Below are 1102735 nucleotides of genomic sequence, written 5' to 3'. Positions count from 1 at the left end.
AAGATGTTCCTCTCAGCATTCATCTTCAACATCTTACTGGAAGTCCTAGCTAATGCAAAAGATAAGAAAAGGAAATAAAAGGTGCTATGGAGTGAATATCTGTATCCCAACATATGTTGAAACCCTCATCTCCAAAGTGATGGTATTGGAAGATGAGACCTTTGGGAGATGATTAGGTCACAAGGGTGCAGCCCTCAGGATGATTAGTGCCCTTATGAGAACGGACATGGAACATGCATCCTCTCTCTGTGTCTCCATCATGTGAGGCTACAATGAGAAAAGGGGCCATCTGTAAACCAGGAGGAGGGCCCAACCAAGAACCTGACCATGCTAACACCCTGATCTTGGACTCCCAGCCTCCAGAACTGTGAGAAATAAATATACTTGTTTTTTAAGCCCCCCAGTGTATAGTATCTTGTGACTAAGGCAAAGGGCAATACAGATTAGGAAGGAAGAAACAAAACTGCCTTCATTTGCAGATGACATGATCATCTACATAGAAATCCAAAAAAATCAATGAAAAAGGGAATTAAAAAGTAACTATAGTAAGATTGCAGGATACAAGGTTAATATACAAAAGTCAACTGTTTTTCTAATACCAGCAACAAACAAGTGAAATTTGAAATCAAAACACAATGCCATTTACATTAGCACCATCAAAAATGAAATACTTAGATATGAATCTAACAAATGTGTACACGATCTATATGAGGAAAATTAGAAAACACCAATAAAATAAATTAAAGAAATAAATGGAGGGCTTCCCTGGTGGCACAGTGGTTAAGAATCCACCTGCCAATGCAGGGGACACAGGTTTGATCCCTGGTCTGGGAGGATCCCACATGCTGTGGAGCAACTAAGCCTGTGCGCCACAACTACTGAGCCTGTGCTCTAGACACTGTGAGCCACAACTACTGAGCCCACATGCCACAACTAAGGAAGCCCACGCGCCTGGAGCCCATGCACCGCAACAAAGAGTAGCCCCCACGCAGCAACAAAGACCCAATGCAGCCAAAAATAAACAAAAACTAAGTAAAATAAAATAATAAAATAAATAAATTAATTTTTTAATGAAATAAATGGAGGTATATTCCATGTTCATGGACAGGAAGACTCAATATTATCAAGATGTCAGTTCTTCAAGCTGATCTCTCCATTCAATGCATTTCTGATCAAAATTCCAGCAAGTTATTTTGTGGGTATTGACCATCTGATTCTAAAGTTTATATGGAGAGGCCAAAGACCCAGAGTTGCCAACTCAATATTGAAAGAGAAGAACAAAGTTGAAGGACTGGCAGTATCAGACTTCAAGACTTACTACAAAACTACAGTCATCAAGACAGTGTGGAATTGTACTACCTCACACTGGTCAGAATGGCCATCATTAAAAAGTCTATAAATAGGGGGCTTCTCTGGTGGCACAGTGGTTGAGGGTCTGCCTGCTAATGCAGGAGACACAGACTCAAGCCCTGGTCTGAGAAGATCCCACATGCCGCAGAGCAACTGGGCCCATGAGCCACAACTACTGAGCCTGCGCGTCTGGAGCCTGTGCTCTGCAACAAGAGAGGCTGCGATAGTGAGAGGCCCGTGCACCGCAGTGAAGAGTGGCCCCTGCTTGCCACAACTAGAGAAAGCCCTCGCACAGAAACGAAGACCCAACACAGCCAAAAATAGAAATAAATTTTTAAAGAAGTACAAATAACAAATGCTGGAGAGGGTGTGGAGAAAAGGGAACCCTCCTACACTGTTGGTGGGAATGTAAATTGGTGCAGCCACTATGGAAAACAGTATGGAGGTTCCTCAGAAAACTAAAAACAGAATTACCATATGATCCAGTAATCCCACTCCCGGGCATATATCCAGAGAAAACCATAATTCGAAAAGATACATGCACCCCAATGTTCACTGCAGCACTATTTGCAATATCCAAGACGTGGAAACAACCTAAGTGTCCGTCGATAGAGGAATGGACAAAGAAGATGTGGTACATATATACCATGGAATATTACTCAGCCATAAAAAAGACCGAAACAATGCCACTTGCAGCAACACGGATGGACCTAGAGATTGTCATACTGAGTCAAGTAAGTCAGACAGAGAAAGACAAATGTCATGTGATATTCCTTATATGTGGAATCTAAAAAAATGGTACAAATGAACTTATCTACATAACAGAAATAGAGTTACAGATGTAGAAAACAAAATTACGCTTACCAGAGGGTAAAGTGGGGTAGGGATAAAATGGGAGATTGGGACTGACATATACACACTGCTATATATAAAATAGATATCTAATAAGAACCTACTGTATAGCACAGAGAACTCTACTCAATACTCTGTAATGGCCTATTGGGAAAAGACTCTAAAAAAGAGTGGATATATATGTATGTATAACAGATTCACTTTGCTGTACACCTGAAACTAACACAACATTGTAAATCCACTATACTCCAATAACTTTAAAAAAATTAAACACAGACCTTACACCCTTCATAGAAATTAACTCAAAAGTGGATCATAGATCTAAATGTAAAATGCAAAACTTTAAAACCCCTAGAATACAACACAGGAGAAAATCTAGATGACCGTGAGTATGGCTATGATTTTTTAAATACAACATAGGCATGATTCATCAAAAATGGTTGATAAGCTGGACTTCGTTAAAATTAAAAATTTCTGCTCTGAGAAAGACACTGTCAAGAGAATGAGCCACAAGACAAGCCAGAGACTGGGAGAAAATATTCGCAAAAGACACATGTGATAAAGGACTATTATCCAAAATATACAAAGAACTCTTAAACTCAATAATAAGAAAACAACCTGTTTTTTTAGATGGGCAAAGACCCTGACCAGACAAACCACCAAAGAAGATACAGAGATGGCAAATATGCAAATGAAGAGATGTTCGACATACGTCATCAGGGAAATGCAAATTAAAACAGTGAGCTACCACTGCACGCCTGTTAGGATGGCCAAAATCCAAAACATTGACAGTGCCCAGTGCTGACAAGGATGTGGAGCAACAGGAACCCTCATGCCCTCATTGCTGATGGAATGCCAGTTTGCTGGTAGAAAAGCCACAAGCCATAGAACCACTTTGGAAGACAGTTTGGCAATTTCTTAAAAACTAAACATATTCTTACCATATGATCCAGCAATTGTGCTCCTTAGCATTTACCCAAATCAGCTGAAAAGCTATGCCCACACAGAAACCTGCACACAGATGTTTACAGCAGCTTTATTCATAGTCGCCAAATCTTGGAAGCAACCAAGATGTCCTTCAGTAGGTGATGGATAAATAAACTGTGGTCCATTCAGACAATGGAATATTACTCAGTGCTGGAAAGACATGAACTATCAAGCCATGAAAAGACACAGAGGAACCTTAAGTGCATATTATTATGTGAAAGAAGCCCATGTGAAAAGGCTACAAACTGTACGACTCCAACTATATAACATTCTGGAAATGGAAAAACTATGGAGACAGTGAAAAGGTCAGTGGTTGCCAAGGGCTGGGTGAGGAGGGAGGGATAAACAGGTGAGGCGCAGAGGAATTTAGGGCAGTAAAAATACGCTGTATGATACAATAATGCCAGATATACATTGGTCAAAGCCCATAGAAGGTACAACCCCAAGCATGAGCCCTCGTGTAAACTATGGACTCTGGGCGATCCCGTAGGTTCATCAGGTGTAACAAATGCACCACCTTAGTGGGGGAGTCTGTGGGGGTAAAGGGGAACTTGGTACTTTCCACTCAGTTTTGCTGTGAACCTAAAACTGATCTAAAAAGTACTGTCTATTAAAAAAAGGAGAAAGGGAGGGGCCTCCCTGGTGGCGCAGTGGTTGAGAGTCCGCCTGCCGATGCAGGGGATACGGGTTCGTGCCCCGGTCTGGGAGGATCCCATATGCCGCGGAGCGGCTGGGCCCGTGAGCCATGGCCGCTGGGCCTGCGCATCCGGAGCCTGTGCTCCGCAACGGGAGAGGCCACAACAGTGAGAGGCCCGCATACCGCAAAAAAAAAAAAAAAAAAAAAGGAGAAAGGGAGACTGGGCACAGGAGGTCCCTCAGCCACCTTTGCGCAGAGTCAGCCCTGGCGTCAGGTGCCTCCTGGACCCTCAGCCTTGCTGGCCTGCAGCCTGGTGGCCTTCCCTTTTACCCAGCGGGCAGAGGCTGGGACCCCCTCAATCCCAGACCTTGAACTTGGACGTGACCTAAGCACCTGTCTGATGTTTGGCCCAAGGTCAGGCTGCTGCTCCCAGCCTAGCGAAGCCTGGCCCAAGGCCTCAGGGCGACGGATCCTGAGAAGACCACGGACTTGCCTGGAGAAAGGCCTGGGTCTGTGACCGACAGAAGCCAGGGGTGGGGTTTCCTCCCACCTCCACCCTGACTGACGAGGATGCTGATTTGGGGCCGTGCCCACGGCCACGCAGCCCAGCCACCGAGCCGGGATTCAGGCCCCGGGCTGGCCGATCCAAGCCCACGCTCATGACCACTTAACCACCCTGTCATCATGATAAACAGGCAGGGCCTTCACTGGGCACCAAGGCCTGAGGTCACTGACAGGAAAGGGAGTCAAAGGGTACAGTTTCACAGAAAGGTGGGGCCCACCTTTGCTGAGCTGAAGACTTGGGTGATGTCTCCAGGGGAGAAATGTGGAGCCCAGGGAGCTGACATCATGGGAAACAGGGCTTCCTTCCGTCAGAAGCAGAAAAGTGCACAATTCCTGAGAAACTCTCACCAAAAACAGGGCCTGAAAATCAGTCACGACTTGGACCTGGAAGTTTCCCATCACTTGAGGCTCCCTGGAGCTCCATTAACCAATTATCCCTTCACAGGGCCTCTCAATAAAGCTGTAGAGTTTTCCTGACAGAGGTCTTGCAACGATTGATATTTGAATTTGAAAATTTCCTGTTAAAATGTCTACAAAGTCTCCTTTGAGATATAAAGCCAAATTCTCTTCCCTTTGAGTGTGAGCTAGACTTAGTGACTCACTTCTTTTTTTTTAAATTTATTTTATTTATTTTTGGCTGCATTAGGTCTTCGTTGCTGCGCATGGGCTTTCTCTAGTTGTGGCGAGTGGGGGCTACTCTTTGTTGCATTGCACGGGCTTCTCACTGTGGTGGCTTCTCTTGTTGCGGAGCATGGACTCCAGGCACGCGGGCTCCGTATTTCTGGCTCGCGGGCTCTAGAGCGCAGGCTCAGTAGTTGTGACGTACAAGCTTAGTTGCTCCGCGGCACGTGGGATCTTCCCGGACCAGGGCTCGAACCCGTGGCCCCTGCATTGGCAGGCGGATTCTTTACCACTGTGCCACCAGGGAAGTCCCGTGACTCACTTCTAACAGAGAACGGCGGAATTGCTGGGCTGCTCTCGGACACCAGGGCGTGAAAAGCCTGGGCAGCCTCCTCGCTCCCCATGTCAAGAGGGTACCCAGGTGCCCTGTGGAAAAGGCCATGTGACAGGACATCAGCGTCCTCTGTCAATAGCCAGCAAGGAACCAAGGCCTCCAGCCAACGGCCCAGCTCACATCTCAGAAGCGTGTCCTCCAGCTCAGGTCAGGTCTTTAGATGAGTGTAGCCCCAGCTGAGGTCCTGACTGCGGTATCCAGAACCAGATCTGCCCAGCTAAGCCACTCGCTAGGGCTTGACCCACAGGAACCGAGATCATAAATGAATGCATGTCACTGTTTTAAGCTGCTAGTTTGGGGAATGATGTGGTATGCAGCAGGAAGAGATAACAAATACATTTCCTAGTGAAAAACCACGCTTCCTCAGCACACAGGGTGATTTGGGAGCGTTCTGGCAGGTGTTCAGGTATATTAGTAGCCTCAGGAGTCCTGACAGTAATAACCAGCAGGTTAGAAGGAGGACCAACCCTGCTCCCTGCACCCCAGACACAGAGCCGGCTGAAGGAGCACTCAAGGCCACGGAGATCCTGGGGGAAGACGCAGGCCTGATGGATCCCCCTGCCACCAGCTGCAGACTGACGCAACACACCCTGGCCACGGGCATCCTGGGGGCCTGGGGGGCCAGGGGGGCAGGCAGCCAGGAGGCAGGGAGGTGACAGGAAGCGGAGACTGTGCAGCCGGGGCTCCAAGTGCCCGGTGCATGCGCCACTGTCCCGCTGGACTTCACTGACAGGACAACGCAAAGGTACAATGATTATGAATTTCAGGACAGTGGCCACAGAGCACCAAACCCCAAGCCCAGGGCCTTTCCGAGTGGGCCCTGGGCAGCTGCATGGGTGGCAGGGCCTGCAGCTGGCCCTGGGTGGGCAGAGGAGGGTAGGGGCAGGGGCGGGGCACGAACCCTGCAGTGTTTCTGGAAGAGGAGGAGAATGGGATATTTGTGAACAGCCTCCCCGTCCACCACTCTCTTTTTGCCTTTTTCTAGAAAGGCTTCTTTGGGGTTGTTCAAATGGTCTGCAACTCATTAAACGTGTTTTCTAGGAAATTCTAACTAATGTCCTCTCTCACCTTCTGGCAACAAAATCATTCTGTTGGCCTGGAATTGCCTCCCCCACTCCCCGACCCCGGCCCTGAAAACATCTTGTAGTTTCACACTCTCACCACCAGGCGGCGACGGCTCGGAGTGAAGGTGAGAGGGTCCAAACGCTCAAAGCAGGTTGGGGCGTGGTGGGGGAGGTTTTGACTCGCTTCAGTCCCCTCCTTGGGGATGTGCCATGTCCCTCCTGTGCTCCTACCGACTCTACGTAAATGACCTTAAGAAGGAAAGTGTGTGTTCTACGTTAGCGGAGACACCAAGCAGCCTTACCTGCGCTGCAGAGACGGAAGCGCGACGTAAGTTCACAGAAGATGCGGTGACGTTGTTCGCTTCCGACCAGGTGTGTCTGCTGAGCCTGAGGAGACCAGCGCGGGGAGGCCCGTGTCAGGGCTGCAGGCCGCGTCCCGACACGGAAGCCCTTCGACTCCGGGGGCAGAGCAGGGTCTTCAGGCCACCCCTGCGCCTGAGGAGGCCGGCTCCAAGCAGCCCTCGGTCAACGCCGGCCGCGCTCAAGCCTCACGCTTCATTCTCTCCACTTTACAGACGAGCAAACTGAGGCAGAGGGAGGCTGAGACTCTCCCAGACCACAGAGCTGGCGCGAAGCACACCGGGCTTGGGAGCCAGGCGTAGCCCCGCAGCCCAGCCCCACACAGCCCTGTTGATAGAGGCGCGTGTCTGCAAAGACGCAGTGAGTGACAGTCGCCAACGTGCGCTGAGACGCCAGGTTTGCAGCAGAGAGAGGGCTTATTCACGAGCCGCCAAGGGGGAAGACGGAAGAGCAAACGTCAAATCCCCCTCCCGGAAGGCGAGGCGCTGGGGTATCTATGGGATAAAGCTGAGGCTGCGGAGGAGGGAACGGTGATTGGACAGAAGAAAAAGGTGCGGTGCGATCCTTCCGCTCCAGGCTTCTTCATGGGACGCATGCTCAGAAAAAGGCCTCCTTAACATCTTCGGAGGGTGGAGTTTGGGGCCTCTGATGTCAAAGGTCAGGGAGCGGGCACTCGCGCAGGCCCTGTTGGAGGGTCGGTGGTCCTAACCAGTCTTAACCGGCTCGAGCTCAAACTCGGCAAAACAAGTCAGGGACACATCTTTTTTAGGCTCCAGGCGGCCTGGAGGAGGTGCAAGGCTTCCAGCGAGCCCGTGGGGGCAGGTTACAGGTGCGATGTGTCTAGGTGATGATCGCCCTCACACTCACCAGCAGGGTTTCTGCTTCTGCGAGAAGGAAGAATTGCTTCGGGGGGATAGTGAAGGGTCCTGGGCCCGCGGGATAAAGGTCTTCCTCAGCGTCCTCCCTTATAACACAGTAAATGGACTAAGGCTCCGCCTCCAGGGCAGGGCAGGGGAAAGGGGGCTCTGCCCCTTGTGTTTCTCGTTATTTCTTAGGCGTGTACCGCCTGAAACCGCCTAAGAGCCCTGCCCAACTTTCAGTCGCACCTGCTCTGTGAACAGCGCCCAGGACGCTTCCCGTGTGGCCACCACGGTCCCCCGGAGCTGTTGGGCTCGTGGGCAGACACACAGCAAACAGCAGCACCACTTACTCTACTGGGGGAGCGGTCCAGGAGAGCTTCCTGGAGGAGGTCGTGCCCTAGGTGGATCTGAAAGGATGGAGAGTGCCAGGTGGAGTTTGGAGGAGGGCTCCAGAAAGAGAACGGCCTGTGGTGGGGAGAGGGGACGAGGATGACCTGCTATGAAGCTTCCGGTTACAAGGCAATGACAGGGGAGGCTGGAGAGGAGGCCAGGGAGGACCCTGCTGAGGAGCTGATTTTAACCTGAGGACACTGAAGATGAGGTCAAACCTCTGTCACCAGAGGCGGAGCCCGGCACACAGGAAACAGCCGTCCTAGAGAGAAGCGGATTGGCTGGAACCAGAGGAGACACGGTCCACAAGGCTGACAGATGCTTGTTACACCTGCTCTGGGCCAGGCACTGGTGTGTCCTGAACAGCGGTTACCCTTCTGAAGTTCCCATCCAGTGGGAGGAGACATTTCATAAATGCACACAAAATGTAAACAGAAGATAATTTTAGGTCCTGCAAAATGCTGTGGAAGAGGCAGAGAAAGCAGAGGCATTTGGAGGAAGATGTGGACTTAGGGGGTGGGCTTTCCAGAAGCGCCGTGTTCTAGGCATCTGTAATCTGATGGGAAGGGTCCAGTGAAGAAGGAAGGGCGATGGGAGTGGGCTCGCGGCAGTAGCCATGACCTTGAACCGGTGAAGGGGGCAGAATTCAGAGCTCAAGAGCAGAGTCAGCCTTTGTGTTGATCTTCTCTTGCTGCTGTAACAAAGCCCTGCCAACGAAGAGGTGACCGCAGCAACGTCCCCTAGTGCTGCGTCCCTCGCTTCCTCTTCTGCACCAGCCGCAGAAGGCTGTCTGCATCTAAGGGCTCCCACGTTCAGCTCAGGCCTCCTGGAAAACCTCCCTCTTTCGGGGTCAGCCGTCCCATGAAACACAGCCCTGAGGCTGCACCAGATTCTCTGGGTCCAGGGATCAGGCTGTGGGATGGTGGGGGCCGTTCCTGGGGATTCCTACAGGAGCAGGAGCCCCTTGCGCTGGAGCAGGTGGGAAGGCAGGACGTGGAGGCCTGTGTGCACGCACACACACACACGCACATAGGATTTTTCCAGAATAAAGGAGGCCTGAGCACGTTTAAAGACAGAAGGAGCCAGAGAGAGGGGCCTCCACGGGTAGGGAGGGAGGGAGGGACCTAGCAAGGAGCCCGAGAGGCCGGAGCAGGAACGCCTCAGCCTCCCCCCGGGGGAACCGTGTGGTCAGCCAGGCCGGCCAGCTCAGGCAGCCCTGGAAGCGGGGGTCCTCTCCGGAAGCCCAGAGGCTGCCCCCCACCCCGTCCCCACAAACGCCTGTTGCGGGGAGATAAGGGGAGCAGGCAAGCTCTGCATGCCCAGGATCCCCACATAGAAGATGCACCCAGAGCGGAGCCACGTGAATGCTGGTGACCTGCGTCTGGACCCACAGGCGCGAAAGCAGGGTCCCCAAGGCCGTGGACCCTGCATGGCCCTGTTTGGGTAAGAAAACAATACTCACAGGACAGAAATAAAAGGTAGTCTTGCTGGATATCGGGGTTGAGGACAATTTTTATCATCTTCTTCCTGCTCAGCTGCAGAGTTCAGGTTTTCCACAATGAAAATGATTTCTTATTTGTGTCACTTTTCGTGGTTTTAAGTTGTACGTGTTGAAAATAAGAAGGAAACCTCAGAGGCCCCAGAGAAGGAGAGAGCGTGGGCCCGACCAGATGAGGTCGGGTCAGGAACAGCCTGGGAGTCGCAGGGCCAACACCCGCTGCCTGTCCTGAACGTGAGGAACATTCCTGGGGGTCTGGGGTGCCAGGGGTAAAGCGCCCTCAGCCCCCTGACTTTGATTTCTCCTGCCCAGCGCCGTGACCTCCAGTGCGACGACCCTGTTTTAAGAACAAGGAATCAGCTGGAGAGGGTGCGGGCTCCCTCCCTCCTGCTGGAGTGGTACCTGGCCCTGCTCAGGGTCCATTGTCCCCTCGGCTGGCAGCACGGCAGCTCTGGGCCTCAGTTTCGTGCTCCAGCCCAAACCCTCTGAGTTTTAGAGGGTTTACAACCGTCCGGACTGGGGGCCCGAGACTGACGTCCTTGGCTGACTCTGGCCACAGCCATGGGCGATGGCCAGGGGTCCCTCTCCTCAGCAGCCCCCCACTCTGGGCTCCTCTCCTGGGCCCCTCTGGTTGCTAGAACCCCTTCTCCCTGTTCCCAAAGCATTGCTATACCCCAGGGGTTCCCACACTTCAGTCCCCCCACCCCGCCACGGGTGCAACTTTTGCCATCTCTGCAAATCCCTTATTGACTAAGTTAATATTTCATATTGCTGACATTTTTATCACTTATAATAAAAAGCATAATGTTTTAATTTTCCGATATAATTCTTTGTAATATTTCACTGTTCAGCTTCATTTTAATTCATATTTTATAACGTTAAAATATAATTAAAGATACATTTACCTTTTATAGAGAACTTTATATCACTAACATAGATGGGAAGCTGATGTCACTCCCCAGAGTAGACTGTCGCTATAGAAATAAATACAATGCACATACGACTATGGTCTTGACTTCTAGCCTGAGACTGATGCAGCTCTTTGTTAAAAAGAAGGATCAGAAAGTGTTGAAAGGCGCTGAAGATGCTACTGCACCCTCCTCCTGGATGCCTTGCACACCTTCTGGGACCGGGACCCCCCTTGGTTCTCCCGCACGCCCTGGACTGAGAATCATGGGGCATTGGCGGTGCAGTGAGATGCACTGTACCCTTCCGTAAACTGGGCTTGAACTGCGGTTCTGTGCGCAAGTCCCTGGGACCCCGAGGGCCCCCACCTCTGGAGATAAGCTCTCTGGGGGCTGCACACAGGGATAAGCCAGGCTGCTTTCACCACTTCCTTCCTCCTGCTCGGGCAGGGGCTGCCATCGGCTGCCCCACACAGAGTGATCACTGTGGCCTCAGCCAGGACAGCTCAGGCCAGGAAAGGGGCGCCCCGCCAGCAGGCCTGAAAGGTAAGCGGCCCTCATCACCCCAGCACCACCTCCCGCTGTGTGGGCCCCTGGCAGGGGAGGCGGTGGGACCAGGCCGGGCAGGGAGAGAGGAGGCCAGCAGGCAAGTCCAGCTTCTGTCCCTCCTGGGGGGTGGGGGGCACGGGCAGGCGTTCGCCCTGAGACACCAGGTCCTTGGCTGAGTCAAGATTCATTGGTTTATTCAACAAACGTTCATTGGAAGCTTGTCTTTGCGAGGGGAAACGGCCCGCACCGAGTCCTGGAAGGGCAGTGAACCAGGCAGAAAGCAGAGGCTTGAGTGCCAATGTGGTCTCTGACGTGGAGCGCTGGGCAGCTCTGCACAAGTCACTCTCCCTCTCTGGGCCTCAATTTCCCAACTCCAAGCACGAGCCTCGATCAACAGCTTTCCAGGCTCAGCCCCTTCTGGGTCCCCTTCCCTATTCCCCCGTCAGCATCCTCAGCCAGCTGCCTTCCACACGAGAGACCACTTGTGAGAGTTCACTCCGCTGGGGCCAAGCTACTTGGAATCCGTGGGCCGAGGTGTGGTCTGTGGCGTGCACACCATCTGCCAGACCAAGGCTTGAGGGTGGGTGCTGGGAGCAGCCTGGGAGGCCCTCCCCGGCCTCGGGGCGGGGGCGGGCCAGGCCTGGGATCCTTTAGCAGGCATCTGCTTCCCCCACCGCCGAGTAGAGGCTGGGTCTCTGCCAGAGGACGGGAGGGTCTTTCCTCTTCCCAAAGAAGGACTAAGCCCGCTCCGTGCTCCCCCCGCAGTGGCCGTCACGGTCCTGCCTGCTGACCATCCGGGAAGGGTCAGCCGGCCTGGACCCCGCACGCTTCACTTCCTTGATCCCAGCACCCATTTCACAAAGGAGACAGCCCGGCCGGAGAGGGAGGTGAGTGGTCCCTTGTCCGGTCGGGTCCCACCAGCCCTTGGGTCGGGTGCAGGCCGCCAGGACCTCACGGCCACTGTCCCCGCAGCCCGTCCTGCCCGATGTCCATCTGGGCTGCCCTGCTCTTGCTCTGGGCGATCGCCGAGGCCTCCAAGGACTGCCCCGCCGCGTGCGCCTGCCGCGCCCTGGACACCATGGGGTTGCTGGTGGACTGCGGGGGCCGGGGACTCGCGGAGCTGCCCGCCCTCCCGGCCCACACGCGCCACCTCTTGCTGGCCAACAACAGCCTGCGCTCAGTGCCCCCGGGAGCCTTCGACCACCTGCCGCAGCTGCAGAGCCTCGACGTGGCGCACAACCCCTGGCGCTGCGACTGCGGCGTCACGTACCTGCGCCTCTGGCTGGAGGACCGCGCGCCCACGGAGCTGCTACGCGTGCGCTGTGCTGGCCCCGGCCCCGGCCCCGCCTCCGGCCGCGCGCTCGGGCAGCTCAGCGGCTCGGAGCTGGGCAGCTGCGGCTGGAGCCTGAGGGCGTCCTGGGCCGACCCGGGGCCCTGGTGGGACGCGGCGCTGGCCGTGGTGGCCGCGCTGGGCCTGGCTCTCCTGGCGGGCCTGCTGTGCACCGTCTCCGTGCCCCGAGCCTGAGCCGGGGCCCCCCAGGTCATCCCGGACCCGGCCCTGGGTATTCCAACCACGGGTAGCTCAAAATAAACCAGCGGCTTAGCCGTTATCCAGGCTCAGAGATGTTTCCCTCTTAGCACCCGAGTCTGTCTCATCCTGGAAACCTGCGACCATGTTTGTTTTGACAGATATTGACTGGGGCTTCCCTATCCACCAAGTTCCTAGCAAAATGGTTTATCCCACGTCCACACCTCCTCCAGCCACCCCCAATGCCACCATCTCTGGACACCCCAGGCACTTCCCCAGGTCCCGGGAGTCCCGTTCTCACACCCTCCTGGCTGCTGGCACCTCCTTCCCACATGGGCCGCCAGACAGCCCAGGCCACCCTCACATCAATGTTCTAAGTTCCACAAAAAACCTTGTCCTAACAACGCAGCAGCAAACAGACCCCAGGTGGGAGGAGAGGAGACATACCTGTGACAGACCTTGGAAGGCACATCACTGTTCCCAAAATGGGCTTTGGCCACCCTGACCTGGCCATGAGGCCACCTGGCCTCACCCCACCCCGTCCTTTGTCATCTTCTTCTCTCTCTCACTCTCTCTCCTTTTCCTCCTCTCTACGCCTCTTCTTCAGAAACCAAACAACAAATTCCCCCCTTTCTCATGGAAGCAACTCCCCTCCTGATGCTGGCATCAGACACCTGCAAACTCTGGGCTTCCACCTCTACCCTAAGCAATGGTCACCAAAGTCTTCAAACAAAATGCTTCTCTCCCTCAGTGGGTTTCTGGTGCCAGCAGTTACAATATTAAACTTTTTCCCACCATATGAGATAATAATTACAGATCCATTACTGGCCAACCCAAATCCAATATAATTATACCAAAGATCCACCCTGCAAGGAGGTCCAAATAGTGGGGATGTGGGTCAGAGGGTGCCACGAGGAAGGCCAAGTGGACACCAGGTGCCACTGGAGGGCAGTGACCCACAGAGGTGAGGCTGGACCAGGAGCCCCAAACTCGGGGCTGGTGGACAATAGGGAGTGGTGGGGACTGCGGTAAACCGGGGAGCCCACGCTCCATCCAGAGGCCCAGTGGAATGTTGCCACGTGGAAAGGTGGCCAGGTGCCCGTTCTTCCAGAGAGGTTGGAAGAAGTTTATGTTAAACTGAATTATTCAAGCATTGGCGACTAAATTTAAATTTTTAAAAAATATACATCAACGGGACAAATAAAACACATTAATCAGCATGAATAGTCCGGAGGCTGAGAGTTTGGTTTCTGCATTAGGAATCAGCTAGCATCCGCTCGCTGGGCACTTACTATGTGGGAGGCTCTGCATAAAGCACCCCCCACGGGCCTTTCTCCTGTACCCTGTGAGCCCTGTGAGGAGGTGCTGTCCTCCTGCACCACATGGAGGTGGACTCAGGCCCAGGCCTGTAGTCACTTCACAGGCACAGGCCAGACACGTGCCCCATCAGACCTGAGAAGCGCTCCCTTGGAAGCTTCCTGGCCCTGGGCCCCCAGAACTGAGCCCCTTCAGCCTCAAGTCCCCAAGCGGGTGCCCCCAAATTCTACCCTGCTCCTTCCTGGGGGGCCATCCTCCCGTGACCCCCGTGGCCCCCGCACCCACGGCTGCGGATCAGGGCTGAAGCGGCAGGGCCCGCGGCGCCGGCCTGTGGGGAGCACACAGAGGATGCCCGGGAGTTGGTCCAAACCCGCCATCCCGGCCGAGTCTTTCCCTCCCAGTGGGGAGAACCCACAGCAGAGGCCACAGCTCCGGGCAGAGTGGGGGGGCTCCCCACCCTCGGGAGGGGTCCTGGGCGTGTCCAGCGGGCCTCCCGAAGGAGACTGGGGGCAGCGGAGCAGTGCCAGCCTGAGCGAAGGGGTGACCGTCAGCGTGTGACCTGCCTTAGGATGTTCCCGAGCCAGGGTGGAGGGGGTCAGGCGGAGGCCGGGCAGGGTGGAGAGTGGCCGTGGGGAAGGTGACCTGGGGCTTCAGAGCTGTGAGGGGGAGGGGAGGGGAGGGCACAGGACTGGGCCGGGGGCTTCCCTTCCCTGGAGGCAGGGCTGGAGGGGCCCCTTGGCCGAGCCCCTGGGCGAGTGTGTGCCAGGAGCAGAGAGGGTCCGGGCTGGAGCGCTGGGAGCCCCGGGGGCCAGGCAGGGTCAGACTCAGCCCTGGGACCCACACCCAGCCCAGGGCTGGCCCCCGGCAGGGGCTCAGGAGCAACTCAGTGGGGACTTGGAGCAGGTCCCTCTGGACACCGGCCTCAGGTTCCCTGTCTTAAAGGCCAGGACTGGACCTGGTGTCCTCCGAGTTTCCCCCGGGTCTGGGCAGTCCCATGGGGTGGGCAGAGTTGGGGGTGGGGGGGCTTGGGACAGCCAGCCCCTGGGGAGCGTTTGGAGGGCCCAGCTCAGATGGCCCAGTTACAGGGTTTTCGTCCAAGGGTCACTCGGGTGGGGATCCTCGCTTTCAGTGAGAGCAGGCGGTTCAAACGACAGGTGTTTCTCGTCCCTGGAAAGATGGTTGGCAGGTGCGTGGGGCTCGGCCCACCTGGACAGTCCCTCTCCTTCCCACCCACCCACCGCACCCCCGGCTCCCCAAGCCTCACAGTGGCTTCGTGGGATGGGATGCAGGCAGTGCAGGAATCAGTGTCCCGAAGAAACCAGGCTCTAGTGGAGGAGTGCCTCGTCCAAGGTCACAAACCAGCCTGGGCAGACCTGGGGTTTGAGTGGAGGCTGGTGTGACCCCCAGCCTGTCAGCCTGTCTTGGGGGAGGCTGGGCAGGTGGGCACAGCACACCTGGTGCCCTGAGCGGCTGTGCCCTCCCGTCAGCAGGGGCCCCTCTGTGAGGGACCAGGGACGGACTCTGCTGATCTCGGGGGGCTATGGATTCATGGGGTCCCTGGGGTCAAGGCTCTGATCCAGGTGCTCAGCAGCTCTCTGAGCACCCACTGTGTGCATGGATCCGGGCACGGTGCTGGAGAACAGTGATGAGCAAGACCCATCCCGCCCTCCGGGACCTCGCAGACCCTGACTTGGAATAACAGCTGTACTTCCTCGTGGCTGCAGGACTCAGGCAAGGAACTCCCTACCCCGAGCATGTCAGCTCATCTGAATAAATCAGGGGTGGAGGGATGGTAACACGTGTGCCTCGCAGGGTTGCTGGGCTGGTGCCCCTGGCGCTCACCAAGTAGCACTTCCCAACCTGCCTCCCCAACACGAAACCAGATGAGGGATCCTGGGGCCCAGAGAGGTGCAGTGACTCGCCCAAGGTATCCCTGGCAGGGATGGGACCCAACCCCAGCTCCTCCCTGCCCCTGAGGCACTGTCTGCTCCTCTGTCCAGGGGTCCCAATGGTCTTAACAGAGCTCTGGGCAACAGACGGGCAGGGGGCAGTGTGTGGGCCTGGAGGCCAGTCGGGGGAGCCAGCCAGGCAGGTGGGACATCTGTGGATCCGTGGGCGCTGGAGCCAGCTCCGAGCTCCAAGCCAAGAGAACCAGTCTGGGCGCTGCCGGCTCGTTACAGAAACGTTTAATGGTTTAGGAATGCGTACACTCTGGCTCTGCTAAGTCTCCATAAAGGCAACTTTTCCATGTTTTAAAAAATAGATTCGCTATAAAGATTTATATATTCATAAATAGGCAATGTGAAAAATCCCCAAATTCAATGGCATCCTTGGGCTGAGGCCCTCCCCACCCCAGCCCAGGTGCAGGCTCAGAGGTCTCTGAGGGCCCAGCCTCGGCAGCCCTCCGGGGAGAAGTAACTGCATTCAATGTGAATTAGGAACTTCCTCCAGCTTCACGCCTGCTGGGGCCTGTGTCCTTGAGCTCCACCCCCAACACCCACCCCGCCCTCTGGACCGGGCCCACCTCTGTGGCTGAGGAGTCAGGATCTCCGTCCCTTGCCTGTCCCCCTCCCGGGAGTATAAAACACAAGCTTTCCTCTGGTTCTCCTTCAGCCCAGGCCACAGACAGCCCTCCTCCGCCCGATGGCTGGGACACTTCCTGGCCCTCCTGCCCGGCTTCCTCTCCGGGCCCCTGGCCCCTGACCTCACCTGCCCCTGTTCTTGGGCAACTTATAAACAAAGGAAGAGGCCCTGGGAGAGGGAAGAGGCGGGGCCGTGCTGTCTTACACACTTCCCCGTTGTCCCTTGGCCAAGTCCATCCGTCCGGGCCCATCTGACAGAGGACTTAGGCCCAGAGAGGTAGTGAGGCCCCTACCTGCCAGGGCACCCCAGAGCAGGCAGCCAGCAGCACGCCCAGGGAGGTCCTGAGCACTAGCATTTGGCTCTGAGACAGAGGACGGGAAGCCTCTGTAGGAAATGGCTTCAGCCCAGGACGGGAACCTCGCAGGCCAAGGGTGGGTAGGGAAGGAACGAATTCTTGCCAGGGGGTACGATGAGCAAGGGACCAGCTGGGGCCTGTCCTCAGAGGCATCCCGCTGGTCATCTGTGAGATTCTAAATGGCACGTATTCAAGGGCAGGGTCGGTAAGCGGGGGAGGGCAGGAAGGAGTCTGCCTGGACAGAAGCTGCTCCTGTGGGCAAGATGGTGCAGGGGAGAAGGAACGGAGCTGTGTGAGGCCTTGGACATCCGCGTGAGGATGGACTGCATCCCGAGGGCCCAGGGGCGACTGGAAGGTGTCAGGATGGGGGAGGGACCTTTCATAGCTGCCCCCCTCACAGCAGCAGGATGATGCTTGGGCTGGTGGAAGCCCAGGCCAAGGAGGTCAGGGAGGCATCCAGGGGAGGGGATGGGGCCCATCTGGGCAGAGGGGCCAGGGGCACGGTTATAGGGTGGGGGAGAAAGTGGGGAGCCCGAAATGACCCCTGAGTTCTAGGCTACAGCCCTGGAGCGAGGCTGCTCTGTGCGGAGGACGGGTGGCAGGAGACCCACTGGGCCCTGGGACTGTGAAAGGGGAGAGTGAAGTGCTGCTTCCTTGGTTCTGGGTGAGGAAGGGCCACCGTGAGGCCACCTCCCCTGTGCAGGGTTCCGGGCACAGGAGTAGGGGGATGGCTCACAGCCCAAGGTGGCAGGTGAGCCCCTGTCACCTGTTTCCTGTACCTGTGCACTCTGGATGCTCCTGGATGCGGGCTGCCGGATGCTCCCGGCAGCCTGGCAGGGCTCCTTCTGGAGGAGGTGAGCTGGGGGCCTCCCTCCTTCCCTAAGCCCTGTGAGGCAGCCCTGAGCCCAGGGTCAGTACCTGTGCTCACTGGAACTGGGGCGCAGTCCCGGCCGCTGCTCCTTGCATGCACCCCACCCCCCAGAGCAGCAGGTCTGTGCAAGGTGGTCTTCGTGAGACTTCTCTCCCAGCTGGGCCTGGACTGAACACCCAGCTCTGCCCAAACATCAGCCCCCTGCAGAGAGGTCATGGGGCTGGAGGACCTCTGCCCTTGGCCTGAAGGGGGCCCCTCTCTGGGGAACCCCTCAGTACAGGCACTTTCTACTGTGCAGGTGGAGGGGCTGGGCCCCATCCCATCAGCAGGGACGGGGGAGGGAAGCCAGGCAGCCTTCTTGCTCCCAGTTCCCACCCCACTCGGCCGACAGCGGGCTGACCCCTGCTCAGCAGCTCCTGGCCCGTCCAGGCCAGCGTCCTTCCCCTCCAGGACCAGGCTCAGTCTCCGCGGCTGGAAGGGCCAGCAGCCCTGCCCGACCCGCCTCCTGGGGCTGCCTGGCAAGGTCTGACTTCCTGCTCTGCGTCCAGGCCTGCCTGGGAGGGTTCAACTCAGACCAGGTGCTGGGATGGAAGGCAGGGAGCCCGATTGCAGCTGTGCGGCACCTCTGGGCTCCCAGGGGCCCTGGGCTGTGTCTCCCTGATGTGGCCTCGCCCATGGCTCTGAGAGCAGCTGATTTCCTGGGGCCCCACACTGGGGCGGGGGGCCTGCAGGGCTGAACTGGGCTGATGGGAGGGACTGGGATTGGCTTAGGAAGACCACCTGCTCCCCCAGTCCAGTCCCTGTGCTCCTCTGAGCTGCACCCAGAGAACGGTGCTGCTTCCAAGGGCCCCAGTGATCCTGGTCCCCCGCTGTCTAACCTCAGTGCCCAGCGTACACAGAGGCCATTAGAGTGGGTGGGCCCAGACCCAGGCCTGCCGGGGCCTCTCCTTTTCTGTGTGGGAAACTCTCTAAGCTGGACTGGGAGCGGCGGGGGAGCTGGCACTCTGAACGTGGCACGAAGGATCTCTGCAAGTGGGGTGGGACACGGTGGGCTCAGGGGCGTGAGCGTTTACTTTTCCCTTAAATGTCCACACTCCTATCTCATTCCCACTACCCCCCATCTTCTGAGAGCCAGAGCTAAAGGATTCACTGCTTTTGCAACCTGAGTGGCAAAACTTTGGGCCCCAAGCCAGCAGACGAGCGCTGTGGGCCATGACCCACCGTCGTCCCGGTGAAAACAAGAAGTTCCATGGAAATGGGAGAGGGAGGCCCCGCTGAGGCAGGAGCCGGCCCCGGGCACCCGGGAGCTGAGAGCTGTCCGTGAAGGAAGGAGGGGGGTAGGGACCCCCCGGGACGGAGCTCAGGACTGAGTCTGCTGGGCCATTGCTCCTGCACAGGAGGCCCTGGAATGCCCTGGGTGGACCCGGAGCTCCGGCCACATCCCTGGAAAGCAACACCCTGCTGCGGCCTCGGGTGTGAAACGGTCCCAACCAGGCAAGCACGTAGACCGGGAGGCCCACTCCCAGCCCCTGGGCCGAGGTCCACACCGCTGGGCTGGGGCCAGTCCTGGGACGTGCCGCGTGCGGCGGGGACAGCAGCTGGCTGGCAGGAAGGGCCCCACACCCTACCCTGTGCCAACAGGGCCTCCCCGGGAGGAATCCTGCTTCTTCCTTCCTGGAGAGCAGTGCTCCCATCAAGCATCCAGGCCACAGGCGGGGTAATTCCAGGCCTTTATCTGGCTTGCACCCTGGAGGCCAGCTCTGGAGGGCTGGGTGAGGAGGCCCCAGGGCGGGAGGAGGTGAGGCGGCCCCGCCTGCCTGCCCTGCACCCCGGTCAGCACCCGCAGCCCCAGCTCTCTCCGACGTCCTTGCTGTCCAGCTGGATGTGGTCAGTGCCCTTCTCGCTGAGCAGAGGGCCCCCGTGCCGCATGACCAGCTCCGTGGCCACCCTCACGAAGGCCTCCTCCACGTTGCTCGAGTCCTTGGCCGATGTCTCGATGGCGCACAGGATGTCGTGGTGCTCCGCCAGGCTCTGCGCCTCGGCCAGCGGCACCTCCCTCAGCTCCCTGAGGTCCGACTTGTTCCCTGCGGGGAGGTGGGGCAGTGGTGAGGCCCAGGTGGGCGCGGCTACAGCTAAAGGCATCGAGCCAGAGAGTCTATCTTTAATGCTCTTATCCCATCCTTTTGTCCCTCATCTCATCTCTTCCTATCTTTGCCAGGGGCTTGTGCATTTTATTGCTTTTTCCTAAAAAATAGAAGCAGGAAGGTCTGGTGAAAAGAACAGGGTGCTTAGAGCTGGAAGAAGACCTGGGTAGAGACGCCAGCTTCCTGTCACCCGCTGGGTGACGCTCGGGTAACACACTCCATCTCTGAGTCTCAGCCTCCCCATCTACGACACCACCTTCTGCAGAGCAGGGATTAAATGACACAGTGGACACGAGCTAGCACCTAGCGGGCACTCCACCAATGCTGAAGTTAAAGAAATCTGGCCTTGCTATTTTTTTTTGGCTAAAACTTTGTCATTTTTCTGATTATTTATGCTCTCCTATTTTCCTTTGGAATTTTTAAATTCTCTGTAAGATTGTGGGTTTTGATTATTTTGCTTTTGTGATAATGAGAGCACAGACTACAGCTGCCCCTGAGAACACACCTTTGCTTCTCCCATGAGGTATGAGGTGTTTCATTATGTTTTAAATAATCTGGTCAATTGCTCCTTGGTCCAATTTCTACAAGAATTTTTTTTAAGTCTCTAAGTGATTGACTTTTACAATGTGATTATAGGGACAAAAAAAAAATAGATAAGCATCTCTGAAGATCTAGGGACTTCCCTGGCGGTCTAGTGGTTATGGCTTGTTGCTTTCACTGCCAGGGCCCAGGTTCAATCCCTCGTCGGGGATCTAAGATCCCCGCAAGCCACGTGGAATGGCCCAAAAAAAAGAAAAAAAATTTTCTAAAATTTCTTTGGTAAACTTAAACAATGCAGCAACCAGTTTCAATGTTTGGAACTTATTTGGATCCTGATTTCAACACACTGGAAAGAAAAGCACGTGTGATATTTATGAGCAATTATAAATCTGACCACAGATCAGCTAACTTGATTGTATTAGGAGATGTCAGTAGGTTTTCAATGTGAAAAGCGTACTGTTATTATATAGTTTTATATCTTTTATAGATTCATGCTGGAACATTTGCAAATGAAATCATTTGGTGTTGGGATTTGCCTCAAAATAATATGAGGTCGGGGGAGGGGCTGAGGGCTGAAATGAACGTGCACAGGACTTGCCGGCTCTGCTGAATCTGGGGTTTGCTAACGCCATTCCTTTTATGTCCTTGTGTAGCGTGCTCTATGATAGAATGTTTTATTTTAAAAGTCCTGGATTGGGAATTCCCTGGCGGTCCAGTGGTTAGGACTTTGCACTTCCACTGCAGGGGGCCCCGGTTCGATCCCTGGTCAGGGAACTAAGATCCTGCAAGCCGAGCGGCGTGGCCAAAAAAAAAAAAAAAACTAAAAAAATTAAAATAAAAGTCCTGGATGAAAGGGGAGCATCAGGCCACGTAGGGAGAACTCCCTTCCTGCCCGGGGAGATCAATCCACCTAGAGCACCCACACCCCAGTCCAGGCCCATCTGCACGTGCTCACCTTAGAGGAATCAGCCTGACTGTTGGGACGAGCACCCCAGGGACCACACACATGGTCCAAAGCTTCTTGAATCCAGGCCCGAGAAGTTTATGCCGGAGGAAAAGGTAAAATGGAGGTCACGGCACCCCCTGCAGCACCGGTTCTCAAAGTGGGATCACTGTGTCACCTGGGGACTTGTTAGAAATGCACACGCATGGGTCCCCCCAGTGCTCCCGAATCAGAGGCTCTGCAGGTGGTGCCGGCGTCTGCCCTCCACCAAGACTTCAGAGTGGCTGGGGGGAGTGTGGACACCTGAGAAGCACCCCCTGCAGGGTGGCCGACAGAGCAGGCCACTGAATCACGATTGGCCACGTTTACATGCTCACAGGCTATGTGGACGCGATAAATGACTTCACTTTTCTGACCCTCGGCCCCGTCCCTGACACATGGGGAGCAGGCAGGGTTATGAGAACACACATGATGAAGACCGAACTAGCCTGGACCAAGGTGCGGCCACGTGGCGACCGCTTCCTGGCCTGCAGTCATCTCATTTCCACTTTGACTGTAACTTTACAAGTGATTAGCAGGATCCGAAGTTTCTTTTTTTTCTGGCTGCGCCTCGTGGCATGTGGGATCTTAGTCCCCTGACCAGAGATCGAACCCGTGCCCCCTGCAGTGGAAGCTCAGAGTCTTAACCACCGGACCAACAGGGAAGTCCCCAAATATTCTAGATCATGGTCCTGGCTCCACTCCGACCTGGCCAAGCTCAGCCCTCTCTGTGCTCTGTTTGCCCTTTGTTTAGAAAGGAGAGAGAGACTGAGACAGACAGACAGACGGGTGGAGCGCAGGGGCCCCCGCTCACCGATGAGCAGCTGCACGATGTTGGAGCCCGCGTACTTCCTCACGTCCTCGATCCAGTGAGGCACCGACAGGAAGGAGCTCCTCTTGGTGATGTCATAGGCCAGGATGGCCCCGTTGGCGCTGCGGTAGTAGCTCTGGGTGATGGTGCGGAAGCGCTCCTGGCCAGCCGTGTCCCAGATCTGCAGCTAAAGGAACAGGGGTCCCGTAAACCTGGGGGTGCAGCCGAGCGCAAGGGACGGGGAGGCCGAGCCCCCAGACCCACCCCCACCCCCAAAGCGCTGCTTCCGGGGGCAGGCCACCAGCCACACCTCGGCAGGCACCACGCAGGACGGGCCAGAAGGTGGACGGAGCGGAGAGGCCTTCTGAGCCCTTGGAAGGCAACTCAGCAGCCTGAGCAGGACGGGGGCAGCAAAGTGGAGGCGGGCAGCCCTGTTTCCACCTCCAGGGTCCCAGGACAAGGGGGTGGGTTCTGCAAGGTGGCGGGAAGCACACTGGACCCCGAATCCTCTCTGCCCTAGACACCAGGCTCACTGCTGGCACTGTGTCCAGTGCCTGCCCCTCTGGGCCGTGAGTGCCCGCCGCCCCCGCCGTCGGGAGGCCCCCAGCACTCAGGCTCTCTGTTCTGCCTCAGCGGCGCCGGGGAAGATGCTCACGCTGGGCAGCGACGGCCCGGGGAGGCTCCTCTCAGGCGGCCTCTGCCATCAGCTGGCGCAGCCTGCTAACCCTAACCCCGGTCCCAACCCTCCTCCCGCCCAGGTCCTCACTTCACCAGCACCCATCAGGGCCGCTGCCGGGCCTGCCTGGATGGGCGCCCAGGGGGGCGGGAGCATCCCTGGCTTCCAGCGGCAGCAGCAGGATGGCGGCAGAGACGCCAGGTAGGGCGGCGGAGGCTGGGCCAGGGGCCGACCTGGACGGTCACTGTGCCCGGGCCAGGAGGCTGCGCCACAGAGGGCACCAGAATGGGCAGGTCCAGGGCTCTCAGCGGCTCAGGGCCTGCCTTCTCTGCTGCACAGACCACAGGTCCTCGGGGCCCTGAAGATGACATCCTGAGCCGCAGGCCATCCACCCTCCTCCACTGGCACAAGCACTCTGGGTGCCTCTTTATCCCGTTCTCAAGGGGCGTCCGGGGTGGAGACAGGCCCAGAGGCCTCAGACAGTTCCTACGGGCAGGGCTTCTGGCCCTGGCACTGTGGAGGTGACCACCTCTTCCTGGGCCTCACAAGAGGGGTCCACCAGTTGACGTGTTCTGAGCCACGACTCGCCAAACCAAACCCCCGGCCTGAGATGTCCCATTTGCTCCGCAGGGTGAGAGGCTCCAGGAAGCAGGCCCCGGGGCACAGCTCACACAGGGGTGACGTGAAAGGCGGGACCTCGGCACCACACCAGCCTGGGATCCAGACGACCTAGGACTCCCCTGCACACCCCAGAGGGGAGCGTCAAACACAGAGGCCAAGCAGACACGGGAAAAGGCAACTTGGCAGAAATAGAAACTAGGCAGTTTCTCAAAATAATCTCCAAAATAATCATCAGTGTTTTCAGAGATAAGAAAAGGTCCATGATATGATCGAAGAACACTCTTATTTTAAGTAGAGGGAACATTCGGAAAGGAAAAACGAGCTCTTGGAAATTAAAAATATAACATAAATGAAAAATGCAACATAAGGGTTGGAAGATAAACTTGAAGAATTTCCAAGTAGGGAGAAAAAATGCAAAGAGATGGAAAAGAGAGAAAAGGAATTGGGGAACCAGCCTAGAAGGTGCACCATCAGGATAGTAAGAGTTTTGGAAAAAAAGAATAGTAAAATCAAAGAAATGCTTCAAGAAAATTCCCCAGAACTGAGTGAAAAGGCCCATTAAGTACACAATGGAGGAAAACAGACCCACACAAGACACTTGGCCGTGGGAACTCCAGAAGAGTGAGGAAGAAGAAAGGACCCTAAAAAGTTGCAGGGGAAGAAAAAGAGAGAAAGGAAGAACGGGTTTGAAGCCTTCACAGAAAAGATCCATATCGCATTAGACATTCAATGAAACGATGCCTAAAATTACAAGGGAGGGCTTCCCTGGTGGCGCAGTGGTTGAGAGTCCGCCTGCCGATGCAGGGGACACGGGTTCGTGCCCCGGTCCAGGAGGATCTCACATGCCGCGGAGCGGCTGGGCCCGTGAGCCATGGCCGCTGAGCCTGTGCGTCTGCAGCCTGTGCTCCGCAACCGGAGAGGCCACAACAGTGAGAGGCCCGCGTACCGCAAAAAAAAAAAAATTACAAGGGAAAATAATTTCCAGCCTAGAATTCTCCACCTAATCACTATGAGTCAAGTGCGATGGTTTAACAAAGGCATTTGCAGACATAGGGGCCTCAAAAAATTTACCTTCCTGCCACCCATTCTAAGGAAGCTGCTGAAATCAACCAACATGAAGAAAATGGGGGATCCAGAAAGAGAACTCAACTCAAAAGAGAGGCGAAGGGAAACCCTGGGGTGGTAGGGAGATCCCAAGACAGCAGCCAAGCCGCAAGCCAGGATGGGGGCCAGTCGGGAGCCTCCAGTTCTGGCAGAATATTTAGTGGCCGTCGAGACCTCCCTCCTTAAACAACCGGGAGACTGAGAAAAACATGGGAGGCTACTGTTTTCAGGATGTAAACAACACAGCACAAGACCCTAATCCTTGAAAGAAGCAAAACTCATGGAAGGCGCCTCATGATTGCCAGCAGTCTACAGGGGACGGTTTCCTGACCACAGGACAGGGGGCTAGATTCCAAGCAGGGCATGGAGCCTGGAGCAGCTGGTGTGACCGGGACGAGGAGCGATGTCGGGGAGTCCCTGGTGGGTCCTGGCCCGCAGGCTCCGCGCACAGGGTGGGGCTCCCAGGTTCTAACCAGAAAGCGGCTCCTCTGGGGGTGAGAACACACCAGAGGTGGAGGTTGAGCAGTGCTGGGGGATATTCCAACCCAGCCACGGGGAAGAGGCCTCCTTAGCACCTCGCGAAGGACCCAGATATTGAGCTGAGACATCAGGAAGGCTGTGCCCCACGAGTGAGGACCACGGCAAGAGGCAGGCCTCCCGACACCTGCCCAAGAAACCCTAAACCAAGCTCTCAGGTTTGGAGGCCGCGTTCTGTCAAGGTGAAAGGCTAGAGAAACACTGTCAGACTTGCATCTCTGCCCTAACAGAACATGAAGACAAGCCACACAGGTTCGAGGTGATCAGCCAGTCACTGAATTGACTACTAGAACATGAATCAGTGCCCTTCAAACACGTTCCAGAGTCACTACCCAGTATCAACCAGTATTTCCAGTATACAATTTAAAAATTGCTAAACATGCAAAAAAAAAAAAAAAAAAAAAAAGACAATTTAACCCCAAGAGAGAAAAGCAGTCAATAGAAAATGATGCCAAAATGGCCCAAATATTGGATTTAGTAGACAAAGACTTTAAAGCAGTTATTTTAAATATGATCAGAGAATTAAAGGAAAATATGTTTGAAGAACTGAAGCAAAATATCACTCTAAGTGGGCAAATAGGGGATTTCAGTTAGAGAGGTGGAAATTATTTCTAAAAACATATTTTAAAAGGGTCAAAATTCTAGAACTTAAAAGTACAGTAAGTGAAGTGGAAAATTCATTTGATGAGCTTAACAGCAGAATGGAGACAGAAAAAAAGAATCAGTGAACTTGAAGAAAAATCAATACCAAGTATTTAATCTTTGATTAAATAAGATCTTAAATCTTAAGATAAGCCTCAATAAATCTCAAAAGATTGTATTCTTACAGAATATTCCTCTAGCCACAGAAAATCTAAAACAGAAATTAAGAATGCTCTGGGAGAGACTTCTTCAAGAAGATGGAAGAGGGCTTCCCTGGTGGCGCAGTGGTTGGGAATCCGCCTGCCGATGCAAGGGACACGGGTTCGTGCCCCGGTCCAGGAAGATCCCACATGCCACGGACGGCTGGGCCCGTGAGCCATGGCCGCTGAGCCTGCACGTCCGGAGCCTGTGCTCCGCAACGGGAGAGGCCACAGCAGTGAGAGGACCGCGTACCGCAAAAAAAAAAAAAAAGAAGAAGAAGATGGAACTGAGAGGCAGCAAGATGTTGTGGGGACAATTACACAGTACGTGGGGTAGATGGAGAGGGTGAGTGTGCCAATTAGGGGAGGATTTGGAGCTGAGTTAATGGTAAATACATAGACCCCACGCAGAAACAATATAATCACTACCACCAGGAAAAACTAGGGAGCACGGGGAATGAAAGACAGTGCTACGTGGCTCAGCCGTGAACAGCTCTTACTAACCAACGTGTGTTCATTCAGCCATTTCAACAGCACTTACTGGACACCTGCTCTATGTTCTAGGTACCAGAGAAAGCAGAGGAAACAGATGCAAATTCCTGGGCTCAAGCTTACAGTCTAGTGCAGGAGACAGACGCTAAGTAAGATAATAATAAGTAATATGGATATATATTTGTTTATATGGAAATACAGAATATAAATAAAATATTTATCATAAAATAAGTAATACAGTAATCAGTATGCTAGATAGTGATAAGATGGAAAAAACAAGCAGAGGAAGAAGTGATCAAGTACGGTGAGGAATGACGTTTTAGATAGGAAGGCCTCATTGAGATAACAGTTGGGTAAAGATCTGAAGAAAGTTAGCTAGCTGTGCCGATGCCTGCGAGACAAGCATTCCAGGGAGAGAGAGAGCAAGTGCAAAGGCCCTGAGGCAGAGACATGACTGGTGCACGAAGATCAGTGTGTTGGGAGCAGAGTGAAAAGGGAGAGAGAAATGAGGGATGACCGAGGAATTGGGCCAGATCATGCAGTGGTGCCCTGGAGACCACAGCAAGAACTTTGTCCTTCACTGTGAGTGAACGGGAAGCCAGGGAGTTTCGAGCCAATCAAATTTACTTTTAAACAGGATCACTCTGACTACCGTATGGACAACAGATCAAAAGAGAGCAAGGACAGGGAATTCCCTGGTGATCCAGTAGTTAGGATTCCATGGGTTCACTGCTGAGGGCGCGGGTTCAATCCCTGGTCGGGGAGCTAGGATCCCGCAAGCCGTGCAGCCAAAACAAAAAAGAGGAGGGACAGAAACAGGGAGCCCAGTTAGACGGTTGTGGCCATAATCCAGGGAAAAGACCACAGTCGTAGCAGTGAAGTTAGGGAGAAGTGATCAAATTGGGGCTCTGTTTTGCGAATAGAACTGAAAGGAACTTAATGCTGATCTAATCAACATTACCACACACCTCTACTGGGAGGGTGCAAAGTGTGTGTGTGTGTGTGTGTGCACGTGCATGCGTGCATGTGTGTGATGGGGGCTAGGGTAGTGCTGAGAGAGTTAAACCCTCATCTTCCAAAGCAGGAAGTCAATAGATGATGCGTGTACCTGGGGAGGAGGGGTAGCAACACAAGCAAGAGAAGGAGAAACAGAAGAGGCGGAAGTGGTTGCCCCTAGAGCCTGGGGGCAGAGGGGAGTGTCCGGAGACCGTCCTGTAACAAGCCTTGTTGAACCATCATACACAAATGTAACCGATAACAATGAAAAATGAAAACCCAACACAATAGCTACAGATTACGGTATCTGGGTCAACCAACTCGTGAAATCTGGGCAGTAATGGAGGAAATATTTTTGGAAAGTAGGTCCTTCTCATGACCGGTAATACTCTAATCCTACTTCCCCACATCAGAGCCAGGGGAAGAGAAAGAGCAGGGTCAGTGCTCAGGCCCGGCAGCCTGAGATCCTGGACCAATCCCGTCACTTCCCACCTTGGTGTCTGCAGGCTAAAACCTAATTCAGTTTTCATCTGTCAAAAAAGGTGCCGTAAGGGTCAATGATAGACTCAGAGTGTGCTCAGAGCCGAGTGCAGAGAAGGGGCTGGATAAACGCGTCCACTTAACAGTGTTACTGAGCTGACATCACTTGGGGCTGGCGTTTGTAATACACGCCAAGGAGCTTTAATGCAAAGTCGAACATGTAAAGGGCTCAAAGAAAGGCACACCAGGCTGTGTGCACGACCACACATTTGTTCATTCAGTACGAACCGAGCGTCAGCCATGTCCTAGCCCCTGTTGGAAGGACTGGCCACGTTGCAGGGGGTGAAACAGGAACAGAGCTCCCTTTCTAGTAAAAAGGAGGCCGACGAGAAGAAGGCCAGTGGGATACTTGCAGAGAGGGGGGATGAGCACCCTGAAGAAAGCAAACGTAACGGGAGGGCCTCCCCGGATGGCACCTCCGAGGGTGGTCACAGAAGGTGGCCCCTGGGCTGAGGCTCCTGCCAGTCGTGGGAACAGTGTTCAGGCGCAGGGGACAAAGGCGCAGAGGCAGGACAGAGCCTGCCACGTTGGAAACACAGCAAGGGCAGTGTGGCCAGATGGCAGCAAAGCAGCACCCCGGAAGGCGAGGCCGTCGGCGGTGCCGGAGCCAGAGCCTGAGGGTGGGTGTTACTTCACTGTGGTGGGAGACGGCGACAGATCGTCCGAAGCAGGGGATGTATATCAGACGTCTCTCATTCCGCTTTGCATGTCTTAGCAGCACCCTGTGCTCCAGCCATTGCTGCAGCAACCACCCTCGCACAGAAACAGCCTTCGAGCCTCCCTGATCCTAGCCCGGGAGGCCCGCTGGAAACCACCAAACACTCGGGACTTGTGACCCAGATGAGAGGGACCCGCCAGCCTATGGACTGACACTCAGCCAGTGCAGGGCAGGGGATGCCGGGCCTGATCAAGCCCCACTTGCCCACAGAGGGACCCTACACAGCCTTTCCTCCCTTCTCTGTTCTAGAAACAGATGAGCTCCGCGCACGCTCTTGCCTACGGCTGTCCTCAGGGAACCCAGGCAAAGCCGGGACGTGCCCCGACTTATGTCTGTAAAGCTGCCGGCTGCTGGGTGGAGGACGGTCCTACAGAGGCGGCCCTATGGCTTGGCCCGAACGCCCCCTGTGTTCCAAGAGCTGGGTGAAGCCAGGCTGGGAGCGGCCCCGCTTTCCGGGCAGCCCAGCACAGCTCCGCCACCAGGCAGGGCCCTGGGGAGGCTGGTGAGAAAGTTAATGAGGCTGATCAGCCACCTGAGCTACCAGAGACCCAGGCGAGCAGAGCAGCATCGTCCTGAGCCATCTCCGGGGCAGCACAGGCCCGGGCTCTGCCTTAGAAACTAGAGCAGGGACTTCCCTGGTGGCGCAGCGTTTAGGAGTCCTCCTGCCATTGCGGGGGACACGGGTTCGATCCCTGGTCCGGGAAGATCCCACATGCCGTGGAGCAACTAGGCCCATGCGCCACAACTACTCAGCCAAAAACTTAAAAAAAAAAAACAAATAGAAACCAGCGCAGAAGCACCGCGTGGATGCTGTGGGGACCTGTGCAGGGGTAGTGTGGGGACCCGCGGGGGGTGCCGGCCTCGCTCGGGGTCTCACGGGGCTGTGGGCAGAGACCGTGAGTCCCACGTCACAGAGGAGAAAGCCGGCTCTGGAGATGCAGTGATTGGCCGAGGAAGGCATCTCGGCATCGTGCTGGGTCCGAGCCCATCTGCCTGCCTGCCTGCTCCCTGGCACAGACCTCGGCAGGGGACCGGCGCCCGGGAAATCATGGGTGTGGAGGCCCCTCTGCTCTGCGGTTCCCGCTCCTTCACACGCATCACCGCCAAGCCGGCGCCAGGCTCCCTGCGGACGGCCCCCACCTGCCCAGCACCCGGCCCACGCCCCGCACAGCAGCCACTGTGGAGCCGCCAGAACCCAGCTGAGATCCTGCAGCCCCTCCGATCTCCGGCCTCCACCCTCAAGTGCATCCCTCGAGCCCTCCGCATCGCCTGCAGGCCCCACAGGCCCCGACTTCCTGCAGTCGCCCACCCCACGTGTCCAGCTCCCGGGAGGCCACATCAAGGCCCGTGCCTGAAATGCTCTTGTCCCAGAGCCTCGCCATCCCAGCCCCGCACCCCAGGGCCCCGCCTCAGCCTCTCCACCGCCTGGCTGGACACAGGCGTGCACGCACACTTCTTAAATGTTTACTGTCCCTCCCTCACGTGGGACGCTTGAGGGCAGGGGCTGTGTCTGGCAGGCTTTCTGCATAAGCCCACCAGCCAGCACAGCACCTGGCAGGTAGAAGGTGCTCGATGAATACACGGTCCATCGGCTGGATGTGCACCTGCCTGCCAAATTGAAGCCACCACCCCCGCCCACCTCCTTCCCCACCTGGAAGTTCTCCACCTGCACTCACTGGACAGACAGACGGGGGCCTTGTTCATGGATCACACCTGAGCCCCCTCCCCAACGCCCGCCTGCCACCCACCTCCCACCAGGCACATCGCCAGTTTCTCCGACCTTCCCAGCCAGGCTCTCTCATCTGATAGTTGACTTTGGGGGAAGTTCTCTGGCCTGCTGATACCCAGAGTGAAGTCCGGGAGCATCTTCGGGGCACAGAGGGTAGGACTGAGGCCCGGCCAGGATGGAAAAGGGCTCCCAGAGCACGGATGCTCGGGAGAGGGGAGCTGCCCCCTCCAGCTCTGCAGGGGTCAGTCAGGTGAGTTTCAAACAGGTGGGGTGGGTATTTCAAGGGGAAGTATGGTATCAAGGTGAGGAATGAGGCTATTTTCCCTCCTAAGCTCCACACCTAACAACTCCCAGTTCACACTGTCCCTCTGGGTCCCCACACGCAGGAAGGGTGTTATCATTTTGTCATTATCTCCTTTTCTAGGATAGACTGCATTCCTCTTGACCTTTTGGTGAACTCCTACCTAACCGTCAGGGCCCCAGTTCAAGGTCACCTGGTCAGTGGAGCTTCGCCGACGCACAGGCCTGGGCCCCACACCAAGTGGACTCAGCTTTCTTTTCCTCGTGGTCCACAGCCCTTTACTCTTGCCTCTATGACAGCACACACCACAGAGGATGTCAACTGTCCCAAACTTGGGTGCCTCTGGGGGCCAGGCAGGGAACATAAAATGCAGCAAGCTGACAGAAAAGGATATCCTGCCTAAAGCAAATTCAATAAAAAACAAACCAGCAAATCACCACTGCGCAGGCCAAACGAAACGGCTCACGGTGGGAACTGGCCCAGAGCTGTATGTGCGGGGCTCCTGGTTTGTAACTCTGCCTCTCGCCATCAAGAACGGGCTCTGGGGACTTCCCTGGTGGCGCAGTGGTTAAGAACCCACCTGCCAATGCACGGGACACAGGTTCAATCCCTGGTCCGGGAAGATCCCACATGCCACGGAGCAACTAAGCCTGTGAGCCACAACTACTGAGCCTGTGCTCTAGAGCCCGTGTGCCACAACTACTGAAGCCCGCACGCCACAACTACTGAAGCCCATGCGCCACAACTACTGAAGCCTGCGCGCCACAACTACTGAAGCCCGCGCGCCTAGAGCCCGTGCTCCGCAAAAAGAGAAGCCACCGCAATGAGAACTCCACGCACCGCAACAAAGACTAGGCCCCGCTCACCGCAACCAGAGAAAGCCCCGCGGGCAGAAACGAAGACCCAACACAGCCAAAAGTTAAAAAACAAATAAAACAAAAAAACAAAAAATAGGCTCTGGTGGGGACAGACCCAATCTCATTCCTTTGCAACCTGGCGCAGAGCAGGCGCCTGACCAGGAGGGAAGCCCTCTGAGAGCAGGTCCTGCGGTCAGGCCAGTGGGAGTGAGATGAGGCTGGCGGGGCAAGGGCTGCTCTCCAGGGAGGGTTCCCGTGTGCCCCGGTGGGAAGTCAATTCTGCTTAGTAGGTTAAATAAACCTAATAAATAAAATCAACTGCACCGTTGGCGATTCAGGTCCCAGAACCTTTGTCCAGCACCATCCCTCCCGATGGGAACAGAAGAGGATTTTATCTGAACAGCCTTTCTCCCACAGGATGAGGCCGGCAGTGGGAAGTTCCTTGCTTCTTCACAGCAGAAAGGGACCTTGGAAAAATTAGTTCTCAAGACAAAACTCCAAAAACTGCTTGGAGAGACCCAAATACGAGGCCCCATGCTGCTGTTCATCGTGTCTCGGAATGTGGGGAGTCTGAACCAGGAGGTGGTCTGCAAGCTACTCCCCGGCCAGCCGCGGCCACTTCTGCCTCAGTCTCCAGGGAAGAGCTCAGCCCCGGGCTTGAAAATAAGCCTCGGCCGAGAGGCATGTGCACTGCTGGAAGCGACGGTAAGACCCTGCAAAACCTCCAATGTGTTAGCGGGTGAGACAGGCAGGAGGGGATGGAGGCTAAGCGAGGAGAACCGGGGCAGCGACACCGGCCGGGGGGCCGCGCGGACCTGACACAGACGCGCCCCCCAGCGGCTGACAAGGGCTGCGGACGGGTTCCGGGGCCCACGTTCCTCCCGCCCCCGAAACACGACTGCTCAGGATCCCAGCGCCAGAGGCAACCTTCTGTGTCCCTTGTCACCGTGCAGCTCTCCCTGTAGAGCCACCACCACTGGAAGAAGGCAGGCGGGACCCCTGGTTCCCGACCCTGCTCTGCCAGCCGGGGGACCAAGCGTGATCAGGTGGCTTCCTGGCATCTGCGTTTCACCTCCAGCATCTTGGCAACAGTGGTGGGAACCCGGGTGATGACGGTGACAGACGCGCTGTGAGCCCCGCCAGGCTGACTCTGCCGGAGCTCCCTGTCTCGGTGCATTCCATCCTCAGGTGCCCCGCAGGTGCACCTCAGTGCCTTTTACAAGATGGGTCCCAGGGCACAGGAGAGGAGAGCTCAGTCTGACTCCGAAACCTGTGCCCTTCGCTGTGGGCACGGCGCCTCCACAGACCATGTCCTGTGCTCTTTTCGTCAAACCCCCTCCTCCTGCAGGAAGCAGTCAGCCTGTCCTTAAGTCCTGGTGGGAAGAAAGGCCCAGCCTCCGCCCATGGGGGATGTGGGCAGCCTGAGCTCCCGGTGCAGCGAGGAGCTCTGGGGAGCCGGTGGCCCTGTGCTGGTGACCAAGGTGGGACTCACAGGTGGCCTCTTACCTGCTTGTAGCCCCTTCAGGCACAATGGGGTACATGGGGACGAAACCCAGGCAGGACGCCAGGCAGCAGTCTGTGCCCCCCAGGGAGGTCAAGAGCAGGGGCCGCAGCACCTGGACCAGGACTTGCGGCTGGGCCGCCACCCAGCACCAGACAAAGCCAACCCATTCGCTCCTTGGCCCAGAGCATACCTTCCAGCATGACCGGAAGGCGGATCCCACGGCCCACGGGGCCCCACTTCCCCTGACTGGATGAACACCAGGCCCTCTCCTGCTTCCGGGGCTGCACATGAACACGGCCCTGGAGCACAGCCCGTCTTTCCTCACTGGGAACTGTCCTCCTTCAACGCCCAGCTCCAAGCCCGGGAAGAGGACTGCGCATCGTCTGTGTCCTGGGCACCACGCAAGCAGCCCCGTGACAGCATGGCACCCGAGCAGGAACAGTCCGAATTTCTGATATCTCGTCCTGCTGTGGCCACAGTAAACACACGTATGCTTGTAAGGCCGCAAGATTCGGTTCCTGGTTTGGCAGTTCAGTCCCTGCAGCAGCAGTATGGACAGCACTCATGCTACTTAGGTGCTTGCACGTCTGTCCCCCAAGCCAGACATGAGCTCCGAGGCACAGGGACGCATCTCATGTGTCTTCCTTTTGTAGGTACTCAGAACAGCACCCGGGAGAGAGGAGGTACTCACCGAACAAACCCTGAACCCACTGACGAGCAGTTTCTGTCCTGGGTGTCACATGGAAGCTTCCAGCCAACAACCACAGTTAAGCTCGACAGAGCACCTTCTAACTTTCAGGTGTTTTTCCCTTTTCATCTCACTTAACTTGTCTGTTGCTCCAGACAGAAGAGGCCAGCTCAAGGCCCTGGCTCTTAAATTATAACCCAAGAAACAAAGGAAAATGGAGCAAAAGGAATCTTTAACAATAAATGTGAGTGGAGATCAAACTTGGCCTCCCCTCCAGCGGCGGACCTTCATCACGTCCCACCTGCCGTGGGGCAGTGTGGGTGCAGACATTACCCGTGGGTCATTCTCGCCAAAACTCTTCCACCCGAGTATCTCTGAACCTCTAAACTCAACCTCCAGTTTACAGAAAATACAAAGGAGAGAGGAACAAGGGAAAAGACACCAGGAGGGAAATGAGAGACAAATCCAGAAAGCGACTCTTAAAAAACATCAGTCATCAAAACAGAAGTGAGGCATCGTTCTGGACTAAACCCACACTGGACTCCAGCTCAAGGGGGAAAACTCTATACAAGACATTTTGGAGGAAGTTGGGGAAACTTAAAAATGGACTAAGTAGATGCTTATAGAAACAATGATTTGCTTAGGTATGATAACACACTGTGCTTACTTTTAAAAGCTGTATGTCAAGGTATCCAGGGGTGAAGTATCATGCTACCTGCAACTTACTTTCAAATAAAAAAATTTATATTACACATACAAAAACATATGACAAATTCAGCAAAACATGAGCAACTGTTAAATCTATGTAGAGCATATATGGGGCTCACTATGTTATTCTTCCAACTTTTCTATATTTTAACTTTTTCATAGTGAAAAATTGGGAAAAATAGAAGTATTAATAATATCCTGAGAATGAAAATATTACTGATAGGAGAAAGTACCAACTGGATATCTTGGAAATGAAAAACATAATTGTCAGAATACAGAAACTAAAAGATGAAATGAACATCGGGGGCTTCCCTGGTGGCGCAGTGGTTGAGAGTCCACCTGCTGATGCAGGGGACACGGGTTCGTGCCCCGGTCCGGGGAGATCCCACATGCCGCGGAGCAGCTGGGCCCGTGAGCCATGGCCGCTGGGCCTGCGCATCCGGAGCCTGTGCTCCGCAACGGGAGAGGCCACAGCAGTGAGAGGCCCGCGTACCACAAAAAAAAAAAAAAAAAAAAAAAAAAAAAAAAAGAACATCGGAATAGAGGCAGCTGAAAAGTAAATCAGGGATCTGGAAGGTGGGGCACGGGCTGCCAGAACACAGCACAGCAGAACACACTGTCACTACAGAGGCCAGACCCTAAGCCCAGCTCCCGCCCTGCGCAGCCTCCAGAGGAGAACAGGGAGAATGACAAGAAGGAATGAATCGAAGCAATACAAGCAAATCCCATAGAGCTTCAGGAACATGGGACTTTTCATATTGATTATACCTACTGAGCTCAGAGAGGATGCATGGGAATATCCCATCACCTGGAGAGAGTGCTTTACTCACCTGCCAGGACACACGGGGAAGGCACAGTGTCAGGTGCAGACGCACGGAACGACACGGTGACCGTGACTTGGGGGGTGGGTGGAGTGCTAGGAAGAAAAACCAAGCAGGGTGAGGAAGGGATGAAAAGTAGCTCAGACCTCAAAAACATGACCCAAGGACCCCGCGACAGTGTGTGGTTCCATGTACATGTGTGTCCAGAAGCAGCAGCTCCACAGAAATGGGCTGGGGGAGAGTGGAACAGGCATGACTGCTGAGAGCTACCAGGTTCCTGTCTGGGTGATGAAAATATCCTAAAGTTGACCCTGGTGAGTATTCAAAACAACAGGAAAAAACACTGAATTGCACACTTTAAATGGGGGAATTCACAGTATATGAATTTTATCTCAATAAAGATTTTTTTTAAAAGGAACTTGGTGGAGTACTACTTTGGACAGGATGGTCAGGTAAGGCTGACTTACGTAAAGCAAAACAATAATGTGTTGATGTACATACACACGTACACACACACAGAGCAAACTGCCCCAGGCATCCTAGCACACGGGGCCTTCCATCTCCCCGGCTCTTGCATGGACCACACTCTGCAAGCTGAGGTTCCAGACCCACCTCCGGCGCAGACATGCCCCTCCGCCTCCCCCCCCCACACCCCCCCGCCCTCTCCCTCACTCACTCCTTCATTCAGCCAATACTGGTCAAGGGCTTATTCTGGGGAAAATAACCTGATGCAAACCGCAGAGCTGGAGTTTACATTGAGGTATTTACCTTGTGATTTCAATATTAAGGTTAATTTTTCCCATGCATTTCATCTGTAATGCAAACATGGCAGATACTGACAATTCATAGCTGGCAAACTGAAGTTTATCCTGTGATCCATTTTTTCATCATGAAATCATCCACTGTTCGTGTCCCCACTACAGATTTAAAACCCGAGAGTAAAAAACAAGTCAAACCAAAAAATCAAAGTGTTTCACTGAAACATATAAACAGAATATTTTTAATTTTAAAAAAAATCTGATTTTTACACTTCTCAGACATAAAAAAAGGCAGAGGTGGGGACTACCTGGCTTGAAACTACAAGGAACTTTCCTCAAGGAAAATGGAATCCCTCAGTGATCGTGGTCCAGCCTCCTCATATGGCGCCCAAGGAAACTGACATGCGGAAGGGAAATGACCCGCCGACTGTCCGCTGTGAGGTGGAGGCCATCTCTGCAGGCCTCTGGGATCAGGATGAACTTTGTTGCCCACACTTGGCGACTGCGCTCAGGCAAGGCCCGGCCTGCCGCGAGCGTGGACTCTGCTTTCACAGTCAGACCTCACCTGGGACCAAAGGCCTCCTGACAGCGTGGCAGGCTCTGCTCCGGTGTCCTCTGACCCTTCTGAGTCATCAAACCCACCCTGTGATCCAACATCCGGAAATACTTGTGCAATTTCCCAAGGAGACCACTTTGAGAGGGACAGGTCCTAGCGAGACATCTAAGCTCCAGGTTGTTGCCTTTTAAACAACCTGTGTGGAAAGTCACGTACCTGGTCTAGGGCTACTCTGACCTCTTCCTGGGGTAGGAGAGGGAGGCCTGCAAGGCCAAGCAGGGCAGGTAAGAAGGGAGGGGATGCGTATGTAACCCACGGAGAAGGGCGCTGCTAGTCACTAACGGTCCTGACTCACTACATCCCCAGAGCAGGTTGCAGGCGCCTCTACCTACCAGCACTGGCTGTATGTTCAATAAAACAGCATTACGGGGCTTCCCTGGTGGCGCAGTGGTTAAGAATCCGCCTGCCAATGCAGGAGATACGGGTTCGAGCCCTGGTCCAGGAAGATCCCACATGCTGTGGAGCAACTAAGCCAGTGCGCCACAACTACTGAGCCTGTACTCCAGAGCCCACAAGCCACAACTACTGAAGCCCGTGCGCCTAGAGCCCGTGCTCCACACAAGAGAAGCCACCACAATGAGAAGCCCATGCACCGCAACCAAGAGTAGCCCCCGCTCGCCGCAAGTAGAGAAAGCCCGCACACAGCAACGGAGACCCAACACAGCCAGAAATAAATAAATAAATTTATTTTAAAAAAAAAACAACCCAGCATTACGTAGGCCATTCTAGAAGGCAGGTGCTTTCTTTTGTTCACACTGGCCATAAGCACCACTTCTGCTAATTAATCTGAATTAATAAGGATTTGTTTAACAAGCAGATGGCATTAATATGTTGATGTGACACCGCTAATCAAAATGTAAGAAAATGTAAAATGCAAGTGATAAACGACGGCCCAGATTTCACATTGGTCCCAAACCTTTCCGTGTGTGTGTTCATGCACGTGTGTCTGTGTGTGCGTGCGTGCACATGAGCTCACACATGTGCGTGTGGCAGCTGGTAGTGGTAGAGGGCGTGCACAGCAATGAGGAAAAGGCGCCACACGAGGAGCTGGCAGGCAAGGTTCTGGTTCAGACCTGCCACACATGGCCTTCATCTCCCTGTCTGTGAAATGGGGTCTCACCGGGTGGCTGCAAGGACCAGGCAGAACAGAGCACGAGAACAGTGGTGAAAACTCGGGAGATGATTATAAAGCAGAAACTAATTTAAAAAATAATGATAAAATAAAATATATTATAAAAAAAAACAAAACAAGACTCGGGAGATGGGGGACTCAGGGAGGGAGGGCTGCCCCCTTACTACTAAGCTTTACGATCCCTCACACCCAAAGCCTCTCTGCAAGGGCCACACAGGGCTGACGGAAGGAAGGAAAACGCAAACAGGCCGAAACACCAAAGGGATGGAAGCAAAAAAAGGAGGTAGGTGGAGGCCCTGAGCTGTGAGAAGGCCCGGTCTGGGCGATGCCGCCCCCTGTGACCGCAGTGGGCTCGCCTTTTCATACACAGCGGGCCCTCCATGGCACGGACATGGGGATTCTGCCTTCACTTCATCGCTGGGGAAGCAGATCAGTGCACAAGGGCAGCTGGGCAGCCAGGCTGAGAAGCTGAGCCTCCGGAGCCCCAGGCCACCAACTCTCTCAGGGGACCCACGCTCGTGTCAGCTCCCACCTGCTGCTGCTCTGCTGTGCGTCAGGTCCCTAAGCTCGGGGCTGACAGGTGAACAGATCAGGAGCGGTGATGCCACGTGCCCCAGGCGGCAAAGCCAAGATTGTGACCTGGGGCCCGAGGCTCTACCACTGGCCCCCTTTCCACCGTCTTCCCACAGCATGTGCTGCCTCGGAACTTGCAGAAACCTCAGGAGGCAGGTTCGTTTTGCCATGAGGATGATTGTCACCTGCATCAAGAACAGATTTCTTGGGCTTCCCTGGTGGCGCAGTGGTTGAGAGTCCACCTGCCAATGCAGGGGACACGGGTTCGTGCCCCGGTCCGGGAAGAGCCCACATGCCGCGGAGCGGCTGGGCCCATGAGCCATGGCCGCTGGGCCTGTGCATCTGGAGCCTGTGCTCCGCAACGGGAGAGGCCACAACAGTGAGAGGCCCGTGTACCGCAAAAAAAGAAAAAAAAAAAAGGAACAGATTTCTTCAGACAACCAGCGTGACCCAGAACTTATCTCTTATCTAGCGATCCTTTTGCTCTCTCTGATCAAAATCGGAAGAGTCAAACCAATTTTATCCAAATAGGAAAAGCACATGAGCAAGGCCACACCCCCAGCTGGAAAGGCTAAGGATGCAAACTTTAAAAAGAAGCACTTTCACACCAGGAGAGCGATGGAGCGCAAGGTCCCGGAACGTGGGGCCCGGGGCCCAGGGCAGAGACTGAGCTCTGTGTGGGAGGACCCTGGCTGCCTTCCCAGCATGGGGACAGTGACCCCGACAGAAGGCCGAATAAAGGGGCACAGCTGTCCAGGGCTGACCTGTGTGCGTGTCCCCTGTGAGGTGCACAGACCAGTTTACATAACAGGCCTTTGTGTCGTCCCAGATAAGGGTGCGTGAGCAGCACTCGGATGTGCTCAGGATTTAGAACCGGCTGAGATTTCCTGGGGGATGGTGAGGTGGGGAGGGGCAGGTTAAGAAATAATCCTAATAATAATCCCTGGGGAGGAAAATGCTAACAACAGCAACCATCAAATAATCCCTTATGTTTGTAACTCCTTGGTTTTATTCACAATAGCACTTTCAAGATAGACAAGAGGGGGGTAGCACTGTCTGCCTTTTCTTAGACGGTGTCAGAAATGGAAAGGACGGCTGTTGTTTTTTTTTTACGGTACGCCCTTTTATGTCTTTGAAATTTTGAAATTCTGAACCATGTGGATGAATTATCCAAAAACATACAAGGGGAATTTTTAACGATTTTGAGCGTGTCCATAGCCGTCCAACAACCCTGAGAAGTAGGCAGAGCAAAGATCGTTTGTTCCATTTCACAAAGGAGGAAGCCTGGGGCTCCAAGAGGGGACAAGGAACCGGCCAGGGCTAGGATGAGGCTGCACAGACCTTTGGACACCTAGTCCAGGGTTCTCCTGCAGAGACATCACCGCTGAGAGGCCAGCAGCTCCCAGAGTTGCCCCCAGCTTCAGCCTGCACAGCTAGAGTCCAGTGAACTCACACAGGGCCGCCCGGGGACCGGCGCCACGGCCAGAGCCTTGCCACCGGCAGGGCTGCTACGGGAGCTGCCCGGGGCTGCCTGATGCTCTGTTAGCAGACAGCACCCTGAAACTCCTTGGGGTTTCCACCCTCCTTCCTGAAAATCTAGAAAATGCCCAAGTCCATACGCTTCTCTCCAAGTGTGGTGACCACAGTTGTCTTTTCACCAGAGTCACTAACGTACAGAATCTCAGGGTCATCGGTACGAACTGAGTGGGACTCAGAAGGGTAGTCAAGTGTAAAAATAGGCGCTGCAACTCGGAGCCAGGGAGACCCTGGGTTCAAAGCCTGGTTTTGCCACTGACTTGTGTGGGGCCTTGGGAGTGTCGGTCACTTCCTTTATTGTGGCCTCAGCTTCCTCCCTATAAATAAAAATCAATGAACACAAAGGTAGTGAGCACCGTGTGTCTGACACTATTGTAGGTGCGGGGATTCACAGGTACGCAAGGCGGTGTCCACTTTCAAGGAGCGGACACTGTACAGGAGAGACCCACACACAAGGGAATGTCAAGTCCTGGTAAATGCTATGAACCTACCCTGTAATGGGACGGAGGGCCTAGGAGGCCAGGGAAGGCCTCTCTGAAGAGGTGGCCTGTGCAGTGACAGCCGAATGATGAAGCAGCTGTTACACGGGGATCTGGGGGTGGAATGTGGCAGGCAGGACAGCAGAGGCAAAGGGCCTGAGGCAGGCATGTTGGAAGGACAGAAAGGGCCGGCGAGGCTGGGGACTGCGTGTGGGGCAGAGGCAGGGAGATGAAGTGGCCGAGGCAGACAGGGGCCCAGCTCTCCAGGTCAGGTGTTGGGATGTCATTCTGGTCGCAAGAGGAAGTGACTATAGAAATAAAAGGATTTAATTCAATCTGTGATGTTCCCGACTTTTTATTTTTTTAGCAGCAGAACTCTTCAGTCAAAGACAAGCGGAACCTCAATATATAACTGGATAAAAGTAAGCTAGTTAAGGCCCTTCTGACCCTGCGGTCTCTCGGCCTCCCTCCTTCAGTCCGCAGCTCCCCAAGTACAGAGCAGCTGGAAAAGCGCTAGGTGATCTCTCTCTGAGCTTCCTCAAGAGCCAACAAGAGCCAGCAAGCACAGGAGAGGCGGCTTTGAGATCCTGCTGGATGCTTGCTGGACCCCAGACAGGCCTGGGAAGGTTTTAAACTAAATCCCTGATGTGGACATGCTTTCTGCAGAAACAACAACGATAAACTCTGGCTCCTCAAAGGTTCCAGTTAAAAACCACAGTGTTGAAACTATAGGGACAGAAAAGAGATCAGTGGTTGCCAGGGCCTGGGGTGAAGGGTGGATGCTGACACAAAGGGACACAGGAGAACTTTCCGGGTTGATGGAAGGAATCTATACTCTGAATGTGGTGGTGGTGACAGGACTGCATAGGTTTGTCAAGATTCACAGAACTCGACACCTGAAATGAGGCCCATTTACTGTGTGTAAGCTGAACTTCAATAAACTTGATTTTTTAAAAAATCACCTTGCTGGAAGACACCCCAGAGATAGTTTATGGGTGAGGAAAAATGACCTGCCCCCGCACTGAAGAGGCTGTGAATTGCAGTTGGGTGGGTGGGGTGAGAGGACAGCCTCCCTGGCCCCGGGTGCTGGGCCAGGGAGGCTGTCCTCTCACCCCACCCACCCAACTGCAATTCACAGCCTCTTCAGTGCCTGAGCCTCAGGATTCTCTGGCTGCAACATCAGGAAGCAAATGCTTGCACAGGCTTTCCCACTCCACGCCATCAGAAGCAGCAGTCTGGTGTAGGGAAAGACCCCAACGCCCTGGAGTCCGAAAAGCTGGAAGAAAACTTGCACGTCTGTCACTTCCCAGCTGTGTGCCTGGGGAAGCCTGCCCCGTGTGAGGCGGGGTTAATCACAAGAACACATCTGTAAGACAGCTGGCACACATCAGAGTCTTGAGAGGGCTGGCCGCTGTTAACTCTTAGGGGGGTTACCACGCCTACACTGCTCTCCTGGTCCCAGAACCACCCGGCTGCCTCCCAAGTAACTTGGAACAATCTGAAGGTGACCAACAGGAAAAGAAATCTCGAAGTGCCTGCCCTGCATTGCATAACCTGTGCTCGGTACACAGTGCACCCAGGGCTCCGCACAGGTTATCTCGCCAGGTAAACAGGAACACCCAGCCCCTCCTTGACCACCGTCAGCACCGGGAGAGGGGAGAGGGGAGGGCAGGGGGAGGGGAGGGGAGGAGACGGAGAAGGGGAGGGGAGGGGATGGGGGAGGGGAGGGGGAAGGGGAGGGGAGGAGGAAGGGGAGGGGAGGGGGAAGGGGAGGGGAGGAGGAAGGGGAGGGGAGGAGGAAGGGGAGGGGAGGAGGAAGGGGAGGGGAGGAGAGGGGAAGGGAGGGGAGCCGGAGCAGGCCGCCCGCTTGTTTACGCCTATCCTTCAACTCGCCACTTCCCCGTGGCTGCTGGCAGCGTCTCAGGGCACAGACTCATCCGCGGACCCCATCCCACAGCCTTCCCTCGCAACCTGCTCCAGAGGGTGGTCCCGAATAATGACTCAAAGCTGCCTGCCACACCTTGTTCTTTTTTCCTATCCTAAGGAGACTCAAAACACACAGAAACCCAAAAGACTGTTAAAAAAAGAAAAGAAAAAAAAAAAAGCAACCCTTCTGGCAGGGAGCTTCTGCTTCCCCTGTCACATCAACTCCAGAGGCACCGTGTGCATGGAAAGGCTTTTGGCTGACTTTTTCTCCATGCTGGGTCGGGAGGAAGAAATTATCCCAATTTTGCAGAAACAAAGAGCTAAGCATCCTGCCGAAAGCCAACCGGTAGCAGGCCCACAGCAGCCCAGGGAGGCCGGGCGCCACAGTATCGAGGCTCACGGGACTCAATCACCCGGCTCCACCTGAAAACGCGGAGATACCAGGAGATGCCTTGGCCTTGGGCTGCCCCGCCCAGGGCTCTTAGGAGCCATCCCGGAACCGGTGGGAACTCAAAACCACCAAAGAGGGGAAAGGATTTCCGTCCGGCTCAGTTCAGGCAAGTTCCCGAGTAAGAACAATGGTGTCTCGCTGCGTTCGGGAGGGCTGACACCCAGGTTAAGAAACTGATTCACTAATCACAAATGTTAGTTCTCAGACCACTGCCAGGACTCTGTGGCAGCCACATCCTGCCGGTCTAGTGCGGAGCCACTGCCAAAGCTCGGTCCTCTCCCCCACCTTCCGGGGCCCGTGAAGTTTTCAGTTCCTATCGGGCTGCAGCTGGGGGAGGGGACCCGGGCCGCCCCGGCCGAGTAAAGTTCCACCACCAGGTCCACAAAGAGACTGCAGGGAGGCGTGGCCAGGCCGGAAATTCTGACAAAAAGTTTTGGCCCTCCGGTCCTAGAAGAAACTACTTCCTGGTCCCTCCTAGTCGTGGGGGTGTCCCTTTCTGCCTGGGGTCCCCTCCCGAGGGCCGAGCTGGGGCCTTCGACCGCGGTGGAGCAGCGGTAGGCCGGCCAGGCGGCCCCCGTGCCCGCACCCGAGGCGCTCAGCCGCCGGGCACCGGAGACGCTATTCTAGAGCAAAGTCCCCCAGGGTGTAGCTCGGAGGGCAGGGCCTCTCCTCCGCACTCCCCCCGGCACGCGCACCCCAGCGCCCCGAGGCCCGCGCTCTGCGCCCAGAGGCCGGCCCCAACGCCCAGGCCCAGGCCTGCTCGGACAGGGGGCCAGAGGGGACCCCATCCCCCGCGGACCAGTCGGGTGCTCGCCGCGGCCCCCGACCCCGACCCCTCCGGGGAGACCCTCCAGGGCCCTGGCCGACCACTAGCGCCATGGGGCCCGGCTGCACGGCGACCCCGGGCCGGGCCTCCCACCTTGACCCGCTGGCCCTGGATCTCCAGCGTCTTCATGGTGAAGTCCACGCCGATGGTGCTGCCCTGGCGCTCGGAGAAGACGCCTGTCTTGAAGCGCTGCACCACGCACGTCTTGCCCACGCTCGCGTCGCCCACCAGCACCAGCTTGAACAGGAAATCGTACTGCTCGTCCGGGTCCCCCGGGCCCGGCCCCGCCATGGCCGCGGGAGCCCAAGGGCCGGCGCTCCGGACGCTGGGGCGGCCTGGGCTCGCGCAAGCCGCGGGCCGCCTGGCGACGTGGAAGCGCCGCAACACCTGGGGAAGGGGCGCCACCGCCCGCCGGCCGCCCCGCCCCGGCCGCCCGGCCCGCCCGGCCGGCCAGACACCGCGGCCGCGGCGCCGCCCCGTACTCGCCTGGCCCGGCCCTCCGCGCCGCGCCAGGCCAGTCCGGCCCTCAGGGCCGCGCTGGGCACCGCCCCGGGCCCGCCCCCGGCCGTACTCTTCCAGCGCTGTTCTCGGGCCCGCCCCCAGGCCTACTGGGCCCTCGGCACTGCCTCTGGCCCGCCTCCAATGAGACTCCGCCCTCAGACTTGACCCAATCAGAATCCACCTTCAGACCCGCCCCGGCCAGACTCCGCCCCCAGCGCTGCTCCCGACCCCGTCCCCATCCCGACTGCGCCCTCAGGGCTGCCCTCAGCCCGTTAACACTCCTCGGCTCCGCCCTTAAGCCCGCCCACAGCGACCGTACCCGCCACGCCCCCCACCGCCAATTTATCCTCTGCCTCCGCCTCCTCCCCCCTCCCCCCCGACCCCGCACCTCCCGCTCACCCAGGACTAGCCAGCTGCCTGGGCTCTTCTACCAACCTGGGTTCTCCTACCTGGTCTCTCCCAGACCTACAGAAAGGAGTGGGCTCGAGGGAAGGGTGGCCTGTTAACCCAGCTCTTGGGCCCAGAATGGCCTCCTTTAGAATGGATCTCTGGGGAAGGGAGACCACTGGGCCACCTCGGTGCACACACCAAAGGGGCTGCAGAATCCCTCTAACAGAGGATGGGAGAGGCGGTAGCATTTTTCCTGTACTGAAGAAGGGAAAGGCCTGGCGCACACTGCAAGGAGGAAAAGAGAAGGCTTCCATGAGGCCCGAAACTAAGCTGGCTACAGAACTGGGGAGGAGGCCAGAATCCTTGTGGGGCTGTGTGCTCAAGGTGGCCGCCCCAGGATTCTGGGAGAGTGGAATTAGGGAACCCCGTTTGGTGGGAGGCTAGGTTTGGGGGATTCCAAAGCCCAAAAGGCAGCCTAGCAGTGGTGGAAGCAGCTGCCCATCCTGTCTCAGGATGGGCTGGCTCAGTTGGAGATTTGGGTCCAGTTGGGGGAACTGACCCACCTGATAAGACTGACCTGAGCTGAGGAACAAGGACGGTTCACGGGGAGTTCTGTGTTAGGGCAGACCCGCTCCCCAGGTGGCCTGGTGAACCAGGGCTCCTCAGAGAAACGAGACCCAAATGTCTCTCAGGAGCTTAAAATAGATCAAATAGGACCGATTCCCCAAAGTCTCCCCAGTTACCCAGATGGAAGGGAATTGGGAACACCCCTGCCCTCTTCAGACAGTACCCTTACAAAGGGGCCGCAGAACTTCAATTCCGTGTAATTTTAAAATTCGATTAATGCCTGCTATGGGTCAGGTACTGTTCTAAGGCCTTGAAATCCATCAGTGAACAGCACAGAGAAAAATCCATATCCTCTCCAGTAGAAAAGGGAAGACGGCCTTCCTGTAGCTTAAGGAGACCACAGAAAGCAAGTTCACCAGGACTAGGAACCCCAAGGACCCTGACCAGCTTTACTGGCCAAGTGGGGAAGAGACTGGACCAGGAGGCAAACGCAGACCCACGGGGATGGGGGAAGAGTTACTGACCTCCACTCCCATGAGAATCACCCAACAGCACCAGACAGGAGCTCCCCAAGTGCCAGGGAAAGCAGGTGTGGGAGCCCAGCTTTGTTACATCACGTTGGAGCCAAGGACATAGCCTCCATCCAAGGCAGAAGTAGGCTGAAGGACATGGGATGGAAGGCTTCCCCCTGCTGGGCTGGCTCTGGGAAGCGGGGGCACGTCAAAGCCCAGGACCCCAGAAAACAACGTCTGTCCCAGTGGCTACCCACAGCACCAGGTGGAGAGGAGGAGGGGAAAGGTGGTTCCAGGAGGGGCCAAAGTCCCACCATCCACAGGGACGGGGAGAGGGAGGAGGCTTGGGCAGCTGTGAGGGTGCTGGGCAAGTGGCTGGCCAGCTGAACTAGCCTCTCCACTGGCCTTGCCTGGAACTGGTTTGCGGTGGGGAGTGTTGGCCTGGGTGTGGACTTTTCCAGAAAACACAACCACCATTTGCATGTGTGGGGTGATGGCATCGTTCTAAAACTGGACTGTCGTGAGGGCTGCATGACCTAGGAGATTTATTAAAATCATTAAGTTGTACACTCGCAGTAGGTTTTTATGGTATGTCAAGTATATCTCAGGAATGCTGTTAAAAAATATCTGCATTTCCTCTCTTTGGTGGTAAATTCTTGGATAGCACAGTGGCATTTTATCTGAAAATGAACTATGCGCCTTTGAAATGGAGTCATTAAAAAATGTTTATGATGTCTCACTTAATGCCCCCCAGTTCCCCCCCGCTTTGGTTGCACCACATGGTGTGCAGGATCCTAGTTCCCCGACCGACCAGGGATCAAATCTGCACCCCCTGCATTGGAAGAGCGGAGTCTTAACCACTGGACTGCCAGGGAAGTCCAAGGCCCCACATTTTAAATAACGCACCTCCCAAAATCTTTTAAATGTGTCAAGAATTTAACATTCTTAAAGCTAACGGTGGGTGAGCTGAACGAATTCTCAGTTTGTGCTATTGCCACACGGTGGCACCATCCTAGCTCACAGACGGAAGCACCTGCGGTGACCCCAGCGTTGCGTGGATCAGAACTCCTCCAAGTGGTGAGAGAGAGACTTTCTGCCCCTCCCTTCCTTCTTTTTTCATCTTTTCCTTTCCTTCTACAGTCACCATTATTAAAATATATAGCCTCTAACGATATCATCCGAGTTTTCTTTCTTTGGAAGAGCCCAGGCTAGGGATGAAAACGTGCCCCTGGTCAGAAACAAAGGTGGAAAACACCACGAAGACCAGACACCAGCCATGACGCCCTGGGTTCTTCATACAGAAGAGTGCTTGCTGCAAAATGTTAAAAAGCTGAAAGCAGCAAGAATGCAAAAATATGCCACAGCAGCTGTAGACTTAGGTGCTCTGGGCTGGTGCTGGCTGAGGGCTGGGAGGACTCCTCAGGGCAGCCGCCTGGTGGCCAGAGAATCGTCAGACGTCTGCTCTCCCCTCCAGTGCCCCCAAACCTCCTAACGGAGGCCAAAGGAGCCCTGCTTCATTCCAAGGTACCAGTCGCACACAGGAGGCTCTGACTGGAAACACAGGGTCACCGGGCTCAGCACCTCCGCCCCAACCTCCGCCAGCCCCGCGGTGCCCTCCCACGCCAGGCGCTGTGCCCGCCCTGGAGGGGTGCCCTGGCTTCCTCCCCTCACAGCTTCCCGCTGGCCCCCAGCCCCCCTGCCCACACCAAGTGGGCCTGCTAGACAGACGCCAGGGACAAGCCCCGGCCCCTCGGGAAGCCCCTCTCACCTCTCCCACTGCCTCTGGTCCCCTGCCCTGAGGCTCCTCCCCTAGTTCCCAGACCCTCATACTTGCTAGTTTTCACACAGTCCTACCCGGCCCCACCAGAGGGACCTGGGGCACAGCTCATCTCCCTGGGGCGAAACGCAGGCTCGGTGACACAGAAAAGCGCCAGGGGCAGCCCTACAGGAGACCCTTCCTCTACAGTCTGCCTTCTTCTGCGGGGGAGAGTGCGAGAGGGTGAGGCAGGAGGGGAGCAGATGTGAAAATCCGCCACCCCCACCGTGGACCTGTCTGCTCTTCAGTGGACCTGATGCCCGCCGGCTGGATTCTGCTGTCACGGCTTCCATTAGTACGAGCAGGGGCTTTGGGAGGAAGCAGTGAGATGCTGATGGTAGCAGAGGATGGGGTGGGCATGGGGCGGTCTGGGAGGAAACGAAATGGGCCCCCCCACCCTGAAAGGTTTGAATCTCGTCCAGGTTTACAAATTGCCTGAGCCAGAGCACGTGGGCTCGGGGCAGAGTGCACAGGGCTGGGGTGCAGGGAAGAAGGGCGCTGCGGGGCCCGGGTGGGGCTGGCGTAGGAGTCTTAAGGCGTGACAGGAGATGGGTGTTTCAGACTCACTAGCCAGGCCGGTGGGGCAGAGGGGAGAGGGAAAGGGAGCGAAGTCCAGGGACATGTGTATCTATGTTTGGGAAACTGTGGGCAGAGCCAAAGCTGGTATAAACCATGAAACAGACTTTATCAGAGTTTCCGTGGAGCTGGGCCATGGAGACCACACCCCCACCAGTGGCCACACTGCCCTGCTGTTCCAGGCCTTAGGGGAGCCCTGCAGAGACCTCCTCTCCAGCCCCGGGCAAGACAAATAACCGGAGCCTGCAGTACAGGAAGAAGCCTGGGGTTTGGCCCATCTCTGCCAGGAACACCTGTGCATCATCAGCAGAGCCCGAGTTTCCTCAGACGCCAGACACTGATTCCTGTGCTGCCCGCATCCCATCTGGGGAAGCCACCGCGAGACCCTGGGGGGCCGTCGGGAGGAGACTCGGGGGACTGTCCAGGTGGGCCGAGCCCCACGCACCTGCCAACCATCTTTCCAGGGACAAGAAACACCTGTCGTTTGAACCGCCTGCTCTCAATGAAAGCGAGGATCCCCACCCGAGTGGCCCTTGGACGTCAACCCTGTAACTGGACCATCTGAGCTGGGCCCTCCAAACGCTCCCCAGGGGCTGGCTGTCCCAAGGCCCCCACCTGCCTCTGCCCACCCCATGGGACTGCCCAGACCCGGGGGGGACTCAGAGGGCACCAGATCCAGTCCTGGCCTTTAAGACAGGGAACCTGAGGCCGGTCCTGCTCCAAGTGCCCTCTGAGTTTGCTCCTGAGCCCCTGCCAGGGGCCAGCCCCGGGCTGGGTGTGGGTCCCAGGGCTGAGTCTGACCCTGCCTGGCCCCCGGGGCTCCCAGCGCTCCAGCCCTGACCCTCTCTGCTCCCGGCACACACTCGCCCAGGGGCTCGGCCGAGGGGCCCCTCCAGCCCTGCCTCCAGGGAAGGGAAGCCCCCGGCCCAGTCCTGTGCCCTCCCCTCCCCTCCCCCTCACAGCTCTGAAGCCCCAGGTCACCTTCCCCACGGCCACTCCTCACCCTGCCCAGCCTCTGCCTGACCCCCTCCACCCTGGCTCGGGAACATCCTAAGGCAGGTCACACGCTGACGGTCACCCCCTCACTCAGGCTGGCACTGCTCCGCTGCCCCCAGTCTCCTTCGGGAGGCCCGCCGGGACCGCGGCAGCTACACGGTTCTGCTGACACGCTCAGGACCCCTCCTGAGGGTGGGGAGCCCCCCCACTCTGCCCAGAGCTGTGGCCTCTGCTGTGGGTTCTCCCCACTGGGAGGGAAAGACTTGGCCGGGATGGCGGGTTTGGACCGACTCCTGGGTATCCTCTGTGTGCTCCCCACAGGCCGGCGCCGCGGGCCCTGCCGCTTCAGCCCTGATCCGCAGCCGTGGGTGCGGGGGCCACGGGAGGACGGCCCCGCCACCTCCTCAGCTCCCAGATGGGCCGCCGCTGGTCGCAGCCCTCGCACACCAGGGCTGCGTGTTTAGGGACCCCGTCCCCTGCGGTGACTGTGAACCTCACTCAGGTCCCAGTGCAGACACGGCCTCAAGACAGGCAGCCCAGACCCAGAGGGTGCCTTTCACACAAAAATCTTTAATAAAAATAGCTCTCTGCAGAACCAGTCCTAGACAGCAGTGGCAAACTCAAACTCCTGCCACCTGGGCACGAAGGAGCAAGCCCAGCTGAGGGGTCTGAGCTGAGGGCAGGGCTGCCCCGAAGGCGGAGCTCTGCAGGCTGCGACGTGTGGGATGTGGGCTCGGGGCCCACACACCTTCTCATTCCTCCAGAGGAGTTACAAACACGGCTGCGTTTTTTAGGAGTGTCACTAACTGGTCGCCCTCCCCACCAAATGACAGGAGGAGGCTACGTGAGACACTCAAAGGCTGACAGGGAGCAGCGTGTCCTACACACTCAAGACAGAAGTAAGTGGGGTCACACGTCAGCAAAACACCGGGACGAGGTGACACTGGGGCATCCGGCAGGCGAACGGCCCTCGGTCAGCACACAGGCGAGAGCAGGGGAGGGAGGAGGAGAAGCGGCAGGCAGCCCGGGCTGCCCACCTCCCACGGCGCTGGGCGGCGGCCCCGGCTCGGCCTTAGTAGCCCAGGAGCCGCCTGGCCTCCTCGCTCTGGGCCTGCAGCGTCTCGCTGGTGTACTTCTGCAGGAGCTCCATCTTCTTCCTCCGCACGAGCGCCTCCTCGATCTGCGGGCGGGAGAGCGGAGGGCTCAAGCCACAGGCCCCGCAAGGCCAACACGCCGCCTGGGCCCGGCCGGGAGCCCAGCACCCCGCGTCTGAGGGCCCCGATCCCCGCCGGGGGAGCAGGGGAGCGACGGAGGGCTCAGGCCACAGGCCCCGCAAGGCCAACACGCCGCCTGGGCCCGGCCGGGAGCCCAGCACCCCGCGTCTGAGGGCCCCGATCTCCGCCGGGGGAGCAGGGGAGCGACGGAGGGCTCAGGCCACAGGCCCTGCAAGGCCAACACGCCGCCTGGGCCCGGCCGGGAGCCCAGCACCCCGCGTCTGAGGGCCCCGATCCCCGCCGGGGGAGCAGGGGAGTGACGGAGGGCTCAGGCCACAGGCCCCGCAAGGCCAACACGCCGCCTGGGCCCGGCCGGGAGCCCAGCACCCCGCGTCTGAGGGCCCCGATCCCCGCCGGGGGAGCAGGGGAGCGACGGAGGGCTCAGGCCACAGGCCCCGCAAGGCCAACACGCCGCCTGGGCCCGGCCGGGAGCCCAGCACCCCGCGTCTGAGGGCCCCGATCCCCGCCGGGGGAGCAGGGGAGCGACGGAGGGCTCGACTGCAGCCTCCAGGGCAGACGGAACGCTGCCTCGTCTGGACGCCTCGCCCTGACCTGAGCCCAGGGACCAACACTCTGTGGAGGGAGTGAGAGCCGCCCAAAGGGACAGGAAGGACCAAGAAAACCACGCAGCGCCCCGTGGGGCCCCTCGGAGGCCAGGCGGCCCGCAGCCTGTCCTACCTCTTGCTGCGACGGCACCGGGACGTGAGCGATGAACTTCTGCTGCCCGTCCTCCCCTCCTTTCTCCTGGCCGCCCTCCTCATCAGACTGCAAAAGAGTACAACCAGAGGCCGCGCAGAGGAGACCGTTAGTAAGTGCTGGCACCGCCATAATGTGCACCAGCCTGCAGCCATTTAAAAGGAAAAGCAGCGACGAGGAAGCTCTGTTCTCAGACAAAGAGACACCCAAGACACAGCGTTAAGTACAAGCAGCAACAGAACGCTGTGTATTGCGCGACCTCTTGTACGAGGAAGAAAAGAGAAGCCAGTGATGTCAGTGAGAGCCAGCGGACAGAGGACAGGGCTGCAAAAGACAAGCCGTGTTCAATCTCTGTATGCTTTTTGTGTTTTGGGTCTTGTGAATACATTATCTATTTTTTTAATTAAACTTGAAAAAAGCATATATAGAAGAAAGCATCACTCAGAGGCTGCCTGTGAGTCAGCAGAGATCACTCATAACCTAAGGAATGACGCAGCCCTGGAGGCGTGAGGAGAGAGGAGGCCTGTGTGGACACAGGTCCGCTGCCCGCAGGTCTCTGGGTGGGACCCTGACCCCATCCCCCGCCCCAGGTCACCAGCTGCCAGGAAAGCCGCGCCGCTGGTAGGAGAAACTGGTCCCAGGGCTCTGGGAAAGTCGGGCTGCATCCACCGAGGCAAGACCACGGGTGGAAGCTCCACTCCTCAGGGCAGACTCCAACAAGGAAGGCTGTCGTAGCCCCAGAGAATCCACACATGTGATGAAAGACACAGCACTGCCCACACGCGTCACACCACGTCAGGTCCCTCGGTGGACACTGCACTGTCACTGTGCAAGCCACTGGGGACACTGGGTGAAGAACCACACGGGACCCTCGGCAGCAGCTGTGCAACTTCCCGTAAATCTTAAGCATTTCAGGATAAACAATGTTTACCTCCTCTGATGGCTTTCCATCGCTCTCATGGTAAAGGAAGATGCTTCCCCAGGGGAGCCGGGGCCCTTGCTCGGCCCCCCTCCCCTCCCCCAGCCTCCACTCTGCCCTCCAGCCACTGGCCCGTCCTCTGTCCCCGCGCTCCCATGGGGTCGTCCGCTCACACTGTTCCCTGCTGCCTCTTCACTTGTGTCCAGATCTCAGCTGAACGGTCACGTCCCCAGCAAAGCCTTCACTGGCCCTGCCTTCACCATGTCGCTACCCAGAGCTCCTATCACAGCTGCCATTTCCCACGGTGTCTGCTGACCGGACTGTCCCTCCGGGCTTCAAGCTACAAGCGAAGCATGTTTGCTGTCCTGCCCCTCGAGTGGGCCTCACAGTAGCCACTCATTAAACAAACATCCCTTGAAAGAGCAAATGGATTATTTGCATCTAGAGAAAATCTTCCTAGGGCACGCTGCCACCCTGTTTCAAATGCCTGCCTGAGGGCACAAACCTCAGGTCTGCTAGATCCTGTGTGACGGTGACTAAGTCACTAAGCCTCTCTGAGCCTGCTTCCTTGCCGCTGACATCATGGCAAGCCATGTGACGTCACACAGGGCCTGACCCATAGTCCAGGCATGGGTGCTTCCCCTCCCCTTGCTCAGTCGAGCAAATCAGTTCCATCCTGGACCTGCCCAGGGAGCAAGGCCTGCAGGGGTGCTGGGAGCGAGGGGGCTTTGCCTGAGGGATCACAGTTCCATCGCCAACCGGGACCCCCTGAGGAAGTCTCTTCTGTGCTCTGGGCTGGTTTCCAGCTATAGCAGGCGGTGGTTAAGACTACAAAAGTTACTGACGCTGTCATCTAAGCAGAAACAATGAGGTCATGGGCTAAAACACACTGGCTTCAAATGTGTTTATAAATCTGATTCCAGCATGTTCAGGAGGGCCTATCTCTGAGATGCAAGGAAGTCATCCCTGGTGTAAAGCAGTTTAGCAAGTGCCCTCACAGCCGTTCCTCTCTGGAACCCTCCCTGTGAACCCGGAAGGTGACCTTCATCCCCACCGTCTAGGAGAGAAGGCCGAAGCCTCAGATGGCGGCAGGGGCGAGAGCCGGGCCTTGACCCTGACCCCTCGTCTGTGCTTCCTGCTACCGCTCCCCCATCCTCCGCGGCACAGAGAAGGCGGTGAGTGCAGGGGGTCCCTCGCCACCCCCCCAGTACCTCCTCGTCGGCGACGGCGTAGATGTCGGCCTCGGCCTCCTCCTCCTCCTCCTCCTCCTCCTCCTCCTCCCCTCTTGCCAGCCGGGCCTCTCTCTCTGCTTTCCACTTGTCCACTAACTCGGCTCTGACTGCAGACACGGGAGAGCGGGCATTACTCACTCTGGCCTCTGAGAAAGCGTCAAGCCCCACGCAGGGCGAGGCCAAGGCCTCCCTGCTGGAAAGGGTCACCTGCATCCTGCCCCAGTGGGCAGGAATCAGACAGGAATCAGACGGGCGGGCAGCTTTTAGGGGACACACCCAGATCCTCCCCAGTTCAGCACCCTGAGGTTCTCAAAAAACTAAAACTAGAACTAGCATGTGATCCAGCAATTCCATTCCCGGGTATATATCTGAAAACAACGAAAACACTAATACGAAAAGATACAGGCTCCCCAATGTTCACAGCAGTATTCTTTACAGTTGCCAAGATATGGGAGTAAACTAAGTGCCCAGCAACAGATGGATGGGCAAATAAGACGTGGTGTATACACACACACACAGACAGACACAGACACACACACACACACACACACACACACACAGACAGACACAGACACACACACACACACACACACACATGCATATACACAATGGGATCCTACTCAGCCATAAAAAAGAATGAAATAATGCCATTTGCAGCAACATGGATGGACCTACAGATTATCATACTAAGTGAAGTCAGTCAGAAGGAGAAAGACAAATACTGTATGATATCACTTATATGTGGAATCTAAAAAATACAGCAAAGTAGTGAATATAACAAAGAAGAAGGAGACTCACAGATACAGAGAACAAACTAGTGGTTACCAGTGGGGAGACGGAAGGGGGGAGAGGCAATTTAGCGGTAGGGGATTAAGAGGTACAAACTATTAAGATAAAATAAGCTGGGGCTTCCCTGGTGGCGCAGTGGTTGAGAATCTGCATGCCAATGCAGGGGACACGGGTTCGAGCCCTGGTCTGGGAAGATCCCACATGCCGCGGAGCAACTAGGCTCGTGAGCCACAACTACTGAGCCTGCGCGTCTGGAGCTTGTGCTCCGCAACAAGAGAGGCCACGATAGTGAGAGGCCCGCGCACCGCGATGAAGAGTGGCCCCGGCTCGCCGCAACTAGAGAAAGCCCTCGCACAGAAACTAAGACCCAACACAGCCATAAATAAATAAACAAACAAACAAATAAATAAAATTTTAAGTTGGATGAAAAAAGATAAAATAAGCTATACAAGGATGTATTATACAACATGGGGGATATAGCCAATATTTTATAATAACTGCTAATGGAATATACCTTTAAAAATTGTGAATCTCTATACTGTACACCTGTAACTTACGTAATATTATACATCAACTACTTCAATTTTTTTAAAAGCCCTAAAAAAACAATGTTCCTTATAAAAATAAAAATAAAACCCCATTTTCAAGGGAGAGAAAAGAAACCCAGATGCCAGCAGCAGTGAAATGAAATGCCCGCAGACCTACGTTTCTTTTCATATTCCTGTTCCAAAGGCACAATAACGCCATCGTCTTCATCTAGGTAACCGTAGTATTCAAAATCGATTGCCTTCATGAGCTCAGCGCGTGTCTTTCTTGGAGGAGGAAGAGCTAAAAGAAAGAATTCACCAGCTTAGCTGAATTCCCCATCATAATCTCATTCAAGCCTTCTCCTCATACAATGTTACACAGGCATATAGTAGGTGTGTTCATGAAAATATCATGAAATAGGCACTTCTCTACACTAGTAATGGGATTATATACGTGGTACCACCCTTTTTTTTGTGTGTGTGGTACGCGGGCCTCTCACTGTTGTGGCCTCTCCCATTGCGGAGCTCCGGACGCGCAGGCTCAGCGGCCATGGCTCACGGGCCCAGCCGCTCCGTGGCATGTAGGATCCTCCCAGACCAGGGCACGAACCCGCGTCCCCTGCATCCGCAGGCGGACTCTCAACCATTGCGCCACCAGGGAAGCCCAGTATCACCCTTTTGAAAACCAGTGTTGAGGGCTTCCCTGGTGGTGCAGTGGTTAAGGATCCACCTGCCAATGCAGGGGACACAGGTTCAAGCCCTGGTCCCGGAAGATCCCACATGCCGCGGATAGCAACTAAGCCCTTGTGCCACAGCTACTGAGCCACAACTACTGAGCACACGAGCCACAACTACCAAAAGCCCACACGCCTAGAGCCTGTGCTCCACAACAAGAGAAGCTACCGCAATGAGAAGCCTGTGCACCGCAACGAAGAGTAGCCCCTGCTCGCTGCAACTAGAGAAAGCCTGTGTGCAGCAACAGAGACCCAATGCAGCCAAAAATAAATAAATAAAATAAATTTAAAATAAATAAATAAATAAAATTAAATCAGTGTTGAAATCTTTGACCCAATTAGTCCATTTAGAAGGAATCTATCCTAATTTAAAAAACAGAAACAAAACCTGGCAAAGCTTTATGGACAGAGGTGTGCATCACAGCATTATTCATACAACAGTGAAAACTTGGACACCCAAGGACTATGATCTGCAAGTCAAGCATGGCGGAGGGGAGGGGATCCTGCAGCTCCAGTAATGCTACTTCACAGGGTGCTTTAACAACACAGGAAATGCCATAATATTCAATGAAAAAACCAAGAATACAGATAAAACAAAAGAAACTACAAACAAAAAAGACAAATGAGAAATTCCTGAAGAAAATACTTTCAGATTAAGACTTACTATTACTTACTACTTACTATTACTATTACTTACTTACTATATTTAGTAATACTTGAAAATCAAAAGGGAAATGACAACCCAACAGATTAGTCAAAGAATAAAAGCTGATAATTGAAGAAGAAAAAACTCTTATGTATGAAAATTTCATTTAGTAACTGAATTCGATTGTCAATTTCATTAGTAATGGGGGGGAAACAAAAAAATAAAAATAATACATTGTTTCAAGCACCAGATCAGCAAAAATGTTATAATTATAAACATCTAGAAATAACTAAGTACCAAAGGAGGGATGGTCACACCAAGTACGGTTAATCCCTGAGACTCTAATCCGTCACATCACTTGGCATTCTAAGGAGAACCATGAGAGGACATGGAAGGACTGCACACACAACCCTGTCCACCCCTCCACCACGTGGGCTTGCTGCATCCAGGACAGGGCTGAAACCTAGCAGGCTCAGAGCACTGCACGCATTCCGGCCACAGGATGGAGCTGTGATCCAACCAAAGCCAACCAGCCTCAATTCTGGGAATTCTGATTGAACTGTTAGGGGGAAAAAAATCTTTTGCTGAGAGAGAACAAAATTTAAGTCGATGACGGACAACCAGCCACCACAAGAGGAGAGTGAGACAGAGAAAAAAGCTCACAGGATGGAAGCCAAAACTGCAAAACGGAGCAATGTGACCTGGAACCGGCCATTCCCAAAGGCAAACTTGTCAGTTATATGAACCAATAAATTTATAGACTTTTCTGCCTAAAGTAATTGGGGTTGAGTCATCTGTCCCTTATGCTGATGTAATTTAGTTGATGAAATAAGCATGGAAGTGCATGGAAAAGGCTGGAAGGGAACATTCCAAACAGATAATAACAGTGACGGGTCATCTCTAGCAGGGCACTGGGATGGGGGTCAAGGGGACTGTGCTACTATTTTTATTTTTTTTTGCCGTGCGACATTCAGGATATTAGTTTCCCGACCAGGGTTTAAACCCGTGCCCCCTGTAGTGGAGGCACGGAGTCTTAACCACTGGACCACCAGGGAAGTCCCTGTGCTACTATTTCCATTTTATGCATTAAGACTAAGTTGTGCACTTTCTTGGTAAAAAAAAAACCAAAACACTCTATGACTGGAATAAATAAATAAATTTAGAAACAATGTAAAAGCAAAAAAAAAAAAAAGTAACATACACAGCACACCCTCATTTTAGGAGCCTTAAAAAACTGGAAGGGGATACACCCCAACATGTCAACAACCATCATCTATAAGTTGTGAAAATGTGGGTGTTTTTTCTGATTTTCTGTATTTTACAACTTGTCTATAATAAAATTATACTGCATTCATAATAAACAGCATGATATTTAAACTCTGAATTCTTTTAAGTGATGTCAATCACGCATGCAAAACCAGTGTGTGCATAATGAATTTAAGAATGAGCAGAACTGTATTTTTAAACAAACAGGAAAACCGACTGGAAGGAAACAGCAGAACGCCAGCAGTGGGAGGAATCCCAGTCTCATCCTTCTCTACTTTCCACACTGCTTTCTATAAAATGCTTGGACTGCTTTTTGAAAAGTCAAAATTAAGATACACAGAAATTCCAGACCAGCGGTTTCCAACAGCATTTTGGAGGCTCCCAGGGCTGTGGAGGGGAAGGCAGGAGCGGAGAGGGTACCCGGCTTGGATTCACTCTCCTCCACTTGTGCATCTCGGGGTTCGGCCCAAGGTGTCATGTGTCCTTCAGTTAAGAGTTTGTTTTTTTTTTTTTTTTTTTTGCGGTACGCGGGCCTCTCACTGTTGTGGCCTCTCCCGTTGTGGAGCACAGGCTCCGGACGCGCCGGCCCAGCGGCTGTGGCTCACGGGCCCAGCCGCTCCGCGGCATATGGGATCCTCCCAGACCGGGGCACGAACCCGTATCCCCTGCATCGGCAGGCGGACTCCCAACCACTGCGCCACCAGGGAGGCCCCAGTTAAGAGTTTTTTCAACTAAACACGTAACTGAAAACGAAGCTGACTGAACTGCAAACAGGGAGACTCCTCGCTCACACTCAGACAGGTGTGGGCAGAGCCTACAATGTGACACCTGTCAGTTCTGGGTTCCCGTTCTCACCCCAACTGTGTGCCCACCTGAGAACGATAATCCCCTGAGGACACGGGGCTGCTGTGCGGCTAAGAAATGGCACAGGAAGAGTGCCCTGCAGACGGCATGTCTACTGTTACAAGCAGGACCAAGAAGTCCAGGCTAACGCCCCGGTGAACACCAGTTACTTACGTTCTCTCTCAAACAGTTCTCTGACGCCAGGCAAGTCTTTCGCTGCTCCGAAGTACTTGTAACCTCGATTTCCTGGGACTTCTTTCCCTTCGTGATCCAGCATTTTAGGGCCAACTTTCTTATTGGGAAGGAAAAAGAGAAAATGGATCTGATCCTTAAGCCCAGTATTTCCATGTTTGCAAACAGATTTAAGATAATAATGCTAAAGGTAGAAAATATTAATGTACAACAGAAATATATTCAGGTACTTTTTTTAATCCCTTAAAAATCAACCTAAATACCTAACAGTAAGAGGATGATTTAAGTAAATTATAGCATATTCAGGATGGAATATATCCTATAGCTTAAAAATGATGGTTCATATGGAACTCTTTTATTGACTTAGAAAAACACAATATAATGTTAAGTGAAAAAAGCTTTAAGAAATTGCGAAAAACCTAAATGACAAGCAGTAGAAGACAAATGAAATATCCAGAAGATGGAATTCTCTCCACTAAAAATGATGATGTTGGCAACTGCATACAGTATGCGACCCTGGACAAGGCTCCGTACTATAAGAGGAAAGGCCATAAAGGATGAAAATCAATAAAACAGCCAGAGGATTGTATCAAAGTTAAATGTCTTAAACTCTACCATGGTTATATAAGGGAACATTCTTATTCTTAGGAAATACACACAAAAGTATTTCTTAGTCGGCAGGCGGACTCTCAACCACTGCGCCACCAGGGAAGCCCTCAGAAATGCTTTTTGAAACGATTATATAAATGATTATTTACTGACATGAACATATGCGTCTGATAAATTGTTAAGTGAACAAAGCATATAGTTAGAATAATGAACCATTATCTGTAAAAGTAAATATATATATGTATAGAAGAAATTCTAGAAAAATAAGTAGAAAATGTTAATAGCAGTCATTTCTGTGTGGTAGGAAACTATATAATGTAATCTGTATCACACATAGAATATATAAGTTATTTTTATATTTTAGAATTTTTATATTTTTTGTTATGTATTCTTTTTTTTTTGACATAAAAGTAGGTACTCTTTATACAATCAAAGTTACCATTTTGAAAAGAAGTATACAACCTAGAACCAAAACTGTACATACCTGAGTATGACCTCAGTTACAGGACTCATGGAAAAACAATGGACGGAAATATTCCAAAAGTTGCTCCTAGTTAAAAGCAGCCTGACTGCATGGTGCCCTGCTCTATACTTTTCGGAACTTAATAACAACGTATTACTTTTTCTCTTATTATTGTACTAAAATACAAGTAACAAAAAATTTGCCGTCTTAACCATTTTTAAGTGTCCAGGTCAGTGGTATTAGTACATTCATAGCGTCATGCAACCATCACCACCATCTTGTAAAACAAACTCTGAACGTGTCACTTTTTTTTTTCAGCTGCACTGGGCGGCTTGCAGGATCTTAGTTCCCCGACGAGGGACAGAACCTGGGCCACGGCAGTTAAAGTGCTGAGTCCTAACCACTGGACCACCAGGGAATGCCCTAAATGTTACTTTTGTACATAGAAAATGAAAATAAAATTCTTTAGCATTAAAAAGACGCTAGGGCTTCCCTGATGGCGCAGCGGTTAAGAATCCGCCTGCCAATGCAGGGGACACGGGTTCGAGCCCCGGTCCGGGAAGATCCCACATGCCACAGAACAACTAAGCCCATGCACCACAACTACTGAGCCTGTGTTCTAGAGCCTGCGAGACACAACTACTGAAGCCCACGTGCCTAGAGCCCATGCTCTGCAACAAGAGAAGCCACGGCAAGAAGAAGCCCATGCACCGCAATGAAGAGTAGCCCCCGCTCGCCGCAACTAGAGAAAGCCCACGCACAGCAATGAAGACCCACCGCAGCCAACAAATAAAAGAAATAAATTAAAAAAAAAAAGACTCTAGAAGGAAATACATAAAAACATTACCGGTGACTCTGGGTGGTGGAACTTAAGAATATTGTACATATTAATTTTGTAACCCTTCCAGGAAGGGTAATAAACCTCTGCACTAAAGCAGTCTGACAGGGAGCAAAATCACCATCACAGAACAACTGAAGATGCAGTGAGAACGTTCCTAGCACAGGTACCCCAGGAGTGGAAGTGCCTTTCCTTCTGCAACAAGAATAAATGCCTTATTTTTAGGCCAGGTACTAACATGAGAACTGTGGTTTTGCATTAAATACATAGAAAAACTGCACATATTCCTTACACAACGTACTACAGTCCACTGACTAGATACTGTTGGTTCAAATGACCTGGGTAAATGGGGCAGGGCCTGGGGCAGCATTTTTCAAAGTTGACACCCACTGGCGGGTCGTGAAATCCATTACATGGGTCATAATCATCCATTTTTTAAAAATCAAGATAGAACAGAATAGAAAATATCAGTGCAGCAACATATACCAAGTATTTTTTCAGTACTGTGTTGTGATATAGTGAGTGAGAGTGTGTGTGTGTGTGTGTGTGTGTGTGTGTGTGTTTATTTTAGAGTGGGTCATGGGCCTAAAAGCTTGAAAGTCACTGTTCTAGAATACTGCATTTAAAGAATCCAGAGAAAGGAAACACAGCCATGTCCCCAGGGTCCCCTTGAGTACAGAAGCCGACAATGGAATGGTTGTCCCAATTCTCAAGGAGTTCAGAGAAGACTGTGAGGGGCCAAGGTCATTTCAAACAAGAGGCCCAGGGAGCCCGAGTGGCTCACTCTGGAACACCTGGCCAGTACACGTACTGAGGCCTGCACTGTGGACCTTTAAGCACCACTGGCCCGTGCTTTCACGTTTCCTGTCCACACTCAACAGGCACTTCCAAGCCTCCTTTCATCTCTCCAGTGCCTACTCTGTGGCAGGGCTGCGGGGACAGCAGGAGCCACCCTGCAGGTAGACAGCACCCGAGCTCGGCCCCCAGGGCCACGGCTTGCTTACCCCATAGTCAGGACCACCCAGCTCCTTGATCCGGGCCTCCCAGTGTCCCTTCTCTCTTAGCAGCTTGTTAATTTCATCATTCAGGTCGCGAATTCGGAATTCACCCAGACCAGCTAGAAAACAAAAATGTCCTATCGTTTCTTGAAAATACCACTCGATGTCGTAGCCTTAAGAGTGAATGTCAACACCTAAAAAGGTGCATAACACAAAGATACTATTTCAATTTATAAGAAAACCCACCCACACCGAAATCATGGAAGGGCAACAATCATGCAGTTTCAGCAGCGCTGGGGAGAAAAAACGTCCTCCTCATTAGCAACCACAGAAATACACACTGAAGCAATCCTGCAGCTCCATTTATACCACCACTGAAACAGGAAACTCTTAGAGGTGGGGACACAGCGTCCAATCAGTGTCAGCCAAGATGCAGCGAGGCAGCGTCAGCATCAGGGCTGGCGGCAGCCTGTGTGAGTCTAGTTCTTTCAGGAAAGGACTTGTTCCCACCTTGCTAAGGGGGAACATCTCTGACAAAGACTAGGGCCTGAGAACTGAGCCTAAGGGACAGATTTATAGTCTTTATTTTTTACTTATTTATTTTTTGGCCGCACTGCGCAGCACACCGTATCTTACTTCCCCGACCAGGGATCGAACCCGTGCCCCCTGCAGTGGAAGCACGGGTTCTTAACCACTGGGCAGCCAGGGAAGTCCCTAAGGGATGGATTTAAAGAGATGACGACAGGGAGTTTGCTGAGGTGTTGTCATTGGCGGCTGGCAGTCGGGAGCAGTTGGGGTTATACCAAGGGAGAAGCCCTCCCTTTCTCCACTGAATTGCTTTTGTACCTTTGTCAAGTCAACTGACCACATACGTGTGCCCCTATTTCTGGACTTCTTACTCTGTTCAATTGGTCTGTGTGTCTATTTTTCACCAATATCCAATTGTCTTGAATACCTTTAGCTTTACATTAAATCATGAAATTAGGTGTCATGAATACTCCAACTTTTTTCTTTTTCAAAACTGTTTTGGCTATTCTAGTTCCTTTGCCTTTCCATTTAAATTTTAGAAACAGTTCGTCAACATAAACCAAAAACCACTGCTGGGATTTTGACTGTGATAGATTTTGAAAAGAAAAAGAATTGACACCTTTCCTATATTGAGTCTTCCCATCCACAAACACTGTCTATGTCTCCATTTGATTGGTTCTTTGACTCTTTCATCACTGTTTTATAGTTTTCAGCAAACAGATCATACATATATTTTGTTAGATTTATACCTAAATATTTCGTTTTGATGCTTCTGTAAATAACACTTTAATAAAAGTTCTAGTTCCAAATGTTCAATGCTAGTACATAGAAATAGAATTGATTTTTGTGTATTGACTTTCTATTCTGTGATCTTGCTAAACTCATTTATTCATTTAAGAAATCTTTCTGTAGATTCCTTGGGATTTTCTACATAGAAAATTATGTCATCTCAGAATAGAGCATTTTTCTTCCCTTCCAATCTTTGGGCCTTTTATTTCCTTTTCTTGCTTTACTGTACTGGAAAGGAATTCCAGTACAATACTGAATAGAAGCGGTGAGAAGGGATATCTCCACCTTGTTCCTGATCTTAGGAGGAAAGCATTCAACCTATAGCTGGCCATAGGTTTTCTGGTAGAAGTGACTTATCAGGAAAAAAAAAAAAAAGTTCCCTTCAATTCCCAGTTAGCTGAGGTTTTTTGGTTTTTTTTTTGGTTTTGGTTTTTAATTTTATTTATTTATTTATTTTTGCCTGCATTGGGTCTCTGTTGCTGCACGCAGGCTTTCGGTGCAGCGCGTTGCGGCACGTGTTGCGGCACGTGTGCTCTTCTTTGTGGTGTGCGGAGTTCTCTCTTGTTGCAGCGTGCGGCCTTTCTCTCTCTAGTTGTGGCATGCAGGCTCCAGGGAGCATGGGCTCTGTAGTTTGTGGCACACGGGCTTAGTTGCCCTGCAGCATGCGGGATTTTAGTTCCCCGACCAGGGATTGAACCTGTGTCCCCTGCACTGGAAGGCAGACTCTATACCGCTGGACCACCAGGGAAGTCCCATGTGTCTTCGTTTTTTCTTGATCAGTCTGACTGACTGGAAGTTTATCAATTTTACTCGTCTTTTTATTTTTATTTTTTAAATTTTATTTTATTTATTTTTGGCTGCGCTGGGTCTCCGTTGCTGCTGCGTGTGGCACGTGGGCCCCTGCATTGGCCGGCGGATTCTTAACCACTGCGCCACCAGGTAAGTTCTGATCTTTTTAAAGAACCCGCTTTTGTTCTATTTTCTCTATTCATCTTCTGTTTTCAATTTCATTGATTTCTTCTCTTTATTATTTCCTTCCTTCTGCTTACTTTGGAATTAATTTGCTCTTCCTTTTTAGTTTCTTAGGTTAGAAGCTTAGATCACTGACTTGAGACCTTTCTTATTTTCTTTTATTTTAATGCTATAAATTTTTTTGTCCCCTGAATTCTGACATTATGTTTTCATTCTCATTCAATTCAAAATATTTTCTAATCTCCTTGAGGTTTCCTCTTAGATATATGGGTTGTTTAGATGTTTAATTTCTAAATAGTTAGGAATTTTCCAGATATCTTTTTGTTATCGATTTCTAAGTTAACTGTGTTATAATCAGTGAACATACTTTTCAAAATTTTAATTATTTTAAGTTTGCTAACATTCATATTATAACCTAAAATATGCTTTATTTTGGCGAATATTCCATTTGTTCTTAAGAAAAGAAAATGTACTCTTTTCTGTGAGGTGGAGTGTTCCATAAAGGTCAACTAGGTCAAACTGATCGACAGTATTGTTCAATTCTTCTATGTTCTTACTCATTTTGTACCTACTTGTTCTACTGATTATTGAGAGAGGAGGCTGACGTCCCCAAGGCTAATTGTGGGTTTGAGAATCGACCACTTTAAACAGACAAGCTAGCTTACCATTCTGAATCTGAGCCACTTTTTTTGAGATCTCTCCAATGATCTGTGAAAAAAATAAAAGGCAATATATTTTTATGACTTTTGAGTAAGTCTGAAAGCAAAAGAAATATGTAATTCAAAATGAGTAATTAAAAATTCTTAGAATTCTGGTTGAAGAGTCATGTAGGTACAAAAGCCATCGGAGACCTGTTCTCCTGTAAGATCAGATTCACCCAGCACGTACCTGTCGTCTCCACTTCTCGGCTTTGGGTAGCTCAGTACACTCCGAGGCGAGGAAGGGTCTTCGCTCCTAAGGAAAAGCAAAACACATGCTGCCGCTGTACTGTATGAAATTACAAACTTCGTGCAACATTCGTGACTGACTCAGGCATGAAGCCTGGAATGTCTAACAGGCTAAAGACACCTGCAGCTTCAGGTCCAGGTGCTCTTCTTCAAGCCTTATGGCTCGCACTGCAGCCTCTCCTTAGAAAAGAACTACACGGGCAGAAACATTCACTGCGTTGTACCTGGTACAGGCAGCCACTGGAAACAACGTCAAAGTCCAGTACACTTGACCCTTGAGCAACATGGGGGTTAACCCAAGTATAACTTACAGTCGGGCTTCAGTATCCGTGTCTCCTCCGCACCCACAGATTCAACCGAGCACAAACCGTGTAGTTCTGTAGTATTTACCGTTGAAAAAATCCGTGTATAAGTGAACCAATGCAGTTCAAACCCGTGTTCTTCAGGGTCAGTCGTTACAGAGATGGCGAAGTACACGGGTTATACCCATTTCATGGCATATGTATGCTACCTTAGGAAATGACAGCTGTCAGCGTTTAGAACAAACATAAACATACATGCGTGTCTGTGTGTATACAGGTGTGTGTGCGGGGGTGTGTATAATTTTAAAAAACAAAACAAAAATATCCAAAACAGTACGTATCACCCCTAACCTGGCTGAGTCTCCATGAGCTAAGGTCGTTACTGGTTTCAGGTTAGAGCTGCTCCTCACAGCACACCCCACTTTGTACTATTCAGTATTAGACAGGGCTGGGATAACGTGGAAACCCAATCGTCATATTACAAGAAGCACAAGTAGTCAGAGCATCACACTGCCCCAGCTACCTGGGATTCAAGTGTACAGACTCGTAAGACACAGGAAAGCATGGACGAGAAAGAGGAAGATCTGGAGTCTGAAGTCTGTTCAGGAGGCAGTTTTACTGCACTTCTTCTCAATAATTTAAAAATTCATGAGGAAGATTTAAACCAACCTTTACTTTTCCCTCTTCCAGCTGAGCTTGGCGAAATCTTGCTAAGGCCGTCCTGCCGGGAACAGAGAAGACTCCGTTAGATCCTGCTCAGAGATCTCTTACCATCCAAGTTCCTGGATGGGTAAATCTGCTCATGACCATACTGAATGTCATCCATCACTCATAAACATATATACATACTGCAGTCAAGAAACCACAGAGAAGTTATGGGTTTCCATGTTCAAAAAAGTAGGGCTTATAAGGATTTGTGTTCCTTTCACCCATATGGCGTGTAAGGACTGGACTGTGGGAAACTCTACTCATCAGGCCACTGTGGTGAGCCACACATCCAGATGTTAAAAAGACTAATATTATGGGGCTGTCACTCTAACAGCCCCTGCACCACCCCAGGTGAGCGAATGTTCATCCAGAATAAGTTCTGGGAGCTGTCAGAAAACACTACGGGGGAAACAAATGTATGGGCAAATACTATATGAACACTATTTCAACACAGGTAGAGAAAGAAAGCTATATCAAAAGACCAAACAGAAATTTACAGACGAAATCGAGTTGATACGTACATGGCCTTTTCCGCATTTCGGGCCTAAAAGGAGAGAGAAGGGAAGAAAAATGTCGATGTTTAAAGAGCTTTTTCTTTTACTTTCTAGAGAAACGTTTCATTTACTTTGTAGAGAAAAGTTTCACAGGCACAAGCAGAATGCCTGAACTAGTACATGAATACGGTAACAATCGCAACATCAATCACAAGACGCCCACATCCGGGGCCTTACTTACGCCGCGCTCGCTACCTGAGGTCTTCACTCCTCCACTCCCCCACACCCCTTGCATCCGGCCACTCATCCTTCAGAATCTACCTGTGTTATCACCGTGCCAGACAAGTCTTCTGTGGCCCCTTCATCCCAGCCAGGCTGCCCGCCTTTGTCTGGGTTTATACCTACCACACAATTTCCACCCAGCACCACAATTGTCTGTTCCCTGCCAGTGAAATTTGAGGAAGGAAAGACTGGCTTTTACAAAGTGAGTTTTATCTAAATACTGTTGCACTAATGTCAAGTCAATTATCCCTGAAACACAGTGTCAGGCACGGAACACATTTTCTGGGTTGTAGTGTAAGTAGAAAGAGTATTGCTGAGTCAAGGACTTGAGTTTCACTCCCGGCTCTCCAACTTACCATCCCTGAGAAGTTGTCTCTCTAAGCCTCAGTTCCCCCACCTTTACAGCAGGGATCACACCTTTTATCTCATAAAGATGTCATGATGATTTAATGAGATAACTACATGAAGTCATCAGATGCTCAGCAAAAGCAAGCTCAATTTAAATCTTTTTGACTCTCCCTTTCAATGGACACAGAAACAAACTTGTCAAGTTTGTTTGGTAGATAAGTGAACACAATATCTACTAAGGAATAAAACAGAGGTTGTCCCAGGAGAAGCCATCATCTTGAGGGCTGAGGCTGTGTCCTACCTATTTCATTAAAGCCTACAGATTCTAAGTATTTAATTTAATGTTTCTCAATGCTTACTTCATGCTTGAAACACCACGCTGGGTACTAGGAATTTGGTCATGGTTCTTCCTTTTGAGGGAACTCATAGGAATTTCCCCCCCAAAAACCATGAATCTTGTGATTAGGGCATGTACCAGGGGTGACGGAAACCCACAAATATGAATGCGTGTTGGTGACAGTTTGCCAGAAACATCCAGGCCCAGGGATCCTTCTGTCCTGCTAGGGAACGGAGACCGGCAATTCCCTATGTTTGTCAGAGTTCAGAAACAAGAGGCAGAATCAAGAGGCTGAGCCGGCTAGTATGAAGCAGTAATACGGGGCATATCCTCCGAGGGCTGGAGAATAGAAAGGGCTGCTTTTTGTCCACCGGTTTCTCTCGTCCTCCGGATCTTGGGCTCATCAGTCTACAGTGGCATCCATTACACCTTCTACCATTTATTACGGCGTCGTGCGCTTCGCTTAATGAGACCATCATGGTAACCAACATGTAAGAGTATCTTCCTCGTGCCGGCACTCTGCGTGCTCCGTCGTGAGCGCTTCTAGAACAAATGAAGCAGCCGACCACCCGCGCCCGACCACATTGATCACACCCTCCTGCGGTCACACGACGCCGGCCACTCGTCCATCCCTGGACCCCGACAACGCGCCAGACACCGCGTCAGGCTTTAAGGAGGCAGAGGTGGGAAGACCCTGCCCTCGGGAAGCTCCCCGCTGGGGAGCCGGAGAGCAGACACAAGGCAAATAGCGCAGGAACCGCTGCTGGGCCCCCCACGGGACGCGGCGCCGGCCCTGCGCGTCCCAGAGCCTCGGCTTCCCGGTGGGGAACTACAGCGCGCCGTCCGGACTAAGCACGGCCGCGGACGGCGCGGCGGCGCCGAGGCTCAGCTTCCTCCAGCCTCTGGGCTCACGCGGCGCGAAGACCCCCGCGTCCCGCCGCGGATCCTGTAGCCCGCAGGGGTCCTCTGGGCGCCCCGGACCCGGCCCGCCGCTCGCCTCCCTCACTCCCCACCCCGCTCACCATGGTGCAAGGGAGGGCGCCGCCCTCAGGCCGCGCGGGCCCAGCCCGGGGAGCTTCGCCGCTCCAGGCGCGGCCGACCCGGACGGGAACTGAAGGTTCTAGGTGACCGCACCACCGGCTTCTGAGTCGGAAGGATAACTGGGAAGGACCAGAAGTGAGGGACCGGAAGCGAAATGGAGAATTGACCCGGGGAGGGGAAGAAAACGCAGGCGAGCTCCCGTAGGCTGCCCTCCCTCGGCGTCTGGACCTCGCACCGACACGCCCGTACGGAAAAGAGGGGCGCTGGCAGAACCGCGCTTGCGCAGTGGAACCGACGTGCCTCTAACTGGGCGCGGGGCGCTGGTTTTGCTCTCGCGATAACAACGGCGAGACGTCCCGCGGTAACTGTTGGTCCTGCACACGCGGTCCTGCAGTTGTGTGTGAGGCTACCCGAAGTGTGTGTGCAACTGTAGGTGCGCATCCCTCTTGCCCTGTCTGGTTCTGTGAGAGCAGACACGCCCTGTGGAAGTTACTCGTCCTCATCCCTCGGAGTGGACGGGGCCGCTGGACTGGGCCTTCCCCCCCCCCCCGCCTGCGTGCTCTCCAGGGGCAGGAGCTGGCCCCGCCTCGCCAACCCCCACTCGCCTCCCAGGCGTTTACTTGCGGCCTGTGCTTTTTCTGAGATTTTCTCTTCCTGGAATCGAGGGGTCTGTCGGAGCTGGACCTGGGCTTGAGGTCACCCTTTTAAAATAAGAAATGTAAGGTCCAGGGGAGAAAAGGCCACTTATGTAAGGAGAGTGGTGAGAGAGGGACAGTAAGTCGGTGTCTGCTGGGCACGTTGTGGGGATCAGAAGGGCCACAGAGCAGGACCAGGGAGGCAGGGGAGAGGCCACCGGTAGGGATGGTCCTGGTGGCTCCTCCCTCAGGGTGTCAGTGATGGAGCGAGCTGTGGTGTGACATTAAGGCGGGGGCCGGTGGCTACTTCAGGCATTTTCAGCGGCTCCCCCTTTGCAAGCATGGTGCTTCGCCGTGGCGACTTGCTCCGCCACGGGGCCTAACCGATGCCGGGAACGCCGGCTGCAGGCGGGAAGCACAGGCCAGTGGGAGAAGCAGCTGACGTGTGTGGTTCAGGATCAGTCAGGACAGACATGTACTTGGGATAGACACCAGGAGCTCGTGCCTGAACCATGACAAGTTTTCTCCTTAAAAGTTTAGGCCGTTCTGCTAGACTCCATCGTCCCACCTCCATGACGGCTAGGTGTGGGGTTGCCAGTAAATAATGGCCAATGGGAATTGAATGAATGTGTGCCACTTAGGCGGTGCCCTGAAAAGTATGGACGTGCCTTGCCCTTTCCCCCTCTCTGCTGACTGGTGACTATGGGAGCAGCCACCGTGAAGGAAGAAATGAAGTATTTTGAGAATTGGGGGGGTTCCCTTCCAGGCTGACAGCCACTTTCAGACTCCAAAGGCAGATAATCCTTAGTATTTGGTGACATCACTGAGTTGCTGAAAGAGTCTTTGCCTGGAGCCCACTACTCGATCTTCAGTTGTGTGAACCAATGAATTCCCTTCAGTGTTGCAGCCAATAGTCAGCCTTTCTGGTACTTGAAACTCAAGAGCATCCTGATCCACTTATCTTGCCACAGTCAGCTACGTGTCCTTCCTCTCTAGGCTCACACCGATCCTGTCTTTGTCCATGTCAGCTGTCCCTGCTGCCTGCAGAACCCTTCTCCTCCATCCAGCCACCTACTCCCCTGTTCATGCCTGCTTATCATTTAAGGCAGTTCAGACAGCCTGGATTCATAACCCGATTCCAATGCTTCTTAGCTCTGTGGCCTCAGATGACATACTCAACCTCTCTGTTTAATTTTTACTCTGCTGTGAAATTGGCCTAGGAGTATTTACCTTCCTGTTCTCATTTTACCTCATCCACGAAATTGGGACATTTGCCTTAAGGAGCTGTTTTTGTTTTTGTTTTTGTTTTGCGGTACACGGGCCTCTCACGGTTGTGGCCTCTCCCGTCACGGAGCACAGGCTCCGGACGCGCAGGCCCAGCGGCCAAGGCCCACTGGCCCAGCTGCTCCGCGGCACGCGGGATCTTCCCGGACCGGGGCACGAACCCGCGTCCCCTGCATCGGCAGGCAAACTCTCAACCATTACGCCACCAGGGAAGCCCAGGAGCTGTGGTTTTAAAGGAGACACTACACACAAAAACTGCTCAAAACAGATCTATGTAAAGTTCTGAACTATTTCAAAAACAAAAAACCCCAAGCACTGCAGTCAGATCTAGTGTGTGGGCTCACCTAACTCCCATGTACCGTCAGCTGGCCAGGCTCAGGGGCTTGCAGGGCTTTGTAAAAGCTCTCTTAGGGGATTCCCTGGTGGCGCAGTGGTTGAGAGTCCACCTGCCGATGCAGGGGGCACGGGTTCGTGCCCCGGTCCGGGAAGATCCCACATGCTGCAGAGCGGCTGGGCCCGTGAGCCATGTCCGCTGAGCCTGCACGTCCGGAGCCTGTGCTCCGCGACGGGAGAGGCCACAACGGTGAGAGGCCCTCGTACCACACAAACACACAAAAAAAGCTCTCTTAGCCTTTAAATCACTAGGTTTAAGATCGACAGGCCTGCCTTACTGTAATCCTCTCGTTTTCTGTGTCCACCTCCACACCCACCTCAGGCACAGGTCTGACATGGAAGATTTTATGGCTGAATAAAGGGCACGTACAACAAGGCTATGCTTGCTGCCTTCTGTTCGGGCCAACAGCCCCAGCTGATGCTGCTTCCTAGCGACCCTGTGTGCTGTAACAGCATTTTTGTAGTAAGCGTCTCTGTACTCATATCCTAGTATCAACCATCTACATGTCTATATATTTTATCTATATATCCGCAGTAAAACCGTAAAAACATGCTAAAATTAGGAGATTCACTATCAAGGGACGTGTGATCTGGAGGAAAAGCCAAGGGTGTGGGTTGCCTGCAGAACCCTTCTCAAAGGACAGATGCCTTTCGGAAGAAATTAGGTGTGTGACTCATGGGTCCCCTCAACCATTTCAGCAGAAGCCAGGAAGAGAGATGGGATTATCCAGAAATGATCCGTGGAGAAACCTCCTGTGTAAGAGTGAATTCCCATGACATACACAGGAGACTCCCTAGGCTGAACATTTTACACCAGCAGAACCGCTGCCACCTTGGCCTTCGAGGGACAGAGAGGGGACAAAGACGAAAGGCTGTTCAACTCCCGAAATTGTAGGGGCAGCAAAACAGACTGATGAAAGTAGGCAACCGTAAACAGGTGCCACCCTTCATGGGAAAGAATGGATGTCTCTGGGGGAGGCAGCTCAAGCAGAGGAAATGCTCAGGCCTTAAAACCTAATACTGTTTGCCCTGCTGGATTCTGTAACTGGTTGAGACCAGTGATGCCTTTTCCTTCCACTGTCTCCCACTGTCAAAGGTGGTGTCCTTCGTCCGATTGCTGGTGCCCTATTGATTTGGGGGAGCAGATAACTTTAAAACAAGTTATAAAACCGCAGACAGGAGTTTTGCCCTGGGATGGATCATACCCAGATCTCACCCATACCTGACTTAAGACAATGAGGTTGGGGACTGTGGAGCTGATGACGTTTAGATGAGACTTGAAGACTGTGGTGGGCTGACACGCTCAGTGACCTTAGGATGAGGTGGATGCACTGTGCATGTGAGACGGCTGTGAATCTTGAGGGAACACAGTGCAGCCTGAGGCAGAAGCACACCCTCCCCCTTTACGTACATGTCCTGATCCCCAAACCCTGTGAAACGCTACCTTATATTGCAAAGGACTTTGCAGATGGGAAAGTAATACAGTGGTTGATTCCTTGTGATCAGAATAGATGTTGGAGCATTCTGTTCTTAGGGGAAAATAAGGATGTGACAATATGAGAAAATAATAATAAAAAGTAATTCATAAAAGGCCATGAGTTTGTGATTTTGCTAAGAAAAGTCAAACGTTTACCAAAAAAGTTATGGATACTTCTGATTATACAGGTGTGTACCTATTTTGCCTGTGAAGAAGTGAACAGAAACATATCAGTCAAACAATCCAGAAAATTTATAAACTATACAAAGAACGAAAAGCATGCTCAACACCTGTGGCCTACTATAAAAACATATTTTAAGAACCCTTCGTTTCTTGAAAAAAGGGTTCCAACATCCAAAATGTCTGAAAGATAGCAATTATAAGAGACTCATCGTGTATTAATGTATTAAGAGGAACTGTTCTGAAAGAGGATTCAACCTCACTTCTAGAATCTCAGGTTTTAATCGACTTTGGGCTTCTGTGCCCCAACCTAGAGTTAACCAGCCAAAAATACCAGAAACTCCCATGCTCATGATGAGATGGCATTCTCTTGGGTCTCATAGGAGTATTAACATCCAAGAAAAGAATAAAAATGGAGTATGGTAAAATCCTTAGGAAGGGGTATGACTGGAGCATCCCAAAGTTGTAAGAAAAATTTTAGTTATTAACAAAACTTTAATCCATTATATTTATAGTGTTTGTTTCAAATTGTCAAAGCCAAATCGCGTTTCTAACCAAAGTCTAAATTGTGAACTAATTGGGAATCAAGATCTAAATGCCCAAGAAAGACTGACTTTCAAAATGTGGCTCAGGTTTAGCCAAGAATGCATTAAACACACTTTAGAACAGTAGACGGCTCCCCCCGCGCACCCCAGCCCTGGAGAGTGTCTCCGCAGCAGGGCAGAGCCAGGGAGCTGCTGTTGTCCCTGGTGGGACAGGGCGCTTCTCCAGTTCCCTGCAGCACCACCTCCTCCACTTCCCAGCACACCAGCTTCACCCACATCAGCTAGTGCCTTCCAGCCTCCGGAGTCAGCGGCTGCACACTAAGTGTCCCAGAGCTGGCTCAGCCAGTCCCATTTCAGACTTGCTCAATGCTGACAGGTATTCCTCTCAAGTGGCATGCAATCTGGTGGCACAGCAGGAAGAGTTTGAAAACAAAGCATAAGTACCACTGATTATTCTACCAAGTGCTAGGCCCTTTGCCAACAACGTCTCACGTCATCCATCATAGTGATTCTTCAGTATAGGTTTTTTTTTTCCACTTTACAGATGAGCTTAGAGCTACTGGCTGAGTTTCAAATACGACCGAACAACTGACCTAGAGCCGAGATTTCAATGTGGTCCGACACCACAGCCCATGCTGCCTGCACGATGCTACATAGCTTCAAACACGAGCAAGGCCCTGCTGCTAAAACCAGAAGGGTTTTGGAGGCCTGGGTACAGAGGCACCAATGACCCTTGTGGGAGGTGAGAGATTACTTAGCCCGGTTTTTAGAAGTCACACATAACTCCTGGGGTCTGTGACTGAAAACTCTGACCTCTGTCTTATCTGCTCAGGTTCACATTGTAGATTATTTCACCCAAAATATTAGTGGATAAGCAAATGGTCTCAGCTAGGAGACGAGTGTCACCTCATCTGTGGTAAACAGACCGTATCATTTGCAGTTTCACTTTCCCAAATTAAAAATACCACCTGGAGGCAATGAAAGCAATGCCCATCCCTCTACATCAGCCAGGAATCTTCTCCTGACCTTGAAACATGCATCCGGGTCTAATCAGCTCTTGGGTCGAAGGCTCCCCAAAGCTCCAGTGACCAAATAAGACAGCCTCATAAATGGCAGGCACATCACCTAAGCACCAAGTACTGAGAAAATGTGCCTCATGCATGAATCTCGGTGGCCTGACCAGGAAATATAAATGTAGGTCAAATGACACGAGTTCCCCATTCTCCTTTTGGGGAACTGCTTACCACTCCTCCCCACATGCATCCACCTTAAGTGGAGGCCCTGACTGCAATAACCTCGCTCCAATGACTATCATAACAGGGGGCACAAGAGGGCAAGCTAACTGCAACTAGTAACATCTAAACTGAACCCGACGGAAGTGGATGGTTACTGTGGGAAGGAAAAGGCACGAGGGAGGACGACGACAAGCGCAGGTAGCCGTGCTTATGAACGAAGTCCATCTCAGTGAACGGGGGAACTCCTACTGAGAAGTCACTGAATTCATTACCTCTGCCACCAAATTATCTTTGCCCAAGCTTGGTAACGTAGTAATGTCCTCTGGGGAGGACAAGAGTAGTCAGGTTCCAGGCCATGGTTCACACTTCACGTTGCAAAGTATCTTCCGTGGAAAATGCAATGATGAAAACGGGGAGCCCGGACGGGCGGAAGTGCATGCACACTACTCAGTGCAGCTGCCTCGTGGCCGCCTCAGGCCCACTTGGGAATTTTTTCAAGCGCAAGAGTAGAAATGGAAGTGTGAAAAATACGTTTATGATTTTGAAGACATTACTATGACCATCCTTGCCATCACATACGTATCAGCTAGCTCAGGAGACAGGTTTGACACCACAACTTGCTACCAAAACCTTTACTAAGAGATTACAAGTAGTTAAACTCCTTGCCAAGGTTTGTAGTGGAGGTGGAAATGGATAGATGGGAAGCAGTTATGTTTAATGAATGCTCTTTCAGTTCTATGGCAAGCAGAAAGGATAATTAGATGTACATAAACCACTGTAATTTACACCATAAGCTCTGGACTGAGCTGTTCTCAAATTCCAACCATGCTACTGAGGCTATGACCTTGCTTCCTTATCCTGGTAGCTGTCAATCCAGTGACACCGTAGAATCACCGGGAAGCTTATAAAATACTGCTCAGGACCCACTCTGAGAAATTCAAGCCAAATGCCAACATCTCGTAATTCTAGTAAAGAAGTTCCTTAACACCTACTCCATAAAACTGCTGTCAGGACTGACGCTTTTAAATGGCTTTAGCAGTTAGATGCTCTGCATGGCATGCACTTAAAGGTCAGAGATGTAGCCCTTAATACTTCAGGTCACATACAGCAAATGGAATGCCTAATGCTTATTATTACATATCAGAGTCCAATACAAAAACAATGTAGTCAAATTCTTTGGGAGAACTTACACTTTCTTCCAGTTTTAAAATTATGGAGTTAAGGGACTTCCCTGGTGGTGCAGTGATTAAGAATTCTCCTGCTAATGAAGGAGACACGGGTTCGAGCCCTAGTCTGCAAAGATCCCACATGCTGCGGAGTAACTAAGCCTGTGAGCTACAACTACTGAGCCTGTGCTCTAGAGCCCGCGAGCCACAACTACTGAAGCCCGCGCGCCTAGAGGCCGTGCTCCGCAACAAGAGAAGCCACTGCAATGAGAAGCCCGCGCACTGCAACAAAGAGTAGCCCTCGCTCACCACAGCTAGAGAAAGCCCACGTGCAGCAAAGACCCAATGCAACCATAAATAAATAAGTAAATAGAAAGATAAATAAATAAAAATTTTAAAAAATATATGAAGTTTAACTTAAGACTGTCGCAACCAGTACTAATTCATATTAAGGCAAACACATCCCAAAACAGGGAATAAGAGACAGATGATAAAAGACAAGTATGTGCTAAAAACTTCTTTGACCAAAATTCTCAAGATTTTGCTTCCAACGCTTAGAGTAGACAAGGTTACAAACGTACCTGTAAAAGACAGCATAACCTGAATGTTTTCTGGAAGAGTAAACCACCCCAAAGCCCTGTGCTACTAATCAAAGGTAAACGTGCAGTTTTTTGTTCTGCACTGGACTCCTGAAAACACAAAACACTGTGCACAGGGGCCTCGGATGTCACCAAGTCACTAAGTTCATTCCATCACTGTGGCCTTTCATTGCAATACAGCATACAGGTTCTGCGGGGAGGACTGGAATTCCTGACTTATCTACAGCACGGAAAGGCAAGAATCTTCTCAGTTGCTTTTAAAGTGTTAAAGCAAGAATGCACCAGTCAAATTAGCATTTCTAAAACTTGTTTTGCTAGATAAGAAGTAAGATGCAGGCTCTGTGGTTCTCACAGCTAAAAACTATTAACAGTGTGGCTTTCTTTGCTATGTGTATCTAAATTAGATGGAATAGAGAATTAAATGAGCTACCCACCTGCAGCTAGGTGGACTTGATCTCCCAGGAGACAATGTCTCACTGCCATTAGAAGCCAGGAACCTGACCTCCTGACCCTGGAACTGCTACATGCTAAGGACACACTATTCCATGAATAATTTAACATATAAAATAGTCAAAATAAATGAAGCTCAACAGCTACAATCTTCCCAGACAAAATCCTTCAAGGCACTCTTTTCCCTACAACTTCAACAGAAATTTGACTATTTCTATTAAGAAAATCAGCTTTTCCTTAATGGGTAATATTCAGTATTTACCGGGAACCTCAAAACCATGAAGGGCACTGTATCACTCAGTACAACCTGGTTTTGCTGAACCAGGGAGCAACATTCTCCATTTCTCCCAACTGCGTAACAAGTTTATGAACTCAAATCAATATCTGCACGGGGGACACTAAATGCTAAAATCATCAAGTGAATAGATAATGGAGACCAAGATATTCCTAACTCTTCAAGGGAAATGCACGTCACTACAAAGAAAAAAAAAAGAGGCTGCCTTAAATGATCAAGTTCTGTAGCAAGAGTAAAACTGATGTAATACAACATTACACACTTTGAAGACATTCTCGCCAGCACAAGTTCAAGCTGACCCTAATCATCAAGCCTGTAGACCAGGAAATAAAGGGGATATAAACCAGTGAAATGACACCAAAGAAAATCAATTAGTAAATATACGACACTCAAGAAAATCGTGCCAGTCTCAAAAAAAAAAAAAAAAAAAAAACAAGCTTATGAGGCGGGAAAAGTTGGTAACTGTTAGGAGAGACTGAGGAAACGTACCAACCAAATGCAACTTACAAACCCGGACTGGATCCTGGTTTGGGAAAACTGGCTATGCAAGGCTTTTTTGATACAACTGGGGCTATCTCAACAGTTGTATTAGGGATCAGATGGTACTAGGGAAATAATGTCAAATTCCTTAAGCATGACAGTGGTATCGTGATGCTGAGAGAGGACATCCTAGTTCCCACAAGATGCATGCCAAAACACTCACACCTACAACTTACTCACAAATGCCTCTGGACAACTGTTCGCTGTTAGATCTAGGGGTGGGGGCACGTAAGTGTTCACTGTACTGGTTATTCTAAATACCACTTACAAAACCCTTCAAAACAGGCTTGTAGGCAAGAGCTCCTCCTGGTCCACTCACTGAAGTCACTGATCAAGAAGCTTCAAGAAGCCGAGGAGAAACAGCTATTCTACAAGTATGCAAAAGGGAGGCAAACCCTAACAGGTGAAAGATGCTACCTCCAAACAAGCCTCACTTTTGACAAAACCATTCATGTATCAAGGCAATGTTACTATCTGAAAACTGTTTTTAAAAAGTAGCCTTAAGGACTTCCCTGGTTGCACAGTGGTTAAGAATCTGCCTGCCAATGCAGGGGACACGGGTTTGAGCCCTGGTCCGGGAAGATCCCACATGCCACAGAGCAACTAAGCCCACTCGCCACAACTACGGAAGCCTGTGCACTCTAGGGCCCGCTCGCCACAACTACGGAAGCCTGTGAACTCTAGGGCCCATGTGCCGCAACTACTGAACCTGTCTGCTGCAACTGCTGAAGCACACACGCCTAGCGCCCGTACTCCACAACAAGAGAAGCCACCGCAATGAGAACCACATGCACCGCGACAGAGTACGCCCCGCTCTCGCCAGAACTAGAGAAAAGCCCGCACGCAGCAACCAAGACCCAACATAGCCGAAAAATAAATAGAATTAAAAAGATATCTGAAGCAGCATTTAAAAAAACACAAAGTAGCCTTAAAACCAAGTTTGACAGCAAAGCATTATGCCTACACAAAGTGCTCACTGGCTCCTAGCAATTAGCTCAATATCCCTGTAAAACACATTTTCTCACTGGATTTGTTCAGTCATCAAGGTCAATGCAATGAAATGCTACCTTATGAAAACGCACTTTGTGGCCTGCTTCAAATAGGTCCTTAATTATGTGCATCAAAGGGTCTCGAACAGAAGGCAACTGCTAGGTACTACAAACGTAGCACGAAGGATGGTGCTACGCTGGAACAAAGCAGTTTTAAATATCTCGTTTGCTGTTTTATGTTTCCCACTTGAGGTTGGAAACCTTGGGGGAAAATAACCTCATGTGTACTGGCCCCCAACCCTGAATTTAACTGCATGTAACAGTGATGTCTTTGAAAACAGGGCTTCCCTTACACTGTCTCATGCTTGTGCTAGAAACTAAAAAAAAATCAAAAAGAAAGTAAGCTTGTACTCATCAGGAAATGAACCCATGTCATGATTTCATTTTCTTGCCTGCTCTGGACTATTAATCTGACCAAGCTGGAATTAGCACAGCACAGCTGAAACACCAAATCTTAACACTACAGCGATACACCAACACAAACGGACCAGACTTTACAAGGAGGGTGGAAAATGCACAAGACATCCAAGGCGAAATCACATGGCAGTGTGAAGGGGGAACAAAGGAACTAACCTGGGGAAGCAAGTGCCACTAACTGTACGTAGTTTGGGGTGGGGTGGGGGGACGACAACAAAGTATAGAGGGCATAGGGTAGGAAGCTTACTTTAAGTTCCCGGCTCTAGGCACCGTTCAAGCAAGTTAAGCTTCTAGTAACTCACCTATAAAGTGAGTTCATTAAACCAGATAACTTCTAAGGTCCATCTCAACTCTAGCTCAGACCCTAGGAAAAAAAGAAGGAATCCAACATTTCAGATCCCCGTGAAGCCCTGGAAAAATATGAAATGCTAAAGCAGCAACGGTGTCAGAACTGTTCAGAATGAACACAGAGCCAAAGGCCATCATTATCATGAATGGATTAGAACGAAGTAAATTTTCTATATCCCTGCAAAACAACTGACGCCAAAGTATACGAAGCCTGTGCTTCCTTGTAACAGCTATTTTTCATTACTGAAGACATGACTTAGTACAAAAAGAAAAGTCCAAACTGTGAGCTTTCAGTCCTCCACATTCCCCCGTTTAATATGGCATTTGGCACTATATACATTAATGAAAATCTGAAACAAACAGAAAGAACTGTAGTCAAACTCCCCTTCCTCCTCCAGCTTTATTGGATAGTTTAAAATTACATTTCTATTTTCTAGGACTTCAGTTGCTTTTTCCATCTGACTTTTAAAAACTGATTACAGCAAATGAAACACAGTTGTCTAAGTGATATAGTATACAAAAATAACATCTTGATTTCTGTGAAAATGCATTTCTCTGCAATTCCTGAATAGCTCCAAATTATGCTAGCTCTGAGCATAGATGTTTACTCTGGGTTTTAGATTTAGTCTTTGAAAAAATGTGTTCTACACCTTTGCCATCGCCATCTGTTTACCCAGCATCAACGCTGCGGGGAAGTCGTTCCTGTTCAGGCTTTTATCCCAAGTTTTCTCGCACAGCCGTTAACACGCATGTTTGGTTTTTATTTTGTTTACTCCCAGTCAACTGTATGTCCTATGTAGGGCCTGATACAGATGTTACTTGATGTTATTTAACAGCTACTGAGGTCAGACAATCCAAGGCAGTCATTATGCTAAAATTAAAGTTATTTATGGAAGCTCATGGACACTTCCAGGATTGGTTTTTACCTCCTACATGGGAACATATTCGAGAAACCCAGAATGGGCTTACCGGTCTGACTCAACTCTTCCCATTCATCAATCCCTATTCACCAGTGGCGCGGAAAGGGGGTTCTTTAACAAAGCATTATACATAACACCTCTACCAAACTAAACATAAACTTTTTTTTGTAGTTAAATGCAGGAAGTCGGTTTTTTTCCACCCCTTTCCTCCTTTTACACGGCAAGTAAAGCTCACTGGCCTGGGAGTAGCCTCTATCTGCCAACCTTTGGCCAGTGAAGAGGATTCAATCAGAAAAGGAGGGGCGACAGAGGACAGTAATTAAGCCGTGGCCTCGATCGTGCACTCCCGTGCAAGGTGCCCTGACTCGCCACAGCGGTAACAGTTGACTTCACTCGTCTTGCTGCAGTTGATGGCTACATGACCAGTCTCGCCACACCTAAAGAAAGGAAAGGAGAACAACTTCGTTAACAGCGCTCAGAATATGCCGAACTGGACTCAAGCAACAGTTACTGCAGAACACAACGCAACAAAACCCAGTACAATTTTGTTTTCCGGACAGTAAGTCTTATTATCCCCTAAACTAAGACCAAAAAGGAGGAATTTGATGGCGAAGCTACCCAATTGTGCAGCCTGAGGCATAAAACCAAAACCTTTGCCATAAGAGTCCAACCAACACCACAACCAAAACACTGGCCAATGTTATAGTTTCACACAGATTAACCCCTAAGGTTTCACAGGTATACACGTATCAAAACTTATATAAAATTTTACACTCTCACGTGTACATATTATTATATGAAACAGACAGTCAGAGCCCTCTGCTTTCGTAACAAAAGATTTGTGTGTATGAATTGCACGGTTTTCTACAAAGTATCTGAGAACCCCAAATTATTAGAACAGAACATTTTTGGGGGCGGTGGGGTGGGGTGGGGGGCGCCCACCCTGCACAGCAGGCGGAATCTTCGTTCCCTGACCAGGGACCAGACCCATGCCCCCTGAAGTGGAAGCACGCACCGAGTCCTGACCACTGGACCGTCAGGGAAGTCCCAACATTCTCACTGAGACCATTAAAAATTCCAAAGTTGCGCTGCATGCTGCCCAGCTGCTATAAACCACCAGGCATCACAGCAGGACACTGCCCAAGGCAGAGGAAGTTGGGCTATGCAGGCCGGAAGCCTCTCCTACAGTCGCAGCCACCTCAGGGAATGCACTATCCCCAAGGCCCTCGCACGTATGGTCACCTCACTGTCCAGGGGCCCCTGCAGTGAGCTCGCCGCCGGCGGCGGGCCAGCAACTCACCTATAGCACTTCACTTTGGTGCAGTCTTTCTGAATGTGCCCGAACTCGCCGCAAGAATAGCACTTCTGCTCGTCTGCGTGGTCACAGTCGCGGGCCAGGTGGCCGGGTTTGCCGCAGTTGTAACAGCACTGCTCCCGCTCCCGCTTGGGCTCCTTGCAGTCCTTGGCAATGTGACCTCCCCGGCCGCAGTTATAGCAGGCTTCAGCGGTAAGGGGAGAAGCAGACCGAGACTATAAAACCGTACAGACGCCGCCACGGTTCAAACCGTGCAGCGCACACCCTCACAGGTGGAGAATGTCTGTCAACGCGGCAGTGCGTGCTCGCACGGAGAGGAAGTGTTAAATGCTTACCATCCTCCTGAAGATCACAATCCTTGGCAAGGTGACCAGACTCACCACAGCGGTAACAGATGTCTGGAAGAGACGAGGAAACAAACTGGAAACCTATTCGGGGCACAGACAAAAAGAATGTGGCTAATTAGACCAGTCTTGATACTTACGAATACTGAAGCACTTCAAAGTTTTTTATTCGACAAAAATACCTCTATCCGAGGTAAAACCACCTCTGCCACGGCTTCTCATTCCACGACCACGGCCCCCACCAGTGGGGCATTCCCGGGCCCAGTGGCCAGATCGTCCACACTTGAAGCATTCATTACTGCTCATGGCTGCAGCCAGATCTTCAAAACATTAAAAATGACCACATTAAACCACGTGAAATTACTTTTAGCTTTTATTCCCCATTTAGTGTATTTCTGGATTAATTATTCTGGAGAAAAAAAGCCAACCAATATATTGGTTAGAAAAACAATCACATAATTATATATGTAGGCATTATATATCTATTATGAAATATATTAAAAGTGAAAAACACATTAAAAACATTATACGTTTTCATAAAACTTGTGATCTTTATAATCATTAAGATTATGCATACATGTTAATCCCATCATTAATGAGATGACAGGACTTACAGGGTTAGTATCCATGAATACCCATTATTAGAAATAATCAGTAATACCTCACTCCAGGTCCAACTTAATGGACATTTTCATGGTTACAAGCCAGTAAACTTTACTGTGGGCAACTGGAAGTCATTTACTGGTTATAAAATTGGAATAACCCAGTGGAGCTGTAGTATGGATTCTGAGAGAGGATGAAGAAACACTCTCCTCGGGCCTCCCTGGTGGCGCAGTGGTTGAGAGTCCGCCTGCCGATGCAGGGGATACGGGTTCGTGCCCCGGTCTGGGAGGATCCCATATGCCGCGGAGCGGCTGGGCCCGTGAGCCATGGCCGCTGGGCCTGCGCATCCGGAGCCTGTGCTCCGCAACGGGAGAGGCCACAACAGTGAGAGGCCCGCATACCGCAAAAAGAAAAAAAAAAAAGAAACACTCTCCTCTGCGCCCTTAGCACCTAACACAGTGCCTAATTAAACCGCAGCACTACGTACTGATTCAGTATTTAGAGCAGACACGTTAGAAAAAAGGCAGGCAATTTTGTCTCCTTAAAAATATTAGAAAAATGACAAAGAGGAACACCAAAGTAAAATACCAGTAGCACTGGGACCATTTTTTCCCTCTTCTATTCTCCCATTTCCAAATTTTTCTGTAATTTTACATTTAAAACAAGGTTACTTCGAATTTCATAGTAGACTCCTTTATTGGGTATTGTTTCAAAATAAAAGCAAAACTCCAACTAAAGCAAATGCATTTTATACTTCTTATGTAACAACCTAAAAATAAGCACGGGCTATTCCTAGAATAGAATAGAATGGAATGGAATAGAACAGAATGGAATGTTGCAGGACAAAGTCCCAGTGAAGTGGCCTTTAAAAAACAAACTAGTTAAAAACAATGTAACCTTTACATTTCCACACTTCCATAGCTAGACATTTTTACCCTTAATTCCAGTGTCAAACAATGGTAAACCAAGTTTTTAAAACACGTTGTAGAGAAATCTAGTGACTAAAAATTATGCTCAAGTTTCAAGTCTCCATCATCAAATATTGAAAAGAACTCATTACCTATCCCAACTCTCTGCAATCAGAGCCAGGATAAATCTTCAGAGGCATCTTTCTACCAACTCTTGCCACTCGCTGTATAAACTTATTACCAAAAGGGGGTAGGGGAAAGTGCCTGAATGCATAATGCACATTTCTAGTCAGATGAAACCAGTCAGCGAAGATTAAAAACATATTTTTGCAAAATTACATTTGCCTTCTTATACGGGTGCTGGCATTCTAAGTCATGGGGAGGGCTGGTTTCCACCAGAGAGAATACCCATGATTAAAAAACGAATGGCACATAAAATGATCACAGAGAAACACAGCTTATGGCATGTCGTCCTCCCCCAACCCCATTTTCATTTTGCATCTTCTGTTTACTCGGGACCAATCTGAGCACATTAACTCTTGGTCCCAAGGAGTTCTTTGCACAAACAATCACTTCCTTTCACAAGGTAATCCAGGCAATTTGACAAGTTCTGAGTATTTTATAATTTTTTTATTTCAATAAGATACTTATCTTTTAGAAAAATGACAACCCAATATTCAATATGCACTTTCAAAGCTAAAAAACTGATAGCTCCGGGCAACCCCCCTTTGAGACTCTGCTTTAAAAGGACCTCTTGTTTCATAATGGTAAAGTACAAAGGAAATACGTTACAATGGATCATCAGATGTTTATCAGTGTATTGAATAAAGTCAGCAGTTAAAACTGCAGGTTTACTTTTAGCCTACAAATATTAGCTTTAAAAAAGTAGCTACTCAAGAACTGATTGAGCTAAGTGTGGCTTTTGCATGAACTGTGTCTCCCTCTTTGGCCAAGCCGACCTCCGTCAGCTGGTCTACATTTTCACCGACTCCTCTGTGACAGGGCTCTTTAGTAACATTAACCCAGCTGATTCCCACTATGTTTTTAAGGCCTGCTACTGGTCCTGGTACTCATCTTACATACAAATGTATTTAGTTATAAGGTCTTTAGAGAATGGCATGCCATTATTCCTTAGGAAAACTAGAGGTGGTAAGACAAAGCTGCAAATCTATCATGGCTCCCTGACTCCCACTGCTCTTGGCTGCGAGTGTGAGGCACTGCCCCGCCCCCGCCTCTCCCGCCTGTCACAACCTTATGCAGCCTTCAAGGGCCAACTCTATAAAAGAACCTGACCACACCACCCAGCCTGGAGCTAGCCTTAATCCCTAGTAAGACCCAGGGCACTCTGCACTACCATTTTGCTTTTTATCATATTCCTTCAGAGCAGACACCAAGTAATTCACCTTTGAATCATAATACCCCATACAATTATCCTTTTGGTAGCAGTATAACTCAGTATTTTTAACCGCTCGGTGGTTGTTGTTTTTTTGGGGGGTGGGGGGGCACCAAGAGTCATATGCTGAATGAAACAAATTGTGTTTCTTGTACAGACCTGATCCAATCCAGTAAGTACTGACAATAAAACACCTGAATTCTTGCTATCAAAAGAGGTGCTGGGGCCTCCCTGGTGGCGCAGTGGTTGAGAGTCCGCCTGCCGATGCAGGGGACACGGGTTCGTGCCCCGGTCTGGGAGGATCCCACATGCCGCGGAGCGGCTGGGCCCGTGAGCCATGGCCGCTGAGCCTGCGCGTCCGGAGCCTGTGCTCCGCAACGGGAGAGGCCACAACAGTGAGAGGCCCGCATACCGCAAAAAAGAAAAAAAAAAAAAAAAAAAAAAAGAGGTGCTGCACCATTAACTTAAAGTAGCGATGCTGAGAATTCCCTGGCGGTCCAGTGGTTAGGACTCAGCGCTTTCACTGCTGGGGCCCGGGTTCGAACTAAGATCTCACAAGCCGCGTAGCACCGCCCCCCCCAAAAGCTAACGATGTATTTTCAACTACGTACTCAATAAGGATTGACTACAATCACTCTAAATTCAGTATGTATTTCAGATTGTCTAGTAAAATCCCCACGTGTAACTGAGAAATGTTCACTCCAGGTGACTAAAATCAGAAACTGAGCCAGGACCCCTAACTTGCCATCCAGACTCTCAGCAACATTTTATGGAATGCTACAAAACATATATACGAATTTAAAAAACAAATACCATATTTTCACTGTTGCCAGGCAATAGGAGAGCTTATTTTTCTTCCTTTTGCTGCTAAAAATCATTGTTGTATCTACACCCATGTATCCTCACACAGTATAAAAAGACTTGGGGACTATAGGGCTAACCACTTAACCCAGCTTAACCACCTGCTGCGTTACCTCAAGACACCTGACCCCTCTCCTGTCTTGAGGAAGATAAAACTGATCTGTAACCAGATTAGTACCAGGTGCCTTGTGCTTAATAGGTGCTCAATTTTAAAAAAGTATGGATTTATGTCCACTGCTTACACAGTTATTCCTGCCTTTCCACTCTTCTCCCAGTTAAGTTGGATTGTAGACAGATAGATGAGCATTCAGTCCAGGGAATTCCCTGGTGGCCCAGTGGTTCGGATTCTGGGCGTCCATCCCGCAAACCGCACAACACAGCCAAAACAAACAAACAAACAAACAAAACCAATCTACACAGCAGGCTTGAAGTGGGCCCAACTCTGCTTATACTCAAGCTTCCCATCTCATAAAATCTACTTCCTGAGTGGAATGGATTAGAGGTAAGACAAGAAAAAGGGTGAATTCCTAATGACTTCACATTTTCAACAACAGGAATCAGGATCTGTTTCCATTTCGACTGCTGTGTATTGAATTTTCATTGACATAAATCACATGTGAAGATGTGGTAGGAGCACAAGGCATGCCAGCAGCAGGAGGAGTAAGGCAGTCTAGATACGGTTTGCCAAGATCCACCGTGAGGGCCATGGGAGCTAAGCTATGAGGCCTCTTTTACAGACACCGCACTCGTCTAGGCTTTAAGGCTTAAATCCTGGAATTGGTACCAAAACGCAAATGGTAATACAAATGTCTTCGTGAATGTAATTCTACCGTATTTTTCATACTAAGAACAAAGCCAGTAAACTACTTAAGTCTTCACAGCACACGGTCAAGACTAACAACGCGTTCCAACGAATAAGAGACCATTAACTCTATAAATACATTTAAAATAAGTAGCAACAGGCAAGAGGGGAGTGGGGAACGTGACATAAGGCAGTTGATGAGGATCGGGTGAGACTGTTTTCCTAACACAGCCATATCGATTCACATTTGCTGCATCCCCAGTCACCTTCCCCAAACTCAGGGTTACCCCTGACTCATCCACGTTGACCTAAACTGCACTGAGGCCAAGGGGAGCTTCTGCCCCTTGACTGCACTCACCCATTTCTACGCCCTAAAAAGCTGGTTCAGAGTTCCAACTTGGTACTGAAACACTTCAAACTGTTGAAATAAAGATAAACTACAGATAGAATGGAAGGAAGCAAGTTATATTGTGTACCACCTGCGTTCTGGCCAGAATACTGTAGAACAGAGTCCAGTCCTGGGAGCAATGCTACTCACACCCATTTCTGCCTGCCCTGAAGGGTTTTAATCAGTAGCTGAGTACCTACTATAAGTCAAGGATTGATAAACGCATTATCTGTAATTCCTACAACCTTGCTAGTCATGTAATCTTGTCCCCATTTTACAATAAGGAAACTTACTGTATAGGATCTGAGATCAAACGACTTCCCAAAGCCACACAACTACTGGGTTGGCCACAAAGTTCACTCGGGTTTTCCCATAACATCTTATTTCTGACCTTTTTGGCTAACCCTACAGAAAGTTCTAGAGTCAGGATTTCAACAGTTGGCTCTCAGTCCTCTGCAGAGGCTTTTGTTAGGGTTAAGTGATACAGTACATGAAAATGCTATCAGAAAAGCACACCAATTTAGAGAAGTCAAAATACAACTAGAATTGGTACGTTTCTAAAAATCCACACCCATGAATGAATTTAACGCCACTTGAGATTTTAACCTTCTTTCTGAGGCAGAACTTAGGAGTGTCACCACAGACCAAAGACTGGCAAGCTGACTTCCCTAGTTAATACCCTCATCTGCAATTATGGAGCCACTCCAGGCGACCACCACGCTGCACTCTCAGTCCTGATTAACAGAGCCCATCCGCTCACAACGTGAATGTTGGTAGCCACAAGCTCTATTTCATTATTCCAGCAGTTTTTTACAACATGAAAATGGTGTACACTTTGCTGTGAATCTCTCCACAGCACGCCCTTACTGCGGCAGCATCTGACACTGCCAGGATAAGAGTTCTATTAAATGAGCCAGTACAGAAAGAGTGTTCTCCACACAGCAGGCCAGGATGCCTTGGCACCAGTCTTCTGCTCTCCACTGACTGTCAGAAGGCTAGGCAGAGGAAAGAAGCCAGCAATTCTTAAAAGAGACTCTCACTCCTGCAAGGGGAAGAAAAAAAAAAGCAAAATCTTTCTTGTGGTCAAGCGTTTAGACAACAGACCAATCGTTCCAATTAGTCAAACTGTGGTTCCACTGCCTTTAAGCACCCATTTTAAGCTTCCATTTAGGTACCACAGACTTCAATTAGATTTTAAGAAAGGTAAAAAGAATCCAATCACAAAACTGTATCACAAAACTCGCTTATAATACCTTAAAAAAGATAGCATTCGGCCTGTTCCAGATGTTCAAATGCAAGTGTAATAAATGCCCCTTAAGTTTTCCACTGATTTGGCTCAAAATATTTTAAAGAGACTGCACGTATGAAATACCCAGCTTGTATCAATATGAAAAGGAATGTGGACCTTTGGTTGCTGAGAAAAACTTACCCAATTTATCTGTGACATATTAGGTAAGTACACAAATATATACTGTTAGCTTTTTTCAAATACTGTTGCCAAGAGTTGCGATTTGGAAAAATTTTAAGTCCTTAATTCAGCCCTTGGGAACCTAATAAATTATTCCTTTTATATTCCAGTACAGAGAGCTCCTTGTAGACAAGAATCAGGCTCAACAAACTAAAAACAGCATGGAACTATGTACGCGGCACTTTGTAGGTGTTTGATTAAGCCTCCATCACAGTAATTTTTAAGAAGCATTTGAAAATAACTGCTTTGCAGAGGGGAAAACAAAAAGCCTAAGCGGTAGGAACTTCTTTTCATCCGTCTCTTTAGAACCTCAAAACCTTACACACAACTTACAGGGCTTGAGCAAAAGAATAACAAAGTTCTTAATTTAAATTAAGGCTGACTCACTGATGCAGAAATTAACTGGTTATGTTTCTCTCCCAAAACTGCGTCAAACAATAGGAAAAAGGGAAAAACCTGTTTTTAAAAACTTGTCATTTGGGGGTACAAGATGAGGACGTAAATTAATCCTCCTGAAAAGAAAAAAAACGAATCCCGACTCCTGGCTTCTTTACCCTACCCTTTCCGTGGATACTTCTGAATACTGCCTCAAACACACTATCTGAAGCCACAGATGAAAACTGAGCAATGTTTTCTTTTCCTAAGACCCCCAAAACCAGATGTAGTCACTTCCTTTGGAAGTGCCCTGTGGCTGCGGCCATGTGGCTAACATGTGGCAACAAGCACAAGCTTTACCCATAATAAAATCAACACCCAAACCCAAATGTGGGCCATTATGCCCTTCGAAAGTAGGTTTTCACGTTTGGAAACTCCAAATGGAGACTGGCTAATTAATTTCCTCGCCTCGCTTTTAGATTAAACTGTACTCGTCTCACCTATCCAAGAGATGATGCAGAGGTTACTGCTGCTGCCATGACTTTGGAAGTTTGACAAATTCATGCTTTTTTCTGATAACGGGCTTTTTAAAAAGCCTCCGTAACTTAGTTGACTCAAGAAAAGCGGGCCTTATCTGCCCCTTCCCGAACTGCACCGTAAAACAAGTAACTTAGCATGTCAATGACGATAAAAATTCAAGAAGCGAGAAGCTATCGGGAAGTAGGCAGAGCGAGTCCCTAAGCCTCACGGGCCTTCCGGCGGGGTGTCCCCCCACCCTAAACGGAGAGCTTCTCCAAGGCCCCACCTAAGCCCACAGAGCCCCTGGCACATGGCCCACGCCAGGCCCAGCCCCCGTGCCCCCCGCCGCTCCAGGGCCCTCCCCCACACACGGCCCCCTCCCCGCACGTTCCCGCCAAATCCACCCCCGCCCTACGTTCCGCGGCCCCGGAGCCCCCGCCTCGGCCCCAAGGACGCGCGGCCTCGTCCGCAGCGAGGCTGCGGCCTTGGCCCGGCGGCCCGATTGCGGCGGCCCCGCGTCCCGGGCTGCAGGGAGGGCGGCCGGCCGCGGGGCGCAGTCCGGGGCCGGGCGGCGGCGGCCCGTTTCCCGCCTGACGCAGCAGCGGCGCAGGCCGGAGCGCGGCCGCCATCGCCGCCTCCCTGCTCCCGACCCCTCGCCCGCGGCCCCCGCACTGCGGCCCTCGGCATGCTCGCGGCCTCACCTTCGGCGTCGGAGGGGCCCGCAGCGGCGGAGACTCGGACGCAGGCCGAGAAGGCGGCTCGCGAGGCAGCGGCTGTTTATTTTCAGGGTCCTCGCCTGCGCCACACGCGGGTCTGCACACGGCCCCACACACGCCGCTGCACACGGCTCTCCTCCGCCTCGCCCACGCGGCCAATCAGCGCGCGGGGCTCGGCCGTCCAATTAGGGCCGCCTGTGGGGAGGGCCGCCCCGCCCGACGCGGCGCGGCGCGGCGGGCGGGGCTCTTCCCGCCGTGCCCCGCGTGCGGCCTTCCCGCTCCGAGATCCGGCCTCTCAGGGTCGGGGATGTCGGGTTCCTGGCTCGGCGACCGTTCTGGCAGCAGCGCCGAGGGGCGCCGAGATGGGGTCTCAGAGAGGCGGCTGTGGTGCGCGTGGGGCCGGGAGGACTCCTCCCGGTGGCGGGCTCCGGAAAGCGTGTGCCCGCGGACCCTGAGCTGGCGCGGCCGGAGCCCGGCCCCACTTCCGGGGCCTCTCGGCTTGGGAAAGTCGGACTGCCCAGTCACGCAGGTGGCCGCGGCTGCGGCCCGCAGCCCTGAGATTCGTTTGGGTTTTTCTGGGGCCCAGGCAGAGCCCCGGAGGCCTCGCAGCTCCCACTTGCAGGACTGATAACACCCCCTTTGAAATAACAGTCCCTCCCTGGGGAGCGGGCGGGGGTGGAAGGACAGCCCGCGACCTCGGCCCCAACACCCTTGTCACCGGAGGAGCATGTGATGAGTGACGTTCCCTGCTACAGGAGGGCCACCCGGCCTGGGCTGTCACGGTCCCGAAAGGCCTTTAGATTTTCTCCAAAAGACATTGTATATATAGCATAGATACTCTGTGAAGGTGGAATAAAGTCAAACTGTTAAGTGGTAAACTAAGAAGTTACAGAATTTTGTGTCCCATTTGGGAATGGCCTTTATTAAAAACATGAAGAGAAAAAAAAGTAAGAGTCCCAGTCTCTTGAGCCCTAAAAGGCCCTAAAATCACTTCAGCCTCAACTAAACTTGGTGTGCTCTTGAGGTTAGTCTACGGCCCATGTTGGCTGATGCATGCCAGGAGTGTATTTTTCATTCTTTTAATGACTTACACTTGGAAAGTAAGCGCTCCTATCTTTTGTTATTAAGATGTTAAAACTGGGGAGATCAGTCCTTATTTGTAGCGTTAGTTCCACAGGTGGCTGTGTAGACTTGAGCTATTCATTTTCCCCCGATTTCACCTCATTTGAATCCTAGTCGCAAGGCTGTATGGCTTCTTAAATCATGTTGTGAGGAGGTAGTATAGCAGAGTGGTTAAGAGCTCAGATGCTGAGAGTCAGGGTTAAACCTGATTCAAATCACTTAATTATTGTAAAGCATTTAGCAGATTGTATTCAACGTAGTGCTCAAGAGAGCACTATCAGAGTGGATGGACTATTTTTTAAGTACCAATGATTTTTTTAAAAACTGTTGTTAAGGCAATTTAAAGTAAAAACATTTAAAATTAAGTACGAAAAGTCCCCATTTCCAATAAGATTGAATTGCCTGGCACTTTATGCATTAAGTTACAACACCAGAGTGACCAATAATAAGACGGTATTTTGTGCTTACATAGTTTTATTACCAAGAAGCTTATACAGCTTCATGGACTTCCCCTCCCTAACTGTTGAATCTTTATAATATCTTGAGGTAAGGCGTAGTGTGGTAATTGCAGACACAACTAGTGATTGCCTAAGCCCTAACAGTGAGTCAGTGCAACACAAGAGCCTATGTAGGAAGTCCAGCCTGGGTGCCTCCACGCCACACCAGGAGGATGAATTAAAATTGTTGTAGGAACCATAAATTAATACTTTCTGACTTGATTTTTGTTTACCATTCCAACCACAGTGCTACATAAAATATTTGCTATTCATTATAGACGCAGGGACTGAATGTTCCTAATATTTTTTAAAAAACTTAAAAAAAAGGGTGGGTGTGAAATAAAGATATTAGACAATGTTCTTCTATAGGTTTAAAAGACTTAAGTAGAGGAATGGAAACATAATGTGGTCTTTGCTGTTTGGCTCTGGGAGGAACAGCTAATGGCTCTTCTCTACCTGGCGTCCAGCTTTCCGCAATGACTACTCTCTACCTGGTGTCCAGCTTTCCGTAATGACTATTATTAATACAGCCAGTCTGGTCATGAGGCATTCTGACTGACCCAGAGAAGGTGTGGGATGGAGCTGAGCTACAGTGACTCGTGTTGCATGGATATGCGCCTCGGTACACCTGTTTCACTAGCGATGTTTGAAAATAAAGGGCAAAGGCCACCCCACTCAAAAGATAAGCTGCCAAGTGTATTTGAAGGAAGAGACTCCTATTATGTTTCCCTCCCCTGGAGATGTATTTTATCCCCTCCTGCCCTCCAATGTTCAGTCTAACCCAGGGTATTGTGCGCAGCATTGCAGGGGTTACAAAGGTGAGTTAAGACACAGACCATGCCCTTGAAGATCTTGCAGGATGACACGGCCCAAAAGAAAGTATTCAGTGTCCTCAAAGGACCAGCTAAAATGCTGTGATTCAGCATGATTCAGGATTCTTTCAAATGAGTGCCAGTTGAGCAGCAATATCTGCCAACTCCTAATTTCTGCCTAAAATGCCCGACTGTCCAGCACAGGCCTTAGATCCTGCTGTTAAATGGAGATGATACTGTGTATATCCTTCTAAACCCTTCCATGTCTTGTTTTCTCTGCCAACAGGGGAATAGTCTCTGACCTTGCTTGGAAAGTATGCAACTAAGGTTAAGGAGAATAAATTGTTTCCACCTCTCATGTCGGCTTCTAAAGCAGAAACATAGCTTACTAAGCTAGATCCTGAAAAAGGAAGCACTTATACAGTACTAATAATAGCTAATAGGTGGGCTTCCCTGGTGGCGCAGTGGTTGAGAATCTGCCTGCCAATGCAGGGGACACAGGCTCAAGCCCTGGTCTGGGAAGATCCCACAGGCCGCGGAGCAACTAGGCCCGTGAGCCACAGCTACTGAGCCTGCGCGTCTGGAGCCTGTGCTCCGCAACAAGAGAGGCCGCGATAGTGAGAGGCCCGTGTACCGCGATGAAGAGTGGGCCCCGCTCGCCACAACTAGAGAAAGCCCTCGCACAGAAACGAAGACCCAACACAGCCATAAATAAATAAATAATAAAAATAAAGGAATTCCCTTAAAAAAAAATAGCTAACAGGTAATATAGAGAGAGTTCTTAGTACAGTGCCTGGCATAAAGTAATTACTGTAAAGTATTATCCATCATTATTGTTATTATCTACTGAGTGTTTACTATACACCAGGCACTGTTTATAACCTCTTTGTAAGTTTTCACAAAACCCCTGTGAGATAAGTACTTTTATTATCCCTATGGGGAAATAGGTCCAGAGAATTTAAGTAATCTGCCCAAGGTCAGAGAGTAAATAAATGACTGGGCAGGCTTCAAACAAGGGCGGCCGAAGTGCTTCACACAAAGCTTCCAGCCTCCCAGTAGTTATTGAGACCGAATCCTGCAATTTCCCATTGGCTCCTTAAAGCGACAGAGTGGGGAAGGATAGCTGATGACAAGGAGAGTATGAAACACTGACTAATCATTTAGTGAGCTTTCCATTGGTTGGCTTCCTCCTCTGTGACCTTATGTTGAAACTATCTCTACTTCTGCAAACTAACTGGTAAAAGAAAAACTTTATCTGCAAATAGTTTAAACGTTTCAAAATAAAACCAGCCATCTTTTTTTTATTAATAGAAAAGTAGATGCATTCATTTTTAAAAAGTAATTTCGGGACTTCCCTGGTGGTCCAGTGGTTAAAACCCCGCGCTTCTAATGCAGGGGGCCCGGGTTTGATCCCTGGTCAGGGAATTAGATCCTACATGCCGCGACTAAAAGATCCCACGTGCCACAACTAACAGCCCGCATGCCGCAATGATGATCCCTCGTGTTGCAACTAAAACCCAGTGCAGCCAAATAAATAAATAAATAAATATTTTAACGTAATTTCATGTCAAGCATCTACATTATTTAAACTTTGAAATAGGTAGTGAATAGCAAGATAATGGTGTGTTTAAACTGTTTCCAGAGAGTATTTTACAAGATGTCTTCCGTTGTGTTTTGAGGAGCATTATACAGTGTAAACTTGGATCATGTAGTTCTCATAATCTATCAGCATCATGTAATTGATTTTTAAAGATTAAATTTAAAAAGAACTATTATATAATTGGGTGAATTAGGATCTAAAACCTAGAAGGACATCTAGCCTAATCTCATAGTATTTAGTCTAATCCTCTCATTTTAAATTTAAATGTAAAGAAGACCTATAGAGTTGCACAGAGTTCCTACAAGTGCTAAAAAGAACTGATGTTTCTTCGGCCATAAAAAAGAAAGAATGCCATTTGCAGCAACATGGATGGACCTAGAGATTATCATATATGTGAAGTAAGTCAGAAAGAGAAAGACAGATACCCTATGATATCACTTATATGTGGAATCTAAAATATGACACAAATGAACTTACGTACGAAACAGAAATAGACTCACATAGAGAACAGACTTGTGGTTGCCAAGGGGGAGGGGGTTGGGGGAGGGATGGATTGGGAGTTTGGGATTAGCAGCAAACTGGTATAGATAGAATGGATAAACAACAAGGTCCTCCTATACAGCACAGGAAACTATATTCAATATCCTGTGATAAACTATAATGGAAAAGAATGTGTATATATATACACACACACACACACACACATACACAACAGAATCACTTTTCTGTACAGTATAAATTAACACATTATAAATCAACTATACTTCAATAAAATACATTTTTTTAAATGTGAAAAAAAACTTTTTAATATGAAAACAGGTGCCATCCACATGTCATAAGGGCTGTTAACTGTGCTTGTGCCCTGATTAGTCCAGTTAACTGCAGTGGAGGTAAGAAAAGGAGGGCCCAAATCTAATACTATCCATTTCTTCATTGTGTCTCCAGCCCTTTTCTGTGGAAATTTACACAAACGCCCATTCTAGTTTATAAATTAGTAACTTATGAGTTTGGCAAGGATGAATCAATAATCAGTTTCTCAATCTTGAGAAATATACTCAGACTTCAATGTAAGAAACATAAACTTTAGACTCTACATTTTCATGAGGACTATGAAAATGTCCTCCAATTATGAATTATATCTACAAAAGAGAATGTTTGAATTTATACCTGGCTGAAGAATGGCTTTTAGGTAATTAAATATAACATACAGTTACAGCCAATGTTCCCTTTAACCATGCCCACTTCTTTCTCTTCCTCCCAATATCATGCAAACGGTATATATCCTTCTGGTCCATTTTTTATATTACATAAATAAATGTATGTATACATTAAATGTATAAACTTGGGCAGACTATTTAAATATAAAATTTTTATAAATATGTAAAATTTATAATATATTGTATTATATATTCTGTAATTTATATATTACCATATGTATAAATTATATAAAATTTACATATAATCTATAATATGAATAATTTAATTACATAAATATAGGTTATATATAATTTTTATATATGGTTTATATATATCAAACAACACATACATAGTATCATATCTATCTGCTTACTTGTTTGTGCTCCCTTACAAGAACCTAAGAGCTGCAAGGCAGGGACTTTGTCTTGCTTTGTCTGTTTTCTGCTGTACCTCCAGCTCCTAGAATGGCTCCCTATACATGAAAGGCACTCAAATAGTTGCTGAATGAATAAATATCAATCTTTATCTTGCTTTTTTAATTTGGTATTATGTTTCTGAGATCTGTCTATCCATATAAATGTATATACACACATATATCTGTATTCTTTTCATTATTCTTTTCATTATTTTTTACTGCTGTGTATTATAGACATACTATATTTTATTTATCCATTTCCATATCCATTTCCCTAATGGAGGATCCCCTCCATTATGTTATCTCCACTCTTTTGCTATTATACAATGTTGTAATAAACACCCTTGTGTACAGGTCTCCTGAGGCACATGTGTGAGAGTTTCTCTACGGTATACAAACCCAGAGGAGAGGTGCTGGCAGTGAACAGGCTGTATTTTACGTTTCACTGGTTGCCTGCCATGTGACTCTCAAAGTGGCCATACCAAATTATACTCCCAGCTGCAGTGGCTACGGGTGCCATGTTTCTCAAATCTTTGCCAACATTTTATACTGTGAGATGATTTAATTTTTGCCTATCTGATGGGTGAAACATGGGGTCTCTCTTGTTTGTTTGCTTCTATGGAGATAATTGTAGAGTCACGTGTAGTTGAAAGAAATAATACAGAGAGATCAGATGTACTCTTTACCCGATTTCCCCCAACAGTAAGTAACATCTTGCATAATACAATGTCACAATCAGGATATTGAAGTCGATACTGCCCACTGATTCTGTTCAGCTGTCCTCAATTTTACTTGTACTCTGTGTGTGTGTGTTGTTTAGTTCTATACAAGTATGTCTCATGCATAGGTCTGTGCATCCATCTCTGCGCTCAAGAGACTGAACGGCTGCAACGTTGAGTTCCTGCAGAACTCAAAGACATGTATGTTATGTATATCTCTTTAGGAGGAACTAGGACTCTATTTTATTGCTGAACTATTGTTTCTTGACTGCTTTTCCTTTATTCCTGCATTCCCTCACTTCCCTTAAGATCCTTAATTACTGAGACCTGTTCAAGGGCAAGCACTGTGGCCAGGCTTCGATCCCAACATGGCTTAGGCCCAAAATGGCTTCTCTTATGTCAAGAAAGCCATGCCTGGTTCTCTTTCTCCAGAGACCACCTGCCCTACCTGGTTACACAATCTTCAAGTATTACAAATAAAGCTGCTGTGAACATCTGTGTAAAGGTTTTTGTGTGCACATGTTTCCACCCGGTATTTTGTCTTTTTCCCACATCACAGTGAGGTTGAACATACTTCATACATTTGTAGGCCATTCAAGTTTCCTCTTGTGAGAAAGGCTGATTTGCTCATTTTTTCTATTTTGTTGTTTGCCATTTTCCTACTGACTTGAAAGAGTTCTTTATATGTTCTGGATACCAATCCTTTGTCAGTTACACGATGTTGTGTTATTGATGGTTTAGTGATCACTGTTTCTCAAAGTGATGTAAAGAGTCGGAATTGATAAAGAATTCCTGAAACTCGCATTTGGATGCAGGGACAGAGGGGTCCCATTCAGGCTGCCCACACTGTGTTTGCGGAGACGGCTGCCCTCTCCCCAACGCTCTGGAGCACCACCTTTGCCTCTGTTATATGCCAACTATATGTTTTAACGGTGGCATGCGGGATGCCAGCCAGACAGCATCAAAGCCTCTGCCTGCTGCAGGGCAAACACCAGGCATCCTTACGTTTGCTTTTTTTTTTTTTTTTTTTCCTTTGCGGTACGCGGGCCTCTCACTGTTGTGGCCTCTTCCGTTGCGGAGCACAGGCTCCGGACGCGCAGGCTCAGCGGCCATGGCTCACGGGCCCAGCCGCTCAGCGGCATGTGGGATCTTCCCGGACCGGGGCGCGAACCCGTGTCCCCTGCATCGGCAGGCGGACTCTCAACCACTGCACCACCAGGGAAGCCCCTTACATTTGCTTTTAACAAACCCTTTGCCTCATTCAGAGGAGGCATTCAGACGCGTTATTGCATCACACACCCACGCTTCTCAGCATTTCCACCCTCAGAAGCTGTTGACTTCATGATGTACTTTCTTCACGATGATGCCATTTTCCCCAGCGCTGCAGCCAGAATTTAGAATCCTGACTCACCCTCCAGCCAGCCACCGAGAATGCTGATTATTCTGGTATGGTCAGTGCTCTCAAAGTGACTTTGACGGGGGAAATAGCTTCTGGACAACCGAAGCCAGTGCAACCTCAGGTAACAGGGAGGTCTTTTCTTTCCTGACTCTCATGCTCAGCCTCTTGTTCTTTCTGCCTTGGCAGATGCAGAAGCCACGCTCCTGCAATCCTGGCCAGAAAGTTGCAGATTGTACGAGCTGGCAGAGCCTGCACTGTCCTTCTGAGCTCAGAGAGTTGTCTTTCCCATCAGCACTGAAGTCCCGGCTGGGGAGGGCAGCACCCACGGTGTAATGGCCTGTAGAACTGAGTTACAATTCCAAATTCAGTTTGCATTTCGATAGATTACCTTATAAAACAGTCACTCACCAAAATTATCTTGATTATCTTTTATGCACATTGCAGTTCCCCAACTTGCCAATGGAGAAACTGATACACAAAGTTTCTTATAATTTCCCCTCAACCCATAGCAAAAACATAAAGGCAGGTAATAGGATTTCGAGGAGCATGAAATTTATACATATAAAGTGTTATACCAAATAAATATTAAAGAAAAGAAGTTTTGGATATTCCGAGGTCTGTGGTGAAGGTCAAATAGTTATAATATATGAAAGTGCTTTGCAAATTCCACACTGTTTTACCAAGGTAAACTGGGATTAAGATCAATTTCTGTTAGCCTGACACATGTCATGAAATTCTTTTTCTAGGGCTTCCCCGGTGACGCAGTGGTTAAGAATCTGCCTGCCAATGCAGGGGACACGGGTTCGAGCCCTGGTCCCAGAAGATCCCACATGCCGCGAAGCAACCAAGCCCGTGCGCCACAACTACTGAGCCTGCACTCTAGAGCACGTGGGCCACAACTACTGAGCCCACGTGCTGCAACTACTGAAGCCTGCACGCCTGGAGCCTGTGCTCCGCAACAAGAGAAGCCACGACCATGAGAAGCCCGTGCACTGCAACGAAGAGTAGCCCCTGCTCACTGCAACTAGAGAAAGCATGCACACAGCAATGAAGACCCAACACAGTCAAAAATAGATTAATTAATTAATTAATTTTAAAAAAGAAATTTTTTTTTCTACACTGATTTATTACAAGTAAAGAAAATATTTTGGACACATGAATAAGCAATCATAGTATTTCTCTTGCATTTGAAGAATGATAGGACGTAATTTTTCCCTTTATTTAGGGGTTGGTTTCCTCATTTAATGCAATAAAAGTTCTCGGGGGACTACAGTTGACTCTAAAAGTTGCTGGTGCTGCAGATTTATCCAAAATGAAGTCTGCTTTGAGTGGCACAGAATTCAAAGACAGCTCTGGACCAAACTGAAGTGAGTGGTGAATTCGATCTTTTCTGTGCTTCCTCCTTTCTTCCTTTTGGACACTTCAAATCCACATCAAGTTTCCTAGGGATTTCCTGAGTTGACCAGGGCCACTTCCTTCTCTCTTCCAGGTTGACTAACCCCATTCCATCAGGGACTGTCATTTTATCAACCCACGTATGCTACGATAATAATCACCTCATTTACATAGCATTTCATAGTTTGCACATAAAAATTCAGTCAGAATTTATTGTGAGATTATTACGTGCCACACTCTGCTGGGCAGTTCCACCTTTGTTACATTATTTAGTCATTTGTCATCTTATTAGTTGAACCTACGAGGGTTTTTTAAAAAATAAATTTATTTATTTATTTATTTATTTTTGGCTGTGTTGGGTCTTCGTTGATGCACGGGGGCTTTCTCTAGTTGCGGTGAGCGGGGGCTGCTCTTCGTTGCAGTGAGCGGACTTCTCATTGCGGGGGCTTCTCTTGTTGCGGAGCATGGGCTCTAGGCACGTTGGCTTCAGTAGTTGTGGCGTGCAGGCTCAGCAGTCATGGCTCGCGGGCTCCAGAGAGCAGGCTCAGTAGTTGCGGCGCATGGGCTTAGTTGCTCCGCGGCATGTGGGATCTTTCCGGACCAGGGATTGAATCCGTGTCCCCTACATTAGCAGGCGGGTTCTTAATCACTGTGCCACCAGGGTAGTCCTGAACCTATGAGGTTTAGAAATCTCATGGATTCAAGCACGACCTGTCTAAGTGGAATCTAAATATTTAAGTAGGAGGCATTAGCACCCTAACCTACTGTTTTTCACAGGGAGAGATGCCTGGATGCTTTAGGTGGTATATGACAGGGCATCAAGTCAAATTGCGCCGTATGGTAATGAAGTGTCATCTCAAGGAGAAAGCCTCAGTTTGGTGCTTACCAGCCTTTAACTCCTCTGTGACACTTTACCTGCCCTGTGCTGAGTAGCCGTCTTGGATGTTATCATTGTACTGTGATAACACAATATACAAGTTCTGCTGTTTTCTCACTTGTGCAGTAGGGTCTCCTCTTTTTTTTTTTTTTTTTGGACATACACACATAGATGTTTTATTTTATGGCTGAACGATCTGAGAGAAAGTCGCAGATTTTGTACATTGTTTTTACAGAGATATAATTGACATATAACATTATATTAGTTTCAGGTATGCACCACAATGATTCCATATTTGTATATATTGCAAAATGATCACCACAAAAGTCTAGTTAGCATCCTTCACCACAGTTACTCCTTTTTTCCTTGTGATGAGAACTTTTAAGACCTATTCTCTCGGAGGGATAAATCAGGAGTTTGGGATGAACACATACTACTATATATACATTAGATAACCAACAAGGACCTACAGTACAGCACAGGGAACTCTACTCAATATTTTGTAATAACCTATAAGGGAAAGGAATCTGAAAAAATAGATATATATGTACGTATGACTGAATCACTTTGCTGTATACCTGAAACTAACACAACACTGTAAATCAATTTTATTTCAATAAAAAAAAAAACTTCAGGGCCTCCCTGGTGGCGCAGTGGTTGAGAGTCCGCCTGCCGATGCAGGGGATACGGGTTCGTGCCCCGGTCTGGGAGGATCCCATATGCCGCGGAGCGGCTGGGCCCGTGAGCCATGGCCGCTGGGCCTGCGCATCCGGAGCCTGTGCTCCGCAACGGGAGAGGCCACAACAGTGAGAGGCCCGCATACCGCAAAAAGAAAAAAAAAAACAAACAAACAAACAAAAAAAAAAACTTCATACCAAAAAGAAAGACCTGTTCTCTCAACAATTTTCGAAGACGCAATACAGTATCATCAACTGTATTCCTCATGCTGTATGCTCTATTCCTAGGACTTATTTATTTTATAACTGGAAGTTTGTACCTTTTGACCCCCTTCCCTGATTTTCACCTACCCAACCCCTCACAACCCAGCAACCACCAATCTGTCCTCTTTCTATGAGCTCAATTTTTTTTTAATTCCACATATAAGTGAGATCATATGGTATTAGCCTTTCTCTGGCTTATTTCACTTAGCATAATGCCCTCGAGGTCCTTCCATGTTGTTGTAAATGGCAAGATTTCCTCCTTTTTTACGGCTGAATAATATTCAGTTGTTTATATGTACCAAAATTTCTGTATCCATTCATCTGTCAAAAGACACTTAGGCTGCTTCCAAAAGTTTCCACTTAAAATAAGAATAAAATGTGAGTTAATCTAAAAATAAACATGAAGCAAATAAGAGCAGAGGAAGTACACAAATGTGAAGAGTCAAATGGATAGGTGGATGTGACAAAAGGGAGTCACGGCTGTGCCAGTGGAGCCAGTGTAGAAACCTAGTGAAATCCAAAGGACTGTCTATCGGTGGAGGAGGAGAAGAAAGTACCGAGGGCAGCATCTTCAGAGCCTGTCTCCTGGCCTGGGGTCTGCCTTTGGGCTCTGATGGGCCTTCAGGGTCCACTGTCAGAGTAATCGGTGTGATAATCAGGGTAGAAGAAAAGAGCCTCAAGAAATACACTATTGCCATTAAACGCAAAACCCAAGATTTTCTTGAATATGGCAAGAAAGCTGTTGAAGAATCAACACAATGGTCAACTATCCTGGAGGACTGACAGTGTTTTAAATTGAGGGGAAAATAAGAGGACAGAACCAAGTTCCTGCCACTTCCGTCTTCTGTGTGCAGAGTCTTCAGACAAGAAGCTGGAGCGGGGCTGGCGCTGGGGCACTCGAATGTCTGCAGACTCGCAGGTCCACCGGCTTTTCCTGCCGCCTCGCTCTTCAGGGGCAGCTGTCTGCAGGGCTGTTGGGTGGGGGTGGGGAGGGGGTGAAGTGTTAGCAGAAGGGACTTTGAAGAGGTCCAGCCCCTGCATGTCGTGTATGTCTAAAACTCCAGTGGAGGTGGTAGGTGGAAGGTCTTTTTAGCCACAGGCGGCATCTCAAGTGCAGAGCAACAGTCCCACTCTGTGTGTGTCTGTGTGCGTGTTCACACACACACGCCTGCATGCACCACCTTACACGCCCTTCGTGATTGGAAGACTGGAAGAATAACACAGATGGTAAAACCCCCTCTCAAGATAAACAACCCCAAGTGTGTTGACTGGGCCTCAGGGGGATCTAAGACCCCACTGGAGGTGAAAGTTGTCTTTGGTTTCTGGTTTTTACTTCCTTTTCACTCCCTTTCCCCTTCCTTACTTTTATCTTTCCAGTACTCTTAGGTAATGGCCCCAGCTGAATAGAGCCAATAAATCACTTTCCCCGGAGAGGTTAGGGGACATTAGCCAACAGTCTTAGATTTTCCAGGGTTTCATCCATGGCTCCTTCCTGGAGACCCCATTAAAGCCTTTGTGGTAGATTTCACGGAGAGGCTAGCAAATACAATCTCCTCAAGGCTGTTCACATCATAACCACAGACCCTTACCTACTTTCTTCTCTTACCATCTTTTAAGACCTTTACACATTCTTCTGTAAAGGACAGACTTTGGGTTATTATATAGGGACATAAACAATAAAACTGTAGTTTAAGATCTGCAATAGGGAAAAGAAGAGAATTCCGAAAAGTCAAATCATAGGAAGTTTTGGAAAACACACGGCTTAGTTTCATTACATGATTCTAAACTGTAGAGCCTCCAAGGTCACGGGCAGGCAAGATGTGCCGAAGGTTTACAGTAGCAGCTTCTAGCAGAGGCCTACGGGGGATCGTTACGGAGTGCACGAGGACTGTCCTTGTCCACATCACTCCTGAGATTGCCCAAACTGCTCATGATCCTCAGAGCCAGCATTTCTCAGATCTCACTAGAAAGTTGCTAAGACAAGGCATCTTCCACAGGCTTTTCCTGTTTCCTAAGTACCTTCCAACACCATTCCGGTGACAACGTCATTGGCATGGGTTTTATGCTGCCTTTGCGATGACACAGCAATGTGGAATCTCCAGAATCGATATTAATACAAATAGTTTTTAAATGGAACCACCACACAAAGGGAAGGCTGACACTTACCTCACCAGAGAGGGTTGTGAGTTTAGAATAATGTAGGTCAGAAGCATTTTTTACACTGTAAAGTGCTATCCATTTATTAGTTATTACTGGAATATCAGAAAACAACCCATGGGACCTTACAAAGAGTCATTATTCCAGGTCATTTTTACTCTCCGTAACAAAGCCCTGATTCTCCAACATTTGTGGTCAGTTAATCATTTTGGCAAAAATACCTCAAGACTTTTGCCATCTCGTTCACTCTTACCATCCAATTCAAGACTTTTATGAGAATAAGTGGGAAGAATAGAGCTATTTTTAATATCCAGATATGCTATAAAAGTCACCCTTTTAGGTCTTCCCTGGTGGTGCAGTGGTTAAGAATCTGCCTGCCAATGCAGGCGACACAGGTTCAATCCCTGGTCCGGGAAGATCCCACATGCCGCGGAGCAACTAAGCCCGTGTGCCACAACTACTGAGCCCGCACGCCTACAGCCCGTGCTCCGCAACAAGAGAAGCCCCACCGCAGTGAGAAGCCCGCGCACCTCAATGAAGAGTAGCCCCTGCTCGCCACAACTAGAGAAAGCCTGTGCGCAGCAATGAAGAGCCAATGCAGCCAAATATAAATAAATAAAATAAATCTAAAAAAAAAAGTCGCCCTTTTATAGTGTACAGTTCACTGGGTTTCAGGACTTTCACAAAGCCATGCAACCATTACCTAATTCCAGACTTTTTTTTTTAGGGCAGCTTTAGATTCAGAGCAAAACTGAGTGGAGAGTACAGAGCTCCTACATCCCTGCTCCGGAAACCCTGGCAGCCACCACTCATCTCACTATCTTCCTAGTTCTGCCTTTTCCAGCGTGTCCGAGAGTTGGAATCATACAGTTTGTAGCCTTTTCAGATGGGCTCCTTTCACTTAGTCATATGCATGTCCGTTTTCTCCACAGCTTTTCATGGCTTGATAGCTCCTTGCTTTTTACTGCCAAATAATATTCTGTTGTCTGAACGGACCACAGTTTATGTATCCATTCATTTACCGAAGGGTGTCTTGGTTGCTTCCAAGTTTTGGCAATTATAAATAAATCTGCTATAAATGCCTGTGTGCAGGTTTTTCTGTTGACATAAATTCTCACCTCCTTTGGGTAAATACCAAGGAGTATGATTGCTGGATCATACAGTAAGAGTATGTTTAGTTTTGAGTCTGCCAAACTGTCTTACAAAGTGACTGTACCATTTTGCCTTCCCACCAGCAACAAGTGAGAATTCATGCGGCTTCGTGTCCTCGCCAGTGTTGCCAGTCTTTGGTTTTTGGCCCTCTGACAGGCGTGTAGCGATATCTCGTCACTGTTTTCAATCTGCAGTTCCCTGATGACGTATGACACTAAGCATCTCTTCACATGTATATTTGCCATCTTTACATCTTCTTTGGTGAGATGCTTGTTCAGCTGTTTTGCTCATTTTTAAATTGAGTTGTTCTTTTTCTTATTGTTGAGTTTTAAGAGTTCTTTGTATATTCACAATATTTAAAAGTTTCTTTGAGATTTCTTCTTTAACCCACATGTTATTTAGAAGTGTGTTGTTTAATCTCCAAGTATCTGGGGGAGCTTTCCAGATCTCTCTCTGTTACTCATTCCTATTTTAATCCCACACGGTCTGGGAGTAGGCTGGCATCATGTGGCCACCCCGTGTTACAGGGCAGTCATGGCCCTGAGTACTGACATCACTGAATCTGCAGCATCTGAGCTGAGTCTGACTATAACTTTAATCTGGAAGGGTTAATCATCTAAAAAAAAAAAAGTCCAAATCTCCACCCCTCTATGTTTTAAACGGATTTATACAATTTAAAATAAAAGGTTCAGTGTTCAGTAAAGGAAAACTAAGCAGATTTCTGTTTAACAAACCATGGCCTAAATGTACCAAGCCACGCAGATTGGGGGTAGATTCTCCTTCTGAATTTTTTTATTGTGGTAAAATATACCTAACATACAATTTACCTTCTAAACCATTTTTAAGTGTACAGTTTGGTGGCATTGAGTACACTCACACTTGTGCATCCATGGCCACCATCCAGCTCCAGAACTTTCTCATCTTCCCAAACTGACACTCTGTCCCCACTGAACACTAACTCCCCCTCCCCCTCCCCCAGCCACATTCCCCCCCCCCACACACACACACCCCGCCCATCCTCCTCTCTGTCTCTATGGATTTGACTGCCCTAGGGACCTCATGCAAGTGAATCATACAGCATTTGTCTTTTTGTGACTGGCAGAATTTCCTTTCTTTTTAAGTCTCCATCTGAATTTTTATTTCTCCATTTTGTTTCAAATTAAAACTACAACAGTACAAATCAGTCCTGATTTAGCAAATGAACGTGCTGTGTGGAGGCGACCTAAAGACAGGGTAACCACCGTCTCCACAGGCTGCTGCCTTTGCAAGGATGGTCATTTGCACAAAGAGCTCAAACCTTTCTATTGACAGTGGCTGAGAAGCAGCAGAGCATTATTTAGTTTTCTTTGCCAAAAGAGAATCTAAATTGTGCTGAATCAGAGCAACTATAAACATTGCTTGCTTTTAGATATTTCACTTTATCAGGCAGGCTCTGAGATAATCAGCCTGTGTCCTGGAACTGTGCTTCTGAGAAACAGACACAAATGAGTTGGCAGAGTCCATAAGCAAAATATTTCAGGCCCTCCTAATCTAGGACAAGCCAACTAACATAAACTGTGGTTTGTATTACACAAATCTTTATAAAAGGTGAGCATTAATTGGTGCAAGGAAATTTCTAGTCTATAGAAAATGGCAACATTATAAAGCAGTTAATGATTTATTCTTGTACTTTAATATTTTACTGTATATACTTTTTCATATAATATTTTCTAAGTACTGTAATTTTATCACCTCTTCCTATTGTAAATTTATCAAACTGAAAAGTCAAAGCAATAACTGCTGGTGCATCTAGAAAAAAATCCAACTGCTTTCTTACATTGCATCACCATAAAAAATGTGGTTATAGTCTGTATGTATAAGTATATATACTGCATATTTATATTATTATGAAGAGTGTAAATATATATTTATGTATGTGTATATATGTAAAATTGCATGGTATTTACTGGTTTTGACCAAATTTAAAAGATGGCCTCCAGGTGTATTAATTGTGACAAATAAAAGCTGCCTTGATGATTTTATCAACATCCACCATAGGAGGAAAATTCAAGACAAGATAAATACTGTTATTTAAAAATGGATACAGCCAGGGTAGGGGAGGGAAGGAATGGGAGTTTGGGATTAGCAGAGGCAAACTATTATATACAGGATGGATAAACAACAAGGTAATACTGTATAGCACAGGGAACTATATTCAATATCCTGGAACAAACCATAATGGAAAGGATATGAAAAAGAATATATATATATACACATATACGTATAACTGTACACTTCGCTGTACAGAAGTTAACACAACATTGTAAATCAACTATACTTCAATAAAATTTTTCAAAAATAAAAATGAATACAAATAATTATAACAATATTTTAACTGTATGTGGAGTGTGAACTTGAATGATTCCATATGAACTGAAATTTTAAAAAAATGTTTAAATATAATTAGGAGCTCAGTTTTAAAAGCTCAACCTGAAACTTGAGAATATCAGAAATATTGTGAAAGTATACTATATAACCATGTTCTTTTATTCCAAGTAGCAAGACAGTCTTCTGAAAAAAATAACTCAGACTTCACACCTCCCAACATCCTCCACAAAGCAACAAGCCCAGAAAACTTCAGCAACTTGCTGATGGTCACAGAGCCAGGACACCAACCCTTTCCTGAAATCCAATATGCTCTAATAGGAAGGTTTTCAAGGACAGGAGAAAATATACAACAAAACAGAAATATTCTGGAATAAGGGAAATCTGTTTTGCTGACCATTTTTATACAGTGAGATGTATTAGGATTAAGGAGAGAGGTAATCACTACAGAGTTAAATACTGACACCAAAAAGAAAAGAAACCCTTAGGTGTGGCACTGAAATAGCCCAGAAATAAGCAGTTTATACAGGAGAAGTGATTTTCTAATCCCTGAAAAATGCTAAAGCAGGCTAGGAGGGAGGTGGCTTGGAGAAGGTTATTTTCTTCACAACACTGGAGTGGCCCTTGTACATTACTCCTGGGAATGTAAAATGGTGCAGCCACTGTGGAAAACAGTTTGATGGTTCCTCAAAAAGTTAAACATAGAACTATTGTATGACCCAGTAATTCCACTCTGATGTATATCCCCAAAGTAACTGAAAACAGGGACTCAAACAGATACTTGTAGGCTATGTTCACTGGAGCATTATTTGCAATAGTCAAAATGTGGAAACGACCCAAGTGACCAACAACAAATGATGAATAAATAAAAAGTGATATATACATTCAATGGAATATTACTCTGCCATAAAAAGGAATGAAAACAGAAGATAACAAGTGTTGACAAGGATGTAGAGGAATTGGAACCCTCTTGTATTGCTGGTGGGAAAGTGAAATGGTACAGTCACTGTGGAAAATACTTTGGTGGTTCCTCAAAACATTGAACATAGAATTACTGTATGATTCAGCAATTCCACTTCTAGGTATAAACCCCCAAAGAATTGAAAGCAGGGAGTTGAATAGACATTTGCACACCGGTGTCCACAGCAGCATTATTCACAGTAGCCAAGGGGTGGAAACAACCCAAATGTCCAACAATGGATGAATGGATAAACAGAATGAGTGGATAAACAGTGGATAAACAAATATTCTGCTTTAAAAGTGAAAGAAATTCTGGGGACTTCCCTGGCGGTCCAGTGGCTAAGACTTCCCCTTCCAATGCAGGGGCTGCGGGTTTGATCCTGGTTGGGGAACTATGGTCCCACATGCTGCATGGCACGGCAAAAAAAAAAAAAAAAAAAAAAGAATGAAATTCTGATACATGCTACAACATGTATAAACCTTGAAAGACATTATGCTCAGTGAAATAAGCTGTCATGGAAGGACGAATACTGTATGATTCCACTTAGATGAGGTCCCTAGAGGAGTCAGCTTTATAGAGACAGACAGTAGAATGGGGAGGTGGCAGGGCATGGAGCAGGGAGGGGGAAGTTAGTGTTTAATGGGGACAGAGTTTCAGTTTGGGAAGATGAAAAAATTCTGGAGATGGATGGTGATGGTTACACAGCAACATGAATGTACTTAATACCACTGAACTGTACACTTAGAAATGGTTAAATGGTAAATTTTATGTTCTGTATATTCTACCAAAATAAAAACAAAAGCATGATATATTCAGCACCAAAAAAGGGGGAGGGGGATGGGGGAATTGAGTTCTGACACATTCTATAACATGGGCAAATCTTTAAAACACTTCTAAGTGAAATAAGCTGGACGCAGAAGGACAAATACTATACGATTCCACTTATATGAAATACCTATCGTGAGAAAATTCATAGAGGCACAAAGTGGACGAGAGGTTACCAAGGGTTGGAAGCGAGGGGGAGTGGGGAGCTATTACTTCATGGGGACAGAGTTCCTGTTTGGGGTGATGGAAAAGTTTTGGAAATAGATAGTGGTGATGGCTGCACAACACTGTAATTAATGCCACTGAATGGAACACTTTAAAATGGTGGAAATGGCGAATTATATATATTTTCTCCCACCAAAACAAACAAATAAACAAAATCAAATGAACAAAAAACGCTTCAGTGGCCCCGCAGCTTTTTAGAACTCAAAGTGCGTGCATCCTGGCTGGTGGGCAGGGCCCTTCTCTGCCTTTTCAGGCTCCTTGGCTGGTCCTGGCTGACACCCAGTCCTTCTGGCCCAGCTCAACTGGGCCTTCTCCAATTCCCAGTCTGAGTGTCTCACCCAGTCCAGTGAGTAACTGGCCAATGCTGAACCACCTACTGCCCCACCCTGCCCCCTCCTAGGCCTCAACTCTGAGTCATCTGGGCTCGCACAGGGGCTGTCTGCTCAGTAATCTTAAGGACCCAGAGAGGAAGGAGAGAGAGCAGAGGTAGGGGCTGGCCAAGGTCATGGCTTAGGACACAGTGTGTGCTCCAGCAGAAAGGCCACAGGACTTGGCATCCGAAGACAGAGGTTCCAGGTCCCCTCTCCCACCAGCTAATAGGGTGATGGTGGACCACCCACTGCCCCTCTCTGGACCTGCTTTCTCTTCTGTTAAATGAGAGGGTTGGACTGGGATCTCCAAGAGTGCTTTCAGTTCCAGGCTTTGGGGAATAAACTTGGGCACAGAGTACAGCAAGATAAAAGCAACCCTTTTTCTTTTTTTAATTTGGCTGCGCCGGATCTCAGTTGTGGCATGTGGGCTCTAGTTCCCTGACCAGGGATTGAACCCAGGCCCGCTGCATTGGGAGCATGGAGTCTTAGCTGCTGGACCACCAGGGAAGTACCAGAAGCAACCTTCTTCAAAGGAGAAAGTTTTCCTGAAATTTTCAATTGATGATTTTATTCTCATCAGAGCACCTGGGGCAGCCTTGAAGGTTTCTTGAGAGAGAAATGAAAAAAATTTAATGTGTCCAAGTTAAGAGTTTTGAGGCTGTTACACAATAATTTCAGTTATGCAATAATTTCAGTCCATTACAATATTAGGATTTTTGTAAAAGAAAATTTCCAGAAGAAATAGCAATTATTCTTTCTACTCTTAGCCTACAAATGTAACCCTAAGATGTTGAGTAGAATCTGGATATTAGTAATGCGTCATTGAAGGTAGAAGCAACTAAGAGGAGGCAGTAAAACAGGTGTGGCAGTGGAATACTATACAGCGGTGATTCAGAACTCAGATGAGTCTCCCAATCATAGACGCTGTACCACTCCCCTCTGTGAAGCGTTCAGAAGTGGGTGAAATTAATTGACCGTGCTTTTCCTGATTCCACAGCATTGCAGCATGAGGTAACTTTGGTTTTAAATATAAAATATGTAACAACTGGAAAAATATTTAAGATAAGATTTTATTTAACTCAGCACTTTCACTTCGGGTATTTATCCCAATGAAATATTCAGTGATGTGCACAACTATTAGTTATAGGCATATTCACTGAAGGATTGTTGTTACAGACTGAATGTTTATGTCCCTGCAAAATTTGTATTGAAACTCTAATCCTCAGTGTGACAGCATTAGGAGGTGGGACCTTTGGAAGGTAATTAGCTCATAAGGGTGGATACCTCATGAGGGGGATTAGTGCCCTTCTAAGAAGAGGTCAGAGAGCAAGCATGCTCCTTTTCTGCCATGTGAGGATACAATGAGGGGACAGCTGTCTGCAAACCAGGAAGCAGACCCTCACTAGATACCAGCTCTGCCAACACCTTGATCTTAGACTTCCCAGCCTCCAGAACTGTGAGAAATAAATGTCTGCTGTTTAAGCCAGCCAGATAATTTGTTATAGCAGCCCAGATAAGACTAAGATAATTGTTTATAATACCGAAAAAGAAGAAACAACCTAAATGCCTTAAGGAATTGGATTTATATGTATAATACATATATGTATTGATATAATGGCACACATATAAGCATATGGCAGTATATACACATGCCATGATATCAATATATCAATTCATATGCCAGAGATATATCACATATACAAGTAAATATAAGATAAATTACATGTAAATATATTTGTAGTATATCGATATATATTTATTTAACAGATGTCAGTGTATCAATACAGTGGAATGCTATATAGCCATTTAAACTGTTGGAGAAGAATATTTAATCACTTAATAATAGTAACTAACATTTACTCCAATTAAGCATATATATTATCTCATTTAATCCTTACACTATAACTCACTGTGATAAAATACTTGTATTTATAGATGAGAAAACTAACGCATAGGGAGTGAAGTAACTTGCTCAAGACAACCTCGTTAAAAAGTGACAAGCCCAGAAACATATCCATTCATTTTTGCTTAAGTAAAAAATCAGGTATGTAACAATATGTGCAGTATTATCCCATTTTTATTGCTGTAGTTTTTGTTTTAATTTTTTCAAAATATGGGTCTGTGCACATATGTAAGACATAACAACATATACATACGTACACAACACATACATAACCTCTACAAAATGCAGTGGTGGGATTATGAGAAATTATGATTCTCCTCCTTTTGGTTGACGTGTGTTGAGTGGGTCTGTCTATGAAATATGGTGCAGGATCTTACCGATTACCAGCCCCTGGGGAATGCCCTACCCGAGGGTGAGTCAACATAACACAATACGCGGGGGTTGCTGTTTGCATGTTCCTAAGACCTACAGCAGGGCCAGAGGTGCACCTGTCATCCCTAGGACCAACGTGCCAGGGGTTGCTCATTTGCATGGGGCCTATCAGATCAGAGGGCCACGCCCCACTCTGGAGTTCAGGATCCCTGAGCATGGTGGCATCTGTACCCAGCGCAGCAGGGAGGCATGCTGTCCTCCACGCTCCAACTCTGGAAGTGGGGGGAGTCTCTGGCTGCAGGCTCTGGCCCTCCCTCCGGTGGGGGAGCCCTTGTCCTGGATCCAACCCACAGTGAGCAAAGGCCTAGACAGCTGCAAGGAGGGGCCACCCTAACATGATACCACCTAGAAGTTATGGTACCAGGCATGGCCTCTGACCCTACGTCACAGAAATCTGCCGGTGTGCTGCTGTTCAATAGGATGCTTGGGCAGCTTAGATACTTGTATCAATATACTGGACAATTTGGTTAGGTTGAGTAATTGTACAGTACATACACGTCATTTGAAAAGGCTGCCCGAGTTACCACATCACTCTATCAGAGCAAGTGGTACGACCACACTCAGTTCACTAAATAGCTTGACAACGCCTACTGTCTAAAGTTTCTTTAATGAAGCATGTGTTCACAAAAACATAATCTGGGGGGAGGAGCAACATAGGGATGGGGGAGTGGGAGGTACAAGCTATTGGGTGTAAGATAGGCTCAAGGACGTATTGTACAACATGTTGTAATAACTATAAATACAAAGTAACCTTTAAAATTGTATTAAAAATTTTAAAAATTTTCAATAAAAATATGGCAAGTATGTTTTAAACATTTTGGAAGCATTCATTCATTTAACAAATACTTGGGAGCTGGCCACAAGGAGAAGACACAAGATTCATAAGTTGTGTGTTTACGGTGTGCACATGGAAATCTCATTTTCCTCTACGCCCCCGACAAGGAAGCCCTTAGATTCTCTGCGTCTGCGTCTCTGGGGTGCAGGCGCCCTGCCCTCCCTCTGGCTCTTTTCTGACTCACTCTTATGGCTGCTTGAGGCCAACGGGAGCACTCCCCTCCCTGGGCTAACTTGCAATATTCTGATACCCATGATATTTTATACTTAATGGGTGCTCCGTGTATGTCAAGCACTTTGCCTTCCTCAGCTCTTACCCCTCCCAACAGCACAGCCGGATGCTCTTCTCACTTTAATGCTGAAAAGCACTCACACACAGAGAGGTCGGGTATCAGCCCAGGCAGACCGGCCCCAGAGCCTGCACACAGTCTCAAGCCCTTACCTTGATGCCATGTCCACCCCCAAAGCATGTATACAGCCCACCCTGGCTGGCCTGGAAAGTTCTCAAGGGAGAAATCCATCTAGGCGTTCCTGAATAGCAGCAGACACTACAGTAGCCAAGACTTATTGTTTCAAAATCCAGTTTTTCTCTTGCACTGTTGGTGGGAATGTAAATTGATACAACCACAATGGAGAACAGTAAGGAGGTTCCTTAAAAAACTAAAAATAGAACTACCATACGACCCAGCAATCCCACTACTGGGCTTATACCCTGAGAAAACCATAATTCAAAAAGAGTCATGTACCAAAATGTTCACTGCAGCTCTATTTACAATAGCCAGGACATGGAAGCAACCTAAGTGTCCATCAACAGATGAATGGATAAAGAAAATGTGGCACATATATACAATGGAATATTACTCAGCCATACAAAGAAACGAAATTGAGTTATTTGTAGTGAGGTGGATGGACCTAGAGTCTGTCCTACAGACTGAAGTAAGTCAGAAAGAGAAAAACAAATACCGTATGCTAACACATATATATGGAATCTAAGAGAAAAAAAAAGGTCACGAAGAACCTAGGGGCAAGACGGGAATAAAGATGCGGACCTACTAGAGAACGGACTTGAGGATGTGGGGAGGGGGAAGGGTAAGCTGTGACAAAGTGAGAGAGTGGCACGGACATATATACACTACCAAACGTAAAATAGCTAGTGGGAAGCGGCCGCATAGCACAGGGAGATCAGCTCGGTGCTTTGTGACCAACTGGAGGGGTGGGATAGGGAGGGTGGGAGGGAGGGAGACGCAAGAGGGAAGAGATATGGGAACATATGTATATGTATAACTGATTCACTTAATTATAAAGCAGATACTAACACACCATTGTAAAGCCATTATACTCCAATAAAGATGTTAAAAAAAAATCCAGTTTTTCTCTGCAATCCAGACCCTTCCTTTTCTTTCAGCCCAGCTGCCTCTGCTAGGCCCTCACTGTCGCCAGCCTGCACACATCCACCACTCACTCAAGTGCAGTCATATTTAAGCCCCTCCACCGGCTCCATACTGACCCGGGGACAGAGTCCAGCCTGTTGCATGGCAAGCAAGGCTCTCAGTGACCCAGACCCAGCCAGTCTTCCCAGCTCCATCGCCCACCTCCATCCTGCCACCAAGCTGATCTCACCATGCTGGACCCCTCCTGAGGCTCCACCTGCAAAGGCACTTCCTGCCCTCCTCCAGAGAGACCCACTGGGCCAGAGGAGCCGGGCGTAGTCAGGGGGACTGATGTAAAGGACAAACTAAAATACAGTGTAAATGGTGAGACCATCCCGAGAGAATGAGGGAAGACTGCTCGGAGGAGGAGGTATTTCCCGTGTCTTGAAGAATGAGAAGGCATTCACTGGGCTGAGAAAAGCAGGGAGGGAATCCCGTTGTTAAAGGCTGTGAAAGGGCCTTTGTAAACTGTAACGAGATCTGTGCTCTACAAACATTACTTAATTCACGGACACAGCCCGAGGACGAGGCTTTGGAGTCAGTTCAGAGCTGGGATCCAGTCCTGGCTCTACCGGCTCAGCTCGGAGCTTGTTTACGCAGCTGTAAAGAGGAGGTGGGAGCAGGGAGAGGGGAGAGACGGGACCCCTAAATGAGGTATGGGGATGCGTAGAGCAGATAACATCGTTTCTGGTTTTTTTTCTACCACAAACTAGATAGCAGAGGGTTCTAGGCACACATGGGGCTGCTGTGTCATGCCTTGATCCTCTAGGTCTATTATTAGCCCCGTTTTACACTCAAATATGAAATCATTAATGACGCTGTGCCGGTATTTCTCTAGATTACTGATATATTTTATAAAAGACATAATGGGGAATGCCTGGCAGTCCAGTGGTTAGGACTCTGCACTTCCCCTGCCGAGGGCCTGGGTTCAACCCCTGATTGGGGAACTAGGATCCTGCAAGCCGCAAGGCGCAACCAAAAAAAAAAAAAAAAAAAAAAAAAAAATCACATAATACATTCAAAACCTAGGGCGTTACTCTTGGGAATTTATTGAAAGTAATTAAATTAATAACTAGAAAAAGGCATGCGCACAAAGATGTTTCACTAAAAAGTGAAAAATCGAGTATCCAAGAGAAGAACAATTTTCATTAATTTATGGGCTATCTCTGGATGCTATCAATATTGTGCAGCCATTAACAATTATAATTTTGAGGGCTGTAATACATGAGAAATGCTTACATCTTAAATGAAGAAACAGAAAACGAAAGTACATAGACATTATGCTTATCAGGGAATCCAGAAGCTATAAAAGCAAAGATAGTCATATTTGACTACTTGAAATTTTAAGTTTTATGACAAAAAACACTTAAAAAGTTAGAAGAGGTCTTCCCTGGTGGCACAGTGGTTGAGAGTCCGCCTGCCGATGCAGGGGACACGGGTTCGTGCCCCGGTCAGGGAGGATCCCACATGCCGCGGAGCGGCTGGGCCCGTGAGCCATGGCTGCTGAGCCTGCGCGTCCGGAGCCTGTGCTCCGCAACGGGAGAGGCCACAACAGTGAGAAGCCCGCGTACCGCAAAAAAAAAAAAAAAAAAAAAAAGTTGGAAGACAAAGGATAGATCAGGGAAAAAAGGATAATATCTACAACAAAGGTTAACATCTTTAGTAAACAAAGAATTGCTAGAAATCAAAATCCAATAGAAAAATGGGTAAATGATCTGTACAGACAATTCATAAAAGAGGAAATCCAAGAAGCACAAACTCGGCAGTCGGCGAAATGCAAATTCAGGCAATAATGAGATACTCATTTTCATCTGTGGAATTAGCAAAAACTGAAAAGAATGAGAACACCCAGTGCTTGCAAAGATTCAGGGAAAAAGACATTCCTGTTCATTGCTGGGAAGAATGTGGCCAGCTATGACCTTTTTGGCAAGTAACTTGGCTCTCTCAAAATTACACTCGGCAGCAAAAAGGAAGAAACTTCCTAGATGAGCCACGAGGTGGATGAATGTCCAGGTCGTTGGGCCAAGTGGAAGAGCCAAACCCGGGCAGCTACACACTGAGTGATCCCAGGTACATGAAGTCCCAGGAAATGGGAAACTGCATGGGCAGTGGGGGAAAGGCTCTCCTGCGAAGGTGCAAGGAACTTGCGGGGTAGGAAGTTGTGTATCTGGGTTGTGTTGGTGGTGATACTGGTGAATACGCTTGTCAAAACTCACTGACTCATACACTGAAAAGGGAAGCATTTTATTGCATGAACATGGTATCTGCAAAAAGTTGATTAAAAATTTAAAAATACAAATAAATATGTTTTTTGACCTTGCGAATCCCATTTTGGAAAATCAGGCCCGCAGATATAGAAGTACCAGTATATCTTTTTTTTTTTAAAGTCTTTATTGAATTTGTTAAAATATTGTTTCTGTTTTATGTTTTGATTTTTTGGCCGCGAGGCATGTGGGATCTTAGCTCCCCAACCAGGGATTAAACCGGCACCCCTTGCACTGGGAGGTGACATCTTAACCACTTGACCACCAAGGAAGTCCCAAAGTACCAGTATAGAAGAATATATGTAGATGGACGTTTTATTGCAGTATTGTTTTTAGAGGCAAAAAAACTGGAACTGATAGGAATGTTTATCATCAGGAAAATATAATAAATTACAATAGATCCTTAATGTAAAATATTATAAACCCACTTCAAAGAATAAGTTAAATTAGTATCTATTGGCCTTGAGGAATATGCATGCTATGGTAAAACAAAAAGTGAGGTGCCAAGAAATGTGCATAGTATTCCATTTTTGTAAAAAAAAGTGTATATTTTTTGATATATCGTTTATATCTGAAAGATAGAGGAAAAAATATGGATTGAGCACTTCAGGCTGTTAATATTTATTTATTACTTCAGGGGATGGAATTAGAGTAGGGTGTGGGGTAGATATAATTTTTCTTTCACGAAATTTTGAATTATTTCAATTGTAAAAAATAAGCATGAATTACCTTTGTAATTCTTTCAAGTCTTAAAGAAAATTTAAGAAAAAATGATAACTAGTATAAGGAATCATTAAATGTTTTATAATATAAAATAGGATAAAAATATTACATTGAATTCATGTTTTAATTACAACTGGAAAAATGAAATATGCATGTGGATAAGGACTGGTAAGGAGAACTCAAAACAGGTTTTTAGAGTTTTGTAGAGTGTAGGAGTATGTATTCTTTTTTTTTTAAACCTGTGAATGCTTCCGGACAATAACCAGAATAGTTCTATTACGTAAAATATGCAAAATATGGACGCAGTGAACAAAGTATAGATAGAAAATGCAAAAACTGAAGTGGTTCAGTAAAGATGGAAGACTTATGAATAATTTTTTTCCATTTCCCCAAACTTTATGTAATATTACAGCATCTTAGAATAAAAAGTAACTCCTCCCCTCTGAGAAGCTAGGTACTCTTTTCTGGAATCAATGACATTAGGACAAAAGAAGAAATGTTATCAGCTTTGTCAACATAAACCCCTATATGGACAAGGACGAGAAAGAAGAAGGCTTAGATGGTTGAGGTTTCTAATTTCTATTTCCTTTACTGTATACTGCAAAAAATACACATCAAGAGTAGGGGGGAAGCCATTCGCAGCAACGTGGATGGACCTAGAGATGATCATACACTAAGTGAAGTAAGCAGACAGAGAAAGACAAATAGCATATGATATCACTTATTTGTGGAACCTATACAAAGGAACTTATATACAAAACAGAAATAGACCCACAGACATAGAAAACAAATTTTTGCTACCAAAGGGGAAAGCAGGGAGAGGGATAAATTAGGAGTTTGGGATTAACATATACACACTACTATATATAAAATAGATAACCAACAAAGACCTACAGTACAGCACAGTGAACTCTACTCAATATTTTGTAATAACCTATAACGGAGAAGAAGCTGAAAAAATAGATATATATGTATGTATAACTGAATCACTTTGCTGTATACCTGAAACTAACACGTAAATCAACTATACTTCAATAAAAATTAATTAATTAAAAAAAAGAGTAGAGGGAAAAACTTTTACTTTGTGTTTTCCCGGTTGCCAGAGGCTCTATGTTCTTTTTCCAATTATAAAAAGTCTCTGTTTTAAATTCTAGCTGATCGGGTCGTCCCTGAAACACATTACCTCAAGCTGCTGACCTTTGGAAAGCAAATGAGAGACCATGTGGAGATGTGATCCACCCCCAGTTACAGCCCCGCCCTGGGCAGGGGTGTTGCTGGGTCCGACACATGGAGGGGACACCGGAGCAGGTCTGAAGCTGATGTTCCAGGAAGGAGGCCTGGGACTTCCCTGGCAACCTCCGCCAAGCTCGCGGAGGATGTTTGTGCCATGTCTAAACATGGACTGCAGATTGAACATGACCCAAGCAGGTCACTTTCCCTGCAGTTTTAAAAACAAACTCAATCCAAGACTTAATATGGTTCAAATCAGCTGGATCAGGGGGCCTCTCGGCTTGAGAGAGGCTCCAGCCACTTCTAATTTGGTTTTAGAATATGAAGAAATATCAAATTGGTATTCAAAATCGTGATATATTTTAAATATTTAGATAACACTTTCAACACATTTGCATTTGTAATAGTGCTATCCTAAAGATGACTACAGAAATATATATACATATATATGGATGGAGATACATATATTTCCTTTTTGGAATGTATAGATATATTTTAAAGTCAGGATAAAGGATAAGTTTATTTTATTTTTTTGCTTTTTGTTTTTAGCTGTGCCACGCAGCTTGCTTTAAAGCAAGAGCTCCAATTGTTTATTTGAAAAAATACAGTAAATACACAGGGAAATTTTTACACATATTGTGTAATAGTCTCTATATATCTGCTCATGGTATACCACAGATGTACTGGTTTGATAAAGGAAGACACATTCAGGGTAATACGATAAGCATTTTTTTTTTTTTGATCCTTCTTTTCACCTCTGACTCACGGAGGCCCTTGTATGGAGATGGAGCTCTTGGAGAATGCACAACCTGGACACCTGCCCAGGGCAGGCCCTGCTAGGAGACAGCAAGAGCTGCAGGGGTGGAGCCTGTGACTCGGCATCAAAGGACTCAGGTTGGAATTGAAGCGCTGCTCTTTCTTGTGTGACTCTGAGCCTATATCCTCCACAGCGAGATGGAGATAGTCGTAGAGCCTGCACAGGTTTGTGGGGAAGGTAAACTGAGGCCATGCGCAGAATGGCTTAGCACAAGATTTAGCACAAAAGTTGCTCAAATGTTTACTTCCTTGGACCATCTCCCTCTGGCTGGACATGAGGATTACGTGGGATGATATATGTGAAAACAAATGTTGGTTATAATTAGAAATGGGCAACAGGGACCCGGAATCTGTGTCAAGACAGCATGTCTGTGTGTAAGATGGTGGTGGCAGGAGGTTTTTGCACTCTCAATTTCCAGCACAGGGATGCTAGCCCTCAAATGCTAGGATATTTTTTTTAGCTTCCTTCTGAGCTCCCCTGACCTTCTGGCAGTTCCCAGATCTAGCTAGCTTCTTAGAATGCTTCTGGAAATGCAGAGGAGCACAGGAAAGGGGCAGGCCTATGGGCAAGGAACTACAGGTCGCAGCTCCTGACACTCAAGCAATACTTCTGGGCTGCATCCAGAGGCTCAGCAAGGCCTGGCCTCTTCCCTCCGACCTTCCCTCCCTTTTTTTTTTTTTTCTGTACATGGGCCTCTCACTGTTGTGGCCTCTCCCGTTGCGGAGCACAGGCTCCGGACGCGCAGGCCCAGCGGCCATGGCTCACGGGCCCAGCCGCTCCGCGGCATGTGGGATCCTCCCGGACCGGGGCACGAACCTGCGTCCCCTGCATCGGCAGGCGGACTCTCAACCACTGCGCCACCAGGGAAGCCCCCTCCCTTCTTTTATGCTCCAGCCACCCTGGCCTTTCTTCTGTCCCTAAAACACGTCAAGCTGAGTCTTAGTCAAGGTGTATTCCTGCTCCTTCCTTTGCCCTTGGTTCCCTCCTCCTAGAACATTCTGACCCAGATCTCCACAAGGCTGGCTCCCCCTCCTCATCTAAGTCTCAGCTAAGCTACCTGCTGCAAGGAAGGCCTCTCCTAACCCCCATAGCTAAAGCATCCACCCCTCAACCCCTGCTCACTCTCTGTCCTATTGTGCTGTTTTATTTTCTTTACAGCACTTGTCATCATCTGAAATTGTCTTATCTGTGTATAGGTTATTTGATACCCTACAGAAGCAAGAGCTCGCCTAACGTGTCCAAACTGAACCCCCAGAGTCTGCACATTCAAGAAATACTTGTTAAATGAATGAATGAGTGAAATCCTTCATGGCATCTTCATAGCCGAATGGATAGCTTCCTCCTGGGTGATCCATGGCAGTTTATTTACTCCTGTATGCAGTACTCTTCCTGGCTGTGGTGGTCCGATACATCAGTGGTCTCCAATGAACATCAGCCCCTTTGTGGTCCCTCAAGTGTAAATTCCGGGATTGGCCATGTGACTTGCTTTGGCCAATGGTATGGTAGCAAGTGTGCTGGGCAGAGCCTTGGTAAGTACTTGAATGCTGGGGTCTGTCCTCTTGGGACACTGTCTCTTAAGGTCTTGAGTTACTCTGTAAAGAGGTCCAGCTACCATGATGAAGAGAAGAGACCACACAGAGGGACGAGTGAGCCCAGCCAGCCCCCTTTTCCAGCCATCCCAGCTGAAGCCCTAGAAATGTGAGAGAAGACGCTCTCTTACTCACCTTCCACCACAGGAGATACCAGGTAGGGTGGAAGAACCACCCAGCTGAGCCCAGGCCAGAGTGCAGAGCCAGGAGAAATATGAAATCACTTTAAAAATAAGCTTGACTTGCTTACTTCAGCAGTAAGTAGCTGAAACACCAGCTTACCTTCCATTATGAATGGTCGTGTGTGAGTCTATGACCCAGAGCCCAAGGCAAAGGGATGCAACATAGTTCCCTTTGTCTTCCGCACTTTGCCGGGCATCCCACACAAATTAAAGTCAACAGTTCCTTCAGAAGTTTATTGAACTCCTCTCCAAGCTAGTCTCTGTGCTACTTGTGTGTGTGATGGACAGGGTGCCAGTCATTTTCTCCGTGATCTTTAAGGCCATCCCAGAGGTGTCAGTAGGGCCGTTTCCCGGCTTGTCCTTGGTCACAGACTTGTGAAGGGCTGCAGCAGCTGGGCCAGCAGGGGTGAGCTTCGTGCAGACTCTGCAGCTGGGTCACTGCCCTCTGCCTGGGCCTTACGTCCTGCACTCTTTCCCTCAGCAACAACTGCTCTCTGGGAGAGAGAGAGAATGGGGTAGGTCTGCCTAAACTTGAAGTTCATTCATGTCTTAAAAAACAAGAAACAAACCCTACTCTATACTGCCCCAAACCTATGTTTAATTAGAAAGTCTTATTTCTTCATTTCTTTTTCCCTCTTGGACGAATTAAGTAAATCCAGAGTGATGACACAGTTTTTCTCAGGTAGATTAGAAGCTATGATTGGTGATTTGAAAGTTAAAAAATTAATTTTACAGTTAAAAATAAATACATTAAAAAAATTTAAGGGAGGAAGTGGGGGTTCTTTTACCCCCAAACTTTTTATTATTAAAAAAAGTCGAATATTCAGACTTAAAAGATGCAACAATTGTCATTAAATTGCCATATTCACTTTATATGTGAATGTGTGTGTGTGTGTGTGTGTGTTTTCCTCAAAGATTTGGAGGAAACTTCAATTCTCCAAACCACCACAGCATCATCACACCTAAAAAAAGTAACCTCATGAGACAGTCTTCGAACACAGGGCTTGGGGGAAAGAGATAACACCTTTGTCTTCGTTTCTTACCTGGGAGCACAGGCTAGTTGGCCAGGGTGCTGGGCCAAGTGTGGGAGAAGGGAACGAGAGGGCTTTCTGATCCTCAAAGGCCGGGCAAAGGCGTGGACTTGGCGCCCTTCAAAGTTGTGTTTAAAACCATTTATGGGAGCGCCCCAGCTCCTGGATTCTGAGCCCGCCTGAGTAACTGCCTTTGCGTTAGCAAGCTCCGGGCTAGCTCACCCATCAGCAGTGTGGAAATGGCATGAAAGATAGAACTGAGTGGGTCTCTGAGAGACGAAACAAACTGTAGCCACAAGTCAAGCACGTGCGGGAAACAGAAAAGATTCAGTGCAAACAATTTCTGCTGTGAATGAACCCAGGTCTTCCCAGGGGGGAGACCTGGGTGGGGACAGTTGGACTGAGGAAGGACATGAGGCTCAGGCAGGAGGAAATTCCTGGCTGTGTTAACTGAGTACGGAATGTGCTGGAGGGGCACCTCGCTCGTCCACCTCTGCTGGCTCGGCGGGGTGCCACAGGGGATGCTTCCTGGCCTGGAAGGTTTTTGCAGAAGCCCTCTGTGCCTCCTCTGCAGCCCTATCTCCGTTCCTCCACCCCTCTGGCTCCATCTCCCTCACAGACTGTTTTTCTTTATCTGAGTCCCTAAACGTCCTCATCCCTGTAATGCAGAGGCGATATCTGCTTGCAGGGCAGTTCTCGGGCAGGGCCACACGGGGTGGGGTGGGGTGGGTGACCATGGCTGGCACATTGTCAGGCACCTTAGAACAGGCCTTAAGTAAATGGTGTCTGAGTCATTTCCTGGGGAACCCCCGCCCTGCTCACTGCTGGGTCCAGCCAATGGGAGATGCCAGTGGGGACTGGGCAGGCAGGGGGAGGGAGAAACCAGGGTTCTTCTCCCCTTCTCCCTGGCAGGGGGTAGGGTGGGAGCTGACCCTCCTCTGTCGTCTGGCACCTGCCGACAGCTCTCCCTCTGTGCCCCAGTGCCCAGCAGGCAGCCCCACACCTGAGTCAGCCTCTGGGCTCAGGCAACACCACCCCTTGTCCTGCGGCAGCAGAGGTCTCCCCGTTGCTGCTGGTTCCTGGGTTCCCTGCCTCCTGCATGGCTTCCCAGCTCTTCAGTCACCTGGGAGACCAACTCCTTGTATTAAATTCTGTCAGTTCGAAATACCTACAGTGGTTTCAGTTTTCCTGGCTGGACCCTGGCTGGTACACATGGTAAGTGTTCAGATCAAGTATGCAGTAAAGGGTTAACTCAGCAGGCTTGGGTAGCCCAAACCCCGCACATTCCATGGAAAGCACTGCCCTTGACTGGCTCCTGGGAGTTAACCTATAGACTCTTGGTATATCCCGCCTGGTAAGAGTACCTTTGTGTACCTGGAGTCTGGGGCCATGCCAGACAGCTAATGCTAACAATGCGATTTATGGTGAATGCTTATTTTTATTTGCCTGGGGCCTTGGGCCACACTGTTTTAGTTCGACGTGGTTGGGGGGTGGTAGTGGAGACCAAATACCTGTGGTCAGTCATGGGGTTGCTCCCTGCCTACGAGACTGGCCCTCCAAAAAAACCCCAAACTCTGAGGCTCAGATGAGCTTCCCTGGTTGGTCACATTTTGTGCATATTGTCACACATGGTCGCTGGGAAAACTAAGTGCTGTCTGCAGGTCTCCTCTGGGTGAGGACACCCAGACGCTCTCACTTGGTCGCCCCTGGACCCCGCTCTGTACATTTTTTCCTTTGCTGATTTTATAATTTTATTTATTTATTTTTGGCTGCGTTGGGTCTTCGTCGCTGCACGTGGGCTTTCTCTACTTGCGGCAAGTCGGGGTTACTTTTCATTGCGGTGCACAGGCTTCTCGCTGCAGTGGCTTCTCTTGTTGCGGAGCACGGGCTCTAGGCGTGCTCCATACATCAATAGGCATCTATTGAACTCTTCGACTGAGTGACCACTTGCTAGCCAGGGAGTGACCAGAGTAGGTTCGTGTGGGTGAGGCCACTCTAGCTGCAGAGTGAGGGAGAACCAGGAGTAAAACAGGGCGGAGGCAACTGCAGAAGCCGAGAGAGACAGGCTGGCGTGTGGACCAGGGGGGCTCAGTAGCTGTGGTGCACGGGCTTAGATGCTCCAACGCACGTGAGATCTTCCTGGACCAGGGCTCGAACCCGTGTCTCCTGCATTGACAAGTGGATTCTTAACCACTGTACCGCCACTTCCAAAGTCCCTCCTTTGCTGATTTTAATCTCTATTCTTCTGCTATAATGAACTGTAACCACGAGTTTAACAGTTTTTCTGAGTTGTATGAGTCCTCCTAGCAAATCACTGAAGCTGAGGGTGGTCCTGGAGACCCCCAACACACTAATTAAACAGGAAACTTTGTTCTTCCCAGAGACAAAATGTCTAGGGTCCCCAGAACTTAAGTAACTTATCTGAACTGGATGCAGGTTCCACTTGACTTCAAAGGCCTGGCCCCCATCACCACACACCATGTACTGCCTCTGGTAAGGACGGAGCAGGGTGTGAGGACTGTGGAAGCAGGAAGACCACCTGACTGAGGAGCTCCAGTAGGGACGGCTGAGGCCCCTCCTGACTCCAACAACTCATAAATCCATAAGCCAATAGGCATCTATTGAACTCTTCGACTAAGCAACAATTTGCTAGCCAGGGAGTGACTGGAGAAGGTTCGTGTAGGTGAGGCCACTGGAGCTGCAGAGCGAGGAAGGACCAGGAGTGAAACAGGGCGGAGGTGACTGCAGAAGCTCAGACAGACAGGCTGGCGCGTGGACCGGGGGTGGCAGTGGGGAGAGAGAGGCAGGGTGGATTCAAGCCACCACGGGAAATGGCTGTTGGGCCTCTCCGCTGGGAATCCCCCGCTTCCCCAAACCGGTGGCATTCCCGGCTTCAGCACTGCGGTAGGTGATACAGGATAATTAGAGTGAGAAACACAGCATCCTCTGGTCCCTTCCTTCCCCTTGCTTCACTCACCCCAGCACATCATGTCATGTCTACTTCTGAAATAGATCTGCGAGGGCCCTCTTTTCTCTCTCTCCACCTCCACCACCAAAGTCCAGACCGGCACCCCCTTTGCCTCTGCACCACCCGCTCTGTCCCGGGATGCTTGCCTGGCTAGTTCCTTCTCATCCCTCTGGCTTCGTGCAAGATGTGGCTCCTCAGAGAAGCTTTCCCTGCCCACCAGGGAGAGGAGGCCACGCTGTCCTCTCCTACAGCCTCCCCTTTTGTTCTCATTTACAACTTTTCTCACTTTCTCCGACAATCACAGCTAGGACCTGTTGAGAATTTACTGTGTGCCAGACACTGCTCGAAGCATATTACTTCATGTTAGTTCACTTGGTCCTCATTCACCCAATTCCATTTTAAATTAACTTTACAACTAAGGAGACAAGTTTAAAACTACCGCCTCAACAAGCCTGTGGGCACGAGGAGGGCAGGGAGCCTGCCTGTCCAGGTTATCGCTGATCCAGCCTGGTCCATAAGCAGGAACTCTGGATGTATTTGCTGGAGAGACAGAGAAGCACGCGGATGGACTGGATGTGGGGACGGGGGAAGGGAGGTGTTGAGGATGGATCTCGGTCTCTGGGTGAGGCAACTGGGTGGTACCCTTGACAGAGGTGCGGAGGTCTGCCGGGTGAGCCGCTGTGCAAACCCCGTGCAAAGCCCTCTCTGAACGTGGGCTGGACCTGATTACTGGATTCTACCAAGTAGGACATGACAAAAGTGATGTGAGGTCACATCTGTAGTTAGATTACAAAAAATTCTGACTTCCATCTCACTAGGAGACTCGCTCTATTGCCCTCCTGGTTTGCACACTCTAAGGAAGTGAGCCGACATGTGGAGAGGACCGCATGGCAAGGGGCCGAGGGCAGCGTCTGGCCAAAGCCATTGAACGACAGAGGCCCTCGGGCCAGTGGCACACAAGGAACTGAATCCTGCCAACAGTCACGCAATTTTGGAAGACCTTTCCCCAGCCTTCAGATGAGACCCCAGCCCCTGTGCAGCCTCGTGAGAGAGCCTGAAGCACAGGACCCGGCTGAGCTGGGCCCAGATTCCTAGCCGCACAAACTGTGGGATAAGAAGTGGATGGTTTTTTATTTTTTATCGTGGTGAAAAGCACGTAGCATAAAATTTACCATCTTAGCCATTTGAAGTGTCCTGTTCCGTACTGTTAACTACATGCATGTCGCCCCAGGGCTGAACTTCCTGGGGGTTGCCAAGTCACAGGCCCTTTACAAGCTGCACCAGGGTCACCCTCCGGGGGAATGCCAGTACCAGGCCCCTGCACATGAAATGTGTCCCCGCCTTAGTCACACAGTGTGACTTGTGTACACTCCACGATACCATGCGTGTGTATTTTAGCTGTTCATGCAAAGGCAGACTTGCTCTGGGGCCTTTCTGACTACAAAATCCGCAGAACCACGTACAAGGTTGGTGGGCCTCGTGGGCTGGGTGTAGGGCTCTGAGAGCTCAGCACAGGCACCCCTGTTGGTTCACTGAGCTGTCACTATTCTGTCACTGTCCTCCAGTCTGCTGGCGGGTGGAGATGTGCTCAACCCTTTCTATTCACTGTCACCCGCTCCTGGTGAGTCAGTAATAAACAATCCAGCCCCGCTACCCCTCCTGGAGGGTGGGAGCCTGCAGAGGACTGCTTCTCCTCCTACTTGGCAGTGACAGGAAAACTGTCTCTGGGGAACCTTGAAGCTTTGCTGCAGGCCTATCAGGCTTACAGCCACACACCCAGAGAAGAGCAGGATGGGTGTTAATTCTGTTGCTTGGGAACTGAGAAGCCACAAGAAGCTGAGTTGCCTGACACGCCCAGTCCGGGGCTCTCTCACCACACAAAAAGAACACCCTGCATTTGCGTGCGGACACTGATTGGACTGCAGATGTTACGTTTTTCTTCTCAGTGAACCAGCAGTGATCAACGTGAAGGAATGTCTTATTGCAGAAAAGGAATCAACATGGGATCGCTCAGAGCAGGGCTGGAGTCTGGGCTCTGTCATTCATTCATCCCACTGCTATTTACTGACCACTTATTATGTGCCAGATGTCAGGAATATGCCAGACAAGGAGCTGCCTTAGCAGCTGAAGGTGGAGAGATGACAGTAAACAAGTGTGATGGTTAACTTTATGTGTCAACTTGACTGGGCCATGGGGCACCCAGATATCTGGTCAAACATTACCCTGGGTGTTTCTGTGAGGGTGTTTTTGGATGAGATTACATTTAAACCGCTAGACTGAGTAAAGCAAACTGCCCTCCCCAATGTGGGTGGGCCTCACCCAAACAGCTGAGGGCCTGAGTAAAACAAACAAACAAAAAAAACGGAATGAGAGGGAACTAAACCTGCCTAACGGCCTTTCAAACTAAGATATCAGCTTTTTTCCTGCCTTTGGACTCAAATTGAAACATCAGCTCTTCCTGAGTCTTGAGTCTGCCAGTCTTCAGATAGAAACCACTACTCAGCTCTCCTACTCCTCAGCCCTTTGGACTCGGACCAGAACTTAATCATTGGCTCTGCTGGGGCTCACAGTGCTGACTCACCCTGCAGGTCTCAGGACCTGCCCACTCCCATAACTGCATGAGGCAATTCCTTACAGTAAATCTCAACCTCTCTGTCTCTCTGCCTCTATATATACACACACACAAACATACACATCCTACTATTTCTGTCTTTTTGGAGAATCTTGACTAATACGACAGGCCAACAAATGATCAATTCGGACAGTGATAAATTGCCACGAAGAAAGTAAAACAAGATCGTGGAAAAGAGAGGCAGTGGTACTTTAGCCACAGAAGTCAGGAACGCCTCTCTGAGCAGGTGGCCTTTCAGCTGACCACAGCAGGAGAGCAACAGGCACATAAAAGCTGTGGGGGACTGGCTGGGCAGAGGCCTTGCCCATAGGGCAGGGTCATGGAGAGCTGGAGGAACAGGAAGAATCTCAGAGAGGCTGGAGGGGACCATGGCAGGAGAGTGAGGCAGGATGCAGGGTGTTAGGGCCTCACAGGCCACGGGGAGGAGTCTGGATTTTATTCCCAGTGTGAGGGGAATCCTCTGGAAGCTTTTCTACATTTTTTGGGGGGGTGGGGGGGACCGTACCTCACAGCATGCAGGATCTTAGTTCCCTGACCAGGGATTGAACCCGTGCCCCCCGCAGTGGAAGCACGGAGTCTTAACCATTGGACCACCAGGGAAGTCCTGGAAGTTTTTAAGAAGTTGTTAACCCTCTGGCTGCTTAGTGTCCCTAGCTTGCTATGCGATCTTGAGCAAATGAATGTACCTCTCTGAGCTTCAGTTTTTGCTGGTGTTGTTGTGACGATCAAATGAGATAGCGTGAGAGAATGAGTTAGCATCCCGTCTAGCGCAAAGAAGCGGCTGTGGAAATGTCAGTTTCTTTTGCTGGTTGTTCAACGGGGGCACTGATTGGTACATGCTGACACTAGAACTAGCTGGGGAAGTAAAACTGACATGAACTTTCTGGAAACAGGGGCAAAATGTATACCAGAGATGTTTATCACAATGTCGTTTACGTGTGGAGAAACTGGAAACAGCTAAATGCCTGAGAGGAAGAAGCTTTGGTGCATTAAAGCTAGAGGTGTGGGGACTTCCCTGGTGGTCCAGTGGTAAAGAATCCACCTTGCAATGCAGGAGACACAGGTTCAATCCCTGGTCAGGGAACTAAGATCCCACGTGCCGCAGGGCAACTAAGCCCATGCGCCACAGCTACTGAGCTCGGGTGCCTCAACGAGAGAGCCCACGTGCCACAAACTACAGAGCCCACGCGTTCTGGAACCCCCGCACCACAACTACAGAGCCCACGCGCCCTGAAGCCTGCACGCCACAACTAGAGAAGAGAAACCCGCATGCCACTACTAGAGAGAAGCCCACGCACCACAACTAAGACCCGACGCAGCCAAAAATAAATAAAATTTAAAAATAATAAATACATCTTTAAAAAAAAAAAAACTTGCAGTCAGACAGACTTGGGTTCAAACTTTGGCTCTTCCGCTGCCTCCCCCAGGCAACTTTTGTCAAATCATCAAATTCTGTCAGCTTCAGTGAACTTGGAAAATGGAGACCGTGAGAATTAAATTAGAGAGCTCGTGCAGCCCATAACACAGTACCTGGCACCTATCAGAGACAATGGGGGGAATGCAAGTACCAAGGTTACCTTTATTTTTTTTAATTAATTTATTTTTTACTTTATTTAATTTTGGCTGTGTTGGGTCTTCGTTGCTGTGCGCGGGCTTTCTCTAGTTGCAGTGAGCGGGGGCTACTCCTCGTTGCAGTGTGTGTGCTTATTGCAGTGGCTTCTCTTGCTGCGGAGCACAGGCTCTAGGTGCACAGGCTTCAGTAGTTGTGGCATGCGGGCTCAGTAGTTGTGGCTCGCGGGCTCAGTAGCTGTGGCGCATGGGCTTAGTTGCTCCGCAGCATGTGGGATCTTCCCAGACGAGGGCTCGAACCCGTGTCCCCTGCATTGGCAGGTGGATTCTTAACCACTGCGCCACCAGGGAAGCCTGATTTAATTCAATTCTAATTAAAATCCCATGGTTTGGGGCTTCCCTGGTGGCGCAGTGGTTGAGAGTCCGCCTGCCGATGCAGGGGACATGGGTTCGTGCCCCGGTCCAGGAAGATCCCACATGCCGCGGAGCGGCTGGGCCCGTGAGCCGTGGCCGCTGAGCCTGAGCATCCGGAGCCTGTGCTCCGCAATGGGAGAGGCCACAACAGTGAGAGGCCCACGTACCACAAAAAAAAAAAAAAAAATCCCATGGTTTGTCTATGGAACAAGCAGAGGCAAGACATGCTCTGAGAATAAGATGGAAGGACTCGCCTTCCTAGATACTAACATCAACGCTTATCCTGACTATGATGATTAACGCAGTACAGAATTGACACAGGGATAGACAGACTGACAATGATACAGAATAGGAAGCCCAGAAACAGACGCACAGAGATGGCCTTTGATGGATAACATACAAACAGAATATAAATGGAAGTTTGATATGGGGCAAAAATGGCATTGCAAATCAGTATGGAAAGAAAGGATTATTCAATAAAATGTTAGGCAATTGATTATCCAAATGGAAAAAAATGAAATTGACTCCTTACCTCACACCATACAAAAAAAAATTTATGACTTAAGTCAGAACTTAAATGTGAAAGGCAAATTTTAAATCTTTGGAAGATAACATAAAACTGTGCTGTCCGATACAGCTCAATATAAAAAAACCAAACAACTCAATCAAAATATGGGCAGAAGACCTAAATAGACATTTCTACAAAGAAGATACCCAGATGGCCAACAGGCACATGAAAAGATGCTCAACATTGCTAATCGTTAGAGAAATGCAAATCAAAACCACAGTGAGGTATCACCTCACACCAGTCAGAATGGCCATCATCAAAAAGTTTACAAATAATAAATTCTGGAGAGGATGTGGAGAAAAAGGAACTCTCCTACAGTGTGGGTAGGAATGTAAATTGGTGTAGCCACTATAGAGAACAGTATGCAGGTTCCTTAAAAAAAATAAAAAATAAAAATAGAACTACCATATGATCCAGCAATACCCCTCCTGAGCATATATCAGGAAAAGACGAAAACTCTAATTCAAAAAGATACTTGCGGGTCTTCCCTGGTGGCACAATGGTTAAGAATCCGCCTGCCAATGCAGGGGACACGGGTTCAAGCCCTGGTCCGGGAAGATCCCACATGCAGAGCAACTAAGCCCGTGCACCACAACCAGTGAGCCTGCGCTCTACAGCCCGAGAGCCACAACTACTGAGCCCACACACCACAACTACTGAAGCCCACGCTCCTAGAGCCCGTGCTCCGCAGCAAGAGAAGCCACTGCAATGAGAAGCCCACTAGAATGGCTATAATCAAAAAGTCAATAAATGTTACTGAGGATGTGGAGAAATTGGAAACTTCAATACACTGCTAGTGGGAAAATAAAGTGGGGCAGATGCTTTGGAAACCAGGCAGTTTTGCAAAAAGTTAAACAGAGTTATCATATGACCAGCATTTCTACTCTTATATGCTCAAGAGAAATGAAAACATGTGTCACACAAAAGCTTGTACACCAGTATTCACAGCAGCATTATTCACAAGAGTCAAAAAGTGGAAACAGCCCAAGTGTCCATTAACTGATGAATGTTAAATAAACAAAATGTGTGTGTGTGTATATATATATATATATATATATATATTCATAAATGCAATATAATTCAGCAATAAAAAAGAATGAAATACTGATTGATGCTGTGACATGAACCTTGAAAACACTATGCTAAGTGAAAGAAGCAGACACACAAAAGGCCACATTGTATGACTCTATTTACATGAAATACCCAGAACAGGCAAATGCACAGAGACAGAAAGTAGATCAATGGCTGGGGCGGGGAGTGAGGGATGGTGAATGACTAGTAATGGAGACAGATTTCTCCATTCAGGATTCTCCGTGAGAATGTTCTGGAAGTAGTGGTGATGCACGCTCAACTGTTTGTTTTTTTTTTTTGCGGCACGTGGGCCCCTCACCGCTGTGGCCCCTCCTATTGCGGAGCACAGGCTCTGGACGCGCAGGCCCAGGGGCCATGGCTCCGCGGCATGCGGGATCCTCCCGGACCGGGGCACGAACCTGCGTCCCCTGCATCGGCAGGTGGACTCTCAACCACTGCGCCACCAGGGAAGCCCTCAGCTGTTTGAATATACTAAGAACCACTGAAGTGTACACTTAAAAAGGGTGAATTTTAAGGTATGTGGATTATATCTCAATTTTTCAAAACGAGTAAATAAAAAAAAATACCACAAGCAGGATATTGATATTGGTACAACCTACTAATCTTATTCAGATTCCCTAATTTCTCCTGTACTTTCAGTATCCTGTGTTTCTACAAAGGACTCAGCAATTATCATGAAGAATGTATATTACAGGGACTTCCCTAGTGGTCCATTGGGTAAGACTCCGCACTCCCAGGGCAGGGGGCCCCGGGTCCAAAATAAATAAATAATAACTAAAAATTTTTTTAAAAAGGAATGAAGTACTGATACATGCTGTAATATGGATGAACCTTGCAAATATTTTTTTAAAAAAGAATGTATATTACAGTTAAAAAATAATAAAAACCCTACAATTACGTATTAGCTTATACAGAAAGCTGGACTCACAACCCACAATTCTCATTATAAAAATGAGGTATTATAAAAATTGCTCTTGGTATATAGTTCTATAGAATTAATATCATAATATAAAAGGATATTTATCTCAACACACTTTATCTGTACTTCACGGTCTTAACACAACAACGAAAAACTCTGGGGTCCTTTTCTGGCTTTTAACCATGAGGCATACTTATTTCACCTTAATTATGAACATTTTACACCCTGCTTTTCCCTTTTAACGTCTCATTTTGTTTAAGAAGTTTGGATACTGCCTCCCAAGTCCTCAGAAATATCCCTTTATAAGGTTGTGGAATATTTCATCCGATGGATGCACCACAATCCCCTTAATCATCCCCTTACTGCTGGGCATTTAGGGTGTTTCCAGTTATCTTGCTGCAAACTGCTGCAGTGAGCAACTTGATTCTCTTCCTTTGGATGATTTCCTCCGGATAAGGAAGGGGTGGGGTTACTGGTTAAAGATTTTGCACATCTTTCTGGCTCTTGACAATTTCACGTTGGCGCAAGACCCCCGCCCCCACGGCCCCGGGCCCCAGCTTCTGCAAAGCCGGACTGCAGAGGCGGGCCCCTGCGCATCGGGGTCCCAGCGCGTTGCGGTCCACGCCCCCCGCACCTTGGGCACCGTCCGCGCCCTGGCTTACCTGGACTCCTCCCCTCGGGCCAGGGGACTCCGTCTCGGTGTCGCGCAAGTCCTCACCTTGGCCTCGGGGTGTCTTCCCAGGTCCGTGGAGGTAACCCTGGGCGACGTCCTTCTCTCCTTCGCGTCCTTTCCCTCCCCCAGCGCCAGGCGGCGCATCCAGTAGGTGCTCGATAAATACCCACAGATTTAAAGAGCAAGTTGACGTTGCCGCGCCGACCTTTCACTCTAGTCATATCCCTGAAAGTTAACCAAGTACCAAGCAGTTCGCACCCGGAGCGGATGTGAGGGGGGTGGGCAGAGTTGAACTGTAGGAGCCCATTGATGCAACAATTGTATGAGCACCTACTGTATGTCAACATCATCCACCGCAGGGAATAAAAGACAGTCAAAGCGGTAAAGTAAGAATGTAGTTAGTGTGTCAGACGGCGATTCGAGGTAGGCAGAGAAATCCGGCAGGCGAGGGGCTGAAGTGAGGCGAGGCTGGCGGGCCTCCGGGAGGAGGTGACCAGAAGAGGTAGCACCTCGGAGGTGGGCGGCTGCTCGGGCCAGCGTGCTAGGGCCTCGCCTCCGAAAGCACGTTCAAACCCCCGCCACAGGCAGTGAGGCGGGAACGAATGTACCGAGAGGACGGCGTAAGGCGCCGAATTAAGCCCCGGCCCCTCCCGGCAGGGACGGGGTTAATGCCTGACGGGGCGCAGCGTCCCGGGTGTGCGCATGCGCGGAGCGTGGAGTGCGCCTGCGCACAGCGCCGGGCGACGTGGCCGACCGGAAGTGGCCCGTGCGGAACTTCCGGAGGACCACCGTCGTCAGTCGGTCAGTCCTGCGCTAGGTGCTGGTTCGCGCCCCCGCCGGCACCACCATGCTGAAGAAATTTGACAAGAAGGACGAGGAATCGGGTGAGGGGGGCGAGGCCTGGGGGAGGCCGGACCACTGCCCAGGCTCTCGGCGCCCTCCCCGGAGGCCTCTGTCCTGACCCGAGGCCCCGGGAGGGACGGGGGCTTGTGCGAGGGGCTGCCGCCGGTCAGTGGCAAGCTCTGGAGAGCCCGAGCAGGCTCCACTGCCCCTCACTCGTAAGCTCGGACCGCGATTCGCTGGGTGACCTTGGGCGGGCCGCACGCCTCTCTGTGCCTCAGTTTCCCCATCTGTCAGGGGAGGGGGCCGCGCGCGATGCTCTTGTGGGGATTCGCTGGGGCTGCGTCGGTGCTGACCAGACTGGGGAGCACAGTGTCCCGTGGCTGAGAACCCTGACTCTCATGCATTTACCCAGTAAATATATATTGAGCGCTTACTGCATGCCAGGCTGTACTGTGCCCTGACATTGCAGTAGAACAAGTGAGACGGTCAGTGCTCGAGCCGGGAATATTAGAGTGGTCGCGACGTAGTGGAAACAGACGTCAGTCAGATACTGAGGTGTGTAACTAATTACACGTGTGATATCTGCCAAGCACAGACCCTGGTCGCTGGAAGTGGTGGTCCCGCACCACCACTAGTAGGAACTAGTAGTAGGAACTCAGTAGTAGGAACTCAGTTAAGTACCAGCTGCATAAATGAATGCAAGACGTGACACTCTGAGAGGCACACAAGGACTGTACCAGGGCTACTGGGTGACTGTGAGTCAGTGGCTTGGGATGGAGGGAGCTCCCCTTGCAGGAGGATGGCTGGATCTACTGGCAGGTTGTAGAGCTTTGGTTGTCCTTCAGAGGAGTTGGAGCTTGACGAGGTCGCGCACTGGGACATGTTTCCCTTGGCTACGTCTGAGAGAGTTCCGAAATTCAGGGTCCCAGCCTGTGCTCAGTCTTGCCTGTTCTCTGACTGTAGGTGGAGGCTCCAACCCGTTCCAGCACCTTGAGAAGAGCGCGGTGCTCCAGGAGGCAAGTGTCGTTTGCTCCCGTCTCTTCCATCACGAGTGTTCCTGGTCGGCGTGCGGGCGCGTTCAGAGTGCTGGTTTAAAGGACAGCAGGGGAGAGACCTGCTCCTGGAAAGGCGGGGGCACTTTGTTCCCGGGGAGGGTTCATTAGACCTGTCTTTTTCTTCATCTTCGTTTCTCGTTCTAGTTAATTAATAAGCGTTGCCTGACTATCCGTTAATCACTAAGTCAGCACATCCTCAGCTAATATTCAGGGGAAATTTCAGGAGTTGTTAATAGGTGAAGTAAGAAAAAAGCAAAGCAAGACTCTTTCCTTATGAAAATAAGGTTGGGCAAGTGTATTTATTTACCCTGGGCCTTCTCAGACCTCGACGTGCTTGAGGGCAGTCAGGGAAGGGAAATAAACTCAGCCAGACGGTAATATCCTTGGTCGCTTCTTCCTAGGCCCGCGTGTTTAACGAAACTCCTATCAATCCTCGGAAATGTGCCCACATACTCACCAAGATCCTCTACCTCATAAACCAGGTAACAGGGTGAGGCTTGGGGGTGGGGAATATGGTACTGGGGTGTGTTGGGGGGAGGGGCACAGCCCCTGTGTAGTTGTAGCCAGAGGCCCAGCTCTGGGTCCCCTCAGCGTCCCACTCCGATGTGTCGCCCTTGATGGAGCCTCTGCAGGGTCCGAGGATCTGGCCTGGGCTGATCGGGCAGGAAGAGCATTCTGGCCCGTCTGTCCCAAGCTGAGACTTCTTTCTTGATTAAAACAGGGGGAGCACCTGGGGACCACAGAAGCAACCGAGGCCTTCTTTGCCATGACCAAACTCTTTCAGTCCAACGATGTAAGTGTCCCCACCCCAGCCCTCCTCCAGAGGGGGCAGCTCTGACAGGGTGGTGGGAGGGCCTCCTGTCAGCGAGGCTGCCTCATGCTGCGCCAGGGGTCAGAGGGCTTTTCGCATCTCTTGCCCAGCCCACCCTCCGTCGGATGTGCTACTTGACCATCAAGGAGATGTCCTGCATCGCAGAGGATGTCATCATCGTGACCAGCAGGCGAGTCTTGGTCTCTGAATGGTCCACCGACACAGAGCCCATCTTCTCACGAGCACCAGGCACTCAGACTTTGGCTTACGCGTTGCCTGTGCCCTTTTTTTTTTTTTAATTTTTAACTCAGTCCTTCCTTCCTTCCTTCCTTCCTTTTCTTTCTTTTCTTTCGTTTTTTGCTGTGTTGGGTCTTTGTTTCTGTGCGAGGGCTTTCTCTAGTTGCAGCAAGCGGGGGCCACTCTTCATCACGGTGCACAGACCTCTCACTATTGCGGCCTATCTTGTTGTGGAGCACAGGCTCCAGACGTGCAGGCTCAGTAGCTGTGGCTCACAGGCCTAGTTGCTCCCCGGCATGTGGGATCTTCCCAGACCAGGGCTCGACCCCGTGTCCCCTGCATAGGCAGGCAGATTCTCAACTACTGCGCCACCAGGGAAGCCCACCCGCGCCCTTTTCTCCTTTGCTCTCCTGTCTGCCTCGTCCTTCAGTTACCCTGCCCACCAGTGGCGGCCTCCAGGGTGGGCGGTTTCCCTTTTAATTCTCTGGCCTGAACTTAGGCACAGAGCCTTCCTTCCCTTGATTCCTCTCAGTCAACTGAGGCAGCCGGAAGTTTCACAAAGACTCTAGCGAGTACTAAGAGAAAGCCCAGGGAGGATTCACATAGGGGTATATGTACACGGGGAGCACACGCAGACTCGCTCACTAAGGACTGCTTTGCTCACTGAGTGTTAGGCTGAAGGATTCAGGGGCCAGAGTGGACGGAAATATAATCCCTGGGCTCAGTTCTCTTACTTCTTCTTGCCACAGTTTTGGGGGGGACGTTATACATTCGTGTGTAGGTTCGTTTAGACAATATTTATCGTCTGTCAGCCCCCGTGGAACTCTGGGAATAGAGCAGCAAACACGACAGGCGTGGCCGCTGCAGCCCCAGAATTTACCGAGAAGTAACCCAGCAGACAGGCGTTAGGGAAGCGTGACGGCTGTGAGCGCAGGTCAGGAGGACAGCGAACTTGAATGTGGGTCAGGAAAGGCCTCCTAGAACCGTCTGGAGTCCTGAGGGCTGAGTGAGAAGTAGCAGGACAGAGGTGGAGATGAGGGGGGCAGTGCGCCCGGCTGAGGGGACGCAGGTGCCAGGGCCTGGGGTGGAGAGCACGGCCTGTTTGGGGACATCTCTGAGGGGCTGATGGCGATGGCAGCAGGAAGCCTCTGGAAGATTTCAGCCAGAGCAGGGGAGTGACCCGGTCAGTTTTCTGTTTTATGAAAAACCCTCTGGCTCCTGTGTGGTGTGTGGCGGGGAAGGGTTAAGAGCACAGGGAGGACGCCCGTTAGGAGATGGGCGTGGTGACCCGGGGTGGGCAGGCCCGGCCCCTGCGTGAGGCCATCGCCTTGTCCCCGCAGCTTGACGAAGGACATGACTGGGAAGGAAGACAGCTACCGGGGCCCGGCCGTGCGCGCCCTGTGCCAGATCACTGATGTGAGTCCCCCTTGGCCAGCTTGGTCGCCACGGGGTCTCACCCGTCACATGCTCAGCTCGTCCCCCGGCTCCTGGGAGGGGTGCGGGGACACAGGACGTGAGCCTGCTTCCTCCCTCCTGGCCGTTCCTCCTCCACACCCTGTCTCCTGCACACCTGAGGGTGGCAGGGACTGACCGCCCACCCCTTGTCCCCACAGAGCACCATGCTACAGGCTATCGAGCGCTACATGAAGCAAGCCATCGTGGACAAGGTGCCCAGCGTCTCCAGCTCTGCTCTGGTGTCTTCCCTGGTGTGTAGCCTCAGCAGGGGCTGGCGGGGCTGGGGGCGGGGGCTGGATTGGGAGGCTGAAGAAACATCAAAGTCGCTTTCCAAAAGAAAAGAAAAGCTTTGTATCCCCAGATCTGAGAGTCGCACCCCCTTCTCAGTAAAGAGCTCCCGGGGAACTCTGGGTCAATTGAGGGGCCAGTTGGACAGCCTTGACCCATCCTTTGGGGTGACAGATTTTTGGAATTTGAGCCTGGCAGGAAGTCTGCTGGGGCAGGGAGAGTGAGGGTGGGAGCTGTCCCGAGTCGGTGCGCTTCTCAGAGGACCCGGACGACAGAGGGGCCCTGGGCTGTGTCTGAGGAAAGACCCAGAGCCAGCTGAACTGTGGCCAGGCCGGAGCATCCTGCCTGCCCACCCCTCAATGTGCCCTGTGCCCCACAGCACCTGCTCAAGTGCAGCTTCGACGTGGTCAAGCGCTGGGTGAATGAGGCCCAGGAGGCGGCATCCAGTGATAACATCATGGTCCAGGTGAGCAGAGCAGTGACATTGAAGGTACTTAGGCTGGTGGCACTGTCCTGGCCAGACAGCGTGGACTCTTACCACGGAGATCCTGGCGGCCCCTGGCTGGAACAGGCTTTAATCGTTTTGTCGTGTGGGGAGACTTGGGGGGTTTGGGGAAAGAATCCAGGGCACCACGTGCAGGGGGGAGTTGGGTTAGAGGCGTTACTAGCTGGTACCAAAATATCGAGTATTTTGATAACCAGAGCGTTGTTTTGGGGTATGCGACATGGCTGACCTGGCCCAGGCAGGCGGAGGGCCTTTGCCCAGCTGGCTTTGTTAGTGATGCATGGAAGCATCCTGGGGGAGCTTTCATGTGCTGATCTCTTCTTCAGTGACTTCAGCCAGGAACCCCTTTGTTTCCATGGGTCTCAGTTTCCTTGTCTGTAAAACAGGAATGAAAGTCCTTGCCTCACAAAGCTGTGAGGATAAAATGAGAGCCTCTGTGGCCTCTGCCCATCCGGCCCCTACCTGCAGCCTCCGTGTGTGGGCGTCTGTTCCCTCCCTCTGTGCCCTTTGTGCTGGGTCTCGTCTCCAGGACCAGCTGTGGCCCCTCAAACCCTTCCCAGGGTCACAGAAGCTTCCCACGTAGAAGGCCCTTGAGTGTCACCCTGGTAAGGAATAAGGGAAGAGTGGAGGGGACAGGAGGTAACTCCGTGTGCCTTCCCTCTGCAGACCTGGCCTTGCCGGCAGCAGCCACGAGTCCTGGGGCAGGGCAGTGGGGGCAGAAGTACCTGTCACGCGGTGTCACACGTAAGGTCTGACGCTGTGAGGCCTCACGTCTGCACAGCACCTTACGACACGAGTCCCCCTCGAGGCCTGGCTCCCGCTTTCTCTATCTGGTCCGAGACACCTGGTGTCCTCCTGTTCTTCCATCTGTGGCACCTGTTGTCCCCTCCACACCTGCACTCACGCTGCCTGTCGAGGCCCTTGCTGAAATTGGGGGCGGACGAGGACCGCAGACACCTAGGTGGCTGGTTGGGCACGGTGGCACCCGGGCTCTGGAGGAAGCGACCACGATGCCCATCCCAGAGACGAGGAGGCCGGAGCCCAGAGGGACTGTGACCTCCAGAGCCCCACGGCCAGGGGGCCCGGCCTCACCCGCCCGTGCTCTGCGGCCCTCTCCCGCCCTCTAGTACCACGCGCTGGGGCTCCTGTACCACGTGCGGAAGAACGACCGCCTGGCTGTCAGCAAGATGATCAGCAAGTTCACGCGGCACGGCCTCAAGTCCCCCTTCGCCTACTGCATGATGATCCGCGTGGCCAGCCGGCAGCTGGAGGAGGAGGACGGCAGGTAGTGGCGCCGTTTACCCCCCTTGTGCCACGCGAGGCCTTGCCCGTCTCCCGGGCGGGCCCCCCAGTGTCCCCTTGCTGTCTGTCGTCCCGCAGCCGCGACAGCCCGCTGTTCGACTTCATCGAGAGCTGCCTGCGCAACAAGCACGAGCTGGTGGTGTACGAGGCCGCCTCGGCCGTCGTCGGCCTGCCAGGCTGCAGCGCCAAGGAGCTGGCCCCGGCCGTGTCAGGTGACCGGGCGCCCCCCACCCCAGCCCCACTCGGCTGTGCCTGCCGGGAGCTAGGCCCTGGGCCAGGGGGCACGGGAAGGAAAGGAAATGCCCTCAGGCGGGCCGCAGGCTATGGTGAAGAGCAGGTATCAGCTCCCTGCCGGGCCAGGGCCTCTCACCTGGGCTCTGGTGGGGGGGCGGAGGCGAGGTTCAGAGGCACTCTGCCGCCTGCGGGTGGCTGCCGTGGCAGGAGGGCCCGGCGGAGGAAGCCCGCGTTTATGAAGCCATGGGCCCGGGCCGTCTCGGGGAGGAGAAAGAGGGCTTGGTCAGAGTCTGGACAGGAGCGTGGGTTGCAGTCCTGGTTCTGTGGCGGGGCAGCTGGGCGAGCCTGGGCGAGCCAGCTGTCCTGTCCACGGGAAGGATAGCAATCGTGCCGTTACACGGGCAGCGTGGTGCACGCAGCACCTGCACTCTGGGCGGTCGTGCAGCAGAATCCGCTGGGCTCCCGCTTCTGTGGGGCCAGCTGCTGAGAGATCAGTGCCTTGGTCGTGCGGGCCCCTGTGCTGAGCGTTGAGATCTCGCTACATGTCGGGGTAGCAGGCACGTGACAGTGGGCTAAGTGTTCGGTCCTGGAAGGCGGGTGCAGGAGAGAAGGGGCAAGCGTCCCAGAAGGAGAGACCTAGTAATGGAAGCCATGAGGTTCTGCCAGAGTTCCACCTGCAGAGGCTGAGGAATGGTTGGCCCTCCTGCTTTTCTCATGTTCTCCAGAATAAGGTTGCCGACCTGTCAGGCAGAGAGATGGGTTCACATTTGCAGAGAGAAGTCTCTCCTCCTCTTTGGCGACAGAAGCAAAAGAACTAATTCATTCCCTGGTTCAAATGTTTGTTCTTTCTTGTTATATTACTCATGTTCCAGAATAACGAAAGTCAAACAGAGAGCTTTTAAAATAAGGGTTGTATAAGAAAACGGTAAATAGGTGATGAAAAAGTATAAGAGAATGGAAGCCAAGTTATGAGGAGAGGAGCGTAGACACTGCAGGAAACAGCAGTCACGTTCACCGCTCCAGTGAGCGCACCCGGAGCCTGAGCTTCCTGAGGCCAAGGCGCGGGCTGGGGTGGCCGATGCTCTGTCGGGCCCCCGACTGGGGCAGCGGCTTGGGCCCCCGACTGGGGCAGCGGCTTGGGCCCCTGACTGGGGCAGCGGCTCGGGCCCCGGGGCAGGCAGCCCCGGCTGTCAGTCCTGGTTCTGCCGCTTCCTGGCTGCCGGCCTCGTTCCTTCAGTCGCTCTGCCCCTTTGTGCCTTGGCCTCTGTGTCTGTGAAATGGGGAGATACGGGAGCTGCTTTGCAGGGGTGTGGGGACTCGCGGGGACACGGCAGGCAGTGCTCAGCCCTGTGCCCGGCACCGTAGGCTCCCGCGTGTGAACCGCTGGTGGTTGCAAGCGTGCCCACGGGTCCGTGCGAGGCTCAGGTGCCCACGGGGAGGACGGCTGTCTCCTTGGTTGGGGTGGTGGCACCAGCAGGGAGACAGCTGGACACAGCCTCAGAGCCCTTGCACGTGTGCCCCGCCGCTGTGCCCGGTCCCTGCCCCTCGGGGCCCCTGGGCTTCCCGGCAGCACAGCAGCCGTATCTGTCCCCCCGCAGTGCTCCAGCTGTTCTGCAGCTCCCCCAAGGCCGCGCTCCGTTATGCCGCCGTCCGCACCCTCAACAAGGTGAGTTCGGGGTGGGCGGAGTGGGGCTGGGGGAGTCTCCTGGCCCCCGCCCTGCGGGAGGTGCAGCCCTGGTTCGCCTCTGCCCTCCGGCGGTGACCTGAGCTCACCAGAAGGACCAGCGGAACGGTGGGGGAACTGCTGTACTCCGTCCCTGTCCTCATCTCTTTCCTCCCGAATCAAAACAGGTGGCCATGAAGCATCCATCTGCGGTGACAGCTTGTAATCTGGACCTGGAGAACCTGGTTACAGACTCGAACCGCAGCATCGCCACGCTGGCCATCACCACCCTCCTCAAGACGGGCAGCGAGGGCAGCATCGACCGCCTCATGAAGCAGATCTCCTCCTTCATGTCAGAGATCTCGGACGAGTTCAAGGTCCACAGTCCCCGCCTGCCGTGTCCCCGTTCCGAGCCGGGGTGGAGGTTCTGGGGGGCTGGTGGGGCGGAGGGCTGGCAGAGGTGCGCGCGATGCTGCGTCCGGCTTTTGTCCAGTGAGGCCAGGAGCCTCCAGGACAGCTTGTTAAGTTCTTCAGTGTTTCTTGTGCGCTTGCCATGTGCTGGGCAGAGTTTGGAGAAAGGGGAACAGAGTAGTGGACAGACCAGTCCTGCTCTCCTGGAGCTTGCTTGCTGGGGAGGGGAGGGGGACAGTCAACGAGGCGGGGACACGGTAATTTCACACACGAGTGCAGGGAGGAAACCCCACAGGGTAGAGGTTCCCAGGAGGAGCCGCCCCAGGGAGGTACCTGGGCAGACACGGGAGAAAAGGCAGAAAAGCAAGCGTGTTGCGAACAAGAGGAAAGGGCTGAAGTGCTTCGCAGCCAGTGGAGGCCATGAGGTCGGGGCAGGTGGTGGCGAGACCGTGTGAGGCCCCGGGGCTCGTGATAAAGAGTTGTGGTTTTAGGGAAGCTGCTAAAGCGTTTTCTGTAGTGTTCTCTAAACTTTTATTTTCAAACAATTCACGGAAGGTTGTAAAGAAATATACTGAGAATTCCCGTGCCCCCTTCCCCCAGCTGCGTCATTCTCCAGCACCCGCAGGCCCACAGGACAGTGTCACAGCACAGGCACAGGCCGCAGTTTGCTCACCAGTTACACGTGTGTGTGTGTGTGAAACTGCGTAAGATACAGGATGCTCAACTGCCCCACGACCAGGAGACTCCCTGGTGTTCCCTGCATAGCCGCACCCATCCCCTCCTCCCCTCCCTACGCGCTGTTCTCAACTTCTGTAACTATGTTATTTTACAACAGTTACATAAACGTTAGTATATTGTTGGAGAGCTTTAATCAGGGCAGAAGGCAGACAGAGGGCAATGAGAATGACTGAGATAGAGCGTGGTGGGTCCTGTAGCAGGAATGACACAAAGTAGGCAGAATAAACTCTGCCTGTGGGTTATAGGAATACTTCGTAGACTGTGGAATGACACAGTGAGACCTGCACGTAGAGAGGTCCTTCCCAAGCTGCTGGAGGGTGAACTGGACTGAGGCTTGGTGGTGGGAGCTGGGCAGAGAGGCGAAGGCACCCGCAGCCCTGGGAAGCGGGAAGGGGGCTGGTCTCAGAGCCCCTGGGGAACAGAGCCAGGTGTCAGGGCGCCATGTGACAGCTGAGGGCGTGAACGTCCTCAGAGGTGAGTCCGTGTTCTAGTTGGGGTTCACGGTGCTGTGGATGCGTCTGGGGAAGGAGGGAGACGGTCAGGGCAGAGAGGAGGGAAGCGGTGGTAATGGTGGTGATTGCGGCCAAGTTTGGGGTGCCCGTGGGCGCCAGGTGCAGTTGTGTGGTAGACATTGGGAAGCACTGCTCTTGAACTCAGACCAGAGACGAAGGTTTGGGCGTTGGGGGCATAGAAGGGGTGGTTAAAACCACGGGAGGAGGTGAGATTGCCAAAGAGACTGAGAAGAGGAGAGGGCTGGGGCCAGAGCACCCCAAGGGGCAGCCTGAGCTGGAAGGCTCAGGGGTGGGGATGGTGGGGGAGGGGAGAAGCAGGACAGGCGAGATGGAGCGGCTGGCAGACTTTCCTTGAAGTCTGAGTAGAGGGGCCCAGAGTCTGGATCTGGGCCTCGGGACTGCTGTGCATGCCTCCCTGTCTGGGGGGCTCGGGGCTGCGGGCCCCCTGAGGGTGGAGGTGGGGCTCCCCTCGCATCTTGGCCTGTTGCTCCCAGGGCCCGGCCCTGCCTGAGGAAGGACTCCGCTGGCCCTGGGTGCGTGAAGTAACCACCGGGTGGCAGGGCCGCTGCTCACGCATGTCTGTTTGGCCCAGGTGGTGGTGGTCCAGGCCATCAGCGCACTGTGTCAGAAGTACCCTCGCAAGCACGCCGTGCTCATGAACTTCCTGTTCTCCATGCTGCGTGAGGAGGTAAGCACGGTGTGCTCGGGCGCCAGGTCTCCTGTGCGGGTGGTGGCCTGGCCGCTGGCTCCACACCCAACTAGTTCTCGGGTGTACCCAGTCCACCTGCTGCCGGCTGCTTTCCTGGTGCCCGCGGCCCTTGAAACTCCTCGTGGGCTGACAGTGTAAACATGCACCAATCACCGTGATCACGCTAATAACCCTAATGACACACTACCCGGGCTCTAAAGACCTAGCAGATGCCCCAAGGTGATGCTTGTGTAGAAGATAGGAAACTGAGTTCTGTCTGGTGTCATCTCGCGTAGAAATATTCCAGCGATTCCAGGAGCTCCAGGGTGCTTTCTTGGGAAACTGAGGCTAGTGATGTGACATTGGTTCTGTTTTTGTTTCTGTCGTGAACTAATGATTCATGTGGGCCACCTTTCTTGGTTGTCTCCACAAAACTGGTCCGTTCAGAGGAGCAGAAGCAGAGTGTTCATGCAGTAGATTTGGTCCCCGGATATTTGGTAGCCCTTTGCCCCAGCCCCAGATGGGCCCTTGGACCAAGGCAGTAGAGGAACCATTGCCTTGGGTGCCTTCGGGGTTCCCGAGAATATGAGAAGGGAACAGGGCTTTGGGTGCCTTCAGCTGACGGCCCAGCGCGGTGGAGACACCACACAGCGTATACGATCTTGTGATCCTCATAACAGGCCTTGTCGTAGACGTTACTTTCTCCCTTTAAAAATCAGGGATCTGAGACCACCTGCCTGTGGCCACCCGGTCAGTAAGTGTCTGGCTCCAGAGCCCGTTTTTTTCTCCCGGTCCTCCCTGCTTCCCAGGACAACATGTGGCTCCACGGAAGACGGCGTGAGAGCTTCACTCATTAGAACACAGCACTCAGACACCGAGACCCTGTCTGCTAGAAGAGGGTCTGTCCCTCAGCACAGGGCGTGTCAGCCATGAGCTGCTGCACGCGAAGCCCTGCAGTTACTCTGAGCCTGTCGGTGCCCAGTCGGCGGGCGGGCTGCAGAGCCGGTGTTATAACTAGGGCACCTGCTGACAGAACAGCCTTATTGAAATGTAAGGCGCGTGTGAGCGTATTTATTCTTCACAATAACCCATGAGGTCAGTACGCTAATGGTCCTTGTTATGAAGGTGCCTGAGGCTCAGACAAAGAGAGTGACTTATCACGGCCGTAAAACAAACTAATCTGAGAACAGGGGCCAGATTTGACCCACAGACAAGTCCTACTTGGCTTGTGCAGAGTTTACACATTTTGAATTAGTAGCCGTTATTTAGAAATCAGGAAAACGACCTCGATAGGTTTCCAGTTTCTCTTTAAAAACTTCTAAGACCTGGCAGCGCTAGGCTGCGTGGTGATTTCGCTCTTTAGGTGGGACGGGCACTACGCGGGCGCCACCATCCCATCCAGCGTGCTGCGCGCTGCCGGGTTACGGCCGGGCACCGAGGGGGTATCTCACTTGCCACTTCTGTTATTAAAGTCTGTAAGTGCCAGAGCATAGATTTGATCCCGGGATCTTTTGTCTCTCTACTGCCCTATTCTGCCTTTTTTCAAACTGTCATAAAATACCCACGACATAGAATTCTATCATCTTACCTGTCTTTAAGTGTAGAGTTCAGTGCTGTGAAGTGCATGCACACTGGCGTACAGTTAGCCTCCAGAGCGTTTTCATGCTGCAAAACTGAACTCTGTTCCCGTTAAACACTTAACACCCCACTCCTCCTCCAGTGTGCACATCACCCACCCTGCCTTTATCTCACACCTGGAAAGACAGTGAAGTCCCAAATATTTCTCTTAAACCATCTACTCTTAGAACGGGCAGGGCCCCAGCGAGCATTCAGCCCGAGCCTTTTGTTTTACACGAAAGGGAGGTAGAGGCTGGGAGAGCCGGGCCCTCGTCCCCAGGTTCAGTGCCTGGACCGCCGTGCCGGGTGCCCGTTAGGCTCTGGAGAGAGTGGCCTCGGTGCTCAGCTCGCCCCTTGCGCTGCAGGGCGGCTTTGAGTACAAGCGGGCCATCGTGGACTGCATCATCAGCATCATCGAGGAGAACTCGGAGAGCAAGGAGACGGGGCTGTCGCACCTGTGCGAGTTCATCGAGGACTGCGAGTTCACCGTGCTGGCCACGCGCATCCTGCACCTCCTGGGCCAGGAAGGGCCCAAGACCAACAACCCCTCCAAGTACATCCGCTTCATCTACAACCGAGTGGTCCTGGAGCATGAGGAGGTCCGGGCAGGTGGGTCAGCAGGGCTGCCCCTGGGCCCCGGGGTTGCCCTGCATAGACCCCCCGGCCAAGGGCCCTGAGCCCCCGGGGGGACATGGGCACCTGGTGGTGTTGCCTCACAAGCTCGGTGTTTTATAATCTTGTAGCAAGGACCTTAGATGTTTGGGCGTCATGTAGGTGAATGGTTCTTAACCTCTGATTCGCCTTAGTGATTTTTTTGTTTTTAAGTGTCACTATATGTTGTCGTTTAACTTTCTTTCTCTCTTTCTCGCTCCCTTTTTCCTTTCTTTCCTTTCTTTCTTCCTTGCTTTTTGGTGTTTAGTTTTTTATTTTTAATAATAGCTTTGTTGAGATATAATTCACATACGATAAAACTCACTGTTTTAAATGAGTGTGCAATTCAATGTGCAACCATCATCTTCTTAATTTTACTTTTAATTTATTGCTCTTTTTTTCTCTTGCCCTCTCTGGAAAGATGTTCCTCTTTCAGCAGTTGTTACTCCTTCAGTAGTAGTTTGTTCTCTTGTTTATGGTCGTGTACTGCTTCACTGTCAGCTGAGGCCGTTTGGATACAGAAGCTGAGGGCAGCTCTCATGGCCTCTTCTTAGTTAAAAAGGACTCCTGGGACCCAAGAACAGGGCTGCCTTCCCTGTGAGAGGCGAGGAGTTGAGGCCGGGTGGTGCCCACGTGACCGAGGCTCCTTGATTCATGGTGTCGGGTTGGGCCTGCTGGGTCTGGGCTGCTTGGCTCTGGATGGCCCGTCCCGAGCCCTGGCAGTAAATCGTATTTGCTTCATACACACAGGTGCTGTCAGTGCTCTGGCCAAGTTCGGAGCGCAGAATGAAGAGATGCTGCCCAGTATCTTGGTGCTGCTGAAGAGGTGAGTCCAGGCCACCGGCCTGGTGGACAACAGTGTTCCCTTGGGCCCAGGCGGCTGTCCTTTGTCTCTTTTTAATTGAAAAAGGGGAGAAAAGATACACAACTATTGATTATAGGAAAAAATGGAAACACAGAAAAGTATGGGACTTCCCTGGGGGGTCCAGTGGGTAAGACTCTGCCCTCCCAATGCAAGGGGCCCAGGTTCGATCCCAGGTCGGGGAACTACATCCTGCATGCTGCAACTAAGACCCTGCACAGCCTAAATTAATTAATTAAAAAAAAAAAAAAGAAAAGCATGAAAAATAATGTCATGCAAAAATCCCTCCACCTAGGCGTTAATTTGAGGTGTTTTCTATTTTAAAAAACAGCTTTATTGAGATATAATTCGAGACCCATACGATGTACCCATTTAAAATGTATAATACGATGGTTTTAGTACATTCAGAGTTGCATAACGATTGCCACAGTCTAAGTTGAAAACTTTTTTTTTTTTGGCCATGTCACGTGGCTTGTGGGATCTTAGTTCCCGACCAGGGATGGAACCTGTGCCCGCTGCAGTGGAAGTGCAGAGTCCTGACCACTGGACCACTGGGGAAGTCCCGACAGCATTTTTAGCACCCCCAAAAGAAACAGTGTACCGATGAATAGTCATCACAATTCCCCCCAGCCCCCCAGCCCTAGTCAGCCGCTCGCTTGCCTTCTGGCTCTGGATTTGCCCGTTCTGGGCGCCTCCTATAAACTCAGGCATACAGTGCGTCGCCTTTCATGTGTCTGGCTTCTTCCTGATGTTTTCAGGGCTCATCCGTGTTGTAGCATGTGCCAGTACTTCATTCCTTCTTATGGGCAAATAATATTCCATCGCACGAATAGACCACATTTTGTTTGTCCGTGCATCCGTTGATAGGCATCTGGGTTGTTTCCACTTCGTGGCTGTTGTGACTCGTGCTGCTGTAAACAGTTGTGTGCGACTTTTTATATGACATGTTTTCAGTTCTCTTGTGTGTAAACCCAGGAGTGGAATTGTTGGGTCACATTAAATTCTTTTGTGATGTATGCTGTGGATATAGGAGATTGCCTCCCCCACTGGGTGGGCTCTGGGGAGAGGGTCCAGGGAGTATGAATACGGCCACCTCCTAGTTAATTAGAGTCCCGCGGGCCCTTCTGTGCATTTGATGCCTGGGCCCACATCCGAGGACTGAGCTTTAAGAGACCAGCTTCCTCTCACTGACCTCTGCTGAAGCCCTGCAGCATGCCTCCTGCCACCCTGCGGGGCCCTGGTCAGGAGGACCTTGTGTTCTGGCCACAGGTGTGTGATGGACGATGACAACGAAGTAAGGGACCGAGCCACCTTCTATCTCAGTGTCCTGGAGCAGAAGCAGAAGGCCCTCAATGCAGGCTATATCCTAAACGGTGAGTCTTTCCTGCTGACCCTGACCCAGCCCCATAAGGGAGCTGCAGTCTCGCCAAGCAGGGGAATTCGGAGGCACGACGCTCTCGGCTGGGCTTTCATGGCAACTGCTGAGCATCACTGTGATCTCCAGAGACCCAGGGGCCTGCGTTCACAGCCCCGTGGGTGGAAACAGCCCAGTGAAATGAAACACTAGTTAGTCATAAGAGCCTCCACTTGCAGAGTGCTTTACCCTTTATAAGTCCCTCTCCTATGTCCGTTTTCTCCCCACATCAGTCCTGCGAAGGACGATGTCATGAGAAAGTGGGACCTCAGAGGCCTAAGTGGTTTTCTCAAGGTCCTACAACCTCGACCCCAGGACCTCAGTCTCCCACTGACCTCTAGGTCTGACCGTGTCCATCCCTGGTCTGGAGAGGGCTCTGCAGCAGTACACTCTAGAACCATCGGAAAAGCCTTTTGACCTCAAGTCTGTCCCCCTGGCCACCACACCCATGGCAGAGCAGAGAACAGGTAAGTTAACACCTGCACTCCTTTCATAGGCCCTCCGGTCCAGGCCTCCTCTGGAGGGTCTGCGTTGGCTGCAAAGTCACTAAACCTGCCCAGGATGGATGGGGCTGTGCTGGGCGGAGGGAGTTATCCCGTCTGCCTCTGGCCACAGGAAATGAAGACACGTAGGCCCAGACACCCGCTCTCTTCCTCACGTGCTCTGTGCTTCACACTCTCGGGGGTGGGAGTTATAATCCCTGAGTAACAGCACCGTGGTCAGCGCTACCCTGGCCCGTTCCTGGAGTTATGGGTCACCATGCATGTTTGTTCCTGCAGAAAGCACCCCCATCACAGCAGCCAAGCAGCCTGAGAAGGTGGCAGCCACCCGGCAGGAGATCTTCCAAGGTGAGTGGTGGTGCTTGGCGGGGCTTCCCGGGGCCGCGGCTAGGGTAGCGGTTCTTCTCCAGGGAATTAAAAGTAGGAGCTGTCATCGGTTGGGTCTCTCCTGAGTGCTGGGCTCTGAGAGTATTCAGACAGCATGTTGGAACCTCAGGTGGAGGTTATTGGGTCCATGTGGTATTGGAAGATGTGGACGTTCAGAGAGAGACAGTGATTTGCCTAAGTTTGCACAGCAAGGGGGGGCGGTGGGGGGTGGCGGTGGAATTAAGATCCAGCTCCAACTGGCTCACAGCTGCCTCGGCCTTGGTTCTGAGGCTCAGTTCCCTGAGGCCCAGGCCAGTTCCGGATGTCTGATGCCATATAGCTGACCCAAGGGACACGGTCCTTTGTCTCAGGTTCCAGATGTGTTCCGTCCACGTTGTCTTACAGGGTTTTCTTTTGGTTTTCATCTGTCCCTCTGCATTTTTAAGGGGAGAGGCTGCGCATCCAGTTGCCAGAGCACGTTATCCACTAGATTTGTACCTTTGAGGCCTAGCACGTGTCCCTCGCCCTTGGCGATGCCCTCCCTGGGCTCCTCTCTTCTCCTCCGCGGTCCTGTGCAGTTCCCCACATGCTGTCGTCTCTGTTCTGTGTCCCTGCACTTAGCGCCTTCCTTCCTCACAGTAGGCCTCCCGGTTACCACTGAATTAAATTAAATCCCACCTTTTCCATTCCCTTCCCGAACCCTGTCTTCCATCATCATACTGTCTCAGATTCAGCAAAACTAGGATCCTGAGCTGACTGGGATCACTCTAATCCGAAGCTTTCCCTTGCGTGTTAGTTCTCTCTTGCTTCTGTCGCAAGTTACCATGAAGTTAGTGGTTTAACGTAACACTAATTTATTACCTTGTTCTGAGGACAGAAATCCAAAATGGGTTCCACCGTGTTGGCGGGGCCGAGCCCCCTCTGGAGGCGCTTTCGCAAGGGGTTCGCCTTTCGCAGCCGCCTGCATTCGGTGCCTAGAGCCCCCGTCCTCTGTCTTCAAAGCCAGAAGCACAGCCACAGTCACACCTCTCTGCCTCTGACCCTCCTGCCTCCCTCTCACCAGGACCTTGTGGTCACTTTGGGCTCACCCAGAGAATTCAGGAGACGCTGCCCAGCTCAAGACCCAACGTAATCTCTGCGAAGTGAGGGAACATGCTCACAGGTTCTGGGCATTAGCTCGTGCACGTCTTGGGGGCCGCTGTTCTGCCACGCCCCCCAAGGAAGACTCCTTTGAAGCCTCTTCCAGGGACTCAAGCCCATTTGTAACCAACCTTCCGAATCCTAATGTTTATGGATCACGTGTTAAGTTCCAGGATCTTTGCTAGATCTTGACCTTTATTGCCTCTTTTATCTTCACAACAACCCTGTGGACAAGATTATTGTATCTGTTTGATTGATGAAGAGTGTGAAACTCAGAGGCGTTAGTTTATAGCTACTAGCAGAGTCCCCCAGGCAGTAAGGGGCAGCATGTCCGCAAACTTGATGCCCAATGAAATAAATTCCCATAGAAAAGCACTCTGGTGGCTGAGGCTCACAGGGGGCCTGAATGTGCCTCCTAATATGTAAGCTGGCTCTTTCTGGGCTTTTTATCGCCTGCACGTTCAGAGGGCTGAAGCAGGCACACAGGCTGCCTCTTTGTCGGGGGAGAAGGCCAAATAATAATAATGCCTTCTTTCTCTCCCTGTCCCTGAAATGTGAATCAAGTACCTGCTCAGGCAGAGTATCAAATCCCTGGCCTCAGGCACAGTACTTTTCCACATGGAGTTCAATTTAACTGGGAAGACAAGTTAAAAATCTTGTGTAGTGGTCTTCAAATATCAGTATACATCAGAGTCATCTGAGGAAACTTGTTAGAAATGCAGATTGGTGGATCCCAAACCCAGAAATTTTGATAGAGCCGATCTGGGATGGGTCCAGGAATCTGCGTTGTTCACAAGCCCTCACCCCCAGGTAATTCTGACACAGGTGATTCATGACCACTCTGGGGAATTGTGCCCCTGCCGTAGAACAGGGGCAGCTGCCAGACGCCTTGTTCACCTGGACTCACCAGGGCTGGAACCTGGCTCTGGGCCACAGGGAGAGGCCTTACCAAACGCCCACCGTCCACACTAAGTTGGGTTTTCTGCAACACTCTGAATCTGCAGCCTCTCCTTTTGGGCCACTGTTTCAACTGCCCCGTGTCTAAGACCAGTTTGTTCTTTCACCTGGTTCCGTGGCCATCACAGCATTCAGCTCCTCATAGCCTTTTCCCAGTCTCCCTCTTTTAAGAATCCTTGCTGAGCTTCTAAGGTTAAGGGAGTCTCCAAATGGATTAGGCCTGGGACGTTGGGCCTAATGTCCATTGGTTGCTCTGGCGTCTTGTGTGGGACAGCGGGGCGGAGTGTTTCATGTGGGTGGCACAAGCTGAGCAGAGTGAGGGAGATGAGGAAACGCTCGGGTTTGTTCGGGAGATCGGGAGTGCCTACTTCAGTGGGTGGGAGAGCTTGAGGACCAGGCCTGAGGATTTGGTTGGAGACATCACTGAGCAGCTGAGTGAGCGTGTGGCCTGGGGGTTTCAGAGCAGCTGGCGGCAGTGCCGGAGTTCCAGGGGCTGGGGCCCCTCTTCAAGTCCTCGCCTGAGCCCGTGGCCCTCACTGAGTCGGAGACAGAGTACGTGATCCGCTGCACCAAACACACCTTCCCTGAGCACATGGTCTTCCAGGTGAGCCGGAGGGAGGCCCTCCCGCAGGGCCCTGGCACCCCACACCGGTGCTTGGAGCCCAGCCCGATGCCACATCCACGACCAGCTGCTGTGTCCCTCGAGTCCTTAATGCAGGGCCCCTGTGGCTCCTGAGCATCCACGTGCAGACAGGGAGCCTGGGACGGGGGCCTGGGATGGGCGTCGATGTGGCCGTGGGGTGAGAGGCAGGACCTCCTGGCCGCTCCTGTGCAGCAGGCTTGGGTCCAGGGCAGTGTCTCAGCGCCCACCCCCGCTCCCTGGTCCAGTTTGACTGCACGAACACGCTCAACGACCAGACTCTGGAGAACGTCACAGTGCAGATGGAGCCCACGGAGGCCTACGAGGTGCTGTGTTACGTGCCCGCCCGGAGCCTGCCCTACAATCAGCCTGGCACCTGCTACACGCTGGTGGCCCTGCCCAAGGATGACCCCACGGCGGGTGAGCCCCTCTGCAGATGCCCTCCTGGCCTTGTGGGAGCCCCTGGTGGTGGGGTGGGTGGCTTGTGCACCAGCTGTTTGTTTCCTGTCAGAGCTTCAGCTCCTTGAGGTCAGTCCCGAGAAGAAGAGAAGGATGGCTAAGTCCTGGGGGCTTTTCACACATCCGCTCATTTCCTCCTCATAGACCCCTGGGGAGCAGGAAAGGAAGAGTCGGGTTAAATGGCTTGTCTGAGTTCACGTGGCTGGTAGGACGCAGAGCCCAGGTCTGCCTGGTCCTCAAACCAGGACTCTCTCATTGTACCAGGAGAGAGCACAGAGGAAGGCCCAGAGACAGGCACAAACATGGACCGTCCCAGGTCCACTCCAACCAAAGAAACCAGGTGCTTTTTCCAGTAGCCACCATGCAGCATCTCTGCATTCCTCTCTCTTCCTTCCCTGTGAGGGCAACTCCTGGGGGCTGCAACCTGGCTCTCCTGCCTTCTACAAGCCAGTGCCCTCTGTCCAGATTTGTGGGGCCGGGTGGCATGTGCCGCTAGTGCAGATGCAGCTGAGGCCTAAGAGGCAGGCTGTGGCCGCCCGCCCACAGAGGACCTCGCCCGACTGCCCGGCCTTCCCTCCCCGCAGCGGGCTGCACGTTCAGCTGCATGATGAAGTTCACTGTCAAGGACTGCGATCCCACCACCGGGGAGACCGACGACGAAGGCTATGAGGACGAGTATGTGGTAAGAAGCTGGGGCAAGGAGGCTTCAGGAGCTGACAGCCAGTCTTGAAGCATTTCCTTGCTGGTTTTGGTTTTGAAATAATTTTTTTTTTAGCTTAAAAAAAAATACATGTTCGTGTGTAAAAAGAAAACTTGGGAAATACAAAAACAAAGTATACACAAATAGGAAAACATTACCCATAGTCCTTGGGAATGACGGAGGGGGGAGGAGTTGTATCGTTGCGGTTATTCTGTACTTACAGATCTTGCTGTGCTCACTTAGAACCAGAGTGTATTTTCCTGCCATTACAAATACTTCATAAACACAATTTTTAATGACTTTAAGATACTCCCTTATCTTAATATATCCTAACTCACTTGACCTCGTATTCCTTAAACACTTGGCATTTGTGATTCCGAATTTTCACTTTAAAAAAAAATTTTTTTTTTTTTTTTTTGGCCGCACTGCACGGCTTGTGGGATCTTAGTACCCCAACCAGGCATTGAACCTGGGCCCTAAGCAGTGGAAGCGTGGAGTCCTAACCTCTGGACTGCCAGGGAATTCCCAAATTTTCACTTTTTAAATGCTACATTAACCATCCCTTTGGGTACAAATTTTTATCTGCATTTCAAGTTATCTTCTTAGGACAGATTCCTAGAAGTAGAATAATTAGGTCAAAGGCTAAGTCTGATTTTAAGACTTTTTTGAGGGACTTCCCTGGTGGCGCAGTGGTTAAGAATCCGCCTGCCAATGCAGGGGACGCGGGTTCAAGCCCTGGTCCGGGATGATCCCACATGCCGCGGAGGAACTAAGCCCGTGCGCCACAACTACTGAGCCTGCGCTCTAGACCCTGTGTGCCCTAGAGCCCATGCTCCGCAACAAGAGAAGCCACCGCAATGAGAAGCCCGTGCACCACAATGAAGAGTAGCCCCCGCTCGCCGCAACTAGAGAAACCTCGTGCACAGCAGTGAAGACCCAACACGGCGAAAAAAAAAAAAGGACTGATTCATACTGTCAAATTGCTTTCTAGAGAAACTGGATCCATTTGCATCTGCTGGGCAGTCCTTTCATGCGCTGAAACGGCCCTTCCAGTTCCAGCTCTCGGAGCTCGCATGGAACTGAGTGCAGGGTAGTTCTGGGGTTTGCTCAGGTCACAGTGACTCAGTGCCCTCTGAGTGCAGACCCTGATACTAAACCTGGGATGGAGATTTTCAGAGCCCTCATGTCCAGAGGGGCAGTCACCGAATACAGCTGATGGTCACTTGTGTCCTCCTAGGTCCATTGTTGAGGATGGGCCTTCCCTGAGCCAGCAATGACCTGAGGGCGGGAACTGCCCTAGGACAGGAGGGCTGGGTCTGAGGCATAGCTTCTACCGTAGGAGCTGAGTCCTACTTGTGAGCACCTTACACGTGCACAGGAGTAGGGGCTCAGTGAAGAGCTGTTGAGTGAATGAATGGGGAACGTTTATGTACAGTTAGCTCAAGGTGGGGGGCAGTACGACGTGTCGGCCCCAGGGAGGACACGGCTGGGTCAGAGGATGCAGGCCTCCCTCCCGTCCAGTCTGGCACTTACTCCAGGCTTCAGAGTGCTGCGTTCTCCTAGCTGCCACCCGAGGGGGAGGACAGCAGGCCCTCCATATCTGTTGATTCTGCCTCCATGTGTTCAACCAACAGATAGAAAATATTCAGAATTGCGGTGGGGGGTGTTCCAGAAAATTCCAAAAAGCAAAACTTGAGTTTGCCACACAAGGCAACTATTTCCATAGTGTTTGCATTGTACTTACAACTATTTACATAACATTTACATTGTATCAGGTATTATAATAAGTAACCTAGAGGTGATTCAAAGTATAAGGGAGGATGCGTGTAGGTTAAATGCAAATACTGCAGCATTTTATATAAAGGACTTGAGAATCTGCGATTTTGGTATCCGAGGGGGTCCTGGAACCAGTCCCCACAGATACTGAGGGACGGCTGTGAACAGGTGAGGCGTTTTCTGCTGAGGGCACACCACTTGGCTGTGAACACCCTGAGGACAGGGAGCCGGTCAGGTGGTGCCTGTCGCCTGACCACAGTGCCTAGCAAGCACCTGTGGCTGCGTGGTGGGAAGGGGCGGGTGGCCAGAGCGGAGCAGAGGCTTGGAGGTGTCTGTCCCCGAGCGCTGTGTGCCTAATGCGCCCCTGCATCTCCCCAGCTGGAAGATCTGGAAGTCACGATAGCTGATCACATCCAGAAGGTCATGAAGCTGAACTTTGAAGCAGCCTGGGATGAGGTAGGGGATGAGTTTGAGAAGGAGGAAACATTCACCTTGTCCACCATCAAGACGCTTGAAGGTAAGTCCTGGGGATGCCATTTCCGGCTTGCTTGCCTTACAAGATCCTTGGCTACTGTTGAAGAGGTCCCCCCGTCCCCCGCCCCCACATCCCCAAAGATCCAGGACCATGTCTGGAGCACGTACTTCAGATGCCACTTCATTAAAAACTGCAGAGGGGGGTCGGGATGGGGGAGTGGTGGTGGCACCGGGGGAGGTCGTGGGTTAATAACACTGGGATTTCTCCCCACAGAGGCTGTGGGCAATATTGTGAAGTTCTTGGGAATGCACCCTTGTGAGAGGTCAGACAAAGTGCCGGACAACAAGAACACACACACGCTGCTCCTGGCAGGTAAGCGGCATTTCTGGTGGGAAGGGCCTTGATGCCACCACATCCTGGGCTGGGGGCCCCCCATGGGAACCTGGGAATTCAGAATTCACAGTGTTGAATGTTCACAGGGCATAAAGAGACCTGTGGTGAAATGTCTCCCTCCCAACACTTGCTGCCAGGCATTCAGTTTCCCTTCTACCAGGCAACCAGTGTTATATTATAAAGGATGCTGTATATCCTTCCTGTGATCATAGGGATGTAAAAGCAAATGTGTACGCATTTCCCTTTTTAAACTCAAATGTTTATATACAGGTGGTGTATATGTTGTTCTGCACTTGGTTTTTCACTTGACGGTGCACCTTGGAGAACTTCCCTAGCGATACTCAGAGCTTCCTCTTTTTTTTTTTCTTTTTTTTAATGTAACATGAAATTTACCATTTTAACCATTTTTAGGTGTACAGTTCAGTGGCATTAAGTACATTCACATTGTTGGGCAACTATCACACCATCCAACTCCAGAACTTTCTCATCATCCCAGACTGTGTGCTCATTCTTTTTTGTAGTTGATTACTATTCCATTCTATGGATGGACCATATTTTGTAGAACCAGTTCATGTATTGATGAACATTTAGATTGTCCTAGTCTTTTTTTTTTTAAATAAATTTATTTATTTATTTTTGGCTGTATTGGGTCTTCACTGCTGCACGCAGTCTTTCTCTAGTTGCGGCAAGCGGGGGCTACTCTTTGTTGCAGTGCGTGGGCTTCTCATTGCGGTGGCTTCTCACTGGAGCACGGGCGCTAGGCACACGGGCTTCAGTAGTTGCGGCTCACGGGCTCTAGAGCACAGGCTCAGTAGTTGCGGCGCACGGGCTTAGTTGCTCCGCGTCATGTGGGATCTTCCCGGACCAGGGATTGAACCCGTGTCCCCTGCATTGGGAGGTGGATTCGCAACCACTGCGCCACCAGGGAAGCCCCTGTTCTAGTCTTTTGCTGTTACAGACTGTGCTGCAGGGAATAATCCCATACATACATGTATACATACACACTTTATTTTGCCTATGTGCACTGAGGGTATTTGTAGGGTAAGTTTCCCAAGGCTTTACCAGGTTAAAGTGCATTTTTCATTTTGGTAAATATTTCCAGTTGCCTTCCGTAGGAATTGTATTTCTTTTCTCCCACACTTTGGACAGCACAACACTTTATGGTCTTTGTCAGGTGTAAAGAATGGTGTCCCCATGTAGGTTTTTTTTTTTTTTTTTTTTGCGGTACGCGGGCCTCTCACTGTTGTGGCCTCTCCCATTGCGGAGCACAGGCTCTGGATGCGCAGCCTCAGCAGCCATGGCTCAAGTGCCCAGCCAATCAGCGGCATGTGGGATCTCCCCGGACCGGGGCACAAACCCGTGTGCCCTGCATCGGCAGGCAGACTCAACCACTGCGCCACCAGGGAAGCCCCTCCATGTAGCTTTTTTTGTTTTTGTTTTTTTAATTTATTTATTTTTGTCTGCATTGGGTCTTCATTGCTGCACGCAGGCTTTCTCTAGTTGCGGCGAGCAGGGGCTACTCTTTGTTGCAGAGCACGGGCTCTAGGCGCACAGGCTTCAGTAGTTGTGGCACACAGGCTCAGAAGTTGTGGCTCGTGGGCTCTAGAGCACAGGCTCAGTAGTTGTGGCGCACAGGCTTAGTTGCTCCGCGGCATGTGGGATCTTCCCAGACCAGGGCTCAAACCCATGTCCCCTAGCATTGTCAGGCGGATTCTTAACCACTGCGCCACCAGGGAAACCCTCCGTGTAGTTTTACTTTACATTTCTTGTATATTGAAGGAAGTTAAGTATCTTCTCAAATGCAAAGTGCCATTTGTATTTCCTTTTCTGTGAATTGTTTTCAGATCCTTTGTCTAATTTTCTATTGGGTTGGTTGGTCTTTTCTAATAGGAGTGGGATTTTAAGCACTTATGGGTGGTGCAGTGGTTGAGAGTCCGCCTGCCGATGCAGGGGACACGGGTTCGTGCCCCGGTCCGGGAAGATCCCACATGCCGTGGAGCGGCTGGGCCCGTGAGCCATGGCCGCTGAGGCTGCGCATCCGGAGCCTGTGCTCCGCAAAGGGAGAGGCCACAGCAGTGAGAGGCCCGCGTACCGCAAAAAAAAAAAAAAAAAAAAAAAAAAAGGTAATTTTCAAATTTACACAAAAATGGAACCCCCAAGTACTCATCCTCCAGCTGCAACAACAGATAGTGTCTCTACCTATACTCGTTCTCCACCCCCAGATTATTTTAGAGCAAAGTCCATATATAGACATTTCATATGTAAATATTTCTGATCTGTATGCTTCTCTAAAAGCTAATGACGCTTTGTTGAAAAGGGAGGCAGTACACTGATCACACCTAAAACAATGAACAAAAGGAAATTTCTTTTTTCTTAGTGTTTATAAACAGGGTTAGGAAGTAGTTCTGCTTCAGTGCCCTGCTCACAGCTGACAGCCCCCAAGCCCATCATTTCTGACCACAGTGAAGCAACCCAGTCCCCCGGGTTTTGCAGACACCTGTGCTGTGGTTTTGTCATGGCGGGGCTGTCCCTTTGTCTGTGCTCTTAGATTCCGTCAGCGTGTGGGAGCGCCCCTGCGATGTCAGACACAAGCCACATGTGTCCACTAATTCATTTTAGCCTGGCCGAAGCGTGAAATACAGCTAGTAGAGTGATCTCTACTGAGATCATTGATGATGCTGCAGCTCAAGAGGTAAAGTGACGTGCCCAGGGCCTCACGCAGGGATTTCAGCCAGTGCTCCTGGTTGCGGGCCCCTGCCATCTCAAGCCCCAGAGCTGCCTTCGCCAGTTGTTGCAGGTGCCCCTCTCAGCCCAGCTGTGAGCCCCCTTCTGCCTTACACACCTGTCCTTTTCTCTTCTCTTCCAGGCGTATTCCGGGGGGGCCATGACATCCTGGTGCGCTCCCGGCTGCTGCTTTTGGACACAGTAACAATGCAGGTGACAGCCAGAAGTTCGGAGGAGCTTCCAGTGGACATCATCTTGGCGTCTGTGGGCTAAGAGGCCAGCCTGCATAGGACCAAGTCCTACCCTTCCCCCCCCAACACTGTGCAGAAGTCAGGCCTTCCTTATGAACCCAGTGGAAACTCCTTTCCAAGCCAATTGTATTCAAAAACAATTAGGAATCAATGAGGTTTTTTGTTTTTTGTGTTTTTTTTAATTTAACCCCTGCCCCAAAACTCCCTGCTGAGGGTAACTTTTGAAAGAGGGGGATGATTTTAGCTTGTCCTAGAACTTGCTGCCTTGCCTGCCAGGGAAGGGACATCTCAAATGAATAAAGTGCTTGCACCACCTCTTGAATTGATCCCCTAAGGAACCATCTTATCCCTATAAATAAAACAGCATGTATTTATTGAATGACTGCTACTTCTGCAGACTCGTGCTTAGGAGTCCGGCTTCCCTACCCCCAAGAACACCTCTGCGTCCCGTTTGCACCTGCAGCCCTTTGCCACTGTACTTAGCATGAAGCAGGACCCTCTCACTGGCCCCCACCCGAGCCCCATGCCCAGGGGCAGGAGCGGTGCAGGTTTGCTGAGGGAATGAGAGCAGCTGGCAGGCGTTGAGTCTTTGCCCTTAAACCACCCTCCTTTTGTAGGAGATCAGTGAGGCCGGAGGGTCTGGGTGGATTACCCAAGCTGTTGCCTAGTGTCAGGTCTGAGGTGGCCGGTGCACTTCTGCGGGAGGAACAGCCCTTACAGAGCAGAAGTCCCTGGTTTCCTCTGCTGGGCTTTTAAACACAAGCCAGGTGTTTTGCCAATTTTGTGCCTGAAATAGACCTGTAAAGCCTATTTTTAAAAAACAGGCCTCAACCCTTAGAGATTCAGGTTTGGCGCGGGGGGGGGGGAAGGTGGGGCCTTGGAAAGTGTTCTGGTGCCCACCGAAGTTTCAGAGTGACTAGTGTGATCCATGGCAGTTTTCCTGATGGTTTTTCAATTTTTGCCCGAAACTATGGGCCGTTAGTAGAACTGCGAAGTAAAGAAAATTTCCCGATTTCACCCCTACGAGAACCTGGTGCCCTGGAGTCGTGGTTCCCGCTGTACGGAGAAGGGGCTGCGGGCCCCCGGGTCGCATCTAGGGCCTCTGCCAGCCTGCACCCTCGGGACCCTTCCCGGCCCATTCCCGACGTTCGCCCTGGGAGGGAGTTAACCCCGCAGGGGAACGGCCCACACGGAGGACGAGTCCCCGAGACAATCAGCGGCTCCTGCTTGGGCTTCAGGAGAGTCAGGTTCCGCAGTCCCAACCCTCTGCAAGATGCGGGAGGGGAAGAAGCCCCAGCGATAGGCGGAACCGCCGGCCGCTGGGGGGCGGGGCCGGCCTGTTGGGGGCGGGGCCTGGTGCGGGGATCGCGGGCGCGCGGAGAGCGACGCGGCCGCTGCGTCTGAGGTGGAGGTGAGGAGGGGACAGGCGGACGTCTTGGCGGGCCTGAGGGGGAGGCGAAGTGGGACGGACGGGGGCTGAGCGGGGGTGAGTGGGGCCGAGGCGGGATGGGAAGGCGGCGGGCCTGAGGGGGAAGTGAGACCGGACGGGCGGCGGGGGTGGGGGTGGGGCGCGGTCCTCGGGGTCAGCGGCCCCGGAGGGAGCGGGGTGGAGCTGGGGAGGCCGGGGCCGGCTAGGCAGGGGGAGCCCCCGGCTGAGAAGCTTCCTTTCCTCGCCCGGCCGGGCGTCGGGGCGGGAGGTGTCCCTGTGAGCCCGGCGCGCGGGCCTGGGGTGGGGGTAGGGCGGGGCGGGGCGGGGCGCGGAGGGAGACCCTGGGGGCCGAGGCCCGAGACCCGCGTCTGAGGCGCTCGAACCCCGTCCTCGCGTCCAGGGCCGCGGTGTTCGCAGCGCCGAGGATGTGCGGGCGGACGTCCTGCCACCTGTCCAAGGAGGTCCTCTCCCGGGCCTGCGCCTACCGGGACCGGCAGGGCCAGCGGCGGCTCCCAGAGTGGAGGGACCCGGACCGGTACTGCCCGTCGTACAACAAGAGCCCGCAGTCCAGCAGCCCGGTGCTCCTGTCCCGGCTGCACGTGGAGAAGGTGAGCGCTGACCTGACCTGCCCTGCGCCTGTGCTGACGCCTCCGGGACGGGTCGCTGTTCCTGGGACCCCAGCTGAGTGCTGCTCTGCACGAGGCGCGCCAGCCCTGGTGCCTGCCCGGTTCATATGCATTTGAAAACACTTCGGTAGCGTCTTTCAGACCTCACTGATCATCAGGGACTTTTCAATATCTTAAAAAAAAAAAAAGGGGATTTCCACGCCCCTTATGAGTCCAGCGAAGCCAGAATCTCTGGGTTTAGGGCAGGATTAAGACTAGCTAGTCTTAAAACACCTCTGACGTTTCTTGAACGTTTAAGTTTCTATTCTTTCTGCTTGCGTGTTCAGTGTGTTTATGTTTGTCTTACTGAAGCTAGGAACAGAGGTATTTGGCTTGGTATTCTGAAGTTTAATTGCATTCTTTATCTTTGTAGAATCTACTTCTCTAGTGTTGGAGTGGCCGATAATTTATAATCATGTTTTGGTTCTTGGCTTTGTCTCCTGAAAGAGGGAGTGTGTGTCTGTATGCATGTATACCTGCAGTGTAATAAAAATGCTTCATTCCAGAAATTAGTAATTTTTCCATGTCTTAAATATTTTAAATATCCTTGATATGTTATTTAAAATCCTGATGGTTTCCATCCTGGATTTTTATTCCGTCTGATCCATAATGCTTCAGTCACTTGATACAGTTGATTACACCCCTGCTGCATGCTCTTCAGAACTGTTGTGATAATGTGGTAGTCAAAAAAGATTCATTTTTCCGTTATGGGGATCAGATTATTTTGAGAAAAAAAAATACCAGGTGACTTTGATCTTTTTGGTTGAATGAAGCCATTTACATGAAATAGTTTATTCTCGAGCCATTTTTAGTGGATGCATACTTGTTGAAACTAAAAAAACTTTTTTTAATGAGAGGCAAATCAAAGTAAAATCAATATCATGGGGAACCTTGACTGGGAGAGGAAAAAATAAAACGTTTCAGAGGGAGGCATAATTTGAAGAGACAGAAGGATTAACTGTTTGAGGTTTCTTATTTTTTAGCCTCGGTTCTCTTTGTTCCACGTCATTAAAATTATAGAATGAATGTTAGCTGGAAGAAAACTTTAACAGATGTAAAGACAGAAGTGTAGAAAGATTGTGAGTGGTCCTGGGTTACCCAGTCAGTGAGGGAAGAGCTGGTACCGAGGTCCAGTCCACTGTTCCCACCGCAGTGGATACTTCCTGGAAGTAGGAACGGGGAAGGTAGAGCCCCTAAGCACAGCATAGCCCTCCTCTTCTGTCAGTGGTGTCAGTTTGCTGATGGAATGTTTTGACTCCACATCTCTAATAAATTTTATAACGATTGCTAGGGGTTTCCTAATTTTGATAAATATTTGAGGTTTCATTTATCTGAAAATGAAAATAGTAAATTGTAAAGCGAAAATAGAACTATTTCAGATCACTAATCCGTATCATCAATGTCAGCGCATGTGTATAGATGGTAACATTTGCATTTGAAGCCACTGACTTGCAAATTACTTCCTCTTTCATTTATCTACCCCCAGTGCTACCAGCTGTTCAGGTTACAAGTCCAAGAGGGTGGAGGAAAAGATGACTAATATTGAGCAATACTTTCAGTATTTTGGCTTAGAAGCTGCTTTCTAGTCATTGCTCCCAGTATGGGGCAGCCCTGTATTTGGGTTTGGTTTACAGTTGTCCGTTGAACACACTCAGGTTAAAGGTGATCAGTGGAATGTGTACAAGCATGATTTCTCAGCCTTGGCACTACTGACATTTTAAGTGGGATAATTGTTGTGGGAAGCTGACCTGTGCGTTGTAGAATGTTCAGCAACGTCACTGGCCTCTGCCCAGTAGATGCCAGTTTTCCCGAGGTCATCATAACCAAAACCGTGTCCTGACGTTGCCAAATACCCATTCGATACACCCACTCGATGCCAGTGGGCCAGCCCTCACCCCCGGGCTTGGTGAAGTGAAGGTCGGGGGGGCGGTGTCAGAATTGCCCCATGTCCAGAACCTCAGATTTAGAGTTTTGTCTTGTAAATTTCTGATGCGAGGTTGTTTAGTTGGCTGTGAGATAATGTTATCTCTTATTTTCATTTATGCTTTGTACAGGGGCCCTTCTGCTTGGAAGGCACATTTGACACATTTGATTCCGGAAGGGAAACAGGATTTACAAAAGCTCTGTGTTTTCACACATTCTTTCTCTTCCTTCCTTCTCTACCCTACCATTTCTTCCAGGGCCACCTTTTCCTTAGTTATCCTGCGAGCTCATTTATTGGTTTTAAAGGCTGCTTCTGTCTTTAAGGAGGAAGAAACACATATATGTATATATACATACAATTGATCCTCATTCTTCGTAGATTCTGTGTTGGTAAATTTGCCTACTTGCCTACTTTGTAACCCCCAAAATAATACTCATGATGCTTTTGTAGTCAGTCATTCGTGGACATACAGAGTGGTGAAATATTCAAGTTACCCAAATACGTATTCCTAACTGAGATCAAGTAAGATGAAGTTCTACTTTCTTGTTTCACTTTTTATACTATAAACAAGTGTCCTTTTTGAGATCTGTTTATTGCCATGTTTTTTGCATTTCTGTGCTTTTTGTTGGTGATCTTACTGTTTAAAATTGTCCCCAAGCATAGTGGTAACGTGCAGGCTAGAATTCCTAAATGCAGGAAGGGCATGATATGCCTTACAGAGAAAATACATGTGTTAGAGACGCTTCATTCATGCTTGAGTTACTGTGGCTGCTGGTCATGAATTCAACATTAATGAACCAACAATATATGTTAGATAAAGTGTAACATATAATAATAAATACGTTAAACAAAAACACACAGAAGACAAGGTTGTATATTGATCAGCTGATGAAAATGTTGTCACTATAGGTTCCTGGCAATGTAACGGTGTTTCCCCTAAGAGCCGCAGTTCAGTGTTCCCTACTTCAGTGTTCGTGGCAACTTTGTACAACCTACCTGCCATGTATAACAAGAATGGCTCTGTGTTTTGTGTGTGTGTGTGTGTGTGTGTGTGTGCGTATGGCAAGGGGATTAACTAATACAGGCAAGATTTTGAAAGAAGTGGGACAGGATCCTGTGAAGAGCACAGTGGAGGAATTAGCTTTAAACAAAAGGGAAGCCCGGAACTTTCCTGGTGGTCCAGTAGTTAAGACTCCGCGATCCCAGTGGTAGGGTCCCGGGTTCGATCCCTGGTCAGGGAACTAGATCCCGCATGCCGCAGCTAAAGATCCCACGTGCTGCAACTAAGACCTGGTGCAGCCAAATAAATTTAAGAGAAAAAAAAAAAGGGAAGCCCTTCTAAGACACTACTACTGACGATTCCCCTCTTGGAATTCCATCCTTTCAACTTTTTTCATCCTGCTTTTATCTCTCTAGGAACTTTTTGTTGGACTGCACTTTTTCCTCATTTCTCCTTTTTGTTTTTGTACCCCCAGGTTTGATCCCGGGATTGATTTGCTCTCTAGGAAACTTTATCCTAATGGCTTTACCAGTCATATTTGTATAGAAGATTTTGCTGTTTCTTTTTCATCGTAACCTCAAAAAATATTAAACTACAATTAGTGTGCCTATTCCATGCCACACATCTAACCTCATAAGTAGCGGAGAAGGGACTTTTGAACCAGGGTCTTCTTACAAAGGCCATATTCTTTCCTTTATACCAGAGGTTGGCAAACCATGGTCCTCAGACCAAATTTGGCTCACTGCCTGTTATTTATTTATTTATTTATTTATTTATTTTTACAACTTTATTGGAATATAATTGCTTCACAATGGTGTATTAGTTTCTGCTTTATAACAAAGTGAATCAGTTATACATATACATCTGTTCCCATATCCCTTCCCTCTTGCGTCTCCCTCCCTCCCTCACTGCCTGTTGGTTTTTTTTTTGAAGCAATCTGAGTCTACAGCACCTTTATTTTTGTTTAATTATCTTTCACTGCCTGTTTTTATAAATAAAGTTTTATTAGAATACAGCCATGCTCACTTGTTCTTTGGCTGCTTTCAAACTACCAACAGTGGCAGAGTTGAGTTGAGTTGCAGCAGAGACTGTGTGGACTCAGAAAGCCAAAAATATTTACTGTCTGGTCCATTACAGAAAAAGTTTGCTGACCCATTCTCTATACCATGCTGCCTCTCTCCTAAGCTTTAACTCCACATGCTTCTTGGACATAGTAAACCTCTGTCTGTGGATTTTATCCTAGAACTAACTCAGAGCAACCTTTATATTATGTTCACCAGTGAGGAATTAGGACAGGGCATTGCAGGTATGGTTTGTCTCTTCCCTGGAGTCTGGGGCCTCAGCTGAGAAGGCATTGGGGCTAGAATCATCTAGAGCAGGAGGCAGAAAACTAGGGCCCTCTGATCATTTTTGTAAATGAAATTTTATGGGACGGGGCGACATCCATTTATCTATTGTCTATGGCTGCTCTGTCCTTATAATAGCGTTTATAACAAAGACTGTGACGTCTACAGTACTTAATATTTAGCCTTTTAGAGAAAAGTGTACCAACATCTGATCTAGAGGCATCTTCACTCTCTTATCTGGCAGTTGATCGTTGGCTCTGAACTGGGGCTTTTGACCAAAGCCCCTACATGTGGCCTCTCCACAAAGCCTGGGCTTTTTCACCAAGGTAGCTGGATTTCTTATATGGCAGCGAAGGCAGTGTCTCAGCAAACAAGGAGGAAGCTGAAAAACCTTTTCTGACTTAGCCTTAGAAATCATGCAGTGTCACTCGTGCCACATTCTGTTGGATAGAAGCAGGTCACAGGGCCGTCCAGATTCAAGAAAAGGGCACATAGGTCCCCCACACAGCTCTTGATGGGAGAAGCGTCAGAGACTTCGGAACCATTTTTCTAAGCTGCCACAGACTTCCCGCTGTCATCTGAAATTCAACGTGTGATCTTTCCCCACCTCAAACCTCTTTTCGGATTTTTCTCTTTTGTTCAATAGCATCATCATTATTTCAGGCTTCTGGGCCTGCAAACTTAATCATCCCTGTTTTCTTTGTCCATTTGACAGCACAACTTCTTTATTTTTTTTTTTCCTATCTTTTGAATGTCTTTTATTCTCACGACTGTCACCAGACGTACTGTGCCACCCTAGTAGAAGCTAAAATACACTGTCTGCTCACTGGTGTCTTCCCACTCAGTGTAGTACACCTTGAGAATAGAGTGTGTGTGTGTGCGTGCATTTTTAATCTGTAGATTTCATCAAATTCTCAAGGGGCCAGTTACCTCAAAAGAGTTTAACCACCACATGTTGAGGGTGAGGCCCCAAGACTACCCCCACATTTGGCGATGCGTTGGAAGGACTCAGCATATGATGTGGCTAAGGTTTATTACAGTGAAAGCATACACAATAGAATCAGCAAGGGGAAAGAAACAAGGAGAAATCCGGAGAAATTTATGCACAGGCTTCCTTATAGTCTCTCCTTCCTGTGAGGGGACACACCAAGCATGTTTTCTCTCCAGCAGTGAAAAATGTGGTAACTTTGTGCGCTGTTTCTGCCAGGGAAACCCATTAGAAACTTAGGCCCAAGGGTTTTGTTGGGGGCTGGTCATGTAGGCACTCTCTGCCTAGCAAGTACCAAAATTCTAGACTCCTAGAAGGAAAGCAGGTGCTCAGGATAAACCTCATTTTTTGCACAAAGTAGGTATAGCGTACCATCCTTATCAGTTAGGGAGAGGTGGAAACACTCAAAATCCAAGTTCTCAGATCCTAACTGAGGGCCAATCCTGTAAGCAGGCCTTCCTAACAATAGCGTCCTCAGGCTGGCTATAACTTGGCTGCACAAAAGCACTTCCTGCACATTCTTGACACGGCCCCTAATTTCGTATCTGGTCTTTCCTCGCATCTGTTCTCTGTCTGATTCCTGTACCTCTTGTGGGAGCCAATCCAAGATCCACCTGACCCTATTCCCTCCGCTTCTGCCCCTCGCAAGGAGCTGATGATACTTCTCCACTCCATCTCTGCAGAGCATTCTCCACTGAACTTCTCCGACACTCCTTGTACCACTTACATGGCCCTTAGCCCATAGTATCCTGTTACTTCATGTTTTTAACGCCTGGCGGCCTCCCAAGTTGTAGTGCAAGCCCTTCGAGGTTCAGCACCTTCCATGTGCCCCCATACTACCCTATGTATCCCTCAATCATAGCATGTACCTTTTTGTATGATGGTTGCCTGTAACGTGTGCTTCTTGAGAGCTGGGGCCATGTGAAGTGCGGGGCCCAGGGCTACGTCTCTCCTGCAGTAGGCACTAATGGAAAGTTCACAGAAGTTAAACCTCTTTGTATCCCCCATCCTACCCAAGCAGAATGTCACACACTAATAAATGTGATGGCTAGAGAACTCAAATTACTCGCGTCATGATACCTCATGATAATTGTTTTCAAGTAGAATCTCTCCCCATTAATAATCCTCTTTGTAGTTTGATAGTAGTAGTAACGTAATGCATGGACTGAACTAGGTTTTCTAAATTTCACTATGATCTCCTCACTGGATCTTAACCTTTCTCGTGGCAGGGCGCAGACTCATGTGAGCGGGTCATTGCTCCCATGCGGTGGGGCCTGGTGCCATCTTGGTTTAAAGAAGCTGATCCTTCCAAGCTGCAGTTCAACACTAGCAACTGTCGTAGTGATACCATAATGGAGAAGCGGTCCTTTAAGGTAGGTAGCTGGTCTAGGGAAAAGGCACATATTCTGTTATTTATCTAACGGAACTATTAGCGCCTTATATACCTGAGAATAGTTCCAAAGTGTGTTCCCAGTTATTAATGTAGAGTGGTGTTCTGTTTATTACTGTGTGACAGAGCTTGCCAAGACAGCAGTTTATTATTTCTCATAATAAACCATGCGCTGCCCGGGCTCAACTAGACGGTGTTGACTCAACCACAGGTTCTCATGTAGTTCTAATCAGATGACAGCTGGATGTCCCAGGTGGCTTCTTAACCCATGTGTGACACCTCAGCTGGGATGAGTAGAACAACTGGAGGCCTTTCCGTGTGCCTGCTAGGGGGTGTCAGGGTGGTCAGGCATCTCACATGGCATCTGGCTTACCCAGACTTCACCATCCAAGACAGCAGGGCAGGAGCTGCAGGGCTCTGTGACCTTGCCTTGGAAGTCATAACAGCGTCACTTCTGCTGCGTTCTGTTGGTCATACAGAGCCAGCCTGACATCACTGAGGGAGGGGACCGCATAGCATGTGAATGTTGGTAGGCGTGGTTCTCTGTGAGGCCAGCTTTGGAGACTAGCTACCCCAGTGCCTGTTGCCTGCTATGTACATTATTTAATCTTTTCACCATCTGTGTAAGTGTGACTTTATACATAAGAAATGTGACATACAGAGGAATTAACTGCTCTGAGGTCACACATTGGCAGATCTGAGATTTTAAGTCTGTGAAACATGCTTCTGTCACTAAGACCATATCTTGCTCATGTTTTCCCTCAGGTGCCTCTGGGAAAGGGAAGGCGCTGTGTTGTTTTAGCAGATGGTTTCTATGAGTGGCAGCGATGTCAGAGAACAAACAAGACGCAGCCCTACTTCATCTACTTCCCCCAAATCAAAACAGAAAAGGTATCATCAGCAGTGTGTATCTGTGTCTGTGTCTTCGTGTGTTTGGAAGGTTCTCTGAGCTTCTTGGATTTTTGGTTTGATGTCTTTCCTATTTTTTTGAAAATTCTCAGCCATTATCTATTCAACTATTTCTTCTGCCCCATTTTCTCCTCTTTCTGGCATTCTAATTATATATGTGTTAGTTGGATATTGTCCCATAGTTTTTGGATGTTCTCTTCTGTATATTTCATTCTTTTTTCTCTGTTTCAGTTTGAGTGATTTTTATTGATCTGTTTTTAAGTTCATTCTTCCTTCTTATTTCACTGAAATTGCTTACCTGCCTGTTCATGCATGTTGTCTACCTTTTCTATAAGAGCTATAATATATATATATATATATATATATATATATATGTAACACATAGCTTATATATATATATATATATATATATATATATATATAGTAATTACACTTAAATTCCTGTCTGATAGTTTCAGCATTTGGGAAATGTAATCTCTTGAGTGTGGTCCTGTTGATTTGTATATATCTTGGCAGTTCATTGGTTATTTTTGGCTTTTTGTATGTCTTATAATTTTTTATTGATTGCCAGACATAGTAGATAGGACAGAGACTGAGATCAATAATATTTATGTCTGGAAATGGATATGTTTATTCTTTTTTTTTTTGGCTGTATTGAGCCTTTGTTGCTGCGGGCGGGCTTTCTCTAGTTGCGGCGAGCGGGGGCTACTCTTCGTTGCGGTGCACGGGCTTCTCATTGCGGTGGCTTCTCTTGTTGCAGAGCATGGGCTCTAGGCGCGTGGGCTTCAGTAGTTGTGGCTCGCAGACTCAGTAGTTGTGGTGCAAGGGCTTAGTTGCTCTGCTGTATGTGGGATCTTCCCAGACCAGGGATCGAACCCATGTTGCCTGCATTGGCAGGCGGATTCTTAAACCGCACCAGCAGGGAAGTCCCTGTTTATTCTTTTATTAGGCCATTAATGTCCGAGGTTGAGTTGATACTGTCCGGAGCTGAACTGGGTTTGGTTTTGTTGTGCACCCCAGGCTTTAAATATTCTCTGCTGTCACCTTGTGTTTAGGGCAAGGGTTGGTTTTCCAGAGGGTTTTTCTCAATAGCCCTGTTCCCTGCAGCTGTTGTTACTTCCCTTTGAGCCTGTGCCTTCGAGAGGATCTCTCCGTGCTCTTGCCCCTCCCCCGGAAGTAGACTGCTGTTGCTTGTCCTCTGGTGTACAGGGAGGTGGAAAGAGCTCTCCGCTGTCTTGGTTCAGTCTCAGGCTTAAGCAGAACTGTGTCCCCGGCTCTCAGGCTCAGGCTTTCTCAGTGATCCTGCTCCTTCTCCAGGGGCTAGAGGGTTTTTTCTTTTGCCCTTTTCCAGCCTCAGGGGGTCTTTACCTGTATCTTAGGAGCGATAGGATTTATCACTTTTCCCCTGGCCCCTTAAGCTTTTTGTTCCTTAGAGGAGAAGTGACCAGGTAAGGCTTCTCACCATCCCTGAGGCAAAAGAGCTCCCCGTGTCGAGCACGCTTTGGCAAGGAAGGAAGCTTTCTCCAGTCTCCTGCCCCCAGTCTCTCTCGTGAGCACCTGTGGAGGGTGGTCTGCAAGCTGAGGCAAACTTCCCTGATGTCTGCAGCCCGCAGGGGTTCTGTGCCCTCAGGCTAGCCCACACTCTGCCTCGAGCCATTTGTTGATAATTTTATCTGAATTCTTACCTGCTGTATGAAGGAGGCCGTGTTTTCCTTCTGTCACCACTGGGAAGCCAGTACTGATGTCTCTCCTCTTGGATGACCCTGTCTTTCCATAAAGCTCAGGCTAATTGGTTGCCCTGTGACCTCAGTTCTCCGATGAGTTTAAGTTACGGTTATTTAGATTCTCTACCTTTTTTTTTGTTAGGGTGGAGGTGACACTTTCCAGCTTTCTGTATTCTAGGCCTTGAATGAACGTTAAATGGCAAGTAGGAGTTGGCGTGATGAAAAAGGGAAGGAAAGACCTTTGGGGCAGAGGAAAGTTGCTTCTGCGAGATACAGGGGCATGAGATTGCACGAGGGCCCCATTTAGAAATAGCTGGGCTTAATTCAAGTTAACATTGTAATTGAGAGCCGGAATGATGATCCAGATCATGGAAGGCCTGAATATCCACTGAAGGTGTTAAACTGTATTGTGAAAGCATTAAGGAGCCATAAATCTATTGCTTCAGTGAGTATCTGCCACCAAGCCTCTTTCCTTCTGTGACAGTGGATCAAGAGGACCCATGCTAAAGGCATGGGCTGAATTACTTCTAAAACGATTGCCATGCTCTCAAGTCTGTAATAGTACCCAACCTGCAGGGGGGAAGGCGGCTGCTGAATATCTAATCTACCGTGGATTTTGCTTCCAGTCAGAGAGCATGGGTGCTGCAGATGGCCCTGAGGACTGGGAGAAAGTCTGGGACAACTGGAGGCCGCTGACAATGGCTGGGCTCTTTGACTGCTGGGAGCCCCCGGAGGGAGGAGACTGCCTGTATTCTTACACCATCATCACAGTGGATTCCTGCAAAGGCTTGAGTGACATCCACCACCGGCAAGTCACACTTCTCATGCCTGGGTCCAAAAGGATTCAGGGCAGGGTTTGTCCTCTTTGCTTTTAGATAGGCAGCTTCTGTACGCACAGATTTAGAGAGTAGGAAACTAAGACAGTTGCTTCACAAAACACAGTCAGTTTGGCTGTAACATGACATGCATTCCTAAAAATCACCACACTATGCAAAATTGCACTATGAAAACCATAGGACTTACGGGAAACGTGGGACTAAGGGGACAACACTTAAAAATTTTGTCAGTGACACAGTAAAACAAAAAGAAAATAGGAATCTAGTAAAAACAGTACTATCGTTCCATGCATTAAGTGGTTACGAGGTACGTAGATATTACAATAAATGTGGCAGTTTACCTTAGAAAGACCTGAAACTGACGTGTGGGAGTGAGTGTCGGAAGAGTGGCAGCTTGTGTTACTGTGCAGTGGCAGAAGGAAGATTCTGCAAAACTATCATCTTTTGCGGTCTTAAATCCTGGGCCATGTTCTTCTGCCTTTGAAACATTGTTCCTTCGAGGCGTGCCTTTATAATAGATACGTATTTAATCAAAACTGAACATTTTGGTCCAATGTCTGGCCTCCTCCAATTACCTTCAGTATCACTGGTGGAAATTCCTTAGCAGCATCTTCATCTGTGCTCATGTCTTCTCCCAACAGCTGAGAGCTCGGGAAATTGCAGCAGGGTTTGAGGCCACCAAAACAGCCATTGCTAGTGCTAAGAGGAGCCACCTCTGTGGTATCTTTGTGGTCTGTGTGTGCAGAGAGGGCATTCTCTTTGTGAGAAGGCTTCCAGTTTTTTAGTTTTTTTACTGCGGCTTTCAGTCCACATACTAAATCTTTCCATTGCTCTGTTCCTTCAGACCTGGCTGGTATTGACTTTATAATACTTCTTGCAATTGTTCCAGCCGTGGATGTTCCTTTTTTCCCAGCCCTGTTACTGTTGTGGATCCTTTATGTCTGTTGCTCAGGAGATATCACATGTTCTCTTCTTGCTTTCAAGACGCTTTATTATTATTTCAAGCTTCTCGTCAAGACTTACACGTTTTTTGTTTGCGTGCACTGCTTAGCATGTTTGAGCCAGGAAGCTTAGACATGTCTCAGGTGTTGAATGAATAGTTTTTTTAATATAGAGAAAAGTTTACAAATGCAAGGTAAGAGCAGAACACAACTTTGGAGGATAATATGCAGTGAGCCAAGGTAGCCATCAGTGTTTGAGACGTGTGCATTTTGTGTATTCTTACAAGGCTCAGTTCAGCGGGGTGCGGTTTTCTGTGTTCACTTTGTGTTTCTCACAGACAAAGCCGTATATAAGCAAAGGCAAAATTTGCATTATGTTCTAATAGATCAATCACATTGGAACAGATTTTCATTTTAAAAACAAGTGTTACGGGACCTCCCTGGTGGTCCAGTGGCTAAGACTCTGCGCTCCCAATGCAGGGGGCCCGGGTTCGATACCTGGTCAGGGAACTAGGTCCCACATGCATGCCGCAACTAAGAGTTCGCATGCTGCAGCAAAGGTCCCGCACAAGGCAGCAAAGATCCTGTGTGCTGCAACTAAGACCCAACGCAGCCAAATAAATAAGTAAATAGTTTAAAATATATTTAATAAAATAAAAAACGTTAGCAGATCTGGCTGTACTTGTGTAACACTTTCACAGTTTTTGCCGGATATGAGTGTCCTCAGAAGTAATTTTATGATCTTTTGCTGAAAAGAATGCAGTGCTGCGCATACTGGATGACCTGTTTTAGCCCTCTTGTCCTAAGCATTCTGTCTGAAATGATGCTTTCATGGGATATAATAGTTCTAGTTTTTGCTAATTCACCTTAAAATAAATTCCTCTTTCATCTAATCTAAGATTTTGTACCACTATTTTATACATTGTTAAGAAAAATAAAGAGCTGCCAATTATTGCCATTAAACTGTGATACAGTGCAGAGATGCCATTCATCATAAAATGCATCTGGATTTAAAAGATCTTAAAATACCCTTTTTAAAAAAATATTTATTGATTTATTTAAATTTATTTGGTTGCCCCAGGTCTTAGTTGTGGCATGCGAACTCTCAGTTGCGGCATGTGTGTGAGATCTAGTTCCCTGACCAGGGATCGAACCTGGGCCCCCTGCATTGGGAGCTTGGAGTCCCAACCACTGCACCACCAGGGAAGTCCCTTAAAATACTTTTTAAAAGTACATGTTTGGAGGAATTCCCTGGCGATCCAGTGGTTAGGACTCCGTGCTTCCACTGCTGAGGGCCCGGGTTTGATCTCTGGTCGGGGAACTAAGAATCCCATAAGCCATGCAGTGCAGCCAAAAAAATAAAATGTTTGACTTGTTGAAGTAATAATAATTATTAAAATGGATGTTAACGCATTTATCTCCTATCTGTACCACCCACCAATGAAGTGTGTACATCCTTTGCATTGGCCTAGAACATAAAATTGGGGGCTAAACAAGGGATCTTTTCCTAACATCTGCTGGGTACCAGGAGTCATCTGAGGCAGGTTCTTTGCTTTTCTGAGCCATAGTTTCCTTTTGTTCACAATTATGTAAATAGCTCTTTCTTAGATAAATCTGCCATGGGTGATAAGGCTGGAGAGTATTGTTGATAGACAAGTTTTCCAGGGTTTATTTTCCCTTTAAGTCTAGGCTGGAGTGTCGTAAAGGTCACCAGTTGGCTAGCATGTACACTGGAGTGGGTCCACTCATAGCACGGGGTACTGTCTTTGCCATCTGACTCTGTTAAGCTGGGTCTCCTGATGTTGAGTTTTGTGCCCATGGGTGGAGGGGTGGGGGGGACACCGGGCAGCAACTGGCACGTGAGGCGCGGAGGGAGGGAGGGTGAGCTGCTGCTTGGGGCAGTTTGCGCTTCAGCTGACCGGGCCTTCCCCCCCACACCCCCTCTCTCCACCCCACCCACCCCCACGGCTCCCAACCACTGTCTTCACCTCGCGGGCTAGGATGCCTGCCATATTAGATGGAGAGGAGGCAGTCTCTAAGTGGCTGGACTTTGGGGACGTCTCAGCTCAAGAAGCTCTGAAGTTAATTCACCCCACAGAGAACATCACCTTCCATCCAGTCTCTTCCGTGGTGAACAACTCCCGAAACAACACTCCTGAGTGTCTGCTTCCTGTCGACTCGCTGGTCAAAAAGGTAGGGGCCTGTGACTACGGTAGTCCCTTCTGAGCTTTCTGTCTTCTGTCAGTGTGACCTATTAATTTTATGCCATGACCTTTCACAATCAGAGATTGAATACAAACCACCCCAAATTCACCTTCCTCGTGCACGGCAAGGTGGACCAGAGCAGTGACACTCAAAGCTGGCTGTGACCCGGGAGTCCTCAGGAGACCTGCTTCAAAATGTAAATGCCAGCCTCTGTCTAGACCTAGTGCTTCAGTATTCAGGGCTGGGCTTGGGCTTCTGTATCTTTAAGAAGCTGCCTTGGTGGGTCTGATAATAACCCAAGTTTGAGGATTCCTAATCTAGAGGGTGATTGTGAGAAGGACAAAGGAGCCCTTGACCATAACTGTGTCTCTCACCAACCAGATGTGTGATTTATGTCTCTTTTCTGCACCTCTGTTTTCCCAACTACAAGATGGAGGAATTCCAATCCTCGCTCTCCTTCAGGGGATCTGAGAAGATTCCTGCCGTGAACTTTAACTTCTTAGAATTGGCAGGGATCCAGATGATGTATTTTGAAGGGAAGGTGAACAGGCAAGAGGCCTCAGTGAGAAGGAAGTTCCAGAGCAGAAGAAGCTGGCCCCTGCTGGTACCCGGGGTGAAGGTTTAGGAGTAGCAACTGTTTGTAGGTGGCATAGAGGGACCTGAAGTAAGACATGGGTCTGAGTGTTCCAAAGTAGGCATCTTAGGGTGCCTGAGAAGTGTGAAGGACAATGATGGCTAGAACAGCTGCCCCCTTCCCCACTTTTCTAAAAGTTTATTAAGTGTTCATACTCACTGTCAGTGTCATCTTTTTTCTCTCAGTCTGTCAAACTCCTGCACCCCTGACACTTTTTTCCATTACCCGTCTCTAAAAATGTCATTGTATGTATTCCTTTTGCACTAGACACGGCCCCATTTCTGCCATGGTCTTTCCTCCAGAAGAATTCACATTCTGGAGAGGTGGCATCGTGTGAACTCAGAAGCTTCAGTCCGGGGTTGGCAAAGGTGTAGAGGAAGCAGAGGGAGCGGGGCTGGTGGGGGGCTGTGCGGAGGGCAGTGCCGCGGGAGAGAGCTGCGCTCCGGCCCTGCGGCTCCCCGCCCCACCCCACACCGCCTGGTCCTGCTGAAGCACACGCTTTTCCCTGACACGGCTTCATTGTCTGCCCGTGTTTGGAGTGCCCAGCAGCCCTCTTCTCTGGCTGGTCCCACACACCTCTGGGAAGCCTCCTCTGAGAGCTGCTCCCTACTCCTTGCAGCCCTTGGAACACACTCTGCCCCTCTCGTCCCACTCCTGATAAGGGGCCCCATCTGGCCCTTGGTGACATCTTCCATGCCTAGGTCAATACCTAATGCCTCTTTCCCCTCTTTCTTCCCTTGGACTTGGCCTGTTTCCAAGAGCTTGAGCTGGTGGTTTGAGCTTTTCCTTCTTTCTCCTAGGAGCTCAAGACAAGTGGCAGCGGCCAGAAGATGTTGCAGTGGCTGGCCACAAAGTCACCCAAAAAGGAAGACACCGAAACACCCCAAAAGGCAGAGTCAGATGTGCCCCAGTGGTCCAGCCAGTTCTTGAAGAAGAGCCCGATCTCCCCCAGGAGAGGCGGCGCTGACCTCCTGGCGCGATGGCTGAAGCGGGAGAAGGAGGAGGAGCCTGTGGCCAAGCGGCCTCACACCCAGTAGCGCGGGACTTACAGAGGCCAAGGCCAAGGTGTGCTGCGCTGAATACCAAGGTGATGACAGGTTGGGGGGGGGTGTTGCTTGGAGGAGGTAGCACAGTGTTAACAGTTGTGGCTTCTTGGGGGAGTGGCTGTCCTGACTGTGACCGGGAACCCCTAGTGGGGTGGGTGGGCAGCCTGGGAAAAGGGAGAGGTACCACCATCAACTCATGATGGGGGGCAGGGGGACCTTGTGCCCACAGCTCTCTCCTGGTAGCCCGGGGACCTTCCCTCAGAGTCGGACCCTGCTGGCAGTTCTCAGCGTGACCTGGTACTGCTTAGCAGAGGCTGTTTTCTGTTTAGCCTTCGGGCTCTTTCAGTGCTTTGGAATTAAGTTCTTAAAACATTGTATAAGTTCTTAAAACATTGTATTTTTTTTTGAATAAAGTGTTTGATAAACTGTTTACACTTCAGAAAATGCTGCTGGTGGGAGGAACTCTGGATCTCACTGTTTTCTCCTGGCATAGTCCTAGGGAATGGTTTTGTCACAATGTGGGGCACTAGGGTTTTTGTGGACAAAACTGCCTTTCTGGAAACAACAAAAAGGCTTGGTGGGGCGCTCTTTATTGAGTCTCTGTTTACTCTTAATACTTGGAAGTTGCCCGAATCTTTTAGCTTAAAACCAGCCAGAGTACCTGCCAAACACGAGGGGTTGCAGAGGCCGAGACCCCTGCATGGGGAGCGCAGGATCTGGGTGCGAGCCTTGCCCAGATTCGCGTCCTCTGGGTGGAGCAGGGCACGGAGGGTGACACGGGTTTGGGGGCCATCCGCCCCAGCCTGGTCAGCGCCCCCGCGGTTTGTTCTGCAGGCTCGTCCCAGGCACCAGTCACTCTAATTAGATGTTTGGGTGGTTGTGACCGTACGCCTCCCCACCCAGATGACTGGGTCCGTGAAGGCACGGACCGCTTTCTGCCCACGTGAACAGGAGGCCTGCAAAGGCGCCTATAATGTAGCTGCGCACTAACTGCGCGCGCAGCCCTCCAGGCTTAACCGGATGCCACGCCTCGAGGGGCGAGGAGCGGGCCGCCCACGGTGGGGGCGCCGAGGCCGAGGGGCCTTCCCAGGGGTCCGGTGACAGCCTCCAGGAGGGCCGCGCCGGGCACGCCCCCTTCCCCCCCCCCCCCCCGCCTCCGGTCGTCCGGGAGACGGAACCAGCCAAACGCGGCCCTGGCGCCGGGATGCATGTGGCGCCTCCGCGCACAGGCTGCCACGCGCTCGCCGCCGCCGGGCCTATGCAAATCAGGGATCGCAACCTCACCAATCAGAGCGGGGCCCCGGCGCTGTTCCTGCCAATGGGGGCGAGCGGCGCTGTCGGGCGGGATCCCCGCCCCAGACCCTAGGCCTGCAAATTCTTCTTCCGGGGGCGGCGGCAGCGGTAGCGGAGTGGCGGGTGGGGTTTGTAGACCAACCCTAGGCGGAGGGGCGCGTGGCGCTTTTCCGGGGCCTGCAGTGTTCTCTGAGCTCTTTGGCTCGGGGTTGTAGTGAGAGATCGTACAGATACAGATATCTTACCACCGGAATGTTGACTGTTAGGACTTTTGTCGTATTTGCTTCAAGTTTAACGAGCGACAAAAGTAAAATTCCCTTTGTTTCTCCTCGCTGTTCCCCACTCTTTTTCAGGGTTGTCAGTTTGGTGGGGTCTTTTACCAGGAAGAATAGAGTATCCTCAGGAGCCTGTGTCCTTTTCATTCAGGTTTTTATACTTTAACATAAATGTGATGTTAAAAGCACATTCTTGTATCAAAACATTGTTTTGTGATATTCAGGTTTACATAAATGGTATCATCTTGGGCATTTCCTTCGGCAGTTTTTTCCCCCTAGCTGACTTACCAGCTTTACTAGGTATTGCCAAGTTGCTCTCCAAATTTTCACTAGCTTCAGGGGTATGTGATTACCATTTTCCCACCTTTTGCCAATACTTACTCCTGCTTGTTAGAGCAGCATAGCATATTGTCCTGCCCTTCTTTTTTCTTTTTAATTTATTCATTTTTTATTTTATTTTTATTTTTGGCTGCATTGGGTCTCCTTTCGTGGTGTGATCTCGTAGACCAGGACCCCAGCTGTTCTCAGGGCAGGAGGTACAGCTCTTGAATGAGGCTGTCTGGCCTCTCAGCTGGGCTCCCAGCTGGCAGGCCCTCCTCACCCCACCCTACCTGCACGATGACCAGGCTTGGCTCCAGGCCTTAGGGGACCCTTTCCTGCTCTGAAGTCTTCGAGCAGGCAGAGGATCCCCTAGTCTCTAGATTCTAGGAGACGGGTGTCTCCCCCGCTGCTGTCTGCGGTCCTTCTCGATCCATCTCTTCCTGCAAAGCTTGTGTACCTGAAGCACAGTCCTGCTTTGTATAGAAGCAAGCAGAACAGACGCAGGCAAGGGAGGGCCTTGGCCCACAGCACACAGCTTGGCATAGGTAAGTTGAGGGCAAATCTCAGGGGCTCCTGGCCTGGGAACGGTGTCTCAGTTTGGAGAGTTTGGACGAGACCCTGCTTGCTGCCAGGAGAGCCCAGAGGGTAGGTCGGTGGTGGGAGCCAGAGAGGGTAATGCGTGGATTCAGACTCTCTCCCTCTTCTCAACCAGAGTGAGGAGCGCTCCGTGATGGGAGGTGTGGAACCTCATTCCTTGAGGAAAGGAGCTTTGGCTCGGGCTGTATGGAAGGGTCCCTAGTACATACAAAACTGACCAAGTCCTTGGCCCTCTCTGAGTCTTGGTTTGCCCGTCTCTGAATCAGGAGAGTGGGTGCTCACAGTTGAACTCCCAGGATCCCACAGCCACAGGCGCTGGTTGTTGGAGACCGTGAACCTACCTCTTGTCATGGTGTCCCTCATGTGGTGATGGGTGAGGGTCCCCCTTGCGTCCCGGGGCTCCAGGGAAGAGAAGCATGCTGCAGGCTCCGCAGGCAACACTCCCAGTGGGCAGCGGAAGCTAAAGCACTGTTTGGAGGAGCTGGGGCTTCAGTGAAAGGGGTTGGATAATCACACTGAATAACACAAAAAGTTTTATAGGGCAGCCAGGCTGGGGCAGGGCCCCAGTGCCACAACTTTTTGCCCCTGATGGAGGCAGCCAGAAGAAAGCCAGGAGCTGGGAGAGGCAAGAGGAGGTGAGTGAGAATAGGGAAGCACATATGTGAAGGGTGCACTGTGCAAGGCTCTGGGGTCCCAGGAACAGCCCTGTGGGAGGAGGTGGTCACCCTGGTGCAGGCCCTCAGCAGGGGCAGCCTGGTCTCTGCTGTCACCACTGTGTGGCGTCCTTTGGCTCCGGCTCCATCAGGACACCACCATTCGAAGCTTCTTGTCTCGTGAAGCAGCCAGAACAGCCCACATAGAAGATCAAGCTGAGTGATCGCAAAGGTGGGGACCGAAGGCCACACTGAGTCACACGTGATTTTGCTTGGGCCATACAGTATTTATTTTTAGTTGTGGTAAAATACACAGGACGTAAGATTTACCATCTCAACCATTTTTAAGTGTACAGTTCAGTGGTATTAAATACAATATATTCACATTATTATGCAACCATCACCACCATCCATCCCCAGAACTCTTTTCATCTTGCAAAACTGAAATTCTGATCCCATTAAACACTAACTCTCCATCCCCCGCCAGCCCCTGGCACCCACCGTCCTACTTTCTGTCTCTGTGAAGTTGACTCCTCTAGGGACCTCATATAAGTGGGATCATACAGTACTTGTCCCTTTGTGACTGGCTTATTTCACTGAGCACGCTGTCTTCCAGGTTCATCTGTGTTGTCTCAAGTGCCAGAACTTTCTTTTAAGACTGAATAATGTTCCATTGTGTGTAGAGACCACACTTTGTTCATCCATCTTCCACTGATGGACACCTGGGTTGCTTCCACCTTTTGGCTGTTGTGAATAGTGTTGCTATGAACATGGGTGTGCGAATCTCTCTTTGAGTCACTGTTTTCAGTGCTTTTGGGTGTGTCCCCAGAAGTAAAATTGCTGGATCAATTCTACGTTTGACTGAGGAACCTCCATACCGTTTTCCAACAGCTGCAACATCTTACATTCCCACCAACAGGGCACAAAGTTCCAATTTCTCCACATCCTCACCAACACTTGTTATTTTTTTTTTTTTAATGGTAGCCATCCTAATGGTTGTGAGGTGGGGTATTTCTTTTTTTAAGCCCACATTTTAAAAGTGGGAGGTTTCACAAAAAAGTTATAGTTTCCACATAAAATATTCTCAGGAGGGACTTCCCTGGTGGCGCAGTGGTTAAGAATCCGCCTGCCAATGCAGGGGACACGGGTTCAAGCCCTGGTCCAGGAAGATCCCACATGCCGCGGAGCAACTAAGCCCGTGTGCCACAACTACTGAGCCTGCGCTCTAGAGCCCTTGAGCCACAACTGCTGAGCCTGTGTGCCACAACTACTGAAGCCTGCACGCCTAGAGCCCGTGCTCTGCAACAAGAGAAGCCACCACAATGAGAAGCCCGCGCACGGCAACAAGACCCAACGCAGCCAAAAGAAAGAAAGAATTAAAATAAATTCTGAGGAGATGGCTCTGATGACTGAGCCCCGTGTGGGACCACTGCCGACTGGGGCACCCTCCTGCCAGGCCTCCCTGGATGGCCCACGCCCCTCCATGCCTTGGGAGGGGAAATCAGAAACTTGCAGGAGGTGCTCCTATTAGGTCTGAGAAGGTGGGAAGCTCTGTCCACATTCTGCTGCATTGCTGCCTGGAGACCATCAGCAGGACTGGGTGGTCACTGCCCCTCTTCAGGGGGGGTCTGTGTCCTCCAGTTGGGCAGGCTGTCCTGCCCGGCCTGGGGCCTGTGCACCTCTGTGTCTGAGACCCTGGTGCAGTTCCCACGCACCCATTCTGTAGTGGGGAACCATGATGGCTTCGTACTGTGTCAGTTTGGCTGCACTGCACTACCTCTCCCAGAGCGCCCTCGCTTCTAGGTTTCCCGGTAGGGTGGGCCACAGGCAGATTCTTGCCAGATTTGGAAGGAAGCAACCATTTTGGTCGGTGAGCTGCTGATTTACCTCCTTGTTGGGAAGTGGCACCTGGGCCTGCAATTACTCTACTTTCCCTGGACTCTCCTTCAGTTTTTCTGACTACTGGGCCAGGTGTGGACATGTTGAGCTCTGGATGAAAGGTCTCAGCTTCTGCAGGATACCCTCATCGCCAAGGTCAGAGGCAACATAGACATGGGTTTCAGTCCTGTGCTCAGTGCCAGGCCCTGCCCTGGCAGAGGACAGCTTTAGCTGGGTTGGTCCCCAGCAGTTGAATGGGTGGAGACCCCATCCTTTGGGTCGCTCAGGCTGCTCGACCTGGAAAGGGGCCTTTGCAGTGTGTGCAGAGCTGTCCGGGGCCCAGGGAGAAGTAGGACCCAGGAGCGCAGAGGGTAGACCCGCGATCCTGAGGAGATTCAAGGGAGGCAGGGTCCCAGCCCTGTGAGAGGAAGGAGGTGGCTTCACAGGAGGAGAGGGCGCTACCCCAGGGGTGCGAGAGACCAAAACCTGAGACCCTGGCCAGGGGTAGTGTGTTCAGACCGCCCTGGTCAGCAGCTGAGTGAGTAAGAGGTCTTTTTTGGCTCTGTTTACAGGTGAGGGCACTGAGGCTTGGAGAAAACAGTCTTGCCCCAGAGAAAAGACCATGGTGGACCCAGGCTCAGAACCCTGACCTCATCCTCTGCAGGCCCCCCACCCAAGTCCCCTCCATCAGTGGGTGTGGGCGTGGGCTGTTGCTGTGCCCTATCTTACAGACAAGAAAACCACCTAGTCCTTTGTCTCCTTTGCTGCACAATGGATACCTCCTCCAGGGCCTCACAGTGTCACGTGCCTTCAGTGTTCACCTGGAATTGAGGCCCCTTGAAGCCAAATCCAAGAGACACAGTAAGTAAATGGGCTCCCCCGCTCTGTGCAGGAGCTGAGTGTGGTGTCAGGGCAGAAAATACACGTTCAGCACCAGTCAGGTGAGTGTTGGAACACCTCCCTCGCTGGGCTGTCTTGCGGCTGAGGTCTCTACCCTTCTTTAGAGTGCCTGGCACACGCCGAGTGTTCATTAAACTTCAGGATGTGGGACCCGCCTACAGAGATGCAGCTCGGCTGAAGGGTCTGAGTGAGCAAGATGGGAAGGTGGGGGACCTGTGGGTGGAGGACAGTAGGACCCTAGGAGAGTGGTTTTGAGGAAGACCAATTTGAATAGATGACAAGGTCCAGGATGTGGGCATGGGAGGATAAAGTGAGTTAAAGGAATGAGAGACCAGATTGCAAGTGACGTAAACCCAATTTCAACTAGGTTATGTGAAAAGCATCAGCTCACAGAATAGCCAGGTCTATGTAGCTTCAGACATGGCTGGATCCAGACGCTGCATTAATGTCCTTAGTTCTTGGCTCCACCTTTATGTCTTGGCTCTTTTTTCAGGTGGGTTTTCCCTATGTGTTGACAAAGATGGCCACTGGCAGCTCTGGCCCCAGTGTCCCTAACCTTAGTGATCCTGGGTGAGAGAGCACCTCTTTCTCACTAGTTCCAGGAAGTCTCAGGATTGACTCATTGAACTCACTGGGGTCAAGAACCAGTTTCTCCAATCACTGTGGCCAAGGAACAGACTAAACGCTCAACAGCCAGGTCTTTGGTCGCGTGACCATCCCTGGGACTGGAAGAGTCAGACCCTCCAGAGCCATGTGGCCTGAGAGTAGGGGAGCGGTTTGTCCCCAGAAGAAAATTAAAGTGCTTTTTATTATCAGAAGAATGAGAGATGCTACCTGGAGAAGATAGGCCTTGGCGTGGACAACAAGCCAGAGGCTAAGTCTTCAAAGAATGGAGGGGGGCGGTGGTGACAAGAGAAGGGTGTGGGCTGCAGCATCAGAGCCAGAGGCTGCTGGGAGAGCCAGGTGGTGTGAGCAGTGAAGGGCGGATTTCAGTGGGAAACCTGGAAGGACAGCGTGGAATAAGGCCGACCTGAAGGGCACTTCGGGGCCTTGGAGCTCACGGGATGTCTTCAAAGGATAGAGAGTCAGCAGGGGTGGAGCTTTGGGCAGGGAGGACTCTGGGAAGGTCAGGTGGCTCAGTGTGAAGGGTTGGGCAGGAAGGAGCAGCGTCCACGTGCCCAGGTCCCTGCAACCCTTCCCAACCCTCTCTGAACCCCAGGGCAACCTAGGAGAGGGTCAGAAACCCAAGCCCCAGGCCCCAGCCTCAGATGCTGACTTGGACAACTGGGGTGAGCCCAGGTGGCATCTGGGCTTGGGTTTCTGCTTTAGGGAAAGAGGGTGTGGGGTGGGAGGGCTCCCGTTTAGCTGGTCAGGAGCACCATCCCCCAGAACCCTGGGGAGGCTGCGGCCTCTCACTGCTGCTAGCTGCTGGTGGCCTATTGGTTGGCTCTGCAGGCAGCTTGGGACCGGCCAAGGCTGGCACGGTGGTGCTGCAGCAGGGCACTGGGCACACTGCCCCAAAATCAAAACTGCAAAGTAGATGAAGTTGTTACTGATCAGTAAGTGGCCAGGACGTGGGCTGGCAAGGTGGGTGGAGTTCCCAGGAATTGAAAACAGTCTTTGCCCTAATCCCAGCCAGATCAGGGCCCCATCTGGCTCCCAAGTGTCTCTCTCCGAGCTTCTGCCTTGAGGGCAATGATGTGGTACCCCTGTGACTTGTCTCCCTTCTCCCACACTGGAAGCTTGGGCAGGGCAGGCACCTGTGCTGGTTTGGCCCGCTGCTGTGTCCCCTGGGCCCAGGCCAGGGCAGGGCAATCACACACTGGCAGCTGGCCTTGCCGTTCCCTGCGGCAGGAAACAGTGGGGAGAGCCTGCAGCTGGGGGGAAAGAGACTTGAAGTGGGACTGGCTGGCCACTTGCCCAACGTGGGAAGGGTCTGCCCTGTTACCCAGCCTGTGTGCCAGAGGGTAGTGGCTGCCAGGCCATGGTCAGGGTCACTTGCTGGCCAGGGCCTCTTCTCCAGCGGAGATCCCCTGAAGCTCTCTCACCTACTTGCTCAGCCTGGTCTGTGCACATGCACTGTCCTAGAATGTTGTCTGGCTTTCCACTGCTCCAGGGCTCTCCCTGTTTTGCAGGGTTGTCCTTTCATACGAGCATCTGTCAGAATAGGCCTCAAGTCCAGTGCCCAACTACAAGCACAACTATTCCATATGATGGACACAAACTGTGTGGGAGGGTGTCCCAGGGTTGAGGGTCGTTCCTGCCAATTTGTCCGTAACCCTCTGGGTCCCGTGTGCACTCCAGATTAACTTACAAGCTCCGGGAGGGTCAGAGCCTTACTCAGACCCCACCTCAGTTAGTGGGGAGTGAACCAAAACCCGGCTCCACTGTCCCTGTCACAGTAACACGAAGCCTCACTGAATTCGGAGTCAGTAAGCTCTGTGAAGGCCCGGCGTGCGGTGACCTTGTGAGACCTGAGGGTCTCTAGCCCGCAGACCCCGCAAAGCCCCCGCTCCCCCACCCCCCAGAAGGTGGACCCAACTGCCCATCTACCAAGGTAAACTCCGCACCTCCTTCGGGGACCAACCGGCCCCCGCTCCTGCCGGGCTCCGGGCCTGCACCTCTAACGGATCCGGGGTGCTGGGGACCCGCCCCCCATCCAGCCCAAGCCCCGAGGCGGCTACGCCGCCCAACCCTCCTCCACTCGGAAGAAAACAAGAGCGGTTCAAAGGTTTAAACAATTTATTGTGCCCCAAAAAAGGCGACGAGAAAAAGGAGCGCCGCGCGGCCCCGCGCCCCGCGCGATTGCTCGGCGCGCGCCCGGAAACAGGGTGGGCGGGGGCGGGAAGGACTGAGCGGCCGTCGCGTCCTCGCGCGCAGGCGCGGCGCGGCCTTCGGGGCCCAGTAACCAAGGCGACACCCGTTGCCAAGGGCGAGAGCCAATAGGAGCATCGCCAGGGCCGTTTCAAAAATCTAAAGCAAACAAAAAAAAAAACGCTCCCACGCGGGGGATGGGCAGGCCGGCGCGGGCCCGGGTCCCCTGAAGTCGGAGCGCGCACGGCGGCCCGGGCCGGTGCCCCGCGCAAAACCTACGTGCAGTCGGGGTGGAAAAGGGGGCGCCGGGGCCCCGCGTTCACTTGCGGCCCTTGGGCACTTTGGGCACGCTGGGCTTGGCCGCCTTCTTCACCTTCTTGCCGCCCGCGGCTGCCGCCTTCTTGGCCTTGCTGCCTTTGTCCTTCTTGGAGGCGGCACCCTTCTTGTGCGAGCGCTTCTCGGGCTGCGGGCCCTTGGCGGGCTTCTTGTCCGCGCGCCGCGCAGGGGCCGCGCTCGGGGCCGCCTTCTTGGCCTTGTGCGCAGCAGGCGCCGGGGCGGAGGCGGGCGCCGGGGCTCCGCGCCGCTCCCCGCCGCCCTCCAGCTTCTTGCGGTTGAGCTTGAAGGAGCCGTTGGCGCCGGTGCCCTTCACCTGCAGCAGCGTATCGTTCTGCACCAGCGCCTTGATGGAGTACTTGAGGTAGGTGCGCCCGTTTTGCTGGTCGAACCATGCCACCTTCTTGGCCTCCGCGTAGATCTTGGCCAGCGACGAGCCGTTGCGCTCGCCCAGTCGGCGGATGGTCTCCACCACCAGTTGGCTGTATTTTCCTGGTTGGTTCTTCTTCTTGCTATTCTTCCTTTTTTTGGAAGGGGACAGCGAGGCCGAGCCGCCGGCCTTGGCCGCCTTCTTGGCCGCCCCCTCGGCGGTCGTCAGCGGCAGGGCCTCCTCCAGCTCCACAGACATGGTGGCGAGCGGATTGGTGGCGGGCGGGGCGCGGAAGCCCGGGGGCCGCGCCGGGAAGAGAAAGGCGAGGGGCCGCGGGGGCGCCGGGGGGCTGGGGGCGCGCGGCGGCTCCAGGCGGGAGCGGCCGCGGCCGTGCCTGGGGCCGGGCGGCAGGGCTGGGGTGGGGGCCGGGCCGGCCGGAGCGGTGGTCCCGAGCCGGGGCCGGCGCGGGGGCGGCCGGAGCGCAGGAGTCCGGCACGAGGTAGCCGGAGCGGGGACCGTCTCGGAGCGAATTTAGTCGGCCTCGCGAGCGTCGCCGCCTCCCCCAGAGCTCGCTGGGCGTGCGCGCTGGGCTCTGGCGAGGAGGGCGCCCCGCTCCGCTTTTATGGCTCTACGGCGGACCATGTTGAGAACAACAACAGCCTGGTCCGGGGCCAGCGCCAACTTGTGCTTCTTGGAGCCCCTTCCCCGGCCGCTGGCTTCCCAGACCGCGCCTCCCCGGCGCCGCCGCGCCCGCCGCCGTGCGCCCCGGACAGGGCCCGAGCCTGCGGCGCGGCAGAGAGGCGGCCCGCGCCCAGGGAGGGCTCGGCAGAGGGGAACGGAGGGGCGCACCCTAGGCTGCGGGAGCGCGAGAGGAGGGGGGCACCCCGTTTAGGGCCGAATAGCGCGGGCCCCCGGGGAGGCCCCGCGGCCCGGAGCTCGGCGGCAGTCAGCCAAGAGTGGTCCACAGGCCCCCAAGCCCAGACCGCGTCCGGGGGGGCCCGGGCCTGCCCGCTGGACGCGCTTTAATTTGTCCGAACTAACACAGGGCACGCCCTCACGCGGTCGGCTAGGGCAGTGTGGAGGGAGCCGGGACGGCTTCGAGGGGGGTCTCCGCCAGAGTGCAAGGGGAGAGCGGATGCTGGCGCCCTCCCCTGCGCGCCCGGTGTCTCCTTACGCCTCGGGGGCCTGGGCAGGACGCGGGAGGCGGCGGAGAAGAGCGCAGGTGTTTCTCTGGGGACATTTCCTAGCCGCCGTCCCCCCCCCCGCCCCCGCCCCCGCCCCCGCCGCAGATGCTACAAGTGCCCCATTTTATGGTGGGTGAAGCAGCCTCCACCATTCCCCCCAAAGCCAAATGGCGGCTCCGGCGGGAGAGAGGGGAAGGCCGCGGACCCCGGACAGTTTCCCGGAGAGGATGGGGGAGGGGAGTTGCTCCTCGTTCCGGGCCACACCCCTCCCCCTCCCGTGTGGGGAGCGCAGTTGAGAGCGGGGGCTCCCTCTCCGGGTACCACGCGGAGGCTTGTGCAAATCTGGTGGCCCTGCCGCTGGGTCCAGTATTGGAGGTGCGGAGGAGGCGCTGGACAATCTTTCTCGAAGCCGAAGGAGCCCCCACTTAAGGAGCTGAGGCCACGGGGAGACGCTCCGGGAGGAGGGCGGATCCCTTTGGGGTGAGTGATTTAGGCCCGGATCCTGCGGCCGTGGCCACGGCAGGATAAACAGTTCCCTGAGGCGCGAGCATGGAGGAGAGGGGGTGGGACGGGGGGGTTGGACTGGAGCTCCAGGGGTGAGGAGAGCTGCAGGCCGTGAAAGCCAAAAAAGCGGGGTGCGTTTCGAGCCTTCTGACCGAGCAGGCCGCCTGAGCGGTCTGTGCTTCCCCCTGTCACAGCGCTTGTCCGGCCCCCATTTGCTTTCCGACAAGCTGGGGAATAAGCCCCAGGAGAGAAGGAAATTGAGGCTGGTGGGGTGTTTGCGGGGGTCAGCGGCTTGAGCCACAGAAGGGGGCAGAGAGTACATCCCGTAGGAGAGGGAAGATGGATCTCAGCCCGGGCTCCTGCAGAGGCCAAGCCCCTCTCCCAGGGAGGAGGGCCGCTTAGCGAGCCCAGCCCAGGTGACGAAAGACCATCCGAAGTTCCTAACGGGGGTGAGGTGGGGGGACACACGGGTCTGTGAGAGCTGAGCCCTGAGAGGAATGGGGAACAGTGGCAAGGAGCTTGCAGATACTGATGGCTTGAGCAAAGACCTCGGGTTCCGAAGACGCAGGGTGTGTGCAGGGTGAGAAGCAGCGAGGTGTAGACCCCGTGCCCCCGAGGGGTCTGCCTGGGAGCAGAAGCCCCGGGAGTGAGCAGAGGGTGCGTGTGCTGGGGGTGGGCGTGGCGGCCCTCCCGGGAGGACCAGGACGCATTGAGGTGGAGTGGGGGCAGGGGCGCCCACGAGAGAGCTGGCCCAGGGCACCCGGGTGACTGGCACGAGGGGCTCCAGCTTGGGTCTCTGAAAGGTCAGAGGGAGAGCAGAGGGTGGTAGCCCCGAAGGACCCCCGACTGAAACCTGCCCAGCCGTCGCTGGAAATGTGAATCTGGAGCTGGTTGCAGCAGCAGGCGGGTTGAGGGCTGTCTCCCCGGGTCATCAGAGGGGAAGGAAGGACGTGGGGTGGCCGGAGAGGGAGGCTGCCCACTGGAGACAGAGGAAGAGCGGTCAGAGAGGAACGGAGGGCCCGGCGTGGCTGGTGTCCTGGAAGCCGAGGAGGAGAGAGTTTCCAGGAGGAAGGGCCGGTCTGTCCGGTGCAGCTCCCTCAGGAAGCTGCTTGACCCTCAGAGCCGGCTTCTGAGACCCGCTGCCTGGACCCTGCCTGTTTCGTCTGGTGTTTTACTAAGACCTAAATTAGTTCCAGGATTTAAAAATCAGGCGATTTCAGTAAAAATGCAGTCCAGATTTCAGACTTCCCTTTAAAAAATCTGAAGATTTGACCGGGGTGGGTTGGGGGGAGTGGGCATAGGGTGCAGGGCCTGAGTAACAGTTCAGTGAGGGGTGCTGGGAGGCCCTCTTGCCCTGGGGGAGGCCTGGCCTTACCGGGAGGAGAGAAGGAATCAAAGCAGGGAATGGGACACACGCAGGCAGGGCAGTCCACAGGGAGGACACAGCAGACACGGCCCTGGTGGGCTCCTTGGCCTGCCCAGAGGGGGTTGCTGCCTGGGGCCCAGGACTCAGGAAGACTAATTCTAGGCTTTGGGAGTGGGCAGGGAGGTGATTTCCTCCCAGTGACCTCATTATACAGGTGAGGACACTGAGGCCTGGGTGGCAGTGAGTAGCTTTATCCAGTTCTCCAGGACTCTAGGCCTTCAGGGATGCCTCTTGAACCGAACACTCCTGGGTAGCCCCTGCCATCCTTCTAAGGACGTCACAGGTGGGGAAGGCCTCACGTGGCCAATGGAAAATGCCAGAATACGGGAAAAGGAGCACCTGGAATTGGCCAGGGCCTGGCGGAGAGGGCCACCCCTCCCCCAGGGCCGGGGGTGCCTATTCTGGGCGGGTCCACTCTCCCTAGGCAGGCTTCTCCCGTCCTGGGGCTCCAAACACCATCCATACATTGGTGACGCCCATTTCTGTCTCTCTCCCGAGTAACAGACGGCCACGAACTGCCCGCCACTTCCCCTGGGATGTCTAAAAAGTGTCTCTTCTGTGTCATCGCTGAAACAAAAACTCCCCATTTTCTCTTGCAATCCTGCTCCTCCCCAAACTCGCAGAAAGCAGAGGCCCCTCCTCATCTCTTCTCCCCTCTCCCCCAACCCGTAGGTGCCCGTGTACACTCCTCCCCCAGCCGCCGCGCTTGCTGCCCTCCCTCTCCAGGCTTTTTGTTCCTCCCACACACCAGGGGCTCCCACCTTGGGGCCTTCGCACCTGCTGTGTGCCAGCTCCTTTCACCCAGAACCCATTCGGTGCAGCCTCTAGGCCAGCCGGGCCAAGACGCTTCTCTGGGATTCCTGTCTCGTTACCCTGCTTTATTTTCTTCATAGCACTTATGATCATCTGACCCTGTTTTGCCTATTTCTGGGGGGGCCCCGAGAGCGTAGCTGGGTCTCCCTTGCTCCTTGCCGGCCCCCAGCCCCGGGCACACCCTGCTTGGCGACGCAGCAGCAGGAAGGTAGACTCTGGGAGTCAGGAGCTCCCCTCCCCCAAACTCCCTGTGTGACCCACCTGCCTGGGCCCCGGGCGGGCTCAGTGTTGCCATCTGTATAAGGGGTACACGCACAAAAGGGCAAACAGAGGCACCTCCACCTCGGAGTGTTTCTGACAGCCTGGGCAGGGGCCCTGGGCGGCGAGGCCCAGAAGGCTGTGGGGTCGCCAGCCTGCTGTAGGAAAGGCCCAGTCGGCTCTGGCTGGGCTGCTGGGGTAACAGTTAAGAGGCCAAAGGGTCTGTCTCCCCAGAAGGTGTTTTAAACTGAGAGGTTGGCTCCAGCCTTAGCCTGGGCTGGACCCAGTTTGGGGTTTGAAATGTAAATAAGAGGCATTAAGTGCTTTTCAGTATTTAACGGGAGACAAAGGGGAATTCACTAGAAGAGACTGTGGGGAGGTTGCCTTTAAGATGCAAATGTGTATTGTGAAGCCCTGAATGGGGACGTGGTGAAGGCCTCTGGCCCCTCACCCCCAGGGCCGGCGTTGGGGCGGGAGCGGGACCGCCAGGCGGGAGGCTGAGATCAAAGGAGCGGACAAGTAGATGCTGACGCTTAGAGGAGGTGGAACGGGGGACTGAGCTGCCACCGCGTCCTGTCGTGTCCCCGGGGCCCCGGCTGCCCACCACCTCTGCTTCCCCGCAGGGTCCCCTGCTGCAGACGCCCCCAAGGTGCTGCTGTCCTTAACGTGCGGGTTGTCAAGAAGGGACTTAGGTGCTACTCAGTGTGGAAGGAGCCAGACCTCGGCGGGACCCGCCACCGCCTCGCGCTGTGTGTCAGGGTCAGAGCGAGGGAGGCCCCCCCTCTGGGGGACTGAGGACCGTGGGTGCCGAGTCAGGACCCCAACCTAGAGACGGGCCTGCAGTGGTGATCAGAGGCGCGGCGTGCAGACGAGCCCGTACCCTGGGACGTGAACAGTGGCTCGGCTCCAGGAGGGGTCCTTCCACCTCCCTCTTCCGCTTCTGCCCGAGCTGGGGACCTTCTCCAGGACTTTGACTTTTCTTTTCTTTCCTTTCTTTAAGTGCTGGGTAGTTTTTTCTTGGGGAAGTTGTGTGTGGTATAAAACCCAACGGGAGTAGAAGGATGTGAAGTGAAAACAAAGCCCCCGCCCTTGGCCCCAGCTCGCGAGCTGTGCGCGCACAGGGCTGCGTGTCGCTGACTCTGGACACCGGGTCTGCGTCCAGGTGGCCTGTCCTGAACGGCTGCAGCGCCAGCCGTCTGGTCGTGTCCTCCTGCGGGGCAGGCGGGGCTGTTACTAAGGTGTTTCCGTGACTGTCCTTTGTTCACGAGCCCAGAACTAGCCGCCAGATTCACTGTTATAAATCGAGTTAAGCCTTGCTGCCCCGCGACCGTGCAGCCCTCCGAGCGCCCCCTCCTCCCCGCACCCGCGTCCCCCAAGAACGCCCATCCCGGCTTCTGTGACTCCACCCAGCCTGGCCTGTGTGTGTCCCCACCTCCCCGCCCCATTTCAGGCACCGCCATCCCCCCGCCCCCATGACCTGGCCGCCTCCTCTGGGCTTCCCGACCCCCCATCTCTTCTGGGCCGCGGCCACCAGCCTTTGGGGGCGTGAAGGGACGTGGCATCCTGCCCCCCTCACAGCCTGGCTCTGCCCTGCCCACCTTCCCCTGCCCTCCCTCCTTTCGGCCTCGGCCCACCCAGCCCAGCCTCCCCAGGGGCCTCCCCTGCGGGGGTCTCTGCCTGGCTGGGTCAGGCCTGGGGGGAGCAGTGGAATTGGGTGGCGTTTGGGCCCTTGTTTCAAGGACAGGGGAGCCGGCGACTCTCCTGGCCCAGGAGACGTGGGCTCCCGGCCCCCCTGTCTGCGGGGCAGGGGTCTCCTGGGACCCAGGCTGCCCGCTCCAGTGCCCCCGGGGAGGGAGCCGGCCCAGTGGGCGAGGCCAGACTTGTCTTCCAGCCTTGGGCTGTGGTAGAGCTTGACATCTCTTCTCCAGAAGGCCCGGGGTTTGAGGCCCGAGGAGCCCGGGCGGGTTTGGAATGGAGAGACTATTTGGGGAGGGGCCCCGGCGACCAGGACAAAACTCGACAAAGAGAGAAACTATCTTCCAGCGTCGCCCTGCGGGGCAGAGGCGCCGACAAGGGAATCTTGGCTTTATCTCCTTTCTTACAAGCAGCCTCAGCTGTGGAGACGCTTCCGCGGGGGCCGGGGCGGGGGGACCCGCAAAGCCCTACAGGGGGCGAGAGCAGCCTGGGCCCAGGCACCGGGCATCCACTCATCCCGTGCGGCCAGGGCTGCGTTTCTGCCTGCGGTGGAAAACCGGGACCCAGGAGAGACTGGGTAAGGTCCCCGGTGACCCCTGGCCAGGAAGACATGGCAGAGCGTTTGCTGTTTACCTCATTTCAAGGCGCCCCCCCCCACTTTCTAGCACTTGGTCTTACACCACCTATTGCTTTCTCATGCCTGCCGCCCCCAGGAGAGCAGGGACCCTGTCAACCCATGCTGCACGAGGCCTGGCACGTAGTAGGTCCTCAACAGATATTCGTTGAATGAATGAGATGGGAGTCAAACCCTGGCGGGCTTCCCGTCGCAGTGCGAGTCTGCGCGGTTCCAGGGCCGAGCCGAGAGCCCGCGGGGCCTGCGAGGCTCACAGACGCTCATGTCAGTGTGACTGGCAATGCGGACACCCTCTCCTGGTCAAGAACAATTCACAGCTGCCCGGAGAGGCTGGGACTCTGCTTCCTAACTGCCGTTGTCCGGGGCGGCTGCCACCCACCAGCCCGGGCCCCCGACCTCCCCGCTCAGGACCCTCCAGGGCTCCCCGACCGTCCTGCAGCACTCGGGCCTGCTGACCTCTTCAGACTTTACGTCCTGGCGCCCCTGCCGTCCCCGCAGCCTCCCGCCCAGAGCCCACTTCCCACCCCTGGTTTGATTTCCGTCGGCTCCTTCAGTCCTGTCATCCTGATTCCTTTTCTCAGAAGTTTTCTGTAGCTAAAGTATCTTTTATTTTAGCATCTGTCCCCCACCCCCAAGACCTTGTCTGTCTTGTGTAGCATTGAATGATGAGAATCTAGAAAGGAATCTAACTCCAAACTCAGGAGTTAGGTCCGTCAGGACTCAGAATTATATTTGTGAAAGGGGGAAACAAAAGCCACCAAACCAACACCTAGTCTAGAGCTTGACATAAACGGCTCTCCAGAAATGAGGTCCCTTACTTTATTTCCCTCTAATCAGATCTTAATGCTTGAATGCTTCGGGACCGTCGATGGATCCAGTGGGAAGGACCCTCAGACCCTGTCTTGTCGTCCTGTCTGCCCTGTCCCCACCTTCCATGAAGAAGCTGAGGTCCAGAGAAGAGGCCGGGCTCACACGGTGCCATGGGATTGCGCTCCCAGCCTGACTCCCAGTGCAGTGCTCCTGCCCTTTCTGACCCTTCACCTGTCCAGTCAGCCAGGGGCGGGGAGGGACGGCAAGGCCAAGGCTAGGTTCCAGGCCGAGGACAGGTGTTCGCCAAGCTCCAGCCTTGTCTGGGTGCAGAAGTCTTTCCATCCGGGCCAGGCCCCGGAGCCAGGGCATGGCGGAAAGGCAGCCGGAGGAGGCCCAAGCGTTCTTCAGGCAGCTAAGCTCACTCTGGACCTGCCTTTTAGGCACCATCTGCCCCAGAAGACTGAGAAAGCCTCGGAGTGGATCTCCCTGTTGCCAGATCTTCACAGAGGCCCAGGTTTTCTCAAAGCCCCCATTGGACCCTGTCAGGTCCTGCCCACCCCTCAGACACGCGGGCGGCTTCCCGTCACTCTTAAAACACAACACGCCTGATGCGGTTTGCCTTCCTGCCCTGCCCTGGACAGCCGGCCAGCCCACGTGGTGTCTTTGCGCTGCTGTCCTGTCCTCCGTGGACTCTCAGGCCCTGTTCCCTCTTGCCAGTCAGGTGAATAACACTTCAGGGAAGCCTTCCCTAAACACCCCGTCTGAAGTTGGGCCACCCCCCCCCCAATCTTTCACCATCACTTTGACAAGTTTTTCTTTAAAGCACTTACCAGTACTAGAGCTTTTGCATTTATAGCCTAGTCTCTCCTCCCCACCTGGAGTCAGCTTGTCTGGTGTGTGGGTCACCGAATTCTCCGTACTTAGCATACAGTAGATGCTCAGTAAACATTTGTTTGAATAAGTGACAGAGAAAGGGCCCTCACAGGGAGTACAGAGATTCGGCCCGTTTGTTCTGCCCAAGGTATTAAACTGCGCGTCTGGAGAGCCTGGGGGTTAGGGCCAAGATAGCCCCTTCCCCTGCCCTCGGCCTTCGACGAGGGAGCAGTTGGCTCCAGTGGAGGAACTAAGCATTTCAAACGGCAGACAGGTTGGGGCCTTGGGGCAGCCTTCTGTGTGGGGAGCGGGGACAGTTCTTGGGAAGGACAGTCTTCACCCTTAGGGTGAGTAACGACCACTGCCGGGGTCAGTCGCTGTGGAGGGGACTGAACGGAAAGGGTCCCCGGGATGCACGGGAAGGATGCTTATCTCTGTGTCACGGGGAGCGGGGGCCGGCGCCCAGCCTTTGCGTCTTCGGCTGCCCGAGTCCCCTCCGGGCTTCAGGGGCGCACCGCGTGGTCTCACCCGCGTCCCCGGCCCTTCCGTGCCCGCCTCCCTCCCGCCCCGCCGGTGCGGCTAGACTGCCGGGCGGGTAACTCCGCTCGCCGGCGGCAGGCGTTCGGCGCGCGCCCCACCCCGTCTCCATGGAGACCACGCGCCCGCCTCCCAACAGCCCAACGGCTGCGCGGCTTCGGGGACCAGATGCGCGGATCTTAAAGCCCGGAGACGCATGTCAACACGCGGACCCCCAGACCCCCTTCTCGACAGGCCCAGGGAGGGGCGGGGGGGTGTCTCTCGTTTAACAAAGGGTCGATCCTGGGACAGGTTTGGGAAAAGGAATTGACCCAAAGCCTGGAGAGCTTGGACCCTTGGGTACTGTTGCTGGTCCAGGACCCGCACTGGAGCTTTCCTGCCACAGGCCCTCCTGAGGCCTTGCTAAGGTTTCCCTGGGGTGGCGCCGAGGCCAGACCCCAGGACTTCGTCCGCTGGGCACAGATCCCTCTGGTCACTCCCCACGGGGCTGCACTGGAGGAGGCTCTGAGATGAGGTTCTGTGAAGGACGCTACAAGGCTCCCCCCGACGCCGCCGGGCAGCCACCAGGGAAGGTGTCCTGCTGTGGGGACCGCTTGCCCCCGTAGATCCCAGCCAGGCTATGGCAGAAGCTCTGCAAAGCTGACCTTGGTCTTTGACCTCTGCCTGGTAAGCTCAGAGAATAGCCCAGGCCACATCTACGCCCACCAAGGAGACCAACTGCTGGTTTCCTCCCAAGACCACCACCCTGCACAGATATATATGTATGTATATATATATATATATATTCGAGTAGGTAGGTAGGTAGGTATGTATGTATGTATGTAGGTAGGTACGTGGGCCTCTCACTGTTGTGGTCTCTCCCCTTGCGGAGCACAGGCTCCGGACGCGTAGGCTCAGCGGCCATGGCTCACGGGCCCAGCCGCTCCACGGCATGTGGGATCTTCCCGGACCGGGGCACGAACCCGTGTCCCCTGCATCAGCAGGCGGACTCTCAACCACTGCGCCACCAGGGAAGCCCTGCACAGATTTTTAGATGTCCACAGCCCCAGTAGAGGACTGGCTAACCTGAAAGCTGACTTCTCCCGGGATATGGCGAAGTGACAGCTGGTGCACACCTGACCTGCCACTGCACTAATCACTAGAGCTGGCTTCCAGAGTGACCTTTTAACTTGTCCTCACTGGCCACTCCTGATGCTGCCTTCAAGGCCTGTACAGTCGGCACCTGCTGGCCTTTGTATGTCAGGAATCCACGCCACCAGCCCCTGTGGTGAGACCGAACACTGGGGACCAGAGCTTCGCAGATTTGCCTGATGGTAAACCACCAGAGATCCGTCCTCATATGGAACCACCACACTGCACAGCTCTGTGCCTTTCATGTCCACCTGTCCGGGATGCTTTTCTATTCAAATTTTGTCCCAGGAAACAAAAAAACAAAAGTCCAAACCAAAACAGAAGACAAAAGCATTAATTTTATCTGTCCCGGGGTTCACAGACTTACAGGCCTACCTGGCCAGGTAGAAAATATCAATGAATGAGATGGTTTGCGAGGGACTGGTGACCTGGGGGGCACGGTGGGCCCATAAGGGGGCAATGAGCCCAGCCCCCACTGCTATGCCAGGTAGAAGGCAGGCCCCGGGCTGCAGAATACTCTGAAGAGAAGTGGCAAAACGATATTTTTTAGTATATAATTTCTTGTTTTGTTCTTTAAACATTATTCAAAATTCAGATTAAAGGACTTCCCTGGTGGCACAGTGGTTAAGAATCCGCCTGCCAATGCAGGGGACACGGGTTCGAGCCCTGGCCCAGGAAGATCCCACATGCCGTGGAGCGGCTGGGCCCGTGAGCCATGGCCGCTGAGCCTGTGCATCTGAAGCCTGTGCTCCGCAACGGGAGAGGCCACAACAGTGAGAGGCCCACGTACTGCCAAAAAAAAAAGAAAAAAAATTTAGATTAAAGAAAAAATTGTAAGAAGTAAAACAAGGCACGTCTGCAGCTCAGGGTTGGCCTGCCTGGCTTGCTAGCCTGGACTTCAGTGCAGATTCAGCCCTGTCTGCCCGTGATCTTATGAAAACTCCACTTAAGCCTGCTGTGTGCAGACCCCCTGGACACTCTTCTTTGCATGTGCCTGAGCCCCAGAGATCCCTCTGTGTTACTGGTCGGCTGGGGGCTCCTCGGGGGGGGACCCTGCCTGGCCCAGCTACCTCACCTGCTTCTCCCTGAGGAGCAAGGGCTGCCCGAAGATTCTTTACCAAACTGATCCTGCAACCAGTCTAGAAGGAGATGGAGAGGGAGGTGGAGGTCTCTGGGCCTCTCAGCACCAGGTGCCATGCCAGCCACAGGGTGCACTCTTCCTGCTTTGAGTTTGGCCCCAGACTTGTGAGCCGACTTTCTCAAAAGCCCCTCCCACCCACTGAACCTAGAGGTCAGGGTGGAAAGAGCAGCACAACAGCTTGGCTTCCAAGGCGGCTTCTGGCAGCACCCGCCCAGTACTGAGATTCCCAAACTCAGCCCTGAAAATCTGCACCTCGTTCCTGGCCCCTTTCCGGATGGTTTATGTGCTAACCAGCAACATGCACTTGTGCATAAGCCAGCGCCCTGCTCTGGGGCCCCAGCGGTCAGCTCAGGAGCCCTGTTGCTCCGGGGAGCCCTGGGCTCCTCCAGGTCCAGGTGTGACTTCCCAGGGGGACGGTTCCTGCACACAGTGCGGGGCGTGTGACGGTAGTTCCTCGTGCTTCAGGCCTTGACTGAGAAGGGAAGGAGGTTTCTCTCTTCCCCTTTCCAGAAACGTACAAAACAGAAATAGAAACCAACTGCTCTGCCCTCTAATACTTGTCTGCTGCCAACCCGTCATCTTGCAGGACCACGGACACTGGAACACGATGACCACAGTGACGCCGGCTCCTTTCCTAGTTCCCTAAGGAGCCTTGGGCCACGGCCTCTGCTGACTGGTCACAATCCAGAAGAGTGTGGTTCTCAACCTGGCTGCACGCTCAGATGACCTGGTGAGCTTTAAAAACTACCAGCACCTTCTCCCAGGACAGTGAAATCCAAAGTGCCAAAGGTAGAGCCCAGGCATGAGGATTTTTTCTTCCAGTTTTATTGGGATATAATTGACGGGCACTAGGATTTCCGGGGGGATGGGGGGGTGTCTAGGGCATTACCAGAGAAAGAATGCCTGCTTTGGGGCAGTGGAAATGCTGCCCCGCTCCCAGTGGGAGGAGGTGAGCCCTGGGGCTCCCCGTGGTCCAGGGGCAGGCTTCCCAGCTTCCAGGATGTGGGTGGGTGAGAGCCACTCTAGGGGTGGGGGGCAATCTGAGTCTGGGGCCTTTCTCGGGGGAGGGAGGGGTGCCTGAGGGGGTGTTCTTTGGCCCCCTCCGCTTCCACCTCCTTCAGGTAGTGAGGCTGGCAGGCCTTGCCCACTGGCTCTTTTAGAGCTTGATGGCCAAAGAAATTAGCCCCACACCACTGCGCCCTCCCACACCTTGGAAGAAGGTTGTGTTCTCTACACACACCGGGGAGTGGCAGCAGAAGTCGAGCTGGCCGAGCTGGCCCATGTGCGGTGTGGCTTTGCCCACGCACGGGCGTTCCTGTTGAAAGGGCACCCCGCGCAGGGACATCACAGAGGATGGAGGATGTTTGCGGGCAGGGGCAGCGGCACCTGGGGGTCTGTGGGGCTGAGCCCTCTCTTCAGGTTTCGTGAGCTGCAGACACTAACTGCCTTTGACTTCTTTAGCTCGGCAGTTTCCTTTTTTCCCTTTTTTTAAAAACAAAAATGAAATGCACGTAACAAACTTTTTACCATTTTAACCATTTTTAAGTATACAGTTCAGTGTCATGACATCTATTCACAATGTTGTGCAACCATCACCACTGTTTATTTCCAGAACGTTTCCATCATTCCTAACAGAAACTCTGTTACCAACTAAAGAGTAACTCTCCATTCCCCCACTGCCCACAACATCTATTCTATTTTCGGTTGATAGGATTTTTCCTATTCTAGCTCCTTCATCTAAGTGAAGTCATGCAATATTTATTTTTCTATGTCAGGCTTATTTTACTTAGCAAAATGGCTTCAAGGTTCATCCATGTTGCAGCATTATTCAGAATTTGTTCCATTTTGTGGCTGAATAGTATTCCGTTATATATATATAAACCACATTTTGTTTACCCATTATCTGTTGATGGACACTTGGGTTGTTTCCACCTTATACCTATTGCAAATAATGCTCCTGTGAACTTGCTATACGACCATCTCTCTGAGTCCCAGCTTTCAATTCTTTTGGGTAAATACATTGGAGTGGAATTGCTGGCTCATATGGTAACTCTATGTTTAAATTTTTGAGGAATGACCAAACTATTTTCCACTCAGCCGCACCATTTTACATTACTTCCATGTGCACAAAGGTTCCAATTACTCCACATCCTTGGGAACACTTATTTTCTGTTTTTTGGGGGTTTGTTTCTTTGTTTTGTTTTGTTTTGGTTGCGTTGGGTCTTCGTTGCTGCGTGTGGGCTTTCTCTAGTTGTAGCGAGCGGAGGCTACTCTTCCTTGCGGTGCGCGGGCTTCTCATTGCAGTGGCGTCTCTTGTTGCAGAGCACGAGCTCTAGGCACGCGGGCTTCAGTAGTTGTGGCTCGCGGGCTCTAGAGCACAGGGTCAGTAGTTGTGGCGCACGGGCTTAGTTGCTCCAGGGCATGTGGGATCTTCCTGGACCAGGACTTGAACCCACGTCCCCTGCATTGGCCGGCCAATTCTTAACCACTGCACCACCAGGGAAGTCCCTTTTGTTTTGTTCTGAATAATAGCCGTACTACTGGGTGTAAAGTGGCTTTGATTTGCATCTCCCAAATGCCTAGTGACATTGAGCATCTTTTCATGTTCTTATTGGCCACCTGTGTATCTTCTTTGGACAGATATCCAAGTCTTTTGACCATTTTTAAATTGCACTGAGTTTTGTTACTGATTGTAGAAGTTCTTTATATATTCGGATATTAACTTTTGCTGCACAAAAGTTCTTAATTTTGATGAAGTCCAACTTACCTATTTATTTCCTTTGTTTCCTGTGCTTTTGCGGTCATATCGAAGAAGTCATTGTCAAATCCAGTGTCATGAAACTTTCCCCTGTGTTGTCTTCTAAGGGTTTTATAGTTTTAGCTATGACAGTTAGACCTTCGATCCATTTCCAGTTAATTTTTGTATATGTGTTAAGGTAAGGGTCCAGCTTCATTCTTTTGTGTGGCTATCCAGTTTCCCCATTGAATGGTCTTGGCACCCTCGCTGAAAATTAATAGACCATCTATATACCATTTCCAAGCGCTCTGTTCGATTCCATTGGTGTATATGTCTGTCCTTATGCCAGTGCATCACTGTCTCGATTACAGTGGTTTTGTATTAAGTTTTAAATCAACAAGTTATTTGTTATCTTAACAATTATTAAGCTTCCAATCCATGAACACAGTATCTTTCCACTTATTTAGGTTTTTTTTTTTTTTTTTTTTTTTTGCGGTACATGGGCCTCTCACTGTTGTGGCCTCTCCCGTTGTGGAGCACAGGCTCCGGACACGCAGGCTTAGCGGCCATGGCTCACGGGCCCAGCTGCTCCACGGCATGTGGGATCTTCCCGGAGCGGGGCACGAACCCGTGTCCCCTGCATCGGCAGGCGGACTCTCAACCATTGCGTCACCAGGGAAGCCCTGTTTTATTATGTTTGATGCTATCGTAAATGGAATTATTTTCTTAATTTTTTTGGATTGTTTATTGTTAGCATATAGAAATGCAGCTGATTTTTGTGTGTTCATATTTGAATTTTGTGATGTTGCTGAAGTAGTTTATCATCTCTAATTATATTGTGGACTCTTCAGGGTTTTCTACATATAAGACTGTGCCATCTGTGAACAAAGATACTTTTACGTCTTCCTTTCCAATTGGGAGGCCTTTTATTTCTTTTTCTTCCCTGATTGTTCTGGATACAACTGCCGGTGCTCTGTGGAATGTGGTGATGGAAGGGGGCACCCTTGTCTTGTTCCTGATCTTAGGGAAAAGGCTTTCAGTCTTTAACCGCCGAGTATGATGCTGACTGTAGGGTGTTCATATGTGGGTTTTATTATGTTGAGGCAGGTTCCTCTATTGCTAGTTACCTGGTGTTTGTATCACAAAAAGGGGTTGAAGTTTTAAACACGGAGATATGACTGACACATACCATGCTATTCGTTTCAGGCGTACCGCTATTTGTATGTGCTGTGAAATGGTCACCACGGTAAGTGTAGTCAAACCCGTCACCATACATCGTTACAAAATTGTTTTTTCTTCTGATGAGCACTTTTAAGGTCTAGTCTTAGTGAAACTGCAGGGACCGCTTAGTTAAATCCACTTCACCTGTAACCTGCCCTGACTCATCAAGGTGGTTGTAGTCGTTGCTACAAAAAGACCTGCGTGTCCTCCGCGCAGCCTGACAGTGTCCGGAAGCCCAGAGTCAGCTGCAGCCTGTTGGAGCTGAGCCGGTTGAAACCGGTTAGGGCTGCGCCGCTGTCCCCGGGGCGGCCTTTTGAGGCGGGTGGCCGAGTTCCGGCAGCTCACACCCTTCTTCCATCACTTTGCTCCACGCCCCCCACGCGCAGACCCCGCCCTGCTTCCTCCTTCCTTCTCCCGAGACCACCCGGGCCCCTTGCCTGCCGGCTCGGCTTGCCGACCTCGGCATCTCAGCTCGTGGCTTGCCGCGCGCCAGGTAAGACAGCTTGTTTCAGCAACTGTGAAATACGCGGTCGAGTGTGATTGCCACCCAGGACGTTACATTCCCAGGACCAACGTTGTAACCGGAAGCCTGGCCCTCTTGACCCATTTCACCCCCCCACCCCCCGCCAGCTCTGGCAACCTCCAGTCTGTTCTCTGTGTCCGTGAGTTCGGCTTATTTATTTATTTTTAGATTCCACATATCACGGAGATGATACAGTATTTGTCTTTCTCTGACTGTCTTCGCTTAGCCTGATGCCCTGAAGTCCATCCACGATGTCATAAATGTCGGGATTTCCTTCGTTTCTTATGGCTAAGAGTCCGTCGCGTCCGTGGACCACGTCTTCTTTATCCGTTTATCTGTTGATGGACACTCAGGTTGTTTCCATGTCTTGACTGTTGTGAATAAGTGCTGTGGTGAACGTGAGGGTGCAGCTGTCTTTCGAGTTGTGTTTTCACTTTCTTCAGATAAATACTGAGCAGTGGAATCGCTGGATGGGTTGATAGTTCTGTTTTTTTAATTTACTTGTTTGTTTTACCTTTTCACAAACCCCTGTGTCGAGGGCTGACTTTCAGTAGATCGGGGTGAGGGAGCCGCTCTGCTGCGTTTGAGGCCCGACCCAGAGGCAGCTCGTCTACAGACGGTTCAGCTCCAGGTTCCCCACAAACGTGCGGTGCATGATTCTGTTTTTAATTTCTTGAGGAACCTGCATACTCTCTTCCACTCCCACCAACAGTGCACAAGGGCTCCCTTTTCTCCACATCATCACCAACACTTGTTTTTTCTTGTCTTTGATAGCCATTCTGACAGGTGTGGGGTGTTATCTCATCGTGGTCTTGACTGCTTTCCCTGATGATTAGTGATGATGAACACCTTTTCATATACCCGTTGGCCATCCGTGTGTCTCCTCTGGAAAAATCTCTCTTCAGGTCCTTTGCCCGTTTTTCAATTGGATTGTTTGTTCTTTTGCTTTTGAGTTGAATGAGTTTTGTAATATATTTTGGATATTAAGCGCTTATCAGCTGTATGATTTGCAGATATTTTATCCCATTCAGCACGTAGTCTTTTCATTGTGTTCATGGCTTCCTTTGCAGAGACTTTCTAGTTGAATTTTTTCAAATGCTTTTTCTGCATCTGTTGAGATCATGTTTTTTGGTCTTCATCCTGTAAATGTCGTGTATCGATAGACTTTTGTATGTTGAATCATCCTTGAATTCTAGGAAGAAATTCCACTTGGACATAGTGTATAATCCTTTTAATATTCTTTAGCAGTTTCCTTTTTTACAGCAAGAATAGCCAGAGAATCAGTGACCTGACAGGATTCTGATGATCCCCAGGGTAACCTGAGTTGATCTCAGAGTTGGAGGATCCTATCCCAGGGCCAGAAATGGGGGATGGCAGGCAGTTTCCCTGTCCTTCCACAACCCCTGAACAAGACAGCCCCCAGACAATCCTTTCCAGGCATGGAGGGCTGACTGGAGAGACAGCCAGGGTCCTTTTTTTTTTTTTTTTTTTTTTTGATGTGAACCATTTTTTAAAAGTCTTTATTGAATCTGGTACAGTACTGCTTCTGTTTTATGTTTTGGTTTTTGGGCTGTGTGGCATGTGGGATCTTAGCTCCCCCAGGAGGGATCGAACCCACACCCCCTGCATTGGAAGAGGAAGTCTTAACCACTGGACTGCCAGGGAAGGCCCCAGCGTGCTTCTCTGAACGGACAGCCATGCTGGCTTCTCCAAGTAGAAGGAACAGATACACATGCAGACCCCACTTCAGCCAATTGGCCTTTCCTCCCCTAAAGCAAGGGGTTTATTACAGCCCTTACCCTTCCTCCCCTCTGGCCTAAAGTAGGGACTCAAGGTTCCCCCGTGAGCTAGACTAGACCCTAAGTGGTGATGTACTTCCAGCACTGGCTCCTTTCCCTGGAGCTCCGGCAAAATGGCGAGTGCCCAGTGACAGGGGCGGCTCTAGCCCTGCAGCACCAACTGAGGCAGGACTCGCGCCAGCGAGCTCGCTTCTCCCCAGACGTCAGGAAACTCGGGAGCCTGAGCCCGCCTGGCAGAGCAGCCCCGACAGCGCCTCGTTCTGCCACACGCCAGGGCTCCGGCAGCACCAGATGCCAGTCACACGCTTCTTGGCCAGCACGTGCAAGTGACACACACAGGGAGAAGGTAGGTGTGCAATGCGCTGGGTCCTCCGCAGCATGTGGGATCCTCCCAGACCAGGGCTCAAAGCCGTGTCCCCTGCATTGGCAGGCCACTTCTTAACCACTGCGCCACCAGGGGAGTCCCATCAGAGAATGTTTTGCCTACGATCTCTTCTAGGAGTTTTATGGTGTCATGTCTTATGTTTAAGTCTTTTAGCCATCTTGAGTTTATTTTTGTGTGTGGTGTGAGGGAGTGTTCTAACTTCATTGATTTACATGCAACTTTTTACATGCAACTGTCCAACTTTCCCAACACCACTTGCTGAAGAGACTGTCTTTTTTCCATTGTATATTTCTGCCTCCTTTGTCAGAGATTAATTGAGCATAGGTGTGTGGGTTTATTTCTGGCCTCTCTTTTCTGTTCCATTGATCCGTATGTCTGTTTTTGTACCAATACAACACTGTTTTTGCTTTTGTTTTTGTTTTTTTTGTGGTACACGGGCCTCTCACTGTTGTGGCCTCTCCCGTTGCGGAGCACAGGCTCCGGACGCGCAGGCTCAGCGGCCATGGCTCACGGGCCCAGCCGCTCTGCGTCATGTGGGATCTTCCCAGATCGGGGCATGAACCCGCGTCCCCTGCACCGGCAGGCGGACTCTCAACCACTGCGCCACCAGGGAAGCCCTTTTGGTTCTATTTTAAAAGTGACTTGTTTTTTACATTCCCTTTCTGATATTTCATTATTAGTGTAAAGAAATGCAACCAACTTCTGTTTTGTTTTGTTTTTTTTGGCCTCACCTCATGGCATGCATAACTTCCCCAATCAGGGATGGAACCCATGCCCCCTGCAGTCAAAGGGTGGAGTCTTAACCACTGGACCACCAGGAAAGTCCCTGCAACTGATTTTTGAATGTTAATCTTGTATCCTGCTACTTTGCTGAATTCATTTACTAGATCTAGTAATTTTTGTGTGGAGTCTTCAGGGTTTTCTGTATATAGTATCATAGCATCCGTATATAATGAGAGTTTTACCTCTTCCCTTCCAATTTGGATAACTTTTCTTTTCCTTGTCTGATTGCTGTGGCTAGGACTTCCAATACTATGTTGAATTGAAGTGGTGAGAGTGAGCATCCTTGTCTTGTTTCAGATTTTAGCGGGAAGCCTTTTAGGTTTTTACCATTATTATATTGGCTGCGGGTTTGTCATAAATGGCTTTTATTATGTTGAGATATGTTCCCTCTATTCTAATTTGGTAAGAGGTTTTATCATGAATGGATGCTGAATTTTGTCAAATGCTTTTTCTGCATCTATTGAGATGATCATTTGGTTTTTGACTTTTGTTAATGTGGTATATCACATTGATTTTGCAAATGTTGAACCATCCTTGTGAACTTGGGTTAAATCCCACTTGGATTCAAACTTGGGATCGTGGTGTATGATCTTTTTTTATGTGTTATTGGATTCGGTTTGCTAATATTTTGTTGAGAATTTTTGCATCTATATTCAAAGATACTGGCCTGTAATGTTCTTTTCTGGAGTGTTCTTTTTTATGGCTGAGTAGTATTCCAGTGTATTTATGTACCACATCTTCTTTATCTGTTTATCTGTCGATGGATATTTAGGTTGTTTCCATGTCTTGGCTATTGTAAACAGTGCTGCAGTGAACATACGGGTGCGTGTATCTTTTTGAATTAGAGTTTTCTCTGGACATACACCCATGAATGGGATTGCCAGCTCATATGGTAGTTCGATTTTTAGTTTTCTGAAGAACCTCCATACTGTTCTCCACAGTGGCTGCACCAACTTACATTCCCACAAACAGTGCAGGAGGGTCCCCTTTTCTCTGCACCCTCTCCAGCATTTGTTATCTGTAGACTTTTTTTTTTTTTTAAAAACAGCTCTCTTTTTAAATTTTTTAATTTTTTGCCCCCACACATGCAGGATCTTAGTTCCCCGACCAGGGATTGAACCCCCATTCCCCTTGCAGTTGAAGCATGGCGTCCTAACCATTGGACCACCAGGGAATTCCCGTGGACTTCTTAATGATGGCCGTTCTGACTGGTATGAGGTGGTACCTCATTGGTAGTTTTGATTTGCATTTCTCTAATAATTAGTGATGTTGAGCAGCTTTTCATGTGTTTCTTGGCCATCTGTATGTCTTCTTTGGAGAAATGTCTATTAAGGTCTTCTGCTCATTTTTCTACTGGGTTGTTTTTTTGTTGTTGAGTTGTACAGGGCCACTTTCAAATATGAGGTCAAGTTCTTGCTTATTTGAAATTCAAGGAGGGTTAAGGCCAGGTGATCTTCAGTGCACAGATTCAAGGTGAAGTTCCAGATCAAGCTGAAAAGAGGGAGGCACAGAACACTGGATCAAGGTCAGGTTCCAGGTTAATTTGAAAGCTTACCCAAGGGTGCTTCAAGGGGATTATGGTCAGGAACATCCCAGTATGAAGGACAAGGTTGGAGTTGAGAAGTTCAAGGATAAAATCAGTTTCTCAATGTGAGACATTGGCAGCATGATCTGGATCGGGGTGAGGGTCAATTTCAAGGTCAACTTCAAGATGATCAAATTCAAGGACCAGTTCAGCACTGACTTTGGTTAACGTGCAGCATCAGGAGGGTCATTCCAAGGTTTTAACATAAGGTGACACAGGGTCAGGTTCAGGAAAAGGTAAAAATTAGGGCAATTCACGAGGAACATATATCCATAGGGTGAGAGACTGGATCAGGGTCAGGCTCAAGGTCAGTTTCAAGGTAAACATCTGGTTTGAGGCGAAGTAGGAAGTCAACCTAAAATTAGGACATCATGTGGTCAGGTCATTTGGAAGGCAGAGAAGTGCCAACATCATTGTGAGGTCCAGGAAGATCTTTAGGGTCGTGACAAGGCAAGAGGTTCAACCTCAGTGTATCTGGCTGAGAATCAGGGTCTGGGTCAGGATTAATGAAACAAGATGAATATACTCAGCAATATACTTTCACCTTAACAGCAAGCTCTTGCTGAGAGCTTGAGCCAGTTAGGATGAGTCTAATTAGTGGTAATGGGGAGAATCCGCATTAGTGTAAGCAAGCTTAGTCTCAGCCATTGCAGGTCAGCGTAAACCGGGATGGACCTACGTTCAGCTCTAGGGCACGTTCATCTAACTAGTGCCCCTCGAAAGCACTATGTGCAGACAAGCTCAGCCTCAGGCGTTCTTCTCAGAGAGAAAACCTTATTGCTCGTTGTGTTAACTAACACGAAGGGACGCAGTGCGACACACCTTCATCTAAAGGCACCTTCCTGCTGAGACGCAGGAGAGATGAGGACCAATCTGAATAGAGGTTTTGCTAAGAATTCCCATCAGCGCAACATCAGTCCCAGACTCCTTACAGCTTGTTGGAGTGAACTGAAGGCGATGCCCATTCACGGGCGACAGGGGGTCTGGATCAAGCTGAGGAGTGCCACTGAGATGAATTTGTATCCGTGCAGCGAATCATTCCCATTCTTCTCAGAAGTACCTTCCTCTTGTTAGAACAAACTGAGATGGATGTAAACACAGCAGCACACATTCGTCTCAATTCACATTCTTAGCGGGAGGCACAGCAAATTCAAAGGAACGTAACCGTGTTACTGAAGAGAATTCGCATTAGTACAAACACTCCAAATCCCACTCTCCTCAAGCAAATCTTACTGCTCGTTGGAGCAGACTTGTTTCTCTCAAAAGCACGTGCTGATGCTGACTCTTAGTAGGAATATGGGAAAAGACGCTGTATTAGTGCAGAGTTCGGTCTCAGCCTTACTTCTTACTGTGGAGAAACCTAGGTAAGCGCAGCTGTATGTATAGAGTTTAGGTAAATAAGGTGAGATCAAGGTCAGCCAGACATTGGGCTGACGGGACATTACATGGATTAGTCTCAGGCTGGGGAGTAAGGTTGTCATGGGAGGTAGGGTTCAGTGTTAACTTCAAAGTTGGAGTATGACAGGGTCAGGAGGAGGGTCAGATTCAAGGTCATTTCAAGGGGGACCATGTTTAGGATGATTGTCAGTGACAAGACGAAGCTGAGGACAGAGTCAAGGTCGGTTGAAAGTCAAATTTTGAATCAGCTAGCTACGGTTCGGATCAGGGCCACGAGGTTATGTTCAAGCTCATTTGAGAATAAAGCAGGTCAGTGTAAGGATGATCATCAGTTTTAGGGCATGGTTGAGGTCAGAGGTCAAAGGCCATTTCCACGTCCTGCTCAGGGTTAGGGCCGGAGGGACCCGGTCTGAGAACGGCAGCCTGGTCCACACAGCAAGGCCCAGCACTGGGCCGCCAGCTGGGAAGGACGCGGCCCCTCTCGAGGCCAAACAGCATAGCCACCAAGCCCAGCCCGGGTGCAGGGCCACAGCAGGCTGAGCTCCACCGGCCACGGCGGCACTGTGGCTGTGAGCGCCTGAGGACGCTGCTGTCACACGTGCAGTACGAGCCTGGAGCAGCGGGGAAAGACACCGACTGAGGGGCTTGAGACGCGGACCCAAGTAGAGTCCAAAGGCTAAGTCTGCAAAACCTACACTGTCCTGCTGCGGGAACATGACTAGTTCATACGTTTGCTCTGAGCGGCATCTGCTCAGTCCCGGCCGTTGCTTATCTATGTTGGAATATGGGGCCGGTGTTGCTACATCTTCCTGTGAAAAATCAGAAATCCAGAGCCATGCGATGGCCGACCATCACAGCATTAGCCACCACGCCAGTTAAAAAACAAGACAGCACCGAGGCCGAGTCACACTCACAGGCTGTGCGTGGCCCGTGGGTCCCCAGCAGCTCGTGGTTGCTCCTCTAAAGGGACAATGCCCTCTCCATGCAGGGTACCCCCCCCCCACTACTGTGATTAAAAATGCAAAACACAAAAGCCAGGGGCAGGTACTGCAGGGCTGGAGAGGAGAAGGCCTTCCTGCCTCCGAGGCCTGCGGGCCCAGACAAAGCAGCGGCAGTGATTAGCTCACAGGGTCTCTCCTGAGCCCGAGTCTGGACGAGGGAGAAAAGACGGGGCGAAGACAGACGGTCTTTGTTCTTGTTACATTTTATTGGCATCACGTTCATCTCTTTACAGAAGAACTTGGCCCACACCCTAGAATGCAGGCCTCTGGAGAGAGGGAGGTGCTCTGAGAAGCAAGCTACAATGCAGGGCAGGTCCTGGGGCACAGCTGCCTGGCTCCACACCCAGGACACGGGGAAGGCGTGGCGCGCTGTACTGGGAAGAAGGAGAGAAGGTCTGCTCACCTAAGGATGCCACAGCCCCGAAAGGAGCACCTTCCAGAACAAAGGTAAAGTCACTAGGACAGGTCTGGTAGGATTTTCCTTTTCCTTTCCCTCTTGTACGTGGATGCTGATCTAATAGGAGAGTTTCAAAGTGTGGAGCAGAGAAAAAAAAAGAAAAATGAGAGTTTTATATTTCTGAAACAGCCGTTTCTCCATTGCACACACCATGGTATTATGCAAATCAACCTCTTGGAAAAATTTAGATACAGAAGGGAACTAGACAGTTTTCCCCCTGGAGGGATGAAAAGCTTTTTGGCTCCTAAGTCTTTGATTAAAAGGCGTACATGATTCTCGTGTCTGCTGTACAGAATACTGCCTCCAGCTGGATTTCTGGAATCTGAGTGGCAGAACAACACTCTGTGATCCAGACAGGCTTCACCCTCCATCTCTACGCCTGCATCACGGGACTTAAACACGTAATCCAAGAATTTCTTACACTAATTTATACATTTTTAATTGGTTGCATATATTAACATGTACTATAAGATTCTTTTCTAAGAAGCATTACATAATAAATGGATACTGTAAAAAGATCTGATTAGTTAAAAGTAACAAGCATTAACAGATACATACAAAACTCAGCCTGATCAGACTGGGTGTGAGCCTGTAATGAAGCGCAGGGCACCAGCCTTCCCAAGTGGTAGCCTTCGCGGGGGTGGGGTGGTGGGGGGGTAAAAAGACCACAAGACAGTTAAAAAAACCAGAACTAATTAGACACAGGTTGACTGTAAACAGTTCTCTCTCTCTCCAGTGGACAAAAAGAAGAAGCCTCCGAGGCCGACTCCAAACCGGAACGATTTCTACAGCCGGCCCATCCTGCTGCCGTCTGAGGGCTGACGCAGGGACCCCGATGGAGCCGTCACAGGCCTGGGCTGTGGAGTCTGTCTGTGTCGGGGGGGGGGGTGTGCAGGGGAGACTGTGTTTGGGGGTTCTTTTGGCAGCTGGATGTGAGAGATGACTGTTTGTGTGGAGAGGAGAGGGGCTCGTGGTGGAAGGCCTACGTGTGTTCCTGGTTCGCGAAGGACTCTGTGCTCTGCTTGCTCTCTGCCACTTCAGCAGCTGCAGCTTTCTGCCGAGGCCTTGGCCCGGTCGTTCTTGTCCAGTTTGATGGGCTCAGGGAATTCATTGTACAGCTCCACCTCCGTTTCCTGGGCAGGGAGAGAGAGAGAGGCTGGTTAGTCCAGTCGGGGAGACTCCCGAGCTCAGCCCGGGCAGGTGGGGGGGGGGTATGGGCACGGAGCAGGCCCAGCCCTGGCAGAAGGTGCTCGAAGCCAAGTGAGCGGAAGACGGGGCAAGGTGACTCTGAGCGAGCAGGCAGGACAGGGCCCACGCGCCCTCCGTGTGGCGTCAGCCTGGGGGCTCCGAGGCTTCTACCAATGGCTAGAAGGCAGATGCTCCCGTGGCCTGGATTTGGCCGCTCTGAGCCAGCATTTCCACAGGGTTCCTGGGCACTCCTCCAGCCCCCTATCTGCTCTCATCTTTCTGGACTCAGGGTCTAGCTTCCTTTTCTTAGCTCCAAATCTGCACAGGCAGAGCCCAGCCGAGGACGGATCCCTCTGTCTGTGGGGATCACAGGATACAGACTGGGGTCAGTTCAGTGGGACTTGCGCTGATTAGCATGTTTCTAGTGATCCAGCGAGGACGGATCCCTCTGTCTGTGGGGATCACAGGATACAGACTGGGGTCAGTTCAGTGGGACTTGCGCTGATTAGCATGTTTCCAGTGATCCAGCGAGGAGCAGCTTTCTACCTCCTGACGTAGAAAAGTAACTCGTCACTTAAACACTGAGCACCTGTGCAGCAGGAACTGTTCAAGGATTTGGGGAAGCAGGGAATCAGAAGTTCTCTAGGAAAAATCATTCCATTCACAAGTAACAACCTCTAGGACTACATATTTTAAAAAAAAGCTCTGCTGAATACAGCAGTGTGTGTGTGCCGTCTTGTTTAGTATATTCAACAGTTGCCAGCCGCCACCACGCCCTGATTCCAGGACACTTCCGTCATCTCCAAAAGAAAGTCTGCACCATCGGCAGCCACCCCGGACCCTATCTGATGCCCTCAGCCATTCACACACACTTAGCTACTTTCTGCCTTAACAGAGAGTCCTCACCAGAGATCGGATTTGCTGGCACCCTGATTATGGACTTCTGGCTCCAGAACTGAGAGAAAATAAAAGTCTGTTGCTTTAGCCACCCAGTCTGTGGTATTAAGGCACCCAGAGAGACTCATACAACGGTTGTAGTGCAATTCCAATCAGAATCTCAATAAGGTCTTATTTGGAAGGAGGGTGAGGAAAGAAAAAATTAATAAAATGAACCAAAAATAGCCAAGAAAAAAGATAAAAATAGTGAGGGGAGGCCTGCCTGGTCAGGGGCCAGATGCAGAGGCAGCAAAATCAAGATGGTCCAGGCAAGGAGCAGGCAGACGGCCAGGACAGACCCCAACGTATGTGAATACTGGATACTCAACTAAGAAATTCTCTATGGAAAAAGCCCCTGCAGTAACAGGTGAAGTGAGGCTGACTTCAAAAGCGCCCTTGAGCCCTGCGGGGTCCCGCGAGAGGGCTGTGTATGGGCTGTGCCACAGAGAGTGTCATCCAGGGCCGGCCCGCAGCGTGCTGGCGGGAACAGAAGGATTACCGCTGTCCCTGGGAAGGCCAGGGGGCACTTGCCCACAAAAGTACACACACCTTTCAATCTAACAATCTCACTCCCGAGATGCCAGCTCGTCACTGTAACGAGGCTCTAGGGACAGCAATATTCAGAGAGAAAAACTCCAACAGTGATGCTGGTGAAAAACGACTCCTGTACAGCCTGCAGACCAGGTGCCCCGACTGCCAAGAAGCACACCTTCTGTAAACCCACTCCCAGGAGCTACAGAACCACCCTGCCCTCTGCAGCTGCCACGGGCCCCTTGCCTCCGACCGCCCCCCTCACCTGCCCACTACAGACGACTGACAATGCTGGGACCCGCCTCAACGCACCGGCCCCAACAGAGCTGCTGAGTCAAAGAGTCTTCAACTGGCACTTGCCAACAAGAAGCCACTATTATTTCAGGGGAACAGGTGAATAAACAAAGAAAAAATGTAGGAAAACTTTATCCAAGGAATACAATTCCTAGAGCTTTGGGTTAACCTTTCCAGGGATCATTTAGGAGAATTCCAAGTCAGTGTATCTCATTTGATCTTCACAAGTGCCCCGAAAGCCCACAGTCTCTTACAGCTCAGATATGATTTCAAAAAACAAACGGGGCTTCCCTGGTGGCGCAGTGGTTAAAAATCCACCTGCCAATGCAGCAGAAACGGGTTCGAACCCTGGTCTGGGAAGATCCCACATACTGCGGAGCAACTAAGCCCATGCGCCACAACTACTGAGCCTGCGCTCTAGAGCCCACACTCCGCAACAGAAGCTACTGCAGTGAGGGGCCCACGCACCATGGCAAAGAGTGGCCCCCACTCGCTGCAATTAGACAGGGCCTGAGCGCAGCAGCAAAGACCCAACACAGCCATACATACATAAATATATTTTTTAAAAACCCCAGAAACAAAAAAACTAGATCCAACGATGGGCAGCAGAGCTGGGTTTCAAATTCAAGTTTATCCCCTCCCCAAAGAGTCAGTGAGGAAAGAAGATTAAAGACAAGGCAGCCAGGCCACACCCACCTGCTTCAGCGCGTTCCGGGCAATCGTCTGGAAGGCCTGCTCCACGTTGATGGCCTCCTTGGCACTGGTCTCGAAGTAGGGAATGTTGTTTTTGCTGTAGCACCAGGCCTGTGCCCGCTTTGTGGCCACCTGGAAGGAGGGGCAGGGCATGTGTGTGCAGGGAACAGCGGGAATCCCACCCGGCAAGGACCGTCCCCCCTGCCGCCCCGGTCACCCCGCTGGCTACACACAGCAGAGCCAGGAGCCAAAGCACCCCGCCTGCCACCCACGGCTTCGGACCCTCCGCTGCACTAAGAGTAGAAGCAGCTTCTGAAGGGAGTAAGACGCCGTCCCAGGAAGGAGTAACCGTCCCTCCTGGGACCACAGAGACCCTCAGGACAGGCCTGGCAGCTTCGTCTTAAGCTCCGCAGCCCCTTCTGTTACCACTCACGGCACCTCACCTGGCCGCACACCTAGGCACCAGAGCCCCGAGGCCCTCACCCTGCCTCCCATGTCCCGACCTCTCCCCACCCTAGCCCATTTTCAGGCAAGATAAGGACTAAGTCACTTAGGAAAGGGAGAAAAAGAGACGAGTGGTCAGAAATACACCTAGCTACAATTAAGAGTCTACATTCCCCAGAGAAATGCTGTTTGAAAGAGACCTAGAGCAATGTTGCTCAAAGCCCAAAGCATCTCCTGTACACACGGGGGTCAAGGGAGGCCCCTGAGGCGCTGAGAGAACCGTCACACTCGAGTCCCCTCCTTCCCAGTGCAGAAAGGAACGAGGCTCAGAGGCAAAGGTAATAATGACCCAAAGTCACAGCTGCAGGGGCAGCGTGGGGATGTGAACTGGCCTCCTGGGCCCTGGTCCCCAAAGGCAGCTGGCCAGGAGTCAGTCTGGGCTCAGCACAGAACCCTCTAAATTCACACAGTACCCCAGAAGCAGGGGGCTCTCACAGGAGAGGAAAATGCTAGAAAGCTCCTCCTGGGCACCGCAGCCCCAGACGCACTGTCATCTGGCATCTGAGTGTCCTCGTCAGATGAACACAGCGTCAGACTCAGGAAGCATCCCCGATCTAAGAGTGCATGAGCCAGACTAAGTGCAAGTCTGCCTTTGCGTCCGAAAGACCAAAATGTCACACGGCCTCAAGGCAAATGCCGTCACCTGGACCAGGAGGGCTGGCCAGTGCAGGCAGCCCCACACGGTGGGCTTCCTGCTTTGTTGCCGTAATTCCCAAGGGAATACCAACCGCTGCAGACTTTTGCTGCCCGTCTCTCCATGGGGAAGCCAGGATGGTAGGTCTTTACAGGGTGCAAGGCCCCATTCCAAGGGCTGGGCAGGTGGCTAGTTAGTTGTCTCCCACACCCACCCCCGCATGGGGTGCACGCAGCCAGACATGCGGTGTAGATCCCTGCGGCATGTAGTTTTCTATCAGTCAAGTCTAAAAACGGCACGTGTCAGCCAAACCTTAGCTGCCCTTTCCGAGAAGGCCCTTCCTGTGCCTCAGCAGCCCTACCCCAAGCGAGGGCAGGCTCACAGGTTCTCAAGCCCCACAGTGATGCTCCCCAGCGTCGCTGGCACTTACTTGTCTGTTTTCGAGGTCAATCTTGTTTCCCAGCACAACGAAGGGGAAGTTCTCAGGATCCCGGGGACTGGCCTGGATGAGGAACTCGTCTCTCCAGCTGTCGAGGGTTTTGAACGTGTTTGGGGCAGTCACGTCAAACACCAGGACGCAGCAGTCTGCGCCTCTGTAGAAGGCCACACCCAGAGACTGGAACCTCTCCTGTCCAGCCGTGTCCCAGATCTACGAGAGACAAAACGGTCGTTCCTTGGGGCGGAGTGCCAGGGGTGGGGTGTGTGGAGGACGCCAAGGCCCCCCCCAGAGACAAGCACTTCAGGATTCATCAGGGAACAGAAGTCAGCACCCGAGTGTCCAGAGCGCCCCGACAGACAGCAGTGTGAGTGGATGTGTCCCATGACTGGCGGATGCTAGAGAAATGTTTATCTTGATCCAGGTGGTGGTCACATGGGTAGATGTTTATGTAAAATCTGCACTGTAAACGTAAGATTTATGTACCCTGGGAACTTTCTGGGGGTGATGGAAATCTAGGGAGATGATTATTCATTGAATTGTACATTTATTTTTACTTTTGGCCGTGCCGTGCAGCTTGCGGGATCTCAGTTCCTCAACCAGGGACTGAACCCAGGCCACGGCAGTGTGAAAGCACCGAGTCCTAACCACTGCACCACCCAGGAACTCCCAAACTGTTCATTTAAATGTATGCATTTTACTGTATATAAAGTTGACCTAAAAAAACCTCAGTATGTTTTATTTATATTATACCTTAATTAAGAGACAAAGGAAACAAAGTACCAGAAAAGGGGGGTGGCAGGAAGGAGAGAGGGGGAGAGAAATAAAGGGACAAGCAACGCGAGAACACACCATGGAGGACAGATCGAAGTCGCTTCTGATCAAGACCACCAGGCGCTCAGCTCAAAGAACGTCCCACCATTCACGCCACACCAGGTCCAACAGCAAGGATGCATTTCCTCAACGCCCCAGATCCCAACAGGGCCCCCGGTCTGCCTGGAGAGGACTAGTGTTCTCCAGAATGGCCGCACACCCGCAGCGAGCCACGGTGCCGGGGTCCAAAGTGGTTTGCAGTTACTTCCAGCTGACAGGAGTCTTCACCTCTTGGCTCCACTGTCTGTTTGCAGGAAACCACTTAGCTTCAGAGCAACATGAGAATCTGGACCATCCTCGCAACCCAAATAAATTTCAACCTTATATCCAAAGCACCAGCCAATGAGCCGAAGGCCTGCGACTTAGACCAACGTGGAGTGTGGACTGAGCCACGACAGTTTCATCTCCAGAAGCAGCTTCTGCAGAAGGAGGGCTGAGCTCCTCCCCGAAGCTCCTCCCAGGCAGCCCACAGCACCCGGGGACACGCCAACTCTACCGCGGCCACAGACCGCTTTCAGTTCAGGTCGGAAGAGCCTCACTGCACAGAAAGCGGACAAGATGCTTGTGCACAGTGAGTGAATACACGTAAGGATAATCCAGCAGAACAGGACAGTATCGTGGGATTTGCATTTCTTTAGTACTACCAAGCTCAGGATGTTCTAAACCCCACAAAACCTCCCAGAATGTTCTCCAAAAGGAGCCCTGAAACGTAACATGCAAATGCTGAAGGTTGGTTTTCCCATGGGGACGGGCTCAAACAACATCATGGCAGACAGGAGCAGGGCCAGGACTTAAATATCGTCTGGAAATATCTAAAGCTGGGAACAGCAGCATTAGAACCCCTTAAAGAAGTTCCCATAAAGCAGTGCAACTACACAGGCTAAACTCTGGCTCACAGACGGGCCAAGGAAAGTGCATGTGGAAGGGGGCTGTTGTGGTCGCCCGTCAGTGCGGGTCACAGAGTGCCCACCCAAGCCCAGAGGTTACCCTCCAAGGAGGGCAGCTCTGCAAGGCCCACGCAGCCCTCTCTTCCGAGGTATGGGGCCCTCCACAACCAGCACACGACGCCACAGGTGACCAGACTCCAGGTCACAGCTCTGGCCGCACGGGGCCCGACCACGGCAGCCTACCCCCGCCCACCCCCCCGGGAACCTCCAGCCCACGTGTGCTCCAAACACTCTGGGAAGAACCCTCCTGAAAAGGACACGTCCTAGTGGCCACGGGGGCTCAGCGTGCCTGCAGGCGTGGCGTCAGGAGGCTGTGGTAATGTCCACGCAGGGCCTAGCAGGGCTCACACTACGTGGAAGGAAGCAGCCACTGGAACCAGAAGAAGCGATGATAAGGCTGAAGGGCAGTGAAAGAAGCAAAGCCGAAGAGCCGGCGGCTCTCAGCTCTCAGCGGGCTGGGAAGAGCACCGCCCGCCCCACGTGAGCAGCGGAGCACACGTGCGGACACACGGTCTCTGTGGACAGCGCGGCAGCAGCCGGACCCTGTGAGGGTCACCTCTGTGCTCGCCTGCTGTCCAACGTCCTACCCTGAATGCGTGTCCCTGGGTGGAGAAAAGAGCCTTTTCTCATAAAAGAAGACCAAGGTGGAGGGAGAATCAAGAACTCCGTCACAGCAGGTAAAAACTGACAACTACTTCTATAAAGAGAAACACAGGGGAAAAATATATATATATAGGCTTGGACAACAACAACAAAATTCCCATTAGAGAAATAACACTGTCACTATGTAAATATCTGGATAAGTAAAGCAAAAGCCAAAAAATGCCCCGAAACTCTTGGCGTCCTCCCACCCAGAGGTCTTCACGAGCACACGTCTTTCTGTAGGTGCCCGCGTGGCAGGGTCACTCACGCAGCTGGAATCCCAGTGCACAGGCCACTCCTCTCCACCCCACGAAACACGCAGCGCCCTCCCCGGCGAGAGCGCACATCCTTACCCTGCCTAACGGACTCAGCAAACCACTTCACTCGTTTTAAAAAAATATTGCTGCCAATTTTCCATAATTATAAGTAACTCAGTAACGAGCTTTAACACAGAGAGTCTTTCCTGTAGTTCAGATTGCTTCTTTAGGACAGGATCCCAAGAGCAGAATTACATAGGAACTTTATGACTCTTGGCAGAACCAAATGGGTATCTGGAACTCAGATACTGAGAAGGCAAAGTAAGGAATTGAAAAGAAAGGCTGGAAAATTGGGGGTTATTCTTAGCAAGTTTCCAAAATTAATTTAACACTTACAAAAGTCCAGTCTTCTGGCTATGATCTTTCAAAATTTGTAATATTTTAACTGAAATACTTTATTTTCTACCTTCAAAATACACCCAATCTATCTATCTACCCACAACTCCAAGGTGACAACTATTAACACTGCCGTTTTGACATCAGTTCTTCAGGAAGAGAGTCAGCCCTTCCTCTCAGCCTTCCTTCCGTTCCCTCCCCCCCCAGAAGTAAGCGGCTCCTGAGACCTGTATCACAGAGACAGTGTCTGTAACATAATTACATGTATTATGTACAAGATCCTCTGCATCTTTTTGCTGTTTTTTCCTCCAGATGTTAACAGCTGTACAGTATCCCGGTGCCTTGAAACAGCACCACTGACTCCCTGGATCCGCTACGTTATCCGTAGTTTTTCGTGACTGCACAGAGGCCGCAGTGAGCGTTCTTCCTCACTTCTCGTCGGGCCCCCAGTTTCCAGATGCAGAGTGGCTGCTTGTCAGGGATGTGTGTGTGTGACGCTGGAGAGCCCACAGAAGTCTCCATTCGAAAGGCTGCACAGATATATTCCCACCGTCAGTTTGAGGATATTCTACTTCTAGCCAAAACTCGATTTTGTCAGCCTTTTAAATTCGCAATTCCCTGACGTCAGGCCACACACAGGACGTGGTTTCTTCTGAGAGTTGCCTGTCATCCACTAGGTCACTCTGCCGAATGGATACTATTAGGCATTATTAACAGTTTCTCCCAGTCTGTAGTTTGTTACTTAGAATCTTGTTATTCAGATGTTTACTGTGGTCTACTATCAATCTGTAACCTTTTATGATTTGTGCTTTCTCTATTTTAAACGCCTAAAGTTAAAAAAAACCAAAACTGTATTTCCATTTTACAGGTTTTCATATTGTGCTTTTTCCATTCAGGTCTTGAACACTCTGGCTACTCACCAAATGGAAAGCCACCGGCCCAGGCCTGTTTACAGTATGACTTGTCCTCTGACTTGTCCTTTCCCCATTCTGCAAAGCCACCTGTACCTACCCAGTGTCCAGCTAGGAGTGCCCTGTTTCTGTGCCCTCCGTCCCCTTGATCTGTGGATCTCTGTGACAATATCATACTGTTTAAATTACTATGGCTTCATAAGTTACCTTTAGGTCTGATGTTTAATACCAATTGATTTCTAGCTTCTTTCTGAACAATGTAAGAAAATTTTAAAATGCACAACCGTCACTCATCTTTCCCCACACATGAAATTACACAGTTCCAATCTCGGTTTCCTTGTACTAGTTTGAAGCTACATACTCTTACTATTAGGGTCATAATTCTCAAAACAGATGCATGCGTACAATTAAGTTTATCTCACTTTATCTTATCTCAGACCTTTCCACTTCTGCCTGAAGTGTGTCTCTTAGGATTTCTGCCCCTGAGCCTCAGGAGGCACTCGCTCTCCTTCTTGGAGGCGGGCATGTCCAGGGGCTCAGAACACCCTGCTGACAGCCCCCGGCTCCCACTCCACAGCCTGCCAGTCCCACTGGCAGCCTCACTGCTGCTCCTCCAGGTCATTCTGTTTCCTCTGGCTGCCTTCAAGTTTGTCTTTAAAAAAAGAATTTTTTCCCCGTATGATTCTTCTAGACTTCTTTATTTCTCCTGACTCTGTGGATTTGGTGCCACATCAGTTCTGAAAAATCCTCAGCAAATACCTTTCACCTGTTCGCTCGTCTGAGACTAATTAAAATTAAGTCCGACCTACTCACTGAATCCTGTTTTTACCTCTTTTCCCCATTTCCCACCATTTTTCTTCCTTTCAGCCCTCTTGTGGTGTATCCTATCTGTTGCTAAAAACACTCTCTTTATTTCCAAATTGTGGTTATTGCATTTCATTTTTAGAAGTTCTACTGACCTACACCACCTGCTTAGTTTCTTCTCCACAGATACACAAGATTGCCTGATTTCTTTAAATACAAAGACCATTCTAAACGGCCAGGGGGGTTTCCACTGGTTCTTGCCTTGTTGTCTTAATTGGGATTATCTTTTTTTGCAAGCTGCTAACGGCCGTGAAAAATAGGTGAGGATTCCTCAAGATCTATAATGATGACGCCTTTGCCTGGAGATGATGGTTTTCATTTAATTCTAGTCTTTTAAACTGGCTGTAGGAGCACAAGGGCCAGCCTTTTGTTTCAACCTGAGGACCACGTTCTTTTTTTCCACCCTTTCCAGACTCTGCTTTGGTGCCCTGGGTTCTCCAGATGGGGTTGACTCCGGGAAACTCCAAGATCCGAGCTCAGGGTACCTGTGGGGCTCTATCAGAATGGCCCCTGAGCCAGGAGGGACTGGGCCTCGCTTCTCATCAGCCCACCTGGCTGTCAGAACCACAGCGTGGCTCTCCACCTGCTTCTCCTGCTACGGGACACGGGAAACCTTCAGGTGGCATTTGACCCCGGCACCCTGAATACATCCCATTTCCCTTCTGCTTTCTGTTGTAGCCGAGAACTTATCTAACTGCTGTTCCTTTATCTGGAACCTGTCTTCTCTCTCCAGCTGCTTTTAGGATTCTGATTTTTGGCACTCCGGTTTTGAGTTTACCCTTGAGGTAATTTGCTCAGCTTAATCTTGAAGTTTACTGTTTTCTTCAGCTATGTTTAATCTGAGGTTTAACTGTTCAGTTTATTTAGTGACTATTTTTTCACTTCTTGAAGTTCTGCTAAGCTTCCCGTATCCTCATTTTTCATAGCGCCCCTTTTCATTTATGGTTCCCATTCCAAGAAATCTCTAGTCATTGGGAGCATTTTCTGCAGGACATTATCTCCCCGTGAGCTCATCCTCTGTCCCTGTAGGGTGGTCTCATCTTTGTTTTTGCCAGGAGTGACAGAGTGTTATGTCAGATCCTCCAGACTAAACTCTCTGTGCCTGGCAGAGCTGAAACTGAGAATCCACACACGGGCACAGTGGGACTGGGAGTCTCCAACCAGGAAGCAAGCAGCAAAGCCCCAGCCTGCACCCCACATGCCAGCTTTGCCACTTCTGTGGGCTGAGGTTTTGGGTCCTGTTTTCACATCTTTCCAAGGTCCTAGATGAGTGTGTGTCTATGTGTGCAGGGGGTTCTGAGTTCTGGGCCCGCACCTTGTGCAGTTCACGCCTCTTGTCCTTGATGACAGAAATCAAGTCCCCACTATAAATTCACATATCACCATGGCAGGAGCCCCTGAGCTTATGATGGGCTTTCAGTCCTCTCTTCTTTCCTGTTATCTGGTAATTTCCTTTTCTCTCAAAAGCTTGGCTTATTCAAACTTTAGTTACACACACACACACTATTAAAGTATAACTGACGTACAATATTATATTAGTTTCAGGTGTACGACACTGATTTATATATATATATGTATATATATATATATTTTTTTTTTTGCGGTGCGCGGGCCTCTCACTGTTGTGGCCTCTCCTGTTGCGGAGCACAGGCTCCGGACGCGCAAGCTCAGCGGCCATGGCTCATGGGTCCAGCTGCTCCACGGCCTGTGGGATCTTCCCGGACCGGGGTACGAACCCACGTCCCCTGCATCGGCAGGCGGACTCTCAACCACTGCGCCACCAGGGAAGCCCTGATTTTAAATTTTTGTAAGTTACAAAAGGACCACCCCGATGTCTGGCTACCATCTGTCATCACACAGAGTTATTACAATATTGCCGACTATACATTACCTCCCCAGGACTTATTTATTGTATGACTGGATGTTTGTACCTCTTAATCCCCTTGACCTATTTTGCCCACCTCCAGCTGTGCACTGAACACCTCTGTGTGTACACTTGCGGTACGGGGGAGCCACAGTAGCCCCATCCTGGAGGTTTGAGTCCCCCTGGGAGCATGTGACAGCTGTCACATGTACAAACCATCTGCAACCTGTACCATCCAAACATTTCAGCGAGCCCGGTGCTCGCTAGGACCCCCATGTCTTAGTCTCCCCAGGACATCAGTTAGCAGAGAAAGTAAGGAACAACTGGTGTGGAGGTGGGAGCTTCCAAAGACAACATCTGGGCTGAAAGTTGGCGACTTCAGGATGGGTGCAGCTGTGACCAAAGGGCCGAGCAAGCAGAGACTCGTGCAGCTACAGCTTTGTAAGAGCAGCACATGATTTGGAAGGACTGGCAGGAGATGAAAAAGTGAAGAACAGTTTGCAGCCAGAATGTGAAGGCTTTTAAAGAGCCATGTGAAGAAATCTGTTTCTATCCTAACTGTTGAAAGGGAAGCCCTTGAAATCCGATTAAGCTGATAGGTGAAAAACCAGATTGGCTTAATAGAAACACAACTTTAAGGGCTACAGATAGGACAGATTATAAAAAGCCAGAAAAACAGGAAAACTAATTTAACAGCTGCTGTAAGAACCTAGGAGAGACACAAAGACTTTCTTGGCCTAAAGAACTAGACGAGGGTACTAGGAAAGAGACAAGTTACACATTTTGGAGACATAAGACAGGAACCTGTGGGTTGCCAAATTTACAGCAAAAAAACAATGAAAACCAGGAAGTCCAGTTAAATTTGAACTCTGGGAAAAAACGAAAAATTTTTCGTGTGTCTCACACAGTATTTGGGACATACTTGATGTCTTGCATTTTATCTGGCAATCCTACCTATAAGCCAATTATCCATGAATATAATAGTGAGATCTAAGGAACAGGGAGGGGGAAATGCCTGGGCATGAAAAGGGGTACAGACGGAACGACCAGGCTTGGCTGACAAAGGTGAGACATGCGCTTACCTGCATCGTAACCAGTCTGTCATCCACCATCACCTCCTTTGTCAGAAAGTCTGCTCCTATTGTGGCTTTGTACTGATTACTGAATTTCTTGTTCACATACTGGTTCATGAGTGATGTCTTACCGACTCTGAAATTGGAGAAAAACCACAAGTATAAGTCAACTAGGAAGGCGCTGAAAACAGACTCTGACACCTGCCGCTTGGAAGGAACCTGCCCGTCCTGCAGGAGAACAAGGCCCTGCCCACCCCCATCAGAGGAGGAGGACTTCCCAGTTCACTCGCCTGACGACATGCTTTCTCCTGGGACAACACAGGGTGCAGATGCGGCCAGACCCGGAAAGGCTGCTTCTAGGTTCTGGTATAGCTGGTGGAGCCTGGTATTATTTCTCTCCTTCCAGAAGCATGCCAACAAATACGCTCCTTCTAAAAGCAGCCCCAGCAATAAGATCGCTCCACTAGTCCAAAAATATCTCTGCCGCCTTGGGTGTGTCTCCATTTAGTGGTTGCTATTCAGTCCAAGCAAATAATAGCCAGAGGAAGCCACTGGCTCCGAGCAGACATTTACACCAGTTAACCAATCTGCTGCTTCAAAGTTTAAAATCTGAAGCAGAAAGAAGCACCAATATTCCACCAAACCAGAATCTACCTCAAAGTATGCTCCTCCAGAGGTATTTTCCAGTAAGAAAACTCAGCAAGAGACAGTGTGTGATTTTTTTTTTGGTGATGAGTTAGTTAGGACAGGCCGAAGACAACGCAAGCCTTCCTCACGGCCAGTAGTACCTTCCTTTTCACAAAGGAACATTCATTTCACATGCAGAGGGGACCTGGAAATACAAACAGCCCAAGGCACTGTTCTCCACCTGGTCCCGTGCACCAGAACTTCCAGGGGGAAAAGACAGGAAATCTGTAATCAAGCAAGTTTGGGTAACACAGGCTAAAAGCAGTACTTTCAATCCTGACAGCATACCAGAGGCACCAGGAGAATGTATGTGAGTGGAAGGGGGGACAGGGAGAGAGGAGGGGGGAGGCGGGGAGAGATGAGTGCGAGCGTATTTTAAGCACCGCCAACCAGGTCCCACCCACTGGGCTGAGCAAATCCTAATTGTTAAAAGGCCCCTTGGGTGATTAAAAAACCCAGCCACGGTAGAAAAATCACTGCCTTTTAAAAAGAACTTTGGAATAAGGACGTGCACCTGCATTTATTATCATATTGTTTTTAAAAATATGTAGCCTCCAGTCTAAGTTTTCATGGCTCACTTCAGATGCCAAGTCTGAAAAGCTCCCCCTGGAACCCCCTGAATCTTAACAGTGATGAAAGAACTAGTTAGTTACCCGGTTAGCGGCAGATCTAAGACCCGAACCCAGTTCTCCAGTCCCAGGCTCTACTGACGCAGGCACAGCAGGAGGAGGATGCAGGCATAGCCCGCTCTAACGCGCTCTGTGCAAACTGCACTTTTTACAGACTGAATGTCTGTGGCAGCCCTGTGTCAAGCGAGTCTATCGGTGCCACTTTTCCAATGGCATTTGCTCACTTCATGTCTGTGTCACATTTTGTTAGCTCTCGCAATAGTTCAAACTTCTTCATTAGTATATTTGTTACGACGATCAGTGATTTTGATGTTATTGCAAAAATATTATGACTCCCTGAAGGCTGAGACGATGGTTAGCATTTTCTAGCCATAAAAGCATTTAAATTGAGGTGTGTACACTGTTTTCAGACATAAGGCTATTGTACCCTTACGAGACTACAGTGTAGTGCAAACATAACTTTTATACGCCCTGGGAAACCAAAAAGTTGACGTGTCTCCCCTTCACTGCGATACCCACTTCGTCGCGGCGGTCCAGAACCAAGCCCACAGTGTCTCTGGGATCTGCGTGTGCTGCACAGTGCACCCCAAACCTCCATCTCGTGGACACGGCGCCAACAGCAACAAGCCTACATAAACAGCGCTCCCTAGTCTAACCAGCTTGGGAAAGGGATTCCATGGTTTTTGTTTTTTTTCAATATATTTTCTTTGTTTTTGGCTGTGTTGGGTCTTCGTTGTGGTGCACGGGCTTCTCATTGCGGTGGCTTCTCTTGTTGTGGAGCACAGGCTCTAGGTATGTGGGCTTCAGTAGTTGTGGCTCACGGGCTCTAGAGCGCAGGATCAGTAGTTGTGACACACGGGCTTAGGTGCTCCACGGCATGTGGGATCCTCCCAGACCAGGGATCGAACCCGTGTCCCATACATTGGCAAGCGGATCCTCTTTTTTTTTTTTAATGAATTTGTTTGTTTGCTTGTTTATTTATTTATTTATGGCCACGTTGGGCCTTCATTGCTGCGCGCGGGCTTTCTCTAGTTGTGGCGAGCGGGGGCTACTCTTCCTCACGGTGCACAGGCTTCTCATCGCAGTGGCTTCTCTTGTTGTGGAGCACGGGCTCTAGGCATGCAGGCTTCAGCAGCTGTGGCTCGTGGGCTTAGTTGCTCCGCGGCATGTGGGATCTTCCCGGAGCCACGGGGAGGGCTCCAACCCGTGTCCCCTACACTGGCAGGCAGGCTCTTAACCACTGCACCACCAGGGAAGTCAAGTCCCCCATGAAACTATCATTAATTGACTTCAAACAGCCACCCTTGTCCCTAAATCATGCCCCAAATTGGGGAACAAAGGACTACCTGACCAGGGGTCATTCAGATTTTTGCTGTGCTCCTAAGAGCACGGAAACGTAGGGCCCTAATGCCATGGCTATTAGAGATGGAAGCAGCAAATGTCAGCACAGAGGGCATGAGCTGCAAGCGCGTGAAATGTAAACCCAGGCCAGCGTGCTGGCTCAGGTTTAGGAGGGGCACTTACCCAGAATCCCCCAGGATGATAACCTTCAGCAGCACTTTCTTCCTCGAGGTCATCCTTGAAGCTGGAAGAGAGGAGAACGCATGTGAGCAGGATGGGAGCACCAGGGGGACCACCTCCCCGGGCACAGGACGTCTCAGCAGCCCCAAGAGCACTGAGCCTGGGCCCTCCTGCCGGCTGCTCCCCGCCGTCCAGGGCCTTCGACAGAACACAGCATCAGTACTGGAACTCTGGACCCAAGAGCTCGGCCACACAGCGTGCCAGGGCCATCCGCCCCTGGGAGGAGTCTGAAGGAAGGATTCTCCCACTTGGATGCGGGATCAGTGCTCCATTTACTCAACAGCTGGGTCCTGCTTCAGGCAGGTCCCTGCTCACACGTCACCCCTTGGAGGCGACCCCTCTACCTGAAGTAAAGCAGCCCACCCTGTCCCCGTCTGCTGTACCTGAAGTGAAGCGGCCCACCCTCTCCCCGTCTGCTGTCCATCCTTTACTCTGCCTTATTGTTTCTTCAGAGTACTCACCACTACTGCTGACTCTTGAACACCTCAAGGGTTAGGGGCGCTGACCCTCCACTCAGCTGAAAATCGCTTATAACTTAACAGTTGGCCCTCCGCATCCGCGGTGCCACATCCGCGGTCCCGCATCCACAGTATCAACCAAGCAGGGTCGCGTCATTCGTGCTGTTCAAGGGTCAACTGCACTTGATATTTTAATGTATTATATTCGTTTCTCTTCTCCCTTTCCTAATAATTTCTGTGAAAACAGTTTTATTCCCCACGGTTTTATTCTCCAGTACCAAGTAGAGAATTATCAAATATTGGGTTAGTGCACAAATTAATATTTGACTTCGCAGCTCTTGAGACCACCTTTCCCCAGAAAGCCTTTCAGGTAGCCTTCCACAGCCTCGACCAGACAATATGTCAGAGGCCTAATCTGCGCTCAACTCTCTGCCACCACGTGGCCGCGTGGTCAATTTACTTATCAAGACCGGCCTCCTCTCTTAATTGCCCCTCAGTCCTCAGGGCCTGACCCAGCCACTTTCAGAAGATGAACAACTTTCAAGAAAGCAGGAGTCCTAAATTCTGGACCCCAATGTCAGTGACTTAACTAAAAACTGCCAGAGCAGCACTACTCAGGCAGCTGATCCCCAGGAGAGAGCTGCAAGCTCCCCCAGAATCAGGAATTTATGATTGCATGTGAGCCTCAGAAATGACACCTATGCCTTCTGAGAACCTCTAGCCTTGGCCATTATCCTCAGGAGACACTGAAATAGCCAGGGCAGGAGACTACCACTAACAGTCACAGGGCAACAGCCGACTCCTACCTTCAGTGGAGCTGGGGGAAATTAAGTGTTTATACTTAAGCAAAGTAGGTAAGGATGTGGGTTAAATAAAGCCCGTTATTTTTCCATAGTTTGGGAAAACACGACAGTCAGGACTGGGTCTGAAAAAAGCTACCTTTAGTTTCACCTTTATCCACCTGGCGTCCTGAAGGTGAGGATGACCGCACTGCCTACCTACGGTGGGGGTGACTTAAGCATGCAAATCCCGATCCCATGCTCCTCTGGCGTTGCCACTTTCCAGCTGTGTGACCCGGGGCAAGTCATTTAACCTGTTGGCATGGGGAAAATAGTTCTTATGTCCCATGGGTGATGTGAGGCCTGGATGAGGAAAATGCTCAGGACACTGACTAGGATATAGTAAGTGGTTAGTAAATGTTGGTGCTATGATTTTAATGTGTGCCAAATACCGAGATGAATGAACAACAGAACAGAGTCCAGAAGGCAGTGAGAGAAGCGGTAAGTCACAGAGTCCAGGCAAGTAATTCAGCTACACGCCTCGGTCTCCAGATGCCTGGCCGTCAACTGTTCTCCTTCAGCTGGTGGTATCAAAAGGAAACTGAGAGAAAATATCAGAACCAGCTAGTGCGCCACAGGCCGGATTAGATGGCGAGCCCCACGCGCCTGAAAGCGGTGTCTTCCAGGCTTCAGCAGTGGGGTGGGAGCGGGAGTCAAAGCAGAGGTAGTCAGCAGGCACCACGACCCAGCCTGGGCAAGCTGTCTCAGAGCCCCGAGCCTCATGTCTGTGCGGTCTCTGCAGACACCAGCTTCTGTCTATGAAGTGCCCACCAGTGCCAGCTGGGGTGGCATAAGACAAGCCCGAGTTCTGCCTGTTTCCTGTACTCTTCCATCAGATCTAGGGTTGCTGTTGGTTTTTTCTCTCTGCAGTTAGAGGTACACACCCCCAATCACCCATATCACCCACGAGATCCACAGCCCTACCTTCCTCCCTAGGGACCACCTTGACCAAAGTTTAAGAGTCTCACCCCAAGGTCTGGTACCAAATTTTGGGCTAGAGATCACATTATGACAGCTGGGACACGTTTCAAATCCAAAGGGCAAATTAAGGAAAGGTATGAAAAGAGGGTGAGCTTTGCAAAGAAATTCTTAAAGAATGTTTAAGACACTGATTTTGAGAATGGGAAAAGGGATTTCCATGACCTGGTTTAGTAAGGCTCATGGTGCATCCAGTATTATTTCATAATATTAGAAGGAAATAAGAAACAAACTTCACCCATCCTGTTCCCACACGACAGACCTCACGTTTGTGTCCTCTCAGGTTTCTGCTCACAGCGGTGGCAGGTGGGCCCGTGCGGCCACCTTGACCCTCCTGGGCAGCAGAGCACGACACCTGAGCGTCTTTCCTCACCTGCACACCCAGTCACAGAACCCCCAGAACCCAGCGGAGGGCGCAGCCGGTAAGTCCCGAGTCCCCATCAGAGCTCGCCCAGCCCCGCACACAACCCGGTATTCTGTCTCTCCCATGTTACTATGCATCCTTGTTTTCCAGTACTTGCTTCCATGACAGTCTCAGTGTCTAATATTTCTCTGAGTGAATTATGCATTTTAATAGCCATTCCTACCTTTTGTTTAATATATCAAAAATCTGGGAAAAACAACGCCATAAGAAACAGCTCTGAACTCCCATTTGTGGGGTCATTTTCCTGGGCCGCAGCAATGCCCCTGGGGAGGTCTCTTAGGCTCAAACTCACGCGACTATCGCAGGCCATGCCAGCCCTGAGGAACACGGATCGCTGGCTGACCTCGCGACGGCCCACGCCGCAGACAGCTCAGGCACAGGGAGGAGGCCTGGACTCACCACCGTGGCTCTGAGCCCTCATTCCTGGGGGGCTCCCCACGAGGGACACGTCCAGCGCGAGAGCCACTGTGCTCCAGAGGGGCCTGGGGCCCATCAGGTACTCACAGCCCCTCCCCATCTGTCACATGCAATCACCAACCAGGAGACATTTTATCACAAACCACACTGCCTTTAGTGGGGTTCCAGGGAAACAGCTAGAAAGTTAAACAAAGGGCAAATTCTCACTCACGGGAAAGGGTTTTGTCCACCTTAACCTATGGGTATTGTTTAGGCACGGGGTAACTGGGTCAAAAGTATAAACATTTTCGTAACTTTTGCTAATTCACTTTCCTGAAGGGTTTTCCAAATTTACACCGCAACCACTGTTGCAGAGATTAACAGCATACAGCATCTAAATGAGAAAAGTGACAACTTTACTGAGACAAAGAAAACCTGAATAAATGAAGAGATACCTCCAATAGAAAGCCGTCATGTAAAGATATGAATTCTTCCCTATTTAAACAATTCCAAGGTTTTTTTGGAATCGGATGAAGTGATTATAACTTTACCCATAAAAATAAATGCACAAGAGCCCCTCCCACTCCTCTCAAAGAAAGAGTAATGACAGGGATTTGCCTGACAGTCTTGCAAAGTACGTTATGAAAATACACTATGAACACCATGGGCCGGAATAAACAGAAGGGACTCCAGAAAGGAACAATTTCGGCATGTCCAGTGTCACAAAATTCAGCAGCAAAAGGACAAACGGTTCACCACGTGGTGAGAGCCAGAATTAACGTGCTTAAACCTCATCTTCCACAACAGATTCCCACAGGAGTAAAGGTGTAAATGTAAGGACGGCTATGTACGAAGCTGAAAGGAATACATACAAGATTAAAAGGTTTTTCCTGGGTGGTGGGACTCCAAATGATTTCGTTTTCTTTATATTCATGTGAAGAGTGCGTTTCTTTTAAACTCAAAAAGCTACTTCCATTTTGGAGGAGTATGTTCACCTGTTGATTTTTCAGGTAAATTTTCTGCTTGCAAGAATATTCCTGTTCGCCATGAGGTGCACTTCAAGGCAGATTTTCCTCTTTGCTCGGTGCCTGTGAACAGTCGGGCTTTTGCAAACAGGGCGCCGGCCCAGAGGAAACCCCCAGCTGGCTTCACCAGGACGCCGACGGCTTCAAACTGGCAGAAGCTAAGAGCTATGTTTTTGTACTTAATGTTCTCCAGGACCAAGAATGGGGCACTTGTTTCTAGAAAAGAGCTAAGAAAAAAAAAACCAAACGAAACCTTGAACACAACTCTTGCCACAAGCAGCAGTGGCTTTAAAACCTCCACTGGCAGCTTCTGCTTTCTGTCACCCATTTCCATCACCACCTTCATGAATTTTCGAAGACAGAAATTACTTTTAAAAATCCTACCAAGTGAGAAATTTCTAAGTGGAAAACCATTCTTCAACGCACAGAGCACTTCCTTTTACACTTTTACAGGAGGAAGGGAAGCAGGCAGAGAGAAGGGAAGGAGCTGTATGAGGTCCCTCACCCGTTGCCTGGAAATGAACATTTTAGATAGCATCCATTAATCCAGGAAGCTCTCTAAAAGTCATTCTAGAATAAGATATATTCAGAACACACTTCCTTCCTTCTGCTGTCAAACCAAACTTGATCAGCGTGCTCTGGGGTGCGCTCTTCTAGAACACTAACTGTTCCACACGCTGAATCGATTGTTTCCCTCACGTACAGTGTTTCCCGTGGAATGAATCAAAAACCAGAACTTCCCCCCATCAGCTGGAGTTGCCGCTTTCCTCACTGCTGAAGCACAGCAGCCAGCTGGCCACAAAGGCAGACAAAACAAGGAAGCCCCAAGCAGGTAAAAACATCAGGAAAACACCGTTCCCAGCTCTGGGCTAGGCAGGGTCAGTGAGGACAGAAGGGGACTGACGGAGAGGGGTCAGCGGAGGGCGGTGAGGACACAGGGCTGGGGAGGGGAAGAGCAGGGCGCTGGGGGTCGGTGGGCCACCGCCAAGTCTGAGTTCCTGGAGGTAGATCGACTTGGCCTGGTGATCAGAAACACGCTGACTATGCTCAAGTGGAGGTGAGGCTCTATAGGGAGATGCAGGGCCAAGGAGGTGAGAGCAAAGTGTCTGCAAAGCCGTCAAGACAATGGTGTAAATCGCAGGGGATGAAACTGAACAAGGTGTCATCACGTCCAAGGTCACACAGCAATCAAGTGGCATAGCTGGAGTGAACAGGTGTGTAAGTCCAGACCCAACACCTGACGGCCCTGCCACTCAGCAGTACCAGCTTTCCCCTGGTTCGCCAGGAACCAGGCACTTAAAAAAGCTCCCTCTGGGGACTGAGGTGCACACACAAGGTTTGGAAAATCACTGACGTGAGGTCAAAAACTGCTGTTCTGGTTTACATGTGTGTCTGATACAAAACTAACGATGGCACGAAATATTTGAACAAGTGCTAAAGGTTCAACAAAGCTGGGACAGTTAAACCAATTGATTTTCTATAGTCCATTAACATCTTTACCTGGTCTGTGTTTCCAAGCTGCCTACCTTTAACAGCTACAGCCTAACCAGACACTTGACTTTTCTGCCCCCATTAAAGTACTGAATTGTACAACATTCAGAAAAGTACAAAAGAATGAAGCAAAGACAAAGGCCAAACACAGTTCCATCTCTTAGAAGCAAGCAATCACTATTAGCATCAGGGTATAAGTCTTTCCAGTTTTCCTTCAAACGGCTGAGATCATACTGTTCATAACTTCGCATCCCATTTTGCTCTACATTAAATATCTTCCCACATTATTAAGGCTGATAATACTTCAGCATATGGATAATCCCACTCCTTTGTTATTAAGTGGTTGCTTTTAGTTATAATGAGATGAACCCATGTATACAATCTGATCAGACTCACAAATGAGTTATTACTCAGCTAAATAGTGTAAGTATTTGAAAGGCCTTTGAAATACGTGGACAAATTAGTTTCCAGAATAACTTTATTTCCACCCGTGCCAGGAATGAACTAGTATTTCAATGTCACCGCCCCCAGCTATCATTAGCACAAATCACTGCTAATCAGACAGACAGCTACAAACGAGGGGCAACGGGTCCTATTTGTACTCCTTACATTAGTAGAGTCAAACACTTCCACCACCTGTTTCTCAGTTGTCTGATGGTCTCTGCCTACTTTACCTACTAGAATGTGATTTACTGCACACACGGTCTAAATTTAACATCGCGAAGGAAGCAACACTGAGACACAGACCTCACAAGCTGTAGGCTTCTGAGCAGAATAAAGGTACCATCCTCAGCTTTAACCAGCACCCACTGCCTTCCAAGAGTCTGCACTCTGCTCCTAACCATTAGAGAAACCAGCAGTCTTCCTGCTCCCCAAACGGAAGGACCTCAAGGCTCGAGAGAGGGAGGCAAGCGATGTCTGCTGATCAACGTTTGAAGAAGGTTACGTGGAGAGACGGGGAAGGCATCTGAACTCACATAATACTACCGTGTTGGTCGTCAAGCTCAACAGTACTGTCTGTTGTAGGCAGACTCTTTTTTTTTAACTTTCCAAACTGAGGAAGCAGACTAGGACCTAAAGAGTGGAAGGGCACAGCCCATGAAACAGCAAGAAGCAAATTCCAGCTAGTGAACTGCACCCCAGGCCTCCGTGAGGTCGTCTACTTAATCCTCAGGACAAGCCCATAGGGTTGAATTCCCAGTTAACAGATGAGGAAACGGAAGCTCCTAAGTGATCACTGCATTTCTAGAAGTATTCAGACATAAGACTGGAGCCCAGGACTGATTACAAAGGCCTTCATCTCAGCCACTACACTGGGTTGATCACCAAGATCATAAAGGCATTTCATGCTTCAAATAACCTACAGGGTGAGACCACATGCACAGCCAAAGACGGGGTGAGATGATAACTGAGGCTGAGTCACTGGTGGGAGGCAGGGAGGTTCATAACACTGGTCTCGTTACTTTTGTAGCACCTGAGATTTCCTGTAGTAAAAACTGTAAATGCAATTCACACTTTTTTTTTTTTTTCTTTTTGCGGTACGCGGGCCTCTCACTGCTGCGGCCTCTCCCGTTGCGGAGCACAGGCTCCGGACGCGCAGGCTCAGCGGCCATGGCTCACGGGCCCAGCCGCTCCGCGGCATGTGGGATCTTCCCGGGCCGGGGCACGAACCCGTGTCCCCTGCACCGGCAGGCGGACTCTCAACCACTGCGCCACCAGGGAAGCCCGCAATTCACACTTTTAACACACAAGGAATATCTGGAAGAGACATCAAGACTTTATACATTCGTTTTCATTAACAAACATATCTGACGAACTTTTCCGGCAGATGTATCCCCGATTAAGGCTTGGCAATCATCTCTGTGATAATCAGCCTCTGGTTGCGGCACAAGCAGGACTGTTAGTTTTGCCACCGCAGAAATCTGAGGTTAGAAATGTCTAGCAAGGGCTTCCCTGGTGGCGCAGTGGTTGAGAGTCCGCCTGCCGATGCAGGGGATACGGGTTCGTGCCCCGGTCCGGGAGGATCCCACATGCCGCTGAGCGGCTGGGCCCATGAGCCATGGCCGCTGAGCCTGCGCGTCCGGAGCCTGTGCTCCGCAACGGGAGAGGCCACAACAGTGAGAGGCCCGCGTACCGGAAAAAAAAAAAAAAAAAAAAAAATGTCTAGCAAAAAATTATGTTAGGATTTTGATAAGAACAGGTAACTTTTTTTTTTATTTCTATTTTTTGGGGGGTTTTTTTATTATTATTTTTTAACTTTTTAAAAAAAGATTTATTATTTATTTATTTTATTCATTTTTGGCTGCACTGGGTCTTACTGGTGGCACACAGGATCTTTTGCTGTGGCATGTGGGCTCTTGGTTGTGGTGTGCGGACTTCTCTCTAGTTGTGTCATGTGGGTTTTCTCTTCTCTAGTTGTGGCGCGCAGGTTTTCTCTTTTCTCGTTGTGGTGCGCGTGTTCTCTCTTCTCTCGTTGTGGCGCACGGGTTTTCTCTTCTCTTGTTGTGGCACGCGGGCTCTGTAGTTCGCAGCACGCGGGCTCTAGTTAGGCACAGGAGCTCAGTAGTTGTGGTGCACAGGCTTAGCTGCCCCGTGGCATGTGGGATCTTATTTCCCTGGCCAGGGATCAAACCTGCGTCCCCTGCATTGTAAGGCAGATTCTTTACCACTGGGCCACCAGGGAAGTCCCACAGGTAACTTCTTTTAATATCAGTTTGAGAAAGAAAAAGGTAACACAAATATGAATTTGGATTCCGATCCCAGAGGAGCTTAAGAAGAAAAGAGAAAAGTCAGAATGAGATCAGAATTTTCAGCCAATAATACCACCAAGAAAACTTCCACTGCAGTGGCTAAAAGGCACTGTGCAAGGGTTTTAAAGTATCAGGAAACAGCCATAAAATGTTGTAAGGTGAATAAAAAACGTCTCTCACCAGCACCTCCCAGCCAGCAGGTGGAAGGGAGGAAGGAAGTCATGCTGGTTGCAGAAGGGAGGTCTGCTTGACGGGCCTGGGGAACACAGGTCACAAATCCGTGCAGGAGGACTAGTTACCCAGAGGCCTGAGCTCAAACAAACCACTCTGATGTATGCAGTAAGCTCCCATCACCACCTGCTTCCCCTGCAAGCTCACTACTGACTGTCTCCAGGCTAATGAGCATTTTAACTGCTCATCTCACCTGGGGAAGCAGGAAGGTTGAGACAACTTAGTGTTGTTAAGGGTGGCCAGCGTGTCCTTGGGGATGAGAGTTGAAGCGTGGCCACTTTAACGACCCAAAGGTTAGCAAATCTAGGAAATATTCTACTACAAGAAAGAGGTAAAAGGACGGGGTGTGACAGACTGGTTTGGGTTAAAAATGAAAATGGCTTCCAAGTTCTAAGCCCAGGGGAGAGGCAAAAGAAAGCATCACTGAATAACATTTTAAAGGCTACAGAACTAAAACTGACGTCATAACTTCGAACAGTAGCAAAAATGTCCCACCAATAAAGGAAGATGGAAACTGGAGATGTTCTGAAACTCCACGATCAGGTGGTGCAGGGACCAAACGCAGGTGCAAGGAAGTGAAGGAGAGAAAAGTGTAGGAGGCCAAAAGCCACTTCTGTGGAATCATCCAGTCATTTCCAGGGCGCTCAGGACAGTGCTGGTGTTCTAGGAATGGAGACATGATTAGACTGGAACACAGAACTTAGCAACTGGTCACGACAATCACTACCTCTGAATGTACAACAGGCATTTAGGCAGTTAGGCGTCCTTTTTACTTGTGACTCGCCTTTGCCTTGTTTGCACCGTTCTCCTCTCCCCTAACTCATCAGCCTGTCCTAGCACACCTTCTGGGCCCTTCCACTGTCCAGTTCCCAATTTCCCTTCATTCAACACAACTGTTTCAGAATAACCTTAAACCCTTAAATCTTGGTTATAAACCCCCAGGGCACCAGGTTTTGTCTGTGGTGAGCTGTTCCTCACTCTCTTAAGGTCAAATGCCACCTTCACTGAGAAGCTTCCTCTGACCTCCCCAGAGCCCAAGAGAGACCCAAGCCTCCCTCCACTGTGTCCGCGACACTCTCCCGTGCTGCCAGGCGAGGATGGGGCTCTACAGGGCCCTCTGGGTGCAAGAGGTCAACCTTCAGGGCATGGCCCTCTGAACACGTGGAAGCCTGCGGGCAGTGCAGGACAGGACGACAGTCACCTGCAAGACCATCTTCACCTCTGCCGCCGTCCTCGAAAGGCTCTCCGCCCTGGACTGCGGTCCTCTAACCGAGCGCCGCTGCCATGCACGCAGGGGTGCCGTCTGTCCTGAGACACTGGGGTTATACAGCTTGAAATACGTGGTCTGCAGATAATGCATATCCTGTGTGCTCCAAGTAAGACTTCTACCATAATGATATTAGCGAACAGGCTGCTGGTCTGAGGTTCCATTTAGAACCACCACCTCCACGTGGGAAACTCAGCCAGAAGATGTTACTAGAAGCCTTCAAAAGGACACTGTGAGGGCCCAAGGGGTAGGGAGAGACACTCTTTCATTACATAGCGCATTAAGGAGGACCAACTACTTTAAAACACCACCGTGATTGAGACATATTGAATTAATTTTAAGGGTAATTAACTTAGCTGGGAAAGTCAGGGGAGGATTCCTCCAGGAAGATCTGACTGAATCTGGATCGGAAGCAGGAAAAGCATGCCAAAATTTCCCTGGCAGGAAAACTAGCGCATGCAGCATGCAAAGGCCTTGTGGCAGGGAGAAACAAACACCTGGGGGTTGACGGCCAGATCACAGGGGCCCCAGCAGGCCACGGCGGGGCCCTGAAGCACTGAGCAGCCCCCCCTCTACGATTCTGACACAGCAGTGTTCATGCTGTGGAGCCATCAGCTTGCCTGCTGCGGGGTGGGGTGGGGGGGTGGGCGGGCAGCGTTCAGCAGCGGGAGAGCCCACGGCGCATGGGAAGAGGCTGCGTAACCTCCGGGCAAGGGGGCTGCGCCAGAGCTGTGGTGAGACTGAGGGGAACGGAGGTGCTCCCGGGGCCAAGAAAAGAGGGTCAGCACCACGCGCTGAACTGGTCTCAGAAGGCAGGACACAAGGGGCGCGCCGCGAAGCGCCCGGGTTCACACGCAACGCAACCCAAAGCATCCTCGGACAGGGAACCCTGAAAAAGAGCCAGGCGTTCTTTGGAAGGGAATTATGTTTGATTTAGACACATGCTAAGTTTGAAGTGACCCTGACATAAAGAAGAGAAGGTCTTTACTCAATTAAGCATATGGTTTGCTTGGTTAATGCTCAAAACGTCTTTAAGTGGCAAATATATAACTGAGCGGAGGACAGACATGGATCAAAATACAGATGTGATAAAGAATCTGAATGACAGTTACCTTTCACTGTAGGAAAGCCCCACTAAAAGCAGAGATGCTGCCAGTATCTCTGACCAACCCGGAATGGAATCTGCCCGAAGAGGGTGCCCACACCAGGGTCGTAAATGGCTGGGGGCAGTGCGCAGGACATGTGGAATTTCCTGCCTTGCTGAATCAGTCTGTACTCTGCAAAGTTCAAGAGGCACTGCTTTAACTGACTCAAGGATCTGGTAAGGAACAGGTATTGTGAGATTCACATTCACCTACTTCCATGTTATAGTTTACAGGGATTTCTAAGACTCTGAAAAACATGAACTCATTTGAATTTTATCATATTCCCCTTTCCTCCAATACTAGAGGGCCTAGGATAATCTTGCAATCAAATCTATTTTTAAAAGATATAGTTGTACATCTTACATCTTAAGTTTCACTGTTAACTGTGCTGGATTTATGACTTCAGTCTACACCCCTGTGCTAACACGGGGACATCAGCGCTCCCTGGACAGGAGTGTGAAGAACAATGCTGGCGGGCCTTGCCTCCTAGAGGCTGCTGCCGGGTGCCAAGAAGACAAACGATACCCAGGGCAGGACAAACATGGACTTCAAGACGAGAGTGGTGTATAAGAGAGAACCCAGCCGCCAGAAATACCGAACATCTTCCAAAGCAGGACTAAACAGCCGCACACACGATGCCTCAGAAGGAGCATTCAGTCTGTCCAAACTGTCAGGATGCTTTACTGTCTTCAACTCCTCGTAAGCTTCAGAGACAGTCCCAGGAGGCCCAGGGGAAAGTGCTAGGGGACTGAGATGATAAAGAGCCGGACTGTGGAGCGTCAGGCCTGGGGCCAAGACGGGCGGGACCCAGGAGTACAACGTCACCAAGGTGGGAGGCCTGAGCTGCACACGAAGCCCAAGCACAGCCGCCTTGCTGCTCCAGGCAACCTTGCTCCAGGCAACCTTTCGAGGGAGCCGCCTCGTCTCCCCTGGCAACACTGCTCCCAACAGGCCTCATCTCCCCACCAAATGCTCCGTCTCAGGTGCGCCTGCCACTCCCCACGGGGCCCCGCACGTGAGGGCTTGGGGACAACTCGCACGGGGCCCCGCACGGGCCCGGAGAGCACAGCCTTCCCTGGTGGAGACACGGGTCCAGGGGCTGCCCCCGTGAGCGCCTTCTTCTAGGCTTGGCCCACACGGATGATGCTGAGCTTCCGAGCACAAGGCTAGCGCCCATTCACATGAAGACTTTAAGCCTCCTGCCCATCACTCAGCAGGAAAAGCCTGGCTGACCATTCTCACTGGGGCACATTCTCTGGATCCGCCACAGTATTAACTGTCGTCTGTGCTCTCGCTTAAAAGGTGGAGACATTACTTTCTTGTGTGCAGTGATCTGTGATCCTTTAGCAGTAAAGGTTTAAGGGAGTAGGCAAAAATCTAGACGGATTACACAAGACATAAAGAAATGCCTTGGCAGCTCCATTTCCTCCCCAGGTCTGGATCATTTTCTTTTTAAAAAATATTTATTTATGGCTACGCCGGGTCTTAGTTGCAGAACGCTCAATCTTCATTGTGGCATGCGGGATCTTTTTTTTTTTTTAGTTGCAGCATGCGGACTCTTAGTTGTGGCATGTGGGCTTCTTAGATGCGGCATACGGGATCTACCTCCACGACCAGGGATCGAACCTGGGTCCCCTGCACTGGGAGCGCAGAGTCTTACCTCCTGGACCACCAGGGAAGTCCCAGGCCTGGATCATTTTTGCGGCTAGCCCCGCCTCTCACTAAGGTCTGCCTGGGCCAAGAGGGGACTTGGTGGCCGCTCGCGCACAGCGCTGCTCCGTTAGAGGCCTCCGCAGCCCTCGGTGCTGCTCCTCAGCTCTAGCCCGGGTAGATTATGTCCAACCATCAGGCAGGTAAAAGGAGGCACACAGCAAGCGTCCCCACCCCTCAGGCACCAGCCTCTGCCACAGGGAAAACTGTCCTGGCATTTGCAATGCTTTTCCATTCCACTCGGGCTCAAATGGCAGCCTCTCCCTAGAACTCAAGATGTACACACACAGAAGAGTAAGGTAGCTTGTCCAAGGCCACACAGCTAGTCATCCGGGAAACAGGATTTTTTTTTTTTTGTATTTATTTATCTATGTATCTGGCTGCGTCGGGTCTTAGTTGTGGCACACGGGATCTTCGTTGCAGCGTGCGGCATCTTTCGTTGTGGTGCGCGGGTTCTAGAGCGCAAGAGCTCAGCAGTTGCGGCGCATGGGCTTAGTTGCTCCGTGGCATGCGGGATCTCAGTTCCCCGACCAGGGATCAAACCCACGTCCCCTGCATTGGAAGGTGGACTCTTAACCACTGGACCACTAGGGAAGTCCCTGGAGCCAGGATTTGAAATGAGGCAGTCTGGCTCCATCGTTCTTCCAACAGGAATCACGGGCTTCTCCAACATTCAAATTTCCACTGTCTAAGTGCAAGGCACCAGGCCAGGTTCTATTTTACAGTTCTGCTCTGACTGTCCCATTCCAATTTGCTTAAGGAACTTGCGATCACAGCCCCACTGAATGATAACCAGAAGCAGGCGCTCCCAAACTCTCAGGGAGACAGATAAATGGTTACACTGAACACCAGGGAGAGAAGGATGCTTAGAAATAGACCAAGCAAGGCAGTTTAAAGGCTACCCCTCCACAGGGGAGGTGCAACAGCCCTGGGAAGACTATGGGCTTTGGGTCACAACAATGGGATGAAATCCCATCTTGCACATCCAGCTGTGTGAACTTAAATGTGTTTTCATGTGAAAAATGAGCATCCCCTACAAATGAGATAATGCAGAGAAAGCTCTATCTGGCTCATTAAATCTACTCAGTAAGTGGCTATTATGACATGAGGGCTTTTCTCACAGTGAATAAAAACTTACATCTCGTCAATTAGTATTACTTCCCTTTCCAAATCTCACCACTACGGCCTCTCACACTACCTGTTTGACTTTTGCTATGTTCGCCTGTTAACCCACGTAACTGTGTCTGAGGTCCTAGTTACTCATCCAAGACAAATCGCACCTTCACTTACGTGCTTCCTAAAACCACACTGTATACCAGCACTGAGGCCCTGCACCGTACCTCAGCAAACACTGCAGTGGAGTCATGTCTGGCCTAAGACCTGTCACTGGAGGAAGATCCATGGCCAATGCCATGGAAGAAAGAGCAGAACTGAGCAGCGGGCACTGGGTCACTAGGTGCCTTACAGTTTGAATCCCTAACCCTGCTCCCACTGCTGTGCGTTCACTGCACAGGCACTGGCGCCCGAGGGGGGTGGCACACTGCTCCCAAGACCCTGACCCACGTCGCTCAGATGACCTCAGACTCAAACATCCCATGGCCTGCAGTCCCGCCTCCATGCTTCAGACTTAAACATGTCCAATCACGTATCCCCACTGTTTTCAGTAACAGTGGTCCCTAACCACGACCTAAGGGTAAGCACACCTAGTTCAGTTCAAACACCCGCTGAGGGTCCAGTCAGGGTCAGTTACTGGGTTGGAGGCTGGGGTTTACCTACAGAAAACTACAAACACTTCTTATTTCAGAAGGAGGCCATCGTAATTCTCTGTAAGCTGAACAAAGCATTCTGTTTTGTAGCTTTCAAGTGTTAAACGGGAAACTTCAGTGGCCAAATTCAGCTGGCTATTTCACAACTCCTTGCTGGACAAGGGGTTCTATGTGATTCTAAAAACAGTGAGGGGGCTTCCCTGGTGGCGCAGTGGTTAAGAATCCACCTGCCAACGCATGAGACACGGGTTCAAGCCCTGGTCCGGGAAGATCCCACATGCCGCAGAGCAACTGAGCCCGTGCGCCACAACTACTGAAGCCTGCATGCCTAGAGCCCGCAAGCCACAACTACGGAAGCCTGCGCCTAGAGCCCATGCTCCACAACAAGAGAAGCCACTGCAATGAGAAGCCCGTGCACTGCAATGAAGAGCAGCCCCTGCTCGCCGCAACTAGAGAAAGCCCGCACGCAGCAACGGAGACCCAGTGCAGCCATAAATAAATAAACAGATGGATAGGGAAAAAAAAAACAGTGAGGTCAAGTGTAGAACAAAGCCAAATCACCTTAAACTCAGCCATAATCGGTTCTTAGAAGTCATTTTATCCTGAGCTTTTGTTAGCAGAGACACTTCTTCCGTGGCACCGACACCTCGCCCAGTTCCTGCCTGCACACTCACAGTGACCATGAAGTACATCCTGTGCAGTGTTCCACTGTCAAAGGCTGCAGAGGGATTTAGAGACACTGGACACTCCATCACCAGTGCCAACATCTTTTCTCAACTCCTGTCCATGCAACGTGGCTTCCAGATCACTCAACTTCCCGGTTGCCCACCTCTGACTGGATCAGATTCAGTGTACTTCTTAAAATGCCTGCCTCTTTGTAAAAGTACCGTCCATTACTAACACACGGTGATGCCATAAGGATGTGGAGAATTTTACAAACCTCTAAAAACTCACTCAGCTGTGATGTTCTTAACTGCACTCACAGGTACCACCAGCCTCAGCAGTCATTCTAAGTGTTCAGGAAGTGCACTGCCGTTGGGCTAAGCTTCTCGATAATGCCAACCCTTGGTTAGTCCAGGCCACGCATTCCCAGCGGGGGTGTTATTAACAATGGTCTGTGGCCCTCTAGAAGCCGCAATATAAAAGCAAACAGACACAGTACATCCATGGTATTAAAACTTTACTGGGGTAGGGGAGACAATTAGGGGGAAAAATCTAAAAAGGCCTGTGGAGCAGAAGGGAGGTGCGATAATCAAACATGGTTGAGAAAGTCTGGTCTAGGCCTGTGCTGTCCTACACAGCAGGCACTAGCCATTTAAATGAAATCAAATACAGCTCCTCAGCCACACCAGCCCCACTTTAAGTGCTCACAAGCCACAGAGCCAGCACCCACCGCACTGGCCAGCGCAGACGGAGAACATTTCCATCCTCACAGTAAGTTTTATGGTATGGTGCTGGTCTAACAACCCTGGAGGATTTCACTAGCATTAGTAGATAGTCCTCAGACATCTCAAATCTCGATTTACGGCCATTAATTACTGATTATCTAGCCCACCTTCTTTCACTCTTGAAAACACAGTAACGATACTCGCTCCTCAAGAGCCAACTTTAGAAAGTATTAGTTAACACGCGAGCTTTTCGTTAGAACACTACAGCTACAGCAAGATCTTGGCTGCATCACAACCACTTCTAAATATTTGGAGCCACCGGTCCTAGCAGCCTACGAGTGTCCAAACACTACCCGAGGTCCTTGGTAACCCACTGAGACCGAGGTTCAGTTAACTGCTTGAAAGCGAACCATACTGTGAACAGCACAGGAGCATCAAGGACCAGACACAGGTCACACTGATCAACAGGAACAGTTTGCCTGCGTAAGGTAAAATTACGAAAGTGTCAACCACATCTTGAAATCCTCCTTTGACTAGGTGTGAAAGTCTTCTCCTGACAGTGTAGAGAGTTTCATCAGATCCTCTTAGCAGCTGGATGCGATTGCAGAAGGTGGTCACATGTATTTTGTTCTCAAGCACCCCTGGAAGAACCATGGTGACTGAGGTGTCTCACACAGCTAGACTTACACTTCAAAACAATTTCTTCCTGGCCACTTCCTAATCAAGAAGCCAAAAAAAAAAAAAAAAAATTCAGTCAGGTAAGCGATAATCTGTCTCCACACTGGGCAATTTTTAAAGCTCCAAAACAAATACAGCAAACAGTGCAGAATGTAATACTCCTGGTCTGGTTAGATGCCAACAAGTTAATGCCACCGCTCACGGGTCCATGTTCCAGAATCTCAGGCAAGGAAGCCCAGATCACGTGATACAACATGCCACCAAGACAGAGGGAAAGACGTCAGAGAGGCAGGCTGAGCTCTATCAGATTTAAAGCAAAGGTGTCCTTTACCCTCCTAGGAGAGGAAAGGTGGAAACCAACGGAAGACAGATCCAACCAGAGCCCACAGGAGGGCGAGGTGGAGAGCACCGTTAAGCCAGCAGCCTTCCTCCCCAAGTCAACACAGCGGTGGCCAAAGGCCAGGCTACCAACGTGAAGGTTGCATTCGTGCTACCTCTCCTCCCCAGTGCTCCGGCTAGTCTCCAGTCAACAGACCCCAAACAGGACTCTCCCTGCAGGGCAGCCCACCACTGCTCACATGTAACTGAAGACCTAAGAAGGACTCTCAATGGCCGCTGGCTGTCCAGGGTATGCAAGAGCCCTTTAGTTCCAAAGATTGGTTTGTTTCTTCCGAACAGTGAACTTCAATTTCAACTTTTGCACCGTTGCACCACCAAAATCCCTCCACCTCTCCAAAGAATAAGGTCAAAGGAATACAAAACTGTGGCTACACGGCATTTACCTCTCTGACACTGAAGCGCACAGGTGGAGTTACCCCCACGGGAAATGCTAGTTAGAGCAGCAAACTCTTGCCCAAAGTATAAGGGTCTACAGGCTCGAAACCTTGGGTATTGCTTCCAAGTCAGATACTAGGAATACAGGAGTACCAGGAGTCCCATACCTTGTCACAAGGGCCATCATTCTCAGAACAGATACTTGAAGAAGAAAATGTTCCCAAGTAAATCAGCTTTAAAATAAAGACCGTATTTCATATCATGTCATCAAAGTACATTAAACCTAATATGTAACCACTGGGGCTTCAATTCACAAAGCCTCCCCAGCAAAAACACTTTTTTTTTTTTTTTGCGGTACACGGGCCTCTCACTGTTGTGGCCTCTCCCATTGCGGAGCACAGGCTCCGGACGCACAGGCTCAGTGGCCATGGCTCACGGGCCCAGCCGCTCCGCAGCATGTGGGATCTTCCCGGACCGGGGCACGAACCCGCGTCCCCTGCATCGGCAGGCGGACTCTCAACCACTGCGCCACCAGGGAAGCCCAGCAAAAACATTTTTAAAACAAGTGTTCAAAAATTTTAACATGAAAGGAAAGAAGTAGAGAGAATAGCATTATCAACTCATATGCTGTAAGGAAACTTGCAATTAAAAAGAGTATGGGGGGGCTTCCCTGGTGGACCAGTGGTTAAGACTCTGCGCTCCCAATGCAGGGGGCCCGAGTTCAATCCCTGGTCAGGGAACTAGATCCCGCATGCCGCAACTAAAGATCCCGCGTGCTGCAACTAAGACCCAGCACAGCCAAAAAAAACAAAAACAAAAAAAGTATGGGATGCCTCCAATGGGAAATGATGCACTACTTAGACTCTTGATTCTAGATCACTTCCTTGGGCTATTTCACTCTGGGGTCTCACTGCCCTTGACCAACTGTAGGTTGTAGGAATGATGGGAGAACAAATGGCTCTTATCTACACAAACAAATTCTATCTGGACAAACTTCCACCATGGAAAAGCCAGTTTTGTGTCCATCTGCAGGTTCCCTGCAACATTACCAACTTCCATGTATGTCTGTTCTTTGTTCATTTCATATTTAAATGACAGTCATGATCTTACATTTTCTTGAAAATTATCTTTTAACGGTACCCATCACCTAGAGGCTTCCCTGGTGGTCCAGTGGTTAAGACTCCATGCTTCCACTGCAGCGGGCACAGGTTCGATCCCTGGTCGGGAAACTAATATCCTGCATTCCGCTCGCCCCCCAGCCCCCCAAAACCAAAAACAACAACAGAAGACCCATCACGTAGACTTAAACAGCCAGCATTTCCAAAAAAGTTTTAAGCGTTTTGGTTCATCTTCAGAGGCAAAAACACCATACTCTGAAGAGCACATGAAGAGCGACAAGATTCCTACTAGTCCACAGCGGGTCACACAGAGGCCAGTCAGCACGCTGTGGCTCCAGGGGCACATTCCCAACTCCTTCCCCCCAAAGGGCTCAGATCTGCTCCTCACTCACATGCAGGAGGAACTTGGGGGATGAGAGACCAACCAAGGGCTTGGGACCTGAAGCCTCTGCTTCAAAGCACGGCTCTGCAACTTACTAGCTGTGCAAGTCCAGGCAAGTCATTTGCTCTCCTGGGGCCTTACACTGAATTCCTAACCCTGTAACAGGCGCGTGTGTTCCTGAGAAGATACGAGAATGCAGAGGCAGACGAGCCAGAGACCAACGCGTCTCTACTTCTCAAAGTCCCGGAGCTACCGCTGGGTCCTGGTGAAAGTAATCCAGGACAACGTTCTCCAACTCAGCACGCTGCGGGGCTCCTTGTCCTGTGACGGCTCAATTACAGAACCTATTTTAGTCTCCACCCATCTTCCTGAGATGAGCCCCATGACTTAGGGAATCTTCCACCAAATACAAAACTTAAAAGTAAGATATATCCTTTCTTAACATTTAAAGACACAAGAAACAGCAGCAAGAGTCTAATCAAGAACTAAGCATCTGCAACAAACACACACAGCCCTCAGGGACACCAATAAGCCCCAGCTAGTCCACCTGTGCTGAAGTACAACTCCAAATCACACATCCAAACGTGCATCAACCAATGAACAGAGAACAAACTACAAGTAAGCAAAATGATCTGCGCCCCCAGGACTAAAAAGTCAAAAACGGAGAAGAGATGAGAAATCACGAGATGTCTCACCGTCACCATGCTGGGCGGGACATGGATTCCCCAGGTTCTCCTGGGAGGCTGCCAGGAACCCTCCACCCAGTCCACGGGAACCAGGAGCAGTGTAGTGATGGCCCTGACCGCACACCAGGCTCCTGCCTGCAGCTTCCCACTTCTCCAGATCCAGTCCCTTTCCAGCGCCCTCGACTCATCTACCTCGGACTCTGCCGTGACATGTTTTTAACTGGAATGACCTTCCTGCCCCTCCTCACCATCACTGCTTCTCATACCTACTCACCTATCCTGCCTAACCCAACCCAAATAACACCGGAACACCTTCTAACGTGAAGAAATCTCTAGGTTCTCAACTGGCCCCTCTACCTATACAGACAAACGCAAAACGTCACATGAACTCTGATGTGCTGCACTGAAAAAAGGCACTCAACCACTGGCAGCCTCAATACACAGTAAACGTGTGCCCAACTGCATTACCCCAGAGGACAGGATCCAGACCAGGGGTTTAACAAACGACTTTGGAATCAAGGAAACTGAATAACCACCAGTTGCTGAATAAAGTAGGATATACCAAGAAGCGCTGGGAAAACACTGTCATGGGAAGCAGAAGACAGGATACTCATCAGGACAGCAAGCGTAAGACTGAACTATATGTATCATATGATTCCTTTCTGCAGTCATGACTTTATAATCAGCTACCAAAAATGTTACAAAGTGTAAATTCTGATGAAAATTATTTCATATAATAATTCCTCACTCTGAAAGCCCATGATTAGAGAAAAACAATTAGTGTATCCTGCCTTTTTAATAGGAATTGTAGGACTTCCCTGGTGGCACAGTGGTTAAGAATCCGCCTGCCAATGCAGGGGACACGGGTTCAAGTCCTGGTCCGGGAAGATCCCACATGCTGTGGAGCTTAAACTAAGCCCATGTGTCACAACTACTGAGCCTGCACTCTAGCGCCTGACAGCCACAAATACTGAGCTCACGCACCTAGAGCCTGTGCTCCACAACGAGAAGCCTGTGCACCACAATGAAGAGCAGCCCCCGATCGCCGCCAACTAGAGACAGCCCGCGTACGGCAACGAAGACCCAACACAGCCAAAAATAAATAAATAAAATAAATAAATTTATGGGGGAAAAAAGGAATTGTACAACTGGAAAAAAGCTTGCCAGTTGACAAGTGGGAAAAAAATTTTAACACATGAATGCCAGTAGAAGGAATACATGATAAAAAAAAAAGGACCGGGCCTCCCTGGTGGCGCAGTGGTTGAGAGTCCGCCTGCCGATGCAGGGGATACGGGTTCGTGCCCCGGTCTGGGAGGATCCCATATGCCGCGGAGCGGCTGGGCCCGTGAGCCGTGGCCGCTGGGCCTGCGCGTCCGGAGCCTGTGCTCCGCAACGGGAGAGGCCACGACAGTGAGAGGCCCGCATACCGCAAAAAAAAAAAAAAGAAAAAAAAAAAGAAAAAAAAAAAAAAGGACCTATTGTATAGTACAGGGAACTATATTCAGTATCTTGTAATAACCTATAATGGAAAACAATCTGAAATAGAATAGACAGATATATATCTGTATCATTTTGCTGTACACATGAAACTAATACAACATTGTAAATTAACTACTTTAATTTTAAAAAGAGAGTAGGGCTTCCCTGGTGGCACAGTGGTTGGGAGTCCGCCTGCCGATGCAGGGGACGTGGGTTTGTGCCCTGGTCTGGGGGGATCCCGCATGCCGCAGAGCGGCTGGGTCCGTGGGCCATGGCCGCTGGGCCTGTGCGTCCGGAGCCTGTGCTCCGCAACAGGAGAGGCTGCGGCAGTGAGAGGCCAGCGTACCGCAAAATAAATAAGCAAGTAAGTAAATAAATAAATAAATAAATAATAAGAGAGTAGAAGGAATACAGAAGGAATGACTGAAATAGAATTTTAAAAAATCATTTTGGACCTTCCCTGGTGGTGCAGTGGTAAAGAATCCGCCTGCCAATGCAGGGGACACGCGTTTGAGCGCTGGTCCGGGAAGATCCCACATCTCGCAGAGCAACTAAGCCTGTGTGCCACAATTACTGAGCCCGTGTGCTGCAACTACTGAGCCTGCACTCTAGAGCCCATGCTCCATAACAAGAGAAGCCACCGCAATGAGAGGCCTGCGCACCGCAACGAAGACCCAATGCAGCCCCAAATAAATAATTTTTTTAAAAAATCATTTTGTAATCCTCAATGAAAACAAGAAAAGTCAGGTCAAGATCATCAGTGATGCTAATACCGTACAGGTGAAGGTAGGTGGAAAACTAAAGATCCACATGGTGCCAAAATATTACCTCGCGGATCACTTAGTAGTCACAAACGTTAGGGAGGAAGAGCAGTAATATGGCAGCAACCATTGTAATACAGTGAGTAAACTCATCTTCACTAACAGTGGGATGATCAGACACTATGAAGTATTCTTGTCAAAAATGTATAACCAGGGCTTTCCTGGTGGCGCAGTGGTTGAGAGTCCGCCTGCCGATGCAGGGGGCACAGGTTCGTGCCCCGGTCCGGGAAGATCTCACATGCCGCGGAGCAGCTGGGCCCGTGAGCTATGGCCGCTGAGCCTGCGCGTCCGGAGCCTGTGCTCCGCAACGGGAGAGGCCACAACAGTGAGAGGCCCGCGTACCGCACACACACACACACACAAAAATTGTATAACCAAATTCACTCAAGCTTTCCGATCTCACTTCCAGCTCACAAGAAGTACCAGGACTAGAGAAACACATTCAACATCAAAGGATGAAACCAGCCAAAACTAAAGTGTGGAACATTCTGTTAGGACACCTAGCTTGAGCTTGTCAAAGTTAAAGGTAACGATATAAAAGGGGGGGGAGGAAAGGAGACCACATTCTTGATGAAAAGACTCAAGCATTTATGGGTGAAGTGTCATGATGTCATATACTTTGTATTTGTTCAACCAAATATGCAGATAAAACAGATAAAATGTTAGCGGCTGAAATTTGGTAGGAGCGTGTGCGTTCATGTACTATATGAGTCTATTTACTTTTCATATATTTGGAACTTTTTCATAATCGAACATTTTAAAAACAGACAGCTACCCCACATGAGAGGGGTGGCTCCCTGACACAGAATTACCAGGGCACCATCTCTGGTCAGATCATCCTCTGCTTAAACGGCTTCTAACCCTTGCCCCCAGGACCTGTGAGACCCATCAGGGAAATGCCTCAAGCAGAACCTTCCAAAGAACTTTAGGTGTGCTGCACTAGGAAACACCCCTCCTCAAGCCAGAAAGGCCCTCACTACTAAATCAGATTTCAGTAATCCTTCAGGACACTATATAATTCCCTCCCGTTTCTGTTTCTTGTTTTTAGAGGAGTGTGTGTGGAACACTTCAGAAAGTTAAGAAAAAGTGTGGGAGAGGTCTGTAATAAAGAACAAACGACATGGTTTGCTTAGTTTACTGTGCTGGCGGGAGAAAGGCTTGAAAGGAAATGAACGTTGGTAAACGTTCCTTCTAATTCTTGGGGAAGAGTGAACAGAAACCCTTCAAGTGTCCATCTCCCCTCCCCTGTCCCTCCCCCTTAGCCCTCTTCACCTTTAATCTTCACACAGCAAAACGTACCTGCCGTCTAGAACAAACTGACCCATCACTTTCAGCTCCCAGGTTTTCGAATTTATTAGCATAAAGTTATAGAAAGCACTCTTACTTTATTATAATGTATGTGGTAAACTACACATAACATAAAATTTACCATTTTAACCGTTTTTAAGTGTATAGTCAATGGCATTAAGTACCATGAAGTTTATTTTCAACAAGAAATTTTTTTTTTCTTTTTATTAGTTTCTGCTTTATAACAAAGTGAATCAGTCATACATATACATCTGTTCCCACATCCCTTCCCTCATGCATCTCCCTCCCTCCCACCCTCCCCATCCCACCCCTCCAGGCGGTCACAAAGCACCGAGCTGATCTCCCTCAACAAGAAATTTTAAATCTTACCGAAGGTGACCGGCAAAACCTGGGCGTATACGGGCGGCCAAGCGCAGGGAGGGGGGGATACGGCAAGGCAAAGGCCCCGCAGCTGCCGCAAAGCAGGAACACAGTCAGTGTCTGCTCATGAGGACGACGCCACGGGTCGACAGGCATCAACCGAAATGAAATCTTAAATGCCTGACCACTTTTCAGGCAGTAATTCAGATTATTATTTCAATACACTGAGTTCTGTATACATAGACCCTACTCCTGAAGTTTACCTAAAACTCAAATTATTTTTTAAAACAGGACTGTTGTTTGACAGCTCTTGCTCTAGAGTAGATGTGCCCCATTCTTCCAGAAGAGGAATCTACTGTATAGAACCAAGTCTTGAAAATCTAAATGAAGGATTGCTGGCTCAGAGGTCATGTCAATTTGGACAGACAGGCCTTGGTGCAGAAGGCCTATTCAGAGTCTGGTGACCCTGGAACAGACTGACTTCCCAAGCGCCTGCACTGAGGGAAATGCTAGAGGTACAAAGATGACTGGGCTAGTCTCCATGTCTCGAGCTCGGTTTAACGAGACACTTGGTAAGCAAACAGGAAGGTATGTGCTAGGTCACAAGGATATAGTCAAGACTTCTTCCTAAGAGTAGGATATGAGGAGTGTACAGGACACTGACATCATATACATATATATAAAATTCGCCTCCTCTGGAGTTTTAAAATAGCAAGCATATATAATTTTTGTAATCAAAAGAAACTCTCAACACAGAATAAGGGGGTAGGGGTGATGATGAATTTTCATATCTGCACTTCAGTTTCCTTCCTCGTTGTAGGAGGACTTCCTGCCCGCCTCCTAGGGCTGCCGGGCTCATCCCATAGGCAAATCGGTAAAGGCACCTTATAAACGAGAAAGGCTTCACGGAGGTCTGCACCTCACCTGAAGTCACTGTGGGACAGGCAGTGGGGACGACGTGGTTCTGCCTTGTTCCTGCAACAAGGGCTAGACTGGGAACGGTCTCAGAGTTACCGCTAGTCCCATCTTCTCGCCCCCGTGTTGCCCACAGCTCTCACTGGCTTTTCACTTCTACCTCACACTTCTCTTCTGGTTCCAGGATGAACTTCCCCACTTGGACTCAAAGGACTTACCAATCAAAAAAGCCTGTTGGGGCTTCCCTGGTGGCGCAGTGGTTGAGAGTCCGCCTGACGATGCAGGGGACACGGGTTCGTGCCCCGGTCTGGGAGGATCCCAAATGCCGTGGAGCAGCTGGGCCCGTGAGCCATGGCCGCTGAGCCTGCGCGTCCGGAGGCTGTGCTCCGCAGCGGGAGAGGCCACAACAGTGTGAGGCCCGTGTACCGCAAAAAGAAAAAAAGCCTGTTGGCTTGGCGACTGCAATGAACTTTTTGCCAGTCAGAGTACATATGGCCATTCTCAAATCAGACTAGGTCCCTGAATTGTAAGAAGTACTTGTGAAGCAGAGGTATGGAAAAGATCAGCATAATGATGCTCTGGGGCCTGTCTCTAGGAAGAGTAACTCTATTAACGCCAGATGTACTAGTTAGGGTTCTCCAGAGAAACAGAAACATTAGGATGAAAGAACAGAGCCTAATGGTTCTGTTGACACCATATACAAGCCCACGTTTTACCAGTTACCTTTAAGTGATATTTAAAATCTGTTGTTAAAAATAAACTTCATTGGGCTTCCCTGGTGGCGCAGTGGTTGAGAATCTGCCTGCCGATACAGGGGACGCGGGTTCGTGCCCCGGTCCGGGAAGATCCCACATGCCGCGGAGCGGCTGGGCCCCTGAGCCATGGCCGCTGAGCCTGCGTGTCCGGAGCCTGTGCTCCGCAACGGGAGAGGCCACAACAGTGAGAGGCCCGCGTACCGGAAAATAATAATAATAATAAAAAAATAATAAACTTCATTAAGTCAGAAAGAGATAAACAAATACCGTATGCTAACACATATATGTGGAATCTTAAAAAAAAAAAAAAAGGTTCTGAAGAACCTAGGGGCAGGACGGGAATAAAGACAGAGACATAGAGAATGGACTTGAGGACACGGGGAGGGGGAAGGGTAAGCTGGGACGAAGTGAGAGAGTGGCTTGGACATATATACAAGTACCAAATGTAAAACAGATAGCTAGTGGGAAGCAGCTGCATAGCACAGGGAGATCAGCTCAGTGCTTTGTGACCGCCTGGAGGGGTGGGATAGGGAGGGTGGGAGGGAGACACAGGAGGGAGGGGATATGGGGATATATGTATATGTATAGCTGATTCACTTTGTTATACAGCAACAACTAACACAACACTGTAAAGCAATTATACTCCAAAAAAGATATTAAAAAAAAGAATGTATACATAAACGTATCACTGTCAGTTTGCTGTACAGCAGAAATTTACACAAAATTCAACTACAATAAAATTTTTTTGTTTGTAAAAAAAAAAACTTCATATATATGAGATTACGTTTATGTAACTCTGCATGAGATTATATAATACATACATGAGATTTAGTACTTAGATTTAGTAAGGAAGTTCTCACGTGATTATGGAGGCCGAGATGTCCCACGATCTGCAGTTTGAAGGCCTGAGAACCAGGCGAGCTGGCGGTGTCAGATCCAGTCTGAGATGGAAGACCAGAGAAAACCTGCAGACAAAGTGAATTCCCTTCCTCAGCCTCTCTTTCTAATTGGGCCTCCCAGGATTGGATGAGGGCAGTCTGCTTTGCTCAGTTCACACATTCAACTGTGAATCTCATCCAGAAACACGGCAAAGACACCCCGAGAATGATGCTTTAGGCAAATACCCGGGCATCCCTTGCCCGGTCAGGTTGACACACAAAATTAACCATCACACCAGGTAGATGTGAAAACCCAGCAGACTGCAGGGCTCAGGCAAAAGCCCAGCTCCTTAGGCTGAGGAGGAAGTGCTAAAGAACAGGATGTCAGAAGTTTCCAAACACTCTGCTTCCATTTCAAAGGTTACTATCCACAGGTTATTACTGAAGTATAGGTTTAAAGGGACTCAAACTGTGCTGGCAAGATTCTGGCAAAATAAAGATCCACATGTCTCAGAAGATCACCGATGCACAGCCTGCTTCGGATAACATTTAGGAATATCACTGTCAAACACTAACTCAAGGTGGAAACACACCAGTACCACGCTGAAAAGGCAAAGGGCCGGACAGTCTGTAAGTAGGTCAGGTTTGTGTGCTTTTGCACAGGTCCACGCAGTGCTGCCGGACACACTACGAGGTGGTGACGCGTGGTCGACTTAGGACAGCAGCTTTAGAATAGAGGTTCTCAGTTTCCCTACTGCTGTTTACCAACCTTGACGTAACTACAAAATCACATTTCAAGGTCAGAGATCTGTCAGTTAAGATGCTGTCTGGGTTTTATTTGGGAGAAGGAACTTGTTTGAAGAGAAGATACTGATGTTAATTTCTGCGTGTGTTAAGAACATCACCCTATGGTGCAACCATCACAACTACCTATTTCCAGAACTTTTTCATCAGGGCAAACAGACACTCTATGCAGATTAAGCAATAACTCCCCACTTCCTGCTTCCCCGGCCTGTGGTAACCTCTATTCTACCTTCCGTCTCTGAATTGGCCTTATCTAAATAGCTTTTGTAAGTGGGGTCATACAGTATTTGTCCTTTCCTGTCTAGCTTATCTCACTTGGCATGCTTTCATTTCAAGATTCATCCACACTGCAGCCCACACCAGAACTTCATTCCTTTATATGGTGAATAATACACCGCTGTATCTAGATACCATATTTGACTTATCCATTTACCACTTGATGAGCACACGGGCACTCTCTACCTGTTGACTGTTGTGAATAATTCTGCCGTGAACAATAGTGTACGAGTATCTGTTTGAGATCCTGATTTCAAATCTTGTGGGTATATACACCTAAGTGCCAGGACATACAGCACTTTTGTTTAATCTTCTAAGGAACCACCACACTGCTTTCCACAACTCCAGCACCATATTACATTCCTACCAGCAATACACGAGGGTCCCAATTTCTCTACATCCTCACCAACACAGTTTTTGCATTTTTAAAAATAAGAGCCATCATAATCCGTGTTTTGAATTTCCTAACGGCTAGTGATGCTGTGTATTTTTTGTGTGTGCATCAGCCATTTCTATATCTTCTTTGGAGAAATATCTATTTGGGTACTGAACACATTTTTTTTTTTTTTTTTTTTGGGTACATGGGCCTCTCACTGTTGTGGCCGTTCCCATTGTGGAGCACAGGCTCCGGACGCGCAGGCCCAGCGGCCATGGCTCACGGGCCCAGCCGCTCCGCAGCATGTGGGATCTTCCCGGACCGGGGCACGAACCCGTGTCCCCTGCATCGGCAGGCAGACTGTCAACCACTGCACCACCAGGGAAGCCCCTGAACCCATTTTTAATCAAACTGCTTGTTTGTTGTTGACTTGTAGGAGCTTTAAATATGTATTCTGAATATTAAACCTTATCAGATGTATGATTTATAAACATCTTCTCCCATTCTGTAGGCTAACTTTTTACTCTCCTAATGCTGTCCCTGGAAACACAAAAGTTTTTAATTGTGATAAAGTCTAATTTACCTTTTTTTTTTTTCTATTGTTGCCTGTGCCTTTGGTATCATATCCACAAAATCACTGCTGAATCCATCTCTTGAAATATCCCCATTTTCAACTCTTTTTTTTTTTTTTGGCCACACCACGTGGCGTGTAGGATCTTAGTTCCCCAACCAGGGATCAAACCCACACCCCATGCAGTGGAAGTATGGAGTCTTAACACCACTGGACCACCACAGAAGTCCCTCAAAGTTTTCTTTGATATTTAATTATAAGACGTGACACCATAAAACTTCTAAAAGAGAACATAGGCAAAACATTCTCTGATGTAAATCATACCAATGTTTTCTTAGGTCAGTCTCCCAAAGCAACAGAAATAAAACCAAAAATAAACAGATGGGACCTAATCAAACTTACAAGCTTTTGGACAACAAAGGAAACCATAAACAAAACGAAAAGACAACCTATGGGAGAAAATATTTGCAAACAAAGCAACTGACAAAGGCTTAATTGCCAAAATATACAAACAGCTCACACTACTCAATAACAAAAAAACAACCCAATCAAAAAATGTGCAAAAGACCTAAACAGACATTTCTCCAAAGAAATACAGGTGGCCAACGGGCACATAAAAAGAGGCTCAACATTGCTAATTATTAGAGAAATGGAAGTCAAAATTACAATGAGGAGGATTTCCCTGGTGGTCCAGTGGCTAAGACTGCACTCTCAATGCAGGAGGCCTGGGTCCGATCCCCGGTCAGGGAACTAGATCCCACATGCTGCAACTAAAGGATCCTGCATGCCGCAACTAAAGATCCCACATGCTGCAATTAAAGATCTCACATGCCACAACTAAGACCTGGTGCAGCCAAATTAAAAAATAAAATAAAATAAAATAAAATAAAATAAAATAAAATAAAATAAAATACAATGAGGTACCACCTCACACAGGTCAGAATGGCCATCATTAAAAAGTCTACAAGGTGGGGCTTCCCTGGTGGCGCAGTGGTTGAGAGTCTGCCTGCCGATGCAGGGGACACGGGTTCGTGCCCTGGTCCGGGAAGATCCCACATGACACGGAGTGGCTGGGCCCGTGAGCCATGGCCGCTGAGCCTGCGCATCCAGAGCCTGTGCTCCGCAACGGGAGAGGCCACAACAGTGAGAGGCCCGCGTACCGCAAAAAAAAAAAAAAAAAAAAAGTCTACAAGGGGGACTTCCCTGGTGGCACAGTGATTAAGAATCCACCTGCCAGGGCTTCCCTGGTGGCGCAGTGGTTGAGAGTCCGCCTGCCGATGCAGGGGACACGGGTTCGTTCCCCGGTCCGGGAAGATCCCACATGCCGCGGAGCAGCTAGGCCCATGTGCCATGGCCGCTGAGCCTGCGCGTCCGGAGCCTGTGCTCCGCAACGGGAGAGGCCACAACAGTGAGAGGCCCGCATACCGCAAAAAAAAAAAAAAAAAAAGAATCCACCTGCCAATGCAGGCGACACGGGTTTGATCCGTGGTCTGGGAAGATCCCACATGTCGCAGAGCAACTAAGCCCATGAGCCACAACTACTGAGCCTGTGCTCTAGAGCCCATGAGCCACAACTACTGAGCCCATGTGCCACAACTACTGAGCCCACGTGCCACAACTACTGAAGCCCGTGTGCTTACAGCCTGTGCTCTGCAACAAGAGAAGCCTGCACACCTCAACGAAGACCCAGTGCAGGCAAAAAAAAAAAAAGGCTACAAGGGACTCCCTGGTGATCCAGTGGCTAAGAATCCACCTTCCAATGCAGGGGACATAGGTTCAATCCCCGGTCGGGGAACTAAGATCCCACGTGCCGTGGGGCAACTAAGCCCACATGCCACAGCTAGAGGGCCCGCATGCCACAACTACTGAGCCTAAGCACTCTGGAGCACACATGCCACAACTAAGATCCTACATGCCGCAACTAAGACCCGACACATCCATATAATTTTTTAAAGTGTACAAATAATAAATATTGGACAGGGTGTGAAGAAAAGGGAACCCTCCTACACTGTTAGTGGGAATGTAAGTTGGTGCAACCATTATGGAAAACCGTATGGAGGTTCCTCAGAAAACTAAAAATAGAATTACCATATGATCCAGCAATCCCACTGCTGGGCACATACCCAGACAAAACTTTAATTCAAAAAGATACATTCCCCTATGTTCATCACAGCATTATTTACAATAGCCCAGATCTGGAAACAACCTAAATGTCCATCGACAGATGAATGGATAAAGAAGATGTGTGTGTGGGGGGGTGTATGTGTGTATATATACATGTATATGTGTGTACACACACACACACAGTGGAATATTACTCAGCCATAAAAAGGAATGAAATAATGCCATTTGCAGCAACACAGATGGATCTAGAGATTACCATACTAAGCAAAGTAAGTCAGAAAGACAAATACCATATGATATCACTTACATGTGGAATCTAAAATACAACATGAATGAACATATCTATGAAACAGAAACAGACTCACGCACATAGAGAACAGATGTGTGGTTGCCGGTGGGGGGGTAGGGATGGATTGGGAGTTTGGGATTAGTAGATGCAAACTAGTATATATAGAATGGATAAACAACAAGGTCTTACTGTATAGCTCAAAGAACTATATTCAATATTCTGTGATACGCCATAACTGAAAATAATATGAAAAAGAATATGCATAACGAAGTCACTTTGCTGTACAACAGAAATTAACACAACATGGTAAATCAACTATACTTCAATAAATTTTTTTTTTTTAAGATTTAGGTCTGGGCTTCCCTGGTGGTACAGTGGTTAAGAATCCGCCTGCCAATGCAGGGGACACAGGTTCGAGCCCTGGTCCAGGAAGATCCCACATGCCGCAGAGCAACTAAGCCCGTGCTCCACAACTACTGAGCCTGCACTCTAGAGCCCGTGTGCCAGAACTACTGGGCCCGCGCGCCCAGAGTCTGTGCTCTGCAACAAGAGAAGCCACAACGAGAAGCCCATGCACTGGGACGAAGAGCAGCCCCCGCTCGCCACAACTAGAGAAAGCCTGAGCACAGCAACGAAGACCCAAAGCAGCCAAAAATAAATAAATTAGTTAATTATAAAAGAAAAAGAAAAAGAAATGCAGCTGATTTTTGTGTGTTCACTTTGTATCCTGAAACTTTGTTGAACTAGTTTATAAGCTCTTAGCAGGTTTTAGTTTTTTAATTTTTTGGTATGAAATCTTTAAGGTACTCCACGTATTATACCATGTATCTCTTTGCTTTCCAATTGGATGTTTTATTTCTTTTTCTTGCCAAACTGCTCTGGCTAGAACTTCCAGTAGTGTTTGGAATAGAATGGGGTAAAAGTGGGCATCCTTGCCTTGTTCCTGATCTTAGAAGACAAAGTATTAGTCTTTCACCACTGAGTACAACATTCACTGTGGGTTTTTCATACATGGCTTTTATTATGTTGAAATAATTTCCTTCTATTCCCAGTGTTTCGTTTTCATTGTGAAATGGTGTTGAATTTTGTCAAGGGCTTTTTCTGCATCAACTGAGATGACATGGTTTTTTTCCCTTTCATTCTGTTACTGCAGTGTATTCATGCTTGCTGTTTGGTTGTAGAACCATCCTAGCATTCCAGGAATAAATCCCACTTGGTCATGGTATATAATCCTTTTAATATGCTGCTGAATTTGATTTGCTGGTATTTTGTTAAGAGCTTTTGCATCACTGTTCATAAGAGATACTACTCTGTGGTTTTCTCTTTTCTGTAATGTTTGTCTGGCTTTAGTATCAGAGCAATGCTGGCCTCATAGAATGAGTTAAGAAATCTTCCCCCCTCTTCAATTTTCGGGAAGAATTTGAGAAGAATTGGTGTTATCTTTAAATGTCTGTTAGAATTCACCAGTGAAGCCATCAGATCCAGGGCTTTTGTCAGGAGGTTTATGATAACTGATTCAATCTCCTAGCTTAACAAGTATGATTTTCTATTTTCTATTTAGTTCTGGCAGTTTGTGTGCTTCTAGGAAATTGTCAATTTCATCCAGGCTATCCAATTTGTTGGTGTACAAGTGTTCCTAAGACTCTCTTATAATCCTTTTTTTCATAGAATGGGTAGTAACATCCCCACTTTCATTTCTGATTTTAGTAATATGAGCCTTTTTAAAATTCTTAGTCAATCTAAAGGGTTTTCTGCACTAATCTTTGTTAGCATTTATAGTTATAAATTTCCCCCCTAGCACTTCTTTGCTGTGTGCCGTAAGTTTTATTTATTTTTATATTTTTATTTATTTATTTTGGCCACACCACACAGCACTCGGGATCTTAGTTCCCGGACCAGGGATCGAACCCATGCCCCCTGCATTGGGAGCACAGTGTGTTAACCACTAGATCGCCAGGGAAGTCCCATGGCCCATAAGCTCTAGTTTGTTGTTTTTATTTTATCTGTCCCTAAAAAACTTTTTTTTCCACATCGCATGTCTTGCGGGGTGTCTTTGTTCCCCAACCAGGGATTGAACCCGGGCTGTGGCAATGAAAGCACCAAGTCCTAACCACTGGACTGCCACTGAATTCCCTGTCCCTAAATATTTTTAAATTTCTCTTGTGATTTCTTCTTTGACCCATTAGTTCTTTAAGAATGTGTTATTTAACATCTACACATCTCTGGATTTTCTAGTTTTCCTCCTGTTACTGATTTCTAAACTTCATCTCTTTGTGGTCACAAAGGTACTTTGTATGACAAGCTACTTTTTAAAACCTACTGAGACTTAAATTATGGCCCAACATATATTCTATCATGGAGAATGACCCATGTCTACTTGAGAATAATGCGTGTTCTGTTGGTGGTGGATAGGGTCGTGCGTGTGTCTGCTGGATCAAATTGGTTTACTGTGTCATTCACGTCCTCCACTTTCCTCACTTATCTTCTGTCTGGGTCACTCAGTATTATTGTCAAACTACTTCTCCCTTCAGTTCCGTTAATTTTTGCTTCATATATTTTGATGGCCTGTCAAATGGTGTGTAAACGTTTTTCACTGTTTTATCTTCTTGCTGTACTTAATCTACTTTACCTCAGATTAGTATAGTCGCTCTCTCTTTTGGTTACTATTTGCATGGATCTTTTCCGCACTCTTTCACATTAAACATTTTTATCGGGCTTCCCTGGTGGCGCAGTGGTTGAGAGTCTGCCTGCCGATGCAGGGGACACGGGTTCGTGCCCCGGTCCGGGAAGATCCACATGCCACGGAGCAGCTGGGCCCATGAGCCATGGCCGCTGAGCCTGCGCATCTGGAGCCTGTGCTCCGCAACGGGAGAGGCCACAACAGCGAGAGGCCCGCGTAATGCAAAAACAAACAAACAAAAAAACCCCACAACATTTTTATGTCTTTGACTCTAAAGTGAGTCTCTTGTGGACAGCAAGTAGATAGATGTTTTCCTCTCCAATCTGCCAATCTGTCTTTTGACGGGAGAGTTTAATGCATTTACAGTTAAAGGAATTACTAATAACGAAGTACTTATTTCAGTCATTTTCCTGTTTGTGTTTCATATGCCTTATGGCTTTTTTCCCCTCATTTCCTGCATGGCTATCTTCTTTTGTCCTTAGCTGATTTTTTATAGTGAAACATTTTAATTCCCTTCTCATTTCCTTTTTTGCGTATATTCCATGGCTCTTCTTTTTTTCTGGTTATCATGTAATTACATTTGACATCCTAATAACAGTATAAGGCCAATTTATACCAGCTTAACTTCAAAAACATACAAGAGGGCTTCCCTGGTGGCGCAGTCGTTGGGAATCCGCCTGCCAATGCAGGGGACAGGGGTTCGAGCTCTGGTCCAGGAGGATCCCACATGCCACGGAGCAGCTAAGCCCGTGCTCCACAACTCCTGAAGCCTGCGCTTTAGAGCCCATGCTCCACAACAAGAGAGGCCACTGCAATGAGAAGCCCGCACACCACAGCGAAGAGTAGCCCCTGCTCGCTGCAGCTGGAGAAGGCCCGCGCGCAGCAACGAAGACCCAACGCAGCCGAAAATAATAAAATAAATTAATTAAAAAGAAACATAGAAGAACTGTTCCTAGACAACTCTGACCCACCTCCCTTTCACTTACTGATGTTACAAAATTACATCTTTATGTTGTGTGCCCCCCCACCAAGGATTAACAACTGGATTTTTAGGTACGTGACTCTCTTGACACCAGCTACAACAGCACCAGCTTTTGTAGGACGAGCCCCTCGCAGGCGGGTCCGGTGCTAAAGAACTCTCTCAGCTTTGGTTTATCTGGGAGGGTCTTAATTCCTCCCTCATTTCTGAAGGACAGTTTTACCAGATATAGGATTCTTGATTGACAGCCTTCCCCTTCAATACTTTGAATACATCAAAGCCATGCCATCTGGCCTCCAAGGTTTCTGATGAGAAATCTACCGATAATCTTTATTTGATCTTTAGCTCATTTTTTTCCTCGAAATAAAAAATTTTTATTTATTTAGTTAGTATCATTAGCATAGTTAGTCTTGTGAATATACTTAGCATTGTTACTGTAGTTGGTTAGCGCAGGTAGTATGCAGGCAGCTCAGACGTTGCAGGTTTGGTTCCACACCACTGCAACAAAGTGAATACAGCCACAGAGCAAGTCTTTACATGCACACAAACTTTTTGGCGCATATAAAAGTTATATTTACACTACACCGTAGCCTATTAACTGTGCAATAGTGTTACGTCTAAGAAAATGTACGTGGCCTTAATTTCAAAATACTTAATTATTAAAACTACCAAACATCCTCTGAGGCTTCAGGGAGTTGTAATCTTTTTGCAACAGTAACATCAAAGATCACTGGTCAAAGATCACTATAACAAATATAATAATAATGAAAAAGTCTGACGTATTTTGAGAATTTTCAAAATGTGACAGAGACCTGAACGGAGCAAATGCTGTTAGAGAAATGGCACTGACAGACTTGCTCGACACAGGGTTGCCACAAACCTTCACTTTGTAAAAAATGCGTATTTGCTGAGCTATTTGTAATGAGGTGGATGGACCTAGAGTCTGTCATACAGAGTGAAGTAAGTCAGAAAGAGAAAAATGAATACTACATACTAACGCACATATATGGAATCTAAAAAAACCCGGTACTGATGAGCCTAGTTAGTGGCAGGACGGGAATAAAGACGCAGACGTAGAGAATGGACTTGAGGACACGGTGGGGAAGGGGAAGCTGGGACGAAATGAGAGAGTGGCACTGACATATATACACGACCAAATGGAAAATAGATGGCTCGTGGGACGCTGCTGCGTAGCCCAGGGAGATCAGCCTGGTGCTCTGTGACCACCTAGAGGGGTGGGAGGGAGGCTCAAGAGGGAGGGGATATGGGGCTATATGTAGACATACAGCTGATTCACGTTGTTATACAGCAGAAACTAACACAACATTGGAAAGCAATTATACTCCAATAAAGATGTTAAAAAATGCATGTTTGGGGCTTCCCTGGTGGCGCAGTGGTTGAGAGTCCGCCTGCCGATGCAGGGGACGCGGGTTCGTGCCCCGGTCCGGGAAGATCCCACGTGCTGCGGAGCGACTGGGCCCGTGAGCCATGGCCACTGAGCCTGCGCGTCCGGAGGCTGTGCTCCGCAACGCGAGAGGCCACAACGGTGAGAGGCCCGCGTACAGCAAAAAAAAAAAAAAAAAAAATGCGTGTTTGCTAAGCGCAAGAAAGCAAACTGCAATAAAACGAGGTAGTTACCAACGTTAGCATAGGTAGCGTTGCTGGTTAATACCGTGAGTTAGTGTACTTAGCAGGTGACCATGATGCAGGGCCTCACTGAAGCCTCCCTGCTGACAAGGCGGCTCGTATGGACTGTTCAAAGCTCCTCAAAACCACTGGCCAAGGTAACTTCACTAAAGTGATGCTGCCCAGGGGGCCATCAAGGTCCTTAAAAAAAAAAATTAACAGAGCTCCTCCAGCCTCCAGGCACTTTTCCATGAAGTCCACAGCATGAAGGTTTATTTTAAACATTATTTTATTTCTTAAAGTACAGTTGATTTACAATGTTGTGTTAATTTCTGTTGCACAGTAAAATAACTCAGTTATATATATATATATATACCTTCTTTTTTTTTTTTTTTTTTTTTTTTTTTTGCGTTACGCGGGCCTCTCACTGTTGTGGCCTCTCCCGTTGCAGAGCACAGGCTCCGGATGCACAGGCTCAGCGGCCATGGCTCACGGGCCCAGCCGCTCCACGGCACGCGGGATCCTCCCAGACCGGGGCACGAACCCGTGTCCCCTGCATCGGCAGGCGGACCCCCAACCACTGCGCCACCAGGGAAGCCCTATACCTTCTTTTTTATATTCTTTTCCATTATGGTTTATCACAGGATATTGAATATATAGTTCCCTGTGCTATACAGAACTTTGTTATTTATATATTTTACATATAGTAGTTTGTACAATATATGTTAATCCCGAAGTCCTAATTTATCCCTCCCCCACTCCCTTTCCCCTTTGGTAACCATGTTTGTTTTCTATGTCTGTGAGTCTCTTTCTGTTTCATAGTTTCATTTGTGTCATATTTTAGATTCCACATGTAAGTGATATCATATGGTATTTTTCTTTCTCTTTCTGACTTCACTTAGTATGATAATCTCTAGTTCCATCCATGTTGCTGCAAATGGCATTATTTCATTCTTTTTTATGGCTGAGTAGTATTCCACTGTATATATGTACCACATCTTCTCTACCCATTCATCTGTCGATGGACATTTAGGTTGCTTCCATGTCCTGGTTATTGTAAATAGTGCTGCTATGAACACTTGGGGTGTACGTATCTTTTTCAATTAGAGTTTTGTCTGGATATATGCCCAGGAATGGGATTGCTAGATCATATGGCAATTCTATTTTTAGTTTTTTGAGGAACCTCCATACTGTTTTCCATAGTGGCTGCACCAATTTACATTCCCACAACAGTGTAGGAGGGTTCCCTTTTCTCCACACCCTCTCCAAAATTCGTTATTTGTAAACTTTCTGATGATGGCCAATCTGACATTATAGTTCTGATTTACATTTCTCTAATAATTAGCGATGAGCATCTTTTCACGTGCCTATTGGCCATCTGTACGTCTTCTTTGGAGAAGCATCTATTTAGGTCTTTTGTCCACATTTTGATTGGGTTGTTTTTTTGTTATTGAGTTGTGTGAGCTATTTATTCATTTTGGAAATTAAGCCATTGTCAGTCACACTGTTTGCAAATATTTTGTCCCAGTCCGTAACTGTCTTTTCATCTTGTTTATGGTTTCCTTTGCTGTGCAAAAGCTTGTAAGTTTGATTAGGTCCCATTTGTTTATTTTTGTTTTTATTTCTATTACCTTGAAAAAATGACCTAAGAAAACACTGGTATGCTTTATGTCAGAGGACGCAGCCTGTGTTCATTACAAGCAAGAGATTCTTTATAGGATAACAAAGCACCATGAACCAGCCTGTGGGAGGAGTCAGAGAAGTGATAGGGGGTGTGCCCCCCCAAAGAGGCTTGGGGTCACTTTCCTGTATAGTAGAGTTCCGTGACTATAATACGGGACTTGTATTCTACTGTGATTTATCCTTTTTGTAACAGTGGCATGGAGCAGCCCCTCGAAGAGGCTTGACCAAAGCATGGCCTGTTCAGCAGCTTGAGGTTCTAGGGGAGCTCCGCACGAGCCAGACATCCTGGGGGGTCCACAGGGAGGAGGCTTGATAACACACAGCAGCCCAGAGAGATGGAGGGGACGATGGAAAGGTGCCTTTTAGAAAGTAAGTTCCACATTCCCAGGAACCCGGTATTTCCATTTTAGGTGGTGAATCTGTGTGTCAGATGTCCATCTAGGAGCTCCCGTGGGCTCCTGGGAAGCCCAAGGAACGTTGCTCGGCCCCACAAGCGCTGTGTGTACAGCCTTTCAACGCTCAGTGACCCTGCCCGTGAGTCTGCATCTGACCATCAGAGAGGCTCCTGCTTCGTGCCACACCCTGAGAGCACAGCTGGGGAAGCAAGAGGAGGACTGGGACGGGCTGGGGATCTTGCTGCACCCCTTAATCTCCCCAGTTTTGGTTTTTTTACGCTAAGCAGCCCAATGCGCGGTCAACCAGCGCTGCTCTCCTTGAAATCCATCGCCAGCTTTCATCCCCTGCCCGGCGAGTCCCAGTTCCTTACTGGGCTTTTGGGACCCTGTGTGACTGGCCCCCTGCAAACCTTTCAGCACCGTCCACGCCTTGCACTTTACTCACTGAACTGCTCGGTTTCCCACAGACACTGTGCATGTGCGGTTTTCTCCCTGGGGTGCCCACAACCCAGGCCAAGCACCATTGGGCTCCCCAAGAGGAATCCGACACAGATCCTGCCTGAAGAGCTCCCAGTCCAGCTGGAGATGAGACAGGGACCCAACTCCAGTGCAGTCACCCGTTTACAGGGACCAAGGAGGACACACAGCACAGCCCACGCTCCCCTGCGGTGGGAGGGGTCAGGGCAGCTTCGTGAAGGAGGTGACGTCCAGCTGGGCCCCGAGGCGAGGGTCTGAGCACAGGAAACGGAGAGCAGGCATCCAGGTGGCGGGAAGCCGGGGTGTCAGACACACGCAGGACAGAAATGGGGAGCGAGGCTGGGAGGCAGGGGCTGGGCCGGCCCCCCTTGCCTCCAGGACCACCCCCACTGGTGCACCGTGCTCAGCGGCTCCAGCTCAGGGCCTGGAAGCAGGCGGCTGCAAGGATGGAGCGCTCAGCTCTCCGCTCCCTTGAGCCTGGGGCCCAGGCTGGGCCGTGGTTGCCTCTTCTTTCCCTCATTAGTGCAGGTTAGAACAGGAGAGTTCAATCCACTTACACTCAGGCCGCGTTCCTTTCTCTCCATTCTTCTCTTTCTGTCCCTCACACTGAGTAACTTCAGTTGTCTTAACGCGCAGCTTGCTGGTTCATTGTGCTCACATCACTCTTAAACCCTTCTAGTAAGTTTCTCCTTTCAGTTACTATACTTTTCTGTTCCAGAACTGTTTGGTCCCTTTTTATAATTACTCTTTCTTGACACCCTCATTTTGTTCAGACACTGTATTCCCAATTTCCTTTACTTCTTTGCCCATTGTTTCCTTTGGTTCCTTGAGCATATTTAAGACAGTTGATTTAATGTCTGACTAGTAATCCCAACATCTGTGCCTCCTCTGGGATGGTTTCTGTCAAATTCTTTTTTCTTTTTTTTCCCTGTGAAGGGGCCACACGTTCCTGTTTCTTTGTTATGTTCCGCAATATTTTTTGTTAAGAAATGGACACTCTGAGTATTTTATAGCGTGGAATTCTGGAAATCTGATTCTCCTACTCTCCAAGGATTGCTGACTGTTCAGGGCTAGAACTGTCCACTTGTGAGCCCACCACTCGCTCAGGAAAGACCAGCAGACCATCCCCTCAGGAAGGCTTCATCCAGTCAGGTCCCAGAGCTCCAAAACAGCTGATCCCAACCACTCTTTCCAGCTCAACGGCTGACCTGGTAGAGGAACCGGCCACTAAAGCTTCTGACTCTGTCATTTTGTGTGACATCACTGTGGTCTACAGTCTTTTAATTTAAACATCAGTGACTCAGTCCAATTTTTAGACCTTGACCAAACTCATTCAAGCCCTTGAATCACTGCTAGTTCTCTCAGCAGAAAATGCCAGGTACCTGCATATTCTTTAAATATAAGGTATGGTTTGTTTTCCAGTTTTGGAAAAGGATCAGGATGCGTCACTCTTCCTTGAATGTAACTCCTTCCTTAAGCCTCTTGTGACCACAGAAGAGCACAGCGAGAGAGACCGTGTGTGGCAACAGGCAAAGATCATCTCATCTCACAGCGCAGACCCCCGCATCAACCTAGCTGCTCCAGAGTTTAAGTACTGTTCAAAGCACTAGGGTGGAACGTAGTTATTAAGAGGCGGCTGACAAGGAGCATGACAAAGAATCTACTTCTAGAGTCTTTATTCCGGGGACAACTTCCGAGTGCCTGCGGCTGCAGCTGAAGTTAATACTTCCAACTCCGTGCCCTAACCCTAACCACATTAGGAGCCTGGACATGTGCTAGAACATTTACCTTCTTTTATCTTAGCAGAAACATCTTTCTGGAAGCATAGGTAAGAAAAAATACAAAGAATGCTCTGTGCAGGAGAACTACTTAGCTCTCACCCCAGGAACCTTCTCTAAAACATGCCTTTGGGCTTCCCTGGTGGCACAGTGGTTAAGAATCCGCCTGCCAATGCAGGGGACACGGGTTCAAGCCCTGGTCCAGAACATCCCACATGCCGCGGAGCAAGTAAGCCCGTGCGCCACAACTACTGAAGCCCGCGCACCTAGAGCCCGTGCTCCCCAACAAGAGAAGCCACCGCAGTGAGAAGCCCACACACCACAACGAAGACCCAAAACAGCCAAAAATAAATAAATAAAATAAAAATATTTTTAAAAATAAAAAATAAAACACACCATTTTTGAGGCAATTAATTTGTACCAGTGGGTAAGCCGGGGATACGACGTGAAAGACCGATGTGTTAACAGCCAGCAATTCCTACCAAACAAGTTCCTCCAACAGTAACAGGAAAACTGCACCAAGAGCTGGCCCTCGGGGGCCCTGAGCGTGACGTCATCACCGATTGGCAGCAAGGGGAAGCGGGGAACCTCTGCGCGTCACTGGAAGCTGGTACAGACCAGGGCAGTGCAGCACGGAGCACTGCCTGGGCATCTGTGGTCCCTCCTTTCTTCGGGAGCACTTTGCCCTGCTCCCTTCCGTCACCAACTCCACTGCGCGTGCCCCCCCCAGTCCCCAGCTACCCAACACCTGCCCAACAAGCTCTCCTGCTTTCACAGCCATAGCCATCGTCAGGCGCTTCACGCCCCAGCTATTTCGGCTGCAAATCCTTTCACCCAGAATGATCTCCTCTGCGCTTTCTTGTCCTTCCCCTTTCGACATGTAAGTATGGATAGGCTGCCATGACAAAATGTGATTAATGAAGAAATAAGAGAACCGCAAACCTGCTTTTAGCCCCATCACGTACCTGCTACCTGGGCTCTCGAATAACACGGCTGAAAAGCGCCAAGCCCACCGCCCCTGAAGTCACGTGTACAGTGCCGCACACGAGGCCCGCTCTCGCACTGCACGCGGTCCCGGTCCTCCCGCCTCGCGTTTGCAAGGCCTTACCACCACCTCAGTCCATCAGGCTCGGAATCTCACGGCCTGCTTCCAGGTTCTGCCGCGTCAACATGTTTGGAAGGTCACGGGTCCACTTCTCTCCTCCCCTCCATGCACATCTCTCGGCCAAAAAATGACCCAAGCAGGGAAACTACTCTGCCCCTACTTCAAAATACACACTCAGAACACATTAAATACATACCAGGCAGACTTACATGTATTATTAATGGACCTTCTAAAATGTAGTTAAGATTTTTTTAAAAAGGGGTACAGAACAAATTATGCTTCCATTGTGTTTATTAGGTTAAAGCCTACGAAATGTCAGTTTTGAAAGTCAAAACCAAGCAATTAAAGGGTTCATGGTCATCTCTAGGTAGGAGGCACTGAGAGGAGACACAGACTGCTTTCCAGGTTTCCTTCTGGACTGATCAAATGCATCATCGCCTGCTCACCTGTCCGGAAGCCTCCTATCAAATCGGTTTTCATATGACATCATCCCCTTTGTAGGTAGCTCGTCAAGTGTCACACAGCCAAAAGGAGGCCCCCCCCAGGACAGGAGCCGCCTCCCCATTGGGCACTTCCCTAGCGTGGCACCGGCCGGGCGCAGCCTTTGCAAGCTCAGGCGTCTACAGACCGCACTTCCACCCCCGCACCACGGGGACAGGAAGCCAAAAACCAACTTAGTTCTCAGATTCAGACACACAGCGTTTGATTCTGGCCTGTGAACAGCTACAGGTGAAGTTATTGGTTGACTGTGTGCCCAGAGAGGGGGTACGTGGCAGGACCGGCCCACATGAGCTCCTCCCTCTCCCGCCCTGACCTGCCCCCACCCCCAGGGCTCTTGATTACGCAGCCTCGCCTCTCCACTGGGCTAACAGGGGTCCTGGGCACCAGGCTTCACCCTCTTCCCCTCGCAGACCGTGGGTACCTGCAACACAGGACACCACGGACAGGACTTCATATCACAACATGCACAAATGACGAGCTACACCTTTAGAAGATAACAAGCAAGAGAAAAAAGAAAGAACTGGTTGACCCAGTGTACTTTTTCTGTCAAAAAGGTAATTGTTTTTCACAATTCAGATGGCTAACATTTCCTCAAAAGCCGTGAAAATAAAGACTGGCCCAATGGTCTACTCTTTATCTGTGAAAATTAATTAGTAAAAAGAAACATTTTAATGCATGCCAAGCCTGGCACATTTTTATGGAATCTGCTACGAACAACCCTCCACTAAGAAAGACAGAGAAATCTAACTTGTCAAAGTTAGACAAGAACAGTTAACAACAAAAACCCATCCAGGGGGCTGCCGGTCCCGTGGTTACAACTCCACACGTCCACTGCAGCGGGCACGGGTACTATCCCCGGTTGGGGAACTAAGATCCAGCACACCACGCGGTATGGCATGGCCAAAAAATAAATAACATTTAACAAAAAAATCCATCCAGAGTGCCGATTATGAAGTAACTGTGTATGCTCAAATACTGCAAGAAAAGACCAGAGATGGCAAAACATGACATGCTTAAAAGCATCATGAACACAGTTTAAAACCCAATACTTGCTTTCCAACCCATTCACAAGGCAACAGGGATACATACAAGGATGAACAGATATGTACATTGCCGCCCACACCCAAGGCTCTCCGGGGCTCAATGCAGGTTTTCTACTGTTTGTATAACTCCTGCTGTACGGGAGCTTGTGGCGTGGCAGGTGCTCCACAAAACCTGCTGACTGAACGAGCAAGTATATGGTGTTTGTCCCAGCTACATGGCAGGTGGGTTGGAGGTAGCTCCTTCCCCCTACCAGGGCATCTTAGAAAAAGGCTTCCTCTAAATTTCCTGATAAATGAATCTGCCTGACAAACTGATCAAGAAAACAGGACAAGCGCAGGAGGAGCACCAATTTAACCAGAAGCAAACAGGTCTTTGAGCACAGCTTCAACAGAGTCTATGAAAGATGGAAAACTGCCTAATTTATGAAAACGTATCATGAAGCAGAGAAGCAAGCAAGACAGTGGCACTGTCCCAGAAACAAAGAATGGAACAGAAGTATTCACAAAAGACACATGTAGGTGGGAAATTAGTGTGTGTGATAAAAAAAAAATTCTAAAAAAAAAAATTCTAGTCAGTGAGGAAAGGATGACAATACAATGAAACACTGAAGCTACTATGCATTTGGAAACAAAGAGTCTGACATCACATCATACAGAAGAATTCCAAACATGCTAAGTACTAGGAAAAAAATAACCATTGTTTTTATTGTTTTAGGAAAGGAGAAGGCCTAAGTATAATATGAAACCCAGAAAACAAAACAAATTGACAGATGTGACTACAGAAAAGGTTCTATACTATAAAAACACAGCATCAACCAAACCAAGCCAAAAAAACAAGCCAGGAACATTGAGACATGAAAAAGGGTTGATATTCTTCCTATATAAAAAATATTCTTACTATATAAGAAATATCCTTGATATATTTTTTTTTTCTTTTTTTTTTTTTTGCGGTACTCGGGCCTCTCACTGTTCTGGCCTCTCCCGTTGCGGAGCACAGGCTCCGGACGCGCAGGCTCAGCGGGCATGGCTCATGGGCCCAGCCGCTCAGCGGCATGCGGGATCTTCCCAGACCGGAGCACGAACCCGTGTCCCCTGCATCGGCGGGCGGACTCAACCACTGTGCCACCAGGGAAGCCCTGTTTTTATTTTTAATAAATTTATCTTTTATTTCTGGCTGCGTTGGGTCTTCGTTGCTGCACGCAGGCTTTCTCTACTTGCGGTGCGTGGGCTTCTCATTGCAGTGGCTTCTCTTGTTGCAGAGCACAGGCTTAGTTGCTCCGTGGCATGTGGGATCTTCCCGGACCAGGGCTCAAACCCGTGTCCCCCGCATTGGCAGGCAGATTCTTAACCACTGTGCCAACATGGAAGTCCATTGCTACATATTTTTTTAAAAAACCCTCACCTGAGCTTTCAAGAACAAAAGCCAATTCACAAAAGAAAAATAAATGGCTAATCCTTTTTTTTAAGTTTAATCCATTTATCAAAGAAATGGAAATGTTAAACAATGAGGCACCATTTAAATTTTCCCCACTAGTTAAACTGGCAAACACTAAGGAAATTGACAATTGGCAACTATATAAATAGAATCCTCCAACTACAAATATTAAGTACGCAACCTTCCTGGGGGTACTAGAGTAATGAGTACCAAATTTTAAGTATGTATAACCATTACATCTCAGGGAAACTATCAGGTAAGTGGACAAAGATAAACAGTGAATAACTCTGTGACAGAGAAAAGGCCGAAGTCACCAAGTGTCCACTGAGAGGACGGTTAGCCTGGGGCGGCAGCAGCAGCACACAGCCGCGAGCGGCAGCTGGCGCTGACAAGGACGGGGGCTGAGCGAAGTCTTCAACAGGCAAGAGACACAGGGTGTGCACTGCACGACCCCCTTTAAACAGAAAAATGTAAGTCTGCAAGTACGGTCACCCAACTATCGGAAGGATGACAGAAAACCATTCACTTTAAGACTTCCACACTGCTTCTGTAATTTAGGAACAAGTCATTCTAGGAAAAATCTAGCCACCCAGCAGTGAGGTCCCCCTGCTCCTCTAAAGAAGTGAATGAGCAGGGCTCCGCATAGGTGACAGCTGCTCCGTGGCTGAAAGGGTTCTGTACGTTTCCATGACGTCACCATGCCAATTAGGATACTGCAAAAGCCACTGCAGTATGAGCAAGAGCCAAAGAAAATCAGAAGAGGAAGGATCCTGTGGGTACTTAGTCCCCCCTTACCCATGGGAGACACGGTCAAAGCCCAGGGGATGCCTGAAACCACAGGGAGCACCCACCCCTGTACATCCTGCTCTTCCCGTACACACACACCTATGATAAAGTTCACCTTTCAGTCAGGCAGGCAAAGAGATTAACGGCAATAACTAACAACAAAACAGAACAATTGTAACAACACACTGCAATAAAATATGAATGGGGTTTCTCCCAAAATATCTCACTGCACTGTACTCACCCCACCTCTTCTCGTGACGTGAGAGGATAAAACGGCGCTGTGCCACCGCTGGCCTTCTGACTACACATCTAAAGGAGGACCATGGCTTGGAGCGACCCCAGATGGCGGGGCCATGACGGTGTCAAGGCCTGGATGTCTGGAGCGGAGAATGTGGATGGCTGGGGATTCCAGGTGGGAAGGAGCGAGATTTCAGAACAGCACGCAATTTAAAATTACGAACTGTTTACTTCTGGAATTCTCCATTTAATATTTTTGGACCATGGTTGACCGCAGGTAACCGAAACTGCAGAAAGTGAAACTGGGGATAAGGGGGGACCAGTGTACTCTCATTTTCCAGCAGTGGAAACTGAAGCCTAGCAACTCCCTTGAGATCCATCCCGGGCCCTGCTTAAGGAAGCCTCTACAATCCTCCGGTTTCTGGTCCACCAATTTCAAACAAGGTGAGGAATTTTCAGCAGGGAACACAACAGATGTGTGTGTATATGTATCTATCAAAAGCCACTCGGGGAACGTATTTTTAGTTCCTTTCATACGGTTACCTTTGGAGGAAAAACATAAATTAGTCTAGGATCTAGGAGTTCCCTGGTTGCCTCGTGGTTAGGATTCAGGGCTCTCATTGCCGTGGCCTGGGTTCAATCCCTGGTCCGGGAACTGAGATCCCGCAAGCTGCACGGTGCCCGCCCACCGCAAAAGGCTTATTGGTTTAAATAAGTAAGTCTGGGATTTACCCTAAGACCCTCTCCCAGAGCAGGCAGAACACCGATAACACGTGTTTAAGACACACATATACAGGTCCCAGGGATTCAGTGAAAGGTGGGAATATGATGGGAAAAACTTAGGAAATGAAGTTGGTGGTGCCTGAGCAAGGCAGGATGCCAACAGACAGAACACAGAGATGAAGGGGAGTGGCAGGAACCAAACTGTAGGAAGCAGGGAACAAAGTGTGGTCAGGAAAAGGTTAAATACAGCCAGTCAGGGCAACACAGGGTCTGCATCAAAAGGACAAAGCCAGGAAGACAAGCTGGAGACAGTTTGTGTAGAAAAACACAGGGTTCTGTGGCCAGGGAAGGAATGGGACCTAAGGACCACTTGAAGACTACCTGGTAGCACTTCACAAGAAGGATGGGGGTGCTGGGCGAAGGTACTGAAAATGTAGAAGGCAAGGGAGGGCTCACACTCAAACGTTCCTTTCACGCCTACTTCCTGCGAAGGATACTGCAAGGCTCTCGAATTGAGATTATCCCACTTCTCATTTAAAAGAAATAGATTTCTTACGATAGGAAGCTGATTTGTGAGAGAAGATTTATGGGCAATTTGGTGTCCTTTTTTGCATTTAAATTACTAGCTAAAGGAACAAGAATCTACAAATGAGGCACCTTCCCCCAACAGCTAGTACCCATGGAAGCCAGCCACTGTAAAACCAGCACCATTTCTCCAACATTTCCAACTCTATGCTTTCCAACTCAAGTGCCTCTTGATCCCTTGTGCACTGTGACTCACTCTAACCAGTGAGCTGTGAGCAGAAGTGACGTGTCATCTCTGGGCTGGAACACTTAATCACGGGAGCAAGACCCTCCAACAGTTCTCCTTTACTTTGCCAAGACAGCCAACAGCGTCCCACACTATTGTGGCTGCTTCTTCAGCTGGAGTAAGGATGACACAGAGCCCCTGCAAAATCCATACAGAACACACTGTCCTTTTTTTTTTTTTTTTTTTTTCCGGTACGCGGGCCTCTCACTGTTGTGGCCTCTCCCATTGCGGAGCACAGGCTCCGGACGCGCAGGCTCAGCAGCCATGGCTCACGGGTCCAGCCGCTCCACGGTATGTGGGATCCTCCCGGACCCAGGCACGAACCCGCGTCCCCTGCCATCAGCAGGCGGACTCTCTACCACTGTGCCACCAGGAAAGCCCCCACGCTGGCCATTTTGAGATTATTTGTGACTACAGAAAAACCCAGCCAATTCAGTCAGATGCTGCTCGAAAACTCACTACCTGGAAATTTACATTTCAAAAGAAACAGAATAGTCAAAGCATCCCTCTTTTCAAAAACACTTTAAAAGAACACTTAAATAAAACCAATCACTAAAGTTTACAAGGGCTATTCTCTTCCATAGAAGGTGCTGTTCTGGGCTTCCCTGGTGGCGCAGCGGTTAAGAATACGCCTGTCAATGCAGGTGACACGAGTTTGAGCCCTGGTCTGGGAAGATCTCACAGGCCGCAGAGCAACTAAGCCCGTGAGCCACAACTACTGAAGCTCGTGCGCCTAGAGCCCATGCGCCGCAAGAGAAGCCACGGCAATGAGAAGCCCGCACACGGCGACGAAGAGTAGTCCCCGCTCACCACAACTAGAGAAAGCCGGCGCGCAGCAACAAAGATCCAATGCAGCTAAAAATAAAGAAAAAAAAGTACTTATCTTTTAAAAAAACAAAAAGAGGGCTTCCCTGGTGGCGCAGTGGTTGAGAGTCCGCCTGCCGATGCAGAGGACACGGGTTCGTGTCCAGTCCATGTCCTCCCAGTCTGGGAGGATACCACATGCCGCGGAGCGGCTGGGCCCGTGAGCCATGGCTGCTGAGCCTGAGTGTCCGGAGCCTGTGCTCCGCAACGGGAGAGGCCACAACAGTGAGAGGCCCGCGTACCGCAAAAAAAAAAAGAAGGCGCTATTCTTCTCACCATTCTTGGGGTTAAAGACACATCTGCCAACCTGGAATATGGAGCGCTAGTCGGGATACTGAGCATGTTCTTTCAGGCTGGTCTTGCATCTGAAAGAAGATTCTAACAAGGCAAATGTTGCTGCTTAGTTTGAACTTGGAAGTGAAGCATCAACAAGGTAACCATTAAGCTCTACAAAACGTAAAGAGATTATCTGTGTGTGTGTATATATATATACTTTGTTCAAGGTATCACATTCATGTGTGGGGAGCGGAGAAACTAAACCCACTTTCTCAAAGAATCAAGTTCCTTGGAAAGCAATTCTTGTTACGAGGACTGTGCAGCCCCTGGATCAATAGATTCTTGACTGTGATGCTCCCACTGTTCTAAATGCAGGTGCCAAACCAAGAGCTAAGCATCTGTATTAACAGACCACGAGGACAGTGCCTTTTTTTTTTTTTACTTGTTGGTAAGACAGAATGGAAAACAAGAGAGAGTTACACACAACTATTTTTCAATAGTTTGAACGTCTGACATGAACCCTAAATTATCTCAGGCATTTAGCCAATAAAACATTGCCCATAAACTGGTAAGAAGTGTCCACACGGGCTGGCTGGCTCAAGAAGAAAACCAAGCTAACTGCTCTCCTTCTCCAGCCCATCCCCCCAAACCAGCTCTTACTTTTAACCTGTGTTAAAGGCATTTCTGAGCAAGTACCTCTCTGAAGGTTTAAGCATGCCACCTGTATTTCAGTCCTAGCCCCACTCATCCCTTAATGTGTGTTTCTTTAGGTAAACTATAAATCCATAACTGGGACAGCATCAGTCTTACCCAATAGGATTGTGAGGTTCAAGTGAAAGGATTGCGCCCTATCCGAGCACCACCCAGTGAAGCACCACTTTGTTAAACATAAATCCTTCAACATGGCACTGGAGTTCGTCCCCTCCTCACCCCAGTCTGGCCCCCATACATGCTGCCATTCCCCAACCTGAGGTACCATAGTCCCTCCATCTGCCCTACGTTCCCCCACCTCCATTCGTTTGCTATGCCATTCACTCCAACTACAGTGGCTTTCCCAGTCTCCCCTCCATATCAATTCATCCAAAATCTACTCAGTACCACCTAACCAAGTCATTGAACACTTCCAGCATTTTTGTCTCTCATCTGTCTTGTTTTTACAATTATTCCTAAACCTCCAGTGTTTTTTATTTGATACTCCCCACAGCTGTCAGCGGTATTTTCTTACAGCAGACAATAAAACTGTGTCAAATGAACACAGAACACATAATTTATCATTCAGGAAGGCTATCCATATTAATCACTGGCCCAAAAGCAAAATGTACATGCTACAAATAGTAAAATCGTGTCCAAAGTGAGAACTGGAGAAATATTTTTAAGTTTACTGAATAATATTTCAAGATCCATGCTGAAATAATGATTCATCCCTGCCCTCAAGGAGACCAGAGTGGGGGAAGGGCGGGGGCATGTAATATTATTCCAATCAAACCGAGGTCTACAGTGGATGCACAAAGCTCAAGATCACGCAGCCAGAAAGCAGCTGGTCAAACACCAACTAATATCTAAATGGTCCGTCAGAACATGCAAAACAGACCTATTCCTAGCACGTGTATGAGGGAATCTAATATTTTAAGGATGCAAGTGTCAGATCAAAGAAGAACTTCAGTGAAAGCACTCTCTACCATGGCTAGATTTATACCCTACAGGTGACACTTGGAAGCCATTCCATCCCCAGGAATGAGTCCAGATTATAAATGCAAAAACTAACCCATAAGGGCAACTAAGGGGGGCTAACTGCTCACTAGACTTAAGTCATTCCGCTTTTCTATCCCCAATGGATTTAAAAAGCATTTACAAGAGGCGGTCTCAAGTTATGACACACATGGCTGCAGAAACAACCTCCCCGCCCCCTCAAGGACTGCCCATGCTGGTACTGGAGGGAGGTACGATGCTGGCACCACAAGGGCACGATGAAAATAAGTGTCAGCAAAGATGTGGAATATCTGGAACTCTCACATACCGCTGATGGGAGTGTAAAGCGGTATACAGCTTTGGAAAGCTGGCAGTGTCTACCGAGGTGCAGCACATACCGTTACGGACTGAATTTTGTCCCCCACCCCACCCCCCCAGAATTTATGAAGTCCTACCCTCTGGTACCTCAAAATGTCAAAATGTGACTGTATTTGGAGACGGAGCTCTCAAAGGGGTGATTAAAGTTAAACGAGGTCGTGAGGGTGGGCCCTCATCAGACCGGTGTCCTTGTAAGAGGAGGTTAGGACACAGACTCCTACAGAGAAAAGACCATAGGAGGACACAAGGAGAAGACGTCCACCTACAAGCCAAGGAAAGAAGCCTCTAAAGAAACCAACCCTGCCAACACCTCGATCTCGGACTTCTAGGCTCCAGAATCAGGAGAAGATAAATTTCTGTTGTTTAAGCCACCCAGTCTGTGGTATCTGTTAGAGCAGCCCTAGCAACATACAGATACACACGCTAAGACTTTCCACTCTTCAGTATTAACTTATGGAAATGTGTGCATACAGTCAACAAAAGACAAACCCAATAATATTCATACAGCATTTTTTTTTGGCCTTACCGCATGGTATGTGGGACTTCCCTGACCAGGGGTTGAACCCGTGCCCCCTGCAGTGGAATTGTGGAATCTTAACCACTGAACCACCAGGGAAGTCCCGATACAGCATTATTTTTACCAGCCACAAACTACAAGCTACCCAAATGCCCAACGATAAATTAATAAAAACACTACGGTATATCATATAATCAAACACTACTGAGCAATGAAAATGGAGTTACCACTGCACCCAACAGAAAATCTCACAGGCAACAATGACTCAAAGAAGCAGATACAAAAGGATACACTGTGTATGAATTACACAAGGTCCAAATCAGACAAAATTAAACTACAGTGTTAAAAATCAGCAGGAGGAGGGACTTCCCTGGTGGTACAGTGGGTAAGACTCCACGTTCCTGATGCAGGGGTCCAGGGTTCGATCCCTGGCTGGGGTACTAGATCCTGCATGAATGCCACGACTAAGACTGAGTGCAGCCTAAATAAATAAATGAATATTAAAAAAAAAAGGTAAATGGAAAACTAGAACATTTAAAAAAAAAAAGCAGCAGGAGGGGATGACAATGACCTGAAGGAGGCACAAGGCAGCTTCTGAGTTTATGAAAACTCTCGAAGTTGTTCACTTACCTATACGCTTTTCATATGCCCTACTGCAAATTCACAGTTCACTAAAATGGAGAAATGACAAGTTGCAACAACTTACTGATCCATTGTCACCACGGCACAAAAACCTTATGGTACTGAACGCATCAGGTTCTTCACCTGTTGCCACTAAACATTTGAAAAATACAGCTAGTCTCCTGATCCCAGCTTCTCGCCACTGAGTGTTTATCTAGAGGGGTCCCACAGGTCAAAGGATCCAAAGCATATCCAGGGCCCTCCAAAGTTCATCTCTCATACTATACTTTAAAAATTCAATCTCATTAAAGGAAGGTATTAAAGTATACATTCATAAGAATAAAATAACCAGTTAACACTCCGGTCTGCCTCGGAGTAGTGAATTGAATTTTTCGTCTTTTTACTTCTGAATTTTCCTAGCTTTTTTTTTTTTTTTAAAGAAATGATGTATTTAATAATCAGTAAAAGAGAAATGTCATTTTAAATAAAAAATAGTGGAAGAAAGATACGTTTTTATAAGGAGTCAAATGCTGAGTGCTTTACAGCAATCATGAATAATCAAAAAGCCAGGCTGGTGCATCAGAAAGAGCCTCAGCTGTGTTTCAGGAGACCCAGACTAGCATTAGCGTAGCAAGGCCACCTGAGCACCCAGGCTCGGCCACCCTCTTAAGCCTGCAGGGCTGCTGTGAACACCAGCTGAAATCTATGTGAACTGTTAAGCACTAGGCAAACGTTAAAAAAATCACTGAAAGACAAATACCATGTAGGAAAAGTTTCTACAAAACATGAATGCAGACTTCCCTGGTGGCACAGTGATTAACAATCCGCCTGCCAATGCAGGGGACATGGGTTCGAGCCCTGGGCCGGGAAGATCCCACATGCTGCGGAGCAACTAAGCCCGTGCGCCACAACTACTTAAGCCTGCGTGCCTAGAGCCCGTGCTCCGCAACAAGAGAAGCCACTGCAATGAGAAGCCCGTGCACTGCCACAAAGAGTAGCCCCGGCTCACCACAACTAGAGAAAGCCCGCGCACAGCAATGAAGACCCAACGCAGCCAAAAAATAATTAATTAATTAATTAATTTTTTTTAAAAAAAGAATGCTCTTTAACAACCCTCAACTGAGCAGGACAGGCTGGAAGACTTCAACGTGGCTCCTAACCTGTGGGCTGCCCAAACGACCCAGAGTTACTTCTGGGGCCCCTGGCCTACAAGTACACAGAGAACTGTCGGTAGCCTGACTGAATGACACATGTAAGAGGCATTATTTTTCATAAAGTCTGTGCTGTTACAATCAGGTTTTTTAAAGGTTAATTCATAGTAGCTTTGTTGTGTACTCTCAAACAACTCAAATGGTAATAAATTTTTAAAATTCAAACTGCATACCAAGATTGGAAACCAATGACGTAACTTTTTACTTCACGATGGAAATTTTAAGGTATTCCCTAACTGAGCTGAGCTGAAGTCCAGGAAAGGCAGTAGGAAGAGCAAGCCCTCTAGCTGTGAGAGGGTGGGGAGACCAGAGCAGGCGCTTCCCTGCACCTGGGGGCGGGCACTTAAGCAAGGCCACTTGAGAGCCAAGCAAGGTCCCTGCCTCCCTTGATGGGCTTGCTCAAACCCGCTCTGTCCGGACAGCAAGCAGTCCTAGACAACCAGGAAATGGACCACAGAATCAGTGAGACTGATCTCCACGGCAGTGACGACACCACCAAAACAGAGAGCCCCGGGCGAGGCCTGAGATCCCCTGCATTAAGCCCTGCGTCTTCAGGGAGATGAACAAGGCCAATACTGCATGTCACCCCTGGAACCAACTCCCAAGCCCTCTTCCTCCCCCATGGAGACATTCTGCAAGCAGCTATTCTTAAATTGTTTTTGAAATCACAGCCTGGAGTACTAAAATTGAAACTCGTCGGAGACGGTGCTAAAAAGCCTGTTCTGATTTCCCGCACCGCATCACTTTTACTTTTGATTCACAAATCCCACTAACCACAGCCTCCATTATCAAGTTTTAAAATATAAGCGCAAACTATTTTTCTGTGTTTAATGCCATATGCGGGAAGGAGAAAGCAGAACATACAGGGAAGGTGCGAGAGCAAATAACTGAAGAGATCCACACATTGCAGCAAACTGCAGACAGAAGCACACAGATCCAGCAGACGGCAGTCACAGACGCAGGTGTGATCACGCAGAGGAACAAATGCCAGGAATACAGCCGCCACCTTACAGAGGAGACAGGAAGCAGCAGAAAGCCAGGAGCAGCGAACTGGGGGGAGCTAATTTCCCCAGCTCCAGCCTCCTTCAGGGATGACATCAGTGCCGGGTGAACCACCGTCTGAGCCTCACGCAGGAGGACTCCTCCTGACTTCCCCGGAACACCCGGACTCTAACTCCCAGACCAACAGCCTGGTGAGTTCTCCTTAGCCATATGTGAATTACGTAGATGGAGAGCTACACAATTCATGACAGTAATAATGGTAAATATTTACGTCAAATCTCAGAGAGAAATGGTGCATAAAACGGCTCTCCCACGTGTGTGGCCTGGGTTTGCTACACCTTTGCATAGAAAGACTAACGCCAAACCTAAGGGCAAGGATGTGCTCAGTGCAGGTCCCTTTGGAAATTTATTAAAAGCTAATCAAACAACCAAAACCTTCTGCTCGCTTGGTGGTAGGGTCAGGAATTGGATTCAAAGCCACACTGTACTATAAAGCAATGCTCTTTGACTTGGGGTTTGGGGCAGGGGGTTAGGCCTGGTCGGCACCAAGAAATATTTTTGTTCCATGAGGTTGCTAACAATTACCTGAAAAAATGTCCAAATAAAGCTGTTTTAGCTTATCTTCTACATTCCACTCTCCCTCTGTTCGTCTACCCCTGAAATTCTACCACAAATGCAAAACTCACGTCCCCTCTTAAAGAAGGGGAACCAGAAGACTTGTGGGACGTGGGGTGGCGGAGGGTTTTGTCTAGGATGACACTGGTCCTGAGACTGGGAGGCGGCACATGAAACTTTCACTGTCGACTGAAGCAGCAGCCCCAGCCTGCCAAGTGCACCTCTGCTCAGGCAGCCCCCGAAGCTGACATTCGCACTAGAAGATGACAGTGACACCAACCCCCTCTTCGGTGAACAACAAAAGATGCTGGAGAGCAAAAGGTAAAAGCAAGTTTAGAGATGAAAACTACCCTTCGGAAAACACGACCCATTTAGGAACTGTGATATTATCTTCTACGAACTCTCTTCAAAAGCAAACCAAATCAAATGCTGTTGTTAAAATGAACAAAGCTTTCAAGTTACCCACTCTGAATGCACCTGCTGAGATGAAAAATAACTCCTCTTTACAAAACATCTCAAATTCTACCACCAAGCCATTCCACAAGAGAATTCCTGGCCATGATCACTCACCAACTTTAAATTCCTTGAGGATAGGAACCAGGCCTATCTCCCTGAGTCAACAGGCAATGCCTGATACATGGTAGATACTCAAAACATCTGATGAACGGATGAAACGCTGCTCATCATTACACTCCTCTAAATGCAAACAATACTTAAGGCTACCACACTTAATACCCACTTAAGTATATCAGGCTGAGTAATAAAGTTTAAAAAAAAAAAAAAGAAATCAGACTACAACAGGGCTTGGACAGGATCTTCAGGAGAAGTACTCACAACTCACTTTCCAGTTCTTAGACTCAAGTCTGAACAAACTCTCCTAAGTATGAAGAGAGAAGCACACCAATAGGAGACTTTATCAATCCATGGATGAGAAGTCATGCGGGTAATCAGCTGCTTCAGTCACAAGGAAGAGACAAGAGCCTGTTCTTTTGGAATCCAAAGAGAAGATACAGTATTTTCAACAGGAAAGAACCAGCTAGCTGGACACCCATGCACTAAGGCTTCAGGAAAGGTCCACATGGCAGGACTGCCAGCCCAACTCATTTGACAAAAGACGTAGGTAACAAAAACTTTCAAACCTTAATTGAGTATTCTGCTATGATACTAGAGCTCCCAGTTTACTGGCACTACACTATTTAAAAACAAAAAAGTGTGTTAAAACTCACAACTGCAAATGGAATATGTTATGGTTTTAAGGCAGAACTAATGCCACCAGAAAAGGCTTCCGAAATGACATCACTAGAAAGAAAGGAGGCGGAGAGAGACAGATACCAGGTGGCAAAAGATACTTCACAAGCTTCAGGGGCATCAGAAAGTACAACCCAGAGGCCGAGCACAGTGCTCTGGAGTCTGGGTGCCTGGACCCGAATCTCCGCTCCATAACTTATTAGTCCTGCGACCCTGGGCAAATGACTTAACCTCTCTGATCTTCCATTTCCCTATCTGTAAGTGGGCACAATAATAGTACTTGAGAAGTCTACTCTGAGAATTAAATAGAATAATCGCTGCAGAAATATCGCCACGCTGCCTAACATGCAGTAACCGCTCCAATGTTTGCTACTGTTATTTTCAATTTTCCCAGTTTTGCGAACCATTCCTTTCGGGGAAGCCCGAACTGAACGCCCTAAGAAGGCCCCGCCGCGGTCCGAACCAAACGCAGCTCTGCACCCAGCCACCGTCTCTCCCCCAGCAAGTTTGGAAACTTCTTCCACGCCTCACCGTAACGTCTTTGTGACAGAAAGCTCCCAGTCGCGGGAGCCCGAGGCGCCCGAGGGAGACCGGAGCACGTGACCCGGGTCTCCCCGGACTCGCGGCGTCTGGGACCCTCACCCGCGTCGGTAGGACCGGACGGCGGGCACGCGGCTCTGCCTAGCACCGGGGCAGGGTGGGCGGCGCCCCCGCCGCTGGTCGGTCGGCCCCCGCCCTCGGCCGCCGCCCCAGTGCCGGGCCGCCCAGGCCAGGTCGCCCTGGCCGTCTCGGACCGGACGCCCCGGGAAACGGGCGTGCGCGGCGCCAGCCGGGGTCACACCCGGCGACCTCTGACACCCCCGCGGACACTCGGCCGGCCTGCCGCTGGGCCCGAAGACACGGAGCTCCCCAAGAGGCCGGGCCGGGCCTGCCCAAGACGCGGACGGCGCGCACCGGCGACCGAGGGCCGGGAGGGGGATGGGGCCGGGCCGCCTCTTACCGCGGCCGCTCCGCTGGGCTCCGGGCCGGGCGCGTCGCGAGGGCTCCGCCGAGGAGGAGACGAGGGGACGACAGGAGCGAAGGAAAGTCCAAGCTCCGATTCCGGCGGGCTCCTCGGCCTGTCCAACCTTCCAGCGCCGCCGCCGCCGCCGCCTCGGGCTTTATGGCCAAGACTCCGGCTCCGCTCCCACTTCCGCCACCGCCGCCGCCCCGAGCGGAAGTACCTGTCACGAGACGCTCGACGCCAGGGCTGCGGGGGGGAGCCCCGCCTCTACCGTGCGTCACGTTCAGCCGCCTCCGGCCCGGGCCTGGGTCACGTGGCCCAAACATGTCTGCCCCCATTGGCTGCGGCCATCTTTGAGGCCCGGCCGTGAGCAGGGTGGCGCCATGCTGGACCCACCCACCTGCCTCAGCCCCTGAACTTAGCACCTAAAGAGAAGCAAAGAAATTGAACCCACTAGAGCCCTGCGGTGGGCGGGGCACCCTACCCAGCTCCAGCTCCACCTGCACACATTAGAATGTACTCAGAACTTCGGCTCCATCTTCAAAAACATGCTCCTCTCATAGCCTTTTCTTACTGGTTCATGCAAACTTCATTCTTTTGGTTGCTGGGTACAAAAACTTTGGAATCATTCTTGATCCTCGTAGTGGGTTGAATAGTGACCCCCCACACACACACATCCTGGAACCCGTGGGTGTGACCTGATTTGGAAAAAGGGTATTTGAAGGTGTAATTAAGGATCTGGAGATGAGACCATCCTAGATTACCATGGGGGGGCCCTAAATCCAATGACAAGTGCCCTTATAAGAGACACGGAGAAGAGGAGGCCACGTGGAGATGGAGTCAGAGGCTGGAGTGAGTAGCCACAACCCAAAGAATGCCAACAGCGGGGTGGGGGGGGGCGGGGAGAAACGGTGTTGAGTTTAGACTTTTGTATTTGAGAGAACGTATTTCTGTTGTTTTAACTACCAAGCTTGTGATGATTTGTGTCAACAGTTCTAGGAAACTAACTCAACTCCCCTGTTTATCTCTCGGACCCCTCATCCACAAGCTTCAAAAGATATCCGGAATGTGACTCCTTACTATCTCTGCCACTACCCCTTGGTCTGAACCGCCATCATTTCTCACCTGGATTATGGCAACAACCTTGGCTTCCTGCTCGCACCTCATTCCCTATCCAGTCTTAACACAGTAGCCAGAGTAATTGTATAAAAATGTCAAACCATGTCATCCTCCTGCTCAAACTATTCCCATAGGTCAGAATAAAAACTAAAGGCTTTACAAACAAAAGGTCCTATCCTGGGAATTCCCTGGCAGTCCAGTGGTTAGGACTCCGCGCTTTCATTGCCAAGAGCCCATGTTGGATCCCTGGTTGGGGAATTAACATCCCGCAAGACGCCAAAAAAAAAAAAAAAAAAAAAAAAAGTCCTGACCCCTTAGATACTTCTCGGACCTCATCTCCTTCTAACATCCCCTCTGATCAGTCTGCTCAAACTACACTAGTTTAAGAAAAGAGAAGGCACACACGTAACTAAAGCCTTTGCAGTTGTATTTCTTTCGATCTGGACAGTTCTTCCCTCAGATATCTGTATGGCCACTCCCTCACTTTCTTCATGTTTTGACTTAAATGTCATCTTTTCAGTGAGAATGGCCTTCCCTAAATAAAACTGAAGTTCCCCTTCCTATCACACTAGACATAAAACATCCACTTGCTATCTGCCTTCCTGCTTTTTTGTTTCTTCATATTGCTTTCTTGTTTGTTTACTGTCCATCTCCCCCACTAGAATGGCAGTTACATAAGGGTATGCATTTTGTCTGTTTCATTCATTGCCATATCCTTGATTAGAACAGTGCTGGGGCACAGTAGATACTCAGTGAGTACCATTTATAGAGTATTCAGGGCAATGGAAGTTGGAAGTGGACTCAGAAGCCAAGAATTACGGTAATTCCATCCCACTCTGCAGCCATTCAAAATGCTAGGCTTAAAGAAACAACTAGAGAACACAGAAAAAGGCAGAGCACAAAAATAAAAAGAGACCTGTGAACCCCCAGCTTTCTAAGAAGCAGACCAAGATGGCTATTCAAATGCAAACATGGCTATTTCTCATGAAAAGGAAAGGACTACTCCGAAGAAACCCATCAGCCAAGAAGGTGGAGTCAGGAGCTGCAGAGAATTATTCCCAAGGAGCAGGATTGGACCCTTATCAGAAAACTGACAACACGTGCCTAACTGGATTTCAAAATTGCTGTGACCCAGTCGTAGCTATGTCACTCCTGTTTTTCCCCTTCTGAACAGAAGGGTCTGCTCTGGTTGTGATATGCTTGTCAACTCTATTTGTTGGCTCTGTGCTGTGGAGAGTAGAAAACATGTCTGTAGCTCACAGGTCTTCAGATCAAGAGAAACATATTCAAGAAGCTGTTCTTGAGGAATCACAGGAACTTCGTCTTCTGAGGAGCCTCATTTGCACCAGGACCTGATATACACAAGATCCACTATGAGCAAGTGATGTACTGCGATGAGATTTTTAGGGCCTCTGGGAGGAGGTGAGCATATCTGGCACACAGGAGAACTAGACAAAATCTGTGTCCTGAAGGTAGACCACGGTAGATTTTAAAAGGTGGTAAATTCTTTGTTCCTCCTTCGAGTTGTGGAATCTACTTCCCTTCCTTTTGAATTTGGGTTGGCCTTACTTTTTTTTTTTTCTAATAAAGTTATTTATATATTTATGTTTGGCTGTGTTGGGTCTTTGTTGCTGCGCGCAGGCTTTCTCTAGCTGTGGTGAGCGGGGGCTGCTCTTCGTTGCAGTGCACAGGCTTCTCACTGCGGTGGCTTCTCTTGTTGCGGAGCACGGGCTCTAAAGTGCAGGCTCAGTAGTTGTGGCTCACAGGCTTACTTGCTCCACGGCATGTGGGATCTTCCCGGACCAGGGCTCAAACCCATGTCCCCTGCATTGGCAGGCGGATTCTTAACCACTGTGCCACCAGGGAAGTCCCTATATTATCTTTAAGTTTTAACTATGGGACTGTATTAACTACCAAATATTTAAATTAGGGACTTCCCCGGTGGTCCAGTGGTTAAGACTCTGCGCTCCCAATGCAGGGAGCCCGCATTCGATCGATCCCTTGTCGGGGAACTAGATCCCCGCATGCCGCAACTGAAGATCCTGCACACGGCAACGAAGATGCCGTGATATTCGACACAGGTGGTGAGAAAGTCTCCCTAAGGAGGTGACATTTGAGCAGAGAGACCTGTTGATGAGATGGAGCGACCCTGCTGAGATTACCTGAGCAGAAGGTGTTACGGGACAAGGGAACAGCAGAGGCAATAGCTTTGTGCAGAGACAAGGTGTCCTGTTCAAGTGTGGTTGCAGAATGAGGGAGGGAGAGAGGGAAGAGAGGGGGTGGGGAGACGGGCAGAGCTGGCGGGTCTGAAGCAGAGCATGTGCGTGTCCATGTGTGAGGTGTGTCTCCCTTCACAGGCTGCTTCACTGCGGCCCTTCCCCTGTTCCCACGGCGACCCATGGCCCGTCCAGGCCCGCCACAGCCCAAGGATACTGCTTGCTTGATGTCTGCTGATTCATTCCCTCCTCGTCCGGCCTGGGGACCAGCACCTGCCCTGGCCTGCCTCAATGGCCCAGCACCCGCTGGGTACATGTCTGACCAATTCAACGCCGGGTCACATGTTGAATTTTTCTATGTGATGCAGCCTTGCATAATTTATAAAGTTCTCTGAGATTTTCTATTCAAACATAGATGGCTTGGCTCAAGGGTTCCACCCTTGGCAATTTTCACTAGTCCAGGAGTTAGGCTGGCTGGCCCTCCACCCCTGCTCCAGTCTTCCCTTCTTGGTACTTCCCCTGACCCCAGCACTCAGCCTGAGCCCCTGTGCCTTTCAGGTACTCCTGAGCTCCGTGGGCCTCAGTGTCCTCGTTCTGAAATGGTGTGGATAAGCCTGCCTCTCTGGGTCATTGTGGGACTCATATGTGAAAGTGACTTTCAAAGTGCTCCATCACATGTGGGGGAGACCAGAGTTACATGTCGGTTTCTGGGTGGTGGCTTCAGGCACTTTTCTTTAAGATGTGATCACTCATCCATTCATTCAAAAGTAATTAGGGACTGCCACAACTACTGAGCCTGCGCTCTAGAGCCCGAGAGCCACTACTACTGAAGCCCACACGCCTAGAGCCCGTGCTCCGCAACAAGACAAGCCACCAAAATGAGAAGCCCGCGCACCGCAACGAAGAGTATCCCCTGCTCACCGCAACTAGAGAAAGCCCGCACGCAGCAATGAAGACCCAACACAGCCAAAAATAAATATATATTTTTAAAAAATGTAATTAGGGACTTCCCTGGCGGTCCAGTGATTAGGACTGCACTTCCACTGCAGGGGGTGCGGGTTCGATCCCTGGTCAGGGAACTAAGATCCCACATGCTGCACAGCACAGCCCTCCCCCCAAAAAAATCAGCTTCCAGGTTGACCACAGGGACACAGAGATGAACCAGCCCAAGTCCCTGAGCGCCAGGAGATGCCAGTGGGCTGTGTGTGTGTGTGTGGAACGCCCACAAAAAGACAACCACACATCACACTAGACCCTGCTCCTCCGACAACTAGCCACAGGCTGCTTTCCAGAGCCTTCCTGCCCACAAGGCTGCACTGCAGCCCTCTGCCCACAGTGACCCTTTCATGGACAGGCACTCGACCAGCTCCAGAGCATCACGGTCTTTTTTGGGGGGTGGAGGAAGCAGACCTGTTGGGAGAAAGAAGACTTTTTTCCCAGGACAAAGAGTCAGCCAGGCCTAGGCTTGCTGGGGGCTTCCTGTCACCTGGAGAGCAGAGCCCGCGTGAGGTGGCAGGGACGCGTCAGAGGGACACAACCGGGGGCGCTTCATCCAGAGACGCCCGAGTCCTCCCTGCCCCCCAGCCTCTGCCACGTGCTTACTGGGGAGCCCCAGCCGCTCTGGGGCTGGTCTCCATGGAGCTGAGCAGCTGCAGGGCCCAGGTCCTACCTGCCTGGAAGCTCAGAGGCCTCGGCTCCCCTAGTAACCGCAGCCCAGAAACGTAGGTCGTGGACATCCCCACCGGGAAACTGGCCAACAGGACAGACGCAGGAGGTAAGGAGCTCAGAGGAGAGTCTGCTCTCACCTTCCCACCTTCCCCAGTGGCTGCTCCTAACGGCCTTCCTGGAGACGGCGTATGCGAATAAGTTTGCCAGAATTAGCAAATAAAAATACTCGCACTGAAACATCGTTTGTGTTCGTTGAATTCCCACATGGCGGCCGGTCCTCGCTGAGCATCACAGCCAACACAGTAACACTCACCTTGCACGTCCCTCCCGCTCCGTCCCTGCTCCTTCCCCGGCTGCCTGGTTTGCCAGGTCCTGAACCCGGGATAGAGTAGCAGCACGTGAAGCTGGGCCTCAGCCTCTGTCTTCCGGGGAGCTGAGGTAAGACAAGGCAGTGCAAGTAGATGTTCGTCGCTTGCATCCAAAAGAGCCCTGGTGACAACTCAGCCTCAGTTTCCTCCTCTGTGGCACGAGGATGACAGCTTCCGCCCCACTCACAGCCCAGGATGGACGATCACGTCAACGACCTTAGGAGGGGCAAGGTGGCCAGGCCGGAGCCAAGAGGTCACGGCAGCCACTGCTGGAGAGCTGCCCCACTACCCCAAGCCAACGGGCTGGGAGGCAGGTGCCGTGCCCTCAGCAGCTGTGGCCCTCCCACGTTCTCTCCCATGGGCCGCGTCTCTGCGAGTGCCCCTTCTTGGGGTCACTGCGCCTGACTCTTTCAGACTCTGTGCTTCAGATTAAAAAGCACTGTGGGGACCAGGGGCGCCTGCCTCCACCCGTCGTCCTTCCTACGCTGTGCGTTGAAGCCCTCCTGGGGCTCCATCCTGACAAGCTGTGGGTGTCTCGTCCTGCCTTCACCTGACCAACACGGGCCCCCTGTGCGCACCTTCCATCCCCCAACGGCCTTCAAGGCCCTACATCATCTGGCCTTTGTATCTTTCATCTATTTATTCATTCAACAAATGTAGCTTGAGCACTTACTGCGTGGCGGGCACTGGAGAGACAGCAGAGAACAAAACAAACAAAAATCCCTGCCTTCATGTAACCTATATTCTAGTGGCAGACACAGAACATAAACCATGTAAATAAGTAAGATAGTATATTAGGCACTTCCCTGGTGGTCCAGTGGCTAAGACTCTGCCCTCCCAATGCAGGGGGCCCAGGTTCGATCCCTGGTCAGGAAACTAGATCCCACATGCATGCCACAACTAAGAGTTCACATGCCACAACTAAGGAGCCCGCCAGCCGTAACTAGGAACTGGCGCAACCAAAGAAAGAAAGAAAGAAAATATTATGGTACATTACACGGTGATAAGTGTGGGGAAGAGAAATAAAGCAGGGCAGTGGGTGGCGAGTGACCCCGGCCCCCGGCCTCCCTGTCTCCTGGGATCAGGCCCCTCCTGCCGCACCAGCTTCTTCCGGCTCCCAGATACGCTGAGCTTGCCCCTGCCACTGCCCATCCAGCTCCGCTGGCCCAGACAGTCCCCCTGCCCCCGTTTCCAAGATCTTCTCGGGGTTGGATCCTTCTTACCACTGAACTCAAAGGACACTGCAGGGAGGCCCTCACGGGTCAATATAACCTTGTTACCTTGTTACATTGTCTCCAAAGCACCTCTCTGAGCAAGGATCCCCTGTAATTATTCATTTCCTTGTTTTATGGGGAAACTCTCCCTCCTCCTACAATTCCCCCTTCCTGAGAGCAGGGACCTTGTCTACCTGGTTTGATGCTGTGATTCCAACGCCTGGAACAGTGCCTGGGACATGACAGATACTCAGTGAATATTCACTGAATGACTGATAAATTCATTGCTCTCCCATCCCCCTACTCCTCTCCTTTCACATAAAGAATTCCCCCCTTTCCTTTAAGGCTAGTTCATCAAGAATATATTAGTAGAGACTTCCCTGGTGGCGCAGTGGTTAAGAATCCACCTGCCAACGCAGGGGACACGGGTTTGAGCCCCGGTCTGGGAAGATCCCACACGCCGTGGAGCAACTAAGCCGGTGCACCACAACTACTGAGCCTGCGCTCTAGAGTCCACAAGCCACAACTACTGAGCCCACGTGCCGCAACTACTGAAGCCCGCCCACCTAGAGCCCGTGCTCCGCAACAAGAGAAGCCACTGCAATGAGAAGCCCGCGCACCGTAACGAAGGGTAGCCCCGGCTCTCTGCAACTAGAGAAAGCCCGCGTGCAGCAATGAAGACCTGATGTAGCCAAAGATAAATAAATAAATAAGATTAAAAAAAAAAGAATATATTGGTAAACACACCGTCACAGTACTGTGTTACAGAAGGCAACCCTACCTGCTATAACAAATAGGTCTCCAAATGAGTCAGATATCAAACAAAACAGAAGCAGGCGCCTTTCCCCCACACACTGACGTGGGGACCGGGCTCATTCTCCCCTGTGGCCACACCATTCCCAAGGGGCTTGTCATTGTCTAGATAGAGCTGGTAGCAGGGGCAGACCTTTGTGGAGATGGCACATCTTCTTAATGCCTGGGTGTGCAAGGGACACATGCCACCTCTGCTCATGTTACTTTGGTAAGAGCTAGTCATGCTGCACACCTGGATGCAAGAGGACCTACGAAACAGGGGCCCAGGTGAGGCAACAGCTGTGCACTCCAGAAGAGGGAGAGTAAACCCCGCTGGGGAGCTGTCTGCCTCTGCCACTGATACAGCGTGGGGATCACTGGGTACAGGAAGTGAAGGAGCGAGGGTGGCCCAGGAGAAACACCTGAGGTAGCCTGGGAGACAGAGTAGTCAAGGAGGGCTTCCCAGAGCAGGAGGTGCTGCGGTGACTCATGAAGGATGATTAAGAACCTGCTGGGGGCTTCCCTGGTGGCGCAGTGGTTGAGAATCCGCCTGCCAGTGCAGGGGGCACGGGTTCAAGCCCTGCTCTGGGAAGATCCCACATGCCGCAGAGCAACTAAGCCCGTGCACCACAACTACTGAGCCTGCGCTCTAGAGCCCACAAGCCACAACTACTGAGCCCACGTGCCACAACTACTGAAGCCCGCGCGCCTAGAGCCTGTGCTCTGCAACAAGAGAAGCCACCGCAATGAGAAGCCCACGCACCGCAAGAAAGAAAAGCCTCCACTCGTCGCAACTAGAGAAAGCCCGCGTGCAGCAACGAAGACCCAACGCAGCCAAAAATAAATAAATTAAAAAAAAAAAAGAAGAAGAACCTGCTGGGCCAAGAGGAAGGCGACTGCTTGGGAGGGATAGCTGGGTGCGAACGTTTAGAGAAAAGAGAGCGCATGACATAACTCATTCCAGAAATTGCTGGCAGCATAGTGTGCCTGGGGAACAGAGTTCAAGGGAAGGAAGCAGGAGCAGTAAGGAAACTCACGCACGAAGACTGGGTCGTGGTGGGTCGTGAATGCCTTTGATCCAGATGTCAACGGGGGGCCTTTTCCTGTTTTCATCGTATTGACAGCCAAGGTCCAAAATTGAGGGCAAAGAGCATGCAGGATCTGACACTTGGGATGACTAGGACATCGGCTGAGACGGGGGCGCACACGCACAGAGAAGCGGCAGGACGGGCCCCGCCACCACGGCTCCCCTCCTCCCCTACCCACACAAGCAGCAGCAGCAGCAGAACCGTGGGCAGACGGGACAGAGGGAATGCTTGCAGCCACGGGGCCGCTGAGCCCAGAGCACTGGGCTCCCCCTCCCCCGCCGTTGCCACGGTGAGGTGTAAAGCTGGGGGGGGAGGCAGGACGGGCTAGCGTCTCATTTCCCAGGGGAACCTCTGCGTCGTGGGCACCAGATGTGTGGATCCTGCCCTCTGCCTTCCTGGCAGGGACAGGACAGGGGCTCAAAGAGCAGGCTGCAGGGCGGCTGCCTGCAAACCTGCGTGGGTATGGCCACCAGGCAGGCCTCTCCCAGAGTCAAGGGGTTGGTCCAAAGGGCAGAAGACTTGAGCCTCTGTATCAGCGATCTACTGCTACAAAACGAAACACCCCCAAACCTGAGGGCCATAAACTTGGGCTCATTTCTTATCTCATGATTCCTGTGGGCCAGGAGGTCAGACTGAAGATCACGTGCATTGACTTATCTCTACTCGTGCTGTCTGGGGCCTCAGCTGAGAGCCGTGAAGGCTGGGAGCTAGGGTGATCTGAAGGCCTGCCTGGGGCTCGCTCACACGCTGGCCGACTGGTGCAGCCCAATAAGCTTCTTTCCATAGGGCTGTTTGTGTCCACACAACACGGCAGCTGGCTTCCCCCTGAGAAAACTACCCAAAGGACTGAGGTAGACGCTGTAACGTCGGATAGGACCGAGCCTCCGAAGTCCTATGTCATCACCTCCACAGAACTCAGCTGGTCACACAGGTCAGCTCCCATTCGGTGGGAGAGGGGACCACGGAAGGACGTGAACCCTGGCGGTAAGAACCACGGTGGCCAACGTGGAGGCTGGAGACCACAGCTCTCTCATTGGCTCTGCAGCCAGGAGGGCTGCCCAGGGACAGGGCACCTGAAGAGGATGAGCCAGAGGGGCAGGAAGAGTTCAAACCTGAGTCAGCCCTCCCTCATCACAGACCTGAGCTGTGGGACGGCCCTAAAGGGCTCTGCGGATAACTCACACATGGCCTGTGCGGGATGCAGGCCCAACAGAGATGGCAGTGCTCACGGAGCAGCTGGGACCTGAAAGATCTGTCCACAAGATGGCCCTTTCCCCACTGCCCTCCAGTGTCACCTTGGCCATAAATCTGATGACTGGGTATTTATGGCTCTATTTCTAGACTGTCCTGTTCCACTGATCTGTTTGCCCATCTTTATGGCAGTCCCACACTAGATTAATCACTGTACTTACATTATAGATCCTGATAGCTGGCAGTGTACGTCCTCCAACTTCCTTCCTCCTCTCCTGGATGGTCTTGGCTGTTGTTGGCCTTTTGCATTTCCATGTAAATTTTAGAATCAACTTGTCAATTTCCACCCCAAAAAATTCTGCTAGAATATAGACTGGAACTGCATGGCATTTATACTCCACTTGGGGAGAATTTTATTGAGTTATACAGTTACTTATTATTTGAATGCTTTTTCCTATGTATGTTACACTTCAAAAATACTTAATGTCATTAAGAATTCTGCTACCCAGAGCATATTTCATACTTATATTACAAGACATTGAGATTCTTCAACCAACTAACACTAAATTTTTTTGTTTTAATTTTACATTTTTTTCCCAGGGGGTCTGTGTTCCCTCAAATTCCATTGTTTGCATACCATCTTCCCATGCCATCAATACTGCTATTTATGGAAAGGGAGTTGACTTAGAAATTTTTTAAACTTTTTTTTTTTAAGAAAACCTTTGGGGCTTCCCTGGTGGCGCAGTGGTTGAGAGTCCGCCTGCCGATGCAGGAGACACGGGTTCGTGCCCCGGGCCGGGAATATCCCACATGCCGCGGAGTGGCTAGGCTCGTGAGCCATGGCTGCTGAGCCTGTGCATCCGGAGCCTGTGCTCTGCAAGGGGAGAGGCCACAACAGTGAGAGGCCCGCGTACTGCAAAAAAAAAAAAAAAAAAAAGAAAGAAAGAAAAACTTTGTATCACCATCATAAGGGGATAATGAGTCTCTATTGACATATATAGAAGATAACTGGCAAAATAAGCATAATGAAAATAAGCATTATTGAATTATAACTAGATACTGTCTGCTGAAGGAAGCCTGCTCTTTCTTTGTTCAAAATGTGTATTTGCAAGTGTCAGAGAAATGCAACATACACACTGCTATCATACTTAGAATTTCTCCTTGAGGTATTCAGAAAGATTGGAAAATAACTGGAAAAGGAATAATTTTGTCACTTTTCTCTTTTGGAGCTAATTCTAGATCCACATGTAGGTGTAAGAAATAATCCAGAGACACGGCTTGAACACTTTACTGACTGTCCCCCAAGGGTGACATTTTTGCAAAGCTATAGCTCTTCAGTGCGAGGACACTGACACTGGTTGTATTCAGAGCTCCTCAGTCTCACTTGTGCTTTCTGCGTGTGTGTGTGCGTGTGCACGCCCATGCGCGTGCATGCTACGTGCTATGTAACTGAATCCCCTGTGTCGGTCCGTGTATCCACCACCAGACTGTTTTTTCATTACGTCCTCACTCGGGAACCCGGGCCGATGGCGCCAGCCTCCAGCACTGCGGACCACCCGCCGCTGTGCTTGTTCCAGGGGCGCAGATGCGGAAACTCCTGCCCTGCCTCTGCAAGGCCGCTGCCCACGTGTCAAACACGATGCCTCCATTCGTGTGTCCTTAGACAAAGCCTGTCACCTGGTCACAACAACTTCCATGATGCAGGAAAGCATGATCTTACTATGACTCTGAAAGGAGCATTAATGAACAGCATTGAATATCTGGACAGTATTTGAATATTAATGACCATCATCATACCATTTAGACACTTCTCTCCCATTGACTGCACCAGTGAGCAACCTAAAAGGCCAGGACTGTATTCCATTCTTGGAAGAAACAAGGCAAATAGAACACAAACTGTTACGTAAAACTTTCAAAATAACCTAACACAGGTATTCCCCACCTTTTGAAAGTTCGCTTTATGCCACTTCGCTTTTACGAAAAGACCTATGTTAGTACCTGTTTTCACTAACCAAAAGATCTCTAAAGAGGATTTTCACTTTTACGAAAAAAGGCAAAAAGCAGAAATAGTGTTCACCATGTGTTCTGCAGCAAGCTGTCACAGAGGCAGCGCACGTTCTCAGCAGCAGGGGTGGCCCCGCCAAGCTCCTTCCCCCAGGAGCCACACTCAGCAGCTCAGCGTCAAGCCACCACAAGCTTTAAACTGTGTCTGCAAGCATCTTATCCTGATTTATTCTGTGCATCTGTGAGCAAGATGTGTCCTAAGGTAACTGCTCCTTCGCTTGATGCCATTTGGCTTATGAAAGCTTTCTTAGGAACGCTTTCCTTTCGGATCGTGGGGGAAAGCTGTTATTAATAATGCTGGGAGAGTAGCCTCATTTCCCTTCTCCGTGTTCTCTGGAGGTATCTCAAGTGTGGGACAGTTATCTGGATCATCTCTCTCTCTCTCTGCCCTTTCATTAAACCAGGCACCAGGATCCACCCATCTGGTGTCCTGTTCCTCTCCTGGGTTCATCCGTTGTTCCATTCCAATGCCTGACCTTGCATCCCATACAGCACCCACCACGATTCCACCCTCCTACTGGGGCCTGGCCTCCACTCTGCCTCAGGGATCTTTCCTTACTTTCAATGTTTCCGCTGAATGGAACTCAATAATTAAACATCGTGATAACAATTAATTTGATACTCAAAACAGAGACTCCAAAGAACTAACTGTTTTGAGTTTTCCTTTCCAGGCTTTGTCCAGATGCAGATGGAATTTTTATGCAATAATATCAGTATACACTTTTTTTTTTTTGGCTGCACCGCGTGGCTTGTGAGATTTTAGTTCCCCGATCAGGGATGGAACCCAGGCCGCTGGCAATGAGAGCACGGAGTTCTAACCACTGGACTGCCAGGAAATTCCCTATGGACCATTTTTATACTGCCTATTTTACCTGTTATACCAAATGCACTTATGTTACCAAATGGTTCCTAAGCATCCTAAAATCAGCTATCACTTGCACTTTCTCTCTGATTATGTAAACAACATATGTTCATTACTGAACATTTTAGAAAAATCAGGCATCTGTGAATAGGAAAATGAGGAACCAACAATCATCCCACCTAGAGACAACTGGTAAAACAATATGTGGTACACATCATTTGTGTCTCTTGTCTATGTTTGATATAACACACTGCAGTAGTTACCTTCAGAAAATATCAAAATCACCGTAAAACTTAGCAGCTGAAAACGACAAGCCTTTATTATCTCATGGTTTCTGAGGGTCGGGAATCCAGGGGTAACTTGGCTGCGTGTATGTGGCTGCAGCTGACGTGCTGGCTGAAGCTACTGTCACCTCGAGGCTTGACGGGGGAAGGACCCACCTGGATGCTGACTCTCGCGGCTGTTGGCAGGCGTAGGTCTGCACTGGCTTGTCTGAGACAGCAAGCAGTTCCTCCCCACCCGGGAGCTCCACAGAGCCGCTCAGAGCCTGGAGCCACTTCCCAGGAGCGAGGGCTGCGTGTGAGAGGGTGATGGAGAAGCTCCCTCTTTTTAGAACTTAGTATCAAAAGCGACATTCCACCACTTCTGCTGTGTTGTTTGCTACAAGTGAGTCCCTAAATCTGGCCCGCACCAAAGACCAAGGGTTACACAAAGGGATGAAAATCACTGGGGGGCATTTTAGAGGCTGCCTTCGTACCACTTATATGAAACATTATTTTGTAACCTACTTGTTTTTTGTTTATTTGAGATATAGTTCATATTCCACAAAACTTACCATTCACCAATTTTAAAGTGTACAACTCAGTGGTTTTTAGTATATTCACAGGGTTGTGGAAATAGCACCACTTACTCCAGGGCATTTTCAGCCCATAAAGAAACTCCATGCCGTGTGTAGCCACTCCCCATTCCCTCTTTCCCAGCCCCGGAGACCAGTGATCTACTTTCTGTCTCTATGGATTTGCCTATTCTGAATACTGCATATAAATGCATATATGCAGTATCTGGATATTACATATATGGATACATATGAGTTGCATATATATGTGGCCTTGTGTTTTGGCTTCTGGGCAATAATGTTTTCAAAGTTCTTCCGTGTTGTAGTGTGTCGTCAGTGCTCATTCCTCTCTGTGGCCAAGAAAGATTCCACTGTATGGAGAGACACATTTTGTTTATCCATTCATCAGTTGATGGATATTTGTTCTCTTTTTTGGCTATTAGGAATCACACTGCTATTAATACTCATGTACACATTTTTGTGAACCTATGTTTTCAACTCTCTTGGGTATAAACCTGGCTGGTCATACAGTAACTCTACGTATAATTTTTTGAGGAACTGCCAAAGTACTTTCCAAAGCTGCTGCATCATTTTACATGCCCATCAGCAGTGTATGAGAGTTCTGATTTCCTGATATCCTGGACAACACTTGTCATTGCCCATGTTTCTTTTCCTGTACTCATCCTATGGGTGTGAAGTAGTTTCTCATTGTGGACTTGACTTGCGTTTTCCTAGTGACTAATGAAGTTTATATATTTTCATGTGCTTATTGAACTTTTGTATACCTTCTCTGGAGAAACGCCCATTCAAATCCTTTGTCCATTTTTCAATTGGGTTGTCTTATTATTGTGTTTTTTTATATATTCTGGGTAATACATCCTTAGCAGATATATGATTTGCTAATATTTTCTTCCATTCTGTGGATTTTTTCACTTTCTTGACAGTGTTTTTTGACACATGAAAGTTTTAAAATTTGATGAAGTCCCGTTAATTGTTTTCCTTGGTTGCTGGCGGTTTAGATGTCACAGCTAAGAAACCATTGTGTACTCTAAGGTTGTAAATACTGACATCTACGTTTTCTTGTTTTCTTGGCCGCGAAGCTTGCAGGATCCCAGCCACCCGACCAGGGACTGAACCTGGGCCCTCAGCAGTGAAAGCGTGGAGCCCCAACCACTGGACTGCCAGGGAATTCCCACATTTTCTTCTAAAAGTTTTACAGTTTTAGCGGTTACATTTGGGCCTTTGATCAATTTGAATTAACTTCTGTATATGGTATCGTTAGAGATCCAACTTCATTCTTTTGCAGTGGTCCCAGTACCATTTGTTGAAGAGAATATTCTGATCCCATTAAATGAGCTTGTCACCCTAAGTGAAATCAATTGCCTGTAGATGTATGGGTTTATTTCTGGACTCTCTAATCTGTTCCATTAATCCACATGTCTATCCTGATGCCAGTACCACATTGTCTGGATTACTGTTACTATGCAGTAGTTCTGAAATTGGGGAGTGTGAGGTCCTCCAACTTTGTCCTTATTTTCCAAGGTTGTTTTGACTATTCTGGGTCCCCTGCATTTCCAGAGATTAGGATCAGCTTGTCAGTGTCTGCCAAAAAAAAAAAAAAAAAAAAAAAAAAGGCAGTTGGGTTTTGATACAAATTGCATTGTATCTATAGATCAGTTTGGAGTGGATTACTATCTTCACAATATTATGTCTTCCAATCTATGAATGCAAGGTGTGTTTCCATTTATTTAGATCTTCTTTAATTTCTTTCAACAATGCCTTGAACTTTTCAGTGTATAAATCTTGCATTTTTGTTAAATTTATTCCTAAGTATTGTATCCTTTTCCATCTATTACAAATGGAATTTTCTTAATTTCATTTTCAGATTCTTCATTGCTAGTGCACAGATACAGAACTTTTTTGTATATTTATCTTGTATCTAGTAACCTTGCTAAGCTTGTTTATTAGCACTGTGTGTTGTGTGTGTGTGTATGTATTCCTTAAGAGTTTCTATACGTAAGATCGTGTCATCTTTCTTTCCAATCTGAAGGCCTTTTATGTCATTTTCTTGCCTAAATGCCCTGGCAAGAACTTCCAGAACAATGCTGAGAGGAAGTAATGAAAGCAGACATCCTTGTCTTATTCCTAATCTCAGGGAAAACTTATTCTTTCACCATTAAATGATGTTAGCCATGGATTTTTCTTAGATGCCCCTTATCCATTTGAGGAAGTGCTCTTCTGTTCTTATTTTGTTAAGTGCTTTTTAAAAATCATAGAGTATTGCATTTTGTCAAATGCTTTTTCTACATCTACTGAGATGCTCATGTGTTTTTTTCCCATTTTGTTCAATTAATATGGTATATTACGTTAATTGATTTTCATATGTTCAACCAGCTTTGCATCCTCAGATAAATCCCAGTTGGTCATGGTGTATAATCCTTTTTATATGCTACTGGATTCAGTTTGCTAGTATTTTGTTCAGCACTTCTGTATCTACGATCACAAAACATACTGGCCAGTAGTTTTCTTTTCTTGTGATGTCTTTGTCTGGTTTTGGTGTCAGGGTAATTCTGACTTCAGAAAATGAGTTGGGAAGTGTTCTCATAATTTTTGGTGAAAACTGGACATTTTAAATAATTGAATGTACAGCTCTAGAAGTAAGATTTTCTCCGTCCCCAAGGTCTGTTGTCATTACTGCTTGTCGTAGTAGTTGTTAAGTAACTACCCTGAACTAATTCTATAGTGTCTGTATTCTTTGTCACATAAGGTCACTGAAGTTTCCATTAAGTTAATGCTCAGCTAATGATAGGACAGAGATTTCTTTAAATGCCTGGAACAAATAAATCTCCCATTCTTTGCCAAGGGGCTGTGAGTGTGGCTAGGACAGGCTTTCAGGGTGCAGACAGGCAGTTTACAACTCCATCTTAGACTTAATTTCCTGAGTGGGCAATGCTTCAAGGTCAACTAAGGTGAGAGTTTAGGGCTTTCTCAGTTCTTTTCTGAGCAAGTGCACATCCCTGGGCACACAGACCCACATGTGTGCACGACCACCCAGACTTCCCGTAATGCGTCAAAGCTTCCAAAGCCCTTATGGAACTCTATTCCCTAAACTTTTTTTTTTTTTCCAGGTCTACTGTTTGACCCAACTCTTATCTGCTGCCTCTAACAATCACATAGTTTAAAAAGTTGCCTGTAATTGTTTTTTTAAAAATGTCCCCTAGAGAGAAGACTTTCACACTGAGTGAGCTCCAAGGCAGCCTTGCAACTGAGGGCTTCCAGGGAACCACCAGACTGACCAAATAATGGCATCCATTTGAGAATGTGTCTTTAAAGAGTTCTAGTTCCATTCTTCTTCCTCTGGTAGCTGCCATGCGGCACCAGAAATGCAGGCTGTTATTTCTAAAGGCTACTGTGGACCTGGAGAACAGAGGATGAGTCTAGGGCAAGCTAAAATGTCATAACACTCACTGTTCACCCTTATTCTTTTTTTTTTTTTTGAATTTTATTTATTTTTTTATACAGCAGGTTTTTTTTTTTTTTTTTTTTTTGCAGTACGTAGGCCTCTCACTGTTGTGGCCTCTCCCGTTGCGGAGCACAGGCTCCGGATGCGCAGGCTCAGTGGCCATGGCTCACGGGCCCAGTCGCTCCGCAGCGACTGGGATCTTCCCGGACCGGGGCACGAACCAGTGTCCCCTGCATCGGCAGGCGGACTCTCAACCACTGCGCCACAAGGGAAGCCCAGCAGGTTCTTATTAGTTACCCATTTTATACATATCAGTGTATACATGTCAACCCCAATCTTCCAATTCATCCTACCACCCTCCCCCCCCACCACTTTCCCCCCTGGGTGTCCATACGTTTGTTCTCTACATCTGTGCCTCTATTTCTGCCCTGCAAACCAGTTCATCTGTACCGTTTTTCTAGGTTCCACATATACGCGTTAATATACGATATTTGTTTTTCTCTTTCTGACTTACTTCACTCTGTATGACAGTCTCTTCACTCTGTATGACAGTCTCTAGATCCATCCAAGTCTCTACAAATGACCCAATTTTGTTCTTTTTTATGGCTGAGTAATATCCTACTGTATATATGTACCACATCTTCTTTGTCCATTCGTCTGTCGATGGGCATTTAGGCTGCTTCCATGACCTGGCTATTTATTGTAAATAGTGCTGCAATGAACACTGGGGTGCATGTGTCCTTTTTTTTTTTTTTTTTTCAGTATGTTGGGTTTTTTTAATTTTTTTATTTATTTATTTTTGGCTGTGTTGAGTCCTCGTTTCTGTGCGAGGGCTTTCTCCAGTTGCAGCGAGCGGGAACCACTCTTCATTGCAGTGCGCGGGTCTCTCATTGTCGCAGCCTCTCTTGTTGCGGAGCACAAGCTCCAGACGCGCAGGCTCAGTAGTTGTGGCACACGGGCTTAGTTGCTCCGCGGCATGTGGGATCTTCCCAGACCAGGGCTCGAACCCTTTCCCCTGTATTGGCAGGCAGATTCTCAACCACTGAGCCACCAGGGAAGCCCCACGTGTCGTTTTGAATTATGGTTTTCTCTGGATATATGCCCAGTAGTGGGATTGCTGGGTCATATGGTAATTCTATTTTCAGTTTTCTAAGGAACCTACATACGGTTCTCCATAGTGGCTGTATCAATTTACATTGCCACCAACAGTACAAGAGGGTTCCCTTTTCTCCACACCCTCTCCAGCATTTGTTGTTTGTAGATTTTCTGATGATGTCCATTCTAACTGGTGTGAGGTGATACATCTCACTGTAGTTTTGATTTGCATTTCTCTAATAATTAGTGATGTTGAGCAGCTTTTCATGTGCTTCTTGGCCATCTGTATGTCTTCTTTGGAGAAATGTCTACTCAGGTCTTCTGCCCATTTTTTAATTGGGTTATCTTTTTTTTTAAGATTGAGCTGCATGAGCTGTTTATATATTTTGGAGATTAATCCTTTGTCCGTTGATTTGTTTGTAAATATTTTCTCCCATTCTGAGGGTTGTCTTTTCGTTTGTTTGTAGTTTCCTTTGCTGTGCAAAAGCTTTTAAGTTTCATTAGGTCCCATTTGTTTATTTTTGTTTTTATTTCCATTACTCTAGGAGGTGGATCAAAAAAGATCTTGCTGTCATTTATGTCAAAGAGTGTTCTTCCTATGTTTTCCTCTAAGAGTTTTATCGTGTCCAGTCTTACATTTAGGTCTCTAAGCATTCTGAGTTTATTTTTGTATATGGAGTTAGGGAGTGTTCTAATTTCATTCTTTTACATGTAGCTGTCCAGTTTTCCCAGCACCACTTATTGAAGAGATTGTCTTTTCTCCGTTGTATATCCTTGCCTCCTTTGTCATAGATTAGTTGACCATAGGTGTGTGGGTTTATCTCTGAGCTTTCTATCCTGTTCCACTGATCTATATTTCTGTTTTTGCAGCAGGACCATATTGTCTTGATTACTGTAGCTTTGTAGTATAGTCTGAAGTCAGGGAGTCTGATTCCTCCAGCTCCGTATTTTTCCCTCAAGACTGCTTTGGCTATTCGGGGTCTTTTGTGTCTCCGTAAAAATTTTAAGATTTTTTGTTCTAGTTCTGTAAAAAATGCCATTGGTAATTTGAAAGGCATTGCATTGAATCTGTAGTATTCACCATTATTCTTTTTTTTTTTTTTTTTTGCGGTACACGGGCCTCTCACTGTTGTGGCCTCTCCCGTTGCGGAGCACAGGCTCCAGACGCACAGGCTCAGCGGCCATGGCTCATGGGCCCAGCCGATCCACGGCATGTGGGATCTTCCCAGACCGGGTCATGAACCCGTGTCCCCTGCATCGGCAGACGGACTCTCAACCACTGCGCCACCAGGGAAGCCCCCAACATTTTAAATTTTAATCATTGTCTACTTATTTTAAGGTAGAGTAGGAAAATATAACATGTGAAACAAACCCAATTTCATGAGCAGTATTTCTTCAGGACATGTTTAAAAGGCAAGCCAACTGGGGGGAGAATTAGGTAAGTAATAGTAAAACTGGCATGAAGATATGGCCAAAATCATGCAGGTGGCATGCCAATTCCTAAGATTTGGAAACCCCACTACCAGATGACATTTGGTCCCTGTGACAACAGTAGGAGTTGCTTAATTTTTGCCTCCACTTTAGAATGGAGAGTGAGGATCAGAAAATTGAAATGACCTGTCAGCGTCACATGGCTGCTAGTGGTCAGTAACAAAGTTGGGATTCATTCTTGGCTGGTATGGTCTTCACCCCACTCCCACCCCCACCTTATACAGACTCCGAAAGCCACCAGTAAGCATAACTTTGGAGAAGTGAAGAACTCTTCCAGTCCACTTCCTCCTGGCGACTGTGGTCATCCACCAGGTTCCCAGCTCCCCTCTGATGGGGCTGGTGTGCTGCAGGGAGAGCTCAGGAGGTGTGGCCTGGACATCCGAGCAGGCTGCCTCCTCCAGGGTGCAGGCTGGAAGGAAGCAGCTGCCTTCTGGTTCAGGGCAGGGGGGGGGTGCCCTCACTGGGTCTCTCATGCTTCTTCTTGGCCTCCTCTCTGGGCTGAAGTTGATATGCCAGGAAAACAAACGAGAAAGTGCAGCTGGCATGGTGTTGGGGGGTTGGGATGCTGCCTGGGCACAGGCTGAGAGTCCCTTCTCAAAAGCCGATGATTCGTGTGGCCCAGGTCTCAGGGTCAGAGCTGTTCTAGCCAGCCCTCCTGAGGGGCCAGTGGCCGTCGGTGTGCGTCCTGTGCCCGAGGCTCCAATGCTGTCCCAGGGCACAAGCTGGGGGCCTCAGAAGCCAACCAACAAGGAAGGCGAAGGTCTTCTGGGCACGGCTGCAGCTCACTGCTCTTCTGCAGCCCAAACAACTTCCACTTCATCTGTTTTACATTCTAAAAACAGTTTGAGGGGGAATTCCTTGGTGGTCCAGTGGTTAGGACTCTGTGCTTCCACTGCAGGGGGCCTGGCTTCGATCCCTATTGGGGGAACTAAAGCCGCATGGTGTGACCTAAAAACAAAAGACAACAGTTTGAGAACCACTGCCTTAGCATCTCCTAGGCCTCAGGTTTGAAGAACTGGGCACAGGGCCCGCACTGCCTCTGAAGATATCCAGGGCAGAAATGGATGGGATAGAGGAGGAGTGATGGCAAGTGATGACCGAGGGGCCTGGGGAACCAGGTGAGCAGGAAGGACAGTGGGTTCCAGACGCTGGCCTTTACCAAACCCTCTTCTAAAGTGCTTCCTTGTCATTTCAGCCTAGCTTAAAAATACACGTTGGGAGAATGCCTGGGTAGCTCAGTCGGTAGGGCAACAGACTTTTTTTTTTTAATTGGCCAGCCACGTGGCTTGTGCGATCTTAGTTCCCGCACCAGGGACTGAATCTGGGGCCATGGCAGTGAAAGCACCAAGTCCTAACCACTGGACCACCAGGGAACTCCCCTAGAGCATCAGACTTTTTTTTTTTGAATATTTATTTATTTATTTGGATGTGCTGGGTCTTAGTTGCAGCACGTGGGATCTTTGTTGCTAAGTGTGGGATCTTCTTTTTTAGTTGTGGCATGTGAGCTCTTAGTTTCAGTATGTGGGATCTAGTTCCCTGACAAGGGATTGAACCTGGGCCCCCTGCATTGGGAGCATGAAGTCTTAGCCACTGGACCACCAGGGAAGTCTCCTAGAGCATCAGACTTTTAATCTGAGGGCCCAGTGTTCAAGTCCCTGTCCAGGTGCAAAAAAATAAAATAAATATAATTTTAAAAATAAATAAAAATAAATAACCTATTAAAAAAATAAAATTTATAAACAACCTAAATGCCCACGGACAGATGAATGAATAAAGATGTGGTCGGGACTCCCCTGGCAGTCCAGTGGTTAAGACTCTGCACTTCCACTGCAGGGGGCATGGGTTCAATCCCTGGTTGGGGAACTAAGATCTCACATGCCACGCAGCACAGCCAAATAAATAAATAAATAAATAAATGATGTAGTACATACAGACAATGGAATACTACTCAGCCATCAAAAAGAACAGAATAATGCCATTTGCAGCAACATGGATGCAACTAGAGATTATCATACTAGGTGAAGTAAGTCAGAAAGAGAAAGACTGGTGGACTGCCACTGTAACCAAATCATCTCTTTTAACATTGGCAACATGGGCATAAAGCAATGCCATGGACCTCTTGACAAGATGAACGGAGACGGACCCAATATCACATATAGTATTTCTGTCAAAAATGCAAAGCCTGGATGTAATAAGAAGGAAACATCAGGCAGACCCAAACTGAGGGACAGTCTACAAAATAACTGGCCTATGCTCTTAAAAAACCTCAAGGTCGAAAAGACAAAGAAAGGCTAAGAAACTATTCCAGATCAAGAGACTTAAGGAACATGAAAACAAAATGCAATGCATTGTCCTGTAATGGATCTTAGACCAGGAAAACACCACCACCACCATAAAGAGGGCATTATTGGGACAATGGAAGAACCTGAATACGGGCTGTAAATTAGATAACAGGATTGTATCAATGCTGAATTTCCAGATTTTGATAGTTGTACTCTGGTTTTGTACCAGAATGCCTCTGAATTTAGGAAATAAACCCTGAAGTTAGAGGTTAAACACAAAGATATTTTCAATTCACTCTCAAGTGATTTACAGAGAGAAAAAATGATAAAGGCAAAACATTTCCGTAAATAATCCATGGTCACGTCAGCAAACAGATCATGGAGGACAGGTGAAGGTTTTGCCCACACCCTTTGCTGTAACCTCCCAGACACAAGCACAATCTTTCACGTATGCCTCTGGGCTCAGAGAATCATCTGTACACAGATGCATGGTTTGCTGGGGTTTAGTCTCTTTTTTATTTTTATTTTATTTTATTTTATTTTATTTTATTTTATTTTTTGCGGTATGCGGGCCTCTCACTGTTGTGGCCTCTCCCGTTGCGGAGCACAGGCTCCGGACGCGCAGGCTCAGCGGCCATGGCTCACGGGCCCAGCTGCTCCGCGGCATGTGGGATCTTCCCGGACCGGGGCACGAACCCGTGTCCCCTGCATCGGCAGGCAGACTCTCAACCACTGCGCCACCAGGGAAGCCCTAGTCTCTTTTTTAAAACAGGGTCAGAGATTACATGTTACCCTACAATTTGATTTTTAAAATAGTTTTTAAAGTTTTTTTTTAATCAAAGCAATATACGCATATGGTTAAACATTAATAGTACTGAAGGGCTTAAATAAAAGCCAACTACTCCATCCCTTCCTGACCCCAAGGCTGCTCCTCAGAGCAGTCACTCTTAACTGTTTGTTTTGCTGGTGCTTACCCCTATAGCTCTAAATAACACACTTATCCTACTATTTGTGGGTATATGAATGGTACATTGACTTCCTGCTTTGCGTGAGGATTTAATTCACTTACACCCTCCTCCACTGTTTCCAAGGGTTTTCATTACTAATTGTAGTCCTTTAATTTCCACTCCGGCCGTATCTGAGCTCCAGCTCTGTACCTTTTCCTTCCCTCACCCTGCCACCTGTCTACTTCTGTTAACTATAACTTTACACGGCCAAACTGATAATGTGTCATGTTGTTCTGTAACCATAATTGTCTTCCTTGCTGAGTTGACAGGTGGACTCTCTCAACAAATATTGCTCATATGATTAGCACGATAGAAATATTACCTGCACGACCAAGCAGTGTACTATGGTTACATCTCCTTTCTTGGGCAGCCGTTGATTTTCCTTGCATTCAACTTCTTTTACTTAACAGTATGTCAAAGTTCTTCCAATTTTTTAAATGACCATATGGTAATTTGAGTAAGCAGATTTAAATTTAAAAAATTAAACTAAATTTTTATAGTGGTAAAATATACATAAAAAGGCCATCTTAACCATTTCTAAGTGCACAGGTCAGTGATATTAAGTACATTCTCACTGTCGTGCGACCATTGCCACCATCCGTTGCATAACTTCTTCATCATCCTGCACTGAAACTGTCCCCATTAAACACAAACTCCTCAATCCCCGCCCCCACCCCCAGTCCCTGGGGCCACTGCTCTTACTTCCATCTCTAAGGCTACTCTAGAGATCTCATACAAAATGGCGTCACACAATATTTGTCTTTTGTCCTTTTGGCTTACTTCACTTAACGTAATTTCCTCAAAGTTCATCTATGTTGTAGAGTATGTCAGAATTTCCTTGCTTTTTACAGATGAATAATATTCAATTGTAGGTATGGATAGGCAGCATTTTGTTTTCCATTCATTGTCCACTGAAGGATATTTGCAGTGTTTCCACCTTTTGGCTACTGTGAATAATACTGCTGTGTGGGGCTTCCCTGGTGGAGCAGTGGTTAGAATCCTCCTGCCAATGCAGGGGACACAGGTTCGAGCCCTGGTCCGGGAAGATCCCACATGCCGCGGAGCAACTGAGCCCATGAGCCACAACTACTGAGCCTGTGCTCTAGAGCCCGCAAGCCACAACTACTGAGCCTGTGCTCTAGAGCCCATGCGCCACAACTATTGACCCTGTGCTCTAGAGCCCACAAGCCACAACTACTGAGCCTGCGCTCTAGAGCCCACGAGCCACAACTACTGAAGCCCATGCACCTAGAGCCTGTGCTCCACAAGAGAAGCCACCGCAATGAGAAGCCCGCGCACCGCAACGAAGAGTAGCCCCCGCTCGCCGCAACTAGAGAAAGCCCGCGCACAGCAACGAAGACCCAACACAGCCAAAAAGAAAAATAAATTTATATAAGAAAAAAATACCGTTGTGAACATTGTTGTACAAATACCTGTTTGAGTACCTGCTTCCAGTTCTTTTGGGAATATGCCCAGAAATGGAATTGCTGGATCATATGGAGATTCTATGTTTTTTTTTTCTTTAAAGGAACCTCCATACTGTTTTCCACAGCAGCCACACCATTTTACATTCCCACTAGAAGTGTATAAGGGTTCCAATTTCTGCTTTTTTGATGATTCCTAATGGGTGTGAAGTGTTACCTTATTGTGGTTTTGATTTCTATTCCTTAATGATCAGTGACGTTGAGCATCTTTTCATGCGTTTATTGGCCATTTGGATAACTCCTCTGGTGAAATATCTTTTCAAGTCCTTTGGGCATTCTATTTAAAATTCATTTTTTAAATTGTGGTAAAATATTCATAACAAAATTAACTATTTTTCAGTGTACCAGTGGCATTAAATACATTCATATTTTTGTGCAACTCTAACCCATTTTTGAATTGGGTTGTTTGGTACTGCTGAATTTTAGTAGTTCTTTATATATTCTGGGTATTAATTCCTTATCAGATATGTGATTTGCAAATATTTTTTCCCACTCTATACATTGCCTTTTTACTCTGTTTATTGTATTCTTTGATGCACAAACATTTTAAATTTTGATGAAGTCCGATTTTTTCTGTCATTGCCTGCGTCTTTCGTGTCACATCCATAAAATCACTGCCAAACCCCATGTCATGAAGCTTTTGCCCTATATTTTGTTCTAACAGTTTTACGGTTTTAGCCCTTACATTTAGGTGTTGGATCCACAGTATGCAGAGTTCGTAACTTGTTAAATCAAAGCGATCTTTAAAATGTCAGTGCCATCATGCCTGCTCACAAATCTGCAGAGGTTTTCCTCTCACTCAAATTAAGAATGATTACCTTATCCTCGCCTACGGGGCTCCACCTGATGTGATTTACACTCCTCTGATTTCACACAACTCTAGGTGCACTGGCCACACCGTGCTGCCCCTCCCACGTGCCGAGCACATTACCACCGCAGGGCATCTGTGCTCGCTGCTCCCTCTTCCGGGAGATCCCTGATGGCACGACTCCTTCTCAGGGAGGTTGCTCCCGACCACCTTCATCTCTACCCCAGCCCCGAGTCTGTTTTCTTATTAGCATGTATCACTGCTATCATTGTTCCTTGTGTTCCCCAGGAGACTATAAACTCTAGGAAGGCAAAGGTCAAGAACACATGGATGCTCAGAATAAAGCTTTAAGCGGTGGTCAGTGGATGAGAGCTTTCTACATAAGGTCCTTAAAATCAGGGTGCACCCCCTTTATCCCTCCCTCCTTCCACCGGCTGGAACCAAATGTGTGGCAACCAGTTTTAGACTATTTAGATGATGGCAACTCCTTAGAGATGACCAAGCAACAAGACAGGTGGAACTTGGGTGCCTGGTGATTTTGGGAAACGGTGCTGTTGAGAAAGCTTGGGCTTCTTTTTTCCTTGTGAGGAAGAGCACACTTTATTGGAAAGAGAGCACTGAATGTGACCAACAGATGAAGGCAGCTCAACAGGCATCCTGACCACCATGCTCGATAAGACACCCAGGGTGCTTTGCTGAAAAAGATCAATGGGAACATGGATTCCTCTGGGCAACCTCCCCAACCTTTTCCCTCCCAGGAGGACTCCCAGCCAGTTCCTCGAAGGCAACCATGGTTCACTAGAGAGAGAGCCCTCAGGGGTGCCTATTTTTTTAAGTTTTTTTTTTTTTATGTGGACCATTTTTAAAAAATCCTTTATTGAATTTGTTACAATTTTTATTTTATGCTTTGGTTTTTTGGTCATGAGGCATGTGGGATCTTAGCTCCCCAACCAGGGATCGAACCTGCACCCCCTGCACTGGAAGGCGAAGTCTTAACCACTGGTCTGCCAGGGAAGTCCCCGCCTTATCTATCTATCTATCTATCTATCTATCTATCTATCTATCTTTGGCTGCGTTGGGTCTTTGTTGCTGTGCACGGGCTTTCCCTAGTTGCAGTGAGCAGGCGCTACTCTTCGTTGCAGTGCGCGGGCTTCTCAATGTCGTGGCTTCTCTTGCTGCAGAGCATGGGCTCTAGGCGCGCAGGCTTCAGTAGTTGTGGCACGTGGGCTCAGCACTTGTGGCTCGTGGGCTCTAGAGCGCAGGCTCAGTAGTTGTGGCGCACGGTCTTAGTTGCTCCGTGGCATGTGGGATCTTCCCAGGCCAGGGCTCGAACCCATGTCCCTTGCATTGGCAGGCAGATTCTTAACCACTGCGCCACCAGGGAAGCCCCTGCCTTCTTTTTTATAAAGAAAATTTTCTTCCGATTTAAAAAAAGTCTTCATTTGTTACTTTCATTCTATGTCCTCTCAAGGTCACCAGACTCGCTTTGGTATAGAGTGCCTTGATGTCGGCACCAGACAGGTCACCTTCGGCAACAGTCAGGTGGTCTGGGATTACATCATCGGCCAGCTTCATTCTGTTGTATGAATAGTGCTCCTCAGTTCTTTACTCAGACAGAGGAGCTCGACCCCCTTGTTCACCTGGCCTGGTCTCATCAAGGCCAGATCAAAAGTTTCTATTCAGTTTGTGGCCATGATAACTTTCACATCTCCCCTTGAATCAAATCCATGCAGCTGGTTCAACAGATCCAACTTCGTTTTCTGAATTTCTCTCTCACCACCGGCATTTGAGTCACATCTTCTTGTCCCTATGGCATCACTTTCATCCATGAGGAGGATGGATGGTGCATATTCTTCAGCCACTTGAAACAATTCCTGGATGAGTTTGGCCCATCACTAGGTGCTTCTGAGTAAGTTCAGAGCCAACTGCCCTCCAGAAAGTGGCGAGGTTTGATGTACTCTTACTGCTTTGGCTGGTGAGGTCTCACCTGTGTTGGGCTGGCCACACAGAACGACTTCACACTCCTCTCCTCTTAATATGCAGGATGAGAGAGAGGAAGCGCTGCAGACTCCTTAACCTCCTGGATTCGGCTGTCCACCCCCCAGTATCAGTGTAGGTCTGCTGGGGGACCTTTCCCACCTTCACCACTGTGACCTGGGGCTCCGTGTCACCCATCAGCACACCTACCACGGCACGCACCTGTGGGTGAGCAGGACCAAGCAGGCCGGTTTCCACAGCACCTTGTCTACAAGTGAAAGGAAGCTGTCGCGCTGCTCTGAGCTGACAGGAGCAGATGCAACGGTGGGATGGTCAACAACCACCATTTCCGCGCTTCCTGCCGACACTGCCGTCCCCTCACATCACCCACCTTTGATCTCTCCTCCTCTTGCTTTTCCTCTAAAGGCTTCACTCTTCTCTGAATTCTAATGAGTTCTTCCACCAGAGAACATAGTCTTTAATTCTCTCCAACTTGAATAATTTTAACTGGCACTGAGTGTGAGGGGGCACCGGGGACAGTTTGCTGGCAGCATCTGGTCCCCATTTCCTTTTCCTTTTTCCCACTCTATAGGTACAGGAGGGTCATATTTCTTTTTCTTGTCATTGCAATCCTTTTGCCACCTACAAGACCATGACCACCACTCTGACTTTGACCCATCAGGCTTTGGCCACTGGAGCCACCAAGATTGGACTTTTATGTGGAGACACACTTTCACCTTAACAAAGTCACGGTTATCCTGCATCTCTGTCACAGCAGCTGTATCTATTTCTTAACTCTGAGCTTTCTCACCAGTGCGCCCCGGCGGGAGAAAGGAGTGTCTCGGGGGTAGTGAGGAGTGCCAACCAAAAGAGGCTACAACCGTGACCAAAGACCTCCCTCTCTTACTCATCTCAGTGTATTCCTCATCCTAGAACGGGGAATGGGAAACAAACACTGCTCTTACTGCTGCATATATGCATATAATTTCAACTACTGATAAAAATACATATACCCGGGACTTCCCTGATGGTGCAGTGGTTAAGAATCTGCCTGCCAATGCAGGGACACAGGTTCGAGCCCTGGTCCCAGAAGATCCCACATGACGCGGAGCAACTAAGCCCGTGCGCCACAACTACTGAGCCTGCGCTCTAGAGCCTACAAGCCACAACTGCTGAGCCCGTGCGCCACAACTACTGAGCCCGTGTGCCACAACTACTGAAGCTCGCGTGCCTAGAGCCTGTGCTCCGCAACAAGAGAAGCCACTGCAATGAGAAGCCTGCGCACCACAGCGAAGAGTAGCCCCTGCTCGCTGCAACTAGAGAAAACCTGCGTGAAGCAACGAAAACCCAACACAGCCCAAACAAACAAACAAACAAACAAAACCATATACCCATGCACAGAAAAAAGACTAGAAGGAAATACTTCAACACGTTAAGGGTGAGGATTCTGTTGCAAGATTCCAGGGAAGAAACCTAAGTACCATGAAAGAGAAAGGAATACTGAAAATGACCAGAAGCTTTCTAGATTAGGAAACTGAAATGATGCATTTACCATCAAAGTCATTAAAACCGCCACTCTTACTACATGATAGTAAAAAAGATACATTTAACAAATCCATCCTGAATTCAGATGTAACTTTTTTGTTTATGGCCGCGCCACACGGTTTGTGGGATTAGTTCCCCGACCAGGGATCAAACCCATGTCCTTGGCAGTGAAAGTGTGGGGTCCCAACCACTGGACTGCCAGGGAAGTCCCCAACTTTTCTTTTAAAGATTTAAAGAGAGACTATGGCTCGTTTTGTGTTTCCTGAAACATGTACCATGAAACAATTCCTGAGACATGACCACTGTAAAAAAGGTTCTGTGGACGCACGGTGCTCTCCCTGGAATTTGAGAGGCTCTGAGAAATCCTGCAGTTAGGCAACACAGTTACTGTTGCTTAAGGAAGCTTTTTTTTTAAAGTGTTTGTTTGCTTGTTCATTCATTCATTCATTCATTCATTTATGGCTGTGTTGGGTCTTCGTTGCTGTGCGCGGGCTTTCTCTAGTTGCGGCGAGCGGGGGCTACTCTTCGTTGCGGTGCGTGGGCTTCTCATCACGGTGGCCTCTCTTGCTGCGGAGCATGGGCTCTAGGCGCACGGGCTTCAGTAGTTGTGGCACGCGGGCTCAGTAGTTGTGGCTCGTGGGCTCTAGAGCGCAGGCTCAGTAGCTGTGGCACACGGGCTTAGTTGTTCCGCAACATGTGGGATCTTCCTGGACCAGGGCTCCAACCCGTGTCCCCTGCACTGGCAGGCGGATTCTTAACCACTGCTCCACCAGGGAGGTCCCAAGGAAGCTTTATTGTGACAGACACCACTGCTCACATGTCCAGTCTCCCCTTGGTTCCTAGAATGTAAGCCTGATTTGTTCAGGGCAACAATGGGCCCAGCTAAAGAACTCTGTTTCTCAGCAGGCCCTGCAGCTAGAGGTGGCCAGGTGACAGGACTCCAGGCAATGAGGGGGAAGCTGCTGGGTGGGGCTTCCTGAGCAGCTCATAACAAGAAAGCTGACTGAGCCGGCGAGTATACTTTGCCGTCTTCCCTTCCCCTTCATCCTGCCTGGAGTCATCTTGTGACCCTGAGGTGACAAGCATGAGGATGAAAACCACAGGGTAAGGATGAGTGAGCAAAAGGACAAAAGTAGCTTCGGCCTCTGATGGCTTCATGGGTCGACTGTAGTTCTCAGAACTTCTTGCTTCATGAGAAAAGGGAAATCTATGTTCAGCTAAGGCACTATGGGTTGGGTTTTCTATCAAAAGATAGGAGTCTGGGTCCTTGATGGTCCCATGGGGCAGCCACTCTAGCAGAAATCTAAACTTCTTTTACAAAAGAGAAAAATGAAGACCTAATTTGTGCATCACTTGTAGCAGAGACAAGTAACATGCATTATTCTTGGGTCCTGGGTGAGAAAGGAAAGAAGAGTCACACTTTGGAGATGTTGAATGTGAGGTGCCGGTGGGATAGACAAACACAGAGAACCAGGAGAGAGCAGGAGGTGTGGGTCTGGAGCTTGGGGAAAAGAGCTGGGCTAGAAAAGGACAGGTCAGGGACTTCCCTGGTGGCACAATGGTTAAGAATCCACCTGTCAAGGCAGGGGACACAGGTTCGAGCCCTGGTCTGGGAAGATCCCTCATGCCGCAGAGCAACTAAGCCCGCGCATCACAACTACTGAGCCCGCGCTCCGCAATAAGAGAAGCCACCGCAGTGAGAAGCCTGCACACCTCCACGAAGAGTAGCCCCCGCTCGCCACAACTAGAGAAAGCCCACGCACAGCAACGAAGACCCAACACAGCCAGAAGTAAATAAATAAATGATAAATTTTAAAGAAAAAAAAAAAGATAGGTCCTAAGACTTCAGGGTGGACACTTCAGAGTCCCTCACTGCTGGTCTTGGGTGGGGCACAAACACATTCTGACCGTCTCTGAGGAACAGAGCAGGGGTCAGATGTGGACGACAAATAAGGAAGACCTTGTCACAGTCAGAGCCGTCCAAGAAAGGAACAGGCCCCCTGGTCAGGGAGCACTCTGATCCTTGAGCAGTGCAAGCAGAGACCGGGTGCTGGAGAAGCTGGGGAGAGGTCCAGAGCAGCGGGAAGTGGATTCCATGACTGTGAGCATCTTTCAGACCTTGAGCTGCTGATATTCTAAGCGTCTGATCTGGTTCTGAAGTGTGATGTCATCAACCTTGGAAAAAGGACCCACCCAACAGTGAGACCAGGAGTCGCAGGGCCCCCATCCTTGCCCTGATGCTATGGTCTTTCATAGAAGCCAGGGGCCATTTGCATGGTGCTCAATTTCATGCAAGGTCTCAGACGTTTCTACTGACAAGTATTAGATAACTACTAGACTCCAGATTTTTATTTAACTACATACTAATGTTTTTCTCTCTATAGTTATTAAACTGATACATGCACAAAACAAAAATAACAGTGACAACAAAAAAAAAACTTGGTAAATTCAAGAAAACACCAAGGGAGGGGGAAATATGTAATTCTACCACCCAGAGATAACCACGATTAGCAATTTTAACATAAAAATATCATGTCTTTTTTGTGCACATAAATTTTTCCTCAAAGTTGTGTTTCACTTTACATGCTATTTTGATGTCTTTGTTTTTTTCAACTTATTTTGATATAAACTTACAAAAAAGTTGCAAGGGTAGTAAAAAGAACCCCTGTGAATCCCTGTGTACCCTTCACCCAGATATACTGCTTCCTTTTAATGGCCAGGTGAGCCCTTTATCCACGTGACTCTACTGTCCCCAAAACATACCCTGAGATGAACACTCTCATTATCCATACCTCACACATGAATACATTAGGCCTTAGTTAGGGGCATCCAATATTTCACTTCACAATCCTTTGTTAAAGGTCTTTGATTCCTATCTTTGTGCACCTATTCCTTAGGTTTTCGATGCCATCTCTAAATAAGATTATCCACAAAATCCCCCAAACCCACTGGCAGGGCAGAAGGGAATCCACGATCACCACAGTACCTTAAACCTGTGTCCTATCACTGGGCCACGTCATGGCCCATGATGCACAATGACTAACTACGTCTTTTAAATCTTCTAATGACCTTGTAAACAGCTTAATAGTGCATTTTTTTGGATTCAGAATTACTTCGTCAAATGCAACTATATAAAAACACACTCTACTCTCTATAATCCTATCAGATATTACTTCATGTTAAAATATGTATGCACCCATGTTCACAGCAGCATTATTCACAACAGCCAAAAGGTAGGCACAACCCAGGTGTCCACTGACAGATGAAGAAACAAAATGTGGTGTCAGGGTGGAAAAATTTTCTTTCCGCCCTTCTAGGTTCTTTGGCTGGTCTAATGGTTAAACTGACATTAGGCAGATTAACAGAGGAAAAACAGATTTAACTTCATAGGTATGGGAGCCCCATAAAAATGAGACCCAACGGCAGTCAGGCAATTGAGGCTTGCATCCCTGAACTAGGAAACGGATAGAAGCTGGGGCTGCAGAGGGGAGGAGGGCCATTCACAGCACTTGAGAAGAGCGGATGTCTGGTGATTAGATGTCTGCCCTGCCACGCAGGTTAGTCTTTAACGTAAATAAGTCATCTCTGGTAACTGCTTTCTTTAGGGGCTGGCCCCCTATTTAAATTCTTCTAGGCTGATAAAGAAGAGGTAAAAATTTTTCCTGAAACTGCTGGGTCTTGATAGCCTTTGGCTCAAAATAATTCACATGACAAGGTGGCACATTTGGGGGGGGGCGTATTCTGCTCCCCTTCAGTGCTAGACACACACGAGAATATTAATCTGCCTTTAGAGGGAAGGAAATTCTGACACACGCTACAGTGGGTGAGCCTTAAGGACATCATGCTCAGTGAAATAAGCCCGTCACAGAAATATACTCTATGACTCCTCTTATATGAGGTCCCTGGAGTAGTCAACTTCACAGAGACAGACTGCCAGGGACTCAGGGGAGGAAAAAATGGAGAGGTATTATTTAATGGGTACAGAGTTTCATCTTTCTGTAAAATGAAAAGACTTCTGGAGATTGCTTACTCAACAGTGTGAATGTACTTAACGCCACTGAAATGTACACTTAAAATATTAAGATGCTGCGTTCTACATTATGTGTACATTGCCACTATTAAACTAAAAGAAAAATTTTAAACATCCGTGGTACGTGTTCCATATTAAATGAGCAATGAAATATGAGCAATGAGCCGCAGAAACGGAGGCTGATGCCTCTGAAAGGCACTGGAAGACACTCCGAAGAGGTGCCTGTGAGCTGAACAGTGCAGGTGGCTGTGAGCAAGGAGGCATCTCCGCAAACGGCCTGCAGACCATATCCGCATTCTCCCACTGGAGACGGGAAGCCGGGGGCCCTGAAGCCAGCAGACCTGCTGGCCCCCACTTCTCCTTGCAGGCTTCCTGTGTTAACTGTCACCCTGTGGCCGCCTGCTCCTTACCCTCCGGAGAAATTCTCCTGCTTCTGAGTGCAGTATTAGTTCCTTAACCCTGAGGTTGAAATACTGCAGAACTAGAAACCACTACTGAATGCCTGCTGTATGCCCTGCACAAGGTGCTTTACATACATTGTCTCTAATCATTTTCACGGTGACCCTATGAAAGAGGTTTTGTGATTCTCGTCTTACTCATGAGGAGATTGAAGTCTGGAAAGGTTAAGTAACTTACTCAACAATACACAATACGGAGCTAAATTCTTTGCATTATATGGCCTCTAAGATGATAAAAATAAAAGTAAGATCCATAGGGCAACTAACATATTTTTAAAGCCCCTATAAGGTCCCAGAGGCAAAAATGTATCAAGCAACTCAGGGTTGTCCCCAAATGGTAAATGCTCTTTCCTGAGCATTTAGCATAGCTTAGGAACTTGGCTAACTGTATCTAGTTCCATCACCAGAGCTATGGCATTATGTGTATACCATAGGCCAGAGTGGTACGTGCAAGGGTGCCCACTTGTCCAGCACCGGCACACTGGGAAAGCTCAAGAATGGTCAGTCGCTTCAGGAAGGAGGACGTTGCTCTCACATTGAAATATGTGATTCCCAAAACCAATACCAGTTCTGAAACTGCTACTACTTTATTTTTTAAACATTAAGAAGACATTTCGGGATGATTTTAAGGCAGAACTTGCTTCAGTTTCTAAGTCAAGGCTGCCATTGTGTTCCATGGTACTAACTCTAAAAACACAGGAACATATACCAGCAACTGAACCTACTGAAAATATGTGTGCTTGTAGCAAAAAGGCATTTATTCATTCATTCATTCAACAAACGGGTCTTGAGCGCCTTCTGTTTGCCCGGCTCCTCCTCCCCCCCAAAAAAAACAAAAACAAAAATCTCGCTTTCAAGACTCAGGTCGTCTCATCGGTTCGAAACCTTTGCAGCAAGTACTGATACTACAGCGCTGACCTTTAAAATTTTATCCTCACAAATTCAATCTCATGAATCTATTAACCAGCGTGGTTCCAGCTGAAAAAACCTACTTTTTTTTTAACGTTGCCTTCTCGCTTTATGATGTGATAACCTCATAAAAAGACTTTGTGTGTTTAGATCACACACTCAAATATCCCCAAACTTATTTCCCCCGCCCCGTCCCCGTCCTCCCATCTCTGCTGCCTTCCTCACCGCCCGTTTCAGCCCTTCGGCTGGAACTCTGCCTGTGCGAGCTCGTGGGCATCTCTACCCTCGTGGGCCTTTTTAAAAAACACCCAAAACCCGCCAACAATGCACATCCTCACACGTTTTTGCGCGCTTTGGTTTTTTCACTTAGTGTCTCCTGGGGTTGGGTCCACGTTACTGTAGGAACCGTCTTGCGGTTTCTAGCGACCGCAGGTCACTCCTCTGAAAGGAGAGACTAACTCATGTCACCTGGTTATTCCTGGTTTCGTGGTCAAGGCAAGAAGGCCAGCCTTCGCGTCCACGCGAGGCAGCTGAGGGCACCGGCGCCCCGCCCTAAACGGCCGAGAGGGAACCCCTAACGTGGCCGCGGGGCACTGTCGGCCCAAAGCCGAGCTCGGGAAGGGCCGGGAGCCCCAAAGGCCGCCCCACCGCGGCAGACCACGAGCGTCCTGCGCCGGCGGCCGGGCCACGGGCCACGCCGCACGCTTGCCTCTACTTCCGGCCACGCAGAGTGGGGGCCGCCATCTCTTGCTTTCGGCCACCTACCCGACGACAAAGACGTCGGGAAACTCCGCCGGAGCCGTCTTTCGCGAGGAGCCTGCTACAATCCCCGCGTGTCCCAGAAACAGGCCAGCCTCTCAGCGTGCCGTACCGCCACACAGGAAGCCGCCATGTTGTACATCTTGTACGGCAAAGCCCTCCATTTCCGGGACCGGCCGCTGACTTGACCCGTGAGGCGCGAGCCAACAAGGGTGGCGTGAGCGCCCTCTGGCGGCGGCGCCGCAGTAGCGCCGCCAGCTTTGACCTGCGGGGAATTCTGCTTCCGGGTCTCCTGGGGGTGGGGTGTTGACAGTGAGCGCCGAGCAGGGTCGCGGCTTGGGGTGGCACCCGAGCGTGCGCAACGGCGATGGTGCGGGGCTGCGGGCGGGGATCTCGTGGGTTGAGGGTCTGCGTGGTCTGTTACCTCGCCCCCTCCTGGGAGGCCCGTGCTGTTGTTACCATTTACGGGTGAGAACACGCGCCCTCCTTGCCCACTCTGCTAAACCCCGGTGAAGATGGCCTGGAGATCCGTCCCCCCTTTTTGTAAAATGGGTAACATGACTTAATCGGGGGTTATTGCGAGGACTGAGTTTTCGGATGACAGTACCTGGTTCTTAACGTCCGTTTCTTCTCCATAGTGCTAACAACCCCGTGCAGGATGGCCTCTGGGCCGCCCGGGGTCTGCACAGGTCTCCTGGAGGATCCTCCTGGGCAGGAAGCGTTGAAGTGATAAAGGACAGTGGGGGCAGCGTGGTGCACGGGGTGGGGACATTAATGACGGGAGCTGAGGAAGCTTCTGCAGAGGGCCCCCCGCGGAGCAGGCGTGGCATGAACATACCTGCTCATTTGAACGAGGCCAGCGAGGGTGTCCAGGGGGTCCGTGAAGCAGACGGCACGGGCCAGGGAAGCACCATCCCCAGGCCTACCCAGAAGTTGTCCCTTATCTGTGGCTGGTGTTCTGGTAGACCTGGCTATCAGCTCTCTCAGCCCTCAGGGACCTGACTTGTTGGGCAGTGCCCCGGAGGCAGCCCTGGCTGTGTCGCAGGAGTCTGGCAGCCTGGCCTCCCTTGTAGGGCTCCTAGATGTCTTTGGGATTCACACTTCCAAGATGCGTAGCGCTTACATTCTATGTCATAAGTGCAAATACAGTGATTTGAGGACTCTTTAGATAACTACCTGCTCTACCTGCTTCAATCCACCAATCAGACCACCTCCCATTCCATCAGGGTAGCTTGCTGTTTGGATGCATTCCAGGGTTTCAGGAGACCTCTCTTTAAAGTGCAAAAATAACCTTTGTATCTGATATCAGTTCCCACATAGGTGATGAGTTAGCACCTTAATGGCGGCACGTGTAGTTAAGGGCAAGTCTGAGAGTTTTCATCCTCATCCTCATCACACTCCTGGGCAAGAGTCCAGGACCCAGGGAAGATGCCGTTTCTGTCTTTGGGAAATAGACAAGATTTGTTAAGCCAGGTGTGCAAATGCACAGGTATTATTGCCTTGTCGTGGAAGAAATGAAGGAAGGAAACCTCACCCTATTTTTCTGTTGAACACTGAAATTGTCAAATATCGTCCTTAATGTTATGAGTGGCATTCATGCTGGACAATACAAACCAAAGCAAACAGGAACATCAGGCCTTTGCACTTGTATCTACATAATGTGTGTAATTAATGATTTATGTAGTCTTTTTTTTTTTTTTTTTTTTTTTGGCTGTGCCCCTCGGCTTGTGAGATCCTAGTTTCCTAACCAGGGATCAAACCTGGGCCCCGCAGTGAAAGCGCTGAGTCCTAACCACTGGACCGCCAGGGAATTCTCTATGCAGTTGTCTTTTAAATCAGAATTAAAAAGAAAGAAAGAAAAAAAAAAACCCTACAAACAAAAAGTACTTTATATTGTCTTTTATATTTACCCACGTAGTTACCTTGATTGGTACTCTTCCCCCCGCCCCCGCCGTTTGGAATTGAGTTACTGTCTAGTGTCATTTCATTTTAGCCTGAACGATTCCCTTTATTATTTCTTGGAATGCAGGTCTGCTAGCAACAAATTCTCTCAATTTTTGTTTATCTGGGAATCTTCATTTCTCTTTCATTTTTATTTTATTATTATAGTGTATTACTTTAATTGACTTTTGGATGTTAAACCAAGCTCCTATTCTTGGGAAAGCCCACTTGATCATGGTATATAATTCTTTTTATATGTTGTTGGATTTGCTTTGCTAATATGTTGTTGAGAATATTTGCACATATATTCATAAAACACATTGGTCTGGGGGCTTCCCTGGTGGCACAGTGGTTAAGAATCCGCCTGCCAATGCAGGGGACACGGGTTCGAGCCCTGGTCCGGGAAGATGCCACATGCCGCAAAACAACTAAGCCCGTGCGCCAGAACTACTGAGCCTGCGCTCTAGAGCCCGCGAGCCACAACTACTGAAGCCCGCGTGCCTACAGCCCATGCTCAGCAACAAAAGAAGCCACTGCAATGAGAAGCCCGCGCACCACAACAAACAGTAGCTCCCACTCGCCACAACTAGATGAAAGCCCGCGTGCAGCAATGAAGACCCAACGCAGCCAAAAATAAATAAAATCAATTTATCGAAGAAAACAAAAAACCCCACATTGGTCTGTAGTTTGATTTCACTTGTGATGTCTTTGGTTTTGAAATCAGGGTAATGATGCCTCGTGGAATGAGTTCCTTCCTCCTTTTTTTTTTATTTTTATTTTGCAGTACGCGGGCCTCTCACTGTTGTGGCCTCTCCCGTTGCGGAGCACAGGCTCCGGACACGCAGGCTCAGCGGCCATGGCTCACGGGACCAGCAGCTCCGCGGCATGTGGGATCTTCCTGGGCCGGGGCACGAACCCGTGTCCCCTGCATCGGCAGGCGGACACTCAACCACTGCGCCACCAGGGAAGACCCCTCCTCTATTTTTTTTTTTTTTTTTTTTTGCAGTATGTGGGCCCCTCACTGTTGCGGCCCCTCCCGTTGCGGAGCACAGGCTCCGGACGCGCAGGCTCAGCGGCCATGGCTCACGGGCCCAGCAGCTCCGTGGCATGTGGGATCCTCCCGGACCGGGGCACGAACCCGTGTCCCCTGCATCGGCAGGCGAACTCTCAACTACTGCGCCACCAGGGAAGCCCACCCCTCCTCTATTTTTGAGAAGAGCCTGTGCTCCCAGAGTGGGAGGCGTTGAAGAAGCAGACACAGAGAAGCTGGGGATCAGAGCGGGACCCTGGCCAGCTCTGCAGGCCTCCCAGCGCACATGAATCAGTTCTGCAGTTTTCAGGTGTAGTTGCTGCCTTCAGATTCCAGCTTCTGGGAGAGCGAGTCTGGCCTAGATTGGGTCTCATTCCCCCACACGGAACTAATGCAAGTTCCTCAAAAGGATTGTGGAGTTCTGTGGCCCAGACTGCTCACCGTCTACAAGACATCTTCCCTCTCATTCTTCCACATCAAAAGTATGTTCTCTATTAACAGGATGTCTTACTGCCTCTCTTTCGGATGGGTATGCAACTTAAAGCTCAATAAATGTTTCTTGAAGTAGTGAAAGGATGAATTAATAAAGAGAATGAAAATGGCTTCATGTTTAACGGAGAATTTGGGGGCAGTACTTTCTAAGCTAAAAAGTAACATACCGTTCACTCATCATCACTTCTTGTGGACAGACGCAGCCTGTGCTCCTCCTTTATCTTTGCCAGTGTTACCTCTGTGGGAGAGCGGTGGGGCGGCCAGGGCGCGCAAGCAGGCGCCCGGCGGGCCGCCCGTTGCCATGGAGACGGGGTCCTCGCTCCTGGGCGCCGCCATCTTGGGGCGCCGGCGGGCCCAATGGGCGGCTGCGCCGTGGCGGACACGGGGTGCGCGAACGGGTGGGCCACCTGCGGCCCAGCTCATTCACGGCCATGGAGGCGCCCGCAGCTCGCCTGCTGCCGCTGCTGCTGCTGATCGGGGCCTGGGCCCCGGCGCCGGGCCGCGCCTCCGCGGATGCGCCGCCGCTGATCAACGAGGACGTGAAGCGCACCGTGGACCTGAGCAGCCACTTGGCCAAGGTGACGGCCGAGGTGGTCCTGGCGCACGCGGGCGGTAGCTCCTCGCCCCGCGTCGCCTCCTTCGTGCTGGCTCTGGAGCCCGAGCTGGAGGCCCAGCTGGCGTACCTCGGCGTGCAGGTGAGCGGGGCCCGGGGACACGGGCCGGCCGGGAGGACCGGCGCCCGTCCCCGCCCCGGACACGTCAGCCCCGGCCGGCGGCGTGGGCGGCTGGGCCCGTGGCCTGCGGGGCGCCGCGCGGTGGTGCGGCCGGAGAGCGGATTCGCCAGGGAGGTGGGCTCCGTCCAGTGCGATCGCAAATGGAGCAGCTCCCCTGCCTCCAAGTTTGGAATCGTTTGAAACCGCTGTTAATATAACGCACTTCTTACGGTTACGAACGGCGGCTTCAAAAAATTTCCTTTTCCTTAAAGTTAGTTTAAAAGCTCGTGCAAGTAATACAGTACAGAAGGGGAAAGTCCAGTTCTCTCCCTCTCCCCGGCCGGTTCTCATTCTTACCGTAACGCAATAAATGCCTCCCAACTTTGCTTCTGTTCTGCCATGCATTTCCGTGATCATTTTTACGCCTCTCAAGGAAACAGTGTTGGCTTTGGGAATAGAGGGAATATACGTATACAGAGGTTTGCCTTCTATTACTGTTTTCCTTAAACACCATCCAGTAAGTGATTACCCAGTTACTGGTTTGGAGAATAGTCATTCCAGTGTCGTATTTCTTCTTAGCATACCTGACTGCTGAATTTGGAGCTATAAAGTTGCCTTTATGGGGATCATGCTTCTGAAATGACTCCTGTTTCCTTCTCATGCTTTGTCCATGATGAAACACGCAGTTTTACTTAAAGGTTTGTGGAAGGATGAATTAAAACTTCATTTGAATGTTCTGAATGTTAAATCCCATTCTTTTATAAAAGCTAATTATCATCTAGTGAGGTTGCCACAGTATAACAAGACGACAGCAGAAGCTATCTGGCCATCATGCCGGAGAGCGCTTACAAGCTGGGTTATGGTACTGGTACTGGTGTCTTATTGAGCATTTACCTGTGTCGGGTATTGTGGTAGGTATTTTAAGTACATTCTCATTTAACTCTCGTAAGAGCCCTTCGAGGTGTACTGTTTCTGCTGGTGAGGACTGTAGTCTGGGAGGTTAAGTTGTTTAACCTCCTACATGATGTCTTAGAATAAAGAGTCCGGTTAGTTTGTTTCACGCTTTGTGTGTGTGTGTTCTTCACTGTACGACATTGCCTCTTCTGGCCTAGATGGTGTGAGGTAGGGTTCTGTTGGGGTATAAAACCTGTAGTCCCATCACCAGATTTATTCAGGACCATTTTTTGATTTTTAGTCCAAGAGCGAGATGAGTGAAACGGGTGTGTGTGCTCCCTTGTACCCCTGTCCCAATGGGAAACGTAACTGGATGATAAACTTAACCAGGAAGATGTGTATTTTCCAACAACTGACTGGGAGGCTTTGGTGAAATTGTTTCAGTGAATTATCTTCAACACTACATGTAGAACTTTGGGAACTGGTAGAGGAGGCCGTGATGATTATCGACTAGGAGCCAGTGGTTCCTTGTCTTTTTACTACCAGAGACTCATCGTACTATTTTTGCTTTCATGTGGATCCTATATTTGAAATATTTTGTTTCTCTAACCTTTTATTAGATTACACATTGAATCTAGTAAATATTTAGAAGTGATAATAAATGTTTCTTAAGGCAAATCAACATATAACTGAGCGATGAGAGTTCCTCATAAGCACAAGTATACTAGAATGTTCCCACTGTGATAGGATTCTAGTAAAAGTAGTGAAATTTGTTGTTTTTATTAGGCTGTACAACTTTGTTGAGGAGGATTGTATGATAACTTTTAGGCTTTTTGAAATATTACAAATAGCTTTCTCATCATAGCTTTGTATACCCTATTGGGAAGCACTGCTCCAGTCTTAAAAGGTGGTCTTAATTTTTTTTTCTTTTGGTGGAGGTTGGGTTGGCAAAGAGATCAGTGCTGTGTGTAAGTTTTTTCCTTAGAATCTGTTCCACAGTCTCATTCAAGATGCCTACTCTTTCTCAGAAAGACCCTGCAGGCTGCCGGAGTTGGCATCCTTTTCCTGGTTGCACAGCTGGTTGCCATGAAGGATAATAAAAGAGTGTCCCACACAGTGGCCATTGCTTTTGCCACTGTTACCTTCTTTTGCGCAAGTAAAATCAGTTTTGGTTATGCATGAGACTTTTCTTCTACAACAATAAATGGGGACTTCCTTGGTGGTGCAGTGGTTAAGAATCCACCTGCCAGTGCAGGGGACACGGGTTCGAGCCCTGGTCCAGGAATATCCCACATGTCATGGAGCAACTAAGCTCGTGTGCCACAACTACTGAGCCTGTGCTCTACAGCCCTTGAGCCACAACTACTGAGCCCATGCACCGCAACTACTGAAGCCCGCACCGCACACTCTAGGGCCTGCATGTCGCAGCAAGAGAAGCCACTGCAATGAGAAGCCCACGCACCACAACGAAGAGTAGCCCCTGCTCACCACAACTAGAGAAAGCCCTTGCGTAGCAACGAAGAGCCAACACAGCCAAAATAAAAAATGAAAAAATAAAAATAATACTGGGAGTTTTTCTATGCATAGCCATATTGGAATGTAAATGAAGAAGAAAACATGCAGAAAGAAACCTTTCTGGCCTTTCTATTTGGAAGTGTAAACTGTATTTGGAAGCGTAATTTTAATTTGTATGCGTGTATTTGATCATTCAGGAAAATATGATTTTCTAGAGCATATCATACAGCTTATCCAGTGCAAAAGTAGGTCTTTTGACAGTGTTCTTGTATTTCACTTGAAAAATTGTTACTGAAACCAGAATTCAATCTTTGCAAAGTTCTGGTGGTTTGAATGTTTTAATGTGGACTTCTGCGGCAGTTAGTTAATTGTTGACTTAAAATTTAGAGACTAAAAGACAAAAAAGAATAACTTCCTTTGTCCTTTTACAGGTGAAGGGAGAGGATGAGGAAGAGAACAATCTGGAAGTACGAGAAACCAAAATTAAGGGTAAAAGGTAAGGTAACAGTCAGAATATCTATGTCTGTCTTGCCTTGTCTGGTTGTAGGTTATCACATCAGGGCTGGAGTCATAACTAGGAGAGCTGCTTAGAATGGGCCCAGCGCGTTAGAGGCTGTCTCAGCTAACAGAGTGTGTGGTAGCAGGCGACAGGTTTCCTGCATTCTGGACCCACTTATGATGTCTTTTCTGAGTCCTAGTGCTGAAATTGGACTGCCCTGAGAGTGGCACTGTGTTTCACAACAGGAAAGTAGCTACTTCCATGCCAGATCAGGTCTCTAATCTATGGGGGTAGGGATCCCCAGCCAATAGATGGGAAACTGGTGGGTGAGACCTGCAGGCAGTTTGCCTCAGCTGACACCCTCCCATCGCTGCTTGGCTACCGTCCTGTTTCCAAGGGGTAGACAGCCTTACCACACCTCCTCGCCAGCCTTCAGGGCACTGAAAGTGATGCCTTTTATTTTATTTTATTATTATTATTATTATTTTTTTTAATTTTTGGCTGCGTTGGGTCTTTGTTGCTGTGCGGGCTTTCTCTAGTTGCGGTGAGCGGGGGCTGCTCTTCGTTGTGGTGCACGGGCTTCTCATTGCAGTGGCTTCCCTTGTTGCAGAGCACAGGCTCTACGGTGTGCGGGCTTCAGTAGTTGTGGCACGCGGGCTCTAGAGCGCAGGCTCAGTAGTCGTGGCGCAAAGGCTTAGTTGCTCCGCGGCATGTGGGATCTTCCCGGACCAGGGCTCGAACCCGTGTCTCTTGTGTTGGCAGGCAGATTAACCACTGTGCCACCAGGGAAGCCCAAAAGTGATGCTTTTTCGCGGGAGGTAGACTGAGCTCTTTGAACATGAAGCCTGGGTTTGAACTTGCCTTCTTCTCTGCTTTAACCTCAGTACCTAGCAGGGGGCCTGGCACTTGTTATTTATTTTAAAACACTTTACTAAGGATAGTTTTCAAACACACGTTAAAAAGCAGGAAGGGGCTTCCCTGGTGGCGCAGTGGTTAAGAATCCGCCTGCTAATGCAGGGGACACGGGTTCAAGCCCTGGTCCGGGAAGATACTGCATGCTGTGGAACAACTAAGCCCGTGCGCCACAACTACTGAGCCCGTGCGCCACAACTACTGAGCCCGTGCGCCACAACTACTGAAGCCCGCGCGTCTAAAGCCCATGCTCCGCAACAAGAGAAGCCACCACAATGAGAAGGCCGCGCACTGCAACGAAGAGTAGCCCCCGCTCGCTGCAACTAGAGAAAGCCCGCATGCAGCAACAAAGACCCAACCCAGCCAAATATAAAATAAATAAATTTTTTTAAAAAGGCTTAAATTAATAGGTTGAAGGTAATCTCTTAGAAGTAACTGCTTTTATCTTGGTACAAAATTTTGCTGTGACTTTAAGCTGCTGCTCTCTTTTCAGTTTCTTGATCTCTCTTGTTTCTCCTCATTCTTGCTCTAGCGGGAGATTCTTCACCGTCAAGCTCCCAGTCGCTCTTGATCCCGGGGCCAAGATTTCAGTCATTGTGGAAGCCGTTTATACCCATGTGCTTCAGCCATATCCAACCCAGATCACCCAGTCGGAGAAACAGTTTGTGGTGTTTGAGGGGAACCATTATTTCTACTCTCCCTACCCGACCAAGACACAGACCATGCGTGTGAAACTCGCCTCCCGAAACGTGGAGAGCTTCACCAAGCTGGGGAACCCCACGCGCTCCGAGGACCTCCTGGATTACGGACCTTTCCGCGATGTCCCTGCCTACAGTCAGGTGGGCCCTTGTGGAGTCCAGGCCACCCCTGTCCGCTGCAGAGCATATCTCCTGTGGGGGTGACTACGCATGGAGGGGCTTGGGTGGGAATCCAAAGCACTATGTCAGATCATCCCCAGAGTTTTAACCTGCCGAGAAGTGACTCCGTGGGGCTCACTGTCCTCATTCTGGGAGTTCAGATACAGGCTGGGGCTTGAGGAGGACTTTTTAAAGGAGGTGGGACTTGGGGGAGCAGGAAACAAGGCATTCTGGGCAGAGGCGACAAAGCGGGGACAAAGGCGCGGGGATGGGAAAATGTGAGCTCTGCTGGCCCTGGTGGCTGGGGTTAGCTGTTGGTGGTATTGCTGAGCCTAGGGCGTGGGCCTTAAAGGCAGAGGGAGTGATGAAGGCTTAAAAAAGATGTTGTTATTATGGGACGTTTCAAACACAGAGAAGTATAGAGTATGGTAAACGACAGCCACCTGTCGCTGAGATTCAGTGGTTGTCAGGCTATTGCTACAATGCTTCAGCTGTCCTTTCTCTATCTTTTCTTTGCTCTGTACTCTCAGGATAGAGTTTTTGAAGTACAGGTTTTCAAATCAAAGCATATGAACATTTAAACATTTCTTGCTGTATTGCCAAATGCTTTTTCAGAAAATTTAGCCAATTTATTATGGCACCAGCGCTATGAAACTGCCAGTTTCCCCATACCTGTGCCGGTATTGGCATTAAATGCCAACTACAATTATAATAAAGTAACAAAGTAAAATAACCTTATCTTGTCTACTTCTTGGACTTTTGGGAAAGAAACGTGTTTTTCCGGTCCTTTTGTCCTTTTTTTTTCTTCCACTTTTAATGAGATTAAATTGACATACAGCACTGAGTAAGTTCAAGGAGTACAGCATCATGATTTGACTCATATCATGAAATGATTGTCACAGGGAGCTTAGTGCACATTCATCATCTCATACAGACACAAAATTAAAGAAATAGGTACCTGTTCAGACCTTGGCTCCAGTTTTGGTGCTTCATATATAAATTATATGCGACGAGGGGCTGTGAAATTAAAAAAAAAAAAAGTTAAGGAAATAGAAAAAAATTTTTTCCTTGTGATAAGAACTCTTAGGATTTACTCTCTTAGCTTTCATATGTAATGTACAGCAGTGCTAATTATATTTATCACGTTGTACGTCACATCCCTAGTACTTATTTATGTTACAGCTGGAAGTTTGGACCTTTTGACCACTTCCTCCAATTCTCCCTCCGTCCCGCCTCTGCCTCTGGGGGCCACAAATCTGATTATCTTTCTCTATGAGTTTGTGTGCTTGGTTTTTGGTTTTCAAAGTGTCATTAACCTACAACACTGTGTTAGTTCCTGTTGTATGATATATTGATTCAGTATTTCTGTACATTTCAAAACGAGCCGCACAATAAGTGTGGTTACGATATGTCACCATACAGAGGTATTGCATAGTTATTGACTTCCCCACACTGTACATTTCATGCTTGTCTCATTTATTTTGCAACTGGAAGGTTGTACCTCTTAATGTGCCTCACCTATTTCTCTCCTTCCCTGACCTCCCCCCCACCTCTGGCAACCACCTGTTTGTTCTCTATAACTCTGTTTCTATTTTGTTCATTTGTTTTCTAGATTCCACATATAAGTGAAATCATACAGTATTTGTCTTTTTCTGATTTATTTCATTTAGCATAGTACCCTCTAGATCCATCCATGTTGTCACAAATGGCAAGGTTCCATTCTTTATGACTGACTAGTGTTCCACTGTGTGTGTGTGTGTGTGTGTGTGTGTGTGTGTGTGTGTGTGTGTATCTCACATCTTTATCCATTCATCTGTTGATGGGCACTTAGGTTGCTTCTGTATCTTGGCTGTTGTAAATGATGCTGCTATGAACTTTGAGGTGCATACAACTTTTCTAATGAGCGTTTTTCATTTTGTTTGGATAACTACCAGGAGTACAATTGCTGGGTCATATGGTAGTTGTATTTTTAATTTTTTAAGGAACCTCCATACTGTTTTCTGTTGTGGCTGCCCCAGTTTACATGCCCCGCAACAGTGCGTGAGGTTTCCTTTTTCTCTACATCCTCACTAACACTCGTCATTTATTCTCTTTTGATGACAGCCATTCTGACAGGTGTGAAGTGATAGTAACTCATTGTGGGTTTGATTTGCATTTGCCTGATGATTAGCGATGTTGAGCATCGTTTCATTTGCCTGTTGGCTCTCTGAATATCTTCCTTGGAAAAATGTCTATTCAGATCCTCTGCCCATTTGTAAATTGGGTCCTTTGGTTTTGTTTTGTTTTTTTTTTTTTTGCGGTACGTGGGCCTCTCACTGCTGTGGCCTCTCCCGTTGCGGAGCACAGGCTCCGGACGCTTAGACTCAGCGGCCATGGCTCACGGGCCCAGCCGCTCCGCAGCATGTGGGATCTTCCCGGATCGGGGTACGAACCCGTGTCTCCTGCATTGGCAGGCAGACTCTCAACCACTGCACCACCAGGGAAGCCCCGGGTCCTTTGTTTTTTGATGTCAGGTTGTAGGAGTTCTTTGTACAGTTTGGATGTTAATCCCCTATTGGCTGTATCATTTGCAAATATCTTCTTCCATTCAGTAGTCAACCTTTTCATTTTGTTGGTAGTTTCCTTAGCTGTACAAAAGCTTTTTAATTTGATGTTTTTCTGGTCTTTTTGTAATTTTACTTTTAAAAAAATTTGTTATTCAGTTTATTTAAATTAAAAAGAAACAAAACAGTTCACCCATTTCTCCCACCCATGCCTCTGGCAACCACCAATCTGTTCTTTGTATCTGTGACCAGAAAGATTTCTTAATAGTAACCGCTGGGCCTCTGGGTTTTTTATTTGTAAAATTGGGGATAAGTAGTAATTACTTCATTGTGATGTTTTGAGGATTAAATGAAATTCTGTGCTTATTCAGAGCTCATAAAGAGTGCCTGATACATACATACATGTCAACTCCATAAATGTTATCTTAAAAAGTCTCTTCTGTGAACTTTTCCAGATGAATTTTCTTCAGGTTAGAACAATCCAGTAATGCTACGTGTCTCCCTCAGTTATGAGTTATTTGTTAGCTCACTGGTGAGAGGTTATGTCTTCACTAGATCTTATATTTATTTCCTAGTTACAGTTTTTCTTTATTTACAGCTTAAGATTTTATTTTATTTTAAAACTGTAAAAATTGGTTTAAAAAGATCAATTTAAAAAGCTCATTTGCAGAAATTTGGCAAACAAGAACTACAAGGAGAAAGTAGAAATAATCTGTAATTCTGTTTCCTATCTGTGTTGAGATTCTCATGTGTCTCAGTTCAGGTACTGTTTTCTTTTTCTCACATAGTCGCTCTAAACTAAGAAGTATAGACAATTTTGTTTGTAAAACAAATGATGTTTACGTTGGAACCTAAAACAGATTTGTGTATTCTATCGTTCCCATTAATAATATATCGTGAATATTTCCATGTCACTGCAGTAGAGACAGCACAGTCTAACCATTCTGTTGCACACATTAGATGTGTCACAGTCTAACCATTCTGTTGCACACATTAGATGTGTCACAGTCTAACCATTCTGTTGCATACATTAGATGTGTCACAGTTTAACCATCCTGGTACTGATGCAGAGGTTGATTCCAATCAATTTGCTTTAAGCTAGTGTTGATTCCTCTGTCACCAGACTTTGAGCTGCTTGTTTCCTTCCTCTCCAGGACACTTTTAAAGTACATTCTGAGAACAACAGCCCTTTCCTGACCATCACCAGCATGACCCGAGTCATTGAGGTCTCCCACTGGGGTAACATTGCTGTGGAGGAAAACGTGGACCTGAAGCACACGGGGGCTGTGCTGAAGGGGCCTTTTTCACGCTATGATTACCAGAGACAGCCAGATAGTGGAGTCTCCTCCATCCGTTCTTTTAAGGTATGGACTGTTGGACTTGGACATCGGGGAAACTATGACTATCACATCTGTCCTTTCTTTTGCTTTTTGAAAGTAGCTAATTATGGACAGTCGTTGGGATTGACTGGTGTTCAGGTAGTTGAGTGACAGTGTTAGAACCAACAGAATGTTAAAAAAAAAATCACCCCCAGGAATTCCAGTGGTTAGGACTTGGCATTTTCACTGCTGTGGCCCAGGTTCAATCCCTGGTTGGGGAACTAGCATCAAGGCCCCCAAAAATAAAAGACCCCATTTATATAAGTAAGTCATGTTTTTTAAAGAAAATTTGAATAATGGAAAAAGGAAAAACAAACCCAGGCACTAGTTTTGCTGACACTCTTTTATATATTTCCTTTTTCTTTTATGATACTGTTTTTAAAAAACCTTTGATCATATTGCATATACAGTTTTGTATCTTTTTCTGTCTTATAAATGAAATCCTAGAAGCATTTTCACGTACTTAAGTATTACAGAAGCGCTCACTGTGCGAACAAAGGCATTACATTTTCCTCTCGATTATCAAAATATGCTTACAGATTTGGAAATAAATAATTAAAAATAAGTAAAGATTTTAAAAAATTAGTTAAAAATATTAGGTGGAAACCCCTTTCATAAGTAAACCATAAACCACCTAGCGATTTCGTGTGATTTCCTCCATCTTTAGTTTGCTTTCCTGCAAAATAACAGATTATTTTTACCTTTGTATTAAGTCTTTAGCATTTGCAAAGGTATTTATGAGTCTGTTATTTACTGTTTAGAAGAATTTGGCTACTTACCAACCTTGATTGAGAAGCAGATGAGGCATCTAGATATTTTGAAGCCTTTGGGGGGAAGTTAGACTCTCCTCAGGTTGTTCACAGTTTGGAGACTATTAAGTAGTTATGTGATGAAGAGCTTGGTGCAGGAAGTCTTTTCTGGACTTAGGATACTTCCTCTGCGTCAGTTTCTGGAGTCTTCAGAAGGTATACTCACTCTCTTGCAGACCATCCTTCCTGCTGCTGCACAGGATGTTTATTATCGGGATGAGATTGGCAATGTTTCCACCAGCCACCTTCTTATTTTGGATGACTCTGTAGAGATGGAAATCCGGCCTCGCTTTCCTCTTTTTGGCGGGTGGAAGACCCATTACATCGTCGGCTACAACCTCCCAAGCTATGAGTACCTGTATAATTTGGGTCAGTTTTCAATTGTTAGAGAGTTGAAAAGGGAAAGACTGTCTTTTTCTTTAATTTCCTGTGGGTTTGTTTTGTGTTGTGTCATGTGTGTGTGTGTGTGTGTGTGTGTGTGTGTGTGAGTGTGAGATAATTGCCAGTCCTTTTAGATGGGGAGAGGGTATTCTCTTGTCATTCTTAGGAAGGCTGGGATATCAGCAACAACTTTTCATGGGTGGGTATAAATTACTGTTGTAAAAGTGATACCTGCATATGGTAATCAATTCACATAGGACAGTAAAAAGCTTCTTACCCCCAGTTCTAGCATAAGAAGGAACTGCTTAAATTCTTTACATTTGAAATATTTAAAAAATAAAAAATTCAGAGAATAATAAACACTTTTACACAAGCACCCAGAACTACTGATTATAAACATTTTGTCATATTTCCAAGTCTTTCTTTTTAAAACCTTTTTAATGCAAAATAAAGTAGAGTAAATCACACAAAACTAATGTAAAGCTCAGTAAATTATAAGAGGAACACCTTGTAGCCATCACTCAGGTGATCACTCAAGAAACTGAAATTTGCCAGCCGCTCGGAAGGCCCTCACGTACCTCCTCTTTTCCCCACAACAGTGGTCACCGTCCTGCCTTTTGGGAGCCACTCTCTTGAATGTCTTCATCGTTCTGTCACCCACTTGTATGTCTCTAGATACTCTAGTTCTGCATTTTTCAAGAAAGTTGATTTGTCTTGTCAGCCTCTAGTAATCCATAGTTTCCTCCTCCATCTCTTTTCCTCATGGTTTATCTGTTGAAGAACTTGACCTTATTTGTAGTGTAGCCCATGGTCTGGATTTTGCTGATTGCGAGTCAAAGTGCAGGGCAGCACATTCCTCTGTCTTCCATATTTCTAGCCCACTGACAGCTGTCTCTGGAGCCTGATCAGACTCAGGTCGATCCTTTCAGCAAGACTCAGCTGATGTGTTTTCATTGAAGGCACACAGTCGGTGGTGGCTGGTGTCTCCTTTTGTGACATTCAGGGCCTAGATTCTAGTACTTTACTTACAAAAAAAAACTCGCACAAAACCAGTCACAGCTGTGTCTGCTTGACCCTCCAGGAGACCAGTATGCATTGAAGATGAGGCTTGTGGACCACGTGTTTGATGAACAAGTGATAGACTCTCTGACTGTGAAGATCATCCTGCCAGAGGGGGCCAAGTGAGTCTGACCTCCCTTCCTGTCTCCCTTCCTGGTGGTGCCCCTCTTGGCACCTCAGGGGGACGTAGGGTTCTAGGGCGCAGAGGGGCTTGCGTTGGAGTTTAAACTGAGACATTTGACTCAGTGAGGGTACAAGATTCGCTTATGAGCTATCCCAACACAGCCCTTTCTATGACAGGGGCAGGATTCACAGCAGGCCAGAGTGATGGCCTGAGCCCGATGAGGTGACTGGCAAAAGGAAAGAACCGCAGAGTTGAGGCAGCTGGGTGGCCTTGGGCTGTGCTCCTAGGAAGGGGAGGGATAGTGGAGGCAGCTTTGTCTTGTCCTGGGCGTGTCACACCAGGTTCAGAAGGTGGGGGGGGAGGGTGGTCTCAGATGGTACCTCAGGTTCCATGGTTATAAACAGAGGGAGCTGGCTTTGGCCAGTTTAAGCAGAAAGGAAGGAATGTGGAAGGGTAAGGGATCTCATGAAATGTTGGCCTAAGTTCAAGAACCAGGCTTGGGGAAGGACAGAGCCACGGCGTCTCTAGGAGTCCAGTTGGCAGAAGCCAGTGGACGCTCACAGGGCCACCTGCCCTTGGCATGGGCGACAGAACATTCTCATACTCAGGGCTTTCTGACAGTGGGTCCGCGGTCTCGGGGGGTTGGGTGTTCCCTCTGGTGGGAGGGGAGCAGAGTGGAGTAGAACTCGTGACCCTGGAAGACCCCTTGGGGCTTGGATCCTCACTGTGAACCTGGCGGGTCAGTGCCGTTTGTCTGAGGCTCAGTTTCCTCCCGTCGGCATCTAGGAACATCCAAGTGGACAGTCCCTACGAGATCAGCCGAGCCCCTGATGAGCTGCACTACACCTACCTGGACACGTTTGGCCGCCCCGTGATCGTGGCCCACAAGCAAAACCTGGTGGAACAGCACATTCAGGACATGGTGGTACGCGCTCCACAGCCCTGCCTCCCAGGCCTCCTCCCTGGAGCGTGGCTGCAGGGTCAGGGGCTTGCCACCCTCTCCTCCTTGCCTGGAGTGGTTTGGGCACAGCCGCCTCTGGGGGCGGGGGTGGGGCAGACGTGGGGGGCAGCCCGGACAGTTGTAGGCCTGGCGAGGCCCCTTCTCCCCCAGGTTTCCGAGTCCGGGGGGACCTGTGTGTCAGCGTGTGTTCCTGGCTCCCCCCAGGTGCACTACACCTTCAACAAGGTGCTCATGCTGCAGGAGCCCCTGCTGGTGGTGGCTGCCTTCTACGTCCTGTTCTTCACCGTCATCGTCTACGTCAGGCTGGACTTCTCCATCACAAAGGTACCCAACTCAGCTGCCTGCAGAGTGCGCTTGACTCGCTTTCCCAGCGCCCGGCTGCGTGACATATGCCTCTACCCTGCCTGTAGCCTCAGCTGACCGTTACCCTAGAGACCCCTCCTTTTGTTGCTATGGTCACAGACATGCGCTGTTGAAGGAGACAGGTTGCTGCTGGCAGCTAGTTCCGTGGGGAGAGGCGGTGGGCAGAGCGTGTGCCCAGAAAGGCTCCCGGGGAAGTGACTGGCAGAAGAGGTGGGGCGGGGCCTTTGGCTGGAGGGAGCAGCTTGTGGGACAGCATGGCAGGCTTTCGCTGGGGCCTGTGGGTGGCAGTTGGTACTAATGAGCAAGGACGTTGGTCTGGCTGGTTCCGTAGACCAGTGAGGCTGCCCCGGGGTAGCTGCTGGCCTTGTCACGCAGAAGGGCTGAGTCTAGGTTTTACTGTGACATATCCCCATTTTCTAAGCTATAAAAATTACTTTGGTTTTATTAATTTAAAAAATCCCGAGTTTTAAAATAATTCTGCATTTAGACATTTTGCAAGAATAGTAAAACGAACTCTTGTGCACTCTTCACCTGGACGGAGTGGTTAACATTTGGCCTCGCTGTCGTACGTACCCTTCCTGAGCCGTTTAAGTTGCCCACCTCCCTTGAATACTTAACGCGTGTGCACAGCCTGACCGCAAGGGCCCCGTTTCACACAGCCAGAGCACAGTGATCGAAGTTGGGAATGCGACGTTGCTCTGATAACAACCAGCACCCAGTCCAGGCTCAAATTTTGCTGATCAATCACCCCAAGGGTAACTTCTGTAGCCGTTATTTTTCATACTTCAGACTTCAGTTGAGGATGAAGCGTTGCATTTAGTTGTCATTATTTCCTTAGTCTGCTTTAATCTGGGACACTCCTCAGCCTTTGTAGGTAATGTAGCTTTCTTACGTTTCTCCTTGAAACTTCAGATTATGCATTTTTGGCAAAAAGAGCATGACAAAGTGGTGCTGTGTCTGCAGTGCACCGCGTTGGGAGGCACCCGATGTCATCTGGTCCGCGGTTGGTGATACGGACTCTCCTTGGTTGAGTTGGTGCCTTTCTTGGATTATTCACTGTAAAGTTACTATTTTTCTCTTCGCAATTAATATATAATCTGTTTGAGGCGATATAAATATCATATATATTCACCCGTTAGTTACAGTATTTATTACCAATTCTTACCTGAATCTGATAGTTGTGGTGGCTGAAAAACTATGGTGCCTTTTACCTTACCAGGTTGTTTTCTACTATAAGGAAAAGCTTTTCTTGTTGGTTGGTTGAGTCATTATTCGTTTGGATTCATGTGTTTTTTTATGGGATTACTGCCCACTGTGCTGTTCCTTTTGATGCTCAAGTGTCCCAGGCTTGATTGTCTGTCTACATCATATTTTTGAGCACTTCCTTATTGTGGTGTGCAGCAATACCTTTCCAGCATATCTTGCACTTTCTCCAAGGAGCTCCGATTCCTTTCAGTGCAGAATGGTACCTGGAGACCGTGATCTGGGAGCTGGTTGTGATCACTGCTTTTGGAGCATCTCTGCTCCTCAGCCCTTTCAGCAGACAGAGCCGGGAGATAAATACATGTGGTATTTGAAATATGAGTCCTTCCAGTCTAACACCGAAGAGTTCTTTGCCTGGATCCCAACATCAGTGTGTTTGTTTGTTCGCTGAAGTCTGTAAACAAAGCACAACAGTTCCCCAGTTGCTGCACTCGTACCACTGCAAACGCCAAACCTACCCGTAGAGCCGCCAGGCTTCTTGGCAGTTGTTCTTGTCGTTAGTTTTTTTAATTTATTTATTTATTTTTGGCTGCGTTGGGTCTTCGTTGCTGTGTCCAGGCTTTCTCTGGTTGCGGCGAGCGGGGGCTACTCTTCATTGCGGTGCGTGGGCTTCTCATTGTGGTGGCTTCTCTTGTTGTGGAGCACGGGCTCTAGGCTCCTAGGCTTCAGTAGTTGTGGCTCGCAGGCTCTAGAGTGTGGGCTCAGTAGTTGTGGTGCGTGGGCTTAGTTGCTCCGTGGCATGTGGGAACTTCCAATATCGGGGATCAAACCCATGTCCCCTGCATTGGTAGGCGGATTCTCAACCACTGTGCCACTAGGGAAGCCCTCTTTTTTTTTTTTTTTTTTTTTTTTTTTTTTTGCGGTACGCGGGCCTCTCACTGTTGTGGCCTCTCCCGTTGCGGAGCACAGGCTCCGGATGCGCAGGCTCCAGACGCGCAGGCTCAGCGGCCATGGTTCGTGGGCCCAGCCGCTCTGCGGCATGTGGGATCCTCCCGGACCGGGGCACGAACCCGTGTTCCCTGCATCGGCAGGCGGACTCTCAACCACTGCGCCACCAGGGAAGCCCGGGAAGCCCTCTTTTTGTCTTTAGATTGAGACTATCGTGTCAGAGTACTGTGATCCCAAGGTAGTTGCTCTGTTCTTCTTTCCCATGTTACTCATTTGAAAGGTAGTTAGGTTCATTTATGCTTGAATTTTATTCTGGTTTCTTCCTCCATCGTTGGTAATATTTAATGTTGGTTGTGATACTGTAAAACATTAACAAAGTTCTAAATTGAGAACTTGAAAATGGTGTGGTTTCCTCCATCCTGTCCCACCCTGCCTTGTAGGGAACAATTTCATCAGTTCCCTAGGTAGCCTTTCTGATTTGTTTATTTTGCAAAAATAGGCCGATATTTAATTCTTATTCTCTTCTTTTGTACACAAAAGATAGCAACAGCATATCTATTTTTCACTGTTTTTTTCACTTAACTAACGTATCCTGAAAATCACTCATGTCAGTTCGTAGAGAGCTTTCTTCCTTGTTACTTATTTTTTTATAGCTGCAGAGGACTCTCTTGTATGGATGAATCATGGTTTATTCAACCGATTTCCTGTGTATACATCTCTGTTTTAAAGCTTTGAAATTTTATTGAGGAAAAAAAACTAATTGTGGGCCAAATCGACCTTCTGCAGGCCAGAGTCAGCCTTTGAGCATGCCCGGTTAGGGCTTCTGCAGTAGCCCACTGGTGAGGGATTCTGGGGAGCACATGGGGTCGTGTCTGAAGGGCCATGGCTGGCTAAGGAGATTGGGCTTCATCCTTTAGGCCCTGGAAGTCTTCCGCGGCCCGAGATGGAATTTCTCCTCCCTCAGCACCTCATACCCCTCTCACGGTGCACCCTGGCTTTAGTATCCCTTTTATACCAGTCTGTCTGTCCCGCTGGACTTGGATGTGAACGTCTGCTTCATCCTCCTGTCCCGTCCTGCCCGTTGCTGAACCGTTCCAGGGTCAGTGTCGGCAAGAGTGTGAGTCTCTGACTTTCCAAGATGGCGGCTTTTCTCGTTCGTGTGCTGGTGGTGGGTGCTCCTTGGGAGGAGAAGGTCGAAGGGGGCTCAGGGCTGATGTCGTCACACGCGGTGTCTCTCCCCCAGGATCCGGCTGCAGAAGCCAGGATGAAGGTGGCCTGCATCACAGAGCAGGTCTTGACCCTGGTCAACAAGAGACTAGGTCTCTACCGTCACTTTGACGAGACAGTCAATAGGTACAAACAGTCCCGGGACGTGTCCACCCTCAACAGTGGCAGGAAGAGCCTGGAAACGGAGCACAAGGCCTTGGCCAGCGAGGTGGTGCTGCTGCAGTCCAGGCTGAAGACGGAGGGCTCCGACCTGTGCGACAGAGTAAGTGCCTGCCGCCGCCGAGTCACCCGGCTCGTTCCTGCCTTGCCCAACATGGCTTGCTCGCCGCTGGCCTGTGGGGTGGGCGTGCCCAGTTATGGCCGCGTCGCGTGGTGCCGACCCTTGGGGTGGAACGAGATCTCGGCTTTTGGTTGTGAGCTGGATTTGGAGGAAGCGCTGCTGGCCTCCACAGCACTGGTGTTGAGAGCAGCTGCTTCCTCTCCTGGAGGCCAGACTGGACGAGGCTCCAGGTTGCTCGGGCTGCAGGGAGAAGCACGCAGACTTAGAATTGTGGGTTTGAATCCAGGCTCTGATTCAGACTTTCTGAACCTGAGCAGGTTACCTAACTTGTGTGCCTCAGTTTCCTCATCTCTAAAATGGGGGAACTGTTAATCCTTACTGAGCTCACAGCGGTCATGTGAAATGAGTTAGTGCATGTGAAGCGCCAGGAACCCTGCCTAGGACGTGCTGCATGAGTTCTTGGCGCTTGTAAATGAGGCTAAAAGCCCCCGGGGTGCCCTTCTGAGCTCCCGACCACCCTCTCCACGCGCCCCCACCCACTCCTGCTCCCTCTCCGCACCCTGTGCTGTTTTCTTCCGCACACCCGCCCCTTTGTGAAACCATGTATTCGTGTGCTTAAGTATTTATTGTGCGTCAGCTTCCCGAGGGTGAGATGCCACATCTGTCGTTACTGCTGTTTTCCAGAGCGTAGAGTCGTGCCTGGCTTCATGGCTTACAAGTATTTGTTGAGTGTTGAATCAATGTGGCTATAAAAGGCCTCAGCCTGACACCCAGGTGGTGATAACAGGAGTCGCCCGCCCGCTGCCGTTGGCCCTCTGCCCGACCAAGTCCCTGGCCAAGTTTGGCTGTGGGAGGGAAGAGAACAAACGTTCACTGAGTGCCTGCATGTGTCCGGCACTGTGCCGGGCGGTGTCGGTGTTTCCACACTCGATCCTTACAGTCTCTCTACATCTGGGGCCGGGGGTGGTGAAGGGCCTGGCTCACAGGGCCCAGAGCTTGCAGGAACAGGCCTTACAGGGGGTGAAGCTGGCCTCTCCCTCCACAGCAGCCCCTCTGCCCCGGGAGGTGGTGGGTCTGTGGGGCGGGGCCGCGGAGGACACTCGAGCCCTGCCCTGCTCTTGCCTCGGCCAGGTGAGCGAAATGCAGAAGCTGGACGCGCAGGTCAAGGAGCTGGTACTGAAGTCGGCAGTGGAGGCCGAGCGGCTGGTGGCTGGCAAGCTCAAGAAAGACACGTACATCGAGAACGAGAAGCTCATCTCGGGAAAGCGACAGGAGCTGGTCACCAAGATCGACCACATCCTGGATGCCCTGTAGCCCTGCACTTCCAGAGGGCAGGGTGGGAGTGGAGAACATCAAGGCCAGCAAATGCTGGTTCTGTAGTTTGCAAAAGGCCTTCAAGGAAGAAAGAAGCCAGGCTCTGCTTCAGGCAATACAAGAAGCTTAGTTTTCGTCCCTAAAATGTTCCTTTAAAAAAAAACAAAACCAAAAAAACTTAAATGTCATTAAAAACAGAATATTGTTGTGTTTTGAACAAAGAAATTTGTGAGTTGGTTGTGTTTGTTCTGAAGCCTAGGATATTCTTTCCACCTGTAAGCCCCCTGTTTTATGCCCTTCTGACTCCTGATGTTTGGGTATTTTACAGGCGTGTGTATGTTTTTTAAAGCACGTGTGACCAAATGAAAATAAAGCTGGAACGGTGAACATCTCTTCTGTTCTGTTGAAAGTCTCTCGTAACTTATTTCTTAACTTTGAGGATAGTACTTTTATCAAGTGCTTTTTATCCATTAAATAATGGATTCGCTCCTGAGAGCAAGTCTGCATGGCAAGTGTTGGTTACATTTTACATATTAGAACACTGATGCCACAAAGGTAAAGTGGCCTAGGTAAGATCCCACAACGGGGGGGTGTCAGAGTGCTTGTGTCCTGGGCTCTTCTGGGCACTAAGGAAACAATGAGCAGAGCAGAGATGGCTCTTGTGGAGAACAGTCACGTGATCATCACAGACTCATAGTCACAAACTGATAGAACCCTGTAAGGAAGAGGGACAGGGTCCTCTGAGGGTAAACACAGGGGAGCACTGGATGGGGATGGGAGTTGGGGAAAGCTTCCCCGAGAAAGTGGCGTAGCGTGTGCCAAGGCCCTGGGGCTTGAGGACCTGAAGGGAATCCAGAGAGTGGGGTATAAAGTGTATGACACAGGGCTGCAGAGCTGGAAGAGCCCAGACAAGACAGGGCTTTATAAGTCTGCCCAGGCTTTTGGCTTGACCCTGAAGTCAAGGGAAGATTGACCCGTGTGTGAGAGACATGCTTAGCTTTGATTTTGGCTGAGAATGAACTGAAGGCTACAAGCAGATGTGGGCGAAGGCCTGCGAGCCTGTTGTGACCCAGGCAGAAGATGAAGGCGTGGGCCAGGGCGGTGATGTAGGGACACGGATGGAGTGGAGAGACTTCTGTGGGGGAATCGGCTGCGGAGTGATCAGCCCCCTCCAGTCCACTCTCCTCTCCGCCTACGGTGGGCGCCTTATCCTCACCTAGTGAAGTCCTGCTGGTCCTTCCGGGAACAGCTTAGGTACTGCCCCCGGGAAGCCTTCCACGACCTCTGGGACCCATCCTGTTTGCTACCCTGTACCCGTCCTCCACATCGTCCAGCGCGGTCGGGCCGCGTGTGATCACTGGACCAGCCCTGCTAAGGCAGAGGTCTCGTCTGATACGCTCACCGCTGTGGTATCAGCTAGATGTTCAGATCAGCGTGTGACACCCAGTGGGTGCCTTACATCTTGGTGGGGAGGGTGGCAGGATGGCTGTGCCATTCACCTAATGTGGGGAAGTCTGCACGAGGCCAGTTTCGAGGAAGACGGTGATGAATTCTGTTTCAGACCTGGTGAGGGGGGGTGTGCCTGAGCCGCCCGGTGGGACCGTCCGTGGGAGCTGGATATTCGGCGTGGAGACGGCTGCGGAAACGGCGAGCTGGAGGCTGCGGGTCCGCTGCCGGGGAAGGGTAGGGGTGGTGGAGACCCAGGACTGAGTATTAGGGCCCCAGGGTGCCGGGGCCGCCTGGGGCACGACGCTGCGGCGGGTGCGGCAAGGGAGCGCAGGACTGCGTGGACTCGGGCAGTGTGTGTCTCGGGTCGACCAAGAGGAGGCTGTGGGGTTTCGGAGCGAGTCGTTGAGGGGGTGACTGCAGAGCTGCGTGGCTGGGCGCTGGGGACGGGCGCGGGACCGCGGGGAGGCTTCCCGCTGCAACTGACAGGTTGAGGACGGGCGGGTTCAGGTGTGTTAACTGCCGTCGCCGAGTGTCCGGCGGGAGGGGGAGGCTGAAGAGGAAATGATGGAGGACGGTGTGAGGGCTTGAGGCAGGCGGCGGGGAGGGTACGGAAGACGCTCGCTCCAGAGCGGGGCTGCACGACTCCCGGTCCCACCGGCACTGTGGTCTCGGGGAGCCTGGGAGACCGACGGGCGGTGTTCGGTTAGCCCTCGGGAGGGAACAGGTGACGGTACCTCGCGGCCGCTCCCTCGGCCTTAATGCTGGCTCCTCCGAAGAGCTTCTGGCCGCGCCGGGTCCTCGGGTACCGCTCTCGAGGCCGCAGGCGGGGCTGCACTCGGCCGGGGTCCCGGGCTGCAGGGCGGGCTCCCCTCAGGCGCGGGCCGCCTCGGCCGGCTGTTGAGCAAGCTTCTCCTCCAGCCTCCCCGCCCGCTTAGTTTGGATAAATCCCACACTTCGGAGCAGGGAAGGGAAGAACCGGGGGCAGAAACCGAGGGTCGTGCCGGCGGGCGCCCTCTGCTGGGCCGGCGGGCCGCGCGCAGGCCGGGGAGCAAGCTGCGCGGCGCCCTCGCGACTCCCGGAAACCCGCCGACACTACACGGGCTGCGCCGGGTGCGCAGGCGCAGAGGGCCCGCCGGGGAGACGCGGCTAGGGGGGCCGCGCATGCGCAAGGCCGCACCCACGGTGAAGCCGACGGCTCTAGCGGTGGTGCCACCTAGGGGCGGGGGCCGGGAGTCGCCGCCCGGCCTGGACCAGACTTGCGCTGGGCCGGCAGGAGCCCGGGCCTCGTCCATCACCCCAGCGGGGCCCGGGCTAGGCCTGCGCGCCCGCTGCCCCAGCTCTGCACATCCCCAGCTCTGGGGTGCGGGGCCCCCTGTTCCTACCTGGTCCTGGATTCCCCAGTGGCCAGCGGGGCCTGGTTCCCTCTCCTAAGCCCAGGGCGAGGGTGGGGACTGGCCTGGCCTGGCCTGGCCCGTGGTGCACGGTGAGGTGCCCCAGACACGGACACGTTCACTGGTCGAGGACCAGCCTCCTCCCTGGGCCCACAGTGGGGAGTGGGCGCTCCTGGGCCATGTGCGGTCTGGGCACCGAGGCCAGCCTGCCGTCCAGCCCATCACCCGACCCCACCGTCCAGCTCATCATCTGACCCCGCTGTCCAGCCCATTTTCCAGCCCCGCTGTCCAGCCCCATCGTCTAGCCTGCCTCCTCCACGGACGGCCCTCGAGCTGCCCACGGCCGCGGGTGGTCAGAGGGAGGAAAAGGTGGCTGAAGAAGAGGGCCGGGTGTCAGTCTCCCCCTCCATTTGTCTTGGAGGCTGACACGGAGAAACCCCAGAGGGCCAAGTGCGCCCTCACAGTTTCACCACAAGTATCCTGGCCGGGCATCTGGCGCCAAGCTGATAGTGCAGCCCGGCCGCAGCCCCGCCGGAAGCGCTGCCAGCGGTTGGGGCCGCGGCCCAGACAGGAAAGGCCCCCGCGCCCGGCCCGCGGCCTCACTACGCCGGCTGCTGCCCCGACGGCGGGGCCAGACTGGAGCCCAGTGGCCAGGGACCGGGACCCGGACCTGGGGACCCACCCGTCACCTGCCTGGAGGTGACACGGAGGGAAGATGGAGCCTGCGGCCTGGGCCTGACCTGAGCCAGAGGAAGGGCGGCCTCTCCCTCCCATGGCCGAGCCCTCGTGGTGCCCCCGACCCAGCTGTTTACATTCCCAGCGTCCCTGCCGTCGCTGGTTCCATGGTCCCTGTGACAGGCCCAGAACCAACTGCAGGGAAACAGAAGTGAACAGAAGGCCACGGTATTGGCCGTGGGGAAGAGCAGGCCGAATGGGACCCAGTTAAGAGGAGTGGTCAAAGGGCCTGGAGGAGTTGCAGGTGGGGATGGTGGGGAGGGAGGAGCCCAGACTCCAGCCCCCTTTTTGCCTTTCCTTCAGGAGGTGGAATCCAGAAAGATATGTTTTAAGATGAGAAAGACAGGAGCCCCTTTCAATGCTGGAGGGAAGGAAGGAGGTCATGGGGAGGGAAGGGTCGCAGATCCAGGAGAGAAGGCGCCGGTCAAGAGAAGGAGTCCCGAACGGCAGGACTGGACGGGATTGAGGGCTGAACGGGGGTTTCAAGGGAGATCTCTGAGCAGTTGGCCGTGCCTCCCCCCAGCTCCGTGGAGGAAAGCGGGGGAGACCCCGTCCAGCTTTGCCTCCCAGGTGACCTTCCCGATTCCCCAGGTGGCTGGGAGGCCCCTGCTCTCTGAGGTGCAGCGCCTGCTTGCTGCCCTAGCCCGGGAGCTCTCTCTCTGCGGGGCTGAAGAGGCAGCACGTCGAGGCTGCGATTGATGCGTTTCACACATGTCTGTACTCTGTCTCGGGCACAGTTCCAGACACTGGGGTACAGCGAGTACGCAAAGTCCTGTGTGACTTTCAGGAGGACCAGAAACTAGAAAATAAATCACTGCGGGCAGTGCTACTGAGGAAATAAAATAGGGTGATGTGATCAGTGGGGTGAGCCTGCAGGCTTGGGGAGGCTCGCTGGGAGGAGGAAGCAGGCATGGAGAAGGCGGCGGCAGGGTTGGCGCTAGGGCTCAGCGAACCCCCCAAGTCCTGCTGCGTCCTGCGGGCGTCTGCTGTGCTCCACCCAGCCAGGCCCTGGTGGCGGCAGAACCTCCTGCCTCTAAGTCTTCCCTCGGGGTGCCGCCCGCTGCCTCTCCTTGGGCAAGTGCCTTCCCCTCCCCGGCCTGAAGTCTTCCTGCACAAGCCCACGTCTGGGGGTCCTCCTGCCCTGACTCTGGGATGGATGCTGGCCCAGCCTCTGTTGAGGAGGGAGGAGACACGGGGCTTTGTTTGTTTTGCCAAATTGTGGGCAGCAGCTGGGCCAGTTGGAAGGGGGAGCCTCAGACCTGCCTGGGGTTGAGTCTTGGTTCTGCAAGTCACTTGGGTCCTTTGCACACATTTCCTGACTCAGGCTACAGACCACATAATACCTGTGTTACGAGGGTGAAAAGTGTGCAAGCTGGCGTCTTGACAGGGCAGTTGTGACTTATTTGTGTGTGTGTCGGGGGAGGGTGTTGGGGCCCTTTCCAGGCTTGTGAATTGCAGGTCCTGGCAGAGCTGGTCTCGAAGGCCCGTCCCAGCGCGGCCGTCCTTTGGTTCTAGGTGCGCAGCCCACCTGTTACTCAGGTCCCAGAGTCACTGCCTGTGGACCTGGCACAGACAGCAGCCCTGCCTCAGGGCTCTGATCTGACAGACGTGGACGCAGGTACCCGGAGACATGGCCGTACCCAGGGCCCACGGTGCAGGCGTGCGTGCACCCTGGTGAAGTATGTGGCGTGTCTCTGCGCGTGTGTGTCCACTTGGCTCTAGAGCTCACTCTGTTTCTTGCTGGTCTCACTTGTGTCAGGTTTTTGGGTCGATTCACGTTGCCGTGTGTACATCTGGGATGTCCTGTCCCGGAGTATCTTGCTGTGTTTCCTCTGCCTCTTGACCACTCAGCCTGCAGTGATGTGCTCCCGCTCTGCAGGCTGGGTCCATCTTCCCTCTGCCCACAGGAGGCTGCAGGGGGACGGGGAGCTCACAGGCTCTGCCAGCATGGCCACGGTGTGCCCCCTCCTCAGCCGTGTCCCCCTTGCTTTGTGCAGTTTGTATCTGTTGAGTCCCTACAGCAGACCTGGGGGGGGTGTCACTCATTTCCATTTCCAGTGAGAACAGGACCCCAGGGAGGAGAGGTGGTTCTTCTGGGGCCACACGACCATCAGGCAGGTCAGGCGCCAGGCTGGCAGCAGGGACTTGCAAAATGACCGGTACGTGCCGCTGCCCGCCCAGCGCTGGGAGCTGCGCCTTGCCTGACCCACGACAGGGGCGCCGCTGCAAAGTTCCTGGCTGCTCTGAAGTATCAGGGTCCCCAGAGAGCAGCCATGCCTGCTGTTGGGAAAGAGAGTCTGGGGGTGCAGCACCCGAGTGACATGAAGAAACCCTGGGGCAGTGTGAGTCTCACACCTGGCAACACAGTATCTCTTTACAGCTACTTTTTATTTAGGCAAGTGAAACTGGCTTTCCACTAGGGTACGGATACAAGCTTTCATTTGAAACTAAATTAGGCTAGAGACCCACCGGAGTAAGGAGGCTGCGATATGGCAGAGGGCGCCAGGCAGGCTGCTGGGGTGAATTGCTGGCTTTGCCACCACTTAGCTGTGTGACCAAGGGCAAGGTATTCAACTGCCCTGTGCCTTGATTTCCCCATCTGTAAAATGGGGTAATATTCATTCCTAACTCTGAGACTCATTGTTGCTATGAGGCTCACAGGAGTTGACAGGCTGGGCAGTGGCCAATAGTAAGTGCTGGGTGGGGTCTGTTGTTTATGAGAACGTTTAGACTGGGGGGTGGGAGCATCTGGCACCGCTGTGAAGGGGGAGTCGACTGCTGACCAAATACCCTCTAACTTAGCTGCCATTGCGGAGGGGAACTGGTCCCTTTTGTCGTGTGCCACGCTCCCCTGCACCCTGGGGACACAGGGGCAGCTGAGAGGCGGTTCTCTGGGAGCCTGGCCTCGGAGCCTTGGGTCTCAATCATAGGATGGCATACTCCCAGGATCGCTGTGGGTGCGACAGGGACCCTCTCCTTGACCAGATTCCAGTCGGGGTCCTCTGAACCCTCTTCTCACCTAGGCCCTGACTTTCGGGCTTCTGTGTCCCTCTCTGCACTGTCCCATTTCAGCAAGAATCCTGCTAGGTCAGTTTAGCTGGAATTCCCCCACCCTGGATATCTGATCGGTTCCTCACCCCTCACCTGGTGTCTGATCACCTGGCCCGCCTTCAGCGAGAATCCTGTGAGGTTGGTTTAGCCAGAAACCCGGTCCCCCAGTGTTTCCTCTTGGTCATTTTCTATCCACTGCCCCCACCTGCTCCTTGGCGGTAAATTCCCTTTTCCTTGTTGTGTTCAGGGTCAGGCCCCATCACTCTCCCACTGCAAGACCCCATGGTAGGGGCCTGTTGATAACAGTCTCCCTTACTGTCTTTAACGAGGGCCTTGAATAATTATTTCCTTGGTAGGGGTCATGGAGGCCATAGTTGTAGAGCATACAGTGGGCTCTCAATAAACGCTGGAGTCTCACTTCACCCCCCAGGCCGGCCGCTGGACACCCATCTGGCTTCCTGTCGTCCTTCCAGGGGCGTGTTCTGTGGCTCTGGACAGAGTTACTGCTCGGTGTTCAGGGTCTGGGTTTCCCGTTTGCAAGGTGGGGCGGCTGGACCCCGACCCCTGAGTGGTGAGCGAGGTTCTGGTAAGGGCTGGACTCGCCTCTCTTTGCTCCAAAGACCCGGCGGGGACTGTGACCTCATGGCCTCCAGAGGGCGCCCCCGCCCAGGAAATCCACGCTTGTGCCCACAGGAGGGCCGAGCAGCCCAGGGCGCAGGGGCCGCACGTTTTGTGCCGCCGGTGGGGGCTGTGCCCCCCGCCCCCGAGGAGCTCTGTGGGGGGTGCCGGATTCTACTCTGGAGGGTGAAGCAGCGTGGTGCCTGCCCGACGGGTGAGGTGGCGACCGCCGGGTCCTCGTGCACATTCGCCAGCTGTGTGCAGCCCCCTCTGCCTTGGTTCCGCACCTGTCACCTAGGATTGTCACTGGAGCTGCCTCACAAGCCTCTGTGCAGATGGAACGAGCCGATGGTGGTGGAGCCCTTAGGGGGTGGGCGCCGGGTACGTGTCAGCAGTTATTACTGGGCGCCTGTTCCAGGCGAGGTCCTGCAGTGGGAACTCGGATCCTCATACCCCTGGGTCCTCACAGCTGCCCCACGGGCGGAGGGTCCTACCTGGAATCTGGAGGTTAGGGAAAGTCAGCTCAGTGAGTATGGGTCCCATTGGGATTTGGGCCCAGTGACCGGCTCCCAGTTGGGGGCTGGTCATGCCACACTGCTCAGGCCTTTGCAACAACCAATGCTGCCGACCCAGGCTCCCCTGAGAGCCCGGGACACACCTGTGGGCAGAGTGCCCGAGGCGGCCTCCTGGACTCCGTGTGGCAGCTCTGGGCCAGGTCCTGTGGGGACCTAGGGACGTCCTCCGGCTGTGGTTCCTGCTCTGGAACTGCCCTGTGGTAGCTTGGAGGCTCGGTGCTGGAATAGGTGGTCTGGGAGATGGCCTTCCTGGAGCCCAGCTAGAGCCCACAGCCCCTGACATGTGCCAGGCTCATTCCTCCCTCTGTGTCCATGCTTGGTCTGTGCCCACCCCACTGACCGCTCTCATTCAAGTCCTCTGTATCTGCCAAGGTCCCGCCGAAGCCCGCCCCTCCATAAACTCCATGAAACCTTATCTGGTGGCTGATAGCCACTGATTTCCTTGGCCTGCAAGGAAGCTTCCCTCCTTGTCTGCCTGGAAAAACTCCTATTCATTCTCTAAAACCCAGCCACCAGCATTGCCCCTGGGAAGGCTTAATGCCACTCTCCTCCTCTCTCCTATATGGAGACAGTTTCTGCCTCGCCGGGCTTTCTGTACATCCGAGTTACAGTGTCACAACAGTATCGCTGCATTGGTTTGCATTCAGCTTCATTAAAAGACGTATACTGTATTTTAAAAATTGTAAAAGTAATACCCGCTCGTGGTAGACATTTAAGCAGATCAGAAGTGTCGAAAGGAAGAGTGAAAGCTCCCACCTTCTTACCAGCCCCTAGGGGCCAACCTCCCTTCCAGGGGAAAACTTTGTTAGCGATTCCTTGTAAATTCCCCAGGAAACTCTCCACGTCCACACAAGAATGTTCACGCTGTTTCACGGCTCTTAAATGATCTGTCTCTGTCCACCATTCCATGCCTACCTCCCGAGGCCTGGGATGGGGGCTGCCTTACGTGGGTGCCCAGGGCTGCTCAGAAGATGCTCAGAAGACGTTGCTAGGGCTGGTTTTGCGTCCTCACGACACCGATTGGCTGTGTGTAGCCTGGGATCTGGTGAATCACCTTGTTGCTGGACGCAGATGTGCTTTCTTTTCTTGTGGAATGTTACTATCACTAAGGAAAGCTGAGTTCAACATCCACATTTAAAAGTCAGGAGATGGGCTTCCCTGGTGGCGCAGTGGTTGGGAGTCCGCCTGCCGATGCAGGGGACACGGGTTCGTGCCCTGGGCCGGGAAGATCCCACATGCCGCGGAGCGGCTGGGCCCGTGAGCCATGGCTGCTGAGCCTGCGTGTCTGGAGCCTGTGCTCCCCAGTGGGAGAGGCTGCAGCGGTGAGGGGCCCGCGTACCACACACACACACAAAAAAGTCAGGAGATATTCCCTAAAAGTTTGAGGTGGGGCCTGGGGCTCAGAGCTTCCAAAACAAAGCTGGAAATATAACTTAAGAGTGGACTCAAACATTTAAAGACGGAAACCCAGTTACCCACGTAGCAAACTAAATATACCAGTGGGCCTTCGGTTTGCCATGTCTGATGGCTAGCACCATCTTTTCTTCTGAGAAAAGGTTTTATTCTTTTTTTTCCCTAAAGAGAGGGATACTCCTAATCTCAGAGGACAGGGAGGCCCGTTGCATGAATGTGTTTTGCTTTACGGAAAACCCACTGGGTTGCCCTCAGGCTTCTGGTTTCCCGGCGAGGAGAGTAGGTGTCATCGGCCTGAAACCATCGACCGCTGTGAGGGGGGCCCCGACCGTGGTGACCCCGGAGCCACTCCGGGCCTGCCCTTCTCCTGTCAAGTCTGGGCCCGGGGTCGCTGCCCAGCTGCTGAGGTAGAGGGGTGCTTTGCAGCACTGGCAGGGGGACCCAGCCAAGCAGACGCCCCCATCCCCGTCCAGCACATTGGCCAAGGAGCTGGCAGGGCCTGGTGGAGCCCCGGTCGGCCTGAGGCCCCAGAGCTGGGCACAGAGGCTCAGGCGTCAACCCAGCCGCGGGAAGCTTCCAGGCCGAGGGGGTGTCTGCCGGCTCCCACCCCTCCCCATGCGCAGTGAGGGCCAGCTGGGCAGCGAACTGGGGCTGCCGTGATGCTTACCCGGCCTCGCACCTTGGCCTCGTCCCACTCGGGGTGCCAGGGCTGGTGCTGCAGGCCGGGTAGCCAGGCCGAGGCTGAGACGTGGGGCAGGCTGGGCCGAGGCCCCGTCTGGCTTTCCTCTCCCGGCGTGCCCCCCACCTGCCCCTGCTCCCCTGTGGGGGCAGCGGGAGGCTGTTGGCAATTTGTGCATTAATCTCTCTGCCTGGGGCCTCCTGGTCAGGTGGTGCTTATCAGGGTTCTGCTCCTGTCAGATGGGCCTTCCGGAGCCCGTGGGCGAAGGGGGGTGGCGGGAGCCCCTACTGCAGGGCCTGGAGGCTGCCTCACCATCCTTGGCCTTCACATCCCCTCACCCCCGCCGCGGGCTGCCTTCTTTACCACATCAGGATACAGAACATTGCATGAATTCCGGTCTCAATGGAATTATTTCAGAATTCTGGTCAACCGCAAACTCGGGGTATTTCACAAACTATCTATCACTGCTGTGTGGTGGGCAGAGCCTGGGCCGGGGGCCGTAACGGATGCAGGGAGGCCCGGTCCACTGCCTGCAGGGGCGGCGAGTCCCCGCCCATCTTGCTGCTCCCCCCCCCACCCAGTGGCACCCGAGGTCCTGCAGGCAGATGTCCCCCGTGTCTGCAGGGGGCTCAGGCCCAGGGCGGGGGCTCAGGAGAGGCAGCCGGGGGCCAGGCCCTGGGATGGGAAGGGTGGGCGGGGGAGAGGCGGTAGGGGAAGCAGCCAGGTTTGGGGTCCACTCTGCGATCCACCCCCTGCTGCAGTGGGACCCCGGCCAGTGCTCTGTGAGTCTCCACTGCTGCAGCTGGAAATGGGGTTCTGATGCTCACCCCTCAGTTGGATAGATACTCAGAGACAGTAAGACCCCAGCCCTCGTTAATTCTCTTAACACTTTTAGGACCGTTATGGGGACGCGCCTGTAAAGTGCCTGCCTCGGAGTCCTGCTCAACGAGCTATGGTGAGAGTGAGGACAGTACTAGTAACAGGAGTCACCGGAGCAATAATTCTGCTAAAGTCCCCCACCCCCCGACTTGAGATCATGCTTACAACTTGGGGAAATGGAGAGACCCCGCTTTGGGGATGGAAACGCATGGCCTGTACATTCCCGGTTTCCCACTCCATGTCGTGCAGACGTGGCCCACAGATCAGCACTGTGCTCCTTCCTTCAAGCCCGGACAGTGCCTCAGAATCCTCCTCAGCTCAGTGCTCCGCCAGCACTGTCCACCCACCAGACTGCGCCCTTGAGAAGAAGCTTCTTTGTTATTCTGGCCCCAACTGATGGGAGTGAAGAGTGGCAGGGCAACGGGTCCCCATTCTGCTTCCTGCTCCCCCGAATCCTCTGATAGGTCTTGGCCCCTCTGCCAGTAGGGGGGCCTGAGCATGACAGGGATTGGAGGGCCAATCCCATCTCCTCTGCAGGCTTCCCGCCAACCACGAGTGAAGAGGCCTGGTCTGGGTGGGATGCGACAGAGAGGCCCAGGCTTGGCTGGCACAGGACACGCTCCCCACAGCGTCCAGGATTCTGGGCCATTTGCTCAGCAAGACTCTCCCAGGCAGCACTACCCAGGCTAGGCTGGAGCACCGGGGGTTGATGCAAAGGTCCAGAGCCAGGCCCAGGGCCAGCCCTGCCCTTCTCCGTGGGCCCGAGGGGAGGACAGGGCCTATGGGGGCCACGTGGCCGCATGCCCAAACTATGGCAATGCAGTTGGCAAGGCCCAGCTTGGGGTCCTAGCCGGCCACGTCTGGGTCACTGACAAGAGTGACAGAGGCAGCATTTGAAGTCAGGATGGTCCCAGCAGACCCAGGTCCCATCCTTGTGGCAAGTCCCAAGGGCTAACTAGGCTAAGGCCCACCCCCTTTTCTATCTTCTTGTTGGGGACGACCGCCCCACGCCCACTGCTGCCCTCTGAGTGCTTGCCTAGCTGGTCTGCACATCTTGGGCTCAGATCCATGGCTGTGGATCTTTCCACAAATAACAGAGTGTGCGAACCACACAGCCTGCAGCATCTGACTCCTTTCCTCTGTTTTGGAGAAAATGTGAATGTCGGTTATATAGATGTATTTTTTCCAAAACAAGCAGCTTTTTATTGAAGTATAGTTGTTTTACAATGTTGTATTTGTTTCAGGTCTACAGCAAAGTGATTCAGTTATATATATATATTCTTTTTCAGATTCTTTTCCATTACAGGTTATTATAAGGTACTGAATATAGTTCCCTGTGCTGTACAGTAGGTCCTTGTTGCTTATCTATTTTGTATATAGTGGTGTGTATCTGTTCATCCCGAACTCCTAACTTATACCTTCCCTGCTTTCCCCTTTGGTAACATGTTTGTGTTCTATGTCTGTGAGTCTGTTTCTGTTTTGCAAGTAAGTTCATTCGTATCATATTCTAGATTCCACATATAAGTGGTGTCATATGCTATTTGTCTTTCTCTGTGTGACTGACTTCACTTACTATGATCATCTCTGGGTCCATGGACATTTAGGTTGCTTCCATGTCTTGGTTATTGTGAATAATGCTGCTGTGAACATAAGTCATGAGGTTGGGGACAGGCTGAGGAAGAGGACGCTCTGAACGGGGTTGGGGGTGCTGGTCGAAGGCAGGGTGTGGGGAGGTGAGGAGGTGGTGCAGGGCGTGGGGAGGGGGAAAGGGCCCTGCAGGGGGCGGCAGGGGGTGCAGGGCGGCCCTGCGGCACCGGGTCTTCCCTCCTGGGCAGTCACCTGGAGCTGGAGGCCAGTGCTTCGGGCGTTTCATGGGAGAGTTGTGTTTGGGCCACCCTGGGGCTGGAGGATGCCCAGGCTGGTGCTGGGGGGTGCTGGGGTTTGGGCAGAGCCGGTGGGTCGGGAACGATGACACAACCCATTGTTGTCACCGCTGACAGCAGCTGAGAAGGACTTACTTAGCGCCGGTGCCTTCACCTTTATTAACGCACTGGGTGCTAGCAGCACCCTTACAAGGTAGGTACTGGTATTGTGCCCATTTGGAAATAAGGAAGCCGAGCCAAAGAGATGTCAGGGACCTTCTGGAGACGCTCGGCCCGGGAGTGGAGGAGCTGCCAGGGGCCTGGGCCATCCAGCTCCGGGGTCCTGCCCTCGGGGACTGTGGGTAGCCTGGAGTCCTTAAGACACATCAGGTTCTAAGGTTGCATCTATTTAGTCTGAATTATCAAACTTATATAACATTGCAGAAGGTTTTCAAATAGGAGCAAAATGAATAAACAAAATCTTTGCCCGCACAACTACATGCCCGCCGTGACCATTGGGCGTGTTTTTGCCCAACGACCATTTTCATGAATGTAACTTTCCCTCCCTCCCTCTCTCCTCTTTTTCTTTCTTTTTATGCCTTTCTGAGGCTAGATTTCCAGAAATGGGTGAACAAGACAAGGGGGATGAGTTAAAAAAAGTTTTCCAGGTGGTTCCCGGCAGCTCTCATGCGAAGCCCAGCCTTAAACAAGGGAATTCCCGTTTGTGGAGGCTGCATGTGGGCTGTCACGGATCAGAAGCTGTATCTTAGATCACTTTTCAGAGGCTGATGGGAAGTGCCGAGATCGCAGACCTCATTATCGCTATGGTCATCTGCACTGCGTTATCTGAGGCCGGTTCAGGAAGCGCGAGGGCCCAGTAGAGACCGACACGGCCAGACTCAGCCTTGCCTTGGGATTTCTCGTGAGACAGATGCGCACCACGGAGGGCGAGTGTAGAGCACACGGAGGGACAGTCCTAAGCACACGACCGGGGATAGGGGCTGGGACCTGGACCTCTGCCGTGTCGGCCGTGCAGGTAGTGGGCTCCAGGAGCTGCCCTCCGGGCAGACTGTACTGGACGGGCCCCTGGAATGAGCAGTGCACAATCTTGACAACCTGATGAGGCAGCTCTGGCCGAGCTGGTGATGCACGTGGTAAGCAGGAACAGGACGGTGTGTGCAGGTTGACTCCATGTGCATATTCTTCATGTCCGTGAAGTAACACCCATGGTACTTTCTTTTTTCCAATTTTTGATGGAGATGTGGTACCACGAACTGTGTCTCCACCATAGGAAGAGCAACTGTGTAAAGGCTTTTAGAGATGAAAACAGTGTCTCAGCTTCAGTGTCAGGGTGCAACAGGGAGTGGTGGGGACTGTGGCATTGGTGAGCACGTGTACACATGGAGGGTGTGTGGGCCAGGAAGTATTCTTTAGGGTTAGGAACTGCGGCCCCAGTGAGGCCTCTCCTGTAAAGGGACGTGCTGGTGATGTTCTTAGGTGAACAGTTTTGTCTTTCTGGGTGTTTCCTCCTTAAAGGGAAGGGGCTCTAGGAACCGGCGGGAGGGACGCCCTCAAAGACTACAGGATCCTGCTCCATCAATTTGATTTTCCGAAAGGAAGGAAAATCTGTGAATATTCTTTTTTTTTTCTTTCTTTCTTTTAAACACAGGTTGATGCACCCTGGACACCCTGTTAACAGCTTTCATTTAATCATTAATCTGTATCACTCTCAATGTCTCTCCACGGAGCTCTTTTCCATTCCCTTCCTTTTAAAATCCAAATATGTTTTAAAGGGTAACACATTCATGTGACCTAAGATCCAAAAGGTACAAAAGAACACACAGTGGAAAGCCCCCTCCCCCCACTGTCCCCCAGTTACAGTCCCAGTTACAGAGACAGCCAGCATCACTGGCCCCTGGTGAGTTCTAGAGACAGCTCTCCTAGGAACAAGCGTATGTGTCTATAGGTCCTCTTTTTATTTTATTTTATTTATTTATTTTTTATAAATTTGTTTATTTATTTATTTTTGGCTGCATTGGGTCTTCATTGCTGTGCACGGGCTTTCTCTAGTTGCAGCGAGCAGGCACTACTCTTCCTTGCGGTGTACGGGCTTCTCTTGTTGTGGAGCACGGGCTCTAGGCACGTGGGCTTCGGTAGTTGTGGCACACGGGCTCGGTAGTTGTGGCTCACGGGCTCTAGAGTGCAGGCTCAGCAGTTGTGATGCAGGGGCTTAGTTGCTCTGTAGCATGTGGGATCTTCCTGGAGCAGGGCTTGAACCCGTGTCCCCTGCATTGGCAGGTGGATTCTTAACCACCGCGCCACCAGGGAAGTCCCCTAGATCCTCTTTTTAAATTGAGATGTAATTGACATGCAACATTATATTCATTTCAGGTGTGCAACATAATGATTCAATATATGTATATCTTACGAAATGATCACCGCAGTAAGTCTAGTTAACACCTATCCCCACACATAGTTAACAGATTTTTTTTTCTTGGGATCTTTCTTTAAGTTCTACTCTCTTAGCAGCTTTCAAATATGCAGCCCAGTATTATTAACTATAGTCACCATGTTCCACATTACATTCCTAGGACTTATTTATTTTATAACTGGGAGTTTGTCCTTTTTGACCCCCTTCACCCATTTTGCCCACCCTCCCATCCCTCACCTCTGGCAACCACCAATCTCTGTTGCTATGAGTTCAGGTTTTCTGTTTGTTTGTTTGTTTGTTTTTAACATTTTACATATAAGTGAGATCATACAGGCTTTGTCTTTCTCTGGCTTATCTCACTTATCATAACGCCCTCGAGGTCCATCCATGTTGTTGCAAATGGCAGAATTTCCTTCTTTTTTACGGCTGAATACTATTTCTGTCTCCCCGCTTCTTACACCAGGGTTCTGCACCTTGATTTTTTTTCCCTGAACGATGTCTCTTGGAGACCTACCAATAATGAGTTTCTTCCCTCTCTTTTACAGCTGTGTCACGTTCTGTTGTGATGTAGGCACCGTCACTTGTTTGAGCCGTCTCTTATTTGTGTCCGTGTGGGCGGACTCCTGTGTCTCTGTGTGCGTCCCAGAGGAGATCAGAGGCTTCAGTGATGGGATGCTGGGCACAGGACAGGCACCGAGAGAGCACTGGGGGCGGGGCTCCGGGTGCTGCTGGGGGCACAGGTCCCCACAGAGGTCAGGTGCCCGGAGGCCCAGGGGTCTCTGCCCAGTTGTCCGGGGGCGGGGGGGTGGGTATCAGTGTGCTTCCTGCCCGTGACATCTGCAGGTTGGTGACTCAGATGCTCTTCAGTGTTTATCTTACTTCCTTTTTGCTCTTCACTTTTTCCAGCTTCTCCTTCTTACATCCTCCCACCCGGTGATCAGGACCAAACCTGAGGTCCTGTGAGGACCTCCAGGGGCTAATGATTCAAAAAAGTCGTCCTGAACCAGGACTGTCAGAATTTAGGTTCCTTATTGGGCTTATTTCTCGGTACCTGGGAGCTGAGGAAATTTGGCTAAGATTTCCGATTTGAGATCTTATGATCAGGGCCTGGTGACGACTTCTGTTCTTCCTGGGGAGGTGGAGATAGAGCCACAGTTCTGCTTTGACAGCTGATGAATTTGTGTGAAATTGGCAACAGCTCAGGCCTGCAGAGACCAGCTGGGCTCCAGCCTGGCGTTACGTTTACCTCTTTGATTATTTTTGGTCATATGGGTTTTGAGAAGGGAAATCAAATGCCACCAGTTTCGTGGACATCCTTAAAGCGGCCTGTTTTGTCAAGTCAGGGAATATTTACGTGAAGGTTCTCCCTGGAATGCTACCCACCAACTCGGGCCTCAGGAATGGTTTGAATTTGGATTCTGGTTTATGCCCAGGATGCGTGGCATGGGTGAACATAGCAAAATCTGACCCTTGCATTTGGTTACGGGCCCTTTTAGGCTCTGACCTTTGAAAGTACCAGGGATGGCCTCTCCACTCCGTCTCAGCTGACAAGGGCACCTTGACAAGGTTTCGGAGCAGCTCACTAGGGCCCCCTAGTGACAGCATAGGACCCTGGCTCCAGGGTCCTCCCGGCCTGGCAGAGGAAAGTCCCTGTGGATCTGTCTCCAGGACTCCAGCCTCCGGGACTCTGCTTCCCACCCGGCCTCCCTGCCCATCCCAAGTGTCCCCTCATCCCCCCAACCCTCTTACTTCCCTTTCCTCACACTTAGCTTTTTCCTCCAGGCCCAACTCTCCCCCGCATCCAGTCCCCGACAAGGGAGGAATCTCTGTGCCTCCCTGTGAGGACTAATCTTTCCTCACAGGCCCCTCCCCTCCCCTCAGGGACCACGGGGCATGAGGAGGGCGGGGATCCCACTGATACTGCATGTGGGTGGGTCTCAAACTCAAACTTTCAAAATTTTCCCTGAAAGAGGTCAAATACCAAGAGGGTGAGAAGACAAGCCACGGACTGAGGAAAGCTTTGCAAAAGGCTTACGTCTGGTAAAGGGCTGTTGCCCAAAGTACACAGAGGGCTCAATAAGAGCCCTCTTCTTCTCAATAAGAAGGCAAACAAGCCAACTTAAAAACGGGCAAGAGGCTTGAACAGGCACCTCACCAGACAAGACCTACAGATGGCAAATAAGCACATGGAAAGATGCTGCACCTGATATGTCATCAGGGAAAGGCAAATTAAAACAACAGTGAGGCACCACTGCACACCTGTCAGAGTGGTCAAAATCCAGAGCACTGACATCACCAAATGCTGGCAAGGATGTGGAGCAATAGGAACTCTCCTTCATTGCTGGTGGGGATGCAGGATGGTGCAGCCACTCTGGAAAACGGTTTGGCAGACTCTCACAAAACTAAACATACTCTTGCCATACTATCCAGCAATCATGCTCCCTGGTATTTACCCAAAGGAGTTGAAAATTTATGTCCACAAAAACCCTGCATGTGTATGTTTATAGCAGCTTTATTTATAATTATAGAAGTCACCAAGATGTCCTTCGGCAGGTGAATGAATATATAAACTGTGGTCCATTTCACTAAAACAGAGTGGAGTGTTTGATACAATCAGTGAACCTACACTTCTTTAGTGAAAGAAGCCAATCAGAAAAGACTGCACACTGTGTGATTTCAACTATATTTCATTCTGGAAAATGCAAAACTGTAGAGACAGTGAAAAGGTCAGTAGCCGCCCGCGGTTGCACGGAGGGAAATATGAACAGGTGGAGCCCAGAGGAATTTAGGGCAATGAAACTATTCTGTATGATACTGTCATGGTGAACATGTGTCCTTATACATTTATCAAAACCCATAGGATGTACGTCACCAAGAATGAGTCTGCATGTACGCTATGGACCCTGGCTGCTTATGATGTGTTAACGTGGGTTCATCAATTGTAACAAATGTGCCATGTTACAATTCTGTACTTCCCACTCAATTTTGCTACGCCTCTAAAACTGCTCAAAAATTAAAGCCATTTAAAAATTAAAAACAAACAAAAACAAAAACGAGGTTGAACACAATTGCAGAAACCCAGTGACAGGGATGAAAGAAGATGCTGTTCCTCACTCAGCGTTTCCACTGATTCGTGTTCCACAGTTGCACTCACTCCTTAGAGCGACTCCAGGTTAATATACACGTACTTCGGGACTTCCCTGGTGGTGCAGTGGTTAAGAATCCGCCTGCCAATGCAGGGGACGCGGGTTCGAGCCCGGGTCCGGGAAGATCCCACATGCCGCAGAGCAACGAAGCTCATGCGCCACAACTACTGAGCCTGCGCTCTAGAGCCCGTGAGTCACAACTACTGAAGCCCGTGTGCCTAGAGCCCGTGCTCTGCAGCAAGAGAAGTCACCGCAATGAGAAGCCTGCGCACTGCAACGAAGACCCACCCCAGCCAAAAATAAATTAAAAATTAAAAAAAAAATATATATATATATACACGTATTTCTGTACATCTTCTCCTTACCTTGTGTGAGCATAATCACGGGGTGGCATGTTTTAATTTTTCCCATAACAGCCATAGTGAGGTGAAGGGCCCCTGCTCAGTCCCTTTCACAGCCCAGTGTGTCCGGCCCTCGGGCCCTTCTCCCCTGTCTGCTGTCGGCCAGCTTCCCCTGCCCCGGAAATGCCTGGCCGCCCGTGTTTGTCCTCTTGGGGGCAGCCACCGCTCAGGGAAGGGACGGCCCAGCCCCGGTGCAGCTGCTGGCGCCCTGGGCCCCACCTTCTACATCCAGGGCCGGCCTGGTGGCCTTGGAAGGGACAGTGGCTTGGGGATGAGCCTCCCCCCAAAAGGAGAATTCGGTATCACTACACTTGGGCTCGGATCTCTCCCGGCTCTCTGGGGGGTTGTCTGGTGGCTCCGGGCCTGGCCTCAGGGGCACAGCATTAAGTCCCGACGGTCCCCTGTGTACAAGCAGCAAGTGTCCTCTGGGAACCCCGGGAGCTGTGTCCCAAGGCCGGTCCCTCCAGGAGTGAGGGACCTGCTAGAATACTAACAATGAAGACAAGACAGAACAGAGTGTGATGAATTGTTTAAATAACAAAGATGAACGCCCCAGCAAAAAGGCTTCTGTAGGTGGAACCTAATCTGGAGTTAATGTAAAAGAAGTCTAAGCTCGAGGTCCTTTGTGAAAGCAAGACTTCGATAAAAAGGACCCCTAACCTCACGGCCCTGCCCGCCGGGTTCCCACAAGAGCTCTTGTCAGGGGCTCGCGCTGGACGCTGGGCACTGGACATCCTGCAGGCCTCCTCCCAGGCCCTTTCCCGTACCTGGGATCCCGCAGGGCTGGAGTGGGAGGGAGGAAACCAAGGAAGAAGGATGGCTTCTTGGAGCCTCCTGAGGACGAGGGTCTTGGCCTCCCGGCCTCCCCGCCAGGCATCACGGCTGGAGGACGGTGGATGCAAAGCCACCATCTTCAGACCCCTCTTTCTTCCGCCAGCAAAGAATGCCTTGGAACCCAGCTTGGGAAAGGGTTTAGCTCTTGCTAAACCACAGGGATTGAGAATATATACTTTTAGTTACAAAAGTAATACACACTCAATGTAAAAAATCAAAATATACCCAAGTGCCTATGATAAAAAGTGCAAGTCCCTCAGCCCCCTTCTCCCACTAAATCCTGACTCGGCAGAGGTAGCCCCAGGCCATGGTGCGGGGAGAAGCCCCCCACACGCCTTCCATCCACGTGGACACACACAGGTCTGCCTCAGTCTTGAGGGTCCCCAGAGGGGTCCCCAGTTGGGCTCTAGTTCCTCTATGAATGGACCCTGAGAGGGTCGGTTTTTCACTCCAGTATTGTTATTTGTAGCCTCATTTCCGCATTCTCCCAAGAAAAAAGAAACCACTGTCATTGTCCCCATCGGTTGACATTTAGTGGTGGCCACTGTGGGCAGGAGGACCCTGCGCTTTGATGGGGGACATGGAGCAGAATGCAACAGGACCCTTGCTGTGAGGGCTCGGCTGGGCGGACAGGGTCACACCTGAGCCCCACATGACGGTGTCCGGGGAGGGGGGAGCAAGGAGGTGGGGTGGTTGACCCGGGTGGTCCTTGTGAAGCAGGAGGGGAGGGGTCACCGGGGCTGGTCTGCAAGTCTGGGCCGGGGGTGGGGAGGGCGCCGGGGTGGGCGGGCCTAACCCTAACCGCGAGAGTCCCAGCAAAGGCAGAACGGAGGCGCCGCGCTTGTTATCTGGCCTTTCTCAGGGCTGCAGGCTCATCCCTGCATCGTGGTGGTATTTTTAATTCTTTCTCTCTGGCGCTCATTTTTTTTTTTTAATAAAAATAACTATGGAGGGTTCAAGACGCCTTTCTTTCACAACATCCCAGCACTTAGGTCCCAGCAGCGCATCGGTGGGAAAGAATGTCCCCTGTCACCGTGGCTGCTTGCCTTTATTTGAAGTGTCTGGCTGAGCTATCTCCCCGTGACATGCTTCTTTCAGAGCGAATTATTCATGCGCCCCGGCCCCCCTCCCGCGCCCCCAGCCGGCTCCATCCTCCCGCAGGTGTGAAGACAGGCCTGGCCTTTGTGCTGAGGGGTGCACCCCCCTCGCACTCCCTCCTGGATCCCCTCCAGGCCTGTCAAGACTCCCTCGCTCCGGGCTGCGTGGCGTGTAGGGCTGACGGCCCCTGTCATCCAGGAGGGCGGCGCGGCCCCCTCACCCGCGCCTGATCTCCCCCTCCACAAAGGGCAGCCCGTCACTCAGGGGAGCGGATGGGCCTGGGGCCGGGCCCGCGGTGCTGCACCCACCCTGCCTCGGGCTGGGGGAGGCCAGGCCAGGGGCAGGGGCTCTGGGCAGAGAACAGGAGCCTGGCGCCATCTCGGGCCACTGGAGTCAGGGAGCTGAGCTTCTGCTGGGCCAGTCCTGGTGGTGCCAGCCGGCGGTTAGTGTGGGCCCTGGGTCCCGGCCTCAGGGCCAGTCCCAGGAACAGGAAAATGACCTACAGAAACAGGTCGGCGTCCCCATCCTCTGCCGGACCCCTAAACTTTCCCCTGTTTCTATTTTTTTTTTTTTTTTTTTTTTTTTTTTTTTTTTTTGTGGTACGCGGGCCTCTCACTGTTGCGGCCTCTCCCATTGTGGAGCACAGGCTCCGGACGCGCAGGCTCAGCGGCCATGGCTCACAGGCCCAGCCGCTCCGCGACATGTGGGATCCTTCCAGACCGGGGCACGAACCCGTGTCCCCTGCATCGGCAGGCGGACTCCCAACAACTGCGCCACCAGGGAAGCCCTCCCCTGTTTCTAGATGGACGTGATGTCCATATGATCAGGCAGGAATGCAGCGAGCAAACCGGGACTGGCCGGGTGCCCGCGGTCAGCTGGTTTGCCTCTTTGGCCTCAGTTTCCTTGTGTGTCTGATAGGGAACCAGCTGCAGGGGGGCATGGAGAGGCTGAGGGACCACGGTGCATACAGTAGGTACACGCTGCTCTCACTGGTACGGCGCACAGGCTTACTCTGACCTACCCAGTGTTTAGTGCCAGTTACTAACATGGGAACGTGGAGATTCCACATAGAAGTCTGGCCACACAGGCCTACCTTGCTTCAGGGTCGCAGCAGGCTCTCCTCACCCACTGCCCTGTGCCTGCCCACGGCCAGCACCTCCCCATGGGGTGCTTTGCCTGGACCCTGGAGGCATCTGAGTTTGCAGGAGAACCCAGGGCCCTGGACAGACTTGCGCTCGAACCCCAGCACTTCCGTTTATGACCTGGGTAGTGGCCTCTCTGAGCCTCAGTTTCTTCGTCTGTAAAATGGGACACACAATCTCCATCAAGTGAAAAGGGGAGGAGCATGTGTGCGTCACCTAGCCGATCCAGGCACGGGACTGGGTCCTCAGCAGAAGGGAGGACGTGGTCTGTGAGGTTTGGTGGTCCTTGTTCATTCCTGGGCCGGTGTGGCATGTACCCCAGGTGGCTGAACTGTCCCCCGTGGACGGGGGGCTCAACAGCAGCCTCAGCCACAGCTCAGCAGGTCTGGTGGCCCACAGGCCAGCGTGGCAGAGAGGGCAGCCGGTGGGGGGGTCTGGGGAGGCTGTATCTGTGCAGAGGGGGACCCGTCCTGAAGGCCCCCGAGTCCGGAAGTGGGCCTCTCGGTGAGAAAGCAGGCGCTGGCATGCTGAGCCTGAGCCCCCACTGTAACTTATCCACCCGAGCAATCGGGAATGGAGGGTGCTTCCTGTCCCGGCCAGGACAGTGGATAATAAAGGCAGCCAGCCCGCTGGGCCCTGGCCCCTGACCTCAGAGACTTCGGGAATGAGCTTCCAGCACACACACACCTGCACCATGTTGAGCGCTCGGCATTGTTCTAAGCCCGAAGCTGAGCTGGGCCCCTTTCTCTCAGGAGCCTCCAGCTTGATCTGGAACGGAGCCCAAGGAGCCTTCCCTCCACCCGACATGCCATTTCCCGGGGAAGGGGACCCTGGATGACACGTGTTGAATAAGCTCCCTTTGGCTCAGGTTCCTCTGATGTGCGCTCAGAAAGCCCCTACTGTGCACAGGACCTGGACCCGTGCCAGCAGATCACCCAGACGTTTCTCCTACGAGCTGGTGTCGATGCAGAGCAGAGCTCGCTCCTCCCCGGCACCTAGGTGTAGGCAGGCCCCCAGGTGATATGGCCACAGGCAGGTTCAAATATTCTCACCTCACTGGGAAGCTTAAAGGTGGGTACAGTCTAACATCACCAGCAAGGAAGGGAAAGTCATTCATTACAGTAATTTCTGACCCCAGAGAGAATCATTTCGTAAGCAAGACTCTGGCCTGCATCGTTTCCTTGGGCCACGCAAGGCCCGGAGGGGGCCAGCTCCTTGAAGTGTAGGCTCGAGCCACGCCAGGCACCCCTGTCACTTCCCAGGCTGTTAGCCAGGCCTATAGTTTGACTTTAATAGACAGTTAACTTTGGGAGCACAGGTCTGAGTGCCCGCAGCAGCCACGAAGCTAACCGCCATTCTGCCCTGCTGGGCAGGTACACACTTCGTCTTTTCTGGAAAAACGGCCCAGTGCCATCTTAGAGACGGGGGAGAAGACGGCCCGCGTCCAGCCAGGGGGAGCTGGGAGGTCGGTTCCGAAAGGTTTGGGCAGGAATCGGGCCTAAGGAGCTCTCCCGTTTTTCCTGCAGAAAATCTGAGCTGCGGGTCAGGCCCCGGGGACTGCCCCGAGCCCCAGGACGAGGCAGTGGGCGGACTGGCCTCCTTGGCCCCGGTCAGCCCTGCGGCCGTCCAGCTCCAGGGTGAGCGGTGCTCTGAGACGAGTATGTCCTGGAAGTTCCTCCTTAAACGAGGACCCCGTAGCTGCTGTGGAGCGCAGGTGGGGGCCAGTGAAACTGGGGGCTCCGTTCCGCTCTCCAGGTGGCGGTCTCACAGCTGGGCTCCTTCCGCTGTCGTCCCTCGGGGGTCCCACGTGAAAGACCGTCCTTCCTGTCCTCCCCGTGACCACTGATGAACCACTCTCTCTCTCTCTTTCCTTTCACCGATTGGCCGTTGGAATCAAAGAGCCCTCTGGTGACTCAGGCGTTTCCCATTGCCCTATTCGAGCATCCTCTACTCTTAGCACTGAGAGTTTTTCACGTCCTATTTGGAACTGATAGGAAACCCTTTCATTGTTTCACTACATGGATATTAGCGCTGATGAAGGAAGCGTTCCATCAGATAATCGGCCACTGCAGGGAGCTGGTTTCCAGCGTGAGTCCCCCTGCATCAATGCGTCCCCGCCCCCCGGTGACCCCGACTCACAGCCTCCAGGGCACCCTTGGCCAGCTGAGAGACACAGGGCTGCGGGGCTGAGTCTGCCCTGGCACCCAGCACCCCTGCCCCCACTACCATCTGAAGTGCCGCCCTCTTCTCCCCTAGAGAGAGAGGGATGACAACGCTGATCCCCGAGTGCCACCCGGTCCAGGACCGCTCGGCCACCTGTGGACATTTCCTCCCCTCCCCCCCCAGCACAGTTGCCAGCCGTGCTCCTAGAAGGCCTGGGGTCCTGGACATACCCGCCCCTGGAGCCCTCTGAGCTGCTTTCCTCTGATCTATTTTCCATGCCCACTTTCTGTGTAAGACCTTATTTGAACAAAGGGTTCTGCTGCTAAAAAGTTGTTGGAAGAACCTTTGCCTAACCACAACTTTCTAAGCTAGATATTTGGTTTTGCAATTAGGTATTTGCAGATGGTTTGACTAAAGCCTGGCTCTTCCACTGGACGGTCCACCGTGAGGATGAGGCTGTCTCTACCGTGTTCACTGTGGTCTCACCCCCTCCGACCACTGCCGCCTCTGCCGCACCCTGGTAGATGCTCAGTAAAAATCTCCTGAATGAATGAATGGTTGTCACCTTCCTCCCCGTAGTAAGAGATGAGGATCTCAGACTCAGAGAGGGTGAGTGATTTGCTCAAAACACGCAGCAGGCTCTGAACCCCTGCTGGTGAGCACCCTTGTCTTCCTGGGAGAGGCTGCATCAGGGGTGAGCTTCAGGCAGAGCCAGGTGGCGGGCGGTTTCCCCAGCTCTAGCCTCACCTCTGGTAAGAAGGGATTTCCCCTTGACAACCTCTGTCCCATTTTTCAGAGCTAAAGGGACAAGCCATGTCCAGTCCCTGGTGAAAGGTACGCCCCCTCCAGGAAGCACCTGTGCACTTCGGGTGGAGCCATCTGGGAAGGAGCTGCCCGGGGAAAACCCTCTCAGACTCCATCCGTTTCATGCCAGCCGGGGTGGCCTCTCCCAGCTCCCGACTCCCCACCCCAAGTACCAGTTACTGAGCGTGTGTGTGCCCGGCCCCGTGCCGGCACCTTACAGACATTATTGCCAATCCTCAGGATTAGCCCTACACACACAAGCATGTCTGTGCCCAGCGCAGGGATGGGAAACTGAGGCCCAGGGAGGCTGGGTGACCTGCTGGAGTCACTCAGACCTGCTGACTGCAAACCTGGGTTCTCCCAACCGCCCGGCCGCCAGACACCCCCGCAGGCCAGGCGTCAGAGGGGCTTGGAGAGCGAGTGAGAACTGCCCCCAGGAAGGTGTGTGGTGACCCCACTTTCCAGGCAGGGCCCTCGAGATGGCAGGAAGTTTGCTCAGGGCCACACGTGCAGGAGGTGGCAAAGCCCGGCCGGCCAACTCTTCTGGGACCCCACACCATGCCCACCACCAGGGGCCAGCCTTTGGGTCCAGTTCCCAGCATGGCTGTCCGGGTCTCTCACTGGTGGCTCTGGGGTGGTTCCCGGTGTGGAAAGTCGGCCGTGCTTCCAGGCCGGCGCTTCGCCAAGCAGCCGCGTTGAAGACGAACAAACGTCTTTTCCCCCGACGTCTGCTTTCCCTGCATTGTTTAATGGCTGCGACTGTAACCGGCAGGGTCTGTTCTGTCGCCGCAGATGCCTGGTGGTCCATCGGGCGGGGTGGGTTAGCCAGGCTTCGGGGGCCTCCTTGGGCGCCCACAGCCATTTAGAGCTTGTTTATGTGGGAAAGCCGTTCTGCCATCCAAACAACAGCCGTAGGAAAGAATTTTAGGAACACAATTAGTTCATAAATTGGGAACTTCCTGTCTTTGTTGGGGTGGGGGGTTGGGCGCAATAGCTGGTTTTCAGCACTAAAGTGAGATAATACATTCAAAGGCCTGGAGCACGGTGATTAGCGCACCAGACCGACTCAAAAAATTGTCGCCCTTATATTATTATTATTACTGTTCTTGTTGTTTCACATGGAGGCAAAGGCTGTGTGGCTCAGGATGGCAGAGCCGGGATCAGGGAGCTGTAGGTGGTACATTTCTCCTGACGAAAACGCTTCCTAATCCATCAAGGCTTCAAAAATGGAACGCCCGGCAGTGAGCTCCCCGTCACTGAGGGGGTTCAAGCAGAGGCTGTTGAAGGAGGGAACGCACAGCAGCCACTGAAAGAAATACCTGGCCTGGGGTAGGCCCTTGACCCGTGCTGATTCCGGGTCTGACCAAATCCTTCCCACGCGGCGTTACACCTCCCTCGACTTCCCTTTTCTGCCAGCGAAGCTACCATGCACTGAGCACTCACCGTAAGCCAGGCACGGCTTCAGGTGACTGACACACAGTAACCCGTGGTGGATGGGTGTTGTTACCATGGCCGCGGCACAGAGGGGGAAGGAAGGCTCGGAGGGGTGGAGCCACCCACCCAGAGTCGCACAGCGAGTTAGATGCGGAACCAGGCTGTTGTTTGCTCACAAGGGAATCAGTCCGTAGACTCGCAGGTTGCTTGGCTGCCGGGTGCCTGAAGTCCAGCTGCGTCCCCTCTGTGGCGCTGGCGGGTGGCACGGGAGGCCAGGCTGAGGGCTGGCAGGAGCGTAAGGCCCTCACCGGTTCCGGGGTGGGGGGGTCTGACCCTCTCCTTTGCTCTTAGCACACCGTCTTCTGTCTCAGCAGACCCTACTGAAGTAGCCCTGGGAAGTCAGTTCCCCAACCCCGGCACCCATTGGCCCGGCCCCCGAGCCTTGGGCTGGTAGGAAGTGTTGTGACTGAGGCCGCGTGGACAGCGACGGGAGGCCAGGCAGCAGCTCCCCCGGCCCTGCCTCGGTGGCTGCGACCTTGGGCAGGTCGGTCAGGCTTGAATGTCCCCTTCCTCCTGTCTTAACATGAAGGGTCACCAGAGATTTCCCAGTAGCAGTTCCAACACCAAGTTTCTCTGGTTGTTAGGACAAGAACTAGAAGTGGTATTTTTATCAGTGGGAAAGTGGGTTAGGACGGTGCCGTCATGAAGAGAGATCCTGAAAGAGGCTGAAGGTAAGGAAGTGGCTAAAATATCCACCAAGATTTCTCCTGAGATCCTAGAGCTTCAAGTGCAAATACACCCCTCCCTTTGGTGAGAGCTAAGGGGTGAGGACGGTGCGGGGCTGAGCTGGGTGCTGGGGAGGGGAGGTGCTGGCCCGGGGCTGTGCTGAGTCTCTCTCCTCCAGGATGTGTCTTCTACGTCACCCCTTCCCTGTCATGGTTGGAGGCAGGGGCTTGGCTGTCAAACCTCCTGCAGTGCTGTTGTTCTAACCTGTGATTTGATTGTGGACCTTTGGTTCCCATTTAGGTATATTTCCTATAGGTAGGACATGCCGTCACCAAGTGGCTGTGCTATTTCCGTCTTGCCTAATGACTCCGGGGTTTAATGGTAGCTGAGGTTTGCAGGAATTGAAGAAATTAGCTTAATAATTTGTGTGTGGAAACAGAATTCTGCATTTAGCATTTTGGCTGGTAGTTTCCAATTGTGCTCTTAATGCTGTCTGCCTTTAAGAGTCCTACTAGGAAACCTCTTCCGTCCAGTATTCACCAGTGGAGATACTCATCATGGAAGAGGACTCTTTGGGATGAAAATAAGGTACTCCTTCTTCTGGGGGATAGGAAGCCATGACTCTTTGCTTTGAAACATGAGACAAGATTTTTGCTTTTTTTGTAAAGACGACTGAGTGATTGGTACCAACCTTTCCACTGAAGACAATTAGAAAAACCAGGCAAAAGACAACAAAACAAAGCAAAATGCCTGCTTGAAGGCACTGGAGAGCTCACAGCATCGTGAGGAATTACTGGGCCAAGAACCTAGTATAAAGTAAAAATTCCAAAAATGTGAGTTCCACATTTGGGAACACCTTCTCCTCGAGGCTGTTTGCTGATTTCGGCAGAGGGTGCGGGAGCTGAGCGGTGCCTTTGGCAGTTGGGGGGATGAGGGAGGGAAGAGCTAGTGAAGCTGGTTCAGAGCCTTGAAGCAGCACCTCCGGGACCGAGGGTGAGCTGCAGGCAGACCTCCACCAGCCCTGCAGGAGCTGCTACTCAGTCTCACATAATCTCAAACCCCAAGACTTGATTTAGAGTTTAGGGCCTAAGGCACTAGAAAAACCTTTCTGGAGGTACTTAATACCTTTAAATACCTCTCTGAAGGAAGATAACAGCATTCGAGGCCTCATATAATTTCTACCAACAATGTTTAAAATCTTAATATCAAGCACATGACGGAAGTAACCAGGCCAGACAGAGAAAAGACCACACGAACAGACACTAGGAGGAACAACAGACAACAGAAAACAGACAAGGAGAAATGGCTAAATCCAGAGCTATAGTGGGAGGTATTAATACGCCTCTTACCTCTCTCAGTAACGTGTTGAACAAGCAGAAAAAACTCAGTAAGGATATAAAAGATTCAAATAACAGGATCAGTGAACTTGACCTGTTGGACCTGTGTAGTACATTGGACACACAACTACTTTAGAAAACACTCTTTTCAAGCACATGTTGGAAGTTTACCAAAAATGTACTCATACTGGGAAGCAAGTCTCAAAAAGTTTCAGAGAATTGGAATATTACAGGATGTGTTCTTTGAGCACAATAAAATTAAGTTAGAAATAATGATTTAAAAGAAAACTAAAAAAATCCTTTTTTTAAGAAAAATGAAATGTTACCCATTACGTAGACAGTCATTTAATTGAAATGTTATTAATGCTTACAGTAGAAAAGTTCAAAGTTTTTGCAGTAATAAAACAGTACGTCCTAAAACAATCTAAAGATTATGGAGAAGTATTTGAGTGTGTCTCTTTGTTTTTTATTATTTTAATAAATTTATTTATTTATCTATTTTTGGCTGCATTGGGTCTTCGTTGCTGTGCATAGGCTTTCTCTAGTTGCGGAGACTGGGGGCTACTCTTTGTTACGGTGCACGGGCTTCTCTGGTTGTGGAGCACGGGCTCTAGGTGTGCGGGCTTCAGTAGTTGTGGCTCACGGGCTCAGCAGTTGTGGCTCGTGGGCTTCAGCTCACAGGCTCTAGAGCGCAGGTTCAGTAGTTGTGGCACATGGGCTTAGTTGCTTCGTGGCATGTGGGATCTTCCCAGACCAGGGATTGAACCCGTGTCCCCTGCACTGGCAGGCGGATTCTTAACCACTGCGCCACCAGGGAAGTCCCAAGTGTGTCACTTTAAATCTGACTAAAATTTCCAGGTGTTACCTAAGCACAAGATATGAGGAGTAATTCCATCAAAAAGAAAGAAACTGAAGAAAAAAGTGGACCCAGGTAAAAATGAAACAGCCTGGGGTCAAACCATTGTTTCTTTGAATACTTCCTCTTCCTGTCTCTGAATTTAAGAATATTAAGTGATTTTTGCTTTAAAAATTAAGCAAAACAAAAACAAAAAACCAAACCCTAAACCATAAGAGCCAAAGAAAAAACACTATGGCAATAAAAAATATATTTTGAGAGAATGATATATAAAATACCAAACATAAAAATGTGTGGAATGCAGTTAAAGCCATGCCTAGAGGGAAAATTATAGCCTTAATACATATCTTAGAAAAAAGGGGAAAGGTTGAAAATAAATGAGCTAAGTGGTTATTTCTCTTCCCTTCTCTGGTTTTTAAGTCACACTGGGAGAATTTGACTTTACAAGTGGGGTATGAGGTCATGCTATTTTTGCATCTTGCCTGAATGAAGTTTAACATTTTTGTATGACAGAATGTTCTATACATCGCTGCAGAAGTCCTCATCTAATTTGACATGTCAACAGCATTTAATATGAGGATCACTCTTCCGTTCTTCTGATTCTTTCTTGTGACTCTCTCTTCACTTGGTTTCCAGGCAGTGCTGAGCAGGAGCCAGCTCATATCAGCTTGCCAGTGTTGACCGTGTGCCAGCAACCTGCTCAGTGACACCACAGTGGTAGCTTGAAATGAACCGTGGTGGGAGTGCTTCACCATAGAAATGGGAAAACACTACAAGTCAGTACAGCTGTCTGTGGATCTATCTATCATCCATCCATCCATCTATGTCTCTCTCTCTCTATCATCTATCTATCATCTATCCATTATCTATTATCTATCTATCATTTATCCATCTATTATCTATCATCTATCTATCATCTATCTATCTACTATCTATCATCTATCCATCTATTATCTATGTATGTATCTATCATCTATTTATCATGTATCTATCTATCATCTACCATCCATCTATCTATCATCTATCTATCTATCATCTATCTATCTATCATCTATCTATCTACTATCTATCATCTATCTATCCACTATCTATCATCTATCATCTATCATCTATTATCTATCTATCATCTATCATCTACTTATCATCTATCAATCATCTCTCATCTATGTTATCTATCATCTATCTATCACCTATCTATCATCTATCTATCTATCTGTCAATCATCTCTCATCTGTCTGTTATCTATCATCTATCTATCACCTATCTATCATCTATCAATCATCTCTCATCTATCTGTTATCTATCATCTATCTATCACCTATCTATCATTTATCTATCATCTGTCTATCATCTGTCTATTGTCTGTCTATCACCTATCTGTCTGTTACCTCCATTCAGCAGGCAGGCTCACCAGCTCTGGAAGCGCACTCTCTCCTGCCTCTCCTGGCCTTTGCTGGCTGCGCTGAGTCAGGCCCCGAGCCTGGCTCCTCCTCGTCTTGGAAAGCTCAACTTCAGCCCCAGGACTCAGTCCTTAGGCCTCTCCTCCGTCTTACTCACTCTCTTGGGAACTCACTCAGTCCCAGGTCTTTAAACACCTGTACACGCTGGTGACTTCCAGTTGAATCATCTCCAGCCCTGATCTCTCCCCTGACGCCAGACTCGTATATCCCACTGCAGACTCCGCACTTTGGGGCAGGTGAGATTTGTGGGGCCCAGGTGGGTGTGGGTGACTCCCCTGAGCAATGGGGAAGATGGAGTTGCTGTCAGCCAGGATGGGAGTCCCGAGGGAGGAGCAGGTCGGAAGGTAGGAGAGAGGTGGCTGCACACGGAGCTGTTACGATACCCGGAGGAGGACTGAGCTTCAAGTCACATGATTTAACGTTGATGGTGTGAGACAGGTACCTCGGGGTGAGGGAGAGGGCTTAGGACGTGGATGTTTGTTTAAGTGTGTCTTAGTGTAAGATTTAAAAAGTGATAGCGACATAAAGGCTTTCTTTTAAAATACTTTCATTTTTAAAAGCAAGCCAGTGGAAAGGATAAATAGTAAGTTATGATAGTACAGGTAGGTGCTGGACAGATGCAGCAACAGTGTGAAGGTGCTGTGACAGTGACCGAGGTTTGGGAGCCCCGGGATGCAGGCACCAGGTAAAGGACATTAGGGAAAAACCAGGGAACTCTGAAAAAGTATGGATTTGAATTAATAATTAATAATAATATAATAAGTTAATGATAAAAATAACATCAGTGTTGGGTGGCGAATTGTAAGACAGGTGCTGTAGTAACGTAAGATATTACTAACGGGGGACGGGGTGAGGTGTACACGGGAGCTCTCTGGGCCGGCTTCGTGATTTCCCTGGAAGATAAAGAGTTTTTGGGAGGAAGACGACAGAGGTCAGGGGCCTCCTCACCACGTCACATCCAGGGTGCCTGCTGTCACCGTGTCGTATCACCGTTGGTGTTGACCTTGACCACAGGGCAAGGCCGTGTTGTCAGGTGTCTCCGTGTGAGTTACTCTTCCCCCTTTCCACGCCCAGCACTTGGGAAGGATGTCACAGCCCGTGCGCTCCCTCCTTTGGTGTGGGGCAGCTTGAGACCTTATTTGAAATTCTCTGCTCTTAGTAATGCACTCAATCATTTACTGATACCAGTGTGGATATTTATTTTATGTGTGGGCTACTTGACCTTTTTTTATTGTGGTAAAATACGTGTAACGTAAAATTTCCCATCTTAGCCATTTTTAAGTGCCCACTTCAGAGCATGAAGAACATTCACGCTGTTGTGCAACCAGCCCCACCATCATCTACAGAACTCATCTTCCCAAACTGAAGCTCTATCCCCGTTAAACACCAAGTCCCCCTCCCCCTCCCCCAGCTCCGGCAACCCCCAGTCCATTTTCTGGGTACTTGGCTTTTTAATTACATGAATACATTAGTGGACATCTTCTTGTTGTGCTTGGTCTTCCCAGAAAACAGGATCTGGGAGGACATTTGTGCGCAGGACGTGTCTGGGAATATTCTTAGGGGTGTGAGAGGGGCAGGGCGTGGACGGCAGAATGGCCAGCCCAGGAAGCCGGTGGGATGGCTGGGCAGGGTGGCCGGTCAGAGCAGCGGCCTGTTGGCCAGGATGGGCACTCAAAGGCAGGAGGCCACACTGGGAGAAGGCTGGTGGGAGTTGGAGGGTCTCTTAGACACAGGGCTGGACTTCTTTGGGTGTCAGAGACCAAGGCAGATGGACTGTCTAGGGGCCTGATACCCCAGAGACCAAGGCAGATGGACTGTCAGGGGGCCTGATACGCCACCGACTGGCTCCACACTGGGACAGACAAGGAGTTGCCCTGTGACTCTCACCAGAAGTTTGGAGGCAATTTTCTTGCCTTGAGCTGGAAGAAATCCCCTGGTGTCGTTGTGGGCTGAGTTCTCTCTGGTTCCAGGACGGGGCACACAGTTTGTGGGTGGCTAGAGGCTCACCACCATGGAGCCAGGTGGGCGGGGCCCAGGCTGCCCAGTACCCATCCCCAACCTTCTGCTCCCTTGGAGCCTTCCACTTTGGAGGCGACAAAGCAAAAGACCTCCACAGACTCCACTGTAACCAGAGGTGGTAGTTTTGGCCCATGATATATTAGCAGCTATCTGCAGGGGGTGGGTTTGAGGAAAGTCTTTCTTTCCTGATAAAAAGAGATGAACTCAGCTGGTCCAGCCCTTCCTCTTTCCTCCTTCTCCTTGTCTTGAACATGGATCTATTGGCTGGAGCTACAGCAGTCATCTTGTGACCCTGAGGAAAGAGAATCACAGAGATTTCAGTCCAAGCATGCTTCAGCCATTGAACATTTTGGATTTCTCATTATGTGAGGAAAATCAATCCCTATTTGTTTAAGTTGCTGAGATATTTTTTGTGCCTGAACACAATCCAGGCTGTACCCCAGCCTGTCATCAGCTTAGCCCCCATCATGGTCTTCCTAAAACAGGCATGACTGTGCCCCTCTTCTGCTGGAAACCTGCCCCTTGGGAGATGCCGTTTTCCTCTATCAGATGAACAAGGATGAAGAAGGCAGAGAAGGCTCCACGTCTGTGGAAGGTGTAGGGAGACCGGTCTGAGCGTTCACAGCTGGCAGGACCGTTGTTCATCGGTGCAATGCCTGGGAGGATAATTGACAATGGCTTTCCCGAGTAAAGATGCTCATAAACCCCTTGCCAGCAATCCCACGGGGTCAGCGGAGCCCTGTTCCCCAGCCCTGGCCAGGGACGCGCACCAGCCGGGCACGCAGGCTGTGGGGTCCGGCCCAGCTGAGGCCTGCGCTGTCGTGACCGCTGCCTGCGGCTTCCACCCAGCTAGACGGGGCTGCAGCTGGGCCCGCCTGACGGTAATGAAGATCATGGCCACCTCGCTCGCCTGCCACAAGCCGGCGGCAGGAAACATTCCAAGAGCACCTGTTTCCTGAGGACCCCGTCAGGGGCTCCCGGGTACCATCTGGGCACTGCCTCACATGTTGTTTGCATTAGGAGTTTAGAAAAACAATTCAGTTTTGACTAATCGCTCTTTAATTTTTTCAGGCGCATCCCAAAGTCTCACTCCCGCCCCCCCCCTTTCTTTGCCAGCTCTTCTCAGGAGTCTCTAGGCTGCCATACACGCACACACACCCCCAACCTCCTATACACACTCACACCCGCCCACATGTCCCCTCAAACACACACAATGCACTCACAGTACACTCACACACACTCACTTTCACATTTATGCACGGTTACAACTCACACTCAATGCACACTCGTGCACATTCCCATACACTCAGACGATACACACACACCTACATATCCTCAAACACACACTCACAAGCATACACACACGCACACACGCCTCCCCCTTACACAACTCTGGAGAACGACTTCTTCTTGAAGTGGGGACCTTAGCCCTTGACGCGGGCAGGGGCAGGTCAGCTTAGGGTGTTTGTGGTCCTCAGGACCCAGCATGCGGAGCAGTGTTTATGAGCCAGACCCTGGAGCCAGATGCCAGGATGGAATCCCAGTTCTGCAGCCTTCCACCTCTGGGCAGCCTGTCCACCTGTCCACGCTTCGGTCTCCTCCTCTGTGAACCGGTGAGGCGTGGCCACTGCTGGCGCCTCCGTACAGGCAAAGTATGGAGAGTAGTGCCCAGAGCAAAGTGCCGTGTGTGTTTGTTTAAGAACGTCCTGATAAATCCAAGTAACATCAGAACTCGATGCTGAAATCTGGATTTTCCTCCAGACTTTTCTGATTGCATAATTGTGAAGCAGTTCCCTGAGGGTGCATGTTTGTCCCCTCGTGGAGCCTGGGGCCTCCCATAAAGCAGAGGAAGCTGGAGCACAGAGAGGTTAAGTTGCTTTCCTGATGTTGCACAGTGCGCTGGAGTTTCCACTGTGAGCCACCCAGGGCAGGTCTCCAGCACAGCGCCCAGGAGGTTGCCATGGCAGGGCGGGGGCGGGGGCAGGAAGGAGGTGCTGGTTATGGTCGGGGTGGGGGACCTAGCGAGGACAGGGGAAGCAGGACACGTGGTCTCCGTTTTAGGCAGTGGGCATGGCTGCAGGAAACAGGGGTGGCCTCAGCGGATCCCACCAGCTGGAATTACACAGCCTGTCCAGCTGGACGGGGCCCAGTTTCCAGGCAGCTCCAGGGAGGGGGTCCCGGGAGCGGGTCCCAGGAGGGGCGGTGGCGCCGGAGGGGTGGAGGGTGCCTGATGGTGGGTGGGTGGGCATCGTGGGGCAGTGCCCAGCCCGTGGCCGGCTGAGGGCTTCCTGGGCCTTGCTCTGGCCGGCCACCCGGACACGGCACAGGCCTCACGGCCCTAGCACGGCTGCCGTCTGAGAACAAAGCGTCCTGCAGGAATTCCGGCCCCCGCCCCACTCCCACCCCACCGGGCCTGTTCCCAGTTTGGGGGCTTGGAAGTCACCATCAGCATGTAAGATGGCAAGGACCCCCTTCCTCGGCCGACCGGCCCCCGGATTCCACAGCTGCTTTGATGCTCACCTCACCTCTTCCCTTCCTGGCCTCAAAACTGTTTGCCTCTGACCCGAAGGTGGGGGAGGGGTGCTTCCTGGCTGGGCCGGACTGCTGGGCCGAGCCGAGACTCCCAGACTGTTAGAGCGGCGAAGATTTCCTTCCTGAAAAACACACTAGCCTCTGCTTTCTGTCCCTCATGTTTCTCTCCAGAGAGAAACACCCCCCGCTCACCCCCGGCTGTGGGCCCAGCCCCGCCCTGGACTCCTGGCCATGGGTGAGGGGGCAGTTCGCAGTAGCCTGTGGGCCAGCGGGCCGTCCTCGGTGGGCCAGGCAGCGGGACCTGGCCTCTTGCAGACAGGCACGCCACCACCTGTAAATTAGAACCAGGAAGCCCCTTCTGTGGGTGCCGCCACGCCAGGCAGGTGCTGTGACTGCACACAGCCCGCCGTGGTGACTCAGCCCACGGCAAGTTTCTTACGCGCTCGTGCCCTGCTTTTCTCAGCTGCATGTGATTATCTCTTTCTGATTATCTCTTTCCCGCCCCCTCATCCAGTCCGTCTATAAATCCTGTCGGCTCACCTTCCCCAGATGCAGCCCCTCGCCGGACCCCTGCCGCCACCCAGTCTCAGCCCTGCCTGGGCCCCCCACCTCCCTCCTCGCCCCCCTTTGTCCCAACCACAACCTCTTCTCCACCCCGCAAGCAGGCTCAGGTGGCAGGATCCTGTTCAAACCAACGTCTCCTTTTTGCTCCAAACCCTCCGAGGCTCCCGTGTTGTTCAAGGGGAGAGCCTTCCCTCCCCGGCCTTCCCCTCTGACCTCAGCCCCCGCCCCAGCCACAGGGGCCTTTCCTGCTCCCCACACCCACAGCAAGGGGCTCAGAGATGGGCATGACCCAGAGTCGACCAGAGACATTCCCGTTTCCTGAAGTAAGGGCTGGAGCTGCTGTAGCCATCTCCACCGGGAGGAGAGCAAAGCCATCGGAGGAGGTGAGCAAAGCTGACAGGTGGGAAGAAGCCGAGCGGGGCAACAGTGATGGAGTCTGGAACCCTCTTCGCCTGGACCGAACCCACCTCTGGGTTTTCCAGGTACTTACGTCAGTGGTGCCCATTTTAATTAAGCCAGTTCAGGTTGGGTCGCTGTCACTTGCCACAGAAAAGTCCTGCTTCCTCTAGAACCTGACCTGGAGCCCTCTGGAAGTTTTCTCCCTCACCCCACTCCGTGCCCTCCCCTCCCTATTGTCCGAGAGGCCCCGTTTTGGCCCCTTGGTCTGGCATTTGGTAACCGGTGGTTCCTGTCTTTGAGTCTGGTCTCCTCTCCGGCTATTTGTCTGGCCCCTGGTGCCAGGTGTGTTTGGTTCCTGCCCTCGTGGAACCAAAGGTCTGAATTTTAACACAGTATTCGCTCATTTGTCAAATTAATGGTCTTGTAAGCGAACGTGGCAGGTGGAGGCTGTCTGGTTAATCACAGGTTCTTGTGAGCGTTTCCACGCCCCCTGCAGCCCTCCTCTGGGACCCGTCACCTCCCGCTTGCTCCGTCCGGGCCGTCCCGCCTCCGTGCGCACCCTGGACTGTCCTTCCGTCACACCCTCCCGTGGCTGTGTCCTCATCCTTCAGTTCTCAGCTCGGTTGTCAGTTCCAAGAGCCACGGCCTCCCTCACCCCCGCACGGCCCCGGTGGCTCTGGCAGGTGGATCTCGGTCTGGAGGTGGCGTGGCGAGGGCGGGACTCAAGCCGGCAGCCCGCCCACCACGGCTTTGCCCTCGCACCGTCCTCTCACCCATCAGGCCCGGGCGTCCTCGGTGCCCTATCTGGACAGCCGCCCGCTTGGATCGCAGGCAGCAGACAACCAGCCTCGGTGAACATTCCCGCCAGGGCAGCCCTTGCTCCCTGGGGCTCAGACAGCAGAGGAGCCAGGCCTTGTGCGCCTCGTGGGCCCCTTTCCTCCTCTGTCGGGTCCTCTCGGTGCAGTTTTCCGCAGTGTGACGAATGGCCCGCCCTGTCATCCCCCACCCCGGGCCCGCGTTCTCCCAGCTTCGCGTCCTTGGCCTGTGCTGCCTGCCTGAGTCCTGGAGCCGCCCGAGTGGACCGGCTGGACTGGCCTCTCTACCCTGAACCGGTTGCTGTGTGCGCGGAGGACCAGCCTGGAGCCCAGGGTCCCGAGGGGCAGGACCCCGACCGCAGGCTGGGGCTCGGAGGTTTTCACCCAGTGGGTGAGCGGACTCGGGGCTGAACCTCAGGTGCCCAGAGGAGACGGATGGCGGAAGCCAAAGTCTGGACCTCGTGCTCAGGCTGGGGTGCGGGGACCCGGGCCGGGGGACAAGAGGCCACAGGCCACACTGGGGCTGCAGGCGAGCTGGACCGTTTGCCTTCCTGTCATGACGACCCCTGAGCTGGCTTCCCCTCAGTGTTCGGCGGGGGTCTTGTTTGAAGGGAGAAGTTGGCTTGTGTGTGGGCTCGCGTGTTGGGGGTGTGTGGCGGACGCTGCCAGCCGCCCCACAGCTGCTCTGCTATTTCTGGGTGGTAAGAGCTGCAGCGAAGCACGGGACCACCCTCTGAGGGATGTTACAGCCTTTATCCCTTCAGGTGGGCGTGGCCGCGGGCAGCTTCCGGGCTGTCTCCTGTCCCCCTTCTGAACGGGGGATGGGCGGCGACCTCGCGGGGCTGGGGAGCTGCAGGCAGAGAGAACCAGGTCTCTGACACATGGTGCCACCCTGTCAGCCCCGGAAGGCTTCTGCCCAGGCTGGTCCTGAGAGAGAAACGACCTCTATATTGTTCGCACCTCCCTCACAATGGATTTCTGTCCTATATTTTATCTAACTAACATAGGCAGGAGGCACCGCCAGGCCTAGGTGTCATGGGGCACAGGATGGAGAAGGGGGCCTCGGGGAGCAGCTCCTGCCCACCCGTCAGTGGATTCTCTGCCCAAGGATCTTTCCAACCTGACCCCTGCCCCTGACCAAGCAAAGCCCCCGTGGCCCCCTCTCCATCCCTTCCTATGTCAGGTCCCTCCTGGCTGGAAGTGCAGCTCCTAGGACAGGATAACTTGGGGCGGGGGCGAGGGGGAAGGCTCAGAGCGAGGGCCAGGTGCCCCCAGTCACTGCCCCGTGAGCCCTCCCACCTTCTCATCTCTGTCCACGGCCACACCTCCTGGAGGCCTGCTGGGGAGCGGCCCCCCACCCCCGTCCTGTCCTCGGGCCCAGAACCTCCTTCCCTTCCTCCCTCATGCCTGGCATGTGCCAGGAAGTGCCAAGGATTCCCCATCTCTGAAAGAAGCCAGCTGCACTGTGTGGTGAGGCCCAGGGCTGCCCTTCCAGAAACTCCCGGCCCCTTCCTGCCTGGCTTCCTGCTCAAGCCCTTCCTGGAAACTGGGCCCACCCTGCCCCCCAGCCCAGGGCGCCAGTATTTCCATGGGGTGAATCAGCCAACCTCCCCTGGCAGGGCCCCTCCTTTTACTCACAATATTGGAAAGCAACTTGCGGGCAGCGGGAAGGAGAGTCCAGGCCGTGGCCCCAACCCCACCTGCATCCCATCCCACCCATACCCTCGCCCGAGGTCTCCAAAGCAGACGTAAAAGACAAGGGAAGAGAATCAGAGAATTTCTATTTAAGCCTTCATCTAAAAAAAGGAATTAGTGAAGCCTTATTGATACATGAAGTGCAGATAGTGTTGCCAAGTACATAAGGTGTAAATAAATAGATGGATGTCGAGCTGCTCGCTCAAAAGCTTTTACTGATAGGTGCGTAATCCAAGTTTGGTGATGGTCCATATCAGCCCCACACCTGAGCCTGTGTCCCTCTGTGGAACGACCTGGGCCTCCATGGAGGGGGATAGACGGTGGGGGGGAGGCAGATATGAAATTATATAAAGTAATAACTGTAGTAACATGATGTTGGGTTAAGGAGGAAAAGGGAGTATGATGTAGGACTAATGTTCCTATATCTCACCGGAATTAAGTTAGTATAAATCTGAAGCTGTTGGAAATACCTCAAAAAGATACAGTGAAAGTATCATTAAAGAAATTTAAACGCCACCTTCACTTAATGCAGATGAAAGCAGTAAAGAAGGAATAGAGGAACTAAAGGACAGGATACACACAGAAAATGTATAATTAGAAAAACAACAGAGACAATCAAAAGCTGGTGCTTTGAAAAATATCAAGAAAATTAGTAGACTTTCAGCTCGATGGACTGAGACAAAATGACAGGAAATTCAAATGACTAGAATCAGAAATGAAAGAGACATTACTACTGACCTTACAGAAATAAAAAGGATTGTAAAGGCATCCCATAAGCAATTGCATGCTAATAAATTAGATAACTCAGATGAAACGAACAAATTCCTAGAAAGATGCAAAATACCATAACTGACTCAAGAATGAATACACAATTTGAATAGGCCTATATAGTAAGTGAAGAGATTAAATTACAATAATAATAATTTTTTAAAAACTGCCCACAAAGAAAGACAGCCCAGGGCCAGATGGCTTCATTGGTGAATTCCACCAAACATTTAAAGAATAATTAATACCTATTCCTCACAAATGCTTCCAAAAAATAGAAGAGAAGGGAACACTTCCCAGCTCATTCTATGAGGCCATCTTCACCCTGATCCCAAAAGCAGACAGAGACATCACATGAAAGGAAAACTACAGACCTATATCTCTCGCGAATATGGATGCAAAAGTCCTAAAAAAAAAAAAAAAAGCTAGCAAACTGAATCCAGCAACATATGTAAAAGAATTATACACCATGACCAAGCGGGATTCATCCCAAGAGTGCAAATTCAGTTTAACATCTGAAAATCAGTCAATGGAATGAAGACAAGATACACGTGATCATCTCAATAGATGCAGAAAGCATTTGATACAATGCAACACCCTTTCGAGATAAAAGCACAAAAAAAACTTGGAATAGAAGGGAACTTCCTCCAGCCGGTAAAGGGCATCTACCAAAAAAAACACATCACTGACCTTATAGTTAATGGTGAAACACTGGAAACTTTCCCTTTAACTACAGGAACAAAAGAATGTTCGCTCCTGCCACTTCTATTCAGCATTGTTCCAGAGGTTCTATCCAGGGCGATTAGACAATTGAATGAAATAAAATTGCATCCGTATTGGAAAGGAAGAAGTAAAATTATTTCTATGCACAGGTGAAATGATATTGTATATAGAAAATCCTTCGGAAACCACTCAAAGACTATTAGAGCTGATAAACACATTGAGCAAGGTTGCAGGATACAAGGTTAATATACAAAAATCAATTGTATTTCTCTACACTTGGAAAGAACAATCTGAAGATGAAATTGAGAAAACAATTCAGTCACCAATAGCACCAAAAAGAATAAGAGACTCAGCCATACATTTAACAAAACAAGTGCAAAATGTATACTCTGAAAACTACAAAACATTGTCGAAAGAAACTAAATAAAGTCTAGATAAATGGAAAGACATTCCGTATTCATGGATTGGAAAACTTAATGTTGTTTAGGTGACAATACCCTCTAAACTGATCTACAAATTCAACGCAGTCCGCATCAGGATCGCAGGTGGCTTCTTTGTAAAAATCGAAAAACTGATTCTAAATTTCACATGGAACTGAAAGGGACCAAGAGTAGCCAAAACAATCCTGAAGGAGCACAGAGTAGGAGGACTCACACTTTTTGCTTTTGAAAGTTTTTGAGTGAAAAAAGCAAGGTGCAGAATAATATGCAAAGTATAATAACAGCTACTTAATAATCCCCTCTTTGATGGGAGTGCATACATTGAAGTTTCGCACAGACTTATAGAGCTCTTAACTTACAGAGCTTCAGTCGTAGCTAGCCTTCCCTAAGAAAAAGGAAAAGGCACCTGAAAGTCTCCAAGGATGCTTTCCCACCTGGTGTCAATTTAAGCCACTTTTGGAGGTGGTGAGCCTTAAGTGTGAGGTTTCAGTCTAAGGGTTTAATGTGGTCAGCTGGTGAGATTGAAATAAATAAAAAAATTAAACAAACTTTCCTTTTCTTGAGAACTAACTGTGTGCCTGGGGTCCCCACGTTCTTCAGCTCATGTAATCCTCAGAGGAGAGGCCGAAGGCTCAGAGAAGGTAAATGGCTTCCCGGGGTCACACAGAGGGTAAGTAGCAGAGCTGGTCCAGGTGCGCTTGATTTCAAAGCCCATCCTGGGTCCACCCCCCGCTGGTGGAGGGGGATGTGGAAACTCAGGGAAGCCTGCGGGGTCTACTGCTCACCTGGCTTCTCAGGGATGGCCTGTGCGGGCGAGTGGCCCTGGCAGACACTGCTTGGATGATCTCTGTGACGTCCAGCAGGGAGACGTGTGTGGTGGATGCTTTCCTTAGTCACCCCATCCCACCCGAGAGAGCCCTGAACAGGACGTCCATTGACGTAGGGCTGGGATCTGCCTCCCTGGGACTTCCCCACCTGTCCCCCGAATGCCACAGGCTTCCGCCACCTTGGGACAGGCCTGAAGAGACTTAGAGGGTGGGTGCCTGGACCTTCTTCAGGCTGAGCCACTTCTGATCCTTACAGGAGGCGTCCCAAGCCTCCTCCCCATTCCAGCTGTGCCCTCCAGCCCCCCTCTCCAGGTCGGCCCCGTCCCTCTCTAAGGTGGGACCTCCTGTCTGGGGGTCTGGGGGTCTGAGGGGTCTGTCTTCTGGAGCTTGTGGAGTGTGAAGGAGAGAGGAGCCCCGGGGTCCCTAAGGGGAGGAGATGCCAGCGTCATGGGGTCCTGTGGTCACGTGTACCCAGGACGACTTCAGGGAAGATCCGTCACAGTTCCTGATACCCCCCAGTCTGGGCCCTTCTGGACGGCCAGCGCGGACCCCGAGCCTGAGGCTGGCATGGCACAGCCAGGCTCCTGTCCTCACAGGAGCGCCTCGCGGTGGTTTCCGTAAGTTGGTGGCGATTGCATAACTCTTTCACCAACTGCCATGCCGGATATATTTTGCAACCCAGCCCGCTGTGCCACACGTGTCGGCTGGCACTGCCAGGCCCCCCGCAGAGGCCGGAGGAAGTCTGAGAGTGAAGCACACTGACCGTGCTGCCCGGGACCCGTCAGCCGCAGGACCTGCTCGTCTCCGTCCTCAGGGGCGCTCCCAGGGCCCCCCCTGTCCTCCGGCCAGAACAGGGAGCTGTCAAGTCCACGGAGCAGCCCCAGCAGGTGTGGACTTCTGAGGAGCCACTGTCACCTACCAAGAGCTCTTCGTGACGTTCAAGGGAAGATAGGCCCCAAAGTCACACTGGAGGGAGACCCACGCACGTCACCCCGAGGGCAGCATCCTGCAGGCGTTGCTGGGAGAGGCCCCATGTTGCATGAGGTGCGGCACAGCGGAGCAAAGTCTGAGGAAGGGTCGTTCTAAGAGTGGGGAGAGGGGCGTCCGCCGGCTGACGGAGCAAGAGACAGGAAGTCCACCAGGCTGTGCGCCTCTGGCCAAGGACAGCTGCGAGGGCAGACCAGGGCCTTGAGGCTGGCCTCTGCCCACAGCTCTGGGTGCGCTGATGCTCCAGGGGTTGGCAGGTGACCCCGATGGCTTCATGATGCTCCCAAAGCAAAAACCTGCAATCTCTGGGAAAACGGAGCCGAGTGCAGAGAGAGGACAGGGACACTCCCACTTCCTGAAAAGGTTCTCGGCAGAGTCAGGAAGCACAGTGGACACTGCTGGCTGCCAATGGCTCCCAGCTGAGTCCGTCACTTGCAGCTAAAGAGAGCCATCTCTCCCAAGGCCAGACCCCTTCTTGGGAGCAGCCTGCATCCGATGGCTGGCTAGTGCAGGGGTCTAAAGGCCCAGCCCCGCCAACTTCCACTTGGACAGCCCTGAGGACCACCCCGGCTCCAGCTCCCCCCGGCAAGTTGGCTGAGCCTTTGAGCTTCGCTCTGCTTGCCTCACGAGATGCTGATTCTCAGGGCTCCCCAACAAACCTCTTGGGGACCCAACCTAGGGGAGTACGCTGAGCCACACAGGAGTCCTGCTGATCCCGAGAGCTTAGACCAAACTAGTTGGAATGTCTGCTGTATCCTTGCTGCTAGTCCACTCCAGCCAATTCTGTTCTCCTGGCCACCCTTGCTGGGGCAGCCTTTGATGGCCTTAAACAAAGAAAGGCACCCTCTACTTGGAAAGAGAATGCAGTTGCCCATTAAAGAGGAGACTTAAAGATGCATCAGTGCCTAGCTGAGACTTTCCAGTGTAGAGGAAACAGTGAACACCAGTTTTGCTTGGGTATAACACTTGCTAATTACTCTACGTTGGAGATCCCTAGAATATTTTGGAACAGGAAAATCACCCGATTGCCTTTAAAAGATATATTTTTTATTTACTTATTTTTATTTTTTTTATTTTGACTGTGCCGGGTCTTAGTTGTGGCAGCCTGCAGACTTCTTAGTTGTGGCATGCACGCGAGATCTAGTTCCCCGACGAGGGATCGAACCCGGGTCCCCTGCCTTGGGAGCACAGAGTCTGGACCGCCAGGGAAGTCCCCTGATTGCCTTTTAATTCCCACAGCAGAGGTTACCGCTGACTGCACCGGCTCCAGGCAGAGCAAAACCAGGACTCGCCTTCTGCAGCCCTATCCAGCAGGAATGACTTCATACACGTGTACGGGGCTGACCCACTTACCAAGTGTCCTTCTGTGATTCATCAGAGCAGTTGGGGATCCCAAACCTTCCTAAGAAAAAAGAAGGAGGAGGAGGAGATACTGCTCCAAGTAACTGAAAAATCTAAGCATGGTCTTTAGGTATGGCTTGATGCAGGGGCTTAAATTATGTCATCAAAACCCTGTTGGTTTTCTCTCTGAGACTCTGCTCTCAGGCAGGCTTTTGTCTTAGGTGGCAAGTTAGCAGCAACGGTTCCGGACGAACACCTCCAAGTTGAAAAGTTCAGTGGGAAAGTGAATCTTATTTCCAGATGCTTAAACAGAAGTCCTGGGATTCATGTTGCTTGGCCTGATTGACTTGGTTTTAGCCATCTGTTTCCCAAAGTGACATACCATTTTGCATCCCCATCAGCAAGGTATGAGAATTCTAGTTGCTCTGTATCATCTTCCACATTTGGTATTGTCAGTCTTCTTAAATTTAGTCATTTTAGTGGGTATATACTGCCTTTAATTTGCATTTCCTTGATGACAAGTGATGTTGAGCATCTTGTCATATTCTTATTGGCCATTTTATGAAGTGGCTGTTCAGATTGTTCACTTTAAAAAATCAGGTAGGTTGTCTTATTATTGAGTTGTAGGAGTTGTCCTAAAAAATAAATTTTGGTTGCAAACCCTTACCAGATATATACATTTTTCTCAGTCTGGGGCTTGATCTAAGTTCCAACCTTAAGAGATTAGAGAAAGAAAAACAAATGAAACCCAAAATGTTGATAAAAGGAAATAAAAAAGAGAAGAAATCAATGAAATGGGAAATTTAAAAAAACAATAGATAAAATCAGTGAAAGCAAAATCTGGTTCTTTGAAATGATCAGTAAAATTGATAGGCCTATGATGAACTTGATCAAGAAAAAAGAGAAGAGATACAAATTACCAGTATCAAGAATGAAAGAGGGGGCCTCCCTGGTGGCGCAGTGGTTGAGAGTCCGCCTGCCGATGCAGGGGATACGGGTTCGTGCCCCGGTCTGGGAGGATCCCATATGCCGCGGAGCGGCTGGGCCCGTGAGCCATGGCCGCTGGGCCTGCGCATCCGGAGCCTGTGCTCCGCAACGGGAGAGGCCACAACAGTGAGAGGCCCGCATACCGCAAAAAGAAAAAAAAAAAAAAAAAAAAGAATGAAAGAGGGACTTCCCTGGCAGTCCGGTTGTTACAACTCGGTGCTTCCAATGCAAGGGGCATGGGTTTGATCCCTGCTCAGCGAACTAAAATCCCGCATGCCACATGGTGCGGCCAAAAACTAAAAAAAAAAAAAAAAAGATAAAAGAGTGAAAGAGGAGACACCACTACAGATCTTACAGATATTTTAAGGATTATAAGGAAATATTATGAACAAGTTCGTGCCAATAAATTTGACAGCCTTGATAAAGCAGACAATTTCCTTGAAAGACACAAATTACCAAAATTGATCCAAGAAGAAATAGAAATTTAGAATAAATCTATATAAATTAAATAAATTAAATTTGTCATTAAAAACCTTCCCACATGGGCTTCCCTGGTGGCGCAGTGGTTGAGAGTCCGCCTGCCAATGCAGGGGACACGGGTTCATGCCCCGGTCTGGGAGGATCCCACATGCCGCGGAGCGGTTGGGCCCGTGACCCATGGCCGCTGAGCCTGCGTGTCCGGAGCCTGTGCTCCGCAGTGGGAGAGGCCACAACGGTGAGAGGCCCGTGTACCGCAAAACAAAACAAAACAAAACAAAACAAAAACAAACAAACAAAAAAAACCTTCCCACAAAGAAAACACTTTAAAAAGATAATATAAATGCTACACAAACTGTTTCAGAAAATAGAAGTAGAAGAAACATTTCTCAACTAATTTTATGATGCCATAAAACAGACAAAAACATCATAAGAAAAGAGGACTATGGACCGAAATCCCTTATGAGCATAGATGCAAGAGTCTTTAACAGAATTTTAACAAATTGAATATAGCAATATACAAAAAGGATAATACATCATTACCACAAGGGGCTTATCCCAGGAATGCAAAGTTGATTTCAAGTCCAAAATCAATTAATATAATCCTCCACATTAGTAAAATAGGAAGGGAAAACCATATGATCATTTGTCAAATAAAGCATTTGACAAAATTTAACACAAGTTCACAACTAAAATTCTTAGCAAACTAAGAATGGAAGAGAACCGCCTCAGTCTGATGAAGTATGTCTGTGAAGAACCTGTGGCTAACATACTCAGTGGTGAAAGATTCAATGCTAAGATTAGGAACAAGGCACAGATGTCTGCTCTCACAACTTCTGGTCAACATTTACACTGAAGATCCTAGCCAGTGTAATGAGGCAAGAAAAAGAGACAAATGGCACAAAGATAGAAATGAAAACTGTCTTTATTTGCAGGCAACATGATTGTATACCCAGAAAACCCTAGGGAATTTTTTTTAAAAAAGCTGCTAGAACTAAAAAGTGAATATAGCAAGTTTTCAGGATAAAAATCAATATACAAAAATGCACTGTATTTCTATATACTAGCAATGAACAATTAAAAATGGAATTTTAAAATTAACTCAATTTACAGTATCATCAAAGACAAAATACGTAGGGATAAATTTAACAAAATATGTGTAAGGCCTATCCACTCAAAACTTCAAAACCTTTATAAAGCAATGTTACCTCGACTTTAAAAAATCTAAAATAAAACTACAAAACCTTATAAAGGGAAATTAGAGGTGATCTAACTAAGTGGAGATATATACCATATTCATAAATCAGAAGACCCAATAGTGTTAAGGTGTCAATTATCCTTAAATTGATCTATATATTCAATACGATCCAAATCAAAAGCTTATAGACTTTATTAAAAGAGAAATTGACAACCAAATTTTAAAATTTATATGGAAAGGCAAAGGACCTAGAAGAGCCAAAATAATCTTGATAAAAAGAAAGAGCAGAGTCAGAAGATTTACACAGTCTGATTTCGAGACTTTCTATAAAGCTATAGCAATGAAGACAGTGTGATATTGGTGTAAGGATAAACCTATATATCGATGAAAAAGAAGAGTCCAAAAATAGACCCACACGTGTACGGTCAATTGATTAAAAAAATTTTTTTTATTAGAGTGTGGTTGATTTACAGTGTTGTGTTAGTTTCAGGTGTACAGCAAAGTGAATCAGTTATACATATATCCACTCTTTTTTAGATTCTTTTCCCATATAGGCCATTACAGAGTACTCAGTAGAGTTTCCTGTGCTATACAGTAGGTCCTTATTAGTTATCTTTTATATATAGTAGTATATATATGTCAATCCCAATCTCCCAATTTATCCCCCCCCAGTTGATAGGTTTTTTGTTTTTTTTTTTTTTACAAATGTACCAAAGTAATTCAATGGGGGAAAATACTGCTTTTTAAACATATGGTGGTTGAACAATTAAATATCTTTATGAAAAAAAAAGAGTTCCAACTCTTACCTTGCACCATACTCAAAAACAATCCAAAAGGGATCAGAGATCTAAACCTAAGAGCTAAAACTTATAAAAGTCTAGGTGGGACTTCCCTGGTGGCGCAGTGGTTAAGAATGTGCCTGCCAATGCAGGGAACATGGGTTCGAGCCCTGGTCCGGGAAGATCCCACATGCCACGGAACAATTGAGCCCGTGTGCCACAACTACTGAGCCCGCGAGCCACAACTACTGAGCCCGTGCACCTAGAGCCCATGCTCCGCAACAAGAGAAGCCACTGCAATGAGAAGCCGGCACACTGCAAGAAAGAGTAGCCCCCGCTCACCGCAACTGCAGAAAGCCCGTGTGCAGTAACAAAGACCCAACACAGCCATAAATAAATAAATAAATTAATTAATTAAAAGAAAAAAAAGTCTAGGAAAAAACATTTAAAAAAACCTTTGTGACACTGAGTTAGGCAAAGATTTCTTAAATAGAACACAAAAGGCACAATCTATGAAAGAAAAATAATAAAATAGACCTCGTCTTTATTATTTTTAAGTCAGATACTTAGTACACATTGTTTATTAGGTTTTTAAAAGTTCTTTCTTGTTTTTGGATTACAAAAGAAATATATTTGTTATTACAATTCAAACAACGCTGCTCACAGAGAACCTTAAGGAATGTATACACGATTATCATATAGGATTTTTTAAAATACTAATGGGATTATAATATATGTATTATTCTATAACTTGGTTTTCCTCCACTTGAAATAAATTGTGGACAGCGTTACCCATCAGCACATGTATAGCTAACTCATCCATTTAAAAAGCTACATAACAAGCCAAGTAATGGCTGTATCAAAATCTATTTAACCAGTCCATATTTATGGGCATCAAGCTGTTTGCAGTATTTTTGCTTTACAAATGATGTTGGTACGTTTATTTTCTCACGTGCGAGTACTTCTGCATGATCTATTACTAAGCATGTGGTTGTGGGTATGTACACTTTATATTTAGATGGCTTCCAGCTAATTGCTCTTGCAGTAAGGCTGTATCAATTTATATCCCACCAATAGCGGAGGAGAGTGCTTACCTTCCCATGGGCTCGCAGTGAATGGATATTATCACTCTTGTTGCTTGTGTAATTTTTTGTCTGAGTGACCAGTCTGTTAAATGAACAATGGTATCTCATTGTTGTTTTTAATTTTCATTTACTTGATTGCAAATGAGGACATGCTTTCTTTTCATATGTTTATTGACCATGATATTTCTCTTGAGTGAATGGAGTGTTTTTCTATTGAGTTATTTGCCTTTTCCTTCTTGATTTTTAGGAACACTTTGCATATTACAGATATTGACTGTTACTTCCTTATATGCATTGCAAATACTCTCTCCCAGTCTATTGTTTATCTTTTAAGTTTGTTTATAGCACCTTTAACTATACAGAAGTTGAAACTTTTTTTGTAGTCCAATGAATCAATCCTTTGTATTTTCTGCTTTCTGCATGATGCATAGAAAACCCCTCGCTACCTCAAAGTTACAAAAAAAAGTTGTTCCTTTTCTTCAAGTATGTAGTGAATTCTTGTGTTTCAACCGTATTGGTGATGTTTTAACACTTCAGCTAGGTGTTGATTACACAGGTATTTTTTATATTATTCAGGTACTTTTGTGTACCTGAAATATTTCACAATATGTGTTTATAAAGAAATAAAGAGAGGGGGAAACCAAATAAATATTTGATGGGGTTGCACTGCCAGAAAAAACTCTGAGCCTGGTAAAAACAAACTCACAAAAACAAACAAACAAAACAAGACTACGTGATGTTATCTCTAAGCCTAAACAATCTTTAATGTCTGGAATCGGCACTGTCAGGAACTGGCTACTTACTAAAGAGCTGAAGAACTCCAATGCCCACTGCAGACGTGGCCATGGCGGGGCGGGCAGAGAGCAGCCTCGCAGGGAGCAGAACTGGGGCAATTGAATTGGCCACCCCAGAAACTCACGGAGAAGTTCCAAACGTGCTACCACTTGGATGGACCTTGACAACAACCTGATAAGTGAAAGAAACCAGTCACAGAAGACAGAGTGTGTGGTTCCACATACATGAAACGCCCATAGCAGAGACAGAAGGCAGATTAGTGGTTGCCAGGGGCTGGGAGGACGGAGAAAGGAGAGTGCTGCTGGATACAGCATTTCTGGGGTGATGCAAATCTTCTAAACTTAGATTGTGGTAACGGTTGCACAACTCTGTGAACAGACTAAAAGCCACTTACCGCTAATCTGCTTTTCCATGTTTTAGCATGTATCAGGCCTTCATTCCTTTTTATGGCCAAGTAATATTCCGTCGTATCGCCAGACCACAGTTTGTTTATCCATTCATCAGCTGATGGGTTGGCATTTGGGTTGTCTCCACTTTGGGGCCATCATGAACATGAGTGTACACGTTTGCGTGTGGACATGTTTTCCTGCGTCTTGGGTGCATACTTAGGAGTTGCATTGCTCCAATGGCGTAAAGCAGGGGTCCCCAACCCCCGGCCACGAACCGATACTGGTCCACGGCCTGTTAGGAACCGGCTGCACAACAGGAGGTGAGTGGTGGGCAAGTGAGCAAAGCTTCATCTGCCCTCCCCATCGCTCCCGTTACCCCCGGAACCAGCCCCCACCCCCGGCCCGGTCCGTGGAAAAATTGTCTTCCGTGAAACTGGTCCCTGGTGCCAAAAAGGTTGGGGACTGCTGGTGTATAGAATACGGTGATTCTGTCTCACGTTTCCCAGGGTTCTTGCTAGCAAGCCTTGAGATGTGCTGTGGGTCGTGTGCACTGCGTGGTCACCTCCTCTCCCCTTGCCAGGGGTTGGAAGGCCCGATTACTAAGAAGTAGCAGCCATGTTCTCCCCCAGCCTTGCCTTGTTACATGGTACTGCAGGCCGCCGTGCCCATAGTGAGAGTGGACAGAGGGCAGTGGAGGCAGAAACCAGCCCCGTTTCCACGGCTGTTTCTCGCTCTCCCTCTCTCTCTGTCTGGCAATCTCTGTCTCTCTCTCTCTGGAAAGCCTGTAAGGACCCATCTGCACCCTGGCTGTCACCCACAGCTGGCTTGGCCCCACCAGGAAGTGGTCTAGGGAGTCTCTCAGGGAGTATGTGAAGAAGCCATGTGGACATCTGAGCAAAAGCAACAGCAAGTGCAAATGTCCTGGGGTGGATGTGTGCCAGGTATGTTTGAGAAGCAGCCAAGAAGCCAGATGGGCTGGATGTGAGCAAGCAAACAGGATGAGATCCAAGGGGCAACGAGGGTCCAGATGGTGTGGTGTCCTCAGAGCGAGGAGGACCAGGCTCACATTTTCACAGGGTCCCTCTGCTGCAGTGGTCTGAGCGGACAGTAGGGAATTTGTAGGCTTCCATCAAGAAAGCTAGTGCAGTAATCCAGGTAAGACGTTGGCAGCTTGGACCAGGGCAGTAGCTGTGTTGACGCTGGGAAATGGCCAGATTTTGGAATAACAGACTGAAGGCGGTTGTGTGTGGGGGGAGGGGGGACATCCCCATGACCTTGGCTCACAAGGTGGCAGAATGACTTCCAAAATGCAAATATAACACACCCACCAAGGTAACTCCAGGCCGGTTTTTCCACCTTAATAGTCAATACATTTGTTTCCATGTGATTCAGAAAATATATAACTAGCCCATTGAACCCATCATTTTGTCAGTGATATAAAATTATCTTTTAGTAACAATTTAATTTATAAAGACATGAATTGATTTAAAGAAAATGATCACCGAACAGCACAGGAGGTGAAGAGGTGTGGCAGAAAGCCCTGAAGATGGCAATGGATGTGACCGTGCTTTGGGGAGGCTCTGGGCACACCTGGGCCTCTCTCCCTTGCAGCCACGTGGGACAGTGCCTTTTCCAGGAGTGTCTGAGCTCGTCCACCCTCTGGCCTTTGCACTTCCTCTGTCCAGGTCTCACGTGTTGCCTCTGAGATTTTTTTGCAAGATTGCTAGTCATTTATTTTTTACATTTACATTTTTAATCCATCTGGAATTCGTTTGGATATATCTAAGCGGGGTCCAGTTTCATTTTCTGCCAGATGGAGGTTCACTTGTGCCAGCACCATTTATTTCACAATCTACCCTCTTCCCACCGAACTGAAATACTACCTTTGTCGTATATTATGTTCTCATGTACGCTGGAATCTATTTTTGGATTCTCTGTTCTTTTCCATTGTCTGTTCCTCTGCCAATGCCACATTGATTTGATTATAGTGGCTTTATAGTATGTTCTTATTTCCGGTAAGGCAAAAACCCCATGTTACTCTTTTTCCAATTTTCCGTGGTTATTCTTAGGCATTTATTCTGCCACATAATCTTTGAGGTCATTTTATCCAGTTTTTTAAAATTCACCCTGTTGGTATTCTAATTTGAATTATGTTAAATTTGTGCAGAACATTTGGGAGAATTGACATTTTTATGGTATTAAGTTTTCCCATCCGAGAACATGGCCTGGCTTGCTCTCTTCCAGATCTTTTTTTTTCCTTTAATAAATTTATTTATTTTATTTTTGGCTGCATTGGGCCTTTGTTGCTGTGCATGGGCTTTCTCTAGTTGCGGCGAGCAGGGGCTACTCTTCGTTGCGGTGCGCGGGCTTTTCATTGTGGTGGCTTCTCTTGTTGCGGAGCATGGGCTCTAGGTGTGCGGGCTTCAGTAGTCGTGGCACACGGGCTCAGTAGTTGTGGCGCACAGGCTTAGTCTCTCCGCGGCATGTGGGATCTTCCCAGACCAGGGCTCGAACCTGTGTCCCCTGCATTGGCAGGTGGCTTCTTAACCGCTGCACCACCAGGGAAGTTCCTAGATCTTATTTTGAAATCTTCCAGAAGATTTAATCCCATTTGTGTGTCTATACTTCTACTTCATGTGCTTCATTTCCATAAAGAATATACAGTTCTGTTTTGTGTTTAAAATTCTGCCAGTTCTTCCTCTGACTGAAGCATTGTGCTTCATATCCATTCACATGTCACCACTGCACAGCGTTCCATCCAAAGTAGGTCCCACTCTTGGTTAATCCATTAGCTCGCATCCAGAGTTTCTTTATAATTTTTTTTTTAACTAATAGTGCCTCATGAATATTGTTGTCCACATCTTTTCTGCTCATGTGGGAGGGTTTCTCAAATGCCTAGAAGAGGAATTCCTGGGTCATGTGCATTTATATCTTCAACTTTACTAGATACAACCAAAGTACTCTGCAAAATACTTGTACCAATTTACATTCCAGCCAAGAGGGCCAGAGAATTCTTGTTTCCCTGTGGTCCAGCCAGTGATGGAATTTTCTCCTCCACTTACCTTCTTGGCAAACTTCTGTTCCTCTCCATCTTTATTTTTTGGTTTTTGAATTTTATTTTATTTATTTTTTTATACAGCAGGTTCTCCATCTTTATTTTTCAATCAAAAATTTTTTTGTTTGTTTTTTAATCTTTATTTTTTATATAGAATATATATATATGTATATATGTGTGTATATCTATCCCTATCTCAATCTCCATCTAACTATCATCTGTGTAATTTCAACAGTGATCAAAGCTTACACAGTAGTCTTTCTCCTCTCTCTATGCCCAGCCCCACAAACCTAGATCCTTTTGTAGGTGAACCATTGTTAACAGTTTCTTCTGTTTTCCATCCAGAGAAATTCTATAAATATGTACACAAGTCTGTATGTATCTTCTCTCCTTATCCCCATTTTTAATCACAGCATACTTAGGCTTCTGCACCGTTCCACTAATTCTCTCTTGGGATCATTTGATATCCATTTCAGAAAGAGCTGCCTTTTTCTTTTCTTTTCTTTTCTTGCCTTCCTTCCTTCCTTTCCTTCTCCCTTTCTCCCCTTCTCTCATTCCCTCCTTTTCTTTCTTTCTTTCTTTTTTCTTTCTTTCCTTCCCCCTTTCTCCCCTTCTCTCCTTCCCTCCAGCCCTCCTTCTCTCTCCGTTTCTCCCTTTCTTCCTTCCTTTTTCTTTCTTCCTTCCTTTTTCTTTCTTTCTCTCTTTCTCCTTCCTTCCTTCTTTCTCCCTCTCTTCAGGAGCATAACACTCCACTGTTTGGCTGTATATTTTTAAGAGTCTGCTCCACGTGAGCATCTTTTGTTTCCAATTGTGCCATAATGTACAAGGCTGCAATGAATTTCCTTACAAATTTCACAAGTGTAAGAGCCTATCTATCAGATAAAGGCCTATAAATGGAATTCCTGGCTCAAAGTGTAAGTGCATTTGTAAATTTGATAGTGTCACATTTCCCACGCCACCCTGAGTGCATCAGTTGACACCCCGCCAGCTTGTCTCCCCCACCCCCTCAGGAACATAATATGTAACCAGAAGTTTTGATACTTGCTAATACTGATAGGTATAAAATGGTATCTCAAAGTGGTTTTTAATTTATTTATTTTTAAGCATCTTTATTGTGGTATAATCTACATACCATAAAGTTAACTTAAGCATACATTTCAATGAGTTTTAGTAAGTTTATGGAGTTACAGCCATCACCACAATCTAATTTTAGAACATTTCTGTCATCCCAAATCTGTCAACGTATCTTTTTAAAGTCAATTTATTTATTTATTTATTTATTGGCTGTGTTGGGTGTTTGTTGCTGCACACAGGCTTTCTCTAGTTGCGGAGAGAGGGGGCTACTCTTTGTTGCGGTGTGCGGGCTTCTCATTGCGGTGGCCTCTCATTGCAGATCATGGGCTCCAGGCACGCGAGCTTCAGTAGTTGCAGCAAGTGGGCTCAGTAGTCGTGGCTTATGGGCTCTAGAGTGCAGGCTCAGTAGTTGTGGCACATGGGCTCAGTTGCTCTGCGGCATGTGGGATCTTCCCGGACCAGGGCTTGAACCCGTGTCCCCTGCATTGGTAGGCAGATTCTTAACCACTGCACCACCAGGGAAGTCCCTGTCAATGTATTTAAAATTTTCATTTCTCTGACTGAGATTAAGCATGTTTTCATTAAGAGCCCTTTCTATTTCCTTTTCTATGAATTTTCTGTTCATACCTTTGCCCCTTTAAAAAATATATTTAGTTGGCTGTGCTGGGTCTTAGTTGTGGCGTGCCAGATCTTTGGTTATGGAGGGTTCTTATTTGCAACATGAGGGATCTAGTTCCCTGACCAGGGATTGAACCTGGGTCCCCTGCATTGGGAGCATGGAGTCTTAACCACTGGACCACCAGGGAAGTCCCTGCCCATTTTTTAATTGTACTTTTTTCTCATTGATTTGCAGACACTCTTTATATATTATGTTCCCAGACTGAGTTAAGTGCCTTTCCTCAAGCAGGCACCTGGGATTCCAATTCCTGTAGACTAGAATGAGCAGAATCTCTTGATGTGCCTGCATCTCCACCACCCTGTGAGCTGCCTGCACAGAGTGACCATACCTGGTCTCAGTCCACGTCCCTGACCTCTCAGCAGAGGACCTGGCCCAGAGTAGGTCTCTGCAAAAAAGCCTGGATTCAATATTTGTAAATCTGTGGTCTTTCCCCCTTACAGTTCCTATCACAATTTGTGACAATGTATTAATTGATGTCAAGTCGGCTTGCTCCCTGAGGCAATCCATGGATGGGTACCATAGCCATTTTTTTCAACACTGTATACCCAGGGTCCAAAACAGTGTGGCTTAGCACATCATTTTAAAGTGCTGATTGGACTTATTAACAAACCAATTACGAAGTGGTTTACGGCACCTGGAGGGAGAAAGATATTGGAAATACCCCCAAAGCGTGCAGAGAAGGAAGGCCGAAAGCAACACAGCCACAGCACCCAGTATTTCTATGAGGGACACGTCCCTGACCCAGGGGCCTGAATTGGGTGGATGGGGACCCTGGGGCCACCAGGGCAGGCAATACCGACTCCATCATGGCATCACTGTGCAGAATGTGGGCCCAGGGTAGCCAGTTTCTCAAGAGAAGCTGGAAATGAGTCTCTTTATTTGAAATCTCCCACTTCAAAATATTGCTACCAATTAGTTGTTGCATGAGCCCCTGAGACTTGGGCTGCCAGTTTTCAAAGGCTGGGCTACAAAACTCTTTTAAAATACATGCTCATGAGTAATTCTTGTGACAGCCCCGGGGGCCGACCTAAGGCTCAGAGTAGGAAAGCGACTTGCCTTCGGCCACCCAGCCAGGAGGGGTAGTGTGTGCTGGGGAAGTCCTGGCCCTAGATCCTGAGCTACTTACTTCCAGGAGGGAATGGGGGCATTCCTGAGGAGCAGGGAGCTCATTCTCAGAGCCCTGTGGCGGGGTGGGCCTGGCCTGGTGCCCGATTAGCCCCTGCAGAGGGAGGTGGGCAGGCCGAGCTCCACCTGGAAGCCCATCGGGCTGTGGCCTTCTCTTGGCTCTAGACCCCGCGCTGTCCGATCCCACGCGCAGCAATTAATCATTGTCGCCTCTTGACAACGCTGGTATAATTACCTTGTATTATGAGTGAAGTCTCGGGGGCTTAGGCCTGGGGAGAGAGGCCGGGCACCCTGAGGACGGAGCTGACTGTCCCTGCCCTCCCAGGCACAGTGGGCGCACATGCTGGAGGTCTCCGCGGTGCTCTCTCCTCAAGCCCCCGACCCCAGACTTTCAGGCTGCGGCAGGTCAGTGGAGCCAGGCACCCCGGGGCCAGGGCGTGGGTGCTGGGATGGTATAACGGTGAAGAGAAGGTGCCGGCTCCGGCCCATCTGCCCTCATTCCCTTGTCCCCAAAGGATTCCAGCCGCTGGGCTGTTGTGAGGAACCAGATAGACCCCCTCCCCCCAGGGAGCAAGCAAAGACAAGACGTTTTTACATCGTGCTAAGTACTCACTATAAAAGAAATATATAGAATAGACAGAAAAGTGAGGCAGAGGAGGGCAACCCTGCTCTGCAGGGTGGGGGGGGGTGACATCTGGGTAGAGGTCCTGGGCTGGGAAAGTTCTGGCCCCAAAGAACAGGAAGGAGGCAAGAGAAAGGGACCGGGTCTGAGGGGTCAGCAAGCCCTGCTTTGTATGTTCCAAAGGAGTTTGGCTCTTACTCTAAGTTCGGAGGGTACTTCTAATACATGATTTCTTGCTGCCAACTAAGCTGCGTGACGTTGACAGTTGGCACGTCTGTAATTTCCTGCTGGTCCATCCATCCTTTCAACAAACGGTTATGGGGCATCTACTGAGGGTCAGCCTGGCCCTGGGGGCACAGCAGTGGCAGAACAAAGCCCCCGCTTTGCAGAGCCCAGCTCGTGGAGGAAGGGACCCCGGCCCACCTCTCCAACTCGCACCCCGGCGGCAGTCTCCCCAGACCCCGGTCGGAGACCCGCGGCCGCCAGGTGGCGCTCTGCGCCTGCGCACCGGCCGCCGCTCGGGGGTCGCTGGGGCCGAGACCAACCCGCACGGGAGAGGGGCGGCGGGGGGCGGGGGCGGGGCCTGCGCCGCAGGTTGTGTGACTTTGGGTTTGACCTGCCTGGAGAAGAGCTAATCCCGCCTTATAATAGACTCCGGGGAGATAGGGAAAATGGCTGCGGCGCTATCTGCGTCGCCATGGGGATCATCGCATGCGCTCGGGAGCGCGCACACGGGCGGGGCGCGAGCCCGGAAAAATACAGCCTTTGTCGGCGGCGCGTGTCACTCACGGCGCGGGCACCTCTGGCGGCTGGGCTCCGGTCTCTCTTACCCCAGGTGCAGAGCGACGAGGCTCTGGGGCCCCTGGCAGGGCATCCCACTGAGGCGGGTTGGGACCCCTGGGTGTTGCCAAGCTCTCCGGAAGACCCCTCTCCCTCACACACCCACGCACCCCGTTTGGGTCACAAGCACTCATGTTACACGGCACAAACCACTCCTTCCACTGTGGCGTCTGTCACACCCGCACGCACCATTCTGTCCCTCTGGCGGCGGCCAGTTTGTGTGTCCCGCCCCCAGCCACAAGCAGGCACAGGGACCGGCCCCTGCCCCCTTGCCCCGCTAGCAGCTCCCCGGAGCACACACGACAGATACACAAGGACACAACCACCCTCACGCAGATCTGTGCACACCCCAAGCCACACGCTGGGTGCACACTCCTGGTAGTCACAGGCATGTGAGGATGCACATGCGTAAGAGGGTGCGTGGCCCCAAGCCCCCGTAACACACCCGTGCCTGAAGGTACACATACACCCCCGCCCTGGTGGCAGGCGACACCACCTCCTGTGTGCACCCGTAGACGGCCCTGCGGAGGGCAGAGTCATGAAGGCACTCACACTGCCGCCCCACACACACACCTGTGCCCACGCGCTTGCACAGCTGCTCTTTCACACACGTGTCTACTCACCCTGAGGGACATGAATGCCCACACGGTCACGTGCAACACCCCTTCCTCAAGCAGCCTCACCTGGGCCATCCCCAAACAGCGTGAGCGCTCCACTTGTTCGAAGCGCCCGCGTGCACACTAACGCCCTTGCTTGTTCAGTGCCCACTCACTGGCACACCCTCCTGCCCATCCAAACACGCCGGGCACACCCGGGGGCTCACACTCGGGTGCCGCTGGCAGGCAGGCAGGCGGCACGGCACCAGGCGCCCGAGTGCCCCCCGCAGACGGCTATCTGCCTGCCCATCAACGCGCGCGGATCTGCGGTGGTAAATGATGCATTCGATGGCGGGCGCATTTGTGTGCGCGCTCTGAAAGGGCTCCGATAATCTGGAAGGCAGAGATAAGGAACACCATTTATTCCGCCGCACTTTGGAAACAATTCCCAGCCCTGTACAACCCCATTCTCGGGCAGCCTCCGGGAGCCGGGCAGATAACGATTGGCTATTCATTATCTTCGCCGGGAACAAAGATTAGCCGGCCGAGATGAAAAATTACCCCGGACAGTGGCGCAGCCCCGCGCGGACCCCCCTGCCCGCTGCTGCCGCCCCCGCCTTGGTGCCCCGCCCGGCCCGCGGGCTCTGCGCTCACGCCCTCCCGGCCCGCCCGTGGGCTCTCGGCGGCGCGGGGCCCCTGGCTGTCCCTCCGTCTCAGTCTGTCCACCCCGCCCAGCCCATCTTTCGTGTCCCCACTTTCCCCTCCTTCTCTCTGGGGCCCTTTCTCCTCCCTCCCTCCACCCACCAAGGTCTCCGAGCCTCCCTGGGTTCTCTTCTCTCTTCTCGGCTCTGTTTTTGTCCTTCCGAGCTCTCTCCTCGCTGTGTGCTCTCTGTTATCTCTCTTGTCTCTCTGTCCGTGTCTCTCTCTGGTTAACACTTTCACTGCTTTTCTTCCCATCTGACCCTTTCTGCCACTTTTTAGTTGTTTCTCTCTGTCCCTGAGTGCCCCCAGCCCACCCCTCCACCCCCTACCAGTCCCTCTACCACTGTTACTTTTAAAAATCTGTCCTGGTGTCTCCCCGTTTCGTCCCCCTTACCTATCTCTCTGAGCCTTTCTATCACAGACTGTCCATGTCTCTCCATCCACCCCAGAGGGCCCCACGTCTCCTGCCCTCTCAAGCTGTGTTCCTGACCGCTGACCAGAGGCTGGGAGGCTCCAGCCAGCTCTCGCTGGCCCAGCCCAGCAGGGAGATGGCAGCTGGGGTGGGGAGTGGGAGACCTGGAACCCCCCTCCAAGGAAACAGAGCAGAACTAGGAAAGGCCCTGTAGACACAGCCCCTGCTGGGTTCATGGGGCTGTGCTCCTGTGCCCCAGGACTGGCTCCCCCTCCCCCCTCCCCCCAAAGAGGCTGGGGTTTTGGGAGCGGGTGGTCCCAGAGGGGCCACCTCATTAGAGCAGTTATTCAGCATGGCGCTGGTGTAGGCAGATAAGCCTTATCAGCTCATCTCCCCCTCCCACAGACAGACAGAAAGTGCCCTCACAAATGGCACCCCGGAGCTCCTCTGGCTGCCTGCCCTGCTGGTTAGGGAAAGTGTGGATGGCAGGCAATGTGGGAAGACACACATACAGTGTCACCCAGGGACACACTCCTCCACAGACCACAGACACAGAGTAACACCGGGTAGAGAAACATACATTGTTCAAAGATATATTCATATACACAGATGCCCACACCCCACATACACAGATACAAACACCCCACCCAACACACATCAATCCCACATGGAGCTATACACAGATATGCAGACACATTTGAATACACTCTCCACCCTCCCACCATCAGTTCTAACATAAAATGATACACACCCATGCCTATGCTGTTAAAGACAGACACGGACCCCAATTCATAGACACAGGATACCCAGAGACACACTGCTACTGACCCATACAGGGACTGACACCAATTTATAGACAAACACTTGGAAATACCCACTTCCCATCACAAGGTCCATGGACACAGTGATCTCACAGATACACAGCCAAAGGGACACACATCCAGTTCCACGGATACTCCCTCCCAAGTGCACTTTCGGGGTCACATTCTGAAACGCCCACACACAATCCACAAACTCTCCGGGACCCACAGTATAGATACACAAACTGTCTGGGACCCACAAGAAGAAATGGACATACTAATAGACTCAGTTTTGCAGACTTCCCTTCCCATGTGCTCACAAATGTACACACACACGGGCACGCAGCCCAGAGCACATGCATAGGCAGTACAGTCACCGCCACCTTCAAAGAAAAACCCGCACACAGCAGATGCCCGCAGAGAAGGCAGGCTGGACACACCTCCTCTCTGGGCGCACCTGGGCAGGGACTTCCCAGTCTTTCCAAGGCAAAACACTTTCTCTTTGGGCCAAAGGTCCCCACAGCACTTTCACTCTCCCTGGGCAGCTGGGATGGGACTTCAGCTGCCGTGTTGAATCTCCTGGTAGGAACTTTGGAAGTTCAAGAACTAGACTTCCTAGCTCCCAAAGCCAGGAGTTTCTTGGGGTGAAGACTTCCGGGCCCCAACCCCTCCCTCAGCCTCCCAAGGACAAACCCTCTACTCCCTGCCGCCTCCCACTCGAGGGTTGCTTTGGGATGGGCCAGGGAGACGCCTCAAACTCCATTTCTAAAATGCTCTGGTGTGCTCTGGAGTTGGGGAGTTAGGGTGGGGTACAGGTGGGGCAGGGAGAGAGGTTTTGTCTACACTTAGCCAAGGCAGCCTGGAAGTGAGGCAGTTGTGTGTGTGTGTGTGTCAAGCTACATTTGAGTGTGTGCATGTGTTCATGTCCGTGTGGCCCAGACCTCCTGCCTGAGGATGTCCACGCGGCCACAGCTGTGTGTGCTAACGCGTGTGCACAGATATGTGTGTGGCCGTGTGAGCGCTCCTGAAGGCGGGTTAGAGGAGGAGGCGCAGGCGTCTGTGTGCGTGCGTGTGTGAGCGCCTGTGCCCACGGCTCTGGAGGTCCCCGGGGAGAGAGTCTCGGAAGAGAGACGCCGGCCTTTCTGAGCGCCCATCCCGGAGAGCAGGGGTGCGCCAGTGAGTGCGCCCCTGCGAGGGCTGGAGTGGTCTGGAGTAGTGGCGAGTGGGGTGTGTGCGCCCTGAGTGCCTACCGCCCCTCGGCCCGCCGCCCGGCGGCTGGACCAGGGAGACGGGGCGCAGAACCCCGGGCACCCTCCTGCCCCCCTGCGGCGCTCCCGCCCCCCTCAAAGTGCTGTCGAAATAAAAGCAGAGGCGCTGCGGCCGAGGGAGGGAGAGGCAGCGGGAGCGAGAGGGAGGCGGCGGGGCCCGCGCCGCCAGGGCACGCCGCTCAAGTCTATCTCCCGGCTGCCGTCGCCCCCACCCCAGCCGGCCCCCGTCATCCACCCGGCGAACAAAAGCGGCCCGACGCGCACCATGCGGCTGTTCGCCGCGCCGCCCGGGCCCCCCTGGTAACGCCGTCAGCCCGCGCGGGATCCTGTGGGATCCTGTGGGCCCCGCTCGCTACGCACCGCGCTGTGCGCCCCGCTCCGCCCCGGCCCCGTCCGCCCGGGGGCGCCGCCCGCCGCATCTCGCTCGGTAAGTCGCCCCTTCTCCGCCTGGCCAGGGCCCTTCCAGCCCCCAGGCTCGGCCCAGCTGGCACCCTAATCGCGCGGTCCGCCTGGCCCAGTGGCCCCTGACGTGTGGCCTTCGGGGCTCGCCCTGGCTATACCAGCGCCTGGAACCCCAGGTCATAGGGGCCTAAACCTGAGGGAGCGTTTGGAGAGTTGTGGACAGCAGGCCCGCCTGGGGCCTGCCGCCTTCCCATTTCTCGGACGGAGCCGTAGGCCTCGAGGGCCGGTTATTCCGAGAGACGCAAAGCCCCGCCCCGCCCAGCCCCAGTGTTGGGCCCTTTGTCTGGGCCGCCCCCACCTCCGGGCCGCGGCGGCGATGCGCCCGAGCCGGGCCGCCGTTCGCCGGCTGCACCTGCCGGCTGGTCCCGTGCGCCGGCTTTGCGCGGCTTAACCCGGCGCGCTCCTGCGTGCGCCCCCGGGCGCCGCGCCCCGCGGCCCTTTATCCTGTGTGGCTGGGGTGCGGGTGGGGGAGAGCACGGGGTCTGTAAGTCTCCCCCCTACCCCGAGCCGGAGTCGGAATCCTTTTAGTGGGATTTCAATAAGAATGGGGCCGCCGCGGTCTCGGGATCTGCCTCCGGGAGGCGGGAGGCGTAGACGGCGGCGGTCTGGTCTGTCTGGACCCAGGGCATTTAGAATCCTTCGGCGGAGGCCAGGCTTGAACTCCAGGTTGCCTCGGCAGCGAGGGGAAAGCTCTGGCGTTCAGGGCCCCCGGATGTGGCGGCCGCTCCTTTCCCGGAAAACACGGAAGGAAATTCGTTGTTTTGGAAAAAGCCACGTCTCCCGGGGTCGGGAACATCTGGCAGGGAGCTCTGGGTCTACGCAGGCACCTCGCGCTGGGACTCGTTCACGAGCAGCAGGATTCGAGAAGCAGGTAGGGCCGGTGCGGCTGCCCAGCGTCTGGGGAGCGTTTCCCAGCCGGGTTGACAAATTGCAAACAAATTGCGTCTAACGAAACGGATTCACCAGTTGTCCCGCTGCCGGGCTGCGGGGCTGCCCGGCCTCCGAGCACACCGTGGCAGTTCACGCAGGAGGGAGAAACGCGGCTCGATTGTCTGCAGGTCTCAGCAGGGCCCCTTGCTGTCGGGCTTGGAGGTGGTGGTTAGAACCTCGTAAGGATATACAGGGTCTCCGAGGAGCCTCCACCCAGGGTGCGGACACGGGTTGGACCCTGGTCTTTACAATTCAAAAAGGCCCGGAAAACCGTTGGGGTGGGAGAATTAGCATGGAGGCGGGAGGAGAGGGAGACTTCAGATTTTGGGGGCTGGAAGTGAACATGAAAGAGCAGGAGGGCCTGTTGGATCCCTGGTCGCCTCACTGGGGAGCCCCTCTGGAGGATGACTGAGGCCCGAGAAGATCTGAGGCCTTGCCTTAGAGGGGACTTCTGAACCCCTCTGGCTAGAGCGGCCCCCACTTCCTCCTCAGTACCCCTCAAGGCACATTGCCAGTGAGGCCGCTGTGTTGCAAATTAAATATCCCTCAGGAAGGCAGCCCCTAAGCAAACGGATTTCTTTAAACACCCCCTCCACTGCTGGCCAATTAGATGCCCATAGGAAAAGGTGAGAATTAGGTTACAGAGAGAGGGCAAACTTATGGTCCCAGAGGGGCCGCCTCAGGTGAGCCAAATTTAAACAAAGGGCAGGGAGCGGAGGGTCGCACAGGATGGGGAAGACCTGGGCAGCTGAGTGCCGGGCCGAGGCCTTGAGGGTCTCTAGAAGCGGGCTTCGGATCTCTGCGCCCCCAGCTCCCGAGAAAGCACCCCGGGCGGCTCCGAGCCGCGTTCTGCTAGGGAATCTCCAGTCATTTGGAAAAGGTCGTTAGAAGATTCAGTTTTGCCGCCGCCCTTCCCCGGTCCTTTATAAAATCTTGTTCCCATGTAAGGAGAGTGACAGCTTTAGTGCGACCACAGGGCAGCGGCCCGCATTTGCAACAATACTTGGGAGTGAACAAAAAAAAAAAAAAAAAAAGGAAGGAAAAAAGGAACGTGTCCCTCTAAACGTGTTCTGGCGACCCCAAAGTCCGAAGCTGTAAACTGAAATAAATCCGCCCTCCGAAGCCCCGAAGATGCCCACCCCACTCCATCCTGGGAGCTGACCTGACCCTCCCTGGAGGTTTGTTCCATCCGAAGTGATGAGATGGTCTCGCTGCCCGGTGGGCAAGGCGCCTGGTTATGTCCATCGGTCTGTCTGGCAGACACACTCACCGGCGGCTCCCCCCCCCATTATGGGCCAGCTAGGGGCCCTGGGGCCTGGTGCCCCGCTTTTCTCTCCCAGACGGGTTAATTTCTGCTGGAGAACGCAGCAGTCCCGCGTCCAACGCAGGAGCTTGAACCAATGTGGAGGCCTCAGCCAAGCCGGGTGCCTGCCTGCCTTTTGCAGGGAGGCAACCCCACGGCCTCGAGAGACCCTGGCAGAGTTCCCCTTTCCCTTTTTTTTCTCTAGGCCCGGATTGCGGGAAGGGAGGCTGGTGCAGATCTCCCGAGGCCCCTGCTCAAGCATTGCTTAACTGCCCTGCTAAGCTCCTCTTCGCGGCGATTTTCTGAGCCGCCGATCGGGGTAATTAAATCCCCGCCCGCGCTCCGTGCTGCGCCAGGCCGGCGGGCAGAGCAGGGCTGCCGTTCGGGCAGGGGCCCACCCGGGCGGGTCACCTCCATCCCGGCAGTGGGCAGGACGCTGCCCCGGAGGGGCTTCAGGCTGCCCCGGAGGAGCTTGAAGCCGAGCTCGCGGTGATGAAACTGCAGACCCACCCAGAACCGGAGATAATTTGAACCGCGCCTTTGGGGGGAAAAAGGCGATTACCTGCTTTCCTGAGGGCTGGGAACGACCACCTCCCTGCGAGCCGAGGCTCCGGTCGCGGCGCCGCGGTAAGCTTCCGCTCGGCTCCGGCGTTCACCGCCTCGCGGCCGGCCTGAGGGTCGGGGGCCTCCCGCGCTCGGTCCTGGGGTTTGAGCTCCTGTGGGGCAGCCTTGCCGGACACGGGGGATTGTCCCCGAGGCCGTGTTGTCTTTGAGAAGCTCCTGCTGGGCTCCGAGGCGACGAAACAGGCTGGAGGTTTCGCGGCGATCGCGTTTTACGCGTTGATGAATCGTAAGCTAAAGGCGGGGAGGAGAAACAGACGTACGGAAAGACAGCGGGTCTGGGCCAGACCGCACGCGTTTCGGGGCGCGCGGACAGGGAGGCACGGAGGCCGCTCACCTGCCCGGTCTGGCTGCCGAGGCCCGGCGCCCGCGGCCTCGAGCTCCCGGCCCCGGCGCGCCTTACTCGGCGGGCGCCGGCCTCCTCTCCCGCAGACCGGAGTTTCGAGAAGCCCGGGCCCCGCGCGCCTTGGAGTGGAGCGGAGCGGGAGGCGCGCGGGCGGCCAGGGCAGACGGGCCCCAAGGGCCGGAGACGCGCGGGTTCCCAGCGGGATGGGGCTCTGCACCCCTGTCTCCGCGCCTTTACCTGCGCCAGGGCCTCGGACAGACGAACGGACAGCCGGACGCAGAGGCAGGAGGAGGCCCCCAGCCCGCACCCGCGACCCCTTGGCGCTGCCCAGAGCTGGCCTGGGAGAGGGTGACGGGGGCGCGCCGGCGGAGCCGGGCCTGGCCTGGTGCCCCCCGAGCCGAGGGGACCGAGGGCTTTCCTCCCTCCTCAGATTATTAAAAAGTTCATTTCCTGGCGAATCGGGTGACGTCAGGGGCCCGGCGTCGCGGTGGCGGGGCTGCCCGGCCGGAGAAGCCGCCTCCAGTTACCCAATTACCGACTGTCAATCCCGCCGCCCCTCCCCCCACCCTCCCGGGGGTGGCCAGGGCCCCGGCCCTCCCCCCTGCTGCGGACCCACCTAGCATCCCTCTGGGCTTCTACCCCCGAGAGCCATGGAACAGCGAGGGGAGGGGGTTGAGGATGTCGATTACTCCCCATTACCCCCGCACCTGTCTCTTCATCCCCCCCCCATTTTTTTTTGTTCCCGACCCCCCTCCTGGGCCGTAGGCTCCCTTCCAGCCTCGGTCTCCTCCGTCTATACAATGGGAGAAAGCAAAGAGATTTGTGCACCCGGCCCACTTCACCCACAGAGCCGGATCTCTGGACTGGAGGCTTGTGGAGAGCAGTTCCAGGTGACTTAGGGGACGGAGTTCTCAGACCACCATCTCCCTCTCTCCAGGGGCCGCCTTAGGGACCCACCCCCCTTCCCGAGGAAAAAAATGCCTCCTCCTGCCCGGAGGCGTCTCCTTCGAGCCGGCGCCGGCGCCAGTCCGGGTCTGCACGGCCTCGCCCCAGGCAGTTCGGCCCGTTGGTCTGCGAAGGCCACGCCCGGGAAGGGGACGCCCCCTCCCCCTCTCCGGAGCCGCCAGCCAGGCCACCTCCACCAGGTCAGGCCGTCCTAAGCGGCCTCTTGTCCGAGGCCCAGGTGCCCACGGGGACCCTGTAGTTCCTGCTCCTCACCGATCCTGCTGTCCCGCAGCAGTCCTCCCACCCCACCCCTACGCCCCGCTTAGCCAGAGCCCCAGTTGGGGGAGGGAACGGTGTCGGTAGGTAGTTGGACTCCCATGGCCACGTTCAGTGGTTAAAGGAGGTGGGATCCGAGAGAGTGGAAGGGCTGGGGTCCCGGGGAGAGGACACCCAAACACCCAGAGGGTGCGCGGCCCAGGCTCCCGGGGAGGGGGCCCAGTTGGAGGTTAGTTACTGGGAAGAGGGCCCGGAGGTTAGGGTAACCAAGAGTGTCCGCAAGAGGGGGCGCACAGTCGGCCCGCGGGGTGCGGGTCCTGGGGGGAACGTCGGCAGCAGGGGCCGCCGGGAGGGCGCGGGGAGGAGGCGGGCAGGCGCAGGGGGGCAGGCCCGCGGGTCCGTCCGGGAGTCCAGGGGACCGGGAGTTGCGGGCGCAGCCAATGGGGGGCGGAGGCTGGGCGGCGCGCGGCGCTGATTGGCTGGCGCGGGCTTCTTAGGCGTGCGCGGCCCCCGCTTCATGTCTGTGCAGGAGTCGCGAGCTGGCGCCAGGGCGGCCGGAGGATGCCGAGGGGCCGGAGCCGGGCGGGCCGGAGGCCGAGGCGCGCGCTGACCCCCGCTCCCACCCCGTGAGCCCCGCCATCCGCCCGACGCGCCGTCCCTGAGCCCGCCGCCCCCCGGGCTCCCGCCCGTGCTGCCCGCTCCGAGGCCGCGCCCCCTCCCGCGGCGCTGCGTGTGTAAGTTTGGGCTTCGAGAGCGGGCCGGGGGCCTGGGGCGCGCCGGGCTCTGAGAGGTCACTGCGGGGGCCTGGGCCCCGCGGGCCAGGCTGCGGGTGACTGCTTTGGTGTGCCTCGGTGAGAGGTCCTGCTCGTGTCGCCGGGGAGTGCGCGCGGGGGGTGGGGGTGGGCTGGCTCTGGGCTCGTGGGGCAGCGTGTGTGTTTGGGGAGGCGAGGTCAGTCCGTGTCAGCGCCAAGTGTAGTTCTGTGCTTGTCGTGTGCCCCCGTGGGTGCTCGGGCGCCTGTCTTCAACTTGCAGTCGGTGTTTATGTGTTTGTGTACGGGGCTGGTGCGAGGGTGGGGGGGGGCGGTGAGCGTCTGGCTGAAGTGCGACTCTGCGCGTTTGTTGGGGCCGCTGGTGTCGGTGCTTGGCCCCGTGTGTGGCCCCGTGCGCACAAGTGCGTGGCTCCGGGACCCGGGTCACCGTGGGAGCGTGAGTGGCTGAGCCGGCTCCCCCACCCTCCTTTCGTTTTGAGCTTTGGGCTTTCCTCCCAGCCGGGACCCGTCTGCGGCTGAACTCGGCTGGGGCGCAGCGGCTCGCGGGACGCCGTGTGGCGGGGCTTTGGGGGTGTCGGGCCGTGGGGGCGCCCCTCACGCCCCCTTCCGTCGTGCAGGGACGCCGCCACCGCCTCCGCCCAGGTCCAGGGCCTCCGCCGCCGGCCATGGAGGCGGCTCCGGAACAGCCGCGCTGGATGGCGCACCCCGCCGTGCTGAACGCTCAGCACCCAGACCCGCACCACCCGGGACTGGCGCACAGCTACATGGAGCCCGCGCAGCTGCTGCCTCCCGACGAGGTGGACGTCTTCTTCAACCACCTCGACTCGCAGGGCAACCCGTACTACGCCAACCCGGCCCACGCGCGGGCGCGCGTCTCCTACAGCCCCGCGCATGGTGAGCCGGGGCCCGCGGGTGACTGGGAGCCCCGACGCCGAGCGCCCGGCGCGGGAGGGGACGAGGCCCGGCTGCCTGCTTCCCGGATATGGGATCCGCAGGAATCGGAGCAGCTGAGAAATCGGGCCGGGAAAGGAGCGGGCAGCGGCCTCTTGGGGAGGGTCTGGGCCCCGTAGGGCTTCTGCCCGTCTCCAGCTGGCCTGTGAGGGTTTCCTCCAGGCTTGTCCGGAGGTCCTTGTGTGCCACTTGTCCTTCCCCTCCGGACGGACATTCCTGACGGTTGCTGGTTGGGGTGTTACCTTTCTGGTTTTCTTTGGGGAGGGGCCGCTTGGTTGTGGGGAGTCGTGGCCCTGTGTGTCCGTGTCCTGGCTCGGCGCAGCCTCGCGCACCCTGACCCCTCTCCCTCCCCCTCCCCCCGCAGCCCGGCTGACCGGAGGCCAGATGTGCCGCCCACACTTGTTGCACAGCCCGGGGCTGCCCTGGCTGGACGGGGGCAAAGCAGCCCTCTCCGCGGCTGCAGCACATCACCACAACCCCTGGACCGTGAGCCCCTTCTCCAAGACGCCGCTGCACCCCGCGGCTGCCGGAGGCCCCGGAGGCCCCCTCTCTGTGTACCCAGGGGCAGGGGGTGGGAGCGGGGGAGGCACTGGCAGCTCTGTGGCCTCCCTCCCCCCCACTGCAGCCCACTCGGGCTCCCACCTCTTCGGCTTCCCACCCACGCCACCCAAAGAAGTGTCTCCCGATCCCAGCACCACTGGGGCTGCCTCCCCAGCCTCCTCCTCCGCAGGGGGCGGTGCGGCCCGGGGGGAGGACAAGGACGGCGTCAAATACCAGGTGTCACTGACGGAGAGCATGAAGATGGAAAGTGGCAGTCCCCTGCGCCCAGGCCTGGCTGCCATGGGCACCCAGCCTGCCACACACCACCCAATCCCGACCTACCCCTCCTATGTGCCGGCCACCGCCCACGACTACAGCAGCGGGCTCTTCCACCCTGGAGGCTTCCTGGGTGGCCCGGCCTCCAGCTTCACCCCTAAGCAGCGGAGCAAGGCGCGCTCATGCTCAGGTAAAGGCAGGGCCAGGGACCTAGTGGAAGTGGGGACGGTTTGTGCTTTGCGGGGGAGGGGGCTGTGATAGGGAGATGGGGCAGTGTCGGTGTCCTATATCCGGGATGGGTGACGTCCCTCTCTAATGGCCCCCAGCAGATCTTTGAGACCCCAGGCGGGGGACAAGGGACCCTAGAACTTTTGCCCTTAAGTGTTCCTGGTGGCCCCAAAGTTTATTGCCCTTCCCCGCTCCTCACCCTCCCCTCCAAGGCTGGCCACTGCCCGACCAGAACACAGAACGGGAATCCCCCCTTCCCCTCCCTGAGTCTTAAGTGAAAATTCGAGCAGCCTCATGACTTAGCATGTGAGAGAATGCAATGTGCAGGTGAGAGCAGTGAGGCGGTGTATACGTGTGTGTGTACATGTGTTTGTGAGCGTGTGTGCCTGCTACGGGTGCACTCAGCCCTTCCCAGAGGCTCCAGACCCTTAAGGAATCTGGATCTCCGACTTCATCAGTCCGGTCTTGGGATTTCGATGGCTCCCAATCTTCTTGGGACAGTCCCCCCCAGCCCCCAGGCAAAATTCCCAGGACCTGGTCCCGCTCCCTGCCCCCTGGCAGGTCCTTCACTCTCCCTCCCTGAGGGCTGGAGTGAGGGGAAGGAGCCTCTGCCCCTCTGCTGCGGGAACTGGCTGGGACCGGGCTGGGTTGTCCAGGAATGCGGCTGCAGAGCGGACGCCGCTGTGGCTGGCGTGGGGCTCCTGCTGTCCACACCTCCTTCCAGTCCCTTTGAGACGGGGAAGAGGAGGATTTTTTAAAACTTTTGCTGCTGAGTCCAGAAACCGCCTTTTCTTGCCTGTATGGACTGACAGCTTAGTTTAAACTAAATGGGGGAGCAGTGTCCGGCGTAACACCACGCTAAGGCAGCTGTGTGGCTCCACCCTGCCACCACCAGTGCCCACTCCGGTCCCACCTCGGGGCCCTGTTTTGCTCAGACCAGCTCGCTTGCCTTTAATTAGTTCTTTCTCCCAAATTTGTTTTACATTCTATCTGGATTCCAGATGGCCCTTTAACAACAACAAAACAAAATACCATCACCACCGGCAGCAGACCAAGGTCACTTAGCCTGCTCAGCCTCAAAAAACGAAAGGGCTTATTATTTATTTCATTTTAAAGAACAGCAGCTTCCACCCTGGTCCAGGGCCTCGGCGGAAGGCAGGGAGGTGGGGGACTGAGAAGGAAGTGACCGTGGACGGGGGGACGGAGAACAGAAAGACAGGGCTGAGGACACAGGACGGGGAGCGGGGACGCCTCTGGGGAGAAAGGACGGGGGCAGGAGAGGAGAGGGACTCGGAAGGGGGCCGAGTCCTCCCCGCCCAGCCAGCCTGAGCCGGCGACTCGTGCCCCCACCTTGCTGCCCTCGGCAAAGTTTGCTGTAAATACCCTCTCCGGGCTTGCTGAGGATCCCTGGGGCCCTGGCCGCACTCCTCCATCCCGCCCCATTCCCCTGCCTTAAACTACTCTCCGGATCCCACCGCCGGGGTTCCTCTTCCCTCCAGGCTGGAACTAAAAGTCACACCCTGAAGCAGCCTGGCTGGCCCGCCAGCCCCCTCCGGTGACTTTGTCGGTTGAACTGGCTGCTGTCTCCCCCTGTCCCCTTTCAGAAGGCCGGGAGTGTGTCAACTGCGGGGCCACGGCCACCCCTCTCTGGCGGCGGGACGGCACCGGGCATTACCTGTGCAACGCCTGCGGCCTCTACCACAAGATGAACGGGCAGAACCGGCCGCTCATCAAGCCCAAGCGGAGACTGGTAAGAGCGGGCAGCCTGGGCTGGGGGGCGTCGACCTGGGCGGGAGCTGACAGCTAATTACAAAAAAAACCAAACAAACCTTCAAATACAGGTGCTCTGTCGCTTGAACTCTTATCATTAAAATCACTGGGGTGTCAGTTGGGGTTGCCCTGCTTTTAGGCTAGATTTTTTTCAGGCCACATTTCCCCTCTGCGGCCCACCTGGTACCTTCAGGGATCCCCCAAAGTTGAGCATCCAGGGGCCCAAGTCCGGTCCCCTGGCCTCTGTTAAACTCCTTTTAAAAATAGGGCCGTGAAGTAATTTTCCTTGTAGCCCAGGCTGCTCTCCTGGCTTCCCCACACAGTCTCCTCAGGCTTATTTAAATAAAACACACACACCAACCACCAAAAAAAACCTGCCCTTTATTATTTTTCCATGGAGTCACCTATACTGTGTATTTTCATTTGAGTGATTTAAAAAAAATGCCCTTTCGGATCTCCTGCCGGAGTTTCCTATCCGGACATCTGCAGCCCAAAGATAAGGAAACTTCGCGTATCTGTTTCCGGACTCCGCCAGTTTTCAGTCTCTCCTCGGCTCAGTCCTGCCTCTCGCTGGGCTGTTTTGAAACTTCTAATACCCTCCACTCTGCAAATAATGCGTAAAATGCTAAGAATAATAAATATATTTTTTCAGGGCGAAGTGATTTATGAGGCTTAAATTGCTTGCTGCTTCGGGGGCCCCCTTTTTTTTCCCCTGGAGCGAGGGCGGGGTGAGGGCCCGGGTGGAGGATGCGGGCTTGGTCCCTGAGTCAGAATTCCAGCTTCAGGCTGCTTACTCACCCTCACCCCTCCCCACCCCCGTGGCTGCAGGCCGGGCCCTCCGGACCAGGCTGGGGCCTGGGGCCACTCCCCGCCTCCCACCCCCCACCCCCACCCCTGCTGCCCGCGGCTCCCTGGGAAGTGCTTTTGTGGGTTTGGAGAGGGCTTTCTGCTTTCTGGGGTAAAGACTCTCTTGCCTCTTCTCTTGGGAGCCTTTAGCTCCCTTCTCCAGAAACCAGACGTTTCCAGGTCACCTCTGCCCTGCATTTCCTGAGGGGCTAGGGGGCAGTTAGAACTCTGGGGATTGGGGTATGGGGTGCTGGACAGATGGACTGGTATTGTCCAATAAAAGCTGTGAAGCTGGACGCTTTGTAGGTCTGCCCCGTCCACTATGGTTGCCTCTAGCTCGTGTTGGGACTAATGATCCTTTGAAATGTGGCTGGTGCAGCTGAAGGAACTGAATGAAACTGTAGTTCGGCTTCACTGAAATGGGCTCAGGGCCAGTGGCTACTGCACTGGACACCGCAGCTGTGCTCCCTGAGCATTTCGTACCCCTGCCCTGGGCAGCTGCAGGGCCCCCTCCTCTGGCCTCGGGTTCAGACACGCCCAGGATTGTGGGTTTTGCGGGAGTGCAGCTCCAGACCCAGGTGCTCCAGGGGGCCCAGCCAGCCTTCTAAACCAAAAGACCCCTTCTCAGAGCCTCAGTTTCCCCATCTGTAGTGTCAGATTGTTTGGTGATCGGGGGAGGTGGCTACTTTTTCCTTCCAGCTCTTGCAACCCCTTTGATTCTGAGATCAGGCTTCAGAGAGTCCTTTATTCTCAAGTTCTGTGATGGTTTAGGTCTCAGATTCTAGAATTCCATGGCTCTGAGATGCCTTGATTCCCCTGTGAGATTTGCTGCTCCTGGGCTAAGCTGGCAGGGGCCGGGGTGGCGCGAGGGTCTGGGAGGAGGTGGGGGGGCGTGGGAGCCCAGCCTGCTGACGCCACGTCTCCCGTCCCCTCCCCGTCCAGTCAGCCGCCAGGAGAGCGGGCACCTGTTGTGCGAATTGTCAGACAACCACCACCACCTTATGGCGCCGCAACGCCAACGGGGACCCTGTGTGCAACGCCTGTGGCCTCTACTACAAGCTGCACAATGTGAGTCCGCCTGCCTGGCCCGCCCCGCCTCCCCGGGGACCCCTGCGCTTTGTGCTGCCAGGAGAGGCCTCGGCGGCAATCTCCAGCGTGGCTTGGCTTGGGAAGCTGCCCTGAGCGCCAGAAGGGCTTCCCACAAGGGGGGCAAGCTGGCTGGGAGGATGGGAGGGGCGGGGGCCGGTGGGTCGAGGACAGCGGTATCTCGGCTTTGGGGTGGGGTTTGGTGGTGTGGCTCGATGGGGGGCGGCGCTGGCATTTCGTAGGCCAGGCCGAACGCCCTGCAGGCTGCCGGGCAGCCCCACGCAGTGAAAGGCGTCTTTCTCAAGATGGCAGCGGTGCTGGCGAGAAGACGGTGGTGGGCAGTGGGCCTTTGGAAGTGGGGCCCCCCCCGTGCGAGCTGGGGGTGGGGTTCTTGCTCTGGGAAGGGAGCTCCACCCCCTGAAAGCTCCGTGGTCGCCCCCAGGTGAACAGGCCACTGACCATGAAGAAGGAAGGCATCCAGACTCGGAACCGGAAGATGTCGAACAAGTCCAAGAAGAACAAGAAGGGGGCTGAGTGCTTCGAGGAGCTGTCCAAGTGCATGCAGGAGAAGGCCGCCCCGTTCAGCGCGGCGGCCCTGGCCGGACACATGGCGCCCGTGGGCCACCTCCCGCCCTTCAGCCACGCGGGACACATCTTGCCCACCCCAACGCCCATCCACCCCTCCTCCAGCCTGTCCTTCGGCCACCCGCACCCATCCAGCATGGTGACCGCCATGGGCTAGGGACCGCCCCCACGGACCGACAGACAGATGCCAAGGAAGGCGCTCCCGGGACGGGGGGCGGGGACCAGACCCTCAGCTGCCCGTCCTTCCCCGGAGACTGATGCTGCCCTGCCAGCCCACTGGAGCCCCACGCTGCCTCACCTGTGGGCCTGTCGGCCGTCACTGTGAAGATGCTCCCTGGGCTGGAAGGCTGCCTCGGCCTCCCAGGTGGGGCCTCCACCACGGATAACTTTGTCTGGCGAGCAGAAAGGACAACTTTATGAAGACTGGGGGCAAGGGACACACGAAGGAAACCGCGTCGTGGAAGGAAAAGGGAGTAGGCAAAAGTAATTTATTTTGCTCTTGTTTCTCACGAGGACTGGGAGACTTGGGCGGTCAGAGCTGCCCCATGTTCGTGGGGCTTCCTCGGCGCCAGGTGCCACTTGACCGTTCCCCGTGCCCGGCTCCGGGGGCAGGTCTTTGGGGACCTCGGCCTGCACCCTCTCCACTGGCTGCCTCTCTGAAAGCGCTGAACCCAGGCTGGGCTGAGCCAATCCAGAGGGGCCGCGGCCGGGCGCAGAGGGCAGAGACAATCACGGGCGGTCCCACGCAGATTCCCAGGCCGGGGCTGGGTCACAGGAAGGAAACGTTTTCTTGAGAGGGGAAGCGTCTCTCCGATTGCTCCCCTGGCTCTGAGGCTGAGGCTGGGGTGACCCGTGCGCCCTAGACGGCTCTGAGCTACAGCCACCTCCTCTGCCCGGCGGACCCCTGTACATACATCCTCCTTCTGCTAACCCCTAAACCCCCTCCTCTCCAACTCTGAGACAAAAGAAGAAAATGTTAAAAAAAAAACTACATAAGCTTAACTCGCCGATGAGTTAGTTGTTTTATTTTTAAACTGTTTTTGGGTCCAGTCAATTGTACGTTGCCACGAAAGCCCTTGCTATGGAAAGGAATAAAACCTACAAACCAAGGCTGTAGCTTCGCAGTTATTTTTGGAAAAGTTCTCAGATCCCACGGCCCTAGAATGGGGAGCCAGGGGTGGGGCCTTGCCTGCTCTTGGCTTCCAGGGGGCTGACCTGGCAGGTGGCGAAGGCAGGAGCTGGGGGTGGGTCAGAGCCAGGACCGAGGGAGAGGCCACGACCCTGCTGGGTCCTGGGAGATGCCAGGGTTCTGCTCTGCCTTGCTGTGGCTGTCTGGATCCTTCCCAAGGTACAGCTGTACATAACTGTGTCCGAGCTTAGATTCTGTATGCGGCAGTGGCGGGGTGCGGTGGCCAGCAAGGACCCGGCCCAGGAAGAGGGTTGTGCTGATATAGTCCAAGTGCAATATGGGGGGCACCACAGCCAGAAGTAACTTATTTTGTACTAGTATCCGCATAAGAAAAAGAATTGGCAGTATTTTCTGGTCTTATGTTTTATTTGGCTTGTTTTATTTTGGATTAGTGAACTAAGTTATTGTTAATTATGTACAACATTTATATATTGTCTGTAAAAATTGTATGCTATCTTCCTATTCCTTCAAAGTGAAAACTGTTAAGAGTAATAAAATACTTTTTGTGAATGCCTCTGGCCTGTCTTGTGGGCTCCTGGGGCTCCTGAGTCCCGGCTGCCGAGATCATTAAGACCGAATCAGTCCTACAGCCGGTGATTCGGATGGAAGGGCCCCTGGAATAGGAGAGGGGCCCTGTCTGGCCGGAGTCTGAGATCCTGACCCTCCTCCCCTGAATGGCTCCCGTCTGAATTCTCTCATTACCACCTAGCAGGAGTCCTGGCTGGGTGGATACCGGGGAAACTCAGGAAGGCTCTGGGTTCTGCAGCCTTCAGCCCACGTTCTGACCCTTTTCCTAAGGGCTCACACAGAACCCAGCAAGGACTGATGCCCCTCCCCGCAATGCCATCCTCTTCCTTCCACGTTCATTGACAAACCTGGTCACCAGTGTCTCTGATCACTGATGTCATTGATTGCTGTCCTCTTTAATCAGTGATATTGGTTATTGGAGACAGTCATCATGACTGATATTCCTGATCAATGACATGTCTGATCACTGGAGCCTGTGACCACAGACATCTGATTACTAACAAACAACTGGTCACCAACACGTGATCACCAATATTTCATCAGTGCCCTCTGATCAGTGATGTGTGTGATCACTGACACATCCCCAAGACGTGACCACCAATGTCTCCCGAGACTGACCTTGCTCACCAATAATACGTCTGATCGTGAATATCTCTTACCACCAATGTTCCATACCTCTTCACCAGTATTTCTATCCAGTGTGTCTGGTTGCCAACATCTGGTAACCACCATGTCTGTGATGGTCGGTACCTCTCACCACCCATGTTCCCGATCGCCACTGCACCCTATCACTAATGTCCTAGGTCACCAACAAGTACGATCACCAGTGTCACTGATCAATATTTTTCTGATCAATGACAGATCTGATCACTCATATGAGATCAGCATCGCCAAGCACACAATTTCTCATCACTGATGTCTTCTCAGCAATGTCCTTGGCCACTTTTCTCCAATCACCGACATATCTGACCAACAATGTACGTGATGGCCAACGCCCCGATCGTGGAATCCTCCTACCGTCAAGTTGTCTGACTACCAACACGGTCACCATGACACTGGTTACTAATAAGCCTGACTGCTCAGGGCTCATCCTCGTGTCCTACTCCGGTGGGTGCTGGGTCTTCTCACCTTCCAAGTCCCTGATGACCAATGTCCCTTATGCCCCGATCGCCAACCTCCCTGGTCATCGGTATCACCAGTCACCTGTGTCTCTGATCACTTGATTCTCTAACCACCAGTGCCTTTGATCCCCAGAAGATCACACACCACCAGGATCTCTCGGTGGCTCATCATTGACTCTGACCACTAATATCTCCTCTACCCTTGGTTATCGAATACATGACACCGATGCTCCCATCACATCCTCACCCCGCCATGTTCCTGGTGTATGATTAATGATATCGCCAACCAAAGATCACTCTGATCACCAAGATCTCTGCGCCACGTTTGAATGACACCATCTCCCCAAGACGGGTGCCACCATCCCTGACCCTAATCATCATCGTTTCTGCTCCCCGGGTCCCGGATGGTATTTGATGGTCAACCTCTTGCTCCTCGCAGCCCTCAAGTCCCCTGTCCAGGAGGCTCCCCTTTCATCCTCCTCATCCCCAGACTGTGTGCCGGCAGGGGGTCGCTCGGGGCTGGGGAGGCGATGGTCCTGTGAAGGCCAGAGATGGGGGAGCATCCCTGGGACTCCGCCTCAGGACGCCTCTGCCCCTGCTGTGCCACCGCTACCCTGCCCGTGTCCTTTCTGTGGAGAAGGGAAACAGAGCAAGCAGGAACCAGCTCAGGTGTGTAGCTGGGTGGGCACTGCCGGCCCATCTCAGAGTGCAGGGGCCCCGGGCCCTCTCAGGCCTCCTCAGCAACTCCCCTTCCAGCCCTACCCCAGCTCATGGCAGCCGTGGCCACAGCGAGGGCAGGGGTGGTCCTGCTCGCCTGTGCCCTGGCTCGTCACTGCAGGTGAGAGCATCTATCAGATCGTGCATCCAAGCGCACACACACACGTGCCCGATGAACACTGAGATGCCAGGCACTGCTCTGGGGGTGGGGACCACATGGCACACGCGACAAGCAAGAGTCTCTGCGCTTGGGCAGCTTACATCCTAGGCCGTGAGCACCGCGGCGACCCAGTGTGGCCTCTGGCAAACAGGCCTACCAACTGGGCCCGAATCCAGAGCCCGGGCCAGAACCTGGAGTCCAGAGCTTGGAGACCCAGACAGTCTGCCCCCCAGAACTCAGGAGCCAGAGCCCAAACACAGAGCACTGAGCCTCACCCCCAAATCCAGAACTCAGGGCAAGGACTCTGAGCCGGGGGCCCTGAACCTGGACCTCGGAATCCAGATCTCAGAACAGACAACCCAGAACCTGGGCCTTGGATATGGACCCCCAAAACCACAGCCTAGAGCTTGGAGCTCAGAACCCAGAACTGAGTACTGAGGATGTGGACCCCAGAGTCTAGAACGTGGCTCAGGACCTCCAGCCAGAATCCAGAGCCCAGAACGACCACACTGACAGCGGCCTCCCCTCATTTCTCTATCACTCCCCGTCTTACTTCTTCCCTCCTGCGGACCAGTGTAACTGGAGGAGCCCAGGCCAGGCATCGCGGAAGGCGCTCAGGTCCGGAAGAGCAGGGCAGCGATCGTCTCGTCCCTCTCCCGTCCCCAGGGTCATTCATGGGTTGGCGGTAGGTGCTTCCCACACATCTGTTGAATGAGATCCACTCATTTATCCCACGAATGTTTACTGACCCCATTTGTTCTTGGCATTCGGTTGGGGATGAAACATACAAAGATCCTTGCTGGGGCAGCGGGGCGGGGGCTGTTTCTGACAAAGAGCTGGGGAAGGCGGTGGGAGTGGGGATGCTGCTGAGGAGGACGGGCGGCCTCCGGGAGTGGGGGACGCACACTGGCCCTGGAGGCCCAGGTTCAAGGCCCAGCAAGTCACTGCTGAGCAGGAGAACCAGGCTCGGGGCTCCTGCAGCTTCTGTGCCCACCCCAGGAGCGATGAGTCCCGCAGCCCAGAGTCATTGGGTTGGAGACAGTTTCGATTCTGTGGCCTCAGAGCCCCCAGGTAGGGCGGGCGGGAGGCAGGCAGGCCTCTCGGGGCGATGGTGCCCTTCTGGCTCTGTGGGCGGCGCCAGGGTGCCCGGGCTGGGTTGGCCTTTGCTCCATCTGTTTGCACCCAGTGGGGCTGGCGGCCCAGGGCCCTTCCTCCCTGCCTCCTTCCCGGGCTGCTGCTTCCCGCGTTCAGGAGGAAGAACCCAACCCCCCACTGTAATTCTTACAGAGCAGCTCTGTCCCCCCCAAAGGCCCTCCTGCCTCCTGTTGACCCACTGCTGGGAACAGGGAAGGGAAAAAGCCTTCCAGTCCCCAGGGCCACAGAACGGACCCACCCCAGGGGAACCAGGTTTGGGAGGAATGCCTGCAACCACCTCACCTGGGATGAAGGGAAGACGACGAACCACAGCACGGCCGGCACATCAGAAGGCCACTGGGCTTGTTTTGCTTTTAGGCAAAATGACGAAACGATTCCAAACTTTATCTGGAAAAACTAACAAGACCAGCAGAACAAGTCAGAAAATTAGGGAAAATAGAGCAAGAGGTGTGTGTGTGTGTGTGTGTGTGTGTGTGTGTGTGTGTGTGTGTGTGTGTGTGTGTGTTCTATGATCACAATTGTTCAAACCTTGTGGTTGTGCTGTCAGAATAAGCAGATCAATGGCTCAGGCTCGGGTAAGCCCAGGAGAGCCCCTATTATTTATAAGATAATGGATGATAAAGGAGGTATCCTGATCAATGCAGTGTGGAGGGTTATTCAATCCAGTGGCGTTGGAACACCCAGCGGAACAGCACCTCCCTGGGCGAAGACCTGCTCTGATCTAGGACAGGCAGCCTGATGTTTGATAAAAATATGAATGAATTACAAATGATTTTAAATTAGGAGATTCAGGGACTTCCCTGGCGGTCCAGTGGTTAGGATTCCAGGCTTTCACTGCCATGGCCCAGGTTCAATCCCTCATTGGGGAACTGAGATCCTGTAAGCCGCACAGTGTGGCCAAAAAAAAAAAAAAAAAAAAAAAAAAAAGAGGAAATTCACTTAAAAATAGGCAGAAGAAGGCCCGGAAGGGACTGTGTGTCTGCAGGGCCATTTCTGCATCTCTCCCCTCAGGAAACCCTGTCTCTACCTCTACCTGGCCCCTCTTGCCCAGGCCTGTCTGGGTCTCAGGGACACTGGGTTTGAGTCCTGATGTCACATGTATTCTATTCCACATTCCAGATTTCTTAAGGAGTTGGTTTCAAAACTATCCACTGCAACCTACCAGCTGGATCACCCAGGTTGGTTCCCCAACAGATAAAATGGCAAAGGAATACTGCAAACCTCAAGGTTAAGTCTGTCCTTTCTAGGAACCAAAGAGAAAAAAGGAAAAATTGCTGAACACACAAGATGCCAAAGCTTCTGGAGCAGGGAGGGAGTGGTGGGATAATGCCTGGGATCGTGTGTTTGAAATGAGCTCTGAGATCACGATTCCAATTCCAAGACCTGAATGCTGCGTAATCTTCCAAATACCTTTAGCAAGAAGCTCTGACACAGAGATGTTCAGGACATCATTATTTACAAAATGGAGAGATTGGATACAACCTATATACTCAGAAAAAGGGCATGATGAGAGTACACTCACAGAAGACCTAAAGCAGGGACTTGAGCAGGTATTTGCACCTCTGTTCACAGCAGCATTGTTCACAGTAGCCAAAAGGTGGAAGCGACCCAAGTGTCCATCAACAGATGAACAGATAAAGAAGATGTGATCCATCCATATGATGGAATATTATTCAGCCTTAAAAAGAAAGGAAATTCTGACACATGTGACAACATGGATGAACCGTGGGGACGTTATGCTCAGTGAAACGAGTCAGTGACAAAAAGACAAACACTGTGTGATCCCACTTATCTGAGGTCCCAAGAGCACTCAGATTCATAGAGACAGGGAGAGGGGGGATGGGGACAGAGTTTCAGGTTGGGAAGATGAGAAAGTTCTGGAGATGATGGTGGTGATGGCTGCACAACAGCGTGAATGTTCTTAATGCCAGTGACCTGGGTACTTTAAAATGGTTAAAATAGTAAATTTTACGATATGTGTATTTTACCACAATAAAAAAAGGAGAGAGGTGAGGGAACTATAGGACATCCACTAGGAAGCCTTTAAGATGCCTCCCCAAGGTTACGCTCTGAGAGCCGAGTCACGGGCTACAAGTGTCTAACACAGTCATTGCAGTATCTGGGAAAAGAACTGTCACCAAATGCTAACAAATGGTGACAGCTCTGTGACAGATGATTTCTCCGTTTGCTCCCCATTTTCCAAGTTTTCTGTAACAAGGTTTAATAGCTTTCATGATAAAAAGTAATATTTAAAAATAATCATTGTGGGGCCTCCCTGGTGGCGCAAGTGGTTGAGAGTCCGCCTGCCGATGCAGGGGATACGGGTTCGTGCCCCGGTCTGGGAGGATCCCATATGCCGCGGAGCGGCTGGGCCCGTGAGCCATGGCCGCTGGGCCTGCGCATCCGGAGCCTGTGCTCCGCAACGGGGGAGGCCACAACAGTGAGAGGCCCGCATACCGCAAAAAGAAAAAAAAAAAAAAAAAAAAAAAAAATCATTGCAAAATGGGAGATAATTTTGCAGTTATGCAAACACGCAAAACTCAAAATACAAAAATGCAGTACACAATAAAAAGACCCCCCACACACACACACGCACACAAGAAAAAGAGAAAACCAGGCCAAGGATACACAGACGGGTCCTTCCTAATAGACATGTACATAAACACCTGATAAACATTTGGACAGGACCTCAACCTCAGGAAGAATCAAGTACATGCACATTTTGCAAGGAGGTACCACTGTTTACCTCTCCTCTCAGAACAATGGAAAAGGCCGGGGCTTCCCTGGTGGCGCAGTGGTTAAGAGTCTGCTTGCCAGTGCAGGGGACATAGGTTCGAACCCTGGTCTGGGAAGATCCCACATGCTGCAGAGAGGCTGGGCCCGTGTGCCACAACTACTGAGCCTGTGCTCCAGAGTCCGCAAGCTACAACTACTGAGCCCACGTGCCACAGCTACTGAAGCCCATGCACCTAGAGCCCGTGCTCCGCAGCAAGAGAAGCCATGGCAATGAGAAGCCTGCACACAGCAACGAAGAGTAGCCCCCACTCACCACAACTAGAGAAAGCCTGCGTGCAGCAATGAAGACCCAACACAGCCAAAAATAAATGAATAAATAAATAGATAAATTAAAAAAAAAAAAGAAAAAGAAAAAAAGAAAAATGGAAAAGGCCTGCCAATAGTAGAAACAGCCACTGGCATGTGCCGTATGTGGGAATGCTGATCGAAATTCCAAGCTCTCCTCAGGTGCACTTCACAGAAACACTAGAAATAAAAGCTAAACTGCAGGGTTCTTTGAGGGGAAAAAAGCAAATTGCAGAACAATATATAATGCATGACTTTTTTGTTTTAAAAATGTTTGTGTATGGGGCTTCCCTGGTGGCTGAGAGTCTGCCTGCCGATGCAGGGGACACAGGTTCGCGCCCCGGTCCGGGAAGATCCCACATGCCGCGGAGCGGCTGGGCCCGTGAGCCATGGCCGCTGAGCCTGCGCGTCCGGAGCCTGTGCTCCGCAATGGGAGAGGCCACAACAGTGAGAGGCCTGCGTACCACAAAAAAAAAAAAAAAAAAAAAAAAGTTTGTATACATATAGAAAAACCCCGGGAAGACATATGCCTAATGAATAACAGCAGTTACTTCCGGGAAGTATGAGAGAGCGGGGTGGTGAGAGGGTACTTTTCACTTTATAAACTTGGGCTAATATTTTAAGGTGTTATGTGCCACTTTTGTAATGTAGGAAATAATCATCACAAAACCTTTTTTCTTTTCTCTGCCTTGTTCCTGGTTGGTCTCTCTCCCTGGGATGTTCTCCCCTTCACATCTGCCGGGAGAACTTCTCTTCACCCTTGAAAACCCCAGCCAAAGATCCGAGAGGAAGCCTTATCTGAAGTCTCCCTCCCCTCAGCCCCTCAGGGCTCCCCAGTTCCTAACCAATGTCACCGAAGGGCAAGGCCTGGCTGTGGGGCAGACAGAGCTGCCTCTCTCTTGCTGTGCAGCCTTGAGCAAGTGGCTTAGCCTCTCTGAATCCTGACTCCTCACCAGGAAAATAAGACCACACTCTGCAGGGTCGTTACAAGGATAACATGTGGAAGACAAAGGTTCCTCAGGTCTGGGGAGCCCCCCGACAAGGAGGTCGCCTTCTAGTGCCGTTTCAGTCCGTGGGCTCCAGGCTGGGCCCTGAGGCCCGTGTCCACGCCTCGAAGCCCAGGGTGTCTGGGGACCTCCTTTTCCTTCCTTCCCCACAGCACCTACGGCTGCCAGGGATGGGAAGGCCGAAGGGTCGGCCCTGACGGTGCAGCAGGTGCTTTCAGCATTTCCTCCCATCCTGCCCCCAAGTGGGCACGGTGCCCTCAGGTCAGCCTCCTGTACAGCGGCGGACACTGAGTACAGGCAGGACTGGGGCTCCCGCTCCCTGGGATGGCTCCCCCTGGCATGCAGGCTGGAGCGGGGGCGGGGGTCTTCTCCCAGGAGACGGACGTGGTGGACCCAGCCCAGCGGCCTCCTCCTACCACTCCATCTGTCCCCCCAGCCCACACTGCAGGGCTCCCTAGGGGACCCTGGGAAAATGCCGTCCTTATTCCTTCTCCCGGCTCCTCCCCCCGGATTGGGCTGTGCTGACCTGGGGGGAGGGCTGTGATCCGGGTTTCCCAGGCGTGGAGGGGACGCCGGGACGGCCCCTCCCCTTCCTCAGAATTAAGGGATGCAGGGGACGTTTCTACACATTCCCTGAGCCCCCTTACACTGCCCAGCTCCACCCTCACCCACAGAGCAGCATGCTGGCCTCCTCTGTGACCCCCCCGGCCTCCAGCTCGTGCTCTGCAATCTGTCTCTTCAGCCATGGGGATCTTTCATAACTTTTTAATTTCAATTATGAAATATTTCAGATAGCCAAAAATATAGCTAACAATACAACGCCCCCCCTCCCTGACCCCGTACTGATTTTCTATTCTGTGTAAGAAATCCCCACAGGGACTTCTCTGGTGGCACAGTGGTTAAGAATCCGCCTGCCAATGCAGGGGACGTGGGTTCGAGCCCTGGTCCGGGAAGATCCCACATGCCGCAGAGCAACCAAGCCTGTGCGCCACAACTACTGAGCCCGCATGCCACAACTACTGAGCCCACGTGCCACAACTACTGAAGCGCAAGCACCTAGAGCCCGTGCTCCGCAGCAAGAGAAACCACCGCAATGAGAAACCCGCGCGCGCAACAAAGAGTAGCCACCGCTCGCTGCAACTAGAGAAAACCCGCGTAGCAGCGAAGACCCAACGCAGCCAAAAATGAATACATAAATTTAAAAAAAAAAAAAATATATATATATATATATATAAATAAAAGAAAAAAGAAATCCCAACAAACTCAGAAGCTTAGAAGCATACATGTTTCTGTCTCACGGTCTGTGGGTCAGGAGCCCAGGCACGGTGTAGCTTATGGTCCCACACGGCTGCAAGCGAGATGTAGACCAGGGCTGGGTTCTCATCAGAGGCTGGACCAGGGAAACACTGATCGGCTGTCAGGCTCCCTCTGCTTCCGGCAGAATCGATTTTCTTGCAGCTGTAAGATTCTCAGCAGCTTCCTCCTTCAAAGCCAGCCAGAGAAAAGACTGCGAGAGGGGCCAACGTGACAGAGTTTATACAACGTCCTGCAGTCCCGGAATGACACCAGGCCCCGCTTCTCCCGGGAGTGGGGGTAAGCCTAGAACTGGAACTACCAAGTCAAGGGACTCAGCACCCTCACACGGACAGGACAAGGCCAAGAATTTCCAAACTTCTTGTCCCAATTAACATTCCCACCAGCAGGTTCTGGGAATTTCGCATCCTCACCACCACTTGGTCATGTCAGCCTTTTACATTTTTACCAGTTTGTTGGGTATGAAACAGTCTCGTTGTGGAGAGATCTTTCTGGAACATGCAACTGATCACATGCCTCTCCCTCCCCCAACTTCAAATCTTTCCAAGGGCTCCCCAGCCCAGGACACATCCAAGTTCTTGGGCCTGGCATCTGAGCCTCTGCAGCCCTCATCCCCTCAGGCCCAGGCAACCCCTCGATGTTTCAAGGTTCTGACTTTATTAATTTATTAGGAAATAAACAGCCAAACAGGTCACCCTTATGTTTTAAATGTTCACATGAAAGAAGTGAATGCCTTTGGCACACAAAAAGTATAAATGTGGTATAACTGCACATCAAATGATGATTCTCGGGTGTAGCCCAGGGTTCTTGGCCTTGCTCTGGTGACACCTGGTCTGTCGTGTGACTGCAGGAGTTTGGCAGTGTCCCCGGCCTCGCCCCACAAGATGCCACAAGCACCCCCTCCAAGTCATGACAATTAAAAATGCCTCCAGGGCTTCCCTGGTGGCGCAGTGGTTAAGAACCCGCCTGCCGATGCAGGGGACATGGGTTCGAGCCCTGGTCCGGGAAGATCCCACATGCTGCAGAGCAACTAAGCCTGTGCACCACAACTACTGAGCCTACGTGCCACAACTACTGAGCCTGCACGCCTAGAGCCCGTGCTCCACAACAAGAGAAGCCACCGCAATGAGAAGCCCGCGCAGCGTGACAAAGAGCAGTCCCCGCTCGCCACAACCAGAGAAAAGCCCAGGCACAGCAACGAAGACCCAACACAGCCAAATAAATACATAAATAAATAATAAAAATAAATAACATTAAATAATAAAATAAATTTATTAAAAAAAAAAGTGCCTCCAGTCATTGCACATGTCCCCTGGGGAGGGAGCACCGTCCCTGTTGGCACCAGCGGTTTAGAAAAAGATGAATTCCTAGTGCAGCCAGGACAGTGCAGACTGAGAACGCAGACGCGTTTACAGTTGCACAGTGAACACCTTCCCACCTGGAAATACTACGTTTTCCATGACTGAGTGCTTTGCATCATCTGGAAAGACATCCACTGTCTAAATCCAGGGCCCTTCATGTGAGTGAGGCTGAGAGTAGAGGCCAATGCCCCGCCCCTCGCAGCACCCCCAGACCCTGTCAGAACGAACCCCTTCCGGCCCTGCCCAGGTGTCCCCCGCCCCCCCGCAGCCTTCCCAAATGCCCCAGACAGGCGTCGCCTCTCCCTCCAAAGCTTCCTGTGTGTCTCATCCTCTCTCCCACAGCCTGGGGCAGGGGGTCCCTGTGTGGGGTGGGTGAAAGGGAGGTGACTCAGCTGAATTCAGCACCTCTGGGGACACTGTGCCCCGATGTGCAGCCACGGCAGGGCTGCAGGCCTCGTGGGGGGCTTGTGTGTGCTTGTGTGCATGTGCATACACGTTTGTGCATACGGGTGTGCACTGACGTGTGGGGCCCGGGTCTGAGCACATGTGCGGAGGGCGCTGCCTTGTTGACCACCCCACCTGAAAGGGCAGCCCTCTGTCTGCTTTTTCCTCATGGCACCTCTCACCCCCTGACGTTAGGTGAAACCTTCACTTGTCATCAGTGTCTTGTATCTTCCCACTGGAGTCAGCTCCATAAGGGCAAGGCTCCATCTAGTGTGTTCACCGGCACGTACACCTGTGACGCCTAGCAGAGTGCCTGGACCACAGCACAGGCGTGACAGGAATACAAGAAACATGTGGGGTGGGTGGGTGGGTGGGTGATGGTATGAATGTGTGTGTATGTCTGTCGGCCTTAACTCTGAAAGATGCTTCAGGCTTCTCTGTTCTATACTTTCTCTAGGAAGACCTAGGAAGCCCCGCAACTCAGAAGCTGCAGAGGCCTGTGGGTGTTGGGGGAGCCCCTGGGGGTTGAATTCTCCTGGATGCTTAGGACCAGCTGTTGGAATTGGGATCAGAGCCCTTCCCAGGGCTGTCCCCGGCAGTGCTGGGCTGGGGTCTATGGCACTGTCGGCGGGGAGGTGAGAGCTGCTGCCCTGCAGGCTGGCACACGTTGGACCTTGGCGGTGGGGAGGGTGGTGCCACACATGATGGCTTCTCTCAGGCAGTAAACGGCCATTTAAGGCTAAACATGAGCCTCCAGAGACCATGTGGCCCCCCCGCAGCGGGTGTTACCTGGGTGGGGATTGAGGGTAAGGATGCAGGGGACCCAGTGGGCACCTGTCCACTGGCTGGGGGTGTTGGGCTGGAAGTTTTCCTGCAGCTCCTGGGGAGGAAAGGCAGGTCTGAGCCATGTCTGTGTTGGGACCTGAGCTGAGATCGTCCTGTTGCGTTTGGAGAAGACGGACTGCCCCTAACTCCCCTCGCCTGTCTCCACCTGCCCAGTTGCCATCAGCCCACTAGCTTATATGTTCCTCTACCCTTTGCCCATTCTTCCTCGGACCATCTGTCCACCAGTCCTCCCTTCACTCATCTGTCAGTCTGTCCTTCCATCCATCCCCCGACCCCCGTTATCCACACTGCTGTAGTTAATTTACACTAGCAAGCTCTTCCTCTGTTCTAAGCCGTCCTCACAGCAACCCTATGAGGAAAATACTATGATTACCCCCATTTTACAGATGAGATGAGGAGACCGAGGCACAGAGGTTAAGTGACTTTCCCAAGAACACAGAGCTAGTACATGGCCGTGCTGCCTGACCTCCCGGTCTGTCCGTCTGTCCATCCACCCACCCTTGTAGCTGTCTATCACTCAGTCCCTTCACTCACCGGTCACTGTCCATCCAGTGGCCCATCCATCGCTGTCACCCATCCATCGCTGTCACCCATCCATCCTGAAGGTAATGCAGTTAGAGAACCAGGGGCCCCGAGGGGAGAGAAGGGCTGAACTGCCCATCTGGCTGGGCTGGGGTTGTTTGGGGGGTGGGGTGGGCTGCCCCAGGCTGGGCAGCGCCGCGCAGGGCTGGGGGGAATTAGCCAAGTGACTGCCAGGATCATCTAATTAGGAACGCTAGTGATAAGCAGATAGGATCAGGGGTGATTAGAATCCTTTTAAAAAGCCACTCCATTAATTACAGAGACAGAGAGGGGCCTCTGGCTGCTCAGAATACCAAGTGGCTGCCTAATCGGCCGCCATCAGCTCACCCCGGGGAGGGTTCCGCGGACCACTGTGTGACCTTGGCTGTGCCCTGCCCTCTCTGGGCCTCCCTGAGCATCAGCTCAGGCTCTGCCTACCATCCCCGCTCACCCAGGGTCCTCTTTCTCTTCCCAGGCCATGGCTTCAGGGTGGGCCAGGGAGGCTAGGCTGCCTGCCCAGAGGGGAGGAGCCCCCACCCCCACGCCACGGCAAATGAGGGCAGAGAGGCTCAGAGAGTGAAAGTGATGGACAGCCAGCGAGTCAAGAGCGGAGGGTCTGAGCGGAGGTCGTGTCGGCTCAGCCCTGTTCCTCTGGGCGGGCCCTGAGGAGGGACCCCAGAGGCCCTGCCACTCCCACCGGTCTCTGTCAACACTTTCTCGCTGTAGGGCCTCAGAGGACACTAGTCCAAACCCCTTGCAGAAGGGGAAGTCACCTTGGCATGCAGCCCCCAAATTCCACAGCATCCTTTACGGGGCACTTCCGTTCCCCTCGGGGCCCCGTGGCAGTGAGGAGCTGGGGTCCGCCCTTCCCCGTGAGTCCTACTGGGTGGCCTGCTCTCTGTGCTCTGGGGGCCCCTCCATCCCAGCTGCCTCCTGCTGCCCACCCGAGAGGCCTCAGGCTGAGCACAGGACCTGGGGGCAGGGCAGGGCAGGGCACCTGCTGAGGGGCTCCGGAAGCATCGGTGGGGCGGCCAGAGCAAGTTCTGCGGGAGGCCAGTGGAGGCCAGCATGAGCCTCAGGCAGGGTGGGGAGAGGCAGCATGGGTCGGGGGGAAGCCTCTGTAGGGTGCTTGGGCACCTCAACACCCTGGATCCCGTGTCTTAGCTTGTTGTAACCACCCACGCACTGCCCTGATTACGCTGTTATGAGGCCCCAGGCTTGTCACCAATAGCACATGCCCCCATCATTACCAGCACCACAGCATCCAGCATCCCTGCCTCCACCCTCATCCCCCCATGGTTACCCTCATCCCCACCATCACCGCTGCCAGCAGCCCCACCACGACGGTCCCCACCTGAACCAGCATCACCATCACATCACTATCGTCACACCCCCACTTCCACCACCACCACCACATCCCAACGCCGACATCACCTCCATCACCTCAACCAGTATCACCATTACCGGGGCCACCATTCTGCCCGTAGTTACCAGCGCCTTTACCAGCATCATCACCGTCACCACCACTCCCATCTGCACTGCCACCATCCCACCTCTGACATCACCTCGTCACCACCTCCTTCCCTCCCACCACCGTCACCATCACCACTAACTGCTTCATTCTATCGCCGTCGTCGCCGTCACACCGCTGTCTCCACCACAGCCAGCGTCTGTCTTACCGTGACCACCAGCACACTCGTCCTCTCCATCCCCACCCTCACCGCCGCCGCCTTAACCTCGACAAATGTCCCAGTTGCCACGACCACCATTACTGCCTCAGGACCAAACCATTCTCATCACCACCACCTGCATCACCCCCATTTCCACCGCAACCACCTTCCTCATCACTGCCGCCATCATCTCGTCTATCGCCACGACCACCCCCTCCAACACCGCGCTGACATCGCACGGTCACCACCGCCCGCGTCGTCACCACCGTCACCATGCCCACCACCACCAGCTGCAGCCGAGCCACTGTCACCACGACCACGTGTACACAGTTACCGACTGTGCAACAGGTACAAGGACATGTAACACAAATTTCCACAACCACTGGGTGACCTGGGGGTGTAAAGATCAGGGAGGCAAGTCGTCACTGATGGTCTCCGTCTACGGGTCCAAAGGGGTGGATCTCAAGAGCTTGCCTGGAAGCTGCTAGAATCCCATGATATTCTGGGGAGCTCCATCTGAATATCTCAGCCTGCAGCCCTGAAGCAGGGGTTCTCAGAGGGTCACCTAGAAGGTGCTGCAAACCTCGGGGTTGTCATCTGCCTGCAACTGCTTCTTTCCTTTCCACTTTCCAAATCTCATGTCTCTGCAGACTCTAAGCCGGAGCCCCACGGGTAAGGGATTCTCCAGGGTGTGGAGGAGACCACAGCAGAGGGCGGCGGTGACAACGGAGAACGCCACGTCCGCGGTACTGTCACCACTGCCCTCAGCACTCTTGCTCCGGCACGGCGTCACTCCTGCCCCGTGTCATTCCCACCGACAGTAGCACCCCAACCGTCCCCACCATCACCACTCCCACCAGGAGCAACGCCACCCCTGCTTCCACCAGGGCCACCGCTGCCACCACACCGTAGTCACCCGCAGCGAACTGTAGCTGCCCATTCTCTCTTCCAAGAGGACTGTGCCTCTCTGGGTGTTGTCCGGGACATGCAGAACCTTCTGGAAGGAGTGCCATTCCCATTCCACTGACACTGGCCTTGACCACGCGATGTAAGGCAGAGCGACATTCGTTACATCCCAAGAGAAGCTCTAAGAGGCAGCCCACGCGGCTACCAGCTCTTCCACGCAGCCTCTCCGCCACAAGAGCTGCTCCCCAAGCCTGGGATCCCGGAGGGGAAGATGCGCCTCGGAGCCCTGGAGCCGCCCCAGCGGTGCTAACAAGTAAAGTGGGCAAGAACTAAGTGTCGGTCCCAAGCCTCCTGACCACCACCACCACCGCCAAGCACAAGAGCGCCCCTAGCAGCCATTTCCATCCCCTCCCGTCACCTCCGCCATCTCTGTCAACAGCACCTCTACACTCTCCGGTCCCTCAGTTACGTCGCCTCCTTTGTGGTCATAACCCACCTCCACGAGTGGCCGTCTCCGCCGCAAGCGTGGCTACTGTCCGCACCAACGCCCTCACCACCAGGGTTGCCACCACCTCCACCAGCACCATCCCAGGTACCATCCTGCCGTCACCACGGCTCCACCCCCCCCGCTGCCCCCATCACTCCTGCTGCCGTACCGACGCCTCATCAGTCACCGCGTACCCCGCACCTTGTCACTCTCCCCCCGGCCGCCACAGCCAACCCGAGCTCCACTGCCGCAGAGAATTGTGTGTGTGGTCGTCTTTCCTCGGCACCAGGGGAGCAGCCTGGGGGGCACAGGTTCTATAGTTACAATCACACAGAACCGTTTCCACCTGCAGCCGCGCCCAGTGGAGTTATTCTGCTTCCTTTCCTCTACCAAGCGATGTGTGAGGTACATCAGCTCGCGTGGGTGGATGGATTGGGGACGGAGGGCAGTTCGTGCTTTTGGCCAGGGGTGTGTGGGTGACACCATGTGTCATCTAGGGCAAAGCGTCTCCAGAGTCTGCTTTCGTACCTCCCAGCATTTGGGGTTGGTTAGAACACGCTGTCCCCTGCTCAGTGCCTGGAGCCCAGCAGCCACGAGTATTGACAGAAAAGAAAAAGAGGGAGAATAACAGAAACGGATGAAGATTAGAAAAAGGAGGAAGAGGAAGGGAGGGAGGACGGAGAGCAGGGAGAGGAAAGCTATCTCAGTTAAGACTCGGTGGGCCAAACAGCTAAGTGCCTCACCGGGCAGCGTGTTTTCCATCTCACCTGGGGGGGATGAGGCGAAAGGAGCAACAGGTGTTAATCATGCTTGTTAACTGCTGTTTCTAAATATACTCCAACAACAACAAGAATTAAAGACACAGGAACACCTGGGTACAGCTGGTTACCTCGCACACATTACTAGTTTTCTAGGGCTGCCACGGCAAACTGCCACAAACTGGGCCACTTGAAACAACAGAAATCCATCCCTGCACAGTTCTGGAGGCCGGGAGCCCCCAGTCAAGGTGCCATCAGGGCCGCACTCCCTCCGGAGGCCCCGGGGGAGGCCCTACTCCCCCGGTGTCGGGTGGGGGGCGGCTTCTGCGTTCCCGGCGCCGCTTCCCTCCAGTGTCTGCCTCCCTCTTCATGCTCCCAGTGCGTGCGTCTCTCCTAAGGACTGCTTGTCTTTGGATCTAGGACCCACCCAGCTAATCCAGGGCAATCTCACCTCGACACCCTACTTCAATTGTATCAGTAGAGAACAGTTACCCTAATAAGAGCACATTCACAGGTTCTATGATGTGCGCAGGGACCTGTCTTCTGGGGGCCACCACTATACTCATTACCAACGCCGCCTATTTTTCTCACCAGGCTTGAGTGCAATGCCTCCTCCAATGTGCTGCCCACCTTGGCCTCAGACAGCCCTGGGTTTGCATCTCCCTCTCTCTCACTGACTTGCTCTGTGACCTTGAGTCTGAGCCTCATTCATTCAACAAACGTGTACTGATTGCCAAGCACAGTCCTAGACACTGAGGAACACCCCTGCCTCCGTGGGGCTCCTCTCAGAGGATCTGACGGGATCACGGGGCACAAGCAGAATGAACTGAGGCCCCGACCCCACCCCCGCCCGGTCCCCCACCTCGGGCACCTCACTCCACGCCAAGCACCCAGCCGTTGGGCTAAGTGGACACACCCCAGGAGCCCTCACTCCCCTCCCTGACCCCTGGCCCACCTCGCCCAGCTCCTGTGGCTGGTCCTGCCGCTGCCCCGGGGCTCAGCCGGTAGCCCCAGCGGCCGGAGCTCCGCGTCTGGGCCGCCAAGGCTCGGCCTCCTGGGCTGGGAAATGCCCCGCCCAGGGCTGATGTCACAAAGGGCCAGCCAGCTCTGCTTCTGTGGGGCCTGGTGGCCGGGCCCCAGTGGCAGTGTCCTCCGCTAGACAGAGGTGCTGGTACTAGGAAAGGGTAGCCCGGCCCGCGTCTCCTCGCCGCCCCGGCCCTCGGCATGCCTAACTACTACGAAGTGCTGGGCGTGCAGGCTAGCGCCTCCCCGGAGGACATCAAGAGGGCCTACCGCAAGCTGGCCTTGTGCTGGCACCCCGACAAGAACCCTGACAACAAGGAGGAGGCCGAGAAGAAGTTCAAGCAGGTGTCCGAGGCCTACGAGGTCCTGTCCGACTCCAGGAAGCGCTCGGTGTACGACCGCGCAGGCTGCGACAGCTGGCGGGCCGGCACCCCCTACAGCAGCCCCTTCGACAGCGGCTACACCTTCCGCAACCCCAAGGACATCTTCCGCGAGTTCTTCGGAGGCCTGGACCCCTTCTCCTTCAACTTCTGGGACACCCCGTTCGGCAGCGCGCACGCGGGCCGGGGCCACAGGCTGCGCGGTGCCCGCTCGGCCGGCTTTGGCGAGTTCCCGGCCCTCGTGGAGGCGTTCTCGGCCTTTAACATCCTGGGCCGCAGCGGCGGCAGCGCCGGCCGTGCCACCTTCTCGTCTGCATCCTTCGCCGGCTCTGGCTCGGGCAGCTTGGGCGTCAAGTCGGTGACGTCGTCCACCGAGATGGTCAACGGACGCAAGATCACCACCAAGCGCATCGTGGAGAACGGGCAGGAGCGCGTGGAGGTGAGGGAGGGAGGGCGGCTCAAGTCGCTGACCGTCAACGGCAAGGAGCAGCTCAAACGGGTGGACAGCAAGGAGGCACCGCCCACTGCCCGTGCCCACCGCCTGGGCGATGCTTAATAAACGTGCCGAGTGAGTTCACAGAGACAGCTGCCCGCTTGGTGGGGGTCGGGCAGCCTGGGCGCACCCGCGAGGCCCGGGGACGTGCCCAGCGCCTGGCGCAGGATGATTTCACGAGGACGCCGCTCAGGCGCGGGGGTTAGGAGCTCCCTGCGCCTGCGCCTGCGCCTGCGTCCTCGGGTAGTCAGAGTCCTGACCGGCGCCTGGCCCACCCAGCCCGCGGCTCCATGCCCACCAGCCAGCGAGGGTGCTCCGCCTACCGCCACGCCTGGCTTTAGCCCTTCAGGGGCTCCCGCGGCTCCGAGCATAGACCTCAGGCTTCGTCCTCACCACCAGGCACCGGGGGCCTGGCCACTGCCCACCCTCCCAGACCCTCACCCCCTGAGCCCGGCCACACCGGCCAACCCTCCGGTCCTCCCCGGCACCAAATGCCTTGTGGCCTCTGGGCCTTTGCACAGCCGTGCTCCCTGGTGAAGGCCTCACGTCTCCCTTCCCAGAACCACCAGCTCTGCTTTCTCACGGCCCCTCCCTGCGTCTCCCTGCCCTTCCGCCTTGTCTGTGTGACCACCTGAGAGCCGTGTGCCTCCTCAGCCCTAACTGCAGGTCCCGGGAGCAGGGCCTGTGCCTGCCTCGTTCTTTGCTGTGTCCCCAGAGTCTAGAGCAGTGCCTGGCAGTGAGGGGCAGGGCACAGATTTGTTGGAGGAAAGGATGCTCTTGAGTGTGGTGTGTGTATGTGTGTGTGAAGCATCGGCTTGCTGGCAAGTCCCTGTTCCTTGGGGGCTGGAGTGGAGCCAGAAAAGGAGGTGATTCCAGGTTTCGGGGTTCCAGGCTGATTAGTCACGGAGTCCCTGGTTCCCAGGAAGAAAGGAGTGTGGGCCTGGCCAGGAGAGGTGCTGGGAATGCCACCTGGGCTGGCACATGCTCTGACTTTGTTTACCTATGCATCTCAGCTCCGAGCCCAGTGCCTGGCATGTAGTAGGTGTCTAATAAATGATGTGACATGAAAGAAGGTGGAAGCACACTGTTCCAGGGAATAGCAAGAACCTGGGGGCATGCTCAGAGGACAAAGCCTGGGAGCTCACAACGGGAGGAGACACTGGGAGGCTGTGAACCTCGCGGGGAGGGTGTGGCCTGGTCACAGACAGACCCGGGGAGGCGGTCATCCCCATTTCCAGATGCAGAGCTGGATGAGGAGAAGCCATGGTGGGGGCCGAAAGCCTAGAGGTGGGCCTGGGTGCTGTTCTCCAACGGAAGCCTCCACAGGAAGCCAAGGGGCATCTCCCTAAGATCTCTAGGGGTTTGCAAGGCCACGTGGGTGCTGCAGGTGCCCTGGCCAGGAGGACACAGCAGACGACCTGCCGCACCTCCAGGTTCAGGCCCCCTGGGTCCGGCCTCCCGGAGCCCCTGGGACAGGCCAGCAGCTGGAGGTCCCCTAACCGTGTTACGAGGGGGACGGAAGAGCCCCGTGGCATACAGAAGGTGGAGCCCCAGCTCCCAGTCCTGCGGTGGGACTAACTTCATCAAAGCCCCCACTACAGCATTAACCACCTGACCTCTGCCCCAGCCGACCTGCTAATTTCACCAATTACTGGCCAAGCACGGCTGCGTCAAGTGGGCCTGCTTAGCCCCGACAGCTGCTGGGCAAATCCAATTATGGTCCAGCAGCCTGGGCGGTCGCACGGTCCCGGGGCTGGTGTGCAACAGAGACCTGGGTGCTTGCAAGGCACGGGTGTTCATGGACACCCCAAGGACCCCAGGACCGGGCCCACCTTCGGCCCCTGCCCCTTCTCCAAGCTTCCCACCTGAAGGCGGTGTCTTCCCCCCGAGGCACAGGACAATCGTGGCATTCCCCTGCTCCGGTCCCCCGTGTCGACCAAGCATGGCAGCTGCCGGGCCCGGCTAAGCGGGCGACATGTCTCTCTCTGCATCCTTGTCTCAACCCTTAGCCTCATTTGACAGATGAAGAAACTGAAGCCCAGACAGTTGAGGTGCAGCTAGGGGCACACACCCCAGATGAAGTCCTGCTTCCTAGCTGGCATCCGAGGCCCCTGCCATCCTTCCAGCCCCATACTTCGCCCACCCCACTGGCACGGCCCGCACCAGACTCTTAGCGGCCGTTTCTTAGGCATGCTGTTCCCCCTGCCCGGGCTACCCTTCCCATCTCCTTTTGGCCTGTTAAATTCATCCTTGGAGGCCCCGCCCCGGGTCAGCACCTTGGGGAGGCCTCAGCAAGCTGCCCTGGGGCAGGACATTCTGGCCAAAGAACTTCACGGAGCCCCTTCTGGGCCTGGCTGTGTGCGGGCGCTGGGGCTGTGGCAGTGAGGAAGCCAGGGCGCCGCCCAGAGCCCCGACAATCCAGAATGAACGCCCTGGCTTGGGACTGGCTGCTCGGGTCCAGCTCAGGCCCACTTCCCGAGCAGGAGGACCCTAAGGATGGGGCTGCATTGAGGCCCCTGTGCCACCGGCCCAGCCCCAGAACGGACCCTGCTCATGAGGGGCAAGGCCCCACCTTCCGAATGTAGGTCCCCACCTCCACGGCTGCCACCGGCTCCTCGGCCGGTCGTCGCTCACCTGGACAGTGCACCAGCCTCCCTGCTTCCCCTCCTTCACCCTGTTCTCACCCCAGCAGCCACAAGGATCTTGTGAAAACCTGAGAGTTTTGTGAGACACTCAAAGGGAAAGCCAACTCCTCCCAGAGGCCCATGAGGCCCCCAAACCTCCCCGGCTTCCCTGACACTCACCCTGCCCCAGCCCCACGGGCCTCCTCCCTGTCCTGCATACACACTGGGCACGCCTCTGCCTCAGGACCTTTGCACTGGCCGGGCCGCTGCCTGGAACCCTCGTCCCAGATCTTCCTCCCTCAGTCCCCTCTCTCCCTGCCTCCCTTGGGTCTCTGCCCACCTCCCCACCCTTGCCTCACTGTGCTGTGGCGCCCCTCCCCCACTCCTCCTTCCCAAAGTGGGACTTTTGCACAGACTGGCCGGTTCCTGAAACACCCCTCTCCGCCCAGGCCCACCCACTGCTGCCACCACATCCTCAGGCAGACCCCTTAGTACCTCTTCCCCTCCCCAATCCTGGGTCCCCACATCCCTCCAGGGCCCCTGAGTGTCTGAAGGGACCCAAATCCTGTGGTCTCTCCATCACCGGGTGGACACGATGGCATCCCAGCACGTCCCTCGGGCAGGAGGATTCAGTGACACTGGAGCCTTTTATGAACGAGGGCAGCAAAGCCCTGAGGAGGGGTGTGCCGTGGCTCACAGAGGTCTGTAGCCTCCAACCTTGCGTGGTCTGAGTGGCCGCCTGTGACCCCGAGGCCTGGCCAGGGGTTTCCACCAGGGCTCTGGCTTCTCCATGGATGGGGGCAGGCAATGTTCTCAGCCCTACTGAGCCCTCTCCAGGGCTTCTCCTGCACACTCTCCCCAGAGACTCGCACCGACCCCCAAAACAGGGATGGCTATTTGTCCCCATTTTACAGATGGGGAAACTGAGGCTCGGAGGCTTACAGACTTGGACAAGGTCACGCAGCCACACTGGAAGCCCGTCTGCCCTACTCCTCTCCCCCTGCGCCCGGGCCTGGGGTGGGGTGGGTGGGGCCCAGGCAGCCTCCTGCCTGCCCCCCCACCCTGGCCAGTCGATGTTATCGCAGCTGATTTAATTTCAAAGACGGATTGAGCTGTGGTGGGAGGGAGAGCGGCTAATCGCAGCCGCCATCTGCCCCGTTGTCATGGGGATGGGCTCCCAGCAATAGTGCAGGGGCTGGACCCAGATAAGGGCACTGGAGTGGGCTGGAGGGGACTGCGGTGGGCGGGGCGGGGATGGGCAGGAAGATGGGGGGCAAGGAGAGACCCAGAGACCCAAGAGTGGAAGAGGCACAGAGCCACGAGGCAGACAGTTTGAGGGTGCCGAGGTGAGGAGAGATGGGGAGGTGCCAGGGGGCAGCTGCGGAACTGATGCTGAACACGGGGCGGGGCAAGGCTGGTGCGGGCGACGGAGGCGCCTTGCCCCCACTGCCCCTTCCAGAGCCCCGCTGTGGCCTCCACTGCAGCGCTCCCCCAAGGCAGGGCCCGGGGCATGTTCAGACCTCCCCAGTCCGCCCCCTTTGCCACAAAAGGGCCGCAGACCCCAGGGTCCCTCCCTGGCCAGGCAGGGTCCCAAGCTCAGCACAGAGTTGGGAACCAGCTGTTTCCACCAAGCAGCTGCCAGCGCCATTGGTCTGGCCTTTAGGACAATCACATCATCGAAACTTGCCAAGTCAACAATGGCCTCCTCTCGAGGCTGGAGCGGGTGCTGGGCACTTACTGCGCGCTTTGCCCATCGCACAGCACCCGCGCCTCCCAGCAGCCCTTCCCTTTTGCAGCACGGGAACTTGCAAAGAGCTCCCACTGTAGCTTAGTCAACAAATACTGACCCACCTCCCCTGGGTTCCAGGCCTTGGAAGGCGCAGGGACAAGACGCCTGGGCTCTGCTGCCTGCCCCGATGCCCCAGCCGTCCTGGCTGAGGGCCGGCCTGCCTTAGATCCAAGGCCCCCCGGTGCCCCATCATGGCCGAGGCCCAGCACATCCCACCCTTGGTCTCTGCACCGTCCCAGGTGCTGCCCCTTCCCTGGGAACCCGTCCCTGCCTGATGGGGGAGGGAGCCCCGGCCCTCAGCCACCTGCATGGGCCCCACTGCCCTCCCCACGCTGTCCGCCTCTGCCTCAGGACTTCAGATCTGCCCACCCACTGGGTGCTGGATGCCTCCGGCGGCCCCCAGGCATCTTGCGAGGACCCGGGGAGCTCCGTGCGTCCTGGGAGGCATGGGAGCCGGGCAGCGCTGGGCCGGGGCCGCCCTGCCTGCCAACCACACTGCGCTGTCACAGCCCCCAAAGCAGGAACCTGGCACCGCCAGACACTTGGGTCCCCAGGCACCGTGGTTATTCCTGCGGTCACCCAAGCAGCTGGTCAGGAAACCCCTGGGGTCCCGGGGTTCTGGGATGGCAGCAAGGGTCTGCACAAGCCATCTCCTTCTGTAGACGCTTGGTCCACCCTGTGCCATCCCAAACCCGCGACATACCTGCACGGGCATCCACCACCACACCTCTGGCCGCGCAGCGTGTCCTTCCAGCTCTTCACCGTCGAGGCCAAGCGGAGCCGTCTTCCTGTGGCCCCGTGTCTCCTTCCTTTGGGACCCCGGGAATCAGCTTCTCGCCACTCGCAGGTTCCTGAGCATCTTCTGGCCGGCATTCGAGACACCAGCTCCTTGAGGGCAGGGCACGGGCGGTGACCGCTGCTGGGTGGAGAAAGCTATCCCTGCGCCTCCAAGACGGGGTGCAGCAGGCCAGGCAGGGGCCCCTTCCCCACTCTGCTGGGTCCCGGGTTGCCCTCCCCACCCAAGAGGTCCCAGAGCCTGGGCCTTCGACTGAGTCCCTTTAGGAAAGCAGAGCAGGGGTGTTAATTGCAAGAGACTGGTTCCCATGCTTGTTTTAAATTGATATTTAATTAAAAAGTTAATTATTAATTAGGCTTATCAATTGCCTGCCAGTGGCCGGCTGGGAGAGGCTGGCTTGCGGAAACATCCACCCTGAGTGCGTCTGCGTTTCTCTGTGAGCCCGGTCAGTGGCACCGTCTCTGTTCGCGTTAGTTCAGCCATGAATTTTGCTGCTGGATCTCCTCCCAGCAGGCCTGGCTGGTTCAGGAGGGTGGGTGCTGCCCAGACCGAGGACTATAGCCCGGCACTGCCTCTCCATCTTACTTCTGCCCTGGGCTGCAGCTCGGGAATCCGCTGGGCTGCCTCCTGGACGGCCCACGGATGCTGCTCACTCCTCGTGCTGGACGTGGACTTGGCATCTTCCTCCCCAGGTCTGACCCCCATCCCGGGCCCCTTCTCAGGGGTGGTCCCTCTGGCCACCCGGTTGCCCACCCAGGGTGCGGGGAATCACCCAGAACTCCTCCCTCTCAGACTCCGCGTCCTGTGGATTCTTCCCCTCCGGCACCCTCTGCCCTGCCCTGGGCTCAGCCTTCACAAGCCCCCTCTCCCGGGAGGAGGTGAGGAAGGTCTGGGGCGAGTGTTCCCTGAAGGGAACTTAGCAAGTGCCCAGGCCCTGAGGCAGCGGCCTCTGCTGAAGGGAGTGGGAAGGAGCTGTGGACAGGCCTGGGTCATCTCCGAGATCTCTGTCCACTCTCTGAGATGGGACGACGGAGCGAGAGGAAATCAAGAACTCAACTGGGGCCTGTTGAGTGTGACGCGCAGGACAGTCAGCCGTGAGCTCGGGTTCAGGAGAAAGGTCAGGACCAGCGGTGAGAAATCAAGATCAATCAGCACATGCAATGGCATTTAAAGGCCTGAGAATGGATGAGATCAGCCAGGTGTCAGCAGAGATGGAGAACGTTCCAAGGACATTCCGGAGCCAGAGAGGAGGCGGCACTGGCCAGGAGGGTAGGGCGGTGCGGGCTCCGTGTCAGCCCACCCCCCTTCCCCCCGTTCTGTACCAGTTAGGGTTCTCGGGTCACGAGGGACAGAAGTCCATCCCAGCTAACGCGAGCTAAACCCGGGAGGGGCACCACTGGACGGGTACAGCTGGATCAAAGGAGAAAGAAATCCCAACACCTGTGGGCAGGCCAGGAACCCCGGCAGCTCCGAATTGAGGGGTGGACTCTTCCGGTTGCTGCTGTTGGAACGGATCAGCCCTGACGGTGCTCCACCCTCGAGTGGAACCGCCCAGGTGTCCACCGGCCCAGCACGCGCGGAGGAGGGTGGTCCATCATCGCCAACAGGATCACCCTCAACTGCCACCACCACCACGTGGGTCCACTGTCACCCTGTGGCCACTGCCATCACCGGAGACTCACCACTCTTCGTTTACTTTACGCAGGAAGGATTTGCGTGCCTGCCGGGCGACAGGCAGAACGGTGGGTTTTGTCAACACCGTGATGAGCAGAGATCATTCCCACCTGCAACGGGAATACAGTCTAGGGGGAGAGAGGCTTTAACCAGTCACCACGGAAACGAAGACTGCAGCTCAGAGGGGCGCCACAGGGGCCAGACCAGACGCGGGGAGAGCATCTAGGCGGATTGCCCCAGATGGGAAGGTGCGAGAAGGCTGGCCCACAGCAGGCAGGCAAGGGGTGTGGGGGGGTGCATCAGGCTGAGGGGCTTGCGTGTGCAATGCGCCTGCAGCAGGAGGGGCGTGTGAGCAGGGGGGGATGCTGGGAGGGGTCAGTGTGGCGTGGGCCAGAGCTCAAGGCGCGTGGGGTCTGGCATGGGTGCTGTCAGCTTGATCTCAAGAGCAGTGGTGACACAGAAGGGTGTGAAGCAGGAGGGTGACCTCCGTGGAGACTGTGCAAAGACCACGTGACAGCCGTGTGGCGAGAGGATGACGAGGGTCCAGCACGGCAGCTGGACCCTCATGTCCTGCACAATGCTGCCTCGGACCAGGGACCATCTGACCACAAGAAGGTGACAACGGGAACAGAGCCACAGGCCCACTGGCCGCACTCTAGTTCACGTCACTCAGAAGCAGCTGATCTAAAAAGGAACAGCCTCGCCCTGGAGCCGTCCTGGGACATCCTGAGGGCTGGGGTCCAGTCCCGTGGATGCGGTGCTGGCCCCATAACCGGAGCACAGCCCGCGGGCGGAGGAAGGAGGCCCGTCCGTCTCGACGTCACCCCCTTGCAGAACTCCTGCCCCCTGCCCCAGCACCGGAGGCTCGGCCAGATCCGAGGTCCTGGTTCGGGGCTGGGCTGGGGATGCAGCAGCTCTCCCGTGAACCTGCAGTCACACCACACTGGGGAGGGTCAGCTCGGACCTCTGTGAGGAGAGGGCCAGGGACGAGGGTCTCCGGGACTTGACATTCTCTCGGGCTGCTCCTATCCATCTGGACTGGTGACAGTGACAACAGGGCAGTTGCAGCAACCACGGCTTGACGGGGGCAAGGCAACGAAGGTCTCAGATCCCTGGAGACACCCCGGTCGCCCCACCAGGCAAACCCAGAGCCGCAGAAGTGCTGGCCGCAGGTGAGGGAAATCCAGAAAGGGTGGTGGAGGCAGCTTCAGCTTCGAAACCAGGTGCAGCAGGAGGGGCTAGTTAAGGCCTGTCCGGGCTCCGGGCCGGCTCCCACCCTGAGCCGGACCCTGGGCCACCCTGGGCCACAGAGGCCACAAGCGGAGCTGAGGTGGGTGAGGGGTGGACTGCAGGAACCGTGTCTTGGGTTTGATGCTCTGACCCTGGAGGGACTGCCCCTCCCAGGACTGCCCGATTCCCGCAGAGTGTAACCCACTGGTCCAAGAGCGTGACTTTCAAATGCAAAGCAACCAATCCAGAAGGCACCTCCTCTATCAGGTTCTCCCCCTTGGGCCACTGTCTCCCTGCCCGAGTCACCCAGGGTCAGGTACCAGGCACCCTGCGGCAGCCTGTCTGACCCAGAGCCCGTGAAGTTACTCAAACCAGCCAGTAGTCAGCCTGCTCGCCCCGCCTCGCCCGTCCCTCCTGCAGAAACCGCAGCAAAGGCTCCTGTGCCCGCTTCCAGGCTCCCCCCGCCTCCTGACCTCCTCGTGCTTCCCCACGTGGCTCGGCGTGGCGTCCCCTCCTCCGGGACTGTGCTTAGAAACGACCTTTCCAACGGCAGCCATCTCCTGATCTGTGGCCTTAGTGAGCCTCAAATTTTCCCTGAATACACGCTATTTTTAACTGTACTGGACACCTCTGCGGCCCACCTCAAGTCCTCCAGGCCGAGCTCAGGCCGGCCACGGCTCTGTGGTGACCGGCCCATCTGTGCAGATGCCGGCTGATGGCCCAGCTCGCTCTCACCCAGAGCTGCTCTGACCCAGCGTGAGGACGCCCGCAGGACCTGCTGGGCACTTGTGTACATGAACCCTAAAGTTTGAAGGCTGGTGGATAAGCCTCACCTTGTCCATGGGGTGGGATGGGAGCCTATGGCTATGTCCCCTTTTGTCCCTGGGGTGGACGGTTCTCAGCACGTCCCTCGAGGTTTCTCAGATGGCCTCGGTGGAGTCTGTACCTCACTGACCGTGGATCCACAGCACCTCCTCTGGCTGCCCTTTCCCCTTGCCCGGCTTCATGCCCCCCACCCCGCCCCTGTTCCCTGGGACCACTTCCCTGAAATACTTCCTGCACGCAAACCTCATTTTTCAGGCAGATCCGAGGGCTGCCTTTCCCAAGGTCTGTGCTGAGATGAGGGAAGTCCTGTCTGTGGGGACTAAGGGCTCCTTCCATGGCCGTCCCCACGGGTCTCCTCCCTAGAAAGTGTGGTGACCACAACTGCTCCCTAGGGCTGTGAGACCCCAGAGGTTTATTGGTCAGGGTCCCGGCAGGAGAGAGATGACACTAAAACCTCTCAGGTGGAAGGGTCTAATGAAGGGACTCTTTGGGGCGTGGCGACTTTACAGATAGCAGGAGCCAGCCCTGGGGCTTCCAGAAGGTCTGACACACAACCAAGCCTGGGCCCACCTGAGACGTGGGGTCCTGAACAAGCTCACGCCCGGGCAACCTCAGTCTGCCTGGCTCTTGGCTCTGGAACCTCGTCATGTGCCCGTACAAACCTTACCTGCAGTACGTCCAGCCTGGGCAACCTTGGGCCTGTACCACCCCTGCCCAGGATCACCTCTTTCTGTGCCACTTCTCACTGCAGGCAGGGGAGGGGGTCCAGAGAGGGCACCCGTGTGGCCCCCAAAAGGTGCCAGCAGCTGGGACAAGACAGGCCCAGACCCCCTGCCACCCTTGAGTCAGGCCAGGCCTGGGCCACCCCCCTGTCTTAGCCCAGCGTGGGTCTTCCGCTCAGCCCAGCCAACCTGCACGGACCTTATCTTGGCCATCTATCGGGCCACCTGGACCAACCAGTCCTGCCAGAAACTGGATCTGGGCATAAAGGCCCCTCCCTGGAGGGGTGTGTGAGATAAACCCTCCACCTTCCACTGGTCTCTCCTGCTTGCCTGAGCCAGAGGGCCAGGGCCTGGGGTGGAGGTGCTGGGCTGCTGGTCTCCCCTCCCCTCCCCCACCGTCTCCTGTAACAGGCAAGGTTGGGACTGACACTGACACCCCTCTCCCACCAACCTCCTGGGTCTGCCAGTCAAAACTTGGGCACGGGAGGGGGGTCACTGGGGAGAACCAGGAGGCACCCAGGAAGACCGTCTCATCTCCATTTGTAAAAATTGCACTGACCCATCACATCAGGACACTGCTTCTCCTTCATGGGAGTCTCTGTCACTTGTGTCCCCAACGTGCCTGGCTTTACGCACTCCTCAGACGGCCCTGGAGGGGTAGGTGTCGTGATGTTCCCACTTCCAGATGAGGAAAACTGAGGTCAGTCGCCCAAGGTTGCGCAGCCCAAGGTCACACATAGCAGGAACGCCCTTTAAAGATAAAGGCCTAGTAGTAAAATCACTGGACCAAAGCTCCCACAGAATTGCAAGCGCGATTTGGATTGACAAACTGGGTGCCAGCAGGGGTGCTCGCGGGGGGCACTCCCCCAAGAGAGGAGCCCTGCCCACAGCGCCCTGCTGCTGGCCAGTTGCTTTACCTGGGAGGCGGGAAGAGGACTTGTTACTCTGGCTGCTTCTCTTGGACCCCAAGCATCAGGTCCACGCATGTTGGTCATTTCTGCACCTTCTGGCCTGAATTCCAGGCCTCTGTTCTGTTCTTTGCAGGCAAAGACAAGGGCTGGGGGCCACGTTTCCGCTGCTCCCTGCCTTGGGCTCCCCACCCGCAAAGTGGGGAGAGAAGGTCCCAGGGAGGACGTGGTGACCCTGCGGGACAGACACCAGCTCCTCCAGGCCTGATTCCAGCCCAGGAATGTTTCTCTTCCCAGGCCTGGCCTCAGGCCTGACTCCTGACACCAGGCAGTAAATAACTTTCCATTTGATCACCTCTCTTGGTGAATCTTTTGCTCTGGGGAAAGTGGGCGTATCCCCAGGCAAGGCCCCACCCGCCTGCCTGCCCTAGGAGGGGCAGCTCTGGGAGGTGGTGGTGGGGGTCCTGGCATCTGGAGCATCTGTGCCTTTATCAAGAGCACCCACCAAGGTGGGATGTTTACACCCTGTGCCATTAGCCTCCCCGCAGCCTTTGAGCCCAGAAGCTCATCCCAGTCACCTTCCCTGGCTTGGGGCACCGCCCTCAAAGCGCAGATGGGAAGGCTGAGGCCGGCGGGGCCAGGGATTGGGTTCCCCCCACCCGCGGTGCCGGCAGGGGTCGGGGGTGGCCACAGAGGCCTGCTCCGCTGGTCCTGCTCGACTGGGTCCCGTCCGTGCGGGAGGGATGGGGGCTGTTCCCCAAGTGTGCCCGCACCCCGCAGGGGAAACCCGCAGGTCCTCCGCCTGGAATGCCAGGAGACAGGCCCAGAGACGCCCAGCCACTGGCGCGGGCCGCCCAGCACCAGGGAGATCCGGTTCCGGCCGGAGGACAAAGCGGGTCTGGGGCCGGCCCGGGCCCGCTTGGGGAGCGGGCGCCCCGGGTCAGCTGGGGAGCGGGCGCGCGCCGCCAGCGGGCATCTGCATGACAAAGCGCGGCGCCGGTGGGAGCGGCCGAGCGGAGCCCGCCCGCAGCCGCAGCTGCCCCGCTAAGCCGCCGCCCCGCGCCCGCCGCCCGTCCGGAGCTGGGGGCGGGGGCGGCACGCGAGCCCGGCGCTCAGCTGTGTTTGCTCGGGGGGCGCCGCGCGGGGCGGCGGGGCTGCGGCGCGGGACAAAGACCGGGTCTGACCGACCCCGCAGGTGGCGAGGGGGAGGGGAGGGCTGCGGCCCCCAGCCGCCCAGGCTGCCCCCCGGCGTTGCCTCCCCGGCCTGCGTTCCGGAGCTGCGTCCAGGCCCCTCCCCTGGACCCCGAGTTGACAAATGATGTCAGCATCCGTCCGTCTTAGCTTGCTGCGCACCACGGGCCGCCGCTGTCCTCACGGCCATCTCCACTTACCCACCCCACTCACGCATCCCCAACGGGGAGCCCGCGTCGTGTCCCCCATGGGCCTCCGCTCCCAGCCTCCTCCTCAGCTGCTTTCCCTGCGCAGCCCCCCAGGCCCACTGTGCCCTGACCCAGCCTCCTCCACCTCCCCATCCCCCCATCTTCCAGGTGCCTAGCCCAGACCTAGGCATCTTTCTGACATCTCTGTACTGGTGGACCTTTGAGGTCTATCCAGAATAGAGCCAACTGCTTCCAGCCCCGCTGCTGCCCCTGGTCCAGCCCCCATGCCCTCTTGCCTGGACGGTTGCAGTAGCCTCCATCCTGTGCTCCCTGCCTCTGCCCCAGTGGCCGCCAGAAGGATCCTGTGGAAACCAAAGGCAGACCTCACGTCTCCACACCCTCCCTTGGCTCTCACCTTACTCAGGGGAAAAGCTGAAGCCCTCACAGCCCGAGGCCCACCTCATCTCCTTCCAGCCCCGCCGCCCCACCTCCCTGGCCCGAATCTCTCCACTTCAGCCATACCTGTCTCCTGCGCATTCCTCGAGCAGCCAGGCCTTCAGGGCCTTTGCACTGGCTTTTGGGCCTGCTTCGATCACGTCACCGGATATCTGTGTGCCTCACTCCCTCAGATCCTTCAGGCCTTTACGCCGATCGCCCCTCTTCAGTGAGGCCCTCCTTGGCCACCCTGTCTACAACGTCAAGCCTTCCTGGCTCCCTCTCGGTCCTTCTGGCCACGTGGCATTCCTATGTGGCAGTCACTCACTTACTTGCTCATTTTCTGTCCCCTGTGGACAGCAAGAGGCACCAGGACAGAGACTGTCTCTTGCCTGCTGTTACGACCCCCAAACCTAGCACTGACTCTGTTACACAGAGGTGTTCAGTAAACATTTGCTGAATGAATGAATAACTTAAAGCATTTACCCCTGCACTGCAGCCCTGCAAGGTAGGCCCTGTCTCCTCCGCTTCACAGGTGAAAGCACTGAAGCACAGAAAGAGCAAGCAGCCTGCCCAGGGTCTCCCGATTAGGAAGCCTGGGAGGCAGGACACAGTTCCTAGCAAGGTCTCAAACTAGAGGCCCTCACGCTGGTTTTGGCCCCCAGAGAGAGTTTCTGTGGCTTGAACAGTTTCAGAAAAAGTTGAATCGGTTGTGGCCATTTAAAAAATCACGAGATTTTGTGTAAAAACCCAGACCGCCAGCTTTTCTGGGAGAATCGGAACCTCTGGCCACACTGGGTGCTCAGTCCCACAGGCGACCATGGGCTGGAGTTGGGCAGCAGTCGCCCCTCAGACAGGGTGTGGGCGACCCCACTTGCCGAGGCTCCATCAGGCTGCTCCCCGCCCAGGCCCCTGTCCTGCGAGCTTTCGCTCCTCTGGGCCTCTGCCCTTCCGGGTCACTCTGCCTGGAATCCTGCCCCACGATTCTCTGCCTGGCTGCCTCTTCCTTGTCACTCAGGCAGGTCTTAGCCCAAAGGTCCCGTCCTCCGAGAAGCCCTCCCTGATTACGCTGGCTAATTCTCATTATCTGAAATCACCTCACCCATCTCTGGTGCATGCTGTCCCTCTTCCCCAACAGAATGGCAGTCCCAGGAGGGCAGGGCCCAGGTCAGCCTCGCCACGCCTGTCCAGGAAGGACAGCACCTGACCCTGAGGGCACCTGTTGATTGGCCGAATGAATGTAGGAATGAGGGGTTCTCCTTTAGCGCCGCTGCTTCTGGTTCCTTCCCGGGCGCCTTGTGCTCACACCTGTGCCCTGACGCTCTCGGCAGGAGCTCACAGGTTGGGTGGCACGAGGTCGCGGGCCCCTTGCCAGCGGGACAGGCCTCAGTGGTTTCTGGTTCTGTGACCACCTTGAGGGGCTTGGGGAACCCTCTCTCACTTTGCCCTCAGCTCCCCAGGCTCTCGCCACAGACGCGGCGCCCTGAGTCTTCTGGGTCAGCACCAGGGTCGCCTCCTGGGGTTCCAGATGCAGCTCGGCTCCCGCCCGCCCACCAGCCTCGCTCCTGGTCAGGCCGTGTCGCCGGGGAGCCTTCAGGAGTAGAAGGGCCAGTGGTGGGCTGACTGGTGTGTAGGCTCGAGATCAGGCCTGGCTCTAGCCGCTTCTCCCTGTCTGACCTTGAGCAACTTCACTCGCCTCTCTGAGCCCGTTACCCGCTCTGTGAACCGGGACCCCTGCCCGACTTGAGACTTGTGCCAGTTCCTGGGCTCACACACGGCTGCCAGCACACAGTAGGTGCTCAGGACTACATGCCCCCACCCCGTGTGTGGATGGACGCCTGGAGCCCAGCCCATGACGATCACTCCTCCCTGTGGGCCAGCTGGCCATCTGTGTGCTCACTTGTGTGTGGTCTTGGGTGACTCGGAACCACGTGTGTGAACGTGTGAGTGGACACATGTGTGACAGTGGGGTCCAGGTGCCTGGAGTGGCCTGGCCAGTCCTCACCGGCCAAGGTGAAGTGGGTGGGAGCTGGCTCGCCCGCCCCTCCAGGTAGCCCTCGAGGCAGGAGGGCGGGCAGGTCAGCCTGAGCCAGAAGGGACTGGCTGGTGTGGGGGAGGGGCGCTGTACCCCAGGGCAGTCAGTTCCCAGGCCCGGCCCTGCTGGTCATGCTCCAGGTCCCAGGGCCAGTGCCCGGAGAGGGCGGCTGGACCCTGGCGTCGGTCACTGCAGCCCCGGGAGCCTCTCCTCTGACCATGCCACCGATGAGGCCCCCGGCAGGGCAGGGCCCAGAGCCCGAGCACTGGTCCCCACCCACCTCGTCTTCTACCTCAAGGCTGCTGCCCAGCCTCGCAGCTCCCACTTCAGCACCGCGTTCTGCACCCATGTGACTGCCCTCCCACCGGACTGGGGGACTGGTGAGGGCAGGGACCCTCTCATGGTCACGGCCGTGGGGAGGCAGGACGCCAAATGCTCATTCAACTCACATCCAAACCTCCGTTGCTTGCTGATGGGATGTGTAGGCTGCATGTGTGGAGATGTGGCCATTGCATCCACAGCAGCAGCCTCGGAAGCTGTCCTGGGCCCCCAGCTTTCAGACGGGCTTAGAGGGACACACAGGCTCCGCGCCCAGCCACCACTCTCCACGTGGGAGCCACATCTGACCTTCAGCCCCAGAACAAAAAGAATCTCCGCGGCCCCCTCCCGAGAATCCAGGCTTGGCTGGCGGTGGGTGTCTGCTGTGCACCCTGTCTCTGCACAGTTCCTGAGGGCCACAGGCCCACCGAACAGAAAGATCCCCACCCGCCTGGACCCGCACAGAAAACTGAGGCTCCGCAGCGGCCTGTGTATCCGCACTGGCCTCTCCAGGGCTGCTCATCTGTGCAAGGCCTCCCTCAGCCTGTCTCAGGCCCGTCAGCGGGGAGCAAGCCAGAGACCCCAGGAAATGCTGTCCCCCTGCTGCTCCTCAGGACCCCGGAAGAGACCTGGGGGGACGGCTGGCCCTGGGCACAATGGACAGAGGGACAGCAGAGGAGCAACAGCCCCAGGAGGCTGCCCGCCTGGCCCTGTTTCCAGAAGCATTGAGCCTGGGACAGAGGCACAGAGACGGAGACAGTAAAGCAGGGAGAGACCCTCCCACACACTCAGCTGTCGGCTGGGGATGGGACTGGGACTGGCAGCCGTGGTCTTCTCGGATCCGGACTCAGGACGCCAACTGCTAACCCCCAGCCCAGACTGGCCTGAGTTTTCACCGCCCGACTGCCCGGCGTGCGGCTGTGAGCGAGCATATGCACCTGCAGGGCTGGCGCAGGCAGCGGCCTTGGGACACGCGTGGACGAGTGGGAGGTCACCACCCGCCTCCGTGTGCGTGTCCGTCACCGTGTCCCTGTGCGACTGGGTGACGCTCAGCCACACCGCGGCCTCCCGGGTGGTGCTGTGGGGCTGCCCGAACCCCAGAGCTCTTGCGCGGCCGCGACCCCAGCCCTGGACCCTGCGTCGGGAGCCCGGGCTGCCCACCCGGGTGCTTTTGTCCGTTTCTGAAGTGACAAGAGGCACACAAAAGGGCTTTTAATTAAATCAAAGGAAGGGGAAACGGGCCAGCCGGGCCGCTATTATGTTACCAAATGCGAAAACGAAAACTTATTTTTTAAAGCTCTGGTATTAATTTGAGATTATTCAGATAGTTAATTAAAAGTGCAGCATGTGTTAAATATTATTTCAACAAAGATTATCATCAGGCCTCCATGTAATGCGATCCGTGGGCTTGGGGAGCTTTATGCAAATGCTCTGCGGCCAGAAGGAAGGGCCCGAAGCGCCGGGTGGCAGGCCACTCGCTCACCGCAGGGGTGGCCTTTGCAGACACAGACGGAATGGCAGCGAGGCCCCCCTGTCCGGGCCCTGGGTGAGCAGGGAGACCACTGGCCATCCTGGGCCTGCTGGCCAACAGCAGGATCCCCGAAAGTTGTCCAGATGGCACTTGGGCCTTCAGGGGACAGGGGCCGCACTCCTGCAGGTGTGTGTGGGGTGTGGACGTGTGTGTTGGCGAGGCTGTCGCGAGACCGGCTGCACACGTGGCTGGGGTGTTGGCAGCGTGCGTTTGTGCTGGTTCATCCGTCTGTTACGCGTGTACTCATGCATGTGACACGCATGTGTGCACCTGGGCACGGGGTGTGCGCCCACAGCTGGCCCCGAGCACGCCGTGTCACCTCCCGCTGCCTCAGTTTCTCCATCTGTAAATGGGGACCGTTACCGTCCAGGCCTCACGGGGAGGATTAACGAGGGTCACGTGGCACAAGCACTGTCCTGCACAGACAGCACGAGGGCCAACAATGCCAGCGTGCGCGGAGTTCTACGTTTACGTACCCGTGTTTAAGAAAAGTGAAATTAACTTTTATATTTTATTTAACCTGCTATGTCCAAAAGATTGTCGTTTCAACATGTGATCCATGTAAAAACTGATGGCCGTGGTAGTTCGCATTCGTTTTTCACCCTAAGCCTTGGAGGTTGGTGTGTATTGGACCTGCAGGAACCTCCGGCCAGACCGGCCGCATTTCAGGTGGACGTTTCAGGTGGTCCTCACAGCTCTGAGCCCCGAGGACGTGGGTGTCCCCCCCTGCGCCCTCGCTCGCCTGCGCTCCCTGGCCTGGGACGCGTGGGCCGCTCCTGCCCTCTGTCGGCGCCTGGCGGCAGTGCAGCGCCCACGGCTCGCCCCGCCCGGCCAGATCTGTCCCCGCCCCGCAGATGGCCACAGCCCCCTGCCCACCGCCAGGCTCCATGGTACCATTTCCCACTGCGGGCTGCGGGGCAGATGGGAGGGCAGAGGCTCAGAGAGGACCGGTCATCTGCCCCGGGTCACGCAGCAGGACCGCAGGAGGGGCCCCAGCTGAGGTTGGAACCCAAGTGTTAAGACGCTTCTGTGGGTCCCACTGGGCTCCTATCCTGGCTCTGGCCCTCTTGGCTGTGATCCTCACGGTTGCACAGCTTTAAGCGGGAGTGGGGACCGGGGGGACGGGACGGGAATCCCTCCGTTCAGGGCTGTGTGAGAATTAAGTAGGAGGACATCTCTGAGGTTTTCAGCACATTCCGAGCACAGGACGTGCCCAGTACATCCATCACGGTCACAGCACCACGACAGGACACGCCTGCCTCAGGGCCTCTGTACCCGCTCAGCCCCCCATATCTAGGATCGGACGGCTCCCCTCGTGAGGGAGGACCTCACTGACCATCCCCTCCTTCTTGTCATCCGCAGAGCCTGTGTCACCACCCAGCGCAAGCCTGCGTGTGCCTGAAGTCTTCCTGTTTCTTGTCTGTCTCCCCCACTGGACTGGCCTGCCGGTCTTGGCCACGGCCATCCCTGAGCTGGCACAGCACCTGGCCCTACACAGGTGCCTGACGGAAAGAGCAAGAAAGCCGTGTCAGGAGGGACGGTCACCAGGTGGTCACCAGGGGAGTTAGACGCTGCTCACCACACAGCCCGACATTCTACAACCAGGTGCTAACCCAAGAGAAATCAAGCTTAGGTCCACACAAAAATTCATCACTGAGTGTTTGGAGCGGCACTATTCACAACTGCCCCGCGCTGGAACCCCCACAACTGTCCCACAGCTGGTGGACATTCATGCAGAAGAATCTACCAGCAGCACAGGGAACCACCGTCCAGACATTGGACGCGGGTGGGCCCAGAGGTGTAAATGTGGCCATGTGACACGTGACATTCTAGATGACACACAACAATAGGGACAAAAAACAGACCGGTGACTGCCGGGAGGGGTGCCACGGGCGCATGAAACATCTGGAGGGGGGCAACTTTTCTGTATTGTGACTGCATGTGTTTTTCAAAACTAACAAAACTGTACATCTGAAAGGGTAATTTTTTCTTTATGCAGCAAACCATGATTTTTAAAAACAGAGCTGTAGACTTTCAGAGTCTCAGGTCGACTCAGTCCCTACTGCTTTCTGGTCCCAATGGAGAGCTTTGATCCCCCAACCCGGGAAAGCAAAGGGGGGCCGGCCCCCCGCCTCCTGAGCAGGGCCGCTCCACGAAGACGCGGGCAGGGGGTCTGCAGAGGCTCAGCTGCAGAGCCTGGAGAGTTCCAGCAGCTTCCCCCACTCCTTGTTTCCCTCGCTGGTGTTGGTGGGAGTTCATTGTGTTGTGCTCTGTGCATTTTTCACATGTTTGAACTATTTCCTTAATAAACACGACAAATACTAAAATGATTTAAGACAAGAACAGCAGGATTCCCACTGCAGAATCCCACCAGCCTCTCCTGCAGCCCTGGGAGCTGAGAGCCACCGCGGGTGGGCACAGAGGGCGGCCGGGACCAGGGGCCAGGCTGCGCGGGTGTTTCTGGGGGTCGCTCACGCCCTGCCACAGTTCCAAGCTCACTCTGCCCCTCAGCCCCCGGGGAGTGGGCGCTGTCTCCCCACCAGGCAAGGCTCTGGCCAGAACCAAACGGTGCGGGGCTGCCACCCAGGACTGGCTGTGAGGTGGTGAGTACAGTCTTGGAGCATCATTCATTTGTTAAACAATTTTATTGAGATACAATTTACATGCCATAAAGCTCCCCGCTTAAAGTGTACAATTCAGTGGTTTTAGCATATTTACAAAGAGGTGCAACCATTACCACAATCTAAGTTTAGAACATTTTGTCCCCAGAAAGGGAGCCATAGCCACTAGCAGTCAGTGCCATCCCACTAGGTCCCCCAGCCCCTGGCAACCACAGAGGTACTCTCTACAATTATGGACTTACCTATCCTGGACACGCTTGTAAATGGAATTTTACAATCTATGACTTTGCTATCTGGCTTCTTTCACTGAACATAATGTTTTTGAGGTTCATCCATGTTGAGTCCGTATCCGTATTTCATTCCTTTTACTGGCTAATCATAGTCCATTGCATGTTAGGACCGCATTTCATTTATCCGTTCATCAGCTGATGGGCACTCGGGTCCTCTCCACTGTTTGACTGTCCCAACTCAGGCTGCTCTGAACATTCGGGTGCAAGCTTTTGTGTGGACGTATGTTTTCAGTTCTCTTGGGTACAGACTTAGGAGTGGAATTACTGGGTCATATGGTAACTTCATTGCTTAGTTTTTTTTTAACAGCTTTATTGTGATATAACACACACCACACAGTTCCCTCATTTAAAGTGTATAATTCAATGGCTGTAGTATATTCACAGAGCTGTACATCCATCACCATGATCAATTTTAGATCATTTTCATCACCCCAGAAAGAACCCCTCCACCTCCTGACCGCCACCCTCTTCCTCTCATCTCCCAGCCCTAGGAAACCTCCAGTCTCCCTTCTGTCTCTATGGATTTGCCTCTTCTGGGTAGTTCATACACGTGGAACCATACAATACGGCATCCTTTGAATCTGGCTTTTTCTACTCAGAACAATGTTTTCAAGGTTCATCCATGTAGCAAGCATTGGTACTGCATCCCTTTTTATTATTATTATATTATCACTGAATAATATTTCATTTAAATATTCCACGGAATAATATTCCAGGTAGTGTGTGGGTGCGCCCAGCACTTTTTATCTGTTCATCAGTTGATAAACATTAGCGTTGTTTCCACTTTGGGGCAATGACTCTGTTTCACTTTTTAGGAAACACCCCAACTGTTCTCCCAGGTGGCTGCCACAGAGCGTTTAGTGAGCATCTGCTGTGTGTCCCTTTCACTCATACCACTATCCAGCAAGGCAGGTCCTAATAGCCATTTCATTTTGCTGTGGCACAGAGAGGGCGAGACACTTGCTCCAGGCCTCATTGGGTCCCAGGGCTGCTGAGCGAGGTGAGGTCTGGGAACCAGACACTTGGTTACATGACCATTAGGTGCTGGTGGTCTGTGGAACCTGCAGGAAGGATCTGGACGCTGACTCTCCCAGGACAGAGGCCAGCCTATGATTCCCAGACATGGTGGCCACGGCGGCAACTGTCCCCGCCCTTCTAGGCACCCCTCATCAGGGGACAGGCTGTTCCAAGCCGCCCAAGTCCCTGGCAAGTGTGCAGGAAACTTTGGTCCAATCTTGGTCAAAGGAATCAATGAACTAATGAGCAAGATGCAGCAGCCACCAGCAGCCGCGGTGTTCCAAGGCCCAGGGCCAGGGCAGGGGACCGAGGTTCTGGGCCCAGCTTCTCGGAGGTGCTGGTCAGGGGATGCCGCCTTGGAGGAGAGCCCTGGGGGCAGAGGGGCTGCAGGGGCAGAGGGCAGACCTGGGGCCCACCAGAGCGTCCCCTAGAGAGGGCCTGCACTGTCTGCGCTGTCTTGGTGGCCGCCCCCGAGTTGCTGCTTGTCTCAGCTGTCATTCGGCCGGGACAGTGTGGAGGGACCTCCCCGTGCCTGGAGGTACGTAAGCAGAGGCTGGACTTGGAGGATGCGGCAGCAGTGGAGGGGGGGGCGGGGGGCGAGCCCGCCCAGCCCCAGGTGGACCAGGCACACAGGCTAGACGAAGTCCCTGTTCTGGAGCACGTGGTGTCTTAGGTGGGCCGGGGAGGAGCGGTCGGGACGCTGGGGGGCAGCCGGCCGCTCAGTCCCGTGGCGATGGTGCCCTAGGCCAAGGCCGCCAGGCCGTGGAGGAACGCACCAGCCCCTCTGCTCATAAAACTACTCCCCCCAACTCCCCACCGCCCGTGTGCTGGGCGAGGTCATAGGTCATCCAGAGGTGCCTGTCAGGCAAGGCTGGCATGAGGCATGGCGGCCAGCTCCAGGCCGTTCAGAACCCTGGGCTGTGCGGCCCACAGTGGACCAGGCAGGGCGGGCAGAGAGCAGAGGCGGAAGTGCCGTGAGGTGGGTCCCAGGCTATACCCAGCCAAGAGCCCAAGTTCAAATTCTTGGGGATCCTGGAGGCCCTGCCCAGAGGTCACGCAGAACACGGCCCCGGAGCACTCAGGGAGTGTAGGCAGGATTTCGGAAGACCACCGGTGAGACAGCCGGCACCCCCCGTCCTGTGCTCAGACCGCTGTCCCCCTGGGGCACCAAGTGGCCCCACCTGTGCTTGCTCAGAGGTTGTACTGGCCAGAAGAGCAGCCTGACCACCCTCCCTGTGCCTGGGCCTCAGCAGGGTGTGGGCCTGGAGAGGGTGGAGGAGGTGATGTGGCCACACGGTGTGCCCTGCCGGGGACAAGTCTGAGGAGGCGACGCTGGCTCCCGGGGACACGCGCGTGGGTGGCCCCCTCTGGCCTTGGACTCGGTAGGCCTCTCCGAGGGGCGGCCCTCGGTGGCTGGGCCTGGACAGGCCCCAGGGCTGTCACTTTCTGCATGTGCGCCTGTGCTTGGGGTGCCCCCAGTGATGGGTGCAGGGTCGCGGGGCCGTGGGGACCGGGCCAAAGAGGAGGGGACACCCCCTGGGCTCCAGCGTGTTTCCCTCCAGGGAAGCCCTGGGTGAGGTCCAGGCGGGGCTCCATTAGCTGTGCCTGGCGGGGAGGCTGGGGCTGAAGAAGGACCCACAGGGAAAAGGGAGTCGGGCCTTCCCACCTCTCCCCTCGGGGACGCTCCTGCCTCATCTACTGTGGCGGTCCGGGCCTCAGACGACATGAGGGTGCCGTGAGTCGTAAGCCTCACCCTCCAAGGGTACGGGGTACGGAGCAGGACGGCGGGAGTGCTCTGAAAGGGGCACCAACACAGAGCCAGGAGCCCGAGGGGGACAGGCTGGGCACACAGGGGTCCTGGAGCCTCCAGAGGCTGCCCTCTCCCAGGGGGGCCGTGCGCCCAGGCCTGGAGGCTGCCCCATCTCGTGCCACCATCCCCTCCAGCCCACCTGCCAGGTTGAGCCCTCTTCCCAGCAGGGGCTGCTCTCCTGTGTGCAGTGAGGAAGGAAATTGCAAATTAATCTTTATTTCCATCTTGGAAGAAAACCTTAATTCTCTGCATGGAAATGATCCTCGTCAGACCAGGGAATCAATTATGGGCTTTAATTGCAGTCAGTCCTGGCCAATCAGAGTGGGGCCGACCCCAGGGACCCTCTCTCTCCTCCCCGTCTCTGGGGCCCTCCCCTGGGTGCACTCAGCTCTCAGGGTCCCCCCCCACTTCTTTCTCCGTCTCTCTGGGCGTCTGTCTCGCTCTTTCTCTCCCGCCGTATGTCTCTGCCTGTCTCTCGCTGTCCCTGGCTCTGGCTCTGGCCACTCCCCACAGCACAGGGCTCAGGCAGGCACCCCAGCACTGACGAGCCCCATGGGACCTCCGTCTGCAACCTCTCTGGCCTCCGAGCTGCAGCTTCAAGGCTGGGGCTGAGTTACTGGCTCCTCCATGCCCACCACGGTCTTCTCGGGAGTCACCTGCCATCCTACGCTCAGGCCTCCAGGTGACCTCAGGCTGGCCGTCCCTGGCCAGGCCTGGGCCCCATGGCTTCGCTGAGTATAGCAGCTGCCCAGAGGCCCTGGAGAGGCTTCCGGCCCGGGCAGGTGGGAGGCGCCCTGCCCGGAACCGACAGCCTCAGTGTTTCCACCCACGATGGGGGCACCCCCGGGACTGGGTCTCCTCCCACCACCTTCCGGCCACCGGGAGATGCTTGTCTGTCTTATCAGTGGCGCCCCATGACTGACAACTGCTCCTTATCAGCAGCCCACCCGGCTGTCCACAGGGCAGGGGCGGCCGTGGCCTGCCTGCGTGTCCACACGCATCCAGACCCCCTGTTCCCCGGGCCACCTCTGTGCCGGGACCTGCCCCACAGGGTTCCCCGTGCTGGGGGACTGGGGCAGAGAACCAACCCCGCCCTCCAGCCTCAGTTTCCCTCTGCTCCCCTGACCTGCACTCCCACACCCTCCCCAGGGTGGGCCCACTGAGCCCCACCGAGTCAGGCAGGCGACCGGTGAGGGCCTGGGTGGCGGGCGGATGCGTTTCCCTCGACCCCTGAATACTGAGAAGCGGAGAGATGCTGCCGATTGGAGGCCAGCGTCCCCTGTTGTCCGGCGCCACGTCTGATTCGGGAGCAAATCGCTCCATCTCACCCCACACCTGTTACACAACAGCCTGCCCACACCTGCCTGCCACCCAGAGGTGCCTGGCCCACTTCCGCTGGACCGCGCCCTGGGCTGAGCCTCTCAAGCCACGTCCATTGTCCCCGGCTCGCACGTCCTCTCCTGCCCGGGGCCCGCGGAGCACACGCTGATTTTCCTTTTCTCCAGCTTGGTCTCATGCACTCCCGTCTCCAGCCCACACCGCCCCGAGCCCCGGGGCCCGTGTCTCCCAGGGGCTGTGGGGTTGGGCTCGGGAGGCCCAGTGAGCTCGTCAAGGTGTCCCACACCCATGCCCGCCGCAGGGCTCCCACCTCGCCGCCGACGTGTGACTGCGGGGAGGCTCGCCAGCTGTCCCGGGTCCCCTCCCTCTCGCCGCCTCGTGTGTCTCCCACTACCAAGGCAGGAGGCCACGTCGCGCCCCCCTCCCCTGGCCTTGGCTACAGCCGCTCCTTGCCGGCCACCGGCCCCACACTCCTCCCCACCGGCCTGTGCCCCCAGCAGGCCCTCCCCACGGGTATCTGAGCAGGCCCCTCGTGATGAGGTTGTATGTGGGGTGCTGGTCAGGTTCGGGGTGGTGGTGGTGTTGACAGCCTAGGGACAGGGTAAGGAACTGGCTGAGAGGGGCAGGAACTGGGAGGGCCCAGGACGGGTCAGGACCTGGCTCTGTGGCCCAGCTTTGGAAGCCTTGGGAAATCTGGGCTTCCAAGGGCTGCCTGGAGCTGCAGGGAAGGCCCGGTTCCTGCATCCTGCCGGCTCCACCCTCACCTTTCCGGGCCCTCAGGCGGTGCAAGGACGGGCCCCCAGAGACTGCAGGGGGGGTTGACAGGGTGTGATCATACCTGGGGGGGTGGCAGGCGCCAGGGAGGACCGTGCAGGGAGGAGGGTGGGAGGGGGAGCCAACTGGACGCCACGGGCGCCCCTTGTGGGTGACGAGGCCCACAGACCCCGCGCCGCCCAGCTGCCCCTCTGACCTGCCCCCCTCGGCTGGCGGCACAAGCAAGGTCCACGCCTCAGGGTGTGGCAGGTGGGAGGAGTGAACTGGGCCTGGAGCCAAGGTCATCTGTGCAGGAAGAGCGAGAGATGGACGCAGAGACACCAAGGCTGAGTGGGCGGGGCCCCGGCCCCCAGCCTCCCCCAGCCACGCGGCCCCTCCGAGGGCCCCGGTGGCCCCGTGAATGCCGCTGTGACAGCAGGTGCCCAGACACAGGCACCGCGCTGGTCGCCTGCCCGACTTGGCGGGGCTCGGTGGGCCCACCCTGGGGAGGGGAGTGGAGGCCCCGGCCCGAGCAGCACGGGGGGCACTCAGCAGCTGGACGCCCGCCCTGTCTGGCGGTGACTGTGCGGGAAGCCTGGAGGCTGAGTCTGGGGGGTGTCCCTTGAGGGGCGAGGTGGGTGGCTGGCCCTCCCCAGGTTGGCCGGGGCTCCCAGCGGGCCTTTATCTGGAGCCCAGCTGTGGCCGCAGGAAGTGTCCGTTTCTCTCTGCTGCACCGTCTCCCCACCGGACCCGGTGATAACAGTGGGGGGTTGAGCAATACCTCGTGGGTGCACGACCTCTGACCTGCTGGCCTGGGTGGGGGATCCAGGGCTGCCCCCGCCCCGCCGCGTCCAGCACACGGCACGTGCTTGGTAAAAGCCGAGTGACCAGCGCTGGGCTTCGTCCGAGCTCTGCCCCTGCCACCAAGTTCGACCCCCTGCGCCGAAGCCCCAAACCTCCCAAACGTCCTCCTCTTCCCCCCAGGGCCTCAGGGCCTCAGCCTGCTCGGCCTCCTCTGCTTGGCTCCCGGTGGCCCATCCCCGGCCAACCCCGGAGTCCTCCTCCAGCCCACGACGTCCCCGCCCCCCCGGGAGGCCCTGGGATTCGGCCAGGAGTGTCCAGTGCTGGTCGGACGTCGGGGCCGGGGGGCGGGTCTCGAACGCCGATAGGACACACTCTCCCTGCCTCCGCCCTTCAAGGCCCTTCAAGGCCTCTTCTCGGCCCAGCCTCGCTCCACAGCTGCCCCCACTGCCTCCCCGCCCTGGCCCTCAGCAGAGGGAACGGTGCTCCCGCAGCAGACCCCGCGAGCCCAGGGTCGGGGGCGACTGCCCCCAGGGAGCACAGCGCCCCATCCCCAGCATCCTTGCTGCCTGGCTGCCTCCCAGCACAAGCCCTGGCACTGGCCGAGCTGCGTAATGAATGGCTCGACTCTTGTTGTCAGCCGGGCACTGGTTACTCTTGTTTATCAGACCTGCCCGTGCGGGGGCCACTGGAGGCCCAGCCAGGGCTGGCGGGAGACTGAGGAGCCGTGACCTCGTCCCTCCTCTTGCAGGCCCCCCCCCGACTCCGTACTCCCACCAGAGCCCCTCCCTCTGCCGAAGCATCCCCGCCCCCGCCCCAAACTCCTACTCTCTCTTCAAGACCTTGCCCAGGTGGCCCCTTAGTGAGAGGCTTCCTCACCTTAGTCATGGCCACTGGGGACAGACATGGCTGAACTTGGAGCTGGGAGGCCATGGCCAGGACTGGCCTTAGCACCCCCAAAGGAAACCTGGAAATTCTATGCCCCGTGAGGAGGCTGAGGAGGCCTGAGGCCTGGATCACCTGAGGGTGAGCCGGGACTGAGAGAGTCCTGGGCCACCTCAAGGAAGCTCTGGGTCTGCGGAATGGGGGTGATGAGCCCCACTCCCACCCCACCAGGTCCTGGGGAAGAGGCTCAAGGGGCAAACGGGCCCTGGACAAACGTGTGTGTCCACCCTGTGCACACTGGACCTGACACCCACCTCTTCACCAGACACCCAGCCTGACAAAGCCTCCGCAAATGACACACACACCCCCAGAGACCAAGATCCGTGTGCACACCCAGACACAGACACATGTGCACACACGCCGGCCAGGGTAGGAGGCCTGGGAGAACAGGAGCTGCCCCTTCTCCTGCCCCGGGCCCCCAGGGCTTCCCACTTTATCTGTCAGAAGTATATTAACCCAGAAGCCTGTTTCCATCAGAGTCTCAATTCCAGAGACGTTTCCAGATAAGCCTTATCTCGCTGCTGGCGCATTAGACCCGCCAGCCGGGCCTGCCGATCACGGCCGCCCCTCCTGCCCCAGTCCGTGGCAGGGCGCCTGCCCACGACTTCATTCTGGGGGGCCAGGCGGGCGGGGCGGCCCCCACCCCGGCCCTCAGCGCACAGCAGGGCCCCAGGGCGCAGCCGAAGCACTGGGGCGAGGGGGGCCCTGGAGGTGTCCAGAACTGGGGTTCAAATCCCAGCTCCACCTGAGGCAATGGCTGGGCCCCGGGGCTGCCCCACCGGCCACCCGTGCGGGTGGGTGAGCATATTCTGCGACTTTACGTGCGTGATGATGCCGCAGTGGGCTCCGCATGCCGTAGCCTTCTCTTCCACGAAACGTGGAAGGTCTGGGGGTGCCTGGAGCCAAGGGAAGGGGGCACTGCTCTGGGGAGCACCAGGCGCCGGCCCCCACCCTGCCTGCCTGCCGCGCTCCCCCTTCAAAGGCTGCGCCCCGCCGACGCAGCTGGGGTGCTCGGGTTTCGACCGATGCCAGACCTGATAGCGTCCCCTCCTGGGCTGCTGGCCACGCGGGCAGGCTCACTGCACCCTGGCAACCCCTCCCTGTCCCGCGGCTCGGCGGCCCCCTCCTCCCTGGGCCTTAGTTCCCTCGGCCTGAGCCCGCCTGCTTCCCCGGGCTCCGAGGAGTGCTGTCCTCAGGCGAGATGTGGGCACCCTCAGAGGTCCTGGAGAAGTGGCCGACTGGGGACACTGCTGGGTCTGGGCTGCCCACACCACCGCTGAGAGGTGCTCAGGCCCCCAGTCTCCCAGTGGGGAGACAACATCTACTGGTCCCCCTCCCACGGCTGCAGGGACACGGAGGCCAGCTGCTGCTCTGACTCTCCTGCTGTACCCAGGGACCCGGGCAGAGGCGGGGACTTGCCCGAGGGCACAGAGCTGGTCAGTGGGCGGCCAGGATGTGACGCCCAGCAGTGGCTCGGGGCCCCTCTCTCCCAGGGATCTGCCCCCAGAACCCCTCGCCCCGCTGGGTCACGTGACCCCTCACGTGGAGCCAGACAGTGATGTGCTCACGGTCACAGGCTGTGCAGGGCAGGGCAGGGCCCCCCCGAGGGGGCCTGGAGGGAGAGGTCACCCTCACAGCCCTCAGTTGGGGAGGACTTGGCCCAGCTGGAGGTCCCAGTGGTGCCCGCCTAGCTCGCCACACACTGAGGATGACGAAGGAAGGCTTCCTCATCTGAGGAGTGAGTCCTGGGAGCCCCCAGCCCTGCCAGGGTCCCCTCCGAAGGGCCGAGTACCCACGGGAGTGGCCAGCCCGGGGCCTGGTACCAGCAGGTGCTCATGAAGGCCCTTCCTGCTCCCCTTGGACTGGACTGGGCTGGGGGCGGGGACTCTGCCTGAAGTCCTTGTTGGGAGCCCACCCTGTGAGCTACGGTGGCCTCAGCCAGGTGGCACCGCCTCCCTGGTGAGACGGGGTGCAGGGCAGGGGTGGGGCTAAACGAGAGTGGGCCCGGAGCCTGGCCCATGGTGGGGTGTCGGGGATGGTTCCCAGGGGCGCTTCCTGACTGTGCTGCAGCAACGCCAGCCGCCCCCGCCCTATTCCCAGCTCCGGGGGGCCGGGGGCCGGGCCTGGGCTCTCCCTGCCCACCCAGCCCTCAGCTGTCGCCCTGATGGCTGCCTGGCTCGACGTCTGGGACCTTGTGAGGGCAGCCGTGGGTTGGCTGCCACAGGTTGGCTGCCACCACTGTTGCCGGCACCCATGCTGGCGCTGGATTAGGGCTGCCCGCTCCCCAGCATGGCCACCATGCACAGGCCCGGCGGGTCTACAGCGTCGTTCTCTGCCCGGGGCCCTTGGCTCCGGGGCTTACCAGGCCCAAGTCATCTGATTATGACCCAACCCTGTTAATATTTTTAATGCCATTTTTGCAAATTAAAGCATAATACACCGATTACCAGGATAAAAGGGAGGCCTCTGCGCCCACCTGGAGGCCAAATAAAGGGACTCTGGAACATGTGTTCATCCTGCAAATGTCTTTAAAAGCTCTGATGCCCCCTCAGGCTGTCAGCTCTGCCACTTCACCCTTCTCTGAGTACGGCCGGGTCAGGCTGCAGAGTGGGGTGGCCTGAGGTACAGCGGCAGAGGAGCCAGGGCGGGGCTCGCTGGGCTCTGGAGAGGCCCGGCCGCAGGGGCTCGGCCCAGGGCCGGGGACTCCTGGTGTTCGGACGCAGGGCCACAGCCCCCAGCCTGCCTTCTGCCCCAAGGCACTGGCCTGGCACCCGCTGCTCCCAGACAGACACCCCGGGCGCCCTTCCTGGACTCGGCTGCCCAAGGACTCCCGGACTCTCTCAAGGCCCAGGGGCCACCGAACCTGACCTAACGGCCTGACACTTTGTGGACCCCCTCAGCCCAATGGGTCCCTCCCCTAGCCCTGCTCTCAGCAGGAGCCCTGGCAATTCCCGACACTGCCCTTGGGAACAGATCTGGGAGGGTGGGGGGACCCCCATGAAATCACAGAGAGACCAGCAGAATGGGCGGCACCACGGGACATTTATTTGCAGCTGGCAAGCGCTGGCCGCCAGCCGGGAAGCCTGGGAGACACTGGCCACCAGCCGTGGAGCCGAAGCCCATTCCTGCACGGTGCCGTCCCCTGGAGTGGGGGTGGTGCGGGGGCTCCGGGGAGAGCCTGGAGTTGGAGGCACATGTGGCACTGTGGCTCCCGGGCCTGGGCAAGGTGCCCTGGGGCGGCCGGCGGGCACTCAGGGAGACTGGACCATGCGCTTGTGGGTATCGAAGACGTAGCGCTTGAAAGACAAACTGAGAGCCACATGCTGGACGGGCTCTGGCTGCTCGGCCTCCTCCCCTCGGCCGGCGCGGCCCCGCTTCTTGAGGGCGGGTGTCAAGATCTTCTTGGACTCGGGGCTGAGGCCACCTGCGTGAGGCACAGAGGGAAAGCCTGTCACTCCGCCACCCGCCACACCAGACGGCATGCATGCTGGCCCAGCTCCATCCTGCCCCACGACTCAGCAACACCCCTACACCCTCTGTGGCGGAGCCAGGACCCCGGTGCCACCTTGGGCTCGCCACCCTGCCTCCCCAACCAGCATTCCGGCTCCCTCACCGCACTGGTCCATGCCACCAGCCCGGCTGGCTTGGAGCTCAGCATGGCTCCCACCTGGCTCTCCCGGTCCCCTGCCCGCCCACCCACCCAGCACTCAGGCCCCTGTGGGCTGCCCCGCACTCGGTGCTCTAAGCGGCCCCACTGTTCCCGGCGCATTCGTGCTAAGTCTCTACCCTGAGACTTGGCATTTGAGGCCCCCCGGGCTCGGCACTCTCCAGCTGCTCCTGGAGATGCCCTCCCTGCCCTGCTGTGTGCCCGGGCGGTGACCTCTGCAGACGGCATCACGGTTCTGCCAAAGGACCTCAGTGGATGGGAGGGCGGAGGGAGGGAGAAGTGGGGTGACGGTCCCACTCTCTTTGGCCAGAGCTCCTGCTGGGGTCCTCCTCCCCGGGTGCTGGCAGACACTGTCCCCGAACCCCAGGCGGGGTTGGAGCGACCCCACGGCGCACTGGCCCCTTTAAGCACCCACGCCTCGGTACAGACCCTCTGTCCACCCCCTCCAGCCCAACGACTGAGCGGAAATCTGCTTCCTGCTGACACCCTAACGCCCACCCGCCCCATCGTCCACTGCTTCCGTGCTTTCCCGGCAGCCTTGAGGAGGAACCCACGACCGTTCCCGGGCTCCCCTCTGCCTATGCTGTTCCTTCTGCCTGGGACACCCTTCCCCTCCTCTAACACCAGGCTGCTGTGCCCCTTTCTCTGGGGCTTGTCTTTACGAGGCGTCTGCTTGGGGGCAGCACGAGGCAGTCTCTCCGTGGGCCGCCGGCCAGGGTGAGACGACTTGGTTACCCCGAGCATTATGGGCCGAGGCTCTGGCCAGGCCCCAGACCAGCTCTGCACCAGCGGACACCCCAGAACAAGCCGCTCCCCCTCTGTGGGTCCCACAGCCCTGCTGGGAGCAAGCTGGCAGGGCCGAGGTGAGGGTGAGCCTGGACGGCGCAGGAAGGTGTGCAGACTCCACACCCTAGTGAGGGGCACCAGCCCACACCCGCTCGCCAAACGAGGGTCCTGGCAGGCCGCTGTGTCCCCAGAGAGGGCACTCGCTTCTAATCCACACACAGAGGCTCCACTGGCCAGCAGACCTAACGGCTGGGTGTCTGGAGCCGTGGGAAGTCGGGATGGGCACGAGGTGGTGGATCCCCCCCCCGCACACCCAACGCACCCACTATGCCTCTGCCGTCACGTGAGGGGTGTCCTCCCTGGCCCAGCCCTGCCTGGGCACTGGCTTGCTCCCAAGAAGAGGAGCCAGCGGAAGCTCACGTCGCACTTCAGTGCAGGGAGGACCCTGGCCGTCCCGTCCCCCGGGCCCTCCACGCACTTGCGGAGAATGAGCCCTGAGGAGGGCAGTGCCTCATGTGAGGCCCCACACCCCGTTGGGAAGAGCCTGGATTTGAACTCTGGTCCACAGCTGGTGGCCAACATGGGCTGCCGCCACCCAGCCCCCCACTTGGGGCGTCCACCCGGAGCAGGCTCTGGACAATGGCTCTGCAGAGGAAGCGAGCCTGGGAGAGCACTGGGTATTGGCCCTGCAGCTCCTGGGCGTTTAGAAAGGTGACCAGGAGGCTGGTTCAAGGGACAACCGTAGAGTCAGCAGGGACGGGCCTGCTCGCTGCACGAGGGACTCGGTCTCCCTCTCCACCGCCCACCTCAAAGCCTGCTTTCCCTGGGTAGGCGGGGCTCTCGGCTGATGGGGCTCCAGGATGCTGGGGCCAAGGGGAGCCTCCCTCCTGCTGGGCAGCCTGGTGTCAGATCGAAGGCCCCACGCCCGCCGCTGGGGTCGGGTGTGGGGCGTGAGAAAGGTCCCGGGGCAGCCCTCAGGCAAGTGCCAGTCCTGCAGGTATGTCTCTGACTCCCCGGCCTTCCTTCTGCAAGAAGGCGGCTGGCACCAGACCCTGACAAATGGCACAGGCAGCCCGTCTCCCTCTGGTGCCAGGAGGTCTGATGGCTGAAGAGGCGCAGGGCTCCCCGGCGTCTGCGCCGGGCTGGGGAGACAGGCGTGGCCCAATCGGCGGTCCATCTCGCCTGCGATGGCTCTCGTTACAGTGAGCGCATACCTCGCGCTGCCCAGAGCAGGCAGAGCTGGAAAATCTATCTGGCGCTGGCGAAGACGAGGCCATTTAATTGCTTTCCTGAGATGGCCAGCCTTGTTTCCCTCTGCTCCGTCATGGGGTGGCCTCAACGCCGACCAGCCGAGACCGCGTGCCGGGGCAGCCAGGCTGTGGGGATGCGGGGCAGTGCCGCTGGGAACCACCTTGCTTTGTGGTGGCCTCTCCCCTCAGCCAAGGGGCAAGTGGTGTGAAGTGAGGGCAGGTCACGGTGTCGGGTGGTCATTGCCTGAAAACCTTCACAGAACTCCAGGCCCGGGAGACGATGGCGGGGCTGCCCGCGGGAGTCTGGCCCGAGAAGGGGCAGGCAGTAAACAAGGCAGCAAGGTAGGCAGACAGCAACCAGGGCCACCAGGGAAATAACGCCAAGGGCTAGCTTCTCCAGGAAGAACCGGGGCGGGACCGGGGGGGACCCGGGGCTGCAGATCAGGGGCCGGCCACAGGGAGATGCCGGGTGAGGGTCTGCAGGCAGAGAGCCGGAGCGCCGAGTCCTGGGTGGGGTGGGCACGGTGCTCGAGGACAGAGAGCACGTGTGGCCACGTGCTGGTGGGGCTGCGGGGCCGGGGCTCGGGGGTAACCGTGTCCCCGAGGCGCCCCGTGTACTGGGCCCGTGGGAGCCCAGACAGGGAGGGTCTCAGGCCCTTGCTCGCCCCCAGGGAGGCCACGGATTCTGCCGCCGCTGTTGCATCAAGCATCCCTGCTCTGCATCCCTGCCGCCCGGCCCCGCACAGGAGGCCTCCGTGGCGCTGCCCTGGGGGACCACTGTGCTGGTCTCCTCCCTAGTCCCACCCCCAGGGGCAGAGGGCCCGCGCTGAAGCCCGCGCGGCTGTCCCAGCTTGGTTCCACCCACGGGACAGAGTCTCTCCTCTTACTTGGCATCCAAGGTCCCGAGTGTCACCCAGCGGGTGCCTCCCTGTAGGCTCTGCCACATCGCGGGCTCCCTGCTCCAGCCAGCAGACATAAAGCAGAGCCTCTGAACCTGCTCCGTTTACCTGGAACACCCTCCCCGGCCCTCTCTGTCTGGCCAACTCCTATTCAGCCACTGCCCTACGGGAAGGCTTCCCTGCCCCTGCCCTGGCTGGCGGGATCACTCCTGGAGCCCCATTTAGCAGGAGTTTTGCTTTGTGTCTGCTCCCCAGCGGCCTGTGTCGGAGTTAGGGCCCGGTGAACAGGGCCTGGCCTGCGGGTACAGGGAGGATTTGCTGGACGAAGACACAGAGAATGAGTGGGGTCTCGCGTGGGTGTGCAGGGCAAGGAAGGGAAACCCACCAGCAGAGCTGTGCCTCCAGGACCAGGAAAACTCGTCTGCACGCCAGCGGCCCAGGGAGAAGCTGGGCCTAGAGAGCAGGCCCCCTGCCCCATGTGACCTGGAGCCTGGTGGGGTGGGCATGAGGGTAGAGTTGCTGCAGGTTTCAAGTTCACGCTGTCCCCGTGATCCTACGGGGCTCACAGGCGTCCCTGCTTTTTCTCCCTAACCCTCAGGAGTCTTGGAGCCCAGCGGCCCTGTTCCACCCACCGACCAGCCCAGACCCCGGGATGTGGTGGGGAGGGCTGGCGTGACCCTGGGGGTGACGCTGCTACCCGTGGCTTCCCTTGGGGACACTCTCCCAGGGCCGGGCTGGCCTTTCTCACCGAGCGCCAGCTCCACACAAAGGCACAATGGGCTGGAGGCTGCTGGGCCCTGGCTCGGGCTCGGGTAATCAGGGAAGAATGCAGGCAGCGCGCTGTTTCCCAAGCCCTGGCCTTGGGTGCCGCCCTGACACGGCCATCAAAGCCGGCAAATTGCCTCCAACTGCTGGCGTCCCTTTCATGTTGGGGGCCCGACTGGAAGAGCGGTCTCCACGCTGGTGGGCGGCTTGCACCCTCCAGGGGGAACTGAGCCCTGCAGGCAGCTTGGGGTCACTGGCCCCCTTGGTGGCTCCTCAGAGCTGTGCCAGCTCCAGCCATTCCAGCACACCCCCTCCCGCAGCAAGCAGCTTTGGAGAGAGCAGAAATGCAGGGCGGGGAGGGAGCCGGGGCACAGGGGGGCCCTCTGGGGGGTCAGCATCCTGGGGATGACGGGTGGCTGAGGAGCACAGAGGGGCACAGCCAGCAGCTGGGCTGGGGGCTGGATGGTCATGAAGGGCCTTGAATTCAGCCAGAGCCAAATCTGGACTGGATGCCCGCCCTGGGGGCAGTGTGGCTGAGGTTCCTCAAACTGGGCCTGGGCTGAGCTTGGCTCTGATGGAGCTGGCAGGGCGGAGAGGCCCAAGGAGGACAGGCAGCCTGGTTTTCAGCGAAACGCCCAGAGGCGAGTGCGGTGCAGGGCAGGCCTAGCGGGTTAGGGAGAGCCGGGCCGGTGACCAGAGTGGGTGCGAGGACTGGCCGCGCGGGCAGAGAAGGACTGGCCTCTCGGGCAGCGAAGGACTGGCCGCTCAGGCAGCCGGGGCACCAGTCGGCTCCCTTCCTGCTGAACCCCTGAACTTTGGGGTCTTTTGGGGTGACGGAAGCTTTGGAACCCCTGCCATGGCTTTGCAGGCCTGGTTTTTCATGCTCATCCTCGGAAGCCTGGAGCGTGGCGGGCTGGGTGGGGGGACAGCTGCCTGATTTTCCCTCCTTTCTCTTCCTGCTATGGATCCCATATGTAAACAAAGATGCAATTTGCTTTAAAAAGATAAGGTGATTAAGTTTTTATCAGACGTGTGCTCCACTGTCCCCGCAACAAAGGGAATTAGGAGAGGCGGGCGACAGACAGGCCCTTCCTTGGAGCTGGCCCCGTCTGAGGCCTTCGGCGCACACTCCACGGGCTTCATGCGGCCCCTTTGATGGGCGGAGACGAGGCGGTGGGCGCCCGCACCCCCATTTTGATGTCTTAATGTTGCCTAATTCCTCCTTTAATTTATATTAAGCTTCTTAGCAGCAATGATGAATTCTTCAAAAACAAAAAAGGGCCCTTTGCAGAAATCTTCCCCACACCATGTAAATTGAAATAAGGCAGCCAAGGCTTTGGAGACGGGGCGCGCGGGGAGGAAAAGCAGGGCGTCGTGTGGAAGAAGGATTTTGTTTTAAGGCAAGAAACAAAACGATTCTGAAATAGGAAATGACTTGGTCTTGAGAATCAGACAGAGGCTCACCTACAGGGTGATGGCCGGGCACAGGAATGTCCATTGTCACTTGGAAGGGGTACAGCTGGTGCGGGGCTGCTGGGGGTTGTGACGAGCCCCACACCATCCAGCGTTGGCTCCCGCTGCCCCTCGGCCCAGGGCAAGCGTGACACCCACTTGGGCTGGGGCCATACCCCCTCAGGTGGCTGGGGGTGGGGGCACTGGGGCGGGTGCTCGGGGCAGCCAGAGCTCACCACCTCTCACCCAGGGCTGTTCCTGGGGTGCGGCATCCCCCAGGACCCTTGCCTCGGCACCCCACAGGCCCCGCAGGAGCAGGCCCTGGACTGGCCTCCTGGCAGGAGCCTCCAGGCCCTCTTGCCAGCTCTCTCTTCTGATCTGCCCTTGGGTTGGCTGCCAGAGATCCTTCCAGAACAAAGACCTGATCATCCCGCTCGGCTCAGAAACCTCCAGCCGTTCCTCAGGCAGGTGTCCAAATTCCTCTAACCAGGCCCTCGCCAAGTGCCTCCGGCACACCCCGTGCTTCCTCACTCACCCACTCGCCCCTGCACAGGTCCCCCCCCCAAACCCCGCCCTGGCTCTGCACCGGTGCCCCCTCAGCCTGAGGCGTCCATGATGCCTGTCCACCTGGCAAATCCCACCCCTGCTTGCGTCTCAGCAGAGCTTAGTGTCTGGCTCTGGCTCCTCTGAAGCCTTCCAGGCCTCCCTCCTCCAGGACCACTGAGGCCCTCTACACTGTCCCACGTCCAGAACTTGTGTCCCCAGGAGACGGGGTGCAGCCTGCAGCCATGCCAGCGTTTCCGGGAAGGGGGACCCTGGCCACCTGGCACACCTGCCCCGTCTCATCTGCCCCACGCCCCGGGAATCAGAGCCGCCCACCTGTCCGCCTGGCTCCCGTCACCCCCCCACAGCTGACAGCCGAGCCAGGCAGTGGGGGAGGCAGAACGCGCTGGCCCCTTCGGCACGTGGGGACCTGGACGCTGGACAGGTGTGAGCAGACGGCCCCGGGGGTGGCGACTGCCCAGAGGGGATGGGCTAGGTGCCCCAGGAATGAGGGCTGGCCGGGCAGGGTGGGACCCTGCTGACCGCGACCCGAGGCCAGCGCTGCCCTGCCTGAGTGGCAGGGCTCGGGGGAGCCTTTCCGCTGGCCCTCGGGCTGAAGTCTGACCAAGTCTCCAGGCGGGGATGGCGGCCTGGAGCATGGGGCCTGGGCCCGGCCAGGTCGCCCCTGCCACCACCGTCACCGCGACCGCTTAGCTAGCACTCTCCTCGACACGCCGCCTATCCAGGAGCGTTCAGCATCTCCTGCAAGCCTCCAGATGTCCTTTCCAGGCACGGGAGGTGACTGTCCAGGTCACATAGCTAGTCAGGCCCATGGCCTTACAAAGCCATGCCCCCTGCCGCCTGCCTCAGGCCCAGCACCCTGCTGCTTCTCGCTGGGTACACAGCTGAAGGGCTGGGCGGGGTGCAGGGGTGGGGAGGAGAGGGCGCAAGGCAAGGGCACGACCGGGGGCGCCCTGCCGGGGCAGCGTGGGCCGGCCCCATGGGGACTGACTCCAGGTACTTCCAGGGACGAGGCCTCAGTACCTCCGTGCTCTGGGTCTCAGCGGGACTGCTGGACCTCGCACACTGCCCACAGATGCTGAAGGTGCACTCCACGGCGGGCGGGGGGCAGGTGGGCCTGAGGGCAGAGACCATCTTCCGTGAGGCACGCCTGGCGCAGATGGCCCGAGGATGGGCACAGCCAGCTCTCCACGGTCACGAGGACCGCGACAGCGACCCCAGCTAACATCCACGGGGCCCCAACCCCGTGTAGGCACTGCTCCCCGTGCCTCAGGGCCCTCGACCTCACACCATGTCCGGGGGGACTCTGCATACAAGGAAGCCAGCACGAGGTCGTCAGCAGTGAGAGTGAGGTCACAGCCAAGACGCAGTGGGCTGAGCTCCAGTGCCCTCCACCCGGGCCTGGGCCTGGCCCTGGCCCTGGCCCGTGACCTCACCCCTAACCGACCACGGCTCTCCGAGGGCAGACCCTGGATCCCAGAGCCCGGCCCAGGAAGGAGGAGAGAAGCGCTTTGCGTGCCTCGCCTCACACAAGGAAGGCACACTGTCTTTGCCACCATCCAGAGGCGGAAGCTGAGGCCCAGGGCTGTGAAGGACTCACCCAAGGCCACGCGGCCAGCGGCAGAGAAGTGACTTAAGCCCTCAGTATTACCTGGAGCCCCAGCCCTCCTCCAGGTGGTGGGAGGACGGGGCCGCCTCTCCTCAATGACGGCACCACAGAGGGTCACCTCGCTGCTGGTCCTGACGGTGCGCTGACCCTGCCGGGGACGCATGCGCGCGCACACGCACACACACACACACGTCTCTGGAACAGGAGCGCCCCCGCAGGGCAGGGGCCATCCTTCCGGAGGTCCTATTCAGCTCCTGGTGGCCGCTGCATCAGCTCAGTGAGCAGGCCGTGGTGAGAGCTGGCCGGGCGGGGATGCAGCTCCGAGCCCACAGCCCGGTGTGCACGTGGTGGCCTTACCGGCCGGCTCTCAGCAGAGGCGTCCTCCTGGCTCGGGATGAGGGATTCCGGGCTAAGGTACGTGAGGGCCCTGCCTTCAGGAGCCCACGCTGCTCCTGGACGCCCGACCTGCCTCCACGGACTGCAAGGACTCGCCCCTCCTGCCGGGGCCTCCTCCATGGACAGCCCCTGGAGGCCGGCGAGGGAGGGCACGGGTCCTGGTGGCCCCAAGGACACTGTCCCCACAGTGAGGAAGCTGAATTTTAACACTGCAAACACTCGCTAAATGCGTACCCTCTTTAACAGCAGTTAATCTTTAATTAAAATACCGAGGGCAGAAACCAAGATAACTGGTTTAAAATGTAGAGCTTATTGACAATAAAAGTCTTCCTCATATTGCTTTTCTTTAAAAAAAATTCCACATATTAAAAATGTCCTTTTTATGACTCGGGAAAAAAGCCCTCACTCAGAATCACGGAGGGGCACAAAGGTCCGGGGAGCAGTCGCCTCCCAGGGCCCGTGTGCGGCAGCCTGATTACATATCAGCCCCGTTTCCAGTGCGATGGGAGCGGCGGCGCCAGTGCTGGCGGTCCTCTCCGGTGACAGGGAAGGGCGGGGGGCGAGCCTCTGGTCCCCATCCACACTCTTGCTTTGACAGCCGCAGGCTCTGGCAGTTTACTGCTCCCTTACCTGCAGGCTGCAGCCGGGGCGAGTGCGGCTGCCCACCCTGCACGGGCACACGGGACCGCGTGTGCAGGCGCAGCCCCTCACAGGCAGAGCCGGGCTTGCCAGCCCCTGGCGGGCTCAGGGGAGGCAGGTGTGAGGGCTGACTCCCCGCTGATCCACGAACACCAGCGTGCCGCCGAGGCTGGCTCGACGCCGCTGCATCCCTACGTCATCCGATCGACAGCTGTCTGCCGTGTGTCCACCAGGTACCAGCGGGGGAGCCCTGCGCCGGCTCCCTCCATAGCAGCCCTCACGCCCACGTGGCCACGTGGGTCCCCAGCCCGCAGTGCAGGGCCAGGCACAGGGCAGGTGCTGCAGGTGGCATCACCGCCCGATTCTCACCGCATTCTGCTCCTTCCCCCCCGCACTGTGCACTGTCCCTGTCCCGGGGCTCCCTGAAGGCACGATGCGGACGGAGCACCCGCCTGGCTCGGCACTGTCCGCCGCAACTGCTGATGGGCTGGCGTGGACCCTCACTCACTGGCACGTGTCCCCCTCCTTCCAAAACGCCATCCTAGGCTCTGCCCTGGGCGGCATTTAGTCTGTCTGTGGCTCAGCTCTCTCGTTGCGGCTGGGGGGCAGGGGGGATGTTTCATGTGGGAGCCTGTCCCCGAGTCTGAGGAGGGCCCAGCCTCAGCTCAGAGCAGCTCCAACCAGGCGTCTCTCTGCCCTCAGGGGCCTGGGCCCAGGGTGGGGAGGACAGCGCCAGTGGACCTGAGCTGGTGTCCGTGGGTGTCTCTGTGCCAGTATGACACATGCGGATCACAGCACGTGTACCCAAGGATGGCTGGCCCTGCACCACCGCCAGCCAGGGGCAGGTCGCCAGCTCAGGAGAGGCAGCTCCACTGGGCACCTGGGGACGGTCCCCAGATCCCAGTGTCCGTGCTGGGAAGTGGGCCGCACGAGCAGGGAGCAGCCCCTCCCTGGAAGAGGCGGCGAGCGGTCTCCTCAGGGAGCCTGGAGCGGAGGGGCTCCGTGGACGCGCCCTGCCCTCCCAGCCCTGGAAACAAGGCTTCCTCCTCTCTGCTTTTTCGAGTAAAGCTCGAGGGGTCTTAAACGCCAGGGGCTCACGCTGCCCGTACCAGGGGGTGTGAGCGCCACGCGCTGCTCTGTGCACACGCACGCGCCCCCGTGTCTGGGCTTTCCTGGTCTTCGTACCTCTCTCCGTCTCTCCATCCTGGGTCAGCCCTTCCTCCTGCAGCCAGGCCCCCGCAGTCACTTCTGCCCCTGGCCCTCACAAGGTGGCCCAGGAGGTCTTCTGGAGGCTCCATCGGACTCCGTCCGCCGTCCCTCGGGGGAACCCTGGCCTCTTCAGGCGGCCAGGCGCCCCGCACGCCACCCCCCGTGTCCCCCCAGGCCCCTGCTTTGGGCCGCAGGAGCAGGGCCAACGCTCCTTCCGCCCTGGACAGCCTTCCCCAGGCCGTCTCCCCCGCCCCCTTCAAGGCCGAGTTTAGTGCCGCCTCCTCTGAGAAGGCTTCCTTCCTAGCTAGGCCTGGCGGATGCGTCTCTGCGCCCACGGGCAGAGGTGTCTGGAGCCTCCTTCCTGGTACTCACACTCTCATCAGAGACAAAAAGGAGAAATGCCAGCCTGGGAGTGGGAACCAGCCGCCACGGCATTTCTGAAATACATGAGTGACTCACCCAACCTTCAGGTTCAGGACGCCGGACACGCGATTCTGTGTTACTAGCCTGTCCTGAAAAGCCAGAGGACCTACCCTCACATTCCCACCCCGCAGCAGTTGGGGGGGCGGCCGTGGCAGCTCCTCCGTGGCCTGTGCCGGGCCCATTGGCTCCACTCATTTCTGTCACCCGCCCGTCCCTGGAGGCACCTGAGTTGGTGACCCAGCAGGGTAGGCATCTAAGCTTCAGCCCCTGTCCCCAGCCCCCCAGGCCCAGGGCCGGGTTCAAGTGCTGGCTGTGCCCACCGGACAGGGCTCAGGCCAGGCTGCAACGCCCAGAAGGGCACAGGCTCTCCCTCTTGGTCCCCCCAGGAATCAGGAGGAATAGCCAAGAGCCCGGCTGTGCCCGGACAAGCTGTGTGGATTCGCGTGAGCATTCTGCCTCTCGGCGCCTGTCTCCTCATCCAAAAAACGGGGCAACAGTAGAATGCACCCTCTACAAGGTTGTCGTAACGCGCATGTGAGTTAACATGACACAGAACGCTTAGGACGGGGTCCAGCACAAAGCAAGTCTACACAGCACGAACCACTTATTATCACACCACGATCACCACCGCTGAGGTGTCCACCGGGCGCGCGTGACAGCACCAGGCCCTGCCCTAGGTGTGGGGACACAGCCGTGTACGGGTTACCTCTGCCAGGGCACACACGCGCGGCACGTGAAGCACAGGGAGGGGTGAGTGCAGGAGGTGCAGCACGGCGACGGGTGACGTGCTGAGTCCTGGGGCGGGGGGCGTGAGAGGGGGCCTTGCTCGGGACCCACGTGGGGCAGGAGGGAGCTGGGGAGGAGCCGGGGGCTATGCAAACCCAGTCCCGTCTCCACGACAGGCAGTGGCCCTCAGGAGGCAGCAGGGGCCCCGTCGGACCCCGAGCCGGCCTCCTCCCGTGGACGCTGTGGGCTGGACCGGCGCCCCTCCGGCGCTAGGCTGGGGCGGCAGTGGGAAAAAAATAAGAGTTATTTTTTCTCTCTCCCTCTTCCCTCGTTTTCTAGGTTCATCCTCGTGTGGCTGTGAGGGTACGGAGGGAGAGAGGGCAGGAGTTGAGAGCGGCAGGAATTTATGAGCTCAGGGAGCGGCTGCCTTTGGTGGGGTGGGGGGAGGGGGCTCCCTTTGCCAAAACAATATTTAATTTTTTTAAAGGCGGCTACAAAGCCATGATTAAGCTCAGGGCCCTAAAACAAGCCCATAAAATCGAAAAATATTTATCTGGAAGGGTGGCAAGTCCAATAAAAGTTTTATGAATGTTTTACAACTGCCCTGTCAGGAAGCCGGCCTCTCACTCACCCCCTTCTGTGAAAAAACACACACAAGCACACTCACGGGCACAGACTCACACTCGCGGGCATGGGCACACACTCGTGGACACACGCTCAGACACACCTGCACAGATTATGGCCCACGCAGCTCCCGCTGGCCCGGGGCTCTCAGGTGGGCCTGGGGCTGCGGGGAGAGGACCCCGACCAGGGACCAGCCTGCACACCTCAGCTTTGGCATGTGCCCTCCTCCTGTGCCGTGGGCCCCGCTGGCGGCTGCAGCGTCTGCCTTTGGCAGGCAAGGCCCCAGGTCCTCCTGTGGACTCTGTGTGGCGGGGAAGTTGTACCCCGTTTTCCCAGGAGGGTCACCTCAAGGTCCACCAGTTTGAAGGCAGCTTCCAATGTCTCTCCTCTGGCAGCCCCAGGGGCCACCGGAAGGCCAAAGACTTCCAGGTTTGTTATTCTTCATAATCCGGGAAGTGGGTGTCGAGACCCCCAGTGTAGAGGAAAAAACTGACATGCAAGGGCCTTGCCTAAGGTGAGCCAGGCAATGGCTGCAGAGTCATAAGCTCAGCCTGGCTCTAGTGGCTTCCCCTGTCCTGAGGTAGGGGACAAAGGTCATGCTGACCTCTCCCGCTGCATCTCCCACCGCGCGCCCTGCCTGTGGCTGAGCCACAGGGCGTTTGCACGCACCTGCCCCCACCCCCGGCCACCCCAGTGACTGTGAATCACGGCCGGTCTCACATGATGCTGCTTCCTCACAAGTGCTCTGGGCTCCTCCAGACCGAGGAAGCTGCGCTTTCCCTATCACCTGCCTGCGTCCTCCCCAGGCTCCCGGCCTGTCTGGAGGGATGGAGCCTGGAAGGGCAGGGAGCAGCGATTTCTCCTGCCCCTGCGTCCCCAGTCCGAGCTGAGCCAAGGGTGCAGCACAGGGCGGGGAGTGGCGTGTGAAGGAGGCGGACTCAGGTGGCTCCTCCGAGGTCCCCACTGGCCCTGGGCCTCCCATCCTGCCTCAGAGAAGTCACCCACCACCTGGGGCAAGGCCCAGCCCAGGGGCCACTTTCCAGCCATCGGCACTTGCTTTTCCGACCGCAGAAGAGACGGGCACCTGGGCAGGGGCGGGGCGTCGCAACAAGGCACACGCAGATGCCTCCAGATGCCTATGCATCCATCCTCGCACACTCCCCTTCCTGAGGGAACGGGACAGCCTCAAGGCCTGTGACATGACCTCCTGGGGATGTGACTCCAAGTTACAGATGGGGAGTGGCTGCCAGCAGGATCGGACCGAGCAAACCAGGGGCCCAGTTTCTGATTAAACGCTGGGGTTTTGCTTCACGCCCGGCTCTGCTCTGCAGGGGAGGATTCCTGCAGAGGCCTGATACTTAGGGCTGACGCTGGGCCTCCAAGAAACCAGGCCGAGGACAAGCTGCTCTGAAAGTCCAACGGCTGCATCCTTTGAGTGGCAAGAGACGGGCCATGGGGGAGGCGCGGGCTGGAGGGATGAGGGCAGAGGGGAGGCGGGCAGGGCCTCACTCCATTCCAGGACGAGACAAGCAGGCCTCCTGGTGCCCACCCGGGGAAACGCTGTGAAGCAGGGAGACGTGGAAACAACCCACCCGTGCTCACACAGGTCACAGTTGCACGGGCTGCGGGACAACACACAGCAGTCAGCTGAGTCAATTAGGACCCCGCCGGGGGCGCAGGTTCTGAAACGGAAGCAGCAAGGGATCTAGCACCCCTGCGTCAGTGCGAGACCAAAAACGGAGCCACTGAAACCGCAGCAACGCCACCTCTGTTAGGGACACAACCTCAGGCAGGGAGAGTACAGGGACGCACGGGGAGGGGGTGTCACCTGTGGGAGAGCGGTGGGGCTCTCGGGTCGTCTGCAGGATTCTAGTTCTTGAGAGAGAGACAGAGAGAGAGAGAGGTTTGAGCATGTGAGGGGACATTCACATCTGTTTGATCTTGCTGGTTTCAGGGGTATCTGTTCTGTTCTGTGCGGCCAAAGTTTTCCCAGGTTAAAAGCAAAATCAAATACTGATTAAAAAAAAGAGAAAGAGGTACAGGGGACCCACCGTGCTATGGGCAGTAGTTTGTCTACCGGGGAGGAGGACGAGAGCTGCCGTGTGGCCCTAGGTGGTGCCACCACACACGCTGCCCGCGACATGCCAGAGCCTCTCAGACACTCATCGCTGGGACCCCCTGGGAAACAGCACAGTGTCTGAGAGCCGTGATGGAGAAGCAGTGGGCGCCGTGGGGACGCGGACGGGCGGACCTCAGCCGGGGTCAGGGCAGGGAAAGAGGATACTCCTCAGCCCCCCGTTCCTCGTGCTGGAACTAGGCCCCAGGCCCGCTAGGCACATGCCAATGGCCTCTTCCTGGGGGCCCTGCCCTCACCGGGGCCACGGGGAGGCCCTGGCACGGCCCATGTGGATGACAAGGGACCATGCCCAGGGTGAGGCTGGTCGGCAGATGGTTTCTGTACACTGTGCCATGTTTATGTTAATTGCAGATATTTTTAACGTATTGTGTTACTCCATCCGTCTTCGTGAACGGTCCGTCTTGTAAAATTCTTTTAATGATGTTATTTTTTCTTGCCTATCTTCATCATCTACAATTATTTATAATATCATTGTCTTTGTTTCAAATACTGGGTATAAACATTGTTGTAACAGTTCTTCGATGGGGTTCATATAATTTTTACAATTGCTTTGAAATGCTTCAATGGCCAAAGGGGAGGAGGTTGGCCATTCTTTTGGGGGAGAAAAGACACCCCAAGTGCTCCCTGCGCTTGGTGAAGGCCCCCCTCCATCAGGCTGGCTTCCAGGACAGGCAGCGGTGGGCGGCTGGCAGCCCGAGCTGGCTCTGCACTGGGTTTCAGAGCTGCTTACCCACGGACCGGGGCGGGGGGCGGTGAAAGCCACAAAGGCCACTGTCGGGTGAGACGCCTGTGAGACAGACGGATGGTCTGTTTTCATTTTATAGGGATTTTCTGAAACCTCGACTTTCACCCCTCAACTCTCTCCAACCCGCTTTTCTCCCAACTGAGCTGCTTTCCGGAGTCTCCGTGGCCAGCTGGTGACAGGACCTAGCGGGAGGCCAGTGACCACCTGGGAAGGGTCCCCTCACCTCAGGGTCGCTGCCCCGACAAAGCCGGCTTCGGGCCCCCGTGGGGCTGAAGTGGGCCGGGCTGTCCGGGCAGAAGGCAGCCGTCGGAGTGAGCCAGCCCGCAGCTGGGTGGCAGCCGGCCCGGGGCCGGGGACAGAGGGCAGCCCGAGGCTCCCACCCCGCCTGCTCTCTGGAGCCCGCTGTGAACTCTCCGGGGCTCCACGGGCGGTTTGCAGCCTCCCTGACCACTGTCCGCACATGCCTCAGATCCTGGCCTCCTCTGCCCAAACCCCCTCAGTGCCCCCCGCCTGCAGCGAGCCCGGCCAGCCCCTCCCTGGCCTCTCACAGAGCTCCCTCGCTCCCCTCTGAGCCGCCCGCCGGCTGGGGTGCAGCCCACCTGCCTTCCTTGGACGGTGCCGGCCCTCGGACGCGGGGCATGGGCCCAACACAGGCCCTGGCCTTGGGGCTCAGGGTGACCCATCCTTTCAGGGCCGGAGAAGGCCTCCAAGCCTTGGCTCCCTCCTGTGGGCTGTCAGATGGTGGTGGCCTGGGGGGGGGTCTGCCCCCGTGATACAGCTGGCTCACCGGGGGACCGAGCAGCTGAGGGTGGCTGAGGGCGGGCCTTGGGTCTGAGCTTGGGTTTAGGGCCCAGCCGGGGCCTGGCACCCAGGATCTGAGTAGGGCGGGGGAGTCTCCATGCCTTTGGTCCAGAGCTGTGGACGCACCAGGCTCATTCAATGAAATCTGCGTGTCAAAAGAAAAATAAAAAGGGAAGAAGTCTCCCACAGTCCTGTCGTTAATGTTTTCACCTGGTTTCTTCCTTCTTTTCTCTGCAAAGCTTCTTTTTACGTGGTCGAGAGGACGTGGCATGTACAACTTCGTGTTCTGATTCTTTTCAAACATGACTTTGAACGTCAGCCGTGGCTGCCTTCACCTGCTCACACCCTCGTCACCCACGTGGGGAAAGTGGGGCTCTTCCAGGGGACACCACCACCAGGTGCAGGGCGTGCTCCTCAACCCAAGTCCTCCTCCAGGGAAGGGCTCTGCAGGGCACTCCTGGAAGCGCCGGGGAAACCAGACAATGGGCCGTACCTTGGTCTCAAGCCAGGGTGGACCTTGGCTGCGTGGGAGATGCCCAGTCCTCAGGGGCGCGAGATGAAGTGTGGGGGCAGCTGCACCTCCACAGCCAGCGTCCGGGCGGGTCAGCACATGGAGAGCAAACGTGACAGAGTGCCGAGAGGTGTGCAACCCGAGGAACATGAGTGTTCAATAAACTCTTCTTTCAACTTTTCCATACGCTTGAAGTTATTCAAAAAGTTGGGAAGAAAAACCCTCACAAAAACCCACCTTACAGTCGAAGACACCGAGGCTCAGCCAGGATTTCAGCTCGGGTCTGGTGGACTCCAGAGCTCTTGCTCTTTGAAGGCATACTGCTTCCGACCTCCCAGGACGGGCAGGGATGCCAAGCCCGCACAAACCCCAGCCCGCCAGTATTTTCAGTAAAAGCCGGAGTGGTCCTGGCGGGGGCTGCCCCCAGGGGGTAGGGTCCCAAGCACAGGTTCTTGAGGTTGCCCAAGAATCTGCTCCAAGCAGAGTCTGCAGGCGCGACTGGGTGGCTGGGGATGTGTGTGTGGAGAACACATTTTACAGGAAAAGAAAACCAGTTTCATTTTAAACCTCAGAGGGAACATGCAGCCGAAAGGCCCGCTGTCCCAAGGCCTATTATGGGAACACGACAATACCCACAACCAGGACTCTTTGCCGCCCCTCCCTTTGGCACCAAGGTGAGTTTACACTTTCCCTTCTCCCTGGGTTTCCAGAAGCCTCTCAGTGGAGCAGCGCCTGTGAGAAGCGCCCACTTCCATCTGGGGACTCCAGGGTCTGCTGGGCCAGGCATCCAGATCCTCTGAACCTCCGCGTACCCTTCAGGGAAGCGGGGCGAGGGCTGCAGCAGGAGGAAGAGGCGGCGCGTCAAGGGCCTGGACCGACAGAGGCCAGGTACGGGGCCCATGTTTGAGAACAGGGAGATGTCACGCAAAGACCCAGATTCTCAGACTCTCTTGAAAAACAGGAAGACCTGATTCTATCGTGGCTGTGCTGTGTGGAGCTGAGTGGTGGCTGACCACAGGACCTGGTGGCCTCGGCCCGCAGCCTGTGCCCGGTGGGGCCTGTGCTCCCAGGACTCAGCGCACACACATGGCAGGCCATCAGGGTGGCTTTGTGCACTGGCCTGATCCTCACAGCCCCTTGCAACTGGATGACTACCCCCATTTCACCAGAGGGAAATGGAGGCTCTGAATGCAGTGAGCTGCCCGCCTGAGTGGGGTCGGAACATGGGAGGCCTGTGGGGAGGCGGCCTGGCCCGCAGGGTCCTCAGCTGAGCGACCACATCCAGGGACCACTGTCCACCACCTGGACAGTGGCTGTTGCTTAAACTCCTCTTTCTTAAAAATAAACCACAGGGACTTCTCTGGTGGCACAGTGGTTAAGAATCCGCCTACCAATGCAGAGGACACGGGTTCGAGCCCTGGTCCGGGAAGATCCCACATGCCGCGGAGCAACTAAGCCCGTGTGCCACAACTACTGAGCCCGCACTCTAGAGCCCGTGCTCCCAACAAGAGAAGCCACTGCGATGAGAAGCCTGCGCACCGCAACGAAGAGTAGCCCCCGCTCACTGCAACTAGAGAAAAGCCCGGGCACAGCAACGAAGACCCAACACAGCCAAATATAAATAAATAAATAAACAAACCACAGACAGCTTCCCCCGATCTTGTTTGCATGGCTGTCCACCCCGACCTGCTGCAGCCGAGCTGGAGACGGGACCAGGTGCGAAGCCTGCGGGGAGTCATAGAGGCCCAGCTCCAACTCCCATCTCCTCCAGAGCTCGCCTGGGCTGTGGCCACCTCCCGCGAGGGCCGGCCCTCGTGCTCCCGATGCTGCAAGGTGCAGGGCAATGGCGTCTGCCCACAGCACTGCTTCGCCGGACGCTGGACGAAGCGGGCACAAGGCCAGGCCGGTGGTGGGCAGGGCTCCAGCCACGCTGCTAAGCTCGTCTACGGGTCTTGTTCCCAAGGCTGTCTCCCTCCCTAAGACATGCGACAGGGACGCAAGCGAACACCTGGTCCCGAGCCCTGGACGCCTGGCCGGCGCCGGCCCGGGGGCGCTGCGGTCTCGTGGTGTCTCTGAGCTGCGCCTGTGGAGACAGGACGGGGCTCTCCTTGTGGGTGTTGGGACCCAGGCTAGGGCTGGTGCAGGGCCAGCAGGACCCCGAGCATCCCAGACCAGAGAGCTGCCCGTCTGCTGTGCAGAGCTGCGCGTGTCCTTAGGGACAGTGTGAGAACGGGGTGGTGACACCCGGTGGGGGCATGGAGAGCTGAGGCTGTGCTACGCCCCGCGGGGAACCTCAGGACCACGCTGGCTCCCAACTCAGTGACCCAGGCCCGGCCCTCATGCCCTCCGCAGCCCCTGCTTGTGGCCCTTCCCACTGCTCTTTCTGTGCTTCCCAAACACGCTCACACACTCAGGCCTGGAGCGCGGCCTCCTCCTCGTGCTTGGCCTGAGGAGGTCCACGGATGGGGCAGGACTCTGATTGACCGTCCCCTCCCCCGGGAAGCCTTCCTGGGCTTCCGACGCACACGACAGAGACCTCACAGTCACTTGTGCACTGCAGCAGACTTCTGCCATCCCGCTTCCCCTCCAGCCTTCCTTAAACCATTCTCCAGGGGGTCGTTTAAAAGTGGCGAATCAAATGAAGTCAGCCTCTTACTCAAGACCTGCCTCTGGTGGACCCCCAGGCCCCGCTCCCCGAGCGGCCCCTGCCGCATCTCCACGCCACCCCCTGCCCCCGCTCAGCTTGCTCACACCCTTCGGGGCGCTGGCCGCACAGCGCAGGCACTCTGGGTCGCTCAGAGGCACCGGCAGAGGGCCACCCGATGCCAGCGGTGCGGTGCCAGGAGAGAGGCAGGTCTGTCCGGAGGAGCCGTCCCTGTCCAGCAACATCCTCCCACCACCCCCGTCACCAGCAGTGCTGCCCGGCGGGTCCCCAACTTGTCTCTTAGGGCTTCCAGCCCCCGGGCCTTACAAACGGAGACAACCCTTTTGAAGGGAGCAGTTGTGTGAACGTGGGGCCTTCCAACCTTGAGGCCACCCAGGACTTTCTGGGAAGGCTCCCTGGGCGTCAGGATGGGGCCGTCCCTCTAGCTCGTCTGACTTCGAGGCTCAGGACCCTTGTCTCAGAGCCAGCAGTGACGGCTCCATAAGACACTGCTCCCTTATTGCGGCTCAGTTTGGACTCCTGAACCCGAAGCCCAAGTGTCCTTCCCGAAATTCAAGTAGGAGTCACAAGTCACTATGGCCAAACCCAGCCCAAAGGCAGGTTTTGTTGAGTTCAGACAGTTTTAGTTTTCAATCAGGAAATTTTCCACAAAAATTGAACCAGATGAAGTCTGATTCCTGGGCCTGCATCCCATCGCGTGGGAGCAGCAAGGCCCGAGCAGTGGTCCCTGTTTACCACGCTGCCCCCACTCCCTATCACCTGCCACCGGCCTCTGACACCCCGGCTTGGCCCTGTGGGCCTTGCCTCCGAGGTGAGAGGCCCCAGTGCACCTGGGCCTGCGGGCGGGGCAGGGGAGGACACCCAGAAGGCTCCTCAGTTGCCGTTCTGGACGGCTGTCCTGCAGAGCCAGCGGGAGTCCCGTACGCCACACTGAACGCCGCCCCGTCCACGGTCTGCGGGCCCCCAGACGCCCCCTGCTCCGGGGGCCGACAAGTGCGCGGCCCCAAAACCCCGGGCTCCCGACCCGGCTCGTCCCCAACTTGGGCCACAAGTCCTGCTGCTGCGCCACCTGGCGCTGGGCGTCCGGGTTACTGAAGATTCTTTCCCAGTTAGCACTTCAAAAAGGTTAAAAGTAATTCTTTAGGTGAGGGATGGCAGGAAAAGACAAGCAGGGACGGTGGAGGGTGGGGAGGGCGGGAGTGGGAGTGGGTGGGATGAAGGAATCTGACCAGTTATATTTAATAAAAAGCTTAAGAGCCACAAACAGGAAGCAGACCTAGTAAAAGGCAACACTGACCTACGGCAGGAATGTGAACTCGAGTTGCCCGAAGCAGCGTCACCACGGCCCCCTGCCCCACCCCAGTACCCAGGGCCCCAAACACGCCTCCGCCCACGTTCCTGCTCTGGGACACCCAGCTCTGAGTCTGCCTCGGGCTAGAGGAGGGGGAGCAGGGCAAGGTCGGCATGATGCTGTCCACCCCGGGGAGGACACGGACGCCGCCCTCCATTCCTCTGTGTGGACCAGCAGGGCCCCGAGGCCTGGTGGGCGGGCGCCCGGGGTGGGCCTCTCCCCCCAGGCAGCTTGGCTCTCACCCCCCAGTGCCCAGAGGGCCCCACATGTGCAGGCTGGGGCCCTGGGGACTGAGGTCTGGACACGGGCCTGCACGTGCTCCCTGGGGTCCAGTCTGGCTGAAGTGACGAACAGGAGTGGCCAAGGGACAGCGGGGAGGACAGGATGGGAGCCTGAAGCCCGGTGTTGTGGCTGGACTCCCACGGGTACCCCTGCCTGCCCGGGGTCCCTCATCCGTGACGGGGCTCCCGCATCAGTAGAGGCCTCAGAAAGCGGGCCTCTGCTGACCACCGCCCTCCCTCGCGAGGGGCAGAGGGGGACTCACGAGGCAGCAGCTGGGCCAGGCTCTCAGGCGAGGACCCTGCTTCCTAGCCGGCGGGCACCGCCCCACACGGAGAGTCCGCCGGAGGAGCCGTGCTCCGAGGCCCCATGCCCACCAGATGCAGCCCACCCGCGGCTTCCCATCCCCTAGTCCCGCAGCTCCAACCAGCACAGCCACGTGCGGGTGTGAAGGCACGCGTGTGCACCCCACGGATCCGCTACCGGAAGCACCCCTCGGGCCTGTCCTCGCCTGCCCCGGGGCCCTGCAGGCCCCCCCTCCGTCCCCAGGGCCTCCGCGTCTCCCTCTCTGCGGGGCTCCCCCCTCCCTGTGGCCAGGCCCTCCTCAGCTGCCCCTCTTCCCGGGATCCCCTGGCGGCCCACGGCCCTCTCCTCGGGCTCGGCTCGCGGTCCACACCTCCTGCACGGGTTCGCTCTGCCCCTCCCCGAGCACGGCCACCGCACCTGGCCAGCGGGACCTCAGGAAGCTGGGCTGCGAGGAGGGACGGGGTGGAGCTGAGGACACCTGGGCGCTCCGTCCCAGCAGCGGACGCGCACTTCGACCCGCCGTAGACAAGTCCCAGCTCAAACCGAGCGGGAGGCAGGAAAGGAGGTGGCAACGCACGTCCTGGGAAACCCTCTGGCTCGGGGGCTGCGTGCCAGCCCTGGTGGTCTCCCTCACCAACCGTGCCCCTCGGAACCGCCTGTTAGAGCAGCACCGTCCCGTCCATGCACAGGCCACGGGATGGTGCAGTGGGCGGTCGGACCAGATGCTGGGTCCACACCAGGCTCCTCCAGGACACACACTGGCTTTCCAGCCACAGGTGGCGGGACCAGAAGCCACGATGCCATGTGGGCTGAGCCCGTGACGCTGGCGTGGGCAGGGCCTAGGCCCTGAGCCGAGGGCCAGTATTTGGGTGCCGTCTCCACCTTCCCTGCACAGCTCCCGTGAGCAGAAAAAAATGACGACACTCACCAGGGATGTGGACCTTGAACTTGCCGCTCTGGCCGAAGGCGCTGGCAATGACCCCCAGCTCTCCGGTGGACAGGTGCACCTTGAGCCCCACGAAGAGCTGGATGTTGGTCTCCTTTTTGAACAGGGAGCGGCCGATCACACTGTAGTCGTCCATCACCTGTGCCCACACCCAGCCCCGGAGAGAGCATTAGTGCCTGGGAAAGGTTGGGCTGCCACACTGCCCAGGTGGTCCGCCCATGCCATGGGTGATGCCCAGGCCCTCTCGCCACTGCCCCCCGCCACGGACACCTGCTGAGCCTGGGCTGCACCAGGCCAGCTGTGGGCACTTGGTTGGCTGGAGACGCTCAGCTCGTCCACGTGGCACTTTCCCACCTGACAGATGGGAGGAGGAGGCACTGCCCGTCCACGGCCACAGAGCCCATGGGCAGAGGTGACGAGAGTCCGCAGCTGCCCGCCTCTGCATGGCTGCCCGCCCACCTGTCCCCAAGCGGGCAGCGCTCCTCAGGAAAGCCTTCACGGCACTGCAGGCTGAGGGGATGGCGCCCACTCCCGAGCCTGCCCCACCCTCTCTCCAGCATCCCCCGCACCGAGGAGGCTCTGAGAACCCGGCCTCTGCCGTCCCGCTTGCCACATGCACGTGTGTCACAGCCTAGGGCCCCTCCCTGGCCTGGCCCACGTCCACCCCACAGACCGCGGCCCCACCTCCGCAGTGCCCCCACGGCTCTCCCTGCTAGAGCCCCGTTTCCCCTGCCTCGCGGCTGTCCGTGTGGAGGCCCAGGCTGAGCAGAGGCACACGTGAGTGTGAGGAAGTTGGCCTGGGGCAACCCTGGCTTCGCCACAAGCTGTGTTCCTCTGGAACCTTCTCCCAAGGGCTTGAGCTTGTGTGAGTCCCGCCAGCCCTGGCCTCCGGCGGCTCAGGTGCAGGCCTCCCTGGACCTGCCTGGCTCCTTTCCAGGGCCTGTGCCAGGAAGGTGCCAGGCCTCTGTGCACAGAGAAGGGAAGGGGGCGTGTGTGCACACGCATGTGTAAAGACCAGCTCTACCAGGCCTCAGTATGCCGGGTCCCACTGGGGGCCACGGGAGAGACTGGGGAGGCTTCCTCCTGCCCTCCCGGCCCTGTGCGTCGGCCTGGGGCAGCTGCATGGAGTCCGACCCGGTACCAGCTCGGAAGGCTGCGTGGAGGCCGGACGTGCTGCCAGTGGTGGGACCTGCTCCTGGGGCCCCCCGGGGGCCAGGCTCAGAAACATCTTGCTTCTGCCCAAGATGCCACGATTTGGCCAAGGGCCAAATGGATGGATTGTTTTGAAAAGCAGAAACTGTCCCGTTTACCCTAAAAACCTTTTGGAAAAACATATCCTATTCTGTTTGATTCATAGCGCTAGATGAAAGGTACGTGCATTCCTCCTCTCCCCAGTGATGGATGAATCGGATACAGGCAATGATAAGAATCATCATTCCCACTTGCACAGCCCTTTGTAATTCACAGTCTCGTCCCCACATGAAACCTCCTCCTTGTCCTCCAGACTCACAGGGCTCCCCTCGGGGGCCGGACCCGGCTCGGCCCTCCGCACCACACGGTCTGTGGGTGTCCCCGCTGCCGCTGCAGGGCATCCCGCAAGGCTGCAGGGTGAACGGAATGGAGGCAGCTCCTTCGACCTCAGCACAGGGGAGTCGAGGTGAGCAGACGTCACCAGCCCCAAATGGTGAAGGGTGGCCCCATCGCTTTCACAGGACCCCCATCTGTACCCCCCGCCAGGACGGCCTGCATGTGGAACTCTGTCCCAGCCTCGCCAGGAGCCCAGCCTGGTCCAGCAGGTGCCAGGACTTCGGCTGAACCGACCCAATGGTTCTGGACCAGCCATTCCACGTTCCCCACAGCCACAGGCTGGTCCCAAGGTCAGCCTGGCTGCTGAGACCGCCTGTCGCTGGGAGGAGAGCCCTTGGAGACCCCCGACCCCCAGCCCCTCGGAGACCCCAGCCTGTGAGGACTGAGGCACCAGTGGGTCCCACTGAGCCCTCGCAGAGCCCTTGTCTGCAAGGGATTTCCACAGCCACTTTGCAGAGGTCAGAGCTGAGCTCAGGGATGAGATCTGAGCGGGTCGCGAATGCCAGAGCCAGGAGCGCAGTGGAAACTCAAACCCCAGCCAGCCAGGCCTTTGCAACGTCCCCGCAGGAGCGTTCAGGACTGGCGGGAGTGGCAGGTGCACATTTTCTGAGCCCCCGGAACACCGCCCCCCCCAGCAGTTACAGGAGGTGTGGCTGTGAGAGGGGCTCAGCGAACGGCTGCTGCAGGAGCCCTCATTTCATGACGCTGGTCAGAGGGGAGGCCTCTGCAGTGCTGCAGGAAGACCAGAGGCGGCATCTGTCCTGGGCTGCGAATGGTGAAGCTCAGCCCCTCCGTCTCCGGAACGTGCGTGGCCCTGAGGGTTGAGTTCCTCTCCAGATGACTCTTCCAGCCAAGGCAGAGACCTCAGAGATCAGACGCACCCGCACATCCACAAGGGAAGACCTTCTGAGACTAGACGGAGGCTTTCCTTCTGAACCCACCCCTGTGACGAGGAGCCAAAGGCAACGCACGTGGAACCTGCAGGCGGCAGCTCCCCGGGAGCGACGCTGAGCCACCACAGTTACAGCCATAGCTCCGAGGGGAACGCGCGCCGTCTGCGTGAGCTGTCCGCTTCGTCTCTTGGCCTTTGGTGGCTGGAGGCCGAATTCCCCAAGTGCAGTCACTGCCGCTCACAGAGCCCGGGCCCTCACCTCCACACCAGGCGAAGCCCCTCTGTCCCCGGCCTCTGAGTGGGGACTTGGCTGGCGGCGCACGTAATTATGTCATTACACGTGTGTGTCTCTCTCAGGGCCGGCTGCCGTGATGAGGCTTGGGAATTGCCCAAGTTCTGAAGCGACTATTCTAATTCAAATTGGAGAAGTGGTAGCAAGGAGACAGGGGCAGCTGGCTGTGAAGTGGAGCCCTGAGCAGAGAGGGCTGGCAAGGCTGGGGCCCTGATGCATCTCCTCCAGCTCTGCAGTGTGGGGCACGGGGCTTCTCTGAACCTCAGTTCCTTCCTCTGGAAAAGGCTGTGGCTAGGATGAAGGGCGCTGGTGCTGCCAAGAACACCTGAGACCTGGCAGCAGGACAACTGCCCAGAGGCCAGAACCTCGATGAGCAGAATATGAAGCTGGGAGAACGACAGAAGCAGTACCCGCGGCGGGGGCTCCTCTAGCCCCCCCAGAACGTCGAGAGCGAGTTATCCAACCCGTGAAGGACGGGAGCCGGGGGAGACCTCTGCCGCGAATGGGCCCTCGGAGTCACCGGGAACGACAGCTCCCAGGTCCCTGGACGACGATGCCCAGCCTCATCCATTGCCAAGACTGCATCTCTTCCTCCCCCAGCACAGGGCGAGGCGTGTCTGATGCCCAAGTACACTGGGGGGCAACGATCAACCCCTTGTAATCTCCTGGTGCAAACCCAGGAACGGACATTAGCCTTCAAGTTGTTTCATTTGGTCAAGCGAGTTCCAGAGGCCCAGGTCGGGAGGCCTCGGGCAGCCAGGCTCTGGGCGTCACCCAAGGGGGACCGTGCCACGCCCGCTCCCAGGCCGACCAGGTCGTCTTCCTCAAAACTGGGCCTGCCCAGCACCGAGCGGGCACCCGGCCTGGCAGTGACGAGCCCGGCGGCCCACGACCCTGACGCATGGAGCCTCCCTCCCTCTTTCTGTTCCTGTCACCAGGCACCAACGCAGGCAAAGTCCCTGCCGGTGCTGACGAGGAGGCACAAAGGCACTGTCCCCAGAGGCAGCTGCGTTCTCCTGGAGAAAAAGGGAGACTAACTCTTTGCTGGGCGCTCACTGCACGCCAGGCTCACACTTCACACCAGGCCCTCGCACGCGTGGTCGCGTCAACTCCCCACCAGCTCCGTTAAAGCAGCGACGGGCTCTGGGGGTGGGGGAGGGGTGGGACTGGTCCACAGCCGGCCCGCGGCAGCGGCACCTGCTCAGTACGTCAGATCCAGAGCCAGCTCTGTCCACCGCGTCCAGCTGCCTTGACCCTGAATCTATACAGCAACAAAAAAGGCAGTTTTCAAAGGGGGGCCGATAAGCATTTCGGCAGCTGGGGGAGAGTCTTGGCTGTCAGACGCCGTTTGGACGGCAGGAGAGAGGCCTGGGTTTGGGCCAGCACACTTGGGCAGCCATCGCATTTCCCCAGGGGAGGGCCCACTCGGCCTCTGCTGCAGGAAGAACCTCTGTCCCTTGAGCAGCCTGGGAGTGGAGTCGGGGGCAAGGGGCAGCAGAGCTGGCCGAGTGGCTGGCTGGACCACAGCAATGCTTCCTCCAGGAGTTGGGGGGCCTAGCCTGCCGGACAGCGAGGAACCCGCGCTGACCAGAGGCAGTCACAGGCCGGCCCGCACCCGGTGCCCCAGGCATGTCTAACAAGCCATCAGCAGTGGAGCGGGGAGAGCTGGGAGCTGGCAGGCAGTGCCGCTTCAGACTTCAAAGCCGGCCAGCGCTCCTGGTGGCGTCTGCGTGTTTACCCTTGGTTGGGCAGAGGCCACAGGCTCCTCTGGCCATGCCCTCAGGCCTTCCCTGTCCGGCGCCAGTGGATGCCAGGCCCAGGGTGGCCGGCACGCCCAGCCTGACCCCACCACGGGGGAGAGAAAGGTGCAGCCATCTGGTAGCCCGGGCCGCCGCGCCATGAGGGAAGTCCAAGTGAACAGCACCGAGCCCGGCGCTCTGCGCTGGCACTTCACACACAGCGGCCTCCCCTCCTTCTACTGCCCTGAGAGGTGGGGAGCACGGCCCCCATTTTTCCAGCAAGGAAACTGAGGGGAAGAGACTCACCCGACACCTGGCCTGCAGGGGCCCGTCCAGCAGGCCTGGAGCCCGTGCACGCTGGTTCCCTGTGGCCTCGGCGGGAGACCTGCCGTGCCCGGTCCTCTGCTCGCCCCCACCCGGGTCCCCTGACAGCCCCCGCCCAGCCCGCCGGCCTGCCTGTGCCCACCACGCCTTGGGCCCGCCATGCACGCGAGGGTGCAGTGCTGTCTTCATCCTGGTGGCCTGGAGAGGTAAGTGAGTGGGAGTTGGTGCAACAGCTCTGTTTCCTAGTGATGTGGGTGGAGCTACGCAAGCTGCCGGGGCCGGGGGGCGGGGGGCGGGCTGCTGGGCCCGGGCTGTGGTAGCAGTCGGAGGCGTGGGGCGGTGCAGGGCATTTACTATCCCAGGCGTGAGCCCTCATTTGCCCACCTCCATCCAAGTGATTGATTGATTGATTTTTGTCTGTGTTGGGTCTTCGTTGCTGAATGCAGGCTTTCTCTAGTTGCGGCGAGCGGGGGCTACTCTTCGTTGCAGTGCACGGGCTTCTCATTGTCGTGGCTTCTCTTGTCGCGGAGCACAGGCTCTAGGCGCGTGGGTTTCAGTAGTTGTGGCTCGTGGGCTCAGCAGTTGTGGCACATGGGTTCAGTAGTTGTGGCTCGTGGGCTTAGTTGCTCTGTGGCGTGTGGGATCTTCCCAGACCAGGGCTCGGACCCGTGTCCCCTGCACTGGCAGGCGGATTCTCAACCACTGCGCCACCAGGGAAGTCCCACGTCCGTATGATTTTTACAAATGAGGAAACAGGGGCCCACAGAGTGAGCAACTTAGCAGAGGGCAGCCGTGTGCACCAGCTCCAGGGTGTGCATGAGGCAACACAGGAGCCCTGGCTCCGCTGGCTGGGCCGCAGGGCTATGCCCAAGCCCATGGGGCTGAGGATCCTGCATCTGGACCTGCGAGTGGGTAAGGAAGGGCGTCTTCTCATCTCCCCACGGGGCTGGAGAGGAAGGGGCGCAGGGCCTGAGCAGCCAGGGGTGGGAGGGGAACACCCGGGGGCCCAGGGGAGGGGGCGAGACCAGAGGGCGTGAGAGATGGAAACCCCGGCACACCCACCGTCAGGCCCTGGACGCCTCCGCCTGTCACCCGGCGCCCATGCTGACTCAGGGCTGGACCGGGAGGGGTGACCCTCATCTGCTGCATGAGGATCAGAACCACAGGGCCTGTTGAGGGCCTCAGGGCAGACCCCACACGGGCCTGAGCTCCCCGACACTGGGGTCTCAGCACTGCTGCCCTGAGTCAGCGGAACCCGGTTGAGCCCCAGGACCACCCACTGCCATCCCTGACCCCCACGAGCATACGCCACAGGGACAGTGAGGCCTGCGTGTTTGTCCACCCATTCACCTGTGGCCCGGTAGGCATGGGCTCCCATGCAGGGCCGCAGGCACAGATGATGGGGGTCGGGGGTGCCCAAGGAACCACATGCACTGACCAGGCGGGCCAGGCAGGTTCAGGGGCCCCGCCTGCGTGTCAGCCTGGCTCCAACTGGCAGAGAGGACGCAGGCCACTCCCGCCTGGCTCCTGTCTGGAGACCACAGGCGCTGCAGCCAGGTCTCCAGGGCCTTCCTGGCTGTCAGACCAGGCAGGGCGGTGGGCGGGGGGAGGGGGAAGGCTGCTTACCCGCTCCACGATGCCGTGCTTGTGCTTCAGCTTGTACACTCGCAGCCTGGGCAGGGCGCTCTCGGCATAGTTCTTCTCTTCCAGACCGTGGAGCAGGATGCCATGGAAGGCCAGCCGGCATGTGTTGGCGTGGATGTCCGTGTCCAGCCTGGAGCCAATCACCAGGCACAGCCGCGGGCAGGTGACGGGCTTCTCGAATTCCACGAGGGCCCACTGCTGCCGGGGGCAGCGGCCTTCGGAGGCCTGGCCCACCCTCCTGTCGGCCTCACCACCGTCCGTCTCGGCCGGCACTGAGCCCGGGCACAGGTACTGCTCCTGGAAGAGGTACTCCTGGGAGAAGTCGAAGGAGTCCAGCACGGGCTCATGGTCAAAGCTGTCGGGGGCGGGGCTGAAGAACATCACCCGGCCCATGACCGTCTCGTGGCCCACGGTGATGTGGAACTTGGCCTTGGTCTGCAGGGATCCCCGGAAATACTGGATCTTCTCCACGGAGATGAGGGCTGCATGGACCGTGTGCAGGGACTCGGGGGCGCAGACCAGGCCACGCTCCAGCAGCTTGGGGTCGAACTGGGTGACACAGATGCCCAGCCGGTCCCCCTGCACAGCAGAGGTGACGGGTGTGTGGAACATCTGCATGGACTTCACCTTCCTCACCACCTGGTCGGGAGCAAGAGAGGGAGCTCTGAGGCCGAGCCTCAAGGCTGGGGGGCTCCAGCTGGAGAAGCCCCCACCCCGGCGCCATCAACACTCACCGGCACCCAGTCAGATGCCCCCTGCACGGAGCAGGCTCCACCCTGCAAACGCGGCGCCAGGCTCACAGGGCACCCAGGCCTGGACGTAGGCAGCGCTGACTGCAGCTCATCCAGCACCACCGGGGTCCCCTCTCCTGCTCCACCCCCAGGCCCCATCCCACGCGTCCTTCCCCAGCCCTCTGTTTAGGTTTGCTTCCCTGCCAGCCCCACGCTGGCCAAGCCATGCCCGGCTGCCTGGAAAGTGCAGGACAAACACCCCTGCTCTGCAAAGCCTGCCCAGACCCCCGTGGGCAGGACTCGCCGTCTCTCCTCAGTGCCGCCCCGGCCCCTCCTGACCCACACCGCCTGCTCTGGACCTGCCCGCTGCCAGCCGGCGGGCTTCTCCAGGGCAGAGTGGCTCTTCACTGACCAGACACATGGTCCCCTGGGGCTGCTGTGTGCCGCGAGCTGGGCAGAGCCAGCTGCGTTTCCAACGGGCTTGGCGTCCAGAAACAGCAACAACATTACAAATAGATTAATACCAACAAAATTTACATTAATGTAAATAAAACTGATACATAACATTTGTGTGGACAGATACGTGTAACTAATACCACCATAATCTGTATACTGTTTATGAGACGCTCCAGAGGAAACAACCCCTGGTGACGCTGGAGGCGGCCCGGGGGGAGGGGAGAGTCGGGCTGTTTGCCGTCAGAGGTCAGGGAGATAGATCTCTGCGGAGCCCATGTCTGAGTCGAGACCCCACTGTAAGAACCAGCTGTGCGGAGGCCAGAGAAAGTCCACTCTAAATGGGGGGCCCCGCAGGTGCAGAGGCGGGGGTGGGGGGAGGCCCTGCAGTGGGGGAGCAGGCCGGACGTCACAGGAGCGATGCCAAAGGAGCGCCCGGTCTGTTTCCAAACCATCACACCGGCCAACACACCAGCACGTTTCTGCACCCACGGTTGCCAAATCAGGAACAGACACAGAAAAGGCCCCAACAAACGTGCACAAAGTGAACAAACGTCTACACCAAGATCCACGTCGCAGTGATAAGATCAAATCTGTGCCGGGACCTCTGGTTAGCGCAGCAGAGAAACGTGAAATCGATTTCAGAAAACCCGCCATCAAAAATCATCACACCAAAGACAACTCTGACCTTCAGGTCGCGAGCACCCCGTCTGCGAAGTCGGGTGTGCGGAACCCCCGTTTTCTCCCCATAAAGGGGGTGCTGTGCTGACATGAGCCGCAGGAGCCCAGTCCTTTCCTGGAGAGCCTGATACTTAAATGTTTGTTTAAAGACCATTAACGACCTAACCAGGAGGTCAGGGGGCAGAGAAAGTGAGAAGCACAGTGTCAGAAGCCACAGCCAAGATCAATCAAAGAGAAACATAAAACATCTCTGAAATGGTCTGTAAGGGCAACGGGAAACTAAGGTTTTCAGGAATGCACCTCAGAGTAACCGGAGAATATTATCTTACACGAAGCGTCTGCCCAGCGAGGCAGGACCCAGTGAGGCCTCCTCCCCCCGAGCCGGGAGCCGTCCCCTGGCCCTCAACCCCGGGGCCCTTCCAGGCCAGCCCCCTAGCACGTCTGATGAAGTCATTCCTCGGCACCAGCCTCTGCAAGGGTTCCCATCTCCTACAGCGTGACTTTCAAACCTTGTGGGTGGAACTGTCGTGATGAGGAAGACCCTTTGATCAACTGAAATTCCACGGGGGATCAGTGCCCCCACCCAGGGCACCCCCTCTGCTGCCCCACCAAGACTCCTGCTGGCCTGGCTCCCCCGCGAGTGCGAGTGGCCTTCCCTGGAACCTCCCACCCCGTGGCCCACTCGACAGCTCTTCGCACCGCTTAAGCCCCGGCTGCGGAGGCTCCACATTTTCCCGGCAGACACGCCTCTGAGCTTTGCCCCTGAGGCTCCTCCCCCTGGGACTACCTCCACCTGGCAAATTCCCATCCATCCCTAAACCCCAGCTCCCAAGGCGCCTCCTCACTGCCCACTCTGGACAGAGCTGGTTGTTCTCCTCGGCTGGCTCTGAAGCTGGCCGGCAGCTCTGGCAGTCCCTGCCTCCGTGCATTTACTGACTTAAATTACAATACAAACCAAAACATCACCATCAACGTCTGTCTCCCCACGTGCTCCTCCCCCAGCCAGATCTCCTGCCTGCCCCCCAGCCGGAGGGAACTGCTCTCTTGAATTTGGCATGTAACATGCCTTTTCTTTTTATTGATACATGTCTATCATTGTGTAGAGGTTTACCACATATGTAGTACATGTGTCTAATCGATAACTTGCTTTGTTTTGTGAGATTCTGAACTTGGAGTTGGTGCCCGTGCTGCCTGCACCTGCAGCTTAGCTGTCGTGACGCCGTGCATCTCACGGTGCACACAGGCCCCCGTCCAGTCTCCCATCCACGAGCCCCTGGGTCGTCTCCAGTTTTTTGCTGGGTGTCGTGTGACGGGTCCCCTCCTACGCAGGAGTCATACGGGTGCAGGGGTGGGGACAGGGCTGCAGGACCCAGGCCTGGACGAGAGCTGCTGGGTCACAGGACAGTGAGCGCTTGCCTCCGCCAGGTAAATTGAGCACCAGGGCACGTCCACCCAGCGGATGTGTCCGCGCAGTGGACACACGTCTTCTCCACCATTCGGCACTGTCTACTTCTCCATTTCTGTCCATCAGATGTGTCTGTCTCCCCTCCTAGACCCTGAGGACAGGGCCAGGCTCCACCTGTGCTGCACCCCCGGCGCCCGGCACGGAGGGCTGCTGACAGAGCCGGCCCATGGCAGCCCCTGAGGAGGGAGAAGAGACGCGCCCCTCATGGCGAGAGCACAGCTGGCAGAGCACGAGCTCGGAGTCCAGACCCACAGGGGCCTCAGTGGGGCCCGCGTGTTCACGAGCCTCCCCTGAGGGTGGCCAGGGCCTCGTGCCACCCGATGGTCCCCCCGGCCCCCCAGGCCCAGGGTCAAGCAGGCGCTATTCAAAGCATGTTCTCTTCCCCATGGAGCTCATGTTCTTAGGACTGAAGTAATAAAGATGCCCTAAGAGGGCGCCGTGAAGAGCAGCAAGACAAATAACTGCGCAAATCAAGATTTTTGGGCCCAGACAGGAAATTGTGAAACAGATCAGGGCGGGGATGGGCAGCGGGGCAGCACGCCATCGGCCGCCAAGCTCCCCCGGGCCCACATCAGGGACACGAGATCCCACTGAGGACACTAAGGAGGTGGGGATAGTTTCACCAGCTTAAGGGCGGGAAGAACAGGTTTTCCTGTCATTTTCTTGGCAAATTTGAGAGACGCTCCTGCTCGACTCCCACACCAAATCCTCACTAAGACCCACGTGGAGGGGCCGAGGTGCCATCCACACGCCCACTCACCACGTGTCACCCACTTTCCCTCAAGCTCCGGCCCAGGCCCTGGAACGGCCCAGGGGCGGCGGACACAGTTTTGATCTTATGGAACTGACCGCTTGCAGGTCGAGGGACGTTAGTTAAACCATCAGCTAATAGAGGCAGAATCCTAAGACCACGGGGAGGTGCTGTGAGGGGGACTAACTGGGGACCTAATGACTCCTGGGTGGTCAGGGAGGGCTTCCCTAAGGAGGTGGCACTGAAGCTCAGACTAGATGGAGGAGAAGGGACCACCCGCAGGGGCTCCAGGCACAGGAAGAGCGGAGCGGGCCCGAGGCCCCAAGGCGGGCAGGAAAAGAGGTGGCCAGGGGAGTGGGGCCAGCGCCTGCACCATGAGAAGGACAACAGTCGTCCCGGCAGTGGTGGCCCGGGGCTGAGCAAAGGGAGGACGCGCTCCAATGGTCACTTCGCAAGGTCACTTGGCTGCGTGGTGCGGGGGCGGGGGGGCAGGAAAGGAAGGCGGGAAGCCAGCAAGGAGGACACTCGGGTTCTTTCTGCAGCAGCAGCAGGATGGGCGGCGGAGGCGGGGGTAACAGGCACGTCCAGCACCCAGCCTGAGGGCAGCCGAGAGCTCAGAGGGCAGGAGGCGTCGGGAGACACACGAGGGGAGGGCAGGCTGCGCGGAGGAGACCCACGCTAAGCTCCTCCTGGACTGCCCTACAGCCCCGTCCTCCTCGGAAGCGCCACTTCCGTGCTCCCTGATCCTGCGTGACCCTCGTCGCCGGGCCCGTCATCAGAAGACCCAGGAGGCTTTACCTCCCACACAGGCCCAGCACCCGGGCCCCTCCGCTGTGCCCCCCGCCCCCACCCCCCACGACCGTGAGGGTCGTCGTGCCCTGTGCCCTCCCTGCCTTCCAGCTCGCTCCGTAAAAGCTCACGTCTGCACTCTGACTGGGCCTCACAGTCGGCCCCTGCTGTTGCCCTGGTTTTATTTGCTACGACTGCTCCACCCCCACCCACGTCACCTCAGTCACACGACCCTTCCTGCTCCCCAGACACGCCAGGCTCCTACCCCACGGCCTTTGCACTTGCCAGGGCCTCTGACCAGGATGCTCTTCCCCCAGAGAGCCACATTTCTCATTCCCTCATTTCCTTCCTGTCTCTGCTCAAATGTTTATCCATCCTTGACCCGCCCCCCACCCTGCAACCCAGTAAGAGACAGGACCACGGCCCCCATTCCTCTGTCTTCTTCTGCTTGTTTCCTTTTATTCAGTGCTCTCCACCCCCGACATATTACGTATCTGCTCACTGACTCTCTCTCCCGTATGGGATGCGGCCTCCACGAGAGGCAGGGGCTTTGTTTTTGTTTTTCCCATTCACATCTCTCGTGCCCGGCACAGCGCCTGACAGATAGACCTCACCACACACGTGTGGTGTAAACAGGTGCAGCACCGTCCCTGCCCCAGGGAGTTCCAGTCCTGGCCCGGGACCTACACATCCTCAAAGGCCCGTGGAGCTCCACACCTGCGCGGGGGGGCAAGACTAGCCCCGAGGCTGGATGGGCAGTTAGAGGTTCCAGACCACCCCAGGGTGAGGCACCTTCCAAGCAGGGGAGAAGCAGGGCTGAGGTCGCCAACAGTGACAACAGAGAAGGCGGCTGCGGGGGGAGGGATGCCGTCGAGCGGGACAGAAAGGCCTTCCGCTTGGGATCAGCAGGCCGGCCCCCCTGAGCTCAGCTCCCAGGAGGGCTGGCTGCCTGCAGGGCCTCTTCCCGTCTCCCCGGCACCAGGCACTTCTGGGGAGGGAGGATGGGCCCAAGGAGGAGGGAAGAAGGAATACATCAAGCAAGCAAACCATTTTTCAAACTCAAGTTCATGCTTGCTAAGCAGTTTAGCCCTTTCTGATTAACAAAGAAGTTTTACCATCATCTGGGTCGGTTATTCTTCATAAAAACCCAACGAGGTAGGTCAATATTTTTACATTCAATTTTATGGATGAAGAAAGAGGTTTTCGATGTCTCCAAGGTCACAAAGTAAACAGGCTGAGACTTGGGACAATAAGTGCTGGGACCGCGGGGCAGGCCTGACATCCCAGCCTGTCTCCCGACCACCCGAGCAGCTGAGCAGAAAGCGCACCACCATGCAGAGCCAGGGCCGCGGGGTGGATGCCCCCCACTCCCCCGGGCGCAAACCCAGAAAGGCCATTCCCGGGAAGAAGCCGGGGAGTCGGGGCGTCCTCTAGAGCCGGGAGGGCAGAGGCAGGGTGCCCAGCCCCTCTCTCCTGCCCTGGCCAGGCGCAGTGGTCAGTTTCAGATCTGACTTCTCAGCTGCTCCGCCCCCTCCGGCCACCCTTGGCGCCTGTCTCTGGGTGGCAGGGCCCCAGCACAGGACAGGCCCTCCGTGGAGGTCTGTGACTGACTAGGTGGGAGAGCAAACAAATGCCCCAACTGCCCCCAGGCCTGACGTGCGTCTTCTGAGCATCCGCACTGTGGTTTCCGGCACGTGGAGCACTCGGCAGGATGCTGGGCTCACGATGACCGGGGCTCTTTCCGAGGCCAATGAACACCGGCCTACAAGTGACCTGAGGTGGGGTTCACCAGGCATTCGTCTCTGCTCTCCAGAGCAGCATGTGTGGAAGAGCGGGCACCCAGCCACAGGACGGAGACCTCACAATTTCACCATCGGCCGGCACAGAAGGCAGAGGAGAGACACATCTGCTGAAGGCTCACCAAGTGATGAGATGGTCCTTACTGTTCGCCCAACAACTGTCCAGGTGGTAACAGTGACCGCAATTTACAGACCAGGGAACTGAGGCCCAGAGGGTAAGGCACGTGCCCACCACACCTGGATGTGCCCACCCTGAAAGCCCCTATTCTTACACCACATCACACGCATCGACCCCACCATGGAGTGCACAGTACACTTCACCCCACGAGCGAGCTCCCTGGCAGCGTTCCTTCTGTAGGGTAAGAAACGGATGGGCCAACACCACTGCAGCCTCCTGCAAAGGAACAGCAGGTCTGGGGCCCCCTGACACCCTCCAGCATCAACAGATGCTGGAAAGAAGGGGTTTAGCAGTCTTTCTGATGTGCAGAGATTTCTGTAATAATGGTCCTGGCTGTAATGAGATTGGACCCCATTATCCGTTTTCGTTCCATTAATGAGCCTGGAAGCTCCTGGCTGTGCCAAAGGCGAGGGTCGAGGCCTTGCAACTTCATCATTACTTAATAAAATGTAAATTGGAGAGGAAAAGAAACACACAAGGTTGACACTAATAAGCTTACACCAGGATCAGTTACTTCAATTCAAAGAGGTTCAGACCGGAGGGAAAAATGAAATAAGCTTTTAAAGATCCGTCTAGGTTTGGCTCCATCAGACCTAACCAATTTGGTTTAATAAGACTTCAATTTGGCTGCTCTTATTTCTCCCTCTTCTTTGAGCTGGGCCGGGCACAGATAAGACTTCCCCCGCCTAATGCGTTAATTGCATCTTGCACAGAAAAGCCAAACTCGGGATGCTGCTCGGGGAGAAAGCGGCGTGAGCTGTGGAGGCTGCAGGAGTGGGGAGCAGACGGGCCCTGGGGACTCAGTTCCCACCCGCTTATTTTTGTACAGAAATGACAACCATTCAGAAAGGAACAGGGAGTCAAGTGATGTAGTAACTACCTGTGTTCTCACCACTGGAATTGACCTCTGTGAGTCTGTCACTTGTACTTTGTCTTGATGTCCAGTTGAAGGCCCCAGTCCTGTCCCTCGCCTCACCTCCCCTGGAGTAATCACCTTCATGAACTCCTCATGTGTCCCATTGTATACATTTACAGCCATGTGTGCATCTTGGATAGTACCGATTGTTATTTTCTACAACGGTGCCCTATTAGTGTTTAATTCAGGGCTTCCCTGGTGGCACAGTGGTTGAGAGTCCGCCTGCCGATGCAGGGGACACGGGTTCGTGCCCCGGTCCGGGAAGATCCCACATGCCGCGGAGTGGCTGGGCCCATGAGCCACGGCCGCTGAGCCTGCGCATCCGGAGCCTGTGCTCCGCAACGGGAGAGGCCACAACAGTGAGAGGCCCGCGTACCGCAAAAAAAAAAAAAAAAAAAAAAAAAAAAAAAAAATTCAAATACTTGTCTTCTTCCTCTGTATTGTGGTTTTGACATCTATTCATATTGGGAGATGTATCTGTATATAGATCCATCTCTGTATATTCATCTGTATATTTACGTAGACACCGATCTATCTATTCGTACAATCTATCCAGGTTATTCTTTCTGACTGCTGCATAGTACTCCTGTACATGAAAACGCCACCTTTTATTTATCTGCGCCCTTACTGATGGACACGTGGGCCGCTGTGAACGATGCTGCGGTGGCCATTCCTGTAGCGTCAGCCCACACACGCACACAGAGCATCCCCGAGCAGGTATCGGGACAGAAAACTGTGGCGTGGGGAGCACAGCTTCAGTTTCACTAGGTCTTCCCAACTGCCAGCTCACACCCTTCCAGCAGTGCTGGGAGAGGCCTCCTCTCAGACGGCACCGGCACCGGCACTGCAGGCTCTTTAACTGCTGCCCAGCGGTCAGACCACTAGGACGGCAGCTCTCGGGGTCCCTGCTGCCGCCACTTCACCCCAAGGCAAAGTGGCGAAAGCTCCTCCGCACCGCGACCCTGCCAGGCCCAGCGGCCTCCAGGGCGTGCTCCCGGGGGGGTGACACACCGTAGGAGGTCAGGCCAGGCCCCTCTCTGCCCTGGCTCTGCTCCTGGGCCCACTGCCCCCTGGGCACCAGTGCCAGGAACTGGGCCCTAGCAGCACGGGCCACTCTCCTCCCGCCCGGCCTTGTCTTGGGGGCCAGTGCTGGCCGCTCAGAGGTGGGCCCTGTTCCATGCAAACATCCCACTGGGGCCTAACTAAAGCCAACTACTCCCTGGGGAGGAGGAGAGCCGGGGAGACCTTCCTCTCTGGGGGTCCCTGTGTAGAAATGAGAAACACCCCCTAAGAAAAGGAGCCTGGGGAACCCACAGACCGAGCTCCAGGGTCAGAGACGGAGTGGGGCTCTGCCTGGCTGCATGTCTACCTTCTCCGGGAGGCCCGCCCTGCCCCAAGCGCCCGGCCAGGCTGAGTTCCCAGTGGTCAGTCACCCCTGGGCCCAGCGTGCACCTTGCCCACCTCCCCAGTCCCGCCCCACACCAGTCCAGGCCCCAGTCCAGGGTCCCGGAGCCCCGACAGTGCTCCTCACGGCCTCATCGTCATTCCCACCACGTGCCTGCACGTCTGGCTCCCTTCTGGGGGGCTCCTGCGCCGGGCAGACAGCGGCCCGTGGGCAGGCTGGGTCATTCTGCTCACCGCCGGCCCCCCTCTCGATACCTGCCACGTGGTGGGCACCCGGGGAGGAAGGGATTCAGTTTCTACCACTCGGCCCAGCGAAGGCCCCACCCCTCCACTGCGACCTCACAAACTAACCCTGGTTATTAACCACCCAGTCCTGCAACAATGAAAAACCGTAAAAGTGACAAGGGGCCTGCCAGGAAGCTTTACGTTCCTCCTCCCAGCCACCCTCCACGCATTTGTCATCCCATAAAACTTTAAATTGAATTACACCAATGCCTGATTCTTCTGTTTTCCATACGACTGGGGCTTTAATTGTTTTTAATGACATTCCTGGGCTTTTTGGGGGGTAAGGAATCCTTGGGAGGTGCGCCAAGGGGGCCAGCTCTGCCCCGGGGCGGAGTCCGGAGAAGCTGTGGCCAGAGCAGCAAACATGACCACACCTGGGCCTCGGAGAACCAACCGGGTGGCCTGGATCCCAGGTGGACAGAAGGGGCCCACGGTCCCAAGGGCTGGGCTCCTCAGCCCGTCCCCGCCGCGCCCCCCGGGCCCCGCTCCTGGGTGGGCACCGCCTCTGCTCACGTTCTGAGCTTGGGGTGAGTTCTGTATAGTGCTTCTGAGCCTCAGTGTTGTCACCAGTAAAGAGGCTCATACCCCTGGCCCAGATGTCGTGGCAATGTAAGCGGCCTGTGTCCACATCTGCAGAGGTCCGGGGAGCGCAGGTCCTCGGGGGGTGCGGCGGCCCAAGCTCAGCCCCTGACTCCATCCTCATCCTTCAGGGGCTCGCAGCCCGTCAGTGGCAAATCCCAGAGCGTCTTCCCGTCCACTGGGCCTCACTTCTCGCTCAGATCCCCCAAGAGCGTCCCTTCCCCATGTTTCTGCCGGGCCACCCGCCTCGTACAGAGCCCAGGCAAGACTCCGCTGGTCTTCAGCCCATGGGGCTCCAGGGGTCCAGCGTCACCCCTCTGGCGCCCGGCCCAGCCTCCTCCCGCATCAGTACGGGGCTCTCCCAGCGCTAGCTTGGGCCCGGCACCCTCCACCCTCTGCTCCCGCAAGCGCGCCAGGCCTCGTGCCTTCCTGTTCACCTTGCACGTGGGCATTCCTCAAGTCCCGTTTTCAAAGTCATCACCCACATTCCCTCAACTGGGTTTAACTCAACACATTCTTGTAGCACCTGCTCTGAGGCCGGCCTTACAGTTGACCCTGGGAGCATGTGGGGCAGATATAAGTGCCACTTAGGACAGCCGTTATGCCGTGAGAGAGGGCTCAGGGGGCCAGGAGGGACATCCGAACTGGGTTTAAGGACAACGCCATGCAAATGAGAGCAGGAGAGTATCAGAAATGAAAGAGCAACTTCTCCTCTGGGTCCCTCTCCCCTTTCCCTGGGCTTTCCTTCAGGGAAAGCTCCCAGTGTCACAGTGCAGGAAGGAGCCCGAAGACCTACAGGAAACCTGCATTTTCCACTGGCCCCGGAGCCCAGCTGTCCCAAAAGACATCAGGAAGTGCTCCCGCCTTTCCTGATGGCGGAGGAGAGCAGGTGCAGGATGCCGCCTGCCGGGAGCACAGAATTTCTTCCACGTCCCAAGTTTTAAGATTCATGGAAATTTTCGTGTTCTACACCATAACAGATCCATGTTTGTTTTAAAATAAAAATAAGGTTTGGAATTAACTGCCCTTTTGAAAACTGACACTGCAGGAAACTGACCTGCTGGCCCTGGGCTGCCAGCCCCTGACACGTGGTGGCATTCACCCTGAACCCCTGCCGCAGAAAACTGCATCCAGCAGGTGTGCTGGTTCCAGTGCTGCAGGTAGGTAACAAAGGTCAAGGGCCCTCATACCTGCTTCCCACACCCAGGCCAAGCTCTAAAATCCCGAGCCACGAATAACCCCAGCCAGAGCCAGCAAATCAGACGGGCTCGGCTGCGGCACAGACAAGGCCCTTCGGCTCTGCTGAGCTTGGCCCCTGAGAAGCCACCCTGCAGGGGAGAGCTCCAAGGAGCCAGGTGACCAGAGGGGCTCCAAGGAGGCTCGGCTTCGGCCAGCAGATTTGCCTTCCACACCCAAGAGATCTTTCCAAAGGTACAGGCAAAGCTCGGGGCTGACAAATGTCTTCCTGGAAATCTGGAGAGATTTCTCAAATGTGAATTATTCCTGCGTGTAGGCAACCAACATATCTACCTGCTGTGTGGGGCTGAGAGGAGCTCTTCCCCAAAAGCTGTGACGAATTTATAAGCTCTGGCCCATAAAGTAGGTTGAGGTGTCAATATTAATACTACCTGAGAAGTTCAGGAGTTGTAGTTGAGATTAATGAAAATTACTTTAGACACGTAAACAAGAACTTTGAATGCGAAAAAGTCAAGGAAATAAGCGGCCCCAGCATGGGTGGAGAGTCCGATGGAGCTTCCCGTCAAGGCGACAGCTGTAAGGACAGCTGTGGACAAGCAACGGACAAGAGGAGCAGCACAGGCGGAGGCGGAGGCAGGGCGGAAGCGGGGTCCAAGCCCCACTCTGCCGGCTCCAGACCCGAGCTCCCCTCCGACCCCGCGGCCCAGCACCGCCGGCCCCGGCTCCAAACCGACCGCTGAGGTCCACTCCAGTCTCTGCCCCATAGCTTGGTCACTGCACTCTGTCTCAAGAGCCTGTGGTCTGCAGACACTCTAACATGCTAACCACTGGGCCATCCACCAAGCCAAGCCATTCAGGCGACTGGGGACCTGCCACGTGCAACTGACGAGCGGCCTCCTCTCCGTGTCCTCAGGACCTCCACTGCTCTGCCCGCTGACTCCTCAGCCTCAGCTGAGGCTCCACTGCCCTGGGCCGCCTTCCAAGACTGCCCAGGCTCCCAGGGCCTCTTGTGCCTACTCCGCCACCGTCACCATCGTCACCTCCCCGCCCCGCCCCCCAGCGCTGACATGCAGGGAGCACCTACTGTACACCCCGGGAGTGTTCCAATAGGCTCACGTGCATCAGCCAGCTCAATTCTTGCAAAGCCCCTGAGGGTCCATCCTACTGTGACCCGCGCTGTCCAGGGGACCTCACTGGGGCCCAAGGTCACCCAGCTCAGCAGTGGTGGGGCCGGATGCAGACCCTGCCAGGGAGCTCTGGGCCAGGCCTCTCTGAGAACACACAGCTCTGATTCTTTGTATACTGCCCCCAGGGGAGGGGACCTGGTACATCCTTGGTAGCAAAAACCGCTGAACCGAATGTGTGACTGAGGGCAAGGGGGCGTGCCTCTGTGTGGCGCAGCGGTTACAAGGCAGGTCCTGGAGTCAGACTTCCTGGTTCAAATCCCTCGAGTTATCCTGCGACCTTGGGCAAGGGGCTTAACCTCCCTCTCTTTCCTCAAATGGAAAACGCCCCTACCTCACCAGGCAGTTGCGAGGATTACGCTGGGTAATCTGTGGGGAAGTTTGTATGGCATCAAAAAGCTAGAAACTGTTCAATAAAGATTAGTGATCAACACGGTTACTGTTACTATTTCATCATCAACAGAAAGGAGATGTGCATCCTGGCTCCATCGAGGTTACCGCGACAATGAAATTATGAGACGTGTGGGCACCCAGCCAGTGCCCGGCATGAGAAAAGGCTTGAAAGCCCAGCTTCCCCAAAGGTGATGGACCAGGGGTTGCAAACTTTTCTATAAAAGGCCAGACAGCAACTACTTCAGGCTCTGCAGGCCCTACAGCCCCTGTCACAATTATTCAACTTTGCTGTCGTAGCATGAAAGCAGCTGCGGACATAAAGCTTTATGTATATAAACAGCCTGCGGGCAGCAGCTTGCTGACCCTGCTGAGCTCTGAGGCCTGGCTCCTGTGAGCTGAGCCGCCTGGAACAGAAACAGCAGCCCCGTGGCTGCAGCAGCCAGACACGCCTCGGTCAGATCCATCTGTGCCCGATCCGGGCCGCCAGGCACCGTGGGTGCTGCCTGAGCCGCCGCGGCAGCAGAGCTGAACACCCCGCAGAGAATGCTGCCGTCCACAGGCCTCCCTTGGCGGTCGCCTCTGAGCACCTTCTCAGCTTGGGCACACGGCACAGGCAAGACCTGGTCCTGCAGCCCGGGGGGAAGACCGCCGTGCGAGCAGAACAGGGTGTGGCCTGCAGGTCCAGTCTCCTCATCTGTATCCTGGACACAGGAATAACACCACGTCTTGTAAAGCGGAAAGAGAAGAATGCACGCGCAGGCCCTGCTTGGGTGCTGGAGTGATTATTATTCCTACCGGTCTCCTAGGAAGCAGAAGCAGAGGGAAATCCACTTGAGATGACTTTCAGAAGCTTAAGGGCATAAGCTTCGTGCAAAGTCTGTTTGGGGTAGAACGGGTAACACACAGGCCAACGTGAGTCATGTTATATCGCAAATAAAAATCGGCCCATGAATATACATAATCCTCAAGGTAATTCTCCCAATCTCGCGACGGTAATGGAGCCACCCTCGCTCACTGAGGCATGAATATTTACCGTCCTCTGGCTTTACTGCTCTCGATCTGGGTTCAATTTTGCAAATTAAAATGAGGGCTGTGTGGATAGAGAGATTACAGGAGAGCCCCCTGAAGCCTGCTGTCCCCGGTGAGGGAGCCAGGCGGGGGAGCTGCTCCTTCCCGCTGGCCTAGTACTTCTGCCTGGAGGGTCAGGAGCAAGAGAAAATGGGGCGAGGGGTCGCGGGGCGGTCAGGACCCTGGGAAGCACATGGGGCGGCAGGACGAACGGCACTGAAGACGGAAGCATGTTTCCAGGTGGGAGAGGTGTGCCAATGCCCAGAGGCCTCTCTTTTGGATGGCTGAGGAGCTTCCAAGCAGCCAAAAGAGCAAGAGCTTCGGAAGCTGACAGACCTAGGCTCACACCGCGGCCAGGACTTGGAGCTGCGGCGTGTCGTTTCACCTCTCTGGGCCTCAGCGTCTTCACCTGGAAAGTGGGGATAAATACTGCCTCCCTCCCAGGCCCATGTGAGAATCAGGAGCCGGGTAGGCAAGGTGCCTGCAGGGTGGGACATGGGATGGGTCTGCAGCTCCACAGGCAAGGACCAGGATGGCTTGACGGGGCAGTGATGCCAGCCAAGGGGCGACACAGACCTGCAGAGTGGGAGCAACTCCCGCTTGGGGCAATCCTGGTGCAGCCTGGCAACCGTCCAGCTGGGCTTACTAACTGCCTGCGGGGAGGCCAGGGGAGATCCTGACACTCTAGCCAGGTCTTGCTGGTAGCAGCGAGCACCCTTCTGCTGTCCTGGGTGACAGGGCAAGGGGAGCAGGAGACGGAGTGGACGGCGGGGATGAAGGGTGCTGTGACAGGTGGCTCAGGGACCCTGCTGGTGGCCTGCAAATGTGGGGCACCTGTCTGCCTGTCACAAACCCGGTTCCCTAGAAACCAAAGGCCAGAGATAGAGAGTCACTTAACCTGCCCTCGAGGCTCTAAAGAGCCAGCTGGAACAAACTCTGGGTGCATTTGGTCCAAAACCCCTCTGTACGGACAGCACCACCACTGCCGGAGCACCCATTATACCTGGCAGCAGACGAGGCCTCCCAGCAGCCCTTGGCTCGCACGGTCCCGCACTGCCGGGGAGCCTGAGGCTCTCAGACTCACACAGATGGGGCTGGGCCAGGACGGCGCACCAGGCCAGACCCTCCTACGCGCCCTGCACTCTGCCGGGTCTGAGGAGGCCAGGATGCGTCGGACGCAACCTCCACCCCCACCCCCAGAGCTTCCAGCCGCTGGACAGTCCGCCCCTTCCTGTGCGCCAGGTGGCAAGGGCTGCCGCAGGGAGGCGAGGAGGGCGCGGGCAAGAGGAAGCAGCCACGGCTCCCACTTGGCAGGGACTCGGCTGCGGCGGGAACCCAGACGGGAGGTGACGTTTGTGCGGGGCCTCGAGGAGGTGAGAGCAGCTCAGGCAGGAGACGGGCAAAGGCCCGGAGGCCCAGGAGGACGCACGCAGGGCGGGGAGGAGCCTGTGAGCACCAGGGACTGCAGCCGAGGCCAGAGCCGGCGGTGCAGGGCCCGGAGGTCGGGCCAGGGCTGGAGCCTCCCCCTGCCGGCAGGAGGGGCCGTGAGATGCTGCCACGGGGGCGAGGTGTGCCGACCGCGCCGTCAGCAAGGCCCCTGGGGCAGCCTGGGTGGAGGAACGGCTGATGGGAGAAAAGACCCAGGGCAAGACGGACCCAGCCGTAGCTTTGCTCACCCACTGCGCCCAGAGCGCCTGAGACGCGGCCGCACACAGCAGGCTGCGGGGTCTGTGGAGTGAATGAAAGAACGAAAGGAGGGTCTAGACATGGGGAAGCCTGGGTGGAGGGAGAGCACAGGCCACCAGGCTGGGAGCACGCGGACCCCAGGCCATGTGTGCAGGGCTTGAGCGGTGCCGGTGCGGCCTGGGACCAAAGGGTTACTTGCTGCGCTCGGAAAACCCTAAGCCCCAGCCTGACGAGACGTCTTCTATTTTTCTTTCTGCTTTCTTTAAGACCCCAGATGTGTCCCTACACATCAAAAGAGAGCAACTTATAAAGTTAAACTAAATCAAGGGCTTTTGTTCTTAGGCATCGTTGCTGAACTAATTATTCCTGTATGTTGTTTAATGAAATAGTGGTGCCATATATTAAACCAGTTAACAGGATGAGCACATGAGTTACAAGGAAGGTCGGGGCTGGGATTATAAATTTAACTTTTTCTTAAGAAGAGATGAAACAAACGACCCAACTCCCCGCTGTTGAATGTCATGCAGGGAAAATGATGGCACCGAGCGCCGAGGGAGGGCCGGCCGGTTCACGGAGGCTGGCGGCACCGGGCCCAGCCCCGCTCCCCGCCCCGTTCCTCTGCACCCAGGCTCCGCGCAGGCCCAGGGCTCGCTCCTCATCCCCCACGTCCCTCACCCCCTGACCTCCGGGACCACGTGACACCGCACACAGGACAACCAGCCATGTCAACAGCCATCCGGAAAGCTGGAAACAGCCCTAAAAAGGCGCTCAGGGAGAGGCTGTGCAGTGACCTCCCCATGGCCAGAAACGTGGGACAGTCCAAGAGTCAGGCCCGGGGGACGGCAGGTCGTGTGGCACCTCCCTCCTGTGGACCAGAGCCACTGCACGTCAAGAGGAAACACTGACACGGCAAACAGGTCCGTCAGGGAACCCACCGTGCTTTTATTCCTGAGCACATGCGTGTGTACATGCGTGCCTGTGTGTGCGTGTGTGTGTGTGTGTGTGTACGTCAAAAAGGATGTGCACGTGCTGGTTCTTTCTGGAGCAGAATTTTAGGGAGCTTTAACTTTCAGCTTTAGGTGACAGTATTAATTTTTCACAGGTATGCATTTCTATTATAATTGAATAAAGCAATAAGTAAATATCATTCTTCAAAGAACAGATCCACAAACAAGCGGCAATACCCTTGTGACAGAGACTAGAGTTGAGGGTGATCAGAAAGGGCTGTACTCTTCCTGGCAATGCGCGAGGCGCTGCAGTAAAGGTGTACTTCATGCATCACTCGTATAATTGAAATTACTTTAGAAAAATTTTAGAAAGAAAACATTTAACGTAAAAATAACGTTATGCAACAACAAAAGAGCAACTAACCAAGCACTTTCAAAGATATGAGACATATTTGTGAAACAGCGATGCTAAATGCGTCAGAAAGAGTGACGTGATATTAAGTAAAAATTAAATAGAGTGATCTCCACTATATACAAATATATAGCATATAATTAAGTGAATTGAAGGGAATTCATATAAAAGTGATTGACAGAATCATGGTCAATTTTTCCCTTTATACTTTTCTGTATTTTTCCCACTGGGTATACAGTGCTTTTATAATCAGAAAAAAAGATGTCATCCACAGAGAAAAAGAAAAGACTCCAGAGACGTGTGTCCAAGTCAGGGCCTCCAATCCCGAGGCCCGGGCGGCGCAGGAGAGGGCTGGGCCTCGGGCCGGAGGCACCGGCTGGCTGGGGCAGCACTGCAGCCCCAGGTGAGTGCACGGCTTCCAGAGATGGAGCCACGCCCTCCCGCCAGCAGCACCGCAGGGACCTCGGGCCAAGGAGGACCTCTGTCAAGTGAGGCCCGCGGCCCCTCTCCTGCCCTCTGGACGCACGGAGCGGAGGCTGTAGCAGCCTGAGCTTGGCCCGTGGCCCGGCTCTGCTTCCTATGACCTGCCGGCCCCGCGACCCCGAGCATGGGCCCGTTTCTTGAGCGTATTCAGGATGAGCGTCCACCCCCAGGATGGCAGCAAGCGTAAGCGCTGTCCCGACGGGCAGGCCCCGGCACAGGGCGCACGTAATAGCAGGGACGCACCGACAAGCAGGGAGCAGGGACCACCGCCCGCTCTGTGCAGGGCGCCCCACAGGCACCCACGCATCCCCACAGCGCGGGGCGGCTGCCACCATCACCCCACTTTCCAGCTGAGGAACACGAGTCCCACTGATGTAAGTACCCGCCCCAAGTCCCACAGCTGGGAGGCGGTAGCATTTTACCCAGAATCTACGACGCACCAGGTCCCTGATCAGTTCGGTCATCCTGTAGCAACGCCGTGACGGGGAAGTGATGCACAGACAAGGGGACGAGACCCACGAGGCCACGTGACTTGACCGAGCCCGATTTCGAGCAAGAGCCACCCCAGTCGAAACTAATGCTCACCCCAAACCAGGCCACCTTCCCGGGGAACTCCCTCTTTGCACAGGGGGTTAGAATTCCCTAGCAAACATGGTGAGCAGGAAAACTGCCTCTGAGTGTTCTTTACAGCTAAATGGTTAGGAGAAAAGAGAAGGAAAGGGAAGAGAACCCCCCCAAACCCCGTTGGCCCAGAGCTCTTCCTGCGTCCTGCGACCAGAAGGCTGGGAGCCGCAGCCTCCCGCCCAGCCACGGCTGCACCTCGAGGAGAAGTGGGGACCGCAGTGAGCTCTGCCCCAGGGATGGTGGCCCAGCTGTCTCTCAACTGCTCCTCATTAGCCGACATTCCAGTTTTCAACAAGCAAGGACGCCCCGTCCTTCCTTGGAGGGCGCGGGCCGACCCTCTCCTAACACCGGCATTCTCCTGGTGGGTGCTCAGCCAAACAAAGCCTTCCCTGTCCCGGGCAGCCTGGGGACACACGGGCGGCAGGACCCCCTCCCCCGCCTTTGCGTGTGTCCGAGGCTGGCAGGTGGACAGGGCCAAACCCCAGAGAACAGAGCCCGGCCCGAGAAGGCGCGTCGCCAGGGCCCTGCCCGTCCGAGCCCGCTGCGGCTCCGCGGGTAGACCCACTCCTCCGCACTTTGGTCCTGTCCTCCCAGAGGGAAAAGCGTTAGAACGGCGCCGCTCTACAGGGCTGCCTGGGGTTAAATCAGAAGGAAAAGATGGACAGAAAATGCTTAGCCCCGTACCTGCTGGGGAGCGGGCTTCCTTCCCTCTTTTGAAAGTTCCGTCTCAGAATCTTCCCGACACAGGCCTCCTGACCGCCAGGACCGACCATCCGAGGTGGAAGCTCTCTGCACCTGCCGTGCTCCCCTTGGGGGCCGACGGCCACGCACGAGTGCGAAGGCAACCCGGGCACAGTGCTTGGGGCTGGGACTCCAAGACGGAGCGGCCAGGGGCCTCTGGGCAAGAAGCAGAGCCAAGCAGGAGAACCGGCTCTAACTTGGACCTCGCCGGGTTCCGGCCCCCAGGACGGATGCACCAGCTGGATTTTGAAGGATTTCAGAGTGTCTCCAGCGGCTGGGGCTGGAAAGAGCACCCGACACAGAAGAGCAGCTGCGCCCGAGGGCTGCGACCAGCGCCTTCTCAGAACCCTGTCCAAGGGGAGAGAGGCCCGGCAGGGGACACCACCAAGGTCACACAGGAGGAGAGCTGCCCAAGCTGGGGGAGGGGGCTGCTGGACCTGAGGCCATGTGTCCTGAGGTCATGGGAACACGGCTCTGAGCTACACTGCCCCCCTCCCCGAAGAAGCCCCGGTTCCCAGCCTTTTCCCAAGCTCACTCCTCGCTGACCACCCTCCAGACTCCCGCCCTGCAGGAGAGGGGCTGCAACGAGGCTGGGGGCGCCCAGAGAGGGAACCCTGGGCACCGCAGAGGGAGAGCCCACCGTACTCCCCACGTGCCAAGTGCTGCCCGCTTTTGAAAACTGCAGAGACCAAATTTCTGTAAAAAACTACATTTTCAGTGAATGAAGCAACCATGCAATTAAAAGGAATCGCATAGTTAGTTAATCCTTTTCTAAAACACAGCACCATCCTCTTACGTGATTTTGATCTGAATCCAATTTTTAATTTTTAAAATTTTCTTAGAGGGATATCTTCTGCGTTATAAGTGATCTTTGTTCATGTGCGTTTCCAGTTAGTTCACATTGTTGTGTAGTTGGTTTCCTTACCAGACGCCTTTAAAAATTTTAAAGCTTTACCGAGTGGGCTCTTGTCCACAAAGAGGGTTGCTTTCACGAGACCTCCCCCGGCCCCTGCCGCACCGCGGGCAGTGCAGGCCAGGGGCACTGCTGCCCGGACGGGGCGAGGCAGAGGGGGCACCACCCATGGCACATCTTCAGGAAAAGGAGCAGAATGAGTGGAGTAACGCAACCTCCGTGAAAGACACCAGGAGGGAAGGGTGTGCTCAGCGGGAAGACGCTGCACTCCTACTCCTGTGGGCCCACTGCCCTCGGGGCCCCGGCTCCCCATCTGAGCCCCCAGGGAGCAAAGCACAGGGCAGAGTGGGGGCCAGGGCCCCAGGGGTCGTGCTAGGTGCAGCAGCATCCCTGTCCACGGCCTCCAGCTCAGCCTGGGGCTTCAGAGCCAGGGGGCGGCAGGAACCGGTTCTACCCGGCCCCTTACTTGCCAGGGGAAAGAAGAGAAAACACGGGAAATCCTGCGACTTTCTCCCCGGCTTTAATCACACACACAGCTCCGGTGGGTCCTTGTTCCCTAACCTTGCCGAGAGGCACCACGCCACAGGGCTGTTCTCGACTTTGCCTCAGATGGTCTGAGAACACTGTGGCCAAAGGGCATCCAGATGATAATGGTGACGGCTGCTTCTCCTCCTGCAAAGCTCAGATACCGAGCTCTGCCTTTGGTCCCGTTACGACTTCATTAAGCTGCACAAGGTGTATGTGGTTGGAAAACAACTGCTCCTTTGTACTGCTTTTCAGTTTCCTTCCCTAAATGTGTCTATTTTAAATGGGTCAATGGATGTTCAAGCAGGAAAAGGTGGCATTTGAATAAGATCCCAGAATGTGGCATCCAGCCTCCCAGCAGGCCAAGCCCAGCTGGCCAGCAGAGCCAGGACAGGGGAACGGCCCAGCGCACACGCCGGCACCTCTGGGACGTGTTTCTGCCCCCTCCGGGGTGCGCTGGGCTGGCGGGAAGGGTGCCCTCAGGCGGCTCTGGCCTTGCTCCTTGGCCTCAGCCATAGATCCTCAAATGTTTGATCTCCATCTTCACATCCAAAATCACAAGGATCTGTGGACAGAACCGATGGCCTTTGGCAGCTAAAAATCCAGATCTGAATCCTGGTCTGCCACTTACTAGTTGTGTGATCCTGGTCCTGAGGTTCTTCTTTGCACCTGTTCCCCGTCTGAAAAACTGGGGAAGGTGCCTCAGCGAGGGTCAGCTCAGTGGGCACGTGTGTCGCCTGCAGGGGACCCAGCAAGCTCTCAGCCAACGGCAGCCCCCCTCCCTGTCCCCCGTGTGCTGACCCCGCTCCGCCAGGAGGGTCTTGGCCCTTGACTTCCTGCCCCGAGGTGTCTCCGTCACGCCGCCCCGCCCCTCCTCTGACCGACGCAGCCTTAGGACCCGCACCCTGGGCTCTTCCCTACAAGGACTCGCCTGCCCACCCTGCGCCGTGCAAAGCCGTGTCTCTGGGCTGGATCTCGCCTTTTCTGCACCTGCCACTCCTGATCATCTCCACCTGGATGGACCCCACCCTTGGGAAAAACTCAGCACCAAACGCATTCATCTTCCCGCGAAGGCCCTCGCCCTCCCCATCATGACGACAGTTACTGCTCTGTCAGGACCACCCAACAGCACGCGGTCATCTGCCCCAGGTCCTCCCACGACCACGGTCCACGGTCGAGCGAGGGAACATGTTCACGCGTCTAGGGGGCGACCGGGCGCACAGCAGGCCCTCAACATCTCGCTCTCCAGCTCGAAAGAACACAGCCGCTGCCACGAGGGGCAAAGCGTGGGCTGGAGGAGCCGCTCCACGGGCTCTGACACCAGCGCTGTGACATGCAACGGCACTGGCTTCCGTTACTCGTTTGCAAAGCAGGAAGACTCTTTTGCGGGTGAGCGTGTGGAAAGCCTAGTTCAGCACACGGCACACAGCAGGAGCTCAATAAAAATGTGTCTTCTCCCAATTCATGCCTCTCCCACCCCCGGGACCCAGTCCAGTCTGGGGCACACACTAAGCCAGAGTGAACCTGGCCCCGGAAGGGCTGAGGTCACAGCCTGGGTGCCTTCTGGGACGGACGGACAGCCTGGCTCCTGCGACCTGAGCAAGCAGGACCCTGGGCCATCGCGTGCCTCGAAGGCAGAGCCACGCCAGAGCCTGGCTTCCAGCCCCTTCTCCCAAAGCTCCGGTCTGAACGGCAGAGGCCTGGGTCACTGCTCGGAGCTCTGCTTTTCCAGTCGCGCTTATATGCACACGCAAAACACGTCTGCAAACCGCTGCAAGTTCCAACTCCTTGGCGCGCTCACCCTTACCTGCTGCTCAACTGCCAAGAGAGGCCGAGGTGGGCCCAGGGCACCACTGGGACCACACGGGGTTTGGGCCCCACGGCTTAGGGACTGAGGAGAGATGCTCCCCCCAGCACGCAGCGGGCACACCCGCAACCGTCCTCATGGCCCCCCAAACAGAACAGGGTCAGGGCCCAACTCTGCAGACAGAGGAGGCCCCGAGACCCAGCAATGGCCGTGTTCCCGCAGCTGCGAGTGGCGAGGCTGGGCTGCTCTGGCTCGGCGCGAGCTCCAGGGCCTGGCGTGCCCTGACTGTCCCCGTGCAGATAACGCAGCTCAGTCAGTTCCTGTCCGGTCGTCCAGCCGACTGGAGTCAGGCCCTGAAGGAACGGACAGGGAGCGAGGACGACCCCTTGGGATGCTTCGTAAGGCCTTTCAGGCACCAAACTGGGCTTGTGGGGGGTTCAGGCCTTAACTCCCGGGAGCTTCTCCTTCTAGCCGGTCCCCGGAGCCCCTCTTCCTCACGGGTAGCCTGAGACATAATCCACCACCAGGACAGGGTCCAAGGAGGGCCCCTCATCTCCATGTCCCCCCCGCAAGGAGCCAAGCCCCTCCCCCCACACCCAGCACCGAGGCCTTGGCCCCGGGAAACGTGGACTCTGAACTGGGTGTCACTTTTCCCCAAGTCTCTGGCTCCATCTGCTGTCTCTGAATGTCACAAGGAGCTGAGGCTGGAAACAGTGTCCGGAGGGCGGCTGTGAGGCTGCACAGGCTCGGGGAGGGCCGGGCAGGGCAGGAGTGGCCCTGCGTGTGGCCAGGCCCCCATGCCCGCAGCAAAGCTGCCCTCGCTCTCAGAGGACAGGGCAGGGTAGGAGGGTGCTGGTGAGAAGACTGTTTGCTTGACCCTTGAGCCCACTGCGGTCTGGTTCCAATTAAGTACAAAAATGAGCCTAGTTACTAGGTTACCCTACTTGCTGAAACTTGTCTGAAAAGCCAGAAATCACTTCACACAGGGTGACCTGGGGTTTCATGCATGGTGCTGGGGCAGCTCTAAGGGCTGAGTAGAAAGAATGTGGGTTTTGGGATTAGAAAGTCCTGGATTGGGGGTGAATCACAGCTCACACGCTGATCCAATCAGGCAGCCCTGGAAAATCCACCTCCCTGGGTCCCACCTGGCTCGTCTATCAAAGGTTAGAAAAAGAAATACTTTGAAAGGATAGCATTAGGCAGGTTAGTGAGACAATGTGTGCAGCGAATAGCACAACCCTTGTCTTACTCAAACCTTTTGCAGTTGAAGAAAACTACCCATTTTACAGATGGGGCAACTGAAGTCCAGAAAGCTCTGTGGGACTTTTAAACATTCATTTTGATTTTCAAAAGGCCACTGTGTATTGTACTGTAAATAAGAATCACATCTAAAACAGAATGACTCAGAAAGGTTAAAAGTAAAAAAAGATAAAGATAATAAAGATAAAAGATAAAGCCCAAACAAAAAGAAAACTGGATTGTCAACTTTAAATCTATGAAGCCTGAATTCTAGGCGGAAAAAGGTGAAATGAGTCAAAGGGCCACCAGTGATTCATGAAGGTCTTAATCTACAACAAGAACATGAGTCATGAACGGTCACATACCAAAGCGGAGCACATAATATAGAAAGCATAAGGGAAGGGAAGGAAAACACCAAAAACAACCAATTCACCCCAGTGAGCGTCTAACAGATCACACAGGAAGAACACGTAAGAATATTAGAGGAGCTGAACAAGAATAAGCAATTAGCTCACACTAAGATCTACACATATACGACATGCAAGGGGGTGTGTGTGTGTATTTATCTCAAACTTGCTAACAGATAAGTCTTCTTTTTAAGAGTCCCTGGAACACGTACAAAATCATATATTAGGCCATGCAGAAAAATGCAATAAACTCCAGTCAACACGACACAGGCCACATTCTCCCCCCACAGGGCAATAAAAACTCTAAACGTACAACAAAACTAACAGGAAAAAACCCAACTTGGAAACAAGAAAGATTTTCTCACTAAACAACTCTTGAGTCAAAGGAAGACTCAAAGTGGCAAAATATCTAGAAAGTAACAATAAAATATACAGTGGAACAGAGCTCAGAGGACATTCAAAACCTCACACACCTAAAGAACTACGTAAGACCAATACCTTTAGCTTCTAAGTTAGGAAGCTAAAAAAAGAAAAAAAAAAAAAATGAACCCAAGGAGAGAGGTACAAAGACAAAAGCACAAATTATTCATTTAGAAAAGAAAATAGTAGAATTGAGAGATAAATGCAAAAGCAATTTCTTAAAAAATGGTAAAGCACAGGGAGATCAGCTTGGTGCTTTGTGACCACCTAGAGGGGTGGGATAGGGAGGGTGGGAGGGAGGGTCAAGAGGGAGGGGATATAGGGATATATGTATACATATAGCTGATTCACTGTGTTATACAGCAGAAATTAACACAACATTATAAAGCAATTATACTCCAATAAAGATGTTAAAAAAATAAAATAAAATAGGAAAACAAAAAACAAAACAAGACAAACAAAAAAACAATATATGTATTACCAAGTGTCCCATATAAGGAATACATCAGATCATTCTTAAAAATCATAATAAAAATCATAACAATAACACACAAAAAACTGTAAAGCACAAACACAAAATATTAGAGATGAAAAATAGGAAATGACCATATGTCAACAAATTAAAAGAGGTTTACTTTCAAACTCAATGCAAATAAATTTGAAAATATAACTTAAATAGACAATTTTCTAGGAAAGTATTTTACCTAAATTGTCCCTAGAAGAGATGGAAATCAAAAAGACTAATACAAACGAAAAAAATTAAAGTTATCGAAGTGCTAACCCCAAAAAAGTACCAAGTTCAGATGGTTTCAGAGATAAATTCCTTCTTCAGCCTTCTAAGGAACATACAACTATTTAAACTGTTTGAAAGAATAAAGAAGGAAAGCTTCCAAATTCTTTCTGTGAAGCTAGCATTCTGATACCGAAACCTGACATGAGAAAAATAGGCTACCAGACATTTTGATTATGAATATTAATGTAAACGTGGTAACTAAGACATTTGTAAATATCGCTCAGTGGAATATTAAAAGAATAATATGCTACAACTAAGGAGGGTACACCCAGGACTGTAACACTAGAAAAACTACTGATATAAAAAAGCATATTAACAGGTCAAAAGACAGAAACTATAAATCACTCCTAAAGATGCCAAAGAGGGTTTTGACAAAATTCGACAGTAATAATGGACTTTAAAAAATCAGAATAAATGAATGTTTCCTTATCATGAGAAAAAAGATATATGAAACCAAAAGCTAGGTCTCCTTAGTTAAAACATTAGCCACATTCTCATCAAAATTATAAACAAAAGGATGCCTGCCATTTAGCACTTTTTTGGAACCACTGGGCAAAGTAACAAGACAAGAGGAGGGAAGTGGAGGTCTAAATGTTGAAAAGGAAGAATGGAATTGTCCCTACTTGCAAAGGATGTAACTATACACCTAGAAAACTCAAGAGAATCTATGGGAAAAAATAAGAGAAACAATATTGAAATCTGTCTCAGCAAAGGGGTGCGTTATGCATTAATATTAAAAAGAATCAACAGCTCTTCTATACAAAGACAAATTAAAAATTACAATGAAAGAAAAGATCCCATTGATAAGAGCCACCAAAAAGATGAAATGCCTAGGTAAAAACTGAAGAAATGTGCAGGATCTATTTGAAGAAAACTCAAAAACTCTAAGTAAATGGAAAGACATAGAGTGCTCTCAGATAGGAAGACTAGAGATTATAAAGATGCAAACTCTCTTTGAATTAATCTATATTCAACTCAATTCCAATTACAATATCAAAATTACTTTTTGGCAAATTGAAAAAATGATATTAAAGTTCATCTGAAAAATAAACACACAATAATAGCTACAAAGATACTGAGAAAAAACAAAAGGAGACATGGGAGCGGGGAGAGGCAGGAACCAGCCTCACCAGATGAAGTCCATCATTATGAAGCTGGACTAACCAGAAAGAGAGAAGAGAAACAGTTTGACAGGAGGAAGAAGTGGGCAAATCAATGAAACCACCACAGCAACAATATAACAGAGCTCAGAGACGGATTTAAACAACTGGTTACCAAGGTGACACTGCAAATGGCGCTGGTACCACCTTTCTCCAGTATCAGTGTCAAAACAAAGTCAAAGATGAAACGCAAACGAATGAAAGAATATAGAAAACTTCAGAAGAAGGCATGAGTGAACTGACCATCTTGGAGGCCATTCTAAAAAGGACAGACTGCACAGGAGTCCTGGAAGACTGACACCTTAGACCACGTAGACGTGTAGAAAAAGTCAGACTCACAGAAGGGAGGAGGGATCAGTTATCACAGCTAATTTCCTCATTTTACAGAGTTTACACTAATTAATGTGAGAAAGACAGCCCAGTACAAAAATGGGCAAAGACTATTAACAGGTAATTTACTGACAACGAAATACAAATGGCCAATAAACATATGTAAAGATAACCTCATTCATAAATTAAGGAAATACTACCTTGCCAGGTCAGGTGAGGATTAAAATGACGGACAATACTCGATTTGGGCAGAGGTCTGGGGATTTGGGCAATCTCACACATAGCAAACAGTTAAAAGTTAGACAGATGTGAACACACATGCTGACAGATATCCCAAAGATTATAATAATAAAAAAAAAGCAAGTACCTTTCTGAGTATAATTATTAAAATAATTTTTTTTTTTTTTTTTTTTTTTTTTTTTTTTTTGTGCAGTACACGGGCTTCTCACTACTGTGGCCTCTCCCGTTGTGGAGCACAGGCTCCGGACGCGCAGGCTCAGCGGCCATGGCTCACGGGCCCAGCCGCTCCACGGCACGCGGGATCCTCCCAGACCGGGGCACGAACCCGCGTCCCCCGCATCGGCAGGCGGACTCTCAACCACTGCGCCACCAGGGAAGCCCTATAATTATTAAAATAATTTTATGTACATATACAGAGCTATGTATATGCTGGCATTGCCTAAAATTTTTTCTGGGAAAAATTTAGAAAAATCATTAATGCTGGCTGGGGTGGGTCTAAGGTGGGGTGGGATGGACAGACCCGTCACTCTTCACTTGTAATTTTCGTGCTGTTTGAGGTTTTTAACCAGGTATGTTGCTTACCTAGAAAAGTCGAGGATTATCTCAGAAATGAGACACTGGACCATTTTCTCTATTTTTATGTGCAAAAACCTTTTTTCTTCTTATAAGCCAAGGCTTTTTTTTCAAATAATTATTTTAGGATTTTAATTTTTTTAAATTTCATGGCTGGAAATGAGAACACTGCATTGTATGGTCACCCTCTCCAATTATCAGTGTCGACAGAGGGGGGTTAGCTACCCACTGCGTTCCTTTCCCTGCTTCGTGAATACGACCACTGGTTTTGTTCTGCTTTACAACCAGGCCCACGGTTACAGCTAAATGAACACTAATGTTGTAAGCGATAACAAAAGCCCAATATTATTAAAAGGGCACGCTCCTGCCACAGAAGGGCCGGGGGTCGTACGGCTCTGGGTACACCTCCCTGCTGCCCCCACTGTACCCCCCCGACCTGGACCAGGATGATAAACGCTGCTCCAAGAAAGTTATCATTATAACCAAGCCTGCAGGAAATGGAGGGACATGATTTAATTCTGACACAAAATGAGCTTAACTAACACTCTAGCCAACTTGCCCTGATAAAAATCGGGCAGTTTTTCCACTTCGATGTGAAAATTCATCTTCTTCACGTAGGACTTAGCAGCAGCCACCCAGGCCCTGGGGTCAGTGGCCACTCCGCACAGGCCCACCTGCCCGCGGGGCTTGGCCGAGCCTCGGCCCTCCCACCCGTGAAACGCCCGTGTATCTGTACGTCGCTCTGGGCACCGGTCCCCCACCACCCCACTCCCAACCCACCCAGTTCCTGTCCCCTCAGCCTGCAGGAGAAAAACGAGGTCGGGGAGGGAGGGGCGAGGGCCCGAAGAGGACCCTGGACCCGTGGGTGATGGGGGGGCGGCAGAGGAGCTCAGGGTCTGGAATCCAACCCCACCCCCTGCACGTTCCGACGACCTCTGTAGCCTCATCTGTCAGGTCCCAGCACCCCTCCCCCTCCTGCAGACGCTGAGCCCTCGCCCCTGGGCAGAGGGGATGCCCGAGGACCTGCCAGGGCACGGCCCCTGGGCACACAACCGCCCAGGCCTCCTCGTCTGCTCTGACCGGGCACAGTCCTGTTCACAGCGCGGCCCCGGGACGGGACACACGCCCGGCGTGGTCTAGCCTCCTCGGACACCCCTGCAGCAACCCAGCAAGAGGAAACTAATATACTTGTCATTAATGACATAATAATCTAATTCATTTCAGTAGCTTTTTATCATTATTCCAGCCTCTCAAGAGCCAGGAATGAGAGAAAATGCCATATTCCGGCATACAGGGTTGGGTCAAGAACAGGAAATGAAAAGAAGACAAGGGTGGGGAAATTCCCGGACAGGGAGGAAGGCGGCTGCGGAGTGGCCACCGTCCCGCCCAGGGGTCTCTTGAGCAGCTCCAGGACCCCCAGACTCGGGGACAATAACAAGCCGGGGTCTGCTCTGCCAGGCAGCATCACTTGGGGAGGACAGCCCAGCCGCGGGGAGCCGGGGTCCAGGCCACAGACTCGCGGAACACGGGGTGCGCAAGGGGCCCCAAGGCCCCTGTCTTTTCTAACTGAAGCCTCGCAAGGACTCTACGGAGAGGACGGGAGGACAGCCATCTGTGACGCAGCCGCATGAGTCCCCTCAGAGAGGAGGACAGTAGAGCAGAGGGACCAGCCCCGGCCGCACAGGGAGCCACCAGTGGGACCTGGCCTTGACCCCAGGCCTGTGCCCAGTGTCCACGTCTCCTCAGAGCACTCAACAAACACAGCCCGAGCACCTGCAACATGCCGGACAGCAGTGGTGACGCACAGGGAGCACACACCCTCTGTCCTGGGGTGACGGGTGACTCCTAGGAGGCCCCCTAAACACCGCTCCAAAGGGGAGGATCCCCACGCCCCGCACGCCGCGCTCCCTCTCCTGCGCCAGGGCCTCCCACCCGCGTCCAGTGAGCTCTCAGAGAAATCAGCAGGGCGGCTGGGAGCTCACGGACCGGGGGTTCCAGCGAAATGAGACAACCACTGCTTTGAACCCAGCGCCTGGGAGAGTGGCGTGACCAGCTCCAGAGAGCAGGCCGGAAGGACCTAGTTCATAACTGCACGTGCTGTATGTCTGTATGTTGGTGTTTTCAAGTCTTTCAACAGCATGAGAGAGTCCCAGGGACCAAGGCTCACAGCCTGTGCCAGAATCCAGGGCGGCCCCATGAAGCCCTCTGACGAGGAAACACAAACTCCAGATCACCTGGGGCCACAGCCGCTCTGCCAAGCTCGCCAGCGTGAGCTCTCTGCTGCCCAAGGCAGCCCCTCTTCACCGCGACTTTGGAAGGCTCTCTGACCTCTCCTCCCTCGAAGGAAACCTGAGCAAGGAGCTCAATCCAAAAACAGAGGCAGAGGCACTGCAGACGCCAAGCCTCCAGGAAGTTACCATCAAACCGACAGCAACCAAGGGACGGCAAAGCGTCGATTCCTGTACGGAGACTCCCGACCTCAAGCTCAGCGAGCCTTGCGAGCTGTCCCCTACGTCTCCGCAACCAGTGCCCACACCCCGCTGCCCACGTCAGGCCCGCTGTGGCTGCTCGTCCCTGCCGTGCACTCTGGTCGTCCAGGAGTCACCAGTGAGTCACCATCACCGCAGGCACCACAGAGACTGCAGGCGCTCTGCCGAACCGCAGGGGCTCTGGGAGACGCCCTCACCTGGTGACGCACAGCACGAGGTGCAGCTCGGTGGCGGGGGTGCTGGAGAGGCTACAAGTCCCCCCCACCAGGGGCCCTTCAGGCAACGCGCACCTGCGGAGTCACTCGGGCCGCTCAGGGCCGCTGCACAAGGCTGCAGCAGGTCAGAGGCCGGGGAGCACAGGAGAAGTGGGGAAAGGAGAAGGCAGCCCCTCGAGCTGCTCCCGGCCGCGCTCTCGGCCTAGGGGTCCCGTGCACACGTGGAGGCAAACGAGGCTGCGGGAGCCGCGGAGGACAGGCCTGCATGCTAGACTTTGGGGCTGGGGAGAGGAGACGAGGTGGAGGTCATGGGGGTGCGTGGCGTGCTGGCTGGCAGGGTGGTCCTCCTCCTTGCCTCTTCCCCACCTTCTCCCCACCGAGGCCCAGGAGGCCTGATCCTGCTGCTCATGTTCCAAGATCCTGCGTGGCCTACACTTTCCAGGGTGGGCTCTGGGGGTCTCTAGACTCAGCACATCCCAGTGTGCCCACTGCAGCCTCAGCAAAGAGTGACGAGGTGTGAGTTGGCCCTGAGAGGAGAATCAGCCGCTCACGCTGTGCCAGGACCCTGCCCCCCAGAGGCAGCCAGGCGAGGCCAGTCCTAGGGACCAGGGCCAACCCCACCTCCTGCTGTCTGTCCTTCCTCCTGAGAGACACGTACTGCGGCTGGGGACCAAGCGCCACGCCGGACACGGTCCTTTGGGCTTGCTTTCCCCCGCTCCCCGTTCCCACACTTCCCACGGGGCTCTGTGGGCAGGAAGACAGCTGCGCTGAGGAAGGTGGAACTTCCTGGGGGTCCACCCCCCTCCCCCGGACCCCTGCATCGATGCGGAGGGCAGGGTGCACCCCAGGTGGCTCTGTCACATCGTGTGGCTCCCCGGGTGACGCGGGCCAGCTGCCCGGGACCCCGCTAGTTAACGCTGTGACCCTGATGGGAAGCAGCCTGGAGCCACGTGACTTCCCCCCAAGTGTGGGTCCTTCTCCATCTCCCACCCCAACCCCAGCCCCGAGGAAGAGTCAAAAAAATTACAAAAGAGCAGTGACTGTAGGAAGGCCACGTTATGCAGTTTGGAATTGTTTACTTTGTAAACAAACCAATGGCAATAAATTATGCTGAACTTTTAATAAGATGCACATCATATTAGGTCTGTATTTTTGCCAAAAAGGAAAAAAAAGATGGGGGAAGTAGAGAGAGAGAAAAATGCCTTGAAGTAAAGATCACAAAAGGGGTTTCCTGTTATGAGATACGGATGCATTTCCTTGACCAAAACCAGACTGATCAAAATGCCAAATCAAAAATTATGAAAACTACAAACAGGTGACAGACTTGAACTTGCTTCCTCTGCTGCCAGCGCGGCTCCTGGAGTGGACAGCGCCCTATGTCAGGCAGCACCAAGGGGCTGCCCCACTGCGGCCAGTGCTGGGCAGAACACATGTTGGGGCGCCGGGACCAGCTGCAGCTCTTTGAATCGGCCCCCTTTTGCTTCACTCGCATCTGGATGCCCAAGTGAAACACCCCATGACCGGGTATGTTTCAGCGCTGGGCCAACAGTACACACACTGTAGCTACAAAATGACCCAGGCCGGCCCGTGGCTGAGGTGGTCACAGCTGTCCTCCCGGGCGCACGGGTACAGCCCTCCTGCTGGCACAGCACAGGCCTGGAGGTACACGCAGGAGGCTGATTCTCGGTCAAAACGGCAGCAACACACAATGGAGGACTGCCTGTTTCTGTTTTTGTTCTGTAACAATTATGATTCACACAGAAAGGTCAAGTGTCCCAGAACAGCCATGGCTGTTCATTCTTCCCAGGCTTCGCAGATGCTGTTCCCTCTGATGGGAACGCCCTTCCCTCACCTCTCCACTTAGTAACGCCCGCTTGTCTGCTTGTGTCTTAGGAACAGTCGTCACGTCCCCCTCCTCGCAGAGCCCTCCATGCCTTCCCGGGGGCCACCCAGCCTGTCCTCGGGGTCCCTCTCCTCCCGAGCACACTCCCCCCGACAGACCTGAGCTCCACAGCAGAGCTGGCATCAGACTCAGGTCCGGGTTCTGCCACTCAGCGCAGCCGCTAACGCCTCACTCACCCTCTGTGCGTAGAAGAGGACTGACCTGCCATTTCGAGGGCCAACACTGGACTTGTTTTTAATGCTCAGATGTGACTGAGCTGATTCACTTTTCCCCTCTAAGCTCCCCTGCTGAGAACAAACTTTCAGGAAGACACGGGTCTTCCTGCCCTTCTAATGCCAGGTCCTGGTGGGTCAGCAACCTCTCTCCCGGGCAAGCTGCAGGGGCGGCAGGAGAGCAGGGGCTCCACGGCAAGGAGGACTGCTCAGCAGGCACCTGGCTGAGGCCCCCAGCCCGGCCGCGGAAGGCCCTCCGTCCGTGCACCCCCATGAGCACTGGCACGGCCTGCCCAGAGAGGCCTGGTTCTGCTCGGCCATGTCCTCTGGATCTCTGGGCCGAGGGCACAGCCATGGGCATGGAGCAGCCTTCTCACCAGCATTAGAACAAGCGTTTCTGACAATAGACCCAATGGGAGAAGCGCCTACCTGTGTATGGAAGCCTTCCTAAATTCTCTGACAATCGCTACTGCCATTTACAAAGCCGAGGACTATGAAGGGCATTAGATACGTTTCTCATTTAATCCTCCCGACAACCCCACAGGGCATTCCCATTACCGTTTTAGAAAAGTTAACTGAGGCTCAGAAAGGTAAAGCCGCTTGCCCAGGTCAGCAAGCCAGAAGGCGACAGGGGTGGCATTCTAAGGCAGCACTTTCTGACCCTGAGGCCCTGTGATCCTATAAGGGAAATGAAAAAGGCAGCAGCAAACGTGGACGTCTGCTAGGAGCAGACAGACACTGAGCTAGGGAAAGAAGGAGGGGATGCTTCCCAGGAACCCCATCCACTGTGAGCTGGGCCCTGTGCACCGACAGCGACCCTCTCCGAGGCCACCAGAACTGCCGGCACCTGCCTGGCCACATTCCCAGAGTCCTTGGATAGGCCATAAAGGAATTATCAACAAACTTCAGAGAACTGAAACCATAAAAATTTTGTTCTCTGACCACAGTGGGATGAAAGTATAAATCAACAACAAAAATTAACCAGAAAATCCCCAAATGTTTGGAAATTAAGCACCGCATTTATAAATAACTTGTGGACCAACTAAGGAACTACCATAAGAAATTTTAAATAATTTTAGCCAAATGATAAAAAAAAAGACATATCATTGGGATGAAACTAAAATAGTACTTATAGGAAAATTTATAGTTCTAAATTATATATTTAGTAAAGAAATAAATTGATAATTAAGGGTCTGAGCCTTCATCTCAAGAAGCTAGATGGAGAACAGCACAGTAAACCCAAAGAAAGGAGAAAAAAGGAAATAATTAAGAGGAGAAACCAATGGAATAGAAGCAAATGAACAAGAGGGAAAATCAACAAAGCCAGAAGTTGGTTATTTTAAAAGATGAATACAAATGATAAACACCTAGCAAAACTGATCAAGAGAGAGAAAAAACCCCCACAAATTACCAGTATCAGAAATAAAACAGAGACATCACTACAGATTCCAAAAAAAAGCTAATTATGATTAATTTTATGTCAACAGACAAAAATAGGCTAATTCCTTATAAAAACATAACAAAATTAATGTAAGAAGAAATAAAACTCTAAATAGTCATTTATATATTGAGGTAGTTAAAGTCATAACTAAAAGCCTTCTCAGAAAGAAAACTATAAGCCCTCATAGCTTCACTGGTGAATTAGTCCAAACTTTTTTTTTTTTTTTTTTTTTTTTTTTTTGTGCGGTATGCAGGCCTCTCACTGATGTGGCCTCTCCCGTTGCTGAGCACAGGCTCCGGATGAACAGGCTCAGTGGCCATGGCTCACGGCCCAGCCGCTCCGTGGCATATGGGATCTTCCCGGACTGGGGCACGAACCCGTGTCTCCTGCATCGGCAGGCAGACTCTCAACCACTGTGCCACCAGGGAAGCCCAGTCCAAACTTTTAAAGGAAGAAATAATGGCAACTTTACACAAGATCTTCCAGAGAATAAAATGAGTAGGAACTTCTCACCTCTCTTTATGAGGCCAGAATAATGCTGATACTAAAATACGATACAGATATTATAAGAAAGGACAATTATGGAGCAGTATCTCATGAACATAGACATAAAAATGCTAAACAAAATGTTAGCAAATCAAATCCAGCAATATATAAACATAATATTCGTGACCAAACAGGATTAAATCTAGCAAGGAAGGTGGGCCTAACATTCAAAAATCAGTAAATATAACTCATCACATTAACAGAATAAAGGAGAAAAACCATATGATCATTTCAATAGAAGCAGAAAAAGCATTTTACAAAATTCAACACTCATTTATGATAAAAAAAAAACTTTCAGCAAAACTAGGAATAGAAAGGTACCTCCTCACTCAATTCACAGGGAAAAGCCCATGGCTAACACAGTATTTATTGGTGGAGCAGCACACACTTTGTCCTGATGGCAGGCACAAGACAAAACCATCCACTCTCCTCCCCTCTGGCGAACCCTGCACTGGAGTTCCAAGTGAGGGAATTAAGGCAAGAAAAAAATAAGGCAGAAAGGGTAGAAAAGGGTCATCTGCATTCCCAGATGACATGACTGCTTACAAAGAAAGCCCTAAGGATTCCACAAAACAAGTAATAGATCTAGCGAGTGACTTTAGCAAGGTTGCAGGATACATGATTAACATACATAAACCAAGTTTGTTTCTATATACTAGCAGCAAACAATTAGGAAATTTAAAAACATCATTTTAATAGCATCAAATAAAATACCTGGTGAAAGATTTAATAAAATACATGCATAACTTTGCCTTTAACATTACAAAACATTGCTGAGAGAAAATAAAGACCTAAATCAATGGAAAGATATACCATGTTCATGGATTGGAATATTCAATATTTATAAAATGTCAATTGTTCCCAAAGTGTTCTATAGGTTCCATAGAAATGATAATCAAAATTCCAATGCACATTTTTTAAAAAAGAAATTAATTTGACTTGAAAATTTACATGGATGCAAAGAACCTAGAAAGGTCAAAACAGTATCTAAAAAGAACAAAAAGAAAGACTCACACTACCTGATTTCCAAATTCACTGTAAAGCTACAGTAATCAAGACAGAATAAGATTAGAATAAAAGTAGACCAATCAATAGTACAGAGTCCAGACACAGACCCACACATATTCATCACTTGATTTTTTTTTTCTACAAAGATGCCAAGGCAATTCAATGGGAAAGGCAAGTCTTTTCAATAAATGGTACTGAAAGACACATACGAAAAAAATAATAAATTTCAATTCCTTCTTCACACCATACAAAGAAACTAATCTGGGATGGAACACAAACCTAAACATAAAGCTAAGACTATAAAGCTTCCAGAAGAAAAACATAGACTATCTTCCTAACCATGGGGTGGGCACAGGCAGAGATTTCTCAGAGACAAAAAAAGGACAAGCCATACACTTAAAGATCGATGAACTGAAGTTCTCAAAATTAAAAACCTTCAAAAGATCAAGAAGATGAAAAGGCGAACTACAGCCTGGGAGAAATCAACTCAACACGTGCTGTCTGACAAAGGACGTGTGTCCCAATATATAAGAACTACAAATCCACAATGAGATAAACAACCGGACGTGGAAATGTGTCCAGGGACTGAGCAGTCATTTCGGAAGACGATTATTGATTGGCTAACAAGCACGTGAAGAGGGGAGCATCCTGTTACTCCATCGCACAGCTCCAGAGCCACGTGGCAGGAAACCCGGGAGGAGGGCAAGCACAGGCCCAAAGGCAGGGTCCAGGCGCCTCCATACCAGCACTACCAGGCAGTCAGAGAAAAAAAGGCAGAGCTGTGTGTTCTCACTGTCTGTCTTCCAAGACAGACTTTTTGTGCGGGGAAAAAAACAAGGTACAAAACAATGTGTATACTAAGGTATCATTAATAGAAAGAAAAAATCAGGGGCTTCCCTGGTGGCGCAGTGTTTGAGAGTCCGCCTGGCGATGCAGAGGACATGGGTTCGTGCCCGGTCCGGGAAGATCCCACATGCTGCGGAGCAGCTGGGCCTGTGAGCCATGGCTGCTGAGCCTGCGTGTCTGGAGCCTGTGCTCCGCAACGGGAGAGGCCACAACAGTGAGAGGCCTGCGTACCGCAAAAAAAAAAAAAAAAAAAAAAAAAAAAAAATCAGGCGGAGGGCGTGTACATGGATATGCTTGAAAGCACACAGACTCCTGGAAAGAAACTGGAAACGGTACAAGGGTGGGAACACTCTACATCTTTGTGTAGTTTGGATTTTTCCCATCATGAAAATGTTATCACCTATTTTTTTAACTATTAAAAAATAAAGTTAACTACAGGATGGAGGGGGCGCGTCACCGTCCTACCTGCCCAGTGATCTCTCTGAGTTCACGCCAAACGTCTGCGTGGACAGCAACCTCCCTGCTGCCACAGATAAGGGCTCAGGAACCGTGGGCGCCCACAGTCAAAAACAGCTCCCGGGGCGTGAGTTCACAATCCAGTACAAGTAGCTGAACAAATAAGGAGGTGGACGGAGGGAGGACGGTGGATGGCAGGAGCCGGGCTGGTCACTGTGGGAGTGGAGCTGCGGACAAGCCCGGCGGGAGGCTCCACTGAAGTCACACATCGGTCTGGATGCACGCGAGGCCCGGCGGAGACACAGACGGATGGACACGTGCGTGTCTGTGATTACAGATACGTGAGCTCACTCATACCTCCCAGCTCTGTCTGCTGAGAGGCCCAGAAGCAGGGACACCCCAGCTCCAGACCCTGGCTTCGGGACCACTCACTCTCCAAGGAAGGGACAAGGCTCCCTGGAGAAATGGCAGATTCCGGGGCTGGGGCAGGGATGACACCAGATGGGCCTGGAGCAGCATGGGGCCCCAGAAGCAAAGCAAGTGCTCAGAAGGCGAAAGGAGGGGGCCACGTCCAGGGGACACAGGGGAGCCTGAAAGGGCTCCCAGGGCCAAGGCAGGGGCGAGCGGAGGAGCAGGATGACGAGGCAGCGGGTTATAACCCAGCATGTAAAATGTACCCCGATTAAATAAACAGCAAGGAGAGACAACGCTCCCGTCAATAAGAATTCCAAATACTTTCCGCAGACACTCCTCCCCCAGGAGGTGAAGCCTCACTCCCTCCCCCACCCCCACCGTGACCAAGCGGCTTTCAGTGGGGAGGCGGAGGCGGGAGCAGACCCCAGGCAGACACCACTGTGTGTGCAAGAGCTGCGGGGAAGGGCGCAAACATGCTACGGGAATTCCGAGGAGAAAAGCACAGATGAAGGAACTGTGCTGAGTCCTAACAGAACAGCACCCGGCAGCTAAAACCTGGAGCTGAAACCATACCGACCAGCGAAGATAAACCTCAACACAAAATGCTGAATGAACATGAAAGGAGCAAGCCTGCAGTAGGAACACACAGGATGTGACCATTTACACGTAGCTTTAAATAAAGCAATATTACACATTATTAGTGAATACAAATCTATGTGGGAGAGACGTTTACATCACATTCCAGATAGAAAAAAGGTAAGTGGCAGAGCAAACTCCTGAGTTCACAGGTTACCAAGTTCCTATTTTAAAGGTGTGTTGGCTAAGCTACTAGGGAGTACTTGGAGGCACAGGTAACGCACTGAAGCAGGACGGAGACTTGGGGACAGCCGTGAAAGGGGCAGGAGGGGCGGGGCCAGAGGAGCCGGGGTCCACGGCGAGGAGGCACCCTCCCCACCCTCCCCAGGCCTTCAGAAAGTAAGGCGTCCTCTTTAAGCTCCCCAGCTGGTGTCACACCACCCACACCTCCGGGGACCAGGCATCGAGGACAGGACGACTCCTGAGTCCTGCCCTGGACGTCAGAGCCCTGTGTCGGCTCCAAGGGCCCCCGCACCGTGTGCGCCACACCCGGTCTCCCTGCACCCTCAGCGCGACCACCCATCTCGTCACACAGGCCGGAAATCCCAGAGCCCCCGCCCCCCCACCCCTGCACCCACTACATCACTTGCTGGGCACGGCCTGTCCTCTCTGCCAGCGCCACCCTGGACCAAACCACTGCCATCCCTCGCCGGGACCCAGCCAGCTCCCCATACCCGCTCCGGACCCCTCGGTCAGACGTCTACGTCTACCCAGCTGGGGTGCCTACTCCCGCCCTCCCCCTCCCTCCTCCCCTGTTTACACCCCTCAGCGCTCCCCTTGCTCTTGGGGTAAAGACAAATGGTGGGAGGGTTCTGCCCTCATCCGGCAACCCTAGGAGTGCCCAGAAGCCCACTTGGACCCTCTGCTCACACCTGGCCTCTGCGAGGCCCCATAACTAGGGAAGGAGCCCGTGGCCCGCACACCACAGCATTCCCCCTGCTCCCCCGACAGGCTACCAGCACCCCCAGGGCTGTGTGCAGGGAGCCGTTCAGAGGAGCAAACAGACCACACACTTCAACAGAGCCAACCCTATAACGTCCACTGGTTCATCAAAATGAGCTGAGTCATCACGAAAAGATGAAATGATAAGCAGTATTCTAGGAAGAACTGTGCAGTTTGACGAAAGAGGGGAGTGTAAAATACATGTTAGAAAGATTCCCAAACTCAGGCATGATTACTTTTGAACTTTGCAGTCAGCTTCGTGACTATACGATCTCCCTTTACTGAAAAGGAATGTCGTCCAGCTTGCGGGGCGGTGGGGATGGAGGGTACCCGGCTGCACACGACACACAGCCTCACTGCGTCGCGCTGCCCCCGCATGTCTGTGCTCACTCAACCTCTCTGGGGGGCTGACAAAGGGTCACAGGGCTTCTCTCCAGTGGGTGGGACTGGAGGTCGCTTTTGCATCCTTTTCAGTAGTGTCGCACTTTTTTTTTTTTTTTTTTTTTTTTTTCTCCTTTTTGCGGTATGCGGGCCTCTCACTGTCGTGGCCTCTCCCGTTGCGGAGCACAGGCTCCGGACGCGCAGGCCCAGCGGCCGTGGCTCACGGGCCCAGCCGCTCCGCGGCACATGGGATCCCCCCAGACCGGGGCACGAACCCGTATCCCCCGCACCGGCAGGCGGACTCCCAACCACTGCGCCACCAGGGAGGCCCAGTGTCGCATTTTTAATGACAAGCACTTATTATTATTTTTTTAATCTGAAGAAAATGTTATTATAATAAAATGAGTCTCCTCGCTCCCATGTGGGGAGGAACGAAGCTTTCTCCAAACCCTCAATGTGGACCTTCGTTGGTTTAAGGCTGGAAATGGAAGCGGGGTTCCTGCAGGCCAGGAGTGGTGGCAGCGTCTCACAGAGGTCACGCCTGGGATACCCAGCGCAGCCAAAGGGAGCCCGCATGTGTGCCCCGGGCCCAACGTGCCCCGCTGGCCCAGCCACTGACGGCACCCCCTGGGTCTGGGGACCTTGTGCACCGCGGCCGGGAAGGAGGCTCCCAGGAGGACAGAGTCTGCCTGAGGCCAAGCCACATGGAGCAGAGTGAAGTCGAGAGACTTGGTCCTGACAGCCTGCAGGCCCTGACTCAGCCGTGCTCAGAGCAGAAGCAGGCTGTCATGAAGCAGACGCAGTCCCTTGTCAGGTGTGCTCACCTGCGTGGGTCCCTGTCACAGGTCATCAAACTCCAGCAAACTAACACACACACCCGCTCTGGGCACAGTGCACCCTCGCAGTACTGGTCCAGCTGCCGGCCTGGAGCAGGAAAGACAGCAACCCTAACCACGTCCCTCTGCGTACGATGGGACCGGGCGGCAAGGATTGAGAGGGAGCTCCAGAAAGGCCTGTCTGAGCAGCCCTGCATACATACACACAACAGGTCCCGATGGAGAGAGATGCATCTTCAGAAGAAATTCACTGCAGGCCCTCTGGCAGGGAGCACCCAAAGGCACCCGCAGGAGAAAGCCAGTCACCTAAACTGGAGCCCCACACCCGTTCCCTCGCCCCTGCTGACTGCAGGCAGCCCTGCGTGCTTCCCAAGGATACAGCCACAGCCCGCGCGATGCTCCCCGCAGGCCTGGGGGTGGGGCGCGCCTTGGACTGGAGCAGGCAGGTCACTCGGGCCCGCCGGTCCCAAAGCTCCATCACCCACCTGGTTGAGACTCCCAAGAGGTCACAGCCCCCAGCTTCTCCCCACCTGAAATCCCGCCATCGCTATCACCTGGACGATGAAGATCTTCAGGCTGCCACCCCCAGACCCCACTCGTAAGCCGTGTATGTTCTAGGGCCCTGGACGGCTGTGCACAGAGCCTGTGCGCGCGCATGTGCGTGTGTGTGCATGTGCGCGGGCCGAGAGCAGCTCAGGCGCGTGTCAACATGTGGGTCTGCTTTCAATCGTGCTGGAACAACTCTACCTGATAAACAAAAACAGATCCAAAATAACCTTTGGCAAGCAGCATGTTTTTAAAAGAAAGAGAAGGTCCGAAGGATCTGGCAACAGCAATGCTTAAGCAAACAAACTTGGCCAAGCCAAGCATCCACGGTGCACATCAAAAAGCCCCTCGCAGGCTCCCCGTGACCCGAGGCCGCAGCCAAGAAGGGGGCTGGAGCTGAGGCTCCCCTGGCCCGAAGCGGACAGGCCACACACTTCCGGCCGCTGGTCGCTACATCTCATCCAGGTCACAGGAGCAGGGCACGAGCGGGGAGCAGGACGCCAGCAGGAGAGGGTAGAGCCCCTCGCTCGCCTCCGCACAGTCCCTTCCAGTGGGCCCTGCCGGGCGGGGGACAGCGAGGGTCAGCGGGCAGCGTGGGGAGCTGTGGGAGGGCCTCAGGGTCCCCACTCAGGGAGGTGGCCAAGTTCACAAGGTTCTAAACCTCCACAGGGGCCAGTCTGGCATGGTCTCCCCCCCATCACAGCTCACGTGTGTCTGCCAGGCGCCTTTCCAGGGACATGGCTCTTACCAGAGCCGGGCTGCAGTCGCCCCGGGGCCCAGGCCGCATCGCCCAAACCCCTCCTCTCTCAAGGCCCAGGTTAAGCTAAAACTGAGGAGGACACCGGAGGTCTGCAGAGCCTGAGGCCAGCACGCTGGCAGGGGCAGGGTCACTCCCGAGCACCCCACAGCAGCCTAGAAAAGTGGGCACATAACGTGGAGGCTCGAATCAGGGACGGTGGACCCGGGACAGGCCACGGGAGAGGCACGCGGGTCTACACCTGAAACACGGGAGCCTGGGGGACGACTCAGCTCCTCTGGGCCCTGGTTTCTCCTCGTGTCCCCGGGGCGTCGTGGAGAAGGGGGGGCGAGAACCATGGTGGCTCTGAGCGGGGGGCAGGCTCTCGATAAGCAGAGGCATGCGCTCAGCAGGGCGCGAGGGCAAGCAGAGCGGCGCCCGGCCTTCCCGGGGTTAAAACGGGAAAGACGGCTGCTCCTGCTAAAAGGACAAGAGTATCACCAGGCCACCCCACAGGGCAGGAGGCAATGTCCGCAAACAAGGGCTTTTGTGAAGCTCTGGGGGGAGAGACACGAGGGAGACGGGAGAGGAAAGGCTGGGAGCCTGGGAGGGGTGAGGGAGAACAGCTTGGGAGGGCAAGCGGGCAGTGGCCCGGGCACCGCAGCCAGAGGGCAGGCCGGGAATCCACGCAGGGGGCCAGGTGACTGCAGGCCACACTGCAGGGCCGGGAACGGAGGCCCCTCAGGCTTCCTGAGAGGAGGTGGCCCCCAGCACAGCACGCCGCTGGGGAGAGTGGCCGTCCCGGGTGAGGCAGGTGAGGCCACAGGGAGGTGAGAGAGGAGGGGGAAGGGCAGAACAGAAGCTGCTCTTCCTCTAATTCTTTCTGTGTTTTCTTCCCTAAAAGCCACACAAGAAACAGATGAATCCAAGCTCGTTGTAAAAGATCTGAACACCAATTACATGGACTGAAACATGAAAGCTCTCTCTCAGCCCTGAATTCCGCCTTCCCTCCCTCCCCCAAGATGGAACTACTATTCACAGTTCGCTGTGTCTCCTTTCAGATCTCTTTTGACGCATTTATACACAAACATATGCACACATGCACGGCTTTCCTGAACGGGTGGGACCAAGCTGTACACGTGCGGAGACGGGCTTGTGCGTCCCCTTTATCCACAGACACTCACCGAGGGCCCGGAGCAGGCTCGTGGGCCTGGCGGTTCCAGCGTGCTCTCCCCACCCCCATTTACGTCACCCTGTCGGGGCCGCAATGAGCCTGTCAGTCCACTCACGGCGCGGAAAACCCGCGCGCTCCTTGGCTGCTGGGCTTGGAGAGGGCAGGGAAAACAGACATGGGGCCGGTCCCCCCAGGAAGCAAGGAAGGCGCAGGCTCCACAGCCCCCAAGGCAACCAGAGACACTGATCAGGCAGAGGGTCCCGGGGTCCCACCCCAGCTCACCTCCCACCAGCCACGTAACCCCGGGCAAGCCACCCCTCCCCCTGGGACCCTGCAGCCACCTCTTTCCTGAGAAAATGTCGCCCACGCTCTCGGCCCCGGTCAGTGTCCGGGGAAGGCCCCCTGAAGGGTGCAGGTCGGCAGCCGAGTGACCGGAGACCCCGGTCCCCACGGCTGCGGAGGGCGAGCTCCTGTCACGTGCAGCTGCTGACCGTCTCAGGACGCGCCTGGGACCGAGTCAGGGGCCGACATCAGCGCGCTGAGGGCCGAGGCCTGCGGGCGGCCAGCACCCGAAGGGTTAACGGCCTGCTGCCGGGCCTTCCTGCCGCCAGGACTGCATTAGGGGCGGGAGATGGGCTGCGTCTGGATCGCATTAGGAGCTCTGTTGGCAGCGTTCCCTCTGGCGGGCTGCCTCCCCTCCTGCCCCGACCACTCTCCCCACAGCTCAAAGAAAATACCAGGATCCACATATAACCCCGCGCACTCCCCTCCTGTCTCTTACCCCCGTCTTGAATGAAACAAGCTCTTAAACTCCTGACCTTCCGCCCAGTCACCCCGTTCGTTTCTGGCGCGGCAGCGTCGTGGAGCCTGGGGAACGGCTGCCCTCCCCGCGGACGCACGCTGCGCAGTCGGGCACGGGCTCCGGCAGGCTGGGGCAGCTCCTCCCGAGGCTGGCCCGGGGCGTCTGTCATCCGAAAGAGCGCAAACACCCCCAGAAAGATCCTCCCTGTATCCTGAATTGCCAACACCAGGGCCACTCAGACCCTCACCGTGCACAACTGGGAAGGCTCCCAAGCCAAGAACAGGAGGAGGGTTGGCAGCCTTTAAGCACCAGAAATAAAGCCTTAGGAGAAACAGCTGAAGCTCGCTTTTTAACTTTTCTCATCTTTCCCCGCCAGAGGCCCCGAGGCAGCGGCTGGATTCGCCAACAGCGCACAAATTCATGTCTTCCCTGGCGTCTGAGCTTCAGCCCCATACACCTCCCCTGCAACTGGATGCCCCCAAATACCTCCATCTTGCTAAAACCCAACCCACGCTCCCCTCTGCCTCCGCCCTCAGCCCCAGACCTCTCCCGGCTCCCCCGCAGCAACGGCTCCACCACCCCACCTGCTACTCAAGCCAGAGACCTGGGGGCTGTCTCGGACGTGGCTCCCTCCCCGCACCTGGCCCAAACCCACTGCCTCACCAGCCTTGTCCATGCCACCTCCTAAACAGCCGTAAGCCCCACTGCACTGCCGCCAGCTTGATCCACGTCCCCTCCATCTGCCTGGACTACACAACAGCCTCCTAATGGTCCCCAGAAAGGCACTCTGACCCCCTTGCATCCATTCTCCATATGGTTGGCCTCTCCAGCACACCAGGAAACGCATATGCACACACACAACCACGCTCCCTTCTCCACCCTTCAAAACCACCTGCATGTCTCAGTAGCTGTTGGACGGAGACCTCTGGACCCCAGTGCTCCTCTCCCGCCTCTAGCCCCACAGCCCCTCTTCCTCGGTGACTGTTCTCTGAGCACCAGCCACAGTGACCTTCTCGCAGGCCGTCAAGTCACTAGGCTGCCTCCCCGCCGGGCCGCTGCACGGTTCCCGCTGCCAGAGCACCCCCTCCACTCCCAGCCCCACTCCTCTCCTTCACACCAGGGACCTGCCACCTGCTCTCAGAGGACGCGGCCCTGTCGCGAAGAGGCCCTGCCCCGGGCTGCAATTCCATCTGAGCACGCTGTGCAGGGCGAGGAAAGGGGCCTGCGGGCAGGCAGATGCAAGTACCCAGCGGGACCTGTCCTAATCCACACACCCCTGTGTGTGTCCTCACAAACACTGGTTACCAACAGCAAGCCAAGGACGCGGCTGGCGGTCGGACGGAAGCCAGCTCAGTCCCATGAGGCTGGCTCAGACTCTGGACTTCCCTTGCCCAGAATCATCTCATTTAAATACTTTTGAAAAGACCGAAAAAAAAAAAGAACTTCTAGTGGCCGGCATTTATTTTTAAACAAGAACATGTTATAATAAAGCATTTTAACAAAACTTCAAACGAAAGCAGGCAAGTGCCTTTACTTTAAAAAGACGTCTCACTTGCCCTTTCCCCATGATTATTACAAGTTGAAGCCTGTGAATAATTAAAGCAATGTTTATGGTATTTTTATTACTGTTTTATTCTTAAAAGAAAGAATGATAAATATTCAGTTTAAGTGGTACACTTGCTCTCTGTGTACTCAGGAAACACTCAACTTTCCTTTAACGAGAAAAATAAAACCAAGGTCACAGCAGCGCCCGCGACAACGGCAGGGCAGTAGGGACCACAGCCGCTCACCACAGGCCGCAGGTGGCCCTCCTCTCCCCGCGGTGCCAGTCAGAGGCGCTGGCAGGGCTGGGAGAGGTGGCCTGGCCAGCCTGGCGCTGCTTCCTTCCTGATGAATCTTCTGTAACAGGAAATGGCTAAGGATGAAGATGGGCCAACTACACTCTAGACACAAAGCACTGAAGCCGAGGGGCTCCGTCTTGAGAGGAAGGTGGCTCGAGAAGCCAGCGCTGCGGCCCTGGGCGCCTGACTTACAGTCATTCTCCGAAAAATGAGCCAGCACTGGGCCTCCTGGCTGCTGAGGCACCGAGACACAAGCCTTGAAGAGGAGTGGCCACCGCCCGCTCCACTCCTGCTTCTGGGCCCACGGGGAGCAGCTCCTACAAACACAGCCCGCTAAGGTCATCAACTGCATACTTTGAATCAAAATCCTACTCAGAAACAAACTGCTTATTTGCTTATTGGCTTTTTCCTACTGTTTTGTTCACTAAATAATTTCTGGGGCCTCGTCTGGGCCAAGCTCCGGGTCGGGTGCTGAGAGCACGGAGCCGGACGGGCGCAGCCTCTGTCCTCAAGGAGATTCTGCAGTGCGACGCGTGGCAGAGACACACATGGGGGCGAGCGGCCAGGCACCCGGTGGGGGGCCGCGGGAGCTGCAAGGAGAGACCCCTTCCGGGCGGGGAGCCGGCCCACGAAGGCTGCAGGTGAGGCTCCAGGGCGAGAGGCAGAGGCCGATGGAGGTGGGGCAGGAGGCGCTGGGCTGCGGGCTTGTTGGGGCAGGAAAACAGACTCCTAGCCGAGTCCCCGTCTCACCTCACCCCTGTAAAACAGCTTCCAAGAGCGGAGGCAAAGGTAAGAGGAACGATGCCAAATACTGTTTCGCATTTTCTTTTTCCTTTCTGGGGGTTTTTTGGAAAGAGGTAAGTAAACCTGAATGTGGACTCGATTTGGAGGAATGTGCTATCAAATTCTGAACTTTCTCTAAAACTTTTATCAACTAAATAGGTATCCACACCCCCCTGATGATGCCCCCTCACTATCAAGAAGCGACGCGGGTTCCACTGCAGTAACCTATTTAGTAGCCCTGCAAAGACCTGCTTCCTCACAACCGGGCAAGGACCCCACCATTTACTGCTTGTGGAACCCACAACAGGAGTTCCGTGTGACAGCAATACTGAATGACAAAGTGTCCTCCCGGGTGCTGGGCACTCTACGGCCATCACCCCTAGTGGGCAGTGCCGCACACCGCCCTCTGCCAGAGGCGGGGACAGAGGGGGCTCTCGGGGTCTGAGCCGTGATGGCCAGTGAAGCGCAGGAGAGGGGAGCCTGCCTGTGGCTGGTCCTGGGTCCCTGACTCTCCTTCTGCACCATGTGCGTCTCCGACAGTTCCTGACATTACACCCCTGATAGCCAATCACTGCCGGAAACATCACTAGCCTAGCATCCCAAGATCAGATCTTACCGACGGGTTCCCCCTGCTGAGGATGCAAAGAGCCAAAGAGCCTGAGGAGAAGGCTGGCGAGTCGCAGGATGTCTGGGTTTAAAGCAGTCTGGGTCTAAGTGGGGTTTGGTTTTTCTCCTTCACTCCCTGGGCCCCAACATTCCCCCCTTCAGCTAATGGGCCCCAGCTGGACGGACGTGGCGGCAGAGACAGGGCCAGGGTCTGACAGGCTCCGGCGGGCGGCCTGGCCGGGAGGGGACACAACTATTTATGGAGGGGCCGCACTGCACCCCTGGGGGAGTTCAAGCGGTCAGATGCGCCCAAGTAGATTAGTGAAACCTGCCTGGGATGTCACTGGCCTGGGGGGAGAGCTGTCCAGTTTGTAGCCTGCCCTGCAGTGCCCCAGTGTCCGACAGGCCCTGGGCACGTGACGGTGAGTGGAGAGCCCGGGCTGACTCTGTGGGGGCTCCCGGGGCAGTGGGCATGATGCCCAGAGCCGGTCTTTGGTGTTGGTCAAATGGCTTCAAATGCGGGCTCCACTGTCTAGGTCTTCTCCCCGGTCAGATGGGGTCATGAGGAAGAAAGGAAGAGTAGAGCTGGCCGTCAGCAAGCGATGGACCCACCCGCAAAGCGCTGAAGGCCAACGTCACCCGCACGAGATGGACCCACCCGCAAAGCGCTGAAGGCCAACGTCACCCGCACGACAACCCCAGAGGGTGAGCCGGGGCTGTGATTCCTCACAAGAAAGTCAGAGCTCAGAGGCGTTAAGGGACCTGCCCAAGATTACAGGTAACTGGAAGCTCTTCCTGACTTCAGTCCTTTCTTCCAAAATCTCTATTCGTTTCCTGGGGCCACCACAACACGTCACCACAAACTTGACAGCTTCAAACAACAGAAGTGTAACCTCTAGCAGTTCTGGAGGCCACAAGTCCAAAGCCGATGTGTCAGCTGTGTTGGCCCCCTCTAGAGCCTCTAAAAGAACCCCTTCCATCCCCTCTCCTAGCTTCAGGCCATGCGGGCAACCATGGGCATTGCTTAGCTCCAGGCTGCAGAACCCTAGTCCCAGCCTCTAGCTTCATATGCCCTCCTCCCCAAGAGTCCCTGTGTCACTGGACTTGTCACTGGATAAAGAGCCCACCCTGCTCAGGATGGTCTCTTCTAGAGATCCTTATCTTAATTACATCTGCAAAGACTCTCATTCCAAATAAGGTCATACATATTCTGAGGTTCTGGGTGGACACATCTTTTGTGGGGCACAATTCAACCCACTACAGTCCACCCTCTGGTCCCCAAAACGTCACATCCATCTCACGTGCATAATACTTTCACCTCATCCCAATATCCCAGATTCTCGCCCCGTTACAGCATTAACTCTAATTAGGTCCAAAATCTCATCTAAATATCATCAGCTCAAAAGTATCATCAGCTAAGTCACCTAACTAGGCATGAGTCATCTGGAATGATCTATCCTGGGGCAAGACGCCTCTCTATCTGTGGACCTGTAATACTGGAAAACAAGTTATCTGTTTTTAAAATACAGGGATAGGGAGAAAATGGAAGGAACTCAGAGGTCACTGGTCCCAAGCAAGTTTGAAACCCAGCAAAACAAATTCCATTAGGTGTCCAGGCCTGCGAATGACCCTCTGTGGCTTGATCCTTTGCCCTCCGGGCCCATGGAAGCTCCACTGGCCCTGGCCTCTGGGCTCGCCTCTCTGGCCTCTGCCGTTGTGTCCGGAGCTCTGCCCTTGGAGTCATTCCTCCTTTATCTTGAAGGATAACACATGCTGTGGCTGAGTCCTTCTACCTGCTACTTCCTGCATGTACAATCCCAGAAGTCCAATTGCTTTTTTTTGTTTTTTTTTTTAATTTTGTCGGGTCTCTGTCCCTTTACATCCTGGTTGGCAGTGTTTCTGATGATATAACAGCCTCAAAAACCTGTGGGTCTCTCATGTATGTGAAGAGGGGATCTATGCCATTCACCAAGAGGGTTCTCCACAGATCCTTCCTGGAGAAGCCCGGCTCTGTCCTGGCGTCTGCTAGATATTTGATTGCACCCGTGAGGCACACACCCAAACTCTTCAGCAAAGGCTGTCCAGCCTCGCCCGTGGCCTTTCTCCAGGGCACAAGCTCTCAGAAGTGAATCTCTTGCTTTCAGCATCCTTTGGGATCTGCACAAGCCAAGAATTTCCCACACCCTCAGGGGCTGGTTCCCCTTGCTAATCACAGCTCCTTCCTCAATTCACGCCTTCCCTCTCACATTTTACTGTAAGCAGCAAAGGAGAAACCAGGCTGCACCTTCCACACTTTGCTTAGAAAACCCTTCAGCCCAAATCCAAGTTCATTGCTACAAGTTCTGCTTCCCCCGACTAGTAAATTAGAGGCTTGCACAGCAATAGATACCAAGAGGGCTGGAAAGTAGGCTGGGGGAAAACAGGCGCCCAAAAGCAAGAGAATGAACTTTGTCTTTGCCAAGCAACCTCCACGTGCCCAAGTACCACAGCTCAGTACCTGGGACTCTGAGAGGCAAGTTCATCTTTATAAGGATGAAAACAGTAGCCAAAGATCTCAGAAGCCCCCACTCGCACCCCTGAGAGCTTAAGGTGGCCACTGGCCCTGCCTTCGCCTCCTCCACGCCCTGGGCCCCAGCGCTGCGGCCACTGACTGGGCCGGTCATCAGACGCGTCTCCTTCCCTCCAGAGCCTCAGGCACCCAAGTCTGCGTCTGCTTCTCACAGAGCCCTCTTCTGCCCCTCACCCCCTCCCAGCTGCTGGCCCAGGGCAGAGGGGGAACGGGGCCAGGGGGCCCCGAGGGGTCTGCCGCAGGGGGCACAGGGAACGGAAGGGGATTTAGCGTTGTATTCATTTCCTGCCCCAGCTGGGAATTAAAACACAGTCACTCGTATGAGCTTAGTTTTGTTAAATGTTAAGTCTAGTTTGTTTTCATAATTTTGTGCTTTGTTTTTTAAGATTTGCACTTTCAGTACTCGGTGCAACATGGATTTGATCTGAGTAGTCTTTCTATCCAGGACTGACGGCCTTCACAGGAGGCTCCACGGCAGCCAGGGGAGGAGGGGATCATGCCTCACAGTGTCAGGGGACCCTGGCCCTCCAACTCCTGCTGCCGCCCCAGGGAGCCCTCAGGTTGGCCCACCCTGGTCACGAGACTCTTCCCTACGACCCCCGGCTCTGCAGGAGGAACGGGTGGAGGGGAGAGATCTCAAGCTGACGTTTCCTTCACCTGCGGAAGCACCGGTCATTGCTCTCACTCCGGAGACGCCCCTCTCCTGCCTCGGCTGCCCTGGCCCGGAAACGGCCAACGCCAGGCACAGCGTCAGCAGTGCTCCGGCCTCCCCTCGCTCAGGGCAGACCCTGCAGACATGGGCCTCCCCCCAGGGGGATGGTGAATTTCATGTGTCCACTTGGCTGGGCCACACGGCCCAGATATTTGCTTAAGCATTATTCTGATTTCTGTGAAGGTGTTTTCTGGATGAGATTAACATTTAGATGAGTAGACTTGGAGTACAGCAGACGACACTCCATAATGATGGTGGACAAGGCCTGAACAGGACAAGACTGTCCTCCCGGGAAGAAGAGGAAATTCTGCAGCCAACAGCCTTCAGCCTTCAGATTTGAACTGCGACTCTGCCCTGGGTCTCCAGCCCGCTGGCCTCACAATCATACCAGCCAGTTCCTTAAAATCTCTCTCTTTGTACACACACACACACACACCCTGTCGGTTCTGTTTCTCTGGAGGTCGGTGACTAATACACCCAGTGAGCCAGACAACCGCACAGCCCGTCTCCACACAGGCCCCCGGACTCCAGTCCGGGGCTGTGAGCACCTCCAGTGGCCGGCACCGTCCCTGGCCTCGGACACAGGCCGAGAGCAAGCCTCCACTCCCCTGCACTGTAGCCTCCTCTGAGGACCAGAGACCTTCCCTGGACGCCAGAATTCCTGGGAGCTTTGCGAGTTCTAACCAGCCCTTGTTCCCCACCCTGGATTCCCCACGGAGAAGGGCGCTTAGGGAGCTCTAAGTTCTTCTTTTCCAGTAAACAAAAACCTTAAGCAAAGCCCACCGGAGGGAAGTATCAAGGCCACTGGACACCTTTTAAATCAGAGCCAGGCCAGCAGTTACCAGGAGTCGGGGGTGACGGGGAGACCCCAGCTGCCAGCCTTCTCACAGGTCTTCCACAGATGACGTGGCAGCTGCCAGTGTCACTAGGAATGTGACACTCATCTGGGTGGTGTCCAGACTGTACGGCTCTGAGCAACACAACGTTCTAATTGTGTTTAATTTGCAATCCCTGTGGTGAAGCAAAGGGGACCCAGAAATGAGTCCACACGTACTTGCCACCCTGACCTGGGGGTTTGTAGAAAGGGGGAGGGGTTCCACCCAGCGCCCTCACTCATGGGCCACATGCTCCGGAGCCCACACACCCTCTGGAGGCTCCACTTCTCCATAAAGAATGCCTGCTTGAGAGTCTCCCAACGACCTGGGGCTGTTCCGAGAATCGGGGCGAGCACGGGGGCAGGACGGGAGAGAAGAGGGAGCAGGCCCCGCAGCTGGAGGGGCACAGGGACAGAGGGAGGGGCCCAAAGGAAGGGCAAGGCAACACTGACCTTGAGGGTGGGGATCTCCACGCTGTCACCAAGGCTGACGGAGCCTGAGAGGATGGTCCCTGTCATCACGGTGCCTTGGCCTTTGATGGAGAAGCAGTGGTCCACAGACATGAGGAACGGGCCCGAGGGGTCTCTCCTTGGGATGGAAATCTGGGACGTCAGGAGCTAGAAAAGAGATGCCGGTGCCACACCCTGTCGGGAGAGGAGCTGGACGGGGCGGCGCAGAGGAGAGCAGGGGGTGTGACCAGGGCTCGGCAAGCTGGCCCCGGAGCTCAGAGCGGACCACCTCCGACTGCACTCCGAGCCTCTGCCGAGGCCCCACTCCCTCTCTCGGTGCAGAGGGAAAGGGCCCGCGGAGGACGCTCCTTTACCCCCTCCCGCTGGGACTCCCGCAGCGGCGTGCCAACGGGCTGGGCTCCAGGCCCGCACACAGCCGCGGAGGCAGCCCACCGAGGGCACCCGTGGCCACGTCGCTCCCCAGCCTCACACGCCCGCTCACACTGGGCATCGGCCACCGGCCAGCCCTGGCAGCTCGCCAGCCAGTGTGGCCTCCCCCTGCCCCTGGCGATGCTGCCTCTAGAAAGCTCTTGCGCTGGCTGTGTCGCCAGGTAACATGCAGCTGGGATCGTCTGCTCGTCCACTCCCCCGCCAGGCCACGAGCACCCCAAGCAGCTCCAGCAGCTGCATCGGGGTGCCTGAAGGGAACCTGAAGGACATGCCCAGGGCATCAGCCTCTGTCTGGCAGGGCAGGGGTGAAGGCCCCTTCCCCAAGCCCCGGCGGGGACAGCGGGACTGGCCCTCCGCGGTGGGTCTACTTTTCCTGTTCTGCACACTCTCCCGCGTGCTTCCACCTCAGCCAGCCCACTGCCCTTGTGCTCCGCGGTGCTGTCGGAGCTGATTACCAAGAAACAAATGGAAATCAAGACCACGTTAGTCCTCTTGCTTCTTTCTGATTTCGTTAGGGAAGAGACTGTCAAAAAAGTATTTGGTAGTCAATGTCCCAAACTCTCAGTCTCGTGATAACTACTCTTGTGGAAAAAGACTAGAGTCGCAAAACAGGCTTGGCCTGAGATTTGCACAGAGGCTTCTCAAAGGAATATATGAACAATTTCAATAGCCAGCATTTTTGTGGATTTTGCTTTAACAAAAACAACTGTCCCAGGTTCCTAGACCAGTGCTCTCTGGAGCTGATGAAAAAGTAACAAAAGCTTCACCCAGAAAATGTTTGTTTTGCTAAGTCAGCAAGGTCAGCACCGTGTAATCAGAGCAACAGCAGCCGTGCATGTGGTCACACCTGACCCCGGCTCTGCGGACCCAGGGCAGGTGGGCCCCAACACAGTCAGCCTGGATCTGAATCCCAGCTCCACCTCACGCTGACTGTGAGACAGTGGGCAAGTCACTTAGCATCTCTGAGTCTCAGGCTCTTTCTTAGCAAAATGCGGATAAATACCTTAAACCTCTCAAGTCTTGTTAACAATCATGTAATCGTGGATGTTAACAATCACGTACAAAAAGAGCTCAGGGTGGTGCCTGGTACGTGATGACCAGTCTCACCATCCAAGTAAGCTCTGATGCGGCACCATTCCAGCATGTTACACGTGGGAACACGAACTCCACACGCCAAGCGGTGGCACCATCTCCCTGACTTTATAAGTGAGGGTACCGAGACCAGAGAGAGCAGGTCAAGCGCGGAAGGTCACAGAGATGTGGCGAGGCCAGTGCTCTAATGCGCCGTCCAGGGCCAGGGTCAAGACACCTCACCCCCGCAGCCTCTGAGCTGCCCGGGGGCTCAGCAGAGGGACTCCACTCTCACCCTGCCCGCTGGGTGCCCTGGGCCCTCCCGATGGCTGGGCTCCCCCTCTGTCCGTGATCCCCAAGCCTGGCGGAAGGGATGAGGATGGAAGCCACGCTGGACCCGCCTGGGAGGGACCCACCGGAGGGGCTGGCACAACCCTAGGTGCTGGAGTGGGTGACGCAGCCCCAGAGCCCCAGCCTGGCGGGAGCTGCCTCGTGGATGAGTCTGACGGGGAAGGGAGAGAGGAGGCTCACGAGGATGTGGACAGCTCTGCAGAGCCGGGGCTGCCGACTGGAGGCCTGCAGCTCTGCCGTGACTGAACTCCGTGAGGAAGGTGAGGGAGGTGGCACCGAGGGGTCAGTGTGGAGAGTCCCCTCGCTGGGCCCCCCCTGGAGTGAGCCGGAGCCCCCGACGCGGATCAAGCTGGCGGTACCTCAATGAGCTCTGGGATGCCCTGTGGAGCTTCTGTTTCGGGGGCGTCCGGTCCCCCAGGCCTGGCCGCCACGGGTAGGATGGGTGCACCTCGGAACCTGGAACAGAAAGACAAGTCCCACCACGGTCACCGATGAGCACGACGGGAGGTCTCTGCTCTCACCCCGTCGAAGGCGCCGAGGGGGCGGCGTCGCTGTGCTCCCACCTGGCAGAGCAGGGCACGGAGGCCCGAAGGGAACGCCTCGTGTTGAACGAAAGAAGTCAGAAGGGGGCTCCTAGGTTTAGCCGCTACTCCAAACCCTCCCTGAGGAGGAGCGGTGAAGCCCAGGCCCCAGGCCCCTGAATAAAGACGCCCTTGGAGAGGACCACGGGGCACAGCCCGGCCTCCTGCAGAGACTCGGGAAGCACAGGTACTGAGAAGTCCCTGCCAGACCTGCCCGAAGGCCCCCTCCACAGCCTCCCGGCCTCCTGGAGAGCCTGCCTCTTTAAGAAAAGACTCTTACTATGAGTATACATTTACCTTTTCCACTGGAAAACAAAAAATAAAAAAACAGAAAAGAGAAAATATACAACCCACAATCCCATCACTGTGGTGTGCTTTCTTCCAACCTTGGTTTCTCCGTGCATTGCCAAGGAATTATTTTTTTCATATTTTGGTTACAATATTCATACAATTTCATATCCCTCTAGTTTATTTACCATTATATCAGAAAGAATTTTCTATTGAAAAATAACAACAGCAATGTTAATAATAAGACTCACTTGACTAAGCCAACAATACGACCTGGACGCTTTCATTGAAACCCCACAAAACCACCATGGAATTGGCACCATTTCACAGATGACAAAGTGAGGCTTAGAGAGGTGAATTAATTTGCTCCAAGTCACAGCCATCAGTCTCAGAGCCAACCTCCACCCCACCCGATTCCAGAACCAGGGCCCACAACCACCGTGTTAAACTCCTGCCTCCCCGCCCCCCGGCCACCTCTTCTTGCATTTTTAACAGCTGCATAACAGTGCAGCTCAGAATTCACATGCTTTCCCCCAATGTGTCTCATTTAGAACATCCCAAATTTTTCACTATTGTGAGAAATATGTTGGTGGATATGACTTTTTCTTTTTTTTTTTTTTCTTTTCTTTTCTTGGCCTTGATTTGGGATAAATTCATGAGGTACAGGTCAAAGACTCAACAAACTGAAAAATCAGCAAAATGTGGAGTGAGGACATTCGAAAAGGGTCTTCTCCATAAGGCAATAAGAACACTGGGAAAAATGACCAGAAACAACCTTTTCAGAACTCTCAAATTAACCAAAGGCTCGCAGCAATCTATGGAATGTTTAGTCAAGGAGAACAGCTGAATCTCAGTAAGAATAAGGGAACTTTGTGGCATTTTTACTTGCCTTATTCCTACCCACCCCTCCCCAACTCTGCAGTAGCCTTAATAACTGGAGTCTGTATTCAGAGTGGAAACAGCAGCTTGACAGCCACTGAAAGCGGCAGAATGTGTCTGAGCTCCATCAAAGCCCCTTTCCCAGAGAAATGTCTTTATTTTTCCTCTCTGGCAGTTCCCTGGAAGAGCCCACCCTTAGACCGAAGCGGGGGCTCAGGCCTCGGAGTCAGTGAGCCAGGACCCGCCCTGAGCCAGGGCCCGTCCCACGCGCACGTCTCTGCCTGCGCTCCGAGCCCCAGGCCCAGGGCCGCAGAAGGGGAAAAGCGTGTGCTGAGAATTCCAGCGATTAACCATAAAGCTTTCGGAAATTTAATTATTGTTTATCCAAACCCTTTTGGGCAACGTATTGTAACAAAACATAAATGCGTTTCGGGCTGGGTGTCTGGCCCTTTCCCAGGCTCCAGAGAAGCTGGCCTTGTTGGTTTCCTGAGCACGCCACACAATGGGGCATCCTGGCTGCTGGAAGCCCCCCGGGGACAAGAGGCCCCTCCTGCCTGGGTTCCAGACCTAGGCTGCTGTCTGGGCTCTAGGAGCACAGGGGGCTCCAGCCAGAGACGTCAGGAAGAGCGCTGAGCACAGGCCCACAGCCCAGGTGGGAGCTGACCCAGAGCACAGCCGAGGGCGCCTCCTGTTCCCAGCGCCCCTCCCCGCCCACCCCACCCCGCTCCCTGCGCAGCTGTGGTACCTCATGGCACGAGCCGGGCCCAGACCTGCTGACTGTACATGCAGGCTGACCTTCATCAACATACAAAAACAACTCACATCGGTAAAAAAAAAAAAAAAAAAAAAAAAAAATGCATATGAATCTGTGTGTGTGTGTGTGTGTAACTCGTGTAAAAGATGTAAACAAAGAGAGTCTATGTTTTAGGTTTGGAATAGCAGAATTCAAAATAGTGATACTGAAAAAAACCAGCGATACTTATTATGCCTTATTTTTCTCACCAGTCGAGCCAGATACAGAAGCCTGGGGTAATGGTGAGCACTGGACTGACTGCACTCAGGAAAGCCCTAGTACAGGGCCGCGCACACAGTAGGTGCTCCACATGCTACAGCTGTTCTTACGAAGCCCCTACGATGTGCCAGGCCCCACATCAAATGCTCCCTCATAATAAACACTGTGAGGCTGGACTTACGAGCTCCCACTTTACAGAGGAAGAAATACCAACGCTGAGAGGTAAAGTGAGTCAGCCGTAGAGCAGGTACGGAAGGCACACCTTGTAGGAGCCCGCTGGCAGGAGCCAGGTCACGTGGATCTGGCATCCCACCTGATCCCGGGGAGAAGGTGGGCACTAAGCAGATGGCCGTGGCTAAAACATAAACAAGGGAAAAGAAAGGGTTTAAAAGCAAGAGGAAACACAGAGGGAGTCTGGGAGAAAGATGCACCAAGGATGCTGTCAGACAATAACGTTTAGTGGAAAGATAAACAAAAAAGCCTGGAACACAGAACAGTGTCAACGCTGTAATGACGACTACCTCAAACTGTGTACAGGTGGGAAAGACTGACAGGGTTCCGAGGGGAAAAACACTTTAATTCGCTGCATTGGAAAGATTGTGGGTACATTTTTATCTTCTATTTTTATTTCTGTTAACATTGATAAATGCTTATGCAAGAGTAATTTTAAATGCTTTCAGAGATAAAGAAAAACAAAGAGCTTGACTACATAAAAACTAGAAACTTCTGTATGTTAAAAAAAAAACTAAAACAGAAAGACAAACAACAAATGCAAAAGACTTATTTGTAGGAAATATGATAGACAAAGGGTTAATTACTAACAACATCCTTATTAATATTAAACGCTCCTGAATATCAAAAAGAAAAGCATTAAAATCACGAGGCAAATAGACAAAACACATGGGCACAAATTAAACACACAAAAACACAACTATTTAATACACTTAAGGAAGAATGTTCAGTCTTACCAGTAATTAAAGCATCACATATTATAACAAGAGTAAAACAACATTCTATCCTAAATGTTTCGAATATGTATTTTTAAAAATATTTTTTTAAAGTCTTTATTGAATTTGTTACAATACTGCTTCTGTTTTATCTTTTGGTTTTTTGGCCGCGAGGCATGTGGGATCTTAGCTCCCCAACCAGGGATTGAACCCGCACCCCCTGCATTGGAAGGCGAAGTCCTAACCACTGGACCGCCAGGGAAGTCCCCAAATATATTTTTAAGTTAGATACTAGAGCTCACCGCTGGCACCTGTGTGAAATGGAAAAGAACACAGAGATGCACAAAAGGTTCTGAAGGGCTCCTTCCCTTTGACCTATGACCCCATACCTGGGGCTCTGTCAAGAGGAAAACCCGAACATACAGACGAAGTTTAATGATGGTCAAAGATGTTCACCCAGGACTAGTTATTTACAAGAAGGAAAACTTAAGCCATTTCAAAGGGTCAGGAACAGGGTGATGGTTACATGAAGAATTGCTCTATATAATGTTAAGTAATAAAAGCAGAACTCAAAAATGTAAATACTTCATGATTACAATTATATGTTTAAAGAGGGAGAATTGCATTCAGCAAAGTTGCAGGGTACAAGGTCACTTGTGTTTCTATACACCAGTAAAAAAAATCTGAAATGGAAATTAAGAAAGCAATTCCACTTTATAATAGCATCTAAAAGAATTAAACACTTAGGAATAAATCTAACCAAGGACATGTAAGGCTTGTACACCAAAAACTACAAAACCTGTATAAAAGAAATTTTTAAGAAATCTAAATAAATAGAAAGACATCTGTGTCAATGAATTGGAAGACTTACTCCTGTTACGGTGTTCATTCTATCTAAAACCATCTACAGGGCCTCCCTGGTGGCGCAGTGGTTGAGAGTCCGCCTGCCGATGCAGGGGATACGGGTTCGTGCCCCGGTCTGGGAGGATCCCATATGCCGCGGAGCAGCTGGGCCCGTGAGCCATGGCCGCTGGGCCTGCGCATCCGGAGCCTGTGCTCCGCAACGGGAGAGGCCACAACAGTGAGAGGCCCGCATACCGCAAAAAGAAAAAAAAAAAAAAAAAAAAAAAAAAAAAAAAATAAAACCATCTACAGATTCAATGCAGTCCCTATTAAAATTCCAACCATCACTTTCTGCTGGAATGGAAAAGCAGATCCTCACATTCCAATAGGAGGGAACTGCAAGGAGCCCAAATGGCCAAAATAATCTTGAAAAAGAAGCAGAAAGTTGGAGGACTCAGCTTCCCAATGGAAACTTTCCTCAAAGGGACAGTAAGTGAAAGAGCGCAGTACTGGCATAAGGACAGACAGAGACCAGTGGAGCCCACATATATTTGGTCAACTGATTTTTGACAAGGACCAAAGGGAAAAGGACAGTCTTCAACAAATGGTGCTAGGAAAACTGGATATCCTCAAATGAATGGAGGTGGGCCTTTAACATATACCATACAAAAAAAATAACTAAAAATGGATCAAAGACCTAAACTTAAGAGCTAGCACAATAAAATTCTTAGGAAAAAAATTGGGGAAAATCTTCATGACATTGAATTTGGCAACAATTTCATGACTATGACACCAAAAGCACAGGCAAAAAAAAAAAAAAAAAAAGAAAAGAAAGAAAGAAAAGAAAAAAGAGATTGGATTTTATCAAAATTTAAAACTTTTGTGCATCAAGGAGTACTGTCAAGAAAGTGAAAAGAAAACGTACAGAATGGAAGAAAACATTTGCAAATCTGACAAGGGATTAATGTCCAGAATATATAAAGAACTCCTTCAGCTCAAGAACAAAAACAACGTGACTAAAAAATGGGCAAAGGACTTGATAGCCGTTTCTCCAAAGAAGACATACAGTAGCCAATAAGCACATGAAGAGATGCTCAACATCAGTCACTAGGGAAACGCAAACCCAGACCACAATGAGACACCACCTCATACCCACTAGGATGGCTATGAGAAAAAAGGAAAACAACAAGTGTCAGCGAGGATGTAGAGAAATTGGAGCCCTGACGCACTGCGTAGGGGGATACAAAATGGTGCAGCCACCATGGAAAACAGTAGGGAGGTTCCTCAAAAAGTTAAACATAGAATCACCATGTGATCCAGGAATCCCACTCCTAGGTACACACGCAAAGGAACTGAAGCAGGGACTGGAATAGATATTTGTACACCAATGTTCATAGAAGCATCATTCACAACAGCCAAAAGAAAACAACCCAAGTGTCCATCAAGAGATGAATGGATAAGCAAAATGCGGCCTATACACACACTAGAATACTATCTGGCTATAAAAAGGAGTGAGATTCTGACACACGCTACAACACGGATGGACCTAAAGCATTATGCTAAGTGAAGCAAACCAGACACAGAAGGCCAAATACTGCATGATTCCATTTATATGAGGTCCCCAGAACAGTCAAATTCACAGAGACAGAAAGCAGAACAGAGGTTACCAGGGCCTGGGGGAGGAGGAGGGGGGGAGGAGTGACTGGTCAGTGGGGACAGAGTTTATGTTGGGGATCATGAAAAAGGATTAGGTTACAGACAGTGGTGATGGGTACACAGCTTTGTGAAGGTATTTAATGCCACTTAATTGTACCTTTACAGATGGATAAAATAATAAACATTATGTTATGTGTATTTTACTACGATTTTTTAAATGTGGAAGAAAGGGTGGGGGTGATACTATGCACGGTGAAAAGACAGGAATGGAGTAAACCAAAATGTCAGCAGCTGCTCTTCTGAGAAACCTTTGGGTGGTCTCCACTTTCTTTTAACTCCTTTTCTCTATTTTCCAAAGGTTCTTTCGATTACTCTTTGGATAGGAAAAAAAAAGTTTTGTTTTTTTAACACTTCTTAGGTTTTGACATGTACATAGCTCAGTAGTCTAAATTTCTCCTTTCTAGATAGAAAGTTTCTTCACATTTGGACCAGCATTTACAAAGGATTTACCTAACAAGGGACCATAAGAAAAGGAAACCGACACTTTTAAAATAATTTAAAGAAGTTCTCGGCTGCACGGAGGTAACAGCTAAGTTCTCCTAAGAGGTGACTGCCTTGGCTGGCCCGGGCCCATCGGCCCACTAAGCTTTCCTTACTGGAGCTTTTCCAGCCCTGTGCGTGCTGAATGAGGAGAGAAGAGATGTCAAAGGCCCTTCAGTGGCCAATATCCTCTGGATGTGTGAGACAGGCTGTGATTTGACCTTCAACCAATAAATTAAAATAGGAATAGTAATTTAAACACGTAAGTGAGAATTTTCCTTAAATTTAACTAATCGAAATAGTTGATATTAATTTACCCTTAATAGTATCCTAAGCCCCTCCCAGGTCTCGTTTATAGCAAATGACACTGACATTGTGCTGGGCTTTTATGCAGGAGTCCAAAGGACCTGGTCTCCCCTTTCTGACAAGTAAATAAAACGGCAGGGAGATCAAATGACTCACTAAAAAGAAGATATAATTTTTTATCTTCCTTTTTACAGTCTCATATCCACTTCCGCTGGGAATAACAAAGTCTGAATTCTTATGCAACACTTATCTAAATGTGTCGATTTTATCAGATTGATGAATTTTGCTAACAAAAGCAGCACTAGGAAATCTTTTATGACATATTTGGCCCATTCTCAGGGCTGAAGCTTTAATTTAACCAACTTGAGAATTCTGAGGGAGAGCTGCAGGTGTTAGATCTGAAAAAAAAATCATAAGTGGGAAGGCATATCAATCTTTATGACGGGGAAACAAAACCATTTCCACTTGCGTGCCCTCCACAGGCAGGAGGAGGAGAGGTGGCCAAGGCAGGATATTGTCTCGGGCTGCGTAGCAAAGAGGAAGCAGCGCGGTCGCCCAGTGACCGCTATGTAGTATTGATCAAAAGGCGCTGGCCCGGGGGGAGGACAGGAGCCGGTAAAACGAGGAGGTTTGCCGACACCGTGGGCTCAACAGAGTGTCTTCTCGTTACGCTACCCACGTGGGAATAAGTCATGCCCATGGCCGCCCGAGTGCCCAGGTGGCTTTCTGCCCCGTGGTCCCCACGCCCCTCCCCCACGCCCTGCCAGGGAGCACCGTCACCCTCCTGCCCCCGCAGACCCCGACGGTAGGCGGCAAGCGCTTGACAGGGCTGGCGGGCCTCCTGCTCTGGACCTCCCGGGCCGCCCTGCCGTCCTCTCCCTGTCGGCTCCCTGCTGCCCCCTGGACTCCCCCCACCCCACCCCCGCCCCTACTTCCCACAAGATGAAATCATAACCCCTTGGCATGAAATACTACAGGCCATGTGATCTGGCCTTTCTCCGTGTCCTCTCCATCCGTCCATCCACCTGTCCGTCCACCCACCCGACTTTATAAGCCTCTGTGACAGATGTCCACTCATCACCCAAACGCACTTCTCCCTTTCGACAACCGAGTTGCCCCTAAGCAGGTGGTAAGCAGGCAGGCCTGAGTCTCCCCGACAGCATGGGGAGGGGTGCGGGTGGCTGATACCTGGACCTGTCTGGGCGGGGCCCGGCTCGGACCGCTCCCGCAGGACATACCCCACAGCAGCGAGCCGGCAAGACACCGGCAGCCTGGGTATCCGAACGCCGTGCAGAGCTGGACCGCCCTTCCTGTGACCCACCTGTGGCTTCTCTATGCTCCTGGCTCTTCTGGCCTCTTGCAACAGCACTGCAGCCTCCACCCGGGAGGCGAGCAAGCGCCCGGCGGGACCCTGCCTGCCCCATCCGGGTCGGCGGAAGCAGGTGCGCCCCGACGCCCTCTCATCAGCAAACCTACTTGGTGTTCTCTAGGGTCTTCTGCATCTTCTTGGTCATCTTATCAATCACCGCCTGTCTCTTCCCTTCGGGCAGGAGGTCGGTCTTGTTCAGCACCACGACCAGCTTCTGGCAGGCGATCTGCCCAATCACGAGGCACTCGGCCGACTGGGTCTGCATCCCCTTGGTCACGTCAATGACCAGCATCATCAGATCGATGATCTGGGCCCCTGGGAGAAGAGAGGACAAGGTCAGGGGGGAAACAAGGCAGCTGACTCTGCAGAAAGTTGCCCAACGCCCTAGGTCCAGCAAAACGAGCCAAGATAAAGTTGGGGGTGTCGGGCTGTGAACGACGACCACGACCTCCCAGCACCAGGCAGGGGAGTCGCTCGAGCGTGAACGTGGGCCCCTCCCAGTTCTGTGACCTGATTCCTGTCACCTGTACATGGGCAGCCCGGCAGGCTTGCTGGGGGCTCCCGGAGCCCGTGCGTGTAATGGGGCCGGCAGCGCGAGGACTCCCTAAGCAGAAGCTCCTTTCCTTGTGGCCAGTGTCATTCTGTCAGCCCGCTAGGTGAAAACCAGGTCTCAGTGTAGTCTCAAGCTGCTTCTTGGCATTGGTGAGGAGGGCATCTTACTCTGACGTGAGCTGCTTGCTTCCTGTCTGACGTCCCCCAGCCACCTGGCCTCCCTGCTGGTCCTTGGACCCCTGCCACCCTGTAAGGTCTCTGCCCCAGCCCCTCCCCCTGCCCGGCCCGCTTGTCCAGGGGTTAACTGCCCGCCCTCTCTGAGTCCTGGCTCAAATATCTCCTCAGTGAGGCCCACCCGGACAGCTCGATCAGCACTGTAGCCCACCCGCCTCTCATATGTTCCGAGCCTTCTTTTCCTGCCGTTTCCCTAGGACACTTAGCACCCTCCACCTGTCTGTGAAACTCACGCACTGTGCACTGTTTGCTTCTGACCTGGCCTCCCCGACTGCCCTGCAAGGGTGGGATGGAGACCGGAGGATGGCCATCGGTACTGCTTTCCCTTCTGACTGGATTGTTGCTCCTTGCCGCCAACTTAAAGAGGCCAAGAGTAGGTGCCGAGGGTGCGTGCATGGGCACCGTTAATACCATTTCTCCTTTCAAGTGGGTTATGGCTCTTTGTTGTCAATTTATTTATTTATTCATCTAATCTATTTTTTCCATATTCTATGTATTCATTTGGCTGCGCCAGGTCTTTAGCTGCGGCACGCATGCGGGATCTAGTTCCCTGACCAGGGATCGAACTGCGGCCCCCTGCATCGGGAGTACGGAGTCTAAGCCGCTGGACCACAGGGGAGTCCCTGTCGCCAATTCAAAGCAACTTTTTAAACACCGAGGAGCCAAGAGGCGGAGCTGCATGGGCAATGCTGACACTGTTTCCCACTTCCATTGGATTGTTGCTCTTTGCTGCCAATCTGAAGAAATGTTTTAAACATTGAGGAGCATATCCTTTGTGGGGAAGGCGCATTTTAGGCTTCTCTCCCCAGTTATCTTTGGCTTTTATGACTTCTTTTTTCCATGCAGAAATGTTTGATTTTTATGTTGAAATGGTCAGTCTTCCTGTTTTTCTCTGTTTCTGGGTTTGGTATCTTACCCAGGTATTTTTTTACTTTTAAGATTATATATAGTTTTTCATGTGTTTTCTTCCAGTACTTTTACAGTTTTAAATGTCTATGTTTCAAACGTTAATCCATTTAGACTTTATTTTGATGTAAAGTGCAAGATGGAGATCTAACTTGAGTTTTTTCTGGACGGCGACCCATTGTCCCTGAGTCACAGTTATGTGCTTTCCCCCGTTTACAGACCGGGACAGTGAGGCTCAGAATGGAAGGGTGGGTACCCAGGACTCTGTACCAAGCACCCTGCGCTCTCGGCCAGCACCCTCCCCACTCAGCTCTGTGGGTGTTTTGTTGCAAGTCTCCAGCATTTATTGGGTTTGGCTTTTCTTCCTTCTGGCAGGGCTCCAGCACCTGTCTTTGTCTGCTATCTTGTCCTCGGCTGTTAATTTTTTCCTTGTGTCTTACACGGCTCTCTTTGTTGTTTCTCCTGTTCCTCCTCTGCCGACACTGCCCTGTTGTCCTCCTGGGCTCTTCGGGTGGTGGTGAGGAACTCTGCCCAGGCTCAGGGCTGTCCTGAGGACACTGGCCGTTTGCCTTTGCACCTTGTCCACTCCCCTTCCTCTTCCCGTCCTCGGGCCCTTTCCCACCTGCTCTTCGGGACGCTGTAGGGTCCCCAGAGACTCAGGAATGCAGGACTCTGGCCCAGAGGCAGCTGGCAATAGAAAAAGCAGACATTTGAATTCAGACGGCTCCGAGTCCTAGCCCTGCCTCCGCTGTTTACTGTCGTGTGACCTGACCTCAGAGTTCTATTAGAACGGGAGGGTCTCCTCCTTGTGGGGTTGTGGTGAGGGTCAGAGCTGACGTACATGAGGCAGAAGTCACAGGCTGACATGCTGTCAGGAACCAGGCGGGTGGTACAAATGCCAGAGTAGGGGGCAACGGGGAGCTGTAGGGCCCCGGGTGAAAGTGCTCCTTGGCCATGTCGGGTGCAGGCCCAGTGTTGCCACATCTGCCGATCTGTAATGATTTTTTACATGACCCCTCTGGGATTGTGAGTGTGGGCAGTTCATGCAGGCTGAGCAGCGTCCCTTCCAGGGTCCATCTGTCTGCAGCCAGTCGTGTGCAGTCCTGAGCCCGGGCTCGGCTCCCGACCTGTGTGCCTGCCGCGTGGGTTAGGTGGCCACTTTGGGGCTCCCTGCCAGTTGGGTGGCACGCTGGTTCTGCTGGACGCTGGGTCAGCTCGTCCCCTACGGGATCTGGGGCACCTGAAGCTTGCTCTCCTCCTGGTCCGTTTGGCGTAGCTCCTCATTCTCCCAGAGAAGAGGAAGTCAGCCTTCGCAGCTAGTGCATTGTGGCACCTGGGTGACCAGGGGAGATGTCCAGTCCTGCCCAGGTGGTCCCGCTCAGGCGGCTCACTGCTGGTCTGGGGGAATTCAGCAGGATGCTTGTGGGGGAGCCCCCTTTGCAGGATCGCCTGCGCACTGGGGGACACAGTGCTCCAGGCCACTGGCTGGCACTTACCAAGGTCCCTGTGGGGGCCTCCTGGGTCTGCTGGATTTGGGGGCTGGCAGTATTTGTTCCATGTGGCAGTAACTCCTGTCCCTCCTCCGCCAGGAAGAACCATCCCAGCAGCGCACTTCCTGGAGGCCCCTGTGCCCGAGGCGCTTCCCACAGCCCTGCATGTGTCCCCTCCGGCGACTCTGCCCACGAGTCCCCTCGCACAGACGGAGGAGGCTGCCACGCGCGGGGAGTTGGTGTACTGGGAAATGGCCGTGATGAAAGCAGGATATCAACTTCCACTGCGCTTTACATTGTCGATAACGGTGCATTTGCACCGCTTAGTGAATACTTAATGTCACCAGTTAAATTTCTTTTTATTTTAAATTTGATATTATTTCCCCTTTTTTCGGATGCCCATAGCTTCTGATTAAAAATCAAATTTGAATTAAATATCTGATTTGCTAAAATGTTTAAAGTTTTATATTCAGTCTCTCCAGCAGAAAACTTCTTTTCTCTGAACACATTTTTTCCCCCTTTAGTCCCAGAAGGAAAGTTGCATCTCACAGATAACTTGTCAAATGCTGACCTTTGTAAGTTTTCCTTTATTTTTATTTCTGAAATGATTAAGATATATAATCTACAGAATTGGAAATTGTAATTTTTAAAAGTACTGAGAAACTTTAACCCTGTTATAATTATTCTGCAGACCTTTAAAGGATTCTGTAGTCAGTACAACTAGATGAAAAGCTCTGATAGGCTGAGAAATATAGAGGGTCATTTGTGAGCTGCAAGTTTTTGACTTGTGTTTCCCACCCACTCGCTCACGCTGCCCCTCTAGTCTCAGAATGATTTCCTACCCTGGGTTCGTGGGAATCGGGAAGGACACTGTTTGATTCATTCTGGGGAAATACTAGGGATTCTGAAAAAGACAAGACGGGCCAGTTATGTCACTTCCTGTCGCCTGATCAAAGTCTGATGAAGAAACAGACTGACCAAGGGTTACTGCCAGGCGCGGGTGGTGCCTGGTGCCGACCCGGGTTTCCAGTGGGGTCAGTCAAGTCGCCGTGACCTCTGGACCCCTCAGAAGTCCCTGATGTTGGCTGCGTGGCAGCGGGGCTCCTGCTGCAGAGGTAGCGTGTGGGCGCCGCTCTGAGGCTGCAGATGAAGCCCCACGGCCCCTGAGTGTTTGGGTCCCGTCTGCGTGCATCTTTCTGGGTCTGTTAGTTCAGTTTTATCTCCCATTCCCAGGACCCCAGCAGGCATCGGAAGAGAGCGGGCAGATGGGGAGAGAACACAAGCCTTCCCCTCCAGCTTGCGGGCCAAGACAAGGCACTCAGGTAGTTCTATACACCAGCAGAGACCGGAATCTCAGCGTCAGGACCGGACTCTTGGTCCACCAAGTGGAGGAGGTGGGGAAGCTGCGGTCTGCTCAGTCAGTCCAACAGAGATCAATGACGCTGTGCCCGAGCTGTGTCTTGTGCTGGAGGCTGCGAACATAGACCAAAAACCCAGGCCTCGGTCTGTGAGCCGCAGTGTGTGTGCGTGGGGGGGTCTGAGCGGAGGAGCGGGAGTCAGCGCAAGGCAGGGAGGGGTGCGAGACGCCACGGCCGGCCCCGATTCTGGCGTCTGGCGGAGCGGGGTGAGGACTGTGCGGGTGGAGGCTGGGCAGCGGCTGGGGCCCCGTTCGGAAGGACGGGCCATGTGGCCGATGTGATCTTGAATGGAAGCATGAAGGACTTCGGCTGGATCTTTACGAGAACCTCCTGAGGGGCAGGGCAGGTAAAGATGGGGCTGGATGGCTGGAGCTCTCCGCCGGGGGTCTGGAGAGCTGGCGTGTCCTACCTCAGGGAGGGAGTCCGAGGTACCTGGATTCCCCACCCGTGGACCACGCCTGTGACCCCTGCCACGCCCGTGGACACCCCTGCTACCACTACTGAGCTATGTGTGTTTAAATCAAGTCCTTTTTTGAACTCAAATGCATTTCTATAAAAAAGAACTTTACATGACAGTAAATGCATTAAATGTGCTGTAAGTAGAAGTTAACAGAGACGATAAATAAAACAATAAAGCTAAACAATGGAATGCACTGTTGTCAGATGTTAACTGGAGTTGAAACTCTGAGCCCCAGGCCTGCTCTGATATTAAGGGATCAGCAAGAGCTGGTAAAAAACATCCTAGCCCTAAATCGAGTCTCTCTCTTCGACAAAATAGGGGGATTGGATGAGAACTGGGAGAGGCATGACCTTCGACCCCACCAGGGAGGAGTGTTACCGGGCGCCAGGCATGGCCTCACACCATCTCTCCCGGCCGCCCTGGAAGCACCGGCCAGAGTACATACACCGCTCACAGCGGCCTCCTCCGAGGGGCGCACAGGAAGAGCAGAGGTGTCCACGCTTCCTCAGGGCAGAGGGGCCGAAGCGGGTCAGCCGCCACTCCTTCCCGGACGGAGGAGACGGAGGTGTACGCGTGGGCTCCAGGGCCACGGGCTCTCACGAGCCAGGGAGCCCAGCCCCGCTTCCTTAAGCTACTGTGTTCGTCTATCTAGGGTAATCTTTTTAGCTGACTTTGCACAACAGTACAACTCCTGTTCGAGAGCAGCGAAAAGGAGCAGAAAATGGAATTTGAAATGTAGGAATAAAATAATTGTGGCCCATGAGCTCTAATTTGATTTCATGCTTTACAGGGAAATGAAAGAAGGCTTCCTTAAAATGTACGGTTTCGGCTCTCTCCCCCTCCCCCTCCCCCCTTTAACCATTTTAGGATTTCCTCTCGCTCCGAAGAGAAAATAGGATTGTGGGGAACGTTCAGCGCTCAAGTGTCACTGCCACTCAGGGGCCAGCTCGGTTTAATGTGAACTTCCCATTCTGGGTAAGAGGAAATTCTTCAATTAATAAACCGGGTGTGCGGAGGCCAGTCTTTAAGGTTTAATCAATTTCATCTGTACTTAGGATAAAAAGACTGACTATTCTACTTCTTTTTTTTTTTTCGTTTTCCTTCTTTAAAAAAATAATAAAATGAATGTTTTATTTTAAATTCTTTGAGGTTCGTATCTCCTGTTTCAGGAAATATTGTCTATTTCATGCAGTGAGTATGAAAACTCCCCCCTCCTTTTTTACTTTTGCTAAGAATCTTTTTTCAAAAATAACTAAATTATCCTCTGTCCTCATATACTATAACAGCCTGGGAGATGATACGAATTATACAGGATTTTGGCAGACACCTTGTAGGGGGCTGGGGAGAGAGACAAATCACCAAATATGGATGCAAGAGCTCCTTCTGGACAAACACTGAGGGGTGGGTGAGGGAACGTGCGCCCGCAGCCCCTTCACCACCAGGGACGTCTGGGGCCCAGACAACCTCACCCAGGAGGCCTACCCTGTGGTCAGCTGCGGGCACGAGGACCTCAGAACAGAACCAGGGCGTCCTCCAGCAGGACCGAGTAAACATCAGGACTTGCTGACCAACCAGGGCTGACAGGACTTCCCGGGACAGAGAACGCCTGAATCTTTGTCACGTGGTCCCTGACACGCAGGGTACGGTCAGATTCGGGGACAGAGGCCGTGGTCAGGCCCCACGGTGGCGAGTCTGCGCCTCGGCTCCATGTAGCAGCTAAGCACTCTGGGCCGTTTCTTCATCTACAGAATGGAGATAAAGCCACTACGAACCTTTTCCAAGGCTGTGTGGTGGGCCTCACACAGCACTTGGGACCCACAGGGCGGGAGGTCCCGTCCGACCCAGGTCCTCCCCATGCTTTCACAAGGGGCCTGGGTGAAAATGCTACTTTTAAATCAGTGTTTTTCACTAAAACTCTGCAAACCCAGGGCCCTGTCAGTGTGAGTTCCATTGTGAGAATGAGCACGAAAGCCTCACCGCTCTGAACAGCGGCGGCAACGATCAAGGGTCTCAATGTGGCTGGTCAAGGTGCAGCCAACAGCCCATCTCTGCAAGAGAAACGTGGGGCTCAGAACAGCGACTAACGGTACTCAGTACACAGTAAGCACTCACTAAGTGAGCGGGGAGGGAGAGGGGAGGGAGGAGAGGGGGAGGGGACGGGGAAGGGGAGGCACCCAGGAGGCACAACTGCCGCAGCTGCTGGACCAAGGCAGTGGAGCCAGAAGCAGAGCCAGGCTCTGCCTGACCTGAGGCCCCTTGTCCTTCCACCAGGCCTCCTCCTTGAAGTGGCACCAAAGAGGATTTCTCTCGAACACAGCAGCCTGTAATCCCAAGGAAGAGCCGTGCCCTGGGCTTAGGGCCCACATGCCTTCGCTCCCCGTGGAGAGGTGTGAGGGGAAACGCCTGCAGACACAGGTCCCATGAGAACAAGGACGGGATGTGGGGGGGACACACTGGCTCCCACCTCAGCCCCCCTCCCTGCCTGTCCGGGGAGAGTGGGTCACTGAGCCTCACCCGCACCCGTCTGCAAACAGGATCCCCTGTCACCTACAGGGCAGCGTGGGGCTCCCAGATCCCACGTGCAAAAACCTCACAGCCCAGGACCTGGCCCAGCAGGTGCTCATCCACGGTCGTGACTGAACCTGAGTTCTCGTCCTCACCCATTCCAGCACCGGACAAAGGCCTGTCCTGAGGCAGGGGTGGCGGGCAGATGTGAACACCTGCAGGGCCTGGTGGGTCCTCAGCTGAGCGGCACGCCTGGCGCGAGATGAGGCGCAAGTCTAGAGGCCTCAGCCATTCCTGGGCCCTGGCTAGAGGGGACAGTCCCCCCTCAGCTCCAGCCCACATAGTCAGAAAGGAATGTGGGCCTGGAGTTGTCAGATCTTCTGGTTTTTCAAGAGAAGCCAAAAATCTGGACCATTGTATGAAATTTGCCAATTTTTAAATGTTGACAACCAATTCAAAACAAAATGTTTGAATTGTATGGCCCAAACAAAACATGTCCATTGGCCAAAACCGGCCTGCAGCTCCCAGTGTGAGGTCTCTGGAGGGAGTTTTCTCGAGAAAGAGAGGTTGGAGGAACAAGAACAAACATCCACCTCTTTGGCCGCGTGAAGCAGGAAAGCACTTAGGGACCCATCTGTTGAGCTCCGGCCCCTCCTGCCCCCATGACCCACACTGGGCCTCATTAGGACAGGAAGGTTCATCCTGGAGGGAAAGGGCGGCAGGCTCTCCGCTGTCACCAGGTCCCAGTGGGCTAGAGCAGGGGACACGAAGCCACGGGCCTGTGGTCAGACGAACCTCAGCTCGGCCCCGGCCCCTGCAGGCCACAAGGGGCGAGCCGCCCCTCCCCGGCCTCCCCGGGGCCTCGTGTAGGGCTCCCCAGGCCCCCACGCTCTGAACTGAGGCTGTAGCTGTCACAGCCTGTCTACCAGGATGGGAGGGGCTGACACACGGCTGCTCTTCTGTAGTGAGTGGTCTTCTCACTACAGCTTCAAGCACCGGTTCTCACACCGAGTTTTAAAACACTCCCACTAGGTAGAAAGTCCGAGATGACCTAAGACGATGATTTTCCTGGAAGAGTGAAGCAGGAAAACCTCAGTGGCACCGGGCTGCAATGTCCTCTAGGACAGACACCCTCCTCCTATCGTCCTGGGACGAGCCCTTTCCACGAGGGCTGCGCACTGCCTTCACAGCTAGCGTTTGGCAGCAGCAGGCACCACTATTAATCCCGCGTCCTGCAGACGGACACGTGGCGGCCCAGAGAGGCTGCGTCACACCCAAGGTGGAGAGCCAGGCGGTGGCAGGCGCTCAGCCCAGAGACCGGGATCCACAGCACCAGGCTACCCTGCGTGGGGAAGCGCTCAGAGCTCCCCCGAGGAGCAGGGAGAAGGGCAGTGGGATCGGGCCCCCAGTCCCCCCCACCTCCCCATGTGCCCCGCAGCTGCTGGTCAGCCCCACTGTGTCCCCCTGGGACCTGGGCGCAAGCCCACGCACCCAAGCGCTCCTCCCATCTCGTCCCTTCTCCTGGCACCTCAGGCTTTGAACTGCAGCTCAGATGTCACCTCCCAGGGGTCTTCCCGACTCTCCGTGGTCTGGATGAGGTGGCCCTTCCTTGGGGTGCCGTGGTCCCCACGCTGCCCAGGACGGCCCTGTTCTGCGACTCGCCCGTGGCCTTGCGGCCACCCCCGGGACAGAGCCCCTGCCGGGCAGCAGCACAGAGCAGTGGTCAGCGAGGGCCCCTACAGGGAAGGCACAGAACCGGGACGCAGTTAAAGCACTGAGCAGGGCCCTCCGCCAGCCATGCACGGATTTTTCTCTGTTCTGTAGCGGTGACGTCCTCCTACACTGCATAGCGTGTACGTGTCCAGAAGCAGAGACAGGAGGAAGAAGGCAGCACGGACAGGACCACATGCTGTGAACACCAGGGGTTGGGACCTGCACACAGAGTGCCCAGGGGCCTCCAGGGGCTGCATTCCCCTGGGAGAGGACCCCCAGCGAGCCCCCAGCGAGGGGGAGGAGGGGCCCTCACGAGTCCACCTGAGAGAGGAAGAAGCTGAGACTCAGGGTGGGGAAGAAACTCAGCCAAGGTCGCAGATCCTGACCCCTCTGAACCCCGCTCCCAACCACCACCACCGTGGAGGTGGCGCCACCACTCACAAGGCACCGAGACAGGAAAACCACACTCTGCTTGTTCTGAGGGTCGATGGCTGCTGTGGCCTCGGACACAGGCCCTTCTAGAGACGGGGCCCCAGGCCACGGCGAGCCCCCCCGTCTGAGGCAGAGAAACCAAGGCAGGCGTCCCTGCCTGGCCCAGGTCAAAGGGGCTGGAAGGGTGAGGCCCGCCGGGCTCCTCCGACTGAGACGGTCTGAGAGCTCAGGGTCGCAGCGCCTGAGAGCGTGGCCTCAGGAAACTGTTTACTGGAGAAACAGGAGAAAAAAAAAGAAAAGGGGGGAAATCTACCATAAAAAGTAAGTAAAATCAGCAGAATTCCTTCATGAAAAGGGTGGAATTAGCATATGGCCTCAGCTGCCAAGTGAGGCCATTGAAGCAAGCAATGAAAATGAGTTCAAGACACAATTAGACATTTTTCTGGACGGAGACAGAGGGGACTGAGCAGGCGGCCGCATTTCAGAGGGAGCAGCAGGGCACGTTCAGGGCAGGGCCACCGTGCGAGCGCCCTGAGCACTGGCTGGGGGCGGGGGGCACCACCTGGGACCTCTCGCCCCGCATTACACTGCCACGATGCCTCCTGCAGAACCTGCAGCCACCCAGGGCCCGAAGTAACAGTCTGGTTCCATCCCCCTCGTGCCTCTGCTGCTGCCCCCGGGGCCGAGTGCCGCCTTCAGGGACTAGCGTGGCCGAGCCCCTGCCCTCAAGGAGCTCACAGTCTGGTGGGGGAGACGCACACAAACCCACAAGGTCAACACAGTGAAGTACATCAAAGTAAGACGTGAAGTTTCTGCTGAGCAAGCACAGAAGAGGGGAATTTAGCAACTGGAGGGAGGGAGGCGGCCGGGAAGCAGAGGGAAGGGCCTTTCAGGGCCGAGGACACAGCAGGAGGCCACGGAGGCCCAGCCGCCAGCGCCTCAGAGGACGCTGATCACTCGGTTCCCCTGGACCCCTGGGTACGGGGCCAGATCTCCTCAGAATGACCAGAGGTGCCAACCGCTGGCTCAGGGACCAGCTATGACTCAACGGCAACAACTCGGGACAGCTGTTCCCAATCTTCCCAAGAGTGCGGCACATGCGGCCACCCAAGGCACGGGAGACGCTGGGTCCTCGTGGGCGGCACAGTCTGTTAGGCCCTCTCTAGCCCAGTGGGCTGCAGTGCCCTCCTTTGGGCGGCTCCCTGACAATGGTCCAGCTTCGTCAGGCTCCCTGGGCCCCGTCTCCTTCAAGGTGGAGTGAATGTTTACCCTGAAAGGACCTCGAACCTCTCTGTGCTCATGGCAGGCTCGCTGGCGCACGGCATCTCCACGGCCCCTGGGCCCCCGGCCCAACCCGGAGTGGGGTCCCACCTCCTGCACAGCCGCGAGTCAGAACCAGCTCTGCCGGCCTCTTGCGTCCACACAGCGGGCCTCTCAGATTGAAGCTGAGAGTGATGGGGATACTGAGAAGAAAACGAGGCCTGGCCCCTGCACCCAGCACCCTACATACAGAACAGGGGAAGGAGTGACAAGTGCTTGGCACCTGTCCTTCCAAAGCCCCATCAGGCCGTCTGCCGGCCGCTGAGCAGCTTCCATGGCGGCAGGGGGAGGAGAGGGGCCATGGGGTCTTCAGCAGGGCAGGGCAGGGCAAGCACTGACTCCGTGCCCCGTTCTCCTCCCAGGCAGAGAGCAGTGGCCTGAAGCTCCCACTTACAACAAGCACTGTGTGCCCAGCACCTCATGCAGATGCTCACACCTCTGCTCACAGCATCCCCACGGCAGCCCAGCAAGGGGAGCGCCGTGATTCCACCTTCCGAAGGTAGCAGCTCAGTCAGGGAGGTCCGTTCACAGGCCCAAACACGCAGTGAGCAAGCGGCAGGGCCCAGCTCCCCCAGCACCCGCCAGAGCACTCTTGTAGCCACGTGATCTCCGTTTCCGGGGCCTTGTCCCTACTCCTGCCCCCACCCCAGGAGGAGGTCCTTGAGAAGAGACGCCAAACCAAGGAAGAAACCACACGTACAGAGCTCAGGAAAGCACTACACTTACAGTTACAGCTCTATTATAAAGGGCACAAAGCAGGACCAGCCAGAGGCAGAGACACACAGGGCACGACCTGGGCGGGCACAAACACAGGCCTCTACCGTGGAATCAGGGCTCATCACCCTCCTGGCACATCAATCTCTTCACCAACCAGGAAGCCCCACTGAGCCCCTGGGTCCAGAGTTTTTATTGTGGTTTCCTTCCTTAGGCACCAATGATTGAGTCGCTGGTCGTGAGACTGGACTCGACGGATCCGCGCTGCCCTCCTCGGAGGTCAGGTCAGGCTGGTGGCTCTGGCCCAAAGCCCCAGCCCACTAGTCACATGGCTGGTCTCTAGTCTCCCTCTAGCACAAACTCAGGTGTGGTCCAGGGGACCACCAGGAACAGCAAAGACACTCCGGTCACTGGGGGAATTCCAAGGTTTCAGAAGCTCTGTCCCAGGATCCCAGGACAAAAGCCAGATTCCTTATTATATTAATACAGCAGTAAGGCTCAAACATGCTCACATACCACCGCCCTCCACCCGTCCCCCACTCGCTGCTGACGAATGCGTCGCGTTGTGACAGCTGCTCCGAGGGACAGTCTGAAAGGCGGCAGAAGCCCCCGGAGTGCTGCTAGAGCAGAAGACACCGTCCACGGCACGTCGGTGCCTCAAGGAGGGAGGGATGGGCGCTGCAGTGGGACAAGCCGGGGGCGCCGCGGGGCCAGTAAACACGCTGTCAAGGAGCGCTCAGTGACACAGGGCAGGCCCATGGCTCAGCGCCTACAGTGTTACATCCAGTGGGGTCCCTCCTGGGAAAGGGGTTAGGTCAGAACACTAACAGGAGTCATCCTGAGAAACTAGATGCTTATTTCTCCCTCATACTCTCCTCTACTTTCCACATTCTCAATAGGCCTAAATTATTATACATTCAGGGGAAAAGGGGCTTTTAAAAAATAACACGTGAAGAATAACATTACAGACACTAACTCCCGTGAAGCAGGAATAAGCTACTTAATCTGAAAGTACATGGCAGTGACTGTATTTTCAATATTTAGAATTTCTTTTTGGTTCTTTTTCATAACGTCCTAAGCTCACTACATGTTCCATTTCTTCATTTACACTTCAAACATTCTTATTTTAAAGCCCCTTCCAGATTTGTTTCATGGTTTCTGGTTCCTAGGATGGGGATGTCCGCACGCGTGCCTATGGGATTTCTTCTGCACGGTGGTCACTTTCCTCATACGCCTCGTGACTGGTCCTCAGCCGGGGCTGTTTTCCGTGGGAGGTCCCAGTGTGTGAGTGGAGCGTGCCCGGGGGGTGGCCGGACCGTGGGGCCAGGACCACGTGCGTCACCAGCGCTTCCGTAACACAGATGACGCGGATGCGAGTGTGCTTGGTCTCGGGGGTCCTGTCTTCTCCTGGGGCAGCCACTTAACCTCGACCTTTTGGAGGAGACCTTTCCTAGTTCCTTGTCTCCGTGTATGAGGGATCCTCTACATCTCCAGTGTGGACACCCCTGCGAACCAGCTGGCGTCCAGGCCTGTTCACTGCTGTGCCTCCGACGCCTTCCCACGTCCAGCCCTTGAGGATGCTCCTTCCTGGCTTCTGCACCTCGACCTCCTCGTGCTTCCCCACTTCACCCAGCCTGTCAACATTTGTGGGGCCCAAGGCTCCCAGGGGCCACGCAGCCCACTGCGTCACCCACACGTCTGAAGCGACGGGGCAACTATGAAGGGTCAAGGGGGCACGCGGTGAGGGACACTCAACCTCAGGCCCCTCTCAGCACCTGACAACAATGATGGAAACTAAATGTCCTGGAGGTAACTAGACATCATTTTAGTGAACAGAGAACCATAACCAGAGTTGTGTTGGCGACTCTGAGTCACAAAGACCTGGCTTTGAACCCTGGTTCTGCCAGCTCTGCAATCCGGGGCCTCTCACCCCCAGCCCCCCACTCACAGGGACATGGTGAGAACTGGCCTGAAGCCCGGTCTGCTGGGGCCCGTCCCTGGGGAGCTGATCTTTGCTGCACCTGGTGTCACAGCTCACACTAAAGAACAGGCTACGAGAGCTCTGTGCCAGCTACAGGCAGAGCCTCAGGACAGCGACCAACAGCCCCAGCTGCACATCCCCACGGCGACTCTGGGGAACCTGGCCACTGGCGTCCCTGCCTGAGGGCTGACTGTGTGCAGCCCCGTCCCGAACGGCCCCAGCCCCTTGCAACAGCTCCAGGAACCACACAGAGAGCTCCGCGAGTGGGAGCAATGACCACCGCGCCTGGACCACCTCTAGAGAGGGGACGCGTCTGCCCATTCACCTCCGAACGCTGCTCCCTGACAGGAGCTCGGGCACCTTCGGGTGACAGCCCAGGCCACGGAGCCAGAGTCCGGCTGTGAATCTCAGCCCTGCCGCTTCCAGACCTACTGCCGCGGTGACGCCACCCTTTGCCCTCGGTTTCCTCATCCACAACACGGGGTGACAACACTGCCGGCCCCTGGGGTGGTGGGGACAAGTGACTACAGTACCGCGCCTGGCACACAGTAGGTGCCGTGGGAGGCTCGGCTACTGTCCGCGCCAGGGGTCATCTCTGGGCTCCCGAGTGCTACGGGCAGCAAAACTGCGTTCCCAGGACACGCGCCACGGTAATGGCGGCAGCTGCGGCCAAAGGCTCAGCCGGCAGGCATGTACGGGACGAGCGCCCGCTCAGGACTCACCGGGCAGTGCACTTGGTTCCAGCTCCACCCTGGGCCCAGCACTAGTCTGAGGGGACACGGCAGTTCCACAAAGCAAGCAAGGCCCTGCCCTCACACAGTGAACGTTCCGGCACCAGCCACTGACACACTCACGCAGAGACGACGGACAGTCAGGAAGTACGACGGGACTGGGGCCCGGAGTGGCGGGTGCAGCAGGCGGCACTCTGAGAGGGGAGGTGGGAGACGCCCTGGGAGACCGGGGGGGACGGGTTTCCTGCAGCGGGAGCAGCGGGCAGAGGCCCTGGTGAGGGTGCGTCTGTGCCGCGGACTCCACCCGCCAAGGCAGGGCCTGGACTTCCTCGCACTGGTAACTGAGGGCCAGCGGCCGAGTGTTAGGTGGGGAGTCCACGGCGGCGCCCGGGGACGGGGACGGTGATTACTCAAGGCAGTGGCCAGGGAGGCCGGCTGGGGGGGGGGCTGGGCCGGGGGAGGGCGTGCGAATACGGACCCTCTACCCTGCCAGCGGCCTCCCTCCTCTCGCCGCCTGCTCCCACCGTCTGTGAGCTTCTCGGCAGAGGCCCGGGGCCCCCTTGGCTGCGGAGCCTCCCGGAACCCCGTGACTGCAGCTGAGGCCGGCAACAGGAAGGGGAGGGAGTCCCGTCCTCCTTAGGAGGAAGGCCACAGAGAAGGTCCCAAACCAAGAAAAACAAAAAGTACGTCACAAAGTTACAGAAGAAATCATCAGCTAGAGAGTCAGGACGGCTGTGGTGGAGAGAGGAAGGCTCTGCCGCTGCACCCGCGCCTGCTCCCCACCTCCCGGAGGCCGGGCCCCGCACGGCCCCCGGGCAGCCAATGCCCAGCCCAGAACCGCCCTTCTCAACCCAAGCCCAAGCCTCCAGAAGCACAGGCAAAGGAGGACTGAAGGAACAGAACGAGACGCCATGAGGACAGGGGCGCGGCCGTCCTCGGATACGGGCGCCACACTCAGCCCAGGAGGCCACCCATCTGTTGGCTAAAAGCAACTAAACCAGAAACTGTTTTAAGCTACAGCTGGTGCCTGGTCCACTTTATCAAGCACTTGAGACACAGAGCTGATTATTTTTCTGGCAACAGCGAAAACAGAAAGGCTGAAAGCACAGAGTCTGTCACCAGCTGTTTCCGGAGCGGTTCTTACAGTCACGTCTGGGTTGGGGCCAGAGACGGCAAAGAGGTCCACTCGGGAGGCCTGCTGCGGTTGGTCTTGTTCTTTCATTCCCCTCTTGCGTTTCGCTGCCTTGAGTCACGCAGGGTAAAACCCCTTGCACAGCATCTTTCGGTGCTTTAGATGCTATTTGCAAAGAGCCCCTTAAAAAGGGACTTGGGTTAAAAGAAACGTGTGTGTGCTGTGGTCTTGACTCATGGTCTCTGCCCCCTTACTTAGATCTGGATTCCCACACCAGCTCTCTCCTCACTGGCCTGCTGCATGGCTGTAGCCAATCTCTTCAGCCCATCCCGAGCCCCAGTTCCTCACCTGTGACACCCGACGGGCTGTGGAGCTTTCCGAGCATCAAGCACAGAGTCTGGCACGTAGAAGGTGCCCAACAAATGGGACATGATTAAGATCTGAGTGGTTCTCATGGCTCACACCACCCTTTCCCTAACATCATCAACACCCATGGATGTGGGGTCATGGGTGATTTTTATTTTCTTCTTCCTGTGCTGTTTTCCAAAATCGGGACAAGAAAATTCACTTCGCAATAACTGTAAATACTTTATAACAAAAATCATTACCTACTAAAATGTTAGAGTGAAAATGCTTGGGCTATTCTTATATGATGAGTCCATTCCAGGACCAGAGATCTCCCTCTGCTATGTCAGGGATCTGAAAACAGTTTTCAGGACCACTGCCAAAGCCAGCCGGACAAAGGCTGCCCCCACCCACCTCTCCTATCAAAGGATTCCAACCTCAGCCCCCATTGCTATGGTCCCCATTGCCCTACACCAGGACCACACTGGGCCCCATTCCGAGAGTGGCCCAGCGAGAAACCGGCCAGTGACCTGTGGCTTCTGCAAGCTGGGCTAACAGGGCTCCTGGGGGTCTTCTGAGTGATTCACTGGGAGACGGGGCGAGTGAGCTAAGCGCTGAGGAGTGAGAGGGTGTGAGATACAACCCATGTAGAGGCAGCTGCCAGAGGCCGGTGCTAGGCCTGAGTGGGCTGGTCGAGGGGTGGAAGTGGGGGCGGGCAGGCCGGGCCCCGGGCTGGGGCAGGAAGAAGGCCGGTACAGACCACCAGCTGCTCCAGCGTGGGCTCAGCACGTCCAGCCTGAGCACAGCCGTTTGGAGCTGGTTTCCAGCCCCAGGTCTGCAGACCTGAGGGTGGACACAATGCGCCCCAGTGCAAGTGGGGCCTGGTGACTGGCCAACCTTTGATGTCCCTCCAGGCCACAACTGGCCAGGTCCTCAGATTTGTTTATTTTTCCTGTATAACTTTTGCAATGCTTCAACTAAACAGAAACTTTTTATCAACCATTCCCAGAGCAAGAAAAATAGCCGAATGCTTGGTTTGTAACGGAAGCTGGTAGCTGTGCTGGGCTGGGGGACACATGAGAACAGCTCCCACTTTGAGGGATTCGGAACCCACGAGGGAACTGCATCTGCTGCCGATACGGGGACCCAGTGCCCCGTCCACCAACTGCTCACGGAGCCACTCTCCTCCGAGGTCCTCGTCCCCCGGCTCCGTCTCTCTGTTTACTTGGCAGGAACCCCTGGCCAAGCACCAGGCACAGGCTGGGCCCAGATCCAGCCACTCAGTCTCTGCTGCGTCTTCTGCCGGGGGCACTGACTCGGCAGCGAGAAAGCTGAGCCCAGAGCCACGGGCAGGTCCGCAACCTTGCAGGAGGCGGCCGGCCTGAGAAACAAGCGGGCACGAGGGACACGGTCCAAGAGATGGGGAGCCCTGGATCCAGCTATGCCTAAACCCAGCCCACAGATCATGCCGGTTGTAAGAAGCAGCTTGGGGTGAAGCTCTGTCCTTTACCAGTGAAGATTACGTACTAACATGCTTTAACAATTCTACTCAACTCAAGTGTCCTGAGCTAAGTGCCTTCGTGGCATTTCCCAAGCACCTGAAGTGACTGCTTACACACATGATCTCACTTGAACCACCGACGCTGTGCAGTGCGCATCATGGCTGCCCTGACTTCACAGACAAGGCCGAGGAATTATTCACTTCCGCTGTCGCTGTCGCAATCATCATCGTTTCACCCAAAGTCACACAGATATTAGGCTGTGCAGCCGGGATCCAGATCCACATCCTCTGAATCCAAACCCTACACTCCTGCCCCCGAGGAAGGCCCCGTTGCCTCGGTGTGTAGTGTCCTGTCCTAAATGCAGGCAGAGACACCAAGGCCGTGGGCCTCCCCTCTCACATCAAGGGCCTGCAGTCACCTGGAAATGGGACGTAAGACCATGAGCCCACTAAGCATGCAGAAAGCCAGAACACAGCTAAGAGCCCAAGTGTGGGGTCCAGGCACCATCCACACGGCAGGGGGGTGAGATGGCGCAGAGGCCGCATCTCGGAGTTGGAGGCTGGTGCAGAGCCTCCCCGTTGCGGTGACCTCAGCGACCCAGGGCCGCACCTTCAGATTCAGTCCTCCACCAGCCGCCGGGACGCCCCCACTCCCCGTTCAACCAAGGTTTCCTCCACTGTGTGACTGTGCTGTCGTACCCCACCCCCAAGACTGCGGAGGTGCCCCCTCTGACCCACCCTCCTTCTTCAAAAGCACCTTAATTATAGCTCTCAGGTGACACAGAGCACGGCAATTTCCAGGTTCCCCCCTGGAATCAAAGAGACCTCAGGAATTCTACAATCCTACATCACTTAGTGAATACTCTGGTGTCAACCGACGGCCTCTGGGTCTGCACCAGGTCACTTTCCATTGAGTAATTATCTTCCACGGTGGCTGCAAATAGTCACTGAAGGAGCTGTGCCTCACTGACTGAGACAAAATATTTAGCTCAGCGTCTTACTTCATGTAACTGAGGAAACTGAAACTTAAAAAATCTCATATCATATTTCGAACCAACTTGTATTGTATTAGTGACGTGTCACTGAATGATCTTCCTTAGTTCAAAACTTTTTCTTATGAAATCATAATATAATATTGAAGATGCTCCAGAAAAGAAAAGTCAGCAAGGACTCCAAAAGGGCCTGAAGGCAAGTCCCGCCACACAGCCGCTCCTCCAGTGCTGCTCACTCCTGGGCCACCGTCACAAAGGCTGCTGCACCCACCACACCTCCTGGCCTCACTGTTATCTCTTGAGGCCTCTGCCCAAGGAGCTCATTTCTAGTGAGAGGACGAAGGCAACACACCCCATTGACTTGCTTCCACAGAACCTTCCCCAAGCTGCCACCCACTTTCGAGGGAAATTGAGGTGAAATGACAGTTGAGTCCTACGTTGCAAGAAGGCGGGAGGGAGCTGGAGGAAGGAAAATGGAGGGAGGAGGGGCCGACACCTGTAGGTACTGTTTTCTAAGGTTCTTACTCAGGTTGAACAAGTTTGAGGTTTTAAAACGAAGCAAGAAACTCTGAATTATAGAAATAAACGTACTCTACTCATGCTGATGTTCAAAGATGCCATTTTCTTGAACTGCAGCCCCGGAGGGCCCTCTGCGATGTGGGCAGCGCCCAGGCTGCTGGTGCAGGCTCCTGGCTGCCCACTCCCCACGCTCCCTCCAGCCCCAGCTGCCTCCTGCGGGTGGGCTTCCGGGGAGGCGGGAAAAGCCTTCTCTAGAGCCGACTCCCCTCTCTCCGCTGGCCAGGCACCGGGGTGTGGCAGGAACTGCTGCGCGCCCAGTCCCCACTCTGCTCCTGGCCTGTCCCCCAGAGGTCACCCCTTCCTCTGATGCCTGACAAAGGCAAGGATAACGTTTCAAGGCTGGTGGCTGGTCAAATGAGTCCAAGCAAGCTGACTGCATGGGGAACTCCCGCCTCCCTGGAGCCCGAGGGGACCGCTAACACATGTTTACAGATACCACCTGGGAACCAGAAGGAAAAGAAGACGCTGCCTAGGCTCTCCAGGCAGCCCCTTCCAGAGAGCTGCTCCAGAATGCATCCCACGCCCCAGCTCCACATCCTGGGAGGAACACGGGACATGACACCAAGCACCAGAGTGCCCTGTGCTCTGCACGTACCCCTACGTCTTCAGCAGGGTTCTGAACACCAACACGCTTTGCACTGTAAGACACGTGGAATCACTATGTTAACTTGAAAAGGAGGACAAAGGTATGGTCCGAGTGGGTTGGTGCCCTTGGCATCCCCACCCAGAGTGTCCCAAGGTCGGTACGTTTACAAGCAGAATGGTTTTTAAGAGGCGTGTGACTGTCATGCAGCTCATCTCCCAACTCCAGGAAGGCCCTGCCTACAGGCGGTCATCCCAGTCACACAAATTAAGCCAGATCTGTGGGATGAGACTCAGAGTAAATTAGGTCCAAGAATAAGCCTCTGGAAAAGCAAGAGTTTCATAAAAATGGCAACATATGCTCCGCCTTCTCCGGCATTAGTGAATGTGGGAGAGGCTGAAGGCCACTTAATGGTCTAATAAAATGTTTACAGGCGAAGGTTCTTACAGACAAAGACTGCCTGAGACCAGCACGCCCTGTCCTGGGGTCCGGCGACCCTTTCATCAGGGAGATTTCACTGCAATGGCAGGAACGCACCCCACCCGCAACCCGTCGGCAGGGGTCCCGCCTCTGCTCTCCCCTCTCTGGGCCCACAGCCCTGAGGAGGGGGCTTTGTGTCTGTCCCCGTGGCCGGGAGCTCCCACGGGGCAGGGGTCTCTCCTGTCCCATAGGAGGGAGGGCCCACATGCTGGGTGCAGACAAGTGCACGGACCAGCGACCAGGTCAGCAAATGAACAGACAGGGACAAATGCTGAACTGGAGCCGCCGAAGGGCCCCGTGAACAAGTGAACAAAGGTCAGGTGGACTCCAGCTCGTGGCAGATACAAACACTACGAACGCAGGTGGATTGAAGGCCTCAGTATAAGAGCTAAAGCCATAAAGCTTTTAGAAGGAAACAGAGCAGGATGCCTTCACGACTTGGAACTGGCAAGGATCTCTTGAGCAGGTCACAGAAAGTGAGAACCATTAGAAAAAAAAAAGAACAACGAGACGTCCTCAAAATTTAAGACGTCTGCTGGGCTTCCCTGGCACTCCAGTGGTTAACGCTCTGAGCTTCCACTGCGGGGGGCACGGGTTTGATCCCTGGGCGGGGAACTAAGATCCCGCTTGCTGCACAGCACAGCCAAAACACAAAACAAAACAAAACAAAACAAAAAAACTAAAACGTCTGCTTATCAAAAGACATCAAGAAAACAAACAGGTAAAGCCACAGATTGTGACAGAATATTTACAAAACATACATCTGACAAAGAACTGGTAAACAGATTCACAGAGAACTTCTATAATTTTTTAAAAATTCTAAACCCAATTAAAAATGGGCAGAAGAGGGACTTCCCTGGTGGCCCAGTGGCTAAGACTCCATGTTCCCAATGCAGGGGCCCTGGGTTCAATCCCTGGTCGGGGAACTGGATCCCACATGCCGCAACTAAAGATCCTGCATGCGGCAATGAAGATCCCGCGTGCCGCAACTAAGACCCAGTGTGGCCAAATAAATAAATATATATTTTTTTAAATGGGCAAAAGATTTGAAAGATGCTACACAGAAGAAGATATACAGATAGCAATAAACATATTGAAGAGTAGTCAACGTTATTACAGGCGTACCTCAGAGACACTGCAGGCTTGGTTCCAGAACACTTCAATAAGGCAAATATCACAATAAAGTGAATCACATGAATTCTTTGGTTTCCCAGTGTGTAAAAGGTTATGTTTACAGTATACTGTAGTCTATTAAGTGTGCAATCGCATTATGTCTACAAAGACAATGTATGACCTTAATTTAAAAATATGCTAAAAAACCCTGACCATCACCTGAGCCTCAGCCAGTTGTAGCCCTTCTGCTGGTGCGGGGTCTCGCCTCCCCTGCTGGCGGCCGCTGACTGATCAGGATGGATGGAGGCTGCTGAGGCTGGGATGGCTGCGGCCATTTCTGAGAACAATGCCACCATGAAGTTTGCCGCACTGATGGACTCTTCCTTTCATGAATGATTTCCCTGGAGCAGCAATGCTGTTTGGCAGTGTTTTACCCACAGAACTTCCTTCAAAACTGGAGTCAATCCTCTCAAACCCTGCAGCTCCTTTATCAATGAAGTTGTGTCATATCCTAAGGCCTTTGCTGTCATTTCAACTGTCTTCACAGCCTCTTCACCAGGAGTAGATTCCGTGTTAAGAAACCACTCTCTTTGCTCGACCATAAGAAGCAGCCCCTCATCCGTTCCCAAGTTTCATCGCAAGATGGCAGCAATTCAGTCCCATCTTCTGGCTCCACTTCTAGTTCTTGTTCCCCTGCCGTTTCCACCACGCCTGCAGTCCTTCCTCCATGAAGTCTCGAACCCCTCAAAGTCATCCAGGAGGGCTGGAATCAGCTTCTTCCAAACTCCTCTTAATTTTGATATTTTGACCTCTTCCCATGAATCACAAGTGTTCTTTTTTTTTTTCTTAATTTTTATTGGCCACGCCATGTGCGTGAGGCACGTGGGATCTTAGTTCCCCGACCAGGGATCAAACCCGTGCCCCCTGCACTGGAAGCACGCAGTCTTAACCACCGGACCGCCAGGGAAGTCCCGCACATGTTCTTAATGGCATCTAGAATGGTGAATCCTTTCCAGAAGGTTTTCAATTTACTCTGCCCAAATCCATCACAGGAATCACTGCCTATGGCAGCTACAACCTAACAAAGTGTATTTCTTAAATAATAAGACTTGAAAGTCCAAATTACTTCTTGAACTATGGGCTGCAGAGAGGATGTTGTGTTGTCAGGCATGAAAACAACATTAATCCCGTTGTCCATCTCCATCAGAGCTCTTGGGTGACCAGGTGCACTGTCAGTGAGCGGTAACATTTTGAAAGGGATCTTTTTTTCTAAACGGTAGGTCTCAACAGTGGGCTTAAAATATTCAGTAAACCACGTAAACAGATGTGCTGTCATCCAAGCTTTGTTGTTCCATTAACAGAGCATAAGCAGAGTCGGTTTAGCATAATTCTTAGGGGTCCTAGGATTTTTGGAATGATAACTCAGTACTGGGTTCAACTTGAAGTCACCAGCTGCATTAGCCCCTAACAAGAGAGTCAGCCTGTCCTCTGAGGTGCTGAAGCCGGGCACTGACTTCTCCTCTCTCGCTATGAAAGTCCTAGATGGCATCTTCTTCCCGTGAAGGCTGTTTCATCCACATTGAAAATCACCAATTATCTCAGCTAGATCTTCTGGGTAACTTGCTGCAGCTTCTACATCAGCACCGGCTGCTTCCCCTTCTGCTTTGATGCTATGGAGACGGCTTCTTTCCTTAATCCTCACGAACCAAGTCTGCTACCTTCACACATTTCCTCTGCAGCTTCTGCCCTCTCTCAGCCTTTATAGAATTGAAGAGAGTTGGGGCCTTGCTTTGGATGAGGCTCTGGCTGAAGGGAATGTTGTGGCTGGTTTGATCTTCTATCCAGACCACTGAAACTTTCTGCACATCAGCAATACGCCTGTTTTGCTTTCTTACCATTCGTGTGTTCACTGGAGGAGCACTGGTAATTTCCTCCAGAACTTGTCCTTTGCCTTCACAGCTTGGCTGACTGCTTGCACAAGAAGCCCAGCTTTCGGCCCGTCTGGGCTTTCGACAGGCCTTCCTCGCTAAGCTTCATCAGGTCTAACTTTTGATTTAAAGTGAGAGATGTACAAGTCTTCCTTTCACTTGAACGTTTAGGGGCCACTGTAGGGTGATTAACTGGCCTAATTTCAATATTGTTCTGTCCCGGGGGAGAGGGACAATTCCACTTACATCAAGTCCTAGAACAGGTAGGCTAATCTATGTGGAAAAAAAATCACACCCGTGATTATCTCCAGGGAGTGAGGAGGGGAAACGGAAACTTTTTAGAGCAGTAATTCCCAAACTTGTCTACACACGAGAATCCCCTAGAAAAGCTCCCAGCACAAGCCCACAGCCCGGTGACCCCGCAAGCAGATCAGCATCCCAGGCAGCCTTCCCGGGGGATTCCAACCAGCAACACAGCCGCTCTGTGTTGACCGCAATGTTTCTGCATCCTGGTCGGCGTTTGGGGTACACAGGGATGAGCTTGTCAAAACTCCAAGAGTCATACAAGTAAGATTTGTGCTACATTTTACATATAATGAATTCTCAGAAAACAAGTGTAAAAAAGGAAACATCACAAAACAACAAACAGAAACACCCAGAGCCTGCAGCGCTTCACTCTGTGTGAGGTAACTTGACACTTCTTCCCTGGGCCTCCTCCCACCCCGAGGCGCTTCCCCAGCCTGGGTCAGCGTGCACCCCGAGTCAGGCCGGGTGGCCATCTGCACGTGAGCCGGTTAAGTCCAGGCACAGAGGAGTCATCCTCTGCCCCAGGGCCTGCCCGGTGTCTGCTCAGGCCCTGTGGGTGCTCCAGTCTCTGTCCCATCACCCTGCCCCTCACAGTCCCAGGGACCTGGACCCTGCAGGCCCCTCCCCGCTCACGGAACCCCAGCTCCTCACAGCATCCCTGCTCTCCAGAATCTTCCTTTTCCCTGCTGAGCGCACCCACAGCCCGGGGTCGGAGACGTCTCACCTCCCGCCCCTGCCGCCACACCGACCAGTACGGACCCCACGTCCCAGGCAGGGAAGAGGGTGCAGGGCAACTATGCCAGGACACGGTGCTTCCCACACCAGACGACACGCCCCATCAGATGTTTACTGTAATAGTGACGTATGTGGTTTAATATGCGTTGCAGGGAAATGTAACTAGCACTTTAAACCCGTCTTTCAAGGGTAATGTTCCTTAGGAGAAGGTTAAATAAAAGAAATGAGTCGATTTACATGAAAATAATACCAATAACTGCAGTAGTGGCAGTGTGTGGACCCGATGAAAACTGCACAGGGTGAGCCGTGAACAACCCAAGTCTGCGGTCACCAGTACCGTGGGTCACCAGCAGGCAACAAAACGATCAACGGCAAACTGTCCCGTCCCAGGCGAAACTCTAACCTCTCTTGTCCCTGAGCCCCTCCACTCCACCCTAAGGGGCCACGTTCACCCAGTGACCACAGGCGTCCTAATGGGACAGTCGGGGTGGTATAAAGACCAAAACCCTGACCACGCAGAACAAAGGTTTATTCCTCAGCAGCTTTGTGGTGGTCGTTTTGTATGAAACCTGCGTCCCATTTAGTTTTGCCCAATTATGTGCTGCCATGGTTTCAACCCATACTCCTTCCCTCCTGCCCCAAGGTGTGGCAAGAGAGCTGTAAAAACGTGGCCGCCGGGCTTCCCTGGTGGCGCAGTGGTTGAGAGTCCACCTGCTGATGCAGGGGACACGGGTTCGTGCCCCGGTCTGGGAGGATCCCACGTGCCGCGGAGCAGCTGGGCCCGTGAGCCACGACCGCTGAGCCTGCGCGTCCGGAGCCTGTGCTCCACAACGGGAGAAGCCACAACAATGAGAGGCCTGTGTACAGCAAAAAACAAAAAACAAAAATCAAAAAATGTGGCCGCCAAGAAAGGTTCACGTTAGCGCTCAGAGAGGGAATGTCTTCCGTGTTCCTCGCTGCGGGGTCAGAAGCTGGCTCACAGCAGGCACGCAGTAAAAGCAGGATGAATAGAGGAAGGCGACTAAGCTTGGAGCCTGGCTTTTCAAATTCAAGCTTGCAGACCCAGGTGTGTGACGGTGTGCACAGAAAGTCGTGAAATAAATACAGTCCTGAGAGTTTAGACACAGCCTACATTTTCTTGATGCCCTGATGGTTAACTCACTTAAAATATTATTTTTATAAAACCAAGATAAAGAGTACATGGGGGGGGGTTGGCATATCTATTAAAATGCAATTGCCCCAACAATCGCTACTACTAAGACAGAAACTCATAGAAACACTTCCACGAGGTGCATAAAGGTATGCTCTAGCAGAGCCAGGAGACACCCTGGATGGCCAGCACTCAAAGACTAGGTACGCTGTGCCCCACACGGGGGAATCCCGCACACAGGGGTGTGTCCTGCACACAGGGGAATCCTGCAGCCACTAACACGCTGGATCTGAATGGTCTGAATGTACGTGGAAAAACCAAGGCACTGTTAAGTGGAGAAAACAAAGTGCAGAAGAGCAGGTGTGGCACAGCCCTACTATGGAATTTAAAAATGACAATATGAATCCCTTAATTAATATGGGTGTTAATATAAATCCACGTGGAGGAAGCCACATGACTATGTACCAGCCCATCTGTTCAACCTCTGATGGGTGGGGAGACTCTCTCTAAAGCATTTATGATATGCTGGAATGCTACGAAAGGTCTGCAGTCAAACAAGACGTGTTTGCAGGTAAGAACGCATACACTTGTTAAGAAGACTTGGAAAGACCATCTCCTTCCCCTCGGGCTCACTCAGACAGGCCCCTCCACTTGCAGCGCCTTTGGCCGGGCCCTGGGAGGAGGACAGGCAGCTCGGAGGACACGGTGCTGCAGCCGCAGGAGGGGGGCCTTCTGGGGCCAGAACCCGCGCAGCCCCGCCTCCCCTGTGTGCCCATGTCTGCGGCCAGGGCTCAGCCCTGCCCCCATTTCCACATCAACACCCGGTCCACGCTGCTGCCAGGACAGCGCCTTCCTGACCCTGAAGACACATCTGTCCGGCTGTGTGCTTCTGGCTGTTTTGGGAGGCCTCGGGTTACTACTGAAGATCCTTTCTTGGGACTCTTGCTTTTATTTAAATATCACAAATATAATTCAACCACAAGAACTACTCCCCAGGAGGAAATGCTAAGAGGCCACAGGAAGACGTAAGCTTTATTAAGACTAAGCGACTCCGAGTCAGAAGGGGTCTCTACCGAATTTGAATCTGGGGAGAGGATGGGACGGGGCACTGGCTCCAGAGCTACATTAAACCAAAACAGCTTGTGCAAAGTCCCAGGGGCCACTGGGGGCAAGAGCACCAGCCTTCCCTCCCGTCTGCAGCCCCCCAGCCTGAAACAGCATCGCTCAGGGCCACCACCATCTGCAGCTGCTGGGAGAGGCGCCGCACATTCAGAAGCTCCTGGACCCACACGTCCCGAGCTCGGAACTGCACAAACAAAAGGTTAGGGGGAGGGGGTGGGGTAGAGGGAATAAAGGCTTAAAGATTAAAGTCACAGGCAGAGACAGCCGGCTCCGCTTTTTAATAACTGAAAACACGAGTTGGGCCTGAATGTGCTCATTGTTTAGTGGAGGGGCGTCTACACAGGCAGGACTGGCTGGCGACAGCACGGCCTTCCCATCACGAGTCAGATTCACCGAGGGGGAGGAGGCCCGGGCTCCACTTAGTGAGGGTGGCGTGGGGCTCAGCAGCCAGTGGGCCACGGGGAGGAAGGGCTGGAGCAGGACACGGCTCACGTGACCTCGGGGAGCCGGCGACCACGCTCAGGAGCACAGACTGGTCCGACCTCCTAAGAGGAACTTGCCAGGGTGGATCAGAGGCGTGAAAATGCACGTGCCCTGTGGCTCTGTAATTCCACTTCTGGTGTTCAAGCCCCGGGAAATGATCCAACCCAGGAGGACTTGGTACACAAAGATACTCTGTGCAGCATCATGTACAAGAGCAAGAAATCGGAAACAACGTAACGTCCAGCGCCGGAGGAAATGGTTAAGTGTGCGTTTCTATCGGCCCTACTGCAAAGAGGATGGAAGGCAGGTTACATAAATACACAGGACAAAGGGGCAAGTGCAAGAGAAGGAATCACAGCAAGAGAAAAAAGAATGTGTTTAAAAAATGAGGCCAGAGCTGGGCTGCTTTTTCTTAATGCGCTGCGGAGGCCCACGTTCACACCGCTGCCATGCACCGTGACAGCGGTGGCCACCTGCGTGGACCTGCTGAGCACCCGCCAGCCCACGTCCACTTTCACAGAGCCCTCTCAGCAAGCCCACCAGGGACTGGTTCTGTCCCCAACTCACAGATAAGGAGCCCAGGCTCCAGAGGTCACCAGGGCCAGGAAATCACTGCAAGGTTCTGAACACAGGTTTTCTCTAAGCCAAGCGTGTCTGCTTTCCCCAACACCACACGCTTAAAGAAGCTGTATATTCATACAATGGAACGCCTGCAGGCATGAAAACATGATGTTTAGAGAAAGTGACTAATGGTGTGGAGAAGACTGCCTAGGATATAATGTTAAATTTTTAAAAGCTGCAGAAAAACGTACAGAAAATTTATAATTTCAACCATGTAAGCTAGATGATTATTTTCTTCCTTATAATTTTGCCTATTATCCATATTTTCTAAAATAGGTCTGTATTAGTTTCATAATCAGAAAAAAATGACTTTGTATTTAAAGACTATATAAAGGGCCTCTGTGTTCTTGTAGCACAGCACACGTCCCACCCGTGCGCACACCAACCCACTTCTGCTTTCCATAAAAATTCTACACATGCAGTAGAATCAGAAAGTACACATCAGCGAAGGAACATCTTGTGTTTGTGTCCATCGTTCTGTTAATCATAAAGGAACAATTTCGTTGTGCTCAGAACTCTGTCTTTACAAACCATTTGGGGTTATGCATGTCAGAAGACAATTACTATAAATGAGTTGTTTCCTTTTTATTTTTCTCCTCAGGCGGAGACTCGCACACAAGGAAGCACAGAGGCACAGACATGCTTTCGGAGGCCTCCCTCCTAACTACAGCGGGGAGGGCTGCCCACACTCCAGGCCCTCCCAGAAAGGCAGCAAGGACAACCCTCACCCAGGGCGGCCTGTTGCCCGAGTCCAGCCCGGCCAGAGCTGCCTCCTGAAGGCCTGGCATCGGACACCTCCTGCAGCACGTCTGTACCTTTGGCTTGGGACATGGGCCAGAGTCACCCCCACCCACGCAGCTGCTCCAAGGGCTCTCTGGTCACTGTCTAGACGTGCTGTCCCCTACCTCAGAGCAAGTCCTCACGGCAAACCCCTTGGCTTTGCCCTCCGCCCAAACCCCAACCCACCTTCCGGGGACACAGGGAAGGCTTGGCCATCTTCAGAAACTGACACACCTCCAGCAGCCGACACCTGTGCCTGAGAGGCGCTTTTCTGCCCTTCGTGGAGGTGAGGAGACCGAGGCTCAGAGAGGGTCTCACAGCCAGGACCCGCCCACACCCCACCAGACAGGACAGATCTGGCAGATGACGACAGCTCCAAGGTGGACTTTGGAATGTTCTTTTCTCTGCCGGTCACCAAACACCGTGCTCAACAGGACACAGGCCTGGTTTTCTATCACGAGACAGAAGAATGACAAGTTCCCGAGAGCTTTTTCATTATTTCTTTAAAATTAGCCCTCTCGGGCTTCCCTGGTGGCGCAGTGGTTGAGAGTCCGCCTGCCAATGCAGGGGACGTGGGTTCGTGCCCCGCTCTGGGAAGATCCCACATGCCACAGAGCGGCTGGGCCCGTGAGCCACAACTACTGAGCCTGCGCGTCTGGAGCCCGTGCTCCCGAACGGGAGAGGCCGCGACAGTAAGAGGCCCACGCAACGCGATGAAGAGTGGCCCCCGCTCGCTGCAACTGGAGAAAGCCCGTGCACAGAAACGAAGACTCAACACAGCCAAAAATAAATAAATAAATTAATTGAAAAAAAAAAAAAAAGAGTGGCCTTATATTCCCATCCCCTAAAGTTGGCTGTTAAACTGACTTTAAAAAAAAAATTAATTTATTTATTTATTTATTCTTGGCTGTGTTGGGTCTTCATTGCTACACGTGGGCTTTCTCTAGTTGTGTCAAGCGGGGGCATGGGCTTCTCACTGGGGTGGCGTCTCTTGTCGCGGAGCATGGGCTCTAGGCATGCGGGCTTCAGTAGTTGCGGCACGCGAGCTTCAGTAGTTGTGGCTCGCGGGCTCTAGAGCTCAGGCTCAGTAGTTGTAGCGCACAGGCTTAGTTGCTGCGCAGCATGTAGACCAGGGATCTTCCCAGACCAGGAATCGAACCCGTGTCCCCTGCACTGACAGGCAGATTCTTAACCACTGCACCAAGGAAGTCCCTAAATTGACAGGTGATGTCTTTCTTTCTAGTGTTTTTCCTGTGCCTGTGGATTTCGTGCGTTACTGAACTAGACTGAAATGGAATTCCTTGCCCTGCTTTTTCACTTAACATTATATTTAATGTGATTTTTCATGTTTTTAAATTTCTCCATAAGTATCATTTTCAAGAAGGGTGGCACAAAGCGCCTTAATTCGTTCACCTGGGTGGTTTCTGATGTTCTGCTACTGTAAGTGATGGATGCTGAGAACATCTCTGAGCATAAAGCTCTGGCTCATTTTGATAATTTCCTAGAAGATGGATTACGAAATCACAAATAGAATTTATTTAAGGCTCTAGAGAGATTTCCCACAATTAGTCCCCAGAAGGGCCGGGCGAAGCCAAAGCTTTCCAGTAACTGCCACTGAACTGGCCGTCGCGCTCCCGCCAGCCCACGGTCCCTGCTGCCCCAAAGGTGTCTGAAGTGCAGGCACCCCCGAGAGGCTGTTTCTGTCCCGCAGGGGAAGAGAGCAAAGGCCACCAACCAGGACAGGTGCTGCGTGGGTGGGAGGGGCCGGGGAGGCATGCAGGGCGGCCCTGCGGGGCTCGGAGCGGCCGTCCACCCCGGGGGCAGCGGCTGCCCTCCCGCCCGGTGGACAGTGCCTGCCCCACCACCACTCCGCCCATCCAGAGGAGAAACCTTCCTCCTTCAGAGAAACTGCTCTGGAGTTGGGCAAGCTCCATTCCAATCCCAGCCCAGCAGGGAGAGCTGTCGTGGGGTTGTACAAGGTAACCGTGCAAAGACGGGTGCGGCCGGGACAAGTCGAGGAAGTTAACGCCTTTTCAAGTCATTATTATCACCCAGACGACCAGATGAGCCATCCTCTAAGGCAGGCACTAAACAACCCAGGCCGGGGGCAGGGAGAGGGGCCCCCTGCTGCAGCACCAGCAGCTGTCACGACCCCAGGACCCCCCCGAGTGTGGGGGGCCCGCCAGCACGGATGACTGGGGGCCGGCCTCCTCTGCTTCCTTTCGGGGGCTGCTCTCTCTGGAGGGGGCTCTGTGGCCACGGCACAGCACCTGGTGGGGGACCCGAACTGCAGCACCCTCAGGGACTCGGGAGGACAGCGAGCGGCCTGGGGGGCACAGCAACTAACCACCTGGCGGGCTCCCTGCACACACCTGGACGCAGCGCAGACTCACACCTAGGCTCTGAGACCCACGTTCTTTCCTATAACGCCACGGAACCCCTCACTTAAGTCAAGCAAGCGCCCTGTGCCTTGGCGGGGGCAGCCTCCAGAAGGAAGGAAAATGGCTGCGACAGGTGATTACTGCCCCCTGACCATGGCGACCATCCCTCTCTTTTCTATCTAAGGAGACTGGGGGTACTGGGAGCAGGAAAGGCATCTCCACCTTGGTGTCCCCCCGGCAGAACAGGTGCTGAATAATATTGGGGAAAGGGTTATCAGTTAAATGACAAAAGGAGTCAAAAGACAGATTCAATAGGAGGGAGAAGAAAAAACCAAGCCAGAGAGAACATTGGCCCATGGTGGAGCACTGTTTACATGTGTGAAGCTGGGGAAGATCCCCAGGTGTCTCGGGTTCCAGTCTAGGTGTCAGAGCAGGAGGCGGCCGGGGGGAATGTGGTCCCGGACAACAGGACTCGGGCTCGGAACCCTGCTCGCACACTCGCCAGTGAGCCTGCCCAGCGCCGTGGGGCCCGAGCAGGAGGAGAGGAACGGGGTGGGGCGCCAGCAGCCGGGCCCCCCCGACGGTGGAATCATCACGACCTGAAGGGAAACGACGGGTCCTCCCCATTCTACAGGCTGTCGGGCTGAGGCTCAGAGGTGGGATAACAGCCCAAGGCCAACAGATGATGCTGGAGCAGCCAGAAGCCCACCCCGGACGCTCCTTAAAGGAAAATTCATCTCATTTTATCCAACAATTCTACTCTTAGCTAGATCCCCAAAGTAACTGAATGCAGGGAGTCAAACAGAGACTTGTGTGCCATGCTCACAGCGGCACCATTCACAACAGGCAAAGGTAGGACCAACCCAAGTGTCCCTCACGGGAGACGGAGCAACACAACGCGGTGCACACGTCCAGGGAAGGCTGTTCAGACGGAGCAACACAACGCGGTGCACACGTCCAGGGAAGGCTGTTCAGACGGAGCAACACAACGCGGTGCACACGTCCAGGGAAGGCTGTTCAGACGGAGCAACACAACGCGGTGCACACGTCCAGGGAAGGCTGTTCAGACGGAGCAACACAACGCGGTGCACACGTCCAGGGAAGGCTGTTCAGACGGAGCAACACAACGCGGTGCACACGTCCAGGGAAGGCTGTTCAGACGGAGCAACACAACGCGGTGCACACGTCCAGGGAAGGCTAATTCAGCCTTAAAAGGGAAGGAAGTTCTCACAAGTGCTACAACATGGAGAAGCCTTGAAAACCTTATGCCCAGTGACATAAGCCAGACACAAGAGGACAAGTACTGTAGGATTCCACCCGTAGGAAGGACCTGGAAGTACCGCAGAGACAGAGGCGGGACGGTGGCTGCCGGGGCTGGCGACGGGGTTAGGGAGTTAGTGCTTCACGGGGACAGTTTCAGTTTGAGGTGATGATGGTACAACTGGTGCATGTATTTAACGTTATTTAACGTTAACGTTATTTAATTACACACGTAAAATGGTCATAATGGTACGTTGTATGTTATGTGTGTATGTTTTATGTATATTTTACCCCAATAAAAAAAAGTAACAGGAAGGTCTGTATGGCTGCCATAAATGGAAAGCAGTGACACGCCACAAGGAGAGGCAACCACGGAAAAAAAATGAAATGCTGCTGCTCTGCCTGTGCCTTCGGTGAGCTGCCTGCCCTGGGCAGAGAGCGCGGTGGGCAGTGTCCAGAGGCAGCACCACGGCCCCTCGCCCTGGGGTGGTCAGGGTGCGAGAGGGCTGGCCCAGCAGGCGGCGCAGGTCACCTGACACCACTCCCGTGCTCTGGCGTGGGTGACCCACCTCGGGGGGCGCTGCTCCCCTCCACTGCCGTCCGGCTCCCCACAGACCCACAGGCGCGGGAGGCCATCCTGGGGGCTGAAGCCGTCCTCCCCCCACGACAGCCCCTCCTCCAACCCCAGCCGAGGAGGGCCCAGGACACAGGTGGGCGAGGCTAGAGAGGGGCAAGGCGCCTGGGCACGGAGGAGCTGGGAGCCCGGCGAAGGGGGCGGTACCAGCAACCTCCGCCAACAAGGCAGCCGGAGTGGAGAGGGGCTGCTGGCAACCTACCCTGCTCTACAGTCACAACGTACAAGGATGTTTGGAAACAGTCAATTAGATGTGATTCTGTGGAATAGCAATACCAAAGGTCGGGGTGGAACGCATTAGCTATGCATTCCAAATACCTGATCCCAGGGCCTGGTCTGCAAGGCAGATACTTTCCCCATCCAGTACAAAGGGTCAACAACAGCAAGGCTGCCAAACTTCTGCCTGGGGGCCACATGGCAGCTCGCCAGGAACCCAAGAGCTGCACCTGATTGGCATAAGGCAAAGTCAAATGGAGCCCCTTTCATCTAGCCCACAAGAGAGGGGCCCTGAGGCTGCCTGCAGGCCTCACCCCCACGCCCACACCTCACACCACTCTGCTCCGAGCACCCTCGCTCCTCCCCTCCCCCTGGTTAGGCGGGAGCCGGTCGCCCAGTGCGGCCAGCGCCCAGCGCCCGCCCCCTAACCTGGGTTCCCTTTCCCTCCTTCCCATCCCTGCCACCTCCCTGACCCAGGGCCCCGCGTGCCGGCCTCTCCCTCCACCCCGTGGGCGCGGGTGAGCTCTGTAACCCACAGATCTTCACGTCCCGGCTCACGACCCCACAAGGGGCCTGCAGCCCCCAGAACAAAGTCTTCAAGTTTTGGCCCAAGATGCAAAGCCCTCCATGACCTGCTTCCCACCTGCTTTAGCTGCTGCTCACACCTGTGACCTGATCACACACTCGCTGAGGGGCCCAAACTCACCCAACCCTTCACGCTCCTGAGCCCCTGCGCAGACAGTGCCCTTCTCCTGGGACTCCCAATCTCTCATTTGCCACCAGGCAGACTCCAGCTCATCCCTCAGGACCCCACATCAGGTCACCTCCTCTGGGGAGCCTTCCTTCACTCTCCTGCCTCTCAACCCCTATGGCGCTTCTCCTGGTCCCTGACTATAGAACATGTATCTCGTATTCGCCACATTTGCTTACACGTCCACCCCTATCCTCCAACACAATGAACGGTGGGTCCCTTTATCTGCCAGGCACTTCTCAGGGTCTCAGCCTTCAGAATGCCCTGCTCCTGGCAGGTGTGAAATGCACATTTGTTAAAAAAAAAAAAAAATGACATCCACCCTTCACCACGCAGGTCCATTCACTAAGGTACTGATAAAGCATTTTTCTTCACAAGCAACAGAAACTAACTTTAAGCAAAAAGGAGGATTTACAAGAAGTATCCTGGGTACCTCACAGCAGCTCTGGGGACCTTGGTAGCCTTCTCTCTCTACTATCTGCATCCAATGCCGATTCCAGGACTCACGGGTCTCTGCCTCTTTCCCTGAGTCTCAAGTCCCTAGAGGAGAACATCTGTTTAGGTATCTCTCCCTGGACCAGTTAAATAGGGATGGGGTTGGGGGTGGCCAGGGTCACAAGGCTCAGACACGGTCCCTGGGCGCCCACACCTGCAGAGCAGTGTGTTTGGAGATGGGGGATTCGTGGGCTGTCAACCTTCCGGCTGGTGCCTACAGCAACTCCCATTTATGTTCAAGCCTGCATTCTGGAAGTAACGGCATTATCACACCGAGCTAGCAGCAGTGTGGACGCCCTGCTCGCGGGTTGTAGAATGCGCCGTGGAGATCACCTGGTGAGACGGGCAAGAGAGGGAAGTGTAGTGGTGTCTGCGGAGCTGAACAACCAGGACCCTGCCCAAGGGTCAACAGCAAGCGAATATTATTATCTAGTCCCTAAAACTCTGGGGGTGAATGTGTTTCAGAATTCAGAACTTTAAAAGAAGTAATTTAGAATAAGGACAGACATATAGATCAATGGAATAGAACTGAGCTGCAGGAATAGACTCTCACATTTCCACTCAACTGATTTTTTCTTTTTTCTTTTTTTTTTTTTTTTTTTGCGGTATGTGGGCCTCTCACTGTTGTGGCCTCTCCCGTTGCGGAGCACAGGCTCAGCGGCCATGGCTCACGGGCCCAGCTGCTCCGTGGCATGTGGGATCTCCCCGGACCGAGGCACGAACCCACGTCCCCTGCATCGGCAGGCGGACTCTCAACCACTGCGCCACCAGGGAAGCCCCACTCAATTGATTTTTGACAAGAGTGCCAACACAATTCTTTGGCGGAAAGAACAGTCTTTCCAACAAATGTTACTGGAACAACTGGATATCCACAATGCAAAAGGATGAATCTGGACCCCTACCTCATACCATATACAAAAATTAACTCCAACAGATGAAAGACCTAAATATAAGGGCTAAAACTATCAAACTCTTAGATGAAAACATAGGCATACTTCTTCATAACCTTGGATTAGGCAAGGGTTTCTCAGCATAAGCAACGAAAGAAAAATAAATTGGACTGCATCAAAATTAAAAACTTTCACACAACATTGTAAATCAACTATACTCCAATAAAATTTTTTTTAAAAAATTTAAAACTTTTGTGTTTCAAAGAACACCATCAAGAAAGTGAAAAGGGCTTCCCTGGGGGCGCAGCGGTTGCGAGTCCGCCTGCCGATGCAGGGGACACTGGTTCGTGCCCCGGTCCGGGAGGATCCCACATGCCGTGGAGCGGCTGGGCCCGTGAGCCACGGCCACTGAGCCTGCGTGTCTGGAGCCTGTGCTCCGCAACGGGAGAGGCCGCAACAGTGAGAGGCCCGCGTACCGCAAAAAAAAAAAAAAAAAAGAAAGTGAAAAGACAATATAATGGGAGAAAATATTTGCAAATCATATATGTGATAAGGGATTATCTAGAATATACTAAAAGTTCTTATAACTCAACAATAAAAAGACAAATAACCCAATTTTAAAATGAGCAAAGAGCTGAACAGACATTTCTCCAAAGAAGGTACATTAATGGCCACGTGAAAAGACGCCCCACATCACTAGCCATCAGGGAAATGCAAATCAAAACTGCAATGAGCTATCACATCACACACACCAGAACAGACACAATCCAAAAGACAGACAGCAACAAGCGCTGGCAAGGCAGTGAAGACATCAGACCCTCCTACACTGCTGCTGGGAAGCAAAGCAGTGCAGCTGCTGTGGAAAACAGTCTGGCAGTTCCTCAAAAAGCAGACACAGAGTTACCCTCTGATTCCACCAATTCCACTCCTACGGACAAACCCAAGAGAATGGAAACATGCGTCCACACAGAGACTTGAACACAAACGTCCATGACAGTGTTATTCACAGTAGTGAAAAAGTGAAAACAACCCAAATGTCCTTCAACTGATTAATAAACAAAATGTGACCTATGCATACTATGGAATATTATTTGGCCACAAAAAGGAATGAAGTAAGACTCCTGTGGCAACAACCCTTAAAAACATGACGCTCAGTGAAACAAGCCAGGCACAAGAGGCCACATATTATATATGACTCCATTTATACAGAATGTCCAGGATAGGCACACCTATTGACACAGAAAGTATATTAGTGGTTGCCTAGGGCGAAGGGAGTGGGGAGAGGCGGAGTGACTGCCCTTGGGGATGGGGTCTCTTTCTGGGGTGATGAAATGCTCTAAAATTGATGGTGCTGATGGTTACACAATTCTGTGAATACTAAAAGCCGCTTAAATGGATACTTTAAATGGCTGAGTTGTATGGTATATGAATTGTATCCCAATAAAGCTGTTATAAAAACAGTTTTTTAAAAAATATACTTACTGGGCTTCCCTGGTGGCGCAGTGGTTGAGAGTCTGCCTGCCGATGCAGGGCACACGGGTTCGTGCCCCGGTCTGGGAAGATCCCACATGCCGCGGAGCAACTGGGCCCGTGAGCCAAAATTACTGAGCCTGCGCGTCTGGAGCCTGTGCTCCGCAACAAGAGAGGCCGCGATAGTGAGAGGCCCGCGCACCGCGATGAAGAGTGGCCCCCGCTCTCCACAACTAGAGAAAGCCCTCGCACAGAAACGAAGACCCAACACAGCCAAAAATAAATAAATAAATAAAGCAAACTGCCAACAAGTAAAAATAAACACTATTATATAAAAAAAAAAAAAATATATATATATATATATATATACTTACTGTACAAAGGAATGTTCTATTATAAATTAACGTCATAGGTAGATGTCCACACTGTATCATTAAGCAAAAAGAAGTTACATGTGAACTACTTCAATTATGAAATTATGAATAAATTTTAAAATATTAGCCCTAAAAAGGGAATTCTATACATATAAAAATATACCACATATTATGTAATGCACTAGCAGGAATGGGGCATTCCCTATAAGTATTCACACTAAATGGGAAAACTGAAAAGTTTATAAATAAAAGTTTATAAACAGTTATAAAGAGCCTCAGTTAGTTCAGATCAGGCTTACATCCAAACTCCCCAAAAAACACTTTCAATTTCTAGAGGCTTTGGAAGTTTGGAATTATGGATCAGATATGGTAGACCTGTATTTCTAACCATGTCCAGGTAAGGTCCAAAACACAGCCACTGCTGCTCACCCACGCCAGAGAGCTCACAATGCAACCGAGAATCTCAGAGAGAGAGGGAGGCAGAGGGGACCGCAGGCTTCCCAGTGTCCCCAAGAAAGGCTGCTAACGTTAGAAATATGCAATGAGTTCAGTCCAACCAACTCTGTACGAGACAAGGAAAATAAATAGCTCATTCTAAACAGAATCCAACACTATGTGGTCACCAACAATCACATGAACAAAGATCAAGTAATAATACAGAAAAGATAACATTTTAAGTCAGAGCAAAATACAAAACTACAAAGATGGTTGTAAATAAATATACTGCCAAGTACAGGTGTGTGTTTATGTACTTAACCTATGCTTTAAAAACCTGGAAGAATATACAGACAATGGAATATTATTCAAGCCTTAAAAAGGAAGGAACTTCTGACACACACTGCAACTTGGATGAACCCCGAGGACGCCGTGCTCCGTGAAATGAGCCTGTCACAGAGGACGGACACTGCAGGGTTCTGCTACGTGAGGTCCCTAGAGGAGTCAGAGTCACAGAGACACGCAGCACGGAGAGCGTGTCCTCGGAGCAGCAACACCGCCCCCGCGCCCCAGCACTCCAGCCCATCACTGCCGAGGCGGACAAAGACCCGAAGGCAACTTCGTGGTGAGTCACTCTGTGGACATCTGCAGAACTTCAGACTTCTCTCCAGTAGTCTTATGAATTGGCCAAGTAGGAAGAAAAAGGAGCCAACACGTTAACGGAGGACCTGCTGCCTGCCCGGCACCACGAGAAGATGAAGGGCTGCCACCCCGTGTTACAGACGTGGAGACAGGTGCAGACAGATGGCTCATCCCGTTCCAGGTCACATTCCTTAGAAGCAAAACTCCAAGAGCTTTCCTCAGGAAGAAACGACCCTCTCTGGCACGAACGTGCAAGAAAAGAGCTTCAGCTTCACCAGAAGCAGAATTCACTGAGTGGAGCATCGTTCAGTGTGTACAGTCCACTCTGGCCACATCCACAGGAGGCCAGCACAGCCTAGTGGTCAAGACTGTGGGCTCTGGAGGGACAAGGTGGCATCAGAAGTCTACTCCACCACTATTAGATGACGGCCCTCCGCAGGGGACCTCACTTAAGTCACTGAGCAGGATAGGACGGGTGGGGGGATATCAGGATTAGATAACACGGGTCAGAGGATTTACGACAGTGTCAGAACCGACGACTGAAGGTGCGCTGGATCATTTATCCTATTTTCTCACGGCAACTCTCACCGGTAGGTGCTAGGAGCACCATTTTTACTTACGATAAAGTTGAAGCTCAGAAAGGTTAAGCAGTAGCCTAAGGTCACTCAGCTAGTAATACAATGGTAGAAGCAGAATTCAAGCCTGGGTCGGTGGGACTGCAAAGAAGGTCGAGGTTACAGAGCACAAACGGAGGGCAGATGGAAAGAAAGGCCTCTGGCTGCTCCTTCTCTCGGGCAAGGCCACCGACCCGAGACACCACCCCTGTGAGGCGGGCTGGGACAGGCCAGGAGCCAGAGCAGAAGCCGGCAGCAGGCCTCTGCTGGCCTCTGCGGGCAAGGACAACACTAACCCAGGAGAGGAGAGTGGGCAGGGACATCTGCACAGGCCTGGAGGGAGGTCACCAGGCAGGGCTGTCTCGGGATCCACCCTTTAACCCATGTGCACAAAGGCAGCAGAGGAAACCACCAAGTCCACGCGGTACAGTGTGAAACAGCAGGGGTGTCCCCAGGGCAGCTCCCAGACACAACCGTGAACGAGGAGCCGGCTGGGGGACTGGAGGACGACAGGCTGCCACTGTGCATCTTCCAGCCCCGGGTGCGCTTCCCACCACGGGCATGTGGCATCTAAAGGAAAACAGAACACTTTTCATAAAAATTCTGTATCAGTCACTGTCCCGCTATATCGTTTGGGGTACCCTCTGAGTTACCTTTTCTTCGTTTATTAAAAAAGGAAAACACAAAACAAACTTTCCTCCCAGAAATTGTGGAGGTTTAGAGGAGACAATGCAGAGTAACAGGGACCCAAGCCTGCAGGTCTGTGACCCTCAGTTGCCATCCACAGACTTAGTCCGGGGGCTTTCTCCCACTGAGGAAAGCCAACAACCAACAAAGCGGCCACATCTCAGTCCAAAGGTAAGGAAACGCAGCCCGCGGGTGAGGCGGAGCCCGCCCACCCCAGCTGCCGCTGCACGAGCCCACTCCTCCAGCAAGAGAGACCCTTTCCGAGGAGAGACGCTTCCAACCCTTATCACAATCTCGCTGGCCACTGCCAAGTTCTACTTCCATTTTACATCAAGCCTCTTTTTTTTGTTTTGTTTTGTGTGTGTGTGTGTGTGTTTTTTTCTTTTCCTAAATCTGAAATTAGGACGGAGGCTGGCAGGAGGATCCCTTGAGAACTAAGGACTGTGGCTGAAAACACAAAAAAAGTGCTCAGAAAGCCCACCCGTTTGCCAAGTGCATGTGATCTGCTCGGAAGAATGTCGGCTGGGCCATGAGTCTTGATGGAGGACAGCAAACAAACAGACAAACTCAGAATGCTCTCCACACACAGAAAGGACTTGGGAATGGGAACAATGACAGTCATTCTCCCGAGCATTTTATCCTTCATCTGCAGCAGAAAAGGGGCTGCACTGGATGGAAAAGGCCCCATAGGAAACCCTGGAGGCCCTTCGCCAGGGAACCAGGCCACACACCCACTCGCGCCCAGGCTGCGTCCCCGTGTCACCTGCCCAGAGGACGTGGTCTGTCGGCCACGTGTTCCAGGGCCATGTCCTGAAGTGCCCCCATACAGCCAGGGCCGTAAGCTTTTCAGGGGCGCTCAGGCCGTGGCAAAAGGAAGAATGACCTTCTTCCAAGTCACTGAGGCCTCCCAAGTCCTGATTAGGCAGGCGGTTCAAATCAAAGCTTCCGCAAGGAAAGGGTCTCCATAGAAAATACAGAAATAAAGGCCTTCACCACTCCATGAGCCATCATTTTCTTATTTTTCATTTTTAAGGCAAATGTGATTTTCAAAGACTAAAGCTTCCAGCTGTACCAAGCGTCCCTGCCTGCAGGAGTAAAGGAAATCCTTTTCAGTTTTGTCTGTTCACGCGCTCAATCTGACGGGACAAAACAACTTCATGTGCTTGGATCACTTCAGTGAATGTTTTTTTTTCAACAAAGAAAATTAAGTTTTCTCCCAATCTATATGAGCAAAAAAAAAAAAAGAACATTAGAAAAGAACTCAGGGCTTCCTCTATGTTAAGCATAATGCAGATAAAAGATCAAACTTTTTTTCCCCTTAATGCAGTTATTCCATCTTGTGTGTTTTAGTGGTTAAAATCTGGTAATTTGAGGTGGTCACTCTCAAACAGGAACCTCAAACAATGGGTTTTATCTACCTCCTAAAAAGTATGGATCTTGGGGAAAGAAATGTTTTTTTTTTTTTTTGCCCTGATAAGACAGTAATCTCCTACCTTGCTGACTCAAATGTACTTGCATATTAATTGCTTCAGAACCCCAAATCCTTGCTGAACTGGCTAAATTGTGGGCCAAATTCAATAATCCAGCAACCTCCCTTTCAATGCCTCACCAAGATAACTTTGCATGTTTAATTTAAAAGTACCGATCGCTGTTAAACGAAGTGCTAACGCCAGCCAGCCGTGCTGCCACAGCCCAAGGCTCTGACGGACACACCGTGAGTTGGAGAGTCCAGTCTGAGCGCTTCGGATGACGAGGTGAACTGCCTGCATCTCTTCCGAATGGTATCTGTTCGCCCAAATCAGCCCTTTAAAACACGCCCCTCTTGGTTAATTTCCCTGATACAGAGGCGGTGAGATCGAGCCTCAGATAGTCAAATACTATCTGCGCCGATTGTATCTGATTAGCAAGAAGCACTCAACCCTCCAGCCAATGTGAATGCCTAGCTACTCAGCTGAACTGACCTAAGGCACTTTTTCCTTTCTCTTCTGCAACTGTGTTCCATGTTTGACCCCTCAAATTTATTTTAAGTAGTTTTGCAAACAGCTTCCTCTCCCCCTTCCTCCCCCGTGCTGCCAGCATCTCACGTTTCTCATGCACAGAACATGTTTTGTCCACCCTGGGAAGTGGCACTTAGGGAAACGGAGAAATCGCCTCAGTCAAATCGGAATCAGAAATAGGTTCCATTCATTCAAGAGATTAAACCAGTATCAAGGGCTAATTTTCCTTTTACTAGAACAAGTCAGCATGAAAGCTGGGATTCCCAAGCGCTGGAATTCACGGCAACCTTTCTAGGCTGTGAAAACAGGTCTTACTCCCGGCCTCACAGTGAAAACGCCCTAAAATACGTTCAAACTCCTGGCGTGGCTTCACATGCACTGAATCAAAACGCATGACTGCATCTTTTCACACTGAAATCCAGACTTGTTCAATAATAGCGACAACGATATTTTTTACAGTAAAATAACAATTAAATAATAACAACAGGGATCTGGAGATTTAACAGAACAGGCAGAGCTATCAGTGAGAAGTGGTTTTTGACCCGTGGTAAAGTAAAAAGGTCCTGACAGCCGGCACAGGAAAGGAACAGGAGGTCAGACTAACTCAGCTTGGGTCCTGGGCTTCTGGAATCACAAACGTTCCGTGGTAAAGATTCAATATGGACTCTGGAACGTCACACAGTAAGCGAGCTTAATGGGAAAAAACAATGTGCCCCTTTGACCCTGGATTCTGTGTACTGCTTCTACCAATTTGTCGGCCCCCAAATGCACCTACCTCTAGAAAGTTTCATTTAGAAATATCACTATTAAACTAAGTTGGAGTCTGAATACAACAGAAGTACAATTTGGTTATGGCTTAGAAACTATTCACCCGACAGTTTGTCTGGATGCTGCTGATTTCCCGTGAAGAATGATCTTCGGAAGCCGAATTTTTAGTGCTTCTCCTCAGCCCCCCAAATATAAGTTACTTATTAAAACCACTTCCAGTTTCACTTCATATGCTGAAAAATATAATGGGGAAAAAGTATTTAAATGTTTCACTTGTAGGAAAATAAGATGGTTTCCACACTTCAAATTTGCCCGAGACTCTCCTTTAAAACAACTAAAAAGTCTAGTCCCTCAATAACAAAGCCTCCGGTGCACAAGTTTCACTACGTCCCTGGTGACCCCGACTCTGCGTTCTTTGCTGTACTTTCACTGACTACAACACACTGCTTTGCCGTGAGTTTTCCACACATGCACCGACCCATCCCGAACCTGAAATCTGCCCAAGTGCCATGTGCCTGTATCAACAGCATCTCTGGAGACCCGGATACCGACCATATACACAGAGAACATCTACACACTGTTCATGGTGTGACGCCTCCAAACAAGCCCTAAAGGTGCCACGTGCCACCTCCTGTCTGGAGTCTTCATTCACCTCCTCGCAAATCAACTTTCCTGTTTATAAAAACAAACTGGATCCTGCTTCTCGAAGACACATTTGACAAAGATGAGTATCTCTATATTGTAAGAAAGCCCCTTGGTTTAAGCCATCTGCGTGCGCTACGGCAAAGTGAAAGCATGCGGGAGGGTCCCTAGAGTTTGCTGTAATGAGACTGGCTGGACGTGGATATCCTTACCTTCTCGAAACAGAGGTGTTTTCTGCTTGGCTAGAGAGGCAAAGCTTCCAAAAATTTCATTCATGCACATCTGGGGAAAACTAAAAATCAGCAAGACCTTTAAAAAACTCCCGTAAAGGGCTAATGTTTTATTGTTAGTTTAGAAACTTTAAAATACACTACTATTATGTATTATATTTGATATATTTGGAAATATGCATGCCCCAAAATAAACAGTAAATTCAGGGGGAAAAATTGTTTCCCCAATTTAGAGAAAGGGCACCCCTATCCAGTCTTTAGAAAAACTAACATTTTCTGAATTTTTCCCCGGGTCTATACACAGGCCAAGTTCAGGCTTCAAAAATATTAAGCTATGAAGGGCCCTCTTCTGTTCTGGTATTAAAATAAGGAGTTAACAAAAAAGAGCTTCCCAAAGCTTAGTCATGTAAACTCACCTATAAACCTCCCACGACACTGAAGCGATGGTCCAGGACGTTCGTTTACACGACAGAAGGAACTAGAGCGTTTCAGGGAAGCCCACGTTTACCACTGCAACATCGTGTCCAGGCAGAGGCTGGGGGCCTTGTTGTCAGGAGGAAAGTGACGGTCACAACAGTTACACCAGTTTATTAAAAGCTCATCACGCATCAGATATATTTCCTCTAACCCTTGAGATGATTCTTCCCTATTTTGCAGACCGGGAAGTCCAGGCACCGGGAAGTGAGGGAACCTGCCCAAGACCATACAGCTAACAGATGCTGAAACCAGACTCAAATTCAGCTTCTCAGACTCTAAACTTCAAGGTTTTTAAGTTGTGCCATGTTTGCATTTATGCTGTTCTGTGGGTGCGTTTTTTTCCTGTCATACGGATGCGTAAATCACTTCAAGAAGAGCTCTGTTCCTGCATCACATATTTTGGGCTCGCTTGCATTCAGCAGTGACTGGGCACCTCTCCGCTTCCAAACACAAAACAAGCCAAGGCCTCCTGCAGCCCGACCTCTCCTGGTAGACAAAACACGCTGCTTTCTAACAAACGTCCACTTCTCTCCTCTGGTTTCCATCCCGTCTTTCCCCACTGTGGGCCTTCCTCCTTCCAACTCCAACCGCCTCACAGTTTTACAGCCAAATCAACATAATTAAGCACTTGTACTTCAATTGTGTCAATTTAGTTTCTCCCCAATGACATTACCACCAATTTAAAAGCAGAGACAAAAATCATACATTCACGTGGTAGCGGTCGCCAACCATCTGGCCTTCCTTCCCCACCAAACACAAGAGAGACTTCTGACAAACGACTTATTTATTTATTTAATTTTTTAAAAATAAATTTATTTATTATTTATTTTTGGGGGGGCTGCATTGGGTCTTCGTTGCTGCACACGGGCTTCCTCTAGTTGCGGCGAGCGGGGGCTACTCTTCGTTGTAGTGCGCAGGCTTCTCATTGCAGTAGCTTCTCTTTGTTGCGGAGCACAGCTCTGGGCACGCGGGCTTCAGTAGTTGTGGCACGCGGGCTCAGTAGTTACGGCTCACGGCCTTAGTTGCTCTGTGGTATGTGGGATCCTCCCGGACTAGGGCTCGTGTCCCCTGCATTGGCAGGCGGATTCTCAACCACTGCGCCACCAGGGAAGTCCCGAACGATTTATTTTTATATGAACAGTCTCTTAAAGATTAAAAAATCAAATCATGCGATCGCGATCACAACAGTTAACAAGAACTCTGTAGGCTGCAGGCACTGAGGTAAGCACAATCCACAGCTTATCTCATGGATTCTCACAAAACCCATAAGCTGGTGCTTCTCCCCAGCTTGACAACAAGAAAACTGAGGTTCCGAGCAGCTCACTGTACCCAGCTGGGGTTCAAGCTCGGGCCAGCATGCGAGCCCGGCTCTTTCCACTCCTCCCTAGACGGAAGCACAGCTGTGGCGTCATACGCCGCTGTCAAGGAGAGAAGGACGCCTGCAGACCCAGGCCCTGGCGGGGAAGACGCACCACACGGAGCGAAGCAGTGACTGGGGCCCAACCGAGGCGCTCGCGACCCAAGCCGCTTCAGGTCTGAAAGAGGAGCCAGGCAAGCTTCTCTGCACTGAGCTTCCCCCAAACAGGGCCCTTGTCTTTCCCGTTTGGCCTTTGCTAAGCCTGCCCTGTGCTGGGCTGGCAGAGCCCAAACTGCTGGTCCATACTGAATGGGGAGGTGGCGCTGGGTTTTATCAACCCTCCCAGACAACTTCCCCCAGCGCCTGCCAGCCTCCACAGGCCTGAGACCCCAGGCCCGCTTGACCCAGCAGTCAGCCCACAGTTTCCATCCATGTCCATTTCCCTCCAACTCTGGCTCAGGCCGTGCTCGGCCTGTCACCATCCCACTGCCTTGGCTGCACGACAAAGGGACAGCACAGCATACTCCCCAGAACCGGGAGCCACAGCCCCTTTTTACCACCTCCTCACAAGACCCAAAACTAGCCACGGGGCCAGGCCCTGGACCCTCCCTTCGAACGAAACAGGAAACGCTGACCAGGAGCCCAGAGACCACAAAAGAGGAAACAATCCCAGCCTTACAGCATCTCCACAGCACGAGACTTAATCCCAGGCCAGAACCTGAGCCCGACTTGGAGAAAAGGGGGGTTTTGTTGCAGTACAAGTAGGAAGGGGGGAGGTGGAGGAGGGGAAAAAGAAAAAGAGGAAGAGAAAGCAAGGAGGCCGATGATGCCATTAGACAGGAGGGAGGCCACCTTTGTCTCGCATCCTGTGGAACAGCCAAGGAAAACAATGAATCTATTTTTTCCCCTCCCCTTCTTTGCCTTAAAAAATTCAAGAATTTCATTCCCTTCTTTGAAACATGGCCCTTGCATAATTTCAGTGCTTGCTCCTGCTGTCTGCAACGCGAGGGAAGGGGGCGTTAGCCCCTCCCGAGCCCTCAGAAGCGGGACATCCTGTGCAGACCCTCAGTGCTGGTCTGCGGGCACCCGGCAGGAGGAGCTCCCCGCGGGGGCCGCCCCCAGCACCCACATCACCGTTACCACTGCGGATCCCAACGGCAAACCCCATAAAAAAGGTATTACTCCTTTTTTAAACAGGTGAAGAAACTAAGGTTCAGAAAAGCAAAACATCCGCAGTCATGCAATAAGCTACCAGAAGAGCCGAAATTCCCATTTCAGTCTCTCCAAGCCCAAAGCCGGGGCCCACTGCCTGCAGCTTCTGAACTCCGAGGGAAGTCCTGCAGGGCAAAGTCGAAACAAGCTCTAGACTTCCCCAAGGCCCCATTAATCAGACACGACAAGCAAAGTACTGAAGTTTACAGTGTTTGCAAACTTAAAAGGTTTACTGGCTCCAAAATACAAACATAAAACTGCAAAAAATGGAATTATTCAAAGCTGAATTGAATGTCTACTAAGATATAAGAGAAGGCCACCTAGTATACTTGGGATGCAACGTGGAGGTAAGTGTCATAAACGTACTTTAGGGGGGAGGTCAGCACACTCTGCTCCCGTGTGTCTGCTCTGCCTTCTAGGCCGTGGGGTGGCCTCAGGCCCACGTGGTCTCAGAGCAGCCCTTCCCCCACAGGGCACCCACACCAGGCACTCTGGGCAGTCCCCAGGAAAGAGAGGGGAGGGCCTCGGAGAGCAGAGGCCAGAGCGGGCATTCCCTACAGGCGTCGGGAATGGCTTTCCCAACCTCCTCTGAGTCCCCGGGGCCACACAACCCCTCACCCACCTGAGAGGCGGCGGGTGGGCACCCGGGGAAGGCCCTGTGCCCCCTGCACATATGGGCACACACCTCCCCACGCCTCTGCGTCTGGGGCCACGCTTCAGCAGCATACCCTCCCTCTCCAGCCCTTCCCCAGTATTGGTAAATATTGATAATTACCTCCAAAGGCAGAAGCAAGGTAGCAGTTTGTGTTTTGAAATGCGGATCATAATTCAAATTGGAGGCTGACACTAATCATTTGATGTTCACTTGAAAAGACCAGGTAGGCTGTGCAGGAACATTTCAGTAAGGGGACTGATAAGGAGCGAGAAATAAAAATTATTGGTATTTACTCAGCCTGCAATGCTTGTGGAAGGAACTCTTTTAAAAGGGAGCACTTCAGAATGGTTATTCAATCTGAATTTTACAGATAGCACAGGAAATATTTTCTCACAGAATGCTCCCTATCTGCACCATCATATCTCTCCGGTGTGCCGTTCACGTCTCTCATTGCAGGAATTCTCACTCAGTCTTGCTCCATTATGAGCTGACGGTGACCCAGAGTATACAAGGCATTCAAGAATCTGCCTGGAAATGACTACCAAGGAACATCTGTCCCGTACCCCGTTTGCCAACCCTGCCTCGGGGAGTGAAGATGGAAAACAACTCAGAATCCACACGCAGAAACAACTTTTCATTCCCCTTACAAACCAGGCTCCTTTGGAAATTGAGGGTTCTGGCATTTTTCAGAAATTACGTTCCTGGAAAAGCATGGCATGAGCGTCTTTTGAAAGCCTCAGCTCAGGCTTCCTTCCCTACGCAGACCCTTCTAATAAAAGCCAGGACAGGGGCTTCACAGGGAAGCAAACGAGAAGGCCACCCATGGCTCTCCACACTGGTAGTGTTAAACTCAAATTCTGTATTAGATGCCACTGTTCAATTAACGACCGCGAGGGTGTCACACGTGCTAACATACCCACCGCGCACGCGGCGTCTATCTTGCAGACGCACTAACCTTGGAAGATCTGCGTTGCGACTAGGAAAGATTAGAAGAAGACGTGTGGTCTCACACAGGCTGAGCCTGGGATCCCAGCTTTCCCCCTAGACGGCTTTCGGCCGCCGTCCGAAGGCAGAGGACGGGGCAGCCGCGTGGCAGCCCCGCCCAGACTCCACCCCCGCCGCACGTGCTCAGAGGGGCCGAGCAGAACATCGCCGAACAGCCGTCCGTGTCCGCGCCTCTGGCCTCACGCCAACAACCCGCACCCCGTATGCTTCTCACGGTCAGGGCACAGGGGTCAACGTCATCACAACCATCCCAACCGCGTGCCAGAAGCTCTGCAGACGGCTCCTCTGATACGGCCACCTGAGCGAGGTAATCACCTGCGGTTCACGTGTAACAGGCTCAGTTAGGAAAGTGGCCTTGTGCTGGGCTGCCCAGAGCCGGGTTGGGCCACGCCTGAGCTCCGCCTGCTTCCTCGGGGTGCTGGGCCTTGCCTGGGGTGTTCACATCCTGGAGGCACCCAAAACCGGTGCTTCCAGGTCGGGCGGGAACAAAGAGGGTTTGAGATCTCGAATCTGGGGTGGGGGATGTGGTGGGGGAGGGGCCGTGCACCAATACGTGACTTTCAGCCTTGAAAGCCGCTCCCGGAAAACACCACCTAAGAGCTGGAAACAGGCAAGTCCTCATACAAGCGCAGAAACGGTTCCGCTCGGTGGGACCCTGTCCCTCTGGGAGGCGGGGGGCCACCTTCTTCTCCTGGAGACCCCTGCTTTGGTAAGCATCATGGGCTCACAAAGAGAGAGCAGACTGAGTGGAGAGGGCTGCCAGCAGGCCCACATCTTCAGACGCTTTCAAAGTTAAGTCACATAATCTGATGATGTGAAAAGGGGAGAATACACATTTGACCCCTTGCTTCAAACAGAAATCTTCCCGTATGGTTTTTAATTGGAAGGCAGTTGTTTTGCTTTCGCAACACTCTTTAACCTCTGCCACTGTAGGTACAAGGCTGCAAACGATACTTCCATTGATTAAAAAAATAAAAAACAAACACTGAAAGAAACAATATTTTTCTTTTTAAGGAAAAAAAAAGATAGCGAACAGCTATTTTCTGGAGGGGTCACCACTTAAAGGCGTATATGGGACGCCACCCTGGCTGCAGCTTATGGTTTATTTTGTCTTGGAAAAGCCCGAGGTCATCATTTTAACTCTGTTGACCTGTTACCCTCCACAGTGATCATCTCCATCCAGGACCGCAAGCAAACACTGCCCTCTTGTGCACTGAACAGGGCCGAGTCGGCGCAGAGACGTTTCCACCCAGCACCCGTGGACGGCTCGCAGGCGGGCGTACAGCGGCCTCTCTGAGGCCCGGAGGGGTGTCAGGAAAGGATGACACACATCTGCGTCCAGGGTGCTTATTGCCACAGTGTCCCCAGACTGCCTTCCGGGACAGACTGTGAGGTAAGAGGAAGAGGGAAAGATTCAGCTGAAGAAATCAGACCAAAAATAATTGACTCTTATCTTTCCGAGAAAAGATTCATTCCTCAGGACTTCCCTGGCAGTCCAGCGGGTAAGACTTCGCCCTCCCAATGCAGGGGGCCCAAGTTTGATCCCCGGTCGGGGAACTAGATCCCGCATGCATGCCGCAACTAAGAATCCACATGCCACAACTAAGACACGGTGCAGCCAAAATAAAAATAAATAATTAATTTTAAAAAAACTTTATTGGTTACCATGGCAAGTTTTCTTTTTGCCTACGTAAAAAAACTTTTAGAATGACTAATGAATCTACAATAACAGTTTACAGTACTTTTTTTTTTTTTTTTTTTTTTTCTTTTTGCGGTATGCGGGCCTCTCACTGTTGTGGCCTCTCCCGTTGCGGAGCACAGGCTCCGGATGCGCAGGCCCAGCGGCCATGGCTCACGGGCCCAGCCGCTCCGCGGCATATGGGATCCTCCCAGACCGGGGCACGAACCCGTATCCCCTGCATCGGCAGGCGGACTCTCAACCACTGCGCCACCAGGGAGGCCCTACAGTACTTTTTTTAATCTAGGAAATATTTGCCAGGAAAAGATTCCATTTGATTCCAGAAGGAGAAAAAAAAAGGCAGAGGGAACCCACGTTGCTGTTTCTCAGAGGAACACCGAAAGCTCAGTCGTGGTTCCTCTTCTTTCTGAGGAGCCCTGACCTGCAGGGTTACCTGCAACCTGGGGACAGGGCTCCATGGCCAGAAGACCAACCTGGCATCGCAAGAGAGCCTCAAAGGATGTAAAATGACAAGAGCAAAGGCGAAGATCCAGTCCCGCCTGAGGCCAGGCCTACTTGGCAGGAAGCTCCAGGGGAAGCCCTGGTCTTCTCTGAGTGAGTCTTCCAGTTCTGTTCCCAACTATGACCACCCAGATGCTGCACCCACTCTTCCACCCTTCCAGGCACAAGCCAGGATGGGCCACATCTCACGCCAAACTCATTTCTGGGCAAGAAAAGGCAAAATCTGCCCCCAGTGCATTACCTTCAACCCAGTGGGCACCCCGGAAGGAAAGGGGACGAGAGAATGTTTCGGGGAGTGTCTGCATGCCTGCGGCCAGGAGTCAGGAGGAGGTGGGCTGGGTGCCAGCGACTTCAGCTCCTTCACATACTGGCTGTGATGCCCAGAGCTTGGCTCAGTGGTTCGGGAATGTGTGAACCACAGGTGGTCAAAGGGCCAGTGTTAAACGGCCAGCCACAGCCCCAGAGTCGTGACAGCTGTCCAGCTCACGTTATGCCAGGGTTACCTACCACCTCCTGTTTCCACGTCAGCCCCTTCCTCTAGCACGGGAAGAAAATGGGGGTCCAAGACCAGAAACAGGGCTCAGGTGCATGAAGCCGACAGGATAGCCTTGCGGAGGCCAGACAGGAGGCTGGCTGTGGCCCTCCCTCCCGTTCTCTGTCCCCCTATCAGAACCACAGGGCATGCGGCTGCTTTAACCTCCAGCAAAGCCAAGATTGACAGACTCCAAATATATATATCCATCCAGACATGCCAGCCCCACAGCAGATTCCTTTTGTGGACCCAGGCTCTGACACAGTCAGCCAGACTGAGCCTCTCATGTGTGGAACAGCCTGACCATCTCCTGCCTCAAACCCCTCCCATGTGCTGCTCCCTCTGTGGGCGTCCTCCCTCGTCCTTCCCAGCACGCTCACAACTTCGAGCTGCTGCTCGCTTCTGTAACACCCGCCTCCTCCACAATGCACACTGAGCTCCACTTCTGCCCGGCTCACGCACGTAAACCCTGCTCCTAGTGTGCAGTAGGTGGGTCAGGGTTTGCAGAATGAATGAATGAATGAATGCATCGACATGCCTTTCCTTCTGCAATGTCTGATCTTACGGAATTAGGTCACCTAGCCAGATTTCAGGACACTAAGAATCCTGGGAAGAGAAGGGAAAGACAGCCAAGGAACCAGGCTCACCTATGCAAACCGCCCCCAACCTACTGCAAAGAGCAGGTGCCAGAACGAACCAGGAGCCACCAGGAGACAGGTGTCAGGAGAGGGGTGGGTGGAGTCCATCTCAGACTCTACAGCACCCCTGATGCCAGGACTGCGGCAACACACACTTTCGGGGTCTCTGAGCTTTCCTTCGGGGACACGCATGGAGAACTCGATGGAGAAACTGGCAGGCCCAGTGTCCAGCCTGTGCCCTGTGGCCTGCGGAGCCTGTTCTCTTTCCCCAGGAGCATCTCATCACACGAGGGCTCTGTAAGGGTGTGTGGACCCCGAGTTCATGTCCAGCCTCCCGGGTTCCAAAGAACCTGGTGCTCCAGGAAGTCTACATCCAGGAGGCACTCGGGCCCCAGGCTTGACCACCAGGGGCAGCAACCGCTTCTGGTCATGTTGTCCGACAAGACCTGGCTGAGCTGGGTCACCTGCTGGAAGCTACCACGCCAGCCCGCCTCTGGAGGGCCTCCTCCCCCTCAGCTTCACAGGCTACTTGCAGGACACCATGCTGGGCCACAGGCTCGCATTATGCTCATTTCCCAGTCCCCAAGCTCCGGGGCAAGTTTAGAAGTCCTCGTCCTGTCTCAGATCAGGTCTGAATTAATACCCTTCCTCCAGAGAACTCCAGTAGCAAAGTGAAAACAGACGCGCTAAACAATGGCCTTTGAGAGCCCCAGCAGGGATGGCTGGTGACAATGCAGCCCCAGGCTCTGAAAGAAACCTTAAGGTTAAAGGTTCACAGAGGCAGAAGAATTACCAAAGTACAAGTTTGTTCAAATTTCCTCCGGCAGATTTAAACAACCAGGGTCAAGCTGAAGATTGCCTGCAAAAACCTATGAGACAACTCAGCCCCTTTGAACTGCGTGGAGAAAGGAAAATATACGGTCTGGGAGGGATCTATGTTATAGCTTTTAAAAATGTTCTTGAAAAGGTCACCCCTGTTAACTCAAAATCAGCCCACTGAAGGATGTTTGAAAACTGCTTCTCTAAAACAACAGGGCTGTGGGCCCTCACCGTGTGCGGTGAGCTGCACGGGGTCGCCGTGTCCCCAGCATCAGTGTGCTGACCCTCTGTGGGCCATGAAATTAACCATCAGCACAGCAGAAATCTGCTCCGAGTTAAACTACTTTGCTACGCAAAGTGGCCTGAAAATGAAATATGAGGATTGAATTTCCACTGAAAGATTAACTTGTCTAACCTCCAGGCAGGCTTGCACGGCTGTGAACCCTGTGTGGCCGGCCGGTGGCTTGAAGCCCCACAGGAGGCTGGACGCTGGCCGCAGGCAGAGGGAAGCGACCTGTCACCCACTCATTCATTCATTCACTTACTCGTCCGTGCTGCGTGCCTGCACTGAGGCCCTGCCCTTGGTCCTGGAGTCGGATGACGGCAGGACCCCATCCTCAAAGGGATCAGGTCGAGTAAGTGCAATGACAACAGACGGGAGGACAAGGGGTCCGGGGGCCCCGCGGGATGGTACAGACCCTCACCTGGTCGAGGCTGGGGAGGGCCAACGGTGAGGCTTCCCAGAGATGTGGTGTAGCCAGAAGACACCATGAGAGACCCCGGTCTGTCTGTCCAGAGACCTGCAGGCAGCTCGTTAAGCTGGGAGTCCTGAGCGACACAGAGACGCTGACCCATGAGGAAGTGCCCTGTCAGCCTATGCGGAGTTTAGCCTTTATGCCAACAGAGAGCACAGGAAGACCTTTTAAGACAGGGGAGTCAAATAATCACATTAGCCGTTTAGAAAGTTCTCAGCCACAGAGGGGAGGGCAGTTTCAAGAGGGGGCTGGAATCGAGACACTGCAGGCAGGTCGTGCTCGACCCGTGCAGAGTGGACGGAGGCCTGTCCAAGGAGCAGCTGTGCTGATGGGCAGAGGAGGTGAAGGACAGGCAAGAGTCTGTAAGGAGCCCGTGAAGGCGGAGACGGACACGCTGGGCACTGCGTGACTGGCCTGCCCCACTGTGGGCGCTTACTGCCCAGCGGGGGTGGGGATGGGGTCTTGCAAGCGTGGAATCTGGGGGCCTGTGGGGCTCACTGATGGAGAAGCCAGCCCAGCAGGCACTTGGATAGCAGGTCGAGAGCTGCCTACTGAAATGTGACTTAACTAAAATCAAATTACAGTTTCAGTTCGTCGGTTACACCAGCCACTGTGCAAGGACTCCACAGCCGCGGTGGCTCGTAGCTGCCACCCTGGGCTGCGCTGCTGGAAGACACTCCCACCGGCGCAGAGGATCCTGCTGGATGGTGCTGGGAAAGCTCTGCACAGACTTTTCAAACACTGTCGCTCGAGGCCAGCGTGTGCCAGCCCTCCCCAGCCAGGTCGACGCCAGTGGTGACCCGCAGCTTTCTCCCAGCCTCCCGTGCTCTGCCCGTCCGCGGGCTCCAAACAGCAAGTGCTCAGGAAATGGAGCCTGGCTTACAGAAAGTCTTTTTTCTCTAGAGCAGATGCTCTGAGGACCGTCTCCGAACAGATCATCATTTCAGAGAGCAGGGAACGCTGGGGACGGACGGACACACACACACACACACACACACAGAGAGGAGGGTCTTGGGTGCCTAGGGCATGAGGCCCTGAAATTCACCTGGAAATGACCCTGAGCAGAGTAAGTGCCACCCCGCAGTACAACCGGAAGGCAGAGCCCTCGTCCCAGCATCAGGTGACCAAGGCCGAGCCACTCACTCCTGGAGCTTTAAGCCACCTGCGTAACCCCACAGCAAAGTGTGGAGCCCCGTGGCCAAGCAAGGCCGGCTCCAGAGGCCAAGCAGGTCAGCGCTGGCAATTCCAAGCACTGATTTTAAAAGGAAAAAGTCAGGTTTATCTTTAGGTAGCACCTGTGCATGCCACCAAATAAATGTCCTCGGGAAGTAGGTTAGAGACAAAGGAAATTATTCTAGTCTTCTTGAAGGCCCCAAGACAAGAGAGGCATCATCACAACACAAGAGATACGGCAAGAGGGAAAGTCAACTTCTCGCCCAACAGCAAACCTTGTTTCTTCTGCTGCCAAGAGGGGATCGCCACGTGAGCTAAGTCCCCTTCCCCACGCAGCCACAGCCACTTCAAAGCAGCAGGAGCTTAATCACAAAGCATAAGAAAATGAAAGACCCAATTAACAAAACACAAAACTCCAGTCATCCAGGGGAGAATGGAGGCGGAAGTCTCTGTTTGTGACAAACTGACTTACACAGAAAGTGCTGCCCAGGAGCTGGGCTCCCAGCAAAGCAGGTGCGGGCTGAGGTGCAACGGCAGCTGGTGCGGCCCGGCCGCCGACACGTGACCTGGAGCCGGCTCCGGACCTCTGCAGCCTCCTTTCTGTGGGTGACACCCTGAGTGTAGAGGGAAACACCCCCTCGGGGTCTGGCTGGCAGGATGCCATGAGATAATCAAGGGTCTAGAACAGCGTCCGGACAGGAGATGCTCCCCAGGCACCACGCCCCTCCTCCGGGCCTCCACAGGGCATTCCTGCATCTGTACCCCCAGAGCCACACTCTCCCTCTTGGCGGTGTCCCCCTCTTGCCTCCAGTGGCCCTAGACCTCTGTCCCAGGTCTTCTCCTCAGACTCTTTAAAAGCACCCAAAGGATCTCCCAGCTGAAAACGTACCTGCCCTCCCCTGACAGGAGGCTCCCCAAGCTCCTGAGCTCTGGGCCCCGCGGACTCTGCAGCTCAGCTGCACACCTGCCCACACCCGAAGCACTGAACTTCTGGGTTGTTTTATGAAATCTGCCAATTTTTAAACGCTGGCAATGAATTTTAAAAGAAAGACTTTAGCAGACTTCCCTGGTGGCGCAGTACTTAAGAATCCGCCTGCCAATGCAAGGGACACGGGTTCAAGCCCTTGTCCGGGAAGATCCCACATGCCGCACTGCAACTAAGCCTGTGCGCTACAACTACTGAGCCTGCGCTCTGGAGCCCGCGAGCCACAACTATTGAGCCTGCAGCTACTGAAGCCCACACGCCTAGAGCCCGTGCTCCGCAACAAGAGAAGCCACTGCAGTGAGAAGCCCGCGCACCACAACAAAGAGTAGCCCCCGCTTGCCGCAACTACAGAAAGCCTGTGCGCAGCAACGAAGACCCAATGCAGTCAAAAATAAATTAATTAAATCAATTAAAAAAATAAAATAAAATAAAAAAAGACTTTAGTATATGGGCCATCAAAACATATCTGCACAAGACCCTAGTGTGGGACGAGACCCTCCCAGGGGTGGACAGACAGGATGAGCCGCCTCCTGCTGGCAGTAAGGACAGGGGTGGGGAGGTCTAGGAAGAGGTCAGGAGGTGCCCTAAGGGCCTTCCAGAAACAAGCCAATGGCACTTCCTACACACCCACCACAGCCTCAATAATGTGTCGGGCACATTTAATCCTCTCAAAATATGTTCATTTATTGAATTCAACTCAATTATTCGTTTAATTCAAATATTACTGAGTAAAGATAATCCACAGAATGGGAGAAAATATTTGCAAATCATATACCTAATAAAGGACTGGTATTCAGAATACATAACGAACCCTTACAACTCAATAATAAAAGCCAAATAACCCAACTAAAAAAAGGGCATAAGATCTGAATACACAGTTCTCCAAAGAAGATATACAAATGGCACAAGAAAATATCAGGGAAAGGAAAGTTACAGCGACAATGAGCTATCACATCACACGCACCAGAACAGGTACAATCCAAAAGACAGACAGCAACAAGCGCTGGCAAGGCAGTGAAGACATCAGACCCTCCTACACTGCTGCTGGGAAGCAAAGCAGTGCAGCTGCTGTGGAAAACAGTCTGGCAGTTCCTCAAAAAGCAGACACAGAGTTACCCTCTGATTCCACCAATTCCACTCCTACGGACAAACCCAAGAGAATGGAAACATGCGTCCACACAGAGACTTGAACACAAACGTCCACGGCAGTGTTATTCACAGTAGTGAAAAAGTGAAAACAACCCAAATGTCCTTCAACTGATAACGGATTTTTAAAAAGTGATCCATCCATATAATGGATACTCTGTGGCCATAAAAAAGGAATGATGGGGGAAGGGAAAGGGGAGTTTAATGGGCACAGAGTTTAGCTTTTGTAAGATAAAAGGAGTTCTAGAGATGGAGGCCACTGAACTATAAACTTAAAAATGGTTAAGATGGTACATTTTATGAAATATGTACTTTACCACAATTAAAAATAATAGAATTTTAAAAAGGAATGAAGCATAGGTCACGCTATAACATGGATGAACCTTGGAAGCATTACACTTCGTGGAAGAAGCCAGACACAGAAGGCCACATATTGTATGATTCCATTTATGCGAAATGTCCAGAATGGGCACATGGGCAGAGACACTGAGTAGACTAGAGGCTGCCAGGCCTGGGGTCAGGGAGGAGGTGCAGGACTGCTAATGGCTGTGGGGTTTCTTTTCGCAGTGATGGAGCTTAGACTGTGGCACCGGCTACACAACTCTGTGAAGAGGCTGAAAACACTTAAGTGTGCACTTGAAATGGGAAAATTTTATGGAATGTGAATTATATCTCAATACAAATGTTTAAAAACAGCCTTGACTGTCCACTCTATGCCTGGCCCTGGCCTGGCCCTAGAGCCACACAGAGGCCTCCAGACTAACGGGAACAACAGGTAGAACGCCTCCTGGTCACCTCAGGTGACCCAGAGCTCCAGAGACCGTCACCTCTGTCACCCCACGCAGCACAGCCTCGAAGGCCTGCTGCTCAGAGGGAGACTCGGGCCCAGCCTGGTCTAGGCCCTGGCCAATGCAAGGATGAGAGAGCGGGGAATAGGTCTCAGGGCTTAATTTACCGGTTGGTTCCTGGGGCGCCTGCCCAAACCTTATTCCAACCTGGATGGAGTGATTCTGAAGAAAAACCCAAAAGCCACAAAGGCGATGCTAAGTGAAAAGTTTAAAAGCAATTAATTTTAAATGATTACAGCTTTACCAAAAGCTGTGGCTATGATTTCCTTCTGACTTTGATTATAACCTTCCAGCAAAATATTCGTCTCATCAAGGCAAGTCTGCATTATTTTCTATTCTTAGCATGACTGCAAAATATTCTTTGATTTAACATTTGATATGTTTTGTTCTCAAGGGCAAGCCCCACGAGAAGAAAAATGTACCCCAACAGAATGAAATATGACTACCTGCTTCCACTTTTCTTCCTTGTTGATTCCTGCTCAAATATTCTGCATTCATTTAAACTCAAGGCCACGTCTCTGATGTTATGCTGCTCCCACACTGTCACCCAAACCCAAGCAGTCACCCACTATCCAGGGGCAGAGAAAGTGCCACAGACGGAGCTGGACTTGCATCTCCTGGAGACGCTGAGGGCGCTGAGCTTGGAATGAGAGGGGGTGCTGCCCAGGTGCGCACTGAGGAAAAGGAAATGAAGACCCAACAGATTCTAGGAGCTAAAGAAGCTAGGGCTAAAGAAGCATTTCCACTTACATCACCGCCTTTAAATATGCCTCAATATTTTAGGACAAGCCTATGATACCATAACATAACACAATGCATTTCTGGACATATTCGCTAGAAGACTAGGGGCTAAGAAAACCAGAGTGTCTTTTTTGTTTGTTTGTTTGGTTTTGCATCAGAAAAACACCCACATTCCTGGGGTGGCCAGGCCTCCAGTTTGTCATTTCTGCTCGGGCCACACTGCCTGCTGGGGACTAAGTGCAGACGCCCGAAGAGCAGAGTAAAAACCTGGTGGAAAACACACGGTCGTTTGCACATGAACCTGTCTCATGGGTCCAAAGAGAGCATCTCGGTCAGACTGCAGGCGCACTCTTGGATAAAACGGCCCAAGGGACCGTGCTTCTCCATGTTGTCACACGAGCACAGAGAGTTGGAAAAACGGAGAAGGGGAAGTAGCTTAAGTGTCCTAAAGAATGCTCCCTCCCAGGCCGCAGAGACAGGCACCTCCAGGGCTGCTGACTGATCTCCAAAGCTAGGAGCCCTGAGTCACACTTGCGAGGCTGTGGTAGACGAGCAACTCCAGCCAGGGGGGTCCAGAGAGGGCCCAAACCTGGCAGGAAGCACTGCTTAAACGGAGGGGCGTGCGGGGGGCACAGGAGGCTAGCGATCAGGGTGACAGTCGTGGCAAAAGAGCTGCTGTTCATTAACCACAGGAACAAAAGACTGGGAGACAATGCACTGTTAATCGTAGCAGCCACCAGAGGACTATAAATTGCCAAGCCAAGATACCAGCATTTTTCAGGCCTCTTCCTTCCTGCCAGAGTGAGATTGCGGATGGGTCCAAGTCCCTCACCCCCACCCAAGTCTTTAAAACATACATTACTGAATCTTTTTGAAGTTCTAACCCTGAAAGATTTATACTCTAAAACAGATAGGAGAAAAATACTGCCCAGAAATACCATCACAGGGCCTGGAGCGGACGGGCACCCTTGTCCACTCACACTGAGAATGCCAGTGCTCTGTGGGCAGATCAGCGTGGGTTCAAACTAGCTCTCACCCTTCCGATCTGTGTTCCCTAACCTCCCTGAGCCTCTGACTTTTCATCTGTCCCATGGGAGTATCACCTCTTACCTCCCAGGATTGCTATGAGGGTTAAACAAAAAAAGTCACAATGCTGGCACTAAATACATGCTAAGTACTGACGTCACTATTAACCCCCAGCACCACTTAGCAGTTTTATCTATGGCCACAGGGATCAAGGAGATAAAACCCAATTTTCTCTAAGTTAAAAAATGATCTTTTTGTACATGAAAGTATCTTGGCGGATGATGGAATTAAAGAGAGCTGGCTTTAAGATACACTAAACTTTAGAGGTATCATCACGGAACTCAGACAGTCACTCTAATTTCCTTCTGCTTCGGATAGGGCATTTAGCAAGGGGTCTGAATCACTCCCAGTGAGCTGGGACCTGCAGCGGCAGCCCCGCCTCCTGGCACAGGTGCGCTGCCAGCTGGAGTCCCGGCTCAGCCACCTCGCCTCTTTCTAAAGCTCCGGCCTCATCACATCACAAACCTACTTTAAAAGCATTCCAAGGCCCTTCGAAGAAATCTGCACCGAGGGCCCGATCTAAGCCCCACTCACCGCTCTACACGATCTCGCCTTCACCTTCCACGCCTCTCCCCACTCACCAGGCCCATTTCCAGCTGCTAAATGCTGGCAGCTACCCCTGGCTCTGAACAGACAAGACAGCAGGCTCACGCCTCAGAGCCCCACCCAGGCTGTGCTGCCACTGGGCAAGCTTTTCTTTCTCCACCACGCCCCAGCAAAGCAAGTCACCCCTGTGCAAAGAGCCCTAATGAGTCACTGCACAGCGCACAGCACTCTCCCCCTGGCTCTGCTGTCAGCCCCCAGAGGGGCCCTGCTGGTGACTTTCGATCCCCCCCACCAACCCCGGCTTCATTCATTTGGGACTTCCGAGTGCCTCCTAGATGCCAGGCTCTGGCCCAATTCCTGCTACGCTCTCGTGGAGGACAGAGGCCATCAACAAGCACATCAAGCGTATCAGACACACCAAGGGCTAGCAGGAAACAAAACACGGATGTGAGAAAGTATGACGGTAGAGAACTGGGGACACTTTAGGCCAGTAGGTCAGAGGAGGCCTCTCCGAGGAGGGGACACTCGAGCTGAGACTTAAATGAGGAGGGCACAGCAGGTGCGACACTGGCCCATCCAATAAGTAGGAGGAGGCCAGTGTGACTGGAGGTCAGGAGCCATGGATGAGGCTCAGGGGAGGGCAGAGGCCAGATCGTGGGTCACTGGGAGGGCAATGAGCAGCGCCTGGACAGTCTTCAGCTGACGGCTGACCTGATCTGAAGAACATCCATAAAGGAACAGACTGTCCACCGTGCGGGGGGTCAGCAGAGGGAGGAGGGGAGGGCCCACAGTCTGCAGAGGAAGGACAAGTGAAGACACAACATGAGGATAACGAAGGGGATGCACCAGACCCGGGTCAGGGGCTGCAGAGCAGGTGCCAACGCCTGCCCAGGGAACTTGACTTGCCAAGCTTCAGTTTTCTCATCAGAAGAGTGGGGCCCACGCCCCCCTACACCCCCATCACTCAGCGTTATCGCACAGATGCAAGTTTGTAGCCACAGGCGTGGACCCGGGCAGGCACTCAGAGGCAGCTCCTTTCCCCCAAAAGAAAAAAGCCACTTTTTCTTCTCACTTCCCTGAGTGGAGGGCGGGAATCTCATCTACTGAAGGAAGAAGAGTCGCAGCCCTGGTCCCACCACTGCAATGTGCTCAGGTCACATGTCAACACCTGTAAGAAGACAAGGAGAGTCTCCCCTCTCAGGGGCAAGAGAAACGTAAGAGCCGCAGTGTTCGTAACAGGAGAGAAATCCCTCTTCATTTCTTCAACAATTTACAGTCTAAAGCAAGGATTGTCAGATACTTGCAGGCGTTATAATTTGATGCCTGAAACCTTCTGTCCTATGAAGAAACACCACGAACGTACATGTGGAAGGGGAGGGCAGAGTACAGTGACCCGGGAAGTGGCAAGCGTGCAAGAAAAGCAAAGCCAGTTGAGATCTGCCAGAGTGTGGACAGTCCAGAATCACATCCGAGGTCACAAGGTCAGTGAGGGAGAAAGCCAGGCCTCACCACAGACTCCAGAAGCATGTCCTTCACTCCCTACACCTGTCGCAAGAAAAGACAAACAATCTGCCTTCCCATTTTTTAACCTCCAACCTACACTGGCTCAGAGAACGTGTCCTAAAATGTACCTGGACGTGACCAAACAGAAATCAGTTACAAGGGGTGGGGAGACCAGAGAGCATCGCGTGCCCCTTCACATGCATCTGTGGCTGGACCACGGCCGGAGTAGAACATGTGAGGCGGGGGACCGGAGCAGGTTCCTGCTCCTCTTCAAGCCTCCGATTCCTCTCCTGAAAATGGGGAAATGATCTCAGACTGCCCGCAGCATGGACCAGACAGGAGGTGACAAGGTGAAAGTACTCAACACTCATCATACAGCAGGGCTCGCTATGCCCAGCGAGCGACCAGTGCAGCTGCCCACCAGCAGGCCGATAAAACCATCTGACCAAGAAGTGTTCCTATACGTGCTCGTGGGTGCAGAGAATGCCACCGGAAGGGACTGGAGGAAGTGGAAAGCAGGGAGGTACCGGGTCCCTGGGTCAGCGGTGACGAGGAGTCTCTGAACTATATATACACCCTTTGTGCCACGTACTTGTCTACCATTTTTCTATATAAACAAAACACCTGTCCATGGAGTCAAGTATACTGAAATGGGTGTGGAAAAGTAATCCACAGGGGTGTACTAGTGGCTTCCGCTGGCGAGATGGGAGGGGTAATTAGGGGCCTTCTGCCTGGTTTGTAACGTTCTATCTCTTCAGAAGGAGAACGTATTCATGTACTACTTGTACAATTAAAATTAATTAAATGGTACAGCTCAGGAAGGCTTTTGGGCAGTACCCACCACGACTCTCTGCCCCAGCATCTCAGTTCTAGGGTCTTTCCTCACACACACACAAGCACACCCACCAAGACGTCTGTTCTATAAAACTCACTGAAGCATCGTTAGCAAAAATGAGTAACGACATAAATGTCCATCATTAAGACATTCAGAAAACGGTGGTGCAAGTGTACAACGGAATTTCATGCGACCTTTAAAAAGAATGATGTTGCTTTATATGTACGAATGGGCAGGCCCGAGTATTGAGTGAAGTACTCAATCGAGTGGTGTTACCATTTTGTGAAAAAAAAAAAAAAAAAAGAACGAGAAAAGGAGGGGTCGACGTATACACAGGAACGCTGCCTGCACACGGAGTTCCTCCGAAATGGCACAGGAGGGGACAGCGGCTGACTCCGGAGACGGGCAGCAGGAGACCAAAGGACAGCGAGTGGACGCCTTCTGGACACTCTCAGGGTCTCTGAGTTTCCCTAACCTGTGCGTGTATTACGAACGCATGTGGTAAAAAAACAAAACAAAATACTTTCGCTGCTTTCGGGGCGGCGCGAGAGAGGCTTCCCGGCGGGCGCCCCCGCCCCGGCGCGTCCGAGCCCCGCACCCCCCGCCCGCCCGCGCTCACCGCCGATAATGGTCCGGATGAGGGAGGCGTGCCCGGGGCAGTCGACCAGCGTGACCTGCAGCCGCGGCTCGTCCCCTGGCTCGGGCTCGGGCTCGGCCCCCAGCGGCGCCGGCCGCAGGCGCGCGGGCAGCGGCACCGAGAAGCACGAGAAGCCCAGGTCGAGCGTGATGCCGCGCTCGCGGCTCTGCGGCTGCTTGTCGAAGGCGGCGGTGGAGGCTGTGGTGCTGAGCGCGCGCGCCAGCGCCGTCTTGCCGCTGTCGATGTGGCCCAGGACGCCCACGTTCACGTTCACCCGCCGGCCCGCCATGCCGCCGCTGCGGTCCGCCCGCTAAGCCGGCCCCCGCCGCCCGCGCCCCGCTCGCGCGTTCCGGCGCCGAAGCTTCCGGCCGCGCGGTCAGTCCGCCGAGCCGGGGAGCCAGGGGCCGGGGCCGGGGCCGACCTCCGTCCGTCCTCGCGTTCGTTCGTTCGTTTCCACGGCTCTAGCTGAGCGCCCTCTGGGCACCCGCGCGGGGACAGGTCGCTCTCCCCGCACGACATGGGGCACCCGGAGTGAGGGGAAACAATAACCGAGAGTAAAGACGGAACCAGACCACTACGGACCCCGAGAAGCCCTGGGGAAATACAGCAGCGGTGGAAGGACCAGGCCCGGGGCAGGGAGGGCGGGCCGCGAAGCTGAGCCCGTCCTGCCGAAGAGCCAGCGCGGGAAACCTGGGAAGGCTGCTCGGAGTATCTCGGACGCGGGCAGTCAGCCTGGCCTCAGGGGGCCGCCAAACTGTACGCAGAAGGTCGTGTGCGTGCGCGCGTGCTGGGGAGGGCCTGCAACGCTCATTCTCTTGAAATGTCACCCACAGAAAAGGTGTCACTCACGGGCAACAACACGGATCACAAATTTAAATGTCTGCCCTGGCCAGGCAGGTGACTCGCCAGAGAGTAATCAGCAGGGTTTAAGGTGCCCGGGGTGGTGGAGACTGCGGAGGTGGAGAGCACATGTCCTGTGTCGACAGATGGGGAGCCACGGCTCAGCTTTGGCCAAGTGACACCAGGCGGGAATGCTAGTCCAACAGTGCCCCATCTTCCCGCTTTTCAAGAGACGAGAGTGTTTCTATGTGAAATCTGAGAGACATTTTGCCTGGTGAAGCCACCGAGACTTGGGGCTGCGGGCTGTAGCTGTTACCCAGCCCGACTTAACCTAAGCGCTCACCAGCGGCAGGGCTGGGGCTTTAAGCCAGGTCTTAGACCGTCTCCAACTCCCACCACAGCTGGCTCCAAGACAGGTGCTGCCCCAGCAGTAGCCTGGAGTCCAGCCCTGTCTCCACAAGTGCCAAGGAGACGGCAGCTCTGAGTTGTCTGAAAAGATTCAGACTGTATCCTGGGGTCAGCTGTGCCCCTGCACCAAGCAGAGAAATACAGACCTCTGCCTAGGCAGGTGTTGAGTCATAAGCTCACTCCAAGAGCCAGGGAGAGTGTGAGGGACACCGTGTAGGAACTGGAGTCCTGTTGCCAGCAAAATGCAGGTCACATCACGCCCCCTCCTTTGTCCTTTGCCCTATCCTGGCTTCTACCCCCGTGAGGCGAGTTTGCTTTAGACCAGGCTGGTGCCCTGGTGCTCTCCCCTGTCCCAGCAGGCTGAGGACCCCTTACACATCTTTGCTTGCCCTCGGCCTGGCACATCAAAGGCTCCATAACTGTTTCTTGAGTGGACTCACCTCCAAACCTCCAGCCCACAAAGACACCATCCTCTGCAGTAGACTCCTGGGTCCCAGCCTGGGTTTCAAGGCTGGGCCTGGTCCCTGGGAAATGATTGACAGGGAACGGCCTGTAGAACTGCGATTATTTGGGATTTGTTCTTAATGTTAATGCGATGCTGGTTCCTTTCTGTTTCTTTAATGCCATTTTGTACGAAGGTAGTTCAAAGTTCTTTACGAACAGCTAGTAATTAATTCAACTTCATTAAGGCCAATTAATCCAGGATTAATTATAAATTTGCTCAGAGGAAGTTATTATACTTTGCTCTTTGATTTGAGTTTGGCTTTAAAGCTTCTTTTAGGAGTAAAATGGAAATTTCCCTTTTCTCTGAGGGTGTCTACCTTGCCAGTGGTTGTGTTAACCACGTACCTTCCTCGACACGTCCCACACTAACCTCAGATGAGGTTGTCACCCAGGCCACCACTGTGCTCCATGGCACTCCCAGTACTGAGCAGATCTGCTAATGCCCTGTTAGCTGCAGGGTGGGAGCTGATGTCCTGGCAAGAACTGGCCCCACACAGGTTCAGATCACGGCCCTACCTCGTGCTGGCTGTGTGCCTGGGAGCACACCTTCCACCTGGATATGGATACAAACTCTTTAAGGTCTACAGTGGTCAGCGTCCCCTCCCTCTTCTTCTGTAAGACTCCTCAACTCTCCTTGGAGGTATCACACTCCTCTCCTCCAGGTCACGATGGGGGCTGACTGAACGCTAGCTCTAGGGGTGGGCCTGAGACTCAGGTCCATGCCAGTAGCCATGACCATTGGTTTGGCAGTGAGCGTGTGACCCAAGTTGGCACAATCGGAGAAAACCCTGGAATTTTTTCCAGGACAGGCAATAGAAAAGTGTGCTCTCTGATACTGGACTAAAACCTGGGGAAATCAGTCTGGGCCCTAATGGGACCCCTGGAGGGAAGCCTGGCCACAGCAGAACAGTGGCCTCCAAAGATATCCGTGTCCTGGCACCTGTGATGGTGTTGCCCTACATGGTAACGAGACTTGGCAGGTGTGATTCAGTTAAGGATCTTGCGATGGCGGGGATGAGGGAGGTGGGGAGCTCACCCTGAATTATCCTGTGGGCCTGATGTAGTCACCAGGGTCGTTATAGGAGGGAGGCGGGAGGATCAGAACCAGAGATGGCGTCATGAGAAGATGCTGCTGGCCGTTACTGTTTTTAAAGGTGGAAGCAGAACATAAGTCCAGGAAGGTGGGCAGCCTGTAGAAGCTGGAAAAACCCAGACTGTGGGTGCTGCCCCAGGGCCTCCAGAAAGGAACGCAGCCCTGCCCACACCTTGATTTTAGTCCAGTGAGGCCCATTTTGGACACTGACCTGCAGAACTGTAAAAGAATACCTGTGTGTTGTTTTATGCCATTAAGTTTGTAGCAATTTGTTACTGCAGCCATAGGAAACTAACACAAACGTTTACTTGGAGTGTGGAGTCTCTTCCCATGTATTAAATCAGTGAAGGGCTCCTAACTCCCTCCCACCTGGTCAGAGAATCAGAGTCTGACAGCTAAGACCTACACTGGAAATAGCCTCACGGCCTGTCCTGTGGTCAGACCTGCTGCTTTCGCCCAGGCTGCCCTGACCTCTGACCCCATTGCCACGTGATGCCAGTGGGACGCCAGTGGGACGATGGTCCAGATGGAGCCCTGGGGACCTGCAGGCTCCAGCTGCTTTCTCGGCATCTGCTGCCAGGTTTCCACACTGCAGTGGGATGTGCCTGCTGAGACGGATGGAAACTGTTCCCCAGCAGAGAAGGCTGCAGTCGGAGGCACAGGCTTCACCCTGGCTAACCTAACCCCGTCCCCAGCCCCACTTCCTGCCTCGGGCTCCAAAGCAATTCCAGTGAGTGCCCTCGGGTACTGTTTCTGTTTGAAAAGCATGACAAAATTACCAGGAAGGGCAGGACACACACACAGCAGGCAGATATCCAAGGGAGAAATAGCCCATGTGTTTATGTTCCAAAGCTCTGATGCCATATTCTGTGCTCCTCCCAGTGCTTGAGCCCATTGTAAAAGATCTCACTGAATTCTTTTCATAATCCTAGGAGGTGCCGTTATTGCTACTTCACAGCAGAGGGAAGAGGACCAGGAGAGGTGACTTGCTCAGGCCCTCTGTTCCCTGCCAGCTGATCCTTGTTTTATGTCAGGTTTTTTTCAACCTCAGTGATATGAGCCATCTTCATAATTTATGCAATATCCAGGTACCACCTACAACTTCATATTTTTCTTTAAGTTTGACTTAAATAAAAGTATTTCCCTTACACAGAAAAACATTATCACTTGCCATAAATAGCTGGGAACCCCAACAACCTCAGAATCAGGATCTTTAATAAAAAGAGAGATTAGCAAGCGTTAGAAAGGGGTGAAAGTCACACTCCACCCCCTAAGACTCACTAAATTAGAATTAAAAAGGCAATAATGTTCTCACTATGTGGATCAACTTTATTTAATTTTATGTCTTTGTACCACCTCTAAGATGCCAGCAACATTATTTAATTGTATGTCTTGTACCACCTCTAAGGTGTCCCTTCTGTCCCCAGAAATCAGCCTGGGGCTGAAATAACAAGCATACCAATTAGGTTGGCAACAATCAGAACCGGGGCTGAGAATGTGGGAATATAAGACCAGGGACTAAGCCAATCAGCTTAAAAAGGGGACTCCTTCAACAGGGACTTTCTTTGATTTTGATTCTGATTGCTTTGGATCTTGGGGATCATGGCTCTGAAGCGCACCCCAGACACTGGGAATTATCCTGCTTGTAATCATCGTAATAATCTTTGTAGTGCGTTGTATTCTCTCAAGAGCTTTAAATGCATGTTTGCAGCCACTAACCACCACGCAAATGATCTCCTTACGACTGAAACATCAGAAAAAGAACGAAAGAAAGACTGACAAAGAACGTGAACCCGACGTCATAACCTGTGAACACCACACAGAGCGTCAGCAGAAGCTGCAAGGCCTCCAGAGTGGCAGCTGGGAATAGCACTAATGCCTTAAATTTGTATTGCATCCCTCAGGCTGAGAGACTGGTCAAAAGGAGGAAATTGTTAAAAATAAGACAATGGGCCCAAAATGCAGTGGCTTATGCTAAGCCTCAAGTCACCAAATCAAGACTTAGTTACTGGACTTCCCTGGCGGTCCAGTGGTTAAGACTCCACGCTTCCACTGCAGGGGACACAGGTTTGATCCCTGGTTGGGGAACTAAGATCCCACATGCCACATGGCATGGCCCAAAAAAAAAAAAAAAAAAAAAATTAAGTTTCAGCTCTTTCCCCTTTGAATGGTCTTGGCAGCCTTGCTGATATACTGAGGGTTTATTTCTGGGCTCTCTATTCGATTCCATTAGTCTATATGTCTATCCTTATGGCAGTGCCACGCTGTTTGATTACTGCAGACCATTATTAAATGTCCTAAATGTCCTATTAGTTAGGATACACTCTCAGCACTCAGCTGAGCCTGGAGACCGTGACAACGTGTGGCTCCACGGGGCCCCTGGGTCACTGCCCCCCTCCACATGCAGCAGCCTTCTCAAGATGTTGGAGAAGGCAGAGGCAGGCTTGACCTGGGCTTGTGGGTTCAAAGGTCAGGTGTGAAAGGAGTCAAAGCAAGGAGGGAGCAGAAGCACTGGGAACCAAGTGGCTGAGATGCTCAAGCTTGGACTGGAGAAAAGAGGGGTCAAGGGACTGGAGGTGAAAGAGCAAGGCTCATGGGAGTGAGCGTGACAGAGCAGGCAGGTCTGGGGTTGTCACACAGCACAAGCTGGGATGCAACTGTCCACTCCGTTCCTTGTATGTGTGTCACTGCACAAACCCATGGGTGGAACCCTAACTCAAGTTATTTTAAGCCCCAATGTCAGTGCCATTTACACTGCCAAGTAGGGCAAAGCTGGATCTGGGAATGTAAAGGATTTCATCAGGAATCTGCCAGCTTTCCTTTCCTTTGTGCTGGCTTCATTCTCAGAGTCTTCCCATGAAGTGGCAAAGATGACCTGGAAACCTAGGACCCAAGTCTCTTTCCTGATATTTCCAGTAAAAGTGCAGGTCTGAGTGTCATTGGACTGTCCGCTCACATTTCTGAACCAATCACCATTCTGGGGAGGAGGGGATACTTTGATAGGCCAGGCCAGGGTCCCATGTCCATTTCTGAAATAAAGCTGGGGGTGGGGTCAACCCATCTAAACCACCTAGATGCCAATTGGGGAAGGGTGGTTCTCTACAGAAAATTAGAGTGAAGGTGGCCAGAAGAGGTAGGAAGGGTGCTGGGCGGGCTTAATAACCCCTGTCCACTGCTATGGGCCTCACCTACCTTCATGCACCTTGCATACTTTGGACACTGGCCTACCGCGTCATCTTCTGTTGAAATGAAAGGAACTGCCTGGCTCTGCAGCCAGGCCCAGCTTCTTTGCACACTGGACCTGGGGTCTAGGCCTGGGAAAGGCATTTGCTCAATTTGTGATCTTGGACAAACTCCATCCCCTTTCAGGGCCTCAGTTTCCTCACCTGTAAAAAGAGAATGCTAGGCTGGATCAGATGTCTGAACTGTTCTTTAGCAGGAAAAAAATGTAACAGCTCTGGTGGAGGGGGAGGTGGGGCCCAAAAGGTTCCATTCACTGACAGAAACCATTATCAAGTCCCATAAGATCCCGCTGTGTAAAATACGTGCAGCAAAACTGCATGATTTTATGTGTATGTGAGGGCCCAGAACCCTACTGAATGTATAAGAAGCCTTAACTGTGAGCCAGGCTGTGTGCCAGACACTGGGGTTGAAATGATGAACAACACAGATGTGGTCTACACTTTCATAATGCCTGCCATTTAGTGGGAGAGACTAACATTGACCTGATAGTCTTGCAAGTAATCAGAAACCTAGACTCAAAAGTTATGATGGAGAAGTACAAGGAGATGTGGGAGTCAGAAATTCCTGCACCTGGATTTGACTTCAGGTCTGTCTCAACCCTAATGCAAGCTCCCCTGAGCTCTGGGCCAGTCCCTCCCTTTCTCTGGACCTGAGTCCACTCAGGTGTGAAATGGTGACATACCGTCTGCTTCCGAGGATGTTATCCTTCTGTCAGGGATCGGTCCAGGCGTTACCACGTCATGGTGCCTTCCTTGGCTCTCCAGCTTTTCCAGATGGCCCTGCTTTGGGCTTGCACGCCACGTGGGTGTACCTGCTTTGGCACACCTCGTGTTCCAAGTTTCCCAACTAAGGACTGAGCTTGTCAAGGCTGAAGATTTTGTATTTTATGTCTGCATCCTAGTGCATTGTAGTGTCTGGCTCACAGCAGGTGCTAACAAATGTTTGTGGAATGACTGGGTGGATGGGAAGAGTACACTTTTTGGGGGAGTGTTAATATCATCATGGAACCGGACAGGACACAGCCACTGGCTAATTGTCTCATCTGAGGTCGTGGGATGGGATGAGGTTTACACCGGCTGCAAAGCCTGAAGTCCTCAGGTGGAGTTCCAATTCCAACTCTTCTGATTACTTGCTGTGCGTTCTTCATAAGTTACTGGGCCTCTTTTAGCCCGCATCTTTATCTGCATTAGGAATTACACTAAACTTCATCCACAGCCAACTTAATCTAAGTAAAGGGAGAGGTGGAGGCGAGGAGAAGAGGAGGACAATCCCAGGGAGGATGCTGAGCACAGCCTCCCCAGGGAGATGAAAGGCGTGGGAGTCAGAAAACTGCTGAGTGGGCACAAGTCGAAGCTTAAGTTCTAAACCTGTCTCTTCATCTCCAACACCGAGGTCGAACTTGAGCTCCGCAAAAGGGTACCCGTTCGAATGCGGTCACGGACGCGAAGGCGCCGCGAAGAGCGGGACTCGGGCCCTCACCGGGGCGCAGCGGCCCTTTCGGGCCCACCCGGGCAGGAAGCGCCGGCCTCGGGGGAAGCCAACCTCGGGACACAGCCGGAAGCGGGTGGGCGGAGCCTCCCCTGCAGCCGCGACGGGCAAAGCCAGGAGCCAGTGGGGCGCTGAGGCGTTCCCGCCGCGGCCAATGGGGAGCTGACCGAGGCGGGGCCGGACCAGCCGCCTGGTAACGGCCGCGTGGTAACCGGCTGCGCGCTGCTACGACTGAGTGGGCGCTCGGGCTCCAGGTGCGCAGGATGAAGATCGAGGAGGTGAAGAGCACCACCAAGACGCAGCGCATCGCCTCCCACAGCCATGTGAAGGGGCTGGGGCTGGACGAGAGCGGCCTGGCCAAGCAGGCGGCCTCGGGGCTCGTGGGCCAGGAGAACGCGCGCGAGGTGTGGCGGCGGGGCGGGGGCTGAGGCTGGGGGACTGAGCTGAGGGGGAGACCGAGGCGGGGACGGGGCTGAGGTGGGCCCGGGCGGCGCGGACCTGGGGGTGGGGCGTGGGGAGGACGTCCCGGGGCGCGGCGAAGACCCCGCGGCCTCGCTCCTGGCCGCGAGTCTTTGACTGACCGCCGGCTCGGGGCCAGGCCGTCCGCGCGGCACGGGGGTCGGCGGGGAGAAGACGGGCCAGGTCCCTGCTCTCCGGGAGCTCGCGTTTCAGACACAGACGTTTAAACCGCTGAGCAGAAGGGCCGTTATTAGACTTCGGGGATCACTTCCTGCGGGGCTCTGCGGGCCCGGGCACGGCGTTTGCGTTGCTGTGAGCGCAGTGGGAGGCTCTGGGGCTTTTAAAGTCGGGAGGTGATCCGCCTGAGCAAGTGGCAGGTACAGAGGCCTTTCTGAACATTCCAGTTAAGCCCCCTTCTTCTAAGTGATGCTGGTGCCAAGTGCCTTCGGCCGCATTATCATCACAAAACCGTTCAGGCTCTGTGTGTGTGTGTGTGTATTTTTTTTTTTTTTGATGAAAACATTGAGCGTGGGAGAGATCACTTCACCCATCCGCTTGCCACCCGTTTTAGTAATAGTAATGCTGGAGTTTGTGCCTGTGAGCCCCCGACTCCGGAGGCAGCGCGCTCTGTGGTAGGACCGCCCCCCTCGGGCCCCCTTCAGCCCTAACGTCAGCCCATTGTGCCCCTCTGCCCCTGCGGTGGCTCGGCAGCTACAGAACTCCTGGGTAAGACTGTTGCCTCCTAGCCTGATGGTGCTAATAGAAAGGGCCAGAGAGAAGCCTCTGGTTTCCATTTGGAACATCAGGTTTCCCGAGAGGAAATAGTGACAGGGCCAAGGTGACTTTGAAATTTCTCTTCATCCAGCTTCTGCTCTCGGAGGGCCTGTCTCTGCAAGTAGCTGACATTGTTGAGTGCTTTTCATGTGCCGAGCACTGTGCTAAGCAGCTCCGTTTCCATTGTCTTATCGTTCATCACCACCCTTATACCTGTCCCTCCTCCACTCTGTTATGGCACTTTTCAGACGTACCAAAAAATTGGAAGACTTGTGTAGTGCGTACCTGTGTGCCTGAATTCTACAAGTAACATTTTACTCTGTTGCTTTGTCTTCTATCTGCTCACTTATCCCTGTAACAATCTGCTTTTGCACCTCAAAGTAAGTTGTAGACATTAGTATACTTTGCCATAAACCCGTGAGGCTTTGTGCCACTATGCTAGGAATTCTGTTTTCAGATGAGGAAACTGTGGTTCCTAGAGGTTAGGTTATGGATCTAAGGGTACTCGACTGGTAATTGGTCGAGCCAGGATTTAAACCTAAGTCTCTCTGACTCCAGAATCCATACTCTTGCCTCTGACGCTGTGTACCTCCCTACGAATATGAGCTTCCCAAGGATAGAGACCGGGTAGTATCATATACCCAGAACTTGACTCATTATAGGGACTCAGAATTTACGTACTGAATTATTAGTCATCCCACCTCTGCTACCAGGTCCTTGTCTGAGTCTGGTCACATCAGCAGCCTCCTTGATGTTTAATGTCCTCATCTGAAAAATGAGAGTTAGACTAAGTCATCTTTTAAAGGCCCTTCCAGTTCATACTTTTTAAATGTTGGAATTCACTGGACATGTCTCACTGGAGAGAAGGAGCCTAAATGGAAGAAGATTAAATGGAAGGGGAAGTGTGTGAATAAGAGTACGTAGCCAGGGTTGGCAAAGGCTCTTCTACCTCTTCTGAGTTGCCCCAAATCTTCAGTGCTGAGGATTATGATATCAGAGGTTACTGTGGAAAGACCATAATGGCTCTTGTCTTTTTAGAAATGCAGCATCTGAAGAATATCTTCCAGGCTCTGTTACGTGTACTGTGCTTTTCCAGCTGAACCAGAAATGGAATAGGGCACATCCACATGCATTCCTTGAACCCACGTTTTTGAGGGGCTAAGTGTGGGACCAAGGTAGGTCTCCACAGTCCATGGGGAAAGTGGGAGAGGAGATAAGATGTGCTCACAAGACCCTGTCCACAAGGTACCACCCAGGTAGAGGAGCTGTGGGCCTGCCCTGAGGCAAGGACGGTGCACCTTGGAGACAGTTGTGCTTTCGGGTTTTAGATCAGTGTGAGAAACCCTGAGATGAGGTGTTTCAGGAGTGTGACTTTCTCAGCCTTACTCCTTTAGGGTTAACTATTCTAAAATACATAAAACCAGGAACCCATTTATGGAATTTCTAAACATATACACACACACGTATCAATATGCAGTCCACTCTTGAACGACATGGGTTTGAACTGCATGGGTCCACTTATTCGCAGATTTCTTTCAATAAATACGTATTAGGGTGCTACATGACCCCCAGTTGGTTGAATCCAGGGCTGCTGAACCACAGATATGGAGGGCTGACTGTATAGTTATGTGCTGATTTTCGCCTGCGTGGAGGTTGGGCGCCCCTAACTTCAAGGGTTCATGGGTCAACTGTATATACGTGTATGTGTATGAGAAATACATGCTGTATGTATATAATGTCCATACCTGTCTATATATAATATATATGCTGTAAATGGCTTAATGCTCAGAATATTTAAAATATACGAACAAACAAGTAATTTAATCTTGAGGATTTGAAGGGCATTCCTTGGGTCTTAGGATGCTGTAGGTTAAACCTCACGTGCAGCATTTGCTTACAGCGTTCTGGGATAGTTACCTGATGGCCAACTAGTAGAATACGTCATCGATTCTTAGCCCTTAGTGGGTTAATTTGGGAACGTGATGAAAGCTGTGACCCCTCCCTGGAAGAATGCACATTTGAACAGATACACACAGTCTTGTTTCCAGTTTTGAGGTGTGTGGGCCCCTGGAGTATATGCCACTGCTCCCGTTTGTACCCCTCCTGTCCGTTCTCCACATAGCAGCCATTGAGATACTTTAAAAACAAATTTTCAGAACATGACCTGTGGCCTAAGGCTTTCTCACTGGCTTCCCATTACATGTGGAATAATATCCAGACTTTACTCTGGACTGGAAGATTCTGTTCTCAGTGCTACCCCTCCTGCCTCTACAACCTCATCTTCCCGGTCTGCTTGTTTTCTGAACTCTGGTCAGCACAGCTTTTCTGTCCCTTGGACATGCCAAGCTCATTCCTGTATTTTGAATTTATTGTTTCCTTTGCTCGGAACACTGACTCCTGCCCTGCCTGCAGCTTCGTATATCAAATATAATGTCAGAGAGGCCTTCCCAGATCACTCTTTATTATAGAGTAACGTCTGCCCCCAGCCACTTGCTCTTTCGTTGCCCTTTTTTCTTCATAGTAGAGGTTCTGTGTTTGTGTGTCTCCTCCACTAGGACATGAGCTCCATGGCCCTCTACTGCCTCTGGCGCCTAGAACAGCGCCTGCGGTGTCCTGGCGCTCAATGAGTCTGAGTTGTGTGGACCAGACACTGGACTTTTTCCTCCTGTGAAACATTTTAATATTGATTTATTATTTCTTTCTATTGTGGTGTCTAGGCATGTGGTGTGATAGTGGAATTAATCAAAAGCAAGAAAATGGCCGGAAGAGCTGTCTTGTTGGCAGGGCCTCCTGGAACTGGCAAGGTACTCATTTTCTCTCATTTTTTAAAATCTACCCAAGAGGATGATCTTAATGTCTAAGCCAAATTCAATTTGTGTCTTAACTAGTCTTTGTTTAGCTAAATTGGTTATACGTATGTTTTTAAAACCGATGTGCAGTAATACCGTTGAGTATCTAAAATCCATGCTTCTAAAATTCAAATTACCCTGGCTGACCTCCAGAGAAAAGAGAATGAAGTCCTCAGAGGTGTCTCATTGTTTCTGTAATTTGTCTTTTATCTCTTTCAAGTCTCCTTTGCTTTGGAAATACATTTCTGTTGGCCTAGGGCTTCATAAAATCTTGGGAGTGACATCGTACTTGAGGGGGAAAGAAAACCAGTCAGCAAGCAATCTTCCGAATGCTGACTTGACCCAGCACTACTCTGGCTGTGTGAGAGATGGAAAGAAAAAGGAAAAAAGAATTAGAGACGTGATTTTTATCTCCAAGGGCCGTATAGTCTCTCCAGGGCAGAGGGGATACCATGGCAGCATGAGAAACTCCAGTTGAGCACTAAGGTGCGGGGTGTCGCCTGATCCTAAATGCAGCTGGAATTGCAGCAGGAGGTGACACTCGGGCCGGTGTGGCTGGAGGGGTTGAAGCTTGACATTTGACTTTGCAGGGGAGAAAAGGGCCTTCCAGGCCGAGGGTGCAGGACAACTTGTGGGATCTGTGAGGGGCTTGGCTGGGTGCTTGGAACGCTCTGGAGTCCCCAGTCTGGGCCCTCCTTGTTCTTCAGGAGGGCTGCTTGGTGCAGGAGAGGAGGAGCCTGGGGGAGTCACTGTGTTAAGAAAGGGGTTCCAGCTCTGGTGCTGAGACCCCAGGCAGGTCCCTTAGCCTTTCTGACGCGGTAGCACAGCCCTGCCTGTTTGAGGGACTTATTAAAGTGGCAAGTGGTGAGGTGATGACCCGAATGATCATTGTGAAGTCATACAATTGAACGGATAGGATGTCGTTTACGTGTGTCTAACCAAAGAGGAGGAAGTGCTATATTTGTGAACAAGTATAAACGTGAGCTTTAATTCCCTTTCTGCTTGTCACTGTATTGACCATTTATTTGCTTACTATTCCTTCTCATATCTTAGACCTTTGCTCTCCCTCCGTTTCCTTCCTAAAGTACATCATTAGGAAGTTCCTTCTAGAAGTTTGTTGGTGGCAAAGTCAGGTTTGTATTTACTGTGTTGCCCTTGTTTTGAAAGATAGTTATGTTGGATATATAATTCAGTTGACAGATGTGTTCTCTCAGTACTGTTTCTCTCAGTGATATTTGCTACCTTTTGGCTTCTAGTGTTGCTTTTGAGAAGGCTGGTTTTGAGGATTTTGTCTTTTCTCTCTGGATGTTTTTGGGATATTTTGGTTTTGGTGTTTCACTGTGATATGTCAAAGTGTGGATTTATTTTCATTTATCCTGCTTGATATGGACCTGAGTACATATTGTATCTAATAAGTTCTCGGAACTGGTCAGCCTTTGTCTCTTCGGATGCTGCCTTTCCTTGTTCTCTCTCTTCTCTTCTGGAACTCCAGCTAGGTGAGGTTCCACTGCAGAGGTCCTTCACCTGGGCCGAGTTTGCCCCCCGGGGAACATTTGGCACTGTCCTGAGGCGTTTTCGGGTGTCACGCTTGGTTGGGCCGGGAGTGCTGCTGGCATCCTGTGGGTGGAGGCCGTGGGGTTTGCAGGGCACCCTGCAGAGCACAGAGCAGCCCCTGCAAGAGGAGTTCTCCAGCCCAAAATGCCCACGGTGCCAAGACTGGGAAATCCTGGGCTGGAGCTTCTCATTTTGTCTTCTTAGTCTTTGAACCCCTTTTATGTTTTCTGTTGTTTTGACTCTTCTGCATTCTGGGCAGCTGCATTAGACCTCTCTTCCGGTCTGTCTTGTAAGCTGTGAGGAAGCTACTCTTTAATCCAGTCCATTGAATATTCTCCATTTTGAAAAATTTGAAACCTACAAAAGAGTGGAAAGGACAGGTTGATGAGTCCCTCTGTACCCTGCTCATAGGTACCTGAGTGTAAATACTTGGTGAGATTTGTGCTTTCTCCATGTTACTTCTGAACCATTTGAAGGGAAGTGCAAGGGACCTTCTCTCTCATTCCCATGATGCTGTCTGTCATCCACCCAAGAAATGTAATGTTGCTAATAAAATTAGCTAATATCTAGCTTATATTAAAATATCTCCCAGTCATTTCAGTCTGTGGCTCCTTCATTTTTTTATATTTTAAATGGAATCATAATCACACATCACACATTGCGTTCATCATTGTCTCTTTAGTCTCTTTATCGAGAACAGTTCCTGTCCCCTGCATTTTTGGTTTATTTTCTTTTATGACACTGACATTTTTGAAGAGCCCAGGACAGTTGTTTTGTAGAGTACCCTACAGCTGTCCTCCAGTGGTCGTCTGATTGTGTCTGAAACATTCAGCCCTTTGGCAGAACGTGATGCAGGTGATGTGTCTGGAACCTGCATCACAACAGGAGGCTGACGCCACGTTCTACTGTGAGGGGACTGGTTCCCTCTGAAATTTATAATCATTTGGGAAGTGACACTTTGAGATGTCCTGGATATCCTTTTACCCTATGGCTGTAGCATTGATTGATGGTCATTGCCTTATCAGTTATCACATTGGTGGTTGCAAAATGGTGATTTTCTAAATCTGTCGTGTCCTCTACATATATTAGCTTTTTTTTTTTTTTTTGTAATGAAGAAGCCCCTCCCTCCCCTACTCATTATTTTTAATTTCTTCATTTCTTCAAAATCTGTTTTTTGCTTATTTGTTTGTTTGTTTGTTTTGGCCGTGCCATGCAGCTTGCAGGATCTTAGTTCCCCGACCAGGGATCGAACCCATGCCCCCTGCAGTGGAAGTGTGCAGTCCTAACCACTGGGCCTCCAGGGAAGTCCCCAAATCTGGCTATTTTTGATAGCCTCTTGTTCCTTGTTCGTGAAATACTTTCTTATTTATTTTGTATCCTGTATCTGCTTGTGGACTCATGTTTGATCAAATCTGAGGCTTCCCTGATCTCTTGATTAGGGCCGAGTGCTTCTTGAGAGGACTTGGGAGGGCCCCTGCTGTGCTGCCAACACAGGGCACATGAAGGAAATTTTGTGGCTTGGGTTTTCTGGCCATCAGGCAGTGTAGAGACCAATCCTTAATCTGTTTGAGAGCCTGCTAGTGAGACTTCCTCAGCCAGAGCTGTGGTGAGACGGACAAGCTTGTCTTTGTCCCTGGGAGATTTTCTCTGTGGCCACCTTGTCTACTGATGTGTGCCCTTCAAGGCTCCTTTTTATCCAGGGGCTTCTGGCATCTGTCAAACACCTGCCCAGCTTTTCAGAGTGGTAAACTACCTTGCAGTGATAGTTTACTACTTTGGGTCTATCATGACTACTTACTTATTCTAGATGTTTTGTAACAGGAGGGAGTGGCTGTGGCTCTAGTGGCCGCTTTGCTGGAAGCATGGGTCTCTGTTGCCTTTGTAACATTGTACCCATGGACCTCAAGGTTAAGACAACTTAACTGAGTGGCCGGCAGGAGTGTGGTACTTGTTCAGAGTATGGCCATTCCCCTCCGGAGGCCTGCACACTCTTTTTTTTTTTTTTTTTTTTTTTTGGCGGTACATGGGCCTCTCACTGTTCTGGCCTCTCCCGTTGCGGAGCACAGGCTCCAGACGCGCAGGCTCAGCGGCCATGGCTCACGGGCCCATCCGCTCCGCGGCATGTGGGATCTTCCCAGACCGGGGCACGAACCTGTGTCCCCTGCATCGGCAGGCGGACTCTCAACCACTGCGCCACCAGGGAAGCCCTACACACTCTTAATAATGGGGCTTTGTGTTTGCGTTTGAGAAAAAGGTGTTCGGATGAAGTTGAAAACAAAGTAGGTTTTTTAATGTTTTGGCAACAGCCTCTTTTTTGTACCACTTGCATGGGGGGTGGGCACATAGAAATAGGTCTTGGAGATTGGGGTTTGCATCCTGACCCTTCTGCTTGCTAACTGTTTGACTTTGGGTGAGCTGGAAATTTCTGAGTTTCAGTTTCTAAATTCACAAAATATGAACTAGATTATCAAGTTCATAGGCTGCTTGGGAGAGTTCAGTGGGATCCCTCGTGCAAGTCATCCAGCCCTATATAGTAGGTGTAGGTATAGTCTGCACAGTAGCCACATCATATGCCAGCCTTCTGGGAGCCTTTAAATGGAGGGAGCTAGACACACCTGAAGCATTTCTTAACCAAGCATTTATCATATTTTAATGGAATATGTCGATCATCTCTTCTGTATTTGGTAGTGGTGGGGGTCTGCATTGAATCAGACGCAGCACTGTCTTTGGAGTTCACAACTGAGGGAGGGGAGTTGGGGCCTGTAGCGACAGGGGAAGAGAAAGAGGAGCGACTGGAAAGGTGGCGGGGTTTGGATAGAAGGTGAGCGTGGCTGGCCTGAGGCTCCTGCTGGGATCCTGGTGTCAGTGTGCTGCTACCTGCCCCGTTATGCTCCAGAGATTTTCCCTTCGCTCTTAGGATACAAGAGAATACAGCTTTGGAGGTATCAGCCTTGAGGGCACAGACTCAGATGCCTACTCAGACGGGCAGTGGGGCTGAGTGAAGTGCCCGGGAGCCTGCACGAGCCCTTGCTGGGGAGGCAGCTGCCCACATGTCCACTCCCAGTGCTGCCACGTGGTCACAGGGGCCCCTTGTGGCCAGACCTTCTTGCTTCTCAGAAGAAGCTAAATAACTGTATTTTTATGTGAAATTTCCCAACATTAGAAAATGGGCAACAACTGAGTTTAAAAACACACATGAGGACTTCCCTGGTGGTGCAGTGGTTAAGAAGCCGCCTGCCAATGCCGGGGACATGGGTTCAATCCCTGGTCTGGGACTATCCCACATGCCACGGAGTAACTAAACTCGTGCGCCACAACTACTGAGCCCACATGCCTAGAGCCCGTGCTCCACAACAAGAGAAGTCACCGCAGTGAGAAGCCCGCGCACCACAATGAAAAGTAGCCCCTGCTCGTCGCAACTAGAGAAAACCCGTGCACAGCAATGAAGACCCAACACAGCCAAAAAAGAAAGAAAACACACATGAGACTCTGCAGGCCAAAACAGGAGCAGTCTGTGGGCAACCAGTTTGCTACCGGTGATCTAACCCAGGACTTTGATTTGACAGATGAGGAAGTCAGGCACCAGGGATTTGCCGTGTACCCAGGGTCGCGCTGAAGATTAAACTCTCACCAGAAGGGCAGTGAACAGAAGAGGAAGCTTTACTGAGCCAGTTTTAAAACTGTCTCGGAGATCCGTGTCATCCTTCAGTAGCAGCCTTGTTCTCTTCCTTAGCCTGTACTCCTTGGGGACCTTACCTGGGTTCTCGTGTCAAAGTTGAGGAAAGGTGAAAACCGTAGTACAAGGCCGTGGTGTTTCCCCGTCCTGCCCCAGCTTTAAGGCACTGGCTTTTCACACTTGCTCTTTGACCATGGTAGTTATCTTAGCAGAACTACATTTGTAGTTTATTAGGGCATGTTCAAGTGTAACTTCACCAGTTCATAGCTTCAGAATCCTAGGTTGTGTGTCATTCTTCATGGTTTGCGGGGCCACTGAGCATAAAGTGAACATCCTGTCATTTGTTCCTTGATTATTGATTTCTGATGGGTTGTAAGTTGGTGCCTTCCTGTGTCTGTAAAGACAGAAAGCAGTATCTCAAAGACCCGGTGGTGCTGTTGTACTGCGACGAGGTCCGAACCCTGTTTTGACACTGAGGGAACAGTTTTGGAAGACTGTACTGACTATTCTGATGGGAATCTGATCTCTGGAACCCTGCTGTCAGACTTTAAGGTTCCACTGTGCCATTTTCTAGATTATGGTACCAAGGACATGTTATTTAATCTGTGTCTCAGCTTTCTCATTTGTGAAATGGGGAGAGTAGTGGTGTCCACTTCCTAGGGTGAGTGGGAGGGGCATGTGAAACATCAGGAACTGGACTGGCCAAGTCTCAGTCGTGACAACTGTTGTGATGACAGGGACCATTATGCTAGAAATCGACTGTCCACAAAAGTCATTAAACGTTTATTGTGAAACATGCAAACTGTATTAAAACTAAAGGGCTAGAATTTCAGTTCCTAGTTAATAACGTTTTTATGGCATATGTTCCTGATTTGTACTTCAAGAATGTGAAACAAGTGCATTTCCTTTGTTTTCTTCCGTAGACAGCTCTAGCCTTGGCTATTGCTCAGGAGCTGGGTAGTAAGGTCCCATTCTGCCCGATGGTGGGGAGTGAAGTTTACTCCACGGAGATCAAGAAGACAGAAGTGCTGATGGAGAACTTCCGCAGGGCCATTGGTGAGTACCCGGCCTGCACCCACTACCCATCTGCGCCTAAGACCCTGCCCATGCCTGTCCGAGGCCCGTCCTCACCTGCCTCTTCCTTGCGAAAACGCCTCTAGGACGCGTATTGGTGGCACTGCTCTGTTTCTTTTGGTACCATTGGTGGTAACTTTGCAAACGAAACAAAAACCCAGCTTTTCCAATGGAAGCGCTTTAGCAACCAGCCAGTGTGGGCCCAGCTGTGGGGCTGCGGTTCTTCATCTGACAAAGCAGATTTTCCTGGGAGCCTTACTGTGCTTTTAGAGATGACAGCCCACTGGACAAGTTCTGGGCGCACGCCAACAGCACTGAGTGTCGTGCTCTCAGAACGCCCGGCCTGCACGCTGAGCCGGTCAGCGAGCGAGGAAACCACGTGGGACGGTGTGCCAGCCCTGCAGGGCCTGGAGCTGCTGTACTGACTGCCTGTGACGTGCCAGGCCCGCCACTAACTGTGGCCTTTCACTCCCCAAGAGGAAATTCTCAGTCTGCATTTTGCATCTGATGAAACAGACTCTCATAAAGTTAAATAACTTGCCTCCTGTGACCCAGCTAGTAAGTAGCAGCAGCCCTGCCGTCTGACCCTACACCTGTCTGACTCTGGAGCCCATGCTCTGACCATGTGCTGTGAGCAGAAAATGGCCGCCCTCCTGAGTTTGTACCTCTTGCCAGCCAGGACTTCTGGGGCATTCTCCTGGCCCCATTCCTGCTGGTCTAGTTCTGGGGAAATCTTAGTTTCCCTCAGACCTACTTGTAGACATAGCTCATTCCTGTTAAGCTATGAAAAAATATTTAATGCACACGTGAGCGTCTATATCTAGGATATACTTGCCGAGTTACAAGTTATGAACACTTGTCAGAGTGCCTGTGTCATTTTACAGTCCCTCTGGTTGTCAAAACAAGGTAAGGGGCTTCCCTGGTGACGCAGGGGTTGAGAATCCGCCTGCCAATGCAGGGGACACGGGTTCGAGCCCTGGTCTGGGAAGATCCCACATGCTGCGGAGCAGCTAAGCCTGTGCGCCACAACTACTGAGCGTGCGCTCTAGAGCTCACGAGCCACAACTACTGGGCCCGCGTGCCACAACTACTGAAGCCTGCACACCTAGAGCCCGTGCTCCCAACAAGAGGAGTCACTGCAGTGAGAAGCCCGCGCACCGCAACAGAGAGTAGCCCCCGCTCACCGCAACTAGACAAAGCCTGCACGCAGCAACTAAGACCCAGTGCAGCCAAAAATAAATAAAATAAATTTATTAAAAAACAAACAAAAAACAAGGTAAGTATTCTCAAGAAGGAAACTTACTAGAAAACTTCAAGGAAATTATGAAAGTTAAAGAAAGGGTAGATTTGTCTAAGCCCAGAATTCTTTCCTCGAGAATGGTGGAGTCTAATGGAAGGGTGTGGTCACGTAGGGCCTTAGAACATGGTAGGGCTTTGCATTCTACGTGGTGCGAAATGAAGGGAGAAGCAGTGGGAGAGTGGAATCCCTCTGGCTGGGTGTGGAGAGTGAGGGCAGAAGCAGGGAGCCCACGAGGAGTCTGGGCAAAAGGTGGTGGTGCGTCGGCCGGCGCGGTGGAGCTGGGGGTGGGAGAAGCGGTTGGATTCTGGGTCTGGTGGGGTGGTGGAGCTGATAGGATTTCCTGAGAGATTAGATGTGGGGCTGGAAGAGAGAGAAGAGAGAGGAGGTGAGGATGAGTGCCAGGCGCTGCCGGGCTTGGAGGTGGGAAGCGTGGGGAGGAGCAGGCTGGGCGTCTGTTGAATGTCACTGCGGGTGTAGCGGGCCGTGTTCATCAGTGTAGCCCCAGTTCCTGGCCCACGGTGGGTGCTCCGTGGCGTTTTTCTGAGTGAGAGAACGGGTGCACTTTGAAGCAGGTAGAAGAAAACAGAGGCCTCTAGCCCTCAGTCTGTGTCTGGTCGATAGACAGATGTTGTTTGGTTTACACAGTGTTTTTTAATAACTTTTGAGTGAGTTGCCAGTATTTGGAAATTGGGAGATGTCCCATAAAATGAAAGAAGCTTTTGTTCCCTGGCAGCCGCGGTGGTCCAGGCGAAGCAGGCACCCTCCCTAGCAGAGCGGCCTGCACCAGCTCGCCCCGGTCTCCTCGTGGGACTCGCTCTGCTGCCTTAGAGTCCCTGCCAGGGCCCTGTGAGCACTGGACTTTGGGACTCTTGTTAGAGGTTGGTTTAGAAACCAGAGACTGTGCACTCTGTCCATAGGCTAAGTTCTGGATTTTTTTGAACTGCAAAGTATTTCCTACTGGAAATATTTTTTACCTTGAAACACTGGATTTCTTTTTTTTGTGCCTATTTTAAACTGACATATAACATACACATAGAAAAGTGTAAAAATACCTATAGTTTAACAATAATGAAGTAGATGCTCATGCAGTCACCATTCAACTCAAGGAACAAGAGCATGGGCGGCACCACAGACATGGCTCGTGCCCTCCCAGGTCATAGCCCCTCACTTCTCCTACATGTCCCCCACAGAGCGCAAGAGTGGTGTGGCGGTGGCTTCTGTGGCAGTCAACCCTGTACACCCGTGTGTGCGTCCTAAGCAGTGTGGCTTAGTTTTGCCCCTTTTATAAACTTTATCTGAACGGAACCTACTTTAGGTGCTGTGTCTTGCTTCTTTACCAGCTTTATCTTTGTGAGGTTCAGCTCGTTGTGTTGTATCTGGAATAACAGTGGAAATGGCTCACTGCCCACGTGCCACAACTACTGAAGCCCGCGTGCCTGGAGCCCATGCTCTGCAACAAGAGAGGCCACTGCAGTGGGAGGCCCATACACCATGACGAAGGGTGGCCCCCGCTCATTGCAACTAGAGAGAGCCCGCACGCAGCAGCGAAGACCCAATGCAGCCAAAAATTAAAAAAAACACACACATACATATATATATATATATATATATATATATATATATAAATATATATATATGTATTTTTTTTTCTGACATTGATAAAAGATGACAAAATTCACCTTTACATGAATGCATATGTTTGGGTTGCTTAAAGTTAACTTAAATGCTGTAAAATTTGAAAAACTAGAGATAAATTTCCTGGGGTTCTGTTTTGTGATTTGCCATCTTTGAGGGGACGAGACAATGCGGTTCTTTTGATGGCAGCAAGGTGAAGAGAAATTTCTGGATCCTGACACAGAATAAAAAGACAGGCCAGGGCTTCCCTGGTGGCGCAGTGGTTGGGAGTCCGCCTGCCGATGCAGGGGACACGGGTTCGTGCCCCGATCCCGGAGGATCCCGCATGCCGCGGAGCGGCTGGGCCCGCGAGCCATGGCCGCGGAGCCTGTGTGTCCGGAGCCTGTGCTCCGCGGCGGGAGAGGCCACAGCAGTGAGAGGCCCGCGTACAGCAAAAAAAAAAAAAAAAAAAAAAAAGACAGGCCATTGACTCTCTTCAAAAAGGAACCCTGCCCATCTTCCTCTGCCTTTGAATTCCTGTGAAGTGGCAGAGGGGGTGGGGAGGAAGTGGTAAGCTGACCAGAAATAAAAAGCAAGGAGTCTGTGCTATTTCCTTGACGCGATGAAGGTCCCTGTCAGGGATTTAGAAACCTGAGCCAGCAGATGAAACCTGTGTCGTTCACGATGTCATTGCCGGAGATAGCACCAGCCCGACCCTTTTCCTGGCTAACAGCCGGTCTCATTGTCCGTCACCCACATCCCCTGCCTGCTTGTCAGCACAGAGCAACTTCTAAACAAATATGGGGGTTAGTGAGAGACGGGAATGCCTTTCTTCCCCTACTCAAGGAATTTCGTGTTACAGTCGTCTGCCAGTAAATAGAGGGAAGCATTCCATTTGAAGGAACTTATCTATGTGGGATATAAAAGTTTTGATTTAAAAAAAAAATCAAAGTTAATTTTAAAAGTACAGTAATTTCCAATTTTGTCACAATCTTCTGTTGTCAAAATTCATGTTGTTTGGAAAATTTTTGTCTTGATATTCAGGAACTAAGCATTAGGTAAGGTAGAAATGAAATGCAGCCTCTCTTTTGGGACTATTCCAAGACTTCCATTTGTAGGTGATCAGATTAAAGGAAGGTAGAGTAAAACTTTTCCTTAACTTTAATATCTGAGAGTCTTTGTCCTGATTGGGTTTCTGGGGAAAGAAGGCAAACAACCCAGTGATAGGATAATGGCCTGGTTTGAAGGTGGGAAGTGACTGAGCGTGTCTGAACCACGGGCAGTGTTTCTCTGTGCCCTGGGATATTTCCCTCTTAGGACAGAGGTGGCTTGGTGGTGAGGACACCCAGACCATTATGGGGCTGCCCACCCTCAGGGTAGTGTACAGCTCCACGTCCCGAGCAGAACAGAGTTCTTCACTCATTCTTTAGATGAGTGTCTCTCAGCTGGGGCTGTACATTGGAATCATCTTGGGAGCTTTAAACCCATAGAGATGACTGGGGAGCTTTAAACCCATAGAGATGACAGGGTCCCAACCCTTGAGATTCGGAGGCAAATGGTCTGAGTGCAGTCGAGGAGGGAGGAATTACAGAAGCTTTCAGGTGAGTCTGCAGGGTGAGAACTGTGACTGGGTCCAGTGGAGGTGTGGAGCAGTGCTCCCTCAACTTAAGCCAGCAGTGTTCCTCTCCTGCCCGGGCCCACTGTTATTATTTACTTAGGTATTTCTTTTTAAAGTGACTTCGTAGTTTGGTGCACAAATACAGAAGAGTGCACGGAACATCAGTGTATACCTCGGTGGGTTATTATAAATTGAAAACCCATGAAACTAGCACCCAATCAAGAAAGAGGTTCTTGCCAATACCCCAGAGCATCTGTATGGTTACATCTCTCCTTCCATTTGTGAGCGTCAGCCCTATGGCTGCGGGTAGCCGTAATCGTTTCTCATCGCTCCATGGTGTTCTATTGTGTGAATACACCACAATGCACTCACCTCTCCCACTGCAGGTAGACATGGGAGTTTTCCCAGTGTTTGGCAACTAAGAATGATGCTGCGTGACTGTCGCTGGCCGTGTCCCTTGGTGCACATGTGCATGCAGGCCTCTTGGGTATATACCTCGGAGCTGAATTGCAGGGTCACAGCTGTTCATGTAGTCAACTTTAGGAGATAACAAATACCATGCTGTTGCTAAACCAACTCACACTGCCGCCGGCAGTGTGAGCTTTCCTTCTGTTCTGCATCCTTACCAGCTCTTGGTACTGTCAGTATTTTTAGTTTTAGTGATTCTGGAGGTTGTAGAGTAGTATTTTGTTGTCTTTTCTTTTTCCATTGTTAAAATTTTTATTTTGGAAAGTATCAAGTACCCAAGAAGGGGTCAAGTGGTACGATGACCTCCCCCATGGTCCCATCTGAGTGCAGAGCTGCTTTCATATCTATAAATATTTCAGTTATGTATCTCTGGAAGAGAAGGACTTAAAAAAATACCATTTTCATACCTAGAAAAAATTAACAGTAAATTCTTTAATATCATCACATATCTAGTTAATCTGCACATTTCAGGTTGTCCCGTAAGTGTCATAATATGTTTCTTTTATAGTAGTATTATGCAAATCAGGATACAAATAAAGGTCTACATAATAGATTGGTTGGGAAGTGTCTTCTGTCTTTTAAATCTGTGTTTCCCTTATGTTTCTATTTTTACCTTTGGGCAAAATACAAACTAGATAGAGACGGGGGTCGTACTCAAGCACTGGCAGAAAGGGGGTGATGAGCGCCGTGGGCACATGCTAACTGGAAGGGAAAGGACAGGGCAAGGTTCATGAGAAAGGCCCTGCAGTAGGGTCGGAGGAAACGGGTCCTGGAGACTCGGACCCCAGTCCTGGGTCCACCCTGAAGAGGGATAGACTCTCCGCCTCACCGCTGGTGCTGACGGTTGCATCTGCGAAGCGGAGACGGAGTCCTTCCACGGCTGCTTCGGGGCTGACGACCCTCCTGCTGTCTGCCGGCCCCAACCCTCTGGGCCGGGTGGGGGGCCGCTTCTAAGGGCGAAGAGCTGCTGCAGCTTGATTCTTAGTTTATTGTTGGTGGTGTGGTCTGTCCCCTGGGGGTGCCTTCTGTACCCAGCTTCACCTGATCTGACCCAAGGATGCTTCCCTCCTCACCTTTGAGCTGGTGGCAGGCACAGTGACTTAGAATGGCTTTCTTGTTGAAGTTTTCAGAATCCTCTGAAAACAGACTTCATAGCTGTTAACTTTCCTGTGGCATGGCTGTGGTTTCAGAGGAAGCCATTTGTGTCCCTTGACCTGGACTTTGGGAATTAGAGCCTGTGCTGGAGTGTGTATGTGCTATGTGTATTTTCAGGGAAGCTGGGGTGGTGATGTGCATTTGTCTTCCTATTTTAAGAAAACTTCAGTTACTAATGATTATCATTGCTTTGTTAGAAAAACCCAGTTTCCTCTTTTTCTCAAGTTACTGTATATGTTATTGAAGCACAACGTGCGTACACACAGAAAGGAGCATAAATCGTAACTGTGGAGCTTGGTGAGTTTTCATAAAGTCAACACACTCATGTAACCAGCACCCGGATCAAGAAACAGACCTTACTAGAACTCCAGAAGCTCCTTATACCACCTCTAGCTACTCTTCTTGTCCCCCGGGCCAGCAGGCAGAGACATGCCTGTATCGACTTGGAGGGGAAAAAACGTCTGATCCAGACAAGGCCTGGGTTTTCGTGCTGAGTTCGGGGGTGCCGCGGTGCAGGGGCTGTAGCATCCCGTGGCGCCCTCCTAAGAGATCGTGGGCCTTATACAGAACTTGCAGGCACATCCACAGGCAGATTTCTTGGGTGTTGGATGGTCTGCCTGATGACACCCCCTCAACCCCTAAGTGACTTCTTTGGCCCGTCCATTCACGTGTGCCTGTGGGGCTGAGCCTTCAGCCCGGGTGTTGACAGTCTCGCGGGGGCTGCTCGGCGCTGCAGGTCCCGCCCGGCAGGGGGAGACGCAGGGTGCCAGGTGGTGACCGGAGGGTGAGGAAGAAGGAAGGGTTGTGTCAGGGCAGCTTTGTAGAGCCGGCAAGTCTCTACCTGGAAGTCTGTGAGGCCAAAGGGAGGGAAGGATGCTTCCGGCAGCAAAAACGTTATACTTGAGGGCACTGAGGCCATCTTCTAAAAAACAAACGTTTACTGAACAGCTAATGTGGGTGATGTTTAGAACAGGAGAGAGAAGTTTGCCTTCATTTACAGTATTCTAATCTAAGAACTGTATATCCTTTATTATTGGGGGCGGTTTGCTTTGGAGATGAATTGCAAAGAGTTGTAGAACAACCTGCTACAACTCGTGAATGGCAGCTGGGTGTTTCTTCTTGGGGTGCGCAGTGACGACCAGCCGGGGCCCAGCTGCCTGGCGGGGCGGCTGTCCCTTGCTCTCAGCACGGACCTCTCATTATTATCCTATGCCTTGCTCAGGCCTGATGGTGTCAGAAGGGGTGTGGTGAGTTACTCCACTGGTTTTAAAAATTTCCTTCGAGTCAGAAATGCAGGAAACAAAGGCCCATGTAGCTGTTGCTCTAGCGGAGTAGGATGGTTTGGGCTCAGAGACAGGATCAGAGGCTTCAGCTAAATTTCACCCCCTCAGAGGGGTAGCATTGTCTGAAACAATTCTGAGGAACGATGGCCTGTGTGTCTAGTGCTAGATCTGAACCTAGAAGGTCCCTTTGAGAAGGTGAAATAGAACAGTTCTCTGCGTTCCGAGCAGCTCCTCCACTACGTGTGTGTGGGCAGTGCTTCCCCACCCAGGGTTACATACGGGTGAGGCTGACTTGTTGGTTCTTATAACGTGGAGGTTTTATGGCTAAAATGGCTGTTAAAAGAACGAGAGGGAGTTGCACTTCTCACCAGGGCTCATTCATCTGCCGTCTGTCTCTTCCAGGGCTGCGGATAAAGGAGACCAAGGAGGTATACGAAGGCGAGGTCACGGAGCTCACCCCATGTGAGACGGAGAACCCCATGGGGGGCTACGGCAAGACCATCAGCCACGTGATCATAGGGCTCAAGACAGCCAAGGGGACCAAGCAGCTGAAAGTGAGTGCCTGCTCGTGGGCCGTCGCGCTGCCCCAGGATCGCCCCGTGCGGCGTGACCTGTCTATGCACAGGGCCGACGGAGTCACGTGTGGGGCAGGGCTGGCACACGGAGGACTCAGTAAAGATGCGACTCTTCTTCTCTCCTTTTTATTTATTTATTCATTTATTTATTTTTGGTTCCGTTGGGTCTTTGTTGCCGCGCGCGAGCTTTCTCTAGTTGTGCAGAGCAGGGACTACTCTGCGTTGCGGTGCGCGGGCTTCTCATTGCAGTGGCTTCTCTTGTTGCAGAGCACGGGCTCTAGGCGTTCGGGCTTCAGTAGTTGTGGCTCATGGGCTCTAGAGTGCAGGCTCAGTAATTGTGGTGCACGGGCTTAGTTGCTTCACGGCATGTGGGATCTTCCCGGTCCAGGGCTCGAACCCATGTGCCCTGCATTGGCAGGCGGATTCTTAACCACTGTGCCACCAGGGAAGCCCTCTTCTTTTCTTCTTGTTGCCGAGGGAGTTGTGTATGTTAGGACCTGAGCTGTGTGGTGCCATTCTGTGTCCCACACAGTGACCGTGTGTCACAGGCCTGGGCATTGACGGTTCAGTTCCAGTGCTCGTGCTCACAGGAAAAGCAGCACTAAGGGATCTGGTAAGAGTTGAAGAGTGATGACAGCGGACTCCCCAGTGGCCCAACACAGAGTCCCGGCTGCAGTCCCTTTTGTGTGTCAGGCACTATTAACCCGAGGTGGCTTCAGTGGTCGGTTCTGCTCAGGCCAGGGTCCCGGAGAGAGTGTGGCGGTGGCAGTGGGGAAGGCCCTGGGTGATCCTCTCACTCCTGTCCTGTAAGCCTTGAGGAGGCGGACAGCAGGGACGCCGGGCGGGGAGCATGGGTTTGGAGTCTCTGCCGCTCACTGCAGTGTGGCCTTCTGCAGTGACTTCATCTCTGAGCGATAGTTTCATCTGTTACTTGGGAATAATAATTGCCTATCTACAGAGTTACTGTGAGGATAAAAGTTGTAGCTTTGGGTGTGGCACCCAGTTACCTAAGAAGTGGTAGCTGTTGATGTTGTTGTGAGATGGGGCAGCCTGATTGTGGCTTTGCCTTATTAATAACAATGAATAACCTTTTCTTCACAGCTCTCACTTATTGATTGTATGTGCCAGGCCCTGGGCCAAGTGCATCAGCAAATCTGTGTGTGTGTGTGTGTGTGGGTGTGTGTGTGTGTATGTGTATAATTTCCTTCATTTTACAGATAAAAGAACTGAGGCTCGTGAGGAGGTTAAGCAGTCATCCTCGGATCACACAGCTAGTTAGTGGCAGGGCGGACTCTCTGAGTCCTAACCACTATGCTTTCTGCCCTCCAACTTGCTGTGTGACCTTTAGAAGTCAGTTGAGCTCTCTGGGCCTCCCTATCTGTAAACTGTGGTAGATTGACCATATAATTTCCCCATCTTTGCTCTCCTCTGTGATTTTATTGTTCTTTGATTCTGTAAGGTGGTTTCTTGGTCACTGCTTTATGGAGATCATAAAAATGTCACTTCTTCAAAGGACCATTTTTCTTTATCCTAACAGTGTTTCCATCTCAGGAGCCTGCCTCTGCAAATACCTCTCTTAAACCCCTCCCCCTTCATCTCTCCCATTCTGTAGTAATTAGATTTCTTAGTAGGGTCTACCACCTTTCCAGTAATTACATCTTCAGTCACTTCATTTGGGAAATTAACTGATATAAAAATGCTGGAGGCAAAAAAAAAAAAAAAAGGTGTACTATCCAATATAGGATATATAAAATAAGATACGCAGTTTAAATTTTAGCTACCCATACAGCTGTTTTGCACAGTTTCTTTAAGAAAATAACAAAAGGGTGAATGTTTTGCTTCCAAACTGAGTACTTCCAGCCACTTTGAGCATATGTACAAGCTGTTTGGATAGATGGAGTTCAAATACTGGGTGAATATTTAAGTGTGGAGGAGGAAGTACCGCCATCTTTATGGAGAGCCTCCCTCATCCCAGCCCTGCGGTAGGGGCCTGCCAGCCCCCGTCCTCATGCTCATGGCAGGGGTCCAGGAGCCGTCGGGCCCATCCCACCAGGGAGATAGAGCTCTGGGTTCCCTCTGTGGTTACTCTCTGTAACAACTTCATTGAGGTCTCATTTTTAGTAAAATTCACCCATTTGATGTGTACAGCTCAAGGAATTTTAATCGGTTTACAGAGTTGTACAGCTATCATCACAATCCAATTTAGAACATTTTCATTACTGCAAAAAGAAACCTCATGCCTGATCTACTTTCTGTCTATATATTTGCCTTTTCTGAACATTTCATATAAATAGAATCATACAGTATGTGTTCTTTTATGTCTTGCTTTTTCTACTGAGTCCTGGCAAGTTTTTACTCTTTAATTTTGTTTGAGAGTTGAGAGTAATAGCTCCCCTTGAAATTTAACTGAGAGAAACATTTCTAAACACTGACTGTACAAACGATGCTGTCCCAGAGTATTGATCACCTGAGGGGGCCTGACTCTGGATGATCCCGAAACATGCTACTTTCCCTTTTTCTGGAGATGGAAACAGGTGGGCCCAAGGGAGCAAACACTGGGATTTGAATGGACCGGCTTGGGAAAGATCCTGCTTCTATGTTTTCTTTGAATTGTACACATCTATGGTGTGCTCACGGCTGGCTGCTGTTACACAGATGAGGAAACTGGAGCTCAGAGAGCCGTGTCTAAAACCACAGGCCCGCAGAGGGCAGCCATGGAGAGTGAGCAGGTTGTGTCCGGGCTTCCGGTGCAGAACTTCCACCCCGGCCCGACGTGGGGAGCGCGAAGGATTGAAGCAGGGAAAGCAATCTCAAGAGGGGGTGTTAGGGTCTCTGGTCCCGTGGACAGTATGGGCCTCACCTGGAAGCGGTCAGACACACACACACACACACACTCACACACTCCCTCTCCCTCCCTCCCTCCCTCCCTCCCTCTTTCTCTCTCTCTCTCCCTCTCCCCCTCCCCCTCTCTCTCCCTCTCCCCCTCCATACGGTCTTTAGCTACCTCAGCTCTCATAGAGGAAACTACCTTACAGTATATCAGAAATAAATACAACGTGGATTATAGTTCTCTGGTTCACTTTTTTTTTTTTTTTTTTTTTTAAGCTGGACCCCAGCATTTTTGAAAGTTTGCAGAAAGAGCGAGTAGAAGCTGGAGATGTGATTTACATCGAAGCCAACAGTGGGGCCGTGAAGGTAATGCCACGAGGAGACCCAGGTAGCCAGGAAGTGGCTTTCTTTCTTCAGGGGGTCCGGGGTGTGTGGGAAGGGGCACTGTGTCTGCTGCGATGCTGACGGAAGGTCAGCAGTTGCCCCTTTACATTTAGTCAAGTTTGCTTTTCCTTTATCTGCATTCTTTAACCTTCTCATGATTAAAACAGACAGTCTGTGAGAAAAATCCTAAAACCTGTTTAGAGGGGGAGAATGGTGAGGAAGCAAAGCAACTGTAGTCATTTTCAAATTGAAATGTGCAGGGTATTTAATCTTCCTTTTATCTCTTTGGTATTTTCTTCCCAAGATATATGCATGTGGAAAGGAATGCTGCATTAGTTGGCATTCTTTTTATATCTGATTTCCAGTGTCCTGTACAGAGTTCCTCACTGTTTAATGGATGAGCATAATACTTCATATCATACAATAAATCACCCACCTACAAAAGAGTCTGAACAGCCCCTCCGTCTCCAGTTAATCTACTGGATTTGCCCTTTATCGGGAATTGCATACAGTTAAGAGAAAGAGGGGGAAGATTCTGGGAGAGAGTATCGGGTGTTTTCAGCCGGGTTTTGGAACCCAGCGATGGGCAGATAGCTCCTTCTCTTGGCAGCAGGGAAGCAGAGGCCATGTTTGCAGTTTGTCAAGGCGGCTGTCAGGCCGCAGTGGGACCTGAGACTTTTATCTCACCCTGTGCCGCTTGGGGACTTGGCAGTGGAGCTCGCCAGGCACTCAGGTTTTGGTCTCTCTGCAGAGGCAGGGCAGGTGTGATACCTACGCCACCGAATTCGACCTTGAAGCTGAAGAGTACGTCCCCTTGCCCAAGGGGGACGTGCACAAGAAGAAGGAAATCATCCAGGACGTGACCTTGCATGACTTGGACGTGGCCAACGCACGGCCCCAGGTACTGCCCCCAGCTACCGCCGGGAAGCTGGCCCTGCTGGCGGCCCTGCTGGCGGCCCTGCTGGCGCGGGAGCCTTTCGTGTGCTGGACGCTCCGGGATGAACTGTCAGTCTTGCTGCTGCTGCTTAGGGCAGGCAGTCCTTTTCTGTCTGTAATGTTCAGCAATTAACGTGGACAAGAGCTACGAGGGGCTCCTTTGTTGCAATTCAAACGCTCTAGTCACAGATGGTTTCCTGCGTATTGTTCCTCCTCCCAGCCCAGCCTCTGGCCCCCCCGAGCTGGCCAGCTTCTCCCTGGCTTCTCTCCAGCACTCGGCTCGGGCCTGGGCTGCTCTGGGTGTGAGTGGCAGAGGGCAGGAGTGTTCTTTGAGCCCTTTGCAGGATTTTAGGGAGCCTGACAAAGCTGTGTCTTCCCCCTGCTTAGCAGAATCTCCAGTTTTATAGCTTTGAGCTGGAACTGACCCTGCTCCTTATGCGAGTAGAAGATGGATGCTTGTGTCCTGACTAATAAAATGTGGGGAAAGCACAGGATGATTTTATGCCATCTCTGGGAAATGTGCAATTCAGAGAACCCGACTCTTCCCTGCTGGTGGTCTTTGGGTTTGGTTTCCTCTTCGTCCTAAAAGAGGCCACCTCTTCACCAACAAGGGAATAGGCTTTCTAACCTGAAATTTGATCCATGGGTGTTGTCCCTTGGAGCCTTGGCAGAGAGATTGCTGAAGAATCTCCCCCCAGTTTGTGGAACGGCAGTCCCCAAACCAGCCTGCTGGGAGTCACTCGCCTGATGAGTCTCGCCAAAGTGGAGTCCGGGATTGTGTGGCTCCAACACTGTGGGCTTGGCCGACAGTCACTTCGGGTCTTCAGGTTTTTGTGATTTAGGGCTCTCTGATTTTGAGTTCGCTCCTCTGTGAAAAGGGCATGATACTTCCTACCTGGCCCGGCAAGTATTCGGGAAACATTAGCTCCCTTTCACTGTTGAACATTCAGGCAGCGCCTGTGACCCAGGGCCTGGAAACAGCAGGCGATCACGAAATGTTGACTGCTTGCTACCTGCACTGTGAGGGGCTGGCAGGTGGGTGCAGCAGCTGGTGAGCCTGCGAGGGGTCGGCCAGCTGCAGGGACGGGCCCTGGGCTCCGAGCAAGTCTGGTAGCCGGGCCTAGTGAGAGGAGGCAGGGGACACGAGTCCATGCGTCTGTCCCCAGGGGGCTGGAGCAGCGGGACAGTGTTGGGGTCAGACGCTCCACGGAGGGGCTTCCCAGGGAACAGACTGTGGTTCCTGACAGGTGGACTCGAATTGAGTCCAGAAGAGCTGGATGCCCAGGGAAGGGTTGGCAGGCCTGTGGGGTGAAGGCGTCTGGGACTGGGAAGAGACACGGCCGGGGTTGGGGGCGGGTCGGCCCCACAGAGCTTGTTCTTCCCACAAAGGCATTTTGTTTGATTCTGGCCGCTCGGGGGAACCTCTTAAAAACTCCTCTGTGGTGAGAAGCTCCTCAGGCTTCCAGTGCAGGTGCCCAGGGTCTCCACATCTCAGGACCCCTGTCGAGTTGACGAACTGACGTGGGGCAGTTGACGAGGGGCACTGGGGTTGGGGGGTGGCGATGAGGCATTTGCAGCTGCCTTAGGAAGCAGGACTGATTCCTGAGTCTTCTCTGCAGGGGGGACAAGACATCCTGTCCATGATGGGCCAGCTCATGAAGCCAAAGAAAACGGAGATCACAGGTGAGAGAAGAAGCAGAGCTGGGGGCCTGGGGTCTGACGGACCCCGTCCCCAACCTGGCGAGTGCGTCGGGAGGCGCACTCCTCCAGCCTGACAGTGTGTGGCTGTCCTCGGTGTCCTTGCGCTCATCCCACAGATGGAGGCTGTCACGGGTCACGTTGCTTCTGCAGCGCATGGAGTCCCCAGGCGAGGCGGGAGTGTGGCTGCCCCTCGTGGGCCTGTAGTTTACCTGCTCCCCTTGCTAACTGGTACGCCCCTCTTTTTTCTAATTACCACCTATAGCTTTGTCACCTGAAAATGTTAAACATTAAAGCTCTGTTTTCTTTAAAGTTTCAGCCAGTGGCATGATCTGAGCCCTTTCTATTAGAGTCGCCTAGAGCAGCGTCCTTATCTTAACACAGCCTTGACCATCCCCGCTTCATGGCTGTGGTGGAAGGTGCTGGGTTTGTGGGCTGCTCCCTCCTGCTGTTAGTACAGGCGCTGGTTTGGACAATGAGAACTGTAACCTTGGACGGTTATTCAGCTTTTGAGAGGCTCTGTCCCTCTTAGAGCTCGGAGATGGTGCCTCTCAGAACCTGCCATTCCTCACAGGTTTCCCTCCGGAGAGGATTCTGCACGCACCCTGTTCCTTCCTCCAGGCACTTGATTGAAAGTTAATTAACGAAGCTTTGTCGCACAGGGCCAAGAGAAAGGGTCATTCACGGAGTGCTGCACAGGGAAATTTGCATATGAAACCTCCCTTCTTCCTGGGTTGGGGGTGTGAGATAATAAGGCCTGGTGGGGAGTGTGACAGACGTGCAGAATGTCCTAAAAGCCCTTTACAAACTTAACAAAACACAACTTTAGGGGAGGCAGCCAATTTTGTGACTTTTAGGTAAAGTTAACCCTATTTTCAGATGAAACTGAAGCCTGGAGTGGGGCTGTAGCCTGCCTGTGGGGTCACAGAGCCAGCAGTCAAACCCGGCCCTGAACTTGGGCTTGGACTGAGTTCGGGTGGAAGAGAAGAGAAAGGTGGCAGCCTCCGCACCTGGCACTGACCCTGCCTGTCCACGCTTGCCGACTCCTAGATAAACTCCGAGGGGAGATTAACAAGGTGGTGAACAAGTACATCGACCAGGGTGTGGCGGAGCTGGTTCCGGGTGTGCTGTTCGTTGATGAGGTCCACATGCTGGACATCGAGTGCTTCACCTACCTGCACCGGGCACTGGAGTCTTCCATCGCCCCCATCGTCATCTTTGCGTCCAACCGAGGCAACTGTGTCGTCAGGTACCGTGAGGCTGTCCCACCCTCTGCGCAGGCTCGTTTGCTCCTCCAGGATCGCTTCCATCCCGCAGCGTCGTGAGTCAGGGTGAGGGTGAGCGGTGGTCGTGCTCACTTCGAGAGAAGCAGAGTGGCTTGACTTCACTCCGTCACGGTCACCAGCGCAGCAGCCACCCTGTTTCTGCATATGAGGGCCTCCTCGTGGTGACTGGGGTTCCACCGGGGTGTGTCTTGGTCATCGGGTTGGAGTGGGCAAAGGTAAGGTCAGATGGGCCAGCCCTTGGCGACATGGCCTGTGTTAACTTTGACGCCCTCCGAGCTCCAGGAGGTGTCTGTCTTGCCTTCACTTTCCAGAGAGGAAACAGAATGACAGCGTGGTGTGCCCCTGGTCATAAAGATAGGATGAGAACCCAGGCCTCTGACAGTGAAACCAGTCATTTCTTTCTGGCCCAGACATTCTTGGAGCCACACGGGCACCTCCCCCCACCCAGCCCCCTTAGGCCCCCCTTCAAGAAGGGATCCCAGAAGACTTGCCCTCTTTTCAGCTCTCGAGCCTAAGCACCGATGTGCTCAGTAGTTGGCTCACTGGTTTTCTGCACTCCCTTGAGTGTTGGGGCCTGGTCTCTGCAGTGCTAGGGCATGAGGGGGTGGTACAGAGCCCTGTTTAAGTCTGCAGCACAGTAGTGGGGGCAGCAGAACCCCGGAGGCCACGAGCTTCTGGCAGCAGGGGCGTGCAGGAATCTGGAAAGAGACCCCAAGGCCGTGAGGGTCTCAACACAGAGCTGGACCCAGAGCTAGTGGGGAGCCTGGACTGCTGGTTCACCTAGACCTGCTTCGGAGGAGCCTTGTCTCCTCTGAGCTGATACAGAAGCCATGATGCTGGCTGTGGGGAGGCCCCCTGCTCAGGTGATGACTCTCGCTCAGCAAGAGGATTTGTGTGCACGATGCAAGTGCCTGTGGCGGCAGCATCTTGCATCCCCTCTTTGAATCCCTGTAATGCTGTCTTGACAAGACCACTGCCTGTCATCATCACAGGTGTCTTCTGCAATCTTAGAGGGCAGGCAGCTTGTACCAGTTTCAGCCAGCTGGAGCCTGGCTACCTGGGCAGCATCTGGAAACTGGACACGTGGCCTGGTGAGCCTGGTGTCCCTGCCGCACAGGCCCTGTCAGTTTTCTGGACTTTGCTTTGGTCAGGCCCGCCTGGCTTCAGTCTGACAGCTGGCGGAAGGGCTCAGCCTGGACGGATGGCGCCCCCTACTGAGGGAGCTCTGCTGATAGACGTCCCTCCGTCTCAGGCCCAGCAGATCCAGGCTGGCAGAGCCAGGCAGCTTAGGGCAGGACCAAGATCTCTTAGGATCAGAGTCCTTCTCTTAGTCTCGTCCTATCTAGGGGAAAAAACAAGTGCATAGAAAGGTGGCTTTGATCTCAGCTCGCCCAGTGGGGCCTGGGAAACTTGATCCCAACCCCGTCCAGAGGGATGTGATTTCCAGAAACCATTTTTCACTAACACGTTGTCTGAAAGGAACTGTGTACCTAAGGTTCATAGCTTGGACAAATTTCCAAAGTCTTTGGTCTTTAATTCCTGAAAAATGCTTAGCAGTCTTTAAGCAGAGTTTTTTTGTTTAAATTTTTACTTTTATGGACTCAAAACTATAAGAAAAAATTTTTAACATTTTCTTATAAATTCTGTTCTTTTGTGTTTTTTCCTCTAATCTTTTCTTCTTTAGACTTTTTATATTTATTATGTCTGAATAGAAGTTAATTTATCTTGAGTGTTAGAGAGTTGGGGATATTTTAAGATGGCAAGTTGAGGTCTTTTAAACATTTCGCAAGAGAATTCCTAAATAGGACCTAAAACAAGGAGAGACATACAGCTTAAATAGAAGTAAATAACTAAAAATTAAATGTAGTTTTTAAAGGTTATTTTGTTTAATATGAAGAGTACAGATATACCAAATATACTAAAATTTGAATCATGATAGAATTTCATCTTAATAATTCTTTTTTTTTTTTTTTGCGGTACACGGGCCTCTCACTGTTGTGGCCTGTCCTGTTGCGGAGCACAGGCTCCGGACGCACAGGCTCAGCAGCCATGGCTCACGGGCCCAGCCGCTCCGCGGCATGTGGGATCCTCCCGGACCGGGGCACGAACCCATGTCCCCTGCATCAGCAGGCAGACTCTCAACCACTGCGCCACCAGGGAAGCCCTAAATATTATATTTAACAATTATTAATGAAGCATTTTATTATTTTTTTGAATTTTTTCATTGTGGTAAAATGTATATAACATAGAGTTTGCCATTTTCATTATTTTTACGTGTACAGTTCAGTGACACTAATTACCTTCACAGTGTTGTACAGCCATCACCACCATCCATCTCCAGAACTTTTCCATCACCTCAAACAGAAACTCTGTCCCCATTAACCAGTAAGTTCCATATCCCTTCCCCCAGCCCCTGGTAGTCTCAGATGTACTCTGCTTCTGTGAATTTGCCTTTTCTGCATATTTCCTATGGGTGGAATCATACAGTATTTGCCCCTCTGTGACTGACTTCTTTCACTTAGCGTAACATTTTTAAGGCTCATCCTGTTGTAGCATGTGTCAGGACATTTTATTCTTGCAATAATAAATATACACTTACAGTTCAACTGACCAGATAGAGTTTCAACAGATAGATTTTCTTTTACTGAAGTTATATTTCTAGAATGTTTACTTATTTTTGAGACTTACTGAAGGTTAACTGCAAATGACCTGCCCTCGTTCTTTGACCGTAGACTGCAGGCTGGTCTCGCTGGGGAGGCCAGCCTCGGTGCTGATGGGCTCCTGAAGGCGAGGCAGGCCTGGCTTAGCTCACTGAGCTTCTAGGCCCGCGTGCCGCCAGGCTGGCCCGGCCTTCATAGCATTAGGAGCTGCCGCCCTGCGGCCCGGTGGGTTGGCGGGGTTCTTCTCCCGGGCCACTCTGTTCTGGTCTGGCTAAGGATTCAAGACAACGACAGGCGGGCTTCCCTGGTGGCGCAGTGGTTGAGAGTCCGCCTGCCGATGCAGGAGACACGGGTTCGTGCCCCGGTCCGGGAAGATCCCACATGCCGCAGAGCGGCTGGGCCCGTGAGCCATGGCCACTGAGCCTGCGCGTCCGGAGCCTGTGGTCCGCAATGGGAGAGGCCACAACAGTGAGAGGCCTGCGTAACACACACACACACACACACACACACACACACACACACACACACACACACACACACACACACACACACACACACACACACACACACACACACACACACACACACACACACACACACACACACACACACACACACACACACACACACACACACACGACAGGCAAAGGACGTGACGGGACAGTTCCCAGAACGAAATGAAGTAACAGGGAAAGCATTCAGATGATTCATTAGTAATCAAGGAAATGCAAATTCAGACGATGTGTTATACCCTTCCTTTTTCTACACCTTCAAGCAGCAAACTTTTTTTTTTAATAAATTTTTTTATTTATTTGTTTTTATTTTTGGCTGCGTTGGGTCTTCGTTGCTGCGTGCGGGCTTTTCTCTAGTTGTGGAGAGCAGGGTTTACTCTTCGTTGCAGTGCACAGGCTTCTCATTGCTGTGGCTTCTCTTGTTGCAGAGCACGGACTCTAGGCGTGTGGGCTTCAGTAGTTGTGGCATGTGGGCTCAGTAGTTGTGGCTCTCAGGCTCTAGAGCACAAGCTCAGTAGTTGTGGCGCACGGGCTTAGTTGCTGTGCGGCATGTGGGATATTCCTAGACCAGGGCCCGAGCCTGTGTCCCCTGCATTGTCAGGCAGATTCTTAACCACTGTGCCACCAGGGAAGCCCACAAAGTTTTTTTTTTTTTTGCTGTGTTAGGTCTTTGTTGCTGCATGCAGGCTTTCTCTAGTTGTGGTGAGTGGGGGCTACTCTTCCTTGCGGTGCTTAGGCTTCTCATTGCAGTGGCTTCTCTTGTTGCAGAGCATGGGCTCGAGGTGCTCAGCTTCACTAGTTGCAGCATGCGGGCTCAGTAGTTGTGGCTCGAGGGCTCTAGAGCACAGGCTCAGTAGTTGTGGTGCACAGGCCCAGTTGCTCCAGGGCATGTGGGATCTTCCCGGACCAGGGATTGAACCCGTGTCCCCTGCATTGGCAGGCGGATTCTTTTCTTTTCTTTTTTTTTTTTTTTGTTGTTTGTTTTTTGTTTTGGGGCTTCTCTATTTATAATTTTATCCTATGGGGATGAGGTTGCGGGGGAAATGGGTGAGGGTGGTGAGAGGATACAAACTTCCAGTTACAAGACAAATACGTTCTGGGATGTAATGTGCAGCATGGCAACTGTGGTTAACAATACTGTATTGTATCTTTTTTCTTTTTTCATTTCATTTATTTATTTATTAGTTTACTTTTGGCTGTGTTGGGTCTTCGTTGCTGCACGTGGGCTTTCTCTAGTTGCGGTGAGCAGGGGCTCCTCCTCATGGCGGTGCGCAGGCTTCTCATTGTGGTGGCTTCTCTTGTTGGGGACCACCGGCTCTAGGCGCGTGGGCCTCAGTAGTTGCGGCACGTGAGCTCAGTCGTTGTGGCAGCGGCCCAGGTCGTGCCGGCACCGGCCGCGGGGGGCTCCGCTGCCCACTCTGCCGCTCCTCCTGCCGTCGCTGTAGAGCCCGCGGGATGCGCACCACGGGCAGGGGCTCATTGGGACCGCAGACCGTCAGGTCCCGGCGAGGCACCAGAAGCAACCGAGCTGCGAGCGACCACAGCCGCAGCCGCCGTGCCAGAGCCATACTCCCCTTGTTCGGCAGGCGGATTCTTAACCACTGCACCACCAGGAAGTCCCAGCAAACTATTTAAGAATTAGAATACTCAGTACTGGCTACAGTGCAATGGGATCAGATCGCTCGTGTAGCTGTGTAAATTAGGATATTCGTTCGTTCATTCGTTTGATTAAGGAGATATTCACGGTTGTGTCATGCTCTGTGAGAGTTGCTGAGGAAATGTTCATGGCTGTATGCATACAATTATTTATCAAAACACCATGAATAATAAGAGCAACAACTGGAAACTACTTAAATGCCCAACAGTTTGAGTTAAGTAAAACACTTGATGGTCTATTAAGACTGAAGCAACATAGACAAAAGGAAAAAAGAAAAAAATCTACATACTTAGTGTAACTTATGAAAATTTGGCAAATACCATATGAATATTTTTAATGTGATTTTAGGTGGCTTTTTTTCTCCTCCCCAAATTTCCTGTGGTGTTGATATTTGCTAAAATAATGATGTTGTTTCTGACACCACCTGAGTTAGTAGTCTGTGTCCTCTGCGGTCCTGCCTCTGACTCTCAGGATGAGAACTAGCTGCTTTGTCATCATGAGGGCCTCAGCCATGTTTCCAGTGTCCAGTTTCTGGTCTCAGAGAGGCCTGAGTGATGTGGCACTTCTGGGCCTTTCAGGGGCACGGAGGACATCACCTCTCCTCACGGCATCCCTCTCGACCTTCTGGACCGAGTGATGATCATCCGGACCATGCTGTACACCCCGCAGGAGATGAAGCAGGTGAGCACCGCCCCCCTTCTCCCCTCGTTCGCTCCCAGTGTCCCTGACGCCCAGTGAGAGGGCCCCCCCACCTGAACGGTGTGTGAGCCAACGGGACGTGGCCTGAAGTGTCACAAAACCTCAGCTGCCCGTGGTCTTGGCTGTTCTCTCTTCTACTCCATCCCTTCCGTAAACTTAGGAAAGGGACAGTGCGAAAATCGACTTGGTGACAGCCATTAGGGAGGCCACCAGCTCTAGGAAACAGGCAGCAGAACATCGTGTAGTGAGAGGCTCTAGCCCAGGTGCTGGCCTGCCAGAACCCACACAGGCACCTCCGGCAGGCGCAGACCCCAAGTCCTAGCGGAGGCTCTGCCTGGGCTGCTGCCGAGGCCGTGGCGATGGTAGTGAAACAGCATCACAAGTGTAGAGGGCGTGTGGAATGGAAGGCACGAACCTAAGCTCACAGGAAGAGGCGTGGTGGTGCACAAGGGAGCGTTTAGCTCAGTGCCCCACATAGTGTGTGCTCAGCCCTGCATGAGCTGAGTCTGGCTGAGGCTTGGGGGTGGGGGGTGGCGGGATGCATGGGATTGGCCTCGTCACCCCCATGTGTGCCCCACAGTGCCTCGGCACCCTTGGAAGCCCCAGTCCCCTTTCTGGTGCTTCCGGGCAGTCGTTTCCCCCCTTTGACGGCTGAGTCACTGAGTGGCGAGTCCAGGACGCAAAGCCAGGCTGTGCCCTGCAGAGCCCAGCCACCTGCTCTGCCCACCCTTGCCCCAGATGGTCTTGCTGAGGCATAGGTCTCTCACCGTGGGGTCAGCATGTGGCCACAGCTGGGGCCGTGGAGTGGCCCAGGGCTGCACTGACGTCTCGGTGAGCTCTGCCAGACCCTCTCCTCGCCACAGTACAGGCAGTCTTTGTTAGACATTGTACTGGGCCACTTGATCCCCCGTCACCTCGAGGTAGGGAGAACTATTTTCATTGGCATTCTTAAAGAGGAGGATGCCGAGACTCAGGCTGGTTAAGCTGCCCAGGCTCATGCAGCCTGTCAGTGGCTAGGCGGTGGCAGGGCTTATAACTGGGATCCAGGCTGTCTCATCCTGAAGCCTGTGGTTTTGATCGCTTTGCCGCCAGCCTCCTCCCCGCTCGAGACACCTCATCTGGGAGTGGAGTCCCCGTGGCAGTTGGTCGACAAGCATCTCCCTTTGGAGCTCAGGCAGGGGGCTGCTCCTGGACACTCGCCAGCACCTCCCCTGCCTGCCTGCGGCCCGTCCGGCCCGGCCCTGCTGGCATTTCTTGTTGACCGGCGCCAGGAGCGCTGGCGGCGGGTGGAGCCAGAGGTCCCCCCGCACAAGCAGCACAGGCAGGACGCCCACGCGGTTCTGGTTCACGGAGCCGCCGGGGGCGTTATTTAGGAGATGGCGTCCGTGGCTGGGCCCCGTCGCCACATGGCGGTCTCTTGCTCTCGGATGAATGCTAGCTTGAAGCCAAGGCTTTCACTGATGAGGAGGAGAAGGCAAAGCAGGGGAGAAACTGCTCCCTCCCCTACCTGGACTGCTGGGCCGGAGCCCCAGCCTGCACCCCATGGTGCTTCGTGACCTCTGTTCACCGGGAGGCGAGCTCCCTCGTCTCGAGGCTGTCGTGGGGACTGAGGGAGGCAGTGACGGCAACTCGGGGGGCTTGCGGCCGTCACGACTGCTGTTCACAAACCCAGAGCACGCTGCCCCAGCTCCCTGGTGCGTGCGCTGTGCCCCAGGGTCTGGAGGCTCGGCCAGCGGGTTTCTTCTCGGGCCATCTCTCGGGTTAGCAGAGGATAGACCAGCTGCCAGACGAGCACGGCTCTGCTTGGGCTGCTCAGGGGACAACCTCAGCATCTTTCCTGGAGCCCGGGGTCGGTTTTTTAAAACACAAAGTAAATGTAACTTGTGTACTCGGCCGTCAGCGCCGACACCCTCATAAACTATCCCTGCAGGCTATTAAATGATTAAACATCTAATTTATGAACTGTCCGTTTCCGAGCGGTCTGAAACAGGAGCTCCTGGCATTGCTCTGACCTGCTCTAGAGAGAACGAGAGCAGAGCATCCCTGACAGCCCTCCAGGGTCACTGTGGCTCGCCGAAGGCCAGACGCTCCGGGCTGGCGCTCTCCCCCAGACCAGGTTCCAGGACCCAATGTTTGCATCTCCCTAGAGTTTCCAAAGGCCCCAGGGGACTCCTTGGCCATCCCAGCTGTCGGTGAGAGCTCTTTCTATTTGGGAGCACAGAGCTGCCCCGCTCTGACGGTCGTGGCCGGAGGGGAGTCCCGTGGCTGGAGCCTTCTGCTCTCTCCTTTCCCTGCCGTCCTTGTGCCCGTCCAGTAACTTCTCTGCTCAGCTGCATTTAACTCTGGACCCCAGACAGTGGACCCCTCACGCACATACTAAGGTTCTTTTCACAGAGGTCACGCCTGGCAGCCCACTGGTTGAACAGATGTGGCCAGTGCAGTGTTTGTGAAATGTTTAAATAAGTTGACAGCATTCAGCAGTTAGGACTTTGCATACAAAAATCTGAGTTCCGAGTCTCTCTTGACAAAATGAGAGCCTTTCCTGCCAGCACGCGGGCCTCAGCCCTGGCGTCGCTGGTTGCAGCAGCGGGGCTGCCTCACCTGGTACGTGCCGGCCCGTCCACCTCGGCGCCCCGTCCGCTCACTGCTGACATCTGCGGGACCTGGTTCCTACCGAGCCGGGCCTTTCCCATTGACAGCGGCTGCCACGCTGGGTCCCCTTCACCAGGGTCACCAGACGCTAACCTCCGTGCCCCTGCAGCTCCTGCCCTCGGGGTTTCTGCCTGAGAGCCGAACGCCCATTTGAAGTGTCCACCTCCTAAACCTCTGGTCCCTCTCCCCCTTGTGAGGCTTTAGCTGGGGGCTCAGTCTTTCCCACTTCCACGCCTGTTTCCCGGGTGTGTTTTTATGGCTTTAATTTAAACAGGGGCTTCTTGATAACTTGTTTACGAAGCTGCCAAAGTGAAAAATTCCTGTATTATATGAGGCTCGAAGTCCTCGAGTTATCTCAGCTCCACCACACACAACATCATTATCCCGCTGCCCTTATCACGCAGCGCTGGTGCGCCTGCAGGATCCTGGTGCCACTTGTGTTACGGTGTCCCCACGCCAGCCTGCTTCCCCTCCAACTGTACCAGGATCTCAAACTGCACGAGCGTCAGCCTCTTCTTGACAGATGAGGTATCTCCCAGTGATGTTATGAGAGCTGGTAAATGTTTAAAAGTAACTTTTAAAATTTATTTAACCATTGCATTTGTCAAGCAAATAAGAAGTGTCTCTTCTTGCCTGTGCTTAGAGGTGGCGGTGCCCCTGCTGGGAAGGTTAGCTGCCGCTGAGGGAGCCGGGGCAGGCGGGGTGGGCACAGGGGCAGCGCCGCCCTGGTGCACACCTCGGGGTACCAGCTGCCTTCCAGTCGGCGCGGGGCCGTGCCCCCGACTTGTGCGAGGACGGCTCTGCCCCACCGGCCCCGCTTGGGGCGTCTGTGCTGTTAGGAGGCGGGACGAGAGCACTTGGGGTCGGTCACTGTTGATCACAGTGTTTCTCCTCCAAAAGATCATTAAAATCCGAGCCCAGACCGAGGGAATCAGCATCAGTGAGGAGGCGCTGAACCACCTGGGGGAGATCGGCACCAGGACCACTCTGAGGTGAGCCGCCCGGGCCCGGGCCCGCCGGGCCTTCCCAGGGCGCAGGACCGGGCCCGCTCTTCCCGGGTGGGGGTCTCGTCCTGTGGCAGGAGCAGCACAGCTAGACGGTGGGGTTGAGAAAGCTGAGTGACACGCTAAGTCTCCTCGTCCTGTAGCGGACAGTCCCGCTGGTGGGGAGAGCGTGCTCTGCCTGGCGGCCCCCTGCGTGGAGGAGATGGACGGAACCGGAGACCGGGTGCAGGGCAGGCAGCCCCTCCGCTCCGGCCCTGTGCTCCAGCGTCTGCTGGGCGGGGAGGAGCACGGGCAGAGGTGGCTCTCCTGACTGCCCACCAGCGGCCGGAAGCCAGTTGCTTAGAGGGTGACCCTTCTCAGGGTCCTGACTGCTTATGAGTCATGACTTCACAGTGCTCGGCCTGGCCCTGTTTCCCTTTGAGTCAGTTCCTCGCTCCTAAGGTTGAAGCAGAATGCAGGCGGTTTTGTTTGGGTGGAGTGGTGCTTTCAGAAACTCCTGGACTTTTTGCCTTTGGCTGGGGCCTTTGCTTTCATGGGGCTGTGTGTTCATTTCTCTGCCATGTTCCCTGTCCCGATCTGGACCCTGGCATTGCCTGCTTGCCGCTGTAGACATCCAAGTTTGTGGTCCCTTCCCAGTAGCAGTGGAGGGCCTCCTGCTGGAGGGGCGGACCTCTAGGCAGTGACGGATTCGGAGAGTAGGGCTTATACGTCATGGCAGTGACCTCTGGCCCCGCTCTGGTGAGGTTGTGACTCCAGATCTCTCAGAAGTGGCAACGCTCCCCTTGTCTGCCGTGTCTGCAGCGGCTGGCACAAGCCTCTGCAGCTCCCTCAGTGTGCCTGCTGACTTGGGGATGGGGCTCCCATCCGTGGCCCTCCTTCAATCCTGCCTTGGCCCCGGCCGCTCTAGGTACGCGGTGCAGCTGCTGACCCCGGCCAACCTGCTGGCCAAGATCAACGGGAAGGACGGCATCGAGAAGGAGCACGTCGAGGAGATCAGCGAGCTCTTCTACGACGCCAAGTCCTCGGCCAGAATCCTGGCCGACCAGCAGGACAAGTACATGAAGTGAGACGGCCGAGGCCTTCTACCAGGAGACTCCGGGTAGGCCCGGTCCCGGTCTGGCCTGCGGGTAGGAGGCTCGCCCCCAGGTTGAGCTGTCCCCACCGGGCGGGGGGCAGCGCTGTCAGTTAGTGTGGAAGAGTTTCTTTTTAAGTTATTGTGACTCGTCCCGTGGTTGCTTTGAAGAAACCCTGCCTTATCTGGTGTGTTTTCTAATAAACCCTGATAGGTTTTTTTGATGATATCTGTCTGACTTTTCTTTTAATTTTTTAAAAAGTAAACTTTGTGTTTTAGAGCAGCTGGAGATGTACAGAATCGCTGTGAAGATGGTGCAGGTGTCCCTTGCTGTCAGCATCTTACAACCACGTGGCATGTTTGTCATGTGCCTTGAGTCCACAGCACACGTCCCTGTGCTTTGTGCACGTGTTCTCAGTGATCTGCTGTCCTCTCTCTGTCCTAGGATCCGTCCAGGGCCCACGTCACATTCAGTCATCATGTCTCTTGTGGTTTCCTGGCTGTGACAGTTGCTCAGACGTTCCTTGTCTTTGATGACCTTGACAGTTTTGAGGAGTGCTGGTCAGGTACTCTGCCCAATATCCCTCAGTGGGGCTTGTTTGATGTTTTTCTCATAACTGAACTGGGGTTGAGGGTCACTGGGAGGAAGAGCACAGGGAAAGGGGCGTTTCCATCGCGTCCTGTCAGAGGTGCGGCCGCCGGTAGGCCCACGGCTGTCGTGTTGACCTCGATCGCCCGGCTGAGGTGGTGCTGTTGGGTTTGTCCATCCCCCTGTCCTCACTGTCCTTCTTGGAGGGCGTCTCTAAGCACAGCCCTCACAGAGGGGAGGGGAGCTTGCTTCTCCTCCGGGAGGGCTGAGGTCACCCGTTCTCCCCGTTTGCTCATTTATTCAGTCATGTCTATCAGGATGGACTCACGGATATTTATTATATACTTCGGGTTATAACCCGGTATGACTTTATTTTGTTGCTCAAATTGTTCCCGCTTTGACCGTTGGGATCCCTGTCAGTTGGCTCCTGTGTCCCTCTGCCGGGCCCCGCTCACTGCGACTGGGAGGGAGGGGCAGTGGAGCGCCCGGCAGACGCCCCAGCGTGCTGTCTGCCAGGCCCGGTCCTTGTCTCCAGCGCAGTGCTGCTCCTTTGAGGCGGGGCTCAGCCCAGCAGCAGTGCCACACGGACAGGGTCTTCGTGCTGCTACTGCGTGTGGGAGAGGGGGCAAACAGGATGGTCATCTTGCTCCAATCACCGCCTTAATGCAGGTCGGCCAGCACCGCTGTTCCCCACGTAGTGACAATCACCTGAGCGTGTGCAGGAGGCCGGGCAGGAGGGCTGACGCCTGGGGATCCATCCGGCCCTTGGAGGGCCCCCAGGCCCTGAGAAGGCCCCAAGCGAACTCATGCTGCCAAAATGGATCTTCTGTGGGCCCCACCCCTGAGGGAGACCCCAGCGTGGGGGTCTTGGGGGTGTGTGTGAGGCAACCAGGCACGGGGGGATGGTGGGACGCTTCCTGAGGCCAGGGCTGTGCGCTCAGGCCTCACCTGGCTACCCATCTCCTCCAAGGCTGCACCCGTGTCTCTGGTCTCCCAACTTAAGCCACGTTGGAACAAAGGAAGAGTGATAACTAAGGTGCAGCGAGAACCGCTGTGCGCTGGGGCCTGTGCGATGCTGCGCGTTTCCTTCCGCGCTCTCGCAGTAGCCCCACGGGATTGGTGCTGGTTAAGTCACTTGCCCAGCTAGTAAGGATGAATCAGCTGGGTGGAGTCTGTGCTCCTAACGCCTATGGCTAACCTGCCTTCCTCAGTGTGCCAAGTTGTTGGAGGGGCCTTCGAGCCCTGACTTCTGTGCCAGGCAGGTGAGGCAGGCAGGGTTGGTGTGAGGAAAGTCATACCCTAGATGACAGAACCAGGCTCTGCCCTGGCCGGACCTCGTCCTCCAGCCCAGCTTGGGCGGAGATCTTCCCCGGTGCACAGGGGCCGTGCCGTCCAGAGCAGTCCCGTGGAGGACGGCCATGTGTGGTCATGGCCCCCTGTCCTGCTCCTCAGGTCTCCTGGCCTTGGTGGTGCCCAGAGAGATGGCCTCCTCGTTCGTCTGTGCTCCACAGTGAGGGAGATGGTTCTGGACAGGTAGGAAGGTTGGGTTATTTTAATCCCTCCTATTTTTTCCAGCAAAGCCTGTGATTATCACATTAATCTTCCAGGCGAAGTTTTTACGACCGATCCCTCGCCGACTATGAGAAGTTTCTCCATCCATTACCAAGGGGGAAACAGACCCTGGTGGGGAGGAAAATATTTGTTATATCTTATCAGGCTGACACACAAGCTACCAACAATTACAGCAACCCCATTTTTTGCACTATTTCAGCTCCGTCGCGAAGAATTGTAATATTAACGTGAGGCGGGTGGGGGCCGGTTGTAGGAAGCGGCTCTTTTTCCAAGCTCCAGGCCTGGGCTCTCTTGGGTGCCTCCCAGCAAGCCAATTGGGTGGCTGAGGAGGAGTGTTTGCATGAATCCCAGCTCCCTGTTCCTGTGCTAATGGCCAGGAGTGCGACCGGGCCGGAGGGGCTCTTGAAAGATGGGTCCCTGGCCCTCACTGGGGAGCCACCTTGGCCTCTCCTTCATTTTCTCAGCCCCGGTGTCTTTTCACCACCACACCTCTTAGGTTACACCCCCTAGATTGGTTCTTAGAATATTTTGGTTTTTAGGATTAAACAGATGATGGTGACTTCTTGGTTAGCAAACCTTTCTCAACCATTTTTCTAATAAAATGGAGCCGCACAGTGGTGGGGGGCACTCCCTGTTGGCCTCCATGTCTCAGACCCCAGCGGGCCTCTGCCAGGAAAGCAGCAGATGCTGGGCACCCAACCCAGCATCTGGACCAGCCTGAGCAGCCCCTGCCCTGGAGGGGTTCCAGGCAGAGGCGGCAGGTGGGAGAGGGGAGCAAAGGGGTCCAGGGGGCATGGCAGACAGGGGCGCGGTTTGGATTGTTTGGCCCTTGATCCCTCTGGTCCTAGAGCTTTGGTTTCCTCCTCTGTAAGAGGGGGGCAGTCATATCGCATAGATCTGTGTGCGGACTTGGTGGGGTGACATGTGGCTGCATCAGGCACTCGAGATACTATAATTCAGAGAAGAGTTCCCGATCCCTGTCCCTCTTGGAAGAAGCGAAGGCCACACTTTATCCAACAGGAGCCAGAAGCCGTGAGGCTCTGCCCTTCCCGAACCCAGACAGCAGGCCCTGGAAAGGCCTGGAGGGCCCCTGTGGCTGGACACTTCTGTTAGGCCCAGCAGGATAAGCCCCAGCTCAGGGCCCACAGGCTCTGGAGCAGAGGGGAGAGAACAGGCAGAGGCGTGGGCTTTTGCCTCCGTGTCCACCACTTCCAGGAATGACGTGCTGGCCCTCCCTGGGCCCCTGGCCCCCCATCCCCAGTGAGGCCCAGGCAGGGCTGGGCAACCAGAGGGGAGGAGTGGCTGCCCGCGTTGTCCCAGCCCAGCCCTCCCTTTGGTGTCTGGGAACAGGCCCACTGAGAGGTAGAACGGAGTCCACCCATCCAGACATCGTCTTGCCTCCTCCATTTATTGGGGATAGCAGGTCCCGGGGACAGGGCGCCGGGGCGCGGGGAGGGCGGCCGCGGGGCTGGCTGTCGCCGGCTGCTCCTGTCGCCCTGGCCGTCACTCGCGGCAGACGCAGTGATTAATGGCCGGGCCGCGCTGCCCGGGCCGCCGTCAGCGCGCGTCTGTGGCGATGGATTCGCTGTCAGGCTCCCGGCCCGCGCTGACCCCGGCCCGGCCGGCGCGATCAATGGGCGGCGCGCACGGCGGCTGGGCCGGCGCGATAAGATGCGCCGATGGGCGCCCGCCGGCTGCCCGCTCGACACAGCCGTCGCCTAGTGATTAATGGGGATGCTGCGGTGCGGGGGGCGCGCGCACGGGCGCGCGGGACCGCCGGTCCCAGGACACGCATGCGCGGCCCCGCACGAGGGTTGGGCAGGGGGACAGCTGTGAGACCTCTGCCCTCGGGCCGCCAGCCTCGCCCACGGCCCGGAGTCTCTGAAAACCCTGGGCCTGGCCCGGTCGCCCGCACGCCCCCCCCCGGCCCCGTGCGCGAGGGCGTACAGGCTCCGGACAGCTGCCGGCAAGCCGCAGGGAAGCAGTGTGAGCCGGTGCTTCGGGGGCGGACTGGAGGGCTTCCCCGAGGAGATGACGGGGGCGAGCAGCAGCTGGGGTCGCGCCAGCCCCTCCTCCCTTCCGGGGTCTCCGCAGCCTCCCCGCCGCGCGCCGCCCGCCACTGCGAGGCCACAACACCCACACGCTGCGCCCGCGGAAAGCGCCGCCCGCTCCGCTCCTCCTCAAGGGGGCGTGGGCAAGCCTGGCCGGCAGGTTGGAGCCCAGGGGCCCAGCGATGGAGGCTGAGGCCAGGGCCGGGCAGGGAGGGAGTGTGTGTCCGAACGCGCACGTGGGAAAAGAGCAGTCAGGGAAAGCTTACTGAGCTGGGCTTTTAATTAAAAAAAAAAAAAAAATATATATATAGTATATATAAATATATATATGAACATGGATCAAAATGTAAAAAGATCGAAGCGGTGTCGGTGAACAATCTTCTTTGCCCCCTGCCGTCAGCCACCCTATGCTTCCCAGCATTTATTAGGAAACATTTCAAAGATAAGGAAAGTTGCAGGGCTCTGGAGCAGAGAGGAGAGAATGGGCACAGAGGCCTGGGCTTTACTCCGTATCCACGACTTAGCACTGCGCTGAGTGAGACAGATCCGACACAGCAAGACAGCTACCTATGATCCCACTTACATGTGGAATCTAAAAGACACAACCAAACCAAGCTCGCAGATACAGGGACAGATAGTAGTTGCCAGAGGCGGGAGGGAGGGGCTGGGTGACATGGGTGACGGTGCAAACTTGCAGTTATAAAATAAAGAAGTCCTGGGGATGGAGTGTAGAGCATGGTGAGGACAGCGAATAACACTGTAGTGCATATTGGAAAGTTGCTGAGAGAGGTCTTAAAAAGTTTTCATCACAAGGGGAAACAAATGTGTAACTACCTGCGTGCGGTGTTGGGTGTTCGTTAACTAGACTTACTGTGGTGATCATTTTGCAATATATACAAATGTTGAATCATGTTGTACACCTGAAACTAATATAATGTATGTCAATTCTATCTCGATTCTAAAAAGGAAACAAAAGTTGCAGGAACCTGTGAATCCCCGTATCCCTGTCACCTGCGTGCCCGCCATGTTCCCTCCATCCTTCAGTCCATGTTTATCCTGTCTTAAGCATTTCACAGTCAGTTGCAGACATCAGGCCACGTCATGCATATGTACTTCTAATACTTCAGCATAGGTACAGTTACCTAGAGTTGGATATTTGTTTGTTTGTTTTTTAAAAGGTTACATGTATACACAGTGAACTACTCTAACCCTAACTGGACAATTCCATGAGTTTTGACGGATGAAACCCAAGTCGCGTCAAGCATGTTCCTGTCACCCCAGAAAGCTCCCTTAGTTAGGCCTCCGCCCACTCAGCCTCCAGCACACTAACCAGAGGCATCACTGCTCTGGGTTTCCCCACCACAGGTCGGCTTTGCCTGCTCTGCAACGTCATAAAGACGGGATCATAGCGTGTGGACATCTCTTTTGTGATCGGTTTCTTTCAACTGCCTTTGCATAGTGAGGTCCCAGCCCTCGTGTCGGCAGTTGTCGTGACGTCGGAGTGTGATGCCGTGTGGGGTCGGTGCTGTTTGTGCATCCACTGGTCGTACGAGTCTCCGGGTGGCATCCCATCCTATTGCTCTGGGGTACATACCCGGGAGTGGAAGAGCTGAGCGTAGGATACGTGGATGTTTCGTTTCGTGAAAACTTGCCAGGCCTTTTCGTGACGTACAATTGTTTATCCCTCCCCTGACTCTACCTTTAAACACACATATTAGCATGCATTGTCCTGCTTCTTGTCTTCTTTTTTCCCTCAACAGCACGTCCTGGAGTTTCTTCTAACTCAGGATGTGAAGGATATTATTCTCCTAGTTCCTTTCCACAGAAAGGAGGTGCTGTAATTTATTCTCTCCCCTTCTTACGGGCTTTTAGATGTTTTTCTCCTTGTTGAGCTGGGCTTTCCAGGATGAACAGGAGTTTGGCAGGCAGACAGACAGAGGGAAACTGCGGCAAGGCCCAGAGGCTTGGTGGGCACCACAGAACTCCGACGGTTAGGACGTGGCTTTCTGAGGGCGGACGCAGCTCTCGCCCCGTGTACCCCGGGACCTGCTGTGTGTCGGGTGAGAGGAACGGGTGACATGGAGGTGTGCTGGCCACAGGCTCGGAGCGGGGTGATGGCACGTCCCAGAGGGTTTGGGGCAGGGGCGTGAGGGGGGCACTGCCCAAGGGACAGTCCATCTGGGGCTCTCCGGAACCAGGCACTGGTGCGTGTTGCACTGTGCGCCGAAGCTTCTGCTGACCCTTGGACGTTGTCACATGCCCACCCCCTGGCTCTCGTGTCAGGAAGCCAGCCTGTAACCTGGGCCATGGGCTGACCCCTCGGGTGGAGATGGGCAGCTCACCTGTTTCCCCTGCACGTGAGCTTGCTGAAGACTCAGCCTGGTGGGGACTCGGCCCAGGAAAGGCCTTCAGCGGGCAGTGGTGGGGTCAGCAGGTGGGGTCGGTGGTGGGACTGGAGCAGGGCCGGCTGACTGGAGTGGGGCGCGTTTCCCCGGGCCCCTCAGTCCTCGCACCGACGAGGCCCCTGGCAGAGGTGCCTGCAGGAGGGGCTGTGTGACCGTTGGCCACAGTCTAGTTCCCGGGGCCTGGTTCTTCTCGGGAGCTTCTCGGGAGCTCTCCTGTGGGCGGTGGCCGGTGCACGGCCCGCCCCACAGGGGAGGAGAGCTGCCCCACGGCTCCCAGCACAGAGGCCACAGGCGGGCAGTGAGGGCCGAGGGGCCGCCCACGTCCCCTGAGCCACGCACGCGGCTGCTCGCACGGGCTCTGCTCCCGGCCACGGGCACAGCGACTGCCGGGCGGTGAGGGGACGCATGCTTCCTGCGGGCAGGAGCTTTTCTGACTTGAGTTTCTGGAGGTCCGAACAGGGCCGCCTGCCTGCCTGCCTCGAGTTTCAGTGCCTGCTCGCCTGGCTCCTGTGGCCGCACGGCTTGCACAGGCCAGGCCAGGCCCCAGGCCCTGTCCCTCCAGGGCTCCCAGAGGACCTCTTGCCCTGGCTGCACAGCACCTCAGAGATCAGGTTTCCATGACGAGGTCTAAGGCTCTACGTGGAAACTCTGAGGCTGAGCCGGCTCAGGAGGAAGGCCGGCCACGTGTCCTCGGGGGCCATGGAGGAGAGGGCGGTGGTGGACGGCTTGGGGTGAGGCCTTGTCCGGACGGGCGTGTCCGCTTCACAGTGTGGGCGAGCGGGAGGTTTTCTCTTACTTCACCCTGGAGACGCCTGCCATTCCACTCAGTGGAAACAGTCGGGAGCCTTTCTGCACAGCACATCCAAGGGAGCAGCCACCGCGCGCATCTCTGCCGTCCACGAGTTGCCGGGGGCCCAGGGTGGGGCGGAGACCCTCTCAGGCCTACAGGTTCGGTGTGTAAGGTCGCTCGTGTCAGCCAAGGGCAGCAGTGCCCTCCTAGCCTGGACTTGGGGAGCTGGAGGGCGCTGCGCTCACAGGACAGATGTTGCCCCACCGTCCATTCCTGCGGGGGCTGGAATGGTCCACGCGCTCAGCACCAAACACCTGAGTGTGCAGCTGGCACCATCACCAGGACAAGGAAGCTTTCCAGGTGTGTGCCTTTCTGAGGAGGGACTTCCATCAAGCGGGGGGACCTGGGAACCCCGTGCAAAACCAGGGCCCAAGCCTCACCCTGCACACCCCCAAAGGCACCCAAGACCCCACCCTCCTCACTGGCCTCAGTAACACAGAACTGAAAACCAAGAGACCACCACCAGGTGGCTTATAAAAAGTTGGCTTTATTTGTCTTAGTCACCTTATCTCAGTTATGCCATTTTGGCGTCCACAGTGACAGTCCCCTGAAAGCTGGGGTCAACCCCACCCCCGTGACCAGTGACCGCAGGGCAGGAGCCCGAGCCACTCAGTGGTCAGAGACTGCAGCAGGGCTGCAGGGGCGTCAGGTCTCCGCTCGGGACTGGGTCGGACAAGGCCACGTGTGGTACGGTGGGCACCCTGGCCTGGGGTCGATGGGCTGTGGGCCCATCTGGGCTCTGCCACCAACTTGCCGGGTGGTGCTGGGCAAGTCTCTTCTTGTCCCTCGGTTGGCCCGTCTCCTGGGCAGCACAGAAAGTGAGGTCTGAGCCCCTGTGGACTCAGGCGGGTGCCAAGCTGGACACCTCGACTGGCTCTGTGCTTTGAAGGCCGCTGTGCACCGCTGCTGGTGGGGTCTGCTTTCTCCGCGGGGCAGGGAGAAGCCCTCAGGCTGCGGAGCTCACCTCTGCTGTCTGCAGCCAAACGCTGCTGGTCCCCGAGAGGGGCCTCCCTAAAGGCCTTAGAGAAGGTTCTAATTCCTAAGGTCTAGATCACCTGTTATTGCAAACAATTTATCTTAGACATAATTGTGAGTCTTTTCGTATCAAACATGGGTGAAACTTGGCAAAAAAAAAAATCTTTCTGACCCTGATTTCACCATAGATCTAGGGCCTGGGCCCTCGTCTCTCTGGGCAGTTTTGGTGAAAACAGAGATCAGAGCCATCTTGTCATTTACTTCGCTTGCGTTTGGTCCTAAGCACAGTAAAAATGTTCTAAGAAAATACCAGTGGGAAGTCTTCAGCCTAGAAGGTAGCATCTGAGGCCAGCCACAGCACCTCCCCTCTCGGGAGGTGAGTGGGAAGGGACCCACCGTGGAGAGCAAGTTCAGTGACAGCAGGAGGAACTGCACAGCCAGCCCCTCAGGGTCCTCCGCACGATGTCCACTAGCTCGGCCAGGTGCGACTTTGCAAAGCTGCGGCATCGTGGCCCGGCTCCACCACTGAAGAGAGAGACAGCACAGCCAGAAGAATGCACAGATGGGCCAGTGGTCTTCTGGAAATTCGTCCCTTTCTTTTGGAAGAAACTCTGTCCTAAAAAACAGCTTCTAAAAGGGAAAACAATTGTGTCTTCCAGAGAAACCGTTTTAAGCCAGATGTTCCCGCCTGACTGTGAAGGGGACATGGCAGGGAGCAGCCCACAGGCACCGGCAAACACATGACCTGCTCCCGGGTGCTTGCCCTCCTGCCACCCGAGACGGAGACATTTCAACAATGTTTGTGCTTCTAACCAACAAGACATTCCCTTCGGGGGGGAGAGCAGCCGAGACCACTGCAGTCGCCGACAGCACTGAGAAGGTGCAAAGGTTAACACAAAAGTGACGACACTGGGGACGGTCACTTCTGGCAGTCAGCTGAGTAAGACCTCACCTCTACAGTTCTGTTGCCAATGCCAGAATGAAAAGCAAAATTGCAAATTGAAAAATTTCTAGCACTTTAGAAAGTGGAATGAAAGAATGTGAAATTCAAACAGGTTATTAAACCGAAGTCCTCAGGCCACAGCAGCACCCCCGAGACAGCGCCCACAGCGTGGCTTCCTTGTTCCCTTCTCGGCCATCGTGGAGCACGCCGCCTCTGCCTGGTCCAGGAGCCACGGCTCAGAACAGAAGGGCCCCCATGCTGCCGACCTCACTCTGCTCCTTGACGAAGATTTCAAAGTACTGGTAGATGATGGTAACAGCAAGCAGGATCCCGGTTCCAGACCCAATGGCACCCAGGAAGTCAGCCAGCACGGAGAGCGCCCCGATGCAAAGCCCACCGAAGGCCGCGGCCGTGGGGATGTACCTGGGGAGGGAGACGGGTCAGCCACGTGCCGCCAGCAGATCCCTCCAGCCTGGCCTCCCTCCCCCAGGCTACAGGAAGGGCCGGGCAGCCGACCTGCCTACCTCTGAGTTAGGAACCAGACTCCTTTAGGGGTCACTCCGTGGCCCCCATAAAGTCTTATCTACTCACACCTTAATGGTCTAGACTAGGGCTTGCTGTCCAGTAAGTGGCCACACGAGTCACATGTGGCTAGTGAAACGGGACCAGTCCAAAGCAGATGCTGAAAACATCACACGAGATTTTGAAGACAGGAACATGAAATATCTCATTATGACTTTTCTTATGTCAATTTGAAATGAGAGTATGGATATATTGGGTTAAATGAAATGTTTTTTGTTTTTTTTTTTTTTTTTGCTGTAATGGGCCTCTCACTGTTGTGGCCTCTCCCGTTGCGGAGCGCAGGCTCCAGACGCGCAGGCTCAGCGGCCATAGCTCACGGGCCCAGCCGCTCCGCGGCATGTGGGATCTTCTCGGACCGGGGCACGAACCCGTGTCCCCTGCATCGGCAGGCGGACTCCCAACCACTGCACCACCAGGGAAGCCCGAAATGTATTCTTAAAATTAATTTCACCAGCTTCTTTTTGCTTTCTTTTTTCTTAAGATAATGGACATGTAACATTTTATTCGTTTTAGGTGTATCTTTTTATTTTTCTAACGTGGCTACCAGAATACTTAAAATTTCACATGCATCTTGCATTATATTTCTACTGAACAGCAGTATAAATTCTCTCAGCTTCAGAGAATTCTTAAGGGAATAAACGAAATTGCCCAGCATCTCTGACAGGGATCAGAAAATGATCTGGCATTTGCCATACTGACTTGTGGTTGAGGCGAGCGAGCTGTGGTCCCCAGGACAGACCTGGTCCTGATTACAAAACCTGATCCTGCAGACAGACTTCTACAGGAAACCATTCACGTTCATCCAGCAATGGTGGAAGATATGAGTTGAAATAAGTTGGCTTAAAAGTCTAAGACACTCACTATGGCCAACCCGGCTGCCCAAGAGGCAGCCCCACTGTGAGGGGAGAGGCCTGCAGACTGCGGTGCTCTCCTCACCCCCACCTTCCCCCCAGCGGGTCACCAAGTGCCGGCGGCCTCTCCTGTGTCCCCAGGTTACTGCCCCACCTGGCCCCCAGCACCTCTGCCCAGACTCGCACTGTCCGCCCCGCCCCCCCGCCCCAAGCGGTGGGTCTCAGCCTCCAGCACTGACCTTCCGAATGCTGAGCCCTCCCTGCCAGCCTCCCTAGGTTCACCCGAACTTGGACGCCCCTGCAGAAGCCTGATGCTCCCTGCTTCCTCCTGGAGGGCCCCCGCAGGACCTGCCTGCAGGAGGCTGCCCGCAGGAGCACGGCGAGGTCCCACGCGGTCAGCAGCCTCAGCAGCTGCCCCATGGCCACCTGGACACACGCTCTGTCTCCCGCAGTGTGGCTGCCTCTCAGGAGAGGTGCCGCATGCGCTGATTTGCTCTGTCCAGCATCGATGAGCCGTAGCAAGCTCCCTGATACTGGAAGACCCGGGGAAATCCGTCAGCCAGCCAGGGCCGGCCAGCACTTACCGGTTGAGTTCGTGGACCATGGACGTCTCTCGGTGGCCCCTCATCACCATCTGCTGCTCCTTCAGCTGCTTCGCAACCTGCGTGATGGCCATCAAGGACAATGTTCAAGTTCAGACGTGGAGTCGAGGGCCAGGTACAGTTCATGGTGGTACCAGCCACAGACTCCCCTCCCCAGCACCCTAACGACAGTGGTCCCACAAAGATGTCAGATGAGAAAGTCTAGTTTTAGTTTGGCTGCAGCTTTGCAGGCGAGCACGGATTCATTTACCCTGGGCTCCGTCCACGGCCACTAACGCTCTGGAACTGGCCCTAATGAGGACAAAGTGCTGTGCACGTTCACAGGCCACCATCCCAGGAGGAGGGACAGGCCGAAAGCCCTGATGCCACTTGCAGGAGGGAAATGCCGGTCCCCGGCCGGCACCCCCCAGAAGCTGTCGCTCACACTCACGTCTTTGGCAGAGGAGCCCGAGACCTCAATCCACGTCTTGGAGAAGAAGGCGCAGGAGCCCAGCATGAACACTATGTACACGACGGCGTGGACGGGGTCTTCCAAGACGGAGCCGAAAGACTCGGGAGGAGACAGGTAATAGCAAAGGCCGCCAACGGGATAGGCGCGTGCTGGGCCGCCAGAAGAAGTGTCCTGGGAGGAGTCGTGAGAGCCTGTGAGTGCCGTTCCCCACCTCAGCAGCAGGGCAAAGACACCTCTGAGCGGGTGGGAAAGAGCAGCTTTGCCCAGGTGCCCACAGTGCAGGCTTCTTACCGAAAAGAAGCTTTCATGTGAGCTTGTAATAGGCACAATCCGAAAGCATGTCTGGGTGAAACATCTGGCTTCTGAAGCCGCTGTACTTACCGACCAGGTGCCCAGCAGGCTGACCAGCAGGTTGCCACTGAAGCGGGCGGACAGCATCTGGGAGATGACGTAGAGATTGGATACGAGGGCAGACTGCAGGATGATGGGGATGTTGGAGGTGTAGAACAGCTTGATGGGGTAGGTGTTGTACTGGCCTCGGTAGCGGGCCGACTTGATGGGCAGGTCCACACGGAAGCCCTGGGAAGCCAACAGAGCCAAACGCCCTCACTGCCTCGCTCCAGCCAGGTGCCAGGCGTGCCCCCAGGGAGCTGCCCCGAGCAGCGGTGCCCAGGGCCCCACATCCCCTCCCCAGCCAGCACTGCACTTGGGGGCACACCGACAGAAGGGTCCCAACAGGCTGGCTTAAAATGCCCCTGTGCACAGCACAGTGTTTCTGTCAAAAACAAAGCCCACCACGTGACAGCCACATCTACGGGGAATACGCAGGAAGTTCCGACGGGCGCTCCAGCGCCCGCGCCGTGCCCCGACCGAGGCCGGACAGGGCCTCCACGCCCTCCTCACAGGTAGCACGGCCACCTGCAGGGTGTTCGTCGTCACTACAGAAAACCTAGGCTCTTCTACTTCCCCGTGAACATAACCGCTCCCCCTGAAACCCCTGGAGGGTAGAAACGGTGTCCTTTATGTACGTTTTACAATCTCCCAGCGCCCAGAACAAAGTTCAGAATATACAAGATTTAAAGTAAAAGCTTAACAATCTGACCCCAAGCCCGGGAAGAGTTAGCCTGTCATTCACCAGGCATCGGACTACCAGTCTTGGCTGAAGGAACAGATGTGTTCGGTCCTCAGCACGTGGTGGCATAAACACCTCTTCACAGCATTAACCTGCTTTCTCAACTGCTGTCCCTTCTTTTCTTTTCAATAAATGTCAGGATACAAAGCGGCTGATCAGAGAACATAAAGACCAATCCAACTACAGAAAAGCAACGGGCAGTTCAGGTCTCTTATTCAGAAGCAAGTTACACAGACTCACAACATGAAAGGTAAGAGGTCGCAGGGGGATGAGGATACTGCCCAAAAGCAGCTACAAACTTTGGGTAAGACAGCAGTGAGGTCTCAGGCTTTGATTACTCTTCACTTCTCTTCAGCTATAAGACCTTGAAAAAAAATCTTCTCTATTTGCTGAGTCCCAACCCAAAGGAACATGGTTTCAGAAACATTATATCTGCCTCAACTGTGTTAGTTGAGGCAAGTGCCCGTGATGCCATGGAACCTGCTCCTTCAAATGCCATTTCATCATTTCAGTGCGATACGATGGGTCACACTACTCCTGGGGTGTGGACGTGGGACACACACACCAAGGCCTTCTGAACCTTAAATGCAGACGTCAAAGCTCCCCAGGGTTGGATGTGAACGCACCTGGAAGTAGATGACCACTGCAAAGACAAAGATGGTGGCGATCAGATTCATGAGGTTGGGGAGATTCTGGCGGTAGAACGCCTCACGAAGGGCTCGGACCTTGTCTGTGCGCGTGGCCAGCAGGTGGAACAGTGCAATGATGGCGCCCTCAAACTCCATTCCTGTCACAGGTGAAGGTAAAGGAACAAGCAACTCAATTTGGCTCTAAGCCTCCTAGTGGCCAAAACCGAGAGGAGCTGGAATTAGTTCTGTGGCTCACAGGGCCTGCTCCTATAACCACGGATACAGTGAGGGCTCCCAGCCCTCGTTTGTTTCTTCTGTAGAGATTTCAACCTGCAGAAATAGGCTATTCTACCTCTTTGAATTAACTGATCTTATTTTTTTGGCTTGTGAGTCAATGGCCACCAGACCTGTGGAACAATCAACTGCAAAGTCCTAACAGCAGGGTCTGCTCAGCTCCGGCCGAAGGGGTCCTGCCTGAGGAGGGGCTCAGAGCTGCCTAACCCACGTCCCTGGGGACTTGCGGGCAGCACAGGCCCCCAGCTCTGGGGTGCTGGCTGCCTGGACAAGGCGGGCTTGGACTCTCTGCTCCTCACACCGACGGCCAAGCAGCAAGGACAACACGTGTGCCTACCACACGGCCGATCTCTAGCGGCGTTCACGCCCTACCACAGGAGGGTGCCCAGGGATGCAGGCCAGCAAGAGTCAGGAAAACACGGCCAGGAAGCAGAGCGAGCTCGAAAGAGGCCCAAGGAAAAGAGCAAGAAGGGCCTTTGGTCTGGGGGACCTATTTTTAGTCTCACTAATGAGATTATGTTGTCTCTGCAGGTCAGGGACTCTGTTTCCAGTATTCACTTCAAAGAAAAGTCAAATGTGCGTGAATACTTATTTCTCACGGGGCTCTTGAGTGAATAACATATTTAGTGATGAAGAAAGCTGATTTTCCTTTCCTAATAAGTCATACTTCTCTGAATGTTTAGAACTTTTCATTAAAAACATCCTCTGTAACAAGATTTCCTTCGCACTCTTCGTGTGTATTAAGATAGAATACTCACACTCGCCAGGCATCACACAATTTCATGTTATTTCTCATCGAATCCTGGCAACCGAGGGCACAGCCAGCATCTGAACCCAGCTCACGAGCACCAAAGTTCCTGCCTCTTTTACCAAGTTGCCCTTTGCATGACCAAGTGTTTTGGTTCAGTGATTTCATTTTTAGAAACTTACGCACTGACAGCAACTGTCAAAACATGTAAAGATGAACATGTGAGGATGTTCACCGTCTCACTGCTGTAATAACAGCAAAGGCTGGAAACAACCTAGACGTCCACCAGAGGAAGGCTTGTTGAAAGAACCTGCTTCATCCCTGCAGTGAAATCCACGCTGTGCTCAGAAAAATGAGGCAGGATAACGTACTCTGGCAGGGCGAATGTCTACGACGTACGCTTAAGGTGAAAACTGCAAGTTACATATCATCATGAGCATAAACCTGTGTTTTAAAACGCTGTACAGATGCACGCAGAAAAATCAGAAGAGATGTACGGATGGAACCCTGTCCCCAGGGTCTCACCTCGGCCGGTGTTGACAGTGGTGGGGCTGAACGCCTTCCACACGATGGTCTCGCAGATGTTTGTGGCAATGAACAGGGAGATCCCAGAGCCCAGGCCGTACCCCTTTTGCAGAAGTTCATCCAAAAGCAGGACAATTAGGCCAGCAACGAAGAGCTGTGAATGTTAAAAAACAGAAGTAAAGGAACGCAGAGACTGCACTGCTGCTCCCCACGGCGTGGTGCTGTCCCTCCTCAGGAACTGGCTTCTCTGCCATGGGCCCTGAAGGCTGAGGGGACACTGGCTGGTGGAGGCTCCTCTGTGAATTCAGGAGGGCAAACACAGGGCTCGGGCTTCTTCTCAGGAAGAGTTCCTTTTATGCCCGATTCAGATCTGTTGTTTGGCGAGTGTGGGTGTGAGGGTGCTTCAGAAGGGGGTGCCGGCCTAACCTTACCTGTATGGTGATCAACAGGCAGATCCCAGCACCCATTTCGGAAGGGTCTCCGTACATCCCTGTCATCACATACACGATGGACTGGCCGATGGTAATGATCATGCCGAACACTAGAAATCAGAAGGAAACTGTTCTCAGGGTGGGCCACCACGCGGTCCTAGAGGAAACACTTACCAGACACCAGCTCCGTGCCGGGCACTGGGAGAACAGAGGTGAAGATCACTGACCCTGCCTCCAAGGGGCTCGTCCAGGAAACACTCAACAACCGCACGGTCAAAGTGACAACAATACACAATAACTCAAACGCTTGCAACAAAAGCGCGTGAGCTCTTTCATTCCACCTCCTCCTAAATTCACTTCCCTTCGGTGATGGCAGGAGGGAAAGAGTTGAAGCATGACAGGCCTGCTCCTTATGACAGCTGTTGAAGACGGCACTCACAGGCACCCCAACCTGCAGCCCCCGTGCTCAGGCCATCAGGTAGCTCGCGTCCTGGGAGAACCACTCGCCCAGGCCACCCGACAGGCTGGTGCTTCAGGTCTGAGTCCAGCGCACAGAACACTGACTGGGATAAGTAATCCCTTCCCAGTTTGTTTAACGTGTTAATTAAGGAAAGAACTCACAGTGCCACCAAATCACTTGGACCACTTCTCCTGCCACAAAGCTCTCCTAGGGGAGGTTCTCCTTTTAGTAGGTGGTCTTGTATCCTGTATCATTCACTACACTTCACTGTGATGCACAATGGAATCGACTCATTTTTACTGAGTCCACGATGCTAGATGGATCTCTTGAGAGTATGGGACTGGGCTTCAATTTCAGCTTTTCTGCTTAGTTTGCCAAAAAAATAAAATTTTACTCCAAAGTGCCTGTCAAATACAGTCCCTATCTGACTTCTTAAGAAGTGCTCAATAAGAAAAAACAGCGGAGAAAAGCTAAAAAAATTGTCCAAGACCAAAGAGGAAACAGCTGATTTTTACTTCTGACAAATAACACACGTATATATTTAAAAATCCTGATTTGTGTCTGAAACTGACAAGTTTAAATTAGATTACTCTTTCTTACTCAACTCTTTAACCTACTAACTTAAGATCTGTAAAACATGCTGGTATGGAAGAAAATATGACTGGGTAGGAAACTGCAACTATCATTTCCTAATTAATATATGTCAGTTCACAGTCAGGCTGAACTTGGTGAATTCTGATGACTGGTCATTGTTACCAGGGCTGCTTATTATTTACTACTGTGCAAGTATCATTATTATCCCCATTTTTATAGATGAAGAAACTGGGACATAAGAACTGTCATCTAACTTTGCCCCAAAGTCACAGAGCTGGTAATTGGCAGAGCTAAGTTGAGAGGACCATCCTTCCCCTAAGGTGAATCCTTTTAAACTGCCAGAAAAAAAGAAATACAACCCTTGCCAAGTAACTACTACATGCCAGGCACTCACTGATGTTTTACACACATTATTTAAATGAATTCTTCCAACAGCTCTGAAGGAAACTTTATCTCATTCTAAGTGCTAAGGAAACTGTGGCAGCGGAGGGCGACCTCCGTGGACCACGCAGCCCCGGGACATGACACCCGTCCCCTGCCTTGTCCAGCTGCCCCAAATGCTCTCTGGCTAACACAGGCCACGGAGCCGGGCCAGGCAGGGCTGGCGGGCCACGGAGGTTACAACAACCCCCTCCCCCAAAAACCAAAAGGACTTCTGATGCCCCAAACTTTGCAGCAAATTCAAATTCTCAATTACAGACATCTGAACATCATTCAAAATCTCACTTACACTTTTGGGCTCCGTTGAAGAGGGCTCGGTCTTTTGGGGTATCACCAACTTCAATTATTTTGGCACCAGCCAAGAGCTGCATGATGAGGCCGGAGGTGACAATGGGAGAGATACCCAGCTCCATCAATGTGCCTTAAGGAAAGGGGGAGGCAAAGTACAACCGAAGTTAGCATGGAGAAGCAAGACATTAAGAAAATGAATGAGCAAAACTGGACCGTGTGCCCGATACAAACCCAGTGTGTTTCAGTTTGCCAGCAGTATCTAATTCAGAGAATAACCCCCAAATGTCAGCAATCAGAGGGTAATTCAATTCATTCTGTTCAGTCTGCCAGGTAACATCTTATTCTGTTTAGGGAATCACATGGCATTTAAACTGATCGCTGCATTTAAATTCACCGTAAACAGATTCGTGCTGGTTGTACAGAGATAAGAAAGGTTCGTCTCTTCATCAGTTAATAAAAAAGGATAACACTCAAATAATTTCCAGAGTCTGGAAAGGAGGCCAGTACAATTCTATCTAGTTGTGAATAAACCTCTATTTCCATTACGCTAAAATGGGCTATACTTCCAACTGATTTGGAACTTAATTTGAAACGTATTTTAAAAGTGAGTTAATCAAAAGCAGTTATCAGCATAAGCATTCAAAATCCCGCCTCACCCCAAGTAGGTAACTGGTTAGAGTATACAATACACTGTTATATACTTATTTTTTCTGGACATGTATATGTAACCTGTAGATACGGAAAAGACGCAGCTGAGAAACAAATTACATATTCTAAAGAATGTTATCAAAACAGGAGACAGATAGGTAGAAATGTCATCATTTCAGCTGTTTCAAAAGCATTCTAGTTTTTCCATGTTTTAAGAAATTCTCTATGATGTAGACTTATCTTGCTGTTACAGGTTTTGTACTGCACTCAAAGCAATTCTGAATAGGATGACGTGCCTGGGTGCTGAAGCTGGCATTTACTAAGGCTATGTTTCAGCACAGCACGCTCTGAACCCTTTGTAAAGCCAAGGCCTGCACGTTAGCTGAAGGAGGCCCGTGAAGCCCGCACAGTACAGGGGATGAAGAGGGCCAGTCCTACCTCTGTTAGAGGCGAGGATCACTCTCATCCAATAGAAAGGGTCGGCTGAGTCTGAAGACATGATTCCAAACAGAGGGATCTGGAAACAAGCAGAGAGCAGCCTGCACACGTGTCTCCGGCCCCTCACACCCCCGCCCCGACACTGGGACACCAGACGCACGCTCACCTGGCAGCACACCAAGAAGATGAAGAGGGTGATGGCGGTCCATAGCACTTTCTCCTTAAACTGAATCTACGGAAGAACAGAGCCAATTAAGGCAACGAGTTAGCTTCATGAGCAAATGAACAGAAACAGACTCTGATCAGACCCCTTTCTCTGCGCACCCGAGGAGCCCTGAACACTCCAAACCATGCACCAAGCGTAAGTACACGTATTGCGTGCTTTCTACGCACAAGGCACAGATGCAAAGACCTTCGTGTGCACCATCTCATTTAATCCCCACACCACGTTAACATGATCTTATTATTTTCCAACAAGAAAACTGAATCTTAGAAAAGCTAAGTAATTTGTCCCAAATCCCACAGCTGTAATGGGTTTGACTCCAAAGCCTGTGCTCTTAACCATCAGCATGAACAGTTTAGGATCAGACCCAAGATCAAAGAATGCTGCAACAGAAAGGGATTCCCAAATCAGACCCCCCTTTACAACACATGAGCAATGACGTCTCATTTGAAAAGGCTTTGTAACTGACAAAATCTTGTTATTCTGGAGTCAACTAATTTGCAATCTCTGATTGTTTCTTTGTGTCTTCTCCATGGATTTAGGGTAAAAGAATGTAATAAGCGCTGGAAGAGTGGAAGAGAGCTGTGTGTTCAACCTACTCACTACTAGTAGCATCTGTTTAACTTTAGGATCGGTGACTATTCAGTCATCTTATGGATGACCAAGAAGCATCGTTAGGGAAGTTGAGACCCCTGCCCAAGGCTCGTCTGCTCTGAAACCGAAGTGTCTTCACTAGCACCTGCTGCCTGCACAGCAAGAGTGGCTTTAAAGGGCTTAAAAAAACACACAGCAGTTATTGTGTGGACTAAGGATCTTGACATGGAAATACCTTGTGAGCGACGGTACTAAATGGACAAAATCGTGTTCTTAAAAAACACTCTTTTAAGCTGCAGTCTGAATGAGCATGGAGTCGGAGTCCTGGCTCTCTGGTCAGCATGGGGCCGCAGTGCCTCCGTGTTGACCACTGTAGACAGGCCTCAACAAGACAACCACACAAAGGCGCAGGAATTCGACATTCAGATACTCGACGTGAAGTTGGGGCGAATTCACAGAACTCGTCCTCTGGTCATCTGATCCCACCAAGAAATCAGGAGGCCAAGGAGGGCCACACCACGTCAGGCTGACCAGTAACACAACAAGCTTGTATGGAAATGACTCTTTATGGGAAAAGAGTGGGCAATTTTTACAAGACTCCTCATTTTTAAATAACCAAGTCTCCTCTCCTGGATGCAGCCAAATTCAATAGCAAAACATCCAAAACTGTTTATCCAAGTCTTGTCACTCTACCTCTTAACAGCCCGCCATCCACCCCCGTCTCCTAGGCCACTCCCCTAGTCCACTCTCGATGGCAGAAGCCCCTCCACCGTTCTCACCCTCTACCCTACCCCAGAGCAGTTTTCTAATCTGTCCGGCTCCTAGGGCTCCCACTGCCCTCCACTCATCCTTTCCGTTCTATCAACACTGAAGCACATCTAACACCCCCCCCCCACACACACACATACTGGTTTTCTCTGCCTTAGCGCACACTATATTTCTTACCCTAGAATTCCTTCCCCTTCCTTCAAGGACACTTCTATTCCTCCTTCAAGGCCGCCATCAGACATCATGTCTTCCAGGGTTAATCCCTTCTGGAGCCACTGCTGTACCCTGCACACACTGCCACTGCTTCATGCACCACACTCAGTTACAAGGCCAAGGTCACACAGCTATCAAGAGGCTGTGTGACGGGTGGGTCCCAGGCGCGCCTGCCTCCAGAGCCCCGCTATTTCTACCACACTGAGGGCACACTCACACACAACTTTGCATATTAGCCCATCAAAGGCAGCACGTATGTGGGGCAGATGCAAAGAACGTGAGGACAGAAACATTTTCCTATTAATTCTCTGTAAGAACCCAATGAAACTTTTCTTCATGGTTTCATAGCTTTACTTACACTGGCAACACCGTCTCGGCCTGAAGCTGTGCAGCAGCGGAAATTCTGATAAAGATTCAACACAGCTCTACATCTCTACCTTTCCATGTTTTAATGCACCTGCTGTAAAAGCAGGAGTCACAAAATGCCCTTATTCTCAGCAAGGTGACGGCCCACGGAAAAGGCACAAACTCGACCGTACAGAGTAAAGTGACTGCTCTTAGCTCCTTGTAGCAGCTGGATACAAAAAGCATCTCCTAGAAGAAGGACCCGCCCACCATCAGCTTCTGCCGGAGCTGAAGCGGGAAGGGGCGCTCAACCTGAGTACCTGAGGCTCTCGAGGCGTTACTCACTCAGGCCGGGATCCACCTCGGGACAGAGCAAACCCGAGGCTCTGCCCGCCCGAGTAACTTCCACGGAGGATGCTCCAATCGAAGCTCGGCGGCTCGGTGGAGGCTCCCACCAAGCAGACCACCCGAACCACTCTCGGGGGAAGGAGGCGTCCACTCGGCGTGCTGGGGCCACTTTAACGGGGTGCAGGCAGTTTCCCCAAGCCTTCCCCGGACTCACCTTCCGCTCCGGCTTCTGAATTTCGGGCAGGATGACACAGAAGGGCTTGATGACTTCCAAAAACTTGACTATGGGGGGAAGAGACAAGAGTAAAGTTAGGGCTGGAGGACCCTGCGCCGCCCCGGGAAGCCGTCCGCGGGGCCAGGTGGGGCAGGGGCGCGGGCCGGGTGGGCTTCACGGCCGGGGGAGCGAGGTCCCGCCCGCGCCGGCCGCGCCCGGGCTGCCCCGAGGGACTCACTCGCCATGGCGGCGGCTGCTCGGCTCCGGGTCGGACTCCGGGTCGGGCTCCGGCTCCGATACGCTCCGACCGCGGCTCCGGGACCGCCCGTCCTGCTCTGGAGCGCCGCGCCTCGCCGAAAGACACGTCAGTGCTAGCGCCGCGGCGGCTGCTTCCGCTTCCGCTTCCTGCCACGCGCTTCAGCCGCGCGCGCCGCCCACGCCTAGACCACAACTCCCGGCGTGCAGCGGGGCCGCGCGGCCTGTCGGAGGGAGGGCGAGGGGCGGGGCGGGGCGGGGCGGGGCGGGAGGGCGAGGGGCGGGGCGGGGCGGGAGGGGCGCGGGGCACGCCGGGACGGGGGTATGTGCCTGCGTAAACTGAGCCGCGAACGCGGGGCGGGGAAGCTGAGAGGGACGTCGGCTTCCCCCAGTTCCTTTCACTGCACCGGTAACTTGTTGCGCTGGTGTAGACAGTGAGCGGCTCGGGGCCGGCCTGTCCCGGCGCCACCTCGGTGCCTGGCGCCCAGAAGGTGCTCGGCGGCGGGGCCGACGGACACCCCTTTGTGGGGTCATTGAGCGAACCTGGGGCCGGTCGGGGCGCGGGCCCTGCCGACGGCGGGGAGGGGATGAGGTCGTGGTCAGGAGGCCTGGGGAGTCCAGGGAGGCCTCCCGGAGGAGGCATCCCGGGGGAGGAACTGTTGCGAGCACGGCAGGCGCTGTGCCTGCCCGAGATCTCTGGGGAGAGGATTCCTGCTTGGCTGGAGCCGGGGCTATGTGAAGGGGAGGGATAAGACGTAACGTTCTTGGGGCCGGTGGGTGGGGCGAGGGGGTGCCAGACGGGGCTTTTGAAGTTTATTTCCGAGGCACCTGTGATCACGGGTGGCACGTGATAGGTAATCTAAGGGAAGAGACCTCGTGCTGTCAGCATCTAGAGGAGGTGGGCGCCGCTGCCTGGGGTTAGGGGAGGGTCGTGGAGCGCAGTCTGGAGCTGGACCAGTCGGAGCTGGAGATGCCGATGTGGCTAGATGCTTTGTGCGGTATTAATTTAGGGATTGCTGTTTCTGTTTTTCCTTTCCCTCCCATTTCTAGCAGGTAGCCAGGATTTGTAAATCTTTGCCTCAGGATTTTTTCTAAGACGGGAAGTCCTTTCGTGAAAACCTAACCTATGGGTGGAAAATTCAAATGACTGCAGGAGGCGGGCAGGAACTTCAGTGAAGTGACCCAGGTGTAAGCACGACTACTGTCATAGGGCTGCTTCTGAGATGCAGCCCCATCTTGCCATCCAGGACCCGTTCTTAACCTCTTCTGGAGTTTTGACCAGAAGCAGAAACTGGCAGCCCTTGGACTCAATTCAGCAGGTAGATCAGAGCTGATATTTAGCCCATATGCACCCTGCACGATACTGATGGTGAAAATATTGAAATGCTTCATGATAAATAGTATCATAGTAACTGTACAGTCACAATTAGCTAATACAAATTTTCCTATCAACTCGGGTGTGTACTGACAGTTTTAGGACGTTAGTACCGTAGAAAAGGCCTTCCGTTGTAGCCACATCTGAGGAACATCTTGTGTCACTGAAGCGACGGTGGCTAAGTTGCATGTGTTAACAAAACAAATTGCCTTAGGAGAATCACTAAAAATAATTTTGTTAGCATAGTGTAATTGTTTTGAATTACACTAGTAGGCGTGCACTGTATTTATACACTTAAGATTTTATTATCGATATTAAGAACAAATACTAGAGTGAAGAGGCAACGAAATCTGGATACATTTTTAATAGTTTCATCTATAATAAATGTGAGTCTTGTTAATCTGCACAACAAAGAAGGAATTACAGTGGCAGTGAGCCCCAGCCTGGAACTTGTTTTGATACTGTGCAAGAATCTGCACAAAATCAAACTTGTATTAAATACATTTTATTACATAAAATCTGTATTTCTGGAGTGAAAAATGACGATTTTTTTCAACCAGGAATTTGTGTTAGCGCTAATGACAAATTCTGGCTGCAAATAGTGCTCAGAAGTTATGTGTTAAAAGATCAAAGTGCTAAACATGTATGTTTCATCAGGATGCTGTTAAAACGTATGGTTCAAGTGAAAAAAAATTTGTGGTCATTAATGAGGAAGAAATTTAAAACATAATCAGTTTCACACATTAAACATTTGGAAACTTAAAACTCCCAAAACGTCATCAAAGTGAGGATAAAGCAGTCAAAAAGATACAGAGGAACTGTCGGAATTTTTAGCACGGTATAATTGAGCATTTCCATGAAAATATTTAGTAGAACTTCTAAAGGAATAGTATTGATGTGAGGGTGGGTACTATGGACTCACTTGTTACAAAACAGATGTATATAATGAGAAAGCAACTTTTTGGAAAACAAAGCAGTGCATTTTAAATCATCTTCAAGGAAGTTTCATTTGCTTCACATAAAAGTGTTTTAATAATTTGCTTAAAATACAAATTTCAATATTTTGAAGATAATGGTTTTTGTTGATCTTATGACACCGGGAGTTGCATTTAATACAGTGTATTGAGCTTTGTTGGTGGGAAAAATATATATATATATATATTCAATGGAAAGATACTTTTGTAAAAACATCATTGCAATATTTTACAACTTTGTAAAGGTCATTGGATTTTGTACAAAAAGTGCCAGTGTAATAATGCTAGGAAGAGTCTGGAGTTTCAGCCAAAAGTTTAGAAAACAATTTGGACATTTTAATTTGTCACTAAGTGATCAAATTTAATTTTGGATAAAGCAATACAAGATTTAAGTTAAGTAATTCTCATGTTTTTCTCAGTAAATTGTATTTCTTGCCATGCATCAAATAAATACCAGGAAGAACTGCAAATTAAGTACTGGAAATTGCACCTTGATGGACAGCTTGAAGTGCGAGAGCAGCAGAAGCAGTTTGGAAATCAGTAAGTTCTGTGTGTTCACTGTGATAGAAGCTGAAGTGCAGAGGTTAGCCATCGAAGAATATAACTTTAAGAGTGTTGGCTTTAATCAAAGATGTTTTAATGGAAATATCAATATTTTAGTTTTATGAGGAAAATGTCATAATTATTAGAGCTGATGTTATTTCAGTGGACTCTGGAATGATTGAACATTATCTGTAACATAATGTTCAATCATAATGTAATGATTGAACAATACTTGTAAATTACTGTAGTCTGGTTAGGCTTCTATAACAGAACACCACAGACTGGGTGACTTCTAAACAACAGAAATTAATTTCTCATAGTTCTGGAGGCTGGGAGGTCAGGGCGCCAGCACGCCTGGGTTCTGGTGAGAGCCCTCTTGCAGGTTGCAGACCACAGACCGCAGACCGCTCGTGGCAGACAGCAGAGCAGAGGAAGCAAGCTCTCTTGGGACGCTTACAAGGGCTCTAATCCTCATGACTTCCACCCTTATAGCCTCATCTAACCCTCATTACCTCCCAAAGGCCCCACCTCCTAAAATTATCACATCGTGGGGGTAGGGGAGTGAGGCTTTAACATGAATTTTGGAGAGACACAACATTTGTTTATGTTTGCATAACATAAACAAGTAAAGGAAACTTTGGAACGGAAGATACAGATACGAAAACAAAATAAGTACACTGAAACAAAAGTATCAATTCCAAGAGAAAAACTATTGCATCGTCTAATCAATAATATAAAAAGGGTTTTGATGGAAAAATGAATGAACTTTTCAATTGAATCCTGAGATTTGGCTAACTGGTTTGTGAAGCTCCATGGATTGAGGTTGAACACAGTAGCAAATTCAAGAAGTGATTTTTGTGACTTAGTTATAATAGAAATATTGAATATATAAAAGTCTCAGACTGTTTGACTTTCCTAGAGGTTCTCTGGAAGACCCCACTTGCAACGTTGTCTTTATTTGACCTGACTTGGAGCTCAGAGTTCATCCAGTGTAAAAAGTCTTCTCCCCAGGACATTTCTCAAAAACATGTAGAGGCAGTTGTTTAACTTCACAGCTGCCTGACGCAGTGAATAATACTTAGGACAAACAACAGGCTAGCCAAAAAGCTGAAAGGAAAAACTGGGGAATGGGCATCCAGGGCAGCTTTGAGAAGCTCCAAAACATCCTGCTCTTCTAGAAGGCCACACGCACAGGTAGAGGAGTCACGTGCCTAAGGCTGTGACATGCTCGGGAAAGCCCTGGGAAGGCCCTGAGCTCTCATCAGGCCAACCTCCAGGCTCCCCACATCAGGAAGTGAAGGCTTAGGCAGAGTTGTCCAGTGCTGGGCCCCTCAGCACACACTGGGAGACTTGCTGGGCCCAGGGGCTTAGGAAATGCCTGTCTAATCGCTAGCTGACCACTAAGCTATCTCTGCAGGGACTTCAGTGGTCACATGTGCCTTTACAGAATCAGTTCAGATAAATCATGAAATGAACAGCAACAAAAATAAAAGCAAACCTTGGGGAGGAGAGAGAATCTGATTTCCAGAGTTGTTACAATATATTGCTTAGAATACCCAGTTTTCAACAAAATATTATGAAACATGCAAAAAAAAAAGAAAAGAGAATATGGTCCATACACAGGAAACAAAAGCAATCCATAGAAACTCTTCCTAAGGATGTGCAGACGTTGGACTTACTAGACAGAGACTTTAAATCAGCTGTTTTAAATAAGCACAGAGTTAAAGTAAAGCATGTCTAGAGAATTAAAGTGTGAGAACACTGTCTCACCAAATAGAAAATATCAATAAAGATAAATTATAAACATAGGAATTTGGGAGTAAAAAAATATAATGGGTGGAAAATTCACTAGAGGGCTCAACAGCAGATTTCACTAGGCAGGGGAAAGAATCAGACCTTCAGGATCAATTGAGTTTATCTAGAGGAAAAGAAAAGAGAGCAAACTAAACCCAAAGCAAACAGGAAGTATATGACAATTGCTAGTATTGGTGAGCATGAGACCTACAAAAGGGGCTCAGTTTGGTGCAGTAGATAGTCTTTCTTGAAGGGGATCATGAGGTGTATTTTATATACACTTAGATTCCCATTATCCCAATAATAACAACAAAGTGTGTTATTGGTCATGGGCTAAACTCTGGACTCTAGAACATTCTGCTGGGATGTCTATTATTGGTAGCAGTTATATTGCAAACAGTCCTTCGAGTTGTGTGCAGTTACCTTCTTTGTCCTCTTTGTAAGACCTTCATTCCTTCCTAAGAAACCACATTTAAAGTCCAAATGGGTTCAATCTGATTTATATAAAAGCAAATCATTACTTACAGATTACTCACTGCACCTTACTGTAATCTAGTCACGTACATAATTTTGTTTTTTACAACATGACAGTTAAGTCCTGTTGGTCTAGGAATACACTTACTAGAAAATATTCTTCCATGTTGAGTGATAGATGGAGTGTTTCTGCAGGAGTGACCTATACTTCCAAAGCTCTTTTGATGAACCCGGGGCCAACTTGTATGTGTCTTCTCGGGGTTCAACTTGGATGGACAAAGAAGCTAGATGGCGGACATGACCAACAGAACAGTCAATGAAGATTGACTAAGACAGCAGTTAAAAACAGTATCACCAGTAGGGGTTGAGGGTAGCAGTTGAGGTGGCAGATTCAGGCCCAGTTCGCAATTAAGCTCATGAAATGCAAGATTTGGTTGAGCAATTGAACTGCAGGACGGATGGAGATGCTGCTGGGCCTTGGGACACCTAGAACCAGGGGCCAAGAGCCACTGTTCCTCACCATTGCATGTTTCTGCTCATAAACTTCATTCTTTCCTATTGCATTGTCTTCCTTCATAAAGCAGGAAAAACGGATGTCCATAACTTAGGAGTTTCAAGTCTTCCTGTGGGGCTCACAAGCGCAAATGCTTTCTGGGTTCAGGGGAGTACCATAATTGAGTGAAGGAAGCTGGGTATGCAGTGCGGGGTAGGGGGCACCATGGCAAAACCCCAAATTCAGCCTTTGGATTTTTCCAAAGAGCCCTGGCATCTGTGTTCAGGTTTCCAGCCTGCATCTCCTCAGGACTGCCCCGCCTAGGACAGTGGGAGTGCACCTGAAAGCCTGCGCCCGCTCGTGGTCTGGAAGTGTCTTCTCAGCCACAGTGGCCGCTGGGTGCACAGCGAGGCCGGAGGACATCAGGTGTAGCCAGGCTTTAGGTCTCACCAGCAAGGAGGCAGAAGGAGAGGGTGCAGCGATGTTTTCTCACTGGTAGGAAGATGGGGGCGATTCCCTCCTTCTGATTAGAAAATAATTCAGGGCATTACAGAACATGAGAAGATACATAAATGTACAGACAAGTGCTGGAAAAGCTCCGTAATCTCCCATCTGGAGAGAGTGTTGGTCGGTTTCCTTTTTGTTCCTTACCTACTTTTAATATAACTGTGCCGTGTATCATTTTGTATATTGCTTTTATATCAAATCATTTTTGATTTTGAAATATTTTAATATTTAAATAAGTATTCTAGGTATGATGTATTGTTTTCCTATTAACATTTTTTTCCATAAACCTCATTCTAATATTATATTCATGGGAGGTACATCCAGGGAGGCACCACGGTGTTCTGTAACGATTTCCCTGAAGTTAGGGGTTTAGATTGTTCACTGTTTTTTTCCTATTATAAATCACACTGGGCTGAATATCTTCACGACCAAAATGTTGCCTACATATCCTATTATTTACTCTGGATAGAATTCCAAAAGTGGGAATTTCCGGGTGGGTCAAAAGCAATAAACACTTTTAAAGTTCTCGGTGTGTATTGCCTTGTTTCTGAAGGCGGACTGTATCTATTTTGACTCACAGTATTTGGCAAATGCTATTTTAAACCTGAAAGGCCCACGTTCTCAGGTGGGTTGAAAGAGGGCTGTGTGCAGGCATCTTTGGATCCAGGCTGACTTGGCCTGCAGGAACAGCTCCTGGGCCTTCTAGAATGTTCCCACCCTTCCCCGCAGCTGCCTCCTTGTGCTTGGGGGCCTCCTTGTGCTTGGGGCCTGTGGTTTTCTGCAGGATGGTGTCGCTGCCAACTGATGCCGGCCCAGAAGCCCATGCGCTGTCAGTGTTACCGACCCTTTCGAGTTGGTCCCCGGCAAGTGTCCTCCTGCCCCGAGTCATGGGAGCCGGCAAAAAGAGAGCGAGTTCAGTTCAGAAGCAAAGGGAAGCTTTAACCTTTGACCAAAGAATGAAGGGGGGCGGCCCACCCCCCGGGACACGCTCTCCCTGAAAGGCCGCTGCGGCGCTGCTTTATAGGTTCCTGTAGTTCTCGCGGGACTGGCGCGGGTCGCGGGATCTGTGCTCCCGCGCCGTCTCTGCCGGCGGCCATTTCCCAGGAGGAGCTCTGACGTGCGGTACCCAGTGTGAGGCCTCTGCACGTGGCGTCCTGTGAGCGAGTGAAACTCGACGAAGCACAAAGGAAAAAGAAAAGGTTAGACTTTATTACCCCAATTCTCTCATTTCGCGGGACCTGGGCGGCAGTTGCGGACTGCGGCCCGGGGCAGCCCAGAGCCCCTGGCACTCAGCTGACTGCCGGGTGCACAGGGGCTGCTCTGAGCACCTTCCAGGCCTCGCAGCCTCCGCAGACCAGTGGGTCCCACGTTTCTTCTCTGCTCCCAGCACCTCCTGCAGGGACGCTTGGCCGGCTCCCTTCAGGGGAGGGGCTGGGCTCCGCAGGCCTCCGGCCCCAGGGGAGGGGAGCCCCGAGGCGCCGGGCTGAGCCTCCTGTATGTGCGCTGCCCCTGCTCTGACCCGGTACCTCTGAGAACGCAGGTCAGCCGCCTGCCTTCATGCTCGGGCTTCGGGCAAAGGGCGCCGGGGGCTGCTCGGCAGTGTTTGCTGAGTGAATGAGCGCAGCAGTGCTGGGAGTCGCAGGGTTAGAGGGACGCCCGGCGCCCAGGGTCCAGTGTCCCTCCGCCATCCTGAGTGACCAGGGTCGGGGCAGGACGGGAACGGGCCCGGAGGTCAGGCCTGGGGCCGTGGTAGCTGCTGTGTCTTTCCTGTCTCCTTTCCAAGCCCGGCTTCCTCCCCCGAGGAGGTCAGGGCTGCTGCGGGAAGTGGCCAAAGACAAGAGGCAGTGTGTCTGTGTTCTGAGGGGCAAGAGGGACTTCGCTGCGACACAAGGGGCTTGAAAGACAGGTGCTCTGGAGCGAGAAAGGGTCTGCTGAGTGCGCTGAGCTCCAGTGTGGCAGGTCCGGGCTGGTCCGTCAGCGGGGACGCCTTCCGTGTGCGAGGCAGGCCTGCATCTTCGTGCTCAGCCCAGGCTGCCTTGAAGAGCATTCTTGTCGAGATTCCCGGTCCCGGCTTTGGAGTCGGAAGGCCCGGCTTCAAACCCAGGTGTCTGATGAGCCCTGGTACTGCGGGCAGGTAGCCTAACCCGAGTCGTGATCTCCTGAACTGTGTCGCAGGGCTGAGAACTCAGTGAGCAAAAGTGTGTACAGCACTTAGCATGCCGGTGCTTCCTGAAGGGGGTCCGTCAGTCAGTAATTGACGGTCCCCTTTGTGTTCACAAATCACTCCCCTGAGTTTTGTTAAAAGCAATTCTTTAGGGCTTCCCTGGTGGCGCAGTGGTTGAGAGTCCGCCTGCCGGTGCAGGGGACGCGGGTTCGTGCCCCGGTCCGGGAAGATCCCACATACCGCGGAGCGGCTGGGCCCGTGAGCCACGGCCGCTGAGCCTGCGCGTCCGGAGCCTGTGCTCCGCAACGGGAGAGGCCACAACAGTGAGAGGCCCGCGTACCGCAAAAAAAAAAAAAAGCCATTCTTTATTAGTAAGAGCCCACTGGAAATTAGTGTGGGTCTAAAAGGACTCAGAAAATTAGTATCTGAGCAAGAAGGGAAAATCAAGTTTGTCCCCTTGCTTCACAAACATTCTCCTTGCCTCGTTTCCTACTGTGTTCAACAGAATCATCAGTTTCCTAATTCCAGACTCAGAAATTTGAACCCATCTCACTGCTCTGTTGTGGTCATCATATCCACATCCAGCACTGACCTCCTCCGTGTCTTCTGGCCCATCCCCCGCCATCACCCCCCTTGTTTGGGCACAGCGTCCACTGCCAGGACAAATGCATCACCCAGTAACTGTCCTTCCTCCCTCCTGGGTGGCCCTGTCCAGTCCACCCTCCACAGGCTTCTAAAGGGCTCCTGTCCGTTGCTCACTTGTCCTCCATGGTGTCTGTGTCACTTAGGATTACGTTTGGCTGCTTGTTACGGAAAATCCCAAATAACAGCAGCTCAGACACTTCACTTCTCTACCTTCCAAGGAGTCTGGAAGTAGCCATCCCAGGGCTGCTGCCAGTCCCCGTGGCCTCCGAGGCCCAGGCTCCTTCTGTGTTACTGCTCTGCCACGTGTGACACCTCATAGTGCGACCCAGCTGCTCAGGTGCCAGCCAGACATCCACATTCCATCCAGCAGGAGGGAGGAAGGGGAAGTCACACGTCCTTCGTTTACAGACCTTCTTTATGGGCTTCCCTGGTGGCGCAGTGGTTGAGAGTCCGCCTGCCGATGCAGGGGACACGGGTTCGTGCCCCGGTCCGGGAGGATCCCACATGCCGCGGAGCGGCTGGGCCCGTGAGCCGTGGCCGCTGAGCCTGCGCGTCTGGAGCCTGTGCTCCGCAACGGGAGAGGCCACAACAGTGAGGGGCCCGCGTACCGCAAAAAATAAATAAATAAATAAAGACCTTCTTTAGAAGTCGCGCACACAACTGTACCTGGACTCTCGTCCTTTCTCCTGTCCAGGGCACTGGTTTGTTTCCTTACCCCCATCGCAGGAACACTGCTGTGAGTCTCGGTGAGAGCTGGTGGTGGTGGGGGCGGGGGGGGGGGCGCTGGCTTGGCCTCCAGGAGGGTGGGTGGGGCCTGAGCCGGTGACGCCACACTGTTCTCCGTAGGGGCTTCTCGGGCCTCTTCAGCACATCCACCGCAGGGCCAGCACAGCGCCCCCAGGACTGCCTCCGCTCCTGCCCACGAGGGCGTGAAGTGGTCCCTCTTCCAGGTGGACTTGCTCTTCCCTGATCCCCGAGGTCGAGCACCTTTCGTGGTTTATTGGCCGCTCCAGGCGCCCTTTCTGTGAAACGTGCTCATCTCTTTGCCCGTTTTCCCAGCTTTTTTGCTGACCCGTTCGTAGGCGCAGGCCTTCTTTCTGTTCCCTGTTGTAGACAACCCTGAGGGACTGAGCCCAGCCATCCAGGTGGCGTCCGAGCAGCTGTGCACCTGCCGGTGGCTCCCTGGCCCCCAGGGAGGGAGCGTGTCCTGGTGTCAGGGCTCCCGGCTACAGCCTTGTTGCAGGAACACTGTCCGGTCCAGCCACCAGAGGGAGGAGCTGCTTCACTGACTGTGTGTCTCAGCTGCTTGAGGCTCTGCGAGATGCCAGCCCGGGAAGGCGTGGGGGATGGGGGTGGGCAGGCACCCCAGGAGGGGATGGCTGGACCCCAGGATGGTGACCCAGGAGGTGTGGTGATGGTGACCCCGCCCGCTCAGCCTGGCCAGTGCCCTCACACTGCCCACCACGCCCTTCCCCATGTGGGGCCTCAGCACAGGCTGCTCCTGGGTCTGGAATGCCCATCCTGTTCATCTATCCAGCACGCCCAAGCCCGCCAGTCACCTGCCCTGCGGACTGGCCCCAGGACCACTCCCCCCAGCCCTCCCCGTGCCAGGCTGCCCCAACAGTTAGTGTCACTTTCTCAGAGAAGTGAGTCACTTATGTGATGGCTCATGTGTAGTGGTCACCTTACTTCTTTGAATCTGTGGCCCTTGTTAGAGCAGAATGGAGGTCATCCTGCAGGTCATCCTGCAGGTGAGGGGAGCCTTCCTCTCTCACTGTCCCCCACGGGGATGTCATGGGGCCTCCGACAGCGCCTGCATTTACACCTGCTGTTGTGCCCCAGTGGCCCTGGCCCTTGGTGTCCACGTGAGATCCCACACAGGCTGTGAACAGATGTGCTTTATGGGCAGTTCTACGCGTTAGATGGTGTGTAGGCAGAGCAATGGTTTTCCCCAAACGTGTGCATGCTGACCCACGGAACCTTTCATGGCAAGGGGGAATTAATTGCCAATCAGATGCCCTTAAGATGGGAAGGTGGTCCTGGATATCTGTGTGGGCCCAGCGCCATCTGAGGTCCTCACCCGTGGGAGGGGATCAGAAGGGGGGTGTCAGAGGAGGAGATGTGAAGATGGATTGTCAGCTTTGAAGATGGAGGAACAGCCACAAGCCAAGAATCACCAGTGGCCTCTAGAGACTGAAAAAGTCAGGGATGTGGGTTCTTCCCAAAGCCTCCAAGGGGAGAGCATCCTGCCAACGCCCTGACCTTAGCTCCCTGAGGCCCTCCGTGTCCCTCCAGGACACCTGGCGGCGATGGGCTGTGCTGCCTGCTTGCCTGGAGAGCTGGGTTCGGACCCCAGCCCCGCACGGGAGGCCACTTCACTATCCGTGAGGTCTCTTCTCTCCTCCAGGACGTGACCGCGTGGGGAGCAGGGCCGGGCTCCGTAAAAGCGCTCAGAACGTGCTGACCACCTTCCCTCTGAGCAGTCCCTCCACGGCGCGGCGGCCTCTTGCTTTATTCTCGACAACCTGGCAGTGTCTGGTGTGTGCTCAGCGGAGGTGGAGAAGGGGAGAGAGTGGTTCCCTCAGAGCTGGGGGCCGTCAGCTCCGGGCTGGGGCTGCCCCCGCCCCTCCCTGGTCCACGCTCTCAGAGGCTGCAGGTCCTGCACTGGCGCACTTCCCTTTTGGAATGTCGTTCTGCAGACCCACAGCACTGGGAAGGCTGAGAAACAAGCCTTCAGTGGGGTTGCCTCCGACCTGAAACGGGTGGCCTTGGTGTGGGAAACCTTGTGTTTGGCCTGGAACTGGAGCTTGTTAGCTCTTTCCAACCCGTGTATTTGTCCTGGGCTCCACGGCCGGTGGAGACCATCCACCGCTGAGCCTCTGACGCTGCAGGATGGGCACAGCCTGCCAGTGGTGTCCTCTCGGTGCCCCCTGCCCGCTCGCTCCCGATGGCCCCCTGCCCAGCTCAGACCCGCCTGCAGGAGACTGGTCTGTTCCCCGACGACGTGGCTGCTACCTGTCCTGTCTCTGTGGCCTGAGGCCACGTACAGCACGGATAGGTAGGCTCCGGCATCCACCCCTCACGCTCCTGAGCTTCCTGAGCTTCCGTAGAGAACCTAAATGCAATGCAGACCCCACCCCCTAAACAGCCCCCAGCCTGGACTTTGGTGTCAGAGCCTAAAGCAAAGAATGGAGTCCCCTTCAAAGAGCAGCTGGAAGAAGGGGACTTCCCTGGTGCTCCAGTGGTTGACTCCGAGCTTCCAATGCAAGGGGCGTGGGTTCAATCTCTGGTCAGGGAACTAAGATCCCCCGTGCCACAGGGTGCAGCCGTGAAAATTAAAAAAAAAAAAAGAACAGCTGGAGGAAACAACAGAAACATCCACCGCTTGGTGGTTTGTTAAAGAAATTATGCTGCATCGATGATGGAATCCTATGTAGCTGGTGAAAAGGGAGAGAGTGTGGAATAGTCTCTCTAAGCACACTACTGAGTGAAAGAAGAATGGGATAGAGCCGTGTTATATATGTTTATATATACGTAAAATGTTATATATGTAAACATAGAGGAGTACGCACGTGTACTCCTTTATAATTTACATACTCCCTTAGCTCACTAGTTCTCCTCAAGAGAGTTTGATGGCGTACACCAGGAGTTGGCAGACTTTTTCTGAAGGGCCAGAGGTCTACTGCGCTTCCAGGACATTGCTGTTGCAGTGTGAAACCACTCACAGACAATACGTACACAGTAGGCATAACTGTGTTCCAGTAACGTTTATTTACAAACACAGGTGGTGGGTGGGGTATGCAGTAATCCACAACGGCAAAGGTCAGAGAAGAGAAATACCCTAGACATAGCTAAGAAATGGCTCGGGGTCGTGAACCATGGGCACTCACCAGGCGTGCACACCTCTCCTCCCTGCAAGAACCAAAGCCTCTCATCACCAGACGTCCCAGGGACCAGGGCTGAGCCCTCCCCTTTGGCAGAGGTGACGTGTGTCATCCCAGGAAAAAGCGACTTTGGCAGAGGAAGACTGGAGTATCGTTCGGAAGTCTCAGGCTGCAAGCAACTCCAGGCAGCCTGAACAATAAGGAACATTTATCCAAACAGTGAGCGTCTAGCAGGAAGTCCTGTGGCTGGTTCGTTCTGTGGCTCTTCTGTGTCGCCCAGGACGGGGGCCTTCCCATCCCCCATCCCGCCCGGCTCTCTGGACCAGCTGCAGACCGCTCCTCACGGCAGCACAGTCTCTGCAGTTCCAGGGGCCCTGCAGCCTAGAAGAGTCTCAGCAGAAGAGCCCATGTCTTCTTCTCCACGTCTGTCAAAGAGCAAGAAGGCCTCTCCCCGAAGCCCCTCCATAGAGCTCCCTTACGTCTCCTTCCCTGAATGGTCCACGTGTTGTGCTAAGCTGACCGCCGGAGATGGGAACGGGATTGCGATGGCCAGTGAGCTGGGAACAAGAAGAGCCGGGGCCCCCCGGCGGGGTGTGCTGGTGCTGGCGGGGGAGTGGGGTGCCTTGACTGTGCACCCCCCAGCTATTCTCTCTTGGTGCTCCAGCAGGGCCTGGGGTGGACAGCGTAGGCCATCCGGTTGGGGCTCTCTCTAAGGACCCCTGGTGGAGGGGGCACCACCCTTTGAAAGATTTTCTGGTCTTGCGGTTTGGCTGACCCACTGCGCTCTTTGCTCAAACTTCCGGCATCTCCGGCTCTGACTCGCGGCAGCCTGCTGATGCCTCCACCCGGCTGCGCTGGCCCTGCACGGCTCCCACTGCTGTGGGGCTGGTTCAGCTGAGACGCGGGCCCCGCGAGGCCTCCTACCCACCTGCTGTGTCTGCTGTCACCCTGCTTGATCGAATACACTGGACTGTGGGGGACGGTCTTAAAGGACTTCCTCGCCGGGAGACGTGTGGCTGATGCACCAGGGCCGGGCTCCTGGGGTGGCCATGGGGGCCTTCTGTGTGGCCCCATCTTCTTGTCTTGGCTTCCTGGGCTTCCTCCGGTGCTTCAGCCGCCCTGGGAACCGCACCCCCTGCCCTGCCCTTGCCCACCTCACACGTCCTGGCCTCTGGGCCTCGCTCCCGAGGTCCTTGAGGCTGGTCATCCCCGACTCTGGTTCCTGCCCAGAAGTGCTGAGCGTCCCCTCCCCAGATGAAAAGTACATTGAATTGCAGTATGAAAACCAAAATGAAAGCGATCTTCCATCAGTGACATTTTATTTAATATTCATTTTTAGAGCATTTGCTCATTATAAAGTCAATCAGTGAGAACAGTGATGCCTCCTTGACGAGCACAGACTGAGCCGGCGTGACTGGCAACTGCAGCTTCTGTCAACATCTGGACCACTTCCCCCATGCCCCCTGCTCAGCGCCTAACCATCCTGTCTCACAAGGAACAGAACTAGCAAACAGTCCCAGTTTTACGAGTCCTCCCATGCCACATTGGGACAGCCTTCAGTTAAGGGGAAAACGGGGAAATGTTTGAGGCAGAATCTCTCACGCTATCCAACAGGAGAGCAGAGTTACAAATATGGGTCAGAGGAGCAGCATCCAGGGCCCAAAAGAAACCCTGGTTTATCAGTAGCCCACCTGGACCTGGAGGGGCTGGGGCTTCAGAGCAATCTCAGACCCCATGCACATCTCCCTCTGAAACCCCAAGATGCCACGCCAAGCCCGGGTGTTCTGGGCACTGTGCTTCAGGAGATGCTGATTACGACGATAATGATCATGAAAGTATCAGCAGCTAAAGAACGCTTCCTGTTTTGCGTCTCACAGGCACTGTGCTCAGCGCTTTCTCACTCAATTCTCCACCAACCCTAGGGAGCACTTTCCTTCCCATTCTGCATGGGAGGAGAATAAGGCTTTAGAAAGGCTGGGCTGCCCAGGATCATGCAGCGTGCTAAGAAGCAGAGCTGGGACGAGAGCCTAGATCCCGAACTCAGTGCATCTAGAAAAGTCACGGCCCTCCCACGAGCCCACCCCCCAGCCCCATCCAGGGAAACTGGCAGCTTCCACTGTGGTCACATGGCTGGAGCAGGGGCATTCCCCATGCTGGCCACCCAAAGACCCATGCATGTGCCAGGCACTGCCATGGGCACTTGGGGTACACCTGCAAAGACACAGGTGTGGCCCTGCCTTCTGAGAGTCTAGCCTACATGGGACAGCCCGCCCTGGGTCTGACTGGTCCTGTTTTGTGGTGGCAGAAGCAGGTTTCCAACTGGCTCCAGCTTCCATGGACCTGTCCCTCCTGCCTGGGTTAGCAGCTGGAACCTGGGGACACGGGGAGCAGTCATGACAGTCACACAGCTCTGCACTGAAGAAAGCGTCTCAGTCTAGGATGGTCTTCCCCTGGGGAAGCTCTAGGGAATTTACTGACCGTTCCTGCTTAAACAAGAGCCTTGTGCGTGTGAAACTCCTGGGAAATTGGTGAAGAATAGCTACCAAAATGCATTCTTTGAATCCACTGGGCTTCCAGAAGCATAGACAGTAAGTAAAATAGATGGATTTCTATGTGTTATTTAAATGTCATCCCTAAATTATATCTTGGGAGTGGCTGTTTTCTGATATGCTCAACTGTGGGTGAAGCAGGCGGAGGGTTCCACCCTTACCCTCCAAGCTTGGGGAAGAAACTGCAAAGCCTGGGTACCAGAGGGTGGACTCTGCACACACCCCCTGCAGTGCCCAGCGCATGCCGCTCTGCACAGGGTCGCGATGCATGCAATGCACACGTCCCACACGTGCCGTGGGCTCTCCATCCCTAGTGCCTCCTTGGCAGACACCTTGGGGGTCCCACAGAGACACAGACCTCAGTGCCCCCACTCTCCTCCACTGACTCTGAAGGCGGGGGGATGAGGTCACGGGGATTCTTCCTCGCCACCAGGCAGACATCATAGCTGTCGTGCATGAGGGCGTTGACGGCCACGACATTCCACTGGTTCTCCCAGGGGTCCAGCTCCAATATCTCTTTGGAGATAACTTCGTGGCGATCTGAAAAACAGCAAAGGAGGAGGACAAAATATCAAATGTCACGCAGTGTTAAATTCAGAGGTCATCACTGCTATTAAACAACTTCCTCTAAAAGGTATTATGCAGCAGAAATTAATTAACAAACAGCCGAATACTGTACTGTGGAAGACACCGTGTTCCTGATGTTTAAGAAACCAAGAAAGGCCACGTGACCACTCACATTCAGGCGTTACTCAGACACAGTGACAGGGCATACTGTTGTCTAAAGCGGAAGGGGTGTTCCAGGGTCGTGTTAGCGATTTATTAAAGATACCAGCAAGGGGGGAGACTATCCTTAATTCTGCACCTGTGAGAGGAGGTCTCACGACCTCGTGTGAGCCACTGGCCTCCCTGAGCTTACGTTTCCTTAACTGCAGATAGGATGCTGGGACACAGCCAGGGTCCTTGCAGGAGACAGATGGCACAGTCTAACTGGGCAATTTAAGAGAGTTTGGAAAGGTGTGGGCAACATTTAGGAAGACCCACGAGGGATGGCACAGCCCCCAGGACTAAGAGCAGCTGGGCCGTTGCCACCTGAAAGGCCGCAGGGGGAGGGGTGGGAACAGGAACTTGGAGAGGGCAGCTGCCTGGAGCTTAGCCATCCCCAGGGACCCTCCTGGCAACCCCGCAGAGGGGTGGGGAGAACAAATGCCCTTATTCTACCCTTCTTTCTCCCAACAATTCTGGCTAAACCCAGCCAGAGTCCAGAGGGGAAAGGAGCCTGTGAATGCAGCTCACACAGGTCGGCTTTACAGGACACGGAGTAAGATAGAGAAGGGGTGCGTGGGTTGGGAGGGCAGATGGGAGATTTCCAGGCCAGACGACTGTTTCACAACTTTATGATGATAAGAGGAGATAATGTATGGAAAAGTGCCCAGTCCTGGCATATAACAGTCAATACTTGAAAATGGTCTATGTGTGCTTGTAAAGGATGTGGGTTTTATAGTTGTTCATATATGTCCGTTAGGTCATGTTATTCAAATCTTCTACATATTTACTGCTTTTTGTGGGCTTGTTCTGTCTGTTACTCAGAGAGCTGTGTGAAGCTATCCCACTAAGATTATCGATTTGTCTATTTCTCCTTTTAGTTCTGTCAGTTTTTAGTGTACACATTTTGAGTCTGTTATTAAGTAAATACAAATTTTATCATTTATAAATTTATCATTTAATTGACCCTCTTACTCTAGAATAAGTTCCATTAGAATTCTTTTGACTAATATCATAAGTAGCAAAAGGTACAATTTTAAAGAACATTCTGATAATCTTTGTCTTTTAACTGGAACATTTCATCTATTTACATTTAATGCAATAACTGATGTATTTTGGTTTAAATCTAACATCCCATTTGTGAACCGTCCTTGTCTCACTCGTTCTTTTCTCCTTTAATGCTGTCTTTTAGACTGAGTGTTTTTTATCATTCCATTTCTTCTCCTCCACTGATTCAGAAATTATAAACCCCATTTGTATTCGGTTTTTTTGGCCACGCTGTGTGGCTTGCAGGATCTTAGTTCCCCAACCAGGGATCGAACCTGGGCCCCGGCAGTGAAGGCACTGTGTCCTAACCACTGGATCTCCTGGGAATTCCCCCCATTTCTATTCTTTTGGTAGGGGTTACCCTAGATTAAAAGTTGCACACCCAGTTTACCAAGATCTGATTAATCAATACCTTGACCGTCCTCTTGGAAGGCCTTAGAATAGTTTAATTATATTTACTTCCCTCCCAATTTATTAGCCTTTGTTGATGTGCATTTCCTTTCTATCTGTAGACTCTGAAAGGCATTATTATTGTTGTTCTGTATGGTAAATGCTCACAGAATGACCCACGTATTTACACTTGCATTGCTCTTCATTCTCTCCTGCATCTTAGACTTTTCATCAGGGTCAGTTTTCCTTATGCCAAAGCACATGCTGTAGGGGATGTCTTCTTACGGCAGACTCCTTCAGCGTTTGTTTGTCTGAAAATGCCCCTTTTCACCTGCGTTTCCTGAATGAACCTTCGCTCCAAAAACACCAAACAATAGTCATAGCTGACACCCACTGTGTGCTTACAGTGGGCTGTGTGTGCCGTGCTTACTGTGAGCCGGCTGCGCTGACATGTTATATCTCGCCACCCTGTGGGGCAAGCGCCAGTTCACCCCTGTCTTCAGACTAAGGGTTGAGACTCAGAGCACCTGCCTACAGGCACACGGCTAGAAGTGGCAGAGCCGGAACCCCCACCCAGATCTGCGATCCTCAAAGCCTGCGCTCGAGACCACTGAGCCCTTTCGAATGAAGAAGGACGTGGTGGGACTGTGTTTCCTGCAGCTTGTTGATGAGGCAGGAGGAGACAGGCCCTGTGGGACCCAAAGCTTACATGACTTGGGAGGCCCTCTTTAAGGAAAATGTTACAAAATTAGGTATGGAAGTGAGTATTTACTTTTTCCAGCTCTATTGGGGCACAATTGACAAATAAAAATTGTGTACATTTAAGGTGCACGATGTGATGACGATTGAGATGTGCACATGCTGTGAAACCATCGCCACAATCAAGCTAATTCACACACCCGTCACCCCGCATGGTTACATGTGTGTGTATGTGTATGTGTTGAGACCACTTAGCAAATTTCAGGTATACAATACAGTATTTTGTTTGTTTTTTTGTGTCCACGTTGTGCGGCTTGCAGGATCTTAGTTCCCTGACCAGAGACTGAACCTGGGTCATGGCAGTGAAAGCACCAAGTCCTAACCACTGGACCGCCAGGGAATTCCCAGTATTATCTAGAGTCACTGGCCATATATTAGATCCCCAGAACGTCTTCACTTTATAAAGGGAGGTCTGTAGCTTTTGACCAATATCTCCCCATTTCCCCCTCCCTCAAGTCCCTGGCAATCACCATTTCTCCTCTCTGCTTCTGTGAGTTTGATTATTTTGGATTCCACATGCAAGTGAGATCATATGGTACTTGTTTTTCTGTGTCTGGATTATCTTACTTAGCATGATGTCCTCCAGGTTCATCCTTGTGTGGCAAGTGGCAGGATTTCCTTCTTTGTTGTGCTGAATAATATTCCATGGAATATAAATATATATACACCACATCTTGCTATCAGCTCCGTCCAATACAACTCTGTGATAAAGGAAATGTTCTGTAATCTGCAGTGTCCAATACAGAAACCACTAGACACATTTGAAGTGTGAGACTGAGGAGCTGATTTTTAACTTTTATTTAATTGTAATTAGCTTAAATTAAAAACTTACGTAGACACGAAGCTCAAAATCTTTTTTTCCTTTAGTTTTGTAAAAAAAAATCTTTTGGGTCTGTGACTTTCTGAGACAGGTGTCTCAAAGTCCATCCAGTTCTTGAGGATTATCCATTTATCTTGTGGTTTGTGTAGTTTCTGTTTTATATGTCTCTGAGTTGTGTTGTTAAGGGCAAAAGGAATCTGCTTGTTGAGTCCGTTAGAGTTCCTGGCGGCACCAGCAGACACGAATTTTGTCTGGCTTTAGCAAAGTGGGGATTTACTGAACGGAAGGTAGCTTGGCAGCTTGAGGGCAACTGAGGGGTGTGGGTGGCCCAGTCAGGCTGGGGGCTGCCACTGGCCTTCTCGCTGTGGCTGCTGGCAGGCGTCAGTACTGGAAACCACCATTCCCCGCAGAGCCCTGGCGGCGAGAGGCTGACGGGTCTGACCCAGGGGCCGCCCATCGAGGGGCAGACGTCCAGGACGACCGTTTCCTCTTCCTGCCCGTCCTCCTGTTGAGGTGGAGGAGCCTTCTCTGGGTCCTTTACTGCCGGTGTCTTGGAACATGTGTTTTACCACTCCCACACCTGGGTTTCTGTTTCGTTTTGTTTTGGTTTAGCTGGATGAAGGCTTGCAATGTCTTTATTCAAATTAATGCTGGCTGGGGCTTGTAAAATTTTAGATTAGGCAGAGTTTTCTTCATTAATTTTGTTTCCTTTTGCTCATTTCGGTGTTTATTGGGGAGACATATTTTTTTAAACGATGTATGCGTATTACCATCTTTCCTAGAAATCTCTTTAATTTACATGGAATGAAAATTACCGCATTAGTGTCAAAGAAGTAAAGAAGGTAATGAGTGAGCTTTCTTGACTGGGAAGGGGAGAGTGTACTGAGTCGTCCCAGACTTGGGTGTGGCCGGGGACTCAGGAAGAAGGCACCCCGGGGATCCGGGCTCCCGCCAGGACCGCCTGACAGGGCACACACGCGGTGGGCCGTCCCGGTGCTCTCCTAAGCTCCCACCCTAACGGAGCTCAGAGAGCGAGCTGTGTACCTACCCGTGTGTGTGAGCCTGGGCTCCTGAAACGTTATCCTCTCACAAGGAAGAAGAAACCGGTGGCTGAATTCAGTGTCAGCTCGTTTCAGTTCAGTTAATTCTCCAAAAACAGACACTTAATGCAACAGCATCTTACTAACTCGAGGAGTCAGGACCTCTCCCTGAGGCCGGCCGCCTCCAGGGGTCAGCAGTTGAAAACGTTATTTTATACGAAGCAAATAAAGAATTCGCGTGAGCGTTTGAAGATGAGAATGCCAAAGACATGCTGTGGGTGTGGCAGACGCCTCAGCTGTAGCCCCACGTGCCATAGGGCTGCTCCCTGTTGTTGGATATACTCCAGTGGACAAACTTGAGAAGCACCACCTTAGTCTAGATCTCATCATTCAATTCAGTGAGACTGTCAGAAAACTGAAAGCGTGGGATATTTTTTAGTCCCTTATAGAGTTTTTTTTTTTCTGACGTGCTCTTTGGTGAAATGCTGACTTGCATTTGATTTATTACAGGAATATTATTGAGGACATTTCCCACTGCCTTATATGAGGCTAAGGGGAGAAATTCTCCACGTTTAAAAGCTGTGCCCCTCTAGCAGTGGTTTATTCCCCTCTGAGGACACTGCAAATCCGTAGCTGGGCGTGTGGTCCTTTCAACTCTGGCCTCTAGAGGGACCAGAGATGAACTGGTGGTCCTCATACAGCCAGTGCATGAGAGTGCTGGCGACTTTACCCCCATCTGGCTTGCTTTTTTTTTCTCTTAATTTTTTTATTTTATTTTATATTGGAGTATAGTTGATTTACAATGTTGTGTTAGTTTCAGGTGCACAGCAAACTGAATCAGTTATACACACACATACATGCCCTCTTTTTAAGATTCTTTTCCCATATAGGTCATTATAGAGTAGTGAGAAGAGTTCCCTGTGCTGTACAGTAGGTCCTTGTTGTTTATCTATTGTATATATAGTGGTGTGTATATGTTTTTATTTTCCCTTCATTCCATTTCCTGATTTTTTTTTTTTTTTTTTTTTTTTGGCTGCGTTGGGTCTTCGTTGCTGTACACCGGCTTTCTCTAGTTGCGGCGAGCGGGGCTATTCTTCGTTGCAGTATGCAGGCTTCTCTCATTGTTGTGGCTTCTCTTGTTGCGGAGCACGGGCTCTAGGCTCGCAGGCTTCAGTAGTTGCGGCACGTGGGCTCAGTAGTTGTGACTCGTGGGCTCTAGAGCACAGGCTTAGTAGTTGTGGTGCACGGGCTCAGTTGCTCCACGGCATGTGAGATCTTCCAGGACCAGGGCTCGAACCTGTGTCCCCTGCATTAGCAGGCGGATTCTTAACCACTGCACCACCAGGGAAGCCCCCTGATTTATTTTAATTGCTCTTATTGTGTCGTGTGCCTCTCTATAAGCCATGTCAAGTTCCATTGCATTTTGAATGAATAGGTATGTGAGTCAATCATAAATCATAAAACGGGTTACTGAGCGCAGGCTGACCTGGCCTGTCCAGCTGGTGGGCTTGTCCTCAGGTGGGGGTGTTACCTACCCTCTCTAGTGAGGTGGAGCCAGCGGTCACCAGAAAGGGTGATATAGCTGCCTCCGACTCAAGCAGGAAGGAGAGGGTGATGAGTGTAACCAAGGCGCGATCACAGTGAGCACCTCTTAGAGGAGGGACCCGGTTTGGGCAAAACCAGAACCAAAGCCACACGACCGTCTGAGGACGTGCAGTTGCCTCTGCGAACGAGGTTGGGATGGTGGGGAGTCCTTTGCAGCCCCCTGCGGTACATCAGCATACTGTAAAATCACGTGGCACAGAAACAGTCTTCCGCTGTCTGGAAATTCAGTTAGTTAATCAGAGATTTTATATTTTCCACCGATTGAAGGAATGTATGTACAAAACCACTTTGGATCAAGGGGTAATTGGCATCCCAAGTAATGACTATAAACAAACTTCTGAGTATTCTGGGCCTTTTTTTTTTCCTTCGGCCGTGCCGTGCATTGCGCGTGATCTTAGTTCCCTGAACGGGAATTGAACCCCTGCCCCCTGCACTGGGAACGTGGGGTCTTAACTACTAGACAACCAGGGAATTCCCTGGGCTTATTTATAAGAAACATAGAATGTGTTTTACCCTTCGAGATACACAGGAGTTCAAATAGGAAATGGTGCTTTCAAGAAAATTAGTTTTTTATTTTCTTTTTCTTAAGAAAAATACTTTAAAAAATGAGATTAAGCAAGTGGAAGGTCTGTGAGGTGAAATGATTTGATAAAGACCACTGTATTGGGACTTCCCTGATGGTGCAGTGGTTAAGAATCCGCCTGCCAATGCAGGGGACATGGGTTTGAGCCCTGGTCTGGGCAGATCCCACATGCCGTGGAGCAACTAAGCCCGTGCACCACAACTACTGAGCCTGCGCTCTAGAGCCCACGAGCCGCAACTACTGAGCCCTCGTGCTACAACTACTGAAGCCCGTGCACCTAGAGCCCGCGCTGCGCAACAAGAGAAGCCACCACCACAATGAGAAGACCACGCACCGCAACAAAGAGTAGCCCTCACTCACCACAACTAGAGAAAGCCCGCACGCAGCAACGAAGACCCAACGCAGCCAAAAATAAATAAATAAATAAATTTAGATATTAAAAAAAGACCACCGTATTTCATGTAAATATCAACACACTGGGATTCAGGTCTACTATTTTATTATTTCTTTCATGTTTTGCTCCTCTCTTTCCCCTTTCCTTCTTCTTTTTGGATTATGTGAATATTTTAAATATCCCATTTTAATTTATCTTGAACTTTTAAGCATACTTCTTTGTATAGTTTGTTTTTTGGTAGTTGTTCTAAGGATTACAGTAACTTTTAAAAAAATATTTACTTATTTATTGATTTTTGGCTGCATTGGGTCTCCGTTGCTGTGCACGGACTTTCTCTAGTTGTGACGAGCGGGGGCTACTCTTTGTTGTGGTGCGTGGGCTTCTCATTGCGGTGGCTTCTCTTTGTTGCGGAGCATGGGCTCTAGGCATGCGGGCTTCGGTAGTTGTGGCACGTGGGCTCAGTAGCTGTGGCTTGCGGGCTCTAGAGCGCAGGCTCGGTAGTTGTGGCACACGGGCTTAGTTGCTCCGTGGAATGTGGGATCTTCCTGGACCAGGGCTCAAACCCGTGTCCCCTGCATTGGCAGGTGGATTCTTAATGACTGCTCCACCAGGGAAGCCCAGGAGTACAGTAACTTTTAACAGACTATTTCACTGATACTTCATCACTTCAAGTGGGTGCAGGAACCCCCCTCACTCCCATCTAGTCCCTTAGCCTACCTACCCCGTTACGTTTAATTGTCACCACAAGGGAGACAGCCCTCTCTGTGTAGCACTAACCCACACTGAGAACACTATCAGACAGTGTTAAAATTTTTGCTGTCGACTGCCATTCATGTGCTGAAGAACTGAAGAGGAGAAAACTGTCCATTATATTTACCTGGGTGTTCACTATTTCTCTTTGTCTTCCTGGATTTGTGAGGTTCCAGGTTTCTCAGTGATACCAGTTGCCTTTCATTTGAAGAATTTTCTGTAACTTTCTTTTTTTAGAGCAGGTCTGCCTAATACGGTGTATTACACTGATTAGTTTTTGTATGGTGAACCAACTTTTCATTCCTGGCATAAAGCCTGCTTGGTTAGAATGCATAATTCTTTTTGTATGTTGCTACATTCAGCTTGCTAGTATTTTACTGAGCATTTTTGCAACCGTATTCATAAGGGATATTGGCCCGTAGTTTTCTGGCATGTCTTTGTCCAGTTTTGGTATCAGGGAAATTCCGGCTTCATAGAAAGAGTTGGGAAATGTTCCCTCCTCTTCTATGAAATCTGTAAGTGTGTGAAGAGTTGGTGTTATGAGCTCTGATCTTTTGGAAACATAATGTTGGCTTCCTCCCTCTGTGCTGGGGGTGGGGAACAGAGTTTTTGATTCTGTCTTTCCTCTGCTGAGTCAAAGAACTCAACAGTTCTGTCAAGAACTGTGAAGAGTCTTAGACTTGGGCTTCCCTGGTGGCGCAGTGGTTGAGAGTCTGCCTGCCGATGCAGGGGACACGGGTTCGTGCCCCGATCCCGGAAGATCCCACATGCCGCGGAGCGGCTGGGCCCGCGAGCCATGGCCGCGGAGCCTGTGTGTCCGGAGCCTGTGCTCTGCAACGGGAGAGGCCACAGCAGTGAGAGGCCCGCGTACAGCAAAAAAAAAAAAAGAGTCTTAGACTTTACAACACGAAACTCCTGGTCATAGCGGAAGGACGGGGTCGCTTGTAGCAACAGCAGCAGCCAGTGTGTCTGCATTTTAAAAGTACTGAGCCGCAAATCCCACAGGGCAGCATGGAGAGTGTCAGGCGACACCTGTACAATCAGTGGGCTGCCTTGTAGGAGGGGAGCCCTAAGCTTAGGAACCGGAAGCTTTTACAATGGCCCTTGCCGTGGAGGGAGGCACTGTCTCTCTTTTCTAAGGTGGTCTGCTGTACAAACACGCTTGAAAGGGTCTTCCGGAACAAAGGCAGGCAGTGTCTCTGCTCCCAGGTGCTCAGAGATTCATGAGACCCACAGAGGATTACCTCCCTGCAGGCTCACCTGCTGATATTTTCCTTAATACTCCCCTCATTGTTCCTCCCTTACATGTACTCTATTTATGTATCTCAAATTTGCTTTTGTTTTATCAGTTATACATGCACACGATTTAAAGAGCCAAACAGCTTAACAAGGTTCAGGCCTTAAAAATGGTTGTCTCCTACCCACCTCCCCATTTTCTGCCTTTCAACCTGGCTGGTTCTTCTGGCACTGAACACTGTCATCTGTAAATAACATATTTTATACTATTGCAACTTCTTTTAAAAAAAATTATTTTCTTTATTTTTATTATTTTATTATTTTCTTTATTTTTATTATTATTATTTTTTTGGCTGTGTCGGATCTTAGTTGTGGCACACGGGCTTCTCTGTAGTTGAGGCGCTTGAGCTCAGTAGTTGTGGCACGCGGGCTTAGTTGCCCCGTGGCTCGTAGGATCTTAGTTCCCTGACCAGGGATCGAACCCACGTCCACTGGACCATGAGGGAAGTCCCTTCTTGATTTCTCAGATGAAGCCATGCACTCCTGACTTCCACTGTAGAAAATGTGGTTTCAGCTTTCTACCACATCCCCACCGTGTCTGCCCCACTCCCCCGAACGGTTGAGGCTCCGTGTTTACCGCTGACATGACTAGACGTGATTGTTATCAATGCTATTCACACATGACCGTGTGACACACACTCCTTTCCTGCACAACTGCTTGTTTCCTCTCAAGTCAATTGTTTTATTTTTGTTAGTTTTCATCGCTCTTCTCCAAGTGTCTAAATCTTGCAGAACATGAAGATTTGGTCAGTTTTCTCTTCTGCAAGTCCCCTCCCCCAGAGCCTTTGACCAGCTGCCTTCTGAACTGGCTGTTCAGGCCGCTGTACAAGCTGTCATCCCGGGATCTCCCCTCAATGTCCTTCCCTCCACTGTGTTTAATCCTGTTTCCTGGCCCCCTGTCCACTAGTACTTGGCTTAGGTGTTCGTTTTCGGGAAGCAAAGCCTAACAGAAGGGAGCACAGGAGATAAATTTCGGGAACATTGCATGTCTGAGACCGTGCTCCCTACACTTAGAGGTTCAGCAGGCACGGAAGTGTAGGTGGAAGGTAACTTTCCTCCAGGGCTTCTGAAGCATTAGCTTAAGTTTCTTCTAGCTTCCAGTGTCACGTTTCCTAAGTGTGGTGCTGTTCTGATTCCTGACACTTTCTACGAGATGAGTCCTTTCTCTCTGGCAGCTTTCAGGATCCTCATTTGTCCCTGGCGTTCTGTGACATTGCAGGGATGTGCTTTACTCTGTGTCTGTTTTCTTCCACTCTGCTGGGGATGAGGTGTCTCCTTTCAACTGGTAATTTTAGTTCTGGGAAATTTTCCTACTTTATTTCATGGATGTTTTGTCCCTCCATTTTCTCTATTCTTTTTTTTTTTTTTTTTACTGAAACTCCTATTCAACCATGGGACCTCATGGACTTACTTTCTCTTTCTCTCATTTTCTGTCTGATTGCTTTTTGCTCTGCTTCCTGAGAAGTTTCTTCCACTCTACACTCCAAGTTTTCTATTGTATATATAATTTCTGCTATCATATTTATAACCTCCAAGACCTCTTTTAAGTATCCTTTTCCTGTTGTGCTGACACACGTTTTCTTTCATCTCTCCGAGGATGCTTCTCCTGGCACAGCCTGTTTCCTCCAGGTGCTTTTCTTCTTTTATGTTTTGATTTCTGCCTTTTCTGTACATGCTTTCCTCAGACGTCTGATGATCCCCAGCTGTTTGCTCATCTTTAAGAGAGGGATACCATGGAAGCCTTTTCTGTGAGGTCCTCTATGGGGTGATTTGGCTTTGCCTTATTTTGGGGCTGGTCAGGTTCCCAAAGAATAATCTTCCAGTCTCCTGTCTGGAGGTTATGGCTGCCCACGTCTGGGAGCCATAAAAGGAAGAAAGCTGATGATCTCAAGATTCAGGATGTAGCTGTTCTCTTCAGCTCCCTGTTTTTAGTACTGATTGCCTGCCCCACCCCAATCCTTAGCTTCGGTCTTTGTTGGGGTGCAGGAGGGGCTTTATCTCAGTGTCGAGGGAAGGGCAGGAGATTGGGGTCTTCCCGTCTTGCTGCTGTCCTCGTGTTTTCAGCGTCACCTTCATTCCCTCTTCCAGACTTGTCCACCCCCAGGACTGCCTGGGGTTCTGTGGTTTGTGCTTCCTTTTCCTGTTGCCAGGTTAGCCCTGAACTGTCTCATGTCTGGGCAGTTATTCATCCGTCTGCTTTCCTGCTTCCAAAACTGTGTTGCTGTTGCCCTCTCTCCTCTTTGTTTGACTGTGTTCATTCCATTTACTGTCATTTTCGTGGGACGTGGGAGAAAATTGAGGTGTTCAACCTACTCTTTTAACCAATATGCAGTTACTATGTTTATTATGTGTTTTGGTGTCTATATTTCCCATCAACTGTTGAGCATCTCAAAATTGTAGCCCAAGTGCCTCTAAACAGTTTGTTTCAATACATTTTTATGGAATTAACTAAACAGATTAAAAGAGTACTTTCTTGACTGTGGTTTTTTGAGTAAATAAATGGGATGAGTAGGTTTGTGTCACACAGGAGAGAAAATTCAGTGCCTGTTTTTAGGTCTGACGCTGAGATCTCTAGTTCGTAATGGGCACGCTATTATACAATTGTTCTGTTTTCCATAAAACCCCATTGACAACTCACTCAGCTAATCCCAGACAATCTTCCATCTTAAAACCAAATAATTAAAAGGGACTTTGAGAGCTCGCATAGTAAATAAATCCCTTTCCCTCTGGCTGGAAGCATTATGAGTCCATTACAGTTCCAAGAAAAGACATTGGCTCAGAGCGTGAGTTCAGACATTCTTGAAAAACTGGGGATATCAATTCTCTAACTCAATATTATACAAAGGAAGATAAGACAAGGAAACAAGACAAAAGGGAGTATCTTCTAGATCCTTAGACACTAATTACCCCCCACTGCTCTGGAGGTCCTGAGGCCGCCCTCTGTATTCTCTGCCCTTCTCTTCTGGTCAAGAGAAAGCCCGCAGCCAGGGCATGGAGAGCAGGGCCCTGGCGGGGGGTGTGTGTGTGTTGGGGGTGGGGGGTGAGTGGTCCAGCACCCGGGCGCTCTCCTGTCTCCTCCAAGGCCTCCTCACTCACGGGGCTCCAACAAGGGTCTTTACAAGATCTCCTTGCCCTGCCAGGTTTCTTGCTACTGTGACAGGTTACTACCTTTACACAAGCATGTGATGTGTAATATAAAAGATACTAGAACCGTTAAAAAAAAGTTTTGTAAAGTTATCTGAAGAACAAATAGAGAAAGAAAAATTGAAGCTTCTTATCATGGGGACTTTCAAGAATACAAAAACCAGTAAATAGGGAATTCCCTGTCAGTCCAGTGGTTAGGGCTCCACACCTTCACTGCCAAGGGCCCGGGGTTCGATCCCTGGTCAGGGAACTAAGATCCCACAAGCCGAGTGGCGTGGAAAGAAAAAAAATCTAGTAAATAAAGCCCCTGTAGCCATTATCCAGCTTTCACAATGACCAACATTTCACCAGTGTTGTAAAATCTATTCTTGCCCCCCATCCCCTTTCACTTTTTAAAAAATATTTGCTGGAGTAGATTAACACAAGTTCCGGACAGCATATCATTTTCATCCATAAAAACTTCTACACAGTCTCTCATCGTTCATAACGTTTTTCCTTTTTCTTCCTCTTTCATATAAAACTACAATGCCATTATTATTGTGACCTAACAAAATTAACCATTCCTTAATATCATCTAATACTCCAGTCCACACTCAAATTTCCCAGATTACCTGAAAAATATCTTTCTCCAGAAGATTTGTTTGAATCAGGAGCCAAGTAAGGTCCACTCATTGTATTGGGTTCATCTACCGCCTAAGTCTCTTTTAATTCCTAATGAGAGCTTTATTCTTTAACTTACATATAATAACGTGCTTTAAAAATGAAGGGAGGTGGGCTTTCCTGGTGGCACAGTGGTTGAGAGTCCGCCTGCCAATGCAGGGGACACGGGTTCGTGTCCCAGTCTGGGAAGATACCACATGCCGCGGAGCGGCTGGGCCCGTGAGCCATGGCCGCGGAGCCTGCGCGTCCGGAGCCTGTGCTCCGCAATGGGAGAGGCCACAACAGTGAGAGGCCCGCGTACCGCAAAAAAAAAAAAAAAAAGGGAGGTGTATAGCAGGCTTGGTTTTGCTGCAGGGGCAGCTCTATTTTAATTGGGCATGCTTCCAAAATTATAAGTACTCCTGGGGCATGTTTTTCCTAGATATGTCCTGGCCTAGTACTTCTATTAGGAAGGTTAGAATTAAACTGTTAGTCATTTTTACTGTAACTGCATTCTACCTTACTTACTGATGCAACTAATCAAACTTTGGAGACAGTTACTTATTAAATTTGTGCATATTTAAAAATCTCCCTGGACTTCCCTGGTGGTCCAGTGGGTAAGACTCTGTGCTCCCAGGGCAGGGAGCCCTGGTTCAATCCCTGGTTGGGGAATTAGATTCTGCATGCCACCACCAACAGCCCGCATGCCTTGACTAAAAGATCCGGTGTGCCACAACTAAGACCCGGCACAGCCAACCAAAATAAACAAATAAATAAACAAATATTTAAAAAAATAAAATAAAGAATAAAAATCTCCCTGTTACTTTAAAAAATTATAAATCCGTACTGTAGATTGCAATGATGGTAGCAATTAGATATGTGGAAGCTGAGTTCGGTAATAAACACGTAGATTAGGTATTATCTTAGAAAGGCTTTCAAGCAATTTATTTCTCGTGTCAGTAGTGGGGAGTAAGAGAGTTTTCCGAGGGCAGGATTTCAGTAAAGATCAATAAATGCAGAGCTAACCCCCCGCGTTTCTGGTCATTCCCCTATTTCCATGTGTTCTTCATATTTTTATTTATTTTTTAAAAAATACTTATTTACTTATTTATTTTGGTTACCCCAGGTCTTAGATGTGGCAGGCGGGCTCCTTAGTTGCAGCATGTGGGCTCCTTAGTTGCAGTATGCAAACTCTCAGTTGCAGCAAGCATGTGGAATCTAGTTCCTCGACCAGGGATTGAACCCGGGCCCCCTGCATTGGGAGCACAGAGTCTTATCACTGCCCCACCAGGGAAGCCCCTCTCTTCATATTTTTAAATCTCTCCTTTAGTCCTGCAATCTGGCATTAGCCTTCCCTCCCCCATTTCTCCTCTTGTCGTGTTCAGCTCACGTTTACTGTGTGTCTGCTGTGTGCCAGACACATTACAGACCAGATCTCACCTAATTCTTATGACAGCCCGTGGAGGGCGTAGCCCCACTTTGTAGACGTGCAAACCCAAGGTCAGAGGTTGGTGAGTTGCCCAAGGTCACTGCTTTTGCCAGTGCCCACCCTGCTCTTAGGATTGTTCGTTGGGTCAGTTAAGGGAGGTCAAGATCGACATAAAAAACTTGACCAGTACCTGCTCCGTGGAAGCCCCCGCAGACGTACAGCTTCCCGTCCACGGCTCCTGCGTTGGTAGAATTGGTGCGAAGTGAGAGCAGGGGGCTGGGCATGGGTGGGCCCTCCCTCCAGAAGTCCCCGTCTGGGTTGTAGATCTCCACCGTGTCAAGGCACTTCCGAACCTGACCCTTGTCTCGACCTATGCAGCCGATTCCACCTGCAGAGGGTGACACAGAAAGGAGGTGACCAGAGCTGAGATGTCCCCGTGGGCAGTGCCCCCTTTCTGCCGGGTCTGTATCTCAGGCTCATGGATCTTGGTGTGCTTCTGTTGCCTGGTGCTTCTTCTGAGATAATTTGTAAGCAATGGTAGTGTCTACTGTGGACTCCATAGCCAAGGCTAATCTCGTTTTATCCTTAATGTTCTATCTGTTTGTGCTCACCCATGAGGCTGATTCCACCACAGGCTTTATAACCTACAACATCCAACACTGGCTCACACAATAACCCTCCCTTTAGAGGAAGAATTTCTGGCTTGAATGTGAGGGTGACACAGTTCTGACATCTGCCTTCCTGTTCGTTATGATTCCACAGACCTGGCTAGAGAGGCAAACATCCTTTCCATCCCCATCATTGCCAGCCTGTCTCTCCTTCTCTTCTTGTTTATTTTATTTTATTTTTTATTTTTGCCCGCTCCGCACGGCATGCGGGATCTTAGTTCCCCGACCAGGGGTCGAACCCGGGCCCCCTGCAGTGGAAGCGCAGAGTCCTAACCACTGGACCACCAGGGAAGTCCTTCTCCCTCTTTTCTTAAGTGGCAGGAATTTTTCCCCATTACAGCAGGGCCAATCTTTGGTAAATTTCAGGTTTGGGGGTCAGAGGGAAGCCCCAAACACAGATGCGTGATGCGTCTTCCATTTTTGAGCGACAAAGTTCATTCAGTAGATATTCCCTGATTACCTGTTACACGCAAGGCAGCATGCTCGTGATGAGGAGCTGAGAAAGATGAGTGAGGTATATTTCTTGCCGTTAAGAAATTAATGGGGTGGGGACTTCCCTGGCGGTCCAGTGATTGGGACTTCGCCTTCCAGTGCAGGGGGTGAGGGTTCGATCCTTGGTCGGGGAGCTAGGATCCCACATGCCTCGCGGCCAAAAAATCAAGGCATAAAACAGAATCAATATTGTAACAAATTCAATAAAGACTTTAAAAATGGTCCACATCAAAAAAAATCTTTAAAAAGAAAAGAAATTGATGTGGTGCAAAGGGCCACATTAAATAAACAGATAGCGACATCATGACAAGTACCTTAAAAGAGATACACCTTACACTCAGAAGTCCAGAGACGGTAACAAGTAGCAGAAATATCATTTACATAATTGTGACTTTAAGTACAATGCTCCATGGGAAAGTAATGGCATAAGAATTTCCAATCCACTGTAATAAGAAGCACAAGTTTGTAGGTGACCTTTTTTGTACCACAATGAAAGGTCTTAAATGTCAGGGCTGTATTTCCTGATCTGAAGCGTGGGTCCTGGGGTGGAGGTGAATCCCCTGGAAGGAGAGACAGTCCTCTCTTCGGTGACCTCATTCCATGCAGACCCAATCTGGTGACCTGGTCTACACGACCAATCAAAGTTGGGAGAGTGCTAGCCTCAGGCTACCCGTGGAGGGTCCTGGACGGGTCAGTGCAGTGGGTTGTGGGTGAGGGCTTGGCTCTGTTGTTTATAGCAACACCAAGACCAGAACCGAGACTGCTCTCATCACATGGCCTTTACCCAATGTGTCACTTAGAGATTAATCACATGACACCTCGTGGCATTTCCTCTTTTGTGTTATTTAATTCCTTTTCCCGTCATCATGCTGGTCGGATGGTCCTTCTGTCCATCATCACATGGTTTCCTATCTTCCTTCAGTGCTGCACCCCGGGACCTAGCACAGTGCCTGATACGTGCGGGTCTGGAGTGAATGAACCAGAAAGTTAACTTTCCCTCAGCTTCCTCTGGCCTAGTGGATGTCTTACAGGCTCACTGAGGGCAAAGACCACTTTTCACCTGTCTTATATCTCACAGTGCCTGACACACGGTACTCAGTGAATCCGAGAAGATTGATGGGAACAGCTTATTTTCACCCTGGCTGGGACTCACGCAGACATAAGAGGACTTCAGAGGGAACCTTTTTGTTCTTTGCCTGTGTAGCCTGGCCTGTTTCCTGTCTCAGTACGAACCCAGGGATCAAGGCTATAAACTCAGGAAGCTCTTAACTGCTTTCCCTCTTTTCCGCCTGGATAAATAATTTAGCCCGTTACCGTGCCAAGTCTGAGCAGCAGCGTTTCCAAGGAGGGGACACGCCGGCCTCAGTTAACTGCATACTCTGTTGTTCACAGGCCCTCTTCCAGTGTGGCACTGGGGCGGCTGGAGGCTTCTTAGTCCAACAAAAAGTGGAATTTCCTATCTGTGGAGCAGGATGGGCCTAAAGAAGAGGATTTATCTGTAGCAGTTGACCATGGCAACCACCCATCAGGTAAGAATAAGATGATTGGGCTACCTGCTCCGTACGAGATATTTTTCGGCTGGTTTATATTACGGGCACTTTAGAAGACCAGTAGTGGGGGCAAACAGATGAAATGCAAGTCACTCAGAGCCAGTCTGGGCACACCCAGCAGCCAGCAACCTGGGCGTAATCAGAAGTTCACATAAAAGCCCGCTAAGAAAGCTTCCCCAACATAAAGCATATAAAGAATGGGTATCATTCTCTCGGTTGTTGAAATAGAGTGCTTGTCATTTTCGTTTCCCTTTTACTAAGTGTATTTAATTATAATGTTCAGCCTTTACGCTACAAAACTAAACTTTTACATAGGTACCCTTTCTGTTTGGTTGTCAGACAGTTCACAGGCTCCACTTGGGTGACACGGGCTTGCAGGCTCTGCCTTTGTTTCTGACCGCCCGCCCCTGAACACACTCTCTGTCTCACTTGGATGTAATTCTACCACCAAGTACACTCTCAGCCCCACTCTGTTACCAGAGACTTAATAAGCTTAAACTGAAAGTGAATGCTGATTAGATAACTAATCAAATAAAAGCATGGTCTTTATTAATCAGTCAGCACCAGCACTACAAGAGAACTCTTTTGATCCTGGGGTAGGATCAACACATCTTTAGAATTTCAATGACATACCTCGTATCTTTAATTTATATGCCATCAGAACCTCTGAGCCTGACTTTGCTTTATTCAAAAACAGGCAAATAGGAGTTATCTTTGCAAGTCATACCCCAGTGGACCTCCAGTGCAAAATATATACTTTAGTTTTTTTTGGTGGGGTCGGAGGGTGTGGATTATAGAAGAAGATGCCTCTCTCTCCTCTTTATTTCTACCAAGATGAAGACCTGCTGTCTTTGTGTTTGGTGGTCATAGAGTCTTTCCCTCTGCAGGGCGTGGGAGGAACCGTCTCCCCACACCAAGCCTGGCCGGGCGCTGGCAGAGGGCGGGGGCGTGGTCCTTCCCTGACATCCTGTAGGACTTGCTGTCCATGGGGCCTTGAACACAGTGGGGCTGGTTCCTGACATCCTTCTGCCTGCAGTCCGGCCTTCAGGTGGCAGGCTTATTCTTTCCTGCCTTCAGGTGGCAGGCTGCACCCCAAAGGGGATGGTGAGTCTGGAGCAGTTCACACCAGCTCCCAAAGTTGCGTGCATGGCTCAACAAGCTTTAATAATATATTCACTGTTGAAGGCTCCCATGGGCCAGGGAAAAAGCATGTGGGCTTTTGGAGACAGACCATGGTTCATATGCCTGTGTCACCACTTATAGCTGGACAACTTTGGTCAGTATAATTTCTCTAAGTCTCAATTTTCTCATCTGTAAGTTTCGGATAATAATTCCAATTTCACAAGTTGTTGCCAAGGATAACTTATAGGTAACTATGTACAGGCGGAGGAGGGTGAGGAGGATGGACGTGCGCTGTAAACTATTCCCAAGTACTATGATGGGCATTTCCTTTTAGTTCTTCCCATGCACTCCATGGGATGGTCATTCTTCCTCTTTCGTGTTCCAGGACGTTGTGTAAGTAATGCAGGGCTCACTGAAGCCACTCATCTTAGGTTTGCTCGCTCTCAGTTTAATTGTCTGCTGCATCTATGATTGATGGCTGTAGGGGCGAAGCTCTCTTAAATGTTTACTTTGAGGTTGGATAGAGCCAATCAGAGGCTGAAGGGCTGAGAAATAAGCTGAGCCTTCAGGTGAGGAGAAAGTTTCACTGACACGATGGATCAGAGTAATGCCCTGGTCAAACATTCGAGAAGGGTAGGAGCTGTCAGGTGGCAGCATAGGAGACAGGCAAGGATTTTGCAGCCTGTGGGCTTCCAGGAGTGAGGCTGCCCCTGTGTCTGGGTGGAGGGGCTGCCCTGGCTCACGGGTGGAAGACGGTCTCTTCACGCTAATATAATGCTCGCGACAGTGTCCTCCTCACCCTGGTCATCTGCTCTCTGGTTTTCTTCTTCACTCATTTCGGAGCTCCACATTTGGAGCCTAAAGCCCTAGAAGACATGACCTAGCTTCTTGTCCCTTCTTCGGGCTCTCTTGGGTATTTTCAGAAAAAAAGCCCTTCAGGACAGGGTGGAAAGTAGGCTCATCTGCCTTTTACAAACTTCCGGGTCACGCCGTAGGTCTAAGCGTGTTGGGCTCACAGGACACGGTTGGTGGTGCTCTCTCATGCGCGCGCACCCTTTTCACCCACTAACCCCTCCCTGTCCTTCGCCAGCCTTTTCTTGCTAAGAAAACGTCCATCTCCATTCTGTTTGCTCCTCAAAACAGACGACCAGGAAAATCAAATGAAAGAGCTGAAAGGGCAGACCAAGTCCCACTGGTTAGAGCCTGGATCTGCTTGATTTTGGAGAGAAACTCAAGTGCTTGAAATGTCTTATCATTTCCAAGAGGAAATGTAGACAGTTGACCAGAAAGTTCTGGCACTGAGCCTTGGGTGCCAAATAAGCTGCAATTACAGAATCGCTGTCCCGTCTGTGGCTGATTCCGGATGACCCCTGGGCTTCCGTCCGGCCCAGCCCTGGGCCTCGGATTTCAACGCGCCTCGCCCGTCAGTTCTTTCCAATCCTGGGCCCATCTTTTCCTTGTTTCTTCCCAATCCCGCTTCCCCAGCCTGTCCTGCAGGTCCAAAAGCTGAGCCCACAGTGGGGGAGGGAGAGTCTGGGGTCATGGTTGGGAGCCCGAGTGCAGATGCCACAAGCTCAGACTAATGTCACACTGTCCCCACGCCTGCTTGTCACCCAGTTCTGCCGACAGGACCCCTCAGACATCTCAGGCCTGTCCCTCCCCCATAGGTGTACAGAGCTTTGACGACCGGCCACCGCACTGCCCAGTCCTCACCTTCCTTCCCCTCCCATCGCCCCCCGCCCCCCACCCCCTCATCCCCAGCACCCTGTGCTCCAGGCTCTGCCAGCTGCCTGCAGTTCCCCAAGCAGTGAGGTTATTCATCTCCAGGCCTTCGCTTAGGCTGGTCTCTGCCTGGACTGGCCTCTCCTCCCCACCGTGACAAACTCCTCTTTCAAGGCTCAGCTCAGTAGCCCCCCCAGGAAGGCCTTCGTATCTCTGCAGGCGGCCATTCCCTCCTTGAGCCTCTGCTGCCCTCTGAACAGAGACCAAGATTCCTGTAAATAGCGCTGCTCTTACTTATCTCTATGTGCGTTTCCCTATTTGATTAGGTGTAAGTCACCACAGGGCAGAAGAATGTCTGATTCACATCTGTGCGCCCCACGCTTTCCACCCGGGGCAGACAGTCAAGAAAAAATAACTTAACTGAGAGCATGAATGGACCAGCTCCTCACCTGCATCCCGGGTACTTTTTTTTTCTTCTTACGCTCCTTTGTCAAAACAAAAAGCGATGACGAGCTTTCCAGAATGTGTCAAGCACTGAGTCCAAACAGCTGAAAACTCACTTCCTGTCAGATAATAAATATTATCTTCTTAAGGATATAGGACTCTCAGCCCAGATATGGAGAGAAATTGTTGGTGTCTGTTGTTGGGCTCATTTTTCCCCCAGGTCTGCCTGCCTGAACCATCACTAACCTCCCTTAACTTGGGCTGGACATAACCTAACAGGACACAGGCCAAGTTTATACTAATACTTCTCTCAAGTGACCCTGCAGAGAACCATTAATCAAATATATTCCACACCTTGCAAATGTAGATGCACAAGATGTCCAGTATGAAGGCAAAGTATGCATCATTCTGTTCCCTGAGTTTCTTCTAAAGGAGGCTTGACAGTATGTGCTGAATAACTACTATAGAAAAAAGGTCTTGGGACTTCCCTGGCGGTCCAGTGGTTAGGACTCTGCTGCTTTCACTACCGGGGCCCATGTTTGATCCCTGGTTGGGGAACTAAGATCCCACAAGCTGCATGGCATGGCCAAAAAAAAAAAAAAACATCTTAGTAAGTCTTTGGTATATTTATCTTTTGTGTAAATAAAATGATTTACAGAAAGTGATAATTTGTGCTCATTTCTGTATTTACCTAAGAACAGGTGAAGGAAGGGAGTGATTAAAAAAAATGATCACATGTATAAATAAGGATAAAGTAGTTGAAGATAATACATTTTACTCAAAATGACAGGATTTTAAAATAATTGATATCTTCTTCAAAACATCAAAGTTTTTCCATTTCAAGTCTTCATGCTGTTTTAAAACATATATTACGTTATTCCCCGCTGTAGTGAATTGACGATTTCAGATTTAATATTTTCTCAAGGATTCAGAAGTAACAATACAATCTGTTTTCACAATATGCTATGGACATAGATGGTTCTATACACTAGGCTACATGAAGACATACCTAAGATTTGCTTTGTTGAACAAAATTCTTGCTCTCGGTGTGGCTTTTAGCAATTTGCCTCTTTTCATAAAAGCAAAGCATAAAACATGTAGTAGCACAAGGCTTTGGCTGTGTTCCCTTAAGCTTTTCTGCAAACATAAACAACAAGTCAGAGGCCCAGATGACATCCTCCTAAGACATTTCTGATCTGTTCTCAGTAACATGATCATCTCTGTCCATCAGGGCTCTTCACACTGTAGAAGCTTCCGAACATTCTCTCATTTCAGCATCAAAAACACTTTAAGGGCTTCCCTGGTGGCACAGTGGTTGAGAGTCTGCCTGCCGATGCAGGGGACATGGGTTCGTGCCCTGGTCTGGGAAGATCCCACATGCTGCGGAGCGGCTGGGCCCGTGAGCCATGGCCGCTGAGCCTGCGCATCCGGAGCCTGTGCTCCGCAAAGGGAGAGGCCACAACAGTGAGAGGCCCGTGTACCGCAATAAAAACAAAAACAAACAAAAAACAAAACACTTTAAACTTCTAGTTAGTCTTAAGCAATCTGTAAGCATACTTTGGCTATCCACTTCATATCTGTACTACGTGTTAGAGAATAACAAGTTTAAGGTGTTTTTTTTTTTCCATAAGACAAGTCTACTGAGAAATCAAAGACAAATATGAAACCATTATAATACAGCATTGCAATTATACATTGATTGAATAGAGTGCAATTTCTCACTAATTGTCACAATGAAATGTGGAACTGTCCACTCTTTGTGAATTTGTAGGATGTCAGTGATGAAAATGACTAAAGCTAAGTTGCGATTTGAGAGCCATAGGCACACTTTGGCCTCTGAGAGTACTTATTTCTGGGTTCCCCACTGAGGGTGCCAGATAATCAAGGTGAAGATCCTTCATAGGATTAACTGCAAGTACATTTCATGGACACTGACAGCAAAAACATGGTGAGTCATTCAGTGTAGTTCAAATCCAAGTCTTTTCTCAGAATAAAGCAGACTCTGGCATTCCCTGGAGAACTTCTTTGGCTGTTGAAAAAGTACATTTCTTTCCTTGTTCAGCCTGAGCTTAAGAAGTATGTCTCTAAGCCCAGAACGTTCTTGGAATGAGTTCAGAACGTACCCAACAGCCTTCTCTGATGACCTGTGAGTGCAGGATGCTCTGACCAATGGCCTGACCTAGCTTCCTGGAACACACGTGCTGTCCAAGGGAAGACACCTTGCCTCATTCATCTCTGGGTCTCTCCTAAAAGCCAGCTCAGGGCCCAATTATGTACCATAGGCTTAGTCAATATTTTGAGCATATAAAACCTCCATTAACATGATGTCACCTCTTCCTTTCCTCACAGTATCAGTGTTTCTCAACGTGCAGTCCTGTGGGCATTCCCACCAGAATTGCCTGACGCTTCCCGCAGCTCAGATCCCCAGGTCCCACTTCAGACCCACTAGCCCAGAATTGGCCAAAGGTGAGGGCCAGGAATCTGCCATTTTAATGAACAGCCTGGGTAATCTGAGGCAAACTTATATTTATTAAAAAACTGTTTGGAATTTTATGTATTTATTTTTTAATGTTTATTTATTTGGTTGCGCAGGGTCTTAGTTGCGGCCGGCGGGCTCCTTAGTTGTGGCATGCGAACTCTTAGTTGCAGCATGTGGGATCTAGTTCCCTGACCAGGGATCTAACCTGGGCCCCCTGCATTGGGAGCACAGAATCTTCACCACTGCGCCACCAGGGAAGTCTCCAGAATTTTATTAAAAGAAAGAAAAAGGCAAAACCTTAACCATAATGAAACTTGGTCCTTGTATCTAAGAGCGTAATTCACCTCTAGACTGATCTCTGACACGCATTTACTGCAGTAACTGGAACCCTCTGTGTAACCCCCCTCGTGGTGCACAGGGGCAGGGCACTGTCCGCTGGAGAAAACAACACCCGTAGCCGCATGGGGAGACTTGCTATTAGCTGGCTCCTCGGACAGGGAAGTGAAAAGTCCCTGCTTTAAAAACTTCTCCACAAGGCCTGTAACTCTGATGATTTTTGAGGCTTTTGCCCTGATGGAAGAGCAGGATAGAAAGGTCAATTCAGTCAGCTGACGTTTGTAAGCATCCATCACGTGGAACAGGCCCGGCGGCTGTCAGAAGAGACACAGACCAGAGTGAGGCAGGGTGTCTGCCCCTCGATGGTCCCAGGAGCATGGGGAGGGCCACGGACAGAGGCAACGCAAGGATACATTGTCCAGAGGCAGATGCTTAAAAGCAGAGGGAAGAGCATAAACAAAGTGCAGAAGGGAGGCTTGTTCAGGAATGGCCCTCAGAGCCCAAGGCTGGGGCTGGGAGGGATATGGCTGCAGAGGCCAGCTGGGGCCAGCCTGAGAAAGGTCTACACGTTTCCACAAATAGATTCCGGTGCTCACTTTCTATATTTGACTTTGCCTGACCTGTCAAACTAAAGCAACTTCTGAATACAATTTGACTTTTTAAAAACACTAGATGGGGGGCTTCCCTGGTGGCGCAGTGGTTAAGAATCCGCCTGCCAATGCAGGGGATACAGGTTCGATCCCTGGTCCGGGAGGATCCCACATGCCGCGGAGCAACTAAGCCCATGTGCCACTACTACCGAGCCTGTGCTCTAGAGCCGGTGAGCCACAACTACTGAAGCCTGCGCGCCTAGAGTCCATGCTCTGCAGCAAGAGAAGCCACCACAATGAGAAGCCTACGCACCGCAAGGAAGAGTAGCCCCCGCTCACCGCAACTAGAGAAAGCCCGCGTGCAGAAACAAAGACCCAATGCAGCCAAAAATAAATAAATTTATTAATTAATTTATTACTGTTATTTTTTGCAGTACATGGGCCTCTCACTGTTGTGGCCTCTCCCATTGCGGAGCACAGTCTCTGGACACGCAGGCTCAGCGGCCATGTCTCACGGGCCCAGCCGCTCCGCGGTATGTGGGATCTTCCCGGACTGGGGCACGAACCCATGTCCCATGCATTGGCAAGCAGACTCTCAACCACTGCGCCACCAGGGAAGCCCAATAAGTTTATTTTTTTTTAAATAAAATTAAATGAAATTAAAAAAGAAGAAAAAGTTTTTTAAAAAACCCACACTTGATGGAAACCCAAAGTATATTTATGAATGTACATTGTCATTTCAGAAGCAAGCATAATATATTCAAAAGTGTAACTAATACTATGAGAGCTAAAGTTTATCTCACAAAAACATTTTTCAAAGAGAGAACCCCTGGTACCATATTCAAATCATATTTTTATAACAGAGCATCAACAAGAGCTCACAATTGGGTTTAATGAGGTGGAGCCCAGAAGGTTCTATGTTTCTCAAAACTTTACTAATAAGAGTCTGCCTCTAATTCGTTTCCTACCTGATTCTTCATAAAAGTAGGATTGAAAGCCTTTAAAACGAGGAGTTAATGTCTTCTCATAGCAATAGAATATATTAACCTAAAAATTTTTGGACTATCTTTTTAAAGCACTTTTTTTTAGAAGATTAAGATATATTTTGGATTAAAGTAGTTTGTCTCATAATGAGCTCTCATGGTATAAATGACAAAAGATCTTTCTTAAAACACAAAGCATTTTAAAATGCATGACCTTGAGTGGCACCCTTCTCCTCGGTCTCCTCCCAGAGGATTTCAAAGGGTTCTGTCATCAAGACACAGCCCCACTCTTTCCTGCTCTTCCTGAGAAAGGGCTACCCGAGAAAGCTCTCAGAAAAAAGTCAAAATGGAAATCAGCCCATTTTAAATATCTGGGTTTTTCGTAAGGGCCCCATTTATTCATAAGGCTCGTATAGACGCTTTAAATTATTTTAAGCTTTCCAGGAAGTTATCCACCAGAAGAGCCAGGTGCAGCGTGGGGACGCTGGTAAAGTGCACACGGAGCTGCATGAGCAATAGAACCACTGTAAGCAAACGATCTAGGCATATCTGTTTCTGCATTTTGAAGAAGGAAATATATAGTTTTCCAGGAAAAACCATCCAATAGCTGACTAATACAGCCCTTGCTAGTTTGCCATCATTCCAGACATCATATTCATCTAAATTCAGATTACTCATGGTATCTGTGATGACATGGTTTTCAAAAACAAGCATTTCCACAATGAAAATTTAGCGCAGATTTTAACTGAGGCCAACATTCTTAAATCTTTACAACTCAAATTAAATTAGGGTCAGCACTAACCAGAGTGTCCAGCAGTCTGACGGGTTCACCTTTAGTTCCCACGGAAGAACACATCCTAGACAATATTTTAAGAGTCCCTCCCCACGCAGAAGTGCAGGCTGTGTGAATGTGCACTGGGCCATTGTGTGTGTTTGCAAGGAGAGGAAGCGAAGAGAGTAGAAAGAGACGGTCCTTAGACTCCAAATGCATGAGGGCAGGGTGACCCCCAGCACAAGGATGGCCCCTCAGTAGGCCGCACGGCCAGCACAGAGACCTGTTGAGGGTGGAGCTGGAATACTGCAGGCTACTAAAGGAAGATTTTGAGCATTACTAGGGCACTAGAGTGTAAAAGGACCCCTTGCCGCTTATTTCAGTAATAATAATCCCTATCATTATCATTTATTGAGCACTTAAATGCCTAGCACAGTATCCATCTCAAGTGTCACAACTGTGTTATTAGCACCCTCATTTTATGAATGAAGAAAACAGACTCAGTGCTCACTTCGGCAGCACATACACTAAAATTGGAACGATACAGAGAAGATTAGCATTGCCCCTGCGTGAGGATGACACACATATTTGTGAGGCATTCCATATTTTTATAGCTGATTCACTTTGTTATAAAGCAGAAACTAACACACCACTGTAAAGCAATTATAGTCCCGTAAAGATGTTACCAAAACAAAAAAGAAATGATGGTCTAATCAGCGAAATACCTTTGAAAAAAAAAAAGAAAACAGAGAAGTGACCCAACTTGCTTAAAATCATGGGGTGATAATAAGTTGCAGTGATAGGATTTGTCTGCAGGAGGACCTTTACTTTATCTCAAGCAAAGAAGACACCTGGGAAATCTTTTTATAGATGGGATTAACTCAGAAGGGTTTTTTTTTGTTTTTTGGCTGCATTGGGTCTTCATTGCTGTGCGCGCTTTCTCTAGTTGAGGTGAGCCAGGGGCAACTCTTTGTTGCGGTGCACGGGCTTCTCATTGCGGTAGCTTCTGTTTGTTGTGGAGCATGGGCTCTAGGCGCGCAGGCTTCAGTAGTTGTGGCACGTGGGCTCAGTAGTTGTGGTGCATGGGCTTAGTTGCTCCGCGGCATGTGGGATCTTCCTGGACCAGGGCTCAAACCTGTGTCCCCTGCATTGGCAGGCGGATTCTTAACCACTGCGCCACCAGGGAAGCCCTTTTTTGTGAATTTTTATTCTTTATGTCTCTGATGATACTTTTCTCTCTATCGTCTTACTAAGAGGGATGATGACCATCGTAACTCTATTACTTGGCTCTCCCAAACTGTCACCTGTGCAGCTAATTGGAAGTATGATACAGAGATAGGCTACACGAATGTTACCAACAATGATACAATACGAAAATGAAAAAAAATGTCCTTGCACTGACACAGAGGGATTACAGTTTTCTTGGGACGTAATAGTGACAGTTTACCACGAGCCCTAAAGACAGTCTACCTATGGCTCCAGTGAGGCTGATCACATCTCTAATGCAGCCCCCTGCTTCTCTCTCTTCCTATGTGTGAGCCAGGCTCTGGGTACCAGTCCAGGACCAGGACCAGTTGTCCTATCAGCCTGTTAGTTAGACACTGTGTCTCAGTGTCCATGTCCCAATACCCTCAGGGGTTTACATCCTCTAACAGAGCCTGAAAGGACAGGACGAACACTGGTGGAGTAGAATCCTGAGGCTAACCATCCCATGCATGGCTGCTCTTCAACTCAGGGGGTCCTCAACAATTTGTCCCCTGCTTTGGCTGATGTAGAAAATAGTAAACCAACCAGTTAAAATTCCTTTGCCCAGATAGTTATGGAAATCAGCAAAGCCTTGGATTTTTTGGTTGCTAACCAAGGGGAGTCTGTGCCATTGCTGACACTTCATTTTGTACTTGGATCAACACCACAGATGAGGTACAACAATTTCTATCCACGCAAAAAAAAAGTGGATTATCAAGGAGGACTATCAAGGAAGACTCAGGCAGTTGTTGGGACGTGTTTTCATGGTCGGACCTGGAAAAATCCAGATGGTGCCTTTAGAGTGTCCTCCACCTCCTCCGTGTAATTATCTGTTACACTTGTATGTTGCACAGCTTGATTTGTTTATCCAGAGTCTTAAATCTACAGAGCCACTGTCCTAACAAATGTTCCAGCAAATGACTTAGAGACAAAAACAGAATGGACTTATGCTGATGGGCACGCAAACTGAAAATCAGACCCACAGATAAAGTCTTGTCTTCAAGGAGAAACAAGCACAGTGGAGGACATCTGGATCACACGCACGGTCTCTCCTTTTGCTTTGGCTGTTAGAAGACCAAAGGGGAGAGTGAGAATATATAAAAGGGCCGCACCCCTAAGAAAAAACGATTTTTACTACAGGCATTGTAACAAGCCAACATCAGAACTGGTTTTCAACCTGATAAATCAGTCGGTGACAACCTGCTTCAGGGAACCTGCCTCTGGAGCAGCTGGTCAGATGGAGCCTTGCCCCTAAAGACAGCCGGTCAGAAGCTGACGCATCTCTGACCCCTCTGCCGAGGCTGACTTGACACTCCTGCCTCTGCAACGAACACAAGCCACACGTCTAAGGTTGACAACACCCCACTCCCACCGTTGTGACAACACTAATCCAAAGCAAACTCCTGCCCACAGTCTTACGATTATCCATCTGCTTTGCCCGGTGAGGAGGTCTCTGACCAGCTAACCCTCCTGCACACAGGTGGGCAACAACGTCAGCGCTTTTGATTTCAGATGCTGAGTAGTGGTCTTATCCTTTAACAGCAACCAGGAGTCAGCATTCAATTGAGAAACAGACCAAATTAATATCCACTGGTGAAGTGAGGTATTAGAGCGTTAAAGTAACTCCATGTAATCTTTCTCTACCACATTTGGACTCATCCTGTGCCTGGTGCCAAGTGTACCATTCTCCTTTTTCTTCATTTGACTAATTCCTACCTGTGGTGTGAGTTAGTTGCCATCCGCATAGGTGTTACCATGTGTCCACATAGGTGTGCGCTTAGCCCTGTGTATGCACGGTTGGTTCTCTGTCTGTACCTTGTCCTGGGCCATCCCTCCTTCTGGGCTCAGTGTGTGTCTCCCACCCCTGGGTCCTCAGCACTCAGCCCAGGGTCTGACACGTCTTATGCCCCAACAGGTATTCGTTGAATCAAACTGCAGTATGATAAGAAAACACAGTATCTCTCTGATGGAAAGTATTAGTCTGACACCCGTGTTACTCAATTGAATTTTACCTGTTATTTAAAAGGACTTACTTTCCACTGAATTTTTTCTCCCTTCAATTCTGAGAAGACCTCTCCTCGTTTGCACTCAGCTCCTAATAACTGTTTTCACTCGTGAGTCCCTCGATGCTTCTCCTCCCCTCGAGCCCAGGGCTCTTGCTACCTCCTTCTTCCTACTTCCTTCGATGTATAATTTTGAATTTCTACACCATATTTTCTCTCCTCAGTATGTGTGTTTCCCACACCCCTTTACATCTTTCTTACCTTAACAGCATGCTTTGTAATTTTAATTTTTTAAAATTTTATTTCATTGTGGTAAAAAACCTTAACATGAGATGTACCATCTTAACAAAATTTTAAGTGCACGATACAGTATTGTTCCTTTTTTTTTTGCTGTGGTGTGAGGTAAGGGGCTGAACACATTCGTTGGAAAGTTCATCTTTCCCCACTGACATTGCCCTGACACCTTGTCAAAAATCAACTGAGTAAAAATGTAAAAATTTATTATTGAACTCTTATTTCTGTTCCATTGATATATATGTCTGCCGTTGGTTTTATACCACTATAGCTCGATTACTGTAACTCTAGGTTTTAAAACTGGGTTAAATAAGTCCTCAAACTTTCTTCTTTTTCACAATTGTTTTGGCTATTCTAGGTTCCTTGCATTTACACATAATTTTAGGACCAGCTTGTCAACTTTAAAGACAATGAATCTATAGATCAATTTGGGGAATATTGCTATCTTAACAATAGTGAGTCTTCAAATCCATACACAAGGATTGTGTCTCTGTATATTTAGCTCTTTTTAATTTATTTTTATTTTTTTCAAACAAATGCAGAAGGAGCCACTTTTTAAAATTAATTAATTTGTTTACTTATTTGGCTGCATCGCATCTTAGTTGTGGCACATGGGATCTTTGTTGCAGCATGCGGGCTTCTCTAGTTGAGGTGTGCGGGCACCAGAGCGCACAGGCTCAGTAGTTGCGGCGTGTGCGGGCTTAGTTGCCCTGCGGCGTGTGGGATCTTAGTTCCCCAAACAGGGATAGAAACCACATCCCTTGCATTGGACTCTTAACCATTGGATTTTTAACTACTGGACCACCAGGGAAGTCCCCAGAAAATTCTTAAAAGCAGCAAGAAAAGAATGACGTCACATGATCTCCCCACTGACATTTTCTTCTCACCTTTGATGCATTCTTTATATCCTGACCTTGGCAACCTTGCTCAGACATTCTCTCATCGTGTTTCTGTGCACTTTCTCACTGCTCCCTCTCGTCCTCCTAATTCTTTGTCCACCAGCCGCTGTAATCTGCTCCCATGCACGTGTCCACCTCTCAGCCCCACCCGTCGCTGCTCTTGTGGGCTCACTCACCCATCCTTCTCGCGTCCTCTACTCCTAGCCTCTCCTTCTCACCTCCAGACCTCTGCTTCTGCCTTTCTCTCTACTGTACTCCCCAGCCTTCCCCAGCGCCTCCTTTCGTGGAGCACACTCTTTCCTCTCTTTCTCTTACCCGCATCTTACAGGTCCTTTAAAATCTACTCCCTTCCATTCACTCAGCGGACGTTTGTTCATGCTGTGCAGCGTGAGCTCCGAAGGGTGTCTTGGTGTCCTTTCCAGGCAACTTACAAGAAGGTGACGCTATCAGTTGTATTCCACATTTCACCTAGTTGTGGCTCCACAGTGGGGGAAATCTCATTTTGCTTCAACTGACACAGCACTTCTTCCCACTTTTGACTGCCTCCAACTTTAATAAGTGGATCAGCCCTTCACTCCTGAGTTATACCTCCATCCCATGTAATCGATCCTAGTTTAGATGTTATCTCTACTGGGCCTGTGACACTGCATAAGGTTATAACGAAAGTAACAAATATAAACCCAGAGGAAAAAGTCAGTTATAATCACAAGTGAGTCTCATAACTGAGGCAGTCATAAATTATGTTGTTCTTAAAATCATAGAACTATTAATGTTTGAGTGCGTTCATTATTTTGCTTCATGCTGTGCAGGCAGCCAAGAGATAACGGCTTCCCTTTAGTTTAAAAAAAAAAAAAAAAGCTGCTCAAGTGCTTGGTTTGCTTTCAGCCCATATTTCTTTTTTTGGCCATCTTTTTGTTACCCAGCATCTTCCCCGTGTTGTTTTTGCCAGTTAGGCATCAATGCAGATGGGACGAAATAAAGAATTGGCATCGCCGTCATTTTACCAGTCCACTCAGCCTCCTGTCTCAGCCTCTTTCTTCTCATACTCATGGGAAAGTGATGGAGGGGTGGAAAGCGAGGTGACAGAGGGTGACGTTAGGGAGCGGGACGGGGATTAGACGAGCAGAGGACTTAATACAAGGAGTGGGAAGGATGGGGAGACACAGGGGATGTTCAGAGTCACTTTGACCCACATTAGTGGGAACGAACCAGTCTTTCACCAGTCCCTAGTGGGGGGTGCAGGACCACACGTATTCATGCCAGAGATAAGAAAAAAATGCATTCGGGTAAAAAATTACTTAATAACCTCTGTAGAAGTTTGGTGGGTGAGGCAACACAAAGAGGACTGGTGTAACCTGTGGCATCGTCTTAATGTCTGCTGCCTTTCTCTTCTGTTAGTACAGAGAATTACTTGGTTGCAAAAGCCCACGTTTCATTGGCTGAAGGCAGCCAAAGGCTTACTGCCTTTTCACCATATTTTACTTGGTGGGTATATACGGATGTATCACTACTGTTCTTGCATTCCAAGCGACTTAAAAATTTGATAAAAATAACTTTGCTTTCAACAAGTCAATGGACTTTCATTTAATCTTATCTGACTGTGCTCTAGAAATTAAGAAACAAAAGAGAATTGGGGGCTAGTTGTGTATATAGTTGAACTGAAATGCAAGAGGAAGGGAGAATATTTCATTTTCACTGAGGCAAACTGCTGAGAAAAATAAAAGGAGTTACACTCTTTTAGCTTCTTCTTACCCAGAACATAAATCTCACTGTTGACCACAGCTGTGCTGAATCGGTACTTTGAGTACTTCATGGGTGCCTGCTCTGTCCATTGATCTTGCCTGGGGTCATACTTCAACAGCTTGTTGCTTAATCGATCAGGTTCTTCATCAGGAAGATCCATCTGTATGAAATTATGACAGCCAGTATAATAACGTACCACTTAGAGATCTTCGTGAGTACCTGAATGCAATTAATCAAAGCAGACAGCCAAGGAGATAAATAGAGGTTATTTATCTGACTTGGGGTTATAAGTACACTGTCAATATCGGAGGAATTTATATTCTACGATAATGGGGCTAAGGTGTTGGGTTATAGCAAACAATCTGTGATCTGAGCAGTGAGACAATACATACAGCATTTAAAAAAAAAAATGAATCACTGCAAAGCCTTAAAAATGAAACCAAGCTTTTTTGAATAGTATTTAAAATATAATTTTATTTTACCAAGCTTTATAGTGGCGGATTAAATAATATTTGTGAGAAACTAATTTTAAAAATTTATAAAGCATTTTTATTTATAATATTTTTCTAATCCAAATGGAACAAAATTACAAAAACATTTGAGTGTTTTAGTAATGAGAGTATTTTTATACCATAATATAGGAGTGGTCTGAATTTAATTTTAAAGATACATGGATTAATAGAAATTATTTGCAGTTATTTTTACGTATTTATTTTATGTACGTATATATATATATATTTTTTTTATTTTTAATGACTAGAGAAAGTAGAAGTTGAATACGTACAGATGTATGTGGCTTTTCTTACTCCTAAACTTCGGGTGAAGTAATACATTTTGTCAACAATGTGTTAGGAACTTCTATGACTTCCAGCTGAAGATGCCTAAGTGTCTCTTGCGTTTTGCTTTGGATGCAGGTGTCCAACAGAGAAATAGTTCCCATGCTTAGGACAGTTGTGTGCAGTTAGGGTTAGCTCAGGGTTATAATCACTGTAGTGCAGTCACTACCCCATGCTTTCTTGCAATTTAATGTGTTGTATTCGGTACAGACGAGCAAAAGCTTTCGTCACGCAGTAAATACTGACGTGTTTGAAGACATTATAAATTAGGAAATGCTGACTTTATTGTTTTAATTTTCCTTCTAATTTAACTATTTAATATTTGCTTTAGTGGAAAAAAGCAAAGAAAAGCTTTTCTTCGGAGCATATTCATGCAAAATTAACTATGTCAATGAATAGTTCTGGAAACGCTTTATTACAAAGAATTTGTCAGGTTTCAGCTACTAACTGTGATTAAATCTAAGCTACTTTTTGATACATAGCATGAATTTTAAAATGTATTAAATGTGAAGTTTGTTATTAAAACAAGTATGGTATATCATAAAAGGCAAAATTTAAGCCTTTGAAATGATTTAAAAAGCACCAGTTTTATCATGAAGCGAATCTGGAGAAAGAAGAAATCATATAGGCTAAAATAAAATTAGTGTATGTCATGGGGACAGAAGATGAGCTGGTAAGATTAATCTTTATTAGAAAGACTGGTTGGCCAGGGCAGAAGGCAGCTGGAGTGAAACCTCTGTGAGAGCCCCAAGGCACTCGAAGGGCCACCAAAGAGAAGAGAAAGGGCCACTGGGGTCCCACTCCACGGACCTCTCCATCCTGTCTTTTTTTTTTTTTTTTACATCTTTATTGGAGTATAATTGCTTTACAATGGTGTGTTAGTTTCTGCTTTATAACAAAGTGAATCAATCAGTTATACATATACATATGTTCCCATATCTCTTCCCTCTTGCCTCTCCCTCCCTCTCCATCCTGTCTTGCGTCCCTTCACTGGGCTTCAAGACAGTCTCTGGTTTCTCTATCTGCTGATGCCCAGCAAAGACATGAAGAGGTTAAAATTGCAATATACTTTTGTGGAAATAGTTGTGCCATCACAGGATGAACATTCTGGTTTCCCACTTAGAGTAAGAACTTTAATATGAAAAAGAACTAAGAATTCCTTGCCTCAGGTCATACAGCTACAAAGCAGAGAGAACTGGGATGAGGATCCAGCTTCTTTGCCTCCTGCTTAGATGCTCCTTACAGATAGCCCCTCAGCATAAGCATCCTTCGTAGTCAGCAAGAATGGGGAGGGTCATGAAGAACACAGCACTAATACTGAATGAAGTCACGCCTAAGAAGAACACACTTTAAAATTCATTCTCCTAAGCTGCTTTCACACTTAAAAATCTTCCATTTAATACTCTATAACATAAAAGGCATTTTACCGAAATGTGAGTCACACTCTTTTAGTATTCAACAACTACAGCATTTTTCAGCAGAGCAGCCAGACTCAGCACAGCCATGCCAGTTAGGTACACAGGAAATGTCTTAACCTGAGGGGTCCAGCCTCCAATCACGTAAAGTTTATTATTCACGGTGACTACAGCATGACACGCCAACTGTAGTGGAAGGGGGGACACCCTTTTCCAAGTGTCCCTTTCTACAGAGTACTTATCAACACAGTTTGTAATAAGATACTGGTTTTTCATTTTCATCTGTCCTCCTATGACATAGAGGTCGTTGTGGACGGTGCCCAGAGCGTAGAGCTCTCGAAATTCTGTTGTGCATAACTTTTCCCAAAACTGGTTTCCTCTATCGTGATACCTGTAAATTAACAGGGAGAGAACCCAGAATTAGATTTCATATAAAGACAACTTGCCAAAAAAACACACTTGTTTCTTTTCCAATGAAAAACAATATGATTTGGTTCTTCTAATTGGAGAAGAGAAAAACATTAAGATAGTGATACAGGTTTGTGTTTTTTGGGGAAAAGAAATGCTGAACAAAATATAATGTACATAGAAACAGTCAACCACACCTACCTGGAGAATTTTAGAAAAAAACAATATATTGAAAAGTATAGATTATCCAGGGACTAGCCTTCATTTCCTAATTCTGGGAAAGAAAATTAAAAATAGGAAAGTCTTTCAGCAAATCATTTTCTAAAAGAGAATATGTAAAAAACAAACATAAAAAATGTCTTATTCTGTTGACTAGAAGTCTCATTTTAATACTACATTAAAGAAATCTGTTTAGAGCAGAAAATCTGGAAATATTTAAATTCAGATTTCTAATGGGATGATGCAGGATATATAGAATTTTAAGGATTGTTCTTGTGGTTCTAACTGGCTTAGAACAGAGTCAAGAGCATGCTAGTGTATAAAAACCCACGTGTAGGTATCTGCTGGGCATTTCACAACTATTTTAATCTACGAGGTATGGTAATTTCAGTAATTTCTACCACGAATAATTATGTTGGTCTGAGAAGAGTCTTGGGAGAAGAGCAGGGACACTAGGTGATATGGTCTCTCAACACCTCCTAGAGTCCAACACATTAAGTAATTATCTGAGTGTGTACGTGTGTGTGTGTGTGTGTAGCATTACGTGGTCACCAAGTGGATGAGTCTGTGCCCATCTTCTGTCTTGCCTCTTGACAATGGCAAGTCTGTTTTCTCAAATCATGATCGGGACAAATAGTCTAAGGAGGACAAAAGTACCCCTGGGGACAGTGGGATAAAATACGTGAAATTAGTTCTGTCCTCGAAAATCCAGAAAGTATAATTGGAATTCAAAACTAAAACAAAACAAAAAACAAAAACCAGAAAAAATATGGAAAATAAGAAAAAAAATTTGTTGTTTGGAAACAAATTTTGCATCAAACATGTGACAGTTAATCATATTACAGAAGTTTTCCCCATTGTTCTAGGCCAACTCTTACGTTCTTCCCCAGAGACACCGTTTTCCTTCAGGCTGGACAGGGAAGTTGGAAGATGGTGCTTTTTTCCTGCAGGCATGTCTGCCTTGTCACAAACTGAATGCAGACATTTATCAAACCTCACGATGGCTGTCTTCTATGTAATTCTAGGTAGGAAACCAAAGTCCCTAGCAGCACAGGTGATATTTTCACCACTATTTTTAATTGTTCTGGATTTTAGGGGGGAAGGGAGAATTAGGTGTCTACAGGTGGGGGCTACTGAAGCAAAGACAGTGAATATATAAATAGAACTAAAAAATGGGTTTTGGTTTTCTGAGGCACGGTTTAAGAAAATAGGCCAAGAACCAAATAAATCCCATGAAGGATGGGAAGTACATGTTTGCTGGGCAACTTGCTAATTGGATTTTTGTTTTAACATTTTAAATTAAAAATGGGGAGAGAAAATGCCCAAGATGAAACCATAAAACTTATTATTTCGATATGACATAAAGAAGAAGATAATAGTGGCAAAAGCATTCAGTGTTCACAGAGGTTGACAGTTTAAAGACAACGCTTACATCCTCAGCTGTTTTGTCTACCAAAGTACGAGAGAGTGTTAAAAGAGATGGAAAGGCGTATTTTTTTACAAAAGAAACAACCTACTATAATGCTAATCTACTTCCTCTTTTAAGTCAAAAAGAAATATATCTGCATGGAAATCTGTAAAGTACAGAGGAGAGGCACACGAAGAGCATCTTGGCAAAGAAAATTGGGATAAAGGAGCAGAGATGACGCGGCAGGAGTGGACCAAAGACCGTGATTCCTCGCATGTATCACAGACCTGGCGCCAAAGTGACCTTGGGTGCTACTTGCTACTGTCAGATCTTAACTATGCAGACAGCACTGGGAGTCTCATTTAAGCCTCAAGCAATGCTTCTGATAATCTCTTTATTTGCCTTGCTGACAGTTTCATTATTGCGAGAAGTGAGGAGGGCAACAGATACTTTTACACTAATTCTGACCCATGTGGAAGAGCTGTTGGTGATGGGAACCGGCGTGAGTTCAAGACAGGAAAGAAAGGAAACGCGGGGTGTGCAGTTAGACACACGCATAAAAAGGAAGCAGGCATTCAAAAACAGTTAAGAGGAAAGACTTTCAAGGATGAAAACACACACTTTGAGGGGGTTGGACGTTTGTTAACAATTAACTCTGATGGCAGAATTGTGGACTACCTTTATTTTATTTTTTAAAATTTATTTATTCATTTTAGTTTTGGCTGCATTGGGTCTTCGTTGCTGCACACGGGCTTTCTCTAGTTGCGGCAGGCGGGGGCTACTCTTCGTGGCGGTGCGTGGGCTTCTCATTGCGCTGGCTTCTCTTGCTGCAGAGCACGGGCTCTAGGCGCGCGGGCTTCAGTAGTTGTCGCTCACAGGCTCAGTAGTTGTGGCTTGCGGGCTCTAGAGCTCAGGCTCAGTAGTTGTGGTGCACAGGCTTAGTTGCTCTGTGGCATGTGGGATCTTCCCGGACCAGGGCTCAAACCCATGTGCCCTGCATTGGCTGGTGTATTCTTAACCACTGCGCCACGGGAAGGCCTGCACTACCTTTAAGAGGACGAAAATAGGTATCTAAAGAACCCGAGGTTCTTGTACAGGAGGCTCTAAGGTGAAAAGAAGGGCACCCAGCCAAGAGCAAGTAGGAAACAAATGTCAGGGACCCAGAGGATCCGTCCCAGGAGAACCATGGCCCCTTTCCCACAAGCACCTGAGGGCCTGTACCTGTTGCTGCTCAGTGACAGCTCTGTCACCACAGGCAGAGGGCCAGTCACTATCCAGGGCTTGTGCTCCCGCCCCCACTGCTGGGAAGAAGGGACACTTGCTCAGCGTGTGAAGGTGACAGCGGGACGGGCCGAGAGCCTGAAGCAGGTACTGCAGTGAGGCGAGATGACAGGAAAATAGCAGACCTCTCATTCTTTCTCTGTCCCCACTTTGCGGTCGAGAATCACTTACCAACTGAAAAGTCTGAGAAACCTTGCTATGAGGGCCCAGAGAGGGGAGGGAGTGCAAGGAGAGCTCCGGGACCTACACGTACAACTCTTATTCACCCAGGTAGATTTAAGGGTTGAATTCTTGCTGGGTAACAGGAAACAAATCCTTTTGTCCTTACACACAACACCTAGACATACACTACTTCTTAGCAGGTACTCCTGTTGCTCTTACAGTTCTAGGATTGAAGAATTCTTAGGCTACAAACATTTTACACTATTAGAGGTTCAGGAAAGACCCACTCATTAAGGGTACAGAATGAAGGACTTCCCTGGTGGCGCAGTGGTTAAGAACCCGCCTGCCAGTGCAGGGGACATGGGTTCAAGCCTTGGTCCGGGAAGATCGCACATGCTGTGGAGCAACTAAGCCCGTGCACCACAACTATTGAGCCTGTGCTCTAGAGCCTGCGAGCCACAACTGCTGAGCCCACAAGCCACAACTACTGAAGCCCGCATGCCTAGAGCCCATGCTCTGCAACAAAGAGAAGCCACCGCAGTGAGAAGCCCACACACTGCAATGAAGAGCAGCTCCCCGCTTGCCACGAGTAGAGAAAGCCCGCGTGCAGCAATGAAGACCCAAGACAGCCCAAAATAAATAAATTTAAAAAAAAGTACAGAATGAAAACTGACAGATAAATAGTACTTTTTGGTCAAGAAAAAGAATTACTTATTACTCTGAATTGTGAACTAATAAAAGTCAGTTCAAAGGCGTCAGTGTTAATAAACTTTGCTTCTTGTTAAAAGTTATATTCAGCTCTTCAAAAACAAAGCAATTACAGCATATGAATAGTGAAAGCTAAGAGTGAAAATATACAGAGGAATCATAAAGTATATACATTTAACCTATGCAAATTTAACTATATGTCCTTAATAATGAAAGGGAGAGAAAAAGAATCTTAAAATGTGGGTGATTTCGTTACGCATTTCACATCTATGTAAAATAGGTGATTACAGGGTAATTCTGACTGCGTGTAATTTAAGATGTGATCACTCAGAAGTACTCCGGCTGCTAATGTCAAAGCAAGATAATTGCAACACAGTTAGACGTATATGGCTAGATACAAACCTGTAGATTTCAACGTTCTTGCTCCTTTGTCTGGAGAGTTCAGAGGCACTTGCTTCTCCGGCCACAATGACGGTGTTGTTTTCCATGACGACACCAGTACACACAGCGCCTAAACCCTCCCCATACTTGGGAGACGAGATGAAATAGGTCTTGCGCGATGCAGGATCGTAGCAAAAACTGGCATCTCCGTAGTTCCTGTGTCTTGACCTGATTCCTGAGGAATTGTTGCCAATGCACAGCAAAAGACTGGTAGTCTCCATGCCATAACGAAGATTGAGGGAGTGCTGTTGAGGGGTCTTGATGGCTTTGAATGCGGTTTGAATGATGTCAATGCAGTTTGCATCACACAGAAGCATTGTGTTCCTTTTCAGGGCTTGTCTTAAAAAAGAAGGATTTACCAGTTGCAACCTAACGTGCTTCAGAAGTTCCACGAGATGCTCTGTGCGCAGTTCTCGGTTATGATTTACCCATCTCAGAACTAGGTCCAGAATGCTCTCCTCTCTGGATATGTTCAGGTCATCTGATTTAATAAGTGTCAGAAATTGGTGCACTTCAATTTCTAGTATCTCTTCATGTAAGCTCACCTCAGCAAAGTGCTGATATAAATACTTCTTCGATTGATCAGCTAAATCCTCAGCTCCAATCTGCTTTGCAAAATGATAGATACCCAAACAGTTCGAGGCATCCATATGGTCCATCATATACTTCTGACACACACTGAAGACTTCCTCCATCTGCATAAAATAGGCGGCCATAGCCACAGTCTGTACATTGGCATTACTGATCTCCAGAGCCGCATGGTACATATAATTTAATATCACCGACACACTTTCTGCTGTGATGTCATAAAGTACGACTTCCCTCTGAGTACACTCAAGTAGTCCACAGGTAAACATCGCTTTGAAATAAGGACTAAATGCAGCCAGGACCAGCCTGTGGCATGGGAATTTCTCCCCTTCTGCGATGAGTACAACATCAATCATCTCTGCTAGTTCTTTCATGTTCTTAATTTTATTCAGTAAATTCAAGCTGTGTTGGTATTTTTCTTTTCCCTCAGTCTTGCACTCCATGGTGTCCTCTCCAGTGTTTCTAAGTAAGTCTTCTTTAAATGTAGCTTGATTCTTGAGGTCCTGTTTACATGTCTGATTACTCACCAAGCAACAGAGATGTCATGTGACATTCCTGAAGGAAAGAAAACAGGGAGTTTTCTTCTAGGAAAAAAAATTCTCTGTAATTTAAATATGCAGCATTAGTTCTAAGAAGTATTTATAGGTAAATATTATTCATTCCAAGCAGAGTAGTTTAGCATTAAGACAACTACTTTGGTATCTAAAAATAACGTTGTTGATTGTAAAATTAAAAACAGGAAATTATTAACCACTAACAATATTTTCCTAATTGGCCGCAGAGATTTTTCTAGCGGAGGCTGGAAAGTCCTCCCTCCCAAGGTGAATGAAGAGAAAAGGGATAAGATGAGCGCCTTTCGTATTTCCACTTCCAGTTACCAAATTCAGCTGACCCACAGATGGAGGATACAGAGGCATTAGGAAGCATCCTCTCTGAGGAGGTGCGACATCACCGAAAAGGTTATGTGCACCGTCCCCCAAAATGCACCCAAATGCTATCAGCACCAATCTGAAAAACCACAAGGGAGGGGGTCTTGTAGGCTGGCTGAAAAAAAAGTCCACTAAAGTTCTGCTCAAACTTTGCTATGTGGCAAATAATTCAAAACAGTGCTTTGGAAAGCGCAACCAAATACGTGCTGATGTGAGAATTCACAATACTTGAAACTTACAAGTAAATCATCCTAATCTTAGAAAACACGCAAAAGTCCTCCCGTTTCTGCCCCTCCTGCTCGGCTTCTCTCTCTTCCCTGTCTCACAGAAGCAGAGGTGGAATCACTTCTTGCCTGAAAAAGCACTAGTCTAATTAAAAATCTCTTTAAGCTGGTTGTCTCAGCTTCCCCTTCCCCAGGGAACTGCAAACAGGATGTTTCAAGGAAGCTAATTATCTCTTTTGATTTAAAGAACACTCCTAGAGCCAGAAGCCTTAATGGGAGGAGCGGATCTCAGTCTCTGTCACCCTGTCCAGGTCTAATGCGGCTGTAAGTCGCACGCAGCGAGAATAAACCCCGATGGTAGAAAAGTCAGCGCGAGGAGCTCAGAAAGGCAGGGAGGTGATAATTTCAACACTGTGAAAGCAAAATCTGTCAGCCGTGAAGCTTATAAATCTTCTAAATTTCTGTGATCCTGTAAAGGATTAGAAATCTCATATGTCTCAGTGAGACTTGGCACTTTTTCAGTGTTGAATTAAAGTTCATTTCAGGAAACAAATGTTAAGCATGATAGGAATGTTTAATTATATAATGGCAAGTGTAAGTCCTAAAAATCACTGTGCTGAAGGGTGTGGAATCATAACAACTAGCCAGTCTTGGAATCCGTATACTTGAAATAGAAATAAAACCCTCCTCGCTGAATTTTCTGGCATTAATGGCTCAGTTTTATTTCAATAAGAACTTCAGACTTTCTATGCGAGGGTTTGCAGGTTAAAAATGAACGTTTGCTTTTTCGCTTTATTTGTTTTAGATTTTTACAAAGAGAATCCAATTATGGGTAATTAAGAGGTCATTATATTCTGAATTCTCCTACAACACATTATGACTAGCCCGAATCATATTATGTAGGCTTCTTTACACATAAACACATCAATCAGCTTTATAGATGACAGCTGTTACTTCAAACTAAAAAAGGTAAAAGCTTTCTTATTAGGAAATAAATATTTTAAAATTTCTATTCCATTTGTACTGATATACAAGAATCCCTCAAAGGGTACCAGTACCCACAATGCTAGAAGGCCAGGGGCAGCTTCCAGATCGGATCACGTGATCTAACACAATGCAGATAGTTCAGACTCATTAGTTCTTGATGTTGCTGGAAAGAAACCAGACGCCGGGGACCCAAGTGTTAGGACTACAGCCTAGGATTTTGTATCTTGAAGGCAGGAACCAAGCTACCCTCGTTGAACTTTTTAGCATAGGGCTAGTTTAATGAAAACATAAGTGGCATTAGTTTCAAAGAGAGGTTAAAAATGAAATACCTAGTACATTATGGACTGGTTTTCTTGATAAACATGTTATAGGTAATATCTTATACACAACTCTATAGTGGACAGTGTTGGCTTTCTCCCCACATCCAGCCTGCCTTTCCTTGGTGCCACTGGGGTGGGACTGACTCCCTTTCTTCTTACCACTGAGGCTGGTTCAGGGGCTGGTGGGAGACCTGAGATTGGCCCGATTGGAGTGAAGCTCAGTCTCTGGTTCACTGGTTGGGGGTGTCCACGTGTTACAAAGATGAGAGGTCTGGATCCGCTGCAGCCGTGTCCCCATAGCCAGCATGAGGACAAAGCCAGTACAGGAAAGAAGGCAGAGATTTCAGAGCAGTGGAGCTTGAAACATGCCTTATATCTGTGTTTTTCAGTTTTGACAGAGAAACCATTCCCCTCATTGTTTAAGCTCGTTTGAGTTGGGAGTGCTGGTCCTGGCACTCAGGAGTCCTCACTAGTGTAAGTGGCATGTGCAGAACTAATGAGACAAGGTTGCTTAAGGTAACTGCAATTATGTATTGTATAAAGTTTCACTTTAGGTATATTCTTATATTCTCTATTATTACACTGTCAAGTAAAAGAACTGTAGAAACTTCTAATTATGCTCATTTCTCCTTGATAGAAGGCAAAAATCCCTAAGTCAGCTCTCCTGCATTTACCTCTTCTCATTAAATGGCTACAACATTTTACAAGCACACGAACTGAGTTTTGAGCCCAGTTCCATCTGACTCTAAGGTCTGCACTCTTAATCACTCCCTCTAGAGCAAGCACCAAACTAGGGCCAGAGAGAAAACATCTCAGGCTTTGTAGGGTTTCTGTCTTAATTCAGCTCTGCCGTTGCAATGCAGAAGCAGCCATAGATGATACATAAGCAAATGAGCATCACTCTGTGCCAAAAAATTTGTTTTACAGATACTGAAACTTGAATTTCATACATTTTCACATCTTCTTTTGATTTTAAAGAGCCATTTAAAATGATAAAATTCAGGGCTTCCCTGGTGGCGCAGTGGTTGAGAGTCCGCCTGCCAACGCAGGGGACGCGGGTTCGTGCCCCGGTCCGGGAAGATCCCACCTGCCGCGGAGTGGCTGGGCCTGTGAGCCACGGTCGCTGAGCCTGCGCGGCTGGAGCCTGTGCTCCGCAACGGGAGAGGCCACAACAGTGAGAGGCCCGCATACCGCAAAAAGTAAAATAAAATAAAATAAAATAAAGTGATAAAATTCATTCTTAGCTCATGGGTGATATAAAACAGGCAACGGGGCAACAACTCCTGTGCCACTGTCATAAATAAGTCCACTTTCTAGATTATGTCTGGTGCCTAGTCTCCAATTCTCTGCTTAACTCCAGATGAAGAGTTTTGAGAAGGGGAACAGTCACATTCCTATTTTAAAAAGATCATCTGGTGTCCCCAAGATTCCCAAAGATAAATCGATTTCTTGAATAAATACTTTACTTGGGTACAGTTTCTCTGCCCCAAACGCTGGCTTTAACAACAAAAAAAAATACTTTTAAAAAGGAAATAACTGTTTCAAACATTCAGAAGAAACATTTATGAATTTTTTAGATGGGCACATATATTTAAGTATCCCTTCCTTCTAATTGCCTTTTATAAAACTCTTGAAAGCTACTCTAATTGCTGTGGATTTACAGACCAAATGAATTTACTGGTGTAAATCCTGAGAGATACCTGGTCAGTTAAATTAGCCACCATACTTCAGTAAGCATTCTCAGCATTGTTCCTTGTATACGTAAGGTACACAGAAGATGCTGGCATTGCAGATGGGGCTTTTTTTTTTTTTTTTTTTTTTGCGGTACGCGGGCCTCTCACTGTTGTGGCCTCTCCTGTTGCAGAGCACAGGCTCCGGATGCACAGGCTCAGCGGCCATGGCTCACGGGCCCAGCCACTCCGCGGCATGTGGGATCTTCCCGGACCGGGGCACGAACCTGTGTCCCCTGCATCAGCAGGAGGACTCTCAACCACTGCGCCACCAGGGAAGCCCGCAGATGGGGCTTTGAAGTGAGATAGTCCTGGGCCTGAATCTCAGTTTAGCCACTGCTTTCTGTCATCCTAAAATTATGTAACCTTTTTTTAAAAAATTAATTTATTATTATTATTTTTTAATTTGTTGGCTGCGTTGGGCCTTTGTTGCTGTGCGTGAGCTCTCTCTAGTTGAGGTGAGCGGGGGCTACTCTTTGTTGCGTTGCGCGAGCTTCTCATTGTGGTGGCTTCTCTTGTTGCAAAGCACGGGCTCTAGGTGCCCGGTCTTCAGTAGTTGCAGCATGCGGGCTCAGTAGTTGTGGCTCGTGGGCTCTAGAGCACAGGCTCAGTAGTTGTGGCGCACGGGCTTAGTTGCTCCGCGACATGTGGGATCTTCCCGGACCAAGGCTTGAACCCGTGTCCCCTGCACTGGCAGGCGGATTGTTAACCACTGCGCCACCAGGGAAGTCCCATAAAATTATGTAACCTTTCTGAACCTTGGTTTCTGCATGTGTAAATTGGGGTTACTGTATATAAATAAAGTAGTTGGATCAGTCTTTTGTATCCAGGTGCTCACAGTGGGGTAGCAGAGGGTAGCTCAGAGGTTCGGAACGTGGGCTTTGACTTCGGTTCCTGAGACCTGGGTTCTGATACCTCGCTCTACCATTTACAGCATGAGCAAGTTTCTTAGCCTCTTTTTGATTCGTTGCTTGGAATTAGTTTTGAGAATTATATAAGAATAGTTGGGAGAATTAAATAAGGCCATGCATGTACAACATGTAATTTGCTTGGTAAAGCTGAAACTGGATACACCTGTACAAACATTTTTTGAACAATAACAATGTTTGGGTTCATATACAAACTGCTTGTGGGTACAGACACAGCTCACAAATAAAAGAGCTGACAGCAACTTTTTCTTGTAATGAGGGCACAGAGGGCATTCTCCTTTCATCAGCAAAATAAAATTGTATAAATGTTCTCAGGGATATCAATGGGAAGTTATTCTCTGCTCCAATTTATAGAAGACTGAACTGTGCATTCATATTAATAATATGAATATGTGAATAATATGAAACCCATAATAATGGAGAAAAAATGAGTAGCAAAATTAAATATACATCACAAGAATAAAACCTAATTACTTTGCAAATCCAAAATGCAGTTTTACCCATGTCCAGTATACTTAGTTTTAAGAAATGGATTCCTATAAATTTTAATGTGCGGCTTCCCTGGTGGCGCAGTGGTTAAGAATCCGCCTGCCAACGCAGGGGACATGGGTTCGAGCCCTGGTCCGGGAAGATCCCACATGCCTCGGAGCAACTAAGCCTGTGTGCCACAACTACTGAGGCTGCACTCTAGAGCCCACGAGCCACAACTACTGAGCCCACGTGCCTAGAGCTTGTGCTCCGCAACAAGAGAAGCCACCGCAATGAGAAGCCCGCTCACCACAACAAAGAGTAGCCCCTGCTCCCCACAACTAGAGAAAGCCCAAACACAGCAATGAAGGCCCAACACAGCCAATAAATAGCTAAATAAATTTATTTAAGAAATAAAATGAAATTTAAAGTGGCATAAAAATGTTAGTTTACTTAAACTACCAATGTTTTGCTTTTACAATGTTTAATTTTATAATCTTTATATTATCTTTAAAGTTGCTACTTTTTCTAAATGATTGATACATGACCATGACTCCATGTTTTGCTGAAGTTAAAACTAGTTTAAATTCATAGCAGCACTGTTTGAAATAGTAAAAATTTGGAAATAACCTAAATATTAATTAACAGGAGAACAGATAGACTGTAGCATAGTCGCTCAAGAGAATATTGTACAGCAAAAAAAAAAAAAAAAAAGAATGAACTAGAGTTACATGTATCGACATGGATGAATTTCACAAACATCAGTGTGTGAAAAAGACTAAAAGAATAGGTGCTGCCCACCGCTGATATCTTCTTTAAAATATGCAAAACAATACTATATATTCTAATAGAGTAAATGTAGGTGATATATTATAACAAAATAAATATAAATGGTGAATCTGGTAAAGGGTCTATGGGAGTGTTTTGTCCTACTGTTAGAACTTTCCTGTAAGTTTGAAATTATATCAAAATAAAAAGTTAGGGGTGCTTCCCTGGTGGCGCAGTGGTTGAGAGTCCGCCTGCCGATGCAGGAGACACGGGTTCGTGCCCCGGTCTGGGAGGATCCCACGTGCTGCGGAGTGGCTGGGCCCGTGAGCCATGGCCTTTGAGCCTGCGGGTCCGGAGCCTGTGCTCCGCAACGGGAGAGGCCACAACAGTGAGAGGCCCGCGTACCGAAAAAAAAAAAAAAAAAAAAAAGTTAAATTGTATATTCTTTAAGGGTATGTACAACTGTAGTGGAATATAAAGAAATGAAAGGTAATTCTAAACACCAAGTTCGGGACAGTGGTTGCTTTCAGGAGGCGTGGAAGCGAGGGCACGCAGCTGGAGGAGGGTGACAAGGAGTTTCAGTTGCGTAATCAACGTGTGACTTCATCAGCTGCATGGCGGGAACCCGATAACATACTTTATTATTCATTAGGCCTTTTTGCATGTCTTAAATATTGCATAAACTAAGTTTAAAATTAAAATTGTATTAACATTAGAGTAACTTATAACTTTGAAAACCTAACGTATTGGGTTGGCCAAAAGTTTTGTTTGGCTTTTTCCATAACATCAAAACCCGAACGAACTTTTTGGCCAGCCCCATACAGTGTAAACCACATCAATGCGTGTACATATAGAGAGAGAGACAGACAGACAGGCAGACAGGATACGTAGATACATTGAGAGTTTTCTTCTTAACCTGTCAAAGTGTAGGCAGCCCAACTTATGAGTCATTGGAAAACACAAATGCCTACAACCTGCTTCTCCAGTCTTAATGAGAACTGCTCTGAGAGAAAGGCAGAAACAGTTCCTTCCTACTTGTGCTTTGGTGGGAAAAGAAGTTACTGGATTCCAGAATTAGTGTGAACATTTTTTTCCCATAGAAATGTTCAGTATGTGAGTAGGTCATAATATGAAGTGATAGAGTTGATCAACAGCAAAGCCTTGAATTTTATCGACCAAAAAAACTGAAGACCTGAGAAATTACTTGGTTAGGGTCCTACATTCCAGCCTAAAACCCCCTTCAACAGGTTTTGGTTGGCAAGCCAAGGAATGTCAACATGACGTCAGTGATGCCTCAGTTCCAAAGCTTAAAACACAGCCCTTCTGTAAGTTGGTGACCCTCATGTATGAAATCATTTAAAAAAATGCCTCAAGCCTGTTTGCAGCAGCACTACCCGTCCTCCAGGCATTAGGAGGCCCTTCCTAACCCGGCACCTCCCAGCCCTTCCTGCCCCGTCTCCGGACTTTCCCTCCTCATATTTTCCGATCTCTTAGTAGTACTGAACCACTCACTATTCTAATGCTATGTGGCTACACATGTTGTTCCCTGTGTCTGGAATATTCTTCACCTGCTTCCACCTGAAAAAATGTAACTGGCTCCTCAAAATTCAGCCCAGACGTCACTTCCTCAGTGAAGCCTTCTCTGCCTTTCCTTGCTTGTACCTTGAACACGGTGGTTATTGCACCATTGTTGTGCAATTTATTTACGCATTCGCCCTCCTCGCCTTTCACTGATGCGCGTATTGAGGGTAGGGGGTCAGGTCTTAACCCTTTCTGTACTCTTAGCGTCTCTCTGTGACAGTGCCTGGCATAGAAGAGTTGCTCAAGACGGTTTGTGCAATTAAATGAATGCTTTGCTTAGTCCTAAATTACAGGTTCATAACTTTTTTTCTTTTAGGTTTTCTACATGTTATTAACCACTGTCTTGAAGATATTTTGATTCTTCAAGCTGCTATCCATTTGTCCAAGTCAAACAAATCACCCAGAATCATTAACTTGATTTCCTTGCCTACAGCCTGACACATTCTGACACCCACTTCTCCCATCCTCAAAATTAATTCCCCGTCACCACTGCGCTCAGGAATTTGGCCCCCATTCTTAGAGAACTGAAGCCAGAGATAGCAAATTGGCTGCTCAGACTTTTTTTTTTTTTGTAAATTAATTGTCAACATGCAGAGCTGAAACATTCCAGCATCTATTGAAAAAAAAATGCAAGATAGGGCAACAGCGGTTTCTTAATTCCCATGGCGACAACCACCAGCAGGACCTGAGAAGCCCCACCTCTCAGATGGCACATCTCCTCCCCATTCCCAGCCCCGCCTCCCCGCCCTAATGGAGACCTGAGAGTCAGTCCTCATTTATATAATTTTTCTCACCCCTGTCGCTTTAGTTCTCCTACAGCATTTACCTTGGTGACCCCTGACTTTTCCCATTACTCCCCACACCCTAGTTTGCTTCAGCATCACCATCTTGTACAGACCCTGGCTGAAAATGGCTCAGGACACCTGCCCCACCCTGAATGCACTCTGAGTCTCCCCGGAGCTTTGGAAAATACTGGATTTTTTGCAAAGTAACAATCCGCTCCACACACCTGGCTTTTAATGACGGCCAGGATGGAGATAAAGCTAAATAAGGCAAGTTTCCTTTGAAGAGCTGACGTTTTGCATTCTTACCAGAGCCTTTAACATGCATCGAGCTCGTTAGTTACTCTTAAGAATCCCGCGGGGGTTGGGGGCTGGGAAACGCAGGGCGATTAGACTCCTCGGTCTACAGTTCAGAGAGCGGATCCTGTCGAGTGCCGGGCACTGTCCTCGGTTCCTGGAGGACCCCGGGACGGGCGGACACAGGCGCCCCCTCCACGGCCGCCAGGGCCGGCGAGGGCGGCCCAGGACCAGGCGGTCAGGGGCGCGGGGCTGCACGCGCGGCGGGGGCGCAGGTGCCGGAGGGGCCTCGGGTGGTCCCCGCAGCCCGGTCACCGTTACTTACGCGGGGCTACCCCGACGGGAGGCGCGGCCGCACTCGCTCCGCAGGGGCTGCCGCAATGGCGCCGCGACCCGGCCTGGGGCGCCTGACCTGCTGGTGCTGCCCAATATGGGCAGAGCCGGCGAGCGATATAAATAGATAGACGGCGCGGGGAGGGGGCGCGGGCGCCCGCGGGCAGGAGGCGGCCTGGCAGCTCCGCGGGCGGACAGGTGCTCGCCCTCCGCGCCCACCCTCCCGCTCCGGGCTGCAGGGACTACGCGCCGCAGCGCCTGCGTGTGTGTGTACATGTGTACACGTGTGTACAGGTGTGTGCACACGTGTGTGTACAGTGAGTGCGCAGGTGCAGGGCATCAGTGCCTGAGGCTTCATGCTCAGCACCCGTGGGCACGGGAGGGCGGGATTCCAGCGGTTGCCACAAACTCATTTTTTGGGTCCTTAGTGACGGTTCTGGCCTGAAGGGCTGGGAGCACTGTGGCCTGTGCCCATCACATGGTGCTCCCCTACAGAGCGTCACACTGCAGCCAGGTGTGCAAACCTGTCACATTTCCCCACACCCCCGAAAGCTCCCAGAGGCCAAGAGCTCTGTCCTGTCCACCTTGGCGGCCCACTCACATGCTGGCTGGGGCCCTCCAGAGAACGGATGGTCAGGGAGCGGTCACTGATTTGGGTGATGGACGGGCAAAGCTGGTAAGTGACAGGAAGGAGGGCCTTACCTGGTATCCTAGCTCCGCTCTGCCCCTGGAAGCCTCATGACCTCCTGTGATTAGCTCAGATTCTTGGAGGACAGCAGACAAGACCGTACTGCACCTGGCTCACACCCACGTTATTAGGAGGCTGAAATAGGAGAGCCAGTAGGTGTGAAAGTGCTTTGATAACTATCACGTAACCCCAGTCATTTTCTGCTGATGAGGCAGGTATTATTAAATGCAGACTCCTTCTCCGGAGGTCTTGAAAGGGGGCAGAAGCCCACCTCTTACGGATGGTGCTGACTGGGTCCTGTCCTGAGGCAGAGACAGGGGCGTTTCTTTTGGAGGCTCTTCTGCTTTAAGAATCTGTCACAGGGGGACTTCCTTGGTGGCGCAGTGGTTAAGAATCCGCCTGCCAATGCGGGAGACACGGGTTTGAGCCCTGGACCGGGAAGATCCCACGTGCCGCAGAGCAACTAAGCCCAACTACCGAGCCTGTGCTCTAGAGCCCGCCAGCCACAACTACTGAGCCCACATGCAGCCATAAATAAATAAATAAATAAATACACGAATAACTAAATAAATAAGAATCTGTCAGAGGGAAGCTGGGGAAGGGAGGTTCTGTCTGTCTACTAGGCCTCACCTGCCCACTCCTGTGATGACAAACCACCCAGAGAGCCCAGCCTTGGGGCACTCAAGGCTGCACACCACTTAATCTAATAGATTTCAGGGTTTTTGAAAGGTCACAAACCCTCTAGGTGCCAAATTTCTCTCCACATCCCGAGATTATTTCGTCTCCCCCAAGCAATGAAATCCTCACATCCCGAGTCTATGAATCGTCAAATCTCGCGGGAGGCAGAGTCCAGGCACACGAACTGTTGTCTGCTGTTGCTTTATTAAGCCGTGGTTAGTATCTCGCGTACCGTGTGGGTCAAGATGTATAGGTTCAGCTGCTCTAACAGAGAATTCCAGGGATAGTTCCCTAACAGGAACGAAGGGAAGTGTTCCTTCATACGGTGCCTGGTGGAAGGGCTCCAAGGCTCCTCAGGCAGCTCCACAGTCACTGCCCCGGGCGCCTCCCCTCCACCCTTCTTACTCCACGTTCCCTAGAGTACTGCCCTGGTCCACATGCTCCAAGACAGCTCACCACCACCTCCAGCTGGGAGGAACAGGAGAGGGGGGAAGCCTCCCCCCTTTAAGGACACACCCAGAAGTCACTCTTCAGATACCGTTGTCCGTAGCTTAGTTACACAGTCAAACCTCGCCCATGGCGGTGGGACTGGGAATTCTAGTCTCTCCTGGGTGGCCAGTAGCTCCGTTATTTACATGATGATCCAGCCGGCAGTCTTTGCCCTACACATTCTCTGTAGATTCATCAATCCACAGACGTTTATTTCACCTCCCATAAAACCTTGCACCACTCCTTTCTAGCCCTGGTTTCAGGTTTAGTTTTGCATTTGTTGGTGTAATTGTGAGATCAGTGGCCCTTCTCCCCACGAAGTGAGGGCAGGGCTGTATCTGTTTCTGCTCACCCTTGTGCCCAGAGCCTGGCACCAAGCTGGTGCTCGGTAAATGGTTGCAGACCCAATGGATGCGCATAATTAGGGAATTAGCTCCCAAGTCCAGCTCAGATGTCACCTCCTCCATCTATCTTTCCCAGAACACATCTCCAGCAGAATGACTGACGCCACTGTCTGTGTTCCCAGGGCCCCCCCCCCTCTGCTGTTGACAGGTAGCATTGGGCCCATGGCCTGATGACTGTGGTTTTGGGTCTCACATGCTGCTGGGTGGTGGGCACCTCCAGGCAGAGAGTGGCTGCTCTCATCCCTGCATCCCCTGAGCTCAACAATGGCTGGCACGTAGGAGAACCTCAACAACTTTGTGTTGACTTCTTTTGTGCTTGAGAACAGTTGGCTTCTATAGGGAGCAGATGTTTCTGCTTTCCCCTTCTCTGCTTTTGCCCACCACTGCTCAGGTAGCTCCTCTCTCGAAGCATTCTTTAATTAAGTCCCCAGGCCTTTCCTTCCACCTGCTGGCGCTCACACCACATTGCACGAGAAAGGCTGGGGTTGTGCAGGGTGCGACTCCCCAGTGACACGGTGTGGTCCCAGCTGCTCTCTGAACTCCCAGCCGAACTCCGGATTTTGTCCTTTCCCATTATCGGGGTGTTGCCATTGGAAGAGTAATGCCTCCCTTGCCATCTGTGCATTTGTGTAGTCATTTAACAGACATGTATTGAGCAACTATTCTGTGCCAGGCATAACTAGATGCTAATGAACAGCTGTGAATAAAACGGGCTTGGTCCCTGGAAGAATATACTCTGTTGAGGTGACAGTTAATCTCTCAGCTCTCCCTTCTTCCTCTCTTTCCTTGGATGAGATGGTAGAAGCCATGAGATCAGAGGTGAAGCCGTGTTGGAGAGAGAGAAGCAAGGGGATCAAAGACACACCCAGGCTGGGGATGGAGGTGGAGGAAGAGAGGGCGATGGAGAGGAAAAGAATACTCCGTGGATAAAAGCAGCAGGAACGGACAGAGAGCATGGCTGCAGAGGAGGAAGTGGTAGGAGGAGCGTCAGATTGTGGGAAGAATTAAGAACGAAGACCAGACCCCAGGATCTGGCCAAAACGTCACTGACAACGGTGGCAGAGTGAGAGCTGGGCTGAAGTAGGAACAGGCCGCAGCCCTTCAGGGCTTAACATAGAGAGGCTCAGCCGTCTTCTGCTTCTGCGGGAGCCCTGCAGGTGTTCGCAGCATCCAGGTGGCTGTCCTCCTCTGCTTAGCTGTTAGGACACCTCCCCGGTGGAGGCTCTGCCTAGTCCCCTGGGTGTTTGTTGGTCTCCAGACAGAGGGAAAGAGTGGGGGAACAAGTGCACAGCAGATTTGTGGGGATCAGGCCTGGAAGAGGCACATCTCAGGCCGCTCACTCCCTTTGGAAAGATGGAGGCCACACGGTCCCACCTCACTGCGAGGGAGATTGGGAAATAGAGTCTCGCTGTGTGACCAAGGGAAAGGGAAAAGGATTTGCTAGACAGACGGCCACGTCTGTCACAGACCAACTGGAAGCAGAGACACTGGGTGCAGACCAGCACTCGTGGAAGCCGGATGCTAGTCTCTCAAGAGTTTCCAGAAGACAGAGTTCTAAAGCCATTAGAGCTGGTTTAGAACCATTTGGAAATGCTGCATTCCATGTCCCTTTGGGGAGAATCAAAATACAGTATTAAAGGCTCTAATGAATCCTGCAGTAAAGAGGCAAGGCATTTCCTAACCGTTCTTGACTTTGGGACCTCTGGGTCTGTGATGTGAATATGGGTTCCCATGGGACACACCTGGGAAATGCTGATTGAGCAGAAGGAGGCCTTAGGGTAACCTGAGGATGTGTTAAGATAGAAGCTTTAAGTCTGTATAAAGACAAAAACCAAGACAGCCTTGGAAAGGGGGAGGCTCCAAATGTTAGAGGGGAGAGAAGATGCAGGATCTAGGCTGGAGAAGCAGAAAGGAACAGAAACCAAAGTGGCAACAGAAATGCCAGCTGTCTTTGCTGGGTGCAGAGAAATCGACTCAGTTCCTGGTAGGAAGCGTGAGACCCTCTGGCTGATGGAGGGGCTGAGGGGAAGCGGGGGGTCTGAGAAGACGCCATCTAGAAGGAAGCTGTGGAGAATCCTTAAAGGACTGCATGTCTCCACTTTTCCGAAGAATAACGGGTGGAAATGGGAGGAAATCTCCTAAGTATGTTTTATAAGTTAGCCCACAGTTAGATTTGTAGATGAGTAAGCCCCTGTCTCCCGAACCTGATAAAGATGACTGTAAAAGACGTGATGACGGCTCTCGCCCGCTCGCGGACCCTGTCTCATCTCACCCAGTCCTCTCACGTGCTGGAGCACTGACTGCTTCCCAGCAGGTGGTGGTCCTGAGTTCAGGGGGCTATGGTGGGCTTGCAGTTTGCGCAGTGCCTTTGCTCGTTTTTCCATTTAATCCTCACACCACCCAGGAGCAGGATGAGTCTCAGGACAGCCAGTGGTGAATGGCAGGGTGGCACAGTGAGCATGTGAGGGACCTGGCTTTGGACCACCCACCATCATTCCATGTCTGTTATACCATCTGTCTCATCATCCACTGAGATAGGGTCTCTACAGGGGTAATCAAGTTAGGATGAGCTCATTAGGGTGGGCCCTAATTCAGTGTGACTGGTGTCTTTAGAAAAAGGAGGATTTGGAGACAGTCTTGCACACAGGGAGAACACCGTATGACTATGAAGACAGCTGTCTGTGATGGGGAAGAACAAATCGGACTCCATATTGGATGTGTTTCTTTTAACCTTTGTATTCTATGGCTTTTGCTAAAAGTTAATCACTAAAGGGACGTTGCCTGTAGGCTTAAATTCTACATAATGGCCCATCTCCAGGGAACCCTGCCTCTTCCGGGAAGGAAGAAATTAACACTTCCCCTCCGCAGTCTGACCAGAACTAGGACTTTACCCCCTCCCCTTTCAGTATAAAAAAGCAGCCTGAATTCTAACTCAGAGAAGATGGGTCTTTGGTACACTGGTCTACCATCTTCTCGGTCTGCTGGCTTTCTGAATAAAGTCGCTGTTCTTTGCCCCAACAACTTGTCTCTCGCTTTATTGGCCTGTGTGGCGAGCAGGACGAGCTTGGACTGGGTAACGGTCTACCAGCCAATGAGAGAGGCCTGGGGCAGAGCCTTCCCTCACGGCCTCAGAAGGGACCAACCCTGCCGACACCATAATCTTGACTTCCAGCCTCCAGAATTGTGACACAGGAAGTTTCTGTTGTTTAAGCCACCACTCAGTGGAACTTTGTTACAGTGGCCCTAGGAAACTATTACCACTGCCCCCCAGCTTCAGTCAGCTTTCTGGGTGGTGCTGTTCAGGTTGCTATAAAAATGCCAAGTGCTGCGTCATTTTATCCATGAGCATGTCATGGACAGCTTACCCCAAAACTTTGCCAAATCAAGATACACTATGCTGATGACCATTTCTTTAATTTATTTTAGAAAAGAAAATGAGGCTTGCTGGACCTAATTTGCATTTATTTATTTAATGGGGGAAGTTCATGTTGACCACTAGAGAGCCTCACTCTCCTTAATAAGCACTCACAATGCATCCATTTGAAAATACAATAGAATTTTTCCCAGAATCAACTTCAAGTTTACAGTCTATAATGATCATAATCCACTTTTTATCAATTGCAACATTTGTCCATTAGGAGCCTTATCAGATCTGAGTTCCTTTAGTGTGGCTGGGTACTATCCTCCTACTGGCTTTCTATTTTGGGAAGTTTCTCTTTCTCCTTTTATTTTGAAAGAATTTCAAGCATTCAAAATAGTTGCAGGACTATTACAATGAACTCTCGTATACCTTTCACCTAGGTTCACCAATTATTAATGTTTTGTCATATTTACTTTTTCTCTCTCAGGATTTAAATTATATATATAAAATTGTATTTTTCTGAATATTTGAGAGCAAATTCCAGATAATGAGACCCTTCACCCCTGAACACTTACTCATGTAATCCTAAGAACGAGGATATTATTTTACACATCCATGGACTGATTATCAAAGTCAGGAAATTTAACATCAGTTACAAAACTATTATCATACCTCCAATCTACATTTGAATTTTGCCCAAGTCCTAATCTTGTTCTTCACACAATCCACTATCCAGGATCACACACTGCATTTTCTTGTGTCTCTTTGGTCTCCTTCAGTCTGGAATATTTCCTAGGTCTCCTTTGCCTTTCATGACCTTGACGTTTTGGAAATGTTCAAGCCAGTTACTTTGTAGAGTCTTTCCATTTGGGTCTGTCTAGTGTTTTCTCTTGCTTAGGCTCAGGTTCATACTTTGCCATACCTAGGTTTAGTTTTAAGACTATTCTGTTTTCTGAGGAAGATTTGAAGAAAGATAGTGGTTGCATACAGTGGTTCTGTATAAAGTGACATTTCTGATTTTCCTCTGCTTCCTTCTCCAGCTCCAGGCCGTGCCTTTCTGTCCCTGGTGTCATGTACACTGCAGCCCACCACATAGAACCCCCTTCAGCAGGGAGACACTTTCCACCTGCTGAGTGTTAGCTGCTGAGCCCCTGTAGCTTGGTCCCCTCCTGGAATTTCTCTGGCTCCAGAGGAGCTGCCTTGCCCAAGCTTTCCTCCCTCCCCGGAGGCAGTGTGCCTCCAGTGACTGGTCTTTGAGGGGGGTACAAAGGCCCTCAATTTGGGAGACTCTGAAGGGCCATCCCAGATCCAGAGCATCCCGTGGGTCACATGTCTTTCAACAAGAAGTCTCTGGCCTTCGATTTCATGTACATCATTCATTTTGGAAAAGAAGCTATACTGAAAAATACATCCATTTCCAAACATTCAATCAATACGAAAAGTTCAAGGAAGTAAGCAAAACTCACCCAAAGTCCCAATATTTTTCAAGCGTCCTCCCATTGTCTAGGTTCATGTTTGTGAATGCTGGGGGTGTATCTTATACAAATGGGATCATGCGCTACATGCTAGGCTGCAATACCCATCCTCTCTTGCTCCCATGGTACTATCACCTATGCGCGAGACTTCCCAGAATAAAGACGGCGTCTCCCCGCCTTCCCTGCAGCCACGTATGGCATCTGAGAGGAAGAGGTGCGGGCAACTTCTGGGAGCGACCCCCAGGAGGAAGCGATACGCCCTTTCCTTTCCCCTTCCCGCTGGTTGTTCCCGACCTTTCCACTTAGTTCCCCACACGGGCCCTTCTGCCCCACGCCATTGGAGCCAGTAAAAGGAGACCAAGTTCAGCTGAGAAGGAAAAGAAGGCTTTATCCTCTGACCAGATGATGGAGAGGTGGGGGCTCCTGGGCGGGGCCGCTTTACAGGTTCTCAAAGGCATCGGGGGAAGGGGGCGGAGTTCTTGTGGATCTTGTGGATCGGGCACAGCTGAGCTGTTCATCCTAGGCGTCGTGGTGCAGGTGCGGCGCCTCTGCACACGGCCCGCCGCCGTCTTCCCGCGTTGTGGGCGGCGCTTCTGCACACGGCCTGCCGCCGCTGTGCTGAGCTGAGCTCTCGGTGGCGTCTTTGGGGTCTCTGCGCGGCTGTTTCCTGCGAGGAGCTGGGCTCAGGTGTTGGGGTGCGGGGCCTCTGCACGTGGCCTCCTGTGAGCGAGTGAAACTAGACTACGCACAAAGGAAAAAAAAAGGTTAGACTTTATTTCATTACCCAGATTCTATTGTTATTTCCCAGGATCTGTGATTGGGCTTTGTGACGTGATGCATATTGAAGAGCTTTGAGCAAAAACTGGCAGGCCCTGTCATTCTTCGAGGGGCACATTTGAACCTCCATGAGGACGTCATGGTTTGGTCCGAGCTCGGGGTCTCACCCCCTCCCCAGGAGGTGGCACAGCGGTCTGATGGGGTCTGGGGGCCTGAGACCCGGTGGAGGGCCCGCATGGGAAACGGCTTCCTCTCCTCCTCTTACCTCTAAGCTTTGGAAGTCCTCTCCATTCCCTATTTCAAACATTTTTGTGAATGATTTTATTTCCTTCCAAATATTTTTGGTTTTAATTTTTTAAAAAGAGTTTTGGTTTACTTATAAAAGTTTTTATTCAGTGGCAAAAATTAAGGAAATACAAAACATTATGAAGAAGAAAACAAAATGGCCCATAACCATGGCTTTGATTATATCTTTCCAGGAAGACTTTGTTATATTGCAAATAAATACTATATTTTTCATTGTATGAGATTTGTATTTTAATTTGGTTTATGGCACCTTTTCATATAGGATTTAAAATTTGTTACAGAATCTTAATCTTTGTTTTTTAAGGCCTCTGGGATTCTCTGAAGACCCCCTCCCATCACACACCTGAAGGTTATAAAAACTTTCTTCTGTTGTGTTTTCTAGTACTCTGTATAAAAATAAATTTAAAAAATTTAAAGGTTACACTCCATTTACAGTAATTACAAAATACCAAAACACTGACTGTATTTCCCGTGTTGTGCGATACATCCTTATAGCCTGTTGTCTCTTTTGTCTTTATTTCTTACGTTGAAATTCTAACCCAGCTGGAATCAATTGTGGTGAGAGGAGAGAAGCCATCTTTTTCCTAATTGATGCCGTAGTTTTTCCACCACCGTTTGTTAATAAATCACCTTTTTCTTATGGACTCGGGAAGCCACCCTAATCACACACGAAACTCCCACCTGTAGTTGGCCCCCTAGTCACTTTCTTCCGTTCAAAGTTCGGCCTGGCTTTTCTTACCGGTTTATTCTTTTTTTTTTTTTTTTTTTTTTTTCGGTACACGGGCCTCTCACTGTTGTGGCCTCTCCCGTTGCGGAGCGCAGGCTCAGCGGCCATGGCTCACGGGCCCAGCTACTCTGTGGCATGTGGGATCTTCCCGGACCGGGGCACGAACCCGTGTCCCCTGCATCGGCAGGCGGACTCTCAACCACTGCCCCACCAGGGAAGCCCCTTACCTGTTTATTCTTAACTTGTTTTTTCTTTTTTGGAAACATTGGTTATGGAAATTTTTATGTAAGCATAGTAAACTAAATCAAAGTATACCAAAACGATAACCACCACAGCACCCTTTTGACAAGCCTTGTTCTAGAAAATAATGTCATGCGCCCTTTGAGACAAACACACACCCTGTTTCCTAAAAGGAACCACACTTCTTCTGTGGCTTGGTTTGATGCTTTGACAACTTATAGGCAGCTTTTCATGTCAGTAAACACAGATCATAACTTGTGGTGTTTGCATGGTATGGTACAAACTGTACCAGAATTTACTTAACTGTTTTTAATCAATGGTCTTCTCAGTCCTTTCTGACTTTTTTTTTTAGCAATTGTCAATACTGTGATGAAAATCCTTGTACATAAAGCTTATTGAACTTCTAACGATTTTCTTCCTTTGATTCTTAGAAATGGCATTTCTTGGGCGAAAGGTGTGCGTACTTCACATCAGAGGTTTTGCCAGCAGCCTGCACCCACCAAACGTGTAAGTACCTACGTCTTAGCCAGCACTGGCCTTTGCAGTCTTTTTCACCTGTGATATTCTGTTAGGTTGGCAATATTATCCTGTTTTTATTTTCACTGTTTATTGTTAACAGAGTTGAACATCTTTTCATATGGCTATTGTCCGTTTGTATCCCTTTGTAGTTTTCTCCTCCAGCTTCTTTCCCTGTTTGTTTTATTATTGGTTTATTTGAGGTTTGAGATCTAAATGATATTACGTTTTTTTCTTGTAATGCATTACAGATATCCCCTTCCTACTCCTGTTGTGTTTCAACTTTATGGAATTTTTACAAGGGTTTTTTGTTCTTTTCTGGTTTTGCAACATGTTTAGAAATGTTTTTCCAACCCAAGATTATTTAAAAATGCATCAGTTTTTCTTCTAGTGTGTTTATGGCTTTGTCTGTTTGAAAATCTTTAAATGTTAACCCTCTTGGGATTTGTTTCCGTGTAAAGAGTGATGTGGGAATCCAGGTTTATTTTGTTTTTTCTGAGTGTTGAGCTGGTTGTCCCAATCCAATATTGAACACTCTCTCTGCAGTGTCTGGTTTGAAATTCTAACTTTCTCCTGTACTAAATTTTCTTACTTCTGTCCGTTTCTACACTCTGTTTTCCTACTGGGTGATCTGTCTATCCTGTCTCAGTAATATTCTACTTTAATTCTTACAGCTTTATAATGTCCTTTAACTTTTTATGGAACCTGGTTCGTTTGCCCGACACGCAGCAAGCCAAATGCTGAGATGCCGAGGTTTGCAGCAGAGAAAGGGTTTATTTGCAAGGCAACCAAGTGAGGAGATAGGAGAACCAGTCTCAAATCCTTCTCCCTGAAGGCGAGGGGTTCGGGGTATTTATGAGTGAAGAGTATAGGGTGGTTGGAGGTGCAGAGGGGCGTGATTAGAGGAAGGAAGAAGGTGAGGTCATCAGTGGTCCACGCATGTGTATTTGAGTAACGTGCCTCTCCATGGGAAGCATGTTCAGAAAGTGGCAGCATTAGCATGATCTGAGGGTGGAGTTTTGGGCCCTCTGACGTCAAAAGGTCATCCATCAGGTGCTGGCACAGGCCCAGTTGAATGGTCTGTGGTCTTGACCGGTTTGAACTGGGGAAGACTAGCTTCCTGTTCCTGAAAAACAGTGGAAGCAACTGTTACTATAGTGACCCTGTGTCAGAGGCGTTATCTATGGGGAGTCTTGTGATGCTTTGTCTAAGCTTCCTGAAGTTTGGAGGGTATGCAATTTGCAAGAACAATTAGTGAAGGCAGGTTACAGGATATTGTTTATTAAGCAAGTTACAGTTGAAGGAATCTAGTTGATGACTGCTTGGCTTCAAACTCAGGATAAGTTTTTCTTCTTTTTCAGTATTTCTTGACTACCGTGTTACATGTTTAGTTTTCCACTTCAATCTTAGAGTCATTTGTCAACTTTCCAAGAAAAATCACTTTGTAATTTTATTTAGGATTGCTAAAAAACCCCAGTATGCTGGTCTGGGGAAACTAAGCAATTTTACAATGTTGAGGGTTCTGTCCAAGACCCAGGCAGGCCTTTCCATTTGTCAGAGTTACCTGTTGTGTCCACTGACAACGGTACTTTTCTCTCCGTGGAAAATGCCTCTAACTCTCGGCCTCGGTGGCTCTCACTGAGGGAGCAGTACTGCAGGCACAAACCACATGTCATGCACCTTGGAGAAAAGAGATTTTTAAGAGCAGTTTGGTCTGTCACTGATTTTTCCATACATGCAGACTTTTGAACCCAATCCATGTGGGTCCAAGGTCGTGCATGCTATTCCCGTGACCTCTGGAGGACCAAGTGGGCTAGAGACCTTTTTCATTTTTGCTTTTGTATTTGTGTTTGTTTTGAAATAACTCTAATAAAATTTTTTAAATTAATTAATTTATTTTTTGGCTGCGTTGGGTCTTCATTGCTGTGTGCACGGGCTTTCTCTAGTTGTGGCGAGCGGGGGCTGCTCTTCATTTTGGAGCATGGGCTCTAGGCGTGCAGACTTCAGTAGTTGAGGCACGTGGGCTCAGTAGTTGTGGCTTGAGGGCTCTAGAGTGTAGGCTCGGTAGTAGTGGCGCACGGGCTTAGTTGCTCCGTGGCATGTGGGATCTTCCTGGCCCAGGGCTCGAACCCATGTCCCCTGCATTGGCAGGCGGATTCTTAACCACTGCACCACCAGGGAAGTCCCAATAACTAAATGAAGCAGAGTACAGTTGAAAAAAATCGGTGACCTATTTGGATATCGTTTAATCGGCCATGTTTATGTAGTTTGGGGGCTGTGTAATTTACCACGATTGGCTCTTTGGTTTCCCTCTGGTTTTCGGAGAGCTCGCAGCAATTCTGTGACTTCTGAGGACAGGTGTGCTGTTAAATCTTGAGCCTGTGTGAATTTCTTTTGCTCCAAGTTCGTCTGTGTGCAGCCACAGCAACGATCAGGTTGTGAGATGCAGGATGGTGCTTGTTCACAACAGGAATGAAAGGGTGTCTTGTAACCTGTGCTGGTGCCAACGCCCAGGGTTCCCTGAGTGCTTCAAAGCTTTCCTCATTAGTGCAGCTCCAGCCAAAAGTCTAGTCCAAGACCCAGTGTCACAGGATGAATAGCGAGGTAACCATGGACTGTTTACAGACCTGTGAGACTTCGTGCAGCTGAAGAAGGGTTTTCACTGCAGTCATTGCGGACCTGTTTAGTGGCTTCCTACCCAGCTACCCCCCCGCCCCCCCACCTTGATCCTTTTATTTCCTTCAAGTGTGCTGCAGCCATAAAAAGGGTACTAACCACCGGGGCGGTCAATTTAGGGCCAGGAAGGTGGAATTTAAATGTAACTGTGTAACTGACAAAATGATTCATTACTTTGTAGGCCATTGGAAAAGAGCAGAAATTTGCCAACTGTTCTATGGGCTGGTATCAATCATACCAATGCCCTAAGCACAAGAAGTTCTCAGCGTTCCAGGGCCAAGTTGGCTTAGGAAATGCGGTGTACTGGTTCCCCCTCTCAGAGCTTTACAATGTGCATTAGCATATTAAAAGTTCTGAGAAGTAGGCAGTAAAGAATCCAGCTTTAGTTCTGCTGAGTGATTAAGGAAGTGTACTGGTGCAGGGACAGATTTCTTTTAGGCCAAATGGGTTTCTCTTGATACTAACTTCAGAAGCTAGAGGACATTTAGGGGAATTTTACCTTCTCTTTTGTCACAGCGTCCTACCAGCCATCACAACGTGTGTCACTGTTCGAATCCTGGAGCCAGATTTTAAGTGAAATGCAATCAAAATCAAATTCCACGGAAAATATAATTTTGCTTATTTGTTCATAATATCAGTGATGTATTGAAGTGCATTAGATGCGATATGGACCTTTTAACTCACATGACACTTTCAGAAAATGACCTTGCAATGCATTCACTGATTAATTTATTCAAAGAATAGGTCTTAAGGGACTCCTGCGTCTTCAGCACTGTGCCAAGTGGGAAAGAGCTGGGATGTTTTAGAGTCTAGGAGTGGTGAGGACTGAGAGAGCGGGGGGAATAAAGGAAGCCCGGAGCCTTATGGGGCTCTGGCTACTCCAGGGGCAGAACCCTGCCGTCAGCTGGGAGAGGAGAGGCTCCAGCGGGGGTCTGAGAGGGCCGTGGTCCAAGCCAGAATGTAGGTCGCCTTTTCACTGGGGCCCTTGAGAGTTTTGCCAGGGTCACCGACACTCACAGACTACATTCTCAGTGATGACAACACTGCAGTGTAACAAACCACCTCACAACTCAGTTGCTCAGGACGATACTCAGGACCACAGGGCGGCTTGGGCTGGCCTGGCTGGCTCGGCTGGGGGCCCTGCCCTGCTCACAGACCTCTCGGCTTCCTTGGACCAATGGGCTGGCCAGGAATGCTCTCCTCACGGAAACGGAAGAGGCACAGATGGGAGTCCGAGCACGCAGGCACTTTCAAGGCTCTGCTAAAATCTCATTGGCCCAAGCATGTGGAAGGATAGGAAATACCTTGCCGTTGTGGGTGGAAGTTACTTAGAAAAGGGCACAGATGTGTCCTGCTCTCACTGGGGAGCAAGTGAATCCGGAAACCGTGGGTCGGTGGTGCTGGCTCCGCCTCAGGAACGTAAATTCCAGCCCCTGCCCCAGAGACCTCAGTGCTGGCTCCTGGGTGCGAAGAAGTTCTGTCCTAATGCAGTGAGACCTGGGGCCTGGCAGCTGACTTTGAATGAAACACTGCAGTGCAGGGATGGAAGTTTGGCCATCCCCAGCCCGTGTATTGTAGCCACACCCTCCTCCTCCTTAGATTCAGCTGAAAGCACCGCCACAGCCGGCATACACCGTGCCTTTGTGCAGGTTAGAAGAAGGCTCCTCCCCCACCCTACAGCCGCCTTCTTGAATCCCTTTGCAGGGGACCATTGGAGGATGAACTCCAGAGGGAACTTCAGAAAAGGATTGAATGTCGAATACATTTGGCAAGAGACATTAGGCAAAAATAACAAAGGAACCAGATTAATGGGGTAGGGCATGGGGTAGACTGCAAAACGGCCCTTCTCCGGCACTGACTCTGGCCTTGGCCATGTGACTTGTTTGGTCAGCGGAACAAGAATGATGTAACACAAGCAGAGACTTGACATGTGCTTGTGTGTTGGGGCTTGCCCTCTCTTGCTGCTGAAAGCCCCTCTCCCTTCATCTGAACAAGCCCAGGCTAGCCTGCTGGATGATTAGGGGCTTCTGGCTGTTGCCTCAGCTGACATCAAGTCAACTAACTGCCAGACCTGCGAATGAGGCCTCTCAGGACCAACCCCATTGCCAGCCTCGTACCACCTGGATGATGTAGCCAAGCTGGCCCCCAGGAGCTGCTCAGCTGTGACGAATAATGAATGTTCATTGTTTTAAACTACCACATTTTGAGGTGATTTGTTAAACAGAGAAAACTGATGCGTAGTATAAATGTCATATGCCCTGACAGTGTATAAATAAGATAGAACAAGCTTGTGGATTGCCTTTAACGCTGACAAGTTGTGTTGTCCACATTTAAGAATATTTAAGAATGAAAAGATAAACGTTAATAGAAACAGTGTTATTGACTAGTTTGGGTTGTGGAAGATGGGAAGGGGTTAGGGAGGAAGAGACAAAAGCTAATTCTATTGTTCACTTTTCCAGGAACCAGTGGATACTAGCAAAAGAAAGAGATTACAGGTTTTATATAAACATATAAAAGTAACCACTAGAACAGAATGCAAATCTTCCTTAATAGATACAGAACAACAATAAAAAGTAAACAAAATACATCAAATATATTTTAAAATATATACCAAACTTTATTGACTCTTAAGATTGTATTGGTTATAAAATCACCATTATTTTAATCATCACTATATAAGGAAACAGTGTTGCCAGTTAAGTCATGACATACCATCAATTTTAAGACATCCCAATTCCAAAGATGTTAACACTCTTAAAAAGTGCTTCAGGAATTGTCATAATGCAGTATCTAAAATCAGAAAACATCATATGAATTATGATAGAACTAAAATCAAACAAGTCATACTAATAAATGTAAATATAATTTTCCCATTAGAAGAAAAAGATTTTCAGATTGAGTCACAAAGCAAAAGAGGAAAGCAAAATAAAAACATGGGCAAAGATACCACAGCAAAAACCCAAAGTGTGTGTGTAAAGGGGTCATGTCCCTAATATTAAAGAAGTTAAAATCCAGGCCAAAAAGTACTAAACAAGACAAAAGCACCTTATAATGCTAGTGAATACAAACCACCATGAAAATATAGTGGTGATAAATATCTATGTATCGCATATCATTTTTCATTAGGCATAAATTGAGATACAAAAAGAAATAGACAAAAACATGCTAATAGTAGACCCTAATTCACTTATTTTAGTTTAAGAGAGATAAAGTTGAAAAAAATTGTTATAACAACTCCATTAAATATTTTTAGCCATTATAAATGAAGATTACATAGTTCTAAGGAAAAGTGTACAATATATGAGAGAAAACAGACCATATACTTGTGTGATTCTAATAACTTGCAAATTGGTGTTTAGAGGGACAAAGATCTGAAGAGCCATAGGGAACTATAATTAGTTAAGTGAAAAGAAGTGTGAATCTGTAGATGCTAGCAAATTGTTTTGATGATTTAAGCATTTTAAAGAAAATGCTGATTAATTCTTTATCTGTATGTTCAGTATAGAGAATAGCTATGGCAGTACTTGCCTATGTGAGGGTCCATGTAGGGACATATAAGCATGAAAGTCATTTATGAATTAATTCATCATATGAGTAACCTCAGAGCATCCGACTTAAAATTTAAAAGGTTAGGTTTGACAATAAGAGTGTATACGAGGATCCTGAGTTAGACATTTGCTGCCTGTTTTCTGTGCTCTAAACATTAGCTTTGACACGGCATAAATATTTTCTACCAACCATTCTTTCATTGCAATCTATAGCACTCAGCTAAAAGAATGTATTCAGTAATTATCTGAAACAAATACATCAAGGTCCCAGAGAATTACAGACTTCTGGGAGTGGGGTGGATAAAATAACGGAATTCTGAGGAATCGTTTGGTTTCAAACAAGGAAACTAAGACAACTCAGGTTATTTCAATGATTTACTTAGGGTCACACAACTAGATAGAAGCAGGGTTGAGATGAGAACAAAGTTACTGGTTTCCAGGAAGAAAAATGTTAAATTTCTTCCACTCCACTACCTGAGTGTTCATTAGCCTCAGAACTAAGCATCCTTTAGGATAAATGTTACATTTCACGTGATATATTTTATATGTGTAAATATATCCATGAAGGGTTGCCAACATATTTACAATTTTCTGAGCCTTTAGGAAGCACTGTATGGAAATCTCACACCTTAGCATTTTATATCTTTAAGTGGGGTGCTTCTTCCACAGCATCACATGAATACAGCAGCAGTCCTTTCCCTTGGTTCTCTCAGCTGTTGGTCGCTTTTTCATGATTGCAGCTGTTTTACTGACCTTATTTCCTGACTGGGAGTGTGCCCAGTCAGCTGTGGAAAACAAAACCCCAGAAGCACAAAATGTAACAGTTGCATACATTTATTTTAAAATAACAATGCATGCAGGGCTTCTTATGTTAAAAATCTTCTATACACGTGTTTCAAAGCCAGAGTTTACCAGATTTCTAAAATAAAGCTTGTGTAAACATTGGCAGGCGTGAGTGGACTTGGTAAGCTGATGGTCCCCAAAGCCAGATGTGAAGATAAAATGCTTCTCAGAGACGTGGCAGCGTTTTGCAAGTTAAACAAATTTGCAAAAACAGTAAACACAGTGGCTGAATAAGAACTCAGGTCAACAAAGGGAACCGGGGAAGAATCTAAGTGTGTTGCTTGAAGGGAAGCCTACTGTGATGAATGCTTAAAGTTTTGGGTTATATACATTTATTCGAAAATATTTGAAAGCACCTATAGTGGGCCTAGTATTGCATATAATGAATTGTTAATGTTAATTGTCTGTTCGTTGCTTGCTTTCTTTTTTTTTTTTTTTTTTCCGTACGCGGGCCTCTCACTGTTGTGGCCTCTCCCGTTGCGGAGCACAGGCTCCGGACGCGCAGGCCCAGCGGCCATGGCTCACGGGCCCAGCCGCTCCGCGGCATATGGGATCCTCCCAGACCGGGACACGAACCCGTGTCCCCTGCATCGGCAGGCGGACTCTCAACCACTGCACCACCAGGGAGGCCCGCTTTCTTTTTTTTTTTTTTTAATAAATTTATTTATTTTTGGCTGCATTGGGTCTTCGTTGCTGCACGCGGGCTTTTCTCTAGTTGCGGAGAATGGGGGCTACTCTTCGTTGCGGTGCGCGGGCTTCTCATTGTGGTGGCTTGTCTTGTTGAGGAGCACAGGCTCTAGGCGTGTGGGCTTCAGTAGTTGTGGCACGTGGGCTCAGTAGTTGTGCACGGGCTTAGTTGCTCCGCGGCTTGTGGAATCTTCCCAGACCAGAGCTCAAACCCGTGTCCCCTGCATTGGCAGGCGGATTCTTAACCACTGCACCACCAGGGAAGTCTCTGCTTTCCATTTTATAGATTCTCTGTGATAAACCTTCAATCCCAGTCTGCTGCCAGCTACAGCAGGCGCCCAGAATATTCCTGGAAACTTTTTGATGCCTTCCTGGAGCAGAACTTTTTACTTGTGTTTTTAACTTCAGCTGGAGATTGGGAATACATTGTACACATACATACATACATACATACGCATACACACACACACACACACACACATTCTCAATCTCAGGCTGAAATATATGTATTTTTTCTGTTTTTTGTTTGTTTTGTTTGTTTGTTATGAATTGCATAGTTGCTTTGAATTTTGAATTGTCATTGACATTCCTCCATTAGGGCATATTGTCCGGAGGATTTTCTGCCTTGTTAAAATGCAATGCAAGCCAGCAGCTATTCCGGGGTTTCTAATTTCTCATGTTGAATTAGGCCTTCAATAGAATACATTCCTATGTTTAGAAGCCATTGTCCTGTTGTTGTTGTTGTTATATAATCTTTGTATTTTGAGACATTTTGGAGGCTTTTTGTTGAATGTCACCTTCCTCCAAATAATGGCCATGTTGTAATTCCTGTGTCTTAGGAAGGACTCAGAATGAAAGGAGTAGGGGCATTGGATAGGGTGTCACCCTGAATGGGACTGACTGTAACTGCCTGATGTGAAAGAGGAGGGGGCTGGGACCTGTGCTGAGGGCACCAACTCAGCTGTAGGGTAGGCCCAGAGGGAAGTGAGTGGCAATGTAGTTTTTAGCCATGATCCTTGAGCCAAGGGAAGCACTCAGGATGACCTCCATATTTAACCTGGCTTCTTGCTGGGGGGTGATGTGCAAACCACAGTGCAGGAAAATTTAGTCCAGTGAAGAGCATCAGTTTCCTGGGCAGAGGAAACAGCAGAGATTGGAGCTGCTAAGACGGCTGCAATTCGTGTGTTGGTACCAGATGGGAGAGAGCAGCTGAGAAGGAATCCCTTAATGTTGTAGAACAGTGGTCCCCAACATTTTTGGCACCAGGGACCGGTTTTGTGGAAGACAAGTTTTCTGCGGACTGGGGATGGGTGGGGGGACAGCTCGGGTGGTAATGCGAGCAGTGGTGAGCAGCAGATGAAGCTTCGCTTGCTGGCCCGCCACTCACCTCCTGCTGTGCGCTGGCTTCCTAACCAGTCCGAGACCTGGGGGTTGGGGACCCCTGCTGTGGAAGGTTCCCCTTCAGGTGCTTGGCTAAATCCTCAGCTGAGCAAAATCTAGGTCAAGATGCCATGGGGCTTAGTAGGGAACAGCTCCCAGGGAACAGAGAGTTGAACAGGGATTTCAGAGGTCACTCAGCACTGAAGAAGTCCAGCCAACCAAGCCAGAGACCTTGGTGAACCTCCCTTCTGGGCCTTCAGTTAAAACCCAGAAAGGCCTACTCACATATCCTGAATATGCTCATTACAAGTAGGAGTCATGCCATAGGAATAAGGGCTGTGCCCTGTGACTAAGAGAAAACTGACTGGAAATCGAGCCTCAACAAAATTGAGGTGATCCAGCAGTGTCCCTGAACACAACTCAGCACCCTGTAGAGGAAGATGACAAAATCCAGAGTGTCTAGTAGGATTCACAGAATGCCTAGCATTCAGTTTAAAAAAAAATCACTTTTATATGTGAAAAAGGATGAAAATGGATTCATAATCAAGAAGGAGAAAAAAAAAGTAGTCAAAAGAAGCAGACCTACTAATAAGCCAAATGTTGGAAGTAGCAGACAAGAGCTTTACAATACTGTTATATGTGAAAGAATTTATTGGAAAAAGTTGACAAAATGGATGAACAGGTGAAAAGTTTTAGCAGAGAAATGGAAACTCTAAAAAAGAACCAAATTCTAGAACTGAAAAATATCTGAAATGAAGAACTCATTAGAAGTGTTTAACAGCAGACTAGACACAACAGATGAAAGGGTAGGTAAACACAAAAACAGATTATAGAAATTAACCACGTGAAGTACAGAAAAGGAAAAGAATAATAATTTTTTAAAAAAGAACAGAGGACTGAAGATCTGTAGGGCAATATCAGATTAATATATGTACATTTGAAGTTCTAGAAGGAGAAGAGAGAAACAGTAGAGCAGAGAAACATATGAAGAAATAATGGCCAAATATTTCCTAAAATTGATGAAGGACATCAGCCCACAGATCCAAAGAGCCCAGTGCACTCTGAGAAAAATCACAAAGACCAAGGCACATCTAAGCACATCATAGCCAAAGTAGTGAAAACCAAAAATGGAGAGAAAAATCTTAAAAGCAGGCAGAAAAATTAAGAAATTACATTGAGAAGAACCATAAAAAGACATTAACATAGGGGAACAGTAAAAAGAATGATGGCTGACCACCAGAAATAATGGAGGGCACATGACAAAGGAATGACTTCTGAAAAGTGTTAAAAAAAAAAAAAAAAAGTGTCAGTGTAGAATTCTAAACCCAGTAAAATGTCTTTCAAAAATGAATGTGAAATAAAGACATTTTCAAAAAATAAAAGCTAAAATACTTGTTAGAAGGGCTGCACTCTAAGAACTACTAAAGGAAGTTCTTCAGGATGAAGAGAAAAGGTCCCAGTTAGAAGTCCATATATTCAAGAAGGAATGAGGACCACTAGAAATGTAAATGGGTAGGTAGATACAAAAGACTAGTTTAAAAGACACATTTGAAAATTACTGACCGTTTAAAGCAAAATAGTAAGTATGTGGAGGGATATATATTATATGTAGAAGTAAAATATATGATATCAATCTGAGGTAGAGTATGATTAATTAAGGAGGCTTATTATAATCTGAAGAGTTAAAACTCAACTCCAATAGAGGAGCTAAAAAGGAATACTTAAAAAAAGCTTGAAGCCTGGAAAAGAGGAATAAAGGATCAGAAAGGGCAAATGGAAAATAAATAGCAAGATGGTAGACTTAAACTCAAGCATATGAGTAACTTAAAAGTAAATGGACTAAACCCACCACTGAAAAGTCAGAGATTGTTAAATTTGATAGAAAAAAAAAGAAGACTCAACTCTATGTTTACAAAACACTTGTTAAATATAAACACAAATATAAATACAAATGTAGGGTGGTTAAAAGAATGGAAAAAGAAATTGTATCATTTTAAGAAAGCTGATTCAGCCATATTAATACGTTGCAATATTAATATAGCTGATGCGACTTGTCAACTTTAACAATATAGTTAGCAGTTATTTCACCAGCAAAAGCAAGTTTACCTGGGAATAGCAGAGAAATTGCTATTCAGGATATGTGAACTAGGGTGGACCGTAGGCAAATCTAGAGAACAAGGAAGGGGAGCTTGGTTTTATAGGGAAAAGGGGGGAGTTGGGAGGGGCTGGAATGACCAACAAGTCCATTGGAGGGGCTGGGATCTGGAGGCTTTCCATTGGCTGGGCCGCTGCAGTCTCCGATTGGCTGGGCTGCTGTTGGGCTGAGGGCCAGTTTCTTCCTGCTGGACAGTAGGTAGAGTACCCTTCCTGTGAGAGATGTAGGTGGAAGCCTCTTCCTGTTTGGGGTAATTGACATGCATGGTGGGGCGTGAGAGCGACCCCTACAGGCCTGACTCCAACTTTAGCTGAGTTTCTGTAATTAATTCCACTTTTCCCCCCTTGGGATCAAGATCTTTCCTGTAACGCATTGCTGATCAAGAGTCAGGATCTCTGCACAGCAGTGGTTTGTCCCTCGATGCCAGGAAGGACCGTCCCTGATTGTCAGCTCCCTCCAGGGAAGGAAAGTACGTACATCAGAAACTTCACGAGGCCTCACTTGAGTAACAAGGAAAGGCAGTAAGGGGAGCTCTCAGGTGTTTCTTATTAGAAGTCCATTTTTAGTCATGGTTGTAAGCACTAGAAATGATCTTAAAGTGCTGAACTAGCATCACCTTACTAGGCCTGTCATTTTTACCAAAGTTTGACAGTAAGTGCAGAAGTTAACAATAAGTGTACAAAGCAGAATTAAAAACCTAACAAACCCAGTTTTCAAGGCGGTTCAAAACCAGGAGCCCAGAACTGAATGTAGCCAGCTGAATAATTCAAAAAATAGTGGTTGTCAGGTGATATTTGCTGTAGCCAATGTGCCTGCTCTTTAATTTGATGTAATTGGGTCTCTACTTCCCCAGAGGCATTTATCCACGTGCAGCTATTGAAAAAATGCCTCCTTGCTTAGCAAGTAAGTAATCAAGGGCTATGCAGTTATACAAAACCACCGTGGCTGGTGAGTTAAGTGACTGTTGCTGAGCTGAAACTGCAGTGGCTACTGAGTCCTAGTATCAGGGAGAGATTCCTGATCAGTTGTGCGTTGGTGTTCACTCCAATCTGTGGGAAGAAAGCTCTCCCTATGGAGGCAAAACCAGAATCTCATGTCCCTCCTGGAAGTTCTTGCTGAAGCGGTTATAGAGGCTTAACAGGATAGACCAATGAGAGGCTCTCTTTGGTGATGCAGGGAGAACAGGACAGTGAATACAGCAGGGCAGTCTGCTGTGTTCTCCAGCTCTCAAGGCAATGAGTTGCCCAAGCATAAGGGCATGCCCAAACTTTCACATATGAAGGTGTAACCAGAGGGTGTACACCGGCCGGCCCTCGCACAAGTGATAGTATCTGTGGATACCTTTATTGGCACAGAGGCTTAGCATTACTTAGCCAGACATTAGGTTGTTACACACTGAGAGGTTACCTAGACCTACAGATATGTCAGCAAGTTTACAAACGACCTGATTTGCACTGTCAACTCCACAGAGCCTTTCATACAAATAGCCAAGATCTTGTTTTCCTATCTCACGGCAGGGTCAAATTGAAGCAAGGAATAAGTTTAGGTGGGCTTAGCACCCTGACTCTATTAAATGGACGTGTGGAACAGTCTGGACAGACAACAGCATCTGGAGCCCCAGTGAAATGACTTATAGGGTGAACCAAAGGGCCATTGCTATCCTGGAGGGACTGAGGTTTCTGACGGCAAATCCGGCAATCAGAGAGGTTTTGCAAGGGATTGGGAAATGTGGATGGTGCCGTTGTCCGTTTGTGGAAGGGAAGGAGGACACAGGTGAAGGCAACGTTGAAAGAAAGGTGTTCAGATCCGGTCCGGACGTCCTCGGGAATCTGTCGGCTTCCTATGCCCTCTGGTTCAGCTCTAATGGGCTTTATCTTCAGGTTTCTGGGTTTTTACATTTGGTCGTGTATATACGTCAGTGCTACTCTCTCACTTCATCCCAGCTTCCCCTGTCCCCAGCCCTACTCCCTCAAGTCTGTTCTCCACGTCTCCGTCTTCATTCCTGCCCTGCCACTAGGTTCATCAGGACGGCTTTTTTTTTTTTTTTTTTTTTTTGCGGTACGCGGTCCCCTCACTGCTGTGGCCTCTCCCGCTGCGGAGCACAGGCTCCGGACGCGCAGGCCCAGCGGCCATGGCTCACGGGCCCAGCCGCTCCGCGGCACGTGGGACCCTCCCAGACCGGGGCACGAACCCGTATCCCCTGCATCGGCAGGCGGACTCTCAACCACTGCGCCACCAGGGAAGCCCAGGACGGCTTTTTAAAATTCCATATATATGCGTTAGCGTTCGGTATTTGTTTTTCTCTTTCTGACTTAGTTCAGAAGCCATTAGGCCTTTGCAGCACAGAAGCACGTCTCCATTTATCAGTTGTGGATAAAAAGAAGCGGGAGGCAGGTCCATTGGGTGTCCTGTGATGTTTCAAAAGATGGGAGTTTATGATTCTCCCGGAGGGTAGAGCCAGGATTCAGAAGGACCGGCAGCAGTGCTTTTAGCCAGGGCGGCTGCAGACCTCACCAGTCTGGTCTTAGTGATGCCGTTCATGCGTTCACCAGCCCAGAGGATCGACGGTGATAAGCACAGTGGAAGCGTTGCACAAGCAGCCGGACAGCACAGACCTGCTATAAGGATTTGGCTGGTGAAGTGAGTTCCCTGGTCACTGTGAATTTCAAGAGGGGTTCCCTGGGTGGACATGGTCTGCTCCACCAGGACTTGAGCCACAGCAGAGGCAGTGGTTTGTCCACAGGGGAAGCCTTCATTCCAGTGAGAAAACATACACCCCATGACCAGAACGTATTTATATCCACTAGATGAGGGAGGCTGGATAAAATCCAATTGCCAAGGCTCCAAATGTACAGGAGCGATACGAACAGGTGTCCGTGAATTGTATGTTGGACATGTAGGGCAAGCAAAATAAGTGCTTTTTGCAGCCTTATCGACATTTCCCCACCAGTATTGATGCATAAAGATTATCATATAATTGGTGGACCAATGGTTCAGGCATGTACAGTGGTCAATAATAGGAGTTAAAAGTCTCTGGTAGGACTGGGTTGTTATTTGGTCCGAACCAGAACTCTCTCTCCCTCTCTCTGCCCCCCCTCCCTCCCTCCCTCCCTCTCTCCCTCTCCCTCCCTCCCTCCCTCCCTCCCTCTCTCTCTCTCTCTCTCTCTCTCTCTCTCTCTCTCTCTCTCCCCCCCTCCCTCCCTCTCCCTCTCCCTCTCTCCCTCCCCCTCTCTCCCCCTCCCCCCCTCTATATATATATATATATATATATATATATATATATATATATATATATGGGAAATCAGTGACTGTTGAATTCCTAATCTTGCTTTTCTGAGGCAAATTGTTGGGCTTCTCGAGCTAGTTTTTCTAAGCTCTCGTTTGGGGAAACACTCCTCTGGCCCAGGACAGAGGTTGGCTGCTGTTTGCTCCTTTAAGAGCAGCATTTATTTATTTTTCTCTGAACTGTCAGCAAGGTGGTTTCCCCTAGTCTCCAGTAAGTCAAGGTTAGGATGTTCTGGTATCTTACTAATAGTTCCTGAGCATAAGGACCATTCTTAATTTTATCCCTGCTGGAATGAGGAGACTGTGTTGCTTCCGTAGCATCTCAGAGTCATGGGCGACTCTGAAAGCATACCTGCCATCGGTATAAATGTTGGCAGTCTTGCCTCTGGCTAGTGTACAGGCTTGAGTAAGTGCATATAATTTGGCCTGTTGGGCTGAAGTAGCCAAAGGCAAGGGTGTGGTTTCAGATACATCAAAAGGCATTGATAGCGAATATCCAGTGCAATATTTTCCTTATTTTCTTTAAATAAGAACCATCAGGAAACCATGAGACGCCAGCGTTACTCTGCAGTTTCTTGTAGGTCACAGGGGTGGGTGTCAGGAGGCGATCTGTCAGTGTTAGCGGTTGTGGGGGATTTTGTCAGTAGCAGAGGGGAGAAGGGTAGCAAGGTTGAGGTTATTAAAATGATAGAGTGAGTTATACAAGGAGAGAATTTCATCAGAGGGAAGATGGCTAGCAGACAGATGTGTCTGGTGAGAACTTAGAGGGGCTTCCGCTGCATGAGGCACGAAAATGGTCACAAGAGATCCTACAGCTGTTTCCTTGGTGGCCTTAGCCAAAAGGGCAGTGGGGGGGATGGCCTTAAGGGAGGGGGGGTATCCTTGTGCTCCAGGGTCTGCTTGTTGGGTGTAGTACCCAGTGGGCTGATGGTAAGCCCCTTGCTTTCCAGTGAGAACCCCATGAGCATTCCCTTCTTTCTTGTACACAGAAAGGGAAAAGGGAAGTTGATCATTGGGATGCCCGAGGGCAGAAGTGTTCATTAAACTTCCTTTAAGGCTTTAAAGGCTGTGTCATCCTGTTCTCCCCATAGAATCGAGTTGGGATGGTCATTTGTTAGTGAAACACTAAACCCCACGGGGGTTTGGCCAAAAGAGAAAAATGCGGAATTCAATTCCAACGACAGCCAGCCCAAGAAAACATCGTAACTGGCATTTGGTTTGGAGTTTGGGGCATCTCAGCATGCCACAGAGCCTTTCTGATCTAGGTGTACCCCTTGTTCTGCTACCAGGTGACCCAAATACGGAACCTGGCTTTCTGCAAACGGAAGTTTCTCCTTGGAGACCTTGTATTATTTTAGGGCTGAAGTCTTTCAGTAAATGGATGCTGCCTTCCTGTGAGGAGGCCTGGGAGAGGGAACAAAGAAGTGAGATATCTAAGTGTTGCAACAACGTCTCAGTAGAACCTCTAGGAAACCTTTTGTCTTCCACGTCATCCTTCGGGACTTGGGAAAAGTAAGATGGGCTTCCAGTAAAGTCCTGAGGCATCTCAGTCTAGGGGAATTGTTTTCCCTCCTAAGTGAAAGCAAAGGGAACAGGCCAGCTTCCTCAACTGGAACACAAAAGAAGGCACTGCATAGATCAGTGACTCTAAAGAATTTGCTTCCAGCTGGGTTGGACCTCCGATCAAGGATGAGCGTTAGGAACAGCCAGGTGCCGAGGCAGGACAGCGTTATTTATTGCTTGGAGGTTCTGGACAAATCTCCAGCCTCTGCCACTGGGTTTCTTTACAGGTAACATTGGGGTGTTACAGGGACTAGTGCAGGGACAATAAAGGCTTGGGCCTTATAGTCCTCTGTTATCAGAGTAATGGCTCCGGAGGGCTGCTTATTTATAGGATAATCATAATTAAATGATTAATGTGGGGAAGAGGCTTTCAGGGTCTCTGTGGAATTTAACAGGAGCTGCACTGTGGATTCTGCCAGTGTCAGCTGCAACCTTTGCCACAGGAAAGGTGACACCCAGTCTAACAGGGGTGAGCGGCTGGTGTTCGAATTCGTTTGACACCATCGGATACAGAACAGAGACCGCATGTTCTAGGGCCACTTAATTTGCCCCGTTGACAATTTTGGTTGTTGCCGTCACTGCTGCTATCAAACTCAATAATTGTCATCTCCTTTGGGGAGAAAGAAATACCAGCCTGGGATTTTCCAGGAAATCTCAACCCAACAGATGAACAGGAGGAACTAAGGAGAAAAGGGTAGGTATCTGTCAAAGAGCCTGAACAAAAAGGAACAGGTGTAGAGGCAGGGGCTTGCTGAGGTGAGACCCCACTGTCTGAGCTATTTAGCTCCGAGGCGGGGGCTGTTTAATGGCAGAGGGGTGGGTCACAGAGAGTGTAGGACCCGTGCCTACAAGGACAGGTGGAGATTCATTCCTGACCTGGAGAGGGGCTTGCCCGAGCTGTTTAAGGAGAGGGATGGGGATCAGATCAGCTAGAGGGCTGAAGGTGCCTGGAGCACTTAGCTTATAACAGTCCTTCCTCAAATGTCCCGGTGTCTTGCAATAATGGCAGAGATCAAGAATGTTCTGGTTTTGGTGGAGTTGAAAACGGAGGATTTTTATGACTCCTTTTTGTTGTTGCTGAATCATCTAAGGTGCAAGAGAACCGATTCGCCAAATTGAACAGACCTGGGGTGGACATGGCCTCCTGTTCTATCCTGTTTTTTTCCACTAGAAGGAAAAGCTCCGTGTTCAGCCATTAACACAGAATTAAAGGCTACCCGAGGGGATTTAGCCTCTGTAGGGAGACTGGAGTCTTCTTTAAAGATTTGAACCCTATTATGGTAGCCATGGACTGATTCACCGCACTTCTGCATGCACGCCTGAATTTTGTCCCAGGCAGCAGGCTCAGGGAAGGCTGTGGTGACTGCTGGGTGGAGCTCTCTCTGCCAAGGTCTCCGGCGTCCCCCCAAGACTATAGAGGCTGGCTTCTCTGACTCCCTTTTGGGGAGTCCCCGCTGAGCCAACTCTATCCAGCGCTGAGCCTGACTTTCACCCACAGGCATGTGCACCAAGTGATACAAATCTGAAAACCCCAGGGAACACGTCTGAATGACCATGTTAAATTCATCTTCAAATCGATGGTGGTGTTTGGCTGCTTTTGGAAAATCCTTAACAAGGGCTTGTGCTGTTGGCCACCTTGTACGACTCGGCTCGGTCCAGTTCAAGATGCTGACAAGTTTCAGGGCTGGTGCTTGAAAGACAGAATCATGGTGCTTGAAAGCAGCTTTTCAAGGAGATAAGGCGTATTTGAACATGTGACGCCTGATAACCTACCGAATAGAGGTTTTTGCTTGCTTTGTCCCTTGCACTGTGGTAGCAGGGGTGAACTTTTGAGAAGGTGCCACTTATCAGAGGAGTGGGTTAGCGTTGGGGAGGGGAGGGTACAGAAGAGGGGGCAGAGCAGAGGGAGTTGGTGTCAGGGGTGCTGGTGGCTGCCCGGTGGAGCCTGGGCCAGAGGGATCTGCAAGGCACACAAGATGGGGCCCCAGGCAAAGGAGGTGGCGGAGGGGAACGCGAGGAGCATGTGGATTCGAAAGCCGTTTTACTCTTTTCTGGTTTTTTTTAGTTGTTTTGGCCAGTTTAGAAACGGTATCTTGCAAAGAGGCAATTTTATAGTTTTGTGCACAGTTGGAAGCTTCCAGATACCAGTGAAAACAAATACATCATTCATTTTACTTAATTTTTGAGCCATGGTCCTCCAATTTAATCCTAAGAAAAACAAGTTTGGGGAGATCAAAAGTTTCCCATAATGACCATTGTAACTCTGGATTACTTTTAGTTTGCTTGGCCTGCTTAGTTAATTAAAAATGAGCCTGTGGGGAGTACATAGTTTTTAACCATAAAACTGGCCAGATTCCCTAAAGGAGGGCTGCCCTCAGAGCATTTAGATGACTGGGATCCCATTTTTCTAAGTTCTCCTGAAAACCCAAGTTGCTAGAGTCCTAGCCTGTCTTCCAAAAGGAATCTAAAAACACAAAACAAATGATTGGATCCCAGTTAGCTCAATCCCAAAAAGAGGACCTCACTAAGGTGCACTTTGTTTTTTATTTTATTTTTTATTTATTAATTTTTTTGCTTATAATTGTCTTAGTTTTTAATTCAATTTTTGATTTTATATTGGGGTGTAGTTGATTTATAGTGTTGTGTTAGTTTCAGGTGTACAGCCAAGTGGTTCAGTTATGCATATACATGTATCCATTCTTTTTCAGATTCTTTTCCCATATCGGTTATTACAGAGTACTGAGTAGAGTTCCCTGTGCTGTACAGCAGGTCCTTGTTGAGTATCTGTTTTATGTATAGTCGTGTGTGTATGTTCATCCCAACCTCCTAATTTATCCCTCCACCACCACCGTTCCCCACCCCCCCTGGAATCTTAAGTTCATTCTTTAAGCTTGTGAGTCTGTTTCTGTTCTGTAAACAAGTTCATTTGTATCATTAAAACATATTTTAAATTTATTTTTGGCTGCGTTGGGTCTTTGTTGCTGTGCGCAGGCTTTCTCTAGTTGTGGTGAGCCGGGGCTACTCTTTGTGGCAGTGCACGGGCTTCTCATTGCAGGGGCTTCTCTTGTTGCGGAGCACGGGCTCTAGGCATGCGGGCATCAGTAGTTGTGGTGCACGGGCTTAGTTTTTCCACGGAATGGGGGATCTTCCTGGAGCAGGGATTGAACCCGTGTCCCCTGCGTTGGCAGGCAGGTTCTTAACCACTGCGACACCAGGGAAGTCCCTGTATCATTTATTTATTATTATTATTTATTTATTTATTTTATTGGGGGTATACTTGTTTTACAGTGTTACTTTCTACTGTACGGCGAAGTGAATCTGCTATACGTCTATATATCCCCTCTTTTTTGGATTTCCTTCCCATTTAGGTAACCACAGAGCACTGAGTAGAGGAACCCCTGTGCTATGCGGCAGGTTCTCATTAGTTATCTGTTTTATACATATTGGTTTATATATGTCAATCCCAATCTCCCAGTTCATCCCACCCGCCCCTTCCCCCCTTGGTGTCCGTATGTTTGCTCTCTATGTCTGTGTCTCTATTTCTGCCTTGCAGACAGGTTCATCTGTACCATTTTTCTAGATTCCACATATATGCATTCATGTAAGATATTTGTTTTTCTCTTTCTGACTTCACTCTGTATGACAGTCTCTAGGTCCATCCACATCTCTGCAAATGACCCAATTTTGTTCCTTTTTATGGCTGAGTAATATTCCATTGTATATTTGTACTGCATCTTCTTTATCCATTCATCTGTTGATGGGCATTTAGGTTGCTTCCACTGCATTTTTTTTTTAGATTCCACATATGAGTGATATCATATGGTATTTGTCTTTCTCTGTCTGCCTTACTTCACTTAATATGATAATCTCTAGTTCCATCCATGTTGCTGCAAATGGCATTATTTCGTTCTTTTTTTATGGCTGAGTAGTATTCCATTGTATGTATGTACCACATCTTTATCTATTCCTCTGTCGATGGACATTAGGTTGCTTTCATGTCTTGGCTATTGTAAATAGTGTTGCAATGAACATACAGGTGCATGTATCTTTTTGAATTATGGTTTTTTCCAGATACATGCCCAGGATTGGGATTGCTGGATGATATGGTGGCTCTGTTTTTAGTTTTTTAAGGAACCTGCATACTGTTCTGCATAGTGGCTGCACCAGTTTACATTCCTGCCAACAGTGCAAGAGGGATCCCTTTTCTCCACACCCTCTCCAGCATTTATTGTTTGTAGACTTTTTGATGATGGCCATTCTGACTGGTGTGAGGTGATACGTCATTTTAATTTTGATTTGCATTTCTCTGATAATTAGTGATCTTGAGAATCTTTTCATGTGCTTTTTGGCCATCTGTATGTCTTCTGTGGAGAAATGTCTATTTAGATCTTCTCCCCAGGTTTTGATTGGTTTATTTTATTTTTTTTTATATTGAGCTGCACGAGCTGTTTGTATATTTTGGAGATTAATTCCTGTCGGTCACTTCATTTACAAATATTTTCTCCCATTCTATGGGTTGGCTTTTTGCTTTGTTTATGGTTCCCTTTGCTGTGTGTTTTTAGGTTTAATTAGGTCCCATTTGTGTATTTTTGTTTTTATCTTCATTACTCTAGGAGGTGGATCCAAAAAGATATTGCCGCAACTTATGTAGAAGAGTGTTCTGCCTATGTTCCTCTAAGAGTTTACAGTATCCAGTCTTATATTTAGGTCTTTAATCCATTTTGAGTTTATTTTTGTGTATGGTATTAGAGAATGTCCTAATTTCATTCTTTTACATGTAGCTGTCCATTTTTCCCAGCACCACTTATTGAAGAGACTGTCTTTTTCCATTGTATATTCTTGCTTCCTTTGTCATAGATTAAATGACCGTAGGTGTGTGGGTTTATTTCTGGGCTCTCTATCCTGTTCCATAGATGTATATTTCTGTTTTTGTACCAGTACCATGCTGTTTTGGTGACTATACTTTGTAATATTGTTTGAAGTCAGGGAGCCTGATTCCTCCAGCTCTGTTGTTCTTTCTCAAAATTGCTTTGGCTATTCAAAGTCTTTGGTGTTTCTATACAAATTAAGATTTTTCATCTTCTAGATTTGTGAAAAATGACATGGGTAATTTGATAGGGATTACATTGAATCTGTAGATTGCCTTGGGTAATATGGTCATTTTGACAATATTGCTTCTTCTAATCCAAGAACATGGTGTATCTTTCCATCTGTTTGTGTCATCTTCGATTTCTTTCATCAGTGTCTTACAGTTTTCAGAGTACAGGTCTTTTGCCTCCTTAGGTAGGTTTATTCCTAGGTATTTTATTCTTTTTGATGTGATGGTAAGTGGGATTGTTTCCTTTATTTCTCTTTCTGATCTTTTGTTGTTGGTGTATAGAAATGCAAGAGATTTCTGAGTATTACTCTTGTATCCTGCAACCTTACTGAATTCATTGATGAGCTCTAGTAGTTTTCTGCTGGCATCTTTAGGATTTTCTATGTATAGTATCATGTCATCTGCAAACAGTGACAGTTTTACTTCTTTTCCAATTTGTATTTCTTTTATTTCTTTTTCTTCTCTGATTGCCATGGCTGGGACTTCCAAAACTATGTTGAATAATAGTGGTGAGAGAGGACATCCTTGTCTTGTTCCTGATCTTAGAGAAAATGCTTTCAGTTTTTCACCATTGAGTATGATGTTAGCTGTGGGTTTGTCATGTATGGCCTTTATTATGTTGAGGTAGGTTCCCTCTATGCCCAGAGTTTTTTATCATAAATGGGTGTTGAATTTTGTCAAAAGCTTTTTCTGCATCTGTTGAGGTGATCACATGCTTTTTCTCCTTCAATTTGTTAATATGGTGTATCACATTGGTTGATTTGTGTATACTGAAGAATCCTTGCATTTCTGGGATAAATCCCACTTGATAATGGTGTATGATCCTTTTAATGTGTTGTTGGATTTGGTTTGCTAATACTTTGTTGAGGATTTTTGCGTCTATGTTCATCAGTGATATTGGCCTGTAATTTTCTGTTTTTGTAGTATCTTTGTCTGGTTTTGTTATCAGGGTGTAGGTGGCCTTGTAGAATGAGTTTGCGAGTGTTCCTCCCTCTGCAATTTTTTGGAATAGTTTCAGAAGGATAGGTGTTAACTCTTTTTTAAGTGTTTGATAGAATTTGCCTGTGAAGCCATCTGGTCCAGACTTTTGTTTGTTGGAAGTTTTTAAATCACAGTTTCAGTTTCAGTACCTGTGATTGGTCTGTTCATATTTTCTTTTTTTAAATCAATTTATTTATTTATTTGTGGCTATGTTGGGTCTTCATTGCTGCACGCGGGCTTTCTCTAGTTGTGGCGAGCAGGGGCTACTCTTGCGTGGGCTTCTTATTGTGGTGGCTTCTCTTGTTGTGGAACATGGGCTCTAGGTGTGCGGGCTTCAGTAGTTGTGGCTCGCGGGCTCTAAAGTGCAGGCTCAGTAGTAGTGGCGCACGGGCTTAGTTGCTCCACAGCATGTGGGATCTTCCCGGACCAGGGCTCGAACCCGTGTCCCCTGCATTGGCAGGCGGATTCTTAGCCACTGTGCCACCAGGGAAGTCCCCTATTCATATTTTCTATTTCTTCCTGGTTCAGTCTTGGAAGATTTTACCTTTCTAAGAATTTGTCCATTTCTTCAAAGTTGTCCATTTTATTGACATATAGTTGCTTATAATACTCTCTTACAATCCTTTGTATTTCTGTGGTGTCAGTTGTAACTTCTCTTTTTTCCTTTCTAATTTCATTGATTTGAACCCTTTCCCTTTTTTCTTTGATGAGTCTGGCTAAAGGTTTATTAATTGTGTTTATCTTCTCAAAGAACTAGCTTTTAGTCTCATTGATGTTTTCTATTTTTTTCTTCGTCTCTATTTCATTTATTTCTGCTCTTAGTTTTATGATTTCTTTCCTTCTACTAACTTTGGGTTTTGTTTGGTCTTCTTTCTCTAGTTGCTTTAGATGTAAGGTTAGGGTGTTTATTTGAGATTTTTCTTGTTTCTTGAGGTAAGATTGTCTTGATATAAAATTCCCTCCTAGAACTGCTTTTGCTGCATCCCAAAGATTTTGGATCGTCGTGTTTTCGTTTTCATTTGTCTCTAGGTATTTTTTTTATTTCATCCTTGATTTCTTTGGTGATCCATTGGTTGTTTAGTAGCATATTGTTTAGCCTCTATGTGTTTGTGTTTTTTAGTTTTTTTTTTTCTTGTAGTTGACTTCTAATCTCATAGTGTTGTGGCCAGAAAAGATGCTTGATACGATTTCTATTTTTTTTAATTTACCAAGGCTTGCTTTGTTACCCAGCGTGTGGTCTAATCCTGGAGAATGTTACATGTCCGTGCACTTCGGAAAACAGCCAAGTACTCACCAATAATGAAGTCTTATGGTGTCCAACTCTAGGTCAGTCAGTTCTGAACTGAGGCAGTGGAAGTAGTAATCGGAGCCATTTAATGTGAGCATCAATAAGCACACTTTCTAAACCATGGTCACCACACTCAGGAACCTGCATCTTCAACCAGCAGCCTAGGGGGTTCCAGTAAGCGCAGCTCAGGTGGACCCTGAGAACAGGCAGAGTTCATTTCCGGGTGCCCAGGCTCCTCTGTCATAGCAATAACGCTGGCAAGTTCTCATCCTCACTTCCCTTTCTGAGGGATTCCTTTTTTCTCTGGCTTGTGCTGTAACTCCCTGCATGGCACTGTCTTACATGTGGTCACGTTTAAAGCCTAGCACTCCTTGAGTGTCTCATGTGGGCAAGTGCTTTTGCTACGTCACCACGTTATCCTGATGAATCCTCAGCCCGCCAGTGATGTGAGCATCAGCATTTTCCAGGTGAGCAACGCGAGTGTCAGAGCAGCTTCATGACACAGTGATGTTCACACAAGAGGGGCAGAGCTGAGGTGGAGGTCAGGTCTGGCTGGCTCTAAGCCTCCGTTCCTTCCACCACTTCATTCTGTGCTGTGACTCCACACTGGTCCTCCATCTCTGCCACCTCCTGCAGATTGCAGAACACCTCTTAAGAGGGGCACTTCTCCATGCAGCTGACCTCTTGTATTGTCTGCTAAGTTCTACTGGTTTCCGTCAGAAAGGGTAAATTTATTTCCAAATTGTAGGGAAAACTTACTTTAAGTGCTGTTTATGGTAACAATGCAGCGCATAGTTGGAGTGTGACTTTGGAGTCTGAGACTGGCATTTGACTCCTCCTAGCTCTTCCATAACTAGCTGTGTGACCTTGGGCAAGTCACTCAGCTTCTCTGAGAGTCGTTTCATCTGTGAAATGGACTCTCACAGTCCCTAACCATGCTGTATGACAGTTGTGTGCTTATTTGACTGTACCAGGCTGCGAAAGAAATCTTTGAAGGCCAAGGAATGTACTGTCTTTATCTTTGTTTCCTTAGCCTCTGGCAAAAGGCAGGGGCCTTGATGTGTCCTGTTCACCCTTCCGACATGCAGGGTGTTACCTGGTGCGCTGGGGTTGCTCAGTCAATGCTAGTGGAATAGATGAAAAGTCCATGACACTGTCTTCAGTTTTGCCTGAAGGTGAATTTGAATTGTTTGGATTATGTGGCCAGACTGGAAACTCCCCTAACTGGTGAGTGGATCCAGATGCCTGTCTCCCACCCACATTCTTACTGCAGCTTTGTTCTTCCCTGATCCTTGCCCCCAGTCCATCAAATGTGGTGAGTTACTAAGGTTAAATGTTAGTGATGTCACCAGTTCTCTTGGGAATGTTGGAGCAGAACTTCTCCCTTTTCCTTCTGGACCAGCAGGAGGAAGGCCATTGAGTTGGTTTTTTTTCTTTGTTTTTTTTTTTTTTTTTTTGATGTGGACCATTTTTAAAGTCTTTATCGAATTTGTTACAATATCACTTCTGTTTTTTTTTGTATGTTTTGGTTTTTTGGCCATGAGGCATGTGGGATCTTAGCTCCCCTACCAGGGATCGGACCCACACCCTAGGGAAGTCCCAGGCCATTTAGCATTTGGGAGCTGTTGGCAGTTGCCTTGGGATCGTGGAGGGAGGCTGCCTTATAGGGTATAGTTAATACCACAGAAGGCAGAGCAGAGAGATGGAAAAAGCTGTAGAGCAGATGAGGAAGTCCAAGAACCTGATACCTAATGACCAGAGGAAAGCTTTAGATAACATTTTCTTTACAAGTGATTTTAGTTTCAGTTTGATGAAATTCGGTGATTTTTTACATTCACAGCCGTTCCACTCCTGAGACATTCTTGCCTCTGTGCAGTAGGAACCTTGTATAAGAAAGTATATCGTGGCGGTGTGTGCAGTAGCAAAAAACCAGAAGCAACAATGTCCATCAGCAGGAAAATGCATAGTAAATTGTATTCTAGTCAGGATGGAAGATTAGGGGACCATTGCCAAATGCAGCAACAGGGATGCACCTTAGAATCATAACATTGAATCGAAAAGACAAGTCACAGTATGATAACTTTTACAAAGATAGGAAAATTGGATGACGTACCGTTTAGGGAGATATACATAAGTAATAAAATGATTTTTTTTTTAAAGCGAGGAAATGAATAGTGGATCTGGATAAGGTGGAACTGTTAAACTTTTCCCTATTCCTCCTGCTAAGTACAGCTAAAAACCCTGGACATTATTTATAAAACAAAGATGAAAAGACTCTGAAAGGTGGAAAGGAAAAGGCAGACCATCAGGGATCTTGGGATCTGAGGAATGGCACAGCAGTGAGTTCTCTGGGTTTTCCTTTTGCCTCGTGTGTCCTGGAATGAATGGTTGCTGCAGAAGATGACAACCTGGAAACACCAGTGAGAACAGACCCAAAATACCTTGATAAAATTCTCTTTAGCCAGAGGAGCAAGAAAAGGATAGCTTAGCTAGACAGAAAAAAAATTTTTTTTAATTAATTAATTTATTTATTTTTGTCTGCATTGGGTCTTCACTGCTGTGTGCGGGCTTTCTCTAGTTGCAGCTAGAGGGGGCTACTTTTCGTTGCGGTGCGCGGGCTTCTCGTTGTGGTGGGGCTTCTCTTGTTGCGGAGCACAGGCTCTGGGCACGTAGGCTTCAGTAGTTGTGGCACGTGGGCTCAGTAGTTGTGGCGCACGGGCTTAGTTGCTCTGCGGCATGTGGGATCTTCCCAGACCAGGGCTTGAACCCGGGTCCCATGAATTGGCAGGCGGATTCTTAACCACTTCGCCACCAGGGAAGCCCTAGACAGAAAACTTCTAGACAATAATAGTTCTACTCCTGCCAAACACCCCAGAGAAAACTGTGGCCCCACTTGTTCCCCATAGCAAAGGCTAATTGAGGAGCCTGGACTTTCCCTCTCACCCAGTTGTTATGAGATGACCTCCTTCCCAACTGGGGGGTATCAGAGAAGGCTAAGTGGGAACCAGGACTTATACCCAGTGGTAACAAGCCCCTCTCCCTGCAGCATTAACAGAGGCCACTTGAGAATCAGTAATAAGGTGTCCTCCTCTCCTCGGCCAGGCAGGTATCCATGGAGGTCTAGTCGAGAGCCTAAACTCCCAGCCCTGCTCAGCAGTGATGAGGTCTGCACTGGAGGCTGAGTGGCGCACTTGCTGTGACAGGCAGCACCCTCCTTCCCTCACTGGCAGCAGGGGAGGCTTATTGCTAAAAGAGAAGTGTTAGATGAGATCCAGAGGCTCATAACATAACACACAACATGTCCAGGGTATGATAAAAAATCACGAGTCATGCCAAGAACCAGGAAAGTGTCAACTCGAATGACAAAAGACAATCAACAGACAGCAATACCAAAATAACACAAATGTTGGAATCATCTGAAGTGGATTTAAGTCAGCCATCATAAAAAAATGTTTCAACAAGCAATTGAAAATGTGCTTGAAACAAGTGGGAACATAGAAAGTCTCAGCAAAACATACAAGGCATAAAGAACCAAATGAAAAATTTAGAACTGAAAAATACAATAATAATAAAATCAGTGGATGGGCTAAATAGGAATGGAGAAGACAAGAGAAAAGAAACTGTGAACTTGGAGCTGGAACAATAGAAATTGCTCAATCTGGAAAACAAAAAGAATGGACTGAAAAAAATGAACAGAGCTCTGGGACACCTGGAGGACAGTGATAAAAGATCTAACGGTTGCGTCATTGAGGTTCCAGAAGGAGAGGAGAAAGAAGTTGGGGCTGAAAAAGTACTCAAAGAACAATGGCTCAAAATTTTCCAACTTTGGCAAAAAACATAAACCTAAAGATTCAAGAAGCTGAGGAAACCCCAATCAGAGCAACCCAAAGAAATCCATGCCAAGATTGGTTTCTGTGTGTCTGAAATAAAACCCTGAAAACTAAAGACAAATTAAAAATGTTGAAAGCATTGAGAGAGAAACGACACCTTATCTGTGTGGGAAAAACAATTAGAATGCAAGTGGATTTCTCATAAAAAAAAACATGAAGTTCAACAAAAACTATCAATACTGAATTCTATATCCAGCAAACATCTTTTAGGGAAATTAAGACATTTTCAGATGAAGGAAAACATGTTGCCAGCTGAAAAAATAACCAGAGAAACTTCTTGAAACAGAAAGGAAATGATAAAAGAAGGAAATTTGGGATATCAGGAAAGAAGAAAAACATAGTAAGGGTAAAAATAAGGGTAAATACCATAAATTTTCCTTCTCCTTTTTAGTTTTCTAAATTATGTTTGATGACTGAAGGAAAAATAAAAACCATCTTTGATGTGATTCTCAAAATATGTAGGGTATATAAAGTATATAAAACAGTCATAAATGGGGGACAGTTGAGGGATTAGGTTAGGTTTCTACACTTCACTTGAACAAGTGAAATGTCAACGCCATAGACTGTGATAACTTATGTATATAATATACAACCACTAAAAAATCAATGTAAAGTGATACACTTAAAAGAGTATTGATACACTTAAATGGAATTTTGAAAAATATCAGTAAGTCAGGAAAAAGAAAACAGAAATGAAAGAGAGGAAATCAACAGAAAACATTCCCCTCCCCCAAATTCCAGAGTTAATCCATAGCGTATCAAAATTACATCAAATGGAAATAGTCTAAATATACAAATTGAAAGACAGAGATTGACAGAGTAGATAAAAATTACCCAACTGTATACTGTGTATAAGAAATTCACTTCAAATATAAAGATGTAGATAGGTTAAAAGTATAAGGATGGAAAAACATACCATGCAAATATTAATCAAAAGAAAGCAGGAGTGGCTATACTAATATTGGATGAAGCAGACTTCAGAACAACAACAACAAATTACCAGAGACGGAAAAGGACGTTACATAATTCACCAAGAAGAAATAGCAGTCCTAGATGTGCATACACCAAAAGGCAGAGTCGCAAAACACATGAGGTAAAAACAGTGGTGGAACTGAAAACGGTGTGGGGGGTGGCTAAGGAGACCCAAGGTTCCGAAGGACGTTTCGTGCTAAAATCTTAGAGCCAGACCTGGGAGGCAACTCTAGTTCACATGTGAAAAGCCACCCCTGACCCTGGATTCCATGTGTACTAATTTGGGGGAAGCTTTGTTCTACAGTGATTAATCTTCATGTGAGAAGACAAAATTTGTGCTGCTGTGATGAAAAGTCTCCCACAATCCCATGGTTTTTTTCAGTCATTTTTTTCTGTGTAAATTCAGAACCCTATCTTTATTCCAATTGAATTCTATTTTCTTCTATTTGACTAGCCTACCAGCCTCCTGAGGTCTTTCTTAGAATGTGTTTGGGTAAAATATAAATTATTTTTCATAGTTCAGTGTTATATGGAAATTTGATTATCATGCTATCAGTTTTCTTATCCATATGTTTTATTAATGTAATTAGATATTTTTATGAGTGTCATAACTGAGAGTCACGTCCAGAGCTTTGAGGACCTCATTGTAGTTTGGAATTAGCCACCAAAACCTTTTTCTGAATTCAACCAGATTTAAATCATTCAAGTGATTGTCATTTATTCTGTGTTTCTGTAATTTGTCCACAAATATATTATGAGTAATCGATGACTTTAAATTATAATTTATGAGTGTGAGATATCTTCCTTAAATAACCTTTATATAATCTTATCTTAAATGCATTAAAAAAAGGGACAGGAAAGATCCAACTTGATATCAGAAAGGAGGCCGCCTTCCCTCCTAATCAGCCCTCACCGTTGTCATAGAGGTTATAGGGGACCTGACACTCAAGCTTGAATTTTCATCAGAAGTATTTTTTCCAGTCATTCAGAAACATTTATTTACTCATTATTATAAAAATAAAAATTCAAACTGTGCAGAAGGCTGAAAAGTAGAAAGCAAAGCCCCCTGAGTCCCCACCATTTCCATACCTGAAGGAAAACAACGAACGTGTAACAGTTTCTTCTGCATCCATCCAAACCTTCCCTGCTGCATGAGCTGCATCAGTGCAGGCAGTTCAGGTGAGCTCCTCCTTGAACAAGAAAGGCAGGGCATTGGCTCAGGTAGTTGGAAAGCCTGGAGGTGGGGCTTGTTTTGCGTGAGGCCTGATCTGGGAGCTCAAGACTCTCATGATACCTGCTTTCTCTCCCTCCTCCTGCTCCAAAGCGGGTTCTCATCCCCTCTTGTTTGGCTGCTCCTGGGGGCCCGTGACTCTTTATTCACAGCCAGTAGGAAAGAGAGAGCACTTCTTTTGTTGCCCATTTCCAGCAGAAGCCCTGAGATCACTTGGAATGGACCGGCTAAGGTGGCAGTCCCCACACCATTTATTTGAGTGGACTTGTGCTCTGCATGTACTCCATCACTTGGCATTTTAATTTAATGTACCTTGGACATCTTGAGCCCATGTGGCTTCCAGCAGTGAGCTCTGGAACATGAAGATACGAGGAGGAAATGTGTTAGGTTAGATGGCATGGACCAGTGGGCAGTTTACCGGGCTGGGAGCTATGGCTTCTCATTTTGAGTTTGCTTATGAACCGGGCAGCCCTTCTGTATCTTGGTTTTCCCGCTGCAAAATGAAGGGGTTGCTGGACCCCAGGATTCCAGCTCAAAGGTACCACAAACAAGCTCATTGTTAGTGAAAACTAATAATGTCTCTTAGGAGAGATGAATTATTTGGGGCATGGGCTGGAGAGTTCATGTGTAATCACAAATCATAATACATATGTCACACTAGACTGTGGGACTCGTCTCTGAGTTATTTTACTAAAATGCACAGTTTCCAGTGGTCCAGGTGGGCTCTTGTTAGGAAGAGGATTCAGTAGCTTTCCTTTTCAAGGACTGAGATGTTGTCAGAACAGCTCACTTGATATTTTGGCTCCTTTTGGGTTTAATTTCTATCCTGAGCTAAGTGTTTCTCCTTCAGGAGGTCTGGACTCTTATCACAAAGTAGTTGGTTTATTTATAATTCAGGATTTAAAGCCACTGACCTGAGGCTCACACAGTCTAGTAGATGGTTCTGTTCCAACTTGTTGGGAAACAAAGCTCTTGCAATCCCTGAGGACCTTTCCTCTGTGGTCTCTCCTTCTCTGTCCATTTCAGGATCATAGGGCCTGATTGCAAAAGATCTGTGCAAAGGGCTCCCTCACTGGAGGAGGAAGAGGAGCAGCCTGATGGGTTCCAGCAGGGGAAGGGCAGTTCCAGACAGGTGATAAGGGGACACCAAGAAGGCAGGAGGAGGATGCGCCCGAGGGCACCTTCCTCAAAGATCCTGGCCCAGAGAGCTGGGAATTGGTTTTAAAGGAACTCCATGCTCATTAAGGATGAATGAGGAGAAAACCAGGAAGCTGGGGATCAGCGCACAAGGAGCAAGTGGCCGAGATTGTTTAGCAGAGCCTTGATTTGTCACACGAGTCCACTTATATCACCGGTTCTGTAGGGCACTCCCTTAAACGTAAGTGTGGGTTAGTGGAAAGAACATGGACCTTGGAGCCAGAAGGTAATATAGGTTCTCATCCTGTTTTTGCAGTTTGATAATTTTATTACCTTCTGCAGATAATTTAGCCTAATTTAACTGAGGCTCAGAGAGGTTAAGCAAGTCACCTCAGGTCACACAGCCAGAGAGAAAACTGCAGAGGTGTGGCTGGGGCTCTGGTTTGTTTCACTCTCGAGCCCGAGGTCTTCACGTAAGTGCTTGGCTACACCTGCCTGGGGAATTACATTAATATTCTATGTCTGTAATAGCACCATAATAACTGGAGCTTATTTGGTGACAACTCTAATAAATAGTTCCGGTCTCAAGTGTTTTTATTAACTTTCTGTTAATTTACTTGACACACTATATGTAAAACCACCAAGCCTGAATTTGTGTATACACAGGGTGACATGTCAAGAAGAAACTTCATTTAATGCGTAAAGCTTTGTGTGTGTGTGTGTGTGTGTGTGTGTGTGTGTGTATGTATCAGTTATAGTACACATAAATCAGTTAGACACACTTGGCTGCAGTTAACAGAAACCCTAATTTGGATTTGTTTAAACAAGAAAGAGATGGGAGAGTGTTCAAGTCACTGGCGGTCCAGGTTTACAGCCGAGTGGGGTAAGCTGGAGCTGGAGCTGCAGCGGGGTTACCCGGAGGCTCCAGCTTCGTGTCTCTATTGGTCCCCCGCTGCCCCGTTTCATATGTTGGTTTCAATCAACGTCCAAAGGAGGAGAGAACGTCTCTTCTGGAATGTCTTTCCCACAGGTCCACAGAAAATCTCCACTTGTGCCCATGGGTCTGGCTCTGTCCCTGTACCCCAGTGGGGTGGGGTATGGGGAGGAGACTGAGCAGTCACATGACCCTTCCTGTCCCACTGCTGCAGCCAGAGAATGCCAGGCCCTGACTGGCTCCGGCACAGGGGACCTCCTGGGGTCAGCAGCCCCTGTGGTACTCAGGCTGAGTCTGGAGTGGAGGCTTCTGAAAGAGGATCAGGTCTGCAAGGCGGGGCAGGGGGAGGGTGTGCTTGGAGCCCACTGTGTCCTCCCAGGAGAAGTTAGATGCCTGCATGGAGCACTTAGAGGGGCTTTCTATTTCAAGCCACTTGGTAGTTGGACAGTGTGTTTTTTTCTGTAAATTGTAACAAAAAATAAAAAATAAAGAACAAAACTTGAGGAGGTTTTAGAACCTATTTCCAGTTGAGTCTGATCATTACATCATGTAATCTGTTCATTATATTGAGCCTGCACTGGAGTTGGCAGGACCCTTGCTTCTGTGGGGCACCAGCTTCCTGCATGGGCAGCCCCTCTGTCTGTCCCCTCATTTGTGGGGGGCTCTGAGACACAGTGGCTCCCACTCAGGGCCAGCTGCTGGGTACTAAGTTACTTACCCCTCACCGGCTCTGTGACTCTTGGCAAGTTACTTAACCTCTCTGTTGCTTGTTTCTCTTGTGTGTGTATATATATGTACACACAGACACAAAACTAAAAATTAGAACCTTCTTCATGAGGTTATTGTTGTGACTAAATGCGTTAATAAATGTGTTTGGAACAGTGAGTGACATTAGTAAGTGCTCAGGAAATGTTGTGTGTTGTTTTCGTCATTATTATTACTTTATCAAAATTAGTGAAGGGATTCTTTAGTCAATGAAACCAAGACCTCTGGTTTTAGCAGTGGCTTCAGAATTATATGTAGAGAGGGGTGACTGGACCAAGTGGCCCTGGTTCTGTCCCCCATAAAGTTCATCTTGTTGGGTGGGCATGTGTACCCCTCTCTCTCTGTGTTTTTATTGTGGAAGTATACATAACATAGAATTTACCCTTTTAAGCATTTTTAAGTATGCAGTTCAGTGGCATTAAGTACATTCATGATGTTGGGCAGCCATCACCTCCATTATCTCCAGAAAAGTTTCATCTTCCCCAACTGCATCTCTGTCCCCATCAGACACTAACTCCTCCTCCCCCTCCCCCAGCCCTCATAACCTCAGATCTAATTTCTGTCTTTATGAATTTGCCTATTCTGGGTACTCCGTGTAAGTGGAATCGTACAGAGTTTGTCCTTTTGTTTCTGGCTCATTTCACTGAGCACAGTGTCCTCGGGGTTCATCCGTGCTGTCGCAGGTATCAGGGTTCTGTTCCATTTTAAGGCTGGGGTGGATACCCACGTATTCATTGCACAGACTACATTTTGTTTCCATTCATCTGTTGATGCACACTTGTGTTGTTCCTACATTCTGGCTGTTGTGAATAGTGCTGCAGTGAACACGGGGGAAGATACCTGTCTCTTCAAGACGTAGTACTCCCCTTTTAAAGCCGCGGCCATGCATGATTTCTTGTAGCATATCCAAAAGTAGGATGGAGTTTTCAATAAGACCTTATTAAATATCAAGGGGAACAAAAGAGAAAACCATGAACCTATGAGAAGCGTCAAAAGCGTCAGCTCATACAAGATCTTAGTTTGGTAACCTTGATGGGCACAGGGGCCCTGTGCTGTTCACTGCTTCCCTCCTGAGTCCCCAGGGGCTGGTACAACTAGACAGGCTCTTGACATGGGTTCTTATTTCCCGCTCCTGGCCGGTGTCCCCGAGGAAGGCACCACCCATGGCCCACGACTTGGCCTCTCATACACGTTGTGTTGCCCGTTGTCTGGCCAAGAAAGTGATCCTCCTTTATCTGCCTCCTAGGCCCTTCCACTTGGTTCCTGCTTTGGGGACAGACTTTTCTCAGTCCCCGGGTGACAGGTAAAACTTCAATAAATGACCCATGAATTATCTCAGTCCTCAAATAAGACCCAGTCTAAGGGATGCAAGTCTGACAGGTAATGATACCTGTGCACGTGCTACCACGGCATCCACCCGAAGATGCTGCAAGCTCATCACAACGGTGGGTCCTTCGGCAAACATCTGGTGACAGCGTGAGCTCACTAGGATATTATCCTTGCTGTTCTCTGATGATATTTCACATGGTGTTCAGTTATCCATGGCTGCGTGACAAACAATCCCAAAGCAGCGATCTAAAAAGTAGCCACCATTTGTTTTGCCTGTGAGTCTGGGGCTTGACTGGGTCAGCTAGGCAGTCCTTGCTTGGGGTCTCTTGTGAGGTCATAGGTGGTTGGTGATGGGCTGGGTTATCTGGAAGCCTCACTTGTCACATGGCTGGCACCTGGAAGGTTGAACAGCTGGGGCTCCCCAGGCATCTCTGTCTGTCTGTCTGTCTCTCATCTTTCCACAAGTCTCTCTCAGTGTGGCAGTCTCAGTGCAGCCAGACTTCTTATGTGGCCGCTGAGCCTCCGTCCACTGGTGGCTTGCAAATCTCTGCATTTCCTACTCAACTTCATCCCTTGGGGATGAAAGAAAAATAAATAGTGTGTGATCAAGACCATAGCATTTTACTGAAAAACAATCTTTATAACTAGCTGCAAATTTCCGCCGTGTATCTGATTAGGGTGATCATGTTATATAGATAGGGCACACGCCATGGACTGCAGTGTAACTGGCAGGCAACCTGTGGAGCTGGGCAGTAGATATCCTGTGTAGCCTGGCACTGAGTTCCTGTCTATAATATGTCCAAATTACTCATTTAAACAATTTTTGGGCCTTATAACCCTTCACTGATGATCACTGTCCATACCATAAATTCCAGAGAATCAGAGAAAAACCTGGGAGTCATCATCATTATAATCTAGGTGTGACCTGCCTTCCCAACTATTTAAATAAATAAATAAAGACCATAGGAGTTTAAAATCTATATAATGAGGAAGAGAAATTTCAACAAGGCACTCAGTGTATAAGATGCAACCAGTTCTGATTCTCTACCAGGTAGGTTTCTAATATCCATTGTGGACTTCCTGAGGAAGGAGCCTAGGACTCTTGGCAGGGCTAGAAGGAGGGCTCTGGGCCTCCTGAGTACTGGGAGCTGGGGATGACCACGGTGAGAGGCAGGTGGGCAAGGCGGAGAGAACGGGGCTCCAGCAGCCTGAATTTGACACCAGCTCCACCCTGTTTGCAGTGGGCTCCCAAGCAGCTTTCTCAAACCCCTCTCAGCCTCCTTGTCCTCTGAAAAGTGGGGATACTAGTGGCACCCACCTCATGACTTGCATGAAGACTAGATTAGGCATTTCACCAAAAGCACTGAGAAAGGTGTCTGTCACAGAATAACGCTCAGAAAAACTGTTGACTAGTATTACTATTCACATAAAACCTTAGAGTTTTTTGCCATGAAGGATAGGCTTTTTATTGACAAGATTTTGGCCTGATGTCCCCAACCCTCAGCAAAAACTTTGATGCACGTATACGTGAGTAGACATAAATAGAAGGAAGAATAAAAATGTTCAGATGGGCTTGACACAAAGACAGTCCTCCTTTAGCAATTATGAAGCTATAAAAAGAATGAAAGCAGCATGTCCTCTCGACACATTTCCAGAATGACTTGACTCGGGGATAAATTACAGTACAGGCAAGTTCTAAGTACCCTGGGAGCTCCTTTGCTCAGCCCTATGAAAGTTTCAGGGCTGAATGCGTTTTTTGGCAGCAAGAAAATTTGTCAAGCAGGAGTGTGAAAATTGGAACTGCCAAGACTGAAACAAAAAGCAAACACATTTCATCATTTTGAGGAGGCATCACGGTTGGGGTTTGCAGCTGTTGTCCTGAATGAGAGAAAATAGAAGCCCCTGGCTAGAAAAAATGGAATGTAATTATGTTATGATGAGCTGGGAGAAAGTGGCAAAGAAAAATTGTAATGCAAAGCATGATGGATGCTGTTCTGTCCGTCGGAACTGCTGGAATGCGCAGGACGGCAAAGCAGCATAATGACTTGCTTTCTTTCCTTCCAGTTTGGCAGGCAGACATGCAGTAGCGCACCACGTCTTCTGTTTTGTATTTTTTTCTTGGCATAATTATGTCAGGTTTGTAGAATGGATTGAAAGTGAAATGTATGTTCCACTTTGAGGCACAAAGCTGTAATTCTGTTGAGTAGAAATTTCCTTTTGCTTGTTTATATTTTGAAAATCACATCAGAGTCTTCTCTTAGGGTCGTTTACATGATGGCAAACTATCCATACATTTGAATACATGGCTTCCAGGTAGTATGGATTTTATTTACATCATTGCTAATCACATTTAGAAAAAAAATATTTATTTTATCTTTGGCTGTGTTGGGTCTTTGTTGCTGCGCGCGGCCTTTCTCCAGTTGCGGCGAGTGGGGGCTACTCTTCGTTGTGGTGCATGGGCTTCTCATTACGGTGGCTTCGCTTGTTGTGGAGCACAGGCTCTAGGTGCGTGGGCTTCACTAGTTGTGGCGCACGGGCTTAGTTGATCCGCGACATGTGGGATCCTCCCTGACCAGAGCTCGAACCTGTGTCCCCTGCATTGGTAGGCGGATTCTTAACCACTGTGCCACCAGGGAGGTCCTGCTAATCACATTTTAAATCATGATTTATGTCACAGTCAGGAAGACTCAAATCATTAATCGACTCAATTTGCTGCTTGCTTCTTTTGCAGTCTAGAGGTTTGGTTTGGTGGGAAGTTAATTTCTTCACAGAGGTAGGAGGTGTATTCTGTTTTACTGCAGCATTTTAATTTCATATGTTTTCAGATTTAATAATTTTATAATTAAATAAGAAAAATGAGTGATGATTCAGAAATCTTAATCAGATTACTGAAAGCATATTCTTTTACTTACTGGGAAATTAGTCATTTCTAATTTAACAGAATTACCATGGATATATGGAGAATATATTTGCCATACCATATTAAAGAAAAACAAGCAATGTATCCGAGACATTTTGTTTAAGAGAGATAACAAATACATATTACACATGCAGGTGTATGTTTTAAAAAGTAACTTTGGAGTCCAGCACATGGGATGAGTTGGCAGCTGAAAAGCTGGGGATACAGAGACCAGTTAGGACATAATTTCAATGGTCCAGGGAGGAGGAACACCTGACCCCAGGAAGTGGTGGTCAGCTGGAAGCAAGAGGACAGCTTTCATGGACAGATAGGAGAGACCTCTGAGTGATGAGCGTTGCAACAAGTGATGTGACATGAGGCGGGTCAGGATGTTTTACACAAAACGGCAGTCAGACTAAAATCTTGTTTCCAATATCATTTTTCTTCACTAAGAGTTACTACTGTGCTTAAAAATCAAATCACCGGGCTTCCCTGGTGGTGCAGTGGTTGAGAGTCCACCTGCCAATGCAGGGGACACGGGTTCGTGCCCTGGTCCGGGAGGATCCCACATGCCATGGAGCAACTAAGCCCGTGAGCCATGGCCGCTGAGCCTGTGTGTCCAGAGCCTGTGCTCCACAATGGGAGAGGCCACAACAGTGAGAGGCCCGTGTACCGCAAAAAAAAAAAATAATAATAATATCACCATTATTATGGTACTTAAAGATCCTATGTGACCAGTGGCCCTTATCCATATAGTATTTACTGTGTGCTTTCCCCACTGTGTCTTTTATCAGTTCATTTAGAACTCCAGAATTTTTAAAAAATTACATAATCATAGTTTTATTGACTATTTGTATATAAGTCATTCACATTTTATATGGATATAAAATGTATTTGTATATAAAACATTGCTAGGAGAAATTAAAAATCCAAATAAATGGAGAAGTTTACCATGCTTATAGACTGGAAGACTTGATTTAGCTAAAATGGAAAATCTCCCCCAGTTGATCTATAGATTTAATCTGATTCTAATCAAAAGCCCAGAAGACCATTGGCAAAAATTGATAAATAAATTCTTAAGCTTTTATGGAGTGCGAAGAACATAGAGGAGCCAAAACAATCTCGAAAAAGTTCAGCAAAGCTGAAGGACTTACACAGGATGATTTCAGGGCTTACTATACAGCTAAAGAAATCAAAAGACAGCATTGTACTGGAATAAGAATGGACAAGTGGGTCATTGGAATAGAACAGAGAACCCAGAAATAGACAAACACAGTCAGTTGATTTTTCAGCAAATGACACTGGAACCCAGTTTTCAAAAATGGACAGAAGACTTAAGCAGATACTTCAAAAAGAAGAATACAAATAGCCAATAAGCACATGAAGAGATGCTCACATCTTAGTCATCAGAGAAATGCAATTTGAAACCAAAATGCGGGCCCATTACATACCCAACAGAATGGCTAATGTTAAAAAGACAGACAGTATCAAGTGTTGGCAGGGATGAGGAACAACTAGAATGCTCCTATATTACTTGTGGGAGTATAAAATGGTATGGCCACTTCGGAAAACTAGTGTTTTCCTATAAAGTATACACCTGCCCAGAAATTCCTTTTTTTTTTTTTTTTTTTTTTTTTTTTTTTTTTTTTGCGTTACGCGGGCTTCTCACTGCTGTGGCCTCTCCCGTTGCGGAGCACAGGCTCCGGACGCATAGGCTCAGCGGCCATGGCTCACGGGCCCAGCCGCTCCGCGGCATGTGGGATCTTCCCAGACCGGGGCACGAACCCGCGTCCCCTGCATCGGCAGGCGGACTCTCAACCACTGCGCCACCAGGGAAGCCCCAGAAATTCCATTTTTTAAAAAAATTTATTTATTTTTATTTTTGGCTGTGTTGGGTCTTTGTTGCTGCGCGCGGGCTAAGTGGCGAGTGGGGGCTACTCTTCACTGCGGTACCCGGGCTTCTCATTGGGTGGCTTCTCTTGTTGCAGAGCACAGGCTCTAGGCACGCGGGCTTCAGTAGTTGTGGCACACGGGCTCAGTAGTTGTGGCTTGCAAGCTCTAGAGCGCAGGCTCAGTAATTATGGCGCACAGGCTTAGTTTCTCCACAGCATGTGGGATCTTCCCAGAGCAGGGCTCGAACCCATGTCCCCTGCATTAGCAGGCAGATTCTTAACCACTGCGCCACCAGGGAAGCCCCAGAAATTCCACTTCTAAGTTTTACCTAAGTGAAACCAAAATATTTGTTCACAAGAAGACACACAGAAAAAACAGTAAAAAAAAAAAAAAAAAAAAAAAAAACTGGAAAGAAAAATGTCTATCAGTATGAGAATAAACACTTGGCAACATATCCATACAATGGAATACTAATCAGTAATGAAAAGGAACAAACTACTGATGCATACAACAGCATGAAAAAAATCTCAGAAATATTACAATGAGCAAAATAAGCCAGATACAGAAGAATCCACGCTGTATGATTCCTTTTAGAGGAAGTTTGAAAATAGGCAAAATAATCTACAACAAAATTCAGAGCGGTAGTTGCTTGGAATGGGAGAGTTAAGTAGAAGTGGGAACAAGGGAGTTTTCTGGGGTGATAGGTTCTATATCTTGATTATTGGTTACATGGGTGTAGGTATTTTTCGAAATGTATTGAATTGCATACTAAGATCTGTGCATTTCAATGTATGTAAATTTTATTTCAATTAAAAAATGCAAAAATCTCCAATGAATAATAGTTTTATCTAATATTTATGTATGAATGGTCTTTAGAAGTCTTCTGATGTTGATTCCACATTAATGATTTAGGAGGCACTAATAATCATTCCACATAGCAAAACTAAGAAAACATGGATGTGATGAAAACTGTTTCAAGGAAAATTTGAAACTTTTGTTATTAAACATTGGTAACTGTATGTCAGTACCTTGAATGCCACCCCGTCCTCCCGTTGGCTGGTAAGGATGCTTGAAAACCTGCTTTCCCCAGCCAGTATTTTCAGGGCTTAATAAGGGGAAGGAGTTACAGTTCTCTCGATCACTCCTGCCTTTTAAGACTCTGCTTGCAGCGATTTTTGATCTGTGTTCTGGATTTTACTTCCTTTTTTCACACTGTTTCTTTCTTTTCTTGGACACTCTCCATAAAACCAGCACGATATTTTCACTCTTCCAAGTACCACTGATTGAAGGTTGTGTGTCGAGCCTATTTGACTGAAATTTTGAAGCCTTAGGGTAGTTCAGTCTCACAGCACAGCACATCAAATGATAAATATGCCCCATTGGATGTTTCCTTGGTCATTTTTTACATTTTATAACCAGTATCTGGCCATATAGTTGGGCTCTCTCCTTTCCACTTTTAGTGTTCTCTCATCTCTTCCTTAGCTTGCTGCAATCCCCAGCTCCTCATTTTGGAGTTTTTCTTCTCATCAATCTACACTAGACTCTAAGGTCCAACTTTTGACATGTAAAATAGTCCAGTAAAGTGTTTAACTGAAATTCCCCCAGAGGGATTTTAAAGTACTGAATCTCCTCTCCTTCACCTACTCCCACAAAAAGAAATACAGAAAATTTCACAAACATCCTCCAGTGGGAAGAAAAGTGGACAGAGCAGTAACTAGGGAGTTGCAGGTAGGAGAGAGGAAACCCTGAGAGTGGGAAAGCTTACATCATCACCACCAGGCTACAGAGGCCAGAGGGGCATCGTCTCAGAGTCTGTGCCACATTGGGAAGTGACTCAAAGCCCGCAGGAGTGAGGGAAGGTGTCCCAGTACAAGACCCCGAATGAATGCTCCGAAGAGAGAGCCAGTGTCCAGCGCCCTGGTGAGGGCTTCTGACAACTCCAGCTGGCTCAACACTGCCCCTGGCCACACCACATGCCCTCAAGTCACACAAAATTTTATATAAAATACCTCTTAAGAAGGGTATCAAGGAGAACTCATCCACACGATAGTGGGGCAAATAGAAGATCTGGGCAGATGGGTACCATCCTAAGAATGTGCAAAATGAAAGAAATGACATGCAGCTATGAAAATTCATAACAACCAAAATGCATAAAATACTGCATAGAAGTAACAAAGAATGCAGTCTGGAGGAAATCATAGTTTAAGGAACAGAAGAAAACTTCCAGGTGTGTTTCATGATATGGAAGATCTCAAAAAGGATATCAACTCCATAAAACCTAGCTCAGGGCTAAGGTCCTTATACAATAACAGAGATGAAACGTAAGGAGATATGGAAAACGGAGATTCCAGCACTCCTACAGATTTAATAAATACTTTGGACTGAGTGAGAAATCAGATTCCTAGTATAGAACAGAGGGTCTGAGCTGACACGGTAATGTCAGAGGAGAAACACAAAGAGACTAAAGCACTTAAGGTGACGGGTTTGAAGGAAGGACAAAGTGAACCAACACAAGGGTAACTGGAGTAACTCAACAACAGAGCCCAGGACATGGAACAGACAGAATGGTCATGAATATAATACAGGGAAACCCTGTAATGGAGAAACTGTGAAATCTTTTGCTCATAGGGGCACCTAGTGTTTAGGGGGAAAGTTATACAGAACCGTGAAGAACTTAGACCTTGTTAAATTATTGAACTGTAAGACTGAAGGCATAATTCTTCAGGCATCCAGGTGGATCAACAAGTCATTTATCAGGGAGGAGGTCAGCAGCATTCATGACCAGTGAACATTGCGGGGGGGGTGGGGGTGAAGTATTAGTAATGTTCTGAGGGAAGGAAGTGGGACCCAAGATAATTGTCACCAGCCAAAGAAAGGAAACAGGAAGTCACACGCAAACATGGAAGAATTCAAGAAATATTGCATATGGCACTTCTTGTCATTTTTTGTACAATAAATAGAACTGATGATGAGATTTAAAAATTTATTAAAAATTTTATGTAGTAAAAAAAAGAAAGGGTCAGTGTTAAGTGTTAAATTCATATAAACGCAGACTAAAACTAAGCAACTGGAGAAATGTTTGTTCAACTAAATGTGTTATAACACTTGACAAAATAAAAATGAAAATATAAGTAACAAAATGCTAGTGGAGAAAGAAGTGTAAGAATACAAATCTCCTATTTCATAGCAGGGAATCGACAGTTTTCATCCAAAATTGAGACATGTAGATACAAACATACAATAAATCCAACTTTCTAATTGTTTTATAACGTTAGAGAAATCTTTTAGGGACATCTTATGATAAAAAAACAACACCTTTTTTTTCTGAAGTTCAGCAGTTTTTAAAATTTCACACAAGTTTTCATTCTTCTGTTAAAGTCAAATATTCAACAGAACCCTTCAATTTATATATAGCTTTAGATATATGTCTGAAATGATATTCAGCCTATATTTAACACTGTTTTCTTTCCTGCTTCGTAGGATTTGGGGCAGTGTTGTTTTTTTTTTAACTTCAAATATTTTCTGTATTTCTTAAATTATTTAATTTTTGTTTTTAATTTAATGAAGACTAATAATTTTTCGAAAGAAATACAGAAATGGCCAGTGCAACTTAGAAAAGGCAATGGTGAAGAGAGGTGACTTGGCCTATCAAATATTGAAACATTATAAGTAGAGAAACTAAAGCAATGTAGTACTGAAGGAAAAATAGGTAGTTATTTCGCTGGAACCGAATACAGTCCATAAACCGACTCAAGTTTTTATGGGAATTTGGTGTTTACAAAAAATGATGTCTGATGAAAAACTCCCTATGTATTGATATGTGAAGATCTCCAGGGTCATATGACTAAGTGAAAAAAGAGCAGAACAGTATTACAGTGTTATGGTTGAATTTTGTCCCCCAAACTTGAATGTTGAAGTCCTAACCCCTAGTACCTCAGATTATGACCTTACTTGGAGATAGGATCTTTAAAGAGGTAGCCAAGAGAAAATGAGGTCCTTTATTAGGGTGGGCCCTAATCCAGTGTGACTGGCATGCTAATAAATAGGGGACGTTGGGACACAGCCATGCATACAGGGAGGATGGTCTGTGAACATGAAAATGGCCATCTACCAGCCAAGGAGAGAGGCCTGAACAGATTCCCTCTGGGCCCCAGAAGGTACCAACTCTGCTGATACCTTGACTTTGGACTTCCAGCCTCCAGAAACTGAGACGATAGATTTCTGTTGTTGAAGCCGCCCCGTTTGTAGTGCTTTGTTACAGCAGCCCTACCAAACTAATACATGTACTATGCCATGTTTTGTGTAAGCCAGGAAGGAAAATAAGTGTATTTTTTCATATTTGCTTGCAGTTGCCCAAGAAACTAATATAAATGATTACCCATGGGGTGGGGAGGAATGAGGCTGAGGGGCAAAGTGGGAGACTTCTCAATAGAGTACCTCTTTATTTTCCTTTGATTTTTTTTTTTGTGTGTGTGTGGTACACGGGTCTCTCACTGTTGTGGCCTCTCCCATTGCAGAGCACAGGCTCCAGACGCACAGGCTCAGCGGCCATGGCTCACGGGCCCAGCCGCTCCACGGCATGGGGGATCTTCCCGGACTAGGGCACGAACCCGTGTCCCCTGCATCGGCAGGCGGACTCTCAACCACTGCACCACCAGGGAAGCCCAGTACAGATTTTTTAACTGAAAAATTAAAAGAAATTTAAAACTAATTTAATAAAAAATTAAAATAAAATTTAAAATTAATGAAAAATTAAAATAAACTTAAAACATTTTAAATTAATTTAATTTTAAGAAATTAAAATAAGTTTAAGATGTATACTGTGTTTTTCTTTAGTGTCCTGAATCATCTCTGATGCCTTTGGGATCAGTTATCCGCTTCAAGTTTCTCTCCGTCTTTGTCACACTTGGTGGTGCTTTCTCTGCAATGTCTGGTACCATGTATGTTTATTAAGGAAAGATGATCCTGGTCAGTGTTGGCTCCTCTGCTGTGACCTCTGTCCCCCAGCATCGGATCCCCCATCAGCAGGTTCTGTGGGGACGGGGAGGCCCCCTGCGTGGTGCAGATTGGTGTGCCGGCTGCAGACCCCCGCCCTTCCCCCACAGGCACCACGGCCGGCAGGCTGTGTCCCCCATATCCCAGTCCTGGGCTGAACTGCGTCCTTCCCCTGTGTCTGTCTGTGCTCTGTCTGCTTCTCAGCCGAGGACCTCAGCTGGGGCCTCCCCTTTCTGGGAGCTCCTCGCTGCCCAGAATTGTATTTACAGAGGAGGCAGGGCTCACAGCCGTTCTGGATGCAGCTTCCATGCCCTGTCTTCACCGTGGTCTCTTCCATGGTGAGGCCATCAAAGGCTTCTCCAGGGTTCCCTTGGGAAGAACGCCTTTACCTCTGCCCTGATTTCTCCACCCACCCGGCTCCAACTGCTTTCTCCCTTCCTGGAATTCCTCTACATTTCTGGTCTTCAGGGAGCACCTTATATTGTTTTCTAATGCTTTTACAGCTCATAAATTAAAAAATATATATTTTTCCCATCATTACAAAGAGGTCCTGGGAAGGAGGGGTGGCAGGTGCTTGTGCTCTTTAAACAGGTCCCAAGGATCTCACTGTTACAGCATCATGACTGTCTTTGCTCATCAAGTCAAGGTTACACTCGTTCATTAAATTCACTTGAGAAGACAGGAAAATGTTACATATTTAAGTGAGATGTCAGAATCAATCAGCATTCAAGAAAAAAAATTGACCTGTGTATTTCAGGAGAGGGACTGCATGGAAGAAACTGGTTTTCACCTAAGGAAGGGCTGGAGGTGTGTTAAGGGGTGAGCTGTTGGTGCCCAGAGAGCAGGGGGTAAATAGAGCTGCTGTCCCCCCATCAGTCCAGCTTGCAGTCACTATGGAGTCTGGGGGTATGTGGGTCCATGAGCGCCTCCCACTGGAAAAACCCAGCTGGAATCCTGCTGTCTGGGACGTCTGCTTCCATCCCCTAAAGTATAAGGGAGAATAAAGGATAAAGTTGAAAGACCAAGAAGGACGGACTCCCCTGAAGGAACTAAGTTCTGTGCAGAATTGATGACAAGACATCTCTGAGTGGATTGCTTTGTGGCCTGGGAGCCAGACTGCTGGGTTCAGACTTTGCCTCTTGGCAGTGCAGGGGTTTCTGTGCCTGAGGGTCCCACTGGAGCAGCAGTAAGAGTAGCACCTCCAGGGGTGGTTGTAAGGGGACATGAGTTAATGCAAGCTCACCCTTTGGAGCAAAGCCTGGAATGCCAACCCTTCGGTGCTCTGTCAGTGACAGGGCATTCAGAGAGGCCATGCATTTTAAAGACTTCCTTTTCTCATTTGGTGGAACTTGCTTTTACGGAAGGATATTTCGATACCCTTTAGTGAAGTAGGTTGTGTTTTCAGACTCATAAACTCTTAGGGAGCTTCTCTGCACAGAGAGTCACGTGATGTGGAATGTATATGATGGAATCATGCCGTAGACCTTGGGCTTTAGCCACTTTGAGTAATTGTTTTCCCCCAAACATTTTTTCTTACAAAAACTTTAAAAATAATAGAAATGTTTCAAATGTTTAAATTTATTTTTATTTATACCTTTCTCTCAAGAAATGTAAGATACTGTGGATTAAGAAAAAACAGAGACAAGTGGTGAAGGGTTTATGACAGCTGAGTGTATGGTGTAGAATGAACACTGAACTTGGAATAACATTGGATCTGAGTCTCAGCCTTGCCTTTTACTAGCTGTGTAACTCCAAGTCACTTAACATAGTCTGGTTTTATCGGCTTTCACTATGAAATGAGGGGGGTTTGGACCAGGTGATTCCTACACCTCTCCCAGCCTTGTTAGGTTGTGGTTCTGTGTTAAACTATTATATCAATACATTGAGATCTAATTGATTTAACTAAGAGTTAACCCCATACATATGTGTAATCAAGTTGCTCACTGATGAAATAAAGACCATTTGAGGGTAAGGAGTCTTGATTTGACTCTCAAACTCACTAACGGTACAGATGTTACCCCCCTAGTGTCTCCTGGGATATGGACCACATCATCTCCTGACCTAAGACCCTTAGCTGCTGGGAACTGTCTGTGAACAGAGTTGGTTTTGTAATTAGTATGCTTCTCTTTAAGAAGGCAAACTATAGCATATATTTTCAAATTTGAAATGGAAAAAAAAGGTAAAAATGAATGATTTTCAATGTAAAATAATTTTTCATCTCCAAAAAGATCTCCCATATAGTTTTTTAAGTTTCAAAATCTCCTGGGCATTTTGGTAAAATGTTTGAAATGTGGTTTGATTTACACCCAGCTTTTCAGGAGGGCTTAGAGGGCTCTGCTACTTTGAGAATAGAATTCAAACCTCTTAGCAGCTGTAAAAGATAAGATTGTGATCTGGCCTCTGTTCATCCACCCCTCCCCCACCTCCAAAACATCCCATTCTACCATTAAGGCAACTCTATAGACCATTTCTTAATGTTCTCTGCACCCCACTGTGTAGCACCTAGTAAACATTCAGTGATGTTTGTTAACGGATGTCTCAGTTCTGCTTTGACCTGAAGTCAAAGATGAATAGATATTCTCAGAGAGAGGAGAGTTCGCAGAATAGAGGGCTTGGCTAGACTATAGCTATCAGCAAGGCCTGCCAGGTAAGTTTACCTGGAAGATTATTTCAGGGAGAGATGCTCCAGGCTGGGCAGAGTGATCCAGTGGGTGGGGGGAAGCAGGTCAGACTGGGGACAGGTGGGATTGCCCAAGTATTTAACACCTGGCCAAGAACTGGGACAGCAGGGACACGTGGGCAGGTTCCTGCAAACTCCTGCCCACACCTCTGTGGGTTTTATCTGTCGATTTTTCCTCAGCGTTTTATTATGAGGATGTTTACAGAAAAGATGAATATTGCAGCCAACTCCCATATACCTATCACATGGACTCTGGAACATTTACTGCATAGTTGCTTCTCACCCATCTGTCCATCTATCCATGCCTCTAAACAAATCCAGCTTATAAGGATGCCTTTCAAAGTGGCTCACAGACATCAGCACTTCACCCCTAAACACTTTTTTCTTTGGAGGTAACATTTTTAAAAATTAATTTTTATTGGAGTATAGTTACTTTACAATGTTGTGATAGTTTTTGCTGTACAGCAAAGTGAGTCAGCTATACATATACATATGTCCCCTCTTTTTTGGATTTCCTTCCCATTTAGGTTACCACAGACCATTTAGTAGAGTTCCCTGTGCTCTACAGTAGGTTCTCATTAGTTATCTATTTTATACATAGTATCAATAATGTATATATGTCAATCCCAATCTCCCAATTCATCCCCCCCCTTTCCCCCTTGGTATCCATACATTTGTTCTCTACGCCTGAGGTAGTATTTACTTACAATGAAAAGTCTCAATTTCAAGCTTATGACTTGTCATTTCTGACAAATACGCAGACCTATGTAACCCAGATCCTTATCAAAATACCATCACCCAGAAGGTCAAAGGTCAGTTATAAAATAAGTCCTGAGGATGGAAGGTACAGAATGGTGACAGTTGTTAATAATTCTGTGCTGTATATTTGAAAGTTATTAAGAGAGTAAGTCTTAAAAGTTCTCATCACAAGGAAGAAAATTCTGCAACTGTAGGATGACAAATAGTAACTAGACTTATTGTGATCATTTTACAATAGATACAAATATCGGATCATTATGTTGTGCACCTGAAACTAATATCATGTTTTATGTCAGTTATACCTCCGTAAAAAAAAGAAAAAAGATACCATCATGCCAGAAATTCCTTCCCCAACCGTACCGTCCATTGGCAAGCACTGTTCCGATTTCTCCACCAAAGATTAGTTTTGACTGTCTTAGAGCGTCTTGTAGGTGGAATCGCAGCGCTTTTTTGTCTCAGGCTTGTTTCCCTCACCATAATGCACGTGAGATTCACCCACGCTGTCGCATGTGTCAGGAGTCTGTTCCTTGTTATTGTCGGGCAGTATTGCATTGCATGGGGGGTGGGTAGCCCAGGTGTGTATCCAGTCACCAGTTCGAAGACACCTGGCTTGTTGCCAGTTGGGGGTGATTAAGAATAGAGCTGCTGTGAACATTCTTGCACAAGTCTGTGTGTGGACATGTTTTCATTTCTCTTCAGCAATGACTCGGGCATGAGATTTCCAGGTCATAGGTGAAGTGTATGTTTTGTTCTCTACGAAACTGTCAGATATTTTTCCAAAGTAGTTGTACCATTTTACCCTCTGCCCAACAACGTGTAAGAGTTCCATTCATCCTCTTCCCTGACTGGCACTGGGTCCTGTCAATCTTTTAAATTTCAGCCATTCTGGTGGACAGGCCTGTAGGTTTTGGACCGTGACAGTGTCTGGAAGGTTCTAGAGGAGGAGACAGGGCAGCTGGGATGGAAGTGGGCCCTCAGAGGGCTCAGGGGAACAGCTATCTCTTGACTGACGCAGAAGGACAGACTCTTCTGACAACCTCGGGGCCGCCATGCCGGTGGTTCTGCCCCCAGCTACAGATCAGCTCTGTCTGGAGTTGAGGGACCTGGGGTGCCACCTTGAGACTTTCTTCTGACATGTGAGGAGATTGAAATAGATGATTTCCAAAGTTACCCTCTGCTTTTAACTTTCACAAATACAGCACAACCAGATGAAGTCAGAGGTTGTGGGGTGCAGACTTCCTGCTGAGCAGGGAGTCCTGGGCAGGGTTCACTCCCAGGTGCCTGGCCCAACCTTCACAGACACTTGTGGGCGCCCGGGATGGATCAGCTCTTCCTCTGACCTAATGTTGACTAAATACTACTGAATGTAAATCTTTTTTTTTTTTTTTTTGCGGTACGCGGGCCTCTCACCGTTGTGGCCTCTCCCGCTGCGGAGCACAGGCTCCGGACGCGCAGGCTCAGTGGCCATGGCTCACGGGCCCAGCCGCTCCGTGGCACGTGGGATCCTCCCGGACCAGGGCACGAACCCGCGTCCCCTGCATCAGCAGGCGGACTCTCAACCACTGTGCCACCAGGGAAGCCCGAGAGATTTTTAATTTTAATTTCATTTTGAACCCATGGGCAATGAGCTCCAGTCCATTGCAGTTATTCTTTCTGATGATCAAATTGCCTCATTTTTGGCTAGTTTGAGCCTCTCCAAGTTGGCTCCTGAGTGCTTTTGACATGACCCTAGGAAGGACAGATGTTACAGGCTTATCTTTTCTCTTTCCTGCCCCATATCTGGAGTTAGCTGTTTTCCATGGAGCCTTGGTACCCTCTCAGCAGGAAATGGCATTTAGAAGCCACAGCCTGGGTGCTAGGGGTGCTTGTGATTACTGGGTCCATCACTGTTTCTAGACATTGCTGGGAAATACTTTATTCTTTCAAGAGTGTGCTGAGGTTATAATGGTAGTTTTCATTCAACTGAAGACTTAACGGAGTTTTTCCTTAAATTGTTAGATTTTATTCTTTTTTAACAACCACAACAAAAAGCTTGGTTCCTCGTGATCCTTGTTGCCTACTTCGTATTTACTGTGTGTGTGTGTTTCAGAATTACACTTCCAGTACTATTATTAACTATATATGATTATCGAAGACGCTTTTAAGATTTCTTTGCACTTCTTTGGTCCTTAGAGCACCTCCCACTGGAGGGGTGCAAATCACCGTTTCTAAGTGAAATCTGGAACCCCTCTGTGGGTCTGACTTCCTTTCCTGTTCCTTCTGACTCATTCTGTCCCCACTTCACAGGTAACCTATTAGCTTTTGGGTTATCCCCCTCATTTTTTTTTTAATACATATAGCACAAGCACACACATATATTCCCCCTTTCTTAGGCACATGTATCCGATCTGCTCTACATAACATTCCGTCCCTTATTCTTTTCACTTATGTAGTCTCCTGGAGATCATGCTATTGCAGAAGACAGAGGTACTCCTCATTCTTACATATAGGTGCACAGCACTCCGCTGCGTGGACCCGCCTTACTTTGTTCAGCTAGTCCCGACTGATGGGCATTTGTTTGTTTACATTCTTTTGTGTTACACGTAGAGCTGCAAAGAGCAGCCTTGTGTACATGCCTCGTGGGATGCAGTGTGTCTTCACTGAAGACTCCTGGAAGTGGCATTGGTCACAAGAGATGGTTTTCCTGGGTGTCACCAGATTCCCCCCAGGGGTGCTACCATTTTGCACTCCCACCTGCAGTGTATGAGGATTCGAGTCTCCCCACAGCCTCACCTGCAGAGGACATTGGTTCCCAGTGTGGTTTGAATTTGAGCTTCCTGTAGCCAGGCTGAGGTTTCAGAACCTTTTTATTGGTGGCTTTTCAGAGCACATTGGATCCAGACAGGAAGTTTGATTTGCGCCCTCAGGGGTGCCTCTTGGCCTAATGTGATGGTTCAGGTGGGGCTGCTGCCCTCCAGTCTGCAGGTAATGCTTTATTTTTTATTAATTTATTTCTATTTTGTCTTATTTTTTATTGAAGTATAGTTGACTTACAGTGTTTCAGGTATACAGCAAAGTGATTCAGTCATATATATACATGTATACATATAGTTCCCTGTGCCATACAATAGGGCCTTACTGTTTACCTATTTTATATATAGTAGTGTGTATCTGTTAATTCCAAGCTCCTGATTTATCCCTCCCCTCCCCTTTTTGGTAACCATAAGTTTGTTTTCTGTGAGTCTATTTCTGTTTTGTAAATAAGTTCATTTGTATCATTTTTTAAGATTCCACATATAAGTGTTGTCGTATGATATTTGTCTTTCTCTGTCTGACTTCACTTAGTATGATAATCTCTAGGTCCATCCATGTTGCTGCAAATGGCATTGTTTCATTCTTTTTTAGGTAATACTTTAATATTTCGGATCCTAGAAAGTCATAAAAAATTATGGTTGTGTTCCTGCTGCGTTTTTGGGAATGGGCTGGAATGTTTTTGGTTTTTCTTCCCATCTCATCATGAACAAATCCTCCACATGCTTTAAGGCACAGCTCAATTGTCACTCCCTCTGTTAAACTGCATTAATCTCCCCCAACAAGGCATTTGAACTTGACCTTTTAGGGCACTTGCCATTCTCCCTATGTGCCTCCTTTTTTGGATGCGTTTTGTGTCTCATTGGTTGTGAGTTCCTGTAAGTCCAGGTGCCCTACCCTGGCATCCTCGAATCTCCCACAGCACCTGGTGGGGGAGCAGGGGCTCCAAGCTGGCTGGCCAGGGACTGAAGTGTCACAGATACGCATGTCTGGGGAAGGGCCTGTCCAGTAAGGGGTGGTGAGAGCTGCATTTCAAGTGCATGTGTGTTCCCCTGAGCTGTGTGAATATGCACTGATAAAGCATATCATCAACCTGCAGAGGAAGCCACTTGCTAGAATATCACACATGGGGTGTTGAAAGAGTAGGTGGTGTTAGGAATATGGGAATCAGAAATCTCGTCTCTATGGAAAATAGCAGCTCACCAGCACATGCCAACTATGGGACAGGGGTGGGGGCCTTTTCAGTATCTCTGGGAGCTCTGGTCTGGGCAGGAGTTGCCCCACCTGTGATTATAAAATGGTATGATCTCACCTTCCCACCTGGGCATCCTGTTTGCTTTTCTTGAGAACCCAGGTTCACCAAGAACATCTCTGAGTTTTTCTGTTTCCCAAGCAGCCTTCTCTGCTAGAAAGAAAACTTGGCAACCCACTGACATGAATCCTGCAGTGTACTTGGCACTTATATTTAGTTTTTTAAAAAAGAGTGCTGATTTTTTTTCAATTATAAAAATGATACATGCTTATAATAGAAAATTGGGAAGTATTAAAAAACTAGAAAGGAGGAAATAATTATCTGTGATTTCACTGCCTGGAACACCCACTGTTAGCATCTTAGTGGGTTTCCTTCCAGTCGTTTTCCATGAATATTTATGTAGCTGGGTTCATTTTCTGGGTACACTCTTTTATATTGCACTTTTAACTTAAGTTGCAACACGAGTATTTGTCTTCTATGGATAACTATTCTAGCTGTTTACTACCTAGGTCTTTACTTAAAGTCTTCATAAACATCAGTACAATTAAACGTATATGTATTTTTCTGTTAACCATAGCCATAGCTCCTGGTAAGAGAACAACCAGAGGTGACAGGAATGTGTAATTTGGAGAGCGAAAGCTCCATAGTTATAATCACGTCAGTTATAATCACCATCGTTGGCTGAGTTTTTCGGTGCCTGTGTTAACACTTGTTTATTTATACACACATACAGTTTTAAGATTTTTATTGTTTAATCAGAACACTGTGAAGTAATCAGAGGGTGGTGAGGATGCAGAATAAAATGCCCAGCCTCAGCCCCTTCCCCAGAGGTGATAACAGCTAGGGCTTGGTGTTCCTCCAGCTCTTTCCCTGGGTGTCCTATGCGTGTGCTTGCGCGACAGGGCAGAGCTGAGTCCAGGTGACAGAGGCGGTGTGACTCCCAAAGCCCTGTGACCTTCCCTGTCTGGTGTTACCCACGACTGTGTTACTTCGCTTGGCATAGGGGCTTTGCAGATGTGATTAAGGTTGCTAATCAGTGGACCTTAAAATAAGGAAGTTCTCCTGGATCATCTGGGTGGGTCCTTAAAAGCAGAAGAGGGAGCTAGAGAGGTTGGAAGCGCATGAGACCTTGAGGATGGAGGGGCCATGTGGCAGGAATGGGGCCCTCGGTCCTATGAGCACCAGGACCTGGAAGCTGCCAGCACCGGCTGAGCTGGGGCAGCTCCTTCCCCAGAGACTCCAGGTAAGGGGAGCCTGCCAGCACCTTGATTTCAGGCATGTGAGCTGCGAGCAGAGAATCCAGCCACGCTCTGCCATGTTCTGACCTACAGAGCTGAGGGTTAATAAATGGTGTTGAGTCACCACATTTGTGACTGTTTGTGATGCAGCATAGAGAATGAATCCGTTGTAGATTTTACTGTCTGGCTCTTTGCAGAAAAGGTTTGCTGACCCTTACTAGACAGTCCCATTTCTCTTTCTCATCCACATTTCCCTTCGCCTTTACCTCTTCTGGACGATTGTTTTGGCTTGTGCTTACGGGCCCCTAAATAACATTCTCATATTGCTCCTTCTGGCTTTTTCAGTTCTTCTCCATATCTACTGATCCCCACTCAGACTTGCTTCCCAGCCCTGCTTCCCACTCTGGGCCAGCCTCACCCTCCCATGGTTGCTTTACCTTGGTTTCGGTTGAACAGATGATCGATATTCACATTTTCATGGCTATGGAAATACTATTTGCAGCTATGAAACTGCCCAAAGTGGTAATGTATGGTTAACTTTTCTTTTCCTGCACAGCTTTTGTTTTCCTTGGAGTAAATAGCTGTCTTTTATTTTCATATGCTTGGTTTTCCATGAACTTATTGTTAATTCTGTCCCAGACTGTTTACCCATTATCTGTATTTTCTCACAGTAAGGTCACATGCATCAGATATACTCTCAGTTCATCTTCCCAAGGGAGTGTCTCCAGACTCTTCTAAGCCGCTCAAGTTTGGACGGCCCACAGCTGTCCTTCTGCACTGTGTCTTCAGTACCATTTTGCTGATACCCTTTCCTTCCTCCCTGTATCTACTGTTTCCTGTAATCCCAGTGCCTTCTCTTTCTTAGTTGAGTCATTTGTCTGAGAACATCCTCCAGGAGTTTCTCGAGAGAGGATGTGTGGGACGTAAGTGTTTTGAGAATTTACTCTGGAAAATGTCTTTATTTTCCTCTCCCACTTGATTGATAGTTTGGCGGAGGAGAAGAAGCTTCCAGGCAGGAAGTGATTTCGTGCAGAATGGAGAGGGGTGCTGAACTGCCAGCTGGGTTCCAGGGCTGCTCTTTAGAAGTTCAGTGCTGGGGTGGGGGGCACACTAATGCCCCCAACCCAAAGATGCACAGCTGTAACCCTGGAGCCTGTGAACATGGTGCTTCACATGACAGAAGGGACTCTGCAGGTGTGACTGCATTAAGGATGTTGAACGAGGGGAACTGTCCTCGTGGGTCAAATGGAATCACAGGGTCCTTATCAGAGGGAGGTGGAAGGGTCAGAATCCAAGGAGGAGATGTGAGAGTGGAAGCAGAGTTGGGGGTGGCTGGCAAGGGGAAGGAGGATAGAGAGAGAGGCTTGAGAATGCTGTGATGCTGGCTTTGACGATAGGGGGGCCACCAGCCAAAGAACACAGGTGACCCCTAGAAGCCAGAAAAGGCAGAGAATCGGACTCTCCCTCAGAGCCTCCAGAAAGAGACAGCTGACCCTACATCCTGACTTCAGCCCAGTAAGATCCATGTGGGATTTCTGATCTCCATTTAGTATCAGATACTAAATGTGTGTTGTTATTAGCTATTAAATTTGTGGTTATTATTTATAGTAGCAATGGGAAACTAATACAATGCCAGCTTATCCAACCGATTCTTTTTTTTTTTTTAATATTTACGTATTTATTTGGCTGCATCGGGTCTTAGTTGCAGCATGTGGGATCTAGTTCCCTGACCAGGGATTGGACCAGGGGCCCCTGGCTTTGGGAGCACAGAGTCTTAGTCACTGGACCGCCAGGGAAGTCCCTATCCAGCTGATTTTTGAAAAAATTTATTTATTTACTTTTGGCTGTGTTGGGTCTTCGTTGCTGCGCACAGGCTCTCCAGTTGCAGCGAGCGGGGGCTACTCTTTGTTGCCGTGCACCCGCTTCTCATTGCAGTGGCTTCTCTTGTTGCGGAGCACGGGGTCTAAGCACGCGGACTTCAGTAGTTGTGGCTCGCGGGCTCTAGAGTGCAGGCTCAGTAGTTGTGGCGCACGGGCTTAGTTGCTCCGCGGCATGTGGGATCTTCCTGGACCAGGGCTCGAACCCGTGTCCCCTGCGTTGACAGGTTGATTCTTAACCAGGGAGCCACCAGGGAAACCCTCTGTCTGATTCTTGATCTTTCCTTCTCAGTCTTTTGCTGGAAGCTTGTGCGTCTTTTCTGTCTGCAGCGTCCTGAGGTTTCAGGACCATGTGCCTCAGTGGGCACTTGGTGGGTCTTTGCAATGTGGCAGCGCATCTTCTGGGGAGGTTTTTAGACCCTTCCCCCATCTGCCCCCACCCACCCTCTATTTGATTCTCTTTTTTCTGAAACCGCGATTCTTTGAATCCTGAGCTTCACAGGCCAGTCGTTAAATTTTCTCAACTTTTCTCCTTTATTTTCCAACTTTGGTCTTGTCTACTTTCTGAACTTACTTTCATCTTCTAATCCTTCTACGGAGCTTTCCATTTTGGCAGTCATGATTTTAATTACCAAAATTCTTTTTTGTTCTCTGAATGTTAGTTTTTATTACATCCTGTCTGTTTCATGTTTGCAATATCTCGTTTTATCTTTTTGAGGATACTAATGATTTTTTTTTTAAAGCTTTCTTCTCTTGCAAAAATCCCTGTTTTCTCCAAATTGCTGTTCTTTTTTTCCATCTTGGTCCACCTCCATCTGCATTTTGGCCCCCATCTTTCAGGTTAGGGCCTTTCCTCTGATGTCTGATGACCTTTGCAGGTCTCCTCATATTCGGAAATGGGACACTAAATGCTGACTGGGAACCGAGGGCATGGGTGGGGCCTGACAACTTTGAGCTTCGCTGCAGGGTGGTGCGGCCGGGTCGTTTAGTTGGGATGTCCCAGTGTCACTCATCAGATTCCATCTAGAAAGGTCCTCCAGGCTCCCGCCTCAAGGGCAAGATTTCTGGAGACTTGAGTCGGGGAGAGGGCTGGGGATTTCACCATCCAGAATACACATATCTTTTTGTTTTCTCGGTATCACAACACTCAGTTGTCCCTCGTGTCCCCCAGTCCAGAGACTCACTTTTATATCCCCCCAAATAAATTTCTTGTCTTCTGCTAGGCTGGGGGCGGGGCAGTCACCAGTGATGCAGCGTGGGGAGGGGCCTGGGTGCTGCCTGCTCCTCCTCACCCTGCCTGCCCCAGGTGCCTGGCGCCCCAGCCCGGTGCTCCGGGACTCTGCAGCCTGAATCTGGCCGTGCTCCTGCTCCTGCCCCTGCCCCGCCTGCCTCCTCTGATCACAGTTGATGGCTTTAAAGCAACGCTGTGTTCATCTAAAAGGGAGTTCAGAGCAAAAGAGATGCCTGGTCTCAATCTGCTACCTCCACCGGGCACGCCTGCAAGAGAATACTTTGTTAAACATCTCTCCTCTCATACAACAAAATTTTTTTCGGTAATCATCATGAAGTCATAATAATGAAGAAGAAGACTGTCTGGAGGAGAAATGCTGCAGGCTGAACATCTTTTATTGAACTTTGTACGTATAATCATGTCAGTGCATACAAACATGAACATGCACACGCGTGTACAAAAAGGAAGAGGCAACATTAAAATTTTAATTACATTAATTTTCAAGCAGGGAATTGATACTGTATTCATACTCAATTTCACTGTTTTAAATTTTCACCGGAAGTAGAAACTCGAAGTCATCAGTAAAAGATGAAGAACTGAAGTAACTCACGTTCCCTTTCTTCCTCTGTGAAATCACTGCGCTATCATTTTTTGTGTTGAATCTCCTGTTTAAAAGCAGGAACATGAGGTGTCCATACCATTGATAGGTTGGAGATAGGAGCCCAAAGAGAGTGAAAATGATTGCAAACTCACAATGAATGTGTGTGGCTGGGTCCTCCCGTGTTGGGGGCCAGCTGTGTGAGCGGGGGTTCTCCACATTCACTGGGCAAACTTCTCCCCCCACACTTCCCTGAGGACATATGTCACATTCTGGAAATTTCTTAAATGAATGAATGAATGAATGATTTTTGGCTGCACCAGGTCTTAGTTGCAGCTCGTGGGATCTTTAGTTGCGGCATGTGGGATCTTTTAGTTGCAGCATGCGGACTCTTAGTTGTGGCATCAGATTCTTAGTTGCAGCATGTGAACTCTAGTTGCGGCATGCAGACTCTTAGTTGTGGCATGTGGGCTTCTTAGCTGCGGCACACAGGCAGGATCTAGGTCCCTGACCAGGGATCGAACCTGGGCCCCCTGCATTGGGAGCATGGAGTCTTACCCACTGGACCACCAGGGAAGTCCCCCTTAAATTATTTTTAATGTAAAATTTGTTGCCTACCTACTGCACTCCAGGAACTGCTAGGAGCTTTCACATGTGTTCTCCTGATTCTTAGTTGAGTCCTCTTCTGTGTCCTCTTGGCAGCATTCCCTGCTGCAGAGCCAGGCAATTCCCTGTCAGCTGAGCCGTAGTTAATCACTGAAATGGAAAGTCCTCCTCTAATGAAATTGAGTTTCGTGTTACTCCACCATCCAGCTGCACGAGAGTAAAGCGCTTCTACACACGCACAGGAAAAAGAGGGAGGGATTTCAAATCCCCACACAGGCCTTTGCATTCCTTGGTTCTACCAATTGCCCCAGCAGCCAGAATTCCCAACTTTTGACAAGCCCCTGTCCTCAGGCTTAATCTGTCAGCGGCTGCTTGATGCTTTTTGATCTCGTGTGGAAATTCACGTTTGTGTGAATATATTTTACAAGACAGTCACCCCTTTCCTGCCTCAGCTTGTGACATTATGTTACGTGTTGTTATCAGTGGCCAACCCGATGAGGCCCCAGAGGGAGGGGTGAAGCTGGCGGCCATCTTGTCCGTCCAGGTCCATCCACTGTGCGCCGACAGTGCTGGGCCCACTGTGAGCCAGGGACCCCTGTGTTATGGACTGAATGGGTCCATAGTTGTGATAGTTGTGTCTCCCCAGAGCCATGTGTTGAAACCTAACCCTCAGTGTGACAGTACTGGGAGGTGGGGCCTTTGGGAGGTGATGAGCTGATGAGGGTGGAGCCTCGTGGGTGGGATTAGTGCCTTGGTAAGAGACCACAGAGGGCTAGCTCATGCTCTTGCCACACCGGTGAGGACACAAGAGGTCAGCTGTCTGCAACCCAGAAAAGGGCCCTCCCCAGGACCCGACCGTGCCAGCATCCTGACCTCAGACTTCCGGCCTCCAGACCTGTGAGCAGTAAATCTCTGTTGCTTATAAACCACCCAGCCTGTGGTACTTTGTGGTTGTAGCTTGAATGGACTAAGACTTTTTTCTTGCTTTTTTCCTTTTTTTAAAAAATGTAAACATTTTATTATTTTTCACATTGTCACTGGTAGAAGCAGTAATAGGTCAGTAGAATCAGAATTTCTCTTGAACACATTGCCTCAGTTTAACCCTATTTTTTAAAATACATTTTATTTATTTATTTATTTATTTATGTCTGTGTCGGGTCTTCGTTGCGGCGAGCGGGGGCTACTCTTCATTGCGGTGCGCAGGCTTCTCACTGCAGTGGCTTCTCTTGTTGTGGAGTACGGGCTATAGACATATGGGCTCAGTAGTTTTGGCACACGGGCTCAGTAGTTGTGGCTCACGGGCTCTAGAGCACAGGCTCAGTAGTTGTGGTGCACGGGCTTAGTTGTTCTGCAGCATGTGGGATCTTCCCGGACCAGGGCTCGAACCCGTGTCCCTTGCATTGGCAGGCGGATTCTTAACCACTGTGACACCAGGGAAGTCCCTAACCCTCTTTTATATAACTCAAGTTCTTTCCCTTCAAAGCATCTTATTTTTCTTCTCCAACTTTTATTTGAAAAATTTCAAATCCACCCCCAAAGTTAAAAGAATAATACAGTGAAAACTTATACACTGTGTCCCAACTCACTGACTGTTAACATTTTGCCACATTTTATTTTACAGTCTCTTTCTTCACATATACTTACATACACACATTCACATTTAAAAAATCATTTGAAAGTAAATGTCAGTTATCATGATATTGCACCTCTAGATACGTCAGCATGTATTTCCTAAGAGAAAGGGCGTGAGTCTACTTGACCATCACGAGATTCTCTGTCAACGAAGTTAACGTTGACACACACTATTATTTAATGTGTAGTTTATATTCAGTTTTTCCCAGTTGTTACAACAATGTCTTTTACAGGTTTTCCTGATGGAAGATTTCAAATGTTTGGGTTCATTAGTTACACTTCTTCACATCCTTTAAGCAAGAATAGTTCCCTCTCCTTTGTGTGCACATGTGCATGTGTGCGTGTGTGTGTTCCATGACATTGATATCTTTGAGTCCAGGCCAGTTGTTTTCTAAAATGTCCCTTGATATGAGTTTGTCTGCATTTCTTCATGATTAAATTCAGATCACGCATTTTTGGTAGGAACATCATAGAGGTGATGATTCTCTGTCCCCAGTGCAATGCAGTAGGTGGACATGATGTCACTTTGTCCCTTTATCACACCTGTTAGGATTGATCACCTGGCTAATGCATCATTAGAAACATGCCCATGTCTCTTTACAAGAAACTAGGTGTTTTTTTTTTGTTTTTTTTGTTTTTTTGAGGTACGCAGGCCTCTCACTGCTGGGGCCTCTCCCGTTGCAGAGCACAGGCTCCGGACGCGCAGGCTCAGCGGCCATGGCTCACGGGCCCAGCCGCTCCGCGGCATGTGGGGTCTTCCCGGACCGGGGCGCGAACCCATGTCCCCTGCATTGGCAGGTGGACTCTCAACCGCTGCGCCACCAGGGAAGCCCAGAAACTAGGTTTTTAAATCCTTTCTTGGGGTGTAGTTTCTATCTAAGTGTTCTGCACATAGTAACTGACAGCCGGTGCCCTCAGTTCGAAGGAAAGCAGACGTTTGTCGAGCTTCCTCTGTGGGTCAGTTCTAGTACCTCATTTAATTTGGCCACGGGGAGTCATTATTATCCCCATTCTACAGGTGATGTAGTTGAAGCCAAGCAAGGTGAGTCATTTGTCCCAAGTAGCACACTAAGTGATACACTGGGATTCCAACCCAAGACAGTGTTGACATCAGCGTCATTGCCCACCGCCACCCCCCCCCCAGCTCTGTTCCTGTCTCCTTAGCCTGGGGACACGAGCTCATGACTTGCTACTATAAACTTGGGCAGTGGATACATGCCAGAGGTTCAAAAGGGTCCTTTGAAACAGTGTCCGAATTTGTGCTTACAAAGCACGTGAGTGGGTCAGCACTCATTCATTACTCACTGACATGGAATAACCGCTCACATCCTGAAAATTCTAGTTTTGAGGAATCGAAAAATCAGTGTCGAGCCAGCATGTCAGAATAAGTCAAGCAGAAAATGCAAGGCTGTTGCATCCGTTTCTCCCCCAGAGTATTGCAGAGCTCTCTGGTACAGCGAGCACAGCAGCTGACGGCCCCTGCAGGCTCCACCCTCCCCTTCCTGCTCCTGGAAACAGGACCTCCACATTGAACTTGGCCCCCGGTTGCCCATACAGCCGCCCAGAGCAAGAACTACATTTCCCAGGCTTCCTTGCAGCTGGGTGCTCCCTGTGAGCAGTATGTGCAGTTTCCAGGTGTTCCCAGAGAGGGAAGTCGTTTGTCCTCCTCTTTCCCCTTCCAGCCAGAATGTAGACTGTGAGTATATAACAGTGGCAGAGGGTGGATAGGGAGTGCCCGGAGGGTGTGCTGTCCCTGCAGCGGTGGAGAGGTTAGAGTGCAGGAGCGGCGGGGGCGGGTACGGGGCGCAGGGGCTGAGCCTTGTTGGACCATGTGGACAAGGACCAGGTCTGGCATGTGGAAGGAGCCTGGGTCTCTGACAGAGAAGACTTGCCGCCAGCCCTGGACCTCTCATGCTCATATTATTATATGAGAGAGAAAGTTTGTTTGATTGATTTTATTCAGTTTTTCATTTTAGAAAGTTTTAGATTTACAGGAAATTTGGGAAGATAGTTCAGAGTTCCCATATACTCCGCATCCTGTTTGCCCTCTTGCTAACATCTCACGTGAGAGTAGTACGTTTGTTACGATGAATGAATGCTGACACACTTCTATTAACTAAAGTGCATACTTTACTCAGATTGTCTTAGTGTTTCCCCAGTGTCCTTTTTCGGTCCTAGAGCCACGTCCACGACACCACATTACATTCAATCAAGTCTCCTTAGGTTCCTTGTGGCTGTGACAGTTTCTCAGACTTTCTTTTAAAACATTTTTATTTTTAAAGCCATTTTTATCTGGGGACATATTTTTGAAGACAGACTGAACCCACGTCCAACAGACTAGTACACCGAGGCCGCCGTCAACTTCATCTCCCCCCACTTTCCGTCCTCCTTTCGCCCTGCAGGTCTCTAAGGATGCGCAAACTTCCCCACACATGCTTCTGCTTGTGTGTTTTGTACGTGGTCTTCCTCGGCTCTCATCTGCCTGGTAAACTCCTACTCACTCTACGGTACCCCACTCAGACATCCTCTCCTCCAGAAGCCTGCTTGGACCCCCATCTCTCGCCAGCCAGGCGTCATCATATCCCTTCTTTGAGCCCATAGTAAAGTGTCCAAACCTCTGTTATACTTAACCTCGTGGCACCATAATTATTTTCTCACATGTGGATCTCTAGAACTAGACTGTGGTTTTCTGGGAGTCAGGGACCATATTTTATTCATTTTTTGTATCCCTAAAAACAAATTTGTAAGAGGCACATAAAGATCTTTGGTGAATGGATGAATGACCTCAGATGATGTAATTACATGTATGCCCATAAATCCTCATCTTAAAATTGTTTCCTTTGGGCTTCCCTGGTGGCGCAGTGCTTGGGAGTCCGCCTGCCGATGCAGGGGACATGGGTTCGTGCCCCGGTGCGGGAGGATCCCACATGCCGCGGAGCGGCTGGGTCTGTGAGCCATGGCCGCTGAGCCTGCGCGTCCGGAGCCTGTGCTCCGCAACAGGAGAGGCCCCAGCAGTGAGAGGCCCACGTACCGCAAAAAAAAAAAAAAAAAAAAAAAAATTGTTTCCTTTTTTAAAAAAAATATTTTTTTATACAGCATGTCCTTATTAGTTATCTGTTTTATACATATTAGTGTATACACGTCAATCCCAATCTCCCAGTTCATCCCACCACCACCACTACCACCTTCCCCGCCGCTTTCCCCCCTTGGTGTCCATACATTTTTCTCTACATCTGTGTCTCTATTTCTGCCCTGCAGACTGGTTCATCTGTACCATTTTTCTAGGTTCCACATACATGCGTTAATATACGATATTTGTTTTTCTCTTTCTGACTTACTTCACTCTGTATGACAGTCTCTGTGTCCATCCATGTCTCTACAAGTGATCCAGTCTCATTCCTTTTTATGGCTGAGTAATAGTCCATTGTATATATGTACCACACCTCCTTTATCCATTTGTCTGTCGATGGACATTTAGGTTGCTTCCATGACCTGGCTATTGTAAATAGTGCTGCAGTGAACATTGGGGTGCATGTGTCTTTTTCATTTATGGTTTTCTCTGGGTATATGCCCAGTAGTGGAATTGCTGGGTCATATGGTAATTCTGTTTTTAGGTTTTTAAGGAACCTCCATACGGTTCTGCATGGTGGCTGTATAAATTTAAATTCCCACCAACAGTGCAAGAGGGTTCCCTTTTCTCCACACCCTCTTTGGCATTTGTTGTTTGTAGATTTTCTGATCATGCCCATTCTAACTGGTGTGAGGTGATACTTCATAGTAGTTTTGGTTTGCATTTCTCTAATAATTAGTGATGTTGAGCAGCTTTGCATGTGCCTCTTGCCCATCTCTATGTCTTCTTTGGAGAAATGTCTATTTACGTCTTCTGCCCATTTTTTTTTATTGGGTTGTTTGTTTTTTTAATATTGAGCTGGGCTTCCCTGGTGGCGCAGTGGTTAAGAATCCGCCTGCCAGTGCAGGGGCCACGGGTTCGAGCCCTGGTCCTGGAAGATCCCATATGCCGCAGAGCCACTAGGCCCCCGTGCCACAACTACTGAGCCTGCGATCTAGAGCCCGCAAGCTACAGCTACTGAGCCCATGTGCCACAACTGCTGAAGCCCATGCACCTAGAGCCTGTGCTCTGCAGCAAGAGAAGCCACTGCAATGAGAAGCCCGTGCACTGCAACAAAGAATAGCCCCCGCACGCCACAACTAGAGAAAGCCCACGCACAGAAACAAAGACCCAGTGCAGCCAAAAAATAAATAAATTAATTAAAAATACATATTGAGCTATATGAGCTGTTCGTGTATTTTGGAGGTTAATCCTTTGTCCATTGATTCGTTTGCAAATATTTTCTCCCATTCTGATGGTTGTCTTTTTGTCTTGTTTATAGTTTCCTTTGCTGTGCAAAAGCTTTTAAGTTTCATAAGGTCCCATTTGTTTATTTTTGTTTTCATTTCCATTACTCTATGAGGTGGATCAAAAAAGATCTTGCTGTGATTTATGTCAAAGAGTGTTCAACCTATGTTTTCCTCTAAGAATTTTATTATGTCCTGTCTTACATTTAGGTCTCTAATCCATTTTGAGTTTATTTTTGTGTATGATGTTTGGGAGTGTTCTAATTTCATTCTTTTACATGTAGCTGTCCAGTTTTCCCAGCACCACTTATTGAAGAGACTGTCTTTTCTCCATTGTATATCCTTGCCTCCTTTGTCATAGATTAGTTGACCATAGGTGCGTGGGTTTATCTCTGGGCTCTCTGTCCTGTTCCATTGATCTGTGTTTCTGTTTTTGTGCCAGTAACATATTGTCTTGATTACTGTAGCTTTGTAGTATAGTCTTAAGTCAGGGAGCCTGATTCCTCCAGTTCCGTTTTTTCCCCTCACAATTGCTTTGGCTATTCGGGGTCTTTTGTGTCTCCATACATATTTTAAGATTTTTTTGTTCTAGTTCTGTAAAAAATGCCATTGGTAATTTGATAGGGATTGCATTGAATCTGTAGATTGCTTTGGGTAATATAGTCAATTTCACAGTATTGATTCTTCCAATCCAAGAATATGGTATATCTGTCCATCTGTTTGTGTCATCTTTGATTTCTTTCATCAGTGTCTTATAGTTTTCTGAGTACAGGTCTTTTACCTCTGTAGTAGGTTTATTCCTAGGTATTTTCTTCTTTTTGTTGCAGTGGTGAATGGGGTTGTTTCCTTAATTTCTCTCTCTGATCTTTCATTGTTAGTGTATAGGAATGCAAGAGATTTCTGTGCATTAATTTTGTATCCTGCGACTATACCAAATTCATTGATTAGTTCTAGCAGTTTTCTGGTGGCATTTTTAGGATTATCTATATATAGCCTCATGTCATCTGCAAACAGTGACCTTTTTACTTCTTCTTTTCCAATTTGTATTCCTTTTATTTCTTTTTCTTCTCTGATTGCCGTGGCTAGGACTTCCAAAACTATGTTGAATAATAGTGGTGAGAGTGGACATCCTTGTCTTGTTCCTGATCTTAGAGGAAATGCTTTCAGTTTTTCACCATTGAGGACGATGTTGGCTATGGGTTTGTCATATATGGCCTTTATTATGCTGAGGTAGGTTCCCTCTTTGCCCACTTTCTGGAGAGTTTTTATCATAAATCGGTGTTGAATTTTGTCAAAAGCTTTTTCTGCATCTATTGAGATGATCACTTGATTTTATCCTTCAATTTGTTAATATGGTGTGTCACATTGATTGATTTGCATATACTGAAGAATCCTTGCATCCCTGGGATAAATCCCACTTGATACATGGTGAATGATGCTGTTAATGTATCGTTGGATTCTGTTTGCTAGTATTTTGTTGAGGATTTTTGCATCTATATTCATCAGTGATATTGGCCTGTAATTTTCTGTTTTTGTAGTATCTTTTTCTGGTTTTGGTATCAGGATGATGTTGGCCTCATAGAATGAGTTTGGGAGTGTTCCTTCCTCTGCAATTTTTTGGAAGAGTTTGAGAAGGATGGGTGTTAGCTCTTCTCTAAATGTTTGATAGAATTCACCTGTGAAGCCATCTGGTCCTAGACTTTTTGTTTCTTGGAAGATTTTTAATCACCGTTTCAATTTCATTACTTGTGATTGGTCTGTTCATATTTTCTATTCCTGGTTCAGTCTTGGAGCGTTATATCTAAGAATTTGTCCACTTCTTCCAGGTTGTCCATTTTATTGGCATAGAGTTGCTTGTAGTAGTCTCTTATGATGCTTTGTGTTTCTGCAGTGTCCGTTGTAACTTCTCCTTTTTCATTTCTAATTTTATCTATTTATTTTTAAAATATATTTTTTTAATTTTTGGCTGCATGGGGTCTTTCTTGCTGTGTGCGGGCTTTCTCTAGTTGTGGCAAGCGGGGGCTACTGTTCGTTGCAGTGCGCAGGCTTCTCATCACGGTGGCTTCTCTTGTTGCGGAGCACAGACTCTAGGTGCGCAGGCTTCAGTTGTTGTGGCAGGCGGGCTCAGTAGTTGTGGCTTGCAGACTCTACAGCGCCTGCTCAGTAGTTGCGTTGCATGGGCTTAGTTGCTCCATGGCATGTAGGATCTTCCCAGACCAGGGCTCGAACCTCTGTCCCCTGCATTGGCAGGCGGATTCTTAACCTCTGCACCACCAGGGAAACCCGTCTAATTTTATTGATTTGAGTCCTCTCCCTCTTTTTATTGATGAGACTGGCTAAAGGTTTATCAATTATGTTTATCTTCTCAAAGAACCAGCTTTTAGTTTTATTGATCTTTGCTGTTGTTTTCTTTGTTTCTATTGCATTTATTTCTGCTCTGATCTTTATGATTCCTTTCCTTCTAGTAACTTTGGGTTTTGTTTGTTCTTCTTTCTCTAGTTCCTTTAGGTATACAGTTAGATTACTTATTTGAGATTTTTCTTGTTTCTTGAGGTAGGCTTGTATTGCTGTAAACTTCTGTCTTAGAAATGGTTTTGCTGCATCCCACAGATTTTGGATTTTCGTGTTTTCGTTGTCATTTGTCTTTAGGTATTTTTTGAATCCCGCCTTGATTTCTTCAGTGATATATGTTGGTTTTTTTAGTAACATATTGTTTAGTTTCTATGTGTTTGTGTTTTTTACGTTTCTTTCCCTGTAATTTATTTCTAATCTCATAGTGTTGTGGTCGGCAAAGACGCTTGATATGATTTCAGTTTTCTTAAATTTACCAAGGCTTGATTTGTAGCCCAAGATGTGATCTATCCTGAAGAATGTTCTATGTGCACTTGAGAAGAAAGTGTAATCTGCTGATTTCGGATGGAATGTCCTATAAATATCAATTAAATCTATCTGGTCTGTTGTGTCATTTAAAGGTTGTGTTTCCTTATAAATTTTCTGTCTGGATGATCTGTCCATTGGTGTAATTGAGGTGTTAAAGGGTGTGTTATGTCGATTTCCTTTTTTTTTTTAATTTTATTTTTATTTAATTTTATTTATTTTTGGCTGCGTTTTTTTGGATCTTTGTTGCTGCTTGCAGGCTTTCTCTAGTTGCGGCTAACAGGGGCTACTCTTCCTTTGGGTATGCAGGCTTTTCATTGCAGTGGTTTCTGTTGTTGCAGAGCACAGGCTCTAGGTGCGTGAGCATCAGTAGTTGTGGCACACAGGCCCAGTTGCTCTGCGGCATGTGGAATCTTCCCAGACCAGAGATCAAACCCATGTCCCCTGCATTGGAAGGAGGATTCTTAACCACTGTGCCACAAGGGAAGTCCATTGATTTCCTCTTTTATAGCTGTTAGCATTTGCCTTATGTATTGAGGTGCTCCTATGTTGGGTGCCTATATATTTATAATTGTTATATCTTCTTGGATTGATCCCTTGATGATTATGTAATGTCCTTCCTTGTCTCTTGTAGCAGTCTTTATTTTAAAGTCTTTTTATATGATATGAGTATTGCTACTCCAGCTTTCTTTTGATTTCCATTTGCATGGAGTATCTTTTTCCATCCCCTCACTTTCAGTCTGAATGTGTCTCTAGGTCTGAAGTTGGTGTCTTGTAGACAGTGTATATATGGGTCTTGTTTTTGTACCCATTCAGCGAGCCTGTGTCTTTTGGTTGGAGCATTAATCCATTCACATTTAAGGTAATTATTGATAAGTATGTTCCTGTTACCATTTTCTTAATTGTTTGGGGTTTGTTTTTGTAGACCATTTTCTTCTCTTGTGTTTCCCACTTAGAGAAGTTCTTTCAGTAGTTGTTGCAGAGCTGTTGTGGTGGTGCTTAATTCACTTAGCTTTTGCTTGTCTATAAAGCTTTTGATTTCTCCAGCAAATCTGAATGAGATCCTTGCCAGGTAGAGTAATCTTGGTTGTAGGTTCTTCCCTTTCATCGCTTTAATTATATCGTGCCACTGCCTTCTGGCTTGTACAGTTTCTGCTGAGAAATCAGCTGTTAACCTTATGGGAGTTCCCTTGTATGTTATTTGTCATTTCCCCTTTGTTGCTTTTAATAATTTTTCTTTGCGTTTCATTTTTGTCAGTTTGATTACTGTGTGTCTTGGTGTGTTTCTCCTTGGGTTTATCCTGCCTGGGACTTTCTGCACTTCCTGGACTTGGGTGGCTATTTCTTTTCCCATGTTAGGGAAGTTTTCAACTACAATCTCTTCACATATTTTCTTGGATTCTTTCTCTCTCTCTTCTCCTTCTGGGACCCCTATAATGCGAATGTTGGTGCGTTTAATGTTGTCCCAGAGGTCTCCTAGGCTGTCTTCATTTCTTTTCATTCTTTTTTCTTTATTCTGTTCCGCAGCAGTGAATTCCACCATTCTGTCTTCCAGGTCACTTCTCCATTCTTCTGCCTCAGTTATTCTGCTATTGATTCCTTTTAGTGTATTTTTCATTTCAGTTACTGTATTATTCATCTCTGCTTGTTTGTTCTTTAATTCTTCTAGATGTTTGTTCCTTAATTCTTCTAGGCCTTTGTTAAACATTTCTTGCATCTTCTCGATCTTTGCCTCCATTCTTTTTCCGAGGTCCTGGATCATCTTCACTATCATTATTCTGAATTCTTTTTCTGGAAGGTTGCCTATCTCCACTTCACTTAGTTGTTTTTCTAGGGTTTTATCTTATTCCTTCATCTGGTACATAGTCCTCTGCCTTTTCATTTTGTCTGTCTTTCTGTGAATGTGGTTTTCGTTCCACAGGCTGCAGAATTGTCATTCTTCTTGCTTCTGCTGTCTGCCCTCTGGTGGATGAGGCTATCTAAGAGGGTTGTTCAAGCTTCCTGATGGGAGGGACTGGTGGTGGGTAGAGCTGGGTGTTGCTCTGGTGGGCAGAGCTCAGTAAAACTTTAATCCACTTGTCTGCTTGTGGGTGGGGCTGAGTTCCCTCCCAGTTGGTTGTTTGGCCTGAGGCGACCCAGCGCTGGAGCCTGCAGGCCCTTTGGTGGGGCTAATGGCGGACTCTGGGAGGGCTCCTGCCAAGGAGTACTTCCCAGAATTTCTGCTGCCAGTGTCCTTGTCCCTGCAGTGAGCCAGAGCCACCCCTCGCCTCTGCAGGAGACCCTCCAACACTAGCAGGTAGGTCTGGTTCAGTCTTCTGTGGGGTCAGTGCTCCTTCCCCCTGGGTCCTGATGTGCACACTCCTTTGTGTGTGCCCTCCAAGAGTGGAGTCTCTGTTGCCCCCAGTCCTGTTGAAGTCCTGCAATCAACTCCTGGTAGCCTTCAAAGTCTGATTCTCTGGGAATTCCTCCTCCTATTGCTGGACCCTCAGGTTGGGAAGCCTGACGTGGGGCTCAGAACCTTCATTCCAGTGGGTGGACTTCTGTGGTATAATCGTTCTCCAGTTTGTGAGTCACCCACCCAGTGGTTATGGGATTTGATTTTATGGTGATTGCGCCCCTCCTACCGTCTCATTGTGGCTTCTGCTTTGTCTTTGGATGTGGGGTATCTTTTCTGGTGAGTTCCAGTGTCTTCCTGTCGATGATTGTGCAGTACTTAGGTGTGATTCTGGTGTTCTTGCAAGAGGGGGGGAGGGAGTGCACGTCCTTCTACTCCGCCAGCTTGAACCAATCTCAGTGTTTCCTTTTATGCTAGGACACCACTTGTGAATAGCACACACCCATCCGTCCTGCAGAAGTTCATTGAGCATCAGTGTGGTAGTACATAATTCATAAGCCAGGGACCGAGTACATATTGCCTGAAAGCCTGCATCACGGTTCGCCAGGCCTCCTTTGCTGAGCCACCCTGCACGTGGGCTCCCTGCCCTGGTGCTGCGGTGGCTGCAGACTGTTACAGCAGTGCCCTTGTTCCCAGCGATCTGGGCTGCAGTGCCAGCAGCTGCCAGAAGGTGCGGGGGCGGCTCAGAGCATCTCCCTGCCCTGGAACCCTGCAGAGTTCAGGGCTTTTCGGGCCAGTGAGCTCTATTCCAGGGGGCGCCATGTTTTGCGTTTCCTTCATTCTGTGCCAGATATCATAGCAGCTCTGCAGGTGTGCTTTGTACTGATTCTGTACTGACGCCAATACTGGTGTGAAAACGATGTTTTCTCCTCTAGAAGTGTAATTGTAGCATTTTCTAGGTTTCGACATGCGATGTGTGTGACAAGCCCTGGAGCTGTCCCACATTAATGGCACTCAGCTGGGACTGGACGCTTCTTTACACAGCGGCCTCTGTGTTCTCAAATCTAGCCTGCATTTCATTTCTGCAGAGATTTATCTTAGATATCCTTAGCTTGTAAAAGTCCTAAAATTATACTCAAACAGGTCTACTGCCCAACTCTATCCACCAAGCTGTGGATCTTAAAATTTATTTGAGAACATGGATTCCATTCTCTGAGTGTGCAGTAATAAAGCATATAGAATACATATGTATTATGTGCTTGTGTGCTCATTTTCCGTCTCCTTCAGACAGAATACAAGCTCCAGTAAGAGACCTGGTCTATTTTATTCTGGCTGTATCCCCAGCACTGGCATATAGGAAGTGCTCAGTAATTCTGCAGAATGACTTTGAGTGGGTGGCATCTCTCCTCACGTAGATGTCTTTGCTGCCTCAGCAGCTGCTTCTAGTTGGGTGTGCCTGCCTGGGGCTGGGACGCAGAGGCTGGTTCTCAGTGCTTGTCCCCTCCTGTCCTCACTGCTGATCCTTCCTTTCCTGCCCAGGCATCTGGCGCCTTTCTGACCCCCAGGCCTTTGCTCTCTCAGCTGCTACCCCACACGGCTCCCTGTGATGAGATTGTTTTTCTTTCCCTTTCTTCCACCTGTCCTTTCAGGGTAATTAGATTAATTTTTCCATAAAATGGGCTCTTCCAAATGCAGTAACTATTTTGGAAAAGAATTAAGGTTATTTCCAAACACATTTTAAGATCTAACCAAGAAGGGAGCAAATCAGGACAGGGGATTAGTTAAGCAGACAAGGAAGGGCGTTGGCATCCTATGTAACGATGTCGTCAGGGGGCAAGGAATTGCGAGAGAGTGAGGACAGAGGGAGAGGATGCAGTGAACACAGGGTCCCGCCAACGAGTGACTGAAGCCTGAACTGTGCACCAGGCGCTCTCCTAGACGCCAAAGTCCGTATTCTCACAGGACATTCATCCTAGATCACTGCTGTCCAGTGGAAACAGGATGAAAATCACAAATGCAAGCCCCATGTGGAAGTTAAACTTGTCTAGTGGGCACATTGACAGAGTCAGAAGACGTAAATGAAATTGATTTCAACATCAAATTGTGGGTAACCCAATGTATTGAGTTAATCCAAAATGTATTGTTTCAACATGTAATCAATATAAAAATGACTGGTGAGATCCTTTACCTTCTCTCTTTATGCTGAGTCTTCAAAATCCAGTGTGTGTTTTACAGTTGTAGCACTCCTCCGTTCAGACCCGCCGAACCCCAGGTGTGGCTGGAGGTTACCGTGCTGGACGGCGGTGTCCTAGACAGTAAACAAATAAAGACAAAGATACACTGAGTATTAATGCATTTGTAAATAATACAATGTTAGTATTGAGTACCGTGGCCTATTACGAAGTACTCAGAGTAGTGAGGGTGTTGTGAAGGAAGCAGAAGTAGGTTGGGCGACAGAGGATCAGGGGCTACTTGGTTGGGGGGGCAGGGGGGCCTGTCTGGAGCTGACACCCGAGCAGAGCCTGAGAGAGTGAGGGACAGTCCTGCTAATAAGGTTGGACAGCACAGGGCTTCCGGGGTGGAGCACCCACAGGAGCAAAGGCCCTGAGTCAGGACCAGTGGGTGCGTTCAAGGTGGCGGGTGTCTTAGGCCCTAACCCTTAAAGGCAGCCGTGTGTCTGTCTTCTGTCAGTTTCCCTGAGGGCTTCTTTGTACAGCAACTGCCATGAATCCTCTGTGATTGGACACGGGGACACCTTGTCTGGGGTTTGAGAGCGTCACATGCCCACGCACCTGCTTAAAGGCATTTTCTCCCTGCAGGTGTCACAAGTCACCGACATGCCTGTTGAATGTATCTATTCCACACGTACCACAGTCCTGCTTTACAGGGTTATAAATGTGCCTCGGCCTTTCTCTAGGATCAGATGCTTGCAGGGGTCTTCCTCTCCCTTAACAGAGGAGGGCAGCTCTTGTCTGCGCTGCTGACCAGCTCACGTCCCCGCACCCTGGACACACACGGGTGTTTGCAGCGCTGCCACCACCACGCCCCCGCCCCCGCCCCCGCCTGTGCACCCCTGCAAGGCTGAGTTTCTGCTGCAGCGCCTTCTGCTCTCCCTGTGGACCCCTCGGTGTTTACCGGTGTGTCCCCCCTTCCCCAGCCCCTTCCCTTGCAGCGCCCTCCCGCTCCAGCCCCGGAAGCTCTGAGCTGGCCTGCTGGCCTCTGGGGCTGGGGGGCGGGGGTGCTGTTGTCACTTCCTCTGCCGAGCAGGTTCTGACCCGTGCTCAGGAGGCCACCAAGTCATGCTTGTCACCCTCGGCAAGTGATTTAAGGTCTTAACTGGGCCATGCGCTCCCCCATCTGGGTTCCTGTTACAACAGGTGTGGGGCTGCTGGCTATGTGAAAACAACTTCTTTTGACCCCAAAAAAGAAACTCTAAATGTTACCACCCCTGTAATAGCTTTGCCTGACCGGTGGCTCCCTTCCGACCCAGGCTGCCCTCTCCCCGATCTGACGTAGCGGTGCTCCTTCACCCCTGCGCCGGGTAAGGGCTGCGGTGATCCCGCCGACGGTTCTGGGTTAATCTCTAAATAAGCTCAGGAGAGTTTTAACTTAGAGAACCACACGTTGTTTTCAGCATTTTTGAACTTGGTCCTCGTGGTCGCTTCAGGTGCAAGGGTGTCTGGGAAATGTCTGGTGGTTGCCGTGAGCTGGCAGTCTTTGCACAAATGTGGGTATAAAACGTCCTGTGCATCACAGGTGCACCGTGGGTGAGCCAGGTGGTCTGAAAACTGAAACAAGTGTATTGGCTCGGCCAAAAGGTTCGTCGATTAGTGAACACGGTGTTCAATACAGTTCTTGGTGAAACTGAAAAATCTTTTATTTTTACTTAAAACCAAACGAATTTTTTTTGCTAACCCAATACTTGTTCTCAGGGGTACACTCTGCCTTTTCGGTTACTTTGCCAAAGAGTTGAAATCCCAGCATCTGAGAGTCAGGAGGGACATGAGAGGTCTTGGCTTTCTGGTGGTTTCTTTTTTTACATCTAGATCTCTGACCCCTTTGTAATTTGTTCTTATGTATGGTGCGAGCTGCAGATCTGGTGTTATCTTTTTTCTAACAACTAATCAGTTTATTTGTTAAAAAGTCCTTCTTTGCCCCAATGACTTGAGACACCACCTTTATCAAATGCCAGATTCCTACATGTGCCTGGCTCTATTTTTGGACTTTCTGTTCTTTTCCACGGATCCTTCAGTCATTTGTGTGCCGACACCACACTGTCTGAAAAGCTTGCTTCAGCGTCCGGTCAGGCGTTCTCACCTGTCAGGCATTAAATTCGAGTCTTGCATTTTTAAGGTTAAGAGCTTTCGTATCAATTGTCTAACTTCACAAAGAAGCTTGTTGCTATTTTTATTGGGATTGTTTAAACTTCATAAATTAATTTAAGGAAAACTTAATTTTACGATGATGCCATTCTATCTAAGAACAAGGAATGTCTTTTCATTTGTTCACATCTATTTTCCATGTCTTTCGAAGGTGTTTAATGTAGGTTTTGCATATTTCTTACTAAGTTTATTCCTAAATATCTTATCTTCTTTGTTATTATTATAAAAGGGATTTTATCTTCCTAATGTCCTCTGAGATATATATTTAAGGCTGTTGATTTCTGTGTGCTAATTTTATCTTTTGTGCATTGCTTTATTGCAGACTAGTGGTTGTAATAAAATTAGTTCTATTCCACATTATTGGTTCATAATTAGAAATACATGAACAAAACAGATACAATCTCACCAAGTCTTCTATGGCTAAACAATTAAACTGTCTATGTGCTAATTTTAGAGCCTGTCTCACAGTTTTGTTTTGTTTTGTTAAAAAAAATCAGCATTTTTCAACCTAAGAGCCACCTAAGGAACATTTTCAAGTAGGGATGCTGAGGCTCCCTCCCCTGTCTGAGGTTGCAGAGAAGGTCAGGAAAGGAGGGGACTTCTGGTGGCACTGTGCTCCCCTGGTCAGAGCCCGCTGATTAAGACGCAGAATGTGAGGAGCTCAGATCCACGAGTCAGAGAGAGTGGGGCTGGGCCGAGTAGTGGGTTCACCCGCTGCGAGTGATTGCATTTCCCCAGGAGAAGGAGGGAAGAACCACCTCTCAGCAGTGGGTATCGGGGCGTCCACATGCAAGATGCAGAGACAGTTTGCATGGAAAGGGCAGCAGGCCCAGAGGCTGGGCAGAGCTGAGCACTAGCCGGGAGGCCAGGGCTCCCGAGGGTCGGAGAAGTGGGTACCTCGGAGTGAGCCCCAAAGGGGACGACGACGGTGACTGTAGACCCCCGTGGTTACTTATTTACTTATTTACAGGTTTGTGTTTGAACTTCAGGTGCAGAGGGCTGGGCCGAGAGTACCCTCATTTCCTGCTACTTACCACGCCTGGTTGTTTCTTCTTGCATTTTATGTACATCTTTCTTCTTTACTTATTTTATTGTTCGCTCTTTGTTTATTATTTGTATTGTTTCTTTCTCTCGTTTATCATTTTCTGTATCTCTGCATCCCTCTCCCGATTCTCCTTCCAAGCAGATACAACTTTTCTATTCTGAGTCTGTAGCTCATGACTGCAGGATGTGTTTGGGGTGCCTGTGTTTTCAGTACATACACATGGGCGTAGGGTATAGATTTCTGTCTGGTTTTCACTTTCTTTACTAAGTGCTCTGCAGGCGCTTCTGTTCCTTTGGGTGTGCCTGGCCATTGCTTTGAATTCTTTTTTTTTTTTTTGCGGTATGCGGGCCTCTCACTGTTGTGGCCTCTCCCATTGCGGACGCGCAGGCTCAGTGGCCACGGCTCACAGGACCAACCGCTCCGCGGCATGTGGGATCCTCCCGGACCGGGGCACGAACCCGTGTCCCCTGCATCGGCAGGCGGACTCTCAACCACTGCGCCACCAGGGAAGCCCCATTGCTTTGAATTCTGCATAAGCTTCTGTGATTGGTCCACTGCCCCAGCAACGGCGCTCGGGGGGCATGGACGGCTGCCCACAAAGGGTTGCGCTGCCCCCTCTGGAGCTGTGTGAGAATGGGACTGGGAGGTGCCGGCCGGGGGTGCGAGGCTGTCCACTCCCACCAGCCGGGTGCAGCTCTCCTGCAGCCCCTTCCTGAGCCCAGCCTTCTCTCGTCGCCAGGCTGACCCAAGCTTTTACAGAGTGATGTGTCGATGTTATTTAGTTGTGCGTTTCTCTGATTACTGATGATTTTGAGCATCTCTTTGATACACTTATTAGCTTTTTTGGTATTCTGTTTCTGTAAATCCCCTGTTTATATTCTCTGCCCACTGTTTCCCTCTTAGGTCAGTTGACTTTTTCTTGTTGATTTTCAAGAGTTCATTGTGCCTTCTATAAATGAATCCCTAACTTGTCTTTGGTAAATCTCTCCACCTTTTCCTTGTCTTCCCCTATTTGTCCTTGGTGTCCTTGGTGGAAAGGAAATCCTTCATTTTGATGTAATCAAATTCTTTTGTTTTTGTCTTATGGTTTGTATTTTTAAAATTTGCTTTAAGATGCCTTCCCTACACCTAGGGTAACAAAGACATTCTCTGGTATTTTCTTTTAAAGTCTGTCTTTCACTTTTGGGTCTATAATTCGTGTGGTATTAGGTAGAAATTCAGCTTTATTTTCCAGTACTATTTACTAAACCGTCTGCCACCTCTAGTTCTTGCTCTTTTGTGGAGAGAAATTGGTGATTCGACTACATTCATATCAGGGTTGAAAATATAATTAATTGTACTCAATGTCCCTTAATTTAAGCCACTCATTCTGCTCTTTTGGTTCTTCTTAATGAACCCCTTTGTTTTTTGGGTTTTTTTTTTTTTTTGTGGTACGCGGGCCTCTCACTGCTGTGGCCTCTCCCGTCGCGGAGCACAGGCTCCGGACGCGCAGGTTCAGCGGCCATGGCTCACGGTCCCAGCAGCTCCGCGGCATGTAGGATCCTCCCGGACTGGGGCATAAACCCGTGTCCCCTGCATCGGCAGGAGGACTCCCAACCACTGCGCCACCAGGGAAGCCCTGAATCCCTTTCTTTTAAAAGCTTCAAGCCCTTTTAGATGTTGAGAGGTTAACAACTGGATCCTGGTAGACTAGGGTTGCCAGATTTAGCAATTAAAAATACAGGATGCAAAACAATTCCATTTGAATTTCATATAAACAATGAGTAAAAACAGAAATTTTACTAAAAATTGAAAAATATTCCCTGGTGGAGCAGTAAGAATCCGCCTGCCAATGCAGGGAACATGGGTTGGAGCCCTAGTCTGGGAAGATCCCATTTGCCACGGAGCAGCTAAGCCTGTGCGGCACAACTACTGAGCCCGTGTGCCACAGCTCCTGAGCCTGCGTGTCTGTAAAATGGGGCTAATGATAAGAGCTCCTCATTCCTAAGGTTATGGTGAGTGTTACATAGGCCTGTAGACACAAAATAGCAACCCAGAGCCTAAGTAGTGGGTGTCATCAGGTATTACCATCCCTATACATGACTTAATTTCCATCCCCTGGGTGATGAGGTCCTGGGGACTCAGGAGAAACACAAGATTATTTGCACGGTATCTCCACAAAGTCTCCTGCAGGTGAAGAGGCTAGTCTTCTAGGCTCTGCATTTTATTTTATTTTATTGGCCGCACCACACAATTTGCGGGATCTCAGTTCCCTGACCAGGGATTGAACCCACGCCCTCGGCAGTGAAAGCGCGGAGTCCTAACCATTGGACTGCCAGGGAATTCCCTAGGATCTGCATGTTAGTCCTTCAAAAAAATAAGTGAATAAAATTCAACTAAATGCAGAGTTGGCTATCTCCATTTGCCATTAGACAATCTTATTAAGGGACAGGAATCCTAGGAATATGTCTGTATCTGTGTTTTGGAGATTATTTGGTGCCACAGACTAAATGTTTGTGCCCCCCACACCACCCCCCAAGTTTGTATGTTGCAATATATCCCCCAACGTGATGGTATTAGAAGCTGGGGCCAGGGACTTCCCTGGCTGTCCAGTGGTTAGGGCTCTGTGCTTCTACTGCAGGGCCCATGTGCCACAACTACTGAAGCCTGCACGCCTAGATCCCATGCTCCGCAGCAAAAGAGCCACCGCAGTGAGAAGCCCACACACCGCAACGAAGAGTAGCCCCCACTCGCCGCAACTAGAGAAAGCCTGTGCTCAGCAACAAAGGCCCAACACAGCCAAAAATAAATAAATAAATAAATAAATAAATAAATGGGAGGGGGGAATAAAAGGTCTTTGATTGCAAGCAACGGAAATCAAATCTGGCTAACTTAAGCCAAAAGGGCCTTTATTGGAGCCCTGTTGGATCCACTCACAGGATGCACCAGAGCCTGGAAGCTTGGAAACCACAGATCAGGGCCCACGACGTGCACCAGGCATCCTGCAGCAGGAACCAACTCCTCCCCGCCCCCCCAGCTACCATGCCCAGAAAGCATGGGTGTGAGTGAGCTCTGCCTGTACCTTCCATCCCATGTCACTCTGTGTGAGGGTCAGGGAGCCTCCAGTGGCCTTCCTTGGGCCCTGGGCCAACCCTTGTCTGGAGGGAGGCGCACACTTTGATTGACAGTGGCCCCAAGAATTTACACAGTGGTGGAGAATTCCTTAAAAGGAAATATAACTGTTGTTGGAAAGAGAAAGTGTTGCTTGGTGGTCAAAACACAAATTAGAGAAAACAGATGTCCGCAGAGACCTCTTGTGGATTTGAAGGAAATGAGTGGGGGGAGGTCTGACACTGCCTGTGGCAGCATGTGGGTGCGGGACCTCGAGCATCATAATCCCTGGTTTCCAATTGCTGTTCATACCTGAAACACTGAGAACCCACCGGGGATGAAAGCAGATGATGTAAGTTGTACCCAAGATGCAAAAGGAGCAGCCCGGGCCCTTGTTCTGTACTTGACCGCCAACGTGCTGTGCAACCTTGGGCAAGTCACCTCACCCCTCTGGTCTCAGTTTCATCTACAAAATGATGGCTTTAGAATGGATGATGTCTAGGACAGCTTTCAGCTGTAAAATCCTTCCTCACGCTCACCAGTTTTGCTTGACGTACAGGGAAGTGTACATTTAACGTTGTATATGGTAACCCGATTTCCTAAGACACAGGTTCTCAGGTGTGTGGTGTTTACAAAGGCAATTTGGAGGGGAGAGTTGATGCTGTTTTACTACTACTACTAATGATAATACAATAATACAGCTCACACATAAAGTATTTACTGTATGCCCAGCATTTTAATGTGTCAGTTCATTTAGTCTTCACAGCCATTCTGTGAAGCAGGTAATATTACCACATCCCTTTTACTGATGAGGACACTGAGGCACAGAGAGGCTAAGTAACTTGCTTAAGGGCACAGAGCCTGAAAGTCCAAGAGCTGATTAAGACCCCAGGGTCTATGCCCACAACAAACCTCTCTGACCAAAATCAGCCAAATAAAAACAGACCAGAAAATATACTGTTGTTTAGAAATGCTGTACACCATGCCTTCCTCCAGACTTGCCTCTAGTGTCTGGAAATGTCCATACATCTGCAGCACTTTCTGCAGTTACTCAACCGTCATTGGACTTTCCCTGCCTGAACATAACCATGACCTCATTTGCCTTCAGAGGCCAACCTTCAGCACTAGGGCAGTGGCATCTATTTCAAGAGAAGTTGAAAAAACATTTTTTAAATAAAAATAGATTGTGTGACCCACCACTGTTACTTGCTAGCGGAGTCCGTTTTACTTGTACTTAGAGTGACCCTGACGGAATATTTTTCGGCGTGTGTAACTTTAACTGCTCCATTAACCAGATTAGTCAGTGGAAGCGTTTCTCCTTTACTGCTGAGTGCAAATCTCATTACAGTGATTGGGCCTGGTTACTAATTGCTGACATTCTGGACTTGCCAAATGCTTTTAAAGGGGGTGGCATGTGGGTGGGAACTTGCGTTTTCATCTTTGTGCATTTGATTGGACTTAATGGCCTTTCCCAGTAGGCCTGGCCCTGGTGCTTAAATACATAGCAAAAATAGCCCTCCACAGATGACTTTCTGAGAATGACCTTGGAGACCCTCTGTGCTGACCGTTATTCTGACCCGCAGGAGGCTGAAGCCTAGCAGCAAGGTCTCGGGCTGGCGTGGACGGAGCCTGAACCGGGACGTGGTGTCGGCAGGTGGGGGCAGAGCGCCTCCACCCCGGGGCTCCTCCCTGGGCGTCCCTGACTCACTCACGGCCACGCCACTGACACTGTAGCTTCGCCGTGTCTGTGGACCACGTGCTCTGTATTTACTTCACTGTCTTTCTTTACATCAGCTGGTGTTAAGTTTCATTTATTTTAAAGGTTTCTTTAAATAGAAAATGAACTCTTGCCAGAAATTTAAGGTAACCCTACAAATAAGTGAATGAAGACAAAGCCAAGTGGTTAACTTCTAGGGACGCGAAGTTGCCTTTCTCAGAAAGGGAGATGAGTGAGCCTTTACGGATGCGTAAAAACCTAACGAAGAGTTTTCCTCAGGAAGATGCAGGAACTGAAGGGGATTTTCCCACGATGCAGCTGAGTGGCACTTAACCCCTGCCTGTGAACACCTGCATCCATCCTCCCCAGAAACCTCTGCCCACGTGCCAGTCTGTAGGAGAGGAAAGGACATGGGGTGTGGACAGATGGGGTTCAGGGGCTGCTTCTGCCTCCCCAGTGTGGGCCGTGGCCAAGGAAAGGCAGTGCAGTTTCCTCAGCTGTCAAACTTCCCCTGTTAATTTAACCCCCTGTTTTGATTCCAGTGGACTTAACTGCTGTGGGAACCACACTAAAAGGACTAAAACTCCACTGTCTGTCGTTCCTGCACAACTCTCGGTGGTCACGGAAAGGCAGGGACGTGCCTTGAGCGCCATGCCGCCCTGCTGATGTAACCACCCTTGGTGACGCCGACAGCCATGTCCTCGGGAAGAGTCAGTGGAGGCTGAGTCACCTCAGGAGATTCTCTGCGCTCACACACGTCTTAGGACTTCCACGTGCATTTAGCACCCAGCAGCCCTTTTTCAACCACGGCCGTTAGTGGCCCCAAGTCTCCTATGCAGGAAGAATTGATGAAGAAGGAACTTAAGACTTTATTGGAAAAATAAAGAAAGGGGGCCAAGGCAGAAATGATATTAGGAAATTTTTAAACACATTTCAATAAGACAGGACAACAGAATCAATATACACTGTCATAGCAACCCTAGGATTTTTTTTTAATGATCTTTTTAGTTACAGCTTTGGGTACATCCTATTAACCATCCTGTTCGTTCTGTCATCTGTAAATGCTTTTTTGTAGATAGCGTATACAGTACCGTGTTCCCTTTTCCTTCCTCCATCCAAATTTTCAGTGATTTTAAGAAACGTTTAGACTTGGAACTGTTGAATCCCACCTCCCAGGTCCCACAGTGAGGCCGGAGAAAGGAACCTGTGAGTGTGGAGGAAGGCACATGTTATGGGGGACCTGCTGTATCACGAGTCACCCCAGGACTTAGGGCTTCAAACAGCCGCCATCTATTCAGCTTATGATTCTGGGGGCTGGACTCAGCCAGTGGCGATGGATGTTGGTCCCGGCCAGGCTCCCTCAGGCACCGTGGGCAGCTGCAGGTGAGCAGGGCACAGCTGCTTCTGGACCGGCTGCTTGTGAGCTGCGGAGCCTCTGTTTTCTCCACATGCTCATCCTCCCTGTGCCTTGATAGTGGCTCCATCGAGCTGTCCAGGCGGGTTGACACAGCAGAGGGAAGGGAGAGGAAGTATGGCAGGCCTCTTGCAGTGGCTTGGAACAGGCTTAGAATGAGCACAGCGTCATTTCCACCACATTCTATTGGCCAGAGCAAGTCGTGGAGCCAGTCCAGATTCAAGGCAGGGGAGCTGGACTCCATCTCTCCATGGGAAGAGCTGCACAGTCACCAGTGCAGATGGCGTGGGGACTGAGTGGCCCTTCACAGGGGCTGTTGATGCAACAAACCTCGACACCTGCTGAGCAGCAGTTTCACGGGCCCTGTCCTCAACACCCACGCCCAGCAGCTGGTCCTGCCTCTTTAAGGAACCACTAGAAATTCAGTTACTCTCACTCCCGTTTGGTGCCCTTGCATCTTAGCTCCTCCCTTCCTCCTCATAGATGTTTCCGGCATTTCCCACTTTCCTCAGACCTCAGAATGGGTCTGGAAGATCACTCGAGAACCTGCAGGGCGGTTACCTCTGGGGACAGGAGTGGGAAGGAGACTCACCATTCACCGATAACTTTTTGGTTCTTGCTGGCATTTTTCACAAGCATGTATATTACCTTAACTTAGAAATCGTGAGGTTTTATTGTACCGGGTGCTGTGCTAAGTACTTGACGTGCGCTGTTCTATTCAGCCCTGTGAACTAGAAAGTAATCGTAATCATCCTCACTTTGTAGAGGCACAAAGAGGGTAAACCACCCGTCCAAGATCATGTCGCCGAAGTCAGCACAGCTGGGCTCTGCGTCCAGGCTGCCCGGCCCCCAAACCCATCGACTTCACCACTGTGCTCTTCTGACCTTTCTTCACAGAAAATATCCTGAGACGGTGGTCTCCACGTGCTGCCTCACGCCCTTTCGCTCACTTCATAATGCAGTTCGGGCTGTGTTCTGCCCTGATAACCATGAACTGGGTTCTCTCCAAGGTCACAGGTGACCTCCTTGTCATCAAGTGTGTTGTGCACACCACAGTCCTCTTGACTGACTTCTGGACAGTAGTATTAGACTCTGTTGGTCCTTTTTTCTTACCATATGCTCTACCTTTGGATTCTGAGATCACACCCTCCAGATCATCTTCCTCTGTCTCCATCACCTTTGCAAACTCTCCTCCCCCTCCCCTCCCCCATCCTCCCCTCCCCTCCCCCATCCTCCCCTCCCCCATCCTCCCCTCCCCTCCCCCCTCCCCCATCCTCCCTCCTCCTTCTTCCTTCCCCTCCCCCTCCCCCTCCTCCTCCCCCTCCTCCTCCCCCTTGTCCACATTTCCTGGACAAGTTACTCCATTCTCATGACCTCAATTACCAATTATTTCCAAATGTCTGAGTCTCATTCTGCACCTGCTACTTCCCATCAGGCCTCTCCTTGGTGTCCCATAGAACTCAAAATGTCTAGAATTACATGTCACGCCACCATCAACACCTACTCCCCCTCCTTTATGTTCCAACCCAGTAAAATAGACCAGAAACCTTAGGATTGGAGTTTTGGGAGGTGGGCATGGCAGAGGGGCTGGCAGATGGGCACATACATGCACCACCTGAAATAAAAAGCCCAAGAGATGGGTTCAAAGGCAGAATGGAGGTGACAGAGGAAAGAATTAGTGAACTGGAGGATAGGACACTAGAAATTACCCAGTCTGGACAACAGAGAGGAAACAGACCAGAAAAAAGTGAGCAGACCCTCAGGGACCTATGGGAATATAATGAAAGATCTAACGTTCGTATCATCAGAGTCCCAAAGAGAGAGGAGAAAAGATGGTGGGGCTGAAAAAGGAACAGAAGAAATAATGGCCGAAAATGTCCTAGATTTGGCAAGAGACATAAAGCTATGAATCCAAGAAGATGAACAAACTTCAGATGGTATATACTCTAAGAAATCCATGCTAAGACACATCATCATCAAACTTCTGAGAACTAAAGTCAAAGAAAAATCTTCAAAGCAGCAAGAGAGAAATGACATGTTGCCTGTAAGAGAAAAACAATTTGAATGACAGTGGATATCTCTTCAGATTCCATGAGGCCAGAAGAGAGTGGCAAAACTTGTTTCAAGTGCTGAAGGAAAAGAACTATTAACCAGAATCCTATATCCAGCAAACATATCCTTCAGTAATGAAGGGGAAATCAGACATTCTCAAATGAAGGAAAATAAATAAAAATTTTTTCCAGCAGACCTATCCTCAAAAAATGGCTAAAGTAAGTTCTCTAAACAGAAAGAAAATGATAAATTGATCCTTGGAATACCAGGAAGGAAAAAAGAACATGGTGAGCAAACATACATGGAAATAAAATAGGTTTTACTTTTCCTCTCGAGTTTTCTAAATTATATCTGATGGTCAAAGCAAAAATTATAACACAGTCTGATGTGTTTCTCAAAGTACCTAGAGGAAATATTTGACAAATGTAGTACAAATGGGGGAGAGTGAAGGGACATAAGGAGATGGTAGGTTTTTATAGTTCTTTAGAACCGGTAAAATGACATCAGTGAACCATGATATATGTGTACATATATGTATATGTATATAATATATATGCAATATATATATTCTCTCTATATATATATTTGCAATATACTAGAGCAACCACTAAAAGTCTATACAAAGAAATACACTCAAACACAGTACAGGTAAAGAAGCATGTATAGAATCATAAACAGATCCTGTTCCAGTAACCCACAGGAAGGCAGGAAAAAGAAAACAGAAAAAGGAAAGAGAGATAACAGAAGACAAACAAAATGGTGGACTTAAGCCCTCACTTAACAATCGTTACAGTAAACATTCTAAGTATACCAATTAAAAGACAGAGATTGGCAGAATGAATTTTTTTAAATGAACCAACTATACGTTGCCTACAAGAAACTCACTCCAGATATGATAGTCTATATGGAAAATCCCAAGGAAGCTACAAAAACACACAACAACAACAAAACACCCTCCTACTAAGTGAGTTCAGCAAGGTCAGAGGATACAAGATGAACCTACAAAAATCAGTTGTCTTTCCGTGCACTGGAAGTGAATACATGGAAATCGAGATTCAAAATACACGACATTTACAATTATTTGAAAAAAGAAAGGTGTAAATCTGACAAAACATGTATAAAACGTGTATACTAAAAACTATTCGACACTGAGAGAACTCAAAGAAGACCTAAATAAATGGAGTGACATACCAAGAAGAATCAACATAGTAAAAATATGTCATCAGCAAATTGACGTACATGTTTAACACAATTCCTATCAAAATCCTACCAAGACTTTTTATAGATATAGACAAGATTATTCTAAAATTTATATTGAAAGGTGAAGGAACTAGAATGGCTAAAAAATGTATAAAAGAAGCATAAAGTGGGAGAGATCAGTTTATCCAATTTTAAGATTTATTAGATGGCTACAATAATGAAGACAGTGAGGTACTGATGAAGAAATAGACACAAAGATCAGTGAACAGAATAGAGAATCCAGAAACAGACCTAACAAGTTGGGCAGACTGATTTTTTTGACAAAGGTGCAAAACAGTTCAGTGGGGGGCAGGGGAAGCCTTTTCAGCAGAGCAATTGGACATCAACAGACAAAAAACACAAAAAACAAAACTGATCTAAGTCTCACACCTTATACAACAGTTAACTTAGACTAGATCAGAGGCTGAAATGTAAAATATAAAGAGAAAAATATAGGAGAATATAGTACTAGGTAAAGAGTTCTTAGACTTGACGCCAAAAGCAAACTCCATAAGGTGAAAAATTGATAAATTGTATCATAAAAATTAAAAACTTCTGCTTTGCAAAAGACCACATTAACAAGATGAAAAGACAAGCTACAAATGGGAAAAAATATTTGCAAATCATATCCAACAAATGATTAATATCTAAAATATAGAAAGAACTCTCAGGACTCAACAGTAAAAACTAAAACTAAAACAAATAGAAACTAAAAAAAAAATCCAATTAGAAAATGGTCAGGGCTTCCCTGGTGGCGCAGTGGTTGGGGCTCCGCCTGCTCATGCAGGGGACGCGGGTTCGTGCCCCGGTCCGGGAGGATCCCACACGCCGCGGAGCGACTGGGCCCGTGAGCCATGGCCGCTGGGCCTGCGCGTCCGGAGCCTGTGCTCCGCAACGGGAGAGGCCACAACAGTGAGAGGCCTGCGTACCGCAAAAAAAAAAAAAAGAAAAAAAAGAAAATGGTCAAAAGCCATGAAGAGGCATCCAGTAAATTGGATATACAGATGGCAAATAAGTACATAAATGCTACTCAATGTGAGCCATTAGACAAATGAAAATTAAAATCACGAGATACCACTACATATCTAACAGGATGGCAGAACAAAGAAACGGCGACAACAGTAAATGCGGACAAGGATGATGAGAAACTGGATCCCTCATACATCTCTGGTGGGAATATGAAATGAGACAACCACTCTGAAATACATTTTGGCAGTCTCTTAAAAAACTAAACATGCAGTTTCCATAGGGCCCAGCAATTGTACTCCAGGGCATTGATGCCAGAGAAATGCAAAAACCTGCAGATGAATGTTTACAGAAGTTTTATTCATAGTAGCCAGACACTGAAAACAATCCAGACGTCCTTCACCTGGTGAACTGTTAAACCGTGTGCTACATGCATACCATAGGATACTACATGACAACCTGGAAATGCTGAAAGAAAAAAGCGAATCCTAAAAAGCTACACACTGTGCAATTCAACTTATAAAACTTCTTGAAATTAGAAAAGTTTAGAGATGGAGAACATCTTAGTGGTTACCAGGGGGTGTGGGGAGAGTGGGGATGGGAGAGCAGAGGGTGTGACTGAAAGAGGGCAACATGAGGGATCTTTGTGGGGTTGGAAGGTTCTGTCAACATCCATATCCCAGTTGTGACATGGCCCTATAATTTTGCAAGATGTTACCTCTGGATTAAAGGGTACACAGCATCTCTCTCTATTATTTCTGAATTGAATCTACATTTATATAATTGAATAATTGAGCCTACAATTTTCTCAAAAAGTTTAATTAAAAAAAAAAACACAAAAAGCCAGGTACGGAACAGCACAGTCCCACTCTCTGAACTCCCAGTGTGGGCGCTACCAACCCCCGTGCTCTTGTTTACGTCGGTAACCAAACTAGGAGAGACTCTTCAAGCTCTTAACCACCACGTCCACTGGGGTTCTGCTGAAAACTGTCCCCCAAACTTTCACAATTGTGTATTCAAAATCATGAGATGCTGGAGCTGGGAAAATCTGAAACAAGTGCATACAGGGGACTTGGTGGGCTTTGGGTCCCCCACAGTGTCCATTGGACCCCAGTGGCCACTCCTTGAATAAGTTCTAATCCAGGGCTTCCCTGGTGGCGCAGTGGTTGAGAGTCCGCCTGCCGATGCAGGGGACACAGGTTCGTGCCCCGGTCTGGGAAGATCCCACATGCCGTGGAGTGGCTGGGCCTGTGAGCCGTGGCCGCTGAGCCTGCGTGTCCGGAGCCTGTGCTCTGCAGCGGGAGAGGCCGCAGCAGTGAGAGGCCCGTGTACTGCAAAAAACAAACAAACAAACAATTTTGTAATCCAGGTGCTTGCAGTGTGACAGCCTCCACCTCCGGGCTCTCTGCTCTGAGACGGCTGCTCCAGACTTGCCGTGCCTGGGTCCTGTCACTTAGCCACCCCTCTCCGCAGCGCTTACACCCAAGCGGCTTCTCAACGGCTTCTCTCGTTGTATTTCTTACTTTGGAGCACAGGCCTTAAGCAGCCTGGGTCTCCACCCTCAAGACGTGTGACCCTGAGATGGGAGTTTCTGGAGGACAGTGGTTCTTTTCAACACTGCAATAGTGTAAAGTTGTTTGTGAAAGAAGGAAGGACGCAAAGGCCTCCCGAGGTCAGTGTGAGCAGGGGCACCTGTCACTCAGGGACAGAGGTGTTGTCAGTCGTGGGTTGCAGGTGAGGAGACGAAGCCTCACAGGCAAATTGGAGGTGCTAACGCTGAGCCCAGGTGGTCTAGACTCTGATCCAGTGCTGTCCCTGTGCCCCAGCTGCACTGGACGCTGCTCAGAATTCCCTGTTCCCAGGGGTTTTGTTAGGATCCCAGGGAGGGTTTCTGGGGCAAGGCCTGCACTTGTCTGCCTCTACCCTACCTTTTGGGGATTAACACCCAGCTTTTTGTGTGTGTGTGTCTGTGTGGTGTGTGTGTGTGTGGTGTGTGTGTGTGTCTGTCTGCATGGGGTGTCTGTGTCTGAGTGCTTCTCTGTTCCTTTTTATGTGTTATGTGGGTTTGTGTGTATCTGTGGATCGCGTGTCTGTCTTTGTGTATTGAGTGTGTGTCCGTGTGGTTTGTTGTTTGCATGCGTGGTGCCCACGTGTGTGTATCTGTGGGGAGGTCTGTGTGCATGTGTGTCCCTGAATGTGTCTCTGTGCGGGTGGGTGTGCGCGCGTGGTGTGTGCGCGCGTGGGTGTGGCGTGTCCTCCCGCGCGGAGGCTCCCGAGAGCCGTCTCCGTTCGGGGAGTGACAGCCCTCGGCGCGGCCACCCCGGGGCGCGGCCGGCGGGGAGGAGCGCGTGGCGGGTCCGCTGGCCGCACACGTGGGCCCGGCGCCGCCTCTCGCGTTCCCACCCCCTCCGGCCGCCCCCGCCGAGAGCCGGGATAAGTGGCGGCGCGGACGCCGCGCCCTGTCTCCGCGGAGCCGGCGGCGCGCAGTTCTCCGGCCCTGGCCCGCCACAGACGAGGACCGCGCTCGGGGACGCGACAGCGGCGCTCGTGGCCCCGGTAACTGCCTCCCGTCCCCGCCTCCGGCTGCCGCGCCGTCCCAGGGTGGGGCAGCCCTGGGTCCCCGCGTCCCCGCGTCCGGGCTCGGCGTGGGCTCCCGCGCCCCTGCGCGCGTGTGCGCGCGTGTCTGTGTGTGCATCGGTGCGCGCGCGTCCCGCTCCCCAGCAGCAGCCCCGAACCAACTTGGACCCGTCAACTCCGTGTCCCAGTGCCCGTCCGCGAGCAGAGCAGCTGGCGGCACCTCCAGAGACAGCGCGGGGCTGTGCTGCCTGCGCTGGTGGAGACGGGAGGGGAACAAAGTTTGTCGGGAGCCCGGGTGACTTTCCTTGGGGACCCGCATGTGTGCGTGTGCGGGGGCCCTGGGAGCGCGGACCTGGTTCTCTGGCTTCCCGGGCAGTGGGCGCCGGGCTCCCGGCCCCCCTTCACCCCTCCTCAGTGGTTTGTTTAGGAAAAGTGATGGTGAACTAGTAGTGGAGGCTCGCAGGGGCCCGGTGCCCGCCCCGCGGAGGGAGGGCGGCCCCGGAGGGCTGAGAGGGCGCCGCACCCTTCAAGTCTGGGCGGTATCTGTGAGCCAGGGCGCGAGGTGGGAAGCAGGGGCGTGGGGTGCCCTGCAGGCCGCCCTGTGACCGCCGAGATGAGGGAACAGCCCGTGTTTGCCTGGCTCTGTCAAGGCTGTGTGGTTGTGAACCACAGAAGCCAGGACGTGATGGAAACAGGTTTGTCATGGCATCCTTGGAATTTCAGACAGGAGAAATTAATCGGAATATCATCCACCTCATTATCGCGCCCCTTTGAAACTTCCTTGGGGATTTTAAGATAGATGGGTCTTTTGCAGCTGGGTCTTTATACCCACAGAGCTGACTATGATTTCCACTTGATTACAGCTAAAATAGCCTTTAAGATGAAGTTTCCTGAAATGATTTAAAATAAACACAGATGGGAAGGGGGGAAAAGCTTAATGAGGCACTTAAAAAATAAAGTGAGCATTTTTCTTAAGAACAAATGGGATTTTTCAGTCTTAAGAAATATATATGTATTTTTAAAGTCTTTGAAATGGAGGTTTTTTGTTTTTAACCTGCTTTAAAAAATTGTTACTCTGAACAAGGTTTCCCTCCTGATCTCTGTGTTTTGCCCTATCCCTGACTTTGGAATGTGTCCTTCTTCCTTCCCAGGACCTGAAGATCCTTTCAGAATGCCGGAGGAAAGTTCTCCCAGGCGGACCCCGCAGAGTGTTCCGTACCAGGACCTCCCTCACCTGGTCAACGCCGACGGACAGTACCTCTTCTGCCGGTACTGGAAACCCTCGGGCACACCCAGGTAAGTCCCCCCCCCCCGAGTGCTACCCGGATGTGCCCTGGGGGGTTCATGTCCCCTCTCCCCCTTTGTGTGCAGCTCCTGTGCGGCCACTTTCTCCATGACCATCTTTACGTGCCATTTTAACATCAGGCACAGCAGACTAACAGAACTGAGACTTATATATCATCTTTTTTTAAAATTAAGCAGACGTTCTATTTTCATTATAACAACTAGGATACGGATTCTACCGTATGGCAGTTTTCAAAAATTCCACATGACTTTATTTTTTGTACTGGAGTTGATTTCCTGTTGTACAGGCATTCCTTTAAAATCCAACCCAACAATTATAGAAAACCACCTAATCAGATAAGAAAATCAAAATAATGGATATATAGTAACTTTTGTTCTCTTTTCCTGTTTGAGTATGAGCTTCAGAAGATGTCATACCTATGTAACAGAAAGAAAGGGGTCTGGGTGTTTCCTCCTGATTTCTTGCCAGCTCAATTACTTTGTACATTTTCCATCAAGGATTTGTCTTGCTATTAGAAACAGGCGTTGGGACTGCATACAGTAAGACAGCTGGTCTCCTGCTTCCCTCCTCTTGTACGAAATAGGGAAAACCCTGCTTGTTTGTGTTGTTCAGGGAAAGAAATTATTTGCGGTAACCAATTGGCCTAGTGACAAGTGAACATTTTCTGTTCCATGGGCATGTTACCTGTTTCACAGTCCTGTTGTCTCCTAGGGGACATGTATGGTGTGGTATGGATTATAGGATTATGTCTCCCTTTGTGTTTCAGTCATCACCCAACCCTAGTACAGATACAAAATTCTTCCTATATTTTCAACAAGGTTTGTATAATCCAGGTAGCTGCACATTAAAAAACAAAAACAAAAGCAGAGATATGGACTTTAAAGACCTGGTTTAAAATCATAGCTTCAGGGCAGCCATATAAACCGGCTATTGTAATGGGCAGTTAAGAACTCCTACAGGGCTTCCCTGGTGGCGCAGTGGTTGAGAGTCCGCCTGCCGATGCAGGGGACACGGGTTCGTGCCCCGGTCCAGGAAGATCCGCTGAGCGGCTAGGCCCGTGAGCCATGGCCGCTGAGCCTGCGCGTCCGGAGCCTGTGGTCCGCAACGGGAGAGGCCACAACAGTGAGAGGCCTGCGTACTGCAAAAAAAAAAAGAGTTCCTACAGGTCTGGCCATGTCCTTCTTAAAGATTTCCTCTAGAGGAGAGAGTGTGTGTGTGTGTGCATGTGTGTCAGATGGGGAGGTGGGGTTGTCAAGCATTATCATTAATTCTCCATTCTGACTTAACTGGCAGTACAAGTGCACACTCTTGGTTTAATTTCCAACAACTTCGTGGTATGTGGTGCATTTGATCAACATACAAAAAGAGGACAAAGATGGTGATGTTTGAGTCTCAGACTTTGGGGACTTCCTGGTTAAGTGGGGAGGTTGTCCTCGCTCCAGGTCGATGGCAGGGAGACCCTGCGGTCCTCAGACGGGGCGAGGCCGAATGGCTGCCCTTCCCTGGGCCGTGAGTGGCTTTCACGGTCTCCACCCTGAGTCACACTGTGGGGAGCTCTGTGCTCCCTCGCTTTTGCTCTAGTTAGAGATGGCAAACGCCACTCCCAGTTGTTTAAACCGAGTGTCTCTTGGGGTCAGTGTTTACCTTGCAGCGGACGCCGATGGGAATAAGAAAGGGGGTGGGTGGTTGAGGTAGCTGGGCCCTGGGCTTTGGAAGAGAGGCCGCCTGCCTACCTGCTCGGCCTCCACCCCCTGAGATGATGCAGGTCGATAAACTCCCTCTGGGATTGGCCCCCCTCTGTCAGGGGGTCCGTAAAACATTTCACCACCAGCCCTGACCAGTTGGAATGTCCTGGAGGCCCCTGCGGTGACAGATGCCGCATCCTGGCGTCCTGGGGGAGGGGTCAGGGCAGGCCGAGTGGTGAGGACGCAGCGGGGGCCTCAGGGCAGAGGTCTGTGCGGGCTGGTGGGGGAGCGTGTCCCTGTTGGAGAAGCTGAGCCCAGCTGCTCTGGCAGATAGCAGTGCGGCAGCCCTGCCCTCTTGCTGCTCTGGGACAGCTCTGCTGCCTCTAGGAGCGGGAGGGGACCACTGGCCTCTGCCCTTCCCCTCCAGGGAGTGTCCTCCACGGTCTTTCCCCCAGTTAGCTCAGAGTCTTGTCTGCTCTAATCGGCGGGGAAAACACCAGCAAATGTCCCTTTTCTCTGCTCCTTTTAAAAAATCTTTCCCACAGAGGCCCTTGGGACCTCAGAAGCCACTGACTTACAGACAGTGTCCAACAGAGGGGTCGGTGCCTGTCTCTCTTACTGAGCACTGGGATGGGTTGGATTTCTGGTCAAGTTGGGCCTGTTCAGAACACCTGCCAGAACACTCAGCCCCCGGAGCATTTGCTGGGTTCCCAGACCAGCTCTGCCGGTGGCCCAGAGCGACCCAGGGTCATGGCGTCAGCCACACTGGGAAGCTGGCTTAACCTGCTGATGCAAACAAATTGTGTCTCTGCAAATACTGGCCTCCTCACACTGGGCCCTGAGAAGGAGGAAGGCGATTCCTGGGATCGCTGTCACCAGATGTGCGTCCAGACTCAATGCTGTTTTTAACAGAGCCGGCCAGAGACTCAGTCTTCAGTCATTATGAACCAGAGGCTTAAAGCCTACGCTTGGTTACGCCAAGGCAGATTCGTGCTCATCTGGTAGTATTTACTGTAACAACAAACGTCGTACTTAAGGTGTAGCAGAATTATCTCATATTAATCGAGTACCGATATCCTGTGTTCTGGAGTCCGGACTAGTCTCTTAGATGTGATCTCGTTTTATCTTCACATCAACCTGTGGGGCAGATGTTATCATTATTTTCCCTCTTTTAAAGCTGGTCCAACTGCATTTTGTCCACATTCCTCTGGTTCCAAGTCTCTTACTAAGGAAGACAGACTTTTGTCTAAGTACTGTCTTCCTGATAAATTCTTACATTTTTTGTTAGGGTGAAGGTCACTTCTTATGGTAAAGAGTAATAGAATAATTAACCCTCCCTAATTGTTTCTTCATAGTATATTACAAGTGGGAAATAGATTAAAATATGATCCATTCTGAAACAAAATCTTCTGATGCCCTGGGGACTGGCTGCCTTATTGAGTACTTTGGAATTGTAAAACACTGGTTCTTCAGCAAGTTTCCATGATGGTGTTTTCAGGGTGATGGAGACCAGCCCAGGTGAGGCTTGAGTTGCTCTGTGGGCTCTCGTGCCCTTGGATAGTATTTCACACCTTTGGATTCAGTCCACCATGGGGCCCTCAGTCCACTTAAAGGGCAACTTTGAATTACCTTCTGAATATTACTTAGCCCTCCTGCCCCACAGGATGAATGACTGGGCCACATCGTTGGGGGGCCCGGGGTGGGGGTGGGGGTCTGAAACAATACTCAGTGTGATGACTTGGCTCCAAAGAAGTCCTCCCTTGGTTCTGCTGGACCAGGAGGGCTAGAGGGCTCGCCGTCATGGTGGGATTGCACGGCGCAGCCTTCTGGGCGGTTAGTTCCCGGCACGGACTGGTCGTGCCCATCTGTCTGTCCACAAGGCTGGTGTGAAATAGACACTTGTGGGATAAATGCCCAGATGCTCCTTTGAGCAGGGGCTCCCCGCGTGCTGAGTGTGCTTTGTCTCTGGGGAGCACCCCACCCCCACCCAACGCTGAGCAACGGACCAGGCTCTCCTTCTGCAGCTTCTTTGGTGGTAACAGCCAGTGTACCGAGGGGGCCGTTTCAAAGAGCACTGGCCCTCCATGGGACAATGGCCTGATGCAGATGCCTGGGTGACTCCTCAGTGGAAGCTCCAGAGCCCCTACCTTTGCAGGGACCTCCCAACCTGAGCCCCGGAGCCCCTTCTCCAGTCTGCGTGGCTTTGCCCGCTTCTCCTTTCTTGCCTCCACTCAGGAGCTGGTCTTCCTCCAGTGACCCCGTGGCCACTGGTCGCCGTGGACGCCTCCTCTCCCCTCCCCGCCTCCGCCCGTCCAAGCTGCCCCCTCACAGTCTCAGCCAGTGTGGTTGTCAGGACTTTCCTCTTGGTGACAAGGTGCTGGGAGTGGGGCCCATGGCAGGGGCTGGACTAAGGAGGGTGGTGTGGCATTGTTTCTGGAACCTCCCTGTGTTCTCAGAGCCATGGCTGTTGTCGGTGGATCTAGAATCAACAAGCCAAGGCCCCTCCTCCCCTCTATATTCCCATTCCCCAGAACAGGGCTCAGCTGACATCCCCTACCCTTGCCCTACCCTTTCCTGGGTCACTTTGCTCCCTTTCAGACACGAGGCCTTCGCAGTCTGTGTCTGGAGTTTCGGGCGATGCCGTCTTAGGGCACTTCCTCCCACCTTTGCACATTTACCTGGAGAAGAAGCCATTCCCTGAAGCTGGGATATATTTAAATGCTAGAGAACATCCTCCCTTCCTGCCGCCCCTCATGATGTCCTTCCATCAGCCACCAACCACCTGGGTGTGGCATCTGTGACTCCAGGAGCTGGGCCCCTCCCGGCCAACCTGGTCCAGACCACAGAGGCAGAGTCTCCATCATCTGGTTGGACTTGATTTCCACCGCCCGCCCGCTGGAAATTCTGTTCCCTTAGATCAGTTGGGCATCTGTCCGTCCTCCCCTCCGCCTTAGGCTTTCCAATCAGGTTGTGTGTCAGTTACTTGGTGCCTTTCTCCCCGCTGCTCACGGTGTGGGTTCAGTGTCCTGGGCAGCGTTCCCCGGCTTCTGTGTTTCTTGGAGTGTTTCTCCCTCCCTGTGGGCCCCTGCAGACCTCATGACCCCACCCCCTGTGAACTCCTGCCGCCTGTGTGGCTAGGCGTCACTGAATCACTTACCTTTGGTTGGTACATCCCCAGGGCCAAGCAAATCACATCCTTTCACTGTCCCTAAAAGTAGCCACTTTGAACTCCATTCTCTTGGTTCCCATGGTCATGAGGGCCGCCACGGATCTATCTCCCAGCCCAGCTCCTTGGACCTTCCTCCGATTGTGGGGTCTGGGATAGCTCTTGGGCTCCCCAGAGCCTCTGCAGGAAGGCAGGCCCTGAGGGCTCAGCTCCGTGAGTATCCACTCTTCCCGCTTAGCCATAGCCATGCTGCCACCCAAGAAGTCAGTTAGCAGACCCTGGTTTATTGCAGCCTGCGTGTCCTAGACAGAGCTGGGCACCAGGGTGGGGAGAGAGGAGCAAGGGCCGCTGTGTTTCAGGAAGCGGTGGGCGTAGTTATTGTACGAGGGGCAGGGACCTGGAGACGTGACCACTGCTAGCCACACAACACCTTGGTGCACGTTAGACAAAGGAGCCCATTCAGGTAGACGTGGCCTCACAGGTGTGAGGTTTGGTGAGCAGAGCGTGGGCTGGATTTCAGCGCCTACTCACCCTTCCAGCCAGCGCCCTTGAACGGTATTGCACCTGTGAGAAGGGCGCGCAGGGCAGGGAACCGAGTGAAGCTAGAAAGGTGGGCAGGTGGGGCCAGGTGCCCAGGGTCCTGAAGGCCGAGCTGCCGGCTTGAACTTGAGCCTCAAGGGGTGGGGAGCCATGGACAGGTGTTAGGCCAGGAAGTGGTGCAGTCAGGCGTGTGACTTGGACAGCCAGCTGGCTGGAGGTGTTTGCCATCATCCAGGTGGCAGGTGAAGGGTGCTGAGTCAGGCGTGGTAGTGGCACCTCAAGTTGCAGGGGACTGACCGTGTGTGGTGGTGATGGCAGCGGGGGGCGCTCCCAGGTGTCTCCCTGAGTGACAGTGCACAGGGAACACCTTTAGATTGCTCCGCTCTGAAGACCCGGGGCTGCTCTCTGCCTGTGACGACATGGGGCGCTCCAGGTGTTGTGGGACACCTTGCTGGAGCCTCCCTCATAAGCCAGTAGGAGAAATGGAGGAGAGGTATCGGGGCCGCAAAACGAACCACACTGCGAGCGTCACCAGTAAAATACTAACGCGGGAGCGGTTGATTTCATGAAGGTAAGAAAGGAATTCTTCCTGCCTTCCATCTTCTCCCCACGCTGAGGAATCAAAAACCACCTTTGACTTATATGTGTTGGCTCATGAAATTTCTACGTAGACACTGAGAAAATGGACCTTACTATGCGTTTTATAGCAAGGACATTATTTTTAATCAGATCACTGCCTTGCAGTACTACTTCAGATTTCTCTTGCCTATTTTAAGAATTTCCAAAAGTTCCTTCCCCTTGTAAGGAGCCGCTGGTCCTCCTCCTGGTGCTTCTGCCGTTCTTACAGCACAGCAAACTGCCTTAGTTTTAAATAGGGCATCTCTCTGGGCTTTTTTTTTTTTTTTTTTTAAAGATTCTTCAAACAGCAAAGATCTTTTGATGGCGAGAGGAAAGGCCGCTGCTATTCTTGCAGTTGATTTTTCCAACAGCTACGTTAAGGGATAATTTTTTCCAGTTGCTTTAAGAATGTTCTGCAGATACAAGTCTGTCTTTGTTTGCAGTGGAGTTGAAGGAAAAAAACAGCAAAATAAGCTGCTTCCTGAACGAGAGCCATGTTCACCATTGTCTGTCTCTTGGCACCTTTTAGGTAGAGACGCTGATCCCAGGCGCACTTTGTCCCCCAGTGCCAGGCAAACATCTGTTATTGTCTCAATGGGGAAACGGTCCTTAGTGGTGCGAATCTTTGCGGCTGAGATTACAGGATGACCCTTGTCCCATATTTAGGGTCAGCCAAGTCTCTTGTTGGAGGAGGTGCTTTCACTTCACACAGGCTTGTTCACTGGGGTGGGGGTGGGGAGGCAGTGGTGGCCATCGAGTGGGACTAGGGGTGACGTTTTCTCTGTATCGAGGGCCTGGTCCACTCCCAGAGGGGCGGGTGCAGGGAAGAGGGCCACCAGAGGAGCTTGCTCTGTGTCACGCTGTTGCGGCTCATGGCAGCAGGCGTCCCTCCCGCACTTCGCTGGGCATCAGTCTCCGCTCTGGCGTTGGGCAGGCTCTCTGGTACGCAGCAGTGCAAAGTTTCTCACCGTCCTCAGAGAGGTTCAAAGGAGCTCTTCTCATTAACCTTCTGGAAGGAAGGGGGGAGGAGGGAGGAAGAGGAGGGGCAGAACAGAAGGAGGGTTTGGGCAATGCGTCCTCCCTGGGGGCATCCCACGGCTGGTGGAGGGTTTAGGGGGTGGAGTTTGCGGACCTGTCGACATCATGATGGGCGAGTATATGCCGTTTCCCAGAAAGGACGGTGGATCACAGACTCCCCCAGACTGTCAAGGTCGGGGCGGCCTGTGACCCCAGCACTCTGTGCAGCCTCATCATGTGAGGGGAGGTGGCTCAGAGGGTGGGCATGGTCACCCGGGGGCTGGCGGGGCCAGAGGGCAACCCCGGAGTTCTTCCGCCCCACCCTGTCTCTCAGCAGCTGCTCCCACACCTTCCTCTCGTGGGTTTAAACCACAGATCAGCCCTTCCCAGTAAGCGTTTAAACAAATGTCTGGCTTGGGGCCCGGCTTAGAGAGGTCCTAATTGCCACCCTTCTCCCCGCCCCCTGCCCCCACCAAAGGAATCATTTCCCACGCCTCTGTCCTGGCGGTTGTGTTTTCAGTGCTGAAGAGTGTGTGGGCACCTGTGCGGCGCCCAGGGGGCTGAGGAGCGGGGGTAGACGGGCCTCAGGAGGACGCAGGAGCCTGACTTAGACCCAGAGGTGGGAGGAGAAACCCAGGAGGCCTCCAGGAACACAAGAGAAGACGCCGAGGAGGTGGGGGCCCCGGGTGGAGTCGGGGGGGAGGGTGGAAGGAAGGATGGCGAGAGAAGGAGCTGGAAGGCAGGGAGGAAGCTGCAGGCTGGGTCACCCTGGGCTCTGGTCAGGCTCTCCTGGTCAGAGCAGGCCACTTTTCCCCAGGCTGTCCACGGCGGCTGGATTAGAGATGAAAGGCACCCGCTTAGGAAGTGCTGCCTTTAGACATTTTAGGCGCTCCGCTCTGTTCTTCCTGTTGAGTCACTCTTGTAGAGGTATGTGCACAGCCGGATGGTGCAGCGGAGAATGGCGAAGGCCGTGGAGCCAGGCCCCAGGACCAGCCTGAGTCCACACGGACGGCGTGGGGGCCGTCACTGGACCAGTGGTCGGTTTTCTCACCTCTCCCCCAGGTGATTATACGGTTAGACATCAGTGGGTGGTCAGCGCCTGGCACCCACCGTCTGGCTGGTGAGCTCTGGGGACCGTGGGCTTGTCTGTTACTCGCCACCCTTCCTTACTCCCCTCCACCCTCCTGGCCGGCATGAGTCACAGAGACCCAGAGGCACAGCAGTAACCTTTATAAACTCCACCTTGACCTCTCTCCCCATGTTGCAGGCTGTGTGCTTTCCCCAGACCCCAGGTTTTTACTTTTTTTTTTTTTCCTTAACAGTTAAAACTCAGTTCCATTTCAGTGAGATTTCAAACTCCACAATAAACTTCTGTAGATGCTTAGTTTACAAAGTCATGGGGAAGCCTTTGGTGGTGAAATTCTTTTTGAGATAACACATAGGTAGCAAGTTAGATACTTTCTTTAGTGTCACATGAGACCTCTGTGACAGTGTTTGAGTTGTCACTCTTGACTGGCTGGAGGACCAAATGACTCTTAGGGAGCGAGGCTGGGGGCCAGTGCAGACAGACCCACCCGCTTCTCAGAGTCCCATCTTCAGTGGCTTCAGTCCTTGCCGTGTGTGTCTCCTTTGGTCCTGATTGCGGGCCGGGGTGTGTGGAGATGCTCGTGCTACAGAACGAGCCTGTGCTACAAGGGCCGTCCTGGCACCTGCCGCCTCTGCAGTGGCAGGGTGGTCAGTGCATCAGGAACTTTCTGGGTTGACGCCCTGTGCTGGGCTCAGCCGGGCAGTCCTTGTGCTAGTCTTGGCTGGGCTCTCCATGTGTCTCTGTGCAGGACTGGCAGCTGGCGGGGGGCTGCTGGTCTCAAGTGTCTGGCCCTGGCAGGCTGTTGGCGGGAGCACGTCTGTCCTTCCCCACATCCCCTGTCCTCCTCTCCCAGGCTGTTAGGGTGGCATTGTTTCGTGAGCAACAGCGTGCTTTCCAAGTCTCTGCTTGTGTCGAGTTTGCAGATGTCGAAGTCAGTCAGCCCGGAGGCGGTGGGGACGCATCCACGGAGCAAGGTGAGGGGAGGATAGTTTGTGGCCATTGTTGAATCTGTCACGTTCAACAGTGGGAAAGATTTTTGTGCTGAGATGTGGAAAACCAGGGTTGAAATTTTATTTCTGCCTCTGAGTGACTCTGGACAAGGTATCCTCATTTAGACCTTCCAGCAAGTTCCCAGAGGGTTTTGTATTTTATGTAACTCTGGTGTGTTTTGCATCTCATAGTGGTAGAATAACCTGTGAGCTTCTCCAGGGCAGAATTCATGCTTCCTTAGTGCGTGCCCCTTGTAGAGTTCCGTGCCTGGCACAAACTAAGGGATCTCAACATGTTTGTTGAATGAATGAATGAACTTCCTATATTTAGAGTAAGATGATTGGGCTAGATGAGTCTCAAAAATCCCTTCTGGCATGGTTTTCGAGGAAGAGAACAGAACATTTCCATCAAGTATAGGTCAGAGGGGCTACCTGTTTGTGCAGGAAATGCAGCACCTAAATCCAGAAGCATGAGTGAACGAGTTAGTAACACCTAGGATGGGAACATTCCCTACAGTTGATCCCCTGGGATACTAGGTGGCTGGGTTTTGGCCAATTTAACTTTGAAGTAAAGGTCTGTGTGTGAAGACACCCCTGCAAGTGGGAACTGCAGGACGGCAGACAGTGTTTTCCGTGTTAGCACAGAAGTCACCGTGGACACCAGAATCTGGAGTGGTGTCAGCTTCTTCTTGATGTGGGGGATGATTCAGTGGGCGTTCACTGAGCTCCAGATGTAAACTCAGCGCTGTGGTAGACAGCGATGGGGGGTCCTCAAAGCGACATGGAGACCCAGGGTCTGCTTGACTGCAGACCTCCAATCCCATGAGTTCTTTCTGAACATCTTGTGTGTGCCGTGTTTCATTCTGGTTTGGAGATATGGAAATGAAACAGCCCCCTGTCTGCCTTTGAAGACGTCTCCCCACATTTATCAGGGAGATAGTTCCAAGCACCGTGGGAGTTTGCTTGTGAGGGCAGTGCATTCGGGGGGAGGGGGTGTGGTCTCGGGGAAAAGTTGAGGTGACTTTAAGTCAGCCCTTGAATGTGGTTGGAGGAACCACTTTCACACAGGCATGGAGGTATGTTCTGAAAACGACAGGAAGTCTTTGGAAACTATAGTCTGTGGTACATGGCAGAAGAAGAGTTTGGAATCGCTGGTTCAGGAGCCTGAATTTGAACGGTCCTTGTATTAGTCTGCTAGGGCTGCCATAACAAAATACCACAGGCCTGGTGGCTTAAACAACAGAAATTTATTTTTCTCACAGTCCTGAAGGCTGAAGGTCCAAGATCCAGGTGCTGGTTGGGTTGGTTTCTGGTGAGAGCTCTCTTCTGGCTTGTAGATGGCCACCTTCTCGCTGTGTCTTCACATGATCTTTCCTCTGTGAGTCTTTCCTCTAATTGGGTAAATCTTCCATGATTGAACTTGGATGAGGATCCTGACTTTTCACGTTTTTGCTTCTCTGTGATTCCATGGTAGATGCCCCAGCCTGTCTGAAGTTGCCTTTGCCTTGATGTCTTGTGTCTAGGCCCATCTGGTTTCAGCAAACCCTACTGGCCGGCTGGCAGGTTCAGACAGGTTCAGACACAAGAGTGGGAGATACCAGGGACAAACTCTGTCAGTACTGTGTAGACCCCGTAGTTGCCTTCTCTCTAGTGATTCCTCCTCCTTTCTTACTGATTTTTGTCCCCGGGGTGGCAGGGGGGTGGCTTTATGACTAATGATTGGAATATTTACACCTGATTAAAACCATTCTCACTTCCCAGTGTTATTTGTAGCTAGAGGTGGCTATAGGACCAGTCTATCTCCTTAAGACACTAGAAAAAGAATAGTAAATTAAACCTAAAGCAAGCAGAAGGAAGGAAATAATAAAGATGAGATCAGAAATTAGTGAAGTAGAGAATAGAAAAACCATAGAGAAAATAAACGAATCCAAAAGTTGGCTGTTTGAAAAGATCAACAAAACTGACAAATCTCTAGACTGATCAAGAAGAAAAGGGAGAAGACTCAAATTACTAGAATCAGAAATGAAAGAGGAAACATTAGTACCAATCTTTCATAAATAAAAAGTTCTAAAGGAATAGTATGAGCAATTGTACACCAATAAATTAGGTAACTTAGATAAAGTGAACACATTTCTAGAAAGATGCAAACTAGCAAAACTGACCTAAGAAGAAATAATAAAAAATCTGAATAGACTTATAACAAGTAATGAGATCGAATTAATAAGTAAAACAACTACCCACAAGGAGAAGCCCAGGCCCAGATGGCTTCACTGTTGAAATCTACTAAACGTGTAAAGAAGAATTAATGCTAATTATTCACAGATTTTTCTTAGAAGAGGAAGCACTTCCCAACTCATTCTAAGTGGCCATTATTACCAGGTTGCCAAAAGCAAACAAAGACATGCAAGAAAAGAAAACTACAGGCTAATATTTCTTATAAACATTGATGCAGAAATCCTCAGTTAAATACTAACAAACTGAATCCAACAACAGAAAAAAGAATTATACAATATTACCAAGTGAGATTTATCCCCAGAATGCAAGGATGGTTTAATATCTGAAACTCAATTACTACAATACACTATATTAGTAAAATTAAAAAAACTCACATGATCATCTCAATATATGTAGAAAAAGTGTTTGACAGAATCCAGCACACTTTCATGATAAAAACATCCAACAAACTATGAATTGAGGGGACCTTCCTCAGCCTGATAAAGAACAATGACAAAAGTCTCAAGCTAATACCATACTTAATGATAAATGACTGTATGCTTTTTTCCTAAGGTAAGGAACAAGACAAGGATGTCCATCTTACCACTGCTATTCATCACTGTACTGAGGGTCTAGTTATGGCAATTAGGCAAGAAAAAGAAAGAAAAGGCATCCAGATTGAAAAGGAAAAACTAAAACTATCTCTATTTGCAGATGACATGATCTCGTATGTAGTAAATCCTAAGGAATCCACTAAAAACTATTAGAACTAATAAATGAATTCAACAAGATTATAAAAATCTATTGTAGGGCTTCCCTGGTGGCGCAGTGGTTGAGAGTCCGGCTGCCGTTGCAGGGGACATGGGTTTGTGCCCCGGTCCAGGAAGATCCCACATGCCACGGAGCGGCTGGGCCCGTGAGCCATGGCCGCTGAGCCTGCGTGTCCAGAGCCTGTGCTTCGCAACAGGAGAGGCCGTAACAGTGAGAGGCCTGTGTACTGCAAAAAATAATAATAAATTAAATCAATCAATCAATCAATCAATCGATTGTATTTCTATATACATGCAGTGAACAATCTGAAAATGAAATTAAGACAATTTCATTTAAAAGAGCATCAGAGAGAATAGAAATGCTTAGAAATAAATTTAACAAAAGAAATGCAAAACTTGTATTCTGAAAACTGCAAAACACTGCTGAGAGAAGTTAAAGAAAATCCAAATGAGTGGAAAGACATTCCATATTCATGGATTGGAAGACTTAATATTGTTAACATGGCAGTACTCCCCAAATTGATCTGCAGATTTAATATAATCCCTATGAGAATCCCAGATGGCTTCCTTCTGGAAATTGATCAGCTGTTTCTAAAATTCATGTGGAAGCTCAAGGGGCCCAGAAAAGCCAAAACAATCTTGAAGAAGGAGAACAAAGTTGGAGGACTCACATTTTCTGATTTCAAAATTTACTATAAAACAACAATAATCAAACCAGTGTGCTATTGGCATAAGGATGGAAAAGAATTGAGAGTCCAGGAAAACCCATATATCTATGATTAATTGATTTTTGACAAGAATGCCAAAAGAACTCAATAGGAAGATAATAGTGTTTTCGACAAATGTTGCTGGGACACTTGGATATCTACATGCAAAAGAAGGAAGTTGGACCTCTTCCTCACACCATATACAAAAATAAACTCAAAAACCTAAATGCAAGGGCTACAACTATAAAACTGTTAGAAGAAGACATAGGAGCAAATATTCATGACCTTGGATTTGACAGTGGTTTCGTAGATGACACCAAAAGGACAAGTTACAAAAAAAAAAACTGATATATTGGACTTCATCAGAATTAAAAACTTTCGTGCTTCAAAGTAAACTGTCAAGAAAACTAAAAGACAGTTCACAAAATGGGAGAAAATACTTGTAAGTCATCTATGTGGTAAGGGAGTTGTATCTAGAATATAAAAAGAATGCTTGTAATTCAGTGATAGAAAGACAACCCAATCAAAAAAATGGGCAAAAGACCTGAGTAACATTTGCCCAAAGAAGATATACAAATGGCCAATGAGCATATAAAAAGATGCTCAGCATCAGTTGTCATCAGGGAAATGCAAATGAAAACCACAGTGAGGTACCACTTCCCATCCACCAGGGTGGCTGTAATAAAAAAGAAAATGACAAGGATTGGGGAGGATGTGCAGAAATCTGGACCCTCATGCACTGCTGGAGGGAATTTAAAACGCTGCAGCCACTTTGGAAGATAGTCTGACAGTTACTCAAAAGTGAAACACTGTTAGCATATGACCCAGCAATTCCATTCCTAGGTATATAGCAAAAACAATTCGGGTTTAACAGATACACACTACTATATATAGAATAGATAAATAAGGACCTGCTGTATATCACAGGAAACTATAATGTTTTGTAATAACCTGTAATGGAAAAGAATCTGAAAAAGAACATATATATATATATATATATATATATATATATATATATATATATATATATATATATATATATGTATTGATTTGCATTTCCCTGATGACAGTTGTACACAAATATTCACAGCAGCATTATTCATAATAGTCAAAATGTGGAAACAATCCAGTGTCCATACCTGATGAATGGATAAATAAAATGTGGCATATCAATACAATGGAATATTATTTGGGCATAAAAAGGAATGAAATACTTACACATTGGTGAACCAGAAACAATTACGCTAGGTGAAAGAAGCCAGTCACGAAAGGTGACATATTATATGACTCCGTTTACATGAAGTGTCCAGCATAGGCAAATCTGTGGAGACAGGAAGTAGATTAGCGGTTGCCAGGGGCTGGGGCAGAGGTTGGGAAAGTTGCGGGGTGATAGCTGAAGATACAGGGTTTCTTTTTGGGGTGATGAAAGTGTTCTAAAACTGATTATGATGATGGTTGTACTACTCTGTAAACATACTAAAAACCACTGAGTTGTACACTTTAAAAGAGCAAATTATATGATCTGTGAATTATCTCATTAAAGCTGTTACCCAAAAATGCAAATACCTAAGGAAATGAGTTAAGGAATGTTATGCGAACATTTTTTTTTTAATTTTGCGGTATGCGGGCCTCTCACTGCTGTGGCCTCTCCCATTGTGGAGCACAGGCTCCGGACGCACAGGCTCAGCGGCCATGGCTCACAGGCCCAGCCGCTCCGCGGCATGTGGGATCTTCTCGGACCGGGGCACGAACCCGTGTCCCCTGCATATCGGCAGGCGGACTCTCAACCACTACGCCACCAGGGAAGCCCTATGCGAACATTTTTAATGATGTTTACCAAAAAAACTAATGACACAAAGTTATTTAGGATATAATGGTACAGAGAGGTAATATAAATTTAAGTATAAAACTGTGATCTCAACCATATTAAAAAGATAATCATGGAAAAGAGGTTAGAAATTTGACGACAAAAATTGAATGCATGTCTTCAGGCCTTGCATCATCTTTGGAAAGGAAAGGAAACTAGTCTTCAGGAAGGCCCACACCCGAGTCTGACACCTTGCTAGATACTTCTTTGGCTTCACCTCCCTGGATCTTACAACACACCAGCGGGTTGGCATCATTCTTGATATTTTATTGACGTAGAAACTGGTCCCAGAGAACCATGGGCTAATGAATGCAGAGCCAGGATTTGAACCCACATCTGTTTGCTTTAAAGGCACTGTTCTCTCTCCAGCACCGAGCTCTGCCATATCAAATGCTTACAGAGCCGCTCATAGAACCCAGCTGTGTGCACAGGCGCTGTTTATAATGCTCATGGCAGCTGGTGAAGGTAGGGATGACAGCCCCACCTTATGGATGAGACTGATGCTTGGAAGGGCACGGTGGCTCTGATGAGGGGCCCTGGTGCAGTGACAGGTCGTGGTGTGAGCCCATGGTCCGTGGTCCATCCACCTCCATTCGTGTCCAGCTCTACCATCTGCTCTGATTAGGCTGTCCTGACTGTAGCTGTCCGTCAGGACAGTATATTTACAGAGTAGTACAACCATCATCATAATCAGTTTTAGAACATTTCATAACAGAGCTCTGAGCTCTGTGCCCATACGATTGTGACCATTTCCCTTCAATTCATCACTGTGTGCTCGTCTTACCTCTCCTGCATTCTCAGTAAATTCCCGATTGTTTATTGCCATCCGTTTTGCATTTCACCACCCAGAAGAACTTGGAGCCATCTGCAGACTTGGAAAGTTCATGCTGTTCTCCTTCCAGGAAAAAAAAAATTAATGTTACATAAGACGGGACCGAGCACATTCTTACAGGAAGGTTGGGAGCCACTTCTCAGCCTGAAGAATCCCTTTTACCTCTGCCTGTTACTTCCTGTTTCATCCAGGTCCAAAATCACACTGCAGCTATCTTTGCAAACATGGTTCCTTGCAAAACCTCTAAGAATAAGTGTTGCCTCCATGCCCACACAGAACTGCCCTGTCTTCAGGGTCTCCTCTGGGTCTGAGGAGAGGTTCCTCCTTGAGAACTCACGGGCCTTCTTCTGGGCAGTCTGTGCTGGCCACATTGTCCTCCGTCCTTCAAGCAGGGATAGGAGTTATCTCTGGGGACGGAGGTCCCCAGGACCCTCGCCCACCTCCTCCTAGCGCTCCTCCAGCTGTGGCCATTTCTCCCTCATGGAACAGTCTCTTCCCGACTCGCTCATCTTGGGTCATTTAATTTTATCATTGTAAATAAAATTTGCCCTCTTCTTCTGTGAACATATTCACGAAAAGACATTGAGAAATTAAGGAACAGTGGAAAGCTAGGACGACTGACCACCCAGGACAATCCTTGTTAACATTCGTGGACTCTGAGAAACTGGAAAGCACCATAAAGATGATCGGCCCCTTGGCTCTGCAGGTGGGGAGCCAGAGGAGCTAGGACCGTTCAGTGCCCTGCAGAGGCCTGGTGCCTGTGGCAGGAATCAGGGGTCTGAGCCGAGTGAGCCGAGGGCCCACCTCCAGGAAGCCAGCAGTCAGCAGGCAGGCAAGAAAATGAGGGGCAGGTGACCAGTGAGCAGAGGGGATCGCCTGACTCTGCTGGGGCGGCTTCGAGCTGAGGTGACCTTGACCTGGGTCTGGATGTGAACCTGCTGTCCAGTGAGGAGGCGGCCCGGAGCTCTGTGTCCACCTGCCATCCAGCCCTCTGCTCGCTCTGGTGCTTGCCTCACTGGCAGTGGGGCTTTCTGCTTCCTCATCCTCCAGGACCGTTTGAAGGTTTGCCTAATAAATGTCCACCTCCTGTGCGGGTCATTTCTGTCTCCAGCCTCCTCCGTCTCTGCTCTCAGTGAGTCTTCCAGTGCCCGGTGCTGAGAGAGGGGCCTGGTGCGCCCCCCGCCCCCCGTCAGAGGGAGACCCTGCGTGTCCTCGTTGTCACAGGCCGCCGGCGCTGTGGTGGCTGCAGCTGTCTGAATTGAGTTATCATTTCCTCATTGTTCTCTTTGACTCAGCTTTCTTTTTCACTGGCAAGCTATTTTAAGAGGAGGGGTTATTCTAACTTGGGAAATGGAAAACCAGTATCAGGTGCAGTCAGTGGAAGGGTGACCACAGGACAAAAGAAATCCCCGGCGCTGAATCCCAGCTGTACCCCGGCTTGCCCCCAGCCTGGGCCTGTGGCTTCTCTGTGTCCTGGACACGGAGGTGGGTTGTGTTGGAGATGTCTTTCAGGCAGACCGGCACCTCGCCCAGGGCTCCCTGCATTCAGGGTGGAATTGGGGGAGGGATGAAGGAGTAGCCTGCCGCTCTCTTTTCTGTGGATCATGACACTGCAGCAGGAGCGTCCCGGATGGCATGGGGTGCCTGCGTCACCGTTGCTGTGCACCTGGCTGGCCCCTGGGAGGATGCAGGGGAGCAGCGGGAGGCCAGAGCACCCGTCGGTGCGGCCCCTCCTCGTGGCCTGCGGGCGGCGGCTCACTGTTGGGAACAAAGGCAAACACAGGCCCTTTTTTGTGCGGGGAGAAGGAGACCTGGGCTTGAAGGCAGAGCTCAGAGCTCTTCACGCAGAGACCAGGTCAGTCACACCAACATCTGGCCCTGGGCTTCCCTTTTCTGAAATCTCGGGACAGCTGTGGAGCTCTTCATTAATGGGCCATCCTAAAAGTCATGCCGTGTGCCTTCCGCAGACCATTAGTGATTTCCCAGAAGGCCAGTTCCAAATTGATCTTGACAGCGGCCCCCTAGGAGCCTTTTGGCACGAGAACCTTTTCAGAGCCGCGGGGCCACGGCTGCCAGAAGACGCCTCTGAAGAGATCACACATGTTAATGAAGGGTCTTAATCTCCTGGCCCCTTAGAGTTCAGAACTGCTTTGCGATGGAAGATAAATCATTCCTGGAGGTTGCATTCCCCAAAGCGTAGGAAATTACTTTGAGGCAGGAGGAATAATAATTTCCATATCAGTTTTGAACTTGGTTTATGGAAGGCAATTATCCACCTCGCTTCACTGGAACGGACGTATCTGCTGCACCTTTAGCAGATGCTAGGAGGAGGGGCTGAGTAATCTCCGTCAGGGCATCCGGATGCCACTTTGCTCACTGCATTTTGGGCCCTGGAGCTGTCAGCTGCTAAGTACCTCAGAGGGCCCCGTATTTGGTTGGTTCTGCATTTTATGGGCAGCAGTAAGGCGTGCCGCTGAGTTAGTGACACCCTCTCTGACCCAACTCTTTTTGTCGTCGCTGATGTTGCTTTCCAGTTTTATTGAGACATGATTGACATACAGCACTGTATGAGCTTAAGGTGTGCAGCGTCGTGATTTGACTTAGTGGACTTAGAAATGATGATCACATTAGGTTGGTAAGCATTGCTCATGTCATATAGATGGAAAAGAAAAGTGGTTTTTTTTCCTCTTTGTGATGAGAACTCTTGGGATCTGCTCTCTTAACAACTTCCCTGTACCATGTACAGCAGCGGTAACTGTGGTCACTGTGCTGTACATCACATCCCAGGACTTACTTATCTTATAACTGGAAGTTTGTACCTTTTGACCCCCTTCTTCCAATTCCCCCTCCTCCCACCCCCATCTTTGGTAACCACAAATCTCATCTCTTGTTCTAAGAGTTTTCTTATTTTGCTGCTGTTGAGTGACAGCATGTGCTATTTGTCTTTCTCTGACTTATTTCACTTAGCATAATGCCCTCAAGGTCCATCCATATTGTTGCAAATGGTAGAATTTCCTCACTTTTTATGGCTGAATTATATTCCACTGTATATATTGGGTTGGCCAAGAAGCCCGTTTGGGTTTTTCCATAACATCTTACGGCAACACCCAAACGAACGTTTTGGCCAACCCAGTATATGCCACATCTTTGTCCATTCATCTGTTGACGGACACTGAGGTTGTTTCCATAACTTGGCGACAGTAAACAATGCTGCTATGAACATGGGGGTGCAGATATCTCTTGGACATAGTGTTTTCATTTCCTTTGGATATATTCTTAAGTGAAATTGCTGGATCATATGGTAGCTTTATTTTTAATTTTTGAGGAACCTCCATACTGTTTTCCACAGTGGCTGCACCAATCTACATTCCTACCAACAGTGCAGGAGGGCTCCCTTTTCTGCACACCCTCTCCAGCATTTGTTATTTGTAGACTTTTTAATGGTGGCCATTCTGACCAGTCTGAGGTGGTGCCTCATTGTGGTTTTGATTTGCATTTCTCTAATAATCAGTGATGTTGATCATCTTTTCATGGCCTGTTGGCCATCCATGCATCTTCTTTGGAAAATGTCTGACTGCAGTCTTGGACCTGGTGTGTCTAGAGTGTCTGGTGCTGCAGGAAGCAATTCTGCACTGTGAGGGGTGCAGCACAGTGGCCCTTGGCCCCCTAACCCTGACTGTTCTCTCCATTGTGCTTTAATGTGACCTGGCATATGTTTATTTGCTGATTATTCTGTCTCTGGCCCTGGACGGGAAGCTCCACCAGGGTAGGGAGGGACTTTATCTAATTCAGATGTGTCCTCAGAGCCTAAACCAGAGCCTGGTCCAGAAGCCCAGCGCTCAGTCAATCTCTGTTGCTGAAGAAATGGGCTGAGAGCCGGGCGGCCATTGGACTGTGCCCAGTGGTCCTGTTGCTCCTCCACCTGGTGTTACAGGTGGAGTCATCGCAGCCTTCCATCCCCTTTTATGGGTCTTCGTCTTCTCTAGGGAAAAATATGCCTATGTCTGTATCTATCTACATATAGATGGATGGATGGATGGATGGATGGATGGACCAACCCTTTCATGGGGCTTCGTCTTCTCTAGGGAAAAATATGTCTATCTGCATATAGATGGATGGATAGATAGATTTTTTTTTAAGGAAATAGATGCTCTGGGAAACATGCTGGAGGAGCCTTGCAGCATTGGAACTTTGCTCTGCAGTTCTTACCACTGTGCTTGTTAGGATCTTGCGTTAAAATGGATGTGAGGACACTAATATCAATTGGGGCAGGAAGATAGTAGGTGACCACGTGGGACCCACATAAAACCTGCCTCCTCCAGCACAGGGTGACTGACAGGGGGCTGTTGGCAGGAGAACACTCCACTACGCTGACAGTAGCCAGCTTTGTGGTGTGTGTGCTGTGTCATCTGCACTGCCGGTCCTGTGTTATCCTCGTTTCACAAGGGAGGAAGCAGAGAATTCAGCAGCTTGCCCACCGTTGCAGTTAGGGAACAGCAGACTGGGTTTGAACCCACATCAGCTTGCACCTGCATGTGTGAGGGATCTCGTACACGAGGGTCTGCATTTGTTAAGGTTCAGCCTGAGTGTTGTGAAAAAGAAACGTGGTGCTCTTGTAAGATGGAGGTCTATGTCTCTTTCCATCACCAGTCCAGGCGTCCACACGGCCACTCAGGGCACAAGTCCCTCCCGCCTTGTTGCCCCACCCTCCGAGGGTGTGGTCCAGTGACCACGGCTTGCCTCCTGGGTCCTTGCCTCCTGGGCTCCAGACCATGGGAAGGAGAAAGCCAGTGTGCGTCGGGCAGATTGTCTTCAAGTGGCTGTTGTGGAAGCCGCATACATCAGTTCCTTTCACATCCTGTGGCGTGAGCTGGTCGTGTGGTCACATCTCGCTGCAAGGAGGGTGGGGACTGTGGTCTCTGTCTGGCAGCCATGTGTCCAGGTCAAAATTGGTTCGTCTGGAGAGGGGAGTGGAGTTTGGGGCGGTGGATCTGCGTCGGCCATGAAGACCTCTCCTCTTTCGTGGATGTCAGTGCCAGGCCAAGCAAGGGAAGTGCCCTCTGTTGATTATTATCATGCAGGCATGTGGTCATCTAGTCATTTAATAACAATTATTAAGAGGTTTGAGTTCACTGTCTCTGCTGGTAGTGTAGCTGGGAGATGAGCTGTCGGCCACCAAACAGGGAAGAGTAGAGAGGCTGAGCCACGATTTCACTCATCCTTCACTCCCCTTCGTTTGCCCGTCTCACCCTAAGAGAGGACTTGAGGCTGGTAGCTGGTCACATACAGCTGGCAAAATGCAGTCCGCACGCATAATCTCTTCTTCTCGCCGCCCCCCAAAAGGGGCGGGTAGGTCCATGCTGGTGAGGGCTGGAGCCATGAGCTGGGGCCCTTGGGGGTCCTGGTGGGATGGGCAGAACACAGGTTCAAGGTCAGGTGGATCCAGATTCTACTTCTGACTCTTCTTTTTAAAAAATTTTTTTGTTAATTATTTATTGGGGCTTCCCTGGTGGCTTAGTGGTTGGGAGTCCGCCTGCCGATGCAGGGGACATGGGCTCGCGCCCCGGTCTGGGAGGATCCCGCATGCCGTGGAGCGGCTGGGCCCGTGAGCCATGGCCGCTGAGCCTGCGTGTCTGGAGCCTGTGCTCCACAGCGGGAGAGGCCACAACAGTGAGAGGCCCACGTACTGCCAGAAAAAAAAAAAAAAAAAAGTATTTATTTATTTATGGCTGTGTTGGATCTTCGTTTCTGTGCGAGAGCTTTCTCTAGTTGTGGCAAGCGGGGACCACTCTTCATCGCGGTGCGCGGGCCTCTCACTGTCGTGGCCTCTCTTGTTGTGGAGCACAAGCTCCAGACGCGCAGGCTCAGTAGTTGTGGCACACAGGCCTAGTTGCTCCGCGGCATGTGGGATCTTCCCAGACCAGGGCTCGAACCTGTGTCCCCTGCGTTGGCAGGCAGACTCTCAACCACTGCGCCACCAGGGAAGCCCAACTTCTGACGCTTCTGATTGCTAGTGCATAACTTCAGCTCTTTGAGTCTCAGTTTTCTCATTTGCAAAACTGGCTACTTATGTCACAGGGCTCCTGGGAGGAGTCTGCTGGGATGAAGGGTATGGCTTTGGGTAAGTGGACGGTCCCAGGCGTATTTCCTTCCCTCTGGCTGCTTCAGAGCCCCTGGTCCCTGATGGTTTGCCCTGCGTGTTTGATGACGTCCAAGGTGGCCCTGCCTGTCCCTTCCATTGTGGGAGCTCTGCCAGCCCTTGTCCTGAGCCTTGTTACCTGTGGTCTTGTGACTCCTCCCACCGCCCGCTTGCTCTGCCCATGGTGTCTCTTGGCCACTCCCTGGCTGGGCCGCGTCGTCCGTGGCCTCAGTTCCCTGCGGCCGCTGTGACCACCCATGCCCTCCCCAGGCCCCTGTGGCCGGAGCACCCTGGGAGGGCCTGGAGCAGAGCCTCTTAGGACAGGCAGAGGTGCAGGGCCCGGGCAGGGGCCTGGCAGGGGAGAGGGCCCAGTGAAGACGCAGGTGTCAGCACGACAGAAAGCTGGGGTTTGTGTCGGCACAGATTGGAGTGGGAGGGCTGGGGGCAGGGTGTGGAGTTGGAGGCTGTTGTGATCCTCGATCTGGAGGAACGGGGGCTGGGGGTGGTAGCAGAAGGGGTGGAGAGAGCGCACATGAGAGGCGAGGCCCATCTCGGGGCGTCAGGCCCGGGGCTCCATGTCCAGAGGCTGCAGGGGTGGCCGGCGCGGCCACAGAGGTGGGCCTGGGGCTCAGAGCAGAGGCCGAGCTGGAGGCCGGCTGCCTGTGATGCGCACCCAATATGCACCTCGAGCACCGGAGGCTCAGGGGGCCCACACCTGTCTTTTCACCTAAATCGAACTTCCCACCTGAACACAAACTACTGTCTGCTGGAATGAGCAAGTTTTCCTTCAGAGCTGATGGAATCCATCAACATAGTGAGCGGCTTGCTCTGTGCTGGGCGTGGTTTTTTTTTTTTTAATAAATTTATTTATTTTTTATTTATATTTTGGCTTCATTGGGTCTTCGTTGCTGTGCACTGGCTTTCTCTAGTTGCGGCGAGCGGGGGCTACTCTCCGTTGTGGTGCGCGGGCTTCTCATGGTGGCTTCTCTTGTTGCGGAGCACAGGCTCTAGGCACGCGGGCTTCAGTAGTTGTGGCACACAGGCTCAGTAGTTGTGGCTCATGGGCTCAGCAGCTGTGGTGCACGGGCTTTGTTGCTCTGCGGCATGTGGGATCTTCCTGGACCAGGGCTTGAACCCACGTGTCCTGCATCGGCAGGCGGATTCTTAACCACCGCACCACCAGGGAAACCCCATTTTGTCTTGTTTTCAATTGTACACTGTTTTCCTAAGCTGGCATATTTTAGGATATTAGTGATATTCAGAATACGTAAAATCGTAGGTATGTAAGTAAGGAGTTAGAGACAATTATAATAAAAGGATGGTGTCAGATCTCAGTCTTTTTGCCCCAGGGTTCTGCTTTCAGAGGGCTTCCAGCTCAGAAAAAGGCTGTTTGCAGAGCAAGACTAGATCGAGTCTTGAAAGGTCAAGAGACATATCACTTAGGAGACGTGGTCGTCCTGTGCATCCTGGAGACACCGTTCTTTGCCTGCAGACGTTAAAGCTGTGGCCTGGGGAGGAAGCTCAGCCTTGCTCTGCCAGGCCCAGGTCTTCTCGGGGACAGGCACGCGGGGCGGAGGGCTGAGACCCAGGAGCGCGTGTGCTGGAGGCAGAGTGGAGAGCAGTCTGGGGATAACGTCCTCTGCAGAGAGACGAGGACAGTGGGGCTGGGGGCGAGGCTGGTGACGGGGTGGCACCGCATGCTTCTCCCCGCTGGCCCTGACTGCAGGCACACCTATCCGTCGCAGGAGCCCACGGGCTCTGCAGAGTAGCTGAGATATCACCTTAGTAGGCTAGGTAAGGCCAGCATCCGGGTGGCCTGGGGGGTATGCGATAAGTGCCCAAAGAGAGATGTTAGCAGTGTGATAAATTACGGGTTAAAAACGCATCAGACTGTCCATCGCCCTCTGCTTCAAGCTGGTTGATGCTGGATTTGCTTTTGCACATTTGTATGGAAACACACCTTCGGTGTGGCCTGTGATTTCCTAGTTGACTGACTTCAGGGCAGGCTGACTTTGGGATTTCATTATCCTTGCACAGGGAAGCCTTGCTGAGTGGGGTCGTGCTGGAAGAGTGGCTGCTCCAGGCGTCCTGTGACCCCTCCCGGGACACCATCGGCTTCCGTGTGTTGCTGTCTGGAGGGCTGTGTGACAGTGTTCCTTTGATGGCCCAGGAATCAAGGAGCCCTGGTCTCAAACTAAATCCAGCCCCGTCACTGTCGTGCGGCTGGGACGTCTTCCATCTACTAGATTCCTAGCGAGAGAATTTGAGGCCAGACCCCGATTTTGGAACCCATGTGCAGTGGTTTCACGGTACTCATTCGTGAAGGCCGCGCTGAATGCAGAAGGACCAGCTGCAGGTCCACAGAATGTGAGAGCTTTGATGATCCAAGTGGTGATGACATCATCCTGGGGGAATTAGGAATTGAAGCTGTTCAGAACCAGCCTTTTCAAAACCAGGGCCCAGTGTAGGAACACAGTATGTGTCCCGAGTGTGGAGCTGAAAGGCTCAGAGGCTTCCTGGGTTCAGCAGAACAGGGAGCTGCGGTTGTTTAGTGATTTCTGCTCTGGGAGCTGTGGTTGATTAGTGATGTCTGCTCTGGGGGGCAGGAGGGGTGCTTATCCTCTGACCGTTTCCTGGGTGCTTCCCAGCTGCGGGCGCAGTGCTGGGGGATCTTCTCAGGTGTTCTGTCCGTTCACTCACAGCAGCTCTGGAAGTAGGTGGTGCCGCACTTCCTGCAGGAAACTTCATGGAAAGACGTTGAGGAATCAAAAGAAGGGTCCAGAATGGAACATAAGTGTGATTACAGTTATAAACCATAATTACAGTTGTAAGTTGTAATTATAAATTTATAATTAACTTACAAATAATGAAAAACAAAATTTAATGTCTGTGGAGAGGGAAAGCCTGGAAGGAAATATAATGTTCCTGACAGTATCACTGGATGGTGGGATTATGGATGGATTTGATTTTTCTTTATGCTTGTCTGTATTTTTCCATTTTTCAAAATGACCCATATTCCTTTTTCAGACTTACATAAATTATGTGTGTGGGTGTGTGTGTGTGTGTTTTTTCATATTATACTCGTGGAGATTTGGTGGCCTTTGTCCCTTCATAAATTCACCAGGAACATTAATTACTCCTCCTCCTATGAGTCTTGGTGGCTCTCTAGGGGTAGTTCTGCACCTTTTGCTTCATCTGGACTAAAAGGTTTGGGCAGGACCCTCACAATTGCCCCTCAGTTCTTGATACTGGGCACATCTTGACCTTTTTCAAAAAGGATGAGCAAAAGATGAAAATCACCAGAAATCCAAAAGATTTTGCAGCTCCACAGAAGGGCTTCCTTCTGAGGACTTGAGGAAACGTATTATCAGGTAGCTTTGCTACAAGAAATTTAGAAACTTTCCAATAACTTCCAACAGGATCCAGGAAGACTTGGCTATAAAACATTCTGTAAAATAAGAATGGGCACTTATGAAGAGGGAATAAACTGACATCTGAAAAGGCTCCAGGAGATCCAGAGCTTTTCCAGCCTTGGGGGGGATGAGATTGTGCATACAGTGTGCAGAGCCCAACACCTGGCACACAGGCACTCAAAATATGCCGTTCTTATCATTTTTAAGATAAAATCATATTTATGTTATAACGTACACACACACATTACCTATTTTTTTAGTGTTTTAGTAACGGCATATGAGGATTGAGGCTAAGTGGGGTTTTTGAAACCACCCCGTTGTGCAAATCTGCCAAACCTGGGCCTTCTTCCCATGGACGTGCGTGGGTTGCAGTGAGAGCTGCTGAACCAGCCCGGGTCCCGGGCGGCTGTCGCCCTGCTGCGTGCCTGCTTCCGCTCGGCTGCTTTACTTCTCTGGTGGGAGTCACTCTTGTTAGCGCGTTGGAGCCGGGAGACTTCTCTCTGGCTGGCAGCCATGGGGAGTGGAGAGGTCCTGCAGACTTGGGTGGGCTGACAGTCATCAGCACTGCTCTCATGTCAAAGTGGCTCGAGTCGTGACCTCCTGTTGGGTTTAGGTCCATTTGGGGCACAGGTGGGCCTGCTTATGTGTAGAATACCCAGAGCGGAAGACCAGGAGGTGACCTGCCTGGTCACCAAATGGCTGTGTGGAGCAGTAGTTGCAAGTGCAAGCACCCTGGTGTGTTCTCAGGTGGCCCGGCTCATGGGCGCCGCCGTGGGCTTAATAGGGAGAGGAAGCCGTGCGCCACGTGCTGGGCAGGCACCTTGAGGGCGTCGTCATTTACACCTCAGTGAGGCAGGGATTGCTTTTCCCTTTTTACGGGTACCTACCCGAGTGACTTTCTCAGATAGCGGAGGTGGGGTCCGAGCTCAGGGAGAGCTGATTTTTAAAGCTCACCCCTTTTTGGTGACTCTAGGTTTTCTCTGCGGCCTTCCCATCAGGTCTTACAGAAGGACGTTTGTGGACCACAGCTGTGTTTTTCTGCAATGTTACTGGTCTGTGAGATAAAAATTAAGTGAATGGATTGATTTAGCACGAGTATCTTAAAGCCAGGTCCGTAGCTGTCGGTCTCCATAGAGAGAGATGTGTGGACTTGGCCCCCTGAGTGGCCCCAGGCACAATGCACTCGAAAGGACAGGGGCCCTGGCCCCTCCTTCCCACAAGGATGGAACATCAGCAGATGGAGCCAGTTGCAGCGTGAAGAATTTCCATGAAAGTGAGGAAGAAACTCCTGGCCTCAGGAGTTCAGTGCTGGGGTAAGTGGGCCACGTGGTGTCCTGCGGGCGCAATAAGCAGGGAGCTCATTCAGCAGGATGACTCGACCTCACTCAGCAGATAAGATTTTCTCTGCTTCTGTGTCTTGGGACAGCTAAGAGATGCAGAAGACACCTCCAGCCTAGAGACAAACGTGGCCAACTGCCACTGTGTGGAGTAACCAGGGCGTGGGCATTAGCTCTGGCTGGGCAGTGGTCACCCTGGAGGCTGCAGGGTGCTTTGAACCAGGAGGGCACACAGACCAGAGGGGAAGGGAGGCGGGCGGCTCTGTCTGCAGGGCATGTGGGTGCACAGGATGAGCTTTCAGCTCTCTAGATCTGGCCTTTCGGGCAACCTGGAAACAAGCTCACGATGAAGGGTACAGCTCAGAACGCAGGGATGTGGGGAAGCTCAGTGGTCTCCGCTCGGCTTGTCTTCTGTTTCTGGGAGCATCTTGGTATTGGGTGGGGGACATGTGCGTCATCGAAAGGAAGCGGAAGAGGGCCTCAGAGGGGCTCGCCGGCCACACCTTACACGTGCACTCTGGGGACCCGGCCACGCTCTCCAGCGGGGGAGGCAGGAGCGGGCGGCCTGGAGGACTGGGGTCACATCAGAGCAGGAGGGAGGGGGGTGGGGAGTGGGGGCCCAGGCGGGAGGAGGAGTCACACGGGCAGCGGGCGGGCAGCCCAGGCGTCCACTCTGGAGGCTCTGGGAAGGCAGCACCACGGGTTACTCATGGCCTCCAGCCCCACTTTGTGCTCGTAAGTCCAGTAAGGCAGGGGGAGCGAAGGGACTGCTGTGCTCATCTCTGGGTTATCGACTCAGAGCAGACCTTGCGTAGGTGGTCTGCAGTCTCCCACTACTGCCCAAGGCGAGGGCCTTCAGGATGCCACCTGACTGCACATCTGGACGTGGCCACGTGGTATTGTCCCCTTATCATGTGGTCCCACAGTGGCCCAGCGTGCAGGTTCAAAACCTGCAGCTCTGTGACCCCAGGACAGCTGCTTAGCCTCTCGGGGCCCCACTTTTCTCATCTGTAAAATGGGGAATCTAGCGGGGCCCACCTCTGGGTTGTTGTGAGCCCTGAGTGAGCTAGTGCCCAGCACACTTAGACCAGTATCTGGCCAAAGTAAATACCAGCTGTCAGCACTGGCTGTTACGTAACGCCTGACTGCTCCCCGCGTCCTGCTGGGTCATTTTCCATAAATTCTCTCAATCATTCCTCACAAGGCCCGGGAGATAGGCATTATCGATCTGTTTTACAAACGAGAGGTCTGTTTCTGGTTCCCTCTGTGAAGGTTTAGACCCCCTTCACTGGCTCTGTTCTATTTCTGTCCCCGCTTCACACTGTTCACGCTGTGGGAGCCCTGCCAGGGAGGAGGAACCAAGTCCTCCGGCAGCTGGGTTTGGACTCTGCAGAGCCCGGCGTGCTCCCGCTCTCGTTATGGGGAAGGGGTCCAAGCCAGCCTCACAGCCCCACCCGCAGGCCTGGTGACACATGCGCTGGGGTTTTTTTGTGTTTGTTTTTTTAAGGCTGCGTTGGGTCTTCGTTGCTGCGTGCAGGCTTTCTCTAGTTGAGTTGTGGTGAGTTGGGGCTACTCTTCACTGCAGTGCACTGGTTTCTCATTGCGGTGGCTTCTCTTGTTGCGGAGCACGGGCTCTAGGCACACGGGCTTCAGTAGTTGTGGCTCGTGGGCTCTAGAGCGCGGGCTCAGTAGTTGTGGCGTACGGGCTTAGTTGCTCTGCGGCACGTGGGATCTTCCCAGACCAGGGCTCGAACCTGTGTTCCCTGCATTGGCAGGCGGATTTTTAACCACTGTGCCACCAGGGATGTCCCGGGGGAATTTTTTTAAGTCATAAAATTTGGCAGTAAAGAGCGTGGTGGATGTGGATGTTGCTGTGACCATCTAGTTTTCTGAGTGGGACGCCTTGGAAATAAGCAAGTACAGCCCCTGAAGAAGCAGGAGGATCTCCTCGCGCCCCCTGCATTGGGGGACGTTATGAGGGTCAGTGGGGCTGGTGCCCACAAAGCCTGCCGCTTCTTGGGTCAGGTGACCCCACCTGAGCTGCTGCCTGCTGGTGCAAACATCTACTGTGTCCCTCCGACCAAAAATCTCCTCCAAGAAATCCTTGGTTTTCTGATTTTTTTCTCTAATAAAACGAGCAGAACATCTCTTCAGCTGGACAGTCAGTTCTTCCTTTGATGAGTCAGCATGTCTGGGAAAAGGGTGAGGAGGAAGGAGGCTGACGTTGTCTCCTTCAGCCAGGCCAGGCCGAGTGTTTTACGTTGGTCCCCTTACTTCTCCTGACGGCCATGTGCGCACCCTGCAGGTGTGCAGACGGAGGTGGGAGCAGGTCCCAGCCGAGGCCGAAGTCCTGTAGGAAACAGGTGGGGATGAGTTCTTTGCATCCCAGCACCGGCCTCTGTCTTCGAAGCACGTGAGGCTGCTGGCGCTTTTCCCGCCCTCCCTTCCAGGGGCCTCTGCACAGTGTGGGTCCATGGATGGGCTCGCTGTGCAGCGGGTGAGTGAGTCAGAGCCCATGACGGGGGCTGCGGAGCCCCTCAGCGTATTTTCACATACATTCTTTCATCTCATCTCCAACCCCATCGAGGAGGCGCCAGTGCCCCCGTTTCACAGGTGGAGAGACCGAGGCCCACAGAGGCGCAGGAGCCAGTTCACGGGGGCTGCAGCGTGAACCCGGCCTCCAGGCTGCAAGTAGGACCCCCTGTGCCGTCGGAGAAACATCCTCACTGAGGACAGTGCCAGGCAGGACCCAGAGCATTCCACACCTGTTTTCTTGTTTACCTTGCGATTCCTCTGTGGTCAGTGGTTTTAGGATTGTCCCCCTTTTACAGCTGAGAAAACTGAGCCCCAGAGAGGTCAGTCACTTAAACAGTGAACAAGCAGAGGAATAAAGAGAATCAGTTATTTGATGGAGGGCAAGTTCCGCTTTGTTAAACCCGGGCAGAGATAAATCGGCCCTGGCTTGTCCGTGCCGAGGAGCTCCGCGGTGTGTTCATCTCAGGGCAGCATGTGCTTTATCGGGAGCTGCCCCACCCTCCAGGGCTGGATGCCAGGCGGGCCATCTGCTCCCGGGGCCGGGCAGGCAGTCACCCTCTCCCGGAACGGGGACGACTGGCTCCCAACTGGCTGCGGCCGGTGAAGAAGTTCCAGGAAAAAAATCTTCGCCAGCGTCTTCTGGAGCCTCGTCCCTGCTGCGCGGGTGTTGCCTTGTCTGCATAAACGGCCTCGCTGAAGTTCTGCTGCTGCAAACATGAGGGGAGGAAGGAGGGAGGGGATCGCTTTCCCTGGCACCTGCTGGGGGCCTGGCCACACGGGTTCCTCAGCAAACGTCGTCCCCTGCCTCCCTGCTCTGTTGTCCACAGCAGCCCCGGGGGCTTCAGGAAGCCAGATCAGGTCACTGCCCTGCTCGGTCCCATCCTCTGCATGCAGACCCCCCGGGTCTTCGCAGCAGCGTCCGGATGGGAGGCCTTCTCTCTGGGCTTGGGGTGGGCAGGACCCTGCCAAGGACAGCTCTCGTTCCCACCACGCCTGTCTCTTTCTCAGCCTGCCTTCCCGGCCGCTCCCTCCAGGGCAGATCAGGCTCCCTGCAGCCCCACTCTGTGTTCACAGTGCTTCTCACAACACACACTGACGTGTGTTCTCTGCTGAGGTCTGTCTCTCCCACGAGACTGTCAGCTGTGTGAGGGCAGGGACAGTGCTGTTGGTCCATCTTGTGTCCCTGGGGCCTGGCACGTGATCTCAGTCAAAGGACTGCCGTGGCTGCCATCCGGTGCGTGGCTGGGGGCCTTGCCCGGAGTCACAAGTGGCAGTGCCGGGAATCAAACCAAGTTGTCCTGGCTTCAGACGTTGCTCCCTGTTCACAGCCTTGAGTGAGGCTGGTGTTTATTTACTTGGCATGCTGGTTCTACAGTGCTGTGTTTCCCGGAGCTGAAATGTAATCACGGGGTCTCGTGAAACCCCAAAGGAGCAATGCCAAGTGACGGCCAGCGTGCAGTGGTGAATGTGCTGGGGGGTTCCCTTTTCCCCAAAGACACAGAGTAAACACGCAGCTCAGGAAATGGCTGGATGTTCCTGTGGCAACGAGGTGGGGACCTGGGAGGGGCTGGGGCCCGACCTCAGGTTTACATCACAGGATGGGACAGTGAGCAGAGGCTCCACCTACAGCAGGCCTTGGGGGTGGGGGGAGGCAGGAAGGTCTGCCCAGGGGAGGGGGGGTGTCCTGACAGGTGGGTGGGGCGAAGCAGAGGGACACCTTGGGCGTGAGGTCTGAGCCTGTGGGATGCGGTGGGCAGAGGGATCCAGGCTCCAGGGGTCTTGGCAGCCTGTCAGCACATCCTTCCTAAGCTCCTGTGTGTGCCAGCATCTTCCTCAGCTGGGAACTTGGTCATAAATGAGACCTCTGCTCTGGAGAGTACGTGCCCGTGGGGGGTCAGGGGAGGCAAAGCAAGGCGTGGCCGTGGACCAGTAATTCAGACCGTGTGGCGTGCTGAAGGGACCCTTCACCTGAGGTGGTCAGAGAAGGCCTGAGACCCAAGCGACAGCCCAAGCACAGTCAGAAAAGAGGGGTCCCCAGAGAGGCCTCGGTTGACACAGGGGTTCCGTGCCGGTGCCCACGTGCCTGGCTCTCAGGAGTCGACTGTGTCCACCTCTCCCCAGCACCGTGTCCAGTGGTGTCATGTTAATAACTTGAAACCCACTGTGCTGAGAGCCTTTACACCATGGAAACTGGCAAACACTACACATGAGGACCACTCACTATGGTTACTAAACATTTAGCAATGCACCCCGATCTGCTTATCTCAGCGCTAGGAAGAAGGGTACCCCTCGGCCGAGGGGAGAAGGGAGATGAGGGCGTGACCACGGGGCCAGTAGCTTCTGTCTGACGCAGCGAGAAGTCTCGTGTGACTGGATCTTCACTTTGCTAGACAGATTCTACATAATAAAGGCTCAGGTCCAGGGAACAGGGAAGTGTGGGGAGCAGGAGGGCAGACGGATGTTTCAGAATTGGGGTCCAGGTGAGAGCTGAAACCAGCAACTAAGGGGGGAACCCCACTCATGGCAGCAGCAGCTCAGGACGAGAACGAGGCCGGTGCCGGAGGACGTGTCTGTGGAGAAGCCTGGCCTGTGTCTGGGGGAGGCGAGCGTGCAGGTGCTGACCATCTGTGTGTGGGGGGGTGCATGGGCAGAGGCCTCTGCTGCCTGCAGTGGATGGCCACATCGGTCTGCTTGTTTCCAAAGGGGTGGCGGCAGCATGCCTCAGAAGCCTCTACAGCGATCCAGATAAGCCTCTGGTTTACCCATCACGTCCCTCCGGGAGATAAGTGGCTCCAAAGTGGCTGGAAGTCTCCATGCCAGAAGGGCTGCTTTCTCGCCACTGGGGATCCCACATGGCATCTGAGCAGCATCGTTGGCCACGCTGCACGTGGTGAGAGGTGCTTCTCTGCCTCGGCCCCACAGCGGAACCTCTGGGGCACTCTCCCACCCAGACCGGTTAACCAGAGCTGCTTCCAGGGGTGCGACACAGCCTTGGCACTTTGGAAAGCTCTCCAGGTGATTTCAGGTTGTGACCCAAGTTGAGAACCGCTGGGGGAGAAGTTGTTCCTGTACAGTAAGAGCACCCGTTCTCCCACGCGTGTGTCCAGGGTGGGTTCTCTTAACAGACAGTTCCAGGCGTGGTGGCAGTGATGCCATGTGCCACTCCTGTGGATGCAAATTGAGACCCTGAAGTCCTCCTCCACCCAGCGGGTCCTGACCTCAGGGAGAGGCTGGCTGTCACGTGGCCCGGCTTGTCTGTCCGCGTTAACTGTGGGCTGAATTAATCCAGCAGCTGCCACATTCCCCAAGGATATTAAAGTGCTTGAGCTGCCCCTTCTGGGAGCACAGCCCCTTGTGCCGATGGCAGATGATGGCTATTTAGAGGTTCCAGCCATGCTTCTGGGTAGCTGAGGGAAATCCCATCAGCCGACCCCAGAAGTGTCAGGTGGGCTGGTGTAATCTGCCCACATTGATGTCTGATCAAGCGGAGGTGGCTGGACATTCCATGGAGCAGTGACGAGGGTGTGAAATGTCTGTTGTGTTTCAGGAAAAGGGCCTGGAGGACAGATGCACAAGGAAAGTGAGGTTAGTGCTGGTGCTTTGTGCGCTGCTCAGAGAATAAGTGCGGGGTCCCTCTGCCCTACCCACCCTGGCAGAGGGGAGCTGCAGAGAGAACGCAGGAGTGTGTTTGCTCACCACATGTGTGCCAGTGCCACTAGGCTGGGGCAGCTCTGGAGTTCTGCCAGCAGCAAGGTGGACAAGGCTCCTGGCCTGTTGAGCTGACCTCGAAGTGGAGGAGAGAGCCAGGAACCAAGCGAGCAAGTGAATAGCAAAGCAGTGGCTAACGGTGATGTGCAGTGTGGGCCCAGTGCAAACAAGGGCAAACTGTGAGGTGCAGTGTGGCCCCAGTTCAAACAAGGACAAACTGTGAGGTGCAGTGAGGGCCCAGTGCAAACAAGGGAAAACTGTGAGGTGCAGTGAGGGCCCAGTGCAAACAAGGGCAAACTGTGAGGTGTAGTGTGGACCCAGTGCAAACAAGGGCAAACTGTGAGGTGTAGTGAGGGCCCAGTGCAAACAAGGGCAAACTGTGAGGTGTAGTGTGGACCCAGTGCAAACAAGGGCAAACTGTGATGTGCAGTCTGGGCCCAGTGCAAACAAGGGCAAACTGTGAGGTGCAGTGAGGGCCCAATGCAAACAAGGGCAAACTGTGATGTGTAGTGAGGGCCCAGTGCAGGTCAGAAAGGCCTGAGGGACAGAGGCCGCTCTAGGAGACGTCTTCCATGAGTCCCAGGCACGAGGAGCGGCCCTGGGAGATCTGGGGGAGGGTGCTCCGGGGAGAGGCACCAAAGACCCTGAGGTGGGAAGAGCTGGTGCTGCTGAGGAATGGCTGGAAGCTCCTCGTGAGGACAGGCGGTGAGCGGGAAGGGGTCGGGGAGTGGTGAGACAGGAAGGGACAGGACGACGTGTACCCTGAGCCTGCTGGTTGCCCACTGGAGACCTGAAAGCCGGGTGGTGACCTGCTCTGATCTACATGTTACCCACTTGTTGTGTGACCTCTCTGGGTTTCACTCTCAGCTGTAAAGAAGGTAAAGGTAGGATGATTATGAGGATTAGAAATCCTGTATGTGGACTTAGCAGAGCAACTGGCACATAGTAAATGCTCGGTGAAAGGGCAGCCGCTGTCCTCCCCGTCCTCGCCCTCTCCCTCCCACCTCGTCTTTATCGGCGTGGCTCACAGGAGTTTCCCCCTTTCATGAAGGGGACTCTAGCCTCCCTGAGCCCTATGGTAAGAGTACTGGACTGGGCAGTTGTACATTCAAGAATCTGAGTGCCCTCCTGTAACCCTCCGCTGCTGGGTCACTCTGCGGTGAGCCGCGGCGTGATGGGGGCTGCTGTCTGTGTCTGCAGGTGGGCTCACCACATGGAAGGCTTTCGGCGGGGGGCGGGGGGGGGACTGGGCGCCCAGCCAGGCTCTACTTCCAATCCTGAGGCTTCCACTGCACAGATCTTGGGTGCAAGATACCATGTTTATTTCAGAATGTCACAGGCCCTTCCTTCCTTCCTTCCTTCCTTCCTTCCTTCCTTCCTTCCTTCCTTCCTTCCTTCCTTCCTTCCGTCCTTCCGCAGAGCGCCAGCTGTAGCTCAAAACCGTGCCAGCCACAAAGAGGCAGCGAGAGAGAGTCAGTGTGTCCTCAAGAAGGTTACAGCCAGCGGGGAGGGCAGTGAGCCGCTTGGCCCCTGCTGCACAGAGGGTTTGGAGCCCAGAGGAAGCTGTGGAATCTTCCTCAGAGGAGGGGCCCTGAGCAGGGCCTGGAAGGGAGGGAGGAGGGAGCCAGGTGGGCAAAGGGGGGCAAAGGGGGGAAGAGAAGAAAAGGTGCGCACGGAGCACAGACTCCGGCAGCTGAGGGCGAGCCCGTGTGGAGTGGAGTTACCGCACGGCAGTGGGAAGGACTGTCTGTCGGCACAAGTGACAGAAAACCCGGTGCCTGCACGGCACAGCCAGGAGCAGGGCTGGGAGCAGGGCTGGGAGCGTGCTGGCTTCAGGTCTGGCTGGATTCAGGGCCCAGACAACACTGTTAGGGCTGGGTTCCCCCTCCGTGCCTCTCCTCTCTTGGGTTGACCTGTCCTCCAGGGTCGGCTCCTCCTGGACCCAACCGCTTGGCTGGAGCCACTTGAGCCAGTGACTGCGGCTGTGACCATGGTGCCCTGATTGGCTCAGGTCTGGCCCCCTGGGTGGGGCCGATGGAGGACCCGCCGTACACCAGCACCTGCAGAAGTGGGCTCCCGGGACTCCGTCAGCCGCCGGCTGCAGACACTGTTGTGGTGACTGTCCTATAGGAACCGGCTCTGTCCTGGGTGACCCTGAAGCCCATGTTGTCACAGCTTAGACCCGTCATTTAGCCTTTGACTCGCCGCCGATGTTGCGGGAGCCCTGCCCTGCCCTGGGCACAGCCTCCATGGCCTACGCCTTCCTAACGGCCGTCTCTCGTCCCCGCAGGGCCCTGGTCTTTGTGTCCCACGGAGCGGGGGAGCACTGCGGCCGCTACGACGAGCTGGCTCGGATGCTGGTGCGGCTGGAGCTGCTGGTGTTTGCCCACGACCACGGTGAGCAGCCCGGGGCGGAGCCCCCATCGGGGCGCCCCCTTCCAGTCCCCCTCCTCCTCAGTTTTCTACTTCTGATTCATGCACTGAAACTGGGAAAAGACGTTCTCCACGGGATGTGTGCAAGTAAAGAAGGTGCAGTTATGTAAACAAAAAATGTGTCTGACCAGCAGTTTCTGTTGAGTCTGGGATTGAATGCAGGCTGATGAGAAACCTCCACTGAAAAGCCCTGAGTCGGGATGTGTTTGTGTAAGAACTTGCCCCAGGCCACGTCACCCTCTCTCACGTTTATAGAGCGCTCTCTGCACAGAACGGGCCCGGGTTTCCCCCTCAGGACTTCAGACGGTGCCATGCCCTCAGTGCACGTGCCGTACACAGCCCAGTGCGGCCTCAGGATGCTTCCAGAGCACTCAGACCAGGAGAACAGTAAGGGTCTCAAGGGCCGTGGGGTGATGAGAAAACTCCGAACACGGGCACGTTCACAAGTACATACAGATGCACCCACACGTGTACACACGCACATGTCCCCAGGCCACGTCTGTGATTCTTCGTCAGTAACAAAATCCATAGTAACCATCAGAATGCAGCACTTGTTGCCTAAATCAGTATGCAGTTCCCTAATCGTTTGGGTGACATTCTCCGTGCCTGGGAAGGCTCCCAGTCGAGATCTTTCTGTGTCTAACAGTCTTAAGAAAGGAGATTTCCTTGTGACTGACCATGGTGATTTCTGCACTGCTTCAATGTAGAAATCCATCATCCTGGCCCAGATCCGGAAACGTTGCTTCCGTTTTATCTGATAGGGAAATGATTAAGTGAAAATAGGGGTAGGGGAGAAGTGACAGGCCTGGGAGTCCTTGTGACAGGAGGGAAAGCTTGCCTGGGGCGTTTTGCATATAAGGAACTGCAATTTGGTCTACCAAGAGCCCTTTTTTCAGCCAGATATGTGCAAGGGTCCTCATAACTGAGAATATTGACTAAATTCTTTCTTACTGTGGTCGTAATGTTCTGTAGTGCTTTGCAAACAGTCCCAGTGATACTTGTGAGACTGTTTGAGAGAGAATATTCGAGGATTATCCTGATTTTCACTGTGGGACTGTCATTATTTACTTTGACACCTTCTACACTGTAAGGCCCATGATAGGAATGACTTTTTTCCTATCGCATTTGTCTCTGTTAACGGTTGTTGCAGTGAGCTGAACCACAGGGGGGCATTCTGAAAGAAAAGAATGTTTGTACTATGCCAACACGAAACACCTCCAACGGAATTTTAAGTTACCTGCTTTTAATCTCGAGGTCAACTACTCTCTTATCCGCTGCCTTTGGCCAAATCTGTGGGGGGGAGTAACTGTCGTGCCTTATTTATATAGTTGTCTGGCCGTAGAAGTTTGAAAAACAATTTGAAAAGCCTTCTTTTTTAGAGTAAAGAGAGAAAAGAAACAGCCTCCCTTTTGATGTTTCCAAATTAACATCCAAATCTGAGGCCTGGCTCTCTGTGACATTCTAAATATAGCTCAAAGCTGGTTGCTTGCATTCAACTGTTTTAAGTTCCTTGATTGATCAGTTTCTTCCAAGGACTCATGGGAAATCTCTCTGGCAAGTGCCTGTGGGAGGTGTTTTATTCAAGAAATGAACCCAGTGTGACTTTGGTTGTCTAGAGATGAGTGTGGCTGTGGCTTCCTTAGTGGGAGAAAGTGGGTGCTGGGCCGCCTTTGTGGGGTCTTGTGCCGGCTGGGGAAGCAGACGCTGGTGGTTACGCCCTGTGCCTGGTTGCTTCTCGCAGAGGTGTGGAGGGGAACTGGGGACGTGGAGGGACTTGAGCCCAGGCCTGCTGGTTCTGCAGCCCAGCCTCCCTTCATCACACCGCACATGACTCGGTATTCACACCGGCATGAGGCCTACAGAGAGGTGCTTCATTCTTTCCCGCATAGCTTTTAAATTTAAATAAAGCCTCTGTGGGGAAAATGTCAGGGCATTTATGGGGCCAATTGGAGGGATACAAGGATTAAAAACACAGAGCAAAACACCTCTCAAGGCCCCGGGGCCTCGCCAGTGCCAGGCTGGCCTAAACCTCCCCGTTCCCAGTCATGCTGTCCGTTGTCATCTGCACTCCCGTGCTTCCGGGGGGACCTGCCCCCCCGATGACAGAAGAGCCCCGATGCAGACACACCTGGGTCCCGGTGTCTACTGGACTGCAGTTCCAGCCGTGGGCCTTAGACGCCTAACCATTCCGAGCCTTAGTTTTTTCATCTACCAAATGGTCCAGACAGTGCGGTGATAGAATAAAACAAGGCACACGGGGGCCCAGGGGAGGGTGGTGTCTCGTCCCCTTCACTCTGCCAGCCCCAACAGGGGACACCGAGGCTGGGAGCAGGGGTGCCGGGTTCTTGGGTCCCCTGCCCGGCTGCAGAGGCTGCGGTGAAGATCGACTGAAGGATAGATGGAAAGTGCTTCACAAAGTAAACAGATACCAAGGGCGGGTTCACGGCTGGTTTCTCTAACACAATTTGTAGAAACACGGGTTTCTACAAATCCTATGCCAACTTGATTTTAAGTTAAATCTCCTTGCTCAGCTGTGCTCCAGTAAGAAACCTGGAGGCCCTGGGTTGGGTGGTCTGGCTGGCAGCCTGGTGTGCACAGCACGGTGCTCACTTAGCATCCTGCTTACCTTTGTTTTCTATTTGACCTTAGAATTTTACAGGATGACCTCCTGGGCCTGCAGGGCTTTGCCAGCAAGGAGAGTTACATTCCTGCCCTTTGCTGAGTGCCCGCTGCATGTCAGGCACTGGCCAAGGCCCTTCTCATGCATTATTTCCTACCCCTCGTAACAGTTAATGACAGTTGCCCCGCTCAGAGGTGAGGGTCTGAGGCTCTCCTTGTCCACCAGAGCACATGTACCAGTCGGGGGCTGTTGGACTGCATCAGACCCCTGACCTCGGTAGCTTAACAAAGGTTTATTTTTCTCCCGTGACATGAGAAGGCCAAGGCGGCTTCGGGACACCGCCGTGCCATCCACGCCCAAGGCTCCCTCTGTAGCTTTGCTCAGCTGTTCTCATCATCGCGTGGCTTTCATGCCCACGGGTACCAGCTCCAGCTCCCGGGCTCAGCAGGAGGCAGTACAGAGCTCCCCATCGTGTTGCAGCTACACCGCAGGCGCCAGGACAGCATCACACGGCCAAGGCCAGCCGCAAGGGAGGCAGGAGATCTAACTTGTTTGCTGCGTGTTTGCTGGTTCAGACAAAACAGGGCCCAGTTGCTAAGAAGGGCACACAGGATGGACGCTAAAGCACCGTCTCCTCTGGCAGCCACGCTTCCAGGCGTGTTCTTTAGGAGAGCGTTTCTCATCCGTTTCTGCTTTATATATTTTCTGAGCTATGTTTAGCTCACAGTGTCACCTTTCTATGTGCTTTCAGAAGGTTTAGACGTGAAGGTTATTATTAGGATCATGAGTATGTAGCGGTGAAGGTTGCTAATCGTGCATTAACCTTGGGTCAGGGCCTGTACAAGGAGCAGTGCATGGACACAGGCGCTGGCATCCTGATGGCCGAGGGACCTGTCCCCCCAGCCCCCTTAAGCAGCCCCGTGAAGCGCTCAGCTTTGTCCTAGTACTTTTACCCTGAGGGGTAGCTATTCCTTTGGTTGGAGGCAACGGAAACTGACTTAGGTGTCGTGTGCTCGCTTCTCCCTCAGCCCCACAGCCTTCTCCTTGCTGTGCAGCCCAGGCCTGAGCAGAGAGTAGAGGCATCACCAGTGTTTGCTGAATGAATGAAGGAGTGTATGACCCGGAATAGATCAGACCAGAGACGCTATGAATATCAGCAAACACTCACATGAAAGTATCTGCGTCAGCAGGGTGGAGAGGACCCAGCAGAGGGACCAGGACTCGGTCTGGTGGCTAAGGCTGGGGCAGGGCTGCTGTCGACTGGAGCTGGGGCAGGGGAGCCTCGAGGCCTGTAACTCGGGTGTTCGAGGCAGGCTCAGCCACCCAGCGGCACACGGCTTCCCAACGCCTGGCAGGTTGGCGAGGTGCTGGGTCTTGTCGGCTGAGTGGAGGAGCCTGAGGGGAGGAGAAAGGGTGTAGAGGAGGGGCCCATAGCTGAGAGCCGTGGTCCTCTCCGGGGATGCCCCTGAAACACTGGGGGGGGGGGTGTCTTGAAAAATACTGATGCCGGGGCTCCTCACTCCACAGAGACTCTGATCTCTCGGGACTTTGGTGTAGCCGTGGTGTCAGGGCCTTTGAAATCCCCCAGGTGAGTCTAACAAGTAGCTGAGGTTGAGAACCACCGTTCCAGGCAGAGGAGGCCGTACGGTACTGGCAAAACTCAGATGCATGGGGTCACGTGCTTACGTCCTCTTCAGGTGGGACCCGCGGCCCGAGGGTTCAGCTGGACCCTGGAGTCTAGCCCCAGGAACGGAGGGGGAGCCAGCCCCTGGCCTGCGAAGCTCAGGGCTCTGTCATGAGACCCTGTGGACGCTCGGGAAGGATGCTAAGCAGGGAGTAACCCCGCGGCGAGATGGGATCCAGGGCAGGGCCAGCGAGGGAGGGGGTGGCAGGCAGAGTTGGGGGAGCCTCCACGAGGTCTGAGCAGGTGGAGAACCAGGGGTGGGAGTTTCTGTGCTGCTCTAAATACAGCACCGAGGAAGCCGGGCCTCTCGTTCACGCCGTCCCTGGTCACCAGCTGCTCACGGTGACTCACTGGAAACCCCTTGGAGCAGTGGTATGAGCAGGAGAGAGGGGCCGGAGAGGCGGGCAGCCCCCAGTCCCACCTGCTGCTGGGGCAGCGGTGTTGGGAGGACGTGGGCAGCAGGAGCCCTTCTGTCTCCAGCTCAGCGGCTCCGGGCCCTTCCCGTGAGCAGCCTCCCGACTCTGCACCGCGGAGCATTCAGAGTTACATTGGTGGGGCCCGAGTTGCCCTCTCTTTATTTACGGAGTATAAAACAACCATTCCTAACTGATTAACAGTGAATTAATCATCTGCAAATATTTGAGGGAAGGTGTTAAAGGCAGTTTGTATGTGTCTTATTTATTTTTTAACTTTTAAAAAAACTCAGGCGGGGCTGGGGTGTACGTGAGAAGAGGAAGCTCTGGGGAAGTGTCTGCGGGCGGCAGTTAAGCCTGACTCTTTGGTGCAAGCCCTGCCCAGTCAGAAGAAGAGTATTCCGGAAATTCAAGGGGAGAAGAGAGTACCTGTGTGTTTTCCACACAGGGAGAGTTTTGAGTCAGGGCCCCTGCGGGATCTAGTCTGTAATTGCTGTCAGCTACACTCATATGTTCTGTTTCCAGTGTTTGAAAACTGTGTACATTTTCTTGCTGTAGTAAACATGAGAGTGAAAGGGATGCCTGGAGGGTGCGCGGGGCCCCACCCGCAGTGGGCGCAGGCGTCAGACGCAGAAAGCAGGCCCCGGCCGCCTCTGGGTCCCTTCCAGGCCTTCGTGGTCCCTCCCCCTTGCCCTTCTGTATTCACGTTAAACATCCCCAGACCTGCCAGCTTGGATATCCGTCTCTGACATGGGATTGTTTGGTCGCTTGCCTCTTTCTTGCGTAAAGCAAAAACCTCCACGAGCCTCCGTTTGCTCATCTATAAAATGAAGGTGATGGTGACGATAATACTGACAGCAGTGAAGTTACCTGTGGCTGCGACAAACCGAGAGAGGTCAGGTTCACACCTGGGGGCAGCCAGGGTCCCGGCAAGGCTGGTGGACACCCAGACGGCTGGGCCCAGCCCCCAGATTTTCCGCTTCAATTGGGCAGGTTCCAAGAAGTGGGCCAGGGTCACCACAGGTGTTTCTTGGGTAGAATTTACTTTAAATAAGGTGCAGCGTCGGGAATTCCCTGGCGGTCCAGTGGTTAGGACTCCGTGCCTCCACTGCCTGGTCAGGGAACTAAGATCCTGCATGCCATGTGGTGCGGCCAAAAAATAAAAATTAAAATTAAAAAAGTGCAACGTCAGTGTCGTTAAACTTGGAAGTGTAATATCTGCAGTCAGCAGACTGGGCATCTCCTGCAGCAGATACAGCCCGGGGACCTCCCTTGTGCAGTCTGTGCTGGGCGTGGGCTGCAGAAATGACACAGACCCGGGTACCTACCTCCAGAGCCTCCCAGGGCAGGGAAGGTGGCAGATACCCTGGGCCTCTGGTAGAAGTGTCCCTGAGGGTAAAGGGAGACGGGTCTTCCTGGAGGGTGAGCATGGGGAGAAGCTTCAGAGTACACAACTCCGGTGACCTTGGACAGGACACTAAGCCTCCCCGAGCCTCCATTTCCCCACCTGTGACTTGAGTCATAGCATCTACCTGGTGAGGAAAACATGATGTGGTAGCTGCCGGGCACGTATCAATATCAGTAAATATTGGCGCTGCCCTCCGCCCACCCACAGACCCCTGCTCTCTTCATCCCCAGACGCAGTCTTCAAGAAGAGGACCTCATTGTCCATCTCCCCCAAGACTAGGGGCGTACTTCCCATCTTCTCTGACGCAAGGGGCTCACACTCCCCATTTTATTTAAGTCGAACTCCATGTCATCCTCGACGGGACCTCTTGAAGGATGTCCGTCACCGAGCACCCTCTTTATCACCATCTGGGGGCTTCCCTTTATCATGTCCATTCTTTATGTGCTACTGATTCCATTTTTAAAGACATTTAGGGGACTTCCCTGAGGGTCCAGTGGTTAAGACTTTGCATTCCAATGCTGCAAGTGCGGGTTCGATCCCTGTTCAGGGAGCTAAGATCCCACATGCCTCACGGCCAAAAAACCAAAACAAAATAGAAGCAATATTGTAACAAATTCAATAAAGCCTTTAAAAATGGTCCACATCAAAAAAAAAAACTTTAAAAAAATGAATAAAAATGAAGACATTTAGACAGTGATTGCTGGGGAAGGTGCCCTGATCTATTCACATGTGAAGCAGGTGACAAAAACACGCAGCCCTTTTGAAGGTTAGAGGCAAGTTTTGGTCTGAATCCTGCATCAAGCTCAGCGTGAGGGGCTTTGAGAGCCACATGGATGCTTCTGGAAGCCCAGTGCCGTCTTTTCTCATCTCAGGGCAGGAAGTGCCTGATAACTTGTCACCCTGTTACCTTTCTAAAGGAATTTCCTCGAAGGGAGTGTTTGTTCACTCAAAACTACTCACCTGGCCCCGAGGTGGAAATATTTAAGGCTTTCTGGTAAGGAGAAAACAGACTCCACTCTCCGTCTCTGGAGGAAGCAGTTTCTGGAGTGTTCAGGTGTGTCACGTGTTGGAGGAGGAAAACAGTCGAATTACCTACACGTGGTGCTGTGTGAAAAAGGAAAAGTGGATAATTCTAGGGAAGGGAGTTCTCAGCACCACGGACACTCTGTGCACAGGTCAGGAGCTGAGAGAAGATGGACCTCATTTTAATGTATATGTAGGTTATATTTGAAAGGAGAGCAAAACATGTACCTTGGTATCTGGAAGACTTGAGTTCAAGTCATTTCAACCACTTTCTTGCTCTGTGACCCTGGACAAGTTCCCCAAGCTCCCTGAACCTCAGTGTTCTCATCTACAGCAAGAGAAGGATCAAAGTCTCTACCTACCCCATAGGGTCAGTGAAGGGACCAGGTGAGGTAGTGCATGTAGAGGGCCTGGCCGCGTGTGGGGACTGGACACCCGACACCCACACAGGCCCCGCCCCCTCCAAGTGCAGGTCACTAGGGTAAGAGAAGCAGGGAAGAATGACACAGCCAGGGCGGGGGGCACAGTCCCTGCAGAAATGGCTCCAGGTGAGCTGAGACTTGAATGACAGCTGGAACTCCATCCAGGCAGAGGTGCAGAGGCACAGAGGCCCAGGCAGGACGCGGGCACGGGCTTCCCCGTCACGAGCTAGGCACCATGAGTCAGAGGTGTGTCCTCCTGCATTAAAGGTGAGCATCCCAAGCTTCGGGGAGGCAGAGGCCAGGTCACGTAGTAGGAAGGGCATGCGGGTTCCCTGCGCCATCCAGGATGCGGATGGTTGAGGAGAGAAGCCATGATCGGGCTGGGTGACCAAAGCCTGGAGCTTGGGGACCATCAGCTGCTCAGGAGGAAGGGAACCTGCTGCTGCCAGAGCCTCACAGACGGCCTGGACCAGGGTGCTGAGCAGGGCTTGGCTGCTTCAAACGGATCAGCTCCTGGGTCTCTACAACCACCGTCAAGCAGCTTGGTGCTACCCACGTGGCCAAGGGATTCTGGAGGCCTGGGTAACATCAGCCACCTCTTAACGCAGTGCTTTGTGTGGGCTCTGGACCAGCGTGTGCCTGCAGCTGCAGCCTACCCGGTGGCCCGGCCACCTCCAGCACCAGCTGAGGGCCTGCCACTGCCCACCCTCCCGCCGGGTGTCCCTGCCCCGGGTCCCCTCAGTGCTGCTGCAACACCTTCCAGCAGAGGAAGGTTCTGCTCCACGGTGCCTTTCGGCTGTCTGTCCACGCGTTGGCCTCTTAGCTCCTCCAGCTTTGGAGCCGGGACTTCTTCTCCTGGTCACTCCCTGAGGGGAGGTGTCATGACTGGGAAATAAGGAAGCTGAGTGGCCCCCTGAGGTCACTGCCATCCTCTCTGCAGTCGGGGCCCGTCTCGGGGGGGGAGCGAGGTGGGGAGAGACGGGGTCGGGAGGAGACCCCACGGAGGGCAGGGTCGTGGGCGCAGAGGTCAGAGCAGGAAATGGACACCAGCCCGGGCCTGCACTGGGTCAGCAGCAGGACATGTCTGGGGGCCTTGTGCTTGGACAGCAGAGGTCCCCACCTGTTTTGGGCAGGAAGGAGGGTGCCTGGTGGCCTTCAGTGTCCGGAGCCTCCCGTTATGGGCTGAGTCAGAGCTGTCCTTGACCCTTCAGAGCCTACAGCTGTGGACTGGCTGCTGGCCAGGTGGCTTGGGAGGCTGGTGCCTTTAGCTGTCGATTTATGACACCCTTGGTCATGGGCGTCTTAAAAACGAGCTTTGGAGATGTGCCCTCTGGGCCTTTTCTTCCCGGGCAGCTGCTCCCTGGCTGCTGGGTCCGTGTGCCGGCAGCCCTGGCGACCCCCGAGCACGCCAGCCCGAGCCCTGCATCGCGCTCCACGAGGCCAGCTTCTCCCCACCACGTGCCAGACGCCTTCTAGATTCAAACACTCTGCACCCGCTTAGGTAACGATTACTTTGGATTATTTTTCCCCATCTGCAAACACTGAGTCTTTTCCTGAAGACATTCAAGTCGGGTGGATTGACACCTGTCCCCATTGTTAGGGACCCGCAGACTGTTCCAGCGCATGTGAGACCAGGGGCCGGGAGCGGCCGTGGTGAGAGGCAGGGCCTGGAGTGATCGCCTGGGTTCAAACCACCAGGCAGGTGGTGTGGTCAGGGACACGACCCGGGGCCCCCCTTCCTTGTGAGGTGGGGATGCTGGCGGTGGTGCCTGGACGCAGAGCTCCCATGGTCGCCACCCGGGAGGCCCGAGAGTGAGCAGGCCTGGCCCAGGGGAGCCCGGCAGGGGTGGCGCGGGTCATACACGCGGACTGGTGACTGAAGCGGAAATGGTGATTGTAGCTGCCGTCCTCTTTTGGTCCCCGACAAAGCCGCAGGCCGCAGCAAGCCTGCAGGGACGGCCCGTCTCCTCGATTCAGGCGCGGTGGGTGCGGGTTCAGGGTCCCACCCTGAACAGCAGGCTGGGGCCGGGACCCAGGTCCCCACACGTCTCCCCAGGCCTGGGAGCTGCCGCTGCCCTTCAGGACGTTAACATTAGGAATAACTCTGGCTGCAGGTGGACCAGGAAGAGGAGCCACCGAGAGAAATGTTAAAACAGGTGGGGCCAGGGTCGGCTTCCCTGGGATGTGTCCCTGGGGAAGGCCACACCGACTGCCCCGTGGGGGGCTGCCTGGGGGAGGGGCCTCGTCTCTGTTCTGTGAGCTGGAGCCTTTCGGAAGTGGGAGCACAACAGCCTGGGACCGGGCCTGGCCGGCCCACCAAGAGCTAAAAATAACTGCCGAGATGCCGCCAAGGGCCAGGGCCTCTGGGAGAACGGGAGCAGCCGGCGGGTTCCCTCTCCCCTCCCTGGGAAAGGACCCCATGTGGCAGACGAGGTGCTTCACAAGTACCTGTTACCCACCTGCAAATAATAAAGGCCCAGCTGTGCTTGCTCCTTTCCTGAGGGTGTTTGTGGCCTTTGCTTAATTTCGCTGCACATGTTGCCTCCAAGGTAGCAAGAGGGATCTTCGCTCCATTTCCCAGGTGAGGCAGCGAGCCGGGCGGGCCAGGACCAGAACCAGAACTCCTGCTCACAGCTCTGGGAAGCGCCCTCCGTGCCTTGATTTCTGTCCCATTAGCGGTAAGAGGAAGAAGTCAAAGGCCACCGAGGACCCCAGTGGGATACTCAGACCAGGGGCATCTCATGGACAAGCACCCTGGGGGCACCTCGCGTATTCAGCACCTGCCTGGATATCCGAGAAGGAAGCTCTGTGTGTGAAACCTGGGCGAGTCGGAGCCGGAGAGCTGGGCTCCCAGGGGCCAGGCTGGAGAATTGAGTTTGCAGGACACGCTGAGACAGAGGTGGCCCGAGTGGCTGAACCCAGGCTCTGCCCCAGACGAGCTGTGTGCCGGGCCTCTCTGGGCCTCTGCCTCTGCCTCTGCCAAAACGAGACGAGCGGAACCTGCGGCGTGAGCTGGACCTACGCAGAACATGCTCGGAACCGAGCGTGAAGTCGGGGTGCAGTCTCTGCCCAAGGCCACTGCACGGTAGCAGCTTCCCCAGGAGGACCGTGGACTCCTGCCCTGATTCTGGAAGCAGAGGGTGGGCAGCAGCGGCCCTGCCTGCTGGAGCTGGAGGAGCCCTGGAGAGACCCCCCCGTCCCTTAGCATCTCACGCCCACCCAGATCCAAGCCAGCCAGCCCGACATAGCAGTGTGGAGGAAGGTGGTTGCCTTGTGAGCCCCAGAAAGCAGGCAGACTGGTCATCGCCTCCCGGGGGACGACCGCCACACTGCAGGCCCCTCTCAGTGTGGTCAACCACAAGCACGCACCCAACTGTAAGTGCCAAGACAGCAACCCAGTGACCCGCTTCCTGGGTCCTGCCCGGAACCTTGTCTGTAACGGTCTCGGTGAGCGTCTGCTGAATTATGAGGCAGTTGACTAAAAACAATCGTTTCTCTGGGTTTGCCCAAGTTCAGACTCGTGAATCTGTGTGTGTGTGTGTGTGTGTGTATGAATTTGGACTAGAGGATGGGCCCTGTTTAAAGAAAATCAAATAACGCTTTCCCACTGGGGAACATCCGTCATCTCTGTGCTAGTATTTTTTTCCATGGATCACCCCCCATTTAACCCTTGCAGCAATGTGGTCAGACAGCCAACGTGCCCATGGAGGAAGCAAGCTGCCTCAGAGATGGAAAGTAACTTGCCCAAGGCAGCACAGCCAATGTGGGGAGGTGGGGGAGGAGCAAAGCTGGAGTCAAATCCCCGTACTCTTTGCCTTGCTAAGACCTTGACTTTTGGAAAACTGCTTTGGAGTGAGGCATCGCAGGCCCTGTCCCACCGGCGATGGCTCTGAGCAGCCTGGCTTGGAGTGCAGTCCCCAGGCAAGCGGCCCAGGGGTTTCTGCACCTCCCGACAGAAGTGCCCGAGCAGCTCCAGGAACAGCTTATGACGCGCAGTCTGTCGGGGGAGGGGTGCCAGCTCCCCACCAAGCCCTCCGCCAGGGCTCTGCTCAAAGATGCTCTGATCCCCACGGGTGGCACCCAAACTCAGCCAATGGACAGAGAGTGTTGGGCCGATACCAGGAGTGGAAACGCATTCCTTCTGCCCTGCCCCCCCCCCCATTCCTCAGAGACGGCGTCGCCGCATTTCCCACACTGACTGCATCCTCTGAGCATCACAGGGGGGTGGGGCTCCCCCTTTTCAGAGTGAGCCCAGCCTGGGCGAGCTTCGCGTGATGCTCCAGAGGGCCGCAGCTCGGGACCTGGCCCCGTGTTTCTGGCTGTGTGGCTGGGACAGTCCAGTCTGTCTCTCAGAACCACATTTTCCCTGTCTGTGTGATGGGCCTGAGGCTTCCCCTAGAGACCCTAAATCACAGCAGCCAACACAAACTCCATGTGCAGTAAATGCATGATTCTTTCCCTCCCCTCCGCTCTGCCCTCGCTAGGAGGTTTGAGACCGCCCTCCCTGCCACGCTTGCTTCCTTCCTTCAACACAGAAAACCAAGTTGGCTGGTAGGGGCCAGCTGTCTTCCCCAGAGTCATGGAGAAGGGCCGGATCATTTTGGCACCATAATAGTAATTATTTCTTTCCTCGGCTATTGTGCAGATATCACCAGATTGGAAAACTCGCTTAGAGGGTTTATTCAGTGGAAACTTCCTCTTTTACCAAAAAAGGAGAGGAATCATCTGTGGTGCTTCATCTCAAGGCCCAGGAACAGAGTCCAAGGCCCCTGGGGGGCGGAGGGAGGGCTGGGCTGATCTGGAGCAGGTCAACCCCTCCTTTTGTCCACGGACCCGCCAACCAAGAGCCCCCAAGGTCATGCGGCTCCTGGGCTTGAAGCATCTCTGTAAAACGGCACTGTTTCTGTGAACTAAAGTTTCTCCAAGTGGGAGAAGCTGCTGTGAGATGTGAGGACGGGTCTGTGATGAGATTTCTAAATGACGCAGGTGGATACAGACGTCCCTCTCGAGCTCGAGACCCAGAACAGGGGTGAGCTGACCTCTACTGAACACGCTGTGTGCTGGGCACAACACTGAGGGCTCTCTCACATCTGTGTGGGGACAGGTCCGGACACAGTTGAGACGTTGGCTGGTCTCCCGGGACCCGCCTGACCCCGTGCGTTTCCCCTGCCGCTGTCACAGAATAGCGGACCATTTGAAGTAGCTGTAGGGAGCCTCCTAGACCATCCTCACCTGCAAGGACACCATTCACAGTTTGAAGCTAGTGTGTTTATACACATTTTCAAGTTTCCCCTTTAGTGATAGCTTGTCATCGTCATGGTACGTTGACTGGTTTACCCATAAAGTACGTCTGACTTTAAGGCCTTTTTGAAGAGTGATCGAGAAAAGAAAACCGTAAGTGACGTCCCCACTCTCCATGCTCCAACTGCAGAACTGCTGAGAGCACAGAGGATGCTTTGTCTCCCAGTGCCAGGCACGGGGGGGCGCCCGGGAGGAGGTGCTGCGGGTTGAACCTGCTGCGGGGCCGGGATCGTGGGTCAGTTTGCACAGAGAACTCGTGCCATTTCCTCCACACCCGAGAGCCTCACTACTTCATCCGTTCATTTCTTCATTCACTTGTTCATTCTGTGATTTACTGATCACCTGCCAGGGCCAGGCCGGCTTCACACCTGTGAAGGGGACGGCGCAGTCCCTGCCCTTGTCGGACACTAAGCGGAAATGAATGACTTCAGAGTGTTTAACTCAGAGATCGGTGTCAGGAGGAAGGTGAAACGGGGTGGGGTGGGCGGTGGAGCAGGAGACTGGCCTCACTGAGGTGGTGACAGCTGAGCCAGGACCAGAGGAGGGGAGGGGGGCCGTGAGTATCCGGGCTGCAGGGCACCTGCAGAGGCCAGGCGGCAGGAGAGCAGGCGCCGTGGGGGGAGGGGGAGGTGACGCAGGTGCCAAGGGCAGGCCGTGTAGGCCCAGTGGACCCTGGGCCCCTCGCCTGTAAAATGGGGGTAAGAGACCTCACGTGCTGTGCTGCAGACCTGATGGCATCGCCAGCACCAGCACGTGTGGGAGGAGCTCAGTGAGCAAACACGCACCCCTTTCCTGTAGCACGGACGCAGGCTGGCAGCCTTCATCCCGGGGCGCTGATGCACCTGGCCAAAGGCAGCCAAGTTGGGGTGCCCTGAGCCTACTTCAGATGTCCCCCAGCTCACGACACCATCGCAGCTTCCTTCGTGTCCCCAGGGCTCTTCCGGGACTTTATCTTTCAGGAGTTCAGGGAGGAGTTTCTTCCTCGGGGGGAATCCACTCATCTGGGAATGGGGACACGTCTCCTGCCAGACTCATGGCTGGGCCTCGAGCTGTCTCACTGGTTTTGGGAAGTTGGAGGGTCCCAGAGCCAAGATGTAGAATCCTTGAGGACAGGAGCCGTGTTGCTAATTTTACATGTATGTGTGTATTATGTACTGTATATTGTATTTGTGTCTGTGCACTGGGATATTGCCTCATACAGGTTCTCACAAACAGTAAGAAATCAACAGGGACTTCCCTGGTGGTCCAGTGGTTAGGACTCAGCGTGAGGACCTGGGTTCAATCCCTGGTCGGGGAACTAAGATCCTGCATGGTGCAGCCAGGAAAAAAGAAAAGAAATCAAGAAATACTTGTAGATCACAGCTTTTCTGCCCGAATCAGTCAGCAGTTGCCACAGTAATATTGTGTAGCAAAGCCCCCCAGGCTCATGAGCATAAGACAACAATAGCTTTGTTTTTCTTGCATATCTGTAGGTTGGCTGACTTGGGCCGGGCCTGGCTGCGCTCAGATTGGGCCCGGTCCTCTCCTTGAGCTCTCATCCTCCTTGGGCCAGTAGTCTAGCCAAATCCTGCTCCTCCCAGGGCGATGTCAGAAGCATGAGAGAATGGTGGGACCATGTGATGCTTTTTAAAGTCTTGGCTCAGACTGGCCCCACCATCACCTCTGCCCGTAGTCCACTGGCCAAGCCCAAGGTCGGGACATCATACATTCCTCACCTGGTGTGAGGACCCGCAGTGACTCGGGGCAGAGAGCTCAGGTGGAGGAGGCTCCCCTAGAAAAGAGCTGAGGCTCCTCCCAGTGTTGACCTGGGCCCAGGTTATCAAGGATGGAACCCAAGGCGATTTTAAACAGCACGTAGGCAGTCACTTCTTATTTTAAAAGATACATATTTATTGACCAGAGGGCAGACAGCAGAAGTAAGGAGAACTACAATCCTGCAGCCTGTGGAACAAAAACCACATTCACAGAAAGATAGACAAGATGAAAAGACAGGGGACTTTGTACCAGATGAAGGAACAAGATAAAACACCAGAAAAACAACTAAATGAAGTGGAGATAGGCAACGTTCCAGAAGAAGAATTCAGAATGATGATAGTGAAGATGATCCAGGACCTCGGAAAAAGAATGGAGGCAAAGATCGAGAAGAGGCAAGAAATGTTTAACAAAGACCTAGAAGATTTAAAGAACAAACAAACAGTGATGAACAGTACAATAACTGAAATGAAGAATACACTAGAAGGAATCAATAGCAGAATAATTGAGGCAGAAGAACGGAGAAGTGACCTGGAAGACAGAATGGTGGAATTCACTGCGGCAAAACAGAATAAAGAAAAAAGAATGAAAAGAAATGGAGACAGCGTAGGAGACCTCTGGGACAACATTAAACACAGCAACATTCGCGTTATAGGGGTCCTAGAAGGAGAAGAGAGAGAGAAAGGACCAGAGAAAATATTTGAAGAGATTATAGTTGAAAACTTCCCTAACATGGGAAAGGAAATAGTTAATCAAGTCCAGGAAGCACAGAGAGTCCCATACAGGATAAACCCAAGGAGAAACACGCCGAGACACATAGTAATCAAATTGGCAAAAATTAAAGACAAAGATTATTAAAGGCAGCAAGGGAAAAATGACAAATAACATACAAGGGAACTCCCATAAGGTTAACAGCTGATTTCTCAGCAGAAACTCTACAAGCCAGAAGGGAGTGGCATGATGTACTTAAAGTGATGAAAGGGAAGAACCTGCAACCAAGATTACTCTACCCAGCAAGGATCTCATTCAGATTCGATGGAGAAATCAAAAGTTTTACAGACAAGCAAAAGCTAAGAGATTCAGCACCACCAAACCAGCTCTACAGCAAATGCTAAAGGAACTTCTCTAGGTGGGAAACACAAGAGAAGAAAAGGACCTACACAAACAAACCCAAAACAATTAAGAAGATGGTCATAGGAACATACATATCAATAATTACCTTAAATGTGAATGGATTAAGTGCTCCAACCAAAAGACACAGGATCGCTGAGTGGATACAAAAACAAGACCCATATATATGCTGTCTACAAGAGACCCACTTCAGACCTAGGGACACATACAGACTGTAAATGAGGGGATGGGAAAAGATATTCCATGCAAATGGAAATCCAAAGAAAGCTGGAATAGCAATACTCATATCAGATAAAATAGACTTTAAAATAAAGAATGTTACAAGAGACAAGGAAGGACACTACATAACGATCAAGGGATCAATCCAAGAAGAAGATGTAACAATTATAAATATATATGCACTCAACATAGGAGCAACTCAGTACCTAAGGCAACTGCTAACAGCTATAAAAGAGGAAATCAACAGTAACACAATAATAGTGGGGGACTTTAACACCTCACTTACATCACTGGACAGATCATCCAAACAGAAAATTAGTAAGGAAACACAAGCTTTAAATGACACAATAGACCAGACAGATTTAATTTATATTTATAGGACATTCTATCTATAAACAGCAGATTACGCTTTCTTCTCAAGTGCACATGGAACATTCTCCAGTATAGATCACATCTTGGCTCACAAATCAAGCCTCAGTAAATTTAAGAAAATTGAAATCATATCAGGCATCTTTTCTGACCACAATGCTATGAGATTAGAAACCAATTACAAGGAAAAAAACATAAACACAAACACATGGAGGCTAAACAATATGTTACGAAATAACCAAGAGATCACTGAAAAAATCAAAAGAGGAAATCAAAATACCTAGAGACAAATGACAACAAAAACGCGACGATCCAAAGCCTGTGGGATGAAGCAAAAGCAGTTCTAAGAGGGAAGTTTATAGCTATAGAATCCTACCTCAAGAAACAACAAACATCTCAAATAAACAATCTAACCTTAGATCTAAAGGAACTAGAGGAAGAAGAACAAACAAAACCCAAAGTTAGTAGAAGGAAAGAAATCCTAAAGATCAGAGCAGAAATAAATGAAATAGAAACAAAGAAAACAATAGCAAAGATCAATAAAACTAAAAGCTGGTTCTTTGAGAAGATAAACAAAATGGATAAACCATTAGCCAGACTCATCAAGAAAAAGAGGGAGAGGACTCAAACCAATAAAATTAGAAATGAAAAAGGAGAAGTTAAAACAGACACCACAGAAATACAAAGCATCCTAAGAGACTACTACAAGCAACTCTATGCTAATAAAATGGACAGCCTGGAAGAAATGGACAAATTCTTAGAAAGGGATAACCTTCCAAGACTGAACCAGGAAGAAATAGAAAATATGAACAGACCAATCACAAGTAATGAAATTGAAACTGTGATTAAAAATCTTCCAACAAAAGTCCAGGACCAGATGGCTTCACAGGTGAATTCTATCAAACATTTAGAGAAGAGCTAACACCCATCCTTCTCAAACTCTTCCAAAAAACTGCAAAGGAAGGAACACTCCTAAACTCATTCCATGAGGCCAACATCATCCTGATACCAAAACCAGGCAAAGATACTACAAAAAAAGAAAATTACAGACCAATATCACTGATCAATATAGATGCAAAAATCCTCAACAAAATAGTAGCAAACAGTCCAAGAACACAGTAAAAGGATCATACACCATGATCAAGTGGGATTTACACTAGCCAGGTCACGGAAGCAACCTAAATGCCCACTGACAGATGAACGGATGAAGAAGATGTGGTACTATATACAATGGAATATTACTCAGCCATAAGAAGGAACGAAACTGGGTCATTTGTAGAGATGCGGATGGATCTAGAGACTGTCATACAGAGGGAAGTTAGTCAGAAAGAGAAAAACGAATATGGTATATTAACGCATATATGTGGAACCTAGAAAAATGGTACAGATGAACAGGTTTGCAGGGCAGAAACAGAGACACAGATGTAGAGAACAAACATATGGACACCAAGGGGGGAAAGTGGCGGTGGGGGGGGGGGGTCGTGGTGGTGGGATAAACTGGGAGATTGGGATTGACATGTATACACTAATATGTATAAAATGGATAACTAATAAGAACCTGCTGTATATTAAAAAAAGAAATCGTAAAATGATATATCAGTTAGGAATTAAGTTTTGTTGCTGGAATAAAGATGGATCATAACAGTGGGTTAAACAAGAAAAAGTTAATTTCTCTCTAACTGGAAAGATGTCTGGAGATATTCCAGGCCTGTGTTTTAAGATGTAGGTTTTATTATAACTCAGGTATGGTGAGATCAACAGATCAGGGACAGGAGACAACTGCCATTGAAAAGATAGTTGTAAGGAAAAAAAAAAAAAAAGATAATTGTTACAGTCCCAGAAGTGGGGGATGCCACCCCCATACAGGGCCACATGGGGAAGGACCAGGAGGGGCAGGGGGAGCAGGGAACTGGGGACAGGACTCTTTACTGAGGTTTCCCTGGAGAGGGTTGGTGAGGCAGGGGGAGCAGGCTGAGGATTGGCTGCTTTGAATGATTTCAGTGGGCTCAGGGGAGTGGGGGCCCGTCTCTAGTTGTCTGGTACAGACCCTGGGGTGAATTACGGCAGGAGGATATTGGCCTGAGTGTGAGAGCCAGATAGAGGAGAAGGGGGTGGGGTGAGTGGGCTCTGGATTGGTTAGTTTGCATACGAAAGGCACCCTGGAAGGCAGGTTGATATTCTGTGGGAATTGGATAGCCCTAGGAGGGCTTCCCCCTGGTTTCCCCAGGGTCCATAAGGCCCCAGGTGTCAAAATATTATAACAACAGTCACGTTTAATACACCCCGGGACGACAGCTCTATTGTGTTGTCAAGAAACCAGCTTTTTTCTATCTGTTCTGCCAGATAGAAGAGCATCCAGCCTCAAGTGTCCCTCTTGGTCCAAAACGGCAGCCAGAGTACCACCCATCCCATCACACTTACATTTCAGACATTAGAAATGCTGCCTACTTTCCGTCTAGATAGTTTCATCCATCAGTTTCCTCGTGTATCTTAATGACTAGAACTTAGTCATGTGGCCACACCTGATGACTAGGGAGACCGGGAGATAGAGTGCTCTAGCTGGGTTCATTGCCCGTGTGGATAAAATCAGGATTAGGTTAGTAAGAAGACGGGAGAGAACAGATGCCGGGTAGGCAAATAGCAGCCTGTGCCGGTTACTCTCTGTTTATGGGAAGCGACTCTGGTTCTCCTTTAACAGCAGTGTTAGAAAGTGTCTGACAAGTGTGTTGGTATAGGATACGAGTCCCCGTGTAAAGAAATATACTGGGTAAATGTTAACATATTTGGTGCCTGACCAGGACACAGTTGTGAAGGTGGTACCGGTGATGGACGCTGGGTGCCTGCCTCCTGTGGAAGAGGTCTGGGGCCTCAGAAGGCTTGGTGCATTTGCCGGGGCCCGCACTGGGTGCCCCTCGTTCTGGGTTCGGGACAGCAGTGACACGTCCCACAAATCTGCCAGAGTCCAGTTGTGCTGAGTCACCGCCGGCTGGTGGCCGCCCTCCTGACCACGCGCCACGTCTGCATGCTCCCACCCACGTGTGCTCAGAAGCAGCCTTCTCTTGCAGCTGTTGTTAAAACGTCTTTTGATATACGCCTGACATTCGTGTCACTGCCGTGTGTGGGGAGGGGGCTGAGACGAGGGAGGGCGGGGGGGGCAGGACAGCATCCTGTACTTCATGGAGCTGCGTGCAGATATTTAAACCTGTCGCAGAGACCAGAGCACAGCTCACGTGAACCCAGTTTTAACTTTGGATTTTCCCCAGTTCCTGGGTCACGGTGGCTCACGAGAAGTGAAATTGAATTAAGGCTTGATCTTCTGCTTTTCCTTCTGAGGTTGAGCAACGTTGGGGCCGCCCCGTGCAGATGGGGCTGTGTCATCTGGGAGAGTGGCCGGGGTCTGATGGCCCTCCCGTAGCCAGCCCCTCCCGAAGGCTAAGGGTGCCGGGAGGCAGGCGTAAAAACCAAACACCCGGTGCCTTGTCAGAGGTTGCGTCCCTCCTACACAGTCCCCTCCCTTGGGCTCAGGGCGAATTTTGAAACAGAAAGCAGCATCGGGGGACATTCCTGTCTAAAGGGTGCAGGATATGTGAACGTGAGTGCACACATTTGAAAGTACATCTCAGAAGATGCCTGCCTGGAAAACCCCTTTCTTTTCAACATTCCCCTCTCCCTCGCCGTGGTTGTGGTTGATTTCCTCAGCTGCTGAGTGGGAGGGGGTATGGGGAGCCCAGCTGGGCGCCCTGCAGGGAGAGACTGGGTGCAGGCACGAGCCTCTGGCCTCCCCGGACAAGGCCTTGGGGAATTCGGGCACGCCTCCCTCTCCCAGGCACCACTCAGGACCCTGCCTCGTAGCCTGTAGAGTGAACCTCCTGGGACTAACAGCCGAAGGTGGCCAGAGCGAAGCCGGCCAGCTGTGGCCCCGGGCGCTGTGGGTCTCTCCCTCCTGGGTCGGATGGGGGACCAGCAGCAGCCCCTGCCTAGTAGGGCTGCTTTGAGAAGTCGTCCGGGTGATGCACGTGGAGGCCCTGGGTGCACGTACAGTGTTGCCAGGTTTCCCAGTAGCCTTCCCTCCCTCAGCAGGAGGTTTAAGAATTCTCATCTTATGGTTGAGGAGACGGGAGCAGAGGTGAAGTATTTCTTGCCGTCTTGGAACCTTTTGGTGTGGCACTTTTTATATATATGTTTTGTTTCTTCTTCGTTTTGCCTTTTATGGTCGTGAGGGTGACAGCAGGACTGATTCCCTAAAACGGAGACGTTTCCTCACTTAGTCTGGGCGCCTCCTCCTTTCAGGGGGTCCCAGGAGCTCAGCGGGAACTGGGTGGGACTGCGTGGATGGCGAGCCTGGCGGGTCACAGGGTCGGAGGTTGCCACACGGGCTCTCGCAGGCCGGTGCTGAGTTTGCAGAGAGAAGCACCAGCAGGAGAAGGAAGCTCAGAGAAACCAGGGAGGGGGGTAAGTGCGGCCCCCCTCCCCACCCCAACCGCTAAAATGGCCACCAACCAGAAGTGACCGGAACAGGACACTGGTGTGTGGGAGGCAGGGCCTGCAGAACCAGGAAGCCAGCTGAGAAGTGCACGGCGGGGCAGAGCCCCAGAGGCTGTGACATGGCTGTGACGGGAGTGCCACCCAAGGAAAGACGGGCTCGGCCGGTACTAGCTGGTTCAGACTGGTTCAGACTGGTCCAGGCCGGCCCACCCTGCACACCACGCCACAGGCAGGGGTGGAAGTGGAGACCTATCTGCGAGGACCGGATGCCTGCTGGGCATGGTGAGACCTGCATGTCCCGAGGACCAGGGTCCTCGTCATCCTGTAGCATGTGGCCCTGTGTCATCAGTGGCTTCCGAGCTCCCTTTTTTTTTTGCAGAAGGAACTTTCCTCCCCGTGGACCACATGCTGCCCTTGTTACTATCACCACTTCCAGCGAGGAGAGAGGTGACAGTGTTTGCACGGGGCTCCCGAATGGCAGAGCCAAAACTCAGGCCCAAGAGTGTCTGATGCTGATTCAGTGAAGGCACGGACACCCAGCTCAGCAGCCGATCCATACACGCCCGGAGAGTCTGTGGAACAGAGATCCGTGCCAGCTTGGAAAACCTTGGGTCCAGGGCCATTGTGCGTGGGCTCAGGCCTGAGCCCTGAGGGCATTCCTGGGTCCTTCACCACCAGGGAGAAGGTGCGGAAGCGAATCTGCCTTCCCTGGGCCAGATGGCCCCCCCATCAGGCGGGGGCTCCGTGCTGCTTCACTGTTTGTTCTGCTGCTTCTCTTCCTTTTGTCTTTTTTCTTTTTTTAAATCTTTTTGGGTTCCTTTTGCACTTCTGTGAATGTTGTCTCCCATTTTCATACTGATTCCTTTCCTAGTGTTTCTCCCGTAAGAATCTGATGTTTATTTTACAATGCAAAAGTAGAAAGTCTTTTTTAAAAAGTTTTTTTAAATGCAAGGCTGTTGACTCTGAAAAATCAATCAAAGGTACAAGAGCAAGTAAATGGAGGGCAGTTTTTTCCTCTCTTGGATAAATATAGCAACTTCAGCGGATACGCTTTTTTAGATTAAGGGAGGAAAGATTAAACTCTATTTGACAGTCCTGTGCTATGTGGGCTTGAGGCTTCAGGAGGGTTGGAAAGGGAGGGAGCCTGAGAGAGATGGGAGCGACAGAAACCAGAAGCACAGGGCCAGGGAAGCTCCGCTGGCTTTTCAGGACCCGTCAGTTCAGTGGTCTTTGGCTTTTGGCGTCTCCCCCCACTGCTTTTTTTCTCTTTAAAATGCTTGCTTGACCATTGAGTCCACATTTCTCTTTCCACCCAGAGGGGCCCAGAGTGTATGCACAAACCTGCTCTAGTTGAAAAGTCAGGAACAGCCCTCGTGCCCACCCAGAGGGGTGGCTAGTCCAGACCAGGGCACACTCAGACCCCACCTGCTGAAAGGAAAGAGAGGTATAATTTTGGCTATGGAAAGGCCTCTAAGACATATTGTTAAGGAGAAAAATAGAGTGCCATTTATGGAAAGAAAAAGAAGAGCATAACACAAAATTATCCGGAGGCACAGACGTGCGTGTGGCTGTGGAAAAAGGTGTAGCAGACACACACCCAAGTTATAGGGTTAGCAGATGGGAGGCTGTGTTCATGTGCTTTGTCATTTAAAGTAAATAACAGCCTAAAAATCAACAGATGCAAAGCTTGTTGACTGAGGTATTACTTATGGCTCTTCACCTGCCACAGTGCTTGGCCTGGCCAGGCCCCGGGGGGCTGGGAGACCCAGATTCCCGTCACAGGAGAACGAGCCTCAACACGTAAAACAGCATTCTCTGAGGGCAGGTTCAGACTGTGCCAAGGTTTTCTCACCCAGGACAGTGTGACAGTTGTTGTGAGAAGCCACCTGCCTCGTGTCTGGCTTGTGGTCCTGTGAGTCCATGCGGTGGCCTGGGCTGTAGAGGTGCCGGGCTGGTTAGCAGGGCTTCTGGAAGCTGCGAGACCTCTGGAGCCTGGGCCCAGATCTGGCCGACGTCACCGGCGCTGCATGTGGTCAAAGCAAGTCCAAGCCGGGGTCAGGCCTGGCCGGGAGGAGCTGCGGGCCCACTGCAAAGGGCGCTGCGGCGGGAGGTGCAGCTGTGTTCCCGCCAGCCCAGCAGGGGACCACGATGAGCCCACAGGTGTGTTTCCGAGAGGGCAGAGGTGGCAGAATGTAATGAAAAGAGTTTGTTAGAGCTATTTTTGATAGTCGCTTTTTTCCGTCTCGGTGGCGGTTAGGGAATTGTGTTGATGGCGCTGATCCAGGCCAGCAGCCGCAGTGTGGCTCATTAAAGGGCCGTTCAGACTGATTGTTATTACCTCCTTACCCCCCACCCAGCTCCCTAGGCTCCAAGCCCACGACACCTAGCTGAGTCCCGGCCTGTCACTTTCACACCTGAATGTGCTAACTCCAAGTACAGTCACTTCTCGAGAGCAGATAGGAGTGTAGGCTGGTTGCAGAGCTGGCTGATTTTATTTTCAGGCTTTATGTTTCTGTGCTTATGTACAAGTGTGATTTTTAAAAAAATGATTAAAAAGCCTTAACTTTTTCCCCCTGATGGCAAAATACCTGTTCATCGTAGAAATTTTGGGAAATACAAAAAGAAAAAAAGAAAAGACCAAAAAACTAACCTTAATCTGATTACCCAGTGACAGTACCCCATTTTATGGTATATTCTTTCGGCTGTGTGCACGCATGTGTATGTGTTTGTGTGTGTGTGTGTGTTTGTAAATGAGACCAGAGTGGACATATGTCCCCTTACAGGTCACTGGGCTGGCCTCCACCTGCTGTCTGGGGCATTCTCTGTCTCCTTTTTTTTTTTTTTTTTTTTTTTTTGCGGTACGCGGGCCTCTCACTGTTGTGGCCTCTCCCGTTGCGGAGCACAGGCTCCGGACGCGCAGGCTCAGCGGCCATGGCTCACGGGCCTAGCCGCTCAGCGGCATGTGGGATCTTCCCGGACCGGGGCAGGAACCTGTGTCCCCTGCATCGGCAGGCGGACTCTCAACCACTGTGCCACCAGGGAAGCCCTGTCTCATTCATTTTTGCACTTCCCTCTGCTTTTTCTGAAATGGGAAAGTGGGAGCACAGCATCTTGAAGCTATATGGTAGCAGATATGGAGGTTGCGTCCTTAACTGCACAGATGGAGAGGCAAGGCCCAGAGAGGGCAAGTATCTTGCTCAAGGCCACCCAGCAGGCTAGGGACAGGATTGTGACTCGATTCCTGGCCCAGGGTCCCAGACCACCTGTGTGGCCTCCTTGTCCCTCGGAGGCTTCATCTACAGCAAACCCCAAAGAAAGAAGGGGCCTGAGTTTCACCAGGAAGCTGTGACAGTCCCACTCGCTTGGGCTGGGCTGGACTTGATACCCGGTGATCTGTTCCCACGGGCCTGTCGGTTGACCTGGGGAGGTTCTCTCGCTTGTGACCCGCAGCCTCTGGCGCTTGTTGCTCCTTGCATCCTTGAGAGTCTGCTGTGAGCCTGGAGATGCAGGGATGAGATGAGGTGTCCTTGCCCCAGGAGCACTGTCTCTGGGGGGTGTGGTTCTCCAAGTAGAGTGTGGTCACCCCATCATGTGCTGACACTGGAGCTGGGGACCCCAGAGGACAGTGAGAAATCAGGGAGTCTCCTGGCGGGGGACAGGATGAGACAGGAGAGCTGAGCTCCACGATGGGGGAGGGGAGTGTTCCGGAAGGAGCCCCGGAGCATGTGCAAGGCCGGACGTGCGTGGTGCCTGGGAAGGACAGACGGCAGAGGCCTGGGATGCGACCTCGGTACTGACCCCTCCTCTGAGCCCCAGGCCATCAAAGGGCAGGAGCTGGAGAGGTGCCCAAGGAGCTCCCGTTCCTGCTGAGTAGGAGGGGCAGGACCTTCTCGCACCCCGTGGTCCACTTGCTCGCAGGGGCGTCCCTCTCAGGGTCTAGAACAGGACCCATCAGATTAGCAGACCCCCTTCCTGGGAAAAAGGAGGGTGGGGGCGAGAGCATGTCCCCGCTGGGCCCAAAGACCGGGAGGGTTTTGCGGACAGTGCTGGGCCAGAGGAGGCCAGGCGCTGCAGAGCGTGGGGGTCGGGGAGAGTGTGGACCAGTGAGTCGGCGGACAGGCTCCCCGGGAGGGGTGAGCGAGGGGAGGGGCAGGCAGGGGAGGACCCTGTGGTTCTTCCACCAGCGCAGGTGAGGGACGCAGCACGAGAGGCCTGGGCTGGAGGGGAGCTGCGGGGAAACATGGCAGTGGGACCTGGGAGCCCAGTGAGATGGGAAATTGCCCGGGCTGGACCAGGGAGGGGAGGGGGTGGCTGCCGTCTGCACAGGTTGTGAGCAGCTTGGAGAGACTCGGGGCACATAGGAACATCAGACGCTTGGAGGAAGTGGCCATGGGTATTTAGTTTTGGTTTTTCCCTGAAGGAGAATGAAGAAGACTTTGCCCATTGGAGCTGGACTCTGCTCTGTGTTGGCCACCCCCTGAGCCCCCTGGCTGTCTCCTGACCTTCTGGCTCCACCACTCTCTCTCTTCCATTCCCCCTGATTTGTGCCCGTCTGGGCCACCTCTGTCCCAGGCTCCTGGCCACTGAGTGTCCTGTTCTGGTTTTTTTTAAATAAATGTATTTTATTTTATTTATTTATTATTTTTGGCTGCATTGGGTCTTCGTTGCTGTGTGCAGGCTTTCTCTAGTTGCGGAGAGTGGGGGCTTCTCTCGTTGTGGAGCACGGGCTCTAGGCGCGCGGGCTTCAGGAGTCAAGGCACGGGGGCTCAGTAGTTATGGCTCACGGGCTCTAGAGCGCAGGCTCAGTAGTTGTGGCGCACGGGCTCAGTTGCTCTGCGGCATGTGGGATCTTCCCGGACCAGGGCTCGAACCCATGTCCCCTTCATTGGCTGGCGGATTCTTAACCACTGCGCCACCAGGGAAGCCCTCCTGTTCTGTTTAAACTCTGTTCTTTGCGTTGTCTGCAGAAAAGTCAAAGCCCCTTTGTTAGCAGGGTAGGTGAACGCAGGAGATTTCACAGCCGGTCTCGTAGGAGCTGGTGCCCTGTGCAGCCACTCCTTCCATGCTCCACGGCCGGTCCCTACGACAGGCGCCAAGGGGGCTGCTCTGGGTGAGGCTCAGGCCTCCTCGGCCTGAGTGGGGACCACGTCATAGAGCGGGGCAGACCCCGTGCTGGGACTCAAGCGTTCCTGGAGTTGCCACCGCAAGGACGGAAGGCAAAGCGTGGAAGAAGAGGAGCGACGTTTGCCGGTTGATGTTTGCTGCTTTCACCTGGTTCTCATTTAACCCTCCAGCACCTGCCGGCTGGAATCAGGGCAGGTGTAACTGATGGGAGAAACAGGACCACAGCAGGGAAGCGGTTGCCCAAGCTCACAGCCAAGACGCAGCAGGATTTGAACCCACACCTGGTGCCGAAGCTGTGTTCTTTCTTCTTCCAGAAACTCTGCCATTTGAGGGGTTTACGGGGTCAAGGAAAACATGCGAGTCAGAACGTGGTCTATTTAATCTGTCTTCTAACAAAACTAAAGATGACCTTAAGGACACGGAGAAAGTAGTTTAAAAAGGAAGTATCTGTACAAGCCAGGTCAGGTCGGGCATTTGCCTGCTCGGGCATATTGTTGCCCATCCCTTTGACATTATATTAAATTTTTTTAACATTAAACCTTTTTCTGAACTTTCAAGCTCTTGGGATTGCTGCTCTCCAGCGTTATTTGGAATTGGCCGAGCATCCTGTTATTTTGTCACAGACTTTTATTCCTTGATCTCATCGCATCCTGGAGTTTCTGTTGTGAATGCCTCTCCCTGCCCCACAGCTGTTGCCTGTTTATAAGCCACGGGCACTTTCTGTATGTATTCAACTTTCATCGAGAGATCTGGGTGAAAGGTCTGGCAGTTCTGGGTGATTCTGGCTCACCCAAAGTCGCCTAGAGCCCTGCTTGCTCAAGAAACAGGAAAGGAACATGATGTGTGGGAAGGGGTGGCTCATCCCACGGGGGAACCGGCCTCGCCCAGTCATCCTGCAGCTTGATACAAAAGGAGGATTATCTCGCTAGACACCACGAACCATAGTTATGACACTTTTTGTCATGCTGTTTCCTCTTATTTATGCAGTGGAGAGTAAGATGTTTTCAAATAAACCCTCTAAATATGAAATCCTGAGAATGCATTATTTCTGAAACGCTGCACCGTTAACAGCCTGTTAGCTGGTTATATTATAAAGCATGTTGTAACAGCTCAAAAAAAAAAAAAAATCTGAGCCGAAATGTGTTTCCATAGCCCATATGCTGAATTCTGGCATCTTTATACCTTTTTCAAGCTGTTGTCAATTAGTAGAGAAATTAATTTCTGTCTTTGTGTCCTTCGTACAGTCGAGCTTTGCATGGATGCCGCAGGGAACTCCCTTTTGTCCTCCCATCGAGGGGAGCTTGTGCAGCAGGAGTTCAGGAGATGAAAGCGTGTTGGTCCAGGTGTCCATGATGGAAGGCTGGACCATCAGCAAACAGAAAAGGAGGAAATGGCTTTTGTTGAGGGAAACAAACTGTTTTCCAGGCCAGCAAGCTGTGATCTTGGACTTTCTGTCATATGCACGTTGTTTTAAAGAGAGAGAGAGACACAGAAGCAGAACCTCCGGGGTCACACGGTATTCCCCGAGAGGCAGCACGAAGGTCCCGTCCAGCCTGCACCAAATCGCCTGTGACCGCTTCGCCCTCTGAGTGTCCTTTTGTCCCACACTGTCTGCTCTTGGAGCCTCACAAGGGCGTTTTTAGCATTGGCAGACTGTGTTGGCTGATGACTGAACGTGAGTTTTGGTGGCCTTTTAGCTGAAGGATGCAGCTCCTCTGTTTTTAACTTGTCTTTGGTCTCGTGTCCTTACACTTCAGTGTAGAATGCTGTTGCTCATGGGACTTCTGCAACATGAAATCCCATGACTGGGGACTGTCACAGGAGCGCAGAAAACAAGCCAGACCTTCATTAGAAACGGGCTTTGAAACCCTGATGGCTAAACTTTAAGTAGCATGATCACGTTGCAGCCTAAGGTCGGGAGGATCTGTGGGGATTCTGGCATCCTCGTTCCAAAAGAACATTGAGGGGAACTCAGCAGAAGCAGAAACTCCAGAACAGTCTCAGGGAAGCCTGCTGGACCTGGAACGTGTGTGCTTTCTGTCGCATCTCTTCTGGGAGCACCTGTTGTGGCCCAGGTAGTCACACAGCTGCTCCTGGCAGTGGGGGCTTCCAGCTGGCTCAGCTCAGAGCTCTGGTTATCTTACGAACCATTGTTTGGGTCACTGTGTGTTCTGTGGCTCTCTCCCTACCACAGGTAGAGAAATGAACTGCCTTTAAAAAAGGAGAGAAAAACATTTGATTACAAGTTCTTCAGACCCAAACAGTAGCTTTCCATAGGGTTTTTACCTGGAAGCAAAGTACCGTAATGAGAAGAAAGTGGGTTTGCTACTTCCTCTAATAAACAAAGAGCTGTAACTCCCGGTGTGAACAAGGATGTGAGGAAATTCAAATTTCTGTGCTTGGCTGGGGACGACGGAAATTCTCAAGTTGGAATGCATTTTTCATTCTATAAATGGGGACTCCCCAAAATATTCATATCTTTTGATCTAGAAATCCCATCTTGGCAAGTTGATCCTGACAGTTCTATAAATATCTGTGAAAAGATGTTCATCTCAGTGTTATTTAGAATAGCAAACATTGCTGGCAACCTCAGTGCTCCACCATTGAAAGTAAAGTGAGTTTTGATTTTTATCCCCCTAACGGGACATCATGCAGTCAGTATAAATCACAAGTATAAATTATGTGTCAAAGTGGGGGAAATACTACAGTCTTATGTGTTAAGTTGAAAATCAACCCCCTGCCCCGGAGCCTAGCCAAGACCGGACACCCAACAGGTAATTGGGAAGCGTGTGTTCCATTTGAAGTGGTCGGTTTTTACCTTCTTCCTGCAGCAGTCCCTACAGAGGACCCTGTCAACTGCAGGACTGACCTCCCCAACCCCATCCTGACGTGTACCGCCTGGATGGGAGATGAGGGTGTTGACTGAACGAGGAGTCCGGTTGTACTCCCGGCTGCTCTGGTTGGAAAGCACTCCTGGCCACCTCCACCAGGACCCTCTGCCCCACTGTGAGGCCCATGGGTGCCCCAGCGTGAGCCTCTCGCCCGGCAGAGGACACAGTGGCTTTGTCTTGTCTGGGAGAACTCAGGCTGGCTGGGAAGAGCCAGGAGGCCATGCCAGCCGGCCCTGACCCTGCCGAGGTAGCACCCAGGGCCACAGGCAGGACAGGGAACAGACAGTATGGTTTTGTGGGTTGTTAAAAACATAAGTGGTGACAGTGGAGGCGTCCCTCACAAGTTGAGTTTTTTTTCTCCCAGGGATGTGTGCTGGAGGGTGTCCCAGGTCAGTTGGTACAGTTCACTTTGGCCACCACAGAAATGAGACCAGACTTTCGTTGTGTTTACTTTTGCTTGGTGAGGGCAGGACTGGTTTGTTGCTTTAAAAAACTTTTTTTAAATTAATTTATTTGTTTGTTTGGCTGTGCCAGGTCTTAGCTGTGGCGTGTGGGATCTTCAGTTGCTGCATGTGGGCTCTTAGTTGCGGCATGGGGGCTCTAGTTCCCTGACCAGGGATCGAACCCGGACCCCCTGCATTGGGAGCGCAGAGTCTTAGCCACTGGACCGCCAGGGAAGTTCCTGTTGCTTTTGTTTGGTTACTTTTTCATTTCCACAACTAATATTCGCCATCCACTTTGTGCCCAGCCCTGCCCTGTGCACTTCACACAGGTGGTCTTGGTTCACGTTTTCCACGGTCTCAGGAGCGGGGGTGAGGAGACGGGCCCAGAGGAGCTGAAACCCTGCAGGAGGCTGCGCCTGCGGGGGCCGGGTTAGGTTCAAGGACGTCTGATCCCAGAGCCGTCCCGTGACCCGTACACGGGCTGCCCGACGCTCTCCTGGCTTTCCGCAGAGATCGGCCTTGAACGTGTGTTACTTCTGCAGTCAGAGGCGGGGTGCAGGGTTTTATTATTTAAGTGACATTTTAAATGCAGGCCAGCGGGCCCAGGTGATTTCCTCATTCCACATGGCGCCTCCGCAGTAGAAATTGTTTTCAACGCTGCCGAGCGGAATGTTTCACGATGGGGCTGGTGAGGCTGAGGACCTGCGTTTTGACGGTTTGCACTTTAGTGAATTTAGATTTGCCCCCCGTGACTGTGGCTGCCGCCCCTCCAGAGTTGCTGCCCCATGGCGTCCGGGGCCCCGCTGCCACCCTCCTGCCTGCTACCCCCGGGACCGAGCTCCACCCTCCGCAGGGAGCCGAGCCTCGCGCCCAGGCGGCCCATCTCTAACCCCTTAAAGGGCAGGCCCGAGATGGGGGGTGGTCGGGGCCAGCAGGACGCCCACAGTCCAGCCGATGGCCTTGGCACAAGGCCTCCTGCTGCCTTGTCTGTTGCTCTGACAACACCGGAGGGTGGAGGATGCCTGAGGCCGGACTCCAGGCCCACAGCCTCCACCCTGCGCGGTGATCCCACGGGACCCCCACTGGCTCCTTAAGAAGCAGAGCCCTGGGGTATATTTGCTCCTGCGTCTGCTTGAGGAATCAACAGGAAAGGTCCAGACTTCCCGGGACCACCGGCACGCTGACCTCATCCTCACGTCCTAACTTCATAGCCTCGTGTGCAGTAGTGATGCTGACGCATAATTAACGCCGGTTTTGAGGACTGAGGGTGCTTTCACTGTGTCCTGGGGGTAGTTGGTGTGTCCTGGAGTTGAAAGCGGCAGGGAACACTGCCCAGAGAGCACAGGGCTGCTCTGGGTCCCCACCCGCGTCCTCACCCTGACCAGCAATGCAGTGAGTGCTCACTGAGCGCTTGCTGCGTGCTGCACTCAGGGCCGACCACCGTGCCTCGCTCTCCCTGACTCCCCATGCACCCCGCGGAGTGGGGTCCACGAGCGCCCCTTTGTGCAGGCGGGGAGGCTGAGCCGGCCGAGGTGAAGTCACCTGCCCAAGGTCACAGGGAGGTGAGGTGGAGCTGGCTCCTGACCTCCACCCTCAGCTCTGTTCTCCATATCTCGTCCTTCCCTGGTTCTCCTGGTCCTTAAATGGGGTGGTGACTCTTCCTCGAGACTTGCGCTGCTGTCCTCAGCCAGGAGGACCCACAGGCCCAGGGGCTGGCACGGGCCGGGAGCTAGTAAGTGCGCCTCTTCTCGCCTTTGTTACCTCTTAGCTGAATTTGAACTTGCAGTAGTGTTGGTTCAGTACCCGGGTGTGTGAGGGCGTGCCCCCTGCCGGGCCCTGCCTGGGCCTCAGTGTGCAGAGCTGGCCCTTTGTCAGGGGCAGAAGGGGCCGTTTCTCCTGCCCGCTTGCTCTGTGGTCACTTCCACTGACTCTCTGTGGTTGAGAAACGCTGACCACCTTCTGTCTTTTCTGAAAGCTCTGGGGTCCTGACTTCAGCTGGTTTTAGTTGCTGGCATCTCCAAGGCTTTCAGAAAGTTCTGCTTCCTAAATATTAACAATACAGCGTCTCCCATCCTGGAGAAAGGGATCTGTGCTTCTTTCTAAAGCATTTCACTTCACCATGGGTGATCTCCTTTGCTTTTTAAAAGTAGCATTTGTTACAGTTTCAACAGAGGTTCAACTTGGGTTGCCTAGTTTTCATGTTTTTCTGTGCGTTACAGAAGCTCCAAACAACTGTCGGGCGCCACATGGGAGCTTCTGTCATCTGGTGGGGACTGAACAGACCTACCTTAATGTTTTGAGGAGAAAAGTTCTGTTAGATGTTACATTTATTTTTAGTTAGAAGGAAACCAAGGCGAAAGCAAGCCATGATTATGCAGAGGAGAAATACAGGTTAGACATGCAGAAGAATCTCTGATGGGGAAGAGCGCTAAACACCACGAAAACTTATGGGTTTTCTCCTCTGAGACTGTGTGGGGATGCAAGTGAGTGTTTGATGAAGACCCACTACCTGCCGGGTGTGCTGTGCTGGTCCATTTATTCCAACAGCTTTATGATGAGGTCAGGAGATGTCTCCTAGTTTTACAGACGGGCAAGTGACTAGTGGTAACTACCATCTTAAAATTTGTGTTTCATTCCCTTGCTTTTTTATTCTATGCTTTTATCACATAGGCTTGGCTCTCTAAAAATAGATAGTTTGCTTTTGCTTGTTTTTTCGTTTTCTTTTTTGTTTTTTTTTTTTTAGATTTCTATAAAATGGCTAAACTTGAATACCTTACTTTCTTTTTTTCACTCTGTATTTTGTTTCTAAGGTTCCTACATGTAGCTTTCGTTTATTCGTTTTTTCACTACTGTAGAATAATCCCTTTAGCTACAATGTGTCCATTCTCCAGCTGTGACAACAGGCTGTAGCGAACGATGTTACGCATAGGAGACTATGGTGCCTGCACCGGAATTTCTCTTGGGTGTATGAATGCCTGGGGGTGGAATGGCTGGGTTGTAAAGTATGCAATTCCAACTTTGCGAGGTGCCAGATAGGCTTCTCTCTGTGTAACGTATACAGGCTAGTGACGCCCTTTAAGTTTGGACACGGGAGCTCAGTCAGGTCTCCTCCCGGCCCCTCACAGTGCTCTGTTACACCGGACCTCGTCCAGGTGGCTTTATTCTCTCTCTGGGTCTGTGTGGCCGTGATTCCCACACGTGGCTCCTGCCCGTCCAGTCCTGTGGTTCTTGAGGCCAGAGGCGCCACAGTGACCGTCTGTCTCGCTGGCCTGAACCACACGTCCTGCAGGAGTCCCCCTCCTGCTTCGTGCTGGCCTGTGCGCCGGCCAGGAATGCAGGGCCAGCCCCCACGGGATGGAAGTCCGTCCTCTGACTGGTCAGATTTTCCCAGGGAGACAAAGCCGTGTCCCTAGAGCCTGGGTCAGGGAAATGCTGTCTGCTTGGAGCCTCCAAAGGAGCGGAGGCGAGAAATGAGAAATCTCTGTTTGTGCAGACACCCCCCCCGCCCCGAGTGGGGAGCGTGTGGTCCGCAGTGAGGGCCCTGCTGTGGACCCCTCACCAGACAGGGCTTTTGCTGTGAAAATGGCAAAATTGGGAGCCTGGTACCCCAGGGTCTGGAGGAAACCATCTCATCGTTTAGACTCACGGGCCTGGTGTGAATGCCTGCCTGTGTTTTCAGTCACACACGGCCATCTCTTCTGATTAAAACAGGAAGAACGTTTGAGGTAGATTTAGGGGCAGAATAGAAGAGCACAGAGGCAGCGTGTTGAGTCACCACCGTGTAGGGGGCGGGCTCTGGAATCAGACTTTCCTGGGTCAGATCCAGCCGTGCCGCAAGGCCCTGGTCTACTCGTTGGCAAGGGAAGTGGCAGTAAAAGCACCAGATTTGGGGTCTGAAATCAGTGCTTGAGCCCTTGCTCGGCCTGTAACTCACTGGGAGGCTGAGCTCCATCCAGTCTGTCCGAGGGTCAGTTTTCTCTGCTAGAAAATGGGGAAAAGAATCTCTAACTCATGGGGTTGTGAGGATCAAGTGAAATAACCCTGGGAAAAGGGCTGTGCAAATTACAACCTGCTGCGTAAATATCGGGTGTTGTCATTACTGTTTTTTTAATGCTTTGTCTTTCCTTACTCAAGGCTACATTTCACCAGATTTTTCTTCTCTGAGAAAATGAGTACTAAGTAGAACTGGTTCCCTAAGAAAAGGGAAGTCAGATGCTCATTTCTTCCTATTCCAGCTTTAACAGGATCATCAGCTTTCTGGATACTTCCTCGTCATCTCTTTTTAACACACGGTGGTGCCGTGGAAAGTTATTTTCAGGTGGAAATATTTTGTGTGAGACAAAGAGACAGGGATTATTTCATCATTCAACAAAGAATTATTAACTACTTAACTGTGCACGGAATATGATGCTCGAGTGTTTTAGGGGTCCTTGGGATTGGTTTTAATCAGATGTGGTGAGACACACAGACACGGAAATGGCTGTCATGAGGGAGAATTTATTATATTCACAATTCCCTGGAAAGGGGGCAGGGCACCCCACACAGGGCCACTCAGGGAAGCACCAGGGCTGGTCAGGAGGCAGAGGGAGTGGGGGGAATGTAGACGGGAGCCTTTACTGCATTTTCCACGAGCAGGAATGGTGAGGCGGGCTGAGCAGGCTGAGGATGGGCTGGTTTGAATAATTTCAGTGGGCTCGCGCGCGGGCTTAGGGGCTGCCCTGGTTGTCCGGTACCTGGCCCTGGGTGACAAGGACATCAGGAGAGTAGCCCAGAAAGTGAGAGGTGGGATGTGGGCTCTGGGCGGGTTGGGTTGCATGTGAAAGGCCAGCTCAGAGGCCAGTTCTGTCCTGTCTCTAGAAATTCGCTAACCCTGGGAGCAGCCGTCCCTCCAGGGTCAGCTTTAACCAGATGGTAAAGCATCAAAATACAGAAAATAAAAAACACACAGTACATAGCAGAATCAGGGCAAACAAAACAAAAAATATGCTGGATCAAGGCCTGTGGTGCAGGGTTCTTTCTTTTAAACAATATGAGGAAAAGAATTTTCATTGCAAATGCAGAACTGTCGCTCAGTGTACGTGACAGAAAGGAAATGCATCGATCAGTGAGGCCCGGGTAGTGGAGGTGAATCTCTGGCGAGTGGCCGTTATGGAAATACTGGCCACAGTTCATTTCATCAGGTGTATAGCAGGCCCCCACCCCTGCCAGGCCATTGCGAGGAGCCCTGAGGAACATGCAGGACAGAATGGGATCCTTGATCCCGAGCTCAGCCCTGGCAGGTGTGGGGCATGTGTGGGCCCAGCCTCCTCCCCGAGTCTGCGGCAGACCTCACCCGTCGCCCACGGCACTGTGCCGTGGGGGCCGCCGCCCACCCATCAGAGCTGCTTGTCAGCCGGGCTCTAGGGCCCCTCGGTCCATGGGGGAGGAGTGGTGCTGGAGGCGGGAAGTTGGGGGAGCTCCACTCAGCTCCCCTGTGATAGAGACAAGACCTGGTTGGGGGGGAAGGGGAAACGTGCACCTGTGTGGAGGGAATTGACTCCGTGGAAGTGTTAAGAGCGGCGATGGGCCTTAAAGGTTTGCTCCTGGCCTGGTGCAGGGCTGAGGGCCCCGCAGCAGGGGGCTGCTGTACGAGAGGCACAGCGGGAAACCGTGGATGCGCTTTGGGGGACAGCGGGCGGGGCGGTGTGAGTGCGGCTCGAGCGTGCTTTCTAGTGAGGGAGCAGGGCCAGTAGAGGAGCCTTCACCAGAGGCGCCGACAGCCGGGCTGGCGCACGTGGACCGAGCTCTGAAACAGGGGCGACTCTGACCCCTGCAAGGTCAGAGCAGCTTCCAGAGGGGTGCCGAGGGGGTTAGGGCAGGCGGGGGGCTGGGTGGGAAGCTGTCGCCAGGTAAAAGGCGATGAGCGTCTCGCCCCCTGCAAGTGGCGTAGGCGTGGAAAGGAGCAGCCGATCCAGGAGGCTGAGGACCTAGAAACCTGGAAGGGCTTGGGGACCAGCTCGACATAGGGTAGAATGAAGGTCAAAGACAGCAGGCCTGTTTGGAGCCTGAATGATTCAGAAAGTGAGTGGGACCCGGGAGCAGAGCCGCTTTGGAAGGTGCTTGAGGATCCACAGGACAGTCGGGGGTTCTTGTGACCAGGGGCTCACGCAGCGGATCTGCAGCTCTGGGGCGCGGGCGGGGCGCACAGCGTGCATCGTGGGGAGAGGAAGCCTCGGGACAGTGGAGGGGAGCACGGGAGGGCCTGCGGGGCGGCCGGGGCGGGTAGCACTGCGGCGCCCTCGTCACGGGGCTGACTTGTGAGCAGGCAGACCAGCAGAACCGAGCAGCCCTCCAGAAACAGGCCAGACTCAAGTCAAAGGGGAACCTTCACATGGGATCGGGGGACGCCCCAGTTCAGTGAGGTGATGAAGGACTCCTTCGTAAATTCTGCTAGCACAATTCAGAACCATTTAGGAACTTGATAGAGGTGGTTGAACAACATTGTGAATATACAGAATGCCACCGAACTGGCACATTTGACAGTGGTGAACGTTATGGTATGTGAACTTCACCTCGATTTTAAGAAGAAAAGAACCGTCCGGAAAGAGATCCTGTCTCACACCAGGTACCACGATAAGCTGCAGGTGGATCAAAGAGTAACATGTAGAAAATGAAACCAAATCTGGAGGTGATGGTGGCGACGGTTGCACAAAAGTGTGAATGTACTTGATGCCACTGAGCTGTGCACCTAAGAATGGTTAATGTAGGACTTCCTGGTTGTCCAGTGGTTAAGACTCAGCGCTTCCACTGCAGGGGGCACGGGTTCGATCCCTGGTCGGGGAACTAAGATCCCACATGCTGTGCGGCATGGCCAAAAAAAAAAGGTCAATGTAAATTTTATGTTATGTATATGTTATCCCCCCCCACACAAGAAATGAAACCATAAAGGAACTCATAGAAAAAATGCTGAGTTTCTTTATACCCCTGGAGTAGAGAAGGCTTTTATAACTAAGAATCAAAACACAGAAGCCATAAAAAGAAAAGATTGATAATTTTTTAAGGTTTTTTTTTTTTTTAAAGCAACTAGTGCTCAAGCTGGAGTTTTTTTTAATGAATTTATTTTTTATTTATTTATTTTTGGCTGCGTTGGGTCTTTGTTGCTGCACCCAGGCTTTCTCTAGTTGCGGCGAGCAGGGGCTACTCTTCGTTGTGGTGCGCGGGCTTCTCATTGCAGCGTCTTCTCTTGCTGCGGAACACGGGCCCTAGGCACGCGGGCTTCAGTAGTTGTGGCTCACGGGCTCTAGAGCACAGGCTCAGTAGTTGTGATGCACGGACTTAGTTGTTCCACAGCATGTGGGATCCTCACGGACCAGGGGTCAATCAAACCCATGTCCCCTACATTGGCAGGCGGATTCTTAACCAATGCACCACAAGGGAAGTCCCAAGATTGATAAGTTTTTCAAATAAAAATCTTCTGTAGCTTAAATACAACATCAAGTCAAAGGACAAATCACCAACTCATATACAAAGAGCTCTTAAATACCAAGAAATGCAAAACCCTGCAAGGAAAGACAGAAATTCTCAGTTTACCGGAAAAGAAATACAAGTGACTCTTGAAATATAAGGAGATGTTCGACCTATACTTTCTCCTCTGTCTTAAGAGCAAGAATACAAACAATGAACGACGTGCTTTGTTGGGAGGCTGATAGGTTCAACCCAGCCCATCCCACGTGGACGGGAAGTGGGCAACTTCTACTGAAATGGCACCTGCATGCACCTTTCAACCAAACAGCCTTGCCACCTAGACGTAAACCCTGAAGGCGCACCTTCACAAAGATGGAATAAAACATTCCCAGTGATTCATTACAGTCAGATGTTTAATAAACGAGAGATTGGATGTCACACAAATGGTTTTTGATGAGGGATGGCCAGAATAAGCTGTACTTCACCCACACAGAGGAGCCCTGCATAGCCCTAAGACAGGGGAAGAACTCTTGGCCTGTTTGTGATAATGAAATAATCTCCGGAATACGTTAAAAGTGAAAAAAACTGGCATAGAATAGAGTGGGTCTGTAGCATGCTACCTTCTATGTTAAAAAAAAAAAAAAAAAGATAATTTTCTTATTTTTGCAAAAACAATTGCTTTGAAAGAAAAAACAGAATAGTTAAAATGATTAGCCATAGGGAGCAAGAGGGGAGAGGTAGAGGGGACAGGAATAGAAGCAAGATGTCACTGGATGAATCTTTTTTTATTTTTCTAACTTTTGAACCAGGTAAATGTTTACGTATTCACAAAATAAAATGAAATTGAAAAGTAAAACAGCAAAATCTATAGTTGTGAACAAATTTATTTTGAAACTAATGAATCTAATCATATATTAAATTAGTAACAAACACCCAGAGAAAATAATGGTCACATATTTGTAATAATTTGAACTTTAAACATAATACTCTGGGGATTCCCAGGTGGTACAGTGGTTAAGAATCTGCCTGCCAGTGCAGGGGACATGGGTTTGAGCCCTGGTCAGGGAAGATCCCCATGCCGTGGAGCAGCTAAGCCCATGTGCCACAACTACTGAGCCTGTGCTCTGGATCCTGTGAGCCACAACTGCTGAAGCCCACATGCCTAGAGCCCATGCTCCGCAACGAGAGAAGCCATCGCCATGAGAAGCCCGTGCACCGCAACGAAGAGCAGACCCTGCTCGCCGCAACTAGAGAAAGCCCACATGCAGCAACAAAGACCCAATGCAGCCAAAAATAAATAAATAAATAAATTTATTTAAATGGCAGTATTAAACATAATACTCTGGCCATATCATTACTGAACTATCTTCCAAGGATGGCGGGTGGGGTAGGGGGAGTACTGTTTAGTGGGTGTATCAGTCAGCTGGGGCTGCCATAACAAAGTACCCCAGACTGAGTGACGTAAACGATAGCAATTTATTTTCTGAAAGTTCTGGAGGCCGGAAGTCCAAATGGAGGTGTGGACAGGGCTGGTTCCTCCTGAGGCCTCTCCCCTGGGCTTGCAGGCGGGCGTCGCTCCATGTGTGTCTGTGTCCTAATCTTCTCTTACAAGGACACCAGTCAGATTGGGTTGGGGGCAAGCCCAGCGCCCTCATTTTAACTTAATCACCTCTTTAAAGACCTGTCTCCAGATACAGTCATGCTCTGAGCCGTGGGGATGGGGACTTCAGCATGTGAAGCGAGTGGGGGAGGGGGTGCAGTTCAGCCTGCGCCCGGAGCAGGAGGTTTTAGCTGGAGGAAGGTGGGAAGGTTCTGGGGGTGCATGGTGGCGACGGTTGCACAGCAGTGTGAATGTGCTCGATGCTGCTGAGCTGGCACTGAAAGATGGTGAAGGTGCTGTTTTACCACAATAAAAAATAAAAATGAATTTAAGGGGACTGAGGGTGCCGCTGAGAGGGTGACAGAAGGGGGCCCCAGGCTGTGTACAGTGGGCACTCGGGGGGACGGACAGTAGGAGACAGGAGTTCGCGGTCTGACCACACAGGGGTTTCCGAGTTTGAGGTCTGGGCGGCCAGCGGTCCCAGCCGCTGTGAGCGCCCCCTCCACTCTCCATCCGTGAAGCAGGCGGCATGGTCCCTGCAGCTCTGGGCAGGTCCGCTTGCTGTGCTTCCTTGTGCTCTGGGAGCTCCTTCTAGTTTGCAGTTTTCAAACCCTCACATTGCACGGTTTCTATGGTTTCTATGGCGACTGGTGTCCCTCGGCGAGGGGAGCGTGGAGGGACCCTCAGAAAGGACGCAGGGAAGTGAACAGCACGGATATGGGGCAGGCAGTACAATCCAGGAGGGAGGGAGCATGACCTAGTTTTATGGCTGCTTCGCTGAGAAGATTCTGGCAGGCGCACTTGACTGTCTTATGTCTGTCGCACTGTCTTCACCAAGAGCTGTCAAGGGAGGTGACAGGATGCAGCACGTTACCTGGTGAAAAGCTAACGCTTGGAAACACACCTGTGAGGGTCGAGGACTTGGGAAAGCCCAGGAAATTCCAAGCCTCATCTGTCTTGTTTCTGGCCACTTGGCGAGAAACGAGGCCTAGTGAGACCCCACGGGCCTGTCCTTTCTTTTTTCCTGGGATACGGCCACAAGGCAGGCATCCTGGCTGCGTGGACAGGCTTTGTGACGTTCACATCCTGGCTCATGACTTCTGGCTGTGTGATCTTCGGCACGTTCCTTAACCTCTCTGTGCTTCAACTTCCGAGTCTGTAAAATGCGGGGAGAACAGTTCCCACGGTCAAGAGTCCTTGGAAGGCCTTGGTGGGTCCTCCCTAAAGAGTGGCTGGTAATTCCGTGCGGAGACCCCTGGGCTTGGCAGGAGTCAGCCTCCGGTAACTGGTTCTGCTTCCTGTTCTCTTCCAGTCGGCCACGGGCAGAGCGAGGGGGAGAGGATGGTGGTGTCTGACTTCCAGGTGTTCATCAGGGACGTGTTGCAGCACGTGGACGTTGTGCAGAAGGACCACCCGGGGCTTCCCATCTTCCTCCTGGGCCACTCCATGGTGAGTAGACCCCGGAAGAGCCCTCTAAGTCAAGCCGGGCCCCGGCCCCAGCCCTGCGGTGGGTGGAGGGTGAGCCTCCCGGGATGCAGGGGGCCGCCCTGCCTCTGGCCCCATCGCGCTCTGCCTGGCCAGCACGGCCCCCTCTGGGAGTTTCCAGACAATTTATGTTCAGGAAACGAGGGCCAGCATCTTGGAGGCGGCCCCAGAGAAGCTCACCTCCGCCCGTTCCTTCCTGCCAGGGCCCAAGGCGCCAGGAAGGTGCCACTTCACGGTGGGGCCCCAAGGGCACTTCTCCCTGCACGGCCGCATCTCAGGGCAGGAGGGCCCCTCAGTCAGCCTGTGGAGAAACACAGGTCCTGTGCCTCCTGCCCGTTTCAGAGTCACACAGTACACATGGGAATTAGGATGGGGTTCCAGAGGAAACAAGTCCTTAAAGGTCATTCCAAATCCCTTTCACCTTCTAAATACATTAAACCCTCTAAGAATCAGCCAACTATAATCTTTAAATCAGGGCTTCTCAAACTGGCAGCATCCAGGCCGAACCTGCCTCTAGACCCCCTGCCCCAGGGGCTGGCAAAGAACGTTTTGAGCTGCTTGGTTTTGAAATCTGGGTGACTTTTCACTCCCTTCCACCCCGGTCACTGTCGGGCTCTGTTCCTACGCGTCTGTTACCTGCCTGGCCCTTGTAAGGGTGTGTGATTTCAGCCCTTGGTTCAGGTTACCTTCAACTTTAGCAAATAGCCAAGGCCACATGCCTTCAGCACCACCCACGTTCACTAACTATTTTTCTTGGAACCTAAATTTCTGGGACCTTTACTGAACCAGGAAAACAAAAAAAGTGTGGCAACCTCTTATTATCATCAGATTTTTTTCAGATCTCATATTAAGGCTGACGGAATGGGTGAATTGGGGGTCTGCCAGCTTTTGGCTTGAAATGAAATAGAAATATGTTATTGTTTAACTTGCAGCCCACAAGCAGGAACCTTATTTAGATCTCTCTGAAATGTTTGCTGTTGGAAAACCCGGCGAAAAAAACATGTGAAAGCAAGTAATTGCAGGTCTAGTTTATCCAACATTTGAGGGTGTCTCTTCCAAGGTACCGTCCTTGGGGCTCTGGGCTGGGACTGCGGCCCAGCAGGAGACCCGCGATGGGGCGGTTAAGAGCCCACGCTGGCGACGCCCACACCACGTGCCGCCCGTTCTCATTGCAGGGAGGCGCCATCAGCATCCTCACGGCCGCGGAGAGGCCCGGCCACTTCTCCGGCATGGTTCTCATCTCTCCGCTGGTTCTTGCCAATCCTGAGTCTGCCACGACTTTCAAGGTAAACAGACTTCCGGTTCCATGAGACTCCTGCAGCTTCCCTGGCCCCGGGGCGTCCATTCACGGCTGGAGTCTGGGGGAAAGGGCTTCTCCCACGATTGTGCTAAGGTTTGGACACGTAGCAAGCATTGTTGTCCCTGGAATTCTGTAGTTTCTCAAGTCAGGTACTTTTTTTTCCCAAAGACAGAAGAAAAATGACTTCCTGCTTTTGTGCATGTTTCGTTGGTGAACGTTAGAAGGAGGAAAGGTTACGCGGGTTAGGAATCCAGCGGAGGGGCCTCTGTCAACAAGCCACGTGCTGGGCTGGAGCTCATTTCCGGGGACCGTTGGCCAGCATTGGCCGCGGCATGCGCACAGTGGAGCTGCAGGCAGTTAGTAACGTGACAGTGCCGGCCGCCTTGGCCATAGTGCTCTCCGTCCCTGAGCACTTTCACCTCTGACCTGTCGGATTCTCCATTCTGTTTTTCTGGCTGTAATGTTTGTTCCACGCGGCGCAACCAGTGGTTCCTGCGTTGAGCTGGGCCTCCTCCCCCTGAGGAAGGAGATGGGACTCGTGGCCTCAGCAGGGCTGCTGGGTTGTTGACACATTATGGACCTGAGGTTTCAGAGACAGGCAACCCGGTGAGGGTGGGGAGTCCCAGCCCCGAGGCTCCCCGAGTAACGGTCAGTCTCTCCTGGACGCTGGGGGACACTGCTGCCCCCGAGCCAGTTCTCAGGACTCTCAGCAGAGCACGAGGGGTGAGTGAGGCAGTGAGTGGGTCAGGATCATTCAAGGGTCCTGGTCCGAGTAGAATAAGCAAGACCAGGATTGCAAAAAGAGGGGGTCCCCACGGCGCGCCGCATGCTTTGATGCGTGATTTGTTCTGCCCGGTGAGTGTCGGGCACGTGCTGGGCTTACACGTGAATCATCTCCCTTGGCTCCCACCCTCACCCCCAGGAGAGGTCGAGGCCTGCGTTTTACGGTCGGGACGGCTGAGGCTTGGAAGGGACGAGCGACTCTCCAGATCCACACCCCAGCGTGGTGGATTGGGATCTGGGGCTGTCCTCTCCTCTCCCCGTCAAGGGTGTTTCCCCAGAGAAGAAAGTGGATGTTTTCTGCAGCGGATGTTTTCCCTTTGGGAAGAGTCCAGGACCATGGGGATTTTTGGATGAAGTGCACCAGGGGATCAGGGCAGCTGGGCCCCGAAGTGGAGCCCACAAGCTTTCCCCCGAGTCACTGGCAAAGGGGGAACTTCTGGGCAAGGCCACCAGCATGACCTTCCGAGCCCGCCGCTAATAGATCACCTTGTCAAATCAGGAGCCAGCTGTCCCCGGGGGGATGCAAGTCTCCTCTCATTAACCAAGACAAATGAGATTGCCCGTTGCCCCCAGACTAGAGGACACATCCTCCCCACCGTGAAATCTGTTGCTGCTCCAGGCTTCGCCAGTTCTGAATGACATTCTGTGACTCGTCTGCCACCCCCAGACCACGGGGTGACCCTCCACGTCCCGCCTGACAGCCTTCTGAAGGAGTCTCACAGAATCTTTGTTTAAAATTTAATTGACACCTTCTTATAATAATAAATCTGTACGGTTCAAAATGTGAGAGAGGGAAAGGGCCTGAGTGGAGTCTCCTCCTGGTTGCAGGCGGGCAGCCCGTTAGCAGAGTTTGTGCATCTCTGCGGGTGCGCACACCACAGAGGGTCCCTGTGTTTCACACACATGGGAACACGCTCTCTGTGCTTCCTGTTTTGTTCTTTTGGTGGCCTGTTTTTGTGGGTGGGGTTTAGTTTGGTCACTTTCCTTGGTGATACCTCTTGGTGCATAGGCCTAGGAAAGGCCTCGCTGCAGGCCTTGGGTCAGCCGAGGCGCCCTGCAGGGATGGGCCTGGGTCAGGTGAGGCGCCCTATGGGGATGGTCCTGGGTCAGGTGAGGCGCCCTGCAGGGATGGGCCTGGGTCAGGTGAGGCCCCACTGACTGGCCTTTGGGTCTTCCCAGTGGTTCACTCTTATGGACCCCAAAGACAGACAGCCTCCTGGAGACCACCCTGGCTGAGGGGGAGGAGGGGACCCTTCCCTGGCTGGAGTCACACTGTCAGCACAGATCACAGGGCAGTGTCCTGTTCTGTGACTCTTCTCCCAGAGCGAGGCTCCTTGACTGGTCAGAGGTTTGTTTCATGGCAGCCAGTTCCTGATGGAGAGATTTTGAAAATCATTATAGCCAGCCAGCATGAGATGCCCAAGGCTTGGAGCGCAGAGGGGCTTGTGGAAGATGACAGCTCCCCGCTCCAAACGTGAGAAGCCAGGCCACCCCCCACCCCACATCCTGCACATCTGGTTCTTACTCCATTCTCAACAAGCTGGGGTATATTTAGCCTGGGGAAGAGACAAGGAGGGCAGAGTCTCCTGGGCCCAAATGCTGTCTGTGTTCAGATCGTGCTGGAAGCAGGAGAGATTTAGAAACAGAAATCCTGTGCATCAGAACAGGTCTCAGTGGTTAATGGGGGGTTTCATGGGGATTGCCTCACACCCCCGGGCATGCTCTGGGCACGGCAGCACTGCAGCCAGCCCTGGGCACAGAGGGGGACTCTTGGGAACAGTTGTCACACCCTGAGCTCGCCAGGCCTTGTCCCGGGGCGACACGCAGGAGGGGCTACAGGTTAACCCAGTCCTTTCTCTGGGGAAAAACCCCAACATCCCCCTGGATTTCTGCCCGGAGTCAGGGCGGGGACTCAGCCTGCTCAGAGGGTAATCCTCTAAATGACCTTCTCTGCCTGTTGCCTGGAGGTTGTCCCCTGGGGTCAGGTCCGAGATGCGGGAGCCATCCCAGTGCTTCCGGATGCTTCTCCACCACCCCACCACCCCGCCCCGCCCGCCAACCAGGGCACCTGGCCAGGTGGGGCTTGAGTGGCCGCTGTGTACCCAGCACTCATGCCAGACACGTACCATCTTATTTCCCCTCCGTCACCACCCCGTTCCCATTTACACACGAGGAAATGAGGCTGATTGTCTTGCTCAAGGTCAGCGTGAGCTCTGGCTCATGCGGCAGGCGTGGCAGGATGCTCCCTTCACCCCGAAACTGCCCTGGATCAACTCTAGCCCACTTCCCATCTGAATGTCACTCTTCTGCTTTTAGTCACCGGAGTCCGGAAGGCCCTGGAGCAGGGGGGTGGAGAAGGGACACAGAAGGGGTCTGGGGAGTGGCCACTCATTCAAACTTAAGGTGAAGTTAGACTCAGGAGTCAGGGCTTAGCTAGGTCATAAACTGGCCCCTGAATCTGGCAACAGCGATGCTCCGGGTGTGTTGTTACGTCTGTAAGGCACGCGGGCTTCCTGTTGTCTGCCGGGAGGTGCACTCTCCCCCACCCCAGAAACTCTGGGCTGTGTCCCGGCCATGCACTCCTGCGCCCACGGAGGCCTGCACCTCTGACCTCCTGTGCACGGGTCAGCCTGTTGAGCTGCTGTATAAAAGTGAGTGTAATTACTTCCCTCGTGTCAAGTCTTTTAGTGGCAGAAGCTTAAAAATGATCTCCGGGAGCCATTAAAACCTTTTGGATCAATAAAGGCATTTGTGCAGGTCACTAGCACTTAAAGTGATGGGGCTGCAGTTAACCCAGGGGCACCCCAAGGGCAGGCCACGGACACGTGACTGTCCGCCTGCTTGCTTGTCGCGGGTGGACCCCACTTCCGGGAGGGTCATCCTCTTTTGTAGCTGAGGTAGTTTGGGGCTCCAGCTGTCCCCTGGTTCTGCAGGTCACCTCCTTCCTGGGGTCCCCACCCTGAATGACAGCGGCATTTGTTCAGTCAACCAAGGAGTGTTGGTGGAGCTTCTCCTTGGGGCCAGAAACCAGAGGGCAGTTAGGGACGCGCGCTGGAGGAATTGGGTGTCACGCAACTCCTAGCAGCCCTTCCAACTTCGCTTCATTTGCTCCATTTTAGAAGGGGAGACACTGAGGATCGTAGCCCTTCTCCGGATTCAGAACCAGAGTTCGAATCCCGCTTTGCCCAGCTCTGAGTCTCCAGGATTCCCCCACTTCATTACCTTCCCTTTCCAGGGCTGGGGTCCAGTGACTGTGTGTCAGTCATCATGAGTCTCGGCCCCCAAATTGTTCTCAGGTGATGTGCCCCGGGGCCCCGTTGAGCCAGGGTCACTGGGACCTCTGTGGTGGCACAGACCTGACTTAGCCTGTTGGAGTCACGATGAGGGTGGGGTCTCTCCTCCAGGGGACCTGGCAGGGGTCGCCCCTCTCCTGAGCTGGATCCAGGGCTCTCTCCCCGCCCCTGCAGGGTTGTCCGAAGAGTTCCGAACACTTGCTCAAAATGGCATCAAAATCCATAATATCTTGCATTCCACTTCCTTTTCGGGTGAGCCACCGCCCCCCACTCCTCCTCTTCCCGTGGACACAGGCGCGGGGCTCTCGCGATGGATGGCGCTGGGGGACCTGCTGTCAGGAAGCAGCAGCAACCTGGACAAATTGCTCTTTCGGGCGTGGGGTCTGCTGGGCTCTTCCGATCCCCCGCTTCCTCACCACGTGACCTCAGCACCCTTCCTGAACCTCGTCTTCCTTGATCGACCGCTCCCGCTGCTCAGTTTTCTAATATAAAAGCTAATGAAATAGACAAACCCTAAAAGAGCAGCAGGGCCAGTGAGTGTCTCGAGCAGCCGTTCAAAGCATCCTTCCCCGCGGGCCGCCTCTTTTCCTTCTCTGGTCTTTGTGGGGAAAAGGCTAAGAAACACCTGGTTGTTTAGCTGTGACATTATTGCCATCAAAGGTTTGTCTCTGCCCAGTTGAGTCTTGTTGGAAATGTGGCCAGAATTTACTCTGCTGGTTTAGAGCAAGAGCTGAGGGTCAGGGTGGTGCGAAGATCTCTCACTGTGGCTCCTTTGAAAGCGAGGCTTACACGTCAGGTGTGTCCGTGTCCCTGGTCCTGCGCTGTGGGGGTCGGGGACATTGCATCACCTGGGCCACAGCTCAGACCAGGTCAGGCAGCACCTCTCAGGGTGGTGCTTCTCTGACTCAGGCTGCGTGCCCCTCCACCTTCAGGGCACACACGAACGCCGGGGGGTCCCGTGAAAATGCAGAGCCTGATCCCTGGCAGCTGCTGCTCTGAGGACCACACGTAGAGCAGGGGTCATGGAACATCAGGAGGGGACAGGGCCTGATGGGGGCCACGCCCGCTGCCAGTGCACCAGCGGGGTTCAGGGAACAGGACTTCAAAAGCAAGCGCCGTGTTTCTGTGGAGACCGGGGGCTCAGGGCTGTAGGCTGTCGGAGCTGCAGCAGGAGAGTCCCCGCCGGAACTCGGTGGTTGCACCGGGACGGGAAGGTGAGGGGCAGGTGAGCTGCTGGGCGCTGTCTGGTTCCTCCAGGGACCAGACCCTGGCACTGTTCCTTTCGTAAAGCAAATGCTTGTCCAGAAACGGCTCTCTTCCTCTTTTTTTCCTGTGAGGCTCTTCTTGAAGCTTCCCATGGCTTCACAGAGTTCCTGTTAGTGATGCAGGGAAGACCGCTTGCTCAGGGACAGAGGGCAGGGCAGGTTTCCCTGTGGCCCTCTCCTGGAGGCAGCATCTCCCCTGGCTGCCTCGTGCCCACACCCACCCCGGGAAACTAGAATGAGGACGGCATGAGCCTCCGCCCGCTTGGCCTGATCCTCGTGGAGCCTGAGCTGTCAGTGTCTCTTCCTGGGGGTAGAGGCCTTGGCACTTCGGGGTGTGAATGTTTGGGTTGAGAGGTGCCCATGGTGGGAGCAGAGACCGCAAGGGTGAAGGTGAGTCTGACCCTCCACAAACAGCTGGCAGCGTGCCCGCGTCCACACAGAAACGGTGCCCGGCTTGGACAGTGGACTGGACCCTGTACAGTCTCTGCCTTCACGCCTGCCGCGGGGCAGGTGCCCAGGCGGTGTGTCCCTGGGCCTTGTCCTGCTGTCAGCTCTCTGATCGGGGAGCGGGTAGGAAGCTACTTGCCGAGAAAGAGCCGTGTCCTTGAGGAGGCCGTGCTGGACGAGGCAGGCAGACGGGCCAAAGTGGGCAGCAGGGTCTGGTTGCATCACACACAGCCTCCCCAGACTCCTGGGCCTGGCAGGGTCGCATGTGGAGTCAGCTGAGAGGCTGCGTGTCCTTCAGGAGGCCGTGGCAGGGCGTCGAGGACAGCGGGAAGTCCAGGATCAGCTTTACAAGCTTTGGGATCCGCGTCGTTCTCCCTCATAATGTTGCCCTTGGGCCGCTGTTGCCGGAAGGGAAAGGGCAGCTGCGTCCCAGGCCTCTGCCCGCTTCCGGCTGGCCGTGTGCAGTGGCACTGAGCCTCAGCGTCCTTGTCTGTTACACGAGGGTAAACCCTCACCTCGCAGCATTTGTGTCAAGATTAAAAGACTGGGCGCCTGGGACTGTGCCCGGCACACCCAGGGGTTGTCACTGAGTGGATGTGTGTGCCCTCCCCCGATGCAGGGTGCCAAGAGGCAGCACCTGTCGGCTCTGTGACACGTGCCCTCCACGCAGACCGAGGATTCACTGCTCGCCACCTTCCGTGCAATTCTAATTTCAGCGTTTCTCAGCTCGCTTTTGAAATAGCATCTTTCATCCCCGGGTGTCTGCACAGCCTAGAAACGGGGACAGCCCCCCTCTGCAGGCAGACGTGTGAGATCCAGGTTCACGCTTTTCCTGGGTAAACACCAGATCCAGCAGGAGGGGGTGGGAAGGCCTGGACCTGAGCCAGGACCATGTTTAAGGAGCATATGCGTTAAGCACCTACCGTGTGCCGGTGCCTTTGCACACAGTGGTCCCGTGGGGAGCTCAGGGAACAGGCTCCGTGCTGTGCAGCTCTGCACCCACACACATGGGGCCGCACAACCAGCAGTCAGCTTGACGTCTCCCTGGGCGCCGTGTCTGATCAGCCCAGTGACTGTTGGTGCCCCAAGGCGATCAGCAGGTGCTTCCCGACCAGAGCGTGGCCTGCCTCGTCTCGGGGGACGGGGTGCTGCTGCTCCTGCTGTGTGTTCTCAAGGTCCTCTGAGAGGTGCTTGTGCGCACGCACTCAGCCAGGAGCTCCTGCACATCATTCAAAATCATGACCCGTGAGGGATCTGGGGGAGGGTGACTGCACAGAATCGGGAGCAGCAAACACCAGATGTGCCCAGCTGTCACCACACGGCCTCCCCTCGCCCGGCTCGCCCACAGCGGCCCAGAGCCAGACCAGTGAGGCCATCTGCTCGGAGAGAGGAGGGCCCTTGGGTGCCCAGCCCGGGGCCAGGCCTGGCTGAGGTCCAGTCCGGGTGTCCCTCTCCTGGGCTGGGCCTGAGGGCAGCTGGGTGGGGGTTGCGCTGCGCTCACCTGGCTTCCCTCCCACCTAGGTCCTTGCTGCGAAAGTCCTCAACCTCGTCCTGCCGAACGCATCCCTGGGCCGGATCGACAGCAGCACCCTCTCACGGAACAAGACGGAGGTGAGTCTTCCTGCAGAGCTGGGGCAGCCGGGGCAGCCGGGGCAGCTGGGGCGAGAAGGCACCAGCCCCGGGGTGGGGGAATCCGGGTTTTAGCTCCGCCTTGGCCGTTTACCGCTCTTCAGCTGAGGCTCTGTGCGACGTGACGGGGACTTGAAGACCTGTGAGGTGCTGTCCGGCTTCAGGACTGGGTGGGAAGGAGTGGGTGGCGGTGCTGCCTGGGCCGTACCCACGTGCGCGGAGGAGCTAACCAGATGGAACTCTGTGTGTCTCAGCCAGGTGTCTCCCTTTTTTTTTTTTTAATAGGATTTACTCTTTTTTTCCCCTTTATTTATTTATTTATTTTTGCTGTGTTGGGTCTTCGTTTCTGTGCGAGGGCTTTCTCTAGTTGTGGCGAGCGGGGGCCACTCCTCATCGCGGTGCGCGGGCCTCTCACTATCGCGACCTCTCTTGTTGGGAGCACAGGCTCCAGACGCACAGGCTCAGTAGTTGTGGCTCACGGGCCTAGTTGCTCCGCGGCATGTGGGATCCTCCGAGACCAGGGCTCGAACCCGTGTCCCCTGCATTAACAGGCAGATTCTCAACCACTGCGCCACCAGGGAAGGCCCAGCCAGGTCTCTTTTGCTTGTAAGTGACAGAAACCCAGCTCAAAGTGGTGTGAGCAAAAAGAGGGATTTACCGGTGAGTGTAACTGAAGGCTTCAGGCACAGCTGGGTCCAGGGGCTCAGAGTCTTGTTCACGCTCTCTCTCCCCACCTCTCGTATCCCCTGGATTGGCCTCATTCCCAGCCAAACTTTCCCCAAGTGGAGGCAAAGCTGGCCACCAGCAGCTTTCATGAGCACCTGCAGTGGAAAGGCAGCACCTCTTCCCAACAGAAGTCTCAGGGCTGGTTCTTACTGGCTGACAGTCTGGTTATTGGTCCAGGAAAGCGGGTGGCATCAGCCCTACCCAACCTCATGGCCTGAGAGCAGAGAAGGGCAGGTCTGTTGGGGGGCGGGCTGGATAGGATCAAGGATGGAAGGACGGATTCAGGCCAGGCCACCCGTCCACTGGGCTGGGAGCTGGAGGGGGGTCAGAGGAAGGGGGTTCATGGCAGAGGGAACAGCACGGGGGTGAAGATCTCGGCATGAAGAGCCTGTTTGCAGAAGAGTCGGTAGTTGGCTTCGGCCACAGTGTAGAGGTGAGTGGCAAGGGGTAAACTGAGGGCAGGTCAGGAGGCACCGCTGTGCCAGGGGTGGGCTACTGCCCTCAAGCAGAGCTCGCTGCCCTCTGTAGAAGCAAAAGCAGCCCAGGAGGCGTAGCAAGCAGGGTGAGGCGGCCTCAGGAGATATGCTGGGGGTTGTGCCATGTCACCGTCACCGCCTCTGGGACCAGGCGCCAGGGTTCAGCATGAACGACGCTGCACCTTGACGCCAGGTCCACGCAGAGCCCGGGGTTGGCCTGCGAAGGTGCTGCTCGGTGGACCAAGCCCCTCCCCCTTAGTGAAGGGCCAGCACCTCGTCCCCTGCCTGTGACGGGACCCTTATGCTCCGTGCCAGGCTTGTGTCACGTGCTCACCCGTGCACAGCTCCCGTATCGCAGGGGAGCAGACTGAGGCTCGGCCATATGCAGGCACATGCCTGGGGTCACCCACTGATGGGACTGGCCTCAGAGCTTAGGTCAGTGGGTCCCCGGGCCGCTGTGTCTGGGGGGCAACAACCCAGTGGACAGGCGGCGCCCTGGGCACCGGGAAGGGGGGGTGGTCCTCAGGGTTGAGCACATCACGCTGCTGCTCTCCTGCCTCAGCCGCCCATCTTGTGTCAGGAGTTTGAAACCAGGGAGCCACTGGCTGCCCACAGACCCTGGAAAGTGGAGCGGGTGCCCGGCATCCCAGTGGCCTCCCCCGCTTCCTTGGGGCATGAGCCGTCGGACTCTGGCTTCATTATAAAATTTGGCCTCCTGGCCCTTTGAGCCACTCAGAGAGCAAGCAACTAAATGGGAATCATCCCTAACGTGTAGGAAGGGACATTCACAATCTGGGGTCAAAACCCAGGCCTCTGAGGGCCAGCTGTTTATGAATCTGGCTTGTGTGGGCCCTGTGCGGGGAGCCTGAGGTGGGCCGGTCCGCCTGCCCAGTCGTCCACATTCCATTTGAATTTTAATTTAATCTATTTTTAAAATATTTATTTATTTGGCTGTGCCGGGTCTTCGTTGCAGCGTGCAGGATCTTCCGTTGCGGCGTCCGGGATCTAGTTCCCCGACCAGGGATCGAACCTGCACCCCCTCCTGCACTGGGAGTGCAGAGTCTTAGCCGCTGGACCGCCGGGGAAGTCCCCAGTCTAATTTTAAAAGCAGTAACTCCCAAACCTATGTCCTGGGGCCAAATTTGACCCACCAGGGTCAAGAATATTTGAGTAAAGGAAGAAGATTTTCATTCCAAAAGGCAGATCTGTGTGGTGAGAAGGCACAGTGTTAGGACCCAGAAAGACCGAAGCCAGTCGTGACATGAGTGAGATCAACATCAACCCCATTTCAGAGGTGAGGAAACCGAAGCTCGGAGGTTAAATGATGTGTCCGAGGTTACACAGCCAGTCAGGGGCAGAGCTGGGATCCGAAGCCTTTACTCGGACGCCTCCCCGCAGCGAGTATTTACAAGCGTGAAGCTCTTTCTCCTGCTTTGTAATGACTGGTCCACACAGCCCGCGGCTGGAGACCGACGCTCTGCGTGCAGGATCGCTTGTGAGGCGAGTCGTGTGGGCAGGGCCTCCTCCGCCTGCCGCAGCCAAATAATGGCTGTGGCTCAAACGCGCAGTTTCCAGAAAAACCACTGATCTGTGTGGCAGCTGTGCTAGGACAGCAGTGGGCTGGAGGAGGGACCTCCCTTTGAGAGGAAACATCGAGGTGCAAATCCAGATTGTTTATCTCACCACCTGAAACTACTGCGGGCCAAAAGGAAGGAAAGAGAAAGGTAATGAAATGATTCCGAACCCTCAGAGTTTGAAAGTAGCAAATTTCAGAGCTTTTATCTCCTTTTTGAAATAATGGAACATTTCATTGAAGACCTTATAAAAAGCAGAAGAGTCTGGGTGAATATCCAGCACGCAGGCTCCCCTTGTGCGCGCGCGCGCACACACACACACACACACACACACACACACACACACACACACACACACCCCACCCCCACCCCCACCCCCACCCCCACCCCCACCCCGCCCATCCATGGTGGCACACCATCCTGTATCAGGTTTCTGACGGGTCGGGTAAGCGGGATGATTCTTTAGAAGCACTAATAAATTTCCCTGCTGGGAAGACTCGGAGGGTGGGCTCCGGCTAGAATAAACAGGAAGCAGGAGCCTCCAGTCCTCCGCATCGAGAATTAGCCCCTCTCCTGCCTTCTCTCTGAGTCGCCCTTTCAACATTCTGCTGAGCTTTAAAAATAGCAATGCCGAGGGGGAAAATGTGTTCAGAAAAGGCACCTCCCAGATCCAACACCGGGTGTCTTAAGGCCCATCTTTAGCTGAGACATTTCCCCTGGAGTCCTGCAGCTATAAAAGCCTCAGGAAGAAAAGAACCATTTGCTTCACAAGCTTCCTGAAGTAGGGCCTGGGGGAAGGGGCTGCAGGCTGGGGTGCGGGGGGCCTGGCGGGCTCCCGGGAGGATTCAGACGTTGGCTGTGTCTCTGGGGAAGCAGGACGTTTGTTTGGGGCTTGATGTGGCAGCCAGGACTGCCAGCATGACACCCTCACTTCCCAGAACCGAACCCTCAGAGGCGCAGGCTCCCAGCATGTAGGAGTAAAGGCAGAAATGCCTGGCGTTGGCTTAACCCCACCCAGTGCACCGTGTCGCTGCCCTCCGTCTGCCTGTCCACAGCTCCGGGAAGTCAGTCTTAACATCAGTATTTGCATTTGTGGAAACTTAGGCCCAGAGAGGGCAAGTCACTTATCCAGGGACACACAGCTACTAAGTAAGATTTGAGCCTAGGTCTCTCATGTTTGAGCCTTAGTTCTGAAGTGCTCCTGGAACTGAAATCCTGGGAACAAGCAAGTGGCTGCTCGGCCTTTGTTGTGTTTGTCTACACAGAGTCCCCAGTCAGCACATTGGTGTACTGTACTGACATACTAATCATTCCACCCTCAACCACGGGTTTTTCGGAATGTGATGAATCCCTCCCACTCTGAAAAGCCTTGAATGTTCTAAATAGTTCTCCGGCCAAGGCCGCCGGAGGGGGAGGTGTGAGGCGGAGGTGCTGAGGAGCTCCTGACGCCCCCTGCACACCATCGATGACCGTCCAACCGCTCACAGACAGGTGCCCTGCTTCCCTTCCAAGCCCCATCCTCTGGCCCCGTGTCCAGGTCTTCTGCTGGGAACGTCCACTGTTTATATATTGGGGCAGTTTGTCTTCTAGAGCCGAGTCTCTGTTCTCTGTAACTGTGCTGGGATGCCCTCCAAGCGTCTCTTGGCTGGCGTACATCATGCCTGCCGGCCATATGGTGTGTTCCGGGCACCCAGGGAGCTGAGAAGGGGCCAGCTGTGCTCCCTCTCATGTCTGTGGTGGGTTCCGCTCCGGACCCCCACCCAGTATTGGTGGTGTGCCTGCCTCAGGGGTCAGGCCACTGTTCCCCTGTTGGCCTGCGTGTCTTCTGCCCACACGGCTGGGAGGCCACCTGCCCGTGGCCCTGGGAAGCTCCTGCCAGCTCTGGGAAGGCTCGGCCATGCCGGGGCGTTTGACTCATCGTAACCAAGGCTAAAGATAGGCTGAGCGTCCCATGCTGCCCCAGGACACGGCCTCCCACGAGCCCCTCTCCAGTAGAACCTGCTTGCTTAGCTGATCTTATTCTGTGACTCGCCGTCATTCATCGCTCATATCGCCACAGAAGACTTGTCTATTTCGGGCAGCTGATAATTTACCAACGCCTTAAAAAAAAAAAAGGAGCCATGGGAACATCTCTTGGCGTGGGCCTCCGTCTGGGGTGGCCGGCGGGGGAGCGTGTGAGCGGGCCGAGCTCAGGCCGGCGCCCTGCATATGGGTCCGTTGATCTACCTACGCCTGTCTCCCAGCCCTCCTTCCACTGGGACTCTGGCAGAAACAGCTCCGAGCTCGAGAGAGGTGGGTCCCTGAGGTCAGCGGCTGTAATGGCAGCAGAAAAGCCAGGGCCTCTGTGGGAGAGACTGTCAGGGGCAGTTCCAGCTGCCAGCCAGGCCCCAGATAAAACGAGGCACCCCCTGCCCTGCAGGCCCTGCTCAGCCTCTCTCCCAAGTACCTTCACGGGTCCAGCAAGAAAGCAGCTGCAGGCCGGGCAGGGCTCACCCACCACAGTCTCAGAGATACCACCGGTGACCTCGCAGCAGGCCGGGAGATGACGGTTGGAGGCCCATTTACGTGAGGATAGGATGCAACTGACTTGCCAAGGCTTGGGATACTGGCCAAGCCCGATACGAGCCCCAGACAGGGCAGTCTGACCACGGGGGTCTCCTGCCCCAAACCTGCCCAGGGGATGCGTGGCTCCTCCTGACAAGGGGATAAAAATGACATGAAAGCCAAGACTGTGGGGAGAGGAGAGGTTAATTTCCATAATTCAAATTGGAGCTTTCCCTCCAATTTTACTTGTGGGAAATTTCAAATCTACAGAAAAGTGGACCTCGTAGTATAGCATACACCCGTATTCTCCTCCCCGTAAGTCACCAGTTGGAAGTACTCTGCCATGCTTTATCTTTGCTTAGAGATGAAATATCAATATGGACATATATTGTAAATATTTTAAGATGTATTGTGGTAACATATACAGAATGTAAAATTTGCCATCTTAAGCAGTTTTAAGTGTACAGCTCAGTGGGATTAAATGCATTCACATCGTTTGTCCGTCACCACCGTCGTCTTCAGAACTTCCTCATCTTCCCAAACTGAGACTGTTCCCCACTGAACGCCAGCTCCCCAGCCCCGCCCACCCCCGCCCCGTGAATCTGACTCCTCGAGGGACCTCACAGCGTTTGTCCTTTCATGACCGGCTTATGTCACTGAGCACAGTGTCCTCAAGGCTCACCCGTGTGGCAGCAGGTGTCAGAATCTCCTTCCTCTTTAAGGCTGAACAGTCCCCCGTGGTCTGTGTGACCACGTTCTGTTAACTCATTCTCTGGACGCTGGCTGCTCCCGCTCCTTGGCTCTTGTGAATAACACTGCCGTGAACAGGGCTGCGCAAGTATCTTTTCAAAACCCTGCTTTCAATTCTTTCGGGTTTATACTTAGAAGAGGGGTTGCCAGATGGTTTTGATGTGCATTTCCCTAATGATTAGTGATATTGTGCATCTTTTCACATGCTTTATTGGCCATTTGTATTGATATATCTTCTTTGGAGAAATGTCTATTCAAGTACTTTGTCCATTTTTTAATCAGGTTTGCTGTTGAGTTGTAGGAGTTCTTTATATAGTCTGGATAATAACCCCTTATCCAGGTATATTGTTTGTACAATATCCTCTGTCTCCAGAGGATACTTGGGTAGAGTTGTCCTGCTCTCTCCAGTATGCCGGGGAAGGCTCTCTGATTTCCCTGGGGTGAAAATGGATGAATGAAGAGAGATGGAAACAGTGGAGGAAGGAGATGGGAATCCCAGGTGGCCCTGAAGCAGGTGGAAGATGAGGTTGCCGTAGACAGAGGGAGGGGATGGGCTGGAAGGAGGGTCAGGAAGACCATCTGCAGACATGTCTGTAGGTGTCTGGAAGGGAACGCAGGAGGTTAGGCCTGCTGGGCTGGGCCTCTCGAGGAAGTGTGAAATCGCGTGGGCAGGACACTCACCTGTGCTCAGAGGCCCCCCACCCCGTGGCAGCCCGTGAGGCTGGCAGCACGCTACAGTCCTCACCAGGGACGCACCCGTTTCTCTTCTGGGGCGTGCTGGTTCCCTGCACCTCCACGCCCCCTGGCCGCTTGAGCCCGCAGGACTCACCTTGACTTCCCCCTGTCTAAACATGTAGCACAGCGTGGTGAGCGGTTGGGAGCGCTGATGGTGGGGTCCGACTGCCGCCTTCTGATCCTGGCTCCGTCCCTCACTTGCTGTGGGACATTGGATGAGTCACCCAGCCTCTCTGAGCCTCAGTCTCCTCATGTGTAAAATGGATAATAATGACAGTCCCTGCGTAGGGGTCCTGCGGAGACTCAAGGAGCAAGTACATGTAAAGCACTCAGCACGGCACCTGGCACAGAGGTGAGGGCTCAGGGCTAGTTATTTCTAATACTGTTCTAATTAAAAATCTCATTTTGAGTCCATCCCAGAACAGCTTTTCAAAAAAGAGGTCAAGAGATCTGGCCGAGAGCCCTCAGACCCCTCGACAGGGAAGGTGCCAGAAGAGGCTGGTGCTCAGAAGAGGACCCTTTCTCGATGGGAAACCCAGGCCGAGGAGCCTGACACCCCACCTCACTGCCCTGTGCTGGGGTCAGGCAGCCGCACGGCATTAGCCTTGCTGTGGGGCAGACCCAGCCTGGGCCCCAGGGTGCACATCCCATCCAGACGCCCGGCGTCCTCCGGGGCATGACCACCATCACCCCCATTTCACACATCAGCAAACGGCATTCCAGAGAGAAGAGCCTTGCCCACATCACACAGCTAGGAAACGTCAGGGCTGGGTGGTCTTCCTCACAGGGTTTCCCCCCAAGAGAAAAGACTTCACGTCTCAGCCGGTGGACACACCCCCAGAGGTTGGTCACCTGGAGCAAAGATGCCCTGGCTTGGACCCGGGTCCACAGCCTCCAGCTGACGTGTTCGTGGCTGTGCTCCAGAAATGGGGGGCAGGGGGCAAGAGAGATCGCCAGAGATCGAGTCCTTGTGCTTTTAACTGAACTTGTGCTTTGAGACTTCTGATTCATGTGCAGTTGTGAGAAATAACTCAGAGGGGCTGTGTGCCTTGCCCAGTTTGCCCCAGAGCTGACATCTTGCCAAACCACAGGGTTATGGCGGCCAGGATACCCTCAGGTGTGAGTCAGGCCGTCCCCACAAAGACCCCATGTTGCCATCTTGTAGCCCCATGCCCTCAAGCCTGACCACCACTAGTCTGGTCTACATTTCTCTGATTTGTCCTTTTTTTAAAATATAAATTTATTTATTTTATTTTTGGCTGTGTTGGGTCTTCGTTGCTGCGCGTGGGCTTTCTCTAGTTGTGGTGAGCGGGGGCTACTCTTTGTTGTGGTGCGCGGGCTCTAGGCTCGCGGGCTTCAATAGTTGTGACGCACAGGCTCAGCGGCCGTGGCACACGGGCTTGGTTGCTCCGCGGCATGTGGGATCTTCCCAGACCGGGGCACGAACCCGTGTCCCCTGCAGTGGCAGGCAGATTCTCAACCACTGCGCCACCAGGGAAGCCCCCGATTTGTCCCTTTAAGAATGTCATGGAGATGGAATCCCACAGTAAGTGATCTTTGGGCACCGACTGTTTGGTCTTCGGTTTTGAATGGGTTCAGGCCGCTGACGGGTGTTCTGGGCCTGGCCTGGGCTGGGAGGGAGAAGGCTGTCCGTCTCCTGCCTGGGGGACAGGACGCGAGCCTCCCCCACTAGGAGAACTTTTGGCGGATTTAGGTCTTAGGCCCTCAGAAAGCAAAGGCCCTGGGGTTGGGCCGGGCCAGTCCCCTGAGAGGAGGCGGTCCCTGCCCTGCCTTCCGGCAGCCCCTCTGCCCCCGTGCGGTGCCCTTTCCCCGACACAGCTGGCGGCTCCTTCCAGGTCTAGAATGGACCATTGTGTGCACAGCGCCTACGTGCTCCAGACATGGAAAAAGAGCCAAGAGTGGGAAGCCACCTGGGCTGTCAGAGCAGTTAACCCAGAGCTGGCTCCCTGAGGGGCTTCACGGCCGGTCAGCAGCACAGGCAGCCAAGCCGCTCAGGAAGGAGGTGGCCTCGTGGGCCCGGGCCCTGGGCGTTTGTTTACAGGGACACCCGGAAACCAGGGCTCTCTGGCCCCGCCGCCTCTTCCCTGAGCAGCCCTCCTTGCAGACCCTGAAGGAGCCCCTGCCGCTCCCGTGTTCTTGGCCCCCAGACTGGTGGCCCGGCCCCAAGGGAGGCCCGCCGTCTCTGCTGCAGGCAGGGGCTCCTTCATCTCGCGTGCCTTTTCCCAAGTGGTCTGGCTCCCCTGCTCCGGAAGAATCGGGGTGGTGGGGGGACCTGGGACAGCCTGTCCCTCTCCAAGTGGATCCGGGACCCTGGATGAGGCCCTGCGGGGGGTCGTCACAGGGAGACGCGGCCCCCGCCCGAGAGTCAGATGGAGGCACAGTGGACACTCAGGCCTCCTCGCGGGCAACTGACCCTCCGTTCCCTCACCCCTCCTGACGCCACGCAGCTCCTGAAAAGAGAGGTGAGGGAAGAGGTGTCATGGCCCCGACCTGGTCCAGAGAGTTCTGTGGGCATGTGTCCCGTCTCAGCTCCCAGCAAGCAGGCCACTCACTGTCCCCTTGGGGCAAGAGGAGTGAAGCCAGAAAGCCAAGGACGGGGCCCGGGTAGCCCCACAAAGGCCATGGTCAGATTCTCAGTGGCAGGCTGATGGCTGAGGAGGGCGGGCCCGGCCGCTGCGCACGTCCGGCAGAGGGGCAGCCCCGTCCACAGGCGCAGGGGGACGGCAGGCAGCCTGCTGGAGCCACGTCCTGACGCCCGCAGGGGTGTCCTGCCCAAGCCTTTCCTTGGCCTCGTTCCTGCACAGACAGCCCTGTGCCTCGGCAGTCGTGGGTGCCCCTCACCCTCTTCAACCAGGCGACACTGTGTCAGGACAGACAGACTTAGAGAAAACAGAATCCGCTCAGACTGACACCAAAACATCTTCCGAGCTATTCCTGTGTGAACTCATCAAAGCGAACATATGATGCTGCTCACGTGAAAAAACCCACAGATTGATGCTGAAACCGTCCCAGGGCACAGGCGTGCATGGGGGGTCACAGAGCAGGCTGGAAGCAGGGGCAGCGTGGCCGGACTGACCAGGGGTCCCCATGCCAGGCCCACTGCCGGGGTCGGCTCTTCAGAGCCAGAGCAGGAGGGACCGGGAGGGACTGACGGACTCCGGCCTCTCTCCTCCCGCAGGTGGACATCTACAACACGGACCCCCTCATCTGCCGGGCGGGGCTGAAAGTGTGCTTCGGCATCCAGCTGCTCAACGCCGTCTCGAGGGTGGAGCGGGCACTGCCCAAGCTGACCCTGCCCTTCCTGCTGCTGCAGGGCTCTGCCGACCGCCTGTGTGACAGCCGGGGCGCCTACCTGCTCATGGAGTCCGCCAAGAGCCAGGACAAGACGCTCAAGGTGAGCAGCCGCCCCCCGCCCCTGGGGCGGGGAGGGCGCTGTCCCTCTAGGGCACCTGCCCGGACCCTTGGTTTAGGGCTGGCCTGGCCCCCGGGGAGGCACGTCCCAGGAGCACGAGGTGTCTGTTGATTCCGTGGGAGCTTGACAGTCATTAGCTGATGGTTCATCCGGTCAAGGAAAGAACCGCAACTGGCCTCCGGGCAGAAGAGGTCTTCTTCCTCAGAGGGCGTTAGGCGTGTCAGGCACAACAGGACGGAAAAGGCTGTTTCAGGTGGTGCTGTTCCCGGGTGTCTGGCTGAACCGGGAAGACCCCTGGCTGGAGGGTGGGGAGAGAGCAGGGGCACCGGCTGTGTCCCTGCCAAGTGGCAGCGGAGCCTGAAGGTGGCTCTGCGTGGTCGGCTGGGCAGACCGCCGCCCCAGGGCACACGCGCGAACAGACGTGTCCCTGGACAGTGCCACCCCAGCTTGGGCACGGCCGCGTGGCCGCCCCGGGCGAGGGCCACCTCCCGCTAGGTTATAGGGAACGCGAGCAGCTCCCCGCAGGTGCCACACCTGCCGCATGGGTGCCGTCACTGGCGCTCAGCTCTCTGCCCCGAGCCCGCTGCACCGCTTGCCCCAGCGTGCTGTGCTACAGAGGCTCTCACGTGTCTGCACTGTCCAGCGCCCCGCCCGTCGCGGCTAAGAGTGGCAGCCCCTGGCCCAACACCCCTGCCAGCGGGAGGCCCAGGCAAACAGCAGGAGGAAGGCGGGGAAGGACAGCCGCTCCCATCACGGCGGGAGGCGGTCCCGGCCGCAAGTCCCACGTTGGCACACCCGAGAGGCAGTTGAAATTCAGAAAAAGAATTGAAATTAGGGTCTCGAAGAGAAATTTCCACCCCATGTTCACGGCGGCCAAGAGGTGGATGCAGCCCCAGTGCCCGCTGAGGGGAGGTGGTCCTTCCAGGCAAGGGGGTGTTTTCCAACCTCGAAAAGGGGGAAGTTCTGACACCTGCTGCCACACGGATGAGCCTGGAGGAGGCTGTGCTCAGCGAAATGAGCCGGTCACAGAAGGCCAAATAGTGCGTGATTCCACGCACACGACATATGCAAAGCATTCAAAGCGCATAGAAAGTAGGGGGACTTCCCCGGCGGTCCAATGGTTAGGGCTCCGCACTTTCACTGCCGGGGCCCTGGGCAGGGAACTAAGATCTCAGAAGCCGAGTGGCGCAGCCGGAAAAGGAAAAAGAAAAGAAAGTAGGGTGGTGTTTCCCAGGGCTGGGAGGAGGGCGCTGTAACGGGGACAGGGTTCAGTTGTGCAGGATGAGGATATGGCACCGCGTGCAGAGGTACTTAGCACCCCTGAGCCGGACACTCAAGACGTGGTTAAGGTGGTAAATTTCATGTTACGTGATCTGTACTACAGCTTAAAAAACAAACCAACAAACTTGGAGATAGCTGTTAGAAATGGCTGAAATGGCAGGTAGGCAGGTGGTTACACACATGGGAAGTCCAGGGGAGGTCTGGCTGGAGATGCAGATTCTGAGTCATCAGCACACGGGTGGCTTTTACAGCCAGGGGCCTGACGGGGCTCCTGGGGAGAGGGGGGGGGAAGAGGCCCGACCCCGCCTCGGCCGCACCAGCCTGCAGCTCAGGAGGGCGGCATGCTGCAGCCTTGACCGAGAGACGGGAAGAAGACCAGGAGGGTCAAGGGCTGTGGGAACCATGGAGGAAGGTGTTTCTAGAAGGTTACCCTGGTCAGCTTTTGAATGATGCTGAGAAGCCAAATCCTACGAGAGTGAAAGTGATCCCCGGCCACTGCGATGTGAGGGCTGTGGAGCTGGTGTCAGGACCACCGCCGTGGGTGGGTGGGAGTGAGGGTCAGCCGGGCAGGCTGGGGTCCCACGGGAGGAGAGGGGGCGCAGGTGGGGCAAGGCTGGAGGGGGAGTGGCGTGGAGAGGGGACAGTGGTTCAAGAAAGGACCTGATGAACATGTTGGGACCTTTCCAGCTGTTTGCAGCACCTCCTGCTGACCAGGCGTGGGTGCGTGGAGAGGGTGTCCTCCCCATCCACTGCCCGGCCGCCTTGCCCGCACGTGTCACTCGCGGTAGCCGTGACTTCCTGTCTTTCCTAATTGCAGATTTACGAAGGTGCCTACCACGTCCTCCACAAAGAGCTTCCTGAAGTGACCAGCTCCGTCTTCCGTGAGATAAACACGTGGGTCTCTCAAAGGACTGCGGCGGCAGGAACGGGGTCCCCGCCCTGAGTGCCTGGCCAGCCGTCGGGCCACAGTTGGGGAAGCAGGCAGAGGAAGGGCGGGAGCTGGCTTCTTAGATGTGGCTTTGCTAACAAACAAAAACCACAAATTGGAGGAATCCCTAGCACAATTTACTAAAAAAAAAAGAAAAAAGACAGTCTTGTCGCACATCAGGCCATCCGCCACTGGATCTGCCTTAAGTGGTGGACACTTTATGCAAACATAGGAGGTCACGATGCTTCCCAGAGAATGTGCTGGAAGGCCTTAGGCCGCAGAGCCCTGCCCTGCCTCTCCCGCTCCGCAGGGTCCCAGGACCCCCACTGCAATACCTGGAGGGGTCCCCTCCCGCCACCCCGCGCTCCGCCCTCACTGCCTCGGCTGGGGCCCCCCTCTGGCCGCCGGATGCGGGGCGGCATCCACTTCCCCGGCAGACTCTTGTGCCGCCGCGGCCCAGAACATGCCTGCACTTCCTCAGCACGTGTCCACCCGTGACCCGCGTCAGCTCCCTGTCCACCGGGAGCCCGGGGTGGGCTGTGGGGCAGGTGGCGCTTGGCCCAGAAGAGGCATCCTCACCCCCTTCCCACCGCGGGGCACGTCAGGGCGGCTGTTCGTCGCTGACTGTGTTACCTGGGGCTCGGGACGGTTGTGTTGGAGATGGAGTGCCTTGTGTGTACAGCGTCTGCTCTGAAGCAGAGCCGGGTCGGGGGTGGGAGCCAGGGGCCTGGAAGGCACGGGTGCCCCACGGCCCTGTGCAGCCCCGGGGGGCGGGCCTAGGAGCCCTGTGCGGGACAGGCCTGTCCCAGTTCCCGCCTGCCAGGCCACAGCCGCCCTGGGAGCCTCGGTGCTGGCAGCACAGCTACCTCTGGTGGCCGGAGAAGCTCCCCACGCGGTGGCCCTGCCCATGGCTGCAGGCCTGAGGCCACAGCAGCCCCGCTGCCTTTCTCTCGGTGCCAGACCCACGGCCCCCCACCCCTTGGCCCTCAGTTGTGACAGAAGTAAACAGGGTCACCACCCACCCAGGGCGTACTTTGACTTTGAAATGGGACTCGCTGTCAGGTCTTGAGGCCCCACCTGCACATGTGGCCGTGGTGGGGATGGAGCTGCCGGGGCGGGGAACCCTGGGGGAGGTGCGGTCCTGCCACCCCAAGGCTTCCCTGCCTGACGCAGAGGCTGGAGCCTAGGGCTCCCCACTCCCCCTCCTCCTCCTCCAGCGGTGGGAGCTGATGCCCCAAGTGTGCCCTGTTCTTCCAGGTCTGGTTCTGGGTCCACCTCCAAGGGCCCCCAAGCTGCTCACCCCCAGCGACGGTCAGCCGGCGGGGGCCTTGGTGCGTGTCCTGCTGCTCCTGCCCCTTGGGGGGGAGAGGCGCCCAGGCACCCACCCCCGGGGGACGGCGCCTGGGTCCCCACAGAGAGCGGCTTCATCGCCACATCTTATTTCTCTGGCTTCTCTATGGAGGAGAAAAACATGTAGAAAATGCAAAGAGAGGTCGGCCCCACCTGCCCAGCTGGGCAACCATGAGAAAGTTCCTGCTCTCGGGCTAAGGAACGGCAGAAACTCCACCCACAAACCCCAGACGCCCAGCCGTCCTGCCCGCAGGTCACAGCCCCCGCCCCCCGAAGCATGCCATGGCAAGGCCACATCCCAAACTAAATACCAGACACGTGGTTTGACCAGTAATCTTTCGATGCATGAATTTATTTATTTGAAAGTTCTTATAGAGGCATATTCAGTCACCTTTACAGATCTGGTTAAAGAATCGCCCATATTTAAAAGAAAAAAGTTATTTGAAACCAGGACTGTTTCCTCATCTGGGAGGGGGCACAGGGTGCGTCCACCTGCTGAGTCGGGTGCAGGTAGCAGCGTCTGGAGGCCCCCGGGGAGCACCCTCCCGTCCTTGCTGCACCGAGCAAGTCTTGAACTGGGGTCACCCTCCGTGTTGGCGGCTCCGTGCTGATACCTGGAGCGCCACCGCCATGCCATCGCCGTGGTGCAGGGGAGCTGGGTTTGGAAAGGAAGCGAGGTCACACGCGGCCTGCCCTCGAGGTGACAGGACAGAGGCCACAGAGGGGCCCTGGACATGCAGCCTGTCCAAACCATGCCCGGGAGGACGGACATACTGCTCGGGACACTGGGCGCAAACACGCCTGTGAACTCGGGGCCGCCCCGTAACTCAGAGGCCGTGCTGGGCCACACGAAGTGTGGTGCTCCACAGCTGAAAAAATCTCTAGGGAAAGATGCCACCTGCAGCCACTGGAGATCCCAACCCCACCAGGGCCCGTTCCTTTGCCGGGATGGGGGTGGTGACCCCAGCTTCCCCTTGGCTCTTGGGGGCCCTGGGGCTTGTGACGAGAGCTCTGAAAGATGCTCTGGAAACCCCCTGCAGGGCCCCACCTCCTGCTCTTTCCTTCCCCAGCTGCTGACATCCACCTGTTAGGATCACAGTGATTTTTCTAAGCAATTTACTGGTTATTGTCGTCGCTGCCGCTCAGCCACCTCCCTCCACATAAGCTGTTAGTGGGGACCCGTGTATCAGTTTAGAACTATTGAAGCACCACCGTCTGCCACAGCTAACCCTAATAAACCACGTTTTCTGATGGTGTCGTCTATCTGTGTGATCTGACTGCAGCGTCCCTTGTGGAGAGACCAGCGGCCCTTTGCGAGGCTGCACTGGGGGTGTGGGCCGGTCCCCCGATACCAGTTCTGGGCTTCTCGGCTGACCCTCCGCCCCCGGGGCTGCACCTCTGCCTCGCCCACCTGAGCGCCGGAGACCCCATCTCGGGCAGGTGCCTGCACCCCTCCCTCCCTCCGTCCCCCCTGCGCCTGACCCAGAAGCAGAGGCTGTCGGCTGCCTGTCTGTCCAGGCAGACCATCTCCCTCTGGCCGCACTGGCCCCACGGCAGTCACTGTCCCCTCCTGCTGGGGGCCACAGCAGCCTCCGCCGGATGCCCCACCTCCCCACTTGTGTCCCATTGGTCTTTTCCCACATGGCGACCAGAGCGGGTGTTCAGTGAGTCATGCGGTGGCCCTTCCCACTCCAACCCTCGTGGTCCCATCTCACGCAGAGGCGGCCGTGGCCCTCCCAAGCCTGCAGGCCCTGGGCCCGAGGCCACACGCCAGCCTCTCTCTGGAGCCTCTTGCCACCACCCTGTGTGGAGCTACCGACTCCCTGGCCCCCGCCACCCCTCCTGCAGCAGAGCCACTGCCGTCTGACTCGACCGTGTTCTGTGGACCCTCGGTAGTGGCCCTGTCCCCCCACCAGAGCTGAGCTGTGGGAGCTGGGTCCTCGCGTCAGACTTCTGTGTGGTTTCCAGGGGTCCCTGGTAAATCTGTCCAGGGAGGGAGGGGGTGGGGGACCAGTGCTCTCTCTGGGCCAGGCTGGAGCCTGGAACTGGGGTTATAGGCGCAGGTCCCACTTCTTGGTGGGCGCCTGTGCCCTCATCCAGGCTGCACCTCCACGGGCCCCCTTGGGTTTATTGTTCTGCTGTTGCTGGCTTGAAATCCTCACTCTTTCCGGGCATCGTTCTCCTCCCGAGTTCTTGGACCATCCTGCGGATCACTGCTCTGGCCTCTTCCCTGGGCAGGTCGCCCACCTCCACGTCACTTAGTTCTCCTTCTGGGCTTTATCTCTTCCTTCGTCTGCAACATGTTCCTCTGCCGCCTCGGTGTGTCGGAGTTGCTCTTTGTATTTTATGTCTCTTAGTTACGTTTCTCCACCTTGGACAGGGGGCCTCTGGAGGAGACGTCCTGTGTGTCCCAGCGGTGCTCTCTCCTCTCGTCCCCCAAGCTACGTGCTCTAGGGGTGCCCCCAAGAGGGCTGCGTGAGCCCTTCTGTGGCAGGGGGCTGACTACGTGGGCGTCTGGTGGGCCTGGTCGGCCCCTGGCCTGGCTGGTTGCCAGGCCTTGCCTGGTGTGGATGCCGCTGGCTGCTGGTTAGTGGGCTCTGGTCACGACGCGGCGGGTTGTGGAATCCTAGGGGACCCCAGGCTAGTGCTGGCTCACTGGTGGGCAGAATCGGGGTCCAGAAGACCCTGGGATGTTGCCCACCCACGGGCGGGTGAAGCCAAGTCCTGGGGTTAGTGCTGGTCTACTGGCAGGCGGAGCCGGGTCCTGGAGTCTGGCTGCAGGGCTCAGGGGTCCCAGAGCTGGTGTTGGATGGCTGGTGGGGGGGGGCGGTTCCTGACACAGTTGGGTCTGGGGTCCAGGGTGTCCTGAAGCTTGCGGTGACCTGCTAGTGGGCAGGGCCGGGACCTAGCTGGTCCCAGGGCGGATCTGGCCTGTTCTGGGCGTGCTGGGTCCACAAGCTGCAGGACTGTGGTTTTCTTTTCTTTTTTTTTTTTAAATTTAATTTTTATTTTATATTGGAGTATAGTTGATTTATAATGTGTTAGTTTCAGGTGTACAGCTAAGTGATTCAGTTATACATATACATATATACACTGTTTCTCAGATTCTTTGCCCACATAGGTTATTAAAGAATGTTGAGTAGAGTTCCCTGTGCTCTACAGTAGGTCCTTGTTGATGATCTATTTTAGATATATAGTCGTGTGTACATGTTCATCCCAAACTCTTAATTTCTCTCTCCTCTGCCCCCACGCTTCCCCTTTGGTAACCATAAGTTTGTTTTCTAATTCTGTGTGTCTGTTTTGTAAATAAGTTCATTTGTATCTTTTTTTGTTTTAGATTTCACACATAAGTGATACTATATGGTATTTGTCGTTCTCTGTCTGGTTTACTTAGTATGGTCATCTCTGGGTCCATCCATGTTGCTGCAGATGGCACTATTTCCTTCTTTTTTATGGCTGAGCAATACTCCCTGACATGTATGTACCACATCTTTTTTATCCATTCCTCTGTCGATGGACATTTAGGTTGTTTCCATGTCCTGGCTATTGTAAACAGTGCCGCAGTGAACACTGGGGTGCATGTGTCTTTTCAAATTATGGTTTTCTCAGGGTATATGCCCAAGAGTGGGATTGCTGGGTCATATGGTAGTTATATTTGTAGTTTTTTAAGGAACCTCCATACTGTTCTCCATAGTGGCTGTACCAATTCACATTCCCACCAACAGTGTAGGAGGGTTCCCTTTCTCCACACCCTCTCCAGCATTTGTTATTCCTACTTTTTGATGGTGGCCATTCTGACGGGTGTGAAGTGATACCTCATTGTAGTTCTGATTTGCATTTCTCTAATAATGAGCGATGTCGAGCATCTTTTCACGTGTTTGTTGGCCATCTGTATGTCTTCTTTGGAGAAATATCTATCTAGATCATTTGCCCATTTTTTGATGGGGTTGTTTGGTTTTTTGATATTGAATTGCATGCACTGATATGTTTTGGAGATTAATCCCTTGTCGGTTGCTGTGTTTGCCGGTATTTTCTCACATTCTGTGGGTTGTCTTTTCATTTTGTTTATGGTTTCCTTTGCTGTGCAAAAGCTTTTAAGTTTATTTAGGTCCCATTTGTTTACTTTCGTTTTTATTTCTATTACTCTAGGAGACGGATTGCGAGAGATCTTGCTGCGATGTATGTCAGTGTTCTGCCTATGTTTTCCTGTAAGAGTTTCATAGTATCCAGCTTTACATTTAGGTCTTTAATCCATTTTGAGTTTATTTGGTGTATTTTTGTGTATGGTGTTAGAGGATGTTCTAAAGTAAGTCCCCTACATAGGAATGAGTTCTGTTCCGAGAGTGTGTTCGTAAGTCCAGTTTGTTTGTAAGTCCAACAAAGTTAGCCTAGGTACCAGCTAACACAGTGAGCTATGTAGTACTGTACTGTAATAGGGTTATAATGCTTTTCACACAAATAATACATAAACACAAAAAATAAAACGTTTTTAATCTTACAGTACAGTACCTTGAAAAGTCCAGTAGTACACCACCACCTGGGGTACAAGGGCTGGCATGGAGTGAACAGGCAGGAAGAGTTACTGACTGAGGAGGGAGAGGGGGTGGGAGACGTCAGCAACAGGAGACGGAGGGCCAGCTGCCATTTCACTCGCGCCTGACGTGGATGGACCGCGTATTTCGTTCGCAACTTGAAGGTTTGCATGTAGGGGACTTACTGTAGTTTCATTGTTTTACACAACAGTCGTCCAGTTTTAGCGCTGTGGTTTTCTTGGTCTGGTGTCTGCCCCCTGCTGGGCAAGGCTGGTCTAGCGGCCTGAGCAGGCTCCCTGGAGGGCAGGGCTGCTGCCTGCCCACTGGTGGGTGGGGCTGCGCCCTCGTGTCCCAGGTGGCTGTGAGCTCAGCAGGTCCCGAGGCAGCCTGTCAGCTGACGCGTGGGGCTCTGTCACTGCCCAGGGGGCTGTTTGGCCCAAGGCTCCCAGCACTGGGCCTGCAGGCTGTTGGGTGGTGCTTGGTCTTGGCGCTCACAGGCCAAGATGCCAGCCCAGCAGCAGCAGCAGCTGTGTTCATGGGCCGAATGTCCCCCAGTGTATCTGCCACCGGCGTCTGTGTCCCCAGGGTGAGCCTCAGCCGCCCCCCACCTCTGCAGGAGACCCTCCAAGAACAGCAGGCAGGTCTGGCCCAGGCTCCCATCAAATACTGCTTCTGCACTGGGTCCTGGTGCGTGTGAGGTTTTGTGCGGCCCTTTAGGAGTGGGGTCTCTGCTCCCCGGTCCTGTGGGGCCCCTGCAGTCAAGCCCCACTGTGTTCACAGCCAGATGCTCTGGGGGCTCCCACTGCCGGACCCCCGGGCTGGGGAGCCCGACGTGGGGCTCAGGGCTCACTCCTCGGGGGAGAACCTCTGCAGGGTCGTCCTTCTCCAGTGTGTGGGTCGCCCACCTGGGGGTGAGGGACTCCTAGTGTCGCGTCGTCGTGGTTCCTTCTTTACGTCTTCAGCTGTAGAAGATCTTTTCTGGTAGGGTTTGGTCTTCTCCGTGGATGGTTGTTCTGCAGGTTGTTGTGATGTTGGTGTGCTCGTGAGAGGTGAGCTGCTCCCCTGAGATGACTTCTGGTGAAACGTTCAGTCATTTTGGGGTAGGTCCCATGGGGTGGCCAGAGCTGGCCATCCCCTGTGCAGAGGCCCCCTGGGGGGGCATGTAGACCTGAAGGGTGGCCCCCTCCCGGAGGCCCGCACTCCTCCTACAGCCCGAGCCTCAAGGGGTTGACTGCGGGCAGTGTCCTCTCTGGGCTGTTCCTGCCTCCTGGGAGCTCCCACGGAGCATGGACTCCTGCTGAGGGCCATCACGTGGCAGGTGCCCGACGGGGTGACACAGCTTGCCTCATCTTGGTGGGGCAGGAAGAGGGACGATGGAGCACCAGGCTGGCCCAGCTGGGGGGGGGAGAGCAGGAGGTGAGCAGAAGGGGGCGTGTCCGAGGGGCTCGGGGTAGATGGAAAGGGAGCACAAGTTGGTCCCAGAACTGGGACTCTGAGGGACAGAAATCTCCAGCAGCAGCACCCTGCCCAGGATGGTGCATGGGGGGAGCCTGCGGTGGGGGTGCAGTGCTGGGACCAGCCACAGCGGGGAGGCAACCGCCCTGGCCGGAGGGTGTCTGGAGCCTGGGGTAGAGGACACGGCCGTGACCAGGTGGAGGCTGGTGGGAGCGGCAGCTGCTCTCCCACTCGCTGCCCTGAGTGTGTGGCTTCCAGCCTGTGGACCACGGTGGCTGCTCCTGCCACAGCATCCTTATCCCAGGCCACTGGGAGGGAGGAAAGGAGAGGGGCAGGGTGAGCTTTTCAAGGACAAAACCAGAGAACTCATCTGCCGTTTCTGCTCACATCTAGGACCTGGTGGCATGGCCACGGTAAATGCAGGGGAGCTGGGAAATGAGCCCGGTGCCCACAGCAAAGGAAGGGCACAGAGGTCAGAGAGAGCAGGCTGTGCCCAGGAACCAGGCGTGCACCCCAGGCTTTCCAGGAGGGGAGACCTGGGCTCAGTATCCACCTGGAAGATGCCAACAGGGCGGGTGAGAGTGAGCTGGAGGTGAGGCAGGTGGCAGGAGGGGTCCTGGAGACTGACCCGCGGCCACCGTGGAGGCTGGGTGACAACTACCTCGAGGGCCAAGGAATCGGGAGAACACGGGTGTCCATCTCCAAGACTCCACAGGTAAGAAGGGGCTACACAGCGTGTGCCCAGAATCGCTCGTGTTCCATCTTCCAGGAAAAGTCAGTTCACGTCGAGGTTCAGTGGGCTGAGCCCTACCCCTGCTGGCGCCTCCTCAGGACCCCGTTTGACTCTCACACCAGGTTCGGTGGCTGGTAGTGCCGCTCCCATTTAGACCGTTAAGGATGCTGGGGCTCTGCCAGGTCCCCGACCCACGTGCAAGACACCCGCTGCCTCCCTGAGGTGCAGGTGGGGACCACCCAGGTGCAGGGTGCTGATGGGACTCGGAGAACTAAGCCACTGGCAAGGGGTGGGGGGCTGGAGTGCCTGAGGGCAGCTTCCTGGCTCCAGGGCCCCTTCCTTCGGAAGTCCCTGCCTGAGGCTGTGCTTCAGGCTTTTACCAAGTGAGACATTTTTACGCTAGCAGAATGCTCCAGGAATTCAGGCTGCCCCTAGCCCTGGCAAGAGCACGCCTAACCTTGTGACGGCACCCTCACCCCTCCTCACTCTGCTGCAGTGAGGTGGACACTGAAAGCTACGTAGGAGTTTTCCAGGTAGAGGAGCGAACATATGCATATACATGCTTTTTTTTGCAGGTGGGAAGATTATTATAGGATGGGTTTAAAAAAAGTATATCTTTGGGTAAAGGGCCAGGACTAGGGCGAGGCAAGTGAGGCACCCCCTTCGGGCACACGACTTAAGGGTGCACCAAAAACCTTAGTAATCAAAATAAGCAATATTTTAATGTTAATACTGTACTTTTAAATCAAAATTAATGATAAACCAAATATTGACATTTCAAAACAGGATTCCTGGTCGTCTTTTGCTCCAGTCCCCCAGGACTCAGCCGAGCACGGCCTGCCTGTGGTCCCTGCACTTACTTACACTCCACTTTATGTACAAGCCGTTTTTCTTCTCTGTTTTTCTAACGGTTCGTCTGTTTTTCCCAATGTGAAAAATGTCGGGATCTTGTGATGGAATAGAATGCATATAATTTCTCCCAGTAAAATGTATGGAAATTTTTGATTCAACAGTGTTCACTAAGAAGCAGGCCCTGGGTTGAGGGAAAAACAGTGGCTTCCATCCTCAGCAACCCCTGGACCGATAGGCACCACAGCCAGTGGCCGAGGCAGGTGGAGGGAGCCAGGCCGGGTCTGCTTAGCTGGCGCCCTGTGCTCCAAAATGCAGGCTGCTCTGAGGCTGAGGCCCCACAGCGGTATGAGCAGCAGCTGCTCAGTAAGTGAGCTCAGAAGCCCCGCCTTAGCTCATCTGAGGGCAAACACCTCTGGCCCCGTGAAACCTCCGAGGGCCAAGGGGAAAGGAACCTGTGCCCAAGGAGAGTCTGGTCATCCAAGGGGCTGCCTACTCAGACCCCCAGACACAGGGCCCTGCCCTGAGCTCCCCCAACCCCGTCCCTGGTACACAGACTCCCATGGTGAATTCAAGCTTTATTGCCCGCCTCTGCCCAGGAAAACACACGAGGAGGGCCAGGAGCAGGTAGGACGGGGGAGGTAGGCCTGAAGAGAGCGCCTGCCAAGTTTCCCTGAGTGGTGCCCAGCCCCAGGGCCTTGGGGCTGGTTTGTGCTGCGGGAGAGGCCTCAGCCCAAGGTGCCCCTCCCCGGGGTCCCCAGGCACAAGAGGGGAGCCCCGCTGAGCGCCTGCCGGCACGGTGACTCACAAAGCATGCCGTGCACAGCCCTCAGCAGTCCAGGCCGATGGACACCAGCAGGTCCTCCAGTGCCCGCAGCTGCTGCTCCGCCTGCTCCATGGCGCTGCACGTCTGCGCGGTGCTGCCCACGTGGAAGCGGATGTCGTCCACCAGGGGGATGGAGTCCGTCTCCTGCCGGGCCGTCACGGCCGCAGCCTCCTCCCTCACCGCCTCCACGAAGTCCTCCTGCTCCACCAGCTGCGGACAGGCCAGCTCAGGGCACGCCCGTCACCTGCCCTCAGCCACCCCGGGCCCATGCTCACCTTCTCGATGACCTTGGCCATGTACTTCGTGCACTGGTCCTCCAGGCGTGCCAGGCCAAACAGCTTGGCCACGCGCCACACGCCCACCACGCTGTCCTCGTCCAGCAGCTGGGCCAGGCCACGGCCACACAGCTGCTTCAGGCCTGGCAACAGGTACATGTCGGCCACACTCAGCACGTCGTAGGCCAACTCGGGAGGCAGCTGCCATGAGAACGGAGGTGAGGAAGGGCAACCGAGACTTAAGAATGGGGTCCACAGGCTGAGCCAGGGGCTCACATTGCAGCCAGCTCTGCCCCAAGCACCGCAGCCAGAGCCCGCGTTTCCCACCTGCTGTGGCAGGCACGGCCTCCAGAGGACCAGGGAAGCTGGGTGCAACTTCCACCCAGTCCAGGCGGGGGCACCTGCATGGCCGTCACCCCCTTCTCCAGGAGCAGCTGTAACAAACAGGACCCTACGGCCCCCTTCTGGGAGGAAGTGTGCTAACCCTGCCCTGGGCACTCACCGCAGAGAAATAAAACAAACCCCGTTCCTCAGTCACCGTATTACTACAGTGACCTGCACGCAGGCAGCGCACACCTGCCACCTCCTCACCTGGGGCAGCTGCCTCGGGGCAGCCAAAGGGCCCTGCAGTGACCCCAACACACGAGGCCAGGGCTCCCCACTGTTGCAGGAATTCAGGGTGACTGTCCCCGCCCACCCCCCTAGTTGGAAAACCTGGGGACCCCAGGTGGCTACACTGTGTCTCCAAGTGCCAGGTGCTCACGCCATGAGTCTTGTCACTCATTCCTGCCCTGGCACCAGGACCCCTCCCCCTGACAAGTTCAAACAGGACCCACACTCCAGCCTCCTGGAGAACAGGCCTCTCAGAGCCAGTGCAGACCTGGGCGCTCCCGCTAAGCCCCATGGTGACGTGGCCTGTGTAGCTCCCCCCACCCCTGCCCAGCACACACACCTCGGTGTGATCACTGTAGATGTAGTACAGCACGTGGGTGAAGATGGCAGGCGAGATGTCGTGCAGGGTGATGGCCAGGAGGCCGCCTGACGCCTCCAGCTCCTCGTTCTCTCGGAAGTGGTCATCCAGCAGGGCCCGGAAGTAATCGCTGCGGCCACAGAAGAAGGCCTGTGGGAGGCTGGGCTCAGGATGGGCCAAGACTTGTGCCTGGAGGAGCTGGCCCAGGGCTCGAGGCAGGGGTGGGGGTCCGGAGGGAGAAAACTTAGTACCTTGTGACAGAGGAAGCTGTAACCGTCCACTCGGAAGCAGACATCAGGACAGCTGCTGAAGCCATCGCAAGGGCAGGGCAGCTCCCCAAGACCACCCTGGCGGGGACAGCAGAGCAGGCAGGAGGTGGGAGAGCAGCCGGCCCCGGCCAGGAGCCCGTTCTAGCTCTTCCTGGAGGACGACCGCTGCCCCACGTGCTGACTTAGATACAAGACAACTAAAGCAAGCAGGCCAGCTCAGAAAAGGGAAGCAACTGGGCTCTAGGTTTAAAGCACATCCCCATCCCCAGACACGCCCCCTACCCACAAGCCCAGCCCCGGCGGGTGCGCTTACCAGGAGCTCAGGGGGCTGGGCACAGTCGGCCAGTAGGGCCAGGTCCTCCCGCAACCGGGGGTCTGCCTGGGGGGGCTCGATGGTCAGCACCTTCACACACGTGCCTGGCTTGGAAGCCACTGTGGAGGGGAGAACGCAGCTTCAGGGAGCCGGGCGGCCCACCAGCTGCTGCCTGAGGCCCCAAGGCCTGGGCATGCACTCACCCTTGGCCTCCAGGTCGCCGAGCAGGTCCCACAGCTGGCACTGCTTGGCCAGACGCTCACAGTCGCCGACATGCTCTACACCGACGTCCAGGCAGCCTGGGTATGGGGGGAGGCTGAGCCTGAGGGGGCCCTTGGCTGCCCCGCGGCCGTGCCTCGGCCCACCACCCGAGTTCTACAGGACCCGGGACAGACAAGAGGGGCGCCTCTGTGGGTGGGAAAAGCCAGCCCAGGAGGCAGCTGGAACCACCCTGCACCCCAGGGGATGAGCCCCAGGAGAGAAAAAGTAGCGCCAAAGCCACGTCTGGGTGTGCTGCAGCCCCTCCCTACCCAGACCCAGGGCTCACCTGTGTACAGGTACTGCAGAAGGGCCCCAAAGGCCACGGGGTTGATCTGTAGGCAGAGACCGCGGGGAGGCAAGGTCAGAGGCAGCCTTAACACACATTCCCTGCTCACCCTCTGCCCTCCCCATCCCCGGGAGGGACGCACCAGAGGGTGCCTGAGGACCACGACACTCTTGCCCTTCCATTTGGTGTCGAGCATGTGTGCGAAGTAGGTGCTGCGAGCACCCAGGATGCAGCGATGTGCCCGGAAGGACTTCCCGTGCACCAAGAAGACCACGTCGCTGTGGATGCCCTGCTCCAGGAGGCTGGGGGCAGTGGAGGGGGTGCTCAGCGGTGCCGCCCCGCAAGTCTCCCCACTGCCCCTCATCCCCACACAGGCCACGCCCACCGCAGGCCCCCTGTGCAGGGCTGTCCCGCTCTCAGTCTCACCGCAGCAGGAAGCTGTAGTAGGAGTCCCGCCGCCAGTAGGAGGCTGTCACCTGCTTGTAGTCACGCAGGGCCCGGCGGATGGCATCACTCTGTGCCCCGTAGAGACAGCGCTCCCCATCGAAGGTGTTAGCCTCGCAGCGGGCTCCTGGGGACGGCAGGGCTGCCCAATCAGCAGCAGCCATGGGGCTGCCCGCCACAGCTGGGGAGGGGCCTGGGGGAGAGGCGCAGCTCCCCCTCCCCACCCCACCTACGGGGCCCAAGTTGCCCTGGGCCTGCTCGCGCCCCACCATCCTCCCCGACAGGGCCCAGGCACACGCCACACACCACACAAAACAGACGGTTTGGAGGCTGGCCCTAATCTATGCACTGGTGGTCTGGGGACAAACCCTAGGCAGAAGGGTCCCCATCCTCACCTAACTGAGGTTCCTGGGGCAGAAAGACATACACAGATTTCAGCAAATGAGGTCAGGTGCTCTTAAAACAAAAGCTAAGCAAGACGAAGGGTGACTGGTGGCAGCTGCCACAGGAGAGGCTGTGGAAGGTCACTGGCAGAGACGAGGCGCAGGGGCCTGAAGTGAGCGAGAGCCATGCCAAGACCTGGGAAAGGCCTTCTGAGCAGAGGGAACACCAAGGGCAGTGGCCCTGAGGGGCGCGTGGGGAAGCAGCAGAGGGCTGGCTGAGGCGAGGGGGGGCGCCCGTCACGAAGCGGCTCAGCCAGGTGCTCTAGCTCATGGGAGACACAGCGGGGAAGCCACGCAGGCCGGGAAGCGGGGCACACTGGCCGTGGGGCGTGCCCACTGTGGCAAGGACAACACGCGGTAGGGGACAGGGAGGGGCCGCCACGGGGAGACGCTGACCCGGGGCTGGGGAGCCGAGGGGAGAACCGGCTCTGAGGGCGGAGCTAAGGCACTTGCTGAAGGGGTGTGGGGCCGAAAGGGGACGCCAGGGCCCCGCCCCGCGCGCTCACCGTTGGCCAGCAGGTACAGCACCAGCTCTTCGTGTCCACAGAGGCAGGCGTAGTACCTGCGGGGAGGCGGGAGGCGCAGGGGCGCTGTCAGGCCTGCAGGCCCGGCCGGCCCCCCCACCCCCGGCCCCGCGCCGGCACTCACAAGGGGGTGCTGTCCCACTTGTCCCGCACATTCACCTCCACGTCTCGCTGCTCCAGCAGGTACCTGGGCAGGGGAGGTCAGAGCCTGGGTCAGGACGGGTTTGGGGTCTGGAGAGGAGACCTGCGGAAGGGGAAGGAGGGAAGCCCCCCCAGGCGAGGGCAGAGACCAGAGCAGGACAGGCAGTTAAGGCAAAGGAACCACGAAGAGTGTGGATGTGGGAGCCCCTGGGCGTCAGAGGTCCCAGAGCTGAGGAGGCTGAGCATCTAGGCTGAAGGCGTATGGGAGGGAGGGAGGGAGGGAGGGAGGGAGGGAGGGAGGAGGGGGTGGGGCCCTGCCTCTGCCCGAACCCTCGGGCTGCATGGGGTGGCAGGTTGGCCTTCCCAGGGCAGGGGGACTGGAGATGGACAGGACGACCAGGAGACTTGCAGGCGTCCTGGCAGCGTGGAAACGAAAAATGGACAGATTATAGAAGGCAGAAGTCAGGAAACAAGGCAGCAGAGGAGACAGACGGGGGGGAAGGGAGACCACCAAGGATGGTGATGGACAGGGACCCGCTTCGGGGAGACGCCCAGGTTGGATCTCACAGTGCACCACACTTTGGGGGCTACCAACTAACTCCCAGGTGTCACCCGACCGTGGGGAGGAGCCCCGGGAAGCTGCGGGGCTCAGGAAGTCCCCGACTGGCCCAGGGGAGGGCGCCAGGGGAGGTCGGGACCAGGGATGGGGGAAGGAAAACAGGTGCCTCCTATCCCACATCAGCGGCCCCTCCCCTCCCCGTGCGGCCCGCGGAGACGGCGATTGCAGCACCCGGGCCGCGTCAGCCGCAATGAGGAGTTCCCGAATCTCTGAGAACCAGACACTGGTTCCGGGCCACAGGCGTTCCCAGCGCGGGGTCCGCAGCTCATCAGAGGAGCCACGTCGGGGGCGTCCCAGGCCTGCCCCCAGGGTCTGACCTCCGGGCCCTTCTCTTCTCTCTGCCCCTCTCCGCCTCCTCCGGGCGTCCGCGTCGCAGTCCTCCCCTCCGGAACCCCCGGAGTCACGCCAGCACCCGGCCCCCGCTCAGAGAGCTGCCTGGACCGGGGCGGTCCTGCTTCGGCGCCCGGGCCGCCCCCGTCCCCCACCCCCACCCCGGCCAGGCGCTCCGCGGGCAGCCCACTCACACCCTCTCGGGGCCACGGCTCCTCACCGCACTCGGCCCACGTCCCCCTTCCTGCAGCTGGAGAACAGGTCGCAGGTATCCATGGCGCGGACGGCCCCGGCCCCGGCCCGTGGACCCCGGGGCAGCGGCGAAGCCCCGCCGGATATAACATAACACGCCACGCCACGCCACGCCACGCCCCGCCCCGCCCCGCCCCGCCCCGCCCGCTCCGCAGCGGCGCCTGGCGCCCGGAGGACCAACCCGGAATGCGCCCGCCCCGCCCCTCCCCTTAGTCCTCTCCCCCGACTCCGCCCCCAGGCGCAAGAACCAGTCGCGCAGGCGGAGGCGCGGGGCCGGCGTGCTCTCCGGGCGGCTTTAATGGGGTCCCGGGGCAGCCCCTCGGGGCGTCGGGTGGGGACGGGGCCGGGGCCGAGGTGCGTCGTGAGTCGGGGAAAGCAGGGACCCCGCGCCGAGGGCCGGGCGGGGCACAGCCCCTCACAGGTGCGTGTCCTCCTCGAATACGTCCGAGTCCTCGGGGTCGCGCTTGCCCCCCATGAGCGCGCTCCAGCCCCCCGGACCGTTGACGGCGCCGCCCCCGTTCAGGCTGGGCTGCTTCTCCTGCATCTCCGACTGGCTGTCGCTGGCCACGTCCAGCGTGGGGTTGTCGTGGCAGCCGTTCTCCACGAAGCGCAGCTCCTCGCCGTGCGACTGCGGCGGGAGGGGCCGCTGGGAGAGCACGCCGGGCCCCCTCCGCCCCCGCTTCATCCCTTCACCGGTCCTCAGGCCGGCGAAACCGCACGCAGGGGGCCCCAGCGGACCCTGATGGACGCAGGCCCCTTCGGCTCTGGGTCCACAGCTCAGCTCGTTTCTTACAATGACTACTGACCCTTCGCACGGCACAGACCCATGGCCTCCCTGACACCATCTGACCCCTCCCACCACCACCCACCCCTTCTAAAGGGACTCATGGGAAACAGGAGCCTTGTGCCCTGGGCCCTCCTTTTGGGGGAGCTGCCAGGCTGCTGGAGCCTCCTGCTGACCCCAAGACCCCAAGCCAGGGCCTGTCTGGTGAGGCATCCACAGGAGCCCTGGCCTGCAAGGCCACCCGCCCCCCAGCAGGGGCTGCGGCCAGCAGCGGCCGTGCGGGTGCAGCCAACGTCCCACTCCGTGCACCTCCGGCACCTAATGCGAGGCCGGCGCCCTGCAGAGGGCGACTGGGGGCCAGGCCGTGCACTAGCGCCTCACCGCGGTCACCCCACCGGCAGCGCCCGATGCCCGAGCCTGCTGGGCGCCCCTGCACCGGCACCACGGCGGCCCAGCCCCCTGCCCCACTGGGCCCCACGCTCGCTCACCACGTGTTTCAGCTTGGGCAGCCGGCGCCGCCAGCAGTTGTAGAGCAGGCCGAGCACGATGATGACGACACAGGTGGCGCCGATGGCCACCAGCACCACAAAGAGCGTCCCGTAGTCGCCGCGCACCTGGCTGGCCCGGGCCTGGCAGCTGCCGGCAGTGGAGTAGTTCTGGATGCCGATCTGGGGGCAGGAGGGGCCCGGTTCCTTAGCCGAGATCCTAGGGTGCCAGGGCTCCCCACAGGGCCCTTGGGGTCGGAGTGCAGGGACGGGGAGCAGGCTTGGAACAAGCTCCCTCAGAGGCCCGGCTGGACCTGTGCTCAGCGAGGACCCTGCCCGATCCCCACCCCACCTGCCTGAGGGCGCCTCCATCCCCAAACTCCTCACAAGCCCAGTGGCTCTGACCCTGCTGCAGGCAACGTCTGGCCCTAAACCCACCTGGTGGTGGCCCTAACCCCCCCCCCCACCCCGAGGCTGGCCCCATGCTGGCAGTCACAATCCACACTGTCCCCACCAGCTTGAAAAAGGACACGAGCAGCTGTGAAGCTCTCTCCTCACATTCTCCACCACACACCGCAAGAAATCGCAAACACAGCTTCTACCTTGGCGGGCAGGGGTGTCCCGGTATCGTTATGGCCATTGTGGGCCGGAGAGTGCACGGGGGGCTGGGGATGGTCCACGTCCTCGGCCACCCCCAGTCTCCCAGCTTCCTCCCTCTTGCCGCTGGAGTGGTCACCAATGTCATTTAGCTGCCCAGCACCGCCCCCCCCGACACTGCGGGTTGTCCTAAGTGGGTGGCCTTCTCTGGCCAAGTGGCTGCTCTGTCCCCACCGGGTCAGGCAGACGCTCTCCACAATCAGCATCTTGGGTGGAGGAAAGCAGGAAAGGCGAGGTGCCATCATCAGATGACAGGTGCCAGGGTGAGGGTGCCATCCACTGGCTCTGGCGCAGAGACCTGGGAGTCCCCCTTTCTAGAGCCAGGTATCAGCTCTTCTTCCTATGAACCACCTATATGTTCCCAGTACTTTCTCTATTCACTTCTTAAGTTATCAAGGCTCAGTTCTCCTGCTAGGTTCACCACCAATGCACGTGCTAAATCTGCCCACTAATGTATGTCCAAAGACCCAGCATGCTTTTCGGCCGAATCAGTCTGAATGAAATGTCCGGTAAAGCCAGAATACCCAGGGGAGGGAAGCAGCAGAAGGGTCTGTAAAAAAGGTTAAACCCAAGTTTCCACCAGCCCCCCAGTGTTCATGAACCCCAAATCTCACAACTGGACCGGCCCCCCATGGCTACCCAGGTGGTGTAGATACAGCATCATGGTGAAAAGCCCAGGCTCTTGAATCTCTCAGGCCTGGTCCAAAGCCTGGCTCAGCCACGCACTGGATGCGCCATTTTGGGCAAGTCACCTTCCTGCTCTGGGTTTCAGCTCCCGTCTTAAATGGGGCACCTCGGTACTCAACAGGGGGCCTTATTTACTGCTTACAACCCCGGGGTGGTGCTCAGGGCCGAGTGAGAGAACCCAGTCTGGCACTCAGCACACTTATCAAAAAGCCACAAACCACCACGGAGGCCACCCGCAGCCTGGCGTGGACTAGATAAGGAGGCGGGGCCCACAGGCACGGGTGCCTCAGCTCTGTCAACAAACACTGGAGGGCTCTCGAGGGACTTCCCTGGTGGTCCAGGGGCTAGGACTCCACGCTCCCAATGCAGGGGGCCTGGGTTCGATCACTGGTTATGAAACTAGATCCCACATGCCATAACTAAGAGTTCACACGCCACAACTAAAGATCCCTCATGCCGCAACTAAGACCCAACACAGCCAAATAAATAAATATATAAAAAACAAAGTAAAAAACACTGCAAGGGGCTTCCCTGGTGGCGCAGTGGTTAAGAATCCGCCTGCCAATGCAGGGGACACAGGTTCGAGCCCTGGTCTGGGAAGATGCCACGGAGCAGCTAAGCCGTGGAGCAACTAAGCCTGTGCGCCACAATTACTGAGCCTGCACTCTGGAGCCTGCAAGCCACAACTAAGCCCACGTGTCACAACTACTGGAGCATGCGCACCTAGAGCCCGTGCTCCACAACAAGAGAAACCATGACAATGAGAAGCCGCCGCACCACAACAGAGAGTAGCCCCCGCTCACTGCAACTAGAGAAAGCCCGTGCACAGCAACGAAGGCCCAATGCAGCCAAAAATAAGTAAGTTAAATTAATTAATAAATAAATAAAAACAAAAAAACAAATACTGCAGGGCTCTCGAGAACTAAGGGGACTGATAAGGCCCCTGGATTCCAGTGAGTGGATGGGGCCTGGAGGACACAGGCTGTCCTCAAGAAGGGAGGTGAGGAACTGCACCTTCCTCCTCTGGGGAAGGTGGATCTGGAGTAGAGATTGGCCAGCCTGTCTCCTCAGCCCAGGTTCCTGGGGCCGGCCAGGTGGGTGGTGGACTGCCTGGGTCGCCCCCCCCAACCCCGGGGCCCCCGAGCGGGCCCAGCGCCGCGACTCTCAGTGGGGAGTGCCTGGTGACACTTTCTTTTGTGCCTTTGGGAACTGCGCCACGTTCTCCCCACCCACCAGGCTTCGGCACAATTCCGTGGCCAGACGTGGCGTATCTCCGCCGTCCACCGAAGAACTCCGCTTACCCTCCGAGATCCCCTCGGGGGGCCCCTCCCTCTGCGTCCTCTCCTGACCACCCCCCTCCACGGCTCGGGTCTCCGCCTGCTGTCGCATGTCGCACGCACCGCAGCTGGTAGCTCCGTGCTCCTCGGGAGCTGGGCCTCGGACACTGGAGACAGGAGCTGTCCAGAGCTGCTTCAGGCCGCACCCCGCCACGCAGGCCCTCACGCCTCAGGGAAGGCAGCCCCGCCCCACAGTTTTAGGGGTGCAGGGAGCATGGCCGCGCTCTTACCTCCACCAGGCTCCTGCGGATGTCGCCCAGCATGGAGAGGACGTCTTGAGTGGGCACCACCCCTGGGGAAACGCACCATCAGCACAGCCGTGGCCGCAGAGGTGCTCGGGCTCCTGACCCTCGGACCCCCTGTCTGAGCCTCCGAGCCTCACTCCCCAGCCTGAAGCCCACGCAGACCATGACCCGTACCTGCTGCCCACCCGCTGGCCCACCTGTGGTGGGTGTGGCTTCCGGAAGCCACGCCCGCGCCCCTCCCCCACCACACACAGTACACAGGCCTGCGCCTGCCTCCCGACCAGGGTCCACTCTCCTCCTCCTCTCCAGAACCCAAGCCTGTGGGCCTCGCTGAACCCTGAACCAGGGAGTCCAGTTAGCTCAGCCTGCCTTCCCCGAGCCTGTGTGCACTTCCCCGCAGCCCCCGCTCACCTTGCTCGCCCACCAAGGTCATCAGCAGGTGCTGCTCCTTCTCGCTGGGCTTGCTCAGGGAGATGTGCCAGTCCCCGTGGTGGCCGCTGCCGTGGCGGGGCAGCACCCCCTCCACCAGGGCCAGGAGCTGCAGCCCCCGGTGCCGCCGGAACACCTCCTACGAGGGCAGAGAGAAAGCCCTGTGTTCGGTGAGGGGTGACGCCCCCCGACCCCAGCCTCTAGGCCTGGGCCCCTCTGACCCGGGAAAGGCCAGCGGGCTGCCCAGAGGGGCTGCTCAGGGACCTCTGGGGACCGCAGAGGAGGCTGTGAGCCTGGCCTCGGGGGACAGTGGGCACAGCAAGACCTGAGTCCACTTGGTCCCTGCAGGTGTCCAGGTGCTCCCTCCTGCCTTGGCCTCTTGCACTCATGTGGGGCCCGAGTGTCCAGACGTGTCATGTGAGGGCCGAGTATGTGGGGGGGGGGACAAGAGAGTGCGCGTCAATACGGCCACCAAAACGGAAGGAGAGGCGGGAGGCATCCTCCCCAAACTACCCCCCACCTGTCACTGGAGAGATAGGGCTCAAAGCTGGGGAGTCAAGAAAGAGTCTGCTGTAGAGAATGAATGTGTGGACACCGAGGCGGGAAAGCGGGGGGTGGGCATGAACTGGGAGATTGGGGTTGACACATATACACTAATATGTATAAAATAGATTAAAAAAAAAGATGCCTGCGTCCTCACAGGGTGCAGCGGTGACCAGGAGAACTGGCAGAGATGGCCATAATGGTAGAGCCCTGGCAGCAGGGAGGGGCAGGAGAAGGGGAAAGGAGACTTCTTTCCCATCTGACGCTCTTGTGCTGCTTAGATTTCCTTCAGCTTGTACACAGGTAATTACACAACTTAAAAACAAAAGCAAGAGGCTGGCACTGAACAGGAACTTGGCATGGGGCAGGAGGCCTTGCCTCTGGCTCCCAGCCTGTCACTGTCCCTTCCTGGCCCATCTGGGAAGAGGCCCTCCTCTGGCCAGGTCCCCCGACCCCTGGCCCCCAGCAGCCCCTCCCTCCTGTACGTGGGCTCCTGCCTGCAATGCTCCCAGCCATGGGGCTGCGAGCCAGGTGTCTCTGCCCATGAGACACAGGCGTCTCTCCAGGCCAGCCTTGTGGGCTCTCCTTTCTGCTGGGGCCCAAGCTAAGGAGAGTGGCTGTCATGCTACCAATGTGATGAAGGGCCTTGTTGCCATGGCAAGTGCCCAGTGCAGGCTCTCACGAGCGTTAGGCTCAGCAGCCTAAGAGAAGCCTGCTCAGTTCCACACCTGGGAGAAGGCTGGTAACTGGAGATGGCCCAAGCGAGCGGCTCGGGAAGCCCCAGCTCCTGAAATGGCCGCTACCGTCCATGTGTGCGTGTGCGCGTGCAGGGGAGGGGCAGCCGTGCCTGAGCCCTGCTTGGGGCGGCGCCTCCCCACGTGTGTGTGGGCTGAAGCCCTGTGCTCCACCACCTGCGCACACCCCCCGTTTTCGGGGTCCAGGTGTTTGCCTGGCTTAAGTCCTAGACCCACAAAGTCAGTTCTGGGAGGGTCTGATGACTAGGTATTTCGTACCATTTATTCTGTCAGTGGCCTGAGGAAAAAGCCCTGGCTTTGGAATCAAATATGCATTCCAATCTTGGTTCTGCCATTTATCAGCTCTGTGACCTTTAGCAACATACTGTACCTCTCTGAGCCTCAGTTTCCCCATCTGAAAATGTGGGCATCGGTCCTAAATCCGTGGGCTTACTGTGAGGATTGAAAGTACTTATTCAATCATAGGTGCTGGGACAACTGGATATCTCAGCAGAAAAGAAAAAACATACCTGGACTCATACACTTCACACCATACACCAAAGTCAATTTCAGATGCATTTCAGATCTAAAGTTTTTAGAAACAAGCGTGGCCTTGGAGTAGGCAAACATTTCTAAATTGGACCCAAAACCACTAACCATGAACGAAAAAAGATAAGTTGGAGTATTTTATGATGAAGTTTAAAAAAATTAAAAACTTCCATTTATCAGAGGGTACTATTAAGAGGGTAAAAAGGCACCCCACAGGGTATGAGAAAACATTTACAATATGTATATGAGACAGAGGTTTCATATCCAGGACATATAAATAATTTACAGATATCAATAAATAAAATGTCAGATAACCCAGTCGATAAATGAGCAAAAGATCTGATGAGGCACTTGACAAAAAGAGGCTAAAACACACATGAAAAGTTGTTCAACTTTGTTAATCATCAGGGAAATGCAAAGTAAAACCACAAAGTGATGCCACCACACACATACCTCGCAAAATGGTTAAAATGAAAAACACCACCAATGGCCGGCAGACACGGCAGCCCCAGAGCACCCAGGCGCTGCCGCAGAGTCACTGGCACAGTCACCGTGGAAAGTCGCTGGACAGTATCCAGTGAAGGTGAACGTACGCATACACGCTGACCCCATGGCGCCACCCGTCGGAATGTGCCCGGGTGCCCGCCCGCCAAAGCACAGGTCCCAGAACCTCCAGAGCAGCAGATCCACAACGCCTGAAACTGAAGCTCCCCAACGTCTGTCACCAGTCAAAGGGATAAAGAGAACGAGCGTGAACACACGGCAACACACGCAACGATACAGGTGAATCTCAAAAGCAGGATGTTGAAGCACAAAAAGCCAGACAGAATATTACACACTCGACGATGCCACTTATGTCAAGTCCAAAAGCATGTGCAAAAGTAATTCATGGCATCACAATGAGATGGTTCCCTTGAGGAAACAGTGTCTGGAAGGGGGAGAAAGAGGGGCCTCAGGGGCTGCCGATCGTGTTCTGTGTCCTGATGGGACAGCCCGCTGCGCTGCACGCGTCTGACCCGTGAGCTTTTCTGACCGTACATCGTGAGGCATGAGGACGCCCCTTGAGTGTAGCGCACTCAGGGTGTGACCTGCCTTCCCTGCTGACTCCTGGGCAGGTGACCCTCCCTGCACATCACACTGTTTTTCCCGGTGCAGGGGCCCCAGTGCTCCTGCTACGGTCCAGGCCCTGAGGTTACACGCCAACTCCTCCAAGTGACTGTGGGGGGAATGCAGAATGGTGCAGCTGCTGCAGGAAACAGTATGACAGTTCCTCAAAAGATGAGAGATAAAAGCACCAGATCTGGGAATTCCACTTCTGCAGATACACCAAAAGGACTGAAAGCAGAGTCTGGGAGAGATATGTGTACATCACGTTCATAGTGGGATTATGCACAACGGCTAAAACATGTCTCTCAACAAATGAACGGATAAACAAGATGTGGTCCATCCACACAATGGAATATTACTCCGCCTTAAAAAGGAAGGACATTCTGACACCTGCTGCCACTGGTACAAACCTTGAGGACATTCTGCTCAGTGACACGAGCCCGTCACAAAAAGACAAATACCGTGTGATCCACTAATATGAGGGACCCAGACACTCAGATTCATAGAGACAGAAAGTAGATGGTGGCTGACAGAGGGGGGGAGTGGAGCTGTTTAATGGGGACAATTTCAGTTGCTGCAAGATGAACAAGTTCTGGAGATGTTTCACAATAATGTAAATGTACTTAACACAACCGTACACTTAAAAAAATGATTAGAATGACACATTTTACGTTAGATTTTTTTACAATTAAAAACTCCACCGTAAAAAATAATATTGACTAATTAGGTGGATGTCAAGTATTAAATGAGAAGAACAGACCAGACAGAAACAAGGAAAGCACTTTAATTTCTATGTGTGCTTTGGGAAGAGAACAGAGACACTAACTTTAGACTTCACTGTTCAAGCATGTGCACCCAGACTCCAGAGTCTCAAGGCCCCATAAAAGCCATGAGGGCTCCTTGAAGATGTTGATTCCGTGTCCGGGGAAGGGAACATTCAAGAACAGCCTGGAACATCCTCGTGCACAGAAAGCAGGGAAACTATCAAACACTAAAGGCTGGTCAAAAGGACTCAGAAGCCAACCCTGAGTTGAGGCTTTCACTGGCCAAAGATGAGGCTGTAGGCAACGCGGGCTGCCTGCCACTCAGTTCCACAAGGATCAAGTCTTAAGCCACTGTAGTCGCTGACCTACACTCTGAGAGGAATGCAGGACGAAGCATTCTGTGTCTGGATATACGGGCCCCCAGAGAGTTAAAATGTATACTAAGGAAGAACGGCATTGACCCCAGATTTCTGCATTGTCCCACACACAGAAAAGCACTCAAATCATTAACTGAGACATCTGGTCCTCACGGCCAGCAGTGACCTTTCCCTGAGGTCTCCGCTGCACGCATCCCCTTCACCTAAGTTCACGCATATCGTGGCCCGTCCACCCGAGAGGCTGTCTCCCAGGCCACCATCCGCAGTCGGACACTGAATGAACTCGACTCACAGCCCTTATGTCGTGCTCGATTTCCAGTCAACAGAGTGAGCATCGGCAAGACTAATACCTGCCCTGGACTAAAACACATCAGCGATGTAGCAGTCTATGACGTTATAAAGATGCCGGGAAAAAGAGAACACCTCATTGGTCACTTCTGGATTAAACGTGTGCATGTACTTTCACTTTTCTCCCAAACACACTACACAAGAATGAAGGTTTTTTTTTTTTAAGGTCTAAAACCACAAAGACAAACCCACAACAAAACAGCAGAGGAGACGAGCCACAGCATGTGGTCACTGGAAGCGGATGGGTGAGTCAGAGTTTCCCAGTTCAGCAAGCCCCAGAGAGCCAGACGCTGAGCCAGACGGGGACAGCTGAGGAGCACCCAGACTTCTTGTCCACCTTGCCAAACACTCTGGATAAGCAGCACTGGCTCCCTCTGGGAGAGAGAATGGAAACAGCACCAGCAAAGGACCACACTGAGAGTGTGTTTAAGAAGCAATGGACCCCTAGCTCCCGCTGACACCGCACAGATGTCAAACGTCCCTTCTCCCTGCAGGAGACCGGAAGCTTGTTCTTTAAGGATGGTAAAATAGAGGGTCTCTGACCTTGAGGACACCAGAGCCAGCTGTGGGAGGGGCTCGCACTGCGAATGGGTGCGGTGAATGAACTCACCCATCAGGCACGTGTGTCCTAACACAGAAGCATAGCCCTCTCCCAAGCTGCTCCCAGAACGCTGGCGGCCAGCCCCATACCGTCCCCGAAGGACAGAAGTTCCTTTTTCCAAGAATCTGATCACCCAAGAGGAAGGCCCTAAAGACACTGACATTAGAAATTTTCAAATGAAATGGCCCAGCCAGACCATCCTCCCGAGAAGCTACAGTGAAGCCCACCCCCAGGCTCAAAGCTTCCGACCAGCTTTTGCTGGCCCTCCTTAAACAGCACCAAACAAATGCCGCCAGACATGTGAGGGGAGGACGCGTGTGGAAAATTGAGAACAAAACTAACAAATGGGGAAAGCATCCTGTACAGGGAGAAAACAACTCTTTAAAAAACAATTTCAATATCCTCATAGAGAGATGACATCACACACAGAATCAAAAACAGAGGGGGGCAAGCACAAAGAGCCTTGGGGATGTAAAACTCCGAGAGCACTCTCTTCTCAGACGTTGGTGGGAGCTGGCTCCCCCGGGGGTCAGGCCACCCACCTGGCCCGCCTGCCCCACCCGCACTCACACAGTCCACGTTCTCCGCCATGTTCAGGATGATGTAGTTCTTTCCGGCCAAGTTGCTCCAGTCTTTGCAGACCACCTGTGCAAAGAAAGAAGACGGGCATCTGGAGGGAGGGTGGACGGAACCCTGTGAGAAGCTAGGAGGGCGACGCCAGGCGTGGGTGTGACAGCCGGGTGAGAGCAGACAGCCTCCGCAAGGTGACATGCCCAGGACGCGGCCAAGGCTCACAAACCCGATGTCTGCAGGGAGTGGAGGCGGGGGCCGTGTCACAGGGGCCCGGCTGCCGGGGCCGGCCTAGAGGTTTTCGAAGGCAAACTCGTGTGTAATGTTCTGAAGGGCAAACAGGAGCGTGCCTGTGGGCCAGACGCACAGCTGACCACCTGGGACCCCTCCTTTCCTTCTGGTGCCGGGGTGGGCGGGTGAGGAGGAGAGCAGCGGCTCTCCCCACAGTGGTGGGGGGCGTGGAGGCAGGGCTGGCCAGAGCGCTGTCAGCACCCACCCTCAGTGGCTATGACAAGCAGAGGGCACCCGAACCCATGACGACTGGGCGGGGGTGCCAAGCCTGTGCACCTGTGTGAAGAGGATGCCCACTGCTGGGCCACGAGCCGTGCCCCCCAAAGTTCTGCCTGGGATCCACCCGCTGTCCCGGGGCCCGGCAGAGCCCTCCCCATGCCGCGAGCTGGGCATGGCCGGGCAGCCCCCGAGCACCTTCACTTACCTGCGTGGAGTCCCAGGGTGTTCTAGACGGAGCGTCGGCGGTCTGCCCTTCCTGGGGCAGCTGGCTGAGGGATTCTCGTCCCTCGGCAGCAGAGGAAGGTGTCAGCTCCATGTCCCCAGGGGCCAGTGAGAAAGAGGCTGAAGCTCCAGGGTGCATGGGGTCTTCGTCTGAGGCCTCAGCCCCGCTGGGAGCTTCCGTCTGAGGGAACGAGGCTGGGGACGGTCCCTCCCCCGGCAGGCCGCCCAAGCCAGCTGTTCCCGCAGTGGCCTCCTCACTGGGCTCCCGAGGGGCCTCCAACTCTAGCCTGTGCCCTGCGGCTGGCAGCGCCGTGCCCTCTGCCCCCCAGTCGGCCACATCCTGACCCCCCAGGGTCACTGGACTTGGGGTGACTGTGGGCGGGGAAAGGCTCGGCTCCATGCTGCTCCCCACCTCCACACCCGAGGAGGCCTGGTCCCCAGACTCTTCGTGCCGGTGTTCGGGGGCCCCTGGGGTCTGGCTGCTGCCGGTGGGAGGAAAGCCGTGGACCTGACTTTGGGGTTCTTCTTGGGATCTGGTCACAGGCAGCAGCTGCTCCTCCTCTTCCTCCTCTCTGGGGACCACATGCCAGGGTGGCTCCACTAGGCTCATCTTGGGCAGGGGAGACGGGAGGCTCGCCCCCTCTTGACTCTGGCCGGTATCCTCTACGGGACCAGCCTTCTCAGTCAGGTCTGGAAAACCGTAATCTGCAGACAGAGATGGAGAGTTCATTCACGAGCTTCATCATTCGTCGATTTGCTGAGTAAGTGCTGAACGGATGATAAAAAGAACCATGAGACCCTCAGGGGAATGGGGGGGAGGGTGGACAGTTGATCGTGTGGGAAAGGAGTGGGAAATAGGCTGGATTGGTGGGGACAGACTGGGGGACAAGGGCCAGGCTGGTCCTCACTTCCTTCATGGGAATAAAACGACACAATTCTGCCACTGAAGTCCCACGAACACGGGAAGGTGCGAAGCCTACACGCTGCCCGGAGGTGGCCCGCTAACATCTGGTGCACAGGGTCCCTGCGGTGCCTTGTCTGGGCTCTCCCCGGGAGACCCCATCACGACCCTTCACCCCTTTTCTAATGGGCTGGGGTGGGGGTCTTCCAGGTGAAACCCCCCAGTGAAGCCTGAGAGCCCTCGGATCACAGATGACCACCAGTGTCCCTAGCCAGTGCTCTTATTCTGTAAATCAGGTCCCGACTGGGAAATGGAAGATGCTGGGAGAGCAGAGAGGGGCACTGGCTGAGCCCACCCAGCGTCTGGAGCCTTCCAGCACTCACGGGGCCACTGCCGGCGGGTGGAAGGGGAGGTTCCTCTCCCTGCCATCCCTGGAACGACACTCTGAAGCAGAATACGGAGGCCTCCTGGAGACCAGGACATCTGGCTTCTCAGTGCACCCCAGGCCCCGTCAGGATAATGACACGTGAAAAGCACAGGCCAGTTTTGTTGGAAATTCATTCTAATATCAGAATCTATATCTAGGTAGCAACTGTTATTGGCTGCCATTTTATTTCAAAATAATAAATATCAAAGACAGTTCTGAAATACTGCATAGAACTGACAGGGCTGGGAAAGGTCTCAGGTGGTGACTGAGCTGCTCATTCGCCCCCTCCCAAATTTCTGTCAAATGACAAAATTTTTTTTTTCACTGTCAAAATGAAAGTTTAAAAAATTTAGATAAATTTCTGGGAACATGGAAAGCAGATGAGATCATAAGATCAGATAACCCCTCAGCCAAAATAAACACAGAAAAAAGTCAGCAGTGGAGGAGGGGGACTCTTTCCATCAGAATTAAGGAGAGAGAACTACTGTGGGGTTAGCAAGGACACAGAACAAAAAACTCAGGGAACACAAGATTATTTTTAAAATTCTAATGAGTATCCTAAGACCTAAAAATATTGCATCCCTAAAATAAGAACAGGCTAATAAGAAAATCAAGTAATCTTTAAAAAAGAAAAATTCTTGGAAACTGGAACTCAATTGTTTAAATGTGAAAATTCGATAGAACAGCTAGAAGAAAAATCAAGGAAAAGTCATCAGAGCAAAAGGAAAGAAAAGCTAAAAGATGTAAGTGATCAATGTACGAAGTCTAGCAACTAGCCAATATGATTTTCAAAAAGACAAAAATAAAATGGAGAGAGTAATAGCCAAAGTTCCCAGGCCTCACAACATGAATCTTCATGTTGGAAAGGTAATAAACAAGGTGAATCATAAAAGACTCACACCTAGCCTCATTCTCACGACAGTCCAACTCTCAGAGGGCTACCTATAAAGGAACAAGAAACAGATTATCAAATCATCATCAAGCTTCTAATTAATAACACTAGATTGCAGGAGGGAAAAATGTGTTCAAAATTCTGAGGGACGCTTATTCTGAACTGGGAGTTTTATACCCAACTAAACTATCATTCAAATGTGATGACAAAATAAAGACATTGTCATGTATGTAAGGACTTAAAGGTTTTCTTATCCACAGATTCTGAAAGAATGAACTAAGGAAGTTCTCCAAGAAATCCAAAAAGACATGGGAAACCAAGAAATATAAGAGAAATGTCATGAAACTCAATCTCAGAACAGAAGTTGGGAAGCAGGCCTGGAGGCAACTGTTCAAATTAGGACAAGGATCCAGAGGGGTCTAAGGATTATTACTTTTCATAAGAAAAAGTATGATTTTTAGAAGCTGAATGATCACTGAACTCCCACTACATTTAAATGAATAATTAAAACGGTCCACCACCCCACTTTTGTTAATTATACTCTTCAGGGCGGCAGAGGCTTAGTAGTTTAAGAGCTTCCCCTCCTCCACCCCTGCACACACTCTGTAGGGAAGCTGACCTGTTCCCCACACAGAGCAGTTGGGGTGAGGCCTGCTGGTGGGACAGTGACCACAGAACTGCTGAAGAAACCCATGAGAGCCCCTAAAACTGAGCAATCTAGTACCACCTGTACAAACATGGAAGAACAGTCAAGATTCACAAGACATTTGAGGAAAGCCAGGCTCAGGAAAAAGCAGGAGGGTGAGAAAGCAAGGCAACTGGCCTCTGAGAGAAGGGCTCATCTTGTCAAAAAAGAAGCACTTTGAAGAACTGATCATTAACATCTTCAGAGATTGAAGAGACAATTACACCATAAAACGAAGGACAAAAATGTTTTACTTCAACACAAGTAAGAACTTTATAATAGACCTGTTTAAAATTGAAATGCAAAATAAAAACATGACTGAAATGGGCTGGCTGACCACCTGGCGGGAATCTATGTAACAGAATGTCAGATGGGTGTTTGGGCAATAAAACATATAAAAAGCCCTTATAATCGTGCAATTTCATTCTTAGAGGATTAATCTGACAGCAATGCACAAGAATTACATGAAGGAGGGGATGGAAGAAAGCAGAGAAGAGTTAGGGGCTTGTCGCAGTGGATCAGGAGACATAAATGGAGTGACTATAGTGGAAGTGATGAGAGAGGAACGGATGCAAGAGCCGGCCCCGGGGCAGAGGCAGCTGGCTAACGGGAGGAAGTAGGCTCTGTGGGAAGAGCCATGCCATTAACAGAAACTGTGAACTCCAGAGGAAAAGGGCACTGGAAACCCTCAAGAAGCAGTGGAAATAGCCAGCAGCTCAGAGACAGCCTGGACCGTGGCAGCATGGCGAGGCACTGACCCACAGAGTCCCACTGGGGTGGGACAGTCCCCGAGGGGCAAGCTGGCCAGACAACCCCTCTACTCAGCCTGACGCTGCCACATGCCAAACACGGGGGTCACAGGGGTCATGCTGATGGTGCCGTGACCTGGGAGCCGGAAAGCTTGCCACCACCTTGCGTGTCTGAGCAACGGCAAACTCCTCAGCTATCCTGGACTTCAGGTTTTCCTGAGACAGATGAGGATGCCCATACCTAGGATTTCTAAGGTTCTTTCTAGCATGGATATTCTAAGCTTTGGAGACACTTTTGACAAATGTGTCTTATAAAAATAGCATTGAAGGCAACCACTCGTCTACTGTCCTAAAGAGAATAAAATAGGACTCACTAGGTTACAAGCTCCTCTGGACAAGCAGGGGGATCTTCTTCACCTGTGTCCCTAGCACCTAACACAGAGCCTGGCGGAGTGGACAGGAGAGCAAGGCCTGCTCGTTGAGCCCGTCTCCCACCTTCCACCTCCCGCACCCAGGGTGTCCCCACAGGGAGAGAACAGGGCCTCCAGGCACGACGCAGAGTCTCCTTTATGCTCTGCGTCAGCTCCTCTCCCCTCTCCCTAAATGTGACCACTTCCAAACCATCCACCCTGGACTCACCGTTTCTGCACTTCTTTCTCAGTGAGTTCACTGTTTCTGAAGACTTTACCTATTGCCTCAACACTAAAGTCCCCCAAATTGACATCTCCCAGCAAGCCTCCACCCTTTTCCAGCCTCTCGTCTCTGGTGACTGGACAAATCACTAACTGATGCTCACTGGTGCTTGGAATCAGCAGAATTTTCTTTATCTACTTTTTTTTTTTTTTAACCACCTCTCAGCATCCAAAATTATTCCTTTCCCTTTTACTGTGTGATTTCAGTTTCACTGCTTATCAACTGCATGGCCTTGGACACGGAAGTTAGCGTCCATGCGCCTCCTCTTCCTTACCTGTAAAGCATGAAGAGTACGCCGCACACAGGGCTGTGGTGTGGATTCAGTGAGCTGAACCTGGTCACCACCAACACTGCAAACACCCCGTTACGTTGAGCTCTTCCCCCACCTCCTCCTCCTCTACTGCCAACATGGAAGGAACGTTCACATTGCTAAAGCGTACGAGAAAACAGCAGCATTCTGGAAGCGCGCTCCACAAACGAGGGGCACAGTAAGCACCTGACTGGTAAGGCAGGGTCCAGGAAAGAGGCAGGAGACGACCAATCATCTACTGACAAGCCTGCATACGATCTGAACATGGGAAATGCCTCTTACGCCAGAAATGAGAACTAATGGGACGCCCACCGGGGGCACAGACTACGGAAGTATGACAGGAGGTGACACAGGGCCGACTGGGGGACAGGCCCTGGTGGGATGAAAACGGGGGTCCCAGTGGAGTGGACGGTGGGACTGGATCCAAATGTGAATGCAGACTAACAGGCAAAGAAACGGAGCCTTGTCCAAGAGTAACCGCGGTCTGATGAACTGAGAAAGAAAAGCCGTGTGTGACATTCCTTCCAAAAATGCAGAACCTGAATCTAATTATGGGGAAACACTAGACAAACCAAAATTGAGAAGTATTCTACAAAATAACTGGCGGTCTCCTTAAAAAAGCAAACATCACAATCATGGAAGACAGACTGGAGTGTTCCAGAATAAAAGAGACAAAAGACACATGAGAACTAAATGCAGTACATGATGCTGGACTGAACAGTGAACTGGAAACGGTAACTTTTTTTTTTTTTTTTTTTTTTGCTACTAAGGACATTGCTGGGAAAACTGGCGAAGTTTGAATAAAGTTTGTAGTTATATAACAGTATTGTATCGATGTCAATTTCCTGATTTTGATCATTGTACTGTGGTTTGGTAACAGAATGTCTTTGTTAAGAAATACACATTGAAGTACTTAAGGGTCAAGAGGAATTTGCCTGCAACTTACTGTCAAGTGATTTAGGAAAAACTCTTGTCTATACATCCATATATACATACCCAGAATAACAAAGCAAATGTGACAAAATGTTAACAATGGGGGATCTAAGTGAAGGGTATATGGGAATTATTCTTGTAAGTTTTCTGCAAATACAAAGTTACCCACCAGAAAACAGAGAAGGCAGGAGACAGGGCAGGCTATGTGGACTAAGTTTCAGACCTCCAGGAGAAAGGAACACAGGTGCCACAAGGCAGGTGAACAATCCCAGTGGGGAAGAAGGGGAGCGTTCGTCCCACTCAGGTGTCCACGGGAGGAAGACCAAGATTCCAGAGGTTAGCGACCTTGGAGGAATGAGGAAGCCTCAGCACTCATCTTGCAGGGCCCAGGAGTAAAATGACAATGGAGGAAAAGAAGAGGGATGGAGATGGGCAGAGTGAAGAGGCGGGAGACGAGGACTACTGGGAGGAGGGAGGAGGGGACTGGAGGGAGGGGGAAGAGGGGACTGGAGGGAGAGGGAGGAGGGGACTGGAGGGAGGAGGAGGGGACTGGGAGGAGGGGGAGGAGGGGACTGGAGGGAGGGGGAGAGGACTAGAAGAAGGTCATGGAGAAAATGCACCAGAAATTGCAGGATGAAGGGAGGGAATGAGTTTCCTCCCCAGGCGAGGTGGCCCCTGCCAGCGCTCCCGTCTCCAGGAGCAGCATCAAGGATGGCCTGATGCCCCAAATCCTGGACACTGGACCAGAGACTTGTCCACTGACAGCCCCATGGACATGGAGAGTGGTGCTCCATCCTGCTAGTAGCCCAGGCTGTGCCCTCCTTTTCCACCTGCTTCAGGCATTGGAGTAGGGTTCCACAAACCCCAATAGCCTGTCAGGGACAAACACACCACATATCTGGACACAGGTGTGAGCAAGCAGAGATGCCCAGGAGACATGTTCAAGACAGCCTGAAAGCCCATCAAAGCCTGTCCCTGTGCCCCGGAGGGCGGTCACAGCGGGGGCAATGGAGAGACAGTAAAGGTCCCTCACAGAGCAGGTCCCCCAGGCGGAGGGTCCAGCTTGGCCTCAAACGGTGGAGGGCCAAGGAGTGGCCACGCTGCCCGGGGCTCAGCCAGCCAGGTGCCCTCACTATCTCTGAGATACCAGAGGCCCACCTGGGACCTCATCCAACGCACCTGCCCCCATTAGCGCCCCTGCCTGAAACACCGGCCAACAGTGCGGGGAGCAGCAGCACCCCCAAGTGGCTTCGCTGGAAACAACATCTTCCCCAGAGCCCTGGGGAACATCAGGCCTGCACATCCCAGAGTGGGGCCCTGTGACATCAGCAGGCCCACAGCCATGCTTTCACAGATGCAGAGCAAAGCTCAGAGAAGGGATGACACTTGCTCTGCATGGTGAGGCCCAGACCTGTTGCCGCTGTAAAGCTGCCAACCTCAGGTTCTCGTGTGGTCGAAGCCAGTCTCTCAAGACACGTTCCCGGTCAGCCAGGCAGCGCCAGAGCTAGCTTCAGCTGACGCAGCGGCATCATCCCCTTGGTCCCGATCCTCTGAAGCTGGGCTTTGCTCACCAGCCTGGGTGACATGTGAGAGCCAAGGCCAAGCTTCAGAGTTCTGCAAGTGGGGCTGGAATTCTGGGTGACTGGCCCGGGGGCTCCACACAGCCAGCACTCTGGAACGTGAGGCTAAAATGAATGACATAAGGGATGCCCAACCCTGGGCCCACAGAGGCACTCTTTCCTCCCCTGAAAGTCACCTGCAGGTTCTGCATCCCAGAGCTCAGCACACAGCCAGGCACACGGGTGTGTGCTGAGGTGGAGTTGCAGCGGGACCCCAAGGAGTCCAGGGTCCTGACAGCAGAAGGACCTGGGAGGTTCCCTGACGGGCCTTGGCCCTTGGCCAAGGCATGATGGCATTGCTATAAGTTACTTTAATGGTGACTCAATAGAGCGAATTTCTTATTTATCTTTATTCCAACACAAATAAAATTGTATAGACTGTAAATGGCAGAATTATGTATGCATAAGGGCAAATTATTCGGAAGGGAATTTTTAGACAACGTCTAGAAAAATGGGCTGCAATCTTCTTCAAGAACATGTCTTGGCCTCCTTAGGGAGACATTTCTGGGTCATTGGCTTTTTTTCTCCCCAATTTCCTTAAACCCAACTGGGACGGTTTGCTTAGAACTTAAGCCCATTTCTGTTTTATCTGCTAAATGAGGAGAACCTGGGAAGCATCTTCCTCAGGGGGAACAAACCCTCCATATTCTCTTAGTTGCCCCAGTTTAGCCTTCTTTTCCTGGGGCTACATAACCGTAATTATTCCTTATTCTCAACCCTTCCGCTTGTCATTTATCTCCTCTTGTGAAAACTCTGGATTCGCCAGTTTTAAGGGTGGCCATGAAATCAAAAGAGTAGGCACGCAGTAAATGTTTGGTGAAGGGGCCGTTAAACACTGCACACGACTGACCAACCGGAGGCTAACAGATCAGAGTGTAAGGGAAGATCTCTTAACTCACCCAGTGTCGGCACTTAAGCTGCGTCTAGGCCTTTTTGTTTTTCTCTTAATCTCACTACAGCGCTGGCTTTTGTTCCCTAAATAGATCATGTCGCATTTTTTTCCTCCTAATATTTCACCCAAGTCTTGTAGGTCTTTTTCCCTTTTTATCAAGGTTGCACTGGACGTTATTTCTGCCCTCCAGGGTGGCCATCCTCTCATGTGACCTTCGGCCTCAGCTGAATCGGTAATGAACTGATTCTTCTCTTTAAGACAAGGAATTAAAACAGGCATCAGGGCCACTGGCCTTGAAAGATCACTTTAAACATCCCTTTAGGTTAATGTCAAATCACTGAAAACTGTCCCAAGTGCAACACGCAAGCCAGTTATTCAACTGAGTGTTAATATTTACGAAAACATTCACAAAATTCACAATAGATTTGTATAAAACAGAGGTGCAAGGGAAGCTTTCAGCAAATTAAACATGACTTTTTAATGGTCAACCTCAGTAGTCATCAAAGAAATGTAAATTAAACCAGACGATAAACCTTCTGGACTACCAACCTGACAACATAGGAGTGCATTTAAGAACCATACTCGGTACCGGGTGAGGGTGGGGACAGGCACTCCACCTGCTGCTGATGGGAAGAGAAATCGGGCCACAGTCTGGAGGGGAAGCATGAACAAAAAGCTGTGAAGACAAACCTCCTGATCCTATCACTTGTCTTCCAGAAACGCACTCTAAGGAAACAATTAAGGAAGCTCACGACGATTCAGGGTCAAGGATTCTCGTCAGGGCACAGCTCATGGGACAATCCTCCTTTCACATGGCGGGGGCAGCCCGTACACACTTGGGATGCCAATTCAGTCTCCAAGCTGAGGCTGGAGAACTGTGTTTGCTGCCTGGGAAAGATGTGCGTAAGTGAAACCGCAAGACCTGTACCCTTGATTTCCATTTTTCATAAAAGCATATTTTAATAGTACTTTTTTTTTTTTTTTTCTTTTTGCGGTACGCGGGCCTCTCACTGTTGTGGCCTCTCCCTTTGCGGAGCACAGGCTCCGGACGCGCAGGCTCAGCGGCCATGGCTCACGGGCCCAGCCGCTCCGCAGCATGTGGGATCCTCCTGGACCGGGGCACGAACCCGTGTCCCCTGCATCGGCAGGCGGACTCTCAACCACTGCGCCACCAGGGAAGCCCCATAAAAGCATATTTTATCTGTTTTCTATATGGGTAGAAAGTCCAGTAAGAGACACACCAAAATGTTACCGTTCCCAAACTCTGGGTTGATAATGGAGTTATGAATTTTTTTTAACTTGTTGCATATTTCTGATTTTCACACAATGATACTTACTACTAGCGTAAAACAAAAATATGGGACTTTTTTCGTTTCCTTTCTTTTTCTGGTGTCCAGGTGAAGTGCTACTGTCAGGAAACATGCCTGAAGTGTGGGCAGTGACCCGGAAGGTCAAATCATTGCATAACAGATACGACCCAACAAGACTGCTGTACTGAAACCATTTCCACACCCCAGCAGACAGCTGCTTTGATGATCTGGTTTCCACAAATTCACTGCAGACGAACAGTAACTGCAGTACCGTGAGGGCGGAGCTCACACAGAGAAGGAGCGGGTCCTGAGGCAGAGACCTCAGAGCTGAGAGCCACTCTGCTACCAATCACCTGCACAACCTCACACCACCCGTAAACCTCCCTAAGCCAGTCGCCTCCGCCATGAGACAGCGATACTCAGGCTGCTTTTATGGCTGCATCAGGTCGCCGTGAGGGAAAAAAGAACTGTACGTGACAATGACTGAGGAAACATAAGCACTTAGGAATGTCCCTGCTCAAGGGCATCATTTCATCCCCCTTTCTGTTAATGGCACCTTGATTCTCCTCTGGGGGGCCCTCCTCCCCTCTTCTTGGTCCCGAAGTGTGGGGCCGTGGGGGCTCGGGACCCAGATTAGAACAGACCAACGAGCCTCCACCTGAGTCTTCCCCAGAAGTGCTGGGGCTGCTAAGTGACAGGAGGATGACACTAGAGTGATGGAGGGCCTCGCTCAGCCACCACACAGAACGACCGCCTAAGAGTGAACCGACGAGGGGACGCAAAGCACGATGGGCTGAGGCAGCTTCTGATGCCGTTTCAACACCTGGACCCCACTTGCCTGGGCCGGAAACCGATCCCTTACACACCCCTCCCTCACACAGGTCTGTGGGCCTGTTTGAGCTGGGTTTCTAGAACGTGCCAATCCCAAAGAGTTATCTCTTGTCCTGTAGAACACTAAGTAGCTTGCTCACTAGGAAGATGAAAGCTGCATGCAGAGCGCGTTACTAAGGAGACTGGCAAGCGAAAGGGGTGCGGCGGAGGACAGTTTTGGGATGGAGAGGTAACCTGGGGAACCACTCCTAGTCACTAAGTTTTCCATGAACTAACTGCTCAGGCTTCAGGCTGGCTTGATCAGCTGGCAGAGTGGTGATTTACGTTCCACTTCTTCCTCTACTTTGTAGAGACCACCCTTCCCACCCGAAACGTCAGAGAACCATACTATTTTAAAGCTGGAAAAGACTTCAGTCTATCCCTCCCATGGTCTCACTTTCAGATGAGGCGACTGAAGGCAAGATTAGAAAAGGGACCCACACAAGGTCACGGCCCTCATCACTGGCCAGGCAGCTGCTCTGCCATCGGGCCCCCGAGGATCGCTGCTACAGGAGGAAAAGGCGCCAGGTCCAGTTCTTCCAGGTCCAACGAACCAGAATGAGACGCAGAACAGAGCTTCAGTGACAATCAGAGGCACCGCTTCCTCTTTGACACACACCACCCATGTGCTCTCAGGGCAAGACCTGCTCGGGAGGCCCTGATCCCAGACTCAGCTCTGCCGCACACAAGCCGTGTGACCTTGGGCAAAGGTAACAAGCTTTCTTGGCCTCAGTTTCACCACTTGTGAAGCAAAGACAGTAACTGCTGCCTTGCTGACCCCACAGAGCGGCTGTGAAGTTCATTGAGCTAAGCAAAGAGAAAACGCTATGAAAAAATGGAGGTAAGTCCTACACCAAGCCTAAGACGTTACTGCTGGTCTCTAGTAAAACTGCTGAGCTGAGAGGCAACACAACAGAAAGAGCCAAGGCTCTGGAGTCTGACAACTCGGGTGTGAATTCTGGTCCTTACGCTCATGGAGCTGTTACCCGAACTCCGTAAGCCTCAGTTTGTCCACTGGTCCAATGGGAGTAACAATACAGACTTGACTGTTTCTCTGAAGATTAAAGGAGGGAACGCTCTACAACACCTGACTTGGCGCCTGGCACAACTCGGCATTCAATTCCCGGGTCGGATGTCCTCGTTATTAAAGCACCCGCCCTGAGGCTGGACCGTCTGCAGCACGGCCCCCAGCCCTCACAGCCACTGCTGCACGGAGCAACCCCCGTCCCCAGGGGCCTGCTAAGTTGGCACTGAACTCTGGGCAGACGCCCCACCCTGGCTGGCCCTTAGCAGGCCTCTCTCTTTGTCCCCCCGACCTAAGAAGCAAACGCCACGAGTGATGCCCTCCTTCCCCCGAGAGACCCCTGGCGGGAAGCCTCTGACTTCCCGGGTTGGGAGCAGAGGGCGGGGGGCGCGGCACACACGGTCCCTTCCTGTACAAATCAGCCCACAGCCCAAACACTTTGCCTCTGTCGCGTCCTCAGAGCACAGCGTCGTGCGCTGTGAGAAGACGGAGGCAGGAACGAGCAGACTGACCTCAGGGCCTTCGCCAGCGCAGGGACATCCCCACTGGCGGATGAATTAGGAAAAGGTGTGCCTTCCCTCCAGCCCAGGGCCTGGTGAGAGGTACACAGACTGGACTTCAGCCCCTGGGCCAGGGCACCACCAGCCCAGCCACCTGCAGTGGCCCCGTCACCTGGGGGAGCTGGAAGAGCCTCTCACAGGCCGCATCTCTCCAGATAAGTGCTGAAGCAGGACACAGCCCAGCAGGCAGTTGGGGTGGAGAGGAACACGCTGAGCAGGTGGGACAGGGTACACGGGCACTGCGGGCTTGGGGGATGGGCCTGAGCCACTGTCAGCAAGAAGACACCGATTCTCAATGCAGCCCCATTGCGCACCGGCACCAGCGGTGACCTTGGGCAAAGCACTTAGCGTCCCTGAGCATCAGTCCCACGTCTGCCATGCAGGGCGGACAACAGGCTAATGAGACGATGCAGTTGCAGGAGGGGAGGAGATGGGGCCGGGGGTAAGGCTGGGCCAGACTGTCAAGGGCGTTTTCTGCAGCGCTAAGACGTTTGGCCTTTATTCCCTGGCCCCCTGTCTGCACACATCTCCTCGGGGTGTTGGAGAAGACTGAGCTGAGGAAAGGGCAGGACGGTGGGCAAACAGAGCAGCAGGAAAGGAGCAAGGACGGCGCCCTCCCCCCAGGGCATGCACGTCCCCAACCATCAGGCGTGAATAGCAAGACACAGGAAACACACCTGCATGGAGCTGGCATGAGGACCTGGCCACACTCAGTGAGCCCCAGAGAAGCCACTGGGAGAAGAGAAACGACGTGAGAGAAAAAGAAGAGGGGATGCATGGGGGTGGGGCAGTGGGCAGACGAAACAGAGCCCACCCAGGCCCAGGGGCATCCCACTGTGATCCGAGGACAGGTGGCGCACAGCTGCTCCCTCCAGACCGAGGCTCTCGAACGACGGCTACTCTCACACTAAAATCCAAGAGTCCGGACCAAAGGGAAAACGCCAGTACACAGCACTGTCTAGCGCGAGGGGAAAGCGCACTTCTTTGCAATGAGGAGAGGACGGATTTATCGAGGAACGCTGCTGTAGCTACAGGCCTGCTACACGGGGAGATGAGCTCGATCCTCACCCTACACCACGGCGCAAACAGATGACAGCCGGCAGAAACAGTTACAAGTAAAATTTAAGCTGAAAAAGAATACAAGAAATAAAGGAGCATCTATCTCATGGAGGGAAACGCTTTCCTAAACATAAAGAAAAACACATAAAAACATTCCAAAAGAAAGATTGTCAAAGCTTATAAAAACCTTCACTTATGTATGTCAAATATTACTATAATAAAAATAAAAGTAATTACTAAACTGGAAAAAAATTTTCTATTTTTGTCAAAAAAAAGGTTAGTATCCTTTTTATAAGATTTGTACAGTAATAAAAAATTAAAGCCTCAATAGAAAAAAAGGAAAAGTAATAATAATAGCTAATATTTTCAGAGTACTTAACGATGTGGTAAGCACTTTAAACGTACTATTGCATTTAAACCTCACGACAATGTGATACTGTTTCCTGCAAGACAAAACTGAGGCTTAGGTTGTTACCTGCCAAAAATCACATAGCTATTGAATGGCAGTGCTGGAACTTTGGAATCTGCCCGACTCCAAAGCCTGCTCTTAATTGCACTTGCTTCAAATCAAAAAAACCGATAAATGGTCACAATGAATATAATATACTCAGTGTGTATGGGTTTCACTTACACATGCTTCAGTTAAAATTTACTAGTAATCAAAGGCCATTATAATTTTGCCTATCACATTGACAAAAATCTCCAAGTGACAAAATTCAGTGATGGGAAGGGGTCAAAATCTGGCATTCATTTCCGTCTCTGACGGGTACGCAAACTGGAGCAACCTTTCTAGAGGTCACCTGGGAAATACTGAACAAGAGCCTGTGCAAAGATTCTCATCCTCTGTGTCAGATACACCCCACTCCCAGGTGCACTCCCCACCCTTCTCCACCTCCTCTGCCCGGGGACCGACCCAGTGAATCACATGAACCGGGCCACATCCCTGCTTCCTGACCGGACTCCTCCACAGAGGCAGGGGAAGGAGAGCAACGGGGACCCTGGCAGGAGACAGGAGGAGCCACAGGCCGGGCATCTATCTTCCGCTTTCTTCCCCGTCGCCTCACTGCTCGTGTCAGGACCACTGCTCCCCACCCCTCTGTCCTCGCAGGCTCCTGTCATGTGTCCCTTTCTTTGTCCCTTGGGTGTGGGGCGCTGAGCGCTCCTCTGCTGGCAGCCCTGAACTCCTCTGGGTTTGCCATCCCCTGGGAAGCCCACTGGTCTATAAATAAACTTCCTTGGTCTCTTCTGGCCCCAGGCGCTTTGGGATCCGCGGGCCCCGGTGCAAACACGGCCAAGCCCAAGAACCACACCACGCACAACCAGTCCCGAGAATGCCACAGAAACGGCATCAAGAAACCCCGATCACAACGATACAAATCTCTTAAGGGGGTGGACCCCGAGCTCCTGAGGAACACACACTTCGCCAAGAAGCACAACAAGAAGATGCAGGCCAACAATGCCAAGGCCGTGAGGACACTGCTGAGGCTATCAGGGCTCTCGTAAAGCCCAAGGAGGTCAAGCCCAAGATCCCAAAGGGCCGCACCCGCAAGCTCAGTCAACTTGCCTACACTGCTCACCCCAAGCTCGGGAAACATGCTCGTGCCCACATCGCCAAGGGTCTCAGGCTCTGCTGGCCAAAGTCCCAGGCCAAGGCTGCAGCGGCAGGTGCAGCTGCGGCTCCAGTTCTGGCTCCCAAGGGTGCCCAGGCCCCCACAAAGGCTACAGAGTGGAGGCCTTTATCTGCCAATGTGAGGACAGAAGGGCTGGTGTGACCTGTGGGCTGCTGTCTGCACGGGGCTGGTGTCCTCCTGTGCTATTTGTACAAATAAACCTGAGGAGGATCTGTCAAAAAACAAACAAAAAAACAAACCACAACCTGCTTGGATTACCTTAGTTTGACTGTGTCTTCTGTTTCTGGGTGGGATGCTCACTGATACATCTTTAGACCTAGCAATTTTACTGTAGAAATTTATCCTAAGGAACAATCAGAAAAGTGCAAAAATATATAGGGATATTTGTAGCGTCATTAAAACTGGAAACAAACTAAATATTCAATAACAGGGAACCATTTCATACTGAGGGTCATGATCTACATGAAGGAACACTAAGCAGTCATTGAAAACCAAGTTATAAAAGATAGTTAATGACGTGAAAATAAATTTAAAAAATATTTTAAGTGGAAAACATGATTCCAATCTGCATATAAGAGAGACTGGAGGGATGTACCCCAAACTACTAGCACTAATTATCTTTCAGTTGTGACGTCATGGGTGGATTTTCTTCCTTGTGTTGTTTTTGTATTTGTCATATTTTCTACAGTTTTCATGTATTATTTTCGTAATTACAGAACATAAATCCAAAATACTATATATATATATATATATATATATTTTTTTTTTTTTTTTTTTTTTTTTTTTTGCGGTACGCGGGCCTCTCACTGCTGTGGCCTCTCCCGTTGCGGAGCACAGGCTCCGGACGCGCAGGCTCAGCGGCCATGGCTCACGGGCCTAGCCGCTCAGCGGCATGTGGGATCTTCCCAGACCAGGACACGAACCCGTGTCCCCTGCATCGGCAGGAGGACTCTCAACCACTGCGCCACCAAGGAAGCCCCCAAATACTATATATTTAAAAAAGGAAAGTCAGTGCTGAATTCTGGAACACCCCACCCCCACGCACGTGCGCACACAGTTTGACAGTCCAGTGCTTAAAAACGGGCTCCTGCCAGCCAAGAACGTCCGCACAGCTGCTGTAGCTGGAAGCACGGCGAGCACGCTCTGCCGCACCTGCAATCAGCCCACAGCTGCGTGCACTGCTGGCTCCAGGCCTCGGGCTTGCTCTGTGAGCCAGACCCCGGCTCTGGTGCAGGGCCGAGGGAAGGGCACCTAGAACGCCTTGTGGGGCTCTAAGACCCAAGGAGGGACACGGGATCTGCTGACCTCCAGGAATCTTAAACAGAGACAATAGAGCACAGAAGAGGGAAAAACCAAACAAAACCCGAGACCTCGCACAGACCTCGGCTTGAATCAGGACTGATCACATCGACAGCTGATTGACCTCGGGCGTGCTTTCACCTCTCAGCCTCTGTTTTCTCATGTGTAAGACAGGGATAACATTCTTTATCTCACATCCTATAGGCATTGCATTGAATTATATGAGCACAGAAGTAAATATTGCAAAAGTACAAAGGGCCTCCCGGGCCAATAAGGCCCTCAGAGCCCAGAGATCTGGCTTTGAGGTGCAGGTGGACAGAAGAGGGTGAAAGCGGGTCAGGAGGAAGAGATGATCTGGCCGAGGAAAGGGCTGTTTGGCATTGTGCCAGGCCTCCTGGCGGCTGTGAGCAGCACACATCTTAGGGGAGAGTGCTACCTGCAGTGGGTCCCAGGTCCAGACTAGAGTCGTTCAGCACCTCCTCCTCCTCCCAGAAGTACTGTGGCGGCTGCAGGATGCGGGACTCTTCGCTCTCTTCGCTGGCGAAGCCAGAGCCAGGGGCTCCCAGGCCAGCCCCCAGGCCCATGGCCTCGCTGGGCTCCTCCGAGTCCAGCGGCTCCAGGCCCGTGGGCAGCAGGAGGTCCAGCAGGGAGGTGGAGGTGAGGCCCTCCGGGCCAGGCTCCTCGGACCCGGCTGCACACGTGGCCAGGGATGCTCCTGCACAGACATGAAAGCCGGTGGTTAAGAAGGAAGAGCGGCACAGGGTTGAGACCCTTCTCCAACAGCCAAGAGCCCAGGGGTGAGGGTGGGGCTTCAGGGACACTCCTGACGCCAGGGGGCTGCGAGGGGACTCTGAGATGCTGTACTCATCTCCAAAAGGCCAAACTGCTTAGCCTTCCTTCCCTGTAGCAGGGGCAAAGGCGAGACGGGGAGATGGGCGGGAGAGAGGGAGGAAACATTTGCCGAGTACCCACTCTCCACCACGCTGTGCGGGCGCAGGGCAGCGGAGAAGGGGCCCTGCTTCCCTGGACCTTGTGGGCACACTGTTCCGCAGGCTCCTATCCTCGGCTGAACATTTTCCAAAACTGCATTAAGAATGTGATCTGTTTCAGCAACACAGTCTTTAAGACCATGTGAGGGACTTCCTGGTGGTGCGGTGGTTAAGACTCTGCGTTTCCAAAGCACGGGGCCTGGGTTCAATCCCTGGCCAGGGAACTAGATCCCACATGCATGCCACAACTAAGAGTTTGTATGCCACAACTAAGGAGCCCATGTGCTGCAACTAAGGAGCAGGTGAGCCACAACTAAGGAGCCCTCGAGCCACAACTAAGGAGCCTATGAGCTGCAACTAAGGAGCCTGCCTGCCTCAACTAAGACCCAGCACAACCAAATAAATAAATATTAAAAAAAAAAAAACCACGTGAGGTCACAGATCAAACTCATCCAGAGCTGGTAATGATACGTCTGTTTGGAATCTTGGACCCCTCTCCTAAGTTATAAGACAAACAAACAAACAAAAAACAATAAAATACAGGGCATCTTTTTTTCCTTCTCTCTCACTCCCATTCACTAAGAACGGGAAACAGCCCTCTTTGCTGGTTTCACAATGTCATTACTAATTACACAAATATCACTAACTTGCTGTAAGTCTTCTGGAAAGTTCGGTCTCAGTCTCCTCATCCGAAAAATGAGGAAAGTGGGTGAAATGACCTCCGAATTTTCTTTTCCAAAAGTAACATTCAATGATGTAGGAAAGAGGGAATTTCGGGACTTATTTCCTACCCTGCGCCTATAGCGCACTGTGACGTGGCCGAACAGCAGTGTTTAGTGACGTGTAATAATAAAAATAAGCAATAACACTATTGGCGCCGTGTGCTACATGCTTTGTAAGCGTTCTCTGAATTTTAACCCTTATTATCACCGTATGAAGTAGGAAACCCGAAGCTTGGCGGATGCCCGTACAATGAGTGGCTGCTAAGGAAAACAAGGGCTTTTCAGACTCGAAATGAGTTCTATCAAAAGCAGAGAACAGGGCTTCCCTGGTGGCGCAGTGGTTGAGAGCCCGCCTGCCGATGCAGGGGACACGGGTGCGTGCCCCGGTCTGGGAAGATCCCACATGCCGCGGAGCGGCTGGGCCCGTGAGCCATGGCCGCCGAGCCTGCGCGTCCGGAGCCTGTGCTCCGCAGCGGGAGAGGCCACAACAGTGAGAGGCCCGCGTACCGCAAAAACAAACAAACAAAAAACAACAGAGAAAGCGTCTGGGGGGACGGAGGCTTCGTATGCTACGCACCAGCTGGACGACACAGGACCACGAATACAACATCTCGTAAGGAAAGCAGTCCAGGGTACAAGGAAAGGGGCGTAACAAAATAACAAGTGTGCCGAAGAGGATTAAACAGGTCTTGAGATCAGACACAGCAAGAGCGTATGGCGCAGGAAAGCGCCCTGGCTTCCTGGCTGAATGACTCCAGGAGAACGTCTGCCCCACCAGCACCCTGGTCTCCTCCTCTGTAGAGCAAGACAAGAATTCCTCCAGCCCGCAAAGGCCACCCGGTGGCCACCCAGTGGTCAGCTCCATGCAGCGTATAAACTGCACTGCAAGAAGCACACTGCAGTCCACAATCGTAAGTATCACGAAGGGTAGAGAACCAGGACATTTTCGGCCAGGAAGAGAATGTTTAAGGACGACAATGATATCTTCAAATGCATTAAAACAAAAGGTTGATGTGAATAATAAAGATCAGTTATTCTATGTGACTTGAAGGAAAAAACTAAGACTAATGGGAAGAAACATAGACGGCAACGGAGTCTGAAGCAGCCTTTAACAAGAAGCTGGTGACGCGCCGGGTCACCGGCACCCACCCACCTAACTCCTACTCCTGCTTCCACCCTCAGCTCAGAGCAGCCGCCCCGGCCCCCATGGTCTCAGCTGGGCACCCACCACTACCATCGCCTCTGGGCACGTCACAGCACCTTCCTCACTGAACTGTCACAGACCACCTTACAGCCTCCCTCACTCAGCAGTGAGCACGGAGTTGAGCGTCCTGTGTCAGCTTCACCTTCGTCCTGCTGGGGCCTCGACAGTCTCTGAAATGTCACGGGAGCTCAAGACATGTTTGAGAGCGAATAAATCAACACCCTCTTCTTTTACAGATGAGATAACTGAGGCCTCATGAGACTAAAGGTCAACCAACCAGCCAGCAGAAGCACTGTAATTAGCTGGTTTCTCACAAAAAGGTCCTGCAGGTGCTCCGTGAAGAAGGACCAGAAAACTACTCTTTATGTGCCCTTCCTCCAAAGGATATGTAAGGAAGAGAGTACCCAGGATGGCACGGGTGCCTCACAGGACTTAAGGAGCAAGGAAAGAGGCCAGACCTGAAGACTGAAGACACCCTCTGCTCCCAGCACTCTGCTCAGGGTCCCCACGAGAAACCCAAACCATAGGGTGGCTCCTCTCCTGAAAGACCTCAAGTTGGTAAAGTGGCCCCCTGTATTTCACAAAGAAGCCCCTTTATTTCTATTTCTGCACAGACCCTACGTTTGGAAATAGTTCGTCGATCGACGGTACTCAGGTTAAGAGCTATTTTCTAATTTTTAAAAAGTTAGTCAGAATAATTTAATATTGCCAATCAGATATGATGCCAATTAGGATCTACTTTGGTTTCAGGCAGGCCGCAGTATCGTACTGGAGCTAACATCTGCATTAGACTTTCACTGCTCAGAGGAATGCGGTCCCCCGAGTTCCTATTCTGTGCCACGTACTGTGCCAGGCCCTCTCTGGAGACACAGAAATGAACACAAGACAGCCTCTGCCCTCGGGGAAATAACCACTGTTTGGAAAATGTAATGCAAGTTTTACATAAAATACCAGCTGATACAACAGGTCTACTTTCAGACTTGGTATCCTCAGGGTTGGGGGAACCAAATTCTACAAGACAGTAATCTGGAAAAACTCACGCAGTCCAGGAAGAAAAAACTCAATGGATGAGAAATAATTAAATAACAAAAACTGTACAGGTTCCCAGGGCACCAGAGCAGCCGTCTTTGAGACGGCCAAGAGGTGAAGCTCGTTATCCACTTACTGGGAAAGACATTACTTCAGCCGTTTTAGAAAAGCACAACTGACTTTAAGAATACTTGGAAGTCTACCCTGCACAAAACCGCTGGAGGATCAAACACACTTTGCCTCGTCAAAACCCAAGAGGTGTCTCTGCGAGCTGAACCGAGGTGTGATGGGAGAGGAGTCGCAGCCACGTGGGCCTCGGTCCTGCTGACCAGACCAGCCCGGACCGCAAGGAACCGCATGTGCCCTCTCAGGGGAAGTCTGACCAGCAGTCCTGCTGACTTCCCGCCTCTGGGGATAAACTACTTTGTAGTCGGTGAAGCTCTCTGCGCAGGGCACCGTGGTCCGATGAACTCGCTGGGTCTATCCCCGACCATGTGCGTGACTTAGGCGGGGTCCCCACTCTCTCAACCCCTCCCCTCCACCTGTCACAGTCTGTCCTCGTCCATCTTTCCCAACAGTCTGATAGGAATTAAAAGAGGTTCTGATAATGGTGCTGAAAAGCTGTGTGTGAACAAGAGGAATCTGGTTTTTCATTCTTTCTGCGATAAACATTCCCATTTTCTTGAAGTTACTTTTCCCTCTGATGACTCTTTTTCTTTTATATAGACCTTGATATTTTCAAAAGCGTTCACAGCGGGTAATTATTTAGGTAATGACGAGAGGTTACTTACTTTCAAGCTTGCCCACCAAAACAGTGGCAGAGACCTAACCATTCCGTGTATAATTGCTTTTGCGTTTAATGACTAATCTGCCTTGAGACCCCCACCTGATTCTAACTTTCAGAATTACACTCGTGATTTTTTCCCTCCAGCACCTGTAATTTTCTGCTACTTGCATCACTCCCAGTGGAAAGGAGAGAAAAAGAAGGCACGTGAAAAGGATTCGGAGATCAGCCTCAAAGAACTGAAAATCTGACCCAAACGAACTCAGAAACAGGTGAACGAAGCAGGCTTATATCTTAAGGGGGTGGGGAAAACAAGGCCTCTCAGTCACCCCCATGTTTTCTCTCTCCTGCAATCTGCTCCTGATCCCAACACCCTTCTCTGATTTCCACCATCAGCCCACCCCACCCTTCCCCTCATCAGCAGCTCTGAAGTCCAGGGGGATCCCTAAGCCCTTGGCAGACACCTGTTTGGGGACTGCCCGGCAGCATCTGTCACGTGGCCCACACCTGGCGTGGCAGCTGTGACAGAAATGGTCCGGCACCACCACCCTCTACCGCACACACTGGCCGGTGTGTCTGTGTGTCCTTGCAGGGTGCCCACGCTATGGTTTGCAAGGGAGACACGCTGCTGGACACACGCCACCCAAGCACAGGGGTGATTAACAGCACGTGGAGAGCGCGCCCCATGGGCGGAGGTGGGAGAGGGGGAACACGGAGCCAACCTGCCCGCAGTGATCTGTGGCTAGCCAGGAAGAGGCACCCTAACCGCTGGGGATGGTCCCGACTCCCTTCGCTGGCCAGTTCTGGGGTGGCTGCCACGCAGAGAAAGAGTGGACAAGCAGTACTTATTTGGCGAGCCTCGCCTTCCTCCAAAGAGGACTTGAGGTATGCAAGGACAGAGGTGGCGCAGCGTCTGAGACAGGCGCGGATGCCATTTCTCATGCACACCACCTGGGTCCTTACTCATCCTGGACTGAGCTGGGCGCAGGGGCGCGCTCAGGGGCAGTGGCCCTTCCCCGGGATTTTGCACCACGGCCCAGGGCAACGGCCGCTCGGCTGTCACCATCAAACAGAGGACCCCCCCACCCCCGGCCGGGACCCAAACACACACAAACACGTGTGCACCACGCGCCCGCGGGCTGACTGCGCGGGGAGCGCCGCGGGCCGAGTCCGCTGGACGGGAGCCAATGCAGGCACCCGCGGGCGGGGCCGTTCGCGCGTGCACACACGTGCACACACTTGCGCGCGGGCACACCCTCCCAAAGCTCCCCCCGCCCCGGAGAGCTCGCCGCGCTGCCAGGACACGTCCTCGTGCAACCCGCCCCGCACACGCCGCGCCGTGGCCGGTCCCCCCGCGCCCCTCCCCCCGCGCCTTCACACCTGCCGTCACCTCCGCGCACGTGCCGGCACCGCGCTCGCCCCCCGCGGCCTCACCACAGTCCGGGGCCCCGCGGCCCTCTGTCACCCGGACACGCACGGCGGGCCGCCGCCCCGCGCCGTCGGCAGCGCCCGGAGCGCGGGCGGCCGCCCCGCCCCGCCGCCCGCCGAGACCGCGCGGCCCTTTGTTGGCGCGGTGCTGCCCAGCGCGCACCCGCCGCCGCCCACTCACCTCCGGCCAGCAGCAGCAACAGCGGCAGCAGTGGCAGTGGCAGTGGCAGCGGCAGCAGCGGAGGCTGCCCCGGGGCCCTCAGCAGCCGGCCCATGGTGCCGCGTCGCCGCTCCGCAGCCGCCTCAGCTCCTCAGGGCCGCGCGGGCGGCGGCGGCGGCGCGCGCACGCCAATTGGTCTGCGCGGCCGTCACTCGCCCCGCCCCTCCACCCGCCACCGGCCAATCAGCGCCGCGGAGGCCGGGGGCGGGGCCGCGTCGCCGGCGCCTCGCGCCTCGCACCTCAGACCTCGCGCCTCTCAGGCCCGCGTCCACCTGGCGCCCGGATCGTGGAGGAGGGGCGTGGCCCCGGCGCTGAAGGCCGCGCTCGCGAGACTATGCGCGGACCCAGCGCGGAATTGGTTGCCCACCTGTGCGCCCCGGGCCCCAACGCAGCGCGGGTCCTAAACGTCCGCAAGGGGTTAGTCCCTAGGCCGCGCCGGTGGACGCAGGGCTCATTAACTACAGCCAGAAACGCATGCCTTTCTAAATAACTCTAGGGTTGAGGGGTAAATCACAAGATAAATGTTACTTTGTTTATAAATTAACGACATTGAGAATGTTGCGTATCAAAATCCGTGGGGTGCAGCCAACAGTTCACAGAGGAGAGTTTATAGCCACAAACACATTTATTAGAAGACAGACAATAAAAGTAAGCGAATTAAGTATTCAACTTAAGAGGCTTTAACACACACCTACACAGAGGAATCAGTAAGTTTCTAACGTTGAAATAACAAAAACCCAGTAGAACTGACTGCTAAAAGCCTGAGAAAGATGAAGAGAGCACACAAATCTTTAGCATCCAGAAAAGGACATAAGTGAATACCATTAGGAATGAAAAAGGGAACAAAACTACAAACAAGACCATTTTAAAATAAGCAAAACTTGACGCATATCAATACAAAATTTAAAATCTAATTGAAATCGATACTTTTAAGGAAAACACACATTACTGATTCAAGCAGTAGAAAAGCTAAACAACCAACAATGGGGAAAGATAAAAAGATAATTTTTAAAATCTCCTCTTAAAAAAGACATACCGCTCCTTTGGAGTGAGTGCATTCTGTCAAACCTTCAACAAATAAACTCCTCCTGAACAAAGTTAGAAAGCTTCCCAATTCACTTTATGAAGTTGGAATAACACAAATAGAAAAAAAAAAAAAAACCCTAAGCCAATCTTACTAAACACAGATGCAACTCTCACAAAAAAATATGAGCAAGATGATTGCTGCAATGTATTAAATGTTAATATGTCATGATTAAGTGGGGCTTACCCTAGGGATGCAAGATTGGTTGAGTGTTAGAACCCTAACCTAAACAGACGTTTCTCCAAAGAAAACATACAGATGGCCAACAGACACATGAAAAGATGCTCAACATCACTAATTATCAGAGAAATGCAAATCAAAACTACAATGAGGTATCACCTCACATGGGTCAGAATGGCCATCATCAAAAAATCTACAAACAATAAATGCTGGAGAGGGTGCGGAGAGAAGGGAACCCTCATGCATTGTTGCTGGGAATGCACCCATCGACAGATGAATGGATAAAGATGATGTGGTACATATATACAATGGAATATTACTCAGCCATAAAAAGAAATGAAATTGGGTCATTTGTAGAGACATGGATGGACACAGAGACTATCATACAGAGTGGAGTAAGTCAGAAAAAGAAAAACAAATACAGTATATTAACGTATATATGTAGAATCTGAAAAAATTGGTATATACAAAGTGGAAATGGAAACAGACGTAGAGAAGAAACGTACGGATACTAAGGGGGAAAGCGGGGTGTGGGAATGGGGTGGTGGGATGAATTGGGAGATTGGAATTGACATATATACACTATTGATAGTATGTATAAAATAATGAGAACCTACTGTATAGAACAGGGAATTCTACTCAATGCTCTGTGGTGACCTACATGAGAAGAAAATCCAAAAAAGAGGGGATATATGTATGCGTATAGCTGATTCACTTTGCTGTACAGTATAAACTAACACAATATTGTAAAGCAACTATACTCCAATAAAAAAGAAAAAGAAAAAGCTACTCACTCATTTCTCAACATTAAGAGGATCAGTTTTTTTTAAATCTCAGGAGGGAATTCCCTGGAGTTCCATTGGTTAGGACTCCGCACTTCCACTGCACAGGGCACGGGTTCGATCCCTGGTCAGGGAACTAGATCCCACATGCCTCACAGCAAGGCCAATAAATAAATAAATAAATAATCTCTGGAGATGCCCCCCCCCACCACTGGCATGGAATGAAACAGCCTCTACTCCTGATAAAAGGGACAAACAAAAACTTTAGAAGCAAACAAGAAATAGAAGGGAAGGAAAAGTTCCTTAATTCAATAAAGAGTATCTCCTAAAAACGTACAGCAATCATCATACTTAGTGAAGAAACATTAGAAGCATTCCCATTTAAGTGAGGAACAAGAAAAGGACTATCATTACCACCACAAATATTGAATATTCTGTAACAAACAATGCAATAGGCTTGATAGAATAAAATGAGATAAAAATTTGGGAGAAAATTTGGTAAAACTAATCATTTGCAAGCACACCTAGAAAATTCAAGACCATCAACTGACAGACTAATTGAAAACTAATAAGATTTGAGGAAGATTTCTGGATATAAAATAACATAGAAATCAATAACTTTTTAATGTATTATCAATAACCCATTAGAAAATATAGTAGGAAAAAAGATCTCATCCACAACCACTATTGAAAGCCAAGAATAAACCAAATAGAGGTATAAAGTCTAAATGAAGAAAATGATAAAGCTTCATATAACACCAGAACAAAGGGGGAAATGTATCTTGTCCCTGAATGGGAGGATTCAATGTTATAAAGATGTCAGTTCTTCCCCAGAGTAATCAACAAACGCAATGGAATGCCAACAAAAACCCCCAGTAGAATGTCTTGTGGAATTTGACAAGCTGACTTAAAAATTCACCGAGGGCTTCCCTGGTAGCGCAGTGGTTAAGAATCGGCCTGCCGACGCAGGACACGTGGGTTCGAGCCCTGGTCCAGGAAGATCCCACATGCCGTGGGGCAACTAAGCCCGTGCGCCACAACTACTGAGCCCTCATGCCACAACTACTGAAGCCCGCGTGCCTAGAGCCCGTGCTCCACAGCAAGAGAAGCCACTGCAATGAGAAGGCTGCACACCGCAACGAAGACCCAACGCAGCCAAATATAAATATAAATAAATAAATTTATTTAAAAAAATTCATCTTGAAGAGAAAATACTCAAAAGTAATAGAAATTTTGATCAAAACACATATAGAAATTAAAATATTGTGGTACTGAATCTGGAATAGATGCATAAACAATGAAATGAAACAGAGAGGTCAGAAACAGACCACTGTACACATGAAAATGTTTTACAGAGGAAGCTTTTCAACAAAGTGGAGAACAGATATTCACTCAATAGTGTTATGTCAATTAATCTGAAAATATAACGTTAGATCCATATTTCACATCATACATCATACCCATTAGACTAAAGTACTAAATCTAATCATTTAAAACGTTGCTTTAGGGCTTCCCTGGTGGCACAGTGGTTGAGAGTCCGCCTGCTGACGCAGGGGACGCGGGTTCGTGCCCCGGTCCGGGAAGGTCCCGCATGCCGCGGAGCGGCTGGGCCCGTGAGCCATGGCCGCTGAGCCTGCAGGTCCGGAGCCTGTGCCCCACAACGGGAGAGGCCACAACAGTGAGAGGCCCGCGTACCGCAAAAAAAAAAAAAAAGTTGCTTTAAATATTGGGAATATAGGTCATTTATTAACCAAACACAAAAGGCATAAGGGAAATGAGATATACGACCATATAAAAATGAACACCAAACATTAAAAGAAAAATTAATACCAATTCTTCATAAACTCTTCTAAAAATTAGAAGTGCAGGGAACACTTCCAAACTCATCCTATGAGGCCAGTATTACCCTGATACCAAAACCAGACATAGACGTTACAAGGAAAAAATTCGCAGACCAATATCTCTTAGGAACATAGATACAAAAATACTCTACAGGGCTTCCCTGATGGCGCAGTGGTTGACCGTCCGCCTGCGGATGCAGGGGACACGGGTTCGTGCCCCGGTCCGGGAAGATCCCACATGCTGCGGAGCGGATAAAAAAAAAAAAAAAAGCATCCAGAGTGGAAAGGAAGAAATAAAACTACCCTCATTCATAGATGACACAATTTTGTACATAGACGATCCTAGGTTTTCATCCACTAAAAAAGCTACTGGAACTAATAAATGAGCTCAGCAAGGTAGCAGGATATAAGATCAATATACGAAAATGAAATGTATTTCTATACACTGTGTGGTAAGCAGAATCATGGCTCCCCAAAGATGTCCCTAATCTCCAGAGCCTGTGAATACATTACCTCACGTGGAAAAGGGGACTTTGCAGACATGATTAAGTTAAGGATATGGGATGGGAGATGATCCTGGATCATCTAGGTGGGCCCAGTGGAATCCCGAGCGTTCTTACAATGCAAAGAGGGAGGAAGGAGAGTCAGAGTCAAGGAACAACAGGACAACGAAAGCCGAGCTCAGAGTGATGCAATTTCTGGCCAAGGAACGCGGGGATCCTCTAAAAGCAGGAAAAGGCAAGTAAAGGAATTTTCACCCAGAACCCTGCTGACACCTTGATTTTACCTCAGTGAGACCTATTTCAGACTTCTGACCTCCAAAACTGTAAGATAATAAACTTGTGTTATTTTAAGCCACTGAATTTATAGTAATTTGCTATAGCAGAAACAGGAAACATACAAACTGCAATAGAGTAAGAAAATTCCATTTACAACTTAGGAATAAACCTAATAAAGTAAATACGAAACTACAAACACTGCTGAAAGAAGTTAAAGAAAACCTGTGTAAGTGGATGGACATTCCATTTCATGCATCAGAAGAAATGAAATTGTTAAAATCGTAATCCCCAAGTTGATCTACAGACTCAATGCAATCCTCATCAAAATTCCTCGTGGCTTCTTTGCAGAAATGGATAAACTGATTCCAAAATTCATATGTAAATTCAAAGGGTCCAGAATAACTGAAACAATCTTAGAAAGAAAAAGTTGGCACCAGCACAAAGATAAGCATATCCTTGGAGTAAAATAGAGAGTTCACAGTTATGGTCATATGATTGCCAAGGCAACCAATGGAGAAAGAACAGTCTCTTCAACAAACGGTGCTGGGACAGCGGTACATCCCCATGTAGAAAGTTACACCCCCTATGTCACACCACATACAAAATTTACTCCAAACGGATCAAAGACTTAAATGTAAGAGATAAAACTATAAAACTACTTGAAGAAAATATAGGGGTATATCTTCGTGACCTTGGATTATGCAATGGTTTTTGAAATGACACCAAAAGCATAAGCCATAAAAGATATATAGATAGGAGATTGGGGGCGCAGTGGTTAAGAATCCGCCTGCCAATGCAGGCGACACGGCTTCAAGCCCTGGTCCGGGAAGATCCCACATGCCGTGGAGCAACTAAGCCCGTGCGCCACAACTACTGAGCCTGCGCTCTAGAGCCCATGGGCCACAACTACTAAGCCCACATGCCCCAACTACTGAAGCCCGTGCACCTAGAGCCCGTGCTCCACAACAAGAGAAGCCACTGCAATGAGAAGTCCGTGCACCACAACAAAGAGTAGCCCCCGCTGGACACAACCAGAGAGCCCACGCGCAGCAACGAAGACCCGATGCAGCCAAAAATAAATAAATAAATTAATTAACTTTCTTTAAAAATGAAAAAAATTTGTGCTTCAAAGGTCACCATCAAGAAAGTGAAGACAACCCACAGAATGGGAAAAAATATACTTGGAAATCATAAATCTGATAAAGGACTTGTGTCTAGACTACATAAATTACTCATAACTCGGTAATAAAGACAACCCAATTAAAAACAATGGGCAAAAATCTGCACAGACATTTCTGCAAAGAAGATATACAAATGGCCAGTAAGCACACGAAAAGACGCTTAACCTCATTAGCCATCAGGGAGATGCAAATCAAAATCAAAGTAAGAAACCACTTCACAAGCACTAAAGATGGCTAAAATCACAAGGACCAACGTGTCATACAGAACGTGGAGAAATCAGAACCCTCAGGCGCTGATGCTGGGAAAGCAAAATGGTGCAGCCGCTCTGGAAAACAGTGTGGTGGTTCCTCCACAGCAAAACACAGGGCTGCCATATGACCCAGCAATTCCACTCCTGGGGACATACCCAAGAGAAGAGAGAACACATGTCCACACAGAAAGTTGTTATAGGGATGTTCACAGCAGCATCATTCACAACAGTCAAGTGCTCATCAACTGATGAGTGTATAAATGAAATGTGACATATCCCTAAAGTGGAATGTTACTCAGTAATAAAAAGAAGTGAAGCAGTGACATATGCTACAACAGGGATGAACCTTAGAAACATTATGCGAAGAAGCCCGTTGCAAAACACCGTATATTGTATGATTCCATGTGTATGAAATGTCCAGAACAGGCAAACCTAGAGACAGAAAGTACATTTTGTGGTTTTCTAGGGCTGTGGCAGGGGTGGGGGAAAAGGGAGGGGGGTGAACGTTAACGGCTGTGGGTTTGGCGGGGAGATAATAAACGTCCCAAAACTGATTTTGATGATGTGCTAAAACCACTGAGCCGTACATTTAAAATCATGTTATTTAACCATATCTCAATAAACCTGTTACTTAAAATCACACGAGTCCACAAGCATACAGTTTACAGTCTTTATAACGCATACACAGCAGTATGTAGTATCCGTATACTTAAAATTTTTACCTGTGTGGTATCACACCTTCTGGTATCTGATTTTTCCAGTCACAGTTATCTTTCAGATTAATCCATTAATAAACTTACTGTATGAACAAAAACTTTTAATTGTTCAATCATAAAATACACCAAAGGAGAGCCTCCCCTCGATCCCGCACTTTGCCAGCTGCCCTATCTCACGGCTCCCCTGCAGAACCAGACTTCTCAAGCGTTTCTACGCGTCCAATTTCCGCTTCCTTACCCACTCCCACCCCCTTTATTCTGCTCCCGCTGCACTGACACTGCTGGTCAAGGTCACTGTCAACCTCCGTGTTACCACAAATACCGCATTTCAACTTAAGAGGCACACTTACAACTATTTCCAACAACTCTAGACTGGGACGTTTTACGGTTGACGGCATCCAGCCTTTCTAAATGTTAGCATTTTTGCCTTAGTAGCATATAAAATAATGGTGATTCTTGTAACAGGTGGCATCTGACATTGGATGAAACACGGCACAGGGTGAGATCTGTCGTCTCACCTGACCCTGAAGCTGTCTGGGTCCCAGTTGACCTCAGCCTTCTTGAAAGGTTTCCCTTTCCTGGCTTCAAGAACAATCCCTCCTCTAGTTTCCCCCAGCACCTGCCCGTTCCTAAGTGTCCTTTGCTGGTTCACACGATGGGCACTCAAGCTTCCAGCGGCGATCACTTCTCTCTGCTCTCTGCAGGGTGATTACAGCCAGCCCCACGGGGACACCTGTTGGACCACTACAGCTCGTGCCGAAACCTCCACTCAGCAGCCCAGACTCAAACCTGCCCGCGAAGTTCCCGTTTCTCCTGGGACGTCAAACGCATTTCCAGCCAACTCGTCTACGTGAAGCTCCCGGTTTTCCCCTGACCTCAGCCTATCTCTCAGGCCAGAAGCCTGGTCATCACCCATGGCTTCTTTTCTCCCAGTACCACTTCTTATTCATGAGATTCAAAATACACCTAAAATAGGTCCACTGTCCCCGTCCCCTGGTCCAGACCGCCGCCATCTCTAGGCTACACCCCAGGCTCCCATTCAGCCCCTCCATTACTCTCTCTCCACTCAGTTCCCTGTGGCCGGATAGGACCTCCCTGTAAAACACGTGGGACCAGTTTCGTCTCCTGCTTACAAGCCTCAGGGCCATGTACTGCAGTCAGACTCAGAGCCTTACTGGACCTGTGTGATACTGTGATAGAATAAGAAATATATATTCTGGTCTTCATTCCAGCTCCTGGCCAGACTCCAAAAATACCTTTGTAATTTCCTAAGTGATAAGAGACACTGATAGAAGCATCTTTTGTAGTAAGATCTGGGTTTTACCCCCGGCTCCAGAAACAGCTCTGGAGTAATTTAGGTGGAAAGAGTGTCTTCGTTATTCTTAACAAGACCCTTTTGACCACTCCCAAGTTTGTTAAGGAGGTGAATTTTGGAGAGCCCCTAAGGACAGGGCCGAGTTGCCAGGGGAACCAACCAGGTGATCAGAGGGTTGGAACTTGCCCCAGGCCCTGACCTCCTGGGAGGGGAGAGGGGCTAGAGGAGGAGCTCTAATCACCAATGCTGACGATCCGACCAGCACGCTGTAATGAAGCCTCCACAGAAGTCTGAACTGAAGGAGTTCAGAGAACTTCCAAGGACACATCCACACTGGGATGGTGATGCACCCTACTCTCCATGTGGACCGAAGCTCCTGTGCCCGGGACTCATCATCTGGTTGTTCATCCACATCCTGTAATACAGCCTTTGTAATAAATCAGTTAATGGAAATAAACTCGCCCTGGGTTTGGGAAGCCGTTACAGCAAGTTACCAAACCCGAGAGGGGGCGTGGGAGTCTCTGATTTGCAGCCCAGCTGGACAGAGGCGCAGGTGAGCTGTGGCTGGTGTCTGAGCCGAACCTGTGGGGGTCTGCTTGGACTCCTGTAGTTGGCGTCGGAGCTGACGCCCAGTCTGTGACCGCAGACAACCGGACAATCGGTTGGCGTGAAAATGCACACGTGAGGTGTTGCACATGCGCAGAAAAAGCTTTCCTTTCAGCCTGCGAGCCCAGCCTGCCTGCTCGGCTTCAGCCGTACCCACTCCCCCTTGTGAGGGGCCCCTTTTAGAGGGTCACTGCCCCCCTAACGCAGGCCCACAGCACCGATCCTTCCTCCCAGCTCTTCCTTACCTGCTGACTGGAGTCTGTCTGCCCCATCCCGGCAGAGACCACGTCTGACTTGCTCCTCAGGCCTGGCAGCCACACGGCAGGCTCTCCAGGATTTGGGGGAGGAGGTGAGTGAGGCATCAGACATACTGTGTCATCTGACGTCCGCAGAGCTTTCACCCGAGTCCTCATCTTGAAAGGTTCCAGAAGGCAAAACCTGCGTAAGAGGGACGATCCAATGCGAGGAGACACTTCTGCTCCGTCTCAGGTAAGAAGCAGGAAGACCCATAGGCGTGCAGAGCGCGGCAGTGCTAGGGCGAGCAGGGCTGCTCCCTCCACAGCCTGGTCACCTCCAGCCCCTCTGGGTGTACAAGTCTGTCCTGAGGTCCCCTGGTTCCACGGAGACCATAGAGGCAGCAACTGCCAACCGAATTCCCCAGCAAGACCGGAACACACAAACAAATCCACTCTCCTAGCCTGATCCTCGCCTGCAGGAAACCAGAGGCAAGAGATGGAAGGGGCTTCAAGGCAAGTCCAGGAGAGCCTGGGTTACAATATGAAAACGGAATTGAGACCAGTGTTTAGGTTTACTCCATTTTATTAAAAACTAAAATGACAGAAAAAAGAACTCAGTGTACAAATGAGAGAATGAGGAAGGGGCCAGGTAGGAGAACAGATCACACAGCACTGGTGAGGGGTGGCCCGGCTCCGACGACCCTCACCATCTGACCCCAAACCCTCTCCTCCCACTGGCGGAGGCCAAGGCTGCAGGGCCGTCAGAGGACGCAAGGCTGTGCCGACAGGTTAGGGTCCCACCTGTGCAGGACCACACGCTGCCTCTACTCATGGGAGCCTAGAGGAGGCTGCAGGCCGCAATTCAGGAAAACACTGCAAATACTGAGAACTCGCTCTTCAACCACAGGCAGCAAAAGCAGCAGGACACGGAACTCACGCCAAGAGGCCAACAGTTCTGGTAACACCGTTACGTGCTCAGTCCCCTAGAACAGCCCCCAGGGGCCCCGAACACAATCGACTTCAATCCCCAGAAGGAGGTCACGCGAACCTCCTGCAAGTGGTGGGCGGCTGTCAGAGGGCTGAAAACGCAGCTCTGGGAACTCAAGTGCCCCGAGATGAGAGCAAAGGAAGCGAGTCAAGGAAATAAACACCCCGGACATGGGGTGGAGCCACACGGCACCGCTGCGAGCCCGGCCCCACAACTCGGAGCCCCGCGCAATTTGGCTTGGGTCCCTGCAGCGGAGTGAAGTCAGGACGAGGTCTGACCTTCCACCAGGACCACAGAGCTGCCACGGGTGCTCAGAACTGCTGAAGGATCATCTTGCGTTTCAGGTCGTGGGTGAACTTGTTCATCCTGAAGAGCTCACTGTCATAAAAGGCAGACAGGTTGTGGATGTTGATCTGACGAGCCTGAAAAGAGGGGACGTCCAGTGAGCCGTGCGGACGCGTGGGCAGGTCCCGAGCCCGAGGCCCCAGCACGCGTTCAGGGCTGGACCAGGGGAGGCAGGCAGGCGGGGCCTCTGTCCCCATCACACGGAAGAGCGAACCGCTGTGAGGCCGAGGGAGGGTCTGCAGCTGGACACGGGGCTTGAAATTTCAGCCTGGACAACGGCCGTGAACTCGGACAAGCTGCGTGGTTGCCCCGGCCCGGCGCGTCAGCAGGACGGATGACAGTAACGGGACAAGAGTGGGACACGTGCATTGTGACGGCCCGGGGAAACCCCGCCCCTGGCCATGCCCATACCTTGTCCACCAAGTCCTTCTCGGGCACCTCGATCGTGTCCTGCTGGGCCCCGAAGCGGTTGCGCTGATACATCACCTGCTCGGCCACCAGCTGCTTCAGGATGAAGAGCAGCAGCTCATTGTTGTCCCGGCGGAACGACAGGTAGCGGGCAAAGGTCTACGGCAACAGCAGAGGTGAGCCTCCTGCCGGGCGCCCCCAAGCCAGCTGCTCCTGGCAGCAGAGGCAGGTTGGACTCCCCGCGGTCCAGGCCCCGCCCCCACCTTCCGCATGCTGCGCATGACGCTGAACTTCTGCGTGTCCACGAAGCTCTCGAGCATCACGCGGATGGCCATGTTGACGTCATCCTCCATCACGTAGTCCCGCAGGTGGATGCGCGCGTGGGCCTCCGCCATGCGGATCATGGATTCGATGTGCCGCACCGTGATGGGGATGCTGCCTGTGGCCTGGAGGGAGGGCCGCGTCAGGCCTCCCCGCGGGACAGCCAGCACGTGGCAGAGGGGCAGAGCTGGTGCCGCCAGGAGGCCCAGCTGACCCCCCTGCAGGGCGGCACCCACCGGAGCCAGGCGCGCCCAAGCTTCCCCTGGCTCCCAAAGCGCAAAGGCACGGCTGCCACCGCCAGCCCAGCGCGCGTGCTCCTGGCAGCTCCGGGGCACCTGGAGTCTGCACGCCTGTGGGCGGCTGTATTTGTTACTGTCGGGTACCAGGGACCGCGGGACGCAGCGCAGCATCGGGGAGAAAACAAAGCTGTGTTGCTGCGAAGCCCAAGCTAATGCTCTGAAAAGACCTGATGAAGTGAAAAGGTGTTAGGAGGGAGGGAAAGGGAAGGAGGAGTGGCTGGCGTGATTAGGTAGGTGAGAGGGAGCAACCTGCAAGAATTCTGCAGTCCACCTGCTTGCAAGCCACCTTTAAATTCTCTCCCCACTAGCTCAGGCGCGTGCTCATTTGGGTGAGATTTTTGCAGTCATTGGAACTAAACCAATGGCCCAAGAACAAAGACCTCAGCTGTACCCTGAGAAAGACAAATGCGCGTACGTTTAAGTTCCGCCTAAACAAGACGGTTAAGGCGAGTAAGTACGTCTTTAAGGGCTTCCTGTTGCCCCAGTGCTCCCGGACCCACCGAGCGCACAGGTGAGGCTCTGCCGTGCGCCCCCCCCCGCCCCACCCTACCTGCCCCACCCGGCCCTCACCATGGATTCCTTCCTCAGGTCGCTGTACATCTTGGCCACCTTGTCCTGGTCCATCTGGTTGAGCTTCGGGTGGACCTTCTCCTTGGCGTAGATGATGTACTTCTTCAGGACCTCCTGCGGCAGGGGCTCCACGCCGTATGTGTTGGGCATGGGGGGCTCCGGGGCGCCCCCCAGGCCCCCATCCTCCTTGTTGCTGGGGTGATGTCTGATGTGGCTGCCGACCACGAAACGGGCCAGCATCTCATCCTGAGACGAGACGGGGAGGACAAGAGCGGGCTGAGCCTGGCGCCCGCTTGCAGCAGCTCAGCTCGCTGAAGACGCTCTGTAACGACACGTGTCCCCCACCTGCTACGGTCCGGGAGCTCCCAGGGCGCACCCCCCCCAGTGAGGGCAGAGGAGACAGACAGAGTTCACACTACAGGAAGAAGAGAAGCACGTGGTGAGATGGAGGCCGGAGGACAGTCCAGCTGAGGCCACCAGAGCCCCAGTCACAACATCTGGGAGAAGAGAACAGAGTGCGAGTGAAGCCGCAGAAGGTGAGGGCGTGTGGATGAGAGGAACGGGCAGGGGGAGAGACCTCTCGGGGACGGTGGACTCCCTGCCAGCGAGATGGGATGGCAGGCCGAGAGCAGGACTGTAAGGGGAGGCAGGTCCGCCTGTGCCCCCAAAGACGGCTGGCCTCTGACAGGGGAAGCCGGGGGCCCAGCACCAAGGCTGCAGTGCATCGGGCCAGAGGAGGGAAGCTGGGACGAGGTTCACAGCAGCGAGAAGTGAGGAGACCCGGGAGCTGGCGGTAGAGTGTGGGCGACGCTGGGTGGCTGGCCGGGGAGGGGCTGGCGAAGGAGAGAAATCAAGGAGCTCTGGACTGAGAACACGTGGAAAACACACGGCCCACATGGCAGCCCTTCCCTGAGCCTGGCGAGCCACAACCCTGGGCCAACGCCAGGTCCCCAAGCTCACTGCGCATACCCAGGGCGTGGGCTGCATACCTGGACCGGGTCCACCGTGTCCCTCACCACACATAGGACGTCGAAGCGGGAAATGATGGGCTCCGTGAGGTCCACGTTTTCCGAAAAGGTGAGCGAGGGGTCATAGCGGCCACCTGCATTACCAAGGCAGCTCCCCATCAGGGCTCCCGCTCCCCGGGGCCCCTCTTCTCCTCGACTGTACGAGGTTCTTTCCAACCCGTGTGGCCTCAGCGACGGGAGGGGGGTCAGTGGTGGAGGGATGCAGGGCCTGCTCCAGGCACCCGGACAGGCCCGCACGGGGCTCTCCCCACGCTGCCCCCGTCAGCCCGAGGCCACTCAGCCACCTCCCGCGAGGAAAACCCAGGGACGAGATGGCAGGGGCGCCTGGGCTAAGCACTCGCTGGCTCACACCAACGACCAGCCCCGCCCTACTTCAGCACTAGGGGCTCCTCCCGTCTCGTGAGAGCACGACGCGACGAAAGCCCGGGGGTCTCCCGTCCTTCCACCCCACCCCCAGCAAGAGACGCAGGCGGGAGGAGCACTTTCTGCCGCTCAGCTCTTCCCTCAGGCTCCGCGGCCCCTGGGGCTGCTCTCCCTCTGGCCGTCGCGCCCACGTACCTATGGGGTTGGCGGCAGCGATGACGGTGCAGCGGGCCTGCAGGGAGGTGACGATGCCGGCCTTGGAGATGGAGATGCTCTGCTGCTCCATGGCCTCGTGGATGCTGGTCCGGTCCTGGTCGTTCATCTGCACGGCGGGCAAACGCGGGATCTCAGGCGAGGCCCCCGCGCCCCCCACCGGGGGCTCAGCCCGCACGTCACCTCTGTGGCCCGGGGACCCACCTTGTCAAATTCATCGATAAGACACACTCCTCGGTCCGCCAGGACCAGGGCCCCAGCCTCCAAGGTCCACTCCCTGCTGACGGGGTGCCGCTGGACGTACGCCGTGAGGCCCACGGCCGAGGCCCCCTGGCCGGTGGTGAAGATGGCTCTGCTGGACACTTTCTCGATGTACTTGAGGAACTGAGACTTGGCCGTGCCGGGATCTCCACACAGGAGCACGTTGATGTCACCTCGCACCTTGTGCTTGCCGCCTGGGGGCGGGAACGGGGCAGAGGGGGCTCAGGATAGAGCTGGATTGTCTCCCATTTCCCAGCCTGCTTACTGAAATCAACAAAGCAATATTCTTTCTAGAAAGGTATGTAATGCCCAGGACCAGCCATCCCACTCTGAGCACAGAACCCAGGAACATGGTGTACAGGAGGTGCTTATGGATATGCTGTTTGTAAGGCAAACACTGGAGGCCCTGCACGCGCTCTCCAGCCAGGAGGACGGCTGAACACAGCACGACGTGGACCAGGGCACGGTAACTGCAGAGGATGGGCTCGCTCTCTGTGCGCCCACAGGAAACGATGCCAAAGCCATGCTGACGGGGGGCAGCTGGGTGTGTCACGGACAGTCCCTCGCGCACAGACAGGGAGTACTACACTTGCAAGTAGGAACGTGCCGACGTCACGGAGTGCCGTGTTTTCCACGTCAGCACGCGTGTAATCTATCTGAACAGCCACACAAAGTTCTGCTTATGTCCCCCCGACACCAACCAGGTGACCTGCAGGGAGGGACCACGATGAGACAGGGAGGTCAACGGGGGCTTCGGTCCCTCTGAGACCTCTAACGACTCAAGGAAAGGATGTGATACAAACACACATTCGGGTATTATTTCTACAGTGAAATCTGGGCACAGTGGCATGGCCGTGGGCTGCGCTCTCCCTGGGATGAGCCACCCATGGACGTATCCTTCTCCCCGGACACTGGGAACTGCTCCCACCAAGCCCCCTACAGAGAAGGTGGCCCCCCTGCCCCGCTCACCGGGGTTTTTGGGCTCCCCTCCAAACAGAGCCAGCGCCAGGCCTCGCTTGATGTCTTCGTGCCCGTAGATGGAAGGAGCAATGCTGGCAAAGATCTGGGGGGAGGGGAGGGGCGACGGGAACGGTCACCACGTGCTCCGGCCTGGAGCGCCCACGCACAGCTGCAACTCCCCCGACCCCGCATCGAGACCCACCCCCCATTCCACACCCAACTCCGGGCCTTGTACTTGGTTGGCTCTTCCCGAGTCACCGAACCTGAAAGCTGACCAGGACCCCGGCCTGACCCCCTTCACTTGGTCCTGTTGCAGGATCGCCCCAAGGTCGCACGCAAAACAGGAGCAGGAGACGAGACCCAGGCCCACATGGGCTCCGACAGCATACACGCAGAAGACCCCACCCAGGCTCAGCGGCCTGCCTGAGCCTGTGGCCTCGAATGGAAAGGAGATGACACTGCCCAGTTCACGGGGACTGTGAGCACTAGAGGAGGCGTCTACACAAGCCCAGCTCCCGCAGGACTGCAGGTACCGAGGTTAGAACACGGGGCGGCCGGGAGGTGGGTCCACCAGGAGGTGAGACGTTCACCTGGAAAGCCGTTGAGATATTTCTCCATCTCTCTGGGGGGGTGGGGGTGGGGGTGGGGTGTGTGTGTGTGTGTGCGCGCGCGTGTGCGTGTGTGCGTGCACAAGAGAGAGGAAGAAGGCTTCCCTGGTGGCACAGTGATTAACAATCCGCCTGCCAATGCAGGGGACACGGGTTCAAGCCCTGGCCCGGGAAGATCCCACATGCTGCGGAACAACTAAGCCTGTGTGCCACAACTACTGAAGCCTGTGTACCACAATTACTGAGCCTGTGCTCTAGAGCCCGTGAGCCACAACTACTGAAGCCCGTGCGCCGCAACTACCGAGCCTGCGCTCTAGAGCCCGCAAGCCACAACTACTGAGCCCGTGTGCTGCAACTACTGAAGCCCGCACAGACTAGAACCCATTCTCCACAAGAGAAGCCACCGCACCCGTGCACCACAGCGAAGAGTAGCCCCCACTCACCGCAACTAGAGAAAGCCAGCATGCAGCAACGAAGACCCGACGCAGCCAAAAATTTTAAAAATAATTTTAAAAAAAGATGAGACAATCAATTAGCGTGTAGACCTAACTTGGACACTGACTACAAGAAACTTTTCAAAAAAAAAAAAAAGACCACCAGGGAACTGCAGACCCAACTGAACATCAACCCTCAAGGAACTGCTAGGTATTTCTTCAAGTGTGACGGTGGTAGTGGGGTCAGTTTAGTAAAAAGAGAGCCTTGAGAGACACACTGATGTAGGTGCAGGTGCAAGGGCATGTCTGAATTTGTGTCAGAATAACAGGGGAGGGGGCTGCACAGAGGAGCTCAGAGCAGCCATGACCTCGGGGACAGGAGAAGTTGGCAAAGGACACGCAGGGTTGCCACATCACGCCACACTCGCGTCTCACAACTTCTGTGGTGACTTTTAAAACGTGGGCCAGGGTCCCCTGGAACTCACGATAACCCGACACTCAGAGGCGCCTCCCACACGTGGGAACCGCATGGGGGCGGAGGGCGGCCCCTGGAAGCAGGGCTGGAGGCCAGACGGCCCGGCGGGACCCTGGCTCTGCCCCTTGGTAGCCGCGTGACGCGGGCGTCTCACGTAAGCCAGGCCCCCCGCCCCGTGTCTCAGGCTACTCATCAATGACAAGACACAGACAACCCTCTGCAAATTGCTCAGTGACCAGCGGATACTCAGCGCTCCGTACACGTTAACGATCCCCTTCCTGAGCCCCCACCTCTGCTGGGAGAGACGATTGCTCTGGACCTGACGCCAGGACTGCCCAGCCTGGGCTTCTCCACCCAGACCGTTTCTCAGTGCTGTTTGGGTACCAGGCACCTCGCAGGATGAGGTAATGTCTCCCTCTGGGACCAAGGGCAGCAGCCCGCTTCCTGCCTGCTGTGCTCGCAGGCTCCCTGTGCCGTCCCTGCCGGCCTGAAGGGCACGGGAGCGGCCACACCACTGCCACACTGCTCGGTGCACCCGTGCTGACCCGGCTACCTTAAGTGATAGGGCAACTTAGCGCCTGGTAAGAGGGGTGAACCCAAACCCAGACCTGCCAGGGGGTGACACCCACTTCCCAAGGATTATTCCATTTACCGCCACAGCCTCCACATCACACAGGAAGAAACAGACCACCTGCTGCTGAGGACGCCCAGGACCCGAGCCCAGGCTCCTAACACTCCTAAGTCTTAGGTGCACTGCCCGTCGCCCTCAGCCAGCCCCGCACCCACCTGCACGGCCACAGTGAGCACAGGAATCATCGAACGCAGGCCCCAGAGCTGTGCTCATCGTCCCGCTGGCCCTCCCCAGCGCCCCAGCTGTAACAGCCTATAACCGTGACAGCTGGCCGCGGAGAGCCCACGCCTGCACGCTTATTCTGCGAGTGGGTACGACGCCCGGCTCTGCTCACAGCCGGGGCAGCGCGTCTGATCACACCGAGCGCGATGCCAACCTCAACCCTAAGTCTGGCCTCAGGCTGCGTGCGTCTCCTGTCAGTTCTTCAACGTCTCAGTGTCAGGCACAACACACCTCTCTCGAATGCTTCACCCCATCAGCACCCATGAAATCCAACGCCCACGCAGCAAGCTGGGTGGAAGCCGGAGTGATGCAGGCAGGAGAGGCCACAGCAGTGGGCAGCCGGCAGCCCGGAGGGAACCCATCTGAGGGCGGCGGCCACCCAGCACATCACTTGCTCCTAAAGACACAGACCACCCGACTTGGAATATCAAAACCTGGGCGCCCAGATGTTTATGTGAAATCTCCCTATTCCTAAGAAATAACAACTCATTCAAACATTTGGGAAAACAGAAACAAAACAGAACCACATACCAGCTGGAAAAAACCCGCCGGCAGGCTGGATGGGGCCCACCAGCCACCAGCCTGCGACCCTCCGGCTCCAACCGTTCCCATGAGCCTGATCATGTTTGGATCTTCCCTGTCACCCGTCAACTTGTCTCCCAAGTTGCAGAGGGAAGTCACGGCAGGCAGAGGGCAGGCGGGCGCTAGGGACGTGTTCTCGAAGCACATGGACCCCCGCACCCACAAACATCAGGTGTGTGTGTAGACACGCTGACACGTGCCTGGGACTCAGAGTCCCCCGCCCTCAGAAACCGGCCCAAATGCTCCGTCGAGATTCTGAAAACATGCCCGTCACACTAGCACTGGTTTCCCTCGGCGGGGGCGGGGGCAGAGGCGGGTTACCGGGGCCGTAGTAAAGGACAAGCCCCACGAGGGCAACAACCAGGTCTCACGTCCCACCGAGAAGTCTGAACAACGCGGCCCTGGAGGGTCCCTCAGGACCCAGCACGTTGGCGGAACTGCAGTGCCTGTCCTCCTGCGGCTGGGGACACCCGCCTTCCCCGTGGGCCCCCAATCTCGGCAGACTAATAAAGGCGGCCGACGCGGGTGCAAGGACCTGAGCTGTGGGGCAGCAGAGCAGCCAGGGGGAGAGCTGGGTGGTCCTGCACCAACAAGAGAACAGGAAGTGGGGGGGAGGGGAGAGGGATGCCGAGGGGGCGGGGCGAGGACCACGAGCCTGAGGGGCCACCTGGCGACTCAGGAGCCCGAGGGCCGTGCGGCAGAACTTTTATCAACAGGAACTTAACGTCCTACGGCTGAGCCTGGAACAACCCGGGTTTGATCTGTGCGGGTCCACTTACACGTGGACTTTCAACAGAGTCAGGGTGGGCGCCCCTCACCCCTGCACCGTCCAGGGGTCGCCTGTATTTGTAATCCTGCAGCGAAAACCCCAGTCTCCCCAACCTCAGCAAAAAGCCTACAGTTAAAGGGAAAAGCAAACCCCCGTGCTGGGGCAGCGCTATTCCTGGAGAGACGACTGGGGGCAGGGGTCTGACGCCACGGGACGCCCCACCAGACAAGCTTTTCCTACCGCCCCCCCGGTTTCCCTTCCAGCCTGAGCCTGGCACAACCTGAGGAACCCTGACCTCACCCGTGTCCTCGCGGGCAGGACACAGGCTCAGGGAGGCTGCCGGACGTTCTTGCCCTGGAGCACAGCCCCTGCCAAGGCAAGCGGACTGAGCGGACGCAGGGAATCAAACGAAGGGACCAGCTTCCGAGACCCAGGCACCAAGACGGAGGCTGCAGCGTGGGCCAGACGGCGAGCCCCGGGTACCCCGACTCTGCAGCAGCCCCGCCCGCCCGCCTTCCACCTGCCTTCTCCCCAATCTGCTGGTCCCTGGAGAGGCTGGTGATCATCTTCACGTCCTCGTCAGTCAGCTCGCCCACGGCCACCTTGTTGTCCTTCTTGGTCACGTGGTTGGCTAGGATGACAGTGGCAAAGACGGGAAAGCCATTGGCAGTGTTGAGAGCCCCATCGTAGTTGTTGTGGTAGATGCCGGTCAGCTCCTGGGGGGTACCGAGTGGTCAGGAGGGCCACCCCGGGGCCAGAAGCCCGGACCGGGCCCGCCTCCTCACTGGCTTCACCCGACCCCTCCTCCGGGTCCCCGGGTCTCCGACAGGAGAGCAGTAACTCAGCAGAACCGCAGCACGCTGCTCCCGAGCCCAGCACCCAGCTGGCCGTCCACCGCAAGGAGAAGCTCAGTGCCAGACGGGAGAGCTGACCTTAACCCACTCCCCGCCCATCCCCCGCCACAGCGCTCACACCAGCTTCCTCGGCCCCCCGACTACTCACTATCTCGTCTCCCGGCTTGCAGCTGTCCACCAGGTCCGCAAGGAGGATGGCATCCTTGGAGCGGGGCAGCCGGCCGGCCGCCACTTTGCCAGGACTCTCCTGAATTCGGATGCGCTGGTAGTTCTGGTAGATGGTCTGTGTGGGACAAACAGATGGTTAAAGGGACCCGTCCCTAGCCAGCGAAGCCTGGGCTGCTGTCCAAGCACCGATTCTTTGTCACCTGAACTGGGCCGGTGCCCTGGGGCAAGGAGAGCAGCGTTATTACTCCCACTGCTGACCAGGACACGCAGAACCAAAGATGGCAGGGGCGTGAGCCACTGTGACCAGCGCCACGGTGCACGGTCCCCGGTCCTGCCCGCCCCCCCCCCCCGGATGCCTCCCTCCTGCCAGAAGCCAGACCCCTGTGACAGGCCCTACAGCTGAGCCCAGTGCACATGGACACTGGAGCCAGGCTCCTCTGTGGCCTAAGCTGTGTGGCCCTGGCGAGGCCTCCCCCTCTCCATGCCTGCCCCGCAGAACGGGGGTACGAACGCTGCAGCCACAGCCACAGGGAGGAGCAAGTCACGTCACACGTGAAAAGCACTCAAACCAACGCCCACGAAACAAGTTACACCAAGTGTGGGCTTACTGTCAAGGTCACAAGGCAGCACTGTGCACGCAATCTAACATCCATCATCTGACCTACTGTCTAGAAAAGAGCCACAGGAAAAGGTGGTTTTAAGCACACACTCTGCATCAAAATGCTTGCGTTCTAATCCTCTGGGCCACTTCCTGGCTGGGTGACCTCAGCCTGTTACTTCAGTGGCCAAATAGGGCCAATAACAGCACCTGCCTCACAAGGTGTGATGAAGACCAAATAACGCACCCTCCCCACTTGGCACCTGGCAAGTGCTCCAGAAACTCCAGCGTAATTATTATTCCACTACCAGCTACTGTCCCAGGTGCCCTGCAAGCAGACCCTGCAACTCTGCTCTTGTGCACGAAGCTTCTGAAGAAACGTCTGTGAAGGGGGAACCTGTAAAGGGGAGGGGACCAGCTAGATGGAGGGGGCGGGGGGACTCTGGGTAAAGGCACGGGCTCAGCTGGAGCCCAGCCCTGCAGCTGTCGCTCCCCAAGGCAAGGCGCACTTGAACTTTGAAACAGGTCAGCCTTTGCCTGCGGGCTGCCAGGCTTTTCCTGGCAAGGCGGCTCCAGTTGGGGCGCTTCTCAGAATCCTAGAGCACTGAGGGGTTAGCCCGTCACTCGTGGCAGCAAAGCAGCAGAGGGGGATCGTGATGACCCCGCCACACTTTACGCTGGGAGTGCTTCATGTTCAAAGGCGGGTGTCATGTGCCCGAGGTCTTAAGGCCCAGAGCCTTCCAGCAGGGCCTCCTGAACGTGGCACAGCAGTGTCTCAGACAGTTCCAGATCAGGGGTCCCCAGAGGCAGGTACCAGGGAGTCTGGGCTGGAAAGCAGGTGTCCTGCTGAGGGGCAGCCAGGGGAGACGTGGGCCCAGTTTTACCAGATCTTCCCGCTCAAGAAAAAAAAGCCATAAGCGTTGATGCTTTAAATTAAACGGTCTGGTCTGTACATACTGGCTTGAATCCTTGAGAACACCACGTGGGCTGACCACACGGGACTGCCTGCCCCGGCGCATGGCCGACACGCACTCACACCTTGGCTCCCGCGGCCGCGGTGCCAGCCTCGCGCTCACCTCCTCCATGTTGACCTCGAAGGGGCCGGCTGACTGGCACTCAGGGCACGAGCCCGGCTTCACCTCCTGGTTCTGGGACTGGCAGAAAGGCCCCAGCACGAAGCCACACTTGTTACAGTTGTACTTGACCATGCTGAGCTGCGGCAGGACGCCCGTGCAGCTGGTCACCACCCCACTGGTGCGGATCAGCTGGTTCAGGTGCAGCTGCCTGCGGAGACGAGGCACCGTCAGAGCCCAGGGGGCAGGGGCCGCACCCTCACCCACCAGTGAGGCCAGGACCCACGGGGTGGGCTTTCTCTGGCCGCGGCCACCCGCCACCCACCACGGGTGCCCAAGCCCCCGCCAGCTCACCTGAGCGAGCGCAGCTCCTCCACCAGGGGCAGGTGGGAGATGCGCACGTGGACACGGCTGGCGATGCGGTCGTACTTGGGGTACATGGCCAGCACCACCTCCAGGGCAGCCTCGCTGAAGATCTGCAGCAGCTCCGCCGGCGCCTCGGGCAGGAAGTAGGCCAGGACGTGCTCCCTGGCGGCCAGGTCCTCGTAGTTCACCACCAGGCTCTCGCGGTTCTCTGAGGGGGGCGGGGTGGGAAGAGAGGCTGAGCGCGGAGCAGGCTGGGGCAGGCCCATCTCACTGCGAGAAGGGGAGGCCAGGCCGCCGAGCCCTTGACTCGGAGCTGGAGGCCCAGCCTCGCTTCCAAGTCCGCTCAGCATTAGCGACGGGACCCAGAGAGGTGACGGATCCTAGGTCTCAAGCTCTGAACCTATGAAATGGGACCTAAGTCCCTGGGGGGGATACAGTGGAGTAACACATGGGGTGCCTGCCATGAACTCAGAGTGCCTACAAGGCCAGGAGGAAACCCGCGAAGAAACGTGTCGGATATGAGACAAAAGGGAGGGGAGGGGACGGTGGGGGACCAGGAGCCACACGCCTCCTCACGTGCTGCTTTGTTCAGAAACGTGCTGCTACACTCTGATCAAAGCAGTAATCCAGATTTTTACATAAAGTCTGCCCAACTGTAAGTCCATCGACAACGACTTCTGGGGCTTCCCTGGTGGCGCAGTGGTTAAGAATCCACCTGCCAATGCAGGGGACACGGGTTCAACCCCTGGTCCGGGAAGATCCCACATGCCGCGGAGCAGCTAAGCCCGTGCGCCACAACTACTGACCCTGCACGCCACAACTACTGAAGCCCGCGCACCTAGAGCCCGTGCTCTGCAACGAGAAGCCACCACAATGAGAAGCCCTCGCACTGCAAGGAAGAGTAACCCCTGCTCGCCGCAACTAGAGAAAGCCTGCGCACAGCAACAAAAAAACAGCACAGCCAAAAAAATAATAATAATTAATTAATTTAAAACAAAAAAACCGACTTCTGTGGTCCAGATGTAGTCCCTGGACAGTGGGCTGGACCCTCGATACTTTGTCTGAAAGACGGGCACCCCGGGCTCAGGCCCCGGCAGCGCCCAGCTCCAGGACAGACGCCCCACGTGCCCCGCACATCCGTCTGTCAACCCTGCTGCCACAGGGCCAGGGCAGGCGACCTCCCGCAGGCACAGGGCAGGCGCACCTTTGCACATGTCACTGATGCGCTCCTTGAAGACGTTGTGGCCGTGGCCGTCCACGTGGGTGCGCAGGAAGTTCTTGAAGCGGTGGTGGATCTCCAGCCGCGGGCCGGCCATGCTCACCCACTCGCGCACCGAGTGGCCCTTCAGGTCCTCCAGGTTCTCGATGCTCTCGATCATCTCCTCGTCCTCCTCGCCGTCCTCCGTGGCCCGCTCCACCTGCCGCCGCTTCCGGCTGGGGCGATCCTCCTCCTCCTCGTCGCTGTCTGGGGGCCGGGGGCGTGTTCAGGACCGGCTCCCCGCACCACCTCCCCGCACCGCCTCCCCCGGGCTCCCCGAGGACGCACCGTACAGGAGCCCGCGGCGCATGCGGCCAAGGCCCCGGCCGGCCTCCCGCTCGCGCTGCCGCATGACCCGCTCGGCCGCTTCCCTCTGGCTGGCGGTCAGCTCGTCCACATCCTCGTCGTCCGGGGCCAGCCCCTCGGGCTCGTAGACATCTATCTCCGGGATGGGGCGGTAGTCCCTGCGAGGCCCCCAAATGGAGCCTGTTAGCACCCAGACCCCAAAACAAAACCCCACCAGGAACTGGGCTCCCGAGGGCTCCGGCGCCCCGGCCAGGGCGCCTGGAGAGGCTCCGAAAGGCTCCCCCGTGGATCCCACATGGAAAAGGACACAGTCTTCAAAAGGACGGACCTTCTGACACCTGCTGCAACATGGGTAAACTCTGAGGACACTGTGCTCAGTGAGACAAGCCAGTCACAAGACAGAAGTCCTGCATGACTGGGTTTGGGGAAGAAAGTCCCTGAGAGGGTGGTGATGGTCGTACGACAACGTGAGAGATCTGATGCCACTGAACTTACACTCAGAGATGGCCGAGACGGGAATCTTGTGTCATGTGCGTTTTCCCACAGGTAAAAAAGGGGAGCTCTGAGCACCAGCAGGAAAGAGGAATCGGAGGACCCACAAAACCTTCAGCTGGAAGGGCCTTCAGAGCGCCAACGCAGCTCCCCACGGGCAGGAACCCTCCTGCACTCGTTTCTGGCAGCCCCGCCTCGAACCCCAGACCCCAGGAGGCCTACACACATCAGTCCAACCAGCCTCTCCCGAACACATCTGCGGCTCAGTCCTGCCAGCCACAGCGAGACCTTCCACGTGACCGCCTGTCAGACATCTGCAGGACTGATGCCTCAACAAGGACCCCCACCAGGGCAAACACAGCTCCCCTCCCCGCGATTTGGGGAAGCACACATCACCCTCCATCAGAAAGATGAGGAAACCGAGGACAGGGGGCGGGGGATGAAGGGATTTCTGCCAAAGGTCACTCAACAGAGCTGGGTGTCAAGGTGGCTAGCTGCTTCCAATACCACACTGGCCCCACAAAGGTCCTCTTAAATTCTCCCTTTCTCAGGGGACGTGGTGATTTGGGGAACTTCTTCTTCTTCTTCTTTTTTTTTTTTTTTGGCCATAGACTCTGTCAAAGAACACTCTCGGATAATCCCACACTACTGACGCCAGAAACAGAACCCAGAGCCAGGTACGTTTCTGGACTGACCGCTTCCAAATTCTTAAGTGTCCTCAAGGAAAAGGTATCTGTCTGACAAGTCATGGGCTTCCCTGGTGGTGCAGTGCTTAAGAATCTGCCTCCCAATGCAGGGGACACGGGTTCGAGCCCTGGTCTGGGAAGGTCCCACATGCCATGGAGCAACTAAGCCCATGCACCACAACTACTGAGCCTGCACTCTAGAGCCTGTGAACCACAACTACTGAGCCCACCAACCTAGAGCCCGTGCTCCACAACAAGAGAAGCCATCACAATGAGAAGCCCTCGCACTGCAACGAAGAGTAGCCCCTGCTCGCCACAACTACAGAAAGCCTGTACGCAGCAACGAAGACCCAACACAGCCAAAAATAAATAAATTAAAATAAATTAAAAAGAAAAGAATTTCAAGTCATGTGAGATGCCCTCAGTGAAATTCTAATTGGTCAATTTAAAAGAATTTGATAAATTAGACTTCAGCAAAATTTTAAAACTGTACACCTCAAAACCCACCATTTAAAAAAAATTAAAAACACAAGCCATAGACTGAGAAGAAATTATTTGCAAATCACGTGTCTGATAAAAGCCTTATATCCAGAATAAGTTTTTAAAAACTCTTACAACTCAATGATAAAAAGTCAAGGAAACAAATTATTGATAAAAAATGGGCAAAGGATCTGAAGACAAATTTTCCAAAGATACTCAAATGGCCAACAAGAACACGAAGAGCTGCTCAACATCACTAGTCATCAGAGAAATGCAAATCAAAACCACAGTGAGATACCGCCTCACGCCCATTAGGGTGCCTGTTGTCAAAACCCAGAAAATAACAGGTGTTGGTGAGAATGTGGAGAACTCGAACAACATACGCCACTTATGGGAATGTAAAATGGTGCAGCTGCTTTGGAAAAGTTTGGCAGTTCCACAAAAAATTAACATAGAGTTATCACATGACCCAACAATTCCATTCATGGGAACCGGAATTCCATTCCAAGAGAACTTAAAAATACATTCACATAAAAAACTCCTAGCAGCACTATTTATAATTGCTAAAAAATGCAAAGCACCCAAATGTCTACCAACTGATGAGTGGGTAAACAAAACGCAGTCTGTCCATACAACGGAATACTACTCAGCCATGAAAAGGAATGATGTGCTGACGTGTGCTCCAACGTGGATGGACCCTGAAAAACACAGTAAGCCAGAGAAGCCTGCACACAAGGACATGTGTATTACAGACTCCACTTGCACGAAATAGCCAGCACTAACAAATCCAAAGAAACAGAAAGTAGATTATTGGTTACCTAGGGGTGGGGAAGGGAATGGGGATTAACTATAAACAGGCACAAGGGATCTTACTGGGATGATGGAAGAAACTGGACTGTGGTGATGGTGCACAACCCAGGAAATTTACTAAAACCCATTAAATTGTATTCCTATAAGAAATAAATCTTATATTATAAGAACTATAGCTCAGTAAGGTGGTTTTTTAAACAAGCCATAAAACAAAAATCTAACTAGGCCCATCTAGTCCTCAGATACCTCTATCCAGGCGTCCTTGCAAGGGAAGCGCAGAAGCAGCAGAGGGGGTGGATGGAGGGTGGCCAGCCGGGGAGGGGTGTCCTGCCTGCACAACCTCCCAGAGCACAGCAGGGAAGCTGCTCGGGGCTCATCTGTCCAGATTCCTCATCCACCCAGACTCTGGCCTGTGCTGCACACCCAGGCTCATCACCTGGAGTGATGGAGCTTAAAGCGAAGATCCAAACGGTCCAGAGGGCCCTGGATGCTCCCAAAGGGCTCTCCCTGTGGACTGCGGGGCGGCCTGAACAGTACTCTCATACACACCAAGTCTGAAGCCCCCACGTCAGAGTAAAGAGAGCCCCAAAGCAGAATCTCCACGAGGCTCGTGGGCATTCAGATAATTCTAGTGCTAATGTATAGGCCAAATCCTGGTTGTTAACAGAGGGTGAAACACCAGTGGAATCTAACGTTGCTCACTCACAGAGCTTTACTCCACCATCTTAGCAGTAAGCCTCCATAGCCTTTACTACGTTGGTACATTTACCAGTAAGTGTGAACACAGGGTCTGCTACAGATTAGGCACCATAACTGTGAGCTGAATTAAATCTAAATCTTGATTAATCACCCCCCCCCAGTCTCTCTGAAGTTGCAGAGAAACTCTTGGCTACCTGCTTCCTGTCCTTCCCAGTTGGGGTCCCTGACGTGGCCCCGGATTAGAGATGCCCTGCGTCCCCTGGGGTGCACATCTCATGGAGCTGGGGCTTATCAAGGCCTTCGGGTCTACTCTAAGGTAGACACAGCAAGTTACACGGACATATGCTGTGGCTCCATGAACCTGTCTCCCCCCAGACCCTGGACCAAGATGTGCTCAAAGGCAAGCAGGCTCCGATGTATCTGCTTCCCCGGGACACACAACGCCCCCCAAGCAGAGCGTGTTGAGAGCAGGGCCTTGAACGCCGTACCTCTCCATGCCATCTCCGAAAAGCTCCTCTCCATCCTCCTCCTCCTCCTCCAGGGGCCCCTCTGTGCCGAGCAGTCCCTCCGACTCATCCTCAAAGGGAGGAAGGTCGCGGCCGGGGCTGGAGGTCAGGGCATCGGTGCGCCGGGAGCTCCGCCCAGGGCTGGAGGTGAGAGGATCGTTGCCTCTCCGCCTCGGGGCCGGGCTGGACGCCACCGTGAAGGACTCGGATGATTCCTGCAAGAGGAGATGGATTGGAGGAGGTGAGGGCCGACTCAGCTTCCTATACGGTGGCGCCCCCACCCATAGGGTCTCCCTCTCCACGGCTGACCCTGTCCTCCCACGCTGCAAACCCCTCCCAGCCTGCACACTTTGCACCTGCTGTTCCCTCTGCCTGGAACTCTCCCTGAGCCCAAGGCTTCTCCACGCCCGGGGCGGCTCATTCCTCACACACACCGTGACTCACGCGACCTCGTTTTCTCCAGGACAACCCACTGAGGCTACCTGGTTAGCTGGTTTGCCTGTTTACCGCCTACTCCTCCCCCCAGCACGCGTTCCCGCCCTTCTGGGCCCCCGGTGCACCAGGAGCTGCCAGGGGAGACGGGACACGAGAGCGGCCACAACCTAAGGGGTCGGAGACCCAGGTTGGTGGAGGGGCAGTCAGCTGACGAGGCTGCGGACGAAAGCAGCACGATAAGGAGGGCCCGAGCGCGCGGACCGGGCCGGGGCCCCGGGCTGCCGGGGTGGGGCCCACCGGCCTCGCAGACCCGCCCGCCTGGAGCAGGGGAATCGGCTCCGCGCCCGGCCCCCCACCGTCCGCGCCCCGCACGGCAGACGCACAGACTCCGCCGCGCTTACCGCCATCGCTGCCCAGTGCTCCTCTCCGCTCCGCCAGCAACAGCCAGTTTTCGCGCGGAAAGCGGACCACGTGACCGCCCGTGCCCGGGAAGCGTCTGAGGGAGCACGACGTCATGACGTTGGCGTCCATTTTCGTCACGCCGGCGCTCGGAGGCGGGCCCTGTGAGGCCCCGCCCACGCCGCCCGAGACCCCGCCCAGCCGCCCGAGACCCCGCCCAGCCTGCGCTCTGTGCTGCGGGGCCAGCCGAGGTGTAGGAGCTGGTGCTGCGGCCGGCTGTGGGCGGTGAGGACCAGCCCCACCTGCCAGCTGCGTGACCGCGGTCACTCTGTGGCCGGCTTACAGACAAGGCAACGGAGGCTCAGAGCCTTGTTTTCTGATGTCTTCTTACTGTGTGATGTCAACTCCTCCAAAAGCTCAGGCTGCCTCCTTCAAGCGCCAAAAGGCAGGGGATGGTAGGAGGCCAGCTGTGACGTTCTAGTGGGGGTTATAGCCCCCCGAGGGAGCCGAGATGCAGGGGGTGTTCCAGGTAGCAAGAGCCTCGTGCGCAGAGATGTGGAGAGCAGGGCACGGTGGGCATCTGCAAGCACTTTCCTACTTCCAGTTAAACCGCTTGTGATGTTCAGGAAGGGACAAAAATTGAGGCTGGAGAGCCCGGGTCACGAAAGATCACCAAGTGCTTCTACTGAGCTGGCCTGAGGTCAGTGGAGAGCTACGTGGGTTTTAGGAGAATCCCTCGGGCCGCCAGGGGTGGACGTAGATTGAGGCAGGTTGGAAGCAGTTACAGTTGGTTCCAAATCTGCGGATTCAACCAACAGGGTAGTTACAAAAAAAGTTTTTTAGTTCCAGAAAGTTACAAAAAATCAAAGCTTGATTTTGCTGTAGGCCAGCTAACTATTTACAGAGCATTTACGCTTATTTGCATAGCATTTACATTGTATTAGGTATTGAAAGTAATCTAGAAATGACAAAGTATACAGGAGGGTGTACCTAGGTTACGTGCAAATATTGCACCATTTTATATGAGACTTTAGCATCCTTGAATTTTGGTATCTGCAGGTAGCCTGAAACCAATCTCCCAAGGATACAGAGGGACGAGTGTGCTGCGATTCTTCGTCCAGGTACAGGCAGCCTGGGCTAGGGCAGGCGAGCAGGGCAGGGCTGGATCTCAGCCCTCTTGCCCTGGCATTTTTGTGCGGTGAACAAGCATCTCGGGATGGGGCCCCGGGTAGGGGCGGGAGCGATGAGGAGGAGGAGAAATATCCAAGACGTATCAGGAGATGGAGTCTCTCGGTCCTGGGGACTGGGGACAGCAAAAGGGAGGCACCCAGGATGGCAGCAGGATCCTGGCTTGGGTGGGTGACAGTGCCACCTCTGAGATGGGGGCGCGGGAGGAAGACAGGGAAGGAATCCAGCAGCTTAAAACAACTGCCATGTTGTCTCAGTGTCCGTGGGCCTGGGCCGGGCTTGCTGGGTGCCTCTGCCTCGTGGTCCTGCTGCTGAGGCAAGCACTTTTGTCTATTATTTAGGAAGCCCGATTCTGCAGCAGCATCTCCTCCTGTCAGCCATGCCTCGGGAGGATCACCACCCTGAGCCTGGTGCAGACGAGGGATGGAACCTGAGAGTCAGATCTTTATCTACTAAACTACCATTCAGGGAAACTAGCTGCTACCATGCTCTGTGTGGTGTGCAGGGGGCACTGCAGTGAGTCAGCACTCCTCTGCCCTGGAGGGAGGGGAGATAGATACCCTCATTACTCCACAAATGAAATCCCACTGAAACCTATGCGTGGGGCCCAAAACTCAGAGTACAAAATGCAGAATTGCGCATGGCGGTAATAAGAGCAAACTTCCACCTCCTCCCACGCCCACTCCAAAGTGTCTGTACTGTCTCGAAAAAACAAAGATGGAGGGGGGGCGGTCATTTGGCTTAGTCACCGATTCTCCATTTCTTCTCCTTCCTGGCACAGGGTGGAAGGGAAGTTTCCTGCCCCTGGAGGTCAGAAGTGGCCTATGACTTGTTTTGCCGATTAAAGGTGTGCAAGGGGAATGCGTGTAACTTCCTGGCAGAAACTCTTGGAGCTGTCCACCCAGGAAGACAGGCACCTCATGGAGCTCAGCCTCTCTTGGCTGATACAGAAACTGCACGCTGACCAAGGTCCAGATAAACTGGGTCCCAGACGGTCACAAGGCAGCGGCTTCCTCACCTTCCCCTTGTTCAGAACAGGAGCGAGGCAAAGACTGGGGCCCAGTCTCATTCCAGCCCAGCTGTGAAACAAGTATGGTGTCACAGGGTGTGTTTCTTGGGGCTACTGTGCTCAGCGGGTGCCTACGAGCACCAGGCCCTGAGTCAGCCTCCACACATTCAAGGAATGCGATAAGCATGGCTCTGTCCTCACGCCACTGGCATTCTAGTTGGGGGAGGCTGATGCTGAACTAGGAAGTGACTAAATGAATATGAACCCGTTAGAGAGATTGTGCTGCTGTGTAAGCAGATGGGGCAGGTGGTTCCCGGAGAAAGAGAACCAGGAATGGCTTTCTTGACATAAGAGAAGCCATTTTTGGCTTGGTTGGGATGGAAGCCTGGCCACAGTGCTTACGCTTAAACAGGTCTCAGTAATTAATGATCTTAAAGGAACAAAAGAACGCAGAAACCGTTATCAGGTGAGAGAAGTAACAATGCTAGACAACGTATCCGTTGTAAAGATTCCCTGTTCGGATGCAATGGCAAAGATTAGCCTGAAGGGCTCAACCATCAGATCAACTGGACCCTAAGGGAGGATGATGGTGACCTTCTCTGAGCCTCATGACTTCAATTAACTAAAGCTTGCACTGCCCAAGCCCCTTGATGAATACGCATGTACCCTTAGCTTAAAACGTCCCCAATTTTGTTGTTCGGGGAAGCACGAATTTGGGAAAAGTCCCCTATGTTCTCCTTACTTACTGCAAGTGATCAGTTCTTCCTTCTCCCGCTCTTTGCCTTGGTTGTGTCTTTCCACTCGACGTCCACCAACAGACGAACCCAGTTTTGGTAACACTGGGAATGAAATAAAGGGGCTTTATGTGACAGAGACTGGACAGCTACTTTGGCTAGGGTGTCAAACAGGAGGGGGGGGTCATGTGACAGGAGCCAGGCCGGGAGTGGGGGGCGGGGGACAGGTGTAGACCCACAAGCAGGAACAAGCTTGGTATAGCCAAAAAACAGAAACAGAGACCAGTGTGGCTTGAGCACCCAGTGAGGAGCGGGTGGGAGGGATATATTGGGAGGGATAAGGACTCAGAAGCAGGAGGGGCCTGACATGGCGGAACCCGGGGGAGGGGAAAGAGGAGTGAACACAAAAGGGACGCAGGAGGTCAATCCGGGAAGGCTTCCCGGAGGAGGCTGCCTGTAGTTAGAGGTGAGAGGTGGCGGATCAAACCCCAGTTCTGGGCTTTGTTACTTCCTGGTCCTGTCGCTTCGGTCAAGCACTTAACGTCTTAGCCTCAGGTTCTCCTGAAATGCTACTAGTTACAGCTGTTCTGAAGAGCTACCGTGAGGCGGAGGGTGTGCAGCACTGCGTTGGCTGCGGCCGCGAGGGCAGGTGCGCGGGTTACGTGCCGGTCCGGGCGGGGCTTGTCCCCTGGGACCAGAGGTCCTCAGGCAGGCGGCGAAGGCTCCTCCCCGGACGCTCGGCTGCCGCCGGCGGGAGAAAGGTCGCGGGCGAGCGCGGGGGGGCGCGCAGGTCGCGGACAGCTGAGGACAAGGCCCCTTGCGGCCGAGAGGGCCGTGCGCTGTCTCTTTAAGAGGTTGGCGAGCCGCCCCGCCCCCTGGGGATCTGATTGGCTCCTCCCGCTACGGGCGCCCTCTTTTCTGCGTAACCCCATTCCTATAGGCCGCTGCGGGCTGGGGGCGGGCCTCCGTGCCGCAAGTAGGGACAGTGGCTGTTTTGCAGTTTCGGCGGAACGAAAAGGACGCGCCAGCCTTCCGGGTCACTGCTGTCGGGAGGCCCGCTCGGTGTCTGGCCCGACGGCGTCTCCCTACCCGCCCGCCCGCTCAGTCTGCGGGAGCCAGCCGCCCGCGCCTCTTGTGCGACGCTCCCCGGCCCGAGCGCCGGAGGTCGAGTCCCGCGGCCTTGCGGGGTCCGCGGCGGGCGGCGGATGGGCAGTCGGGGCCTCAGGTAAGGAGGGGACCCCTCTCCTGCCCCAGCTGCGGGAACCGATCCCGGCGGCCCCCGTCCCGCCTGCCGCTCCTGCCGCCGGGAGCGACCCTCCCGCCCAGAAGCGGGCTGGGGGCGCAGAGGGCCGGCGTCCTGGGTCCCCGGGGAAGCCGGTCTTGCGGACCCTGCGATCCAGGTCGTGCGGGAAGACGTCCCTGCGAGTGGCCGAGTCCCACTTCCGGCTCCCCGGGCCCGAGAGGGCGGGGGTCCACTGGATAAGAAGCGAGGAGTGACCTGTCCTCACGCTGCAGTAGGGACGGGGCCGAGGGCCTCCCAGATGGTCCTCCCACTCCCCAGAAGGGCTGGACCGCACTCTGCTGGACATTCATCTGTCCACTCACAACGTTTGTTGTCCTGGGGGGGGGGGCTGGGTCATGAGATGCCTGGGCTGGACAACCCACAAACACACAGCGACGGCCGCTTCAGACAAACAGAGATAGTCAGGGAGGGCTTCTCAGAGGAGGTGGCCCGAATGGTGAGACGCAGCTGGGAAAGAGCACGCACCGGGGCCCTGAGGTAGGAACAGCACAGCAGCTTGGAGAACAGGCTGAAAGACGGGCTGCAGAGTGGAAGGGAATCGTCAGGGCAGTTGGCAGGGGTGAGGCCAGGTTGGACTTTGACGGCCCAGGGCTGTCCTTCCTCCTGGGGGCTCTTGGCAGGGTCCACCTCCCCGCTCTCCAAGGCTGAAGGATTAGGGGGTTGGCCTCTGTCCTGTGGAGTCTTCCTCACCCTGTTTCGGTTCCAGGGTTTTAAGGCTCATCAACCAGCCCCGGTCGGGAGCCGTTTAAGCAGCAGCCTCTCTGCTCAGGGTTTTGTTTGCCCCAGGGTTTCCCATCCAGTAGCTCTGGGTGGTCAGTCCCACTACACAGATGAGAGATGGGAAAGCGGAGGCCCACAGAGGGGAAGGTCCTTCTGGCCCAGGGTCTCACAGCAGGTCCAGTTCGCAGGACCATAGCCAGTTGGCATCCTGCCCACAGAGGGAGGGAGGGAGGGAGGGAGGTGGGTGGGTGGGTGGGAAGAGGCCTCTGGAATGTTAGTGAGGTCAGGAGAGTCCTTCCCAGGTGGAAGAAACGTCCCAGATTCCAAATTCCCCGGTCCTGAGAGGCCAGGGGTTGCCCCAGAGCACTTGGCATCCCAGGAACTCCCCCTCTGAGAATTCCCTTCCCCATCCCTCTGGTCTGGCTTCACCCCTCCCTCCCCTGCCCTCAGCCAGCCTTCCCACCATCCCCTCTTTCCTGAGCCTGCAGACCCCTTACTTTGCCACTGCCTGGGCTTCTGCCAGCAAGGCCAGGAGCTCACCTGTGGTGGGGAGAGGGGAATACAGGCCACAGGCTGACCCGTCTCAGCCTCTTTCCCCCTCGTGTGATGGGATATTAGCAGTCCCCTCTCTTGGAGGCTGGTGTGGTGGCTCAGCACGTGACCCCGTGGAAAGCCTCAACTGCACACGGGCAGGGAAGGGTGCATTGTCATTTTTATCATGGCTTCAGTTATTTTGTGAGCTTTGACACATAGTGGCAATTCTGGTGTGGCTCAGGTGTGGTTCTGGGGCCAACAGAGCAGCAGTGCCAGCTGGGAGGGTGTTAGAGATGCAGACTCTCAGCCCCCAGACCTGCCTGACCCGAATCTGCTTGTTACCAACACTCCACTCTGGATCAAACCCGGCTGCAGGTGGAGAGACCAAGGCCCCCGGAGGGGCCCCTGGCAAGTTGCCAGTTGGGGGCCTGCGCTCTGGAGACAGACAGTCTGGGCTGCCCGGCTCCGGGCTCTGTGCAGGGGGTGACATAAGTACCTCCCTGCAGGGTGGCAGGGCTCCGTGAGCCTTCTCTGCAGTTATTACAGAGCCAGCAGGGCTTGGTAGAGGGGGCTTAGCTGACGCTCTCCTTCCTCACCTCAGACTCCACAGCAAGTGGCGCTTGGACCCGTGAACCAGATCCTTCCCTGCTGCACGTCCCCCAGCCCCTCCTCCGGGAAGAAAAGCAGCAGTTACCTTTCTCTGTGGGACCGTTTGTAGACATTCACTTCTCTGGTCTTGCTTGATCCTTACAGCAGCCTTGTTGGGGGGTGTAATTGTCCTGTGACACCCGGAGAGGGGAAAGACTCCCCCAAGGTCATGAAGAAAGAACCTGGCAGAGCCAGAAGCACAACCAAGGTCTACCCAACTCCAAGTCAAACTGGCCTACGCAGGAAAGGGAATTTGTTGGATTTTGTAACTGAAAAGTCCGGCCTGGGGGTGTAGGTATCTAGCTTCAGGTGTGGTTGGATCCAGGGGCTCCTGCAAGGCGCTATCTCCAGGATCTATATCCATCAGTCTTTCACCTCTGTGTTGGCTTTCCTTCCACGTGGGACTCCAATGTGCACATTCCCTGGAGTTGTGGAGGGGTGGAGTCAGCAGTACCTAAACCCTGTGGATGGGGACTGGGGTGCTGAGGTGCCCCCACAGGAAAATGGGGTGCTGGACAGGCAAGGCCAAGAGAAGCGCTCTGACCGCCCCCCCTCCCCACTCTATCCGGCCCCCCTGCTTCTGTCCCCATTCATCCCCACGGGCTTCTCTGCTGTGTGGGGTCCCTGAAGGGTATCAGGCAGCCCTGGACCCCGAACCTGTGTCACATGGGCACCCTGCGCCCTGCTCAGGTGCCCCGCACTGCGCCACACCACCCCCACTCTGAAACCTTTGGCTTACAGCAGCCGAGGCTCAGCTTCTGGCGCTGGCAAGGGGCCCCTGTCCTGAATGCAGGGCATCAAGGAGGGTCCTGCAACAGCGGGGCACCTTGTTAGCGAGGCAGGGGGCAGTGTCACAGGGACACTGGGCTGGGCGCCCCGAGGCTCGGGCCAGAGCCCCGGCCTCAGCCTGCCCTGCCCTCTCCCCTCACCCCAACGTGCGTCTGTCTGCGGGTCTTGCTGGCCAGACCTCCCAAAGGGATCCCAGATCCCTCCACTCCACCCCCGCTGCCCCCGCCGGTCGAGCCACTGTCCTCGCCAGCCTGGCCGGGCACTCCTCGGCCTCCCTGCCTCTCCACAGCAGCCTCTCCACGTGGGAGTGGGGCCGCGTCGCCCACCTTCCTACACCCTCCTGTTGCATTTAAAGTGAGCTCACCATGGTGGTCCCGGCTGGCCTGGCCCCTACCCTTTCTCCTCTCTCTTCCAGCCTGCTCTTTGCCCTTTGAACAGGCCAAGACTGTGTTTTCTTCTTAGCACTTACCTCTAGGAGAAGTTTGCTTTTTAAGTACGGGTGTTTGTGCTGGCTGTCGGCCTCCCCTTCGAGAATGAAGGCCCCAAGAGGGCAGGTGTGTCCTGGCACCTGGACCCGCCGGCTCATAGCAGGTGCTCGGCCACGTCAGCACCGGTGGAAGGGTGCAGAGTGCGGGACCAGGGAGGAAACCAGCTTCTTTCCTTGGACCTACTGTGTCAGGCACACGTTCTCCCCTGTAATACCTCCCATCCTTGGTGTATCCTCAGGCTCCCCATGGGGATGCCATCCCAGAGCCGGTGGGTGGCCTGTGGGAGAGAAGGATGGGGATTCTGAGCCCTACGTCTCGGCCCTCCCGCTTCGGAATCTCCCCACTCTCGGCAGAGCAGCACTCGCGTTCCCCAGCTTGGCCCGCGGGGTGCTGCCCTGCAGGCCTGCTGTCCAGGGACGTGAGCGCAGCACGAGCACGGGATCCTGTTGCTTCGCTGCAAACCCTGCGGGAAGTGTCCTGGGCTGCTCCTTGCTGAACGGGAGACCTGCGCTCTCAGCATACACGATTCATCTTTTCCATTTTTTAAAATCTACTGAAGTGTAACCCACGCGGAAAACCGCTCGGATCACAGGTGCGTGGCTCCACGAACCGCGACACTGGAGCACGCCAGCGTGCCCGCCACTGGGTCGTGTCCCCAGGGCTGGCCCCGCGCCCTCGGCCCTCCACGGGGTGCCCCTCCTGGTGCCTGTGTAGGGTCAGGCCGCGTGCCCACAGCTGGCCGGGACGTGCTTAGCGCCCGGCTGCCAGGCCCTCCGTGTCACCGCAGGGCAGGAGTCACTCTCATTTCTGGGCGGCGTTCCACCGGTCACACGGATGCCCCGTTGACGTGTCAGTTCTGCTGACGGGGGCACTTGGGCTGCTCCCGCCTGGGGCTATCGCGAATGGCCCAGAAATGGGGGCGCCGCGTCAGGAGCCCAGTCTGTTCAGTCATCGTTTTAAAAATGCTGGCATCTGTCACGTCCCACTGCCACCCAGGCCCACGCGCTCCCTGCGACGTGCTGCTGCTGCTGCCGTCCGGTCCCCGACACACAGCCGACAGCGAGGCCCCTGTCGGGGGCTGGGTCGCGACCTGGGTGGGAGGGAGCGCCACACCTGCCCCCCACCTGCCAGCCCCCACCACCCACCAGAGGCCCAGGGCTGCACAGCCCCTGCGCTGCTCACGTGGCGGCTCTCACCCCCCAGGGCCGGCTGCTGGCGGGATGGACACCCCGGAGGAGGAGATCGGGGCCAGCGGGGCCCCGCCCCCCGCGCCCAACATCAGCGTGCCGCACCGCTGTCTGCTGCTGCTCTACGAGGACATCGGCACCTCTAGGTGAGGCCGGCACAGTCCTGCCGGGCTGCGTGACGGGGGGTTTCCGGGGTTGGATGTGTGTGTATGTGTGTTTGAGAGAGAGACGGGTGGGCTGCAGACAAAACCCCACCAGTGAGCCGCCCTCTGTACCCACCTGCCAGGGTCCGGTACTGGGACCTCTTGCTGCTCATCCCCAACGTGCTGTTCTTCATCTTCCTGCTCTGGAAGCTTCCGTTTGCTCGGGCCAAGATTCGAGTCACCTCCAGCCCCATTTTTATCACCTTCTATATCCTGGTGAGTTCATTCCAGTTGGTGACAGAAAACCCAACTTCAATTGGCTTAAGCTGTCTTTGTAATGAAAAGGCAGCTTCAGGTATCGCTGGATCCAGGGGATTAACTGATGCCATCAGGACTGTCTTTCTCTCTCTCTCTCTCTCTCTCTCTGCATCTCTGCTCTCCTCTGGCCTTAGCGCAGATGAGTTCTCCCCATAAGGTATCGGAGGTAGCCAAGAGCAGCTCTGAGCTAACCTCCCTGTTTGACTGAGCCAACTCCAGCAGAAGAGTACCTCTTTCCTGATGCTGCAGTGTTGACCTGGAATCCCCTCTGAGTGGCCCACCTTGGAACCCCTGTTCATCCCCGAGCCAGACTCTGTGACTAGCAGGGAAAGGGACACTTTGGAGCTGGGACGGTGGGGTCAGCTCAGCCAGACCGTATGGATTGAGGAGGGTGGTGGTCCCAGGAAGAAAATTGGGGAATGGTTACTAGAGGGAAGGGGAATGGATGCTGGGCTGGGGCAGGGGAAGCCCACTGCATTCTGAACCCCAGCTGTGCTGAGTGACCACGGGCCAACGACTTGGCCTCTCTGGGCCTCAGTGCCCTCCTACACGATGCGACATGGATCTGCTTTAGTTTGTGGTGCTCCCGCGAGCACCCAGTGAGACTGCGCAGAGCTCCAGCCCCATGGGGGCCTGGCACACAGTGGGCACACGGCCCTGAATGGTGTCACCCTCCCTGAGATTGGACACGGTTTTCAAGGCACAAAAGACAGTGTACAAACCTGCGCTCTTTTGTTCATGTGTGTCAGAAAACTGCACTTAAGCTCCCAGGAGCCTGGGGTTGGGGGGCGGCGGCGGGGTAGTATTGACTGAGAAACCGACAGTCCCAGCTGGACCCCGGGGTGCTATCTCCATGTATTTCGTAGGTGAGGTGCAGCACAGACAGGTGCCAGAGGCAGCGAGCGGCAGGTCTGGGATTAGAACCCGGCAGGCTGGCTGCACCACGTCAGCCTAACAAGACTTCCCGGGCTGTCAGCGTAGCCAGGAAACCAAGGCCCAGAGGGGAGGGCCAGGCCTCGCTGCCTCCCACCCAGGCAGCTCGTTTAGCGTGGAATGCTTCCATTCTTGAGGAATTGAGGGCTCCTGCAGACGTGGGGTGCGGGGTGCAGGCCCTGCGGTTCCCGGACCTCTTGTCCCCCGACGCCAACCCCCCGACCCCTCTCTCGCTCACCAGGTGTTCGTGGTGGCGCTGGTGGGCATCGCCCGGGCCGTGGTGTCCATGACGGTCAGCGCCTCAGATGCTGCGACTGTCGCTGATAAGGTGGGGCTGGGCCTGCTGGCAGGGCCGCTGGGCACTGGGTGGGAGCAGCCGGCCCCCGGCTGACGCTCCGCCCACTCTGTGTCCAGATCCTGTGGGAGATTACCCGCTTCTTCCTGCTGGCCATCGAGCTGAGTGTGGTCATCCTGGGCCTCGCCTTTGGTGCGTCTGCTGCCGCGGCCAGGGCTCCCCTGCCCCTCCCCGGCTGGGGGCCGACCCCACCGTGGTTCCCTAGGCTGGCTCCCGCTGACTGACCAGCCCGTTTCTTCCAGGTCACCTGGAGAGCAAGTCGAGCATCAAGCGGGTGCTGGCCATCACCACGGTGCTGGCCCTGGCGTACTCCGTCACCCAGGTGAGGTGGGGGCAGGCAGCCCCGGGGGTCAGCGGGGCTGGGCATCCACTGCCTTCGGGCCCTGAGTCAGAGTTGAGTGTGCAGTGGCTCAAACTTTAAATGCAGCTAAGGAACCACCTGGGCGGCTGGTTAGCAAGGCAGGTCCTGGGCCTCTCCAATTCCGATCCAGTAGCTTGAACCTACCGTTTCAACAAGTAGTCCAGGTAGGGAGAGTGCAGGTCTGTAGATCCCACTGAGACCCGTCTGTCCAGAGACCCCTTTCTTACTTGGGGACTGCCCCTCCCCGGGCCTGAGGGCTGGAGCTGGGGGGCAGGGCGTGGCTAGAGAGCTGGCTAGAGCAGGGGACTGAGCGCCAGGCAGAGCGGGGCTTGGTGTGGTGGGGAGCCCAGGGACGGGGCGTTCCAGGTACAGGAGCCCCTGAGACCCTCCCCTGGCCGCCGCTGCAGGGCACGCTGGAGATCCTGTACCCGGATGCCCACCTTTCGGCTGAGGACTTCAACATCTACGGGCACGGGGGCCGCCAGTTCTGGCTGGTCAGCTCCTGCTTCTTCTTCCTGGTGAGTTGGGGGATGGCCGGAGCCTCGGGCACGGCCTGCTAGCGGTCTCAGCACTGGGCAGTAGCTCCCTGCGTCCTGGTCAGTGCCAATGTCTCCGCAGGTCTACTCTCTGGTGGTCGTGCTCCCCAAGACCCCGCTGAAGGAGCGCATCTCCCTGCCCTGTGAGCGCCTGGGGACGGGGCTGGGCGCGGGGTGGGCTGTTGGCCTTGCGGTGGCCTGGAGCGGACAGCTCTGTGTGGGTGGGAAGCAGGGAGCCGGTCCGGTCCCGACACCTGGGCAGGACCTCACGCGCGCCCACCTCGCAGCACGGAGGAGCTTCTACGTGTACGCGGGCATCCTGGCGCTGCTCAACCTGCTGCAGGGGCTGGGGAGCGCGCTGCTGTGCGCGGACATCATCGAGGGGCTCTGGTAAGCGGCCGGGGCCGGGGGCGGCCGGGAGGGGGAGGGGGCGGGGGCCGGCTGGGTCGCTCCGCCGCAGCCCTAACCCGCCCGTCCCCCCAGCTGCGTGGACGCCACCACCTTCCTCTACTTCAGCTTCTTCGCGCCCCTCATCTACGTGGCCTTCCTGCGGGGATTCTTCGGGTGAGTCCTCCAGCGGGGGCTGCAGGGAGGGGGACTGGGGGACGGGGTTCCAGGTCGCGCTCTGGGCTTGGCCGCCCCCAGCTTCCAGGCTGCGGGCGCCCCCGCGTGGCCGCCGTCGGGATCACGCCTTCTGCCTCTTGCACATGCGCAGCCGCCACTGCAGCATCCCAGCCTCCGGGCTCGGGGCTGGGGGGCAGCTCAGGCTGGGACCGGAGCTTGAGGAGTCGGACAGGGTACGTGTGTGTACATGCACGTGCGTGCGGATATACATGCACACTCGGGCGCGCACACATATGCATGCGCCCCTATAGATATAAACACATGTATACAGACGTATACATGTGTAACGTGCATGTGCACACATATAAACATGTACACATATATTCATTTATATGCACATGTACACACACGCACATGCATGCATATACCACACCCATACAGGCACGCATAGGTTCGCATAGATATATATAAGTACAGACATACACATTATGCACACAACACAAAGACATGTACACTTTTCCCGCGAGAGAGGCCATGCCTGCTGGTCTGCACTGTGTCTTTCATTTAAGGATAGGTCAGCTCATTCCTCGGCACCTGCTGTAGCCGCAGACACAACAGGGGACAAGGCAGACACAGACCCCTGAGCTCACGGAGCTTGTGTTCCATCTGGGGGCAACCGGAGTGGGGAGCAATGTTGGGGGAGTCCAGTGTGTCTGTGAGTGTGGGGTGGGGTGCACTTCTGTGACTCAGACGTGGTGGAAGCAGGCGTTCTGCCCCCAGCCCCCCCTTCCCTGCCTGCCGGGTCTGAGGGTGGGCTGCAGGGGTGCCTCGGCTCTGGAGCGAGAATTGGATTGGATCCTCCCAGCCCTGATGTGCATGACCTCGCACACGATTTCTCTCCCTGGCCTCACGCTCCTTTTTGTAAATGGGGAGGGATGCTTTCTCCCTGGACAGTTACCCAGAGGACTGAGGACGGGCGGGCACCTGGTGGGCAGTAGTCAGTGCTGCAGGGCAGGGGTCTGGGCCCGGGTCTGCCCCGCACTGGGGGCAGGTGCTGTTTTAAGGCCCATCATTTCCCCGGGTCGAAGTCCTTCCACCCATTTTACGGTGAGAAAGCAGGCGCTCGCCAGGCTCACATGCCTGCAGCAGGAGGGCCGGTTTTAATACCGGTGTCCCAGTGGACTCCAACATCAAAGCAAGGGAGGGGACCTCGCGGGGTGGGTGTCAGGGGGCCGTCAGCACGCTTCTTGCCATGTCTGATGCCTCGTTGCCCAGCCCCAGCGAGGAAGGCCTTTCCTGACCCACAGTGGGGCTCCCCTGCCTCTCCTGCCCTCCAGCTCGGAGCCCAAGATCCTCTTCTCCTACAAATGCCAAGTGGACGAGACCGAGGAACCGGACATGCACCTGCCCCAGCCCTATGCGGTGGCCCGGCGGGAGGGCCTAGAGGCAGCGATGGCCGCCAGCACGCAGTTCGACTCGGCCGGGGGCGTGGCCTACCTGGACGATGTGGCTTCCATGCCTTGCCACACTGGCAGCATCAACCGCACGGACAGCGAGCGCTGGAAGGCCATCAACGCCTAGCCTGGCTGCCCCGGGAGGGCGGGGGGGCCTGGGGGCCTGTGGAGGAGCGGCTGGGGAGTGCAGAGCCCCTGGCACAGGAGGACAGGGGGTCAGGCCCGTGCGTGGGCAGCAGCCGTGCAGGCCCTGTCCTGCCCTCTGTCCCCCACTTGCCTGCGGCCACCTCTGCTTCAGCTGGAGGCCGCCTCCCCCTCCCACCTGCCCCCACCTTGCTCGGCGACTGGGCTCCGACTTTGCTGTCTCAGGGCCAGGCCTGGCTAGGCTGGCCGAGGGCACCTCCCTGCAGCCTGGGCCCCCAGGACTGGTCTGATCCTCCTCATCCTCCGCAACCACCCCCCCACAAAGCCCACTCTGGCGGATGGGCTGAAGTGTGTATATTTTCTTGATCTGTTTTCTAATAAAAAGGAAAAGGAGCAGAGGGTGTTGACGTGAAGGCTGTGCGGGGATTCCGGGGCCGGGGTGCCCCTCTGCGCCGGGAGCCCGGCGTACCTGCTGCGAGGCCCTGTCGGAGCGGAGGGGACGGCCCTGGAAAGAAGTGTGGTTCCTGTGCGCTGTCCTGTCTGCCCCTCACGCTCTGTTATCCCGGGCAGCACTTCCCCTCCTGCAGCGTCCGTTTCCGCGTCTGTGAAATGGGGATAAGAAGGCCTGGCTCGCAGGGACGTTTGTGAGGATTAGCAGAGTGCAGGTGGGGCACGTGGTGGTGGAGCGACGGTGACCACAGGAGTTATTTTTAGGCACTAGAATACTGCTCGGCACATAGTAGGCCCTCGGAAAGTAGGATGCGGGGACTGATGTTTATAATCGTGGATGTGATGAGCTGAAAGCGGGGACAGGTCCGAATAAAGCCCGGGGCCCTGGGGTGCTGAGGGCCAGGCTGTGCTCCACCTCTACTGCCCACCTTCTTTCTCAGGAGGGCACCGAGGGCGCCAGCTCCAACACGGCTCACGACTGGGGGACCAGCGGCCAGGCTCCCCGGATCCAGGGCTGTCAGCAGGCGTGGGCACAGCCAGCGAGCTGGACTCCGGGGCCCGTGGGGCCGCCAGGGGGCTCCTGCAGGCTCCTCGCTGTGCCCTGCCTGGCTGCCACCCCACAGCTCCCACAGAAGCCTGTCAGGTGCGGGGGGCAGCCAGCGGGGCATTCCGAGCCGGGCAGGTGTGGGGGGCCAGACAGGGAGGAAGCGATCCTCAGATCCAGAGCTGGGTTCGCCCTCGGCAGCGTTGACGGGCTGTGTCTAGGACAGCACGGCGGCAGCCTGCGTTGGCTCCGTGTGATGACTCGGTGGAGGGGGCAGCAAAGGAGGCCTGGCGCCGGCTGCAGGGCAGCTGGTGGACCGTGGAGGCTGGGGGGAGCCTCCGCTGCTCTGACCCCGTCTCCCTAACCCCCTCCCCAGAGGCACCGCAAGGCCGGGGTCTTCCTAACCTTCCAGGAGCACCCGTGTTCACACGCGTGTATGCACGTCACCCCTAGTTTGGGAGCGTGAATGTCTGTAGCTCGTTTCCCACGCTAACACCTGGTCTTGGGCTCATTCCACGTCAGGTGGGAGAACTGCGAACGTTCTGGATACGTGGCAATTGATTTACCCAGTCCCCTTGGGAGGGACCTTGGTTCCTAATATGTTTCGCAACAACAAGCAATGCAGCAACCAAAGTCCTTACAAGTAACTCACACGGGTGGCATTGCTGGAGCACAGCCTTCACTAGTTAGCTCATTAGTCTCGCAGTCTTCCGGCAGAGACTAATCGCTGTCCTCCAGTACGTGTTCTCCTTTTCTTCCGCTGTCGTAGGATGCCTGGTTTGCAGCTGGATACACAGCTGCCTGGAACAAAGACTACACTGTCCAGCCTTCCTTGCAGGTCCTGGCCAGTGGGATGTAAGTGTGTGCGCAACTTCCTTGAAGAGAAAGGAGAGGCTTTTCTTTCTTGCAAACTGGGATGTGGTTGTAATGGCTGGAGTTGTAGCAGCCATCTTGAATCATCGGGGGATCTTGGAATGGGAGCCTCTCATGGCAGAGCGACAAGGTAGAAGCAGACGAGGTCCCCGACACTAGGGCACCCGTAACAGCCTTGGACTTCCTCCTTTGGACGACTTGTTGGATGTGAGAGAGGAGTAAACATCTGTCTTTCTTAAACCACTTTGGACTTTTCTCTCACTGATAATCGAACCTAATCTGAACCGACACACCCTTCAAAGAGGCTGTACCAGCTTTGACCCCTCTGAGCACAGCCTCACCAGTGCCGTGTGCTGTTCAAATTCTCGTTGTTCCACAAGTCCGTGCTCATGTCTGTTCTGCTGGAACCACACCCCGTGTGCTGAGTCTGGGTGGGAACAGACCTCATGCCGAAGAGTGGCCAGGAGGTGGGGCATTCTGGATGACGAGTCCACCATATTGGCTCCACGTTCCAATCTTACGGCCTCCTGCTGTTCACAGCCTGTGGACCTTGACATCATGCCTCTCTGACCCTCGGTTTCCTCATCAGTGACACAGGGCTGCGGGTGACCAGTGGCCACGTGATATTCATTTTCCCTTCCTCAGTAACTGCATCAGGATGTTTGGAGGGTCAGTGAAGCACCAGATAGAAAGTGACATTCCAGCCCCTTTACATTCACTCAGGTGACTAAGTCCCGGTCCTTGGGATGTTAGCAGGAGTATGAGATTTCTTCAGCACAGGCTGCTTCAAGGGGGCTGACGGAGCTCGGAGATGTGCTCCTGTGTCCTCCTGCCTTCTCCTTCCTGCTTCCTGGAATGCAGATGTGATGACGGACTCCAGCAGCCAGCCTGGACGATGAGGTGACTCTGGGAAGCTAGTCAACAAGGATGGTCAGACAGAACAACAAAACAAGCCCTGTCCCTAATGACGATGGCACTGCCGTACCAGCACAGCGCTACTGCACGATAGAACAGAACTCTCATACACGAGAGAAAGACTATCTTGTTTACGGCAATCCCGATACTAAGGGAAACACGTGAAAATCCTAATGTGTCCCCCGATGGGGGCACATGAGGGAGATAGGATATTTCCAGACACCAATTTGTGTCTTTTCCTTCCTGAGCCCACCCTCCTCCCTCCCCACCAGAGGGAGTTGGGGCCTGGGCTTATTTGTTGAGGGAGCCTGTGGCTGGTGGACGACCTCTGACTTTGTTTCCAGATGGCTTGGGCTACAGAGGCAGCAGGGGCTTGTGGGAAGACACAGGTGGGATTCCCTGTGGAGTGAGGTCCTTCTATCCCCGAGCACTGGGGACCAGGCACGGGTGAGGCCAGGCTGCAGATAAGATGGCTCCCCTGTGGGTTTAGGGCACAGAGTGCTCCGCTGCTGCAGAGGGTCCCCCAGCCCGGGTGTGGCTCTGACACAGTGCAGCTCTGAAACCTGCAGGTCCTGTGGCCAGGAGCCCTGGAGGTGACAGGGCGACCCGGGACCCACGGTGTGTTTGTCTGCTCGGCTGCTATAATGGATTCCATGGACGGGGGCGGGGCTTGAACCACAGACATCCGTTGCTCACAGTTCTAGGGGCTGGACCTCCAAGACCAAGGGTTGGCTTTTCCCAAGGCCTCTGTCCTAGGCGTGCTGGCCGTGTCCTCTGTGTGTGCACATTCCTGGTGTCCCTGTGCCCATGAGGACACAGATTGGATTACAGCCCACCCTGATGGCCCCATTTACGTTTAACGACTCCTTAAACGCCCCCGTCTCCACATACAGTCACATCCCGAGGCCCTGTGTTCAGGACCCCACACTGACACAATGCCCCCTTTACAGACCGAGCAGCAGAGGGACAGAGGTCACACGGCCACCAGAGGCGGATGCCATCTGACCCCAGGCCTCCAGCCCTGTGCCTGCTGCCCAGACTCACAGACGCACCTCCCTCAGGAGACGGGCTCCGAGCCTTGTTGCTGGGGCCATCAGACTCCAGGCCAGTCTGGGGGCGGTGCAGAGGACCCCTAGTGGGCTGCCTGGGGGTACAGGGAGCCCCTGGTGTTTGTGGCAGCGCTGGGTCCGTTCGGCCACACGGCACCCCAGCCGGCTCCTGGTCCAGCTCTGCTGTTCCTCACCTGTGACCCTAGCAGGCCCCTCGCGGGCGGATCCCCCACTGGAACGTGGTGCCGCCGTGCCTCCTTGGCCTCCATGCAGCCCCCAGGCCCACCCTGTTCAGGGCCTGGCACCGAGCAGCTCCCTTCCAGGCAGGACCTTCCGGGGCGCCGGAGCCGCCTGTGGGGAGCGGCCCGTGCCATCGGCCCGCAGAGCAGAGGCTGCGCTGGGCGCCCGAGCGTGGCCAGCGTTTTCTTTCTCATATTGTTTGCAGGTGGTGACTCAGCTGAATCATTCAGCAAATCAAGACCCAATCACCACCCACCGTGAAGAGTGTTTAAAGCTGGGCTGCAGTCAAGATCTCGTTAGGCACTCAGGAGGCCCCGGGACGCAGAATCAGTTCCACTTGGCTGGGGTCGAATCGGGAAAGTGGGCCCAATTCCAGGGGAAGATTGGAGAGCCGCCCTGAAGACATGGTCCTCCCTGGGGCCGGGCCTGCCCTGGACGGGGGCCCAGGGCTGCCCCGAGTTGGTCTGCCTGGTATGGGTGGTAGCACGCCCCTGGAGTCATCCAACAGCCCCAGTGAGGGTGGCCTTCCGGAACATTCCTGCTCTTCCCCTTAAGATCTGACTCCAAACTCTGGCTCTCATCATCCTCATAAACACAGGGGGCCCATGGGCAGGAAGAGGTGGGGGAGGAAAGCCAGGGCTGCCACTGTCCCGTGCCTGAGGAGCTTCCCGCAGGCCGCGCTGAATAACTGCCGTGTGCCCTGGTGGCCGCCGTGCCGCAAGGGAGGCTGAACACGGCAGGGTTTCCTTTTCTTTTCTGAGCTGGTACATGCTGCCCCCAATAGATCAGTGAGAAAGAAAGAAAAGTGGTGTCAGGGAGGCAGCTGGTGGTCTCCGCCACGTACCCGGGGACACAAAGACCACCGGTAGCTGGTGACGCACCGCCAGCTCGTCTGTCTTCCATTTCCCCACAGTCCCTGGATAGTGTTTTGAAAACAACTTTATGAATTTAGCGTCATGGATACAGCGAAAGCCCCCGTGTAGCCTCCCTGCTGACTCTGCCCCAACCCCCGGGGAACCACTTTCCCGCCGTCTTGAACTTCGTGTTTATCGCCGCAGCACACGTATGTGTGTCTGCAAACAATGTGCTTTGAGTCAATCCACCGGCTTCATTCTGAACTCTTCTTCCCCGACTTGATTTTTTTCACTCAGTTTTGTGGGGGGGACTTTTCCTACCTTGATACTTCCTGCAGCACTCTGTTGTGTAAACAGAGCATCGTCTACTTGTCAATTCTATCTTTCAGGTTGTTTCCAAACCGTGAAAGCGAGCGGTGTCCCGATGCACGTCCCACCTCTGACTGGTTCCCACATGCCCCTCAGGGGGCTCTCGGGTGGATCCAGAGGACGGAGCTGCTGGGGTTATGGGCATCCGCGTCTGCAGCTCCAATCTTCTCCCGGTAGTCGATGGTGGTGATCAGGGCACAGGCCAGGGGCTCTCACACTGGGGTCCTCACCCCTCAGGGCTTCTGAGACCCTTCTAGGGGTCCCTGAGGTCAAAGCCATCTTTGTAGTAGTGTGAGATATTCCAGCCTTTCTCATCCTCTCACGAGTGCACCGTAGAATTTTCCAGACCAGCGTGTGGTAACGTCATAGCTCTGATGGCCGAAGGCACGGTTGTTATTGAAATTAAACTTTGAGTATATAATTTTGAATATGTAAATGTTGGAAGGCAAAACTCACAGCCACAAAAGCTCTTCGAGGCCCTCAATGGTTGTGAGTGTAAAGAAGTCCTGAGACCAAACAGCTCAGGACGGGGCATGGCCTGGACGCCAGGGCGGGGCCCAGCGGGGCTGTGGCAGCTGCGTGGCTCCTCCCCACTTTCTGGGGCGCCGGTGGCACAGTGATCGCACACGTGGCCGCGGAGATGTGCTGACCGGCCCTGCTCGTGGGCCCCCAGAGGACGTTCGTGCTCCTGGAATTCTCGGCACAACTCAGAACAGCCGCAGCCTGACCCCTCGGCCGCTGGGGGTCGCTGAAGGCGTGTCACAGACCTGACCTCTCTGATCCCGTCCCACTGGGGACACTGAGCACCTGAGCAGGGAATCCTTTTCGAGGCTTGGGGAGGGCCGGGGTGCAGAGGCAGGAAGTCAGGGAGCCCGGTGCAGGGCAGACTCTGCTTCCCAGAACGACCTTTACCCGCCGGGTCTCAGGTGCAGACGCACAGAAGAGGAACAAAGAACTTCCCCTGGGCCACCTGAGGGCCACGGGCGACACGATGCCCAGCACCACGGATGCTTTCTTGTGTGTTTCCCTCAAACGGACACTCCTCCTGCGTGACCGCTACGCCAGCACTCACGTCAGGAAAGCGCACGGATACGACAGAACCGTGCAAGCCTCAGACCCCACACACGCTTTGCCGATGGTCCCCGTCATGTCCTTTACGGCAACAGAATCTAGTTCAGGACCACAGGCTGCCAGGTTGCTGCCACTGCGAGGAACCTCTTCTCCTCATCTATTCATCTGTTTGTTATTTACTTATATTTATGTATTATTCAGAGGAAAACAGGGACCCTTTTGAAAGGGGGCACAATCATAATTACACAGAGACCCTAGGTATAAAGCGGGACTTTTCCCCAGAAAACTGGGAGGTGGGCTCACCTGTGACATGCCCCTCCCCAACGCCAGCTGGCCCCCTGCTAAGGAGAGCACGCTGCCACCGCTGCAAAGGGGATCCCTGCCCCCCAGCTCCAGAAGCCAGGCCTTAAAGGGCCTCCTGACACCGCCCGCCCCTCACCGCCACATCCATCCTGTCACCAGGTCCCGTGCATTCTACTTCCAGCTATGGCGTCGTCCACGCCACCACCGCACCCCTCCCATCCCCTCTGCAGGCTGAAGCCAGAGGCTCTTTAAAAATGCAGCTCCGATTCTGTCCCTCTGTGCCCTCCCCCGGTCCCCGCCCCCAGCTCCCAGAGGCCTCAGCAAGACCCCCCCAGAGGCCCCGCCCTCCTCACCTGCCTTACCTGGAGCCTACCTCCCTGGCTGGGCTCCAGCACCCTGGTCTGTGGGCCCCTGTGACTCCGAGCTTCCCAGCGCTAACCTGCCAGACACGGACGGAAGGAGATTGCTCGTGGCTGTGAACTTTTATGGTTACCAAGTCATGTTGTTTTACAGCCATTGAGTTAAATTCATCAGGAATTGTAGGGGGTATTACTTTGGCTCCAGCTGTGAACTCTAATTCAGCTTGGCGACTTGGCCTGGGAACTTCCCACGCGACACTAGAATCAGCGGCCTCCACGCGCTCTTCTCGCTGCCCCTGCCGCCGGGGCTCACCCGCCAACAACATCAACAACCCAAAGGCCTGGTCCGGGAAACAAAGTCCCAGTCAGGCGTTGTATTTAGCTCTCTCAGGCATGACACCTGATATATTGGTGTAAAAGACCCAGCTCGGGCTTCCCTGGTGGCACAGTGGTTAAGGATCCTCCTGCCAATGCAGGGGACACAGGTTCGAGCCCTGGTCCAGGAAGAAGCCACATGCTGCGGGGCGGCTAAGCCCACACGCCACGACTACTGAACCTGCGCTCTAGAGCCCACAAGCCACAACTACTGAGCCGGCGTGCCTAGAGCCTGTGCTCCGCAGCAAGAGAAGCCACCTCAATGAGAAGCCCGTGCACCACAACGAAGAGTAGCCCCCGCTCACCGCAACTAGAGAAAGCCTACGCACAGCAACAAAGACCCAACGGAGCCAAAGATAAATAAATTAAAAAAAAAAGAGACCCAGCTCAAGATTCATTTACATATTTGAAAACGTTTTATTTGGAATTTTAGTGCACATTCAGTACTGTCATCTTTATTTATTTATTTAAGCTGCACTCAGGTGTCTGCAGAAGAGCCACGTGTGTAGCTCCTGCCCCACACGCCAGGCTGCTGGAAGGTCCTGCACCTCCGGTGGCCCCCTTAATCCTTGAGACATTGAATTCCCCAGGTGCTATTATTGTCCCTATTTTACAGATGATAAACCTGAGGCTTAGAGGTTTGGTGACCTGGCCAGGCTCCTACCTCTGGAAAGCGGTGGAGCTGTGGCTCTGACCCAGGCAGTGGGGCTCAGGCCCGTGTCTCCACCACTGTATTACGCTGCCTCTCCTTCACGCACTGCCTTTGTAGAGCTGAATCTGTTTGTGATGGTATCTGGTTACTGCGATTTCTGTTGGGGGCCCCGACACAAGACCCTGTCCTTGGTAAGTGGTCAGTATATACTGGTTGAATGAATGAATTAATGAAATGATCCCTTAGGTGATCAAAATGTCCTCATCCTAAGTTCCCTCTCGTGGAATGAAGGGTTATGAGCAGAGCATTGATAGACGATGGATGCTCAGAGGGCAGAGATGGGTCATCCTGGGCCAGCCTTGCCAGTGGGAGCCAGGGAAGGCTGCCCTGAGGAGGTGACACTGGGTAAGTTTTGCAGGATGAGTAGGAGTTCACTGGAGCACAGACATCCAGCCTGAGAGCACCTGGGGCTGGGAGCGTCGCCTGCGGTGGAGGTTCGGGCTCAGCTTCAAACAACCTCCCTTCACTGCGGGTGCCTCTGCCTCCACACGGGAGGCTGGCCCGAGAGCACACAGCAAACCAGAACGGAGGGACAGGTGCAGATTCCGGGCGACTTCTTTCAATGCTCGCATCCACAGGGGCCTGAGGCCCTGGACTTGCATGACATGGGCTTCTCCCCATGTCGTAAGGCCAGTCTGGCTGGGTGTCTGACCCTGGTTACCGGGAGGACCCAGGGCAGAGGAGAGCTGGCCCAGCTCAGGGGCCAGGGTGAGGTCTGCAGCCCCTCCAGCACCGAGTCCGCAGGGACGGGCAGTTGCAGGTGCGGAGACGCTGGTGTATTCTCCCAGCTCTCGGGCAGAGGCGGCGGCTCTGAGACAGGGTGGAGGGCGAGCACACACGCCCGGGGTGCAAAGCCACGGCAGCTGCAGGTTTGCGGGGGAACCTGCATGAGCCTGCGGGCACCGGCCCAGAGACACACAACAGAAACACACACGCACTTCAAAAATGTGCAGCTCTCCCCACAACAAAGTACACGCCCCTTGAGCGAGAAATTCCACTTCTGGGAAGCTGCCCGAAGGACAGAATGGAGGATGTGGGCCGAGACCCAGCTTCGGGGAGTCTCCCTGCGGTGCAGCTCATAAGCTGGCAGTGCTCTGGATTCCAGCGTGGCAGGGGAGCACGACGGCGCTCAGCCCTCGGACCAAAGGCAGGCGGTTCCCTTCCTCGGGAAGAGCAGCCTTGTTTACCGTCACGTGAAAGAAAGGCCGCAGCTTGAGAACCGTCTAAATGCTCTGAGCCCATCTGGGTAAAGCAAGTCAGGACCAGTGACAAGCAGGGCTGTGGGGCTTTCTGTCCCCGCAGGAAGCGAGTGACGCTTTGTGGGTTAGAAAAACAAACCCGAATTGGAAGATGAATATGAAGTCTGCACACACCTACCCCCCGTGTGCGACCATGCGTTGTGAATGAAGACTGAGGTCACAACGTTGCCTTAAAGGCAGGTGGCTGGGGCAGCCGTGGTGTCCGGCGGGGACGCTGCCGCCACTGCGACCGGGGAGGGCCCCCAGGAACACCGGGCGAGGAACAGACTCCACGATACAGTAAGTGGGGGACAAAGCAGAACAGTGTTTATGGTGCGTGATCATTTTGTATAGACCAGCCTTCACGCACGCACGTCTCTGGGAGGACGTGCAGGACACACAACGGCCCATGTCTGGGGCGGGGACAGGTGTCCGGGATCAGGGTGGAAAAAGGGAGGCCCGTGGAAGCTGCAAACCCGTCCACACCTTGAATCGAAACGTTGTTTGCACGTGCTCCCTGTTCGAAAGCATGACTGAAACATTAAGGAAGAAGGAAGCACACACGTCTCAGGTTAGCACACAGCAGGGGCGTCCGAACACGGGAGCACCAGCTCCTGCTCACGCCGACGCCCGAGCGGCGCCCGCGGGCCCACACGTGCTCTCCGTGCCAGGCTCAGCTCGGGGGGGGGGGCCGGGGGGGGCGGCAGGGAGCGGTGGCCGCCCGGTGCTCCGCCTCTTCAGTGCCCTCTGGCCGAGCTGCCAAGTCTCTGCTAGGCTGGCCCGGCGGCCGCAGAGCCGCTTCTCTGAACCAGCTGCACCGAAGAGCAGAGCAATGAGGCAACTAAACTGGTTTAAACGGAATTCAGAGCCCTGATGTCTCTCTGGGAGGGTGGCCTCGTGGCCTCACCTCTGCCCTGCGTGGCGGGCAGGGGAGCAGGGGGTGAAAGGGCAGGGCTGGCGACAGACCCCAGAGACAGACACTCAGACCTGCGGCCCCTCCCGGCTCGTACCCGCACACGGGAGCCGGTGGGCCCTGCACTCGTCCACGCACTCGTGTATTTCATGAACACCCAGCATGTGCCAGGCACCGTCCCAGACACTGGGATCCCCAAAGTCCTCGTCCTCCGGAGCCAGGGGACACAGATAACAAAGAAATAAGCGAGACAATTCCAGGATGAAATGGGAAGATGGGAAAGGGAACGGGCGGGGAACAGGACCAGCTAGAGTGCTCAGGCCTCTCCAAGGACGTCACATTCCTGCTCTGAGGCTGGGGACGGGAAGACGCAGACACAGAGCTTTCCACAGAGCAGGCACAGTAAGTGAAAAGGCCCTGAGGTAGGCCCAGTCTCGGTTAATGTAGGCAAGACCAGAGGTTAACACGGCCAAAGCAGGGAGCAAAGAGGAGGGACGGGCTGGAGGCTGCCTGTGGGCTGGCACCGTCCCATGAAGCTCAGCGCTCGTGTGGAAGGCGCGTGTTATCCACGGCGGCGCTGGGAGGGAAGGGGCCGCGCAGCCTGAGGCCCGGCGCCAGCTGCTCTGGCCTCCGCGTGCCCGTGCGGCTTCCCTGACAGAGGAGCAGGTGGCCCCCAGGGCAGACACAGGGGCGGGGAAGCGCAACTGCGGAGTACACGGGCCTCTCACTGTCGTGGCCTCTCCTATTGTGGACGTGCAGGCTCAGCGGCCATGGCTCACGGGCCCAGCCGCTCCGTGGCATGTGGGATCTTCCCGGACCGGGGCACGAACCTGTGTCCCCTGAATCGGCAGGCGGATCCTCAACCACTGCGCCACCAGGGAAGCCCAGGAGGAGCTTTTTAACGGCACCAACTGGCCATGGAATCCCCTGCTTGTAAGGTGGTGAGCTTCCTGTCCTGGGAGGTAGGGCAACCCATTGGGAGGTTTCTACAGAGGGAACTCCGGTGCTGAGCAGGGTGGGACCGCGTCTGTTTTCCACCCGGCCTGGGGGCGTCTTGGGGACTCGATGGGCAGCATGCCTGCCAGTGTGTGCTGCCAGGCGAGGCCCTGACCTCGCGAGGCCCTGACATCTCCAGGCCTCCGTCTCCTCAGCTATAAAAGGGAGGCAGCTATAAAAGGGAGGCGGTGGTACTTGCTCAGCATGTGCAAACCCTAGAACAGAGCCCAGCTCGAGGCGCAGCCCACGCTGGGGAGCTGCTGCATTATTTCAGCAGCCCGTGGGCTCCCATCCACTTATTCTTTTTTTTGATTCGAAAACCTCAAAACATGTATATGGTCAAAATAAATAAAGAAAATGCTAATCCACCCATCCAAACGGATCAGCGGTGAAGGGTGTCTCCCTCCAGCCCTGGCCGAGCTCCTCCCAGAGGCCACCGCGGCAGCGTCTTGTGGGGACGGGCTGTCCTTCCAAAGCAGCTCCACACATCAGGGAGTGTGCCTTTCCCCCACAAACCGTAGCATCCTGTACACAGTCTCCTGTGCTCGGGCCCTTCCCCTCGCTCCAACAAAGCCACATGCACTGACTTTAAAGTTTTAAACTTCCGACTAGAATATCCATCCTCTCAGGGCTTCAAAGCGTCAATGATCAACACTGAGTACTCTCTCTCCTTCCTGCACCTGACCGCCGCTGCCCAGACGGCTGCACACCTACCCGGTTTCTCAGGGATCCTTCTAGTGTTTCTTTACACAAGTACAAGCACATACCAACAGGCCTCCTACTCCCACACCCACCTCTGCACGTCGGTTTTTTCCCTTAACGTCTACCGGCACGTAGATCTCCCCTTACCTGCCAGGAGTCTCCTCGTTGCCGTTAACAGCTGCGTACTATTACCCCGGGGGCGTCCGAGGCAGTGTTTCTATACGGCTCCCTGGTGGGTTGTGATTTCACCATCACAAACACAGCAGCAGTGGCCCTCCTGATGTAACGTTGGCAACATGGTACCCGGCTCTGCCTGCAGGGGCCAGGGTTGGCGTGGGTTGCTGGGTCGGCGAAAAGCCTGATGGACAAACAGCGTCCCCCCCGAGGGTGCCTGCTGCGTGCTCCCACCAGCGACACGGCAGGGCCCTGTTTCCCACGGCGTCGCCAAGTCGGTGTGTGTGCACCTGATGGAAGTGAGTACTGGTGGGAAGCAGGGTATCTCTGGGTCCTTCATTTCCGTTTCTCTTATCACACGTGAGGTCAGGCATTTGTCACAATGGTTCAGGGCCTTTGAGTTTCCTTTTTTAAAAACCGTCTATTAATGTTTTCTCCCCATTTTTTATTGGGTTGTCTCTTCTTGATTTCTAGGACCTCTTCATATATTGGTTAAATGAGACCGGACTATGGCCTGTGGGCTAAATCAGGCCCACTGGCTTATTATGTTTTTAATAAATAAAATTCCCCTGGAGCACAGTTGAGTAGAGCCTGTGGCCTGGAAGCGGACAGTATTTACCACGTGGCCCTTTACAGGGAAAGTATGCTGATTCCCATATTAGACTTCTGTGATGTGAGTTGCAAACACTTCCCCCAGTTTGTCATTTATCTTTTGACTTTTTTTTTTCCTTTTGTTTTAAGTGCATTTTAAATTTTTAGCCGTCCGGACACCTTTTCATAGGCTAAAAGCTGCTTGACTTTGGAGGATCCTTGGCTTCTCAAAATGCACAACCTTTACGTACCAGACTCTGCAGTTCAGTGTCACTTGTTTTTCGCTCCAGAGCTAAGAGAAAATGAACGAAAAAGGCAGATTTAGACGAAAACTGTCTAGAAATTGTTGGAGAATTTAGCACTTGCGCTTTTCCGGCAGGGGGTTTAAAGGTCTGAGAGGTGAAGTCTCTAAGGCAGGTGCGGGTACGATGACCCCTTTTTACAGACGAGGAAACTGAGGCTCAGAGATTGTGCAGCCTGCAGGCCTGCGTGGACAGCGCTGCCACTCCCACTGCGTGACCCTGGCACGCCCCGCTGTGAACGAGACCCAGGGCAGGAGAGGCTGTCCGGGGCGACAGGGCGCGCCTCCTCCTCGCGCTCGCCTCGCAGCTCGGCGTGGTTCTCACGTCCTGCGCGCCCCCCCGCGGCCCCGCAGCCCTCCGGGCGCAGAGCGGGGCGATGCTTGGCGCGGCCGGCAGGGGGCGGTGTCGCACCGGCCACGGCGCGCTCGCTCCGCCACGGGGCTGCGGGGCTGCAGCTGACGGGGCAGACCCGGGCCCAGGCCCGCGGACCCTCCGCTCGGACCCCGAGGGTCGGGCAGGCGCGCTGCTGCTCCGGTGCACCGGCACCGCCCTGCTGCGCCCTCGGCACCCCGGCCTGTGTCCGCACCCCGGTCCTCACCTGGTATCCCACCCAGGCCCCAACCTGTGCCCCACCCCGACCCCACCTCGCGCCCACATCCCCAGACCCCAGCCCGTTCCCTCCACCGGCCCCCAGGTCCTCCCTCCGGCTTCATCTTCTTGCCTGGAGCTGTGGGCTTGGAGTCAGAGCCAGGGCAGGGCGGGGCCTGCCGCGGGCCTCGCAGTGAAATAGCCCCCCCGCCGCCCACCGCTGAGCTGCCTTGGAACCCACCGGGGCTCATGTCACCTTAAAATAGAATCCCGATGCGGTGGCTTGCAGACCTGCAGAGGCCCTGCCCGGCTGACGTCACCTCCTCCGCCGACTTCTCCTGAGGTCCGCACATCGCTCTTCTGCCGTTTCCAGCACAGTCTCAAAGCTCCCTGCGCAGGCACTACCTACCCTCCCCCCATGCCCTTCCCGGGACTCACGCCCCCCAGCCCCACCCCGCCCCACGCCTTTCTAACGGTACCTTCCTCAGGACGCTCCTCCCCACCGGATCTCCACTGGCCCCAATTCCTACCTGCATGTTTCTGCTTTGCATGCCCCTCCCCCAATACACACACCCCTAGGAGACCTGGGGCAGCCCCTCCCAGTCTCAGTCTCCACTGGCCGGCTCTCCACAGCGGACCAGAGTGCGTGACACATGGCAGAGACTCAATAAGTCAGGGGTCAAGGTGACCTCAAGCTGGGACTCTGCCGCTCAGGCAAGTAGACACTTGATCAGGTGGCCTGGGTCCCGGCCTTCTCTGGAAGCTGGCCTCCATGCCACAGTCTGGGACACTGGCCATGACCTTGGCCTGAGCCCTTGGGGAGGGGGGCACAGGTCAGCTCAGGACTCACAGCTCCTGCTCACACTTACTGAGGGCTTACTGTGTGCTATGCGCTTTCCTCAACCCGTCTGATGGCATCTCATAATAACCCCATGAATTACGGCTCCATTTTATGGATGGGGAAACTGAGTCTCAGAGAGGCTAAGCCACCTGCCCAAGGTCACACAGGTAGAAGCAGAGGTGGCTGAGTTTGAATCCAGAGACGAACTGCTTCTCTCCTGAGACAACAGGTGTGTGACCTAGGAGAGGCCTCACAGGGCATCACAACGACCACCCCAGGGAACAGCCGGGCAAACTGAGGCTGCTGCCGTCGCACAGGTAAACAGAGGCAGGCTGGGGCTCAGGGCCAGGGCTTCTGGGGACGGATGCACACCTTTACAGCGCCCCTCCAGGACTCTGGGAACAACTAGCTGAGTGGCCCTCAGTGTCCCCTCAGGGTTGGCCCCCTCTGGGGTCTCTGGCTGTAGGGGCCTCTGGGTCCACATCTTGGAAGCCTGGGGGTGGGATTCTGGGACAGGAAAGCGAGCAGACAGCGGTGGGATCACGGGGGCGGGGGCTGAGGTTGTGATTCCCTCAGAGAATCCCTAGCGTACGGGCCCCTCGTCAGCAGAGCAGCCAGTGGGCCCAACCAGAGGCGGCCTAGGGTGGCAACCTCAGATGGTGCATGGCAGGGGGCAGGGGGGGCAGAGACGAGGGACAAGGCCAAGTGCGACGCAGGTGGGCTGGGGCCGGGCCCGACCAGAGCCTCTCCCCTCTCCCACCTGAAGGGGGACCGTGTGGGCCAGCGGGTGTGGGAGGGCTGGGAGGGCTGTGCACGGTCGTGGGAATGGGTCACAGCAGGCCCCACCCTCCAGGCTTCCAGCGCACTCCGCACAAAGTCCAGACTCTTCCGCCGCGGTGACCAGCCCTACCCGAGGGTGGGCGAGCTGCCTCTGGGCCGGGCTTTATCTTGTTCACCCCAGGGTCCCCAGAGCCGAGCTGGGCGCCCTCGGCTGCACTGTAGGTTCTCAGTGAATGAATGAATGGATGGATGAATGAGTGGATGGGTGCGGTGGCTACTCTCCTTCCCTGGGGATCCAATTAGTGGAAAGTCCCTGCGTGCCAGCGTAAAAGCCGGCTGGCCTCCCTGGCAGCCGAGGTCCATCTGGAGGCTTTGTTCAAAGATACTGAACCCGGCTGCTCAGCTGTACCACCACGGTGGGCTCAGCTCTCCCACGGCAGCAGCCCCGTCCTGCCCGGTGCTGCTGGGCCCTGCAAGGAGAAGTGTGGATTTAGGACCGGCTGGTCCAAGATCACGGGTCCTCGGGCTGACAGACCCTGGGGTTCAGCCCTTCCCTGGAGGCTCAGAGAGGGCAGGGGACCTGCCCACAGTCACACAGTGAGGCTGGGACCAGGGCTGCATGAAGAGAGGGGCGGGGACAGGCTCAAAAGGCAGCTGGAGTGGCCCCTGACCAGCCTTGTCAGTGGCGGGGAGTAAGGGGGCCCGAGGCAGCGACACTGAACCTAGACCTGAAGACGAGGGGGACCACAGACAGTGCGGCAAAGATGCGGAGAGTGGGAGCAGAGAGCCTTGGGGACGGGCAGCCGGCTTGTGAGGCTGCTGTGTGATGGGGAGGGGGCTTGGTCCTGAGGCCCCAGGCAGCCACTGAAGGACTGAGACATTGCCCCTTGGCAGCCTCGTGGATGGAGGCGGCAGAGGATGGGGCTGGGCCCTGGCCTGAGCCAGGGCAGGAGGGGGCTCCGCCTGTCACCCACCAAGAGGATGGACGTCCCTGTGCCCTGCCACCCAGACCCCAGCCCCCCTTCCCCGTCCCCCTGGTCTGTGTCTCAGGGCCCCAGGGTCGTGTGCAGGGCGAGGAGGAGGGACAGCTGCGTGGTCTAGTGGTCTCTTACCCCCCGTTGAGGCCTGTAGCTTAATTAATGCTGCAGTGAACTTCTTTGTTTCTCTCCCCACTCCTCCTGTGCTGAAAATAGAAGGAGAATGAACGTACGACGGAGTAAATGAATGAGGAAATTCAGGAAGCCTAGGACCCGTGGGGTCTCCCCAGCTCTCCCCTCTCCTCCCCCCCACACCCGGTCTCCGAAGAAACCCCGGCCCCTCCCGCTGCAGCCTCTCTCTGCTCTGAACTGCCCCCTCCGTCTCCACTGGGGTGTTGACACACCCTGCTCCTGCCCCTGCTCCCCTGGCAGCCAGAGGGGTCAGATCCACACCCGCCGTGCGCCCCTTCCTCAGAGGAAAAGCCCACGCATCTGTCCCCGTACCTCTCACTTCAGCCACACTTATCCCTCTCCCACTCAGCCCCAGAACGTGCCAGGCCAGCCTTGCCCCGGGGCCTTTGCACCTGCTGTTCCCCATGCTTGGATGCTGTTCCCCGGGGCCCCATCGGCCCCTTTGCTTCCCTTGAGTCTCCACCCTAAAGTTCAGAGATGCCTTCCCTGACCCCCGTCTGTCATACTCTCTCCCCTCTACCTCCCAGGACAGCACCCGGGACCCATCGCCGGGTAGATAAATAGATGCTGTGTCCCTCCTGCCTGTGTGTGGAGCTGAGGCCCGAGGGCGGTGGTGGCCCTGTGCCAGCGCCCTGCCCCCATATGCGGCGTGTCTCCCTCGGCTGCGGCCAAGCTGGGGTGGTTTAGGCAGAGCACTTTGCCTCGGCGTTGGAAGGACAGGCTGTGCTGGGACGGTGGCCTTGGTGACAGCCGCTGTCCCTGAGTGCAGGAGGGGCCTGTCACAATATCTGTTTAACAGCCCGGCATGCTGAGCCAGGCTGCAAACAGAGTGCTGCTAAGGGGGGCAGCCTCCTGCCGCCGGGCTCCCTCGCGGTGCCAGGGACACGGTGCCCAGGATCCAGCGTCTGCCTGGCTGCCCTGGGGCGGGGCGCCCGTGACCCTCGCGGCTCCCGCCTCCCCGCCCCCTTCCAGCCCAGGCCCCCTATGCTCCAGCGCCCACAGCCGTCTGCTTGAGCCCCTGGAAAGGCTCCCCTTGACCCTGGCTCCCCAAGGCGCTGAGGTGGGCCCAGCACTCTCAGCTTCTGAAGGCCTCGGCAGGGACGTCCTGCCGCACAGGCCCCTTGGGACTTGGCCAGGCCCTGGGTCACCAGGCTGCCTGCCTCTCACTGCAGGACAAGAAGGGGAGGACCTGCTCTGGACGGGGCTCCTGCGGGGGGGGGGGCAGGGGGGAGGGGGGGGAGGCGTGAGGCCAGCCATTTGTTTATTTGAAAGTCTCTTTCTTGTCTGTCTGCCTGTGTGTCACTCTGTCCGGGCATCCCTGGTGAGCCAGACCCTGTGCTGGCATCTGGACACAGACGGGGGGGTCGGAGAAACCTATTTCACAGGTGGGACTGCTGAGGCCCACCGAGACCACCCAGCGCTCGCCCAGCCTGCACCCCGTCCTGCCCCACCCCACGCTGCTCCTGTGGGGTGGGGGGCCTCCACATCTGCACGCCCTGCTCCGCTCTTCCCTCCTGAACCCATCCCCTGATTGGCAGCCCCCTGGGCATGAGCCGCAGCCCCAGCGCCCCCGCCTGGCACGATTCCCCCGCCTGGCACTCCTGCAGCCACAGTTTAGCACTTAGTTATACACTTTGCTCACCAATGATCCTCGACTTGCGTGGGCCCCTGGAGGTAGGCAGCGCTCTCAGCCGCTGGCACAGCCTCTGCGAGGCCGGCCTCCTGCCGCCTGGGCCGGGGGGGCCACGCCCGCAGCCTGGAGCCCACGGTGTCCCACTGGTAGGCACAGGACCGAGGCAGCCCATCCACTCTCTTTACAAGTATTCATCTGCCCCCCCACCCCATCCCTGCCCCCCTGAGGCCCCTGGGGAGCGGGCTGAGACCACCTGCAGCCAGCGGCAGGCCAACCACCCCCCAGTTCCTCCTGAGCACTCTCACCCCCAAAGCCTGCGGCCAAGCCAGCGGCGGCGCCTTCCAACCCTGCCCCAGATGCACGCAGAATTGCCCCCGCCAGCTCCACGCCGTCCCCCGAGTCCAAGCGGCCTCCCTCCCACTGGATGACGGGGCTCCTCCTGGGACCCCCCCGCACCCCCAGGCCCCCAGCTGTCCATCCTCCACCCACAGCCGCAGGAAGCACAACGTCCCTCCCAGACTGCTCCACACGGCGACAGGTAACGGGACAGAACCTGCCACCCACCCACACTCCACGCTCCGGGCAGAGGCCGGGGGCAGGGGGCCCCGGGACGCGGGGAGGAGGGCAGACCGTTCACCTCTGACGGCTAGACTGGGGAAGGGCCCGCGGGATCTGGGGGAAGACTCAGCTCTGGGCTCCACGGTGCCCCCGCAGCCTGGTCTGTCCACTGACTGTGCCACTGGGTCGGAACCCCCGGGAAGGTTCAGGATGAAGCCCTGAACCTTCATCCTCACCTGGGGGTCCCAAGGTCCAGGGCACAAGGGAGCCCGCATGGGGCGCAGCTGTTTGTGCAGGGCCCCCGGGAGGAGGTGGGGCTGGCGGGGGGCAGGCGGCATCCTCCGGCAGGGCAGCCCCTAACCCCTGACTTTCCGCTCCTTCCAGCGAGAGAAGCTCTTCACAGAGGCCCCTTCGTCCTCGCCCCTCCCTTGCTCTTGGCCTCCTCTCCTCTCCTGCTTCCGCCCCAGCACCTGGACATCTCAGCTCTGCCCTCTTCAGACTCCCCTTTGCCTCTGGGAGAAGGTCCCAGCCCACGGTCAAGGCCCTCAGTGACCCACCTGCCCGGCCTCTCCCTGGCCACTCCATCCCCCGCCCCTGTGGAATCCTACACTGCTTGAAAACCAGCTAAAACCTGACAGCAGAGGGTCCCAGCAGACAGGACCTTAACCAGCGCTCAAGGTCAACACGCCTGTGTCTCAGGACCCCGGACGTGAGGTGATGGGGGCGTCCGTCTTTGGGTCTTCTGTCTGCAAACCCACAACTTGGTGGAATCGCGAGAAACTGACAAACTCAAGCTGAGGGACGGACGTCCTACAGAGTAACCGGGCCGCGCTCTTCCAGAGGGTCAACGGGCCCTGAGGGACTTGTGGAGGACGAGCCTGGAGGGACCAGGAGGCCAGGTGGGGTCCTGGACGGGACCCCGGGCCAGAAAGAGGACGCGGTGGGAGACCTGGAGAATCTTCAGTCAGCGGTGTCCACCGACTTCATTTCTTAGCCACGATCAACGCACCCGGTCACGTAGCGCATTCGAGAAGCTCCTAGCTTTGTGCCTCCTTGGTCGAACTAAAGGTATTTCAAAAGGAAAAGTTTAGAAACTCCGGATGCTTAAAAATTCGTTGTTGTGGTTCTCACTGTAGCATAATACGTGCTCAGTGAAATAACTGAAATCAGCAGAGACTCGAGGTGCCGGCGGCACCGCCTGCCCCGGGAGAAGCCCTCGGGTTTCCGCACCTGAGCACGGATCACTGCCATTCCTGTTTCATCACGGATGTAAGCACACTCTGTCCCGCCAGCGCTAAGGGATGCAGAGAAACTGGTCTGCTGGGAACACAGAGGTGGTGGCCCTGCGGGGAGAGGCCTGGCACAGGCGGGGGCGGGGGCAGGCAGGAAGGACTCCAAGACCCCCGGCCCCACGCCCCAGCATTTCCATGTCAGCAAGGGGTCCGCCATCCAATCCGCTGCCGGAGCTGGAATCCTAGAGCCGCACGAGGCCTGCTCCTCCCGTCTGCCCCACCCGAGCCCAGGCACAGGAACCCACACCCGCTGTGCAGCTGGACCTGCCCCCGCTCTTTGTCCCCACAGAGGCGCCCGGGTCCCCGGTGCCCCCTGCCAGGCCTCGGCCCAGAACTCACAGAACTTCCCAGCCTGGATGCTGCTGTGGCTCCCGCTGTACCGAGAACAAAGGTGAGCCCGACACTCTGCCCCATTCACGGTGCACCAGCCGCCCGGGCCCCGCCCTGGCTCTGGCCTCAGGACCTTGCGCAGGCTTCGAACCTCCCCATGTCTGTTGCAGGGCACCCCCAACTAGGTGAGGCCTCCCGCTACCAGCACGTGTTCAGTTTCTACTAAACGTTCACAAGGGCAGGACAGGCTGCTTTCCTGAGTGCAGGACGCCCAAGCACCCAGTCAGTATTCCTGTAAGGCATGGGTGGGGTGCAGTGAGGGCGGGTCCAGGGTCTCCCCTCGTGAGGGATACGACCGAGGGGCAGGCCCTGGACTCGGGGGGAATGTGGCCCTGCAGGTGGAGGTGACTTCTGAGATGGGGGCGGGGCAGGCGGGTCGGAGGTGCACCCGAGGGCACGGCGGTGTGGACGGGGCTGACGGCCACCTTTCGGGGTGTCCCTCTGGTGTCTCTGGCCCTGGTCAAGGCAGTGTGGAAGGCCCATCCACCTCCCAGGGTGCCAGTGTGTGACCGAGTGCCTGGCATGCCTCTGTGCTTGCTTGTGTGAATCAGACCTGCGTGTTGTGTGTGACTGTGCATCCTGTGTGTGGGGGGGTGTATGTATTTGTGTGCAAGCACGTGATTGTTTTGGTTTGTTTTGATGGGTGTGGATGTGATTCTGGGGGCCTGTCTGCGAGGATCTGAGGTGTCAGCCGTGCATGCGGGGCTGTCCCCAGGGCCCGTGGGGCTGCGTGAGGGTGGTCTGTGGGCTCCCCCGACATCTGAATTTTCAGGGGCACCCACTGTGGGGCCCACCGACCCTGCCATGCTCCCCACTGTTCCCCCGCCCCCGGCTCCCATCACCTAGCAACCGAGGGACTCCAGTCAGCCCTGTGGGTGAGGAGGGGGCTGTGCTGGAGCGGGGGGATCTCTGGGCCTCTGGGGGAGGTCCAGAGCAGAGCTGCATACCTGGCCTCTGGCAGAGCACGGCTGCCTCCTGGCTCGGCCCCCATCACCAGACAGAGCTCCCCTCCGTCCCTCCTTTGTCCCGGGGCTGGCAAGGGCCGGCCTCACAGACGCACCCTGCCCCTCACCCACCGGGGAGGCCTCAGCTGGTGGGGCATGAGGCCAGGAACACCGGGGCTGCCTGGTGGGGTTCGGTTCTGTGGACGGAGGCCCGACCCTGAGCACGTTGGCGTGAGAGTGAACCACCCCGATGCCGGGCGAGGGGCCCTAGGACAGGGGTACTCTCAGGTCTGAGCCTCCAGGGTGTGGCTTCCTTCCCTGGAAGCCAGACAGACTGACAAAGTAATAAACAACAAAACAGCAACTTCACGGTTAATCTTTTTGTAACCTGAGCACAAATCTTTGGGCTCTCCTGGTCATCACCCTAGGGACACATACGGATGCATCAAAGTGAAGAAAATAACTTTGCAACGTAATTCGAAATTAACAGAGATTTAGAAGAAGCGGCACCAGTAACATAAACCGACCCCCTGTACCCTTCTCCCCTCCCCCCAGTGGTAACATCTCCTGTGACGATAGTGTAATACTGAAGCCGCAAACTGACACGCTGTGACGTGCGTATCAAGTCTGTTGTCTCTCATCATGCGTAGATTCGTGTCACCATCACTCCATCAAGATACAGAACTGTCCCCACCACAGAGACATCACCCTTGTGCTGCGCCTGCCGTCAAAACCACCCCTCCCACCACCCCTTCCAAAACCCCTGCAACCACTGACCCCACCTCCACGTCCACAGTCATTTCAAGAATTTCATATAGGGGCTTGCCTGGCGGTACGGGGGTTAGGACGCCACGCTTCCACTGCAGGGGTCACGGATTCCATCCCTGGTCCGGGAACTAAGTTCCCCCAAGCCACATGGTATGGCAAAAAAAAAAAAAAAAAAAAAAGCATTTCATATAAGTGCGATCACATAGCACGTGACCTTTGTCGATCAGCATAACGCCCCTGAGATCCAGCCAAGCCACTGCATGTTCTGATAGTTTCGTCTTTTACTGCTGGTGTCGGGACACAGTCTGCTTAAAACACACTCAGCTGTAGCAAGCGCTTAGGTTGTTTCCACTGTTTGACTATTATAAATCAGGCTGCTATGCACAATTATGTACAGGTTTCTGTGTGGACAGAAGATACCATTTCTCCAGCGTGAATGCCCAGGAGTACGAGGGCCGGGTCGCATGGTAAAGGTCTACACGAAGAAACTGCCAAACTGCTTTCCGGCAGCAGGTGAGGGTTCCTCTTGCTCTACATCCTCGCCAGCGCTGGGTGTTGTCACGTTCTTCGTTCTCTGACTTGCAACCTACTTGCGTCATTAGATTAGAAGTGAGCTTCCTGTAGACAGCATAGAACTGAGTTATTTTTTTCCACCTGGCCCATCTCCCTTTTTTTACTTTTATATAAATTTGTTTATGTTATTTTTGGCTGTGTTGGGTCTTCGTTGCTGTGCATGGGCTTTCTCTAGTTGTGGCCAGCGAGGGTTACTCTTCGTTGCAGTGCGTGGACTTCTCATCGTGGTGGCCTCTCTTGTTGCGGAGCATGGGCTCTAGGTGTACGGGCTTCCGTAGTTGTGGCTCGTGGGTTCTAGAGCGCAGGCTCAGTAGTTGTGGCGCACGGGCTTAGCTGCTCCGTGGCATGTGGGATCTTCCCGGACCAGGGCTCGAACCCGTGTCCCCTGCATTGGCAGGTGGATTCGTAACCACTGCACCACCAGGGAAGCCCCATCTCTTTTGATTGATGTATTAGACTTTTTACATTTAATACAGTTATTGACACGTTAGGGCTTAAGTCTGCCATTTGATTTTCTTCTTTTATTTGTTCCCTCTGTTTTTTATTATTAATTAATTAATTTATTTATTTATTTTTGGCTGCATTGGGTCTTCGTTGCTGTGCGCGGGCTTTCTCTAGTTGCAGCGAGCGGGGGCTACTCTTCATTGTGGTGTGCAGGTTTCTCATTGCAGTGGCTTCTCTCGTTGCGGAGAACTGTCTCTAGGCCCGTGGGCTTCAGCAGTTGTGGCACATGGGCTCAGTAGTTGTGGCTCGTGGGCCCTAGAGTGCAGGCTCAGTAGTTGTGGCACATGGGCTTAGTTGCTCCACGGCATGTGGGATCTTCCCATGTCCCCTGCGCTGGCAGGTGGATTCTCAACCGCTGCGCCACTAGGGAAGTCCCAGTTCCCTCTGTTTTTAATTTGTTTTCTTTTTCCTATCTTCTGTGTACTACTTGAGCACTTTTAAAAATTCCATTTTGATATATATAGTGTTTTTGATTGTATCTCTGTATATTTTTAGTGGTGTTCTAGGTATATATTATGATTATGTAGCGTCACAGTTTTATCACTTGGAGTGAAGTATAGAAATGTCAGTCCCTTCGTGCCCCTGTGTGCTTCCCATTCATAATGTAATCATCTTAAATATTTCCTCTACATACACTGAGAATCACATCATGTAGTGGTATAAATTTTGCTTCAACTGTCAAACATAATTTAGAAAATTTTTTAAAGATATTTATTATTTATTTGCTTGCGTCGGGTCTTAGTTGCGGCAGGTGGGCTCCTTAGTTGCGGCTCGCAGGCTCCTAGTTGCAGCACATGGGCTCCTTAGTTGTGGCTCATCAGCTCCTTAGTTGCAGCACATGGCCTCCTTAGTTGTGGCCGGCAGGCTCCTTAGTTGTGGCTCGTGGGCTCCTTAGTTGTGGCATGTGAATGCTTAGTTGCAGCATGCATGTGGGATCTAGTTCCCAGACCAGGGATTGAACCCAGGCCGCCGCATTGGGAACGCGGAGTCTCAACCACTGCGCCACCAGGGAAGTCCCAGGAAAATTTAAGAGGAGATGAAGTCTATTGTATTTACCCGTATTTTTGCTCACTATGTTCTTTCTTGTTCCAAGATTCCTTTTTTTATCATTTTCTTGTTTAGAGAATTTCCTTTAATAATTCCTTTAGGGTAGGTCTGATGGTGACAAATTCTTTCAGTTTTCTTTCTTCTGAGAATGTCTTGATTTCTTTTTCATTCCTGAAGGATATTTTCACTGGATATAAGATTCCAGGTTGACATTTCTTTTCAGCACTTGAAGAATGTTTGCCATTTCCTTTTGGTCTCCATGGTTTCTGATGAGAAATCTGCTGTCAATCAAATTGTTTTTCCCTTATCCTTAAGATGTCATTTCTCTTACTGCTTTTGAGATTTTTTTCTTTGTCCTTAGTTTTCAGAAGTTTTACTATGCTATGTCTCAGCATAGATTTCATTTGGCTTATCCTTTCTGGGGTTTTCTCAGCTTCCTGAATCTGTAGATTCATGTCTTTTGCCAAATTTGAGAATTTTTAAGCCAGTGTTTCTTTAAAAACTTTTACAGTCCCACCCTCATCTTTTTTTTCTTCCTGAGATTCTGGATCACACAAATGCTAGATCTTTTTTTTTTTTTTTAAATAGTTTCTTAGGTCCTTTAGGTTCTGCTCATTTTTAAAGTCTGTTTTAAAGTCTGTTGCTCAGATCGAGTAATTTTTATAGTTTTATCTTTAAGTTCAGTGATTCATTCCTCTATCCCCTCCACTTTGATGTTGACCCCACCTGTTGAGTTTTAAATTTTGGTTATTGCATTTTCAGTTCTAAAATTTCCACTTGAAAAGTAAATAAATAAATAAAATTTCCATTTGGCTCTTCCTGACATATTCTATTTCCTTGCAGAGACTTTCTATTATTTCATTTGTTTCAACTGTGTTCATTGTTGAAGGAGTTTCATAATGGCTGCTTTAAAATCTTTGGTAAGGACTTCCCTGATGGTGCAGTGGTTAAGAATCCGCCTGCCAATGCAGGGGACACAGGTTTGATCCTTCGTCCTGGAAGATCCCACATGCTGTGCAGCAACTAAGCCTGTGTGCCACAACTACTGAGCCTTCACTCTAGCGCTTGTGAGCCGCAACTACTGAGCCCATATGCCACAACTACTGAAGACCATGTGCCTAGAGCCCATGCTCCGCAACAAGAGAAGCCACTACAATGAAAAGCCCGCACAATGCAACGAAGAGTAGCCCCCACTCGCCACAACTAGAGAAAGCCCGCGTGCTTCAACAAAGACCCAACACAGCCATCAATCAATCAATCAATCAATCTTTGGTAGATAGTACTAACTTCTATATCCTATGGGGTTGGTTTCTGTAGATTGCTTTTTCTCATTCAAGTTGAGATCTTTCTGAATATTGGTATGAAGAGTGGTTTGCAATTGAAACCTGGATTTTTGGGGATTATGGTATGAGATTCTGGGCCTTATTTAAACCTCTGTCTTATCTGGCTTCCTCTGACACTGTTCTGGTCGGGGAGAGGGGACACCACCTCATCACTGCTCAGTGGGGGTGGAAGTGCAGGTTCCCCACTAGCCCTCCTCTAACACTGGGGGTGGAGGGGTTTCTTATTACTGCTGGGAGAGGTGAGATTTCCAGCTCCCCACCAGATCCCACTGATGTGGCCCTTGCTGGGAGGGATGCCTCATTACTGACACCTCATGGCCTCCTCCAGATAGCAGGGTGGGTGCCTGTGGTTGCTGGACTGTGGTGGTGAAAGTCTCCACTCCCAGGTGGCCTCTGATGGCCCCCAGTGAGGGGGTCTTGACCATCCCAGGGAAAGGGAGACTGTATCTCAAAGCAAATAGAACACAATTAGTTAATTAAGGAGTTAATTTAGAATTAAGAATTTCTGGGACTTCCTTGGTGGTCCAGTGGGTGAGACTCCATGCTCCCAATACAGGGGGCACAGGTTTGGTCCCTGGTTGGGGAACTAGATCCCACATTCATGCTACAACTAACAGTCCACATGCTGCAACTAAGAAGTTCACATGCCACAACTAAGAAGCCCGCATACCGCAATTAAGCCTGCATGTTGCAACTAAAGATCCTGCATGCCGCAACTAAGACCTGATGCAGCCAAAATAAATAAATAAATATTAAGAAAAAAAGAATTAAGACTTTCTAAAGGTCCAGGCTCTGCAGTTTTAAGGGATTTTTTTCCCCTGTGAAATAGAACCATTACATAAAATAAGACTCTGTTTGAGATGGGCTCACTTAGGATTTCATTCTCATTCCACATATGCAAACACTGAGGTGCTGGGAGGCAAGAGATTTGCTGCAGCAGAGCCAGCAAGCATCCAGCTCTGGATACATGTGATGACTCTGCAGTGGCTCACTATCCTGTGGTCCAAGGTGGCTGCTCTAGCTCCAGCCATCACATCTGTATTCCAGCCAGTGGGAAGGCGAAAGCATGACCCTTCTTTTTAAGAACACAGTTCAGAGTTGCACACATCATTTCTGCTCACACTTCACTGGCCAGCATTTAGGCACACGGCCACACCTAGCCGCAGGGAGTGCTGGGAAATGCAGCTTTTATTCTGGGAGACCCTGTATCCAGCTAAAAGTCTAGAGTTCTGTCTCCATGCAAGAGGCTTGAGAATGGATATTGGGGGACAATGAGCAGTTTCTGCTTCATTCCTAATAAATACGCCGAGTGCAGCCCTTGCCCTGTGCTGTGCACCCACCTTGCGCAAGCACACAGAGAACCTGCTCCCAGCGAGCCTGCCGTGGGCCCCACGGATGTACACATACGTCTAAGGCCAAACAGAGCATAAAAGCCAGACCAGGGGAAAAATAACATGACCCTGGGCAAAGCAGCTGCCACCAGCACCCGGGGCAATTCCCAGGGACTCAGCCCTCAGTGTCTACCTTCAACGCTCCCTGGCTCTGGGGGTGGGGGTGGGTAAGTAGGTCTGAAGCCTGTCCAGGCTGCACAGGACAGCGGGCCCCGCAAAACCACCTACTCGAGGTCACGTGGTTTGCTGGCTCACGGCTGAGACCCCTTAGTTCATGCTCCTTCTCGTGCCCCTGGCTACCACCGCCCAGGGCCCATCAGAGGCAGACGCACTGCCAGGGGATGGGCCTGCAGCCGGATTCACACCCCCCTGCACGTTGCTCCTGAGTCAGACAAGGCCTGCGCTGCTCCTGGGCCCCAGACGGCCTGCCCCCGCTGCCCTCCTCCCCTCACAGCTCAGCCCGCCCCAGCCTGTGGCCTCTTTGCTGAACCTGGGCCTTCCAGGCTCGCTCCAGCCTCTCCCTGCCCTTGCTGCATACCCCCGTCCCAGCTCGCCCCCTCCAGCCTTCACACGGCTGCTCTGGGTCATTAGGGCTCAGCTCAGACATCGGCTTCCCTGACCACCACATCCAAGTCCCCTGCCTGCCCAGGGCCTTCTCTGTCGGTCACTGTTGTGTTTAGGTCTCTCTAAAATGATCTGTTACTCAGTTACGTGGCTTCAGTCTGTCTCCCCTGAATGTGAGCTCCCTGAGGGCTCGCGCTCACCGCCACCTCCGCAGCGCCGGGGGCAGAGCAGGTGCTCAAGCCACGTGGGTGAGGTAACGGAACAAATGAACACATGACCTGCCCAGGGGAGAAGGGACCTGGGCCTGCTGGGACCGCTCAGAGCCGGGAGCGTCCTTTCTTCAGCTCTGAGCCAGGGGGAGGGCAGGCTTCCCGCCTCCCAGGAGAAGTGCATGCCGTGGGCAGAAGGCGGCTGCCGGGGATGAGCTGACCCAGGTTCAAATCGCCATCCAGCCTGTCCCTCCTCACACCCGCTGACCCCCTGGCCCCCAGTGTCTGCATCCATAAAAGGGTTTGATGATGAGCTCCCCGTGGAGCAAATGGAGCGAAACGGGGTGACGGCAGAGCGGTCTGCTTGGCCGCCACACACCCCAGGCTGTGCAGCGCAAACAGCGGATGTCTGCTGATGTCTTCTCTCCACCCTGTGAGCAGGGCTGGCGGCTCACCGTGACGGCGGCCATGTTCTCCCTGGGTCCTCACACGGTCGTCCTCTGTGCGTGTCTGTGTCCTGATCCCCTCTCCTTAGAAGGACACAGTCAAACTGATTCCGGCCACCCTAGTGACTTCAGTGTAACTTAATCATCACCTCTTTAAAGGCTCCATTTCCAAAGACAGTCACATCCTGAGGTCTGGGGTTAGCCATTCCACATGTGAATTTGGGGAACAACAGCTCCTAAGAGGGGAGGCCGGCTCTTCTCCAAGGTTGAGAGAGGCCCTCAACTTTCAGCTGGGTTTTATTTATTTATTTATTTTGATCTTGGCATATTAAAAAATGAAAATATGCCTCAAGGGTTTAAAACATTAGTCTGTATTTTATTTTTATTATTTATTTCTTGGCCATGCAGCCTGCGGGATCTTAGTGCCCAGACCAGGGATCGAACCCAGGGCCCCAGCAGTGAAAGCTTCGAGTCCAAACCACTGGACCGCCAGGGAATTCCCTAGTCTCTATTTTAAATGGTTCCTTTAACAAATTACCAACAAAAACACACTTCACACAAATAATGTGCTACAATTGTGCTGATCACAAGTTAATTCCAGTATTACTAATAAAGCACTCCTCTGGTGCATTATAGATTGTCTGGTCTGGCTATGGCACATGGTTTTCAAGTTTCGCTACAAGAAGCTTCTTCTTTGATCATGCATCTCTATATTTAGGGATAAATCATCTAAACGTTTGATTCCTTGAGCCTGGGTGGCCTGGCTCTCTGCGACCAGCCGTGCCAGGCACATCCTGGGCCTTACGGTGCAGACAGGAAACTTCTCTGGGGCTCTCCCAGGGCCGGAGGCTCCCTCCACCTTCCCCCTGCAGCCTGCAAAACCTCTGCCTGGGGACTTCCCTGGTGGTCCAGTCGTTAAGAATCTGCCTTCCAATGCAGGGGGCTCGGGTTCGATCCCTGGTCAGGGAACTAAGATCCCACATGCTGCAACTAAGACCCGATGCAGCCCCCCAAAAAAATAAATAAATAAATAAAATAAAACAAAATAAAATGTAACATGTAAAAAACAAACAAACAAACAAACCTCTGCCAGGGCCAGCGGCCCCACGGCCAGGAAAGCTGCTCAGCGAGCGGGAGGAGAGCCAGGCCCCGCTTGGGTAGCATTGCCATGGCAACACTCTCCCCACTCCACTCCCTGAGAGCCGGGCATCTGTGGCCATGGAGACTGGTCCTGCCACAGACACATCTGCATAGCAACCAGAGAGGGTGCCGAGCGCAGCTGGGCCCCGCGTCAGGAGAGCAGGTACACTTAGAGCTTTTATAAATCATTAAGGAGAAGATGGGCGCCTCGATGGGGAGACGGACAAAGGATGCGGACAAAGACGAACCCTAAGTGGCTAATAAATATGTGAGAAGTGCTCGACATCGCCAGCGATCATAGAGATGCAAATGCAAACAACAATAAGATGCTTTTTTTTAAAAAAAGCAGTGCAGTTGGCAAGAGATGAAGAAACCAAAAAGATAAGACTCGGAGTTGGGGGGTGTGCAGGGGAATGCGGACTTGCACACCCTACTGGTCTGAGTGCATGTTTGTACAACGTTTCTGGGAGGGCGATTTGGCAATACGCATCAAAAGCCTTTAAAATGTGCATACCTTTTGAACCAACAATTCTAGCTCTAGTAATTTATTCCAAGGTAATAATTAAGTGAATAAAGATTTAGCTACAACTGTGTTCCCTATAGGGACAATTATAATAGCAAATAGTTAGAAACAACCACAATCTGGAGAGAAAAAGTGATTAAATCATCTGTTTTGCATTCATACAATAGAATGCCAGGTAACCATTAAGAACGTTGCAGACCATTTAATGGCACAGAACACCATATACAGTAACGTGTTAAGTGGTAAAGAACAGATTATAAAACAGATGTACAACGTATGGGGGTTTGAGGGGAAGGGTGCTCAGGAACGCCCCCCCCAAACACCCTAAGTCCTCAGCACCCTGCCCACAGTTCCAGAGAGAACTTCCAGAAGTTTCTGTGCACATGAGAGCACGTTTGGATGTATATCATGAGGCACAGTGCAGGGGGCGTGGGGACTCAGGACCCCAGGCTGGATCCTGTCACTGCCACTAACCACATGACATGGGGACAGCCCTTCCTTGAGAGCTTGTCATCAGGTTGAGGTGACACTGGCCACTGCATCCCAGGCCACCTGATCCCAAACCAGATCCAGCTGGGTTGAGGATATAAGTCATGAAGGGTCAAAATTTTTTTTTCAAGGCAACTGTCCAGATTTGGGAACCTTGATTGCATGAGAAAAATAAGCTTCAATGTAGAGCATTAAATTTTTTTTTAATTTTATTTGTGGTAAAATACATATAATATAAAATTTACCATCTAGGGACTTCCCTGGTGGTCCAGTGGTAAAGAATCTGCCTTGCAATGTAGGGGACGTGGGTTCAATCCCTGGTCAGGGAACTGGATCTCACATGCCGCAAGGCAACTAAGCCCATGCACCAAAACTACAGAGCCCGTGCACCCTGGAGCCTGCGCGCCACAACTAGAGAAGAGAAAACCCACACGCCACAACTAGAAAGAAGCCCATGCGCCGTGACGAAGAGCCCACACACCGCAACAAAAGATCCCACGTGCCTCAATGAAGAACCCGTATGCCGCAACTAAGACCGATGCAGCCAAAAATAAATAGCCCACGAGCAACTAAGGAGCCCACTTGCTGCAACTAAGGAGCTGGCGAGCCGCAACTAAGGAGCCCACCTGCCGCAACTAAGGAGCCCACGTGCTGCAACTAAGGAGCCCACATTCTACAACGAAGGAGCCCGCCTGCTGCAACTAAGACCTCATGCAACCTAATTAATTAATTAAAAAAATTACCATCTAACCATTTTCAAGTGCACCATGTGACTGGCTTATGTCACTGAGCATAATGCTCTCGAGGTTCATTCATGTTGTAGCAGGTTTCAGAATGCCTTTTTTTAAATTAATTAATTTATTTGTTTTTAAAATTTTTGGCTGTGTTGGGGCTTTGTTGCTGTGCACGGGCTTTCTCTGGTTGTGGCGAGCAGGGGATACTCTTCGTTGCGGTGTGTGGGCTTCTCATCATCGTGGCTTCTCTTGTTGCGGAGCACGGGCTCTAGGTGCGCAGGCTTCAGTACTTCTGGCACGTGGCCTCAGTAGCTGTGGCTCGTGGGCTCCAGAGCACAGGCTCAGTAGTTGTGGCACACGGGCTTAGTTGCTCTGTGGCATGTGGGATCTTCCCGGACCACGGCTCAAACCCGTGTCCCCTGCATTGGCAGGCAGATTCTTAACCACTGCACCACCAGGGAAGCCCCAGAGTGCCCTTTCTTTAAAGGTCGAACCATAGTCCACTGTATGGATGGACCACATTGAGCTTATCCATCACCTGTTGACAGACACCTGGGTTGTTTCACCTTTTAGCTACTGTGAATAATGCTGCTGTGAATGTGGGTGTGCAAATATCTCTTCGAGACCCATGCAGCGCATTTTAGATGAAGAACCATGACCTGGGGTGAAGCTAGAAAGCGACTGGGGTGAGCCTTGCTTCCCATGTGGGGATGTCTGTGGTAGGGACCAGTCAGACAAACCGGGAGGCAGGTGTGAAAGCAGCTCCGAACGTGAGCGAGCCTGGTGAGGCCATGAAATGGAGGAAAAGAGTTCGGCGTATTCTCATCTTCCTGCTGGAACATCTGGCACATTCAAAGATTGCAGGGGAACAATTTGAACAGTCTTCAGAAAAGTGAAAACAGTGAGAAGCCATGTAGGAATAATGGGGGTGAGAAACCTCTCAGAGCAGTGCTTTATTCAGCATAAAAGAACCCACACAGAAGACAAATCCTCTGGAATTAGGGCAATCTGGTAGCCATAGCACATGAGACAATTCACAGGGAGGGAAGTAGTACATCCAGGTCTGCGGGTGTGTTTGTCACCAGAGTACTTGTGGGCATCAGGGAATCTGCCGGAGAGGGTCCAGGTGGACGACCAGTCTTCGGTGCGGCTTCTCATCTTTCCTGGCTTCTGCCAGCCGTGCTCTGTCTTTGTGTCCAGCTCAGTCTTTGCTGCGCTCTTGTATCTACTACGTGCTCTTGTTTTATGGCAGCAGTGACTCCTCTCTCCTGACTTTTCCATGGGCATCCTGGGGTTACTCCAGTGAACCCACGTGGTCACAGAAGCAGCTCTGGGGTGTGGGGTCCTCAGCTCGGAGCAGAAAAACAATCGTCTGGTCATTGTAGCTGGGAGCATGGCAGCCCAGGATGTCCAGCAAGGGACAGAGGTAGTGAGGCACCGGTGGGCAACTGCCCAGATGTGGGACATGGGCCAGGCTACAGGTGGGCAGAGCCCACGTGGGAGGGTCAAGGGCCAAGCCTCACAGACTGGCCTCTCCTTTCCTGTCTGCTGACCTGCCTGGGAACCCCTCCAGCCATGGATGACCACGTGGCCAGCCCTGCCTGGGGGTCTCCTTGCTGCAGTTCAACAACTACCCATACTATTTGCTGTTTAAATACCGTCTCTGCACTGACGTTTCCCACCACCAGCTGGACTCTCCAGGACTCCAGACTGACTGACCGCAGCGTCTCCACTTACTGACCTAGGATGAGTCTTGAGCAGTGCGGTGGACACGCTGCTCCTGACCCTGTACCCAAAATCCACTCCTCCAACTGCCATCCCCGGGTTGGTAAATAAGCTCTATTCTCCCCAGTGCTGAGGTCAAAAATCTTGTTGGCCCCATTTTCAAAATCTGTCCAGAATCCAGCTGGAATTCTCACACCCACCGCTGTCACCCTGGTCCCAGTCACCATCGACTCGCCCAGACACCTGCACAGCCCCCTCCAATCTCCCCATCTCCATTTTCCCTCTTTTTTTTTTTTTTTTTGCAGTACACGGGCCTCTCACTGTTGCGGCCTCTCCCGTTGTGGAGCACAGGCTCTGGACGCGCAGGCTCAGCGGCCATGGCTCACGGGCCCAGCGGCTCCGCAACGTGTGGGATCCTCCTGGACCGGGGCACAAACCCATGTCCCCTGCATCGGCAGGCGGACTCTCAACCACTGCGCCACCAGGGAAGCCCTCCATTCTTGCTTTACAGGTAACAGCCAGAGGGAACCCTGGACAAGTACATCAGACAACCCTCTGCTCAAGGCCCCCACCCCACGTTGCCCTACTCCATGCGTAAACCCCAAAGGATTTTCAGTGGCTGACAGGGCCCTGCGTGGTCTGTCCCGTCCACTTTCTCCTCTCACTCTGCTCCACCACAGCAGCTGCTACCTTTTTTCTCAATCATGCCAAGAACACGCCTGCCCCAGGACCTTTGCACCTTCTACCTGGCAGTTCTGCCATCACCAGCCCCTCATCTATGCACTGGGGGCTCCTTTTCAGCATTCGGGTCTCTTCTCAAACGTTGGCCCCTACGCCAAGCCACTCGCCCCTTGCTTGGCCGCCAGCGAATGCATACAACTTGCTTCTGTCCCGAAGGAATTTCAAGGAAGGGCGTGGAAGGAGATCGGAAGACGGAGCACGTCCCCCATAGAGAACCCAACCGGACGTGGAGCTCAGCTGTGGCAGGACGGGGCTCAGCCGTGGCAAAGAGCTGACAGCAGGAGGGGGCCGCACGGACGCCGCCCCCTCCCTGCCACCACCCCACACAGCGCTGCCGCCTCCCACTGGCCACACCCAGCACGAGGGAGCCTGGGTGCGAGGGAGCCTGGGTGCGAGGGAGCCTGGGTGCGCAGGCCAAAGAGTGACTGAGACAGAGGGGGGCGGCAGATGGAGATGCGCTCACACCTTGGCTCCCTCGCTCACTAGCTGTGCGAGTTTGGGCCAGTTTCTCAGCCTCTCTGTGCCTCAGTTTCCTCTCCTATAACGTGGGGATCACCCAAGTGCCCACCTCAAAGAATCATTCTCAATGTAAACGAGCTACAACAAGCAAAGCACTTAGAACGGCACCTGAACACAGTAAATGCCGAGTAAAGGCAGCACCTGTCACCCTGGAAGGGGCAACCCCAGCATGGGAAGAGGCCTGCATCTTGGACCCAGTGGCCCTACCTCCTGGTGGGCACCCCGGCCTCGGCGGCCCCGCCCGTCCATGCGGCAGCTGTGCCTGGCTGACCAGGCCTGCGTGGGGAGAGCTCAAGGCCCTGCTTGCCGAGAAGCCGGGGAGGCGTCCTGGCCTTGAGCCGGTCACTGCCCGCTCGGGCCTCGGTTCCCTGTCCGTGCAGGAGGGCAGTGGGCGGGTGGCGTGCCCTGTGGTTGCACCAGACGCGGTGCCCTCCCCCCCAGGAGAGCCTCCTTCTCCTTCCTGGGAAGCCTGTGTCTGGTCTCCAAGGCAACGGGGCACCTGAACCACAGGGAGAGTGTGCTGGGGATGCAGGAATCAACACCCCACCCTGGCAGCCCTTGGAGACGGCCCTCCTGCCCCCATCTGTTCCCTCCCTCCACTGTGGGAGGTCTCGCCTGCCTTCCCTGCCTCAGCTGTATGCCTCCGCAGGGCCGGGGTCACGGATGGACGCTTCTCCCACAGCAGCACTCACCACCCCGTGAAGCCTCGCACCCCCGACTCCTGGGAGAGCGGCAGATGAGGAAACAGGCGCAAAGAACCGAGGTCGTGCAGCTTGCGGGACCTCAGTTCCCCGGCCAGGAATCCAACCCGGGCCCTGGCAGTGAAAGTGCCGAGTCCTAAGCTCTGGACCGCCAGGGAACTCCCGGCCCCTCACTTCTTACTGTCTACCAGCTCCAAGACCCTGTGCCTTCCGAGTCACCCGTGGCGGCCAGTGGAACCCAGGAAAACAGTGGGGGGAGGACAGCGGGCTGACATCAGACGGAGGTTTTCAGACCTGCAGATCTGGGGGGAAGCAGTGCCGGGTAAGGAAACAGCGTAACAAAGCCCTGGGAGAGCCCTGGCGCTCGGGCGGCCATGTCCCCGGAGCCCGGGCAGACACTGCTGAGCGATGAGAACACCCTTCCTGTTGAGCCAGGCACAGCCTCAGCGTCATCCTCAACACGGCCCTCCGGGCAGCCCCTTCCCATTTGCTGGCCTGTGTGTGTGCGATGAGACGCCATCCTCCTGGACCATCATCTGCAGGATGAGGTGGGAAGATGTGGAGGTCACAGATGGACGCCCCAGGACCTGGGCAGATGACCTGTGGGGGCCAGGGAGGCAGGCTGGGCTCCAGGAAGGCAGAGCTGGGTCAGTGGGTCCCGGCCCGCCACTAGCAAAGCCTCAAACTGGAAACAGCCCACGTGTCCATCAACAGGAAAACAGAGCTGTAAGCTGAGGTGTATTTACCCAAAGAAATACCACGCAGCAATGAACAAATTGCAACTACACAACAGTGTGGATGAATCTCACAAAAAATGCTGAACCAAAAATGCCAAACAATAAAGGAGATAAACTACATGATTCCATCCTATTTTTTTAAAAAACAGGCAAAACTAAAAATAGGTAACTAATAAGAACCTGCTGTAGAGCACAGGGAACTCTACTCAATAGTCGGTAATGGCCTATATGGGAAAAGAACCTAAAAAAGAGTGGATTTATGTATATGTGTAACTGATACACTCTGCTGTACACCTGAAACTAACACAACATTGCAAATCAACTCGACTCCAATAAAAATTATAAAAAAAACCACACAAAAAAACAGGTAAAACTAAACACGCGTGTTTTAGGGATGCAGGCTTCACACAATGATAAAACTATAAAGGAAAGAGGGGACGCAATTACCATGGAAGTCAGGGAAGTGGTCATTTAGGGGAGGGGGGAAGAGGCAGGGACGGGGGCGTGTGGACGGCCTCGGGGGCACCCACAGTGTTTGGTTTTCCGCCCTGCTTGGTGCTCCCTGGGATCTGCCTGTGATAATTCACTGACCTGTACATTTCTGTTTAGTGCAATTTTCTGTATGTGTTCGCGGTTCACGTGAAGAACTTCTTTAACTCCCTCTGTGTCCTTGGCCCCGATCTGTCTGCATAGACTCCAGCTCTGACACTTTGGCTGCAGTTCACACTTCCTAAGGTCCTTCACACACATGAAAGTGCCCTGCTAGCAGGTGGCTGCTATGCCCCCTTTTCTAATAAGGAAACTGGGGCTGGGCGGGGGGTGGGTAGGGGCCCACGACTGAACTCGGTGGCAGGGCAGGAACCAGAACATTCAGTCACATCCGATCTTTTACTTCTCGCAGTGGATGTGTTGGGGGGGCAGGTATAAATCACATTTTCTTTTTTTTTTTTTTTTTTTTTTTTTTTGCGGTACACGGGCCTCTCACTGTTGTGGCCTCTCCCGTTGCGGAGCACAGGCTCCGGACGTGCAGGCCCAGCGGCCATGGCTCACAGGCCCAGCCGCTCTGCGGCATGTGGGATCTTCCCGGACCGGGGCACGAACCCGTGTCCCCTGCCTCGGCAGGCAGACTCTCAACCACTGCGCCACCAGGGAAGCCCATAAATCACACTTTCTGTAGATTGATTTCATTTAAGATGCACTGGGGAGCCTGCCGCTTCAGGAAACCCCAGAGCGAATTCATTCATTAATTGTCTCGGCAAATATTTATCGAGTGCTTATTTTATTCACAGAACCGTGAACCCCTTTGAAACCTGAAATGCTCTTTCATCAAGTGGCTAAATGTTCATCTACTTTGCTGGCTATACGGGCCGATACTTTCAGATGTTGATGCTTTTATACTTTTTATTGCTTTTTCCCCCCTTACGCTAAAAGTAGTGCATGTGCTACAGAACCGTAGAGAATTAAGAAAATTGGGAAAAACCAAAAGAAGAAAATGCAATCACCTGTATCCCACCTCTCGGAGGTAACCATTGTTACCGTGTAGGTATATACCCTCCTAATAGTTTTCCCTAGGCACGTATGTATGGATTTTTTTTACCAAATTAGAATCATCTTAGGTTTCTTTGTACTTTACTTTTAATTTTAAACATCCAGTTGGAATCTATCCAGAAAAACAGAGAGGTTTCCCCAGCACATGAGCTGTCGTGTGTCCCCAGCTGCAGGGCAGGCGGGGGGAACCGCAGGAAGGTGTCGGCGCAGGTGGGGCACCATATGTGCGTGCTGGGGGCTGAGGGTCCCTCTCCCGGCGCTGCCTTGGGCCTGGGCGATCACCACTGTCGCACCTCCTGAGCACAGTGCCAGGTCTCTGCTCCCAGAGGGCCCAGAGGACCTACAGTTAGGAGACGAGCATCCGCGAGAGGACACAGCACTTCCTCCAGGTCACCCTCAGGACTCAACAAAACCCCTGGAGCCCCTGGGCCAGCGTGTGCTCAGCTGACCCGTCTCACCACTAGAATCTCAGCACATTCCTCTTATAATCCTACAGACAACATGTTCTACTTTATGAGAGAACCCTACAAGCCCAGCTTGTGGGCAGGACCTCGACACGTTTCAAAGGGCAGAAAATTCAGGGAGTTACCCCTGTCAGAGGTGGTGACTGGGCAGAAAGCAGCTGTCAGGGGCAGCCCTGGCCTCGTTCTCTCAGGAGGGTCCTTGGCAGGGACGGAGGGACTGAGGGGCAAAGCGAATACAGGGCACAAGGGCTGCTGGCAGGTGACGCCCCAGCCAGGGGTGCGGTGGACATCACAGTCCAGAAGGAAGCCAGCACCATCCGAGCGAATGGGCAGCCCCTGGACAAAGAGGAGGAGCCACAGGGACGAAGATGCCTCCTACATGGGACCAAGTACCGCCTCCGGAGTCCAGCCGCAGGCAGAGCCCACTGACTGCTCAGAAGCTACGGAGAGCCCAGCACCCTCCTTCCAGCCCAACTCAGGGCCTGAGACGGCGTACGACCCGCACCCCAGACCCTGGGGCACAGAGTGGGGCTGGGGGTGTGGCCTGGGGTCTGCAGCAGGATTCTGGAGTGTGGTCCAGAGATGGAGCCCTGAAAGCATCCCTGTAGATCAGGGGTCCCCAACCCCCAGCCTCAGACCAGTACTGGTTCCTGGCCTGTTAGAAACCGGACCGCACAGCAGGAGGTGAGCGGCGGGCGAGTGAGGGGAGCTTCATGTGTATTTACAGCCGCTCCCCACGGCTCGCACTACCGCCTCGGATCAGCGGCGGCATTAGACTCTCATAGGAGCAAGAACCCTACTGTGAACTGCGCGTGCGAGGGGTCTGGGTGGCACGGTCTTTATGAGCATCTAACGCCTGATGGTCCTCAGGTGGAGCTGAGGCGGTGACGCTAGCGTTGGGGAGCGGCTGCAAATACAGATCAGCACTAGCAGAGAGGTTTGCACAGACCATCATAAATCAGCGGCTCGCAGACTCATATCAAAACCCTATCAGTGAGCGGCAAGTGACAATTAAGCTGCATCTGGTGGCAGGCTTTATAGGGGCATGTGAGTTGATGTACCTCCATTGTACAGCTGCATCTGGTGGCAGGCTTTAAGTCAGAATCCAGCACTTATTTTAGTCCGCGTGTGGCCCCCCCGTTATTTTATTCACCACTACTGTCCACCCCTCCTTCCCGCACTGTACCCTTGTCTCAGTCACAGTGTTGGTGAGCCCACGAGCTAACCCGAGCCAAAAGGAGTAGAAAAACAAATGTCACTGAAGAACTTCTTTGAAAAGGGGGAAAGACCCAACGATCAGACAGCAGAAGACTCTACGTCTGCCGACAGAAAGAAGCTGCGTTTAAAAGAAAATACCGGGCTTCCCTGGTGGCACGGTGGTTGAGAAGCCGCCTGTCAACGCAGGGGACGCGGGTTCGAGCCCTGGTCCGGGAGGATCCCACATGCTGCGGAGCAACTAAGCCCATGCGCCACAACTACTGAGCCTCTGCCCTAGAGCCCACGAGCCACAACTACTGAGCCCACGCGCCACAACTACTGAAGCCTGTGCGCCTAGAGCCTGTGCCCTGCAACAAGAGAAGCCACCACAATGAGAAGCCTGTGCACCACAACAAAGAGGAGCCCCCGCTCGCCACAACTAGAGAAAGCCCGCGCGCAGCAACAAAGACCCAATGCAGCCAAAAAAAAAAAAAAAAAAACCAAACCAAGAGTCCTACTTAAATGACAGGTTCATTGTAGCAGGTGATTCACATTCTCCAAACCCGCTTTGTATAATATGTGGCGACCGGCTATCCAATGAAGCCATGAAACCTTCAAAACTGCTTCTCCACGTGGAGACCAAGTACCCTGCATTAGAAGACAAGCCTTTGGAGTTTTTCAAGAGAAAAAAACGTGAACATGAAGAACAGAAGCAATTACTGAAGGCCACCACTTCATCACATGTGTCTGCACTGTGAGCATCCTTCTTAGCAGCTGACCGCATGGCTGAAGCTCAGAAGCCCTTCACTGTTGGTGAAGAGCTGACCCTGCCTGCTGCTAAGGACGTGTGTCGTGAACTTTTAGGAGACGCTGCAGTTCCAAAGGTGGCACGTGTTCCTCTTTTGGCCAGCACTGTAATTAGAGGAATTGATGAAACAGCAGAGGATCCTGAGGCACAATTGTCAGAGAGGATTAACAAGTCACCGTGGCACGCAATCCAGGCTGACGAGTCTGCTGATGTTGACAACAAGGCCACAATGCTTGTTCTCGTGTGACATATTTTTCAGGAGGATGTGCCTGAGGATATGTTAGGTGCGCTTTTGTTGCCAACCAACACCACAGCTGTAGAACTCTTCAAGTTTCTGAATGATTACATATCAAGAAAACTGAATTGGTTATTTTGTGTCAGTATATGCACGGACGGAGCAGCTGCCACGACTGGACGGCTTTCTGGTTTCACTACTCGGGTCAAAGAAGTCGCTTCTGAATGTGAGTCTATGCACTGTGTCATCCATAGAGAAATGCTGGCTAGCCGAAAAATGTCACCTGAACTTAACGTTTTGCAGGGATGTGATTAAAATGATCAACCACGTTAAAGTACATGCCCTTAACTCACGTCTGTTCACGCAGCTCTGTGAGGAGATGGACGCAGAGCACACACGCCTTCTCTTATACACAGGAGTGAGATGGCTTCTAAAGGTAGATCACCGGCCAGAGTTTCTGCGTTATGAGAGCCGCTCCAGAGATTTCTTTTAGAAAAACAGTCACCACTGGCAGCACATTTCAGTGACACAGAATGGGTCGCAAAACTTGCTTACTTGTGTGACATATTCAACCTGCTCAATGAACTCAATCTGTCACTTCAGGGAAGAACTACAACTGTGTTCAAGTCCACAGATAAAGTGGCTGCATTCAAAGCCCAACTGGAATTATGGGGGCGGCGAGTGAACACTGGGATTTTTGACATGTTTCAAACATTAGCAGAGATTTTAAAAGAGACGGAGCCAGGGCCTTCTTTCTCCCAGCTGGTGCATGATCGCCTATCTCAGACTTCAAAAGAGTTTGAGCATTACTTCCCAACCACAAAGGATCCCTGAACTGGAAAGGAATGGGCCTGCGACCCATGTGTGAATAAGCCAGGTGAATCGACTTTGTCCGTGCTAGAAAAGGATCAACTGCTTGAGATCGCAAGTGACGGTGGCCTTAAAAGTATGCTTGAGACAATTTCAAATCTCCATACGTTCTGGATGAAAGTCAAGGCGGAATATCCTGAGATTGCCACAAAAGCACTGAAAAGCCTGCTTCCATTTCCAACATGCTGTCTTTGTGAAGCAGGGCTTTCTGCAGTGACGGCAACCAAAACGAGATCACGGAATAGACTGGACATAAGCAACACACGTCGGGTGTCACTGTCTCCCATCACCCCCAGGTGGGACCATCTAGTTGCAGGAAGACAAGCTCAGGGCTCCCACTGATTCTGCATTATGGTGAGTTGTGTAATTATTTCATCATATATTATAATGTAATAATACTAGAAATAAAGTGCACAATAAATGTAATGTGCTTGAATCATCCCAAAACTATCCCCCTCCCCACCGTAGAAAAACTGTCTTCCACGAAACCGGTCCCTGGTGCCAAAAAGGTTCGGGACCACTACTGTAGATCTTTTTATAATTCTGTGAGATACCCAGTATCCTTTCAACAAGCTCTATTTCTGAATAAATCAGCTAAAGTTGGTTTTTGAGCTTTCCAGCTAAGAAACCAGATTGCTGGAGCATGAAAATAGTAACATGCCATGTACAGACTGAAACCACACTGTCTTCTAGGATAAAGCAGTATCACTTAACCTCCATGAATAAGCTAGACATTTTCCTTGAAATCTGTATTTTCCAAAGGCCTAGGTATGAATTTGTCTTATTACTGTATCAGATACGACATATAAATTGGATGACACTGATTGAAAGCAAAATTGTTACAAAATTAAAAGATACAAACAAGGCTTTTGAAAACAGCCCCATCTCGCTGAAATCTCTCAGATACAGCAAGAAAATCAGACTTCAGCTTGATCAGAATGAGGATTTAGCTGAAACATCAAATCAAGAAAGTAGGTGAAGCATAAAAAAGCAATACAATTTGAGCAGGAATGTAGGAGAAAACACAGTGACAGTGCCCATGGCTGCGGGTACCAGCAGCCATTGGGTAGGTGCACGTATCTGAGTGAGAACCCAACCCTTAACCGTAAGACCCAAATCCTTTTTGATGAAGAAAAAAAAAATGTATCTTCTCTTACTCAGTTTGGGTCTGAAAAACAGTGGGCTGTCCTCACCAGCAGCCCTAGACAGAGGGAGCATGCATTTGCAGCAAGCCCCTGACCTCGTGACCAGGTGAAAAGGGGCGAGTCTGCCCTGGGACCAGACTTCCAGGTGACTGCCCTGTCAGGTGGGGACAGGTCGACACTGCAGCCAGCCCTGGCCGTAACCCTCCACAGTCCCTGCATGAAACAGCTCATCCATGAAACACTGCCTTGTGCACAGACGAGTATCAAAAATAATTGAGGAGCTTCCCTGGTGGCGCAGTGGTTGAGAGTCCGCCTGCCGATGCAGGGGACACGAGTTCGTGCCCCGGTCCAGGAAGATCCCACATGCCGCGGAGTGGCTGGGCCCGTGAGCCATGGCCGCTGAGCCTGCGCGTCCAGAGCCTGTGCTCTGCAACGGGAGAGGCCACAACAGTGAGAGGCCCACGTACCGCAAAAAAAAAAAATAATAATAATAACAATAATTGAGTACCAGATGCTTTTAAAGATACCACAGTAAATGAAAAATGAGAACTCTCACAGAAAAACAAATGGCAGATGCATCTCATTCACTAGAAAACATATGACTCCCAAGCAACAGAAAACAGATTCTGAAATTTACATCATAAACTACCAGGATGTAAAAAAGTCATGGCCAGTGTAAGACAAGAGCTTTCTGAGTGGGTCCCACTGAGAGGAACACAGGAAGGACAGTCCTGGGTCCACCCAACTTGACCTTAAATGGGTTTTATGGTGTCTGAGACGATCCATCGTGGTTAAGACTCTGACCCGTTTGAGTGGGAATCTGCTGTTTGCAAGGAAAGAATTCAGACCGGCGCACAAAGATAGCCCAGCCCAGCTCGCTTGGGGTGGCGGTGCTCAGGGCCCAGGGCCTGCAGCTGTGTTTGCTCTGATCTCTGCCCGGATCCCACCCACTCCTGGCTCCAGTCTCTTCCGGGCCCCTCATCCCAACAGCGCTGCCCTCCTGACCGAGGCTGCTAAGTGCCCTCCCCGACCCCGCCCCTCTCTGGGCCCTGGGCCAACTCCCCTGGCCCCTCGAGCCTCTGCCAGATGCTTCACTGCCCACCAGCGGCCAGTCCCCTTTCCTGGCTCTGGGCAGGTACCACGGCTGTGGGCAGGGACCACGAAGGGGTGAGTGTGGGTAGGAAGAGCCGTGACCCTGGCAGCGTGTGAGTGTGGGGGGCCGGCCTGACACCAGGGCCGGGGGGCGCCCAGAGCCCTCCGGACGGATGGCCCGCTCCCCAACTCGCTCAAACAGTCATCAAACGTTTAAGCAAACGTTCACGGCGTAGCCCCTGCAAGGGAGTTTTATCACATGTAGTTTCACCCACTCAGCAACTTCTGAAGGCACAAACCATGACCCCGTTTGCCGGACGAGGAGTCGGGGCCCGGCTGCAGTAACAACGTGGCGGAGTGCGTGCTTGTGCACGCGCACTGGATGGGCAACTGGGGCGGCGTGCCTGGTCCCCGCGGGCACCCGGGGACCAGGCTGGCGGGGCCCTGCCGCCTTCCACAACCTCAGGGCCGACGCGGGAGGAGCACGTGGAAGGGCCGTGCAGGGGCTCTGTGGTCCAGGTCCAGGCGGCGACCGTCACCTCCACGCCGCACGCTCACCGGCCAGCCCACAGGCAAGGGGCGGGCACGGCGCCCGCTGGCCTCCCGGCCCAGAGCAACGAGATGGGGCTTTGCTGAGCGCTCAGCCAGCCCCTGTGCCGCAGGAGTCACGGGGGCCGACGAGAGCCTGGTGACCCAGTGGGGGCGCCTGCTCTCCGTTCTCGGTGTCCAGAAGCCCAGGGTGCGTGCGGACAGGGGTGGTGCCGACCGAGGAGGGGGCTGCAGGTGCCCTCTGGCCGTCCCCACTCTCTGTCCTGCCCTGACCCGTCTCCAGCAGAGGGTTTACAGCCTGCAGTGGGAGGTCTGCTCTACGTGCCCGACTCACAGCGTGGGCTTTCGGGGGTCGAGCTGGGGAGACAGAGGGTGAAACCAGGGTGGGCGGCCAGCTCTGCTGCACCCTCGCTCTGAGGCCTGGCCAGTCCCTAAGGGTCCTCGCCTGCAGGGGCGCCGACACTGCCTCACCAGAGACTCACTGGGAGGGTGGGATGAGCGTGTAGAAGGTGCTTGGAACCGTGTCTGGAGAAAAGCGCGGGCTCCCTGCGTTCTCGCCTGGTCACGACCTCACGGCTCTCATGACGCCCATGTACAGACGAGGACATGCGGGCTCTGTGGGAGAGTCGGGCCTGTGTTCCTCCCCCCACCCCGTCCTCTCGGGGCTGGCTGGGGGCTCAGGGCCCACAGCGCTCGGCATGGGGAGGGCCCTGTACCTGCCGTCTCCTCTGCAGCCGCCTTCCCTGCCTTGGGAGTCCTGGGTCCTGGGAGGGGAGGGCCTGGGCTGCCTGCCAGCCTGCTTCCCCTCCAGATTCGAGCTGGCAGGAGCGCGGCCTGGGAGTCTGCTGTTAGGGAACCGTAGACCGAAACTGCCCGCCCGGACAGGCACGATGAAAACCACTTGCCTGAGCTGTCTCACAACAGGAGCTCCTGATAAGAAACACGGTGCTGCCACTGGAAACTACCCGGGAGAATTTGGGAGGGGCCCGAAGGAGGGAGGAGACGCCAGCCCATAATATGGCCTGCCAACCTCCCAGAGTCCTTCGCACTGGAATCTTGGCTGAGAGATGCATGCACCGCCGGGAAGGACCCTGAGTCACCAAATACGGGCCAAGCAAGATGACTGGTCAGAGACAAGCAGAAACGAACCCCACCACCATGAACCCGAGACCGCTTAGCAGTCAACAGAGCAAACATCTCAGCCCTCAGAGAGGTGCATCCTAGACAGGGAAGAGAAACAAACGGAAAGAAATAAGAAAATGACATCACCTGTTAGAAGGTGAAAACCCTATAGGAGGAAAGAAGGAGTGGGGGAGGGGAGGAGGGGCCGCCAGTGGGAAGGGGCTTCAATGCACAGTACAAGGTCGGGGAGGGACTCCCAGGCAAAGACCCCTGGCGGTGAGGGATGCCCCCGAGGGCATCCAGGGAAGAGCTCTTTGGACAGAGGCCCAGGGTGGGTCATCCACTGGCTCTCTGAGTGTCACCACATGTAAAACGGCTATTTCCTGATCAAATTGATGCAAAAGTCTTTTGAACACTAACCTACGGTATAATTAGTTCCTTTTACTATTCATTCTCGTTAGAGATGGTCCATCAGCCACGGCCACATCACTGCTGCTTGACGAACCACCCCAGGACCCTGCAGCCTCCGGCAGCAGACATGTATTCGCTGCCCAGGCTCCGGGGTCCGTGGGGTGCAGCTGACCAAGGCTTTCGCTGGGGTCGGGGCCGCGGGTCCTCCTGCCCACGGGCCTCCTGCAGCTCCCCAGGTGCTCGTCTGTGCACAGGAGCAAAGCTGGGCGGTGAAGGCGCTGCTCATCATCCCTCTGCTCTCACACCTCTGCCAGCCCTGGCACAAGGGGGTGGAAAGAAACCGGGCCCCCAGAGACCCGGGAGGGCCCCCCCCAAGCCCCCGGAGCCCCAGCTCCACAGGGTGGGGCCCACGCCTTGCCCAGGGCTGCTGGGGAGACACCGGCAGGGAAGTAGGTAGAAAGCCCTGCCCCAGGACTGGCGGAGCGGTTAAGCACCCTGATGGAAGGGCATCTGAGATTCCGGTGATGGCGGGAGCTGAGGCTGAGGAGAGGGAACCCTGCCAGGTGGGGGGACCCAGGTGAGGTGATGGGCAGGAGGGGCTCCGCAGGCTGCAAAACACTCGATAGGCTTGAACGTTATTGTGATTCTTAAGGTTCTCCTGACTCCTGTTTTTATTTCCTCTGTGCGTGTGCACCCGTGGACTTTCCCTCCATAGAGAATCTCAGCTTGAACTCGTCTGCACTGCCTGGGGCTCCCGGGGCGGCACATTTATTGGAAATGGTGTTTGTGTACGTCTGGCTCTCCACGTGGTCCGTCGTGTCGCAACCTGGGATCAGAGCCCCAGGACACAGGGGCCCCGTGTGGCACCACACTGGGCTCTCTCCCTCCCGGTCTGGATGTGTCTTCCCAGGACCGTGAACAGTGCAACACACCCGTGTGTTCCTGGCGTGAGGTTGTAGAAGACAGAGTCTGGGGGAGTGAGGGGTGGTACCAGCAGGACAGGGGCAGGGGCCGGAGGGGCGCCATCAGCCCATGGATTCCGACAGCCCTGCCGCTCGCTGAGCTGGGGCTCCCTCACCTGGGGACCTGGGAGAGCTGTTTAATCATCGCAGCAGCCCTGTTGGGAGGGCTCTTATCCCCACTCCACAGGTGAGCAAACTGAGGCAAAAGGGACTTTAATGATTGTCCAGAGTCACCCAGCAAAGGCTTGGTGCCGCTGGGAGGTGTGTGGCGTTAGCCGAGTCCAGAGTCTGCACGCTGCTTCCTTCTGAGACCTTGTCCTTCTTTATCAAAGGACCTCGACCAATCTGAGTGTTCGTGGATCAGCTCAAAACCCAGCACTTTCTGTGCCCTTCCACAGCTCCCGCTGCCCCATCTGTGTCCCCCTCCACATGCACTTTTCGTTGTTAGGACAAAGGGCCGGTTTCGCCATGAGAGGACTTTCTCTTGAGGCTTCTGAGCTGGAGGTAAACACTCGGGGAGGGTGCCCTCTCGTGTCTGCTGAGACCCCGGGATGGCGCAGGGCAGGGCAGGAAGCTCCCGTGCCGGACACGAGCTCACCAGGCCAGGGGAGGGCCCTCAGGTTCATGCAAAGAGGGCCCGCCTTTATGGACAAAATCTGCATCCTTCCCTTCTTGTTGAAAAATAAATTTGGCTGGAAACTCTTCTGCCACTTTTCTTATGAAAACATTTAAAGGGGAGAGAGAAGGAAAGACTGGTGGAGAGAAATCTGAAAAACCTGCGCCTGGATTCAAACAGCAGGGCCGTTCTGCCCGCTTCTCATCTGCCCTCTGTCTGCATGCACTTGGTATGTGCTGAACTTGCAAGTAAGTAACACACATCCCGACACCTGAACCCTTCAGGCTGCATCTTCGAGAACAGGTCCGGGTCACTGGAGACCTGCGTGACTCTTGGGACTGGAAAACACTCATCCGGGGGCGTCTGTGGTCACCAGCAGTATGGTCCCCTGCATGGGCAGAGGTGACACCCGCGGTCCCCGGGCCCGGCCACTGCTCCGGGCCTCTGCTGCGAGTCTTCACACTGAGGAAGCCGACCCCCTGGGTGCTGGGGAGCCTCTGACGGCCATGCTACAGCCCCAGGGACTGCCAGGGCCCCAGCCGAGAGAGGCCCTCTTGTCTTGTTCTGTTTTGCTTAAACCAGTTTGATTCGGATTCTCATCCATTGGAGGTTGTAAGTAACATAATACCAGCATCTTATCCCCTCCTGAAATGTAGTCAGTTATATAAAAATGTTAAATTAAGGGCTTCCCTGGTGGCGCAGTGGTTGAGAGTCCGCCTGCCGATGCACGGAACACGGGTTCGTGCCCCGGGCCGGGAAGATCCCACGTGCCGCGGAGCAACCAAGCCCGTGTGCCACGGCCGCTGAGCCTGTGCGTCCGGAGCCTGTGCTCCGCAACGGGAGAGGCCACAACACTGAGAGGCCCGCGTACCGCAAAAAAAAAAAAAAGTTAAATTAATGAGGCTGTCGGTTCAAGGTGACGTGAGGGCATTTAAAGTGGACTTGGCAATCTGGATGTATGCTGGGGCGAGCGGCCAGGTGGCGGAGGAGACCCTGAGCACCTCCCCTCGAGAGTACACCCAAATCACAACCACCTGCAGGACAACCGCCGATGGGAAAGGCCAGAACCTACCAGAAAAGGCCGTCCGCAACTGAAGGCATAAGGGAGTGAGGCAGGAGGGAAGGGGGCTGGGCACAACTGCTGACAGAACGACACAGCCGTTGAGAACAACGGGTTAGAACCAACTAGAACCCAGAGGGCGGAAGATGCGCCCTCGAGCCTCGTTACCCGCTCACGGTAATACAGCAGCTAAACAACCCCCACAGGTGCCAGGACGGAGGCCAGCGGCCCAATTCCTGGAGATCCCAGCCCCTCCACCAAAACAGCTGGAATAATCCCCCACCTGTTAGCTGTGCAGTTACCCAGCTCACAACTGCTACCCCCGTCGCCTGCAGCACAGGGCCGCTCTCACCCTCGGAGACCCGTGTCCTGCCTATGGAGCGCGCATCTCTCTCAACAAACTCGCCTTCCCTTTACTATGTCTCACTCCTGAGCTCCTTCCTGCCCGAAGTCAAGGACCCTCACGAGGCCTGGGAGCTGACCATCCTCTCGTGCCTCTTCTACAATAGCAGGAACCATGACGACGCGACACTAGGAGTCCCTCACCCCCAGGTGGGTGACCAACACACTGGAGAAGGACGACCCTGCAGAGGTTCACCCCCGAGGAGTGAGCCCTGAGCCCCATGTCGGGCTCCCCAGCCCGGGGGTCCGGCAGTGGGAGCCCCCAGAGCATCTGGCTGTGAACACAGTGGGGCTTGACTGCAGGGGCCCCACAGGACCGGGGAGCAGAGACCCCACTCCTAAAGGGCCGCACAAAACCTCACACGCACCAGGACCCAGTGCAGAAGCAGTATTTGATGGGAGCCTGGGCCAGACCTACCTGCTGTTCTTGGAGGGTCTCCTGCAGAGGTGGGGGGCGGCTGAGGCTCACCCTGGGGACACAGACGCCGGTGGCAGATACGCTGGGGGACATTCGGCCCATGAACACAGCTGCTGCTGCTGCTGGGCTGGCATCTTGGCCTGTGAGCGCCAAGACCAAGCACCACCCAACAGCCTGCAGGCCCAGTGCTGGGAGCCTTGGGCCAAACAGCCCCCTGGGCAGTGACAGAGCCCCACGCGTCAGCTGACAGGCTGCCTCGGGACCTGCTGAGCTCACAGCCACCTGGGACACGAGGGCGCAGCTCCACCCACCAGTGGGCAGGCAGCAGCCCTGCCCTCCAGGGAGCCTGCTCAGGCCGCTAGACCAGCCTTGCCCAGCAGGGGGCAGACACCAGACCAAGAAAACCACAGCGCTAAAACTGGACGACTGTTGTGTAAAACAATGAAACTACAGTAAGTCCCCTACATACAAACCTTCAAGTTGCGAACGAAATATGCGGTCCATCCACGTCAGGCGCGAGCGAAATGGCAGCTGGCCCTCCGTCTCCTGTTGCTGACGATCCTTCAGCTCTACCGTCTCCCACCTCCTCTCCCTCCTCAGTCAGTAACTCTTCCTGCCTGTTCACTCCATGCCAGCCCTTGTATCCCAGGTGTTGTACTACTGGACTTTTCAAGGTACTGTACTGTAAGATTAAAAACGTTTTATTTTTTGTGTTTATGTATTATTTGTGTGAAAAGCATTATAACCCTATTACAGTACAGTACTACATAGCTCACTGTGTTAGCTGGTACCTAGGCTAACTTTGTTGGACTTACAAACAAACTGGACTTACGAACACACTCTCGGAACAGAACTCATTCCTATGTAGGGGACTTACTTTAGAACATCCTCTAACACCATACACAAAAATACACCAAATAAACTCAAAATGGATTAAAGACCTAAATGTAAAGCTGGATACTATGAAACTCTTACAGGAAAACATAGGCAGAACACTGACATACATCGCAGCAAGATCTCTCGCAATCCGTCTCCTAGAGTAATAGAAATAAAAACGAAAGTAAACAAATGGGACCTAAATAAACTTAAAAGCTTTTGCACAGCAAAGGAAACCATAAACAAAATGAAAAGACAACCCACAGAATGTGAGAAAATATTGGCAAACACAGCAACCGACAAGGGATTAGTCTCCAAAACATATCAGTTCATGCAATTCAATATCAAAAAACCAAACAACCCCATCAAAAAATGGGCAAATGATCTAGATAGATATCTCTCCAAAGAAGACATACAGATGGCCAACAAACACGTGAAAAGATGCTCAACATCGCTCATTATTAGAGAAATGCAAATCAGAACTACAATGAGGTATCACTTCACACCCGTCAGAATGGCCACCATCAAAAAGTAGGAATAACAAATGCTGGAGAGGGTGTGGAGAAAGGGAACCCTCCTACACTGTTGGTGGGAATGTGAATTGATACAGGCACTATGGAGAACAGTATGGAGGTTCCTTAAAAAACTACAAATAGAACTACCATATGACCCAGCAATCCCACTCTTGGGCATATATCCGGAGAAAACCATAATTTGAAAAGACACATGCACCCCAGTGTTCACTGCGGCACTGTTTACAATAGCCAGGACATGGAAACAACCTAAATGTCCATCGACAGAGGAATGGATAAAAAAGATGTGGTACATACATGTCAGGGAGTATTGCTCAGCCATAAAAAAGAAGGAAATAGTGCCATCTGCAGCAACATGGATGGACCCAGAGATGACCATACTAAGTAAACCAGACAGAGAACGACAAATACCATATAGTATCACTTATGTGTGAAATCTAAAACAAAAAAAGATACAAATGAACTTATTTACAAAACAGACACACAGAATTAGAAAACAAACTTATGGTTACCAAAGGGGAAGCGTGGGGGCAGAGGAGAGAGAAATTAAGAGTTTGGGATGAACATGTACACACGACTATATATCTAAAATAGATCATCAACAAGGACCTACTGTAGAGCACAGGGAACTCTACTCAACATTCTTTAATAACCTATGTGGGCAAAGAATCTGAGAAACAGTGTATATATGTATATGTATAACTGAATCACTTAGCTGTACACCTGAAACTAACACATTATAAATCAACTATACTCCAATATAAAATAAAAATTAAATTTAAAAAAAAAAAAGAAAAGAAAACCACAGTCCTGCAGCTTGTGGACCCAGCACGCCCAGAACAGGCCAGATCCGCCCTGGGACCAGCTAGGTCCCGGCCCTGCCCACTAGCAGGTCACCGCAAGCTTCAGGACACCCTGGACCCCAGACCCAACTGTGTCAGGAACCGCCCCCCCCCACCAGCCATCCAACACCAGCTCTGGGACCCCTGAGCCCTGCAGCCAGACTCCAGGACCCGGCTCCGCCTGCCAGTAGACCAGCACTAACCCCAGGACTTGGCTTCACCCGCCCGTGGGTGGGCAACATCCCAGGGTCTTCTGGACCCCGATTCTGCCCACCAGTGAGCCAGCACTAGCCTGGGGTCCCCTAGGATTCCACAACCCGCCGCCTCGTGACCAGACCCCACTAACCAGCAGCCAGCGGCATCCACACCAGGCAAGGCCTGGCAACCAGCCAGGCCAGGGGCTGACCAGGCCCACCAGACGCCCACGTAGTCAGCCCCCTGCCACAGAAGGGCTCACGCAGCCCTCTTGAGGGCACCCCTAGAGCACGTAGCTTGGGGGACGAGAGGAGAGAGCACCGCTGGGACACACAGGACGTCTCCTCCAGAGGCCCCCTGTCCAAGGTGGAGAAACGTAACTAAGAGACATAAAATACAAAGAGCAACTCCGACACACCAAGGCGGCAGAGGAACATGTTGCAGACGAAGGAAGAGATAAAGCCCAGAAGGAGAACTAAGTGACGTGGAGATGGGCGACCTGCCCAGGGAAGAGGCCAGAGCAGTGATCCTCAGGATGGTCCAAGAACTCGGGAGGAGAACGATGCCCGGAGCAAGAAGTTGGACGTTTTTAATAAAGCGAAAATACAAAGAACAACCAAACAGATGAAGGATACAATAACTGAAATGAGAAAAGCACTAGAAGGAATCAACAGTAGGCTGAATGATACAGAGGAACGAACGGATCAGGGTTGGAAGAGAGCGTGGTGGAAATCTCTGCCGCCGAACGGAAAAAAATAGAGAAGAATGAAAAGACGAGGACGGCTTCAGAGACCTCTGGGACAACATCAAGGGCACTAACATTTGCGTTAGAGGGGTGTCAGAAGGAGGAGAGAGAGAGAAAGGGCCCGAGAACGTATCAGAAGATATAATAGCTGAAAACCTCCCTAAGCTGGGCGGAAACAGTCACCCAAGTCCAGGAAGTGCAGAGAGTCCCAAACAGGATTAACCCAAAGAGGAACACACCAAGACATGTAAAGTCGATTTGACCACGAAAAGAAACTGCCCACGTGGTTACCGTGTATGATCATCGTGGCGACGTGTGTGCACTGTGAACTCACCTCATGTACGTGTCAAAGTGATGACAGAACAGACCATTCCATGTATTTGTTGAGAAAGGCAGGGTGGGCGGCGTGCCCCTCACATTTAGGCCTCAGCGACTGGAGTAGCTCGTGGGTGATCAAAGTTGCCCGCCGTCCACTCGGATCCGTTGAGACCTCTGTCTCCTTGCTTACAAATAAGAAAAAAATCGTGGAAAGAAATTCATCAGAAAAGGGAATTAAGGAACTTTAGAACAGAGAAAGGGAGAGGAGGCTGGGAGGCCGTTACAGGGGGCACAAGGGGGCCAGTGCTGGGGGCCTTCTGATGTCACTTAGCTTGTCTCAGCTCACCGTTTACATCCATGAAATGGGCTCGGGGGCCACAGGGCCCACCTAACACAGCATTCAGGACCTCGGACGACAGCCCACCCCAGATGCCTTTGAGGCTGTCTCTCAGGAATCAGGGTGCCCCTAGCACGAGGCTGGGGACTTTCAGGTCTCCTGTTCCACAGGTGCCCTGTGGACGGACATCTGTTGTGCGTGTCGGCTGAAGTTTCCCTCCCTGTGGCCTTAGCAGAGATTATGTTTTTCACAGCTTAATAATCTGCCTGCCTTTAAACAAATTAAAGAGCACTGAATTTGAAGTGGGAAGACTTCACATTTACAGAATTTTCCTTGATTGGATTTGCAGGAGTTTTTTCTTTCTTATTAGTTTCTTTTCAAAGAACCAGGTCTGGTATTTATTTATTATTTTCACTGCTTTTATGTTCTCTAATTTATTTATTTGCTTTTATCTTTATGATTTCCTTTCTCCTGTTTCCTCTGGGTTTGTTCTTTTCTTAGAAATCTGAGGTTGAAAGGCTCATCTGTTCACGTTCCCTCGGTGTGTGCAAGCGGGTTTGTGACAATAAACGCATTGCAGGTTGTGGGAGAGGCTCCAGGCGGGTGGGACAGTCCCAGAGGCTTTGATTCATGGGGCCGTGTTTCTATTGTTTTCTAGGAAGTCTGTTCCGTGCTTGATTTCCTCCTTGACCTACATGTTATTTACCAGAGTAGTTTTAAATCTCCAATTTTATTTCTATTTTTAGAAAGTATTTATTTCTAGTTTTATTATATTGTGGTCAAGACTTGTCTCTAAAAGATCTGTTCAGATATTTTTTGACATTCGCACTCTGCGGGGTCAGCTTCAAAGATGCCTCACGGTCCCTCCACGACCCTCACCCTAGCAGCACATTCTCTGTTTGTTGGGTATAATGATAGATGTTTCTATATTAATTCTATCCTCTTAATCACACAGTTCACATCCTCTGTGCTTACTTTTTTCACTTAATATTTCATACAGGAGTATTAGTGAATTAAAAGTCCTACCGTAATCAGATTTCTCTCCCTTTATTTCTAACATTAAAAATTGTTAGAAAAAGGAAAAAGGAAAGTCATGATTAATTGAACCTTTTTTGAGATGGTCTAAGAGCACGGACTCTGGGCGGGACTGCTGGGGTTCAAGCCCCTCCCACCTTATGCTCTTTGTGACTTCTCTGTGCCTCAGTTTTCCCATCTCTGTAATGGGTTGCGGGTGTTCAGCGCGTGGACCTGCCATGAGGAGGGCCTGAGTCGGCAGGTGGAGAGCAGGTGAGCCAATGCTGACCTTGCTGCATTATCTATAGACACGACGAGCCTCTGACCACTTGGCGGTCAACTTTGTCTGACACCAGCATTGCCACCCTTGCTCCTGTTGTTAGGCTTAAATTAAACACACGCACGCGCAGGAGTCTCAGCCGTCTGGCGCCTTCCCGGCTGCTTCGTCCCGTCTTCTTTTCTTTCCACTTGCAGCGGAGGCCTGGTCGCTGTTCCCGATGCCTCTCTCAGAGCTCATCGTGTGCCCTCAAGCCAAGCGGGGGAGGGTTCGGCCGGGCCCAACACGGCCTCCCCGGCAGCTCCCGGCCCCCCCATGCCGCTGGCTCGCTTCCCTTCCCCTGCCTGAGGGGGGCTGTCTGAGGACGCGTCTCCTTGTCCTCGAGACTCCTCTCCTGCCCCGTGAAGCTGCACTGGTCTGGAGGTGTCTGCCTCCTGCCGAGCCTGCAGGGACTTTTCCATCCTAGCAGGAGCTGGATCGAAGCGCCCAGGTTGTTCTGATCTTTGCCTGAGGAGTCGTCGGGGGCTGGCGGGCTCCCACTGGATCCGCGGAGCCCGCTGGCCTCGCAGGTGCTTCCACTGCTGACGGTTTGGAGGCTGCACGGACGAATTAGAGGGACAGCCCCTCCTCCCTCATCACCCCCCCCTTCCCTCTTCCCTCCCTCTGGTCCCCTCGTCCTCCTCTCCTTTCACGAAAATGCTTGTTAAACGTCCGCTCTGTGCTGTCAGCATGGAGGTAAAGAGTAACCACAGGTGAGGTCCACCGAGTGACCACACGCGTCCACAGGCTGCACTGACCGGCGGACCTCGCAGCTGGTACCGTGGGGGAGGCAGCCGGCGAGCCTGCACCGGAAGCTGCTGGCAGCCTACTGTTTACGAAGCGGACACACCTTCTCCCACGAGCCGGCAGCTCCACACCGGGGTCCACGCGCAGCAGAAACGTCCGCAGGTCACCAGGAGCCTGGACAGGTAGTCTTCTCCAGGACAGCCCGAGCTGGAGTACCGTGCCAACCGCCTGCGACCACGCGACGTCGACCCTGGTGGAGAGTAAGGCAGGAGGACTCAAGGATGGAAGGTTCGAAAGCCAGAAAGGTGCCTCTGGTGTGTCAGAAGTCGGGACGTGGTCACCTTTGGGGGGTGGGTGGCATCCAAGGTGTCCCGTCTGCTGTCAGTCCTCATGCGGGGAAGCGGGCAGCTCTGCACAGCAACTATGGTCTCACCCAATTCCAAGAACAGATGGTGGGGGGCACCTGAGGCCCTCTCTAACATTACGGGGGGCACGTCAGTGTCAAGGCCTCAGGGCCTGAACCCCTAACCATCCCTCAGAAGGACCTCAGGGGCAACTGGAAAAGCCAAAGCAAGAAGTGTGTGAATCCAGCTGTGTCCTGCGATCTGACCCTTTGGACTCTGGCAAAGGCCTGATGGGACTGGAATTCGCTGTGGTTTGCGTTCCCCGCAATCAGGCCTGGCCTGGCCCCTCCCAGTGGCTGGCGGTGGCTGTCACCGCCAGGTGTCTCCGCCGCAGGTAAGGGTGCTGCCAGCAGTATCTATCGCCCTCTCCCTGCACCAGGCCGCTCAGACCTCTGCAGCTGGCCTGGGGGAGCTCTCCATGGAGGGTCTTCCTGACTGACTTGTGACCCCTGAAACTCCCTGCCCCAGGGAATCTCTCTCCAGTTGCAGCCGCCTCCGAGAAGCACCAGGGTCCCTCTGTGCCCTGCTTCATTGCCCCAGGGTGCTGGGGGCTTTCAACAAGCCCCGAAGGGGTGGTGTGACACAGTGAAGTAAACTCCAGGCAGGAGTAAACTCCCGCTCGAGGGTTGCCCAGCTTCCAGGGGCCGGGGACCTCAGGGCTGCTGTCAGGGCCGGGAGCCCCGGGCTGAGTCTACATCCGGTAGGGGAGATAGACAACACAGGAGTGCAAGTTTGACGGTGTGTCCACAGGTGATGTGTGCTCTGGAGGAATCAGCAGGGAAGGTAAGAGGGGGTGCCAGGTTGCAGGGGTGGTCAGCGACGGACCCCAAGAGCAGAGACCTCCAGGACGGAGGCCATGCGGTAAGGATGTCTCTACAAAGACAGAAGGGCCAGGGCTTTAAAGGCCCCAGGGTGGGGACGAGTGGCTGGAGCAGGGTGGGTGAAGGCAGAGAGGTGAAGGGGGTGGGAGCCACAGCCAGGTAACCACACCTGGATGGATGCTGTCAACTCACGTGCAAAAGGGGGAGGGGGGCTAGGAGGGCCACATGGAAACCCCACGCCCCCTACAGGGCGAGAATCCAAGGGGCCCTCTTCCTGGATTCTGTTTTCTAGGCTGCTGGGCTGGTGCTGCAGACACAGAGGGTCTTCGTGAGCCGAGCGAGCGGCTGCCCGCTCTGCCCCCCTCCTGTCCCCTCCTGCGCTCCCCTGTCTGGGGCCTCAGCCGGCTGGACAGGCTGATAGGGCGCCGGCTCTCCACCTGTCAGGCCGTGGACTGCTCCTCACTTCTTATCCCCTTATCCTCCTGGCTAGAACCAGGCATGTTTCTTTGAGAAAAAGTAATTTATTTTCTAATTACAAATGACGATAAGCCTGAACAAAGGAAAGGCAGCTCAGTGCTCGGTCACAGGGGTCTCTGCAGAGCTCCCGCCCCACCTCCCCACGACCCAGGGAGGGTGCCGGTGTCTCTGGAAGGAAGATCAGAGACAGGTTCAGTGCCTGGTCCTAATTTGAGGTCTTGGGGCCCATCTGGGGGGTCCAGTTACCCATGTGTGGGACGGGATGTGGGTCTGTGACTCCAGGGCCTTTCCAGCTGGGGTACCCTGTAATTCTGGGGATTCATTCTGGGAATCACTCGATCGTTCTCACAGACTTACTTCTCTTTCTCCTTTTATGCTTTAAGTTGGAACACAGGCCCCACCCCCAGTCCTCCCTTCACGAAGCCACTGTGCAGCCTTGGTCCCCCTGCCAGGAGACCCTGAAGCCACCCCGATTAGAGCCGGGCTTCCTCCACCTAGTCATCAGGGCGACACACACCAAATCGAAGTCGACAACTCAAGTGGGCCCATCCATAGCTCCATTTTCCCTTTCCCACCCTGGCGGGGGAAGGAAAGCTCACTTACGAAGCTTTTTTGTTTTTTTCTCGTCTCACAGGCATGAGAGAGCCCAGAGACATTTGTTTCTCCACTGCCCTCTGACCTGACATCTCCCCTTGGCAATGTTTCGGGAAACACCTGTGGGGACAGCCAGAGTCCTACCTCCTGGCCTGGCATCCACCTTCCCTGGGCTCCGGGCAAGGACCACACAGGAGCCGAGAGGACCGTCTGTCTGCACCTCCGCTTTACAGCAGATGCTACCGCGCTCTGCTGGACACGGGGCCCTTGTGGTTGCTCGGCCCGATGGCCGTCCTCCCCTGGGCCCTCACTCTGTTCCTTCTCGGGGTCCAGCTGGGCCCCTGGCCCTCAGGGGTGGCTCCTCACCTCTCCCTTTCCAGCTCCAGTGCAGGCCCAGGCCCGCAGGCCTGAGACAATCGCCTTGCGGATAGGACACCTAGCGAGAGCCTGCCCCTGCCCCTATATCTTGGGTGGACACTGGGCCCCTCCAGTCTCTCCATGCTTCTCCTGGGCTCTGGGCCCAAACTCCCCACCTCTGACCATCTCACCAAGTATCCCGAAGGCATCTCAAGCCCCAGCATCCTCCCCACACCTGCTCTTCCTCCGTGTCCTCACCTCAGGATGGCCCCAGCTTCCACCGGGGGCCCCAACTCCAGCTACCATTTGGGAGCCCCCCCGCCCCACTCATGACCCGTCTGATGGTTCCCTTCCCCCACCTCCTCTGGGTGCCTGCGGCTGCCTCTCCTTCACGCCTGCATCTTCCACCAGGACCATGGCCGTGGTCCAGACCCCCTGCCCCCAAGGCTGGGTCTCAGCCAGGCCACCAACACATCCTCAAAACCGTGACTGTGACCATGCTGTCCCTGCTGAAGACCACCGGTGGCTTCCTGTCCTGCTCCATCTCAACGTGGACCCTGCCAGTGACACTCCAGCCAGAGGACGGCTTTGCCTCTCACCTCAAATGCTCAAGGCTTTGCATGTGCTGTTCCTTCTGCCGGGAATTCCAGCTCCCATAGCCTCCTGGACCCGCCCCTCCTGGAGAACTGATCCCAGGAGCTCCTGACTGCTCCTACCTGCCTCCCCAGGCTGTGAGCCCCTAGCGTGGCCTGAGCCCCCTTCTTCCTCGCCTCCCGACAGGCTCACAGGTCTGCGCAGTCGGAGGCTCAATCCGCATTTGTGGGCCAGCAGTGGAGCGGATCCGGCTGTAGAGTGAATTCTCCCAAGGGTCCAGCCTCGCCCACCTCCAAGGGCCCGGCCGGCAGGTGGGCAGGTTCTGGCCTCCAGGCGACCTGGGACTGTGGCCTCAGCAAGCCCGCGGCAGGCTGGACTCCTCTGCCAGGAGAAGCCCGCCCTCCGCACCCTGTACCTTGGGCTGGGGGCCCCCACCCCTGCCTAATTAACACCCGGAGCGGCCGTCTGCTTCTTTGCTCCCTCTCATCTCCGACAGTTTTCATGTCTAATCCACCGAGGAGATCTCCTGAAGGCTTTGAAGTCTCTGGGTGCACGAATAAAGATGTCACCCTGGCACACACAGAACTTCTTAATGAGGACGGGTTTGATGTGGAAGCTGTGGCCCGAGGGAAGTGGCCAGGCCTGCCTGCAGCAGGCGGGTGGGGGGAGCCCAGGCTTGAAGCCAGAGCAGGCTGGGGAGGTCTGAGCCTGGCAGGTCCCAGAAAGGAGGGGAGTAGATGACACTACTGATGTCCCTCTCACCCCTCCAGGTCAGGGACCCCCAGGCGCTGGTGACCAAAGCCAGAGACCTAGGTCAGAGAGAGTTGGCTGAAAAGAGAGTGTAGGTCAGGGAAAGATGCAGAGATGGCACTTTGCAGGGGAAGAGATGGAGCCTGGATGAGGGGAGAGGGTGCCTAGAGGGGACCATGGAGGAGATGGGGCTGGGGTGGGGGAGGGGAGCAGGGAGGAGATGGGGGCTGGGGTGGGGGAGGGGAGCAGGGAGGAGATGGGGTGGGGTGGGGGAGGGGAGCAGGGAGGAGATGGGGGCTGGGGTGGGGGAGGGGAGCAGGGAGGAGATGGGGGCTGGGGTGGGGGAGGGGAGCAGGGAGGAGATGGGGGCTGGGGTGGGGGAGGGGAGCAGGGAGGAGATGGGGGCTGGGTAGGGGAGGGGAGCAGGGAGGAGATGGGGGCTGGGTGGGGGCGGGGAGCAGGGAGGAGATGGGGGCTGGGTGGGGGAAGGGGAGCAGGGAGGAGATGGGGGCTGGGTGGGGGAAGGGGAGCAGGGAGGAGATGGGGGCTGGGGTGGGGGCAGGACAGGGTGTGGAGCATAGAATGCACCAGAATCTCCATGAAGAAATATCTGGTTTGACAAAGCATTTCTGTATTATAGAATACTGCAATATTTGTAAAATGAAAGGAAATTAGTTATTTTTCCTGTATCTTGTAATGGAAGCTACAGAAAGTAGAACTAAACAAATTCTCCACACAGGTGGGGCTTGGATTTAAGAAGAGAGTGACAATGACCAGAGCCAGGGCCACTTTCTCTTGGTGTCCCCGTGCTGCTCTGTGGAGGGCATTACCCCCCTGTGCACCAGGCCTCGAGGGGGGAGTGAGCTGCTCCGGTCACACAGCTGTAGCAGGGGGCAGGCGGGGCAGGCACCCACACCCACACCCACACCCACACCCTAGCCCTAACCCAGATCCAGGCTGCCCGACCTCCACACCTGTCTCTGCTCCTAGTAACGGGTGGACCTGCACTTTCCTGCACTCACATGTGCAGAGAACCTGAGGAGCCTCGCCTGTCAATCCTGCAGCAACCCCAGGAAGCCGGCCTTGGCGGACCGATTACAAACATGGAACCAGTTCCTCATCCCTCCTGCACCCTTGCTTCACCGCCATGCGGTGCAGCCCCTCCCATAGGGCCCCCTCCCCCGCCTCTGGGCCTCCGGACCCGCTTTGGTCAGCGGATGTGGCGGAAGTGGCGGTGTTCTGGTTCCCAGCCCAGGTCTCAGGAGGCCTGTACTTTCCACCGCGGCTCCTGCACTGCCCACTGCCGCGTGCACAGGCCGAGCTAGCCTGCGGAAGACGAGACACGCGTGGCCCGGTCACTGCTGCCCCAGCAGTGTCACCAGTCCTTTGAGCAAGTCCCAGCTCCAGCTGAGCCACCGGCTGACTCATGAGCCATAGCGGGTTGTTTCCAAAGCCTCTGTCCGGGGGTGTTTGCTAGGAGCATCGTTTGTGATTAGACACAACACGTGCAGTGTGGCTCAGCCCCTCAGCGGAAGAAAGCGAGCGGGTCTCAGAGACAGCGCCACCCCGCGGTGGTCGGGTGGTCTGAGTCCCAGCCGGCCTGACCAGGCTCTGAACTCCCGACTTGTCTGGGGCCCCGGGGGCTTCTCCCTTTTGTGTCCACTTCCCTCTCGAACACAGAGGAAGGTTCTCCCGCCTTCTTTGCCAATTTCTCCCCTGTATTCAAGGCTCCGAGGATCATTCACCCGTGAAGACGCTCCGGGAGGCCCCCGCCCACCCCCCTAATTTCTATCTTGGGGAAGAGGACTTGCTGGATTTGGTTCTGCAGGTCAAGCCGGCCGCGGGGAATCAGGTTGGTGGGAACAGAGGACGTTACTGAGTAATTACAGGGTTAGGCGTCCCCCTCGAAACTAAATGCTACCTCTCCACCTCCCAGAGTAGAATCCCACCCCCACCTGCTACCATGTAATTATCTAGTGAATTACTCCACGGAGGTCTCACGTAAGTACACACGAGTGACAAGCCAGCAGCTCTTCCAGTCACTACAACCGAGGAATTAGCTCCCATTGTGCAAGGCAGCCACGTGGCCGAGGTGCTGCCAGAGCACACGGTCCCCCAGAGCCTTCCTTTCCACGGCCCAAGAGCCAAGAGCTGGCTCCCTGCATGAGGGGGACGGGTCCCTTGAACGTCCAGGATCACATGCTCACGTCACCCAGGGCAGCAGGCGGTTAAGAGTACGGAGCCTGGGCTTCCCTGGTGGCGCAGTGGTTAAGAATCCGCCTGCCAGTGCAGGGGACACGGGTTCGAGCCCTGGTCCGGGAAGATCCCACATGCCGTGGAGCAGCTAAGCTCGTGCGCCACAACTACTGAAGCCCGCGCACCTAGAGCCCGTGCTCCGCAACAAGAGAAGCCCGCACACTGCAACGCAGAGTAGCCCCTGCTCGCTGCAACTAGAGAAAGCCCGTGCGCAGCAACGAAGACCCAACACAGCCAAAAATAAACAAAGTACATTTATGAAAAAGAAAAAGAGTGCGGAGCCTGGGGTCCAGCCACTCACGAGCTCTGTGCCCGCTTCCTGCCTGTCTGTAATACGGGGTGGTTGTCAGGATTACACGAGGTAGTACGCAGATGGGGGCTTCTACAATGTCCGGCACAGAATGAGTCCCAGGAAGGGTCTGCTTCTGGGGTGATGGTGTGTGGGGCCAGAGGCTGGATCCCTCTAAGGCTCAGCTCGATGCAGGTCACTGGTCAGGGCCAGGAGGGGCATCCAGAGAGAGGTGACAGATAAAGCGAGAGGAGGGTGCTAGGAGCGGGGCTCATGCCTGGAGCCGGCCTGTCACTTCCTCCACGCGCGTGCCTGGCTCATTCAAAGGGATGAGGAGGGCGGGATCCCCCCCCGCTCCCGAGGGCGGGATCCCCCCCCGCTCCCGCCACCCCCCTTTCTCAGCAGAGCCTGTGGCTGAGACCCCACGCAGTGGGCTGCTCTCAAGCTGGGCCACGGTACAGAGCAGGGCCCACGCGCCCGCTCCCACCTGCCAGCCGGGCACACCCATCAGAGTCCCATCTCTGCGGCTGATTCGCTGGTGGCGCTGGGCAAGTTGCCTTGCCTCTCTGAAGGCTGCGGCAAAATAGCTTTGAGAGAGCTGCGGCCACCTCTGCAGGCTGCTGACAGCACGCAGGCTGCTAACGCGTGTTACGGGCACACGAAGAAAGCGTGCAGCCAATGCTCCGCGAAGACTAAACCAGCCCGGCGTCTCCTCCCTCTGTGGCCTTGTGATCTCACTCACCACCCCTGACGTTTCCTCTGCTCCTTGAACCGTCCCCTCTGCAGGTTCCAGCTGAGACCAGCTGGGCACCCCGGTCCCCGCAGCCTTGGGCATGGAGGGGGTGCCAGGGCTGGCAGAGCCCGGCTGGGGAGAGGCCTCCAGCAGCCTGGCTTCTCTTGGTCCTTTTGACCACAACCCACCCCCCAAAAGGATGTGGGCACGTCTCAGGTGGTGCGGGGCTTAGCCTGTGGCAGCCTGCTGCGGAGCCGGGCCACTCCAGCCACCGGGTTCCTCCCCCAAGATGTGCCTCTGAACGAGGAGTGACCGAGGCCTTTCGGTCCATCTAAGACCAGGTTCCGTCCCAAGGCTGGGGATCTTCAGCCATGCTGTCAGCGGCACTCAGGGGCCTTAGGGCTTTTTCCTGGCTTTGTTTCTTATTGGCCTTGTCCTTTGATCCCGGCCTCTGCAGTTCACACGTCCTCCTTCACACCTCCCGGGCCCTTCTGTCATGGGCCCGGGGCTCCTGGCGGCCTCACATCCTTCTTGGACTGAGGCCTCTGGCTTGTCTGCCTCATCCTCCCTCTGCGAGGCTCTGCCACGCCTGCCAGCTGCAGGGGCAGGGGCCCGTCTCTGGGGGTCCAGGCTGGCCCCCGGGCAGGGTCCACCACGTGGGGGCAGAGCCGGTGGAAGCAGAGAGCGCTTTGTGCCTCGGCCCCCCCAGTGCCCTGCAGCACCCCCAGTGTCCTCACCCCACAATCTGGTTCCTCCCTCTCCTAGTTCTGAGCTCGCCGCGGTCCCAGATCGGCCGTCTGAGGCTCCCCGCCGAGCCGCGTTCCTTTTCAATCCGCTCTCCCTCCGCCGCTTCATCATTCTAGTCAGGACGAGGCCCGGGCTGAATGGGGAGCCGCTCGATTCAACGGGTACAAAGAGTATTTTGATGTTTTCATTTCTTTCTAGTTCAGCAATTCGAGCAAACATAGTTTTGGTGCTGGTTCCAACAAGCTCGCTAACTTCCTTTGAAAACTTTCTGTTGGTTAAAAAGTATATACGAGATGGGGCGTGACTGCTGACTGGACCCTGGGGCGGGGGTGCCGCTCTGCCTGGAGGGCCGGCTCGTTCCAGCCCTGAGTCCCCCTCCCACCGCCCTGATCGGTTTTGCTCTAGCAAACCAGCTAAGCTTCTGTGCCTGGAGAGGCCTGTCCAGGGGAGCTCAGGGCCTCGCTGAGAACAAAGACACAAAGGCAGAGACCCCTGCCTGGCTCGGCCGGTGCCGAAGGCACTCCACGGTGCTGAAAGGGCGCAGCGGGTCCCCCCTTCCCTCCTCCACACCTGGAGCCAGCAGAGCCTAGCCTGGCTAAGGCGCCAGTGGTCACTCTTCTATCCAGCAGGCAGGGCCGGAGCTTCTAACACAGGTCTTCTTTGCGCTAAGTACTCGGGACCCGTCTTCAAAATGGTGAACTAAGGCCCCTGCCTGCAAGGAGGTGTCAGGCCAGGGTGGACGTTCCACAACACCAGCACGAGACCTGCTCCAACAGAGAAATGACCGGGCTACCGGACGTGGGGGTCAAACAAGGCTTCCTGGAGAAGGGCAAGTCCCTCAACTGAGACCTAGTGGCGACCAGGGTTCAGCCAAGAGAAGACGGAGACGACAAAGCGGGCTCAGTGCAGTGGTGCAACGTGCAGGCTCCGGGACCACGGGCACCACCGCCTACCTGTGCAACTTTGGGCAAATTACTTCCCTTTCTGTGTTTCGGTTCTCCCACCTACAAAATATACCTAGAACTATCATACACTTGTATAGTGTTGTTGTGAAGATTAAACAATTTTAACAAACGCCAAGTGCTGAGGACTGTGACTGGAATACAGAGTATCTGCTCTGACCGGTGCAAGGCTCAGAGTGGAGGGACTCTGCGGCTGGAGACACAAGCCACAGGGCATGGGCGGGGGTCTGCGGCTGCGGGGAGGGCAGGGAGCCGCGCTGAGGGCCGGCTTTCACGCGCAGGGCACTTGGGGCTGTCAGAGGGCTGGCTGTGGAGAGTGCGCTGGGCGTGTGTGTGTGTGTGTGTGTGTGTGTGTGTGTGTGTGTGCGCGCGCGCGCACGCGCGCACTTACGGGGGTGTCATCCAGACAGCAGCAGGTTTTGGGGGCGAGGGGCAGGACCTGGCCGAGCCTGCTCCCTGCTGTGTAGCCGCGGTGACGGGTGGAGTGGGGACACGCGTAAGTGCGGTCCTGCAGCTTTTAAAAGGCAGGTTTTCCTTTTCATATCCTTGTTTTCTACTTCCCCTTCCCCCACAATAGACTTCCCGGAAGACAATCCAGGTTAACAACCCACCATGTATCCTTCTGTGTTTTTCTTTGTGTTAATAAAATCCTATACAGACGTACATACCTATACATACGCAGCCCCAGAGTGTTTTGCTCCTTGTTTTATAAAAATGGGATCGTATTATACATACTTATCTTCAAATTGCTTTTCTCACTCAACAACACCGAACAGAAATCCCTTTAAGCTTATTGGTGGAGAGTTCATTAATTTTTTATAGGTGGCCTAATATTCCTCGGCGTGGCTGCTCGGCAGCCCACCTTCCCTGTCACCCTGTGTCAGGTCCACCTCCCGGTTTCTGCCTCGGCGCCTCCAGCTCCCTGAGCCCGGAGCAGGACACCCTGTTTCACGCCTGCGTCTCCGTGCCACCTGCTGCCTTCTCCCAGCCTGGTTCCCACAGCTACTCCCAGCCTGTTCTGCAGGGGAGCAGGCCAGCGGGCTGGGTGGGGGGCGAGGGGAGCAGAGAGGTCACGGGAAGGGTGGACAGTGAACGTGGGGCCAACTGAGCAGGTGGAGTTTGGTCTTGATCCGAGTGGGTGGGTGGGTGGGTGGGTGCCCTGGAAGGTGCGAAGTGGAGCAATGCCTGGGGTTAAGAAGCCCCCTTGCTGGCCTGGGGTTGTGAGGCCCAGGACCCCAGACCCTCCCTCTCCCGCAGCCCCCCATTCCGTCTCCTACCTCTTTGTCCACGGTGGATCCAGCTGCTTCTCTTCCACTGCCATCAGGCCACCGTGCCTCACAGCTGACCCCTAAGGAAGCAGGAGGGAGAAGCGAGTTCACCGCTGGTGGCCCTGCGTCCAAGGCACCGCCGTGCTGTCCCCACTGCCGTCCGGAACGCCCAGATGCCTCTGCGTTTAGACGGCGGGGGGGCACCCCCTCCCACCCGGCTTGCGCCCTCGTGGAGCTGAGACTGGGCAGCATGGACGGGGTGGTCCCCCCAGGTCCCCAGACCCCCAGAGCCACTGCTAGGGCCCTAGAGAGAGCTGTTCCAGCCCATCCCCCGGCCCCGGGTTGGCAGTTCACAGGTGGGCAGTGACGCAGAACAGGGACCGATTTTCAATGGTCCTCTCCTACCTCTAAGGTTGCCTGGCTTTCATGGAACAGGATACTAGGTTGCTAATAACAGGGATATAGAGGTTTCTTTCTCAGTCAATGTTGGAAGTGAAGGAAAATCTTAAGGGAATGCGCACGGCGGGGCCGGCCGGCGGTGGCTGAAACCCAGGGAAGGGCACTTTAGGTGACTCTCAGCTGGGACCGTGCCAGCGAGTGGCTGGTGGCCCAAACCCATCGCCCCCCTACGACGCTGTTTTGAAAAGCTATTGAATTGTGGGGCGTTCCCATAAAAATCTGAATTTTCTGGTTTCTTTAGAAAAATCTGAAAACTCGGCAAAGCTGGGCGCGGGCTTCTCCGGGAGGGGCTGCGGGGTGGGAGTCTCTGGACCTTCCGGCCTGGCCGGCTCACTTCACGGCGGCGCTGCTCGCCTTCCGCGTGGCCACGCGAGTCCTGCCCGGAGGCCTTGCGCGGGGCTGGTGGGGGGGCGTCTTCCAGGGAGGGGCCCACACTCGGCCCCCTCTGGACTCCGGCCGGCCCCCGGGAGGCAGCCGCGTCCGCACAACCAGCCGGGGGCTCGGCCTCGGTCCTGGCGCTGCACCGGCCCCGCTGTCCTGTCTCTGGGCCTCAGCTTCTCCTGCAGGGCGAGTGGACGCGCGGGGCCGAGGCGGGCCTTCCTCGGGCGAGGCTGAGCGCTCTGCCGTGCGACCCTCCGAGGGCGACAGGGGGCGCCGCCGGCCCACGGGAACGCGCTCCGCCGCGGGACAAAGACGGTGCGCGGCAGCCAGGCGCGGCTCTGACCGCGGCCACCGCGCAGTCCTGTGTGGCTGGCCCAGGTGAGCGGGGCCCAGGTGAGTATAGCCCAGGTAGCGCGGCCCAGGGGGCGCAGCCCAGCGCACGCCCACCCCTGCCCCCGCCACCCCAGCTTCCCCGCAGACCCTCCCTGGTCTCCCTCCCCCTCTCCGCACATTCCGCCCATCCCCCAGTCCTCTGCATCCCTGTCTCTCCTCTCCACCCCGGGTCGGTCCCGAACTCCTTCCCAGTCGCCCTGCCTACCTCCTGTCTCTTGTCCTGTCTGTGGCTCTGACTCACATAGGGCTGGCCTTGTCTCTTTGTGCCCCAAGGGTCCCTGGTTGCCCTCTTTTCCAGGGAGGGGGCCCTGAGGTCTCTTTAGCAGTGGGGGGCGGGGGCAGGAGCACAGCATCAGCCTCGCCTCCCACCACCTCCGTCTCAGGCACCACAGCCTCGGAGCCGCGCTCTGGCTGCCCAAGACAGTCTTCGTGAAAGCACCGGCCCTTACTTGGATGTCCTCCCTCCTCCCACCGAGTCCTGGAATCGCCTGGGGACGGGGTGAGAGGCTGGGCGCCAAGGAACGCCTGGCTCACTCTTTGCCAGGTTCTAAGACCCAGAATGTGGGCTGAAGCCGCTCTGGGCCGGGGTGGGGCCCGCTTCTGCTCTCGCCTCCACGCCCACCTGCCCGAGTCTTCCCTTCCCGTCCCCAGTTCTCCACCCGAACCACCAAAGTGTGGGGCTCCAGGACACCTTCCACATCTGATCATCCAGATTCTAACGAGGTGGACCTAAAATCCCACATTACCGCTTCCCACCTCTTAAAAGCAGGTGCTGCCCCCGGTGCCCCAGACAACACAGTGGGGTAGGTGTCAGCGTGCCTGTTTTACAGATGAGGAAGACTGAGGCCCAGAGACCCATAGGAGCTGGTGCCGGCACAGCCAGCTGGACAGCCGGGGCACTCTCCCTGATGAAGGGCAGGAGGGACCGCAGAAGCACTGAGGAGCCCCCTCCCCTGCTGGGCCCTGCAGGATTCCACACCTGAGAAGCCTTCCTTGCAGCTGGGTGAAAGGTGACACACTGTCAGCAGGGGTCCCTGAAAAGCTGATGCCAAGATGATGGAGTTGGAATTGCAAGGGGCGTACTGCCAGGAACGGCTGTGAAAGATAAGGGAGGAGGGGGCAGGAGTGGGTGGGGAGCCGCAGGCCTCGGTGCAGGTCTGAGCCTTCTGGAAAGACAAGAGTCTGGGTAGGAAGAGCCCTGGCCTACAGCACAGCTCCGAGAGGGTCCGGCCGGCCCATGGGGAGTTCTTGGTAGACTGTCCATGGAAGTACCCTGTCCTGAGCAGGAACAGCCAGGCCTGGCACTGCTCCACCTTCGGCTTTGGCTAATGAGGAGCCTGGCCTCGGCTTCCTTGAGCGAGCACTGAAGGAGTGAAGGTGTGAGTTGTGTGGGTATTTGGGGGAAAGCATTACAGAGGCACAGCATGTGCCAAGGTCCTGAGGCAGGCACGTGCCTGGCATCTTCCAGGAACAGCAAGGACACACTGTGTTAGGAGCAGAGTGAGCAAGGGGAGAGGACCAGCCATGACGGCAGAGATACTGATGGGGTCAGGTCATGCAGGGCCTTCTGACTCAGAGGAAGACCTCAGCTTTTCCTCAGGGTGACATGGGGCCCTCTGGGTTTTGAGTAGAGGGACAGTGAGCTCTGACTCATATATATATATATATATATATATATATTTAATTTATTATTTATTTATTTTTGGCTGCATTGAGTCTTCGTTGCTGTGCACGGGCTTTCTCTAGTTGCGGCGAGCAGGGGCTACTCTTCGTTGCGGTGAGCGGGCTTCTCATTGCAGTGGCTTCTCATTGCGGAGCACGGGCTCTAGGCACGCGGGCTTCAGTAGGTGCAGCGTGCGGGCTCAGTAGTTGTGGCTCACGGGCTCTAGAGCACAGGCTCAGTCGTTGTGGTGCACGGGCTTAGTTGCTCCGCAGCACGTGGGATCTTCCCGGACCAGGGCTCGAACCCGTGTCCCCTGCACTGGCAGGTGGATTCTTAACCACTGTGCCACCAGGGAAGTCCCCTGACTCGTGGTTTAAAAGGATAGCTGTGGCTCCTGTGCTACGAGCTGAGTGTAGGGGCTTCCAGGGCAGGACTGGGGGATGCAGCCAGGAGGCTGCCGCAGTAGCACAGGTGACAGGAGGTGGGGGCTCGTCCGGGTGTAGCAGTGGGGGTGGGCGGAGGGGCCACCTCCGGGATAAGACCCGTTCGTGGAACCATTAGGTTTGCAGATTCAGCTCCTCAGTGTGTGAGGCTGTGGCGTTTGCCTGCTGTGTTGTGGAACAGAGATTTGTAGCCTCCTTCCCCCTCCCTCGCTGGTCTGGCGCTCACCCCATCCCGTTTCATCTTCTCCATCTTAAGCCATCGTGTTGATTGAACTGTTAACGGTCCAGGAAGACGTGGCCCTTGTCAGAGCCTCGACTCAGCCGTTTGCTGAATGACTGACTCTAACTGCCAAGACCCCACCTCTGCTCGGGAGGGGATGGCCTGGCCCCGCCCACCTGAGTGGGCACGTGGGCGTGGACGGCCATGTTATCTGACCTGGGCCAACAAGGCCCGTGGGCTTTGGCTGGGAGCACAGGCATGCAGGGGCCGGTGTGTGCCACAGGGAGCGGGGGTGCGGACACGCTGGTGCTCAGGCCCCGTCCGGAGGCCCTCACGTTACATTTTTACATCAGAAAACGTGCCGGGGCCGAGCCAGCCACAGTCTTGTGCTTGCTGGTCTAGGCCTTGCAGCCTTTTTGGTGCAGAGAGCAGCCCTGGGCGTCACACAGCACACACATCCACTCATTAGGCCCCGAACCAAGAGTGCATGGTCAAGCCTGATGGTCACAGCGGTAGATGCAGAGTCAGAAACGCAGAGCGGGTCAGTAGCTCACCAGGGTTGTCCAGCAAGGGCGGGGTCTAGCTGGGCTTTGAACTGATAGCTGTCTGAGTTCGGAAACAACGCTCCAGCCACTGCCAGTGGCTTTCCTCCAAGCACCTTTCCTCAAAGAGGCTGTGGGGCATGTCTGACCGGCCAGGGCTGGGGCCCCTGCAAGCCGCCTCGTCTGCCCGGCCAGGCACTCTCCTGGCTCTGGCCCTTGGACGACAGCACTTGGCCCCCGCATCTCACAGCTCAGCTGCCACAGATGGCTGCTCAGTGGGGCTGTGCCACCGTCCTGGTTTCCGAGGGACGGATCTCCAGCGTCAGAGGAGGGTCTCTGCAGGCCCCCTGTCCAGGACAAGGCCCCCTGGCAGGCAGCACGTGCAAACACAGCAGCCCTGCAGGGCAGCCAGCACCCCAGATGGCCTGAGTGTTGATACGCAGAAGGAATGCACGGCTTTTGTTCTCCGGATCAACCAGCTGCTGCACAGGAGGCCACGTGGGCCCCCGGGCATCAGCCTTGGATCTGCCGCCTAGGCTTGGATGCCCTTCAGCAAGTCACTTAACCTCTCTGGGCCCCTGCACTTCATCTGTGGAGTGAGGGAGGGGTTTGGCTGCACAGCTCGGAGATGAGATCCTAGCTCTGACATTCTGACGCCAGCCTCGCACTCATGCCGGTTTCACTGGCCCTCTTGAATATCTACATAAATATTCTTTTTACTACCACATCAGAGTGAACAGCAGCACTTGGCAATTAATGCATTTTCCCCCCAAGACTCAACTCTTCACAAAGTTTCAAGTGCCTGACTTTCATTTCGAATAGGTGGCTGTCAGGAGGAGCTGCACGGCTCCTAAAGACACTCACAGACGTTGTAATTAAAGATGCCAGTCTTGACGGGTAGCGGGAGAGGAGGGGGATGTGACGGTGAGAGTGGAGAAGGGAGGGGCTCCGGGGCCCAGCAGGACGAGAGCATAGCCAGAGAGGTGTCCCCGCTGCGCGGAGAGCTTGGTGTCAGCGTCCTGCCCAGAGGGCCACTGCTGATAACGGTGGTGACAAGGCTGAGGTCGGTGCCTGACAGTTGACAAGGCACTTTGACAAACTCTCTCAGGATCCTGCAATCTTCCGGAAAGGCAGGTTTTATTAATCCCATTTTGCAGGTGGGAAAACTAAGACCAAGGGTCAGAGCCCTTATTTTGGCTACAAACTGATACTCTACACCACAGGCTGAGAATCTCCCTGACCCAGGCTGAGCCCAGTTAAACTGCAGCAGGTCCACTCCCAGGGTCTGAGGTGAATAGACGGCGGGGATGCGGGTGACCCAGAGCAAACCCCTCTCTGCAGGGGGCAGAGCTCAGAGCTCCCGGCCATCGGCCATGACCTTACGGGAGGAGGCCCTGAGGGGTGGCTGGGGCGACCCCGGCCTGTCCAGGCTCAACCCAGGGAGCACGTGTGTGAACTCTGGCGCAGAGCTGAGGGACGCCCCTCCTAAGAGGCTTCTGTGTGCAGGTGCACACGGTGTGCAGAGCGGCGGTGGCCCCCCTAGCCAGGTGCTTTCCCCCAAGGACACGTGCCCCTCCTCCCACCTCAGGTGGGTCTGGGGGGACCTGCCGTCTGCCGGCGGCTGGTCCCTGAGGGCTGGCTGTCTGAGTGCCTGGCGTGGCCTGGCCTGTCTGTGTCAGCTTGGTGGGTTCCTGCGCCTCACCCGCGCCCCCAGGCCTCTGGACAAGGTGCGGGATCACGTGGCCCAGAAGGAGCTCGGCACGGATGCGCTTCCTCCTCTTCCCTGTGATCCTGGCCTCTGCCGTCAGGCCGGCCGGCCCCCCTCCTCCCCCATGATGGGCTCCCCCTCTGACAGGCACCTCATTAGCAGAATCTCTGTAAATAACGCCAACCAGTTAGAGTTACAGCGAGGCAGCTCATTAAGGCACTCTGCTCAGCTCCCTTCCCAATTAGTGTTTCCGCGGTGCAGCCGCCAGGACTGCGTGTGACAGGGCGCCCTTGGCGTGCTGTGGGTCCATCACCCCGGGGGGCAGTATCGGCAGCCCTGGAACTTGAGAAGGCAGCACACCTCTCCCCACCCTGCAGCCGGCTGGCTGGGGGTGGCCTCTAAGAGAAGTGGGGGAGACGCAGGCGCCAGTGCCCACGGGGGTGGGGGCCACAGGGCGTAGCCACCCCAGGTACCCACAGTGGACCCAGACTGCCGTTTGTTTCGGCTGGAGGGTCTGTCCCCCGCATTGGACACTTCTGCGGTCCATTTGCCAGCATTCTCGGACCCAGGTTTCCACTCCAGATTGCTCTATCGAAGCTGACCTGTCCCATGTCCCTTCTCCTCAAAGTCTTTCTCTTACCTTCTTTCATGGGACCTCAAACTTTTCACGGAAGCTTCTGGGGACACCACTCTTCTCCTTGGGTGCTGAAGTCATTGGTGACAACAACGGAGGGAACTTCGGGCTGGAAAGGAGGAGGAGAATGAGCTGGAGGAGGCTGTGAAAGGCAGGGGGATGGCGTTCCCAGGACTAGCCTTACCAGACTGCAGTCTTCTCCACTTTTTAATTTTTTGTAACACGTGAAGAAACAGACTGGGAGAGGCTCAGCCACTTGCTCCAGATCACACAGCTGGTGGTCTAGAGCCTGTCTTGGGACCTGATCACCCGAGTGTGGCTTAGCTGTGTGGCAGGTTAATGGGAGCACAGAGACCCTCCAGGCCCCCCCTGCCCTTCGGTAGGTGAGCAGCTGACCCCTGTTCCATCCTTTCCCCAGTGAGGTTTCGCTACACCTGACCACACTTCCCTCTGTTTCACGTTGGGAAAGAAACTGCTCCCAATTTCTTTCCCTCTTGCTGAATCGATAGCTTAGCTGGGCAAGGCAGAAAATAAAATTTACATCCAATGGTTTCCATGGCAACCACAGTGCTGGACCAGCTTCTCTTGCTCTTTGGGGCACCGTGTTCTGAGAAGAGCCAGGTATCGAAGTCTCAGCTCCCCGAGAACGTGGCAGGGGGTTACACAGAACTGGAAGGGACTTGGGTTCCCCAACCACCTCTTTCTCTGGCTTTGTGTGGTGTGGAGGAAGGGACGGGAGCCCTCCTTTTTTCCAGCATATCAGAGGAGCAAATCGCTTGCACCCCGTCCTCAGCATCAGCACGGCTCACATTTTTAAAGTTCTGCTCCGTGCCAGGCTTTGTGCTCAGTGCTGAAGCATTATTTCCTTTCATCTTTGCTTCAGTCCCACGAGGTAAGGACTATGGTTATCCCACTTTAGCGATGAGGAAGTTGAGCTGAGGGAGTATTATAAACCTTGCTCAGAGGGTCAGAGCGCACATCTGCTTGATCCCGGGACTGTGGTCTTAAGCATTCCACAAGAGAATGAATTCAGAGCTCACTCCAGGGAAGCAGGAGGGCACCAACTCTCTTTCTGCCCCCCACCCCTGTGGGCTACAGAGAGGGCTGGAGCACCCAGGCTGAGAGCACGGGTCTGCAGCCTGGCAGCTCAGGGGTCCTCACATATCTAGTGTGGGCCTGGTCCTAAGCCCTGAACGAGGGATTAAACACAGTGTCTACTTCCCAGGGGTGTTGACTGCATTAAAGGAGATAAAACCCTGCAAGCGCTCGGGCCGTGCCGGGCCCGGGGTCCATCCTCAGCGTCAGTCACTCTCCTACTTGCAGCTGGGGCGGGAGGCAGCCATCAGCACAGGTGTCCGTGTTTTCCTGAGGATGGGAGAAGCCCGGGCGTCGGAGCCCAAGGGAGGTAATCAGCGGGGCTTCCTGGAGGAGGCAGACGCTGAGGCCGAGTATGGCAGGGAGCAGTGAGGGCGTCAGGTTCTAGCCGTTCTGCCCACTCGGCACCTGTTCCTCTCCCAGCTCCCCACTCAGACCCCTTCTCCTCTGCCCTCAGTGTGCGCGCGGAGGGGCTGACTCCGCCCCAGCCCACCACCTAGGCATGGGCACGTGACTTGGCGTCAGCCAATGAGACAACGGCATCTCCCAACTATAGGGATTGGTTAGGAGGTGGGCACAGGGCTCAAGCAGAGCCAATCAGAGTCAAAGCATGTCAGACCCGAGGGTTTTGCTGGGCCGTGGGGGAAAAGACCCCTTCCGTCCGCTAGGCTGGCGGTGCTTAGGTTGCTAGCATGCAAGCCTGAAGCTGCCAGGGGCGTGTCTGCCCCCAAGAGGGGAGAGCCTGCGTGAGAGTGAAGCCAACACAGAGCAAAGTGTAGCTTAGAAGTGGCAAGAGTGGGATTCCTGGCAGTGTTCCTGGATCCAGCTGTGCCTGAAGCCCCAAGGCTGTTCTGGTACATGAGCCAATAGATGTTCTGGTACATGAGCCAATGCCTTTCACAATCAGGAGAGCCCTCCTTAGATGCAAAAGGAGTGGCAGCAGTGGGCTGAGAGGGTGGCAGGCGCCAGGTCACGGAGTCCTTACTGGGCAACTCAAACTTGAAGGTGGTGGGAACCCTTGATCATAAGCAGAGAACTGATATGATCAGTCCAGGCTCCTGAAGGACCCTCTGAGGAATTATCTGGCCCAGTGTCGGTAGTGCCCTGGTTGAGAAATGCTGATTTAACCTACCTAGTGTGTTTTTTTTTTTTTTCACATGTAGCAAATGAGATTACAGGACATGCTGCCTGAATGTCTACTTACACTAAAAAAGCATTTATTGTTTACCTGAAATTCAGATTTAAGTGAGAATCCTGTGTTTATCTGGCAGCCCTAACCCACCCCCCACTGATGGAGATGCGGGTTGTCCCCGTCCTCCCCATTACACACAGGGTACAAACAGTGAAAGTTGTTGCATATCTCATCTTGTTCGTGTGCAAGGGTGCCTACAGGATGAGTTCCTCAGAGTGGAATTATTGGGTCAACGATGGAATTTGTAATTTTGATGGATTCTGCCAGTTTCCTTTCATTACGATGGCGTCAGTTTACGCTCCCACCAGTGATGTGCGAGGGTGCTTGTTTCCCCACAGCTTTGCCAACAGAGTGTATTACCAAACTTTGGGATTTTTGCCATATTGGTTGGTGGGAAATGTGACTAGAAAACTTTCAAAATGTTGTGAGCAATTTCAGGTGGAAAATGCAAATAAGGAAAATTTACCAGATTCAGACCCTGACAAACCAGTTTGCCGTGTCCACTGTATGCCTGTTGTGTCCAACACTCTCTACAGCTGTGTGAAGTGAAACTTCCAGCCCAGAGAGGTTAAGTAACCTGCCCAAGGTCACACAGCTGGTGAGGGGTGGAGCAAGTCTATGATCTTCCAACCACAGTCATGCTGAGGTGGACCAGGATGGGCGTGGCAAGCTCATCCTCTCCTCCCATGTCTCTCCTGAAGCTCCCTCTTGTCACATTTTTGGATCGCCCATCCAGCTGGGCCACTTGTCTGATGCATATGGCGTTCGCAGCAGCTCTGGCTGCGAGTGTCGAGGGCCTTGCTGACGGCTGGACAGCCTTGTTTGACTCAGCTAATTGGTTAAATGGATTCTTCTACATGTGCAGCATTGAACTTTCTGCTTCGATAAGGCATAATATTAATTTTAATTAAATCTCTGAAGGCCTGGCCAAATATTTCCATTTTCCGAGCATGTCCCTTGATCACGGAGCTTACATTCCCTTGAGACAAGATCGCTGGGAGGAGCTACCCTCCCTCTGCCTCTACCTCCTGCTCTGAGTGCACGGAAACGGACGGGGCTGTCAGGAGGGAAGCGGGAGGAACTCAGGAATGCAGGCCCTACTGTGTGCCAGGCACTGCGCTTGGGACTTTCCACACGTTGTTTAATCCAAGAACACAACGGACATTTCCATCCCTGTTTCAGAGCTGTAAACACTGGATCAGAAAATCAAGATACTTGTTGAGGATTTCAAAGCTGCTAAGGTCATGCTGGTGACGTCTGCGGTTTTGGGCCCCCTCGTACCCACTCCTGCCGTCTGGCGACATCACTTTGATGTTCCCGTAGGGTCCGCCCTGTCCCCCTCAGTACAATTCTGGCTGAGCTGACGGAGCCCTGACCGTTCGGGGCACTTTATCCCTCGGCCACAGAGACTGGATTAGGAAAGGCGTGGGACCCACGCCTGCCCCCGAGGTTTGATTCTGGGCCTTTGATTGCATGAGTTGGGAAAACATCGCTCTTCCTACTGAGTCTGGAACCGGCAGAGCTGCCATGTGGAGAGATGCCGGCACTGGGAAACTGCAGCCAAGGGGTGGAAGAGCCGGGAGAAGATGGACACGATGCACAGGGTGGTCTGAAGGGAGACCACCTTGCCCCTTGGAGTTATTTAAACCTCCTGTTCCCCCTCTTCCTCCCTGCCCCCCCCCCAACCCACGTCACAGAAACCACTTTGAGTCACTTAAACACAGAGCGGTTTCCACTGCAGCTGGAAGAGGTGGCGCACCATGAAAAAGACCCTTCTGGTCAGAGGACCATCTCCGATCTGGCCTCCTGCCTGCCCGGCTCTGACCTGTCTCCCTGAGGTGGCCCAGCTCCTTGTGCCCTCTGACCACCTGCGAGGCCCTGGGCCGCCTCTTCGGCCCTTCAGCTCCTGTTCTGGCCCTTGGTCCCGGACGCCCTGGGGCCCCGGCCTCTCACCCGGGGGCTGGAGTGCACTTTGGTGTTGAGTCCAGACCCACGGCTAGGGGAGGGTCCAGCTGCCCAGAGACCTCAACGGTGAGACAAGATCCAACCCCATGCAGGGTGTGTGAACACACACACACACACACACACACACACGTCCCCCATGCAGCCATTTGTGCGGTAGCTGTGGGGAGGGGTCTGGGGGGTCACACTCAGAAACACGCGGTAACGGATTGCTCGGGGGGGTCGTCTTTGCTGGCAGAGTATCTTCCTGAATAACCTGAGTTTTCTTAAAATGAGCGAATTGGAAAAATATGTATTCATCATTTTCTTGTTTAAAAATTAACTGTAGGGCTTCCCTGGTGGCGCAGTGGTTGAGAATCTGCCTGCTAACGCAGGGAACACGGGTTCGAGCCCTGGTCTGGGAGGATCCCACATGCCGCGGAGCAACTGGGCCCGTGAGCTACAACCACTGAGCCTGCGCGTCTGGAGCCTGTGCTCCGCAACAAGAGAGGCCGCGATAGTGAGAGGCCCGCGCACCGCGATGAAGAGTGGCCCCCGCTCGCCGCAAGTAGAGAAAGCCCTCGCACAGAAACGAAGACCCAACACAGCATAAATAAATTAATAAAACTCCTATCCCAACATCTTAAAAAAAAAGTTAACTGTAAATGTAATACATACGAACGACTGCAAAAAAAATTATTAAAAATTTCAAGCAAAATATAATCAGTACTCCCCAGGGGGAATGGGACACTCATCTTCCCACAGCCTTTCCAATTCCAGATACCAGCAACTCTTAAAATGTTTACCAACCTAATGGGCAAAACCCCAAATTAGATTGTTTTCTGTAACCTGTAGTTTCTCGGTTAGGGAGAGGGAGCTTCCTTTCACTTGTTTACGGTGTGTGTGTCAACTTCCTGCTTACGTTCTTTGCCACTGTTTCCACTGAGCTGTTTGCCTTCTGCTGATTATGTCCGGGGCTCTTTATCTTTGTGAATATTAGCGCTTTTCCTGCAATAAATGCTGTCAGTGTCCTCTCCCGGCTGTCACTTGTGTTCGAAATCTGTTGATGGTGTCGTTTCCCGTACAGACCTTTCTGTCCTATGTGCTCAAAAGGGCTCCTTTATGGCGCCTCGGTCTTTGGTTTTACGTAGAAAGACGCCCCCCCCCCCGCCGACAAGTTCAGAAGTTTATGCCACGTTTTTTTCCTTGTGCTTTTATAGGTTCTTTATGTTCAGGATTTTGACCTCCCTGACGTTTATCATTCTGTAGCTGTGGAATGCACTGCCCATGGCACTGTGTCCAAGATCCCCATTTCTTCACCAGACGATTTCTGAACGTCCTGTGCTGTTCCATTGCTACTGCTGTCGCTCTCATGACTATTATTAATTTGGGGGCTATTCTTGTGCGCCTTCTACACGAGGCTGAGGAATCAGTTTGTCAAGCTCCTCAGAAAAATGCTGTTGGGTTTCTGATTGCCGTTACATTGAATTAATTTATTGGTGACTATGGTTTTTTTTTGTTTGTTTCTTTTGTGGTACGTGGGCCTCTCACTGCTGCGGCCTATCCCGTTGCGGAGCACAGGCTCCGGACGCGCAGGCTCAGCGGCCACGGCTCACGGGCCCAGCCGCTCCGCGGCATGTGGGATCTTCCCGGACCGGGGCACGAACCCGTGTCCCCTGCATCGGCAGGCGGACTCTCAACCACTGCGCCACCAGGGAAGCCCTACTTCTTATTTTATATTAATTATTTTTGCCTTTTCCCCCTGATCCCCACACCTATATAAACACCCACTGATTTGTTAGATACGTGTCTTTGGATAGTTATAGATCCTCATAAAATATTTAGTATTGTTTTGTATCAAAGTATCAATACTATAGGTTTTCCTAATCATCCTGATGTTTTAAGGTACGTCCACGCAGCTGTCTATTAAATTCCCTGCTTCTAGCAGCTGCGCAGTACTGTATTTCTTCTGCAGCATCTACCCCAGTTTTCTTAGGCAGCCCCCTGGTGATGGGCCCCAAGGATGCCTCCAAGCCCTCTGATTCCACAGACACCGCTGGGGTCAGCCTCCTCACGTGGCCTCCTGTGGACATCTGAGCATGTCTCTCGAGGCTCCGCAGCCAGCAGCGGCCTTGCTGCATCACCTAACTTCCGCTGAGCGCCGTCTGACCACTCTGCAGACTGGCTGTGCCTGCTTTTACTCCCAGCCAGCCTCTGGGTCTCTCTGACTCCCTGAGTCTTTGCCAATGTGGATATTTTCTGACTTGCTGATTTTTGCCTCTGTGGTGGGGTAACTGAATGTGCATTTTCTGATTACGGATGAAGTCAAGCACCTCTCCACATGTCCTTGACAGCGATTTGGCTTCCTCTGCTATGAGCTGTCCAATCGTATCCTTTTGCAGTGAGATTGGTTATTTCGTGGTTAACCTGTAGGAGTTCCTTGCATATTCTTGGGTCTCAGCTATTCCTCAGCTATCACTCGGCAGTATCTTTGACTGTGTGTCTTTATGGGACAACAGTGCTTGCTTGTGATGGGGGCAAACCCTCGATGTTCTTACCTTATGAGTTGTGTTCTATGTCTCGTTTAAGAACTCTTCTTCCTTAGGCCACAACTCTGTTCTCTCACTTGCTCTCCCTATCAGCTTTACAGCTCCATCTTCCGTATGGAGGTTCACCCTTGTAAATGGTCAATCTGTATTTCACACCTGAAGTTCCCCTGAGCCCGTGGTCCAAGGGAGGGACTCAACTTTAGTTTGCTACGTGTAACGAGCCCTCTCCCCAGTGCTGTCCTCTCTCCTACACAGAGCAGAGGCGTTTGGCAGGCCTCCTGGACTGATTTCTGATCTGGAAGCGAATACATCTCACGTGTTTGTGTATAAAGGGTGGTGGCCTGTGGGCCTGGGTGTACAGCCTTTATCAGGCTGAGGAAGTTCCCATCTAGTCATTCTTTTCTTGGAGTCCTTATCACGCATAAATAGGTACTGAACCTTAATAAATGCCACTTCTCTGTCTATTGAGATAACCGTGTGACTTTCCCCTTAGGCTATTAACGGGTGGCTTGCATCGATAGATTTTCTCATGTTAAATCATCCTTTCATTCCTTGTATAAATACTATTAGGTACGTTATTGTCGTCAAGTGAACCGTTCGTTGAGGTGTACCTTGCATACAGAAGAGAGACGGGATGGTAAGTGAGCACAGTTCTTGATCAAGAGACAAACCGTGACCGTCTGCCCCGAAGACCAGCCAGGAGTAACCATCCTGCTTTCCAGCACGCCTGATGGCTTTGCCTGCTTGTAAACTGTACAGAAATGGAATCACAGGATAGATTACAATACGCTTTTAAATTAAAATTAAAATACGTATTTAATTAAAAGACGTTTTCAGATACACGGCTGGGTTTGTTTAGCAAACACTAGATTTAGAATCTTTGCGTCTGTGTTCGTAGGTGACACGTCTCTGTGATTTTCTTTACTTGCCCTGCCCTTTCCAATTCTGGAACCAGTGTTCTTCTCACTGTGTAAGATGACGGGGGCAGCTTTCTCTCTTTCCTTAGTTTTGGGAACAACGTGTCTATTACTGGGATCTTCTGTTCCTTGAAAGTTTGGTTGAACTCACTTGTGAAATGATGTTGGCCTGAAGTTTTTGGGAAACTATGTATTTGATCTTATTTTAGGTTCTTTAATGGTTATTGATCTATTTATATCTTCTATTTCTTCTTGCTCCGATGCTGGCATTTTATACTTTGCCAGAAATTTATCTATTTTGTCCAGGTTTTCAAATTTGTTAGACATACAACTGTTCATAACATTTACTTGGAAATTTTTCTTATGTCTGTAGTCATTTTCTCTTTTTTGGTCTATATTTTATTTATTTGCAATTTGCTCCTCTTTTCAGAGATGTGAGAATTTTGAGAAGTTATCCTTTTGTTCCTGATTTTGCTTTCTTACATTATTGTTAGAGACTGGTTCATATGATATTGATTTTTTAAAAAATTTAGACAGGCTTCATTGGTGCTTTAATAGATTGTTGATTTTGTGAATGTTTTGTATGTGCTCAAAAATCACACATTTTCTCTTTATGGGGTGGAACGTTTCACACAGATTAGCTTAGGCTTGTTGTTTGACCTATTCATGCTTGTGACAGAGTTAAAATATTCAACCACAATTTTGGAGTTATCTATATTTTTCCATAGTTCTTTCAGTTGTTATACATTTTTGAGGAAGTATTTTAGGAGAACATATGCTCATTATTAGTATTATATATTCTCAATCCATTGTTTTTTAACAAAATAAAATGCCCTCTTTTGTCCCTTAGGAAGTTTTTGCCTTGGGTCCTCTTTTTTCCCCTTTCTTTTAAAGTTCTGTGCTGACTTTCGTTCCTTATTTGCCTCTTTCTATTTTCATCCCTGTTATTTCCATCTTTTTAAGTGTGTCTCTGGTATAATCCACATTACTCGATTCTTTAAAAAAAAAAATTCCTCTAAGACTCCGTGTCTTCTGTTTGGTGCAATTACCCTATTTAGACTTAGTTTCATCCCAGTTACATTAGGATCTATTGCTCCCAAATTCCTTTTTGTTTTCTGTTTATCATATATCTTTTATTTAAAAAATTTTGCCATATTTCAACAGATAGACCATATTTTTGTGCTGTTGGTTTGGAAGTTGGGCATTCTGTTTAAATATTTTAGTGCTTCCCCCAACATGCAGACTTTTACTTAGAAGTGCTTTTACCCAGTGCTGCACATTCCCAGTCAGAGCAGCTTATGCTTCCAGAGGGAATGAACTTGGCGGGGGTGGGCGCATCACGGGAGCCACCATCATGGGGAACTCGAGGACCAGCTCAGGTAAACAGGTGGCCGCCAGCAATTCCTTCTCTGCTGAACCTGTTGCTGTTCCTCGAAGCACCAGGGGTATGGTCAGTTCCCTCCCTCTGAATCTGGGTTCCAACCTATTAATATTATATTTAGATTTGGAAAATTTTTAACATGTGATATGGGTTTACATAGTTCTATTTTTTATATATTCTTGCCTAGTTCTCTTAGAAAGAGGTGGAAAGTTTTCCACCTACCTCCATGCTCTTAAATTGGAAACATTTTTTAAACTTTATTTTATGAACAACTTTTCAGTTAAAAGGTAAATCAAAAGAAAGATAAAAATTACTTAAAAATGAGCAATGAGAATATAATATGTCAAAATTTATGCCCTGTTGAGAATCAAAGCACGTGTTTATTTTAGAACAAAAATGCATTTACTTGGAAACCAAAATGGCTTAAAGTCACTAAAAGTTAGCTGAGAGTTCCCCAAGACTACTTTAATTTTTTTTAACTCTAGGGATGAACATATAAATATATATGTAAATTTTAAAAACGGGCCTGAAAAATACTTCCCAGTCTACTCACAGAGATTGGTCCTAAGTAGGAAAATGCAGTTGGAGAGAAAGGGAGTAATTACAAAGGGACACCTTTCTTTATGTTTGTTTCTATAAACTTCTGTATTGATTGACTCTTTTACAGGGAGAATATATTCCTCTATTGCCTTTGCTTTGTAAGACCAATTTTTTAAAAATTAAAAAGATCACGCCAAACACATTTGCCAAACACAATGCAAGTAAAGCTGGAAATTAACAAGAGGGTAACATCCCCAAATCCATCCACTTGGAAATTTAAAAACAAATCTAACTAATGTGAATTAAACAATAAATCAAAACTGAATTGCCAACTATTTAGAAATGAACAGTAATAAAGGCACTGCTTATAAAAACCCCCAGGATACCGCCCAAGACGTGCGTACTGAGAGGACAATGAATAGCTTTAAATGCGGTCATTGGAAAAGAGGAACACTGAAAAGATAAGGAAGCTGAGCGCTTACCTCAATAAGCTGGAAGTGAACCTCAGAATAAATGTAAAGAAAGCAAACAGAAGAAATTAATGAAATAAAATAAAACAGTAGTAGATCTGGGCTATAAAAATGAAAGACAATTCTTTGAAAAAAATTGATAAACTAGACCAAACTAGCAAGACTAATCAGGAAAGCACACCACTAACCATAAAAATGACGAAAGGGCGTTACAGGTACACAGATATGTTAGGAAATTATAGGGAAATGCAAATTTTTTTGCCAATAAATTTGACAATCTAATATAAGGTGGAAAATTTTTAGGGAAAACCATGCACATACAAAGTAGCAGACACTGCCAGCTGGCTCACGCCCTCACCCCAGTCCTTCCAGCCGGCCTGTCTCCACTGCATGGGGAGCTGGGGGTGGGCGCGTGCCTGGACCCAGCCAGGACTCCAGGGCTGAAAGGGAGGGGTGGGAGCAGGTTCCTGCCAGGGACCAGCTCCTGTGGCAAAGGTGCTTGGCTCCGCTGGGCGCCTGGTGGCAGGTGGCGAGGGCCGTGGGCTTTCTGCTAGGAGGGTCTCTTAGAGGGGTTGGGAATTGCTCCTCACTCTTGTCTATGTCCCTCAGCCTCCCAGAAATTCCGGAAACTTTCCAAACCCTGTAAAATGCAGTTTTCTGCCTTGATTAGCCAGGTGTGATCGATGACCAGGAACTCTGGCTAATGCACCAAAGTTGATTCAAGAGGGGGGAAGGAAAAAAAAGGAAGAAGAAGAAAAGAAAAAAAGAAGGCATTGGGTCCAGATACCTTTATGGGGAAGTTCTCCCAAACCATTAAATCACACATAAGTCCTATGCTGGAAATCCTGATTTGTGGGTTCACTCTCCCAGTTTTTATATGTTCTTAATGAATCCAAGCTACAGTCCAACTGCAGTCCAGTGCAGCGTAAGGTGACCAAACAGGCTTCTGGACTGGATTTTGCTCGTGGGGGCTACAGTTTGCCCTTCTGAGGTGGTCCAGACCCTCACGGTCAAGATGAGAAAATGGGGCCCAGAGGCTGGGGAAGCCTCACTCGTTCATTCCCTGAGCTCTTCCTGGTGCTCAGGCTGTTCTAGGCCTGGAGCAAAACAGACCCTGCAGTCACAGAGATCTGGGGGCACCCTCCTGGCCGAGCGATGGCCAGTGCAAAGGCCCTGAGGCAGGAGTGTGCCTGTCACGCCCGGGAGGCTGCGGTCACATCCCGGGAGGAGGAGTCAGAGGCGTGACGTCAGACCTGAGGGAGGGACGGTGGGAGGGAGGCCGCCAGTGCCCAGATGAGGGGCTCGGGCCGGGGTGGCGGCTGGGGCGTGGCGTGGGTCTCACCAGATGTCTAACGGTAGGGCTGACAGCAGTTGTGGATGGGTTCCACGTCGGGGTCAGGGGGCAGAGGCGTCAAGGGTGGCGCCCTGGAGATGCAGGCCAGGCCCTGAGTGTCCTGGGAGGCCAGGCTTTCCCAGGCCAGGACGGGGTGTGTGTGTTGGGGCAGGGGGCACTGAGCCACAGGGCTCAGGGCAGAAGGGGACGGTGTGTGGGGACGGGGAGGTGACGGGTGGGTAGCAGAACTTGGGAAGGTTTCTGGCCCCGATGATGCCGCTAACTGCATTTCCAAGCACATCTTTTTTTTTTTTTTTTTATTCCCGTGATCGGAAGTGCAATTTTGCTGCTATTGAAATACAATGTGCCTTCTCTTTCTTGGTCTCTCTGCTTTAATTGTGAACCCCTGGCTCTGCGCCTCGGTGCTGGCCGGCTGGCAGATTCATAATTTCAGGCTGACACCATAGTAACCACTTAGCTTGATTCAAGATTACAGTGTCATCCCTGGCTACGCCTGGGTAGCATGGGGGGAGGGGGAGGGGGGCCTCTGAAGACAGCTCCCCGCAGCAACAGCAATCATCTCTTCCTCTCCAAGGAAAATGTACACAGAAGGTTTGGCCTGGCCTCTGTGGTGATGGGTTGGTTTGGGGAAACTGTGCCTGCTTGTTACTTCTCCTCCCGGCCCCCGGCCCCCAGGTGGTGACAGGGGCAGTGGCAGCTGTGATGATAGAGGTGGGGCCGGCACTGCAGGGATAGCACTCGGCTTGGGGAGACGGGCTCCTGGCACGGCTGCCCGCCTGGCGCTGCACCCCAGCCCGGGGTCCCGCAGGCCGAGGCTCCCCACCGCTCAGCAGGGGCCTGGGGTTGCCCTGCCTTCCAGCCCCTCCAGCGCGGGCTCACGTGGCCTCTGCAGGTGAGACGCCAAAGCCGCTGCCCTAAGCTGTGAGCCCAGCAGCTGCCATCGCCCACCCTCCCGGCCGGCGCTGGGCCTGCCTCAGCCTCCCCGTCCCTCCTCCAGACACCCCGTGGGCTGTGCGCACCCCTGCCGCTGGACTGTGCTCCCTGGGCAGCGTGGGACGGACCGCAGCACCACGAGGCCTGTGATTCCTCCCCTGTCTGAGCCTCACTTGGCTCATCTGTGAGATGGAGACCAAGGCAGCCCCTCCCGGCAGGGGTGTGAGGGCCCAGGTCCCCAGGGGACTCCCAGGGCCTCTCTGGACAGCGTGGCCCCCGTTTCCCCCAGGGTACGCCTGGCTGGGGCGAGGGGGCTCCTCCAGGCACAGCGGGTCCAGGCAGGCGCTAATGTCAGCTTCTCCCCGCGGTTCTGCTTTGTCTCCTGCCGGTGGCTTGCAGTCCGCTCCCTCCCTGGAGGGGGATGTGGCTGTTGACTGTGCCAGGTTTACTTCCGGCCAGTTTAGCAGAAGGAATCTCTGCCTCAGCCCACGGGTCAGTCCCAAGTGGGCCCTGCGTGGCCACGGGTCCTGTATCCCCCAGCCTGCTCCCCGCCCACCGACCATCACTGTTTCCATGGGGGGAGTGATTACAGCGGGCCTGCCCCAGGAGGCATGGCTCCAGCAGGGGCTGGGGTACACATCACGTGGGGGCATCTGGAAAGGTTTTCTTCAAATCGCAGCAGAGTCCTAGGGCTCCTCCAGAAAGACAGGGAGCCGGCACTGGTCCTGCTGGTCCAGGGACGTTTACTTCCCCATCACTTCTTTTTTTTCTTTTTTTATAATTTATTTTATTTTATTTTATTTATTTTTGGCTGCACTGGGTCTTCTTTGCTGCGCGCGGGCTTCTCTCTAGTTGCGGAAAGCGGGGGCTACTCTTCGTTGTGGTGCGCCGGCTTCTCATTGCGGTGGCTTCTCTTGTTGCGGAGCACGGGCTCTAGGCGCAGGCTTCAGTAGTTGTGGCACGTGGGCTCAGTAGTTGTGGCACATGGGCTCAGTAGTTGTGGCTCGCGGACTCTAGAGTGCAGGCTCGGTCGTTGTGGCGCACGGGCCCAGGTGCTCCGCGGCATGTGGGATCTTCCCGGACCAGGGCTTGAACCCGTGTCCCCTGCACTGGCAGGTGGACTCCCAACCACTGCGCCACCAGGGAAGCCCCCCCATCACTTTTTGAGCGTCAGGACGCTGGGGGCCCAGATTTTACATCCAGATGGGGAAACTCAGAGCCACGGTTTCATTAAAATAGTCAGGAAGATGCGATTCAAAAATACTGTGTGTCATTTGTCTCCAAACCCGGTGTGTTGTGTTGGGCTGGCGAGGAACGCCTAGGGAGCTGTGGCTTCCACGTTTGGGTGAAGCCATGGACACGCGTGACCTGTGTCCATGCAGAGGGGCATTGGTGGGGTTCCTCTAAGGGGAAAAGCCTGGACCTCCTCACTAGAGAACATGGGGGGAAATACTCAAAAGCAGAAAGACATTATCAGAGGATGGGGGGGGGCCTATTTCCCCTCCCCCTAGGATTTAGCGACCCCAGATGGGCTGAAGCCATGTCACCTGCCAGCTTCGGGGCCTCCCCTCCGAGCCACTTCCTTCCGTGGAATGGGTGCAGGATGGGTTTGTGGGAGGACAGTGCTGGGCCTGGCTCGGGAGGGGCTCCAGGAGCCACAGCTGTTAGTGTTCTCCTCTTCCCGTGATGCTGGAAACACTTTCTCACCACATTTAAAGAAGTCGTTCTGTGGTGGAGATTTTGAGACCCAAGATGAGCCATCTTCCGCTGCTGCCTGGAGGCCCTGCTGTGCCCTCGGGCGAGCTGGGGGCCTTCCGCTCCTGAATCCCCACTCCCCAGGCGTGCCAGCCAGCGGCAGGGCAGTGGGGGTCTTGGGTTGAGCTGTGGGCGCCCCCTCCCCAGGAGAAAGCGGGGCTCCAGGCAGGTGGAGGTTTGTAGGGGAGGGGACAGTTGTGGCAGGATGCACTTGGCCCGTTTCCTAGGAAACCCAGCAAGGGAGAGGGAGGAAGGGCCGCTGGCTGCTCCTGGGACTCTCAGGGCACAGGAGGGGGCCCCTGCAGCTGGCCCTGTGGTTTCAGCCC

The 1102735-nt window shown here is 52.2% G+C and overlaps 21 protein-coding genes, 5 long non-coding RNA genes and 1 pseudogene across 55 annotated transcripts; 12 read left to right on the top strand and 15 right to left on the bottom strand.

The window, feature by feature from the left end:
• The first annotated feature begins 10614 nt into the window (after positions 1-10614).
• On the top strand, positions 10615-12813 carry GP9 (glycoprotein IX platelet). 2 transcript variants are annotated; one of them, XM_082638263.1, is made up of 3 exons: positions 10615-11611; positions 11797-11918; positions 12004-12813. In XM_082638263.1, exons 1-3 carry the CDS (start codon positions 11330-11332, stop codon positions 12554-12556), a joined length of 957 nt encoding a protein of 318 aa, XP_082494389.1. In that variant the 5' UTR covers positions 10615-11329; the 3' UTR covers positions 12557-12813. The 2 variants fall into 2 exon arrangements, with proteins under 2 accessions (XP_082494389.1, XP_082494390.1); XM_082638264.1 differs by having other exon boundaries at positions 10615-11028; positions 11797-12813.
• A 3234-nt stretch (positions 12814-16047) lies between these two features.
• On the bottom strand, positions 16048-44034 carry RAB43 (RAB43, member RAS oncogene family). Of its 2 annotated transcripts, none has more exons than XM_082638755.1 (3): positions 43687-44034; positions 22166-22343; positions 16048-19769 (listed from the first exon to the last, which is right to left on the bottom strand). In XM_082638755.1, the coding sequence occupies exons 1-3, from the start codon at positions 43882-43884 to the stop codon at positions 19519-19521; spliced, it is 627 nt and encodes a 208-aa protein (XP_082494881.1). In that variant the 5' UTR covers positions 43885-44034; the 3' UTR covers positions 16048-19518. The 2 variants fall into 2 exon arrangements, with proteins under 2 accessions (XP_082494881.1, XP_082494880.1); XM_082638754.1 differs by having other exon boundaries at positions 22166-22349; positions 43687-44027.
• Positions 44035-49501: 5467 nt separating this feature from the next.
• LOC309813696 (pre-mRNA-splicing factor ISY1 homolog) lies at positions 49502-68027 on the bottom strand. The gene is made up of 11 exons (XM_082638756.1): positions 67707-68027; positions 65745-65767; positions 65185-65236; positions 64155-64220; positions 63932-63974; positions 60984-61096; positions 58052-58169; positions 54567-54689; positions 53052-53179; positions 50904-50990; positions 49502-50131 (listed from the first exon to the last, which is right to left on the bottom strand). The coding sequence occupies exons 1-11, from the start codon at positions 67707-67709 to the stop codon at positions 50024-50026; spliced, it is 864 nt and encodes a 287-aa protein (XP_082494882.1). The 5' UTR covers positions 67710-68027; the 3' UTR covers positions 49502-50023.
• Positions 68028-78708: 10681 nt separating this feature from the next.
• Positions 78709-89105, bottom strand: CNBP (CCHC-type zinc finger nucleic acid binding protein). Of its 3 annotated transcripts, none has more exons than XM_082638098.1 (5): positions 88936-89105; positions 81100-81237; positions 80911-81001; positions 80559-80762; positions 78709-79695 (listed from the first exon to the last, which is right to left on the bottom strand). In XM_082638098.1, exons 2-5 carry the CDS (start codon positions 81221-81223, stop codon positions 79578-79580), a joined length of 537 nt encoding a protein of 178 aa, XP_082494224.1. In that variant the 5' UTR covers positions 81224-81237; positions 88936-89105; the 3' UTR covers positions 78709-79577. The 3 variants fall into 3 exon arrangements, with proteins under 3 accessions (XP_082494224.1, XP_082494226.1, XP_082494225.1); XM_082638100.1 differs by having other exon boundaries at positions 80559-80757; positions 80909-81001; positions 81121-81237; positions 88936-89103; XM_082638099.1 differs by having other exon boundaries at positions 80559-80757; positions 80909-81001; positions 88936-89100.
• LOC309813326 lies at positions 81244-86781 on the top strand. Its single transcript, XR_014295484.1, has 3 exons — positions 81244-81743; positions 81968-84038; positions 84270-86781. It is a non-coding gene; the product is annotated as an uncharacterized lncRNA (long non-coding RNA).
• Positions 89106-131983: 42878 nt separating the features above from the next.
• COPG1 (COPI coat complex subunit gamma 1) lies at positions 131984-157295 on the top strand. The gene is made up of 24 exons (XM_082638097.1): positions 131984-132133; positions 133056-133108; positions 133549-133629; positions 133869-133940; positions 134069-134148; positions 135536-135611; positions 135809-135901; positions 136318-136404; positions 137571-137728; positions 137824-137957; positions 139578-139645; positions 139831-140019; positions 141896-141991; positions 143974-144217; positions 145010-145085; positions 146391-146494; positions 146877-147002; positions 147315-147383; positions 149960-150102; positions 150387-150558; positions 151182-151279; positions 153452-153590; positions 153822-153920; positions 156808-157295. The coding sequence occupies exons 1-24, from the start codon at positions 132097-132099 to the stop codon at positions 156936-156938; spliced, it is 2625 nt and encodes an 874-aa protein (XP_082494223.1). The 5' UTR covers positions 131984-132096; the 3' UTR covers positions 156939-157295.
• A 968-nt stretch (positions 157296-158263) lies between these two features.
• Positions 158264-174383, top strand: HMCES (5-hydroxymethylcytosine binding, ES cell specific). Of its 2 annotated transcripts, none has more exons than XM_082639154.1 (7): positions 158264-158327; positions 158746-158953; positions 165498-165641; positions 166424-166549; positions 168918-169099; positions 172069-172261; positions 173708-174383. In XM_082639154.1, exons 2-7 carry the CDS (start codon positions 158771-158773, stop codon positions 173942-173944), a joined length of 1065 nt encoding a protein of 354 aa, XP_082495280.1. In that variant the 5' UTR covers positions 158264-158327; positions 158746-158770; the 3' UTR covers positions 173945-174383. The 2 variants fall into 2 exon arrangements, with proteins under 2 accessions (XP_082495280.1, XP_082495281.1); XM_082639155.1 differs by lacking the exon at positions 158264-158327 and adding an exon at positions 158379-158402.
• Positions 174384-182594: 8211 nt separating this feature from the next.
• H1-10 (H1.10 linker histone) lies at positions 182595-183990 on the bottom strand. The gene has a single exon (XM_082638544.1). The coding sequence runs from the start codon at positions 183643-183645 to the stop codon at positions 183004-183006; it is 642 nt and encodes a 213-aa protein (XP_082494670.1). The 5' UTR covers positions 183646-183990; the 3' UTR covers positions 182595-183003.
• Positions 183991-190738: 6748 nt separating this feature from the next.
• On the top strand, positions 190739-206146 carry LOC309813956. Of its 3 annotated transcripts, none has more exons than XR_014295561.1 (3): positions 190739-190876; positions 194980-195123; positions 206059-206146. It is a non-coding gene; the product is annotated as an uncharacterized lncRNA (long non-coding RNA). The 3 variants fall into 3 exon arrangements; XR_014295562.1 differs by having other exon boundaries at positions 190739-191432; XR_014295563.1 differs by lacking the exon at positions 190739-190876 and adding an exon at positions 192974-193228.
• Positions 206013-278573, bottom strand: RAB7A (RAB7A, member RAS oncogene family). Of its 3 annotated transcripts, none has more exons than XM_082639176.1 (7): positions 278365-278573; positions 248227-248331; positions 222166-222226; positions 219335-219461; positions 211493-211711; positions 209928-210056; positions 206013-207415 (listed from the first exon to the last, which is right to left on the bottom strand). In XM_082639176.1, the coding sequence occupies exons 3-7, from the start codon at positions 222216-222218 to the stop codon at positions 207320-207322; spliced, it is 624 nt and encodes a 207-aa protein (XP_082495302.1). In that variant the 5' UTR covers positions 222219-222226; positions 248227-248331; positions 278365-278573; the 3' UTR covers positions 206013-207319. The 3 variants fall into 3 exon arrangements, with proteins under 3 accessions (XP_082495302.1, XP_082495300.1, XP_082495301.1); XM_082639174.1 differs by lacking the exon at positions 248227-248331 and adding an exon at positions 231310-231477; XM_082639175.1 differs by lacking the exon at positions 248227-248331.
• A 19070-nt stretch (positions 278574-297643) lies between these two features.
• LOC309813955 lies at positions 297644-315349 on the bottom strand. Its single transcript, XR_014295560.1, has 2 exons — positions 313099-315349; positions 297644-298781 (listed from the first exon to the last, which is right to left on the bottom strand). It is a non-coding gene; the product is annotated as an uncharacterized lncRNA (long non-coding RNA).
• Positions 315350-316905: 1556 nt separating this feature from the next.
• Positions 316906-334927, top strand: RPN1 (ribophorin I). Of its 2 annotated transcripts, none has more exons than XM_082639165.1 (10): positions 316906-317250; positions 320109-320173; positions 321621-321927; positions 325643-325852; positions 326853-327045; positions 328139-328238; positions 329027-329165; positions 329406-329525; positions 332959-333204; positions 334354-334927. In XM_082639165.1, exons 1-10 carry the CDS (start codon positions 316987-316989, stop codon positions 334534-334536), a joined length of 1827 nt encoding a protein of 608 aa, XP_082495291.1. In that variant the 5' UTR covers positions 316906-316986; the 3' UTR covers positions 334537-334927. The 2 variants fall into 2 exon arrangements, with proteins under 2 accessions (XP_082495291.1, XP_082495290.1); XM_082639164.1 differs by having other exon boundaries at positions 316913-317133.
• Positions 334928-387874: 52947 nt separating this feature from the next.
• LOC309813826 (uncharacterized protein) lies at positions 387875-399295 on the bottom strand (the record flags this gene model as incomplete). The annotated part of the gene is made up of 4 exons (XM_082638950.1): positions 387875-392221; positions 398268-398560; positions 398664-399094; positions 399289-399295. 4 exons carry the CDS (start codon positions 399293-399295, stop codon positions 391990-391992), a joined length of 963 nt encoding a protein of 320 aa, XP_082495076.1. The 3' UTR covers positions 387875-391989.
• Positions 393364-408644, top strand: GATA2 (GATA binding protein 2). Of its 3 annotated transcripts, none has more exons than XM_082637365.1 (6): positions 393364-395437; positions 401281-401557; positions 401979-402620; positions 404263-404408; positions 406217-406342; positions 406803-408644. In XM_082637365.1, the coding sequence occupies exons 2-6, from the start codon at positions 401329-401331 to the stop codon at positions 407100-407102; spliced, it is 1443 nt and encodes a 480-aa protein (XP_082493491.1). In that variant the 5' UTR covers positions 393364-395437; positions 401281-401328; the 3' UTR covers positions 407103-408644. The 3 variants fall into 3 exon arrangements, with proteins under 3 accessions (XP_082493491.1, XP_082493492.1, XP_082493490.1); XM_082637366.1 differs by lacking the exon at positions 393364-395437 and adding an exon at positions 399523-399562; XM_082637364.1 differs by lacking the exon at positions 393364-395437 and adding an exon at positions 400407-400627.
• On the bottom strand, positions 407570-435291 carry LOC309812950. The gene is made up of 5 exons (XR_014295425.1): positions 431263-435291; positions 417187-417410; positions 412098-412211; positions 411214-411364; positions 407570-407709 (listed from the first exon to the last, which is right to left on the bottom strand). It is a non-coding gene; the product is annotated as an uncharacterized lncRNA (long non-coding RNA).
• Positions 425475-426209, top strand: DNAJB8 (DnaJ heat shock protein family (Hsp40) member B8; the record flags this gene model as incomplete). The annotated part of the gene is made up of 1 exon (XM_082638936.1): positions 425475-426209. One exon carries the CDS (start codon positions 425475-425477, stop codon positions 426207-426209), a length of 735 nt encoding a protein of 244 aa, XP_082495062.1.
• Positions 435292-436219: 928 nt separating the features above from the next.
• EEFSEC (eukaryotic elongation factor, selenocysteine-tRNA specific) lies at positions 436220-607990 on the bottom strand. Of its 7 annotated transcripts, none has more exons than XM_082639159.1 (7): positions 606024-607983; positions 544207-544414; positions 536038-536134; positions 533810-533974; positions 483198-483854; positions 476720-476876; positions 436220-436556 (listed from the first exon to the last, which is right to left on the bottom strand). In XM_082639159.1, the coding sequence occupies exons 1-7, from the start codon at positions 606328-606330 to the stop codon at positions 436537-436539; spliced, it is 1611 nt and encodes a 536-aa protein (XP_082495285.1). In that variant the 5' UTR covers positions 606331-607983; the 3' UTR covers positions 436220-436536. The 7 variants fall into 7 exon arrangements, with proteins under 7 accessions (XP_082495285.1, XP_082495286.1, XP_082495283.1 ...); XM_082639160.1 differs by lacking the exon at positions 436220-436556 and adding an exon at positions 438830-438878 and having other exon boundaries at positions 606024-607982; XM_082639157.1 differs by lacking the exon at positions 436220-436556 and adding an exon at positions 445086-448328 and having other exon boundaries at positions 606024-607986.
• Positions 607991-613792: 5802 nt separating this feature from the next.
• Positions 613793-649634, top strand: RUVBL1 (RuvB like AAA ATPase 1). The gene is made up of 11 exons (XM_082639166.1): positions 613793-614021; positions 617568-617654; positions 623853-623985; positions 631844-631995; positions 635122-635211; positions 635981-636130; positions 637785-637848; positions 638914-639112; positions 644557-644659; positions 648230-648321; positions 649241-649634. The coding sequence occupies exons 1-11, from the start codon at positions 613881-613883 to the stop codon at positions 649398-649400; spliced, it is 1371 nt and encodes a 456-aa protein (XP_082495292.1). The 5' UTR covers positions 613793-613880; the 3' UTR covers positions 649401-649634.
• Positions 649635-657339: 7705 nt separating this feature from the next.
• SEC61A1 (SEC61 translocon subunit alpha 1) lies at positions 657340-670996 on the bottom strand. The gene is made up of 12 exons (XM_082638955.1): positions 670851-670996; positions 670613-670680; positions 668074-668139; positions 667908-667986; positions 666820-666951; positions 665036-665145; positions 664605-664758; positions 663035-663195; positions 661658-661855; positions 661256-661447; positions 660808-660884; positions 657340-659213 (listed from the first exon to the last, which is right to left on the bottom strand). The coding sequence occupies exons 1-12, from the start codon at positions 670855-670857 to the stop codon at positions 659027-659029; spliced, it is 1431 nt and encodes a 476-aa protein (XP_082495081.1). The 5' UTR covers positions 670858-670996; the 3' UTR covers positions 657340-659026.
• Positions 670997-678045: 7049 nt separating this feature from the next.
• MGLL (monoglyceride lipase) lies at positions 678046-931410 on the top strand. 3 transcript variants are annotated; one of them, XM_082639168.1, is made up of 10 exons: positions 678046-678226; positions 703483-703619; positions 744663-744738; positions 832161-832305; positions 867230-867336; positions 907013-907149; positions 908361-908471; positions 915795-915884; positions 925907-926122; positions 928239-931410. In XM_082639168.1, exons 4-10 carry the CDS (start codon positions 832181-832183, stop codon positions 928362-928364), a joined length of 912 nt encoding a protein of 303 aa, XP_082495294.1. In that variant the 5' UTR covers positions 678046-678226; positions 703483-703619; positions 744663-744738; positions 832161-832180; the 3' UTR covers positions 928365-931410. The 3 variants fall into 3 exon arrangements, with proteins under 3 accessions (XP_082495294.1, XP_082495295.1, XP_082495293.1); XM_082639169.1 differs by lacking the exons at positions 678046-678226; positions 703483-703619; positions 744663-744738 and adding an exon at positions 830946-830988; XM_082639167.1 differs by lacking the exons at positions 678046-678226; positions 703483-703619; positions 744663-744738 and adding an exon at positions 831461-831704.
• KBTBD12 (kelch repeat and BTB domain containing 12) lies at positions 686580-728698 on the bottom strand (the record flags this gene model as incomplete). The annotated part of the gene is made up of 5 exons (XM_082638949.1): positions 725112-728698; positions 720644-720914; positions 718282-718432; positions 701121-701318; positions 686580-686809 (listed from the first exon to the last, which is right to left on the bottom strand). Exons 1-5 carry the CDS (start codon positions 726179-726181, stop codon positions 686580-686582), a joined length of 1920 nt encoding a protein of 639 aa, XP_082495075.1. The 5' UTR covers positions 726182-728698.
• A 5709-nt stretch (positions 931411-937119) lies between the features above and the next one.
• On the bottom strand, positions 937120-943341 carry ABTB1 (ankyrin repeat and BTB domain containing 1). Of its 9 annotated transcripts, none has more exons than XM_082639145.1 (12): positions 943166-943341; positions 942039-942066; positions 941862-941917; positions 940895-941039; positions 940611-940770; positions 940469-940514; positions 940125-940220; positions 939922-940040; positions 939591-939686; positions 939322-939489; positions 938370-938570; positions 937120-938304 (listed from the first exon to the last, which is right to left on the bottom strand). In XM_082639145.1, exons 1-12 carry the CDS (start codon positions 943311-943313, stop codon positions 938098-938100), a joined length of 1470 nt encoding a protein of 489 aa, XP_082495271.1. In that variant the 5' UTR covers positions 943314-943341; the 3' UTR covers positions 937120-938097. The 9 variants fall into 9 exon arrangements, with proteins under 9 accessions (XP_082495271.1, XP_082495273.1, XP_082495274.1 ...); XM_082639147.1 differs by having other exon boundaries at positions 943190-943341; XM_082639148.1 differs by having other exon boundaries at positions 940945-941039; positions 943164-943339.
• Positions 943342-943500: 159 nt separating this feature from the next.
• On the bottom strand, positions 943501-976500 carry PODXL2 (podocalyxin like 2). The gene is made up of 8 exons (XM_082638262.1): positions 976362-976500; positions 970461-970739; positions 954154-954875; positions 953439-953513; positions 947828-947984; positions 947402-947463; positions 944494-944673; positions 943501-943849 (listed from the first exon to the last, which is right to left on the bottom strand). The coding sequence occupies exons 1-8, from the start codon at positions 976453-976455 to the stop codon at positions 943637-943639; spliced, it is 1782 nt and encodes a 593-aa protein (XP_082494388.1). The 5' UTR covers positions 976456-976500; the 3' UTR covers positions 943501-943636.
• On the top strand, positions 965425-968925 carry LOC309813400 (large ribosomal subunit protein eL29-like; annotated as a pseudogene). The gene is made up of 2 exons: positions 965425-965446; positions 968203-968925. The product of its transcript is annotated as a large ribosomal subunit protein eL29-like (transcript).
• Positions 976501-985936: 9436 nt separating the features above from the next.
• On the bottom strand, positions 985937-1004091 carry MCM2 (minichromosome maintenance complex component 2). The gene is made up of 16 exons (XM_082638753.1): positions 1003981-1004091; positions 1003127-1003359; positions 999454-999629; positions 999112-999372; positions 997896-998115; positions 997545-997752; positions 995851-995985; positions 995373-995564; positions 991137-991230; positions 990111-990361; positions 989889-990015; positions 989292-989404; positions 988303-988548; positions 987376-987558; positions 987116-987271; positions 985937-986781 (listed from the first exon to the last, which is right to left on the bottom strand). Exons 1-16 carry the CDS (start codon positions 1003984-1003986, stop codon positions 986671-986673), a joined length of 2712 nt encoding a protein of 903 aa, XP_082494879.1. The 5' UTR covers positions 1003987-1004091; the 3' UTR covers positions 985937-986670.
• A 3779-nt stretch (positions 1004092-1007870) lies between these two features.
• On the top strand, positions 1007871-1017514 carry TPRA1 (transmembrane protein adipocyte associated 1). The gene is made up of 11 exons (XM_082638954.1): positions 1007871-1008134; positions 1012595-1012724; positions 1012865-1012997; positions 1014214-1014300; positions 1014387-1014459; positions 1014570-1014649; positions 1015096-1015206; positions 1015307-1015367; positions 1015512-1015614; positions 1015708-1015788; positions 1017126-1017514. The coding sequence occupies exons 2-11, from the start codon at positions 1012612-1012614 to the stop codon at positions 1017367-1017369; spliced, it is 1086 nt and encodes a 361-aa protein (XP_082495080.1). The 5' UTR covers positions 1007871-1008134; positions 1012595-1012611; the 3' UTR covers positions 1017370-1017514.
• A 367-nt stretch (positions 1017515-1017881) lies between these two features.
• On the bottom strand, positions 1017882-1029538 carry LOC309813379. Its single transcript, XR_014295492.1, has 3 exons — positions 1029497-1029538; positions 1024417-1024493; positions 1017882-1017988 (listed from the first exon to the last, which is right to left on the bottom strand). It is a non-coding gene; the product is annotated as an uncharacterized lncRNA (long non-coding RNA).
• Positions 1029539-1102735: the final 73197 nt, after the last annotated feature.

Source organism: Mesoplodon mirus, assembly GCF_964341445.2.
Source record: "Mesoplodon mirus genome assembly, chromosome: 12".
Lineage (NCBI taxonomy): Eukaryota > Metazoa > Chordata > Mammalia > Artiodactyla > Ziphiidae > Mesoplodon > Mesoplodon mirus.
This window is presented reverse-complemented; position numbering and strand designations above follow the sequence as displayed.

Bases quoted from the DNA above. Each gene is read 5' to 3' on its own strand.
- RPN1 (XM_082639165.1), top strand. From the start codon at position 316,987: ATGGAGGCGCCCGCAGCTCGCCTGCTGCCGCTGCTGCTGCTGATCGGG. The intron at 321,928-325,642 runs GTGGGCCCTTGT...CTTCCTCTCCAG, and splicing joins ATGTCCCTGCCTACAGTCAG to GACACTTTTAAAGTACATTC. The intron at 329,526-332,958 runs GTACCCAACTCA...TCTCTCCCCCAG, and splicing joins TGGACTTCTCCATCACAAAG to GATCCGGCTGCAGAAGCCAG.
- H1-10 (XM_082638544.1), bottom strand. From the start codon at position 183,645: ATGTCTGTGGAGCTGGAGGAGGCCCTGCCGCTGACGACCGCCGAGGGG.
- GATA2 (XM_082637365.1), top strand. From the start codon at position 401,329: ATGGAGGCGGCTCCGGAACAGCCGCGCTGGATGGCGCACCCCGCCGTG. The intron at 402,621-404,262 runs GTAAAGGCAGGG...GTCCCCTTTCAG, and splicing joins CAAGGCGCGCTCATGCTCAG to AAGGCCGGGAGTGTGTCAAC. The intron at 404,409-406,216 runs GTAAGAGCGGGC...CTCCCCGTCCAG, and splicing joins TCAAGCCCAAGCGGAGACTG to TCAGCCGCCAGGAGAGCGGG.
- MCM2 (XM_082638753.1), bottom strand. The intron at 995,986-997,544 runs GTGAGCGCGAGG...TGTCCCACACAG, and splicing joins TCGAGGTCAACATGGAGGAG to ACCATCTACCAGAACTACCA. The intron at 990,362-991,136 runs GTGAGCGGGGCA...TCCCGCCCCCAG, and splicing joins AGGGGAGCCCAAAAACCCCG to GCGGCAAGCACAAGGTGCGA.
- CNBP (XM_082638098.1), bottom strand. From the start codon at position 81,223: ATGAGCAGTAATGAATGCTTCAAGTGTGGACGATCTGGCCACTGGGCC. The intron at 81,002-81,099 runs GTATTTTTGTCG...TGCCCCGAATAG, and splicing joins TGGTTTTACCTCGGATAGAG to GTTTCCAGTTTGTTTCCTCG. The intron at 79,696-80,558 runs GTGAGTTGCTGG...TCCTTTCTTTAG, and splicing joins ACCAAAGTGAAGTGCTATAG to GTGTGGCGAGACTGGTCATG.
- RUVBL1 (XM_082639166.1), top strand. From the start codon at position 613,881: ATGAAGATCGAGGAGGTGAAGAGCACCACCAAGACGCAGCGCATCGCC. The intron at 617,655-623,852 runs GTACTCATTTTC...TTTCTTCCGTAG, and splicing joins GGCCTCCTGGAACTGGCAAG to ACAGCTCTAGCCTTGGCTAT. The intron at 623,986-631,843 runs GTGAGTACCCGG...TGTCTCTTCCAG, and splicing joins GAACTTCCGCAGGGCCATTG to GGCTGCGGATAAAGGAGACC.
- ABTB1 (XM_082639145.1), bottom strand. From the start codon at position 943,313: ATGTTATATCCGGCGGGGCTTCGCCGCTGCCCCGGGGTCCACGGGCCG. The intron at 940,771-940,894 runs GTGAGACTGAGA...CACTGCCCCCAG, and splicing joins TACTACAGCTTCCTGCTGCG to CCTCCTGGAGCAGGGCATCC. The intron at 938,571-939,321 runs GTGTGTGTGCTG...TTCTCATGGCAG, and splicing joins TCTACAGTGATCACACCGAG to CTGCCTCCCGAGTTGGCCTA.
- PODXL2 (XM_082638262.1), bottom strand. From the start codon at position 976,455: ATGGGCCGGCTGCTGAGGGCCCCGGGGCAGCCTCCGCTGCTGCCGCTG. The intron at 947,985-953,438 runs GTGAGTGCGGGT...CTGCCCTCGTAG, and splicing joins TGGCGGAGAACGTGGACTGT to GAGGTGTTCCGGCGGCACCG. The intron at 944,674-947,401 runs GTAAGAGCGCGG...TCCTGCCCCCAG, and splicing joins TCCGCAGGAGCCTGGTGGAG to ATCGGCATCCAGAACTACTC.
- RAB7A (XM_082639174.1), bottom strand. From the start codon at position 231,439: ATGATTCCACAGAAGTGGCTTTTGGCCTCCTACACTTTTCTCTCCTTC. The intron at 219,462-222,165 runs GTAAGTGCCCCT...CTCCAATTTCAG, and splicing joins ATCATCCTGGGGGATTCTGG to AGTCGGTAAGACATCACTCA. The intron at 207,416-209,927 runs GTGGGTGTGGCC...CTCCCTGCCCAG, and splicing joins CCCGGAACGCGCTGAAGCAG to GAAACGGAGGTGGAGCTGTA.
- EEFSEC (XM_082639157.1), bottom strand. From the start codon at position 606,330: ATGGCGGGCCGGCGGGTGAACGTGAACGTGGGCGTCCTGGGCCACATC. The intron at 483,855-533,809 runs GTCAGTGTTGCC...GCTCCCGACCAG, and splicing joins TGGAGATCCCCACCCTCAAG to GTGGTGAGGAAGGTGAAGTC. The intron at 476,877-483,197 runs GTAAGCAGCCTT...GTGTGGGCACAG, and splicing joins AGCACGGCATCGTGGAGCGG to GTGATGGACGACTACAGTGT.
- HMCES (XM_082639154.1), top strand. From the start codon at position 158,771: ATGTGCGGGCGGACGTCCTGCCACCTGTCCAAGGAGGTCCTCTCCCGG. The intron at 158,954-165,497 runs GTGAGCGCTGAC...TTCTCGTGGCAG, and splicing joins CCCGGCTGCACGTGGAGAAG to GGCGCAGACTCATGTGAGCG. The intron at 172,262-173,707 runs GTAGGGGCCTGT...TCTTTCTCCTAG, and splicing joins TCGACTCGCTGGTCAAAAAG to GAGCTCAAGACAAGTGGCAG.
- LOC309813696 (XM_082638756.1), bottom strand. The intron at 54,690-58,051 runs GTAAGTAACTGG...TCTTTCTTTTAG, and splicing joins AGAACTGTTTGAGAGAGAAC to CTCTTCCTCCTCCAAGAAAG. The intron at 50,991-53,051 runs GTACTGGGGGGG...ACTCTTTTGCAG, and splicing joins ACGCCGTCGCCGACGAGGAG to TCTGATGAGGAGGGCGGCCA.
- GP9 (XM_082638263.1), top strand. From the start codon at position 11,330: ATGTGGTCTCTGACGTGGAGCGCTGGGCAGCTCTGCACAAGTCACTCT. The intron at 11,612-11,796 runs GTGGGTGCTGGG...CTCCCCCCGCAG, and splicing joins TGCCAGACCAAGGCTTGAGG to TGGCCGTCACGGTCCTGCCT. The intron at 11,919-12,003 runs GTGAGTGGTCCC...CTGTCCCCGCAG, and splicing joins CAGCCCGGCCGGAGAGGGAG to CCCGTCCTGCCCGATGTCCA.
- RAB43 (XM_082638754.1), bottom strand. From the start codon at position 43,884: ATGGCGGGGCCGGGCCCGGGGGACCCGGACGAGCAGTACGATTTCCTG. The intron at 22,350-43,686 runs GTGGGAGGCCCG...CTGTTCCTTTAG, and splicing joins TCCAGGGCCAGCGGGTCAAG to CTGCAGATCTGGGACACGGC. The intron at 19,770-22,165 runs GTGAGCGGGGGC...ACCTCCCCGCAG, and splicing joins CATCGTGCAGCTGCTCATCG to GGAACAAGTCGGACCTCAGG.
- COPG1 (XM_082638097.1), top strand. From the start codon at position 132,097: ATGCTGAAGAAATTTGACAAGAAGGACGAGGAATCGG. The intron at 141,992-143,973 runs GTAAGCACGGTG...CTTGCGCTGCAG, and splicing joins TCTCCATGCTGCGTGAGGAG to GGCGGCTTTGAGTACAAGCG. The intron at 150,103-150,386 runs GTGAGCCGGAGG...TCCCTGGTCCAG, and splicing joins CTGAGCACATGGTCTTCCAG to TTTGACTGCACGAACACGCT.
- SEC61A1 (XM_082638955.1), bottom strand. The intron at 664,759-665,035 runs GTAAGGTTAGGC...TAACATTCACAG, and splicing joins GCCTGTTGATCACCATACAG to CTCTTCGTTGCTGGCCTAAT. The intron at 663,196-664,604 runs GTGAGACCCTGG...CACCTGTGACAG, and splicing joins CACTGTCAACACCGGCCGAG to GAATGGAGTTTGAGGGCGCC.
- MGLL (XM_082639167.1), top strand. From the start codon at position 831,623: ATGAGGGAACAGCCCGTGTTTGCCTGGCTCTGTCAAGGCTGTGTGGTT. The intron at 907,150-908,360 runs GTGAGTAGACCC...TTCTCATTGCAG, and splicing joins TCCTCCTGGGCCACTCCATG to GGAGGCGCCATCAGCATCCT. The intron at 908,472-915,794 runs GTAAACAGACTT...CCTCCCACCTAG, and splicing joins AGTCTGCCACGACTTTCAAG to GTCCTTGCTGCGAAAGTCCT.
- TPRA1 (XM_082638954.1), top strand. From the start codon at position 1,012,612: ATGGACACCCCGGAGGAGGAGATCGGGGCCAGCGGGGCCCCGCCCCCC. The intron at 1,014,301-1,014,386 runs GTGGGGCTGGGC...CTCTGTGTCCAG, and splicing joins CTGCGACTGTCGCTGATAAG to ATCCTGTGGGAGATTACCCG. The intron at 1,014,460-1,014,569 runs GTGCGTCTGCTG...CGTTTCTTCCAG, and splicing joins CATCCTGGGCCTCGCCTTTG to GTCACCTGGAGAGCAAGTCG.